At 34.5% G+C, this 848192-nt stretch overlaps 6 protein-coding genes, 1 long non-coding RNA gene, 2 other non-coding genes and 3 pseudogenes across 16 annotated transcripts in view; 6 read left to right on the forward strand and 6 right to left on the reverse strand.

The window, feature by feature from the left end:
- The window catches only part of MAP2K6 (mitogen-activated protein kinase kinase 6), a 160399-nt gene extending 60605 nt beyond the window's left edge, over positions 1 to 99794 (reverse strand). The window contains exons 1-8 of the mRNA XM_074224695.1: positions 99514 to 99794; positions 14320 to 14386; positions 7731 to 7779; positions 6352 to 6465; positions 4714 to 4833; positions 3131 to 3247; positions 2001 to 2052; positions 258 to 385 (exon numbers count right to left, since the gene is read on the reverse strand). Of these exons, the coding sequence (XP_074080796.1) occupies positions 258 to 385; positions 2001 to 2052; positions 3131 to 3247; positions 4714 to 4833; positions 6352 to 6465; positions 7731 to 7779; positions 14320 to 14386; positions 99514 to 99529 (663 nt within the window). The 5' untranslated portion in view covers positions 99530 to 99794. The remainder of the gene's footprint in view (positions 1 to 257; positions 386 to 2000; positions 2053 to 3130; positions 3248 to 4713; positions 4834 to 6351; positions 6466 to 7730; positions 7780 to 14319; positions 14387 to 99513) is intronic.
- Positions 99795 to 134084: 34290 nt separating this feature from the next.
- LOC141512087 (katanin p60 ATPase-containing subunit A1-like) lies at positions 134085 to 184766 on the reverse strand (annotated as a pseudogene).
- Positions 184767 to 188812: 4046 nt separating this feature from the next.
- LOC141512088 (ATP synthase peripheral stalk subunit b, mitochondrial pseudogene) lies at positions 188813 to 239864 on the reverse strand (annotated as a pseudogene).
- Positions 239865 to 253183: 13319 nt separating this feature from the next.
- On the forward strand, positions 253184 to 390802 carry ABCA5 (ATP binding cassette subfamily A member 5). Of its 3 annotated transcripts, none has more exons than XM_074224697.1 (39): positions 253184 to 253363; positions 278773 to 278892; positions 291263 to 291467; positions 294442 to 294603; positions 297684 to 297772; positions 309664 to 309893; positions 312834 to 312975; positions 314185 to 314373; positions 320973 to 321120; positions 321546 to 321714; positions 324176 to 324234; positions 324574 to 324684; positions 327040 to 327215; positions 327978 to 328097; positions 334289 to 334427; positions 335052 to 335142; positions 335290 to 335429; positions 340967 to 341086; positions 342108 to 342309; positions 342951 to 343120; positions 346847 to 346974; positions 347592 to 347729; positions 355325 to 355438; positions 361126 to 361296; positions 363062 to 363175; positions 363418 to 363555; positions 364179 to 364253; positions 365105 to 365196; positions 365302 to 365428; positions 373478 to 373595; positions 373677 to 373768; positions 377905 to 378083; positions 378388 to 378463; positions 378613 to 378707; positions 379863 to 379982; positions 380325 to 380474; positions 383675 to 383754; positions 384295 to 384350; positions 385916 to 390801. In XM_074224697.1, the coding sequence occupies exons 2-39, from the start codon at positions 278791 to 278793 to the stop codon at positions 386021 to 386023; spliced, it is 4935 nt and encodes a 1644-aa protein (XP_074080798.1). In that variant the 5' UTR covers positions 253184 to 253363; positions 278773 to 278790; the 3' UTR covers positions 386024 to 390801. The 3 variants fall into 3 exon arrangements, with proteins under 3 accessions (XP_074080798.1, XP_074080799.1, XP_074080800.1); XM_074224698.1 differs by lacking the exon at positions 253184 to 253363 and adding an exon at positions 253623 to 253696; XM_074224699.1 differs by lacking the exons at positions 253184 to 253363; positions 278773 to 278892 and having other exon boundaries at positions 291388 to 291472; positions 385916 to 390802.
- On the reverse strand, positions 384773 to 515187 carry LOC141514160 (uncharacterized). Its single transcript, XR_012475961.1, has 4 exons — positions 515124 to 515187; positions 500038 to 500209; positions 495983 to 496068; positions 384773 to 385001 (listed from the first exon to the last, which is right to left on the reverse strand). It is a non-coding gene; the product is annotated as an uncharacterized LOC141514160 (long non-coding RNA).
- Positions 426245 to 426380, reverse strand: LOC141515820 (U4 spliceosomal RNA). The gene has a single exon (XR_012476557.1). It is a non-coding gene; the product is annotated as a U4 spliceosomal RNA (small nuclear RNA).
- Positions 438222 to 581805, forward strand: LOC141514159 (ATP-binding cassette sub-family A member 10-like). The gene is made up of 39 exons (XM_074224700.1): positions 438222 to 438692; positions 440335 to 440436; positions 442927 to 443131; positions 459301 to 459465; positions 460096 to 460199; positions 461837 to 462063; positions 464776 to 464914; positions 467085 to 467270; positions 471656 to 471803; positions 487518 to 487683; positions 490731 to 490789; positions 493935 to 494045; positions 494560 to 494735; positions 494924 to 495043; positions 495381 to 495519; positions 496013 to 496103; positions 503694 to 503833; positions 505429 to 505545; positions 508967 to 509153; positions 526874 to 527040; positions 528909 to 529042; positions 533851 to 533988; positions 537300 to 537407; positions 539437 to 539613; positions 540905 to 541018; positions 546599 to 546718; positions 551175 to 551261; positions 551799 to 551890; positions 556396 to 556516; positions 562008 to 562125; positions 563006 to 563097; positions 571317 to 571495; positions 571941 to 572016; positions 572094 to 572188; positions 573069 to 573188; positions 573350 to 573490; positions 575985 to 576064; positions 578540 to 578595; positions 578732 to 581805. Exons 2-39 carry the CDS (start codon positions 440341 to 440343, stop codon positions 578828 to 578830), a joined length of 4890 nt encoding a protein of 1629 aa, XP_074080801.1. The 5' UTR covers positions 438222 to 438692; positions 440335 to 440340; the 3' UTR covers positions 578831 to 581805.
- LOC141510866 (protein SPATA31F1-like) lies at positions 509714 to 515402 on the forward strand (annotated as a pseudogene).
- Positions 581806 to 600133: 18328 nt separating the features above from the next.
- Positions 600134 to 706566, forward strand: LOC141514161 (ABC-type organic anion transporter ABCA8-like). 3 transcript variants are annotated; one of them, XM_074224701.1, is made up of 39 exons: positions 600138 to 600365; positions 602011 to 602113; positions 603130 to 603334; positions 604360 to 604524; positions 607435 to 607538; positions 607741 to 607967; positions 610129 to 610270; positions 610500 to 610685; positions 611793 to 611940; positions 618159 to 618306; positions 619836 to 619894; positions 622822 to 622932; positions 626715 to 626890; positions 627080 to 627199; positions 627429 to 627567; positions 628422 to 628512; positions 636540 to 636679; positions 638536 to 638655; positions 640433 to 640634; positions 645369 to 645535; positions 646308 to 646441; positions 647963 to 648100; positions 653269 to 653376; positions 653730 to 653912; positions 654099 to 654212; positions 663829 to 663942; positions 667320 to 667397; positions 667938 to 668032; positions 669330 to 669450; positions 673756 to 673873; positions 674799 to 674890; positions 683197 to 683375; positions 684509 to 684584; positions 684662 to 684756; positions 685284 to 685403; positions 685685 to 685825; positions 688279 to 688358; positions 690925 to 690980; positions 691086 to 706566. In XM_074224701.1, exons 2-39 carry the CDS (start codon positions 602018 to 602020, stop codon positions 691182 to 691184), a joined length of 4887 nt encoding a protein of 1628 aa, XP_074080802.1. In that variant the 5' UTR covers positions 600138 to 600365; positions 602011 to 602017; the 3' UTR covers positions 691185 to 706566. The 3 variants fall into 3 exon arrangements, with proteins under 3 accessions (XP_074080803.1, XP_074080802.1, XP_074080804.1); XM_074224703.1 differs by lacking the exon at positions 600138 to 600365 and adding an exon at positions 602388 to 602613 and having other exon boundaries at positions 602025 to 602113; XM_074224702.1 differs by lacking the exon at positions 638536 to 638655 and having other exon boundaries at positions 600134 to 600365.
- Positions 706567 to 715763: 9197 nt separating this feature from the next.
- CCDC134 (coiled-coil domain containing 134) lies at positions 715764 to 716505 on the reverse strand. The gene has a single exon (XM_074220622.1). It carries the CDS (start codon positions 716477 to 716479, stop codon positions 715901 to 715903), a length of 579 nt encoding a protein of 192 aa, XP_074076723.1. The 5' UTR covers positions 716480 to 716505; the 3' UTR covers positions 715764 to 715900.
- A 1899-nt stretch (positions 716506 to 718404) lies between these two features.
- LOC141514162 (ATP-binding cassette sub-family A member 10-like) lies at positions 718405 to 841341 on the forward strand. 4 transcript variants are annotated; one of them, XM_074224705.1, is made up of 39 exons: positions 718406 to 718698; positions 730857 to 730958; positions 732390 to 732594; positions 735502 to 735648; positions 738317 to 738420; positions 739456 to 739682; positions 748147 to 748285; positions 748522 to 748707; positions 749182 to 749329; positions 760693 to 760858; positions 765008 to 765066; positions 776138 to 776248; positions 780926 to 781101; positions 781627 to 781746; positions 782023 to 782161; positions 782894 to 782984; positions 787492 to 787631; positions 788631 to 788750; positions 792253 to 792457; positions 795371 to 795537; positions 801575 to 801708; positions 803291 to 803428; positions 805167 to 805274; positions 807259 to 807432; positions 807926 to 808039; positions 812283 to 812402; positions 813752 to 813820; positions 822778 to 822869; positions 825289 to 825409; positions 825946 to 826063; positions 826764 to 826855; positions 829748 to 829917; positions 831140 to 831215; positions 831293 to 831387; positions 831949 to 832068; positions 832437 to 832577; positions 834562 to 834641; positions 835045 to 835100; positions 839962 to 841341. In XM_074224705.1, the coding sequence occupies exons 2-39, from the start codon at positions 730863 to 730865 to the stop codon at positions 840058 to 840060; spliced, it is 4863 nt and encodes a 1620-aa protein (XP_074080806.1). In that variant the 5' UTR covers positions 718406 to 718698; positions 730857 to 730862; the 3' UTR covers positions 840061 to 841341. The 4 variants fall into 4 exon arrangements, with proteins under 4 accessions (XP_074080808.1, XP_074080806.1, XP_074080807.1 ...); XM_074224706.1 differs by having other exon boundaries at positions 718407 to 718698; positions 792256 to 792457; XM_074224707.1 differs by lacking the exon at positions 735502 to 735648 and having other exon boundaries at positions 718405 to 718698.
- On the forward strand, positions 792776 to 792883 carry LOC141515720 (U6 spliceosomal RNA). The gene has a single exon (XR_012476472.1). It is a non-coding gene; the product is annotated as a U6 spliceosomal RNA (small nuclear RNA).
- Positions 841342 to 848192: the final 6851 nt, after the last annotated feature.

An 848192-nucleotide genomic window follows, 5' to 3' on the forward strand; every position in this document is an offset into this window, starting at 1 on the left:
AGCGACTAGTCTTAAAAAAGCAAAAATTGTAGATAAATAAAAATATTATAAAATAAAATAAATGAATAAAATAAAAGTAAATAAATAAATAAAAGTCACAGAAGAATATACTAGTCAGTGAATCACTGAGCCTCAGGAAGCAGCAGTAAGGGTGACAAAAGTCAATTCTTCCTCAATGATGAAATCATTTCCCACTTTTTAGAAGAATTTTGTAGCCTGTCTTCTTTAAGACTCCATTTTCCAACTATGAGACTTACAGCCATATAGGGTTTGCATCCTGCATCCATAGTTTTGGCCACAGAATCCACAAGGTAACCACTAATACCAAAATCACACATCTTCACTTGGCCCAGTGTATTGATCAACACATTAGATGGCTTGACATCTGAAAGAAAAAATATACCATGTGCCACCCCTGCTAGTCCTAGTTTATATCAATTACAATAGTAACAAAAAAAAATAACATGTACAAAAAGTTTGCTCTATTCCTATCCTCACATTCTTATCCCTAGTGAGTTCACTGACCCCAAATGGTATAGCACTGCTTCCTTCTTTGAAATATTATACACTTTACTGACCTGTACCTTAACTGAATTCCTTTGTGCAATTTTGCATTTTATCTCCTATCTTCCTATCCCTGATAAGATAATAAGCAAAATGGAGTCTTTATTGTCTTTAGAGTCTTTATAATAAGTATTTAATAGACACTTGCAGAATTTACAAATTCACTATAAGTAGAGATATAAGGGATCATTTAGTGTGAGACCTCCAGTTTCACAGAAGAAGAAATTAGGACCTAGAGAAACAAGAAAGTTATCTAAAGTCACACATATCTCTGGGGCCCAACTTGAAAGAATCTAAATGAGTAAATACTTAAAATACTTATATAGGATTAGAATTATCAGAATTTTGTAGGTTGCTAGTGAAAATATTAAATATCTATCAAAATACTTGAAAATTATGAATAAAAAATGAAAGAGTTAGTCACATGCTAACAAATATATCAGTCTCAGATTTTTCCCCATTTTATGATCAGTGATCTTCATATTGGAAGAGATTCAGAGTTCATATTCTACATATGAAGAAATTGCACTCCAGTATGTGTGAATTGCCCAGGTTCTTTGATTCTATGATCAGTGCTCTTTCCATTATACCATTTCCTGACCTTTCTTGGAATTCACATTTGGACAAAAAGAGACCATAATTTAATATTTTAACAATTAAAATTTGCTCCAATCAAGCTATTGCTCTATCTTATTCAGTCTATCCTCTGTATCTTGACTTGTACTTCCTGCCTGCTGTTTTAATTGCTTCTCTCTGTCTTTCCATATTGATTTTCTTGAAGATTCTCTTTAAAATTCATCTCTTTCAAAAGGCCTTTCCTGATTCATACCATCTTAGTCAATCCTTTTCTCTAATTTTTATAGCACTTCTATTTTATGTAACTCAATTTAAAATTCTAGTTGTTTCTTGGATTTTTGCCTCAGATCCCTAAATAGTGTAGAAATTTCTTGAATATAAAAACTATTTTTGCAATTAACATGCAGAGCACCTAATCTAGTGTTCTTACCAGATGAGTTTAATTCACCCATACTTACTGAATGAAGAAACCAGGATTCCCCAGACTTTATGCTACTCCCAAAGTCAGGTTCTAACTCTTTACTCTTGGAAGAATTACATGTACACTGATGAATTTCTACCCTGTCTTTAAAGACTTCCAAAGAAGAAATTCCCACCACATGATGGAATTATTGCTCTTCATTCTCTGCATCAGTTTATTCCTAACCTAAATCCTTCCTACTGAAGTTTAGGTTCATCCCTTATTGATCTATTTTTGCCCAAGACAAAGAACAGTTGTTTTATATATAGGCTGCTCACCAATCCCAAAGGGAAACTCCTCCATTCTTTCATCTTGCTTAATCCTCCCTCAGCATGGACAACTCATGTGGACTGGCTAATAATCTAGCACAGGGTGTACAGCAAAAAGGACACACACTTACCTCGATGAATGACAGAAAGTTTACTGTGTAAATGTTCTAGGGCTTTCACAATCTGTAAAGGAGGAAACAACAGAAATTCATTACACAATTATTGGAAAGAAATGGCATCTGAAAGAATTTAGAACCTGCCTATATATTCCTTCTTCCTGACATGAGATTCCTAGGAGGAGTTGCCCAAGTGGAGAATAACACTCCAGGCATAGTAGAATTGCAGTATAGGTAAGGTTACATGTGATCCAAAACCTTTAGAAGTTCAAATCCAATATAAATAAAACTGTAAAGGAATCTCACTCATCAACTTTTTCTCTCTCATCAGTTCTCCATAATCTTAGCACCTTCCCTCTGATATTATCTCCAAATTATTTTATATGTATATTGTTTATTGATTATTTGCATGTGGTCTCCCCCATTAAAATGTAATTCCTTTGAAAGCAGGAAATATTTATGTCTTTCTTTATATCTCCAGCACTAAGCACAATGCCTGGAAAATGGTAGGCATTTAATAATTGTTTCTTGGCTTTTCATGATTCGATAGAATTTCCTGATTCTCCCATTGTTGCTAAGCACCCCACCTGATTACTTGGTATATATTTTGTTTATATTCTCTATTTATTAATTGATGTACATGTTGTTCCCCTCTTCTCCACTCTTTACCAATAGAATGAGAGTTTCTTGAAGGCAGAGATTCTTTTGTACTTATCTTGTTATCCTCAGGGGCTAGACCAGTACCCTAGAAGTCACTGAAATATCTGTTCAACTGAATTAAACATACTTCTACATTTCTCCTCTTTCTGTTGTTTAGATTTTACTCTACAGAACTTTGATCTTCTTTCCAGTTCTGCTGTTATTCTCCTTACTCGTCTCTTTTAAACCCTCTATGCCTCTATTGCCAGAGAAATGGAGGACAGGTTAAAAGGGGAAAAGAAAGTCAATGTTACAATACCAAATATGTGGTCTTGCCAAATAAATATACTTCTAAGGGTACTTTATTATGAGCAAGACAACAAAAACAGTGGTATAATTATATTTTCTGCACCATCTTCACTCAAAAGAGAAAAAAGAGCCAAAACTGAGCTACGTTTTCACTCCTTCCTTTCAGTGGGCTTCCAATACATAAACATTCTACTCACAGAAACTGCAATTTTCCCTAAGATGTCCTCTGGGATTGTTAGGCCCTTATCAATGACTTGTTTGTAGAACTTGTCTAGCGAGGTATCCATGAGTTCCATACAGATCCATACATCACCCTGAAAGAGAGGGAGAGAGGGAGAGAGGGAGAGAGAGAGAGAGAGAGAGAGAGAGAGAGAGAGAGAGAGAGAGAGAAAGAGAATCAGAAATAACTCACATTTTCACATCTATCCAGGGATGAGCGGTATACATGTTTTTACCTGATCCTTCCAGTTGATGGTGCTCTCTACCTCCTTTAATATTCTTAAAACATTTCGTTCCTATTGAATAAAATGCTGAGTCCTCCCTATGTTAGGAAAATATTTATTGAAGAACAAGGATATATCTGTCTGTCTGTCTATCTATCTATCTATCTATCTATCTATCTATCTCTAATTCCTAGCAGAGTGTTATTTAATTCATGCTTGTTGAACTAAGTTCATTACATTCAATTTTAAGTTCCACTTCTTGGCATATTAGAGACTTGGAACAAAGTAAGATTATCCCTAAGACCTAAACCAACATGAAGCAAAGTTAGAAGCCACCGAATTTATAGATCACCTTCAGTGTAATGTAGACTAGATCTTAATTATTTAAAGTGAAATGTAAGAGCTCATCCACCTGAATCAGTTGCCTAAACCTTCAAATAGACTTTTTATTGATTATATTTTGGTTTTATATAGCTTAGATTTTCCCCTATAGCTTCCCCAGGTGTAAGTGTTCCTCAACCACCTAAACGTTGAAATTCATTTTCTATATATAGTCTTTCAAAGAATTATTCCTTATAACTATTTTTTATATTTTAAAGGGAAAAAATTAATAAAACTGACCAATACAGTATTTCAAAACCATGCATTCCTTCTCTAGCCCCAATCACTGCAAATGAGTGGAGTAGTATCTTTTCATATAACTTCTTTTGATTCAAGCTTATTTTCTGTCATTTTACAACATTCAGTTTCAATTTAAACTTTTCATTCTAATGTCATTTTTGGAGTTCAAATCTGAGATATTCCCTCCAGAGCTGGCCTCTGCATCTGAGGATCAGAAGTGCCCTCTCAATCAAAATAACTGACATAAAGAATGAAATTATATACTATAACCCAAATGACATTAATATCTTTCAGGGGGGGGGAAGTGGTAGAAAAGAAAAAAAAAGGAAAATTAAGCCTCTAAATTTCAAACAGAATACTCATGTAGTCAGTAAAATGATCACAGCACAAGGAAATCTTAAGTTTCATTTGGGCAATCTGGTTAAATCATACTCCACAGATCAGCAATATAGCTGGAAAGGGTCGGCCAAACCAAAAAGGAGAAAAAGGGTCTATCATAAGTGAAAAGGGTAAGCTAACTTTTGGGCTTGGCTACATAATGATCACACAATCCTTTAAATCACTCAAAATATATTTTTACTAAAGAGAATGATAAGGCTGTGAATGTTTTATACATACATACATATATACATACATATACACAAATTTCTGACAAATTAGCTATCTGCCCCCCATAAACCCCATTCTTTGAAAACTCCCAACAGAGAACTACCTACCTCCCGGAAGAGTGCACCATAAAAAGTGACTGTGAAAGGGCAATCCACTGTCCTCATGGAGATATCCAGGTCCATCAGTAGCCTCTTCTGTTCCTGGCTATTCACAGTTGCTCTGATTCGCTAAATGAAAATGGGTGGGGAAAATTCAAGGTTATTTTTCCTGAAGATTGGGGATGGAACTTGAATTTTCCCATTCTAAAATAAGTCAACTTCTAGATGGGCCTTCAAAAAAACAAGGCAATGCAAAGAGTTTCTCACTCCAAGTGAATGATAACATAGTGAGATATGCCATGTCATTCATTTGCTACAATAGAAAAACTAGCTGATGACATTTTTTGAGGAATTAGTAATTACTATTTTCATCTAAAATGAAATTCATCTAAAGATGAAATTCATCTCAAGATGAAAAGTCTTCCAAAAACTGGAAAAACTTTTGAGTTGTACCTCAAACACCTTAAGAATTTCTTAATGGTTTATTGCTTTGTAAAGTCAATTACAAGGAGAAAATTAGACAAATCAAATTAAGGTTCGAGGAAGCCAACAGGTCATATTTTTCTTTTTAATTTATCCCTTAAAAAGAAAACCCCTAAATATGCAATGAGTATGGTAGAGGATTTCTGCCAGTGCTCAAGTTTTTATAGACATCAAAAACTATTGATTTCCTGAGAGCTAAGGACAAAACACAGACTATTCACCTTTCATAGAGTACAGGTAAGAAAACAAATGTATACTAGGAGTCAAAAGTGAAGTAAGGAATCATATGGTCTAACAACAGTTAAGAAATGACAGCAAACAGAATCAGCATCCAAGTTTTTCAGAGAACCTTAAAAGAACATCTAGTTTGTAGCAAAAGGTAAATTAATGCAATATCACTAAAACCTCATATTCTCTTGAATATTTAGTCAAAACTATATCACACTGAAGTCCTTGCTATGACAGAGCCCTCAGTCATTTTTCACAACTTGAGTAAAGTTAAATATACTGTTTGACTATAGAAACTTTTTTGGCATCTCTGAGTTATGTATTAGATGCTCTGTTCCCAAATTTTCTTGATTTCTTGTCAATAAATTTATCAGTTTTTAAAACTATATTAAAAAACAAAAGTTTGATAGCTATTAGCATAAAATTTCCATAAATTACACTCTCCTTCCTCCACATCATGTCTTTTCTTCTTCTTAGAATTAAATTTTATTATAATAATAATAATTATTATACAATTAAGGTTTATAAAGCGCTTTATACACATTTCAAATGAAGGTTTTTTATAAATGAAAATTTGATTCCCATAACAATTGTGAGGTAAATGCCATTATTATTCTCATTTTACAGATGAGGAAGTTGAATTTTAGATGTGTGATATAGTTCAGCCAAGGTCATTGAGCTTCATGAGTCTAGTGCTCTATCCACTGCATTATACTAACTACCTCATTAGAGTTACTGCTGCTACATGACTGTTGTTTGCTTTTTAAAGTCAATAATTGATGAAGTCCATTATTTTCCAATCCTCCTAAGCAGTCAAAAATTCTTTGCTTTAAACACTCTCAAAGCAGGATTATTCCTCTAAAATGGATGGCTCTTAAGTTAAATGGAAAATAAACATACATACACACATAAAACATCTAGAAAATATCACTCTACCTTCACTGCCATGATTTGCCCACTAGGCATATGCCGCATTTTCTCTACCACTCCATATGCACCTCGTCCCAGTTCTGCGATAGGCTCCAGGTCATCAGCCTTCACTTCAAAATTCTAGAGAGAAAAAATTCATTTATAATGAATAGACTGGGGAAAGAACATTCCCCTCTGCCCAATTTCTACAAGCACTGAAGAAAAGACTTCCAGGCAGAAAGTTTTCTAGGATGGTAGAACAAGGACTGAGAGAGTCTCAAGCAAGAAATTCCCAGTTAAGATTGTACTAAAAGACCTTTTGGGGCCTGTCATAGTACCCACCATACTTTAGGAAAGACTTCAAGTGATTTAATTTTACTTAATTCCAGAGAGAGGAAGGAAAGAAGGAGAATGGGAGAATTCAGTCACATGTCTTGACTAATCTTAAAATTTATCACATATTGCCAACTAAAGTTTGTTTTCATACCTCAAGCTACTCCTGATCAAGGAAATTTGCTTTTTTTTTTCCCCTTCAGACACAGAACTATAGTTTTCTAACAGGACTGCAATTGCTGCAATTGCTATGTTCTGCCCCACCATGCATGGTATAAACATTTCTACAGACACTACTTCTGTCCCCACACAAGCCTCAAAGGAGCCACAACCTCTAGTGTCTTAATTTTGGTTGTTCAGTTTTTTTCAGTTGTATCCAACTCCTCATGAATCCATCTGGAGTTTTCTTGGCAAACATACTACAATGGTTTGCCATTTCCTTCTCCAGCTCATTTCACAGATAAAGAAACTGAGGCAAACACGATTAAGTGACTTACTCAGGGTCACAAAGTTAGTAAATGTCTGAGGTCAGATTTCAACTCTTCCATCCAGGCCTGGAACCCTATCAACTGTGCCACCTAGCTGCCACTCCAATGTCTTACAGTTTTAAATTAAAAATAATTCCAGTCAGACAGCCCTATTGGCTATTCTCCATACTCCAAAAGTCTCCCACTTCTATACTTTTATGTAAGGGATACCCCACATCTGAAATGTACTCACTTCCCACCTCTGTCTTGTAGACCCTAGCTCTCTTCAAAATATGTTCAGGTACCACCTTCCATACGAGGACTCTTCATCCCTTCTCCCACGCTTCCACTTTATTAGCACTTTTTTCCTTATTTTATATAGACTTTGAACTAACTTGTATAGATATTGTATCCCCCAATAGAAGGTAATTTTCTCAAGGGGTATGTATTGTTTTGTTACCATCTATATTCTTAGAACTTAGCATAGTGTCTTGTATGTAGTTGGTGCCTAATAAATGTTTGTGGAATTGAAATTCTCAGTGGAAAAGTATACATGTGGAAAAGCCTAACTCCAAGTATTGCCTGGACTTTATCATTTTCTCTCACCTTATCTCCAATTGAGATACAAGCCTTGGAATCTAAATCCCGAGGAGGTCTATTAAAAAAAAGAACATAAAATGTTAAAAGTATTTACAATATACATCATTCCCCAAAAATGGAGAAATATGATATTATTAACACAAAAGAGGACAAACAGAATAGTAAGAATTTCAAGTCCATGTCATAAGAGGAAAGTTGAAGGATGTGGGGATGTTTAGCCTGAAGAAGAAAAGATTCAGGAGACATGTGATATTTATTTTCAAATATTGAAAGGTACCCTTGTTCAAAAGAAAACAGATTTATTCTGACCCTAGAGAGAAAAACCAAAAATGATAGATGAAAATGGCAGAGGCATATATAAGCTTAATGTAAAGAAAAAGATTCCTAAGAATTACAGCTATGCAAAAAGTAGATTGGGCTACCTCCAGAAATAGCAAATAATTAGAAATCTTCAAGAAAAGGTTGATAAGCCACTAATGTTGTATTGGGCAAATTCTTTTTTCGTGTATTAGTTGGAGTACAGAGCCACTAAAGTCATCCTTTCCAATTCTGAAATTCTTTGATTATTTAAAATAATGGCTTCCAGATTCTTCATACATTTGTCTTCATATTCTCTAAAGAATAGGATGTATGCTTGCCATGGTTAATAACTGAAACTGAAATATAGTTTCTAATTCTCTTACCAAATACATCAATATGCTTAATCATTTAACTTTTCCTCCCTTTATAAATGGTTATAAAAAAATTGGACCAAGAAATTTGGGTTTCATTTAGTTTAAGTCTCACATGTTAAAGACGAGGAAACTAAGGCCCAAGAGTTTAAGTTGCTTTCTTAAGATCATACAAATAGAATATGGCAAAAGTTGGATTAGAATGATAGTTTCCTGGTTTCCAGACTGGTGTTTTTTTTTAGTGGTGCAACTGGCTGCCTCAAGTGAAATCAAAAGGCATTTAGTTTTATAAGATTGGAAATGGAGACCATCTGGTCCAACTCCATCAATTTACAGATAAGAAAAATGACCCTTAGAAATGTTAAGAGACTTGACATGGTTACACAGGCAGTTAGCAGCACAATCAGAATTTGAACCCAAGTCTTCTGAGTCCAATTTCAGGATTCTATTTATTAAGTACCTATCATGCAACAAGTTCCCCTAGGCTGAAAACTCATTGCTAGTTTCTGGATTTTTCACCACTGAAGGAAAATATGAACCACCCACAACCCCCATCCCCCTGTTTCAAGCCCCCTTTCCACTAATTAAAAACTTTTCTTAGCCCTAAGGTGTTTAGTACTGTACCATATACCTCATAGGAGACCTTGCATCTATTTATAAAAAGTAAGTATAAGAGAAGAGGTATAATATCATAGTACAGTGGATAAAGAGCATATCTTTGGAGTCAGAAAAATCTGTAATCAAGCTGCCTCTGATTCATATACACACTGGTCACATTTTATGTGTCCATAAGGAAGCTATTCTCTGTGTCTCAAATAACTTAATAATTCTCTAAGTTACAAACTATTTGCAAGTCTGCATCAATGGGAAGATTTTCCCCACCAGATTTAAACAAAATATACGTAATTATATCATTATGCATGTATTCTAACATAATAGAATACTAGCCTCAAAGCCAGAAGACCCAAAATCACGTACCTCCTCTGAAATATGCTGGTTGTGTGAACCTGGACAACATCACTTCACCCCTCAGCACCCTAGGCAACATTCTGGGACTATAAGTTGTGAGACATGGTGTCAAACTATATTGATAGAGTGAATTTCCTCCTTTATGGTTTCCCTATATCAATAAAATCAAAGATCCAGGTCCTATGCCCATAAAGAAAACAATGCTAATAAAAAAGACATTGTTGATAGAAGAAAAAACAATGTAGAAGAGGTAACAACAAGCAAGACAATGATATAACCTAAACCAGAATGATAAGCCTCCAGATTGGAATGGACTCTAGAAGTATATTTTTCTTGTCCTTCTGAAAGGGAATTCTAAATCAAAAGTTGATATGCTCACATGCACGCACAATCTGAGGTTCCTTCCAAGACAGAGAGACTATATACATTCTCAGAGAGTACTCTGCAATATCCCACTCAAAGATGACAGATTTTCCTAACCCCATTCTGATTAGTTCCTATTCCTAAAGACTATTTTTAAAGGGAAAAATGGAAGGTTTTTAAAACTTTATTAAATATTATTAAAAAATAGGGATCTGAAAATAGAAGGAAGTAAAAACTGAATGATAGAATGACTATCTTTCTTTTAACCTCAAAAACCAAGAGTAAGATATCTATTTATAAAGAAATGAAACTAATCTTCCCTACCCCATAATAACCTTAAATATGTGTTTGTGCTTGCCCTGCACACATGCATAGGTTTGTAATAGAATTAGCAAAGACATTTACATATAATTTGAAATTTAGGGAAATTTTTTTTAGAAGATTTTCCTGTGCAGCTTACATTTCTAAAACTCAATAGTCTATTCTTCAGCTTGAAAGTTTATTTTGCCATTCACATTAACTATAATGATATTTAAGAAAAAAGATATTCTTGAATCATATAATTGACAAAAAAGAATTATAATGATTTTCCCTTTCTAAAAGTTCAAATTATTTTCAAATAGCAGCAACATGGTCCTGGGAAAATAGTGCATTTACTGGGAAATAAAGAACTGTATGATCTTGGTTAGTTGCTTGGTTTCTCTAGCCTTCAATTTCATGCAAAAAATAAGGTTAAACTAGAATATCTTTTAACCTTTCATACAGCTTCAAAATCCAATGTGTCTATATGACTACATTAACATCATAAAACCTTTATCTCTGATATTTTATAAAATAGAGAAATTGGGGCACAAAGAAATTGTAGTTTTATAGCTATTTGTGTCTTTTAGTCTAGTCTTAGAGTTGGGGAGACATGGGTACACATCCTACATCTGACATATACTGATATGTAGATAAAACAAGTAACATCTCATTGATTCAAATAAGTTCATAAGACTACAAATTAAAGATAAATTATTGGTTTGCATTGATGAAGAGAGTTGTAACATTAGGAACTCAGGCCCAAAGTCTGCTTTCTTCTCTCCCTCAAAAAATCTCCATCTACTACATTGAAAGTTTAAGGCTTTGGCCTATTTTATTCATCTCTCCATCTCCCTCAATACCTAATAGAGTGCCATTTTATAAAGTTAAATGTTTAATAAATACTTGTTGAACTTATATAAGGAAACTTCTGTAAAGTTACACTATTAGGAACAGAAAATTTGGTTAACTGACTCCTAACTTAAATCTCTGTACTTTTTTTTTAGGTTTTTGTAAGGCAAATGGGGTTAAATGGATTGCCCAAGGTCACACAGCTAGGTAATTATTAAGTGTCTGAGACCAGATTTGAGCCCAAGTACTCCTGACTCCAGGGCCGGTGCTTTATCCACTGCGCCACCTAGCCATACCTACTCTCTGTACTTCTAATGATATTAATAAGCTTATTTTTTTTCATCTCTTTGTAGCCATAAAGCAAACCAAAAGCAGGAAATGAAAGCCCCCAAAAGAAACAAAACAAAATGCAACAGTGCCTTCCTGAGAATTTATCATAATGGTGTACCCTGGATATTTTGATACTATAAGAAATGGGGAAGGATGTTCTTTATCTTCTGTTCAAAACATGGATCTTCTTGGGGTAAGGTTATATCTAACAAAGATACAAATCTCTTCTTTCATAAATCAGCCTCCTGCCTCCTCTAGCTTCACATCCCACATCTTACTAAGAGTCTTCCTCAGTTCCTCTTTAAAGTCTTTCCTCTAAGAATATCTCTAAGTTATCCTGTAGGGGGCGGCTAGGTGGCACTGTAGATAGAGAACTGGCCCTGGATTCAGGAGTAACTGAGTTCAAATCCGACCTCAGACACTTAATAATTACCTAGCTGTGTGGCCTTGGGTAAGCCACTTAACCCCATTTGCCTTGCCAAAAAAAACCTTAACAAAAATTTATCCTGTATATATTTCTTTTTTACATGGCTATTTACATGTTAAATTTCCCATTAAATTATGAAAGCCTTAAGAAGAGGTAATATATTTGCCTTTGTTTCCCCTAGCATTTAGCACAATCTTTGATAAACATAGTAGGCACTTTATATATGCTTGTTGATTTGACTCAAATTGTCCTCAAAAGATAAAAGATAAATTGCCTCCAGTGGATAAAACTTAAAATTCGGAAGAGTCCTCTATTCTCTTTCCCAGGTCATTCTCTCATATGATACTTATCTGTGTACATGTAGTATCTTTCTCACTCTATTCCCAACAGAATGAAAGTTTCTTGAAGCAGGAACATTTGAACTTTGTATTTCCTAAGTCCCTACCACAATATCTTGAACATAGTTAAGTAATTAATAAATTCCTGCTTATTGAATTAAACATTTTCATTCTTATGGGCAAAAATCAGTTCCTTATTCTAAGACACAGAAATCAGAACACCTAGAGTTTCCTTAGTCACTAATCAATTTCTTTCTCCTTTTGTCAAAGTTTTCCTATCTATCATTGAAAAGAATGCTACATTTACACCATATTAGGGGATGATTTGGAAATCCAAGTCAGCAAAAACTGATTGACATGGGACGGCTAGGTGGTACAGTGGATAGACCACTGGCCCTGGAGTCAGGAGTTCAAAATCCAGCCTCAGACACTTAATTATCTAGCTGTGTGGCCTTGGGCAAGCCACTTAACCTCAATGCCTTGCAAAAAAACCTAAAAACAAAAAGACAAAAAAAAAAAAAACAAAACCTGATTGACATTCAAGACTCTAAGGTATATTACAAATACAGAGTAAGCAGAGAACAAAATTAAGAGGGATAGGAGCAAGTGCCTGTTTATTTGTTTCTGTGTGTGACTTCAAAACATCAATTAGAAAAGCCCTATGAGAATAAACCTGCTATCTTGGAAAACTGGCCAGAATACACATGGTGGAATGAGAGGGAAAATAAAAGTTCAAAATGGTAGAGGATTAGAATAAGGATCTTAAGGATCTCAATTTAAACTTCAAGAACTTTAAAACCAAATAAAATGATTGATAAAAAAAAACTGCAATGAATCTCCCTACCATCCCTAAACTCCAAAAGGGGGGGGGGGGGGGACTTCTAGACTTGCCAGAAACCCTGGTGCTCTTCAAGTTCAACCCTATCATTTTTATAGTTACATTAAAATTTTAACATTAATTATCAATACAAACCACAAAACTTGCTCAGTTATTACTGACCTTTAAAGTAATTGATTTCAATAATAAATTCCTTCAATGCTATATAAATCACTCTTAACTACCCATCAAAATTGTTTGTCCATTCTCATTTGCTTTTCCTCATGTTTACAGATAATGTGCTAGACATTCTTCCAGCTTTTTCACCTTAAATTCTTGCATAAATGTCTTTCTAGATATCTGTGTATTCTTCATTTTTTCAGTCTTAATTGCATTATAGCATTTTACTGCGTTATTATAACACAATTTATTTAAACATTCCCCTAATGTTGTACATTTAAGCAACTCTATTATTTTATTGGTGAGTAAATTGTGACCCAAAGACCACCCAGCTAATCAGTAACAAAGCCAGGTCTAAAGCCCAGACCCACTAACTTCCAATCAAATGTTCTTTACCTTATTACAGACTGAATTCTACCTAGATGTACTGGTATTCTAGGACACGTAGAGAGGGGACTATAAAGGGATGTCCATGACTGGAGATATAAAGGAAAGATGAATAACCTCTTATTGACTTAAAAGTTCACAATAACCTTCTCCACCCTGGGGGGGGGGGGGGGGGGTACGACAATATAATTCCAAGAAGGCATACAGAAAACTAGGAGTACAGATATGATGGAGAAAAGCCCCTACCATACCTGCTGGTTACATCTAATGACATTCAATCAGGGTTCAGAACTTTAACCAGCGAACTCTATAACTTTTATTATGCTTTTAGGTTTGCATTTTTATCCTCACCACAATCCTGGGAAATAGGTACTATTATCATGCAAATTTATTGTTGAAAAAACTAAGGCAGGCTTTGATTAAGTAAGTGAATTTCTAAGGATCCAACCACTACAAAGCATCTGAGATTGGATATGAACTCAGGTCTTCCTGACTCCAGGTCCAGCTACATCACCTAACTGCCTCTAGGAAATTACTCCTCCAGTGCCTCATCATGGTATCAAGGTAAACTGAGGCAATAACAAGCTCTGAGAGAACCCAGTGGCATGGTGATTCACTCTAAAGTCTGTTATCCAACGACCAGTCTAATCAAGTTTAGACAGAGTCATCACCAGTTTGGACCACCTCCCCACCCAATAACGAATATTTTGGTCACAGAAGCCCTTGAACACTATATACTCACATTATCTCTCAATCTACATTGGCAAAGAAAGTGTCACCACTAATTGAATCACGTGGATTTGAAATAATAAAGTACCCAACCAATCTCCCAACAACTTTTTGAGAACAGATCTTCTAAGGGCAGCCCTTCCTATGTCAACAGGTAACTCCAAAATGCATGAATTCTCCAATGGTCTCTAAGAGTTTTTGGCAAGTAAGCAACAAGATTTTGAAAACATACGCTGAACTGGTCTGAGATTGTTCAAATGCTTCTTTTGGAATCTTCAGCCCAGGGTTCCTCTTCTTGCCTAGGAAGAAGAAACCAGAAAAAAAAAATTAAGACAAGAAAATAAGAATCATGGGGGGCAAAAGTAAGTAAAGGGAATATAGGATAGCATTTATATGAAAATTGCTTTGGCCTTGCTAACTCCATGGGTTATTAGCAGCTTCACCACCTTTCATCTATTCCACCTATTGAATTTCTCATCTTTCAAAGCCCAAACCAATTATCACCTCCTCCAGAAACCTTCCCTGATACTCCCTCTCCTCTAACCCACAGCTGATGAACACTCTTTCTTTCCCACTTCATCTGATGTGAGACACAGCTCATTATGTTCTTTTGTATTTTAATTAATATATTTCCTATTCCTCTCCATCACCAAACCACTGAAATTCCCTATGAGTGTAGGCTTAAGACCTCCCCCATACACAGTATTGCATATACAGTAGGCTCTTACTAAATGTTAGTCTAATTCAATTATTAACTTTGTCCTCCTTTTTCAGCTGCTACAGGTGGGTAGAACAGAAAAGTTAAAAATAAAAAACAAAACCAAAAAACCCTGGATTTGTGGTGTTTTATAGAACATTGGATTCTGTGTCAGAAAAAAAAGTAGGCTCAAATCCTAGCTCTCCTCCTTTCTATCTAAGTGACTTTGTGCATTTTACCTTACTTATCTATGCCTCAGTTCCATTCTTTACAAAATTAATAGGTTGCACTAGACAGCTAGAGGTACCTCTATGATCCTTTACGTTTCTGGGGAAATCTGAATGTGTCCTTGGGTAATCAATACAAATCATAATAATAACTGAAAATTAAATAGATTTTTTAAACTGGCAAAACATTTAATAAACATTGTTTCTTGTCATCACCATGACAATTCTGTGAGATAGCTACTTTAGGTATTGTTATCCCCATTAAAGAGGAAGAAACTGAGGTTCCAAGAGACTACATAATTTACAGAGCATCATAGAAGTAAGGACAACTAGATGGCAAAGTAATTAGAATGCCCGGCCTGGAATCAGGAAGACCTGAGTTCAAATGTGGCCTCAGATAACTATCAGCTATATGACTCTGAACAAGCCATTTTACCCTGTTTGTCTCGGTTTCCTCATCTGTAAAAATTAGTTGGAGAAGAAAATGGCAAATCACTCCAGCATCTTTACCAAGAAAACCCAAAATAGGGTCCTAGGGAGCCAGACACAACTGAACAACAAAATACAGCTAATAAGAATCAGAGAATCTGTGAACCTAGTGGGTCTTTCTGACTCCAAATCCAGCACTCTATTAAGTATAAAAAGCTCTTTATCACCTCCTTTGTCTATAAAATGAGGAGTTTAGATTAAATGGTCTCTCTCCTTACTTCTAACTCAAAATTCTCTCCCATACATCTTTCTGGATCTGAGTCATACACCACATTTGCATTACCTTTTGCTTGTTTTTCCTTATACCTAAATGAGTCACTTGACTTCTACCTTCTGAGTGACAAGTAGCATAGAAAGCTGACATTTTTCAGGTCATAGACAGTGGCTAAAGAAGAAGAAAACAACATCTGTTGCTATTCTCAACCTCATACAACAGAAGAGCAAACCCATTGGAAAGTGTGATGTCAAGTAAAGATGGCAGAGTTAAGGAAAGAAATACAGTGAGCTTCTTTCTACAAATTACTCCTAACAAATCTAGAAAATGCACCAGATTAAATCCTGATGGAGAAACAAAAACAGTTTTAGTCCAACCCATGTCAGAATAGGGAGACAGACAAGGAGGTAAGTGAACACTGGAGGCAAAGTTGAACCAGCAACACACTGCAACAGAGCATCCCAGCACTCATGGGGAGACTGTAGCACTCCAGGGCAAGAGAAAGTTTCAGGTCTGTGTGACACATCCCAGACCACCCCAGGGCTCTGTGAGGGGTACAGGTTGAATTAACAGCTTTATAGACCACTATCCAGTTTTCAATTGCAGATCAAGGACAGAGTTAGAAGAGAAGAGTGTCATTCCCAATTAGGAAGTCCCTGGGCAATGTATAGGGAAAGAAGCAAGTTCAGAAGCCAGCAGAATAGCAGCAATGGTGTGACTCAAGAGGAATAAATAGAATGAAAAGTACAGACAGAAGGAGAGCCTATAATTCTGTATCTTTTACAGAGTCCAGTGACAATCTACTCTTTTTTTTTTAATTTTTTAAAATTTTATTTATCTAAGCAATGGGGTTAAGTGACTTGCCCAAGGTCACACATCTAGGCAATTATTAAGTGTCTGAGGCTGGATTTGAACTCGGGTTCTCCTGACTCCAGGACTGGTGCTCTATCCACTGCACTGCCTAGCTGCCCCCCTGGCAATCTACTCTTACACATACTCAAATTGATCAAGAATTTGCAGATAGGCAAAACAGGAAGGCAAAAATCAGACTTTGCCCTAGATCGGCCATTTTGGGATCACTGAAAATTTGCAGATATTCAATCTGTCCCTGAGATCCTGCACAACACTGAATTCTTCCAAGAAAGTAGGACCACTCTAAACTTTCCTTCAGAAGTACTAGAGAGGAAGAATACACAGCAACACACACACACACACACACACACACACACACACACACACAAACGCAAACACAAAGAGTTGAGTACAAAAATACATTTTTCTCAACAGTAAAATAGAAAAGAAATAAAGGAAATAAGAGTTTTGTTGATATTCAATCATTTTTCAGTCATGTCTAACTCTTCATGACTTCATTGAGGTTTTCTTTGCAAAGACACTTGAGAGTCTTTTTATTTGCCATTTCTTTCTCCTTCCCCTTTTATAAATGAGGAAATTAAGGCAAAAAGAATCAAACAACTTGCCCAGAATCACATACCTAGTGTCTGAGGCCAGATTTGAACTCAGAAAAATGAGTCTTTCTGACTCAAAGCCCTCTATCCACTGTGCCACTTCACTGCCCAAAAGGAAGAATTAGTCCTAAGCAAAACAAACTCTAAAGATATACAAAAATATTTATACCTCTTTTTGAATTTATAAAGTATGTGAATTTGAGGAGTTACCTATAAATTGGAGAAGGATAAACAACTGAGAGTATATAAATATTATGGAATACTACTGTCCTAAACCATAATTAGCATAATTACCAGCCAAGATTCTAGAGAACTAATGATGAAACATGACCACATCAACTGATAGAGGCAAAAAACTCAGAATGAAAAATAATTTTTTTTAGACTATGATCAATGTGGACATTTCTCTTGATGAACTATTACATGTGTGTAATAAATATCCCAACTAATCTATTCTATGTATGACCTTGGACATAACTTAAGCTCTCAGGATCTAAGTTTCCTTATCTGTAAAATTGGGCTAGAAAAATTCTGAGATCCCTTCCGATTCAAAATCTACAATCTTATGATCTCTGTAATTTCTCAAATTAAATCAGCCTTCCTTGACCACTAGTCCCCTATACGTGTTGACTTCCCTTATAAGCACATTGAGGACTGGTAGTCTAGCAAATATCAAGTCTTTAAAAATTCTTCTTCTTTTATTCATTCATTAAAAAAAAGAAAAAATGTTGTCTATTTAAAAGACTCAAAGGTGACTCTTGGAAATTTACATATTATTTTGATGCCTTTTGTTTTAACAATGAATTCATTTCTGAGGAGAACACATACAAACCTATAATTGAATCCTCCCTTATTTTAAAAAAAGACAAAGAAAATAAAATAGTTACTACATCTAACAATCAACATGAGATTCTGCCCTTGTAGTCTCCCTCTGGGGAATATAATGTTTCATTGGCTATTCTATGGAATTATTGTTGGTTTTCCATTACTCAGAGTCTGGCTGCCTATTAATGATCTCTTCATTTACATTGCTATAGTCATTGTTCTTTTAATTCTGCTTATTTATTTAAAACTTACCATGTTTTTTCCCAGTCCCATTAGACATTTTTATATCTCAGTTATATTTTCGTTCATACACCAAAATTTCTTCAGCCGTTCTACAACTGATGGGCACTCCCTTTTTTCCCTAGCTCTTTGCTAACACAAAGAGTGCCGCTATGCATATTATGTATAAATGGGATTTGGCAGGGGAGAGGTATTTCATATCCTATTTAAGAAGAGATCATTTGCTCTGGTGAGGGGGTCTACAGAAGAAATACTTCTGAAGTCCATTCCCTTTCACCAGTTTAATTTATGAGCTATCTAAACTCCTGACTAAAAAGAAAAAAACCCACTTACTAGGCAAACATGTTGATGAAGTCTATATTACAGAACAAACAAAATTAGTCCACTTACTACATAAATAAATGAAAATTGAACACAAGACAGCATTCACCAAAGGGCAATCATTTGTCCAACAGGCCAAAAAAGTATGCACAAACCACAAATGGATTAGTTAAATGATGAGTGATAGATCTCAGATTCCCTATTCTCTATTTCACTTCCCAACTATGTCACATGTCTCTCCCTTTGCCTATTTCACCTTCCTTCCTGTCAGTCTAAAAACATTTATTAGGATCCTATTGTATACTACAAATTGTGCCAAGCAATAGAGATAAAAAGATAAAAGACAGCTTCTGCTCTCAAAGAGCTCAATAGTGTAATAGAGAAAATGACATTCAAACAACCAAGGCCAAACAAGTTCTAGAAATAAGAAAATGGTCACAATTAATCTACAGAGAAAAGAGAAACTGTTGTATGGCATAATAGATGGAGTGCTTGTCTGTGAGCCAGGAAGATCTAAATTCAAATCTTACCTATGATATAATAACTATGTAATCTCTATGACCTCAAGTTTCTTATCTATCAAGTGAAGATATACCTGCACTGCAAATTTTTTAAGTGTTAAATGAATGTCTCTATTAAAACACCTTGAAATTTTATAGTTAAGATTTTATAACATCTCAATTCTGGCAACCAACACATACTTACTTAGTCCTTTTTAAAAAGAAAAAAAAAGAAGAAAGAAACATGCATAGAAAATCATCACAGCACAAATAAGCAACATATTTAATAATTAAATTATTAATAACTTAATAACTATTTAATTGCAGCAGAGCATCCCAGAATCCAGAGAGATGATGCTCCCTAGGGCAATAGAAGATCTCAGACCTATGTGAGGCATTCCCAGACCCATCAGGTACATCTTAAGAAACCTGAATTAGCAACAGCTCTAATGGGATTTGATAGCTACAAAAGAACTAAGGAAAGGGAATCCAACAAAAGTCATTCTCTTTTTCACTCCCAATCTCACACTATGCCTCAGCAGGTGGTACTGAACAATCAATTAACAAGCATATATCTTTTCTTTATTATGCTCTAGATCCTGTGCTAGGTGCTGGGCATACAAATTCAAAGTCCCTACCCTCAACCAGTATCCTGTCTAGCCACAGGCAACAACATGTAGGTATATGGGCAGATACAAAATGAACACAGGATAATTTAGGGGAGTAACACTAGCCAAAAAAGCATCAGGAAAAAGCTACAGTTAACACAAGTTCTGGGACAACACCCACAATTAGAGTGTGTGTTATGGATGATGATACAGCACCAAAGATTGAACAGGAATAGTCTTTTGAGCAAGAACACAAAAGCAAGCAAGAACAATGTCAAAACCCAGTAAAAAAAGACTATCTAGGAAGAGAAAGGTAGCAACATGTCACAGACTTCATAGAAATAGAGACATACAGACAGTTTTGAGGGAAAATCCATCAGATTTGACATCTGGTAAATTTGGAGATCAACAATGTTGGTTGATTGGAAGTAAGGTTGCAAAGGTTTGAAAAGTGAGTAAGAAAGGAAGTGGAGGCATTAGGAAAAGACAGTATTTTGTGCTGTTGTTCTTGTCCTTGTTTTAAGTTTGGCTGTGAATGTGAGAAAAAATATAGAATAATAGCTTGAGGAGGTGGTAGGGTCAAGTGATAATTTTCCAAGATGAGAGAGAGTTAGAATTATTTGAAGATAACAGAGAGTGTTAGCAGATAAAGACTGAAGATTTTAGAAAAACAGGGGATCAATTTATTAGAACAGATCCTACCTATTCAGCTTAGGGCACATTTTCCAACTCTTGCTAAGAAGTGTACAAACATGGACATTCCTATGTAAAGTTAAATGCTTGCTACAAACTAATCTTTCAGAAATCTTCTCCCACCCTCTCCCATCCTCCCTGTGTTTTTGAACTTAACTGTTTTCCTCCTTACTTTCCATAGCTGAAAGAAATACTTCTTATAAGGAAGAAAAACAATAAGCTGTCCACTTTCTAGCTAAGTTGATTTCAAAGCAATCTGTTCACTCCAGGAACAGTGCCAACAAATGATTCCTAGCATTTAGTGTTGGATTTAAAGACACACATGCATTTGCATGTACACACACACACACACACATAAAAAACACACCCCAGAAGAAAATAATATCTAGCAGATACCAAGTGACAAAAATATATCATTCCCTATGTTCTTTCTCTAGCTATTTCAATGCCATAGAAAAAGCAGAATGTGAAAAATTCAGGAAGTAAGCATCTATTGCATGTCCTCTCTATTCAACTATGTTGTATCATGAACCATTCTGCTTTTGAAGACAATGGCAAGCTTCTTTAAAAGGATGAATTCTGGATTTTTCAGTAAGTCTTAACCATAATTTCTATTAAAAACTACATAATGGGGCAGCTAGGTGGTGTAGTGGATAAAGCACCGGCCCTGGAGTCAGGAGTACCTGGGTTCAAATCCGGTCTCAGACACTTAATAATTACTTAGCTGTGTGGCCTTGGGCAAGCCGCTTAACCCTGTTTGTCTTGCAAAAAAAAAAAACCAAAAAAACTACATAATGTGACTATTTGTTAGATTTCTCCTCAGAGCCATAAATACAGTGGTATGTAAGTTACTTTAAGATATGAAATAATTTTTATCCTTTTATTTTGATATACATGTCATGGTCATGCATGTGAACTTCTATTAATTTTAGAGCAACTCAGACCATCTGACCTTTACCAGATGAAACCAGAATTCCTACCTTTTAGTTAATTCACTGTTGGTTCAGTCTCAAAATGATGTCATACACATGTGATATGGGTGTTAAATCTGTAGTTTTTAAAGGACGAATTTCACTTAAGGCAGAAAATATTCCAAAGCAGTAATTCCTTTTTTTTTTTTAGGTTTTCTGCAAGGCTAAGGGGGTTAAGCGGCTTGCCCAAGGCCACACAGCTAGGTAATTATTAAGTGTCTGAGGTCGGATTTGAACCCAGGTACTCCTGACTCCAGGGTGGGTGCTCTATCCACTGCGCCACCTAGCCGGCCCAAAACCTGTAATTCTTAAAGAGTGTGCTTCAAGAACAATTGAAAGACAACAGTGATTATTGATGTGTGGAAGTCAAACATTTCAAGGATCATTCAAGCTCTTGACAGAATTAGCTCCACCAAAGCACAAAGTAAGATCAAAATTGGAAAATAACAAGAACTTACACAGTATTGTCAGTTTCCCTGAAATCAACAAGCACTCATATGAGAGGAAAAAATTGCTAGGTTTGACATTAGTGAACATATTCTCTGTACTGATAGTTAATATATCCTCTTTCGAGTCATAGCCTAAGGACCAGAGAAGACAAGAAATCAGAAGCTATGAGAAGTGGTCACTAATAGATCAGTAATGAAATTCAAATTGCCAAAGGAAAGCCTATCAAATTCTCTTTTTACTTTCTATACTCTAGGAAAGACACTAAGAATCTAGAACATAAACTTGAGAACTCTTCCAAAAATCTCATACTTTCCTTGGAATATTCCACAGGGCAGAAAACCAAGATTTTAATCAAAAAAAGATGACTATATAGATAAGTATACAAAACTGGTATCATACAAGGCTTTCTTGTTCATGTACTTCAAAGATACTCATGTATTTCTTAGGTGCTCATACAAATTATGAAAGCTGATAAGTAGTTCACAGTTAAAATTGTCTATGACTTCTAAAGTTTGCAAACTCTTAAAATATAATAATGCTTCCACAATCTAAAATTTCTGGAAGCTTTTATTATAGATTATGAGTCTTCAACTTCTAAGGATATGTGCAAACTCCAAGGCATAAGATATGAATTAACATTTTCCTTCAACCTCCAGTTTTGCCAAAACTTTTGTCATCTCTTCATATAAAATAAAGATTGTGATGAATACAGTATAGATTGAGCCAAATGAATCATCCAAGTTTTGGAATGATAGTTTCTTCCCTAGCTTTAAAATACCACAAAACAAGTAATTATTAACAAAACGACAGAATATTCCTTGAGTTTTAGAAGAAAAGCACAAGCTGAACATAGCCTAAATCTGTATATTTAGATCATGGCTTCTTCTACCTTTTGTGTATCAACAGACCCTGTTGGCAGTCAGGTGAAAACTATGACTTCTAATGAGAATACTTTTCCTAAAATAACTGAAAGTGCTATGATTCTATTAGAGGTTAATGAAAATAAAAATATTTTTCCCACCCAAGTTCATGTATCCCCTAAAATCTCTATATGAATCCTTTTGAAGTCCGTGGATCCCAGATTAAGAATCTCTGATTTAAATAATAATGATGATGATGAACCCCAAAGGTTATATGTAAATCCCTTTTGCTCTCTATTGTGTTTATTTTCTTTCACCAAAATTATTTATTGAGAACTATTTATTGAGAAGCATCATGAGATAGTTTGTAAGCCTTGGATTCCATTTCTGTTTCTGATACCAACTACCCTAAATAATTCTAATACCCACTCTGACCCGGGGCAAAGCAGTAAAACTCACAATGCCCCTAAATAATTACTAAAAAAGATATTCATATTGGTAGCTTCCCCACAGCAATGACATCCTGGATTTAAAAGGGGGGGGGGGGGAGAATTACTGGATCTGAGCCATCTCCCTCTGCCAAACAAGCCAGTGTCATCTCTACAACTAGAGAATTAACTAGAGAATAGTAGCTCCCTTTTAGTGGATCACCAAAGTTTCTCAATAAAAAATCTCTAAAAGTACCTTATGCAGCAAATAATTGCAAAATAACATGAAAAGTATATTAAATTATCTTCAGGATTCATAACATATGGTCAGTTGTTGAAAAGAATCTGAAGAATAATAACACACATTAAAAAAAAAACTAAGTACTCACCTAGAGCCATGAGAGGTTAAGTAACCTGTCATTTGAACTGTAAATACCAGAGATACTTAAACTCAAATTTTCTTGGTTTTAAGGCCATTACAACCCAGTGTAGAAAAATAAAAAACACTCATTAAATGTCTATTTCATGCCACTGTTTTAGATACTGGGGATACAAAGACTAACAAAGCTGTCCCTGTCTTCATGGAGCTTATGTTATGTTGAAATACAGCCTTCTGAAAGGTAGTTTCTAATAAAGGTTTCCAAAAAAAGGCACTTGATTTGTTTAGCTAATCTAGAAGCTGAAATTGAATTTCCTATGTAAACCTGATTCATTTACTTTCTGCACACTAATCTCTACAACAAGACTCTTATTGCGACTAAGAAAAGCTCCACTGGATTTTTTTCCAAGTTACTAAAACAGATGGTGAAATTAGGGATGTAGTATACTCCATTTTATAGATGAGGAAACTGAGATTTGCAGAAGTTGAATGATTTACCTAAGTTTCATTATAAATATAAATCCATCACAAAAAACTCTAGAGAAGTGTTTTAAATTCTGGTTTTACTGGGATGTTGCATGGAATGTTACTGGAAATAAATTTAGACATTTTATGACATAGATATTTTTGTTGTAGAATTTTTTAAAATTGGATTCAATATATACTGGGAATTTCAGCATTAGGAACACTCACTGGAACATCAAGCTTCCTTCTGGGGATTTAATGCCCAAATTATTATTATTTATTTTACTAAAGCAAGAATTTATCTGCAAGTACAGTCTGAAATTCACCCTGTGTCAAATCAAGTTGAAAATAGAAATATAGACATTCTTCATTTTTTCCAAGATTTCAACATCCCTTGAAGAGTTTTTCTCAAGGTTTAGTAACAGCATGCTTCTAAAGTAGCTAATGAAGTAGATAGGACTAGGGACTGGTCATTGTTAAAAAGATCTTTCTAGGGATAATCTAACTATGCAATGAAAGCTTGCAATCTATTTTTCCAATTTATAGTATGTCAGAGTTTTATGGGGCACTGAAACATTTAGTAATTTGCCCAGGGTCACGTAGTCAGTATTTGTAAGAGTCAGCAGGTAGGTCTTCCTATCTAAATACTACACCATGTAGTCTCTAAAAAAAGAAATAGATATTACCAGAATTTCACACATTCAGAAATTGAGGTACAGAGAATACAAATGACTTGACCTAGGTTATACATCAAACTAATGGTATACCAAGAATGGAAGGGGAAAACATTCCTATTTCCTTTTCCTTTTTGTATCTTCATATTGATCAAAAAAGAAACATGTAGAGGATTTAGAGAATGAGATCTAATCTGAGATCTACTTAATAAATATGAGACCTTAATATCTCTTCCCTTCTCAAAATCTCACTTTCACAGAATCACAGAATATGAGTGAGAAGGTACAATAGAGGCTAACCATACATATGGTTTGATCTCCATGTCTACTACTGCTACCTGTGTTAACCTGCTTAAGAAGCAACATCTCTACTGCTGATCTTTCTCATCTGTAAATATGAGGAGAATGCATTGATAAGATCAGTGCTAGCTGATATTCCTCAGTATCCCTTTTACAGTCTTCCCACCAAGATGTGATCCATCTCAGCAGAAAGATCTCCAGTGAGGGAAATGGGCTTTACTAAGACTCAACCCCTTCCTCATTTCATTCCACTTTGAGGTAGTTGGCAATTATTAGGAAGATTTTCTTTATGTTGAGTCTACCTGCCTCTCAGTAAATTCTAGCCAATAAACTACTAATAATAATTTTGTCTACTAGGGAAAGTAGAATAAATTATTCCTTTTTCAGCATGAAAGTCCTCCAACACATGAAGACTACTATTTTCCTGCCCCACAAAGCAACTATGTAGCACAGTGGATGGATCTGAGCCAAGTGTAATTTTTTAATCCTGTCTACCTCTCTGTAACCCATTTGGGGTTTTCTTGGCAAAGATAATGGAGTGGTTTAACATTTCCTTCTCCAGCTCTTTTTACATATGAGGAAACTGAGGGAAACAGGGTTAAGTGACTTGCCCAGGGTCATACAGCTACTAAGTATCTGAGGCCAGATTTGAACTCACGAAGATTTGAACCCTGAATTTAGGTCTTTCCTATTCTTAAAACTTGAATTCAAATAGAGTCTTAGACACTAAATAGTTATGTTACTCTGGGCAAGTCACTTAACCACTGTCTGCCTCAGTTTCCTCAACTATAAAATGGGAATAATAATAATAACACCCAACTCCCTAGGTTGTTTTAAGGATCTATTTTTAAAGCACTTCACATGTTTGGCATATAGTAATCACTTAATAAATGCATCTTCCTTCCTTGTTTCTCCCCATTTCAAGTTTTTTCCAAGGTAAAAATTACCAATTGCTTTAACTAGTCTTCATGTGGCATAATCTTGAAGTCTGTTGTCATCACAGTCAAGTCCATTTGAAAATTTTCTAATTTTCTTTTGTCCTTAATATGTCACCTGGAGCAAAATAGGGTTTTAATTCTGCACAATATGTCTCTCTTAATATAGTTGCAATATTGCACTATTCATAGAATCACAGACAGACATAAAGGACCTTAGACTCTAGTCCAACACCCTCATTTTGGAAGAGAAAAGTGAGATCTAAAATCTCACAAGCAGTGTAAGAACCGTAATTTGAACTCAAGTCCTCTGAGTCTAGCACTTATCACCTCATATTGAGTTTACATTCCATTAGAGCTCCTCTGATATTTTTCAGGTAAATTACTATCTAGTCACAAAGTCTCTACTTCATATTTGTAAAAGTGACCTTTTGAACCTAAGAAGAATTTCTGAACCTAATTTGCATTAACTTCATTCATTTTTAACCTGATTTTGTCCTATTGAGATCTTTTTAGAACATGGCATTATCATATAAAATTTTAGCTTAGTGATGCAGTAGCTAGAGTCAGGAAGACTTAAGTTCAAATCCAGCTTCAGACACCAACAAGTATTGTTATGACTTTCTAGTAAATTGAATTTAAATGAGTGTAGGCTGCACAAAGTTACCTGAGCCATTTGGGTCCAGTGATAAGATATAGATCAGAACAACTGGAGATGGCCCTAAATCCAGAGAGAAACTTTGGTCTTTTTAGGCTAAGGTCTTTCCCAGGTCTCAGTTTAACTGAAACAACACCATTTGTGATTAATTCTAAGTAAGAAGTGTGGTCAAATCATTTAACACTCTTTACCTCAGTTTCTTCATCTGTAAAGTGAGCTGGAGAAGGAAATGGCAAAATCAGCCAGTATCTTTGTCAAGAAAACCCTGAATGAGGTCCACGAAGAAGTGGATATGACTAAAAATGATTGAACAACAATACCACCACTACCAACTTTGTGTCATTTGAAAATCTGTTAAGTATACCATTCATATTTTTGATTCTTGAACATCACAAAGTCAAAGATAGATTCTTGGGGCACTCCACCTCATTTTTCAAGTTGACATTGAGCTGTTAATGCCTCCTCTTTGGATCTATTCATTCAAGTATTTTCAAACAGGTAAGATGGTGCTATGGAAAGAGCAAAAATCTAGAAGGAAAGGGCATGGGTTTGATCTCCATGTCTACTACTGCTACCTGTGTGAACCTGCTTAAGCAACAACATCTCTACTGCTAATCTTTCTCATCTTTAAATATAAGGAGATTGGATTGATGAGCTCAGTTCTAGCGATATTCCTCAGGCTTTCTGTAAGGAAAGAATAAAAGGATACTGTTCAGAGAGTCAGAAGATGTGAGTTCCTATTCTCACCCTGTACATCTTATAGCTGATGATGCTAAATCAGTGACTTACATAATAGAGGTGTTGGGGCTAAGCAATCACTCAGACCACCTCTTGTCACACGTATACTCTGACTTCTTGCTAAAAGTGGATAAAGTATACTTTCTTCCCCTCTCCCACCAATTTTTTAAAAAAATGATAAACATCAATGACATGAACATTTCCACACATAAAGAAGATTAGAGAAATTGTGAACACTTTTAGGTATAGAATGTTTCTTTTTTAAAAAAATATATATTTGAAATAACTCTAGTCCCAAAACTTTTCAGCTTTCCTGTGCCTCTTATCTGAACTTCTTTTTGCTCCCTTCTGTGAATTTTTAAAGGTTTAATTGATAACTTTTTTTTTATTTTTTATCACTATCACATTCCCTAAATGACCCCTACAATTTTCTTCCCCAACAAAAGAAGCCTTCAAAGTGACACTTTCCAGCTCCTGTTCATCTTCAGCATAATCTATATGCTAATACCACAACATTCCAGTCTCCCACACATCCTTCCCACACATACACTTCTACTTTCCTTCAAACAGGCAATTAAGGAGTTCTGTTTCCTAGGAAGAGCAGGAATGAAAGCTACAATAAATGAAGAGATTTGTCCAGACAAAGCTTTCAGTAGTTTGTCTAGAGAGTAAAGTAAAAAAATCTGTAACATTCAAAGTCCTCCAAAACTTGTCCCCCAGAATTCTTGTCCTATTTTATGCCAGTCTCCTAAACAAATCAGCCAAACTGAATTACTTTCTATTCTTCAGACATACTCTGTATTTTACCTCCTCTATTCCTTTGTTTATCTCATTCATTCTACCTGGAATATTGTTGCCCATGATCTCTGCCTAACAAAATCCCACATGTTTGGTAAGGATTATTTTAAAAGCCACACAGCCAATATGTAACCTTCTCTGTAACTTCTTTTAATATGATTTCCTCATTCCCAAGACACCCTGCACACACTTCTTATCTAGAATTAATCACAAATGGGTGTTGTTTTAGATAAACTGAGACCTGGGAAAGACCTTAGCATAAAAAGACAAAAGTCTCTCACTGGATTTAGGGCCATCTCCAGTTGTCCTGATCTATATCTTATCACTGGACCCAAAAGGCTCAGGTAACTTTGCACAGCCTACACTCCCTTAAATACAATTTACTAGAAAGTCATAACAATAATGCCTTCCCCATAACAAAGGTCCTCTGAGAATGAAGGACAAACAACAATGTCTTCTTTTAAAAATCAAAAAGGAAAAGGGCCTAGTGCTCTATTCTGGGTTATCAAAAAAAAATAAAGTATTCCTTGAAAAAAAAATAGAGGAAGCAGTTCAGAAGGAAAACAATAAAGAAAAAAGAATCTAAAGTGGCATATAAAAACATTCAAACTCAACCAATGTAAAGATTAACAGAAGGCCTTCTGTGGGGAGTGCGGGGGGGGGGGGGGGAGCAAGAATGGGGGAAAATTTGTAAAACTCAAAATAAATAAAATCTTTCTTAAAAAAACATCCAAACTGATTTCAAGAGATTAGAAGATGGGGGGGAGACAACAAAGAAATATGAACTTGATAATAATTCAATTAAATAGATAGAAAAAGAGTAGCTGTTAATGGTTCAATATCATCTTAGCCAAAAATATTCATGGGAATGACCCAGGGTTTTGTACTTGACCCTGGACTGCATGATATTTTGTTTTAACATTTGATAAAACTGGAAGAAATGGGTGAATGATAGAGTTAGTATCCAAAGAGATACAGACAGAGCACTGGGTTGAATATAACAGAATGAAATTAAATAGTTATCCTGGGTTTCAAAAATCAATTTCAGAAGTAGAGAATGAGGCCAACAATTGTTTGAAAAAGATCAGGGGGTTTCAGTGGACTTTAATTTTAATCTAAATCAGAAATGTTATCCAAAAAGGCTGTAATCTTTAGTTACATTAGGAGGGGCACAGATAGCTCCCAGAAATGAAGGGGTAAAAAAAGTTACTCTCTAATCTACCCAGCTTATTTGGAGTATTATATTCAGTTCTGGGCCCAACAATTTAGGAAAAACATTGATAAACCAGAGAGTATTTAAAGGATGGTAAGCAGGATAATGATGGACCTTGAGTCCATGTTTATAAGTCAACTGGCTGAAAGAACTGGAGATGTTTAGGCTGAAAAAGAGAAGAGTCAACAGAAACAATATTTGTCCTCAAATACTGTCATGTGGAAAGTGGATTAGATGTATTTGGTTTGGCCCAAGAAAACAGAACCAGGAGCAATGGGTGGAAGTGGTCATTAAAAAAAAATAGACTTAATGTTAGGAAAAACATCCTAACAATTAGAATTGGTCAAAATTGGTAAAGGCTGCTTGGAAAGTAGTGTAGACCTTCAAGCAGAGGTCAAACTATTGCTGAGTCTATTATAGCCAGACTTCCTTTTCGGGTATGGGTTGAATGAGATGCTAACTGAGATTCCAACTTCTGTGACATGATGCAAAGAAAGGATGCTATTCTGTAGCCTGTCGTTATCTGACCATATACTGTGTTCACCAGTGAGCATATTTCAAAAATATGCTGAATTTCAAATTCAAATTTCAAAAAAGCTGAAGTCCCTCTATAAGTTGTCCTAAAATGATAATGGCACTGGAAATGATGGCCATACATGGATCAATTGAAGGAATTAGCAATGTTTAACTCTGAAAGGAATCAACTTCGTAATAAGATGAAGACTATCTTATAGAAGAGATAGATTTGATTCATTTGACTTGACCCCAGAAAGGAGAACTATCACTTAACTTTTCGGAGACTTAGTTTTCTCACCTGCAAAATGTGCACATTGGCAGAGTGGATTAAGGGATCTAAATTCTGTTTTAACTAAAATATTCTATCCTATTTCCCCTATCCAAACTACTGTTTATATTGTATGCTCAATTACCTCATGTTCAAGAGATTTTGTGGGTCTGTTTCCTAGAATTATAGCTTATAGTTTCCAATCAGTGTAATAACATTTACTGTAGTCAAAGTCAATCAGATGACACAATTAGTTCAACATAAATTCATTTTCTAAAATGCAACAGTAAATATTTCTCACATAATCCTATCACAAATAAATCATCAATGAAAATAGTAATTCTTAATGTCACAGATTTAGAGCCAAAAAAGATCTTACAAACCATCAGGACTACCAACCTCAATTTATAAAGGAAGAAACAACTTATGACTTGTCCATTGTCACACTGCTAGAAAGAGTCCTAAATAACATCTGAACCCTAGTCTTTCTGATTTCATGTGTAGCTCTATTCTACCTAGAGGAAGGCAATTTTCACCTCTGATGCTGCCAGGTGCTTTTGATACCTTATCATAATGTCCTCATGGAGCAAAGTATATCTGTTGGGAGATCCTTCCTACCAGTCTCCCTAGACATGCTCTTGAACTAGATAAGTAGCTCTAGAACTGACTAAGCTCTCTATAATCTCTGACTTTGGGCTTGGCAGCAATTCTGGTCCAAGGTACTTCTTAACTCTTTCATAAAATACAAGAACTTTTATTTTAGTGCCAATGCATCAAATTGCAAGTATTAATCAAATACTTACCCTATATCAAGCACTACACTAACCTTGAAAATTCAAAAACAACGGGACATAGAAACAAGATTGTTTGCTTAGGGAAGGCATTACAAAGGTGGGGGGGGAGGAAAAACTCAGTCCATTCCTCTAATTATACTACCTCCAAAAGATAAAGGTTTTTATAAGACTGAACAAACATTTCCTATTCACTTTGAAGGACTTACCCTAGCAGCTCACACAGTCCAGAGCTCCTAGTTAGCCAGGGCTTGCTTTGGGCTTTCTTTAGTCTTGCATTATAGAATGATGTAGGTGATGCCCATCCTCCTCTGAGAAGTTTTCATCCCTCCGGCTGGTCCAAAGATCAAATGTAAGAATTCTCAGCCCATAATCTGACAAAATTCACTTCTTAGGATCATTAGTTCCTGACATGGAGGCAGAAGAAATATTCCAGGAACTCAAGTTCACCTAGACAATCATGTATTCTCTATTGCTATGTGCTTACAGGAAGGAGAGAGAAATTATTTTATCCCTTTCCTGGGAATTCAAAGGAGAAAATATATGCAACAAGAGAAGGACCCAAAAGAGAAAGAGGATTGAAAAGCGAAACCTCACTCTTATAGACTAGTAAGGAGGTGGTTTCTTAATAAGATTCGATCTCCCTAAAACTCAGTAGTCATATATATATATATATATATATATATATATATATATATATATATATATATATATATATATATATAAATATATAGTACAAATCCCAAATCACAGGGACTCAACAGGGAACCAATCAAGAGTTTCTGTCTCATTCTAGCAAGGTGCATTATACATTGACAAAAAAAAATAGAGAGCATGTCTAGTTCCTGGAAAGGCATACCTCTAATAATCCTGCTATCCCACACTTTAGTCACCTAACACTCTGCTGCAAAGTATTTCTTATATATTTAACAAAGAAAGACTTAGTACAAAGCAAATACTGTTCTATATTTCATGGGGGAGGGGGCTGAAAACAATGTGTACCTATGGATCCTAATGCAGCAAAAAAAAATCAATGAATCCAGATATTTCTAAGGCTCCTCATATTGTACTTTATTGTCTTGATATCTTTTGATCTGCTTCCTGTATCAACCTACCAACAAGTATTTATCAGGATAAATAAAGTATTTAAAGCCCTTTTCAAATCTCAAAAAGCTATATAAAAGAGAGGTGCTATTTTTAGATTGCTGGTAGGACTAGGGGAGATTATTGGCTTGATGAGCTAATGATTCTAGTAGCCTTTTAGTACTAAAATCATCTAGGGGTTACTAAGGGCTAAAGAAATCAGACCATTTACATAATCTGATTTTAAAATCTTTGTTTCAGAATATATCCAAGTGACTCATTCCTCTATTTCTGTTTTGGGAAATGAGCCGTATTCAGAAAGTCTGCTACAAAGTATGCCAGCATTCAAAAAAAAAGTAGAATAAAAAACCATTTGAAGAAAAGAAACAGTAGAAGAAAAAGGCAAAGGAGAAACCTATAATATATGATCATATAGGACCTGAATAAGAACCTAAGAAAATTTTCACCTAAAAAAGACTGAAGCAAAGAAATTATCTTGTGTAAAGAATTACTTATATAAATTCAACTATGTAAACACATGTAAATTAAATTACACTTGCCTCCCTTTTTTTTGGCTAAGGATAATCCTCCCCCCCCCAAATCTAGAACTCCTGATTATTTATTGTCGTGATTTAAACATAAGACCTCTGTGCTCATTATGACTATTAGATTTCTCATGCATCAAGAGAATCATAAATGATCTTCTAAAGAACTAGCACTACTAGACAGGATGGCTTTTTTTTGATTTAACTGTGAACACATCTATTTGCATATAATTGTTAAGTAGACAATTTTGAACATGATATGCTGTCTCTCCACTGCCACACTGTGGCATGGAGGTGACCCTGGATTCTCAGATGCTATGCCAGTGAAGTACAGCTCTGGCAGATTATACAATGTTGAAAAGGCTTCCAGAATGGGCCTTGGCAAGAAAATCTGTTTTCCAAAGACCAAACAAGGGAACGATAGAAGGGCACATTGCTAGTAGTATAGCCACCTGGTGATGACTTTTTTTGGCCATGGCAACTCATGTAGCAAAGATAAAATTTAAATGATCCTGAGTCTTGTGCTGATCCCTTCTGTTTTTTTTCAGTGACCACGAGGAGAAAACAAAAAATGAAACAAACGATAGTAAGACTCACACCATTTTCAGATCATCCACGTTCAATTTGACAATTTTTACTGTGAATGTGAGACCCTTATCCAATGACAGTCAACTACATCAATCTTGCCCAGGGACTCCAAGAAACACTATTTCAAGGGACATTTGGTCATCATATATTGCAAAATAATAAGTATTTGCAAAAAAGACTACCATGAAAATGATGTCAGTATTATGCACCAATATTGACTTTATAAAATAGTACAAAAATTCTGTAAAGAACTTGATATGACCCTCCAGACTGAATCAGCAAACATTCTCATACTTGGTAACTTCTGTACATAGGAGAAGAAATATAAAGGTTAAGGAGAAATGTATAAGAAAATATGGTTGAGAAAAATGAATGAGAAAGATCATAGATTTGTAGATTACATAGATGTCTCTAAAATTATGATCACTGTCTTCAAGAAAGCGGACACAATATGAATAGCACCAAGAAACATGAAAAAAGATCAAAATAGATTATATTTAATAAACAGGCAAATTCTTGTTAATGACATGGAAATTATCTCAGGTGATCTGTATACAATCAAATCATCACAGTTAAGATCAAAAATTAGTTCTGTTTTGTTTTTTAAGTTCAAATAATAAGCAAAATCTATGACATAAAACAAATACAAAATAATCCTACATTGTTTTTAAAAGTAAATGAGAAACAATAGTAATATATTGGTGCTAAGAATTCTTTTACTAGAAGCTTAACCAGTGAAAATTAATTTCTACAACAAGGAGACAAAAGAAGCCCAGGAAGCACCACAGTCAAACAAATAATTTGCAAAGTAGGAAAATGGCTACCAAAGGCAAATGCTGGCTAGGACAAAAATGTGCTTTTAAAAAAACCTGTATTTCTGATCAGTTTGATGTTCTTAATGCATCAAAGATCTAGTATCAAAACTAGTTTTAGATCCCTTTGTTTACATAATGAAAGATCATAGAGAAGGCAAAAACAAAGCAATATGCATTAAGAATTTACAAAGTGGACATTTCCTCACAGTACAGGACCTGTTATTGAAGTCTGCTAAGTCAGCAAGTAGAACAGGTAGAAGGGAAATATGAAGGTTGGTTAGTCCAGGTCCTCCACAAAGTGGAAGACTCAAGAGAAACTCACCAATGAGAGAATTATGAGCAGAATTATTTCATAAAGTCAAGGAAAAACTATTTTTAAAAAGCATGGCAAGAAAACCAGCTTAGGAAAGTCATACCAAGTATGACCAAGGGATTTTCAAGGATGTAAATGGAAGAACTTATAAATAAAAGAAAAATGAAAAAGTTTGCCAATATCATGATGATAAACCCTTTTCTCTGTAAAGGACAATAGAACCACTACTTTTAATTCTTATATTGAAATCTTGGTGTGCATATATAAGAAGGAATGGAAAAAACATAACGGTAAACAAAGTTGGGGAGAGTGATAGAACTAAGTGTGTATGTATAAAGAGCATGGTAGGTATGAACCAGCTAAAACACATTAGTCAAATCAATTTGTATTTATTAAGTTCTATGTGCCAGACACTATGCTAAAGGTTGATAATATAAATACAAGAAGGAAAAGAAGAGAATCCCTACCCTCATAAAAAACTTATGTTCTTATGGGGGGAGGTTTCAGTCACAAGATGGAAAGGCTGGTGGTGTAGGAGGGAGAGGAAGTGGGAAGGAATGAATCCAACATGGAAGCATTACAGAGAATTTGTAGATTCAAATCAATACAACCTAAAGAAGAATGAAGATATGACTAGCCTAGGTGTCCTCCTAAAAGTGGAAGTTTGGGATGGAACCAGCCCATCAGAGGGAAAGAAGCCTCCATGCAAGCATGGAGGATGCTTCCAATGTCTTAATAGGAGAGCAGGAGTAAAAGGAGTAAAAGATACCATATGATGAAGGCAAAATGGACTAGTCAAGTCAGTGGTAAGGAGAGACAAAGCTGATAGGGAATCAACTTTTAAATAGTACCTACTTTATGCCAGGCCCTATAGCACTTTATAGATATTATCTCATTTGATCCTCACAATTACCCTGAGAAGTAAATACATTATCCCCATTTTTACAGTTGAGAAACTAAGACCAACAGAGGTTAATTGATTTGCCCAGGGTCACACAACTAATAAATGACTGAACTTAGATTTGAACTCAGGTTTTCCAGTCTCTGGGTCCACTACTCTTAGTGGATGATAACCTTAGTGGATGACCAAAGTACCCTTACAATTTCCAGAGAAAGCCAAGAAGGCTGGCAGCATGTTCAGGGTACCTCTCTTGGCAAAGCTATGAGAGGACATGAATAAGAGGTTGGGCATACATGAATAAGTTTCAATGAAATCACATTTCCTTTTGAAGATGTTAGTTTTCTAACTAAATACTAGGACATTTACTTATCTTCTGAATGAAGGGATTAATTAACAATAACAGTTGCTTATACATATATAATGTTTTAAGCCTTTTCCTCAAAATGGCTTTTTGAGATGAGTAACACTAGTCTTACCATCCCTACTTTACAGATAAGAAATATAACACTAAGAGTTTGGGGGCTTAGCATGCTGACACAGCTAGTCAGTCACATGGATTGAAATAAGCATCTGGACTGAAATCTAGGTCTCCAGATTCCAAGGGAAGGAATGCTGCTCACTGAAATAAGTCAAGGCATAGTGACATAACCACAAAATGGCATCTCCAAAACATAAAGAGGGCCTAAGAGTTGACTGGAACTAATTCTGGTTCTCAAACCAGAAAAGATTGACTGCTCTAGGAGGAGGTCAAAGGGTCATGCAGTGATTGGATGGTGAAGAAGAAGGAAAGCTAATTTCTTTTTTAAGTCTGAAGGTAAAAGGAAGTTTGGGGGAGTAGCAAGGCAGACAAACTTTTTTTTCTTGCATAAGGAGAATATATTTACAGACAGAGGGAAAGGAGAGAAGAAAAGAGAGAGATAGAATATGCAAGAAAAAATCAAAATCCTCCACAGAGATAAAGAAGAAAGACTTCATGGATGGTAAATGGAGGATTTAACACTTCTACCTCTGGAGTGGAGAAGGAGGAAAAGATGAGTGGAAATTGAGAGCTTTTTAAGGTTTGGTTTTATTTTGGGGGGAGTTAAGCAGGGGAACATTCATCATTTTAGGAATAAAAATCATTCCTAAGTGATGATGTAGAGGAAACAGAGAAGTATACAAGTGGGGGGAGGGGAAGAAGCACTTTAAAAAATTAAAAAGATTAGGAGTGTTACCTATAATGAACATGAAAGAGAATATGATTATTACCTATGGTATAATAATTCAACTAATAGAACTCCAGTGGATTCAGCCTATAGGGTATGGACTCAGTCATACTAAAGCATATTCTTCCATAAGGGCTTTACTGTAGTGTTCTTTATACCAGGTATATTTTCAAATCTAAATTTCAATAACTGTACTTAGTCACAATAGTAATAATTGTAATAAAATATAATACTTAAATGTTTGCAAAGAACTATATGAATATTTCTTGTCCATCTTTTTGCCCATCCTCCAGTTCAGAATTTGCTAGAGGGAGGCCACTCAACATGCTAGGGGTCTTCTCTTGACATTATAAGGATGAGTGGAAAATTTTGGCTGTTCATAAGCTGTTATAATAATTAGATTATTTTAAGCCTATAGGCAATATAATGAACTTTCAGGTCCACATTGTTCCCTATTCTACTCCTTTAGAAAATTGATATTAAAGCCTAGAAAGACTTTGCATGAACTGATGCTGGGTGAAGTGAACAGAACCAGAAGAACATTGTACACTCTAACAGCAACTTTGGGTGATGATCAATCATGAGGAACTTGTTAATTTCAGCAGTACAATAGTCAAAGACAATTCTAAAAGATCTGTGATGGAAAATGCAATCCATATCCAGAGAAGGAACTATGAGTTTAAATGCAGACCAAAACTGACTATCGTCAATTTATAAAAGTTGTTTTATGCATTATGTTTTTCTCCCTCTGCTTTTTGTTTTGATTTGTTTCTTCTTTCACAACATGATTAATATGGATTTATATTTAGCATGTTATACATGTATAACCAATAATAGATTGTTTTCTGTTAGGGAGAGGGGAAAAGAGAGGAAGGGAAAAAAATGTGAAACTCAAAACCTTGCAAAAAATGATTGTTGAAAATAAAGGCTGCATGTACTTGGAAAAATAAATAAAATAATTTTTTAAAAAGTTTGTGTTAGGGGCAGCTAGGTAACACAGTGAATAGAGCACTGGCCCTGGAGTCAGGAGGTCCTGAGTTCAAATCCGGTCTCAGACACATAATAATTACCTAGCTATGTGACCTTGGGCAAGTCACTTAACCCCACTGACTTACAAAAACTAAAAAAAAAAAGTCAATGTTGGGGCAATTTGATGGCACAGTGAAAAGAGCACTAGCCCTGGATTCAGGGAAGCTGAGTTTAAATCTTACCTCAGACACTTAAGAATTACCTAGATGTATGGTCTTAGACATGTCACTTAACCCCACTGCCTTGACAAAAAAAAAAGTTGATATTAAGTGAAAAGTTGAGTAGGAGCACAATTCTTCAGTCCCTCCAGTTAAGAAAATTCATAGGGGCGGCTAGGTGGCGTAGTGGATAAAGCACCGGCCTTGGAGTCAGGAGTACCTGGGTTCAAATTCGATCTCAGACAATAGTTACCTAGCTGTGTGGCCTTGGGCAAGCCACTTAACTCCATTTGCCTTGCAAAAAAAAAAAAATTCCTAGAGGCTTACCTCTTCACTTTAATGCAAATGTATATGAATCTAGCTAATTCTAATGGTGAAGAATCTGAGTAAAGAGGGTTTGTATTAGAATTTAGAACTTCTGTCTGTCCATGTAGATGTAGCTATAATTGGTGGCTTAAGCCCAAGTCTTCCTCTCTAAAAATATCTATAAATCCTTCTCTATAAATAAAGCCTACTTTTTCTTTCTCCTTTTTCTGCTGTCCTTGTGCCATCAATCTATCCTGCTCATCTTATGAAGTTGCTTCCTACTCCTCCACTGAGACCTTGCTCACCTCTTAATTAAATGATTGAATCAACTGAATTTTCAATAATTACTAAGGTAAAGGTATGTGGGACACACTTCTTAAGATAATTGTGACTAACCACTGACCACACCTTCCCCAACCTGAAGGAAGAATCCCAGAATCCTTGTTCCAGTAGGACCCCCAGGTCCATCCCCTTCTACTCCCAGTGAAGGTAAGCAGGATCACTCCAGATCCCAGACTACATGGAGGAGCAATCAGACAAGATGAAGTAACTTCAGGTCTAATCATCTGCCCTGACACTTTTTTCCGAAAGTTTTCTAGGCCTTACAATCCATCTGGCTTCTATTTCTTCCAGACACTGCCATCTGATCTATCAATACATCATCTTAAAGATCCCTTGGCTTTGCCATCTGTGCAGCATTCTTAGGACTTCTTATTCTTACCATTTACCTTGAATGTAAATTCGTATGTGTATTCTCCCTTCCAATTAGAAAATGAGCTCTCTTGAAATGGACAGTGCTTAGAACATAGAACTTAGAACATAATAAAGACTTACTAAATATTTTTAGTCTTTAATTTACTCATTCCTTCTAGAGTACTTCAAAATAAAATTTAAAAGGACATTCATGAGACTATGGGATACCCTTCCCTTCCATCGTTGTTCAACTGCATCATTTCTAGTCATGATACCTACCCTTCATCCCTACTACCTCCCATTAAATATCCTAGAATTCAGGTGTAAATTATAAAAAAGCATAGGAGTCAAACAACTCCTCACAGTTCAAATGTCACCAACAAATCAGTCAACTATTGCATGTGGCTATTCCATATGGTCCAAAGTTACTACTCTACAACAATTTTCAAAGGTTTAACTAGGGAGGCAGGTCAAAGCTGAGGAAAAGTAGTATCCCATACCAAAATGACCACCAGAAATGATGCTTTTCCTGCTTCTCCTTCTCAGCAGTCTCTCACACATTCCAGTTACCAAGCTGGTGAATTCTGGGACACAATCTGCTTTTTATTTTCAAGTCTGGGGTCTCTATAGCAACTGTAGGCACCAAGGTGACCAGGAAGGAGAAGGGTTACAATATGCATTTAGACTCTATCAATAGTGACTGATAAGATTCCAGTCTTTTCCAGCCCAGCCCTCTTCCCCACACCCTAGATACACAAACATCTCCATATTCAAAAAGAGATGTGAGTATAGGTGTAGGGGAGAGGGGAGGTGATGCTAACATGGGTCCCCACTAATTTTTGTCTCAAACTCTATTTCTAATTTATATTTTCTGCAGTTGGGCATGCAATACCCTACAGGTGATATGCGTAAATGCTTTAAATAAGAATGACCATCCAAAAACGAGCATACTAATTTAGGATTTCTGTCCCTTTTTCCTTTCTTCTCCCTCCTCCCCATCACCACCAAAAGATAATCAAAAATTCCTTCCCTCTAGCTCTAGACTAAGTCCTGTTTCTCATCTCTCCCCAGTCAGGCAATTAAAAAATCAACAAGGAAGCAGGAGTCAAGGAAGAAAAGATAGGATGGTGGTAATAACACTATGCTTCCCCTTCCCCTCTCCATTACTCTGCAGGGCTATAGTCCCAATACATCCATGCCCACATCAAACTTCCCCTAAATCTAATTATTTCCAACCCACCCCCAAATATAAATTTATTCCTAAGACTTTATGGATATTCTGAAAGAGTATGCAGATAAAAACTTACTTCTGTATCCAAAACTATCCCTTATATGTGCCTCTGTCTTTATAAAGGCTTTTTAAAAAATGGAGTGGATTGGCTATGTAGGAAGGATCTATTTATTATCCTTTCCAATTTCTTCTAGTAGAAAACATATAAGCAAACAAATTTATTTATTGTCAAAGGAGCTGTATGCTTGATTCACAGGAAGAGGGGGTTGTTTCTATTGCCTGGTGATTAGAGACTAGAAATCCGGGTCAGGAGCAACCAGTTAGTCATAGAAAAGGATGTGGTAGCAAAGCTCTATTCTGAGGCTGGGAGACTGAGTGTTTTGGTCCAAGGATCAATATTTAGAAAATACAATTTTTTTAAACAAATGACCCTGAAAGAGTATGGCATTTAAAAATTATACTATATAGGAAGTGTAGTGTTTGTGGTCTCATTCAAGAAAATCTGAGTTAAAATCCTACCCCAGATGCTGTCTGTGTGGTCCTGGGCAAGTCACTTAATTTCCCATTCCCTAGAGACTTCAAAGGAAAATTTAAAAGGGTATTCAAGAAACTATGGAAGATTCTGTCCACCCATGATTCTTCAGCCTACTTCAAATCCTAATCATGGTCCCTGCCCTTTTCTTCTACCACCCCCAAGTCAGAGGATATCCAGATCCCAGGAGTCTATTAAAAATAATTAATAAGGTTAGCTTAATTTAATTTTATTCTATTCTGCTTCTTCCATCAGAACTGCATTATGGGGAAGACAATATTGGCATCCTGTGATGGAGCTTTCAGTTTATAAACATTATGCTGGATGTTAGACCCCATTGTACACAGGTATAATAGATAAGTTCAGAGGTGAAAGAAACCTTAAAGAATCATTTCCAATTCCCTCTTTTACAGTTGAAGCCCATAGAAGATGAAATGACTTTCCCCAGGTTCACACAGTTAGTACCTGCCTGAACTCATTTTTTAATTTATTTCTTCCTGCATATAAGCTCAGAGTTCAAACAAAGGCTAAGAAATAATTTTTTTAAAGGACTGAAAAAAAGAACTATATGAAAGAATCTATTCCCTATTTTGCCACTAACTCACTGACCTTGGAATAAGACGTCATTAGTTTCATTCTCTTTATTGATAAACTAATAAACAGGGACGGGATGAAGCCCAAAGTCTCTTTCAGCTCTAACATACGACTTATTTATTCAAAACAGTACTTCAGGTTTATTATGGGTTAAGTTTTTGTGGGCTGGTATTTAATGTCCATGCATAACTGTGAAAATGTGTTTGGCATTTCAAACAACCAAATGGATTTTGAAAACTTGTTTGTAATGTGGAGGTTGCCTGTACCAATATACAAACCATTAAATATAATTATTTTTCTATGGATACCAGAGGGAAAATAGGGAGGCATAGGAAGCACTCAGAAATTTATTTTCTCCCTTTTAAACCAAATTGCCTATATACTACATACTGTATTATAGAATAATGAATAGAGTAATAGATTTGGATTCACAAGACCCAGGTTCAAATCTTACATCTTTGTACTTACACTGGACAATTCTCCTTTGATCTCTCAATTTTCCCATCTGTAAAGTGAGAATAATAATAATAAGCACCTAACCCACAGAGGAAGTGTAAGGATCCAATAAAGCATCTTAATTATACAGTATTCAGTTTGTGTGGGAGAGATATATTTCTTTTCATTAGAATTATTATAGTCATTGTATATCCTTTCCTTGAATTTTGCTTACTTATTTTTTCAATGGTTTGTATAAGTCAGTATGCTTCTTTATAATCTGTAATAATTTCTCACAGTATAATAATATTGAATTGCAAAAGAAGTCATATAAAATCCACTATTATTATCATTATTACCCCTTGTAGAATGTAAATTGCTTGAGAACAGAAACTATTTTTTGCTTTACCTATATATTTCTACTGCCTAACACAATGTTTGTGCAATAATGGTATTTAATGAATCTTTGCTGGATTAGAATTCCAGATTTGATTTAAACTTTCATTGACTGCACTTTTCTTTTCAAATTGACTCACTGTAAATTTATTCCTTATAGTGATGTGCTGAAGTCATTTTGAATCTGCTCCAGGGGAATCAATTGTTAAACTTTCAGTGTTGAGTATTTGCAAGTGGAAATCAGAAAATGCTATAAATCAGGGCTTGATTTATTGTTTTATTGATTACTTCCAAGGTAAAGGAGGAAATGTTAATAATGCAAATTAAACTTTAAAGTATATCCTGCAGGCATTTTTTTTTTCAGAAATCTGGTTGTTAAACATTTACCAGCACGGTCTGGTTCCACGTAGCTTGTAAATAAAACTGACAGGTTTTATATTTTTAAAAAAGCCAGAACGATGGGAGTTTAATGGTCAAACAGACAATTAAGAAAGCGATACACTAAAAGACGTGTAGAAGTGAAATTGATATATAATTAGCTATTAATCTCCTAATTTGTGATTAGCTATTAGGCTTCTCTGCCTGACAGAATAAACTGGCCAGTATTCCTATCCTGTAGACACAGTTTGATAAGGATGGCAATCCTTTCTCTTTGCATATCAATACGGAATGTAAAATAGAGAAATCAGAAAGTGTCCTTTGTTCGTAAGGGTCAATCAAAGCACCTTCCATTACAATTTCCTTATGAAGACTCTATTAATAGCTCTAAAAGGAGCTGTAGTCCTGAAATAAAAATCTTCAAACACTCTTTCTCCAGTATAGAACAGATCCTGCTAGTGGCCATAAATTAAGGCAGAAAAAGAAAAAGAGAATTGGCCTATTCAATTAGTCTTGGGGCTGATTTCTCCAACCCTTATGCCAACAGTGACAATTTAAAAAGAATACAGTCTTCTGTGAAAGGAGTAAGAATGCATGTCTGAAGGAAGAAGGGAGAGATGGGGGAAGGAGACTAAATGGGGGCTGGGGGGGGAGGGGGGAAGAGTACCTTCTATCTCATTTTTTCTTGGTCTGCCTGAAATCCACATTACTGACTATGGCTCTCAATGCATCAAAAGAGTCTGGAAACCATATCATATGAAGAAGAATTGAAGAAATGTGGAATCTTTAGCCCAAATAAAAGACTTCAAATATTTAAAGGAGTGGTATATGGGAAGAAAAGAATTTCTGTATATTTTTTGAGGGCAGAGTAAGGGATTACATTTGCAGAAAGACTAATTCAATATAAGGAGTTCAATTTTAACTAGATAAGATTTTCTAGCAATGAAAGGAATTTTTAATGCCAGTGCCTTCCCTCTGAGACTGTTTCAAGTGCATTCTGTATCTTGTTTGTGTATAATTGTTTGGCTATTGCCCCCCAGTTAGACTACGAACTCCTTGATGCCAGGGGGCATCTTTGTCATTCTTTGTACATAGTGTCTGGTACATTTGTTGTTCTTCAGACAGTTGTTCTTCACTAACCCTATTTAGGGTTTTCTTGGCAAAGGTACTAGATATGGTTTGCTGTTTCCTTCTTCAATCCATTTTACAACTGAGAAAGTGGTGGAAAACAGGGTGAAGTGATTTGCCCAGGATCACACAGCTAATAAGTAATTGAAGCCAGATTTAAACCAACGAAGATGAGTCTTCCTGACTCCAGGACTGGCACCTGCTGATTCACTGGTAGTCACATAATAGACTTTTAATATTCTTGTTGATTGGTTTTCCAACTCAAAGCTTGCACAAAAAGGAAAAAATCTTTGGTGAGTTGCAGGCCATAGGGACTCAGTGGGAAAATAATGGTCATCAGCTCCTACAAGGATGAAATGACTAAATTCTGTTGTCAGTTGTTTGGTATTTTGTATGTGATAATATATAATCATTTGTAAGATAATGAATGGCTGAAGACACAAGATAAAATTAAATTTCACTTCCATTATAGCACCTTCCCCTTCTTACCTGTTGTTTTAAAGGTTTAATTCCACCTACTTGATTAAAAAATGAATTCTGGACATATATATTATATATATATATACAGAATGCTATTATTATGTTAACTTTTTCAACCACTATCACATCCTATTGCCTCATATACAATCCAAAAAAAGTAACAAAGTTTGTTGATCATGCCCCAACATCTAACCATTAATCTTCTTATACAGTCAGCCATATTTTCACCTGTTTCAAAGTTCCTTAAAATATATAAAGGTCTCCAGCCTTTCATAGAACAAACAGTACTTATAGAGAATCTACTCTATTCTGTACTCTTCTGGGCAATAAAAGTAGACTAAGGAATGGTTGTCCTCCAAAAGTTTAGAGAAACTAGAGTAAACTAGGAATGACAATGGAGCAAAATTACAGAACTTCACAAAGTAGTATGTAATTAAGGCTTAAATTGTTTGTTACAGATATTTAAGTGTTGCAGGAGTTCAGAGGAGATAGAGACCAGGAAAATCTTGAGCAGCCAAGAAGTCTCTCTGGAAGAGCTGAGATAAGAAAAAAATTTTCAAAATAAAGATAAGGTATCCCCAAAGTCTTAAAACTATTTTAAACAAATAAAACTTCACTAAGACTTTTTAGACAATCTGTATATTAGAAGTCTAATATCCAAAATCTATAAGAAATAGATATGCCAGGGGCGGCTAAGTGGCGTAGTGGATAAAGCACCGGCCTTGGAGTCAGGAGTACCTGGGTTCAAATCCGATCTCAGACACTTAATAATTACCTAGCTGTGTGGCCTTGGGCAAGCCACTTAACTCCATCTGCCTTGCAAAAAACCTAAAAAAAAAAAAAGAAAGAAAAGAAAAAGATATGCCTAAAAGGTTAATACAAATTTCCCCATGAAACCAAGATTAAAGATTATGAACAGATAATTTTTAAAGAAAAAAATACAAACCATTAATAACCACACAAAATACTCAAATTTCCTAATAAGGGAAATACAAATCAAAATTATCTTAATAAGTGATATAGGAAAATTTGAGATTGAAATCTTGCCTTTGATACTAAGCAGTTCTATGACCAGAGAGTAATTATTTAATCTCTCTCTGAGGATCAGTTGTATTATCTGCACAATTGTTATATATTTCAATTGAGATAATACATTTAAAGCTTTTAGCAAACTTTAAAGCAATATGCAAATGTCATGTATTATTATTATTATTAAGATACCATCACACACAAAAAATAATGAAGTTTACATCAGAGTTTTGAGGGAAAGGGCTTTTTGGTGACATTACTATTCTATAAAACAGAGGATTGGAATATATATTATCATATTTTAAATTTATGTAACAAAGATATTATCATATCCTACATTTATATAACAAAGAGCTTTCATTTTTCTTGTTGTTTGGCCATTTCAATCATATTTACTTCTTTGTGACCACATCTGGGGTTTTCTTGGCAAAGATACTGGAGTGGTTTGCCATTTCCTTCTCCAGCTCATTTTATAGATGAGGAAATTGAAGCAAATAGGGTCACACAGTTAATAAGTGTCTGAGAACAGATTTGGATTCAGGTCTTCTGATTCTAGACCCAGTGAGCTATCCCTTGTACCACTCAGCTTTGACATAAATTATCTTATTTAATTGTTACAATGACCCTGTGAAGGGTAGACAGATCTCCAGGATACCTTCCATCTCTGTAAAGTACCATGAATAATTCCTTTCTCTATGTCAGAAGTATTAGGAGATAAAATCACATTGTCATGTTGAGGTTAATTTTTGAAGCTTCCTGAATTTTGTTGAGAATCCTTGAATAGAACACTATCTTAAGAGACTACTCAAAAATGTTTACTCCAAATTGTATTTTAACATTCTGTGAATTATCTTCAAGATTCCTATAAATGTTACCATGAAACATCCTGAGGTAGAGACATTTCCTAGAACATAGGAGGAAGTGGAGGGCTATGTCAGTTTATACATCTCTTTATCTCTAACCTAAAAATGGTCTGATATTAGATTAACATTAAATTATATTAAAAATTGCCTAAAATGCAGAATATCATATCAAGACTTTTTTCTTTAATAATCAAGTTATAGAAATATGTATATGAAAGTGATACACACAAAATAAGCAAAACAAGGAAAATAATATAGATAATGACCATAAAAATGTAAGAAAAGGAAAAACTATCATCAAAGTCAAATTTGAATGAAATGAAATTATAATAATTATGAAATTATAATAATCAAGACTGGAATGAACCTAACTGAAGAAGAGTTAAGATAATGCACCACTATCCCTTTCTTTGTGGAAGTGGAGAACTTTGGGTTTGGAACACTGAAATACTGTCAGATTTGTTTGATACGTTCATTAGTTTTGCTAACTTTTCTTCTTTTTCAAATATTTTTATAGTATATAGTCTCTAGAGGAGGGGAAGAGAAAGGGATATATTGACAATAGAAGCAATGTAAGAATAAAAGATCAAAATTTTTTTTAAAAAAGTTCATCTCAATTTGTCTCTAAAAAATCAAATGCCATGATCTAGAGCGAGGGTAGGAACATCTGTCTCTACCTTGGCACTGCCAAGGCAACTGCAGGTGGTTCTCTAAATTCAATAAATCTAAGAGCTTTATGGAGGTGAATTAATTAAATGTTTTACCAAATACAGCAGGTTCATTTATAAATTGATGATTTTGTAAGACCAACAAATAATATTATAAATATCCACATGGCCCTTGGCAGAAAAAAGTTTCCCTACCCCTCATCTAGAGAAATTCTAGAGTATGGCTTTAGTTGTAGGCGTAGAAAGGTGAAAAATTCAAGTGACATTTTTAAAAATAAGATTTAATATTTAATTGGATATTGAGGAACAAAGGAGAGACATTAGTCTGGTTGACCAGGAAAATGAATTCTGTCAATTATGAAAGAAATGCATGGGAATTTTAGAAAGAGGAACTAGTTGTGGTAGAAAAAGACAGGAAGAAAGAGGAAAATGAGTTAATTTGGGTCAAATTGATAATTAAGTATGAAATTTCTCAAAGTTGAGACTCAGATTTGGAAATCATTAGCATTAGCAATAGAGTTTATAGGTTAGCAAATGAGACATAAGGAATTATATTCAACAGGTAGGAAGAGGATCTGGTCAGGATAACCCCATGGAACTCAAGAAAGTAGAGAATCAATAAAGAAGAAAGAAAATGGGGCAGCTAGGTGGCGTAGTGGATAAAGCACCAGCCCTGAAGTCAGGAGTACCTGAGTTCAAATCTGACCTCAGACACTTAATAATTACCTAGCTGTGTGGCCTTGGGCAAGCCACTTAACCCCATTGCCTTGAAAAAAGAAACCTAAAAAAAAAAAGAAAGAAAACAAGCATTTATGTGCAAGTCTTTGTACTATGTTCTTTACAAATACTATTTCATTTTATTTTCACAACAAACCAGGAGGTAGATGTTAGTTACTATTGTTCCCATTTTACCATTGAGAAAACTGTGACAAACAATGGGTGAGTGACTTGTTCCATGTAACACAACTAGTAAGTATATGAGGCCAGATGAACAGATGGTCAACAGAATCAAATGGAATAAAAAAAGACAGAGATTGAAAATTAGAAAGAAAAGGGTCTTTAAATTTGGTGATCAGATCGCATATAATCTTTGAGAGATCTGTTTTAATTGAGTGGTTAGGTTGGAAGTAACATTACCATTGGTACTCTAAACATGAAAAACTTGGCCAAAGATGAATTGGCATCCTATTCAAAGAAATGAGTCATAAAATCTGATATTTTTCACTATAAACAAAACCAAAAGATGCAAGAGAGTTGTAGTTAAATATAAAGATATCTCAAAAGTTTGCTCTGGAGAAACAGAAAAGTTGGTTTGATGGTATAGCCAAAGGAAATTAGGTTGAGGAAAAATACTGATATGTGGAAAAATTTCCAGGGGAGGAAAACTAAGATAGCTAGGGCCATCCAGTTCATGATATATAGGAATAGGCTGAAGAGACTGGGAATATTTAATGTGGAAGAGTCATATTTGCACAGTATATAAGTGGTTTTTTAAATACTTTATTTGAAAGGCTGTCTTGTGGAAAAGTGATTAAATTATTCTGCTTGCCCTCAGCCCAACTAGAAGCAAAGGATAGAAGTTGCAAAAAGGGACAAATTTAAACTTGACTTCCTAACAATTAAAGCTATCCAAAAGAAAAATGGATCGCCTCAGGGGTATTGGTTCTTATTCTAGGCCAGGGCTAAACCAGGACAGTACAATGAATGATCCAAGTTCCAGGATTAAAAAAAATGACAAGAAGGTAATCATGAACCTTAAAATGCAATAAAAACCACTTTACTAATTAAGAGATTAAAAGAATAAACTTCAAAGTTTAAAGAAAAAAAGGTTCAGTCTGCCCTCAAAGAGACCAAATCAAAAACTCTACTCCTGCAAGGTGAAGGAGTTCAGGTATTCTCAGACACTAATTCTCATTTGATTGGGGTTTTTTTTGAGTCTGCAAAGCAGTTCTTGTATCCCTTAAAGGAGCATCCAAGAAGAAGCCACTGGAGAACTGCTTTCAGACCTACTGGAGTCAGGAGAAGGAAAAATAAGGGGACAGGAAGAAAGGAAAAGGAGGAGGAATGAGGCCCTGGGACCTGAATTGGTGAGATACAATAATCTAACAGTGCCTCCCTAGCTATAACATTACCATCTACACAAAACCAGCAGAGCTCCTAACACAAGGTTCTTCTCTCTAAGAAGAGGTCATCAAGCAATGACAACCTGTCAAGTAGGTTGTAAAGGGTATTCCTGATGAGGGAACTGAAACCCAGAGAGAAAAGTAGAACTGTCCAAGGTCACACAAATAGTGAAATGGCAGAGAAAAGATCTACTCAGGTCTTCTCTTCCAAATTAAGTGTTCTTTCCACTTTTCAATACTGACTCAAAAGAATAGAATAGTAGTAGTAATAATAATAACTAGCATTTATAGAGAGCACTTTAAATGTGACAAAATGCTGTGATCAGTACACTGATCAGAGGCACTTATACTGAATCATTTGAGCCTCCTAACAACCCTATGAGGAAGATGCTATTATTAGTCCCATTTTATATAAGATAAAATTGAAACTGGGAGAGGTCAAGTGACTGGCATCACCTATCAGAATCAGAAGGAAGGAAGGAAGGAAGGAAGGAAGGAAGGAAGGAAGGAAGTTGTCAAGTATCTACTATATGTAAGATACTGTGTTAAAACACTTTACAAAGACCTTCTCATTTGAAAGGAGAGAAAAGAACCAAAGTGGCATAATTTCAAACAGATCTTAAATGAAACATAGAACATAAAGTATTTGTTGATTTAATTCATTTGATTCCACTTTATTAAAAGCAGAACCTAGTGTTAGGAGCTCTGCTGGGCCTGGAATTAGGAAGACTTGAATTCAATTCCTGTCTCATATGCTAGCTGTGTGACCCTAGGCAAGTCATTTAACCTCTATTTGCCTCAGTTTCCTCATCTTTAAAATGAGATAACAATTATATAAAATGTCTATTTTTATTATCATAATTAAAGGCCAAAAGTTTGAGATATTAATTTTCTTGTTTTGTATGTGTAAGGAGTGTTGATCAGGGGTTCCTTATCAGTGTGATGAATTTCCCAATCAGTTTGATGGTATAACCCGAGGATTACTGCTTTGTTACACTCCTATCTAATGAAACGGTTTTCAAATGCCCCAAGTTTTAATAATTTTGCCCTCCAAACTACAGTTAAAGCACATGTGAATAACTGGAATAATGGCCCCCGTTAAAGAGACAAAAACCTAACCACAGTGGGCTGAGAGGTGGGAATTACACCTATTTCCGAAATGATTGACCACCTAGAATTAAGAACAGACTCTTATTAGAGGAAAAAGCACACTCTGGGTATCTAAAAACTGGCAGAAGGACCAAACTAGCTTCTTTTTCAGACTTCCTTTTTGCCTTCTCTTATTCAGAAGACAAATCAGGCACGCAGAAAAACAGATCAAGTCCTGGGGGGGGGGGGGGGGGGGGGGGGGGGGGGAGAGGTGCCCCAAAGAATTGTTTCCTCCAGGAATTGTAAATAACTGCCTTGGGGGACAGACATTGGAAAGTTGTATTCATGCTAGTTGTATTCATGTTAGCAAGTAGCCAGAGAGAAGAGATCCTGAAAAAGGAACTTTCCCAACCGAAGAGGTGGCAGCAACCAAAATATTTATAGATTTCCTCTAGAAGTATATGCACTCTGGGCAAATTCCTATAAAGAAGAACGTGGATTCCAGGCAGTATGTTTCTAGAAAAGCAGAAAGAGGGGACTTCTAGAGAATATCCACCTTGGATTTACTCCAAGTTAAATAATTTACAAATTTAGAGATAGAATCTTCTGGGGAAAAAAAGAAACATCTAACATGGTATGTATGTTGTTTGGGGAAGGAAGGGGATTATTATCACTCTCACAAAGTTTCTGCAAAGTGTACAACCTAAAACACAAGGCTTGTTATTCAGACAATGTAGGTTTTATGAGAAGGGGAATACTGGTTCAGCAATCCATGGGGACCCCAAAATATAGGACAAGAAAAAGTCAGGAGGGAGGGTACAGAACCCAGTGGGAGGGTTAGAAATCAACAAGATTATCAAAGAGGTGTGTCAATGGAAACTCCTAAGTCATTTCGTGGGGTAGGGGGCTAATGGGCTATTTGGGTACTCTAACAATCAATCAACAAATATTTTTATGCACCCAGGATGTGCCAAACAATGCGTTAAGCACTGTGTTACTTATTTTGTATTTGTTACCCTAAGTGCCTATACAGGGAGCTAGGACACATTATCTATATTTGGAGAAACCCAGAGAAGAGGCAATCATAAGCCACATTTAGAAACTTTCCTGGTGTGATCAGCAAACCAAAGAGGAAAAAAACCCTCTATTGGCCAACAGCCTCTTAGAATCGAAGTCCATAAGATCTCAGGACCCTTGGTACTAGGGGCAAGAGAATCTGAACATAGAGAATTATATCTGTTTATCTGATAATTCACTTTTCCTGAAGTTTCTTAAGTTATAATATTTCAAATGGTTCCCTATTGTTATTGACTCCATTCTACACTCCATTGCCTCCATTTATACCATATATAGTTACCAATTTGGTCATCTTTTCATGTTTACAATACTCTCTAATTGTGTCCTTACAAATCTAAAATCTTTAGTATGAAACATGGAATTCCACATGATATTTGGGAAAGAATGCGAACATAGATTTTTTTCCATAGGAGAAATCAGTAGAGAATCTGGTGCTCAAATAAAGACAACAAAGCTTGGCACTCAGTTACAATGAAGAGCAATTGTCAAATAATGTGATTGAAAAAATACTAATTTGACAAATATATGAAAATAATCTATTAAAAAATCAAATTAAACCAGAAAGTATCTCTCTGGGCTAAAAGACATTTCCTGGGGAATCCACTTATACTCTCACAGAATGCTTACAATCAAGATAGGGTCATATGAGATTTTTCTATAGATGTCAATTTGTTTTTCTTTCAATTTTAAAGTCATTTCTATATAATTGGAGAACTTTAGATGGCAATTGTTGTGAAAGTGGGTAAGAGAGGGTCATGAGATAGTATTTGTGAGATTCTTAACATGCACAGACAACAAATTAAGGTTTACCCATCAAACAAATTGTTGATTTGCTTTAGAGACTTGCCTTCAAGTGACTTGCCCAGGGTCACACAGCTAGTACTGTCAGAGAAGATAAGATCTGTCTAACTCTCTGAATTCCTATGTCATGCTGCTGTTCAAAATATTACAGAGTACTTATATCATCAAACATTCCTGCATTTCAAATTCAAGATACTCAATCTAACGGACTTCTTTAAAATATAAAAGGAAAGGAGAGGTCATTACTGATATATTTTGTGTTTATACTATAATAATTTCATCCACATACATACCATCACCAGATTAAACCTTTCCTTGGGACTAAGAAAAATAAGTAAACAAAGACATATAGTAACATAGCCCATGTCTGACTGCATACAATATTCTCTTATCATAGACCCTTGCAGTTTTTCCATATAGGGTTTGTGTTTCATTGACTTCTCTGGAATCTTCTCTGGTTTTTCCACTCAAAGTTCAGCATCCTTATCAAGATCTTTTAATTTGCCCTATCTAGTCATAATATATCAGTCTCTTCATTCTGCTTACTTAGTTCTACATTAATTCCACGTTCTCCAAAAAATCCACATTTCCCTTTAATTCCTCAAATTCATCATCTCTTACTGCAAAAGCACATCTATTAAATGTCTATTTAAGTTATTATGAACATGTCATTTTATATGACCTATTGTTATACATACATATAGATCACATACATATACACTCATATTGCAATGTAACTGTTTTTAGTCATTTGTTTTATTTCTAGTTCTCTGCTACCACCGAATGCTGTTATGAATATTTTGATATATGCTAGATTTTTGATTTTGTCCTTGTCTTCATTGGGTTATACAGAAGTAGTTGCTAATTCAAAGGGTATGAGCAATTTAATGGCTGTTCTTGCATAATTACAGATTGAAATCCAGAAGTTGGACTACTTCATGACTCAACAAATAATCCATCAGTGTGTCTTCTTCTCATGGTTCCTACAACATTTACAATTCCCATTCTTTGTCATTTGACAATATTCACAACATTAAGTCTATTAATTTGTAATTATCTTACTAGTAATGATTAGGAGCATGCTTTCATATGGCCATATATAGTTTGAAATTCTTTTGAAAAATGTTTGCTCATATTCTTTGATCACTTTCCCATTAGGTAATAGAGTTTATCACAAAAGTTTTGATGCAATTTTTTTATGGAGCTTAAAACTACAAAAATTTTAAGCTACTATCTTTAAACTACACAAAAACTTCAGGAATACCCTGCACATCATCTTACTGTTACATATTTATGTTATTTCCCCATATATTTTGGCTATCCAATTTACTGAAATAACTAGATAATTCAGTAGATAACAGTGCTGGAACTGAAGATAGGCAGACCTGAGTTCAAATCCAGACCCAGACCCTTCTAGTTGTGTAATTCTGGGCAAGTCACTTAACCTCTGTCTCCCTCCCAGAGTTATTGGCGATGATCAAATAAGACATTCATAAAGTACTCTGCAAACTTTAAAGTGCTATGAAAGTGCTAGCTATTTTAATTACTGATATTTGATGTAAATTTTTTCTTCTATATTTTCTTATTCTGTCTTAATTTTTAGAGGCTTATTAAAATTATATTGAATAAAAATTTTCTATTTTTCCTTTTATGATTCTTTTCTGCAAATTCTACACTTAGAGGGGCTGCCTGAAGCACTGAGAGGTTAAATCCCACCATCAATGTCTACACCTGAATCTTGGTCTTCCTGATTTTACAGCCATATCTAACCATTGGCAACTAGATTGTCTAGCACATGGAAGGTGCTTAATGAATTTAGCTCAATTTATTGAATTGAACTAAATGAAGCATCTACTCAGTGCAAGGCAAAGTAGTAGGTATGTAGACAATGCAAAGATAAATAAGACATGGGTACTGCCTTCAGAGAAGTTTTAATCTAATAGAGATAAAACATACACATGTAACTGATATAAACTATAAGTGAAAGAGAGCAATACAAAGTATTTTGAGGGCAAAAATTAACAAATTTATCAGAAATATAAAGGAAAAAATGACAGAAGAGAGATAAAAGCAGAAAAAATAAAAATGGAGAAGACATTATGAATAGCCAAAAGAATGGAAGCAAGCAGAGAAGAGGGTGAGCTGTGAAGAAACACCCCCCCCCAAAAAAAAGGATCTAGGCTGCAGCATGGGAGCAAATAGTGCTACATACTTTAGTAACCCATTGGAATTCATCTATTTACAGTATAATACAATTCACATTTATAATGATGACCTTCAGCCATTTATAAAAGGTTAAATCATACTAAATCCATTGTTTGAGATGGCATGGAACTCTGGATATACTTTAGAGGGATTTCTACCAAAAGGGTAGCTATTAAGTCTTTCACTTCAAGAGTTCAACTTCTATTTTCCAAAAGTTTGATTTTTGTAGAATAGTTACAAGTCTGAATAACCACGACAGTACAAGATCTAACAATCAAAAGATCTGATTCTAATTATACTTCTTCCACTTCTTAAACATAGAATAAAAAAGTAATCTCATCTCTAGGCCTCAGTTGATCTATAAAATGAAAGATCTAGACTAAATATACTCCAAGTTACCTTCTAGTTATGACTGGAATGTGATGACAGTGATTCTATGAAAAAAAAGATTTTTGGAATGCAAACTATATAGGAATGAAAACTAAAAATATATATTCCTTTCTTGACCTAATTTGACATGATAATACACAGCAGTGGTGTTTGCAGTTGCTGCTACTTCTCTTTTCACTCCAAGTACAAGACACTATGTTCTTTTTCCCCCCTCACTCCTGATCTAACCCACCATTTTCAAGTTAAAATTGCATAAACTGAACCCCAATTTAGCAAGTCAATCTTTCTCTTGATTCTTTCCACTAGCAAATGACTTTTCCCTAGGCACTCGCTCTCTCTCTCTCGCTCTCTCTCTCTCTCTCTCTCTCCCTCTGCCTGAATACATTCTTCTAAGTAACTACAGCTTTTAAATTAAGACCTTCCTGTTCCCAGTAAATAGGACAAAGATTAAGCCATAAAGACCTTATGTAATAGAAGTCTTCCCATGTTTGTCTGAATTCTTTATTTTTGAAATGCCTTGTGAAATAAAACCTCATTAAAGTCATAAACATTTTTTCCTACCATTGCCTAATGTTTGACTACATAATTTATTTCTTGTTTTTTGTAGCTATCAATATTTTTAAACATGTAGGTCCTTTTTTTTCTGGTAGTGTCCTATATACCCTATATCCAAAAGTGGATTTGTAAATTTCAATAACCCTACTTAAAAATAACAAATTGCTTTCCAGAACATAACACTTCTCTTAAGGAAAGGGTTGACAAAATGCAAGGTATAAAACTTAAAAAGAAAAAAATTCTACAGAATTAACTGAATCAAAAAACTTTAATTAAACTATGAATAGGTATGTTTGAGTTTTTGTTATTTTGTTGGGGTTTTTTTTTAAAGAAAAGGAATCAGCACTTTTTTTAAAAATTAGAGGGGAAAATGCACCAATCAAGAAATTGTGGTTAAAGCTGTTTTGGCTTAGGTTGTTGTGAGGAAAGGGGCAGTTTAAAAACAAAATATAAAATTTCATATTTATCTATATTGAATTCTGTCATATTAGATGTGGTCCAGTGTTCTAACCTGTCAAAACTCTCCTGTAATATGTTAGTATATATATATAACACAACATGTCTATATAATGTTATTCTCATTAGAATGTAAGCTCAGGGACACCTAGGTGGCACAGTGGCTAGAGCACCAGCCCTGGAGTCAGGAGTACCTGAGTTCAAATTTGACCTCAGACACTTAATACTTAATAATTACCTAGCTGTGTGATCTTAGGCACATCACTTAACCCCATTGCCCTGCAAAAACTAAAAAAAAAAAAAAAAAAAAAGAATGTAAACTCAGTGAGGTCAGAGACTGTCTCACTTTTGTCTTTGACTGTCAGAGCTCAGCATAGTGCCTAACATGCCATAGCTGCTTAATAATTGCAGGTTGATTAATTACCAGTTTTCAATTTCTTGAGATTGAAAAGTTGATTGTAAAAGAAAGGAGAAAGATTGGGAAATACTCAGAAATGAAGTGTATGGCATGATCATCCCAAATTTTGTCTCTGGTAGTTCTTTCAATGTGGGTATATCTTTAGACCTTCTGATTCTGGCCCCTGGAGTTTTGTTTTGTATTTTTTTGCTTACCCACTCAGCAACTTCTTTTTTCCAACTACCTAAGTATATAAATGGCCAATCAGAATTCAAATTTATATTTCTAAACACACTTTTATATCAAATAATCATTTAATCTATAGAGAAATGAAGGCTATAATGAAATACACAGTATTGAATAGAAAATGAGAAAATCACTTATAATCTTGCAAATATTTTTCACCAACCTAACAGTTAAATATTAAACAAAGTAAAAAACAAGCCCTTGCATAACTCATTCTTAGCTTTCACACATTAGCCTCTATGCTGAACTGGAAGGTTGGAATATATCATTAATTCAATTGGATAGGAAAGTAGCCAAACTTCATAGCTGCAACTGTAGTAAGAGTTCTTAAATAGAGTAAAATGAAGCAAATGAAGGTACAAAAAGGTTAAATGGCAACTAAATCAGTAGTGCAGCTGAGTTTAGAATCCAGGTAATTTGATTCTTAATCCAGAAATTCAATCTGTTAGCCCTTAAGATAGTATTATGCTTCCTGTGACTCACTCAGAAAACATGTTAACTGACACAAGACCTTATTTTCTTACACTGTACTGGAACTGCTAAAATGAATGTAGAATTGCTTGTTATTCACTGATAAACTGTCAGTAACTGATCAGAGATGGGGACAAACTATTAGATTATAAAAAGCAATATTCTTATGCAAAGTGGCAAATCCTTCTTCCTTGGGTTAATCATCAGAACTGATTTGAACAAAGTAAGCTAATGTAAGAGTTGAAGAAACAGAAACATCTGGTGAGACATATTGCACGGTCAAAATACCTTGCTAGCAAAATAAAAAAAAAAAAACTAATTTTAATCTGATCCAAAGCTCCTATGATTTAGACTCAAGGGAAAGATAAAAGGAAAGAAGGCTTATATATTTTTAAATATATCTAAATAAAATAGCCTAAGAAGTCTGGATCATTTCAATATGAAACTGATGGAGAAAATTTTATAAAATTTGGTAATCTATACTTATCTGTCACCACTTTTTCATTCTCCTTCGCTGGATCCATATTACATTTCCTAATCATGAATATTTCTCAAGATTCTATCATGGTCTCTGTCTCCGCTTGTCTCTGTCTCTGTGTCTCTGTGTTTCTCTGTCTATCTCTCTGTCTTTGTCTCTTGTCTCTCTATCTCTGTCTCTGTCTCTCCCTGTCTCCCTGTCTCCTCTCTCTCTCTCTCTCTCTCTCTCTCTCTCCCCCCCCCCGTGTGTTTCTGTATGTGTGTGTGTGTGTGTGTGTGTGTGTGTGTGTGTGTGTGTGTGTGTGTGTGTGGTGTGTGTCTGGCTCTGGTTCTGGCTCTGGTTCTGGCTCTGGCTTTGGCTCTGATTCTGTCTCTCTCTCTCTCTCTCTGTCTCTGTTTCTCTGTCTCTGTCACTGTCTCTCTCTACCTCTCCCACCCCACAATGCCATCCCCAACTTCCATAGATTTAATGATTATTCCTTTACAAAAGATTCCAGATTTAATGTTCAGGTCCAGTCTCTTTCAGAATCTTTAATTCCATATCACTTACATACTAGACATATCAAATTAGATATCCAGTAAATATCTCAAACTCAACATATCTAAAACAACTCATTAGCTATTTTCCCTGAACTTACTCCACTAACAAAGTTCCATTGTCTCAGAAGTGGCATTATACTTCCAATATCCCAAGTTTAACTTACACTTTATCCTCAACTTCCTACTTTAATAAACCCCACATTTCTAATCAATGACCAAATCTTATCATTTTTACCCCCCACAGCTCCCTTATTTATGTATTTCTTCATCTGTTCCTTATCTGATTGCTGAATCCTGTTTTTGTCCTTCCATATTCCAAAAGCAAACTTGTCTTTTTGCCCCCACTCATATTTTAGTTTTAAGAATAAAACCTCCCCCCAAATTTCATGTCCATTTTCACAAAATCAGGTATTTGGAACAATGGAAATTAGGAACATTATAGACCCTTAATGTATACTGAGTGCAAGCCCCACAAATAGCAGATGAGAATACTGGTGGTGAAAGCCATAGTACTTTTAGTTTAGGAAATTTCAAAAGAACTATAATGCGAACAGAAATGAGTTGAGAAAGTAAACTAAGAAATCTGAAATTGACCATTAGAATCTGGCATTTTTATCAGGTAGTACTGTATAGTTGACAGAGTACTGGTGTGAGAATATAAAGTTCATCCAAGCATGGCAGAATGAGAGCTGGAGGATCTGAAAGTGAAGGACATAGCTCCAATAACTGCTCTGCCACTGTGAAATCTTGGGTAAATTATGTTCCTCTCTGGGTCGCAGCTTCCTCATTTGTTAAAATGAGAAAGTCTGATTTAAAATTCCTTCTAGTTTGACTGTTATGATGTCTCCATCCCTCTATCTCTATCACATAGTAGCCAGCAAGTTTACTCAACTACTCAACAACTTCAGTTTCCTATGTAAAAATAGAAATTATAATACTTTCACTACCAATCTCAGAGTTATTATGAGGGTCAAATGAGGAATTATGTGAAGAAGACACTTTATAACCATAAAGAACTATATAAATGTAAGTTGTAAGCATCCTTTTCTAAAATCATCATTAATAAGGTAGGGCTTTTCCTGAGCACCCAATATTTTCTCTCTATGTAAAATCTCCTGAGCTATAGTACACTGTTTTCCTTCTCTAAAGATATTCTCAGACCCTATCAGTTTCAATCTACTAGTGCGGAACATAAAGGAACTATCATCCCTTTGAAGTCTCAGGAACATCATGCTCTCTCAAATGAAAATAGTACCAATTTGGAGAAATTAATCAGGAGAACAAAAAAGACAACTCCCCAAACTTAAGCTGCCATGATCATCAAGTCAATTAAATTATTTTTAAAGTCATTTAATTAATTTATATCTATTTTTGTTCTAAACAACCATCACCAAATAAAATAATTATTTCTATATACATGTTAGAATAGAAAAGAGGATATATGAAACTATGAATCTCTATTATATACAGCTTGCTTTTCTTTTTAAATATAACAAATTCAACATGTAAATTTCAAGGCTGTTCTCATTGTCTCAGATTACTTATGTTCGTTTCTTTGTCTCTTTTCTGTATATTAAAAAAATAAAGTTACAATGACCTTTTTTTTTCCCTATAATACCCTAGCTCCCCCTCCCTCTCCTCTGGAAGGCAAGAAGAGAAGGAAGGAAGAAAGGAAAAAAAAGAAAAGGAAGAAAAGAAAAAGAAGAAAAGAGGGAAGGAAGAAGAAGAATCCTAACAAATATGCATTTACTTATTGTCAAACAATTCAAAAATTTCCACATTAGCTTTGTCTGAAAATTTGTCTTAATTCTGCATCTTGTGTATTTTACATTACCTCTCTTTCAGGAGATGGGTAACATATAACATATTTCAGCATCAGTCCTCTGAAATGATGATTGATAATTACATTGATCAGGGTTCTTAAGTTTTTCAAAACTGTTGGCCTTTATAATGTGATTGTTGGCAATGTTCTATTTTATTTTGCTCACTTTGCACTGCATCAATTCCTAAGTCTTCCTAGGTTTCTAAAACCATTCCTATTGCCATACTCCTTTACATTTATATATCAAAACATGTTCAGCTATTTCTAATTAATTGGCACCCTTCCCTTCCAGTTCTTTGCTATAACAAAAAAAGCTTAAATTATTGAAGTCTTTTTTTTTTTTATGGAAGAAAGACAGTCCTATATGAGGAGGGAAAACTATAACCCAGGCCCACCTTTAGTAAAAAATAAATTAAACTACATTCCATATTGTAAACTATTGAATAGAGAGATATGTGAAACTTGGAAAAATGCCAGACTCTGAATCCAACGACTACATAAGAGTAAAGAAAATGTACTGTGTCAGCACCAATTAGTCTAGCAGTGATTCTATTTTCACTCAGTGGATAGTCAAAGAGTGAATGGCTTGTTAAAGAAAAGGCAAGTTAACCCTTTTATCCTTCTTGCATTCCTCTGTCCAGATCAGTATGTATTAGCTTATCTGGATACTCTTTCAATATATACAATGACAAAATAAACTTGGAGAATCCCACTGTGGAAAACTTCCCCCAGCAAGACAAAAGAAAATCATCAGGAATTTAGCAGTTAATTTAGGGAGTTAACCTATGACATATAGAGACTAAGTAGCTTGCTCAAAATCACAGAGGTCAGCTCCTAAATGTCAGAGGTGGCAATAATAATAATAATAATTATATAATTATAATTATTATTATTATTATTATTATTATATAGTGCTTATTGTGTACCAGGAACCAGTGCTTTACAAATATTATCTCATTTGATCCTTATAACATCTCTGGAAGATAGATGATTTTATTCTCCCTATTTTACAATTGAGGAAACTGAGGCAGGCAAAAGTTAAGTATCTTGCTCAGGGTCCCCTAACTAATATGCGCCTGAAGCTGGATTTGAACTCAAATCTTCCTGACTCCAAACTTAACACCCTAGCAATTATGCCACCTCTGTGGCAGGCAGAGATAGAAATATATAATTCTAATATACAATATACACCATAGAAGGAATTATCTAGTAGTAGTGTAGAAAACATGCAATTCTGTTTTCTCACTGCCTACTCCCCACTCCAAATAGGTGTCTCCATCTTTTTCTATCTGAAAGTCAAGGGATATGTTCTTAGCATTATAGAAATTATATAAAAGTTCCTAATTTATGGTGAAGAATTAACTTTGCCTGGTTTGATTCAGCATCAAGAAACAGTCTATTAAGAAGAGAAAGAAAGAAAACCAAAAAACAAGATCTGGATTATAATTCTAATTCTGCCATTTATTGCATGTCCATCTTTGCAAGTCATTTTCCCTCCCCTAGGCTTCAGAGTCCTCAGTTGTAAAGGGAAAAATTAGACTAGATTGTATCTAGTGTCAGCCTGAAAATTCTTAGTCTAAGTTCCTTTCTTCTTGTCATATAACGTCCCAGTGATGCTTCATCTGGTTGACCCCATATTGCTAAGGTTCTTTTTAGACTATCAATGCTATACAGTCAATCTATGTCCAAAGCAGTTGTGAGATAGCAGATATGAGAGGGCAGAAATATCAAACACATGGCCAGTCAGCTACATATAACCTATAGCACTTCCAGTGCAGCCTGAACTAGATTAAAATGTAAAGGGCGGGGGGGGGGGGGGGGGGGGGGTGGTGGCTAGCTGATGTAGTGGATAAAGCACTGGCCGTGGAGTCAGAAGTACCTGGGTTCAAATCCAGTCTCAGACACTTAATAATTACCTAGCTGTGTGGCCTTGGGCAAGCCACTTAACCCCGTTTTCCTAACAAAAATAAAAAAAACCTAAAAAAATGTAATTGGGAATTATTTAACAAAAAATAGAATAATATATGTAGATAATATTATTATGTGGTTTTCTAGTCAATATGCAACCCAGAGGGATCCTCTATTTATGGTTTAGTGGTCTCTATTTCTATTTAAGTTTGACACTACTGATAGAGTTCATTTATTTCAATAAACTCTATAAATATGAGTTATTAGGCATAATGGATGGGATACCGGTTTGAAATCAGGAAGACTAAGGTTCAAATCCCACCCTTACCAGTTTTTGGCCATGAAATCAATATACCTCTCTGAGATAAATTTCCTCCTCTTAAAAAATGGGAATAACAATATGTATTATAACTATCTCACAAAGGTGCAATGAAATTCAAATATGATCATCTAAGTAAAGTTCTATACAAACATTAAAATCCTGTACAACTTTTTATTTCCAAGAAATTATCCTTTTCCCCTAAACAATGTATCCTATGTTTTCATGTATCCCAGTTCAAGAGCACCTTTAGGTGAGTTTAACCTCTAGATGGCGCTTGTGCTTTCTATCAAGAAAGAATAACAAAAAACAGTGCTAATCAATAGTCTTAACGTGTCTCCCAATAGCAAAAAAATGTGAGAAAACAGTTGGTAAAAGTTCTTTAATACTGTTCACATCATAACTTTAAATCAAAGTCTTACTTTTTAAAACATATCTATAATATATGGACTACTCCCAAAATCTTATAAAATCAAAATTGTGCTCAATTATGAGTCTAAATGACTCATACTTCCAAAAGCATTTTGTAGTAACTATTTAATGTTCTTGCAGAATAAAGCAATGTTTCCTCAGCAATTTCTCCCCCCCAAGTTATAAGAAAGTTTCTATGATCAATCTACTGCATTTACAATTGTTCCTTCCTAACTCCTACCTTAAAGTTAAGTCTCTAGAACTAGAGACTTAACTAATTCAATAACTATTAAATCCTAAGCCTTCAAATTAATCTTTGACCAAGAGAAAAATCAACAGTCTTTCTCACCTTGTCCTTTACCAATTGCCCCTCTTAACTAGATTATATCTCCATTGCCTACTAACAGTAATGCCTAATAAATAGAAAGCACTTTATACTTGTTTGGTGATTGACTAATTGAATCAAATCAGCTGATAACATGGATAATTTATTGTTAATCCTATTTTCTGACTTTACTTGTCCTAATTGGATAGCTTTGAGTTATGTCCTCTCTATATAGACAAGTCAAGGCTTCTTTCATAACACTAGAAATTATTTCTCTCCTACTTCTGTGCAAGATCTCCTTGCACATCAGTGGGATCATATTACTTTAGGCTGACATACACCTTATTAGAGAGTATCTGATTCAATTCCCTTATTTTACAATTGATGAAGCAGAATCTCAAAATAGGTCATTTGTCTTACCTAGTATTATCCAGGTAGTCATAAAAATAACTGACATTTTATGACAATTACAGCTAGCATTTAAATAGTACTTTACAAGTACTCTCAGTTGATTTGCACAACAAACCTTTGCGGTAGGTACTATTTTTATTCCCATTTTACAGATGAGGTAACTGAAGATGAGTGGAATTAAGAGACTTGCCCAAGATTTATATGTCTAAGTCTGGATCAGAATTCAGAGGTTAAATAACTTGGTCAGAAACTTTCTGACTCCAAGTCCAATTCTTTATCTACTAGACCACCTGACTGCATATTTTTTTTCAAAGACATCCTAAAATTACCAGGATAAAGGATCACCTAGTCTGAATAATTTAGGAAGTGCACAAAAGCATACATTTCTCAGAAACTTCAAGTTACTTTCCTGTTTATGTTTTGAAAGGCTTCTACCCAAATTTTCATGCCCATCCAAGTTCAGGATTTTTTTTTTCTTCTGAGAGAGGGAAAAGAGTGTATCACACACTGCTGCCTTTCCAGTAGAACAAAGTAAGGTAGCTAAAATAGAGGACAACATGGGAAAACTCTGCATAGAAGCCTGTGAAGCTGTAAAGTTAGAACAGATGTGGGTCAGAGTGACTAGAATTTGCAACAGATCTCAGGAGAAGGTAGACCAAGAAACACAAATGCTATGATGAATCTATGTGAGAAAAAAACATGATTTCCAAACTTTAAATCATTATATAAATGCCATCATCATATGAAACTCAACTCTAACATTTTTGAGAAAATCTCTAAGTTCCAAAACTTTCTCTTTTTGCCACACCTCCTTCCTCAAAGAAATCATCTTTTTATTGCTAACATAATTTTCTTTCTTTTTAAATTTTTCTTTCTTTTTTTTTTCCAATTACATACAATGGTAGTTTTCTTCAATTCATCCTTTTGCAAGAAAGAGAAATAGGGTGAAAAAGAGTCTAAGCTACACCAAACATGTAACTTTCTACTTGAAAGCTTTATGTTGAACTAATCACTATTTTTCAATAGATTACATGGCCATTGAGAGTGAATTGTTAAATCCTATGGTGTGATGGGGATGAGGGGAGAGGGCAATAGTGATTGAGAAGTTCTTCTTTACTCATTTTTCAGTTATGTCTGACTCTTCATGACCCCTTTTAGGATTTTATTGGCCAAGATGCTGTCACATGTTTTGTCATTACCTTCTCCAACTAATTTTACAAATAAGGAAACTGAGGCAAATGACTTGCCCAGGGTCACATAGTAAAATATGGAGGCTGGATTTAAATCCAAATCTTCCAGATCCAGTGCTCCAACCACTGTACCACTTTAGGCTGACATACACCTTGATTAAGGTATGCCCATGATTAAGAAGGAAAGAATTCAAGCCATGGAATGGGGGCTCAAAGAACAGGGATATGAGGGATTCTATATTTTTGGTAATTTGGGAGCACATTTCAGATCCTATCTCTAAACATCTATTGAATGTAAGTCTAGCTCAGCCACTTACAGGTTCAAGAGAGAAACTAGGAATATGCTATTTACTAATAATCTGAAAACCATTTACTGGCCAAGTAAAATACTATTATTATGTGCTCCCTATTCCCCATCCCCCACCCACTCCAACCAAATCACCACCACCACCACCCAAAGCTGGTAAATTCTCTAATCACGTGACAGCGCACTGTTCTCTGTAACAGAAGTCAAGGGAACTAACCAGGTGTAGGTGGAGATAGCTTTGGCAACACTACTATAGGGTATCTGTAACACCTCCCACACCAGCTGTCACACTTGCAAAGCCCTTTACAGTATATATCTCATTTAAGCCTGTGAAATAGGAACTACAGGATTTTGGCTTGCTCTTTCTTGCAGAAGTCCAGACTTCATATTTTATCATATTTCCTGTGTGGAAACTCCCTCTAGCAATGCCAATCAGCTTTTATTGCTAACATAAGTTTTTCTTTTTTGAAATTTTATTTATTTTTTCCAATTAAATGCAAAGGTAGTTTTCTGCATTCATCCTTTTGAAAGTTTTTGAGTTCCCATTTCTCCAACTCCCCTCACTCCCCCATCTTTACATCAGTGAACAATCTTAAATAAGTTGTACATGTACAGTCGTGTTCAATGCTAACATAGTTTTAAAGAATATCCTTGACTTACTGAGTGGGTGAGTGATTTGACCATAGCTGGGATATTTCAGAGTCAAGACTTGAACCCAGCTCTTCATGTTTCTAAAGTCAGTACTTTATTCTCTTTGCCATGTCTTATTCTAAAAATATTATTAACCACAATTTATAAATGAGGAAACTGAGGTTCAGTAACTCACCCAGAAGCATATAACTAGCTGTCTAATATCAGAAGCAGGATTCAAATCCAGATCTTTTTGACTCCAAGGTCAGCACCTTACCCATTATACTATCCTGCCTTAAGAGCCTAAACATCAGTTCCCCCCACCTCTAAAACTGACAGGCAAATAGGTGAGATAAATAACTCAATGAATTTCTATAAATAATACTTTTTATAAAAACCATAAGACACAAAAAATAAGAAGAAACAATGGTTTAGAGGCTAGAGTATTGGATTTGGAGTTAGGAAGACCTATATTTGAATTCTCCTCTTATATTTAGTAGTTGTGTACCCATGGCAAGTCACTTAGCCTCCCTGTAAGACTAAAAATTGTTGGTGGGAAACAGGTGTATATATCTATATCTATATATATCTATCTATCTATCTATATATATATATATATATATATATATATATCATGTAACAGGTACATATCATGAAGAGTATTGATGCATGCCCCATATATTTGTCTTTCTTTTAACCCCAATCTTAATCTGGTTCCCTCCAGCCAAGCAATCTTTTTTGTCTTTTTCCTATCCTATCCCTCTTAAGCTTACATACTTCCTGATTCTGGATCTTCTACATGGCTTTATCTAACATATCCATTGATAGTATAACAATACCATGTTCCTAGTCCATTTACTCAGTTCTGACTAATGGCTTTTCCTGACCTTATAGATTATCGTGCTATAGCTTCCCTAAACTTAGTCACCTGACTTTCACTGAGAGCTGCCTATACTCGGGCAGGACAAAGTGAAATGATGAGGTTAGGTTCAAGTCAATAAACATTTACTAAATGTATATATTGGGCATAGGACAGTGCTGCAGGTTCAGGTACACCATTGGATGCAGAATCTCTTCAAAGGGAGTGCCTATTGTACCTTCCATCCACTCCTTCACATTCCATGAGATTATGGTTTATGTGGACAACCACCCCCCCAATATCTATCTTGCCCTATAAAAGTTTCTTTATATCTGCTAATTACCATTCAAGCATTCTATCATAAATTATAGATTTAGAATTTATAGGAACCTCAGAAGTCACCTAGTTTAGAAGCTCCAAACATGCTACTCAACCACTTTCAAAACTAGTTTAAAATTAACAACATATATAAAAATACAATAGAATATAGAAAATGTTATTATGCAGTTTTCTGAGTCATTATGTTGCCTGAAGAGATTCTCATGTAGTTTCATGTACAGTACAGTTTTTATTTGACAGCACTTACTTAGTCCAAATATCTCATTTTCCAGATGAAAAAAAAGAAGTCCAGAGATATCAAATGACTTGCTCTGCAAGTAGCAGAGTTAAGATTTATCACCATGTCTTCTGACATCAAATTCTTCAGAACTTTTTCCACTTCATCACACATCAAAGAGCTATCCATTGTTTAATCCCTGACTCCTACCATAAGACTAGTCTATCTCTTTTTCTGATCTTATATTTCAATTCCCCCACACACACTTTTAATCCTGGGAATGCAAAGACAAAAAGTGACATGGTCCTAGCCCCTCAAGAAGCCTACAGTCTATTAAAATAATTAATGTAAGCTAACAATTCTTTCCTACTAGCATCACCCACTACCATCTTACACAACACTCTTTGATATTTCCTATTATCTTTTCTTCCCCCATCCACTTGGCTGAAATGAATTTGTACATAAAATTTTGTTCTAAATATGTACAAATCTCATTTAAAAATTATATACAGGGGGCGGCTAGGTGGCATAATGGATAAAGCACCAGCCCTGGAGTCAGGAGTACCTGGGTTCAAATCCAGTCTCAGACAATAATTACCTAGCTGTGTTGCCTTGGGCAAGCCACTTAACCCCATTTGCCTTGCAAAAACCTAAAAAAACAAAAAAAATTATATACAGAACTTCAAGCAAAAATTGTAAAGTAAAAGATTCCAGAGGTAAATTCATTTCCCCCATAAAACATTCCAGGAATAATGAAGAAGAGCTCTAGAGGACACAAAAATTAAGTATTTTTAAAAAATCAAAATAGCACTCTTCATTCAGCACTGTACCTAAAGCCAGCTCAATTTATAATTGGACCCTCCCTACCATAGGTGACCTAGTTAGGGAAAAGGCCTGAAACCAAATAGCCAATGGCTATTTGGATATTCATAACATCATTTGTAGATTATAAATGGTCAAACATTTAATTAATTCACCCCTAAAAAGCTGCTAGATTCATTGAATTTTGAATCCCACCTGTGGTTGCCTTGGCAGTGCCAGACCAAAACAGAGTAGGTTCCCACCCCTGTACTAGCTGAGACCAGAGTGAGAGAACTAAGGCTGAAAGAATCAGGAAATAGACCTTTCAGGTCAAGGGGTCTAGATTGGGGCTTTCTGACAGGAGACAAGGTTTAGAAAAACTGAAGAAGGGGATTTACAAATGATCTAATGGGAGAGTAGTGTAAGACCTGGGGAGGAGGGAGGACAAGGAAGGGTCTACTAGGAGGCAGGCATGAAAAGAGAGTAAACTGCCCGTAACCTGCACACCAGGAGGACAGACCAGGGTCTTGCATGGCTAAGGAGCCTTGCCTTTGGGAAGTAGTCCTATTATGGAGAAAACAAGAAAAGAGGGAGTCTTAAACAGACCTTGCAGGATTTATTATGAGAGAGTCCTAGGACCTTTACAACCCTGAGTACTTGCAACTGAGGGACAGGCCTTAAGCCCCCTTGACCCCTTCGACATCCCCCCTCCCAACTAAGTACTCTGATTCTGTGAAACTGGCCTCCTTACTGGTTCCTCAAACAATTCATGCCACCTACCAACTTGAGGCAGTTTTCACACCCGGAATTCCCTTCCTTTCCATCTCCACCTCTTAGCTTACCTGGTTTTCTTCAAGTCTCAACTAAATTTCACCTTCTATAAGAAATGTTCCCAATCCTCCTTAATTCTACTGACTTCCCTCTCCTGATTATTTCAAACTCATCCTGTACTTGAACAGTTTGTATACAATTGTTTGCATGTTGTCTCCCCAAATAACAATATTTGAAAAGCACTTGACACAGTGTCTGACAAAGAGTAGGAGTTGAACAAATGCCTATTTCCTTCCTTCTTTATTAGACTGTGAGCTCTTTCAGAGCAGGACTGTCTTTTGCCTTTTGTCCCATCCCAGTACTTAGTGTTAATTGATTGACTGCCAGGAAAATAAGAGAATAAACACTATAGGTAAGGGAGCCTGGTCCTTGCTCCTACCATTGGGTAGGGGTGGGGACAGAGGATAGAGAATTAAGCAACAGGGATGTGGATAAAAGAAATAGACCTAAAGGAGGGGAGACTCATGACTAGCCCTTCAAGGAGTTAAATCTGAAGCTATATGTTTAAAATTAAGGTCCCATCTCCCTATGCAGGCTTCTCTGAGAACCACCTTAATGGTCTCAGGACCAAAGAAGATGATGCCAGTAAGTGGGTCTAAGGTGGTTCCAGGAACCCAGAAGGACAAGGTTATAGCTACTATATATAAATTTATTATTATTTTTCTCCTGCCTTTCTCAAGGAGTTCAGCACCTGGCTCATTCATTCACTTCCTTAGTTCCTCAGATTCTGCCCTTAAACTTGAAGATTTCATTATTCACCCTAATGTTTCCTCTCACTTCCAAGTGACCAGTTTTTCAGTGTCCTTAAATCCTATGGCCCATTTCTTTACTCCACCTTACAAAGGAATGATTATACACTGGATCTCACCATTACTCCCAAGTTGTCTATTGGACATTTCCAACTAGATGTCCTAGAAATATCCCAAAATTAACCTTCCAAAACTGAAATCATTCACTTTCCTCCAAAATCCCACCCTCTTCCAAACTTTCCTATTTCTATCAAAGACATTTAGTCACATGGGTTAAGAACCTCAGAAATATCTTTGACATTTTACTTTCCTCCTCCCCTACAATCAGTTGCCTCTATCTGACCACAACTTATTATTCCATCTCTCTCCCTGGACCTCATCCCATCCTATACCTATTCTTCACCTTCCCTGAGATTTTTACAATCCCTCCACTCCTCAATACTTTCTCAGGCTATTAGTAACTGCTCTGACTTCCCTTTCTCTCCTCTATGATCTTGACCTTATAGATGGTCATTTCAGATCTACACTATCAAATGCTCTCCTTTTTGTAGTTTATGTCATTCTAAACTTCATCCTTGGATTACTCCCATCATATACTTCCTCCATTCCTATTCACTGGTTGTTGACAGAACTCACAGAAGTTGTAAAAATGTGCTGAAATGGATAGTTATAAATTCATATCATACAACTTCAACTGGGTCTTCACTTTAACAAAAAAGTCCTTTGATTCTATCCTCTTTGATGCCCTGTCTCACTGAGCATAGAAACTATCCCATATTTTCTCTTCCCCCTTATATATCCCTCATATGTCATCCTACAACCTCAATTTCAAACAAGGACTTTGTCTCATATTTTGCTTAGAAAACTGAGGTTAATGAATATAAACTCTCTCTCTTCTCTTATTGTCCTATATGTCAAAACCCCTTGACATCATTCCTAAGACTCTCATTTCTCCTAGTCCCTGGAATTGAAGTGGCTTTCTTCCATGCCTTTTTACCTTTATGATTAGCCTGTATCCTTCTTCTTTGCCAGCATAATCTCACCCTCAATCACCCTTATACCCCGTATCTATTTATACTGGTTTGTTTGGTTGTTTGTTTTTTTAACTTCTGTCTTCAAATATTCACAAACCCCCTTATTCTTTCAAAACAAAATTTGATTCACTAGATTCTACAATATCCTCAAACTATCATACCTTGATGGTGTACTAAAAATGTTTAATAATCAGCTTAGAGAAGGGAAGCAATTGTATGCCTGACATTTTAAAGTTTAATCTGTATTATTAACATTTCATCCATCACTTTCCTAAATCTAGATAATCGACAAAACAATAAACCAATCCCTAATTTGTAGGATTTTCTAGTTTCTGCATTGTAAATGATTACACTGAAAATTTAATAATAATCTCCTATAAATCAATTTCAGCTAGCTCCAGCACACTACTGAAGATCTCTCATCTCTTTCTCAGCTATTCTCCTGGGAAAAAGAAGCTGTCCACACTACCTACATTTCCATTCCTCTCACTCATTCCTATACCCTTTGCAATCTGGCTTCCAACTTCATCATTCAACTAAAACTATTCTCAACAAAGTTATGAATGACTTCTTAATTGCCAGATCGATCTGATTGCCACATTTGATAGTGCTGACTAACCTACTCTTCTAGATACTTTTTCCTTTCTGGATGTTCATCCTGATACTCTTCAATTTCTTCACCTACCTTTCTGACCATTTCTTGGTTTTCTTTCCTGGATCCCCATATATATCACACACCCTAACTTTTTGTGTATCCCAGCATTCTGCCCTAGGTACTCCTTTCTTTCTTCATCAGCTTCTATAGGTTATCATCCTAAAGCAGATGATTCACACTCTATTTATCCATCTCTAATCTTTCCCCTGAATTTCAGCCTGAATTTCAGCCCTGAGTCACAATTGCCTTTTAGACAATTCCAACTAGATGTCCTAGAAACATCTCTAAATTAACTTGTCCAAAATTGAATTCTTTCACTTTCCTCCAAAATCCTACCCTTCTTGAAACTTTCTATTTTCTATCAAAGACACTAATAGTCTTCTAGTCTCCTGGGTTTAGAGCCTCAGCATTATCTTTGATTCATTATTCTCCTTCACTCCATATGAACAATCAGCTGCCAAATTCTTGCTATTTTTACCTCCATGACATTTCTCAAGTCTAACTCTCTTCTCTCTATTTGCACAGCTACTACCCTCATCACTTCTTACCTGATTATTACAACAGTCTCTTGGTCACCCTTCTTCAAGTTTCTCACATTTCACTATATCTTCCACATAGCCAAAGGAATTTTCCTTAAATATAAGTTTGTTTATGTTGCTCCCCTGTTCAATAAACTCCAGTGGTTTTCTTCTGCCTCTAGGACAAAATATAAACTTTTCTACTTATATTTTAAAGATCTATACAACCTGGTCTCACAGCCTCATTTGACATTCTTCCCCTTTCCCTTCTGTTATCCAACCACACTGGTCCCTTTGTTTCTCACACAAAACACTACATCATCTCCAGCCTTTGAGTCTTGTACTAGTTCTTTCCCAAGTCTAAAGTGCACTCCCTCCCCATCTCAAAAGAATCCCTCTCTTCTTTTCAGTATTTAGTTCAAGGATCACCTTCTATAGGAAATCTTTCGGGATTCTTCCAACTGCTAGGGCCCTCTCTCCCACACTTGCCAATAATTAACTGATTTTAATTTATTTATTCTATACATACTTTTCCCATGTATTTATTGTCTTCCCTATAGAATATAATCTTCTTGAGTATAAGGATTATGCCATTCTTTGTACTTGTATGTCAAGTGCCATATGCCTGATATATACAAGGAACTTAATAAAATTAAACGAGCAAAAGTGGGGAGATGGGACATTCCATGCACAAATTAAAATGTGAGCAATGAGAAAATAGAGTATGTTCAGAAAAGCAAGAGTAATTCAATTTGCATCCCTGAAAGGAGTCAAGTGAAGTTTTTGAGGGCCTTGAATATTAGTCAAAGGAGTTTCATTTTTACTTAGTAGACAAATAGTATTCAGAAAAAGGGAGAAATGGAGAAAATATGGTGAATGTTAAAAGCACATGGGTGATTTTAGAATAAGAGGATCATGGTCATAAAATAAAAATGACAAAATTTTTATAGTCAAATGACAAAATAAGCAAACAGAAATTTGTTTATATATAACCATCCACTTCTAACAAAAATACAAGTCTTTCCCTTTTGCCTTTCCTACCAAAAAAAAGTCCCCATAGTCAATGTCCTAGACAAAAATAGGTGAAAAGTATTTGATTAGGATTATATGTCTGCCAACCAGGTCTGATTTTTGGTTTAGTTAAACAGAGATGCAAGACAGCAAAGCACTAATGCTCTTTTCAATCTGGCTTCAGGGGAGTCATTTCATCTGACAGAAACGCCTGAAGTCTACTAGGAAAAAAAAGAGATCAGAAGATCAGGTACAGGAAGTAGCTGATGGACATAGAAGAAGCACCTCTGTGTTTCAGCAATGGTAAATGAGTAAGGCACAACACTGCATTCCAAACTCATGTTTTATAAATTGTCTTTTTAAGCCTGAGAAAAATAATAGATAATTAATTATTTCATTTATTATGTGTCCTTATTTATTAAATAATATACCTCTGAAAACTGGGATGACACAGAAAGTCTAAACCACTCTCCTGATGATAGCTAAAACTGTATGCTTAAAAAAATAATTTTGATATGTAATTACTAATGATTCTTAATAATGTTAAGGGAATTAATGGAAAATTTTATATATAATATGTATATTTTTTTAAGTAAAGTGTTATAAGCAATATCATTAAGGAAAAGTATGGCCTGGGAAAGAAATCATGATACAGTAATGGATATATATATATATATTTTTTTAAATATGATGCTATAAGGAATATCATTAAGGAAATGTATGACCTGGGAAAGGAGCCATGGCATAATTTGGGTAATTACATTTTTTAGAAAAATAATAAAATGTTATACGGAATATCATTAAGGAAATGTAAGACCTTGGAAAGGAATCATGGCATAGAAATGGGTCATTACATTTTTAAAATAAATAAAGTGTTATAAGGTATATCATTAAGGAAATGAATGATTTGAAAATGAATCATGGCATAAGGTCAATATGGTATGATATAAAGCACAATGACTTCAGAGACAGAAGACCTGGGTTCAAATTCCAGCTCCTCACTCACTACCGGTGTAAATTTGGACAACTCCCCTCACTACTACAGACCTGAGTAAGGAAATACAATGAAGGGATTTTAATAGATGATGATTCAGGTCCCTCCTCAGCTCTCTGGATATAAACTTAATGAATACAACCCTAAGTACTCCAAGAAAACACACAAATGTAAAAATATCTAGAAGGAATATTTTAATGCAATGAAGGTTTCCTTAAGTGGAAGACAAAAATTGCACAAAACAAGGTTTGGAGAGTTTGAATCTACACTGACACAGAGGTAAAAGACCAAGAGCCTGTGATTATCCATTTTATGAAGTTTCACCTCTAGGATATAAAAAAAGTGAATCTGAGTCTTTGTTGTTAAGCTTTCATTTTTCCTCTTTTGCTTATATTAAACTGTTTAGAAAAAGGAACATTTCTTAGGCAAAAAGTCATCTTTCAGACAACTAAATGTTTAAAAATTTAACTCTAGGAATGCTTTGGAAATATTTTCTCTTAATTTAGCCAGTCATTGGATATTGTTTTGACAATGCACTCCCATAATTACTGTGCTTCTGTAAACCTCATTGATATAATGCATTTGTTAAATATTAACCTTTATATTTCTAGGAATTTCTAAATTTCAAAACATGTCTGAGAGTGAGGACTAGCATTTGTACTATATTTATTAACCTATTTTGATCATTAAATGTGTTTCAGTGAGAAAAAAAGGAAGTCTTGGAAAACAAAGACTTTCTGGAATAATCTTTTTTGTAAACCTGAAACCCTAATTTATAAGGACTATCCTGCCATTACCTTTTTGCCACAACAATAAAATACTTTTAATTAAGAATCCTCACTTCTGTGAGCCATACTGCATCAGGAAAAAAATCTAAGCTAAACCCCCTACTCTAGTATTCTTGAAAGTATGCATGTATTTCTTTGGAGTTTCTTAATAAATTTTATGCTAGCAATCCAATTTGAGAAATTTTGCAGAATTGGTATAAAGAAGAGGTGTTACACTCATTGTCCATATGCCATAAGTGGTCTGCAAAACTCCCAGAGTGTGACCAGAGCCAGATGTAAATGTAACTAAGAAATGTTTAACAAAACAAGTAAAAATGCAATAGAAATAATGTTAACTTATGGTTTTCTAAGTCAATGCAGCCTGCAGGAATTAGATTCTATTTGAATTTGTCACCAATGTCATAAAGATGTTATCAAGGAAATTTATGACTAGAATAAAAAATGGGATAGTCACATAAAAAAGTAAGAGAGAGAACCAATGGACAGTCCATGTATCCTTGGGATATGATGAGAATTCAAGGAATGTCCACAGTACATTGTTTGATCTCATGAAAGGATATAAATGAGAATCTCACAGGATAGGCAGGCATGGAATGCTTTATTGGAGGGACCAATGACACTGATGAGATTAGATATCCAATGGAGTATTTAGAGAAAGATATATAAAGGTTAGTCATAATGATATCAAGATTTCTGAATTATCTCAGAAATACATTCCCTGGAATTATAAGCATTACAAAATAAAGCTTTTCCCTACTTAGTCTTCCATTTTAATTGGGAGTTTTTACTTTTGAGATTTATAATCCTTTTTATTCTGCTCTTCTTCTAAAGTCATCTCATTTTTTTTAAAACTAGTAGATGGAGAATAAGGGAGAAGAGAGAATAGTGACTGATTGTTCACTTTTCCAAAGGAAGAAAGGATTAAATTGTGCCATGGATGTATATTATTTAAATATATATATATATATATCATATATATAGAGATATAGATATATATATATGATGGTGTTAGATTACTAGATAAGAAAAATGCTAAAGGATCACTTATTTACATTACTGAGAGTAATCCTAGCAGAAGCCATCTTAATGACCATCCTCCTTAATAGAGGAAGACTATTAAAATGTCTTTACACACTGTCCATTCCAAGGGGAAAAAGTAGGGAATGGTTTCAATAACAATTTAAGATTTCAAAATAGTTATATTCTGAAGCTGTAATTAGCTGTTTTAACCTTGATGTAAACAATACAAAATGAAACTTATGCAAGCTGTACCAAATGTCCTTCAAATCAACAATGAAAGACAAATTCAAAAGACTCCCTAGGACACGAGGAGGCCTCTGATGGGGAAACCAGAAGAGAAGTAGTTCACCTGAGGCAGCAAAATATTTTATATAATTTTTCTTCCTAACTAGGTATTAAACTCAATTTTTTTCTAGTTGCTGGATTACTAAATTTTATCACTCCAAAGCAAAAGAAAGCTTTGGTTATTCCATCCAAGTTATTGCTCTGATCATAGTTGTACAAAAGTAATGTTTTCATAGTGGATAAAGAGCCATATTCTAGGTCAGGACAACCTAAGTTCAAGTCCTACTCTGGGCACAAATTGCCTTGTGACCCTGGGACTCAAGATGTAATACTTGGGGGCAGCTAGGTGGCACAGTGGATAGAGCACCAGCCCTGGAGTCAGGAGTACCTGAGTTCAAATCCAGCCTCAGACACTTAATAATTACCTAGCTGTGTGGCCTTGGGCAAGCCACTTAACCCCACTTACCTTGCAATAACCTAAGGAAAAAAAGATTTAATACTTGAGCTAATTTTTGAAGGGACTGAGAGTTTGAAGAGCGCTAAGTGATGGAGGTAAGAATGAAGTGTCTTCCGGGCATAGGAAACAGCTTATGCAAAAGTTGAAAGATGTGAAATGGAATTTCATGTTTGAAAACCAGTCACTTTGTCTGGAATAGAAGTTTGTGAAAAAGAAGTTTTCCCTTCATTTTTTTCAATCATGCCCAACTTTTTTGTGACCCCATTTGGGGTTTTCTTGGCAGAAATACTGGAGTAGCCTGCCACTTCCTTATCCTGCTTATTTTATAGATGAGAAAACTGAGACAAACAGAGTTAAGTATCTAGCCCAAAATCACACAGCTAGTGTGTGTGTGTGTGATGCCATATTTGAATTCAGGAAGATGAGTTTTCCTGAGCTAAGACCTGGCCTTCTATTCACTGCACCACCTAGATATTCTGAAAAGGCAGTAGTGCCATATAATAAAGCTTGAAAGGTAACTTGGAGTCAGCCAGATAGTGAAGAGTTATAAATGCTAAACAGAGAATTGCATATTTTTATGTAGAAGAACAAAATGTGAAAGATATGGAAAATATTTTAGGAATTAAGATTAACATGAACAGAGGCACAGGAGCAGGAAAGTATAGTCCATGTTTAAAATTTGGTAAATAGTCCAATTTATCTATCTCACTGGGCAAGTATCCAAAGGGAAAACAGAGAAAAAAGTAACTAAGGCTTAAATTGTAGAAAGCCTTGAATGATTAAATTTCCTTTTAAAAAAGAGTTCAGACCTTATTATTGTATATTCTATTGTTACATAATAAACCTATACATATAGATATCAGTAGGTTTGAGCATATAGGTTTTCTACAGTGGAAGCTATAGCAAAGAAGAAAAAGTAAGGGCAGGAACCTTTCAATTATTATATCAATGTCATCTAGTATCATTAACAAGCTAAGACTTGGGGGGGGGGGGTGGAAAGGAATCATATCCTTTATTCATTGAGCATTTATTAAATGCCTACTATACACAGAGTAACCCTAGATGCTAAAGAGGAAAAGTTAACACTTCTCAAGGGATTTAATCTAGCTCTGCTTGTGGCTCTTTAAACCTTTCATTTCTCCAAACTATTTTTAAATCTATTTATATTATCTGCATCCACCATATCTTAGGACAATGAGAGTCCTCCTATATTTTAATCTTTTTTGAACCATAATTGGAATATTGTTTTCGGTCTTCAGAACCAAAATTTAAGGATGACACTGACAGTTTGAAATACATTTAGATGATGGGCTACTTGAAACTTAATGCCACATCAATTGAAGGAACCTGGAATGTTTAGACAGCAGAAGAGAAAAATTAGTAGTATTCTAGGGTTGTTATAAGGAAGAAAGATTATACTTGTGTCATTTGATCCCAGAAGACAGCAGTGAAAGTTAGAGAAGTAGATTTCAACTTAATATAAGAAAAAAAAAGTTTTTCTTAACACCCAGAGCTGTTCAAATATGAACTGGGCAGCTTAGACATTAAGGAGTTTCACTATTATTTTTACTTATCTGTTCATGAGATGTAGAAAGGATTTCTATTTGAATGTGAATTGAACTAGATGACCTTGGAGATCCCGTCTAACTCCTCTTTTAAGATAATATAAACATATGCTTTAACCAACAGTTCCCTTATTCAAACATAGAAATTCCCTTCCACCAAAAAAAGGTCTATTCTCCATCTACTCCCTCTATTCCAGCTAATGACCCAACCAGGTATTTACAAACAGATTGCCCAGAACTGCGTCTCATCAGGACAAAAGGAATAAGGAGAACCATGTAGCATCCCCCCTACCTCAGAATAAAAATCTTTTGATTCAAATGAATTTACCATTATGAAGTACCTATGTAAAGACAACTGTGCTAGATACCAGGGAGGATTTGGTGAAGGGGAGGAGGAAAGGGAAGAAAGAGAGGTCCCTGTGAACAAGTAATTAGACATGGTTCCAGATTTCATGAATACAATTCTACAATTCTTTCTACATCTGAGGTATCTATTCTTTGGCCTACTTTGTCCCAACTTCAATTCTTATGGATCTTTCTTGACTCTTAGGGAGGTTCTCTGAAAATCTTAAAGTACTATATAAAAGTGCAATGGTGTTAGTATACTTGTCAGAACTCTTAGTAACCCATTACCCACCCTAAACTTGTTAATTATTCCTTCTTCAACAACTGTTGGTTTAACTGGATCTAAGACATCATTGACCTGACCCTCAAATTTTATGTTTGCCCCTGGAGACATCCATCCTTTCCATTGCCTCTATCCCACTAATCCCCATGACCCAGCATGACACATATCAGCAAAAATTATTGGAGTGATGCCATTCAGTGCCAGTAATTTGGTACATATAATTGCTTCAGTCTGGTTTAGTATACTCTGAGTTTTGATGGCTATTTGATCTAGTTCCTCCATCTTATCTATTTAAAGACATATATGTGAAATGGGAATCTCCTTAATATCTTTCTCTGAAGGCAAAAGACAGAGAAGAAAGTTAGAAGAAATTCCTTTCTGCCAATAAAAAGATAAATGTTTCAAGTAAACTAAAATATTAATAGGGGAAGAGAAGATGCATTTATATGGTACCTACTATGTATACAGGTACTGTACTGAGTATTTTTTACAAATATTAGTTCAACTTTACAAATTAAGTACTATTAATATCCCCATTTTAAAGTTGAGAAAACCAAAGGAAACAAAGCTTAAGTGACTTGTCCATGGTCAAAGAGCTAGTAGATATCTGAGGTCATATTTAAACTCATATCTTCATGACACCAAGTTCAATATTCTATCCATTGCACCACTACTGCTGTTGCTCCTATTAGCACCACCAACAATACTAACAGTATATAGTGTTTAAAGTTTGCAAAACATTTTACATATATTATATCTTTTGAGCCTCATAGCAACACTGAGAGGAAATTGCTATTATATATATATATATATATATATATATATATATATATATATATATATATATATTTCAAATATATTTCAAAGATGAAGCATTGGGCTGAAAGGTTAAATGATTTACCCAGGATCACATAGCTAAGAAAATGTCTGTTAAAGAATTTTAACACTGAGCTTCTTGATTCCAAGTTCATCATTCTACCTAGCTGCCTTGTGAGAAACAAATATATCAAAAACAGAGCTAGAAATGACAGGGATAGAGACAATACACACACACACACACACACACACACACACACATATGTATACATCTCAACACCTTGTAAGGAAACAATAAAAATTTCCCCAGTAAAAAGATGCTACTTTGTCAACCATTTCCCTGATCCCTAAACCAGGAACCTACTCTATAGACAAGAAGTAGAAATCCAATTATACCCACAAAAGTTAGCCTACTAGTAACTGCATCAAAGACATTCATTCTGCGAGGTTAAGGCTGGGGATGGAGGAATTGGAGGAGGGAAGAAATTAACAGCATGCATTTGATATCTAATAACTCACATATATAGTCCTTAGAGTTTACAAAGCACTTTCCTTACAACAATCCAGTGAGGTAAGTAATGCAAGGATTTTTGCCCTCTCAATTAGATGAGAAAATTTAGACTCACCAAAGTAAAGTGAACTGAAATGGTCATACAATTAGTAAGTGGCAAAATCAAGTCCCAAACCCAGATCCCCCCAACTCTAATACAGACAATGGACAATGAATGAATTGGGGCCAGGATTAAATAGGAGATGTAAAATAGACTGGATTGCTTTCAGGAAATTGCAAAACTCCTTTAATGACCCCCAAATTTCTTCCAGAAACAATATCTCATCTTTTAAGTACCAATACTCTTACCAGTATTATATGTTTGCAATAGATAGAACAAAACAGTTTCCAAAGGACTGAAAATGAATACTATATAGAAAGGCATATTGTAGTTTGAGAACAAGCTACAACATATAATCAATGAAAAAAGAACTGAAGTGTCATCAGGGATTGTATGAGATAATAAGAAGACAGGTTGGCCATATGGTAGAACAAGGGCTTACTAATAAATAGTTCAAGTGCCATGCTGATAACCTGATGATTTTAAGAGAAAGTGAAGGCAAAAATAAGGTAAATGACACTTCCTTCAACCACAGCAGATAGTCTTAGGCTCCTTTTTGCCAGGTGCACGTATCATGAGAAGAAAAAATGGAAATATTAATGGAAGAAAAGGTGGAATGGAAAATATACATTTTATATGATTATCCTAAAAGTCATAGGCAAGTCATATTTCCACTGATAACTTTCTCTGTTTGTTGTACTTAACATGGGGATTACAAAGTATTATAAAACCTGAATGTTATAATACTTTATGAATTTTACAAAGTAGTTGAGGAGATAAAACAAAAAACATTATCACAGTTGAGAAAAATATGGCACTATAAGAAGTTGAGCAGTAAACATCAAAGCAAGGAGATTTTAAAAATATTCTCAGGTAAGTACAAGAAGGTTCCCTGTCACTATGACTCATGTATGACCAGTTTCTTATGAGCAGTTTTATATCTATTGTTAGTTGTAACCTGAAACTGACCCTGCCCAAATCTTACTGAAATATGTCAACAACTCTCAAAGTATTAATTTTCTTTTAAAATGTAGACTCAGAATTCACAACATACTGGAGTGAAAAGAAATACAAAGAATCAGATGATATGATTACTGGTCCTGGATTTGCCACTATTTGTTGTATAACTTTGAATTTATCATTTCTCTCCTCTGGTCCTTGGTTCCCTTATTTCCAGTATTTCCTCATTTCTTATTTTCAGTAAGAACTCAGACTAGGTAATCTCTAAGGTACCTTTCCAAATAAATTAAAACATTTATTGAACAACTATTATGTATAGTATGCAGGACTAAAGCCCTGGAGAAAGAAAGGAAAAAAATAAGTTTTTTCTCTCAAAGAACCTACATTCTTTAGGGAAAATATATGTATACAAGTAAATAAACACAAAGGATAAACAAAATAATAATAAACAAAATAAATAAGGGGAGAAGTCCTAATAACTGAGTATAGGAATTGTGTGCCACATTTGAGCTGTGTTTTTTAAATGAAATTAGTAATTCTTCTTGACTGCCAAATGATGCAGAATCAGATATGAAGTCAGGAAGAAATCTTCCTAAGTTCATATCTGGCCTCAGACGCTCACAACTGTGTGATCCTGGACAAGTCACTAAACCCTGGTTGTTACAGCTGTAAAAATGAGCTGGAGAAAGAAATGGAAAACCACCCATATATCTCTGCCAAGAAAACACCAATGAGATCACAAAGAATTGCTAAAACAACTGAAAAACAATAGCAAGTAATTCTATTAAGGTAAAAATAAAGCTGGAAAACTTTCCATGTTGGAAGACATAAAGGACCAGTTGTGAAAAAGTCCAAAAGGAAGAAGAACATCATGTATGGGAAAAAGCTAGTTGGTCACTTTCATTGAAACAGTGGGTATATAAAGGGGAGTCATAAAATAACATTGAAAAGGTTCATTGGAATCATGAAGCAAAGGATGTCAAGTTTATATTTTATCCTAGAAGAAATAGGACACCAAAGAAGATTTGCTTCTTAAATCCTGTCCTGTCCAGACTCTCTGGACTTCTCCACTATCCCACCCTCTGAATCCTCTCAATTCTCTCACAATAAAAAGTCTTTTTTTTTTCTGTAGCCTTCTTAACTTGGAAGACCCTAAAGTCCCTTCTGAATGATGAATTCTTAACAGCCTCCATTTCAGAAAAAACCAAAGCTAGCCACACTTTTCACTCCTTTCCTGGCTCCACTCATGACTCTTCAGATTTTTCTGTCTTGTCCCCAGTGGAAGCCTTTTCTTCCCTAACCCCACAGATTTTTCGGATCTCTCTTATGTATTGTCTTCCTCATTAGAATGTAAGTACCTTGCAGAACCAGAATTTTATAGATGGCAACTAAATTATTCTCAGCAATACAGTAATCCAAGACAATTCCAAAGGACTCATGATGAAAAATAGTATCCACTTCCTGAGAAAGGAGTCTGAATGTAAATAGGAGCAAGGTATTTTTTTCATGTTCTGTATTTTTTGTGTTTTTCCCCCTTTGAGTCTGTGTGTGTCTTCTTTTACAACATGACTAATATGGTAATATGTTTTTGCATGATTGAACATGCATAACCTGTGTCAAATTACTTACCATCTCTGGGAGAAGGGTGATGAGGGAGGGAAAGAGAAAATTTGGAACTCAAAATTTGTTTAATGAGTGCTTAAAATTGTCTTTAAGTGAATTGAGGAAAAATAAAATTTTTTAAAAGAATGTAACCTCCTTGAGGGTAAGTACTGTCTTTCTTTTTAGGTATATTTGTTTTCACAGTGCTTAATATAGTACCTGTACTGTTCTATACACATAGTAAGCACTTAATAAAGATTTTAGCTATTTATCTATCAATCAACTTTTTTTTAGGGGCTTTTTTTTGCAAGGCAAACGGGGTTAAGTGGCTTGCCCAAGGTCACACAGCTAGGTAATTATTAAGTGTCTGAAACTGGATTCGAACCCAGGTACTCCTGACTCCAGGGCCAGTGCTTTATCCACTACGCCACCTAGCCACCCCTATCAATCAACTTTTATCAGGGATCCGACAAAGGTTGGTGTTTTAGGAATATTAACCTGGCAGCTTTGTAATATATGAATGATAAAAATAGCTAACATTTATAAATCACTTTAGCATTCAGCATGATTGATATCTATGTACAAGTAAAATCTCATTTTATCTTTACAATCCTGGAAGGGAAGTGCTATATAAACACAATTCCCATTTTATAGATGAGAATTAGAACCAAGAGGTTAATCGTCACACAGTTGGTAAGAATCTGAACTCTAGACTTTCTGAAAAGTCCAGCAACAACACCGCCTCACTGAATTAGCAATGGAAGTGAGTGGAACAAAGATACTAATTATGAGGTTAATGCAGATGATTCAGCTGAGAAATGATGAAGGTTTGACTATAGAGTTTATGTAAATGGGAGGAAAGGAGGGATGGATAAGAAAGGTATTATGGAGGAAGGATTGAAAAGGCTTGTCTGTTGATCAAAATAGAACAGAGGGATATAGAAAAGTCAAGGAAGACTCCAAAGTTGTGAATTTGGAAGATTGGAAAAATAAAAATACTGATAAAAACTTAGAAACATTGGGGGAAGGACAAGGTTAGGGGGGAATATAAATTCTAGTTCTGAACATAATAATGACTTTGAGAAGCAACATACAGGACAAGCAATTGGTGACATCTAGCTTTCAGTTCATAAAAATGAAGAACTGAGTTCAGGAGAGGACATTTAGACATCTATAATACTCTGGATTTTAAATGATAATTTGCTTTACAACTATAGATATGTACACTGCATGGGCATCACTTACAAAAGTCTGTTAAAAAGAAGAATATAAAAAGGGGGATAGTGGATAGGGCAACCAGCCCTGGAGTCAGGAGCACCTAAGTTCAAATCTGGTCTTAGATAAGTATTAACTATGTGCTCCAAGTAAATCACTTAACCCCACCCTCCACACACACACACACACACACACACACACACACACACACACACACACACACACACGGCTCAAAAATAAATAAATAAAGCAAACAACAAACTTATTTTGACCAGAGACAACAATAAGTTAGAAGCCTAAAACAGGGTTAGTGACCCTGCCTAGACTTCACTATGAAAGCAGTCTGTTTTAGTTTCATACAAATGATATTTATATGTAGATAGATTAAAAATTAAGACAAAAATAAGGGAATATCTGGTTTCTAAACTATATACTGTCAGATAGGAATTTATTGCTGAAGCAATAATATAATTTATTGAAAATTGCTTAGATACTGGCATCCTATCATTTTCCAATTGATAGATAAATAAATAAATCATTTTTAAGTGCGAACTATATGAAAGCACAGTACAGAATTATGCTAAGCACTGTAAATATAAATATACATAAAAAGAATAACAGTCCTTGACCTCTGAAATCCATAATATTTTGAACATAAATTGGCAAATCACTTAATCATCTTTGGAAAATTTTAAATGTACCTTGCAGATAATTCAAATTGTAATACTGCTTTTTTTTTAAGTTCTGTAACACTTTCAGTCCATCTCCTGAGAACTGAAGTTAGGAAGAACTAATACCTTAAATTCTTGTCCTTACCTTGTTTATAAAGTTAATTACCATGATATCAAATGACTTTAGTTTTACAAAAGAGATCAACTCTAACTAGAAGTAACCCCTTTCTGATTTCTAATACATAGGGTTGTTATAAAACATAATAGCTCAGATTACATGTTAAATGTTGAACTGAGTCTAGCACTATATAATTCGGAATTTGCACACATTAAGAAATGAAATTGACAGAATTAAATTTTTAAAAACCTTATTCTGCATTAGGATAGGCTCCTTTCTATCATTATACTGTAGTTTTCCAATTTATGCACTCCACTTGGCTCTCACGATTGTTCTGCATACTACTCCACTAAGCACCGATGAGCTAATATTTTTGGAAGGGAAGAAGGAAGGGGAGGAGGAGGGGGGTAGTGGTAGAGGAAAGCAAGTACATTTTAATAAGGGCAAACTTTATTGTATCTTTCCAGGTGAACATGGGGCTTTTCCCTGTAGATTGTTAGTGTTGATAACAATACTAAAACTCTCCTGGGTAATTTAGATGAAACACTTTTCCTGTAGCTGGGTCTTCCTGTATTATGCAAGAATTCCAACACTTTCTGGGTATCCTTCCTATTAAGTTGAATTTTAGATTTCCTCAAAGGAGTTCTATATCTCTAACTTTTAGGGAAATGTCCCTACTGTCTTAAATTGCTAATTTGTTTAAGTTGAAGGCAATATTACTATTGTGAAACAATGACATTGCTTAAGATAGCCTCTCCTCTTAGAATCCTATTATGCAAATGGTATAACAGGGAAATAATTAACCAAAGCTCCATGTCTTGTCCCCATCTTTCTAATTCCCATGAAGGCCTTTTCCATTTTCATTTGCTATGCAAAGTGGTCTGCAAATTTGGAATTGTTATTATACAGGAAAACCCATAATGGTCTTTGAATGGGACATGCTGCTGCAAGACTCTTAAATGTTATTAAGTTCAATGTCTACCTTTTGCCTTCCCCTCCCATCTACCCTATCCTCCAACTTTTGGCTATGAACAGTATACTGGTAGAGAAATCATTTTAATAGCCATTTGAGAACAAACACTGTAGCCAGTCTCACAGTAAAATACAGGCCAAGATTCTCCTTGGCCGGAATGTTCTTCCACTTCCTCCCACCACAGCATTTTTTTTTTAACAGAGACCATAAGTTCATTCCTAATATATATATTTCAAAAAACAGCACCTAAAATTCTGAAAAGGCATTTTTGGAGCTGGACACTGATTTAAAAGGCATCGGCAATAAGAAGTAAATGTTTCCTTTAACCTCCTTGTCAAATAAGCTGTTCTAGTGTGCGAAGAATTTCAGTTTTCTAGTGAGGTGAGCTTTTAGTTAGGTAACTAAAGAGTGACTGAGAAGAAAATTCTTGGTTTTCAATGAATAGTTCTGGAGTTCAAGTCAAATGCCAACTTTTCCATAAAATCTTCTCTGCTCTCCCAAATGTGTAGTGATCACAACTTCTTTTCAGTGTCCATATATTTTGTTTATTCCTCTTTCTCAAGGTCCTTGATGATAGAAAGTAAGATGGCAAAGACTCAGAATTTCTTTTCTAACATAGTGTCTTGCATATAGTTGGCATTTTCTAAATGATTATTTCTTTGAAGTGTAGTTATGTGCATCTGGATCCCTAACAGATAGCAAATTCTTTGGGGGCAAAGATTTTGTCAAATTTATGTGTAATAATAGCTCAAGTGGCTGTGTCATAATGTCTTACATATCTTAAACTTGAGAATCAGCATAGCTTTGTGGATAGAGAACTGACCAGAAAACTTGGGTTTAAGCCCTGCCTCTGATACATATTGGATATTTACTTCACCTTTCAATATTTTGGGCAACTCCTTAAAATTGCAACTAGCAGAGAAGACACTAACCTGCCTTGGTGGTGAATTTTTTCATCTGAGAGACACTCAGATAGGTAGATAGGTAGAATCAAAAGCTAAATGAAATTATTTTTGCCCTTAAAGAATTTATAATCTTGGTAGCCATCACAATAGGTTCATAAATAGATAAAAATATCTTGAGAAGAAACACTAGCTTCTGAGTAGTTAGGAAAGGCTTCATTTGGAAAATCTTTCTTAAGCTAAAGAATTAAGAAAAACTAGGATTCAAAAGAGGTGAAGGTGAATAAAAGTGAATTCCAGGCATTAAAGTCAATCAGGTACAGAGATTGGAGATAGGATACTCTGAGAAGAACAATCAAAAGGTCAATTTGATTAAACAACACAGGGTAGGAAGGGCAGCTAAAGTAATATAAAATGAAGCTAGGAAAAATAGGTTGAGCCAGGTAATGAAGGATTTTAAAATATTGAAGATTTTGTCATTTTGATAACAGGGAGTCAATAGAATTTACTGAGTAAGATACCCACTTTACAAAAAGGCCTCTGTCAGCTTTATGGAGGACTGATTGAAGTAAAGAGAGCCTTAAGGCAAGAAGACCAATTGGGAGGCTATTTCAATAGTCCAAACAAGAAATTATGATGGCCTAAACTAATGTTATCTTCTATGAGTGGAAAGAAGGCAACAGATGAAAGAAAAAGAAATGACAAAATTGTTCAGTGAGAGAGAGTGAAAAAGGAAAGGGATATACCAAAATCATGAAGTTGGATATCTGAAAATATAGCAGTCCCCCTTGAGAAATTGGACATTTGTAAGAAGTAGGTTTGAGGAAATTAAGGGAGACAGAATGAATTTTATTTATGGCATTTTGAGTTTGGAATATCTGAAATATCCATTTTAAAATAGGAGACCACTGAGAGAGAGAAAAAGAGAGATATCATAGAGATGAGAAATCACTGTCAGTTGCTGAAGTCTCAGTGCTTTGGGGAAAATTTGGAATTAGAAAGTTGGGGAGAATATGCAAGATAATACAGCAAAGAAAACTGAGGGAGTTCAGCCTGATAATAAGAAGATCAAGAGACATTCTCTTTATGGAACTACAATGAATAATCAAGGAAACTATCAATGCATTACTCACTCAGGTCTGATTGCTCTGGTTTTCCCCTTAAAAATGAGAAGTGGACTTAAATACTTCTCATTAAAATGGTGATATAAAAGATTATAGAAAAGTCAAGTTTTCTGACATGCAATAAATATTAACAAATACCTGAAAAGGGCCCCAGGAAAAACAAAGACAAAGAAATCTGAAAGGAAGCAGAAATCAACTCCTCCATCAGGTCAAGAACTGCACAAAAATTTGTCTAGAACAAAGGCAAAATAGGATTGGGATTCTCATCAGAGAAGTGAATTTGAGTACAGGTAAATCCAGAAGCTACAAAGTATGGAAGAAAAGCTCTATCAGGGAAACCAATGGAAATTACTGTAACTTAAGTTTATTGATGAGAGCCCTCATTGTCTTACTGGGTGCGGACCTTCTTATCACCTTCGTTGGTTTCTGATCCACTTCTTAACAAGACTGGCAAGTCATTGCCAGTCCCAAAAATCGGGTACCTGAGGCCAGATCTTAGTCTTAGCTTTACAGTTGAGGTCAAAACTAGTTCCCACAGGGTTTTACCATGGATATAGACAGGACCTTACTGTGTACTTCTCAGAACACTGGGAGTCACAAAAGGGGACGAGGGTGAACCAATGGCAAGGCACAAGGTCAGAGAGAACTGGGAAAAAGGATTGTAAACAACAGAGGCCCACTTGGGCTTCTCAGGGCCATAGGACATAAATTGAAACAACTTCCAATTAAAGGTTTTTAAAAGAGAAGAAGAAAGAGAATAACCAAAGCTAGAACCCACAGGAAACTGAATCAGAAACAGGGACTAAGGTAGATTTTAGGGCGCAATACCACTGAGATCATCAACAGCAGTGGTGATTAAACTATGTAGCAAACTGGACCAAATAAAGCCTACCCAGATCATCAAAGATGAACAGAAGGCACTGGCTTGAACACAAAATTATACAGCAAAAACTGAGGTTGAAAATATGAACAAACAGAAGAAAACATTAAACATGAATTAAGAGATACGCAAGACTGAAACTAAAAAAGAAACTAGTAGCCTCCTTAATAACTACAAAGAAAGTCTTAAATGGGAATAAGGTCCAAAACTGGACCATGAGAAATAAAAGAATGATGAAAAGAAGAAAATCGGAGTATTTTCAAAAAATGAATAATTAATGTGAGAGTTTTAGGAGGAAAAATTGAAAGGAAAACAAATGGGATTTATAAGATAGAAGATTTTCCCTAATAAAAAACTCCCTGAAAAAAATGGAAAATATTCTATTAGATAACAAGGAATATTAGAACAAAAGTCAAAAACTGAAAAAAAAGAAACTACAATGAAAATCAACTACTGAAAACAAGTCAAGAAAAGAATTACTGGATTCTCTGAAAACCATTAAAAAAACAAAAACCTGGTCACAATTTTTCAGAAAAATCAAAAAGATTTCTCAAGAAAATAAAGTGAAAATAAGAGGAAGCTATTAATAAGGTCTTAAAAGAGACCTCAAACTAGAAATACCCTGAAATATCTTGAGAAAAATCTAACTCTTCCAAATTAAGGAAAAGAAAAACATCAAATCAAAAATACTATAAGTAGCCAGAAAGAAATCGTACAAGTACCAAGGAACAATAAAGAATCACCTAAAACTTGGCAGCAATTACTACAAAGAGATAGTTTCTTAGAATAAAAAATTCCAAATGACAAATAATAATGATTTATAATCAAGAGATTGTGAAGCAACTGGATAGCACACTGGTTAGCCTAGAGGCAGGAGGATACTAGCTGTGTGACCATGCTGTTACTTACTCTTCTGTGCCTCTGTTTCTTCTTCTGTAAAATGGGAATAATAATACTATCAGATTTGTTGTAGGGATCAAATATGATAATATTTGTAAAACATTTAGCACAGGGCCTGGAACATATTAAGTGCTTTATGTTATTATTGTGAATAACAGTAATATTATTATTACCTGAGAAGAAAGTAGATTGAAAAAAAATTATTATCATCTTCCAGGTAGGAAAATTGACCTTTGATGAAATAGGAGATATTTAAGCATTCATGATGAAAAGCTGAACAGAAATTTTGAAACATAAACATAAATACAGAAGTCAAGGAAAACATAGAAAGATACATTTGTAACAATGCAAAAGTCCTATTATCAGAAGAACAGTCATGTCCTTCCAAAATCCTAAGGGTTTCAAGATACCTAAATGGAATTTAAATAAGATAAGCAAAGATCTAGATGTAGTTTTATTCTGTTTTGCTGGTATTTAAGAAAGAAGTGAAAAGGGAGAGGGAAAAGAATACACTAGAGAAGAAATAAAGAAAAAGAAAGAACAATTGGCCATTTTATATAAATAAGATTATACAAACAAGCAAGAAGAATGATGTAGGCAGTCAGGCAGCCCACTTTACTCACTATTATCTGAATCATAAAAATGGAGGATCAAACTTACATATACTAATTTTGGTAAAGACTGTGTTTTGACTTTTTAATTCTATGATAATCTACTTGAGAAACTGTGGGAAAAGGCAGTTTTAAGTATTACCTTGTTACCTTGAGAGAAACTGAAGAGGACACAGGAATAGAAAGGAGATGAGATCTTTTCTGAAGACATTATTTTCTGTTTTATTTTATGAAGAGTATTTTGGAAAAGAGCTTTTATTTATTATCTTGAGAGGCACTGATTGTACTAATACTAAGATTCCAAACAAGCAAAGAGGAATCAACTGCTGATATTTTAAGGGTTTGAGACTACTTTAGTAGTGACAGAGGTCATAGCCAAAATACTGTTAAATTACTTTTTGAAAAATCAAAACATTCTTTATTTGAGGTTCTACTTAAACTATGGAAAGAGACTACAAAAGAACAACAAAAGAGAAGTTATTTGTTATTGCTGGAACTATACATGGTAGCCTAAAGTTTTATGTGTTCTTTTAAGGTTTAGCTTGAAACAACACAAAGAGTTTTGGGACACCCTGAAGATTATTGGTATGTGTGTCTGTGTGTGTGTGTGTGTGTGTGTGTGTGTGTGTGTGTGTGTGTGTGCATATATGTGCTTATTGCTTCCATTTTTTAATAAATTATATCCATTTTGATAGTTATTTAAATGTAGATAAATACAAGTAAATACAATGGAAAAAATAAAGAGGACCCAGAAACCACCCTTCCAACAGGATTACCTCTAATCATGAAAGTAGTTATAGGGCAAGGAAAAGAGAAAAGAGGGAGAGAGAAAGGGGGTGGAGAGGGGAGAGAGACAGAGAGAAAGATACCTAGTTAGAGGGACTTAATAATATGTTGGGCCATCTAGAAGATATATTTGGGTACCTTTAACATTTACAGTGATTCACAGATAAGATAATCTTGTATATTTGTTCTTGGATAACGTATGTTACAGGAATCCAGTGAATATACATATATATATATATATATATATATATATATATATATATATATATATATGTATATATACATATAAAGAATAAATATTAAAAGAATGCAGAATGCAATCAGTCTTCCAATGAGTCTCTTTTATGTCAAACCATTTATTTAACTTTTGTTTGTCTGAATACTTAAATATTATTATCTAGTGCATTAATCCTATCATTAAAAATGAGTTATTTACACCTCTGGAAATTGTACCTCTGGAATAATAGTGCCTAGCAATGAATATAAAGTCATACATAGGATTCCTAGTCAAACAAATGTCATATGATTGAAGAGAAAAAGAAATTTTGAGCATTTCTGCAAGATGCTATTTGGATTGGGGAAGATAGAAAATACTCAATAAACAATACAAGAACAAAGAATGTTTATATAGTATATATTATCTGAAAACATAGACCCTTCTAAAATTTCTGGGAATAAAAGAATTTTGTTAAGCATTTAGAATTCACTTACCAGATCTCTCACAGATGATAAGATGATAGTGCATAGGATGAAATTTCTGATAATAATTGCATATGGTTAAATCTCTATACTCACAGTGTTTTCTCCAAAATCAAAATGGAGTGAAGAACAGTTTCTTGAAGGTGCCTGAGGTTCTTTTCTTAGCCTTCCCCAAAGTGGTAAGAGGTCAGGACAGCATTGACACCAACCTCCTAGGTCACCTGCCCCAGATATAAGTTCTTGTTTACTGCTCTTTGAGGAAAAAGGAAGACAATTTTCTTTTTTTTCCATTTTTTCCACCCTGGAGAAGGTCTTCCTTGGCAAGAATGAGAAAGTTTAGTAAAGACATCCAAGGAGTGATAAAAGAGTGCTCGATTATATCATAATCAATGAAAGATACTGGATTTCTACAAACTGTCAGGGTTGATTGGGAAGAAGAAGCCATTATAGGAAACATTATAGGATATTGCTCCCACTTCAGAGATGTTGCATCACCTTGATATATAATATTATGCTTAGTAATCAAAAGTTTAAGATTTTGCTCAGGAAAGAATCATGTCCCTCTTTGGAAGAAACAGATTATTTGCATCAGAAACATGATCAAAGCACTGCAGCATTAATAGGTAACCAAAGTGGGGGGAAAAAAGGTTTTAAAGGTAGAGTTTGGTGAATTATAGAGTCTGAAGACTACAAAAACCATGCATTCACATAGCAAGGATTCATGCAGAGATTAGCAAGGAAATTTGGTGGTGGTAGAACACTATAGCAAGGGTATACCAGTCTGTTCGCTATTCAACAGAAAAGAAAAAGGCACCTCACATTTCTAACTTGGGTAATCAGAGATTGACAGAGAAAGATATAATAAAAATCTGAGGAAGCAGATGCTTCAGATTGGAGTCAGTATGCAGGGTGCATGGTATCCTTAAGAACTAAAGGCATACCACACTTTTATTAATAATGAATAAAGGCTGCCAAATTTTGATCAGTTGCCAGAAATAATAAATGAATCTGAGTGCTATACCTAAGTTTCAACATATCATTTAACTTGGAAAAACTCAACTCAGCCTACTTCTAGGACAGATTCCCATGGGTGAACCGCAGGAGCCAAGTAAGAGATAACCTCTGGTTTCTCAGAATTGTGGAAAAGAACCTATAGAAAACCTGATGAGACTAGCAGATATAACCATTTCACTTGGACTATGTATAGGTCAAAGGACCAGCAAACATGACCCTCTGGTGAAAAATCACCAACAACATAGTTCAAGAGAAATGACAGGAGTATTTTTTTTACATCTAGATGGACAGAACTAACATGAGGACTGTTGTAAGAGGTTGAATTCCTAAGAACAAGCTTCTCAAAATGTAGAGGAGAACAGGGATTGGGAACATCCTAGATCCCTAAATTAATCTTTAAAAAGAACTACATTAAAGCACAATTTAATACAGTAACCCTACTGTCAAAATATAATCATAAAAGCAATACTGTATTCTGTTATAAATGTAGAGTAGATGATCATAAATGTTTCAAGTGCACTCAAGAGAAAGGTCAGAAAACCCTGATGACCAAGGAGCCATGTTGAGAAATACTTAATGTGAGTAATAGTACTAAATTCATGTTTGTTTTCAAGAATTAGGGACAAATTTTGAGAAACTGAGAATATTTTGGGGGGGGGGGGTCTGATGATCAGCTAGAAATGCTTAAAGATAAAATATCCCCACTGGAAAGTGATTTAAAACCAAAGTCTACCTTTAAAAGAAATGTAACAGGGGCAGCTAGGTGGCACAGTGGATAGAGCACTGGCCCTGGAGTCAGGAGTTCAAATCCAACCTCAGACACTTAATCATTACCTAGGTGTGTGGCCTTCGGCAAGCTACTTAACCCCATTGCCTTGCAAAAACCTAAAATAAAAAATTTTTTTAAAAATAAAAGAAATGTAACAAGCAATCTGCTTGACACAAAAGAACTATTAAAAGGAACTCAGAAAGAAACTGTTACATTTAAGAAGCAACTCAAGAATGTTGAAGAACAGCTTGCTTCCAAGAATTGCTAAGAAATGTTTTGCTAGTAGTAAAGTAGACATTATATCCAGAAACTGCTCAGAAGACGAACTTCACTTCAGTAAAGAGAAAAAATTAAAATCATAAACGATCTTTTCTGTTTTACCTAACATTCCAGAATCCATTTACTAATTAAAAACTAGAACCCCAGAGTCATGGTAGAAACATAAGAGGTCATTTAAGTGCCATAGGTGATAAAGCACTGGGCCTTGAGTCAAGAAGACTCTGCTTCCTAAGTTCAAATGTGGCCTCAATTACATACTAGAGTATGTGACCCCTGGGCAAGTCATATAGTCCTCTTTGCCTCAGTTTCCTCATCTGTAAAAATGAATTAGAAAAGGAATTAGTAAACCACTCTAGTGTCTTTGCCAAGAAAATCCCAAGAGGGGTCACAAAGAGTTGAAACAATTAAACAACAAACAGAAGCATCAGAACTGTGAATCCAGTGACCAGGAAAATCAGAGGTAAATACTTCTATGGGCAGACAGTTCACTGATAGAACAGACACAAAGAGTGTTCTATTTACTACTACTACTACTATTACTACTACTACTACTACTACTACTACTACTACTACTACTACTACTATTACTACTACTACTACTACTACTATACTTTATTCTGTTTTTCACTCTACCATTCATTGTCACTATTGAATTATTTGGTTTTTGTTGAAAAAAATTATATGAGATATATACATGTATGTGTACATACACACATATATATACTAGTACTATATACGTATATAATTTAATGGTGATACATACCTAAATTGCCAAATCCACCATGTGCCATGTTGATAAATATATATATATATATATATATATATATATATATATAATACACATATTTGGTTTATTTATATGCTAGATGATTCTATTGGCTATTAACTTGTACTGAGTGTCTTAAATTGACTAACTATGTAAATTATTTTAAATATTAATGCCTTTATACTGCTTTTGCATAAAGAAAGTGCATACTATTTACTAAAGGATATATATAATCAGTACATCTTTACATAAATACCTGAAAAAAAACTAATCAAAAGAAATAGATAGGGGGCAGCTAGGAGACGCAGTAGATAGAGTGCTGGCCCTGGAGTCAGGAGTACCTGAGTTCAAATTCGATCGCAGACACTTAATACATGCCTAGCTGTGTGACCTTGGGCAAGTCACTTAACCCCATTGCCCTAAATAAAAAAATAAAAAGAAATAAAATAAAAAAAGAAATAGAAAAACTAAAATAGTTTGGGACTGCAATGTGCACCTTTCAAACATGGATAAATTCAACAAAAAGATAAATGAGAAAGAAGTAAATATTTGAACAAAACATTAGAAAAGTCAAATAAAATCTCTGATGATCAATTAGCAGGAGAAAAGAATAAATGTGCATTCTCAGTTATACATAACAAATTTAAAGAAATTGACCACATACTTATAAAAAAATTCATTAAAAAGAAATCAAAAAGTAGAAAAATCAAACCTATCTTTATTGACCATCATGCAATGAAAAGTATAAACAATAAATGACCTTTGAGTAAGGATTCAAACTTAATCAAATTAAATCATTTAATCCTTTGAAAAATCAGAGAAATAGATAATTTGATCAAAGAAAATGATAATAACATTATACACAAATTATTGGGATGTACAAGAAATTTTATACCTCTAAATGCATTTATCAACAAAAGTAAAAACAGAATCCATGAACAAGGCATGTAACTTTTTAATAAGGAAAGAAGTAATTAGAAAAGCAACAAATTATAAAAACCTCAACTAGAGACAAAACAGAAATTCTTAATGAAATTGAAAATAAAAACTAATTAAATGATTAAAAAATTGAGGGCTGAATTTTTATCAAATCTAATGAAATGGATAACTATTAACTAATCAAGCCATAAATTTTAAAGAGACAAACCAAATCTTAGTGGATATAGCAGAAACTTTTAAAAACTATTTTGTCCAGTGACATGCAGAAAAAAATATGAAACTTAGATGAAAACAAATGAATATTTGCAAAAATATAAATTACTCAGATCAGAAAAACAAATGGGGAATTCTAACCAACTCATTAAAAAAAGAAATACAGAATTTAAATAACTCAGTTTCAGAAAAAGAAAATGAAATTCCAAAGGGAAATAACCCAGCACCAGATGGATTTACAAATCAATTCTATAGTACACAAATATAAATTATTTTCAAAGATAGAGAAAGATAGAATCCAAACTGCTATCAGAAAAATAAATGGTCTGGTTACTTAAACAAGGGTAGATGAGTCAGGAAAAAACTATAGAGCCATATCTCTAATAACTATCTATGCAAAAGTATTGAATAAAAAATCTGCATTGTCTACAGCATATATTAAAAAGACTATAAATGATGACCAGATTGGATTCCTGCTAAGAATTCAAACTTGGTTCAATATAAGAATTATAAACATAAGATGATATTCAAAACAAAAACAATAAAAACTACATGAACAAAAGATGCAGAAAATTATTTTTTGATACAATCCATGTTTTGTGTGGAATTAAGAGAAAACAAGGAAAACTGGACCTTTCCTTAATGTGGCAATTTCAAACTAAACCAAAAATAATCACTATCTATAATTGAGAAACACTAAAGAGCTTTCAGGTAAGATCAACGGAAAAGCAAGATTGTCTATTGTATTGATTGTCTATTATTAGTATAATTCTAGAATTGTAAGCCACAGAAAAGAAATTAAGGGAACAACCACAAGTAAAGAGGAAACAAAGTTATCACATTTCAAAAGAAATAATCATTTCAGTAAAGTGACAATACAGAAAATAAGTCCATACAATGATCACCTTAATAATAAAAACTAATAAAATAATAATAGCAGTTATATAGTGTTTTTAAGTTTACAAAGAGAGTTACAAAGCATTATTTTATTCTCCCAAAAATCTTGGGAAATGGATTATTATTTCTACTTTTACATATGAAGAACCTGAGACTGAAAGAGTTGTTAAATGACCTGAGTTGCACAAATATTAAGGGTCTAAGGCTAGATTGGAACTTTGTCTTCTCGCCTCTATTTGTACCTACTGCCAAAAAACTTGTAAGGAAAGAATGAAAAAGAAATCTCATTCAAAATCACTATATATATAAAATCTTCCTGACTCTAAATCTAGTGCTCTATCCACTGCACCACCTACCTGTCCCCAACAGCTAGGTGAGGCAGTGGTTAAAGCACTGGCCTTGAAAGCAAGAGGACTTGAGTTTAAATCCGACCTCAGATGCCTGACACTTATTAGCTGTGTGACCCTGGGCAAGTCATTTAACCCTGATTGCCTCACATCCTGAACAGTCTCTAGTCATCCTGATTCATATCTGGCCACTGGACCAAGATGACTCTGGAGAAAAAAGTGAGGAGGTGACTTAGCAAAGCCCCCCTCGCTCAAATCCATTTCATGTGCTTCTCATGACATAACCTCCTTGATGTCAAGTTCTTCAAAAATGAAGGACAAACATTATATATAAAACATCTGAGACTCTTATCACATTGAGAAATGAAAAGGAACTTGGAGGTTATCAAATCCAATCTCTACATTTTACAGATCAGAAAACTGGATCTAGGAGGAATAAAGTGACAATCACACCATTAACAAATATGAGATGGAATTTGATTCTAGGTCCTCCTGACTCAATGTCCAGTGACATGTTTAATAATATGAATACAACTACAAATACATTTTATAGAAATAAAAGAAAGTAAATAATTGGAGAAGAATTAGCTGTTCATGATCAAGATATGCCAAAACAATAAAACTCGCAAGACTGCCTAAGATAATTTATCAATGATATGCCATCCCACAGTACCAAAAGAATACTTTGTAGAACAATGCAAAACTATAATAAAATCCATCTGGAGGTACAAAAGATCAAGTTCCTCAACAGAAATAAAGGAAAAAAATTAAAAAGAAAAAGAGTCTAGTTATACCAAATTTCAAATTAGACATATCAGTAATCATCAAGGCTATCTGGAACAGGCTAAAAAATAGAAAGTTTGATCAACTGAACAAATCAAAAATAAAATGCACAAGCATTTTAGCTTGTATCCCAGTACACAGTAAGCCCAAGGACACAAACTGAGGTAGGGACTTATTATTTGGGAAAACTGGAAAACAGTGTGGGAGAAATTAAGTATAGATGAATGTCTTATCCCATTTAATATAAAAAGCTCCAGATACTCATATGATTTTTTTAAATATCTAGGCTATGTTATAAACAAATTAGCAAAAAAGAAATTTTTCACAATTATCTATAGAGAAAAATTATCCAAAGAAGTGAGAGGAAATGGATAATTGTGATTCCATAAAATTGAAAATTTCTAACCAAAACACTATTCATGTAATTAGAATTAGAATCCATGAACTAGGGGAAAATCTTTGCAGCAAATTTCTCTGATAATTATTCAATATCCAGAAAATTGTAAATAGATATGAATATATAAGAACAAACCATTCCCCCAAATAAATAAATGGTCAAAGTATGTAAATAGGCAATTCTCAATGAAAGAAACAAGATATCAACAAGAAAACTTTTTTAAATGCTCAAAATCATTAATAATAAAAGAAGTGCAAATTAAAATGACTCTAAAATTCCAATTCCCCACCGTCAAATTGGCAAAGGTGGCAGGCACACTATTATAAGGCTGGTAGAGGTTTGAAATGGTCCACCCATTCTCTAAAGTAGAGATTGTTAACCCTTTTTTGTGCCATATGCCCCTTTGGCAGTCTGATGAGACTTAACACTACTGTAATTTGTTGTCTACATTCATCTTGAAAGAAATACTATGTTTTAGCTTAATTTGAGTTTAGTAAAAGTAAAGATAAAATTTTTCCTACATCCAAACTCATGGAATCTCTGAAATCTATTCTTTCAGGGGTCTGGAGACCCCAGGTAAAGCAATTAGAACTTACAGCTCCAAAGTCACTAAACAATACGTGCTCTTTGAACCAGCAACATCTTTACCACACATTTACTCCAAAGAAATGAAATAGATGGAAGACCCATATGTCCAAAACTATTTATAGAAACACTTTTTTGTTGTAGTAAAACACTGTAAACAAAGTGAATGTCAATCATCTGGGAAACAGTTGAACAAATTTGGTAAATATAATATAACTGTAACATAGGAAATGGTAACACTCTCAGATTCAGAGAAACCTTAGAAGATTTTATGAACTGATGCAGTGAAATGAGTTTAAGTAAAGATAATTTATACAACACTTACATCATTATAAAGGAAAAAAAAACTTTGGAAGAATGGTAATTCATACAATGACCAATCACAACTTCAATATTGATGATGAGGCTCACCCTCACTTCTTGGCAGAGAAGTGATGTAGTATCAATACAGAATGAGACATGTATTTTCAGACATGATCATTACATCAAAAAATGATTCTGCTTCACTACTTTTATTAAAATGAAGGACATCAATAAAGCATTTAAAGAATGTTCCAAAGAAACCTGAAGGAATTTGAAAAAGAACACAGACAAGCAGAGTAATTAAGATAATTTTTTAAATTTTAAAAATTTTAAATTTTAAAAATTAAAAAATAAGCTATATATATAATGATTTGACTTCCAATTTCATGCAGAATTGTTACTTTCTGATTTTCTCTGTATATGAAATGTTCACATTTATTGATAATTTTCTAGTTCATAATTAAACTTTTTTTAAAATAAAAAAAAACCGATCTTAGAGGTCATTTGATCCAAAATACCCTTTTTCATCATGATGAGATGGGATGAGTATTTTAGATTTGAAGTCAGATGACACTGGCTCAAATTTCACTCCAATAAACCTACATCCCTCACAGAATCAGAAACTCACTACCTAAATCACAAGGCAACCTATTCCATTTTCAGATAGCTCAAATACCTAAGAAATATCCTATTGGTTTGAGTAAAATCTGACTCCCTATGATTTTTTTACTCCCTGGTCTTTAGTCACAGGATCTTACATTTAGAGATAGAAAAGGTCTCATTTAATCCACCTTTCTCTTTTTAATAATGAAAAAAGTGAGACTGAGAGGTTAACTAATTTACCTGCTCACACAGATGGCAGAAATGGAATTCAAACTTGGGTCCTCTGACTTCAAATTCACTGTTCGTTCCATTGTAGCCACTGAAAATAAATCTAACCTTGTAAATAAAGTTCTAAAAGAACACTTTTTCAGTTTTTCTTTTCATTCCTAGTCCTTATCAAGAGTCTTCAAGTATTCATATCTTTAGATGCTTAAGTTAAGACTATAATTGTTCTGTTACAACTTTTTATACATATGACATATCAAGCATATGGAGAGAGACGATTAGATCCTTGATTTTTGTCTGTAATGGTCAAAGAATACTTATTCCATACCCATAAGTCACTAACAGTATGGGTTTCAGGATGCCTAACTTATCGCTCCTTATTCCTTACCTTGTCATAATGCATGTGCTCTCTGTGTGGTTCAGTAATATTTACTTTGAAAAAAAGACTAAAAATCCCGAGGGCAACTTATAAGTACCTCCTTGATCTTCTGATGCTGTGCCAGATATTTTGTTCTAATACCCCCCAGATGCCATTTAAAGGCTGAAAAATACAAGTGCAACAGCTGTATGAAATAAAAAACCTGAAGTATTAAATGCACAAACCCTGAACTTCTGCATCTAATAACATATCTAAAGGCTAAATATGTGTATTCCATTTTCATGTGCTTAAAAGATCTCATTTTGATTATTAATGAAACAGTATAGCTCCCCATTCTTGCAACATCGTACAGCTTTCCTCCCTTCTACTTTCTACTCTGAGGATGAAAAGTAACCTCCCAGACTTCTCAAGCTTTATCTCTTCAGTGTCCTGAAGACTCTTACTCAACCAAAAAGTTGCATGGTAAAGTGCAAAATCTTAAAAGACAAGGATTTCTTGCATGCGTTTAGTAACCTGATGTTATTCAAAACCTACCTTTAAAAATCAAAAGTTGCCTAACATTCAGCAGGAAATCAATGGAATATTAGCTAAGGACTAAACCAGAAAAATTATTTTCCATGGAAACATAGGTATATACTCAATTCCTAGCAATTTAACTCCTCATTTAAGAAAGACTCTTTAAAAGTTTACAATCCTCTGTACTTGAATCGATTCACAAAGTGAATGCATTCTAAAGAATTTTCTAAAGAGAGAAAGCACTGCATATTTAGACACTTCCAACCTGCTTTATCTGTCCTGACTATGCAAAAGGCAAAAAGAGCTCAGTAATCCTAGCAGAAGAATGCAAATAACATCAACGCACAGCTGAACTGCAAGCCCTGCCTTACAGGAACTCTCTGTGTCTGCAAAAAAAAAAAAGACACATACTAAACAGGAAATACAACTGAGCTTCGGAAAGCCTCAAACTTTAAAATGCAATTGCCTGGCAAAATATGCATCCATGCATTTGCAAATGCATGCACGACTTTTTGCATTTTTTGCAAGCAATGCAAATAGGCTCTTACCTTTTTGGTTAGACATTTTCCCCTTTCCTTTGATGGGGGAGGGGAGCACAAAAGACTTTGCCTTCCCTCTCTTCAGTAGCTAGTTTTGCAATAAAGATTCAAGCTGCAGACGCGCAGTCTTCATGCAAGTGAAGTTTTTCTTGATCGATGCAGCAGATGATCTTTCAGGAAATCAAAGTGGAATTGCACACCTTGCAAAACAGATTGGAAAGTGATTTTTTCCAATTGCAATGGTAGGGAAGGCTGTGCTGCAGCTACATGATGGGCCAGGGCTGGCAGCTAAAAGCTCCAAACTTGGAACTGAGTGTCTTAGTGCGCAGACGTCCTTCCTGCAAAGAACACAGGGGCAGCTGGGTAATGTAGTTCCCAGGAGAAGTCAATGGAGCGCGCTTTTAAGGAACCTGGTGTCTCGAGTCTCCTAGTTCTTTGTCATAAAAACCTCACGCAGGCAATCAAGCCAATCTTTTGCAGACGGACAGAGTGAGCCATGACTTAAAGAACACAAAAGTCTCAACAACGACCCCCGAAGGGCAAGGAGGAGACGGTGACACTTGGCTCTTTGTAGAAAGTCACTTTGGGTATTCAGGTGCCAGCAGGAGCCATGGAGCAAGCACCTGATAGGCAATTACTCATTTTTTTTTCTCTTTTAACGTCCGTTCTTTATTTTTCAGACAGAATAATTGTTTTGTGACAGAGGAAGAACGAAATTAAAATTAATGTGAACTAGAAGAGAGGTGTGTGTCACCAAGCCATTTCATACAAAGTCCATCTCTCTCTCCAGGTAGCTATTATCAAGGAACTGGAGTCTGCACAATTTGGGGTCATCGTAGGAACTTTACAGCCAGAGAGGCAGAAAGTTAGTAAACTATACATCAAAACCATATATCAAAATTTAACTGTTTCCACCAAACAGCAGGCCTTATGGTAGAAATGGAACTGGATTCAAATGGGAGATTAGTTGGGGTCAGTAGAAAGAATTTTGGACCATAAGTTGGAGGATATGGATTTGAAACCCATATTCACTTCTTAAATAGGATTTTACATTTTGGGCAAGTCATTTGACCTCAGTTTCTTAATACGTAAAAATCATGTAATTGAACTAATATTAACTTGTGGGTCCTTAACCTTTTTGTTGTCATGGGCCTTGAAAGCTATGGATATTTTCTGTGAATAATTCTGTTACTACATTCATAATTGAAAGAAATGCTAAATTTCAATTAAAAGTTAGTAGAAATAAATATTTTCCCTCCATTCAAGGTCATGGATCCTCTGAAATCTATTTATGAGATCTATGGGATCTCAAGTTAGGGACTCCGCTAGATTTCTGACACCCCTATGGCTTTATAATTAGTTCTCAGACACTTGCTAGGGTGGACAACTCACTTAACTTCATTCAACCTCAGTTTCCTTATCTACCAAAATATTCTTTCCCATGGAAACATAGGTATATACTCAATTCCTAGCAATTAAACTCCTTATGAATTTCATTTAAGAAAGACTCTTTAGGGGCGGCTAGGTAGTACAGTGGATAGAGCACCAGCCCTAAAGTCAGGAGTACCTGAGTTCAAATCTGGCCTCAAACACTTAATAATTACCTAGCTGTGTGGCCTTGGGCAAGTCACTTAACTCCATTACCTTGCAAAAAAAAACTAAAAAAAGACTCTTTAAAAGTTTACAATTCTCTGTACTTCAGCCGATTCACAAAGTCAATGCATTTTAAAGAATGCTTTAATATCCCTGATGTGTTCATAAATGTAGTTCCTCAAGCACAAAGTTGTTTTGTGTGAGGTAAAAAGATGAAAATGCATGAGAGATGTTGTGTGAAAGTGATATTACAGAGTAATATCTTTTAAAGTTAAAAGATATTAACTTTCCCCTTTTGCCCTCAAATTTACTTGGAGGTCACCCCTAAAACGTCTACCAGTGCCTTAGGGATGGCATTCATGTGATCCAAGGTCCTTGAAGATTCTTTCAGGAGAGTAGCAGCTTTAAAACTTGATGTAGCGGATAGATCATTGGATTTTGTTTAACAGATACTTCTGACTATTGTAACTTTGCACTGTTTACATAACTTCCCTTAGCCTCAGTTTTCTCATCCATAAAATGGGCATGATAAAGCACTCACCTCACAAGATGGTAGTGAATATCAAATGAGATAAAAGCTTTGAAAGCCTTAGAGTGCCATATTGTTAGCTACTATTAGCAGGTCCACCCCCAAAGGCACAACTAACTAAATTCAGAGAGATTCATCACCAGATTGTTGGTAGGGTAATGAATTCTTCAGCCATAGCAACCCTTTGAGACTTTCTGCTAATTAGAAAAGGAATTCTGTATAGTGGAGAGAATTCCCACGCATATGAAATTGTAGGTCATTGAATTATTCAAGTAATAAATATTGGTGGTTGCTCATTTCTTTACTCATAATATGTCTCAGCCAAACCAAAACACTAACTGAAGGGAAACTCAATCTTTAAAATCTATAGTTTAAAATCTTTAGTTTAATCTATAGTTTAAAATCTATAGTTCTGACACTTTTAAATGATATAGTGTAAGGTAAATTAGATACATATATTGTGGGCTGGATGGGAAGCATTTAACTAACATTCTACTCTTCTACCAACTCCTACCCTCTTGTGGGCACTATTCTTCTTTCTTCTCAGGACTCTAATTTCAACCCTAAACAGGGAAGTGAATAGGTTTCCTTGGACTTAAGAGTGGGGGAATAAATAACAGAAAGGAAAAGTTAGTTGCCTGAGGCCACTGTTGCTGAGGAATTGACTAAGAAATCACCCTTACCATGGTTCTTAACACTGCTAACTTATTTGTGTCCAGGGGGAATCTGGGATGGCCTGGATTCATATATCTTGTTTCCTTGCTTTGAGGAGAGTAATATCTATTAATAAATACCTTTTTGGTTCATTTAGTTCAGATATAGGTGCAATTTTGCAAATTAGTCATCCCAAAGATTAAGAGTTTCCTTCTCATTCTGTGAGGTCACCCTTAACCTCCTTCTCAACTGCCTTTGTGTAAAAGAATTTTACGCATACTAATAAATGCACTGAGTTAACCTCTAATTTATTTACTATCAGTTTTCAGAGAATGAATAAACAGTAATGTAAAAATGAATATAACCTAGAATGCAAATCTCTTTGCTTAAAACTCTCTTCATTGATGAAGAATAATTATTTGATGCTTGATGTGTGAGTGGACAGCAGTGAAACCCTTAGGAAAGGAGAGATCTTAGTTCTTCTGGTTTTCAGTTTCAATAGATGAGACTTGAGTTTCCAATTTCTCTTCAGGAAGATGTCTCTGGAAGCAGAATACCTTCAAGGATTAGAAGGAAGACAAAATTAGTCTTTGCAGTAATAGCTTTGGGAAGTCTAGTCTCTCACCTATGACTTTGCTTCTTCTGGTTTTTGTCCTTTGTTCTCCAAGAAGACCATGACATCAGGGAGTCAATGATAAGCACATGAATTGGATTTGAGGGAGGGAGGACTGTGCTAAGTCATCAGCCTCACTTTCTCTTCCAGAAGCTATCTGTATCCAGTGAACAGATACGAATCAGGATGAATGGAGATGGCCCTGGATGCAGGGCAATCAGGTTAAGTGACTTGCCCAAGATCACATAGCTAGTAAGTGTCAGTTGTCCGAGGCCAAATTCAAACTCCCATCTTCCAGTATTCTATCCACTGCAACCATCTAGCTGCCCTCTCGCCTATGGCAATGGCAGTGGCTCTGCTCAGTACCAGAAGCTCATTCCATTCTTTTTCTTTCTTTTTTAAAACATTATTATTTAAAGTTTTAAGTTCCAAATTCTGTCTCTCTGTCCCCACCCCCCCTCAGATGACAAACAATCAGATATAGGTTTATGTACAATTATGTAAAACATTTCCAAGTTAGTCATTTTGTTCAAGAGGACAGATAAACTATTCCGTGCTCTCTTAATTTGCTTTTGTTATCACCCTTTATGTCTAAATCATGTACCCATTTCAAAGGAAAAAAATGAAAAAGTGAAAAATAGCATGCTTCAGTCTATATATAATCAATATCAGTTCTTTCTCTGGAGGTGAATAATATGCTTCATCATTAAGCCTTTGGGATTGACTTGAATCATTGTATTGCTGAGAATAGTTAAGTCATTCACAATCACACACAATTATTGCTATTACTGTGAAAAAATGTATCTGGGTTCTATACATTTCACTATGCATCAGTTCATGTAAGTCTTTCCAAGTTTTTCTGATATTCGGCTTGTCATTTCTGACAGCATAAAAATATTCTAATACAATCAAATGCCACAGTTTGTTTTGCCATTCCCCAAATGATGGGAATCCCTTTGAATTCTAATTCTTAGTCACTACAAAAAGAGCTTCTATAAATAGTTTTGTACAAATAGATCCTTTTCGCTTTTTGTCTTTGAAATGTCTCAGAAAGATCCTCAATATCACCAGGAAGGATAAGATACCAACACTGAGATCTTTTCCCAAGCTAAACTAACCAAGCATTCAAACATTACTAGAGAGTGCAACTATGATGGGCTGGCCACATCATTCAAATGCCATACATACACTTGCCAAAAAGACCATTTTACAGAGAACTCACACAGGGCAAGCATTCATGGGGGACCATAAGTGATCCAAGGACAGCCTGAGTTTCAAGAACTTTGGAATTGATTGTGCAGCATGAGAGATATTGACACAGCATGGCATGCCCTTCCCTTCTCTGAGAGGGTGCTATGCAGAGTTGAAGCAGCTCAAAGGAAAACATGAGAGTACCTATCCCAGGTGTTCACATGGACTATTTGTTTCTGATCTGTGGTGAAGCATTCTGATCTCATATTGCTCTGAGCAGCCACAATTGAACACACTTTAACTTGTTTCTAACACAGTGATGTCATTTTGATTGTCAATAATAAAGGACAAGAACCAGATGTCTTTGGAATATAGACCTAGCAGTGGTATATGTACAGCTTTATAACTTTTTGGGGGCATAGTTCCAAATTGCTCTCCAAAATGGTTGGATCAGTTCACAACTCTACCAATAATGCATTAGTATCCCAGTTTTCCCACATCCCCTCCACAGTTCAATATTTTTCTTTTATATCATATTAGCCATTCTAATAGATGTGAGGTGATACATCAGAGTTGTTTTAATTTGTTTTTCTCTGATCAATAGTGATTTAGGGCATTTTTATATGATTGTAGATAGCTTTAATTTCTTTATCTGAAAACTACCTGTTTATATCTTTTGACTACTTGTCAGTTGGGGAATGACTTGTATTTTTTTTATAAACTTGACTCAATTTTCTATATCAGAACTGTCCAAAACGCGGCCCACAGGCTGCATTTAGTCCACAGTGCAATTTTATGTGGCTCCCCATGGGTTTACTAAATGTTTTAATAAATGAAACTGAGCTGCTGCAGAGTTATTGCTAAAATGGTAAATCAAAACATATTGTGTATTGTTTCAATAAAAAGGTTGGACAGCCCTGCTCTATGTGTTTGAGTAATGAGACCTTTTATCAGAGATACTTGTTGCCAAAAAAGTTATTCCCCAGTTTGCTGCTTTCCTTACCATTTTAATTGCATTGATTTTATTTGTGCAAAAAAAATTTAATTTTATATAATCAAAGTAATCTATTTTATAGTTTGTGATGCTCTTTATAATTTCTTTGATCATAAATTCTTCCTTTATTCATAAATCTGATAGATAAATTATTCTATGCTCTCTTAATATGCTTATGATATCACCCTTTATATCTAAATTATATACCCATTTCAATCTTATCTTGGTTTTGGTTTATAGCTAGTTTCTGTCATATAGTTTTCTAGTTTTCTTAGCAATTTTTGTCAAATTATGAATTTTTATTCCAAAGGTTTGAATCTTTAGGTTTATCATATGCTGGATTACTATGATCCTTTACTATAATGTAATTAGTACCAATCCAGTTCTACTGATCTGCCAATCTATTTCTTAGTCATTACCAGATTCTTTTGTGAATTATTGCTTTATAATACAATTTGAGATCTGGTGTGGCTGGACTACCTTCTTTTGCATTTTTTTTCATTGATTCCCTTGATATCCTTAAGCTTTTTGTTCTTCTGTATTGTCTTTTCAAATTCTATGAAATAATTTTTGAAAGTTTGATTGATACAGCACTGAATAAAAAGAGTAATCTAGTTGATTTGCTGATTTTTAATTACATTAGCACAGCCTACCTATGATCAATTAATGCTTTTCTAATTACTTATATCTAACTTTGAGTGGAAAGTATTTTATAGTTCTGTTCATATAGTTCCTGGATTTGTCTTAGATAAATTCCCAAGTATTTTGTATTATCTTACTATTTTAGTTGCTTTTTCTCTTTCTACCTCTTGCTGCTGAACTTTGCTGGTAATATATAGAAATATTGATGATTTATGTGAGTTTATTTTATATCCATCAACTTTACTAGAATTGTTCATAATTTCAAGTTTTTTAATTGATTCTCTATGATTTTCTAAGTATAATATTGTATCATCTGCAAAGAGTGATATTTTTGTTTCTTCTTTGCCTAGTCTAATTACTTTAATTTCTTTTTCTTCTCTTATTGCTTATCTAACATTCTAATGCAGTATTAAATAATAGAGGTGATAATGGGCATCCTTACTTCACCTCTAAAAGGTTTCTAGCTTGTCCCCATTATAAATAATGCTTGCTGTTGGTTTTCAATAAACATTACTTATTTTAATGTAAGCTCCACTTATTCCTATGTTCTCTAGTGTTAATAGAAATGGGTGCTGTCTATTGTCAAAGGCTTTTTCTGCATCTGTTGAGATAATCATATTATTTTTTGGTATTGTTTTTGATATAATCTAATTTATTATGCTGATTCTTTTCCTAATAATGAACCAGTCCTGTAATCCTGGTTTAAAATCCACCTGATCATAGTGTATTATCTTCACGATAAATTATTGTAATCTCTTTACTAATATTGTCATTTAATTTTTTTACATCAATATTCATTGGAGAAATTGTTCTATAATTTCTTTTCTCTATTTTGTTATCCAAACCTTCCTGGTTTGTATATCAGCACCATATTTGTGTCACAAAAGGAATTTAGTAAGACTCCTTTGCCTATTTTTCCAAACAGTCTATATAATAATGGGATTATTTATTCTTTAAATGCTTATAGAATTCACTTGTAAATCTATTTGGTCCTGGGGATTTTTTCCTAGGAAGTTCATTGATTATTTATTCAATATCTTTTTCTAAAATTGACTAAGTATTTTTTTCTTCTGTTAATCTAATTTATATTTTTGTAGATATTCATCCATTTTATTTAGATTGTCAAATTTGTTTGCATTTAATTGGGCAAAATAGTTGCTAATAATTGTCTTAATTTAGTCAAATCATCATTAAACTTAATTTTTGTTACTAGTAATTGGTTTCCTTCTTTCCTTTTTTTAAATCAAATTAACCAATGATTATCTATTTTATTGGTAGTTTCATAAAACTACTTTCTAGTTTTATTTATTTAATGGTTTTCTCATTTTCAATTTTTATTAATTTCTCCTTTGATTTTCAGGATTTCCAATTTGGTGGATTGGGGATTTTAAGTTCGTTCTTTTTCTAGTTTTTGTTTTTTTAGATGTATGGCCAATGCATTGATCTGCTTTTTCATTAAGCTATTGATGTAAGCAATTATATATATAAATTTTCCTCTACCTTTGCTTTTATCCCATAAATTTTGGTATGTTGTCTCATTGTCATTTTCTTTAATGAAATTGTCAATTATTTCTATAATTTGTTCTTTGACCCATTTGATTTTTGGGGGGATTAGATTATTTAATTTTCAATTAATTTTTAATCTCTTTTTATTGTCCATCATTAAATGTAATCTTTATTCCATTATGATCTGAAAAGGATGCTTCTTACTATTTTGGCTTTTTTGCTACTGTCTGCATATGTCTGAATACGTGGTCAAATTTTGTGTAGGTGCTATATATTGTTTTTTCAAAATTTTATTTTCAGGGGTAGCTAGGTGGTACAGTGGATAAAGCACTGGCCCTGGAGTCAGGAGTACCTGGGTTCAAATCTAGTCTCAGACACTTAATAATTACCTAGCTGTGTGGCCTTGGGCAAGCCACCTAACTCCATTGCCTTACAAAAAATTATTTTTATATATATATATATATATATATATATATATATATATATATATATATACATATTTCCAAGTTACAAAATTTCCTTCCATCCTCCTTTCCCACCCCAAACCCCTCCCCTCAGCAGGGAACAGTCAGGTTAGCATTTTATATACATATTTTGTTAAACATGTTTACAAATTAGTAATTTTTGCCATGAGGAATTAGGATTAAGGGAAAGAGATACATAAGAGATAATTTTTATAAAGTGTTCATCAGATTCAGAAGGGTTGGGTTTTTTTATGTGTTTTGTTTTTCTTCCTCTGGTTGGGGATAATATAATTTATGACCAGTCAAATACATCTAGGTTGTTCACCTCATAATGTTGTTGATGTGTACATTGTTCTCTTGGTTCTAGGTGTCAAGTATTGTTAAGGAAAAAAGTATATTTCTTTCTATTTCTGTTCAGTTTTCTCCAGATGTCTAGCATATCTAAATATCCAGAATTTTATTCACTGCCTTAACTTCTTTCTTGGTTTGTTTGTTTTTTTTAGAGTTGAGGTCCCCCACTAGTATGATTTTACTATCTATTTCTTTCTGTAATACATTTAATTTCTACTTCAAAATTTAGATGCTGTACCATTTGGTTTATCTATGTTTAGTATTAATATGTCTTCAATGTCTTTGTTACCTTTCAACAAAATATGGTTTCCTTTTTTTATCTTTTCAATTAGATCTATTTTTGCTTTTGCTTTGTCTGAAATCATGATTGCTACCCTGTTTTTTTGTTTTTTGCTTCAACTGCTCTAGCCTTTTACCTTTATGCTGTGTGTCTCTCTCTGTTTCAAATGTGTTTCTTGTAAGCAATATATTTTTGGATTCTGTTTAATCCATTTTGCTTTCTGCTTCCTTTTTATGAGTGAGTTTATCCCATTTAAATTTATAATTAGGATAACTGTGCATTTATACTTCTGGTCAATGCCTTCTCCAATATGCTCTCCTTTTTATGAGTCCCCTTCCCTTTATTTTTTATTTTTATTTTCTTTTAAGGTAAAATAGATTTCTATGTCCAACTGAGTATCTATGGTTATTTCCTCATTGAACCAGTTTTGATTACAGTAAGGATTAAGCTCTGTCCACCACCCCTTCCCTTATTTACCCATCATTATAATAGCTCTTTCATGCCTCTTTTATGTGGAATAATTTACTCCATTCAATCTCTCCCTCTTTCTTCCTTTAAAATTTTCTTTCTCAACCCCTTTTTGGGGGTAATATCCCATCAAAGTTACCTTATATCCATAGATTTCATCTATATATACTCCTTCTAGTTCTCTTATAGTAATAAAGTTGCTAACAGTTACAAATATTATCTTGCCATATAGAAATGTAAACAGTTTAACCATATTGAATTTCTAGTGTTTTTCTTTTTTTTTAATTTTATCTATTTAAGGCAATGGGGTTAAGTGACTTGCTCAAGGTAACATAGCTAGGCAATTATTAAGTGTCTGAAGCCGTATTTGAACTCAGGTCCTCTGACTACAGTGCCTATGCTCTATCCACTATGCCACCTAGCTGCCCTCTGATGTTTTTCTTGTTTCTTTTTTATTGTTATTTATGTTTCTCTTGAGTCTTGTTATTTGGAGGTCAAATTTTTTTCTTCTTATTCAACTTGGTCTTTTAATTACAATTGTTTTAACTCTTCCATTTCATTAAATATCCATTTTCCCCCTGAAAGATTATATTCAATTTTGCTGCAGAGTAGTTGATTTGGGGTTGTAATCCTAACTCCTTTACCTTTTATATAATCATATTCCAAGGCCTGTTTCTTTAATGTGAAAGCTGCCAAATCCTGTGTAATCCTGACTGATGCTCCATGATATTTGAACGGTTTCTTTTCAACTGCTCGAAATATTTTTTTCCTTGATCTGTGAGCTCTGGAATTATGCTGTGATGTCCCTGGGAACTTTCATTTTAGGATCTCTTTCAGGCAATGGTGGGTGAATTCTTTCCATTTCTATTTTGCCCTCTGGTTCTACTATATCTGGGCAGTTTTCTTTGATTATTTCCTGAAAGATGCTGTCCAGACTTTTTTTATTTCATGATTTTTGAGTAAGTTAATAATTCTTATATAATCTTTCCTGGAAAGTTTTCTAGGTAAGTTGTTTTGCCAATGAGAAATTTCATTTTTTTCTATTTTTTTTTACTTTTTTGATTTGCTTTATTATAGCTTGATGATTATATCATTAGTTTTCACATGTTCAATTCTAATTTTTAAGAATTATTTCCTTCAAGGAACTTTTGTTCCTCCTTTTCTATTTGATCAATTTTGTTTTTTTGTGGAATTATTTTCCTCAGTAAATTCTTGTATAACTTTTCCCATGCTATTGACTCTTTTTTTATGAGTCTCATATTATTCTCATTTCTTTTCCCAATTTTTCTTCTACTTCTCTAACTTGTTTTTTTTTAATCCTTTTTAATTTCTTCCAGGAATTCTTTTTAGGTCTAAAACCAAATTAATTGTTCTCTGAGGTTAGCATGTAGTCATTTTGACATTATTGTCCTCTTCTAAGTAATGCCTTGCTCCTTCCTATTACCATAGTAACTTTCTTTTTTTTTATATCCACAAATGTTTAATTGCTGAATCAAGTTTTGGAGGTGACCATGGATGCACTGATGGCACTCTCCATACAATTGAATCCTCCAAGTACATTAAGTTTTAAATATGGCTACAGATGTAGTGTTAATGGTACATCCCTAAACTGGACTCTCCAAGTGAATATACCACTGCTATTCACATACTAAGAACATGTCTGTAATCTTTCAATTCAACAGGTCTTCAAAACAGGTACTTAGCAAGTCAGGAGATACTATCTCCAACTGAACTCCTGCAGTGATGGGATGACCTTTACTCAGTCCTTAGACAATACACTGAAATGCCTTTCAACAAGTTAAAGGCAGTATTTTATGAAATCATTGTAATTAAGTTATTTATGCACAAAGTTAGGGAACTTAAGATGGATTCAATAGGACTGGCCTTTGTACAGGCTGGGGCATAACTCCCCCCCCCCACAGAACAATTCCCCCACCCCCAAAAACCTCTTGTAACAGGTAAAAGTCATATGAAATTATTAAGTAGGCTTTCCCCATAGTTTGGTGAAAGAAGCCAGATTTAATTGAAACTTTAAAAAAAAAGTTGTGTAAATCTTTTAAAATAAACATTCAAGTGTGACAGCTTGGTTGTGACTGGACTTATGACCAAAACAGAAAGAAGGGATCATTTCTTATCTAAACCCAAGCCTACCTAGTCTACATAATTTCTCTATTAGAACAGCCATTCATGATCGAAATGCTCAGGTCGATGAAACCAATTTAAATAGGGTCGTTATGGTACATATACAAAAAGGAAAGAAGTCTCATTGGCTGCTTTTTAAAATAAATAAGGCGGCGGACAAGCATTCCTTGTTGGTGGCCTTCTTCAGGTAGGCTATCAAGTCAGCCCTCTCCCCCTTCTTGATGTCTGCGAAGATCATCTTCATCCTGGGGATGTACTTTTTGGGGTTCTCCAGGTACTCCATCAAGGTGTCCTCTCCCCCAGGTGATCCCTTTGTTCTTGTTGGCATCAGTGTACGAGAAGCCTGCGGCCTGCCCCGTCTTGCAACCGAAAAGCCCATGCAGGTTGGGGCCAGTCTTGTGCTTGCCACCCTTCTCCACCGTGTGGCACTGGGCGCACTTCTGCAGGAAGAACTTGCCTTTCTCCACGTCTCCCATGGCGGCCCAGTCCCCGGCTTGGTCTGCTGCGCAGGTGCTGCCTCTCCATAGTAACTTTCTATAGACTATATAAATTTTATTTGTTTGTTGCTTTTTGTTTTTATTTGTTTGCTTATTTGTTTGTTGTTCATTTTTTTCTGCCTTTTTTGGTGGTGACTTGATGTTTTTATGTTAAAGTTGGCTTCTCATCTGTAACTATTCCAAACTTATTGTGCTGGAGTTATGAGTTTTACTGTTGGCTTTCAATGGACTTCAGGGCTTAGCTGCTTGTTTTCTCTGAAGTGTAGACTCTCCTTCTGACTTGTACTTGGGTGGGAAGTAGGGAGGAAACCTTCCTCTTGGCTTCTCCTGGGCGCAAGGTTTAGCTGTTGACCTGCTTCAGGGGTACAGCCCTGCTGCTGGATTGCTATGTTAACAGAGTCTAGTGGATGGCCCTTGAAGAATAATTTTCTTGCTGATCTGCCCCTTGGGTGGGACTCTGCTGATGGATTGCTATGGAAACAAACTCTCTCTCTCTCTCTCTGTTGGTAGGCCCAAAGGGTAGGGTCTCTATGTTGTCAAACCCCATCCTAGGGCTTTACATACTGGTCATCAATGGGGGATCTAGGCCTTGCCGGTAGCTTGTGCTGGGAGTGTGGTCTCTGGGGTGGGGGTCTTGTTATGCCACAGAGGCTGCTGACTTGCATAGGGAGCTGTTGGCTTGCAGGAGGATGAATGTCCCCAGGTATGAGCCCTGTTGCAGAACCCCTGCTGTCAGACTGGCTGCTGCTGCTCTTGGATCTTACTCCCCTCCTACCCCAGAGAGAGATAGACCTTTCCTACTGGACTGGCAAGCTGTGTCCTTGCTCCTAAACTAATTCTGGGGTAGTTTAGAAGGGAATTGGGGGGGGGGGGGGTTCAAACTCCTCCATCTTGGCACGGGAAGTCCTTTATCCTTTTTCTTAGTCATACCAATGACACTGTCTCAGCCTTTAGTCATTGCCACGGCAGAAACCACTTAAACAGAGAGACGGTGGGTGGTTTGGCAGCAGTCCCTACCTGCTTACATTGTTGCCACTATGATCTCTCTTATTCATTCTGTAGCAGAAGACCCTCAAGTCCTCAACCATTGTGCACATTGCTTCTTACCACACCTGCTCCATACCTCTAGGATGGATAGAGGAAGAGAATTTTTTGACTCCCATAGCCTCATGGCTCCCAAGGATTCACATAGAAAGCACTTATGTCAATCAGGCAACACTGTTTCCTAAGGCTGTCCTACATAAAAGTGAAGTCAATAAACATTTATTGAACACATACTTTTTACTGAAGAGAAGGGAAAAGGAGATATACAAAGACCACAAGCTCTGTGGTCTCAAGGGAACTTATAGTCCCTCTGACAAAATGATGTCACATAAAGTAATAATAGGAAAGTGGCAAATTAAATAATGAGTTAAATAAATCTAGACTAATGTTGGGAATTTCTCTTTATAAACAGTAATTCATAACTTAAAAGAGTAGTCATATTACATCTTTTGCCCATGGTCACACAGTTAGTATATCAGAGGCAGTATTTGAACTTAAGGTCATTCAAGACCAACCTCCTATTCACTATACCAATCTACCTTGCAAGAATAAATAATGGGATGTTCAGATCATGAAACGAACTTAATAGTAGGTTAGTCAATTTTTTCCAAACAATTTAAACAATTCAACTCTTTTTCCTACTTCACCCCCCCCAAAAAAAAAGAATCATATACTGTATATGAGCTGGTTTCAGTTAAATTTATTTATTTTTTTTTTAAGTTTTTGCAAGGCAGTGGGGTTAAGTGGCTTGCCCAAGGCCACACAGCTAGGTAATTATTAAGTGTCCGAGGTCAGATTTGAACTCAGGCACTCTTGACTCCAGGGCTGGTGCTCTATCCACTACACCCTTCAGTTAAATTTATAATATAAAGGATATCAAATCCCCACATGGTAAAAATCATTATTAATTTATGCCAAAGAACTTGAAGACTGAAAGTGCTTACTCAGTGAATGTTCAAACTAGACTTTGCTCTATTCCTAGACGAGAACAGTTAATTTAGAGGTTACACAGGGCCGTTTTTTTTTTTAGAAGTGGTCATTCTTGGTTTCTTTACCTGCTCTTTCTCTTACTTAAGCTTAATGACTGAATGGGCATTGCCTCATTCAAACTGTGACCTTGGAAAGATTTATAATTAAAATACCAAGGTCGGTGGTGGCTAGGTGAGGCAGTGAACAGAGCACCAGCCCTGGAGTCAGGAGTACCTGAGTTCAAATCCGACCTGGGACACTTAATAATTACCTAGCTGTGTGGCCTTGGGCAAGCCACTTAATTCCACTGCCTTGTAAAAACAAAAAACCTAATAAAATAATAAAATAAAATAAAATGCCAAGGTCTCTGACTACATCCAGGACCATCTCCAGTCATCCTAATCCATTTCTGGCCTCTGAATTTAGAGGGTCCCAGAGATGAAAGTGAAACTGGTGACTTGTCACAGCATGCCCTCATTTAAATCACTTGCTTGTCATGACATCACACCCCACTTTCCCCCCATCTCCCCCATCCCCCCCCCATTTTATAGTCTTCAAGAACACCGGACAAGCAATAATATTGACATAATCCTACCTTTCCCAAATATCATCAGAAGTAGCAGATGCTACTGCCTAGTTAAATGAATCATGAGAAGAGAAGGAATGTGACACCCTGAAAACATGCTGACTTGATTCAAAAAAAGGGCCCAGGCAGGTTGAGTATATATCTCACAATTTAAGGAATCTAAGATAGCCATGCCATTCAGCCTGAGGGCCATATTTATTAGCAAAAAGGGAAGAGGTAAAAAGTGAGTGACAGAGATTAAAAAGTGACTGAAGCACTAAAGATATCAAGAAAAAAGACCTCTATAAAAGCCAATGCAAAGTAGAAAATTTAACAGAGAGGCTCTTAAAACCAGAAAGAAAAATTAGTAAAACATTGAAGAGAATACAAAGTTCTCTTAACAAATAGAATACAAGGGGAATTAACCAATGTCTGATGAAAACAAGAATCTGCATCCTATCCAGAGAGTAAAGAATAAGAAGAAACTCCAGAATGGTTCAAAATAGAAATGAAACCCACAAAAGAAGAAATTAATAATGAATACAGATCAGAAATTGAACTTCGAATGAACCATTTGAAAAATTTTACTGGATTTCCAAAAATAATGACAGAAAAGTCACTCTAAAGAAATGAAAGAGATTAAGAGATTTAGAATTCAATAATATTAAGATGGAAGTAACTTTAGCAGAAGAGTAACAAACAGAAATATTAAAAAGAAAATTAAATACCTTTATAGACTATAATGCAATAAAAATAGTAATTCAAATAGAGCTTTAAATGGAGGGTTTATAAATGACATTTTAAATAATGATTGGATAATGGGGTGGATAGGTGGCATAGTGAATAAAGCACTGGCCTTGGAGTCAGGAGTACTTGGGTTCAAATCCAGCCTCAGACACTTAATAATTACCTAGCTGTGTGGCCTTGGGCAAGCCACTTAATCCCATTTGCCTTGCAAAAACCTAAAAATAAATAAATAAATAAACAAATAAACAAACAAACAAACAAATAAATAATGATTGGATGAAAGAATAATTAAAACCAAGAATAACTATCTGGAATACATTCTCCCAAAAATACAAGTACAAATAAAAGTGTGGACACATATTCAGAACACAATAGTAATAAAATACACATGTAGAAAATGCTAGAACAATTAAACATTAGGAAAAAATTACTATTAAACCTAAAAGGTTAGACCTAGAAGTAACTTAATTAAAGTGATAAAATATAAAATATAATATAAAAAATAAAATAAAGTTATAAAATGGGCACATACTAGTACATATATGGATTCAGCTACTCTTTCCACAGTTATTCACATGATTTTAGAAATTCTAGCAATAAGGCAAGAGAAAGAAATTAAAAGAATAAAAGAAGGGAAGATTATTTACTAAGAAAACCTGAGAATTTTCAAAGAAACTAATTGAGTCACTTAATAGTTTTAGTACAGTAGCAAGATGCAAAATAAGCAGAAAAAAAAGCCCAGTGTTTCCATATAGCAGTAGCAAAATCTAACATTAGATAATAGGAAGGGGAAGTCCTGTTCAAGATAAATATAAAATGCATAAAATCTTTGGGAATCAAGGAACCAAAATACTTTTGTCCAATTAAAGAAATAAAGTATGACTTAAATAGAGGAATATCTTATTTCATGGTCCATGACACTGTAAAGAAAATGACAATGCTATCTGAACTGATTTAGAGTTAGTATTATACCAATCACACTATCAGATCTTTTTATCTTAACTTTCTCCCTGTCTACTGGCTACTTCCTATTGTCTACAAGCTTGTCAGAATCCCTCCCATCAAAAAACCCTCACTTGTTCCATTCATCTCCATTAATTATTGTTCCATATCTCCCCTACTTCTTGTGATTTAAGAAAACTGTCTATAATAAGTGTTTGTACTTCCATTCCTCTTTCTCCTTTCATAAATCTCCAAATTCAGTCCCATCATGCAATCAAAAATGGTTTATCCAGGTCTAATCTCTTTATTGATCTCTGCTCCTACATATCTAATTACCTATATGTCTCAAATTGAATATCCCACTATTCCCATCCTACCCCCATCTTATTGCCAACCTCATGCACAACTTGAGAGAGGGGAAAACATTTCAAAGGTTCTTGGTTGTTCTTTACTGTACTCTCTGGTTGAGTGGGAGAAACACAGAGGAAAAGGCATGCTTTTCAGTGAGAGGTTGTGAAAAAAAGATTTGAATGCCTGAAAGCTTATTGAACAAATACTGTATTTCCCCCATCATAAGACACACCCTTTTTCAAAAAGTTTGTGGTCTAAAAACTGGAAGCACCTTATACAGTGCTTGCATATTTTTTTTACTTGCATTTCCCGCTTTTTCGCATTTGCTTTTGTGTTCAATGTATATCTTTTTACTTACATTTCCTTCTTTTTCCATGCTTGTTGTCTTTGCACTCATTGTTTCACATTTGTTACTGGTATATTAGGTTATGCTTTGCTCCATTCTTCCAGGAAATAGTTCAGAAAAGGTTTTCCTACAGTGCTGAATTCAAGATAAAAGAGATCCAGTTTGCAAAAGTGAATGGAAATCGTGCTGCTTAATGTAAGTTTGGTCCTCCTCCAACTAAGAAAACAATCCAAGACTAGTTTGGAGAAGAAGAAATCCTACTGAAAATGCCTCTGAAGAAGAAGACCACGAGAGGCAAGTCAGCAAAATGTCCTGATTTAGAGAAGGAATTGAAGATATAGTTTGAAGAGCAAAGGGCAATTGGGATTCCTGTGTCCACAAAGATAGTTCAGCATGAGACAAAAATTGCTGATGAAAAAGAAGTTACTGATTTTAAAGGAGGACGCAATTGGTGCTTCAGGTTCATGAAACAGAATGAATTAAGCATGTGTCCAAGCACCAGACTTGCCCAGGGAAGGCTTGTGGTCAACCACAGACCAGAGCACAGGCAGGAGAGTGGTCAGATACTCTCTTAAGACAGTGATTAGTCATAAAACACAGATGAGGACGAACTAATGGATCAGAGCTTTGACAGTGATGAGGAGTTGTATGAATTGTATGATGAATAAAACTTGAGCTTAATAACTTTATGTAAAACTTTTTTTTTAAATTTCCAGCCCCAAAATTAAGGTGCATCTTATACATGAGAGAGTCTTACGCATAGGGAAATATAGTAAGCATCCTCCTGTGTTCTGGCTGAGTCTGCCTCTATTGCTCAGAGAGCAAACTTCTGTGAACTTTATTATGATTTTAAAAAATGCTGAGAGCTGGATGGACAAAGGAAATTCATGTTGAGTGAAGAATTGGAAGAGTTTATGTGCATTGCCCAGCACACCAAACTGAAGAGTTTTGTTGGGAGCTCTGCTATGTAGTAATGATGATGTACATCTTTCATAATCAAAGATAACCTTGATATCAGTTAGATATGTTTTTTATAGTGAGAGGAATGTTGTGCAAAGATATCCTTCTCATTTGTCTATACCAGAACCATTTCACCTCAGGGTCTGATAGGAAATAGAACTATTGGTGATGTTCTGGCTGCTCCAGGAGTCTCTTGGCCTTCAAATTGGTTTTTGTTTCTTTCAAATTGCAAGGCAACTCAGTAGTTCAGCAAGTTGAGCAAAGTACCAGTATGTCGCTAAGATGGCAACTCACAGCATACTAGGCACTGAGACACAGAGATGTTACAGTGAAGCAGTATCCTCTATTCTTTACATAGAGAAGATCTCTGGTTTAAGGGAAGTGTTTGTCCCTTAAAAAATATAACATCTTCCTTAGCACTCTGTTAGGGGTGACTTTGGTGATGATAATGATGATGATGATGATGATGATGATGATGGTATCAGTGAGATGATGCCATGACAAGTAAATGAATTGGACTTGAGTGAAGGGGTGCTGTGCTAAGTCACTAGCCTCCATTTGGGTAAAATGGTCAGATGCAGGCAATCAGGGTTAGGTGACTTGCCCAAGTTCACACAACTAATAAGAGTCCAGTGTCTGAGGGAAGATTTGAACTCAGGTCCTCCTGATTCCAGGGATGGTGCTCTATCCACTACATCACTTAGTTGCCCATTTGGAATAGTTGAAAAGAGAATCTCAGTTTTTATAAGTTCAAGAGCAAAAGTAAAATTTTGCTCCAAAGGAGAATGGCACATGCCAGACAGAAGAGCAACTAGCAGAAAAGTGGTTTTGTGTGCTCTAAATTCACTGAAATGAGTGAAGGATAGTAAGGCCTATAGTCTACAGATGTGTTTGCCTTATATACATGTTCCTCCCAGCTAAGTTTCTATAAGCATTTGCTCATTTTTCCCCCCACTGGCACTATATTCACTGGTGGGAGATTTATGATTCAGATATGTAGGTAGACTTAAATGTTTTTATTATTCTTTCATTTCCTTTATATTAACTATATTATAATTTTTTGCTCCAGTTTTATTACTAATTCAATATTTTATGTTTAAGCATTAATAATGTCATATTATTAATAGTATCATAAAATTAATAAGTGACTAATTCCATACAAATAAAAGCATACTGGTAGGAGCTCAAGGGCTATAGAAACAAGTAGAAGTAGATTCATTCATCTCCCTCAAAAAATAGAGGATAGAATTGTGTATATATTCATTTCATAGTGATGTCTTTCTGGAAAACCCAGAGTATGAGAGCAGGTTGTAATGAGAAAGTGTTGTTCATTAGAACAAATCCCGAAATCTGAAAAAATGTTATAAAGAAATTTTATTTGATAGAGAAGATTGAGGCTAGCACAGAGATGTGGCTCCCTCTCTTTTCAGATTCTGGAAAATTTATATTATATAGGAATTTGACAAAAATTTCCCACACAGGAATCCCACCTACTCCACAATACACATTTAAGCGATTTTGCCAAGGAGGCAGTCTGAAAGCAAGGGAAATTGAGATAGATATGAGTAATTGTAAATATTCAATCAGATTTGAATGAGGTCAAAAGACTAGGGAACCCAAAACAGAAGTTTGCTGTGCACCCTTTCGGAGTTCTTGGTTATGGTAGCACAGAACAAGAATGTTTTAGGTGGATCTGGGACCCAAGGGAAATCAGAATTCAAAAATGTCTCTCTGACATTACTAGAGAGAGTTAATATGGTCAGACAACATTCTGGGGGTGAGAAATCTTTAATTACATAAGATTAGACTTAAACAGTATGATGATTTTTTTCCCCAAAACTATATAGTAATTTATTTTCCCCACAAAAGCTAATCCAGAAAGCAAGAATAAGATAGCCACACTTCAAGCAAGTTACAGCTACAAAGTAAAGTAAGAAGAACCAGGAAAACAACTTACACAATGACTACCACAATGTAAATAGAAAAAAACAAAACAAAACAAAGGAAAGGGAATATTGTGAAATTTTAATGACCAAGCTTGATCTCAAAGAATAGATATGAGAATGCACCTCCTTCCCTTTGCGAGGTATGAATTATGAGTCTGCAATTCTGAATACAATGCCAGACTTGGTTGACTTGGTTCTTAGGTTGCTTAGTTTTCCTGAACTATTTTTATTCTCAAAAACATTTTTTCTTATAAGAAACGGTTCTTTTAGAAGGGAAAGAGAAGAGATATATTGGAGGTATGTAAAAAAAGCTGTCAATATAAATTTGAAAGTAAATTACATAGAAAGCAAAATGTGTATGTTTAAAGAAAGAAGAGACCTCAATGTCTGGTAAAATAAAAGCAGAATTTCAGCTGAATTTTGATAAATGAGTAGGAGTCAGATACAGAGGAGAAGAATGATATTTCTAGATTAAAGAAATTTTTGAATAAAAGTTCAGAGACTAGACATTGTCTTTTATGATGTGGTTACATTTTACTATGGTGTTACAATGAGAATGATCTCATACAAAGTTGCAACCAGAAAATGGAGTGCCTTGAATGCTAACAAAAATTTTGCATAGTAAACTAACCTGATCAAAACTGTCTCCCCAAAAATTAATCTCTCAAGTGTGTGCAGGGCAGAATAAAGTAAGAAAAAACTGAGAGGCAAAGAAGTTAATTAAGATATTTCTGGATTCATTTGCAAGCAAAAAGGACTTGGATGTGGGTTTGTTGGCATTCTAATGACCAGGGTGAGACTGATAGAAGGACCTTTGCAAGAAAGAACCAGATGACTTTGGTCATCATTGATCAGTAGTACTTGTACAAGAGATTTGGAAGGTTTATTAAGAATTCAAAAAGGGTGTGATATCATAGAGACATGACCTAGTATTTTTTGTTACTAAATGTTGACTCTCTGATGACATAATAATGTTGGTGAATCATGGGACTTCCATTATCTCACATTAAACTAACATCCCTCCCAATGATGCAATTAAATTAATCAGCTTTGATTAAATTATAATAAAAATAGTTGACATTTATATAGTACTTTAAGGCTCACAAAGAGACTCATACAAATTTTGCTCTCTGTGTAATTTACTTTCAAATTTACATTGACAGCTTTTTTTTAACATGCCTCAAATATATCTCTTCCCTTTTGTAAGCCTTACATACCTCCAATATATCTCTTATCTCATTTAATCTTCACAACAGTTTTGTGAAGAAAGTATCATTATTTTTATCTTACATATAAGGAAACAGTCTGAAAAAGATTAAACAATTTATTGAGTTACACAAATACTAGAAGCATCTATTATTGATGGAGAAATTCCCTTCACCTAGGTAGATGACAGTTTTAGGTTTTAGTTGCTATATCCTAAGGAGTTATCACAGGTCCATAGAGATTAAAATATTAATCTGGGCTAAGCAAGTAAATGTCAGAGGTAAGTTTTGAACTCAGTTCCCTTTGACTCCAAATCCAACATTCTAGCAATTGTTCCATACTGTCTTTAACTTAGAATATAATTTTTAAATTAAATTTACAATTAAAGAATTAATTAAGGGAATCCTCTTGGGAATTATCAAGGATAGATGAGAGAAATTTGTGTCTGCCCACATTGAGAATTTTATGAAATTGGGATTCACCAATCCTCCCTCCATCAAAATTGCATTTCACCCAGCTTTCTCTTTTTCTACTTTATTTTCAGTTGACTACTTCTCTCTATATATATACTATCTCATTGTCCTTACTTCCTTTCTACAATGCATGTAACCATTAGTCAATTTTTTTCAAGTAGAACATAGACTTGTTTAATTCAATTAAGGCTTGAACTAGATTTTAGGACTTGTTCTCTATCATATTTTTTAACCACAAAGTATTAATGCTGAGTCATCATTTTGATACCCCCTGGACAGGAGTGTTTTTTCAGGAGTCACATAGCAATATTAAAATACTATTGTATTCTATGGTCCAAGCTCTGCATTTTATTGATTAAGTTAAACCTATCCTCCCAGCCCCAGCTCCCTTCCCCCCAACAACAATTTTTACACATATACACACACATACACACACACACGCACATATGCACACATATGTATATATACCTGGCTTGATATTCCCTCACTCAAAATGTACTTTGGGAAAATATTTACATATATCAAGGTTTCCATTTTTGTGAATTAAAAGTGTCTTCCTCTATCAGAGTTCTTAACATTTTTGTGCCATGAGCCCTATCGGCAGTAAAGCCTCTGGAACTTTTCTCAGAATGTTTTCAAATATATAAAATAAAATTTCTAGTATTACAACAGAAATCAATTATATTGAAATATACTTTGAAAAAGGCTAAGTGGGGGCAGCTAGGCGGCATAATGGATAAAGCACCAGCCTTGGAGTCAGGAGTACCTGGGTTCAAATCCAGTCTCAGACACTTAATAATTACCTAGCTGTGTGGCCTTGGGCAAGCCACTTAACCCCATTTGCCTTGCAAAAACCTAAAAAAAAAAAAAAAAGCAAAGTGGCATAGAGGATAGGGCTGAACCTGGATTCAGGAAGACTCATTTTCCTGTTTTCTGGCCTATCTCTGTGTTTCTGGGGAAGTTATTTAACCCATTTGGCCTCAGCTTTTTCATCTGTAAAATGAACCAAAGAAGGAAATGGTAAACCATTTCAGTATCTTTGCCAAGTAAACTTCAAATTGTCTCACAAAGAGTCGAACACAATTGAAGCTACTCAACAATAACAAAATTCTTGAGAAAATTTTTTTTTAAAGATGAAAAGTTCCTACCATGGAAACATGTAAAGACTGACAAATTACCTTCTGTGGGGGGTGGGGGAGGGAAGTAAGATTAGGGGAAAAATTGTAAAACTCAAAATAAATAAAATCTTTAATAAAAACCTTTATGAATACAGATTTTCAAGAAAACAGAACCAGTAGAGTAACATAGAAATGTAGACGACCATATGAAAACAATAAAAGCAAAATCTATGGTCAAACAATGAATAGTATTGACTTTAAATTATTAATATAAAAAGTAAAGATGAATATAGTCAGTTTTAATCATTTTCTTTGATGATTTTAATTTACCTTTTTTTAAAAATAGGAATTGCCATGATAGTTATTTGTTAAATTTTTGATAGGCTAAATGAAATTGATTATAAAAGTTGGGGAGTTAAATTGTAAGTTAAAGTGTCATTTATGTGAATAAAATTACTCTCTAATATGGGAATAAATGTGAAAGGAGCATATTCCCCTTCATCCAACAAAGTTTGAAGATTTCCCTTGCTAGAGCTTTTTATGAAAACTGAACCATACTCATTGCTCCATAAGGAAGAACTAGTTTTGTTCATGTTGCCTATATAAAACAAAAAAAAAATTATGACAGTGGGAAAATATCTGTTCATTTGAAACTGAACAAAGAGTTTGAGAAACTGATAATAAAGAAAGCACTAATATAAGCATTAAAAAAAAATGAAAAGTGTACAGACCAAAGGCAAAGAACTCCTTCTTAGAACTTAAAAAAGTTCTTACTGTAATAATAGATATCTAAGAAAGACTGCATTCCATTCCATACAAAATACAAAAACAAAAGGACTTGTACAGTTCATAAGCAATCAATACAATTTCTTTCCTCTTCTTTTTTTTCAGTATCCTATAGTCTTCCCTGTCTCATATCATTGCTCTATAATTTTGATATCTCTAAGAAGAAAAAGTAACTTGGTGTTATTAACAAAGAAGCACCTTTCTTCATATGTCACTGAATACCACAGAGTATAACTCTGTAGCCTGAATTCCCTTGGGAAGGGGATATACAAGCACCCCAGAATTCTGGGGAGTTCCCATTCACCTCAGAGTTACATAAAGGCTTTGAGTCTTATAATATATCCCCAAGGACTTGGACTTCCCAATAAGGAAATAAAACTTGGTAATCCCCTTCCCATTGGACCCACCCAATCTGACTGACTGACTCACAGTAATAATTAAGTGTGAAATCCCTATCTCCTGTTCCCCAGACATGTAGCTTTTAGACCCATCCTACTTCTCTAGTTTCAGGGGCCAATTGCTAAATCCCCTTACACTTTCTAAGAAGCTAAGGGAATTTCTCTTCTAGAAAATAGATCAGATTATAGAATTTCAACTTTCCTAGAGAGGAAAGCTCTAAAACAGACACTACCTAGGAAATCCCCCTTGTCACCAAAGGGTCCAATTCTGGAATTAGATGCTGCCCATGATTTCTCAAAAACTCCTCTCTAGAAAACTGAGAATTTTCAAAGTTTTCCTCTACTAATTTTTTTCTAAAAAATGTTTTTATTCTGAATTTAATAAATTCACAGAAATAGCTTTCCATATATAAAATGGAACAGAAAAAGAGGATGATATGTGAAAATCCAAATGTCTATTAAGTATGGCTCACTTTAAAATATATATATATATATATAATATATACATATATAAATTAAATTCAACATGTTTATTTCAGAGCAATCTTGCTTGTCTGTATTCCCTCCTGAATAAATGTGCTCAAATCTGATCTCAGTCATTTATTGTCTGCGTGACACAGTTGTGTGTACCAAGCAAGTCACTTACCCTCTAACTTTAAAATTTTTTTAACCTTAAAAATTTAATTTGATTTTGTTGTGTAAACTTTTCCCCCTGGAATTTGTTTATAATGTGACTTTTTATATCCTGATCCATTTGAAGTTTATTGTGGCATATAGTGTAAGATCTTCATCTATATCTAATTTCTACCAGTCTTCTTTCCAGTTTTTCCAGCAGTATTTGTCAAATAATGAATCCTTATCTGAATAGTTATGCTCTTTGGGTTTATGGAACACTGTATTTCCTATTTTGTTTCTAACTTCTGTATATTATCTATAATATAATGTATGCATATAAGTATATGTGTATATACATATAAATATGTAATCTATGAAACTCTCAAATTGCTGTAGAAAGTTAGAACTTAGTAACTTACATTAAGCAGAATATGTGTTTGCCCTCTTTGTGGTTACCATGTGCTTAAGAGCATGTGGAGCTTTGTCATTATGTCTCTAAGCCTGGATATGAGTATTCTAGATACTTCAATACTATCATGGCTGCTGCTATAGCTCTTGGTCAAAGAGACTACCATTTCTGATGCACTTGACAACATTGTTCCTCTCTCCACAGCTGCTATATGGCTGGAAGCATATGGCTCTCATGTGGTTTGAATCAAAACTTGTAGACAAGGTGAAATGGGCAAAAAAGAAAAAAGAAAAGGAAAAATGGACTTAAGTCCTCTATAAAGTTAAGTTCATATAGGGTTAAATAAGCAGGTAACCTCTTTCACATAGGTGTATGCCTGTCCCGTAGAAGTATGAGTCAGTCAGTTCATCTTGAGGGGAAAACTTTAGTTTCTTAAAGCCTTAGAGACAGCCTCCAAGATAGACATCCTCCAAGATTGTGTCACCACTTTCCAAAGGAAAATTCAACCACCATCATAAACTAAAGTTCATCTCCCTATGAGCTCACTAAGTTTATCAGGGAACTCCCTTAATATACTATGATAAATCTGCTACTTATAAAAAAATGAAAGTCCTCAACTTATTAAAGACTTATGTATCAAATGTAAATGTATGCATATAGAGAGAAAGCAACCATGATATTGCTGTTAAGAATAAAGACCATTACCTCATCCAATAGCTTTTCTTGCTAAATGAAGCTCTCAGGATAATTCATATGTACCAAGAAGGAGATGATGGAGGTTAGAAAGGAACTGAAGATAAACTTTTACATCCAAGTCACCTGAGACAAAAATGATAGCAATATATCAGAAAACAGATTTAAAACTTGAAGGATTCTGCTGTTGTTGTTTTAGTATGTTTTTATGGTTCGGTCCTAGGTGGATTTAAAATTACCAGAAGACATTGAGACTATATGTCTGAGACTTGTTGCCATAAGAAGGAGGCCACATAAAGCATCATCAATTTCTTGGAATATCAGAAGTTGGCAGAAGATAACAGTCCCCGAAGAGAAGTCTTGTTTTAGCACCACTCATAGCTATGTCTGGTTTGTAGTAGACATTTAACAAAGTTAACATTTTTGGGTTATAATTCAGGACAGCAATCCAGAACTCAAGGATATCACCAGACTAGCCAATGATAACAGCAGCTATGGGCATATCAGGAGACCAGCAAATAGTAATATCAGAAGCAGAGATTTGTTTCAAAGGGACCACTACTCTAGTCTTGTGAGTTGTCCTGACTTCATATATTCTTAGAACACAGTGTTCCCTATGCTTGTGTCATTTCTGTGTATATCCCCTGGTCACATGTATTCCATCTCCCATCAGTGTTGTTTTCATCAGTGGGAAAGCATAGAACTATTCATATGGGGTTAATTTTACTCATTTATTTTGCTGTGGTGTTTAGCTAAATATATTTTATTTTGAACTAATATGTCTTCTGGTTAGCCTGGTAAAAGGAATGTCAGCAGGAGCTTATGTCCTATGATTTTGTGTGGAATGACCCAAAATGGGCCTTTTACTTGGGGTAGTTTTCAGGAGGACAAATAAAGATATAAATGGAAGGCTTGTTACACCACATCTGTTATTTCATCATTTAAATACGTTTTGCCATACAAATAATAATATGAAAAGTGGTCTGTGTTCCAGTTGAAAAACTGGAAAATCGGGGCAGCTAAGGTGGCACAGTAGATAAAGCACTGGCCCTGGAGTCAGGAGTACCTGGGTTCAAATCCAGTCTCAGACACTTAATAATTACCTAGCTTTGTGGCCTTGGGCCAAGCCACTTAACCCCATTTGCCTTGCAAAAAAAAAAAAAAAACTGGAAAATGCATCATGTATAAATAAATGCAAATCTCCATCCTTAGAGTGACCATGACATCATATTTGACTTCTCACTCTCCCCATATATTGTCAGTTACTAAATTTTATCATTTCTACCCTTACAAGATCTCTCATATATAACTTCTCTCAAATCACATGACTACCATATTAATTTTGTGAGTTTTCTGCTTTCTTTATTTGTACAAGCAGAAAGTCTTTTTTTTCCTTCAGCATGCAAGGATTGAAAGGGCTCCCCCCCCCCTTCCCTGTACTCAGAGAATATTAGTTCCATAGTCTTGCTCTTTTCACCTTTCCTAAGTCAAAATCAGTGAGAAGGAAGTCTCCCTCTATCATAGGGCAGCAGTGGGAGCAGCAGCAGCAGCAGGAGCAGCAGCAATGATGTCAGAAAGCAGAGGCTGGAGAATTTTTTAATAAAAATGGCTCATATGATAGCAGACTTAGAGCTGAAAGTGAATTTAGAGGTCATAAAATCTAAAGTTGGGATGATGATCCAATAATTTATCAAAGTTGTCTAAAAAATTATCGTAAAGTCTTATTAAAATATAGTCATTTATAGAGTTTATGACAAACATCTTTGAGTGTTTGTTTGGCTTAAAGCATAACAAGGTTGTTATTATTTAATTTAGCATCCAGAGTCCCCTACAATCTATCCTGAAACTGCCTTTCAAGCTTTATCTCCCACTCTTTTCCTACATGAATAAATAATATGCTCCAGCCAAACTATTCTTCTCATACATTGTCTCATTTTACCTCTGAGATAAGTACTTGTGTGATAAGTTACTTAACTAAGACTCAGTTTCCTTCTCTATAAAATGAATGACTGGACAACATGATCTGTAAAATCCATTCCAGCTCTGAATCTTTGATTCTATGTTTCTTATATAAAACATACATTCAAGTTCCCTTCACCATGTCTTTGCACATGTCATTTCCTACTCCTGAATGCCTTTCTCCCTAACAACTCTTTCTATGTAAGTAAAGGGGAGGAGAGATATATGATGATAGCTTAATGGTATGGTAGAATCAAGTTAATATATTTTTATATAGACTTATACATACTTATAGATAGTGGGGGGAAACAGCAATAGATAAGGAGACCCTAATTAGGTCAGTCAAGGAGAAATGGGAGTCAAGGAGAAAGGTAGAGACAGAAAGAATGCGATCAAAGGTACAAGCTCATGTTACTTAACACAGTTCACTGATATTGTCTGATGGTGAAAATGTGCAGCAATTATTGAAATGAGAATTATTACTCCCCCTATTACATAGAAACAAATTAAGACCAGAAAAAGCTAGAATTATTTTCACCACACCTCAAAAATGACTTTTTGATTTTGTCCTGTACTCAAACATATCCTAAATTAGATATTTTTTAGCTAGTGGTCTAGATGAATGTTTATTTCAAATTAAGAACTACTTGGTGGCTTTTTGTTCTTTTGTATAAGTAACTACATTTGGTATACTGAGGGAACAATAGATTCAGGTTCTGAGTTAAAATAGAAAGGCTCGAAGAGACCCCTTGTCTTCTCTTTGTTCTGAGTCATGTCTTTCCTCCTCTTCTTCACTCTACTTCAATCTCCATCCATCCACCACCATTACTCGATCAAAACTGCTTTATCCAAGTTCACCAATGACTTTTTGATTACTATAAATAATGACTCTTTTCTTTCTGTGTAATAAAGGAAGCAATAACATCCACTTCCACACCTTTTTGACCAGTGTTCTTTTTTCCCTTGCTAGATATTCTTTCTTCCCTTGGTTTCTAAATCACTCTCTCCTCCTCTCTGATTGAGTCTGTCTCCTTCACTGATTTCTTCATCTTTCCCTTTAGACTGTTCAAGTCACTTTTATTTTCTAGTATTTTTAGTATATACACTAGACCAAAGAGCAAAATCTATTTTTAAAGGCACATAATCCTATTATTAGACCTAAGCAAGCACAGGGCTCTTTCCATATTGCCCTTTGCTTTTTTCTATATTCTGTTTTGTGCATATTTCATTCCCATGGCATTAGCTATCACTTCTTTGCAAAAACTCCTAGATTTATAGTTCCAAGACCAATATCTCCCTTGAATTTCAACTCTATAGTTTCACTCCTTATACTCAATGTGTCTAAAACATTCTACCATCCTTGAAATAAACTCTCCATAAATTTGTGGTAGGCACTTTCTCTCCCATCAAGGCCTATTTCAGATGCCTCATTTTCCATGATGTCTGTTTCTGGTCTCCCAACTTGTAGGCACAATTTCTCCAATCATATATATATATATGTGTATATATATATATACACATATATATATATGTATATATATGCATATATATATAATTAAATTTAATCTCTCAAATTCATTTAATTGTTTGCTGACTTAGACAATAGTCATTTCTACATTATAGCATCATAGACTTTAGCTCTAAAGAGACTTTGAAGAATATGTAATTCATCCCCCTCACTTTACAAATGAGGAAACTGAGGCCAAAGAGATTGAGGTTAAGTGATAGACAAAACTGAACAATGTGAGTAGGACCTGAGCCCAAGTCTTTTGATTCCAAACCCCATCTTTCTACTACATCATGCTACACATGATTCTCCAAATAATGTATTTATTTTCTCTGCCAAGGATAATGACCTTTTGAGTGGAAAAATATCTAATATCTAATTAAAAACATTTCTAATAAGAAATATTGACAAAACAAAATATTAATGAAAATATCTAATAAGAAATAGATATCCAAGTTGATCAAAGAGTACCTACCTTGCCACTCATAAGTTCAAATCACCAGATGCAGAATTACATCAATTAATCAATTGATTAATGAGCATTTATTAAGCATTTATTATATACTAGGTATGAAAATGAAAATAAACTGACCTTGAGGAGTTTATAATCCAGCAGGAGATAAAATATATATATTAGTACATATAAATCTTATATAAGATATTTGTGTGAAGGAGGCATAAGAAGCTGAAAGGAATCAAGAAAGGCTTCATGTAAAGGCTTCATGATTCTGGTAATCAGTTTATAACTGAGCCCCCAAAGTCATGAAAACTGTGTATATCCTTTGATCCAGCAATGAATCTACTAGGAAGGCAACTTGATGGTCAGGAGGATCTGAGTTCAAATATGGCTTCAGACACTTGATGCTTACTAGCTATATAACTTTGGGCAAGTCACTTAATTCTAATTGCCTCATATCCAGGGTCACATTCTGTCGTCCTGATTCATATCTGATCATTGGACTCATATGGCTTCAGAGGCAAAACTGAGGCTGATGACTTAGCACTGCACTCCCTCTCTCTCTCTTGCATCACCTCCCTAAAGTCATGGTCTTCTTTGAGAATGAAGGACAAATATCATCCTCAAGAATCCAAAGAAAGACGAAAATACTTATGTAGTTCTTTTTTTGTAGAAGTACTAGAAACTGAGGAAGTCTCCATAAATTTAGAGAATGAATAAGCAAACGATGATATTTAAATAAGTAGTAGAATATTACTGAACTATAAAATATGGTAGGGGCAGCTAGGTGGTGTAATGCATGGAGTTGGACTTGGAGTCAAGAAGACTCATCTTCCTGAGTTCAAATTGGGCCTCAAACACTTACGAGCTGTGTGATCCTGTTCAAGTCACTTAACCCTGTTTACTACAGTATCTCATCTATAAAATGAGCTGGAGAATGAAATGATAAATTACTCTAGTATCTTTGCCAAGAAAACTACAGATGGAATCATGAAGAGTCATTCATGACTGAAACAGCTGAATCACAACAACCAAAGTATGCTATGTGAATATGATGGAATATTCTTATACTGATGAAAAAGATGAATTTAGAGAAACTTGAAAGATTGTGTTCTGATGGAAAGTGAACAAAACTACAAGAACAATTTATAGAATAATGACACTATAAAAGCAAATGACTTTGAACTTTAGAACTTAACCGTTCTAATCAACCAGTGACCAATCCTTATTCTGAAGAACCAAAAATGAAATATTTACTCTGTTCTTGACAGAGAAGTAATGGCTTCAAAATGCAATATGAGGCTCTTTTTTTTTTGACAGAGCCAACGTGGAAATTTACTTTGACTGTGTATATTTATTAAAAGCATCTTGCAATCTTTCTTTTTTTTTCCACTAGGAATATGGAAAATATAACGGAGGTAGAAGGGACTGAAAATAGATTTTTGCTAAATGAAAAAAAATTTTAATAAAAATTTAACTTGAGATGAGTCTTGAAAGAAACTAGAGGTACAAAAATGTAGAGTTGAGAAAGAATTGCATTCCAGTCATAGGAACCAGACAGTACAAAAGCAGTTGGAAAGTGTAATTCAATATATGAGAAATAATAAAGCCTGAGACAATGAATTGCCTTGTGTTTTATCTAAGGACAGATTGGTTAGACAATGATGTGCATGAAATGGGGTAATGTATATAGAACTGGAGACATAAACTGAGGCCAGGTTGTTAAAGGATTTACATGGTAAAGGAGTTTGCTTTTTATGGTAAATATAATTAATAGGGAGCCACTGGAGATTTTTGAGAAGGGCAATAACATGATTTATTTTAAAGGAAAATCTGTGGAGGATAGATTGTAGTAAGAAGATTTTAGAGTTGAGGATACCAATAAAAGGATTATTGCATTAGTCCAGGTGAGAAATGATGAGGGCCTAAACAAGGCTGATTGATGTGTGAATCAATTCCCAGGGTTTTGAATTGACTGATGACTGAGCCACTGCAAATGATATTTAAAGATCATGAAGAATAGGAAAGATAACAAAAAAACTGGAGAAAGACAAATACCATACAATTTTCCAAAATGTGAAAAGAATGGAATTTGCAAACTATGTTAATGAGTTTGACTTCCTTTCCAGGCAAATTTTTAGAACATATTAAAGGGATGGTAACTGAACATTTAGAAAAGAAACCTTTCTATATATGACTAGCAAGATGCAGCAGAGTTAGAAAGAGAAATCCCATTCAAAGTAACTTCAGAAAATATAAAATACCTGGGAGTCTACCTGCCAAGGCAGACTCAGAAACTTTTTGAAAACAATTACAAAACACTTCTCACACAAATAAAATCAGATTTAAATAAGTAGGCAAATATCAATTTCTCATGGATAGCCCAAACTAATATAATAAAAACGACAATTCTACCAAAATTAAACAATTTGTTTAATGCCCTACCAAGCAAAATTCCAAGAAATTACTTTAATGAGGTGGAAAAAATTGTAAGTAAATTCATATGGAGAAATAAAAAGTTGAGAATCTCCAGGGATATAATGAAAAAAAAGTGCAAAAGAAGGTGGTTTAGCCCTACCAGATCTAAAATTATATAATAAAACATCAGTCATCAAAACTGTCTGGTATTGGCTAAGAAATAGAGTGGTAGATCAGTGGAATAGACTAGGTGGAATAGCAGGAAATGATTATAGTAATCTGTTATTTGATAAGCCCAAAGAGTCTACCTATTGGGATAAAAATTCTCTCTTCGATAAAAAGTATTGGGAAAATTGGAAGTTAGTATGGCAGAAACTTGGATTAGACCAACACCTCACACCCTTTACCAAGATAAGATCAAAATGAATACAGGATTTAGACATAAAAAAAACAACAGTATAAGCAAACTGGGAGATCAAGGAATAGTTTACCTGTCAGATCTATGGAGAGGGAAGCTATTTATGACCAAGGAAGAGATGAGAACATCATTAAAAATAAACTAAACCATTTTGATTACATTAAATTAAAAAACTTTTGCACAGACAAAACCACTGTAACCAAGATCAACAGAAATGTAGCAAATTGGGAAAAAATTTTTACAACTAGTATTTCTGACAAAGGACTCATTTCTAAAATATACAGAGAACTGAATCAAATTTTTTAAAAAACAAGTCATTCCCAATTGACAAATGATCAAAGGATATGCAAAGGTGATTTACAGATGAGGAAATCAAAGCAATCCATAGTCATATGAAAAATTGTTCTAAATCACTACTTATTAGAGAAATGCAAATTAAAGCATGTGTGAGGTACCATCTCATACCTCTCAGACTGGTCAATATGACCAGAAAGTACAATGATCAATGTTGAAAGGGATGTGGGAAATCTGGGACATTAATACATTGTTGGTGGGGCTATGAACTCATCCAACCTTTCTGGAGAGAAATTTGGAATTAAGCCCAAAGGGCAACAAAATGTGTATATACTTTGATCCAGCAATACCACTACTGGCTCTATACCCTGAAGAGATTATGAAAAAGGGTAAAAATATCACTTGTACAAAAATATTCATAACAACCCTGTTTGTGGTGGCAAAGAATTGGAAATTAAATAAATGTCCTTCAATTGGGGAGTAGCTTAACAAAATGTGGTATATGTATGTGATGGAACACTATTGTTCTATTAGAAACCAGGATGGGAATTCAGGGAAGCCTAGAAGGATTTGCATGAATTGATGCTGAGTGAGATGAGCAGAACCAGAAGAACACTGAACACCCTAACAGCAACATGGGGATGATGGTCAACCTTAATGAACTTGCTCATTCCATCAATGCAACAATCAGGCACAATTTTGGGGTATCTGTGATGGAGAATATCATCTGCATACAGAGAAGGAATTGTGGACTTTGAACAAACACCAAAGACCATTATTTTTCATTTAAAACAGCTTATTATGTAATTTTGCTATCTCTTATACTTTATGTTTCTTCCTTAAGGATATGATTTCTCTCTCATCACATTCAACTTAGATCAATATATACCATGGAAACAATGTAAAGACTCACAGACTGCCTTCTGGGGGTGGGGGAGGTGTGGGGAGGGAAGCAAGATTGGGGAAAACTTGTAAAATTCAAAATAAATAAAATCTTTCTTAAAAAAAAAAGAAAAGAAACCAATAATTACAGAGAACTACAATTACTTTATCAAGAACAGGTCATGCCAGGGGTGGCTAGGTGGCTTAGTGGATACAGCATGGGCCCTGAAGTCAGCTGTACCTGAGTTCAGATTTAACCTCAGACACTAAATAATTACCTAGCTGTGTGGCCTTGGGCAAAACACTCAACCCCATTTGCCTTGCAAAAACCTAAATAAATAAATAAATAAATAAATAAATAATCAGGTAAACCAGATTGACCCCATTTCCTTTTTTTGCTACAGTTATTAGATTGGTTTAAAGGGATTACTGAAGAAATAGTATATTTAGGTACAGAAAAGCATTTGCAAAAGTCTCTCATGCTATTATTGTGAAGTTGAGCTAGATTATATTGTTGTTAGATAATTCTGGAAAAGGTTAAATGGCAGGGCCAACAAATAATCTTTGTTGTTGTTTCAGTCATTTTTCAATCATGTCCAATTCTTCACAAGCCTAAATGGGCATTTCTTGGTAAGGGTACTAGAATGGCTTGCCATTTCCTTCTCCAATTCATTTTACATATGAGGAACTGAAGCAGACAAATTTAAATAATTTGCCTAGGATCATATAGCTACTAAATGTCTGAGGCCAGATTTGAATTTAGGAAGAGAAGTGTTCCTGACTCCAGGTTGGACCTTCTATTCACTTCACTCCCTAGCTGCCCAGTCATTAATGAGCTCATGTCAACTTGGAAGCAACTCTCTAGTAGAACACTCCAGGACTCTGTGATTGACCTCATTCTTTTTAACAGAAGGAGGGAGGATAGAATTTTCCTATATTATAATATATATAGATTATCGTGTTCAATTTGACCACTTTTTTCACCTTAAAAAATGTTATTCAGAATCATGAATTCCCTTTATAACTGTCACTATGAATTTTTTTAAATGTATAGTATTCAGTGCAATGAAATTCTATCTTTCAATACTATTGAAACAACATAAGGCAACATGATTCTTTCAAAAAGAATTTAATATGATTCAAATTCAAATATTCATTTTTCATATCTTTCAATGATAACAGCAGATTTGGCATAAGAAAACTTTTTTGAAAGTCATTCCAAAGTCCTCAATAATTATGGACATTTCATTTCCAGAAAGATTTCCAATTTCTTCAAGTGTCAAACTTGTAATATGCCTCCTCATGGCCATTAGGGATGGATCTCTACATGCATTAGTAATATCTGCTATACTTTCAGCATCAATATAATCAGTCAGTTCCAGCTCATATAGACTTATCCACAAAAACTCTTCTTTACCCTTTGCTGATAGTAATGGAATGTAAACTTTTTTCTAGTTGTTGTCTTAAAGCTTCATCAGTATCCCAATGAAAATTAGCAGCTATGAGAACCATATCCATTTTGACAGTCATCATTTTCTGAAGTTCTTCCAACAGCTTGTGCTTTTACCCTCGGAAGTTCCTCTGTGACTTCAAATAGAATCTAACTCATCAGTAAATATTGTTGAAGAATAAAATTGAAGCATTACAAACAGGAGGTGAGTAAGCTTCTCATACTCTCCTCTATACTTAGTGGTTATGTAGCTACTGCTTTAAGCCAGGAGAGTCTTTCCAGTACCAGGTAGACCTACTATCAATACTCCTTTCCCTAGTCTCCTAATTCCCTTAAAAATTCTGGTATCCTCATAGATAAAAACTACTGCTTCTTTGAGCAAATTTTTGTCTTCTGCTAAGTTAGCTATGTCATCCTATCAAATATTTGGATTCTGAGAAATTATATGCCTTTCCAAAGCTTCTACTAAATATTGAATCCTGTTCCATCAAATTTGTCTCTGGTTCAGTGATTGCAGTTGGTGATTTGTTCTTTTCTTTTCTTCCTTTATTCTGTTGTTCTTTCTTTTCTCAACAACACACTACTTTTCCTTTGTTATTATTAGGATTTTGTGAAGATAGACAATGAGAACTTTGACTGCTGCCCTTATATGGAGTCTTAAGAAACTGATGTTTTCTGGGTCTTCATGAGGGTTTTCATTCAACAGGTACTGGTAAAAACCAAATTTGTCCCTCTGAGAAGTGCTACCTAATTTGAAGCATTTTAGTGTTTGCCTTATATCCATGTTTGGCTTCCATATTTATCTCTTGACAAATCTGTTGGCATTTTTGCTGGATGTATGTGTCTTTGAGTATAGATATTTGTGCACAGATAAAGTTCTCCCTGATAATAGACCACCATAGAGACATAGTTTCCCAGGAAAGCAAATTCATGAGCCAGTTTTACAACATCACTAATCACAAGAAGACTCATACTCAAATGCAAGCTGTGTTTGCCATGACATCGGGGAGTTCAGGAGAGGAAATTGCCCACTGCAATTGGTGGATTAGGAGGTTGGGGGACAATATTTGGGTACTTTTAAGGATGAGAATTGAGAAACTGGAGCACATTCAAAGGAGAGAACTCATATCACTGAGAGAGGGGTATGACAGCTGCCTTCCAATATTTGAAGGGCCTCCATATGAAAATAGTATAATGGGTACACATAACAGATGATATAGGTAGTAAGTGCCAGGGTACATGTGGTGATGATGTCAGAGCTATATGTACTTATATCTGATTCATTCCCCCTGTTTTCTGCTATTTATAGAGAATGGCCAGCTGCCATGTGATTAATTAATTAATTGACCAGCTGAGGGGTGTAATTTGGCCAACAGATGGTGCACCAATTACCTACCAAGTCTCTGGAGCTTGTGAATGTCTGCAGTCTGCCCCCAGGTTCCATGTAATCTGAAAGATATTCCAAATTATCCAAATTAGATCATCTTTCTAATCTCTGTTCTTTGAGTTTCTATCCCTTGGTTGGATTCATGCCTCCTTAGTCTTGATTCCCCATTCATAGGATCTGACAGTTTGCTTGGCGATTTATGTAGATATAGAAAATTAAAGCAAGCTACAAAAAATTTTTGAGCAGCAAATTGCATTATTCACTCTAATAAGTTTGGTTCCTTATCCCTTTATTTCCTCTTACTTGAAAGAGAAAGTTAGAGAATCAAAGTTTTAGAAAGTAAATGAGCTCAACAAGTGCTCTGAGGAATCTGGGGGAAAAACACTCCAGAGCATTGGCACATCTCCAGTTGGTTTTATCACAGCTAGAGTTCTCAACAGCTGCCCCTCCCACTCAGTGTGGTCTTGTACCAAAGGGTCTGATCCCATCTGTTGATCTCCAGGCCACCATTACAAATCTCAGTATCATCCCAAGGCTTACTCTGCTCCACCCAGCTCAAACTGAAACTACAGGACTGCCTTTTAATGTGCCAGCTCCTAGTCTTACAAAAAACTCTTTACTCCTTGCTGCCTTGAAAGACCCACCTGAAGTTCTGGTCAAGGTACCTAGGGAACTCTTGTTGCTGTTTGGAAGGAATGAAATAGAATAGCTGCAAGTATGCCCCCCCACACACAAAAGCCCTCAAAACATCTGAGAAAATAGGGGGGAAAGTCATCTTTTTTGACCTCATATTATTTTTAACCTGGGTGGGGAGGAAAGAAGGTAAGGATAAATTCTGCTATAGAAGAATAAAACTTTATCCCAGAGGGTATAAGAATTGGGTAGATTTTTTGTAGAAATAGATTTGAATTTAAGATCATGGATAACACTAATCAATATTCAAAAGATCATTGATCATGAGCATGCTCTTCCCTATACCTTAAAACTCCTTGAAGTCACCCCCCCCATTCTTTCCTACTTTACTATATTTACACTCCAAAGTAGCCCTTTTTACTAAGGCCATATCCCTTGCTTGTTCTCTTAATTCCATCTCCTCCCATATACTTCAGCCCCTACAATAATCCTCTCTAATCTGCAATCTCTTCCTATCTTGGCTGCCTGTAGTCATATCTCAGTTTCCCTCTTCTTTCTTACCTTCCTCTTTAGATTCTATCATCCTTTGAAACTGTTGTCCTAGAACTTTCCTTCCTTTAACAGACAAACTTCAGGGAAAGCTGTCCACATTCTTTGCCTTTACTCTTCTCTTACATTTCAGCTCTTTGAGATCTGACTTCTTATCTCATCACCCAACTGAATTTGTTGACTCAAAAGTTATCCCTGATCTCCCATTTGTCTTTTTCTCAGTTCTCATCCTTCTTGCCATCACTGCAATATTTGACACTATAAGCCACATCTCCTGGACACTCTTTCCTTTTTTGTATTTTTGTTATACTGTGTTCTCTCATGTTTCTTCCAACTTTTGTAAAAATTCCTTATTAAATTCATTTGCCTGCTCATCATCCACATCACTCTTCCTAATACAGTGTCCTTCAAGAATCTGCCTTTGGCCCTGGAGTCAGGAATACCTGGGTTCAAATCTGGTCTCAGACACTTAATTACCTAGCTGTGTGGCCTTGGGCAAGCCACTTAACCCCGTTTGCCTTGCAAAAATCTAAAAAAAAGAAAAAAAGACTGTCTTTAGATCTCTTTCTCCATATGCTTATCATTTCTATATAGATGACTCCCAGATTTATATTTCCATTCTTGTTCTTTTTCCTGAACTACAGTCATTTATCTCCAACAACCTATTGGCCATTCTACCAATGACTAATTTATGTCCCCTCCCCCACCAAGACCAACCCAATTTCCCTATTTCTGCTTATGGCACAATCAGCCTTTCAGTCTCCCAGATTCACAACCTCAGTGTTATCCTTTATTCCTCATTATTCCTCAACCCACCTATCCAATCAGTTGCCAAATATCATTTCTATGTTCTCAATATATATCCATCTCTTTCTCCCTATTCACATGGCTACCAGCACCCTAATTCAGTGTAATTTCTTGCCTTGTCTATTACAATAGCCTTTTAATTTGTTCCCTACCTCATCTCTTCTCTCTCTAATCTTTCACAAAACTACCAGTGATTTTCCCAAAGTTCAGATCTGACCATTTTGCTTTCCTATTCAGTAAAGGTTCAAAGATAGATACTCCTATGTTTGGCTTTTAAATTTCTTCATTTTTCTGTCTCCAACTTACCTTTTTAGCATTATTTATTATACATTACTCTCCTTCTTGCATTCCATAGTCATTCCAAATCAATCTTACTGTTCTTCAAACATGCTCCTCAGTCTACAATCTGTGAACCTGGGCTTCTATACTTGGAATCTGCTTCTTCTTTGAATCCCTAATTCCCTTCAAGATTCAGTTCAAGTATCACTAGCTACCTGGAGCCCCAGTTACTAGTACTAATTCCTCCAATTACTTTACATTATTCTGTAAATATTTTGTATATATTAATATTTTATACATATTCCACAAACACATCTTGGTAGAAAAGCATTGGAAGGGGCGGCTAGGTGGCACAGTGGATAAAACACCGGCCCTGGAGTTAGGAGTACGTGGGCTCAAATCCAGTCTCAAACACTTAATAATTACCTAGCTGTGTGGCCTTGGGCAAGCCACTTAACCCCATTTGCCTTGCAAAAAAAAAAAAAAGCTTTGGAACAGGGATTACTCCATTCCTATCTTTGCTTGTCCATATTCCTGGCATGTAGTAGACACTTAATAAATGTTTATTAAATAATTTATTGATTGATCATAGCCAAACAAGAGATGTCCAAAATTGGAATGGATTGCCTTAGAAGATAGCATATTTCCCTTCATTATAGGTCTGAAAGCAGACTGAATGATTATTTATCAGGTATGATAAAGATGGAATCATTTTTAAGATATAGATTAGGTGATCTCTGAGGTTCTTTTTAACCCTGAAATTCTGTTATTCATAAATTGTTTGGTATTATGCTAGGGTTTTTGTTCATTTTTGTATTCCCAGTCATTAACATTATGTCTCATACATTTTAAGCATTTTATAAATGTTCATAGAATTTTAATTGTCTAGAACAAAAATGAGAATTTAACAAATACTCTGACACTTAAGAGAGGTGGAAAGATTGTTATAACACAAAATGTTATACCCTTCAGGCCTCCTTGATCTGTTTACTTTGATTTTAATAGCTAGTCTTGTGCTTCATTCAGACATACTTGAATAATTCAGGCTAGTTTGACCCCATGAACTTTAAATACTAGAACAAATGCTGGAAAATGTTTTGAGTCAGTAAATTATACAAGCCTCCGTTCAAACCTAAAATCCATAGAAAGTCAAGAAACTATTATCTAAGTCATAAACTTATGAAAGTCACTCACTATATATTCAATATAATGAATACACATGTTCAAGTAATAAGATGATTAGATTTAGAAAAATATCCCAAGGAAATTGTCAGAATAGTTTATAGCTGACAGTAGAAGATAAATGCTTCTCTTATTAATATTATACTCCTTTATACCTCTTTTGGGAGAGAATAATTAAGTTATTTTTACTTTATTTGTGGGACAAACTTCTCAAAAGATTAGGGTTCAAGTCCTGATTCTGCTTCTTAACAGTAATTATGACCTTGAATGAGTCATTTAGTTTCTTTGAGTCTCAGTGTTCTCATCTATAAAGTGTAAATAAAAGTGACTGCTTCATCTATCTATCAGTAGCTGTGATAATCAACATATGTGGAAGGACTTTGAAAGCTATAAAATTCAATACAAAGTAAGATATACTTTAGTGTTTTTTCTATTTACTCATTTAGCTTTTTCTGATCTGACTCAGCCAGAAATGATCCCTCCTTCTTGGGAACTCATAGTATTTTGTTACCCTTTTTAATGTACTTTTGTACTCCAGTTTCTATAATGTTTATTATTGTGGTAACATTCCCTCTAGGTTACACTCCCCAACCCAGTAAAATTACATTTTGGATCCCCAGAGGGTCATTTGCTGCCCAGTTTTCTAAGAGTAATCCTGTCTACATACCTACCACTGTTGTTCATGAGTTTCCAGTGGTGTGCTTCCTATTAAATAATCAGTCAGGAGACTCAGCTCTAAGCAAAGTCATTTACTCAGAATTCATAGTAAGAATAATTAAGTATAAAACATTCCTCTATAAACTTGGTGTAAAATTTCCCACAATATTCATGGAAAGTGGGGGGAGAGGTGTAAGATTAGAGTATATAACTCACAGCTTCAGATTTTGACATCCTTCCTCTAGTCATAGAATTCTCACGCTGAGTTATCAAAATCTGCTTCTCTCCCCAGACTAACTATTGATTGCCAGGCATCATACTCCTTGAAGCCATTTCTCCCTTAGATAATTATCTGTATTTGTGTCTGTCTGGAGCATGTATGTGGATATACTACTGAATACAGTCTCTTTTCCTGATCTAGTAGCTTGCCTGCAAAGCTACATGGCTAATTGGGGGGGGGGGGGGGGGAAGAGAAGGAAGGAGGATGCAGAACAGTGGGAACGGAAAGGAAGAGAAATTCCCTCCTCTATCCCAAAGGGGGTTACTTTAACAACTAGCTCCCAGGGGCGGCTAGGTGGCATAGTGGATAAAGCACCGGCCTTGGAGTCAGGAGTACCTGGGTTCAAATCCGGTCTCAGACACTTAGTAATTACCTAGCTGTGTGGCCTTGGGCAAGTCACTTAACCCCATTTGCCTTGCAAAAACCTAAAAAAAAAAACCAACTAGCTCCCAGCTTGCAAATCTAGCTCCCAAACTTGAAATGTTGAATAGCTTGTCTCCCTCTCTGAAGCTAGATAGTGAGATAGATGGAGGAGAAGGAGAGGGAAGAAAACAGAAACCTCCTTATCCATTCTAGCTGCAATTTTTAACTTTATAACTGCTCTGAGTTTAATATTCTCAAGATTTATTTATTTAGCTCTTTCAGAAATGTATTGGGATTTTTTTCCCCTCAACCTACTGCATTTATCCCTTCTTGTCTCACTAAGAGAGCCTTTCTGATCAAGTTAGTGTTTGCCATACAGAGTTGGAAAATGCCTAGTTCTCTTTTACCATGTTATTTCCCAGAATAACATTATCTTCAACCCTTCTATCTTCAGTCTACTATGAGACTCCATTTGGGAAATGCCCTGGGCTAAGGAAACTTTCCACTAAAATGTTGGACCTGATCCTGTCTATAATCTTCTCTATGCATAATATTTCCCTTGTATTTTTGTAATTAATAAATAAAATAAAATTCTATGCAATTCATGTCAGGTCATCTAGTAAATTCTCCATAGAAGAGTCCAATATTTTAGGACTCTTCTTCTTGACATTACTGTGGTACCTAAGCAAAACACAAGATAGCCAGCGATTATATCTTAATTTAGTAACTTCCTTTTCTAGTCACATACTTATTGGATCATGCCTTTTATATTATTTCCTTACAATTTACTTCTAGCAGGGATATGGCACAGTTGGTATGCTGAACTGGAGTACTCATCCCCCAGTCTTTCAATATTCCTACCCCAGGGAGTGTGATTTTTCTCTTCAGCTTTTTTACCTCATAAATCTTTTTCCTCTCAAGCCAAACCCAGAAAAATTTCCTTATTTCTTAAGAAAGGTATCAAACCCCAAAGATGGAAAAAAATATCACAGCCTTGGAGAGCTAGAGTCCAGGAAGGCCTAAAGGGATTGAGGTGAGGCAGGGAGGAGGTACAGCAATGCTGCTTCCAACCTGAAATGCCTTATGCATAGCCTAGGTCAGGAAGATTGCTCTTGATAATTTCTAGGTCACTCCCTGGCTCCTATTTAATCTTATCTCCTGTGTAACTTTAGAATGGGAAAGGCTCAAAATCATGCCCTAAGAGTCATAGTGTACCTGATCAGGGCCTTCATTTCCAGAATCCTGTTACTTGCATTGTTGATGTTTTAAATTGTGGGACCATAGGAAAGGGTGTGTCCCTTTAAGATTTCAGCAAAGTTGCAGGTTAAAAGGCAAAGACATCCAGATGTAAATCTGAGTTGTTTTCACCTGTAGTTGAAGTATTTCACACCTTAAAGAGAATCTGAGGTTTGAAATAGCTCTTTATCTGTAAAAGACCAACTAAGAAAATGATCTTACACCCACCCACCCCCAAGTATAGACTTCTGTGTCTTCTCCCCAGCCATAAATCTGCATACCAGAGAGAAATTTGGTTGAAATCTAATACATAGTCATCTCTAGTTTTGGAACAGTTCCTCATGAGAGAGCATAATTCTGAACTAAGAAGAATAGTTGAAAAGGAGAGGCTATATTTCTTCCTCATCCTGCCTGTGAAGTGGCAAATCTCAGAGCTGAGGCTTTTAAAGAACAATCAATTAATAAATATTTATTCCAAGAAGTTATAGCTTACACAGTTGCCACACCCTGATAAAACCAACTAAGAGACCAAACAAGGGTAATAGACAGGCCTCAAAATCTTAGGTAAGTTAGGGGGACATCTATCCCAAGTATGTGAAGAATTCTCAATTAAAAGGAGCTGAGGAAAACAATTTGTTCCAAAGGTCAACCCATGAAAGTAGTGAGAGTAAGGGCTACATAGTTCTTAGAGTTCTATCAGACATCATAGATGCCAAAGTAATCCACTATTATCACAGGCCATTGGCAGTAATCTTGATTTTTTTCTTGACAGTAGACTTCAATGATTCTAGAAGAGAGTGTGAAGCTGACAACTTCGTGAAACAATGCCTCACTTAAATCCAATTCACTGGAAAGTCAAGATATCACCTTAGAATAGATAGGAAATAAATATCAGAAGAATTAAGGGAGGTTAGAAAAGGCTTCTAGTAGAAGGTAGTATTTGAATAGAAACCTGGGAGATCTATAGTCAGAACAGAGGAGAGAGAGTGTTCTTAAATTCTTAAATGGGGTCAGAGAGCTCTGTCATCCTACTCTCATTTATTTTTAATCTTTTCCATTCTCATTCCCTACTGCTTACAAATATGTCCATGTCTCCTCTATTCTAAAAAAACCCTCTCTTGACCCTTCCATCTCTCTATCATCCTATATCTCTTCTGCTTATCTGTAAACTAAATTCCTTGAAAATAGCAACTACAATCATGAATGATATGATTTTAAAGAAGCATGAAAAGACTTACATGAACTGATGCTGAACAAAGTGAGCAGAAGCAAGAGAACATTGTACACATTAATAACAACATTATGAGAAGATCAGCAATGATGGATGCCTCCTCTCAGTTGTTTAGAGATCAAGGACATCCCTGTGAGAGACCTGTGATCAATGCCACCCACATCCCAAGACAAAAAACTGGAGTCTGAATACAGAACAAAGCACTCTATGCTCATTTTAAAAAAAGACTTCTTTATAGTTTTCCCTTCTTTCTCGTGTTTTCTTTCCCTTTAGTTCTAATCCTCCTTTTTACAATATGACTGATATGTAAATATGTTAAACACATTGTACATGCACAACTTTTACTACCATAGGAGGTTGGAGAGAGGGGAAGGTGGTAGAAAAATTTGGAACTCATAAATTTGCAAATGTATGAATGGTGAAAAGCTACTATTGCATGTAATTGGAAAAAATAAAATAAAATTTCAAATTTGAAAAAATGACATCTACAAAAGTTGCTTCCACATTTTCTTCTTTTATTTCCTTTACAATCTGATTTCACATTTTATCATTCTACTGAAACTGCTCTGTCCAACTACTAAGGATCTCTTTCCTACTTGTCAAATATAATGACCTTTTCCCAAAGTTCATTTTCCTTTATCTCTCTGGGACCTTTAACCTATTGATCACTCTCTCCTTTTTGATACCTCTTCTCTAAGTTTTCAGGACATTACTCTCTCCTGGTTCTCCTACTATATATCTAGACCCTCCTCTATTTCCTTTGTTTGATCATCCTCCAAATCAATGCCCTCTAACTGTAGATGTCCCACAGGATTCTGTCTGGGACCCTTTTCTCTTTTCCCTCTCCTTAGTACCCAGAATTTATTATCTCTACTGATGATTCTCAAATCTATATTTTCTTCTTCAATTTTTTTTCTGCTGACCTTCAGTTTGACATCTTCAATTTTCTTTCAGAAAGCTCGAATTAAATGTTCAGTAGACATCTCAAATTCAGTTTGTCCAAAGCAGAACTCATTATCTTTCCCCCTAAAATCCCCCCCACTCCTACCTTCCCTGTTTCTGTAAAGGGCAACACACCCAAGGATTCATCCTGGATTCCTCATTGTCTCTCACCACCAACAACAATACCACACCATCTCACCCTATATTCAAGTTTTTGCCAAGGCCAGATGATTTCACCTTTGTAATGTTTATTGAATACACCCCTTTTTCTCCTTTGACACGGCTACCACTCAGGTACAACCCTTATCACCTGATATCTTATTTATTACAGAACAATATAAATACTGGATTATTATTAGAACAATACAAGTGAGTCTGCTTCAAGTGTCTCCCCACTCCAACTCCTTCCTCTATTCAGGCACTAAAGTGATTTTCTTAAATCCTATCATGTCCTATATTGTCACACACACCTATTCAATAAACTCTAGTGGTTTCTTATTACCTCCAGGATCAAATACAAGATGCTCTGTTTAGCTTTCAAAATCCTTCAAAACCCAGTCCCCTCCTACCTTTCTAGTCTTCTTATCCCTTATTCCTTGATAGTTACTTTTTCATCTGCCCTTCTGGCTATTCCATAAACCAAACACTCCATCTCTGGGCATTCTCTTTCTCCCATACCTGTAACACATTCCCTCCTACTTTCTGACTACTTTTTTAAGCCCCACCTAAAACTCTACCTTTTCTAGGGAGCCTTTCCCAATCCTTCTTAATTCTTGTATCTTCCCTCTGTTAATTATTTACTATTTATCCTGTAGATTGCTTGCTTTGTACATATTTGTTAGCATATTATCTTTCCCATTAGATTATTAGTTTCTTGAGGTTAGGGAATGTCTTTTGCCTCTTTTTGTATCACCAGCACATAGTATGGAGCCTGGTTCATAGTAATGTTTAATAAAAGTTTATTGATTGATCTGAGTGATAGAAACTAAAGTTATCCATCCAAGAGTGAGTCTAAGGGGTCCAGTAGATGAACCTTTCTAAAGGAGGTACTATGCCCAATGAAAAGAGAGCTAAATTCTGGATGCTTGGATGAGTTTTTATGTTATTATGATCTTCTCATAATGTTATTATTAATGTATACAATGTTCTCCTGCTTCTGCTCACTTTATTCAGCATCAGTTCATGTAAGTCTTTTCATGCTTCTTTAAAATCAGATCACTCATGATTGTAGTTGCTATTTTCAAGGAATTTAGTTTACAAATAAGCAGAAGAGATATAGGATGATAGAGAGATGGAAAGGTCAAGAGAGGGTTATTTTTAGAACAAAGGAGACATGGACATATTTGTAAGCAGAAGGTCAACCTTAAAGTCAAGAAAAATTAGGTTCAAGTCCTATCACTGATTCCTACTAACTTTTTGCCTTGATCTGAGCACTTAACTTTTCACTGCCCCAGATAACAACAGTAGGGTGAGGATAGTTAACTGATCTATATAAATAGAGGAAGTTCTCATGCTGAGAAAATTCAAGGGCAGTTCCATAATGGTGGCAGGAGAACAGCCTTTCTTAGGAGCTCTCTCCAAAATATTTCAAAAACCTTGAAATTATGACTCTAAATTTTCAAGAGACAGAACCCACAGAAAGATCCACTGAGGTAATTCTCCAGCCCAAGGTAAGCTGGAAAACAGTGGGAAGACTGTTTCATGGGGTTGGAGGGGCAGCAGGGTTCTAGAGCCAAGGAACTTCAGCCTTCTGGGAACAGGTGCCTGGGTTCCTGGGAGCACTGACTCCTGGCAGCAGAAGCAGTTTCCTAACCTGCTACCCCAGGGAGCATCAAGCACAATTTGGAAGACCAGCAGGGAGACCTCTGCCAGAGCAAGCACAAAGCCCAGGCTAGCATGGCCCTCCTCAGCACCGCCACAGCCTTCAGCACAGCCCTGATCCCAGGAAATGGAAGCAGGCCTGTGGAGCCACCCAGCAGGGAGCAGCCTGGCAGCTGACCCTGAGCGTTTAGCCCACTGAAGTAGGAGGGAGTGGAGGGAGACTATCAAGGTCTCTCCTCTGTCCCTGGGATAGGACTCTGGGGCTGTGACCATATTCAGACCCTGGTCACAGTCTGGGACCCCTAGAGAGCAAGGACCTCCTCACAGCCCTGGGGCAAAGGGGTATGCTTGTGGTCATCCACAGACCAAAACACAAAAAAGGAGAGGAGTCATAGCCTCCCATAAGACCTTGAAGGAACTGAAATCCTTGCAGGGGTGTCCCAATAATACCCAGAAGTTCAGGAAGCACTCCAAAACCAGGGCACAGGTTAGGGAAATGAATAAACAGAAATAAAAAAGGAACCTGACCATAGACAATTACTTTGGTCCCATAGAGGACCAAAACACATACTCTGAAGATGAAAAAGTCCAAAATTCTGCATCTGAAGATTCCAAGAAATATAGAAGTTGGGCTCAGGCTATGATAGAACTCAAAAAAGATTTTGAAAATCAACTAAGGGAGGCAGAGAAAAAATTGGGAAAAGAAATAAGAGAGTTGCAGGAAAAACATGAAAACAAAGTCAGCAGCTTAGTCAAGGTGCTCCAAAAAAATGCTGAAGAAAAGAACATATTAAAACCAGTTTAGGTCAAATGGATAAAACAATTCAAAAATTTAATGAGAAGAAGAATGCTTTAAAAAGCAGAATTGGACAGATGGAAAAGGAGATAAGAAAGATCTCTGAGGAAAACAAATCCTTCAAATTGAACTTCCCATTTCACTGAAAGTCCATCTTTTCCTTTGGAAAAGGATATATAGTTTTGCTGGGAGCTAAAAGAAGCTGATGACTTTGAAAGAAATCAAGATACAATAATTCAACACCAAAAGCTTCAACACTAAAAAACCAGAAGAAAATGTGAAATATCTCATTGAAAAAACAACTGATATGGAAAACAAATCCAGGAGAGATAATTTAAAAATTATTGAGCTACTTGAAGGTCATGATCAGAAAAAGAGTCTTGACCTCATTTTTAAAGAATTTCTACAGGAAAATTGCCCTGATATTCTAGAAGCAGAGGGCAAAATAGAAATTAAGAGAATCCACTGATCTCCTACTGAAAGAGATCCAAAAAGAAAACAACCCCCAGGAATATTATAGCCAAGTTCCAGAACTACCAAGTCAATGAGAAAATATTACAAGCAGCCAGAAGGAAACAATTCAAATATCAGTGGAGCTATAGTCAGGATCACACAGGACTTAGCAGCATCCACATTAAGGGCTTGTAGGGATTGGCATATAATATTCTGGAAGACAAAAGAGCTTGGAATGCAACAAAGAATCAACTACCCAGCAAAACTGTACATCCCTTACCCAGGGAAAAGATGGACTTTCAGTGAAATGGGAATTTCAAATCTTCCTGCCAAAATAGAGCTGAACAGAAAGTTTTATCTTCAAGTACAGGACTAAGGTGAAGCATAGAGAGGGTGGATGAGAAGGGTAAATTATGAAGGACTTAATGATGATGAACTACATATGTTCCTTCATGGAAAGATGATACTGATAATACTCATGTGAACCTTGTCATTTATTAGAGCAGTTAGAAGGAGCTTTTTTAATAGGTGAGGCACAGGAGAGAGCTGAATTTGAAGGTATAATATATTGTAAAAATGGAGTCAATGGGTGAACGTGAAATGTACTGGGAGTAAGAGAAAGGAGAGGGAGAATAGGCTAAAATATTTCATGCAAAAGAATGAATAAATAGCTTTTTCAATGGTATGGAAAGGGGGGAGGTGAGGGGGAATGAGAGCTTTCATTCTCATTGGAAATGGCTCAGAGAGGAAACAGCATACACACTCAATAGGGTATAGACATCTAGAAGAAAAAGAAGAAAATGGGGACGGGGGAGGGGAGGGGGGATGTGGGTGATAGAGGAGAGGGTAGATCATAGGAGAGGATAGTCATATATAACACATTTTCCTTTTTACTTTTTGCAAGGTGGTGGGTCCCTGTCCAGGACCTCGGGGCCCAGTGGTTGCTGGGTCTCTAGGGTGGAATGTAGGCTTGAGGCCCTCTTGGCCTTAGGGTCAGTGCTCTATCTGCTGAGCCACCCAGCTTCCCCACAGCACATTTTCGAAGAGGGACAGAGTGAAATGAGTAGTGGGGAGGAATAGATGGAGGCAATTACAATCAGCAATAGCAACCGCAGAAATATATAGAAGTAACTTCTATGATGGACTTATGATAAAGAATGTGATCCACCTGAGACAGAGCTGATAGTATCAGAACCCATACTGAAGCACATTTTTTTTCTCTTTTTTCACTTTATTTCTCATGAGGTTTTATATTTTTGTGGGGGGGGGGGTATTATGGTATTATTCTTACAGCAAGAATATTTTAGTAATGTGCAAATAAATTAAAGGAAAAATTTTAAAAAAAAAGAAAAATCACAGGTCATCCTAGACCAATATTAACACTTTATAAAAAAGGGAGTTAAGAGCTAAGAAACATCATCATGGGAAAACTTGAATGATTTGATTCAGAGTAGAATCTAATTCAGTAGAAGAACTAATATAAAAATATAAATTTGATTTAAAAATTTTAATAACACTAGAAATCCTTTCTTTCTATTGAGAGGTGGGATACAGTGTAGGAGTAAGATGCAAGTGTCTGTTCAATTCTGGTTAAGTCTTTTTGTTCTGTGTGTGTGTGTGTGTGTGTGTGTGTCTGTATGGAGAGAGAGATTTCATGTGAATGTTGGGTTTAAAGGAAAATTACTATATAGTAAAATATTCAGATAATAGTATAAGTGAGACACCCTAGGGCCTGGAGTTCTGAGGGCACTCACTCTTTATATTGAGGTATCAGAGAAGAACCCTGAGATTCAGATTTCTGAACCTCAAAGATCCAGGAAGGCCCAACACCAAGTAACCTAGGTGACCCAGAATGAACCCAAATAGGGCTATACATCTCAGTCAAAATCACAGCATGGGGAAGAACTGATACTAGCACAAAGTCCCAGTTCAATAAAACTCAGAGAAGAGTAAATCAAAGGAAACATCAACATGTGTCAAAAATTCTTATAGCTCTAAAGGTCTTTTCTCCACAAAAGGAGCAAGTAACTTCATAAGAGACTCAAATGAATATGTTATAATTGGATAATAAAATGAAAAAATATATATGTTTTCCACAAGGAAATGAATCTCTAGAAGAAATGAAAAAAAAGATTAAAAATGAAATAAAACTCTTGAGGAAAAGAATTGGAAGGAGAATAAATACCTTAGAAGAAAAGTGGTAAACATTTCTCAAGATATGGGCTCCCTGACAACTAGAATAGATCAAACAGAAATCAATGACTCCAGGAGACAAAAAGATTTATGAGAACCAAATCAAAAGCCTGAAAAACTGGAAGAAAATGTAAGTTCCATTATCAAAAATAATTGAGTTGGCAAAGGAATCAAGGAGAAATAATATGTGATCATTAGACTAACTAGGCACCATGATTTTTTTAAAAGTCTGGACACTACATTTCAAGAAATTATAAATGAAAATTGACCAGATCAATTGATAAGCTAAGATGTCAGAGTAGCAGAAAGAAGTATAACTGAACTTTACTACATAAATCCTTCATAAAGCTCTATAAAACATAATAGACTGAGTCCTGATTATGAAATTTTGGGAAAAGAAATCACAGAGAAGTTCAATATAGGGAGATATAAAAGAAGTTTTCAGTGACTGAAGATTGGATTCCTCAGGATTCAGTTTTCCTGGTTTAATGGTTTTCTGAGCTTTCTGCCTCTTTAGAGTAATGGTGGTTAAATTATGCACAAACCTGATTGTAGTTCATTACTTGATTTCTTTCTTTCTGGCTGCTTGCAGCATTTTTTTCTTTGACCTGGAAAGTCTGGATTTAACTATAATCTTCAAGGGAATTTTCATTTTGAAATATCTTTTAAGAGGTGATTCTTTATATTTCTTCCTACCTTGTGGTTATAAAAGATTTTTAAGCAATCTTCTTTTAAAATTCTTTGAAATATGATGTAAAAATAAAGATAAAACATGCTACTCATCTTGTGATAGAGAGGTGAGGCACTTTAAGTAAAAAAGACATGACTTTTCCAACATGGTCAATGGGAAATTTATTTTGCTGAATTACTCAGCTATGATTTGAAGGTTTATTTTCCAGGATTTTAAAAATTATTATTTTTCTCAATCATGTAATATATAAAGGAATAATGAAAGAGATAAATTAATATTTTTTAAAACAAAAGTAAAAAACTAACAGAACTTGTTAGAAGTGGAGAATTAAGCTACTACATACATTGGAGAATTAAAAAGTTGAGATTAAAATTCTAGAGAAGTAGTTCTGAGTAGTTCTGAGAAGTAGTTATGTTCTCTCCTAAGGGAAATGATAAAGAAGTTTTTGAAGACTGGAAAGTTTAAAAAACATTTAGTTGGAGTAATGTCTTTATTGACATAAGGGCAAAATAGCTTATTAAAAGGAAGAAAAAGGAACTATAGTTTATCATAGTGAAATAAAAACAATAATAACTAACAATCAGTTTTACTATAATGATTTGAAAATGTGAATTCTAACCCTCATGATAGAATAGGGAAGATCTGAAATAACTGAATTTCACATTTGCTTCTGCATGATTTCTTTGGGTGATAGACTATAAAAAGAACTCTGAAAACTGTACCATTTTACAATAACTCATAAGTATGCAATCCACTTTCACAAGTAAACTTCAGGTCTTTGTCATGGTGAAGTGCCATACTTATCGTTTATCATCTGGTGCTGTAGGACTTCTGGACAGATGAGACTTGGTTCACACTCCCCATCCTCTCCCCCTCCTCCTTTGGTTTTTGTTCTTAACTCAGATTTACAGCCTGCTGAATTTCTTCATTCAACCTGGTACACAGGTAGAACAGCAGCAGGAAGCAACAGACTGGTCTATTGTTTGTTGTGGTATTTATGTATTTCTTAGCCATTTTACATGTATAAAACTCTTCTACTGATTCTATCAGTTTCTCTTTTTTCATGTGTCACTGATGAAGATTTTAGCCATTTTATCCATTTTCTTCATAAATCCTGGAGTTTTTATGACACATTTTGTATAGTCTTTTTGGGACTAATTGATGAGAAGAAGAGAGATAGAGGAGGGGGGACATAGATAAGGATAGATATGGATATAGATAGATGGATATAACTTACAAGTTTACAAAGAACTTTATGTATGTTATCCCATATTTTCCCATAAGAATATTATGAAGTAGGTACTATTAGTATACCCATTTTGCAGATGTGGAGGAAACTGATGCTGGGAGTAATTGAGGGAGTTGCCAAGGGTCTCCCCACTACTATGTTTTTGAGGCAGGATTTTAACTTGGATCTCCCTAGTCCAAGTCCAACACTCTATATGCTCACTATTGCAATCTACTTATTCCCAAAGATCAGATTATTGTATATTTCTCAAAAAGAAATTGAGACTATCTAAAGGAAACAGTTCTACAAGGCAGCAGTTAGTGAATGGGTTTGAAATGAGCACAATGGAATTAAGTACTGGAGTAAATTGCTAGGTTTTTTTGGCTTATGATAGAGTAAATGGAAAAACTGAATAACAGAAAGAATAGTAGTCACTGGTAATAAATAGGGACAGTTATCTTGTTTTTCTGAATTGCTTCTTACTTTGAAGCCATTTTTGTCCTCTCAGGCAAATGAATGAAATAGAAATTTACTTTCCTAAAATATTTCCATGAATCTTAATGTGAAATGAATATGAGGAATTCAGAGAAACATTGAAAGATTCATATGAACCACTGTAAAGAAAGCTGAGCCAAAAGCATATTATATACAGTAATTATAGAAATTAATTTTTTTAGAAACAATGAAAAAAATAGATAAACTCAGATTAAGTGTAGTAACCAAACCTGGTCCTAGAAAACAAAGATAATGAAATACACCTCTCTCCTCTCAATGGAAAGTAGGAGGCTGAGGATATGAAATGTTGCCTATGTGGTCATTTTTCAATATTGGTTAGTTCTTTGGTGATTGTACCATATTGTGAAATATAAGTACATAGAAATCAAAAGATTTTATGGAATGTCTTACTACATAAGGACAAAGAGAACTTCTCTTTGGTAAAAAGGTAGTGAACAAACACTGTGAATTATTACATATGCTGTCAATCATTTGATACATCATTGCTGTATCAGCTTATTTTGCTTGACTCTCCTAATAATTTTTAAAATAGGAGGTTCAGCAGTAATGATGGCTATTGAGGTATAATAATGATGCTTTTAAAAAAGTTAAAAATAATTCTATAATTTTATTTTCTATTTATTTTAAAATAACTGGATAATAACAATAACATAAAGCACATTCAACATTTTAAAATATTTTCCTTGTAACAACCCTGGTAGGGTTTTGTGCTAAAAAGGTAGTACAAACTTTGCTTTTCACATTTTACTGTTTAGGAAACTGAAGTTTTGAGAGATTAATTGACTTGTCTACTGACTTCCAGCATAGAATCTGAAGAAGAATTTGAATCCAGATTGCTTACTATCACATTATTCTACTCAGTTAAAAAGAGTTAAATAACAAACTACAATAAACATACATCTGTCATTATTTGTAATTAAGAAATAATTTTGGGGCAGCTAGGTGGCGCAGTGGATAGAGCACTGGCCCTGGAGTCAGGAGTACCTTAGTTCAAAATTGACCTCAGACAATAATTACCTAGTTGTGTGGCCTTGGGCAAGCCCCTTAACAACATTTGCCTTGTAAAAACTTAAAAAAAAAAAAAAAAGAAAAGAAAAAGAAAAAAATAATTTCTACAAATAAGATACTGTAACAGCTTGTTAATTATTCCCTTTAAATCCTCCCTTCTTGATATTTTCTATTCATTCTGAACAAATTCGTATGTATGTATATATATATATATATATATATATATATATATATATATATATATCTTTTCATGCATACTGCTATTGCTCTGATCTTGCTTCATGTATTTCCAAATTTCTTTTAACATCATTTTAATGACCTTTTAGCATAATCCATTGTAATGACTAAATTACAATGCTAAACACTTAGGCTTCTAGTCCTTTGGAAAAAGGAGGAGGAAGAGAATAAGAAGGAAGAAAAGAAAAGAGGAGGAGAAGAGGATTATCTGTGGAACTTGGAGTCAGAACTAGGATGCATTTTTTGCTAGGTGACACAGTGGATAGAGCACTGGCCTTGGAGTTTGGAGTACCTCAGTTCAAATCCGGCCTCAGACACTTAATAATTACCTAGCTGTGTGGCCTTGGGCAAGCCGCTTAACCCCATTGCCTTGCAAAAAAAAAAAAAAAAAATGCTAGTCAAGGGGGCAGTTAGGTGGCACAGAGGATAGAGCATCAGCCCTGGAATCAGGAGGACCTGAGTTCAAATTCGATCTCATACACTTAATAATTACCTAGCTATGTGACCTTGGGCAAGTCACTTAACCCCATTGCCTTGCAAAAAAATACTAGTCAATCAGAGCCTCTATCCTGCAGTGAAACCCTTTTGGACTGTATTAGAGAAGGAAGGCAAACTTCTGAGTGCCTCTGAGTCAGATGTATTTGAGGTTGAAGTTGCTGGGAGTAATGCTCTGTAGAAATTGCACTGTCTATACTTATTGTCTTCAGGAACAAAAGTGGTAGAGAGGAAAATGTCCCTTAGATGCTAAAGGAAACTATTTTTGTGCTGGCTGTATTTTTAAATGAAATAGCAGTTAAGTGGTTCAGAGCATAGAGCTTTGGAGTCAGGAGGACAGGAGTTCAAATTAGACCTCAGACATTTGACTCTTACTAGCTGTGTGACCTTAGGCAAGTCACTTAATCCTTATTACCCCACATCCAGGGCCATCTCCAGTTGTCCTGATTCATATCTAACCACTGGACCCAGATGGCTCTGGAGGAGAAAGTGAGGCTGGTGACTTAGTACAGTACCCCCTCATTCAAATCCAATTTACATGCTTTTCATGACATCACCTCCCTTATATTATGATCTTTGAAAATGAAGGACAAACATTATCCCTTTGGACAAGCTAATAATGTTAACTGGTGCAATGGAATTGAGGTGCCAATCACTGGCAACTGCCAGTGGAGAAAATGGAGAAAATACAATAGGTGTGTTCCCACAGAAAACATCATATAGTCCTCATGCATTAAAATGTACCCCTAGAACCTTGGAAGCAGCATGTAGTTAGTTTATCTGGAAGACTGAGTCCAGAATGAGATTATTGGGTCAAAGGATATGAATGTGTTACTTTGTACCTTTTGATGTGACTTTCCAAATTGCCTTTTTTAGATTTTTGTTTGTTGCTCAGTTGTTCAGTCATGTCTTTCTTGGTAAAGATACTAGACTGACTTGTCATTTTTTTTCTCCACATTTTACAGAAGAGGAACTGAGGTAAATGGAAGTTAAGTGACTTGCCCAGGGGCATACAGCTAGAGAGTATCCAAGGCCAAATTTGAATTCAGCTCTTTCTGACTCCAGGTCTAATGTTCTATCCACTGTAGCACATTTTAAATGCATTTATTTTGTTTTAGTCTTCATTTTCTTTTGTAACCATTAGCAATAATTGTTCCATTTTCACAAATCTTAAAATAACTAAAATGTCATTTCTTCAAACATTATTCTTTCCACAGACCCTGGAAAGTAACCCACAATATTAGTAAAACTATTAAAATAGCTCTGAGATTTAGCAATATGGCATTTTCATTAAATATACATGGTTTAGAAATATTTGTTATACAGAAACATGGGGATGATGATCAACCTTGATGGACTTGCTCATTCTATCAGTGCAACAATCAGGCACAACTTTGGGCTCTCTGCAATGGAGAATGCCATCTGTATCCAGAAAAAGAATTGTGGAGTTTGAACAAAGACCAAAGACTATTACTTTCAATTTATTAAAAAAAAAAAACCATTATATTATTATGTAATTTTGCTATCTCTTATATTTTATGTTTCTTCCTTAAGGATATGATTTCTCTCTCATCACATTCAACTTAGATCAATGTATAGCATGGAAACAATGTAAAGACTAACAGATTGCCTTCTGTGGGGGGTGGGGGGAGGTAAACAAGAATAAGGGAAAAATTGTAAAACTCAAAATTAAAAAAATCTTTCAAAAAAAAGAAATTGGGGTGGCTAGGTGGCGCAGTGGATAGAGCACTGGCCCTGGAATCAGGAGTACCTGAGTTTAAATCTGACCTCAGACACTTAATAATTACCGAGCTGTGTGGCCTTGGGCAAGCCACTTAACCCCATTTGCCTTGCAAAAGACCTAAAAAAAAATGCTTGTTATAGGTGAAGTAATTTAGTCTACTTTTAAAAAGACGAAAGGTTCACTTCATTTCCTTTGCAATTATTTATAAACCCATATCTTTTGGATCCTTCTGAGATATCATCTTCCAGACTCTCTACTTCTTTAGAGTAGCTTCTAAAAAGAGTGTGTTCCTGACTAAGGCTCCCTAGTCTTTGAAATCTTTCTTTCTATTTCTTATATTTTTTTTCCTTTGACTTGGAAGTTCTGGATTTTGGCTATAAGGTTCCAAAAAGTTTTCATTTGACTATTTCTTTTGGGAGGTGACCAATTCTATTTCTACTTTGGTTTCAGGTCTGAGTAGACTTTTTAAAATGAGTCTTGAAATAATATTTTTGACTTCCAGCCAAGATAGTGGAGAGAAGACAGGCACTGAGCTAAAGTCTCCTGATCTTCCCTCATATATAATATAAAACAAACATCTTAACAGAAATACATTAAGAGGTACAAAGGACTTATTGCAATAAAGTGAAAGAAGGGAAGAGGTAAGAACCACCTGAATCTTACTCTCATCAGATTTACCTTAAAGTTAAGCTACATAGGCCAAGATGGCAACAAGAATAGAATGTGTCTTAGGCGCTCTCTCATAAAACTTATAAGCTAAGTACTCTAACTAAATTTTCGAGAGACAGAACCCACAGAGGGACCCAATGAGGCAGTTCTCCTACTCAAAGTAACCTAGAAAATAGCAGAAAGTCTCTGCTCCCCAGGGCAGGAGGGGCGGCCGGCCAGAGGGGTGGCCCCCCAGAGAGAAAGAACTTCAGCCTCCCGGAGGCAGCCCCAGGCCACTGGGAGCCCAGGCTCACAGCAGAGGGGGAGTCTCCTGAGCTACACCCCGGGGAGCACCAAGCACAAATTGGGGGAACAGCAGAGGGGGGGGCCCTCTGCCAGAGCAAGTACATGAAGCCCAGTGCTCAGGGCACACAGCGAGGGCCAGCACAGCCAGGAAATGGAAGCAGGCGGAACCAGTAAGCAGGAGCCCCCAGGGTATGAACCATTGAATCTAGGGAGGGGAGTGAAGAGAGAGAGACTGCTGAGCTCTGTCCTCTGCCCCTGGAACAGGACTCTGGAGCTCTGACCACAATCAGATCCTGATCATAGTCTAGGCCCCCCCATAGAACAGCAGGCCCCCCCCAACTCAGCCCCATGGCAGAGGGGAGTGCATATGGTCATTCACAGACCAGGAGGGAGGACAGAGCCTCACACATTGAGATCCTTGTGAGAGTGTCCCCAAAGCTCAGGAAGCACCCCCAAAACAGGCTAAGGCTGGGAAAATGAGCAAGCAGAGAAACAAGAGGAAGACCATTGAGAAATATTTTGCATATGAGCCCAAGAAGGATCAAAACACTCAGTGTGAAGATGAGGAAGCACAAGCTTCTGCATCTAAAGACTCCAAGAAAAACAGACATTAGGCTCAGGTTATGACAGAGCTCAAAAAAGACTTTTGAAAATCAAATAAGGGAGTGAGAAGAAAAACTGGGAAAAGAAATGAGAGAGATGCAGGAAAAACATGAAAATGAAGTCAGCAGCCTAGTCAAGGAAATCCAAAAAAATGCTGAAGAAAATAGCTTGCTAAAAACCAGCTTAGGTCAAATGGATAAAACAATTCAAAAAGTTATTGAGGAGAAGAATGCTTTAAAAAGCAAAATTGACCAGATGGAAAAAGAGATAAGAAAACTCTCTGAGGAAAACAAATCCTTCAGACAAAGAATAGAACTCAGGGAGATTGATGAATTTATGAGAAACCAGGACTCAATACTTCAAAACCAAAAAATGAAAAATTAGAAGAAAATGTGTAACATCTCATTGAAAAAACAACTGATATGGAAAACAGACTTAGGAAAGATAATTTAAAAATTATTGGAATAACTGAAAGTCATGATCAGGAAAAGAGCCTTGACATCATTTTCAAAGAATTATTACAGGACAATTGACCTGATATTCTAGAAGCAGAAGGGCAAAATAGAAATGGAGAGAATCCACTGATCCCCCCTGAGAAAGAGATCCCAAAAAACCAACCCCTAGGAATATTATAGCCAAGTTCCAGAACTCCCAAGTCAAAGAGAAAATATTACAAGCAGCCAGAAGGACACAGTTCAAATATCATGGAGCTGCAGTCAGGATCACACAGGACTTAGCAACAACTACATTGGAAGCTTGTAGGGCTTGGAATATAATATACTGGAAGGCAAAAGAGCTTAGAATGCAGCCAAGAATCAACTACCCAGTAAGGATGAATGTCCTCTTCCAGGGAAAAAGATGGACTTTCAATGAACCAGGGGAATTTCAAATGTTCCTTTTGGAATGGCCAGAGCTGAACAGAAGGTTTGATCTTCAGATACAGGACTCAGGTGAAGCATGGAGATTGGAGGAGAGGGGGAAAATATGAGGGACTTGATGATGAACTGCATGTATTCCTGCATAGAAAAATGACACTGATAATACTCATATGTACCTTCTCAGTTAATAGAGCAGGTAGAGGAAGCTTTTATAGTTGAAGCACAGGAGAAAGCTTAACTTGAAGATAAAATATGGTGTAATAATGGAGTCAATAGAAAAAAGGGGAATGTAATGGGAGAAAGAAAAAGGAGAGGGGGAATAGGCCAAGATATTTCTTATGATAAGATTTTTCTTTATTACAATGAGCTATTACAATGATATGGAAGGGGGGAAGGCAAGGGGGAATGAGGGAATCTTCTCTCTCATCAAAGGTGGTTAGGAGAGGAAACAGCATTTATACTCAATGGGGTGTAGGCATCTGGAGTAAGAAGGGGGGGATGGGGGAAGGGGGTTATGTGAGTGATGGAGGAGAGGAAGGACCATGGGGGGGGGGGAGTGGTCAGATATAACACATTTTCTTTTTTACTTCTTGCAAGGGGCTGGGATTGGAAGGCCTAGCTGGGACCATAGGGCCAGGTGGATGCTGGGCCTAAGGGGTATTATGGGGGCTTGGGCCCTCTTGGCCCCAGAGCCAGGGATCTGTCTGCTGTACCACTCAGCTACCCTACAGCAGAGTCAGAGTGAAAGGAGAAAGAAAATATAGTACATGGTAGTGGAGATATACGAAAGATGGGAGTTGTGATCAGCAATGGCAAGGTGGAAAAATATGGAAGTAACTTTTGTGATGGACTTATCATAAAGAATGTGATCCACCCGTGACAGAGTTGTTGGTGTTGGAACAAAGACTCAAGCACATTTTATTATTATTATTATTATTATTATTATTATTATTATGGGGGGGTGCAGGGCAAATGGGGCTGGGTGGCCTGCCTGGGGCCACATAGCAGGGTGTGGACCCAGTTGCTCCTGGCTCAAGGGCCAATGCTCTGTCCTCCACCCAGCCATCCCTACTATTATTGCTATTTTATTTCATTTGGGGTCTTTTTTTTTCTTCTTATTTTGGTTTTTGCAGGGCAGTGGGGTTTGGGTGGCTTGCATGTCACACAGCTGGGTGATTGTTGGGTGTACGGGGCCAGATGTGGGCTCAGGTTCTCATGGCTCCAGGGCTGGTGCTCCATCCATTATGCCACCTGACCATACCTACAATTCTTACTATTTTTTTTTAATATTAATTTTTTTCTCTCCCCTTTATCGCTCAAGCGAGTCTATATTTATTGGGGGGGGGAGAGGGTATTTCATTTACTCTTAAACAAGAATATTTTATTAATGTATAAAAAACATTATTTGTACAAAATGAGAATAAATATTAAATTAAAAAAAGTTGCTAAGAACTGCTGATGAAAAGCAAGTGACTGATTTCAAAGGAGGACACAATTGATACTTCAGGTTCATGAAAGGGAATGGACTAAGCATGTGTCCACACACCGGGAGTGCTTGTGGTCAACCACAGACCAGAACACAGGCAGGATAGCGGTCAGAGCCTCTCCTAAACACAAATAAGGACAAACTAATGGATGGGAATTTTGACAGTGATGAGGAATTGTATGAGTTTTATGTTAAATAAAACTTGAGTTCAAAAAAAAGTTAATATATATATTCAGTTAAGATAAGAAACTTATCTTACCTTTCAAGTATTAGAAGGGGGGGGACGGGGAGGGGGAGGAAAAGGGGAACCAACAGAAGGAAGGGAAGGAAGAAGGGAAAAAGGGAAAGGGGGAAAAAGGGAAGGGGAGTTAGATATAGGAAGGCAAACACACTGAATGTGGTAGTAGTCAGAAACAAAATACTGGGGAATATGGATAAAGGAAAAAAGGGAGAAAATATGAACAGAGGGAAGATAACAAGAAAGGCAATAAAGAGTTAGTAATTGTAACTTTGAATGTGAATGGAATGAACTCTCCCTTAAAACATAAGGGAATAGGAAAGTGGATTAAAAACTAGAATCCTACAATATGCTGCTTACAAGAAACTCATTTGAAGTATATATATATTTTGCTCCAGCTTGAAGTGAAAAAAGCAGGGGTAGCAGTCCTTATCTCAGACAAAGCATCTCCAGAAATAGATAGCATTAAAAGAAAAAAGGAAGGAAACTATATCCTCCTAAAAGGTACCATAGACAATAAAGTGATTTCAATAGTAAATAGGTATGCACCCAATGGTATAGCATCCAAATTCTTAGAGGTGAAGAAGTTACAGAAAGACATGGACAGCAAAATTCTACTAGTGAGAGACCTCAACCTCCTGCTCTCTCAGATTTAGATAAATCTAGCCATAAAATAAACAAGAAGGAAGTCAAGGAGGTAAGTAGATTGTTAGAAAAACATGATAGACCTATGGAGGAAATTGAATGGGGATAGAAGGGAATATACTTTCTTTTCTGCATTACATGGCACTTATATAAAAATTGACAACGTACTAGGGCATAAAAACCTAATAATCAATTGCAGAAAGGCAGAAATAATGAATACATCTTTCTCAGATCACAATACAATAAAAATCACATGCAATATTGGGCCAGGGAAATATAGGCCCAAAAGTAATTGGAAACTAAATAACTTCCTTTTAAAGGATGAGTGGATTAAACAACAAATTATAGAAAGAATTATTTCCTCCTAGATAATGACAATAATTAAACAACATACCAAACCTATGGGATACACTCAAGGAGGCTGTCAGGGGATATATTATATCTTTAAATGTTTACATGAATAAATTAGAGAAAGAGGAAATTAATGAACCAAACATGCAACTAAAAAAATTAGGGAAAGAAGCAATTAACCCCCCCCAATTAAATACCAAATTAGAAATTCTGAAAATTAAAGGATGAATTAATAAAAGCAAAAGCAAAAAAAAAAAACTATGGAATTAATAAATTAAACCAAGAGTTGGTTTTATGAAAAACCCAATAAAATTGATAAACCTATGATCAATTTGATTTAAAAAAGAAAGAAGAAACCCAAATTGCTAGTATCATAAATGAAAAAAGGGAACTTATCACCAATGAGGAGGAAATTAAAGAAATAATTCGGGATTATTTTGCCCAATTCTATGCCAATAAATCAGATAATCTACGTGAAATGGATGAATGTTTACAAAAATATAAATTGCCCAGATTAAATGAAGAGGAAATTAAATACTTGAATAACCCTATCTCAGAAAAAGAAATTCAACAAGCCATTATTGAACTCCCTAAGAAAAAATCTCCAGGACCAGATGGATTCACAAGTGAATTTTATCAAACATTTAAGCAACAAGTGGTTTGAATTCTATATAAACACTTTGGAAAAATAGGTGAAGACATTATGCTGCCTAACTCTTTCTATGACACCTATATGGTGCTGATACCTCAACCAGGAAGAGTTAAAACAGAGAAAGAAAATTATAGACCTATCTCTCTGATGAATATAGATGCAAAACTCTTTAATAAAAATCTTAGCAAAACAACTATAACAAGTTATCACTACAATAATACATTATGACCAAGTAGGACTTATCCCAAGAATGGTTCAATATTAGGAAAACTGTCAGTATAATTAATTATGTCAATAACAAACCTATCAGAAATCATATGATTATATCAATAGATGCTGAAAAAGCTTTTGACAAAATACAGCACCCATTCCTACTAAAAACACTAGAGAGCATAGGAATAAATGGACTGTTCCTTAGAATAGTAAATACTATCTATCTGAAACTATCAACAAGCATTATATGCAATAAAGATATTTTAGAGGCATTCCCAATAAGATTAGGAGTGAAACAAGGATGCCCATTATCACCACTACTATTCAATATTGTATTAAAAATGTTAGCTTCAGCAATAAGAGAAGAAAAAAGAAATTGAAGGAATTAGAATTGGAACTCTGCAGTTGACATGATGATATACCTAAAGAGTCCCAAAAAAATCATCTAAAAACTACTAGAAACAATATTAGCAACTTTAGCAAAGCTGCAGAATATAAAATAAACCCCAATAAATCCTCAACATTTCTACCTATGACTAGCAAGATGCAGCAGAAAGTGCTAGAAAGAGAAATCCCATTCAAAGTGACTTCAGACAATTTAAAATACCTGGTAGCCTACCTGCCAAGGCAGACTCAGAAACTTTTTGAGAACAGTTACAAAACACTTCTCACACAAATAAAATCAGATTTAATTAACTGGGGAAATATTAACTGTTCATGGAAAGGCCGAGTTAATATAATAAAAATGACAATTATATCCAAAATAAACCAATCAAAATTCTAAGAAATTACCTTAATGAGTTAGAAAAAAATTGTAAGTAAATTAATATGGAGAAATAAAAAGTCGGGAATCTACAGGGATTTAATGAAAAAAGTGCAAAAGAAGGTTGGCTTGACCCTACAAGATGAAAAATTTTATTATAAAGCATCAGTCATCAAAACTGTCTGGTATTGGCTAAGAAATAGAGTGGTGGATCAGTGGAATAGACAACTAGTTGCAATAGCTGGAATTGATTATTGTAATCTGCTGTTTGATAAACCCAAAGAGTCCAGCTATTGGGATAAAAACTCTCTCTTTGATAAAATGTTTTGGGAAAATTGAAGTTAGTATGGCAGAAACTTGGATTAGATCAACGTCTCATACCCTATACCAAGATAAGATCAAAATGGATACAGGATTCAGACATAAAAAACAACCTTATAAGCAAACTAGAAGATCAGGGAGTAGTTTACCTGTCAGATCTATGGAAATGGAAGCAATTTATGACCAAGGAAGAGATGAGAATATCATTAAAAATAAACTAGACAATTTTGATTACATTAAAGTAAAAAACTTTTGCACAGACAAAATCACTTTAACAAAGATCAAAAGAAATGCAATAAATTGGGAAACAATTTTTACAACTAGTATTTCTGACAAATGACTCATTTCGAAAATATACAGAGAAGTGAAACAAATTTTTAAAAAGACAAGCCATTCCCCAATTGACAAATGGTCAAAGGCTATGCAGAGGCAATTTACAGATGAGGAAATCAATGCAATCCACAGTCATATGAAAAATTGCTCAAAATCATTGCTTATTAGAGAAATGCAAATTAAAACATCTCTGAGGTACCACCTCATACCTCTCAGACTGGCCAATATGACCAGAAGGTACAATGATCAATGTTGGAAGGGATGTAGGAAATCTGGGACCCTAATACATTGTTGGTGGAGCTGTGAACTCATCCAACCTTTCTGGAGAGCAATTTGGAATTATGCCCAAAGGGAAATAAAAATGTGTATACCCTTTGATCCAGCAATACTACTACTGGGTCTATACCCTGAAGAGATCATGAAAAGGGGTAAAAAGATCACTTGTACAAAAAAAATTCATAGCAGCCCTGTTTGTGGTGGCAAAGAATTGGAAATTAAGTGAATGTCCTTCTACTGGGAAATGGCTTAACAAACTGTGATATATATATATATATATACATATATATATATATATATGTATATATATATATATATATAGAATGATCAGAACTAAGGTCCACATTGGTGAAATGACTTGGCTAACATCACACAAGTAAAAAGTCACACATGAAAAACTCAAGATTTGAACTAAAATTCTTTAATTCTAAATCCAATATTCTTTCCCCTGTTTCAGATTCCTTCTGAAATACTGGTTCTACATTTGTTGTTCAATGTTTTCAGTTATGTCTGACTTTTCATAATCCCATTTGGGGTTTTCTTGGAAATGACAGTAAAGTGGTTTGCCATTTTTTTTTCTCCAGCTCATTTTACAGACGAAAATACTGAAGCAAACAGGATTGATTGACTTGTCCAGGGTCATATAGCTAGTATCTGAGACCAGATTTGAACTCAGGAAGTTGAATCTTCCTATTTCAGAGGCAGCACTTTATCCACTGTGCCACCCACCTGGTTCTACACAGCCAGTTTAGAGGGTAGAAAGCTTGAAAGCCTCTTAAGATGTAATGTTCACATTCCTGTAGAATTCAGTAAACATTTGTTTATTACTCCATTTTTGTTTTTGTCTATACCTGTGATTTTATCAGCCACCAATGCTATTTATGCAAATTCCACAACTGTCAGGTAAAATCATTCTACATATAGTTGCTTTCACTCTACTGAACATTTGGACCATATTCAAACAGTTCTGCATGTGTTCTTCTCATCATTTATACAAAATTATGTAATAGGGTTAAACATATTCATATTGTACGGTGTACTAGCTATAAGAAAAGAATCATCTTAGTTGTCATCTAATACAACCCTCTCATTTTAACACAGGGTAAATTGAAACCCAAATTTCAATTGTGCACACAGATATTAAGTAGAAGAGCCAATTCAAAATGAGGTCTTCTAAATTCAAATCCAATTCTCTTTCTACTGTTCTTTGGGCAGTAATAATAAGCAATTTAGCATATAATAAAGAATCAGGATGGTCTGTAATTACCACTTATACTCCCTTAAGAGTTTTGTTTTTTAATAGAAAGACTTCAGTATTCCCTAGGGATCCTACTTAAAAATTAAAAAATGAAAAACAGAAAAAACTTGTTCCCTTTGCTTCAATTTCTCAAAGACAATAGTTCTTAGCATCACAGATTTGGATTTAAAAGGAATCTTAGTAGGCATCCTATCCATCCCCTTCATTTTACAGAGGTAGAAGCTGAAGCTCAGAGATTTAATGGTTTGCCTAAAGTCACAGAGGTAGTAAATGGGAGAGTTGGGATTTGAACCTACCTGTAAATCCAAATTCAGTATTCTTTCTACTGCCCCACATGAAAGTTATGCTGCAATCCCCTTCCAATGCAAAATTAAATCCTTTAATCATTTAGATCGAAGTATAAAATCACCTTATTCCCTTCTCTCAAAGCTTAGTGCTTTGTTTTAATTACAGAGGACGATAGAGAATTGGACTTCCTGTATCATGGTCTCCCAAACTAAATCTCTCCTGTTACATTGTAAATTTCTCGGGGTTGTGAGCCATGAATTTCATTCATCTTTAGGTTCCCGAAGTAATTAGAAATGCCAAAAGATTTAGCTAGAATGTACTAAATGCCTTAGGTAAATTATTATTTATTTTTTGTCTAGACCTGTGACTTCATTGTCAACAAGTCAATAGGTATTTATTAACCATTAATATATAGAGAGTCAGGAATGGATTCTGGAGAGGAAGAACTGATTGAGCATGACTATCCTATGCATTTTATCAAAATGGAAATTCTGGGAGGAATTTAAAAATAAGGAGATGGATGCTTTGGCTGAGGGATCTTCCAAGGTGAAAAGTTTAATGGGACATGGCAACAAAGTTGTTGTTTGTTCTTCATTCTAAAGAGGACCATGGCATTAGGAAGTGATGCTATAATTTGCAAATTAATTAGATTGAAGTGAGGGAGGGCTGTGCAAAGTCATCAGCCTCACCTTCTCCTCTGGAATCCAGTCTCCAGATCTGGATTACTACTAATGAAGATAGCCCCCTGTGGAGAAGTACGGAATCAGGAATGAAGCCAGAAGAGAAATGCAGATAGTATGGCTGATCTATACCTGAATAGTAAAAGAATGGTAAAAAAGGAATGCCTGTTCTGGAAACTTCCTCCAACAAAGCAGCTCAGCATTTTTTCTGAAAGTTTTAGAGATTTGCCTAAGACATGGACAGGTGAGTGATTTATATAAAGTCCCAGAACTAGTATATGTCAGAGGCAAAAATTGAACCCAGGTCTTTCTAACCGCCTATTCCTCAAATCTAATTACTTAGTGATGTTGCCTGTCAAAGACATTTTAAAAATATGAATTTTATTGTTATTTTACATTGCTTTATTAGCTAGTGATTAGAATATATTCAACTCATATACTATCTTTAATAAAGATTCAATAGTTGTTATATAGGAAAAATATGAGAATTAAAAAGTGAGAATAAGAAATGGGAACTAAAACAGAAAGGTTGTAAGAGAAAGATACTTTCAGATCAGGTATTATGGGACTTCATTCATTACCTCACAGATGTAGAGAGATAAAATGAATATAATAGAGAACTGGCAGAAAATCCCTTTAGTTTTTCCACTCATTTTTATTTTGGGTTCCCCCGACTTCTCCTTGGAAAATAGGTATAGACAGGGCTTTGGAGGACTCAACTATTAATCTCTTTCTTCCTGAGGTCTACTTCTGCTGTGAACAGGAAGGACTTTGCTTCTAAAATTATTTTGAGACAGTATTTGATGCAGGGGAAAGATGAAGAGAATTGTGAATGTAGAAATTGGATGGAGATGTAAATTGACTACCACCTACTCTTGAGATGTAAATTAACTAGAAGTAGAGAATTATGATTGTAACAGAAACAATTTTTAATCTGCTCAAATTGGGTGGATTCATCCTTTATTTATATAATTTATATCCTGATATCTTTAGGCTTTACCCTCTACCTAATTCCTGGCCCAGTAAAAGAAAGGGAGTTTACCTTTTGCCCTCTGGATGAGAGGCAAGACAAAAACCTCAGTATTCTGACCATGGCCCAGCCAGCACTGCTTGACTGTTCTCTCTCATCTCTCTTTCCCTATCCCTTCCTATGTCTTGTAACCTTTTAAAATAAATTTTTGTTTTATATCTACCCTTGCTTTCCTGAGTCTGAATAATGATTCTTCATAGGCAGAACCAAACTCAAGTAACCAGCAGCTACAGTATTTAGTCATGGCAGCTGTGATGTAGAGGAAAAAGTGCTAAATGGGGAGTCAAAGGAATCTTTAGGCTAGTCATTTAAACTCCCTGGGTCTCAGTTTCCTTATGTATGTTACATCCTTTTTAATTTTAAGCTTTGGTAGCAACAGAATGGTCCCTAAAATCCATTTAGCTCCCTTCTCTTCAGCTTTAGGGCATTTGTTTTAGATGAAAAGTTATGAGTTCAGTAACAATCACTTCAATTCCTCATTTAGGAAAAATTCCTAACACCTAAGGAGGAGTTGGGCTCTTTGTTTCACCTTTCATTTATATCTATCTCTAGTATCTTGACTTCTTTATGGTTGAGGCAAAATAGAGTTTACCAAAAACCTTGGATAATGAGAAAAATTATTATTAAATAGCTAATTGTCAATGCTGGGAAGACTTGGAATTTTTTTTCCTTTCTGAAACTTCATTAGGCCAAATCTGCATCTGAAGGACATTGCTGATAATGAGATTGAATTAACTTTCTCTTCACTCTGGTTCAGACCCCACCCAAGTGGTATAGTCCATTGTGTTGTTTGATTCTTTGATTAGAACTGCCCTAGGCTGAGGTGGTTGGAAGTAAATGTCCTGAACAAAGTCAAACCAGCTCTCATTAAAATAGTCCCACCCCCCTCATTATAATACTTATTCTCTCTCTACTTGTTGTTAATCAGAGTCCATTGTCACTGTCTATAACACCCATTTTTCCAAGGCCCAATGTTTTTGAGTGGGTTCCAGCAGGGATCTTTTGCCTTTGGGTATATCAATTACCCATTTTAGTAATTATTGCTGGCATTGATAAAATGATTAATAACAGCTTATTTCTCTCAAACTTTCTAAATGTCACAGTAATGAAACATAAGACTATAATATCATGTTTGTAGAGAGACACAAATTATTAGGAGGAAAAACTAGGGAAAGAGTTGACCATTTCTTTGGGACTTTCTTGAGTTTGAATCTTTTTGAGTTAATGACCTTAGAGTTAATGACCCTAATTAGTGTCTCCATTCTCTGATATAATTTAGTTCTCCCTTTGCTCCATTTTTACTGTAATCTCCTGCATCAAAATATTAAGAATCACTTTTCCTTTCTATTCTGAAATAGGTTTTCCCTTTTAATAGGGGTCAGGTGCAATAGTAAACACTATTGCTTCTGTTAGAATGTTATCATCCATATGGAAGATGCTATGGACCTGTTTCTAGAAGACTAGAAGATTAGAGAATCTGTGAACATTCTTCATTGATTTGCCTCATTCTTGTGAGCAACCTTTTTTCACTGGGAAGGACTGAAGGCTGCCTTCTCTCTCTCTCCATTATGCTAGCTGATATGACCCCCTCCCCCCAAAAATGGGCCTGGATCTACAGCCTGTTTGTTCTTTATTGATCTACATGCAGGGAATTCTCAAATCTGGCCTGATAACACTAGCCTTAAGGATCTAGGAGTCTGAATCCGGGCTAGATATTATAACCAACCTAGCCATGCGAGAACTCCAGGCCACTATAATCTACACTGCTAGTTTTGGATTTGAACTTGTGGTAACTGAGGGCATGTAGGAATTTAACAGAACTGTGAGCTTAACCACCCCCCCCCAACCAGGGAAGTATAGAACAAATTATAGCACTGAAATAAGAAAGGAAATATTTGTGTATTTCTTCTTGCTAAATCAGTGAAATGAATATTACTTTGCAAAAACCATCTGATAATAACATGCCCACTATAATTATAGAAATTTCAAAAATGGGAGAGGTTGTTGATTTGAGGGAGAGTGGCCAATCAATGAGGATTTAAACTGATGACAGAAAAGAAATACTGCCCAATCCTCTTGAGATCCTAAAGAACCTTGCATGTGAGGAAAGGGAGGAACAGTGTAAAATATAACAATCCTGACCCTGAGAAGGAAGGCCAGAGTCAAATCATGCTACATTTTGAGTCTGACCCCTCCTCTCACACAATAATCTTACTTCATTCAAGGAATTGTTCATACTCAATTCTGATTCTTTGTTTCAATTAAAAAGTGTTACTATCTAGTCAAAGTACCAGAGCCAAATAGGGAGACTTCATTCCCATCCTTCCACATTCTTAAACTCTTCCTGCTCCTGCCCCAACCTCCAACTTTAATATTTGCTGAAATCTACTGCAGTTTGTTGGCAAAGATCAAATCTTAGATAGGTCTACATAGGGACTTAATGAAGTTTTATATTACCTGATTTGAAGAAAAGATGTCATAATCTAATTGAATAATTAATAATCTTCCATTCTAAGATATAAACTCCTTTTGCTTAAAAATAAAATTTCTGTCCCCATGCTAACTTCAAATTAGAGATAACTTTCTCTGCATTCTCTCTTTATAACATGGAATCAGCTAAAGTCTTAAGAGATAACCTCCTTTTCAAGGTAGCCAGTTCAAATTTTGCCACGGACAATTACATTCACATGATAATAATTTAGTAAACTATGCGAAGTAGTCAGATTAAGTTGTTAACAAATTAAGCACAGTTTAAAAACTATACATATAACACTAATACAAAACAAATTTACAAAGAACAAAAATTCCATTTTCTCATCTCTAAGTGAAAGTGTCATTCTAGATACATTCTTATTTTTTCTATTCTAAATTATATTCATATAACTACAATTTTCCTCAAAATACAATTCTCTCTAAATTTCTAGCTTATAAAATTTAAATACTTGAATGCTATGCGATAGAGACAAAGTAATCTCTAAGTACTACAAGACCACAATAATTTCTTTTAAAGAACAGACTATGACATGCTCTCAAAGCTATCATTTTTTCCTTTCTATAACAATGTAACTTCACTTTTATTCAATGGTATCTAATTCCCACTCTTTTGCCTTCATGTCTTTGTAATCATAAAATCTTCTGGCTCAAATGGATCCTAGCACACTAATTTATTTGAGTATTTATTACTATACTACCTCTAGAGGTGATGTGGCATGATGACTAAAATGATTGTCTATGAACCAGGAAAAGCTAAATATCACTTCTACCTCTAACACCCTCCAGCTCTCTAATGATAAGCAAGCTGCTAAACCTTTCTAATCCTCAGTTTTCTCACCCATACAATGAGTGTGATGATACCTATAGTATTAATTTCACAAGATTGTCATGGGAACCAACTGTGATTCTACATGTAAGCTGCTTTGTGAACTATAAAGTGTCATACAAATGTCAGTTATTATTGCCATTTTTTATTAAGTGAGGGTTCCTTTCAGGGTAGATTAAACAATATTAGCTGTAATAAAGTATAATAAGAATGAGGTTCCATGTGTTGAAACCTCTGGTTAAGCGACTTGAACAGTCACACAGCTAATAAATTTCTAACTCATTCAAACTCATTTTTCTGCCTCTAAATCCAGGAGTCTATCCATGCCACCTAAGAGTCATAGAGGCATAATGTCTTTTTGAAACATATATCTAGGGAATAGAAGTGAAACTCCCAATGTTTATCAAAATAGATGCTAACTACCCACTTATAATGGTTTACGTGAGGCATAGAGGCACTCTCAGAAGGAACCTAAAAAAGTGATCTTGTGGAAAAAACTGAAGACCATAGGGGCACAAGTTCTCAGTTGCCCTTTGAAAGCAAGGGTTACAGAATAGAAAAGCTAGTTTGAGAAGTGATGAACTGACTAAGAAGGTGGTGTTTGAGAATAGGATTTAGAGTTCTGAACTGTGATTAAAATATAGGCATGACAGATTCCTGGCCAATGTTGGAGAAAAAAAGTTTGAAAACTGGGGATAAGAATACCAATAACTTATTTGCAGCCCAAATCAGTGGTTCCAATTTTTTTTTCTCCAATAACAGGAAAATAGAACAAGGAAGTCTTCACGTAACCAGGAATCAATACAAAGTCCTCATTTTTATAATGATTAAACAATTCTCTAGTAAGAGAATCACTGAACAAACATGATTAATGTGGGCGTATGTTTAAAAAAAGAATGACGGAAAAGATAATAAAAAAAAGACCTGAGAATTTCAGCATTATCAGACTAGTTTAAAGAAGTTTTAAGAATGCCATACCTATAAAACTAAGAACTCCATTTAGAAAAATGTATTATAAATAAGTGAAAAATGCTTTAATCAATTAAAAGATAGTTTGTCACCTCATAAAAGGTCATTTTTTGGAAACTGTCTGGTACAGAAAATTATCTCTAAAGATAAACTTCCTCCTTAGGAATTGGAGTAGAGTTTGAAATGTCTAATGATTTTAAGCTTAATTTCCAAGTTAATAGAATAATTGTAGAATTAGAAACATAATTGGAACCACAATTCAACCTTAAAATTGAACAGTTTAAAACAGATTTAAATTATGCTTTGATAATTGTGCTCAATAATTATTCATGTCATTGTTGATCTGTGTTATAGATAGTATTTATTGAGTGCAACCAGGATAGGATGTCAAAATTAAGGAATAAATGATAGAAGACAATTGAAAGATGTTTCTTGATTATTTCTGCACTGATCATCTTTAAAATCCTCCTACCAGGACCTTGGAATCTACTGAGAAGATTACTGAGTCTTCTATCTCTGATAGAAGAACTTTTAAATTATCTTGCCAGAGATCAGTCCTCCATGCCACTTCCATAATATCTCTTCACCTTCTGTCATATGCCAGCCTCCCCTTAAGTTACCAGCATCATTCTATGTGTTGCCATTCCTCATTAGAATGTAAGTTCTTTGAGAACTGAGACTCTCTTTTAGTTTGTATTTTTAACTACAATCCTTAATACAGTTTCTGGTACAGACTAAGCAAATAACAAATGCTTTGTCTGTCTTTCATCTATCTATCTATCTATCTATCTATCTATCTATCTATCTATCTACCTATCTATCTATCTATTGTATTAATATCATTAGATTGATTACAATACTCTTATGTGTTAGTTCATAAAATTGTTTTATATTAGTACCATGCTTATAAGATTCTTTTAATTTTGGATGTCCTGTTAATATTTTGGAATTAAACTTAGGTTGATTGTTTTCCATTTTTGTTTTTTTGCAAGGCAATGGGGTTAAGTGATTTGCCCAAGGTCACACAGCTAGGTAATTATTAAGTGTTTGAGGCCGGATTTGAACTTAGCTCCTCCTGACTCCAAGGCCAGTGCTCTGTCCACTGCACCACCTAGCTGCCTCCTGGAATTAAGCTTAGAAGGTGATTTATATGATACATTAGAAAGTTGGGAGCTTCTTTGAGTTGAAGGCTAAGATTAATTTCAGAATAGAGTCACCACAAAGACTTTTTTTGGGAGTCAGTGTTCTTCCTCGAGTTAATAATTGTCTTAAATATTTAAATTTATTTATTTTATATGAGAGTTTTTGGAACAAACTGCAGAAATAAAAAAAAAGGATTCTACCAAATTCCCTCTATGACACAGATATATGGTTTTGGTATTTAAATCTTGATGTGTTAAAACAAAACAGGAAAACAATAGACTTAATCTCTATTGAACACTGATCTGAAAAATTTTAATTAAAATTTCTGCTAAGAGGGTAAAAAAAACACAAAAATTATGCTGGATTTATTCCAGAAGTACAGAATTGGCTTACCATATTAAGTTATAATTAGCCATTAATAATAAAATTATCAAAAAATCATGTAATTATGTCAACAAATGCAGAAAAGACTTTTTGTTAAAAAAAATCCATTTCAGTAAAAAAAAAATTCTAGGAAAATGTACAAATGAATGTCATTTCTTTAATATTTAAAAAAAGGGCTTTACTATATATATGAGATAAAATAAAATTCTTTCCAATAAACTAGAATAAAGCATAAATATCTATTATCACCTCTTCCATTTAACATTCTACTACAAATACTGGCAATAATAGTAATAATAATAATAATACAAGAAAGATAAATTGAGAATTTACCACTAGGTAAAGAATAAGCAAAATTATGTTTTTAAGTTGTACTTTAAAAAATGTGTATTTAAAGAACCCCAACCATCAAAATTCCACATTGGGCCCTAAGATCAAGGATAAGACATATTGACAGAAGCTGCATTGGATCTAGTAGCCAAGTATGGTCACTGGGTTATCATATAGGTATCAACTACTTTGAACCCTCAACCTTAATTATAGAGTCTCCCATAAATTTTACAGTCTTCCTTCCATTAGTTCTGTCCTCTTAGTAAATCAGTAGCTCTGTGACATTGGGATAAAGGAGTAATATTTTGCTTTAATTTTAAGAAATTGACTGTTGGGGCAGCTAGGTGGTGCAGTGGATAGAGTACCATGTTGCCTTGTAGTCAGGAGGATCTGAGTTCAAATTTGACCTCAGACCATTAATAATTACTTAACTGTGTGACCTTGGGCAAGTCACTTAACCCCATTGCCTTGCCAAAAAAACTGATTGTCAAATTTGATTTTGAATCTCATTTTCAGTTACCTCCTTATTGGCTTTAGGTTCAAGTTGAGAGATCTACCCTATTTTTTGAGGAATCTCCTCTAAGAACAATAAATCTAGGGAAAAGAAGAATGGCCTCCTGAACTATTAAGTGACTTTTTATCAGCCAGGTACTCTTTTGGTCCTTAAGAAAGAATCTCTCTGGCTCTCATGGCCCAACATAGAACCCCAGTCCAAGTCCCACTTGGTCATTGTTTGGGCCTGGATTGTTCAGAATGATTGTAAATAGCAATTGCTTCTGTTTTTACTTAGAAACCCTGAGGTTCTTTCCATACCAAACTGATTTTTTTTTTGACTACGTAAAAGAAGTCATTCTTTCCCTCATTTTGTACCTGCTCTGAATGGGTGCTGTTTCAATCAAACTGAGTCTTTGTTAAAAACTTTAGCTTAAAAAAAACAAGGTCTCCCACTGCATCCAGGACCATGTCTAGTTGTCCTGATGTATATCTGGTCACTGAAGCTAGATGGCTCCAGAGGAGAAAGTGAGCCTGGTGACTTTGCACAGTCTTCCCTCACTTAAATCCAATTCACTTACATGTGATGGCATCTCCTCCTTTATGTCATGGTCCTCTTCCAGAACTAAGGACTAACACAACAGAATATTAATTAAAAATTATTTCAAACAATTTGCTTGAGCAAATCATTTGCATTTTTATGTCATACCAAAAAAACCTAATAGGAAAAGTCAGAAAGTGAAATTCCATTGAAAATACCTATAGAATATATAAATAGTTGGGACTCTACTTAACAGGTTATGAATAAGAATGAAGAATACAACTATAAAACCCGTGTTTAAAGAAATAAAGATAGAATTAAAAAATTAGAAAAATATTAATTGCTCATGGGTAGAAAGATTCTATAAAACAAAAATGATAATATTACCTAAATTAATTTACTTATTCAATGCTTTTCCAACTAAACTACCAAGGATTAATTTACAAAACTAAAAACTAAGAAGAAATATGGAGGCAAAAAATATCAGAGTTCTCAAGGGAAATAATGAAAAGAAGTGGGAATAAAGGGCATTTAGTAGTACAAAGCTGTATTACTAAATAGTAATTCTCAAAACAATTTGTTACTTCTTAAAAAAATTAAGGAGATTTACCAGTGGATCAGATTAGGTACAACATAAATAGAAACCTATGTAACTAAGATCCTAGGATTTAATAAATAAAAGCATCCTAATTATTAGGATAAAGACTCACTATTTGACAAAAACTGCTGGGAAACTTGATCAGGAGAAATTATTAGAAACAGGAGAAATAATTATTTAATAATAATACTTTAAAGACAAGAATTCTGAATGCTATATGAATCATGATTGCTATAATTACCATTCATGATTCCAGAGAACCAATGATGAAATATATTAACTATCTCCTCACAAAGAGGTAATAGATTTATGGTATAGAATAAGATATATGTAAATATGTATATAGATACATATATAATTTTTCTAATGAGGATATTTTGATTGATTATGGATATTTGTTACAAGAATATTTTTTTCTTTTTTTTCAGGCAATTAGGTAGCACAGTGGTAGGGCATGGTCCTGGAGTCAGGAGGACCTGAGTTCAAATCTAGACTCAGACTTAATATTTACTTAGCTGTGTGACCTTGGGTGAGTCACTTAACCCCATTGCCTTGCCAAAAAAAAAAGAAAATTTTTTTTCCTCTCATAGGATAGAGGATAGGATGAAAAGAAAATAGATTTATATAAAATAAAATTTAACAAAGGAGGGAGGGGCTAAAGATGTAGAATATTGCATATACTTTTAGATGAGATCACTATATATAAAATAATTGTTTAATTATTTTTCTTTATTAGAATTAGAATTAGAACCTCTCATGTGGGAGGGAAACTTTATCTGTAATTGCAAGGTAAAAAAGGTATACCATTAAAACTTTAAAAAATAAAAAATACAATATTGAAAAGTTATAAATCCTATTAAAGATCATAGATTGAACACAACAAAAGCTAAAAAGAGTTAGAAATAGTTGACAAAAAATCAAAATATGAAATAAGTCATCTGTACCATTTTAAAATGATGTATTTGATGATTTTTGCCTAAAAATCTTAAAGAAATTGCTGTTACCTAATTTCTATATTTAAGTTACTTTTATCTCTAAGATTGTTAACTTTTATCAATTGATATCTTATAATAGGTCTTGGACTAGCCCCTGACATTTGCTCTTAAACCTGATAGTTTAAACAAGCTGGGAATATCTTCTGACATCTGATTATGGAATTATTCCTTTAGGTTCTCTGGTTGGAAATAAGGAACTCCCAATGCATCTTCCAGGTCTATAGCTCTGTTAAGGGAATCCAAGTTCTGATAAGGGGTCCTAGGAAGAATTCATATAATAGTAAATCATTACATCCTATTGAGTGGGAGATCAAGTCCCAGAGAGAGAGAGAGAGAGAGGTTAATCTATTATATGTATTCCTAGAATGTAACAGGTATAGAATAGGAAATTTGTGGCTTTTTGGCCTTTGAAATCATCCAGTTGCAGTAAGCACATAATTAGAGATGAGAATACAATTGTGATATATGATAAGATTTGTTGGGTTGAATAAAATAGGAAGTACACTGTCCAAATGTGTTACAACTATATTAGATTCAAAATAAACTATAGGAATAAGACTATCTACTGTCCAACTGACTGCAAAAAAAAAATACTACCTTCCATTTACCTGTACATTAGACCACTTTGATGCTAAGTTTATGACAACTTCATTTATTTTCAGTTTTCTGGCATTGTACTACAGTGATTTATATTTGAATACTGGATTTTCTGTACTCTACCTAATATAACCTGCCATATTTTCAAGGCAATGCCTTGAAAAAAGGGTTGAACCCTTTTATGTTACTTGGCATTTGGGCTAAGAAAATCACATTGATTCCATTTCAATTTGTAGTTGATTTTATTCTGGACTTTGATTAACTGCGTAAATCTCTTTCTTTTGCTGACTTCAGAAGTTTAGCCTTCCTCTCTAAGCCAAGCTGTGTCATAAATCACCTTAATTAAAAGAAATATATTACTTCTATAGATCTTAGCCCATGCACAATTAAGGGAATTCTGAAAAGAATTCTGACTAACAAGACTTGCATACTCATGTACAATTAAGGGAGATCTGCTATCTCCTTAACAAGACTTGAAAGATCCAGTTGGGTGCCAGGAAGTTTATTATCTCTGTTTCATTAACAAGCCATAGAGGATACAAAGGGACTCTATAAATCAATTCCTTAACATCAAGGAGGGTTTGTTGCCAGTTTCATATTCCCAGTTTCCAGCAAATCAGGTTGACCTCCACATTTATGATGTTACCAATCATATTATTTTCTTTAGGCTTTGTAACCAATCATAAATCCTCTTCTATCTACAAAATTCTACCTATGAAGTCTTGTCCTTTGTTGTGTATTTCCCAGAAAAATATATAAAAAGGCTAGCTCATCTCAACTAATGGTCTTATCTTTTCTGAAGAAGCTAAGAGCTTAATTATTATTAATTCTCAATTTGCTAATAAATTGATTGTGCTTGGAGATTTGTGCCTCATTATACCTTAATTTTGATCACAAAAGTTGGCAAGCCAGTCAGGACTTGAGGGAGGCAGCCTGGTCCCAAGGTAATCTTTTAGGGCAACTCTCACCTCCCAAACAGTTGGTAAATTTCTTACTGGGGGACTTCTTCACAAAGGATTGTGGTGGAGACTCAACTTTCCATTTGATCTCAATTTTTCTGAACAAAATAAGGAACCCTGTCAGGGAAGAGTTTCAACTTTGTTTATTTGTCTTGATATGTAAGTGTTTAGTGTTTTTATGTGGAAATAATTAGGCAAGAAACCCAGAAAATTCCTTAAGGGGCTTAAACCTTTAGAGATTTTTTCTTTCTTTCAAAAGGGATTCTCAAAAGCTAGGAATAATTCAGTTGTGGAACCTTGCACCATTGGATCTTAATGGAGTAAATTTCAAGAAAGAATACAGGAGACTTCTGGGGAGGAGCCAAGATGGCTTGTGAAGCTAACATGCTCCAGGAACTTTTCCCTATCAAGCACAAATGAAGCCTCTACTCTGACACTCAAACTACAGATCCCACCAAGAAAAAAGAGAAGATTCAAGGAAGTTTTCAACAGTGGACATCATGAAGGATCTTCAGTGAAGGTCTGTCTCTTTGGGGGAAAAGGGAAAGTAAAGCCCAAAAGGTGGGAGAGTGGGAAAGCTAGTGGGAAGCTTTTAGCGACAATGCAATCCAGATCTCAACAGCTTCACAGCAGCAGAGGTCCTGGCACCTAGATAGCAAGCCAGCAGGGAGAGCCCCAATCTCAAACAAAGTCTGAACCCTGGAAACACAGGGGCAAAAGACAAGACTAGGTTGGGAACAAACCACTGCTAAGTCTGAATCTGGACATAAAGGAGAAAACAAACCTCTGCAAAGGCAAGGCCTGGACTGCATAGGTAACATCTGGCCATCATCAAGCCAGGTATCACACCCCAGCCCCAGAAAAAAAAAAAAAGCTTTGGTCTATTCTCCCTATACCTCATGAACAGAGCTAAAACAACAAAGATGAGCAAAAAAGCTAAAAGATTGCTCACTATAGAAAACTACTTTACAGACAAAGATGATAACAATGCCATGTCTGAAGAAGAAATCAGTGAAAAAATCACTCACAGGGGAAGTCTCAAAGCAGTCTATGAATCAGAGTCAAATACAAAAACTCATTGAAAAGTTTAAAAAAGAATTTAAAAACCAAAGAAGAGAGGAAGAAGAAAAATAGAAAAAAAGAAATGAGAGTCATGCGGGAAAATGATGAAAAATTGACAAGAATATTCTTCACCTTTAAAAAGGAGACACAAAAGACACAAAAAATAAAACCCTAAAAATTAGAATTAAATAAATAGAAACCAATGAATTTATGAGACTACAAGATTCCATCACACAAAATAAAAAGGCTGAAAAATTGAAGAAAACAAAATACATTTTAGGGAAAATAAATGACCTGAAAAATAGAGACCCAAATCTACAAATCATCAGACTACCTGAAGGCCTTGATCAAAAAAAGAACCTGGAAAACATCATGCAGAAAAATTGTTAGGGGAAACTGTCCAAATCTCCTGGAAAAAGAAAACAATATAACCATTAAAAGAATACACAGAACCCCTCCTGAAAGAGACAACAGGATAAAAACTCCAGGGGCTATTATAGTAAAATTCCAGAACTCTCAAATAAAGGAGAGAATACTGCAAGCAGCAAAAAAGAAAACAATTCAAATACAAAGGAAACACAATCAGACTCACATAGAACCTATCAACCTCAACACTGAAGGACCAGAAGACCTAGAATATTATATATTGGTGGGCAAAGTTCAGCATATACTGTCAAGTAAAAAAGTGGATATTCAATGAAATAGAGGACTTCCAGAATTTCCTGCCACAAAGACCAAATCTGAACAGTGAATTCAATTGCCAAATACACAACTCAAGAGTTGCATAAAAAGGTAAATGAAAAGGGTAAGGAAAAATAAAACAAAACAAATGTTTTGTATACTTCAAAATGTATACAACCTAAGAGGGAAGATATAAGACTTCTAATTCTTGAGAACTTTACTTCCCTTAGGATAATTAAAGGGTCCAATATAATTGAAGAGATTAGACTTAAAGGATATGAATATAATTGGGTCTCAACTCCCCATTGAAGAGGTCCAAGATGACATCACTATGTTTAAGACAAAAAACCCTGATGAAAAGCAGGGGTGTTAATTCTAAACTTGAATGTTTCATTATTCCTTGACCCACTTTAATTCTGCTGAGCTGACAAAACTTAGTACTGTGTCCAATGAGAGCATCATAAACTGGGTAGTCCTGAGTCAGTGTCTCCCATAACTTTCAATCATTTGTAAAGTTCTCAAGTGAGATCTTCAGAGCCTCCCTGCATGAAGAGCCCTTTAAGATTTTTGTAGTTAATTAAATCAGGGTTTGATTTAATCTTTGGATCATTTAACAAGGGTGGGGAGGGGAGGGTATAAATTATGAGTGAAAATAGGCCTGGGGGAGGGCTACAAATGGTTCAAGAAATGATTTGGCTTTGATGACATTTTGACTCATGAGGAAGAGTGTGTGTCCTTGGAGGGTACTTGAAAAGGGGGAAAAGGTAAAAAATGATAATAATTATAATTTGATGTAATTTGATACAATGCTGATTATCAAGCAATCAACCAATCAACCTGTGATGATACTTTGATAACAATATGAGCTTATCAAGCAATCAAATATTGAAACTGTGATTGATGATATCTTATTAATAATACTTGAGCTACAAATAACACCAGGTAAAGAGGCACAAAGATTTATAATTACAGAGGGAAAGGAGGGAGAGTATGAACACTGAGTAAATTATATTCAATAGATTTGGCCAAGAGAGGAAAGAAGATACATTCCCACTTGGGTTTAAAAGTCTATCCTATTCTTCAGGGAAGGGGGGGAGGGGACAGGGAAAGGGAAAGGGAAGGGAAGAAGGGACTAATAGAAAGGAAGGCAAAGGTATAAGTGAAAATAAATTCAAAGTTAAATTTTAAAAGAAAGGGAGTAAATTTTGGTGAAGAGGAATAAGAGGAAAGTAAAAAATATAAATAGAGAAAGCACAGGGGGAAATACAGAATTAGTAATCTTAACTATAAATGTGAATAGGATGAACTGTCCCATAAAAAAGAAGCAGATAGCAGAATAGATTAAAAACCAGACTCTGACAAAATATTGTTTACAAGAAACACATTTGATGCAAAGAGATCTACACACAAGGTAAAGGTAAAAGGATGGAGTAAAATATATTATGTCTCAGCTAAAGTAAAAATAATGAGGGGTAGTGATCCTGATCTCAGATAAAGTAAAAGCAAAAATCAATCTCATTAAAAGGGATAAGGAAACGCCATTTTCTGAAAAGGCACCATTGGCAATGAAGCTATATCATTACTAAACATCTTTGCACCTAATGGAATAGCATCCAAATTCCTAGAGGAAAGGTTGAGTGAATTACAAGGAGACATAGACAGCAAAACTTTAATAATGGGGGGACCTCAACCTCCCTCTCTCAGAACTAGATAAATCTAACCACAAAATAAAGAAGAAGGAAGTTAATAAGGTGAATGAAATCTCAGAAAACTTAGATATGACAGACCTCTGGAGAAAATTTAATGGACATAGAAAAGAATATCACTTTTTCTCAGCAGTACATGACACTTATACCAAAATTGACCATGTACTAGGGCACAAAAACCTTATAGTCAAATGCAGAATGGTAGAAATAATAAATGCACACTTCTCAGACCATGATGCAATAAAAATTACATGTAACAAAGGGACAAAAAGCTAATTAATTGGAAACTAAATAACTTAATCTTAAATAATGGGTGGATCAAAAAGCAAATAATAGAATTAATCAATAATTACATCCAAGGAAAAAGATACTAATGAGACATACCAAAATTTATGGGATGCAGCCAAGGCAGTTTTGAGGGGAAACTCTATATCTTGAAATGCCTATTTAAATAAAATAGAGAAAGAGGAGATCAATGAATTGGGTATGCAATTAAAAAAAAAATTAAAAAAGAATAAATTTCCCCAATGAAATGCCAAATTAGAAATTCTGAAAATCAAAGGAGAGATTAATAAAATTGAAAGCGAGAAAATCATTGATCTCATAAATAAAACTGAGTTGGTTAATAAAATAGACAAACCTTTGATTAATCTGATTAAAAAAAAAGAAAGAAGATATCTAAATTATCAATATCAAAAACCAATACCAAGAACTAACAACCAATGAGGAGGAAATTAAAAAGATAATTCAGAGCTACATTTCTGAAGTGTATGCTAATAAATTTGATGAAATAGATGACTATTGACAAAATGGATGAATGAAATGAATAAATATTTACAAAAATACAAACTACTCAGATTAACAGAAGAGGAAATAAAATGCTTGAATAAACCCATTTCAGAAAAAGAAATTAAAGAAACCATCAATAAACTCCCTAGGAAAATGTCTCCAGATCCAGATGGATTTACAATTGAATTCTAACAAACATTTAAAGAACAATAATTCCTATTTTGCATAAACTGTTTTTAAAAATAGGAGAAGAGGGGTGGCTAGGTGACACAGTGGATAGAGCACCAGCCTTGGAGTCAGGAGTACCTGAATTCAAATCTGACCTCAGACACTTAATAATTACCTAGCTGTGTGGCCTTGGGCAAGCCACTTAACCCCACTGACTTGAAAAATCTAAAAAAAAAAATAGGAGAAGAAGGAGTTTGGCCAAATTCCTTTTATGACACCAACATGGTACTGATACCTAAACCAGGAAGAACCAAAACAGACAAAGAAAATTATAGACCAATATTTCTAATGAATAATTGATGCAAAAATCTTAAATAAAATTTTAGCAATGAGACTACAGCATGGTCTGACTACCTGACCTTGGTCAGGTAGGATTTATACCAGGTAGGCAGGGATGGTTCAATATTAGAAAAACATTCAACATAATTGAACATATCAATAGCAAAACTAATGAAAATCATTTGATTATCTCAATAGGTGTTGAAAAAGCCTTTGATAAAATATAACATCCTATTAGAAACACTAGAAAGTTTAGGAATAAATGGAGTTTTCCTTACAATAATAAATATTATCTATCTAAAACCATCAACAAATATTATATGTAGTGGGAATAAACAGAGCATTTCCAATAAAATTGAGGTGAAAAAAGTATGCCTATTATCACCATTACTCTTCAATTTTGTATTAGAAATGCTAACTTTAGCAATAAGAGAGGAAAAGGAAATTGAAGGGATCCAGAATTGGCAATGAGGAAGCAAAGCTTTCACTCTTTGCAGATTATAAGATGGTATATTTAGAGAACCTGAGAAAATTATCTAAAATACTCCTTGAAACAATTATCAAATTCAGCAAAGTGGCACATAAATCATCATTTCTTTTTATGAACAACAAAGCCAAAGAGCAAGAGATAGAAAGAGAAATTCCATTTAAAGTAACTATAGACAACATTAAGTACTTGGGAATTACACCTCCCAAGACAAACCCAGAAACTCTGTGAACACAATTGTAAAGCATTTCTCACCCAAAAGAAGTCTGATCTAAATAACTGGAAAAATGTCAATTGCTCATGGTTAGGTTGAACAAATATAATGAAAATGACAATTCTGCCTAAATTAAATTACTTATTCAATACCATACCAATCAAATTACCAAATAGTTATACTGAGCTAGAAAAAAATAGTAACAAAATTCATCTGGAGCAACAGAAGATCAAAAATAGCAAGGGGAAATCAATGAAAAAAAATTGTAAAGGAAGAAGGACTAGCCCTACCCGATCTAAAACTATATATAAAGCAGCAGTCATCAAAACTGCCCTGTACTGGTTAAGAAATAGAATAATGAATTAGTGGATTAAGATATGTTTAGAAGAAACCACAGTAAATGACTATAGCAATCTAATGTTTGGCATACTCAAAGACATCAGCTTCTGGGATAAGAACTCACAATTTCACAACAATTGTTAGGAAAACTGGAAAATAATATAGCAAAAACTAGGCATAGAGCCACATCTCACACCCTATGCCAAAATAAGGTCAAAATGGATACAGGATTTAGACATAAAGGGTGACTCTATAGATAAATTAATCAAAGAATACTCATTAGACAAGGGGGAAAGGGGGACAAATTTATGAACAGACAAGAATTAGAGTACATTATAAAGTACAAAATGAATGATTTTGAATATACTAAATTTAAAAGTTTTTACACTAATAAAATCAATGCTGCCAAAATTAGAAGAAAAGCAGAAAACAGGGAAACAATCTTCATAGCTAGGAGTTCTGATAGAGGTCTCATTTCTAAAAGATATAGAGAATTGCATCAGATTTACAGGGTTACAAATCACTCCCCAATTGATAACAGTCAAAGGATATGAATAGGCAGTTTTCAAATGAAGAAATTAAAGCTATATATAATCATATGGAAAAATGCTCCAAATCAATATTGATTAGAGAAATGCAAATTAAAACAACTATGAGGCATCACCTGACACCTATCAGATTGATTAGGATGAGAAAAAGAGAAAATGGTCAATGTTGTAGAGGTTGTGGGAGAATTGGGACATTGATGTATTGCTGGTGGAGTTGTGAATAGATCCAAACTTTCTGGAAAGCAATATGGAACTGTGCCCAAAGAGCAATAAAAATGTTCATTCTTTTGACCCAGCAATTCCAATGCTAGGCCTATATCCAGAAGAAATCATAAAAAATGGGGAAAGTCCCCCATGTTCCAAAATATTCTTTGCAGCTCTTTTTGTGGTGGCAAAGAATTGGAAATTGAGGCAATGCCCACCAATTGGGGAATGACTAAACAAGTTATGGTACATGAATACTATGGAATATTATTGTTCTATAAGAAACCATAAATAATCAGACTCTAGAGAAACATGGAATGACTTACATGATCTGATGCTGATCAAAGGGAGCAGAACCAAGAGATCAATGTGCACGTTAACAACAATATTGTGAGATGATCAGCCTTGATGAAAGTAGCTCCTCTCAGTATTTCACAGAACTAGGACAACCATATTAGACCAGCTATGTTATCCCCATCCAGAGGAAGAAAAACAAAACAAAACAAAAATATCTTCAGAATCTGATGAACACTTTATAAAAATTATCTCTGATGAATCTCTTTCCCTTAATCCTAATTCCTCATGCCAAAAACGACTAATCTATAAACATGCTTATCAAAAATATACATGTACAATGTTAACCTGATTGGGGAAGGGTTGGGAAAGGAGGATGGAGGGAAATTATGTAACTTAAAAATATGCATATGCATATGGATAAATGTTGAAAAAACTTTCATAACATATATCTGGAAAAATAAAATATGAATAACAAAGAAGAAACAGTACAGGAGGAGAAAGAAACTCCTAAACATTTTTATGAAAGATTTTACAGAAGTACTGAGCGGCATGAGGATTAGATGCTTAACCCACAAGATGCACACATCATTAGGATATACTTTGTTAACCAATTACTACTAGAAATGTGAAAACCTTTCCATAAAAGATGCCTAGAATGGCATGAAATATCTTTAGGCTGACTTAAGAGTATTTCCTTATATGTTTATGAAGAAAAAGATAAGGAAAAAAGAGAAACCTAAAATAAAGGAACAAACTTTTGTTGATCTTGTATAGGTTGACTTGGAGGTTCCTATACCAGTTGTTTCAGAGACTGGTCAGAATGTCTCAAATCACGTAAGTGTTTTTACTGAAGAAAGAAGGATGATATTATCAAAGACTGTAAAAAGAAACAATAGGTCCTCAGAAATAGAAGGAAATATAACCATAGAGTTTTCCAGGGTACCTGTGTTGCATGAAAGTGTACGAATGGGATAGGGAGTTTGAATTCCAGAAACAACTCTTATTTTTCCTGAACTTGATGTCCTGCCCCACCCCACCCCCAGTTATCATGGTCCATTCCTCTCTCCAAAATGGCAAACCCTATATCACCCTAAAATTTGGTGACTCATTCTATAGTTGCTTGTTAGGTACCAGACTCTAATTCGATTCTAATGAATAAACATTGTTCTAACTGTACCTCTACTGGGTTTTTAAATGTTGAGGTCTCAGGATAATCTCAGAAATTCCTAGATTAGCTCATCACAAAATATCTTTTAGCCCCCATGTGTAGAACTGTCTTTACTCCTTATTGCCTACATCTCCTGTAAATCTATTGGAGCAAGATCTCTAAAACAAACTTAGTGCCACTATTACCTGTTCTTCTGGTGGAACTCTGTCTTTGCAGATACCCAAAAGCTCCAACTTATCCTCCAATTTTATTGAGAATGACCCAGAGATAGTTGGGGATTTATTTAGTAACCCATCTGATATTTCAGACTTCCTATGGTCCTCCTCATCTTCAGATGTGGGATTCCTCAAATCTATCATCCCTATTATCATCAAAGTTAGGGGAGGTCCTCAATCATCTATTTCTCAGTAACCTTTACCCAGGAAAGCTATTGAGGGCATTTCACCCATCATTGATTCTATCAAGGTATTATATTGTGCCTTACAAATTGCCTTGTAGTTAACTAATCCTTCCTGTTAAGAAGCCCAAACCAGGTCCAGATGGCAAGCCTGTTTATCATGTTGTGCAAGATTTGCACACTATTAATACTTATGTTATCCCTAAGCAACCAGTGATGCCCAAACCTGTTACTATAATTTCCTCAATTCCTTGTTAGGCTACTTATTTTATGGTGATAGAACTTTGCTCAACATTATTTTTACAATTCCCATTTATCCAGATGCCCAGGTTTGCCTGTACCTAGAAAAACACACAATGGAGGTGAACTCATCTGCCTCAAGGATAGATGGAAAGTCTCACTTTATTTTCTTAAATTTTACAAATTTGTCACCTTTAAGGGCTCCTTTCTTATCCAATATTTGGTGATTTTCTGCTAGCATCCCCTAAGGAATAAATGTGTCAATAGTATAGTAATCATCTCCTGCTATGTTTCATCAGAAGGGTCACAAAGACTCTAAAATGAAAGTATAATGGTACCTTCTACAAGTAGAATATCTGAGATTTATTTTGGCTACTGAGATTCATTCTATGTCCTCTAAACACATTCAGGTCATCCAGCAACTCACTGTACCCAACATCAAGTAGTATTTGCATGCCATCCTTAGAGCCTCTTAGAGTACACAGTGGTACTGCATCAAGTTCCATTTATTCACTGATATAACTAAATCCCTTTTCTTCTTCACTAAAACTCTGTTCCAGAATCAGAACTCTCAGATCTCAAAAAATCCCTGTTATCATAACCTACACTGGGACTCCAGACAATGGTAAGTCTTTCTACCTTTTTTTTGTAATTAAACAAAATAAGGTGGCTTCTGGTGTACTTATAAAACTTTTGGGACCTGCTCCATGCTCAGTAACTTATTATTCTACTCAAATTGAATCTATGGCAGCTGGGGAACCACCCTGCCTTTGGGCTGTGACTTCCACAAGCCAGAGACTAAAAAACTTGATGATCTTCTGTCATCCCTTTGCAAAATCCTGACTATATTTTGTATGCTGATAGGTGTTCTTTTATGAAGGATGGTGCTCACTACCCTGGTGTCACCATTGTTTCTGACTATAATATGGTATGAATGATTTTATTAGCCTCTAATCTCAAGGTCCAGACTGCCAAACTTGTCAGATACCTTGGTATGTCAGTTAGTCAAAGGAAAGAGCATCACTGTCTATATAGACTTACATATTACTGCCTTTGGTGTCTGCCATGCTATTGGAGTGCTCTGGTCACAGAAAGGTTTTTTGACATCTGCCAAGGCCATTGCTAATGAGAAGTTCATCAAAGTTCTCTTATCTGCTCTGTAATATCCCTCTGCCCTGGCCTTTGTCCATCATTGTCCTGCCCATACTGGTGGAATTGACTCTGTGTCAAGAGGGAACAACTGTGCTAATGCAGTTGCCAAACTTGCGTCCCTAGAAGACCCTGCACATGTTTTTAATTTCTCTCTTTTTTTTTGTGATGCTAAAGTCTCTCTTTCCTATGATGATTCTAAAACTGAAAAATAGAAGCTAGGTTTAAGACACAAGTTCCTGGAGTCTAGGTGACTGGGGAGAGCACTTTTCCCCTGGAGTATCACCAGGTATGTATCTATTAAGGAGGGAATCACTTTGGCACTCAAGGAATTGTGGATTCAGTTAGGAGAATTTGGTTTGTCTCAAGTATCATTTCCATAGTTGCCTGCCTATGTACCTTTTCCCTTATTTTCCAGGTATATAACTTGCATGTCTTTCATGCTACCCCCCATGTTGAACACCTTTTGAACATTTTCAGATAGATTTTGATCTTTATGCCTAAGACTGGCTACTATAAAGTCTACCTTGTTATTATTGTTGACCAAATAATCCACTGAGTAGAGGCCTTTCCTGGCAATAGGGCCCCAGTCACTTTTGTTGCATTTTAAGTACACTTCTATCCAAACAAAACCTTTTTCCAAGTGTACATATCCTTTCTAGAAGGAGATACTGTTGTTGCTTCCTATGTGTAGGAGTTACAAAACAGATTAAAGGGAATTTCATGGTTTGGAGTTATAGTACACAATGAGACTCAAAAAGCTTGGGAGCACTTTCCAGGTTTTTACTAACTTCCCCAACAACATTCAAGATCCAGGAAAAATAGTTTTGGATACATGGCTCCCACATAAAACCGGCTCTCACAACTCCCCCCCCCCCCATATTTTGTCATAATGTTTCCATTTCATTTACTTTCTTTCTTCTGCTTGTTTCTTTTTCCTTACCAGTCCATCCCCTGAAGAGGAGTGGGAAAAGATTATTAGTAACCTCCATGGAGAGGTAAGTCAAGCTTTGCACCACCTCAGAACAATTGGACCTCATAGATATTGGGTTGTCATCACATCCACTAAAGTACCCTAATTCATGGGAGATCTTTTATATTTTTTTTTTAGGTTTTTGCAAGGCAAATGGGGTTAAGTGAGATCTTTTCTATTATAAAAAATGAAATTCTCCCACAACCCAGAGTTTATCGAATATAGATTTTAACTGGGGCTTTTAAACCTTTTTCTTTAATCACTTGCATTCTTAATGCCCCTAATAGTTAAGTGACGAACTTTTCAGAAACTAAGGTTATTATATTCAGTGACTCCTGGATAGCCAAATCACTTTTAAATTTAATGAGTCTCTTGATACTATCAAAGCTAGGAACAAGTCATCTAGAATTGTTCTTCTAGAATGGCTAGGTGGTGCAGTGGATAGAGTGCAGGCCCTGGAGTCAGGAATACCTGAGTTCAAATCCGGCCTCAGACACTTAATAATTACCTAGCTGTGTAGCCTTGGGCAAGTCATTTAACCCCATTACCTTGCAAAAACCTAAAAAAAAATAGAATTGTTCTTCTAACAAGTATTTATAGTATCCCCTCCCCAACATAGTAGAGGGGATCAGTTTATTTGTGCCAAAGCCTATCTCTTTCATAGTATTAATAGGAATGAACCCTAATTTGTTTCCTTGACCAATTTTATGTACAATTGCTCTTGATGGGTTTAGAATGAGTGGTGGAGTTAAAGTTTCTCCTTCTGAAGTCTCATGGGATCTGATGATGCCAGACCAGTTTTTCATTTGCAATGATAGGCTACTCATCTCTTCCCCCAAATTGGTATGGTAACTATGGAATTGCCTATTGGTCCCCTTCATCCTCTCAACCTTTAACCATCCTGTTGAGCCAGTCAGAGGAAAACTCTTTTTAGAAATTTGGGAGAAATTTGGCACAAACACCAAAAAAAAGAAGATACTATCATCCACTATGGATAAAGTTGCAACTGAGAACTCTGTAAAAATAAACAATGATAGAATCAAGTTTTATGGTCTCCCCAATATGTCTGGATCTCTATATTAGAACAAATAACTAGGAATCTTTTTCTTGAAATAGAAAAATTAGCTCAAGCCACAAGCGCATTCATCAACTCCTTAGAAATTGATATATATTCTTTGACCCAAATGGCCTTACAAAATCACATGGTCTTAGATTTCCTTACTATCTATACCATGAACAATAAGTCCTACTGTTTTATCAACAAATAAAATAAAATTGTAACCAACCTTCAAAAAATTCAATAAATTATAGTCAAAACATAACTATCTTTTTCAGGTGACTCATGGTAGAACATTTCTTGGTTTACTTGACTGCAGGGAAATGGCCTGATAGCCACCCTTGCTAAATGAGTCCTTTTTTGTTGTTGTTCTTGTTGTTTCTTTTTTGTTTTTTTTAGTTTTTGCAAGGCAATGGGGTTAAGTGGCTTGCCCAAGGCCACACAGCTAGGTAATTATTAAGTGTCTGAGCCCAGATTGCTTTATCCACTGCGCCACCTAGCCACCCCCAATTAGCATTTCTTTTTTTTTCCAGAGAAAGATTTTTTTTTATTGAGGGTCACAAAGTATACAGCTTCTACACTGCTAGTAAAAACTGGGGGGTTTTTTGCTTCTTAATTATGAATTATGAAATATATAGTTTCACAGAATTGGCTGTGATTGGACTTGTGCCTTCTTTGCTAGCAACTTCAGATCTGTGATGCACTTGGCAATTGTTTCCTTTTCCTGCTGAGCAGAAATGCTCTTCAACACATGATTCTCCACCCATGAAATCATATGTTCTTGTTCCTTGCGTCGCATCATGTTCTGCTTTGCAATTTGATAGTCCAGACTTCTAGTGTTATGGCAATGTTATTCCTTTGGACATCAAAAAGGTAGTGGCGTTTGGCAACCAAGGCTTGGTGTTGCTTTTCCATGTCAATTGCATCTTGTATATTTTTCATGGAATTCTGCTTTGGCCCTTCTGCCTTAGCCAACTGGTCCTCTCTGAGTTTATCAGCAAAAGCTGCTACTGAGGGACCATATTTTTTAACTATATAAATGAGGAGCCCCAATGTTGACACGGCAGCAAATGTGTCAGCAGTAATAACATAGATTTCTTTGGAGAGGAAATACAGGATAAGTCCTGTGCCCAATACATAAGGACCTGTAACTCCAGTTTTAGGATACATAAACTCAAAGAATTCCTCAGGAATCAACCCATGACGAACTTTCCCTCCATGCTCAGGAAGAGGAGGCAAAGGAGCCAGACGGGGCCAAACTGTGTGAAAAATTCTGGTTGCTTGGAGCACCCCCAGCGGGGCCTCGTTCTTGAGCGCCGGAGCCGCGGCGCCGGCAGGGCGCAGGGCCAGGCGGGACAGTATGTCGCACGAGGGTCGGCTCTGCAGCCTCCGCGTCCCTGTCACCCCGGTGGGGAGACGTCCTCAGCGGCTGCACTAAGTTCAATTAGCATTTCTTAAAGAGAATTTACCAGCCCCATCTTTCTGATGTTCAGCCAATTGTATTGTACATCACATCTATGATGCTACCAATCAAATTGTTTAATTAGATTTTGTAACCAATCATAAATCCTTTTCTGTCTATGAAGTCTCACCTATGAACTCTTGTTCTTTGTTCTGTGTTTCCCAGAAAAACTATAAAAAGACTAGCTTGCCTCACCTAGTGGTCTTAGCCCTTTTGAGGAAGCTAAAATCTTATTGGTAAATCCTCACTTTACAATTAAATCAATTGTGCTTGAATATTTATACCTCATTTTACCTTGATTTCAACCACAATAGCACTTAATAAATGCTTGTTCCCCACATCTTTTTCCCTCATATCATTGTTTTGTTGCATTTGTTGTACTTAAAATCCCCATAACTTCATATTTATAATGTAGCAGTTAGAGTAGTGTTTTTCATTTAGTGGTTTGCAAACCCCTTGAGGATTTAGATGAAAAGTTTGAGGGATTGTGCTAAAATTCTTTAATGGTGTCTTTAGCAAAAATAATTTCCTAATTATGTCATAAATATATTTTCCTCTACGAGGGTGAGCTGTGAATAGAGCATTGACCTTAGAGTTTGAATACAGCTTTAAGACAATAGATACTTAACTAGCTTTGTGACCTTGAACAAGTCACTAAACCCTGATTGCCTTGCATTCCAGAGCCATATCTAATCATTCTTATTCATATCTGGCCATATGACCCAGATGACTCCAGAGGAGAAAGTGAGACTGGTGACTTATCACAGCCCCCCCTTCACTCAAATCTAATTAATGTGCTTGTCATGATATCACCTCCTTGCTGTCATGATCTTTTTCAAGAACAAAGGATAAACATCATAATGCATGTTTAAAAATTTATAGATTTGTTTCTGCAATGATTTGAAACCTGCAAAATAATGTGTACAATATAGTTCTGGTCTTCAATCAGTGATTACATTAAACTTTGACTACTTCTGACTAAGCGTTACATGGTCCTACAGTTTCTTGACTTGGCATATATTGCTTCCAAACTACAAGGGTTCAATATTCAAGTGCAAATCAATTCTCAGAAGATAGACAACTAATTTCTGTTCTATATACTATACCAGAGTAGTCCCCTCATTCTCTCCATGGCCTTGTAATCATATCTCATCAGTTGTATGATCGAGTGATCAAGATGATATTTTCAGTGTGCCATAACAGACATTTTGCAGAAAGAAACTTTATCTTTTAACTCCCAGGAAAGACACTTAAAATGTAAGATTTCACATAGAATTATAAGGAAAGGTTGGAGTAGGGGGAAAATGCTTCAGTCAAACTAAAAAAAAAAAGAAAGAAGAAGCAGTGGTAGGAATCATGATATCAGATGAAGTCACATTAACTACAGACATGATAAAAAAGAAATAAACAAAAAATTATATTATACTTAAAAGTACCATAGATGAAAAAATAATATCAATATTTAATACACATATACAAAATAGCATAGTACCAAAAAACTTCATGAGTTAATCAAATTGGAGGAAGAAATATAAAACAAGTTATATTACTAGGGAACCTCAGTGTACTTCTTTCAGTCCTACATAAAGATAAATAAAAGAAGTAAGATATAAAAGAACTGAACAAAATTTGAGAAAAATTAAAGATGATATAACTCCATTAATTACTAAGTAGTAATAGAAAAGAATTTATATGTAATTCAGTTAAACATGAAAATTTTGCAAAAATTGTCCATGTAATGGAGCATAAATACCTTGAAAAAACAGAAAAGGAAATGCATTAAATATATAATTTACTAGTCACGATGAAATAAAATTGCATTCAATAAAAAATTCTTGAAGAAAGAACTAAAATTGGAAGTAAAATTACATAATTTTCAAAAACTGGGGACTCAAAGAACAAAGAATAGAAACAATGGAAAATTTCACTAAAGAAAATGTCAATAATGAGACAATAAAATGTAAGGGATACAATTAAAGCAATTCTAGGGGGAAATATATATCTCTAAATGTTTTCATTGATAAAAGATAAAAAAGGGTAAATCAATGAATTGGGTTTGCAATTAAAAGTCTTGAACAGATTATTGGTGGGGCAGAGCCAAGATGGCAATTCTCCAGCCCAAGGTAACCTGGAAATAGTGGGAAGCTGTATTCCACTAGATTGGAGAAGCAGCATCTTGCAGGCTGGAAGGGGCTTAAGCTTCCTAGGAATAGCTCCAGGGTGCCTAGGAGCACTGGCTCCCAGCAGCAGAAGTATTTGCCTGATCTGCAGCCCAGGGAGCACCAAGCACAACTTGGAAGATCAGCAGGGAGTCCTCTGCCACAGCAAGTGAGAAGCCCAGGCCCTCAGCAAAGCCGCAGCACTCTACACAGCCCAGGTCCTCAGCGTGGCCTCAGTGCAGCCCAGATCCCAGGATACTGAAACAGGCCTATGGAGTCATCCAGCAGGAGACTCCAGGCAGTTGTGCCCTGAGTGCTCAGCCCAAGAAAGTAAGGGAGTGGAGGGAGTCTTCCAAAGTCGGTCCTTTGTCCCTGGAACAGGACTCTGGGGCTGTGACCACATTCAGACCGTGGTTGCAGCTAGGCCCCCCATAGAGCAGGGACCCTCCCCCTCACAGCCTCTGTAGCAGAGGGGTGAGCTTGAGGTCATTCACAGACCAGGAGAGCAGTCAGAGCCTCACACACTGAGTTCCTTGTTGGAAGGGGGTGTCCCAATAAAACTCAAAAGCTCAGGAAACACCCCAAAACCAGGCACAGGCTGGGGAAATGAGTAAACAGAAAGCAAAAGGAACCTGACCATAGACAATTACTTTGGTCCCATGGAGGATCAAAATACTCAATCTGAAGATGAAAAAGTCCAAGCTTCTGCCTCTAAAGACTCCCAAGAAATATAGAAGTTGAGCTTAGGCTATGACAAAGCTCAAAAAAGTTTTTGAAAATCAAGTAAGGGAGATAGAAGAAAATTGGGAAAAGAAATGAGAGAGATGCAGGAAAAGAAGATGAAAATGAACTCAGCAGCTTAGTCAAGGAGATCTAAAAAAAATGCTAAAGAAAATAACATGTTAAAAACCAGCTTAGGTCAAATGGATAAAGCAGTTCAAAAAAGTTATTGAAGAGAAGAATGCTTTAAAAAGCAGAATCGGCCAGATGGAAAAGGAGATAAAGCTCTCTGAGGAAAACAAATCCTTCAGATATAGAATGGAGCTAAAGGAAACTGTTGCCTTTGTAAGAAATCAAGACACAATACTTCAACACCAAAAGAAAGAAAAATTAGAAGAAAATGTGAAATATCTCACTGAAAAAACAACTGATCTGGAAAACAGATCCAGGAAAGATAATTTAAAAATTATTGGGATACCTGAAAGTCATGATGAGGAAAAGAGCCTTGACCTCATCTTTAAAGAATTTCTACAGGAAAATTGCCCTGATATCCTAGAAGTAGAGGGCAAAATAGAAACTGAGAAAATCCACTGATCTCCCCGGGAAAGAGATCCAAAAAAAACAACCCCCAGGAATATTTTAGCCAAGTTCTAGAACTCCTAAGTTAAAGAGAAAATATTACAAGCAGCCAGAAGGACACAATTCAAATATCATGGAGCTGCAGTCAGGATCAAACAGGACTCAGCAACAACTACATTAAGGGCTCATAGGGCTTAGAATATAATATTTCAGAAGGCAAAAGAGCTTGGAATGCAACTGAGAACCAACTATCCAGCAAAACTGAACATCCTCTACCAGGGGAAATGGGCTTTCAATGAAACAGGGGAATTTCAAATATTCCTGTTGAAACTACCAGAGCTGAACAGAAAGTTTGACCTTCAAGTATAGGACTCAGGTGAAGCATAGAGAGTGGATGAGAATGGTAAATTATGAGAGACTTAATGATATGAACTGCATGTATTCTTGCATGGAAAGATGATACTGATCATACTTATGAGAACCTTCTCATTTAATAGAGTAGGTAGAAGGAGCTTTTATAGATGAGGTACAGGAAAGAGCTGAATTTGAAGATATAATATATGGTAAAAATGGAATCAATGGGTGAAAGTGAAATGTACTGGGAGTAAGAGAAAGGAGAGGTGGAATAGGCTAAGATATTTCATATAAAAGATATTTCATGTAGCTTTTGCAACAGTATAAAAGAAGGGAAGGCAAAGGGGGAATGAGGGAGCCTTTGTTCTCTTTGGAAATGACTCAGAGAGGAAAAAGCATAAACACTCAATTAGTTATAGACACCCAGAAGAAAAAGGAGAGAAGTGGGACAGGGGGAGGGATGGGGAGATGTGGGTGATAGAGGAGATGGTAGATCTAAGAGAGGATAATCAAATATAACACATTTTCTTTTTTTTTTTTTTTTTACTTTTTGCAAGGTGCTGGGATTGGGTGGTCTGTCCAGGACCACGGGGTTGGGTGGTTGCTGGTTCTCTGGGGTGGGATATGGGCTTAGGGCCTCTTGACCCCAGGGCCTGTGCTCTGTCCGCTGTACTACTTGGCTGCCCCACAGCACATTTTTGAAAAGGGACAGAATGAAAGGAGAGAGAAAATATAATAGATGGAAGTTGGGAGGAATGAATGGAGGGAATTACAATCAGCAGCAGCAACTGTGGAAAAATATTGAAGTAACTACTGTGATGGACTCATAAGAAAGTGATCCACCCAACACAGAGCTGATGGTATCAGAACACAGACTGAAACACATTTTTTTCCTCTTTCTTTTGCTTTATTTCTCATGAGGTTTTATATTTTTGTGTGTGTGGGGGTATTATGTTTATTCTTAAACAAGAATATTTTAGTAATATGCAAATAAATTAAAGAAAAATAAAAAATATGGAGGAAAAAAGTCTTGAACAATAAAAGCTCAAAAATCACAATTAAAAGATAAAATAGAAATTCAGAAAATTAAAGAAGAGTTTAAGAAAATCAAAACTGGGGGCGACCAGGTGGTGCAGTGGATAAAGCACTGGCCTTAGAGTCAGGAGCACCTGGGTTCAAACCCGGTCTCAGACACTTAGTAATTACCTAGCTGTGTGGCCTTAGGCAAGCCACTTAACCCCATTTGCCTTGCAAAAACCTAAAAAAAAAAACCCAAAAAAACCAAGAAAATCAAAACTAAATAAAATGATTAGTAAATCTAGGTATTGGTTTGAAAAAACTAATAATAAAAGATAAACTGCAAGCTAATTGAACGTTTTTAAAGCTAGAGGAAAGTTAAACAACAAAAATGAAAAAATTAACAATTGAATAAGAAATAAAGGAAATTTATTAGAAAGTATTTTGACCAAATACATGCTAACAAACTGATAACATAGAGGAAATGAATACTCACAGACATTAAAAATCTCCATTTAACAGAATAAGAAATAAACTACTTAAAAGAAAAAGAAATTGGACAAATCAACAAGGAATTTGCAAGGACAAAATTCCTGGATCATATTTATATACAAATGAAATCAAATATTCAAAAGCAATTAATTCCATTACATAAACTTTTGAACATAATAGGAAAATTATAGACCAATTATAGACCACTATAGACCAATAACTCTAATAAACATGAATCCAGAAGTTTTTGTTGAAATACCAGAAAGATATTAGAAACATTATACACTACTTATAAAGGTAATTCAGGTGGGCTAAACATAAAGAAGGATACCTAGGTGATACAGTGGATAGAGTGCCAGGCCTGGAGTCAGGAAGACCTGAGTTCAAATTCATTCTCAACCACTTATTAGTCATGGAACCCTTGGTAAGTCATTTAACCCTGTTTGCCTCAATTTTTATATCTGTAAAATAACTTAGAGCAGGAAATGGCAAACTATCCCAGTATCTTTGCCAAGGAAACCCCAATTGAGGTCACATGACTGCTATAACTGAAATAATTAAACAACAAACATAAGAAAAACTATAAATATAATAAATTATGTTAACAATATAAATAAAACAAAACATGAAAATCATATGAATAATTACTATGGTTAAATAATGTCTTCCTAAAGTCAAGAGTAACCATTGTCTGTAATGAAAAAAAGTTTAGAGGCTCTCTTAATATCAAAGTTAAAGCAAGCATATCTTTTATTACTACTTCAGTTTCACATTAGCCAATTGCTAGCTAGCTATAGCAATATCACAGTAAAGAGAAATCAAGAAATAAACATAGGTCAAGAAGAAAGACAATGATTGTTTTTCATGTTTGATATGATGATTTATATAGAAAAGTCTTAAATTAACCAAATTAATTGGAACAGTTGATAATTTCAGAAAATTTCTAAAATGTAAAATAATTCCACATAGATTATCAGCAATCTCACATATAAGCAACAAAAAAATTAATGAGAAAACTGGAAAAACATTTTCAAAAAGAAAGTACAGAGCAAGAACTCAAACTATATACTAAGTATATGTCTTAGACATAAAAGTCAATAGCATAAGCAATTCAGAAGTACAAGAATGAAAATGGGAAGGATTCATGATTAAACAAACAATAGAGAGAATTTTAGAAGATAAAATCGACAGTTTTGATTACATAAAATTGCAATGTTTTTACATGACCAAATCTAATGCAGTTAAAATTAGAAGCAATAGAAAATTATTTGCAGCTTTTTTTCAATAAAGGTCTCATATCCAAGTATTTATCAAACATATAAAACAGTTAAAGGATATGAACAGACAAGTTTCATAGGAAATAAATCAACAAGAATATGAAGAAATGTTCTAAATCACTTGAAAATCAAAGCAAATCTAAGATTCACTCTCATATCCCTCAGATTGTCAAAAAATGACAAAAGAGGAATGTGACAAATGTTGGAGAGAATCAATTGGTCAAGTCATTCTGGAAAGTAATTTGTAACAATGATTAAAAAAATTACTAACTTTGACAAAATTATGCTAGTGCTATAGCCCAAAGAGATCAAAGAAAGGTAAGAATCTATATGTGTGTATATATATATATACATATATACATATACATATATACATATACATATATATGTATATATAAAATACACATACTTATACATATATACACATGCATATAAATAATGTGTCAATTTTTTAAAGAAAATTAAACAAAAAATGAAAGGACTCATCCACCCCAAGCTATGAGCCTAGCCATTTGTAATCAAATATTTTCATAGTCTTTCATTACTATCTGAAAGCATTTAAATTTCTGCTCTTTCTGCAGTATATATGTTGAATTCCCTCCTCACCTGAAGATTCTTTTGAAGAAGTGATTTTATTTTATCAAATATTCAATTATTTTCATTGTTTGCTAGATATATAATTTTTGCTCTTTGGAATATCATTACAAGTTTTCCTTTGATTCATTGAAATCAGATTGTAATACTGAGCTATTCTGATTGTTTTTCCTTGGAATGTGAAAGTTTTTTAAAAGTTTCAAAGTTTTGGGGTGGCTAGGTGGCGCAGTGGATAAAGCACCAGCCCTGGAGTCAGGAGGATCTGAGTTCAAATCCAGTCTCAGACACTTAATAATTACCTAGCTGTGTGGCCTTGGGCAAGCCACTTAACCCCATTTGCCTTACAAAAACCTAAAAAAAAAGTTTCAGAGTTTCCTTGCTGTTTTTATATTGTTATGAAATTTGAATACCATAGATTTTTTTTAAGTGAGCTAAACTTGGGGTTCCCTTCTGTTGTTTTTCCATGGTATTCAGTTTTCTTTTATTTGTGATTTTTTTAAATTTGGAAAGCCTTCAATCTTTAGATCATCTCTTCACATCATATCAGGTTCTGTAGCCTTCTCTTGTGTTCTTTCAGTCTAGGGTATTTTGTTTTGTTCCATTATTCTCCTTTTTGTTTTTATATCTTGAAACTGGCAGATCTGCCCTGATAATATTGATTGTAATTGTTTCACGTCCAAGAAAATACTAAGATATGGAAGAAAGAGGGGCAGTCTATAACATCATGGAAATAATTAGATTTTACTGGGGAAAGCTTATTCACAAGGCCAGTTTGTTTTAGTCAATTTCAGGACAGTAAAGATCTTCACACCATTTTTAACCCAGGCCAGATATATAAAAAGGTAACAAAGATAGTAGAGAAGACCAGGTATGGCCCAGAATCACATGCAAATTTTCTCATGGAATAGAACTGGTTTTTGCTATTTACATTAACCATGCTACTCAAGATCATATTCCACATTCTTTCTGTAACCATGCATTGCACCAATCATAACCTGCTCATACATTCTTTTCAATAGTACCTTCTACAATTTTCCCTCAGTGTTTCTTGAGGAGCTTCATTAATATGGAGGAATAAGAGGAATTCAACAGTGGATTACACTGGAGGCACAATTCAATATAATCACAAGTAGGAAAACAAACTAACAACATGAAAATTAGCACAATTATTACAATCTTCTTCCACTCTACCCCAAATGAGGTTAAGAAAGAGTCTATAGCATGTGGTGATTAGTAGGAGAAAGGGATTTCTGAACTTAACCAATTATAGAATAGCTGAATTTCTGAACTAAGTTCAGAGATAAAGAAACATGAAGGACAATTTTACAACACACTGGGGATGATACAAAATAGAATCAATTACAAAATGGCATAAGAATCATTTGATTTTTTTTTCAGTTTCCCCATTTTTGTTAATGTGTGGGTTGTCACAATTTTCCCTGAATGGTCAATGCAAGAAAAACAAAGCTAATTAATCATGGCATAAGCTATAAGCTGTAAGAATAGCTAAAACCATGAACAAAATTTAGAAGAGAAATTCACATGATACAAAGATGATTGAGAGAAGTCAGTATATAAAATGAGTGAAACAAAATCCGAAGTAATACAATATTGCAAATCTTTTTGTATTTTAGCAACACACTCCCAGCATCCATATATATATATAATCAACACATTTTATCTTGATGTCTGGTCTCTAGAAATATCTTCTCTTGAACACTGTGAAAGAGATCTCATTCTCAGGGCAGCTCTGAAGTGATCTTTACAATGAATTTGTTTTTCTGGTTCCAAGTTTCTTACAAGAATCTTTAGATGTTCTTGCTAAAACCACTTTACAAAACAGATTTCAATAAAACTTTATGTAGCCTCTCAGATTTTAATTCTCCAATAACTAGTTCATATGGAGAAAACTTGCTCAAATCTTGTGGTTCAATCTTATTAACAGTAGAGCTATAAGAACATTATATTAGGGACCTAAAGTCCATTTGAAACTTTAGAGAATTTGTTTTTACATATCCTATTAGAATCATTTACATTTGACACATGATCAGCTGATCTTGTCAAAATTTTCCACTACTATTAATTTCAGTTCACTTAGGAGCAGCAGGTGTTATTGAGTATCTAATCTTATATATGAAAACATAGTTAACAACATTCTTTACAGGAAGATGCTTTTTACTCCTAGGTTCAGTGATTAAACAAATGAATTTCATTTAAAAGATGCTAACTTTACTCCAATTTTAACAAAAAGATCCAGGATAGGATATGTAAATACACCAAGTAATTAATTTCCAATCACATACAGAAAACAGAGTATATGAAATGCATTATTTCTAGAAAAAAACATATTCAGTTGTTAGCCACATTCAAATGGAATAGATATTGCACAAATATTACTCTCCAATAAAATAACTGATTACAATGAACTTCTGTTCCTTAAAAGAAACAGAAGACATTTCTGAGTTTAACTTCACAAATTAATTGGTTCCTATTTTTGTTCCATGGTGGGGGGGGGGGTTGGTCCAATTATTCCCATAGATAGAATTCTGATAGAATGAATCATTGTAGGGACTTTATCTTATTCATGACTGTACAACTATTAGTAGGCAAATGACAAACCCAAACACTAATTTACTTAGTTGTTTGGGATATGGAATGACTGTGCATTCAGTTTAGAAACAGTAAGGTCTTACACAATTACATTGTGCTTATATTTTCTATTGATCACCTGCTCTGGTTATAGAAATTTGCTATAAAAGGAAAAAGTAGAGATGTGAGCACCAAAACTGATCCTCCAGGACTAAGCCTAAGAAAACAGAATGACTCAATATACGTATGCCAGGATAAAATACCCTTTGCTCTCTTTGATTTCAGATAGGAGTCACATCACAGGTCCATCTTGCAAAGTTCTGCCTCACAGATAGACTCAAAATTGTTAGGCAGGAAATGTTTCTGTTAAAAAGGAAGTAAATGCAATAGTAAAACTGAGTCAAGGGAATTCTATCTTTAGTCATGCCAAGGTCATCTACTTGCTGTTTTCTCAGATTACAAACATCCCTACCATTAACAGTTTAGGATCATACTCCCTCTGAGCTACTTGACAATTCTCTGAAACATTGAGTTCAGACTGAATTCAAAATTTAAAATAATTCCAGATTACAGTCCCATGAGGTATTTTTTTCCCTCTCACATATTTAGGGCTGGATACAATTATCATTCATTGTGTTGCAACCAAGCATAAAAGTTTACCAGGATATACATATATCTATGTATATATATATATATATATACATAGATATATGTATATATATACACACACACACACAAAAGATTTTACTTAACATTCTTCATTTGTTTGATTTTACTTAACATCCTTCATTTGCTTTTCTTTTCTTCTAGATTTTAAATTAACCTGGGATAAAACAAATCAATCATTAGACATCACTTTTATATTATTAACAAACTTGTAAATTCTCAGTAACTAAATTTATTTTCTAGAAATTTCACAATCCTAACAAGCTCTTTCCCAGGGATGATAAATATGACCTTGCCTAAACAGAATGGCATCAAGCAGGTCCTTGTAAGTTTACAGAGGTTTTACAAGATCTTTTCTTGTACCTTTTTCCACACAGTAATTATCGATTTTTCTTTTTCCTCCCATAATTTTTTCAGTTCCTTCCAAATCTCTTGATTTAGTGATAGACTTAACTAGCAAGGTTTTTTAAAAGTTGGGATTCCTCAGAAGGTCTCAGGGGCTTGCTCCTCCTGCTCCCTCAAATAAGCTTTTCTTTTTTTGTAGGGAGTAAATAAGACAATTTTAAAAATTCAAATTGAATAAAATCTATAACAAAAATGATTAGGAATCTCATAAAATTTACAGTTAAATTTCAATACATATACTAATTTAAAAATTATTTTTAAATGGATCAGTACTGAACCAGTTAATAAGATTCCCTAAGTATCTGACCAAATGTTCCAACCAAGCACAATTACTTTTTGATTATTTCTTGATGCATACAAATCTTTTTTCTTCTCTCTCTCTCTCTCTCTCTCTCTCTCTCTCTCTCTCTGTGTGTGTGTGTGTGTGTGTGTGTGTGTGTGAACTAGGAATGAATTTGTAATAGACAAGCAGTCTCTAAGTACCAGTTATATTTTTTTTCTTTGAAATTTCAATGACACCAACTACCTCATCTCTTTATAATCAGTGCAAGAACCTTCATCTTTTAACTGTAAAACAATAAATCTCATTCTAAGGGTGGGATATGGTTTTAGTTAGAAGGTAAGCCCAAAACTTGCAAGAATATTTCAGCATTTATGGAAATATTAAATCACAATTCAGGGATTCATAGTAAAGAATATATATTTTAGTTCTGAACTTGAATTCTCATTGGTTTATAATGTAAAAATAATCGAAACAGAAAAGATGCATTTATTTCTTGTCTTTCTTTCCCCCTACAATTCTCAAATCTGGCCATAATTCAGGAAAGTAAAGAGAGAGAAAGAATTTTTTTGAAAGCTTATCAGGGTAATTCACATTCTTTTTTCCAGGAAAAGGTTAATTAACAAGACACAGATTTGCCAGCCTTCTAAGCTCCATGCATACCATTGTAAGCACAGATTGTAGACAATCAAGTACAAGTACAGAAAAACACATAAATAGACCAGTAGCTGTGAGACAATGACCCATTATCTCCTTACTAGTGAGGTTTTTGTTATCAGACTTTTGAATATTCACTCTTCCAGTCTGATAATAAAGAAGATTCAAAACCATGTTGCTATTTTCAATTTTGTTCTTACTAGACATCTCCAGAGACAATGCTATCACTCTCACACACAATTAAATATACATAGCCCAAGGAATTATTATCCTTCAAAAATTTACTTGTCTTGTTTCCTCACACAGTCTGATCTGACATTTCCTTCATCAATCTTACCCAAATAATTTTCACTTTATTCAGTTTTTCTTTCTTTTTTCCTTGACTGCCCTCTGACTGTCAGAAAAGGAGGGAGAGAGGGAGAGAGAGACTCTCAATTTTCTTTTCTTCTATCTTACCCCAAAATATTCCTAGTCATCTTCTGTTTTACCTCAAGGTTATTCTATTCTTTGTCCTGACAATAAGAGCAATTACCATTTCAAAGTCTCTCTTATCAGCACTGAAAGTCTTGTTTTGCTTACACTTTGTCTTTTTTTAAGCAATCCAGACAACCTGGTGTGCTGCAAGTCTGTGAAGCTCATTGGCAATTTCCAAGCATTCCATACTCACAGCAAGAACCCAGAGAAGTGGGTGACCAAATAGGTTTACCCTCACAGAGGCTTCTCTCTCCAAGTCCAATATCCTGCCAGCTATACCAATTATCAAGTGACTGCACTGATTATGGCAATTGTAGGGTGACAGACTATCCTCAGGGTCAGTCCCACCTCAAGGAGAATACTGAGATACCAAAGAAAGTGGGGTAGTCTATGCTAGCATGGAAGTAAATAGATTTTATGGGGGAAGGTTCTGCATCTAAATACTCCCAAGGAATATAGAAATTGGACTCAGGCTATGACAGAGCTCAAAAGAGATTTTGAAAATCAAGTAAGAGAGGTAGAGGAAAAATTGGGAAGAGAAATAAGAGAGATGCAGGAAAAACATGAAAACCAAGTCAGCAGCTTAGTCAAAGAGAATTTTTTTAAAATGCTAAAGAAAACAACATGTTAAAAATCAGTTTAGGTCAAATGGATAAAGCAATTCAAAAACTTATTGAGGAGAATGCCTTAAAAAGTCGAATGACCAGATGAAAAGGGAGACAAGAAAATTCTCTGAGAAAAACAAATCCTTCAGATGTAGAATGGAGTTAAAAGAAGCCAATGACTTTGCAAGGAATTAAGACACAATAATTCAATACCAAATGAATGAAAAACTAGAAGAAAATGTGAAATATCTCATTGAAAAAACAACTGGGGGGGCGGAGCCAATATGAGGACAAGAGAGGATCATCTCTTAGGTACTCTCTCTTAAAACTTATAAGCTAAGGACTCTAACTACATTTTTGAGAGACAAAATCCACAGAGGAACCCAGTGAGGCAGTTCTCCAACCCAAGGTAACCTGGAAAAGAGCAGAAAGGCTCCCTCCGCTCCACAGGGTTAGAGGGATGGCCACCAGAGTGAAGGAACTTCAGCCTCCCAGAGGCAGCCCCAGGGCACTGGGAGTTGTGGTTCACAGCAGAGGGCAGTTTCCTGACCTATACCCCAGGGAGCACTGGGCACAACTTGGGGGATCAGTGGGGAGACCTCTTCCAGAGCAAGCAGTGAAGCCCAGCCCTCAGGGCACACAGCAAGCAGCTTGGCTACAGCAGCCCAGATCCAGGAACTGGAAGCAAAAGCTGGTAATCAGAAGCCCCCAGGGCATGAGTGCTGAGCCTAGGGAGGGGAGTGGGAGAGACTGCCAAACTCTGTCCTCTATCCCTGGAAAAGGACTCTGGGGTTCTGACCAGATCTGATCCTGGTCTAAGCCCCCCTTAGAACAGCAGCCTCCCCCACCTCAGCACCATAGCAGGAGAGGTACGCTTATGGTCATTCACAGACCAGGAGGGAAGACAGAGCCTCACACACAGAGATCCTTGTGGGGGGTATGTCCCAGTAATACTCAAAAGCTCAGGAAACACCTCAAAATGTTGAGAGCCAGGGTCTCTAAGTTTTTTGACACAGTCATGACAAGAAGACTCAAGGTGGCCACACGCCTGATGGAACAACATTTCCTTCTTCAATATATATAGGAATTCCATGTATACCCATATTTATAGGTCTATTATTGATTGCAAAACTTACTCATCCTAATAGTGGGATGACTATAAAGGAAGGATTTCAGAGAAATTCCTTGAATAAAACAGATTTTGAACTCTGTCCAAATTTAACAGGACTGCCTCTCCCTGAGACATACAAAAGGCTTCAGCATTATGAAATTTTTGGAAGACACAGCACTGGGAGTTCCAGGGAGATGTCAGAATATATATAGGGAAACCAGATACAAGATGGGTCAGATAGAATTCCAGGGAAATTAACAGTTTTGCCCCCCCCTTATCATACACAGGAATATATAATAAAGGTGGTGAGAGAATAGTTAGTATAGATGACCAATATGTGAACTCTAACATCCTTAGTTTATTGGGAAAGAATAAAAAGTCATAGAAACCGTGGCATCTACCAACAAGGGCTGAAAGGAAAATTGGTTATTGAAGGAGTCGATGGACGGGTGGACAAACATAACTGCCCTCACTATAGGTTGTCAAAGGAGCATATCGAAAAGCATTACATATGTGGCACAAAAACATAAAAACATTCCATTAAACAAATTATATCAAAGATTATTATCAGGAAAGTTCTGCTTAATTAACAACTTTATGATGGGGCAACAAACTAGGCAACAGACAGGTTGAGGTCATCATGGTCTGAGCAGGGACAAGAAAATTAACTACATAATTGATGATCAAACTTGTAACCACTACATGATCAAACTTGTAACCATATGAACTATATGATTGATAATGAAAATTGCAAACTTTTGTAACCAAGGAAATAATTTTGTCCTGCTTGCTTGATGCATACATGATCCTGAGACTATAAAAATAAATCCAAGCAGCTGACAGTCAGTCAATCTGCTCCTGCCTTTAACCCCTGTGTTAACTCAACTCATTTCACTGACTCTATCCCTCCTGTCAGGTTCCAAGGACCCCGCAGAGGCTGGACCCCTGCACCAAAACCAGGCACAGGCTGGAGAAATGAATAAGCAGAGAAAAAAGAATACCATTGAGAAGTACTTTGCCTGTGATCCCAAGAAGGATCAAAACACTCAATCTGAAGATGAGGAAGTACAAGCTCCTGCATCTAAAGACTCCAAGAAAAACAGAAATTGGGCTAAGGCTATGACAGAGCTCACAAAAGACTTTGAAAATCAAGTGAGGGAGATTGAAGAAAAATTGGGAAAAGAAATGAGAGAGATGCAGGAAAAACATGAAAATGAAGTCAACAGCTTAGTCAAGGAGATCCAAAAAAATGCTGAAGAAAATAACATGTTAAAAATTAGCATAGGTCAAATGGATAAAACAGTTCAAAAGGAGGAGAAGAATGCTTTAAAAAGCAGAATTGGCCAGATGGAAAAGGAGATAAGAAAGCTCTCTGAGGAAAACAAATCCTTCAGACAAAGAATGGAACTGAGGGAGGTTGCTGATTTTACGAGAAATCAGGACATAATACTTCAAAACCAAAAGAATGAAAAATTAGAAGAAAATGTGAAACATCTCATTGAAAAAATAACTGATATGGAAAACAGATTTAGTAAAGATAACTTAAAAATTATTGGAATACCTGAAAGTCATGATCAGGAAAAGAGCCTTGACATCATTTTAGAAGAATTACTACAGAAAATTGCCCTGATATCCTAGAAGCAGAGGGCAAAATAGAAATGGAGAGAATCCACCAATCTCCCCGAGAAAGAGATCCAAAAAAAAAAAAAACAACCCCCCCCCAGGAATATTATAGCCAAGTTCCAGAAGTCCAAAGTCAAAGAGAAAATATTACAAGCAGCCAGAAGGACACAATTCAAATTTTGTGGAGCTGCAGTCAGGATCACTCAGGATTTAGCAGCAATTACATTTAAAGCTCGTAGTCTTGGAACATAATATGGTGCGTAATGGTGCAGAGAGGAAACTTCATACATACTCAATAGGATTTAGAAATATAGAAGAAAAAGGAGAGAAAGGGGATGGAGGAGGGAGAGGGGGGATGTAGGTGATAGAGGAGAGGACAGATCATGGGAGAGGATAGTCAAATATAACACATTTTCTTTTTTTACTTTTTGAAGGTGGTGGGATTGGGTGGCCTATCCAGGAAAAGGGCTGGGTGGTTGCTGAGTTTCTGGGGTGGGACGTAGGTTTGGTGCTCTGTCCACTGCACCAAGTGGCTGCCCCATAGAACATTTTTGAAGAGGGACAGAGTGAAAGGAGAGAGAAAATAAAATGGTAGTGGGGCGGAAAGGATGGAAGGAATTACAATCAGCAAAAGCAACTGTGGAAAAATATGGAAGTAACTTCTCCAATGCACTTATGATAAAGAATGTGATCCACCCGAGACAGAGTTGATGGTATCAGAACACAAATTGAAGTACATTTTTTTCTCTTTCTTTCACTATTTCTCATGAGGATTTTTATTTTTATGGGGGAAGAGAGGACTATGTTTATTCTTACAACAAGAATATTTTAGTAATGTGTAAATAAATTTTAAAAAGTGGTTGGAGAAGGATCTTTTAGGATATTTATGAGAGTGATTCTAGAATTTTATAATTTATAATTCAGTTTCTTCTCAACCTTCCTCTGAATCTGCTTCTGTGTAGTATATAGTATCCTTTGTTGTATCATTGTAAAATTAAAGCTGCATTTCTGATATTCCCTTTCTTCACATTCAAAGCTCTTACATGCCACATACCTCCATGGCTAGCCACTTTCCTTCTTTTTGAATACTAGAGTTGTTTGCATGATTCATGTGCCTCAGATTACAATGAGTTACTTCTAAAATTTAAGGGCCTAAAACTGACCTGTCAGTGAAGATTGCAAATATACTTTTGACTAGTCAAGGATGGGGAAACTAAGGGAAGTCATGGTCAGTGGTGGGTTCTAGTGGGTTTGTTCTTCTTGTTCTTTTCCTTTAATAATTACCTCATTAAATCTGGGTCACTAAGATATTGTTGGTAGAGCTGTGAACTCATTCAACCTTTGTGGAGAACAATTTGGAATTATGCCCAAAGGGCAACAAAAATGTGCATACACTTTGATCCAGCTATACCACTACTGGGTCCATACCCTGAAGAGATCATGAAAAAGGGTAAAAACATCACTTGTACAAAAATATTCATAGCAGCTCTGTTTGTGGTGGCAAAGAAATGGAAATCGAGGGGATGTCCATTAATTAGGGAATGGCTTAATACACTGTGGGATATGTATGTGATGGGACACTATTATTCTATTAGAACCCAGAAGGGTTGGGAATTCAGAGAAGCCTGGAAGGATTTGCATGAACTAATGCTGAGTGAGATGAGCAGAACCAGAACATTGTACACTCTAACAGCAACATGGGGATGATGATCATCCTTAAAGGACTTGTTCATTCCATCAGTGCAACAATCAGGCACAATTTTGGGATATCTGTGATGGAGAATATCATCTGTATCCAGAGAAAGAATTGTGGAGTTTGAATAAAAGCCAAAGATCATTACCTTTAATTAAAAAAAAAAACCTTCTCTTATTATATAATTTTGGTATCTCTTATACTTTATTTTTCTTCCTTAAGGATATGATTTTTCTCTATCAACACATTCAACTTAGATCAGTGTATACCATGAAAACAATGTAAAGACTAACATGTAATCTAAAACTAACTAAAGCCTTCTGTGGGGGTGGGGGTAGGGAAACAAGATTAGGGGGGAAATTATAAAATTCAAAATAAATAAATAAATAACTTTTTAAAAAAAGAGTTAATTGATGGTTTCTTCAGTTTCTTTTTCTAAAATAGAGTTGTTTAAGTATTTTATTTCTGTTTTCATTTTTTTTTTTTTTAGAATTTTGCAAGGCAAATGGGGTTAAGTGGCTTGCCCAAGGCCACACAGCTAGGTAATTATTAAGTGTCTGTGGCTGGATTTGAAATCAGGTATTCCTGACTCCAGGGCCGGTGCTCTATCCACTACGCCATCTAGCCATCCCATTTCTTCTTCTGTTAATCTGAACAGAAGAAATATTTTTGTGAATGTTCACTCAGATTTCAGGTGTATTGGCATACAGTTTGTCAGAATAACTCTGAATTGTCTCTTTGAGTTCCTCCTCAGAGGTGATTCATTGAACCTTTTCATTTTTGATACTGTTAGTAGGTTGTTTTCTTTCTTTTTTGATTGGATTAGACAAGGGTTTATCAATTTTTTTTAATAAAACCAACTCAGTTTAAAAAAATTAATTACCTCATTAATGCAACTAGGATAAGAAGAGAAGCAATTGATTGGGGAATTGGTGGGAGGACCATTGCCTCAAATATCAAGTATCTATGATTATCCATAAAAATAGGATAACAAGGAAAGTGACTGACTGAGGGGAAACTGTCATAGTAACTATTTCTGATAATGGTTGCACATCCAAAATATATAGATTACTTACCCAAATAGATGACGAAAAAAGCCATTCCTCAATAGACAGGTGGTCAAAGGCAATGGAAAAAAAATCACTCTCAAATGCAAAATTGCAAGTTAATAATAACCATATGAAAGATTGCTCAGAAATTTCAACCAATAAGAGAAATATAAATGCAAACAATGCTAAGATTTTACCACATGCCAAGCAAATTGACAAAGATGATGAGAAATAAGAAGTTAGTGTTTGAGAGATTTTGGGGGAAAAAAAGTCAACTAAAACACAATGACTGGTACTGTGAATTTGTCTAACCATTCTAGAAAGCAATTTTAATTATACCAAGAAAGAAGAAAGGTCCCACAAACACCAAAATATATATAGTAAGCTTTTTTTTGGTAGTGGCTAGGAAAAAGTAAAGTAGATCAATTGATAAATGAATAAACAAATAGGATATGCATATAATGGGATATTGCTGTACTAGAGGAAATGTGGAAATATGAAGAATTCAGAGAAGAATATGAAAACTCACATAAAGTGAATTAAACAGAATCAGGAAAATAATATACATGTAAAACCACTTCTGGAATTATCTCCTAACTTTCACTTCCATTTGAGGGTCTCCAAAGAATAGCTGTTACTTCAGGTTCTAGATATACTTCAATGAGTAGATATTCATATTGTAGCTTGAGAGTCTTCACTGATCGACTTCCTATTATCAATGAACCAATAGACATAATTAGCTTTTAGCAAAAGCATTTACTAAGATTGTATAATCGGAACAATTGGTACAAAAGCCTGGACTTTTCCCACAAATATACACATGAGAAGAATGTGCTCAAATAAATGTTTTTGGTCCTGGCTGCATGTATCATCTTCTACTGGTCCAGTGACAATGTTCAACTAGAGGATGTTGGAGTAGATCTAATTCCAACACTCTCTTAGTACAAGTTTAATTTAGGGATGAAATAAAATACCCATAAGTCATAGAATAGTTAACTAAAGAAAATTTATTTTGCCCTTTCAAGTCAAGGATAAACAATAAGGATAAAATGACACAGTTGTTATGGATGTGGCATGTCTCCATATGGAAATAGGTATCATCAGCAGTGATAAAATGATTTTTGTGACTCATGTGGTCATCAGACATCCATCAAGCTGGAGGAATCCTGAGTCCACAGGATGGAACTTCTTTATGCCCTTAGATGACTAGGAAAGCAGTCAAGGGAGGCAAGGTCCAAGAGTTCCCAGGACAACTTTATCCCCTTTTAGGGAAAACTATCCTTGGGAAATGAAGAACCCTAGAGAGAGAAAGGAAAAATTTCCTTCCCCTCTCTTGCTGCAGTCTAGTAAAGATTTAAAAAAATGCTTGAAAAAATTCTCCTGAGTCTGACTCTTCAGTTCCAAAACTGGCCAACTGCTGAAAATGATTAAGTTATTTAAAGTCCCTAAAGGAATGGTTAACTTTTTTGTTTAGCCAATAGCTGGCCCCTTCTTGACCAAATTAAAAAAGTTTCACACCTCATAAAGGAATTGCACAGCATAAATGCATATTATTAGCATTAAACCCTCATCATGTGTGATTACATTATTATGGAGTTGTAGGAAAAACTTTAACATCTGCTTTACATTTTGTGATTACATTCTAGACCTTCTATGATTACATTACTGTGATGGGGAAGAAAATTCTCTTCCTTATGTAATACTGGACCTTTTACAAAGGAATATTTACTTCAAAAGATGAAAAAATATACAAATGAACTCCCTCAACATGTGGGAGGCATAATTCTCCCCACACCACCTCCCATCTCAGGCTCTGGGGAGGGGAAAGGGAAAGGAATTAGGTTCATAGTTTAGCTCAGTTTCCTGTAGAACACAGTCCTAGTATCAAGTCCAAAACTTGCCTTGGACTCCCCAGCACCCCAGTTTCTCAAGATTCCTATACCCAGCTGGCATACTATTCCATCCCACCTGCAAATCTTGCCTCCAAAGTCTTTATGGCTCCAAGGCTCTATAGGTTAAACTCCTGGTCCATGAGGATAATCCTTACATCTGAAATTGAGAAGATCAAAGTATAACAGAAAAAAAAGCAAAATAAAAGAGGGAGAATAGCAGAAAGACACCCCCTGTTTCAGTTCATGGTGTCCCCACTGAACATAGTAAAGAGCATAGCAGAAAGTTGGTGGAAAAGAGCCTGTGTCCTCAGTTTTAAAGATACAGGCAGCTAATCAAAGGATACCCACATAGTAAGGAACACAGAAGACTCTATTTTAGACAAATTATGCAAGTACAAAGGCCCCTCAAGGTTGGCTCCAGGTTACATTTACATTTGAAAAAATTCTACTGAAAAAATGTAATGGAAAGAACAAGAAGAACAGCAACAAAGTAACTGAAAGCTATGAAATTATAATAATCAAGTTTGACCCCAAAGAAGAGTTATGGGGATGGATTCCCTCCCTTCTTTGCAGAGAAGGGGAATGATGATATTTTATGAATGGTTTTTTGGGAGGGTGTGAGGAAAAGCTATATTGGTAAGTAACAATTATAATAAAAACATTTAAAAAATAATTGCCCTGTGACAATTCTTTAACTTTTACCCTTCTTTTTATTACTGAGCTTAAACTTTTGTCTTTGGAAGCTCCTGCGTTAACTTGGGTAAAGAACAAAGAAAACAGATGTCCCTTCATTTCCTCTCATTCTGTCATCTTTCTAGCATTCATCTCTTTTCTTAAAATTTTGCTTTTATACTGGTCATTTTCATGACTGAGAGCAGTTAAGTGATCCAGAAGATAGAACACTAGACCCTGAGTCAGGAAGACGTGATTTCAAAACCAATTCAGACACTATTAGCTATATGACACTGGGCAAATCTAAACCTTTGTTTGCCTCAGTTTCTCATTTCTAAGTGGAGATAATAATAATAATAATAATAATAATAATAATAATAATAATAATAATAGTAATAGTAATAATAATAATAATAATAATACCTACCTTCCAGCATTGCAAGAGAATCAAATGTGATAATAATTATAAATTGCTAAATATAGTGTAAGTCCCATGTACAAAGAATAGGGACTATATAAATAGTAACTATTATTATTATTACTACTATTATTTTCACTGCAACAATGATAATAAACACAAGAAAAACAAGCTTACAAAGAAACTGAATCTAACAGTTTATGCAGCATTCTTCCCCTTTTGCCCCCAACTTTTTAACCATAAGTCTTACTTTTAAACAGAGGTTAATTAAAGTTAGAATTAGGGTTAGGATACCTATTCCATGTTTTTATCACTATTACTATATTCTCTGTGTATATTTTTCTGCTTACTTAAGTTTTACTTCACATCAGTTCATACAAGTCTGCTCATGTTTCTCTGAATTATTCATATTCATTATTCCTTGTGACATAATTTCCCATTACATTAATATGGCACAGTTTGGTGAACAATTCTCTAATTGCTGGTCTTTATTTCCAGTCTTTTCACTACCACATTATGGTATATTCATACAAATGAATATAGATAGATAGATAGATGTGTGAGTATATGTGTGAACAAATGTACAATATATAAATATATATACATATACAAACATACCTATATAAGTATCTATGATATACACACATATACTTATATATAGTACTTTTCTTTCTGTCTTTGACCTCATTGGGTATAAACTAAGCCATGGGGTCACTGAATCAAAAGGTAAGAACAATTTATAATCTTTTAAAGTATTTCAATTTTCTTTTTCTCCAAATAGTTGACTAATGTACATCTTCATCAATGCACTCACTAATATATCAATGATGGAGCTGTGAATTTTATTTTCTGAATAGTTTGTATTCCAGAATAGAATGAGCCTTTATATACACACTCAAATGAATTATTTTATTGCCAACAATAAATCATAACTCATAAAATGGATTTTCTTCAAAAAAGTGACATAATTTTTTATAAGATAAATTTACTGTTACAGTTCCGTTTAGTTACATGCACTATTTTCCCAACTTTTACCTGTCCCAGCATACAATATATGCTAAGATGGAATGAATGAATGTATAACTTCTTAAGGTCTTATTCTGTGTCAGTCACAGGGGATAAAAAATAATAACATTAGACAGTCCCTTGTAATTTTTAATTGAAGGAGACAAGATATATATAGGAGAGTTTAGATGCAGAATGATAGTAAAGGCTTGAAAATCCAAAGAGTGCATCATTGTGCCCTAGGGTCTGGAGGACATAGCAGTAGAACAGATGGTAAGGTCTAGAATACCATAGGATTCAGTGGCAAAGCAGATGATAAATTTAAACTATTTTGGCTGTTGACATTTTCAAATCATTTTTCACATTTAAACCCTTCAGGGACAGAAACTTGATTGAACTCATTAAGGTCTTAGTGCCAGTGGGCTTTCTTAATATGCCTGGATTTCAGGAGAATTACTTCACCTCTGTGCAAAACTAATAATCTGGAATAGGAAACAGGGCATGTATATTTCACCTGTACAAATCATGAATACAGACAAAGGATAAAAGAATTAATCACCCTTAGAGGATTGTGTTTTCAAAAGTCATTAAATACTAAAGGAACCTGGTCTAAAAATTTCCTTTTGCCAGAAAATTTTTGTTCATATGGCTTTTATTTAGAATAGTGATGCTAGTTTTACAACAATTTTGTAGTAGCTAAGTTTATTTCATATGCCAGAAATAGAAAAAAATATGTACTTTATGAGTTGAGGAATTAGAATGGTAATCTGAGTCGTGATATATGGATAGGATGCAGAAAAATTCCATCTCCATATAAAGAAATTTACTGCTTAAGAAACTTAAGCTTTAATTTGTTTTCTGAATTATATATTAAAAAAAGAAAAGCAACTTCTGCCCATTTTAAATGGAATAACCAACTTGATTTAGCTATTTAGAAATATAGATATAGCAGTTTGAGTCCTTTTGATTATCTATATACTATGAATTAAATGGAAGTAGTTAAGTGCCAAGAAATTGAAATCTAGTCTCAGACACTTCTGGACAAGACACTTAACCCCCTTTGCTTCAGTTTCTTCATCTGGAAAATGAGCTGGAGAAGAAAATGACAAACCCATTCCAGTATCTTTGCCAAGAAAACTACTTGGACTCGTAAAGAGTCAGGCATTGATTGAAATGAATGAATGATAATAAATTAGAATGTTTGAAACAAATATGCATTTATTTTGCTTTGTCAGAGAATTAGCTAGAAATTCAGCTGTTCACTATTCTACTCCAGTTGGACACAAAAAAAAAAATATGTGCTTCTAGCTTTAAAAATTATCTTAAAAGTCAATATTAAGAACATTTTAGAACTTAGTTGAAGTAATTCTTATTCTGTCTCTAATAATAGATGAATCTGTTTTTAATTGACAATTGTTTTTAAGCTGAGTGTAGCAGTTAATCCAATCATTAACTAATCATTTGCTACCCAGTTTTATTCCATTCCAAGGCTCATGTTTTGCACAGCCCTTGAACTAGGAGAGGTTTTTCCATTTCAAATGATTGAAAAAGTCAAAGGAAGAATAATATTTTATATATTTTTATATTATATAATTATAAAATATATTATATATTATATTATATATTTTATATATTTTAATATTTTATAACATTAAAATTATACAAAATTCAGGTTTTTAGAATCTGTTAAAAAAAAGTGTTAATAGAATGCAGACAATCCCTTCCATTCACATATTGTTCAGGGCCTCTTTCTATAACTAGCTGAGTGGTTGTGACAGAGACTAATAGGTAGAATTCTCATTGCTTTGCACCTTGAGGTGCTACATATCATAGTGACACAGTTATTACTTACAAGCATCTTCAGGGCCAAGCATACCAAGCTGTTTTAATATTTTATTTTTCTTTCTAGTGTATACTCATCATGTCACAACAAGAAGTGAAAAGTAGACTTTGAATGTAGTGTTTTAAGGCACAGTGCAGTGTAGATTATTTTATTGCCAAATTGGTTAGCAAAACAGTGTGTTCATTATGCAGTGACACTGCTATACTAAGAGAATACTATATACATCAACATTACCTGACTAAGCACTATCATAATAGTCCCAATTCAGAGAAAAGCAGTGGTAAGAAAAATTTAAAAATTTAAAATGGAAAATTCCATCACAGCAAAATTTCTTGACAAAAGTAAAAAATTAAAATGAGGCTACAGTGAAAATATTTTTGAGTAGTTCCTTGTGTAACAAGGAAAGAAAGACATTTACTGATGGTGAGTCAATTAAATCATATTTAATTGCAACAGTAGATATTTCCAGAAAGAATCATATGCTTATGAATTGATATCAATATTTGATAGCCCTTATCTGTGTGAAACTTTTTCAAATATGACACTAGTATAATCTCATCATAAATTCACATTGAAAGATGTTATTTTTCAATCAGTTTTGATAATAGGTAACATTCACTTTGAAGACCAATTAAGTGAAACATTCTCCCCCCCAGAAGAATTCCATTCTTCCTATTAGTTGTCCTATATTACAAAAATTTGTACTTCAATTATTATCAACAATTTTTAAATTTATCAATAAAAAATGTGTGGCAATTTGTGTGAAAATTTCTTTTGTTGTATAAGTCCCATTATAATATCCTCAATTTTGTCTTTTGAACCACAAAACTTAAAATATTTATCATCTGATCTTATAAAACTTCTGTCCTGGTCTCAAAGCAAGTATTGTTATGAATATTTTGGGTATACAGTAACTTCCACCCCCCAGGTTCTACTTTTATATAAGGAACTAGGACAATATTTAAATACCAATTCACAGAAATATAATTATTCTTTATGAAACTGTTGTTGATCACAATAAAGCTGTATGCAATAATTTATTTTTCTTCCCTCCTAAGAACACAAAGAATATAAACATGAAATGAGTTTTTATTCATGTACATCTAACTTCTAATGGTTTGTTATTCTACTAGTGTATATGGTAGAAGATAAAGGATCACGGAGTAGGAGAACCAAATATTTCCAGTTTTCCCCATCTGATATCTTTCTTTCTCTTTCTCTTTAGTCAATGAAAGACCTGAAGTCATTGGCTTCAGCAATTCTAACCATCACCTTTCCTACTTACAAGTGGGACTCTGAAAGAAGTAAGTAAGCATTAAGGTGTCCATTTTTTTGCCAAGTACTGAGCTCAACATTTTGCAAATATTCTCATTTGACTCTAGCAACAATCCTGTTGAGGAAACTGAGGCAACCAGAGGTTAAGTGACTTTCTAAGGATCACACAGCTAGCAAATGTCTTAGGTCATATTTGAATTCAGATATTCTAGACTCCAGCCCTAGCATGCTTCACTTTGGCATCACCTAGCTGTTCATTTATAACTTAGTTTCTTCTGCATTTGAGAAGTTATAAAATATGCATCAACAAAATATCTTTTCAGTCTAGTTCTGGATCCTCTTGCTACATATTTTCCAATAATTTATGATGGGACAATTATTTATACAATGATACATAGTTACACACAAACCATTATAGTCAATACTATAATTATAATATTTGATAATTTTTTGGAGGAAACTGGTTTCTTTAAACTGTAGGTGAACATAGACTGATTAAAAACAGACTCTCCTATTATAAGAATCAGAATAAAAGGGTAGGGGGAAGAGGCAGAAGATAGACTGTGGAATTCACTGGATTCTGTTTCCATAGCCCCAACAGAACATCAATCACTCTTGTCTGGCTTATAGTCAGTCAGATCACAGTCTCAGTATCAAAGTCTAAGCTTGTGCTCCCATCACTGCTGAAGTAGTTTGAGTTTAGAGGCTGTCACATATTGGGTGGGCAGCTCTCACCATCTCTGTTTCACCTACCCTCCTTCTTATTCATTATAGTGTCACTGAAACTCCCCACTTGGTATTGCCAGAAATTCTTACAACCTCCCCAAAGCACGCTAGCTTATTTCTCTTCTTGGAAAGTTTCAGCTCTCTTCCACAGAATTGGGGTTGGGGGTCCGGGGAGGGGTAGGATACACTACTTCAAGATATAAGTACCGAGACTAAAGGTTGCATAGACAGATACTGGGAAATTTATATCTACCAGTGGATACCAATTTCCAATGTCCTGAGAGATGTAAGTATAGGTATTATTATTGATTATATATGTATAGAAATATGTGTGTATATACATAGCTTCCAATATATAAACGAAATTAAGACACAGAACTATAGCTTTTGGCTTTGCCAAAAGTGATATGATTTTCAGTCAAATGTCTGCCTACATTAGATATTATTGTGTCCTGATCTAAAAGTAGCAAGCCAACCTGGCTCTGAATCCATAGTAGAGATTGCAGTAAAGAACAAAGGAGTTGGGATGTGATATCTCTTAGTTAAGGTCCTTGTTCTTAGAAGACAGCAAACTATAAAAGAACTCCCTTCTTTTAGAAAGCATTAAGTATGAATCTGATTTTCTGAAGCTGTACCTAATGCTCAGGATATCACCAGACTTATTCTTGTAATGTTCTTTCTCCATAGTCCCACTTCTCCCTGTAACTATGTGGTGTAGGGAGTAGGAGGGAGAAGCCAAGCTGGGCTGTTGGAGAATGCAATGGAGAGTGAGAGAGGAAGGAATGTGACAGACACAGCTGTGGCAGAGGAATTCCATGCTCAGAACTGGAGAAATGCCAAGTGAAATGGCAAAGCTGATCCTAGCTAGAGCCAAGTCCATCTACTCTGCCTTGAGATGGGTGAGATGCAATGACAAGAGGTTTGAGGGACTCCTGCCAGGAATGGGAATCATCAACATTAAAAACTTCTGAGTTTTTTTCCCTAGTGCATATCCCAGTACCTGGGAAACAGTGAACATGCTTATTCTGCCCAGATTTCTGATCCCTGTCTTATTGCCACAAGTTCCAGGTCCTGAAATCCTTTATAGTTCTTGAGTATGTCCTCTGATCAGCTCTTTAGTTTTGTGAATTCAAATTCTGCTTCATTGAGAAGGAAGGGTTGCCAAAGTTTCCTTTGGAATTTCTATAAAGTGAAATTTGTAAGACTATGAGATCTAGGGATTTTTTTTTTAAGAAATATCAAGGGGGCAGCTAGGTGGTGCAGTGGATAGAGCACCAGCCCTGGATTCAGGAGGACCTGAAGACACTTAATAATTACCTAGCTGTGTGACCTTGGGTAAGCCACTTAACCCCATTGCCTTGCAAAAAATAAAAATATAAATAAATACATATCAAAAGATCAGAGACAAATATGGTCCTAGACACATGAAAAAAGTATAATACTGTTGGACATTCTCTGTGAGCAGAGCTTGTCTTCTAGTTACAAAATAATTTGCGCCATCTGCTGGAGAAGAGATGTATTAGCAATCATAAGAGGACCTAAAATGCCTCTGGGAATTTGAGGACAGTTACTTAGGTTGAGGAAGAAACCAAGATCCTCCCCTCATATTAGGGTGCTACACAGAGCAAATCATGGTACACTATAAGAAAAGCTACAGGTTTCTGGAGAACAGTAGCACATTAGACAAGTTGCTTGATTATGGATTCAAATACAAGTTTATTATAGGTCCTTTACAGTATAATTTTTTCTATTTGTAAAGTATGTGTTCTCTCTCTCTCTCTCCCATCTCTGTATATATGATACATGTATATTCACATGTATGCATATAAACATATATGTACACACAAACCTATACATGTACTTATATGTGTATATTCCCTCTCAAAAATTCTCTAAATTTATATTTATATGTCTATAAAAATTTATGTTTATATATACATATAAGCATTCACATGGGTTGTCTAAATTTCTCTATACTTACATATGTGCATATATATATATATATATAATATATATGTGTACATGTCATTAATTTCTCTGTGTTCCAAAGGCATTTGAATTATACTGGTCATAATTAAATCCAGAAGAGCTATTTTCCTTGCTTTTTCTTTTACCGTCTAAGAGAGGAACAGCAAGACAAGTTAAAATTTGCCAAATGTGCTACTTTTAGTATGATTAGATTTCCAGTAGGTTTTGAATAGCTAAACTCCAACAGTTATTTATACTATTTCTTGACTTAAAAAGTTCTGTATAAGGAAAGTATCATCCTCCTAGCTAAGCTCTTTATAATATACTTATTCAATAATAATTTACATTTATCCAGATTTTCTCCCTTTAAGACTCTCCAGGGGTCTGTGGGAAGATAGTTTAATGCACTGTTGTAAGAGTTACGAATAAGTCTAAGCATTTTGAAAAATAATTTGAGAATATTAAAAAGAAAGTAAGCTATGTCTATTCTTTAAGCCAGTGGTAACACTGCTAATCACATACCACCAATAGGCCAAAGACTGAAGGGGAAAGGTGCCATCCATAACAAAAATTTTTGTAAACAGACTTTTTTGTGACAGAAAAGAAAAACTGGAAGCAAAGAGCATTCCAGTAAATTGAGGAATGGATGAACAAATTGTGGTATATGAATGTAAAGGAGTACTGTTGTTCCTTAAGAAAGAGGAGTATAAAGGATTCAATGCAACTTACCAAGACAAAGGCAAAACAAAGTAAGTAAGCAGACCAAGAGAGCAATATACACAATGTTTGCAATAATATAAAGGAAAAACTGATTAATTGATCAGTTGAAAGACTGATCAATATATTGCGAAGTTCAGAGGACTAATGGTGAAATATATCCATCTAAAAAGAGAATTGGTCAACCTCAGGTATGGAATGAATTATATGATGTTAGGCAATAAATTCTTTGGTTTGTTTTGTAAAATTCATGCCTTTGTTAATGTAACTCACCTTTTGGAGCATAATCCAAAAGTAGGACTCAGGAGTGATACTCCTGTATCAAGGTAGGCCCTTGAACTCTAGTAGGGATTAATTTTTTTGATGTCCTGCACACATTTAGTAATCTGGGTGAGTCTCTGAATAATGTTTCTTTTAATGTTCTTTAATGTTTAATTCTCTTTAGTGTACTTCTTTTAATGTAATATATTTTTTTAATTACACACAAATTAAATTCATTCTTTTGCAAGCTTTTGAGTTCCACATTTTTCTATCACTCTCCCTTTTCTTCCTTCTTCCTATGGCAGTGAGTAATCTTACATAGTTTGTATATGTACAATTATGTTTAACATAGTTCCATATTAGTTATGTTGTGAAAGAGGAAATAGACCTAAGGGGGAAAAAAACATGAGAAAGAACAAAACAAAAGGTTTTAAAAAGTGAAAGTAGTGTGTTTGCTCTGCATTTAGATTCTATAGTTTTTTCTCTGAATGTGGAAGGTGTTTTCCATAACAGATCTCTCAAGATTGTCCTTGATTTGATCATCACACAATGCTGTTTACGTGTACATTGTACTTCTGGTTCTGCTCACTTCACTCTGCATCAGTTCACGGCAGGTCTTTCCAGGCTTTTCTGAAGTTTACCCTCTCATAATTTCTTACAGAACACTAGCACTACATCATATTCATATATCATAATTTGTTCCAATGGATGGACATACCCTCATTTTTCAATTCTTTGCCACTACAAAAAGAACTGCTGTAACTGTTCTATGGCTTATTTTGTTTCTTAAACTAGAGAAAATGACAGAGTTATTGAAGAATAGAAATGCTAAGCTGTATATTTATGACCTGTAAAAGGGAAAATTATATTAGTTAATATTAGAAGATGAAAATTTTGATTGTCAGAAGTTGATCTCTGGACTTGTAGTAAATTTATAACAATGAGACAGAGTAGATCAAGCTATATTGACAAGTCTAGCATATGAATTCAATAAATCATTCAGTTTTTAATTAAACATCTACTATGTACTAGAAACTATGCTAATTCTAGGATATAAAAAAAAGGCAAAAAGACAATTCCTGCTCTGGAAGAACTCACAGTTTAATGAGGAATTCAATAGACAGACAACTATGAGCAAACAAGCTACATACACAGGGGAAAACTCAAATGGAAGGCAGTAAGATTAAACAAGATTGAGAAAAGACTTCTTATAGAAGGTAGAACTTTAGGAAAGCTAAGGGATGCAGGTGATGAGAATAGCCAGTGGAAAAAACTTAGAACTGGAGTGTGGTGCTAGAGGAAGAGTAGGTTAAGTCAGGGTCCTGGATTGCAGAGTACTTGGAGGATAGTAAAGTGTAAAAAGCTTGGAAGATTGGAAAGGCTGGAAGGGGCCAAATTATGAAGGATTTTAAAAGTTAAAGAGAGGATTTTTATATTTGATCCTGAGCATTATAGCCGCACGATTTTATTGAATAGCTGATGACATGGTAGTCGGATTTGTGCTGCTGGTTGTTCAGTTGTTTCAGTCATATCTGACTCTTCATGACCCCTTTTGGGTTTTTTCTTGGCAGTTACTGGAGTAATTCGCCATTTCCTGTTCCAGTTCATTTTTACAGATGAGGAAACTGAGACAAATAAGTTTTGTGACTTACCCGGGGTCACACAGCTAATCAGGATATAAAGACCAGATTTGATCTTAGGCAGATGAGTCTTCTCTACTCCAGGGCACTCTTTCTTCTGTGCCAGCTCCTAGATCTGTGCTTAAGGAAAATCAATTTGACCATAGAGTGGAGGCCAAACCAGAGCAGGAAGAGGATTTAAACAGGCAGATCATTCAGGAAGCTACTGAACTCATCCAAGCATGAGGCGATTATATACCATCTTCTCCTGCCTCATGAGGGTAATTTGTTCTGAGGAAAAAAACAAAAATCAAATTCTCATAATTCAAAAACATAATTACCACTCATTTCAATGGAGGAAAATGTTATGTATCCATAGGCTCCCAACTTAACCTATTTATGCTACAGTAACACAAAATCCCATCAAATAGGCACAATTACCGGTATAGAAACAGAGGCTTCATAATTCAGCACTCATCTCTACCTGTTCATTCAGAATGAATTCTTTTGCCTTGATCTATCCATGCTCATATTCTTTCTTTTTCTTCTCTCAGTTGGATTCTCCTAATTGGATGCCTCTTCCCTGCCCCCCCCCCCCCCCCCACCAAGAGGATCTCTTGGAGGCAGGTTTGGAGTCCCAAATCCCAAACCCCAAGATGCTCTAGTGCATTTCATGTGGTTAATAATAATATCATTCATGCTTGTGATACCTTAAAATTTGCAAATACTTTATAAATATCATTTAATCCTTACAACAACCTAGGGAGGTGGGTACTATTACTAGGTCTATTTTATAGATGAAGAAGAGAAGGCAAAGGTTAAATGACTTCTTTAGGGGTTCACACTACCAGAAAGTATCTGAGGCTCTATTTGAACTCAGGTCTCCAGGTTCAGTGTTCTGTCTACTTTTCAGGGAGATAACTCCCTACGTGGGTTCTGATAGAGATACAAAAGTAAATGCCTCTTGACTCATGAAGGCAAGCATACAAAGGCACAGGGGAGGGAAGTCACTCAGCATTGTATCCTAATGAGTACTACTCATCTCTACTCTCTCCTAGGTGGCCAACCTGAGCCCATGAACTTCCCCCATTTTTTTTAGTTTGTTTATTTTTGGCAAGGCAATGGGGGTTAAGTGGATTGCCCAAGGCCACACAGCTAGGTAATTACTAAGTGTCTGAGGTCAAATTTGAACTCAAGTACTCCTGACTGCACCACCTAGCTGCCCCTACTTCTCCCATTTTTAACCCCATTCCTCTAAGATACTCATCATATCAGACAGCAAAGAAGAGACTGATAGTACAATAATGTTAAAGAATTTTTATAGAATTATATATAAATGATTGATATATAAATTGAAATATATTACATTATATATACATATATACATATATGTATATATATATATATTCTTATATTCTATAAGAAATCATGAAAGGTCAGACTCTAGAGAAGCATGGAATGAATTACAGGAATTGATGCTGAGCAAAGGGAACAGAACCAAGAGAATAATGTACACATTAACAACAACATTGTGAGTTGATCAATCTTAAGAGATGCAACTCCTCTCAATAGTTCAGAGAGTTAGGACAACCCTAGGAGACCAGCTATAGACAATGTCATCCCCATCCTGAGGAAGAAAAACAAAACAAAAAACTACAGAATTTGAATGAACACTATATTCCCTTTTTAAAAATCCTGTTATGTATTTCTTTTCTATCTCATGATTTTCTTTCTTTTTCCTTAATCCATATTCCTTATACCAAAAATAACAAGTCTATAAACATGTTAAACACATATGTGTATGTACAGTATTCACCTGACTGCTACTGAGGGGAGGGGGATGGGAAGGAGGTGGGAAGGAAATTATGTAATTTTAAAATATGCATTTGCATGTGAATGAATGTTGAAAAACTTTAATTGCATGAAACTGGAAAAATAAAATCAATTTTAAAAAAGAAGAGACAAGAAAAAAAGGAGAGACAAAGATAGAAATTCAGAATCTTTGTAAATGTGAAGAGATGCCTGATAACATAGAGCTGGTGTATTTAAATACAGCTTTCTAAAGTTGAATTCTGGAAACCCAAAAGGAGATAATTTGGGGTGTGACTGTATCTCTAGTCAAACAGTCATTTTTTTTTTTGCAAGGTTTTGAGCTTTATATTTTTCTCCCTCCCCTGCTTCACTTCCCCCTGCCCTGACAGAAAGAAATATGATAAAGGCTCTACAGTTATAACCATACTAAACAATAGATCCATAATGATCATGTTTTGAGAGAAGAATCAAAATCAAATGAAAGAAAGAAAACATTAAAGGGGAGAAAATGACATAATACAACTTTTAAAAATTAAAGATAATAAGCTTTGGTCTTCACTTAAATTCCATAGCTACTTCTCTGGCTATGGAAGGTATTTTGCATTATAGGTCTTTTAAAATTGTCTTCGATTATTGTCTGCTGAAATGAACAAGTCTATCATAGTTGATCATTAACCCATGTTGTTGTTAGTATGTATAATGTTCCTCTGGTTCTATTCATATCACTTCGCATCAATTCATGCAAATCTTTCCAGGCTTTTTTGAAATCCCATCCCTTGCAAACAGAACAATGTTCCATAGCATACATATACCATAATTTGTTTAACCTTTCCCCAATTAATGAATATCCCCTCGATTTTCCATTCTTTTCCACTACAAAAAGAGCTACTATGAACATTTTTGTACATATGGGATTTTTGCCATTTTTCATGATCTCTTCAGGATATTGTCCCAATAGTGGTATTTCTGGATCAAAGGGTATGCACAATTTTTTTGAGTTTGAGGCATAATTCCAAATTGCTCTCCAGAAAGGTTGGATAAGTTCACAACTCCACCCACAATGCTTTAGCGTTACAGCTTTCCCACATCCCCTCCAACATTGATCATTTTACTTTCTAGACATATTGTGAGGTGGTAACTCAGAGATGTTGAAATTTGATTTCTCTAGTAAAAATGATTTAGAGCAATTTTCATATGACTATAGATAACTTTGATTTCTTTTTCTGAGAATTTCCTTTCCATATCCTTTGACATTTATTAGTTGGGGAATGACTTTTTTTTTTTATAAATTTGACTCAGTTCTCTATACATTTGAGAAATGAGTCCTTTGTCAGAAACATGTTGTAAATATTGTTACCCAACTTATTATCCTTTTATTCTTGGTTGCAGTGGCTTTTTAAATTTAATATAATCAAAATCGAACCAGTTTGTTTTTTATAATAGTCACTATCTCTTCTTTGGTCATAAACTGCTCCCCTTTCTACAGCTCTGAGAGGTAAACTATTCCTTGTTCTCCTAATTTGCTAATAATATTACCTTTTATATCTCAATCCTGTACCCATTCCTCTAATCTGGCTTGAGAATTAGTAAAGACAGAAAAGGAAAAGTGAGCAAAGCCACTTTAATTTTCTTATCATGGTACAATAACTGATCAGGACATTGAAAAGGGAATCAAGTTCCCAGCAAAGAGAGAGCCCTGTAAGCTGATTATTGAGAAAGTCCTATCTCAGGTAGGAATGAGTCCAGAAGTGGTGACGTGAAGTTGACAGAAAAGAATGCCTGCCTAGTTCTTTAGCACCACCTGCTGTCTACATTTTGAAATTAATTGAGTCAGGTCAGTCACAGTGGGATATTGGAAAATGATCACAATGTGAAAAATAATAAAGTTAAAAAAAAACTCCAGCCATGATTCATAGCTATCTTTCCCTACCTCTGAACTTTTTTCATTATAACTATACTAAAATCTAGGAGACATATAACTGCACTTTTGTATTCATAGTTACTTCCTTTATATAACGATAATCTTATCCCCTTTTATTATTTATTATTATTGTTATTTTATAACAATAATCTTATCACCCTTTTATTTATTATTTTATTTATCTGTTCCCTTTGTAAATGTCCTTAGATTGCCATATCCATTAATGAATCATAGTCTATTGAATCCCAATGATAGTAATGACATTTTATTTACTTGTGTTTGAAATTTAAAGTGAATTTGATTTGTTACTGTCCTGTCCTGTTATACCATAATCTGAGATAAAAAGGATTGTTAGGAGTTCTCAACCATCTTCCTTGTTAATTTCACATAAGAATTATTGTGAAAGATCGTCAATAATTGCCTCTTTTCATGAAATAATTTGTCCTTTTTTTCTGTTTTCAAAGCCGTGTGTGTGTGTGTGTGTGTGTGTGTGTATGTGTTTCAAAATTCAATTTAAAGCACTGATCTGAGAATCAGACCTGAGAATCTTGCCAAATAAATTCTTTCAATCATTATGAAGTAGAGGGACTCTATTCTTTGACAGGAACCTGCCAGATATCTTAGGCCTTAATCAGGAAAATGAAACACAACTCTTTGGTCTTAAGTCAAGCCCCACTGGGTCATTGTTTGGACCCTGATGACTCAGAGTGAAAGTAAATAACATATTTTTCTGCTTTGGCCAGAAACCCTGAGGGTCTTCTCCTCCCAAATTGACTTTTTTTCCCTTCTGACTAGGTAAAAGAAGCCATTCTTTGCCTCATTTCTTCTTAGCATTAATCACTGAATGGGCATTGCCTCAGTCAAATGAAACCTGGGAAAGACACAGCTTTAAAAAGCTAAGCTCTAGGGGTGGCTAGGTGGTGTAGTGGATAAAGCACCGGCTCTGGAGTCTGGAGTACCTGGGTTCAAATCCAGTCTCAGACACTTAATAATTATCTAGCTGTGTGGCCTTGGGCAAGCCACTTAACCCCATTTGCCTTGCAAAAAACCTAAAAAAAAAAAAAAGCTAAGCTCTCCAATTCTAGTTATTCTGATCTCTATCTTGCTATTGAACCCAGGTAGTTCCAGAGGAGAAAGAGAGGCTGGTGACTGCACAGTCTCCCCCAAATCCAATTCACTTTCTAGTCATGGCATCATCATGGTCCTCTATGAGAACAAAGGACAAGCAATAATTACTATTTTCTTCCCCTTCATAATTCACATGTGTTAAATGGAAGAAGATAAGAATATAATATTTGTGTTTTTAAGATTTGCAATTTCCTATACAGAATTTCAAAGCCTTTGGAGAACATTTGGCATTCAGTGTCCTTCATAACCTATCACCCCTCCCCTTCTGTTCTTCTTTTAACACTACATGCTCTTCACTGGCTTCCTTGCTTTTCCAAGAACAGGATGCTCCATTTCTTGGCTCTCAGCATTTTCTCTGGCTGTCTGCCAACTCTGAAATGCTCTCCCTCTCTATTTCTGCCTCCTGGCTTCTCTGACTTCCTTCAAGTCTCAACTAAAATGCCACCTTATAGGAAGACTTTCTCAATGAAGAACAAATAACAACAACAATTTAGTACCTTTCCTTTGTTATTTCCTATTTATCCTTTATATTGCTTGTTTGTACATAATTGTTTGCTTGTTGTCTCTTCCTTAGATTGTGGGTTCCTTGAGAGTAGGGACTACCTTTTGTTTTTAAATTTTTTTATTTTCTAATTTTTTTTTTTTGCTATCCCCAATGCTTCTCCCAGTACTTATAACATAGTAGGTACTTAATAATACTTATTGACCAACTGATTGCTAAATTCTCCTATCACATCCTGTATACCTATTCTGTCACTTTAGGTCTCCGTATTACCACTCCTTCCTCCATAGAATCAAACCAGGAGCATTAAATAAATGAGGTTTAGGAAAGCCCAGGAAAACTAATAATGAAGGGATAATGCTTTCTGGGGAGCTTACCTGCAATAGAATGACTGGATGCTTGCAGAGTTAATCAGTAAATAAACTAAATACTAACAGGTGGCAGAAGCAATACTAAATACTTCAATAACTCTGGATCAGACATAAATTTCTACTGAGTTTTTGGAAAATTTTCCTGTTTGATAATCTTTCTTATATACTTACTGAAGTAAAAGGTAGCTAAGAAACATCAGATTTCATGGGACTAACCTTAAGCAAAATTTTGAGATGAGTGAAATTTATTTTTTATCATGCTTTTGTTTTAACTTACTTTCCCTTCTTTTTAGTTCATCTTCTAAACTCCATCTACCAGGAAACCCACTGTAGGATCCCACCCAGGTTTAAATGCTCTTTAGCAGGGCTTCATACACTAAATCTTTCCCTTCCCTATGAGAATTTTTTGTTGTTTTTGCAAGGCAATAGGGTTAAGTGACTTTATCCAAGGTCACACAGCTAGGTAATTATTAAGTATCTGAGGTCAAATTTGAATTCAGGTCAGGGCTGGTGCTCTATCCCCTGGGCCATTTAGCTTCCCCTCACCCTTAGAATTTACATATTTTATTCCCAATTACTTACTAATATGATTAGTGAATCTGCTATGGTGATAATCAATGCCAATCCATTATTCTTCTTGAGTAACAACATATTTGCATTTTGGTGTGACAAATTTGTTGTAGTCTAGATGTATAATAGGTAGGTATTCCAGGTGGCAAAAGGTATTGTATTGGGTGGCCAGGTAGCACAATGGATAGAGCACTGGCCCTGGAGTTAGGAGTACCTGAGTCCAAATCTGGCCTTAGACACTTAATAATCATCTAACTGTGTGATCCTTGGGCAAGTCACTTAACCCCATTGCCTTGCAAAAACAAAAACAAAAAAAATTGAGTCTAGGGGCAAGTCATATACCATCTGCTTCTTTATATGGTGAAATAAGGGAAGGCAAAAGAAACATAGAGAGATGTTGATCCCCTAACCTCTATACTTCATTTTTTTGAGGGTCTTCAGCACTGAGGGTCTGGAAGACCATTTCAAGTAGGTTCTCTGCTCCTTTTTCTAATTAGGTTATTCCAAAACAGTGATCCTCCTGCTGATCCTGATTGCCTGCCACATATTAGAGCTTTGGGCCTGGAAGCTGCTGCCACCAGCAATCTGAGTTTAAATCTCCACTGTCAGTACTGGTCATAGAAAAAGGGGCATTTCAGCTACTGTCTACATAGACATACAGCCCTCTCTCCCCCTCAGTCCTGTCTGATGATAAATATCTGATTTTGCCTTGCAGCAACAGTTCTCTTTATCTTGTCTCCCCTACCTCAACCATGAACCAGAAGGGCAAAAAATAAAAAAAGAGGAAGATTGCTTCAAGGAGACCGGGAAGCCCCATGCATAACATATAAAAATGACACCTCTTTTTTCTTTTGGGAGGGTTTCTTATTTATTTCCCCTTGAGATACTCTCTATAAGTCCTCCTAGGAGATACTGAGTGAGAAAATAAAAACTAGTCAAAAACCAGAAGACCCACTGCCTTTCTTTCCTCCTTAGTCCCTGAAGCAGTTAGATGACAGTCCAAAGCAGATATAAGGATCTTCTATGGCTACTCTGGCTTAAATACTGTCTACATTGGAAATACCCTAATTACAAGAGTGAACTCTATTAGTAAAAATTCTAGCTACTCCTATAGATCACACAAACCACAGGTTTACCATTTAGAAAATATTTGTAGTGATAGGGAGATAGAACACAGAAGAAGCTATGATGTACAGAAGGTAGTCTTAGCATTATCCTCAAATTAACAAGAATTGAAAGTGATAGAATTAGCCCAGTGGTGTATGTTGTTGTTATTCAGTCATTTTAGTCCAATCAGCTTCTCATGATCCCATTTGGGATTTGGCAGTGTTTGCCATATCCTTCTCAGGCTCATTATAGAAGTGAGGAAATTGAGGAAAACAGAGTTAAGTGGCACAACTACTAAGAGTCTGAGGTCAGATTTGAACTCAAGTTTATCTGACATCAGGCTTGATGATCTGTCACCTAGCTGCTCTTGGTAGGCTGGAAGCAGCTCTAACTGACTTTTGAAAGTAGACTGATTATTTTCAGAGCGAGCATTTACACCTCAGAAATGGACAATAGTTATTTATATAAATTTAATACTAATTATTCTAAATACTAAAATTATGCTAAAATGCCAATAATTTCAGATTAAACTTTAAAGTATGTCTATACATTTTTCCCAGGTAGCAGCACAACCTTTTATTGCTCTATAAACATTGCATCAGCTCAGCAGAAGTACAGTAGGAATCTTTTAAGAAATGAAGTCATCCACTGTTACACTATTGGTGGAGCTGTAAACTCATCCAACCTTTCTAGAGAGAAATTTGGAACTACACCCAAAGGGCAACAAAAATGAGCATACCCTCTGACCCAGCAGTACCAGTACTGGGTCTATACTCTGAAGAGATGATGAAAAAGGGTAAAAACATCACTTGCACAAAAATATTCATAGCAGCCCTGTTTGTGGTGGCAAAGAATTGGAAATCAAGTAAATGTCCTTCAATTGGGGAATGGCTTAGCAAACTGTGGTATATGTACATCATGGAACACTATTGTTCTATTAGAAACCAGGAGGGACGGGAATTCAGGGAAGCTTGGAGAGATTTTCACAAACTGATGCTGAGTGAGATGAGCAGAACCAGAAATATACTGTACACCCTAACAGCAAAATGGGGGAGATGATCAACCTTGATGGACTTGCTTGTTCCATCAGTGTAACAATCAGGGACAATTTGGGGCTGTCTGCAATGGAGAATACCATCTATATCCAGATAAAGAGCCATGGAGTTTGAACAAAATTCAAGGACTATTCCCTTTAATTTAGAAAAAAAACAAGATATCTTATTGTCTGATCTTGTTATCTCTTATACTTTTTGTTTCTTCCTTAAGGATATGATTTCTCTCTCATCACACTCAATTTGGATCAATGTACAACATGGAAAAAAGTAAAGACTGACAGATTACTTTCCGTGGGGGGATGGGGAGGGAAGTAAGATTGAGAGGGGAAAAATTGTAAAACTCAAATAAAATCTTTAATAAAAAAAAGAAATGAAGTCATCATTAGATTAGAGGCTAATAGTAATAATGATAACAACAACAAATAGCAAGGCTGTAAAGTTTGCAAAGCGCTTTCTAACTGTTAGCTCATTTTAAGCTCACAACACTCCTGAATTAGTCTCAAATGGCATGGTACAAACTTCAGGGAGAGTGAGACAAATTAGTAGAGAACATCTTTATATGATGTCAAAACCAGACACTCTTTTTCCAGTATTCTCATTCCATGTTGTACCAGGTTTTTCCTTTTTTGATCCTAATCACCTATAATTACAGATTTGTCACTCAACCCCTGCCTCTGGTCTGTAGGTGTATATTATATTCTTCTAGCTATAACTGATAATTGCCCCTTTTATTTTTGGCTTCTCATTCACTTCTTGAGATGCTCCAGTAAAGGTCATATGTCCTAGTTAGGTCTTCCTCTCTTCTGCTTAGGGTCAGAAATTCAATGATTGATAAAAATAAATCAGATCCTTGTGATACTCCACAGAAACTTTCTGTGATATTGACATTTAACTCTTAACAACTTTCTTGGAGTTTGTTAAACAATACCAAAACTATCTGTATTATTTACCAATTAAGAATAGCATGAGACTCCATCAAATACTTTGATAAAAACTACATAAACTACATCCACATTTTCTTTATCTACTAAATTGATTCAGTAATCTGGGCAGGGGGAAGAATGGGATCTGTATGACTTGTTGAAGCCGTGAAGAGATCCTTTAAACTCACCACTTCCTCTTATAGAATTTCAGTAAACATCTCTTTAATAATCCATTCTTTGACTTTCCCCAGAAATTCAAATCAGGTTCAGAGGCACATAGCGTACAAAGTCTGTTCTCGTCTTTTTTTTATTTATTAGGATATTTGTCCTGCGCCTTTGGTACCTCTACAATTTTCCATCATTTTTTAAATATTACTGATAGTGGTACAACTTCTTGCCTGCCTGTTGTTTGAGTTTGAGAGCATGTAGCTCATTTCAGCCAGGTAACTTGAATTCATCAAACAAACTTGGTATTATATTACGATCTCCTCACTCATCTTGGGTATCAACTACCCATTAGCTATTTTTGTTCTGTACTTTTGAGTACAAAGGTCATTTTCCTTGGCAGAGAAAACAAGTTAAGTAAGAAATGAACAGTTGGGTCTTCTCTTTGTTGTCAGTAATCATTTGCTTCATCTTCAAAGAAATCCCTTATTTACTCCTGTTTTATTTTGGAAGAAGGAAGGAAGGAAGGAGGGAGGGAGGGAGGGAAAGAAAGAGGGAAGAAGGAGGGAAGGAGGGAAGAAGGGAGGGAAGAGGAAAGGGAGAGAGGAAGAACATTTTTGTTTTTGTCCTTATTCCTCCTTGACAACTACAGCTCATTCCCAAGTGTGAACTTACACCTTGGAGATTGGCATAAATCTTGGCTTGATTTATTTGTAATGAGACCTTTGGGGCATGCCTTAGAGGCACTCTGCTTTTCTCCATCATCTTCCATGTGAGTAGGAATAGTCTTCTTTGATTGGTCACATCTTTACAGACTAAAATCTCTCTTTTCTTGTATACTCTTCCTACTATAAAGATCACATGCAGTTCACCCTTGCAGAGACCATGAACTCAACTGACAGGAGAAATACACACACACACACACACACACATCCTTCTTTTTCCTCAGCTCAGAGAAATGTGCCAAAGTGTTTGTTTCTGTGTCTGTGACTTTCAGTGAGGCAGGAATAGATAACTCTAGAGTCTCTCCCCACCCTTCTCCAAGGGATATTTTGATTCCTGCCAGGACAGGTAGGAGGTGTGGTTAGAAGCTTCCATTCTACTCTCCTCAGAGAGTACCAGACTAGAATTATATCTATGTGCTCTCATAAATTATTAATCTAGGGGAAATAATTTTTAGGTTCCTAGTTGTTAACCCTTAATGGGAAAGAAGGCTTTCCCCAGTTATATGTCCCATGTTTAACTTCTTCCCACAAATGCCAGTTCCACAAATAGCAAAACTATCTTTTTATCCAAACAGATAGCAAACAGAAACTAGAAAAATTATACTAATGAGAATATATAGGATGAAGAGGAGAATAAAAGGAAAGGTAGATTAAGGGAGGCAATAATCAAAAGCAAAACAGAGGAGGTGGGGACAGGGTGAAAAAGAGAAGAACCATGAATGTGCATGGGATGAATTCGTCCCAAATTGCAACATTATAGCAGAATGGATTAGAAACCAGAATGCAATATGTTTATAAGAGACACTCTCAGTGGCAGCTAAGTGGTGCAATGGACAAAACACCAACCCTGTAGTCAGGAGGACCAGAGTTCAAATTTGACCTCAGGTACTTAATGCTTACTGTGTGTGACCTTGGGCTAGTCACTTAACCCCATTGCCTTACAAAAACAAACAGAGAGAGAGAGAGAGAGAGAGAGAGAGAGAGAGAGAGAGAGAGAGAGAGAGAGAGACTCTTGAAACAAAAAAGACACTCATAAAGTTAATAATGAAGTGGGGGAGGGACTAGAGCAGAATCTATTATGCTTCAACTGAAGTAAAAAAAGGTAAGGATTGCAATTATGATTTCATTCAAAGTAAAATTAAAAATAGATCTAATTAAACACATAATCTTTTAGTTAGGGAAGCTACATTTTAAAAAGCTAAAAGATATTATAAACAATTAATTAATATCAATACTGGGCATATATGTATCAAATGGTGTAGCTTCCAAATTATTAAAGGAAAAATTAAATCAGTTATGGGAAGTAATAGTAAAACTATACTAGTTGGGAACCTTTAGTTTACCTTTCTTGGACTTGAATAAATCTAGTCACATAATAAATAAGAAAGAAGTTAGAAAGGAATAGAATTTTAGAAAAGTTAGATTTGATAGACCTCTGGAGAATATTAAATGGGAATAGAAAGTAGAATGTCTGTTTCTCAGCTGTTCATGACTTCTTCACAGAAAACTGGCCATGTATTAGGCCACAAACAAATGCAAAAAAAAAAAAAAAACAACAGGAGATATTAAATACAACCCTTTTGTGCCCTAATACAATAAAATATTTAATAAATTTTGAAACATTAAAAATTAATTGGGAAAGTAAGTAATTTAATACAAAGGAATGGATGGTCAAAGAATAAATCATAGAAACAGTCAACAATTACTTTAAAGATAATGACAATAATGTGGCAGCATACCAAAGTTTGTGGGATATAGCCAAAGAACTACTTAGGGAAATCTTACATCTCTCTAACATATTTACATCCATAAAGGAGAAAAAGAGCAGATCAGTGAACTGAAGATGCATCTTTAAAAAAGAAAACTAGAAAAAGAACAAATTAGAAATGTCCAATTAAAAGTTAAAATAGAAATCCTGAAAATCAAAGGGCAGATGAATATAACTGAAAGTATTTATGTATATATATATATACATATATATGTGCATATAATTATATAAAAATGATGAACTAAATAAAACTAGAAGTAAATTTTATATGGAAAAAACAATAAAACAGATAAACCCTTAGTTATTTTTATTTTTAAAAAGAAAGAAAACAAAATTACCAGTATCAAAAATTAAAAGGATAAGTTTTCAACTAATGATGAAATTAATTATTAATAACTATTTTGCCCAACTATGTGCCAATAAAACTGATCCTCTAAATGAACTGGATGAATATTGCCTTGATATATAGAAGAGAATATAAAATTCTTTAAATAATTCTATCTTAGAGAAACAAATTATAAATGAACTCCCTAAGAAAAAAATTCCAGGGCCAGATGGATTGCAAGTGAATTCTACTGAGCATTTAAAGAAGAATTAGTTCCAATACTCTATAAACTGTTTTATAAAAAAAAAGACAAAAAAAGGAGCTCTACTAAAGTCTTCAAAACATAAATGTGGTTTTGATACCTAACCCAGGGAAAATAAAAACAGAAAAAGAAAATTATAGACCAATTTCCTTAATGAATATTGATGAAAAAAAGGTTAGATAAAATACTTGCAAGAGGATTATAGAAATATATTACAAAGATCCTAAATAGTGATTAATGTAAGAAATGCAGGGCTGATCCAATATTAGAAAAACAATAAGCACAATTTACCATAATAGCACAAAACCAACAAAAACATGATTATATCAATAGATGCAGAAAAAATTTTTGAGAAAATGCAATACCCATTCTATTAAAAAAAAACTAGAAAATATAGGAATCAATGGAGCTTTCTTAGATTATTATCTATCTAAAAACTCAGAACAAGCATTACTTATAATGGAGATAAAGTAAAAGATTTTCTTTTTAAAAATTTTTTATTTATTTAAGGCAATGGGATTAAGTGACTTGCCCAAGGTCATATAGCTAGGCAATTATTAAGTATCTGAGGTCAAATTTGAACTCAGATCCTCCTGACTCCAGGGCCAGTGCTCTATCCACTTCATCATCTAGCTTCCCCTAGAAGCTTTTCTAATAAGATGAGGATGGGGTGGCTAGGTGGCGGAGTGGATAAAGCACTGGCCCTGGAGTCAGGAGTACCTGGATTCAAATCTGGTCTCAGACATTTAATAATTACCTAGCTGTGTGGCCTTGGGCAAGCCACTTAACCCCGTTTGCCTTGCAAAAACCTAATAATAATAATAATAATAATAATAATAATAATAACAATAATAATAATAATAATAATAAGATGGGGATAGGAAGGGGAAACCAATATAAATTATCACATTATTATTCAGTATAGTATTAAAAATGCTAGATATAACAATAAGACAAGAAAAGAAATTGAAGGAACAAGCATAGACCATGAGGAAATAAAATAAAATCCTAGAAAATCAACTAAAAACTTATTGAAACAATTAACAACTTTAGCAAAATTGCAAAATATAAAACAAATATGCATAAATCATCAGCATTTCTATATATTTCCAGCAAAATTCAGTAAATAGAGATAGAAAGAAATATTTCAGACAATACTGAGAGTTTACCTGCCTAGACATACAGAAACATATGAACCCAATTATATAGACTTTTCACACAACTAAAGACATATCTAAATAAATGAAGAAATATTAATTGCTCCTGGGTAGATCAAGTCAATATAATAGAAATTACAAAACTAAATTAATTTATATATTCAGTGCTATATCAATCAAACTAATAAAGAATTACTTTTCATTGTTAGAAAAAGTAATTGCAAATTTTATCTGGAGGAATAAAAGGTAAAGACTATCAAAGGAATCAATGAAAAAAAAATGTAAAGGAGGGAGCCTAGCAGTACTAGATTTCAAACTGCTACAAAGTGGTAATTATCAAAGCAATTTGGTCCTGAATAATAAAATGTAGTAGTTGATTAATAGAATAGATCAGGTATATAATAAACCAAAGTAAATGAATACAATAGCCTTGTGCTTGATAAACCCAAGATTCTAACTATTGGGGTAAAAATTCACCATTTGACAAAACCTGTTGGAAAAACTGAAAAGTAGTCTGGCAGAAACTAGGTATAGAACAACATTTCATATCATATACCAAAATAAAAAAGGGTACAAAATTCAGATATAAAGGGTGATTGCATAAACAGGTTAGGGGAGCTAGATGACTAGGATCTCTCTTCAGAGTCTCACCTTTCACCAACTTGGCTTATGCATGTGAGCTGTAGGTTGCATATTATCTTTATATAGTCTTAAGAAAGTGATGGAAAAATTGTTAAAATTGCAAATTAAGCTTAAATGTCTATTATGCACACATTTTTTCCTTTCCTGGAGAGTTGATTGTTAAATGTTTATCGGTATGTTGTTACTGGTAATCTTCTGAAATCTACTTTCACAAAATCTAGGGCACATATCAGAATGCATTCATTTTTCCTTTCATCTTTCACAAATTCTAGGAGGAGTGTGCAAAGTTCACCCAAGTGTTCCTATAAGCTCTGTCCTAGCAACCAGTTTATTCCTGTTAATAAAAATATGATCCAAAACAAAACTTCCTTTTATTGGTTTTTCCAGTCTCTTGAAGGATGAATTTGCCACTAAGACAAGTCAAAAAGTTATTACTTACCTTGATTTTGGCAAAGGAAGATCTGGTAGATATCTTGACAACTAAAGGTCCAAATTCAATGGCTTTATTCCTTCTTGACTTCTCTGTAGCATTTGACATTTCTTCTCTTTGATTTTCTTTTTCTCTAGGCTTTCATGACATCCCTCTCTTCTGGTTCTTTTCTTACCTATCTGATCAATTCTTCTCAGTTATTTGTGTTGAATCTTCATGGAGGTCATGTCCATAATTTTTGGATGTCCCACAAAATCTTTGGGGTTTTTTTTTTACTTGTTTCCCTTGGGATTTTTTTGGTTTTTGCAAGGCAATGGGATTAAGTGACTTGCCCAAGGTCACATAGCTAGGTAATTATCATGTGTCTGAGGTCATATTTGAACTCAGGTCCTCCTGACTCCAAGGCTGGTGCTCTAGTCACTGCACCACCTAGCTGCCCCAAGACTTTGTTTTAAGACCTCTTCTCTTTTCCTTTTGTATTATTTCATTTATGATCTCATTAACTTCCATGGATGCAATTATCATCCTTAGGATGATGATTCTCAAATCTACTTATTCATCCTTAATCTCTTTGCTGACTTTCAGTCTCACATTTGTAACTATCCTACATATTGAACTGGTTGTTCAGGAAATATCTTAAATTCAACATGCCTAAAGAAAAAATCATTATATTTTCTCACAAAGCTTGTCCCTTTTCAAATTTTCCTATTACTGATGAAGATATCATCACCCTCCAGTATAGATGTCACTCTTCTTATTACTCTCCCCCTTCTTCCCAGCCTGTCATCATCACTAATCTGTTGCAATCACAATCACTATCACCAATCTGTTGCTAAGACCTTTTGCCTTTGTAACACCTTCTATATTCATCCCTTTTCTCTTCTGACATAGCTACTACCCTTCTGGCAAGCTTTCATCACACTGGCACAAGTGTCTCCCACCTTAATCCCACTTCAACTCAACTGTCAAAATAATTTCCCTAAAATTCAGGCCTGTCCATGTCATGCACAAATAAACACACAAATGCACACGCCACACACACTCCTCTCATGCCATCCCTTGATCTCCTCAATAAACACACAAACGCACATGCCACACACACTCTTCTCATGCCATCCCTTGATCTCCTCAATAAACTTCAGTGGTTTCCTGTTAGCTTCAGGTTCAAATATAATATGCTCTCTTGGCATTTTAAGTTTTTTTTTTATAACTTGCTTCTCTTCATCCTACTCTTACCTTTCCAGGATTCTTACAATTCATATTCCTTTCTTACACATACTATTCAATATAATGACTTCACTCTCTTTGATTTTCTTCAAACAATACAGTCCAGGCATTTTCCCTGGATGTCTCCTATTCATAGAATACTCTCCCTACTCATCTCTTCCTTTTCCTGTCTTCCTTCAAATACAGCTAAAATCTTAACTCCAGGAAGTCTTTCCTGATCTCCCTTAATTCTAGTGCCTTCTTTCTGCTCAATATTTTTCATTTCTCCTGCAAATGTTTGCTTGTATATAGCTTTTTCATATTTTTCCTTCATTAGATTATGTATTCCTTGAGACTGGGACTGTCTTTTATTATTTACTATTTATTATCCCTATTTACTATTTTCTAGGGATATTTGCTATCCCTAGCACTTATGTCAAGCATCCTCGCCCATAGCGAGTGCTTAATAAATATTTATTGACTCACTTGACTGACCCATCACTACTATATCATGCCTTTGAGTTAGGTTGGGATCTATTGGTCGAATTTTTATCTGTTTAATCTTCCTTATCCAGGTGATCTATGCTAAACTCCTATGACAAATATCACTTTAGTTTTAAAACTAAACACTTTCTGTTGAACATTCTTCACAATGCTTACCCTTTCTGGTTTCTAGAGTCTCTCACTTGAATTTATGTACTAAACATAAAATACTCCCTATTTACCTCTTTTTTTCCCCTTTTGAATTAAGTATATCCATCCAGATTTATCAGTGCCATCATTCTCAACATCATAGCTTAAACTTCTATTGAGCTTTGAGGTTTGCAAAGTGATTTCCAAACATTTTCTCATTGTATCCTCCCAACAATCCTGGAACTAGTGCTATGGTAATCCCCATTTTACAAATGAGGATATTGAGGCAAAGACTTAAATGATTTGGTTATGCAGTTAATAATCATCAAGGGCCAGATCTGAACTCAATTTTTCCTAACTCCATGTTCAGTATTCTAAAATCCCTTCATGAGGAGGCAGCTAGGTGGTGCAGTGGATAGAGTACTTACCCTGGACTCAAAAGGACCTGAATTCAAATGTGACCTCAGATACTTAATAATTGCCTAATTGTGTGATATTGGACAAGTCACTTAAACCCATTGCCTAAAATCTGTTCATGAATAGGTCAAATTTGCCTCCTTCCATTATAATCTTTAGTTTCCTTTGATTGTTTCCCAAACTTTGGATATTTGAAAACAATGATTTTATTGCTGACTCTTTTCTTATATTTCTCTCTTGTGAACTTCAAGTCATCTTAAGTGATATTTTAGTCAATCAATAAACTTTTATTAAAGGGTCAGGCATAGGGATACAAAAAGAGGCAAAACACAGAGAGTTTTAGCTAATCTCTATGGCAGGATTTTTAATGTTTATTTTTTATTTTTTGGTCATGAACCCCTTTAGCAGTCTAGTGAAAACTTCAGATTCCCTTCTCAAAATATTGTTTTATATACATAAAATACATAGAATTGCAAAAAAACAAATATGATTGAAATACAGATATACAAAATATTTTTAAAGAATTCATAAACTTCAAGTAAAACACCTTTGCCTAGTGAATCTAATTTTAAGAGTATACATAGAAAATTTTTTCCCTTATCTGTACTTTTTGACCCAAAGTTCCTCAACCTGATTGAGGGATATTACTAATCATTAGACTGTGAGCTGCTTGAGTGCAGGGATTGTCTTTTACGTCTTTTTTTAGCCCCCCAGAGTTTAGCATGGTTCTTGATGCATGGTAGATGCTTACTAAATATTGATGCTTGCTTCTGTGATTCTATTATTCTTTAAGGGAGAAACAGGTTCCTTTTAATAATAGCATCCATTTAAGAAATAATTATAACTCTTTTTAAGCTATAATTATATATATGGTTGCTCATTTCTCTTTTTTATTCTGTAAAAGACTTCTATTTTCTAACACCCTAGAAATTTCAAGTGACTGCTTCTTGACCTTAAATTCCTTCCCTTCCTGTTTCCCCTAACTATTTGAAACCTTAATTCTACTTCATTGGAATGTGGAGTGTGGAGAAGTAGAATTCTTCAAGTCCTTTCACCTTGTATTTCAGGAGGAAGATGAGTCAGAACACAAATAAGTCACTTGATTGTGGCAGAAATGTAAGTATTGCACACTTACTGCAAACCATTGAACAATTTCTCCTCTTCTCCATACAGGATGAGGTTGCAACTTTGTTTAAAAAAAAAAAACTATTTGTGGGAGTTTTCTATACCTCAACCCTTAGTATTACTTAATTCAACATTTTACATTTAATTATCTTCTTTTAATAACTAACAAACACTGAATTGCCTTTCTTTAGTCCTAATTATTCCATAGCCACATAGCCATCTCTGTTTCTGACTTGCATTGTACTATTTCACAAATTTGCCCCATTCACCAAGGCACTCAATTTGCTTTATCCTTTAATGTTTTCACTTACTGTTTCTTACTTACCTCACCATGTCTTCCCAACTACAATGAGTTTTGCTTATAAAGAGATATATGCATTCCTAAAAATCACAATTCTTTGCAAAATCAAGAAAGAAAAACCACATGATTTATGGAGTAAATGGGATTAGGGCCACAATATTCAAAAACTGCCTCAATGACACATAAAAAAATAGGAACCTAATAAAAATGATAGCATAATTTTATATGTATGAAGTGATTAAGTAACATATAAATAGTATAAGTTTTATAGAAGAACTGACTATGTCTTCTTTATCTTCCTGAATCTCCCTCTTTCAGTCTTACTCCCTTATCATCCTTGATCTTCTTTGATCATCATTAATGCTTTTACATCTTCCTTAATTGTCTTTGAACCTATTCCTCTTAAGAAAAGGAACTAAAACTTGCAGGTGATTTAGAAGATAGACTAGTTTCTATTTGTACAAGTCCTTTTTTTTCCCAGGCTTTTTCCTAGTAAAAATTTCATATATATACATATACATACATACATATGTGTGTGTATTGATTTTTGTAAGGCAATGAGATTAAGTGACTTGCCCAAGGTCACCCAGCTAGGTAATTATTAATGTCTGAGAACAGATTTGAGCTCTTGACTACAGGGTCAGTGCTCTATCCTATATATATTTTTAAATCCACCTCTTTCTCCACCCACCTGATACCTAGCCTTGGGTGAGAAGATGTACCAGAACTTTCTCTGACCATTGAAACCTTCCACTCCTGACCATTGAAACCTTCCACTCCTTGCTTCTCATGTCTTCTGAGGGAAGGGGCTGGAGATTTAACTTCCATCTGTGCCAGCATAAGGCCACTTCCACCTTCTGGTGCCAGACTGATTTCTTCCCTCTTCCCCCACATTGTGGTAGTCTCCATTTGGAAGATGAACCACCTTCCCTTTGACTGCAGATCTTCAATCTTCTGCTGTTGCCTGTCTTGTGAAAAAAGAAGAGAACAGTTGGTAGAGAGACCTAACTTTCTTCTCCTGCTGCACCATCTTCTGCTTAATCCTCAGTCTTCAGAGGGAAGCAAAGTAGTGACTCCTGCCTATCTCAAGCAACCTCTATAAAGTGGAATAGCACCTTCTGTTCTATAATGAATATTCTCACTCCTGGTAATATTTTTACACATCCTGGATTTTGAATCCCTATTGGTCATCATCCAAAGTCCATTCCCTACCTCCTGATTCTTTATTCCCATCCCTCTCAAAGCTCCTATCCTAAAGTCCCAACCAAACCCTATCCTTCCACTGCATCATGTCCCCTGGAATGCCTGTTCTATAGGCAACAAATTTTCATTTTTTTCTAAATCTTTTCCTCTCCTATTCCTTCTGTATGCAACCAATCACTGAAATCTACCTCCACATGAGAAAATAGACTCCCTGACTACTACTTCATTATGGGAAAATGCATATCACTAAAAACTTTTATTAATAAAAAAGAGAAAGAATAAAACTATGATGGTAGGTGGAAAAAAAGCATGACATCTTTCAGACTAAGCCCACTACAAATTTATGTTACACAACCTCAACTGGATCCCCAGTGCTAGCAATCCTTTTCTCCCACTCTCCATAGTAGCTTTTCTAAATCTTTTCATGTTTCTTCATGCCTTCTTTGGTTCCCCACTCCCCATCCTTTCAATTGATAATCTTGCCTCATATTTCACAGGGGGAAAAAAGACCATTCATTTCAAGCTCCCTCTTTATCTTTTATCACTTATCTGTTTTCTGTCACTATTTCTTCCTTCACCCTATCTCACATGAAAAGGTGACCTTACTCTTTACCAAAGCCTACCCCTCCACTTGCCCAAGTGATCCTATTCCATCACATCTGCTCCAACAGATTGCCCCCTCTGTCAGACCCAATCTATCAGACCTGTAATCTCTTTGTCTACTGACCTTTTCTCTACTTCCTACAAACATGCCCATGTGTTTTTTATCTTCAAGAAACACTCACTTGATTTTTCTATCCCTATTATCATTCTATATCTCTTCTGCCCTTTGTGATAAAACACTTTGAAAAGGTCATCTAAAATAGGTACCTCCACTTTTTCTCCTCTCACCCACTTCTTAATCCAATCTGATTTCTGAACTCATTCCATCAAAAAAAAGTCTGTCAGAACTTTCCAATTATTTTGTAATTGCCAAATCCATCTATTCAGTCATCAAATGATTTTACTAAAACCTAGGTCTGACCCTGACACTCCTCTACTAATTAAACTTCCAGTAGCTGCCTATCATTTCCAGGAACAATTATAAAATCATTTGACTAATTCTCTGACTTCCTTTAAATTTAAATAAAATCCCATCTTCTAAACTTTCCTCAACTCTCTTAATTATGATGCTTTCTCTCCGTTGATTATTTTCTATTTTCCTACATTTAGTTTGTTTGTACATATTATTTTACATATCTCTATTAGATTGTGAGCTCCTTTGAAAGAAAGTATTATTTTTGCCTGTTTATGGTATTCATAACACTTAGCGTGGTGCCTGGCATATATTAATTATTTAATAAATGTTTATCGATTGACTGAAATATATTGTTTTTAGGCTTATTTTTAAACTTGCATCACCAAATCATAGTTTTATATTTTCTCTTTTTTTATTAATAAAAATTTTTAGTGATATACATTTTCCCATAAAGATTGTTTTGACCAGATGCCTGAAGTTTTGGTATATTGTCTAATTGTCAATTTTTTGATGAAATTTTCTTTTGTTTCTATAATTTGTTCTTTGTAACACAAATTCTTTTTTTCATCTATATTAAGGACCCTTAAATATAATTTTTAATGGTGTAATGTTCCATAAAGGATGTGGTTAATATTTATACTTTTTTATGATATCTATTGTCCTAAAGAGAAATGAGAGATTCTAAACTATAGATAAAACAGATCCTAAACAAAAGGATCCATAAAGGCAAGATAGTGACTTAGAATGCATCATATTGATATTATCTACATTTTATTGTCTTCGTTTTGTTAATTATTTATCAATTACATTTTAATCTGGTTTGCAACTCCAGTGTTTGATACTTTTGTCCTAAGTCACTGTTTTTGTTCAGGTACCACGCACAGCTAAAAACATATGTATTATGCTACTTTTTATTTATTCCCATTCAGTAATCATCAGAGATCTCTCATATTGTTTTTCTAAAATTCTATCTAGTTCCTTAACGTTTTTTCTTGTTTATTATTTTGTAAAATTTTTCTAATTCTGAATGAAGTTCATTGAGGTTCCCACCTGTTCTATTTTCATTGTCTATTTCTCCCATTAATGATGAACTTTTCCTTTAAATATTTAGATACTATTTTATTTAGTACACAGATACAAAATGAGGCAACTAGATAGGCAAAGAGAATAATGTTGTTCTTGAAATAAGGAAGACCTGAGTTCAAATCTTGCCTCAGACACTACTTTATGATCCTGGATAAGTCAATCAGTCAATAAACTTTTATTGAGTGCCTACTATGTTACAGAACTATGTTAAATGCCAAGGAATACAAAGAAAGGTATAGTCTCCGTTTACAAGGAGATGATCCTTCTCAGCCTCTTTAACCATAAAATGGGGATAATAATATCACCTATTTCACGAAGTTATTGTGAGGATCATATAATTTGATATATGTATATTGTTTTATAAACAAAGTGCCAAAGTGCCATATAAATGCTAACTACTATTGTTACTCATTGTTAATGATGCCTTTAAGCATAATGTAGATTCTGTGTGTTTTTAATAATATCTTTTGTCTTTATATCATCTATATTCCCCCCTCTATGCCTTCCCCTTCCTCTCCCATAAAACCCCATATTGTAAAGATTTTTTTAAAAGAAAAAGCAGAAAAAATAAATTAGCTAAATTGAGCAATAAACTCAGAATATCAACAAAATTCAACAGTGCACACACACACACACACACACACACACACACACACACACACACAATACAAATATATAACGTTCTATGGCCATGCATTACTCTGCCTCTGCAAAGGAATGGGGTAGTGAGTGAGGGAGAGAGATATTTTCTCATACCATTTCTTTATATCTTAGATTGTTCTTTGTAATTTTGTAAAATTCACTTTTGATTATTTTTTGGTTGCAATCATTGACCATGTTGTTTGCTTGAGTCTGCTTACTTCATATTGTTTATATCTTTCCATGTTTCATCAATATCCTAATTTCTTACAGCACAGTAACATAATTTGTTTAACTATTCTCCAATAATTCAACATCTGTTTTGTTTCCAGTTCTTTGCAACTACAGAAATTGATGCTATAAAAATTTTGGTGTCTATTGAGACCTATCTTTTCTTAGTGACCTCCTTGGTATCGGTACTTAGCAGTGGAATCTTTGAATGAAAGCATATAAACATTTTAGATCCTTTATTCAAATTAATCCAAATTGCTTTCCAAAATCGTTACACCAATTCATAGCTGACCACTAGTGTATTACCTTGCTTCTTTCTATGATCTCCAATATTGACTATTCAAATCTTTCCTCAAATAAGGGAATTTGCAAAGCATAAAATAAAATCTCAAGGTTATTATGATGTTCATTTCTCTTATTATTAGTGCTTTGGAGCTTTCTTCCCATATAGTTGCTAATAGTTTGCAATTCTTTTGAGGAGTGTTTATATCATTCTGCCACTTATTTATTGGAGAATGAATGTCTTTATCTCTTTTTATCAGACATGTTTTGTTTGAAGTTGTAACTGCTATACCATCTTTTCTGAGTTTACCTTGAAGTATAATAGATTCTGTTTGGACCCCTTATTTTAACTTATTATGAATCTTTATGTTTCAAGTGCTTTTCCTATAAACAACACATTGTTGGATTCTTCTTTCTAATCCATTTTGCTCCTCCGTTTTATAGGTGAGTTCATCCCATTCAATAGTTAAGATTGCTACTTGTATGTTTCTTACTATCTTAGTCTCTTATACAAAGGGTTCTTAACTTAGAGTCCACAGATCCACAATGAGTTTACACACACACACACACACACACACACGTATAGATTTCAGTGGTTCATGAATTTGGATGTAGAAAAAGAATACATTTATTTTCATTAATATTTAACTGAAATTTATCATTTTCTTGAATTATTTGAGAAAATTCTGAGAATGGGTGCATAGGCTTCATTGGACTTATCAGAAAGGTCTATGACATAAAAAAGTTTGAGGACTCTTGTCTTATATGTCCTCCTGTCCCATAAGGATTCTTTGATTGAATGACATTGGCTACCTCATTGTTACTTTCACAAAGAGACTGACTGGGCATTTCAAGAGATTGTCCCCCATGCCTATATTGCTCTCCTTCCTAATTTCAGCCTTCTAGTTTCCTTCAAGTGCCAATTTAAATTTCATCGTCTATAGAAAGTCTCTTATATAACTTGTTTGTACAAAGTTGTTTGCATGGAGTTCCCCCCCATTAGTTTGAATGTTTCTCAAGGACAGGGACTATTTTGCTTTTCTTTGTCTCTCAAGTATAATATAGTACCTGGATCATCTTCATGCATTTGCTCAGTAAAAGAAGGTGGTGAATGATAGAGTTTATTCAATGCTAATAACTTTTTTTTACTTTTGCTTCAATCTTTCTCTCCACAACCTTCCTTTACTTTTAATTCCTCTTATATCCTTCAATTTACAAAGTTGGAGTTTCTTTTGCTTATGAATAGCCCTCATTTTACCCTTTTAAAGATTGTTTTTCTCTTGTTCCCATTTATTTCCTTATTGAATTTAATGATTTTTCTACACCAAATTTTGTGTGCATGTGTGTGTTTGAGCATTGAACTCTCTTTCAGTCAGTTCAGATGAAAGTGAGGTTCATGTGGTTTTTATTTTCCTCAATTCTTTCTACATGTCTTTGTAGTCTTGCTCACCCTAATTAAATGACATAATAAATTCCACTTCTTTTCTTTCTTAGTATGATCTTTCTTCTCTCTCTCTCTCTCTCTCTCTCTCTCTCTCTCTCTCTTTCTCTCTCTCTCCTTCACTTAAGACCATAAAAACAGAATTACTCAACCTTGCCTTCCTCCCCCAATTTATCTTTTTTTTTGCTCAAGGTCACACAGGAAAGTAAGTATTAAGTGTTTGAGGTTGAATTTGAACTCAGGTCCTCCTGACTCCAGGGCCAGTGCTCTATCCTTCTCTGCTACCTAATTAGCCCCCCCCCCCATTTATCTTTTTTATATTTCTCTGTGATCTTTGAAGGCATTTTAGTTCCTGGGGTTATTTGTTTCTTCTCTTCCTGTTAGAAAATAAAGAATTCGGGCAGCTAGGTGGTGTAGTGGATAGAGCACCAGCTGTGGAGTCAGGAGTACCTGGGTTCAAATCCGGCCTCAGACACTTAATAATTACCTAGCTGTGTGGCCTTGAGCAAGCCACTTAACCCTGTTTGCCTTGCAAAAACCTAAAAAAAAAAAAAAAGAAAATAAAGAATTCCTCATGGCGCATTCCTTTCCAATTGTTCCAATTGCTCTAATATGGTTATCTTTCTAGGTTTCTCTTGAAAGATAATCTTTCAAATAATCTTTCAAAGATTCATTCAGCTCTGATCTTTTCATCAGAAGTGCTTGGAAGTCTTCTATTTCATTAAAGATCCATTTTATTTCAGAAGGATTATACTCAGTTTTGCTAAATAAATTATTTTTAAATCTTTATCTTGTGCCTTCTGTTTTTTAGGGTGGTTTCCACCACCTATATGATCCTAATTGTGTTTCCCAGGTCTCTGAATTCTTTCTTCCTGCCTTCTTGAAGTACTTTTTCTTTTTCCTTCAACTTGGAAATTTTAGATGTTGACTATGATATTTCTGGGAGTTTCCATTTTAGAGTTGTTTTTTTTTCAGGAAATACCTGGTGGATTTTTTCTACTTTTACTTTGCACCTCTCATTCTTAAAGATTTGGGTAGTTTTCATTTATGATTTCTTGAAAGATAACATCTAGACTTTTTTTTTACCATGGTTTTTCAAATTGTCTGAAAATTCTTAGATGATTTCTTTTTGATCTGTTTTCTTGGGTCAGTTGAGGTCAAGACCTGGATCTAAACTTGGCTCACACATTTACTAGCTGTATCACCCTAGGAAGTCACTCAACCTCCGTTTAACTCATTTCCCTTAATGCCTATCAATTGGGGAATGACTGAACAAGTTATGGTAGAATGTAATGAAATATTATTGTTTTGTAAAAAATAATGAGCAGGCAGAGTTCTGAAAAAGCTAGAAAGACTAGCATGAACTGATGCTGAATGGAGTAGAATCAGGAGAACACTGTACTTTCACTGCAACATTTTGTGATGATCACCTATGAGAGATTTATCTCTTCTCAGAAATACAGTGTTCAAAGACAATTCTAAAAGATCTAAGTTGAAAATTCCATCTGCATCCAGAGAAACAACTATGGAATCTGAATCCAGATCGAAGCAAACTATTTTCACTTTTAAAAATTTATTATCTGTTTTTCCCTTCTCCTGGTTTTTCCCTTTTGTTCTGATTCTTTTTTTACAATGTGACTAAAATGGAAATGTGTGTAACATGATAGTATATGTATAACCTATATCAGATTACTTGCTGTCCTATACTGGGGGAAGATGGGGAAAAAAACTCATAAAATGAATGTTAAAAAATAAATAAATTTATTTTGATTCATTTTCCTCAATTGTAAAATGAGCATAATAGCATCTCCCTGTTAGGATGATTGTGAGGATCAAATAAAATAATTGTAAAGAGCCCAGCATAGTACCTAGTACATGGGGAGCAGTTTATGAATGCTTATTCCCTTCCCCCTTCTCTTCTAGCTCAATTTCTATTTTTTCAGTCTTTTGATGTCATTATATTTCTTATTATCTTATATATTTGCTCTGTTATAATTTTCAGAAAGTTCATTCCTTGAGTCCTTTTAATATTTTATCCTAGAGATTTAATTTCATTTATAATATCCTTCCTTTAAATCTCTAGTTTTATCTCTTCCTAGAATTCTAATAGATGCTGTTGACAAGTCAGACTTTTATATTACTCTCTAGTGGATCTCTTATTGTCTTCCTCTAGGCTTGTGCCCTTAGACATCCCTGGATCCATTTTCTTACTTGGGATATTTTACCAGAGCCTAGCTCTGACCACTAATTTAGACTTTATTGGGATAAAAACCCCTATTTGGTCCCAATTTATATTATTTGAGTTTCTATCATTGCACCCCCTTCCATTGTTGCCTGCTGAGTACAAAGTGCTTGTAATTCTCCTTTTCAAGTACTTGTCTTCAAATCTATCTGTACCTTAAACTCCCAAGGTACTTAACAACCCTGGTGCTTCCAATTTTCCAATCTTACCCTGGCACCCCTTTCCCTTCCCTCACCCATACCTACCCACTACCCTTTCACTATTTTGTTTCAGTTTTTCTTTTGTATATTAGTGAAAATTGCACTATTCTGTTCCTTTTTATTCAACTTTCTTGGTTGAAACCAGGATGCTTTGTTTTGTTTTGTTTTTAAACAGATCTTTTACAAAAGCAACTTTCCAGTCATGGATATGCAAAAGAGTTTGCCAAAATGAGTAAAAAAAAAAAAAAAATCTTCCCAGATGTTTTCCCTAAATCCCTTACAAAGAGACCAGCTTTGTTCCTTTTGGAATCTGGATTTATAAGGTCTCTCACCTTCAGTAAGGTACTTCTTTGCCCCAGGTCAAGTTCTTTTAAACAAAGAATCTAAACACTCTTAGTTAGGAAATTAGTGTCCTCAGGCTCAAATTTGTCTCCCCCCCCTTCTTTCTATTATGCAAGAGGCTTAATAGATAGGGCACCATCCCTGGAGTTGGAAGACCTTGAATTCAAATCTAGCCTCAGACACTGTGTGATCCTGGACAAGTCACTTAATCCTCTTTTCTCAGTTTCCCCATCTGTAAAAATGAGTTGAAGAAGGAAATGGAAAATTTCCTCACTATTTTTTTTTCAAGTAAACCCCAAAAGTGGTTATGAAATCCCTCCTCTCTCATTTTATAAATGAGGCATTACTGTTCAATGACATTATGTCCAAAAAGGTACAAATAGTAGGTGGTAGAGCCAGGGTTTCAGACTCCAAATTTAGCACAATTTTCATTGTACCACACGGCCTCTTATGAGGCAACCTTCCAAATGTATATGAAGTTGGTCCTAACTGTCTTTCATATTGTCAGGATTGAGTTGATTTGACTAGTGATGATTCTAGATTTTGCTGGTCGTTCTGAGGCATTTTTTTAAAAAGATTTTTGCAAGGCAAACAGGGTTAAGTGACTTGCCCAAGGCCACACAGCTAGGTGATTATTAAGTGTCTGAGGCTGGATTTGAACCCAGGTACTCCTGAATCCAGGGCCGGTGCTTTATCCACTACACCACCTAGCCGCCCCTTCTGAGGCAATTTTAATAAGACCAAATTAGAGTATTTAAAGCAGAAACTGATGAATAAGGAAACAACTTCTTGAGTGAGACAGCTATAATAAATGCCACTGAGAGCAGAGGTCTGAAATAGGATCAATGAAAGAAAGCATTAAATAATTTAAAAACCTTCTCCTTTACAACCCCAAACTACCCAGCAACCTCAACTATACCCACCTTTACCAAAAGACTCCACCAGCTCCCCAACTTTTATGTTCCCCTACAAAGTGCAAGCTGAAATTCTGAAATTCACCTGGGAGCAAAACTTGAATAATGGTTTGATTAGAACCTATGGTTTTCAAGTCCTGGCCGTGTGGAGCACTCCAGGCTATTGCCAAGGAGTTAGGCTTTGCTGAGCAGTTTCAACCCATCCTATATTCATATAGATTCCAGTATCTGGATCTATATCAATTCATGGTTGTCTAGATCTGGAAAGGGGAGACTAAGAATCAATTGTGTGCAATGCTAATAGACTATTATAGCCCATACCACAGAATCATTCCCTTTTTTTTGGCTAGATCAGTGCCTTTCATTCCTTGGTTCTGGTCTCTGAGGTCCCTAGCTACTTACTAGAGTGTGGTTTGCTCCATAACTTACAAGCCACTGTTTCATTTAACCTAGGATGGACCCTTCCTTATGTCTTTTATCCCAGACACCCCTCCCACATCTGAAAGTGTCCTCATTCCCCCACCTAATTACATCTTCCATTGATCTACCTGAGAAAGAAGGAAACGCAGCTGATGTAAACACACTCAATCCTGCACCTGTCTACCTAAGGTGAAAAATGAGGATGAGACTTTAGAATATGACTGTCTAATCGGAATAGATTTTGACTGGTACACTGATGGATCCTGCCTCAGGAATGAGGACTGAGAGTTGGTTGCTGATTATAGCATCACTACTACCTCCGGAGTGGTTGAAACTTCATCATTAACTGATGCCAATTTGGCACAATAAGCTGAACAGTAGTCAAAATATGTGAATTAAGAAAAGGAGAAAGGATTGATATCTATACTGATATAAGGGATACATTTGGGGTGGCACATGACTTTGAGATGTGATGGAAAAATTGAGACCCTGTCCCACTCCCCCTGCTTCTTCAAGATAGCCCATTAAAGATCAGAAACAGGTTTCCTGGTCTATTAGACTAATTACTGCTTCCCAAGGCCATAGCAGTAATTAAAAAATTCCAGGGCACAGTCAAGAAAACAGCTTTCAAGCCTGTGGAAATCACTTCACTGACCAAGCAGCTAAAATGACGGCATTACCATCCCAGTTCCTGAGGGAACAGCTTGCAGAGTACAAGTCCCTAAGGAACTTTCACTTTGCTCCCTAAGTACAGGTTTATTACCATATTCATTTCTTGCTGAAGGTCTGCCTAAAATTCTTAGCCTAACAAAAGAAGGAAACTCTTAGCCTACAAAGAAGGAAAAACACCAAAAGGAGGGATGTAAACATGAAAAGAGTAAGTGGACTTTGGATTGGCCTAAATGGACTTAAAGTACTTCAATGAAATTATCCCTCCCCATGATAGAATGCCTTTATTCATTCAGCCACTGGGGACCTGACAAGCTAGTAGAACTTGCTTGGAAAATATTGATGGGGGAGTTTCCACAGGGCTTTTGTTCTTGCCTATGAGATGTGCCTCCCATACTCCAAGCACAATTCATTCAGGCTGATGAAGCCAGCTTGTGAACAGTTTCCTTTCCCAGAAGCTGCCTTAGAAATCTAGCAGGTCAACTTCATTCAATTACCGACCCCTGCCCTTGGTTACAAATATGCTTTAGTTATGGTCTATATGTTTTTCTGGTGGGTGGAAATGCTCTCCTGCCACAGTTTCTGGGGGGAGTAAAAATTATCCTGGGAAAAAAATCATTCCATTATGGGGGAATCCTAAAGAAATACACAGTGACTGAGGTTCCTACTTCTCAGAAACTTCATAAGTTAAGCACCTTTTGTCCTGGTCAATTACTCAGCTGCTCCTTTTTTTCCTATCACCCCCATTCATCGGGAATGGTTGAAAGAGTTAATGGAATACTTAAAATCTCCTTTACTAAATTCTTTGAGGAGCTAAATAACCCTTGACCTAAAGACCTTCCTTTCACTCTGCTTGGCTTTAGAGCTAGATTATTTGGTTCTCATAAACTCAATACTCATGAGTTGGTAACAGGATGCTCAATGCCTCTGTACCTGTGGGTAGAAAGCATAACAGTCAAAGGCTCCATCCTATATAACTGTTTTGGTTTGGCTCAGAAAATATCAGAAACTTAGTAGTTTGCCTCACTGTCCCATTCTTTAAAAATCCAAGGAGACTCATCCCCTGAGGCAACCAAAAGTCATCTTCATGGAAATAGCAGTTTTTTTCCTTAAATGCCTGAAGATAATCAAGATTTATGTTGTGGTTAATGAAATTTTGCTATTTAAGGTAAAAATTCCTGCAATTGTAATTTGTTTCAGTTTTGATTCCTGGGATGGTTGCCTGAATTTAACAATAATAGAAAATTGTGAATGTCTAGGGTGGATGTCCCTGTGCTGGCCCAGGTAGGATCCTCCTTACTCTATCTCCTCATTGTGCTATTTCCTTTCTGGCAAAGGAGAATTCCCCACCTGGTTAACTCTGAGTCTTGCTTTTACCACTCTACAATTACATAATTGACTGTCAGATAGTACTCATGCTTGGAATTAAACAGAACCAAGGGAGTTCCCCCCCACACTTTTATATGATAACTTTGTCCCTCTTTTTCCTTTTATACCAAGTTTTTATAATCAAGAAGTTTTGTAAATTCAACTCTAAATCTATTATTACCTCTATTGATACATAAAATCAAAATCTTGTGACTCTTCCTCATTGACCATCAAGGATTGTTCTTTTTGGCCAAAAGGAAGGAATGTGAAAGGAAATTATGATTTTCACATAGACCAACATGATTTTTGTGATGAATATATGCAGTAATTTAGTTTTTAGAGATCTATTTTCCCAGCAGACTCTGGCTTGGGAGTTAGAGATTTACAATGCAGCTTGAAATGATTCATATTGTTGACAATAGCTACATTCTTATGCTGAACTTATACTGTATGTTAAGTGAAATGAATTGAAAATAGTAGATCCTGTACCTGTTGCTGTAAGCAAAGTAACTATGACCCCCCCAAGACTAATTAACTGTTCCCAAAGAATTTGAGGACACCCGTATTATCCTGCATTCATGAGCTTGCATGAGAAACTGCTCAAACCTAAGAAATGCTTATGTTGTGATTCACTTTCCCCTTCCCTTTCCACTTGTGATTTGTGCATGTAATATCTGCCTTTGTTTAGTAAGGTTGAGTTCATATCAAGAGAATTTCCAAATTGCAAATTGTGTTCTTTACTCTGAAACTAATTAAACTGTTTCTGGTCTGTACTGTTTCACTAGTCTCAGGTTCAGTAAAATTCTAACAAGACTCAAAGGGGAGGGAGAGTAGCTAGGTAGTGTAGTGGATAGAGCACTTGCTCTGGAGTGAGGAGGACCTGAGTTCAAATCTGTTCACAGATGCAACTGTATGTAAAAGTATGATATTTTTTTCTTTTTTTTGGTTTTTGCAAGGCAATGGGGTTAAGTGGCTTGTCGAAGACCACACAGCTAGGAAATTAAGTGTTTGAGGCAGGATTTGACCTCAGGTCCTCCTGACTCCAAGGCTGCTGCTCTATCCAGCTGCCCCAAGATTATGATACTTTTGAGCCCAGTTGCTAAAAGTAAGGTCAAAACCATGCCACCTTTCAGGAAGAACTCCTTTATGTTAAAGTATTGTCACAAAACAATTAAGGCAACAAAGAGAGTTTTTAAAATAATTGGCACAGAAGCAGGTTCTCAGAACACACACACACACACACACACACACACATACACACACAGAGAGAGGGAGAGAGAGAGAGAGAAAGAGAGAGAGAACTTTGAAAACTTACAAAGTATTACATTTTTAGGTGCAGTGGATAGAGTGCCCTGGAGTCAGGAGTGCCTGCCTTACTTAATAATGACCTAGCTGTGTGGCCTTGGGCAAGCCACTTAACCCCACTGCCTTGCAAAATCCTAATCTTAATAATAAATAATAATAATAATAGTATAATACAAAGTTATTTTTAGATATTAAGAAAACCACTTTAGGCATCAAATAACAACTCAGTTTTTAAATCAGTGGTTCAGTGGCAGGAAGAAGCAGTGAGAGGGTGAGGGAGGAAAAAATGAAAAAAAAAAGGGGCAGAGATGACAGGAATAAGTTGGCTCAGGTTTAGTCCTCAGTCAGTGAGCATTTATTGAGCCCTCCATCACCCAGTAATGTTATGGGTCCTCTATGAAAATCGAACAACTATGTGCCAAAATACTGGCAGATGCGAGGTTGGGGGGGGGGGTGAGGTGAAGGGTGTGAGGAAGGGGATGAGGATGATGAAAAAGATGACTCGCCCAGTATACGCTTTATAGAGAAAGGGACATGAGGGGGCTAAGCCGGCCATCAGTCAGCAGCGAACCTCAGGCGGCGCGGCTCCCGGGGAGAAAACTGGGAGGTATTTAATGGGTGGAGGGCGGGCGGGGAGATGCAAGGTCAGGAGCGCCCGGATTGCGGGTGCAGCTGCCTGCCGCAGCCCCATTCCGCCCGCGGGCCTCCGGGCGGGGCGGGGCTCGCGCTCCCTGGCTCCGCCCCTCCCTCCCGCCTTCTGGCCCCGCCCGGTCTTCGGGGGCCGGCGGAGCAGGTGGGCTGCCTCCGCCGCAGCAGTTGCTGTGGCCGCCGCCGCCGCCGCCGCCGCGCTTGGCCTTCCCGGTTTTTTTCCCTCCACCTCAGGAAAAAAAGAGGGCGGGGGAAGAGGTCTTCTGTCGCACTTCCTCCGCAGTCGGGCGGGGAGCGACGCCCCTCGAGGGCCTGAAGCGAGAAGGCGGGGACGGGACCCGGGGCTGGAGCCGGGGAAGGCCCACCTGCGGACCCAGGCAGCCGGGTAGGGCCGAGGCCGAGGGCGGGGCGGGAGCCGCGTGGGGGTTGGGATGCGGGGGTGGAAGAGCATCCCGGGGAGGAGGAGGAGGAGGGTCGGGCGCGGAGGCTCCGTGTCATCTTGTTGATTTGTTTTTGCTTCGCGCTCCTCGGGCGGGCGGAACCCGGGTTGTTGATCTGTGAGCCGCTGCCTGGGGAGGGAGGCCGGGAGGGAGAGCGGCGGCGGCGGGGAGTCTCCTTGGAGTCGTGGCCCTGGAGGACGTGGAGGAGAGCGCAGGCTCCCGGCGCCGCTGCGGGGCCCCGCTTGTGGCTTCTGGCCGCAGACCTTCGCTAGGGGTCGGTGAGTTGGGTCCAGGCGTCTTCCAGCCCCGACTTGGTGATTCGGGGGCCCGAGTCGTCGCTGGCCCCGGAATACAAACTAGTCAACACTATACCTTTTGGAATTTTGACAAAAAAAAAAAACCACTGGAGTGGTTTGTCGTTTTATAGATGAGCGACTTGTCTGACAGCAGCCCCCCACCGCGCTCCAAAGCCACATCTTCCTTTTCCACCACCTCCGAGGTGCCAGTGCTCAGCGCAGTGCCTCAAACGTACCCTAAATCAAAAAATGCTTCTCGCCTTTCCTTTGTCATTCTGTCTCTTTTATTTGACGCCTTTAAAACCGTAATAGAAGAAACTTTGTCTTTGGAGGCTTCATCTTTATTTTTAAGCAGTAGTTCTAAAAGTGTGGCTACTTTTTTTTTTTGATAGGATGCCCTGGAATTGACAACATAGAATAGTAGTAGTATTTGTTTGAAGAGTTTCCATTTAAAAATGGAATTTTGTTTCGGTATTTATTTCTGTAATCTATAAGAGGTTCGTGCACTTTTTTCAGACTGCCAAAAAGATCCAGGACAAAAAAAAGATTAAGAACCCCTGACCTGTAATGAAAGGAAGGCGACAGAAGGGACTATATATATCACTTTGTTTTGTACATATCTTCATCCTCCAGTCCTCATTAGAGGGAACAAAAACTCTGAAAAATCACCTGTCACATTGATCATTTTTGAAACAGGCAATATTAAATGATGGAATTACTTGGTGAGGTGCTTTTGAAAAGATGTTTGGGCTGTTACAAGATTTGAAAATATATAAATAGAATGGAAATATTTTATTGTAGGGGGGGGAGTGAGTCCCAAAAACACAAAGTAAAACCAGACAAACTGTAAATTTTGGAGTATTATTTATAATGGTAGCTGAAGAAAATAGTTTCTTTTTGGATACTTTCATCTTTATTTATTTATTTATTAATTTTTTTGCAAGGCAATAGGGTTAAGTGACTTGCCCAGGGCCACACAGCTAGGTTATTATTAAGTGTCTGAGGCAGGATTTGAACTCAGGTCCTCCTGACTCCAGGGCTGGTGCTCTAAGCACTGTGCCACCCAGCCGCCCCTTCATCTTGATTTTTAAGCAATATTTCTACAAGTATGTATAGGATATATTAGAGTGACAACATAGAATAGCATTATTTGTTGATTTTCCATAATCAAGATAGAAAACTTACAGAGAAATTGGTGGGATTGTTACTGAGGAACTATGGGAAACTTGCTTTTGTTACTTAGTTATAATTTAAGCAAAAACTGAATTAAAAACTTGTGACCTATAAACAAGTAAATTATTTCAATTCCATTGCATCTGTGTTTATATGTATAACATTCAAAGCATTGTATAATAATGCCTCATTCTTCAATAGCTTTCCAAATTGTTTCCCTATAGGGTTATTTTAAGTAGCAAATGGTCCTACTTCCTAAAATGGATTAAATAATAAAAAAATGATTTTTTTGGTGCCCTTTTTTTGGAATTAAATCTGTTTATTTTTCCTAAGGAAAAAAGAATTACAAGTGCTAAGAAAGAATAGGAAACTTTAGTTTATATGTTTCTATTTATCTATTTAAATCATAGCATCCTTGACTGAATTGATGCTCTTAGCCTTTATAGGTGAGACTGTAGATTTGCATGTTTTTCTGGAAAGGATATAACTGTATGTAAGGAAGGAGAGCATCTTGGACACTGTTACCTGAGTTGTTTCTTATCCTGAAATCTGATTAGTAAACATTACATATTTTTGAAGTGTACTTGATGTTGATTGTGATTGACTTTTATATGAGTTTTAAGAAATCAAAGGCTATATAATTGAACACCATTTGTTGATAATAGTTGACTTTTTTCCATTTGTAAATGACTATATACCCCATTATTTCCTTTGAGCCCCATAAAAGTCATGTGAGGTTGGTATTACAGATATTTTTGAAGAAATTGTAGCTCAGAGGTTTAAATCACTTGCCTAGATGTTATAGTCGAGATTCAAAGCCAAGAGATCTTGTTGACTTCTTGACCAGTAGAGTTTCTTTGTGATCCATAGGTCATTTTAAAATTCTTTCTTTGATGAATTCAAATGTTAACATTTCAATTAATCAACAAACTCTTAATAATTGATTAAAGCCAGTTATTAGGCTAGGCATTGGTTTGATATGAAAGTAAAAATGAAAGTCTTTGCTCTCCAGAACTTACATTTTATTTTCATAGTGCCTTGTACTAGAATGCTTTTTACATTGCAGGCACATTCATTTTTAAAAATTAAATTTTAAAAACTATACTTGATTTTTTTTTTAATGCAGGGAGTTCCTGGTGAGAAATTTTCTTCTACCATTTAAGATTAGCTACCTTTCTGCAGACTATAGCTTTAAAAGTTGTCTGTGCCATTGAGAAGTAAAGAGTCTAGGATTGTTTGACTTGGATGATTCAGAGGCAGCATTTGAATTCAGGTTTTCCTCCTTGAGTCTATTTCGAAGTTGCTTATCCTCTGTTAGACTATTGTTTGGATGAAAGTGGTTTCCAATTTCTAAGACCCTGAAATACCTACCTTAAGCATCTTTGCATTGTTATGTCATTGATTCCTCTGATGTACATTATAACTCCTAGATCAATGACTTGTGGTTTCTTTCATGAATTACTTTAGTGACATATATATGATCACTTACTAATTTTCTGATATTGAGCTTCTCCCAAATTAAGTGAGGCTAATCCCTAGTTGATAGAGTCAATCACTAGGTTCTCTAAGCCTTTCTGGTTTTGTAAAGACAGATCACATTTCTATAGTCATTAAGTGTTTATAAAACATTTCCTTAACATTAGTCCTAAGAGGTAGGTAATGTCAATTATGCTTTTTTTTTTATAGGAGAGGTAATGAGACTTGTCTCAGGTTACCCAGCTAGTAAGTGTTATTCTAGACTTGAACTAGGTCTTCTGAATGTAAGACCAGTTTGTTTTCTAGTAGAACATACTGATCTATACTTGTACTGGCTTGTATTCTGCCAGCATCATCTCTAAGATCCTACATTGGTTACCATACCACTCTGAGACTCTGGAAAGTGACTTTAGAGGAATAAAATCTTGAAAATATTAGTAAAAACTTGGAGAAATTCAATTTTCTTTGTTTTTTTTTGTATCTTCAGTTATTTCACAGGATCAATTTATGTGGAAGGAGGAAAAATTTTAACCTGTTTGATTTTTGTTTGTTTTTTCTTTTAGGTTTTTGCAAGGCAAATGGGGTTAAGTGGCTTGCCCAAGGCCACACAGCTAGGTAATTATTAAGTGCCTGAGACTGGATTTGAACCCAGGAACTCCTGACTCCAAGGCCGGTGCTTTATCCACTAGGCCACCTAGCTGCCCCTACCTGTTTGATTTTTGAAGTGAAGGGCTAATAAAATCAGAAATAGAACATGGGAGTACAAGAGAAGAAAATTGTCTTAATTTCTTGTAATAGGCAGAGTTTGTTAGTAGAAAGTTTTAAAAGATCAAGTATTGTTAAGATATGAAACAATCAATTAAGAAACCTTTAATAAATTCTTGCTTTGTGCCAGGATTAGGAATACAAAACCAAAAACAAACAAGAAACTGTCCTGGCTTTCAGGGAGCTACCTTTTTATTTTATCTTATTTTTGAGATAACAGGTATGTAAATATATACATAATGTATAACATAAATGCAATGTAAATTTTTTAAGGAAAGATCATTAGGCTGGCTTCCTGTGGAAAGTGGTACCTAAATATTTTTTTTTCCTGTTTTTTTGCAAGGCAATGGGGCTTAGTGACTTGCCCAGGGTCACACAGCTAAGCATTAGGTGTCTGAGATTAGATTTGAACTCAGGTCCTCCTGACTCCAGGACTGGTGCTTTATCCACTGCACCATCTAACTTCCTTCCTAAGTAGTTTTGAAAGAAAAAGAGATTCTGGGAATCAGGTGAGAGTGATAAAGCACATTCCAGGTTTGGGGGACATCTAGTATGGTAGTAGGAAGTTGAGAGTCTTGTGTGATGAATAACAAAAAAGTCTATTTGGCTGAACCATAAAGTGGGTAAAAAGAGTTTTGAATAATAAGCCTGGAAGGGTAGATGGAAGTCAGTGAAGGACCTTAAATGCCAAAAAAAGGAGTTTATATTTGGTCCTTGAGCTAATAGAGGGCTGTTGGAGTTTATTAAGCAGAGGAATAATTGGCTATCTTTTTTTAAATTAAAGATTTTTATTTATTTTGAGTTTAACAAATTTTCCCTCAATCTTACTCCCCCCCCCCAAAGCAATTTGTCAGTCTTTACATTGTTTCCATGTTGTACGTTGATCCAAATTGAGTGTGAATGCATTGGCTATCTAATGAACACATCTGAGATCTTTTGTGGGGGATACATATTTGGAACGATAGTAGTACTTTCAGCAGAAATAAACTAGCGCATAAGAAAGATTTTGAGGGGAAAAACAATGAATTCAGTTTCGGACTTTTTAAAATTTATATACCTCTGAGACATTTAGTTTGAAATATACAATAGACAACTGAAGTTATCTAACTGGAGCTCAGAAGATTACCTAGAGCTGAACATAAAGATTTGAGAGTTGTCTGCATTAAGATACTAATTAAATCCATGGGAACTGCTATGGTTACTGAATAAGAGATCATAAGAATGTAGAAAGATGGGGTGGCTAGGTGGTGCAGTGGATAAAGCAGAGTACCTGGGTTCAAATCCGGTCTCAGACACTTAATAATTACCTAGCTGTGTGGCCTTGGGCAAGCCACTTAACCCCGTTTGCCTCGCAAAAAAAAAAAACCCTAAAAAAAAAAGAATGTAGAAAGAGTAGAAGACAGGCTAGGACAGAGCCTTGGGAAATATCTATAGTTAGGTGGTGTGTTATGGATAATGAACCAGCAAAAAGATACTGAAAAGGAGTTGCCAGACATGTAGGAGGAGAACCAGGGAAGAGCAGTGTCTCAAAAAAACACCAGTTTTTTTTTCCCCTGGTATTTCCCATGTTAGAAGTTTTATTTATGATAAATAACATATATTTTCAGTAATCACCTAACGAAGTTGCCAAATCTTGTTATTTTCTACCCCCCTCAGTATCTCTTGAATCCATCCCTTTCTCTCTACTTAGTTGTCTACTATCTCTCCAGTATGGGCACTCATCATCTCTCCTGGCCTATTGATACCTAAATTGTTATCCTTGCTGGAAGTTTCTCCTTATGCACCACACAGCTGCTAAAATGACTTTCCAAAAGTGTAGAAAAAGCACTGATCCTTTTATTATCCTACTGAGTAAAAACTCTAGTGTTTTCCTATTGCCATCAGTATCCATAATAACATTTTCTCCACCTGGTTTTAAAAAAAAATTATTATGAGTTTGAAAAGCATCAACAAACTTGAACACTTCCAGATGTAATGAATAGAAAAAGCACATGGTATATGAAATACAAATCTCTAGTACATATAGAAAATTCAGCACATTGATTCCAAAACTCCTCTGTCTGTCTGTCTGTCACTCTCTGAACTCATTTTGTTCTTTTCTGGATATTCTAAAAATGTTTCATTAACACTCTTTTTCTTTCTTTTGACATACCTCTCTTTATTTATTTATGTTTATTTAGGTTTTATTTATGTTTATATTTATTTAGGTTTTTGCAAGGCAAACGGGGTTAAGTGGCTTGCCCAAGGCCACACAGCTAGGCAATTATTAAGTGTCTGAGATCGGATTTGAACCCAGGTACTCCTGACTCCACAGCCAGTGCTTTGTCCACTACGCCACCTAGCGGTCCCCTATAACTGTCTCTTCTTTGAGAAAAAAGGCCTTCCTTATAATAAATAATTAATATCAAACAAAAGAAAGTCACAGATTATTCATGCTTGATAGTGTTTGTCTCATTCTAGACCACTAGTGTGTTATTTTCTGACTAGTATGTTTCATTACCGACCTTCCTAAAGTTCCAATCTTTTTACACTGTGTTTAAAGTATTGCTACCCCACATACTTTTTGAGCAAGTGACATATGTCATGTTGTTTCCCAAATGTGATGCTCCTCTGCTTGACTGAGAATTTCCACTGGATATTCTCCATTCTGGAACTCTCTCACTGTCTCTACCTCCTGAGGTCCTGGCTTACTTCAACTCTCAGCTCAAGACCTATCTTCTGCATGAAGCCTTTCCTCATCCTCCCTAATTTTAGCCTTTGTTTTGTGATTATTTCCAAACTACCCTATCTATTTTTTTGTTTGGTTGTTGTCTCCAACTTTAGACTGAGCTCCTTGAGAGCAGTCTGTTTTTTACCTTTCTTTGTACCTCCGTTGCTTATAGAAAAATAGTTTGAAACATAGTAGAAATTTCATGTTTCTTGACTCATTGATGAGATAGTTCCTTATTCTTTCTTTATAATTTTGTGGTCATTGTGTAAATTGTTTTCCTACTTGTTTTATTCTGCTTCTGTTCATATAATTCTTACCAGAATCCATCTTTTGTGATTTCTTACTGCACAATACATTTACATTCCATAATTTGTTTTCTGATTCCCCAGCTGATGAGCAGTTCTTTAATTCTTGGTTCTTTGTTACAACAAAGAGTGTTTCCATACAAATTATTGTACACAAGTCCTTTTGCTGTTTCTTTAAACTTTTTGCAGGTCCAGCCTAATATGGCTAGCTTTCCAGAATGGCTCAACCAATTTATAGTTATGCCAAACAGTGCATTAGTGTGTCTTTCCCCCCATAACACCAATGATGGTTATTTTCCTTTTTTGTCATGTTTGCCAAATTGATGAATGTGAAGTGGAACTTTAGAATTGTTCTAATTTATATTTATTTTTAGTGAATGGAGAATTTTTTCATATGGTTGCTGATGATTTTGTTTTGTTTTGGAACAGAGTAAACACTTAATAAATGAAGAAATACTTGTAGATTTGAGAACTAACTTCCTGCTCATTCCTTTGAATGTTTACTTATTATGTAATAATTCTCATAATTATATATTTGAATGTTTCCTGTATTTCTTAGATTTTAGACCTTTATCTGAAAATGGTTTTGCAAAGATTTTCTCCAATTATTTCCCTTCTAACTATATTGGTTTTTGTTTAACTGAGAGATTTCTTCCCCATTTAGTTATAAAATGTAATTTCTTATTTGCACTCCTAATTTGTTTATGATATTGTTGAGGTAAAAAAAAACTAGACAGAAAGCAAATAGTTAAATTTTGTGCTTTTCTAGAGTAAACTGTTAAATCTTGGTCCTTATACTGTACTGACCTTGTGAAAAGGAGATTGTGGAAAAAATTAAGTTACCCTCATGGGAAAAGCTTTCTACCATACCTGAGAAACTGCCTCCCTCTCCCAATCCTTGAATTGATAACAGCCATCTGTGTACCTTGTATTCTGCCAACTAGGACCTGCAAAGAGGATCCTACAAGGACAGGGAAGCAGAGCCTGAAGCTCAGTATGAAAACAAACTTAGCTTTTTGTTACCCAAAATGAACTTTTGTTACCCCTGAACACGTGACATGATCCTTTACTCTTTGCTTTACCCTTAACACCTTTCCCAGCATGTAGGCTATCCCTTCTACCTCCTTGTGAGTCCTAGCTTTCCTGCCCCCCCCCTCAATAATCTTGCACCTGTATAATAAAACTTATCCATTTCTTATCATTCTGAGTCATGAGTCTTTGTGAAATTCCTTTACTACACTACTTGAAACTTAACTCACCACCTGAGCCCCAAATTGCATCAATATGATTTTTATAACTTAACAGTATCTCCTTTGAAGTGTTAGTCTTCACTGTTTTCCAATTTTGTCAGAAGTTTTTGAGAAATAGTGAGTTTTTACTCTAGTAATTTTTATACTTCTATTTATTGAACATTATGTTACGATTATCATTTGTTTATGGATCTCATATCCCAATATGATGGGAATGAGGTATGTAATTTCAGAGTTGTTTTAATTTACATTCTTTTTATTAGTATTTTGGATTATATTTATATGGTAGTTGATAACATGAATTATTTTTCTTTGAGAACTTCATGTTAAAAGCCCTTAACTATTTATTTGGGAATGACTCTTGTTATAAATTTAAATTGTTTCCCTACATATATCTTAGATTTCACACCTTTATTAGAGAAAAATTATTGAAAATGTTTTTCTTGGTTGTTCTTTTCTTTCTTAACACTACACACCCAAGAAGATGATAAAAGGGAAGACTGATACGTTATTAACAGAATCTTATAATTAAACATCTGCTTCTGTTCCTCTGCTCCTCTCTGTCACTCAAGTCCTGTCACTGGTTTCCCCCCCCCCCCCCCCAATCCTTTTATAGGATCTGCCTTTCAGTGTTGAAATTTATTAATTTGTGATTATTTCCTCCCAAGAATTATAATTCCTTCTTCTTATCCCTGTTTGTTTACTTGTTGAGGTAGATGTATTTTTATACCATTTGGGTGTGTGTGGGTGGGGGGTAGCAGTGAATTTTCAGTCCTTTATCTCTGGGTCTGGTGAGTTTATTTGATACCTTCTTCCCTAACTCCTTTCCACCTCTTCTTTCTCTTTTCTACTCTAGGTTATTTCTTTTACTCTTTTCTTTCTCTTCTTAAAATCACAAGAACTAATTCATCCCGACTGCATTACTTGTTTTAGTTGACTCTTTCAGTGCCTTTTGAACACATTGTGGTTTTGAACATACTGTGGACACCTGTTTGTTTTTTCCTATTAGAATATTAACATTTCACCATCATATAACTTCTGCAAATTACTGGAATAAATTTAAATTTCTAAATTTCTCTTGAGTTTTTAATAGGAATACTGGTTGTTATATTTCTACTCTTCTTGTATAAAATGACTGATACGGAAATGTTTTACGTGCTTGTACATGTATAACCCATATTTGATTGTTTACCATCTCTGGGATGGGACCGGGGAAGGGGGGAGTAGAATTTAGAACTCAAAATTTTTTTTAAAAAGTTTAAAAATGTTTCAACATGTAATTGGGGAAAAATGAAATATATTTTAAGAAGAAAAAAAATTGAAAAGATTTCTCTGGAGTTTTGTGTTTATATTTCTACTCAGATTTGATCCTTTCCTTATCAGTGCTTGAAAGACTTCTTTGAAAGACCCATTTCCCCCTAGTAGCATTATATTCAGTTCTGCAGGGTAAGTTATTCTTGTTGGTTGGCCTACATTTTCACCTTTTGGAATATTGTATTCCAAGGTCTACTCACATTTATAATGGAAGCTGCCAGATCTTTGTGATCCTGACTGTGGTTCTTTATTTGAATTCCTACTTTCTGGCTTCTTAAGGTATTTCCTTCAACTTGGAAACTTAAAATTTTGACTCTTAACTTTTAGGAGTTTTCATGAATTCTTGCCATTTTCATCTTGTCCTATGGTTCTAATATTAATAGATCTTGTCAGTTTTCATTTATGTTTTTTTTTTTTTTTTTGGCAAGGCAATGGGGTTAAGTGGCTTGCCCAAGGCCACACAGCTAGGTAATTATTAAGTGTCTGAGGCTGGATTTGAATTCAGGTACTCCTGACTCCAGGACCAGTGCTCTATACACTGCGCCACCTAGCTGCCCCTTCATTTATGATTTTTAAAAAATATATTGAGACTTTTCTTGTGTGATCCTGATTTTCAGGGCATATGATGTTTAGGTTTTCCTCCTCTTTTCCAAGTCAGTTGTTGACAGCAGATACTTTTCATTTTCTGCTGTGTTTTTTTTCAATCTTTTAATTGATATATTTTTTGTTTTCTCATGGAGTCATTAATTTCTGTTTTGTTATTGTTTAGTTGTGTCCCACTCTTTCTGACTGTATTTGATACTGGAATCATTTTCCATTTCCTTCTGCAGTTCATTTTACAGAGGAGGAAACTGAAGCAAATGGGGTGAAGTGACTTGTCCAGGGTCACCCAGCTAATAAGTGTCTGAGGTTAGATTTGAATTCAGGAAAATGAGTCTTCCTGATTTCAGGCACAGTATCTATCTTTTGCACCTTAGCTGCCCCTAATTTCTGGGTGGTTTATCCTTACTTTCAGAGAGTGTGTTGCTTTGTACGGTTTACTGTTGTCTTTTTCTAAGTTATTTATTGACCTAATTCTTTTCCAGAGTTAATTTTTCTCTCTTATTTTCTTCTAGGTATTCAGGTACCCTTTGTAGAAAATCTTTCCTCCTGTTACCCCTCTACTTATAATTTTGTTGGAATTAATCTTTTCCTTCTAGGTTGGATTTATTTATTTTTGTTTTTCTAGATATATGACCTTTTTTTTTTTACAGTATCTTTTTTCTCTTACCTCTAGATTTTATTTCTCAGCAGAGTCTCTGTGCCAGGGCTAGGCTCTGACCTGTAATGCATTTTGAGGTGCGGTGATTGACCTTGCTTGTTCTAAGACTGGGTAGGAACCAGGGGATAGCTATTCTGAGATTGTTGGTAGGTTTGAGGCTTTCTTGAATCTTTGAGCTTCAGAGCATTAGTGGTGTCCTTGAAACCATGAACATACTAGAATGCTTCAGTCTTTTTTGCCTAGACTGACACCGGCTTTTTGGGAGGTTTCTTTTATTATTCCCATGAACCTCTGGTTCTCCAGTTGGATAGGCATCTTAGCCAGATGGTCTAGAGTGCCCACTTAATTACTGACTTTGCTCATCACTTGTCATCACTGGAAATTTCCTGGGTATGAAGTGGAATTCACAATTCTTTTGATTTTGATTTTTCTTCTTAGAGTTTTGGAACAATTCCTTTGTTAATAAGAGCTGTTTGCTTAAATCTTTTGGCTACGTCTGTTAGATAATGATGTATTAAAAGTACATGTTTCCCTTGAGATTCTAGATTTTCCATTCTTCCAAATCAATTTTTAGTAATTTGTTTAATTTTTTGTCCATGAAATAGATGTTGGATTAGATGACCTTTGAAATCCCTTCTAGCTCTGGATTTGTCATCATTTATTATAATGTTCAGTATGTAACTTCATTTAATATCAGTTTGAAAAATAATAATTTTGAAACTTTTCCCTAATCTTAGTCTTCATTATTCTACTTTTTCTTATATTTCACCTTTCATTAAACTGTTCTTTGTCTTCGTCAAGACTTTCATTGTATTTATCCCTCAGAAATTTCTCAGGTGATTCTCCTTCTCTGCTTTAATTTTCTTAACCCCAATCCAATAGTTAGCTAATTTTCATTCTCTACCATTCTCTCTTCTTGAATCCTATGTTTCCTTGTCCTGTCACAGCTTCTGTCTTGCTAAACCTCAGTGCATGATTACTGTCACCTCATAATTACAAATCCTTTGAATATAGCTGGAGGAAAGTTTTATTATGATGTTGGCTTTTGTACTTTACAGATTCATGTTATTCAAGGTCAGCTTGGCTCTCTCACTGCAGCAAGGCATTTTTATTTCTCTTGATCCTTAAAGAAGTTATTATCTTTTGTAGTAGGAGCAATATTCTAACACCTCCCTTTACTTTGGTGTAGCTTAAGAGCTATTGAGACTTTTCTTGAATCTTAGTTGGTTGAGAGAAAGGAACTTCTTTTACCTGAATACAAAGCAACCAGAATAGGAATACAACCAGAAGTTGCTGGAGGGACTTTCAAAAGGTTGGTAAATTGTGATGGGAACTTTGTTTAGCTGAATCTACTCAAGGGTTTCTCAAGCTGAATCTACTCAAGGGTTTCTCAATGTATTGATCTCCTTTTTCTCTGATAATTGTTGAATAAATGGACTTAATCTTGGTTGCTTGTTAATTGTTGAATGTCTTATGAATGTATCATTTGTTCCAGTATTAAACATGCTGAACCCAAAGAACGAGAAGACCAGAATTTGATAAGTTTGGAGATCTTTATTTCCTGGGGACTGCCTGGGGATAAAGAGTACCCAAATCAGACAGTATCTGAGTGTTCAAGGGTTAGGTTTTTTATAGTGTTTTTTCTGGGGGGGGGGGGCGGGGGGGGGGGATACTGAGAGCCAGCAGGATACAGAAGCAAAGACAGCAGTTAGATATATTGTCATGTCATAAACATATGTAAACATAGGCATGTAATGTTTCAACATATTTTCTGAGATGGAAGGAGTCAAGTATTCACGGGCTTCCCACGGGTTTGAAGGAGTGGAATTTACTATCTTATGGTTCCAGCTGCATCTGGGGAAGGCGGAGGAAGTCCTGGAATTTAACAGATACAGAAAAATAATTAGACTAACAAGGGTGCTTTGTAAATCTTTACACAATTTTATGGTATATCTGTGACCCCCAGGGTCAAGAGCTTGGGTCCTATCAGACTATTTTCAGACCCAAAGGTGCCTATCCAAATTTATGTTTCTCAGGGCCCAGAAGGATGTCAGAGACCCCTTTCTATACAAGAATTTCACAAACATTGATGTTGTACTTCAACATAAAATAACAAGTAAAATAACAAGGGAATAGACTGAATCGGACCCAGTCCAGCCCAGAACATCTTTCCTCCTTAAGTTCTTCACTCCATCTTCTCTCCCCCATCCTCTCTTTCAACTGAGACACTTGCTTCTTCATTACCTATTCTAATTCCTTTTTTCTCTAATTGCTAAAGCTAACATTTCTAGTACAATATTGAATAATAATGGTGATTGTAGGCATCTTTTCACTTCTCTTCTAATGGGGAAAGTTTCTAGTTTATCTCCATTGTAGATAATACTTGCTGATATAGATGCTTGTCATTTTAAAGGAAATTTCATTTATTCCTATGTTCTCTAATGTTTTTTAGTAGGAATGGGTGCTGTATCTTGTCAAAAGCTTTTTCAGCATTTATTGAAGTAATCATATGGTTTTTGCTATTGATATGGTCAATTATGCCGATAGTTTTCCTAATATTGTACCAGTCCTGTATTCCTGGTATGTATTTCACCTGTTTATAGTGTATTATCCCAAATGATTCAAGTGTAGCTCCAGTGCTGGCATCTCCTGTTCTACAGATTGCATCCTTAGATCCCCTTATCAGCTTTTTTCCAGTAGGATCTCAGAGGTGACAGTTGGTTTGTAGTTTTATTTCTGCTCTGGCAAGGTGTGTCAGTGTGGCAAGACATTCCATTTGTTTTTCTGTTTTTAAATTATAATTGTATTAACATATAAATTACATCTTAAGCATGAGATAAAATAATATAACACATAAGGATATCTATAACTTATAGAAGAATTACCATAATATTGTGTTGGGTGGACTTTTTCACGCAAATTTTCTGAAAATGCATTGTCTTTCATGACATTGTAACTCATAATTCTTTTTCAACTGACTTAGGTTACTCTCTCACTTTCTGTTCCTTCCCATTTTCTCCACCCCCTTTTGAGCAAAAAAGAAAAACATTTTTAAGACTTTCCAGAAAAATAAAAAGTTCTTAATACAATACATGCATAATCCTGTAAAATAGATTCCTACCTTGGCCAAATCCATATATTTCTTTTGTTTCATTTTAATTACCTCTTTGTGAGGAGTGCCTTTCATTTTGATCTGCTGGTATATCATTTCATTAATGAAAATTCTAAAATCTTTCCTCTGATAAAGTTCAGCCCATTTACTTGAGAATCAATTAAAAGATTTTATCAATTTCTAAGGAAACAGTATTTTTCTAACATATTATGGCATAGTATTATTCCATTATATGCAGTTATCTTAGTTATTTAATCATTTGCCAATAACAGATTATATATCCTTTGTTGTTGTCTAGTCTATACAATTCTTTGAGACCCTGCTTAGATTTTCTTGGAAAAGATACTGAAGTGATTTTCCATTTCCTTCTCCAGTTAATTTTACAGTGGAGGAAACTGAAGCAAATATGGTTGTGACTTTCTCTAGGTCACATATCTGGGTCTGGTATTCTATCCACTATACCACTTAGCTGCCCAATGCCCCTCTGGTTACCAAATTTTGGTTATCATGGAAAGTGCTGCTCTCTAGTGTATGGACTTAGTATTGGTATAGTTAGATCAGTAACTTTTGAACATAGTTCCAAAATGCTTTTCAGAATCACTAGTCTAATTAGAATTCTACCAGCAATGGAGGTATACTTGTTTTCTTGCAGCCCCACTGACAGTTGAGATTTTTCTCTTATCATCTTTGCCAGTCTGTTGGAATTTCAAAATTGCTTTAATTTTCATTTTTTTCTAAGTTTTAGTGATTTAGAGCATCTTTTTTTTTTAAATTTGAGCACTGATGCTTGTATTGTTTCCTTTGAAAACTGCCTCTTCATATCCATTGGCCATTTATTTCTTAATGTTATAAATCTGAATTAGTTCCATATTAACATTGTGAGTTGATCAGCCTTGATGGATGCAGCTTTTCTCAGCAGTTCAGAGAGCTAGGACAACCCTATTAGACTGGCTATGGACAATACTATCCCCATTCAGAGGAAGAAAAGCAAAACAAAAAAAATCTGATGAATACTAAATTCACTTTAAAAAAAATTTCTCTTATGTATTTCTTTCTCTTTAAGAGATCAGAGATCTTGCTGCAAAAATCTTTGCTGCAGATTTTTTTCCCTTTTCCCCCCCTTAGTTAACAGTTTCTTTTCTAGTTTTTCCTGTTAGGTTTTTTTTGTATAAAAAACTTATTTTGTAATATTATCTGTTCCTTTTATCTTGTTATCCTCTCTATTGTTTGTTTTGTTGACAACTTTTTTTTCCCATCAATGGAACTTAAAAGTGATTTTTTTCTTGTTTCTCACATTTATTATTTATGGTGTAGCCTTTTAGATCTAAGTCATATATCTATTTATTTGGAACTTATTGTGGTGTATGATGTGACACTTTAGAGTAGAAATCTGATCTCCACCATACTGTGCCCATTTTTTCCTAGCAGCTTCTGTCAAATAGTGAATCCATTCCACTCATGACCTCTTTTTTTTTGTTAAACAGCTATCAGATCATTTTAATGATGACTGCTTTTTTTATAGTTTGTTCTTCCACATGAATTTTGTTATTATTTCTTCTAATTCTATAAAATGTTCTTTTGGGAGTTTTATATAGCATTGAATGTCAATTAAATTAGGTAGTATTATAATTTCTAAAATATTGACCTAACTGCCCATGAGCAATTACTGTTTCATTAGATCTGTTTTTATTTCTGCAAAGATTATTTTGATTCACATTATTCTTAGGTGAATCTTGGCATATATGTTCCCCAATACTAATTATTTTGAATGGATTTTCTCTTTCTAGATTTTATTTTATTTTAATTAAAAAAATTTTTTTTGCAAGACAAACAGGGTTAAGTGACTTGCCCAGGGCCACACAGCTAGGTAATTATTAAGTGTCTGAGACCGGATTTGAACCCAGGTACTCCTGACTCCAGGGCTGGTGCTTTCTCTACTATGCCACCTAGCTGCCCCTTCTAGATTTTATTATTAGGTTTTGTTGACAAAGTACAGGAATGCTGCTGTTTTATATAGATTTATTTTATTATATACTCTAGCTTTTCTGAAATTATTTTTTTCTATTCATTTTTTAGGGTTCCATAAATACACTATTTTATTATCTGTAGAAAACAGTGATTTTGTTTGATGCTTTTTTGCTCAATTTCTTTTGCTTATCTCATTGTTTTAGCTATTTTTAGGGTTATTTTAATCATTTAGTAGTGATGATAGGCATCCTTGTTTTACTCCTGATCCTACTACCAAAGTCTTTTCTCCTTTATATATATATATATCTATATCTATATCTATATCTATATCTATATCTATATATCTATATATCTATATATATATAATGTTTGTTTTTGGAATTAGTCATTATTTATTCTATTAAGTAAAGATTAATTTATTCTTTTTTTGTTTTTTAAGGCAATGGGGTTAAGTGACTCTCCCAAGGTCACACAACTAGGCAATTATTAAGTATTTAAAGCCAGATTTGAACTTGGATATTCCTGACTCCAGGACCAGTGCTCTATACACTGTGCCACCCAGCTGCCCCTCATTAATTTGTTCTTATGATTTCTAAAATTTTTTGGGGGGGGAGGGGTTTGTAAGGCAATGAGGTTAAGTGACCTGCCCAAGTGACATGGATTTGAATTCAGAGTCCTTCTGACTCTAGGACTGGTGCTCCATCTACTGCACACACTTAGCTGTCCTGTTTCTAAAGTTTTTAATAGAAATTGAGTGTTGGATTTTGTCAAGGTTGTTCAAAGTCTACTTGATGCTGGGAGTTATGAGAATATGATGCAAGGAATTATAGATATAAGAGATGTGATTAGAAACAAATTTTGTGGAAGGAAAAATATCATCTGGGCCTGTCTGGGGAACTGTTGTTCAAAGGGACTCCATTGTTCAACATCAATTGTTCAGGATGGGAGCATCCTTGGCTTGTTTCTACCTAACCTTGGCCATTGATGGGTCAAGTTTACACTGGTGGTTACAGGAAATGACATGTTGGACTTAGAGGTCACGCATCTTGGGACAGGAAAGACCATTATGTAACCTGCCTATGGAAGAATACCTAAGCCAGGTGCTAGACTACTCCCCAAGTGCCACCCTTGTCCAACCCTCTACGGAAGTGCATTTAAATCCTCCAGAAGAGAAGTGCCACCCTTTTCTCTCTTCTTCAGCCTGCCTTTGCTTTGCATCTCTCTCTCTCTCTCAGGCCACTTGCTCCCAGCCTACTCCCAGCCTTCTCCCAGCTGGAGAACCATGGACCTCTATGCCATGTGGCCAGACTAAGCCAGCCCTTAGGGCTATCTGCTCCTTTGCTCTAGCTCTCACTCCAACCTCACCTAACCTTTCCTTAAAGTTCTTACTGCTTCTCCAGTAGGAGAAAAGGTTTTAATCTGCACACTTTGTAGACCTGTATAATAAATCCTGAGTAGTTTTTAAATTCCAGGACACTATGTGAATTTTTTCATTATTCAAAAAAACTCAATCTTAAATATGGTGACAACAAATTCGGAAAACATACAGTACATGTTTTTAAAATTATTTGTGTTTTTAATAAAATTTCTTATGTTTATAGCCTTCCTTATGTTTAATCAATACTATATTCCATGAAAAAAACCCAATCTGATCATAGCATATAATCTTTTTAAAAATTTTATTGTAGCCTACTTGCTTCTCTTATATTTGTCATTTTTGTGTCAGTGTTCATTTAGGGATTTTGACTTTTAGTTTTCTTTTTCTGCATGCTTTCTTGCTGGTTCAGGTCTCAAGGCCAAATTCATATTATAGAAAGTTACTTTCTTTTCTTATTGCAACAATTACATTCCTTTTTTTTTTTTTGCAAGGCAATGGGGTTAAGTGATTTGCCTAGGGTCAAAACAGCTAGGTAATTAAGTGTCTGAGACTGAATTTGAACTCAGGTCCAGTCCAGGGCCAGTGTTCTATCCACTGCACCACCTAGCTGCCCTTTATTATTGCAACAAGATGACATAGAACATCAGTCAATTGCTCTTTGAATGTTTAATGGGATTCATTTGTAAATCTGTTCCATATTGGAGAGTTTTTTCCTTTTGAGTTCATTTATAGATTTTGGGAATTTTTTCTGATATTGGGTTGTTTAATTATTATGTTTGTTCATTTGTTAATGTAGCATTTTTTATTTTTATATTAATTGTATTTTCATCTAATTTCTTTTAAGTTTTTCAGTTTTCTTTTTTCAAGATGAAATTGGGCAAAATAGTTTCTGTTAATTTCATTTATTTCCTCTTAAATTATGTTCTTTTTTGGCATTTGCTTTTCCTATTTTTTTTAAATTCACATTAACTGTTTTTTAAAAAAACAAACTCCTAACTTATTTATCAATTCAATTTTTTTGTTTTGAATTCTTTTATGCTGTTTTATTAATGTATGTTTATAGGAATTTTTCCCCCTTGAAGACTACTTTAGCTGCATTCAAGAAATTTTGCTATATTGTTTCATTATTATAATTTTCTTTTGCATAGTTAATGTTTGTTTTTTTCTTTGATCCTCATTATTTAGGGTTTCATTCTTAAGTCATTATAGGGGTCTGTATTTTGTGGTCTTGTTGTTGACCCTGAGACCAATTACTATTTTTATTTGTGATGGTCTGTGGAGGATGTATCAGCTATTTCTTGTATTTTATATTTGTTTGGAATATTTCTAGGTTTTAGTATCTGGTCAATTTAAATAGACATTCCATATGGTGTTGACAAATATGTGTAGTCTTTAGCTGTTCCTTTTAGAAGATGCCTTTAGTCTTTTAACTCTAGTTTCTCCCACAATTTCTCGGCTCCATATATTCCGATTTATCTTTACTGGAACTGTTCAAAACCGAGAGAGTTATTTTGAAGTCTAATTTTGAAGTGTCATGATTATGTTACATTGTTTTTCTTTGTATAACTTGGAGAATGTTTATTTCATGAATTTAGAAGCTAAAGCATTTGCAGCATATTTGTTTATTAATGATATTTGTTGTATATAGTTCCATTCAACATAATGCACTGTTTATCCTTTTTTGATTTGTGAATGCTTAATTTTGCTTGTCAGCATGATTGTTACTCCTTGATATATAGCAAATATTTTTCTGTACTTACTTTTTTTTTGCTTTTTTTTTGTTTTTATTTTTGTAGGACAATGGGGTTAAGTTACTTGCCCAAGGTCATACAGCTAGTGAGTGTCAGGTGTCTGAGGCAGAATTTGAACTCAGGTCTTCCCTTTTCCAAGGCTGGTACTCTATTATACACTATGCTACCCAGCTGCCCTTTTTTCCAATACCTTGAATTTTATTTGTAGCTTTTATTTATAGCTTTGTTTTTAAAATGTATTTCCTATAAGCAACAGAATCTAGTTTTTGTTTTTCTATTCCAGTCTGTAACTTTTTTGTTTTATTAGATTGTTTATAGTCATTTAAAGTTATGAGAATTAGGTGTAGATTTTCCTCTATCTCCTTCTAACATTTTTTTTTCAAGTTATGGGTGGTTTGTTTTTTCCCAGCTTCTATAAACAACAATACTATGTTCTTTCAATTAATTTACCTTAGTCTTTTCTAAGATTATTTTATTCATACTGGCTTTCCTCCCTTCACCTTGATCTCCCTTTTCCTCTTGTTTACCTGTTTTTCTTTGAGGTTTTGCTTATTAGTTCCTTTTTGTTTTCTGCTATTTTTGGTTATTTTATCTTTTTTTTTATTTTAGGTTTTTGCAAGGCAAATGGGGTTAAGTGGCTTGCCCAAGGTCACACAGCTAGGCAATTATTAAGTGTCTGAGGTCAAATTTGAACTCAGGTACTTCTGACTCCAGGGTCAGTGCTCTATCCACTGCGCCACCTAGCTGCCCCTTTTTATTTGGTTATTTAATTTTTTATAATTATATGATTCTTCTCCTTCTTCCCCCTTTTCTTTAGTCCCCTTTAGTTAGAAATTTATTAAAAATTTAGTTTTTTAAATTCAAGTTTTTGCTTCATTCCTCAAAATCTTTATTCTCCATCCTGTTGGTCTACAACTTTATTCTTTGATTCACATTCCCTTTATTTTTCTAGTGTCTCTTTATTCTCTGTATTCTTCATGCTAACCTAATTTCCAAAATATTCTATCCTCTCCCTTCTGGGCAGTTTTTTCCACTAACTTGTAGAGCTTGCCCTGGGATTCTGCTTTTATATTGTACCTCCCTCTTAGAACAATGCCAATAATTACTGATGTCAGAGAGGACAATGTCCTATGGTAGTGTTGGGGCCCTCCCCTACTTCCCTGATGATGCAGTTAACTGTTGATCTATACCCTTTCCCAGTTCCCTTTTTCATGCCCATCCCCTGTTTGTCAAACTCTCCCTGGTCTGTTGCTGCTCTTTTAGGTGCCATTTGCTCTCATGAGGTCCAACTCCTCCAGATCTTTTCAAGCACCAAATGCCACAGATCACATCCCAAAATCCCCATCACTCTTAGGGGATTCCTCAGTAAACCCTGAGACAAAGCAGAGACAAAGCAGACAAAACAAGGAGTCCCCTCCCCACCTTGAGTTCTTCCCACTTTTTCACATGCTCTTCTGTAGGTTTTCTTACTGGGACCACAGAGGTCACCTTCCTCTCATGACTAGCACTTTAGACATTATGCATTCTTCTTTTTTCCTCCTGTTTCTCTCACCCCCTTCCTTTCATGTATCCTCCTATGTTGTAATGTAGACACACATAAAAAAGTATTGATTTACCTAGGTAGGATGTTGCCAGCTTGTTTCTAAGTATCCTAAGTCAACTTTTTTACTCTTTCAACCTGATTTCTGCCTTTACTGTTGTCTCCTTGTATACATTTAAAGTGAAGTCTCAGATTGGTCTCTGTTCTGTTACTATTCTGCATTTCTGTTGTTTGGGGTTTTTGAGAAGCAAACTGTTTCTTCGTTCTGTTTTCTTTCTAAGAGTATAACAAATAATTATTATTGAATGCCCATCCTTTCCCATTTATGGTTAAGCTTAGATTTGCTGGGCAGGTTGTCCTGGTGTGTGTCCTGAGTTCTTTTGCTTTTTTAAATTCATTCCATTTAGAAGTAGTATAGGCTAAGATATGTCATATAAAAAAGGCAAGAAAAAATTTTTGCAATGGAGTGGAAGAAGGGGAAGGGGAGGGGGATGATTGACCCTTTACTCTCATTAGAAGTGGCTCAGAGAGGGAATAGCATACACAGTCTATGGGGTATGGAAATCTGTCTCACCTTAGAGGTAAATAGGAGAGGAAAGGGATGGGAGAAAGGGGATGGGGGAGGGGAGGGAAGGCTGTAGGTAATAGAAGAAAAGGAAGATCAAGTAATAGAAGAGAGGGAAGATCATGTGAGAGGATAGTCAGATATAACACACTTTTGAGGAGAGACAGGGTGAAAGGAAAGAGAGAATGGAATAAATGGGAGTGGGGAGGAATAGAATGGATGGAAGTATAGCTATCAATAGCAACTGGGGAAAAATATTGAAGCAATTTCTCTGATGAAGTTATGATAAAGAACCATTCCCAAAACAGTTGATGGTGTCTGAATACAGATTAAAGTACATTTTTGTTTTTCTTCTCACTTAAAAAAATATTCATTTCATTCTATTCTACATTTTCTTATTGGTCAGAATAGTCTAGTGTTATTTGCATTTCTTTTCCTTTGTATTTGAAGATCTTTCTTTTCATCATTGCAGTATTTGTTTTTGAATTGAACTGTTAAATTTAACCACTATGCATCTTATAATTTGCAGCATTGGGTTTTTTTTTTCCTGAAGGTGATCGTTTCAATTGGTATTTTAATTTCTACATTCAGAATTCTGGGCAATTATTTTCTATTATTTTCTGTATTATGATGTTAAGGTACTTTATCCTGTTGTGCTCTTCTAGGAAACCTATGATCCTTAGGTTGTTTCTAAGCAATCCTGTCTTTAAGATCAGTATGTTTTGATTGTTTGGCAATCATATTTAAAGTTATTTTTTTGCCTATCTTCTAGATCGTTTTTTACTTCTGTATATTAACATTACAAATCTATTGTTCTCTCTTGTTTCTTTGCTTTACTTGCTGTCATAGATTTATTTTTTCTTCCCATTATTTTTGCTGTTCAGATCATAAATTCTATTCTTATAATTCTCATTTTTATTTTGAACCACCTAGAAATAGTGTGTTGTGGTGGTTCAGTGTTCTCATATTGCACAGTGTTGGATCATTTTCCTTTGTTTTGCAGTATTTATTGATAGATGCCTGAATTTGTTTACTAGATCTGGAGGTCATATTTCCTTTAGTGGTATATGTTTTTCCCTATTGTCCTGTCTGCTTATGTTCAAGATATTTGAGTTTTCTTCTTATATCTTTGGTTATTTAAGTCCTCCCATTTTCCTTTTTTGCACTTTCCCCTCCTGTATACTTTCCCGCTGATGGTGGTTACCTTTGGGGAGTAATTCAAATTATCCTTCCACATTGGGCAATTTATTGTTGAACCATAAACCCAGATGATTTTTTGATAGAGAGAACTGACCCTAATTGAATGCTCAATTCTTTCAGTGTTAGTGAAGTGCTGTCTATATCCCTTTCTACCATTTGCTTCTTGCCTGTCCCTTCTCCCCATAACCCCCTCCCCCCAGTGTCTTTTCTTGTCCTTTCTGTTCCTTAGCTCCCTCAATAGGCATTGACATTTCAGAACTTTGCAACACTTAAGCTATAGGGGTTTCTGCTATGGTGCTGCTGGCTGTTGTTGCCCTTAGCAGGACTCTGCTCTTGAAGGGATGCTGCCTTGCTGATTTATGGCTAGTTTTTGTGATCCAAAATTATGCAGTCTGGAGCCAGGATTTTGTGCTGAAAGAAAGAGGAGGGACTAGAGTTTGGAATTGGTTTTGTTCTAAATCTGTTTGTTGGTTGCTGCCTATAGCCTGAGGTTGGGGAGGGGTATGTTCATATTATTATTATTTTTTTTTTGCCAGACAATGGGGTTTAAGTGGCTTTCCCAAGGCCACACAGCTAGGTAATGATTAAGTGTCTGAGATCGGATTTGAACTCAGGTACTCGATTCCAGGGCCTGTGCTCTATCCACTGTGCCACTTAGCTGCCCCCGTTCATGTTATTTTTTAAAACTCCTTTGTATTTTTGGAGGCAAAGGAACTTGCTTTATCTTTGGTGTATGGTTTCTGTTTTGGAGAGGTTTGATAGGTCATGAGGATCAGGAAAAATGTAATAATCACATTTCTGCTCACGTGATCTGGAAGTCTTCTATAGTTTCTTTTTGTTCTATGATCTCTGAGGTTTCCATAGAATTCTTTCTTTTTCTATTGCTTCCTTTTCCTTCAAATTACATATGTGTGTGTGTGTGTATATGTGTATACACACACACACATATATGTATTTGTTTTATTGTTGTTTTTGTGAGGCAATGGTTAAGTGACTTGCCTAGGGACATACAACTATTAAGTGTCAAGTGTGGGAGGCTGAATTTGAAGTCAGGGTGCCCTGACCCCAGGACTGATGCTCCATTCACTGTGCCACCTAGCTTCTCCCAATCTATTTTCTTACTCTGTTCTGATTTTTTTCTTTCAGTTCCTACTCATTCTTCTTTCATCCTTTTTTCCTCTTTTTTCTTTCCCCCTTCCCTTCTTATTTTCTTTTTTTCTGTTCCTTCTCTTTATTCTCTTCTCTTGTTCAGATGTTTTGTTTCCTGGGCTTCTATTGATCTTTTTTTTCCATTTAGCTTTTTTTCTCCTTTTATTTTCATTCTATCCACTCTTCTCTCACTTTACTGTTAAGTATACATTCTGAGCTAGGCTTCAAGGATGAATAACCTTGGAGCAGGAATGGTACTCATCCAAGTTGACTTTCCTAGGCCTCTTTCCATCAGGAACTAATTACTCCTCTCTAGTTTGTGATTTTAATTGCTGCTGCCCATGTCTTGTCAGAATCAATGTCTGTTATTTTCTTGTGAGTTTAAAGGGATGGGTGGGAACAGTTACTATAACCGTAGGGACCAAGACTGGATCTCACAGCAAAATTCTGTTCTTTGCTTGTTCTTGTTTTTTTGTAAGCATGAGGAATATGGGGCAGAGTGAGAGGGCTCTCTAAGTAATTAAATTCTGTAATTTATAGGTATTTTTTTAACCTTGCTTACAGTTTATATTTTTATCTTGAAAAATCAAAGGCAATTGTCCTACATCTGACAAACATTTCCTTTCTTTTAGGATATAAGAAATTTTCTGTCTTCATCTGTTCTGGCTTCTTGGTGGTCTTGTTACTTTCATTGATACATTTTAAAGGAAAAAGTAAAATTAGTATTTTTTTTTTAAAGATGTGAAAAAAATGATAAAACACTGTGCTCAGCACAGTGCCTGGATGAGAGTAGGTGCATAATAATATTGATTGACTGATGGAATTCATGTTTTATATGAAAATTCATTCATAAAAGACTTCATAGCATAGATTTAGAATGGGGGGGGGACTTTGAAGTTCATCTGGTCAATCTCTCATTTTAAATATGAAGAAAATGAATTCCAGAGTGCTAAAGAGAGTTGTTTAAGGTAGTTAATCAACACGATTTAAAATTATTCTTTTTTTGTTTTTGTTTTTGCAAAGCAATGGGGTTAAGTAACTTGCCCAAAGTTCTGCAGTTAGGTAATTATTAAGTGTCTGAAATCACATTTGAACTTGGGTCCTCCTGACTCTAAGACTGGTGCTCTATCTACTGTACCCATCTAGCTGCCCCCAAATTATTCTAGTAGTAAATCAGAAAGCAGAAGCTATGTTATACTTTTAAATGGAAATAGTTATGTGTCAACTTATTCATTCATTCAGTATATATTTAATGAGTACCCTATTGGGTATAAGGTGCTATTCTAAGAGTATTAATTTGGCTAAGTTTTATTCCTATGACATATTGAACAGTTTGTGCCTAGCTGAGACCTTCTGTAGATATCTGCTGTCTATAATTTTTTGACTTAATGATTTAATGCCAGTCTTTGAGAAATACAAATTAAAAAAAAATCCAATTTAATTATTTATTTTAGCATTCTTTTCTTTTTAAATTTTGAGTTACAGATTTTCTTTGTCTCCCCTCTCCTGCCCCAGTTAAACATGTGAAATCACACAAAAGATTTTTCCAATTAGCCATATTTCAAAAAAATAAAGAAAGCAAAGTGAGAAAAAAATCATTTCAATTTGCATTTTGAGTTCATTAGTTTTCTCTCTGGAGGTGGGAAGTGTTTTTTCATCATGGATCAATACCAGGATCCAAGACAACTTCAAAGGATTCACAGTCATGTACTACAACTTGTTTGACCATTCCTCAATTGATGGATACCTCCTTAATTTCTTTTCTTTGCTATCAGTTTTTTTTAGATTTTTGCAAGGCAATGGGGTTAAGTGGCTTGCCCAAAGGCCACACAGCTAGGTAATTTAAATGTCTGAGGCTCTTTGCTATCATTAAAAAGAGTTGCTTATAAGTTTTTTTTTATACAAAAAGGTTCTTTTCCTTTCTCTTTGATCTCTTAATATTGTTCCATATTTTTCTCCAGAATGGTTGGATCAGTTTACTATTCCACCAACAGTTTATTAGTATACTTATTTTTCCCTCATCCATTCTAGCATTTGTCATTTCTAGAGTTGTTTTAATTTGTATTTCTTTAATAGTGATTATATGTAATATAAAATTTATAGGTATTTATATAATTTTTATATGTATTTTTTATCCTTAGGTTGCTGATCCAGGCAACATGGCTACGGCGATTAGAGAAGTGGGAGTGTGGAGACAAACTCGAACTCTTTTACTCAAGAATTATCTAATTAAATGCAGGACTAAAAAAAGTAGTGTTCAGGTAAGCTGAAGGATACTATAGCCAATTATACTTCTTATTTGAGTTTTCTTTGGTTTCAGTTAGGAATTCACCAGTCAGTTGAGGGAGGAGAGGCACCTGCAGAGTGAGAGTACTCCTGAGTCTGATAACACATCCTAATGGGAAAAACAGAATGACAACAGTAGGATTAAGATTTCAGAATAAATGGAAGGCAATCTGAGAGGGGAAGGTGTTGGGGGTATTAACTGGGAGAGGCCTTCTGAAGGAAGTGTGATTTGAGTTGAATTTTGAAGGAAGTCAAGGAAACCAAGAACTAGAAATGAAGTATTAGAGTATTCCAGACATGAAACAGTCATTGCAAAGGCTCAGAGATCAGAGGTGGAATGGCCTTTTTGATGAACTTCGAATATTGTCTGTATTGCCTGAAAGTAGAGCATGTGGAAGAGAGTTAAGGGTGAGAAGATTAGAGAGATAAGAATTAATTCTAACTAGCTCCTCCACACATGCTAAATTGATGTTCCTGAAATATATCTAATCATAACACTTCCATTGAGAAACCAGTGTTTTCGTATTTCCTCTAAGAGAAAACATTGAATTCTTAGCTTGTCATTTAATTGTATAACCTAACATAGTATGATTTCCACCTTCCTCTTTAATCTTATTTCACATCCTTTTGGACAGGTAGGTACAATAGGTAGAGTACTGACCCTTGAAGAGGACCTGATTTCAAATATGACCCTCAGACACTTACTAATTGTGTGACCTTGGGCAAGTCACTTAATCCCATTTGCCTATCTCCTGTTGTCCTGATTCATATCTGGACACTGGATCCAGATGACTCTGGAGGAGAAAGTGAGGCTGGTGACTATGCACAGCACCCCCTCATCCTAATCCAATTCAAGTGCCATCACCTCCCTGATGTCATGATCTTCTTTGAAAAAAAAGGGGGCAAACATTATTATTTCAAATCCCTTTACTCTCCATTCTGAGCACACTGATCTATTAGCTATTATTCCAAGGTATTTCCTTGCTTTTGCACAGGAGATCTTCTATTTCTCTGGTGTACTTCCTTTTCACCTCTGTCCCTAGTTTCCCTCAGAGAATGACTGTAGTGCTATGTATGGCTGAAGGCCCATTTATTAGTGCTCTTTTCCTTTTGAATTTCTATAGTTTATATTTATTTATCTGTATTCATATTGTATCCCCTAATAGAATGTGAGCTCCTTCAGGGCAATAAATAAATACTTATTGAATTGACTTTAAATCACTGCTGTTTCCTTTTCTTAATGGTCATAAACCATTCTAATAGTACATTTCAAAATTTTGCTAGAAATGGATTGTTAGTTGCAAAATAGTTTGCATATTCAATTTTCTTCAGGTTAAAAAAATAATAAAATTTGCTTATTAGTAGTCTTTGTATAACCCTCATTCCTTCTCTTTTATCTTTAAAAAGTCAGTACCAGTGGCTCAGCAATCACATCCACCATTCTTTTTGTATCTTGGAGAAGGTTAATATCTACTTGATATGATTAAGAATATTTTCTCCTCTTAGGTTTCAATTTTCTCTTGGCCATTTTTGTTCTGTCCTTTAAATAATCCTTAAAATATAAAGTGAATATGGTAAAGTATGATTGTTTTTATCCCTTTTTTCAACAGATAAGATCCAAGCAATGATATAATTAATTTACTAATATCTTTAATAATTAAAAACATTAAAAATATTTTTTAAGTTAAAGATTTTAGAAAAGAATGAGTATCTACAGAATGAAAATTGTTTTCATTTTAATTCTTACTTATAAATCTGTAGTGAAAATTTTGGGGGATGCAAGATGGTTAGTACTCAGGAATCTGAGTTGGAGTTGGATATTAATAAGAAGTCAATTAAGAGTGAAGCAGGTAGCCATTTATTCTAGCTGTCTGGGGTAGGTATCAAAATGAATGTCATTTACAATGTACCTGGTATATGAATTTCCTTTTATACTTAATTCCTTTTATACTTAATTAATACTTTTATACTTTATTCTTAAGCTAATTATTATTCAAAGTAACTTTTGAATACAAAGAAATGTGACTTTGTAAAACATGGTTGTTACAGGCTTATTGGAGGAAAATATGTATTATTAGATTATAAAAATCCACTAAGAAAATATTTAGAGAATGATTCTAAGCAAAATGAAGGTTTTAATTGCTTTTCTTGAGAAAAGGACAGACTCAAAATCTCATATCAAGTGGTGAGAGTTTGAACTGTGCCTAAAGGACAGTCAAATGAGATTATATGACCTAGCGCAGTCTCCCCCCCCACCCCCAGTTCCATCTCCTTCAACTCATTGACTGAGTTTTTCATGGTTGCATTCTAGTCATGAAATTCTATCCCAGCAACAAAGAAAAGAATGAAAGGTTTCCGTAAAATAGTACCTCACCATTCAGATGGTGAGAATAGCAAAAAAAGGATTTCAGTGCCTTTCATATTTATAACTATAAATGAAGTAATGTCTAAGTCTGGTAAAAATTGTCTTATAAAGCAGGTGGCTCAGGAGCTTCTCTTTTGCAATGCAAGGTTTTTCTAGGAATAGTCCAATAATAATAGTTTGTTTTTTTAATATTTCTTAACCCTGAGAGGACTTTACTAGGAATATTAACCCTGTGAGGGTTTTACTGGAAATATTCCACTCAATCCCTCCCCTTATTTCAACACACACACACACACACACACACACACACACACACACACACACGTTTCTTGCAATTGAAGTCCTCTCACACTATCCTTGATACCCTGTCAAGTTCTATTCTCTCTTCGTGTCTACTTGGGACCCATCTTCTTGGAACCCCTTGACCAAACAACCCCCCCACACACACACACATAGATGTGATGGAGGAAGATGAACTCTTCTGGTGTCCCTCTTTCCCCTGGAGACATTCAGTAGCTTTCTGTATCTGTGGAGGAGTCTGTTACAATCTCCAATTCAGATGATTTGTTGAGATCTTCTCTTCTGGTAAAGGAACTTCTTAACACAGCATCTTATCAGACTCATGTTTTCATTATTAGACAATAAAATTCTAGAGCTATTACAGTTCACATTTTGACTTATTGTCACATTGATATACATAATTCATGTTAACAAAAATAAAACTTCCATAATTGTTCACTTCAAAAGTGAACATGCTGAAAATTGTCAGATAAACTTGAGCTTATAACTTACACATTAGATGACTCTTTTAGTATAAAGTTTGTTCAGCAAGTGACAAAGCATGCTTAATTAAAATAAATTTTCTTTCTTCCCAAAATATTTCTAACTATACTATAGGTGATTCTTCTCCTGATATACTTAACTGATTTACATTCCCTTCCTAAAGTAGAACTTGAAACTGTACTGCATAGAAGTGTAACTTGAGATTATATAAACTTTTATTCTTCTTACCTAAATATCTCTTCTAACATAAAATCAAGGGATCTTAATTCTTCTCAGCACATTTAGCTAACAGCAGAGGTTAAAACCACACGCTAACCTATCTAGCTATTAAACTCCAATTGACCTAAAATTTCTATATCAGATTTGCTTATACAGATTTACTATAAAGATCTTGGCCATCAAAGGAAAATTCCTTTATATATATGATTTTAAGTGTCAGTTTCCAGGCAGAGATCATGTGTGTAGTCAAATGCCTTAATCCAAATTTTAGATTTATCCAGTGATACATTATTCAAATGTCACATTTGGGGAAATCAAGTCAGAAGGGTCCAGCCTCAGGCTACACTGAAAAGTCACCCCTTCAACTTTTTATTTCAGTATACCTGTCACCTGTGAAGTCTCCAAACCTCCATTGAGCTACCAGGCTTCAAAAGAACATTGAAACAGCAGTATTTCCTCTGCTTATCATACTTGATATCAGATACAAAACAAAGCCAATTGAAAGTCCCATGATCTAAAATAGTAATTTCATTTAATTAGACCTCCAAGTGAATCCACTTCACAAGGACTAAATGCCAATTATAATCTGGATGGGGAAGGGTCACAATCAATTAATACACACACACACACACACACACACACACACACACACACACATCTATTCATCTATTCATCTATTCTGAATGTTCCTCTGGGTCCCTGTTTTCTAACCTTAATCAAAAAGCAGTCAAGTTCCCCCAGCATCTGGAGTATTCTTTGACAATCCAACCAGAAGGTCTGTCCTCCTGGTGGCACTAACTAATAATCTGCAGATCCACATCACTTGTCTAAAATCAGATCTAAATCATCCTATGTCTAAAATCATAAAGATGCTTTATTAGAAGCCTCCTGGCTAGACCCTTCCTTTTAGCCTGCTGTATTACACAATAAATAAATACCTCCTTTGGCTAGGAGTTTATTTCCAGAATTCTCACATAACAGCTAGAGATTGTCACAGAAAAACCAAATTATTATCATTATTATCTTTCCCCATGTTACTCAGGTGCTTTTTACTTCAAAGCAAACAACCACAAATTTAATTATATATTTCATATATATATATATATATGTATATTTACAATATAACCAAAATAATTCCAATTTGTATATGTATATATATATTTGGCAAAATCTTATGCAAACAATTCTCTATAATAGATATGTTTAATTATTAGTCATATTTGAAATACAATTCATTACTTTTAGAATTCTTTCAATCCATTAGAACATCTTAAGTGATTCTAAATTTTTCAACATGTATTATTAATTACAAATATAGCAAAACAGTACTAAGAGTAAGTACTTTTACAAAGCAATCTCTCCATTATTGCATTTATCCTGGACCTATACATCTAGAATAAGGTCCAACACATTATCTAAAAATTTCAGGAAACCCAGAGGATCATGAATTTTGATAATTTCCCCCATTATTCCTACAAAGCAATCAATTATTAATCCCAGGCTTTGACGTTATTACTGTAAAATAGTTTATATAAACTAGATCACATGACTGATTAAATCTTTTGAACAATCTTGCTCATCAATAAGTCATCTAGGGATTACAAAGTCTTTCAATTTCCTAATCATTTTTCAAAGCCCCTCACACTTACTCAAATTAGTGAAAAGGGTATCTTGCAGTTAAGATATACTTCCTAATCTCTTATACACTATCCTTCTGAGTCTGCATTTAATGTTGGGGGAAAAAAATAACTGCAATTTTATTTCTTTAAAATTGAACACTTAATTCTTATCATACCTAAAACAAGAAGTTTCCATGCTGACATCTCATTCTCTTAAAGCAAAAGAAAACAAGTTCTCTTAACATTAACCCTATAATTAAGTATCTTTATACACAAATCTCTTTTGTATCTGTTTAATGAGGTTATCTCTTATTCCAAATACACTCCTATTTGTAAAAAAAGATAATAAGATTCTCCACACATTTAATCTTATACATATGATAATTTCAAAAACTCAATGTAAACTTTTTACCTTTGCCAGTGTTACAAGATATATATATATATTTTCTTCTTCTTAAATAATAGATATTAGGTAAACTACTTTGTTACTACATATAAATATTCCCTTTCATAAACATGGGGTGGAAAAACAAAGCCTTAAACTGATGGTAAGGTATTCTCTAGTTTTCTCATAAGAAATCTGTGTTTGTGATAGATTAAACCTCCATTCATTGTTTGTTATTACAACACAATTTCACAAAAAAAGTTGAGTTTGAATCTATTCTTATACAAAGTTTACAAATTATACATGACATATTTCAATTTTATCTATATTCCCTTTACTCTCTAGGATCCTGGAGTACAAAAAAAATTCTTAAGAACAGATATTTCTAAAATTCCCTTTTTATGATTACAAAATTTCTTTATGCTTCTCTTAAATTCCAAAAATAATATTCAAAATAACCTTAAATTATTTTCTTTTCAAAAACCTGAAAAGTTTTCAAATTCTTCTTATCTTTATCAGTGCAATTCTAACTTTTCAGTGCCCTAGCTTATAAGAGCTCTTTATCTTCACTGACATAACATTTTATGTTCTGGGAATTGGAGATTCCCCAGAATTTGAGATTTCAAGGTAGTATGTACTAATTCTTTACCTTTATTGTTTTATCATTCCTTGCTCACCCTAGAGTTTTCCAAATACATGAAGAACTTATCTTGAATTTGTGTAAATATTACCCCCCCCCCTTTATTAGCAATTTTAAAGATTGATTAAGAGCACATAACTTACAAATCTGTACTGACAATGTTTTGGCAGACTCCCAGCCTCCACCAGGGTTATTTTGTCCCTATCTATTAAGCATACCCATTAATAATTCTTCCTCCCATGACTCTGGAGGAGCCATATAACATCAGAATCACAATTGTACATTAGAGAATTACCCACTTTGAAATAACAATAGCATAAAAAAATTAGCATTTACTTAGCAACTGCTTTCATTAGCAAAGCTTTTCATATTATGGGGCTTATTACTATGCAATCAAATCATTGCCAGATAATGCAAAAGTACAGTCTAATTCAATTCTCAAATTTCCCAAACCTCATTTAAACACATATCTCCATTTGAATTTATAGTTTTCTATACCTTTTTAAATCTTACATTGATTTTTAAATCACTTCTCAAAGCTCCCCAAATCCTAAAATCAATCCTTTTACTTACACAATTTCAAACATGCTCATACCTTCTTATAGTGTTTTTTTTTTGCAAGGCAATTGGGGTTAAGTGGCTTGTCCAAGGCCACACAGCTAAGCAATTATTAAGTGTCTGTGGGTGGTACAATGGTTAGAGCACCAGCCCTGGAGTCAGGAGTACCTGAGTTCAAATCTGGTCTCAGACACTTTTTTTTTTTTTTGCAAGGCAATGGGTTTAAGCGGTTTGCCCAAGGCCACACAGCTAGGTAATTATATTAATCATATGAGGGTGGATTTGAACTCAGGTACTCCTGACTCCAGGGCTGGTGCTCTATCCATTGTGCCACCTAGCCACTCCCTGGTATAATTTTTTTTTTTTAGGGTTTTTTTTTTTGTAAGGCAAATGGGGTTAAGTGGCTTGCCCAAGTCCATACAGCTAGGTAATTATTAAGTGTCTGAGACGGGATTTGAACCCAGGTACTCCTGACTCCAGGGCCGGTGCTTTATCCACTACGCCACCTAGCTGCACCCCCCCACCCCGTATAATTTTTAAGAAGGCAAATAGCCTCTTAAAAAAAAAATCCCACAGCCTAATTAGAATATCCCTTGCTCCCCCCCCCCCCATAGAATAAACATCATAATTTCTCCCATAAGGGGATAGTCATAAATCTTTTCTGGGGGGGGGGCTCTTCTGTTCTTAAATCCTCAGTTGTACCATATTTTCTGTTAATAGCTAACATTACTAGAATCTATATTAATAATTTCCTGAAGCTTAATGTTACCATCAAGGAAAATTGGATTCATTCTGTTACAAGATCAACTTTTTCTGGCATTTCTTTATATTCAAATTATATACTTTAGAATGGACTTTCTTATTTTCCTGGAATCTTCCATCCTTAAAATTTTCTCAATATAAAATAGCCTTTCTTTTTGTTTCCTTTTAGGTCTGAATAAATTCCCTTTTTAACACTTGTTTTACTGAGTCTTCATGAAACAGTTCCCCTCTCAGTTAATCCTTTTTCTTTATAAAATCCTTTTTTTGGTTGAAAGATAACAAACCAAAAAGCCAGGCAAGTGCTGTGGAGAAAAGAAGCCGGGGGAGGGGGAGGGGAAGAGAAAAAGTCAATGACATTTTATCATTTTCTGCATTTTCCCCCTTACGTTGGTATTTCTTCTCGATTAATAAGTTTAGAACTTAGATTTTCAGCTGGCACTTCCAGCTTCCCACTTACTCGAATTTAACACTTCCCATCTCTACACACTCAAGATGGTCTCCTCTGGATCCCCTAAGGACTTGAACCTTGTAGAGGCTTTCTCCTGATTGTCTGAACTCCACTCCTTATGGGAGCTCCTCTGCCTCTTTAGGTAGAGGCCCCTCTGCCTTTCAGACTTAATCTGATTAGGCAAAGTGGATAGGTGAGTCACCCAGGAGCTCATTGGTCTTACCTAGGTCAGTTTTACAGGCTTGAACTGCCTAAACTTTCACAGGATTCATAGGTCTTGCCTGACTGGGCTTGTGTACACAAATTTACCGGACCCCAATGGCCTTTCAAATCTTCTGTGTTAGGGCCCTTCTTCCTTGTTGTAGTACTGCTTCCAGAGATTTTTGGACTTTCAATTTTGCCCAAACTGAGTCTCTCTTTGTATTTTTCCCTTGTTCCTCAAGGAATCTGCCTGGGCACTAAATCACTGCTGCTGAAATTATTGGCATTCTGCTTGTATTTGTGTCCAGGAGAGTCTTAAGGAGGGGATTGTTTCCTGGCCAATGCACCTAACTGTGTGGGATAAAAATCCACTTAGAAAATCTTTGGGAGCAGCTAGGTGGTGCAGTGGATAGAGTACCAGCTCTGGAGGACCTGAGTTCAAATTTGTCCTTGGACATTTAATAATTAACCAGCTGTATGACCTTGGCAAGTCACTTAACTCCATTGCCTTGCAAAACTTAAAAAAAAACACTTCAGACTGATTCTGAGTAAAATGAAAGTTTTAATTGCTTTTCTTGAGAAAAGGACAGACACACAATCTCACATCAAGTGGTGAGAGTTTGAGCTGCCCCTAAAGGACAATCAAGTGAGATTATGTGACCTAACATAATCCCCCCATTTCCTATTCTCCTCTTTTTTTGGCTGAGTTTTTCAGTATTACATTCTATTCATGAAAATCTACCCCCCAGCAACAAAGAAAAGAATGAAAAGTTTCCATAAAATTATGCAAGGTCTTTCTAGGAATAGTCCAATAATAATAGTTTGTTTTCTTAATATTTTTAAACCTTGAGAGGACTTCACTAGGAATATTAACCCAGTGAGAGTTTTCCTAGGAATATTCCACTCATTAGTAATAGGAGGTAGATAAGGAAATTATTGTCTGAGTGTAGCAAGTTTCACTAAATTAAAGAAATCTTCCCATTGAGTCATATAGGGACTCCTTCTTTAGTAGCTAAGTCTTTTTATACTGAAAAGAAGTGAAAAGGAGATGCTGAAGGACAGATACTAGATGCTGCAGCTAGTTGCTGCAGCTAGTCTTATAATTTGCAAGAAATCATTTACAGTGAAGTACCTGATACAGAGCAAGGTGGAGTCAGAATACTTTGAAGTAGGGTTGTTCCTGAGGAGGGGTGGGTTTATGTGTTACACAAACATGTTGGGGACATTCATAAGGGATATTTAAGATGGGGGGGGGCAAGGAGGCTTGCTGAAAGCTATCAACTTCAGGAAACTTGCTGAAGGCAATCTCTGGGATTAATCTGGGGAAGATAATTTAGTCCACTTTTCTCTAGTTCATAGTAATAGCATTATAATCCTTTTTCCTTTTTTACTTTTAATAGTTCCCCCATAGCTTCAAGCTTCAAAATCTGCTTGTGTCTGTAGGTCTAGTTGGTACTAGTGCCAATTATTTTTTTCCATTTCAGTCAACAATCTTTGTGATCATGGCAACTGTACTACTACCCAAAAGCAACATTATCTTTCTTCACTGAAAGGATAGTGAAATGACTTGCTAATTTTTAAATAATTGATAATAATTAGTCAATTTAATGTTATATTGTCTTCTTTAAATTCCTTACCTTTTGACCTTTTGCCAATCATGCCTCTGGATTATTCCCACCATTTACTCATGTGAGGTGGAATAATGCTGGTAAAATTGGCAACCATGATGAGTAGGTCCCATATAAATTTGTTATCTAATGTTAATGGGATCTTCATTGCACAAGGAAATGCTTATTCCTTTCTATTTGGTTCTCTATTGTGCTTCCCAGTGTCCTTTTCAAGGCTTCTCTTTTGTTCTCTCCAAAATTAGGAGGAATGTGTGATAAGTAATAGGAGTAGTGGTAGTTGTCCTTCATAATCAAAGAGGACCATGACATTATTTATATAATGGCATGTCTTATACATTATGTTTATTATATAGTGAGGGGAATATTGTGCAAAGGCATTCTTCTCACTGCCTTTTCCAGACCTATCTCAACCCATGGCCTGGCACCAGGACTTCTGGGTACTCTGGATGCTGTGAGAGTTCTTTGGCCTTTTGAATATTTTTCCTGCCATATCAATGAAATATCATAAAGCTCCAGCAATGCTGGTCTGTGACAACAGAGTATATCCAGTTCTGACTCTTAATGGTCTAATCATTACCATGGCCTTTTCCTCTCAGGTCTGCATCCATACTCCCCCCAGAAACCAAAGACTGGTTTTCAGAAACTTACCAGCTGGTCATGGGAATAATGCCACCAGACTGGTAGTCAGCATTATTTATAGTCAGAACTACAGTGGTATCTGATGATCTTCAAACCTCCCAACTTTGCATTGTTGATGAATGAAAATATTCTTGGCAAATGCTTTCACTCTTGTCAGTACAAGAATTTCATCTCCAGAGACACAAATATGAATGTCCCTGACTGTCCTTAATCATGGCTCCAATTCCAAAACTCAACAAAATAGAACCAAGTCCTAGTCCTTTGTTCCTAGCTGGAGTATCCAGGTGACTCAGTCTTGCTTTGGACTCTCTTAATTTTTTCAGTGTAAACACTTTGAGCCCTGAGGGATTAAAATTGCTGTAGTTAAAAAGGTTCTCAGTTGGATTTTGGGATTGAGTTGGCAGTTTGCCTCCAGGTGAGCCACCGCCTGTCCCAGCCCCTGCCTCTCAGTGTCCTCTTGATGTTATTAAATTCTGTTGTGAGAAATTTATATTTTATCCTGGAGTCAACAGAGCCACCCTAAGAGGTTTTGAGCAGGGGAGAGCCTTGGACAGACCTGTATTTCATGACTATTATTTTGGTAGTTGTTGGAAGGAAAGATTAAAGAGAGTAGACACCAGATATGGGGAAATCAAGTAGGATTACAACAGGCTAGTAAGAGGGGACAAATATTTGAACCTGGGGGATGAATGTGGAAACAAGGAGAAGACATATGCAAGAGAGGGGCAGAAGGTCTGTGTGGTAGGATGGATGCAGGCCTTTATTCACCCAGAGACCTGGACTCTTACCTCATTTTTGAAGAGCCGCTTCAGTGGGACCAAGTAAGCTCTATAAAATATGCCTAATTCACTTCCATGGGTTGTTGTAAATACCAAATGAACCAATACTGTAAAGTGTTTTGAAAACCTTAAAAGACTTTAAAAATATCACTTACTATTTTTATTGCCATGTCTAATGGCATTTTCTCAATTTTCATCCTTCTAGTCCTTTCTGTAGTATTTGATACTCTTGGCCAACCTTTTTCCCCGTATACTCTTGACTTTCTGGATTTTCATGACAACACACTCTCTTCCTTTTTTTAATTTGCCTACTATTCATTTTCCTCTACTGAATCATCAAACTCCCCCTGATTGTGTGTGTGTGTGTGTGTGTGTGTATATATATATATATATATATTCCTCTCCTTTAGGACTCTTCGCTTTCTATAATTTTTATTTTATTTTCGACCTGTCCAGTTCCATTGAGTAGAATGATTTCTGTACATAATCCTTTTTTTAAAAGGTTTTTGCAGAGTAAAGGGGGGGGGGGGTTAAGTGGCTTGCCCAAGGCCACACAGCTAGGTAATTATTGTTAAGTGTCTGAGGCCAGATTTGAACTCAGGTACTCCTGACTTCAGGGCCAGTGCTCTATCCACTGCGCCACCTAGCCGCCCCCATAACCCTTTATAATATGTTTCCAGAACTTGGCTTGCTTGACAAAGTGCCTATAGGACATTTCAAACTGGTTGTCCTGTGGATATTAAAGACTTAGCAGGCTTCTTTGAACCCTGTCCCTAGACTTTGCCTTACATTTGTTATGAATGTGTTCTTATAACCATATCTAATATCATCTCCAGTAGAATGTAAACTCTTTAAGACAAAGGTTGATTTGATTTTTTTTCTTTGTATCTTCAGTGCCAAATACAATGCTGGCCAGATACACAAGGGTTGTTTAATAACTGCTTGTTGACTTATTGATTATGATGTACTCTAATATTGTAACTTATATATATAAATAATATACACAGTATCACATTTATAAAGGTATGCCCATGGTTAGTTTGAACTTAAAATTTCTTCTTAGTTATGTTTATTACTAGTTCATTAAATTTATTTAGATGGAGTAATGATTATAGGATGCATTGACAGTTCATATATCACCTTCATTTATAAGTTTTGGATTTTAAAACATTTTTGTGATACTGAAGGCAAAGGAAAGTCCACATAATATATTTAGAATGATTCTTTGGATAACTAACTCAAAAATTTCTAATATTAGAGTGTTCATTTTTCTTTACCTTTCATTGAAATTTAATCACATTGTTTCTTTTTAATTGCAGGAAATTATTTTTCCACTATTTTTTTTATTTTGGTTAATATTAATAAGCATGATGCATCCAAATAAGAAGTATGCAGAAGTACCTGATACAGAACTTGACCCCTTGGATAAATCTATTCTATCTGACTTCATTATTGCATATGCTCCAGCAACTAATGTTACAAGAAGCATCATGGATATAGTGTCTTCTCATTATCATCCTGATGGTATTGTGAGCCTGTCTATGTATTTTTCCAGTTTCATGTAGTTGTTTCTTAGATTATTTATATGCCAATTGTCTTGAGTAAACTTAATTCTTTATGTGCTAGATATTTTTCTTTAATAATAATGTGACTTTATAATAATTATGGCAATTGTTTTATTGACTCTTACTGGGTATTTCAACAAAACTGACATTTTAGTTGACTAACATATTAACAATACTGGGAATATTTATATTTTAAAATTTATAATTTAAATTAAAATTTAAAATTTAAAATATTTACTTTAATTAGTATTTTCTATGATTATATTTGCTTTGATATCACAAAATAACCACATTTCATAAAATAGCTATATTTAATAGTTTAAATTTTGATTCTGTTATATATATTAAATATATTATATTAGTATAACAAGTGATAAAAATATTTCCAATATTAGTAATTAGTCACTGTCAATGCATGGGTCAAATAGCACAAAATGTTAGTTGTAGCTGTAGTTCAGTACATAAAGCAACCTTACTTTCAGTTTTAGATCAGAGAAATGATAAGCATTTGAGTTTTGGAGAACCTGAAATGTCAGATGTTTGGGTCTTTGGTTATTGCTCAATTTTGGCTAGAGACTGACTTGTTATTTTTTTTTGAATGATGGATATGGAAGAACAGTGTGGACCATATCATAGTTTGTGATTGCTGAACTTAATTTTTATTCAGGAAGTTATCAACGACAACTGAAATGACAAATTGGAAAGAAAGAATAAGGGGAGCAGGCATCACTTGAACTTTACCTTCATCTAAACTGGTCAGAAGAAAAAAACAGACATTTTAATATAGGAATATATTTAAACTCATCCAGAACATAGAAAGAAACAGGAATAGAGAAAAGGCAGTGAGGTATGAAAGGGAGAGTATATTCATGGAAGAATTAGTCATAAGCAAAACAAATTCTAAGTGGTGATGAGTGCTATAGACAATTAATTCAATTCACTACTTAACACATATACACCAAGTGTCATTGATTTTAAATACTTAAATGATAAACTAAAAGAATACTAAAGACATAGTAGATAAATTGAGAGAAACTATAGTAACAAGGTACCTCAGTGTACCCTTTGCAGTTCTAGATAAATCTAACAAAAAAAATAAAAAAAGTTAAAAATCTGAATAGAATTTTTTAAAAAGTTAGATATAATTTTGTTCTGGCTCTTATTGAATGAGACTAGAAAGGAATATATTTATGTACAATTTATGTATATATTTAGCTGTGCAAGATACAGTTAAAATTGATCATGCTTTAGGATATAAAAACCTTACAAATGCAGAAAAGTAGAAATATTAAAATTAAAGAACTGCTGAAAAAAGTGTTAAGAATAAACTTAGAACTTCAATAATTTCTTCTCAGAGAATTGGGAGATCAAAGAATAAATGATAGAAACAATGGATAATTTTATTAAAGATAATGACAACAATGAGACATTTTTGAATTTTTGAGGTGCAATGAAAGCCTTCCTTAGGGGGAAAATGAACATTTTTAAATACCTTTGAGAGACAGAGAAACAGATTACAACAGCAACAATAGCAAAAAAGACTAGAAAGTTGGCAAGTTTAAATAAACACTAAAAAGAAATGAAGAATACCTTGGAAGATAGAAACAAAATTGAAAGTTTTAAAAAACCCAAACATTACATTAATACATAAAAGTAGAAGCTGGGGGATTTTCTGGAGGGGGGGACCACCATTAATTTTATTAGAAGAAGATAATTTTTTTTCTGAACCTAGTAGTAAATATTTTTCTAAAACAACTAAATGATGAAAGAACGCTTACTAAGTTTTGAATACTAGCCTGGAAGGGACAGAACTCATGAGACGTTCAAAAAATGAGAAAAGGTCAGGTTTTAACAGTGCAAAAGAGGAATGGACTTGGAGTCACATTACCTGGACTTCAGTCCTTTTGTCGTTACTTGGAGCAAATCATAATCTCCTCTCTGGACTTCATTTACCTCATTTGTAAAATGGGAGTCTTGGACTAAATGATCTCTTAGGTCTCTTTCAGTTATGAATCTCTGATTATGAAACAACTGAAAAAATTCCAAAACAATGAAGTTCCAAGATTGCTTCTATAAATATAAGATGAAGAATGATAATTATATTTGTATCTTTAATATATAGTTTTCACAAACCAGCATCAAAGAAGAATATGTATGCATGAAAATGAATCATTTATACCTTTGAGAATTTTCCTTACTATTTTCAGCATTATTTAGACCTTTTTTGAAGTTGTAACTTAGAGAAATGTGAATGATTTATAGAAAATTCAGAAAAGGAGATTGAATGTTTGAAAATAGGTCTGTGAAGTAGATCTTAAATGTTGGAATTGGAAAAGAAAAGTTGAATGAAAAGAAGAAAAAGTTTCTCCAATTGCAGATAAAGAAATATTGGATTTAAATGGCAACATTAAGAATTTCAGTTACAAAGAATTTCCCTGCAGATGTTAAGATTTAATCAAGTATACTGAAGGATCTTAACTAAATGGCAACTGTATAGGAGCTTCATTTTTCAAGGAATAGACCTGTTTTGAGATGACTGAAATTTATGGCCTTTCATTCTTGAAATTCCATCATTGTCTGTAGTCTTTTCTTGTTTAATTAAGAAACAATATCATTTCAATTATAAATAACCCTCTTCTACCTTTTTGTTAGGAATTAAAAAACCCTGGCCCTGAAAGAGAAATTAGATTTATCATTGGAAATGTTTATTATTAGACATTTTTGTACTTTGGAAGAATATGATTTTAGAAATCTCAAAATTTATCAAAATATTGTATTGTTCATAGTATTCTATTTATATTTTCAGCAGTTACTTAATAAATTCCAAAGAACACTGAAAAAAGTTTTATAAATGTTTCTTAAAATGTATAAACATTTTGTGTTTCCCTCAGACATTCTAATTTATGAATAATAGCTATTTATAATATTTTTAGTCATAATTACTGAGAAATATGCAAACGAGAGAGAATTGCAAGAATCCAGTCTTTCTAAGCTGAACAATTTTGTGGGTGTGGTTTTCAAAGATTCCATGTCCTATGAACTGCGCTTTTTTCCTGATTTGATCCCAGTATCTTCTATTTATATGAATTCTAGAGGTAAGCATTCCCAGCTAAGTTTTTGAGAGTTGTATTAAGCAATTTTGTTATACTTTTGATCCATGTTTGAAATTAATAAGCCATATTATATGTTATATATTAATACTTATTAAAATTAAAGGATATTATGGTGTGAAGACATTTGTCCCTTCCTGGTTTTCTTTGCCAGTTAAAAATCCCATCTCTGGGGCAGCTAGGTGGCACAACGGATAGAGCACAAGCCCTGGAGTCAGGAGGACCTGAGTTCAAATGTGACTTCTCATACTAAAAAAAAAAAAATACCTAGCGTTGTGACTTTGGGCAAGTCACTAACCTCATTGCCTTGCAAAAACTAAAAAAAAGAAAAAAAATTCCCAGCTCTACTGTCTCTGCTTTGGATCTCAGGTTTCCTTATCTGCAAAATGAGGGTGTTGTTCTGGATGACCTCTAAGGTCCATTGTATCCCTACATATATTATCTCGTGATATATTGCACTAGTCAATTATATTTTCTCAGAGAAACATTGTCAAAAGCAGAGATTTAAGTTTAGTTCCATAAACTGTTAAGCACCTGTTGGGAGCCAGGGTCTCAAAGCTGCTTGACACAGTCACGGCAAGAAGACTCAAGGCAGCCACACTGCCTGATGGAACATTTCCTTCTTCAATATATATAGGGATTTCATGTATACCACTACTTGTAGGACTAATATTGATTGCAAAACTTACCCATCCTAATAGTGGAATGACTATAAAAGGAGGGATTCCAGGAAAATTTCTTGAACAAAACAGATTGTAAACTCTGTCCAAATTTAACAGGATTGCCTTTCCCCGAGGCATACAAAAGGTTCCAACATTATGAAATCTTTGGAAAATACAACACTGGGAATTCCAAGGAGACGTCAGAATATATACAGGGAAAACAGATACAAGATAGGTTAGGTAGAATTCCCAGGAAATCAACAGTTTTGCCCCCCCTTACCATACACAGGAATATATGATAAAGATGGTGAAAGAATAGTCAGTATAGGTGACTGATATGTGAACTTTAACAGCCTTAGTTTATTGGGAAAGAATAAAAAGTTATAGAAACTGTGGTGTCTATCATCAAGGGCTGAAAGGAAAATGGTTATTGAAGAAGTTAATGGATGGGTGGACAAACATAACTGCCCTCACCGTAGGTTGTCAAGGGAGCATGTTGAAAAACATTATATACACAGAAATATAAAAAAATTCCATTAAATGAATTGCTTAATTAATAACTTTAAATAAATTGCTTAATTAATAACTTTACAATACAGTGACAGACTAGGTGACAGACAGGTTGAGGTCATCACGGTCTGAGCAGGGATAAGAAATTAACCATATGATTGATAATAAAACTTGTAGCCACATGATAATGAAACTTGTAACCACATGATTGATAATGAAAATTATAAACTTTTATAACCAAGGAAATGATTTTGGCTTGCTTGTTTAATGCTTATATAATCCTGAGACTATAAAAATAAATCTGAGCAGCTGACAGTCAGCCTGCTTCTGCCTTCAAACCCTTGCATTGACTCAATTCCTTTTTGCGGACTCTATCCCTCCTGTCAGGTTCCAGAGACCCTGCGAAGGCTGGACCCCCGCAAGTGCCTATTCTGTGCAAGGCACTGTTCTAGACACTTCAAGGAACTTATTTGAGGATGGAGTACTTGAGGACTGTAACAAACATATGTAAATCAAATATAATTTGAGGAAGTAGCACTAAGCACTAGCTAGGGATAAAGTAGAAGCTTTGTATGGGAGGAAATATGACAGAATATAAACACACAAACCAAGTAGATATATGCATTCTGTAATAACCTTGTCCTGTTTTGACAATTCAGTATTATAACAATTCATTGCTTTCTCAGATTTTCACCTCTCAAATTAATACAAGTACATTTGTAATACTAATCTTATAGTATTACAGCTAAAATTATTAAAGAATTCTTTATTCAACAAAGCACCTTATTTTCTTATTTTGAATAAGAAACAAATAGTTTAGTTGTATATCTATGGAAAGGTAGCTAAATTAATATATTACAGTCACTTATAGTATCATAATGTTCATAGCATTGTGCTAGGCTACTAAATGAGATATAAAACTTAAATAAGTTTTGACCCTGGCCCTCAAGAAGTTTATTACTTAGTAACTTAGTATCAGCATCATGAAACATTTTGGTAACTAATACATAGTCTACTCTTATTCAAGTGTTTGTGTGTGTGTGTGTGTGTATGTGTGTGTGTTTGTGTTTGTATTGGGTCTGTTCTTTTGTTTGTAGGGGCTTAGAAGCTGTTAAGTGATTATGGCAAGTTTAATTGACTAAAATGCATTGTTTTGCATAATTCTTTATTACAAGTTTTATTTATATTTCTACTAATTGATATGACTTGTAATTTTTTAAATTAGTAAGGGTTAAATGACTTGCCCAAGGTCACATGGGCAATTATTAAGTGTCTGAGGCCGGATTTGAACTCAGGTCCTCCCAACTCCAGGTAGGTGTTCTATCCACTGTGCCACCTAGCTGCCCCTTTTAATATGACTTTTAATGTCCTATTGCATGTAAATAATTACCATGACAAAAAAAATGATCAGAATGCTTATTGTTTTCTTCAACTAATAGAAGTTGGTTAAATGGTTTCAGTTATCATAGTTGTATGTAAGTGGACTGTACTGTATTACCAAACATGAATTGTCTTCAAGAGCTGAAATAAGTTAGTAGTGCCAAGAAATTAGAGAAGGTAAGCTAGGCCTACAGGAAGAGTCAAGGGATATTAGGTGGATAACCTGAAGGAGTCTTGCACTCAATCTCAGAGATATTGGAAAATCTAAAAATAAAATTTTCTAGTATGTTAATTTGCTATACCCTTTATCAAGAATTTATGAGAAACAGAGAACAGAATACCACTTGATAAATTGAATTGGGATTTCTGCTAGTAGCATGATGATGCTACTAGTAGCACCTGATGATCAGGATATGCTATTAACATATGTATCATTCTTATTTATGTTTTCTTTAGAGAGGAGTGCTTGTATCACTTTGCAAAATTATGTCTTGCCTTTTGTTCCCTTTATAGCTGGTTGTTCAAAGTCATGTGAGGCTGCTCTATACTGGCACTCAGGATTCATAGCTTTACAAACCTCCATTGATGCTGCAATTATACAGGTAAATATGAAAAAGGAGTCCTAGAAAAGAATGTTTTATGAATTGTCTTATTCTTTGCAATGCAACTAATTTGACTTATAAAAAAATCATTTAAAATTTTTATCATATAGTAAGTTACTGTGTTAGATTTAGAAAAGCGTAGGAAGTAAAAATTAAGTTTTATTCTATAATACCTCTAAAGGTCTAAAATATGAAGACCTAGTTTTAACTCAGTTTCTATAGTTATGTGATCTAACAATACATTTTTTTGTTACAATTAGTATTTTCCATAGATATTTATTAAAGATTCATATTTGCTGATTATTTTCCTTAAATAATTTTTCTTAGTATAAATAATTAATTCAACTGTTTAGATAAAGTAGTATATGGCAATTATGCCAAGAATCCCTCCCTGTATGCATGTACGTGTGTATTTATATACAAATACATATAAGATACTGGAATGCTAAGCATTGAGAAAACTGTAATCCGGAGATCTATGGGATTAGACTGAGTTGATTCATGTTGTGTTAAATAACAGTGTTTTACCTTTGCTCCATATCCCTACTTAATTTTTTCATTTACTTTATTCATTTTTTTCTTACCTTCATTTCAGTATTCTTGTATGGTAAATTTAATCATGATACAAATGAACTTTATTTGGGGATAGTCAGCCTAACTACTTCCCTTATATTAAGACTTTAAACTTGATATAAGATTCTGATGATAGTATTTCAGTTGTATTTTACTTGAATCAGTAGTATCATTAATATAATCAAGTTTAAATGTATATGTATATGTTAAGTATGGAAAGATTTTATTTAAAAGAATTTTATATGGAAACAAAAATTTAAAAATCTTTTTGTAATTTGTAATTTGAATTTCTTAGATTCAGTTCAACAGAAGTCTTAAAGAAACTAGGCATAGATTGTTGAGGAATGTTAAATGATAAGACCAGCATCTCACATCATATACCATGATAAACTTCATGGGGAACATAATTTTGACATTAAGGATGATATCAGTAATTTTGAGGAGTAAATCTATGACTAGGAAAAAAGTTATGACCAAAGAGTAATAAAAAGGATCATAGAATATAACATGGATAATTTTGATTTCATAAACTTAAAAAGTTTTTTTCTCAAATCAAATACAGTAAAAATTAGTCAGGAAGCAGATAAAGCTCATTTCTAAGCTATTAATTAATTCTAAGAATTAATTCAAATTTATGGGAATAAGAGTCATTCCCTGATGTTCAAATGAAAAATGGCAACTTTCAGACAAAATCTCAACTTTCAACAACCAAATGAAAAAATGTTCCTTTACAAATAATTAAAGAAATATAGATTAAAATAACTTACGATTTTACCTCCCAGGGGGCAGCTAGGTGGTGCAGTGGATAGAGCATTGGCCCTGGAGTCAGGAGTACCTGAGTTCAAATTCGGCCTTAGACAATTAATAATTACCTAGCTGTATGGTCTTGGGCAAGCCACTTAACCCCATTGCCTTGCAAAAAAAAAATTACCTCCCAACCACAACATTGTCACGGTGTATAAGAAATGAAAATTGCAAGTATTAGAGAGTTAGTGGGAAAACAGGCACATTAATATGCTTTTGTTGGAACCATCAATTAGTCCAATATTTCTGGAAAGTAATTTGAAACTCTTCCTCCATTGCTGCTAAACTTTGCATACCCTTTGACTCAATGATACTGCTAGTAAGTCTAGAACCCAGAGACATAAAAGAAAGCAGAAAAGGACATGTAATGGTCAAAAACATTTTTTGGCTGTTGCAAAAAAACAGAAACTTAAAAGGTACCTATCAGTTTAGGAATAGATGAATAAATTAAAACTTATGAATATAAAGGAAGGCTATAGTGCTCTAAGGAAAAAAATAAGAAATGGTTTCAGAGAAAGCTGAGGAGGCTTGTATCAACTGACATAGACAAAAAATGTTGGAAGACTTAAGAATTCTAATGAATGCAGTGAACAAAAATTATTCCTGAGGAATGATAATGAAGCTTGCAACTTACCTCCTGATTGAAAGTGATGAACTGGAAGGCGGGGCCAAGATGGCGGAGAGAAGGCAGGCACAGTTCTAAAGTCTCCTGATCTCTTCCCCATCTATCACATGAAACAAACTTCTTAAAAGAAATCTGAACCAGGAAACCCAGAAAGAAAAGCCAGGAGAGGAAAATCTACCTCAGGATTCGTCTCCCGCAGCAGCCTTGGCTGAGTACCGGCAGGTGAGTCTGAGCTTCCAGGGAAGATCAGCCAGACCAACAGCTGAATCGGAACCGGGAGTCTGAAGGCCTGAGAGCCGGACCTGCTGGATCAGCGGTGGGGCTGGACGAAGGGGAAGCAGAGGTGCTGGTGTTGGTGCTGTCCCCCTGGAGCTTGGGGAAGGGGCTGCAGGGAGAGGTCTGGTGCAGGAGAGCTGCGGACACCATCCCTGGGCTCCTCAGGTCTGAGAAACTCTGAGCCCACGCCTCCATTGCACTGAGGCCTCTTCTCAAACAAATGCAAATTATTTCTGCCTCAGGCCCAGATGTGTGAGAAAAAGAACCAGCCCAGCTGAAGAATCACCTCAGGTCAGGGTAAAGCCCACCATTGATTGAAGGCAAAAGAATTCAATAGCTCCAATTCCCTCCCTCAAGCAAAGGGAGAAGGCCTTGCAACCAAGGTCACAGACACCCCAGAGAGGGCAACCACCTCCTCCTACTGGCCAGCCAGAGAAACTGCACTCAGTAAAGCCTTTAGAGATCCCAAACCCAGGTGAACCAGCCCCACCCAACTCAAGGTCTTAGCATAATGAAGAAGGGTCAGCGGAAAGGTGGATCCATAGAAAAATTCCTGGAAGGGAAAGACTCCAACCCAGAGAGACCTGGAACCTCTGAGGAGAATACAATCTGGTCTCCAGCACAGAAAGACTTCCTTGAAGAAATAAGGAAGGAGTTTAAAAATCAACTGGAAAATTTGGGGGAGACAATTAATACCTTGCAAAATGAGAATAATTCTCTCAGATCGTCAAATGAGCAAATGCAAAAAGAAATTAATTTTCTCAAAACCTCAATTGGTCAAATGGAAAGCTCTTTTCAAAAGTAGAATCGACCAATTGGAAAAGGTTAATGAAGAAAACTCCTCCCCCGCCAAAATAATGGAGTCTACAGAAACTAATGACTCCACGAGACAGCAAGAGTCAGTTAAACAAAATCAAAAAATAGAAAAAATAGAAGCAAATGTGAAATACCTCATCAGTAAAACCACTGACCTCGAGAATAGATCGAGGAGGGGGAACCTGAAAATTATAAGACTTACTGAAAACATTGAAGAGGAAAAAAAGCCTGGACTTAATATTACAGGATATAGTGATGGAAAACTTCCCTGACATCATGGAATCGCAGGGCAAAGTAGTTATTGAAAGAGTACATTGATCCCCACCAGAAAAAGATCCTAAAAGGAAAACACCAAGGAATGTTGTGGCCAAACTCCAGAACTATCAGATAAAAGAGAAAATCCTGCAAGCAGCCAGAAAGAAACAATTTAAATATCAAGGAGCCACAGTAAGGATCATGCAGGACCTGGCTGCACTAACTTTAAGGGATCGAAGGGCCTGGAATGAGATATTTCGAAGAGTACGGGAGCTGGGAATGCAGCCAAGAATCTACTTTCCTGCAAAGCTGAGCCTTCTCTTTCAGGGAAAAAGATGGGCATTTAACGAAATGGAAGAATTCCAAAAATTTCTGATGAAAAGACCAGAGCTAAAGAAAATTTGGATATCAAACAGGAGGTTGAAGAGACACATGAAAAGGTAAAAAAAAAGGGGGGGGGCAGTAAAAGGAAAAAAATGTAATCCAGCAAGTTGAAACTGGCTATATCCCAGCATGGGGTGGGGGGGGGGGGGTAGAGACTCTCATAAATCCTGAGAATCCTGAGAAATGTAACTCTAACAGAGAGAATATACCTAGCCAGAAATGCTGGACATCCATGACCTATCCAGGAGACTGATATCTAATGGGACGTAACTGGCTTTAACTCCACCGGGCAGAAAGACTCTAATAACTCTCAGGAATTTGGACTCTATTCAACAGAATATACTGAACTAGAAGGGTCAGACACTCAGAATTTTCTATGACTTAGATAGAATGATCTAAAAAAAAATACACTACTTCCCTAAAAAGGGGGACAGGAAAGAGACAGGAGGAGGGAGGGGATTGAATGGGACAAATCTCATTACACTAAGAGGTACAAAAAACCTATGGTAATAGAGGGGAAGAAGGGAGTAGAGGAGAAACACCTGAATCTTCTTCTCATCAGACTTGGCTTAAGTCAACCTACACATACTCAGTTACCTTATAAAACATCTAACCTTTCAAGAAGTAAAAGGGGAAAAGGGGAGGGGGGACAGAGAAAGGGAAGGGGAGTGGAGGAAATAAGGGGAAATAACAAAAGGAAGGGAAGGGAACAGGGAAAGAGGAAAGAAAGGGGAGGGAGTGATATAGGAGGGCAAACACACTGAAGGGGGTGTTATTCAAAAACAAAATACTGGGGAATATGGATAAAAGGGGGGTAAAGGGGGGAAAAATACAAACAGAGGGAAGATAGCACAGAGGGCAATAAAGAATTAGTAATCATAACCTTAAATGTGAATGGGATGAACTCTCCCTTAAAACGTAAGCAAATAGAGTGGATTAAAAACCAGAATCCTACACTATGCTGCTTACAAGAAACTCATTTGAAGCAGAGAGATACATATAGAGTAAAGGTAAAAGGTTGGAGCAAAGTATATTTTGCTTCAGCTGAAGTAAAAAAAGCAGGGGTAGCAATCCTTATCTCAGACAAAGCAGCAGCAAAAATAGATAGCGTTAAAAGAGATAAGGAAGGAAACTTTATCCTCCTAAAAGGTACTATAGACAATAAAGTCATTTCAATATTGAATATATATGCACCCAGTGGGACAGCACCCAAATTCTTAGAGGAGAAGCTGAAAGAATTACAGGAAGACATAGACAGCAAAACTCCACTAGTAGGAGACCTCAACCTCCCGCTATCAGATCTAGATAAATCATAAAACAAACAAGAAAGAAATTAGGGAGGTAAATAGATTGTTAGAAAAATTAGATATGGTAGACTTATGGAGGAAACTGAATGGGGATAGGAAGGAATATACCTTTTTCTCTGCAGTACATGGAACTTATACAAAAATTGACCATGTACTAGGACATAAAAACCTAATGATCAACTGCAGAAAGGCAGAAATAATGAATACATCTTTCTCAGATCACAATGCAATAAAAGTCATATGCAATACTGGGCCAAGGAGATATAGACCCAGAGCAAATTGGAAACTGAATAACCTCATCTTAAAAAATGAGTGGACCACAAAACAAATTATAGAAAGAATTAATCATTTTATCCTAGATAATGATAATAATGAAACAATATACCAAAACCTATGGGATTCATTCAAAGCAATTCTCAGGAGATATAGTATAGCTATAAATGCCTATATGAATAAATTGGAGAAAGAGGAAATCAATGAACTAAACATGCAACTAAAAAAATTAGAGAAAGAACAAATCAAAGATCCCCAAATATCAAATTAGAAATTTTAAAAATCAAAGGAGAAATTAATAAAATTGAAAGCAAAATAACTATTGAATTAATAAATAAAACCAAAAGTTGGTATTATGAAAAAACCAATAAAATTGATAAACCTCTGGTCAATTTGATTAAAAAAAAGAAAGAAGAAACCAAATTGCTAGTATTATAAATGAAAAAGGTGAACTCACCACCAATGAGGAGGAAATTAAAGTAATAATTCGAAATTATTTTGCCCAACTTTATGCCAATAAATTTGATAATCTAAGTGAAATGGATGAATATTTACAAAAATATAAGTTGCCCAGGTTAAATGAAGAAGAGATTAAATACTTGAACAATCCTATCTCAGAAAAAGAAATTCAACAAGCCATTAGTGAACTCCCTAAAAAAAAATCTCCAGGGCCTGATGGATTCACAAGTGAATTCTACCAAACATTTAAGGAACAATTGGTTCCACTTCTATATAAACTCTTTGGAAAAATAGGGAAAGATGGAACTCTGCCTAACTTTTTCTATGAAACCAATATGGTACTGCTACCTAAACTAGGAAGAGTTAAAACAGAGAAAGAAAATTATAGACCTATTTCCCTCATGAATATAGATGCAAAAATCCTAAATAAAATCTTAGCAAAACGATTACAACAAGTCATCACTAGGATAATACATTATGATCAAGTAGGATTTATTCCAGGAATGCAGGGTTGGTTCAATATTAGGAAAACTGTTAGTATATTCAATTATATCAATAACAAACCTATCAGAAACCATATGATCATATCAATAGATGCTGAAAAAGCTTTTGACAAAATACAGCATCCATTCCTATTAAAAACACTAGAGAGTGTAGGAATAAATGGACTGTTCCTTAAAATAATGAGCAGTATCTATCTGAAACCATCAACAAGCATTATACTCAATGGGGAGAGGCTAGAGGCATTCCCAATAAGATCAGGGGTTAAACAAGGGTGCCCATTATCACCACTACTATTCAATATTGTATTAGAAATGTTAGCATGAGCAATTAGAGAAGAAAAAGAAATTAAAGGAATTAGAATTGGGAAGGAAGAGACAAAACTCTCACTATTCGCAGATGACATGATGGTCTACCTAGAGAATCCCAAGAAATAATCTAAAAAGCTACTGGAAACAATTAGCAATTTTAGCAAAGTTGCAGGTTATAAAATAAACCCCCATAAATCCTCAACTTTCCTATATATGACTAGCAAGAAACAGCAGGAAGAGCTAGAAAGAGAAATTCCATTCAAAGTAACCTCAGACAGTGTAAAATACTTGGGAGTCTATTTGCCAAGACAGACTCAGAATCTTTTTGAAAACAATTATAAAACACTTCTCACACAAATTAAGTCAGATTTAAATAACTGGACAAATATCAACTGCTCATGGATAGGTAGAGCTAATATAATAAAAATGACAATTCTACCAAAACTAAACTATCTGTTTAGTGCCCTACCAATCAAAATTCCAAAAAATTACTTTAATGAGCTAGAAAAAATTGTAAGTAAATTCATATGGAAAAATAAAAAGTCAAGAATTGCCAGGAGCTTAATGAAAAAAATGCAAATGAAGGTGGCTTAGCACTACCAGATCTAAAATTAGATTATAAAGCATCAGTCATCAAAACTGTTTGGTATTGGCTAAGAAATAGAGTGGTGGACCAGTGGAATAGACTAGGTGTAAAAGCAGGAGAGGATTATAGTAATCTGCTGTTTGATAAACCCAAAGAGTCTGGCCATTGGGATAAAAACTCCCTCTTTGACAACAACTGCTGGGATAATTGGAAGTTACTATGGAAGAAACTTAGATTAGACCAACACCTCACACCCTTTACCAAGATAAGATCCAAATGGTTACGGGACTTAGACATAAAAAACAATACTATAAGCAAATTAGAAGATCAAGGACCAATCTACCTGTCAGATCTATGGAAAGGGGAACAGTTTATGACTAAGGAAGAGTTGGAGAACATCACTAAAAACCAATTAGATGATTTCGATTACATTAAATTAAAAAGTTTTTGCACAGATAAAACCAATGTAATCAAAATCAAAAGAAAAGTAGTAAATTGGGAAACAATCTTTACAACTAATGATTCTGACAAAGGACTCATTTCTAAAATATATAGAGAACTGAATCATATTTTTAAAACAAAAAGCCATTCCCCAATTGACAAATGGTCAAAGGATATGCAAAGGCAATTTACAGATGAGGAGATCAAAGCAATCCATAGCCATATGAAAAAATGCTCTAAATCATTAATTATTAGAGAAATGCAAATTAAAGCTTTGTTGAGGTACCACCTCACACCTCTCAGATTGGCCAGTATGACCAGGAAGGATAATGATCATTGTTGGAAGGGATGTGGGAAATCTGGGACACTGTTACACTGTTGGTGGAGCTGTGAACTCATCCAACCCTTCTGGAGAGCTATTTGGAACTATGCCCAAAGGGCAACAAAAATGTGCATACCCTTTGACCCAGCAATACCACTACTGGGTCTATACCCTGAAGAGATGAGGAAAAAGGGTAAAAACATTACTTGTACAAAAATATTTATAGCAGCCCTGTTTGTGGTGGCAAAGAATTGGAAATCCAGTAAATGTCCCTCAATTGGGGAATGGTTTAGCAAACTGTGGTATATGTATGTCATGGAATACTATTGTTCTATTAGAAATCAGGAGGGACGGGATTTCAGGGAAACCTGGAGGGATTTGCATGAACTGATGCTGAGTGAGATGAGCAGAACCAGAAAAACACTGTACACCCTAACAGCAACATGGGAGTGATGTTCAACCTTGAAGGACTTGCTCATTCCATCAGTGCAACAATTGGGAACAATTTTTGGCTGTCTGCAAAGGAGAGTACCATCTGTATCCAGATAAGGAGCTGAGGAGTTTGAACAAAGTACAAGGACTATTCCCTTTAATTTGGAAAAAAAAACCCAGATGTCTTATGGTTTGATCTGGTTACCTCTGAGAATTCTGTTCTCTTTAAGGATATGATTTCTCTCTCATGGCACCCAATTTGGATCAAGGTACAACATGGAAACAAAGTAAAGACTGACGGAGTGCTATCTGTGGGGTGGGGGTGGGGGGAGGGAAGCAAGATTGGGGGAAAATTGTAAAACTCAAATAATTTCTTTAATAAACATTCTATTGCTTTTAAGAAAAAAGAAAGTGATGAACTTAGGCTATAGAATGAGCTGTTTATATTTTTGGGCATAGTCAAAGAATGAATTAGTTTTGCTTGACTACTCATTTTCTACAAGGGTTTTATACTTCTGTTTTTATGAGAGAGAAAATAGATTTTGTCAATTAAAAAAAATTCTTAATCAGTTCAACAAACTTTTTTTGTCTTTATTTTTTATTTATTTACACATTACTAAAATAGTCTTGTAAGAGTAAACATAATCCACCCTCCCCCCCACAAAAATATAAAACCTCGTGAGAAATAAAGTGAAAGAAAGAGAAAAAAAGTGCTGGTTCTGCTATCATCAGCTCTGTTTTTGGGGTGAATCACAATCTTTATCATAAGTTCATCAGAGAAGTTACTTCCATATTTTCCCACAGTTGCTATTGTTGATTGTAATTCCCTCCATCCATTCCTCCCCTACCATTTATTATATTTTCTTTTTCTTTTTTTCACTTTGTTTTTTATTTTTATTAAAGATATTATTTGAGTTTTACAATTTTCCCCCAATCTTGCTTCCCTCCCCCACCCCCACCCCACAGATAGCACTCTGTCAGTCTTTACTTTGTTTCCATGTTTTACCTTGATCCAATTTGGGTGTGATGAGAGAGAAATCATATCTTTAAAGAGAACAGAATTCTCAGAGGTAACAAGATCAGACAATAAGATATCTGGTGTTTTTTCCAAATTAAAGGGAATAGTCCTTGTACTTTGTTCAAACTCCACAGCTCCTTATATGGCTACAGATGGTACTCTCCTTTGCAGACAGCCCAAAATTGTTCCCAATTGTTGCACTGATGGAATGAGCAAGTCCTTCAAGGTTGAACATCACTCCCGTGTTGCTGTTAGGGTGTACAGTGTTTTTCTGGTTCTGCTCATCTCACTCAGCATCAGTTCATGCAAATCCCTCCAGGTTTCCCTGAAATCCCATCCCTTCTGGTTTCTAATAGAACAGTAGTGTTCCATGACATACATATACCACAGTTTGCTAAGCCATTCTCCAATTGAAGGACATTTACTGGATTTCCAATTCTTTGCCACCACAAACAGGGCTGCTATAAATATTTTTGTACAAGTAATGTTTTTACCCTTTTTCCTCATCTCTTCAGGGTATAGACAGGGTCAAAGGGTATGCACATTTTTGTTGCCCTTTGGGCATAGTTCCAAATAGCTCTCCAGAAGGGTTGGATGAGTTCACAGCTCCACCAACAGTGTAACAGTGTCCCAGATTTCCCACATCCCTTCCAACAATGATCATTATCCTTCCTGGTCATACTGGTCAGAGGTGTGAGGTGGTACCTCAGAGAAGCTTTAATTTGCATTTCTCTAATAATTAATGATTTAGAGCATTTTTTCATATGGCTATGGATTACTTTGATCTCCTCATCTATAAATTGCCTTTGCATATCCTTTGACCATTTGTCAATTGGGGAATGGCTTTTTGTTTTAAAAATATGACTCAGTTCTCTATATATTTTAGAAATGAGTCCTTTGTCAGAATCATTAGTTGTAAAGATTGTTTCCCAATTTACTACTTTTCTTTTGATCTTGATTACATTGGTTTTATCTGTGCAAAAGCTTTTTAATTTAATGTAATCGAAATCATCTAATTGGTTTTTAGTGATGTTCTCCAACTCTTCCCTAGTCATAAACTGTTCCCCTTTCCATAGATCTGACAGGTAGACTAGTCCTTGGTCTTCTAATTTGCTTATAGTATTGTTTTTTATGTCTAAGTCCCGTAACCATTTGGATCTTATCTTGGTAAAGGGTGTGAGGTGTTGGTCTAATCTAAGTTTCTTCCATAGTAACTTCCAATTATCCCAGCAGTTGTTGTCAAAGAGGGAGTTTTTATCCCAATGGCCAGACTCTTTGGGTTTATCAAACAGCAGATTACTATAATCCTCTCCTGCTTTTACACCTAGTCTATTCCACTGGTCCACCACTCTATTTCTTAGCCAATACCAAACAGTTTTGATGACTGATGCTTTATAATCTAATTTTAGATCTGGTAGTGCTAAGCCACCTTTGCATTTTTTTTTCATTAAGCTCCTGGCAATTCTTGACTTTTTATTTCTCCACATGAATTTACTTACAATTTTTTCTAGCTCATTAAAGTAATTTTTTGGAATTTTGATTGGTAGGGCACTAAACAGATAGTTTAGTTTTGGTAGAATTGTCATTTTTATTATATTAGCTCTCCCTATCCATGAGCAGTTGGTATTTGCCCAGTTATTTAAATCTGATTTAATTTGTGTTAGAAGTGTTTTGTAATTGTTTTCAAAAAGTTTCTGAGTCTGTCTTGGCAAATAGACTCCCAACTGTTTTATACTGTCTCAGGTTACTTTGAATGGGATTTCTCTTTCTAGCTCTTCCTGCTGTTTCTTGCTAGACATATATAGAAAAGTTGAGGATTTATGAGGGTTTATTTTATAACCTGCAACTTGCTAAAATTGCTAATTGTTTCCAGTAGTTTTTTAGATTATTTCTTGGGATTCTCTAGGTAGACCATCATGTCATCTGCGAATAGTGAGAGTTTTGTCTCTTCCTTCCCAATTCTAATTCCTTCAATTTGTTTTTCTTCCCTAATTGCTGATGCTAACATTTCTAATACAATATTGAATAGTAGAGATAATAGGCACCCTTGTTTGACCCCTGATCTTATTGGAAATGCCTCTAGCCTCTCCCCATTGAGTATAATGCTTGTTGATGGTTTCAGATAGATACTGCTCATTATTTTAAGGAACAGTCCATTTATTCCTACACTCTCTAGTGTTTTTAATAGGAATGGGTGCTGTATTTTGTCAAAAGCTTTTTCAGCATCTATTGATATGATCATATGATTTCTGATAGGTTTGCTGTTGATATAATTGAGTATACTAAATCTAATTTTATATTTCAGAGTAAGGTATGATTATGGTAGATTTTTCCATTTGGTGAATAGTGACATCAGTGTTTTTCATTTTACTCAATTAAGTAGTGTGGTCTGTTGGAGATTATTACAGTTCTTAATTGACCAGTTATTTTCTAGTTATTCTCTATTTTTCCTAGGGATTACTATTGGAAATCAAATTTATTAAAATGAAATTTTATTTTCTTTTATAGTGGAAGACCAATTATTCAGCCTGGGAAGAGTTGGAGTCCACTAAAGCAGTTGTTATGGGAGAGACTGCAGTTATAGACATAGATAACTTTCCTCGAGGAGTAATTCTAATTTACCTAGTTATAGCTTTTTCACCTTTTGGATACTTTTTGGCAATTCATATTGTGGCAGAAAAAGAAAAAAAGCTGAAAGAATTTTTAAAGATAGTGGGGCTACATGATACTGCTTTTTGGTATGTTGTTGAAAGTTTTTCATCCTTTACTGTAATTAATAATATCAATAAATTTTTGCTAATTTTAAATTTTCTAATTTGTTTAATTTCCCTTTTATGCATTTGTTTCTTCTGTAGTAGAGATTTCCCTAATAATAAGATTATTATGAAGACATTATTCGGATTAGATTCAGATTTATTAATGTTGCATTAGGAAAAAATATTTTTCTATTTATTTTTCTGGCAAGGTGACACGTAGTTGAAGATGAATTTGTTAATCTCCAATTTTGTTTGATGTAGATGATATATTGAGAAAGAAAGAGTTGGTTATAGATAATAGGAATGAGAAAAATGGATCATAGCAGCACATGCTGTAATTAAAATAAATTTTAAATTTTAATATGGAAAATTTCCTCATCTCTTATGAGAATATGAGCATATTATATTAGCATTGGAAAGGACCTAATAAGGTCCTTTGAATGGTGCCCTTGATTAAACAACTAGAAGTTTAAGGAGTGGGATTTGAACCCAGATGTTCAAGACTCCCAGGTTCAGTTCTCTACCAACATGGAGAATAATACAACCCTGTCTGCTTATCAATGCATTATGTAGAGATACAGAATAAAGGTAGCTGAGCCAACTTGATATCTTCTTGTAATGGCCCTGCAGTGATTTCATATGGCTTAGCATTTCTGCTGGGTGATTTGTTCCATTGATTTCCTCTGGGCGCATGCACGTGCACATACACACTGACATTTTCTACATTATTCTTAATGGAGTTGCTGAAAGGATACAGATAAGTACCCAAGATGATTAAAATATAAACAAAGATGACATTCTTTTTGACTTAGGTATTCAGTATATTCCCTGTACCCTGATGTTTTTATTTGATGCTTGATATTTCTAAATACAATTCAAAGACTTATTTATTCTATCAATATAGTTTTGGTATTAGTATTTACTCAGTTTGCCATCACAGAAATTTATAACAGTCACCAATTTTATATAATTATTTTAGTTGATAATATAAAGTTCATTTTCATTGTGTACTTTCCAAGCTATTTAAGAGTTTTAGATCTCAAATCTAATCTTGGAAATCTTTGAGTATATACAATATGGACTTTTCTTCTGAGATAGTCTGAGTAAAATTGGGAGATTAAAATTTAGCAAATGTAAATATTACAAGGGAGCACATAAAGAATTTTTATTCTTTTTTTTTTAGATTTGTATTTTTGCAAGGCAATGGGGTTAAGTGGCTTGGCCAAGGCCACACAGCTAGGTAATTTTTTTTTTTTAGATTTTTCAAGGCAATGGGGTTAAGTGGCTTGCCCAAGGCTACATGGCTAGGTAATTATTAAGTGTCTGAGATCGGATTTGAACCCAGGTACTCCTGACTCCAAGGCTGGTGCTCTGTCCACTGCGCCACCTAGCCGCCCCCAGCTAGGTAATTATTAAGTGTCTGAGACTGCATTTGAACCCAAGTACTCGTGACTCCAGGACTGGTGCTTTATCCACTGTGCCACCTAGCCACCCCAAGAATTTATATTCTTAACAGATCCATAGTTGCAAATTCAATTAAGTGAGGCTTCTATTTAATCGTTGTAGGTAAGCATCTTTACAGTGATTAAAGGACAAATATTTAATTTAAAGGAACATTTATATATATATATATATATATATATATATATATATATATAAAATTTGTGTAATTTGAACATGATAATTTCAAATTACAATAAATAATGTTGGATCTGATTTTTATACTATATGATACGCTTTTTACATGGAAGAAAAAGTTTAAATAAGCAAATTGTCACTAAATCACACTTAATAAACCTATGCTGTTACACAGAACTAATTTTATTCTGTTTTATAAAAAAGGAGTACCTGACATAAATGCTTGTATGCTCTCTTTTATTTTATTCATTGTCTTTTGGGAATTTTTTAAAAAAAGTTTTTAGGTCCACTGGAGTTTTGAAAATTATCTTATCATTTTTGTTTGTTGCCTCTTGGTTTCAAAGACTTTTTGTAACATTGCATAGGTTCAGGCAAGTTACTTAATCTTGCCACCTTTTTTCCTTCATCCAAAAAAAGTATTAGTATTAGAATAGGTAATCTGTAAGCAATCTAGTCTGAGTTAACCTCCAAAAATTCTCAGTCCTGTCGCCAGAGTATCTTTTAGTAAATTGACAGAGTAGAAATTAAAAAAACCCAAAGCAATTAAACTAAATAATTCAGCTCTTCCCCTGGACTGTGGATTTTATAAAACTCAGGTAAATAAATAAAATGAATTTGGCAAAACATACAATAGACATTACATTACCTTTCAAGTGTTTTGATGATAGAGGGTTTCTCTGCAGTCTTTAAGCTCACCACTTTGACTTTTAGGACATTTCATGGAGAAAAGTGTCACACTAACTTTATTTTTTTGTATTTTATTGCAATTCAGTTGTAGTTCCTTTATGACTCTTTAGAATACCCCTTTTTTTACATACCATGAGTTGCTGTCACTTTAGAAAATAAAATTGGCTTAACAGTGCTTTAAGATTTGTAAAGTTAATAGTTATATTTAACTCAGAAAGAAATTAATTTTATCTTCATATTTAACAAAATTTTAAATTTTAATATCATCACTATAAATTTTAATGCATTCGTGTTGGATTTTGCTGGTAGCTGAGTAAATTGTTTAAATGTCTCTTGAAAATAAAGAAGTTAAGGGGCAGCTAGGTGGCAGAGTGGATAAAGCACTGACCCTGGAGTCAGGAGTACCTGGGTTCAAATCTGGTCTCAGACACTTAATAATTACCTAGCTGTGTGGCCTTGGGCAAACCACTTAACCCCATTTGCCTTGCAAAAAAATAAATAAATAAATAAAGAAGTTAAAACAGTTTGGTATTCTAGATTCTTTGGATTCCAGGCCTATGTGTTGTGGATCTAAATGTATTTGTACTTTCTTTTTAGGCTTTCTTGGGTTCTATTGTATACAAGTTTGATTTTTATTATGTCCCTTCTAATGGCAGTCATTGCAACAGCTTCGTCATTATTTCCTCAGAGTAGCTGTCTTGTGATATTTCTTCTTTTTTTCCTGTATGGATTATCTTCAGTAAGTATTTAACTTCAGAACTATGTTCCACTAATATTTGAGAATTATTAGGATTTTTACTTTTTTTTTGTTTCCTTTGCCTTTAGTTAGGATATTATCAAGTGATCTTTAAAAAAGTTAGCTGTATGTACCATTATTGTGGATTTATAACTTTGGAAAAGATAGTGTATTAACTTTGTTATAAAATTGAATTATTTTTCATTAGGATTTTATTTTTAATATCTTTCTATAATCATACTTTTGATAATTTGATGGATCTGTGATTTTATTGATGATTTTCTTCCAGATAGCAGATCTTAACACTTCTCACCTAGGTATCTCCTGTCCCCATCCTCTACACGTGATCCATTCAATGTGCTTGGGCTCTTCCTCTAGACTTGACAATGTATGGAGCACACAGGCCATATATTAATTGTCCTTCAGATCTTTTTGTGTGAATATCCTATCCACTTTTGTGGTTAGACATTTCTTTGATGGTAGCTACTACATATTTTATGATCTGTTATAGCCTAATCATATGCATTATGTGCTGCTTCTTTGCCTTTTAGGTGATACATTATATGTAAATACATGCAACTCAGTTAACAAGAGAAGCATGTAGATTAGTTGAAGGAGCTAGTTTGGAGTTAGTTTGGACTATTTTCAAGTCCTGCCTCTGACATATACAAGCTATATTATATTTAGCAAGTCATCTATCCTCTAATTGTCCTTCTGCATTGATGAAGGAAGTTTTGATATTGTGTTCCCTACATTAATGAAATAACACTTCCAAATTCTGTCTACTTGTCTCACTTACCTAAATAGATATTTTTATTTCCATTGAATACTGACTTGAACATATTCCTGATATATTAGTCTCTGAATCTTTGGATCACTATTTTCTGAAACCAAATAATATATATACTGTAGCTTGAAAACAATTCTTTTGTGTTTGTCAAAATTCCTTGCAAGGTAAATACTTAGTCATTACAGATCCCCTGATCATATACATCCATGTGAATAAAATGCGAATATACTTGCAGATATCTTTTATATCTAATATTTTAACATTTTGACACATTTTGGCATTTTGAGACTGTTTCTCAGTATTTGTATGCATAATGGTGTATGAAAATTAAATTTCTTACACAAGAGCCAAATATTGATTTTTATTTTATATGATAATTTTATAATTAAAATTAATTTGTTAACTTTAATTTTTTTTTTTAGGTTTTCTTTGCCTTAATGCTTACACCTCTTTTTAAAAAATCAAAGCATGTGGGAATAGTTGAATTTTTAGCTACAGTAGCTTTTGGATTTGTGGGCCTTCTGATTGTACTGCTGGAGGATTTCCCTAAGTCTTTAGTATGGCTCTTAAGCCCCTTCTGTCAATGTACATTTTTAATTGGTATTGCACAGGTGAGTAAAATGTAACTATACTTTCATTGAATCCTCTTCTCTTGTATCTCAAGTGAAGGTTTATATGACATTGAAAAAGTTTAGTTATGTGGCAAATGCTAAATTTTGAATATGAAAAAAGTAATGATATGAAGTAGTAAAGATACATTTTATTTATAACTTAATTTATGTTTTATAGTTTTCCACAACATACTTAAATCCTTATTTGAATGATTGAATAAAGCATTTAAGAGTTTACTATGTGCATGACACTGGTGCTAAGCATTGGAAATATAAATAAAAAAGCCCTTTTATTCTTTCTACATAATATAATCATTACTGAAGAAATATCAATAACACTTCTCCATATCTGTCAGGAATGCTATTTAATTTTGCAGAGTACAGCACAATCATTGTTTTTACTAGCGACTTTTAAGATTTTCTTGAAGATATTATAATTAAAACTTTAGTGTCAAGAATACTGGTTTTGGGGGTTTTTGGGGTTTTTTAGGTTTGTTTTTTTTTACAAGGCAAATGGGGTTAAGTTGGCTTGCCCAAGGCCACACAGCTAGGTAATTTATTAAGTATCTGAGACCGGATTTGAACCCAGGTACTCCTGACTCCAGGGCGGGTGCTTTATCCACTGCACCATCTAGCCGCCCCTAAGAATACTGTTTTTTAAAAATATATCATAGTGTATTAAATTTGTTTTTCTTTTTATACAAAGAAATGTTAAGATTAAGAGTTGTGATGGTTGTTCTTCTCTAGTAGATTGCCTCCATCATCTCACTTTAATCATTAATATTTACCTATCTAATGACTTTCCTTTTCCTCTCAGAAATGCCAAAATTTACCCTGACTTTTTAGTTTTTTTGCAAGGCAGTGGGGTTAAGTGGCTTGCCCAAGGCCACACAGCTAGGTAATTATTAAGTGTCTGAGTCTGGATTTGAACTCAGGTCCTCCTGACTCCAGGGCCTGGTGCTCTATCCACTGCACCACCTAGCTTTCCCTACCCTAACTTTTAAAATCAAATCCAGAGGTGGCCCCTTCAGCTGTTACACTCTCTGTCTCTTCTTTTCTCAGCTTCTCTTTGAAAAACTTATCTGCACTCATTTCCTCTACTTTCCTCCTCTAGTTTTCTTTGAAACATTCTACAAATTAAATTATAAAAGTTCTTATAAAAATGGTCACAAAATAATAAATCACTTCATATTTAAATTTTATTTGTATTTTCTCATTTAACTCGTAACATTCCTTTTAATTTGACAGACTCTTATAAAATATGAGTAGGCAGTGTTAGAAAATTGGGAAAGATTATCTCTACTTTACGATGAGAAAACTGAGACTATTAGAGTCTGAATGATTTGTCTAAAGTAAAACAGCTCTAGCGTGCTCTCTGGGATTATGACCTACATTTTCTGATTTCTAACTTTTGTGATTGTCATCCAGTATACTATATGAAGTGTAAAATATGGCACAAAAATACAACTCTTTTATAATTCGGTTTATTTAAAATTAAAATTAATATGCTAGCATTAATGAACCCTAAATAGTTTTTTAAATAGTTTTGCTTTCCTTAGCATTTAGAAAGCTCTTAGTTGATGGGATGGAGTGATGGTATGTATAACTCTTGTCATATAAGTTATCCAGGTTGTAGGGTTTTTTCCCCTTAATATAATTTCAGTGTCTCATGTAGAAATGAATTCAGATTTTTTAATTGATCATTCTTTCTAAAAATAATTTCTTCAACATTCAAATGTTTAAGGGTACTTATTTCTAAGTATAGGAATTAATTGTATTACTTTTCTTATACTAACCCAAATGACCTTCTGATAACTCTACATTAACCTATTCCATTCTTCACTCAGTCAAAGGCTACTTTGAAGGGAATTAAAAATTCATGAGTTTATCTGCATCATATAAATGTATCAGATTGAGATGTCCCATAAGACCCCATGAATAAGCAGAGTATCATGATTTTTTTTTCTGCAAAAAGTTGAAGAAATGAAATTCCTTATTATTATAATCTTACGGCATATTTGAACTTTTCCCCTCCATTTTGTGAGGGGGGAAACATCTAAAAGATGTTTAAAACAAAAGATGTTAAAACAATGTAAAAATAGATTTATTGGCATATTTAATTGCCCCCACACCTATAAATAGAAAAGTTTAGTATCCTTTGCTTTTATAATTGAAGGAATGTTTATAATCTCTCAATAAACATTTATTAGGTGCCTACTATGTTCTTGACACCTCTGTCTTCACAGTGCACACAATTTAATGGGGGAATCAAAATACAAATAACTGAACAAAAGATAAAACATAACATTAAAAAAGGAAATTATCAAGAGAAGGGAGACTTTAGAATTAAAAGGAATTAGAAAAAGCTACCTGGGGCAGCTAGGTGGTGCAATGGATAGAGTACTGGCCCTGGAGTCAGGAGGACCTGAGTTCAAATCTAGTCTCAGACACTTAATTGCCTACTGTGTGACCTTGGGCAAGTCATTTAGCCCCATTGCCTTAAATAAAATTTAAAAAATAGAAAATGCTTGGAGATAATCCATATTTTTTTAGGAATAAGGAGGAGACCAGTGTCAGTGGATCTCAAAAAAAAGGATAGTATAAACTTTATGAACCTTGGAAGGGTAGGGTACTGAGTGAGGAACTTTGCTTGCAGCAGATTTTAAATTTGACTCTGGAGGTGATAGGGAGTTGCTGGAGTTTATTGAATTGGGGAGAGGGTAGTAACATGAATGGACTATGCTTTATGAAAATCATTTTTGCAGCTTAATGGAGAATGTTTTAGACTTAGGAAAGCTGTGTGGCAGGCAGACTAGCAGAAGATTGCAATAGTTTAGACTTGAAGAGATAAGGGCCTGAACCTTGGTGGTGGCTCTCTCAGAGGAGAGAAGGAGATGTATCTAAGTGATACTCAAAGGTAAAACTGACAAGCCTTCTCAGTTATTTAAATATGGCAAATGAGAGATAGTGAGAAGATGAGGATGACACCTATATTATGAGCTTGGGATACTGGTAGGAAAAGGTAAGTCTGGAAAAGTTTGGAGGCAAAGATGATTCCATTTTAGACATGTTGAGTTTAAGATCTCTACAAGACATTTAGTTTTAGATATCTAATAGATATCTAAAGATGTAAGACTGGAGATCAGCAGAGAGTTTAAAACTGGATTAATAGATTTGAGAATCATTAACATAGAATTAATTGAATCCAGGCAGCTAATAAGATTATCATGTCAAATAGTATAGAGGGAGAAGAGAAGAGGACCCACAACAGAACTCTGTTGTGGGATGCTCATCATTAGTTGGTGTGATCTGAATGAATAGTGTTACAAAATTCTAGAGAGAAGTTAGTGTCAAGGAGAAGAAATGATTGAGAGTATAAAAGGTTGTAGTGAGGTCAAAAGAGATTGAGGATTGAGAAAAAGTTATTGTATTTGGTAACTTTGCAAAGAGAAACTTTGATTCAATGATAAGGCCAGAAATCAGAATGAAAAGAATTAAGAAGAGGATAAGAAGTGAAGGCAGCTATTGTAGATGGCCTTTTCAAGAGATTATTGGATATAGAATAGGTCCTGTTAAGCAGGAGACAGGATGAAAGAGGGGATAAATGGATCAAGTGAGACTTTTTTGATGATAAGGAGATGTGGACCTATTGATAGGCAGAAGATAGAATCCACTTACCAGGGAAGATAAGTGAAGCAGTGGTGAAGACAAAGTGGACAGTCTGCTGATAGAGACAGAATAGAGTGGAATTGTTCATGTAGTTTGACTTTGGTAATGAGAAGGTCTACTTGAAGTGAAAGAAGAGATGATGATAGAAACCAACTAGGCAATGTGAGATAAGGTGAGGAGTTGAAAAGGAAGATATTGGCATATGCCTCTTTTTTTCCCCCTCAGCAAAATATGAGACAAGACTCTCATTTGAGAAGCTAGGTAGGTGAAGGGGGAGTTCAGGGAGGTTTGAGGAGGAATGAAAAGCCACTGTGGAATAATGAGTTGATTGACGTTGCTCAGCTGGTGTTTGACTCTATATGACACCATGGAATTTATCCATGGGGTTTTCTTGGCAAAAATATTGGAATAGGGACAGTTAGGGGGTGCAGTGGATGGACCATCAGCCCTAGAGTCAGGAGGATCTGAGTTCAAATTTGGCCTCAGACACTTAATAATTACTTAGCTATGTGACTTTGGGCAAGTCATTTAACTCCATTGCCTTGCAAAAAGCAAAAAAAAGGTACTATAGTAGTTCACCATTTCTTTCTCCAGTGAGTTCTCCTTTCACAGATGGGGAACTGAGGCAATAAGGGGTTAAGAGATTTAACCAGTGCAACACTGGGCTTAGAGTCAGGAAGACTTATCTTCATGAGTTTAAATCTAGCCTCCTACACTATTAGCTGTGTTGTGACTCTAGATAAAGATTCACATTTGTGTGGGTTCCTCATCTGTAAGATGAACTAGAGTAGAAAATAGCCGATCACTTTTAATCTTTGTCAAGAAAACCCCAAAATGGGATTGTGAAGAGTTAGATGTGATTGAACTACTGAATAAGATTTGCCCAGGGTCACACAGCTAGTAAGTGTGTGAGCTACATTTGAACTTAGATCTTCCAGACCCTGTGTTCTATCCACTGCACCAACTAGCTGCCCCATGTTGAGCTAGGGAAGTATACAAGAATTAGCCATAACAGTGAGGGCCCAGGTAGTGCACCTAATTAGTATGTTTTTGTGATTTTTCTCCAGCTTTATTCATCAAAATTGTAGAAATGAAGGCAGAGGATGCTGGGAATGATCCAGGGTTAAGGTTTGACCAGGCAGAATTGGTGATATGAAAAGAGGGCAGAGAACTCAAGAGAAGAGGCAGTGTAAAGGTCAACTGGTTCACCAAGGAGTGGGAAAAAGCAAAGACTGTGGCACTGTAAAGGTCTCAGTGTAGGTGAAGAACTTGGTTTGGCATTGGAAGACAAAGGGAGAGGTGGAAAAAATAGTGATGATAAGGGAATTTCAAAGTTCATGAACATGGAGATAGTTCATTAAGAGTAATGGCAGATTAAAGTTATCCTTTTTAATGTGTGACTGAGGAATGGTGGAGTAAGCTTGATCATATATCAGTTCAGTAAAAAATTGTGTATGAGAGGGTGAAGGAAGACTAGCACCTCTAGTGTGAGGACTTCTTGAGCTCTTTCAGGGCTGCTCATCTTCCATTTGTGGCCACCTGTCACCTAACTCTTACCTGTAACTCTTCAGCTGTAGCATGTACAGTGGTCACACATCTCAGCAGATGGATTAAACCAGGGTGAGGGTCGTTGATGGACCTCACCACCATCAATGACTTAGGCAGATGTGTACTGCAAACTTGTTCATACTTTACCTGAATAGCCAGGAAAGTAACTAAAGCAGACTCTGTGCCAGGATTTAGAATTTGGTCAAGGATCAGCACCTAAGTCATCCAGTGCATCCTGGGCTGTTGTTACTAGACTCAGATGACTTGAGAGGAGAGAGTGAAGTTGACAAACTTTTATACAACTCTGCCTTACTTCAAGCCAGTTCACTTCAGGTCAGGATGCCAGTCATGATGTAAATGGGCTCTGAAAATAAAGGACAACAGCAGTTTAAGTACTTAAGTTTAAATTAAGAACATGACAAGTTACTAAATTGGCTGAGTTATGTCTTCCCCAGGCTTGAACCCGTCTTGCTATTGCTTCCTAAAGTTGATGAGTCAGTAGGTCAGGACACTGAATGGTGAGGTACAGTTATTAAGTACATTAGAAGTAGATTAGTAAGTAAATGTTCATTAAGTATCTATTGTATGCAGGCAATGTGCTAAGTGCTAGAAATGTAAATTGAAGAACTTTTCTTATTTCTGTTAGGTAGAATTAAAGATGACCTTTGAATTCAGATATTTTATGATTCTTGCTATTCAGCTTGTTTTAATGTCCCTCTGATTGTGTACCTATCTTGGAAGAATTTCATTTAACTCTATGTACATGTAATGGAGATCAGCTAAACTGTGATTTTGACAAGGGATATTATACCTCTGATAATGTTATTCATTTAGTCTGAGCATAAAAATGTTAGCAAAAAATAACAGTTAGCAAGTACTCATTCACTTAATTCTGTTCTAGACCCAAGTGATGAAAATGGTAGAATGGAAAAATCATTGACTGAGTTCAGAGGACCTGGGTTCAAATTTTGACTCTGCCAGTTATTACCTGTGCTATGTTGGACAAGTCACTTAATCTCTCTAGGTTTTCTCACATGCAAAAATGAAGGCCTTCTGTCTCTAGATCTGTGATCTTTTGTATCCACTTGATTTTCTGTCTGATATTAGCCATAACTTGCATTCTGTTAAGAGGATTTTCTTATTTTCAGGTTCATAATAAATATTGTGATAGTTGCAATCCATTTTTGTAGGATGATGATAGGTTCTCTTATCATTATTATTTTCTTTGTAAATTCATTGTTACATTTGACTTCCAACTTTGGTCATGAAAAATAATCTTTGTAAGTTGAATTTAACAGTGATGACTAATATTTATTTTGTAATCTGCTGCCATAAGTTTATTTTAATCAAATAATCTTAAAATTCAATTTAATTTTTTTCAGGTCATGTATCTGGAAGATTTAGATGAAGGTGCTTTATTTTCCAATTTGATCAAAGGTCCATATCCTCTTATCATTGCCATTATAATGCTGACACTCAATAGTGTATTTTACATCCTCTTAGCTGTTTATCTTGATCAAGTTATTCCAGGTATGCAAGTTATACAAAATAAGGTCATCTTTAGAATATATATATATATATTTGTATGTATACATATAAAATATATATGAATGTATTTGTATTTTTAAACGCTTTTTTTTAGAAAAGAGTCCCCTTAGCCCCTTTTTAGAATAGTATTAGAATAGTCATTCTAATAATTTCATTTAAGTTTTTAAATATATTAATTGTTTCAAATAATGTCAAAATTAGATTGAAGTTAGATTAAAAAGAAGAAGAAGAAAGAATCTTGGAATTCCACTGAAGAAATACCTTATCTTTGCTTTGAATTTTAGGATTCCTTTTATGATTTTAGGTTCTAAGTTGTCTTGTGTTTCACATAGTTGCAATTATCTGTGATTCAGCTACTAACAGTAATTGTAATTTGTTTTAAAAAAATTAGGTATTTTTCTTTACAGGTGAATTTGGATTACGAAGACCATCTTTATATTTTATCAAGCCCTCATATTGGTCAAAGAACAAAAGAAATTATAAAGAGCTCTCTGAGGGCAATGTTAATGGAAATCCTGGTTTTAGTGAGATTATTGAACCCGTTTCTTCAGAATTCATAGGAAAAGAAGCTATCAGGTATGAGTGATTAGTATTCATTTATAATTTGGACAGAAATCAGAAGTGCTTAAAGAGAGAATAAGTTGATATTGGTGAGGAAAATTAGTAAAGTCAAACTACATATTTTAAAATTTTATTTATTTAATTTGAATTATACAATTTTCTCTCTAATTTCACTTCCCTCCCCCCACAGAAGGCAGTCTGTTAGTCTTTACATTGGTATACATTGATCTAAGTTAAATGTGATGATTTATCATATCCTTAAGGAAAAAAATAAAGTATAAGAGATAGGAAAATTACATAATAAGATAACTTTTTTAAAAATTGAAGGTGATAGTCTTTGGTTGACAAAGTACATATTTTACAAATTGCTTTAGGCATAGATAAGAAAAGGATCAAAGATGGGATAAAATTATTGCTCTGGATGGATAAGATAATATTAACTGACACAGAGAAGGCAGAACTGATTCAGTCTTGTTTTTTACTTGTTTTCTCTGACAGTGATTCATTCTGGGGTGGTAAAGGACAATACAAAACTAGCTAATACGAAACTGAAGTCTTAAGATGAATGAAGAGTTAGGTAGCCCTGAGCTACCCTTGATGAGTTGAAATTACTAAACCTAGTTTTTCCACTGAACTTAAATTTCACATCACCAGCTTTCTATTAGATACTTTAAACTGGATATCTCTGAAACATTTTAGATAATTCCTGTCCAAAATAGAACACATTATTTTTTCCTCAATTGTACCCTCTTCCCAAACTTCCCTTTTTCTGTTGAAGGCACATTACCATTATTTCAAATTTTCAAGTTCAAAGATTTAGGCTTATTCTTATCTTTTTGTTCTTCCTCACCTCATTTATTCCAGCTGTTACTCTTTCATATCTAGCCTCTTCTCTTTATTCACACAGCTACTACTGTCAGTCAGACCCTTATTATATCTTGTCTAACCTATTGCATTGGTTTCCTAATTGATCTTCCTTCCCTAGATTTTTTTCTATTCAAATTATGATGGACTTTAAAAATAATAACCAAAAAGCCTTATCTTTTACTGTAGACACAATAGGAGCATGCTGGAATTGGAATAAGGAAATTTATATAGTTAAATCTTCCTTTTGGCAACTGTTTGGAGGAGGAATCTGACTCCAGCCTGTCTTTCCAGTCTCAGGCTTCACCTTTCAGGTGAAGGCATTTTTCAGTGGTACAGTTGTAGTGATCATCTCTATTTATCTTACATGACACTCCATCTCTTGTCTTCCTTTCTTTGTACTGACCATTTCACATTCTTGTAATGTTTACCATCCATGACTTCGTAAAAGTTAAGTAATGCCAGACTAATCCGTTTCCCCCCACAAATTACATCAATGAAATGCTATAGAGTTTATCTAGATTTTTAGCAAAACATTTAATAGTCTTGCATTCTGTGATGCAAGATGGAATTATGATAGTTTAGGTATGTGGATATGAAAGCAGTAGAATAGCTGGAATTCAGATAAACTTAGTTTGATACCATAATATTCCATATCTTTCATTTCCTATAGAGAAGCAGGTTGGATGGAGTTGTTACTTTCTCAACTTTCTCTAGAGCCAAGCTTCATCATTATAGTCATGCATTATTGAATTTTTCTTATCTGTATTGTTATAGTCTTTATGAATATTGTTTCCTTATTTTTCCTTCCCAGTTCTCTGCCTCACTTCATCTAAGTCTTCCTAAGCTCCTAGATTCTCCAGTCTTCATTTCCTATGGCACAGTTATAGTGTATTATATTCAAGTAATACGGTTTACTTAGCTAATCCTTATTCATTTCAATGATTTATTTAAAAAACAATCATCAGCAGTTTTTTAGCAATGACATTTCCATTCTTTCAATAATTCATGTGGGTCTGAAGTCTTAAATTAATTGAATGCAGTTAAGTTTTCTGTTGCCCTTCTCTGAGCCTCAGGTTATTGAAATTAAGCACATTAAACTAAATTTTTCCCAACAAACTAAGCATACAGTGTGCAGGGTCTGGACCTATATACTCTTGTCTTTTGGTCACTGTTGCATAATTTTTACAATCATAAAATTTTTCAGCAAGTTGGAAAAACTTTTAAGAGGAAGAAAATATGATTAAGATGGTCTAATTCTAATCCTACAGAGTTTTATAAACTGTAATTAGTAGTTTAATTAAATATTAAGTCATTCAGTTTTTCTTGAGGGCTGAAACTGAAGCAAAATGACTAATGGCTGTTTTTTTTCCTCTTAAATAATGATATACTGTTGATGAGAAGTATGCTTAGAGTTTCAGGGAGAAGATCTTCAGGTCTTAAGAATGTAAGGGAATGAAATGTCTTCTCTATAGATTTTAAAAAGAATTCAATTTTTGGTCATTTATTAAATTAATTTATTATAATAGTCATCAATGTTTGATGCATAATGGTAGTATATTATTATGTTTTCTTAATCTCTTTTCTCTTTTCACTAAAATATATCTTCCAGAATCAGTGGTATTCAGAAAACATTCAGAAAGAAAAGTGAAACAGTGGAGGCACTAAGAAGTATGTAATTTTTCTAGTATAATTTATATTAAATTTAAAAACAATTAGTAAAAAAATGTACACAGGTATTGTGAATGTTTTTAAAATAAACTTTCATTGTATTTTGAAGTATAGCAAGTAAAGCTGTGATTTCTTTTTACTCTTCAGTTCTCATTGTAGTTCTCACCCATTTAGAATAGTCTTTTATTTTGTAGTAGATTATGGTGACAGATTTAAAATTTATTTTTTACTTTGCCATAGTAACTAAAAGTTGCTCTATTGATGTAAACGCATTAATCACTGTTAATCTTTTTCATCTGTACTGTCATCATGTTCATAGTTTTTTCTTTCTTTAATTAGATTTGTCTTTTGACATATATGAGGGTCAGATTACAGCATTACTTGGCCATAGTGGAACAGGAAAAAGCACATTAATGAACATTCTTTGTGGACTCTGCCCACCTTCAGATGGTAAGAGTTTATATCTTCTGTCTCTTGAGCAATTTAAGGTATTTTCTCACTTGATGTTCTGATAATCTGTAAAGGTATCATAGTTTAGACCAATATTCTTCAAATGTTTTTCATAGTATCCTGCTATCATTAGTTTTTCTTTGTGAGGAAAGAAGCATAGATTTTTCTTAAAGAAAGATTTTATTTATTTTGAATTTTACAATTTTTCCCCCCCATTCTTGCTTCCATCCCCCCACCCCCCACAGAAGTCATTCTGTTAGTCTTTACATTGTTTCCATGGTATACATTGATCTCAGCTGAATGTGATGAGAGAGAAATCATATTCTTAAGGAAAATAAATAAAGTTTAAGAGATAGAAAAATTACATAAGATAACAGGATTTTCCCCTAAATTAAAGGAAATAGTCTTTGGTCTTTGTTCAAACTCCACAATTCTTTCTCTGGATACAGATGGTGTTCTCCATTGCAGATAGATAGTCCAAAATTGTCCTTGGTTGTTGCACTGATGGAATGAGCAAGTTCATCAAAGTTGATCATCACCCCCATGTTGCTGTTAGGGTGTACAGTGTTTTTCTAGTTCTGCTCATCTTGCTCAGCATCAGTTCAAAGCACTGATATTTTTAATGCACATGCTGAGTGTGTGTTAAAATTGATTTTGTTTTGGTCTTTCTAAATTCCTCCCTGTCCCCCACTCCATCTTATGTTTCTAATCATTATAATAACTTTAAGTAGCTAGTATAAAGTAGCAATAGCTGGAAGTAAGATTTCAAATGGGAACCTAGAAGTCATATACAAACTATTCCAACGATCAGAGGAAGTTAATTTCCAAATTATATCATTTCATAAACTGGTAATATATGCTGTATCCAGGGAAACCATCTAGGTTTTGCTGTCAGAAATTTTTGGTCCTATTATATGCAAATCTCAGATGTATTCCAGTAGACCTGACAACACTATATGGTGCTGATAATTTTGAGTTGATGTAAATATGTTCACATTAAAAGCTTTGCTACCATTAGTAAGATAATTTGGTATGTTGATGAACTAAAGCCCAAGATGGAAAAAGAAGCGTGATTAGTCTATTCCACTTAAAAAATCTATAAAAATGAGACCTTAAATTTACTCCCCTCCAAACACTCATCCATCTCCATCTGGGTCCATACTTCTGAGTGCTCTTAATTCTAATCCCTGTTCATGTGAGTGCCTGTTCATCTGTGCCTCTCCCCTTTCTCACATTGCCTGCCTTACTTTACCATCCTTTCCCTATCCTCATATTATTTGTAATTTTCTTCTTGTCTCCACTTTCTATGCCATGTGCCCTCATACTGTATGTCTTATTAAAGTGTAATTACTACCTCATTTCCTATTGCCATTGTGAAATTTCTTGGTACATATCAAAAGAACTGGGCATGCCTGTTCTATTTCAAAATTTTATAAAGTTAAGAATCAATTTAGAGTAGTTTGAATAGTGCTAATCAGAACACTTGAAAATGAAAACTAAAGAATTCCTTAAACCTTATAAAATATTTATATCATACTGATTAAATTTTGTTTCTGTTATATGCTATCAGTCATTATAAATGATTTATATATTTTTAATTCAGAATTTTTCAAGATTTGTCATCAATTTTAGACCAAGATTAAATGAAACCCACAGAAAATTGCATGTTTAAATAAATATTTATAAGCCCTTAAAGTGTATGATGCTAGTAGAGAAGAGCTAAGGCTTCACATTTGAAGATATTCTTTTGATCTTTCTCTAGAAGAAGGAAAAGACATTGCCTATAAAACAAGAATTCTAAATTTGCCTTGGGTTAAGGAATAGCTGAAAGATTATGTGGTTGGTCTTAGGAGGTAGGATATTGAATTCAGAATCAGGAGGGTTTGGGTTCAAACCCACCACTGATATTTACTAGCTTTGGAGCCATGTATAAAATGGAAATGATGTCTTCAGTCTTTGTCTCTCTGACATTATTTTGAAGCTCAAATGAAATGATTTACACAGAATGCTTTGTAAACCTTCATGTGCTTTATAAATGTCAGTTATATAAAACAATGCCATATTTTACTTTGAAAAGTAAAGTACTCATATTTTATTATCTGATAGTTTTATTTATAAAAAATTGCTTTTTTATTTTTTATTTTCAATTGTTTTATTCTTACCCCTTGGTTTAAAGTATTCAATATCAAAATGAAAGTAAACACATCAATATTTTCTGATAGAAATTTAAATAGTAGCATTTTAAAAATAGATTTGTGTCATTAATTATATTATAGTTCTAATAATAGCATAGTTTATCACATATCAAGAGTTAAGGTTTTATATTTGAAATAATTTTTATGATTATTCTTTTAGGGCTTGCTTCTATTTATGGACGTAGAGTTTCAGAAATTGATGAAATATTTGAAGCAAGAAAAATGATTGGAATTTGTCCACAATTAGATATAAACTTTGATGTACTAACAGTGGAAGAGAATTTGTCAATTTTGGCTTCTATCAAAGGGATTCCAGCCAACAGTGTAATACAAGAGGTATGTTGCTCAAATAGAAAATAGTGATAAAAACCCTGAAGGCAAATCTGTCTCATGCAATCAAAAAACTATGTTAGTTTTAAAAATCAATTTAAAAAACAGTGTAGAACATGTAATGAATCTTGGAAAATTTTTATTCTTACCATGGTCAAAAAGTGGAAGATATTCCAGCAGAGTTCTGGGCAGTGTTAACTGAATGGGTTTTTTTTTTTTTATATACATATACATACCTGTCAAAAATAATCTTACCTTAAAACCAAGCATTTGAAATGCAATATTTGTGATTAAGTAAATTATTTTCACTGCCATGTATATGCTTTATATATATGTTTTGGAAAAATGAAATTATTTTATCTTCATTAATAGTCTATCCCTCTTATCGGCCACCCTTTCTCCACTGAAAATCAAAAGTAACAAAAGAAAAAAAACTTTCACCATAAGCATACATAGTCCAGCAAAATTGATTCTAATGTTGACCTTACTCCAAAATGTATGTCTCCTCTGCATCTTAAGTTTACCTCACTGACAGGAGGTTTCATCTTTAGATTTCTGGACAAGTGGTCAAGTGGTTTATCATTTAATTGTTATTTTTCTCTTAATATTTATTGTCATTGTATAAATTATTCTTAAGAGTTTTGTTCATTTTTTTTCTGCACACTTTCATAGTGGTGTTCCCTGTTTCCTCTAAAACTTTTAATCATCATTTAAATAGCATGATAATATATCATTTGTTTTATTAATTTCACCCTTTTTCTTATGAAGGTGCAGAAAGTTTTGCTAGATTTAGATATGCAAGCCATCAAAGATAACCAAGCAAAAAAATTAAGTGGAGGCCAGAAGCGAAAGTTATCACTGGGAATTGCTGTTCTTGGAGATCCCAAGGTAAATATTGTAAACTCTTAAAGTATCTAAAATGTACCCATCGAACAGCTACTATATTCTGCAAATTGGAATTTAGAAAAGTGATATAGAGACACTTGAGATACTAATACCCAGCCTGTTGAGAAAGTCAACCAGTTTTACGAAATTACTTGCTATTTGATTACTGGAGATTGTTAATCCCCTGAGAAATGACTTGTATCAAGATATTTATAATATATAACCAAAATTATTGAACCTTAAGCAGAAAATCTTAGCATTAAGTGGTTCACATTAGTTCTGAATCTTTTTTACCCAAAACCTAGAGTTTTGATTACTCACTATGGTATCTACTATACCTTTTAGCTGAATACAATTAGAAATAATTTTTTTCTTGCTCTTAACCATAATTTTTTTCTGTCTTATTTGTACTTGTAAACTAAAACTAATCAATATTCACTTATCACTAAATCTGAAGAAGTGCAACTGAAGAGGTGAAGAAGCTTAATTTGAATTATGCTAAGTGTAAATTTTCATAGTGATTTCTTAGAAATGATTTTTATATGTTTCCTCTACTTTGTCATCAAAACCATGCCCACATTAATGAGATCACAGATCTGTGAAAGCATTGAAGTACCTTTTCTGTCTTATACTATGCATCACTTCCCTCCTATTTGTTCTTTCAGTACCATAGTAACTAGATGCTTGCTGGTCCTTAAATGAGGCACTTCCTCTCCCAACTCTGAGCATTTTCACTGGCTGTCTCCATTTCTGAAAGGCTCTCTCTCTCCTCATGTCCTGCCTTCCTTCAAATTCTAGTTTGACTCTCACAGTGTACAAGAAAATTTTTCTGATCTCTCTGATTCTAGTGCTCCTTCTCATGATTATTTCCAGTTATCTTGTACATAGCTTCTTTGTACACAGTTATTTGCTTTTTCATTGGACTGTGAACCTGTCAAGAGTGGGGGGTTGTCTTTTGCCTTTCTTTGTGTCCCTAGCACTTAACACATTGCTTCACATATATTAGTCATTTAATAAATATATACTGACTGACTGCTTTTCCATATCAAAGGAAAAAAACACTTTACTGGTTTTATTCTGCAGATAGATTTTCTTCCATTCACCACACTGAAAAAAATTACATATCAGTCAATAAATAAGCATTTATTAAGTGCGTATCAGGCACTGTGCTAAGTGTTGGTGGAGACAAAAGGAGGCAAAGGATAGTTCCTGCTCTCAAGAAGGTTACCATCTCCTGAGGGAGACATATTTGCCATGCAAGCAATATTCAAGATTAATAGAAAATAATTAGAAGTGGTAAAGCACAGGAATTAAGGAAGAGGCATTAGGGAAGCCTTCTTGTAGAAAGTGGGATTATAGTTGGGACTTGAAGCAATATATGAGTCATAAAATATTTGTTGAAGCTTTCTCTTTTTATTTCTTGGAGTATATGACAGTAAGGAGAGAGCATGGAAACTTGTTGGAGCTGTCATCTCCATGGGGGACCATGTTGATTTGACTAATAAAGACTAGATGTTTCAATCACATCCTCACCTAAGTTTGGAGACTCATTCACTCTTTGGAAATTTCTGTTCCTAAGCCTTCATATGTTTTGCTAGTAAGCTGAGACTTGAGGTAGAGTTGTCTTGGCTTGACTGGTGAGTGTGGGATCCCTAGCTCTTAGCCTACTTAGGGAATTAAATTTGGATGCTGCTTCCTAAAATGGTGATCCACTGCCAGAGAGTATACAACTGCTCTTCTTGAATCATTGTAGTAATGGTGCAGTAATTTCATGCCACTGAATGTATTGGATTTCAAAATTTGAATCTGTTGCTACCTGTGGAAATATTATTGTCTAGATTCACCAAAGCAAATGAGAAAAATAAGATCTTAGTCAGCCAGAGCCAATGAGTACCCAAGAGCAATGCTCTCACTTCCTGGATTCTGATGAGCAGAACCTTCAGACTCTACATTTTTATTTTTAGGACCTAGAATAGAAATAGGGTCTTAATGCATAAGGCTAAATGAGGAGCCAAGCATATATTTCACATGCAGGATTGCCTTCATGGATTCCTCAGATTCTGTTTGAACTTTCTTGGGTACCACAGCAGTGATAGGGGCAAGGCTTTCTAACTACAGATAGGAACTCCCCATCCTCTAGTCTGCTTCACTTCTCCAATCTCATGACTATCTCATAGCTTTCTCAGTAGAAATCTGAACCTCTGAATCAAGAGACCAAAAGGATGAGTTACTGGCTGGGGCCTCTCACTTCCTCCCTACTGCTATTGGGAAATATCTCATCACTTGTCTCACACATCAACTTTGCTAGCTTTCCCTGCACGGTTCCTGAAAGCTGGGAGCTGAATATGATCTCCCTATATACCTCCTTTCCCGACAGCCTCTTCCAGCACTCACAGAGCTAATCCATCTGTCTGAGTAAGAGCCTGCTGTGGTTACCATAGAGGAGAACTCAACTCTGGCAACAGGAAGCCAGGCAATGTCCTGCCAATGTTCATACCACCTTCTTCTTTCTCTAATTTCCCCAACCTCAGCCATCCATGTCTTAACCTGATGACTACTCCAAATGTTATAGGTATGGCTCTGAAACCAGAGATCTCTTAGTCAGGTTCAGTGTTGGGACAAAATTAGATATTCATGAATTCATTGAAATGAATCATTTGAATTAACAAAGAAGGAAGTTTACTTTGCTTCAACACAGCCAAGATATGCAAAAGGATATAGAGGTATTTAACTTCTCTGGACATGGCCCCTCCTTGTCTCAAATGGAAATGTGTCTGGTTAGTTATCAAGGACATAGTGACTCCCATTTTCTCAGGTACCCACCAAATCTGAAAGCCTACATAACTTGGGCTTTTTAATTATCCTTTGCTAGGAAGTAGTATCAGAGAAGCTGGGACCAATCAGGACTCCCAAAGAGAGCTAGGACTGGAATAAATTTTGTGAGGGTTTTATGTGGGGAGAAAGTTGTGTCAGAGTAAGGGGAGCTGCATCTGAAAACTGCTGTCCTAACAAAGAAGCAAAGCAAATGCCATTGAATATAAATTCATTTAGACTCTTGAGGATTATCAGCCTTATGAGATTCAGTGTCCTTTCTTCCCTTAAGTTTCAGAAAAAGCAAATTCTTTCAAGAACTATTGACTGCTGGGAACCTCAGCACTTTCTTGATCAATAGCTAATAAATTCTTACCACTGTCCTCTTAATTACTGTGATTGATATCTGTAGGTGCCTACCCCATTTACCATCTCCTAATTCCTTTAATTCCAAATGCACAATTTCCTTGCCCTGCTAACAGTCTAACTCCTCTATTCATCATCTACCTTAACCTTATGTCTCTAGAGTGTATACTCCTCTGGCTGAGATTCTCTGCTACTGTATTTCTCAGAACCCCCCAATTATGTTAAAATATACTTCATTTTAGACTTATTCCTCATATTCCTTCTGTCTCCTTGTATTTATGGAAATAAAAGTCTAGGGTCTCCCTTAGATCCCTAGATGATAATGGATCTCAGACTGTCCATGTGGGAGGAGCCAGGCATCCTATACTTTTTACTTCATTCTGTCCATCATTCAGCAGTCTCTTCTCTTTGGAAGTTCATAACATCTATTTATAGTAACCTGTCCAAATCTGTCTAGCAGGTATCTAATGGATTTTTTTTTTATGTGGGGAAATACATATATACATAAACACAAAGAAAGAGTCTAAGACTAAAGATTTAGGGGTAGGAACATAGCATTATCTTCATTTTGGGAATATCAATTTGGAACATATATAGAGAATAAATTGGAAAAAAGCAGACTGGAGACAGAACCTATTTAGAATACTTTAATTGTAACCCAGGCTAGATGTAATTAAACCTGAAGTAAAGGTAGAGGCTATATAAATAGATAGAAGGAGGGAGATACTTGTGAGAGATATTGTAAAGACAAAATAAAAAAGATGGGACAACTTATTAGACAGAGATAATGATGAAAGAGAAGGAAAATGCAAGAATGATTCAAAGCTGGCAAATTGGGGTAAATGGAGGGATGAATGGAGCTACCTTCAACAGAAATGGAGGAGTTTGGAAGTGAGATGAATTTGGAGGAAAATAGGAGTTCTCTTTTAAACTTGTTTAGTATTTGAGATATTTTGGAATATTTATATATAAATATCAATTAATAAGAACTTACCAATTCCCTGATATGTGCCAGATCCAGTGTTAAGTCCTAGATTACAAATATAAAGAATAAAATAATGTAAGGAATTCCTAGAGAATGAATTTATATTCAAATGGGATAGACAAAAACATGTAAAAATGTATACAACATTAAATAAAATAAATGCCAAGTTAAATATAGGATAGTTTGGAGAGTACTATTAAAGAATCAGGAAAAATATCAAGTAGAAGATAGTACTTGAACTGCTTTTAAAGGAAGGAAGAAAAATTTAAGGAGAAAGTATCCTAGACACATGGTATGACTATACAAAAATATGAAAACTGGAGTTAAGAGTGTTATAAGTTTGAAACAGAAAGTCTTTTTTTACTGAATGGCAGAGTATCAGAAGGGACATAATTGAAAGTGAAGTTGGAAATAGTTTGGGGCCAGGTTTGTGAAGAGCTTTAAATGTTAAACTGGAGTTAAAATTTGGTCCTGGAGACAACTGGAAACTTCTGGTGTAGACTGAGTAGAGAAAGCACATGTTTAAGGAAAATTATATTGGTAACAGGTATGTAGCTAGATGGGATGATGAGAGACCTGTCATTAGAAGACTGTTATAATAGTTGAGAGGTAATGATGGCCTGGACTAAGGTGTTAGCCATATGAGGGGAAAGAAGAGGTTGGATCTGAGAGATGTGGAGGTAGAAATGACAAGATTTAAAAAGTAATTGGATGTGTGGGATGTGAGAGAGTTGAGGAGTCAATGATAAGAATAGGATCCTGGGAACCTTCAACAGAAGCAGTGAAGTTTGGGAAAGGGGAAATTTGGGAAGAAATGATAATGAGCTCACTTTGGTATGTATTGAATTTGGAATGCAGTGATTATACTCAAGAGAAATTAAAGTCTTGATACTTGAACCAGAAATTAAACCTTTGCGGGGGGGGGGGGGGGGTTATAACTGATGAATTCACTGGAGAAAAAGTATATTGAGAAAAGAATAGAAAGTCCAGAGCAGAGGCTTGGGAAGTACCCACGCTTAGTGTATGGGAGGAATATGATTATCTATCAGTGGAAACAGAGAAGGAATTGGCACATGAGGAGGAGATTTGAGAGATCTCTTGTTGTTCTGAGAAGCTGTACATGCCAGAAGGTATTTTCAGAAATGATATCCTATATTTCACCTATAACTTGTCCGTTTCTGTATATCAGAACTTTGAAATTCCTCTCTTGATGATAGGTTCACATCCTTCTGTTTCTCCTCCTAGACCAGACCATTATATCCTTTCTAGATTTACTTCACAGTATTCCACTGCACACGATTTACTATTCCACGATTTACTTGATGTCCCACCTCCTATACTGGGCAAACTGTCCCCTGTATCTAAAATGTGTTTCCTTCATACCTGTCCTTTACATTCCTCAAATCACAGTTTAGGTGTCATTTTCTGAATGGTATATTTAGTTACTAGTGTCTGATATTTTTACATGCAATATCCCCAGAATATAAGTTCCTTGAGTATAGGGACTCTTTGTTTTCATGTCCCCATTGTTTAGCACAGGGCCTTTTACATATAATAAAGACTTAATAAATGTGTTTTGAATTGCAGATAGACTTGGATAGGCAACTTTTGCCTTTGGATACTGTAGTAAACACAGTTTGATCAGATTTTTGTGTTATGTTCTCCTTTTCCTCTTATCTCTTTATTTCCACTTGTTTTTACACATTTTATTGCCAAATAGGAGTGCAGAATTTAGTTTCTAGAATATAAATTTTAGAATTAATTTTAATTTAATACTAAAATTTTTTTAAACTAAAGATATAACCATCCCAAATGGTTGTCTCCACTTAAATTGGAGACATTTATGATCAATCTACTATTGTATGTTTAGCAATTTAAAATTTCAGGCAGAAAAATTTAATAAACTAGAAAATCTACTTCTGGTTTTAAATTTTATTTTATACAAGGAAACATTTGAATATATTCAGAAATTTGGACATTGCTCTCTCTATATGTTGTCCTTTGAATTTTTTTATATTTTATTTTAATACAGGTATTACTACTAGATGAACCAACTGCTGGAATGGATCCTTGTTCACGTCATATTGTTTGGAATCTCTTGAAGTACAGAAAAGCCAATCGAGTGATAGTTCTTAGTACTCATTTTATGGATGAAGCTGACATTCTTGCTGGTGAGATTTATTTATGTTAAAGAAAAAGAAGTAGATTGTAGGTTCTAAGGAAACAAGTAGCAAATATTGCATTTTGTGGGATTGCAAAGGTTTAACAACTAATAATATTGCTTAAGAGCATTTACTCTAGACCTAAGTTCTTAACCTGATGTATATGGACCAAGAGATCTATGAACAGATTTGAAAGGGTTCCAGGCATTTGGATGGTAAAAATTGCATTTTTATTTTCACTAGACTAATTGAAATTTAACATTTACTAGAGACAACAAAATATTCTGAGAAGGGGTCTACAAACTTCAACAGATTGCTAAAGGTGTCTATGACAAAAAAAAAAGGTGAAAGACTTTTGTTCTGCACAAGCAAGTAATTTTTCTGCATACAGATTTAATAACACAAATAATTTATAAATAAATAGCAACAAATAAATAGCAGGTGAAAATTGAAATTCTGTTATCTCTGTCAACTAATTTATATCTGGGAAATCATTAGTCTCTTCATTGTTCTCTTTATTAAAGTCTTATAATTAAAAGGGAGTCTAAATATGTAATTAGGAAAATAAAATAAAAAGTACTGAAATATAGTTATTGTCAAAGTGGGATTTTTAAATTGTTAATTTCTTTACAGATAGGAAAGCTGTGATATCACAAGGAATGCTGAAATGTGTTGGTTCTTCTTTGTTTCTCAAAAGCAAATGGGGAATTGGCTACCGACTGAGGTATTATTTTAAACATTTGCTTCCCTTGTTGGCATTTTGGATGCAGCTGAATTTTTTATGTGAATTTAAATCAATCGTGGTTTAAAATTAACTTTTTCTAGTTTACTGTGTAATAAACATCATTATCTTTTCTGTATTTTTCTTTAGCATGTACATAGATAAGCATTGCATCTCAGAATCTCTTTCATCACTGGTTAAACAGCATATACCTGGAGCTAACTTATTGCAACAGAATGATCAGCAACTTGTCTATAGTTTGCCCTTTAAAGACATGGACAAATTTTCAGGTATTTACCTATTTTTATGATTTCTTGACTATTAGCCCCATTTGTGATATTAAGTTGAGATTCAGGACTAACCCAGAAAAGTTTTCTCCCTAATTACCTTCCTCCATAATTTTTAGTAGTTGTGATAAGTAATATCTATACCTTTTTTCTTTCATTTTTCTATAATTGAGGAGAAGGCTGCTTTCTTCCACAACACTTTTTTGTTGTTGTTGTTGTTTTGCAAGGCAAACGGGGTTAAGTAGCTTGCCCAAGGCCACACAGCTAGGTAATTATTAAGTGTCTGAGACCGAATTTGAACCCAGGTACTCCTGACTCCAGGGCCGGTGCTTTATCCACTACACCACCTAGCCGCCCCCTTCCATAACACTTTTGACAGAAACAAGCAGCAGAATATACTTTTTAAGTTTTCTTACTGGTCTGAATTCTAGAATCCTGTTTCTTCATCTTTTATTCCATACCCTGAACTTGAGACCTAGTCTATGGAATAAGTTTTCAGGCTTCATTCCTTTAGAGAACATTTAGTGAGAGAATTTAATATTTTTAAAATAATTAAAATATCTGGTAAATAATATCAACATGTTATAAGATCAGAGTGGGGTCTATCACCTCACTGAGGCTCAAAGTTTTGCAGATGAAAGGGATGGCATAATTTTTAATTCATGCTGTGGCAGAAGACTGTCTAGGAATAGGTATGTTCTCTCTGAAGAAAAGAAATCTTAATTCACTTTATTTGGGGAGAGGGGTTGGAGAGGTATGTTTCATTTTCTAAAAACATTTTATTTATATGTTATTTTTATATTACTTTAATTTCCAAATAATATCTGTCTTTTCAGTGAGTCTTACTGACTTTAATAAGGAATTTGTAAATGATAAGAAAAATATTTGAAGGGAAGAGTGTGTTCTGAGTTTGATTGTAGTCCTACTCAAGTGTAAAGGTAAAGAAGAGGATAGTGAAATCTCTCTTTATTATAGTTAATCCATTTGCATAATTTTAATGAAAATAAACATTATATTTTACTTTTTTTTTGAGATTCCACGTGCTGGAGATGCTTCTAGTACAGCAATAGATTCCATAATGTTTTCTGAGTGCCAGAGTAACAGAGAGACAAATCATCATTAGTTTGTAATCTTTAGGTAATGAATTCTTCACCCCATAACATAGAGCATGAAATAAAATAAAAAAATGGCATTCATTCCCTTGAAGCTGTTTTCATGCTCTAGTCTATAGTGATGGTGGTAGTGTAGAAGAAAAGGAATCAAAAGGAACTGCAATTTTTAGGCCATCTATACATGTTAACTTAATAGTAGATACTTTAAATGTTCAATCTTCCATTGACCAGTGAAGGGTTGTAATATTTCAAAAATGGAATCAGAACAGTATAGATAACTTTTACAAAAATATGTAATTAAAATGCTGTAATTAAATAGAAAGGTGGTTTATAGAATCTCCTTAGAGATGTAAAAACACAAATTGACTATTTCATCACTTACCTAAAGGCAGTAAGAAATATAATTTCATGAGATAAGCTGGCTATCTTATATTGAAGTGCTTATGATAAACTATAAGCAAAGAATATCACCATAAAGACAATAGAAACTTATGTCTCATCATCTAATATAGAAAATGTTCATTCATATTTAGCATTTGCCAAATCTCTTATAGATGTATCTATAATAGATAATCAGTGGACTTCTGAGTAGACTGTAAAGTCATGATTTCTTCTATATCCTCAAACCTGAACCATATTTTCCAATTAACATTTTTCTATCCTACCCTATGCCCTACTTTCCCATCAAAGTCACCAAGTGTCAAAATTTGCACACGTGTCAAAATTCATTACAACCTGGACCTACAATATTAAAGCTAATCCTTATGAATGTGTATCTTCTGACAGTTCATTTGTAAAGTCCTACAAAGGAATTTGGTAGATTACAAGTTAGATAGCTTTGTAAAACAAAGAGAAAAGGACTAGAATTAGAAGTCAAGTCAAGTCACATTATCCTAAGAATTTATAGAAGAAAATAGCAAGAGAATACCACATTGTTGGAAAATTTAACAAGTTTATTAGTCATCAGTAATAATTCAATGCCCAAATTATTATACAAAGAAATTTAAATGCCACATAAGACAAAAATCAAGGGATTGATTCATCAAACTAAGTACAAAAGAAATTAGATACTATAGTTTCATTACCTTGAAAGCATTATTGTCTTATATTTAAGGAGGAGAAGATGCCAAAGGAATGGGAGAACAATCATAGACTGCTCTTATTTATGTGAAGGAAGTTGTTGATGTTTATGTAGATAGTTTTCCTCTATAATGATACACCTGTATCTTTCCATGAAGGAGGAAAAAAAACTGATAGATGAGACCACAATGTTCCTTCCAGGGGCAGCTATCCCATGGTCTGGGATAGCTACTCAGTGAAGTCTCAGTAACAGGTGTGGTGTTCTGAGGTAGGCTGATAACCTTAAGCCTCTTTCATGCACGTACAAAGATAGGGGTGCTTGCCTGGATCCCTTCACCCCCAACCTCCCAGTGCTTGTCTGGGCACCTTTATTCTCTTGGATTGATCTAAAGTTTAAAATGTAAAGATCTCTTATTTGGTATTTTATAAATTTATCAAAATTGACTTATACCTCCAGTTTCTTCAGATTATTCTCATTTCATGCTAACTTTTTATGATTAAAAGAAAATATACTGCTCTCATAGAGAAGAATACATTTATTGAAAGAAATCAGAATTTTTAAAATGCAGTAATAAAACTCATGGAAGACTTATTGTTCTGGTAAAGAACTGAAAAACTCCTACTTCTGTGTCTTGTATTGGTTATTCCTGACAAATACAAATGACCTTTTGAAAAATGAGAAGTATCTGCCCTGGTTCAATATGCAGACCATCAACAGACTCACTACCTTAGTGTTCTTCCAGCAGTAACCACCCTGAAATCTCTCATTGGTACCTTCTGTGCAACCTCTAACTTTTTCTCTGACTGGGCTCCAGCTGGTCGTGCTGGTGTCTTTTCTTGTGATGACCAAGCCATTTGACCTTGAAGGCCTATGAGGGAGAAGTTCTTTTTTTTTAATTTATTTTTTATTTTTTATTCTCATTTTGTACAAATGTTTTTCTTTACATTAATAAAATATACTTGTTTACAAGTAAACAAAATACCCCTCCCCCCATGAATATAGATAGACTTGCTTGGGCAAAAAAGTAAAGGGGGGAGAAAAAAATTAAAATTAAAAAAATAATAGTAATAATTGTAGGTATTGCCAGGTGGCGCAATGGACGAAGCACCAGCCCTGGAGCCACCAGCACCCAAGTCCATATCCAGCCTCGTAAACCCAATAATCATCCAGCCATGTGACATGCAAGCCACCCGATCCCCACTGCCCTGCAAAAACCAAAAAGAAGGGAAAAAAAAGACCCAAAATAAAATAAAATAGTAATAATAGTAGGGGTGGCTGGGTGGCAGACAGAGCACTGGCCCTTGAGCCAGGAGCACCTGGGTCCGAATCCGGCCCCAGACACCCAATGATCACCCTGCTATGTGGCCCCAAGCAGGCCACCCAGCCCCACTTGCCCTGCACCCTCCCCCAAATAATAATAACAAAAAATGTGTTTCAGTCTTTGTTCCAACACCATCAACTCTGTCATGAGTGGATCACATTCTTTATGATAAGTCTATCACAAAAGTTCCTTCCATATTTTTCCAACATTGCCATTGCTGATCGCAACTCCCTCCTTTCTTATTTCTCCACTACCATGTACTATATTTTCTCTCTCCTTTCACTCTGACTCTGCTGTAGGGTTGCTGAGTGGCACAGCAGACAGATCCCTGGTCCTGGGGCCAAGAAGCCCTGAGCCCCCATACCACCCCTTAGGCCCAGAATGCACCTGGCCCTATGGTCCTGGGCAGGCCATCCAATCCCAGCCCCTTGCAAGAAGTAAAAAAAGAAAATGTGTTATATCTGACCACTGTCCCCCCATGGTCCATCCTCTCCTCCTTTATTCACATCCCCACCCCTTCCCCCTGCTCCCCCACTCCTTACTCCAGTTGTCTATACCCCATTGAGTATATTTGCTGTTTCCTCTCCTAGCCATCTCTGATGAGAGCAAAGCTTCCCTCATTCCCCCTTGCCTCCCCCCTTCCATATTATTGCAATAGCTCATTGTAATAAAACAAATCTTATTATGTGAAATATTTTGGACTATTCCCCCTCTCCTTTTTCTTTCTCCCAATCCATGTCCCTTTTTTTTCTTATTGACTCCATTTTTACACCATATTTTATCTTCGAATTCAGCTTTCTCCTGTGCTTCAACTATAAAAGCTCCCTCTACCTGCTCTGTTATCTGAGATGGTTCATATAAATATTATCAGTATCATTTTTCTATCCATGCAGTTCATCCTCATTAAGTCCCTCATATTTCCCCCCTCTCCTCCAATCTCCATGCTTCACCTGAGTCCTGTATCTGAAGATCAAACCTTCTGTTCAGCTCTGGCCATTCCAAAAGGAACCTTTGAAATTCCCCTGGTTCACTGAAAGTCCATCTTTTTCCCTGGAAGAGGACATTCAGCCTTGCTGGGTAGTTAATTCTTGGCTGCATTCTAAGCTCTTTTGCCTTCCGGTATATTGTATTCCATGCCCTATGAGCTTCCAATGTAGCTGCTGCTAAGTCCTGTGTGATCCTGACTGCAGCTCCACGATATTTGAACTGTGTCCTTCTGGCTGCTTGTAATATTTTCTCTTTGACTTGGGAGTTCTGGAACTTGGCTATAATATTCCTGGAGGTTGGTTTTTTGGGATCTCTTTCTCGGGGGGATCGGAGAGAGAAGTTCTTAATCAATAAAAGATCAGTCCCTGTCCAGCCTATTGAAAGCTCACTGTCCATGTAGACTCACTGTATATGTCTATCCTGGTATCCTAATGAGCAAATATACTCTATTCCTTTGGTTCAGAATGCCCTGCTTAGCATTACAAATAACAGCCTTTTGTTTGTTCTCTTTACATTATGAGTTCTAGGCATTTTACTCCTGTGTTCCCTGTTTTTGCTATTCCTTTCTGGGTTGACCAGATGAGAAAATGCAGGGAAATGTTAAAAAAAGACCAACCTGGTTACATAGGTGAAAAATCTCTAAACATTATATTACTTAATGTTTTCAAGTGTATATCTTTCAGGACTGGGCTCTAATGGTTCAGTTCTTCTTCCCTCCTTGCCATTTGTAGAAATAATTTGTCCTGCATATTTATTTTGCTTTCATAGGAAAGCATTTGATTATGTGCTGCTTTATAAACAAAATTTGGTTTTAGAAAGGATCTTAGAAATCATTTAATACAATTCTCTTGTTTAAGAGATGAGTAAATAGGAATTCAGAAAGGTTAAATGTACCCAAGGGTCATACATGTTGTTCTAGAAGATCCTGGAGCAGTTTTCAGATTTTCTCTTTATATACTGTTGAGCCTGAGAGACATTTGTAGAGAATAGGAGATAATTATGCTTAAGTAACAGGATTTTTTTAAATTTCTACTTTTAGGCTTGTTTTCTGATCTAGAGACCCATTCAAATTTGGGGGTTATTTCTTATGGAGTTTCCATGACAACTTTGGAAGATGTATTCCTTAAGCTGGAAGTTGAAGCAGAAATTGATCAAGCTGGTAAAAAGCCTTACCTTCTCTGACAACTCAGAACCAGAAATTCAATTCAGTTTAACAAACATTAAGCACCTACTATGTGCAAGATATTGTGCTAAGCACTGGGGATAGAAAGACAAAAATGAAACAATTCCTGTCCTCAGAGAGCTTGCATTCTGCTGGGGGTGGGGAATACAACATGTGCACAGATAAGTAAATGTAAAGTAATTGTGGGAGGGCTAACAATTGGGGCATCAGGAAAGGCTTCAGTTAGGAAATGACAGGTAAGCTGTATTTTGAAACAAAGTGAGGGATTCTGAGAAGTGGAGGTGAGGAGTTAGTCCTGCATGAATATCATTTATTAAAATATGGCTTTGCCATTTTATATTTTGATAGGTATATGATAGTAGATGATATAGGATATGTTTGCATGATCCATCTCCCTATGCCTATTACTTCTTTAGGAAGACTAAACTTAGTGCATCTTCTATTTATACTCAACATATTTGCAACTAGAAAGTCTTGAAAAGACCTAATTTTATTTAGGGTATTAAATGATAGATTTATTTCCTAGGACTATTCAGTCTCAATCTACCCTAGGACTATTCAGTCTCAATCTATGTGTTTATTTGGCAGGAATGTATAGATTGGTTCTTTATTTGAGAGATAAAAAGGTTGCTAGTTTGCTCATATCTTAAAATTTTTAGTTGCATTTTACAATAAAAAAGGTATTGTGTTAGTCTTTGGTTTTAAAATATCTCTACTTTGTTGTTCAGTTTAATAATAGATGGTTAAAAGATATTTAATAATTTCACTTTTTAACTAAAGCACTTATGTAATCATTTTATATATATATATATATATATATAAATAAAACTTTGAGGTGTCATTAACATTCTTGGATTCGGGACTGCTGAAAATAAAAAGATACCAGAAATAATTTTTTTTTTTTGGTGCACATTAAATACAGGAAACTTCACTTTGGAGAGGATACCACTCAGCATTAATAAATTTTTATTTATTTGTTTTTCTGTTGGGTATATAGATTATAGTATATTTAGCCAACAACAATCAGAGGAAGAAACAGATTCAAAATCTTTTGATGAAATGGAGCAAAGTCTGCTCATACTCTCTGAAACCAAAACATCCACAGTGAGCACTATGGCCCTTTGGAAACAGCAAGTGTGTACGATAACAAAGCTTCATTTTCTTACTCTGAAACGTGAAAGTAAATCATTGAGATCTGTGTAAGTATAATCATTCCTTCTGCCTGAATTTAGTTTTCTCTTTTAAAAGAGATATGCACTGAGTTTATCTTCACTTTTTTAAAATGGTAAATGGGGGCGGCTAGGTGGTGTAGTGGATGAAGCAGCGGCCTTGGAGTCAGGAGTACCTGGGTTCAAATCCGGCTTCAGACACTTAATAATTACCTAGCTGTGTGGCCTTGGGCAAGCCACTTAACCCCATTTGCCTTGCAAAAAATAAAATAAAAATGGTAAATGATTCATTTAATTTTGATAGCCTAAAATTGATGCTGGTACATATTACTAGAGATGAACAAAATACTACTATACTTACAGTTACTTCAGTAACTGTAAATCATTTCATCTGTAAAATGAAGGGATCATACTTCAAGGTACCTTCAATTCAAAATTTTGTGCCTCAAGTATTGTTTTCATCATCATAATTTACATTTGTATAGCTCTCTCACCTCTTTCAAAATGTTTACACACTTTTTATTTTATTTGATCTTCACAATAGTTTTTGTGTTAAATAAAGAAGTTAACATTATCCCTATTTGATAGAAAAGTAACGGCCCAGCTAGTAGCATAGGAAAAAAATGCCATACTTGGAAGTCTTAAATTAACAAGTCTTTTTTTTTTTAAAGGTTGCTCCTGCTTTTAATTTTTGTTGCTGTTCAAGTTTTCATGTTTTTGGTTCATCATTATTTTAAGAATACTGTTGCTCCCATCAAACTTACTCCAGACTTATATTTTTTGAAACCTGGAGAGAAAGCTCACAAATACAAAACAGGTCTTCTTCTTCAGAACTCAACTGGTAAGATTTGAGATTCAGATAGATTATTGAAATATTCTGAGGTGAAAGTTTGAAATAAACAAATATAAATAATTTAAGATGAAGTTAAATAATCTTGTTATTAATGAAGAATGATATAAATATAAGTATGACAGTTTATCTCATGTAAACATTATTAAAATTATTTAATAATTCCAGTATATTTTCTATCATTATAATAAATTTGCCTTCATATACAGTAATGCTTGAATTATCTAATTTTTTTATAAAGCCCCAATTTTTTAAGTAATTGATATTTTGGCACAAAATCTTTAAAATTAACTCTTTATGGAAGTTTTCATGCTATGTATTAGGTGTTTTCTTTTTTAAAACAATATATGAGGAATGCAGTTTAATGTTCTCTTAATGACTCAGGACCAATATTAATACTTCTGAATATTGTCTCGGGTTGTATTACACATATTGGACTATGTATTCTTGCTTTCTCTTGTAACATAATTGGTGTACTTCTTTGCCACACTGTTAAGACTGTTAAGTTTATTTTAAAATAATTTATTTTTGTCTTCTCCATTGTCAGAAGCCTTTGCTGACTGGTTGGCTCTATTGCTAATTTTAATGTTTCTCATGCTTTTGACTTATGGTACTCTCCTTTTTTCCCTATGTTTTGTTATTCTCCAAAACTCCACTCATTTCCTCTGTTGTTTATTTAATTTTTAAAAAAAAAAACCTTGAATTACTAGACAGGTGAAAGACTAACTAGAAAAATAATATCATTTCTAGTTTTTTTCAGAATTTTTTTTATCAATGGAGAAGATTTATTAAATTGTTTGTTTCATTTTTTGGACCTTGACATGCCTCCCATCAAATAATGAAGATACTTCTACTTTTAAGGAACAAAGTATTTCCATTTTGTTTGGTCTTTGAGTTTTCTGATGTTTAATTATTCTCAGCTATTCTGGTTGCTGCTCAGTGCATAGAGAGATATTTTGTGTAACTGTTAGATAAGTATACTTTTATCTGCTTATCTATTTGTTTATTAATTTTCTTATTTAAATTTTTGATTCAGGACCATTATAGTTTTGGTGCTTTCAGAAAATTAAGGTATTACTATTCTTTATTTAAAAAATTATGAAAATACTGTAAAAGTCTGATTTCTTAACATTGTGCTTCCTCTCTCCCACTCCATGCCTGAGGAATGCACCTCTCAATCATGTGCACAACCTTCCTAAAGCAAAACTGATAACAGTAAACTTTTTTATTCATGTTATTAAAGAGAAGCATTTTCTTTTTTGAAAAGATCTTGTCTGCTCTTCCTAAAATAGAATGTAGCAAAATTTCATTTATGGTTATACAGTCCAAAATTGAGCAGTTAGATCAAATGGTATACACACAATTTTGATAGCTAAATTAATATGCCACAGATAACAGAAAGTAGGTGTTGTGGTTTATTATAATATTAAGAATTCTTCACTTCTCAGTTTGTGTTTTTCGTTCCCTAATAAAGACATGATTGATTAATGGCAAAAAGAAAGCTAATTTGAAAGATCTTGCATTGTCAGGAGACATGTATGCAAATAAACCCTTTTTTTTTAAAAAAAAGGATAATTTTGGGCAATAGATAGTACTCAGACAATCATGATAAGCCTTATGTCATTAGTAGTTTGAGCTTGACATCAACCTTGAATGGAGATAGAGATTTGAAGAGATAGAGGTGTGAAGAGCATCTGCAAAGAAACAGGAGAGGTAATGTTATCAGAAATAGCAGTCCGATTTTGTAAGCTCCCAGAATGTGTGAGAGATAGTAATGGAGGCTACATCTAGAAAGACTGGTTGGAATTGTGAAGTGTTAGTGGAATTGTTAAATTGTAAAGAGTTTTAACTGTTAGAGAGGAGCCAGAATTTTATTCTAAAGGTAGTAGTAAATTTCTCAAACAAAGGAGTGACATATATCAAAAGAGAATTTAAAAAAGATATTATTTATTAAGGCTTTATTGTGATGTTAAATGGTACAGTTTTTCTCTTTCTGTCTTTGATAGCTAGCACATGGCATAGTTAATATTATAATTTTCAAACATTTTTCTGGGGTTTCTAGGTAGCACAGTGGATAGAGCACCAGCCCTGGAGTCAGGAGTACCTGAGTTCAAATCTGGTCTCTGACACTTAATAATTACCTAGCCGTGTGGTCTTGGGCAAGCCACTTAACCCCATTTGCCTTGTAAAAACAAAACAAAAGCTAAAAAATATTTTCTGTACTAGAAAGAACTCTAAAATTTTTCAAACTGCAAGCCTACTTGCTTTCTGTCACACTTTTCACCATTGTCATTTGAGAGCTTGAGCATTGACCATAACCTTTTAACTCTGCTACTTGGAGAACATGTTTATATTTAGATCATCTGTGATTATAACTACAAATATCAAAAATGTTTCTTTCTTGATAGGAATTTTAATTTTAAGAAAACTTTGATTTTTGTGAGTAAATTATTATGCTTCTGGTGCTAATTTAACTTGCCTAATACAGCTCAGAAGATATTTATGTGCTATTTATTATGTTTACTGTTTTCAGGACACAAAAATGAAAATGATACAGTCATTTCTGCTTTGGAGCTAACAATTATAGTTATAATTAAAACTAAGAACAAAAGAGAGGTTCTAAATTATAAGAGGAACTCTAGCTAATTATAACAGACTTCGCAGAAGTGTAGCCTTGAAGGAAGAAAATATTTTAGCTGATAGACATGGGGATGGGGAGGGAAATAATTTAGTCATCAAGATAACCTAACTAAAAGTATTAAAGCAGAGACAAGGCAAGATTGAAGGATGGTAAGTGGTTCATTTTGTGTGGAATATAGAATGTTTGAAATAAAGCTAGAAAGTTAGGTTTGAGTCAGACTGTACAGGGTTAGAATGTCATTCTAAAACACTATTTGCTCCATTCAGTAAGTGAAGGGAAGCCAATAAAGTCAATAGAAGTTTTTTGAGAAAGGAAATGGTAGTATGAAGTATATTTAGGTAGATTCTTTTAGCAACAATATAAAGTATGAATTGGAGTGAAGAGAGAGAGAACAGAGAGAGAATAGTTCAGGTTAAGAAAATATGAACTCATTTTGTTGTTAATCTGAGTAGTAGACTCTGATTTTGGGGATATTATCCTTTCTGGGCTTCAGTTTTCTCATCAGTGCAATGGGGGAAGGAAGGTTGTACTAGATGACTTCTAAGATCCCTTGTAGCTCTAAATTTATAATCCAGTGGTCCTAAGATCAACAGACTTGCTAAATTATTGATAGCCTTAGATTGAATTATGATTTAGAGAATGAGGGAAGAGATAAGAAGTGTGACAACAAGGTGTAAAGAACCTGGGTGATAGGGAATATTATTGAAAGAAATGGAAAAGATAAGAATAGGGATAAGTTTTTATGATAAAGGTGATGAGTTAAGTTTTGAACATGAAAAAGGTGATGGATGACTTAATTGAGTTGATAATTAAACAGCCAGGTGGAGATGATCAATACATATTTGGAATTTATAGAATGCAGTACAGTGGGAATTGGAGGGGTGAGCATATTAAATTTAAAAGTCTTCTGTACAGATATAATTGAAACCATAGGGGAGTGTACAGAGTCATGAAAAGGCAAAATTCTTGAAATTTTTAGTTAAAAAAAGAACAAAAATAACTTGTCAGATGGTGTAATTATTTTCTCATCTGAAGTAACTTATTGCATTGGTATTTTTTTAATTCTTTTATGCCAGACACTGATATTGATGACCTCCTTAATTTCTTCACGAGTCAGAACATCCTGGTGAATTTGTTAAATGTCAGTGACTATGTATCTGCTGCTCCTCACAGTGCAGCTTTAAATGTAATGCATTCAGGAAAGGTAAGAGAAATATATGTAGATAATGTAGTATATATACATACATCTATATGTACCTTTATATGTATTTTGTTGCTAAATCTTAGCTTATCTAATGTATATTTCCACGGAATGATAAAAGACCAGAATTATGTAGCAACTAGTCACCAGCCAATTGGATGTGGTCATTAAAAAAGAATTTTAGTTTTGAAAATATAGAAATATTAAGCTGAGTATATTTCTTCTTAATGTGGGCTAGATACAGTAATTGCATGTACTTAATAGATATGTATTTTTTAGAAAAGCCTTCAAATTCATTGCTTGAGATTCTCTCTTCAGTGTTGCACTATTTTTAGTATCAGTCAGGAAATTATAAATACTAAGGCCAGGAGCTATCAATCTATCTTAAGAAATAATTGGAGAATCAAAAGAAAGATGTGTAAAATATAATAATAGTTACAAAGCAGCATATTAGTAGCCATAAAATATAAAATCAAATACATTGTAGTAGTTTTTCTCTTTTGTTGTAAGACTACATGTTTATAGCTTTTTAATAGTAACATGATTTATTCTCTAATATCAATAACAGTAAAATACAAAATCAGTGACACTCTACTAATTATTTTTATCCTTTGTTGTAGGATTATATGTTTGTAACTGTTTTCAATAGTACTATGATTTATTCTCTACCAGTACTGATGAATGTTATTAGCAATTCTATTCTTTATCATTTAAATATGACAGAAAATATCCAGATTTGGAGCACACCATTCTTTCAAGTAAGTTGACTGCAGATTCTAAGCAAATAAGTAACATTAGAAATCACAGAATGAATGTTAAAACAGGGGGGTCAAAAGATGCTTAATATCAGAGTCAGTGCTTGAAAGTTCTAATTTGCAGCTTCAAGTGAATTTTCAATATTCTATCTTCATTTTTCAATAAATATCTTTCAACTTGGGTATGTAGTGATGTCCTACTCTGATGGCTTTGTATATAACTTCTGGTCTTAGAAATAATTTTCAAGATAAATTGATTTTTATAATCAACACAATAGTCTGACTCTTATGTAGGGTGTCCCCCCCCTTTTTTTTTGTTCTGAACCTGTGATTTCATCAATATGGGAAATTCTTAAGTGTGGAAACTTACTCCACTAATATCTATCAACAAATGGTCAGTAAGTCTTAAAATATTGCCTGGGGCACTGAACATTTAAGTTTCTTGTACTTATTTTCTCAGTGAAGTCACCAGAACTAACTCAAAAATCTTTGGAAAAGGGATGGCTGGGTGGTGCAGTGGATAGAGCACCAGCCCTGGAGTCAGGAGTACCTGAGTTCAAATCCAGCCTCAGACACTTAATAATTGCCTAGCTGTGTGGCCTTGGGCAAGCCACTTAACCCCATTGTCTTGCAAAAAAACCTAAAAAAAATCTTTGGAAAAGAGATTCCACAAAATAATTTTAATATTCCATTCTGATATTTCTCAATGCAGGGGTTCTGATTATCTGAATAATCATTTTCCCAATCCTCACAATTAAAAGATTGTGTTTTTGTTTACCTTTTTTTTTTATTTCATGTATGGAATTTCTGGTGGGGAAAAAAAATATCTACTACCCTTGCAGATCTGTAACTGTTAAAAATCTTAGAGATTTTCCTGGAACACTGAGTTAAATGATTTGCCCAGGGTCAAACAACTAGTAGGTATCAGCCTAGACTCGAACCTAGATTTTTGACTCTGTGGCCATCTTTTCCTGTTATGTTATGTTGCCTCTCTACAAAGCTTCAGAAAGAAAAACAAATTAAAAAAGAAAGTAATTAAAGGGGTGTGTGTGTGTGTGTGTGTGTGTGTGTGTGTGTGTACATATATATATACACACACACATATATATATATATATATATATATATATATATATATATACATACACACACACACACACACACACATATATATATATATATCTTCCTTCAATTACACTGGCATCAGTTCCTAGACTTCATGTTAATGCCTTTGCTGTTCCTTTTCTGTTGGTCCGTCTCTTCCTTCTTTGTCAGTTTCTACTCCAAAAAAGAATTATTTGATTATCAAAGGATTCAGGATAACCCTTGGGAAAACTGAAGAAACTCTCAAATATTTTTGCTACCATGACTTTATTTTTAAATTAATTTTTAATTAATAATAATTTACAAAAATTTGCTTTCCCTTCTCTCCTCCAAAATAAGGGGGGTAACAAATAAACAGTTAAACAAAACAAATTCCTGCAATAGCCATACCCCCAAATATATATATATATATATATATATTATTCTTCATCTTGAGTTCATCACCTCTTTTTAGGAGATGAGTAGCATGCTTCTTCATTGATCTGATTGTAATAGTAGATTATCAGTTGATCAGATTTTTTAAAGTCTTTTAGAGCTGTTTGTCTTAAAATATTTTTGTTATATATCATTGTTTTCATGACGGCTCACTTCTTGAGGATTTTCTAGGTAAATCATTGTGCCAACTACAAAGATTGATAGCTTTGTTTCCTTGTTGCCTATTTTTATTTTTTTGGTTTCTTTTTTTTTAATTATTGCTATAGCTAGTCTTTCTAATCCAATGTTATATAATAATGATGATACTAGACATCCTTGCTTCACCCTTAATCTTATTGGGAAGGCTTCTAGTTTATCCAGATTACAGATAATGTTTGCTTTTGGTTATAGATAGATACTATTTGTCATTTTAGATAGGTTCCATTGATTTCTATGCTTTCTCCTGTTTTTAGAAGGAATCAGAGGTAATCTCCTTCCTGTAATTTCATTTAAAAGTTTTGCATTGGTATCATAATGGAAATTGGGCTATAGTTTTCTTTCTCTTGTGTTGCGTCAAAACCATATTTTGTCATAAAAGGAATTTTGTAGGACTTCTTCTTTACTTATGTTTTCAAATAGTTTTTATAGTATTGGAATTAATTGTTCCTTAAATGTTTGGTAAAATTCACTTGTGAATCCATCTGATCCTAGTAATTTATTTTAAAGAATTCATTTATAGTTTATTCAATTTATTTTTGTACAATAGGGTCATTTAAGTTATCTTATTTACTCTTTCAATCTGAGCAATTTATATTTTTGTAAATATTCATCCATTTCGCTTAGATTATCAGTACATTTCTTGATAAGAACTAATTGCTTTAAGGGCAGCTAGATGCTTTAATTTATCTTCATTGGTGCTAAATTAATGCTCTTCATTTTTTATATTCTTTTTTAAAATCAAAATAGCTGATATATTTTATTAATTTTCCCCCCTTTAAACTAATTACTACTTTTATTAGTTCAATGGGCTTTTTTCTTTCAATTTTATTAATCTACTTTGATTTTCAGATTTTCCATTTTGGTGTTAATTGGGAATTCAGAATTTTTCTTTCTTAGCTTTGAATGATTTTTTTATTTTTTAGTTGTGTGATCAATTTATTGACCTGTTTTTTTCTCCTTTATTGATTTTGTGATTAAAGATAGATATTTTTCCCCTAAGTACTGCTTTGATTGCATTCCACAAATTTTGGTATGTTGTTTCATTATTGTCATTTTCTTTAATAAAATTGTTCTTTCTATTATTTGTTTTTTAACCCACTCATTTTTAATCTGTGCTTCCATAACCCTTTATTGAATATAATTTTATTTCATTATGGTCTGACATGTATGTATTTAATATTTCTGCATTTGTTTGAAGTTTTTATTCCTTATACATGGTCAATTTTTGTAAAGGTACCATGTACAGTTGAAGAAAAGGTATATTCCTTTCTATTTAATTGCATTTTCTACAAAGGTCTATCATATTTAACTTTTCTAAAATTCTGTTCAACTCCTTAACTTCTTTCTTATTATGTTTAGTTATATCTAACTAAAAGCAGGAAATTGAGAACTGCTACCAATATAGTTTTATTCCTCTTATAACTCATTTAATTTTTCCTTTAAGAATTTGCATTCTAGGGCAGAGCCAAGATGGCAACAAGAAAGGATCCAGTCTTAAGCGCTCTCTCATAAAACTCATAAGCTAAGGACTCTAACTAAACTTTCGAGACAGAACCCACAGAGGGACCCAATAAGGCAGTTCTCCTACTCAAGGTAACCTGGAAAAGAGCAGAAAGGCCTTGCTCCTGGGGTCAGAGGGGCAGCCTGCCAGAGGGGTGGCCCGCCAGAGCGAAAGAACTTCAGCCTCCCAGAGGCAGCCCCAGGGCGCTGGGAGCCACAGCTTACAGCAGTGGCAGAGTCTCTTGAGCTACACCCTGGTGAGCAACAGGCACAAAGTAGGGGAACAGCGGGGGGACCTCTGCCAGAGCGAGCACATGGAGCCCAGCCCTCAGGGCACACAGCAAGCAACATGGCCAGCACAGCCAAGATCCAGGAACAGAAGCAGGCAGAGCAGGAACCCCCAGGGCATGAGCCCATTGGACCTAGGGAGGGGGAGTAAAGAGAGAGAGAGACTGCTGAGCTCTGCCCCTGGAACAGGAGTCTGGAGCTCTGACCACAATCTGATCTTGATCATAGTCTAGGCCCCTCCATAGAACAGCAGGGGCCCCCTCTACCTCAGCCCTGTGGCAGAGGGGGGCACATATGGTCATTCACAGATCAGGTGGGAGGACAGAGCCTCACATACTGAGACCCTTGTGGGAGTGTTCCAAAAGCTCAGGAAGCACCCCCAAAACAAGCTAAGGCTGGGAAAATGAGCAAGCAGAGAAAAAAGAGGAACACCATTGAGAAATATTTTGCAAATGAGCCCAAGAAGGATCAAAATACTCAGTCTGAAGATGAAGAAGCACAAGCTCCTGCATCTAAAGACTCCAAGAAAAACAGAAATTGGGATCAGGCTATGACAGAGCTCAAAAAAGACTTTGAAAATCAAATGGGGGAGTTAGAAGAAAAACTGGGAAAAGAAATGAGAGAGATGTGGGGGAAATACATGAAAATGAAGTCAGCAGCCTAGTCAAGGAAATCCAAAAACAAGCCGAAGAAAATAGCATGCTAAAAACCAGCTTAGGTCAAATGGATAAAGCAGTTCAATGGAGGAGGAGAAGAATGCTTTAAAAAGCAAAATTGGCCAGATGGAAAAAGAGATAAGAAAACTCTCTGAGGAGAACAAATCCTTCAGACAAAGAATGGAATTCAGGGAGATTGATGAATTTACCAGAAATCAGGAATCAATACTTCAAAACCAAAAAAATGAAAAATTAGAAGAAAATGTGAAATATCTCATTGAAAAAAACAACTGATATGGAAAACAGACTTAGGAAAGATAATTTAAAAATTATTGGAATACCTGAAAGTCATGATCAGGAAAAGAGCCTTAACATCATTTTCAGAGAATTACTATAGGAAAATTGCCCTGATATTCTAGAAACAGAGGGAAAATAGAAATGGAGAGAATCCAACGATCCCCTTGAGAAAGAGATCCCAAAAAACCAACCCCTAGGAATATTATAGCCAAGTTCCAGAACTCCCAAGTCAAAGAGAAAATATTACAAGCAGCTAGAAGGACAGAGTTCAAATATTGTGGAGCTGCAGTCAGGATCACACAGGACTTAGCAGCAACTACATTGGAAGCTCGTAGGGCTTGGAATATAATATATTGGAAGGCAAAAGAGCTTAGAATGCAGCCAAGAATCAACTACCCAGCAAGGCTGAATGTCCTCTTGCAGGGAAAAAGATGGACTTTCAGTGAACCAGGGGAATTTCAAATGTTCCTTTTGGAATGGCCAGAGCTGAACAAAAGGTTTGATCTTCAGATACAGGATTCAGGTGAAGCACAGAGATTGGAGGAGAAGGGTAAAATATGAGGGACTTAATGATGATGAACTGCATGTATTCCTGTATAGAAAAATGGCACTGATAATACTCATATGTATCTTCTCAGTTAATAGAGCAGGTAGAGGGAGCTTTTATAGTTGAAGCACAGGAGAAAGCTGAATTCAAAGATAAAACATGGTGTAAAAATGGAGTCAGTAGAAAAAAGGGAGATGTAATGGGACAAAGAAAAAGGAGAGGGGGAATAGGCCAAGAGATTTCATATAATAAGATTTTTCTTTATTACAATGAGGTATTGCAATGATATGGAAGGGGGGAAGGCAAGGGGAATGAGGGAATCTTTGCTCTCATCAGAGGTAGTTAGTAGAGGAAACAGCATATATACTCAATGGGGTATAGACATCTGGAGTAAGAAGGAGAGGGGGGGACGGGGGAAGGGTGGGGATGTGAATGAAGGAGGAGAATGGACCATGGGGGGAGAGTGGTCAGATACAACACATTTTCTTTTTTTTTTACTTCTTTCAAGGGGCTGGGATTGAATGACCTGTCCGGGACCATAGGGCTAGGTGGATGCTGGGCCTAAGGGGTGGTATGGTGGCTCAGGGCCTCTTGGTCCCAGAGCCAGGGATTTGTCTGCTGCACCACTGAGCTACCCTACAGCAGAGTCAGAGTGAAAGGAGAGAGAAAATATAGTACATGGTAGTGGAGAAATATGAAAGGAGGGAGTTGGGATCAGCAGTGTCAATGGTGGAAAAATATGGAAGTAACTTTTGCGATGGACTTATCATAAAGAATGTGATCCACCTGCAACAGAGTTGTTGGTGTTGGAGCAAAGACTCAAGCACATTTTTTATTATTATTATTTTGGGGGGGAGTGCAGGGCAAATGGGCCTGGGTGGCCTGCCTGGGGCTTCATAGCAGGGTGACCATTGGTTGTCTGAGGCCAGATTTGGACCCAGGTGCTCCTGGCTCAAGGGCCAATGCTTTTTCTGCCACCCAGCCACCCCTACTATTATTGCTATTTTATTCTATGTCTTTTTTTTCTTGGTTTTTGCAGGGCAGTGGGGTTCGGGTGGCTTGCATGTCACACGGCTGGGTGATTGTTGGATGTACAGGGCTGGATGTGGGCTCAGGTGCTCGTGGCTCCAGGGCTGGTGCTCCATCCATTGCACCACCTGGCCATACGTACAATTATTACTATTATTTTTTTATTTTAATTTTTTTCTCTCCCTTTTACTTTATTGCTCAAGCAAGTCTATATTTATGGGTGGGAGAATATTTTTATTAATGTAAAAAACATTTATACAAAATGAGAATAAATATTAAATAAAAAAGATTGAAAAAGAATTTGCATTCTAAATCATTTGGTGCACATACGTTAAATATTGATGTCACTTCATTGTCTATGGTGCCTTTTAGCAAGATGTAGCTTCCCTGCTTATGTCTTTTAATGAAGTGTTGTTTTTTGAGACATTATTGTTCCCCTTGCCCTTTTTTTAACTTCAACTGAGGCATTCTGCCCCAACGTTTTGTTTTAACTCTATATTTCTAGTGTGTTTCTTGTTTGATCTTGTTTGATTCTGGTTCCTAATCCATTCTATTGCCTGCTTCCATTTTATGGATCAGTTCTTGCCATTCATAGGTATAATAACTAACTGTGGGTTTCCCTCCATCTGATTTTTCTGTTTATTTTTCTTTTTATTCTGTCCCGCTTCTGAAGGTTGTTCCGAACATACTACATTCCTTTATTGACCTCTCTTACCTCTCCCTTCATTTCTCTTATTCCCTTCCCATCTTATTTCCCCTTTGGATAAGACAGATTTTCAAATTTCCAGAAAAGCTGGAAAGATTTACAGAAAGAACTAATGATGAGTGAAGTTGAAAAGAACCAAGAAAATATGATATATGTTAACAAGCAACATTGTATGATGATCAATTATGGTAGACATATTACCTCTCACCAGCTCAGTGAGCAAAGACATTTATAAAAGTCTTGTGATAGAAAAAAAAAACATTTGCATCCCGCTATATTCTCTTTTTAAAATTGGTTTTATATGTTTTTCTTTCTCATCGTTTTTTCCTCTTATGTTCGGATTCTTCTTTCACAACATGACTAATATAGAAATATGTTAAACATGATTGTACATATATAACCTATATTAGATTACTCTCTGACATAGGAAGGGTGAAGGGAAGGGAGGGAGATACATGGATTCTGTACCAGCCTCTACTTCTATCTCACAGATCTCTTCTTGATACCTTGTATATTAACTTGGTGTGGAAGAATGTCTCACCCAGGACATATGTTGCCTGTACTGCTCTAGAATTAATTTTGAGGCATTATTTTAAGATTGTTTGGAAGAGAGTTTTGGGAGAGCTCACCTGTTGGGCCTTATTTATTCAACCATTTTGGCTTCACCCCTTAGATCAAAGCTTTTTTTTTTCCCCCCAGGATTCAGCCTCCTAATTTTCTTTCCACCAGGTCCTATTTTAATCTATATTTTATGTGTTTCCTTAGAGCTTTTAATACTTAAAAAAATTTAATGGTATGGTATCAAATTACTTTGTATTCTACCCCTTTTTTTCTTTTAGGATATTACTGACATAGTTTTTAGAATTGAACTATATTTTCAAGCGGCTTTGCTTGGAATCATTGTAACTGCAATGCCACCCTACTTTGCCATGGAAAATGCAGAAAATCATAAGGTAATGTAAATACTTTTTAAAAAATGAATTTATATTCATAGTTTGCATACAACATAAAAAGGTGAATTTCTAAAAGTAAATTTGGAAACAACTTTTGCATTTTAAAATTTCTTTGACCAAAAATTTTAAACCATTATTTTCTTTTACTATTTAAGTCTTTAGTATATTTTAAATTAATCTTTTATACCTAGCTTTTCAAGAACATTTGTGTTTCATTAGTCAAGATAAAATATTTTTTTTTCTTTGGAAATTTTAAATTTGTTAACTAGATTTGTCACATTATTTGTGTTATAGAGAGTTGTCTGGGACACTGGGAAGTTAAGTGATTTTTATCTCTGGCCTTAGGTATGAGTTCATCATGTCCAAAACTGAACAGCACCATCATTAAAAAATTCTCACTGACCCTATTGTTTTCAAGCTGTCATCCTATACCTCCTTTCCTTTTCACAACCAAACTCCTAGAAATAACTGTCTTGATTTGTTGCCTTCCTCCATTTTTTCCTTTCACTCATTTCTCAACCTCTTGAAATGTGGCTTCTGACTTCATCAGTCAAGTAAGACTCTTATCTCTAGAGTTCCTACTGATTTGTTAATTGTAAGTCCTATGATGTTTTCTTTTCTTTTCTTTCCTTTTCTCTTTTTGATTTTTTACAAGGCAGTGGGCTAAATGACTTGCCCACAGTCACACAGTTTAGTAAGTACTGAGTGTCTAAGGCTAGATTTGAACTCAGGTCCTCCTGACAGGACTGGTGCTCTATGCACTGCATCACATAGCTGCCCCCACTTATGACCTTTTCTTAATCTTTACTTTTCTAGACTTGAAATCTTGACCAAAACCCAGATGAAAAATTAGATTCAAAGATAGTATATATTGTAATACTTATAGTTTTTCTGCACTTTCAGATTATTATTTTTTGCTTATTTTTCACCAGTTTGGGCCTGAATTACCCCATATTTATCTTAGTTTCACTCTCTTCCAACTTTTGTTCTGATTGATATAAACAGAACTATTACAGTGACTCTTGTAATTGTTCACTCTTCTTTTTCTTAGCCTCAGCGACTATATTCTACCATTTGAATGCTATTGCTCACCCTTTCCTACATACACTTTTAAAAATTTTCCTGAAGTTGCTCTCTGTGATTCATCTCCTATTTGTATGATTACTACTCCTCAGCATCCTTTAATGGGTCATTATTTATATCTAGCCCCACAACTGAAGGTAATCCTTACTGTGACTCCTTGGTATCTAAATTGTTTCTTTCTGGCTGCTTGTAAGATTTTCTCTTTTATGTGATAGTTCTGGAATTTGTTCACCATATTCCTTGGTATTTTCATTTTGGGATCCCTTTCCAGAGGGGATTGGTGTGTTCTTTCAATAACTCTTTTGCCCTCTGGTTCCATGATATCAGGGCAGTTTTCCATTACTAAATCCCGAAATAGTAAGTTCAAACTTTTTTTCTCTTCAGTGTTTTCAGGAAGGCCTATAATTCTCAGGTTGTCTGTCCCTTCTTGATGTATTCTTGAAGTCAGTGGTTTTGCTGATGAGGTATTTTATATTCTATTTTTTTCAATTTTTTGGTTTTGTTTAACAGATTCTTGTTGTCTCATGAAGTCATTAGTTTCCACAGATTCCATTATTATTATTATTATTATTATTATTATTATTATTATTATAATTATTGTTCATTTATTTATTTTAGGCAATGGTAATGACTTGCCAAGACTACATAGCTAGGCAATTATTAAATATCTGAGGCCAGATTTGAACTCAGGTCCTCCTGACTCCAGAGCTGGTGCTCTATCCACTGCACCACTTAGCTGCCACTCCATTCTTTTTTTTTTAGAGAATAATTTTCTGTTCAGTTCTATTTTTGAAGGAGCTTTTCATTTGCCCAATTGAGGATTTGAGAGAATTATTTTCTTTTTGTATTTGTCCAATTGTATTTTCCAAGGATTTGTTTTCTTGTTGTGATTTGTTTTCTTGTTGCGAGATGTCAATTTTGTCTTGCAAATTGTTAATTTTCTCTTGAGTTTCTTTTTTTTTTAGTTTTATTTTTGTAAGGCAAATGGGGTTAAAGTGGTTTGCCCAAGGCCACACAGCTAGGTAATTATTAAGTGTCTGAGACCGGATTTGAACCCAGGTACTCCTGACTCCAGGGCTGGTGCTTTATCCACTATGCCACCTACCCTCCCCCTCTCTTGAGTTTCTTTTCCCAATTTTTCCAATTTATTTTTAAACTCCTTCCTATCAGGGAGGAAGTCTTTCTGGACTGGAGACCAATTCATATTCTCTTCACAAGTTCTAGATCTCTCTGGGTTAGCATCTGTGACTTCAAAGTATTTTTCAGTGGGCCCTCTTTCTGCTGGCCTTTCTTCATTTTCCTAAGATCTCGTGTTGGTAGAGGGGTTGGCTCACTGGGTTTAGTAAGTCCAGGTAGGTTGGGCATTAGGGGATGGTTGCTTTCTTTTTATTTTTTTAATTTATTTTTATTAAAGATATTATTTGAGTTTTACAGTTTTCTTCCAATCTTGCTTCCCTCCCCCCACACCCCCACAGAAAGCACTCTGTCAGTCTTTACTTTGTTTCCATGTTGTACCTTGATCCAAATTGGGTGTGATGAGAGAGAAATCATATCCTTACAGAGAAGAGAAGTCTAAGAGGTAACAAGATCAGACAATAAGATATCTGTTTTTTTTTTTCTAAATTAAAGGGAATACTCCTTGCACTTTGTTCAAACTCCACAGCTCCTTATCTGGATACAGATGGTACTCTCCTTTGCAGACAGCCCAAAATTGTTCCCAACTGTTGCACTGATGGAATGAGCAAGTCCTTCAAGATTGAACATCACTCCCATATTGCTGTTAGGGTGTACAGTGTTTTTCTGCTTCTGTTCAACTTACTCAGCATCTCACTCACTCCTGGTTTCTAATAGAACAGTAGTGTTCCATGACATACATATACTAGTTTGCTAAGCCATTCTCCAATTGAAGGACATTTACTGGATTTCCAATTCTTTGCCACCACAAAAAGGGCTGCTATAAATATTTTTGTACAAGTAATATTTTTACCCTTTTTCCTCATCTCTTCAGGGTATAGACAGGGTCAAAGGGTATGCACATTTTTGTTGCCCTTTGGGCATAGTTCCAAATAGCTCTCCAGAAGGGTTGGATGAGTTCACAGCTCCACCAACAGTGTAATAGTGTTCCAGATTTCCCACATCTCTTCCAACAATGATCATTATCCTTCCTGGTCATACTGGCCAATCTGAGAGGTGTGAGGTGGTACCTCAGAGAAACTTTAATTTGCATTTCTCTAATAATTAATGATTTAGAGCATTTTTTCATATGGATATGGATTACTTTGATCTCCTCATCTGTAAATTGCTTTTGCATATCCTTTGACCATTTTTCAATTGGGGAATGGCTTTTTGTTTTAAAAATATGACTCAGTTCTCTGTATATTTTAGAAATGAATCCTTTGTCAGAATCATTAGTTGTAAAGATTGTTTCCCAATTTACTACATTTCTTTTGATCTTCGTTACATTGGTTTTATCTGTGCAAAAGCTTTTTAATTTAATGTAATCAAAATCATCTAATTGGTTTTTGGTGATGTTCTCCAACTCTTCCCTAGTCATAAACTGTTCCCCTTTCCATAGATCTGACAGGTAGACTAGTCCTTGGTCTTCTAATTTGCTTATAGTATTATTTTTTATGTATATGTCCTGTAACCATTTGGATTTTATCTTGGTAAAGGTGTGAGGTGTTGGTCTAATCTAAGTTTCTTCCATACTAACTTCCAATTATCCCAGCAATTTTTATCAAAGAGGGAGTTTTTATCCCAATGGCTGGACTCTTTGGGTTTATCAAACAGCAGATTACTATAATCATCTCTTGCTTTTACATCTAGTCTATTCCACTGGTCCACCACTCTATTTCTTAGCCAATACCAAACAGTTTTGATGACTGATGCTTTATAATATAATTTTTGTACTCCAGTCTTCCTCCTCATGATTGTCTAGCTGATTTTCCAAATGGAGAATTCTAACCTAATCTCTAATTCTTTCTTAATAAATTCCAATGACTTTCTCTTATTTCTAGGATCAAATATAAAGATTTTCCATTAGTATTTAAGACTCTTTACACCTTTTCAGTTTTCCCCACCCTTCACAATATTCACCTTATCTGTGCCTTTGACAACTCCAACTTCTTTCAGGACTCTGCTCAAAATGACATCTTCTGCAGTGCTTTCCAGTCTCCTTAGTTCACTTCAGTTTTCCCTTCTAAGAGTACTTTTATTCTACTCAGTATCTATCATGTATGTACCTATTTACTTTCATGGATCTTCTCAATTAGTAGAGAAGCTCCTTTGTGTTTTTGCCTTTATACTATAAGAGCTTCAGACAGTGCCTGTACATAGTAGGTGCTTAATAAATATTGTTATCAGTTGATCTTTTTTGACTCTCCCAACTTAGATACAAAGTAATATGAAATTTGACATAAAGGTTCATTCCATTCATAAACTGTATAATTTGAATTAAGTAATTGCTAAAACCCGAGATCTTAACGTCTCAATGAAGTTTTTGTTAATTAAATGTTTAGGGAAAGGAGGTGAGTTGAGATACTCTTGACATCAGTTACAGCATGGGGAGGGTAGCTGACTCTATTCAGGACTTTTTCTTGGGTTAAAAACATTACAAAGTCATATCTGTTCTATTTTTGTTTTTTCAGTTTTCTTTTCTTCCTTTCCTTTGTTTTAGTGGCAGTCTTGGTAATAGTAATCAAGCTGGTGTTAGACTTTGGGTTAAAGACTTGTTTAGCATAGTATGGGAGATTAGAGATAGGGACCTTCCTCCCTCTCCTACTCCAAAAGCAATTCTAAATATCCCCCATCCCTCTTAAATCTTTTCAGGAATAACTACAATAAATTAAATTCTTAATGAAAATGAACACAGATAATCAGTCAGTCAGTAAACATTTAAGTACCTACTCTGTGCCAATGTTCTTCATATCTTTTTATACATTTATTGAATATATGTATTTTGTAATTTGTCATTTTACATGAAGTAATGAAAGGTTATATTAGTCATTTATGAATTGGAAAGTTGTTTGTTTTTCTTTATTGAACTTTCCTCTTTACCTTTTTTTCAAAATATGCTGGTTTCTCACTGGTTCAAGGTTTATTTTCTCTCAAAATTTTCCTGGCACATAAATGTCATATATTTAATTGTTTTAATGGTTAAAAGCATGAAATTTCAGTTAGAGAAAACTGAGATCTTATTTTGCTCTCACAAACAATTCTCTGTGTAGTTTGTCCTCAAATCACCTATAATTTGCTATTTTTGATTTCATTTTGGTCTAGCATACTGTAATTTTAATAGTCCTTGTGTTCTTGAATACAGTGAAATTCTTAAAGATGAGAAATATTAAGTCAAGTTGTTTGCTTAATGTAAATTATGTGCTATTTGTTTCTGGTGTTAAGAATTTTCTTTAGTTTGAATATGAGGAGGTGGAGTTGGAGAGGTAGATAGACAGTATTTTTGTATTTTTTAATGTCATGTTTAGCTGTTTCAATTCACCATTTTTATGTGTGTATATGTAGATGTGTGTTTATACATATATATATTTATATATATAAAACCTAATTATATTAAAGAATATTTTTTTTATTTTCTCCTGTTTTTATAGATCAAATCTTATACCCAGCTGAAGATCTCAGGACTTTTTCCATCTGCCTATTGGACTGGACAAGCTATTATCGACTTTCCCTTGTTTTTTGCTGTTCTTGTTTTGATGCTAGGAAGCTTATTTGCATTTCACTATGGAGTTTATTTTTATGCTCTGAAGTTTCTTTCTGTGGTAAGTTAATGATTTTATATTTCTGTTTGTAATGTATAATTTGAAACAGTATATTATATTGAAAGTTCTGCAACTTTTTTGGTGTATGCATATTCACTATCATAGAACATTTAATTGTTTATCTTCTCTATTTCTTCTTCTCTTATCCAACCTCCACTAGAAAAATGAATTTAACCAAGGTGGTCTGCAGACAGCAGGTCCTCCATCAATGCCTGAACAGTATAACTTGACAAATACTACTAAAATTGTGTTCCTTTGAAAACACAAGACCACTAGTAGGTGGAGTTTAGTGGAGGATTTACAAATTATTCTCTTTTAATAACCATATTATCCTAGCCATTATCTGTTAGCATGTTTAGTCTCTGTGGTTTTGACATTTTGAGTAGTTGAAATCATCATCATTGTAAATTTCTTGAGAGCAAGGAAAAGATAGGTAGGTCTGTGTAGTTCTCCTTACATAACGCCTAATATACTGTTCCATACAATTAAATAATAATATATATGCTTTTTAATGTATTTTATAATTCTTCAAAATGATTTTCAATAACAGAGTCACCCTTTCATGTAGTAATTACCTGACACTTTATGATTGTATGGGTGAGTGGTTCCCTGTACCCCTTCTTCTACTTTTTTCAAAGTCTGTCATTTCATTGTAATGAACATGAAATGAAGGTTGAAGGATTAAAGGCAAACTTTAACTTTTTTGATATTTTGCCCTAGGCTAGATTTTAGAGGGGGCAGGGGACAAGTAATTTACTTCAAACTCCTAGGCAAATAAAATTCCAGGTTTTTGTTAATAAAGATAAATTTGACATCAATAATTAATTTACTCTTAAGCAAATAGTATTATATTATGGAGGAGGAATTGAAAGTAGTATTAAATTCAAGCAACTTATTTAGTATTTCAGATTTGTTGGAAATCTTTTCTTTTTGAGCTTATCAATGACTATTTTGTTTCTTACTCCCTTTGTATTTCACATCTGTGAATCTGGAGTAGTTGAAAGCACATTTTATTTTGGTTACAAATCATGACTCAACTACTTACCATGCAGGCCTCAGTTTCCTGAATTGTAAAAAATGTCAAGTTGAACTACATGACCTCTTAACTATCTTCTAGTTCTAGATCCTATAATTCTAACCTGGAGCAGATGAGATCACTTATTTCTCAATTATATAAATTAATAAAAATACATTGCTCAGGAGGATAATGAAAAATGCATTTACCTATCTCTGTAGAGTATACTTTTGTATTTCATTTGATAGTTTGTTTTAGGAAATCATAATTTTCCAAAACAGTAATGAAATTGCACAGCAGAGACCAATCCTAAGTCCCTGATCTCCATGATGAAAATCTCAGACAACTGCAAAGCACTAACCTAGCAGAAGCATAAAATTATTGGTTTAGATTTACCCCTGTGGTGGAAGTGGTTGTCTTTTAGTTTAGGAGTCCTATCGAGAAGCTATAGACTTCATAGGATAGAGGAAAAGTAGACTAATGATAGTGATTAGAGAATGAAATTGATAACTTAATACTGTCTTAAAAACTCAAAACCTAGTTGTGTAATAGATAAGGAGAAAGGTGACAATTCCATCTTAAAGAATTGGTATTATTCTTATTTCTTGGGAATTCAAGCCTCACAGTTAAAGAGTAGATTTTTTTTTTCTCTCCTAAAATATGCCTGTGGTATTCTCTATTGCACATACATTTTTTTCTGGCTATTTATTTTTTTTAACATGAAGTATGCCCTTCTCTTTTTTCCTGCAGGTTTTTTGCCTTATTGGTTATGTACCATCTGTTATTCTTTTTACCTATGTTGCATCTTTCACCTTCAGAAAAGTTTTAAATACTAAAGAGTTTTGGTCATTTATCTACTCAGTGGTAAGTTGTATTTTACTTTGCCTTACAAAATCTGTTAATTCTCAGTTTTCTCATGTTTCTTCTCCTAAAAGTAATTTAAAGTTTTCAAATCTTCAAAAAAAAGTAAAATATGTGCTGTGGTGATAGTCACTTTTTGAGTCATTTGTTACACCTGTTTATTAGTAGTTCTATTAAGAATGAGAAGAGAATATAGTTGTTGAAATATCTAAGGAAATTTCTATTTATTTTCTCAATTATTTTAGACGGCCTTGGTTTCCATTGCAGTCACTGAAATAACTTTCTTTATGAGATATCACACAGTGACAGCTGTCCTTCATTATACCCTCTGCATAATCAATCCAATATACCCACTTTTAGGGTGCCTAATCAGTTTTATAAAGGTAAGTTTATTATTTATCTGTGTGTGTGTGTTTGTGTGTGTATATATATATGTGTGTGTGTGTGTGTGTGTGTGTAAATATTATAAGAAGAAAGAAGGAAGGAACATCACTTTAAATATTTTTTAAAATATAAAGTTAGGACTAAATGTTAGAATATTCAGAATTGAATGGTAGGAAATAAAACATAAGACTTTTAGGAAAGAGGGAAATTTATTAGTCCTTTTAAAGAAAAAGTACCTAAAAAGATTGGGTCATGCTTAGAAAAAATAATAATAATAATAATGGGTTTTATGTTAGGAGGATCAGTGATATATTAATCACTTAGTAGTTCTTTCTCTAATTAGTATGTACCTTCCTTGTCTTTAATTGACAGAAATGTTTTGGGAAGCGTTACAGGGATTTAGATCATCTCAGGAAGACAACTTTGTGGAAATACAGCAGGAAAACACGTGTGTGTGTGTGTGTGTGTGTGTGTGTGTGTGTGTGTGTGTGTGTAATTGAAACCATAAGAGCTAGTTGGTGCTAGAACAGGAATGTTTATTATTTGAAAGAAGTGTCTTTAATTTTAATCATAATTTTTTCTCTTGTGAAGCCCATTTTTGATGATTTAATTTTTTTGTTAGATATCTTGGAAAAATATACAAAAAAATGAAAACAGTTATAATCCATGGGACAGGCTTTTAATAGCTGTTTTATCGGTAAGATACATTTAATTCTTAATAGTTATATGTTATTTTGGGCCCACTTTTGACTTATAGCCATGTGTTTTAAAGTATTATTTGATTCCTTCACTCCCAAATAAATTAGTGTCTATGAAAGATGACAGTTTGATAGTTGAACTACTTGGAAGTATCTGGTTATCAAAACGAAGTCAAACTTGGATGTGATGCTTTGATTTCCTACATAAATTTCATTGACCAAAGCATTTTTGCTAAATTTCTCGTTTCAAAAAAAAAAAATCTGAGGATGCAAATTACTCCTGAGAAAGGTGATTTTGGGTCTTGATAATGTTTGTTTATTCTCCATGTAATGACATTAATGCCTTTTGATCACAACCTCTGATTTTTTATAGGCTAAGAGAAAACTCACCTTTACTTTCAATTCATTATATTGAATTATTTCTATGTCTAATTATCACACACACATTTCTTTCTTTCTTTCTTTCTTTTTTTTCTCTCTTTCTTTCTTTCTTTCTTTATGTTTTTGCAAGACAGCGGGGTCAAGTGACTTACCTAAGATCACACAGCTAGGTAATTATTAAGTGTCTGAGGTCACATTTGAACTCAGATCCTTCTCATTGCAGGCAGATGTACCACCTAGCTGTCCCCATGTTGTAAATTATTTAGTTCCTTTTTAATTAATATTACTTCTATTTTTAATCATGCAAGAATTCAAAAATGTTGTGTGAATAGTTCTTTGACTTGAGAAGGAACTAGACTTATTTGCATTTTATTTCATATTACATGGTATATGTAATGCTTAGTATATGCAGTAGTACATGGAGATGATTAAAATGTTTAAATTCTTAGAATTTGTTTATTTGTTTTAGCCTTATTTGCAGTGTGTGTTGTGGATTTTCCTATTACAATATTTTGAGAAGAAATATGGAGGCAGATCAATAAGAAAAGATCCATTCTTCAGGTCAGTAAAAGTTTAAAGAATAAACTAATTATTAGATTGAAATTTTTGGTACTAACTTGGGAAAGTCCTAATATATTAATTTCTGGTTCCTTTATATACATGTAGAACCTTTTCAAGTAAACTCAAAAATAGAAAGTTTCTGGAAGTACAAGACAATGAAAATGAAGATGATGATGTTAAAGGTGAAAGACTAAAAGTTAAAGAAATGATGACTTGCCAGTGTTGTGAAGAGGTAACCTTGTCTTTTTAAGTTTTACTGGTTGGAGGAATGCTACCAGGATATTAGTACTAATCCCTGTTGGGTTTGCTGTGAGAATAATAATTAACAAACACACTTATTTAGTGCCAAGGACTGTGTATACACACACACACACACACACACACACACACACACACACACCCCAAAATATAAAACCTTTCCTATCTTCACAGACCTAAGGACATTCTACTGGTTGTACTGGGAATGGAGGAGATTTAGGGAGATAAATAATATTTACATTAAAAAAAAAGCACTCATTATCCAAGCTGTTGTTTGTCTTTTGTTCTGCATCAGGGAGGTAATGCCATGACATACAAGTGACTTAGATTTAAATGAAGGAGAGCTTTGCAAAGTCACCAGGCTCACTTTCTCCTTTGGAGCATTCAGAGTCCAGTGGTCAGATAAGGATCAGCTTGAATGGAGATGCCTCTAGACTCAATGGAAGACTTGACCTTTTTAAACTAAGGTCGTTAGCTAGTCTCTATTTGACTGAGGCAACTCCCATACAGTGATCATAGCAGGTAAAAAAGAATAGCAGTCAAGAATGGCTTCTTTTGCAGAGGGGAAAAAAAAAAATCAATCTGGGAAGGAAAACCCTCAGGTTTCTAGCCAAAGAAGAAACAATTGCTATCTACATTCACTGTGAGCCAATTAGGGCCTGAACTATTGCTATGTGGGGTTGCCTGGGGACCAAAAATGTTTTAATTATCTAAGCATTTATAGATTGGACAGTATGGTCAACATACTTAGCAGTGTGTTGCATAAGAAAGACACCTAAAATTCAGGTTCTACTTCCTTTACTTCCTTTTATACTTTTGTGATTCAGGCAAGTAACAAATTTCAGATCTTCAATTTCCTTATCTATAAAATATCCATTTATTTTTTATGTATACTGCTTACTCCAAAGGGTTATTAGGAAATTATTTTGTAAACTTCAAAAATGCTAGAAATATGAAGTATTATAATTATAATGATAAAAACAGCTTTATGATTGACAAACTTTTCAGATAAATAATAGCTTAATAAAATTTTTAAGGATTGATCATCCTGGAAATACAAGGCCAACAAACTCTATTTTTAGAAACAGATCACTAAACCATATATAGGAATCCTTAAGCTATTCCTACTAATTAAAAAAAATTAGTATTATCTATGTTTTACTTTGTTTTTATTTTGTCAGATATTTCCCAGTTCCATTTGGGCGATATTTGGGAGAATTGTGACTCTTTAGAACATGTTCTGATAGCCCCGATTTTTGGTACATAAAATATTTTGAAGAAAATATAAGTATTCTACAATTTACTTTATGTGGCACCCGTGGATATTTGCAATTCAGTGAATTGCAAAGTGTTTCAGTTTAGCATAGGTCTTATTATGTAGACTTATAATTTATAATCATCTTGTTTTAACTAAGTTTATCCTTATAAAGTACACAAATGGCTTTTTAAAAATTCCTACAAAGAAACCTTAGGTTGAAGATAAGTGCATATAAACAACAGGAAAATGGCAGAATTGGCACTTCTTTTTCATCTAGTGGGAATCTCTTATCAGAATGCAAATCAATACTTTTTCTGTAGTTTATATTCTTAGAGAATGACTTAGAGCACTAAAAAGTTAGCAATTTGCCAGTGTTATACAGTCAATATGTGTCTGAAGTCTGCCTGCCTCCCATGCCAAATTCTTTTTTCCACTGTTTTTTGAGATTATCATGGTTTCCATATTATCATTAGATAATAAAGAAAACGTTTAAAAAACTTTTTTCCTCTGAAAATTATGTCATCCATTAAAACTCTAATATATGTATTGTTAGAAATTTAAATATAATTTCCTCTGAAATTTTATATAATGCAATATTTTCTGATTTGACAGAAAGTGTAAAAATGTTTCAGGACCTATACTCAACAGTGTTTGTAAGATGAAATTTGTTAGTTAAATATCAACAAAAAACTTTGCTTGTTTGATGGAAGTGGTAAATGAAATGAGTATCATGACTTAGTAAGTGATGGCAATGATGCATTTCTTTCACTTGAAAAGAAGATTGGCTTAACAATCAGAGTTCCTCATGTTACATACCACCTCTTATACTTGTTACTTTGGGCAGGTCCTAAGTGATTTTAGGCAAAGCCATTTAAACTCTTTGGTCCTAAGTTTCCTCCTATGTAAAATTAGAAAATTGGACTACGTGGTTTTCTCCTCAAAATCTGTGATCCTTTGTAATAGACATTTTGGTGGACATATCTGAAATGTTAAAAAGCAAGAGTTTTAAAGTGAAAAAAGCAATATACTTTAAGATATTTTTAATGCTTTAATATATTTTATATAATTTTATAGATAGCAAAATTTTTGTCATTTATGAAATCAACTGTCATTTATGAATTCATCTTTTAGTTTTATTAAAATTTACATTTTTATTGAGCTTATAATATTTTGGTGTGTTTTATAGAGTATTTTGGTTTATTTTAATATTAGTGTAATACTGTATTAGTATAAAAGCATATGTTTATAAAAGCTAATAATAATAATAGCTAGCAATTTTATAGCACATGAAGATTTGCAAATCATTTGACAAACATTAATTTATTTTATCTTTATAACAGCCCTAGGGAAGTTGGTGTTATTATTCTCCCCATTTTATAAATGAGGAAATTGAGGCAAACACTCATCTAATAGATCCACTTTGAGCCAGAATAAGAACAAGAGATAGTCAGGAAATGCCAGTGAGATCAAGATCTGTTTTGTTCTAAGGGCTTATCAAGATGTCTCCACTCTTGGTTCTTTATTTGAGAGATAACAAGACTGCTTGTTTCTTCTTAGATATATCTCTCTGACTCAGCCACCAGTAACACCAAACTCTGAATGTGATAAATCGACCCTTTAAGTAGAGAATCACTAACTGCACACTCACAAGACAGGCCTGCTTCAAACTTTTGTCAATTTTTCTCTGTGCTTCACCCTATCTGTAAAATAAGTTGAAGACATGAACACTTTGATTAAAAGCTAGTACTCATCCTAAAAGTTTGGTCTTATACTTTACTAGTGATTGGCAATGATTTCCTCTTGTGCCCTAATCCCCTAATTTTCAAGTTACTCAACAATGTGTATTGTCAACTACTATAGGCCAATTTTAAGAAATAATTTCATCCTTCAGACTAAGTTACTTTTTGTAGATCCTGAAACAGAAGTAGTACTAAAATTTGAATAGGAAAAAGTTGAAAATACAAACTCCAAAAATTTTAACTAATAAAACACAACAAAGACATTGTTGATGCCTCATGAAATGGGTGTCCTTAAGACTAGAATTTTGAAAGGTCCTTTTTGAGTTTGGCAATATTAATCCAAATAGAATAATATGAAATCAACAATTTTAAAAGCTGACATTTATTTTAGCCATTAATGCATTCTCCATCATCATCATCTTCCTCATCATCACAAGGCTAACATTTATATTGTACTTTAAGATTTACAAAGCATTTCACACATAATCTTTGACAGAAAGTGTAAAAATGTTTTAGAGCCTATATTCAACAGAGTGTGTGTATATATAGATATATCTTTATCAAAATATCAAAATAGCTATATCTATCTATTATTATACATATAATATATAGATAGATGTTTTATATATATTATATATATATATATATATATATATGTAAGTTGTTGCCATGGTTAGAAAACAAACTAGGAGAAAAAGTGAAAGTATTAACAAATATTCCTAAGCACAGGCATACCACCACTATAGTAGCTACTAAGAGAACTTTTGAAGACCAATAGAAAGGAGTTGGGAAACTGCATCAATATCCAGATGTTGTGCAAAGTAGAAAGCTTGAACTCCATAACACCCTGCCACCAATGGGGCAGGTAAGCCAACCTACCTGAAGCAGCCATGCATCCTGAATGAGAGATGGGAGTTGGTGTGTACCAAGGGGGTAAAACATCACTGTTACTTGACAGCTATCTTCCCTTGGACCACTTTGGAGACGGCCCCCAAGAACTAGAATTCTGGGAATTTTCATCCTCTCTGACCACTAGTCCCCATAACCATCATCAAAAAGAATCAGCACCAAGCACTGACCAATTATCAGATTAGTAATTAGAAGATAAGACCAAAACACCCAGGGATAGCAGTACCCCCAACACACTTTTCCTTCCTCAATCAACCCTTCCCCAATTTGGTTACCAGTGAGCAAGCTTGTAAATATATGTGTGTGTGTGTGTGTGTGTTTATTTATTTTTTGCAAGGCAAATGGGGTTAAGTGGCTTGCCCAAGGCCACACAGCTAGGTAATTATTAAGTGTCTGAGATCGGATTTGAACCCAGGTACTCCTGACTCCAGGGCCGGTGCTTTATCCACTGCGCCACCTAGCTGCCCCTACCCTTGTAAATATTCAGCCTTTTGACTATATCCATGCTATTTCAGTTCCTTCCTCTCAGTGGCTACTGAAGACTTAGAAAACAAAGTTGTTAGTCTCAAGCCTTTGTCACTATCAGATTGTACAGTTATAAGAAGCAAATGAGAGTTTTATCAGTGAAAATTATTTGAGATAAGATGCCTTGCCAGCACCCTAATGACCACCAAGCCTTTTCACCTGACTTGCTAATGAAATTTTTCATACATATGACTCCTTCCTTTGTAGAGTGGGAATTCCTTGAGTACAGGGTTTTTATGTCTCAAATTATTAATACAATGCTTTTGCACCTTGTAAGCATTTAATAAATGCCTTTTCTCTGATTCATTCAATAGATTTTTTTGTTTGTTTGTTTTTGCAAGGCAATGGGGTTAAGTGATTTGCCCAAGATCACAGCTAGGTAATTATTAATTGCCTGAAGTCAGATTTGAACTCAGGTACTCCTGACTCCAGGGCTGGTGCACTGTGCCACCTCGCTGCCCCTCAGTTCACTAGATTATTAATAGAATTAGCATAGATGCTGGAAAATAAAATTTTGTCAGAAATTCTTCATTCCTTTAATTGGTATTTGATATAAATATTTTATTTGTTTTCTCACCTACATACAATGGTAGTTTTTAACCAATTACTTTTTTGGCAAGGTTTTGAGTTTTACAATTTTTCTCTCTCCTTCTTTTCCCTCTCTTCTCCCCTCCCAAAAGCAATCTGATATAGGCTTTATGTTTTAATTGGTATTTGAAAGCAAAAGTCAAATTAAAAAAACTTAAGTTAATACAAAGACACAAATAGCAACAAAGAACAAAAACAATTCAAATCCTACTAAAAATTTGAATGTAGAGATTTGAGAAGCAAGAAAATAAAAAGGAGTATTCTTGAAAAGGTAGAGTATGGAAAATTTATGATTATTCTTGTAATAAGAACTTTTCAGAAATTCAAATAAGGTCAAATGAAAAAAACAGAGCACTTGCGTACCATTACATGATGAATGGCATAGTGGTGACTAAGGAGGTGATTGAAGCTCTAGGGTTTTCTCCAAAACAGAAGAGCTTGCAGGGATAAATAAGATAGTTAATTATTAACCCAAACATGTCAAAGTGGCACATGAATTACAGCAAAGTACTTGGTTAGTTTCTTTTTGGGCACAATCTTGACCTCCCTTTCTTAGCAGAAGGCATCACATATCTGCTACCAAAAGATGAGAAAACCAATGACTTTCCCAAATATATTCATCTGCTTACAGACTTTATACAAAAGCATTCACAGCTTATATTACTAAAATCAATATTAATAAGATATTTATTTAGACTGGTGAAAAAAGGATGTGTCAACATAGCCCAGGCTTTTAAAGAACAACTTTATTAGTATAGATTTTGAAATTAGAGAACAGGCTGGTTCAAAGTACCATCAAGTTTCTTGATTATTCCAAAACATGTACTCATTTCATACTTGTGACTACTTCATGTAGTACTGCTGTATAAAACAGACCCAAGTATATATAGTAAGCACACTGAAGTATCTATCCATGGGCTAAAGTGTTTCTCTCTCTCTCTCTCTGAAGTTGAGTAGTATGTGATTTTATATTAACTTAAATGCTTTAAAATGTATATTTTAATATATATAAAACATTTTCATAAAATATATACATGTGATTTTGAACTTATGTAGTTTGATTTTTAAATATATATATATATATATTTATATATATATATATATATATGTATATTAAACATTGTTAGTACCAACATTGTCCTGTTTGTCTCCATCCCCTTATAAACTTGTTCTGTTCTTTTCTATATATGGACTTTTTTAATGTTTCATTGATGTTAATTTCCTTTTAACTCTTACCCCCCCCCCCCAAAGTTCTCCTTTGTAATAAATAAGGAGAATCCTGTAAAACAAACTTAACATATTTGTCATATCTGAAACTGTGTCTCCATTCTTCCCCTTTAAGGTCCATCATCTCTCAGTCAAGAGGTGGGAAGCACCATCAGCCCCCTGGAGTCATGATTGCTTACCACATTGATCCCTAGTTACTGTTTTCATTGTGTAAATTTTAATCTACTTTACTTGGCATCAGATCTTGCAGAAAGTGTTGTTAAGACTATCATAAGACTAATCGTATATAAAACATGACATTTTTCAGTTTAACAGAACCCATCTGGGTGACCAGGGAGATGGAAAAATCTACCCACCACGGCCTCCTTTTCTTCTTGCTATTTTCTTCCCCTTATCCTCCTCCTCCTTACTGTCAAGGACTGTCTGGAATCCTTCATGACTTTTTGAATGCTCAACTTAGAGGATTAGGAATCACCAACTTTTTTCTGTGTTGACAGAAGGAGGAGCACCAGACCTTATCACCTGCCTCCAAGTTCCTCCAGGCCTTGCAATTTTGTCCCACCTTTGTGCCCAAGCAGTCTCTGGGCATAATTATGCCTGGTATTGCCATCTGCTCCATTACTGTTCTTTTATTTTTATTTATTTTTTTGGAGAAAGTGGGAAAGTTTTTTTTTTTAGGTTTTTGCAAGGCAAATGGGGTTAAGTAGCTTGCCCAAGGCCACACAACTAGGTAATTATTAGTGTCTGAGACTGGATTTGAACTTGGGTACTCCTGACTCCAGGGCCAATGCTTTATCCACTGCGCCACCTAGCCGCCCCAGCATTACTGTTCTTTTAGGACTTGCCCACTCTACAGCTGAACTTTTTAATGACATATCTCCACCAATTAGGTTATGATCTCCTTGAGAAAGAAGACTCTCTACCTTTTTCTATTTCCCCTTCCCCCAGTGCTTAGCATAGAGCTTGGCACATTAAAGCTTGTTGTTTAATAAATGCTTTTCCATATTATAATATTCATTATGTTTAAATCTAGTAGATTCTATCCTAAGTATGATTTCCAAATTAAAGAGGAACTCTAGTGACTTACAGTTACCTCTGGGATTAAATATAAATTGTTTAGTTCTTAAAGCCCTTCACAGCCTTTTTCCTCCCTGTTTTTCTAACCTCAAACATTATTCCCCTCTGTTACTCTGTAGTATAGCCAAGCAAATTTTCCATCTCTTATTAATAAACAATACTCCATCTTCCAACTCCATCTCAATGCCTTTGCACTAGTTTTTCTCCATGCCTAGAATCAAGCCTTATTGATCTTTTCTTCCTTCAAGAGATAGCTTTGGTATCACCTTCTACAGGAAACTTTTCCTGGGCTTCTGAAACTTCTTTCAAACAACTTTCTATTTTATTACTCTATTTATTCTCTTTAATTATGCTTTTCTTGTTTTTTCTATTAGAAGGCAGACTCTTTGAATAGACATTATTTTTACTCTTTATAATGAGATTTTATTTTTTTCTGGGTAAACATTTTGTGCTGCTATTTTATATGCTGCTTTTTGTCACAGTTCAATTCTGGCTATATGCTCTAGCTTATTTATAATCATAGGATATCTCTTCAGATCTATTTTAATGACAGATCAAATGTCTATTTGACTTCCTTAGAGATTGGGGCTTTCTATGATTTTATTTAAAATGAAAGAATGCACATGAGGTTTATTCAATTAGTGACATGTTTTGTGGTACATAGCTAATTCTTAACCCATTCTTTTTTTTCTTTTACTAGAAACCAGCTATTTTGGTTATCAATTTGCATAAAGAATATGATGAGAAGAAAGATTTTCTTCTCATAAGAAAAAGAAAAAAAGTAGCAACTAAACATGTCTCTCTCTGTGTGAAGAAAGGTTAGTATTAAATTATGTCTCCTAAAATGGCTTCCAATTTTTACTTAATTTCATATATGAATAATTTTTTTTTATTTTTAGGAGAGATATTAGGATTGTTGGGACCAAATGGTGCAGGGAAAAGCACACTTATTAATATGCTGGTTGGTGATATTGAACCAACTTCGGGTCAGGTATAGTATACATTTCTAATTATAGAATAAATATGAATTAATTTTTTTACTGAAGTAATTTTTATACTGACAGGTTAATATTTAGACTTTTCATTAATTTCAAATCTCATTCCAGTTTTCTTTTAAAAATCATTGTGAAAATTGATAATTTGTCTATAAGATTTAGTGAAAGTTGTCATAATATACAAATGCTTGGGATATAGATTTTGTTTTTTTACCACTGACAAACTATATAACTTTGAAAAAATCAGTCACTTAGTAATGAGGAGGGGTCCTAATTGAGTTTTGGCTTTAAAAATAATAATTAGATTAAATATGTCAGCCTTCAGAGTTGTCCTAATAAGGGACAAATGTTAACCTTCAGAGTTTGAAAAAGCAAAACAGAATTAGGTTAATATGTATATTAACATTCTCTAAGTTCTGATTACATAGACATGTGGATGTGGGGGCATGGGTCTGACTAGAGAACCAAACCCTGAAGGATACAGCTTCAAAAGGATTTATTTATACTAATTCATTATCAGAAGGCAGGATCTGCAAAAATTGCTGGCTAGGCCATCAGAGTAGCCTTCAATTTAAGGATGAGGATTGGATATCAAACACATGCAGGGAGGCATTTTAAGGGTCCCAGTATCCTCCCAAACCAGGATCTTTGTGTCTTATTTGAAGAGATCTCCAAATGTGAATCTCCCCTTCAAGAGCACCTAATGTCCTTTAAATAATGGAATTAGTTAATAAAGTTTAACAGTAGAAACATTAAAAACCATACAAAAGCAGTATAAGCAAATAGATTTTTTTCTGAAGAGGAAGGAGGAGGAAAGAAAAAAGGGAAGAAGAAAAAGAAGATATTGCTGCTGCTAGTGATTTTTTTTATATTGATATTGTTTTGTTATTTATGATGTCTTTACAATCTAATTTCCCGGTTTCTTTTAACCTTATTTATTTTTGCTGTTTATTTTGAGATTGTAGTTGCTATTTCTGTGCTTCTGAATTCACCTGAGACATAAAAGTTGCTTCTCCAACTGCTTTTTGTTAACTCTATTAATCTTGCTCATTATTCATTTATTCATCTTCCTATTTTATATTTTTTCCCATTCACATGTATAGTTAAGTGTATTTTTGCAGTTTTTTTCTTCATCATATTGAAAGTTTTTCTTGTTTTTCCACCTAGCTCTTATTACAAAGAAAAAAAGGGGGGGGGAATGAAATGAAAATACCACTAGTCATTCCTATTAAAAGTGATCTAATACTATTGTTCACCCCTTTTTTTTTTCCAACAATCCAGATTCAGTTTCCTGGGTTTTGATTTTTTTTCTCTTTCCTTTTAATCCTACCTTTATCATCAGACCTTTGTATGTTGAAGTTTGTTTTGCTTGTGACTGTTTCCTTCCAAACACTGTTTCTTAAGTCTCCTTTTCTCTTTTCTTGTTCTCACTTATTCACTGCTTCTTTTGATGTATCTCCTGACCAAATTCTATGTGTACATTCACCTTTCCTTTGCCTAATTCAGATAACGAAGTTTTTGAGATTGCCTATCATTACTTCTGTCTATTTATATATATATTCTTTTTCTGTTTCTTACAATTACGTTTCAAAAATTCTGCCCTACTCTGGTTTTCTCAATAGGAATGCATGAAAAATAATCTATTCCATTAAAGGTTCTTTTTTTAAAAAAAAACTACACGATTATACTTTGTTTAGTAGAATTATTTGCCTTTTGTGGGTTAGGTATATCATATTCTGGACTTTCCTTTATTTTATAATCAACGTTGCATATGTTGTATGTAATCCTGGCAGTGGTTGATACGGTTTTTTTTATTGGTTGCATACAATATTTTTTTCTTTATCCTGTTAGCTTTGAATTTTGACTGTAGCATTTGAGAGTGAGTTAAAGTTGAGATTTAAGGTGCTGACTGGTGGGCTTTTTCTGTTTCTCCTACCTTTTGGTAAGTTTTCTTTTATGACTTCTTGAAAAATAATAATCTTGATTTCTTATTTTGTCATGACTTTCATGGAGTTTAATGAATCAAACTATTTCTCATTTATTCTATTCTTTGTTATGTTTTTTTACTTATACCTTTAAAATTAATGCACTAATAAGCAATTTTCATTTTAATTTTGCTAAAATATTTCATATTATATCATTGAATTGTATTGTTTGCTCTATTTTATCTTTCAGTGTCCACTATTTAAGTAACATTTGCTACCTTATATTGTTTTTATTTGGTTTTTATTTATTTATTTTGTTTTTTGTTTTTGCAAGACAGTGGAGTTAAGTGATTTGCCCAAGATCACACAGCTAGGTTAATTAAGTGTCTGAGGATGGATTTGAACTCAGGTCCTCCTGACTCCAGGGTTGGTGCTCTATCCGCTGTGCCACCTAACTGCCCCCCTTGTTTATTTTTTAAAAGAATTTGATAGTTACCAACAAATATTAACATCCATATATGAAGGAAAGGAAAATAAAAGAATTGCATAGGAACTCCAAATCTACTCTATATTTTTCTGTTTGTTTTAAATATACATGTTTTAATATAATAACAATCAGTAGTGCTCTTCACGTCTCAGCCCTCTGAATTTTCTTTTACTCTCTTATGTGTGTTTCTACATGTCTACTACCTAATGATTAAATATGAGTGCACCATGGAAGACTTGTGAACTATAATTTGAGTATAAATATCCACAGAGTTGCTTAGGCCTGGGCTAGTAGTTACCAATGGGATTTCTATACTTTTGAGTGTCTGGTTGGGGAGGTAGGCCCGTGCCCCCAGTGAAATACTGCATTCATTTGTACATGATGTTTACTATTATAGAATGAAGGGCAGTGTCTGTTTTATTTTGTCATTCTTTCCTTAGCAACTAATAGCACAGGGCCTAGTACATAACAGAAACTTAATAAATCTTAATTTGATTTTATTGGTTGTGATTTAGAAGAAGAGGAGGGCATTGAAGATGAATGGTGTTAAGGCAAGAGATACTTTCAGTTGAAATCAAATTTCCATGAGCCAGAAGTTTTAATTCAATAAATTAAATCAGTTGAAGAAATTTATTCAATGACTAAAATGTGCAAAGATCCCCATGTAAGAGACCAAAAATAAAAAAAAAAAAGTAACAGGAAGAAATTTAGGATGAAGAGGGAGGTTTTGTATTGTTTTGGTTTTTGAGCAATGGAAAGAGAGTTACAAAGAGGAAGATTGAAATGGAAGCATAAGGGAAAGATAGAGGTAACTTTGGGGTGTATCCAAATAGAACTTAAACATGTAATTATATAAGAATATAGAGGGGTGGCTAGGTAGCACAGAGGGGCGACTAGGTGGTACAGAGGGGTGGCTAGGGGGTGCATAGGGGCAGCTGAGTGGTGCAGTGGATAGAGCACCGGCCTTGGAGTCAGGAGGACCTGAGTTCAAATTCAACCTCAGACACTTATGTAGCCATGTGGCCTTGGGCAAGCCACTTAACCCCATTGCCTTGAAAAAGCGTAAAAAAAAAAATATGTGAAAAGTTGGCAGGTAAAGGACAGTAAAAGCATTTTTTGCCTAGTCAGAAGATTCTTTTAAATCACAGAAGTTAATAAAACTGGAGGTAGAAATTTACTGACAGTGAAGTCAGTCTTCTGTACCAGTAGTAGATCACTTTTAGAATAAATTGGCTGTTAGTACAGTGGTGTGAAGTTACCTCCGCTTATGGTATCTCCCTTGTTTAGCCTTCCAAATCATTGTAGTGATGGGGACAGCAGGGTCATGTTATAGAAGCAACCTTCATTGGTTGAACCCCCTAAATAGGTTGCAGTAGGGGAAAGATGAGGTAGGTTTATGGAGATTGAGAAATGTCTTAGATAAAAAAAGAAACTTTTGCTGATGAGGTGATTGCTCATCTTTGATTTAGAAATTATCATTTATATTAGTCTTTAGCCAAAAGTAATATAATTCTCATTAATTCTCAACCCAGATGACGATAAGGCATTCAATCAAACAATAAATTTAAATGAAATTAAAATGAATAAAATAAAAACATTAAAAATTAAAAAAATAATTTTATAAATTAAATTAATAACAATGCAATACATTTAACTTTATAAATTAAATTAATAACACAATGCATCAATATTTAGTAAAAGCTAATTTATATTTAAATAGGTACTTCTAGGAGATTATTCCCCAGAACTGACTACTAAAGATGATGATTCCATTAAGTATATAGGATATTGTCCTCAAACAAATCCACTCTGGCCAGAAATTACATTGCAAGAACACTTTGAAATATATGGGGCTGTGAAAGGAATGAATAGAAGTGATGTGAAAGAAGTCATAAAAAGGTAACAATTTTCTTTGTAATCTATATATTCACTTACTGTATACTTGTATAACTGAGTAATTTATTTGTGAAGATGATTAACAAAATGTTAATAGCTTTAAAAAAAGACACCCTATATTTTTGCTTGTTTCTTTACATTTTAAAGATTATTATTATTTTAATTATGAAACCATATTCTTAGCAAAATGAGAAGTTGAGATGATTCTGTTTAATGATCACCAATTAATTTCCTTCCTAAAATGACTACCATTTATATTACCTATTAGTTTTTATATGAATACTAATTTTTTGTTGCCCATTTTCAGAATCACAAGTGCACTTGATTTAAAAGAACATCTCCAGAAAACTACAAAGAAATTGCCTGCTGGAATAAAACGAAAGGTATTCCTATTTGAAAATGAGTGTGTGTGTGTGTGTGTGTGTGTGTGTGTGTGTGTGTGTGTGTACACACATATATATTGCTTGCATAGTATTTTGTGTTATTGTAGTGGAATTTCATACTTAAGTTATATTTATTTCTTTGTTTCTAGTTGTGTTTTGCACTAAGCATGCTTGGAACTCCTCAGATTACTTTGTTAGATGAACCATCCACTGGTATGGATCCTAAAGCTAAGCAACATATGTGGTGAGTATACTACAAGAGAAGCAAAGAGTGTTAAATTTTCTCATATTCTGACTAAAACAGAGATGTCAAATTACTTGATTAATAAACTTGTATTCATACCTTTGAATTATAGTTAGGCATCAATTGGAAAGAGTGGTGAGGAAATAGGACACCTGGACGGTATTTCCTAAGGGTAGTCATTTCATGTCCTTGAACCTTAATTTCTACATCTGTAAAATAAAGATGTTAGAGTAGTTTGACTTTTAAGGTTCTTCCCAACTCTGATATGCTCTGATGGCATAAGGAAAAAGATGTGGAAACCCTAATTTTAGTTTATTAAACTGAAAAATTCTATTAATTTTAATGTTTGTTTTGCCATTTTTCTTAAAATATGAGCTTATTTTTATATATAAAATATATGTATGTATAATTAGAAAAGAGCATTCTGTACTTTAATTTCTAAAGATTTATCATTTTTATAATGCATATTTATTTGTTTACATTACATGTGTATATAATAGTATATTTCAATTTGTATAAAAGTAGTCTTTTGGAATTTTAAGTAGTTAATTCTCTTGTTCTCTGTTCTTTTATACATAGTATATTAGATAATTTCACATTTCTTTTATATGAATAATAGTAACTAGTATTTTTATAGCACTTTAAGGTTTTCAAAGTACTTTACAAATATTTCATTTTACCTTTACAACAATTCCAAGAGGAAATGCTATTATTAACTTCATTTTACAGATAAAGAATCTAAGACAGGCAAAAGTTAAGTGACTTGCACACAGGTACTAAGTATCTAATGCTGGATTTGAACTCAAGTCTTCTTGTCTCTAGGTCTGGTGCTCTTTCAATATGCTATCTATTAACTACTTAACTTAGTTTTAATATTTATAATTTAAAAATTATTGCTATAAAATTATCATCTTAACCTAGATAATATTAAAAAATGAACACTTTACTCCTTTTTTAAAAAGTTTGGAATAAAAGTGGAAAATAAAAAAAACAGTTAAAATTGCATGGAATGAAATCATAACTATAATATTTGACAAATTGTTACAAGTCAAATATATAACTAAGACTTAAAAAGTTTATTGCAAAAGACTTATTGTATGTATGGTAAGGCATAGAAATATAAAATTACAAAAACTCCTTTTGGATTTCTTATAGGCGAGCAATTCGAGCTGCATTTAAAAACAAAAGGCGAGCTGCCATCTTGACCACACATTATATGGAAGAAGCAGAAGCAGTCTGTGATCGAGTAGCTATTTTGGTATCTGGACAGTTAAGGTAGAAGTGTGTAGTCAGCGTAATATCTCATATATATCATGATTTCAAAAACATGTAATAAATATACTGTTGATCTATGTTGCTTTTTTGTCCTTTAATTTTGGAGACAGTTTTTACTCAACTTGAGGTTGTAATTTAGGTCCAAATAATAGCTCATATAGAATTGATTTATATATACAGTAAATGTGGCATAAAGTTTTGGTCATAATTAAAAAAAGTGGTTTTTTAAAAAAAGTGTTTTAAAATAGTTTGGGGTTTAAATATGACATTTTCTATTAAAACATCATTTTGTATTTATATGACTTAGGTTTCTTTCTTTTTTTTTCCCCATTATTACTGCAGATGCATTGGCACTGTACAACACCTAAAGAGTAAATTTGGCAGAGGCTACTTTTTGGAAATTAAATTAAAGGACTGGATGGAAAATCTAGAAGTAGAACAGCTTCAAAGACAAATTCACTATATTTTTCCAAATGCAATTCGTCAGGAAAGGTAAACACTTAAATAATATCTCTTAATAATATAATTATAGACAATCTGTTCCCATAGAGAAATTTAAGACTTTTCATTTATTGAAGAAAATATATATACCTAATTAAAATATTAGAAATAACAGTATAATCTAATAGTATGACCTTAATTTTGATTCTGTTGTTGACTTGATAATGTATAAGTTCAAGAAAAATGACTTTTTTTCAATCATAACATAAAAAAGTGAAAATGTTGTGGTTCAGAATGTTTTTCTAGTCAAGACAGATTCTTCCCCTGAAACCTCATTGTGGTATGAACTATGAGTTTTTAAAGATTTTGCCATTGGTATATAGGCTCGAATTCATTGTAGTTTTGTTTTCTGAGAATCAGGTCCAGCCATTTGGAAGAACTAAAATCACATCAATATTGATAATCTCTTGAAAAATTAATTAGAAAATAAAAATGTATCTTCTGGGGCAGCTAAGGTGGCACAGTGAGTAGAGCACCGGCCCTGGAGTCAGGAGTACCTGAGTTCAGATCCGGCCTCAGACACATAATAATTACCTAGCTTTGTGGCCTTGGGCAAGTCACTTAACCCCATTGCCTTGCAAAAACTAAAAAAAAAGGCATATGGCAGTCAAAGGCAATGTTATGGAAGAGAAAACTTCAAGGATGACAATAAATTGATGTAAATTAAGTCAAATTTGGCAGTGTTTCTTTGTCTATCTTTTTTTTCCTGGAAGAGTAACCATCCCAGAAGTACTAGATCAAGAAGTAGAAATGGCAAAATATAAAGATAAAGAAATGGTTGACTGAATCAATGAAACACACAAGAAGAAAATTTTTGCTGGATGTTTAAGCTAATATTGAGCTCACTGGGAGATTAATTAATTTAATATACATCTGAAGGATGAGAATGTACCTCCAAAAAAGAAAAAAATAATGGAAAGGTAATCCAGAGAATACTACTGAACCATGTGCCTACTTTCTCATCTTTTTAAGGTTGACTTTAAAGGATCACTTAAGAATGATCTAAATTTGTGTCAAGGATATCCTTAATTACAGAATGAGAAGATATAGGCAAGCTTTCCAAATGATTTTCTACCTGAGTACAATTTTACAGTCACATAATTTACCAAGGAGTAAAAAAAACACAAAATTCTACTATTGTTTTTAATCACAAAAAAGCTTTTGACTCATTTGAATCTCTATCTTCCTTCAAGACTTAGTCACCTCTTCTACCTGAAACCTTCCTTTCCTGATCTAAATCTGCATTCCAGTAAGGCTTCTCCTCCCCAAAGCTTTTGTTTTTGGTTATTTTTATGTGTTCTCTTTATTGTTACTCTTTTTATTTATCATAGTTTCCCCCGTTCCTGGAAGTAAGAATTGTTTCATTCTTTGTGCATGGCATATGTTAAGTCTTAATAAAAGCTTGGTTGATTTATTGAGTATAACCTGAAAGTTTTAGAAGCCTTCTTCCAACAAGAAATCTTTCATGTATATGTTAAGATCTTACAAGAGTTTTTAAAATTAAATTTCTTTTCCTGTGAATAAAACTCTCACCTTCCTCCATGGGGTTTGGAGGGTGAGGGGACAAAGGGGGAGAAAATCTGTTATTTTCTAACAAAAATGCAAAATCAACTAAAGTAAATTTCCTTATTGACTATGGCACCCTTCGTCCATTATTTATCAGGTGGTGACTGGCATATTTTATCCTGCTTTATCTGAAATTGTGATTGGTCATTGTGTTGATCTGAGTTCTTAAGTTTTTTAATGTTTTTATTATATAAATTGTTCTCTTTTTTCGACTTTAATCTGCATCAGTTCATACAAGTTTCTCTGAAAGAATTCATGATTTCTTACAGCATATTAGTATTACATTCATATACAATGATCTGTTCAGTCTTTCCCTAATTGATGGGATTTTCCCTTCAGTTTTCAGTTCTTTGCCATCACAAAAAAAAGCCTTATCTATATTTTTGTACATGGATCTTTTCTTTTATCTCTTTAATGCATATATATATATATATATATATACATATATACATATATATATGTGTATATATATATAAATATATATATATGTATATATATATACATATATATATATATTAATAGTACCTTTGAGTCAAACGGTATGCAGTTTGGTTAACTTTTCAGTAATACTTCCAAATTGCTGGAGATCATATATTATTTGACAAATATATAACAATGGATATAACTCTTCTTTGACAGGATTAACATTAAGCAAAGCACAAAACAAGGAGATAGTGTTTGCTAAAGAAGTTAGAGGATGTCATGTAGAGTGTCTTGCACAAGGTACAAGTTTAAGAGGAATTCCTTATAAGATACATTGAATTGATTGGATCAAACCCCAGAATCTCATTAAAATTTGTTATTTTCTAATCAGCCTAGTAGTCTATATGAGAAAAACTAAATGCAGTAAAATATCTATTATCCAGGTTATGGCATAGAGTTAATTCAGTGAGTTACTATATCAGCACATACATTTTTGGGGTAGTCATTACAAATGAACCATGAGTTAGATCCAGAATTTGAATAAGTATACTGGAAGAAGGTAGATAGAATTTGGAAAATTGCATATTGCTTTTAAGGAGCACTGTTCCCCAGTGCAACGATTCATCCTTTCAGTATAAATATTTTCTTGTTCATGCTGTATAATTGCAAATCTGGAATATCATAGTCTCTAGGGAAAATTGAAAGTAATTAAAAGAGCACTTATGAATTACATGGGAGATAAGGTTAAGTATATTTTCAGTGATAGTATTAAGAAATGATATTAGAGATACCATTGAGGAAATGTAAGATCCAAAAAAGGAGATGGGTAAGTTAATATACTATGGGCAACAGTCAGTAGATGCTTACTCCCTGTGGTATCCTTGAAATATAAAAAGACCTAGAGGACAGTCTCCAGTATATTGAGGAGGTTATCATATTTCATAGGAGAATGCCTATTAAGGGTTTTGATATATGCTGATAAAATGAATACCTATTTCAAAGAGACTTCAAAAATTATTGGATGGTATTGAAAATAAATGTTAAATTTTATACTTATAAATACTAAAATTATGGTTTTTAATCATATAATGTTGATTTTTACCTTCAGAATATAGGAATGAATAATTATTTTTATTAGTTGATAGAATGTAAAGATTATCACTTGGTGCCTTTTATAATTTATGATTCATTATATTTTTCAGTTTTTCTTCTATTTTGGCTTATAAAATTCCTAAAGAAGATGTTAAATCTCTTGCACAGTCTTTTTCTAAGCTAGAAGAAGGTATGAAATACTTCTAAAGCACCTACTAAATAGTCCCCAATTTTATGAATGTGACATATTCCTCAAGATCATTTGTAATTCTCTTGCTTGAAACTCAGAATTCAAAATGCTACCACTAATAGAGTCATGTGTAAGTTTTTTTGCACTGTGCTAACACTTAGTAATCCTGTACCTCACTGAAGATACAGCTAACTTTTCTTCCTGTACCTACTGGTGTGCTGGATTAGTTCAGCCATTAGTCTTTTTACTTTTCTGCTCTTAATCACAGAAAGAATTGATAGAAGGAATCTTGAGTTTAACATAGTTTGTTGTGCCTATTAACAATGGCATTGGACCAGACAGCTATCACTTGTCTCAGCCACAGTAGAAAGCATGCTGTGATTTATCTTAATATATTTATTAATTTAAAATGCATAAAATTTGTATTAGTGGATTCTGATTGACTTAATTTTCAAAAAAAATTAATTAGTACTATTAAACATGTACCTCTTTTATTTGAAAATATTGATGAGTAAAACATTTTTTTATTAATTTTAATAGCTAAACATACTTTTAGTATTGAGGAATACAACTTTTCTCAAGCAACACTGGAACAGGTATGATAAACTCAAATAATTTTGTATTGTAAAGCAAATGATGATTGTACAAATCTGTCTCTTAAAGGATAAATTTCTATTTGTGGTACCACAGATAGGAAGTAGGGGGGCATCTGAGCCATAAAATAGCCTATGGATGGCAGATCAAAGCAAAATGGAATTTCTGGACCTATGTTCCTAAGACTAGCCTGTTCCACTACTCTTGCATGCCTCATACTTTTTGAAGAGGGAAATTGTGGTTGAAATTAAGGTAAATTGAGGCACAAACTTCCAAAGACATTCAACTTATTGGTAAGCCTAGTATGGTATCAATGAAAGGACCTCTCAATGCCTCAGTCCTTTGAAAGATCATAAGGTAGTGGTTACTAACCATTACTTAGTTTTGGAAAGTATATAAGAGAACAAAGAACAGGATGCACAAAACAGTATGATTGATTTCAAAGTCTGAAATATCATGGATGATGGAAAATAATATGATTGAATAGAAGTCAGAAATGAAAGTCAGAAACAACCTCTCCTTTTATTTTGTTGTTTTGGAAAACTCATTGGTGATATCCATCTTCATAGTCAGTTAGAATCATAATAATTTCAGTCCAGACTTTCATGAAGGACAGCCAATATTGCAGAGATAACAGACTTTCTGGCACCCACCTGCATTAAAAGACATGTTAGAGAGAAAACAGATTTACCTTAATTGCATATGGTCAGTAAGATATGTAGAGACTATATATTTCTTTGAATTAAGCTTATTTATGGGACAGTTTAGCTCGGAGGAAACTGAACTTCTGAATTTAACTCAGAGACAAACATGATTTTACAATCAATTGTAATTTTACAACACATTGGAGGTGATAGAAAATGGATCTAATTACAAAATGAAAATGGAATCAGTTTGATTTTCTTAAGGGAAAAGGAATCACCCCAAGTATGATATATTTATGGTAAAGCATAGCAACTTCAGGACTTTGTTATTCCTGAGTGGTTTTCCCTACATTTTTTTTTGGTTTCCTTATATGATATATAATATCCCTGGCAAAATCTTGTATATTGTGCCATGCAACAAGCTGCTGGAGATAATAGGTGAGGAAAAGGGTTTGAGAATGATGATTATGTTACAGAGACACAGATTCCTATGAAACTATTTTCAGAACACTTGTATCAGAGGTTCTAGATCTCTGGTTAGTATTGGTTGTGGGATTCTTCACATTTTTATGACTAATTTCAATATTGTATTTACATCAAAATTGTATAAAAATATGAAAATTTCTTACTAGCAGTTGATTCAGAGATCATGTGTGGCTATTCCCTAGCCTATTTACTAATTTTATCTCTTTAATTTTAGTACCTTAGTAATAGATGATGCCATATGAATATGCTAATTGGGCTCAATAAAATAACTTGATAAAGTTATGGGACAAAATTTTCATTTCTCTTAACATACAGAGCCTGCATATTGGTAATGTCAAGAAATATATTTTGATACTTAGAACCAATTTTAGTAATTTAAGAGATTTCTTCTGTCTTCTTTAACATTTACATATATTGGATTTTTCTTCTCCCATTAGGTTTTTGTAGAACTCACTAAAGAACAGGAAGAAGAAGATAATAGTTGTGGAACTTTAAACAGCACTCTTTGGTGGGAAAGAACCCAGGAAGACAGAGTTGTATTTTGAACTCTTACCTTTTAATCCTCTAAGAGGATTTTTTCCCCTTCCACTTCACATTATTTTTATATTGTTTGAAGACCAATCTTTGTAACTTGTCCTGTGAACCTTGAAAAACATTTGGGTCATAGGAAATGGTCATGTCACTACATTTCCAGACTTCTTTAATTGAAATACTGTTTTACTATATTTTGATTTTTCTTTTGTGAAGTTAATTGTATTTTAGTATTACTATTTAAAGGTCGTTTATTTCTGATCTGTATTTTGAGAGAAGTATTTACTTTTGTCATTTTCCTCGGCTTTTACAAACAGTGTTTCTCTATTTACATTTTCATTAATAGTGAAAAATATTAGTTTTGACAGTTCTTTTACACTGAACATTTTTTGGGGGGACAAATTCATCTACAGCTCGATGGAAAAATAAGCTTATTATTTTGCAGGCCAACTAGATAAATTTAAGTAGCTATTCAAACTGGCACATACGAAAGACTAAAAGAATATACAGATTTTATTTCTCTTAAGTTTTTAGAATTAAGTCCTCACAAAAAGCAGCAAATTGCAGATCTCAAAGAAGCAGCAGTAGAAAAGATATCTGAAATAGGTCATAATCAAAAAATTCTCCTCTAGATGGTAACCAGAATGAATGATTTTGGTTCAGGTTTTGTTACATATTTTAGCTAAAAATAATATTAATTGTATTTTAGAGTTAATTTAAATTTTACATGTGGGGTAATAGCATTTCTAGGTCATTATTAATTATATTTATTAATGATTTGACTGATACACTGTTTTTCTGTTGCATAAATGTCTGGAATGGAGATAGCCTACAAAGCTGGGATAATTCAATTTTTCCTTATTAGATAGAATATTTTCTTCCTGGAAAGAGAAAGATTTGGCTTATTAATATATGTTAGTATTTTGACTTCAGACAATCCTTATTTGAGTTTTAGGAATTTAACCATCATTGGTTGATTTTATTTTAGAGATGAACCAAGAATGGAAGTTACTGTCTATGTCAGGGAACACACTAGATTTTTGTTGTTTTCCAGAACTAGATACAAGATTAATTTAAGCTATAATTTATGATTATAATTTCATATAATAAATTCTCAGACACAAGTTATATAAGACATAAGATCAATATGATCTTCCCATTAGCTGCTTAAGCCTCATTAATTTAAGCTAGACACTGCCTAGATCCACTAATGATTGTAGAAAGTACTGATAGGCAATACATGGTACTGATGCACAATCTATATGGTCCACAATATAAGAAGAGCAGGTGCCCAAAAATAACACATTGAAAAAGATACATTTGAGTGATTATTTACATAATAAAGTTATTCACTTTAAAATGATTTATTTCAAGGCTTCTTTAAATAGCAAGTTTACTAAAGCATTTTCACTTGTTAGAGTTAAGAAAGTGAGATTCACATCAAACTTTTAAAGATTTTTGCTATTGTGTAATATTAATTACATCCATACCATTAGACAAAAATATGAAAATGACTAATAGTGTCCCTTCTTTACTTCCAATATCAAATCACCTTCTTAGCTGATATAGTTAGGTGAAAGGTAACCTCAATGATCTTACTATTTATTTTGATTATTTCTATCATACTAGCTAACTCCAATTCCTAATTAATTTAAAAAAATTACTTGGAGATTTTACTTTTCTTCTGTAAAGAACCACAGCCTTGAATTTTTGTTGTTCCCCAGATACATTTCTTTAAACATTGCTAAAGTTATTTATCATTGTAGCAGAAATTTATCAAGATAATATGGAATATAATTTTATTTTGTTTATTTGAGGCTCTGTCTCTTGCCTTTTTCTTTTTACCAATTTTGACTTAGGCATTGACTTAGGCATTTCTATACTGGTACCATGAACTTCAGTAATAAAATTACCAATTGAAAGGCAGGCTTAAAAGGAAATGACTTGCTTTTCTAGATAAATTCATAAATAAATATTTTATGTTTGAAACAAATCATTGTTGAAGATCACTAATATCACTAAATAACTAAAAATCATTGTAATAAGGCTGATTTTCTTTTTTAATAGCAAAAAGAGATCTTACTTGAGGGTATAATTTCTTTTAGCTATTTGAACACCAAATAAAAAGTAAGCAGCAATTAGCAAGTTATATCTGCAGTTGGAAAAAATATTAAGCATAGAGAAGTTGAATCCCTGAGAAAATGCATTCATATTGAGAGAATTTAATATAAATTTTTTGGTAAAACATGCATTGTGTAAGAGATTGCATGAATTTTTTCATATCAAATAATTTTAATTTGTTAAATGTACATAGAAGTAATCAATTTTTTTGAAATGTGAAGTTTAGATTCTTTTCATTAGGCAAATTTACATTATTAGCATGATAATTTCATTGCTTTTCAGTTCTTCATCATATGTCCTTATGTACAAATTTTGGGGTTTGTGAACATTGGTGTTTATCCCTGGAGCATCTATTCCCACCCCCCCCCCCTCTGAATAGATTGTCAGAGATAAAGACTGGTTCTTTACTTCCTTACTAACATATCTTTATTATTCTTATCCAAATTAAATAAATGACTAATACAATCTTTAGAAAAAAAGAAAGGATTAATTTTAATATATTTGTAATGCATATTCATGTGTATGAAATAATACTACAAGGCACAATCCAGAAATATTTATACATGATAGAACAAATTTAAATATTACAAGATTTGTTTGTCCTATTGATAAAGGTTGCTTTAAAAAATAAGGACATCCACCTCATTCAGGATATTCCTTTTTTTTAAAGCACAGGTTAAGGTGATTCCTTTTGGTAAAAATTGTATACTGAGAAATGAGGAGCAATAAGAAATATTTATAATGACAAAAATTATCTAATTCAATTCATAGGAACAAGTTCATCATTAGACTTGTCTCAAAAGAAAAGTTCTCAGGCCTTCATATTGACATTTTGCCTTTAAATCTGGCATCCTTCCCTAAATTCTTGTTTTTAATAAGTTCAAAGTAAAAATTTGAGTAATGTAGAAAAATTTTTACTTGTGTTTACTGTTGACTTCATTCATATTTGTACTAAACATGTTCCAGACACATTTTAAAAAAAAATCTTATTTCTTGAGAGCCTTGAGATAAGTGGTAGCTATATATCAATCATATAGCCATTGATTTTGAAAAAAGGAAAATAGTTAGGCTTTTTATGGTTTTACTATTAATATCATTCTGCGACCTGACCATTTTTTCCTTTTCTTGACCTAAATTAGTAAACTTGCCCTTCAAAGTGAAGGCCTTTATTTTTATATGGACATATTTTATTTTTACTTTATAATTATGAATCTCTTACTTTAACAGGAGAAAAAGAATTCACTTATTGAAAAGTCATGAATGTGAATTAATGATTGTAAATATTCATCTTTATATTTTTTGGTCTGAGTATAAATGTAGCCTTTAGTTTTAGATGGCTGTTATGGTTTACTTTTTAATTTTTTTCAGCCTAATATGTAGAAATATTTGACTTTGAGATGTGTTGTTAGTTGTCAGTTCAAGCGTGTGAGCACCCCTTTAAAAATGGAAAATGTGGCACAAAATATGTTTTTAAAATGCAATTTATTTTTCCCTATTAACTTTTTAATAATACAGGAATTTGTCTTCATTTAAAAAGTCTGGGGAAGAAACTGTTTTGAGAACTTGGGCTACAGTTTTGTTATCTACACTGCAAATTGTTCTATTGTCTTAAATTTTCATATAAATATATAATTTTTTTTGTAGTTTTCAGTGATTATTTTGGGGGGTTTAGATATGTCATATTCTAAAATTGGTCTTATATAAGGCAAACCTAATTTTTCAGTACTACATCATTGCCTAGAATACTACAAATATGTTTGTTGCTGCAGTCTGGTAAAGTTTTTAATGGAAATTTTGTTACCCTTTAATAAAAGGTAATGAGACAATGAATATTTCATTTGATCACATTGAATTTGAGAAAGGTATTTAACATACCAAACTAAGTGCTTTGAAAATATGACTTCAGTTGTTAACCTATTAAAGAATGAATATTATAATTTATCTGTGTCTGTTGCCTAAACTCAAAACCTTTATCCTATTCCCAAGGCTCTCTTATGGAGCAACTGGTTGGAACTGTCAGTTTCAATCTTTGTCTGCATCTGATATATTTTGAGGGCACAAGTGTGTGTATGTGTGTGTGTGTGTGTGTGTGTGTGTGCGCGCGCTTGAACCATGACAGATTTAGAGGGATCTGTTAATTTTGTTGCTTAATTTAAAGGCCAGCATATCCCCCTTTGTGCATAAAGACCTATTTTCACTAACTCTAGTATTAACCCAAAGTTCCATATTCAACTTAATGTAAAAATATGCTTTCTGGGATGATAAATTCAAAAAGACATGTCATCAGACATGATGAACAATAGATGTCTGTTTTTAGGAAATATTTGTAAACATATCAATAAAATACAAGACAGTTTAAATTGAGAACACTAGTTGTTCATACAACCTTGAACTAGAGGAGCCAAAAAAACCCTTTCATTTACTTGATAATTTTAAACCCATCTCCATTGTAGTATATATCTTTTTTGCATTAATTTTTTTTTTTGGCAAGGCAATGGTAATTACACAGCTAGGTAATTATTAAGTGTCTGAGGTCAGATTCGAACTTAGGTACTACTGACTCCAGGGCTGGTGCTTTACCCACTGCGCCACCTAGCCACTTTGGAAATATTTCTTTTGAGTATTATGTTGGGTGATTTTTTTAATTCTTACTGTAAACAGTGATGAATAAAGTTTAACTTGTTTTCTGGCATTAATTCTTTTTTAATGTTTAGAGGGAATTACATTCATTTTATTTTTAAAAAAATATTTTATTGATGGCTTTCATATTTTACCATCATTTCCCAGTAATTCCTACCCTAATTAATTTTTCATAACAGAGAAAGGTAGGTTTACAAAATAAATATTCAGCATTCAGTATTAATAACTATCTGTAAAGAGAGGAAATATGCTTCATCATTCCTCTGGAGACAAGATTGGTATTTCATTTTCCCAAAATTAGTTCATCTAAAATTAATGAATCTGATTAAGTTTTTACATCTTAAAATACTGATGCTTAAGTTCTCCTTTGTTAGAATTCAAGAATGGTTCTTTATTTTATTTTACGTTTTAGGTTTTTGCAAGGCAAATGGAGTTAAGTAACTTGCCCAAGGCCACAAAGCTAGGTAATTATTAAATGTTTGAGGCTGAATTTGAACTCGGGTACTCCTGACTCCAGGGCCAGTGCTCTATCCACTGCGCCACCTAGCTGCCCCAAGAATGGTTCTTTAAGGAAGGATTCTTTCTACATTTTTCTCTACTTTACTAGTAGCAAAAAACAAAAAAAGCATACAGATATGACCCAAATTGTATTTTAAATGCCTCTGTGTGTTTTGTTTTCATTTGTGATGAGAATGTCAAAATAGATCTAGATTCAATTCCAGCATTGAAATAAAAGCAGAACAATAAAGAAGCTGCTTTATAGAGAACCTCCAGATCTCTGGAGAGGTAGTTAACACCTTGGTAAAATTAACTATATCATATTCCCAAAGGTATTAAATGTCCCTTCCCCTCCCTCCCCCCCCTTGTCTAGTTACTAGTATGCTAATGCACATATATATTACATGAATACATATAATATATCTATTATGTATATCTGTTCATATATTTATATACATACATTTATTATACATAATTGTGTTGCCTACTTAACCCCTGACGTCCATATCAAAAACAAGCTCCTTGAGGATTAAGACTGTTGTTGAGGTGAATAAAATATTCCATAGGTCATTGGAATATACAACACTTTACCCTTTATAATGACCAAACAGACAACCATGAATAGAAATAGCAGGTTCTGTACCCAGCATCTTTTATAGAAGAAGAAGTAAAATTATATGAGAACTTGATGGTATCTTATAAATCAGATAAATGACTAGTTGAGAGTGTTAGAAAGTACTGGACTTGTTAGCATCAAGCAACATCGTAGAAAGTTAAATCGACTTCTTTTTACTGGTTACCAGTGTGTGTGAGTCTTTTAAGAGTCACAGCTGTTGGTAGAATGAAACAGAAAATTAGATTGTTGTTCAGTCTATTCAACTCTTCATTTGGGTTTTCTTGGCAGAGATACTGAAGTGGCTTGCCATTTGCTTCTCCAACTCATTTTACAGATGAGGAAATCAGGACAAGCAGAATTATGTGATTTGTTCAGAATCACACAGCTATTAAGTGTCTGAGGCCAGGTTTTAATTCAAGAAGATGTCTCCATGACTTCAGGTCACCAGTACTCATATTTTTCACAATATTGATCCACAGTGTCAGTGTTTTACAGACCACAAATGAGTAGTTCACAAAATAATTTAGTCAAACTCCATTAATACAAGTTAGGAGCAGTAATGGTTACATCAAATTACCCCTAAGACGTCCAAGAAAATAGCTGTAATAACAATGGAATTCCACTTAGCAGGCAATTATGTAAGAGCATTTTTTAGCACTATCAAAAAACAAAAATTAATGTTCACATGTTGTAAAACAGCATAGATTCGACTTTATGGCAATTATACAAGATTTAAAAACAGAAAATGCAAAGGAATCCACAAAATTAAGAAGATAGAATTCAAGATCCAAAAAATCTGTGAAAGGAAAGAAATGACAAGTATACTTGGAAAAGGAAATTGTTGATGTTGAAAGAAAAAAATGAGGAAAGAAGAAAATTCACTATCCAAAGATCTCAAAAATGAGTCAATGTTGAGCTAAATTAAAACATTAAGAAGCAAAATGTATATTGGAATATTATCTCAAACTCATCAAAGTTAAAGGAAAATACTTAATGTAATTCACACATGTAACCAACAGATGTTACCATGGAACTAAATTGGATAGGATAGTGATAGTATGAGGAGACAAGGAAGAGAATATAAAAGATGTTAAAAATAAAATAACCACAACTTAGCTGCTGACTGTATATTTTGGGGAGAAAGTGAGTTGAGGATTTTAGCCTCAAAGAAATACTGGATATGAATCATCACTGAGACATCCAGAAGCAAAGTTTCCTTTTGATTACTGCCTTTATCATATTCTGTTATTTGAATGTTTGACTGGACAAGTCATTTTAAAATTTTCAGTGTTGGGGCCTCTTTTCTGACTTTTATTCGTCTTTAACTTCCTGTTGAATATCTTGAATTGAATGTTCTGTAGGCATCTATATAATTTCTCTAAAACTGAACTCTATCCTCCCTATACCTTCCCCTTTTCTTAGCTTCTTTATTACTGTAGAGGTCTTTACTGTCTTCTCAGTCACCTAGGCACCCAACTTAGATGTCCTCTCAGTCTTACTCCAAAATATCTAGGTCTTGTTGACTCTATCTTAGCAACAACTCTAATATATACCTACTTTTGTATCTCCTGACACTGCCCCCTCTCTGGTGCAGGACCTCATCACCTCACAACTAGACTTTAACAATAACCTGCTCTATGGTTTCCTGCCTCAAGTCTCTTCCCACTGCAGTCTGTTTTGCCAGCTGTCAAAATTGATCACAGCGTGGTCTATCCATATCACATCCTCATTCAAATTCTAGTGGCTTTGTTATCTCTAGGATCAGTTATAAAGTTCCCTATTTGGTTTGTAAAACCCTTGAAGACCTGACCCCCTCCCATGGTTCCAGTCTTTATACTTCCCTTCTGCTCTCTACCTGTTTCCTCCACATACTGATACTGTGACACCAACCTACTTGGTGTTATTGTCCAAGATACTTAATCTCCTGACTACATTTTTAATAGTGATGCACTATGCCTGGAATTCTCTCTCTCTCCTCATCTCTTCCCCTGGTTGCCCTGGCTCTCTAGGTTCCAGCTAAGAATTTCACCTTATTTAATAAGCCTTTCCCAATCTCCTTTCATTCTGTTGCACTTTTAGGACCATCTCCAACTTAGCCTGTAACTACATTGTGTGCACATGGTTGCGGGTCTATTGTTTCCCAGTCAAGACTGAGCTCCTCAAGCACAGAAACTATTTCCCTCCCTGTCTTTGTATTTTTATCCCTGGTACCAGGTAGATGTGTAGTTAAAGTTTGTTGACTTGAATTTTCTTTAGATGACTTTCTAAGAAATTTTGTTCTGTCAGCAAACATTTTTTAAACCTCTCTTATGTGTCAGGCACTCTATTAATCACAGAGGATACAAAAGAAAGTAAAGAAATTTAACGTCCTCAGAGCTCACAATCTAATGATAGAAATGACATATTAATAACTATGGACAGAAAAACTATATAGCATACACTGGAAATAGAGGGAAGTGCTGAAATTTAATAGGATTGGGAAAGGCTTCCTGGAGAAGGTTGGATATTTTATGGGACTTGAGGAAGACAGGGCAGTCAGGAGGGGAAATTGAGGATGGCGAACATTCCATCTTTGGGGAGCAGCCAGTGAAAATACTCAGATGTTGGAGATTGAGTATTTTTTGCCAGAAGCAACGAGGCCAGGGGCAGAACCAAGATGGCAGGGCAGGAATTCCCAGAAGTTTTACCGCCCCCCCCCCCCCCCGCAAAAGTACAAATGCTATAAAATTATGACTAGCCAAATTCTAGAGGGACAGAACTCACAAAAAGACTTAAGTGAAACAATTTTCCAGACCAAGACAACTTGGTAGATCCATAGGAAAGGTCTGTTCCACTGGGATGGGTTGAAAACAGTCTCAGCACAGTCTGGGCCACAGCCACCAGAGTAAACCAGCTCTAGCCTTCCAGGAACAGTCCATGGGGCTCTTGGTCCCTGGGAGCTCCTGGGTCTATGGCAGTGGGTATAGTTTCCAGACCTGGCTCAGGCTTTTCCAGGGATGGCATGGAGTATCAGTGGGAGAACTCTGCAGCAGCAGAGTGAGCAAGGAGCCCAGGTCAGCACAGGTCTCAGTGCAGCTCCACCTCAAAAACCTGTGAAGCCACCCAGCAGCTGCTTCCAGAGTCCTCAGCCCACAGAAAACAAGGGGATGGGGGTGGGGAAGAGACTGCAGAGGTCTCTCTTCTTGGGGCAGGACTCTGCTGCTTTGCCCATACTCAGATCCAGGGCCCAGTCTGGGTTCCCATACTACCATAGAGGAGCAGGGAATCTCCTCACAGCTCCAGAGCAGAACTTGTGATCATCCACAGACCAGAGCACAGGCCAGGAGAGCAGTCAGAGCCTCTCATAACTTCCAAAAGCTTTGGAAGTATGTTAAAATTAGGTCATAGTCTGAGAAATGAGCAAACAACAGAAATAAAAATATGATCATAGAAAATTACTTTGGAGGATCAAAATATATGTTAAGGAGGTGACAAAGTAAAAGCTTCTGTATACAAAGTCTCCAAGAAAAGAGGGATTAGTTTCAGATTATGAAAAAGCTCAAAAAAGACTTTGAAAAGCAAGTAAGAAAGAGCAATGAGAGCAATGCTGGAAAATCACGAAAACCAAGTCAGCAGCTTGGTGAAGGAGATACAAAAAACCCCAAGGAAAATAACATTTTAAGACCAATTTAGATCAAATGGAAAAAAAGCAGTCCAAAAGGTCAATGAGGAGAATGCCTTAAAAAGCAGAATTGACCAGATGGAAAAGGAGATTCAAAAAACTCCGAAGAAAACTCCTTTAAATGTAGAATGGAGCTAAGAGAAGCTGAGGAATCAAGGAACAATAAAACAAAATCAAAAGAATGAAAAACTAGAAGAAATGTGAAATATCTCACTGGAAGAGCAACTGACCTGAAAAATAGATCCAGAAGAGATCATTTTAAAATTACTGGGTCATGACTTGGGAAAGAATCTAGACTTCTTTTTTCAAGAAATAATCCAGCATAATTGCCCTGAGATCCAAGAAGCAGAGTGTAAAATAGAAATTGAGGGAATCTACCAATAACCTCCTGAAAGAGATACCCCCCCCCAAAAAAAACCTCCCTGGAATATTATAGCCAAATCCCAGAACTCCCAAGTTAAAGAGAAAATACCATAAGCAGTCAGAACAATTCAGTTACCATGGCACCATAGTTTGGATTTGGCAGTGTCTGTCCCTCTAGAATTTGGCTCATCATTTGGTGGCTAGGTAGCACAGTGGATAGAGCACCAGCCCTGGAGTCAGGAATACCTGAGTTCAAATCTGGCCTCAGACACTTAATAATTACCTAGCTGTGTGGCCTTGGGCAAGCCACTTAACCCCATTGTCTTGCAAAAACTAAAAAAAAAAAAAAATAGAAACAGCAAAAACAGCAAAGACATCGGTGTCATTGAATCACAGACTTTTATGATAGGAATTCATATAGATATTAATAACTTGAATGTCATTTTTAGAAAATGCCTTTTCTTATCTTTTGACCACATATTAATTGGAGAATGGCTCATAAATCTGATAGGTACTTTACATATCTTTTTATTTCTTTTTTATTTAATGTTTATTCTCATTTTGTACAAATAATGTTTTTATACATTAATAAAATATTCTTGTTTAAGAGTAAATGAAATACCCCCCATAAATATAGACTTGCTTGAGCAATAAAGGGGAGAGAAAAAAAATTAAAATTAAAAAAAATAATAATTGTAGGTATGGCCAGGTGGTGCAATGGACGGAGCACCAGCCCTGGAGCCATGAGCACCCAAGCCCACATCCAGCCCTGTACACCCAGAAATCACCCAGTCGTGTGACATGCAAGCCACCGGAACCCCACTGCCCTGCAAAAACCAAAAAAAAAAGGAAAAAAAAAGACCCAAAATAAAATAAAATACTAATAATAGTAGGGGTGGCTGGGTGGTGGACAGAGCATTGGGCCTTGAGCCAGGAGCACCCGGGTCCAAATCTGGCCTCAGATACCCAATGATCACCCTGCTATGCAGCCCCAGGCAGGCCACCCAGCCCCATTTGCCCTGCACCCCCCCCCAAATAATAATAATAAAAAATGTGCTTGAGTCTTTGTTCCAACACCAACAACTCTGTCGCGGGTGGATCACATTCTTTATGATAAATCCATGGCAAAAGTTACTTCCATATTTTTCCACCATTGCCATTGCTGATTGCAACTCCTTTCGTATTTCTCCACTGCCATGTACTATATTTTCTCTCTCCTTTCACTCTGACTCTGCTGTAGGGTAGCTGAGTGGCATAGCAGACAGATCCCCAGCTCTGGGGCCAAGAGGCCCCGAGCCCTCATACCACCCCTTAGGCCCAACATCCACCTGGCCCTATGTTCCTGGAAAGGCCTTCCAATCCCAGCCCCTTGCAAGAAGTAAAAAAAGAAAATGTGTTATATCTGATCACGTTGGTACTTTACATATCTTGAAAATGAAACCCTTGTAAAATTTTATGTAGAAGTTTTTTCCTTACCTATTTTCCTACTACCTTGATTTTTTTTTGGTCAGAGATTAACAAACACCAAATAAAAGGATCACTTCCATATATCCAGCAGAATAGAAAAAGGAATGTAAATGAAAATATAAATATCACATATTGTTTGCTCATCTCTTTAGTTCTTTAACAAATATAACAACTTTCAAAAATATTCTGCTTGTCTGTGATCTTTTCTATTCTGATTTCCTCTATATATTTTAAAGAAATTTATTTTCTCTCCTTTTGATAAATCTATCTTCATTCTCTTCCCTTCCAAGTTTTTGGGAGAAAAAAACCCACAAAACTTTGTAACAAATATTCAGTCAAACAAATCAAATTCCCTCATTGTATCTATCTGACAAAGGTCCATCACCTTTCAACTAGTTGGTGAATACCTTGTTTCATCATTGGTCCTCTAGAATCATGATATGTCATTGCATTAATCAGAATTCCTAAGTATTTCCAAGGTTTTTCTTTATAGTATTATTGTTCTAATTTGCTTTCTAGATCACTACAGTTTCTAAGAAAGGAGAGAAGTAAGCAATATCAGATACAGTAGACAGGTTAAGAGATGAAGACTGAGAAAAGACCCTCAGATTTGGTAATGATGTGGTTTGCAACTTTACAGAGAGGAGTTTCAATTAAGTGATGGGGTAGAAAGCCAGTTTGCTAAGGACTAAAATGGATGAGTAAGGGGAGAGGAATTAGAGGTAAGGAATGTAGACAATTTATTCTACAAAAAAAAAGAGATATGAGAGATGAGTTTGGTAGGGTCTAATGAAGGAAATGCTTTAAGGTGAAGGGATACTTGAACATTTTTGATGGCAGAAGGGAAGAAAGAAGAATTTAAAAATATAAATTGCCCAGATTTACAGAAGAAAAAATTAAATACTTGAATAACCCCATTTCAGAAAAAAAAAATTGAACAAATCATCAATGAACTCCTTAAAAAAAATCTCCAGGGTCAAATGATCTGACAAGTGAATTCTGCCAAACACTGGAAGAACAATTAATTCCAATTTTATTTAAACTATTTAAAAAATAGGTGAACAAGTTCTGCCAAATTTCTTGAACATCAGGAACAGTCAAAACAGAAAAAAGAAAATTATAGACCAATTTCCCTAATGAATGTGGATGAAAAAAATTTTAAATAAAATATTAGCAAAGTGATTTCAGCAAGTTATTGCTAGGGTAATACACTGTAATCAAGTAGGATTTCTCCCAGGAAAGCAGGGTTGATTCAATATTAGGAAAACTATCAGCATAATTGACTACCAAAATCAAACCTAACAGAAATCATAAGATTGTTTCAATACATACTGAAAAAACTTGTAACAAAGTATAGCACCCATTCCTATCAACATTAGAGAACATAAGAATAAATGGAGTGTTTCTTAAAATGATAAGCAGTATCTATCTTAAGCCATAAACAAGCATCTTATGTAATGGGGATAAGTTAGAAGCATTCCCAATAAGATCACCACTATTATTCAAAATTGTATTAGAAATGTTAACTTAAGCAATAAGAGAAGAAAAAGAAATTGAAGGAATTAGAATAGGTATTGAAGAAACATTCTTTTTTGCAGATGATATCATGGCATACTTACAGAATCTTAGAAAATCATCTAAAAACCTACTTGAAACATTTAGCAACATTATCAAACTTGAAGGTTATAAAATAAACCCACATAAATCAAAAGCATTTCTATATATTACCAACAAGACACAGTCACAAAAGATCAGTTCCACTTAAAGTAACTGTAGACAACATAAAATGTTTGAAAGTCTACCAGCCTAGGCAAGCTCAGAAACTATATGAAAACAACTATAAAACACTTCACACTAATAGAATCAGATCTAAAATGACAATTCTAAATTAAATTGCTTATTCAGTGCCATAATAATCAGACTGGTAAAAAATTACTTTATTTCACTAGAATAAAAAATAATAGCTAAACTCATATGAAGAAAAATTCAAGATCAAGGAAATTAATGAAAAAAATGTGCAAAGCAAGGTGATCCAATCATACCAGTTCTAAAATTATGCTATAAAGCATCAGTCATCAAAATTGTTTGATACTGTCTAAAAGATAGAGTGGTGGGTTAGATGCAAATGAAAGAATAATCAATGATATAGTAATCTGCTGTTTGATAAATCCATCTGCAAGAACTCATTCTGATAAAACGTGCTGAGAAAACTGAAAGCTAGTATGGTAGAATTTATGTATAGACCACCAACTCACATAAGGTGGAAATGGGTACAACATGTAGACATAAAAGATGATAGCATAAGCCAATTAGGGGAACAAGGAATAATTCGTCAGATCTATGGAAAGAAGAACAATTTATGATCAAAGAAGAGATAGAGAACATTATAAAGTGCAAAACTGATAATTTGGATTACTTTAAGTTGAATAGTTTTTTGCACAAATAAAACCAATACAACCAAGATTAAGAGTATGAAGGGAATCAATTTTTACAACTAGTGTTTCTGTTAAAGAACTCATTTCTGAAATATATGGAGAACTTAGTAAAAATTTTAAGAATGCAAATCATTACCTAATTGATAAATAGTCAAAGGATATGAAAAAGCAATTCTCAGATGAAGAAATTAAAGCTATCTATAGTCATAAAAATGTTCTGAATCATCATTGGCTAGATAAATGCAAATTAAAATAACCCTGAGATAACCACCTTATACTAATCAGATTGGCCAATATCACTCAAAAAAGAAAATGATTAATGATGGAGGGGTTGTGGGAAAACTGGGACACTAATCCATTGTCGCTGGAGTTGTGAACTAATCCAATTTTTCTGGAGAGCAATTTGAAATTATGCACAAAAAGGCAACAAAACTGAGCATACACTGATTTAGCAATACCACTACTGGGTCTGTATCCTAAAGAGATCATAAAAAAGGATAAAAAGCCCTAGATATACAAAAATATTTATGGGAATTCTTTTCATAGTGCCAAAGAATTGGAAATTAAAGGGAGGTCCATCAATTGGGGAATGGCTGAACAAATTATGATATATAAATACGAAGTTCTATTCTATAAGAAATCATGAAGGACTTCAAAACAGGCTAGAAACACTTGCATGAACTAATGCTGAGTGAAGTGAACAAAACCAGAAGAAATTGTATACACTAATAGCAACATTGTGTGATGATCAACTATGATGGACTTGCTCATTTCAGCAGCACAATAATTAAAGATATGGGTGGCTAGGTGGCACAGTGGATAAAGCACCGGCCCTGGAGTCAGGAGTACCTGGGTTCAAATCCGATCTCAAACACTTAATAATTACCTAGCTGTGTGGCCTTGGGCAAGCCACTTACCCCCATTTGCCTTGCAAAAAAACCCCTAAAAATAATCAAAGATAATTCTAAAAGATATGTGATGGAAAATATCATCCATATCCTGAGAAAAACCATGGAGTTTAAATGCAGATCAAAATTTTCTTCAGTTTTTAAAAGTTTTCTTATGTATTATGTTATTTTCCCTCTAATGCTTCTTTTTCTCCTTTCAATTTGATTCTTCTTTCACAACATGATTAGTATGGATATATATTGGATTTTCTTTTGGCAAGGCAATGGGGTTAAGTGACTTGCCCAAGGTCACACAGCTAGATAATTATTGTCTGAGGTCACATTTGAACTCAGGTCTTCCTGCCTCCAGGACTGGTGCTCTATCCATTGAGCCACCTAGTTGCTCCCAATTTGGATATATGTTCGATGTAGTTATTCACTATGTTAGATTGTTTTCTTCAGGAGGAGGGAAAAAATGTGAAACTCAAAATATATTTTTAAGGAGATTTATTTATTTTGAATTTTACAATTTTTCCCCCTAATCTTGCTTCCCTCCCCCATCCCCACAGAAGGCAGTCTGTTAGTCTTTACAATGTGAAACTCAAAACCTCAAAAAATGATTGCTGAAAACTATTTTTGCATGAGGTTGTAAAATAAAATATTTTTAAAAATTGAAAAAATGAGAGAGATAACATATTATTATGTTTGGATAATTTTAATTTCCTATTACTCCAATGTCATGTCTTTGTCCTAAGACTGTAGACTCTTTCCCAAACAATTTTATCTCTTAGAATTGTTGATGAAGAAACAGCAATTTTTTTGAAGGCCAACCTAATCACACCTTTGATCTCATTTTTTCCCCATACACTCCAGCAGATTGCTTTCATAAACATTCCTTCTTCTCAGTCTCTCTGTCTCTCTCTTATTCCCTTCTTGTGGCTTATAAATAAGTACAGTTATACCCTAGCTATTTTATTTTGAACTTAACACCAAAAGAATGGGTATTTCTATACATATGCATATATATATGTATATATTATATACACATATATTAGAACAGAAAACGAAGGCATTACCTTAAACAACAAATCTCATACAATTTGCTTCTCTTCAAAAATATATAACAAATTCAACATGCCACTTTCATCCAACTCAGCTTACTCTTTAGACTTCCATCTCTTGGAAAGCAACCTTGTCCACTTTAAGATAACTGCTTTGAAGCCTGTTTTCTTGATTATGAGTTCTTAACTGAGATCATGATTTCATGAGAAAACTCTACCCATGTTCCCTTGACTCCCAACCCAGTTTATTTCTTGTACTGCTCCACCTCCTCCACAGTAACTCTGTTTCCAACAAACCTTCCCCTTTCTGTTTAGTCTTACATTATACATTGTCTTCTGCTATTAGACAGCTAGATGGTTCTGTGGATAGAGCAGTGGATAGAGCAGGAATCAGAAAGATTTGAGCATATAATCCTGCTTCAGACACTAGCTATATGATCCTGAGGAAGTCATTTAATCTTCATTAGCCTCAATTTCTTAAGCTGTAAAAGCAAAAGAGTGGAGATAAAAATAATAGTACCTATCTCTCAGGGCTTCTGTGAGAATCAAATAAGAAGAGCTGAAAATCATTTTTAAAAAACTCTTAAATGCTAATCGTTAGAGTAGGAAAATGATATTTTCTTGTATCTCTAGCACTTAGTATAGTAGTAATTACTTAAATATTTTATGTCTATCTATAGCTCTTTTTCTCTCTCTTCCTTTAATTCTTTCTGTTCTTTTTGTTCCTTATACAATTTTTTGAATGTTACATATTTTTTTTTCAGTTACATGCAAAGATAGTTTCTAACATTCATCCTTTTGGAATGAGGTTTTTCTGCCTCATTTCTTTCCTTACCCTACCCTCCCCATGATAGCAAGTAATCTGTATTTATGTACAGTTATGTTAATGTTTTCCCATATTAGTCATGTTTAAAAGAAAAATCAGAATTAAAGAGGAATAAATCATGAGAAAAAAGAAAAAAACATAAAATAAGTTTTAAAAAGTGAAAATAGTATGCATTGGTCTGTAATCAGACTCCATAGTTTTCCCTCTGGGTGTGGATGGCAATTTCCATTGTCCTTGATCAATGAACTGCTGAGAGGAACTAAGTTCATCATAGCTGGTGATTACACAAATTGTCCTCTGCAATTTTTAAAAGCATCAAAGGTCCTTATTATTAGCTCAATAATATTTTTTTTAGGTTTTGCAAGGCAAATGGGGTTAAGTGGCTTGCCCAAGGCCACACAGCTAGGTAATTATTAAATATCTGGGACTGGATTTGAACCAGCTCAATAATATTTTCTCCCTCTTTGCTAAATCTTCCATTCCCCATTTTAAAAATAATAAAATTGAAGTTTGTAACAAATTTGTGTAGTCAAGAGACTCATTGTCTTTCACTTAAATTTGTTCAATAGTTTCCTAATTTGCCTCCTTACTTCACTTGTCCCAGCTCCAATCTATCCTACACACAGCTGCCAAAATGCTGTTTTAAAAAATTTTTGCATGGCATTGGGGGTTAAGTGGCTTGTCCAAGGTCACACAGTTAAGTAAATATTGAATGACTGTCAGGTCCTCCTGACTCCAGAATCAGTGCTCTGTCCACTGCACCACCCAGTTACCCACAAAAATAGCATTTTTAAAGGTTAGATCTGACCATGTCATTTCCTTAAATCAACAAATTCCAGTGCCTCCCTATTGACTCTAGTATAAAATACAAATTTTTTGTGTTTGATGTTAAAAGCCTTTGGCAATCTGATTACTTTCTGAGGATTACCATACATACATACATATATATATATATATATATATATATTCATATTCCATCATTCACTCTGTGTCCTAATAAGTCTTCCATCATTACTTGCATATACAGCAACATTCCTTATTTCTATGATTTTACTTGTGTCCATAATGAACTTCCTTTCTCTCATCTGCATCTTAGAATCCCTAACTCTCTTCAAAGGTCAGTTCAAACACTGTGTGCTGTCCTCCCCCCCCCCCCCAGTTGCATTTGACTTTACTTCAAGTGTTACAAATATTTGAGTATATATTTTTGTATACACGTTGTAAACATGCTGTTTTCCTTGATAGAATTTGTTTCCTGGAGGCAAGGACTCTTTCACATTTATCTTTATCCTCTCTCATCTACCCTAATGTGATATGTAGTAAAGATATTTATTGCTGACATTGTCAAGACTTATAAAATCACAATATTACAGTTGGAAGAGATTTCAGTGGCCATCTCATATTTGAAAAACCCAAAGAGGCAGCCTTTTGCTTGAAGATATCCAGAACTTTGTAGGTTACCATTTCCACAGTTTCACTTTTGGAAAACTCTAAACCTATATAAAGAAGAAAGGTGGTGCCATCCTGGAGTATTCCTTATTTATCTTCCTGAGTTCAAATCTGACCTCAGATACTTAACTATGTGACCATAGGCAAATCACTTAAGCCTGATTTCCTCAGTTTCCCCATCTGAAAATGAATTGGAGAAGGAAATGGCAAAACTCTCTAACATCTTTGCCAAGAAAACTCCAAATCTGGGACATGACTAATCAACTAAACAACAAATATTAATAAATATTTTTTTTATTTGAAGCTAAAACTTTTCTTGTAGAAAAGACAGGATTTAATAAACTATGATCTCAATGTAAACTGACAGTAGAAACCAAAAGCAATGAAACTACCTGGCCAAGAAAAGGGAGATTACATTTCCACAGTTTTGTCTGTTTAAGTCATATCTGGAGTACTATGTTCAATCCTTGGTAAGATCTTTAGGGAAGGATATTCACATATTATAGGATAATTGTAATGTGATTGAACTGGGGTTATGTTCACAATCCATTAAAAAAGTTATTTTTTTGAATTATAGATATTTATTTTGAGTTTTATGACTTTCCTCCTAATCTTACTTCCCCCCCCCCCCCGAAGGCAATTTGTCAGTCTTACATTGTTTCCATGGTATTCATTGATCCAAATTGAATGTGATGAGAGAGAAATCATATCCTTAAGGAAGACACATAAAGTATAAGAGGTAGCAAGATCAGACAATAAGATATCAGTTTTCTTTTCTAAATTAAAGGTAATAATCCTTGATCTTTGTTCAAACTCCACAGTTATTTCCTCTGGATACAGATGGTATTATTACAGAGAGCCCCAAATTGTTCCTGATTGTTGCACTTGTGGAATGAATGAGTCCATCAAGGTTGATCATCACTCCAATGTTGCTGTTAGAGTGTACAATGTTTTTCTGGTTTTGCTCATCTCATTCAGCATCAGTTCATGCAAATACCTCCAGGCTATCCTGAATTCCTATCCCTCCTGGTTTCTAATAGAACAATAGTGTTCCATAACATACATATACCACAGTTTGTTAATTCCCCATTCACCAATTGAAGGACTTTTACTTGATTTCCAATTCTTTGCCACCACAAACAGGGCTGCTATGAATATTTTTGTACAAGTGATGTTTTCACCCTTTCTCATCATCTCTTCAGGGTTTTTTTCCCCCAGTAATGGTATTGCTGGATCAAAGGGTATGCACATTTTTTGTGCCTTTTGGGTATAGTTCCAAATTGCTCTGCAGAAAGTTTGGATGAGTTCACAGCTCCACCAACAATGTATTAGTGTCCCAGATTTCCCACATCCCTTCCAACAATGATCATTATCCTTTCTGGTCATATTGGCCAGTCTGAGAGGTGTGAGGTGGTACCTCAGATGTGTTTTAATTTGCGTTTCTATAATAAGTAATGATTTAGAGCATATTTTGGGTTTTTTCTTTTTTTTTGTTTTATTTTGTTTTGGTTTTTTAGAATTTTGCAAGGCAAATGGGGTTAAGTGGGTTGCCCAAGGCCACACAACTAGATAATTATTAAGTGTCTGAGGCTGGATTTGAATTCAGTTACTCCTGACTCCAGGGCTGGTGCTTTATCCACTGCACCACCTAGCCACCCCAAGAGCAATTTTTCATATGACTATGAATTGCTTTGATCTCTTCATCTGTAAATTGCCTTTGCATATCCTTTGACCATTTGTCAATTGAGGAATGCCTTCTTTTTAATTTGACTCGGTTCTCTGTATATTTTAGAAATGACTCCTTTGTCAGAATCATTAGTTATAAAGATTGTTTCCCAGTTTACTATATTTCTTTTGATCTTGGTTACAGTGGTTTTGTCTGAGCAAAAGCTTTTTAATTTACTGTAATCAAAATCATCTAGTTTGTTTTAGTGATGTTCTCCATATCTTCCTTAGTCATAAACTGCTTCCCTTTCCATAAATCTGACAGGTAAACTACTCCTTGATCTAGTTTACTTATAATATTGTTTTTTATGTCTAAATCCTGTATCCATTTCAATCTTTTCTTGGTATAGGGTGTGAGGTGTTGGTTTAATCTAAGTTTCTTCCATACTAACTCTAATATTCCCCAACAGTTTTTATTGAAGAGAGAGTAAAATGTTCTATTCTTAACCTATGGCTTTGGACTGTAATGCTGAGTTCACCATGCATTGAATTCCATCTTGAATACTTCTCAATAATTTTTCTATGGCTTATGGCCCATGCAGGATTTCCTCTGGGAATTTCAGAATTTGAATTTGGCTCCTGTTTAATTTCCCCATCAAGAGTGAAAAGTGTTTTCAACTCCAATGCAAACAGCAAAACTAACAAGGCATTAATTATAAAAGTTTTATTTAATCCAAAAGAATATTTTAAAAAATCACACCTCCATCAGTTTCTTTTTTTTATCAACCCAATTAGGGACATCCAATAATCTATATGACTCACAGGACTAATGAAAGGATACTTTCAGGTTGTTCCTTCAAACTTTGTCTCCTTTTTTTCTCTTAGGGGACCACATGGGCATAGAAGCCTCTCAGTATCAGGAATGATGCCCTCATTTTTCCTCTCTACTTCTAGTGAATGGGTCTATATCTCTTGCTTTGTTCTCTCAGCTCTTCTCTCTATTTTCCAAATGTTTCTGCCTCTTGTCAATATTGTTTATCTAGAAAATGTGTGCACTTCATTTCGGTGGTATTAATTCAATGATTTTCACAGAAATCGCAACTTCTTTGCTTTCAAACTCATTTCAAAGGACAGAACAATGGGACAAAGGCCCAGGACCCAGAGAGAGTTCACACCTTTCTAGGAACTTGTTTAAAACAGGGCATTTCACACTTAGTTCAGGAAACAGTAGAGGGTTTAAAGTAGTCCAAGCACTATACCCATTCACATTTAACAATCAAACTGATTCTGAGCCTCAGTGCAAAGTGCTAGATTGGTTAGAAGTTGCATCTGCCTAGTAAAGTGGGTTACCCAAAAGTGGAACATACCACTTTTGGAGGAAATAATTATTGTAACTATAATTTATACAATGCTTTAAGGTTTTGTAGTATCTCATTCAAGCTTTATAACAACCATGTGAAATAGTAACTACAGTTAAAATCTTTTATAGATTAGGAATATCAGGAAGTTAAATTATTTGCCTTTGGTCACATAGGATCATCACCCAGATTTTCCTGGTTCTAATTTCAGTGCTCTATCCACTGCATCATGCTGCCTTTCCACAGGTTTTCTAAATTCTAAATTCTGAGTGTCTTTATTACTGTAAGTATTACAGTGGACAAAACTAGACCACTCATGAAGGATGTTGTGGAAAGGACTCAGGTATTCCTGACCCCAGGGTGGGTGCTCTATCCACTGTGCCACCTAGCTGCACCTTAGATGTACCTTTTTAAAAATTTTGTTGCCATAGTACAATTTTTTGACCTTGAAAAGTTGTCACTGAGTTTCCTTTTCCTTGAAAGACTTCGTGTTTTCATTCATAATAGGGGTAGCTCTTTTCCCAAGTAATTGATAGAATTAGTTTCCTTGTGGTTTTAAAGACACACTTTGGGAAACTTTGTGGCAAGATACTTTTGAGAGAATCAAAGAGGGATATCTTACAATGTTTCTCTTAGGCAGGCAAGGGACTGGTATAGTTAACCCAGCTTAATATAAAACAAGGCTGAGAAACTGAAGTGTTTGGCTAGTGTAAGGAATTAGTCAGCACTGAGAATAAACTAAAAATTACTTATTTCCATGTTTGTGCTTTTGACTCTGACTCTGCCTTTTCCACAGTTTTCATAAGCATGATTTGTAGCTTGGCAGCTTTCGCTGTTGTATCCAATTTAGCATTATACTGGATTCACAGTCAAAAGCAAACCTCAGATGTTGAGAATTTGATCACAGCTGTCTAAGTAATAACACATCCAGGCTGCGGTTAGCAAAATATTCACAAAATCTTTTTACACTGATATATTTTCATCATTTCCCATTGAGAGTAAAATTTTAATGGAAAAAGATACTTAAAAGGAAATATAAAATAAACACTGTAAATTAGACTCCATATAGATACAGATCTTACAATATTGTCTTCCTCTTTTTTCCTCGTCGAAAATACACTGATATTGTCAATAGATGTGTTTAAAATATATTTGCTTGTATATTTAGGAAATGAGAGGGTCTAACCCCTTTAAAAAGCATCAGGGAAAGGGGAAAAATTTCAGAGAATTCTATTTTTCATCCAGGAGGGGCTCTGCAAAAGGTAATTGTAATGTATTTTAGAAGAACAAAGAAGGTGCACTTAGATCTTTGTGGAGGATCTATTGGAATTCCTGAAGATGTTTAAGCTGGAAGCCTCACTGAAAAAGAACTTCAGTTGATTTTAGTAATTATTAGAAGCCATAAGATTGAGAAAGGATGGCTCAGTAATTAGCATCTACTATTTTTTTAGTTAAAAGCACATTTATTGCTATTATGCTCTTGATCTTCATCTAGTCTGCATGGTTGGGTGGGGGATATCTGACTAGAGGACCAGACCCCTGTGGATTGCATCTATCCTTGACTTAAATACCACTAACCATCAGAAGACATGATCTGAAATGTCACCTCTGACTCATTCAACCAAACAAGGGTATAGCTTCCAACACAGGATGGAGAGGAGGCAAGGTATCATCTACTTCTGAGGATAAACTTCCACCTGGCTTCCTTCCCTACCCCCCCCCATTATATAAATATTTTGTTTTCCAATTACATACAATAGTATGTGTCATTTTTGCAAGGTTTTGAATTTTACAATTCTTTTCTCCCTTTCTCCCTTCCCTACCCCCTCTCCTCCCAACAGAAGGCAATCTGCTATAGTCTTTACATTTGCATCCACGATATGCATAGATCAAACCTGAATGTGTTATAGGAGAAGAAACATCCAAAAGGAAGAAAGAAAACATTAGAGATAGCAAAATTAGGTAATACATAAAACAACTTTAAAAATTGAAGATGATAAATTTTATTCTTTGTTTAAATTCCAGTTTTTTCTCTGGATAAAGATCATATTTTCCTTCACAGATCTCTTAAAATTGTCCCTAATTATTGCAATGATGAGGTGAGCCTTTGATTATCACCCCATGTTGTTAGTGTATACAGTGTTCTGGTTCTGCTCATCTCACTTAAGCATCAATCCATGCAAATCTTTACAGGCTTTTCTGAAATCCTGTCCCTCATGATTTCTTATAGACTAGCTTCCTTCTTGATAAAAATTAGCAACTGAGCACATTAGTTAACAAGAGATGTCACAATTAATGTAATAATACTAATAACAACTTTTATTTAAATAACTCTTTATAATAAACAAATGGATTCACAATAATCCTCTGTGATAAGAATGACATATATTATTGTTCTCATTTTTGCACATGAAGAAATTGATGCTGGAAGAATATTAGTGACTTTTCTAAGTTATATCATAGTAAGTGATTATTTTTACCTCAGTCTGTCAATTCTTATCTATTGCTCTTTTCCTTGAACCAAGCTGGCTCCTCATTTACAAACAATTATTAGAAATTCCCCATTAAGAATATGCTGCTAATACGAAGAAGTCTATTTTGTTTTAACCTTGGTTATAAGAAGTTTGTTAAATAAAATTTAAGCTTTTCTGGATTATTTTATGATGTATTTCTGTATAGAAAGTGCAGGTAAGCAGATCATTCATGGAATTACTGTTATTAACATTTCCCAAGTTTGGAAGGTGAAATACTAGACCAGAGCAGGGCAGCTGATCCAGGAAAATTTCAGTCATGGACTCTAATAGGAAGTCTGTACAGGGAAGTGTTGTGTCAGTGCAGGAGGTTCAACATCCATGGGATCATAGTAATAGACATTCAGATGAAAAAATATTGTTAGGGGGTTGTGTGGCTAGACCAGAGAAAGAGGTCCAAACAAGTAGATGTGATGCATCAAGGTATGTATTGTGGAGGAAAAAAAGGATTATGTTTTAGTAGGTGTATAGATCACAGTGCTTTGTAATGTAGGATTTGGCCCCTAGAAGAAATATAGTCAGCCAATCAAGACTGATGGATCTGGCAGCAACTACCAGGGAACCAGCTGTTGGGTCTGTATTTTGGAGGTTAAGTTTCCTTAAGTCTCTGGAAAAAAATCACACAAAAAAGAAGAATATGGGACAGGATAACATAAGGAAAACTTCAACACAGAAGAAATAATAAGAGAAGGACCCAGAACTAGGACTAGAGGGCAGGGTCCTAATGAACTGTTGCTAGAATCTGATGCAAGGTTAGATCAGGACAAGCAAAAAGGCTTAAAACCATGTTGAGTTGGTGAGGTAGTGGGAATGTCCTTATCACAAGGGTATATGATGGAAAGTGATTAATATACAACCAGAGTAGCAGTTGCATGAGAAAGGGGTGGGACCTATTTGAATACTTTAGTCTTGACCATTTTTCTTAGGGTGCCAGGATGATACTATGCCAGAACTGGAAGCATAATCAAAAATGATGATAGCAAGGGGTGGCTAGGTGGCTCAGAGGATAGAGCACTGGCCTGGAGTCAGGAGGACCTGAGTTCAAATGTGACCTTAGATGCTTAATAATTACCTAGCTATGTGGCCTTGGGCAAGCCACTTAACCCCATTGCCTTGCAAAAAGCTAAAAAAACCCCATGACAACAGAAACAGATATGAAATGCAGGACAGAGCTAGGCTAATGCTCCTGAATGGGCAATCAGGAATAGAACCAAAATCAAATTCTGAAGAGTCTCATGGGAGGGGCAGAAATGTGAAAGATTCATTTCAGGAACTATGCTAGGCATAAGAGTTTACAAAGAAGAGAAGTACCCAGACCCTTCAATTCAAAGAATTTATTCATTTATTCTTTTTGGAGGCAATTGAGGTTAAATGACACCCAAGGTCACAAAATCTGAGGGTAGATTTGAACTTAGGTCCTCCTGACTCCAAGGCCAGTGACACCTAGCTGCTCTCACACTATTATCTTAAAGAAAGTGGCTCCTTGGAAATCAGTAACCAGATATGTGGGTTCTGATTTCTCCTTCTCTAGAGCCTGTGTTGACTCCAGAGGTCAGAGATGCTAAGTTTTCAGGTGGGGCCTAAGTGAATTACCAGCTAGCTCCTTAGCACAAACCTACCACCTTTACACTAAATCAGTCATGCACTATCACAGAAGTACTCAATTTTAAGGCATGAATATTAATTACTTTAGGTAAGAAAATAAAGCAAGATGCCAAATGGCTAAAGCTGACAGTAAGAGGGATATTTGGAAGATGAATAAGGATTTAAAGCTACCCCTATTACACAAGAAAAAGCAAACACAAAATAAGTAATCTAGTTCTTAGGAGAGTTTGGTGATAGTGACTTACTCTGCACTAGAGAATATATTTTAGATGACAGATGAAACTACTTTCTCGATGCAACACTATGACAATATAAAATCAAGAGTCTTCATAGAATGACATTAAGAAATTCTGTGCAAGACAAAACCACTGTTAACAGGATCAAAAGAAATGTAGTAAATTGGGAAACAATCTTTACAACTAATGTTTCTGACAAAGGACTTATTTCTAAAATATACAGAGAACTGAGTCATATTTTTTAAAAAAGCCATTCCCCAGTTGACAAATGGTCAAAGGATATGCAAAGGCAATTTACAGATGAGGAGATCAAAGCAATCCATAGTCATGTGAAAAAGTGCTCTAAATCATTATTTATTAGAAAAAATGTAAATTAAAGCTTCTCTGAGGTACCACCTCATACCTCTCAGACTGGCCAATATGACCAGAAAGGAAAATGATCATTGTTGGAAGGGTTGTGGGAAACCTGGGATACTATTACATTGTTGGTGGAGCTGTGAACTCATCCAACCTTTCTAGAGAGAAATTTGGAACTACACCCAAAGGGCAACAAAAATGTGAATACCCTTTGATCCAGCAATACCACTACTGGGTCTATACCCTGAAGAGATGATGAGAAAGGGTAAAAACATCACTTGTATGAAAATATTCATAGCAGCCCTGTTTGTGGTGGCAAAGAATTGGAAAGTAAATGTCCTTCAATTGGGGAATGGCTTAGCAAACTGTGGTATATGTATGTCATGGAACAGGAGGGATGGGAATTCAGGGAAGCCTGGAGGGATTTGTGTGAACTGATGCTGAGTTGAGATGAGCAGAACCAAAAAAACAATCAACCCTGATGGACTCACTCATTCCATCAGTGCAACAATCAGGGACAATATGGGGTTCTTTGCAATGGAGAATACCATCTGTATCCAGAGAAAGAACTGTAGAGTTTGAACAAAGACCAAGGACTATTACCTTAAATTTAGAAAAAAAAACTGATAGAAAAAAACTGATATTTTATTGTCTGATCTTGCTATCTCTTATACTTTATGTTTCTTCCTTAAGGATATGATTTCTCTCTTATCACCCTCAATTTGGATCAATGTATACCATGGAAACAATATAAAGACTGACAAATTGCCTTCTGTGGGGGGTGGGGGTGGGGGGAGGGAAGTAAGATTAGGGGAAAAATGTAAAACTCAAAATAAACAAAATCTTAAATTTAAAAAAAAAAGAATTTCTTTGCACACCAAGATACACCAAGCCAATACTTGAAAACTACTGCTAATGTGTATCAGCATATTCTTCTAGAAATCATAGGCTGTAAAGTTAGAAATTATTTGGTACAATTCCTACTTTTTTTTAAACTAAGAAACTGAGTCTCAGAAGACTTAAATGTCTTGCCTAAGTTAACATAGAACTAAATAATAATGTTAGTATTTGAACTGATGTTCTCTGATTCTAAAGCCTTGGTAATTTCCACTGAACTATGCAGCCATCAACAGAATTTAGAGGAGAAGGGAAGTAAAATGAATAAATGGGTGAAATTAGTTCATTTCACAATATGAGAAGAATAGTGGCAGAAGGCCTAAAATACTTATAAAACATGAAAATAGTTCTAGATAGTAATTGTTGATTTAAAAAACTATATATTTGACAATCTGAGCAAGAAACAAATATGAAAGTTGATTATTTCCTATTCCTGAGTGTTTGTTGAAATTCTGCTCTTGGTAGCACCCATTTTTCCCTAAAAGGAAGAGAATCTTCCTTCTGTTTTTAAAAACAAAACAAACTAATTCCTACACTCTGAAGGATTATCCCCAAATAGCTCCAAGTCCTGCAATATTTTATTTCTTCGTTATATCTTCATTGTACTCCTACTGTTCCACTGGGATTCTTTTTGAGGAGAAACATGGATAATGTTTCCATTCATTTGTTTATTCAAGCAGAATAACAGATGCTCTCAAATTGAAGAAATAGTTTAAAGACCCTAACAGGAAATTATAGAATCTGTGGGAGAAATTAGAACAATGTGTTTATTGTTTAGATTTTCTTACATATATATATATGTTCCATGTTATTTCTATGCTGTGTGTGGGGGACATTTAACAGTTGATTTTTTATGGCTTTTGGGAATTAAAAAAAATGCTCCTTCTCAAAACTATTGTTTTGCTTCCCCTCCACCCCGGGAGTTTTCAGATATTCATCTTTTAGAACAATAGTTAATAATTGTAATATATCTGTTTTTAGATTGTCATTTCCTTTTTTTCCTTTTTTTACTTCATGAGTATCAGTCTTGTTTTATGTTCTTGAGAGTGTAGTATCTATCCATTCTTTTTCTTGTAGCATTCTTTCCTTCTATCCTTTTTCTTCTTTTTTTCCCTTTTTTTTGCAAGGGTTAAGTAACTTGCCCAAAGTCATACAACAAGGTAATTATTACATGTCTGAGGCCGGATTTTTAACTCAGGTCCTCCCAACTCCAGGGCCAGTGCTCTATCCACTGTGCCACCTAACTGCCCCCCTTTCTCTTCTTTTCCAGGTATTAGGTATCATCACTATTTGTCCTATACCCTATCCACTGACACAGTTTTTCTTCTATTGTGACCATTAGGTCTGGAAGATTTCAATGCCCTCCTTTGAGAAATTAGGATCACATGTAGAGAAAAGCTTATTGTATTCCAGCTTTCCCAGAAACTCCATGTGGAGACAACCATTGTAGATTTTTTATTTCCTTGTGGAAGATTCTTTTATCCCAGTTGGTTTTGTATTGATATACTTCAACTGTTTTTCTGATTTTCCTATGGCCATGCTAGATGAGTTCAAAGCTCCAGTTCTCTTAAGGAGTTCAAGTGAGGAAAAGACTAAGTCACTGTCATAAGTGGACAGAATAAAAACTACAGTAGAGTCAAGTCAGCACTTGAACACATAGACCAATCAAGGTCAATTGCATAGCTGATCTAGGTGTGGTTAGTGGAAGTAGTGCTTCCTATAACCCTTTGTTACTACTTTTTTTAATTTTAGAAAGGTCTTATTTATTTTGAATTTTACAATTTTTCACCCATACTCCCTTCCCTCCCCCCACCCCCCACAGCAGGCAGTTTGCTAGTCCTTACATCATTCCCATAGTATGTATTGATCTAAGCTGAATGTAATGAGAGAGAAATCATATCCTTAAGGAAGAAACATAGTAAGACAACTTATTTTTTTAAATCAAAGGTAATAGTCCAGGGGTTTTTGTTCAAACTCCACAATTCCTTCTCAGGATACAAATGGCAGTCTCTGTCACAGATAACCCCAAATTGTGCCTGATTGTTGCCCTGTTGGTATAAGCAAGTCCATTAAGGTTGATAATCACTACCATGTTGCTGTTAGGGTATACAGTATTCTTCTGGTTCTACTCATCTCACTCAGCATCAGTTCATGCAAATCCTTCCAGGTTTCCCTGAATTCCCATCCCTCCTGGGTTCTAATAGAACAATAGTGTTCCATCACATACATATACCACAGTTTGTTAAGCCATTCCCCAATTGATGGACATTCCCTCAGTTTCCATTTTTTTGCCATCACAAACAAAAAAGCTATGAATATTTTTGTACAGGTGATGCCCTTTTTCATCATCTCTTCAGGGTATAGACCCAGTAGTGGTATTGTTGGATCAAAGGGTATGAACAATTTTATTGCCCTTTGAGCATAATTCCAAATTGCTCTCCAGAAAGGTTGGATGAGTTCACAGCTCCACCAACAATGTATTAGTGTCACAGATTTCCCACATCCCTTCCAACACTGATCATTGTCCTTTCTGGTTATATTGGCCAGTCTGAGAGGTGTGAGGTGGTAACCCCGGGATGTTTTTATTTGCTTTTCTCTAATAATTAGTTATTTACAGCAATTTTTCATATGATTATGGATTACTTTGATTTCCTCATCTATAAATTGTCTTTGCATATCCTTTGACCATTTGTCTATTGGGGAATGGCTTGTCTTTTTTTTAAATTTGACTCAGTTCTCTGTATATTTTGGAGATGAGTCCTTTATCAGAAATACTAGTTGTAAAAATTATTTCCCAGCACAGCCAAGATGGCAGAGAGAAGACAGGCATGGTTCTAAGGTCTCCTCATCTTTCCCCATCTATGATATGGAACAAACCTCTTAACAGAAAGAAATGCCAGGAGAAAGAACATCTACCTGAGGATTTGTTTCCCTGGTCCTGGGTGAGTCCTGGTCCTGGGAGAAGGCAGATCAGCAGATGATCAACCTGATTAGCAGCGGGTTACAGCCCAGGAGAGCCAGACCTGCTTTATTAGCATGTTTTGGTGTTGGTACTTACTGTCTGGAACTTGCCAGCAGGAGAGCTGCAAACACCATCCCTGGGCTCCTTTGGTCTGAGGAATTCCAAGTCCATGCCTCCATTGTGACTGAGAAAGACTTTAATAACTCTCAAGAATTGTAACTCTATTAAATAGAATGTACTTAGCTAGAAGGGATGGATACTCAAAATTTTCTATGACTCAGATAGAATGATTTAAAAACACTACTTCCTTAAAAAGGGGGACAGGAAGGAGATGGGAGGAGGGAGGGGATTGAATGGGGTAAATATCATTACACTAAGAGGTATAAAAGACCTATGGTAATAGAGGGAAAGAAGGGAGGAGAAGAGAAACACCTGAATCTTCCTCTCATCAGACTTGGCTTAAAGTTAACTTACACACATACTCAGTTAACTTAAAAAAAAATCTAACCTTTCAAGTATTAAAAATGGAAAAGGGGAGGGGGTATGGAGAAAGGGAGGGGGAGGAAAAAAGGGGAACTAACAGAAGGAAGGGAAAAGGGAAAGAGGGAAAGGGGAAAGAAAGGTGAGGGGGTGGATATAGGAGGGCAAATACACTGAAGGGGGTGGTATTCAGAAACAAAATACTGGGGAATACAATAAAGGGGGAACAGGAAAAATACAAGCAGAGGGAAGATAGCATGGAGGGCAATAAAGAGTTAGCAATTATAATTCTGAATGTGAATGGGATGAACTCTCCCTTAAAACATAAGCGAATAGCAGAGTAGATTAAAAACCAGAATTCTATAATATGCTGCTTACAAGAAACTCATTTGAAGCAGAGAGATACATATAGAGTAAAGGTAAAAGGTTGGAGCAAAATATATTTTGCTTCAGCTGAAGTGAAAAAAGCAGGGTTAGCAAACCTTATCTCAGATAAAGCAGCTGCAAAAATAGATAGCATTAAAAGAGATAAGGAAGGAAATTATATCCTCCTAAAAGGTAGCATAGATAATAAAGTGATTTCAGTACTGAATATATATGCACCCAATGGGATAGCATCCAAACTCTTAGAGGACAAGCTGAAAGAACTACAGGAAGACATAGACAGCAAAACTCCTGGAGAGATTTGCATGAGCTGATGCTGAGAGAGATGAACAGAACCAGAAAAACATCATACTACCTGTTTAGTACCCTACCAATAAAAATTCCAAAAAATTAATGAGTTAGAAAAAGTTGTAAGTAAATTCATATGGAGAGGGGCGGCTAGGTGGCACAGTGGATAAAGCACCAGCCCTGGAGTCAGGAGTACCTGGGTTCAAATCCGGTCTCAGACACTTAATAATTACCTAGCTGTGTGGCCTTGGGCAAGCCACTTAACCCCATTTGCCTTGCAAAAACCTAAAAAAAAATTCATATGGAGAAACAAAAAGTCAAGAATTTTCAGGAATTTAATGAAAAAAAGTACAAAAGAAGGGGGCTTAGCCCTACCTGATCTAAAATTATGTTTTAAAGCATCAGTCATCAAAACTGTCTGGTATTGGCTAAGAAATAGAGTGGTGGACCAGTGGAATAGACTAGGTGCAGTAGCAGGACACAATTATAGTAATCTGCTGTTTGATAACCCCAAAGAGTTCAGCTACTGGGATAAAAACTCTTTCTTTCAATAAAAAACTGCTGGGAAAATTGGAAGTTAGTATGGAAGAAACTTGGATTTGACCAACACCTCATACCCTATGCCAAGATAAGGTCTGAATGGATACAGGATTTAGACATAAAAAACAATATTATAAGCAAATTAGAAGATCAAGAGCTAGTTTACCTGTCAGATCTATGGAAAGGGGAGCAGTTTATGACTAAGGAAGAGATGGAGAACATCAGTTAAAAACAAACTAGATGATTTCGATTACATTAAATCAAAAAACTTTTGCACAGACAAAACCACTGTAACCAAGATCAAAAGAAACAATCTTTACAACTAATGTTTCTGATGAAGGACTCATTTCTAAAATATACAGAGAACTGAGTTATATATTTTTTTTTAAAAAAAGCCATTCCCCAATTGATGGTCAAAGGATATGCAAAGACAATTTACAGATGAGGAGATCAAAGCAATCCATAGTCATATGAAAAAGTGCAAGAGAAATGCAAATTAAAGCTTCTCTGAGGTACCACCTCACACCTCTCAGACTGGCCAATATGACCAGAAAGGATAATGATCATTGTTGGAAGGGTTGTGGGAAATCTGGGACACTATTACATTGTTGATGGAGCTGTGAACTCATCCAAACTTTCTGGAGAGAAATTTGGAACTACACCCAAAGGGCAACAAAAATGTGCATACCCTTTGATCCAGCAATACCACTACTTGGTCTCATACCCTGAAGAGATGATGAAAAAGGGTAAAAACATCACTTGTACAAAAATATTCATAGCAGCCCTGTTTGTGGTAGCAAAAAAATTGAAAATTAAGTAAATGTCCTAGTATATCATGGAACACTATTGTTCTATTAGACACCAGGAGGAATGGGAATTCAGGGAAGCCTGGAGGGATTTGCATGAACTGATGCTGAGTGAGATGAGCAGAACCAGGAAAACCACTCAACCTTGTTGGACTCACTCATTCCATCAGTACAACAATCAGGGACAATTTGGGGCTCTCTGCAATGGAGAATACCATCTGTATCCAGAGAAAGAACTGTGGAGTTTGAACAAAGACCAAGGACTATAACCTTAAATTTAGGGAAAAAAATCTTATTGTCTGATCTTGCTATCTCTTATACTTTATGTTTCTTCCTTAAGGATATATTTTCTTTCTCATCACATTCAATTTGGATCAATGTATACCATGGAAACAATGGAAAGACTGACAAATTGTCTTCTGGGGGGGGGGGAGTAAGATTAGGGGAAAATTGTAAAACGCAAAATAAATAAAATCTTTAATAAAAAAATTGTTTCCCAATTTACTACATTCCTTTTGATCTTGATTACGGTGGTCTTGTCTGTGCAAAAGTTTTTTAATTTAATGTATTCAAAATTATCTAACTTGTTTTTAATGATGTTCTCCATCTCTTCCTTGGTCATAAACTGCTTTCCTTTCCATAGATCTGAACAGATAAACTACTCCTTGATCTTCTTGTTTGCTTATAATATTGTATTTTATGTCTAGATACTGTATCCATTTTGAACTTATCTTGGTATGGGGTGTCAGGTGTTGGTCTAATCCAAGTTTCTTTCATACTAACTTCCAATTTTTCCAACAGTTTTTATTGAAGAGTTTTTATACCAATAGCTGGACTGTTTTTCAAGCAGCAGATTACTATAATCATTTCCTGCTACTGCACCTAGTCTATTCCACTGATCCACTACTCTATTTCCTAGCAATACTAGACAATTTTGATGACTTGATGCTTTATAATATAATTTTAGATCTGATAGGGCTAAGTCATCTTGTTATTTCTTTTGTAATGTGGGTTATTATTAGCATGCACAGACTTTCTCTTTCTATATCTAGATGGCCATATGTGTGACTCAGAATTTAGTTATTTTGTAAATGAATTCTTTAACTGCTTCCAAACTTATAGTAATTCAGATTTGCTGGTTAATGTTTAATTACTAACTCCATTTCCTATCCCAAAGTTAGATTTCACTTGCTTTTATGTTTGATCTGCATTATTAACATTTTCTCCATCACTTTAAGTGATGGCGAAAATCAGCAAAAAATAAATCAACTTGATTTGTAGAGTTACTGAGGTATAAATGCTCATTATTAGAATTTTATAATTGACTCTTGAAAGCCATAAACTGACTCCAACATACTACTATTGAGACCTGAAAAGATTTGTTTTTTTCATATGATGTGGCAAACTGTATTTCCCCCCTGCCTTGACTTAGTAGCAAAGGGGTGAGGTGCAGTATCAATTAAAAGAAGATATAACTTTTATTTCATTCTCATGCTTCATCTCTCCTATGTAGAAAACAGTGCGCTCTGATTCCAGACTCTAATGAAGGAACTGGAGGGATGGGATATGTACTCCTTCCTCCAATCCTTTCCCTGCTCTCAGATGGAACATGCATTTAATTACTTGAGCTTCTTCCTTGATTCCTGACTGCCTTTTCCATTTTATGATTTCTATTCCTCAAAAAAATAACTAAAGATCAAAGTCAACAAACTAAATGTATTCCATCTTGGAGGCAATCTTGAGAATTTAAGAGATGGAGATATTGTAAGTTGCTTGTAGAGGAAACCCATTTAAGGGGGGAGAAGAGAATTTATTTTTCCTCCTTTTCCTTCTCTCTTCTGTTGTCCATAAAGCATTGAAAGAGACCTAGTCAACTAGCAGGAGATATTACATTTAACAAAAAGAAACACACTTCTAACACACAGTTACAGAGAGTCAGTCACCAGAGTGAGGAAGCAACTCAAGAAGAATAACTTCTGTCAGCAGAGAAGAGAGTTGGACTATGGAGAGAAGCTGATCCTTAGTTTCCAGTTTGTCAAACTCTCAGCAGAGATTTTATATATAAGGGAAATTGTGTGAGGACTGAATTAAAAGAGTAAGGATTTCTAGGCCCTGCATTACCAATAGCTATGAGTTATCTTTGCCCTAACTTACATGCAATATCTCCCTGCCATTGTACTCTGTTTGAACCTTTTATTGTTTTGGGACATTTTGGGAGCATACACTCCAGATTTTTAGAAAAATGTTTTATAGTATACCACTATGCTTCTGCTAAGGACTAATTTTACCCAGTGGCTAATTGGTAATATGAAGCATATGAATTGGGAGGGGGACAGTTCACAAACTTTGGCTTGTAGGAGGTTAACGCCACAGGGTATACCCTTGAGTAGAGCCTCTCTCTCTGGGCATCCAATTTATGCGTGCAAGTTGAGAGAACATGCCAGATGGGATGATACTTTTTAGAAGACTTTATCTTGTGTATAGATATTCCTTTTCTTCTTGCTGTAATTTGTTTTACATCCCTAAATTTATTTGGGAAGATTAATTAAGAGCCTACAATATGTCTAGTACTGTACCTAAGTAATGTAAATATAAATCTCATTTGATCCTTATAACAAAGGTAGACAGAAGTCAGGTAACTTACCTTGTCAGATTTAAACTCGGGTCTTCCTGACTCCAAGACTAACTCTCTATAAACTGAACTACTTAATTGCCTAAAGTCAAATAAGAGTTGGAGTTTTAATGAAAAGCAACTACCTACACTTTTACCTTATTGGAAGTTGTCATATCTACTTAAATAAACAAACAAACAAACAAACAAACAAATAAATTCTGTATCTTGGAGGATCATCACATTAGGACTTCACCTCCTTAAGAGAATCAGGAATTCAGGAGAAAACATAGAACCTAACTCAAAATACGTATATGGATCATGGGATGGGGGAGGAATGAACATGTCATAGTAGGGAACAAACAAAACAACTACTTAAAATGACAAGTTACACTAATTTGGTCCAGGTATTTTAATAATAAATGTTAAATTTTGAAAATAGAATATGCTTCTTGGAGATAAGAAACTACAGCTCAAAAGGATTGTGATTAGCCATAAGGCACATGATTAATAAATAAAAATAAACCTAGACCTTTTGGGTTAAAGTCAAATTTTCTAATATTCTAGTGATATGACTTGGTTTATTTGATTTTTGGCTACTGTCTTTTTTTTCAGAATCATATTTCCAACACTCTGAATGTTTAATTAATATTTAACAATAGCATGCTCTATGTTTGAATTTCTTTTTACTTATAACTATTCTTTCTAGATATTCCTGTTATCCCTCTACCAGAAGGTGCTATTTTGTACTGTTCTTCTATTAATGATTCAAGTATTAAACATCATAATTACACTGTGATTTTTTCTTCATGTGAGTATTCCCTCTATTGATGAAGATCTCAACCTCTTTACACTTTAATAGAGGATCTTCAAGTTTACTTGTGATTCAAAACTCCATCATCATTTTGTCTATCTATAAATAATTCTCTGGGCAGTTAGGTGGTGCAGTAGGTAACACGTTCACCTTAGAGTCAGGAGGAGAGAAGTTTGAATCTGACCTCAGATACTTAACACTATCTAGCCATGTGACCCTGGGCAAGTCACTAAACCCTCACATCCATGGCCAACTCAAGTCATTCTGATTCATATCTGGCCACTGGATCCAGATGACTCGGGAGGAGAAAGTAAGGCTGATGACTTAACACAGGACCCCCTCACTCAAAGCAATTCATGTACATCACCACCCTGATATCATGGTCTTCTTTGAGAATGAAGGACAAACATTATTATTAAATAATTCTCTATAAAATTATCTGACCTGTGATGACAGACAAACATCTATAACTGGGCCTATAAACAGTCTTTCTAGCTCAATTGGATCTGAGAGAGCCCATGTGCTAGATCCTTTAAAATTATAGAATCCAATCCTCGAAAATTGCAGAAGGGATCTCAACAGTCATCTAGTCCAATCCATATGCAAAAGGAATCATCACTGCTACATAATGAGTGCTATCCAGGCTCTGTTTTAAGACCTCTAAGGAGAGAGAACTTCCTATTGCTAAGGTCCCTTCTAGTTCTAGAGCTGTGATCCTGGTGTCCTATGATGTCTTGAGGCAAGTGAGTCAGGACAGCTCTAATAGTTAGGAAGTTTTTCTTGACATCCATCAAGCCTATATTTGCTTCTTTTTAATTTAAAACATCATATCTGATCTAGCTTCTCTGTCCAAATTAACATTTTTTTTCACATATCCCCCATCTACCCTCCCCCTGCCAATGGCAGCTCTTCAAATATTTAAAGACAACTATCATGTAACTCCTGAATCTTCTTTTCTAAAGGCTAAATATCCCTTATCTCTTCAATCTATCCTCAAATAAAATTGATTCAAGGATCTTTACCATCCTGATAACTCTCTTCTGGACATCTTCAATTTATTAATGTCCTCCTTGAACTGTGATGTCCAGAACTGAATGTGATATTCCAGAAGAGATCTGACTAGCACAGATTTTAGTCAAACTATCTCTTCCTTATTCCTGAAGCTATGTTTCTCTTAATTCAGTCCAAGACTGCATTAGTTGTTTATCTGTTTATTTCATTTCATTTATTTATTTTTTAATGGTTGCATTACAATTCTGACTCATACTAAACAAATGTATCTTTTTTTTCTCCAGACATACTGCTGCCTAATCACATATATCTCTATAGTCCTCTAGGATATAATGAGAACAACTAAGAAGACTATGTTTGGTAGAGGACATCTTAATTAGCCCAATGAAAATTTAGGAGTAAGACCAATTTTTTTTCTCAATTTATTGAATCTAAGGTTATAATAAAGATTATCACCTTAACCTCTTCACCTCCATCATTCTTTAGTGCCTTCTTGAGGTCTAAGCTCCAAGCCAATTTTCATGGCCAAAGGGCTTAGAAAGGTATGAAAATGTTGTGCTTACATTGCTTCTCAGAGTTAGAAGAGCTCAGAAGGAGATATATAATCCATTGTAGGCCTGGGTGATGAAAAGGGAGACATGGCCAAAAGGATAGAAGTGAAAGAAATTTATCTACTCAGATACAATAAAGTTTAATGATCTTTTTCTGAAGGTTACTATAAAGTCTTGTCATGAGCAACCCTTTCGTGTGTCCAGATTTATTGTGTGTTGATTAGGATGACAAAATCATAAAATTAGAATTATAATGGATACTAGAGGTCTTCTGGTTCAATCCCCTCATATTGAGGAGAGTTGTGAAACTGAGGTTCAAGTAGTTTAAGTGACTTGGTTAAGATCAAAAGGTATTAAATGGAGAGATGTAGATCTTTGAAACCAGCTCTTGTAACTCTACTTTTAGTAGTCTGCATCATACTGCCTCCCCTAAAAGATGTTGACCTGGGACAAACTACTACAAAATAGCAGTAATACCATCCTGAGGAAGAAAAAAGATTGGTAGTAGCAATTAACAACTTCAGCAGATGGTGACAATGTAAGGTAAAAAGGAGAAAATGATAACTACAGGTGGAATGGACCTGAAATAAAACAAAATTGGTTGCTAACCCAGTGAGAGCTATTCCAGATATAATGCAATCCCTCTGACCAATAGAACTTACATATCTGGGAAGGGCTTCCTTTTTCTCACAAGTGAGGAAGCTTACTATTATTTTCTAATTTATTTCTTTACAATTGATTTTTGGTTCTTGCTGGGCCTATAGGCACAAAATATGAGCAGACTTGTATTTTTATGATTATGATTATCTGAAACTTCCCACACTTAATCTCTTGTTTACAAGGGATTTCAGAATCAGGAGTAACCTGTTACAATTTATTTCTTGATTAACTTTTGTTTCCTTCCTTTTGCCTCTTTTTCTTCCAGTTTTCTACTATAGAAATGTAGTTTATTGATTATGTGAAAATCAGTTTGATCAAGATTCCCTCCTGGAAATAAAATGTATGGAGTGTCATTAAGCAGTGTCCCCTTTAAAGAGACTTTTAAAGACTTTAGTCAGAAGGAAGCACTCTAGTCATGGTAACTGTACAAGTTCCAGTGCTTGCCCATGTTAATTAAGTATTTCTCTGTGGAAGCCTGGTTATTACTTGTTGTCCACAAATCCACTGATCATAGAGCTAAGAATTGGTTCAACCACTCTTGATAAAATTTTGGAGTTATACTAAGAAAGTAACTAAAATTATCTTTACATCCAGAGAGTTCAATTCTACTGAGATATTATCTGAGAATGTCAATGAAAGTGACACATACATGTAGAGGACAAATGATAAAGGACAACTTAAAATGTGCATATTAGGAGTGCCTTCTTTTTATAGAGTCCTTATGAAGTTTATCTTAGTGTAGTCTCTGATAGACCCTGAAGGTCAGTGACTTTCTAGATTAATATTTGATACTACTTTTCTCTTCCACAAGGGTTCATCTTCTATGAAGCTTCATGTTATTCTTGCTCCATGTCCTTGGGTTTTTCCTTTCCCAATGGAGCTGTCTTCACTGCCTTCAGCAACTATAATACTGGTGGATGTCACAATAGGCTTTGTTCAAACCTGCTACTGATGTAGCAGTTGTCACCTCCCCAAACTCCTAGAGTTTACAATCTGTATAATTCCATTTCAGAATACTTATTTGCTCATCATACAAAGAGACAGAGGTGATAATGTGTCCACAGTCACCATACCTGAGTGGAAAGAAGCCACTCTCCAAACCCAATTCTCAGTGAGGCAACTCAGAGCAACCCTCCTATTTCCAAAATAAGAGACAAAGAATAAGACATTTATGGATGGGCCACCTCTTTTGGATGAATTTTAATTCAGCAACCCCTGAGAAATGAGCTCCACCAGTTGTTGTTGTTGTTGTTGTTGTTGAATCATTTCAATCAAGTCTGTCTCTTCAAGACCACATTTGGATTTTACTTGGCAAAGATACTACACTGATTTTCTATTTCCTTCTCCAGCTCATTTTACAAAGAAGGAAATTGAGGCCAAAAGGGTAAATGTTTTGCCCAGCATCACTCAGCTAGTGTCTGAGGCCAGATCTAAACTCAGGAAGATGAGATTTTCTGACTCTAGGCTGAACACCTTTTGTTGTCATCCATTACAATAATGATTATGATAATAATAATAGCTAATATTTCTAGTGTTATGTGCTAGGCACTATGCTAAGCACTTTATAATTATTCATTTGATCCTCACAATAACCCTGGCAAGTAGGTATTACTTTCATCCCCTTCTTATAGATGGGTAAACTGTGGCAAATAAAGACAAAAGTCTCAATTCCCCCTTAAAATGTTGTTAACTTTTAATCTTTATTTAGTCTCTTCCATCTGTTCAAACGTATTTATCTTTTTGTTTTCTCTTGATTGGTATTTGCATTTCAAGGTTCTTAGCATTCATTAGAAAGACTTCAAATTCCTCTTACTAAAGTCTCATTTTCCTCCTGAAGAATTATAGCCTCAAGCCTTGCAAAATAAGATACTTGAGAATTTTTTTTTAGGTTTTTGCAAGGCAAATGGGGTTAAGTGGCTTGCCCAAGACCACACAGCTAGGTAATTATTAAGTGTGAGACCGGATTTGAACCCAGGTACTCCTGACTCCAAGGCCGGTGCTTTATCCACTATGCCACCTAGCCGCCCCGCAAAATATGATATAAGTCTTTGTTTTGCTTTTAGGAATATTGTGCCAAGTGCAGTCAATCTCTAAAGTCAACACCCTCTGGTAGTTCACGTTTGAAATTTAATTCTAATGAAAGATTTAAAAAGGGTATATTTCAGGTCAGAAAATAATTTTTACAATAGACTTAAGGGAACAAAAACAATGAATAGAACAAAGAAAAGGGGGATTTTTTAGAAAAAGAGCATTAAAAACAAATATGTATTTAAAATCAATTGATGTAATCACAAATGAAGTCACATATGAGGCTTTTTTCTTTCAAGTAATCTTAATTTATATGTTTATTTTGCCACCAGCAACAAAATGGAGTGATTACCATTAATCACTTTCAAAAAGGCCTAGAAATCAGATAATAATGTGAAGGAAACAATTTTTTATATAAGAATAACAGTCTCGGTAGAAATTGTCAAAAATTGCCAATGCAAATTATATTTCAGTTCATCTTGGCAGGGTATTGGGAAAAGTTTTCAATTAGCAATAATTGCACCTCAGATAAACTTCATTGGCTATAATAAAAGCTATATGATGAAGTTTTAATGTACTTTAGGAAGATTGATTTGACAGCTGAGGAAGGCTGTCCTGGAGTGGCGAGAGATGTTAAAGAGAAAGCAGCTATCAGGTTATTGAAATAATCCAGTTGTGAGGTGATGAGATACTACATTAAGGTGATAGCAGTATCAGAGGAGAGAAGGGAGCATGTCCAATAGATATTTTGAAGGTAGAAATGACAAAACTTGGCAATAGATTGGAAATGAGCATGCAAGAGAATGAGTTTGAAAATGATACCTATGTCATGAACTCAAGTGACTGGAGTAAAAGGGATGTTTGGAAAGGGTGAGGGTCTGGAGGGAAAAATAATGAGTTCTGATTAGGACACATGTTGAAAACATTAGAAAGCACGGAATAAGTGGATTTTTCCTCATTGTGGATCATAACTATGTACAATGAAGACTAAAATTAGAGGCTTTTACAGTAAGATAAGAAATAGAGCAAGCATGCTCCATTATCACTAGAACCATTTAACATAGTGTTAGAAATTCTAACTATTTCAGTAAGATGGGGGAAAAATTAAGTAAATAAGCATAGGCTGAGAGGAAAGAAAATTATTGAGTGTTTTTGCAGATGATATAATGTATTCTTCAAAAACTAACAAAAAAATTATTGAAACAATAAATTCAGCAAAGTTGCAAGTTGTGAAATAAATTCACATAAAAATCATTATTCCTGTAAACAACCAACAAAAACAATTGGAAGAAGTAAAAAATAAAAATTCCATTCAAAATAACTATCAAAATATCTTTTTTTTCCTAGCCATATATAGGAAATGTATGAATCCAACCATAAAGTACTTCTTGTGCAAATAAGAGCAAACAAAATTAACTGTTCTTGAGTAGGTCAATCCAGAATAATACAATTATATTATTCTAATATCAATCTTATTGCCAATAAATTATTTATAGTGCTAAAAATAATGATATATAGTTCATATGGAAAAACAAAAGGTAAAGAATCTCACGGGTAATAATGTAAGAAAATTGAGAAAGTAATCTTTTACTACCACATCTTAGATTGTACTATAAAGCAGAAATAAAATTTTAAATTTTAAATTAACTTTTAATATTCATTTAAAAAATTTTGAGATCCACATTCTTTTTCTCTTTCCAACCCTCCCCTCCTCATTGAGAAGTCAAACAATATGATATTAATTATGCACCTGAAATCATGCAAAGCATGTTTCCATATTATCCATATTGCAAAAAATACATGTAAACAAAGAAAGAAAAGAGTATGTTCTAATCTGCACTCAGAGTTCATTGGGTCTTTCCTCTAGAGGTTGATGACATTTTTATAGGAAAGTCTTTAAGTTATCATTAAGTATATGAAAATGTTCTAAATAAATTATAATTGGAGAAATTACATTAAAAAGAACTCTCAAATTTCATGCCACAACAATTGGATTGTTAAAGATGACAAAAGAAGAAAATGACAAATGTTGGAAAGGTTACAGGAAAATAGTTATGTTATTGACAGAGCTGTTAATAGGTCTACCCAGTCTGGATAGCATATCAACTCAGTTCTACAAGCATGTATTAAGCACTTATTGCATGTCAAAACCTGTATTTAGCACTAGAAATACAAATACAAGCAGAAAGAAAAACAACTCCTGTCCTCAGGGAGATTATATTCTAATGAGAGAAGACAACACTTAAAAGGGGATGGTGAGGGAGGACAGGAGAACACCCATCCAGGGATATTTCAAGAATCAGGAGTGTAGCCTGGAGAGAAATGAAATATGCTAACTTGGGCAGTCTTCTTAAAAACAAAAGTTCTAAGAAGAAGCAGTCAATCAGTGGATGAGGCTATATCCTCCTTCAAGTGGACATTCTGGAAGAAAGCAGCCCATCAGAGGAAAAGGATGCAGAAATAAAGAGTACTTCCTATATAAGAAGTTCAAAGGCAGTTAAACTTACAGGGTGAAGAGATTTCTGTGGCAGGGTGGAGGGCATTTGGATAATTAGCAATGCATTCTAGGGAGAAATGAAGATAGATATTTGGACTCTGCTCTTGAAGTTACTAAGCTATAGATATAGATATTCTTTGACCCAACTATATCACTATTAAGCCTATGCCTCAAAGAGATAAAAGAAGAAAAAATATTTATAGTAATTTTTTTTCATTGTAATCCAAAATCATAAACTAAGCTCATCTTTGGGGAATGGCTTAAACAAATTATGGTTTATTAATGGGGGGATATTATTATGTCAGAAGAAACAATGAGGTAGACAGTTTTGTTTGTTTTTAATTTAAGGCAATGGGGTTAAAGTGACTTGCCCAAGGTCACAGAGCTAGGCAATTATTAAGTATCTGAGGCCTGATTTAAACTCAGGTCCTCCAGACTCCAGGGCCAGTGCTCTATCCACTAAACCACTTAGCTGCTGTGAGATGGACAGTTTTAAAGGAAGCTGGAAGGAACTCTTTGAACTGATACAGAATAAAAGATGCAGCACTAAGAGAACAATTTGCACAATGACAAAAATATTATAAAGGAAAAAAGTCTTTAAAATGTCTTAGAACTCTGATAAATGCAATAGTGAATCACAGGTCTGGAGGATGGAAGATGAAAAATGTCATTCACCTCCTGCCAGAGAAGTAATGAATTTAAAATGCAAAATGAAATGGATATTTGCCATGTGTGAATCTTCTGCTGAATTATACATATTTATTATGACTTTTCTTTTTCTTAATGTTCAATTGGAAGAGGCAGTAGGAGGAGATGATTATAAATACTTCTAAAATAAATTTTAAAAATGAACCTCATTAGACCATAAAGGAATTTCCAGGACTGCTAATTGGTTATTTTATATTTTATCTCAGCTTTGCAAAGACAAAATACTTTTGGTATACTTTAACTTGTAAAATGGTCAGGTTAAGGTCAACACTCTTGTGAGTGACCATCTTCTTTAAGAGAGAGTTAATGCTGATCAACAGAAGCCAAGATGACAGAGTAAGCAGTAAATCACTGTAACTCTGCCATATTCACCTTCAAATAGCCATAAATAATACCCCCAAACAAAAGATGGAACAGAACCAGAAAAAGACAGGGTGAAATAATCTTTTAGGCTAAGAAACCTGGAAGATCAGCAGGAAAGGTCTGTCTCACTTAGGGAAGAGGGGAATGCAATGTAGGACAGGAAGTACCCCAGTAAGCCAACAGCAAGCCCTCATCAGCAAACTAGTGGGAGATCCTGGGCCCCAATGTGGTGGAGTAGACAAACCCCAGCACCAGAACTTGCCATGTGCCTTATCATATCCAATGGATCTGAGAAACACCAGGTGCTTCAATGTAGCCCCAAGGAAAAGCAGAAACACCCTCTTGACCTTAGCACATGCTAGCCACCATTAGGATGCTGGTTCAGCACAGATAGCTGCCAGATCCCTAGAGCCTTCAGTAGTGCCAGTATCCCTCACCCTACCTCCTCAGCACAGAACCAGACATGAGGATCCCTGTGGGCCTCAGGGCCACATCAGTGCAGTATCACATAAATAGACAGGGCCTACAGCTACTAGCACAAGAAGTCTGAGAAAGTGCCCCCCTCTACCCCAGGAGCAGAGATCAAATTTAAAAGAAATGAAAAAGACCTAAAAAAGATAAGCAAAAAACAGCAAAAAATAATCTGACCATAGAAAGTTATAATGATGACAGAAAAGATCAAACACAAATTCAGAAGAGAACAACAATGTCAAAACACCTATGGGCAAAACCTCAAAGAAAAATGGGAAATGATCTCAAACCCAGAAAGAACACATAGAAGAATTCAGAAAGGAGCTTAAAAAATCATATAGGCACTAAAAAATCATATAGGAGAGGTAGAAGAAAAATTGGGAAAAGAAATGATAATGCTGAAAGAGAATTATGGAAAAAGTCAACAGCTTGGAAAAAGAAAACAACTGTTTTAAAAAGTAGAATTGGCCAAATGGAAAAGAAAGTACAAAAGCTAACTGGTGAAAATAGAACCTTAAAAATTAGAATTGGACAAGTGGAAGCTAATTACTTTGAGACATCAAGAATCAAACAAATTCAAAAGAATGAAAAAGTATAAAAATATATAAAATATCTCATGGGAAAAACAACAGACCTGAAAAATAGATCCAGGAGATAACCCAGAATGATTGGCTTACCTGAAAGCCATAATCAAAAGGACGATGTGGGCAACATATTTCAAGAAATTATCAAGGACTATTCTTGTATGCTGGCACCAGAGGACAAATTGGCATTGAAAGAACCCTCTGATCACCTCGGGAAAGAGATCCCAAAATAAAAACTTCAAGGAACATTATAGCCAAATTATTGAACAAACAGGTCAAGGAAAAAATCCTATAAGTGACCAGAAAGATACAATCCATATATCAGGGAGCCACAACCAGGATTACTTAGCAGCTGCAACATTAAAGCATCAGAGGACAAGGAATATGATATTCTAGAAGTCAAAGGAGCTTGGACTACAAAAAAGGATCATCTACCCAGTGAAATTAAGCATAATATTCCCAGGGAAAAATGATCACTCAGTTAAATAGAAGGATTTCAAGCTTTCATAAGGAGAAGACCAGAACTGAACAAGAAATTTGATCACCAATATTAAAACCCAAGTGTAAAGACATAAGGGATTCAATGGAACCGAACTATTTGCAAAATTGTACCACTAATAATATAATTAGAAAGAGGGAAAGGGTGAAAGGATAAACAGGACAAAGAGGAGGAGAGATAGAACAGAAAAAAATACACATAATTATTAATATAAATAGGATAAAATCTCCCATTAGCAGAGGAGTTCAAAAAATCAAAATTTTATAATATTATATTTACAAGAAACACATTTGAAGGCAAGAAATGCACATACTTAGTAAAGGCAAGAAGTTATTTAGCTGAATTTAAAGAAAAACCAGGTGTAACAATCTTGATCTCAAGGCAAAAGCAAAATAGACCTAGGTAAAAGAGAGAAGAAAGAAAACTACATTTTGTTAAAAAAAAGGTATAATGGGGCACTAGGTGGCACAGTGGATAGAGCACCAGCCCTGGAGTCAGGAATACCTGAGTTCAAATCCAGACTTAGACACTTAATAATTACCTGTGTGGTCTTGGGCAAGTCACTTAACCCCATTTGCCTTGCAAAATCCTAAAAAAAAAAGGTATAATAGACAAAGAAGTAATATCAGTCCTAAATATAGGTGCCCCAAGTGGTGTAGCATCCAGATTGTCTTTTTTTTAAAAAAGATTTTACTTAATTTGAGTTTTATAATATTTCCCCTAATCTTGCTTCCTTTCCCCCACCCCCTACAGAAGGCAATTTGCCAGTCTTTACCTTGTTTCCATGGTATACACTGATCCAAATTGAGTGTGATGAGAGAGAAATCATATCCTTAACGATGACAAATAAAGTATAAGCGATAGCAAGATCAGACAATAAGATACAATTTTTCCCCCCCTAAATTTAAGGTTATAGTCCTTGGTCTTTGTTCAAACTTCACAGTTGTTTCTCTGGATGCAGATGGCATTCTCCATCATAGATAGTCCCAAATTGTCCCTGATTGTTGCACTGATGGAATGAGTAAGTCCATCAAGCTTGATTATCACCCCCATGTGGCTATTAGGGTTTATAATGTTTTTCTGGTTCTGCTCATCTCTCTCAGCATCAGCCCATGCAAATCTCTCCAGGAGTTTTGCTGTCTATATCTTCCTGTAGTTCTTTCAGTTTCTCCTCTAAGAATCTGGATACTATCCCATTGGGTGCATATTTATTCAATATTGAAATCACTTTGTTGTCTATGATACTTTTCTTTTTTTTTAAGGTTTTTTTTTTCAAGGCAAATGGGGTTAAGTGGCTTGCCCAAGGCCACACAGGTAGGTAATTATTAAGTGTCTGAGACCGGATTTGAACCCAAGTACTCCTGACTCCAGGGCTGGTGCTTTATCCACTGCTCCACCTAGCTGCCCCATTTCTTTATCTTTTCTAACAGTATCTGTTTTTGCAGCTGCTTTGTCTGAGATAAGGATTGCTACCCCTGCTTTTTTTCATTTCAGCTGAAGCAAAATATATTTTGCTCCAGTCTTTTACCTTTACTCTATATGTATCTCTCTATTTAAAATGAGTTTCTTGCAAGCAGCATATTGTAGGATTCTTGTTTTTAATCCACTCTGTTATTCACTTATGTTTTAAGCGAGAGTTCATCCCATTCACATTCAAAATTACAATTACTAACTCTTTATTGCCCTCCATGCTGTCTTCCCTCTGACTGTATTATCCATGTTCCCCAGTATTTTGTTTCTCAATATGGCCACCTTCAGTGTGTTTGCCTTTCTATATCCACCCCTCACCTTTCTTTCCCCTTTCTCTTTTCCCCTTTTTCCTTCCCTTCCTTCTGCTACTTCCCCTTTTCTCCCTCTCCCTGTCTCGATCCTCCTTCCCCTTTTCCCCTTTTAATACTTGAAAGATAAAATGTTTCTTAAGTTAACTGAGTATGTGTGTAAATTAACTTTAAGTCAAGTCTGATGAGAGGAAGATTCTGGTGGTTCTCATCTCTTCCCTTCTTCCCCTCTGTTACCATAGTTCTTTTGTACCTCTTTATGTAATGAGATTTATCCTATTCAATCCTTTTCATCCTTCCATCTCCTTCCTGTCCCCCTTTTTTTAAGGAGGTAGTGTTTTTAAATCATTCTATCTGAGTCACAGAAAGTCATGAGCCATCACTTCTGGCTAAGTATATTTTCTCTAATAGAGTTACAATTCTTGAGAGTTGTTAGAGTCTTTCTCCCAAATAGGGATATAGCCAGTTTCTTCCCATTGGATAGCAGTTTCATGGATAAGTCATGAGTGTCCGTCACTTCTGGCTAAGTATATTCTCTCTGATAGAGTTACAATTCTCAAGAGTTATAGGAATCTTTTCCCCATACTGGGACATAGCCAGTTTTATCTTATTGGATAGCAGTTTTTTTCTCTTTACCCCCCTTTTTTTTAAGGTTTTTTTTTTTGCAAGGCAAATAGGGTTAAGTGGCTTGCCCAGAGCCACACAGCTAGGTAATTACTAGGTGTCTGAGGCCAGATTTGAACCCAGGTACTCCTGGCTCCAGGACTGGTGCTCTATCCACTGTGCCACCTAGCTGCCCCAACCCCCCCTTTTTTTAACCTTTTCATATGTCTCTTGAACCTCCTGTTTGATGTCCAAATTTTCTATCTGGAAGTCTACCATTTTGTTAAATGACCATCTTTTCTCCTGTAACAGAGGGCTCAATTTTGCCAGATAATGGATTCTTGGCTGCATTCCAAGTTCCCTTACTCTTCGGAATATCTCATTCTAGGCCCTTCAATCCCTTAATGTTGATGTAGCCAGGTCCTGAGTAATCCTTACTGTGTATCCTTGGTATTTAAATTTTTTCTTTCTGGCTGCTTGCAGGATTTTCTCTTTTATCTGATAATTCTGGAATTTGACCATAACATTCCTTGGTATTTTCATTTTAGGATCTCTTTCCAGAGGGGATCGATGTATTCTTTCAATAACTATTTTGCCCTCTGGTTCCAAGATATCAAGGCAATTTTCTATCACTAAATCCTGTAATAGTAAGTTCAGGCTTTTTCCTTTCTTCAGTGTTTTCAGGAAGGCCTATAATTCTCAGGTTGTCCCTTCTTGATCTGTTCTCGAGGTCAGTGGTTTTCCTGATGAGGTATTTTACACTTTCTTCTATTTTTTCTATTTTTTGGTTTTGTTTACCAGACTCTCACTGTCTCATGAAGTCATTAGTTTTCACAGACTCCATTCTTTTTTTTTTTACAGAAGAATTTTCTTCATTTGCCTTTTGCAAATTCTCTTCCAATTGGTCAATTCTATTTTTGTAAGAGTTTTCCAGTTGACCAGTTGAGGTTTTGAGAGAATTGTTTTCTTGTTGCACAGTGTTAATTCTCTCTCCCAATTTTTCCAGTTGGTTTTTAAACTCCTTCCTTATTTCTTCAAGAAAGTCTTTCTGTGCTGGAGAGCAGGTCATATTCTCCTCAAAGGTTCTAGTCTCTCTGAGTTAGTATCTTTCCGTCCAAGAATTTTTTTATGGACCCTCCTTTGAGCTGGCCTTTCTTCATTATCCTAAGACCTTGTGGTGGAGAGGGGATGGTTCACAGAGGTTTGGAGGTGGAAACTCCAGAGGCTTTGCTCACTGAGTGTAATATCTACAGCTGACCAGTAGGGAATGCTGTTTGCTTGCTCTGGAGTGTCTGTGACCTTGATTGAGGTCCTTTCCCTTGGTTTGGAGGGAGTGATTGAAACTGTTGGATACTTTTATCTTTGCTCCATGGTGGGTTATACCCTGGGGTGAGGCAATCACTATCCCTATTCACAGCTGAGGTGGTTCTGCTGCTTGGTCTTAGCCTGGGATGGAAGGTGGGCTGTAATTGTGTTTGTTCTGGGAAGAGGCTTGAGGACTCTGAGTTCCTCCTGACCAGAGGAGAACAGGGATGATGTATACAGTTCTCTTACACCAGAACTCTCCCTCTAGCCCTGCTTGCAAGCTCCAGACACTCAGTGCCACAACCAATGCCTCTGCTCCCTAGTTGGCCTGAGCACCCATGGCCAACCAGGCTCTAGCCCCGCTGCTGATCAAATCAGTCTGTTTCTCAGGCCTTCAAACTCCTGGGCTCCAGCCCTGCTGCTAATCAGGCTAATCTGAGGCTGATCCAGGCTCCAGAGTCTCACCTGATCCTGTGCTCCTGGCAAAGTCTGCCCCCCTGCATGCAGACTCACCACGACTCCTGAAGTTGATGTTCTTCTCCTGTTTTTTTTTCCGGGGTTTTGTAGATCAGATTTCTGCTACGAGGTTTGTCTCATATTGTTTATGAGGGAAGATCAGGAAATTTTAGCACTGTGCCTGTCTTCTCTCCTCCATCTTGGCCAGAACCATCCAGATTCTTAAAGAGAACATTAAGTGAATTACAAGTTTATGATCAAATAAGAGTTAGAGAGCATTATGTTTTTCTTTCTTTCTTTTTTTTAGGGATTTTGCAAAGCACTGTGGGTTAAATGGCTTGCCCAAGGCCACACAGTTAGGTAATTATTAAGTGTTTGAGTCTGGAATTGAACTCAGCTACTCCTGACTCCAGGGCCAGTGCTCTATCCACTGCGCTGCCTAGCTGCCCCTAGAGAGTATCACAAAATGTAAAATAGATATTTTTCTTATATTAAATTAAGAAGCTTTTGCCCAAAGAAAAGCAATGCAACCAAGATTAGAAGGAAAGTAGAAAACTGAGAAACAATCTTTATAGTGTGACTCTGATAAAAGTCTCATTTCTCTAATTTATAGAGAACTGAATCAAATTTATAAGAATACAAACCATTCTCCAGTTGATAAATTGTCAAAAAATATGAACAGGTAATTTTCAGATGGATGAAATCAAAGCTATCTATAGGCATATGAAAAAGTACTCTAAATTACTTTTGATGAGAACAATGCAAATTAAAATAACTCTGAGATGCAAGTTCACACTTAACAGTTTGGCTAATATGACAAAAAAAAAGGAAGAGATCAATGTTGGAGAGGTTATGGGGAAAGCAGTACACTAATGCATTTTTAGTGTACCTATGACTCATCCAACTATTCTGAAAAGCATTTGGAACTATATCCAAAGGGCAATAAAACTATGCATTCCCTTTAATCCAGCAGTGCCACTGTTGGGTCTGCATCCCAAACAGATAATAAAAAAAAGGAAAAGAACCTACATATGCAAAAATATTTATGGTGAACCTTTTTGTGATGGCAAAATATTGGAAACTGAAGGGATGCACATCAACTGGGGAGTGGCTAAACATACTGTGGTATGTGAATATGTTGGAAGACTACTGTGCAATAAGAAATGATGAATAGGCAGGTTTCAGAAAAACTTGGAAAGACCTGCACGAATTGATGTAAAATGAAATGAACAGAACCAGGAAAACATTGTACACAGTAATAACAACAATATGTAATGATCAACTATAATGACTCAGCTCTTCTCACCACCACAATGATCTAAGATAAGTATAAAGGAAAATGCTATTGACATTCAGATAAAAAAACTTATGGACTCTGAATGCAAATCTAAAAACATTTTTCCACTTTATTCTTTTTTGTTTTTTTTCTTTTGATTTGTTTCTTCTTTCACAACTGTGACAAATATTGATATAAGTTTTTATAGGATAGTACACATATAACCTATATCAAATTGCCCACCATTTTAGGAAGAGGGGAGGGGAAGAGGGAGGGAGGAAAATTTGAAACTCAAAATCTTATAAAAATGAATGCTAAAATTGTCGATGTATAATTGGGAAAAATACTAAACACACACACACACGTGCTTATTTTAGTTTTCAACAATTTTTTGGTCAGACTTTGGGTTCCACATTTCTTCTTTATCCCCACTCCTTCCCACCTCCCTAGACAGAGAATAATCTAATATAGATTATACATGTATATTTATGTTAAATATATTTCCATATTAATCATTTTGTGAAAGAACTAGAAAAAAAGGAGAAAAACCACTACAGACAGAAACAAAAAATATAAAACAAATTTTAAAAATTAAAAATAGTATGCTTTGGTCTGCATTCAGACTCCATAGTTCCTTCTCTGGATGATGATGGCTTTTTCCATCCTTTAGACATATCTTTGATTATTGTACTTCCGGGAAGAGCAAATTTATCATAGTTGATCATCATACAATGTTGCTACTAATGTATACAATGTTCTTATGGTTCTGATCACTTCACTCATCATCAGTTAATGCAAGTTTTCCCAGGCAAAAAAAAATTACTATTTTATTTATTTATTTTGGCAAGGCAATGGCCTTAAGTAATTCACTAAAGATCACATAGCTAAGTAGGTATTAAATGTCTAATGCTGAATTTGAACTCAGGTCCTCCTGACTTCAGGGCTGATGCTTTATCTACTGTACCACCTAGCTGCCTCACCAAAATACTATTTTAGAAAGAGTGTTTGAGCAATTGTTGGGAACACATCCTTTAGTCAGATCTATCCTGACCCTCTCAGACTCACCATGGCTCTATGTATGTCTTGATTCTCATTGACTTAAGGTCAGGAATGAATAAATAAGAGATGTAGTTCAAACTGGAGAAAACAGACTTGCCTAGCCTAGGCATATAATTTAGTTACTACATATACATATCTGTCTATAGAATAAAGGAGGGAAAGTTACCTCTTTCCCTCTGCCCACTTCTTGCACTACTCTGGATGTCACTTAAAACAGTATTGACATAATTCATAGCCAAAAAGAAAGAGAGATGCTGAAGGTGTGGGGATTCCCTTCTATAAATCCATGGACTCATCAGGTATTCAGCTCTGTAGCCAATACATGGACTCTATCATCTCAAAGTAAAGTTGTTTAGCCTTGAGCTATATAATGGTTAGAAGTAGTCATCAAAGTTTCTAAGTGGTCAACTGAAATGAAAACCTGCACATATTCCACAGGAGAGCCCCCTGAAGCTAACTGAACTTCATAATATTTGCATCTTGATATTCTTTTATTACATTTAGTTCAAACATTAATGTCTCAGTGGTAAATATTTCTTTTTAACTGTGCAGCAAGGATGAAAAGGGTTAATTCACAATTCTGAGTCTGGTTTAGGCAATTATCCAAAAGCCAGCTGAAGACTGAATGTAATTATGGGGCAATCATTTAAGGTCTGGAATTTTCTGTTCATTTACTCTACCTTTCAAAGAAATAAATGGGGACTGGGTTTTGTTATTTTTATTAGCATCGTTTGCCTGAGGTGCAACTGAATCTTAAATTAAACTTCTTCATGCAAATTTTCGTCTTCTCTTATTGGAAGTATGCTATTTCTTTCTCACTAGTCTTTTCCCTTTTTTTCAGTCTGCACTCTTTGATTTGGCTACTTGCCTTTAAAAATATGCTGAAGTCTCTGTGTTTTTAAATTTTAAATTTTGTGACTTTTCCCTTGAGCCTGGAAGAAGAGAACCTAATGAACAAAAATGGGATTTCTCTTTACAAGAATGCTCTACTTAGCCAAACATCTGTAACTGCTATCTCCCTGCAGAGGAAGTGACTAGGAGAGAAAGAAATGGAAAACAGCAGAAAAGTCATCATGTGAACAGTATATTTTGGCAGCTTGACTGAATTGAGACCATAACCTTCTTCTGAAAGAAGTCTAAGGAGGAGCTCTTCAAAAGAGTCAAACTTTTAAAGTATTATGTAGAGGAGACTGTGAAGGAGTTTGGATTGTTCTTGTGGATATAAAGGATATAAAGCTATTTTTTTTCTAGAATTCTTGCTCCAAATTTCCTGCAAGTAAGTTAAACTCTATTTTCTTATTTATTTGCATAATGATAATATTTTGAATAAAAATGACATAAAGCTGATGTAAGTAAATATTTATACAAACCTTTGCCTGGAAGCTCTATAAAACAGTCATTTATGCAAAAATTATTAAGTATCTCATTATGTGGTATTACATGAAGGAGTTTGGACTTTTTTGTGGATATAAAAAGACTAAAGGATTACTATTTTTCTACAATTCTTGCAAATGAGTGATTCTAGAATTTCCTGCAAGTAAGTTAAACTCTACTTTCTTATTTTATTTGATTAATGATAACATTTTGAATAAAAGTTACATGAAGATGATTTAAGGAAATATCTACACAAATATTTGGCTGGAAGCCATAAAATCAGTCATTTATCCAAGAATTATTATCTCTCATTATTTGTTTATTTCATGAATTAAATATGTAGAAAAATGACTTAATTTTAAAGTGATTAAATTTTATTATAGATTATGACCTTAAGATTTTGGCTATTAAAATGAAATTTGCTTATGAATTTATTAAAGCAATTAAAATGAATTCTCTTACAGTTCTGACTAATTTTTAAAATTTATTTTTAAGATTTTAGAAAAGGCAGCAATATTTGGAAACAGTCAGACAGACTGCTTTTTCTTTCATCATTGTGATCATCATTTTACTGACTTTGAAAATAGATTACTGAGATTTGTAAAGATTTTTTTCCGTTCAACAAATTGGCAATATTTTTTGTTTTCTCTATTTCAGTCTAAAAAAGACTAGAATTTAATTCTATATTTCTTATTTTTAGCTACTAGGCATCCAGTCTGAGAGGGAAGTAGATACTTTTTTGCTATTATTATTGAAGTTATATAGTTATTATCTCTAGCAGACATGACTTCCTCAGAGGTTTCTTTAGGTAATATGATATGGAGGGTTTTATGATTTCTGCTCTGGAATGTTCATCAGAATGCAAAGAGCAAAGAATTACCAAGTAGAAGTAGGTCTGTTAAGATGGAAAACTACCATTATTTTGCTAACCTGTTTCATGATTATTGTGTTTATTTAAATATATTTTTGCCTATTGCTTGTATGCAATTGAGAGGAGATCATTTGCTCTCCCAGCTCCCCAAGGTATAATCAATTAATAATTCATTATTGTAATAATTTGCTAAATGGTCACCTTAACTCTAAAAGTTAGTACTTCACCCAGAATGAAAACTTACTCCCGGAGGAAATACTGAATGACCAGAAACAACATTGAAATGCTGTTTCATTCCTGCAAGATTATTTTCTTTTCCTTAATCAGTGAAAACTTGAATTATCTTGCATATTTCAGTTTTGTTTTGAATTTGGTAAAAGTGAGAAAGCAGGCAATGAAAAAAATAACTGCAGTGTCACTGGGTGAAAGAATTTTGACTAATTTTTTAGCCCAGGCAAAATAGCCCACAGTAAAAAGTCTCTCGAGGGAGAATGCTATTAATGCTATCTAGGAATCATTTAGAAAAGTCTCTCCTCCCTTTCTTGAGGTTGTGAAAGATGGCCTACAAAAGATAGATAACAAATGTTAGCATTATTATTATTTTTGCATAATGTTTTCCCCAAGGCCACATTCTATTACATTTACTTTCTCTTTTCCTTCTCTTAATAAATAGGCAGAAATGAGTGAAAGACAGATAAGTGTGTGTCAGCAAACTCGGGCCCTGCTTCATATAAACTTTCTTAAAAAATGGAGGATGAAAAGAGAAAGCTTATTGGTATGGTTCAAAATCTGTTTCTACTCAGCTATAAAATATAAAAATATGTTCCTTTCAAATTGCATGTATTCTTTTTCCTTTATGCTTTCCATGAATTTTGTTTCTAATGAACAGACTGGCTTGTTTAATTTTAGCTGTGCTGTAATTCTAAATGTTCTAGAACAAGACTGTATTTATAATTGAAACTACCACTAATTAAAGAAGTCTAAACTCTGAAAAATAAGGCATTTAAATTATTAATCTACCAAGCAACAGAATTTCATTAGAACTTCAGGTTCTACAATCAAGTTGGGTAAAGAAATTTATCAAGTGGATTATGCAACAAAAAATGAAAAGGACACATATTATTTATTTGCAGAAATTGAGAAAGTAATATTAAAAATAGCTTTTCTAACGTAAGACACTAAGATCCTTGGCACACTATTGAAAGTTTAGTTGAAGGTTCTGTTTAATTGTATCAAAGATCTCTGTTGTTTCTTGTAGAAACAAAGAGCTTTAAGAAGGAAAAATGCAGTAGTAAATTTACCGATGGAATATCTTTGAAAGACGACAGTATTGTTCCATACTCTCAGTCTCAGTAAGACCTCAGTGTAGTTATTGCTACTATCTCCATAGTCAGTACAAAAATTTCAAAGAAAGTAAAGAACCAATGAAAATTAATGTAAGATAAAGAAAAAAAGGAGGGCAAATGATTGCCATACTTTCATTTTGTTATCTTTCTTATTTTATTATATTAAATAATATCAATCTTTCATTATTTTGTACTATATTTGTATTCATATATTTTGCCTTAGAATATGAACTGCATGAGAGCAAAAAGGATGTTTCTTTTGCAGTTAGCTTTTGTTTACAAGTACCTCATCCAAAATTAATCATATTAGTGAACCAAAAGGATTGGTGGATCCCAACCTGTTGGTGGAGGGTGACTGAATTGTAGGTAGGGACTAGTATAGAGTCCAAGAATCTAGATGTAGCATAGTCATTTTGATCTTTTTGTTTTGTTTCAAAGTAATATGCTTCATGACTCAGTATAGCAAATAAGTAAATATATCTTTTGTATACTGAATAAATTATGGGAGCATAGATTTATAGCTGAAAGAAACCTTAGAGGACTTTGAGCAAAGACTGATTTCTTTGAGCAAACTGGAGCTCAAAGATATTTAATGACTTGCCTAGTATCACACAGTTAGTAAGTATTTGAAGCAAGATTCAAACTCAAGTTTTCCTGGCATGGAGTTCATTGCTCAATCCACTTTACCATATTGCCATGATATCATACATGCAATTTTGACTATTCAAAAAATGAATATAGGTGTTATTTTCATTAATATATTACACATCTGTCTAAAAGTTGTTAGAGCAGCCTGCCACGGCAGTATCCTGGCACCTCTTAAGGGTGAGTCCTTTCAAATCCATATCACCAAGAACCACTGGTGGTTTGAAAATGCTCCCCTTCCTTGTAGTCTGCTCTTTTATGCATTTATGATTTCTTTTTAGCAACAGCTAAACTTTGAATTCTTATATCAGTCTTGTAGTCTAATACATCTTTCCTACTTACAGTCCAACTGCTTTAGTCATCAAATCAGATATTGATGACCAAACACTTTTTCTTGTTTCTAGAATAAAGAAAACTCTCTTAACCTGTTTTTGTCATCTTTAAATAATGTACACATGGAGTTTAGCATTTCAACTGGACAAATGGATTTTATAGTAGATAATGCATATTTAAATTCAAATAATGGTTAAGAGACAAGTTAGTGAATGCTATTTATTGGAACGCTATTTTTGCTCTGATGTAGAAGAGGTCCTTAGGGCCCTGGCTCAGGTATTCCCATTGTGCTGAAGTATAGGCTCAGTTCAAATATTCTGATAGACTATCATTACATCTCTCAGCATGCTCCCTACTTCCATCCTCAGTTTCTGAAACTTTCTTCCTGTTTTCTCAATACTCTCATGTCTCCTTTTTCTACCTTCTTTTCAAAGGAAGAATGAGTCTGAGAGACAAGGTCAGTTTCTTTCCCAAGTCTCTTTGTTCCAAAGCTTAGCTACAAAAATGTTCTTGAAAGCTAACGTGAGTTAGCTTTTCTCCATCATTTTTTCTTAATCAATGAATACTAGGCCCATAGTACAATAAATAAAAGGCAATGTAATATGATGGAAATGAATGTTGATATTAAGTCCTATCTCTGTAACTTACTTCCTTTTTGAGCTTAGAAATTTATTTAACTATCCAGGTCTCAATTTCTTCAATTTTAAAACAAAGAAGTTGGATTAGACTGCCTCTGAGGTACACATCAGTTCTAAATATGAGACTACTGCTGGGTGGTAGGAGGGAGGTGGAGTTGTATATGTATAGATAAATGTTGAAAAGGAGCACTCATTCGAGAAAAAGGTTGGGATCCACTAAAAAAGATATTTGATTATAAATGTACTATTTTTTATTGACCACAATCAATTTTTTTAAAAAATGTTTTCCTTTGTGCTTTATAGGAATGGCTCATCTCATTACTTCTATTATTGTATTTGTTCCTCTTTTCAAAATATAATCAAGTAAATCACTTTTCTGAACTGTCTCCCATGCCCTTGGGTCGAGTAGATAAGTTTAATGACTCTGACTTAGTTGTTGCTTACACACCGATCTCCAATACAACCCAGAAGATCATGGATAAAATGGCAGCTGCGCCCTTCATGAAAGGTGTGTTGTCTACCAGTCTGAGGGTAATATCTAATGTCATTGTTCAATTTTTGCAATTCAATTCAACAAATACAAATTTAGTAAATACCAGCTGTAAGGTACTGTGCTAAGAATTAGGGATACAAAAAATTGGCATTGCTTATCTTCAAAAACTTACAAATATTACTGGGAATATGGCTACAATATGTATAAAATGAAAACAAGATGATTTCAAGTTGAAATGAGCATTGACAACTAAGAACTTTCAAGAAAGGGCTTTACACAGAGTTTGGGTGTCTGAACTCAGCCTTGAAGAAAAATAAGAAGTCAGAGAAGTAAAGATGAAGGAGTGAATTCTAAACTTGGGAAGATATTGATCCTTACAACTGTTAATGGGTGAATGAACTACACTAGAAAACAACAGGTGTAAAGGGGATTAATATTATATAAATCTGGAAAGGTAAGTTGCAGTCAGATTGTAAAGAAGTTTAAATGCCAGACTGAGGAATTTATATTTTATTTTTAAGCTGATGAGGAGACACTGAAGGTTTTTGACAAAGGAGAATGACATGATCAGGTCTATGTTTCAAGAAGATGATGTTGGTAGCCATGTAGAGGTTAGGGAATCAGCAAACAGAAACCAAAGTTGATATATGTTTTATAACAATAAGTAAGAGATGGTGAGGGCCAAAATCTCAATGGTGACTACTGATTGGAAAAGAGAAATATATTAACAATGTTGTGGAATTGGCAACTGACTGGAAGTCAGGAGGCCATGATGAAAGAAATTAAAGTGTCAAAAATGACTATCAGGCAATGAATTAAACTTACTAAGAAGGTGTTGATGCATTCAACAGAAATTTGAGAATTAGAAGGAAGGCAAAGGCTAGTAGAGAAAACAATGAATTCTAATTCAGACCTATTCAATTTGTTGTGCTAACATACACCTAGTAAGAAATGTTTAGCAGGCAACTGGAGATGTGAGATAGAGAGAGAGAGAGAGAGAGAGAGAGAGAGAAAGAGAGAGTCTTAAAAAACAAAAACAAAGCAAAATATAAATCTGAGGTGGTTAGTGAGTCTCATGGGCATCTCCATCAGCTTCTTCAAACATTGTTCTTCCTGCCTTCAGAATTTTATTTCTGTCCTTTACAGGCTGACTTTTTTTCCTTTCACATTTAAGTTAATGGGATGTTATATATCATTTCTCTGTATCTTTGAAATTTTTTCTCCCTATATCTAGAGTGCAAATAAAATTATGCCAGGTTTTCTACTTTTTCTCAATCACAAATTCCAAGGTGCCTATAATTTCCTTTCCACCATTTGCAATCAGATTATGCTTGCTGGTGAGATTCACTCCCAGAATAGAACTTCCCCTCATTAATTATTTCACCTTCAATGAAATTTGATTCTTTAAGGTAAATATAAATCAATTAATTAATCAATAAGTATTTATTTCACACTCACTATGTGCCAAGCATTGTTTTAAGTACAGAGAATACAAAAAAAATGTGTTTTTAAAAAGTACCACCCTTAGCTTTCTTTGTGGAAGAGACAATATGAAGATACCTGACTTCACATAATATATAGGGTAGATGGAAGGTAAACTTAAGAGGAAGATTATCATCTGGAAGGATGGAAAAATGATTCCTAATGAAGATAGCAACCAAGCTTAAAGGATGCTATAAGAAGCAAGAAGGATGTTAAGAGGGAGAGATAGAAAGCAGAGCAATCCACGTGTGGAGAAAAGCCAGAACAATCACAGGGACATAGGAGATGGCAGGGATGCTGCTATATTGGTATACAGCAAGTAAACAATATGAAAGGATTATATTGTGAATGATGATAAAAATGCAAATGAGGTCAAAAGGAAGGAAGGGTCCTTGGAGTAAAGAGCTCTAACTGCTAAATATTTGATCCTGTAGCTAATAGAAGGCCACCAGAATTTTTTGAGCAGGGGAGAATGTGGTCAGATCCATACTTTAGGAAGATCATTTTTTCAGCTATGTGGAGGATGGATTGGAGCTGGGAGAGATTTGAGGCAGGGAAATCAATTGGAAGACATAACAGTAGATACAGTGAGAGGTAATGAAGGCCTGAAACAGAATGATAATTGTATTAGTAGAATGAAGGAGGCATATACAAAGGATTTTCTGAAGGTAAAAATGACAAGACTTGGCAACAGATATATGGGAGTGATGAGCCAAGGAAAACAACAAAGTTGAAAACCTGGGTATCCCAGAGAATGACATCAATAGTAATAAAGTTGGAAAGAGGGTTTATGTGAAAAATAAGGAGTTATCTAGGACATGTTGAGTTTGGAGAAAGCAATTTCAGTTGTATGATTAGATCAAAAGCTATAATGTATAGAGTTTGGAAGACAGTGAGGAGAGAGGAAGTGGAGACAGCAAGAATATCAGCAATCTGAAGTGAAGTCACTGAATATATTAGATGCTCTGCTTTTGGCAGAGAGGATGACTGTTCAGATGTTTGGATGATTGAAGTTCCCCATTGCTACTAACAACATATCCCCCCTGCCAGTTTTCTGATCTGTTTCCCAAACTTCCCATCTATTGCTTCTTCTCTTTAGGTGGTATGTGATATCCTCCAATGACAATATTGCTTCTATTTTTTGCCTCTGTTTATCTTTGTTCAAATGTTCTCCACCATATTTCCCCATCTTTGTTTCCTAGAATTCCTTACATGAATGCACATTCTTAATATACAGTACTATTCTCATCCTTTTAACTTTTGTCTTTGAATAAGATACAATCCTCCAGGTCATATTTTTGTCATAAGTACCATATTATCAAATTTTTTGCAATTGATATTTTATTTTTTCCATTACATGTTATGAAAGTTTTTCAGCATTAATCTACATGCAAATGTATATTTTTAAGTTACATAATTTCCTTCTACCCTCCCTTCCCAGACCTCTCCCCTCAACAGTGAACACTCTTATGAACATTGTACATATACATTTGTGTTTAACATGTTGATACATTTGTCGTTTTTGGAATGAGGAATTAGACTTAAGGGAAAAGAAAGAAAACCATGAGATAGGAAAGAAAAACATAAGAGAAAAAATTTTAAAAGTGGATGCAATGGGGGCAGCTAGATGGTGCAGTGGATAGAGCACCAGCCCTGGAGTCAGAAGTATTTAAGTTCAAATCCTCAGACACTTAATAATTGTGGCCTTGGGCAAGCCACTTAACCCCCTTTGCCTTGCAAAAAAAAATCTAAAAAAAAGTGAATGCAGTGTTCATTCAGATTCTGTTTTTATTGGTTTTGTTTTGTTTTTCTTCCTTGGGATGTGAATAGCATTGTCCATAACAGATCTCCCAGTAATGTTCTAGCTCTCTGAACTACTGAGCAAGCTGCATCCATCAATGTTGTTGTTAATGTGTACAATGTTCTCTTGGTTCTGCTCCCTTTGCTCAAGCACAAGTTCCTGTAATCCATACTTCTCTAGAGTCTTACTATTCATGGTTTCTTATAGAACAATAATATTCCATAACATTCATATACCCAACTTGTTCAACCATTCCCCCATTGATAAGCATCCCCTGAATTTCCAATTCTTTGCCACTTCAAAAGGAGTTGCTTTGAATATTTTAGTATGTGTGGGACTTTTCCTGTGTTTTTTTTTTTTTATGATTTCTTCTGGATATAGACCTAGAATTGGAATTGCTGGGTCAAAGGATATGATCAGTTTTATTCTTTTTGTGGCATAGTTTCCTATTGTTCTCCAGAATGGTTGGATCAATTCACAACTCTACCAGCAAGGCAATAACATCCCAGTCCTCCCACAACCTCTCCAACATTGATCCCTTTTTGTCATCTTAGCTAATCTGATAGATGTGAAGTGTACCTCATAATTGTTTTAATTTACATTTCTCTAATCAGTAATGGTTTGGAGTATTTTTTATATGCTTATATACAATTATAATTTCTTCATTTGAAAACTGCATATTCATATCCTCTGACCATTTTCAATTGGGGAATGACTTGTAACCTTATAAATTTGATGAAATTATCTATATATTTTAGAAATGAAACCTCCTATCAGAAACCCTAATTATGAAAATTGTTTCCCAACTCTCTGTTTTCCTTTACATCTTGGCATCATTGGTTATATTAGTATAAAACTTTTTTAATTTAATGTAGTCTAATTCATATATTTTGCATTTTATAATATATTCTATTTCTTGTTTGGTCATAAATTTCTGTCCTTTCCATAGATCTAACAGATAGAGTATTTCTTGATATGAAGTGATAAATTCAACAGAGTAACAAGATGCAAAATAAACCCACAAAAATCATTGGTATTTTTATATAGGAACAACAAAGCCCAGAGCAAGAGATAGAGAAATTCTATTTAAAGTAACTGTAGACAATATTAAATACTTGGGAACTTACCTCCCAAGACAAACCCAGAAACTATATGAGCACAATTATAAAGCACTAAATAATTGGAAATTTCTCTCCAGAAAATTGCTCAAGGCTAGGTTGGACTAATAGAATAAAAATGATAATTCTACCCAAATTTAATTATTTATTCAGTGCCATACTAATTTTGGCAGAACTCTTTCTCCTATTTTTTATTTTGTTTTATTAAAGATTTTATTTATTTTGAGTTTTACAATTTTCCCCTCAATCTTAGTTCCTGCCCCCCCAGAAAGTAATTTGTCACTCTTTACTTTGTTTCCATGTTGTACATTGATCCAAATTGAGTGTGATGAGAGAGAAATCATATCCTTAAGGAAGAAACAAAAAGTATAAGAGATAATAAGATCAGCAATAAAATATCTGTTTTTTTTCCTAAATTAAAGGGAATAGTCCTCAAACTTTGTTCAAACTCCACAGTGCTTTATCTGAATACAGATGGTATTCTCTATTGCAGACAGCCCCAAATTGTCCCTGATTGTTGCACTGATGGAGTGAGCAAGTCCATCAATGTTTATCATCACCACCATGTTGTTGTTAGAGTGTACAGTGTTTTTTGGTTCTGCTCATCTCTCTCAGCATCAGTTCATGCAAATCCCTCCAGGCTTCCCTGAATTCCCATCCCTCCTGGTTTCTAATAGAACAATAGTGTTCCATGACATACATATACCACAGTTTGCTAAGCCATTCCCCAACTGAAGGACATTTACTTGATTTCCAGTTCTTTGCCACCACAAACAGGGCTACTATGAATATTTTTGTACAAGTGATGCTTTTACCCTTTTACATCATCTCTTTGGGGTATAGACCCAGTAGTGGTATTGTTGGATCAAAGGGTATGCACATTTTTGTTGCCCTTTGGGTGAGTTCCAAATTTCTTTCCAGAAAAATTCAATGAGTTCACAGCTCCACCAACAGTGCAGTAGTGTCCCAGATTTCCCACAACCCTTCCAACAATGATCATTATACTTTCTGGTCATATTGGCCAGTCTGAGAGGTGTGAGTTGGTACCTCAAAGAAGCTTTAATTTGCATTTTTCTAATAATTAATGATTTAGAGCAATTTTTCATATTACTATGGATTGCTTTGATCTCCTCATCTGTAAATTGCCTGTGCATATCCTTTGACCATTTGTCAACTGGGGAATGGCTTTCTAAAAAAAATATGACTCAGTTCTTTGTATATTTTAGAAATGAGTCCTTTGTCAGAATCATTAGTTGTAAAGGTTGTTTCCCAGTTTACTACATTTTTTTTATCTTGGTTACAGTGATCTTATCTGTGCAAAAGCTTTTTAATTTAAAATTTAAAATTTAATTTAGTCTGTTTTTGGTGATGTTCTCTATTTCTTCCTTACTCATAAACTGCTCCCTTTCCATAGATTTTACAGGTAAACTAGTCCTTGATTTTCCAATTTGCTTATAGCTTTATGTTTAAATCCTGTATCCATTCAGATCATATCTTGGTAAAGGGTGTGAGGTGCTGGTCTAATCTAAATTTCTTTCATACTAACTTCCAGTTTTCCCAGCAGCTTTTATCAAAGTGAGAGTTTTTATCCCAATAGCTGGACTCTATGGATTTATCAAACAGCAGATTACTATAATCATTTCCTGCTATTGCACCTAGTCTGTTCCACTGGTCCATCACTCTATTTCTTAGCCAATACCAGACAGTTTTGATGACTGATGCTTATAATATAATTTTAGATCAGGTAGGGCTAAGTTCCCCTTCTTTTGCACTTTTTTCATTAATCCCTGGAAATTCTTGACTTTTTATTTCTCCATATGATTTTACTTACAACTTTTTCTAACTCATTAAAGTAATTTTTTGGGATTTTTATTGGTAGGGCACTAAACAGGTAGTTTAGCTTTGGTAGAATTGTCATTTTTATTATATTAGCTCTACCTATCCAGGAGCAGTTGATATTTACCCAGTTATTTAAATCTGATTTAATTTGTGTGAGAAGTGTTCTATAATTGTTTTCAAAAAGTTTCTGAGTCTGCCTTGGCAAATAGACTCCCAGGTATTTTATAATGTCTGAGGTTATTTTGAATGGGATTTCTCTTTCTAGCTCTTCCTGCTGTATCTTGCTAGACATATATAGAAAAGATGAGGACTTATGAGGGTTTATTTTATATCCTACAACTTTGCTAAAATTGCTAATTGTTTCCAGTAGATTTTTGGATGATTTCTTGGGATTCTCTAGGTAGACCATCATGTCATACGCAAAGAGTGAGAATTTTGTCTCTTCCTTCCCAATTCTAATTCCTTCAATTTCTTTTTCTTCTCTATTTGCTGAAGCTAACATTTCTAATATGATTTTGAATAGTAGTGATGATAATGGGCATCCTTGTTTTACCCCTGATCTTATTGGGAATGCCTCTAGACTCTCCCCTTGAATATAATGCTTGGTAGTTTTGTTTTTTGTTTTTTTAGATTTTTGAAGGCAATGGGGTTAAGTGGCTTGCCCAAGGCCACATGGCTAGGTAATCATTAAATGTCTGAGGTTAGATTTGAACCCAGGTACTCCTGACTCCAAAGCCAGTGCTCTATACACTGTGCCACCTAGCCGCCCCTGAATATAATGCTTGTTGATGGTTTCAGATAGATACTACTAATTATTCTAAGGAAGAGCCCATTTATTCCTACACTCTCTAGTGTTTTTAGCAGGAATGGGTGCTGTATTTTGTCAAAAGCTTTTTCAGTATCTATTGATATGATCATATAATTTGTGATAGTATACAGTTTTCTTAATATTGAACCAACTCTGCATTCCTGGGATAAATCCTACTTGATCATAATGTATTATCCCAATAATAACTTGTTGTAATCATTTTGCTAAGATTTTATTTAGATTTTTGCATCTATATCCACCAGGGAGATAGGTCTATAATTTTTTTCTCTGTTTTAACTCTTCTTGGTTTAGGTATCAGCACCGTATTGGTTTCATAGAAAGAGTTAGGCAGAGTTCTGTCTTCACCTATTTTTCCAAAGAGTTTATATAGAATTGGAAGCAATTATTCCTTAAATGTTTGGTAGAATTCACTTGTGAATCCATCAGGCCCTGGAGATTTTTTCTTAGGGAGTTCAATGATGGCTTGTTGAATTTCTTTTTCTGAGATAGGGTTGTTTAGGTATTTAATCTCCTCTTCATTTAATCTGGGCAACCTACATTTTTGTACATATTCATCCATTTCACTTAGATTGTCAAATTTATTGGCACAGAGTTGGGCAAAATAATTTCAAATTATTACTTTAATTTTCTCCTCATTGGTGGTGAGTTCACCCTTTTCATTTATGATACTAGCAATTTGGTTTTCTTCTTTCTTTTTTGTAACCAAATTGACCAGAGGATTACCAATTTTATTGTTTTTATCGTAAAACTTTTGTTTTATTTATTAATTCATTAGTTTTTTTGCTTTCAATTGTATTAATTTCTCCTTTAATTTTTAGAATTTCTAATTTGGTATTTAATTGGGGATTTTCAATTTGTTCTTTCTCTAATTTTTTTAGTTGCATATTTAATTAATTCTTTTCCTCTTTCTCTAATTTATTCATGTAAGCATTTAAAGATATAATATATCCCCTGACAGCTGCTTTGAGTGAATCCCATAGGTTTTGGTATGTTGCTTCATTATTGTCATTATCTAGGATAAAATGATTAATTCTTCCTATAATTTGTTTTTTGGTCCACTCATCCTTTAAAATGAGGTTATTCACTTTCCAATTGGTTCTGGGTCTATATCTCCTTGGCCCAGTATTGCATATGACTTTTATTTCATTGTGATCTCAGAAAGATGTATTCACCATTTCTGCCTTTCTGTAGTTGATCATTAGGTTTTTATGTCCTAGTACATGGTCAGTTTTTGTATAAGTTCCATGTACTGCAGAGAAAAAGGTATATTCCTTTCTATCCCCCTTCATTTTCCTCCATAAGTCTACCATATCTATTTTTTTTAACAATCTATTTACCTTCTTAACTTCTTTCCTGTTTATTTTATGATTCGATTTATCTAGCTCTTAGAGCAGGAGTTTGAGGTTGCTGTCCATGTCTTCCTGTAGTTATTTTAGCTTCTCTAAGAATTTGGATGCTATCCCATTGGGTACATATATATTCAGTATTGAAATCACTTTATTGTCTATGCTACCTTTTAGGAGGATAAAGTTTCCTTTCTTATCTCTTTTAACACTATCTATTTTTGAAGCTGCTTTGTCTGAGATAAGAATTGCTACCCCCTGCTTTTTTCACTTCAGCTGAAGCAAAATATATTTTGCTCCAACTTTTTACCTTTACTGTATATGTATCTCTCTGCTTCAAATGCAAGCAGCATATTGTAGGATTCTGTTTTTTAATCCACTCTGCTATCATTTATGTTTTAAGGGAGAGTTCATCCCATTCACATTCAAAGTTATGATTACTAATTCTTTTTTGCCCTCCATGCTATCTTCCCTCTGTTTGTATTTTCCCCTTCCCCCCCTTTATCCATATTCCCCAGGCTTTTGTTTCTGAATACCACCCCACTTCAGTATATTTGCCCTTCTATATCCCCCCTCCCCTTTCTTTCCCCCTTTCTCTTTTTCCCTTTTCCCTTCCCTTCCTTTTTGTAGTTCCCCTTGTTTCCCTCCCCCTCCCTTTCTCTGTCTCCCCCTCCCCTTTTCCCCTTTTAATACTTGAAAGGTCAGATGTTTTTTAAGTTAACTGAGTTGACTTTAAGCTAAGTCTGATAAGAAGATTCAGGTGTTTCTCATCTCCTCCTTTCTTCCCCTCTATTTCCATAGGTATTTTGTACCTCTTAGTGTAATGATATTTACCAAATTCAATCCCCTGCCTCCTCCTGTCTCCTTCCTGTTCCCCCTTTTAAGGAGGTAATGTTTTTAAAATCATTCTATCTGAGTCATTGAAAATTCTGTGTATCCATCACTTCTAGCTAAGTACATTCTATCTAATAGAGTTAAAATTCTTGAGAGTTATTAGTTTTTCTCCCAAGTGGGGTTATAGCCCATTTCATCCCATTGGATAACAGTATCATGGATAGGTCATGAATGTCCGTCACTTCTGGCTAGGTATATTCTCTCTGTTAGAGTTACAATTCTGAAGAGTTATGAGAATCTTTTTCCCCATGCTGGGGGAAACTTATTGGACAGCAGTTTTATTTTCTTTACTCCTCCCTTTTTTTAACTTTTTCATGTGTCACTTGAACCTCCTGTTTGATGTTCAAATTTTGTATTTAGTTCTGGTCTTTTAATCAGGAATTTTTAGAATTCTTCCATTTTGTTAAATGTCCACTGCGCCACCTAGCTGTCCTGAGTATGATAGATTTTTTAAACCTAAGTTTGAATATATCTTATTCCCTCACTGGGCCAAATCTATATAATAGAATTTATACAGTGTTCACACCCTTCCTTCTTTCCCTCTAAAATTATAAATCTTTGTGCTTCTTCACCTGGTGTTATTTATCACTCAGGTACTATTAATAAGGTATCATCAATCACAGCTTAATCAATTACTTGAGAAACTCAAAGTGTTGTCAAAGTACCATCACAGATTGATTTATTGACTATTTGATAAGCAGCATTGCCTCAAAGTCACTAAGTACATTCAGCTTTTCTGTCTCATTAGAAGTACACTTTTCAAGAGTCTTGAATTATATCAAATTATAATCATTTTTTCCTTGCCCCCTTTTCAAGTACCCTCCAATCCTCATGAGTCAAAATTTCATCCAAAGTCTAATCATTTCATGAACTATTTGTATCCCTTCCCCAAGTCTATTTTCTCTCACACTTTACCCTCCCCCTCCCAACCCGGGGTACTTACCCCCTTGTTAAATAAGGATTAACTCAACCCTGATTTAATTGACTTTAAGAATCTTAAAGGGCTCTAAGTACTGGGAGTCTCTGAAGGTTTCACTTCACAACTTTACAAATGATTGTAAGTTATGGGAGACACTGACTCAAGATCACCCAGTTTATGATGCCCTCATCAGAGAAAGTGCTAAGCTTTGTCAGCACAGTAGACAGTAGGTTCAAAGGATTCTGAGGCACTTAAGTTTAGAGTTAACACCCCTGTTTTTCATCTGGGCTTTTAGCCTCAAGCATAGTGATATCAGCTTGAAAGTCTTCAATGGAGAAATAAGACTCAACTAAGTCCATTTTTTTTTCAATTATTTTCAATGCTTTAATTATCCTAAGAGAAATAAAATTCTCAAGAGTTAGAAGTGTTATATATTCCCTTTTAGAGTTGTATGCAATTCAATGGTCTTGACTAACATTTGTTTTGTTTTGTTTTTTCCTTCCCCTTTTCCTTTACCTTTTTATGAATCTCTTGAGTTGTGTATTTGGCAATTGAATTCTCAGTTCAGTTCTGGTCTTTGTGTAAGGAAATTTTGGAAGTCCTCTATTTCATTGACCATTCCTCTTTTCATTCACCATTCCCCTAACAGTTTATGCTGAATTTTGCAGGATAGTAAATTCTTGGTTGTAATCCCAAATCCTTTGCCTTCCAACATAGGGTATTCCAGGTTCTCCGGTCCTTCAATGTTAAGGCTGATCAATTGATCAAATGATTAATCATCATTGGCTATCCCCCATGCTTGCAGTGTTTTGTCCTTTGAGAGTTCTGAAATTTGACTATATCAGCCCTTGGAGTTTTTATCTTGGGGTCTCTTTCTGGAGGGGTTCTCTGTATTCTTTAAGTGGTTATAGTGTCCTCCTGTTCTAGAAGATTAGGACAGTTTTCCCTAATAATTTCCTGCAGGATGTTTTCCGGATTCTTTTTTGATCTAAGCTTTCTGGTAATATGATGATTCCTATATTATCTCTCCTGGATCTATTTTCTAGGTTGTACATTCTTTCCTAAAAGGTACATTATGTTTTCTTTAATCTTTTTCAACCTTTTTCTTCTGTTTGATACAATCTTGTAGTCTCATAGATTCATGGGTTTCTATTTGTTCAATTCTAATTTTTAAAATTTTATTTTCTTCAATTACCTTCTTTGTTTCCTGCATGACTCCCATTTCTTTTTTCCATTTTTCTTTTTCCTCTCTTTTTTGGTTTTTAAATTCTTTTTAAGCCTTCTATGAGCTTTTGGATTTGAATTACAATTCATAGACTATTTTGAGACTTCCCCTGTGAGTGATTTTTCACCAATCTTTTTCTTCTGACATGGCATTGTTATCATCTTTATCTGCAAAGTAGTTTTTTATAGTGAGCACTCTTAACATTTTTGCTCATCTTTGTTGTTTTAGCTCTGCTCCTGGGGTAGAGGAAGTATAGATCCAAGCTTTTTTTTTTTTTTTTTTTTTGGCTGGGGCTAGGGTCTGTTCCCTAGCTTGTTGTTGGTCAGAATGTTACCTATGCAGTCCAGGCCTTGCCTTTTGCAGAGGTTTAATTCCTCCTTTTGTCCACATTCTGACTCAGCAGTAGTTTGTTCCCAACCCAGTCCTGTCTTTTGCCCTGGTGTTCCAGGGTTCAGACTTTGTTTAGGATTGGGATCCTTCTTGCTGGCTTGCCACCTAGTTGCTGGAACCTCTTGTTAAGCTATTGGGATCTGGACTGCACTGTGACTAAAAGCTTTCCACTAGCTTCCCCACTCTCCTGCCTTCAGGACTTTACATTCCCTTTCCCCGCAAAGAGACAGACCTTCACTGAAGATCCTCCATGATGTCTACTGTTGAAAACTTCTCTAGATCTTCTCTTTTTCTTGGTAGAATCTGTAGTTTGAATGTCAGTTCAGAGGCTTCATTTATCTTTGGTAGGGGAAAGCCCTGGGAGCATGTTAGTTTCATGCCACCATCTTGGCTCTCTCTATAGGTCCTCTTGATCCTATCATCTTCGGATTCTCCAACAAACTAGCCTCTCTATTCTCTCTACTTTCTCCTTTTATCTTTAATTTCATAATATTTACTAGTTCCCTATGTGCTGCCTACAAATATATCCATGTCTTCCTCAATCCTAAAAAAAACAAAAAACTTTAATCTTTCCATTCTTGCTGCCTATTATTCTATGTATTTCTTTTCTCCATCATTGATAAATTCCTTGAGAGAGCATTTAGTGCCTTCACTTCCTCTTCATTTAATCTCTTCCAAATTTCCTGCAATCTGACCTCTGATTTCATCATTCATGTAAACTTGACCTCTCAAAAGTTACCTGTGACTTCTTAGATGTCAGATGACATAACTTTTCCTCAGTTCTCATTCTTCTTTATCTCTCTGCAGCAACTGATATTAATGACTTTCTTCCCTTGGATTTTCTCTCTCCCTCTAGGTTTTATCTCAAAATTCCTTATGCTTGTTGCTGCACCTTCTGTCTCCATGATTTTTCAGTGGATATCCCCCATGCTTATAAAGCTTTGCCCCTTCACCTTTAACTCTTGGTTTCCCTAGGTACCTTAAAGACTCAAATGAAGTCCTATTTTCTTTAAAAGAATTTTTGAATTTCTCTCTCCTACACCCAGCATATCTTAGATTATTTTCCATCTACTTTGTATACACACATATACATAAATATATTTATCTCAATTGTATGTAATTATTTGCATGTTTTCTCTCCCATTTTTACCTATCCTTTTTTTCTATCTTCTGCACTTAACACAATATGGGTACTTGGAAAGAGCTTAGTAAATATATATTGAACAATTGATTAATGTTTTCCATATGGTTCTCCCATACTGAGCCCTGGTCTTGGCCTCCAACTTTTCCCCTATACTGTTTTCTCTGACCTCTTTTTGAGTCCCCTTTTATCAGTGATCTTCTACATCCTCAGTCTTTTTTGTTGATGATTTGCCAATACCCAAATGATAATTCTCAGCAAAATCTTGTTATGATGAATCACTTAAGAGAAAAGTTTTGGCAACTTCTTCTTGAAAAAGCTATCCTGAATGAACATATGACCTATGGAGGCCCTCTACAATTTGCAGGATTTCACAATCTTGCTCCTTTGTTCTTGCCACCCAGCTTTTCCGTGAATGGATTCTGATTGATGGCAGACCAATTTTTTAACTATTATCCATTTAGTTTTGATGATTGGTTTTGGAGTCTATGTCTATGCTTTGTTTCTTGTGGTCTAGACACTCATTTTGTTCTAATGTCTGTAGTTTATTCTCACTGTTGTTAATAAAGACTGGCATGTTCTTCTAATCTTGGGTTCCTATAATTGCATCTCTCTAGGATCCTTGCCTTGGTTTCAATTTCATGCTTGCTCATCTCCAGGAAATAGATCTCTGCCTGCCTTTCTCAATAATATGCCTGTCTCTAACATATTAACACTTACGAAAGCACAAAACCCATTCATTCTGCTTAACTGGTTTTAATGCCCCAGGCTCCAAATCTAATGTGTTCCATTAATCTTTCATTGTGATCAGTTCAATTCAACAAATGTTTGTGAAATGCCCATCATGTATAATGGGCACTATGCCAAGGGATAGAAATACAAAGACATAACAATTTGTTCCCTGAAATTATTTTCTCTTGCGGGGATATAATATGTATATAAGTCCTTGTCAAATGCTTACTATGAGCCAGGTATTGTGGTAAGTATAGGGAATACAAAGAAAAGCAAAAACACCTTCTCTGATCATGAAATCTCACTTCTAATGAAAAAGAAGCCATAAGCCATAGGATATGTAATATAAATGGGAGGTAATGTCAGAGGGTTGGAGGAAAATGAGGAAAAGAGGTGTGAGAAAGGCCTCCTATAGATAGATAGATGTTGAGATTTGTGCTAAGTCTTGAAGTAGTTGTTTGAAGGAGGAACATTTCACATATGTGGGACAGCCATGGAAAAAGGAGTGAAGTCAGGAGATGGATTGTAATTCAAGGCACAGTGTTGCTGGATTGAAGAGTTTGAGTATGTGGGGGGCGGGGAAGAGGGGAAATAGAAGGAGTAAAGTATAATAAGCCCAGAAGGTGGGAGGGGACTAGGTTGTGAAGGTCTTTAAAAGATCAATAGAAAATTTTATATTTGATCCTGGAGGTAATAGGGAACTATTGGAATTTATTGAAGAGGGGGTTGATATGGTTAGATCTGTATATTAGAAATATACCAAAAAATGAAAATTACAGAGAAAGAGAGCACTAATACATGGAAGGGGGTGGTGTATATAATCAGGAGACTTTATAGAGAGGATAATATCTAATCACCCTTGTTAGTTGAAGCAATTGATGCAAATGACTTGCCCAGAGTCCTAGAGCTAGACAGTGTCTGAGGCTAGGTTTGAATTCATGTCCTCCTTACTCCAGGGCTGGGGTCCCTCTCCACTGCTTCATGTGTATCTAGCTGCTTCATGGCAAATACTTTGCTCAAATGATCTAAGATGGAGAGTTGCAGTGGCAGAAAAACCAAAGCTTTGAATTCCTGAGAGAGAAATGCAGTGGAATGAAATATTTGGAAAGTTATGTGGCAACCAGAATTTAGAGGGCTTTAAATACTAGGATAAAGAGTTTATATTTTATCCTGTGGTACTAGGAAGTCGCTACAAGTTTTTGGGGAGAGATTCCTTGTAGAACCTACATTTAGGAAACACAATTTTGATAGTTGTGTGGAATATGAATTAGAGGGGAGAGTTAAGTTCAAAATTTCTGACGCTTAAATTCAGCCTGTATTTTTGGAATTTGCTTTAAAAAAATGTTGGTCAGGGTAGCTAGGTGGCACAGTGGAGAGAGCATTGGCCCTGGAGTCAGGAGGACCCAAGTTCAAATCCAGCCTCAGACACTTAATAATTGCCTAGCTGTGTGACTTTGGGTAAGTTACTGAACCCCATTGCCTTGCAAAAACAACAATAAAAAAAGTTGGTCAATCCCAGCTTGAGTCTTGATCTTTGGATCCAATTTAATTACATGGACTTTGTAATAATAGTCTCTTGTCCTTGAGGCTTATATAACAATGATGAGGATGATGGCAAAATAGGTTTAGGCAGGAGAGCCTAAAATATTTTCAAAGTGCTTTGCAAATATTGTTTTGTCCTCAAAATAATCCAGGAAAGTTATTACTATTATTGTCATCTTCATTTTGTTTAATGAGAAAATTGAGGCACCTAGAGGTTTATTGACATATTCAGGCTCACACAGCTAGTAAGTATCTAAGGCTGGATTGAAACTTAAATCTTCCAGACTCCCCATTCAGTGTTCTATCCAATGTATCACTTAGAGGTCAAATGCTTATATGACACATACCCTTTTTTGATTCTCAGCAACCACAACAAATAATCCCTTTTCCTTTCCAGAACTGTAATAATTTTCATCAACCTTATGAGGTTACTGGCTGAATTCCAAATTCCAGCTGAATAAGTCATTGTATATGTCTCAGTCCTGATTGTGGTATTGAAAATTATTATATTAGGTTAAAAGATTCTTAGAAAACAGAGCAATTTAGAGGTGTTAGTACTGCTACTGTTCAAATTTGATTTTTTTTTGCACTATGATAATTGCTGAGAAATGTATGAAGGTACCTGAAAAATACAAAATTGTTTTGATTTGTTACTATTATTTAAAATGTGTCATACTCTCAATTATTTAGTGCAAAGATGTATTAGATCGGCATATCTATGTGACAAATGTTGGTTCAAAAGTTTGAACAATTGAATATTAAATATCAATTTCCTATGTACTCTTAGAAATTTAGAATATGAACCTTATATTCAGGGCTTGGTTTTAGTTGGTTTGTTTTAAGAAAGCATTATACTTAAAATGATTAGTTCTAACATTCTACCATTTAACAATAATCTAACATGGATAATTTTTCTTAAAAAATGTCAGGAAGAAAAATCATTGGAATGCCAAATCAAGAGGAAATGGATGCAATGATTCCAAAAAATTATTCCGAATTGGTGGGAGTCATCTTCACAAATAATTTCTCCTATGAGTTGAAGTTTAATTGGGGATATAGGACACCTATTATGAAGGAACATTTAGACCACTCAGGTGACTTTCTCATTAGAAAATAATATTGATCTTTTATATGTGATGTGACATTATCTTATGAATTATAGATAAGCATATATGATTAAAAACTATAGTATTAACATGAAAGTATAATATTAATTTAATTCTTAATTCAAATATGATGCTTCTTGTCTAAAGCAAAATATTTCTAACTTCATATATTGTTTTTTAAAAACTATAATTTTTATTACATTTTCTTTTTATTAGCAACTTAACAGATACCAACAAAATAGTACAATATATTGTACAATATATTGAAACTGTGAATACTTTTGTATATTTTTAAGATCTATATTTAATAATGAAACATCTGCTTTTCTGTCTCATTCTGAACATATTTCTATTTCTTTTTTTGCTGTTCTTTTTTGAATCATTACCACTATCTCTGCCCATCATCTCTGCCAAACCATATAACTCGCATACCCTTCTTCACATAAGCAATGTGTCTAATCCATAAAATGAGTCTCTATACTATTTCTACCTTGTCTTTGAAAATATTTTTCTCTCTGTATTTTTTGAGACAATTATTGGATATGTGTCTTTTTGAAAAAAGTAAAAGGATTTCACTCCCTGTAGTGATTAGTTGTGCTTTTCTTCTTCCTCTTAAAGCTCACTGTTTTGAGATGTTTGGAGAAATCACATGTTCCCTTACAAGCTACTGGGAAAGAGGTTTTGTTGCTTTTCAAGCTGCCATCAATGCTGCCATAATAGAAGTAAGTGCATAATTAAAAGCAACTAGTGATTAATAGAAATTAATAATATCAGAGGTGCTGATGTTTTGGTACAATAACAGTAATAGCTAGGTAGTTATATGACACCTACTTTGTGTCAGTCATAATGCTAAGCATTTTACAATTCTAATATTAATAACCCTCTTGGGTTAGGTGATATTTTTATTTCCCCCTGCCTTTTATTTTTGCAAGGCAGTGGTGACTTGCCCTAGAGAATTAAGTGAATGAGGTCAAATTTGAACTCATGTCCTCTTGATTCTAGGTCCAGTGCTCTATCTTCTGTGCCACTTAGTTGCCCCCTTATCCCCCTTTTTTACAAGAAAGGCAAGTGACTTGCTTAAGGTCACTCAGCTAGAATGTGATGGATGTGACATTTAACTAGTCTTCTAGACTCCAGGTCCTATGATCTATGCATTATGGCGCCACCTTGCTGCCTGACTATAAAGTAGAAGGGCATACTAATTATTGAATCAGCAGAACTGGTTTAGGATCAAAGGATCATAGATTTTGAACTGGAAAAAATATATTCTGCTTCTTTCATTCTTTTTAAAAATTTTATTTATTTATGGTAATGGGGTTAAGTGATTTGCCCAAGGTCATACAGCTAGGCAATTATTAAGTCTCTGAGGCCAGATTCATCTCTTTTATTTTACAGATGAGGAAACTAAGGCCATGAGAGATTAAATTAATTGCTGAAAGAAGCTAGTAAATATTTAACAACTAAATCTTAAAGGAAAAAAAGTTACTTTGATACCTTTAAGTTCATTCTTGATTATTGATATTTTTCTCTATCACTTTCCTAAGTCTAAAAAATCAACCACAGCATCAACTTGAACCCTGAATGGTTCTGAGATGTAAATGTTCACATTGAAAATATAACAATCAATTCAGGTTGGAGCCAGCTTTAACTCATTCTCGAGCTGAGATCACATAGGTAGTAAGTGGTTGAGGTGGGATTTGACCCAGGGTTCTTTGACTTGATAGGCCATTGAGCTTTTCATTGTACCATGGTGTCTCTCATTTCACTTAGGCCACTTACTGCCTATGTGACCTTTGGAAGGTCCCTTAAAACCTCTGAGCCTCAGTTCCTAATCAGTGACTAGAAGGAACTGGAGTGATTGATTTCCTCTAAGGTCTCAATCAGATTTAAAAAATAGTATTTTATTTTTCCAATTATATAAAAAAACAATTTTTTAAAAAAGATTTTGCAAGGCAAATGGGGTTAAGTGGCTTGCCCAAGGCCACATAGCTAGGTAATTGTTAAGTGTCTGAGGTCAGATTTGAACTCAGGTACTCCTGACTCCAGGGCTGGTGCTTTATCCACTGTGCCACCTAGATGCCCCTAGAAAGACAATTTTTAACCTTCATTTTTACAAGTTTTCAAATTTCAAATTTTTCTTCCTCCCTCCCTCCCTTCCCATCTTCCTAAAGTAGTCAGAAATATGATCAAACATTCAACCAAATCTTTACCTACAATCCTATGATATGCATAAATGACCTGATATTTAAGAAATATAATATGTATGTAACTATTGAAGATAGAATTAAAAGGTTATGCAATTTCTTGCTATCTGCTACTGTTCAATATAATGATTTTTTGAATTTAAATTCTAATTTAGATTGCTACAAATCATTCAGTGATGGATATGCTCATGGCGGTATCTGGTATAAATATGAAGACATTACCTTTTATTGCCCAAGGAGGATTTCTAAATGAGATCTTTATTTTCTTCTGTATAATTTCTTTTTCACCATTGATATATTTTGCATCATTCAATATTACAAGAGACAGGAAAAACATTAAAGAATGGATGACAATGATGGGTCTTCAAAGTTCAGCATTCTGGTAAATTAATCACTTTATATATGAGTGGCACAAATGATTAAAGTATAAAAACCTGGTCATTTCCAAAACTAGAGTTCTTTGCTAACTGGGACACCTTGCTAAGCCCTAGGCAGGCAAAGAAAAGGAAAAGATGGTCTCTGCTCTCAAGGAGCTCAGAATCTAGTGGGAAAGTCAATCTGAAAACAACTAAATACAAGCATATATATATATATATATATATGTATATATATATACATATATATATATATATATATATATATATGCAGTAGAAATTGGAAATCACCCACAGAGGGAGGGCATTATAATTAAGGGAGGGGGTTTGAAAAAGGTTTCCTGTAGAAAGTAGGATTTTATGGGAATATAACATATTGTTATAGATTATATTAAATTTTTTTGTTATTGTTGTAATAGAATATCATTAATTTCATCTTATTCTATTTGGTAATTCTTCATATGTTCCTATCTTTGGATTAGGTGGCTCTCACAGTTGTTTTCTGTGTTAGAATCAAGAAATGATAATAGAATTTTTCTCTGTTTTTTCGAGGTTAAAAAAGAATGCAAAGTTTATATCATAGTTTCTGAAAATATGGGGAAGTCAAGTCCATATTAAAGGGACAGACTAGGAAACTGAATGCTTTCATCAACTTAAGCCCTTGGAGGCTAAGGCAGCCAGATTTCTCTTTCAGTTGTCCCTACTCCAGAACCTTGCCACCACCAGTCATCCTAATCTATGCCTTGCCAGTGGACTCTGATGATTCTGAAGATGAGGGTGAGGCTGATGCCTCACAGCTCTGCTTTCCTGGCTCTAAGTAAATTGCTCTATGTGTTACCTTCTGGCTACTTCTAGTCTTACCCCTTCAGACTTAGAGAGATTAAATGACTTTGCCGGGTATCACACAGGCAATAAAGGATTTGAATTCAGATCCAACTCCAAAATTAGTGTTCTTTATGTTGTTATCTCTAAAAAAGATAATAGCAGAGCATTAAATATCACAATATTGAAACAGTTTTAATAGACAACATTTTTGGATCAGGTTAAGCATATAAGTTAACTCCTATACATACTGGTTCCAATTTCCACATTTCCTCTCTTAGAAGTTTTTCTGTCTCCCTAGGGTTTCCTCCAGGAAGATTTAGAACCTATGAGTTTTTCTATTTATTTCCAGGAAAAAAAATTAGCTCTCTAGAGAGAGGTTGTATTGATCTATGTCTGTGGGAAAGAGTCAGGAGCACAATCTGGCTTGTTCAGATCACAACGAGAATGATTCCCTGATGATGTCTGACTCTAGGCTCTTCTAGTTCAAAGCATGCTCAGAGCTCTATGTAAGATTTTTCTTCTCATGAGGGAAGATTATTTCCATAGAAAAAAGTCAATCCATGACAGATATTATTGGTGTATAGGGAATTTCCAGTTCAAAGAGAAACTACCTCCAGCATGACAGGTCATCATCTTTTCTGAACTCTATATATTCTTTTTTTTTTTTTTGGTTTTTGCAAGGCAAATGGGGTTAAGTGGCTTGCCCAAGGCCACACAGCTAGGTAATTATTAAGTGTCTAAGACCGGATTTGAACCCAGTTACTGCTGACTCCAAGGCCGGTGCTTTATCCAGTACGCCACCTAGCTGCCCTACTCTATATATTCTTAGAGCTGCCTAGGGTTAAGTGACTTCCTCAGGATCACAGAGCCAGTATACCTCAGAGGGGCCCTGCACCCATGTCTTTCTGATTCTGTATCAAGTTTTCTATTCACTTCTATTCTCAGATCTTCTTGTATTCAGAAGTGGTGACTAATTTTTCAAGAAAACTGATAGGTAACATAAAGGAGGAAAATTTTCTCAGGATCCTGGCATCCTCTTCCTTTATCTGTTAATCTTTTTGTACAAATATGGGAAGAAAAGGAGACCCTGAAGAACATGAGGTGCCACATCTGGTTTTACAATTTATGAATGGTCATATGTAGCAAAATGGTGAAGAGAGAACAAAATGCAGTCACTATATAATCTTCTAGAAATTAATTTTCAACAACTATAAAATGAAGGAATTGGATCAGGCCAGAGTTTCTTAATCTGTTTTTTTTTTTGCATGGATACATTTTCTAATATGGCAAATTCTATTTCTCATACTTCTTTTAAAGCAGAAAATTAAAATGTAGATTTATGAAAGAAACCATATATGTTGGAATGGAGTTATCAAAATTTTTTTAAAATTAAGAATACAGGTTAAAAATTTCTGGATTACATGATTTCTGATGTTTTTTCCATTCAAAAGTGATGATCTTAATACTTCTGTTCAGGTCTAAGATCTATGATTTCGTGAAAAACAAAATTTAAAAAAATTATGCACAGATGGAAAATAAGACCTTTTAGCATAGGTTAGAAAAAAAAATGGATTGTTGAGTTCTTTGTCTCATATTAACAGCAGGCAAATAGTTTTCACAAGAAGAGAGGAGATGTCTATATCCTCAGAGGAATTAGTAAAACAAGCTTAGGTCAAAAGGGTAAAGATTCTGGCTAGCTATAGGAAAAAAATGTTTCTACTAGTAAGGGAGATTATGAAACTATTTCTGGCAATTTTCAAGAGGAAAATTATTTATCTGTCCTTAATAACTAGGTAGAGTTATTTGATGGAAAGTAGGAATATGTGGTTAATATCTATTATTCTATGTTTCACTGGCATATAGAATTTTGGAATAATGGCATGTTTTTGCCTTAGGCTTTCCTGGGGTTTGCTATATGCCGGCTACATCTTTATTATGACCATATTTATGGCACTTGTGACATCTACTCATCTTGTCGTCATGACTGGCTACTTTGTGTTATTCATCCTTTTTTTCCTATATGGTTTGTCTATGGTAAGTTGTTGAATTACATATTTCTTTCCCTCCTTCAGAGTCAATTATTTGAGTGAATGTTAGCATCCACATAGACTGAAGGAACTCAAGTTCCTTCTTTTTTTTTTTAACTGGACATAATTGTTACAAGAATAATGATGAATCAACTTGAGATATGAGCTGCTTCAATTCTCTGTTCACTAGTTTTTCCACATTCTTTTAGAAATATAGTAATCAAAAAAAGCACAAAATATATTTCGAAGCATATGACAAAGGAATATTATTTTAGATTACTTAAAGCATTTCATTAATGTATTGCATTATATTAACTTGGCTTATAAGAAATCATGTTGACTTTTTTCCATATTGTAATTCTAATAATGACACATATACTTGTAGTTAAAAAATGATTACTATTTCTGATTAAAAAGACTCAATAAACTATTGCTTAGTGGATAGACTGCTTGACACAATCAGAAGAACTTCAAGGGAGAAAGATTCCATAGTTATAAAAACCTGTTTTTGCTTGTCCTTTATTTTATTTATTTATTTATTTTTTGCAAGGCAATGGGGTTAAGTGTGGCTTGCCCAAGGCCACACAGCTAGGTAATTATTAAGTGATTGAGGCCGCATTTGAACTCAGGTACTCCTGACTCCAGGGCCAGTGCTCTATCCACTGCGCCACCTAGCTGCCCCTGTCCTTTATTTTTGAAGAGGACCATAACATCCAGGAGGTGATGCCATGACATGCAAGTGAATTGGATTCAAGTGCATCCTGGAGGGCTTTGCAAAGTCACCAGTCTCACTTTTCCTTCCAGAACCATCTGGGTCCAGTGTTAAGATATAGATTAGGATGACTGTAGATGGTCTTGGATGCAGTTGGAGACCACGGCCTTTTTAAGATTTTTCCCATGTCTCAATTTGTCTGAGCAAAACCCATTCAGTAATTAAACCTAGGCAAAAATGGCCTCTTTAACGTAGTTTAAAAAAATCAGTCCAAGGGGGAAGACCCTCAGGGTTTCTGGTCGAAACAGAAGAAATTACTATTTACATTAATTCTGAACCAATCTGGTCCTAAACAATGACCAAGTGGGACTTGGCCTAGGATCTGTTGTTGATCAATTTCTGAGAGCCAGAATGATTTGGGTTTAAGTCATTGTCCTTAAAAAAGAAATCTAGCCAGTAAATTCCAAGATATCTTATGAGATTTCAGCAATCAAAATTTACAACCCTTTGAGAACACCAACAGATAAAAGTATGATTCTCTATATTTGTAGCAATAGAGAGAGGCCTCCACATGTAGGGAAAGAACCAAAGAGTAGTGAGGCCTACCTGCTTCAGGTTGTTATTGTCTGGCTCCAAGGGAAGCAGAATAGATGTCACTAATCTCTTCTCCCTATTCTTCTCCAAGAGACTTTAATTTTGGGGAATTTGGGGTCACAACTCTATTCTTAGAATGTGAAGGTGCTGGACTAGGATTATATCTTCTCCTACCTTAAATATTACTATTTGGAGTATGATCAGGTTCCATCTAACCTCTTTTTGATTTGTCATTTGGGGGAATGACTACAAGTTCTATATCGAAGGATTGACTTCTTTCCCAAATACTAACTCTACAATAAATGTACATCATGAATAGTAAAGAAACACATAGCAAAACAGGAATCAGGGAAGGTATATTTAGGAGAAAATGCACCAGGCCACATATAATGAAGGAACTTTCCCACTGAGAAGATAACTCTGCTTAACCCAGAGAGAAGGTGATGAATCTCACCCAGGGGGATATTCCCTAAAGTCTTAGAGTGGTAAGCTGGATATATGAACATGATGGAGACTGCTTGTTCCTCTTCCCAGAGATGTCTTCTTATGTCTTCCCAAAGTATTTTTCATCAGCAACCTGAAATGATCTAGGCCATTTCAATCTCATCCCCTGTCCCTAAACTGGAAGCCAGAAACGCCTGAAGCAACTGGACTTGAAGTTTGAAGATTCCCAAAAGGGGACTAGCACTGAAGAGCTCCAAAGGGGAACTTCCCAAGACTGGAGCTCTCTTGCCAACCCTTTTCTATTCCTTACTCAGGGCTTTGTGACAAGTACTACATGTTAATTTTGTAATACAAAGATCCTTAGTACATTATATTACTCCATTGCTATCCGAAGACCAAATTTGCAAATAAGGCTATTCTCTTTCAGATTGCTTTTGCTTTCCTTCTATGTGTGTTGATAAAGAAGCCTCTGCTAACTGGACTAATCGCCTTCCTCCTTACTGTGTTTTGGGGATGTTTGGGATTTACTACATTATACAAGCAACTCCCTGCCTCTTTGGAATGGATTTTATGTCTTCTCAGCCCTTTTGCCTTTAGTGCTGGAATGGTGCGGGTAAGTCTATATGAATTGAGAGATGTCTTCATGCTAAAGGTTTCAATACCTGACAATTTCCATGCTCGGCCTTCTAAACAATAATATTTTCCAGCCAATGCTATTCTGACTTTGCTCAAATAATGAGATTATATAATACTAAGCAGGTTGTAGTCTATACCAGTAGTTCTCAGACTTTTTTTGCAATAGTGAACTTTGCTATAAAAATGGAATAATTAAATTGGCAACATTAAAGGGAGTCAATACATTTGTACATGGGCAGTTTCCCTTTATTAAAATAAGTAGTTTTTTTGAGTTCTTTAGAAGTTCAAGGTCTGTTGTTTTGAAGTTAGTACATATATGTAATAAGCAAGGTTTTTTTTTTGTGTGTGTGATATTATACTTGCCATAAATTTTGTATTAAACCAAATTATTTAAAACTTCCTTTTTTCTGAGATAATATAGTATCTAAAATTTTATGACAAAACTCATAGCCCCTGGCTACAATGTGTCTTGTATGCACATACTCGATTAAAAGAAAAGTTTCACAGCTGAGGCAACTGAGGCAGGCAGAGGTGAAATGAATTGCCCAGGTTCAGGTTTATACTCCTTTTCTTGACTCCCATACACTCTGTCACTAGTTGCCTAAATTATTACATATTATATTATATTATATTATTGCCTATATTAGTCTGTTAATGCAAGCTGGAGGATACTTTTAGTAATAAATGCAATTAGTGATGGGATTAAAATAAATTAAAATCCAATGCTCTGCCCTTATGATCAATTTAAGTATACAAAAAATATGCCAAAAGCTAGTTTAATATTTCATGCATTTAATACTCAAATAAGCACAATAAAAGAGGTTCACAAAACTAGATTATGTTCTGTTACTTACAGTAAGCAAACATATCCTCACTGAGCAAAAACAGCCACGTGACCAGCAGCCAATGTTGAAACATATATAGAACCAAAGCTCATTCTACCTATTCTAACTTTTTTTTATTTCTATTTCCTTAACTTACCAAAATGGGCAATATGATAATCCTTGAAATCTATATTCCTATTGATTCATTGTGTCCCAGTTTCCTATTGATTGCACCATTCAGGGAACACCAGCACTCTCATATTAACTTGGGGAAATTTTAGGTGTAACACAAAGAGGGAAACAAATGATAGATTGTCCTCCCCTGGTTGTTTGGAACTTATTCTCTTTACAGTATTTGTTTGTTTACTGAAGTAATAAAAATGAAGGAGTTAAAATATAATGTTTCATCAAGGGTATAATGAATTTTAAGAAATGAATAAATAAATATTACAAGCATAGTAGGGTCAATTTTTTTTAACTTGAGGATGGAATGAACATTACAACAGGCACTTAGAAAACAGTTGTTGAGCAGATGAAGAATAAAAAAGAATAAGGAATGTAAATTTATGATTTTCACAAATTAGAGAGAACCCTGATTAAAAGTGGCAATTTAACAACCAGTTCCTGAACTCAACATAAAATTAAGTATCAGTTCACCAGTGTAAACTGGCTGGATCTCACCACTGAATTCAACCAGTCTTGTTTTCTTGTCCTCTGCTAGTCTAACAGGTAGGCAATCTCTTAATCTATCAATATTTAACCAATTGAGAGAGATGTGGTATGTTGTTTGACCACCAGATGCTCCAGATCTGTGTGAGCAGATCTCACATTTCCAGTCTTTTGATCAGTGAAGGACTAAAGTATACTAAGTCAAATGTAAATCAATGGATTTGGTTTATAACTTACCCTCAAACAGCACACACCTAAACACCACACCCACCCACAAGCACACACACACACACACACACACACACACACACACACACACACACACGAAAATAAGAGAGAGAAAAAAAAAGAAAACTCTTCCTAGGGCCTTGAAGTTTTATCCCTGCTTCCCTCAGTTATAGGATTTGATAGATTTCTATCAATGGCTGTTATTTTTTTCTTATACAATCAAGTATCAAAAGGAACATAAAAAGACAAAGCTTCAAATAGTAGGAGGTAATACTGTTGCAGCCTTGGGTTAATTTTTCTGTTTCCTCTCCAACAAACCCCCACCCACCCACCCACACATATACACATTTCTCCCAGCTGGTCTGGGAATATTGGAAAGGAAATGGATTGAAAAGATTAAAAAAAAAAAGCAAAAGCCCAGCAGGAGTTTACTCAGCACTGCTCTGAAACATCAGGGGGAGAAAGAAACTCTGGCCTGGAGCTTTCCTAGTTGTCATCATAACAGCAATGCTATTGAAAGTGCCCCAGGTAGCTCTCAGTTTGCTCTTCCCAGCACAGTGCATCTGTTCCAGATGTTGTCTATTTCTGTGTCCTCAGATCCTTGATTCCTCTGCTTCCTCCAGTTCATGACAAGTCCATGACTAGCCTTACAAAGTGATTTTATTTCCATTCTTACTCTGCTCTCTTCTGCTTGCACTCCCAGGGATAATGCACCCCTGTCTTGCTTTTTGCCACATGGTAGGAAAAACAAGAGTCTGGTTGCAAGCTTCCCTTAAAAAAATTTAAAAGCCCACGAAAACTCTGTGTGAGTCTCTCCAAGAGCAAAGAATATAAAAACCTGAGAATGCTTAAAAGTATATGCCCAACACACATTTCTTAGCTTAATTATGTCTCCTTGATCCCTTTACCAAAACCTTTCTGGGAGGTTTTAGAAAGCATGGCTATATTTTGAATTCCTAAGGGATGATGTCCTGCCATTTGTGTGAGGTTATCACAATGAGAACAAAGGCAAAGAAAAAAGAAAAGCAAAGCCACCAGTAAGGATAGTTAAAGGGTCCCTCATTATGAAAGTTACCAGAACCAGTCCATAAAATTAGCTAAAAAATAGATTATTGTTAAAACTGGGAGGGGATTAGGAGCAGAACTGTTAAAATAGCATACTGTTTCCCTTAGTTTCCAGGTGGGATCTTGGATAAAAACCTCCTTTCCAAACTTTCTTCAGAAAAGAGTAGATTGGGTAGTGGGTTTCTTTGGGAATGTTTCTAATGATTATTTGTTCCAATTAAATGTGTTTTTTTTTAACCCCTACATTCAATTCCCATGAGTTCCAGGGTCAGTCTTTAGGCTCCTTCCCTCTTTGCCCTATTTCCTCTGAGTCTAGTGTTGACCTTTTAGGGCAGTTATAACCTATATTAACTGCTACCCATAGGAACTTTACCCCCTTTGGAAAAATTTCACTCTTGCTATTTTTCTTTAGCAGGCATACCTCAGAGGGAGGATTTGGGGGTTTGGGGGGCAATGCTCAGAAAGTAAGAGATTTGCCTCCCTCCTTTTTATTTAGAGTAAGTCAGAATGAGTCAATTAAGATGAGCATAGAAAGGCTGTGATCTCTTTCCCAGATATTTCATATCTTCTCTGTTTCCCCACTCCCAACATACCTATCTCTCAAATGTTCATATTTCTACTGAAGGTACAACCTTCTTCCTAGTCACTCAAACCACACTGGTGTCATCACTATAGTCACCACCAAGCTTTGGTGCTATTTTTGATCTTCACACACATAATCAGTTGTTAAATCTTGATATTTTTATGTCCACAACATCTCCAAAGTCCAACTTCTTCACTCTGCTCATTTACACACCATTCTAATTCAGGATCTCTTCACCTGCCACTTGGATTATTACATTAGTTTCCAAATTGGTCTCTTTGCTTCAAGTCTGTCTCTCCTTTAAACCACTCTCCCTCAGAACTGCTAAAGTGATTTTCCTTAAAGGTCAAATTTGATCATATCACCTCTATACTCAGTGAAATTCAATAACTCTCTATTGATCTTGGGATCATATATTATATTATTATCTTATTCTTTTAAAATATCTATTTTATGTATGTATTAAATATTTATGATCCAATAAAGTATATATATATGATTTATTAGAAAAAGTAAATATATAAATATTGCATGTACACACTCTGAACTTTTATTTTTGACTGATGGTGTGTGTGAACAAAAAAGTTTGGGTTACCCAGTTTCACAATGGAATGGGGACTAAAACCACAATCACTTAGAAATATTCCATGATGATGGGGGCAATAGTATGATGGAAAATGAATTACACTAATGTTTTAAACTAAAACCCAAACTGCATAGTTAAAATTAAACTTGATAAATGCCCAAGATAGATGGTACTTACATTTGCAATAATCACTAGAAAAGTCAATAATAGACTATTAGTTAAATTATTTCAGAAGTTTTTATTTTCTCCTGTGTATTTGAAATGCTGACTGTGAATTAGGGTTACTAACAATGAAAAGTTCATTTGAAGTGATCAGTGAAATTGATTGTAAAACCAAACTCTAATTCCTACTAGAATTTTGATAATCTGTTCTGCTCTTTAAATTTTGTTGTTTGTTTTGCTTTCAGATTATCCTTCTGGATTATGATTTAAGAGGTGTTTCATTTCCTGATCCTTCAGGAGATTCATATCTAATCCTAGGAATATTTTTCATATTGTTTTTTGATATTCTTTTCTATTTGGCACTGACATTGTATTTTGAGAAAATCTTGCCTAGTAAGTATGAAGCAATTTAATTGAAATTAATTTCAAAACTTTCTTTCAAAATATTTTCTGAAAATTTGATGTTCATTGCAGTGGGATGTTAATATCATAGATAGGATGATTTCTTGATTTAGAAGTTTCTCAGCCTGCCTTTGCAGGTAGACTCCCAGGTATTTTATATTGTGTGAAGTCACTTTGAATAGGATTTCTCTTTCTAGCTCTTCCTGCTGTATCTTGCTAGTCATATATAGAAAAGTTAGGATTTATGACTTTATTTTATGTCCTGTGACTTTGCTAAAGTTGCTAATTATTTCTAGTAGTTTTTTTAGATGATTTTTTGGGGATCCTCAAGGTATATCATCATGTCATCCATAAAGAGTGAGAATTTTGTCTCTTCCTTCCAAATTCTAATTCCTTCAATTTTTTTTCTTCTCTTGTTGCTGAAGCTAACATTTCTAATACAATATCAAATAGTAGTGGTGATAATGGGCATCCTTGTTTCACATCTCATCTTATTGGAAATGACTCTAGCCTATCCCCAACAAGCATATGAGGCTTGTTGATGGTTTCAGATAGATACTTCTTATTATTCTAAGGAACAATCCATTTATTCTTGCACTCTATAGTGTTTTTAGCAGGAATGGGTGCTGTATTTTGTCAAAAGCTTTTCAGCATCTATTGATATAATCATATGATTTCTGATAGCAACAGTTTTTCCTAATATTGAACCAACCCTCTGGGATAAATCCTACTTGGTAATAATGTATTATCCTAGTGATAGCTTGTAATCATTTTGCTAAGACTTTAAGATTTTTGCATTTATATTCATCAGGGAGATAGGTCTTCCTTTGTTTTAACTCTTCCTGGTTTAGGTATCAGCACCATATTGGTGTCATAGCAACAGTTAGGCAGAATTCCATCTTCACCTATTTTTCCAAAGACTTTATATAGAATTGTAACCAATTGTTCCTTAAATGTTTGATAGAATTCACTTGTGAATCCATCTGGCCCTGGAGATTTTTTCTTAAGGAGTTCAATAATGGCTTGTTGAATTTCTTTTTCTGAGATAGAGTTGTTTAGGTATTTAATCTCCTCTTCATTTAACCTGGACAACTTATATTTTTGTAAACATTCATCCATTTCACTTAGATTATCTAATTTATTGGCATAGAGTTGGGCAAAATAATTCCTGAATTATTACTTTAATATCCTCCTCATTGGTGGTGAGTTCATCTTTTTCATTTATGATACAAGCAATTTGGTTTTCTTCTTTCTTTTTTTGATTTAAAATTGGCCAGAGGTTTGTCAATATTATTGGATTTTTTGTAACACCAACTCTTGGTTTTATTTATTAGTTTAATAGTTTTTTGTTTTTGATTTTATCAATTTCTCCTTTAATTTTTAGAATTTCTAATTTGGAATTTAATTGAGAATTTTGAATTTGCTCTTTCTCTAATTTTTTAGTTGCATATTTAGTTCATTGATTTCCTCTTTCTCTAATTTATTCATGTAAGCATTTAAAGATATAATATATCCCCTGACAGCCACCTTGAATGAATCCCATATCTTTTGGTATGTTGTTTCATTATTGTCATTATCTAGGATGAAATTATTAATTCTTTCTACAATTTTCTATTTGATCCTCATTCTTTAAAATGAAATTATTCAGTTTCCAGTTAGTTTTGGGTCCCTGGCCCAATATTGCATATGATTTTTATTGCATTATGATCTGATGTATTCATTGAGATGAGATGTATTCAATGAGATGTATTCATTATTTCTGCCTTTCTGCAATTTATTATTAGGTTTTTATGCCCTAGTACATGGTCAATTTTTGTGTAAGTGCCATGTATTGCAGAAAAAAAAGTACATTCTTTTCCATCCCCATTCAATTTCCTCCATAAGTTTATCGTATCTAGGTTTTCTAACAATTTATTTACCTCCTTAACTTCCTTCTTGCTTATTTAATTTTTTTTATCATTTATTTATCTAAATCTGAGAGCAGGAAGTTGAGGTCTCCCACTAGTAGAGTTTTGCTTTCTGTAGATCTTTCAACTTCGCCTCTAAGAATTTGAATACTCTGGGCAGCTAGGTGGCGCAATAGATAAAGCACCAGCCCTGGAGTCAGGAGTACCTCTGTTCAAATCCGGCCTCAGACACTTAATAATTACCTAGCTGTGTGGCCTTGGGCAAGCCATTTAACCTCATTGCCTTGCAAAAAAAAAAAAAAGGAAGAATTTGAATACTATAGCATTGGGTACATATATATTTAATATTGAAATTACTTTATTTTATATCGTATCTTTTAGAAAGATATAGTTTCCTTTCTTATCTCTTTTAACACTATTTTGCAGTTGCTTTGTCTGAGAAAAGGATTGCTACACCTGCTTTTTTCACTTCAGTTGAAGCAAAATATATTTTTCTCCAACCTTTTACATTTGCGCTATATGTATCTCTCTGTTTCAAATGGTTTCTTGTAAGCAGCATGTTGCAAAATTATGGTTTTTAATCTACTCTGCTATTTGCTTACATTTTAAGGGAAAGTTCATCCCATTCACAAAGTTATAATAACTGACTCTTTATTGCCCTCCATTCTGTCTTCCCTATGTATTCCCCCCTTTTTTCATTTTATCCATATTCCCCAGTATTTTGTTTCTTAATACTGCCACCTTCTGTGTGTTTGCCCACCTATATTAAACCCCCTCCCCTTTCTTTCCCCTTTCCCTTTTTTCCCCTTCTTCCTTCACTTCCTTCTGTTAATTCCCCTTTTACTCTCCCTCCCTGTCCCCCTCCCCTTTTCCACTTTTAATACTTGAAAGGTAAGATAACTTTCTTAACTTAACTTAACTGAGTGTGTGTAAGTTAACTTTAAGCCAAGTTGATGAGAGGAATATTCAGGTAGTTCTCCCCTCCTCCCTTCTTCTGCCCCCCCCCCCCATTGCAATAGGTCTTTTTTACCTCTTAATGTAATGAGATTTACCCCATTCAATCTCCTCCACCCTCCTGTCTCCTTGTTGTCCCCTTTTTTAAGGAGGTATTGTTTTTAAACCATTCTGAGTCACAGAAAATCGATAAGTATCCGTCACTTCTGGCTAAGTATATTCTCTCTAATAGAGTTACAATTCTCAAGATTTATGAAGATCTTTTTCCCAAATGGGGATATAGCCAGTTTCATCTTACTGGGTAGCAATTTTTTTTTCATTACCCCCTCCTTTTTTTTTTTAAACTTTTCATGTGTCTCTTGAGCCTCCTGTTTAAGGTCCAAATTTTCTATTTAGCTCTGGTATTTTCATCAGGAAATGTTGGAAGTCTCCTATTTTGTTAAATGTCCACTTTTTTCCCCCTGGAAGAGAAGGCTCAACTTTTCTGGATAGTGGATTCTTGGCTTCATTCCAAGCTCCCTTGTTCTTCACAATATCTCATTCCATCCCCTTTGATCCCTTAATGTTGATGCAGCCAGATCCTCTGTAATTCTTACTGTGGCTCCTTAGTATTTAAATTGTTTCTTTTCTGGCTGCTTACAGGATTTTTCTCTTTTATCTGATAATTCTGGAATTTGGCCACAACATTCCTTGGTGTTTTCATTTTAGGATCTCTTTCTGGAGAGGATCAATGTATTCTTTCTCTCTTTTCTTTTGCAAGGCAAATGGGGTTAAGTGGCTTGCCCAAGACTACACAGCTAGGTAATTATTAAGTGTCTGAAGCCATATTTGAACTGAGGTACTCCTGACTCTAGGGCTGGTGCTCTATCCACTGCACCACCTAGCTGTCCCTCAATGTATTCTTTCAATAGCTATTTTGCCCTCTTGTTCCATGATATCAGGATAGTTTTCCATCGCTAAAACCTGTAATATTAAGTCCAGGCTTTTTTCTCTTCAATGTTTTCAGGAAGACCTATAATTCTCAGGTTGCCCCTTCTTGATCTATTCTTGAGGTCAGTGGTTTTGCCAATGAAGTATTTTACATTTTCTTCTATTTTTTTCAATCTTTTTGTTTTGTTTAACAGAATCTTGTTGTCTCATGAAATCATTAGTTTCCACAGATTCCATTCTTTTTTTTTTAGAGAAGAATTTTCTTCATTTACCCTTTGCAACTCCTTTTCCAATTGGTCAATTCTATTTTTGAAGGAGTTTTCCATTTGCACAAGTTTAGTTTTGAGAGAATTATTTTCTTTTTTGCATTTGCCCAATTGAGGATCTGAGAAAATTATTCTCATTTTGTATTTCTCCAATTCTATTTTCCAAGGGTTTGTTTTCTTGTTGCAAGATGTTAATTTTTCTCTTGTCATGTATTAATTTTCTCTTGAGTTTCTTTTCCCAATTTTTCCAATTGATTTTTAAACTCCTTCCTGATTTCTTCAAAGAAGTCTTTCTGGGTTGGAGACCAATTCATATTCTCCTCAGAAATGCTAGATCCTTTTGTGTTTCAATCTGATTCTTCTAAGTATTTCTCCATGACTTTCCCCTTTCACTGACCTTTCTTCATTTTCCTAGGATCTTATGTTGGGGGAAGGGGCTGCCTCTCAGATGTTTGCTTTTGAAAACCCTAGAGGCTTTGTTCACTTGACTTAATAGCTCCAAGATGGCTGGAGGTGCCAGTTGCTTTTTCTGGAGTGTTTAAAGCCCTCTCCCTAATCCTGGAGAAAGTGAGGAGGGGCAGCAGGGTCTGAGTTGACTTTGAACAATGGGCTGGGCCCTGGGGGTGGTAGTTAATCTCTCTTTCAGCTGAGTGAACTCTGTTGCTCACCTGAGCCTGACAGGGTCGGGGTGTGGGGGGGTGTTGGTTATGGAACATTCTGGGAAGAGGGTTTGGCTAAAAGTATGGAGCTCAGGTCCTGGGTCCAGCTGGTCTATTTCCAGGCATACTGTGCAACTCTCTGTGCTGGAACTCATCTTCCCATTGACTGAGACTCCCCAGACCTCCTCTCCCCCAGCCAAAAATTCTGCGGCTTTAGTTGGTCCTTGAACCCTCCATTCACCAAAGCCTCTTTGGCTAAGGTGTCCTCTGTTTTTCACCCCACTGCTGTCCCTGCACCTGTCCTTTCCTCTCTGTTCCTGGTTCACCCCCCAGTCCCCTGAGACAGACCTTGTTGGTAGGTATTCTTTTCCTAGCTTCTTTTTCTGGGTTTTGGTGCTTGAATTTCTGTTAAGAGGTTTATTTTGGGTTATTTTTTGAGGGGAAACCAAGAGTACTTAGCACTGTGCCAGTCTTCTCTCCACCATTGTGGCCTGCATCTTTCTTTAAAAAATTTTTAAGAGACAAGTGGGATTAAGTGACTTGCCCAGGTCATATGACTGACTATAAGGTATCTGAGACTGGATTTGAGCTCAGATGTTCCTGACTCTAGACCTAGCACTTTATCCCCTGATATACCTACCTGTCCCCATGTATCTTTCTAAAGTTTAATTTTTCTAAAATTTTCTTCAAACCTACTTACTTCATGCTTTCTTACAATTCAATACACCTAAAAATTAGTAAATAGCGAGCTAAATACCACTACAAAAGGCAAAATGCATTTTATAAATGTTTTTTTAAAAGCTCCAATCTTAATTTCCATTCCACCATTTTTTCAGAATTTCTACCCTGTGCATCTTCATAAATAGCCCCTGCAGTGCCTTCTTTTTAGAAATATATCTTTAGAAGTCTTTTAACCAGGGGCAGTTAGTTGCACAGTGGATAAAGCACCAGCCCTGGAGTCAGGAGGACCTGGGTTCAAATGTGACCTCAGACACTTAATAGTTGCCTAGCTATCACTTAACCCCATTGCCCTAAATAAATAAATTTTTAAAAAAAGAAGTCTTTCAACCTTGGAATTTTTTTGTATTGATAGACTACTTTAAAGGATTAAACCTTCATTTTATAGATCAGGACACTGAAGCTCAGGGAGATCAAATGACTGACAAAGGTAGTAAATACATAAAAATATAGAAATAAAATAGAAAATCAGCATTTTCTACATTGAAAAATGGATCATATTATGCAGAATACCTAGCATATTATATATATACATATATATATGTATATATATATTTATTTATTTTTAACCAAGTAACTAAAAAAAACAACTTAACAACTTAATCATGGAATTTTTTTTTACATTAGAGAGTATATGGGATTCATTTATAGTTGTCTAATAAAATAAATGCCTCTATAAACAAGTCTCCTGGAGGTGATGTGCTTTCATAGTGAAATTAGCCATATTTTAAAGCAAAGAAACATTCTCCTAAATCAATAAAAGAGAGGGTTTTCTGAAATTTAGTCATATAGTTTAACTTTTTGTTTATTAAAAAATGAATTATGCCAAAGTAGTTAAGTGGTACCATGGCTAGAGTACTAAATCTGGAGTTGAGAAGAATTTATTTCAAACCTAGTCCTATAGTTGTGTGACCCTGTTCAAGTCATTTAACCTCTATTTCTCTTAGTTTTCTCATCTGTAAAATGAAGACAATTATATCTACCCCCTCAAATTCCTGTGAAGGAAAAATAAGATAATATTTGTAAAGTGCTTTGTAAACAAATTCTAGTTATTATTGCTATTATTATTATTATTACTGGAATCTTCCATTTAGATTCTCTGCTTGTTTCTTAGACCCAACATGTCTAAATCTCAAGCCTTTTTTTTAACTTTAAAAATTCCTCCTCTCAATGTTTTTTCTGTTCACGGTACCACCATTCATCTAGTTGTCTGTGATGAAGATCTTAGAGTCACTTTTGATTCTTCCTGCTCCTTCACTTCCCAAATATAAATACTTGATAACATCTGTGAGTCATAATTCAGTTAATATCTCTCTCCTAGTTTTCTCTTTTCCACTTCTGTTGCAAATTCAGCTCCTCATAATTCATCACCTGAACTACTGCAATATCTTCTAAATAATTTTCCATTCTCTCATCTTTCCACTCCCCAGTGCTTGCTTCCCATTGATGATTATTTGTGTAATTTGCTAATTACAAAGCTCTGATTATTTGGGCCACTATTGTTTCATTCAAAAGCTTTTAATAGTTTTCCATTGTTTATCATTTTCTTTTTCTAACATTCAAGATCCTTTACAATCTACTATTAGCCTACATTTCCCCATCATTTTCTAGATTTTAGAGTACAGTAGAGCAGGGGGAGAGAACCAGGAATAAAAGGCAAGGCTTCCTTTCCCTGAGCTCCACTGTAGATCTGGACAAGACTTCTTCCACCAATGTAGACTGACTTGCCTCATTGAGAGGCTAAATAACTTGTCTGTTATAACTTTATATCTAGTGTCAAAGAAGTTCTTGGACTTCTAAGCCTTACCTTTTTTCCGTCATTCCACACTGGTTATAACACATTTATTATTTCACACATTTATTATCATCAATAATAATAATGATGATGATGATGATAATGCATTGCCATGGCTAAAATGTTTCTCTACTTAGTTTGAATTGGCTTTAGAAAATAAACATTCTATATTAACATGACTATACTAACAAAATGTTCAGAATAGTTGAACATATTAGAATTTATATTTGACTGTCATGTCTTTTGTGAACACATCACAGATCAACTGAAGTATCAAATAATTCATCAATCAATTAATCAATAATCATTCGTTAAGTGGCCCTATATAGCAGGCATTGTCTGGGTAAAAGGGAGAACAAAATAGTTCCTGCCCTCAAAGAACTTAAAATCTGTTAAGGGATTCAATTTATGCATATAAACATAAGTACAATTATCCTTTCCACTTTGTGGGAGGGGTGCTTTGCTGCCACAATTTGGAAAATTTAAGTAAAATTTCTTTGTCCTCCCTTTGTTCCAGAGAAGTCGTCTAATTTTTTTTCTCTTATTTTATGGGGTATTTATGATACCTTAACATAATATTTGGGGTATTTGGTCATAGACTTCTTGTCAACTTCTGACTTTCTAATGTTGTTTGTGGCTCCACAACCCCCCCCCCCCCCAATTCCCATCTAATTTCTTATGCTGACCAATGATAATGAAATCACAATGAAAGTCATGTTGTGGAAAAGAAAACTATACAAGACATATAGATATTGAGTCCAAGGTCACTTTTGAGGGGAAGGTATTATCAATAGTTAGACCACCTCCACACTAGTTCTGGCTCTGCCAGAAAAGTTGCTTTACCTTTTGGAGCCATAGTTTTCTAATCTGTAAATCAAAGGGATTGGTTCAAATCTCTCCAAGTTCTACAATATTCTACTAATAGATCAAAAAATTTTCAAGGTTAAATGTACTTCTAGGGGGCAGCTAGGTGGCATAGTGGATAGAGCACAGGTCTCGGAGTCAGAATGATCTGAGTTCAAATCCGGTCTCAGACACATAATAATTACCTAGCTATGTGACCTTGGGCAAGTCACTTAACCCCACTGTCTTGCAAAAAAAAGTTATAAAGAAAATTGTACTTCTAAAAATAAGAGCTGTAGAAGTTATGTAAGAGAAGTAAATCTGGGGCACCTAGGTGGCATAGTGGATAGAGCACTGGCCCTGGAGTCAGGAGGACCTGAGTTCAAATGTCACCTCAGACAACTTAATTACCTAGCTGTGTGGCCTTGGGCAAGCCACTTAACCCCTTTTGCCTTGCAAAAAAAACTAAAGATAAGTAAATTTACACAGCATTTTCATACATATTATCACATTGATCCTAACAACAAGGCAGGTAGAGCAAAAATTTTTACATCATTGAATAAGTAATGAAACTGCGGCTTAGATCCTTTAAACAACCTGATTCAGGTAATAATGAAATCAAGACTTTGCAATACAATTTTTCCTCATTCAAGTATACTGTTGCATACAATTCTTTGTGACCCCATTTAGGATTTTCCTGGGAAAGGTACTGTAGTTGTATGACATTTTTACTCCAGTTCTTTGTAGAGATGAAGCACTGAGGGAAATAAGGTTAAATGATTTGCCCAGGGTCACACAGCTGGGAAGTACCTGAAGCTAGTAGATTTGAAATTATGAAGATGAATCTTGCTGATTATTGTAATGTCAGCTCTATCCACTCAAGTCTACTGTTCTATTCTCTATATGCCTCTAACTTTGTAGGTACATGGTTTGATCAAAATTATTCCCTTTTCTTTATTTACCACTGAAGCCCGAAACTAATAAAAATCTAGAATAATTTTGCATTTATTATATATGCTTAGCTCTCCATCCTTCATAAACAAATGTATCAGAGCTATCTTCTAAAGTTGGTCCATAGGAATAGCAATTTAATAACAGTTTACTCCAATAACCAAATACTCTGGCATATATGAAATTAGTTCAATCTTGGGGAGTTGACCTTAAAACAGGGGTTCTTCGCCTGAATTTTACAAACTTATTTTTTAAAAAAATTTGATAACTATTTTAATTATAAATTAATTTCTTTTGTCATTCTATGTATTTTGTTTTATTTATTTCAAAACTTTATTCTGGGAAGGGAGTCATAGGCTTCATCAAACTGCCAAAGGAGTCCATGACACACAGAAAAGGTGAAGAAGCCATTGTCTAAAAGATTAGTATGTCTCTATGACTTATTATGTTTCCTACTCAGTCTTCACTTTGGGAAATCTCCAGATATGGCTTGTGTTTAGCCTTTCTGTAGTGTAGACTATAAGATTGACTTTATTACATCTACCTCACAAAAAATGTAGAGATTTATGGGATTCATGGAGTAAATACATATAAAAAGCAAATGATTCTCAATAGCTATAAACACTCAACTCAGTCTTCTATTATATTCCAAACTAAGCACAACTTATGGTTAAAGCTCCCTACAGAAGGCACATAAGTATGAGATTGCTAATTGGGAAACACACTGATATTTTGATGAATTCCTCTCTCTTCCAAGATCCAAAATTATTTCCCCAAGTCAAAATTCCATCCTGTCATTTAGAATTTTATAATCAGTTCTGTCCTTGGTTTGACCTTCCTGTAAAAGAGATCTCTATTTGAAAGGAAAATACTCTATTATATTTCTGTACAGGTAATTTCTTTTTCATTTGAACTGCACTATCTGAATAATTCACCTTTGCTCCCCAATATAATGTCTTTAGTGTCTTATTGTCCCTTCTGCTGCAGAGGGCTCATTAGAGATCCTCTTAAACTACTCAGAAAATTTCCCTTATCTGGATAAATAAACTTTCAAATGTCAAGACTGGTACTGCTTAAGAAAGTTCCCTTTCAGGGGGTAATTAGGTGGCTTGGCTTAGTGGATGGAGCCTGGCCCTGGAGTCAGGAGGACTTGAGTTCAAATTCAGCCTCAAATGTTTGATAATTACCTTTCTGTTTGATCTTGGGCAAGTGACTTAACCCCATTGCCTTGCAAAAAAACAAAAAATAAAAATAATAAAATAAGTATCCAAAAAAAAAAGAAAGTTCCCTTTCCTAGTTAGAAAACTGGATTCTAGAATTGTGTTCATGAAATTCTCATCCTCTAATTAAAAGAAGGGGTTTAGGAATGAAATTTCCCTTTAATTTCTCTCTAGGGTCACATGGGTATTAATATATATGTATTCTTCTAGGAAATTCAACCCCTTCTACAACTGCACTCATTTCTTAGGTTGCAAGAATTCATTCTTTTTTGTTTGTTTGTTTGTTTTTCTATCCACATTGCTCTATTCACTGATCCACCTAGCCACCCCCAAGAATTCATTTTTAAGTCTTTGGTTTCTACTTGAAATAACAGTGGGAATGATAGGAAGGAGGAAGAAGAAAAGCAAAAACATGTCCAGGAACTCTCCTCTTAGGTTCAGATAAGCAAAAGAAACTTCTATGTGATTCTATCTCAAGCTGTTCATTAATCCTGGTGGTGATGTTGAGAATGGGATGAGGCCTTTCCCCTTTATCTGAAGCACTCTATTAGAAAAGAGTAGAAAGGGAAAGCAATTTAAGAATCCTTGGTGAATATTAATAGATTAAGCCAAAGTAAAAGGCTGTCAGGCAACTCTAGTTTTGTCTTCTTAACAAAGTGCCAGAAGCACATCCCATCTAAGCCTGGAGAGATGTTAATCAAATGTTACAAAAGATCATTGCCCTCTAAACTGATTAAGCTGAATTCATCAAAGAAATTCCCTTGATTAACTCACTATACTTCAGTGGATCAATCGCCTCAGTGATATGTTTATTCTTTCCATTGATTGAAGGCAATAAGCATTACACTTTCTCATCCTTTAAGATTTTTGCCCTCAGATCCTTACATTAAGGGACTTTGAAATTTGTTAGAAGCTGCCTTCTCTAGAGCCTAAAAATATCCATCAACAGAACGGGGCATCCTATTGGCAGGGCCCATATGTAAACAGGAACATTGGTGACAGAAATTTCTTGAGGAATTTCAACCTTATTTTCTGACAAGTTCCAGATCCCTCAGATATTCCCTTTTTTCCTGTTTCCTTTATTTTCTTTGGTCAAATCCTTTTCATTTTCAGCCTCAGTTTCCTCAGTAAAGAAATCATATTAAGTTATCTTTGAAACTGCATTTAAAGCATTATCTTATTATGTAATTTTGCTATCTCTTATACTGCTTAAGAATATGATTTCTCTCTCATCACATTCAATTCAGCTCAATGTTTACCATGGAAACAGTGTAAAGACTAACAGATTGTCTTCTGTGGGTGGGGGGTGAGGGGAAGGAAGTGAGATTGGGGAAATATTGTAAAATTCAAAATAAATAAATTTTAAAATTGCATTTAGCTTTAAAAATTCTGATTTTATGATTCTCTTCCTTTCAAAAGGAATTCTTATCACCCATCGATCATGCTTATATTTTCAATATTAATTTTAAAGGCAAAAAATTCTCTCAAGCTTAACACTTTGAACCTTTTGTTTTTTACATCTTCTCTATGTTTTCTGGCTTATTTTAAATATATATATATTTTATAATTACCCCCCTTTTTTTCTTTTCTTCTTGTAAATGTGATCTAAATTCAACTTTTACAACTTTCTTAAGAGTGAAAATCTTAAGTGGAAGAAATTCTTAATGCTTAAAATATGCTCTTCTTGGATCACTTCAATTCGACTTTGATAAGCATATTAAGGAAATATGCATTGCTACTTATCAGCATACCCATCATATTTAATATTTATCTGATTTCCTCTTCCTTCTTCCCCTCTGTTTGGGAATTAATTTGTTCAAGGACACTTAAAACCAGTTGTTTCAGTTATATCTGATTCGTGATCCCATTTGGGATGTTATTGGCAATACTGGAGTAATTTTGCCATTTCTTTTTCTGGTTCATTTTATTTTTATTTTTTTATTTTTTTATTTAATGTTTTTTTATTCTCATTTTGTACAAATTTTTTTTTACATTAATAAAATATACTTGTTTACAAGTAAACAAAATACCCCTCCCCCCATGAATATAGATAGACTTGTTTGGGCAAAAAAGTAAAGGGGAGAGAAAAAAATTAAAATTAAAAAAAATTATAGTAATAATTGTAGGTATGGCCAGGTGGCACAAAGAATGAAGCACCAGCCCTGGAGCCACAAGCACCCAAGTCCATATCCAGCCTCGTAAACCCAATAATCCCCCAGCCATGTGACATGCAAGACACTCGATCCCCACTGCCCTGCAAAAACCAAAAAGAAGAAAGAAAAAAAACGACCCAAAATAAAATAAAACAGTAATAATAGTAGTGGTGGCTGGGTGGCAGACAGAGCATTGGCCCTTGAGCCAGGAGCACCTGGGTCTGAATCCAGCCTCAGACACCCAAAGATCATTCTGCTATGTGGCTCCAGGCAGGCCACCCAGCCCCACTTGCCCTGCACCCTCCCCCAAATAATAATAAGAAAAAATGTGCTTCAGTCTTTGTTCCAACACCATCAACTCTGTCGTGAGTGGATCACATTCTTTATGATAAGTCCATCACAAAAATTACTTCCATATTTTTCCAACATTGCCATTGCTGATAGCAACTCCCTCCTTTCTTATTTCTCCACTACCATGTACTATATTTTTCTCTCTCCTTTCACTCTGACTCTGTTGTAGGGTAGCTGAGTGGTGCAGCAGACAGATCCCTGGTCCTGGGGCCAAGAAGCCCTGAGTCCCCATACCACCCCTTAGGCCCAGAATCCACCTGGCCCTATGGTCCTGGGCAGGCCATCCAATCCCAGCCCCTTGCAAGAAGTAAAAAAAGAAAATGTGTTATATCTGACCACTGTCCCCCCATGGTCCATCCTCTCCTCCCTTATTCACATCCCCACCCCTTCCCCCTGCTCCTCCCCTCCTTCTTACTCCAGTTGTCTATACCCCATTGAGTATATTTGCTGTTTCCTCTCCTAGCCATCTCTGATGAGAGCAAAGGTTCCCTCATTCCCCCTTGCCTCCCCACTTCCATATCATTGCAATAGCTCATTGTAATAAAAAAAAATCTCATTATGTGAAATAGCTTGGACTATTCCCCCTCTCCTTTTTCTTTCTCCCATTCCATTTCCCTTTTTTTCCTATTGACTCCATTTTTACACCATATTTTATCTTCGAATTCAGCTTTCTCCTGTGCTTCAACTATCAAAGCTTCCTCTACCTGCTCTATTAACTGAGATGGTTCATATGAATATTATCAGTATCATTTTTCTATAATGCAGTTCATCCTCATTAAGTCCCTCATATTTCCCCCCTCTCCTCCAATCTCCATGCTTCACCTGAGTCCTGTATCTGAAGATCAAACCTTCTGTTCAGCTCTGGCCATTCCAAAAGGAACCTTTGAAATTCCCCTGGTTCATTGAAAGTCCATCTTTTTCCCTGGAAGAGGACATTCAGCCTTGCTGGGTAATTCATTCTTGGCTGCATTCTAAGCTCTTTTGCCTTCTGGTATATTGTATTCCAAGCCCTAGGAGCTTCCAATGTAGCTGCTGCTAAGTCCTGTGTGATCCTGACTGCAGCTCCACGATATTTGAACTGTGTCCTTCTGGCTGCTTGTAATATTTTCTCTTTGACTTGGGAGTTCCGGAACTTGGCTATAATATTCCTAGGGGTTGGTTTTTTGGGATCTCTTTCGTAGGGGGAGGATTGGTGGATTCTCTCCATTTCTATTTTGCCCTCTGCTTCTAGAATATCAGGGCAATTTTCCTGTAGTAATTCTTTGAAAATGATGTCAAGGCTCCTTTCCTGATCATGACTTTCAGGTATTCCAATAATTTTCAAATTATCTTTCCTAAGTCTGTTTTCCATATCAGTTGTTTTTTCAATGAGATATTTCACATTTTCTTCTAATTTTTAATTTTTTTGTTTTGAAGTATTGATTCCTGATTTCTGGTAAATTCATCAATCTCCCTGAATTCTATTCTTTGTCTGAAGGATTTATTCTCCTCAGAGAGTTTTCTTATCTCTTTTTCCATCTGGCCAATTTTGCTTTTTAAAGCATTCTTCTCCTCAATAACTTTTCGAACTGTTTTATCCATTTGACCTAAGCTGGTTTTTAGCATGCTATTATCTTCAGCATTTTTTTGGATTTCCTTGACTAAGCTGCTGACTTCATTTTCATGTTTTTCCTGCATCTCTCTCCTTTCTTTTCCCAGTTTTCCTTCTAACTCCCTCATTTGATTTTCAAAGTCTTTTTTGAGCTCTATCATAGCCTGAGCCCAATTTCTGTTTTTCTTGGAGTCTTTAGATGCAGGAGTTTGTGCTTCCTCATCTTCAGACTGAGTATTTTGATCATTCTTGGGCTCATTTGCAAAATATTCCTCAATGGTCTTCCTCTTATTTCTTTGCTTGTTCATTTTCCCAGCCTAAGCCTGTTTTTTGGGGGTGCTTCCTGAGCTTTTGGGACACTCCCACAAGGGTCTCAGTGTTGAGGCTCTGTCCTCCTTCCTGGTCTGTGAATGACCATAAGCACCCCCTCTGCCACGGGGCCGAGGTGGGGGGGCCCTGTTGTTCTATGGGGGGGCCTAGACTGGGATCAGGATCTGAATGTGGTCACAGCCCCAGAGTCCTGTTCCAGAGGCAGAGGACTGAACTCTGCAGTCTCTCTTCACTCCCCTCCCTCAGCTCAATGGGCTCATGCCCTGGGGGGCTCCTGCTTACCTGCTCTGCCTGTTTCTGTTTCCTGGATTTGGGCTGCCAAAGACCAAGCTGCTGGCTCTGTGCCCTGAGGGCTGGGCTCCATGTGCTTGCTCTGGCAGAGGTCCCCCGCTGTTCCCCCACTTTGTGCCGGTGCTCCCCGGGGTGCAGCTCAGGAGACTCCCCCGCTGCTGTGAGCCTTGGCTCCCAGCGCCCTGGGGCTGTCTCCAGGAGACTGAAGTTCTTTGGCTCTGGTGGGCCACCCTTCTGGCGGGCCACCCCTCTGACCCAGGGAGCAGAGCCTTTCTGCTCTTTTCCAGGTTTCCTTGAGTAGGAGAACTGCCTTACTGGGTCCCTTTGTGGGTTCTGTCTCTCGAAAGTTTAGTTAGAGTCCTTAGTTTATGAGTTTTTATCAGAGAGCTCCTAAGACTCAATCCCTTCATGTTGCCATCTTGGCTCCGCCCCCCCTGGAATCCAGGTTCATTTTATAGATGAGAAAACTGAGAGAAACAAGGTTAAGTGACTTGTCCAGGATCACATAGCTAGTAGCTGTCTGAGATCAGGTTTGAACTCAGGTACTCTTGACTCCAGATCCAGCTAGAGATCCACAGTACCACCAGTTATCCTAAGGGATATATGGAAAAGAATAGTAAAAAAATTATGTTATGAGATGTGAGAGATCAAAATATGCTACCTTAGGACAGATTGTTTTAATTATTGTGATCTGACACAGCCAATATTTGATTCTGTCCCTATTAGATGGATATGGACGTCGACGATCTCCCTTGTTTTTCCTTAAGTCTTTATTTTGGTTCCAAACCCAAAAGCCTGTTCATGAGGTTCTGGAGAATGAAACCATCCCTGAGTATTACTCTGACTCTTTTGAACCAATATCATCAGAATTTCATGGAAAAGAAGCCATCAGGTAACCAATTTTTCAAACATACAAATTAATACCCCAGGCTAACAAGCTAACCAGTGCATTACAGCCACTTCAAAGTGAAATCTTGAAGTATCCATGCTATATTTTTCCTCTGAATTGCTTTCCTGACAGCATACTTGGTCCTTTCCCACCCCCATTTCAAAGAAAAATTATATAAAATGTTTGTTTTTCAACTTTTAAATTTATTACATCTGTATAATAATTCCAAGCACAACTTATATTGTCCATTTTCTTTCTATTCAATTTTTCTTTTACTTTGGTTCTCCTTTTCTTTTGCTCCCACTTCTTTCCTACTCAATCTTCTATTTTTTTTCTAAAGTTACTTTTTTCTCTTTTCTCTTCTCTAAGTATTTCTTTTTTTCTTTTTTGAGATGGGAGTGTAAAAGAAATAAAGGTGAAGAACATATTGCAGTCATATCTATATCAGTTGAGTCCCCAGAAATTGTTTCTGGTAACAGTTTCTTTGGGTATTTTTATAAATGATCTACAAAACTTCTTGAAATAATTAACAAATTCAGCAAAGTAGCAGGATATAAAATTAACCCACATAAATCATCAGCATTTCTATATATGAACAACAAAGCTCAAGAACAAGAGATAGAAAGAGAAATTCCATTTAAAATAACTAAAGATAATATTAAATATTTGGGAATCTGCCTCCCAAGACAAACCCATAAACTATATGAACACAATTATAAAGCACTTCTCACCCAAATAAAGTCAGATCTAAATAATTGGGAAAATATCAATTGCTCATGGTTAGGTTGAGCTAATATAATAAAAATGACAATTCTAACCAGATTAAATTACTTATTCAGTGCCATGCCAATCAAACTGCCAAACAATTACTTTACTGAGCTAGAAAAAATAGTAACAAAATTCGCCTGGTGCAACAAAAGGTCAAGAATAGCAAGGGAACTGGTGACGATTTCCTAATCTCATTTGAAAAAAAAGTACAAGAAGGTGCCTAGCTCTACCACATCTAAAGTTATACCATAAGTGGCAGTCATCAAAAGTACCTGGTACTGGTTACAAAATAGAGTAATGGATCAGTGGATTAGGATAGGTTCAAAAGAAACTATAGCAATCTACTACTATTTGAGAAACCCAAAGACAGCTTCTGGGATAAGAACTATTTGACAAAAATTGTTGGCAAAGTTGGAAAATAGTATGGTAAAAGCTAGGCATAGACCCACATCTCATACCCTGTACCAAAATAAGGTCAAAATGGCTACAGGACTTGGACATAAAGGGTGACCCCATAGATAAATTAATAGACCAAGAAATATTCTATCAGATCTATGGAAAGGGGATAAATTTATGACCAAATAAGAATTAGAGTATTATAAACTGCAAAATGATTTTGACTGTATTAAATTAAAAAGGTTTTTCACTAATAAAAATCAATGAATGCAGTCAAAACTAGAAGGAAAGCAGAAAGCCAGGAAACAATCTTCACAACTAGAAGTTCTGATAAAGGTCTCATTTCTAAAATATATAGAGAATTGCATCAAATATATAAGGTTACAAGTCATTCCCCAAGTGATAAATGGTCAAAGGATATGAACAGAGTGTTTTCAAATGAAGGAATTAAAGCTATACATAATCATATGAAAAAAATACTCCAAATAATTATTGATTAGAGAAATGCAATTTAAAACCACAATGAGGTATCACCTCACACCTGTCAGATTGGCTAAGACGAGAAAAAGGGGAAATGATCAATGCTGGTGAGGTTGTGGGAGGATTGGGATATTGATGCATTGCTGATGGGGTTGTGATAATCTACCCCATGATAAAAACAAGTGAAATCCAAAGGGGAAGCATTCTTTGAATGAATCCAGATGGTTTTATCTTCATTTATAACTAGTGCAGATTTCTAGATGGACAAGAATGAACCTTCACCTCCAAAAGAATTAGTCAAGGACCTTTGAGGTGAAGAGAATTTCATCTTTGGATAAGACCATTCTTTCATGATTATGCTGAAGTTACCTAGAAAAAGCTTAGGAGAACCAGTGAATATTTGCATCTAAGAAATCAGCAAATGTTACAAATCAGGGATCAATTTATTGTTTATTTAGACTTGAGAAAGTAATGGAGAAAATGTTAATGATAAAGATTAAAAAATTTAATTAAATAATTATAATTTAATATTTTCCCCAAATTATATTTAAGCAATTTTGACATTTTTTTTAAAAAAAAATTTGAGTTCAAATTCTCTTTCCTTTTTTTACCCTCTCATTGACAAAATAGCTAATTTGATGTTATACATGTGCAAGCATGCAAAACATATCTCCATGCTAGCCATACTGTGAAAAAAAAAACACAAAACCCAAGAAAAATAAAGCAAAAAAAAAGTATACCTCAAACTGTATTCAGATTATATCAGTTCTTTGTCTCAAGATAGATAGAATTTTTCATCATAAGTCCTTCAGAATTGTTTTGGATCATTGTATTCCTAAGAATATCTGTCATTCCTTGTCGATTATTGAACAATTCTTCTGTTAATATATACAATGTTTTCCTGGTTCTGCTCATTTCATTCAATATTAGTTCATGTAAGTTTTCTGAGAGCATTAATTTCTTTCTTCTTTCTTTCTTTCTTTCTTTCTTTCTTTCTTTCTTTCTCTTTCTTTTTCTTCTTTCTTGTTTTGTTTTTGCAAGACAATGGTGTTAAGTGACTTGTCTAAGATCACATAGCTAGGTAATTGTTAAGTGTTTGAGGTCAGGTTACTTTTCAGCCATTCCCCAATTAATGGATATCCCATCAGTTTTCAATTCTTTATTACAGATTAAAATTAAAATTGTATCATGTGTATATTTTATTGAATTTTTCTTTGGGGAGGGGAAGTGCCACTAATTTTGGAATTTGGAAACCTTATTGCAGAATCCTCAAAATACATTTTAGTAGTACAACTTTTGTTTATTACACCTATGTCTTCGTTACCTCTGAATCACATTATTCTTTATTCAAGTTTTTAATTAGTATATTCTATGTAATTCTGAAACATGGCTCACTTTTCTTTCAGAATTAGAAACATTCAAAAAGAATATAAAGGGAAACCTGAAAAAATAGAAGCTTTGAAAGGTAAAGAGCAAAATTACATTTTATATATATATATATATATATATTATATATAGTGCTATATTAAAAGTTGATCCCTTAATGTGGATTAAATTTTTCTCTTGGTGATAGTGCAGCACCCCCCAAATTATTACACATTCCAACTTATTATATAGATTTTTATCTTCTTAATGAAGTATAACAACTTGTTATTTTCAGAAAAAGAACATTTTTATGCTTATCTCTGAAACATGAGACTTAAGTAGGATATGAAATTCTAAACCTTTTTAGATTTCCAGGGACTTCACAGAACCATAGAATTATTCTATAATCTTAAAGCTGTCCTTTCACCCAATTGTCTTCTTTTTTCTTTTGAATTGTGGGATAGTTTGTCTAAAGTACTTTTATTCACTTACTAACTTATTACTGACAACTAGATGGCATAGCTTATAGTCTAATTAATCTAGAGTTTATAATCAATTAATCTTGGAGTTAGGAATGCCTGAACAACTCCTTTGGGGTTTATATCTTCTGGCAAGAGCATAGCTTTTATGCATACTGCCTCAGACACTTATTAGCTTTGTGAGCATGGATTAGGTAAATAACCTCTGTCTGATTCAATTTCTCCATCTATAAAATAGGGATAATAATATCATCTACCTCTTAGAGTTGTTGTGAGGATCAAATGAAATAATATATGTACATTGTAAGCCTTATATTGCTATATAAATGCTTATCACCATTATTATGTAAAATGCATATTTATATATTTAATTAATAGATACAATTTATATATAATATAGATATGATATATAAAATTTATTATAACAACTAATTTGTATAGAGTACTTCATAAATACATATGTATCATTATATACCAATCATTATACTAAGAGATTTATAAGTGTTATCTATTTGATTCTTACAGTAATCCTGCAAAATAGGTACTATTATTATAATCATTTTATGGATGAGGAAATTGAAGCAAAAAGAGGCAAAGAGACTTGTTCAGGGTCACACAGCTAATAAATGACTGAAATTAGATTTGAACTCAGGGCTTTCTAACTCCAGGTCTGTTGGTATATCTACTATACTATACCACATGCCAATGAGAAGAAAACAAAAGTAAAATTCCCTTTCATTTCAATTCAGCAAATATTGATGGAATCACCTCTACATTCAGGACATTTAAGCTAGAGGTACAAAAAACAAAAACAACATTGTTTTGCCCCTAAGGGCTTATACACAAAATAAAGAGACAGGAATTAGTTTGGTTATCAGAGAATGAACTTAACAACTGGTGGGGTGGGTGCTTATATCACATTTATCACATCGATTTTTGGTCAACTTTGAAGAAAGTTTGGGATTCCAAAAGGCAGAGCTGAAAGACTGGGCATTCCCATTATTTTGAAAGCTTGTACACTGGTATGTAGGCAGGAGATGGAAGGTGGTTTGTTGGAAATTAAAATTGGGTTAACAACTGAAATGTATTGTGCAAAAGGGACATCAATAATAAAGATAGCTTGGAGATCAATAGTGAAAGGCTTTAAACTTCCAACTAAAAGAGTTTGTATTTTATCTTAAAGGTAACAGATTTCAATTCAATAAACATTTACTAAACAAACATTTACTGGCAAGTACTAAATATCAGTACTTGCCAATTACTGAACTAAAAATAAGATATTAAAAAAAGGCAGAATTCATTCTCTGCCTTCAAGGAGATTAATCTAATGGGGGGAGAAAACATACAGACCAATATATACAAAGCAAGCTAGATACAAGATAAATAGTAAATAAATAGCAGGGAGAGGCACTGGAATTAAGAGGATTAGGGAAAGGGAAGAGAGATTTTAGCTGGGACTCAAAGGAAACCAGGGAGGTCAGTAAATTGGAATGGAAGAATGAGAGCATGCTAGGTTTCATGAACACTAGAGAGAATGCCTGGACCCAAGAGATGAAGTGTTGTTTTTGAAACAGTCAGGAGATCAGCATGATTGGATCGAAAAGCAGGTGTTGGGGAGTAAGGCGTAAGCTTCTTGAACATGGAGATGACATGATGAGAGACCGCTGTATAAATTGGAATGGGGCATGGAAAAGTGGCAACTGATTGAATGTGGATTAAAAGGTTGGTGTGGGGAATAGAAAAGAAATGAGGATAACAATGATATAAGTTGAAAATTTAAAATGAAAATATCTGGAATCTTTCAAGTGTAACTTGCCCAAATAAATGTATATTGTTACAATAGATTTGGGATGGACCAAGAGGGCTAGTAACTACCTACAACAGACTCAAATGGACATTGGGAGCAGTGTTATGGGAACCTGCCTGCCAAAGATAGGACTAAGGATCTTTTTCTTATCTAGATTCTACTTTTTTTTCCTTTTCAACAAAGCCCTGAGGAATATCACTTAAAAGTTTTATTTATCTTATGTTAAGGGCATACCAAAAAGGGACTATAAAAATATTCAGTGTACAATGTAGATGAAGTTTGGGGCTATTGAAGCTTAAATATTTTGGCTCATTAAGTAATGAGAAGACAGGATTCATTGGAAAAGACCCTGACAGTGGGAAAGAATGAAGGCATGTAAAGGAGATGACAGAAGATGAAGTGGATAGAGGGTGTCACAAAAACAATGAATATGAACTTGGAGAGACTTTTAGAGATAGTTGAGAACAGAAAAGCTTGAAATGCTATGACTCATGGGATCACAGAGAATTGAAGATGACTGAATGATTACTAAATTGATTTCTTCTTCACAGAAGATATACTAAAAGCATAAAAGACTACAAAGTATAACATTGACAAAGAATTACTATTTAATAAAAGTTTTTATTATATACTCACAACTAAAATAGAAGGCAAATATTTAATGATAAGGAAACTGAAGCAGATAGAGTTATAATGGTTTTCCCAGGGTCACATAGCTAGTAAAGTCCATGCATACTAACTTTGTTCTATTGTTAAAATAAAAACAAAATAAAACAAAAAGAGGATATCAGAAATATAGAGTCAGTATGGGTTGCTATATTCCAAATTCCTTTATCTCCTTTTTTCTTCCACATTTCCCTCTCCCTACCTTAGCTAATGCCTAGTGACCTGGAAGCCACAGAATTCTATGTCTAGTTCTAACATCTCATAAATGGTAGATTTTTCTCTTTTAACTTCAGGTTTACTATTGGATATCTATGAAGGCCAGATCACTGCAATACTTGGTCACAGTGGAGCTGGGAAATCAACTCTGTTAAATATTCTTAGTGGATTATCTGTTCCAACGGAAGGTGAGAGAAATATTTCCAAAATGCAGAATGATAGATAAATCAATAGATCATGCAGGAATTAATGATAGCATTCTCTCAAAGTAGATGCTTGCCAGAATGTATTTTAGAAATTTCTCTATTGCACTTTTATGCACTGAATTATGCAAGCTTCAATTGGGGGAAAATGTGTTTCTTATTTTAAAATTCCTTGACAATAATTATCTTCAGTCAGCAGGTATTATTTTTGATGAAAATAAACATTTGCATAAATATGGTTTTGCATCAATGTGGTAATTATAATTATTTGTAAAATATTTCACCTTTTAAAAATCTGTTATTTAATATGCTTTGAAAATTGATTCATCATTTTCAATTGATTACAGGCTAAACACAAAGTAAAACAAAGTATGTTGTCATCCAGCTATTAACTTGTTTTTAACTTCTCATTTTAGGTTCAGTTACAATTTGTAATAGACTAAACTTTATCCAATACATTGTCATCTAGATATTAACATACTTTAACTTATGTTTTTAGGTTCAGCTACCATCTATAATAAAAAACTCTCTGAAATGAATGATTTGGAAAAAATTAGGAAGATCATTGGTGTTTGTCCACAATGTAATGTTCAACTTGACTTTCTTACTGCAAGAGAAAATCTCAGACTATTTGCTAAAATAAAAGGGATTCATCCACAGAAAGTGGAGCAAGAGGTAATTGAGGATAAGAAAACTGGTTAGATTGATTATTATTCTTGTTCTATAATTTAAAAGCTATTAAATGTACAAAATTTAGAAAATGAAGTCCTAGAAAAGTTCCTTTATATGCACTAGGTAGCAAATAAAAAGTTGTTTATCTAAAGCATTGTGAATTTTTAAATTTAATTTCCTCTCTTGGGTAGGTACAGCAAATTTTAACACAACTGGAAATGAAAAACATTCAAGATACCCTTGCAATAAATTTAAGTGGTGGACAAAAAAGAAAGTTATCTTTTGGAATTGCCATTTTAGGAGATCCTCAGGTGAGTGCTATCAACCTTTCAAAAACCTGAGAATGATGTATTTGAAACTATTAGTAATAATTAATGTTTTTAATGGTTAGAAAAGATTAAAAAGGGAATAATTGCAAAACTGGGTTATAGTTTTTAATTTCCTAGCATCTCCTTTCTCCCCACCAGAAAATGTCTGAGGACTTATATGAAGCTTAAAAATATACATTTTAAGAATTGTTTTCTGAAAGAACTTACTCATGCAAAGAAAAGCACAATGACTTTTACAGTACTATTGACATTTAACTCATATGTCACTCATTTTAAATGTTTACATGAAGATCATTTTATATGTGTTCTTCTTTTACAGGTCTTGCTATTGGATGAGCCAACTGCAGGATTGGATCCCTTTTCAAGGCATCAAATATGGAACCTTCTAAAAGAAAGGAAATCAGACCGTGTGATCCTCTTCAGTACCCAATTCATGGATGAAGCAGATATCCTTGCTGGCAAGTCTTGGTTTCCTTTCACTATTATAGACAGGATTTAGATCAAAGAGTGATACATCTATACTGGTACTCAAAGTGAAATGGAACAAGAGAATCTTGCTTCCAAACCATTTATGTACTTTCACTTATCACAGTATTTTTACTAATAGTGAAATTTGGCTCTCATTGGTGAAGAAATCTGACTCCCACTTCCAAAGTTGGAGAGAAATCATATTGAGAAATTCATATAACACTATGGCATATTCATTTGAGAAATGAAGTCATTTCACAAGCCTCCGAAGAAAAAGAGCATAGCTAGATTGAATTTTTTTTTTCTCAAAAATTGTAGGGTGACTCAAATGGTTGGAAGGACATGCCCAAATTTAGAATGTTTCATCTTAACTGAGTTCCAGGTTATACTCATTATTTTAAACTTTAAATTTTACTTCTAGGCTAACTCATAGAGTGAAAAAAACACACTAACCTAAATTTCATTTGCTTCTTTTTTGTTCAGATAGGAAAGTGTTTATATCCAAAGGGAGGCTGAAGTGTGCAGGTTCTTCATTGTTTCTGAAGAGGAAATGGGGAATTGGATATCACTTAAGGTACAATGTTTATGGAGGTGTGGAATCTGATGTAATTACACACACACACACACACACACACACACACACACACACACACACACACATATATATGGCAGGTATTTTATTTTATTTTGCTTTTTTAATATAATTTTAAAAATAATTAAATAAATAAAAAATGAGAAAAGAAAAAACAAAACCATTGCCATGAACAAAGCAGACCATAGGAGAAGATTCAATATAAAACAATAAATTTCCATTTCAATAAAAATCAATATAATAAATTCTACATATTATTTTAAAAGATGCACAGCTTTTCTTTGCTTCCTTGTTAGTTTTGTTTTGTTCTTGCTGTGTACTTCTTACTTTTCCCCCCCTTCCCTCACCCTAAAGAAAGTTACAATTAAGTATGGATATATGTATGTGTGTGTGTGTGTTTACAAAGACATATACTTAGTTATTTACAGATATAAACTTATATGTATATATATACACACTCATATACATGTCTTCTGCTTATTTCCACCTGCTATCTGTTTCTCTGAGGGTGAATAGCATCTTCTTTCATAGGTTCAAGCCTTTACATGTTTTTCTAAGTCAACCAACCATTTCCTACACCACAACAATATTTCAACCACACCCTGAGAGATTGTCTATGAAAGTTTTCCCCCCAATTTTCTGTGTTCCTTTTATTCATGGCACATAGGTCTCATTTATATAAGAACATTTGAATTTAAAATAATTAAAATTATCCTTTTTATTCTTTAACAATGCTCTCCTATTTAATATAGTTTGTCTAGTACTGCTGAATCTACTCCCTTTACATAATTTTTCTGATTTCTTTGAAGTTCTTGACCTTTCGCTCTTCCAAATGAAATTTGTTTATTATTTTTTCTCAGTAAATTTCTTTTAATTGGAATAACATTGAACAAATAGATTAGTTAAATAAAATTATCATTTTAAAAACCATATTGGCTTTACCTAATGATGAACAATAAATATTGCTTCAATTATTTAAGTCTGCGTTTATTTGCATAAAAATATTTTATGCTTATGTTCATATAGTTTCTGTGTCTGTTTTGGTTGGTATGTACTCAGGTATTTTATACTCTCTAGACATTTTATTTATCTATCTACCTATTTATTTATTTATTTGTTCATCCATTTGTTTATTTATTCGTTCATTCATCTATCTATCTATCTATCTATCTATCTATCTATCTATCTATCTATTTATTTATTGCAAGGCAATGGGGTTAAGTGGCTTGCCCAAGGCCACACAGCTAGGTAATTATTAAGTGTCTGAGGCCTGATTTGAACTCAGGTACTCCTGACTCCAGGACCAGTGCTCTATCCACTGTATCACCTAGCCACCCCTCTCTCTAGGTATTTAAATGATCTAAAGCTACATTGAATAATATTTCAGGCAGTGTAGTTTTTCTGTTTTTCACTTTTGATTAATCCATTTTAACTTTAACTTTGTCTAAAATCATTGCTATCCTACTTTTTTTACTTAATTTATTTCTGCCATTTATTTTATCTTTTTTGTGTATTTCTCATTTTTATGTTTCCTGAAAGTAAAATATTGTTGAATTCAAATTTTTAAACAGTCATTTATATTTTATTATTAGCTTTCTTACCTATTTACCTTATCTCCCCTCACTCCTCTGTTTTACTTCCATCCACCACCTTGCCCTTCTATTCCTTAATCTACCCAATCCTTCTAAAAGTCTCTCCCTTTTCCTTTCCCCATGCCCTTATTTCTTTCTGAATTTAGAAGATTTATACCCTCTCCCTCTCTCTGGATCTATCTTTTTTATTTATTTATTTTTTAGGTTTTCGCAAGGCAAATGGGGTTAAGTGGCTTGCCCAAGGCCACACAACTAGGTAATTATTAAGTGTCTGAGACCGGATTTGAACCCAGGTACTCCTGTCTCCAAGGCTGGTGCTTTATCCACTGTGCCACCTAGCCGCCCCTTGCATCTATCTTGATCTATTGTTTGACCTGTCTTTTTATCTATCTATCCATCTATCTATCTATCTATCTATCTATCTATCTATCTATCTATCTATCTCTGTCTAGTTATTCTTTAACCCATTCCCAGTGAGAGTAATGTTCTAGCATGACCCACCTTTCTCTCATTAGCTTATTCTGGGTCAATTTTTCCTTTTATGCCTAATTTGTATGAGATAATTTCTCCACTTTATATCTTCCTACATAGTTTTATTTTTTTAGAATCACTTCATCATATTCAGCTCATCTGAAGCATTTCTTTCAAATGACTGAAATATAAATGATAATCATAAAAGAACTGTCAAAAGTAAACAATTTGACCTTATTGATTCCCTTATATTTGATCTTTAATATTTGCCTTATATTTCTCCTGGATGTTATATGTCAAATTTTCCCTTAAATTTTGGGATTTTTGTCACAAAACCCCAAAAGTCTTTCAGTTTGTTAAATGTCCTTTTCCATTCAGCATTGTGCATAATTTTGCTGGGTAAGTTGCTATTGGTTGTAACCCCAGCTCTTTTATTTTTTTAAGAATATAATATTCTAAGACCTACAGTCCTTCAGCATAGTAGTTACTAAGTCTTATGTGATCTTTGTTGTAGCTCCATATTATTTAAATTGTTTTCTTTTTATTTGATTATATTGTTACTTCTAACATTTTCTCCTTAACCTGCAAGTTTGAAATGGGACTATAATATTCCTGTAAATTTTCTTTCTGGACTCTCTTTCAAGTTGTGATCAATAGATTTTTTCTATTCCTGCTTTGCTTTCTTGCTTTTGAACTTCAGATCAATTTTCCTGGATAATTTCTTGTAAAATTTTATCAATTTTTTAAATCATATTTTTCAGAGTTTGAATTTGTTTTTCTGATGAGCTGTTTCACTTTTTCTTATATTTTTTAAGTCTTATGATTTTGTTTTATGATTTCTTGGTATCTTAGAATGTCATTAGTTTCCCCTTGCTGATACTAATTTTCAAGGAATTATTTTCTTTCTAATGTTTTTGATTCCCTATTTCAAATTGATTTCTTATATATTTTTTTAAATTTTAAGTTTTTTTTTAATTTAAGGCAATGGGATTAAGTGAACTGCCCAAGGTCACACAGCTAGGCAATTATTAAATCTCTGAGCCTGTATTTGAACTCAGGTCCTCCTGATTCTAGGGCTAGTGTTCTATCCACTGTGCCACTCTTATAATGTTTTTAAAAATTTTCTTGACTTGTTCTTAATTATTTATTTTCTAATTTTTTCCCCCCTTAATCTCTCTTGATTTTTTAAAAGTCTAAAGTTTTTTAAAAGTTCTTCCAAGGGGGCAGCTAAATGGCACAGTGAAAAGAGCACTGGCCTTGGAGTTCAAATCTGCCTTCAGGCACTTAATAATCACATAGCTGTGTGATCTTGGGCAAATCACTTAACCTCAATTGCCTTGCAAAAACTAAAAAAAGAGTTCTACTAAGAACTCTTTTTGGGCTTATGAACATTTGAAATTTTTCATTGGAAAAGGAGTAACTTTTTAAACTTCATTATCATACTCTGAATATGTACCCAGATCTTGTTTATCCACATAGTACCTGTCTATTGTTGGGTTCTCTTTTGCTTAATGATTTTTATTTATTTATTTTTTGTTTCATTTTGTTTTTAGCAGCTATTAGTGTAATCAAGTTGTTTTTCAGGGGTATGGTGAATGATGCTCCAATCATCAAGTTCTTCATACTGTAATTTTCCAGAATGTCCTTCTCAGGGCCCAACCATGGGCTCTCCTCTCTATTCCTATATATGGATAGGTCCCCTAGTCATGCTCTCCCACAAATGATTTTGCATCCTGCAGTCTGTTCGGTGGTTGCAAACTACAACAGTTTTCTTTGCCCAGATATTGAAACCAGAAACTGTTCTGTAAATGCTCACAGCCAATAAGATCCTGGTCCCTCATTACTGCACTTACCAAATGTGTGGTAACTTCTTCTCCTTCCCTTACCGCTCTTCCTCAGACATAGCCCAGGATGTCTGGTCCATGCAGCTGGGCTTGGCATCCCTCAATAGTGGAAGGTTCTTCAATCTTCTCCTTTTCAACTGTCAGACTCTCTCAACCACCACCACACCTCTCCATACACCATCTGCCAAAGGAATATTTCTAAGGCTGAAACTGCTTCTCAGACCAGAATCTCCCAGGGCTTATTTTCTCAGTTGGTTCTACAAAATTGGTTTTGATTGTGTTTGCTCTTCACTCTAGCTGAACCTCTGCCTTAGGAGGTTAGGTCTTTCCTGGGGTCATCTCCAATTTTCTTAAGAGGACAAACTCCTTTACCCTGTGTTTATTTCTGCTACTCTGAGGTGATGTTCTATTTGTTCGTTTTTTAAGGAAATTTGGAGAGCTCAAAGTTTTCTAATCTATTTAGCCATCTTGCCAGAATCCTCTCCCTATTTGATGGAATAAAAAAAAAACCCAACCATTATACAAACTAGAACTGAGAACTCTTGTTGAACCATGAAATACATAGTTTTCTTTAAAAAAGTATTTTTATTGATGCTTTCAATTCTTTTAATCAACTAAATTTTCCCTCTCTATTCTACCTCTCCCTAGAAGAAAGCCATCCCCTATGACAATTTTTAAAAAAGAGAGAATGGAAAGGGGGAAAAAGACAATATATTACTAAAAAAAACCCAACATTATATTAAACATTTCATATCCTTAGCCCTGTCCACATTCATAAAGGAATTAGGGAGATGTCTTTGAATATTTCTTCTTTGGAGCCAAATTTATTATTTGTAATTTGGCAACTTCATTTTCAAGTTATTTTTATTTAGAGAGCATTTTGTTATTGAATCTATACTAGTGCCAAATGTATTTTTAGTCTTTTCACTCTCAGAATTTTATATATATATATATATATATATATATATATATATATATTTAGTTAATTTTGAAGGAATTTTTCTATTTTTGACTCAAATTTTGTAGTTATAGAGAATAAAAAATAAAGAAATGATGATAGTGTCATGTTTATTTTGTAGCTGGACTTTATTGAAGGTATTTCCTCCATGATTCTCTAAGATTTTTAATTAAATATCATGCTATAAGCAATTTGATTAAGTTATCTGCTCTTTCTCTATCTCTATGCCCATAATTTCTTTCTCTTGTCTTATTATTACTACCAGCATTTCTAGTAGCATATACTACTACTACTATATAAAAGAATAACTGAGTTAATGGCAGCCTTGATTTATTCTCATATTTATTTGAAAAAAAATTGGTGAATGCTTATTCATATGATGCTTACTTTGGGTTAAAGATGGCTATATTTTATGATATTAAAAAGATATTAATATGTCTATACTGTACAGAATTTCAGAAATTAAGGGCATTTTATATGTTCATTGAGATGATCATGTAGTTGGAGTATTTTTGGTTTGAACAATTACATAGATTGTTTTCCTAAAGTTGAAATACTCTTATCTACTACTAGTACAAATGCTCTTTGGTTATAATGGATAATTTCTTGAAGAAATTACTGAATATCTAGGAGTATCTAAAAATTTGAGTTGAATAATGAATGACATATGTTCTCTTTTCTTTATTCTTCTCTGATTGACAAATTAGAATTATACTAATATATACTAAAAGAAATCTGGTAGAGCATTATTGGAATTTGACAATAATTTTAATATTATTAATATTAATCATTCTTTAAAAAATTAATGGAATTTTATACATGCATCACAATATGAATTTTTTCTCTTTCATGGTTCTTTATTAGCTAGTTTATGTTCATCTTTTTTTATTTAAGATCTTTTTTAATGTTCTCTTATGATACTTTATTATGTTTTTAAAGGTAATTGTTTTATATTTTCAGGTTTTTTGGTATATAATTCTGCATATTAAGTTCTGATAGTTATTTTCATTTCTTTTGGTTTACTTTATATATATCTTGCCCACTTATCACTTCTTCTTATTGTGCTTCACATTTTTAAAAAAATCAATTCATCAGGGAGATAATAATAGAAGAATTTACCTATATCCATATGTGCTAAATTGTGAAGTCTAATTTCTTCTTCATGCTTATTTTCTTTCCCATGTGCCATTAACTTCTTTAGGTGCATGCTCTCCTACCCTTCTGGTTACTGATGTCCCTAAGAATTTTGATTTCCCTTTTTTTCAGTGTGGTATTGTTTTTGGATGTACAACCTTCTAAGAAGTTATCTCCCTGTGTAACAGCTCCCTGTAGATTAAACTTCTTATAACATTTGTTTATCCCATTACTGAATATCTCTATTTTCATGGAAATGCTCATCATTAGAATCTTTTTTTCCCCTTTTTGTTTCAATGTCTTTTTTTTGTCACTCCACCCCTTCTCCTCCAGCCCTTAATCTTGCTAAGAGATTTTTGGAAATTATTTTCTTAATATAGTTTAGCCATGGACTTCATTAGGATGATTCAGATATTCTCTTTCATCCTCTTCCCTCTCTTTTCCTTTTTTATACACCCTTCTCCTTTGTAATTTAATGCCACCAAAACATTGATTCGTAGTCTATGATAGCTTAGTCCATGGCATTTCAGGCCTGCTCCTATACTGTTCTTTTTTTTTTCTTTAAATTCTGCTTTCATATTTATCCACTTGAAAACTTTTATAAAGAAATAGCTGAGGGGTGGCTAGGTGGTGCAATGGGTAGAGCACCTGCCCTGGAGTCAGGAGTACCTGACTTTAAATCTGACCTCAGACACATGATAATTACCTAGCTGTGTGGCCTTGGGCAAGCTACTTAACCCCCTTGCCTTGCAAAAAACTAAAAAAAAATAGCTGAATATTCCCTTTAATTTCTCTTAAAACACACAGGAATCTTTAATTTTCCTGTTTTTTTTTCCTTTTAATGATTCCTAGAAAGGGGGTAATGTATTTTATTTCTTGTAATTTTCTTGGTAGTTATATGTTTGTGTGAATGTGTGTGTTTGTTATATAGGTTTGCAAGTAGAATTATATGATCATTATTTGTGTCCCCCCCCACCAAGAATGCTTCAACTGCTTCTCTTTTAACAAATTACCCATTTTTTTTCACAATATGCCATTTGGGTCTGTACCTTGAGCTTCCTTGCATTTTATAATACTGCATTTACTTCCTTTTATAGTTTCCAGTGGGTGTAGAATTGTATTGTGATAATCAAATTCCCCCTTTCTTTATATTCAGATTTTTTTTTAAATTTTGTAGATCAGTTTCAGAATTTGTTGTTCATTGTTGGAATGATTAAATTTAACCATTTTATGCTTTAGAGTTTGGAGTATATATAGATATGTTTAAACATATGCATATATAGATATGTTTAAACATATCTATATATGCATATATATATATATACATATTTCTTGCATTTCTGGTTTTTGACTTGAACTGGTTTCTGAGAGGTCTATGATTCATAAGTCATTTCTATAAATGCTGTCTTCTAGATTAATAGTTTTTATTTGTAAAGAAATCATGTGTACTTTTTAACATGATTGCTTTTTGCTTCTCTTTTCTTTTGTGCTCAATAAATGCCTCTTAAAAGATGTAACACTGAAGAAAACTTCCAATGATAACAGTATTTGATACTTTTTTCCCCAACATCAGTTTGCATAGGAATGAGATATGTGATCCAGAAAGAATAACATCACTTGTGAAACACCACATCCCTGATGCCAAATTAGCAGCAGAGAGTGATGAGAAACTTGTGTACACATTACCTTTGGAAAGGACAAATAAATTTCCGGGTAATTTACTATATGAATATAAGACAATGAAAACCAGAAAATAATGTTAACATTAATCTAATAATTGCTAATATTTTATTAACTTGGGTTTACAAAGCACATAACCTTACTTATTAGAATTACTAAGCCTGAAATTCAGGCAATATGACAATAGATGAGAAGAGGTTGATGAAGTTCTCATACATATAGCTATATAAATATGTGACGGATCACAAATATGTGAAGAAGTAATTTTGGCAGTGTGGAGAGCTCTTGATGAAAAGACTCCCTCTATCTTCACAGATCACAACTCATCTATTATTATATAGCTTATAGATCATATGTTGGTAGATAAATCTTTATGAATTGTTGAAGATCAATGAAATTTAAGTGGTTTGCCTAGAATCACATAGCTAGTATGTGACAGAAGCAGAATTAGGACTCAAATCTAACACTATATGCATGATGCCATGCTGAAGGGCATTGATAGACTTGAGAAAAACATATTAGCATACTTTCACACTTGATTGTGCTTTTATTTTGAGAATAGAACTTTTTATTAAAAGACTAAAGCACAAATATTAGTTCATCAATTAGCAAAATTTCAAATATGGTAGAAAATTTAGAACAAAATTTAAACTTTATTGACACAATGTAACTATATTCTAAATTTATAGTTATTTTGTTATTAATGTAAATATCAGTAAAGTCAACTTTAATCTGAATCTTAATCATTTTCCTTATAAAGAAGGTCATTTAACACTTCCTTTCACCTATAACTTACTATTCAATCATTAATTAATTTCTCATTAATTAAAAATTAATGTTGCCCTTTAGGGTTTTTTAATACCATTACCCTCCTTAGAGGGTTGTGCCTAGAAAATTTTCCATGGCAATTCTATGAAAGACTTTAGGTTATTTTCTCTAAATTTCTGTTCAGGGAGGCAGAAAGAAAAACATTGTATACTTTGCATGCTTTCTTTCTGACTAATCTTATTATACTTGAGATGTTTCTCCACCTGATGACTCATATTTATTTTTCTCTTTTGATGTGAAAAATTCAAGTTGCTTCTAATTTGTCATCAGTTAGTATTAAATCAAAATTAAATACCTTTGTTCTTCGGAAAATTTTTTTCTTACTTAAGAACAGTCTAATAGAATTCTGGATTTTTATTGAGACCTAATTTTTAAAATTAATTTTTGTACTTTGTTTTTTAAATAACAGATACTTCCTAGCAGAGTCTCCAACAATTGTCCCTCTCTTTTAACATGAATTCCTTCCTGAAAACAATTAAGGAAAAGTTCTAAATTCATTTAAATGGAATCTAAAAAGAATTTCAAACAAGAAACAATTTCTTCAAGTGGAAGAATAAACATTTAGTATCTGAACATAGATTGACTATAATATAGATAATATGAACAATAAAACTACTTCATGTGAAAAGTGTGCATTGGATGAATTCTTTTGCATGTTCAAATTATTGCAAAAGTTATTTCAAATCTTCTGTGATATATATTTTTAACAAGAGTAGTATTATTATCAGACAATAATTGATTTTTATTATTTTTTAATTAATTGGAATTCTTAAGCCCTTTAACTAATTGTAATTCTTTAGTCCTTTACAGTGATCTGGAAAACTATTCTAACCAAGGGATTGTGAACTATGGTGTTTCTGTGACAACTCTGAATGAAGTATTCCTGCAACTTGAAGGGAAAACAACTGATGAATCAGGTAAAGCAAAAAAGAATTTCAATATCCTCCAAAATATCAGTAAAGAAGATATGTATGATTTACTACACATAAATTTCTTGGCAGAATTCTGCCTAGAGAACATACTTTTTCAGAAATATTGTTGAGCGTGTTGAGAATTAAATCTAAGCAAAATTTGCTATTTTATCTCCCCTTTGAAGGACTTGCTTCTATTTTGAATATCTTCCTTTCTCTTTCACACACCTCCTTAACTCTCAGTCCCCCCTTCTATTCCATAGCTGTCATGTTATAAAAAATCTGGTATCAATAATATACATTTCAATATTAAGGAAGTCAAGGACATTTGAATTTTATTGTGGGGTATAAGGTAGCAACTTAGGAGAAGAAATCATTAATTGTACTTTAAGCATCAGTGACAGAGAGCAATGAGGACATATCTGGGGACAGAGAAATCATTTTGGTATACTTTTAAAAATTGTATACTAGCAAAACAATTAAAAACAAACAACATTTATCACACTTAAATTTGCAAATTCCTCTCTTTACATAATCTCATTTTGTGTTCACAATGGGAATTAGGTACTATTATTCTACTTGTTTAACAAATGAGAAAGCTGAATCAGATAGAGGTTAAGTGATTTGTTCCTGTTCTCATTGTTATTAAATGTCTGAGGCAGGATTTGAATTTTGTCTTTATGGCAATAGATGGAATCCTCTATCCAGCATGCCACCATCTCCAGTAGCACAATTATGTCTTGGTCTAACTCTAATCATGATGTTTTTTAAATCAGTCAATCAATCAATCAATAAACATTTGTTATTTAGTAACTGTACCAGCTTCTTTGTTAGGTGTTGAGTTACAAAATACAAACATTAAATATATTCTGCCTGTGAAGATAATACATTATACTGTGGGATAAAACATATTAACAAATGATTAAGTATAAAATGCATACAACTATTACTAAGACTGCCTGCCCTTCTAAGGGGACTCAGGCATGTAGTTTGATTTGAATAATGTCCTAAGCTCCCTATTTTCACTCTCCTTATCTCATTAAATCTTCCATCCTGGCATCCTCTGCCCAGCTTTACTTATGGTAAGTAAACCAGATTATGGACCTAGGTCACAGGCAATGGAAGGAGAAATTCAGTGTGCAATATATGAGACAGGTAACTTATTATTACACACAAAGGTTTTAGAAAGTGCTTAGAAACATACTTTTGATAAACAAAATATGACCCAGTGACCTATAAATAGGATTAAAATTGGCTAGGCGGTGATTCTTTTTTTAAAAATTTAATTAATTAACTTATTTTGAATTTTACAATTTTTCCCTTAATCTCGCTTCTCTCCCCCACACCCTCACAGAAGGCAGTCTGTTAGTCTTTACATTGCTTCCATGGTATACATTGATCTATTGAATGTGATGAGAGAGAGAAATCATATCCTTAAGGAAAAAAATAAAGTATAAGAGATAGAAAAATTGCATAATAAGTTAACTTTTTTTTTGCAAGGCAATGGGGTTAAGTGGCTTGCCCAAGGTCACACAGCTAGGTGATTATTAAGTGTCTGAGGCCAGATTTGAACTCAGGTACTCCTGACTCCAGGGCCAGTGCTCTATCCACTGCAGCACCTAGCCACCCCCATAACTTTTTTTTTAAATTAAAGGTAATAGTCTTTTTTTGGTCTTTGTTTAGACTTCACAATTCTTTCTCTGGATACAGAGAGTATTCTCCATTGCAGATACTCCAAAATTGTGCCTTATTGTTGCACTGATGGAATGAGCAAGTCCATTAAGATTGATCATCACCCCCATGTTGCTGTTAGGATATACAGTGTTCTTCTGGTTCTACTCATCTGGCTCAACATCAATTCATGCAAAACCTTCCAGGCTTCCCTGAATTCCCATCCCTAGGAGGGTGATTCTTAAGCCATATCAGAACATAATGCTGGTAGGACTGCTAATTAGGGATCTTACATTTGACACTGTCCAAACAATTGACCAATTCTTATCTTCTGTAAAAATGGTCAAACTTCTATCAGTCTTCTTGGGGGATGTTCTCTTAGATTCAGAAGATATCCCTTACTGTCAGTGACTTCAGCTTGGATGTTATAATCAAGAACTTTCTAACTAGCAAAGTGAATTGAAAACCTGGATGTACCCATATTAAGGCGGCTGCTCAGGCACCCACTCAGGAAAGGAAACACAAAACAGTTAAGTGTAGCTGAAGTTTGAGGTACAAGCTAACTCAATGGATTCTCAATGACTTAGTTGTTTGTTCTTGCTATGACTATTCATCCTGGGATGGAAAAAAGGCTAGTCCTTCCCCACTTATCCCCAAAAGTCCTGAAATTATTTGATGCTACCTAGAATCACAGACAAAGAGGATAAGATTGAAGTTTTTTTCTGACACCATATCCCATCCCTTAAATTGCCACAGAGGATGAGGAAGATCAAGGGATAACTCAAGTATGCTATCAAGAAACATCTCTAAGTATTTCTAAATCCTCTAAGTCCTCTAAATACTTCATGGTAGAAGTAGATATTGTTCTACAGAACTATATAGTTCTACAGAACCATGAAAGGCTATTCTGGAATTGGTCTTCATTACATGCTAAGTATATACAAAACTATTCAGAGGTCATTAACAACTGAAAGAATCAGGAAACACTTTTGAAGGGAGTTCATTATTTTAAGTCAAAATAAGGTCAAAAGTAGGTATTGAGGAAAGCTTTTGAATATACAAAAAAGTTTTTTAAACTTAAGGTAATCAAAATTATCCAGTGTTTGTTTCCTTTCTGACCTCCAAAGTCACTGGCAAGGTAGAGACCCTTATGAAGAGGGGATTTACAATTCCACTACCACCAGTACCTACTGCAACTGACAGAAAATCTTAAGATCTCTTCTGACCTTGACAATTGAATCTTGTTTTCAGCCTGCTTCCTGTAGTAAACATCCAGAGAAACAATTGTTGAGCATATTTAACCTATCAACTACTTCTAAAGGTACCACAGCTTCTATCTGTTTAGTAGTCACAATATATTTGGAATTAAAAAAAAATCTTTAGCACTATTTATTTCTTTTCTTTTTTTAATGATTATGAATACTCTAAATAGTATAAGTATTTTTAAAGAGATACCTGTAATATACTTAAAATAGGGATAGGACTAGAATTTTGATTTCTTCAAATTCTTGATTGAAAAAGTTCCCTACACCAATATAGATCAGCACCTTCTCTGCAATTTATATAGTCCTAGAGGATTGCCTAGAGCACCAAGAAACTAAATTATCATACAGTATGGGTCAAAAGCAGTATGGATCTTCTAATTGAGTCCGACTCTCTTATCAACTATACCATATTGCTTCTCCTTTACTTAAAATCAAAGTAACTCTTTATCATTGACTTATTTTGTAATGTGGCTTTCTTGATGTGTCCATAGATGGCATTTGGGGACAGGAGCAAACAGAATTGACAAGAGATGCTGGATGTTTTGCTGAATTGGAACAGGCCTTGTCTTCAGTTCCAGAAATGATCAGTGGGATGGCTTTGTGGAGGAAGCAGGTCTGTGCAATAGCAAGGATTCGCCTCTTAAAGTTAAAGCATGAGAAAAAAGCTTTCCTGTGCTTGTGAGTATTAAAGAACTTCATATTTGTTTGGCAGATACATTTAAAACAGATTCAAGCCTAAAAGGAAGAAAAACCTTCACACAGAAATTTCTAACTATCTATTTCTATCTTTCAATCCCTTTCAATCCTTTTGAAAAAAAAGAACATTTTTATATAGGCAACAGAATACTAAAGTGGAGTTTATATATATGAATCTCCATTTCATATTGATTTAATTAAAAATGGAAATAATACATTCAACCTATTATTTTCATAACAGTCCTACTTGCTTGCCTGTACTTCCTTCTGTTCTCTTCTGTGCATTTAAAAAAAATTACAGTGGTCCTCTTTTTTGTCATTAATATTCATAATCTCCCTTCACCCAACACTTATTCCCAAATTTAAAACCTAAAGGGGGAAAAAAAGCTTGAAACAACAAAGCACAGTGAAGCAAAATAAATCCACTCAATGGCTATTTCCAAAAATGATTCTCTTTACACTTTTTGTTCACCATCTCTCTTTGTCATAGGTCTACTGAAATCATGGTTATTAGATCAGTTAACTGATCTGTACTCAGCTATATGTACCAGGTTCTGTACTAAATTCTGGGGATTCTAAGAAGAGCAAAAGCAAAACAAAACAGAGCAAAACCCAGTCACTGTTTTCAAGGAACTCACAGTCTAATGGTTGTTGCATTGATCAGAATTCTAGTGTCTTTCAAAGCTGTTTTTCTTTACTATGTTACTCTCCATTTTATAAATCATTCTTATGGTTCTGCTCACTTTGTTCTGTCAGTGTATTCTTTTAAATCATCTCTTTCATTTTTATACTATAATAATATTCCAATACATTCATATATCAAAATATGTTCACATACCCTAATTGCTTAAGAGACAATTTAAGAGATCTCTAGATACCAGTTTTTTCTTTTGTTGTTTTCTAGTCTTTTTTTCTTTTCCTTTTTTTCCTCTTTCCCCCACTTCCTTTTTCTCTTTTCTTCTTTACCCTTTTGATTCTGAATTCAGGATCAGAAAATTAATTTTCCTTGTGACTATATTACTAATTCCCTCCCTTATATTATTCTCTTAACTTCCTCTCCCTTACCTTATTTTATTTTCTTATAGAGTTTCATGTACTCTCACACTATGTGTAACTCTTTTGTTTCAGATAAGAGAGATAACTTCTAAAAATGAAAAGCAAAATTTATTGCCTTTGTTGAATCTCTATGGTTCAAATAGTAGAATTCATCATATTATTTGCAAAAAGTAATAATTTTGTTTCCTCTTTACCTATGCTTCTTCCTTCAATTTATTTGAAAAAAAATCTTATCAATATAGCAAGTATTTCAAGAATTGAATCAAATTACGGTGGTGATAATTGATATTCTTGCTTTATGACTAGGTTTATTGAAAAGAATTATAGCATTTCTTCATTCTATGTAATGTTGGCAATTTGCTTCAGATAGATATTATTTTCTATTAAAAGGAAAGTTTCATTTGTTATCATTTGGGGGAGGGGCTTGCAAGGCAATGGGGTTAAGTGACTTACACAGCTAGGTAATTATTGAGTTTCTGAGGCCAGATTTGAACTCAGGTACTCCTGACTCCAGGGCCAGTGCTCTAATCACTCTGTCACCTAGCTGCCTCCATTTGTTATATTTTTAATATTTTTTTGAGTATTGAATTTTTGTCAAGTACCTTTGACTTTTGTTATTTCTAGTTTATTATAGTATGTCATATTTATCATTTTCAAAATATTGAACCAACCATGCATTCCTTATTTGAATCTGACTTGATCATAGTGATCTTTTTGATATAGTGTTGCAGAATCTATTATTTTTTTTTTTTTGCATGAGTATTCATTAGGAATATTTGTCTACTTTCTTTTTCTGTTTTTTTCTCTTTCCCTGGTTTGGTATCAAGACTGTATCTGTGCCCCTCTCTGCCACCATAAGAGAGGTGTGCCATTTTGTTAAGATATCTTTATATAAACCATTTTAACCACTCTGGACTAAGTATTCTCCAGACATTTATAACAATTTAGGGGCTCGGCTTGAGATATTAATGTAAATATCTTTTCCTGGTATTTTCCAGGAAGAATACAAGAAAATAATGTGCACAAATGGCATGATTTCAGGTACACTTTCTTGGTGTTCTTTGCTGGGAATATATCTCCAGAGATTCTTGGGCCCAGGTTTGTAGCTGAGAGTGATTAAAATGTCTGGGAGCACTACCATGATAAAGGGGTGATTTCCAGGGGGACATTGGTGGCCAGAACCACCTGGACTGGCTGAGAAGTCCTACAGGTGGTAGATCTGTATCAAAGGAGGGACCAGAGGATAATAGGGTGACCTGAAGGAGGGGGATTTGGGTTCCCTCTCCAGGAATTTCCATGTAGCTATTAGCTGGAAGCCAAGGAAGCTGGAAGGAAGGAAGCTGATTGGATCCAGTGCTATAAGACAAGATCTCAACAAGTTGCCAGAGCTGGAGAGGATTTTTTGGAACTGATTCAGGAGATGCAGAAGGACACTGGATGTCTCCAGGGGAGAAGAGAAGAGATAAGGGGAAACACTGGACCAGTTCATCTCCACCATCTCTCACCTAAGTATACATTGTTTAGTCAGGGAATCTGTATCTGTAATTTCCCCTTGATTCTTCTTGTGGAGTTTCTGCTGAAGGTTTAGGAAAATAGCTAATCAGAACTATTGCCAGCTTCAAAGAAAAGCCAAAAGGCATCTCAAAGACTCAGAACAAAGAAGAGTCAAACTGGGGTTGGAAATAGCTGTGCAAGGACCCCGCCTGTTCCACCTGTAATTTGTGGCCTTGGAAGCCAAGTACCTGTTATCCGTGAGAAAGACTTGCATTCCTCACTCCCCCCCCCCCCCCACCCCAACACATACGCACTGTTGGAACTTTCTTGCTTAGAAAGGATGACTATGTCTATTTTGTCTTTTGACCATAGTTTGGATCTAAGCTTGTCTGGGGAATCCCTACTGTCTCTGCTCCCGGTCCAAACTCCTTTAACTGAGATGGGCTCCCAATCTCACCCTTGATCTCTGGACTGAGGGACTACTGGACTGGGAGAAGAAGCTTGATATAACCAATCCCTTGATTATCCACTCCAAGGCTTCTACTTCCAGACCAGAGAAACCCAAGAACCCAGCAACAAAGCAGGATGCCTTTGATGACAGGGACCTGTTTATCAAGTTGAGTAACCAGACCAAGGATCTTAAATCAAAAGACATGTTGCTGAATACTGAGTTCTTTCAGTTGACCAGACACCCTTCAACTAAGAAATCCCTCACAGTTTTGCTGAGCACCCTTTCCTTCCTTAGCCCTGAAGTCCAGAAGATTCTAGAGATGTACATTGAAAAGAGAGAGTACATTTCCAGAGATGGGGCCTCCCCAAGAGAGTAGAAGTCACTCAAACAACTCAGACCACAACCCATTATACATTACTATACTGTGAAGCAAATAAGTTCTTTCATCCCAGAGGAGGTCTCTAAAAGATCTACATCAGAGATGAAGACTACAGCCCCCCATAACTTGGCACCATGGGAGGCAGACCAGCCTGGGCAGTCCTTCTTGTGCTCTGAATTGCTCCCTGTTGAGCTGGGAAAAACAGAGTTGAAGAGAACTTCTGAAGAGCCCCTAAATCCCATAAACATGTATCTGCCTCCTTTGATCCCAGTTCTGTACAATTTCTGTTCCCTGAATGGGGGGAAAAGTGGAGTTAAGACCAGATGTCTACAAGAGAAGTACAGCTAATTTTTCTGGGGTCTTCCCTCTCTGCACAGTGAATCTCTGGTAGCCTACTTTAAGAGGCATGATTGCATTTCCTCACCCACCACCACCACCAAACTTTCCTCTGTGGATAATACTCTCTTCTTCAATGAATTATACTGCCTTCTCCAGTTGCCACATTCTACCACATCTTTTTCATCTACTTCAATTGGAAACTTCATCAAAGCACCCAAAGAGACTCAAATTAGTCCCATTTCTCCCTGTAGATGAATATGAAACTTTGCAGTGGAATCTACTACTACAAAGACAATCCCAAGGTGTAACCAAGGTGCACAAGAGACTTCACCAGAATGAAAATCCCCAACTCAAAAGGGCTCAAGCATCAACTCCCAAGATGACTTATGCGTGCATCATGAAGCCTTAAACCTATGCCAAAGCCAAGGAGATTGCAAAAATGCACATAGAGGAAAATATCTACAAACAAGGAATATTTCTTGATCTCACATATGGTTCATGGGACATTAAGAAACAATTGTCAACTGGAGATCTTACTCCCCAGAGAACTTTGGAAGCTGCTCTTTCCAATATGAAGCCAGAAGGCCTGGCTTTCGGTTATTAATGCAACAGTATGCATGGAACTGAGCATGGACCAACAGACATTAACACCACTGGGTAAAACCATTTAACAGTCAGATCAGACTGTGACCCTCCCACAGACCATGATTGAGAAATGATCTTGAGACATAAGTACTTGGCCTTCTTATCAGGATTACCTGCTCTTTATTATGAGGTTCTCTATAGGGAAATGTCCCTTCTAGCTATTTCCCAAATTGATATGCTTGACAAGGGGAAAGGGGTCATAAAAGAACTAATTGGCCCCAAGAGCTGCAGGATTTGGGCTGAAGAACAATTAATTCTTCCCAAAGCAGAGGTTAATGATTCCCACGTGAATTCTGGGGACACTAAAATTGAATTATGAGTTTCCCAACAGATAAAAGTCTCAAAGGCAGAACCAGAAAGAGAAGGTGATAAAGAAAGTTCAGAGAGAATAAATGAGCAAAGAGAGTTTGACTACACACAGTGTCCCTATTCACCAAGCAAGTCTGTCATCTTGACCAGGATGGATTCCCACCTAAGAAAGATGTTAGAAATAAATAACAAGCTTCCCAAGAAAGTTTTAGTTTCTAGGGAACTCTCTGAAGCTCTGGAATCTCCTTTACCTAAGACTTACTTATGACATATTCTTACAGTTGTGAGTACAGAAAATCCCAAAGAAATACAGAAAACTCTCAGCAGGCCTGGGAAACAAGAGTTCCCAGAAATGAGCTCATCATCAGCTGCTCTAGATGCCAAAGTTTTAATTTGGATATGTTTTAAGGAATAGGTCTCCAATGAACTGGAACTCAGTTTGGTAAGAATATCAGAAAATCATTTTCAAAGCTGCCCCACAGCCATTCCCCTGACACCCTCCTAGATCCCAGACCTTCCACACCCCCAAAGAAAGTCCATTGGGGACATGGCTGATGCCCAAGAGCTCTTAGTTCACATGAAGGCAGAACACAGCAGCCCAGACTAAGGGGAGTACTGGAATATAGAGCCTCAGAGTCCCTGGGATTGCCAGACCAAGGCCATTGGCTCAATCCCACACAAAGTAGAAGGCTCCAAAGGAGAAAATCAGGGTGTGTGTGGGGGGGATGCAGGGTGGAGGACCCCTTCTCTTAAAAAGAGCCATGCCCTTAAGCCCAGAAGACCAACAAAGTCTCCTATGAGCAGGACCCACAGAATCCCACATACAGGGAACTGGGACCATTATCAGACTGGTCCCCTCCCGAAGCTTTCCCCATCTTTTCCCAAAGCTGAGGATTCAGGGGCAATTTCTGGAGTGCCAGGGAGGAAAAAGACTGAGAGGGATGACTATGAAGGAAGCCAAAGAAAGTTGAAGGACTCATTTCCTTCATCAAGGGACCCTAAACTCTCTCAATCCAGGGGCCCTAAAAATCCCACCACAGTGACCCAAAGAACAACAACTGTGCAGGTCTCAGACAGAATAATTTATTCTTCCCAGAGTAAACTCCCTTCAGAAAACAGCTTTAGGGAAAAAGATAAAATACTTCCTTCACTGGCTTAGCCTCCAGGAAAAAAAATAAGCAGAACTCATCTCACGTTTTTCCTGCCCTTCAGCTAAAGCTCCCACAAACAAGAAACACAGAAAGCCAAGAAAACATGGAATTCAAGGAGCACTACTAACCCTTCACAAGTAAGAATCTTCTGCCTAGCACTGAGAGCCCTCTGAGGAGTCAGGTTCACCATACTGGTTGCCGCAAGAATCATCAACACTTCTGGAACTTGGAATTGTAAAAGTGTTCCATTGCTATTCAGATATGTCCATTCTGTAGGAAAACGATCCTGGTTCCCTCTTGCTTTCTGAGGAAAACTTTGGCTTTCTCAGAAAAAAGGTCCAGTTGCTAGTTCATTCTCATAAATGCATAGCTTCTGATAAGGAAAATATTCATTTCCATTAAAGAGCTACCACGGGGGGGGGGGGGGGGGGGGGGGCGAGCCAAGATGGTGACATGAAGGGATCCAGTCTTAGGAGCTCTCTGATAAAAACTCATAAGCTAAGGACTCTAACTAAACTTTCGAGAGACAGAACCCACAAAGGGACCCAGTGAGGCAGTTCTACTCAAGGTAACCTGGAAAAGAGCAGAAAGACTCTGCTCCCTGGGGCCGGAGGGGTGCCCGCCAGATGGGTGGCCCGCTAGAGCCAAAGAACTTTAGCCTCCCTGAGGCAGCCCCAGGGTGATGGGAGCCTGAGCTCACAGCAGTGGGGGAGTCTCCTGAGCTGCACCCCGGGGAGCACCGGCACAAAGTGGGAGAACAGTGGGGGACCTCTGCCAGAGCAAGCACATGGAGTCCAGCCCTCAGGGCACACAGCCAACAGCCTGGTCTTTCAGCAGCCTAGACCAGGTGGAGCTGTAAGCAGGAGCCCCCAGGGCATGAGCCCATTGAGCTGAGGGAGGGGAGTGAAGAGAGACTGCAGAGCTCTGTCCTCTGCCCCTGGAACAGGACTCTGGGGCTCTGACCAAATTCAGATCCTGATCCCAGTCTAGGTCCCCCTATAGAACAGCAGGCCCCCCCCCCCCACCTCAGCCCTGTGGCAGAGGGGGTTGCTTATGGTCATTCACAGACCAGGAGGGAGGACAGAACCTCACACACTGAGACCCTTGTGGGAGTGTCCCAAAAGCCCAGGAAGCACCCCCCAAAAACAGGCTTAGGTTGGGAAAATGAACAAACAAAGAAACAAGAGGAAGACCATTGAGAAATATTTTGCAAATGAGCCCAAGAAGGATCAAAATACTCAGTCTGAAGATGAGGAAGCACAAGCTCCTGCATCTAAAGACTCCAAGAAAAACAGAAATTGGGCTCAGGCTATGATAGAGCTCAAAAAAGACTTTGAAGATCAAATGAGGGAGTTAGAAGAAAAACTGGGAAAAGAAAGGAGAGAGATGCAGGAAAAACATGAAAATGAAGTCAGCAGCTTAGTCAAGGAAATCCAAAAAAATGCTGAAGAAACTAGCATGCTAAACAACAGCTTAGGTCAAATGGATAAAACAGTTCAAAAAGTTATTGAGGAGAAGAATGCTTTAAAAAGCAAAATTGGCCAGATGGAAAAAGAGATAAGAAAACTCTCTGAGGAGAATAAATCCTTCAGACAAAGAATAGAATTCAGGGAGATTGATGAATTTACCAGAAATCAGGAATCCATACTTCAAAACCAAAATGAAAAATTAGAAGAAAATGTGAAATATCTCATTGAAAAAACAACTGATATGGAAAACAGACTTAGGAAAGATAATTTGAAAATTATTGGAATACCTGAAAGTCATGATCAGGAAAAGAGCCTTAACATCATTTTCAGAGAATTACTATAGGAAAATTGCCCTGATATTCTAGAAACAGAGGGAAAATAGAAATGGAGAGAATCCAACGATCCCCTTGAGAAAGAGATCCCAAAAAACCAACCCCTAGGAATATTATAGCCAAGTTCCAGAACTCCCAAGTCAAAGAGAAAATATTACAAGCAGCTAGAAGGACAGAGTTCAAATATTGTGGAGCTGCAGTCAGGATCACACAGGACTTAGCAGCAACTACATTGGAAGCTCATAGGGCTTGGAATATAATATATTGGAAGGCAAAAGAGCTTAGAATGCAGCCAAGAATCAACTACCCAGCAAGGCTGAATGTCCTCTTGCAGGGAAAAAGATGGACTTTCAGTGAACCAGGGGAATTTCAAAGGTTCCTTTTGGAATGGCCAGAGCTGAACAGAAGGTTTGATCTTCAGATACAGGACTCAGGTGAAGCATGGAGATTGGAGGAGAGGGGGGAAATATGAGGGACTTAATGAGGATGAACTGCATTATAGAAAAATGATACTGATAATATTCATATGAACCATCTCAGTTAATAGAGCAGGTAGAGGAAGCTTTGATAGTTGAAGCACAGGAGAAAGCTGAATTCGAAGATAAAATATGGTGTAAAAATGGAGTCAATAGGAAAAAAAGGGAAATGGAATGGGAGAAAGAAAAAGGAGAGGGGGAATAGTCCAAGCTATTTCACATAATGAGATTTTTTTTTATTACAATGAGCTGTTGCAATGATATGGAAGTGGGGAGGCAAGGGGGAATGAGGGAACCTTTGCTCTCATCAGAGATGGCTAGGAGAGGAAACAGCAAATATACTCAATAGGATGGACCATGTGGGGACAGTGGTCAGATATAACACATTTTCTTTTTGTACTTCTTGCAAGGGGCTGGGATTGGATGGCCTGCCCAGGACCATAGGGCCAGGTGGATTCTGGGCCTAAGGGGTGGTATGGGGACTCAGGGCTTCTTGGCCCCAGGACCAGGGATCTGTCTGCTGTGCCACTCAGCAACCCTACAGCAGAGTCAGAGTGAAAGGAGAGAGAAAATATAGTACATGGTAGTGGAGAAATAAGAAAGGAGGGAGTTGCGATCAGCAATGGCAACGTTGGAAAAATATGGAAGGAACTTTTGTGATGGACTTATCATAAAGAATGTGATCCACTCACAACAGAGTTGATAGTGTTGGAACAAAGACTGAAACACATTTTTTGTTATTATTATTTGGGGGAGGGTGCAGGGCAAATGGGGCTGGGTAGCCTGCCTGGGGCCACATAGCAGGGTGATCATTGGGTGTCTGGGGCCGGATTTGGACCCAGGTGCTCCTTGCTCAAGGGCCATTGCTCTGTCTGCCACCCAGCCACCCCTACTATTATTACTATTTTATTTTATTTTGGGTCTTTTTTTTTCTTTCTTCTTTTTGGTTTTTGCAGAGCAGTGGGGGATCAGGTGGCTTGCCTGTCACAGGGATGGGTGATTATTGGGTTTACAAGGCTGGATGTGGACTCGGGTGCTTGTGGCTCCAGGGCTGGTGCTTTGTCCGTTGCACCACCTGGCCATACCTACAATTATTACTATTATTTTTTTAATTTTAATTTTTTTTCTCCCCCTTTACTTTTTTGCCCAAGCAAATCTATCTATATTCATGGGGGAGGGGTATTTTGTTTACTTGTAAACAAGTATATTTTATTAATGTAAAGAAAAACATTTGTACAAAATGAGAATAAAAAATAAATTAAAAAATAAAAAAGAGCTACCTCCTTCCTTCCCAAATACATTCTATTCATCTAAAAAAAGACTCTATTTGTATTAAAGATGGAATTTGATTGGATTTCTTCCTTTCCTACTTTTAAAAACAGCTTATTTTGCTTAGGACTGCATCTTGTTCTTTTTTTTTGTCTTTTTAAAAAAATATTTATTTAGGGCAATGGGGTTAAGTGACTTGCCCAAGGCCACACAGCTAGGTAATTGTTAAGTGAGGCTGGATTTGAACTCAGGTACTCCTATCCATTGCTCTATCCATTGCACCACCTAGCTGCCCCCTGCACCACTTAGCTGCCCCCTGCATCTTGTTCTTTTATTATTTTCCAGTGCACCCAGCAAAATATTTTATACATAATAGGCACTTAAGAAATGTTAATGAATGAAAAATGAATCCTAGAATCTCAATACCTATCCAATCCCTTTTCTTTAGTACCTGGAAGCAAATTTACCTATTAGCTTGGGTATCTCAATGTTTCAGAGTAGATGTTATTATTTCATTTGTGTGTCTGACTCTTCCTGACCCAATAGGGATTTTCTTGACAAAAATAATGAAGTTGTCATTTCCTTCTCTAGGTGATCACTTTTTGTCAGAAGTGAATAGTTTCCACCAAAAAACATAGGACTGCTCTGTTACTTTTCTTTACCAAAGTTGACTCTGTACAGATTCTCTCCCTTTACATTTTACCCATTACAGAGTTATCAAATTTCTTTCTTTTGTCATAAGCTTTAGTGTTTTTTGTTTTGAATTATAAAGATTTTATTTATTTGAGTTTTACATTTTTTTCCCATAATCTTACTTCCCTTCCTCCACTCCCCCCACAGAAAGCAATTTGCCAGTCTTTACATGGTTTCCATGCTATACTTTGATCCAAATTGAATGTGATGAGAGAGAAATCATATCCTTGAGGAAGAAACATAAAGTATAAGAGATAGCAAGATCAGACAATAAGAAATCAGATTTTTTTCTAAATAAAAGGTAAAAGTCTTTGATCTTTGTTCAAACTCCACAGTTCTTTCTGTGGATACAGAAGGTATTCTCTATTGCAGATAGGTCCAAATTATCCCTGATTGTTGCACTGATGGAATAAGCGAGTCCATCAAGGTTGATCATCACCCCCATGTTGCTGTTAGGGTGTACACAATATTTTTCTGGTTTTGCTCATTTCACTCAGCATCAGTTTATATAAATCCCTCCAGGCTTCCCTGAATTCCTGTCCCTCCTGGTTTCTAATAGAACAATAGTGTTCCATGACATACATATACCACAGTTTGCCAAGCCATTCCCCAATTGAAGGACATTTATTTGATTTCCAATTCTTTTGCAACCACAAACAGGGCTGCTATAAATATTTTTGTACAAGTGATATGTTTACCCTTTTTCATCATCTCTTCAGGGTATAGACCCAGTAGTGGTATTGCTGGATCAAAGGGTATATACATTTTTGTTGCCCTTTGGGTGTAGTTCCAAATTCCTTTACAGAAAGGTTGGATGAGTTCACAGCTCCACCAGCAATGTATTAGTGTCCCAGATTTCCCACAACCCTTCCAACAATGATCATTGTCCTTTCTGGTCATATTGGCCAGTCTGAGGTGTGAGGTGATACGTTGGGGAAGCTTTAATTTGCATTTCTCTAATAAGTAATGATTTAGGGCAATTTTTCATATTACTATGGATTGCTTTGATCTCCTCATCTGTAAATTGTCATTGCATATCCTTTGACCATTTGTCAATTGGGGAATGGATTTTTTAAAAAAAAAACTTGACTCAGAGGGTGACTAGGTGGTGCAGTGGATAGAGCACCAACCCTGGAGTCAGGAGTGTCTGAATTCAAATCTGGCCTCAGACATTTAATAATTACCATAATTGATAATAATTGGGTAAGCCACTTAACCCCATTGCCTTGCAAAAAAAAAACCTGAAAAAAATCTGACTCTGTTCTCCATATATTTTAGAAATGAGTCCTTTGTCAGAAACATTAGTTGTAAAGTTGACTACATTTCTTTTGATCTTTGTTACAGTGGTTTTGTTTGTGCAAAAACTTTTTAATTTAATGCAATCAAAATCATCTAGTTTGTTTTTAGTGATATTTATTTAGTGATATGTTTTTAGTGATATTCTCCATCTCTTCCTTAGTCATAAACTGCTTCCCTTTCCATAGATCCTTGATCTAGTTTGTTTATAATATTGCTTTTTATGTCTAATTCCTGTATCCATTTTGTTCTTATCTTGGTATAGGGTGTGGGGCGTTGGTCTACTCTAAGTTTCTTCCATACTAACTTCCAATTTTCCCAGAAGTTTTTATCAAAGAGAGAATTTTTATCCCAATAGCTGGACTCTTTGGGTTTATCAAACAGCAGATCACTATAATCATTTTCTGCTATTGCATCTAGTCTATTCCACTGGTCCACCACTCTATTTCTTAGCCAATACCAGACAGTTTTAAGGACTGATGCTTTATAATATAATTTTAGATCAGGTAGGGCTAAGCCACCATCTTTTGCACTTTTTTCATTAAATCCCTGAAAATTCTTGACTTTTTATTTCTCCATATGAATTTAGTTGCATTTTTTTAGTAAGATTTTGGAATTTTGATTGGTAGGGCACTAAACAGGTAGTTCAGTTTTGTTAAAATTGTCATTTTTATTATATTAGCTCAACCTATCCATGAGCAGTTGAGGTTTGTCCAGTTATTTAAATCTGATTTAATTTGTGTGAGAAGTGTTTTTGTAATTGTTTTCAAAAAGTTTCTGAGTCTGCCTTGGCAAATAGACTCCCAGGTATTTTATATTGACTAAGGTTACTTTGAATGGGATTTCTCTTTCTAGCTCTTCCATATATTGAGGATTTATGGAAGTTTATTTTATATCCTGCAACTTTGCTGAAATTTCTAATTGTTTCCAGTAGTTTTTTGGATGATTTCTTGGGATTATCTAGGTATACCATCATGTCATCTGCAAAGAGTGAGAGTTTTATCTCTTCCTTCCCAATTCTAATTCCTTCAATTTCTTTTTCTTCTCTTATTGCTGAAGCTAACATTTCTAATACAATATGGAATAGTAGTGGTGATAATGGGCATCCTTATTTCACCTCTGATCTTACTGGGAATGCCTCCAGCCTCTCCCCAATGAAGATAATGCTTATTGATGGTTTTAGATAGATACTGCTTATTATTCTAAGGAACAGTTCATTTATTCCTACACTCTAGTGTTTTTAGTAGGAATGGGTGCTATATTTTGTCAAAAGCTTTTTTCAGCATCTACTGATATAATCATATAATTTCTGATAGGTTTGTTGTTGATATAATTAATTATACTAACAGTTTTCCTAAGATTGAATCAACCCTGAATTTCTGGAATAAATTCTACTTGGTTGGAATGTATTAACCCAGTGATAACTTGTAATTGTTTTACTAAGATTTTATTTAAGATTTTTGTATCTATATTCATCAGGGAGATAAGCCTATAATTTTCGTTCTCTGTTTTAACTCTTGCTGGTTCAGGTATCAGCACCATATTGGTGCCATGGAAAGAGTTAGGCAGAGTTCCATCTTCACCTATTTTTCGAAAGAGTTTATATAGAAGTGGAACCAATTGTTCCTTAAATGTTTGGTAGAATTCACTTGTGAATCCATCAGACCCTGGAGATTTTTTCTTAGGGAGTTCAATGATACCTTGTTGAATTTCTTTTTTTCTGAGATAGGGTTGTTTAGGTATTTAATCTCCTCTTCATTTAACCTGGGCAACTTATATTTTTGTAAATATTTGTCCACTTCACTTAGATTGTCAAATTTAATGGCATAGAGATGGGCAAAATGATTTCAAATCATGCCTTTAATTTTCTCCTCATTGGTGGTAAGTTCACCTTTTTCATTTATGATACTAACAATTTGGTTTTCTTCTTTTTTTTTAATCAAACTGACCAGAGGTTTATCAATTTTATTGTTTTTTTCATAAAACCAACTCTTGGTTTTATTTATTAGTTCAATAATTTTCTTGCTCTTGATTTTATTAATTTCTCCTTCAATTTTTAGAATTTCTAATTTGGTATTTAATTGGGGTTTTTTAATTTGTCCTTTCTCCAATTTTTTAGTTGCATATTTAGTTCATTGATTTCCTCTTTCACTAATTTATTCATGTAAACATTTATAGATATAATATATCCCCTGACAGCCACCTTGAGTGAATCCCATAGGTTTTGGTATGTTGTTTCATGATTGTCATTATCTAGGATGAAATAATTAATTCTTTCTATAATTTGTTGTTTGATCCACTCATTCCTAAAATGAGGCTTTTCAGTTTCCAGTTAGTTTTGGGTCTATATGTCCCTGGCTCAATATTACATATGATTTTTATTGCATTATGATCTGAGAAAGATGTATTCACTATTTTTGCCTTTCTGCAATTTATTATTAGGTTTTTATGCCCTAGTACATGGTCAGTTTTTGTGTAAGTGCCATGTACTAAAGGAAAAAAAAGGTATATTCCTTTCTATCTCCATTCAATTTCCTCCATAAGTCTATCATATCTAGGTTTTTTAACAATCTATTTACCTAGTTAACTTCTTTCTTGTTTATTTTATAATTCCATTTGTCTAAATCTGAGAGCAGGAGGTTGAGGTCTCCCATTAGTAGAGTTTTGCTGTCTATGTCTTCCTGTAGTTCTTTCAGCTTCTCCTTTAAGAATTTGGATGCTATTCCATTGGGTGTATACATATTCAGTACTGAAATCACTTTATTGTCTATGTTGTCTTTAGGAGGATATAGTTTCCTTCTTTATCTCTTTTAATGATATCTATTTTTGCAGTTACTTTGAGATAAGGATTGCTACCCCTGATTTTTTCACTTCAGCTGAAGCAAAATATATTTTGCTCCAACCTTTTACCTTTACTCTATATGGATCTCTTTGCTTCAAATGAGTTTCTTGTAAGCAGCATATTGTAGGATTCTGGTTTTTAATCCAATCTGCTATTTGCTTACATTTTAAGGGAGGGTTCATCCCATTCAGATTCAAAGTTTTAATCACTAACTCTATATTGCCCTCCCTCTGTTTGTATTTTCCCCCCATTTTTCTCTTTGTCCATATTCCCCAGTATTTTGTTTCTGAATACTGCCTCCTTTAGTGTGTTTGCCCTCCTATATCCACCCCTCCCCTTTCTTTCCCCTTCCCCTTTTTTAATTCCACTTTTACTCCCCCTCCCTGTGTCCATCCCCTTTCCTCTTTTCCGCTTTTAATACTTGAAAGATAAGATTTTTTTAAGTTGACTGAGTGTGTGTACAAGTTAACTTTAAGCAAGTCTGATGAGGGGAAGATTCAGGTGTTTCTCATCTTCTTTTCCTCCTTTACCATAGGTCTTTTGTACCTTAGTTTAATGATATTTATCCCATTCAATCCCCCTCCCTCCTCCCATCTCCTTCCTGTCCCTCCTTTTAAGGAGCAAGTATTTTTAAATCATTCTATCTGAGTCATAGAAAATCCTGAATATCCATCACTTCTGGTTAAGTATATTCTCTCTAATAGAGTTACAGTTCTTGAGAATTAATAGTCTTTTTTCCAAGTAGGGATATAGCCAGTTTCATCCCATTGGGTAGCAGTCTCATGGATAAGTCATAAGTGTCCATCATTTCTGGCTAAGTATATTCTCTCTGATAGAGCTACAATTCTTAAGAGTTATGAGACTCTTTTCCCCATGCTGAGATATAGCCAGTTTCATGTTATTGGATAGCAGGTTTTTTTTCTTCCTCCCCCTTTTTTAACATTTTATTGTGTCTCTTGAATTTTCTGTTTGATGTCCAAGTTTTCTATTTAGTTCAGTTTTTTCATCAGGAATTGTAAGTCTTCCATTTCATTAAATGTCCATCTTTTCCCCTGAAAGAGAAGTCTCAGTTTTGCCAGATAGTGGATTCTTGGCTGCATTTCAAAGCTCCCTTGCTCTTTAGAATATCTCATTCCTGGCCCTTGGATCCCTTAATGTTGATACAGCCAGGTCCTGAATAATCCTTATTGTGCTCCTAGGTATTTAAATTGTTACTTTCTGGCTGCTTCCAGGATTTTCTCTTTTATCTGATAGTTCTGGAATTTGGCCACAACATTCCTTGGTGTTTTAATTTTAGGATCTCTTTTCAGAGGGGAATCAATGTATTCTTTCAATGACTATTTTACCCACTAGTCGCATGATATCAGGGCAATTTTCCATCACTAAATCCTGTAATATTAAGTCTAGGCTTTTTTTCTTTTCAATGTTTTCAAGAAGAACTAAAATTCTCAGATTGTGCCATCTCAAACTATTCTTGAAGTCAGTGGTTTTGCTGATTAGGTATTTTACATTTTCTTCTGTTTTTTTCTATTTTTTTTTTGGTTTTGTTTAACAGGCTCTTGCTGTCTCATGAAGTCGTTAGTTTCCACAGACATTTTTTTTAAGAGAAGAATTTTCTTCATTTACCTTTTGCAACTCCTTTTCTAATTGGTCAGTTTTATTTTTGAAAGAGTTTTCCATTTGACCAATTGAGATTTTGAGAAAATTATTTTCTTTTTGCATTTGTGCAGTTGTTCCAATGATTTGTTTTCTTGTTGCAAGGTATTAGTCTTCTCTTGGGTTTCTTTCCCCAGATTTTCCAATTGATTTTTAAACTCGTTCATTACTTCTTCAAAGAGGTCTTTCTATGCTGGAGGCCAGATCATGTTCTCCCCAGAGATTCTAGGTCTCTCTGACTTAGGGTCTTTTCCCTTCCAAGAATTTTTCTATGGACCCTCTTTCTCCCTGGCCTTTCTTCATTTTACTAAGACCTTGAGTTGGGGAGGGGCTGGTTCACAAATTTGGTGTTGGGATCCCTAGAGACTTTACTCACTGAGTGTAATATCTCCATCTGGCCAGGAGGGGGTGCTAGAGGTTTTGGTCACAGTGTAATATGAACTTTAGTCTTGAGTGACTGTCTTGTCCCCTTTTTAGTAGCCCCATTACTAGCACCACTTTTCCATTTAATTAATTAACAACATTAATTTTAGCAAAGGAATCTACTTAAAAATATAACAAAAAAAAGTACAAACTTTTACTGACAGGGACATAATCACAGAGTATAACCAATTTGGATAATCAGGTTCATAGTTTCATTAATTTCCAATATAATATTAATCCCACTGGATTTAATGGCAAAGCTAAGTATTCACTAGTTAACTCTAACATCTGGCCTGACTCTCTTCCCTGTATCCAGAATGGAAAAGAATTAGTGAAAAGTCTAAAAGCCTGGTCTGTTTCCTTGGGATCACAGGAACTAAAAAGAAGGTAATTCTCAATCCCCATCCACCCCCAAGATTCACACTTGATGTGAATGAAGGCCTTCACCCTCTGATAGGAATGCTACCAAAAACTACTTGACTTTCTAAATCACCTCTTTTTACCATTTTGGCTATACTAAGAATGGGAAAAGGCTGCTCTTAACCTTGTGGAAGGGCAATGATGTTGAATGTCTACAAATATTTCAGGCCTCCCAACTTTTGGAACCAGGTCCCCTCATCCATGTAGATGATACCATCTTTGGTAGTCTAAGCATGTGCCAGATCTTCATTATATGTGTACTACTAGATTATGAATTCAAATATCTTTAGAGGCTCTTTAGTATAGGTTTTGTTTTTGTTTTGTTTTCATTGTCAGTTCTGATTCTAATATATTGTTTTCCTTTGGAATTCACTCTGATATAGCTCCATATTTCCATTTTACAAAGAAACTGCTCTGCCATACAGGGTGGGAATCTGAAATGACATTGGAACAAGTCAAGGTTATAAAGTAATTGAATTTGTCCTTTGTGTTTTTTTACCCTCCTTTTATGTATGCAATGAACTGACTTATCATTTTAGACAGCACAGTAATCACTATGGAATAGGGATAGGGACAGGATCTGTGATTTCACTGGTAATAGGAACTCTCTGGTGGGGAAACTCTCTCTATTAATTAAGATTGACTTCTGTATCATATAATTAGAAAGTTGCCTAAATGAGGCAATGAGAAGGTAAATGACTTGTTCACTATCACATAGGCAATATGTTTTGGAGCAAATGAGGGTAAATGACTTATTCACTATCACAGTATGTGTCAGAAGTTGAACTTGAATACAACTTGGTCTGGCTTTAGAATCAGTTCATTATTTACTATACAATATTTCCTCTTTGAATGATTATAATTATTATTAAGTGTGTTGGATGATCTCATACTGTTGTCAATTTTTTAATGTCAGCATGTCTGTTAATTTTAACATAGCTTGTTTGCCTTTTTATTATTGGGGCATATTGTTGTATGTAACATTACTTTTCTTCTATTTAGGTTATTGGTGTTTGGAATTGGTTATTTTCCTTTCATTATGGAAAACATACTATATAGAATATTTCGTCAAACCAGTTCTTGGGGAATTTCCCCTAATATGTATTTCCTTGCTCCTGGACAACATCCGCATACTCCACTCACTAGCCTATTGGTTGTCAATAACACAGGTAAGAAAATTATATATACATATATATTATTAACATCTATCCTTCCATTTAATTTACTTTGAGAAATAATAACTGTGAGAAAATAAAAATATTCAGCCTCATTCAACATGCATAAAATATCACTGATAAGATGAAGGAAAAATTGCCTATTTAACTTTTGTCCTAGGGTAGGGAAGGGGAGGTTAAAACACAATGGATCTGGGTTATAATTAATTATATTTTCATATTTCACTTGGTTCAAATTCCTACTCAGAAATGCAAGAAATTCTCTTGTCCAAACAGACCCAAAGGCAATCATGTTGGTCATAATATATCAGAATAAGGGTTTATTAGGAAAATTGTATTTTTTATTTTATGTAAATGAATGGTTGCATACCTAAATTTTACAGGGTTTCCCCAAAGTCTCTTGTAAGAACAATGTCTTCTCATGCTTATCACCTCTGTTAGACTATTCACTGCATCTGCCTCATAATATACATGCTTATTTCGACTATAATCATTGCTTTCTAGATTTGCTCTCTTTTGCTGCTCTAAATCTGTCTCCTCCTTTCCTTGGAATAATCTCTCCTGTCCATTACTAGGACCCACCACTCTCTTTGGTATCTGGTGCAAATAAGAGGAGTCAATGATTTTTTTTCTCCCAGTATGATAGGGGGTTATAGTTCTCTCTATTATAACTTTCTCCACAGATTTCAAAGCAAAAAGGTGCTGATCAAAATTATCTTTTTTTTCATGAATTATCTCAGCTACATATACAGAGACACATTAATTGAAATTCCTTTCAGTCCCTGCATACACTACAGGATTTATTTAGAAGCAAGCTATTTGGGTTCTCCTTCATAAAGTTACTTCTCCATTTCTCCTTGTATCTTATTACTTCCTTTTCCACATGCAATTATTGAAAATCTCAGATGTGAACCCAGGGTCATAAAATTGGCTTTAAAAACTTTTGATAACTGTATTTCAATAAAATTGACTTCCTTTGTAATCCTAGATGATTTCTTTATGCATTTAAAAACATAATTCTGAAAAAAAGACCATATAGGTTTCACCAAACTGCTGAAGTAGTCCATGACTCCAAATAAGATCAATAACTTTTGCTCTAAAGTGACCTACATTCCATCCTAATATGTCTTCTAATCCTTGCGATTAGAGATGGATATCCAACCCCAAAAGGACAATGTCTTATCATTCTTGTTAAGCATTAGGCATAATAAGACACAATGTTCTCTAACTCATTTTCTCATCTCAGTGGGTAGGTTTATTCTAATCTCATTAAGAAAGGTTGTCTCTAGGCAACCAAGGAAAATGTACATGCCTTTGGCATAATTCTCCCAAATTGGTTGTGGTTTGGGGTAATGGTAAATTTAGAGAGAAAATAGCAGCCTTCAAGGAAAGTGTGGGTGGTAGGAAGACAAGTTCAACTGAACTAGTTATATAAAATGCTTACTATTATATGGGGGAAGTGATAGTAGAAGCAAGTAGAATTGAAGTTTTCGCTAAGATTTTCAGAGAGTGAAAAATAAATAATGATTAAAAGTACAAATTGAACTTGCATATGATCAATTAATAGGGCAGAAAGATATTTAAAAGCAAGTTAGATAAGGGCTATTCATTTATAGCAATAGAACATTGCTGGGTCACAATTTCCCCTCTATATCCATTATTGACACTTCATTAATTACTGGTCTCTGAAAAAATAACATTAATTATGGGAATAAACCTTTTTTTTTGTATAAGGATTACAATGTTCACAAGTAAGCCATTCTACATTCTAGGGAATTTGATTAAATCCTCTCAAATTATAATGTGTTAATATAGATATATTCTTCATTTAATTTTGTCTTCTATTATTTCCTATATATTAGGTTCAAACCTTGAAGATTTTGTACATTCATTGAAACGTCAGAATATTGTTTTGGAAGTTGTTAACTTTAGAAATAAAAATGGTATAGAAGATCCATCATATAATGGAGCCATCATAATATCTGGCAAACAAAAGGTATGTTCTCTATTCTTGTGTGTCTGTGTGTGTGTGTGTGTGTGTGTGTGTGTGTGTGTGTGTGTGTGTGTATTTAACTCAAGAATTTAAACCATCCTCCAATTCATAAAAATTGTAACATGGCTGAAATTAATTTAATTTTTTTGTTTTATTAACTTAGAAAAAAACAACTTTGTCCATTTTTAAAGATAATACCATATTCTGAAAATTAAAAAAAAACAACTTGAGACACTCTTGTCCATAATGACAGCAACCATAATAATAACCACCACCATTACCAAATCTAAAAATCCAGCCCATCATCATTTCCCCAAAGGGGGAAAAGGGCAAGCTAAAGTGATACATAAAGTGCATGTTCTGGTATTGTTATGGTAACTGTGAAGCCTGACAGAAATCTTGAATTACTAGCAAATGTGGCTATGCAGATACCATTTGTTAGTTTAGCACCTCAATCAGGGTGATGTAATTACTCCTGGGAGTTAAAGAAATAGATCTATTAGTCTAGAATTACAAGTTGACTTTACATAAAACTTGTTTGATTATCAAATTGACATGAAGGATAACTGTCAGGTTCTTTATGATCTGATGTTACAGGAAGGATCAAAAATCAGAAAATTCCATGTCTTACATGCTGGAACCACTTTAATACAGATGGTGCTCACAAAAAAGTGAACAAACTCTGAGCTTGAAATAAATTGTAGACATGACTGTTTCCATTATATGTCATTATCTTATGATAGCAAAATTAGAAACAGATATTATAGACAAAGTTTCAGGTTTTTTTGTTTGTTGATGTACGCTTAGCTCCAAGTCATACAAGGTATTACTAACAATAACACTAGGTAATATTTTTATCAGAGAACTTGTAGACCTAAAGTAAGGAAGACTTCAAGTTAAGGAAGATTTCAAGTAATAAGGAAGAGTTCAAATCTGACCTGAGGCACCATCTAATTGATCCTGGACAAGTCATTTATTCCTGTTTGCCTCAGTTTTCTCATCTATAAAATGAGCTGGAGAAGGAAATGGCAAACCACTCTAGTATTTTTGTCAAGGAATCCCCAAAATGAGTTATAAAGAATGAGGTTTGACTAAAATGTTTGAACAACAACAATTTAAAAGCTACTACAAATTGAAGGGGAAAAACTGGGTTATTTAAAACACTTTACTTAACACAAGAAGTTATATATCAAATAATGAAATGTATGACAAAATTGATACTGATATCTCAGATGATGATGTTGACAAGGAGATGAACATACTTTGCTGGAGTCTAAAAATTCCTTTTTTTGAGTCTGATAATATTAATTTTAATTTAGCAGTAGACTTTACTGGTATGTATATAGATATACCAGAACAGAATAATTTATTTAAAGCTATTATTTATTATAGCCATTATACATTTTCCCATAATATTTGAAATAAAGTGTAAAAATCTGAACCTAGGCACAGTAGAATTTATGGTGGAACTATCAAATAATACTATTTCAGAATGAGGATTAAATACCATCATGAGTAGATGTGATTTGAAAAATCTAATTAAAGGTCTGTGACCAAAAAATTTTATGAGTGTTGAGAGCAAATTATTCATTTATTCAGTAATTATTAAGTAAATTACCTCAGTGTGCTAATATTTATACTGTTTCTTAATTGTTGCAAAATTTTTAGACTGAATTCTTCACTTTTTAATATACTGAAGATACATAACTATAAGTATATAAAATAAGTAGAGTAAAAATGCTTGATGAGTTGATTCCTACAAGTAAAACTCTTTCCTATTTAAAACATGAACCCAATGCAATAATATTAAAATTGTTACAAAATATGGTATTTTTCAGGGAGAAAATTTAAGTCCATCATAGTTTTGCTTCACCTTAACTACTATTATAGTTACTAAATAGACCAAGTATGATTTCTAAGTTAAAGGAGTGTAACCAAAGCATCTTATTATTCATTGCTTAATGTTCACTGATGCCTTCAAATTATAGGGTTCAACTGCAAAAACAAATCAAACAGCTATTTTATTTTTTAGAATCTTTTCCCAGTAAGTGTATAAAATTCTTAATGTATGCTAAGGAAAGGTAGAGACAGATAGAACCTCTTAGAACAGGATAACATGTCTCTGAACAATATGAAACCTGACAACAAATGCAAGCATTGAATTTGTTAAATGTAAATCTTGATGAGTGTGTGGGACATCTAGGTTCCAAAGATAGAATCAAAAAGCCTTCCTTGAGTGAAATTCACATGAGCCTGGCCAATGATATGACAAAGAAAAGCTGTACACTTGATGGTCTTATTTGTTTATGGAAATGAAGGACTTATATTGGAAAAAACAGAGAAAGGTTATCCTTTAAGGAGCTTGGACCTGGGGATAAATGGCAGTCATACAAGTAATTGATAGAAATTATGTTTCAGACTTACCCTCTAAGACCTAACTTGAAGACTAGAACCCTACATCACAAACTATTTTTCATTGACTAATAGATGACAAATTTCCATATTGCCATTATAGATCTCAAAATATAGAACTAAAAACAATAAATTTTATAGCAAAAGGAAGATCATCACAGATATAGTTATTACCTACAGTTGACCAGATGTAATATTAATACATAAAAGTTAGTTAAATCATTTTAAATAAATGCTGCCAATATCAAATATTCCTAATCTCCAGGTTCTTAGAAATGAAATGTTCAAATTAGAGGGACTTACCAGGAAAAAATAAAAATCATGTGATATTAAGATAAAATGCATATTATCTCCAATATCCTAACTGTTAAATTAAAGAAGTTTTTAGTGAACTTATAGAAGATGAGTTTATATTCTAGGACTTTTGTTCAACTTCAGTCTTTTTTTTAGCTTGGGCAATAGTTCACAGAGCACTAAATATAATATAATCAAGGCAGTCTAAGGATTTGTTCCAGGGATATTTCTATGTTTACTCTACCATCAAAAAGATAATTGTTTTTCAATAATAAAAATTATAATGATAACAATACCTCACACTTGCATAGCATTTTAAAACACTTTCTGCACAACAGTTCCATGAAATGGGTTGTGTATTTATCATATTTCTGGAGAAAACCTTTTTAATGTGTTTGAATAATAAGTAAGTTGGATTTTAACTTTATTTCCCAAACTCAAAATATTATAAAATGTTTTAATTTGTTAAGACATATTGATTAGTAAGATATTAATTTTACCTACTAAAATATCTACTTTGAAGTGTATGAAAATAAATCCTCTATGTAATCTATATAATCACATAAGAATAAAATGTATTTCTTTATTGAATTGTAAAAATACTAATTGTTTCAACTTCTGTGTGCTTTAAGCAATGACAAGAATGTAAAGAGGTATTTAGAAAATAAATTTTGTCATAGCTAAGTCTAAAATTGTTTTTGTTAACATTATTTAACTTCTCAATGTCAACCAAAATAAGTGTCTAGGAAAACAAATAAATTAATTTGTGGGGAATATTCACATTTATTAAAATAATTTTGCCCAAAGTTAAATTTCTCAGTTTTTGTTCATTCTAGATATTATCCCCCAGAGCTCCAGATAAATATTTAGAAAATGGCAAGTCTAATTATAGCTATGCCACTAAGAAACATAAGAAATTGGTTTTTTTGCTCTTAGAGCTTTTATTCTATTCAGACAATGAGGTGTAATTATTGATCAATTTCAGGTTAGAGATGCTGATCTCTATTTTGTAATGGAAAGTCAGCTGTCTGAAACCATAGGCAAAAGCAATTTATATATACATCATATTAACATATATACGTCATAACAATCAAGGTCATTGTATTTAGAACATACCTTTTAATTTCTTCCACTGATATCTGATTTTTACTCTGAAAGAAAAGAGAAAGGAAACTGCAATAATTTCTTCCCCGTTTCATATTTCAGTTTGATCTGAAGGAAATTCAGAAAAGCAACAATTCTGTACTGAATTTAGTACAATGGCAGAAAATTATATTTAAAAAATATTTAGCTTATATATTAATAGAGGAGTGCAACCACAATAACTGAAAAAAAAATTCAGTCCATCATGGATCTTGTCTTTTATTATTCCTGAGGGATTTTTTTTAACGTTAAAGAAAAATTGATCATCTCCCCAGATAAAAACAAGGATAAAATTATCAGAATCTTTCTATAAAATATTGTTTTAATTTTAAATTAGAAAGTAATTTTTTTCATATTTAATAAACTGGAATTAGATGAATCTAACCACCTCTTAAAAATGGGATTTAATTGGGTAATATCTCCTTTGTGAATTTCAAATCTACTTTAATGGCAAAATATTGCCATCTATTGAACTTTTAGGATATTGCTACTAAGGACCATTTAAGGCAGTGTGTCCTTAATTTTATTGCATGGGATGCTAATCATTTGAATAGAAATTTTGTGAGAAAACTTTAAGATAATATATTCTTTCTAAAATATTAAATTTAAAGTTAGTTATATATAAAAATGTCATGAACAATTATTTTCATTAAGAAAATAGTTTACATTTCTTCTGTTTTCCATATATATATATATTTTTTTCTTGTTTCTTTTTATTCTAGAGATTTTATATTGTGTGACATTCCTCCACAATAGTGATTATTTAAGATTTCCATCCTTATATTTTCAGCTCAAAGTGTTCCTTGACTCAATCAGTTTGGGAAGTAGTAATTCAAAATCTGTTGGTTTTCTATATATTCTGTGTATTCATTAACTTCATTCAGAATTTGGCAATTTATAATGTTTCCATATATCATACACCAAAAACTTTGCTTTATGAGCTTATATTTATTGTTCTTAAGCATTACAGATTTTCAGTTGCATGCAATACCAAGAGGCTGAACTGTTTTCCTGTTCTCATGGGTATTATTAGTAATGGGCTACTAGGAATCTTTAACCCATCAGAATATATTCAAACAAAGAGGAGCACATTTTTTCATGTAAGTATAGTAATGCTTCATTTATTCATCACTGTCAGTAAATATAATGTTTTAGTGACCTATCTAGATCAATGGAATCTTTAATTTATCATGAAGTTTTCCCCACCACCGTAGTAACAACTTTTAGAGGAAATCTTTCCAAAATCTATAACCTACTTCCCCACTTTATTAAAAAAAGAGTATACAAAATCTAATTTAAATTTTTCACAGTACTTGGTTAATCATAAATCATAGGTTCAAATTCAGAATATAAGAAAACTTTAGAATAATCTAATTCAAACTTCTTCAGAAGTCTTCAGAAGTGTTTCTTGTTCTTGTTAGTCACTTAAACTTGATTTGCCTCAGCTTCCCCCCTTTGTAAAATGGGCATAATATTGGCACACAACCTACAGAGCACAGTGCTTGACACATAAGTGCTTATTATAATTATTATCATTATTCCCTATATATTGAATATTAGAGTATGTTAGAGAAATTTGCTACAAAGATGTCCCTACCAGTATTATTTTCTTAGTTTCCCTCATACTTATTAAGAAGAAGAAGGTGTTGAAAGAGAAAGAACACAATTAGCATCAGTGATTTTTCTAAGAGAAATAATCTCTTCCAATGCCTTTCTAGGGAAGACATTTAACCTCTTTGATGTCCAGTTTCTTCATCTGTAAAATGGAGAAAATAACAGCTTCTACCCGAGAGGGTTCTTCTGAGGATCAAATGAGATAACATATATAAATATTTCACAAATTTTAAAGTATCTTATAAATGTTAGTCATTATTAGTTTTAATTTTGATTTCTAGTTAGTCTAATGATTTCTAAATTGTGATTAAACTACTTTCCAGGTAAGTTGTTTTTATACAATTTTGCATGTAGTAAGTGCTTTATAAATGCTTGTTGACTGACTGATAGCAAATAGCTTATTTTAAATTCTATTTTTTTCAAATCTTTTGATTCCTCATGCTCAATATTTACTATTTTTGGAGTTATTGATTTATCTTTGATCTTTTCTGAAATTTAATCTTAGATAAATTTGATCACTTTTTATTCTAGGATGCTTATTCTCCTTTTAATTCTTTCCTCTATAGATATAATTTTTTCTTGCTTTATTCCAGGTAATTATGTATACTTTATGGAGAATTTATTTTTTATTTGTGTGTCTCTTTGCAGATGTTATGGAATTATATTCTTTTTCTAGGTTGGATTTTTGAATATCTCTAGTTCTATAATATTTTAATAGTGGTTCAAATCTTCTTCTTTTGACCAAGGAGGTCAACAGCAATAAGAAAATTCCAGTATATGCCAAAATATTAATTCTAACCATCAAATTTCATAAGCGAGGAAACTGACAAGGAAAATTTGGCAGTTGTCCCAGATGGTGCTATGGTCCTGTGCTCTTGAAGGTGTTGGAACCTGTAATGCTTGTCAGCAACTATTCTATATGTGATGTCTTGGTCACTTGCTTTTGTGTTGAATCTGTGATCTTCTGTTGGAAAGATTACTTCTTGTGATTACTTTCTAGATTTCTAGTCATTAACTTAATCTGAGATTATTGTTGTAGTTAAGCTAGACTCCACTACTTCTTACTACTCTAGCATCTTGAGTAAACTCCTACAATTTTTATCTTTAAAATTCATGTATGTATCTGAACTCTAACATTCTCTTTATATTTTAGTACCTTGAATGAAGCCAGAACTAGCATGAGGTTAGGACTATGATTATGATAGTAGTAATTGAATGGAAAATGTGTATCCAAGTGATTTTTTCAAAAGAGAAAATTTTAGGCTGGGTAGAATAAAAAGGACTAAAAAGGAAGGGCCAAAGATGACTTAAGATTTCTTGCCTGAAATCAATTAGTCAACAAGCATTGATTAAGTGCTTTCTATGTCCCTGGCATTGTGCTTAGTTTTGATTTATAAAGACAAAAGTGAAATAGTCCAATTCCCTCAAGGAACTCACTTTCAAAAGGGACGATGATTTACAAATATATATATATATATATATATATATTTATATATTTACACATATATGTATATGCATATACACACACATATATATATATATATAATATGGAGAGCAGATGAAAAGCACACACACACACATATATATGTATATATATACATATATATGTATATGAAATATGGAGAACAGATGAAAAGTTGTGGAAGGTATTCTGCAACTAGGAGGACTGGGAGAAATCTTTTGCAGAGGGTGGAATTTCAACTAAGACTTAAAGGAAACCTAGGAAAAGGTCAGGTGAAAGAGCATTCTAGACATGGAGGACAACCTTGTATTGGTTCAGAGCAGTAGTCATATGAATAGGAGAATACAACTGGGAGATGAATATGTGAATTTCTCCAATTTGTGGATTCTGACATCATCTTTAGGTCAAAAGTTAGGATCACCTCTCCCTCTTTAATTTTCTTAGAGTGCTTTATCTGAATCTTTCCTTTGCCCTTATTACAGGCTACCTTATAGCACACGTATTTGTTATAGGCTCCCTCATTACAAAGCACATTCCTTAAAGGCAAAAATTATAGTGTCTTTGATTTTTGTATCTTCAGCACCTGGAGCCAATCAATACATGCATGGGAGCACAACCATGGTAATTTGGGTTTCTCAAATTTATTCCTTTTGTCTTTCTGATTTGTTAAAGCTCTGTGGAAGAAAGATTGAGGCAAATATCATGCATGTGTTCTCTGAGTAGATATGGGCATCTACAATCTAATTCTTAGGTTACTCCAGAGTCTAGACATGCCATTTATGAGAAAGGGGATTTGAGAGAGAATAAGCTTTGTTGGAAATCCAGCCTAAGAGTTGTATAACTGATTCTTCAGGTAGAATTTCTAGTTCCCATTGGTTATAGAGGTGACACCTTCTCAAGTGAAAATATTTTTACCCATCTTCAAGTCTCCCTATCTTCAAATCTTAGCTCAAATCCTTCTACATGAAGCCTTTTCCAATTCTCCTTCTACTAAAGCCCTTTCTCTCTCTTGACTATCTCCCTCTCACCCCATCTTGTTTGCTCCTTACTTTTGTATTGTCTCTCTAATTTAGACCACAAATTCCTTGAATGCAGGGACTTTTATAAAAAAAAGATTCTCTAATATTTTAACACAATTCCTGGGACATATTAAGCACTCACTCAGTGCTTATTGACTTGATCTTCCCCAAATATAATAGACTTTTTAATAGTGAATAAGCTGTTCAACTTTGAGTATTTTTATTCTTTTGAATAAAACTTTAATCATTAATTATGACTTTTCTGATTTACTGCTCAAAGTTAATAATCTTAAAGTATTTACTCTTCATTTTTCAGGATGACATATCTATAGGAGTTGGTTTTATGGAGGCATCCTTTTTCTGCATGTTTATTGCAACCAGCATTTCTCCTTATATTGCAATGGGAAGCATAAGTGACTATAAAGTAAGCACAAGTAACTAAAATTTGAACTTTATTTTTTTTTTGTAATTATAGTTGAAATATTTTGTATGCATTGAGTTCTCCTTATGCAATCTATGAAAGCTCACTTATGGAAATTTGATCCAGCTTGAGTCACATTGTTTGAAATGGTGAGATAAAGGGTTTGTCAGTTATTAGGTTATTGATGTAGAAAATTCTCTCCATTTAAAAGCTGCAATAAAATATACCTTCTTCAAGGAGTCAGTCTACATAACTCCATATATTTGTTCATGAAATTTCTTGAACTGTCAGATAGTCATTTTCTATCCTACAGAAGTTCAAAAATGACTGTCCTATTCACTATCATATTTAAGAAAGAATAAGTGACTTGTCCAAGGACACAGAGATAATTACTAATAGAGCTAGATCTAGTGCCCAAGTCATATGATTCATACAAGGCTTTCCCCTCCACTGTATCATGTAGCTCATTGTTGAAGGAATGTCTCAACCAATTTTAGGCTTAGACAAGCCTAGACTCTCCTTATGCTTCCACCAATCTGAGTGATGTAAAAAGAAGCAACATTACAAAGTCAAAGCTTGTGGCATGTCACATGGTAACAACTATGAAATCTTCAATTGCTGTGGCATGTTAGTGGTTTGGAAGGGTAAAGATTTCACAACAAATTTCCAGGGGGGACCTAGCTTGAGTATGAGAAGTCGATGATGCTCTTTCTGTAGGTGTGGAAGAGAGATTTTTAGAGACCAGCTAGAAAGAATGACCACAATGGGGTCATAGTGGTCTAGATTAAGAAAAGAAAGGGCCACTCGTGGAGAAGAAATCATGCTGAGAAATGCTAGGACCTGAGTTCAAAGAATTCTTGTAGACCTGCCCAAAGATCCTGACATTCATTTAGGAAATAAATCAAAGAGGAGCTTCAATGTCCCAACAGGAACCAAGAGATTTACAGCTAGCAAAAGAGCAAAGTAAAGGAGTATGGAGAATAGATGAGATAATATTTTTTCCCACTATGCCTTTCACATCTCTTCATTTTTGGACTCATATTTATGGGAAGAGTATTAGTTTTATATTAATTCTGAAATCCTATCACTTTTCACCTAGACTTTGGAAGTAATCTCATAATGATCTTTCTTGCCTCCTCTGTCACTTTTCTTCAATACATCCTTCATATAGAAGCTGTTTTCCTTCCCTAATATTTAAGCTTGACCATGTCATATACCATGTCTCACCTCCTACTCAAAAATCTTTAATAATTTCTGGAAGATTAATCTACAAACTATTCAGCCTAGAATTTAAGATTCTCAGGGTGGCTAGGTGGCGCAGTGGCTAGAGCACTGGCCTTGGAGTCAGGAGTACCTAAGTTCAAATCGGCCTCAGACACTTAATAATTACCTAGCTGTGTGGCGTTGGGCAAGCCACTTAACCCCCCCACTGCCTTGCAAAAAAAAAAGAATTTAAGATTCTGAAAACTGATTTTGCAATCCACTTTACTAATCTTTGTTCATTTTGCCTCTTGGACTATATCTGATACTTTATTTGTCCTGGGTTTTCTGTGATTTGATAAGAAGTCTTCTCTTATGCCTAGTATATACTTATCACTAATCTCCAACTATTGAAATCCTCTTTTCTTTCTTCAAGGTCATCTACTCCATGAAATAGTCTAACTGCTTACTACCTTCCTTTCTCTACCACCACCAGTCCTGGCTAAAGGTGAACTTTTCACTCCTCAACACTACATTTACTTAAAACTAGTATTTCCCCTCCTTTTTTTCTTGCCCCTGACTTTTGTATCTACCATGTATCATGCTTATTTATATACATATCTATACTATACTTGCCTCCTCAAGTTTATAAATTCTTTGAAAGGAGGGGATATGCTGTTTTAAATTAGTTATACAGGTTGGGCATATAATATGTCAAAGATGTATGCAGTATTAGTTTAGAAATGAATATTTTCATGTAACTGGCATTGTTAACATTTCTCTAAGTTTCAGTTTTCAAAACCACTTTGTATCTCTTCCATTTCTCCATCAGATAAAAGCTCAGGCCCAGTTATGGATTTCAGGGCTCCACCCATCAGCATACTGGTGTGGGCAGGCACTGGTGGATATTCCTTTATATTGCTTGATTCTCTTTTTAATGTATGTCATTAACTACCTTATAAATAATACAGATGAAGCCTGGCCAACAACTATAATCTTATTTGCTCAGGTAAGTCAAAAATTTTATAGAACAAAGAAATATTCATTAGAAAGTCTGCAATTTAAGACCTGTATGTGCAATCAAACAAATGTTCAGTAATGCTTTATTTATATTGGAAAGCATTGAAACATGCCTGTATTATACAATTATTTTTTAAAAGTCAGTCAAATTTTTTTTATCAAGTGTCTATTATATGTTAGGAATCATGCTTCTGTTATAAATATAAAGATTAAATAGTTTCTTCTTTCAAACAGCTTACATTCTAATACAGGAGACAGTTTGTAGATATAGATAGAAGCATGGATAAGGGGACTTAAGAGTAGAGTTAGAGTAGTTTGAGTTGGTTAACTAAAGGATAGAGAGTAGGAAGGGAAGAAAGTATAATTAGGAGTTATGGCCTAGTGAAATACTGAGAGATGGGGATCATGGAAGCACATGTGTAGATGGTAAAATCAAGAGGATTACTATTTTTACATGTAAATGAGTTGGAATAACAAAGTAAATCATTTGGAGGAGACTAAATTGATGAAACGGGAGATTATGGTATTTGGAGAAACCTCAGCTAGCATACTGAAATAGTAATATATAAGCAAAGGTTGGAATGGAAAAGACTACAAATCATGCATTGGATTTAGAAAGGAGAAAGAATGATTTGACAACCAGTAAATAATGGCCGCCATGATCTGTACTGAGTGACAAATTTGTCATTAAAGGATGAAAAATAACTAAGTGATATTGGCAGAAGTGAAATCAGTAATTGGCAGTGGAGAGCAAGGAGAATTTTAATATACTTCCTAACTTTCAGTTAATCATATCAGAACCAGGTAGAAGAGAAGATGCAGCTTTTCCTGGATAACCCTGAACTATTGACCACCCATTCACAAAAAGATCTCTGGGACTGCTGAAAGATAGCAGGGATTTACAAAGTCTAAAATGAAAAGAAGCTTGTTAATAAAACTGAATTTTCACATGGCATAATGGAAGGGACAGATAGATGTGTACTGGAGCATTGGAAATGTTGGGTCGAGATGAATGGGGATCAGAGAATGCAAAATAGGGTTTGGGTATTTGAGTTTTGAGTTTTACTCTTAGTTAATATGTGATTTAGTATCACAGTGACTGGGATAGTAAAATGGGGAGGGAGTTTGCTGACCAAAGAAGTAAATATCTGAGAAATGGTCTCTGTTATCTCATGCTTTCTTGCAGAACTCCTAAGAACTCCTAGTTCATAGAATTTGACATATGTTCCTGAATAACATTTACCTCTCTGGTACTTAATATAATTTTCTGTTTATTTTAGATTCTGTGCACTATTGGTTATGCAGCATCTGTTGTTGTCTTCACATATGTGATATCATTCATTTTTCGTAAGAGGAGAAAAAATAGTGGCCTTTGGTTTTTCTGTTTCTTTATTGTAAGTACAGAACACACTATATATTCATTTCATTTTTTACCTATAAAACAAAATACTGTATTTTACCTTTGCAATGAATTATAAAATGAATATTATTTGATAAATATATGTATTACAATTGGATCATTTTATGGCCTTTGAATTTTATTTACATTACCTATTTTTTCTTGGTTTCTATTTGTGTCTATCAGTCTTCTGCTTTAATGAAAAGAATAGAGAATTAGACAGACCTTCACAAATTATCTAATTCAGCCACTTTTTATTTTAAAGACAAAAACCTAAGAAACAAAGACATTAAGTTTGTTTAAAGTCATGAGGTTGGCTGGTGACAGGAAGGTTTAGCACTTCAAGGTCTTTAGAAGTTCAACAAAGTATATCATACTTTTGCTTAGGTCTAAGTGTATAAATCATTTTGATTCAAAGGTTTTGCAATTTTCTTTATAATTGACTTTCCAAAGGAGCTTAGGACAATTTGCATATTTCTGTATAAGGATAAAGGTGAAACTTAATTGGAGAAGGGAATGTTGAGTGCAATATAACACTAAGTACTTATGTAAAGGTGGGGATGGTGCCAAAAATTTGGGAAGAAAGAAATGTATTTTTAAAACTCTTCAGAAGAGACCAATAGAGAGAGAAAGAAAGACTTTAGAAGCTGAAGATGTGTAGAGGAAGCAAGCTCCTTACCACTGATTTCCAATGTGTTTCCCTATTAACTTTGGACACTTTTTTGCTTGAACTGAGATCTCATCTGTTCTCAAAGAGTTTGTGTATTTTTCATGCATTTCAAGTATATATATTCTAATCTGATTTCAATTTTTGTGTATTTAGATAATTGAGTTGACTTTTCACCATTTGTGATTTTTTTCTGTAACTACAATTTGATGAGAAAAAGGAAAACAAGGAGATATAAGCTAAGGAGTAATGATCATGGAAATATACTTTTCCTGTGGATGGGATTTTTACCTGTAAACTCTGTATTAGTATAAAACTCCATGAATCCTCATTCCAACTCATACTCACTCTATTAAGTCAGATTCAGAAAGTAAACTACTTCTCTGATTTTCCTCCTAAGAATTGCACTCTGGAAAAGAAGGAATTATAGCTATACTACCAGAGTATTTTTTTTTCTGGTCTCCTTGCAATATCTGGAGAAAGTGAAGAAGTCTTCCAGCAATTGGGTAGAACTCCCTATGGCAAAATTATGGGAGGGTGTGAGCAGGTTCGTGTAGGATGGGTAGGCAATAGTTTAAGTTGGAATCTGCCACATTAAAGTCAATGTCCAATTGTATTTAAGAATTTTTCTTTGTAAGTTAATGCAAAGGATTTCTACTTTTTTCCCTAAAAGATAAATCTAGACATAAGAAAATCAAAATGGTTGAAAATCTACTAAACAAATGGTCTTGCAGAATTCCTCTTCAGTGGTATATGATTAATGTATCAGATTTTAATTTCTACTCCCCTCCCTCTTCTTCATCTCCATCCCCGAGAGATCTTTATGATCTTTCTACTTACATATTTAAAGCATTAGCACTGTATCACTTATCCTTCTCTCCACCTTCTTCCACCACCTCTAGTACTACTCATTTAGCTCAAGGGTACCCCAAGGGAAATACCATTTTCTCTTTGTATACATAGTAAATTTAATCAATAATCATTCAACAAGTCTTTCCTAAGTGACTACTATGTTCTAGACCCTGTTCTAGGCTCATGGAATACAAATTTAAAGAATAAAATAATCTTTACTCTCAAATTGTATGAAGGAGGTGAGAAAATCCTTAAGCTACATGGATTGAAGTGATTTAGGTGAAATTAATCTCTTCTATGAGATAAAAGGTAAACTAATTGGTATCACCTCAGCATTAGATCAGAAACTCCCCATATTTAACTCTAATGCTGTTTAATGATTTTTCAAAGAATGAGCATTTATTAAATAGCTATTGTGCAAAACTCTGATAATAGCAAAAATGAATGAAAAGGTTCCTTTATTTTTAGGATGGGGTGATGACTTTTATCTACTTCAATTTTTTTTTTTTTAGGTTTTTGCAAGGCAGTAGGGTTAAGTGGCTTGCCCAAGGCCACACAGCTAAGTAATTATTAAGTATCTGAGGCCAGATTTGACCTCAGGTACTCCTGACTCTAGGGCCAGTGCTCTATCCACTATGCCACCTAGCTTCCCCTACTTTAATATTTTCTAACCGGGAAGTTTTTAGCTATTATTCCATTACTCCAAATTTGTTATCATTGGACAAAAGAGAAAAATAAAGGCAAGAATAACCAATTCTTTTAGTTATCATATCATTTTTTGTTTTGTTTTTGGTAACTAGAACGCTATATGTGTTTTCCTACTTTGTGTTGCTTTTATAGAGGAGAAGGAAAAGAAACTATTTCTTGGCAGGAAGGGAAAAAAGCAAATTTAATGAATTGGATGGCATTGGATCTAGGCCTTGAAAATGAATCAAATTTTTTTGGGTACAAACTTTCAGGGAGGATAGAGTGAATCTCCTGGCATACTAGATTCTGTGAGCAAATTTATAAAGGTGGAAAAGAGTGGGGGGGAAGTTTGAATAATAGGGAATAGTTAACTTTGAAGACATTATTGGACATGGCAAGTGAAGATACTTTAAAGAAAAGTTGAAAATATAGATTTGAGCCAGATTATGGAAGATGTTGAAAGTTAGGCTAAGGGGGTTAAGGTTTATTCTGTAGCAGGATGCTTTGAACTTTTTTAAGAGCAGAATGATGTCTTTGGAGATAAGCTTTCAGAGTAATGTACTAGTTGGTTGGTTCTTGTCCTTCCTTATAGAACAAGATCAAAATGACATCATTATGTTTGGGGCAAATTACAGTGAGAAATGTGGCTGATCACAGAAATATGAGCTTGGAATGCTATAACATAGGCTGGGCACAAATAGTCCTTATGAACACCTGGGGTGGGCACTCTAAACTTACAAATGTCATGTTTCCTTTGGGCTGCTTGGGTGCCAATGTCTTCAGTGCTGTACAATCAGTTCTAAAGTTTTTCAATGAGACCTTCAGGGTGTCCTAGTATCACTTTTTTTGACCCCCTTGTGAATACTTGCCCTCTGTAAGATCTCCATAAAAGTTATTTTTGGGGTAAGCGTACATCTGGCATTCTAAAGCCATGTTCAGTCCATCATAGCTGGGCTATGTAGTCATGCTGGAAAGCTGGGCAGTTTAGCTCAAGAAATGACCTCAGTGTCTGGTATCTTCTCCTACCGGATGATCTTCAGAATCTTCCTAAGACAATTTAAATGGAAGCAATTCAGTTTTCTGACATGGTGCTGGTAGATTTCCAGGTTTCACAGGCATATAGCAATGAGGTCAGCACAACAGCTATGTTAACCTTCAGTTTAATAGTCAGTCTAATACTGCTTCACTCCCATACTTTTTTTCGGAGTCTCCCAAATACTGAACTAGCTCTGGCAATGCTTGTGTAAACCTCATTGTCAATGAGTACCCCCCCCTGAAAAGGACACTGCCAAGGTAAGTGAACATGTTCACAGTAATCAAGACTGCTCCAATGGTTGTAATCAATGGTGCTGGCTGATGGAGCACCTGTGATTTCTTGGTGTTAATTATCAGACCAAAATTAGCACAAGCAGCAGAGAATCAATCCATACTTTGTTATATCTCAGCTTCAGAGGCTGCACTGAGTACACAATCATCTGCAAACAGAAGATCATACACCAACACTTCCTCCACTCTGATCTTGGCTTGAAGCCTTTTGAAGTTGAAGAATTTGCCAGGGGATGGGAGAAAGGGGAAGGTGGAGGTGGGGGGTGTAGGTGATAGAGGAGAGGATAGATTGTGGGAAAGGACAGTTAGATAAAACACACTTTTTTTGCAAGGTGCTGGGGTTGGGTAACCTACACAGAACAATATGGCTGGGTGGTTGTGGGTGTCTGGGTTGGGATGTGGGCACAGGGCATCCTGGCCCCCAGGGCCAGTGCTCTGTCTGCTGAGCCACTCAAGATGCCCCACTGCACACTTTTGAGGAGGAACAGAGTGAAAGGGGAGAGAAAAGAAATGGGAGTGGGGAGGAATGGTTGGAGGGAATTACAATCAGCAATAACAACTGTGGGAAAAAATATGGAAGTAACTTTTCTGATGGACTTGTGATAAAGAATGGGATCTACTCCAGAGCTGATGATATCTGAATACAGACTGAAGCACGTTTTTTCTTTCTCTTTATTTCTTGTGAAGGTTTTTTTTATTTTTGGGGGGGGAGGGGGGATTATGTTTACTCTTACAAGACTATTTTTGTAATGTTTAAATAAATAAAAATATAATTAAAAAGAAAATAAAGTTAAAAAAAGAAAGTGATGGAGAAAATGTTAAAAAGGCAAAGTGAGGCAGGCATACATTTATTTTTGGAATTTGGTTGTTAAATATAAACTATTATGTTTTCATTTCTCTTGACAACACTCTAAAGCTTGGTGCTGTAGGAAAAAAAATCAAACTGTATTGGTAGAGGTAGTTTTTTTTTCACTTGGGAGTTCCCTCTACTAAGGAAATCTCAGGTCCAGTCCCTATTCTTTTCTTATTGCATAACCCAAATCCTTCCTGTTCTGAAGGCTATATTGTAGAGTTAGATGTCTCAATCATGTCAGGTCAATGAATTAGAAATATTGAATTAAGGTAAAATGCTGTGATAATCTCTATAGACTGCTGCAGAATGTGGCAGTTCTCTAAGGAGAACCTTTTGTATAGAACCCATATTGCAGTTTAGCAATTTTTCAATGAATCAATATTTATTAAGTACCTATTGTGTGCAGATGAATAAATTTAATCCCACAAAAGTTGTTTTATAGTAATGTCTTTAATAAATTAAAGTCAAACATCCATCTTAATGATAGATTATAATATAGTCATGGTTTAACCCTTTCAGTTCTTGTCCTACTTGAGTCTACCCTAAACTACTTTACTATTCCCTTCTCTCATGTTCTCTAGGCATAGGACCACCACAGTTGCCTTGCTTTATAAATACCTCCCACACTTCTCGAATCATTCTTAGGAAAAACTTGAAAGGTGATGTAACCCCCAAAGTCAAAGCATAGTGTAGCAGCTCTGCTCAGCCTCAAGTTGCTGCGTCTCTGTGACTCATTTCCATACCTAGGACTTCCCCCATTATTCTACCCTATGTAGACATCCTAGTTCTTGCCTCTGTCCAGCTCAGCCCTGAACTCTCCCTTGAAATTTTCCCGGATTTAAAGCCACCCTACTTCTCTTTGTTTTTTTCAGTGCCTCCTTGAGCCAGAGCTCCCAGAACTTTTGTTCTACTTCATTGAAACTTTTTTTTGGCCTTCTCAAGACTATTCCAAGCTGTTGTACCAGAAGCTTGAAAATGTCCCCTCCTCTTTTCAAAGTATATCCTTCCCATTTATAATATTCTACTAGTAATAACTTTTATCTATAGTCATGTAATTAATAGAATTATAATTGTTTTAGTTATGTATTCATGGAACCAATTCATGACACTAGAAAGTATATGTCCATTTGTACTCTATAAATAATTGAAAATAGTATGTGACCTCTAACCTATTTTCAATTTTCTTTCAGATCTCTATGTTCTTATTTGGCATCCTATTTTTAAATAACTTTGATTTACTTATCATGCTTCCTTGCATGATTTTAGTGCCTTTGTACACACTGGTTGGCTGTCTAATACTTTTTTATGAGGTAAGTGATGCTATTACATGTACTAGGATTCTGAAATATAAAGCCATTTAATAAAGCTTTGTTCTGCTTGAGGAAATATGCATTTTATAAAATTTTATAATTCCATAAAATATCATTTAATTTTATCAACTTTGAGATTTACTATAAATAAGGGAAGGAGTTAGAAAACAAACATTCATTAAATTCTTGGTATCTAATACCTACTTTAAAAATATTATCTCATTTGAACAGCCCTAGGAGGTAGGTGCTATTATTATTCCTATTGTATAAGACAAACAGAGATCAAGTGACTACTCCTATTGTATAAGACAAACAGAGGTCAAGTGACTTACTTAGGGTCACTTATCTAGTAAGTATGTGAGACCTGATTTTCCTGACTCCAGGTCCAAATCTTTATTCACTACATTACCCTATACAGAAAAGACATGAAGTTTGAAGCTTCCTAACTTAATTAATTGCCTTTCTTTGCTTATATAGGAGAGGTTAAGCTCATTTACACCTGGAAAAACTCCAGTGATATATGCAGATCAATGGAGTATCTATTTCTGTCATTAGGAGGGTAGAATATAACTAAATGGTCTCTTCACTAACCTTTTTGAGTGGCCACATACATTTCATGGAGGATGAGCTTTACCAAAAGGGAATATGACTGTCCCCTATTTTGTTGTGCTTTCAGGGATATTAAGAAGTTGGCATTACCTTCTCCTTATTTCTGACATACCACTCTACCACTAAACATACACACCATTTTACTGATGACTAAAATTCTACTTTTAGAATACATTTATAGCTTTGATATATTATGCATTTTCTCTTGAAGATGTGATATATCAAGTAAGGTTCATTAGTCATAGAATCACACAATTTTCATTTGAAGTAGAATTTATTACTCAGAATCCAATAAGTTCAACCCATACCTGAACAAGTCTTCCATCTGCAATGTACCAACATAAAGTCACCCAGCTTAGCTGAGACTTTCAGGGTATTCAGGAGGAACATCTTAATTTTCAGGGCTGTTCACACACCTTAGGTGTCGACCTTATTCACCTGACTCTTGCCTGTGGCTCCAAGAAACTGTAGCATATGCTACAATGGCCATAAAAGTGACTTAATCAAGCTCTGTGGAGTTGCTTAGAGTTTGGTGAAACATCGAAAAACACCATGGTCATCCAGTGTGTCTGAGGCCATTACCAGCTATCTTGACTTTTGTCCAGTCACTGGACTTTGATGACGCAGGATAATGTTTGTCTTTCATTCTCAAAGAGAATCATGACATCAGGGAAGGTGATGTCATATCAAACATATGAATTGGATTTGAGTGAGGGGATATTGCGCTAAGTCACCAGCCTTACTTTCTCCTCCATCTGGGTCTAGTGATCAGATATGGATCAAGATGATTGGAGATGACGCTGAGTGCATGGCAGTCAGGGTTAAGTGACATGCCCAAGGTCACACAGCTAGCTAGTGTCAAGTGTCTGAGGTCTGATTTGAACTTGGGTCTTTCTGACTCCAAGGCCAGTGCTCTATCCACTGTACCACCAGACATCACCATCATATCATTGGTCCTCTTTGAAAGTGAAGGATAAAACAAAAACTATGAGCAAGTTATTGTTCTAGGTACTAGGAATTCAAAGGCAAAATGAAAAATAGTCCCTGCCCTCAAGGAGCTTACATTTTAATGGCAGATATAATATGTAAACAAATATACATTAATTTCAGAAGAAAATAATCACTAACAAAAGGAATTAGATATAACTTCAGAAGAAATTTAGGAATTCTAAGAGGTAGGGGATAAGGAGGGAGTATATTTTAGATGTAGGAGGGAGGGGCAAAGAAACTAGGCAATAGATGATGGAATGCTGACATCAAGAAACATTCAATTAAATTTGACTAAATTGTAGAATATATGAAGGGGACAAGTCATTTAATTCTGTTTGCCACAGTTTCCTCAAGTATAAAATAAGCATAATAAGATCACCCACCTTTCAGGGTTCTCATGAAGATCAAATGAGGTAATCATAATAAGGATTATGAAGTATATTTCCTGGCAGATAGTAAGTACTTCATAACTGTTAGATACTGGAATAATAATATTCCAATATTGAGGAGTTTACAGTTTGACTTAGATGATATGGATACATTGAATATTTTGAGTGAGAGACTCACATGTTTAGCATGATGAAGTAGGAAGACTTGAAACCAGGAGACCAGGATTTGAATCCTATCTCTGCTACTTAACTACCTTTATGTCCTTGGGCAAGTCGATTAACTTTGCTGAAAGTGAATACATTGGATTAGCTACTGTCTCAGGTTTCGTCTAGCTAAAGATCAATAATTCTATGAGAAAAGCTACAAGGTTATTTCATAGTTTAGAAAGTTATTATTAGAATAGAGAGTTACTTTAGCTGATCAATTAAGAGACTTTTTTATGTTTTTTTTGCTTTTTGTAAGGCAATGGGATTACATGACTTGCCCAAGGACACACATCTAGCTAATTATTAAGTGTCTGAGGATAAATTTGAACTTAGGTCCTCCTGACTCCAGGGCCAGTGCTTTATCCACTGTGCCACCTAGCTGCACCCCCCCCCCCCAATTAAGAGACTTTTGTGGAAGTTCAAGTAAAAGATTCTGAGGGCTTAAAATGTGACCATGAGAAAAAAGAGAAGATGAATAAGAATTTGTGGACAAGAAATAATTATTGATTAGTACTGAAGGGAAAAGGAAAGTTAAGACTTGAGGATGATTAGAGTTTCAAGCCATGATGATCAGAATGATGATGCTACCCTCAACAGAAACAGAGGAATTTGGGGGAGGAGTAGGTTTGAGTTTTGGGGGGGTGAGGGAGGGAAACAGATAAGATAATGAACCTTTTCTCAGAATGTCTCAAGTTTGAGCTGTCAACAAGACATCCAGTATATTCAACAAATAGCTGATCATTTGGACAATAATGATAATAATCAGAAGATAGATGATGACTAGGTATATGAATTGATGTGAAAAAATAACTTGCTAGAGATCATTACTGAACCCATGAGAATTGGTGTAGTCACCAAGAGACTGTTAGAAAATAAAGAGAACAGAACATAGAACAAAGCCTTGGAGAAGACCCATGGTGAGACTACATAGCATGAATGATTATCCATTAAAGGGAACTGGGAGAAAGGAATCATTCATGTAGGAATCATACATCTGAGAATAGATGACAGTCTGTAATTGAATTGGTTGACTTCAGGGTCAAGATTGCAGATCTAATATGAGATTAGAGCCCAATAGTGATGGACCAGGAGAGCAGTAAGAATGATTTGAATTAATAGAAAGGATAAAAGATAGGTTTAGGAGGAATCAAGCAAAGGGAGAGGTGGAAAGGCAAGAGGTTATTGTCCAATGAAGACATTTCAGAGTTGTAGATCCTAGAATAGGAATTTTAATGGGTTCAAAGGTGTGGTCATCACTATGCATGTGACTGAGATTGAGTGGAGACACATATTGTTGGAATTAAGAAATTTGGTGAACTGAGATGGCGGATTGCTTGTGAATATCAACATGTATGTTGAAATTCCAACTATATGGCCTTGACTTGAAGTAGATAGGAACACTGTCAACCTGATAATTACTTGAGAAAAAAAATGGAAAATGAAAGTGGTTCATAGATAAGTATCACTACCATCTTCTTAGGGTGATATAGTTGATCTCCAAAGAGAAAACTTGTTTACTAATGGAAGGAGGGAAAAGTTTATGAAGTGATACAAAGGAGCAATTTGTATGGCTATTCTTCCTTCTGAGCTGACATATCTAAGATGGAGAAGAGCGAACGTAAATACAATGAAGTGTTGGTGCAAGAAGTCAATTTTTATTGAGTGCTAGATAGAATTATGTAGGAAAAGGTTTAATATGAAGGGAAACTTGATAATGACAAGATGGGAATTCTCTACTATTCAATGGAAGTGGGAATTAATTCATTAAATTATTTTTTACAATGATAATTCAAAAGGCAAATAAGGCACTAATAATTTAAATAGGAGGTGACATTATAAAGGTAGAAAAGGGCATACAAAAGGGAGAGTAGGAGTACCAGCTATTCCACACTTCTGATCAGAGCTAGTCTTACTTTCTTCATTATTTCAAAAGTAGTTGTATAATATCTGATTCAGTGGAAAGAAAGGAAGGAATGAAGGAAGAAGGAAAGAAAGGGAAAGAGGGAGAAAAAAGAGGGAGAAATAGAGGAGGGACAGAGGGAGAGACTGAAAGTAACAATCAAACAGCATAATTGAGACACAAAGTAATATATTATAGAGAATATTCTTGCCTCCACTTTTGAAGAATGACATTTTCCTGGAGCACAGAGGATATTGAAGAAGAATAAGGGAAGGAATGTTTGTTGCATGAATTTCTTGTTAATTTAACTAAAATCAAACAACAAATGAACTTCAATTTGGCCTTTGTTTTCCTTTGACAGCTCTCATATAACTATTCAAAAAATCCTGAACACCATGAAAATGAAATGAATGGAATCAGTCAAAGCAGCCTCTTAGTACTGTTAATAGTAAGAAGAACTTTCTTTTGGGATTTGTATTTATGGAAGAAGGGGAATAATATTTATGAAAAAAATTGATTTTATTTGAACTGTGTAAAATTTGTAAGCTCTTTGTAAATGTTTTAAAATCTATGTGCAAATATTGTTGGTCCTAAATTTGGCAATATTTTTGTTATAGATATGTGCATCATAAAAGACAAAGAATTACTAGCATTCCCCAGATTATTTGGCATTATTAAATTCTATTGTAATATCCCATTTTGTCATGGAGATTACCTTAACTCTGGGATGCTATGCCAAGTGAAGCAGCAGTTCTTGGAAAGACTTTAAGTATAGGGTTGATATTGTATAAGTTTTTATTTAGCTAAATTTGGAGGGACTGTTTTCTAGGTAATGCATTTCTCTAAGAACATGTAAAATGATTTGCTTTCTACATTGTTTGAGGGAATACTCACACTTACTTCATTCCTCAAAGATCTGTGATTTTGTAAATATTTTTGTTTTTTTGCTATATTGTCACTAATGGTTATTCTTCTTTCCTGGTAGCCTTATCTTCACTTTGTCATTCTCCTTTTTGTTCTACGGTTTCTGGAAATGAAATATGGCAAGAAAACAATGAGAAAAGACCCTATCTTCAGGTAGACACAAACATCTAAATTAATTTAAATATTAAATATTTGACCATCACATTAAGCACAACTAATTCAATTTAAAATATTTATTGGAAGCCTATTAGGAGAAGCTAGGTGGCATAATGGTTAGAGTGCTGAACCTGGAGTTAGGAAGATACATTTATGTGAATTCAAATCCAACCTCGAGGGGGTGGCTAGGTGGCTAGGTGGCGCAGTGGATAAAGCACCAGCCCTGGAGTCAGGAGTACCTGGGTTCAAATCTGGTCTCAGACACTTAATAATTACCTAGCTGTGTGGCCTTGGGCAAGCCACTTAACCCCGTTTGCCTTGCAAAAACCTAAAAACAAAACAAAAAAACCCAAATCCAACCTCGAATATATATTAGCTGGGTCACCCCAGGCAAATCCCATAACCCCTTTTGCCTCAGTGTCCTCATCTGTAAAATGAACTGAAGAAGAAAATAGCAAACCATTACAATATTTTTCACAAAAAACTTCTAATGAGGTCACAAAGAGGACAAAATTAAAACAGTATAATAATAACATTATGAACAATCCTTGTGCTAGGTAGTATGGTGGATACAAAATAAATTTAAGGAATGGGTTTTGCCCTTGAGCAACTTAAATCTAATGGAGTGAGAAAAATTCACTGATAAAAACACAATAATTAAACCGTGGAGTATGTGGTGCTATAATTGGTAAATGTTCAAATCAGGGAAATCCAAAAAAAATATTTATAGAAGTGGTAGAATTTGACTCAAGACACTGAGCAGGAAGAGAAAAAGACTGCAAAAGCATGAAGGTGAATATTGATGTAACAAAGATTATAGGAAAGTTGAGCTAACTAGTCTTTCTTTTCTTTTTACAAAGAAAAAAATTAAATTGAGAAATATTTCTAAGAAAAGATATACATACGTGTGGCTATTCCAAAACTCTTAGGGAAGTTTTAAGCTTTACATAAAAATGATACACACACACACACACACACGGAAATCTCACGAAATGACTTCTCTCTGTAGAATAAATAAATAATGCCAAATTATTTATAATATATTTAAAATGTAGATTCTGTAGGCTATTAAATTATAAGCTTATGTAAAAGTGATACTGAATTTATCAAAGTTTTTGTCACCATACATTTTCTGAGAGGCTACATAGTGTGGTGAATAGGTCAAGCTAGGAGTCTAGAAAATTAGGGATAAAATCTTGATTCTAACACATATCAATTGTAGATGACCCAGGTTAAATTGAATAAAATTAAGTCTCAGTCTCTTAGTACTCCCATGCAATTTTCTAGGATTATAAATCATAGATGCATTACCAATGTTTACCAGTAGAGGGAATTTCAGCACTGTTTTTACCATATTGTTAAAACTGTGTCTGGACATTTAGCTGCCCTACCTCCCAATCTCAGCCCTCACCAGTAAAGCATTTCCTTAATTATTGCATACAGAAAGCACAACTTCTACCATGTCAAAATATGTGACAATTTCCTTTATCAAACATGAAGAACCACTGGTGTTGAGCAGCAAATTATGCCAGTAATAAAACATATAAAATAGAAAAGTCAAAAGTGAGTGAACTATAATTTTTCATTTAAAAATTAATGATATAAAAATTTTTATTCTTCAAAGTAACATGATTGAATAAATCATCATTTTTAAGTCAATGGGGTTAAGTGATTTACCCAAGGTCACACAATTAGGTAATTATTAAATGTCTGAGGTCACATCTGAACTCAGGTCCTCCTGATTCCAGGACTGTTGCTCTTTCCACTGTGCCACTCAGCTGCCCCAACCATCAGTTTTTAAAAAAATCCTTTTTTTTTTTGTTCTAAGAGTATATGGAAGATATAAATAATCACACTAAGCAATTTTCAGTTAAGTTGATCTGCAGCTAGCCAAGCAGGTGAATTTCTTTTTTTAAAGATAACTTAAATTGAAATATGCACATTATAATATTAAAAAAGGTCATAGTAAACAATATTTCTCTGAGTATAGATATCCACCATTCAAAATTTAAAAACAGTATGTTGTCTCAGATTTCAACTCATTAAATAATTTGCTGTATAAAACAGTTCTTTATTCTTTATCTAGTAGTACTTGTTTTCCTTATCATGTCTAGATTTATTATTATTATTATTATTATTACTGAAGAGATTCAGGAGGTCTGTTTAGCTGCATAGTAGATTACAGCAAAGGGAATAGTGTATATTAAGAATCGTAAGGTTAGCTTAGGAACATTTAACAAGAAACTTTAAATCCAAAGAGGATTTTGTATTTGATTCTCTAGGAAAGAGAGAATTACTGTATTTTATTGGTATATATTGGACTGGCAGTAGAGATGGACAGACCCAATCTTTAAGAAAATTACTTTAGCAAGTGTATGGAAGCTGCATTAGAATGGGACAAGAGAGGGTTCTTTATGCTAAGCGATCTATTAGAAGGTAATTTCAATAACTTTAAGTGAGAGGTAATGAAGACCCAAGCCAGCTATGTGGCACACCAGGGTTACAGCTAAGAAGACTCATTTTTCTGAGTTCAAATCTGGCTTCAGACATCTATTCTTTATACCTGGGTAAGCCTGATCATCTTAACTGCTCATCTGTAAAATGAGTAGAGAAGAAGACGACAAGCTGCTCCAGTATTTTGCCAGGAAAGCCACAAATGGGGATCATAAAGAGTTGGACATGACTGAAATGACTGAACAACAACAAAATGAAAGCTCTATGGGGGCTAAAAGTAAAGAGGCTGATTGCCTCACCCAAAAGAAAAATAGAAAAATTCAGAAGAAGGGTGGGTTTGGAGGAAAGATAATGAATAAGATCTGCAATTCCTTCTGATCCACGAAAGAAAGAAAGAAAGAAAGAAAGAGAGAGAGAGAGAAAGAAAGAAAGAAAGAAAGAAAGAAATGATTCTTACAGACTGAATATGTCCCTAGCAGAGAGAGCTTGCATCCTGCAGAGTGTCTGTTACAGTCACATCATGAAGTCTGGGGAGCAAGAGATGGATATGCTAGGGAGAAGGTGGATTTTCCCAATGGTACCTAAGCAGTTGTTTCCATGAGTACCTGGGTCAGGATTAGGTTATAATTGATGTCAGGGACTAAAGAGGGAAAGGTTAGAAGGTTGTGCAATGGCAAAAAGGGTAGCGTAGGGTAGTGCTAGATTGTATTAGCTGAAATGTTAGATTGTTGTTATTGGTGTGATGCAGACTAATCCCATGATTTGTTGCTTAGGGAAGAGTGAAGTACCACCATCTTTCCATATCGCAATTGTTTGATCATACATCTTCTAAGGTCATATAGGCCTCAAAAAGGAAAGTTAAAGATTACTGAAGATATTTTAGAAAACTAGGAGAATATAGTAGTACCACCATCAGAAATGGGTTATGTGGGAAGAGAAGTTGTTTTGGTGAAGGACCATTAGGGAGTGATAAGAAGTTTTTTCCATCTTTTTTTCTGTTCAATCAAAAGAATACTTTATTGGGACTTCAGTTTTTTTGACATTAGCTTTTCACCTGAAAAATCCATCCTCCAGACAGCTGACAAGTTGTTTTGTTGTTGTTCATTCATGTCCAATTCTTCATGATTCCATGTACCATAACAGGCCAGGCCATTCTATCCTCCACTATCTCTTGAAGTCTCTCCAAGTTCATGTTTGTTATTTCCATGGTACTATCTATTCATTTCATCCTCTCTGTCCCCTTTTCCTTTCATCTTTAATCTTTCCCATTAGGGTATTTTATTGTCTTCTCATTACGTGGTCCAATATTTTAGCTTCAATTTCAATATTTGACCTTCCAGTGAATAGCATGAATTAATTTCCTTAAGTTTTGTTGAATTTGATCTCCCTGTTGGCAAAGTAGATTTTTCTAAAGCAGAGAATCTCTCTCCTACTAGAAAAAGTAGGATCTATACATATTCCTTATATGTTCTAGGATCAAATATATATTCCTTTTTTGTCTTTTGATGTCCTTTACAACCTTGCTTGTTGCCTTATTGACTTGTTCATCTTATTATATACTACATAGCACATTCATATCATTTATGGTCTGGCCAAATGATAATTACATGACACTTTATCTTATACCTCTATGAATTTCCATGAGTTGTTTCTAAAATTTGAAATATTCTCCCTCTTCCTCTCAGTTTCTTAATATTCTTAGTTTCCTCTAGGTTGCCTTCTATATGAAGCTTTTCCTGATCTCCTCCTTCAGCTTCTAGTGCTTTTACTCCCCAAAAGTGACCTATTACTTAATAAGATGTTCATTGTTGTTCAGTCATTTTCATTATTTCCAACTCTTAGACAGATTAATACTATATACTTTTATGTGCAAATACTTTTTCCTCCTACAGAATATAAGCTACTTGAGGGGAGGGCCTGATATTTTTTGTCTTTGTATGACCACTACCTACTTTAGTGCTTGGCTCATTATAAATTCTAAATAAATGTTTTGGGTATTTTGGGGGGGGGAATTGGTTAATTGATGATCTTTATGTTATTCTTTGTAGAATTTCTCCAAGATGTAGTGAATCTTTTCCAAACCAAGAAGAATTAGAAGGTGAAGATGAAGATGTTCAAGCAGAAAGAGTAAGAACTGCAAGTGCATTGACTGCTTTCAACCATGATGAGGTAAAATCAAATGAGTAGATATTCCTTAAATTATTTTTTTTTCTTTTATACATTAATTCATTCATTTTGCCTAGATTTTTCTTTTGGGAAATCTTGTTGATTTTCATGAACTTTATTTCCAAATAGATTCCCATCTCTCCCCATATCATTTTTGATTCTTTTATGGAACCAACTCAGTCAACTTTGGTTGTAAAACTTACGTAGCATTCAATTTCAAATTCTTCTTTTCCCTTTCCATTTCCAATTCTGTGGTCACCAATATTCCTGGGTCACCTTCATAATTGACTAAGTTAAATTCTTGTTATCTCTGCCAGTTTTATAGATCTAAGGTGAAATCTCAGAGATCTTTTCAGTTTTTTTCATTATTAGTGATTTAAAAATGTTTTTATATGACTGTTAGTAGCTTATAATTCTTTGTTGTTGTTGTTTTTGCAAGGCAGTGGGGTTAAGTGACTTGACCAAACTCACACAGCTAGGTAATTATTAAATATCTGAGATGGGGATTTGAACTCAGGTCTTCCTGGCTCCAGGGATGGTACTCTACAATACCACCTAGCTACCCTAATACCTTATATTTCTTTTGAAAATTGTTTATAATTTTTGATTACTTATCTTCTAGGAGATTACTTTTGTCTTACAAATTTGAGTTAGATTCCTATATATCTTGGAAACTGACCCTTCTAAATATATTTCATAAAAAAAAAATTTCCCCCCAATCAATAGCTTCCCTTCTGATGTTAGCTGCATTGATTTTGCTTATCCAAAAATTTTAATTTCATTTATTGAAATTACTATTTTTACTCTTAATGAGTTATTCTATCCTTTCTCTAATGGATTCTTTCTCTAGTCATTGACATTGGCATCAAAATTTTCTAATTTTTATGTGGTGACTTTTGCTATTTCTGTTGCATTCTGAATTTATTGTGGTATATGGTATGTGATATAGTTCTAAACCTAAATTCTGCCAAATAGCTTTCTAGTTTCCTCAGTAGTTCATATCAAATTAGGAATCCATCCCCAAGTGATCATATTGCTGCTCTTATATAATACTTGGTTATCAAATTAGATTGTTTTGGATTCATTTTAACCAATTCCAAATAATTTTGATGATTATTGATTATAAATGCAATATGAAGTGCCAAAATACTATTTTCCTTTCATTTTTTAAATTCATCTTTTCCCTTGAGAACGTAGCTTCTTTGTTCCTTTGAATGGATTTTGTTTCCATTTTTGTAGGTCTAAAAAATACCCCTTAATAGTTTGATTAAAATGCAATATATCTTTAAGTGAATTTAAGTAGTGTCACTTTTATTATCCTGGCATTCTCTAGCCATGTTGTATAAACACCTCTTCAGTTATTTAAGTCATTCTTTATTTCTTTAAAGTGTTTTAAATTGTATCTATATATTTACTATGCCTCAACTGGTTGACTTCCAGATGTTTTATATATTCTGTAGTTATTTAGAATATTTCCTTTTAAATTATTTTCTCCTGAATTTTTAAAATTGCTACATAATAATGTTATTTGTTTAAGGGGGAAATACTTCATTGAAGCTATTCATTATGTCAATTGTCTTCTTTCCTGATTTGCTGTTTTCTAAGTAAATCATCATATTGTTAGTAAAAACAGATAATTTTATCCTCTTTGCCTGTGTTTATGTCTTTAATTTCTTTTATTTGGCTAACTGCTTTCATTAGCATTTCTTGCATTATATCAAATAGGGGAGAAAGAAGGTATCCATTTTTATGTTTCTCCTACATTTATTCTGCAGGCTCCTAGTATGTTCCCATTATAAATGAAACTAGCTTTTGTTTTTAAATAAATGCTTTTTATCATATTAAAATATGACCTGCTTGTGCTTTTTCTTTAGATAGTATTTAGTTTAAATGAAGGAAAATATTGATATGATCATGTAGTTTAGACTGTTTTGTTTTTCATATAATTAGTTATGCTCATTGGTTTTCTTAATTTTGATTCATTCTACATTCCTGGTAAAAATTCAATTTTATTATGGTGAAAATTTTCCTTTTGGGGGGGCATAGTGTTGAAATCTTTTACCTAGGATTTTCTTGAAAATTTTGAATTGATACTTATTCTTTATCTTTGTCTAAGCATTGGGACTATATCCTGTAAATGGAGTTTGATGTAGAATGTGTCTTTTTTAATTTTTGAGAATTGGCTTAACATAGGTATTAATTACTTTGTAAATATTTAATAGAATCCATCTGATCAGAATTTCCCTGAATCTACTTTGTAATTTTTTAATGGCTAATTTTATTTCACTTTCTAAGATTAGTTTGTTTAAAATTTATTTTACATTCCTCTGAAACATTTAGATGGTTCGCTGAGCATGTTTTTAAATAAAGTTAATCTGCTGACTTTAATTTAAAAGTATACTGAACTTTCTCATTCTTATACATATGAAAGGAACTCTGCTTGATTTTGAGTAGGTATTCATAACCACTGAAATTAAGGGAATAAAGGACAAATAATTTTTTTTCTTTTTGAGGAAAAATCTGGCAAATACAGTTTTACTTGCAAAATCCAAATAAGACCCTGTGAACTGAAAAATTTGAAAACCATTTGTTGTAAGGAATAATGAGGAGTCAGATCTGTGGTTTAATCTTCTCTTAGTCAAACTTAAATGAAGGATTCTTTTAAACTGGACATTATGGTTGTTCAAAGATGGGCAGCTTCACATAAACATGTACTACTATTCCAATGAATCTTCATAAGAAAGAAAAGATACTCAATGATCAATAAATACATTTAAATAAAAATAGGAATTGCCTTTTCAGACATGAACATTATGTTTTGTTTTGTTTTGTTTTTTTTGCTATGCTTATTCACATAGTAGTTTAAAGTGGCTGTACATCTCCACAAGAATCCTAGGTATGGTTAGTCACCCCTCTATCAACTACTGGCCTATTTTCCTTATTCACTTTTACTCATGAAGGATTATGCTCAGTTTCTGGGTAAATTGATCTTGGTTGTAATCCTAGCTCCCTTACCTCTGAAAATATTATCTTCACAGCCCTCTGCTCCTTTAACAAGTAAGCCACTAAATCTTATGATTCTAATATTGGCTCCACAATATTTAGATTATTTCTGACTGCTTACAGTATTTCCCATTTGACTTTGGAGTTCTGGAATTTGTCTATAATATTTCTAGGAGTTTTCAATTTGGGATTTTTTTCAGGAGTTTATTGGTATATTCTTTCAATTTCTATTTTACCCTATGGATCTAAAATATCAACAATTTTCCTTTCTTGAACTATCATGTTTAGGTTCTTTTTTTTAAAATCATAGCTTCCAGATTTAATAGCAATTTTTGAACTTCTTTCCTCAATCTATTTTTCATGTTACTTGTTTTTCTGGTGATATATTCCATATTTTCTTCTATTCTTGTCATTTTTAAAAATATTTTATGTTTCTTGATATCTCATGCAGTCATTAGCGTTTACCAATTATAATTTTGCCCAGTTCTATTTATCTCTTTTTCCTTCTGACCTACTATGCTTTTTTTAGATTTTTCAAGGCAATGGGGTTAAGTGGCTTGCCCAAGGCCACACAGCTAGGTAATTATTAAGTGTCTGAGGTTGGATTTGAACCCAGATACTCCTGATTCTAAGGCCGTTGCTCTATCCACTGTGCCACCTAGCTGCCCCCCATTATGCTTTTTAAGGAGTTTTTTCTCCTGTAGTGGATTTTTGGGGGTATTTTACCTTTAGACCAATTCTGTTTAGTGTTTTTTAATAAGTTTAGTAGTTTCTTTAGATTTTTTTATAGCTCTTTTTCCAACTACTAATTATCTTTTCCTAATTTTCTTTCATCAATCCACTTTTCCCCCATATTTTCCTCTACCACACTCGTCTTTTTCTTTAACTCTTCTAGGAGCTCCTGTTGAACTTGTGTCCACTGAGCATCTTTCTTTAAAGTTTGTAGCTGTTTTCATATTATTTTCTGAGTTTGTGTGCTGCCACCACTGTAGCTCTTTATGATCAATTCTTTGTTTAGCTTGCTCATTTTCCAGTCTGTTCTTGACTTTAAACTTTTATATTAGTGTTCTTATCACCTCAGAGTGGGGAGGTACTATCCAAAGTTTCAGGCTTTTTCATGCTTTTGTTTTCAGAACTAGTTGGCTACAAGTTTTCTGTGCTCTCAAGAGTGAAGTGTGATTACTGATCTTCAGGTGAGGTGAGCACTCTGGTTTCTACCCAGGAAAGGTCTCTGTTTACCTGAAGCTGCAAGCACCAACACTTTTCTTGTCCCTGGAACTGTGTCCAGATCCCTAATTCTCATGAAATTTTCTCCTAGTGTTTCTTCTCCTTGTGACCAATCACAAACACTCCTTTCTGCCTTGGAACTGCAACCTAGAACTGCAGATGGGCAACAGCATTGTCAATCATTGCCAGCTGTAAACAGCACCATCAACTGATTCTCTGGAATCTCTTTCCAACCAGTTGTCTGATCTCCTTACCTTTGCTGGGCTACAATCTTCTAAAGCTGCTGCTATAGAAAGTTATTCATTCTCTCTCTCCCCTCATCCCTATCCTGGTCCCCCTCCCCTTCCCACTCTCCCTTTCCTTTCCTTTCCCCCTCCCTTCCCACCTCCTCCTCCTTCCCCCGCTTTATCTGCCTCTCTCCTTTTCCCTCTCCCCCCTCCCCCTCTCCCCCTCTCCCCCCTCTCCCCCTCTCCCCCTCTCCCCCTCTCCTCCCTCTCCCTCTCTCCCATTCTCCCATCTCCCATTCTCCCATCTCCCTCTCTCCCATGTCTCTCTCTCCCATTCTCCCATCTCCCTCTCTCCCATCTCTCTCTCTCTCTCTCTCTCTCTCTCTCTCTCTCTCTCTCTCTCTCTCTCTCTCTCTCTCTCTCTCTCTCTCTCCCTTCCCTCTCTGTGTAAGCTCCAGGACAGACCTTTTCCCTGATGTCCCAGATCTCTCCTGTAGACCTTCTAAGTCATCTTAGAGTGGAAAAATATCTAACTTTAACTTTTATAAGTTTGTCATTTCAAAATTTGATTTGATATGTTATTTTAGAGTTGCTTGGAGGGGATTGTTGAGAAGGTTCAACAATGTTATTGTCTATGTTCTGCCATCTTGGCATAATATTTTTAAAATATACAGAAGAAAGCAAAGTTCATAATGGAATACCAATAGGATAATTCTTCTACTACCAGGTTAAAATATGATACAGATCATATGTAGTAAAAGTCTATCATTTCATATGCAATTTTTTGTTTTTATTTATATGTTGCTTATATTTGTCTATGATTGTAGTTAATGATAACAAACAAAACAATCAAAAACTTATTCTCTAAACATGCTCTAGGACTTTGTAACTTAATTACTTTTTTTTTTACAATTTAATTGCATGTTTCCTCAATGAAAAATATGATTTGTTCCATAGTTTGGAATAAAAAGGGGCCTATTCAGGAGAATGCAAGTACCCTTCTGAAATTTAATGAGGAACTGAACTATCTTTTTCAGAAACCTGTTATTATTGCTAGCTGTCTGCGAAAGGAATATGAAGTCAAGAAGAAAATCTGCTTTTCAAAGAGTAAGAAGAAACTGGCCACAAGGAATATCTCTTTCTGTGTGAAAAAAGGTCAGAAATACTGGTACCTTTTACAATATACTTCTGATATTTGAGGTTTAGAATGTCTGAGGAGAAAAATAGTGAAGGTTGTAGTAAAAGTGTGTATTGGAGGGCAGAGTACAGAAGTTTGTTAGTTAACATTTAAACATTAAAAGGGTTCACATGGAGAAGATAGTTTGATCTATTCTGATAAGTCCCTGGGGGGAATAAAAATGAATCATGTGTAGAAATTAAAGGGAGTTATATTTCATTTTAATATAAAGAACTTCCTAAGAATTAGATTAGGATAATAGCTGAGACTCTCATTTCCTTGGCCTAGAGAACTCCCAGGTGATGAAATTTTTTCTACCTGTGCATATCAGTACCTTCTCAACTGAGAATTTTTAATAGTGTTTTCCAGGGTCTTATAGATAACATAAGGGAAACTAGATGATGCCATGACTAGAGTCCTGGACCCAGAGTCAGGAAAACCTGAGTTTAAATTTGGACTTAGACACTTATCAGTTATGTGACATTTAACAAGTTTTTTAAAAAACTTCTCTCTGCCTCAGTTTTCTTAATGTAAAATGAGGAGCATAAAGAAACTAACTTTATAAGGTTGTTTTAAGGATCAAATGAGGCAGTAATTGTAAAGTACTTAGCACATTGCCTATTGAAGAAAATACACTATTCCCTGGTTAGGAAGTCATCATATCTATGTAGAAATCATTCTACTTATTTGAATAATGTAGAATTCAAAATAACATATTGGATTTTTATGAACTTGAGTTCTATTCACAAAGAAACTAACAGAGTAATGATTTCATGATGGATTTTTAAATTTTGAAAAGATATTTAGTTAGTGGATATTCAAATTATGAAGACTGACAGTCAGCCCAATTTCTTTCAGGTGAGATCCTGGGACTACTAGGGCACAACGGAGCTGGCAAAAGTACATCTATTAGGATGATAACTGGAGAGACAAGACCAACTGCAGGAGAGGTAAGTGAAATGAAAGGAATATACTTTGATGAATCAAGACCCAAGAGAAAATTTTAAATAATGATGATTATTTTTTATAAAAATAGGTTCTTTTGCTATTTTTTCAGCATGCTCTGGATAGTAAGTGGTTGAATGAGTTCCATTCACAGATGATTTCCATGATACCTGCTTTAATAAAGGATACATTTCACATTTCCTTTACTAGGTAGAAAAGTTGTTAAGCCAATTATCAGGACTCTCATTTTGAAGACATATTCTATTTGTATTTATGTACAATTAGAATTTCCCTTTCAATGAATATTGCTTCACTGTTTCATATGATGAATCTTAGCGGAATTACTTATTGAGCAATTGAAAGCATTGTATAAAGTCATGATAAGAACTTTGGATAGTGCTTTTTGGATTTATAAGAGAGTTCATGTACACTATTACTTTTGATACAACCCCATGAGTTAAATGGGTTTTGGCACTGTTACTGTGCATTTTTGTGTGTAGGGAAGGAGAGGGAAGGGACTATATCACTTGACTTGGTCACTTGGCTAGCAAATGATGGGTCTAGATTCCACCTTCAGTGCTCCTTTTGCTCTATCTTACTACCCACCAATAAAAAAGAATAAATAAGTTCTTCCAGAACTTCTATTAAATATAGAAGACAGCACATAATCAACTGAAATATTCTTGAATATTGTCAAGGAGAGCATAATTTGGGTATTGTTCTGGTAGTTAGAGATCACTGCTGCTAGAACAGAGAAGTTCCTTGAAATTCATTTTGTGAGTCTAGAAATATCTGCTTCTGTTCACAAGGGAGGATCTAACAAAAGCTTCAAAGGTAGAAAAACAATGCTGGTCTAAGCAAGATTGAACAGTAGAGGAAGTGTTTAGTTTGGTTTCATTTTATTTTTTCCCCTTCTCTTTGGGAAACTAAATCATAAACCACATGGAAGTAAAAAAGTAAATTTGTTCATTTTTACTTTTTTCTTCTTTAGGAAATAGTTTTGTTGCTTATTTTATTTATTTTTATTGATAAATTTTGTTTTGAGAGTTGAGGGAATTTGAAATACTTTTTGCTCCTCATTTCTATGTCCCAGCTCTACCTTTAATACCATCACTTGAAGTTCTCTTCCTCTGAGACTCATTCAAATCATATATGCCACCAATAAATCAGTTACTGTTACCTAAAGACCTCCAGAGAGAGAAAGAGATAGGTTCTTTGGCATTTTCTTGGCAAAGATAACAAACTGATTTGATTTTCCTTCTGTAGATAATTTTACAGATGAGGAAAAAGAACAGTTAAGTGACTTGCCCAGCTAATAAGTGTCTCAGGTCTTCCTGACTCCAGACTTGGCTCTGTAACCATTGTGTTCCCTAGCCACTATATACAGATAGATGATAGATAGATATTCCCTCATTCAGCCAAACCTCCCAATTTCTCACCTTACTGTACTTCTTTGCCTCATTCAGTCACACAAAGAGATGACCTACTTTTGATCTTTCCATAATCCCAAAAGTATTGCTTCTAAATTCACAAATTCTTAAAATCTTTTATTGATCATTATTTGTTGTTTGATTTGTTATTTGTTCTGCATCTCTCTCTGTCTTGTGATCCCAAATCATGTTCCTTGTCCTCACCACAACCTCCAATTTCTTTGACCTTCAATTAGTTCCCAGGCCATATCCCAATTAGTTACACTCTCCTTCTTCCCCCATCTTGACCCTTTGGCAAACTATTTCAACTTTATGTTGCTTTCTCAAGTTCCTTGCTCTCTTATCACTGAATCTTTCTCTTCAAAGTCTCAAACTTGGATGACCCATACTCTTTTATGCCTTAGCTCCTACTCATATGCTACTGAATGGAACTAGAGAAATCTCAAAACTTGGCTGACTGGATTCTCTATAAATTTATGCTATCTAATCTCAACTAAGCCCTCACTACAGTGAGCCAATCCTTCTACACCTTCCAAATTTATTCATTGTTGAACTCTACAGCATCTTTTGCAAACCTTTCCCCCTTCCCAAGCCTCCCATGGTTGCCTTGCTTCTCATCCTCTCATTCCTCCTATTTCACTGACAAAAATGAAGATGCTTTTTTTAAAACTGTATGCTTCATCCCTTTTCCACATGAAGATGTGATCCTTTTATTTGCTGAGACTAACTCTTTTACATTCACAAGGGATCATATTTATTCAGTAGATTTTCTCTTCTATCATTCCCTACTCTTTCATTAATCTGTAATCTGACTCCTAGAAGCTTCTAACCATCTTGAAAAATGCCCATTCTATCCCATGCTCAAAACAATCTTCATTTGATCCCTTGATTTTTCTTACCAGCTTTCATTGTTTATCTCTCTTCTTTTCTGGCTAAACTTTTTTTTTTTTGAAAAATATTGTCTCTAATCAGTGCCTTTACTTCCTCTCCTCTAACAGTTAACTGGATTTTGGTTTCCCAAGTCACCATTCACCTGAAACTGCTGTCTCCAAAAATTTCAATTAATTCAATCACCAAATCTAATGCTCCTTTTGTTTTTTGATAACCATTTTATTGATCTCTCCACAGCCTTTGACACTGATGATCACTTTCTTCAACAAGGTGTTCTTCTCTCCTTAGGCTTTTATGGCATGACTCTCTACTCATTCCTTCCTTAACTTGCTAATTACTCTTCATCCCACTAACCATGAGTATTTTCTTCTCTTTTCTCTTTCCATGAATTAAAAAAAAAACCCTGAAAGACAGTTCCTGGGTAACCAATGATCAATTTTAATTAGGCTAGCTAATAATCAATTAAGTGGTGGTTATTGGTTTGTCTCAGTAACCAAAGACATCTAATGGAAACACTGAAATACCTTATATATTTCTTTTGAAAAAGGAATGCTCATGATAGGAGAAATCAACCCTCATTAGTTGACATTTAAATAAGGAGATGAGCTATAAGTCTTCAGCTCCTCCAGCAGAGATAAACTAATCATGAGATTCAGTCTCTTCCAAGCATTCTAAACAGAGAAATCTATCACCATCCATACCTCTCTGGTTAATTTTCTCCTTCTTGGGCTGGGTCATCCCAAATTCCAGTGGAGAGAAAGGGCATGGCCTTTATTCCCCGAGGACAAGAATTCACATAGATAAGATTCTGTTTGTTCTTGAAACAAAAGTAAAATCTTCTAGTTGGGTGGAATCCTGTCCAAGATAGAGGAACTTGTACCTTGATGATTAGGGCAATGTCATCTATCAGTCATAACCTTCAGGGTCTGGCTGATTAACCTATTGGAGATTGAATGAAGAAATAAAAAGAGTGGATCTTAATTAACAATGGGTTATTAATATAATAGAAAATAATCATTTTCTCACCCTCTATGCTACTTTACTTTGTGATATCATGCTCTCCCTTGGATTTAATAATTACTTCTATGCTAATGATTCCAAATCTACTTATCTAGCCCTAACCTTTTTCCTTACCTCTAGTCCTCCAACCACCTACTTCATATCTCAAACTGGATATCTTATTGCTGACTTATTTTTCTTCTCTTGAGAACTTCTTGATCATATTTTTTGATCATTTATAGCAAACAGCTGTTATTTTTGTAGATTTGCATATTTGAATATCAGATTTATCAAAGAAATTTACCTAAAAGAATTTACCACGGAATAGTTTCCTTTTAAATTTCAACATTTGTTTGTACAGAAATCTTTAAATGTTGTTATAAAATGTTTAATTTTGGAAATGTAATAATTTTCTGGATCTCTTGTTTGATTAAGTACTCTTCTCCTATCCATTGTTTTGAAAGGAATTCTCTTTCCTGTTCCTCTAATTATTTTGCAACATGATCTTTTATATCATGGTCATTTATCCATTTGGACTTATGTCAGTCAATTAAAATTTATTAAGAATTTACCTTCTACTACTAATTATGGGGACTATGCAAAATACTGAACATACAAAAAAAAAAGGCAAAAGAACATTCCTGCCTTCAAGGAGCTCATGATCTAATGGAGGAGACAATACGAAAATAATTATGTGCAAATAAGCTAAATACTGAATAAATTGGAAATAGCATAGGGAAGGCTCTAGAATTAAGAGGTTCTGGAAAATGTTTCCTGTAGAAGAAGAGATTTTTTTTTAAAATTTGAGACATGAATGAAACCAGGGAAACCAGGAAGCAGAGATGAGGAGGCAGAAAATTCACATGCATGAGGGATAGCCAGTAAATTACCTGGAATTGTGATATGGGTTGTATGAGAAATAACAAGGAGATCGAAGTCACTGGATTAAAGGGTATGTTGAGAATGGAGGTGAGAATGAGTAAGATGTAACAAGACTGTAAAAAAGCATATGGGGAGGTTGTGAAAGACATTGAACAACAAACCAAGGATATTATATTTGATCCTTGAAGTAGTAAGAAACCATTGGCATTGATTAGGGGAAGGTGGAGGCCACATATTTGGACCTGTGTTTTAAGAAAATCATTTTGACTGCTGAATTGAGGATGGCCTTGGCATCAAATTAAATTTGTGTGTGGGGAGAGGAGTTGAGAATGATACCTAGGTCATGAACCTGGGTGATTAGGTAGAGGAAGATGCCCTTAACTGTCTTTGACAGTAATAGGCAAGTTTGGAAGAGAAGAGGGTTTTGATTAAAAGACAATGAGTTTTGTTTTAGATATGTTGAGTAAATTATATTTTGAGGACATTCAGTTTGAGGTATATGAAAGAAAACTGGAAATATAAGATTGGAAATCAGCAGAGAGATTAGGGTATGATGGGTAGGTTTGAGAATCATTAGCATAGAGATGGCTCAGGACTTGTTCATGTAGTAAAAATATAGACCCAATTATAGTGAGTATTTGAGCACACAGAAAAATGTTTTTTTCCTTTAAAACATTATACCAAAATAATAATCTAAAAAATCATTGTATACAATGTAGCATTTTTCAGAGAGATGGCTTATATTCATTATTCTGTTGATCCTTTATACATCTGTCCTTTTATCCATGACTATCTCTTCTAAGTAGTACTAAGTATGGTCCCCAAGTTAAACAGGGAACCAAATCAAAATAGTCCATTTATTTCTATATATATTATTAAAATCAATCTAAATGTCACATTGATGACTTGCTCCAGATCATTTCTATTTTTAAAAATTATTCTTTTTGTTGCAAATTTAATATCCACAAACACAGATATTTCAATATATTAAGATGAAATTTGATTATATAAAAACTTGTGGGAAAATCCTCATCCTATATCTATTTGAATCTAGCAATCATTCAATTCAGCTCTCTCAATTCTCTCAATAAAGATGAGAATGGGATAACAAAAATACTTTATTTCATTTGATATAATAATTCAGAGAGGTAAGTACAGAAAATATCATTCTTATTTTTTCAGATGAAGAAATTATAGTCAGATAGAATAAGGTTACATAACTAACAAGTGTAGGAGATGAGATTTAAACTTATATTTCTTTAGACTCCAAATCTAATACTCATTTCTCTATACTTTAGTATCTCTCGAAACTGAAGGGACTCTCAGGAGAGAAAGATATGATACAGAGAAGCTATGCAGGGACACATTCATAAAGGATAAGAAAACCTGTTCTTAGATGCATATTTTCATGTTTATTAGTTCTGTTTTTTGATCTGGCAAATCAATCTCTAATCCTTATACTTACAGATATTTTTATTTCTTCAATATTAGTATCTGCTTTACTAAGCAGAGTACACCTCATCAACCATTTACCTAACTTAAGTTGTTATTGTGAAACCATTTCATCACTAGGTCACCAACCTTTTATTGATAAACCTCTCCAAATTTATCTAGGCTTGTCCTTGGACAGTAACATCAACAGCTATCTTCTCATAACCTTTTCAGCTTGGTTTGCATATACCACAGTGTGTACTGATAAACATTTTGAGAGCTTAGAAGTCATTTCCATGTCACAGTTAGACACTGCATTAAGAATATAACAATGAGAAAGGGTCTGCTTTTATCATTCTTCAATCAATCTACTAGTAAATATTATTAAAAACTACTGTATGTTACGTCTTGGAGATACAGGGACAAAAAAAATGAAATAATTCCTAAATACAATGAGCTTACATTCCAGTGGGGGAGATAAGTACATAGAAAATATGTTCAAATTATAGTATTAATAAATATAATATGTATAAAAAGAGTGTAGGAAAGGGCAGTATTGTTTGGGAGATTAGATTAAGAAAGACATCATATAGAAGATGGTGTCTGAGTTTTATCTTTTTGTGAGGAGGAGGTGGAGTATGTTAAGGTTATGATTTTTTACATAAGGTACAAGAAGTTACTCAAAGTCCTAGGGTTCAAATAAACAGTCCTTTCTCTCAAAGCAGGGTCCAATTCTCTCAGGGTAAAAGAACTCTCCAAAGAGAGATCAAAACAATTTGAGAAGAGAGAAGTTAGAAAATACTAGCAAAGAAGTTAAAAGCAATTGTTAAGGAAATTCCTTAGGTTTCAAGCTTTCTGCCAGTTTTAAAAGCCACTTATATATTCTTTTTGCCCAGAAGGCATACATTTAGGTACCACTTCAATCCATCTGAGGCCAAAATTATCTCTCAATGTTCACTATAGTACTAGTTGGTATTATGGGAATGTGGAGGATTAACTCACACCTTTCCATTTCCACTAGTATTCTGACCCACAAAGGGTGGCAGCACATTCATATTCCCTCATTTGCTACTTCCTAAGGAAATTTAATGGTATGAATATCATTCCAGATCGGGGGGATAGTTGTACTTGGTTAGATATTAGATGAGAATTGTTTTTAAATCCATGGGTCCCTCTTTAATCTCTGAGTTCACTTAGTTCATACAACTGCCTGTTCTGACCATTCCAAAACTAATTCTGGTTTAAATAGGATAGTCATGTTAATAGTAATGGTCAAAAATTATTGCAATGGCTGACCAAATTGTGGTATATGATTGTGATGGAATACTACTGTACTGTAACAGATGATGAGCTTAGAAAAACATAGACATATGAAATGATGAAAAGTAAAATGAGAACCATTGTATACAGTAAAATAGCAACATTCTTTTAAGAACAATTTTGAGCAAATATGTCATTTTGACTATTATAAATACCCAAGTTATAAATACAAAGAACACATGAAGAAAGATGCTATCTGCATCCTGAGAAAGACATGATAAATAGAGGTATTTATAGAATGATTTTACATCCTTTTGCCTAATGGTAGTCATCTCTAAGGTGAGGGGGGAAGGAAAAAATGAAAAAAAATGATAACTTTATTAGATATTTAAAAAAAGAATAGCAAGTTGTACATAATAGATTTTCAGTTTCATGTGCAATCATTTTTTAAAATTATACTATGTTATGAAAATTCTTATTTTGAATAAAATTAAATAAATTGAAAAAATAAATAAATTAAAACTAAAATAAGTAACCATTTTAAGAAAAATCACAAGATAGAAAATACAGAGTTTTTCTTCAGTAGTCATAATTCCCTTTTCTATAAATTGTACTAGTAGTCTAACTAAATTTTGGAAAGCTATAACTTGAATTTCAGATTAGAGATCAGATGATTATCTTATTTTTTTTTAAACCAGAGCAGATAATTAAATCATGTAAGGTATGGAGAGGCTATGCTTTGCTTATGTGGAGTAATTGTTCACAATGAGGAATTCATTGACCATTTTAAGTTCAGCAAGTGAGTTTAAGTGAGCATCAAGTTCTTCAAAGTTCCTTCAAAAAGTATAAATGAAAGTAGAAGAATAAGGAACTTAAAACAGATAGTTGAGGTGGGGACAGGGAAGAGTAAGTGAATAATACTGATAATAAGCTGATTAAGTAAGAGAAGAACCAAAATTCATCATGTTCCTAAAGAAAAGACTAGAGCACTGTTTGGTAAATAATATTGACCATTGAGAATACAGGAATGATGGTCCTGGTAATTGCAGTGCAAAACCTTTACCAAATATAGGCCAAGGCACTGATGAGATCTGACTCTGTGTATTACTAGAAAAGATACTGTAAAATGTGGAACATCTGTCCATTATATATAGATTCATTCCTTAATTTTTGGGTAGGCTTGATATGGCTACCCAAATACTGTATTTTTTTAAGAGCTAAATTACTGTGGGTGGGTTTTTTCCCCTCCCTTGGTTATAAAAGTCATGAGAAGAACATTATAAAATACAAACTGCTGCATGCTGGGGCTGAATATTGATTGTTTTGTATAGGTGGTACTGAAAGGGAATAGATCATCCATGGGTCAACGAGATGTTAACACAATCAAGTTCCTTGGGTACTGTCCTCAGGAAAACTCACTGTGGCAAAACCTTACAGTAAAAGATCATCTGGAGGCATATGCTGCAGTGAAAGGGATGAAGAAAGAAGATGCCACAATTATGATTTCACGGTACAGTTTGGAGGTTTCTCTGAAAGGGGAATAGGGAAAACAACAGCCATGGAGATTTTAAATATTGTTCTTAACTTCTCATAAGTCATCAGACATTGAAGTGAACAAGTAGTTTCTTTCCTGTGTCTCAGTTAAGAAACGTTTTAGACAACTTAGTAAGATAAGAATCTGGAATTAGAAACATTGATCAAAGGAAACTGGAAAGAAGTAATTAAAATCACCAATAACAAGCAAAGTATAAGTATGAAGTTTTTCCCCCTCCCATGGGGTTACCGGGAAGCATTTTTCCTGAGTCAAATGAGATACAGTATTGCATCTTGTATTTTGAGAATGGTCATGACCAGCTTTTCCATATTGTCATTGTTCTATATTATGAATATTTTCTCCTGGTATTCCTCATTGATCAGCATGTTTGGTGAAACAATTCTATATTTTCCTTCCTCAGATTAGCAAATGTTCTTACATTACAAGAGCACATGAAAGTTGCAATCAAGGAATTATCAACCGGCATAACTCGAAAGGTATGTACTGGATTTACCACTATTCTAAGTGCTCACATTATGAATATAGTACCAAATATTATTTGTCTTCATTTCAGTTGTGCTTTGCACTGAGTATCCTGGGTAATCCGGCTGTTGTTCTCCTGGATGAACCATCAACAGGAATGGACCCAGAAGGGCAACAGCAAATGTGGTAAGATGTAGAACCTTGTAACAAATATATGGTTTTCATGGAGTCTATGATAATTAGTCCTCAAAAGGACTATTTTTCTAATACAAGCTAAGTAGTCAGACCTAGAGAAATTAGCACTTAGCACAAAAGATTTCCCTTTAATTTCCTAATTTTTATTCAGAAAAAAATGCTTCATAAAAGTTCAACAAACTTTTCATAGATTTTGTTGAGTTCCTACATTATATTAATTTTTTTCATTAGTTACTAATTTAATACTCTTCTTTTTTTCTTCTAATGTGTCTCTTCCAGAAAGAATTCTATTCTTGTGCATTCTCTCAGTGTTTTTTTTTAAACCCAACTCCTTCACTATAAACATTTAAAGTCATCTAATGTGATATGGCTCCTTTCCTAACTCAATTACCATCCTCCAAAATCCTCCTTTTAATATAATCTTAATTCTTCACTTTTTCTGTTCAAATTTATTTTGACAAGTTCTCTCAAAATATTGCATATTTCTCATAGTTGCATTCTTTTTTAAATTACATTTTTAAAATATTTTATGTTGTGAACTTCTTCTTCTTTCCCTCCCCACTCTATACCTGAGAAGTCCACTATTTGATACAATTATATGTTTGTGTATATGTATATCTATGCTTATATATATATATATATATATACATATATATGTATATACATGTCTATATATCTATATGTAAAACCATACAAAGCATACTTGTATTCATCAGTTCTTTCTCTGGAGATGGACAACATGTTCTTTTGTTGTTAATTTGAGTATTTATAATACTCAAAATAACTTAGTTGTTCACAGTTATTCTTTGAAGACTATTGCTATTACTGTACACATTTGTCATCTTGGTTCACTTTCTTAACTCAATTTCAGGAAAGTTATTCGAGCAACATTCAAAAACAAGGAGAGTGGTGCTATCCTAACAACACATTATATGGCAGAGGCTGAGGCTGTGTGTGACCGTGTTGCTATCATGGTGTCAGGACAGTTAAAGTGAGTGAATATACTGGTAGAACAATAAATCCATATAACTAAAGATAGGACAGAATAAGGGAAAATTTCTTCAGGGGATAATTAATTACAAACCTATTTATAATGTAAACTACTGGATTTACCTTTCCCTTTCTGTTTTTCCTTCTCTCCTCATCCTTCAGATGCATTGGTTCTATCCAACATCTGAAAAGCAAATTTGGCAAAGATTACTTACTGGAAATAAAAGTGAAGGAACCTGAGCAAGTTGAGCCTCTCCATGCAGAGATTCTGAAACTTTTCCCACAGGCAGCTCGGCAGGAAAGGTAAGTATAATTTTTCCCCCCTTTGGTGGGAAATTGCTCATTTTTCTGTAGTCAATTATTTTTCCTTTGTGATAGGTTTCAATACAATTTAGATTCTGAAGAAGAGAACTAGGAAGCAAGAGGTTTGACTTTTCAAGCCTTGGGAAAACAAAAAAAAAATAAATTAATCCAGGATCTCCAAATCTCAAATTTGAAAGCTACTTTTTAAAAAATATATTATTCATTTTCAACATTAAATTTTTTTGAGTTCTTAATTGTTTATTTCCCTTTCTCTTTTATCTTTTCTTCCATCTACTGAAAAAACAAGCAATATATCAATTACATATGTGAGATAATGCAAAATATATTTACCTATTAACCATGTTACAAAAAAGCAGGAAAATAAAGTGAAAAATTATCTTCAATTTGCACTTAGAGTTTATCAGTTCTCTGTGGAGGTGGGTAGCATTTTTTCATCATGAGTCCTTTGGAATTATCTTAAATCATTTTATTGATCAGAGTAGCTAAGTCTTTCACAGTTGTTTATCCTTTACATCATTTCTGTGATTATATACAATGGTTTCCTGGTTTTTATCACATTCCACATGAATTCAAAAAGGTCTTCCCAGGTTTTCTTAAATCATCTCTCTTGTCATTTTTTATAGCACAGTAGTATTTCATTACAATCAGGTACCACAACATAGCCTATTTGAGGACATCCCCCTAATGTTCAATTCGTGCCTGTCTTAAAAGAGATGCTATAAACATTTTGTACATTTCCTCCTTACATTTCTCCTCCATGGTAAAAAACTCTTCCATGCATGATTCATTTATAGGATTCTCCATTCTTCTTCTTAAATCCCTTATGATTTCTCTTTTATTTTTGTCTTTTTTAGGCTTTTCTTGAGTTTTGTGTTTTAATGTGAAATTTTTCTATTCCCTTCTGTTTTTTTCATCTGGAAGGTTTAAAAGTCATCTATTTTCCTGAGTTTCTTTTTTTTTCCTCTGAAGAATTATAGTCATTTTTTGGTTTATTGTTTTTAATCTTAATGCCTTCATCTTTCAGAAGCTTGCACTAATTTAACACAACTGCTAACACTTATGTGATCTTGACTATGACTCCATGGTATGTGAATGTTTTCTTCTGGGCAGCTTATAATATATTATCCTTAAACTGGAAGGTCTAAAATTTGGCCATAACATTCCTGAGAATTTTTATTTTAGTCACTCTTTCAGGAGAATACTGTGCTTCACAGGCCTGAAGAGAAGGAAAAAAAACAGGAGAGGGAGAAGATAGGACAAAACAATGGGGAAAAGTATTGAAGACTCTATTGCTTGAAGTGTGGCAAGCTACCAACCTCAGCAGAGCAGAATAACGGTTGCCAGAACCATTATGGGTGCTAGTAAGATGGAGTAAAATCAATCAATGTTGGCAAGAGGTTTAGGGAGCAAGATACAAAAGGAGCATGAAGCACTGGAGAATTACTGGGGAATGAAGTCCAACCCCATAACCATGTCAGATACCATAGGAAAAAGCTCTGGTTACTCAATCCTATTTGCAATGTGGTTGGTGAAGAGATATAAAATGGGGAAAAGTTGGGAGGTAGGACTGAAGCACAAAGTCAACTACATTTTCATTTCAGTATAAAGTACAACATAGTAATGCAATAATAAATATGTTCTATTGGTAGATTTGTCAACGTATTGTCAAACTGCTAATGGAAAGAACTTTGTACTACAGATACATAAAATCAAAGTACAAATACAAGAGTTTTGTTCACTTTTTTAAAAAAAGAGCCTTGCTATGTGAATGATAAACTATGATAATTAAGATGTGAATTATAATAGCTTTCTTTATAAACCTGTGATTTAGAATGGCCGAACTACTTATTATTCCATGTCTAGTAGCTTTTCTACTTCATTATTCTGTTGCTTATCTTTGAAATAGTTCCTGAGTGCTTTCTGTAATTAAATGATATTTCTATTCCTTTTGTTCTAGGTCTTTGGAAAACACTTTTGATTGGAATCAGAGGAAAGGTTGTAGGGTAGGAATAAAAAAAAAGAGTGAAGTGACAAACTAAGTGACTGTAGGAGGAAGAGATGCTTAGGGTTTTATATCTGGGGGATTTGGGTACCCAAAATGCAGAGCTGAGAGATAATGAGCTCCTGATTGGACAAGGGAAAGGACAGAAAGTTAGAGATTAGATAGGGAGGTGAGGAAACCTGAATCTTTGAATATGTGAATTGTATCAGTTTCACACTTGTGAAAATTATTACCAAGGTGGGCAGCTAGGGTAGTGCAATGAATAGAGCATTGACCCAGGAGTCAGGAGGACCTGAGTTCAAATTCAGCCACAGACACTATTAATTATTAAATTGTACGTGCGACCTTGGACAAGTGGCTTAATCCCATTGCCTTGCAAAATAAATTTTTTTGAAAATTATTACCAACAGTGTTGTATTTTTTTCATGGCACTAAAATTAAGGAGCAAACCTTTTATCTTCTTCTTCCTAGGTATTCCTTATTGATGGTCTATAAATTGCCTGTGGAGGTTGTACATCCTTTATCTCAGGCTTTTTCTAAATTAGAGGCAGGTAAGTGTGATGATTTTAAAAAATGAGATTCTGTGGGCAGCTAGGTGGCACAGTGGATAGAGCACTAGCCCAGGAGTCAGGAGGGCATGGGTTGAAATCAGACCTCAGACACTTAATAACTGCTTAGTTGTATGACCTTGTCCAAGTCACTTAACCCATTACCTTAAGAAAATAAAAGTTTTTAAAAAAAGAAAAATGAGATTCTATGTAGCCAATAATGATAAAAGATAAATATAATGATGAACAGAGTGCCTTGTACATTGAAAGTGCTATTCATTGATGATGATAGTATTTATATAGCACTTTTATATTTATACAGCACACTTTTATAGGACAGCTAGGTGACACAGTGGATAGAGTACTGTTATTGGAGTCAGAAGGATGGGAGTTCAAATGCAGCCTTAGACACTTTAAGTGGGCAAGCCACTTAACTCTGATTGTTTCACATCCAGGACCATATCCAGTCATCCTGATTCATATCTGGATGGATCCAGATGTCTCTGGAGGAGAAAGTGAGGCTGGTGACTTAGCATAGCATCCCCCTCACTTAAATCCAATTCATGTGCTTGTCATGGCATCACCTCCCTGTTTTTATGGTCTTCTTCAAGAACAAAAGACAATCATCAACACAGAGCACTTTAATAATATAATGCCTTCCTCACAGCAATGTTGTGAGAATGGTAGTACTGTATTATTATAATCACCATTTTACTGATAAGGAAACTAAGGCCAATATTAGCAGAAAGCTAGAAGGTGTTGGGACATAAGCAAAATCAGAACATTGATGTGCAATAAAATATAAGCAACTCAGGCAATTAATAGAATGAAACATTTAAATTTAATTAATATAATTAAAATAATAAGCATCATAAATAATGGTATTATATGATAATATTAATAAAATTACTTAAATATTAATGTAAGCAAATATTATATTAGTATGGTAATGCTATTAATAGCATTCTATTAATTATTATATTGGTAATATAAACATTAATATATAATAAAACAAAAAAAGAGAGCCTATGTTCATATCCTTACTCAGTATCTACTATACTGGCATGACCAGATGCAAAGTACTTAAACTTTTGGGCCTCAGTTTTCTCATTTGTAATATTAAGGAGTAGGACTTTTGATAAAAGGTCCTGTATTTTAGTTTTTTCAATGCTAGTCCGTCAATAAGCATTTTATCAAATGCTTATGGTGTGTTGGCCACTGTACTAAGCAGTAAAAAACACACAAAAGTGTTTGAAAGAAAGACAATGGCATTTACTAGTTGTATGATTTTGGGCAGGACACAACTTTTTTTCACCTCTTGACATCTATTGATAATAAAACAAGATGACCTCTGAGATGATTTTCAGTTATAAATGTATGATTCAGTGACAGTAGGAGAGTGGTAGAATTTTAAGCCAGTTCAGTAGCATGCTTTGAGTTGACAGGGTATATGTATTGGCATGTAAATATAAGCTTAAGCAGAACTCACCACTGAGTTGTATATAGCCTCAAGAAAGAGCTTTAGGCATGAGTGGACAAGTCTTAACAATCAAAGAAATCTCAAATGAAAAAGAATAGAGCCAGGAAAGTAAGGAAGAGGAATAAAAAAATGGCATCACATCTTGGACTTTATATGAGGAAGAATCAGCAGCAGTATTATAACATAGTAAATCATGACTTGTTCAATTGTTTCCATCATGTTCAACTTTTGTGACCTCATTTTGGATTTTTCTGGTTTACCATTTCCTTCCTGTGTGTAATGTCCTTTAAAAATCTTAAATTGCAATATAAATGTTAATTACCAATGTATCTTCACTAATCGTAGCATTGCAAATCGGCTTAATATAAAATAAAATAGTGTATTCTTATGTCCTAAGGAAAGCAGAATTTTCTGACATTAAATATATCTTTCCATAAGTAATATTGGAAAGTTTTCTTATTGCATATCTATCCATATGCATCCCGACAGCTAATTTTGGCATCTATGTCTCTGGTTCTTGCTAGTAGTCTAGATAGGAGATGACACACAGATATATAAAAGAGCTAAACACAAAATGGGCAGTTAAGTGGCACAGTGACTAGAACATTGAGCCTGGAGAGAGAAATAATCATCTTTCTGAGTTCAAATCTGGCCTCAGACACTAATTGTATGACCCTGGGTATGTCATTTAATTCAGTTTGCCTCAGTTTCTTCATCTGTAAAATGAGCTAGAGGAGTAAATGGCAAACCACTACAGTATCTTTATCAAGAAAATCTCAAATGGGCTTAGGAAGAGTAAGACACAACTGAAAAATGACATTACAACTACATTGCAAAACATGAAATTATCTATTTAATTTAAACTTCAAATATAAACCAAACATCATACTTTCTTTAATCACATAATGACTAGGTGCATTGTGTACTGTGGTATGTATGCTTTTTTAAGTTCAGAGAGAAACATAAATTCCTAATATCTTTTTTTCCCTCTTGTGCAGCTAAATGTACCTTCAATCTAGAGGAATATAGTCTCTCTCAATCTACTTTGGAACAGGTGTGCACATTTTTTTTGTATTAATTTGATACATATCTTTAATATCTGCTTTTTTTTCTATTCACTTGAGGATAGAATAGTAAAATTTTTATTTCTTTTTTTTCTTGCTTTTCTCTTTTCCTTTTCCCTCTTTTAGGTATTCCTTGAGCTGTCAAAGGAGCAAGAGCTCAGAGATTTCGATGTGGAATTGGATACAACAGTAAAATGGAAACTGCTCCCTCAGGAAGACCCTTAAAGTCCCAGACTGACAATGTTTATTTTTAATTCCAAGGAACTAATTTTAGTCTGATGAATTTATATTATTAAGGTTCCATATCATTGTAGGAAAAAGTTAATCAAATATTTTAAAAAATATTTTATATTTTTTGCTTAGTAACTAATTAAATGTCATATTAACTTTTCTTGTTAGAGTAAGGAAAGGAAGACTTGCAAGAAATTACCATCACTGACAATGAAACTGGCTTAAGTCCAACGTGCAGGGATTTCTTATGTTTTTGCATATCTTCCTAATAAATTTTCTGCAAAATATGAATAAACTATAGATACTATGGGATTGTTTTAAGATACATAGCAGTGGTGGTAATGTTTCTAATAGTGTGTGCAGTAGATGATGAAAGATAAATGAGTAACTGGTTACTACCTCTTTCTGGTTCCCACTTTATGTGAATAGTGCCCCTTTTCCTTAATTAGTCTCTTTAAGCTAGATTTTTCCCAGAGTCAATGCCTTGGGCTCTGCCTCTGGAGTGGTTTATCTTTCAAACCTACAACAGGAAGGACAACAAAAATAGAATGTACTTGAGGCAACTACCTCAGAAAGCTAATCCAGTTTAACCCTTTTGCCCTCCACAACCAGAACTACCTTGAATTCATTGGTTCTAGATATTGATCTGGATTTATATATTCTTTCTACTTTGGGGAAATTATAAAACATATATAAATAAAATCTCTTTTGTTGCTTTAGGTCTCTGAATTTTTGTGCCAGGGAATACTTCTTCACATTCCTAAACTCTATCAATTTTTTTATCTTGTGTAGCTCACTGACCATTTGTCAGTTTTTTAATTGTATTTATTTGAAAGACACAAACTACACTTATTAACCCAATTGTCTTATAGGGTGGTTATAAATGTGTTAAGACCCTTTGGTGGAGTTCTTGAGGTCAAATTGTTTGCATAATAATACTAAAATGTTTTCATTTCTAATGAAGTAACTATTGATAGATATAACCCACATAAACAAAAGCTCTTTGGGATCCTCAGTAATTTTTAGGAATGTAAAGAGAAGATAAAAAGTTTGAGAACTACTTAGAGGAACCAGTTCCTTTTAGGGCATAACAAAAAGCAAGCAAATTCATAAAGTACAAATATTTGGAAATGGCTCATCTCCTTTAAGAGAACAGAACGATGGAAAAAAAAAAGAAATATTTTTCTCCAGTTACATATTCTCTGTTCATGTGTCCTCCCCCCTTTCCTGTATTTTTCTTATGCTGTGAACCTTATAACTCAGACTTAACCTCCATTAAATTAAATTTAAATCTCCAGGATCTGATGAATTCACAAATGAATTCTATCTAACATTCAGAAAAATTATTTCTGATTCTATATAAACTATTTGAAAAAATAAAGGAAAAAAAGAGTTCGGTCAAATTCCTTTTATGACACTGACATAGTACTGATCTAAGTCTGGAAGAGTCAAAACAGAGAAAGATAATTTAGACCAATTTCCATAATGAATATGGATGTAAAAATTTTAATTTAATATATAATTTAATATATAATTATATTATAAAGCATCCATCATCAAAATTGCTTGGTATTATCTAAGAAAAAGAGTGGTATATCAATGGAATAGAAAACAGTACATAACAGCAGTAAATGACTCAGGTAATTTGTTGTTTGATAAATTTAAAGATTCTAGCTTTTGGGATAAGAACTTACTCTTTGATAAAAACTGCAGGGAAAAGTGGAAGATAGTATGACAAATTAAGCATTTACTAGCATCTCACACTCTATACCAAGATAAGGTAGAAATGGATATAGAATTTAGCCATGAAAGTAATATCATAAGCCAGTTAGGAGAACAAGGGATAGTTTGTCTGTCAGATCTCTGGAAACAGGAGCAGTTACTGACCAAAGAAGAGATAGAGAATATTATGAAAGACAAAATGGATAATTTTGATTACATTAAATTGAAAAGTTTCTCTACAAATAAAAACAATGTAGTCAAGATCAAAAGGAATTCAGTAAGCTGGAAGACAAATTTTATAAGTGTTTCTGACAAAAGACTCATTTCTAAAATATGTAATTCAAAATATAAAATATGTCAAATTTGTAAGAATGCAAGTCATTCCCCAATTGATAAATGGTCAAGTAATATGAAAAGGCAATCCTCAGATGAAGAAATTAAAGCAATCACATCATGAAAAAAAATTTCTAAATCATTATTAATTAGAGAAACACAAATTAAAACAACTCTGAAGTACCTCTCAGATTGGTCAATATGACTAAAAGAAAAATAATAAGTGTTGGAAGGGATGTGGGAAAACTGGGACACTAAGGCATTGTTGGTGGAGTTGTGATCTGATCCAACCTTTTTGATGAGCGATTTGAAATTATGCTCAAAGGATAATAAAACATTTGATCCAGCAATACTACCATTAGGTCTGTATCCCAAAGAGATTATGAAAAAGAGTAAAAAAATATCCACTTGTACAAAAATATTTATAGTAGCTCTTTTCATATTAGCAAAGAATTGGAAATTGAAGGCATGCTCATCATTTGGGAAATGAACGAACAAATTGTAGTATATGAATGTAATAGCACAATTATTCTATAAGAAACTATGAGGGCTGGGACTGCAGAGTATCATGATGGAAAGACTTACATGAAAAGATGTTGAGTGATGTGAACGGAATCAGAAAAACATTGTACACAGCAACATGGAGTGATGATCAACTATAATGTACTTGTTCATTTCTGTAGTACACTAATCAAAGACAATATTAAAAGACATGTGTTGAAGAATACCATCCATACCCATAGTTTAAATGTAGACCAAAAATTATTATCTTCAATTTTTAAAAACAGTTGTCTTATGAATTATGTCACTTTATCTTCTATTTTTTCTTCCATTTGGATGTGATTCTTCTTTCACAATATGATTAATATGTATCTATATTTAGCACAGTTATATATATAGGGACTAATATTATATTGTTTTATGTCAGGGGGAGGAGGGAGGGAGGAAAAATGTAAAAAAAAATTATTGTTGAATACAACCATTACATGCAGTTGGAAAAATAAACAATTAAAAAAAAAACACAATGCAAGTTGCCAATTCAAATGACCAACACTTGTTCCTTGAAATGAAACAATAATATAAGTACTCAAAAGGTTTAAAAGGGCCTTCTGAATTTGGGACAGATGGTGGAGTAGGTCAAAAAATTTCAGACTTTCCAAATTTCCTCCACAATTTAGACAGAACATCACCTCAAAGTAAATGTGGAGCAGCAAAAATAACAAAATTCTGGGTAAAGAAGTTGTCCTCCAGTTGTCCTCCATATATATGGAGGACGTGTGTGTGTGTGTGTGTGTGTGTGTGTGTGTGTAAGGATGGAGGTTTGATTTGAGTGAAGTGCAAATCCTCCATGTCAACTCAACACAATCAAGAAACAATATGTTCTGGTGGTGTCAAGATATGTCATACATGGTTGTGCAGACCAGATATGATGCAGGACTGTTGCTGCAGGCAAAAAAGAATGAGCTCAGACCTGGTGAGTGTGATAGCAGAGGGGCCAGGCTTCCTCCTGAATGAACACTTGCAGGAGAGCACAGTCTCTGGTTTCAATTCCAGGCTGAAATTTGTAGCCGACAGAGAACAAGAACATTTGTAGAGTAATACAACTGGGGACCCTGACCATGACTGAAGGGTAGAGAGGAATGCCCAAGGTTGGATCCTTGAAGAGAGCTAAGAAAATAGCAGTAAGAAGAACATGAGACCTGGAGAATCATTACCTACCACTCAGTATTAAAATTTGATTACAATTATAGACTGCTAAAGTAAAATAAAACAAGTAAGCAAAGGAGAAAGAATTTATCCATAGATAGTTATTAGGGTTTAAAATTGTGGGGATTAAAAATAGCTACTGAGGGAGGGCACTGAGTCAATGACACTTCATTAAAGTGTTTCCCTTTAATAAAGTAGATTTCAAATCTTCCTCATAATTTGAGATACCTGTTTCTTCTGGGACCTTATTTTTAAAGTATTTAATACCCAAATATGCAAAATTAGCATGGTGAAATACAGAGCCTCCTTGGTTGACGGACTTTGCTATTAAGGACCAAAAATTGCATAGCAGCAGAGAGATCATAGATTGGATGAAGCATGGGCATCTCCATTGACTAAGTGGTCATAAAATAGTCATAAAATTCATAGCCTCCTTCTTAGATTAGGCGGGGAGGGGGAGGGCACAGACTATATATTCTGGCTAGGTGATCATAAGATGGTCACTTGCTTGGTCCAGAAGGTACAAAAATAAATGGGGAATTTTCATGTTAGTTGAGTTACATCTGCTGCATGGGTCTTGGTCACCAAGACAAGGGAAAACAAAGGTAGAGCTAGCACTAGCTAGCTTTCTATGATTGTACAAGTGATCTTACTATCTGTATTTCACAGCTTTGTGAACCAATATACAGAGCTCAGAATCATATCAGATAGATTGGTGTTATATTAGAATTTGAGTAGGAGCCATTGCTCATCAAATTAGCTTTCTTACTATTATGGGGACTGAGATCTGGGTTCATATTCAAAGAAAGATAGCGAAGCTAAAAAGCTCACTTTCTTTTCAATGAGAAACTTCAAATGATCAAATCCACAAAGAGTTTTTGGAATAAGTTAAAAAGGGCATAAAAATTAAATGTGAGAAAGATTGAGGAAAAATTAGTAGAAAAAATAAGAGCAAACTGAGAAAATCAAGAAAATTATGAAAAGAAAGTCAACTACCTGGAAAAAAGAGAATCAAAAACTTAAGAAAGAAAACAATTCTTGAAAACTAGAATTGGGCAAGGGGAAGCTAATGATATTATAAGACATCAAGAATTAATAGAACAAAATCAAAAGAACAAAGAAATGATGGAAATGCGAAACATCAAATCAGAAAAATAACTGATATGGAAAACAGATTGAGAAGAGACAATATAAAATGTTGGATTATTTAAAAGTTATGATTTTTAAAATCTTGATATAATATTACAAAAAATTATTAAGGAAAATTGACCTGAAGTTCTAGGACCAGGGGTGGGGAAACTCTGGACCTTGGGCCAAATTGATCTAGCATCACCAAGGCAATCACAGGTATTTCTAAAAATTTAATAAATCTAAATGCTTTTGGGGGGTGAATTAATTAAATGTATGATCAAATATAGCTTGTGAATGATGTTATAAATACCCAAATGGCCCTTGGCAGAATAAAAGTTTCCCCACCCCTGTTCTAGAACAAGAAGTTTAAGCAGACATAATAAAAAAAAATCTACCAATCACCACCTGAAAGAGAACCTAGGAGGAAAACTTGCAGGAATGTCATCAGATTATGAAGAAAATATTTCAAGAAACAAGAAGAAAAACAATTTAAATATAAAAGAGCTACAATCATTATTTCACAATACCTATCAACTTCTATATTGAAGGACCATGGATCTTGGAATGCTATATTTCATAGAGCAAAAGAGCTGGGCTTACAACCAATGGTAACTTATCCAACAAAGTTAAATGTAATCCTGAATGAAAATAATGGACTTTTAACAAATTGAAAGATTTTCAGCTATTAGTAACAAAAAGAGCATTAAATGGAAACATTTAACATTCAATATTAGGAGAAATATAAGGCAAACATTAAAGAAGGGCTCTGTGATGAGAGAAAGAGGATGGGGAAGAGAAGGGAGGTGTAGGTGATAGAAGAGAGGGAAGATCATGGGAGAGGGTAACCAGATATAACACACTATTTTTTTTTAGGATTTTTTTTTGCAAGGCAAATGGGGTTAAGTGGCTTGCCCAAGGCCACACAGCTAGGTAATTATTAAGTGTCTGAGGCCGGATTTGAACTCAGGTACTCCTGACTCCAGGGCCGGTGCTCTATCCATTGCAGCACCTAGCCGCCCCTATAACACACTTTTGAGAAGGGACAGGTAGAAGAGAGAGAGAGAGAGAGAGAGAGAGAGAGAGAGAGAGAGAGAGAGAGAGAGAGAGAGAGAGAATGAGAGAAGAATAAATGGGGGTGGGGGAATAGAATGGAGGGAGATACAGCTGGTAGTAGCAATTGTGAGAAAAATATTGAAGCAATTTCTCTGATGGACTTTTCCCAAGGAAAGAGCTGATGGTTTCTGTCCACAGACAAGCACACTTTTTTCTTTCACTTTATTTTTCTTAAGGTTTCTCTTTCTTCGTTGGAGCAGGGGTTTAAAAGTAAAAAAAAAAAATTGAGAATCACCAAAAAAAAAAAAAAAAGAAAAAAGAATAGCATAGTGTATGATGTACACTTTGACAGGTTCTGATGAATTAATCTAATCTAATGTTACTGATCTCTGTCTTCATTTGGGATGTTAGCTTCCAGTGACTTATAAGCTAGTTCCATTTAGCTAATTAATATCAACTAGAGGGGCACAGTGGATAGAGCACCCGCCCTGGAGTCAGGAGTACCTCAGTTCAAATCCGACCTCAGACACTTAATAATTACCCAGCTGTGTGGTCTTGGGCAAGCCACTTAACCCCATTACCTTGCAAAAAACCTAAAAAAAAAATCAACTAGCTTCGGCAAAGGGATGTCATAAGAACAAAAGAAGAAACATTTATTCCCCAAGTCCTTGTGTACACCTTCTCCCTTTACCAATTCAATTTCTGGGGAAAGTGGTTCAGACTCAAATCTTTTGCTAACATAGCATTCATTGTCTTAGGTTCAAATTATTTTTTTCACTACTTATTAACTGTGTTAATTTGGAAGTCAATTCATGTCTTGGAGTCAGTTCCTCAATCTAATAATTATAATGGCTTACATTTTTACCTCTAAGGCTAATCACAATTAGAGCCCTTGGTAAATCCTAAAGCACTATCAAAATTCCAACTATTAGTATTATAGGCAACTAGGTGGTGCAGTGAATAAAATATTCCCCTGGAGTCTAGAAAATCTAAGGTAAAATCCAGTCTCAGACACTTACTAGCTGTGCCCTGAGAGAACCACTTAATGACTGCTTCAGTGCACTTCCTTTAATGCAGAATAAAGATAATTATGGTACCTATTGTTGTGTGGATCCAATGAGATCACAGTCCTTGTGTATTTAGCACAGTGACAGACACATAGTAAAAGCTTAATAAATGATTATTTCCCTTCACTGTAATCTTTATAACACCTGTCTGAGTTGAAGTCAAACCTTTAGATGAGACTCATGAATTTTCTTTTCATTGTTACAGATTTAGTAATTGTTTTCTTTCTCTACTTATTCATCTTTCTTTTGCTTAAATCTGCTATTGTTTAACTTGGCTTATTGTTGTTTAAAAATGTGCAGTGGTAATAATTTTCTGTATTTTTTTAAACTTTTGAATTTGGCAACTTCCCCCTTATTCTGGGAAGTAAGGTGCCAAAGGAACAAATGTGGGGTTTATCTTTGCAAGATTATTCCTTAGAGAATGACATGCACAGTCAACCATGAATAATTATTCTTCACTGACCAAGGGAGACTGGAAGGGAAAAGAATCCAGAAGTAATTGCATGAATTAAATGATCTTGGCAGCCTGGGACCTTAATCCTTTTCAAAAATCAATCTTTGTAAGAATTGTTCAAAGGATGCAAACATTGAAAGCATGTTTTCTAAGACTAAGGAAATTCCAACTATTCTCTTGGATATTCAAAGACCAATGAATGGACTCATACTGTTTTTAGAGTTCATACTTCAGCTTTTTTTTGATATGATAACTTCCTTTTCTCCTGTTAGAGTAATTAAATTTCAACTCCTCTTTCTTTACCTCTTCTGTAGTGGAAACTTGAACAAATAACTGCTAAGCAAATGGAGGGAATTAAGTTTTGTCCACTAAATAAAGGAAAACTAAAAACAAATCATTCAGATGATTCTAAATATCAGGATATTTGATATTAAATTAACAAAAATATCTGCTTGAATAACTGAATCTTTGAATTTCCTAAAAGATTTGTAGACAGGGATGAAGATAAGAAATGAAATTAGGCAATAGAGACATTTAGAGAAATTCATTTAAGTCATATGAGCTGGTCTTTATAGACAAGATTTGAAAATACAACTTAGTTATTTTTAAATTATTAATACTACATTGTTATAATAAATAAATTTCTAGATATATCCTTATTAAATCTGCTGGTCAGTAAGATAGCACTTTCAACAAAAGTTTTTTTTTTTCAAAAAGAAGAAAAGGGCATATCTATAAAGAAACTAGTACATTGACTGTGGAGTGTGGAGTGTTTCTCACCTGTAATCTCTGATTTCTTCAATGAAGTAAGAGTGGAGCTTTTTCTTATCTTTTTTTTTTATAGCTAAACTTATTCATTAAAACTGAAGTGTTCTATTCACATTCATGTTCTTTCTGCATAGGTAATTGTAGACAATATATGCATTTTTTTCCCTCATTGTGCTTACTTCAGTTTTAATCATTTGATATGTCTTCTTATATTTCTCTGAATTCTTTTCCTATTTTGCTTCTTTCATCCTCTGGCACTCATTCAGACTTGTCTCCCATTTAATGACACTATATTTTTTCTAAAATGACTTGACTTTCATTCATTCCCCTAACTGAGAAAAATTTAATATTAATTGCTCCCTATTGCTCCTGCTTATTTTTTTCTTCTACATGTCATAGCAAACAATATCTCCTTTGAGGATTATTCTATCCAACTCAACAACCTATTCAAATAGTGGCTTTATTCTTTCTATTCATACATCCTTCTTTCTTCTACAATGTGTTCAGTCCCTGACCTTGAGCTTTACTCTTCATAATTTCTCTTCTTATCTAGAGGATATCACAATGACAGTTATGAGTTACTCAACTCTTTTAACCTCCAGTTTTTGCAAAGTACTAATTTCCCATTATTTTCTCCTTCATTAACTTCAGTACACATAGAAATTATCATAACCTTGATCTTGCTGTCATCAACAAGAGTTCAATTTCCAAGTTCATTAGCTCTAAAATGTAGTTTTTCTTTGAGCGTTTATGCTGTGATCTGCATCTTTGCTGAAGCTACTGTCTCAGTTACTCTCTGATTTCCTAGCGTTTTCCATGTAAACTATCATATCATCAATAGGGTACTAATTTTAACTCCTCTTTATCCATCGTTGTACCTTGAATATTTCTCTTTTCTCGAGTTGCTAATTTTACAATTTTTGGCATGAATTTAATAATGGTAACAGGGAACCTCTTTTCTTTGACTAATTGGAAAAGAAAAAAACTATTGCATGTGATGTTTTCTTTTGACTTCATATAGATAACTTTTATTATATATCTATATATCTCAGTATCTGAGGCCATATTTCAACTCAGATTCTCCTGACTCCAGGGCCAGTGCTCTAGGCATTGTGCCATCTAGCTTTCCCATGATATATCCCTCTATGCTTATAGGGATAAAGTTTTTTACCTAATTTGTGTAGTATTTTTACCAATCTAATTATTATACTATGTCAAAGGCTTTCCCAAACATCTCCCTTTTTCTGTTGAGATATTTATTTATTTTTTGATATCTTCATTAGTTATCAAATAGGAAGTTCTTTCCTGTTATTTTAGTTTGGAATTAATATATGCTGGGTTATTGAGATCAGTTGTCTCTGGTTTTCTCTTATCTAGTCTGTACCTTTGAAATGTTCTATTGTAGTTTAAGGTCTGGAAGTGCCTTTCATGTCCCCTTTTCTTAAATATTCTTTATGTTTTATTTTTTTAAATGATTGTTAACCATATTTTAAAGTCATTTTCTATCACTTTTTATGACTTGATTAGGTTGACATTAAAACTGTAAATTAATATTGTTATTTTTTATGTTGGAATGGACCAGGTATGAGCACTGAATAGTCTTATAGCTATTTAAATTATTTTTTCCTTTAAGGAATACTTTCTAATTGAATGTATGAAAGTATTTTTTGCTCTTTGGTAAAAATAATTCTGTATGCTTGTTTTGTTTTGAATTTTATAATTTTTAAAAAGATATTATTTTTTCTATTGCAGTCTCTTGGATTTTTTTAATATTCATATAGAAAAGTTCTTGATTGTTGTGGTTTTTTTGAAACCTACAATTTTGCTAAAGCTATTTTCTCAATTTGTATCTCTGCTGATTTCTTGGGGCATTCCAAATAAACTATCATATCATTAGCAAATAAAAAATTTAATATTCTCTTTGACTATCTTTTGGTTTAATTTCTTCCTGTCTTCTGCAGAGAGGTGAGTATGTGTGTTTATGTGTGTGTGTGTGTGTGTGTGTGTGTGTGTGTGTGTGTCTGTGTGTGTCTGTGTGTGCCTGTGTGTGTGTCTGTGTGTGTTTATATAGAAGGTGGTAGTGCACAAGTGAATAACATTGCATATATTGTCAGATTTTAAATCCTATTAATTGATTTTTTAGAATTTTTCCTCTTCTCTTTTTTCCTTTTAATTAAAAATTCTTTATTATAAGGGACAACATCCTGATAGCGATAATTTAAGAAATTTAATAAAAAGTGGAAAGTCAAGATATATAGTCTGGAAAAATGAGTAAATAAAAAAGAATCTGAGGATAAAAAATATCTATAGTGATAGGAAAGCTCAAGACACAATCTCAGAAAGACAATGACTTGAAACTTCTATAAGTAAAGCCTGAAAGAAAAATTCTGATTGGACACAAGCTCAACAAGAATTATTAGAAGAGCTAAAAAGAACATACAAAGAACAAAAATGAATTTTAAATACAAATAAGAATGATAGAGAAAGATTAGGAGAAAAATGAGAGTACTGCAAGAAAATTATGAGAGTTTAATAGCTAGGGAAAAGTGGTATAAAACATTACTGAAGAAAATAAACCCTCAAAAAATTAGAATTGGTCAAGTGGAAGCTATTGATTCTATGGAACATCAAGAAACAATAAAACAAAATATAAAGATTGAAAAAGCTAGAAGAAAATATAAACATCAGAAAACCAAGTGACATGGAAAATAGATGGAGAGACTGTTTAAAAATTTATTAGACTACCTGAGACCTTGATTTACAAAAAAGAACCTAGTTATCATCTTTCAAGAAATCAAATTTCAAGAAATAAGGACAACTTCTTCAATATTTTAGAATCTGGGATAAAACAGAAATGGAAAGAATCCATCAGTAATCTCCTAAAAGAGATCTCAAAATGAAATCTTTCAAGAGTATTATAGTCAAATTCCAGAGTTTGCATGTCAAGGAGAAAATATTGCAAGCAGCCAGAAAGAAACCATTTAAACATCATGGAGTCACAGTCAGGACTACACAAGATTTAGTAGTTATCATTTAAAAGAATGGAGGACTTGGAATATCATATTCTAGAAAAGAAAGAGCTGGGATATAAAACCTAAAATAACCTACCTACCACAATAATAGAATAAATAATAAGAATAATAAAAAATAAGAATAGAATAAATCTACAGTGTAAAAACTGATATTTAATGAGAGGACTTCCAAGCTTTCCTAATGAAAAGACTACAGTTGAATAGAAAATTTGCCACTGAAACAAGACTCAAGAGAAACTTTAAAAGTGAGATATGAAAGAGGAACTCAAAAAGATTCAACTATTTACATTCCTACGTGGGAAAATGATACATGTAACTTCTGAGAACTTTGTCATTATTAGGGAAATTACATAGAGGACATGTGTATTAGTCTATTATATTGTGATGATCTCAAAAATGGAAAGTTAAAAAAGAGAAATGCACCAAGAGAAGAGAGAAGGGAGAAAAAGAATGGGAAAAATTCTCTCACATAGAAGAGGTATGAAGAGTTTTTATAATGGAGGGAAATGGGGGAATGGGGAGCAAGCAATGCTTAAATCTTATTTTGAATTGATCCAAAAAGGAAACTATATCTCTCTATATCTTCTCTTTCTTTTTCTTTCTTTGATTCTTTCTTCCTATCAACTCTTTCTATGCATTATTTGTCTATCCTGCAATTAATTTGATTTTTATCTCTCCAAAGATTGAAAAAATGTTAAACTTTTGCAAAACAGATGGAGAGGACCTACTTTAGGGCACCAAAATCCAAGTCTGTGAGTGCATCTTCCTTTTTGACCATCATAAATGAAACTATGCCTTAATCAAGTGGAAATCATATTACTTCAAAAGAATCACTAGAATCCAGAACAAACTATAATAGCTAAAGTGGGTTCCAGATGGCAAAGGTTAAAGCATAATTCCTTTCTGTTAAGAAATGGTAAATTACAAAAGGTAAATGTGACATGAATTGTCAGTTGCTTTATTAAATGGGCTTATATAATTTTTATGGAAAGCTATTTGAGGCAGGAATTAGCTATTAAGAACATGATTGATACTTGAAAAAAAGTATATTAATACATTTTTAATCTAATAGGAGACCCTTTCCAGTGGTCTGAAGTTTTGGTCTGAAGTTCTTGAGTTTTAATTGTGAGTTTCCAGAAGTTCAATAGAGGAGGCATATTGAGCAATATGCTGAAATGCAGTCTTTAAGGACTGAAATTATTTACTCAGATTATTTTGGCTTTATTTTCACAAAAGTGGTCAACATTAGGAAAGGGATTTGTCTGAGTCATCACAGAATTAAAGGATTTCAGGGTTAGGTGAGGACTCAGCCATAAAAATAGTCAAATACCAATTCAAAAGGAATTGTTACACAAATGGATAAATGAAGACCTCTAATGAAGTTGGGATCCATCATCTCCTGAGGAAGCCCATTCTATGTATGCAAAGGTAGTTCTAATTGTTTGAGTTTGGTCAAATTGAATTGTCTCATTTTAGTCTAGATAATTTCACTAGATATAAATAGGTATCAAACAATCAAATGATCATAGGTTTTAGTCTAAGTATGAAAAGGCAAATTGGAAATTTCATATTAACAGGTCAAGGAAATTTGACCACACTCTAGAGCTCTCTACAAATTATCAAATTATTAGAAAATGGAAAATTTTAGAAATTGGAGCCCATATGGATTTCCAACAAACCTCTGAAGAGGAATTTCAGGGAAGGAGACTTGACTAGGTCACCTTCCCTTCTCTTACCATTTGATCCTTTGACTGGAGAGGGACCTTGTTAGTTTTAAAGAGTATAAAAATGCTAGAAAAGTCAAAATACTTTTTGTTAAAAAGAAATAAAAAGAATTATCAGAATCTACTGTGCACAGTTATATGCTAACAAAAATAGGAACAAATAGAAATGGAGGAATACCTTCAAAATATAAAATATCAGAACTGACCAAAGACCAAGTGGATCTCTAAAACATCCAGTCTTAGAAAATTAAGTTGAATTATCTGTAAAGAAAATGCAAAAATCCTTTGTATGAAAAACATAGACTAAAATCTATAATCTGCTCCTCTTCTGATTATTTTTATGTTGTAATTTTTAATGTTAAAATCACCTGCCTTTATCTAATTTAGTATAAAAAACTGTTAAGATGATGGTTTAAACTAATTTCTGCCAGACTGCTTTCAATTTTCCCAGAAATTCTCATTAAGTAAGAAGTTTTGATCTTTTTTATTAACTAATTTATTTTTGGAAGTTTAATACTGGGTTATTGATTCCCATTATTTCAATTTTTCCATTTCCTCCCTATCTCATTTTAAAATCAAAACATAAGTAAACCATTCCTGGTTGTTAGATAGTGGTGTCTTATTTAATTCCTTCTCTGATGTTGGGATCTCTCCCTATTGGAATGTAAATACTCACCATTGTTTCATCCCACAGTTGGTTGGCACAGTGAACAATGTGGAGCCTGAAATTGATGCAGAAAAAACTGGGAATTGGAGTGATGAGATCAGTTTAAGACAAATTTGTAAATCTTTTGTTTGAATTATAAGGGAATCTCCCTTCCTCTATCATCTAATTTAGGCCACACCTGAGGGCCTGACCTTCAACCTGATTTGGGTTGTATTCTCTTTTGGTGGGGTAGCCAGAGAGCACAGGTCCTGGAAGACCACCCAAAAGAGACCCCTCTCCAAGTGGCAAAATCTCCAATGAGGGACTTGAGTCATTGCCACATCACCACCCCCTCCCTATGGACTCTGGGAGAGAATCTGAGGAGATCTGAGGGGGAGACGGACCCTTTTGACCTTCCAGTCTCCTGCTGAACCCTGGTCAGCTGGCCTGGCCAATTCAATCAGCAATCTATGTGGTCTTCACTTAAGACTCTAACTTTTCTATCCCTTTCCTAATATGCTGTAACTTCCTTTAATAAATCTCTTATTTTCTTTCCAAAACCTACATTCCTGAGTCTGAGTCACAATTCTTATGGGGCAGAACCCAATGCAAGAAACAAATCAGTGGCAACAAAACCAGGAGACCTAGTTCATAATCTAGAAGTCAGGCATGGACTATCTATGTGATCCTACACAAGTCACAACAATTTCTCCCTTAGGATAATAGTACCTAATGCCCAAGGTTGTTGTGAGAATGAAATGAGTTAATATTTCAAGTTTCACTAGAAAACTTTGAAGCTCAACATAAATGCATTGTTATTATTACTATTAATTCTTAAATTCCTTATCATTGTTCTATCAAGCTTACCTTTTTATTTTTCTCTTTGCATATATTTCTTTTTCAGAGTTATTCATTAACCCTGGTCTTTTCATCAGGAGTACTTGGATATCTTCCATTTCATTAAAATCCATTTTCTTCCCTGCTAATTACCTCCACTTTTTTCAGGATAACTTATTCTTAACTGTAATTTATTTTGCCTTTTGGTTCTCTTCTCTATCTTGTGTGATCTTGAATTGTCCTCCTTAGTACTTGAAGTCTTTCTTTCTAGCTGTTTATAGTATTTATTCTTTGTCTGAAAGCTCTGATTTTGGGCTATATTGTTCTTTGATCCTTTATTTGGAATTTCTTTCTAGACATGATTAAAAGATTCTTCCTATTTTAATTTCCTGTTTGGATGTGAAGAAATCTGGACAATTATCTTTTGGAAAAATTATTTTTGAAATATAATGCACAAGCTCTTTTTTGTTAGGGTTTTCTAGTAGTCAAATAATTTTAAAATTCTCCCTCATTGATCTGCTTTTGAAGTCAGTAATTTTTTTATGTGAGATTTTTGTTAGTCACTTTTCAGTCATGATGTTGCTGTTGTTGTTCAACTCTCTGTGATCTCATTTGGAGTTTTCTTAGTGATATTCTAGTTTTTTCATATTTATGTAATTTGCTGTTGTGAGATAAAAAATTATTGTTTTTTAATTGCATTTCTCTTATTATTAGTGTTTTGAAACTAGTCTTTCTTTTTTTTAGCATTTTGTTTTCCAATTATATACAATAGTAATATGTGCCTATCATTTTTTGTAAGATTTTGAATTTTATAATTTTCCCCCTTCCTTCCCCCCCACAGAAGGCTGTCTGATGGTCTCTACATTGTTTCCATACCATACATTGAAGTAAATTGAATGTGTTATAAAAATAAACATAACCCCCCCCAAAGATGAGAAACCTCAAGAATAGAGACAGAGAGGAAAAAAATATACTTCAATCTCTGTTGAAATCTGAACACAGGCTCTGTCTTCGGGGTGAGTTGCTTTCTTTATCATAAGTCTACCAGAGGGGGCAGCTAGGTGGCATCTAGGTGGAGCAGTGGATAAAGCATTGGCCCTGGAGTCAGGGTTCAAATCCAGTCTCAGACACTTAATAATTACCTAGCTGTGTGGTCTTGGGCAAGCCACTTAACCCCATTGCATAGCAAAAAACCTAAAAAAAATAATAAGTCTACCAGAGAAGTGGCATCAATATTTTTCCCACAGTTGCTATTACTAGCTGTATCTCCACTCTATTCCTTCCCACTCTCATTTATTCTATTCTCTCTTTCCTTTCATCCTGTCCCTGTCCAAAAATGTGTTGAATCTGAGTACCCTCTTCCTCGATCTTCCCTCTCTTCTATCACCTATTCCCCCTTTCCCTCCCCCCATTCCCTCTCATCCCGTCCCTTTCTTCTTATTTTTGACTAGGGTAAGATAGATTTCCTCACCCTATTAATTGTGTATGTTATTTCCTCTCTGAGCCATTTCTGATGAGAATGAAGGCTCACTCATTCCCCCTTGCCTTTCCCCTTTCCACTCCATTGAAAAAGCTTTTTCTTGACTCATGTGAAATTCCTTAGCTCCTTCTTCATCTCCTTTTCCTTCCTCCCAGTACTTTCCTTTATCACCCATTAACTCCATCTTTTTACTATATTATACCATTATATTCCGCTACTTTCTATGTCCTGTCTATATATGCTCCTTCTAACAGCTCTTATAAATGAGAAAGTTCATATGAGTTATCAATATCTTCTTCTCATGCAGGAATACAAACAGTTCAATATCATTAAGCTCCTCATAGTTAAATTAAGTTCCTCCCTCTCTGGCTCACCGGAGTCCTGTACTTGGAGATCAAATTTTTTGTTCAGTTCTGGTTGTTTCAACAGGAAAGTTTGAAAGTCCCATGCTTTATTGAAAGTCCATCTTTTCCCCTGAAAGAGGATGTTCAGTTTTTCTGGGTAGTTGATTCTCGGTTGAAAACCAAGATCTTTTGCCTTCCAGAATACCGTATTACAATTCCTATGAGCCCTTTAATGTAGATGCTGCCAGATCCTGTGTAATCCTGACTATGGAGCCTCGGTAGTTGAATTGTTTCTGGCAGCTTTTAGAATTTCCTCTTTAATTTGGGAGTTTGGGGATTTGGCTATAATTCCTGAAAGTTTTTCTTTTGGAATCTCTTTCAGGAGGTGAATGGTGAATTCTCTCAATTTCTATTTTACCTTCTGCTTCTAGGAACTCAGGGAAATTTTTCTGTATTATTTCTTGAAAATTGAAGTGTAGGCTCTTCTCCTGATTGTGGCTTTCAGATAGCCCAATAATTTTTAAATTATTTGTGCTGGATCTGTTTTTGAGGTCAGTTGTTTTTCCAATGAGATATTTCACATTTTCTTCTAATTTTTGACTTTTTTGGGGAAGGTTTGATTTCTTTCTGATTTCTTGCAAAGTCATCAGCTTCCTTTAGTTCCATTCTGCATTTGAAGGAGTTATTTTCTTCAGAGAGCTTTTTTTATCTCCTTTTCCAGCTGACCAATTCTGCTTTTTTAAGGCATTATTCTCCTCATTTGCCTTTTGTTTTGCTTTTTCCATTAGGCCTAAACTGGTTTTTAACATATTATTTTCTTCAGTATTTTTTTGTATATCTTTCACCAAGCTTTTGATTTGGTTTTCATGATTTTTCTGCATCGCTCTCATTTCTTCTCCCAATTTTTCCTCCATATCCCTTAATTGCTTTTTCAAAGTCTTTTTTTGAGCTCATCCATAGTCTGAGCCCATTTTCTATTTCTCTTGGAGGTTTTGGATCTGGAAGCTTCGATTTTGTCATCATCTGAGTATGTGTTTTGTTCTTCCATGGGACTAAAGGAATTCTCTATGGTTAGATTCTTCTTTTTTTCTGTTGTTTGCTCATTTCCTCAGCCCAAGACAGCACTTCCAAGGCTTTGGGTGTTTTTTTGGGGACACCCCACTGGGACCTTTATTCCTCCAAGGTCTTATGCTCTCTTGCCTGTGCTTTGATATGTAGATGGCCCCCATACTTCCCTCTGCCCTGGGGCTATAAGGAGGATCCTGATATCTTAGTATAGAAGACCAAACTGCAACCTGGATCTGAGTATAAGCAAACAGCAGAGTCCTACTGGAGGGAGAGCAGAGAAATTTCTGCAGTCTTCCCTGATCCCCTTACCATCTCTGGGGGTGCAGGCTTTCTCTAGATTCTTTTTTCTAGAATCTTTCTGAAGACTCTTTCTCCAGATTCTTGCCGCAGATTCTGCAGCTTGTGCTCCTCACTCCACACTCATTCTGGTGTAGCAGAGTTCTCTCAGTGCCCCTTCAAGCTGTTGCCAGTGATCTCTGAGCTGGGCTGCACTGCCGCCGCAGCTTTTTTTCCAACCCCTGGTCCTGGTGAAACACACCTTTCCCCACAGAATTTCTAAAATGTATTACTCAGTCTTTTTGCGGGTTCTGTCCCTCTAAATTTTGTCTAGAGTCATCATTTGGGGGTATTTTTTTGGAGTTTTGGGGGGAAGGAGTTCCTGGGAAATGCTGCCATCATACTGCCATCTTGGCTCCTGGAACTATTCTTTCAAATGATTATTGACAGTTCAAAGTTGTTTTAAGAATTCCTTATTCAGGATGTAGCTAAGTGGCACAGTAGATAGAGCACCTGCTCTGGAGTCAGGAGGACCTGAGTTCAAATTTGGTCTCAGATACTTATTAATTATCTGTGTGTGACTCTGGGCAAGTCACTTAACCCCATTGCCTTGCAAAGAACAATAAAATTAAAATAAAAGTAAAAATCTGTTTATTATATCCTGTGACTCCTTATCAGTGGGGAATGACTTTTGATTTGAAAATTTTACTACAATTTCTTCCCATTTAATTGCTTGGAGTAATCCATGAATAAACTGCTCCTTTACCACTTCCCTATTCAATTTCACAGGCAGGTAGGTGGTATAGTAGATAGAGCACTGACCTTGGAGTCAGGAGGATGAGAGTTCAAATCTAGCCAGTAGTTTGCCATTCCCTTCTCCAATTCATTTTACAGATGAGAATACTGAGTCAGTGGTGGGCCTCCTGTGAGCAACTCCTTATGATTACAATAGATTAAGCTTTGAAGCAATAGACTCTTCATGATCCCATTTGAGATTTTCTTGGCAAAGATATTGGATTAGTTTGTAATTCTTTTCTCTAACTCAATTTACATATGAGGAAACTAAGGCAAACCAAGACTAAGTGATTTGATCAGGTTCCATAGTTAGTAAATATCTGAGGTCAGATTTGAACTCATGAAGATGAATTTTGGTTTTTTTTTTAATTTCCCAGAGTGGTACTTCATCTCCTACATTGCCTATATTTTATTTTTCATACACATTTATCAGTCTCCTTTGTTTTTATAGCACCAAAATTTCTCGAGTTCTCTTTGTTCAAGAGTCAAACAATAAATTGAGGGAAAATCAGTCAAACCAGACATTATATCAAAAAATGTCTGAAATACATGCCATATTCTATATCTGTGGTCTTGTAACTCTACAAAAAGCATATAGTAGGTATGTCTTCTAATATCTTTTTTTTGAGGCCGTACTTGTTCTTTGTAATTTTGTAATTTTATTTCATTCTTTTGTAGTTGCTCTTTCTATTTATATTGCTATAATCATTAATATACACTTTTTTCTTGACTTAGCTTATATTACTCTAAATCATTTCAGATAAGTCTTTACATGCTTCTCTATGATAGTAATGCTTTCATACTTCATTATATTCATGTAAGAAAATTTGTTTATTGATTGCATGTTGATGAGCATCTATTTTATTTTTAGTCCTTTGCTAGGAATATAAAGAGGCTTTTTTTCTTTTCAATGACTTCCTCAGCATATGTGACTAAAAAATGTATTGATTTCCAAGTGCTTTCACTTTGAAAACAACTCCATCAACATGTATAGTGAACTTCCCACATTCCCTCTAATATTCCTGGTTTTTTTCATATTTATGTAATTTGTTGGATGTGATGTTAAAAGCACTATTGTTTTTGAATTTCATTTCTCTTATTATTAGTGTTTTGGATTTATTCTTCCAAAGGAAGATTTACAGTTCAAAGTTGTTTTAAAAACTTCTTGTTCAGGATGTAGCTAAGTGGTGCAATGGATAGAACACCAGCCCTGGAGTCAGGAGGACCTGAGTTCTATTTGGCCTCATATACTTATTAATTATCTAGCTGTATGACCTTGGGTAAGTCATTCCTTGCAAAAAAATTTTTTTAAAATGCTTATTCATATTCTGTGATTCCTTATCAATTGGGGAATGACTTCTGATTTGAAAATTTTACTATAGTTTCTGCTCCTTTACCACTTTGCTATTCAACATCATAGTCAGCTAAATGGTTCAGTGGTTCAGTGGATAGAGCACTGGACCTTGGAGTCAGTAGGATGAGAGTTCAAATGTAGCCTCAGAGACTTGCCACTTACTGGCTTTGTGGCCCTGGGTAAGTTACTTCACCCTGATTGCCTCCATCCAGGGCCATCTCCACTCCTCCTGATTTGTATCTGGCCACTGAACCCAGATGACTCTGGAGGAGCAAATGAGACTGGTGTCTTTGCACAGCTCCCCCTTACTCAAATCCAATTCGTGTCCTTGTCATGGCATCACCTCCCTGATGTTGTAGTCTTCAAGAATGAAGATCAAACATCAAACATCAATCAATCATTTAATGGCACGCTATGGACTTGCTGCTACTGTGACTTCAGCTAGAATCCCCCTGGTTTCAGGCTAAATTTACTCGATGTTGAGTTATTTTTCCCCCAGTCATCATAATCCCGTTTAGAGCTTCCGTTCAGACTCTTCTGCAATTCTATATTTGATAGAGAAAGTAACTAGTATTTTTTCCTTTTCTTTAGTTTTCTTGATTTTCTCTGGTGCCCTTCTTTATTTTTTTGTTAAGATGTTGGCTTGGGGAAGACTAAGATCTTTCATGTTGTCATAACTGGAAATCTTATACATTTCATTTAAATTAAGTTGATGTTCTGGAAGCTACTTTTTCTGTTAAATTGAATAGCAGGGAGGTTAGAGGTTAATTCTCCCAGTTTATACAATGATAACACCCTGTGTGAAGTTTTTACATTTTCTCTTGTTTTACTTTAATGGAGAGAAATAGAGTAGCAAGTGGGATATAGGGTTGAATAGTAGAACAATAAAAAGAACTCTAGATTTTTCAGTTCAAAATTAGTTCAAATCTTGTGATTCATGGGTTGTATGAATTTGGGCAAGTCTCTTTTCTCACTTTGGATGTACCTCTCATTTGTAAGATAACTAATATTAGTTATTGTAAGTAACCCTGCTCACTCACAAGTTTACTGTTGCAATTCAAAGGAACAAATTAAGTAAATATGATTAGTTAAAATAGTTTGTGAATCCAGATACCCATTTAAAAAAATCCATTATTATTATGGTTTGCACTATTTGTTTCAAGTAAAGCTAATCCTCGAAAGAGCTTTCTGATGGCTTAATTTTTGTCTTGATTTATGAAATTATAAAAATCACAATTTTATCTTCCTTCCTCTCCAACTTGTTTCCACTTAAATTTGCTCTTATTTGAAATCTATTTACATTTTTTGTTGTTTAAAAAAGGTCACCACCTTCTAGTCCCAGCCACCACACACACACACACACACACACACACACACACTTGAACTTGGCTATTTCTCCCTTCTTCAGGAAGTAGAGAGCCAAAAGAACAAATGTGGGATTTGTCTTCCTTGTGGAATACTATGTACAGCCAACCATCTGTAAATGCTATCTCTCTACAGTGACAGGAGGAGAAAAAAATGGACCACAGTCCAAAAGTCATAGCCCAAATTACGTCATTTTGGCAGCCTGATTGAAATCAGATATTAGCCTCTTTCAAAAACCAATCAGAATAGACAGCATTCAAAACAGAAAACATGCAAATATTTTGTAAAGGAAAGGACTTTGAAATCTCTAAGATCTAAAGAGCTTGATGGATTAAAAACTATTTCAAGATTCTTTGCTCTGGCTTTCCGGATTGTAAGTTAATCTCTACTTCTCTTGTTTGTTTTACAGAATGAATATAGTATTTAGACTTTGGGGTAGTACTTACTACATTGAGTATCAACTAAGTGAATGAATGCTCTCAGCCTAAATTTATTCATTATAAACTCTCTGAATAAAAAATAGAAAAATTAATTGTATAAGTGGTTTGAGATTTTTAATACTGGACAAATATATCTGGATTTTTATTTAATATATAGCATATAGATAATATATAATATATATATATATGTAACTGGATTTTTTAGTTTCCATTTTATGATTTTAACATATTTATACAAAGAATTAGAATATGGAGATAAGATGAAATTCACTAATAAATAATCTTAGAGGAATATGTTCAAATACCTTACTTCAAGCTTTGAAATTACTTCTGGTTACTTTTCATTGTCTTTTTAAACTATTTTTAAAAAGAGGATTTATAAACATTTAGACAAATTGCTCATGAATTTAAAGAGACTTTGGGGGAGTTTGCTGGGGTCCATAGAGAAATTTTTTCCACATAGAAAATATAGGGAAATTGATTGATAAATAACAAACACTGGCAGACAGATGCATAGATAGGAAGATGATGATAGATAGACATGGATGACAGGTAAATAGAAAAATAAGAATTTTATTATAACTGTTTCTCATCATTATACAAAAATTTAAAGAATAAATCATTATTCCTTGAATAGGAAGAAGCTATTTAATCTAAAAGAGAATTTTTAAGATTTTTGGTATAGAGTTTTCATTTGTATAAGACATCATTATTTCTTCAACTAGTAATTAATTTCTTATTGCTAATGTGATTTAGGGGACTGTAGAGTTCAACTCAATAATCTTTACCAAAAGACAGGAGAAAAATATGAAAAGAAACATTAAAACAGAAACCATCTTCTGAAATATAGTGATCTGAATTTGGCATTAATGCAAATGTGTTCTTTAATATGTTCTCCTGAGCACATGTTTGGAATTTTGAAAATATACTTGTGGAGGATAATTAGCTTTTTTTGGAGTCACAAGGTCATTCACCAAAGCACTGAATTACAAAATATTTGACAAAACCTAGTGTATTTTGATCTTACTAAACATTCAGAAAAGTTTTGAGTAAATTCCACTTAAATTTCACAATTCTCTTTTCTTTAGTCAATAAGACATTTAGAATGTATAAGGGCTTCCTCTGAAAATGGTTTTTGCAAATTTAATATCTTACTATTTTGCAAAGAAGAAAGAAAGAGACAGGTAGAGAGAGAGAGAGAGAGAGAGAGAGAGAGAGAGAGAGAGAGAGAGAGAGGTCAGTAAATACTAATTCTTTGATAGTGAAGAAAAGGAATTTATTGCTGTTTTCATTTTCTGTGTTCCATCTCTAAATTTATATCACACAAAATATCCTATGGTAAAATGAACTTTTTAAAAGAAATGCCAAAAATTTATGCTTTCAAGGAACTGTTCAGGAAATCCTTCTCTAAAGAGAAGGTGCTGAAAGATGTCTTAGAAAAATTGTGAGTAAACAATTTCATTTTGGTATAAATATGACTCAGATTTTTCTTGTGCATGAGTTTTCTGCATCCTTGCTACCACTGAACTTATGACTCACTAAATTTTTTCCTTCTCTCTTTTTTTTTGTCACAAACAGGTCAAAAATGAGTAAAAGAGAGATAAGTATATGCCAGCAAACTCGAGCCCTCCTCTATAAAAATGTCCTTAAAAAATGGAGGATGAAAAAAGAAAGTTTATGGGTATGATTAAAAATCTGTCATCACATTTTGGATGAGAAACTATAGCTATGCCATTATTTACACTTGCTACAGAACAGGGTTCTACTCCTAATTTAAAAAGTCACAGAAAAGGCTACTAATTACTGAAAAATAAATTATCCATTTTAGAAAAGTAAGATAGAAGTTCTCTCCATATTGGCATGTTTGTGTATGTGTGTGTGTGTGTGTGTGTGTGTGTGTGTGTGTGTGTGTGTAAAACTGTGATTTTTCTCAGAAAATTTTTCTCACTTTTCAGCATGGAAATTCCTACACTTCTGCATATAAAATTCCTCTCTCCATAAACTTCCAGGGACAAATGAGATAGTTCCCTGGAAAGAGTGAGGATATATACTGAATATCAATTTATATATAGCTTCCAGAAATGAATCTGGTATTCGTCTGAACCCAGGTCTTCAAGGTTCTATCCTTCATCTTCTACCAACTTTCTAAAGAGATTTGTCCAGTGTCACACAGGTAGTAAGGTAATGGAATTGATATTTGAACCTTGATCCTCTGACTCCAAATCCAGATTTTTTCTGGTAATGTGACCTGACCTTTGTTACTGTTCTGTACTATGTCTGTGTCTGTCAATGGGTTTATCGTAAAATGTTAACCCCATGATGACAGGAATTCTTTCTTTTTTAAAAATTTCTTTTTTTTTTATTTTTGCAAGGTAATGGGGTTAAGTGACTTGCCCAAAGTCACACAGTTAAGTAATTATTACATGTTTGAGGCCAGATTTAACTCAGGTCTTCCTGATTCCAGGGCTGGTGCTCTATCTACTGTGTCACCTAGCTGCTCCTACTATTGTGCCATCTAGCTGCCCCCAATAGGAATTATTTCTAATTTTCAACTGATTTTTCTGCCTGAGAATACTTGACTTGGATGAGGGCAGAGAGGGAATAAAATAGGTGCTTCATAATCACTGTCCTCTTTGTAACTAAGTTTTAATTCAACAAACATCCTAATTGATTTCATTTATCTCTTTTGTTTTGTAGGAATGGCTCAACTCTTTTTGTTTAATACTTCATCTGTACCTACTTTCAATGATTTTTAATATTACACAGTTTCCCGAATTGCCTTCTGAGGACCTTGGACGCATAGATACATTTAATGATTCTCAATTTGCAGTTGCATATACTCCCATCTCCAAAACAACTCAACAGATAATAAATAAAATGGCATCAGCTTCTTTTATGAAAGGTATGTTTTCTATCAGTCTAGTGGGAATTTGAGTTATTACAAAAGACACAAATGTTTGATGTGGGATTCAATACAAAAAGTATTATTTATATAATATTCTAGGAGTTTTATTATATGAAAAATCAGCTTATATTTATGACCAACAACTTATCTTGCCACAATTCCCAACTAATTAAGAAAAGACTAATTTAGGGAGGTCAGTATTTCAAAAAATTTTCTCTTCCAATTCTCTAAACTTAGATTTTGCCAAACAAACACTAATACACCTATAGCTTCACATTTTTGAATTTGAGTTTGACATTCTTGTCATTCATGGGTATAAATATAACAAGAATACAACATTTACAATCCCTATCTCAGCATAAGAAGGTCTACTTTGAAAAGTAGAGTATGTTCTTTTTCTTAAGAAAAAAATTATGTCATAGGAAGAATCCAAATTATATTCCACATATTAATTTCCAAATGAGAGAGTACTTCAACAGGGGTTATATGCATTCTTATCTCACTCTCTGTGTTGAGCTAACAAAAATTCAAGAAAAAAAATGCAAAAATATGTCATAGTCATTGGTCAATCAGTCCATTTTCTTCTCTTTTGGGACCCTTAGATTTATGTATTGTGTGTTGTAGAAATGTTCTGAGAATACATAGTTTTTCTGGTTTTACAAAAACTTACTCCTACCTGACAAAACCTGGCACAATATTTGGGGATTAATGGATATTTATTGACTCAGTGACTAAAATTTAAAGGCATTTCAGATTTCAGATCCACCATATTCTATCTATTTGCATAAATTTATTATAGCTGTGTCAAATGCGCTGGAATGTTTATGTGCCTCAAACTGGTATGTAAGTCTGGCAGAATGAAATACACTATTTTTTTGGTAACTCATGATAATAAAAGACCTGCTTTTGCCTGCAAATTTGAACTACTCTTTCATTGAGAGAGACTGATAAAAAGTTAGATATTCAATGAAACGTCTAATAATCATCTGCAAAGTTTTTGCTTCCTTTCTTCTGTATGGCAGGAATAACAGTATATGGAATACCAGATCAAGAAACAATGAACCAATTTGTTAGACAAAATATGACTGAAATTGTGGGGATCATCTTTCATGATAATTTCTCATATGAATTGAAGTTTATTTGGGGCTACAGACTTCCATTTGTTGAGGAACACAAAGACCATGCAGGTAATTTTTCCATGCTTGGAAAAAAAGTAAGCCATAGGAGCTTCTAGATATATAGATATACAGAAGGAGAGAAAGGATAAAGGATAAAGATATAAGATAAAGAGGATCTAATATACATTCCATTTCTGTATACCGATGAGTTTTTATAAAAGAAAGAATAACTTCCTCTTACTGGATAACTGTCAACCAATAAGCTGTTAATCAAATGGTTTTTATCAGTGTGTGTGTTTGTAGTGTGTATTTTCCTCCTTCCAGCTTCAATATTTCCTCTTCATGTGGATAGACTATGAATGGGGACTAGGTATATAGTTTCTTTGAATAAAGAGTTCACTGTTAAGAAAATTCTAACAATGCAGGCTAACATCTCTTAGAAAGTTGTTGAGGGAAGTGAGAATTTAACTTTTGCAGAGTCACACAACCAAGTTGTATCCTAGCTAGGAAATGAATGCAGATGTTTTTGACAAACTTTCTCCACTATATTATGCTATCTCTCTGTCTCTCAAACACATAAACACATGTATATAAATAAATGGCCTAAAATCTAATTCACAGATTTGATTCCATTATCTACCCTCCAAGCTTACCTGTATACCTCCACTATCCCCTATAACCCCTTCTGAATTTCCATTTCCATTTAGAATGAGAGTATCCTTTTAGTAACTCAAGTTCACAATATTGGTTTCATGTAACTTTTTACTTTCTTATATGGCATGCAATCAATTAGCAAGCCTAGCTGATTCTGCCTCTAAAAGATTTCTTATGATCTTTTTTATTTCACATAGCTACCACCTCCATCCTTCAGGTTTCATCTTTTCTTGCTTGGGCTATTGCAATAGCTTTCTATTTGTTTTTCTTCTCTCAAGTCTCTCTATATATCCACTGTTCACAGTAGACCAATTGTTTTTCTAAAGCAAAGATATGATCATGACACTTACTCTATTGAGTGAGAATCCAAAAACCTTTTATATTGAATTTAAAATCAAATATCATTTTATTTTTTCCTCTTCTTTTAAGAATTCCATTTTGTATAACTTTTAGAATGTATTTAAATAGTAGTACCATAGAACAAGTATATAGTTTATAAATAAGCAAGTATGGATATTCTAAATGAACATTTATTTATGTAATTGTATGAACAAAAACATTGTAGACTATGGGTTTTGAAAATCACTAGTTTCTTCTTTTGAATTATGCCTACATTATTCTTGTTAAATGTAGCACAACTTTTTACTTAAGAGTGAGGGTTTTTCCTTCACTTCTGTCAATGGATTCTGAGTTTTGAGCTTGTTAAAGGAGCTGATTTCATGCTCTGTTATTTTTCCACTCTTTCAGATTCATAATCTCAGCATTGTCCTCAATTTCTTTTTACTCTCATCTTATATTTATTTCCTCAAAATAAATTTTTATCAAAACAGCTATGTAAATATAATCTTTTTAACTGTTGCACAACCTAGGAACTATATATCAAAGAATTTAGAGCCATACTTGGGAAATATGTACTATTTAACTATTAGCATAATCATTATTAGGGGCACCTAAGTGATACAGAGATAGGGTGGTTGGACTTAAGCCAAGGAAGACTTATCTTCTTAAGTTCAAATCTGGTTTCAAAAACCTACTAGCATGATCCTACACACATCACATAACCCTGTTTGCCTGTTTCCTTATCTGTAAATTGAGCTAAAGAATAATATAAACTACTTAATAATGTTGTCAAGAAAATCTCGAATGGAGTCATGAAGAGTAAGACTTGACTCAAATTGACTGAACAAAAAGAATGACCATTATCTATTGCTACAAAGTTTAATCTAATGTTATCATAAGGGTTGTTTATAGGAGGTCTATTGTCCCATAATTCTTGGGAACCAATCATTTGAAAAATGTTCTGCCTAAAGACTATGTATGCATGGACAAACCTTATGTTTCAGAGGAAGGAAGATTTGAAAAAAGGTTGAGGGCAAGATGGTATTGGGCCTATTGGGATGTTTAGACATTGCAGTTTCCCAGAAGTTATTGACAAAATAGCACTATGACCACCCAGGGAATTTCATGTTGCTCATCATTCTGTTCCTGCCTTGGGCTTGATGTGGTTGTACCCTGCCCTCCCTTGAACACCTTCGTAACTGCAGTTGTGGTAGAGTCCTGAAGACTCAGATTTCCTATATTGAGATCTGATCTGGAAGCATAGATCCTTGCATGACTATTTGAGGAGAAATGGGCTCCATTACATAAAGGGCATATTCTGTAAACCTCTACTCTCCTCAAGCTTCTCATAAAAATAATTCTCCACTTCTATCTGTTGAGGATCCTACCTCTTACTTTTTTGAGAAAATTAAGATCTTATAAGGCAAACTCCCTCTTCTTTCCTTTTCATTTTAAAATGATTTGACAACAGCCCTAACTTGCTCCTTCTTTCCTCTAATCTCTGAAAATAAAATGGTCCATCTCCTTGTCCATGCCAATCCCACTACAAGTATCTTCTACAATATATTCCAGTTACAGCTATCTCTTCCTCTCATTTTAAACTTCTCCCTGTGAGCTCCTTCCAAATCACCTTTGAACATTCAAGACTCAATCTTGCTCAAAAAACAGTCACTTGCCTCTATCATCTCAACAGACTATGCTCTGATTCTCTCCTCCTTTACTCAAACTCCTAGAAAAACCTTTCTACACATCTTGCCTCCATTTTCTCTCATCATTAATTCTTTGACTCTTTGAAGTCTGATTTCTGACTTCATGTTCAATTGAAATTGCTCTCCATAGTTGATTGAGGTAAGGTATAACCAAAGGCCAGATTGCAAGGGAAAAAAAAAAGAACATAACATAATAATCTTCACCCAATCTCATAAATCCAGTGCTAATGACTTCATCCTATCTGATGATAATTTGTGCTTTTCTTCCTGTTTAAAGCTCATTGCTATGAGTATTTTCAAGACTTCACATGTTTTCTTGAAAGATATTGGAAGCAAGGTTTTGTTGCATTTCAAGCCGCCATAAATTCTGCTATTATAGAAGTAAGTACATAATTCTAAGAATTGAGGCAAATTAATAATGTGAGGTACATTGTGATATTGACAAAGGATGATTCGTAATGCTTTAATAGTTTTGCATTCATGTGAATGTAGACGTTTTAAAAAATGGAAAACATTTAATCAAAACTTCCTGACTATTCCTACATTTGAGATGATGATGTTCTGTATTAATGTTATACTTTAGATCTCAACAAGTCATCCAGTGTTGGATAAAATGATGGCAATCACTGGAATAAATATGAAGACATTACCTTTCATTTCCAAAGGAGAAATTCTGAATGAGTTAATTATTTTCTTCTACATAATTTCATTCACCCCCATGATATACTTTGCATCAGTTAATATTGCAAGAGAGAGGAAAAAAGCCAAGGAATGGATGAAAATGATGGGTCTCCATGATTCAGCATTCTGGTAAATCAAGTAATTATTTTTGACTCATTATAGGAAACAAATAAATAAATGGAGATAAGCAGCTAGTTAGAGAACTTTAGTTAACCTAAGTTGAAAAAGTTATGAAACAAACCATAGGGCTTCCAATTGTCATGGAACTGACCAAAAAATCATATTTTTAAACTACCAAGCAAACTCTATTTGTACTATCATCTTCAGTTGTTATAGTGCTAGTTACTACAAGTTTTCAAAGAATAAGGCAAAAGTAAAAGATGTCCAAAGTATGGATAAAAATGATCAAAATTATGGAAAGCTGGGCTTGTGAATATAGGTTAAGGAATTGGAACTAGTTAGCTTAGCTAAGAAAGGATTAATAATTTTATTTACATAAATGTATATACATACATATATTTGTAACATAATGGCAAAGCAAAGTGATTGGTTTTTAACAAACCTGAAAAAAATATGAAATCAAAATCTTTTCTAATGAGATTCAACATTGTGGACTTTGTTCAAAGAATTTTTGAAGTTATTTTTGGGAACTGGCTTCAGAACTTGTTTTGTATATTTTTTTCAATATCTTCAATAAAGCCAGTTTTCTTAAAGGAAGATTTTGAGATTTTGAAACAGTTAAAAGTTTTCTTAAAACCAAATCTTAAGAATAAGATGAGAAATTTATTGCCAGTCAATAAACATTGATTAAGTGTCTAGTATGTGCCCTGAGCTAAGAAATGGAGATGTGATGATGATGATTGATGATGATGATGAGGATGATGATATTGTCCTTTGACCATGACATCAGAGAGATGATGCCCTAACAAGCACATGAATTGGATTTGAGTGAGGTTGTGCTTAAATCACCAGCCTCACTCTCTCCTCCAAAGCCATCTGAATTCAGTGACCAGATATGAATCAGAAAAACTGGAAATGGCCTTGGATGCAAGGCAATCAGGGTTAAGTGACTTGCCCAAGGTCACACAGTAAGTTTCAAGTGTCTGAGGCTGGATTCAAACTCCCATCCTCCTAACTGACTTTGGAGTCTCTGTCACCAAAATCTAAAGAAAGATAAAAGATAGCCCCTGCTCCCAAAAGCTCAAAGTCTAATAGGGGAGACAATACAAACAACTAGGTACAGGATAAAATTGAAAGAAATCAACAGAAAGAAAATATTGGAATTAAGGGGATTCAGGAAAGGTTCCCTTAAGGTGATGAGATTTCATCTGGGAATTAAAGAGAGCCAGGAAACCTATGAGAAAGAGTATTCCAGACCTGGGAGATGGACTAAGAAACACCTGTAATTGGGGGCTGGAATGCATTATTAAAGGAACAGTAGGGAGGCCAGTGCCACTGGATTACAGAGAACTATTCAGGAGGGACTAAGACTCAAGGAAGGGCTGAGTATGGTGAATATGAAATGTAAAAAGACTAGCAAGGCAGAGGAGGTCAGGTTATGAAGAGTTTTGAATGTCAGAAAGAGGATTTGATCCTCAAGGACAAGTTGATAGAAAGTTATCAGAGTTTATTGAATAAGGTGAGAATGGGACTTGATTCTATTTGCAATCAAATGGGAAATGTAATTATAAAGTTATGGCAGTGACTTTTTAAGATTTTTCAATAAATGAACTGTTTTGGGGCAGCTAGGTGGGGCAGTGGATAGAGCGCTGGCCCTGGCCCTGGAGTCAGGAGTACCTGAGTTCAAATTTGACCTCAGACACTTAATAATTACCTAGTTGTGTGGCCTTGGGCAAGCCACTTAACCCCATTGCCTTGCAAAAAAAAACCCTAAAGAAAATAAATGAATGAACTGTTTTAAATAACAAAAAGAATCACAGAACTGGGTTTATGATCTACCAAGGTGAGAAAGGATTTTGATGAGTAAAGCTTAAATAAGTTTTGTATCCAAATGGATATATAAATTGTGACTTGTTTTAACAATTCCACTTACATTACTTTACAAAATTACAAGTCACATATGAGTGTTTTATTGAGGATTCAGATATCTTTTAAAATATATCCACAAGCAACTGAATAAAAAGAATGGATTTTAGTTGTTCATAAGAAAATATTTTCTACTATTGAAGGTGAAATAAAGGTTTTACATGCAGTGAACTGATATTTGTTCCTGCCTCTTCTAAAGGTTCAAATGATATAAAATATTGAAATCATTCTCTTTTTTCCATAGGCTTTCCTGGGGTGTGCTGTATGCTGGATTCATCTTTATAATGGCAACTTGTTTGACCCTTACCATAACATGTTCCCAACTTGTAGTCATCACTGGCTACTTTGCGATATTTACTCTGTTCTTTCTCTATGGCCTCTCTTTGGTGAGTTGCTGATCTGAATGTTATTTCTCTGCTCAAACCTTAGAGATATAGAATAAAATATATGCCATAGCAGTCACTTCCATTCTATTCTATTTTCTGTATTCATTTGGAACATTGTCCATGGGGGTGAGAACTTGGTAAGTTTAGAAAACCAGTATTCTTATTTCATTGCAACTTTTAAGACTTCTCCAGGATCCAGTTACCAACAGGGGTTCTTCTCTTATTTCAGGTAGCTCTTGCTTTTTTGCTGAGTGTTTTGATAAAGAAACCTGTACTTACTGCCTCAGTTACGCTCCTTCTTATTGTTTTTTGGGGAAGTTTGGGATTTGCTTCATTGCACAGACATCTTCCAGCGTCTTTGGAATGGATTTTATGTCTCCTGAGTCCCTTTGCCTTTACTCATGGAATTATCCAGGTAAATCAGTATGGTAATATCATTCATTTTTTTTTAGATTTAAAATAGGAGTGATAAGACATTTTTCTCTTGAAGAATTTAATTCTAAATGATAATTCTTATTTTCAGAGCTCCAACTATTCAAATTTCCCCAATCCATGTTAGTCTACTGTTGTCATGATAGATTTTTTCTTCAGCTGAGATACCTTATAACTCAAAAGATCAGAAATTCTTTATAAATAATAGATTGTGTACCCGTGGCACAGTAGATAGAGTGCCAGTTTTGAAATAAGGAAGACTCATTTTCATAAATTCAAATTTGACCTCAGAAATGTACTTCCTGTATGATCCTGGGCAAGTCACTTAACCCTGTTTGCTTCAAGTCTCCTCATCTTTAAAATGAGCTGGAGAAGGAAATGGCAAACTCCTTTATTATATTTGGAAAGAAAATCCCAAATGGGTTCAAAAAGGGTCAGATGTGACTTAAATGATACAACAACAGCAAAAACATGATTATAGGTATGGTAAATCACAATTGATCACAGTTTTCTTAAAAGTATTTGATGATTCTTAAAATAATGACATAAGATTTCACTATTGCATTAAACCCTTCTTCAGTGATTCTATTTTCTCCATCATATTTCTTATGTGATACCAGTTTTTCTTACAGCAAATAGTAAGTCATCAATCTTAGTAATGATTACAAGATAATTGAATTAGAGTTTGAATCAATTTTAGAGGCCACCTAAATATAAGGATTCTATAAAGCTCTTTCCTGGGCTTTCATCTTTCCTATCCTTATACTCTGTCCTTAGGTGTTCCCATCTACTCTTATAAATTCAAATAAAACTCTCATGTTTGGAGTATACTTTGATCTCACCCTAACTTTTTAGATGCCTTTTTGGGCTTGAGTTCAAACTCCTTGTTTTATAGATGAGAAAAGTAAGAGGTTAACAAAGTCTCAAGTGACTGAGATAGGTTTGAACTCATCTTTCTGACTTGATGTCCTGTACTCTAAGTGCAAGTTACAATTTCTATCAAGAGTTATTCCTTTTTTTTACCCCCCCCCCCCAACATCCTCTTTACACACACCATTATTTCTTTTGCACGTATTTGTTGTATTTTCAGATCGTATGGTTGGATTATGACTTGAAAAGTATTACCTTTCATGACCCCACAGGGAGATCACATGTGTTTATTGCAACAATTTTTATGCTGGTTTTTGATACTATCATCTACTTGGGACTGACACTGTATTTCGACAAAACCTTACCAAGTAAGTAATAACACTAAAATTTCAAAAACATTCTTTTTATACATTTGTTAAGGAATATTTCTAACTTGGACAGAGAACAATGACAAATACCACCTGCCACAGGTTTAGCAATTTCTTTATTTTTACCTCTTAGAAATGAAGACAATTAGACTTGAATTCTTTTTTTTTTTTTTTTTTTTTTTTTTTTTTTTTTTTTTTTTTTAGTTTTTGCAAGGCAATGGAGTTAAGTGGCTTACTCAAGGCCACACAGCTAGGTTTATTAAGTGTCTGAGGTTGGATTTGAACTCAGGTCCTCCTGACTCCAGGGCTGGTGCTCTATCCACTATGCCACCTAGCCGCCCCTAAACTTGAACTCAATCAAAATTTCCCTCTTTATAGAGTCACCTTTTCCTTTTCACTTCCTACTGCTCTATAATTATGGAATGTTTACTTTTTATTTTTAAAGATTACTTAGAAACTGTTACTTAATCATACCAGTGAAGAGTTTTATTTGAACTAATGTGAGGATCCAAGTTTCTGAAATATTCTGATTTTATAGGTAACAATAACAATTGTTAAGTACTTCACAATCACTATCTACTTCAACTGACTCACTGCTGTGTGAAGTAGGGTGAGTAGGATAAGAATTTAACTGAATTTAAAACAAGTATTCTTAGCTTTTTTTAGTCACAGATCCCTTTGGCAGTCTGTTGAAACTAATAGATACCTTCTAGGAATAATGATTTTAAATCATCAAAGGAAGCATCGAAGGTCAAGGACTCTTACTTTAGAGCAAGAAGGAACATCATTTATTTGATCTTCTTATTGCTAGAAGTTTCATTATATTCTTCCTGTCACCTAAGTATACGAATTCCTTAAAACTCTAGCCTGACTTCATCTTTCCTATACCTATACTCTATCTCTTGGTGATCCCATCTGCTCTTGTAAAATCAAATAAAATTTCCATGACAGGTGTATACTTTATCCTCACCCCTATTTTTCCGATGACTTTTTCTCCCCTTTAAGGCTAACTTCAGGAGAAAATTATTATGAAACTCTATGAAGATGATGTGGAAATCTAACATTTCTATCTCTCCATATCTAACTACCCATTAGATACTTTCACTGAGATATCCCTAGTATCTCAAACTCAATTTATCCCAAATTAAAATCAAAATATTTCACCCTGAACCAACTCTTTCCCTACACATCTCTCATTCTGTTATTGGGAGACCATTCAATAGTCACCAATTCTGAAACATAATAGTCATCTTTGACCTTTTCCTCTTCCTTTTCCCTTGCTTCTCTCCTGCATTCCACTAGTTTCCAAGTTGATGATATACCAACATTTCTCACATCTATTCCCTTTTCCCCACTCATATTGTCACTACACCAGATCCTGCCTTCATCATTTTTAACCTTGGTTTTTATATTATCTTCCTAAATAATGCTTTTCCCTTTATCAACTATTCAGATTACTTCTGCCCTAAGACAATCCTTAATGGAGAACACACCACAAAGACTTTGAATCTTTATCTGCTCCAGTGCTCTGTGTTTTATTATTTAAATGAGAAAAATAGTTTTAAAAAGGACTGATCATGACAGGCTAACACTTATATAGGCTAGCATAAAGAGATGACTCCTCCCATGAGTTCATCCTCCCAAGAGCCTCAGGCAATCAGTCCCAATTATTGGGAACCAATTGGCAATTGTCATTATTCTTTAAGTAATGTTACAATGCTATATCTTTCCTTTAGAGTTTTAGGAGTAATCCAAAGGGATTGCAATAATTCTTTTACTGCTTTTAATCTGAGTTCCCTTTCTGGTGTAGTCTACTTCACATCATTTGATCATTTAGTATTTCCCTAATATCATTAAGCTGCATTATTTCTCCTTAATATTACTCCCCAGTGATTACTGACCCAATATTAATTTGGGAACATCTCCTCAATATCATCAATAAGTAGTTGATATCAATTTTCTTTTACAAAAGTATATTTACTGAGAAGGTATAGTAAGAACAGAATTATAAATATATCTCCCTGAACTTGGAGATTGAGCTCAAAATTCACATTTCATTCCAACAAATTTACTTATGAATGAGGCATATATGCTATTTGAAACACTCCTTTGCTTTCAGGAAATGATATCCAGGCCATTGAGTTGATTCAGTGTTGGACTGATTCACAAATATCATCCTTCAAAGGTTATGCTGGCTCATTGGGCTCAGGTGCTGGCAAGTTCTGTTTGGATTTTAGTTTCTGGACCTCATGCGGCTTTTCCAACTTTTCAGAATCCACATGGTCTTAGACTAACCAATAGATAAATATTCATTGACCTTAAAATAGCAAAGAATAGATGAGAAGAGGTACCATGTTCCATCATGAATCTGGACAGATACGGAGAATAGATTGTTGGTACTACACCTTCTTTTTATCCCCTAATTTCTCAGGCTTTGAACACAGTTCTAATTTTAATCATCAACAGAAGAGAAATAGAAAGGATTCCTACCAAGTAGCATTTTGAATGCACACACATGTTTTGGCTCAGTATTTGCTAAAGTAGAAGGTCTAGAATTTGAGCATACCTCAAAAAGCTGAGCTGTATCATCTGATTCATTTATTTAATCCACAAGGCAAAGAAAATATAGCTACTGGAATGGAAAAAAAGAAAGAAAAAGAAAAATATTATTACAAGAATAGCTAGGAGAAATTATAGTAAATTTCTTTTAAAAGTTTTAAATAATAAGAAATAGTCATATGATATGATTAACATGCCTGGTCCTTTGAGTGTTAAGAGATTTTTCTTCATCATGAAGTAAGTGAATAAGAAAAAGGTCCAGAAGGTGGGAGGGGATGATATGGGAGGTATTTTCTTGGCAAATATGGTGGAGTGGTTTGTCATTTTCTTCTCCCAGCATATAGACTCATAAAAGCATAATATATACTAATAATTATTTATATTTAAATAAATTTTATATTATTTATAATTAAAGTGCATTTGCACAAAAAAGAAATTTTAGAAATTATACTATAAAGAAAAATGATAATAAATTATAGTAAAATAATTTAATTTTTTTAATTTAAAAAAATATTGATATAATTGATATACCTGGTCCCTTTAAAGTTAAGAATCTTTTCTTTACCATGTAGTAAGTGGGCATTATAGTTTTAAATAGTAAGTTCTTAAATACTGTTTATCTGTTATTCCTCACTCTCAACTTCATGTCTAGATTTTGTTTCTGAATAGACATTTATTAGATGATAATGAATCACTTACATATATCAATGATGTGTTTTTATTCCATTCTCTTGTGCATTTCTTGAGATATATATAACATGTATTTACACATAAAAGTAGAAATTTCCTCATTATTCTTTGAATTCCCTCTAAAATTAATTCCTTTTGAATATCTACAATATTTCATAGTTCATAATCCTACAATGGAATTAGAAGATTATTCATTTCACAATTCTTGTTCAATTTTGTCAAATCTGTCATGAATGCTCAAAAATATATATACTATTTCAATAACTAAGTGGGTTGTTCATCCAACTACATGTCATTACTGAAAAAAACAGGCATTTTTTAATCCCATCTTTTCTGCATGTCAGTTGTTAGTCCAAACTCTTTTAACTAACTTTGAATCTCAGTAATGAGTTTTTGATAGTATTTTGAAGCTTAATGTAATCAGAAACATCTTCTGTCAATGTGTGAGCTCATCTTTTTCCTAGAGAAAAAGATAAAAAAAGTTGAATTATACTTCTTTACTCTCCAGATTTTCTGAGACAATGTGTTTCCTGAAAACATGGGAGATTACCTTTGGTATGGGAAAAGAGAAAAAGGCTATAAAGAATCAGAAGGAATTTCTGACCTGCTTTAAAAGTTTTGAAGGCTTAAGACTACTATATGGAAAGGGAAAAGAAGGACCATTGTATACTTACATATAAGGAATATATTTAAATCTCTTTGTGAAAGGGTAGAGGTGAATACCTTGAAAAGGAAAAAAAGCTGCTTTGTGTTTTATATATATATATATATATATATATATATATATATATATATATAATATTTATATAATATAAGTAATTATATTATGTATATTATAATAAATATATTTAAATCTCTTTGTGGAAAGAGTAGAGATGAATACCTTGAGAAGGAAAAAGCTGCTTTGTACTTTATATTATATAAATATATAAATTTATATATTATATATTATTTATAATTTATATATTTATATACACATTTATTTATATATATATATTTTTATATATGTACATATACTAAATACATGTGTATGCTAGCTAGGTGACACAGTAGGTAGAGTACTTGTCTTGGAGTCAGGAGGACAGGAGTTTGAATCCAGCCTTAGATACTTACTAGCTGTGTGATCTTAGGCAAGTCACTTAACCTTGATTTCTTCACATCCAGAACCATCTCCAGTTGTCCTGATTCATATCTGGTCCAATGACCCAGATTGTTCTGGAAGAGAAAGTGAGACTGTTGACAGCACAGCACCCCTCACTCAAATCCAATTCACTTACTTGTCACGGCATCATCTCCTTGATGTCATGGCCTGCTTTGTGGCCAAAGGACAAATATCACATTAAATAAATATGTATATGTTGTATGTGTATTTATATATACATATATAAGTATAAATACATATGTAACTACACACATTATATATGTACTAATAACTATTATGCAAAGAGAAGAAAAGTTAATTATTCCCTGAATAACAATAGGAAGGGTTTTTAAATAATAGGGAAGTCTGTTGTCTTCCTGGGACATGTCTCAAAAACATAAGAGAGCCTCCCAATACTTGTTAAAACAAAAAACTATTCTCATTTCTGGTGATTCATATGAGCATAAATGATATTGCCAGATAGAGCTTAGAAAGCCTTGCCAAAGAATAAGAACCCTCAGGTAAAGTACCTGAAGATCATATAGACTTCCAATGAATAGTAAAGAAGAGAAAAACCCAATTTGTGAAGTGAACAGAGTTAAGAAGATAATATTTCAGACACTTAATAATTACCTAGCTGTGTGGCCTTGGGCAAGCCACTTAACCCTGTTTGCCTTGCAAAAAAAAAAAAGAAACCTAAAAAAAAATAAGATAATATTTAAGAATGAGATTTGGATTTCTGGTCTAAAGCTTAAAACATAGTAAGACAGCTCCCTTGCTAGAGACAGAGTGAATAAAACAAAGACTGATAGGAATGTATTTGCAAATATGATGATGATGATGATCATCATCATCATCATAATTATATTTGTCCTTCAGGGAGGTGATGCCATGACAAACACCTGAATTGGATTTAAGTAAGAGGGATGCTATTCTAAGTCAACAGCCTCATTTTCTCCTCCAGAGTTATCTGGGTCCAGTGGCCAGACATTAATCAGGACAACTGGAGATGGCCCTGGATATGAGGCAATCAGGGTTAAGTCAGTTGTCTAAGGTGACACAGCTAGTGTGTCTGAGACTGGATTCGAATTCCTGGTCTCCTGACTCCAATGCCATTTCTCTACCCACTGTGTCACCATTAAAACAAAAGGAATGGGGAAGAAGAAATCTCACTAAATACATGTGTATAGGTAATACAGACATATATATGTATATGATACATATTATATATCATGTTACATTTGGAACTAATAACACATAACATGTATAATTAACACATAATGTATGATACAATATAGAAAACATGTCATAATATGCAATATATTGTGTAATGTAACATAATATAAAGCATTATGTATGTATGTATGTATTCACCAAGGCAGCTACAGAAAAGTTACAATTTACAGAGAATAGCTGTTAAGATGCAGAAGATCATGAGACAAAATCCAAGAAAAAGAACTAGTGATGAAATCCATGACTTCAAATATCTTTGCAAAAAATACTTAATGTTTAGGCAATTTTAAATTCACCCCAATGTGGAAAGGATCCTCAGTATCTTACCCCTGATTTCATGTCATATTGTATAAGTAACATGGCCTGACTATTTGTGTCAAGAGGTAAGTTAAAACTTCTGCTACTGAATTTAAGCAGTTGACAATCCACCTTGGTATCCCCCCACCCTGCAGTCATTCCTTTCTTTACTATAGTAGCTCCTTCCATATGTATCTACATTTATTCCCCTGTTCTTTGCAAGATTCACTTAGCAAGCTCTTTAATAACTTTTAGCTAAAGTGACATGACTCATTATATAATATTCTCATTAAATTAGATGAATATGGATACCGGCATTCTCCCCTGTTTTTTCTAAAGTCCCGACATCAGCAGCCCAAAGTCATAGAGAATGAGACCAGTCCTGAATATTACTCTGATTCTTTTGAACCAATTTCTCCAGAATTCCATGGGAAAGAAGTCATCAGGTAATGAAATATGTGAGTTAAAAGATTGGTGGAAATTTTTCTCAGTTTCACCAGGACCAGGCTTAACCAAAAATTAAATTATATTATTTGATCATAACATTTACCTTTCTATATTTGACTTTCCTGATGATTCCAAACTTCATGATGATCACCATTTTTTCCACTCCCTCCCCATTTCCTAGACCATCACCCTTGGGCTCATTATGCCCTCCTTTCTTCCCTACCTTGATCACATGATGAACCTGTTCAACTCAACACTATCCACTATATATCCTTGGCCCCTCATCCTATTGTCAATCATTCATATACAAGTCACAATCTTGGATTACTCCCAAAATATATCTCCTAATTCATGTATTTATGCATTGTTGAATGGATGTGGAGAAAATCATGACACCATACTGACCCAATTCACTACAAGTTAATGCAACATAGAGCATGGCAATCTTGACTTTCTATCCTACTCATACCAGTAGCTATTCCAAATCTTTTGGTTTGGAAATTTCACCCCTTCTCTAAATACCTAATGACACTCCCTCTTATCCTCAATTTAGCCTCTAAAGACATTGAGGACATTCACTGAGAGCTCCTTCTTCCCCCTCTCTTCTCACATTACTCAGACATTTTTCCTCACTCTGTCCTTCAATCCTGTCTCTGATGTTGAGGTTGTTCTTGTCTAAGGCAAAGCAAACTGCTACCCTTGATCTCATCCCCTCCCATCTTCTCCAATAGATTACCTTCATTTTTATTTTCTTTTATCTTCAATCTCTCCCTATCTAGTGACTTTTTCCTTGCTGCCAGTAAGTATACCTACATTTCCACTATTTTTAGAAAATCCTCCTTTGATTCATCCATTCCTGCGAGCAATATACCTGTATCTCTTCTCTCCTTAGTTAAACTCCTTGGGAAACCTGTCTACATCAGATTTTACTACTTGTTATCCTTTCAGTTTCAGACCCTCTACAATCTTTCTTTTAATCTCATAATTCAATTGAAACTGATATCTAATAAGTAACCAATGATCACTTAACCACCAATTATAATTTTCTCAGTCTACATCCTTTTTTTAATCTCTGTGATCTTTGAGATTATCATATTGATAATATCTCTCCTACTACATAATCTATCTTTCTAGGCTTTTGTGCAACTCTCTCTCGGTTCTTTTTCTGTTTGTCTGACTGTACTGTCTCAATCTCCTTTGCTGTATTTTCTTACTCATAAACTGTAATTGCCAACAGGGTCTGTCCTGGGCCCTTTTCTCTTCTATCTCTATACTATCTTGTTTGGTGATCTCATAAATTCCCATGGATTCAACTATCAGCAGATGGTTCCCAAATCTATATTGTCTAGTTTTAATTTCTCTCCTGAGCTTCAGTCTCACATCACCCATTACTACTACCTCTTGGACATCTTGAAATGGATGGGTTTTAGAAATTTCAATATCTATTTTCTGGGTTTCAGAGCTGACATTGCTACTCTAAAAATGTGAAATATGGTCACTGTATGTCTATTTTATTATTTTTTTCCAGAATCAGAAATATCAGAAGAGTATATAAAGGGAAAACTGAGAAAGTAGAAGCTTTGAAAGGTAAGGAGGAAAATGTCATTGTTTTAATGACTAACTGGAATGTTATTGTAGTGATGGCTATAAATCAGTCCTTTTACTTTTCCTTGATTGACTCTCTATCCTACCTCTGCAAACTTCCAAATCTTAGCTTCTTTCCTCAAAATACCTGAACCACATGTGTCCTCTGTCTTGCTATGGAAGATCTCATGTCATCTTTCATTGAGAAAAATATTGAAATCATTCCTCCCAATCTCTAGCTTCTGCACTTTAAATCTCTTCAACATCACCACTTAGGATGGTCTTAGAGAAAGAGGAAGTCCTTATCCTTTCCAAAATCAGCTCCTCTACTAGTTTCTTGATCCATGCTTTTTCATTTCCTCCAGCAATATGAACTTTTTTTTTAGGATTTTACAAGGCAAATGGGGTTAAGTGGCTTGCCCAAGGCCACACAGCTAGGTAATTATCAAGTGTCTGAGGTCAGATTTGAACTCAGGTACTCCTGACTCCAGGGCCAGTGCTCTATCCACTGCACCTCCTAGCTGCCCCCTATAACAGTCTTTTTAGATAGTCACAATCCCAACCTATAATTAATCAGTTACTATATAAACTATCCTCCACTCTTGGATTCCTAGTCTTTTGGTCTTTCTGACATCTTGTCTGCCACCATCCTCATCACCTGCCTTCTCGATTCCTACTCTGAATGGGACTGAAGGGCCTTGGAGGTAATCATACAACTACTCTATGCTCAGTCATGCTATCTAATTTCAATGAAATCTCATAACCTCATGGTATTTTTTAAAATTCTTGATTCTTTATCTTGTTCCAACAATAGAGATTCCAAACTTATTCCTTTCTCCTCAGTTCTTCAATGTTACCTTTACTCAATGGTATGCTAGAACTAACAGGTAAGCCTAAGAAGACCTGATTGTTAAATCTTTAGTTGTTAATTTTTATGCTTCAGAAATGGCCAAGTATTCTTTGATTGTCAATATTTAAGAAAATATGTAAAAAACATTATTAAGGCAGATAAAAAAGTGTATGATGTGGGAATACATATTTTTGGAGATCTGGTTGTTAAACATTTACTAGAACACCAGTGCCCCACCTTTTGCACTAGGGCAGATGACACCCTCAATATTAACTAAGAAAACTGAGGTCATCTTTTTTTTCCTGACTTCCAATTTTCTTACTTCCTCCCTACATTTCCACCCATTCTTTCCTACTTTGATTCAGTTTTTGAAGGAAAAGTAGTATTTTTTTCCCTTTGCAAAAGAATGTTCTATTGTGTCATATTTGTGCCATGAATTCCATTCCCTCCCATCTAGTCAAGGGTTTTGTGCATTTTATCAGTCATTTGCTATCATTTTAAATATCTCCCTATATTCTGATTAGTTCCCTTCTGAGACTGTTGATGTCCAATTTTTTTAAAGTTCCATTTACTGCCTTAATTTTTTGCTTTTTTCTTTTCCTTTTTTGTTAGACTTGTCTAGATATAAAAGAAGGCACATTAAAGTCCCCGAGTATCATAGTTTGATTTGTTTTGCTTTGATTTGGTTAAATTTTGATTATGTATTATTTTAGGTATTAAAAAAGGTTCTATGTTAATTATTGATATTATTCCAAAGCTTATGATACCTTTAAGCATAATATAATTTCTCCCTTTATCTCTTTTAATTATATCTGGTTTTATTTTTTCTTCTTTGAAATCCTAATTTTTATCCTTGTTTTTATGAGTTTATTTGAATCATAAAAATTCTACTCTATCCATTAATTTTAATTGTATATTTTTGTTTCAAGTGCGTTTCTTGCAGGCAATATATTTTAGATTCTGCTTTTTAATCTATTATGCTATCTTCTTCTATTGCTGGACAAATATATACCATTCATATTAATTATTATGATTATTGATTATACATTTTCCCATGTTATATTCTCTTCTACATTTTCCTTTCTTCTTTCTGGCTCCCACTTTTCTCTTTACAAAGAAGAAAGTGGTGAAAGAGCTAGAAAGTGATCTATAAAAGAAGTGATCTGATTTCATTCCACTGCCACTCCATTCTTTCCCTCCATAGATGCTAATAACTGGCTCTTCATTTCATTTATTTCCTTTCATCTTCTCCATCAGAAGTCAAACTTAGAGCCAGGATTCTTGACTCACTAAAAGGACAGATGAAATTCAGTTTTATGCTAATAGCAGCAATTCAAAGCATGTTCTAAATACCCTGAAGACTATTTATGGGCCAAAGATCTCTGATGCATCTCAACTGATGTTGATGCTTGTCCTTTATTTTTAAAGAAGACCATGACATCAGAGAGGTGATGTCATGATATGCATGTGAACTGGATTTCAGAGAGGGGCTTCTCTGCTAAGTCACCAGCCTCACTTTCTCCTCCAGAGCTATCTGGGTCCAGTGGTCAGATATAAATCTGGACAATTGAAAATGACCCTGGATGTGAGGCAGAGTTAAGTGACTTTCCCAAGGTCACACAGCTAGAAAGAATCAAGTGTCTGAGGTTGGATCCAAACTCTTGTCCTCCTGACTCCAAGATTAGTGTTCTATCCACTGTGTACATTGGAACGAAATAGGGCTAAATGCTTGCTCCTGTGCTTTTTAGTATGATGTCTTCAGCTAATCAAACAAAATGATTCAAGTGATAGTTTTTCCTCCTCCAGCAATTTCTCATTGATTAATCAGTGAGTATAAACATTTATTGCATCTCCTTGAAGCATGTTTCATACTTAGAAGAAATATTTGATGTTATTTAAGTTGCTTCCTCCTTTTACTCTCAGTGACTAAGAAAACACCACAAAATCATTGATTTTGGACACTGGAGTTGGGCACTAAATAAATTTATAATTCTTATTCTGAATTTTTTTCCAGGACATAATGATATACTTAGTGTTTGTATTTCAATCTAAAAATAAACCATTTTCATTTTATTGCTAGGTTTGCAATTGGATATCTATGAAGGCCAGATCACTGCAATACTTGGTCACAGTGGAGCAGGAAAATCAACATTGCTCAATATTCTTAGTGGTTTGATTGTTCCAACAGAAGGTGAGAGATAAATTTCTGCAGGGCAAAGTGTACAAAAAGGTTTTATGCATTCAAATTGTGTATATGAAGCGATTGTATGGCTTGGTAGAAAAAGCCCTTCACAGAGAATCTGAAACACAGAAAATTCCTTATCAGGAAAACTATGTTGGTTCTCTGTAGCTCAGCTGATGGTTAAGATGGAAGTGGACCAAGCTGGGTAGTGTGATGGCATCTCTCTCATCACATTCAACTTAGATCAATGCATACCATAGGAATGATGTAAAGACTAACAAACTTCCTTCTGTGGGGGGGGTGCAGGAAGGGAAGCAAGATTGGTGGAACAATTGTAAAACTCAAAATAAATAAAACTTTTCTAAAATTAGAAGAATGATATACAAATAAATCATAGAGGAGACCTTACATTTGTTGACAGTCACAAAAGGCTTCATAAAGAATTATTGTTTCCTATATCTTTTGATGATTTTCAGTAAAACAATTATAGTCCGAGGTTGTTTACTCTGGGCCAAATCCAAAAAATGAAGACCCTCGGGAAAATTCATTAGGCTACACATCCCATTCTTTTATTTATTTTCAAAATTTTATTTGTTTTTCCAACTACATACAAAGTAGTATTTACCAATCTTTTTTTTACAAGCTTTGGAGTTTTACATTTTTTTCCCTCCCTCCCTCCCTCCCTCCCTCCTTTCCCTCCCTCCTTCCCCCTGACAGAAAGCACTCTGATGTAGGTAATACGTTTATAACCTTGCTAAACAATAGATCCATATTGATCATGTTGTGAGAGAAGAATCGAATCCAAATAGAAGAAAGAAAACATTAGAGAGGGAAAAAATGACAATATATATGATAACTTTTTAAAAATTGACGATAATAAACTTTGATCTTTATTTAAACTCCTCTCAATATGGAAGGTATTTTTTTTTGTCTTTTATTATTGTTACTGTTGAAATGAACAAGTACATCATAGTTGATCATCATCCCATGTTGTTGTTGTTAGGGTATATAATGTTCTGTTACTGCTCATTTCACTCCACATCAATTCATGTAAGTCTTTTTTTCCTTTTCATATTTGTAAGGAAATAGAGTTAAGTGACATGCCCAGGGTCACTCATCTAGGTAATTATTAAATGTCTGAGGCCAGGTTTGAACTCAGGTACTCCAGACTCCAGGATCGGTGCTCTATCCACTGTGACAGCTAGGCTGCCCCAATTCATGCAAGTCTTTTCAGGCCTTCCTGAAATATTGTTTCTCATGATTTTTTACAGAATGATAGCATTCTATCACTCTCTCTCTCTCTCTCTCTCTCTCTCTCTCTCTCTCTCTCTCTATATATATATATATATATATATATTATATATATACACATATACATCTGTGTGTGTATATCACAATTTATTCAGTCAATCCTCTCAATTTCCAATTCTTTGCCATTACAAAAAAAAACCTGCTACTAATATTTGTATAATGTGAAAATTTTACCCTTTTTCATGAGCTCTTCTTATAGACCCAGTAATGGTAATGCTAGATCAAAGGGTATGCATGGTTTTATTGCCCTTTGGGAATAATTCCAAATTGCTCTCCAGAAAGGTTGGATCAGTTCACAACTACACCAACAATGCATTAGTGTCCCAGTTTTCCCACATCCCTTCGAACATTGATCATTTTCTTTTCTAGTTATATTGGTCAGTCTGAGAGGTGTGAGATGGTACCTGAGAGATGTTTTAATTTGCATTTCTCTAATAAATAATGATTTAGAGAAATTTTTCATATGACTAGAGAAAATTTTGATTTCTTTATCTGAGAATTGCCTTTTCGTATCCTTTGATCATTTACCAATTGGGAAATGACTTTTTTTTATAAATCTGACTTCTTTTAAATACATACATACATATATATATATATATATATATATATATATATATATATATACACATAAGAAATCTGTCCTTTCTGAGAAACACTACTTGTAAAAATTGTTTCCCAACTCATTACATTCCTTTTAATCTTGGTCTCAGTGGTTTTGCTTGTGGGGAAAAAAGCCTTTTTAATTTAACATAATCAAAATTATCCAGTTAATTTTTTTATAATATTCTCTATCTCTTCTTTGATCGTAAACTGCTCCCCTTTCTATAGATCTGGAAGGTAAACTATTCCTTGTTCTCCCAGTTGGTTTACAATATTACCTTTTATGTCTAAATCCTGTACCCATTTCAGCCTTATTTTGATAAAGAATGTGAGATGTTGCCCTCTGCATAATTTCTGCCATACTATCTTCCAGTTTTCCCAACAGTTTTTTCTTTAATCAAAGAGTGAGTTCTTATTCCAGAAACTAAAATCTTTGGGTCATCAAACAGTAGATTACTATAGTCATTTATTGCTGTTTCTTTTTCACCTCATCTATTCCACTGATCCTCCACTCTAGTTCTTAGCCAGAACCAAAGTTTTGATTACATGCTTTATAATATAATTTTAGATCTGGTATGGCTAGGCTGCCTTTCTTTGTAAATTTTTTCATTAATTTCATTAATTCATCACTTTTTGTAACAACATGCAATGGTAGCATCCGTCAATTAATTTTTTCATTAATTAGCTAATTTCATTAATTCATTTTTCATTAATTTCATTAATTCTTGACCTTTTTTGTTCCTCCATAAGAATTTAGTTGATATTTTTTTCTAGCTTCACTAAAGTAATTTTTTGGAAGTTTAAGAGGTAGGGTATTGAATAAGTAATTTAATTTAGGTAGAATTGTCATTTTATTATATTAGCATGGCTTACCCATGCGCAATTAAGATTTGCCAGTTATTTAAATTTGATGTTATTTGTGTGAAAAATGTCTCATAGTTGTTTTCATATAGTTTCTGAGTTTGCCTTGGCAGGTAGACTCCCAAGTATTTTATGTGTAGTTAGTTTAAATGGGATTTCTCTTTCTAACTCTTGTTGCTCTATTTTGTTAGTTATATATATATATATATATATATATATATATATATATATATATAAATGCTAAGGATATGCATTCTTATTTATTTGTGATTTTGTCAATAAATCACTACCTGTCTGTGACATTCAAGGTAGATCTTAGGAAGCTGCCTGAGGCACATGAAATTTAACTCTTTGGGTTAGTGCCCAAAGTCATCTGAACAGTAAGTGGTAAGGGGCAAGTTTTGAACTCAATTTATCCTTATCTGAAACTCAGAGCACTAAAGAATACACTGCACTATTTCTACTACCAGGTCATTCAAAGTTTTAACAAGAAGAATTTGGCCAGCCTTACATTTAAGATAAAGTTGACAAGAATATTTAGGTCAGAATAATTATATGAAAATAACTCCATGTTGGTGGCAGCAAGAACAAAAAATTAAAGACTCTGTTATGTGAGTTTACAAATTATTTAAAAGAAAGATCCTGGGAGAGAAAAAAAGAAAAAAAATCATCATTGCCAAAAAAGGGTGGCCAAGAAAATGTTATTAATCACATATTTGTGAGAATGTTCAGCTCATGCATCCAGGTTAAGAGAAACACAGAAGAGCTTTCCTGTACTATTTTTAAATAGTACCTCTCCTCTTCATAGCATAGATATAGTAAGAGATTTCTCCTTCTAAAGAACAAAAGCCAGACTAACAAAGTGTTTTTATGTTACCCAAAGAGACAAATATTTGTGAAAACCACAGCACCAATGCTTGGTGCAAACTTAATGTTATTTATAATCTCATTCCCTTCCCTCCCCTGCTTCTCTTACTTTTTTATCTCATTCTCTTATTTATTTAAACTTCGATTTGTAGGTTCAGTTACCATCTATAACAACAAACTCTCTGAGCAAGCTAATTTGGAAGAAATCAGAAAGATAATTGGTGTTTGTCCACAATTCAATGTACATTTTGATTTCCTCACTGTGAAAGAAAACCTCAGACTATTTGCTGAAATTAAAGGGATTCAGCCAAAGAAGGTGGAGAAAGAGGTGGGTGCTTGTTGAGATTGGTGTAATGGAGATCTATTTTCTATTCAAAAATCCATCTATAATTAAATTATTATTATTTTGGGCAAGCAAGTGCAAGAAAAATTTTTCTGTGTTTAATGAAGAATAAAAATAAAGCAGTTTTAGTTAGGAAATATCTAATTTTTAAATTTGATCTATTCTCTTGATTAGGTACAAAGAATTGTTTTGGAATTGGAAATGAAAAATATTCAAGATATAATTGCAGAAAACCTAAGTGGTGGACAAAAAAGGAAGCTGACCTTTGCGATTGCCATTTTAGGAGATCCTCAAGTAAGAAAAGTTGCAATGAGAAGTGATTCATAGAAGAACTTAATGTTATTGGTACAAGTTCATGCTCTTATTATTAAATATAGATAAGGTCAAAACTATATGAAAATGTAATGCAACATTTTTAAATTTAAAAACACAATCGAAAAACATCTTTTGTAATTTCCAAGACTTTCTGAAAGAATTTTATTTGAAATGGGAAGATCCTTTTTATGCTTTTCATCCTCTACAGGTTTTGTTGTTGGATGAACCAACTGCTGGACTAGATCCCTTTTCAAGACATCAAATATGGAACCTCCTAAAAGAACACAAATCAGAAAGAGGGATCCTCTTCAGTACACAGTTCATGGATGAGGCTGATATACTAGCTGGTGAGTTTTGGTTTCCTATTGTTCTCATAGTTAAGAATTTGTGAGAATATTTAATCTCAACTAAGTTTTTTTTTACACTGAGAACCAAAATGAAAGACATCAGAATAATCTGGGATTGGAAGGGTTAAGGAGAAATGCTTGGAGTTACATTTATTTGTATGCATTGTTGGTCTACTTTATGGTAGCACTGTTGCCACTGTAACAAGGCAAATAATTTATTATAAATATCCTCAACAGACTATACTAAATGCAGATGTCTTATTTTCTCCAGAGCTGTCAGACTTTGTCTCTGAGCTACAGAAAAACATAGGACACATTAATATATGTTCATTTGAAAAATTAAGATATTTGCTAAATACATGGTTTAAGGTCTTGTCTCTGACACAATTTTGATAAAACAACAATGGTGACAACAACAAAAGATTATAGAAAGCATAGAAACAATCGAGAAGTCATAACCAAATACTCTATCAATTTTAGTGAGCTCCTGCTTAGATCCTGAATTTTAAATCTTAATTTTACAGTAAATGTAGCTAGAATACATAGTTCATTATTTATTAGCATGCCAGTGAATTATCTCTCTCAATGTTACTTCTTTTTAAATTAATATTTTTGTTTATTTGCTTTTCTAAAAACATGCAATGGTAGTATTCACTAATAATTTCTTTGGCAAAGTTTTGAGTTTAAAATTTTTCTTCCTCCCTTCTTTTCTTTCCCCTCCTTAATGGAAAGTAATCTAACATAGGATTTACTTGTGCAATTATGCTAAACAGATCCATATTAATCTCAATGTTATTTTTTAAAGAAAATGGAAAGACCCTAATTTGCTTTCTCATTCACTTCTTTCTGCTCAGATAGAAAAGTATTTATGTCCAACGGGCAGTTGAGATGTGCAGGTTCTTCTCTGTTTCTGAAGAGGAAATGGGGTATTGGATATCACTTAAGGTATAGCATTTTGGAAAAATCTGTGGGAATACACACACACACACACACACACACACACACACACATATATATACTGGTCATACTGCTGTAACAAAATGGTATAAGAAACTGAATTCTAAAATGGTACAATCTTTGAGTACCTACTGTGTACAGAACACTTTTTTAGGTTTAGATAAGACATGTAACTAGATAAGATACATTGCTCATATGGATCATTGAGCCTAGTTGGAGTGGCTGTGAGGTGGGGTAATGCATATGTGCTAACAGAATGATGTGGAATGCACTAGAAGCAATTAGCCAATTAATAGAGAGATGTCAATGAATAAATACCAGATCTCCTCATCACATGAAGACAATGACAAATGTGTAAAAAATTACATATGTATGAATATATAAATATCTATATATAATATAAAAAAGTACAATGAAAACAAATCCTCATTGGAAAAATCCTTGCCCAAAAAAACCCTAAAAGAAAGTTAGAACAAAAATTAGATATTTGAAAGAAGAATTCAAGATTACAAACTTAAGCACTGACAAAATATAATGAAAAAGATCAATGAAATGATGAACTCTTTGAGGAACAAAATGATTCATACAGAAAACAATGTGGATATGGGAAAACAAACAAAGCAACCCAAAGTATGACAAACTGGTTAAAAAAAACCAAACCCTGCCCCACTCCTACTCTAAACTTTCCCATTGCTTCAAGTCAGTTTGGTAAGACAATTTATATATTATTACTCTCCAAGAAAAACAAAAGAATCTGAATATCACATTCTAGGAAATTATTATTTTTTTAGGTTTGTTATTGTTTTTATTTTACATTATTATAATAATATTGTTGTGAGAGTAAACACAAACCCCCTTCTCCCCCCCAAAAGATGAGAAACCTCAAGAATAGTGAGAGAGAAAAAAATGTACTTCAATCTATGTTCAGATTCCAATGGTTCTATCTCTGTTTTGTCTCTTTATGTTTGAAAAACCTTTATGTATTGAAAAACCTAGGACACATTGATATATGTTCATTTGAAAAATTGTCATTTGTTAAGTATATAGTTTAAGGTCTTGCCTTCTTTATCATGAGTCCACTAAAGAAGTTGGTTCAATATTTTTCCCATAGTCACTATTACTAGCTGTATTTCCGTCCACTCTATTCCTCCCCACTCACACTTATTTTATTCTCTCTCTCCTTTCACCCTGTCCCTATTCAAAAATCTGTTGTATTTGAGTACCCTCTCCTATGTTCTTTTCTGTCTTTTATCACCTACCCCCCTTTCCCCTTATCCCATCCCCTTTTTCTCATTTTTCTCCAGGGTAAGAGAATACCCTATTAAGTGTGTATATTATTTCCTCTCTCATCCATTTCTGATGAGAATGAAGGCTTACACATCCCCCCCCCCCCCCCCCGCCTTCCCCTGTTCCACTCCATTGTAAAAGCTTTCTCTTGACTTATGTGAATATCTTAGCCCCTTCTTCCTCTCCTTTCTCTTCCTCATAGCACTTTCCTTTATCATCCATTGACTCCATCTTTTTACTATATTATACCATTATATTCAGCTCCTTTTTTGTGCCTTGTCTATATATGCTCCTTCTAATAGCTCTTATAAATGAGAAGGTTCATATGAGTTATCAGTATCTTTTTTCCATGCAGGAATAAAAACAGTTCAACATCATTAAGTTCCTTATAGCTGGTCCTTATTGTTCACCCCCTCTATGGTTCACCTGAGTCCTGTACTTGGAGATCAAACTTTCTGTTCAATTCTGGTTGTTTCAATAGGAAAGTTTGAAAGTCCCCTGTTTCATTGAAAGTTCATCTTTTCCCCTGAAAGAGGATGTTCAGTTTTCCTGGGTAGTTGATTCTTGGTTGTAAACCAATATCTTTTTGTCTTCTAGAATATCATATTCCAAGCCCTATGAGCCCTTATAGATGCTGCCAGATCCTGTGAAATCCTGATATAGAGCTATGATCATTGAATCGTTTGTTTCTGGCAGCTTTTAGTATTTTCTTTTTGATCTAGGAGTTTTGGAATTTGGCTATAATATTCCTGTAAGTTTTTCTTTTGGGATCTCTTTAGGGAGGTGATTCCCTCAATTCCTATTTTACCCTCTGCTTCTAGGATCTCAGGGCAATTTTGCTGTATTATTTCTTGAAAAATGAAGTCTAGGCTCTTTTCCTGGTCATGACTTTCAGCAAGCCCAATAATTTTTAAATTATCTCTCTCCTTGATCTGTTTTTAAGGTCGGTTGTTTTCCCAAAGAGATATTTTACATTATTTTCTAATTTTTGTTTTTTTAGAATTATTTCATTTCTTCCTGATTTCTTGCAAAGTTTGTCCTTTTTTTTTTCTTTTTGGCAAGGCAAATGGGATTAAGTGGTTTGCCCAAGGCCACACAGCTAGGTCATTATTAAGTGCCTGAGGTAGGATTTGAACTCGGGTACTCCTGACACCAGGGCTGATGGTCTATCCACTGCACCACCTAGCTGCCCCGAAGGAGTTATTTTCTTCAGAGAACTTTTTTAATCTCCTTTTTCAGCTGTCCAATTCTGCCTTTTGGGGCATTCTTCTCATTTATCTTTTGTGTTGCTTTGTCCATTTGGATTAAACTGGTTTTTAATATATTATTTTCTTCAGTGTTTTTTTTTGTATTTCTTTCACAAAGTTGCTAACTTGGTTTTCACGACTAATCTTCATTGCTCTCATTTCTCCTCCCAATTTTTCTTCTACCTCCCTTAATTGCTTTTCAAAGCCTTTAAATTTTTTTTTTATTTATTTAGCTCAATGGGTTTAAGTGACTTGCCCAAGGTCACATAACTAGGCAATTAATAAGTGTCTGAGGTCAAATTTGAACCCAGATCCTCCTGACTCCAGAGCTGGTACTCTATCTACTGTGCCACCTAGCTGCCTCTCAAAGTCTTTTTTGAGTTCATCCATAGCCTGAGCCATTTTCTATTTCTCTTGGAGGTTTTGGGTACAGAAGCTTCGATTTTGTCATTTTCTGAATCTTCCATGGGATCAAAGTAATTTTCTATGGTCAGATTCTTCTTTTTCTTCTGTTTGCTCATTTCCTCAGCGTATGACTGATTTACTACACTTTCAAGGCTTTGGAGGGTTTTGGGGACAACCCACAGGGACCTTAATTCTTCCAAGCTCTTATAAGAAGCTTTGACTGCTCTATCGACTGTGCTCTGGTATGTGGATGAACACAGGCCCTCCCCTCTGCCCTCAAGCTGTGAGGAGGGTTCCTGCTCAGCTATGGTGGTATGAGGGCCCAAACTGCAAACTGGATTTGGGTGTGGGCAAACAGCTGCGTCCTACCCAGGGAGACTTCTGCCTTCTCCCTTGACCCCCTTATCATCTGTAGACTGTGTTCTGGAGGTTCAGGTTGGCTTCCTTGATTCCTGCTGCAGGTTCTTACCACAGGGCTACTCTGAGGCTGGTGCTTGCTCTGCACTCACTCTGGTGTGACAGAGTTCTCTCACCACCCCTCAAGCTGTGTCCAGTGATCCCTAGGCCAACAGGTCTGGAAACTACCCCCTCTGCAATGGACCCATCCCCAGGGATCCAGGCACTTAGTTGGCTGTGCTGTGCTGCTCCCAGCAACTGTTTCCAAATCCCAGTCCCGGTGAAACAGACCTTTCCCATGGAGTTGTCTTGGACTGGGAAATTGTATCACTCAGACTTTCTGTGGGTTCTGCCCCTCTAAATTTTAGGTAGTCATAATTTGACAGTTTTTGGAATTTTGGGAGGAATGGCCTTCTCAGAATTCCTGCCTTCAAACTGCCATCTTGGCTCCACCCCCCCCCGAAAATTATTTAAGAAATTTGCTTAAATATGTTGGAAACAAAGAACAAAGTTCTCAAAGATAGAATTCAGAGAACTCTAAGATTTACTCTAACTTAAATGGGACTAAGAAATGTGGTTGTCAATTTCATATTTTTGAAAGCATTCAAGGAAAAAATATTTCACATGAATGCCAAACATTTTAAATTAATTTAGACTATTCTGTGAGGTACAGAAATGAAAGAAGTTATAATGTATTTTTTTCAAAATAATGGCAATTTTTTCTATATTATTAGCTATCTTTCAAAAAAGTCACAAACTTTTGCTTTTTCACGATAAAATTTTTCAGAATTGTACAGAAAAATCTTACAGGAAAACACAAGAGAGTGAAATTTAAAGAATGCAATATGGAGTTGAACTGAATAAAGGAGAAAATGATATATATTTAGAATTAAGGGGAGACCCTACCTAAGACTTAGAAGGATCAGGAAAGGCTTCATGCAGTGAGTAAGACTTCAGCTATGATTGGAAGTCTGGGAAGACAGAAGCAAAGAAGGGAAAGGAGGCATGGAGGATAGCAAATGAAAATATTCAGTTAGGAGGCAAGAAGTCATGTGCAAGGAGCAGCAAAAAAGATCATTGGGGAGTAAGGTGTGAGAAGATTGGCAAGGTAGGAAGGAGACATTATTATAGACTTTAAAAGTCAAGACAGAAAATTCTTCACTTGACTTTGGAAGTGATAGGTAGCCATTGGAATTTATTGCATGAAGAAGGAATAAGAAGGGAAAGGGAAGCAATGACATACTCAGCCCACTGCTTTAGGAAGATCACTTTGACAGTGGGGTGGAGGATGGATTTGAGTGTGAAGAGACTTGAAGCAGTCAGACCAATCAGCAGTTTATTACAACCCTCTAATTACAAGGGCCTGCATCAAGGTTGTTTGCAACGTCAGAGGAGAGAAGGGAGTGTATGTATAAGCAATGTTGTGAAGATAGAAATGACTAGATGAAAATTATTGGATATGGGGGGGTGAGGAGTTGAAGGTGATTTCTAGCTTGTGAGACTGGGAGGATGGGAAATTCCCCATAAAAGGGGAATTAGGGAGAAGGGGGAGGTTGGGGAAAAGAATATTTCCCCATGTATAAGGCACACCTTAATTTGGGGACCTAAAATTTGAAAAAAAATATGTATTATATAAGGTTATTGAAATCAAGTTTTATTCGTCATGAAATTCAAGGATCTTCTGCTCATAGTTTTCAGGCATCTTTTGAGCAAGTCTAGTGTGTGTACACATGCTTAATCCATTGTTTCATGAAACTGAAACTCCAATTGTGTCCTTTGAAATCAGTAACTTCTTGTTCTCAACAATTCTTTCTGCCTCCTACTGAACCATCTTTGTGTACACAGGAATTTCAATGGTCCTTTGCTTTTCAATTCATCACTTCAATTCCTCTCTAACTCAGGCCATTTTCCTGACTTTCCTTTCATGGCCTTCTGCTGTGGCATTTTCAGTAGGGTTTTTTCCTTCCTGCAGCCAGTCTTGGGATTGTTTTCTCAGATGGAGGAGGACCCAATGGACATTCAGCAGCACATTTCCATTCAGTTTTACAAACTGAATCACTTTTCACTTGAATTCAGCTCTGTAGGAAAATCTTTTCTGGGCCATTTCTGGGCAAGATGTAACCTAATATACCAGTAACAAATTCAGAATAATGAGCACAAAGACAGTGTACAAAAAAGTAGGAAGTGCAAATTAAAAAATCTACAACCACTATATAAGACATACCCAGCTTTTAGATCCCAAATTTTTTGGAAAAGGGTGCATCTTATACATTGGAAAATATGGTATTTTAAGGAATCTTGTGTGTAAGATGTCTATGAAACATCCAGTTTGAGATCTCTAATAGGCAGTTGTAGATGATTGACTAGAGATCAGCAGGGAAACTGGGAGTCTGCAGATGAGAATCATCTGCATAGAGTTAATTATTGAAACAGTGGGAACTGATGAGATCACTCAGTAAAATAATATAGAGGTAGAAGAGAAGAGAACCTGGAAAGAGTTTTGCATGGCAAATGCATGGCATGGCATGCATTGGCATGGCATGCATTGGCATGGCAATGAAATGCATCCAAGGAGACAGATGGATGGTCAGAGAGTTCCAAGGAAAACCAGGAGAGAGAAAAGTGTCATGAAAAGCTAGAGACTGAAGAATATCAAAAATAGGGTACTTTATGTCAAGATGGATGAACATTGAGAAGTCAAATTGAGAAGAGGGATCACTTTCAATTGATGAAGTCAGAAGCCAAACCTCAAAGAGTTATAAAGAAAATGAAAAGAAAAGTTGAGGCACCTATTTTAGATAGTCCTCTCAAGGAGATTAGACACAAAATTGAGGAGAGAGATATATGGAGTAATGATAATTAGCAGAAATGGTTGGATAAAATGAAAAGTTCATTGATTTGGTTTGCTTTTTGAGTAGGAGACAAACATGTAAGTCTGTAAGCTCTCTTCTAGTCTGTAGGAAACAGTCCTCTTTGTATCTGATTCCATGGAGTCCCTTGTTGTATGATCTGTCTCGTACTCATTTGCAATGTTTTCTATTCAGGCTGGTAATTCTGGAACTTTATAACCATATTTTTTTGATTATACCTAGGATTCTTTTCTGGTAGTGATTGTGCATTACATCAATGTATATTTTGCCCTTTGACTTCAATATAATCAAGCAATTTTATTTTATATTTTCCTCAATAGACAATTCAGATTCCTTATTTCCTCATGCTCTCTTGGTAAATAGAAAAATTTTAGATTATCTTTTCATAATCTATTTTCTAGGTCAATCATTTTTTATGATAGCTATCCCCTATATTCTTCCAATTTTCTTCTTTTCATTTTGTTCTGATGCTTCTTTGAATGTTTGGATTCTATCTTCTCCATTTCTTTCTAACTCCCCCACCCATACACCACAAAGTATCTAATGCTTTCTAGATTTTTCAGCTTCTGTTCTATGCTATCTATTCTTGTTGTTTTTCTTTTTTGTTTTTTAGGTTTTTGCAAGGCAAATGGGGTTAAGTGGCTTGCCCAAGGCCACACAGCTAGGTAATTATGAAGTGTCTGAGACTGGATTTGAACCCAGGTACTCCTGACTCCAAGGCTGGTGCTTTATGCACTACGCCACCTAGCCGCCCCTATGCTATCTATTCTTTAGAGTTTCTTTTTTGTTCTAATTTTACTCCTTTTACCATTATCTAATTCTTTTATTCTGGAATTTTCTTATTCCATAATCCTCTTTTGGTCATATTTTGGATTTATTTATTACATTATGTACTTTTATTTTCTTGTATGTTTCTTCAGTCTCTCTCTGTACTTCTTTCCTCTCCTTTCCTGGGGACCTCCTTAATTCATTCAGAGAATTTCTTTCCTTTTTGGCACTTTTAGATGGATTTTTTTGTTAAGTTTCTTGGGTATATTTCCTCTCTAATTCTGGTGAGAGGTTCCTGGGCATGCATACTGCCTCTCAGCTCTCTTACTATAAGATTTCACAATTCCTCATTTATGTTGTTTTTCTTTTTTTCAGGAATTGTATCTTTGTGAAGACTTAAATGGGAATATGTTGGTAGTTGAATAATAAGATGAAGCAATTTTTTAAATCATAGCTGTATTATAAAAACCCAAAATAAGCTGTTATGTGAATGAAAATAGATTCTTCGCTCAAAATGAATGTAATGGTTTTGTGATAGTTTTGTGAAGGAAGTGCCATTTCAATTGGATTTTAAAAGATGCAAAATAATTCAAGTGGTATATAAGCAAGAGTAGCTCTGTGTTTTCCCAAAGTTATCAGGCAAAGTTCATGTTTTATAAAAGTTTAATGAATGCCTATGTAAGATGATAAAGTTAGTTGATCAAAGATTTAGCTCCAAAAGGATAATAATGCTGAATGGGAAGAGTCCTATAGGTATAATGAAGTTGGGGGTGGAAGTGCAGGTTGAACTGAATAATTTCTAAAACCCTTTCCAATGCTGGGATTCTGCCATATGGCTCTGATTTGTAGTTGAGAAATAGGTTATACACTTTTTTTTGTATCTTTCATAAAGCCTAGTAAAATTTTATATATGTATATATATATATATATATATATATATATATATATATATATATGGACATATATGGACATTAATTTTTTTTTCAAGGTTGTGGTCCACAATATAAACGTAAGATTTCTCTGTTTTTTTAAAAACCATCAGCTTGCACAAGAATGAAAACTGTGACTCAGAGAAAATAACAGCTCTTGTTAAACATCATATCCCTGATGCCAATTTAAGAGAAGAAAGTGAAGAAAAGCTTGTGTATACATTGCCCTTGGAAAGGACAGATAAATTTCCAGGTAACTTATTATGTAGAATGTCCTCTAGTGGTGTCATTGCCCTGCTTTTCCTGGGTTTGGTATTTAGTTATTTGGGACTGAATATTTTCTGCCCTCTGTTTTACTTCAACGATCTCTCACCACTTATCTGGTACTCAATTGGAGTCCTTTATTGAATTGGTACCACTTCCTTATAAGAGAAAGAATAGGCTCTTCTATCTTTAGTTTTACTTTATTAGACTAAAAAAGTTTCTTTTTCCTCCTCAAAAGCTTTTTTTTTCCATAAAGAAAGGGAACTTTCAATTCAAAGAGTCAGCTTCAAGGGGCAAACTCTTTTGGAATGTATCATCATCTAATTAAAGACTGCTGATATTTAGTCTGTCTTTCAAACTTCCTATATCTGAGACTGAATTATAGTACATTGTCAGAAAATTGCCTACTTTAGAATTGTAAATATAGAGAGATTTATGCTCCACTTCTGTTTTGATTCAGTTCTGGTCTTTTCATCAAGGTTTGAAAGGTCCTCTGTTTTCATTAAGTTTTCTTATTCTTTCTTTAGGTTTTACATTCACTTCTACCAGAAAAAAATTCAGTTTTGACCGATATTTAGATTAAGCCCTTACCTTTTGCTTTTGTAATATTGTATTTCCAATATATATTTGTATTTTACATATTATAAATGCATACAATATTGAATATTGTATTTCTTTTTGGTGAAGCAATGGGGTTAAGTGACTTGCCCAAGGTCACACAGCTAGGTAATTAGTAAAGTGTCAAATGAATTCAGGTCTTCCTGACTCCAGGGTCAGTGCTCTATCTACTGGACCACCTAGCTGCCCCAAATCTTGTATTTCTTTTCTTTATCATTGTGGTTGCCAAGGTTTATGTAATCAAGATTGTGATTCCTTGATATTTGAGCTCTTTCTTTTTGACATTTTGTATCATTTATTCCTTGAGCCTGGATGCTCTGGGTTTGGGCTATGACATTACTGAGAGCTTTCATTTTGGTATTTCTTTCAAGAGATGACTGCTAGATTCTTTCTAGTTTCACTTTGCTATCTGGTTTTAATAGATTTAAACAGGTTTCACTAATGATTTATTAAAATATGATATTCTAACTTTTTTGTTTTTAAGGACACTAATTTTAGATGGGGAAATGATTATTAGATTATTTCTTTGATCTTTTTTTCTGGTCAATCGTTTTATTTTTTCTTCTATTTTTCCATATTTGGGTTTTCCCCCCTTGCCAAATTCCTATCTTATGGAATCATTATTTTCTGTATGGCTTATTCTAATTGTCAAGTAGTTCAATTTATGTGTAAATTATTTTTTTGTTCACTATTTGTTCTAAGATATTAATTCTTGCCAATCTTCTTGGGTTGTCAATTCTTTAAACCTTCTTTTTTATCTTTAATTTCTTTCAGGTTCTCTTGTAGTTCTTGTGGCCAAAATATTCTTTTCTCTGAGTCTCCCCTTGAACATATTATGAAGTTCTTTTCTTCTGAGTTAATTCCTTGAGTTTACTTTGTTCCTTTGAATTTCTTCATTGTGTTTGACATCCTCCTCTTTAAACTTATTTCTGCATTGTGGTTTTGCATTTCATCAGATCTGCTTTGCACAGTTAGAGGAGTGTATTGTTTGAACTAAAGTAATGACCATATGAATGCAAAGAAGAGGTGAAATATTGAGAGGTGAGGTGTTGTAGAGATAGAAATAATAAAATCTGGTAACTGGTTAGATGTGTGGAGGGAAGGGAGAATAGGAAGTTGAGGATAATTCTGAGATTATTCTTTCTGTTTGTCTCTCTCTAGCAATATGTTTACTATCAATCTAAATAATTATTCTTATAATTTTGAATATAATGATGTGTTCTTTAGACCTTTACAGAGATATTGATTGTTGTAATGACCAAGGCATTGTGCATTATGGTGTTTCTATGACAACTCTGAATGAGGTGTTCCTAAAACTAGAAGGAAAGACAGCAAATGATGAAGCAGGTAAAAAAAATGCTGGAAATTAACAATGAAATTATTACTTGAAATGAATAAATCAATAATTATGTCATGACTGAAAATTGCCTCACAGCTTAAGGTTCTATGTTTATTCTGTGATCTTATTTTTTCCTTTGCATTCTGTTAAAAATAAAACTTTTATAGCTACTTATACTTTCAGACTCATCTAATTCTTACTAGCATGTTAATAGCTATACTATTTTTTTCAACAAATGTATTTTAATTTTAGTAGAATGTAAAGATCTGTCCAAAGGAATAACTTTCTAATAGTATAATTTCAGTATGTCCAGAGATAATTTTTGTCAGAGATACAATTCTTGAGTCCTTTTAAAATAGTATTTAGGACATTGTCTATATTGCTTTCTAATGCTGGCTTAGTTTAATTCAGCAAAAATTATTGGACTCTTTTTATGTGCCAAGATGTAGGCCTGGAAGTTAACTATAAATAAGACACAATTAATGAAAAAAAAGAGCAGACTCTTAATTAGTCTACTTAGCCCCTTACAACAACCCCATAGCATTCTTCCTCATTTCAAGGTCCTTCACTGATCCAACTTAAATGGACCCTTCAAACAAATATATTAAATTGCTTCTGTGTCTTTATTCTCTGTCTCTTTCCATAAAATCATCAAATTAGGTAAAATTCTCAGGAAGACTGGCTTTCTCCTCTCTCCTATAGCCCTGGTCAAATTGTCATTTGTACCATTACTATTCTCTGCCCCTTTAACTATCCTTTTGCCATTGCCATCTCCCAACCATGCCACTATCCCCTTGTACTTCTGGCTATGCCCCACTACAATGCATATTTGAAAGTTTTCTATAAGCAAAAGCATTTCTATTTATAGAACAAGAACAAAAATGAACAAAAAATCCAAACTAAAATTCTATGCTCTTTCACTAATAGGTATTTAGCCTTAGGCCAATAAATCTTATTTTGATTGTTTTTAATATTTTATTGACTTTAATTCATTATAATTGGTTTCCTTTATAATCTTACTTTTTATGAATTTAAAAATATCCCAAGAAATATTCTGTTGTTTTCACCTGATTGTCAAAGTAGCTAATGAAACAAAAAAGATTAGAATTCTTGTTTTAGGTAAATACATTTCTTTATGACTTGAAAGATTAAAAGCATTTCTCAAAAACAAACTCCCAAAGAGTTATCCCTTTTCTCCAGAAGTAATGTAATTTAATTTAATTTTATCTATTGTTTGGAGTTAATAACCACATACAGCTAATTAAAAACATTTAAAAAATCGCATTGTCTATGTACATGTCTTATTTTTTCTTCCTAAAAAATAAGTTCCAACAGAGCAGGGAATCTCTCTCTCTCTCTCTCTCTCTCTCTCTCTCTCTTAGTTCTCTCTATGTCTCACATTTTCTCTTAGGTTTGTTTTCTTAAGGTGTCAAATGTTTGGACTTTAAATCAGCTAACATTTAGGTAGCTATTAATTATTTAAGATATACAGAATACTTTGTATGTGTTCTCATTTTGTCCTTGGAGAGAGGTTAAATGTCATGGATTCTAAGAATCTGAGGTAGAATTTGAAATCAAGTATTTCTGACTTCTGACTCTCCATTCTTTCCACTATATTATCTAACTGCCTTATTGTCATAATAAATTTATTCTGTGGTTTATATCATGATGATAAATATTCTAGAACTTTTTCAGTATCCTTAAAGAAAAAAAAACTTGTAGACTTAGAATAGCATCTCTTAAGTAGTTTTTTTTTGTTTTGTCTCTTTTTCAATTTGCTCACAGATTTTGGCAATTGGGTACAGACTCAAACAGAAGTGACAAGAAACTTCGAAGGTTTTGTTCAACTTGACCAGACTGTCTCTTCATTTCATGGAAGGATAAAGGTGGCCCTCAGTCCCATGGCTCTGTGGAGACGACAAGTCTGGGCAATAGCAAGGCTTCGATTTTTAAAACTTAAACAGGATAAAAAAACTTTTCTGAACTTGTGAGTATAAAAATCTCTCTTTTTCCTTTTTAAATATACTGTCTACTATGTATATACTCTAATAAAAGAAGGGTGTTGGCAGGACATTTTCACTGCCACTTCTTAGGATTTAGTGGAGTAGGGTTCTGTTCAATAGATGAGCCACAGTTAGGGGAGGTTATGACTTTTATGTAAAATTAAGTGAATCACAAGGAAGGGCATACAGTCCCTCTTTAACTAACTAGAGTAGTAAGAAACAAAGCTAGAACTAAAACCCCCTATCAGTGTTCTTGCTACTTGTTCAATCTTGAGCAAGTCCAAGGGTTCTGGGGTTTGGTTCCCTCACTTCCAAAGGGAGTTAATTTCTAAACTTCGGTCTCAATCCTGTGGTACTATCTTACCTCAACATAACAAAATTAGAGGAAAATTGAAGAAACTTTTCTCTTGTTTGTTTATAGGCAAAACTCCTAATCAAACAAGAAGAGAAGTGATCATAAAAAGGAAAATATTCAATTTCTATTGTTACTTATTGTTGTCTGTCTTTTGTTCTCAAAGAGGATCAATGGCATCAGGAAGGTGATATCTTGACTTGCAAGTGAATTGGATTTAAGTAAGGCAGGGTTGTACAAAGTCATCAGCCATACTTTCTTTTCTAGTCATCTGGGTCCAATGGCAAGATACAGATTAGGACAACTGGAAATGGTCTTAAAAGTTTTTGCACAAACAGAATCAATATAGTTAGGATAAAGAGAAAAACTGTTTATTGAGAAAAAAAATTTGTATCATATCTCTTATAAAAATCTGATGTTCAAGATAGATAATTAATGAATATATAAGATAAAAAAATGCCCAGTACCACTGTAGAATTCTTAAATTTGATATATAGTATTTTTTGACCAAATCTTCCAGAGACAATATATTAATAATACTATTAATGTACATGCAATTTTTATTGGAGAAAGATTCAAACAGGAAATGTTTCCTCTTATTTGGAAATTTTCCCTGGCCCAAGTAATGTCTACTTATATTTTATATTAATTGTGAAACAAAGGAAAATATCTTTATAAAGAAAAAGAGGGAGAGTAGCACCAGAATCTAATATTTGGAGTGTCTAGATTCCACTTCTCTGCTCATACTCTTTTTTTCCCCAGATCACATCCATGGCTCTTATTCCTCATTTTCAAAAAAACAACAAAACAAAACTTACTTGTTTATTTAGTCTCGATCAAATTCTGATTCTAAGGAGTATAATTTTACTTAATATTTATTGAGTGTCTACTGAGCTCAGGAGAGTAATGAAATAAAAAATTATCAAGAAAATGACTGCAAGGAAGTTGATGATTGCATAGTACAATGATTAAGTTGTACATTAGGATGACATGTCTGCAAAACTTTGCTTAACTACTTGGGTAGGAACTGGATGGAGCTTTTACCTTCTCTAAATCACATTTTACAACTCAGTATACTTCAAAGGAGAATGCCATCCCTTGCCTGCAAGGTCCTTGCTCAGAAGGAAGCCCTTTTTTAATTTTTAGAAAGATTTTATTAATTTTGAGTTTTACAATTTTCTCCCATTGTTGCTTCCCTCCCCCACCCCACAGAAGGCATTCTGTTAGTCTTTACATTGTTTCCATGGTATACATTGATCTCATTTGAATGTGATGAGAGAGAAATCATATCCATAAGGAAGAAAAATAAAGTATAAGAGATCGCAAAATTACATAATAAGATAATGACTTTTTTCCCCTAAATTGAAGGTAATAGTCTTTGGTCTTTGTTCAAACTCCACAGTTCTTTCTCTGGATACAGATACTTCATTGCAGACAGCCCCAAATTATCCCTGGTTGTTGCACTGAAGGAATGAGCAAGTCCATTAATGTTGATCATCACCCCCATGTTGCTGTTAGGGTGTACAATGTTCTTCTGGTTCTGCATCAGTTCATGCAAAGCCTTCCAGGCTTCCCTGAATTCCCATCCCTCCTGGTTTCTAATAGAACAATAGTGTTCCATGACATACATATACCACAGTTCGTTAAGCCATTCCCCAATTGAAGGACATTTACTTAATTTCCAATTCTTTGCCACCACAAACAGGGCTGCTAAAAATATTTTTGTACAAGTGATGTTTTTACTCTTTTTCATTTTTAATCCCTTCTTTATGATTTCTTTCTAACTCGAAATTTGTGTTCATGATTCTTATCTCACTAACAATACCTTTCTCTTAGAACCCCCTTTCCCTGTTTCCTCCTATTTTTAGTTGATTTTAATGTAGTTTAACACCAAACACCTTAGTGGTATTTCTTTTTTTGTGTTTGTTTTATCACATTTTTTCTTCATCTGAAACTCATGTTTTGACTTTTGCTGAAGAGTTTCTGAGGGAAACAGAGAATGGTTAAAAGTTTTCAAATTAAATCACCATCTTAGGTAGAATTTTCTTTTCTTCTTCCCCTAACCCTTATTTTATGACCTAATAGTTTCTGTAAGACAAATATTCTTTCTTTTTTCTCAGAGCATGAAGTTCTGACTTCTTCAGGAAGAGTCTTAAATCTGTTTTGAACTCTTAAGTACAATATGGTTCTTTTCCTTCCCTCTTTCCTTTTTTCTGTAAAACTACTCTCTAACCTCCTAATAAGAGTCTTCTCCACTATAGAGCCTTAGATTCCTTTATTTTTTCCACTGAAAATTCTCTTCCATTTCCTTTAGAAATGCTTCACTATCCAAACCTATGGAGCGGTCTAGATTTGGATCACAAACTACTATCACAAGGCTAACACCACTTCAATTCTCTTTGCTATCCAAAGTTAATTTTTCAGGCTATTTTTATTTGTTGGTTTCAGGTACTTATGGGTATTCATACTTCTCCAAGCACTTGGTTAAAATGGCAAAAACCAATTTTTGTTGTTTAGTCATTTTATTTGTGTCCAACTCTTTATGACCCTATATGCAGTTTTCTTGGCAAAGATTCTAGAGTGGCTTGCCATTTTTTTCCCTAATTCATTTGATAGATAAAGAAACTTAGGGTTAAGTGACTTAACCTGGGTTCACACAGCTGGTAAGTATATGGAGTCAGATTTGAACTCACAAACAGTAGTCTTCCTAACCAATACTGATTCTATAGAGGAGGCACTGTACCACCTAGCTGCCAACAAGCATATCTCTCTTATATAATTTAAAAACTTAATAATTTGAAAACACCCTTTTCTGTCTTTTTCACCCACTTATCCCACCCACTAATGCACTCCAATAATTTGCTTAATTTTCTGTCCAAGTTGACTTTCTCTTTCTGTCTTGTCTACTTTTGCCAACCAATTTCTTTTCTTCTTGTTTTTCTCAAGTTCTCCTTGATTCTTCTTAAATATCTCTTACTCATTTTATATCCTCCATAGTATTCCTAGATCTATTTCTTTATTCAAACTTCTTTCAAAGAATCCTAAAGTTTTTGTGCATTAATCTGGATAAAAAGATTGTTCTCTTACAAATTTTCCTCCATCTTCCCTAAACTTTTTGCTCTGAAGTTTAATTTTTTTTTGCATTCTTCACTAGTCCAAGTTTCTTAAAATTACTCACACAATTTGTTCCTTTTTATTGGGCTCAAATTCTTTACTCTTCTCTCAATCCTTCCCATACAACTTTCTCCCACAGAAGCCAAATTCATAATGGAGTTAGATATTGGAGGGGGGATTTGTGATCTATTGTACTGGTATGATGTTTAACCAAAGCATGAGTTAAACCTGGGATGGGGAATATGTGGGATTGAGAGCTATGAGGCCTTACTTAAGAATAAAGTAGCTGCTTTTGTGGTGAAGGAGAAATAAAACAATCTCTGAAGTTCTGAAGTATTTTAGATATTATTATGAATTAATAATGTCCTCTGCCCTTAAAATAGGACTTGTTGACTTCTTACTCAGGCAAAGAAAGGTAAGGGAAGAGGCCATGAATGAGAAATACCAAGAGGAATAAGCCAATATGCATCTAATAAGAAGAAGAACAATTAGCATTTATAAAACATTTGATGCATATAGAATAACAAGTGGCCTGCTTAGGGTTTCACAGTAAATATCAAAATTCAACATTCAGGTCCTTCTGACACCAATCCCAAACCTCTATTCAATATCATAAAATGCTTCTCCCTACTTAGTTAATAAATCATATGACAGTTCATGAAACATAAAATTTCATCAGGAACTGGTAGAATTTGTTGGGGAGTATGAGGAGCAACAGGACTCTTAGAAGTTCAATTGGGCTTATTATGTATGAACTTGTAATTTTTCTTACATTTATATGTTTCAAATATGAGGACAAGAAAGGATTACAAATTTAGAGCTGAAGGGGACCTCAGAGATTATCTAGTCCAACTCTTACTTAAGACTTAAGTAAACATAGTCACAGTTAAATGATTTGCTTATGACTATAAAGTCAAAAAATAGTGGAATCAAGATATGAACCCAAGTTGTCTACTTCCATATCTAGTTGCTTTTCACAGTACTGTGTACTGTGGTGCCTCCTCTTTTTTTGTTCATGTTCAAATTATAATTTAGCCTTACAATTGTGAATGAGTATACCAAGGAAGTTATACTCCTCTCCCTCCCTAGATCATAGGAAAACTGGTAAATCAATTTGTCAAACATTTTATAATGCAATGGAGGGGAAAGCTGCCTCTATAAATTTATAGTAGAATTGATTTAGGACGCATTTCTTCTATAGAAAAGAAAAAAAACTGCCTATGTATCCCCATGTTACTTTGTTCCTTTATAGATTACTGGTTTTTGGAATGGGTTTCATACCTTACCTTTTAGAAGTGATACTGTATAAAGTAATTCATCAAGAGACTTCTTGGGGACTTTCACCTAAAGCATATTTTCTCTCTCCTGGACAAAATCCACAAAGTCCATTCACCAAGCTATTGATCATCAATAATACAGGTAAAGAAATTGGGTTAAAATTTGACTTTAATTGTATTTATTTTTTATTGTTAGGAGCAAAAATAAAGCATGTTCTAAGCATTCCCAGAAACTTAGAAGAGGTCTGAATATATACATACAAATCAATTCCTTCTATAGGATAAAATGTGTCCATATACACTAACTTAAAACCCTACACACACACACACACACACACACACACACACACAGTATTAGTTTTTCCTTTTTTGAGTGAATGAGTCCCACAAAAGAAGGAAGGCTAAGAAATCCAAGATAAATTAAATTATGTGAATTTATAATTAATAAAGGGTATTTGTTTAGGAAACATTCATTTTGACAAATAAATTAATCTTTGCAACTAATTGTAAGCAGAAAGTAGAGATAATTTTTAAAATAAAAAAATACTTGCTAAAGATTCATCTATGATTGAATTTCATCATTCAAAAACTAGATCATGAGAGGGTTTTCACATTCAATATCTTAATGTCCTAAATCAGAGGGCTCTGGATACATTTAGGTGAAAAAAAGAAGTCATGTTTCACTTTTACAATGTCTGTGATATTAATATACATTGAGTTATTTGCACAAGGAAATAGGGTCACAGATTGTTCAAATTAATTAGCCTGCTACTGTCAGTTGTCATTTCTTATTGCCAAAAATATAAAATATCTGATAAAATATAATTGAATATGAAGTGAGTAAAAAAGATAAAGTTTTCAAATTTTTATTTTGACCTTTTCATGATGATTTCTTTTTATTTAAAATTTATTAGTGTCAAACATTGAAGATTTCATAGATTCTTTGAAGTATCAGAACATAAATTTGGAAATAAAGGATTTTGGAATTAAAAATGGCACAGATGATCCATCATACAATGGAGCCATCATTGTGTCAGGTACAAAAAAGGTATGTCAGCCTCTACTTTGCTAGTTGTCAATGAGTTAGTGTTATCCAGAGAGAGATAAAGAATTTTTTTACAAGGGGCAAACATCATTTACAGCTCTTGGGGCAAACAGAACTCTCAGTTGAGAGGTGGGAAGAGGAAACAGAGATCCCAAACAAGCCACTGAAGAGGTAGCTTCAAATAACATCTTTGAGGAATTGAGCTTTTTGATCCAAATTATTCTTGATGACCAGGGGACAATGGTCAGATTTTTTTAAATCTTCTGCCCAGTTTGTTGCCATTATAATAAAATATTTAAAAGAAAGGAGAGATGAAAAACAAAATGACAAATTCAGCAAAATTAATCCAATGTATTAACCGATTCTAACACTATTTCCCTCTTCTTAAAAGAAAGCAGAGTTTAATTATCTTGTCTCTTCTCTGGGTATGTTAGTTTTTATTTGTTTGTTATTGCTGTTTACATTTACAATGTTATAATTGTATATGTTGTTTTCCTGATTCTGCTTTCTTAATTCTGCATCAGCTCATATAAGTTTTACCTCTTTATTTGAATTCTTCATATACATCTTTTCTTACAATATAGTGACATCCCATCATATTCATATTCTACATTAAAAATTAATGTTTGTCTTAGTTCTTTGCTATCACAAAAAGGCGCTGCTATTTACTGCTAATTTTGGTATACAAGGGAAATATTTTGTCTTTTACTTCCTATGAACATTTACCTACTAAATTTTTGGGTCAAAGTATATGAATGTTTTATTTATTTTTTAGCATAAGTCAAATATCATTATAAAAATATCTGAACCTATTCATAACTCCACAGAGATCCTGTCTTTTTATCACTCTTCTATCTAAATAATACTTTCCAACCCCATAGTTATTTTGATTTGCAGCACAGGGCTGCCCATATCATTTTAACCCCCACTACTTCTGAATTTTTTTAAAAAAGGCAAAACTCCAATATTTCTTCATTATCTCAAAGAACAACAAAAATCTTTTTAGCATGTAAAGCCCTTCATAAAATGGCCAATTTGGTGGCAGAGGATAATTTGAAATCAGGAAAACTTTTTGAATACAAATGTGTCTCAGACACTTACAAGCAGTGTAACCCTGGATAAGTTAACTTAACCCTGTTTGTCTCAGTTTTCTCATCTGTAAAATGAGCTGAGAAGAAAATATCAAATGGATACTAACTTCAATATACCCAACAAATGGTCATTCTAATTCCTAGCATACTTTTAACAATAGGCATTCTTTTTCCTTTTGACTTTTAAGAGATATTTTTCTGTTTATAACCACGTCAATAATCACTATCAGTTAAATAAATTATTGCAAACTGCTAATTTATTAACCCTATTTCAAATATTAACAATAGAATTCATTTAACATTCTGGACTTGATCTGAACTTAATTTTTCACTCAAGTAAAGAATGTAAAAAGGACCACCATTTTATTTCATAAGTAACTAACTGAACGCATTTCTTTCTTATGCTATTGATTTTTCATTTATTTTCTCTAAGGATTATGAGTTTTCAGTTGCATGTAACACCAAGAGGTTGAATTGCTTTCCTGTGCTTGTGGACATCATTAGTAATGGATTACTTAAAATGTTTAATTCCTCAAATCATATTCAAACTGAGAGAAGTATCTTTCCTCATGTAAGTATAACAGTAAGAACTTGTTTAACTACTATTGCTAAGAAATGAAGTAGAGAGACTTTTCCAGCTAACAGAAACTTAACCCTTTAAAAACCAAAACACTTTATACTTTAACATTTTTTTATTTTTAAATACTTTTCTTCTTTATTATTAGATGGATTATATTTGAATATAATTTAACATTTTAATAATGAATTAGTTTGCAATCTTGTAGCCTAAAAACTCAGAAATGAGGATTGTCCAGAAATACCAGATTACCCAAAAGTTATGTATAGTTAAGTGAGCTTTGGAATCTAGTTTCCAATTGCTTTTCACAGCAGCTGGATCATTGAACAGCTCCAATAACAATGAATTAACTTTGTTGCTACTCCTACAACATTGCTGTTTTCCTTTTGGTTATCTTTGCCAAACTGATGTGTGTGTGTGTGTGTGTGTGTGTGTGTGTGTAGAAACTAATGGTTGTTTAATTAGCATTTCTCTTATTTTTACTCAGTTTTTTGTGGGTTCTGCCACTCAAAAATTTGGTTAGAGTCATTATTTAAAGGTATTTGGAGTGTTTTGGGGGAGACTCATAGGAGTCCCTGCCTTTACTCTGCCATCGTGGCTCTGCCCCCATTTCTCTTATTTTTAGCAGTTGGGAGGGGAAGATGATTGTTGGTAGCTTTCTTTTTTACTAGAGTTCACTCTTCTTCTTGTTATTGAATCAATGTATATACATACATGCATATATTTACATATAAATACGTTATATCTTTGATATTAGGTTTTTATCAGAGGAATTTAATGAAAAGAATTATTCTTACGAATTGATTATTTTCTTCCTTTTATTTATACCTGTTTTGATTTTATTTGTGTAAAATTTTTAATATTACATAATCAAAATTATCCATTTTATCTTGTGTGATCATTTCAATTCTTTGATCAAAAATTACTTCTCCCTATTCAAAGTTGTGAAAGTTATGTTCTCTTTTTAAACTTGATATTACCTTTAATATCTGCTCATATATCAGTTTATTGTGATTTATGATATAATGTAAGTCTAACTCTAATTTCTGATAGTCAATTTTCCAGTTTTCCTAACAAACACTATGCTACTGTGCTTAATTGCTTCAGAATCATAAATCTAATCTGTTTCACTATCAACTTTTCTATTTTTTTAGCCAGCATCAAATAGTTGTGATGTTTATGTATCTTTTTCATTGCTCCCTTTGAGAGTCTTCTGCTGTAAAATGTCTATGACATCAGGGTAGTGTCCAGCCTAGAGCAAACACATCAGCGACAACAGTCATGGGCCTTGGAGGCAGCTGTGATTGGGTAATGGCAGCAGTATTTTCAGGAACTCTTATCCCAGAAATGGTTAAAGAGGTTAGAAAGAGATTCCAGGGGATCCTTTGCTGGTCAGACCCATAAACAGTTTTGGGTCGAAATTTCAGTACTGAGAGGAAGATACATGTTTGGTCACAAGACAGCAGTGGCCTTGGTTATAGTTCCAAGACAGAGAGGATCATTAGCATTTGAGTCCATAGGAGAGCAAAGAACCCAGTCACAGTTCCAGGGGAACAGTGACCATGCCTTTCCTCAGATCACATAACCTTGGAAGCATTGAAAACTTACAGATTCCCAGAAAACTCAGCTCAGAAAAGAGCAGCTCAAAAATGCTTGTACCTCTCCACTCCCAGTTAAGCATAGCTCAACTTTAATATCAAATTCAAAGTCAAGCAATAGACTAGAAAAAATGAACAAATAATAAAAAAAGAATTTGACTTTTAAAAACCTTCTGCAAAGACACGGAAGACTAAGACTTACACTCAGAAGACATAACTATGAAAATAGCTACAAATAAACTCAAAGAAAAAATGCTAATTGGACCTAAATACAATGAGAATTAAAGAAAGACATAAGAATAGTAGAGGAAAAACTGGAGAAAGAAATGAGAGTGATGTAAGAAAATTATTAAAAGGGAATCAACAGTTTGGGGCGGCTAGGTGGCATAGTGGATAAAGCACCAGCCTTGGAGTCAGGAGGACCTGGGTTCAAATCCGATCTCACACTTAATAATTACCTAGCTGTGTGGCCTTGGGCAAGCCACTTAACCCCATTTGCCTTGCAAAAACCCAAAAAAACAAAGGAATCAACAGCTTGGTAAAAAGAAGCAAAAAACTTTGAAGAAAATGCCATCTTAAAATACAGAATTGGCTAAATGGAAAAGGAGGTGCAAAAGCTCAGTGGAGAAAATTGTTCTTTAAAAATAAGAATTAGGCAAGTGGAGATTAATGACTCCATGAGAAACTGAGAAACAAAGTCAAAAGACTGAAAAAACAGATGATGTGAAATATCTCATTAGAAAAACAACTGACATGGAGAACAGGAAAAGGAGATATTAATTTAAGAGTTATAGGTTTATCTGAAAATTAGGATAAAAGAGCCTAGATATCATATTTCAAAAAGTTATAAAGAAAAACTGTCCTAATATCTTAGATCCATAGGGTAAAATAGAAGTTGAAAAAATTCACCAGTCACCTCCTGAAAAGTCCAAAATAAAACTCACAAGAATATTATAATCAAATTCAAGGGCTCCCAGATCAAGGAGAAAAGTTTACAAACATCTAGAAAGAAATAAGGCAAATATTGTGATTCCACAGTCAGGATTACACAATTTCTGGAAGGTTTCACATTAAAGGAGTGAAGAGCTTGGATTATGACTTCTTGATGGTAATCTTAGTATAACAAATCCAACAAAACTAAGTGGGGGGTGGTATTGATGAAATAGAGAACTTTTAAGCATTCCTAATGAAAACACTGGAGCCAATTAGAAAATGTGACATTCAAACACAAGACTCAAGAGAAACATAAAAAGGTAAACATGAAAGAGAAATCATTAGGGTTTCAATAAGGTTAAATAAGCACTTTTCTTTCCTATATAGGAAGATGATACAAGTAATTCCTAAGAATTTTAACATTTTTAGGGCAGTTAAAAGGAAGGCCTATAGAAGGACTGACTGTGAGTTGAATATGTTGGAATGATGCCCCCAAATTTGAAGGAGTAAGACAGGGGATGCCATAGGAGAAGGAGGAAGGAAGAATTACAATGGGAAAATTTTTCTCATATAAAAGAAGCATACATACTCCACCTCTATAATGGAGGAGAATATGGAAGAGTGGCAGGCAATAATTGAACCTCACTTTCATCAGAAGTGGCTAAAAGAAGAAGAAACATATCTATCCATCCATCCATCCATCCATCCATCCATCCATCCATCCATCCATCCATCCATCCATCCATCCATTCTATCTATCTATCCATCTATCTACATACACAGACTCAGTTGTGAATAGAAATCAATTTTTCTATATTAACCAAGGGAAATAGAAAGAATAGAAGGAGGGGGGTGGGGTGGCAGAGGCAGCCATAAAATGAAGTGCAAATTTTTAAGGGAGGCAGTGACCAGAAACAAAACCGATTTTTGATAAGGGACAGGATAAAAAGAAAAAGAGAAGGATTAAACAGAAGAAACTGAGGGAAGGAAATGCACAGCAGAATGGATTAGAAGCTAGAATCCAATACCTTGTTGTTTAAAGGATAATCACTTGACAGAAATATATACTCACAGAGTTAAAATAAAGGCCTAGAAAATAATCTGTTATGCTTCAGCTGAAATAAAGAAGATAGGGGTAGCAGTCATGATCTCAGACAAAGCAAATTCAAAAATAGTCCCAATTAAAAGAGATAATGAGGGTAGCCAGGTGATGCAGTGGACAGCTGGAATCAGAACAACTAGCCTCAAATACTTATTAGCTCTGTGATCCTGTGCAAGTCACTTAACCCTGTTTACCTTAGTTTTTTGTCTTCTATAAAATGAGCTGGAGAGAGAAATGACAAGTCACTATAGTATCTTTGCCAAGAAAATCCTAAATAGGGTCACAAGGAATCAGATGTGATGGAAACAATTGAACAATATCAACAGCAACAGTAACCTACATTTTGCTAAGTGGTACCATAGATAAAGAAGTAATATAAAATTTTAAATGACATATTTCTCTGACAAATACCTCATGTGTCAAATATGGAAGGAGCTGAATCACAATTTTAATCTATTAAGAAAAACTCCCCAGTTGGAAAATAGTTAAGGAATTTGAACAGGCAGTTTTCAGAAGAACTCAAAGCTATCTATAGTCATGTGAAAAAAACTCTAAATCACTAATGATTAAAGAAATGTGAATTAAAACAATTGAGGCATCACTTCATACTTTTCAGCAATGAAACATGCTGGAGGAAATATGGGAAAATAATTACATTAATGAACTGTTGGTAGAGTTATGTACTACTCCAACTATTTTGGAGAATAATATGGAACTATACCCAAAGAACTATGAAACTGAGCAAATCCTTTGCTCCAACAATAAATAACACTACCAGGTTTATACCCCAAATAGATCAAAGGAAAAGGATAAGGAACTAATTGTATAAAAATATTTATAACAACTCATGTGGTGGCAAACTATTAGAAACTGAGGGAATAACTCAACAATGATTGTGATGAAGTATTATTGGGCTATAAGAAATGAAAAGGGAGATGGTTTTGGAAAAACCTGGGAAGCTATAAGAAATGAATGAAGTGAGTGAAACCAGGGGAATATTGTATAGTGTAACTCCTGTGATTAATACAGTGATCTAAGACATATCTAAAGGACTCATGTTGAAGAAATCCCTTGGATAATGAGCTGATGAACTCTCAATTCAATTTAAAGTATAATTTTTCATTTTGTTTTTCTTACTTTTTCTTCTATGATATGTCTAAAATGGAAATATGCTTTACATTATTTCACATGTATCACTGATACAAAATTGCTTACCTTTTTAGCGGGTAGGGGAGGTACTGGAAAGAGAGAATTTGGAACTCATAATTTTACCAAAAAAAAGAATGCTAAAATAAATTTTAAGTGGAAACACAAAAAGTTTAATTCATTCCTCTGATCTATGAGGATTAAAGCTTCAAAATATTATTTTCTATTAAAGAAAATTGTGTTTAGTCAATTTGTCAGTACCCATTTACTAAGCTCCTCCTGCATGCTAGTTTTCATCTCTGGAACACTGACACCATCATTATCTGTCATACTCTGTTTTACATTTTATATTAAACAACTAACAGCATTCTTCATACTTCCAGGATCTTATGGATGTTTGGCTTAGTTATTTGAACAGCTATGTTTTCTGGCTATTGATTGCTACCAGCATTTCTCCTTACTTTGCAATGAGCAGTGTCTACGATTACAAAGTAAGAAAAAGTTCTTTAAATATCAACAATTTTATTCTGAGAGTATAGATTTTTTTTACTCACATCAGTTTTCTTTTTAAATAATATGTTTATATGTATAGTACCTAGTTCAATTTTCTTATGCATGTCCTGATGTGTAATTGTTTAAAACAAGATCCCAAGTTCTACTGATTAAATAGATGCCTAGTTACTCCCAGAGAAGTTTGGTGTTTGGTGAAGTGTGCTATTTCGGCCAGGTTCTTTCAACATTGTTAGAACATTAATATAAATACATTTTTTGTAACTGTACCTTAAAATATCTTATTCAACCTCAAAACCACTTTTCTACTTTTCTTCTTTTTTTTTTTAACTAGATAAAAGCTCAATCCCAGCTAAGGATTTCAGGCCTCTACCCTTCTGCATATTGGTGTGGGCAAGCTCTGGTGGATGTCCCCCTATACTGTTTGATTTTCTTTTTAATATTTATATTCCTATATATTTTAAACTTCCAAATGTTATCACGTGATTTTTATGACCCTGGAATCATATTTGCACTGGTAAGTATTAAAAAAACACAGAAAAAGATAATTATATCTACAATTGAAGCAAATAATAATATGAAAGTAATAAAACTATGAAATGTTCAGATATCAACTTTATTTTTTAAACCTTTTTTATCTAACATATTTTCCAAAATAAAATTTGTCTTATCCATGTTTAATATCAATTTCTACCAATTTCAGACCCTGATTGGCATTGGTCATGCATTATCTATTATTTTCCTCATGTATGTGATTTCATGCAGTCTTTGCAAGGGGAAAAAAAATAGCAGCCTTTGGTCTCTTTGCTTCTTTACTGTAAGTACACATAAATAATGCTTTCATTTTTAAGGACTTTATATAAATCTGTATAATCACTTTATCCTCAAAATGGCTTGCAGAATAAAATAATGTTACACTAGAACTGCACTGTATTGTTGTTATAGCATCACAAAGAAGCATAGAATGCTAGACTAGATTTAATTTGTATGATGACTTTCAGATGACTTTTCTACATAGACATTCAAATGACTTAAGATTATGAATTATGTATTGTAGGGTGGAGGATGGGTGGGAAGGATAGACATGGCTCAATGGTGGAATGGTTGGATTTGATCTGAGTGAGCTACTACTCCTTGGAAAATAGAAGGAAGATTGTGTCTGCAAAGCCAAAATAGTAACTGGTGAAAGGGATCAGACAAAGTCCAAGACTGGCAAAATAAGACAATCTCTCCTCTAGTAACCAAGGGAGATTGCAGGCTAGATTTGGTGGCTCAGTGGCTCAAACTATTGGGTATGTAGTTAAGAGGATCTGAGTTCAAGTGTAACTACAGACAATCTTTAGTTGTGACTTATTCTAGGACAAATCACTTAGCCTATTTGTCTGTTCCATCAACTATAAAACAGGTCTAATAACTGCATCTTCTTCACAGAGTTGTTGTGAAGATCAAATGAGATAATATTTATAAAATAGTGCTTAGCACAGACTGGTACCATATATAAATGCTTATTTCTTTCCCTCAAATAGCTTTGGTCTGCGATCAGAAGAAAAGTTGCTTACCTAATCTCTTTTGAGAAGGAAGGAAACCCAGGTCATATATTTATTCCCCACCAGATTGTATGGGGACATTCAGGGAGGACTTGAAGCTCTGGTATAGGAGTTTGCTGAACCTTTTCAGGACTGTTTAATCTATCTCTGGTGTCCACCTTTGGCCCAATTCTCACCTGTGGCTCCAAGAAGCTATAGCATGTTCAGTGGACCTTTCAGTAAACCATGCTGGCAAATGGATTAAACCAGAATGTAAATAACCAACTTTGTTGGTGACTTAGGGGGACATCTATGCCAAACATACAAAGACTTTTCCCAGCAGAATGAATGAATGAGAACAATTTGTTCCAATGGTCATGAAAGTGGAATGCTTAGAATGAGGTCAGACACTGAATACATCAAAGGCATCTAATTCATTCTGATTTTTGTCTTGCCACTGAACTTTGATGACTCTGGAAGAGAGAGAGAGAGGTTATCAATTTTGGGCAACTGCTTTGCTTAAATCCAATTCATGAGCAAGTCAAGGTATCAAGATATCACTCTGTCTCTTTGAAAAAGGACAAATAGCAACAATTTACACATTAAACATTACAATTAAAATTAAATTAAAAATAACAAATAGTGAAATAGTAAGTAAAAATTGGTAAAGTTCTACAGATAGGATACACAAAAGTAAATGAATCCTTCAGCTAAGGGTTGTATAAGATCACAGCCAAAATCAGGAAAGAGAGAATGAGCTCACATTGAAGAAGTCCTCTATCTCATAATTCTCTAGAATTTCAGGCCTTGAAGATCAAAGGACATTTATGGTTACAGTTCCTCAAATTATCTCTAAGGGTCATAACAAATGAGGCAACTTGGAGGGGGAGATCTAGTCTAAAAATGCTTTACAGAAACATTTCCAAATAACCAAAAAATTTGCCTTAACCACAAAGAAGTCTGAGGTTAATTAGAGAGACCTACCTTTAGAAATTGAAGCAAGAATCCAACCTCTGTCTAAAAGTTAAGAATTCCTAACTGGGGACTTGGAGAATTTTTTTTTTTAATTTAGAACTTTTTGCTAAACTTCCTAAAGCAACAGAAGAGATGACCACATGGATTGTGTGCATCCCCCCCACCACTTTTTAAAAAAAAAATAAACTGATTATTGTAGCCAGGTGTTACTTATACAGTATAAATGGAAGATAAAGTTAAAGGAAGGGACTATCAGGGGAAGAGGGATGATGAGGGAGGCCTCCTTCAGAAGCTGTATTTGAGTTTTAAAGAAAGCCAGGAAAGTTGAGAATCAGAAGTAAAGAAGGAAATAATTTTAGACATCAGAAATATCCATTGAATAGTCATTGAATTAGGTGATAAAGTGTCCTATGAGAGGAGCAGGAAGTAGAATAATATTGCTGGATTGTGCAAGGGAGTGAAGTGTAAAAAAGGTAAGGAAGTACATTGTAAAGGATTTTAAATTCCCAACAGATGATTTATATTCAATCCTGAAAGTCAGATGGAAATATTGGAGTTTATTAAGTAGGTAGGTAACTTGATCAGCAAGTTCACTTTGGTAGCTTAATGGAGGATGGGTGGAGGAATGGACAGAGATCTGATACAGGCAGACTAATTAGAAATAATTTAAATTGTTCAGGTGAAAAATGATGACAGCCTGTCGAAGGGTGTGGCTAGATGATTCTACAGATAGCCAAATAAATGACAAGTAAATGTAACATCAAGATTTGACATTATATAAGATATAGGATGAATACAAATGACAAATGACATCAATCATGATGGTAAGATTGAAAGCCTAGATGGTGGTGTCTTTAATAGTAACAATAATAATAAAGGAGAAAAAGGAGGGTATTCAGGGAAAGATAATTGGTTCTGTTTTGGACATATGGAGTTTCAGGCTATAGGGCATTCAATTTAAGAAGTCCAAAATTAAAATGAAGCTAGTGATATTGGGCTAGAACTCAGAAGACATCTTAAGGCTGCGTATATAGATCTAGGAACTGTCTACGAAGACATGATAATTAAATCTATGGGAATTAAATCTATGGGAATTGATAAAACCATCAAGCAAGATGGTATGGAGGAAGAAGAGAAGAAGGTCTGTATCAGAGACTTGACAGACACATATAGTTAGTTGAGCTCATCATTTCTTTCTTTTATTATATAAACATTTTGTTTTCCAATTTCAGACAATGGTAGTTTCTACCATCATTATTTACAAGGTTTTAAGTTTTATATTTTTTCTCTCTCCCTCCCTTCCCTCCCCTCTCCCCTCATCAGAAGGAAATCTAATATAGTCTTTGCATTTGCATCCATGATATGCATAGATCAAAACTGAATATGTTGTGAGAGAAGAAACATATTCCTAAAGAAGAAAGAAACCATTAGAATTAGCAAAATTACATAATATATAAGACAACTTAAAAAAAAAAGTAAGCTCTGGTCTCCACACTTCCTTCTATGGATACAGATAGTATTCTCCATCATGTATCCCTTAAAATTGTCCCTGATGACTGCACTAATGGAACAAGCAAGTCCATCAAGGTCGATTACCACCCCATATTGTTGTTAGGATGTATAATGTTCTTCTGGGTCTGCTCATCTCACTCAACATCAATTCATAAAATCTTTCCAGGGTTTTCTGAAATCCCATCCCTCATGATTTCTTATAGAACAACAGTGTTCCATTACCTTCATGTACCACAGTTTGTTCAGTCATTCCCCAAAGAATGGATATCCGCTCAATTACCAATTCTTTGCCCCTACAAACAGAGCTGCTGTGAATATTTTTTGTACATGTGGAGTTTTTACCATTTTTCATGATCTTTTCAAGATACAAATCTAGTAGTGGTATTGTTGAATAAAAGAATATGCCCTTTGGACATAATTTTTATTGCCCTTTGGACATAATTCCAAATTGCTCTCTAGAGAGATTGGATCAATTCACAACTCGACCAACAATGCATAAGTGTTCCAGATTTCCAACATCTACTCCAATATTGATAATATTCCTTTCTGGTTAAATTGGTCAATCTGAGAGGTATGAGGTGATACCTCAGAGATGCTTTAATTTGCATTTCTTCAATCAATGATGATTTAGAACAATTTTTCACATGACTATAGATAGCTTTGATTTCCTTGTCCACTGCCTTTGCAAATTCTTTGACCATTTGTTAATTGGGGAATGACTTTTTTTTAAATTAAATTTGACTCAATTCTCTAACCATTTTAGATATGAGTCCTTTTTTCAGAAACACTAGTTGGAAAAATTGTTTCCCAGTTTACTATATTCCTTTTGATCTTTGTTACAGTGGTTTTGTTTCTGCAAAAACCTTTTTAATTTATTGTAATAAAACTTTTCCAGTTTATTTTTTTTATAAAATTTTCTATCCCTTCTGTGGTCATAAAATGCTCCTCTTTCCATAGATCTGACAGATAAACTATTCCTTGTTCTACTAATTTGCTTGTAATATTGTCGTTTATGTCGAAATTTGGTACACATTTGGACCTTATCTTGTATAGGGTATGAGATGTTGGTCTAATCTTAGTTTCTGCCATACTATCTTCCAGTTTTCCCCAAAGTTTTTATTAAAGAGTGAGTTCTTATCCAAGAAGCTGGACTCTTTGGGTTTATCAAATAATATTTTACTATAATCATTTTCTGCTATCTCTTTTGCACCTAATCTATTCCACCAATCCACCACTCTATTTCTTAGCTAACACCAGACAGTTTGGATAACTATGCTTTACAAAATAATTTTAGATCTCCTTTTACTAGGCTGCTTTCTTTTGCATTTTTTTCATCAATTCCTTTGATATTCTTAACTTTTTGTTCCTCCATATGAATTTAGTTACTATTTTTTCTAGCTCACTAAAGTCATTTTTTTGGAAGTTTTTTTGGTATGGCACTAAATAAGTAGCAGAATTGTCATTTTTATTATATTAGCTCAGTCTATCATGAGCAGTTGATATTTGTCAGTTATTTAGATCTGATTTTATTTGTGTGAAAAGTGTTTTATAGTTGTTTTCTGAGTCTTCTTTTGTAGATAGACATCCAAGTATGTTATATTTTCTGGAGTTATTGTAAATGAAATTTCTCTTTCTATCTCTTGCTGTTGTATCTTGTTAGTAATATATAGAAATGCTGAGGATTTATATGGTTTTATTTTATATCCTGCAACTTTGCTAAAGTTGTTAATTGTTTCTAGTAGTTCTTTAGATGACTTTTTAGTGTTCTGTAGGTATACCATCATATCATCTGCAAAAGTGAATTTTGTTTCTTCATTCCCAGTTCTATTGCCTTCAAGTTCTTTTTCTTCTCTGAGCTCATCATTTCTTACAGCACAGTAGTATTGCATCAAGATCATATACCACAACTTGTTTAACCATTCCACATTTGATGGGCATCCTGACCATTTCTAGTTCTTTGCCGCAAAAAGAAAGTTAGTATAAATATTTTAGAAAATGAAGGTACTTCTCCTTTTTTCACTAATGATCTTTGGAAAGAGACCTAGTAGAAGTATTTCTAGATTATGGGTTTAATAATTCTTTTTGGTATAATTCCAAGTAGATCTCCAAAATGTTTGGATAAGGTCACAGTTTTCACCAACAGCAAATTAGTGTCCCAATTTTTCAACATCCTCTTCAATATTGTTGTGTTCCCTTTCAATTATTTTAGCCAATCTGATAGGTTCAAAATGATATCGCGATGTTGTTTTCATTTTCATTATTCTAATAAATAATGGTTTAGAGCATTTTTTCATATGACTACAAATTGTTTTAATTTCTACATTGGAAAACTTAATATCTTTTGATCATTTAAAAATTGGGAAATGACTCATATTCTTATAGATTTGTCAAAGTTCATCATATAGTTGAAATTTAAGACCTTTATCTGAAAAACTGTCTATAAATTCCTCAAATTTTCCCCTAATTTTCTGCTTTGCTTCTGATCTTTGGTACATTTGTTTTATTTGTGCAAAACCTTCTTAATTTAATGTAATGTAATGAAATTTCCCATTTTTTACTTCACATGTTCTCTATCTCTTATTTATTTATAAATTATTCACCTAACCATAAGTTTGATTGGTAATATTTCCATATTCTTCCTATTTCTTATAATCTCTTTCTTTATATCTAGATCATGTATCCATATCATGGCAAATGGTGGAAGATATTGATTTATGCTCAATTTCTGACAGATTGATTTCTAACTTTCCCAAGAATTTTAAATAAATTATGAATTCCTAACCCCAAAACATATATCTTTATGTTGGTCAAACACAAGGTTACTATTAGGGTTATTTCTTGCTGCAAATTGAATGTCTACTTTGTTCTGCTGCTCTGTATTTCTATTTCTCAGCAATTATCAGATAGTTTTCATAATTACTGTCTTATAATATGATTTAAGAACCAGTACTGCTAAACCTCCTCCATTTACATTGTTTTTATTGGGTATTTTAATGTTTTACAATTTGTTCTTACAAATGAATATATTATTATTTTTCTAACTCAAATGATTTTCAGTCATTTAATTGAGATGGCACTGAATATATCAATTAGTTTAAATAAATTGTTCTTTTTATTATATTAGCCCTACCAACTTATGGACAATTACATCTCTCTAATTATTTAAACCTAATTTTATTTGAAAAAAAAGTTGAGGTTTTTTTTTAAATAATTTCATTCTGGGTTTGTTTTGGCAAGTGTACTCTTGGATATTTTATATTGTCTGGAGTTATTTTAAAAATGGCTTATCTTTTATTATCTCTTCTTGCAAGCACCAAAGAAAAATGATGATTTATAGGAATGCTGATGATTTATGTGAATTTACTTTATATCCTTTTACTTTGTTAAAATTCTTATATTTCAACTAACTTTTTAGTTGAGTCTTTGGATTTTCCAAGTATCATATCATCTGCAAAAAGAGATAGTTTTATTACCTCATTTCCTATTCTATTCCTTCTCTTTCTCCCCTTTTTATTGCTATTGCTAGATTTTCCAATATAATAATGAATAATATTGGTAATGGTGGGCATCTTTGTTTCATACCTGATTTTACTGGTAAGGCCTCTAACTTGATGCTTGCTCATCATCATAGGTAAATTCTTTTTATCAATTTAATTTCACATTTATACCTATAATTTCACATATTTTTGATAGAAATTAGTTTATTTTATCAAAAGCTTTTTCTGCAAATATTTATATCATGCAATTTTATTATGTTTACTATTGATATAATCAATTATGTTAATAGTTTTCCATATGTTCAGCCATCCATGCATTTCTGGTATAAATTCTGTTTGATCATCATGCATAATCTTTATAATATGTTGTATATTTTAGCTAGTATTTTATTTAGGAATTTTTGCTTACATATTCATTAATCAAATTAGTCTATAATTTTCTTTCCCTGTTTTTATTCTTCCTGATTTAGATATCAGTATCATGTTTATTATATAAAAGAAGTTTGGTAGGACCCTATTTTTTCTTATTATTCCAAATAATTTAATTAATAAGGTAATTAGTTGGTTGTTAAATGTTTCAAAGAATTCACTTTTGTAAAACCATCTGTTCCTCACACTTTTTCTTGAGGAAGTTCATTTTTGGCCTGTTAAATTTCTTTTTACTAAAGCGAGTGTTTGTAGATAATCTATTTCCTCTCCCACATTCTAGACAGTTTGCATTTTTGTAAATATTCTTCCATTTCATATAAATGTTTAAATTTATTGTGATATAATTGGGGAAAATGGTTCCTTATAATTGCTTTAATTTAATTTTTGTTTGTATTATATTCACCTTTTTCATTTTTAATACTAGTGATTTGGTTTTCTCTTTATTTAAAAAATCATATTAATAAATGCTTTCTCTATTTTATTTTTTATAAAACAAACTTCTAATTTTATTTATTAATTCAATTGTTTTTTAAATTTAATTTTATTAATCTCATCTTTAATTTTTAGGATTGACTATTTTATGTTTAAATTGGGGATTTTAGTTTGTTCTTTTCTAATTTTTTAAGTTACATACCCAGTTTATTGATCGTTTCTTTCTCTATTTTGAGGCAAGCATTTACAGATATACAGTTTCCTTTGATTGATTATTATTTTTGCTGTATCTCACAGGGTTTGATATGTTGCCTCATTATTGCCCTTCTCTCTAATGAAATTATCGATTGTTTCTATGATTTGTTCTTTAATCCACTCATTTTTAAGATTAGGTTGCGTTATATTCTGTAAAGGATATTTTAATATTTCTACTGACTTTTAACCTATAAAAATTTTATGCCGTAATGTATGGTCAATCTTTGTAAAGGTACTGTGACTCACCAAGAATAAGGTGTATTCTTTTCTATTCCTATTCAGTTCTCTCCAGCTATCTCTCATACCTAACTTGTCTAAAATTTGGTTCCTTTCTTTGACTTTCTTCTTATTTATTTTTTTGTATGGATTTATCTAGTTCTGAGAGGGAAAGATTAAAATCCCCATTATTATGGTACTAATTTCTATTTACATCTGTAATACATTTAACTTTTCTTTTAAAAATTTTGATACTTTAGTATTTGGTGCATATAATTTTAGTATTGATATTGGTTCATTATCTACAATACCTATTATAAAAATGTAGTTAGCTTATTTGTCTCTTTTAATTGAAGCTATTTAGCTTTAAATTGGCCTGAGAACTTGGTTACTACCCTAACTTCTTTTTTTCCATCAGTTGAAGCATGGTAAATTCTTCTCCAATCTTCTATTTTAATTCTATGTATAGTTTACAGTTTAATATCTCTTGTAAACAGCAGACTAAAAGATTCTGATTTCTATTCAAAATTATAATTGCTATTTGTATATTTCCCTCCATCCTATCTTTCCTTATTATTATCCTATTCCTCCTCAGGTTTTAATTCAGAGCTTGAGTAGGTTTGTCCCAGGAATCAGGTCCTTTTTTACTGTTATTTTATTAATTCTCTCCAAGAGTCCAAACTTGACCTTCCTCCCTTGCGCTGTCAAGGGTCCCCAGCTATGCTGTTCCCAGAATGTGCTTGCTCCCTGTACCACTGGTACGTAATTGCTCCTACTTGTCTACAGTCACAGTCCAGGTTCAGGTCTTAACAGCACAACTAGGCCTGGCTTTTGGAGACAGTGGAGGGTCCTTTAATCTTCCCCATTTAGAAGTTTGTTAGATGAAAGTTCTTAAATGAAAGTTCTAGAAACCACAAAACACCTAGAGCTGTTTGTTGACTTAGTTGAGTCAGCCTGGAGATGTTTGCATTTCACTCAGATCAAATCTCAGTTGGTCCTCACCTAGGAGAACAATTGCTTTACTCCTTTACCTTTGAGTCAGATTTAAATTCAGGTAGAAGAGTCTTCCTGACTCCAATTCTGGCATTCTATACACTTGTGGAGTAACATAACAACCCCCTTAATGTCCTTAGATGTCATTTAACCTAAGTCTCCAGCTTTTCACATGTATAAATCTGGTAACACAACTTAAGTATTGCTCTGAGAAACAAATACAGTCATGCAAATAAAATATTTTATAAACCATAATTTTTATGAATGTGAATTGCTATTATTAATTTTATGAGAGGTAGCATAATAGTGGACTAGTTGCCAGACTTAAAAATCAACATATCTGAGTCTGAATTCTGACTTAGAATACTTAACAAGCCAGGTGAACATAGGCAAGTCATCTAGTCTCTCTGAGTGCCAGTTTGATAGAAGAACTTGCATTACCTAGCTTTCAATGCAATTTTGAGAAAAGAATTTTGTAAGCTACATTAATGTTATTAATATTTTTAAAACTTAAGAAGCTATTTTTATTAAGAAAATACAAAATTCTAAAATATTGAACTTGATCCTCATATCATAATTCCTTTTTTAATACTTTCAGGTTTCACTACTATTGTTGAGCATTTTTGAGACCCATGAAAATTCCCTTATGATTTTATTTATAACATTCATACCTTGTTTTACGCTGATTGGAGCTAGTGAACTTCTTATTGCGGTAAGCAACTCTAATGGCTTTTCCAATGTTCCAGACTAAGTGAGTTTTTGGGGAAAAAAAGTCTTTGTCACACAAAGGAAATCACCATATATATATATATATATATATATGCATATATATATATATATATTCCCAACATGTTCAATAGAATGCAAACAAAACATTTAAATTGTGGTCTTGATTAATTCTGGATTACTACATAAATCAATATTTCTTTGAGTCACTTATTCTCAAATTATCTTAATCTGAGTGTATCCTATTAGAATTTGTATACTTAAAAAATTTATTTCCCCACAACCATTTGAGAGTAGTAGATATTTCTGGTTTCTGGTTGGGTAAGCTTGTGCATATATGGTGAAATGATCAGTCATCACTAAGATATGATTCATAGTTTTATTCTGTCCTTCCAGATATAAAAACCAATATAGAGAAATTCCTAAGACTTGATATGAAGCACAAGTTTGGTAATGAATTCCTATTACACATTTGGCACAGGTATCTTAGTAACATTAGCAGTCAACTTTGGACAAAATATCTCTTCTTATCAGTTCTAGGGTTATTTCTTGACATACATGTTCAAAGGCATCATGTTAGTCTTTCCTATGCAACTTTGAGTAGCACCAGTTACTTCCTGGTTCAATGTGTAGATTTCCATGCATTTCTGGTATAAATTCTATTTGATCATCAAGCATTCACATGCAGCACTCAATCTCAAGGTTTCAACTTCGGCCATTAGGAAGATGCTTGGCATCATTACCTTGATTTTTATTTTTCTGTCTCTTCTCACCCATCTTTTCTTGCTGCCAGTTGGGTTCAGATAACCATGGCAAGGAAAACTGGTTGAATGAAACATATGTTCAGCAACTGTTTAGTGTAAGTTTCAAGAACTTTGCTGTTCTTCAACCTGATTATAATCCAGTTTATTGGATATCACAGATTCCTCTCATATCTTTTTCTCTTAAGCTATAGTTTTCTAGTTTTCTACAACATTTTACCAAAGCATCTACATCCACATAGCTCTATTTTTCTTTGTCACTCATTTTTGACACTTTGTCAAAAAAGTCTTGGCAAAGATATTTCCTTGACACTTCCTTTTCTAGCTCATGTTATAAAAGAAAAAAACTAAGGCAAACAGAGTTTGGCTAGGATCACACAACTAGGATTTGAATTCAGATCTTCCTGATTTCAGGTCTGGCACTCAATTCACTGTGCCGACTAAGTATCTGTCTTCTTTCAAGATTATTGGTAGTGGTTTCTATGCCTGCCTAACTGAGACATCAGAAGAAGGAAGGCTATTAACACAGTCCTGGTTGAATCTCTGATGTACAATTTATCCTCTATTCTCAAGTCCACCATACCTCTCTGTTTCTAACTCTGCAAGTATTGATCCACAATAAAAAAATTCCATAGGCTTTTCTCTTTTTTGTCACACAGTATTAATAATAAAATTACCATCAGCCAACATTTTTTCATATGTCTCAGTTAAATTTCCTACACATTCATATCAGATAACATCTCAATACTACTTACTAAGGTTGTGCCTCTTAGATTCTGTCATTTTTATCAATTTATCCTGGTTCAGCCTGCTCAGTGTCTCAGTGTCCCTATTCAGTCCAAGTATCCCTGTGGTGCTCTCCTGGGAGACATGACTCAAGTCTACAGAAAATACCAGTTTTGTATCTATGATATTTATCTACCATAGGAGATATGGCCTCAGGCTAACTCATAGATGAAGTTTTATTTCTGGATTTTTTAGAATATTCAACGGAACTGCCTCATTTGATTATGATAGTTTCTATCTCTTTAAAGCAATCCTTTCTCTTGTATGAAAGCTCCAAGAATCACTCTCTACTGTCAATTCCAAGGCATATCTCCATAGCCAAAATTCTGAGGTCTTTCAAGAAAGACCTCTGAATTTTATTACTTGACAACTTTAATAGCCTTAATTGACTGCTCTTCTGTCCTTTCACTTTTCTGTCCAATGTCCATAAAATGTCCTCATTTTTAAAGTCTTGGTCTACTTAGGAGTCTACTTGGTACATTTAATTCCCCCCCCCCCCATTTTAAAACAGTAACTCTCAATTGTGTAAATGCCAATCTTTTTTTTAGAGATTGTTTCACGTATGTCCACAATGATAATCCAAATACTCTATTAATGCAAATAATAACTTGCATTATTATATTATTATTATTATATCAGTAATCCTCTAATGTGCTAAAATAATGTAACATCATCATAATAATAGATATGAATTCAAATAATGAAAGGAATACCAATGAATTTATTATGTATTCACACTTAGAAATTAATCAAACATATGCCATTTTAACCTTTAAGAAAATAACATTAATAAATTAATTCACTTAATATTTTCATGCTAATATCAGGTAAAATCAAAACAATTTAGTTCTAAAAAGTCATTGTACCCTCACGAAAAAATTAAAATAAAATATAATAAACATATAAGAAATAATTTTAGAAAGAAAAAAATGCCATTATGCCTCTAAAGAAAAGTTGTACCTTATAAAGAAAAAGAGAAAAAAATGCAAGCAAAATGTATTTTTATAATAGATTCATTTCAGCAGCAGTAACCTACCACATAAATTTAAAGAGGATATATTTCTTCCATAACATATAGATATATGCAAATACATATATGTGTTTACACATATATTCAAACACATCTGTACATAGTTTAAGGTTCAAGATGATTTCTTCATTTGTTTCCCTTAAAAGGAAAGTCCCCTAACCTTACACCAGCAAGTTTAGTATTATCAAACGCTAACAACATTAAATATCATCATAGATAATGTATAATGAGTAAATCCATTCATTCAGGCATATAGCAAATAAAAATCAGAGAAATTAAGTGGATTAGAATGTTCCAGGAAAAAAATAACGTGTGGTTTAAATGAATTCTTTGACTGGAACAAAGATAGTTCGACTCAACCAGAAAGGGGGTTCCCTAATCTCCTTTAACAGGAAATTGCCCCAAATCTAGGCAAGCTTGAAACTGGGGATTTTTTGAGGTATCAGTTCCTTTACAATATGTTGCTTTTCAAAATCTCTTTTGTCTCTCTGTTTCTCTCTACAAATAGTCTTGAATCATGGATATCTTCTCTTGAGGCAGAAATGAATAATGCCTCTCCTCTTCAAAATTCTTATTCCAATTCCATCACATTTAAGCACCAGTAGGTAAAATGCCCCAAACTGGATTAGGCTGTAAATATGGGAACAAAATATGTAAGAGTTCTACCACATTCAGGTAATGGTTGTCCCCCAAAATGTAATTAGCAGGGAAATCAAATGCTTCCATTCTAATTTCTTTATTAATACATTGTTGAATTTTCACTTATGTATTATTTTCTTTTGGCAGTACTACTATTATAATATGAGAAGACCTGAAGATAAAAATGGTGAATTTAGTAAAAATATATTCTTCATAATTCTCATAGTAAGAACTTTTCCATTTTTCAGTGCATGAGGGGTGACAATATTTGTTATACATTGATTTTGGAATTATTATATTGTACCAGTGTTCATATATTATACCATTGATTTATATTTTCCATTCATTTTAATAATACTTAACTAATTTCTTAAAAAGAATGAATTTAGACACTCAGACTTTAAAGAGTTATGATAATTCAAATCTGGAATAATAATTGTGACTATCAAAATGACTCTGACTTAAGTCTAAAATTTTGAACTCTGGGAGAAATCTGTTATAAATATTTAATTTTCCTGTATCTTATTCTCATTGCTTATTTAAGTGTGAGAATATCTAAGGAAGGTCTTTAGAATGTGAATTCTATTTTCCAATTTATATTTGAGCACTTTGGTTGAAAAATTTATAAATTTCAACTTTATAAATTTTTTTTACATATTTACCTTGATACAAATTTAAAGAGTCTCCTTTTAATTCAAATATGGGCATGATTTTTACTATATTTTTAATAACTATAATTTTCTTTCTATTCCTTCTCTCGTCTAGCCTTATTTCCAATTTATTGTTTTTGTTTTTGTTCTACGGTTTTTGGAAAAAATGAAGCATGGAAAAAAATCAGTCAGAAAGGACCCTGTATTCAGGTTTGGAGGAAAAATAGAACTTGGTATTCAGTTTTAACATTAAAATTTTAAGCTATCATGTTAAACAGTTTTAAAAAGATGTGTTAATCAATAGTCCTTGGTCAAGCACCATACATTTTACTATTGTGGAAGAGGGTGGGTGAGGATGAAAAAAAATTAGTTATGATCTCTGTATTTAAGGCAACTACATTTTACTTGGGGGGGGGGAGGGAAGCTATCAACCATGTAATAATTAAGAATTAGCTAGTTGTTGAAATAGGATGGGACAAATCATGGTGTATAATCAGAAAAGACCTTGATTGAAATAAAGGAGCATTAAATGATGAGAAAGATTTCAGTAGAAAGAAAGGAGGAAAAAGCATTTCAAACTTCAGAAACAACAAAAGCCAAGGCACAGAGGTATAATCAGTGAAGTAAAAATTATGAAAATCAAAAGTGAGAAAAAAGACATTAAACACTCTTAGAATTGTTTTTTTGCAAGACAAATAGTATAGACAGATCAAGAATAATATGGATTAAGAAACTATATTAATAAAAAAGTACCATTCATATCATTTAATCACCAATAAATCTTTTGAAAAATATAGTAAAACATGATTTGAAATTTTATTTTACAAAACATAGGATTCTATAGTCAAAATTACTTATCTGTAACAAAGAACTAACATGAAACATCAGAAGTTTTTTCAGTAACATCAGAAGTAAAACAAAAGTTTCTCTTGTTTCCACTATTATTTACTAGAAATGTTAGCTAATATTCTAATACCAAAAAATCCTCCAACAAAACAATAAGCTTAGGAAAAGAGAAGTCAAAATTAAATCTTCATAGAAACAAAATGATACAAATAAAGGCAAGTTGTTAATTGTCAGTAGACCATTCCAATTTAACTAATTTCTTAGTGTTCCAATGAATAACAGTACTGACTAAAAAATTACCTATTTTATTTCTATAACACCCAAACTAGCATGGGATTATTTTATATAATGAAACAAAATTATAATGAAAATTCATCTGGAGGAATTAACAGTCAAGAATTTCAAAGAAAATATAGAAAAAATTCAAGAACAAAAGAAGTTCACTGTTTTCAGATATTAAACTATTTTTACAAGTAATAGCTATCAAGAGTTTGGTACTAGTTAAAATTTTTAAATGTCAATAAAACAAAATATAAAAACAATGCCTAGAAGAAAATCCAGTGTCCAATAATCCTCATAAACTACATGAATAACAAAACCACTGTTAAAAGGAAACTATCCTCATAACATGCATTTTTTATAACATTCCTTTGCTCTGCAGAATTTTTCCATCAAGTAAAGATGCAGTTCCCAACCCTGAAGAACCAGAGACTGAGGATGAGGACATTCAGGAAGAAAGACAAAGAACAGCAAATGCATTGACTGCTTCAAACCTTGATGAGGTAAAACAAACAAACAAACAAACAAAATTCACTGAAATACTTAGATGTTTAGTTGAAACAATTATCAAATAAGGGAAATAATTGAGTCTCTACAATTTAAAGGTTATTCAATTTCTATAATCTATAGTTATATGTGTGTGTGTGTGTGTGTGTGTGTGTGTGTGTGTGTGTGTGTGTAAGGTGGCATCAATAATAATATCTCATATCTGACACAGGTTGTTTCTCTTTGAGATCAATCAAATCTGCTTTCAAATTTGAAGATTTAGATTCCTGGAGATGACTGCTACCACCACATGGATACACTCACATTTTTACCAATTTTTAATAAAGACTTTTTCTAAACCTCTTTAAACCATTAAGTAGCATAACCAGAGGAAGTATCACCCTAAATCTTTTACAAAGTCATTAGATCTTTTAAATTTATGATCTTTTTTGTGCTTTTTTTCAACCAAAGTGCTCAAAGACCTTCTGAAAATTGTTTTTTAACATATTTTTTAACTTTAAAGTTATTTTCCTACAACTTTCAGTCACCAAACTGTTCACTTGTGAAATTGGTGATATCCTATAACTTTTACTGATCGACTCATTTATTTTTCATTCTACAAATGTATTTTATTACTTTCAATATCAACCTACTTTATGTGAAAGAAGAGAATTCTAAAAAACATGGTGCATGATGATGTTTGAGTCTCAGAAGATTAAATTGATCCTGTAATCATTTTTCTAGTAATCCTGTTTTCAATCAATATCTGAACTTAGTTCTGTCTCTGTGGTCTATAAAAGGTTTAGTTTAAAAATCCAGAACTACTGCTAGTCACTAATCTACTCCTGACTTAAGATATTTAACTGACCTTGGGGGATTCATGTGAACACAAGGGAGTTTGCTCTAGTACATCCAAGCTATGGAAAAGTCTGGGCACTTTCATCTTGCACCTGGACTTAAACAATGAGTGTTTTTTTTAGTCTCATGAGAGAAGGGAGGTGGTTTCTACCCTCCATTTCCAAACTTCAAACCAATCATGTTGGTTTCCTGTGCCTCAGTTCTATAATCCTTGATCACATCAGATTATCTACATGTTCTGTTCTTTGTTCTGTACTCCCCCAAAACTATAAAACAGTTTTTAGCGCAGGGTTTTGGGCATAAATGGAGGCAATCCATTGATCCATTTATTGATAGGCAGCATTCCTCTGTTAAGAACTGTTATCTTGCTAGAACTCCATCATTTTACCTCTTTGTTAAATTTTGAAAGGTGCAATGTTATTCAAGAACTCTAAAATAAAAGGAGTAGAATAAATATATTCACATGCATATGCATATATATCCATATTTCTTTTTGAGGAAAAAGAATTTTTTTTAGTTTTTGCAAGGCAATGGGGTTAAGTGGCTTGCCTAAGGCCACACAGCTAGGTAATTATTATTAAGTGTCTGAGGCCGGATTTTAACCCAGGTACTCCTGACTTCAGGGCTGGTGCTCTATTCACTGCGCCACCTAGCCGCCCCCGAAAAAGGATTTTCTTAAGCTTATGAATAATTGGACATCCTAAAAAGATCTCCTGGATCAATGAACTTGAAGAGAACAATTTTAAGGAATAGTGAATAAGTATTGAGTATATGACCTTTAAAAAAATTTATGTTATAAAGTATGTGCAGGAGGGTTTGAGTTGATTGCCTTGATAAATAGTGTACATGGGGTCAGGAGGACCATGTGATGCATTATACTAGTTTGCATCCATAAGAAACCTCTGAACTCCTATTGCCTTGTACTTGACTTGTAACCTTACTAATTCTCTCATCCCAGATTCTAAGGCATGTTTTGATATTTCCTTATCTTTAACAAAAATCACAACATATCTCATTAATTAATCAATTTGCTTTGGATTACACTCCATTTAATTAACATTACTTTTAAAATAAATAGAAACTACTTCTTTTTCATAATATATTACTTATCTTTCTCCATGTCAAAATCTTAATCACCTAGAATTAAATAGCCATCAAGGTTATTGGCTAACAATTTATTACAAATATAGAATTAAATAACCATTAACGTTATTGGCTAACAATTTTTTACAAATATAACAAACAATGAAACATGTAAAGAAACAATTATTAAAAATTTCAGTTATAAGGAAGATCACAACCAGAGTCACCTTTAACGATCTCTATGACAACTATCTTTTGAGTTCTCTAGACAAAAATTCTTCCATTCAACTCTTAGAATGGCAGTCAAAGTCTCTTAAGAACTCTTGTCATATTTCTTTGCATGATGAGAGTAAAATTTGGTTTTTCAGGTAAGAGGTTTTTCTTTCTTTTTTAAATTTTCTTTTTAATTTTTGGGATAAAACAAATATTTTCATATTACAGTACAATAAAAAAGATATTGTTCATGAAACTGCATATCTACTATGCACAATAACTATTTAGCATTATTATCATGAACATATCTTTTTTCTTCCTTTCCTACTTCCTTCCCCTAGAGATAGCTACCATTAGACAAAAATAGATAAATATATGTAAAATTATTCATTGCATACTTCTATTTATCAATTCTTTCTCTGAATGCAGCAGCATCTTTCTTCACATGTCCTTTATAGTTAAATTAAGTATTTATAATGTACAAAATAACTTATTTGCTTAAAATCATTCTTAAAACAATATTGCCATTACTGTATACAATATTCTCTTGCTTCTGCTCATTTCACTCTGTATTATTTCATGCAAGTCTTTCCATGTTTTTTAATCACTGAGGTTATCATTTCTATTAGGAAAGTAGTATTCCATCACTAACATATACCACAACTACTTCAACCATTTCCCATGGTTGGAATGGAAATTCCTGCAATTTTCAATAACTTGTGCTTAAAAATGAGCTGCTATAAATGTTTTAGAACATATAGTTTATTTTCCTTTTTCCCTAATTTTCTTTGGAAATGAACTGAGTAGTGTTACTTCTGTGTCAAAGGGTATAAGTAGCTTAAACTCTTTGAGTTATAATTACAGATTGCTTTCTAAAATGGTTGGATCATTTTACAATTCCACCAACAATGAATTAGTGTTCCAGTTTTTCCACATCTTATCCATCATTTGTCACTTACCCCTTCTACCATTTTAACCAATCTAATAGGAGTAAAATTATATCTCAGGGTCTTTTTTAAACATTAATTTCTCTAATCAAAAATAACTTAGAGCATTTTTATCTGACTATAAATTACTTTGATTTTGAGGGTTTTTTTCCCTTAGCTCTTTCCTTTCTGTACTTCACTTGGTCTCTAACTATAGTTAGATAATTTTCTGGGATCACAATTAAAATCTCAGACTTTTCTCAGAATCCTGAAAGATGACAGCAATATGTTAACACTTCGAGTCCACTGATTTTTAAAGATAGAGTCATAGTTTTTTGTAGCCTCTGGGCACATTGAAGCCTGAATTATGCATTATTGAGCCTGACCTTAATCATTAAGAGAAAATATTAACCCCCACTAAACTTATACTTTGATAGTGATAACATATATTTTGACAATTCAATGGAACAACCAACTATCCTAATATTACAGATGAGGAAATTGAGGCACAGAGCACAGGCACCTTATTCTGAGAGATATTGAGGAGCAGTGATGGAATTTGAACCCAGATTGTCTGACTCCCAACCCAGAATACCAATCTAGCTCTCATGGATCTGTGGTACTATACCAATAATGTAGAATTAAAATCTTGGATGCTGCCTAATCTGGTGCAATTCTAATCAATGCCTTATAATTTCTGTACAAAGGATTTATCCAATATATTAGAAGCCTCCCTTTGGTTTAATAAAATACAAACAAACTTGGTGTGTCTCTTGTCCCCCATTCTTACTACATGTTATTCACTTCTTTTCCTAGTCATGCATATCTTTAATAATACCTTTTTATATCACTTCTAAAATGTATGCCTAGTTAATCATCTTGTATCTTTCCATTGCCCTATGAGTCATCTGCTCTTACTATTCTTTGAAGGTTATGAAGCTCCATGATTCAAACCCACATATTATGAAAATATTGATGCTATAAATTTTTTTTTGCAGATCTCAGCATCTTGAGATTACACAAAGTGAATGCAATAATTCCAGTTGTCATTCATGCATGAAGACCATCTCCTTTCAGATATGAACACAGGGTGGGGCAGTGCTCTTAACTACATCATTTAGGGGCTGCCCCCCCAGTATAGCCTGCTTTGGTTCATAACATGGGAAAGAGAATGGGGTTGAGGCAGGGAAAATGCAGCACTCAACCAAGAACTATGGAGAAAATAAAAATTTTCTTTTTCAGAAACCTGCCATTATTGTTAGTTGTCTCCGCAAGGAATATGAAGGCAAGAGGAAAAGTTGCTTTGCAAAGAAAAAGAAGAAACTGGCTATAAGAAATATCTCTTTCTGCATTAAAAAAGGTTTGAAATAATATATCTTTTAGTAGAGCTCCCCTACCTTTTTTAGGCTTGGGATCTTTGAGGGTCCTGATAGGCAGTATTGGAAACCAATAATTACTATATATATGCCCAAGATGAGCAGGTGAAATGTGTCTGTACTATCAAAGTACAAACAATTCTGATCAAAGAACAGCTACTTCCTAAGATAGGAAAATAATTGATGATGATGTTTGTCCTTCATTCTCGAGGAAGACCATGTCATCAGGGAAGTGTTGCCATGACATGCAGGTGAACTGGATTTGAATGAGAGGGTGTTGTACTAGGTCTCCAGTCTCACTTTCTCTTCTGGAGCCATCTGAGTCTAGTGACCAGACATAAATCAGGAAGATTGGAGAGGACCCTTGATGTGAGGCAATCAAGATTAAGTGACTTGCCCAAGGTCACACAGCTAGTAAATGTCAAATAATTGAGGCCATATATGAACTCAGATCTTTCTGATTCCAGGGTGAGTTCTATATCCACTGTGCCACCTAGCTGCTCAATAAATCATTATGCCTGCATTAAAGTCAGAAATATCCTGTTGAGGTACATGATAACAAATTCCAAGCAGCAGAGATATTTTTGAATTGAAAACTGACTAAGGCTATGCTACTATCTAAGAATGAATAAATTGCTAAATTATTCTAGATTTCAATTGCAAGTTATAAAGCAGGGTCCCTGAAAGATTTCCCATATCCTCCTAATTTCTGGTCTGTAAGGAAAATAAGGAAAATGGAAGTAACCCCCCCCTTCTTGTTCCACTGTAATGACTTCTACAATCAAATATAATAAAAAATGCAAAAATTTCAAGAACATTTCTTATTCTCGTAGGTTCCAGGGACATTTGACTAGAATGTTGGTAAATTAATCTGAGTATAAACTTATTTTCAGTCACTATCCCTTTCAGGTGAGGTTCTGGGACTACTTGGACATAATGGAGCTGGCAAAAGTACAGCAATTAGGATGATAACTGGGGACATAATACCAACTGCAGGAAAGGTAGGAGAAATAGAGGGAAATTGTTTTGAAGGATGATGCTCAAAAGATAAATTTTATGATTGCTGATATTCATTTTTAGATTTTTGCATCTTGGTCTTTCTGCAGCCTTTGCTAGTTCCCTCTTCTTTTTGTATTTTTCTCATTAGGTTTTCATGACTCTACTCTTTCCTGGTTTTCCTCCTGTCTATCTGATGACTCTATCTTATTATCCTTTGCCGGATCTTCATTCAGTTCATGCACATTAACCCTGGGTATCCCAGAGGGCTCTCTTCTTTTTTTCTTACTATTTCACTTGATATTCTCATTAGCTCCCATGGTATCAGTTTTCATTTCTGTGCTAATGATTCTCAGATCTTCTTATATAATCTTAAGCTCTCTCCTGAATTCCAGATTCATATTTCCAACTAACTACTGGATATCTCAAACTAGATATCTCATAGACATCTCAACCTGCCCAGTTCATTAACTTTAAGGGTAGAGGCAGCATTTTTTCCCCAGATGGCACATAGTAGATCCTCAATACTTATTAGTTGACTAACTTAGTAGTTCAAAATATAGTAGAGTATAATAAACAAATAGATGACTTCCCAAACTAATACTATTATGAAATGAAAATCATACTCTAAACTTTTATTAAACAATAAAAAAAAGAACCTGGTTAATCTGGAAAAAATAGTTGTCCTTACCCCTTAAAGAATTGATGTGTCATATTCATCAGTTAATAAGAATAAAATAACAAATGAGAGGGGACAAAACATTTTTTTAGGTCCAGACTATCTAAATTGAGACATTTTGCAAAGGAAAAAACTTAGATTACTGAATCAAAGGCATGGAAGTTAAAGGTCACTTTAAGGGACACTCAGATTAGACTGGCTTCAACAGTTGAACACTATCTTCTTGGACATGAGATGGTGCATATTATGGTTATATAAGCAAGGTGGAGAAGTAAATTGGAATACATGTTTATCTAAATCCTCAAAAAAAGGATATTTTTTCAAATGGGGTTACTCAAGACAGGAACCTCTTTGGCAGTTTGCAAAAAGCTAATACTACTATGATTCCTCCTCTATAAGAAGGAGATGCTAAAGTAAATGCTAAATTGTGTTAAAGGCTACTGAAAACAAAATGTACTTTTTTAGTATTCAGATACACAGATATGCTGAAATTTTTCCATTTGCTCCTTAGGAGTATGAACATAAGGTTAAGAACTCCTGATCTATAGGAAAATCTGGAAAATAGCGTGACATAAATATTTAAAACTTCTCCCACATTATGCCAAGATAAGTTCAAAATAGTTACATGATGTAGACATGGATGATATCATTAACAAATTAGTAAAGGTTGGGAGAAACTATCTGTCAGGTCTATGGATAGGGGAAGAATTCATGACCCAACAAGAGACATAGAGATTCACAAGAGGTAAAATAATTTTGATTACAGAAAATTATAGAGGTCTGCAAAACAAAATCAATGCAGCTAAAATTAGAAGAAAAGCAGAAAACTTGGGTAAAGTCTAGTAAAGTCTTTATAGCAAGTTTTTTCTGATAAAGATTTCATTTCCAAAAACATATAGGGAACTGGGTCAAAGTTGCACCAAAATCAGTCATTCCTCAATTGATAAATGTCCACAGGATATAAAGAGGCGGTTTCCAGAGGAAGAAACCTGAGTTATCAATATTCATTTTAAAAAATGCTCTATATCCCAAATAATTATAAAAATGCAAATTAATACTTATCAGATTGACTAATTTGACAAATAAGAAAATGAAAAATGTTGTAGGAGATATGGGAAAATAGCTTTGTTGATAGAGCTATGAACTAATCCCGTCACTGTAAAAAAGTAATTTGGAACTATATTGCAAAAGGTATTAGGTTGTGCATTCCTTTTGACCCCATGGTATTTCTACTATATGCCAAAGAGATCAAAGAAAGAGGAAAAGAACTCAGATATACAAAAATATTTATAATTAGCTTTTGTTGTGACCAAAAAATAATGTAAACAGAGAGGTGAGCTTTGATTAGGGAATGGTTAAACAAAAGTTATGGTAGATAAAAACAATGGAATATTATTGTGCTGTAAAATATGTTGAAGATGGTTTCAGAAAAATCTGGGAAGATTTGTATGAATTGATGAAAAATGAATTGAGCAGAACCAGGAAAACAATTTATGTAGCATGTGAACTATTGTAAAAATAATCAACTTTAAAAGATTTAATAACTGACCTCATTTTTTGATATCAGTTTTTCTCATTAGACTCACTTTCACCAATTCATTGTCCCTGAAAAGCTTGGTTGCTTTAATTTAATTTTCACCTGTTGGTCAACTAATTTAAAAATTTATTGTTCTCTACTATTGATTCTTTTGTTCTCTGCAGAGGTTCACATATTATTAATACCCAACTCTGGATTACTCCCTTTCAGGGAAATAATAAGACCATGCTGAATGATTCCATTCCAAATTCCTCTCTCATCTCAGCACTAAAGGATAAAATTTTTATACATCTTTGATTTTATAGTATGATCCTCCCTTCTTAAATCCAATATTTTTCTTCACTCATGCCTTAAACTCTGACCTTACAGTAGAGATCTTGTCTCCTATTTGACCAGGAAGAGCAAGGTCAGTCATCATAAGATCACTGTTTTTTAGCACAGTTTACAACTTCTTCACATCCTCATTGATTCTCTCCTTTTTTCAATATTAGAGAATGGATAGCCCTTTTGTCAAAGCCAGCCTTTGCACTTGTGTCTTTTATATTATCTGCTCTTTTTTCTTTGGGGAGCATACACAATTACTTTTCTCAATTTCCCTTCTCCCTTTCATCTACTCTCTATTTGTCCTTTACATCATTAACTGTAAAAATATTCACATACTGACATCCACCCCCAAACAGTCCTTCTTATGTCTTTTCCTTTTCATTGCTAAACTTTTAAGAAGAATAGTTGATCCTTGGTAAAATCTACCCCTTACCATCCATTTGATGCTAACCCTCTCATAATTGAACTTTAAAATGAGTTCTTAACCTGAGATCTGTGTGCTTAAAACATACAGATGGGATATTACTATGTACAACTTTTATTACAGTAAAATTGGTTTCTTTTGTAATATTCCAATTTATTCTTTTAAAAACATCATCCTAAGAAGGAGGTCCTTTGGATTTCAATAGACTTTAAAAAGAATCTACAAGAAATAAATAATAAATTGGTTAAGAATTCTTTCTCTAGATCCATTCAATTGAAACTGCATTCTCAAATCTTAGAGTGGATTCTTATAATTTAACCTTATGACCTATTTTAAGTCCTTATCCTAGTTGGCTTTTCTGAAGAATTTAATGTCATTTTCTCCTCTTGACTTTCCATGAACCCTGGCTTCTTCTCTCTTAGCTTTTATGTCATTGATCTCTAATTAACTAGTCTGTAATCTGTCTGATTTTCTCTGCCTTATCAGTTTTCCTCAGTATTTCACCACTTCCAACTGATTACTCTGTGATCATCAGGACTGTTGTTTTTTTGTAACTGGATCTCTCCTTAGAAGTAATCCCTTTTCCTAACTTCCCCATTTATATGGCATCACTCTTATAGTTTCCCCGGTTCAAAATCTTGTAGTTATCTTCGACTCCTCTCCATTGTACCCCTTCCAACTGATCAGTCATCTAGTAAGTTTGATTTTATATTTGGAATGTTTTTTGAATCAATTCTCCATTTCAAATCCCAATGGCCAGTCTAGGTTTCTGGCTATTGCAATAGTTTACTGTTTGGTTTCCTTGCTTATCATTGCTTCCTCCTTTCTTTCTTTTTCTTTTTTTTATGTTTTTGCAAAGCAAATGGGGTTACGTGGTTTGCCCAAAGTCACACAGCTAGTTAATTATTAAGTGTCTGAGGCCACATTTGAACTCAGGTACTCCTGACTCCAAGGCCCATGCTCTATCCACTTCACCACCTAGCTGCCCCTCTTCCTCCTTTCAGTCCAACCTACATACTACTATCACATGCTCACCCTAAAAATACTGCTATGCCCATTCTACTTTCCATATGTAAAAATCATTGGTAGAATTCTGTCTCCTATAGAATGACATCTTTAGATGGTCTTAGTTTGGTATATAAGATGATCCTTTATTTGACCTTTATTTTTGCTATTGTTCAGTTTTTTGGTCATGTTTGACTCTTCATGACCCCATCTGGGACTTTCTTGGCAAAGATATTGGAATTCTTTGCCATTTTCTTTTCCAGGTCATTTTACAGATAAGGAAACAGAAAAACAAGGCTCCATGACTTGAGCAATCACATAGCTAGTAGATTTAAACCAGAAAGAGTTCCATCTGGACTCTAGGTCTAATATTCCATTCACTGAACCACCTAATTGACTTTTGTTGACTGTAAACTTAACCTTTCTTACAGTGATCCTATTTTTATTTCAATCAAATCAAATTTCCTTTGTCATATGTTTTGCGTAGTTGTTTGTGTTATTCTCTTTTTTAAAAATATTGTGTTTAGCATAGTTGTGTCATTCTCTTTGTAACAATATCTTGCTAATTCCTTTCTCCTTGAACATTCCTTTTTGCTTTAAAAGTCTAGAGATCTGGGAAAGGGAATAAGTCTTTATTAAGAGCTTACTATGTGTTAAGCACTTTTAAAATAGCTCATTTGATCTTCACAGCAAATCTGTGAAGAAATTAGTCTTATTATCCCCACTTTACCAGAGACAAATTGAGACAGACATTAAGTGACATCCAGTGTCACATAACTAGTACGTGCCTTAGGTAAGATTTGAGTTCAAGTATTCTTGACTCCAAATACAATACCCTATCAACATATAGGTTTAGTTGTATTAAGGGGGCTATTGTTTTAACATAATAAAATCCTTCTATAGTAATTATAAAGAAATTAGTTATAGAGGACTCAACTGGTGGGGAGGGCTCCAGAGAATGTGTGAGACTTGAGTGGAGTTTCAATAAAATTTAGAAAAATAGGAAGAAGCAAGAAGGAAGAAAATATGTTCAAAGTGAGAGCCTATATGGAAATAGAATATTAGATTAGACTGCTTGTGAGATAGTATTTGAGTAGGAAGTAGAAATAAGATATTGTAGAATTGACGAGGAGGGTCTTGAATGTCAGAATAAGACTCATAGATTTCATTTAGTAGAAGACAGAGACCACCCATGAGTTTGCCCATGAGGAGAAGAATGCAAAATTATGTTTCAGAAATATTATTATGCAATATATATATATTTGATTAGAAGGAAGAAGAGGTATTAGGGAAATCAACTGGTAAGCTATTGTGACAAAACTTAAGGGTGATGAGGTTCAGAACTGGCTAGTAGAAATAGAAAAAAAGGAATGGGCTCTATAGGAGTTACAAAAAAAATAATCAAAATAATCAATGACTGACCAAATATAGGGAGAGTTAGAAGGAGATGGTGAGGGAGGAAAAAATCAAGATTAACTTCAAGATCTTAATGTCTTACATCTGGATATATGGGGAAAATGATACTGATAGAAATGATAAAGTATTCAAAGGTAGCTGAGTAAAAAACTAATTAGTTTGATTTTATATAGCTCAAAAAATGAGGTGATAATTATATATATTCAATGGGAGTATCAGTTCAGACAATCAATTTATATTTCATCATAAATAGATATGTAGAGATAGAAGTGATAACTACAGCCATATGAGATCACCATGCAAATAAATTAAGCTCCCACTCAAGAAAATTTGCTGTTTGATCTATAAAGAAGAAAAAGTAAAAAAGTCCTTATCCTCACAAAGGAGGATATAACATGTTTAAAGACAAGAAAAATGTAAATTTGAACATGATGTGGCCCCAGGAGAAATACAGACAAATGTTACAGGAAAAAATGAGAAAGGAGATCTATGAGCTTGAGGAAACAGAATTGAAGGTGTTCATAAACCTGGCCTAAACCTGTAAGAAAGAGAATCATTTTGATAGGCAAAGATAAGAATATGTCCTTGATATTCTAAAACTTCTATATCACACACAAACACACACACACACACACAGACAAACATACACATAGACTTTCAGAGAAATGAGATGGGATGACTCTATATTCCAAATAAGTAGAGCTATAACTCAACTTGCCCCTTTGTTTATATAGTGTGCTGTTCTCTTTTACTTGAATTATTTTTTCTTTCAAATTGACCTACAGGAAATATAGTAAAAGGAAATGGTCAAAGTATTTCAAATTCCTCTCAATCCCAGTTGGCTGGTCACAGTCTCCCTAAGCAAAATTGAATATTTACTTGCCTAGAAAGATCTAGGTCTAAATTTCTCTGTCTTTTGGCAGAAGTTATAAAAATGAATGATTCTATTTATATATTTCAAGTACCTAGGCAGAGAAAATTCACTCCAGTAAAATAATTATGTTTATAATTCTGCCTCTTGGGTACTGCCTCAGGACCTCTTTCTGCTATGTTTGAGCAAGGATACACATGGATCAATATCACAGACCACATTTTTCATACTTAAAAGACAGGGGAAAGAGAAAGACAAACATGATCTTGTGAAGTGGATATTTGGGGAACAGGCATATTTTTCCCCTAGGGTTTGGGAAAAGGAAAAAAGGGAGAAGGAAAATTGCAGGAAAAACTGACAGTGTGAAAAACAGGGAGTTTCAGTGACACAGGTTCTGTCCTGTTGTATCCATTCCCTGTTTGATTTATCTTCATGACTCCATTTTTAAACTTTGGAGCTCATGGCTAGTCCTACCCATTCCATAGCTTCTCTTCAAAGTGCTATCATTACTTCTGGTTGTGGCAGCTACCCCTGAATGTGCCACTCTGATCTCTATGCATACACCTCACTACCATCTCAATTGTTCCTGAGCTGCTCCTCTCTTGTGATATCAATTGCCTCCACCATCCATTAGAAGTGGTTAGTTGATAAAAGTCCAGATCCTATTGGCTACAAGGTATATATGTATATGTGTATATATATATATATATATATATATGTATATATATACACATATATATATATGTGTGTAATCTGCATTTATTATTATTCAATAATTTTTCAGACATGACTGACTCTTTATGAACTTATTTGCCCAGGGTCATACAACCAATATGTGTTTGTGGTCAGACTTGAACTTAGTGAGATGAATCTTCCTGATTTGAAGACTGGTACTCTATTCACTACACCACTTAGCTACCCATATATTGCTACCAAAAATATCCTTATAGCCCATACTTAGATGATGTTGACAAGTATGTTTATATTCAGATCCACTCATTTGACACTTAACACATATTATCTTGTAGTGTTATCTTTTTGTTCTATCTCCCTAATTATATTGTGTGTACTTTAAGAACAGAGACACCGTTTTATGCCTTTTTATAAACCCAATTCCTATCCCAGTCAACTTCTACAACTGGTGGGCTCATTAACTGATGATGCAGCTGCTACTGAATTATAAAGGGGAGGAAAATCCTTTTCTTTATCTCCAACTTTTTGTTGGATATTACATACATTGTAATAATGGTCTGTGTTGTGGATGTATGCCCCCCCCCAACTTTCAGAAACAGACCTTAGTTGGCAGCTAGACAAGTCAGAGAGGAAAGTCAATCTGAAGGGAAAAGGTAGGGAAAATGGCTATGAATACCCTGAGGGAAGTTCGGTGTAGTGAATATCCAATATCAAGAATAACCATCTTTGCAGAGGCAGGACACACTGATGATTTTTGGGGGGTGGGTGGACCATATTAATAGTAAATGATAAGAAAGTCAGCTTCTCACTATTTGAAAACAAGGCAGAGAAAGGTGAGGTAAGTAGGGTCAGAGAAAACAAGATCTAGAACTAAGAACTTAGTCAATAAATAATAGAATTCTTCAAGAAGGCAGCTAGGCAGCAGATCAAATGAGATAATGTTTCTTTTGAAAAATGTACTTAGCATGGTGTCTGACAAAATAGATTCTATATAAATGTTTATTCCCTTCTCCTTCTCCTTCCCCTCCCTTCAGGCATGCCTAAAAGTGACTGAATAACAATAAATACATATAAATATATATATGTATATATATCCCAGCTCCCCAGAAGAGTTCCATTGACCTTGTGGCCATTATGATGAAATAGAGACACTATGAGAAGAGGCATTTTCCTGTAGATATTTTCTCTGCCTTTACTTACACTAACATTCATGCAATTATTCTCTCTAATTTTTATCATAGTTATATTGTTAGAGTTTTATTCTTATCTTTATTCAGATGTAGATTTTATGGATTATATTGCTGAAATGTGTATGTTTATATATTCTACATGTATGACCTGAAAATGGTCTCTATTATGTAGGTGGTAATGAAAAGTCGCAGTATTCCCATGAGTCAACAAGGAGATGACATGTTTAAATCTCTTGGCTACTGTGCTCAGGAAAACTCACTGTGGCAAAACATTACAGTAAAAGAGCACCTGGAAGTGTATGCTGCAGTGAAAGGGATGGATAAAGAAGAAGCCACAATTATAATTTCCCGGTATGAAACATAGAAAACTCATACTCATCCTTTCTAGGAGGGGTCAAAAAAGTATGGGTAGTCTTTTACATACAATAAGATAATTTGTAATGATATTTCCCCCAATCATGGATCATTAGTGCTGAAACTGGTTGGCATAGAACCAAAGGGGCAATGGAGTCAACTAAAAAGCTAATTTTTAATTTTCAGTGTATTTACACTTTTGACATCAAAAAATGTTGCAAATAAAGCCTTGGTTTATTGTTTTGTTGACTGTATAGATTTGAGAAAGTGATAGGGGAAAATGTTAACAATGCAGTTTATCAGGCAGTATATTATTCCACCCAGAGAGCCTCAATAATAATTACCAGCACAGCCCTGGATTGTATCTTCTTTCCTATGTCTCAATTCAGTGGTCATTTGCACAATACAACCAAATAAGAAATAAATTGGGTCATAAGAAAGCATATTGAAATTAAAAATTGAAAGCCAGAGAAGTAATGAATTTCAAAACCCAAAATCTATTCCAAAGGTCAACAAAGCAAGGATCAAATTCAGCTTGTCTGCCCATGAGTCAAGAATTTAATTTAAAAACAATTATTTAAAAACATAATATACAAAATACAAACATTTAAAAATGTAAAAAACATTTTTAACTGAAGGAACATACAAAAGCAGGCAAGTACTCCTGATTTGACCTGTATTGCAGGGGACACCGGAACTCTCTTATGCCCAAATAAGACTATTCTTTGATATTGAGAATTAGGATGTCCACAATAATCATGGTCAGCCATTCTACTTACAGTTATGCCTTCCAAATCATGACTTGCCCCATCGTGCTTCATGGGTAAACATAAGAAATTAAACAGGAGTTTTGGGGGGGTGTTTTGTGGAAGCCACAGATGGTACATGTGTGTAAAATATATGTATAATCAATATATCCTGCCTTTTATTAACATAATAATTGATACTTCTTCTCTTGTATGAAAGAAGTACCAAAAAATTTTATATGGATTTTCCAGATGGGGGATGGGGCAGGCTGCATGCCTAACTCCCAAGATTTGGGAAGGATAACTGTATTTTTTGTGAGCACTTTCTCCCAAAGTCCACTAAAGGCACAGAGCTTGATAATATATCAGTGTATTTTCTGTCAGATTAGCAGATGCTCTCAGACTTCAGGAATACATGCAATTTCCAGTCAAGCAATTGTCATCAGGTATTACCCGAAAGGTATGTATTGTGGTTGATGTTCTTCTAAGTATCACCAATGTAAGCCTAAATACAAATAGTGATTGTCTTCATTTCAGTTGTCTTTTGCACTGAGTATTCTGGGGAATCCTGACATGGTACTTCTGGATGAACCATCAACGGGAATGGACCCAGAAGGGCAGCAGCAAATATGGTGAGAAGAATTATAATAAGTCTTGGCCCTAACCACAAGAGATCCAGTTAGATTTTAATCTTCTAGTTTATGCTATTAAGATTAAGCCTTAAAAGTTCCATTGCATTATTGACTCCAAGTGATCAACTCTAGGAAAAAAATCAGTATTTAGCATCAATTTCGTACTAAATTTACATTTAAAGTTAAATAACCCATCTAAACTTCCAATAAATCCTCCAAGATTTTTTATATATATATCCATAAATTTATTCATTTGTTTGTTTATTCACTATTTATTTATTTGTTGTTTTCTCTTTTAATCCCAACTTCAGCTTGATCTCAGAATCCCTCTCTGATTTTTTTTCCTTCCTTCAATTTCTGAATCTGAGGAGCATAACTTTTTTGATTCTTTATTTCCATCTTCTTCTAAGGACTTATTTCCCCTTTTATCTATTCTGAATTCCCAGACAAATTCAGTTTTTTTCAAAACTTAAAGAAATATTAGTATGCTTTTGGTAATTACAAATATTTTCTTGCCTTCACTGTAGGAAGGCTATTCGTGCATCCTTTAAGAACAAGGAGAGTGGTGCTATCCTGACTACACATTATATGGCAGAGGCTGAGGCTGTGTGTGACAGAGTGGCTATCATGGTGTCAGGACAACTACGGTGAGTGAATGTCCCATTACAACTTTACAAGCAAAAAACAACACTGCAGGGAAAAAAAAAGTATTTCTTATGGAGGAGGTATCCTGCTACCCTACTCAATTTTATGAACTGTAGGATTGACTCGCCTGATTTAATAATGCAACTTTGTTTCCTTTCCCCTCATCCCCTTCCCCTAACCATTAAAGACCAAAGAACAATAGCAATTTATAGCAATAGTTTAATTAGTAGATATATTGTTTTTAATTCTCTCTTTCCTTTGTGTCATTTTTTGGGGGTCCTAGATGCATTGGCTCTATTCAACACCTGAAAAGCAAATTTGGCAAGAATTATTTACTAGAAATAAAAGTGAAGGATCCTGGGCAAATAAGGCCTCTACATGCTGAGATTCTGAAGCTTTTTCCAAGAGCAGCTCGTCAAGAAAGGTAAGGAACTTTTTCCTGTGGAGGCAAATTACTAGATCATTAGTTTTTCTTGCTTTACTATAATATTTTTTTACTTTACTAAAAATATTAATGCATTTTGATTCCTGAGGAAAAGATAAATTAGGACCTAGAATGTTTAATTCCTCTGGGAATAAAAAAAGAAATACATTGTTACTTCTAGAAAGTGATTGTAGTATTACTGAGGGCAAAAGTTACAGATAAGTCTTCCCTTTGAAAAGACTAGTTACTAAGCAAACCATACTACTAGTGACTTTTAGCAGTCAGAAAATGGAGGAATAGAATAGAAACTCTTTGAGGGCAATTTTATCTTTTTTATAGCTGTATTCTCACCTCTTAGAATAGTGCCTTTCCCAAATTCTCGTTTTTGGTTGATTGAAGGAAGGAATGTAGGTTATAAATTTTTTGAAGGCAGAGATGCCTTTTTCCTCTTTTTCATATCCTTAGCACTTAGCACAATGTCACGCATGAAGCAGGTACATAAATATTGATTGTGTTGAGGAAAAGTTGAGCTGGTCAAATAAAAATTTTTTAATAAGCTAGCAGGTAATTTTACTACCTGAACAATCTATTTAGAATTATTAACATAACAGCATAAGACTGAACATGAATTAAAAATAAACAAATATAGTCCATATGTGCTTTGGTGTCTTCAGCTTTTGTGTCTCACTTTCACTGATCAATCTGGTCCCAGAGCAAGACTTTATCTCTACCTCAAAGTTCAAGGGAATAATCTAAAGTGGTTTGGGATGTCTGGCTAATGTCATTGATTGAATCCCCCATTTTGCTGTGTACCTCCTTAATAGCAATTGCCAAGGTCTCAGTATCATTAGTAATATAATTCACTTTTACAAGGGAATATTTTATTATAAAGATATAACAAGAACAGAAGAACAGACATTTCCCTCTCACCTGGATGCATCTTTTCTTCTATTCCACCTCAGTCCCTGGGGAAAGTAGATTCACATTTACAAGATTTACTGCAACACCTTTACCCTCACCAAACTCACTTCCAAATGTGGCATAAATGAGCTATTCCTCTATAAGTTGTCTTTGATCAACTGCTAGGCCAGTTAGGGCACTCAGGACTTAGTTACTTCCCAGGCTTAACTACCCTAAACTCCTGGCATTGCTCCCATCACTTAGACCCCTTTCCAGTCTTTCAGAGTTCACAGGTCTCAAGTTTAGTCCATTCTATTTCTAGAACTCCTTCCCTAAAGGGAGGAAATAATAAACACACAAGAGCCAAAAAGAACAGCAGAATCATGTGCTCATTGTTTCCTGTAGACTTGGTTGGGTTCAATAGGGTCACTGGTGCTAAATAGCTCTCCCATCAGGAGGCTTAGACTTATCCTAGTTTTTTTTCATTCTTATGACACCAAGGGAGAGAGGGAAAGAGAGAGACAGATAGATAGACAGACGGACAGAAAGACAGAGCCAGTTGATGCCTTTTGAAACCATATCTAATTTTGACTCAGAAGCCATCAAAAATCCATTGTTTTTCAATGTAGTTTGTTGACTAGAAATAGTCATACCAGATCATGTTTCAAAATGATAAGCTGGGGGCAGCTAGGTGGCGCAGTGGATAGAGCACTAACCCTGCAGTCAGGAGGACAAGAGTTCAAATTTGACCCTCAGACACACTTAGCTGTGTGACCCTGAGGATACCACTTAACTCCATTGCCTTGAAAACCTCCCCACCCCTGCCCTCCCCCACCAAAAGTTGTGAGGTTTTATGAGGGGAGTGAACAGAAAAGGAGATTATAGGCAGGGAGAGAGTAGGGGATTAGTAATTTTGGAGCAAGGGAAAATTTCCCAGAGTACTTACTAGGAAGGAGATCTAGGTAGGGTATCCACCTTAGATGTTCAAAGAAGACCAGACAAGTGAAAACTCCAGGTTGGGAGGAAAGGTAAGGAAGATATCTTAGAAAGGAAAGAAGGAGAGACCCAATGCCTATGAAATTCTAAATGTGAAGTTAGTAGTTAGTATATAGTTAGCTTGTATTTAGAGTTAAGAGGTGAGAGACAGGGAGGGAAGTGATTAGTTAGTATATATAGATAACTAGGTGGCATAGTGGATAGTTGCCTTATTTTGAATCAGGAAGACTAAACTTGAGTTCTGATCTGACCTCAGACACTTACTAGCTATATGTGATTCTGAACAAGTCACTTTATCCACTTTAACTGTTGCCACAGTTTCTTCATTTGTAAAAAGAACTGGAGAAGGAGATGGCAAACCATTTCAGTATCTCTGCCAAGAAAATTCCAGTTGGGGTCATGAGGAATTGGTCAAAACTGAACAACAGCTAGCATATAAGGCCAAAGACCAATTTTTTTTTTATTCAAAGTGACATTTTATTTCCAGTCGTTTTGTTATTTGAAAGAAAATGATAATTTATCCCTTTAAAATCAACTTTTCTTTATCCCCATCTAAGGTATTCCTCTTTGATGGTTTATAAATTGCCTATGGAAGATGTTAAACCTCTATCTCAAGCCTTTTCCAAATTAGAAGCAGGTAAGATTTCAAAAGCAACTTTGAAAATGATATTGTACACAGCAAATGATGCCAAAATTGAAAAAAAAACTCAATAGTGTGCTATAATAGTAGTAATAATAGTAGTAGTAGTAGTAGTAGTAGTAGTAGTAGTAGTAGTAGTAGTAGTAGTAGTAATTACTCAAAATTCCTAAAGCATTTTAAGGTTTTTTTTCCCAAAAATGAATATAATTTTTATATATTTAAATTTTAATGTTGTAGTTCTGCACTAAATTTCACAAGCAGTCCATTGCAAATGCTCCTTTTTAAACTTTTCTACTTTCTTGTTTAGTTTTGTAATTTTTCAACACTCCTTCCTTCCTTCCTTCCTTCCTTCCTTCCTTCCTTCCTTCCTTCCTTCCTTCCTTCCTTCCTTTCCTTCCTTTTTCTTTCTTTCTTTCTTTCTTTCTTTCTTTCTTTCTTTCTTTCTTTCTTTCTTTCTTTCTTTCTTTCTTTCTTTCTCTTGTTAGTATTACTTCACTTCCCTCCCTCTCTCAATTCTAACCCCTAAAATAAAAATAGTTTATCTTCATACAAAATGAACCCACTTGCCATACTTAAAACGTCCTATTATATATTTGTAGTCTATCACCTCTGTGCCAAGAGAATCAATAGTTTTTTAGAGTTATGGCTTATCATTTTGTTAGTCATAAATCTTGTGTTTTCTTTTACAATGTTGTAGTCACTATATAAATTATTCTCTCACTTCTCCTTACTACACTTTATCAGCTCATCCAAATCCTCCTACTTTCTCAAAATCCCCCCTTCATAATTTTTCATAGTACAATGATACTCCATTATATTCATATAAAATAATTTGTAAATATGAAATTTTTACTCTTCCTTTGATTATTTTGTAGTAGTATTACTGGGTCAAAAAGTATATACCATTTAGAGACTTTTTGTATACAACTACAAATTGTTTTTCAAAATCAGATCTACTTCATAGATCTATGAACTAGGCATTGATATTATCTGTTTTTTATTTATTATAGATTCTCCAGCATTTGTCATTTCTCTTTTTTAAACTTTGCTGACAGGTGTAAAGCAGAACTGCAAAGTAGTTTTAATTTGGATTTATTTAATTATTATTTATTTGGAACACCATTTTCATTTAACTGCTTACCACTTGCCTTTTTTCTTTTAAAAACTATTCATATATTTCACATTAATATTTTTAAAAGTATTTTCTTCAAAAGTATCCTGTGAAGTAGATACATGCATTATTATCACCATTTTATTGTGGATGTAACTAAGATAGAGTGACTAAGTGATTTGTCCAAAATCATATAGACAATTAGAAAGGAAATAGTTAACTGGAAGAAAACATTTGCTACAAATCTCTCTGATCAATAATTGAAACCCAAAATATATAGGGAATTAAAATAAGTATGTAATGACCTACACCATTCTTTAATAGGTAAAATGGGATATGAAATTATTTTCCCAAACATTTTGTACATATTGTGGCCAAGATTCCTGTTTTCATTTGCACTCCAATTTTCCTGTTTTCCTTTGTGTGGGGGAAAAAGTTTGCTTTTCAAGGTCAAGTTACAAAAAATGAAGTCACATAGCAGAAAGTATCAGAACTAGAAATCAATGTTGTAGGAATTGTGAGAAAATAAAACAATAAACAACTGGAAAATTACAGCATAAAAGAAATATCTACTGTGGTAGTTGATTAATTTTAGGACATTGGAACAATTTTAGATTAGAATATAACCATGACTTGAGTTAACTCTGTGAATATACTTATAAGTTTAAGGTGAGCAATAATTCTCTGTAGAGTGGCATATTACCTAAAGACCTATGATCCTATACAAAGTTTTCATGTGCTCTAGATAAAACTTAAATATTTCATCTCTTATATGTTAACAGTGGCTTTGTTCCACTTCTTCCTCAACTTATCACATATAATAAATTACCTGCATTTCAGAGATCAGAATTTTCTGACAATAAATTCTATTTAAATTTATATTAGTTGATAATAAAATGATTTTTTCCATTCCTTCAGTGTTTTAAAGATCTTGTTCTTGACAGGGTGCAATACTGAGAAATAGTCAATTCTAAGATGTATGAATTTAAGTCAAATATAGCTTTAGTGGCATGGAAGTGGCCATTAGAATTGAGAAAACAGAAGAATGGCAAGATTGGTTTACCAAGAGTTTTACTGGATAGAGGTAGAATGAGTAAAAATATGATGATACTATTGCTTAAGGCTGGGATGACTAGGTCCTTAAAATAGGAAGTAAATTGTGTGTCTATTTCCTTGGCAGAATTTCTAATGAATTTGTCTAATTGGTCCTTAGTCTAAAATAATATTTAGAACCTTGGTGTCTAGTGCATTTGCTTTTTACATGGTGCTCTGGGATTTCACTTTCTAGGAAACTATGAGACATAAGGATTGCTAGCTAAATATCTGACTCCTGAAACTTTGGCTACCAGATGCTTGATTGATTTCTATTTGCCATTTATGTTACACTATGATTTCTCAATAATGAGTGTAATATATGTAATTTAGTCTAATATAAAATTTCTTCTTGTGTAGTCAAATGTTCCTTCAACCTAGAGGAATACAGCCTCTCTCAGTCCACTTTGGAACAGGTATGTTATGCTGCCAGGCAGCTTTAATTCTTTTCCCATTCAGCTTACCATTTCTTTTTTCTTACCCTTTTGTATATACCTTCTTTCCCTATTCTCCATTTTCAGGTCTTTCTAGAGTTGTCAAAGGATCAGGAGTTGGGAGATTTTGAAGAAGAACTGGATGCAACAGTAAAATGGAAACTCCTTCCACAGGAAGAACCTTAAAGACCAAACCTCCTAAGTTTCTTTTAAGTTTAGTAGAATCATTTGTAATCCTATTAATTTGCCTTCTTGATCCTATATTTTTAACATAGAAATAAGTTGAAACAAATCTTTTTTTGAGTATCTGATTTTACTCAGTAATTAATTACATTTAAATTGGTGAAGTAAGATGAAAGTTAACCAAATCTTTATGAAACATATATTTTTACACAGTAACTAATTATATTTAAATTAGAGAAAGAAGATGAGAGGACTTGGATAAAGGCACTGGTCCATAACTGGTTTCAGCTAGATATTCAGGGATTTCCTCTAATTTGCATTGTCATTTTTAAGTCTATTTTCTGCATTCTATGAAATCAATACACCATCAATTTCATAGATTTTGTTTTTAATAGATACATTTCTTGATGTCTGACATGCCGAAAAATTATTTTTAATGTAAATACAGCAGGTATTTCTTTTTATTAAAAATTAAGACAAGTATTAACTTAGAGATATATTTATTTTGGAAAGAGACAGTTGAATCTCCTATAGGCTTAAACCTGGACCTTAAATACAGGGGGAGATAGATTTTTATACATTAAAAGACAATCAGTTTAAATCAATTAATTAAAAGGAAGCAATACAACATTAGGAAATCCATTTCTATGTGATAGAAATATTACGGATTTTTCAAGTTGAGGAGGGGGAAAGAGAATGGGTGCAATTCTCTGAATTCAGAAAAGAAGGTATGTCAGTCCCCAAGTATCTGTAATCAATTAAATTAACATGAAAACATTAATTTATCAATATGGAGTCAATTTTCAGATAAGACATATGGACTGTTTGAGATCATGTTTGCATGAGTCTTTGGATCTGACTGGGTTTCTGATTAGCATTGCTTAACTCCTTAAAGTTCTCTAAACAGTAGGAAGTGGTAATCTAGTTTCTCAACAATGCAGGGTTAGGTTCAAACAATTCCAGTTCCCACAAATGAGTAAAGTTTTCTCATAAGACAGAATTTGGACTAGATCTAGAATTGAATAGAAACTAAACTAGCTCTAAAACTGAGTTACCAGATGGAGTCAGTATGATTCACTCAGTTCTCATAATTAACCATTTCTGACCTAATCCCTTCAATCTGCTCACTGCCACCTTGATACAAGCCCACACCATTTTAAACATAAACTATTGTAATAATATTGTAATGTAAAGGTTGATCGCCTTGTCTCATATATCTCTTTTACTCAAGTCCTGTCATGCATTCACATGCAAAATAATATTACTAATACCTATGTCCGACCATGTCACACACACATATTCAGAACACTCTGATGCCTCCTTATCACTTCTGGGATAAAATAGAAAACCTATTTTATATTCAAATACCTTTATAACATGTTCCCTTCCTACATTACTTATCTTCTTATCCCTTACTTATCTTCACTGTCTCTACCATCAAGTGATGCTGGTTTTCTTGTTCCTCAAATAAATCTTCCTTATTCTGACTCCATGCATTTATATTGACTGTCTTGAATGATGTTCCTCCTAATCTCTGCTTCTTGGCTTCCTTCTAGTCTCCATCGAATTCTTACTACAAGAAGCCTTTTCTTATTTGCCTTAATTCTATTGTCTTCTTTCTGTTGATTAACTCCAATTTATTCAGTATATATGTTTAATTATTTACATATTATCTCTCTTTTTAACTCTTTGAGAGCAGCAACTTATTTTTTGTTATTTTTTATACCTATAGTGCTTAGCACAATGCCCAGAATATAGTAGGTCCTTAATAAACACTGGTTGATTGATAAAAATAATAAAAACATATCCCCCAAAAACCTCAAGTTTGCACAGACTGTTCGGTAGATAACATTAGTTCTCTTCCAATGAGCAATGGAAAATGATACTCCATAACAGTTGTGGATACCTCTTGTTAGAGAATTTCAGAACCAAGTAAGATGCTATGGGACCCATTGTTATAAATGAATGAAAGAAAAACCTACTAGAGTGAGAGAAAATTGTAGACTTTTATTCACGAATCCTGCAAGATATGAGTACCTCACCTTGGTGTGAGGCAGGAGGTAGTATTTAAACATCAGGTAATTTATGGTCTTCAGAAACTATTTCCCCTCCCTCTTGGAATTTCATAGGCTCTCAGAGTTTGAGTTACAATCTAAGAGGTTCACCCATTCCATGATATGTCCCTAATATGATCCCCCCATCATAAGATGCATGATATGCTGATGAACCCCAACCGTCACAGGGGATGTGTGGGATAATATTCAATTACCTAATTGCACAAACTCAATTACATTAGGTCAAGATCTCTAGGTCACTCTTGACCAATTGAGAACTGGTCTTGAGTTTGCCATCTCTGGAATGGGATTAGGAAAATTCTCCCAGGTTTGTGATTGGCTGGACCATTACCCCTTTGTAATCGATTCCCTAAGGGCCCCCCTCCACATCCTGTGAAGACCCTACATTCCTCCGAACTCCTCCCTTTTCTTTTTAATAACAACTTGGTCTTCATATTTCACCAGCAGTGTCTTCCTCAAATTGATTCACAGTCCTCATCCTTGATAGGACTACTGACTTTTCCTATCAATATTTTTACTTCTTCATTATTAGAGCCATACACCCGAACTAATTAACTGATAGAATTTTGTACTATTTGAGTTATTAACTGGAATCATACATGGAAGACACACCCAGGTAATAGGATTATCCCACTTAGGGTCAATAGTAAGATACCCAACAACTGTTTCTACCATGAACCAGTAAACCAATTCATCCAAGAGATATTAAATGGGTTTATCCAGGTTTGGATTGGAACATGTGCCAATTTTCTGATATCCCTGGTTATCTCCTTTACCACCTTTATCTCCTTCATCTATCTTTAGACAACAATTTGATAAGTTCTGTGTAACACAGACTCCTCCTCCTTCAGCAACAGGTAGTCTAATACCAATCTGTGCTGAATAATTGCCTCTCTTGTTAGCATGACTTGGCCAGCCAGTAAGTCCAAGGCCTTAGCTGTGTTATTGGTAATTTTTCCACTAGAGCTTGGAGTCTTATTAGTCTATTCAGGATATCAAACTGGGGTTCCATAACACCAATTCTTATCCTGTCCCAGGCAGCAGGTTCTAAAATCTAGATAACAACTCCCTGACCAACTCGTTGGACAACTGAGTGTAAGCAGTAGCCCTACAAATCCAATGAGCCTCTAGTGATAGCTGGTCTCTCAGGAATATAGTTTCTAACATTTAGATAATACTGTTCCTCCTTACTTCCAAGGGGCCCTCTTATATAAACCACATAATCATCATGATAATAGGTACATTTCCAAAATTGCTGTACCTCCTTCCACTGGCAAGTTTTTATGCCAATGTCTTTAGAAAGGTCTTCCTGACTCCAAAATTGATCAAAATAGATTCCTGATTTTGTGCCATTGGACCAACCCCAAGAATAGTTAATATACCTAGAGATGTTCCTTAAATTATTTGTCTTGCAAATGGCCATTTCAGCACTTTCCTTGCAAGTCCATACTAATTTATAATGACAGTTTCCATTAACAAATGCCCTGGTTTGCATGTCTTTACAAGGGATCCAGGTACCATCATTAATGTCACATGAGTCTGAGGCCACCTATCTCTAAGTTGTACAGTCCAGAATATATGTACCCTGCTTCTGAACATGTCCAGATATTTACTACTCCCTAGGAAAATATCCTGCCAGACTGGTGTAAGCAATAATCATCCTGAACTGACTCAGTCATAGGTCGCTGGTGTTCTCTCCTCCAGATCAGAATACTGTGCCATAGTACACCTCTCTGACCAGGGACTGAGAATCTAGGCCAGACCTAGGGGTACTGTCACCCAAGACCAATTCTCAAACTTCTGTGAACTACTGAAAGTACAACAGTTAGCCACACCAAAAGACTGGGCATTGACTTTTGTCATGTAGATTCTCCTCCCACCTTTACTAATACCCCATTGTCTAAATCAGAGATAGGACTTTCCCTAGATAGGATATACAGACTCATGTGATATAATCATGCCACCCAATAATCTCCATCTTTCTTTCTCAATGGAGAACATTTTCATCCTGCCTCCTCTCCTCCTTTCCATAAGAAGAAGGGCATAAATAGTGGTGTCACAGTTACAGAGTCAAAGGGAAGTTACAGATAAACAATGAATACATAGGCGAGAGATGGTAGAGATGAACAGGTCCAGTGTCTTTCCTCTCTTCTCTTCTCTTCTCTTCTCCCCTGGAGGCATCCAATGTCCTTCTGCATCTTCTGAATCTGTTCCAAAAATTCCTCTCCAACCTTGGTGACTAGTTGAGACCTTGTCTTCTGATAAAGAAATTGCTTAACATCTTATTCAGATCAAAACCCATGCTTCCATCACAAAACAATGAGATTCTGGAACTTATTGCAATTTACATTTTGCCTTATTGCCATATTGACACACATACTTCACCTTTAACACAATAAACTTCCATTCTCTCAATGAGAATGATCACATTGACTCAAGCTTGTAACATGTACATTCAACAGTCATCTTTGTTCTAAGATTACCCAGCATTTGGTTTAAAATAAAACAGTGTTAACCTTTGCTCTCATTACAATAATGATTCAAACATACTTAACCAAATTGAATTTTTTTTTCAAAATATTCCCATATTTTCCTTTTCCTGGTGTACTTCTCTAACTCACATTCCTCTCCTTAAAATATAACTTGAAACTGTAATTATCCTAAGAATTTTCCTTTCTTCTCCTTACCTAAATATTCCCTCTAACACAAAAACTAAGGAAACTTAATTCCTTTCTTAACATGCAACTGATAGCAGGTGTCGGAGCCAAACACTTAACCCATCTCTGGCTATTAGATTCAATTCACCTAAAACTTCTTTTTCTGGTTGCTTAGTAACTAATTATAAAGATCCAGGACATTAAAGGAAAATTCCTTTATAGATATAAATATTGAATGTCAGTGTCCAGGCAGAGGTCATATGGGTAATTCAAATGTCTTAGGCCAGATTTATTCTTCCAGTTGAGACATTATCCAAATGTCATTTTGGGGAACTCAAGTCAAAAGGGTCTAACCTGGGGCCATACAGAGAAGCCGCCCCTGTAACCCGACATCTTTAGCCCACTGGTTTCCTTGGCTCTAAGAACATGACATTTACCCAGTAGCATTTCCTTTTGTTGACCATCCTGGTATCTGATATAAGAGAAAAGTGATTAAAAGTCCCGTGATCTAAAATAGTTGTTTTACCTGGTTAGAACTTCCAGTAAATACTATTCACTAAATTCCAGTTATAATCTTAACAGGATCTCAATTAATGAAACCATACCTAAAGTTCTGAGTATCTTTCATGGGTCTTTGCCTAAAACCAGGTATTCTATGACTGGCCCTACAGGCCTCATCTCCTCCTTCTTGCTAGAGATATCCCTTTGTCTGAAATCATATCTACTCCATCTCTTTATAAAGATAGCCTATCAGATTCCCCCTGTCCAGAGAAACCCCCTTCTAGCCTGTTGTATCTTACAACAAATAAATGCCTCCTTTGACCAAGAAATTGCACAGAAAAATCTCAAATTATCTTGTGTTCATATCTTTCTCATATTACATAGTGCTTTTACTTTGAAGCAAAACAGCCACAGCTTTGGAGTATATATACAAATCCAAAATATTACCAATTCACTTATATAACTAGAAACTTCTATACATAAACTTGTTTAGTTGTTAGCCATCCTCAACATACAAATGGTTATTTTTATTTTGGCAGGGCAATTGGGGTCAAGTGATTTGTCCAAGGTCTCACAGCTAGGCAATCACCAAGTGTCTGAGGCCGATCCAAACTCAGGTCTCCTGACTCCAGGGCCTGGTACTCTATCTTCTTCACCACCTAGCTGCCCCCTAACATATGAATTAGTTTTCAGACTTCTGTAAAACCATTAGAATATCATAGGTAGATTCAAATTTCCAACATGGGTTATTAATTTCAATATAACAGAACAGCAATAAGAGTAACATACAAATTACTAGATTGGACAAAGCAATCCTTCCATTATTATATTACTCATGAACCAACAGTTTTATCCTGGAAAGGGCCATACTTTTTGATATTTCCTTTATTGTCCTTCAAAGCAATCACATTAATCCTAGGCTTTAACAATATAGTTTTTAAAAACATATTCAAAATAGATGACTAAATATTGCAAATATAATCTCTTTGCAGTTACTAATAAATATATTTTATTCATCAATAAGTTACCTTACAGTATTAGTCAGAACCCCCATATCAGCTCTCTGAAGTTACCAAGAGAGAAGTCCACTTTCTTGACTTCTTTAAAATTAAGCATTCATTGTTAATATATTAATCATAAGATTCTTATTTAAACATCTCATTTCCCTTAGAATAAGAGCAAAATGAATATCTCATGATCTTTATACTTTTGTCTCTTTACCAAGATTCTCAGAATCCAGTCTCATACATATTATAAATTTAAAACCCCAATGCAATTACAACTAAACTTCCCAACAGTTTAGTTTGATAAAAATTTTAGAGTACCTTATACACAGAATCTAGCACTTACATTCCAAAAGCTTTATCCAAAATAAAAAAATGCAATTGTTAGCATTATTAAGCTTAACATTAAAATGAATTAGAGGTTTTTTTTTTTCCAAAAGAAATCAGTAAACATCCCTGACAACCTAGGTATTTCTTTTCATAGTAACACAATACCACTTTTCTTTGGGTTCAAAGTTGTTACAGCATACTGCAAAGTTTAAAATCCCAAACCACTTAACTCCTTGCAAAAGTTACAATAGTTTTAAAATAGCTTATAATCCCAAACTAATTTAACTGTCTAGGTTATTTAATTCCTCCCATTCCGTACAAATTTTGTCAGAATGTCACAGCACTAGTATCCTTCTTTTAAAACCCTCAGCATGCTTCCCAAAACTCCAGTTCAAAAACTTTAAAAACAATGAGAGTCATCACTTGGGCCATATGGCCAGCAGATATTCATTAATTGTGATTTCCTTTCAATAAAAGAGTCTCTTAACCCCTGGATCTTATATATATATTTTTTTTTTTCTTTCCCAATTACATATCCCACCTGTGGAGGAATCTCTTTCCCTTTAAGACTGAAGTACTGGAGCTCTCCTGTCTATCCCCCACCCCCTCCATCCACATGTGGGTGGGGCACTTAGGTAGACTCAGTCTAGGGTTCAAGTCTTAACAAGATGGTGGATGGGGATCAAGACCTCCACATGCCAACTCACCACCCCCTTCCCCCACCCCAGGGAGAAAGCATGGGATCTTTCTCAGACACTCATAAGGATAAAAAAATCTTCCCTCCTATAACTTCTCAATCATTCCCTTAAAGGTTCTTCTCTTAAACTCTTCTAAACTCTGCCCAAACCATAGCTTTTTCTCTTTAAGAATTCCTCTCCCCTTTTCTCTTTACCTCTACACACCAGAACAGCTGCCACTGACTCAGTGAGGGAGGGGCTGATTTCCACATGGGGGCACTTCACAACTATTTCCTTCTCCCACATTCTGAAACTCCTCTGCCCAGCTCCCAGTTATCCCTCTTTTAAAAGAAGCTGGGTCATCAGACCCAGAAATACTCAATACATTTACACAAGACAGGACAGAACACACACATTTCTCTAGAGTCCCCAACCTCCAGGTTTCCCAGGAGCTCTTGTTTGGGCTTGAGGAACAAGAGACCCTGAGTTTCCTAGTCAAATGTCAGGAGGGGCATGATCTGTGCCTCCTCTCCTCCTCTTTTAAAATGTCCTGCTCTACCTCATTTAAAACATTCATTCTGTCCACTTCATTTCCCTTTCTTTCCCTTTGGCTTTTCTCCTTTCTCTGAATGTACCCTTTCTTCTTGGGCTCTACTGTTAGCCTCCTCCTCTCCAGGAGCAGTTGGAGAACTTGGAGTAGACTGAGAATCAGGAGGTGGGGGTAGGGCAGAGGCAATAGTGCCAGAGGAACCCACCTATGTTTCTTATCTCTTTCTAACTTATTTAGAAATGATTTCGTATATACAGTTATCCAGCATGCTGCAAATTCTACCTCCTCTTTGTTTAAAGGTACCTTGTTACTTTTTTTCTGAACTCCCAGCTAGCTAATTTCCTACCCAAAGAACCTCTCTTTGGGTGATAGGGAGGGGTCTCTTCTCCCCACCTCCCCCTGCCCCGCACCTTTTTTTGTCCCATTGGCCTCCCATCTAGGATCTTCCCTCTCTGGAATTATATAGAATGAGGTCTTCTCACCCTTGAAAGGTAAAAAACTGAAGTTCCCCTCCCTTTCTGGGTCATTTCCACAATTTTCTGTCACTCTCCCTGTCAATCCAGGGGTGTTTCAGGTCCATTCAAAGATCCACCCAAGAGAACCTTGGAAAAGAAACAGGGATCTGGCTTGAAATCAAACTATGAGTGCTCCTTCCTCAAGTGGGTTCTGTGGATCTCTGACCCAAGCTTCCAAATTGATATAAATGAATGAAAGAAAAACCTGCTAGAGTGAGAGAAAATTGTAGATTTTTATTCACAAATCCTGCAGGATATGGGTACCTCACCTGGTGTGAGGCAGGAGGTAGTATTTGAACATCAGGTAATTTATGGTCTTCAGAAACTATTTCCCTACCCTTTTGCATTATCATAGGCTCTCAGAGTTTGAATTACAATCTAAGAGGTCCACCCATTCCATGACATGTTCCTAATATGAGCCCCCCATCATAGGATGCACAATATGCTGATGAACCTCAATCGTCACAGGGGGTGTGTGGGATAATATTCAATTACCTAATTGCACAAACTCAGTTGCATTAGGTCAAGATCTCTAGGTCACTCTTGACCAGTTGAGAACTGGTCTTGGGTTTACCATCTCTGGAATAGGATTAGGAAAATTTTCCCAGTTTTGTGATTGGCTGGACCATTCCCCCTTATTAACGGATTCCCTAAAGACCCTCCTCCACATCCTGTGAATACCAACACCCTACATTCCTCACACCCATCATCATCATTGTCCTTCCATATGAAATTAATATATCTGGACAGCCTTGGAAAGTATACCCAATTCCATAAGCAACACAAGGTGGTTCGGTGTGGGCTGGTGGGAGATCTCTGTTTTCTTGGTATTCATTGTCATGACAAAGTTAGCAATTCAACCTCAAATATTGCATTGAGTACATAATCATCAGGGAAAAAAAAGAAATCACACTTTACCTCCTTTTCTGTGTTGGTCTTTGCTTGCAACTTTTTCAAGTTAGATAATTTATCATTAGTATAAAAGCTTATCTTAATGCCATTTTCATCCTTGTTGAAGGCATCTGATAATTTCAGAAATCATCATGCTGAAGAGCATGGGAGAAAGTATACAACCCTGCTTTGTTCCATAGGTGACTGAGAAAACATGAGAGCACTGTAGATGCTCATGATGATGAAAATGATGCATGTTTTGCCATAGTTAGTTCATCATTTGGGAGTCTCTGAGAGAAAGAAATGTGGGGAAAAAGAGGTATCTGCTGCATATCAAATTAAAAGTCTACAGAACCTTAGTGCTGAATACATTGATGTATGTCTATGAAACCTATCAGCACCATGCCAGAAAAATTGAACTACTTCTACTTGAATATTCTCAATAAGATCCGAAGATGATCTGGCTAGATAAATAACAGACCCTGAGGCTGTCTCTAGAACTGAATTGCCAAGCATTTAAACTCTATTGCAGAGAACACGGTTCTGATGGACTGGTCACATAGTTTGAATATCAAATGTGTACTTAGTCAAAAGACAAGTTTTTTTAGTTGTTTGTTTGTTTGTTTTTTTGCAAGGCAACAGGGTTAAGTGGCCTGCCCAAGGCCACACAGCTAGGTAATTATTAAGTGTCTGAGGTCAAATTTGAACTCAGGTACTCCTGACTCCAGGGCCAGTGCTCTATCCACTGCGCCACCTAGCTGCCCCTCAAAAGGCAATTTTACAGAGATCCCTCACAAAATAAGCACTCACAGGGTGGTCAGAAGAACTATATAAGGATACTCTTCAGGTATCTCTACAGAACAATATTATTAACTGTGAGATGTGTGAAATGCTGGCATAGCATGGCATGTCTGCATCAAGGATGGCCCTGTACTCCATGAGCAGAATAGAATTATGGAAGAACAAAGGAAATATAAACTGCACAAATCCAGTCACTTTCACTCTAATCTGTGTTTATGCCTTCTCAAACTCATATTGGTCTGATCCACCATAGCTGAACACACTCTGTACCCTGATTCCAATATTTTGATGTCATTGCTCTTCTTTGAAAATTAAGAAAGAACAATATTTTTGGCTAAAAGAATGCAATTCATCACCAAATATGTGCAAAACTGGACAAAGTATCACCAGGAAATAACAAGAAATGGACTGACAATTCTCATTCAAATGGTTATTAACCTAAACTCTCATCAGCTCTTCAAGGCTAATGGTATACTCACACAAATATTTTTGAACAGTAAAACTAAAAATGAAGAAGAATGGTCTTCTCAGGGATGTGTGTGTGTGTGTGTATGTGTGTGTGTGTGTGTACATTTTTCTTTTGAGTGACTTCCACTTTGAGAATAGTTAGACTGGACATAGTGGCCTTATGGGATAGAAGTTTTTTCCAAAAGCAATACAAAAATACTACTCTTTAAAATTGTATTCCCACTTATATGGATTGGATAAATCTGGGCCAAGTTAGAGTTAACTCATAAAGACAAATGATGGTTGCAATAGAAGGAATATTAGAACCAGATTAAGGAAAGTGAAACTATATGTTATATTGCTACTTCTCTGGAGTATGAGTCTGGTGGTGAAGATTGAAGAGTTTATCTATATAAGGGAGGGAACATACTACCCACTGATACTCTTGCTAAACTCCTGGGGGGAAAATCAAGGAATAGATAACATCAAAACTATAATTAGGAAAAACAAGTTATTGGGAAATATTTGCTTTATAGTTTGTTTCTATCCACATAAAGATTCCCCTGCTGAGAGGAAGAAAGTATTCAGGTAAGAGTGATATGGAGGTAAGAAGACATGGTGAATATGTGGCCAAAAGCCAAGAGATAAACTTCAGACAAGGAATATATTATTCCTTAGTTAAGTAACAGAGATAAACTTTGTTAGTTATCTTAATCCTCATTGTTATCATTCTCATGTCCCATGTTTGATCATAGCAGATGGCCTGGGTGTATACTTTCATCATTCATATTTGTGAACATATCCTCCCTATAAGAGAACATCTTCCTGAAAAGAGTATGAGCAACTACAGAAATGACCAGTAAACTAAAACACTGGACATATATAAAATACCTAGCCATAGAAAAGAACCTCAAAAACAGATTGAAAAGGATTTTCATCCATACTCAATACTGGGCAATGGTCAGGGGCTAAAAAAAGTTGGGGCCTGCCTGGATAGAAGAGAACTAGTCAATCAAAGAGAAGGAAACTGTCCCCTTGACTTGACTGGCCTAGGGGATTAAGACTCAAAAAACCTAACCATTAATTCAGCTTCATTGTAGCCTCAGAATATGTTGATAAGGTTTCCTGGTCACCCTGGGGCATAAAAAGGTCCACCCACATGGAATAAGGACCTTTTAAATTTTTTGGTCATACCAAGACTTCTCAAATAGTCATACTCTACTCTGCTGACTCATCTTGTTTCCAAAAGGAGATGAGGCTAACTGCAATTACAATAGCTAAGTGCTGTATCCTTGTTCAGTATCCTTTCTTGTTTTGGCTAAATAAACCTCTTATTAACCACTGAGTAACTTGTGAGTATCTCATTTCATTTCCATTATCAGATCTCAATGTCTTTGGAACTGGCCCAACTCACTTGACTTTACCAGAATCCAAATGACAAAGTTCTTATCCACTTATACAAAGTCTTTAATCACTAGGACATTGTATCAATGGCTTAACCATTAGTTTTAAGCACATTCTTCTGTACTACAAGAATACTCACAGGGAAATGTATTTTTAAAATTTTGTTACAAATAACAAGAGTTTTAGTTACTGTGATCATATTCAGGGCATTAGGGCAAGGATACAGTAGCTTTGGCTAGGCTCCTTTACATGGAATTCCAGGTGTTTACACAGAATCACTTTAAGAAACAGTAGACACTGAAGTAGATAGTAGAGGGAAGTCCAGAGCCATATAATACTAATACATAGCATGACAGAAATAGCTCTGTGTTCACTTTGATAATGTTTTAACAGTTAACTGGATTACTCCAAAGTGGAAACCTCTCAAAGTAGTTGAGAGGAAGAGAGTTGTGGCTTTTCTCATGTGACAAGAATTTTATTACCAAGTTGTCTCTTTCTCATTGTCAGTGGGTACATAAAGAGGCAATCGCAAGCTATATGGAGCTTAACTGCCAGCCTTATGTGTCCTTTAATGATTATGCACCTGAACATTTCTATAGTAGCAAAGAAAGAGGTACTTGTAAATCATTCCTGAGGGAATCATTGTTATCAAATTCAATAGCTAGGAAGGTCTCAAAAATATTTCAGGCATTTTCTAGTAGAAAGAAAAGGATGTTAAGGCTCTGTACTGAATATTAGAAAAATTATATGTGATAGACTATTGTAAATTATTAAATTATTGGATGGCAATTATAAGAAATATATCAATGTTTTTCAACATTGTACATCTTTACAAAAATTGACTACATGAGTTTTGTGCAGTGGCAGTTTTGGCCAATGAGGTTTCTCTAAAGCATGATTATTGCTCATTGGAAAAATGACTGCTTGCCAGAGAATAAAGAACTCATAAATCCATTAGTTTAAAACTATTTAATAAGTAATTGCATATGTAAGCCACTATGATAAGGATGGGAGCTTGATAAGATGAAAAAGTAAAGACTGTCCCTTTCATCAAAGAACTTCCATTCTAATAAGACAACATATCTATTAATAGTCATTATACAAGATATAATCAGAGTGGATAGAAAGTAAACTTAGACACAAAAACACTAGCAAATAAGGAAACATGGAAACCCCTACAGTTTTGAGGGAATCTAGAAATTCTAATAATTAGAGGAAGAGAAAATTCTAGGAATGGGGGAATAGTGAGGGCAAAGACACACATGACAGATTGAATACTATGAGAGGACAGATAGCAAGTAGACAAATATGGTTGGACTATTAAAAATGTGGAGGGTAATATTGTAATGAAGACTAATAATCATTATGAATGGCCTTGTGGCTCTCATAATTCTTCCCTACATACTGCAATAGTAATTGCCTCTGATAGGCAAAACATTTTCCTATGAAAAAAGAACCAGGGTTAGGTCCATCATTCCCACATGTAATGTTTACATACTATGCTTGGAAGGCAAGATGAACTATTAAAGTGACATCATAATCACACAACTGATTATCAGAATGTTGTTCTAATATATAATTCTTTTGTTATTCTTCTGATCAAAGGTGATCAAAATCTGTCTTAGAATTTAAATTCATCCTAAAACTGCTTTCAAGACACAATTTTTGTTAATTCTTAAATTTGTTCTGCTTACTCCCCTGGCCCCCTCCTTGGGGCAGTTAGGTATCACAGACCTACAGTTGGGAATAACAGAGCTAGAATAACAGATCTAGAAAAGACCTAAGTTTAAATCCAGCCCCAGATACTTAATACATGTGTGACTTGGGTAAGTCACTTAACCCTATCTGCTTCAGCTTCCTCATCTGTAAAAAAAGTAAACATTTATTTTGCCACGTAAACCCCAAATGGAGTCACAAAGAGTCACAGAGATGATTGAAAATGACTAAATAGCCATTATTCCCTCTACTCCTTTGCTACTGTCTCATACATGCCTAGAATATTCTCTCAGGCATCATCCTCTAAGCATTTGGAAAAACTTTCCATCCTTCCTAGTACCTGCTTAAATGCTATGGCATTCAACTCCCCAAGGTTATTGCTTCTATACAACCTTCTTTCCTCTTCTGACTCCCAGCTGGGTTTTCTATCCTTTCCTGGTAAATCTTTTTCAACATTGTGCTACCCTCCACTGCTTACTCTTCCCTGTAAATCATTGTGATATGCTCATTTTCCTTGGTAACCTAGTTCTTAGGACCCTACTTCAGTAATTCCTTACTGAATCTCTTTAACATGACTATAATTTACAGTTCATAAGAAAAGAAACTGTTGATAGTACATGCTCAGGGTAAACTAAGCATTGATGGATGGAGAGCTTTGTAATTTTCTTTTTTCTGTTTCTAGTGGCTAGGTGGCATAGTGGAAAGAGTGCCTTACCTGGAGTCAAGACAACTCATCTTTCTAAGAGGGGTACTTTCTAACTAAATGGATCATATCTGTACTCCTCAATGCAGTACTGAGTTTACACAAGTTATACACAGTTGGTATTTGTGTCTGAATTGTTTAACAGGTTCCCTTCTTCCCTTTTCATTTTCCCTCTCTTTCCCCTTGTTTGCTGATAAAATTTTACATTGAATTAAGTTCCATTGTTTTACATACTATTCTCAACTTCCTAACTCATTAAAACATTTTCTCTTTACATTTCTGACTGGTCCAAAAGTCTTCCTTTAAATATAAATTGAATACTTTCACAAGGATTTAACCTGTTGGTAGCTGTGTCTACATTGGGAAAATATAGCACTATGAGATCAATAGTACAAAGCAAAAATCAACAGGGGAACCCTATGTCCTCCCAGGAGGGACACTCGTGCCAGAATACTGTCACAAAACAATTTTTTATCCAGTGCCAGAGTGTATTAATGACTACTTCCAGTCAGCTGTTTTTATGTTGTCCTGGCAGTTATTATGCTGGCCCATGAGCAATGAATAATTCTGCAATTGTTTAGATCTGTCTTAATTTGTATAAGTGTGGCAATTGTGTTCATGTGGTTTCTGTATTTGCTTAAGTGGATAGATTCCCAAATATTTTTACTGGTCTCACTTATTTTAAATGGAATTTCTCTTTCTAGTTCTGCCTGTGAGTTGTGTTGGTTAAAAAAATAGAACTATTCATGATTCATATGGGCTTATTTCACATCCTGCAGACTTTTGTAAAACTGTTAATTTTTAATTTAAGTTAATTTTATAAGTTTCTCTAAGTATATTATATATACATATTTATATATGTGTATATTAACTGTAAAAGTGATAACTTTGTTCCCTCATTGTCTATTTTTATTCCTTCAATTTCTTTTTCATATCTTACTACTATAACTGGAATATTTTAGCATAATATTGAATTATAATGGTGACAATTGACAATCTTGCCTCATCCCTGATCTTAATGGAAAGACTTCTAATATTGCCCATTACATATAATAGTTGATCTTGATTTTAAGTAGGTAACTATTTTTAATTTTAATAAAAGTTCTATTTTTCATATTTTTCTAGGGTTTTTAGTAGAAATGAGTATTGTATTTTGTCAAATGATTTTCAGCATCTATGAATATAACGATACTTTTCTTTTTTTTTCTTATTGATACGATCAATTATAATTAAAGGTTTCCTAATATTCAACCAATCCAGCATTTCTAATATAAATTAAAGTAAATGATCTTTGAGAATATTGCTGTTATTTCCTTCTCTTTTATTTTTAGAATTTGCTTCATGATTTCCAGGGTATAACCAAGATGGCTATGTGGAATAGATATTTCCTGGAGCTTTTCCTAAAATGACTAAATAAAACCTCTACATAGACCCTAAAAACCACAGATATCCCCCCCCCCCAAAAAAAAGAGTAAAACAAATTCTCAATCCAGGAAACTGTGAGGGAACTTTAGTAAAGGTCTGCCTTACCTAGTAAAAGGGGAGTAAAGCCCAGTTTATGTAGGAGAACTGAAAAAACCAGCTGGCAGCTCTTAGCTACAGTTCAACCAAGACTCAACAAGCCAGTGTTGCAGCAGGCCAGCAGTGATTGTCCCAACCCCAGTTTAGAAGAAAAGTTCAAACCCTGAGAATGCTAGTACAGTAGATAGGACTGGGTGGAGCTGCCTGAGCACAAGAGCAAACTGCTGCATAGGCAATGACATAAGCAAGAGGAAAGTCAGGGTTACCTTAAAGGAGGGAACAAAGTACTGCCAAGGTGATGCCATAGGCAAGTGGAAAGCTAGAGTTATGATCCTGGTCCCAGCAGAAAAAGCTTGGGACTATGTTCCCTGTGTCCCAGGAGTAGAGCTTACTATCAAAATGAGCAAAAAATAAATAAACAATAAAAAAGGCACCAAGCATAGATAGCTACAATTCTGATAGAGATGATAAATATGCCCATCCCTGAAGAGGAAAGCAATGGCAAAATATCTACACGTAAAGCCTAAAAGGATTTTATGATAGCTCAAGAAGGGATTTTAAAAACCAAAGAAGAGAGAAAGAAGAAAAGAAATGAGAGTATGCAGGAGGATTATGAAAAATTGACTGAAGAAATCAATTCCTTTAAAAGTAAAATTGATCAAATGGTAAAGGAAAACTCCTTTAAAAGTAAAATCAAATAACTAGAAAAGGAAGGAAATTATCAAAAACTAAAATTAACAAACTGGAAAGAGAAAAAAAAGCAAGCTGAAGAAAGTAAAACCATAAAAATGGAATTCGACAAATGGAAACTAATGACTCATTGAGACACCAAGAATCCATCAAACAAAAGCAAAAGACTAAAAAAAATGAGAAAATGTAAAGTACCACTTAGAAACAATATTCAATCTGGAAAATAGATTGGGGACAGATAATTTATGAATTATTGGTCTATGCAAAAGCCTTGATCAAAAAAGAGATCCTAGAAAATCTCTTTCTGGAAATTATGATGGAAAATTGCTCCAAATACTAGAATGAGAAGGCAAAATAGTACTTGGAAAAAAAATCCATCAATCACTTCCAGAAAGAAATCTCAGAATAAATCTTCATGGAAATATTGTCGCATGTAAGGGACTGTTGTGTGTGGGAGTACTATAAACTTTCATCACCTGGTGTCCTCAAGCACAGATGACTATTTTACTGGTTGATTGTAGAGTGCCACAGGTGTGGGAGGGGACCAGGGACCGGGGAGGATATTTAAGCAATTTATTTGGTTTAATAAATAGAGATCTTGGAGATCTTTAGAGAACTAGGAGAACTTTATGGAGAACTCGTCATCTTTGTCTCCCACCTTTTCAGTGTTCATCTGGGTAAGGATAAGTCGTCCGGCAAGGAACATAACAAATGGTGCCCAAACAGACACGAAGGCAGAGCTATCTGGCTGGAGTCCAGGATAAGGATCAGCAGATACAAGCAAGAAAAATTCCAGGTGACATCCCAGAGCAGAAGACTTCAGAGAGGTAACAGGTTGATTGTTACCAGGGGGCTGATTTTAAGGAAGTTGGAACAAGGAGGTGTAAATAGAAAGTAAGAAGAAACAAATAAGGAGCCAGTAACAAATTGAGGAGCCAGTGAGAAGTGGATTCTCCTTGGCAACTCCGCAGGGGCTGGAGCTTCTTCCTCAGAAGCAGTTCATACCAGTGCCATGAACTGGATGTGGGGACCTGCTTGCTGTTCCTTTTGGCCACTGCAGCCTGTCTGGCTGTGCTAAGTGTGACTCAAACCTCTAAACCTACAACCAACTGCAGAGACTCCTCCTTGGTGATGCTGACCTTGACCCTGATGCCTACAATAAATTTCATTCTAGAAGCCACAATGAATTTCACTCTCTAGCCTACAATCAAGTACACCATGACTCTTGCTCTGGTACCAGAAAGCCATGAAATACACACTAACTGTACTTCCTGTGTTGAGAGTAAAAATGTCACACGCTATTGCACAGTTTGTAATGGTGCTGGCTACTGTTCAGAAAATACAACAACTCCTAATTGTACTGTTGTTAATAACTCAAGTAATTTCAAATGTTCTCTATCATTCTTTGTCACTCCTGCCTTCTGCAGAGGGAGGGGGGAGCGAGAAGAGAAATCTTCCTTTTTGGAACTTTGAAATTCAAACCTATGTCTCAAAAATCTTATTTTAGAAATCAAGGGACCCCCATGCCTTCTTCCTGGTCTGGGGAGGGGGAGTTGGACAATGCCTATGTCTTAGGCTATTGACTGGGAAACTTCATGGTCAATTAGTTAAGAAAAAAAGGGGAAGAAGACTTTTTTTTCTGAGAATGGGAAATTCAGATTTCATCTGCTAATGAATCCTGTGCTTATGGCTAATATTTTGGTGTGTTATGTGTGTATATGTGTATTTAATCATCAATAGGACATTTTCACACATGTCTACTGGCCTGGAGAGGTGGGAAAATGTTTCTATATTCTGAGATCTGGTACTGGCCAGGGTATCAATCTCAACTTGGTAAATGTGATATAAGAGAGTTGTTTTGGTGTTTGTGTTAGTGTCTAAACCCCTGTTTGTGTGTGTGTGTGTGTGTGTGTGTGTGTGGGTGCACGTGTGTGTGATTCAGATCTGAAATAGTTACAAGTACCTGTGTTAAATGTCACTCCTTTTAGTTTGGGTTTTGAATTTGATTGCTTTGAAAGGTTTTTTGTTGGCAAAAGAAAAAAGTTTGTCATCTTTGTCTCATCTATCATCACACGGTTAAGTAAGGGGAAATATCACAAATTATGACCCCCCTTCTGGGATAAATCTGTGGATTCATGCATTCATTATGTAATTGAATTAAGGAATTTTGCTTCAGAAAAAAAGGGGGACATGTAAGGGACTGTTGTGTGTGAAAGTACTGTAAACTTTTATCACCTGGTATCCTCGAGCACCTGAGCACTATTTTACTGGTTGAATGGACCCGTGGGAGTAGACCAGGGACTGGGGAGGATATTTAAGCACTTGTTTTTGGTTTAATAAATGGAGATCTTGGAGAGCTAGGAGAACTTTAAGGAGAACTTGTCATCCTTGTCTCCCTTGTCTCCTGCCCCTTCAACATTCCCCTGGGTAAGAATAAGCTAGTCAGCAAGAACCTAACACTTCCTGAGCAGCTAGTCTAACAGGAATATAACAGTCATCAAATCTCAGAATTCTTAGCTAAAGGAGAAAATACTGCAAGCAGCCAAAAAGAAGCAATTTAAATATCAAGAAACCATAGTAAGTATTATGCAGGACTTAGCAACTTCAATATAGGACTTGGAACATGCTATTTCAGAATTCAAAGGACCTTGGATTACAACCCAAAAATCAACTACCCTGTAAAATTCAGCATATTATTTTAGGGGAAAAGATAGAAGTTCAATAAAATAGAGGACTTTCAACTTACGTGATAGAAAGACCAGAACTGTCAGAAAATTTGATCTTCAAATATAATAGTTGAGATATGTAGAAAGGCAAACAGAAAAAGGAAAAATGTTAGTCAATAACATTAAATATATATATATATATATATATATATATATATATATATATATATATATATATCCCTATACCAGAAGACAGTATTGTAACTCTTGAGAATTGACTTCTCTCTGGATAGTTAAAAGAAGATTAGTTAGAAGATTTATATATAGATTGACTATGAAAATGATGATGCTTCAGATTATACTTTAGCTCATGAGGGTTGAATATAGCTGCAGGGAGGGAATTTAGAGGATGTGGGTATAAATGATCATGAAGTGATTTTGCTTTACAGATCTTAGTTCATAAGATTGTATTTCTACTGGGAAAGTTGGAGGGAATTACTTGGAAGATTTAGATATAAATGTATTTGAAGTGATTTTGCTCTATGTGATACTTTAGGTCATGATATAATTGTATTTCTATAGCAGGTACTTGGAAGGAAGGCATGTTATAAATTGGTTTTAATTTAATGATACTTAGGGCTCTTGAGAATTGTATTTCTAAAAGGACAGATGAGAGGAGTGCATTTGAAGAGTCTGTGCATATGAAATAACCATGAATAAATGATGCTTATAAATCAACCAACCAATCAATCAATAAATCAACCTTTTAGAATTGTACTTCTCTCTGGACAGATAAAATGAGACTATCTTGTCAGAGAGTATGGGTACAAGAAAAATTTAAGACAATTAAGACATGAAAAGAAGGATACTATTAGGAGAAAGTGAGGCATTAGAGGATAAATAATACATCATGAAGAGGCACAAAGAGAAAAAGAAGGGAGAGTGTGATCCCTGAGTAAATCTTAGTCTTATCAGATTGGCTCAAAGAAGGAATAGTATACATTCCCAAATGGCTTTAAAAGTTTATCCTATCCTACAGGGAAGTAGGGGGAAGAAGGGGAAATAAAAAGGAAGAAAGGACTAATATAAGGGAAGGCTAAAGAAAAACTTTAGTGTGGAGGCTAAGGAGATATGAAAAATAAAAGAATAAATTGGGAAATTGGGAAGGATGGCATGGAGTGAAATAGAAAGCAATCATAACTATAAATATAAATGAGATGAACTCTCCCATAAAAGGAAGTGGAAAAAATACTTAAATAACTCAATTTCAGAAAAAGAAATTGAAGAAACCATCAATAAAATCCCTAAGAAAAAATCTCCAGGACTAGGTCAATTTACATGTGAATTCTCTAAACCTTTAAGGAACAATTAATTCCAATGCTATATAAATTATTTAAAGATATAAATGAAGAAGTTCTGCCAGTTCCTTTTATGATGACAATATGGGATTGATACCTAATCCATGAAGAGCCAAAACAAAGAAAATTATAGACCAATTTCCCTAATGAATATTGATTGAATATTTTTAATAAAATTTTAGCAAAGAAATTATAACAAGTTTTCATTAGGATAATGCACTATCTTCAGGTAGGGTTTTATACCAGGAATGGTTCAATATTAGAAAAACAATCAACATATTTGGCCATATCAATAGCAAAATGAACAGAAATCATTTATCATCTCAATAGATGCTGAAAAAGCCTTTGACAACATAAAGCACCCATTTCTACTAAAAACATTAGATGAAATGAAGTGTTCTATAAAATGATAAGTACTATCTATCTAAAACCATCAGAAAGCATTATTTGTAATGAGGATAAAGAGATAATTTATGAATTGTTGATCTATCTGAAAGCCTTGATCAAAAAAGAAAGCCTGGAAAATCTCTTTCAGGAAATTATCAAATTATTTGGAAAACTGCCCTAATATCCTAGAATGAGAAGGAAAAATAGTTCTTGGAAAAAATCCATCAATCACTTTCAGAATAGATCTCAGAATAAATTTTCTTTCCACAAAGATCCAGGGTGAAATAAGAATGTTCACTATCACCACTGCTATTCAACATTGTATTAGAAATGTTAGCTTTAGCAATAAAATAAGAAAAATAAATTGAAGGAATTAGAATAGGCAGTGAGGAAATAAAACTTTCACTCAGTGTAGATAATATGATGGTATGCTTAGAGAACCCTAGAAAACCAACTAAAACACTACTTGAAACAATCAAGAACTTTACCAAAGTAACAGAATGTAAAATAAACCCACATAAATATCAGCATTTCCATATATAATCAATAAAAAGAGAAATTCCATAGATAACATAAAATACTTGGGAATCTACTTCCCAAGAAAAACCCAGGAATTATATAAACATAATTACAAAATAGTTTTGCACATAAATAAAGTCAGGTCTAAACAATTGGAAAAAAGTCAATTGCTCATGGTTAGGTGGAGTTAATATAATAAAAAGGACAATTCTACCCAAATTAAATTACTTATTCAGTGCCATATCAATCAAACTACCACAAAAGTATTTTACAAAGTTAAAAAACATAGTAACAAAATTCATCAGAAGTAACAAAAGTTCAGGAATATCAAGAGAATTAATGAAAAAATGCAAAGGAAAGTGGCCTAGCTTTATCAGATCTAAAGCTATATTATATAGTCATCAAAACTGTCTAGTACTGGCTAAGAAACAGAGAAGTGGATTAATGTGGTAGATACAAAAGAAGCAGCAGTAAGTCTTCTATTTGATATACCTAAGACACTAGTCTTTAAGACTCACTGTAAGAACTATTTGACAAAAACAACTGGGGAAATTTGAAAATAGCATGGCCAAAACTAGGTGTAGACTCTCATCTCATACTCTATACCAAAATCATGTCAAAATGGGTATAGAAAAAAGACATAAACTAAATAAGAGAACAAGAAATACTTTATCTATTCAATCTAGGGAGAGGGGAAAATTTATGACCAAACAAGACATAGATAACATTATAAATGGCAAAAAGGATGATTTTGACTATTAAATTGAAAAAAGTATTTGCAGAAACAAAACCATTGCAGTCAAAATAAGAAGGTATGTAGAAAGTTGGGGGACAATTTTCACAGCTAATGTTTCTGATAAAGGCCTCATTTCTACATATATATATATATATATATATATATATATACATATACATATATATATATAAAGGACTGAATCAAATACAAAAGATTATGTCATTCTCCAATTGATAAATGGTCAAAGAATATGAATAGGCAGTTATAAGATGAAGAAATTAAGTTATTTATAGTCATATGAAAATATGCTCCAAATCATTATTGATTAGAGAAATTAAAACAACTCTGAGTAACCACCTATCAGATTGACTAACATGACAGAAAAAAGGAAAATGATGATTATTGGAGATCATGTGGGAAAATTGGGAACACTAATGCACTGTTGGTGACTTTGAGTTGTGAACTGATCCAAATAATTGGGCAATGGAATTGGGGCTGTCCTTTGATCTAGTAATATCAGTAGTAGGTCTACATCCCCAAAAGATCATAATAAATGGGAAAGGATCCACATGTACAAAAATATTAAAAGCAGTTCTTTTTTGCAGTGGAAAAAGTTGGAAATTGAAGGATGCTCATCAATTGAGGAATGACTGAACAAGTCATAGTTTATGAATGTTATAAAGTCTTTTCTTCTTTAATTTTTTAAATTAATATTCTATTTGTTTTCCAATTATATACAATAGTAGTTTCTATCTATCATTTTTTGGTAAGGTTTTGAATTTTTACACTCCCCACCCTCCCATCTCTTTCCCCCACCCCTCCACAGAAGGCAATCTGATAATCTTTACATTGTTTCATTGCTATGCAGTGATCAAAATTGAATGTGTTGAGAGGAAAAAGACAAACAAACATATCCTTGAGGAAAAAATAAAATATTTTAGAAAGATTTTATTTATTTTGAGTTTTACAATTTCCGCCCATTCTTGCTTCCCTCCCCCCACCCCCAGTCTGTTAGTCTTTACATTGTTTCCATGCTTTACATTAAACTAAGTTGAATGTGATGTGAGAGAAAGAAAAATAAAGTAAAAGAAATAGCAAAATTACATGAGACATCCCCCACCCGAAATTGAAGGTAATAGCCTTTGATCTTTGATCAAACTTCACATTTCTTTCTCTGGATACAGATGGTATTCTCCATCACAGATACCCCAAAATTGTCCCTGATGAAATGAGCACATCCATCAAAGTTGCCCATCAAGGTGTACAGTGTTTTTCTGGTATAGAAATCTATACCATAGATGGGTATAGAAATCTATCTTATCCCAGAGGAAACTAGGAGAGGAAAGGAATGGAAGAAAGAGGAAGGGGGAGTGGGGGGGGTTGATAGAAGAGAGAGAAGTTTGTAAAAGAGAGTAGTCTGATATAACACACTTTTGAAGTGGAACAGGGTGAGAGAAGAGAGAGAGAATAGAATAAATGGGGGATGGAAAAGGATAGGATGGAGGGAAATACAGTTAGTAGTATCAACTGTGGGAAAAAATATGGGAGCAATTTTTTTGATGGACTTATGATAAAGAATGTTATATACAGGCAGAACAAAAGGGAATACTTGAATGTCCTCTATTTCATTAAAATTTTATTTTTTCTACTATTGGTTTATATTTCATTTTGCTGGGAAATTTATTCTTAGTTGTAATCCTAACACTTTTGCTAGACCTACCAAATGTCATATTCCAAGTCCTCCTTTCCTTTATGGTGGCAACTATTAAATCTTATGAGATCCTGACTGGTTCCCTAGTATTTAAATAATTTCTTTCTGGCAGTAATTTCTCTTTGTCTTGGAGGCTCTATAATTTGGCTACAATATTCCTGGGAGTTTTCATTTTGGGATCTCTTTTAGGAGATGACTGGTAGATTCTTTCAATTTCTTCTTTGACATCTGGTTCTATGATATATATGGGCAATTTTCCTTTATAATTTCTTGAAATATGATATCTGGAATCTTTTCTATCGTAGCTTCGATATAGTTTGATAATTCCTTTTTTTATCCAAAGAGTTTGCTTATTTTATTGTCTTTGCAAGAGGGGTGGGTGGCTCACATGGCAAGGCAGGGTTGTACCAGGGGGCCCAGCCGATGCCCCTGTCTTGGCCAGGGTATGCCAGGCTGAAGCTGGATCATTTCAGTTACAGAGGTCCCATCTGCTTCTTTGGGTGGCAGAGCCAAAGATTCTCCAAAGAGAAGGAGGCTTATTAAGGACCTGGGTTTGAAAGGGGCAGCATCGGGCCCTTCTAGAGGGGAGTGGGCCTCGCCTCAGGCCGAGGTGCTCTCTCTTCATTGTTTGGAACCCCTGGGCAGCACTGGGGGAAAGGCCAGGATGTCCTCCATCCCCCTGAGGTGAGAGGCAGTATCTAAATCCAATGGAGCCCCCTTCAAGCGCTGCCGCCCCCCTCTTCTGGAAGCCTCGCCCCACCTGCCAGGAAGCAAACCCAGGGCTATAACTTAGACTGGGTGCGAGAGATTCGGGGGCGCTTTCGGATCTCCTTTTGCTTCTCCTCCTTCCTCCAGCACCTCTACTCTTCTTTCAAGGCCTTCTGGAAGGGGTCAGAACCTGGGATGGGCTCAGACTGGTCTGCTGTAAAGGGGTTCCTATAATCTGGGGATCTCTCATCAATCCCCAGCTCCTGAGCCATCAGACCCAGAAGTTGTGAGTGGGTGCCCTGGTCAAAGACACCCGTTTGGTTGCAGAAGCTGATGCCCCAGAGGATGAGGTGGTTCCAGTTGGAATTTCGGTCAAAGTGGTGATGGATGATCTTGGGGAAGCGGAGCGTGACATCGCCAAAGAAGGCGGTGTTCTCCACCACATAAGAGAATGCGTCCTTCAGCTTCTCATCCTCTGGGCAAGGCCCATCTGGAAAGACATCAGCTGCCTGGAGCACGGCCCGAGAGTCCTCCAGCACCTTGAAGAGGCCCTTGGGCATGATGTCGATGATCTTGTACCACTGGTGGACGTCGTTCAGCTCAATGAGGTTCTTCAAGGCCTTCATCTGGTCCTTGCGTTTCACCTCAAAGAGCTTCTTGTAGATCTCCAAGCTCGGGTCCGGGTTCGGCCTCGCGGGGTCTGAAGCACCTGCGCAGGTCAGCATCAGCATCAAGCAGAAGGCCCAGACCTGGGGGAGGTCCACGGCGGAGGCCCGCCCCTCCGCTCCAGCTCCGAGCCCGCCGCCTCGCGCCTGCCTGGACATCACTCTAGTTTGATAATTCTTAAATTATCTCTCCACAATTTATTTTCTTGGTCAATTATTTTTACTCTCTTTAGAATTTTCTCTACCACTCTTGGTAAAAGCAGTTTTTAAAAAAATACTATTTTCTTCAATAATTTTTATACCTCTTTTACTAAGCTGCCAATTCTCTTTTCAAAATTTTCTTGCATTGCTCATTTCTTTTTAATTTTTCCTCTCCTAACTTTATTTGATTTTTAATATCTTATTTTGGTTCTTTCCCATCTCTTTCTTGAACTCTTCTTAGAATTTTTGTTGGTCTTGTGTTCAATCTGCAATAAATTTTGAAATTTTGCTTGCGGATATTCTCATTATCTTCTGAATTTTTGTCATTTTAGATTTATATGATTAGGGTTCTTTTTTTTTTGTTTTCTTTTTGCTCACTTTCCCAGTCTATTTCTTGACTTTGGACTTTATGTTAGAGTTGGACTCTATTCACCTCTGGGAATAGTTTATTTGGCCCGAGTCTTCAGATTTTTAATATCCTGTGCTTTAACAGTTAGATTTCAGGGCTTGTAAGCTTTAGTGCATTCAAATTGATGTTATTTGGGGATAGGTCTGACCCTAGCCCTTCTGCACTATGTTCTGATTCTTACCTAGGTAGGGCCCCTGCTTCCTTACAACCGGATGAGCTGCTCTCCACCCAGAATAGTGACCCAGAATTAGATAATCAGAAATTGAGTTGCCAAATAGTACCTGGGTCTTTACCCAGGTTAGGGCTAACTAAGAGATTCCCTATACACTTTCTGAATAGATTTTCTTCTCCCTCTAGTCCTTGGACACTGAATACTCCTGGTGGTGGTTGTGCTGCTTTTACCAATGTCCAGCCACTCCAAGACCCACAGCTGGTGTCAATTCTTCAATGCCACGCTCTCAGCCAAACCCCATGCCGTTTCTGTAAACAGCTCTTTATTTCTTTCTAAATTGACTTTTTGTTGGTTTTCACAGTTAGAGTTTGGTTTGATGCACTTTTTAAAGTTGCTTAAAGGAGTATGTTGAAAGAACAGAGCAAAAAGTTTGAGTTTTGGTCTATTGTCTAGTCTCAGCTCCTTCTGAAAATTATTAATTACCCTCAAGTCTAGTTTTTATTTTCCACAGATTTACAATAGGGAAGAAATATATTAATTCACAATTCCCTAACTCTTTGTTAAAGTAATTATCCTAAGAAAAGACTGAATGCAATTATGAGTCAAAGATTTACTTTTGAGTCCTAAAAAAGAAAAATCAGTGGGATCTAGTTGTTGTTTGAGCTGTTATTGTTGCTGTTGTTTAGTCATGGTGAAAGAAGCAACTATGGAATAGCAAAATGAGTCCTGGAGCCAGGAGTCATAAGATCTAGATTTGAGTCATGCCTCCCTTATTTACTGTTACTTTGGTCAAGTTTCAAAACTTTTATGAATCTATCTAAAAAATGAAATAATGATTTTTCCATATATTTCAGAATTATAAACATGATAATATCTTTAAAGCATAAGTACCATAAAGACAAGCTAGTAATATTATGATTTATTTCATTTGTCTGAAGTAAAACTAAAATTCCTCCCCATCATTTCCCATCAATCTTGACTTGGGGATTACTTATCATTTTAATTCTTCTTCCCCCTTCCTTTTTTTTTCCTTCTCCAATTTCAATATGTCCTTTGGGTTGTTTATATTTTTCCCATTTAAAGATTGCACTATAATCAACTCTATTGGTGGATCTTTTTCTTTTCTTTAAAAAATTTGAACTTGGCAACTTCTCCTTTATTCCAGGAATCAGAGTCAGAAAAGTAAAGTAGGATTTTTCTTCTTGAGATTGCTCCTTCCAGAATAACATGTGCAAGCAACCATCTGTCGCTACTTTTCCCCTGCACTGTGAAGAGGAAAAAGAAATGGAAAACAGCACACAGGCGTCATGTGACTCCCTTTGGCAGCTTGGTTAACTGACCTTAAACCTCTTCAAAATTGATCTGAATAGGAACTATTATAAACAGGCAAACATTGAAAACTTCTCATAAAATGAACCATGAAGCCATTTGAACTGTTCTTTTGGACATAGAGAATAATGAAATAATAATACTTCTAAATTCCTTGTTTCAGCTTTTCTGACTGTAAGTTAATCTTTTTTCTCCTATTTGTTTTATGTAATGCATAAACTTCTCTCGTGTAGTGAAAGTGCCACAAATGCTTGCAAAATGAAAAATGGCATTAACCTAGATCTGCTCAAGAAAATAAGGGTAAAAACTCATGTTACCAAATATCTGTTTGTATTATTTAGACAAATTATAATAAATTATATATAATTCTCCCACAATTGTAGAATTTGGGGATTTTTAATCATTTATTTGGAGACATAAATTTGGAGACTATTGAGCATACAATGGAATATGCTGTAGAATAGACTAGAAAAATGTATCTGAATTTTGTTAATTTTGTCTGGTTATTCTTAAGATTCAATTTCATTGCTAATGCATTTGTATAATTTATTTATTTACTTTTCCTATTTTTTTTCATGTACTGTCTGAATATTCTTCTGAATCTCAAGAGACTTTTTTTCTACCCAGAGAATGGAGATAAATATTTTTATTGTGCCCAGAACAGGATTATTCTTTTGATAAGAATTCACTTTGAAAGAGAAATAATAAGGTTTATTTTTTATTATATGTTTATTATTTCCAGGAGATAATATTTTCTCTTCAGGAGAGTTTAAGTTCCATAGTTTGTCTTTGAATTTAGAGGACTATGGGGATTTGCAGAGGAATTTCCGTCTGAAAACAAAAAGTCAAACAAAAAAAGTCAGCTATTGCAATCCCACTAGGGATCATAGAATCATAAATTAAGTGTTAAGGAGAATATCTACTCCAATTTTCTTATTTCATAGAAGAAAATAAGTAATGATTTAGAGCAATTTTCATATGACTATGGATTTCCTCATATGAAAATTGCTCTAAATCACTGCTTATTAGAGAAATGCAAATTAAAGCATCTCTGAGGTACCACCTCACACCTCTCAGACTGGCCAATATGACCAGAAAGGAAAATTATCAATGTTGGAAGGGATGTGGGAAATCTGGGACACTTATACATTGGTGGTGGAGCTGTGAACTCATCCAACCTTTCTGGAGAGCTGTTTAGAATTATGCCCAAAGAGCAACAAAAATGTGCATACCCTTTGATCCAGCAATACCACTACTAGGTATATACCCTGAAGGATGATGAAAATGGGTAAAAAAAATTACTTGTACAAATATATTCATAGCAGCCCTGTTTGTGGTGGCAAAGAATTGGAAATTAAGTAAATGTCCTTTGAATGCAGAATGGCTTAACAAACAGTGGTATATGTATGTCATAGAATACTATTGTTCTATTAGAAACCAGGAGGGATGGGCATTCAGGGAAGCCTGGAGGGATTTGCATGAACTGATGCTGAGTGAGATGAGCAGAACCAGAAAAACACTGTACACTCTAACAGCAACATGGGGGTGATTATCAACTTTGATGAACTTGCTCATTCCATCAGTGCAACAATCAGGGTCAACTTTTTGGGCTCTCTGAGATGGAGAATATCATCTGTATCCAGAGAAAGAATCATGGATTTTGAACAAAGACCAAGGACTATTACCTTTAACTTAGGAAAAAAAATCTGTTATCTTTTTATGTAATTTTGCTATCTCTTATACTTTATTTTTCTTCCTTAAGGGCATTATTTCTCTCTCATCACATTCAACTTAGATCAATGTATACCATGGAAATAATGTAAATACTAACAGACAGCCTTCTATGCAATGGGAGGAGGGAAAAAAGATTAGGGGAAAATTGTAAAACTCAAAATAAATAGAAATCTTTCTTGAATGACAAAAAAAAAAAAAAGAAAAGAAGGCCCAGTCAAAGGATTTGATTTGGCTAAGTTTCCATAAGTCACTGTGTAAGTACTAAAATTCATGTCCTCTGTCTCCAGATCTTACATTCTTCATATTAAACTACACTTATTTACACAATGCATATATGCATATGAAACCTCTCATAATGCAAACATTATGTTTTGTTCTCATTCTTTTACCTGATTCTCATAAACTCACCCCAAAGGAGGTGTGAAACCTTCTACATTCAGTAATTTTTAGCTAAATAAGTAAGAAAATTTTCAAACATTTCAAAATAAATTGAACATATTTATAATTACTTTATGAAAAATATCTTCTTCAAAATTGGGTAAACAAGGGGCAGCTTAGGTGGTGTAACGGATAGAGCACCAGCCCTGGAGTCAGGAGTACCTGAATTCAAATGTGACCTCAGACACTTATTAATTACCTAGCTGTGTGGCCTTGGGCAAGCCACTTAATCCCATTGCCTTGCAAAAAAATTGGGTAAACCAGAAATAGAATTCTTATAAGAAAGCAAATATGTATCTTTATGGTCTAATCTCTATGGAGGTCACAATGGCTTAGTGAATAGTGGAAAGAAATCCATACTGCCTCTAATACATGTTCATTGCATGATCATGGGCCAAATCAAACCTTCAATTTTAAGAGATTAATTTTGCTTGTATGCATAGGCAGAGAGGGTTTGCAATCCAGAATGTCTCTTTATGGATGAAATCACAAATCCAGAACTGTTTCATTTTGTTTTGTTTCTGCTGCTTTTGTTCTCTCTCTCTCTCTCTCTCTCTCTCTCTCTCTCTCTCTCTCTCTCTCTCTCTTTGGGTTTTGCAAGGCAATGGGGTTAAGTGGCTTGCCCAAGGCCACAAAACTAAGTAATTATTAAGTGTCTAAGTGTCTGAGAGTGGATTTGAACTCAAGTACTCCTGACTCCAGGGCTGGTGCTCTATCTACTGTGCCACCTAGCCACCCCCTGTTTTTTTCTCCTTTAAAAAAAGAAAAACACTTTCATTAGGTTATAAACTAATTGCAATTTTTTAAAGATTTCTTTTTTTAAAAAACAGTTGGTCCTTTCCTTCTTTTTTTATCTCCAAAATAATTTTCCAGTTGTTCCAAATTTATGTCAATTAGCAAACATTTCTTAAGTATAGACTATGTGTGGTACTCAGGAATTACAAAAAAGACAAAAAAAGCAGACCCTGCTCTCAGGGCAATCACTGTTTAAAATGGAGACACATATAAACAACTATATAAAATAAGCTAAATGTAAGATGAATTAAAGATTATAGAGGGAAGGCACTAGAACTATGGGATGTTAGGAAAGGTTTCCTATAGAATAAGGACTTCAAATAGAGGCATAAGGTAAAATGAGGATAGATAGGTGTTGGGAGTAGGAAAAGAATATGAAGGTCTTTGAATGACCAAGAGAGATTTTTAATAATTTGATCTTAAAATGAAAGGGAGCCACTTGAGTTCATTGAGTGGTAATGAGAAAGAATATAATGGTCAAATGATTTAGGAATATCAATTTGACACTTTGGAGGATAGACTGGAATTGAGAGATTTCTGCCAGGCAGACCAATAGGCAGGTTATTGCAACAGTTTAGGTTTGAGATGATGAAGACCTGTACCATGGGTGTGTGAGTTTCGGGGGAGGGGGCATATTAAAGATATGTTGTAAAGATAAAATGCACAGACCTTAGAAACAGAATATCCTCTGGTTATTAGGGTAAGAGAGAGTGAGGAGTTGAGCATGACACCTGTTTAAAGAGTCCTCCTGAATATCTGGGAGGTTAGGGATACACTTAACAATAATAGTAAAGTTAGAAAGAGGTGAGGGTTGTGGGGAGTAGAGATTGTATAATGATTTCTGTTTAAATTTAAATTTAAATTTAAAATGTCTACAGAACAGTCTGTTTGATATGTCCAATTGGTAGTTGGAGATGCAAGACTGAAAATCAGTATGGGGGTATGATTCATGATGTGGAAGGTAACCAACTCTGCTAAATAAGAGAACAAAATATTCTGCTCAAAAAAAAAAACAAACATTCCGTCAAAGTTTTGTTTCTGCCTACACAGTTGAAATGCCAAGTCTTCTTGTAGACTGTTCCATGAGACTGGAATAGCTGGATATTTAGGTAATAAGATTCAATTCATCTTAACTATATCCTCTTAAAATTTTAGTACCCTAAAAATTTAGAAGCATGGAATTTTTTGAGGTTGTTTCTGGGGAGGTTAGAGATAGAGGAAGGAAAAGGTAGGGGCATGACTTTAGTATCCATTCAAATATATTTCCCTCTGTGCATTCAGAGGGGACATTTGGCAGTATACCAGAGGAGCTCCTTAAGGGTACAGATTATTGTCTTTTTTTCCTGTCTCTAGGCAACTCACTTTGTACCTTCCACATAGTGTTTAAGAAAAGTTGTTGGGGAGAGCTAGGTAGCACAATGAAAAGAATACTGGAGTCTTGAAGTCAGGAGGAACCTGAGTTCAAATTCAACCTCATTCCCTTAATATTAACTAGCTACTTAACCAAATTGACAGCAAAAAAAAGTTGTTTTTGATTTGATGGATAATGAATTCTTTCCAAGCAAAATAAAATTTTTCACTTCATACATGGCATCATTGATTTACTGATAGGTAAGATAAGTCCTAAATGTTGGCATTCAACAACAGTACCAACTGACTTCCCAGGAGAATGCCTCTAGGTGTTCAGAGAAAAACTGACAGTAAATGTCATTTCTCTTACATCATTCTTTATTGTTAAGTCAGGTGATATATTAAAGACCTCAAAAAGCAATTTCATTAACCACTTTCTTGAAAGTAATAAAAGATAAGAATTTATTGTTAGAGCAAAGAATATGTATTGACACAGATCTCACAAAAGAGTGAAACAAGTTTTCAACTCAAGATAACCTGGAAGAACTTTGGTAAAGATGAGATTCATTTGGGTAAAGGGGGAAGTATAGCCCAGCAGAGGTGGGAGAGAGATGGAAAACCAGTGGAAACTCTTAGCCACAGAAAAGCTCAGGTCAAGGCTCAGCAAGCCAGTGTGGCAGCAAGCCATTGTAGCAGCAGGCCAGCAGTGAGTGTCCCAACCCAACTCAGAAGATGAAAAAAGAGCTTGGAAAATCTTTTTCAAGAAGTTATCATGTAAAACTGTTCAAATATCTTAGAAAAAGAAGACAAAACATCTGCTATCACCTCCAGAAAGAGACCCCAGAATAAAAACTTAAAGGAATATTTGACCAAATTTTAGAATGTCCTGTCAAAAAAGAAGGAATTTAAATACCAAGGAACCAGTCAGGATTACACAGGATTTATCAGCTTCAACATTAAAAGATTAGAAAGGCCCTTGGATTACAATCTAGAATCAACTATCCTAGAAAATTCAGCAAATTCTTTCAGGGGAAAAGATAGATTTTCAACAAAATAGAGGAATTTTAAACTTAACTGATTAAAAAAGACTCAAACTAAATAGAAACTTTGATCTTCAAATACAAGATCCAAGGGATGTGTAAAAAGATAAATGCAATAGGGAAAGCATTAATCAAGAGCATTAAACTGCATACATCCTTACATGAAAAGACAATACTTGAAATTCTTAAGACTTCTATTTCTCTTAGGATAGTTAAAAGCACACTTAGAAGGTATGGTTATAAATTGATTAACAGAGTGCTTTAATTGATACTTTAACTGATAAGAGTTGAATATAATTGCAGGAAGGGTACTTAGAGGATATGTACATAAATATATCTTGACATGATTTTGATTTACATGATATTTTGTTTTATTTTAATTGACATTTTAGTTTTCCAAATACATGTTATAAAAGTTCTTTCAACATTCATTCATATGCATTTATATATTTTTAAGTTACAAAATTTCCTTCCACCCTTCCATCCCACCCTCCTCAGAGGCAGTCAAGTTAACACTGTATATACATATTTTTGATAAACATGTTTACAAATTAGACATTTTCTGTATGAGGAATTAGGATTAAGGGAAAGAGATACATAAGATAATTTTTTAGAAAGTGTTCATCAGATTCTGACAGGTTGGACTTTTTTTGGTTTGGTTTGGTTTGGTTTGATTTTCCTTCCTCTGGATTGGAATAACATTGTTCATAGCCAATCTAATACAGTTGTCCTAGCTCTCTGAACTGCTGAGAAGACCTGCTTTCATCAAAGTTGATCATCCTACAATAATGTTGTTAATGTGTACATTGTTCTCTTGGTTCTGCTCCCTTCACTCAGTATCAGACCCTGTAACTCAGTCCATGCTTCTCTGGAATCCAACCATTTATAACTTCTTATAGAACAATAATATTCCACAGTATTCATGTACCATAACTTGTTTAGTCATTCCCCAATTGATGGACATCCCCTCAATTTCCAACTTTTGCCACTATAAAAAGAGCTTCTACAAATATTTTGGAACATGTGGAACTTTTCCTGTTTTTTAATGATTTCTTCTGGATTTAGGACTAACATTGGAATTGATCAGTCAAAGGGAATGAAAAATTTTATTGCTCTTTTGGGCATGGTTCCATATTGCTCTACAGAAAGGTTGGATCTATTCACAACTCCCCCAGCAATGCATCAATGTCCCAATCCTCCCACAACCTCTCAACATTGATCATTTTCCCTTTTTCTCATGTTAGCCAATCTGATAGGTGTGAGGTGATATCTCATATTCATTTTAATTTGCATTTCTCTATCAATAATTATTTGGAGCATTTTTCATATGATTATATATATACATATATGTATATATATATATATATATATAAAACAACTTTAATTTCTTCATTTGAAAACTGTCTGTTCATATCCTTTGACCATTTATCATTTGGGGAATGACTTGCAACATTACAAATTTGATGCAATTCTCTATATATTTTAGAAATGAGACCTTTATCAGAACTCTTAATTATGAAGATTATTTCCCAGCTTTCTGCTTTTCTTCTAATTTTGGCAGCATTGATTTTATTAGTGCAAAAATGTTTTAATTTCATAGTCAAAATCATTCATTTTACAGTTTTGATGTACTCTATTTCTTGTCTGGTCAGAAATTTATTCCCTTTCCCTTTCCATAAATCTGATAGATGGAGTATTTCTTGTTCTATCAATCTATCTACAATGTTGCCCTTTATGACTAAATCCATTTTGACCTTATTTTGGAATAGGGTGTGAGATGCTGGTCTATGCCTAGTGTTTGCCATACTATTTTCCAGTTGTTTTTACATGATACTTTATCTCTTGAGGGTTGTATTTCTATTGGGACAGTTGGAGGAAGTTGCTTAGAGGTTTTGGGTATAAATGGATCATGACGTGATTTTGCTGTACATGATACTAGCTCATAAGGATTTCTACTGGGACAGTAGGAGAGAATATGCTTAGGGAGTCTGGTTATAATATTTGAAGTGGTTTTGCTTTATATCATATTTTGCCTACAAATGGAAAATGTGTACTTAGAGGTGGTGGGTATGAATACATCATGAAATGATGTTGCTTTACTTGAAACTTTAGCTTATATATTTCTATAAAGGGTATTTGGAAAGAGGGTGTGTATAAATTGATTGTAATTTGATGAGGCTTATGGCTCTTGAGAATTGCAATTCTTATGGAATAGTTGAAAGGAGTTTACCTTAACAGAGACCATGGATATGAATAGAGTATGAAGGAGTGATGTTTATGAATAAATCAAGCAAGCAGGCAACCAACGCTTGAGAATCATGCTTTTCTTGTAAAAATACCAGATTTAAAATAATTAAGACATGAAAAGAAGAATTGCACTAAGAGAAGGAAAGACATTAGAGAATTAATGAAACCTCATGAAGATACACAAAGACCTATTATAGTAGAGAGAAAAAGGGGATAGTGTGAGTACTAAGTAAACTTTACTCTCAACAGATTTGATTCAAAAGGGAATAACATACATTCCCAACTGGGTTTAAAGATTTACCTACCCTACAGAAAGTAGGGAATGAAAGAGAAAAAAAAAGGTGAAGAAAAAAACTGATAAAAAAGGTGGGTTAAAGTAAAAGTAAAAGTTGAAGTTGAAAAGTAAAAGGGGAAAAAAAAGAAGGAAAGGGGAAAAGGGCTAATAGAAAGGACTGATGAGACAAAGCAATTAGAAAGAAACCATTGGTGTAAAGGGATAAGCAGAAAGGAAGAGAAAAGTTCAAGTAAAGGAAGATAGCATGGTGAGAAATGCAGAGTGAGCAATAGAATTACATTTGAAGCAGAAAGAGACATAGGACAAAGGTAAAAGGATAGAGCAAAATATTTTATGTTTCAACAGAAGTATAAAAAATCAGAGATGGTAATCCTGATCTCAGAGAAGCAAAAGCAAGATAGATCTCATTGAAAGGGATAAGGAAAGAAACTACATCTTCTTAAAAAGTACCATAGACAATGAAGAAATATCAATACTAAACATATATGCAGGGGACAGCTAGGTAAAGCAGTGAATAGAATACCGGATTGGAGTCAGCACCAAACCCTGGAGTTCAAATCTGACCTCAGGTACTTAATACTTACTTAGATGTGTGACCTTGGGCAAGTCACCTAATTCCATTGCTTTGTAAAAACAAAATAAAAAAATCATAGATGCAGCAAGTGTATAGCACCCACATTCTTAGAGGAAAAACTAAAAGAATTAAAAGAAAACAGACATCAAATACATAATAGTAGGGTGCCTTAACTTCTGTCTCTCAGAATTAAATAAATCTAACCACAAAAATAAACAAGAAGGAAATTAAAAAGATGAAGGAATTTTAGAAAACCTAGATATGATAGACTTATGGAGAAAATTTAATGGGGGGAAAAGGCAATAAACTTTTTTCTCTGCAATATGTAGTACCAACCTACACAAAAACTGACCATGTACTAGGGTATAAAAACCTCACAATCAAATGCAGAAAAGCAGAAATGTTGAATCCACCCTTTTCAGATCATGATGCATTAAAAATTACATGTAATAAAGAACCATGGAGAGATAAATGAAAAAAGCTTAATTGGAAACAAATAAACCTAATTTTAAAGAATGGATCAATCAATCAACAAATCTTGGAAATGATCAACAATGTTATCTAAGACAATGACAACATTATGAGACATCATACCAAAACTTGTGGGATGCAGTTAAATATTATATAATTAAATGCTTAAATTAATAATATAGAGAAACAGAAGATAAATGACTGGGCATGTTACTTTAAAAAGCTATAAAAAAGAACAAATTAAAAATCCTCAATTACATACCAAATTAGAAATTCTGAAAAATCAAAGGAGAAATTAATAAAATCAAAAGTAAGAAAATTATTGAACTAATAAATAAAACTAAGTGTTGGTTTTATGAGAAAACAATAAAATAGGTAAAATTTTGGTTAATATGATTTTCAAAAAGAAAGAAAAAATTCAAATTACCAATATCAAAAGTGAAAAATGTGAACTCACTGCCAATGAAGAAGAAAATAAAGTAATAATTCAAAGGTATTTTGTCCAACTGTATGCCAATAAATCTGACAGTGTAAGTGAAATAGATGAATATTTATAAAAATAAAGCTACCCAGATTAAAAGAAGAGAATTAAAATACCTTTAAAAAAGCTCATTTCAGGAAAAGAAATTAAAGAAACCATCAATAAACTCCCTAAGAAAATATCTCCAGGACCAGATGGATTTACAAGTGAATTCTATCAAACATTCAAGGAACAATTAATAATAAGCAAAATAAACTATTTAATAACAAAAAATAAGCTATTTTAAAAATCGATGAAGGTGTTCAACCAAATTTCTCTTTATGACACCAGTATGATGCTGATTCCTAAACCAGGAAGAATCAAAACAAAGAAAAGTATAGACCAATCTCCTTATTGAATATTGATGCAATATTGATGAATAAAATATTAGCAAAGAGATTACAATAAGTTATTACTAGGATAATACACCATGATTAGGTAGGATTTATACTAGGTAAGCAGGGATGGTTCAATAATATGGAAATCATTAACAAAATTGACCACATCCATAATAAAATTAACAGAAATCTTATGATTATCTCAATAGATGATAAGGCTTTGATAAAATATGGTATCTATTCTTATTTAAAATATTAAAGATAATTTGAATAAATGGAATTTTCTTTAAAATGATAAGTGGTATCTATATAGAATCATTAGCAATTATTATATGTATGGGGATAAAGTAGCAGCATTTCTAATAAGATCAGAGGTGAAACAAGGATGCCCGTTATTACTATTATTCAGTATTATATTAAAAATGTTAGCTTTAGTAAGAAGAGAGAAAAAAAGAAATTGAAGGAATCAGAATAGGCAATGAAGAATCAAAACTTTCACCTTGTGTAGATGACATCATTGTCTCCCTAGAGAACCCTAGAAAATCAACTTAAAAAATCAACCTAATAGAATCAATTAACAGCTCTAGCAAAATAGTGAGATATACAATAAACCCATATAAATCATTACCTTTTCTATAAATTATCAATAATGTCCAAAAGCAAGAGATAGAAAGAGATATTCCATTTAAAGTAATTGTAGAGCATCTAGGTGGCAAGTGGACAGAGCACTGGCCCTGGAGTAAGGAGGACCTGAGTTCAAATCCACTCTCAGACTCTTAAAAATTACCTAACTATGTGACCTTGGGCAAGTCACTTTAACCCCATTGCTTTGCAAAAATAAAAAAAAAATAAAATAAAATAACTGAAGATAATATAAATACTTGAGAATCTACCTTCCAAGAGATATTCAGAAACTATTTGAGCACAAATACAAAATACTGTTCAACCAAATAAAGCCAGATCTAAACAACTGGAAAATATATTCATAGCCAGTCCAATACAGTTGTCCTAGCTCTCTGAACTGCTGAGAGGAGCTGCTTCCATCAACGTTGATCATCCTACAATAATGCTGTTAATGTGTACATTGTTCTCTTGGTTCTGCTCCCTTCACTCAGTATAGATCCTGTAACTGACGTTGCTCATGGTTAGGCCAAACTAATATAATAAAAATGACAATTCTACCCAAATTATATTACTTATGTAGAGTCATACCATTCAAACTACCAAAAAACTATTTTACAGAGGTAGAAAAATGGTAATAAATTTCATGGAGCAGCAAAAGGTCAAGAATATGAAGGGAATTAATAAAAAGAAAATGCAAAGGAAAATGGCCTAACTGCACCAACCTAAAACTATACTATTAAGTGGCAGGAATCAAAAATGTCTGATGGGGGGAAGTGGCTAGGTGGTACAGTAGATAGAACACGGGCCCTGGACTCAGGAGTACCTGAGTTAAAATCCGATCTCAGACACTTAATTACCTAGCTGTGTGGCCTTGGGCAAGCCACTTAACCCCATTTGCCTTGCAAAAAAGAAAAACAAAAAAAAATGTCTTATGCTAGTTAAAAACTAGAGAAGTAGATCAGGGATTAGACTGGATACAAAAGAAATAGTAGTAAGTTACTATAGTAATCTACTCTTTGATAAACCCAAACTCACTAGTTTCTGGGTTAAAATCTCAGCATTTAAAAAAAAAACTTTTGGAAAAACTGGAAAATAGTATGACAAAACCTGGGCCTAAACCCACTTCTCACATTTGCAACATGGATGATTTCAACTATATTAAATTTTAAAAGCTTTGCACAAATAAAACCAATGTAGCCAAGATTAGAAGAAATATAGAAAGCTCAAAAATATTTTTCACAGCTAATGTTTCTGATAAAGGACTCTTTTCTAAAACATATAGAGAACTTAATCTAATTTTTAAGATTACAAGTCAATTTCTAATTGATAAATGGTCAAAGGATATGAACAGGAAATTTCCAGATGAAGAAATTAAAGCTATTTATAGATGCATGAATAAATTCTTCAAGTCATAATTGATTAGAGAAATGCAAATTAAAGTAACTCTGAGATACCACCTCACACCTATCAGACTGGGCAGGATGGCAAAAAGGGAAAATAATCAGTTTTGATTGAGACACTAATGCATTGTTGGTGGAGTTATGAACAGATCTAAACATTCTGAAGAGCAATTGGAACTATATACTTAAAGAGCATTTTGATCCCAATGAGATCATAAAAACTGGAATAAATTCCAAATGTTCAAAAACATTTATAACAACTCTTTTTGAATGACAAAGAATTGAAAATTGAGGTGAAGTCCATCAATTGGAAAATGGTTGAACAAATTATGGTATATGAATATTGTGGAGTACTATTGTTTTGTAAGAAACCATGAGCTGTCAAAGTGATGATAAAATATTTTATAAAATAGTCTCTGTCTCTGTCTTCCCCCCATATACACACATATATACACATACACACGCTGCAACGTTTATAATGTCTTTTCTCCTTTTGTAACAAATAGGTCAAAATGACTAAAAGAGAGATCAGTATTTGCCAACAAACTTGGGCCCTTCTGAATAAGAACATGATTAAAAAATGGAGGATGAAAAGAGAGAGCTTATCGGTATGGCTAAAAGTTTATATCACTTTTTTTTTCTTAACCATATATTTATTATAAGATTTGTTTCACTTTTTTTCAGTAGGATGAAAAAAGTAGAGTAAGAGGGAGAAAAATAAACATTTAATCATTGTAAAAATTAAATTTTGTTTTTTAAAGAAAAACAAAAGAAAAAACAATAAAGCTATATCTTCACATTTGATAAAAGAAGATGTGCATCCCAAACAGCATACATGCATTTCTTCATTCTGTATTTCTATTTATGTACTTGTTTTATATAGAAAAGTCAGATTAATTTAATTTTGGACTGTGTATCCTTGCAAATATTATAGAATTAGAAAAAAATTTCAAATTAAAGGTTCCATAGAAAAAGGAAAGAAGTCCCTGGAGAAATAAATCTTTCTTTTTCAAAAATGAAGTAGAAGTAATACCTCCTCAAACCATCAATTCACAAAATTACACAGAACCATTCTGCTTAGCTTAGGCTCAGATTTTCTGGGCCTACAACAAAAATAATAAGCAGCCCAGAACTTAATGTCTTAAAGACCTCTCCTACTACCCCTCATCAAGGTGCATTAAGATGATAACACTGGTTAGATTGGAAGGACTATGAAAGTGTTGGTTGACAGAAATGGAAAAGCTCATTTTGGAGGGTTTCTTTATCCCAATAAAATACTACATTGATCTTAAGATATGTGGCACTCTGTTGAATTTTCAAATACCAGGATCTTAACATCATCACAAAGCTATAAAGTACTGATTACTTCTTACATATTCTTAGATGTATGTTTTTCCAGGTCACAAGTACTGGAGTAGGGACAAAGTGGCAGTGAGTAAAGTAATGGGAACTGATCCCCAAAACTGATCCCGAAAACACAATAATACTTAATTCTTTCTGCTCAGAGAGTTCATCAAGCAATGCATATTATTTTAGCACAACCAAGGAAGACCTCTTCCCTCTCACTCTAACTTAAATTGGCTGAAATTATGGTTACTATCTCAGTCCTCAGGGAACACATATTTTAAAGGGGTCATAGGGAAGAATGTTGAAAATTGGAATTAAGTAGGAAAATTAATAGGTGGACAGGACCCCAAACACCTAAAAAAATACTGTTAATTTTGAATGTTAGAGGAGGATACTTCACAAATATTAAAATATTTTATTAATTGCTATTAATATTTTTAATCTTGCTTTTGATAGGCAAACAATATTGTGTTTTCCCAGCTCTTTTTTTGTTTGCTTTCTGTCTTATCTTGTAAATATATCTTAGAAATTAAGACTCAGTGGAACAAGAATTATTGTCTGTTTCTTAATTAATCATTGCAAGAAGCTAATCTTGGAAAAAGCACTTAGGGAAATTAAATAGAAAAAGTATTTGATGATGATAGCCTTATCAGTGACCACATTCTAATTTATTTTTCTCCTGTATTAAATAGGAATGGATTCTTTCATTGATCCTATGCCTACTGCTGTACCTATTTGGATTATTGACTTCAAAATTTGAGTTTCCTGGAGGGCCTCCAGAAGACCTAGGATACATAGATAAATTTAAAAAGTATAACTTTGTGATCATCTATATGCCAGTCACCAATATAACTCAGCAGATAGTAAACAAAATGGCTTCAGTTTCGTTTCTTAAAGGTGGGTTCTCTACCATCTACCAGCTAACCAGAATTAATATCTGATGCTACAATCCTTTTTTATAAAAATATTTAATCTGAGATTAAATGAATAGAATGAGCAAACTATTTACAGTTTGAAATATTATGATATACAAACTTAGATTAGACCAAGAGTTTTCTTGTGCCTGATTTCAGAATGTCTAAGTCAGCTTAGAGCTACCCTTTTTCTAAAACTAGATTAATGGCAGGACAGTTCATTAGATTTTACGTTTCAGAGTTTCAAAATATTTCATCATTCTTGACAAAAATCTGATTTAGTGCATACCTTTTAATAAATACTTTGTGGTTTAGTCTCTTATCTAGGAAAAAATCTAATTTAAAGAATGGACCTTATTGATGTCTTTCTGACATCAATAAATATAAGACTCCTTTCTTATAGGGGAAAGCCTTCTTTAAAAATTAAAATTAGAGTCCTTTGCTACTCACCTGAATGATTGAATAGATATCTGAAATTTAAAGAGAGATAGTGTTACATAGTAAATAGATGACTAGCTCTGAGGACAGGAAAACTTAAGTTCTTAAATTTCCCCAATTGTATCCTACAAGAGGGCAAGGAACGGATTCATTTTTTTTTAAATATGTGTATTGCCAGCACCTTGCACAGTGCTTAACATATAACAGGTACTTGATAAATTGATTGTTAACTGATTGATTAAGCTATATCATTGGAGAGATTTTCCAAACAGGGAAATTCCTATAGTCACCTCCACCTTCCAAAGCAAAAGAATGTCAAGCTAAATCACATCCTCTATCACACACTAAGAAAAGTTCTGGAGAAAACAGAAAATCTTTCCATAACAAGCCAGAAAGGTTAATTAGATCTTCCTTCCACTCCCACCACTCATTCTGTAGTCACAGCACCATCCTCTTTTGTTTTGGTCAGATAAATTTTTTCTATGGGGTTCAGGAAAAAATGCAGTTTCCACCTTATTTGTTATCATTGCCTTTCAAGATAAAGTTTCCCTATAAATATTCAGGGAAGATAAGCAGTGAATAATGCTTATATATCTTGTGTATTGTTTTATTCTAAAGTAAGCAACTCCCATTCGCCATCTCCCTTTGAATTTTCAATTCTAATCCTATTATTACCCCCAAATTTGCTATATGCTTAAGACCCTCTAAGAAGTGATTTTTCCTTCATTCTAATGCACTTTCCTCCATTTTATTCTAATATTTTAATAAGTTGGACAACATCAAATGTCATTGAATGATTTTTTTTTAAATTTCTTTGTATCTCCCTTCTCTAGTCTATCCTAGTCTCAGATAATCCTTCATCTCAGGACCCTGGACAAGGAAAGGGAATAAGGAGAGAGAACATAAAAGCTTAGGAAGAATACAGTGGGGGACTGAGTAACATCTCTTTGTACTATTTATTTTAATTTTTAAAAATTTGTTAATTAGGTACTGAGGTCCAGTTTTCCTACTTTACTAAAGGAATGTAAATGGCAGTAGCCTGAGGTTCCAGCTTTCCAATTATTCCTCATCCAATTAAAAACAAAACCAAATAGTACTTTACCCCACAGTGTTATGATAGGACAAGAATCTAGCATTTAGGATTAGTTTAAAAATGAAATGGATTAGGGTCAGCAGCTCTGAGTTTTGAAGGTACAAAGATCTTCCACAGAGAGCAAGTGGAGGAAAGATAAGCAAGTAATAGACATGGTTACCAGCTGAGTGATCTTGGACAAATCATTTAATCTTCTTGTACCTAGTTTCCTCCTCCATAAAATGATTGGTTTCCCTTCTCTAGTCTATCTAGTCACAGATCCTCATCTCAGGATTTTATATAGGGAATGGGAATAAGGAAAGAGGAAATATAAACTCAAGGAGAGTACAATGGGAGAGTGAGTAGGATCTCTAGTAGCTATTTATTATTTTTAATTATTTTAATTTGCTAATTAGGTTGTTAATTAATGCTTCTTTTCCAACTTTAAATCTATGAGCCTATGATCACTGTTTTTCTTCCCTTCCCAATTATGACTTAACAATTCTAAAAATGATGCTTTTGAATTAACTAGAAACTGCATTTTTGAAAAGGAAACTGGATGTTGCCACTGTCAATAAAAACAAATCAATAGAAGAAACTGGTGGTGCTTGTAATTGATATTTGGGGAGAATTATTTGCGATTATAAAAGTTCCTGCAATGATAAAAAGTCATTGACTTTTTGACACAAGTTGAATCTCTCCCATAGTGGGTTTCATTCCAAGTGATGAATGAAGCTGAATTTAATGTTAAAAATTGAAATGTACAAGTTGCTTCATCTCTGGAGCTAGGGGGGAAAGGAGGGAGGCATAAGTGAATAGGCAAGTATTACAAGAATGGGGATGTAAGAGCTAAGAAAAAATTTCCTCTCTTTAGATATTTGGATGTACACCAGTGGAGAAGTTATAAGAATATATCATTTTTACAACTATATATAGACTCACAACTATTTCAGATGAAAAGATATTCATTTTAACACTATTCCAAATTTATTATAATAATAAAATAAATCATTTAACTTTAGTCAAAACTGCTCTCACCTCATAAAGATGTCTAAGCTAAGTGGGGTTAAGGTGAAAGAGTGATTGGCTCCATTAGACCTCATCTTTATATTATTTCCTCTATGCTTTTAGAGATATACTTCAAATAGTCTCAAATGATATTTTAAGATCAAAGGTGGTTCAATTAAAGGGCATAGAGAGACAAAACACCTTACTAAAGTGTTAATATAATTTCTAGGTGATTAAAAATGCCACTTTGTCCATGCTGCTATTTCTGAATCTTCTTTACAGTTTAGTTAATTCTTATATTGAGGAACTTGAGTTAAATTACTTGGATACCAATTAATCATTTTAATAGCCATTTTTCCTTGTGCATGGCAGGAATAAATATTACTGGGATCACAGATGAAAAAGAAATGTATGAATATTATAAATCATTTGGCATCATTTTTCATGATATGTTTTCATATGAGTTGAAATCATGGGAAGACAGAATTCCACATGAAAAGGAAAATCATGAATATTCAGGTGACTTTCCCTTTGACTAATTATTCTGACCTTGTGACTATTTTTTCATAAATCAGGGAGAATTATGAGGGGATGAAGAATATGAAAGTGATGATATCAACAACATAAATGTACAATGTGCATCCCATTCTTAAACTCAAATAGAATGTATTTTTATGGAAATAAAGAATGTCTCACTATAAAAGTATAATTCTCAGTAAACAAGTTCCTATTAAATATATTTATTTTCCTTTCTAACTTTATTATATTCTCCTGATAGACCTATATAAATGATAAGATCTGAGAAAATCAGGTTAACCTTAGTAAGCATTTCCTTTGTCTTTCTATTTCTATGCTATTTTCATATTTTCATTGTCATAGTAATGAATTTTGATTGCATGATCTTGCATTTTCAACCTTTTTTTTCTTCTTTGTAATTTTGATCAAGTATTATTTGCCATAATTCTCTGAAATTGAATCTGTAACATATAACCCCTAGAAAGAAGCAAATTTCTCATTTTGGAATATCTACTAATTTTTCTTTTCCTTCCTTCCTTCCTTCCTTCCTTCCTTCCTTCCTTCCTTCCTTCCTTCCTTCCTTCCTTCCTTCCTTCCTTCCTTCCTTCCTACAAAATGATAGCATACTGGTACCTTGAGAAGTGTAAGATACCAAACTAGATTTCCCTCATAAAAAAGACTTAGTAATTGATAAGTCAAAACATTTATTTACCCAAAAAGCATACAATGATATTATTACCAAAAGAACATCTGTTTATAAAGATAGTAAATTCAACTTCTATAATTTATATAAAATATAATGAATATATGATATAATATAACATAAAATATCAAAATATGATATAATTAAATATGAAACAATATAGAAAATAATATAATATAATAAAATTATAAATAATATATTATAAATCGAAATAATAAAATATATAAATAAAAGACTCACATTTAGGTGGTATTTTAAATAGTCCTTTGAGAATCACGTGGTATTTTCTATCAGTATTGTTTCTTTTGCTACCTAACTTAATGCTACTAAAATTTGTATCTACTTGCATAGAGGATAACAGGAATACAAAAATGTAGAAAAGATTTTTATAGTAAAGACAGGTAGGAGCTCTAGTAGCTGGAGCCCTAGATCTGGAGTCAGGAAAACATGTGCAGACTAATTCCTAAGACATTTACTAGTTGTTGATCCTGGACAAGCCTTCTTCAACTATGAAATAGTGATAACTCCATCCACTTCCCAGGGTTGTTGTAAGATGAGATAATATTTATAAAGTTCTTTGCAAACTTACAAGTGCTATATAGACACTAGTGATTATTCTCATAATTGGTATGAATGAGAATAGTATAGAAATAGAGGGAAGTGAAGAGAAAGGAAGAGGATTATGAATAATATGAACTGGTACATGGTGAAGTGAGTAGTACAAGAGAATAATTTACAAAGGAAAATAACACTAAAGTAAAGCAATTTCAAAAGATCCAGATCAATAAATCATGTCTCCAGGAGGGCTTATGCAGAATAATTTCATCTGATTCATCAAAGAAGTGATGAACACAGGTGCAGAATGAGACATTCATTTTTGAATATGAACATGATTCATTTTACTTAATTTTACTTTCCTTTTTACAAGACACCCCCCCTTTTTTTCTTTTTCCTCAGTTTTTAGTTGAGGGAGAAATTTTAGGGAGGGGAGGACAAGGATAGCAATAATAATATTACCAAAAAAAGAAGAGGATCATTGAAACACTTTTAAAAATGTGCCAAAGAGAAGTGTGTTCATAAGGAAGGACAGATAAATTTTTTAAGTAATATGTGCAATTTATTATATACCTTTTTAAGAGAAGAAAACTATATAAAATGTATACACATAGTATCATATAGAATCCTTTTGTTGCATGTGTTCTACTGTGCATGTAAAAAATACTCTGTTTTTTAATTTTTAAATTCAGAACTAAAAAAAATTGATCAAGTTGGTCAAAGGAGAAAAAGTTGTTGGAAGGAACATATGGACAGGGAAGTTCTACCAAATTGATTTATTTTAAAATTTGAAAATTTTATCATATACATGCTTTATGATTTCCCACTTTCTTATAAAAATATCCTTACCCCCAACTTTTAATAATGAAACTTAGGCCTCTTTATCAAACAATGTAAATTCATTAAATGGTCTCAGTTACATGCATTTTCTAACTCTGTGTCCCAAAAGAATTCAGAATTCATTAAAACCCTGAAAAGAATCACACTATTTTGCTTTTGATCATATTAACATATTTTATCGCATAAAATACCTGAACATGATAAAATTGTTTTATACAATATAAGTTGAATCAGAGGCAGACAGTGGCATAATGGTGAGAGCACAGGGCCTAGTCAGCAAGACCTGAGTTCAAATCCACCCTGAGACCTTAAACTGTGTGACCCCAAGCAAATCACTTAATCTCTTTCTGCCTCAGTTTCTTCAACTATAAAATGAGAATAATGATAGCATTGCTTTTCATGGTTAATGATAAGAAAATATTATAAGAAAGCTTAGCGCAGTGCCTAGCATTATATAAATGCTCATTCCTTTCCTTTTGTCATATAGAAAAGGTTCTCCACAGTTTCAGTGTAAAATGCCTCTTTCTGATGTAATTCAATCTCATAATGATTTTTTTCTTCTTCTTTTTAAAGAACATTGTAGAGACAATTTTGAAGGGATCAGTTGTTCACTTGACACATATTGGAAAATGGGTTTTGTTGCTCTTCAAGCTGCCATTAATTCTGCTATAATAGAAGTACGTATCAAATTTTAAGAGTCCTAATGATTGATATAAATTACACTTTAATGATGCCACTTACTTTTTTCTTTGGCAAGGCAGTGGGGTTAAGTGACTTGCCTAAGGTCACATAGTTAAATAAGTATTAAGTTTCCAAGACTGGATTTAAAGTCAGGTTCTCCTGACTCCAGGGTCCATGCTATATCCACTGTGCCACCTAGCTGCCCCAACCATGTAATTTTTCTTACTCTCTAATTCCTATTGCTTCCAGGATGAAACCTCGATTTCTCATTCTAGCATAAAGACTTTTTTTTAGGTTTTTGCAAGGCAATGGGGTTAAGTGCCTTGCCCAAGGCCTCACAGCTAGGTAATTATTAAGTGTCTGAGGCCGGATTTGAACTCAGGTACTCCTGATTCCAGGGCCAGTGCTCTATCCACTGTGCCACCTAACCACCCCATAGCATAAAGACATTTTATAATTTTTCTCCAAGCCATGTATCATGTTTATTCATGTAAGCTGTGTTCCAGTGAAATTTGACTGCTAGCTGTTCCACAAATTTCTTATACAGTTTCTTGCTCCTGTGTTTGCACAGGTTTTTTTCCCACATCTGGAATACATTTGACAAAATGTATGTCCCCCCTTTCTGCCTTTCAAAATTCTTCTCTTCCCTCAAGGTTAAGCAATTCTATGAGATATTCCCCTGTTCCCATAAAAGTTTTCCCCCTATACTATTCCTAAATTGATCTGTCTCTCTATCTTCCCACCCTATCACCATCCCTGTCATAATCTATTCTTTCCCTGTCTCCCCAAAGAAAACAATTTAAAGGCAAACATCATGTTGGTTTTGTCTTTGTCTACCCAGTGGCCTATAATAAGAAGATACTAATCAGTGTCTGCTGAATATTTTTATTAGACAGTGTTAAGGATAGCCTATGCCCAAAATGCTTAATTATTAAAGAATATAACACTTGTAATTACTAAAGAAAAAAATGGACAATCTTCATATTTTTTTACCAGATTGATTTTTTTTGTGTGTTAATATGTAATTTTAGATCACAACAAACCATTCTGTGATGGAGCAGCTGATGTCAATCAATGCCATACAAATGAAAGTGCTTCCTTTCATTCCCCACCCTGAACTGCTTGGGAACCTCATCAATGCAATCTACTTAATTTCTTTCTCCCCAATGATATATTTTGCATGCCTCAATGTTACAAGAGAAAGAAAAAAAACTAAGAAATATATGACAATAATGGGCCTCTGGGATTCAGCTTTCTGGTAAGTTATATTTCTTGCTTTAAAATAATATGAATTAATGGAAGATTGGAGCTAACTAGCCATAGTTCTTGTTTTCTAGGATTATTATTTAAATTTCATTCATTTAACATATTGGTAACTTTTAAAAAATATATTCCTGCCATTTAATTAGTATCCATGCCTACCTATTTGCATAGGAAGTGGGGTCTTATGACATTTAATGAATTGATTTGTTTTTCTCCTAGAAGAGATGAAATATTTTTTACACATTCTGAGTAAGGCTCAGCAATATGGGAGAAAACAGAATAACAAGAATATCAGGACATAGTGATACAAGGGTCTAGCAGGAATCTGTACTATATATATTCTCTTACACATGAATGTAATATATGGTTATGGTCCACTACAATTTAAAAAATATTATGGGGAAAAGGTCATACAGATGAATGCAAGATGTGGTAGAAATCATCCATATGGAGAATACCATCTGTATCCATAGAAAGAATTGTGGAGTTTGAACAAAGACCAAAGACGATTACCTTTAATTTAAAAAAAAGGTTATCCTATGATTTTTTTGTATTTTTGCTATCTCATACTTTATTTTTTTCTTAAGGTTATGATTTCTCTCATCACATTCAATTTAGATCAATGTATACCATGGAAACAATGTAAAGACTAACAGACTGCATTCTGTGGTGGGGGGGAAGTTACATTAGGGGAAAAAATTGTAAAATTCAAAATAAATAAAGTCTTTCTTTGATAAACCAACAAACAAAAAAGGAAATCATTACCATGGCTAAGGGAAAAATGAAATTAGAAAAAGAAATGAGGAAAGATGGTGGAAAGAAGCTAGGCACTGTGCTAAGATCTCCTGGCTTTCCCTCAGAACTAATATGAATCAAGCTTCTTAACAGAATTTGGATCCACAACATGCAGAAAAAGAACCTAGAAGAACACCAACCAAGAAGGCCTGTCTCAGGGGAGTGTGCATGAACCAGGGGCAGAGAGCAGAGAGCAAACCTAGGTGGCATGGTGAGACTTGGGAACTAACCTGAGAACAGCCACAGAAGCTTTGACTGTGTAAGTGGCAGGCAGGAGAGCTCTAGCAAGGCTGTGGGGAAAGTCCCAGCACAGTGGACTTGAGAGTTCCAGAGTACAGCTGGACATCAATTCAGTCAGCTCAGCTGTCTGGAAGACCAAGGCCATAAGCCTTGTATTTTCAGTGGAATCTCCTGGTTTTCAGTTAAGTCCTCCCCCTCCATCCCTGTGGGAGAAAGTGACTCTTCCCAGAAAACAGTAACAACTCCTCCCCCACCCCCAGGATCAGGAGTGGGCAGCAGATCTCTCTCAGTACTGAGTTGATAATAAGGAGATTAACTATATAACCTGAGGGCACATTTTTCGAGGATAATCCAGACTCTACTGCTCCACCTACTTCCCATGGCCAAGGGAGTGAGCCACAAATCAAGGTCAGAGACACTCCAGAAAAAGTATCTAGCATCCCTTACTGGTTGACCCACTTGGAGTTAGTAAACCCACTGAACTAAGCCTCTAGGGATTTCAACTCCAAAAGTCTGCGAACTAGCCCCTCCGCAAACACAAGATGCTAAGAAAATGAAGAAAAGCCATTGGAAAGGGTGAGGTCCATCAAAAGCTACCTTGAATTCCAAGATCCTAACTCAGAGAGAGCTAGATCTGAGGAGAATATGAATTGATCTCTATCCCAGAAAGACTTCTTAGAAGAGATCCAGGAGTTTAAAAAAACAATTGGAAAAAGTGGGAAAAGAAATGTAAGAGAAAATTAACAACCTTTCCAAATCTTTGGAAAATATAATTGGGCAAATGGAAAACTCCTTCAAAAATAGAATTGACTAGATGGAAAAGGAGTTGCAAAAGGTAAATGAAGAAAATTCTTCTCTTAAAAAACGATTGGAATCTGTGGAAACCAATGACTTCATGAAACAGCAAGTATCTACTAAACAAAACCAAAAAAAATAAAAAAATATAAGAAAATCTAAAATATCTCATTTGCAAAATGACAGGCCTAGAGAATAGATCCAGGAGAGACAACTTAAGAATCATTGGGCTTCTTCAAAACCTTGAAGACAAAAAAAAAAAGTATGGATCAATATTTCAGGATTTAGTGAAGAAAAATTATCCTGATATCGTGGAACTAGGGGGCCAAATAGTAATTGAAAGAATACATTGATCCCTTCCTAAAAGGGATCCCAAAATGAAAACACCAAGAAATATTGTGACCAAATTCCAGAACTATCAGATAAAAGAAAAATACTGCAGGCAGTCAGAAAGAAACAATTTAGATACCAAGGAGCCACAGTAAAGATTACATAGGACCTGGCTGCATCAACATTAAGAGATCAAAGGGCCTGGAATGTGATATTACAAAGAGCAAAGAATGCAGCCAAGAATTCACTATCCAGCAAAACCGAGCCTTCTCTTCCAGGGGAAAAGAAGGACATTTAACAAAATAGCCTTCCAACTTTTCCTGATGAAAACACCAGAGCTAAATAGAAAATTTGTACTTTGTAACTCTATTAGAGAGATATACTTAACCAGAAGTAATGGACACTCATGAGTGTGACTTTGAGTCTGATAGAATGATTTAAAAGCAATATCTCCTTACAATGGGGGGACAGTAAAGAGAAGGGAGGATGGAGGAGATTGAATGGAGTAAATCACTTTACATAAAGAGGTATAAAGGATCTATTACAATAAAGGGGAAGAAGGGAGGAGGTTAGAACTGCCTGAATCTTACTCTCATCAGATTTGGCTCAGAGTTAATACACACTCACTCAGTTAAGAAACTTATTTTATCTTTCAAGTATTAAAAAGGGAAAGGGAGGGGGAGGGAGGAAAAGAGGAACTAACAGAAGGAAGGGAAGGAAGAAGAAGCAAAGGGAAAGGGGAAAGAAATGGAGGGGGATTAGATGTAAGGGGATAAACTCACTGAAAGAGGTGGTATATAGAAACAGAATACTGGGGGATATGGATAAAGTGAAAAAAAAAGGGGAAATATAAAGAGAAGGAAGATATCATTGAGGGCAATAAAGAGTTAATAATTATAACTCTGAATGTGAATGGGATGAATTCTCCCATATAAAGTAAGCAAATAGCAGAGTGATTTAAAAAAAAAGAATTCTACAATATGCTGCTTACAAGAAACTCATTTGAAGCAGATATATATATATATATACTGAGAGAGTAAGTAAACGTAAAAGGCTGAAGTGAAATATATTTGCTTCAGCTGAAGTGAAAAAAGCAGTTGTAGCAATCCTTATCTCAGACAAAGCAGCCACTAAAAGAGATCTCATTAAAAGATATATAAGGAAGGAAACTACATCCTCCTAAAAGGTACTATAGAAAATGAAGCAATTTCAATACTAAATATGTATGCTAAATACTAAATATGTATGGTAAAGCATCCAAATTCTTAGAAGAGAAGTTGAATGAGTTACAGGAAAACATAGACAGCAAAACTCTACTGGTGGGAGACCTCAACCTTCCACTCTCAGATTTAGTTAAATCTAACCATAAAATAAACAAGAAGGAAGTTAAGGAGGCAAATAGAATATTAGAAAATTTAGACATGATAGACTTTTGGAGAATGTTGAATGGGGATAGAAAGGAATATACTTTTTTTCTGCAATACATGCTACTTACACAAAAATTGACCATGTACTAGGGCATAAAAACCTCATAATCAATTACAAAAAGGCAGAAAAAGTGAATATATCCTTCTCAGATCATAATACAATAAAAATCACATGCAATAATGGGCTATGGAGAGTTAGACCTAAAACTAATTGGAAACTAAATAACTTCATTTTAAAGAATGAATGGATCAAACAACAAATTCTAGAAAGAATTGATTATTTCATCCTAGATAATGAAAGTAATGAGAGAACATACCAAAATGTATGGGATACAGCCAAGACAATTGTCAGAGGACATATTATATATCTTTAAATGCTTCCATGAATAACTTGGAAAAAGAGGAAATCAATGAACTAAACATGCAAGTAAAAATTAGAGAAAGAACAAAGTGAAACCCCGTCCAATTAAATACCAAATTAGAAATTCAAAAATTAAAGAAGAAATTAATAAAATTGAAAGAAAGAAAACTATTGAACTAATAAATAAAACCAAGAGTTGGTTATATGAAAAAAAAATAAAAACTGATAAACCTCTGGCTAATTTGATTAAAAAAAGAAAGAAGAAAACCAAATTGATAGAATCATAAAGGAAAAGTGGGAACTCACCACCAATTAGGAGGAAATAAAAGTAACAATTCAGAATTATTTTGCCCAAATATATGCCAATAAATTTTGAAAATTTAAGTAAAATAGATGAATATTTAAAAAAAATAAGTTGGTTAAATGAAGAGGAAATTAAATACCTAAATAGCCCTATCTCAGAAAAAGAAATTCAACAAGCCGTTACTGAACTCCCTAAAGAAAAAATCTCCAGGGCCAGATGGATTCACAAGTGAATTCTCACAAATATTAAAGGAGCAATTGGTTCCAATTCCATATAAATTCTTTGGAAAAATAGATAAAAATGAAACTCTGTCTAACTCTTTTAAGATGCTAATATGGTGCTGATATTTAAACCAGGAAGAGTCAAAACAGAGAAAGAAAAGTATAGACCTATCTCCCTAATGAATATGGATGTAAAAACCTAAAAAATTCTTAGCAAAGTGATTGCAACACATTATCACTAGGATAATACACTATCACCAAGCAGGATTTGTCCCAGGAATCCAGGGTTGGTTCAATATTAGGAAAACAGTTAGTATACTTAACTATATCAATAACAAACCTATCAAAAATCATAGGATAATTTCAATAAATGCTGAAAAAGCCATTGACAAAATTTAGCACCCATTCCTACTATAAACACTAGAAAATGTAAGAATAAATGGATTGTTCCTTAGATGATTAGCAGTATCTATCTGAAATCATCAACAAGCATTACATGTGATAGGGATAAGCTAGAGGCATTCCCAATAAGATCAGGGGTGAAACAAAGATGCCTGTTATCACCACTACTATTCAATATTGTGTTAGAAATTTTAGCTTCAGCAATAAGAGAAGATAGAGAAATTGAAGGAATTAGAATTGGGAAGGAAGAGACAAAGCTCTCACTCTTTGCAGATAACATGGTGAATGTTATGACAAGAGAATCCTAAAAATTCAAATAAAACTACTAGAAACAATTCGCAACTTTAGCAAAGTCACAGGACATAAAATAAACTCACATAAATCCTCAGTATTTATATATATTACTAGTGAGGTACATTTGGAAGAGCTAGAAAAAGAAATCATATTTAAAGTAACTTCAAACAATATAAAATACTTGGGAGTCTACCTGCTGAGACAGACTCAGAAACTCTATGACAACAACTATAAAACACTTCTCATATAAACAAAATCAGATTTATATAACTGGACAAATATCAACTGCTCATGGGTAGGCCGAGATAATATAATAGAAATGACAATTCTACGTAAATTAAACTATTTAGTACCTTACCAATCAAACTTCCAAAAAATTACTTTAATGAGCTAGAAAAATTGTAAGTAAATTCATATATAGAAACAAAAAGTCAAGAATATAAAGGATTTAATGAAAAAGGTGCAAATGAAGGTGGCTTAGCCTTACCAGACCTAAAATTATATTATAAAACATCATTCATCAAATCTATCTGGTGCTGACTAAGATGTAGAAAGAGACAGCAGGTAATGATTATAGTAATCTGTTGTTTGATAAACCCACAGAGTCCAGCTTCTGAGATAAGAACTTTCTCTTTGATAAAAACTGTTGGGAAAATTGGAAGTTAGTATGGCAGAAACTTGTATTAGACCAACATCTCACACGCTATACCAAGATAAGATCAAAATGGGTACAGGATTTAGACAAAAAAATTTATTAAGCAAACTAGGAGATCTATGGAAAGGGAAGCAGTTTATGACCAAGGAAAAGAGGAAGAACATCATTAAAAACAAACTATATAATTTTACAACTATATACATTCTGACAAAGGACTCATTTCTAAAATATACAGAGAACTGAGTCAAATTAAAAAAAAAGAAACCATTACCCAATAAATCAATTTTCAGATGAGGAAATCAAAGCAATCCATAGTCATATGAAAAATTGCTCTAAATCACTTATTAGAGAAATGCAAATTAAAGCATCTCTGAAGTACCACTTCATCTCAGACTGGCCAATATGACCAGAAAGGAAGGGATGTGAGAAATCTGGGATACTAATACATTGTTGGTGGAGCTGTGAACTCATTCAACCTTTCTGGAGAGCAATTTGGAATTATCCCCAAAGGGCAATAAAAATGAGCATATCCTTTGATCCAGCAATACTACTACTACTGGATCTATACCCTGAAGAGATCATGAAAAAGTGTAAAAAATATCACTTGTACAAAAATATTCATAACAGCCCTGCTTGTGGTGTCAAAGAATTAGAAATTGAGTGAATGCCCATCATTTGGGGAATGGCTAAACAAATTGTGGTGTGTGTACATTATGGAATTGTTCTATTAGAAATCAGGAGGGATGGAATTTCAGAGAAGCCTAGAAAGACTTGCAGGAATTGATGCTGAGTGAGATCAGCAGAACCAGAAGAACATTGCATGCCCTAACAGCAACCTGGGGGTAATGATCAAACTTAATGGACTTGCTCATTTCATCAATGCAATAATCAGGGACAATTTTAGGATATCTGTGACAGAAAATGCCATCTGTATCCAGAGAAAGAGCTATGGGATTTAAACAAAGACAAAAGACTACTACCTTTAATTTAAAAAAAAAAGTTGTATTATGCACTATATAATTTTGCTGTCTCTAATATTTTATTTTTTTCCTCAAGGATATGATTTTTCTTTCAACACATTCAATTATGATTAATGTATAACATGGAAACAATCTTGAAAACAATGTAAAGGTTATCAGACTGCCTTCTGTTAGGGGAGGTGAGGGGAGAATTATAAAATTCTAAACCTTACAAAAATGATAGGTAGAAACTACTATTGTATATAATTGGAAAACAAATAAAACATTTATTAAAGAAAAGAAAAAGAAATGGGTTAATAATAGAAGGAAATAAAACATAAACCTCCATGTAATACTAGAAGTCATGAAATATTAAAACACCTAGAGAGAGACCTTCAGGGTATTGGGTAAATCATGAATGGAAAATTTGTTGGAAGACTTTGAATGTATTAAATAGATACTATCAGGATCTAAGAATTCTGTTTACTCTCTTACTTTTCCTTGAATGTACACTTTATTCGACATATGTTAGTGGGAAATGACTTGGAGGCTAAGCTCACTTAAACAACCTACGAATAAATAATTCCCCTGTAGGAATATCTACTTTCTGGGGCGCTAGGTGGTGCAGTGAATAGAGCACCAGCCTTGGAGTCAGGAGTACCTGAGTTCAAATCTGACCTCAGACACTTAATAATTACTTAGCTGTGTGGCCTTGGGAAAGCCACTTAACCCCATTTGCCTTGCAAAAATAAAATAAAAAAGGAATATCTACATTCCCCATCCATGCTTGAAATAGCAATGAAGGTTCTTTATCTGATCTGTCTCAACTTATAATGAACTTGTAGACCAAAATACTCTTTAAAAATTCACTCAGAACCTATGTCAAATTCTTGTAAATATCCTTATGATGGAAATTCTTGGACTTTTGAAGGGAAGACAATTCTTTTCACCAATTTTTATGGTGAATGAACAAACTGCATAGTATTATTTGGGGTAAAGAAGGGGACTGATTTTCAAAGGCAAATTGTTAAAATGAGGAATTCCATAAATGTTTTGAGAAATGTCATCTCAAGAGTTATGTGCATAGCTTCCCTAGGTGATTATATGGAAGGATAAAACACATCTGTCACATGTTCATTTTATTCCATTAATTAAAAACATTTATAGCATTACTTTGTATGTGTGTACACACCTCACAAGTGAAGGATTTTATTGAGAGTGCTATAGGCATTTTGTTAAGGTTCATAGGTTCATTGAACTAGACAAAATGAGTTTATTTTATAATGGAAAAGATTTCTGTTGTACTCAGTAAGAGATGATATGAGCACTGACTATATAGTCAGAGTAACGATTAAAATTCTCATTCTGATACTTAATAATTTTGTAATCCTGAATAAATCACTTAATCTCCATGGGCCTCAGATTTTTCATTTGTAAAATGAGGAGGATTGGACTAGATAGTCTTTGAGGTTCCTTACATCTCTAAAGTAATAATCCTTATAATAAAGAGAGTTATCTCTCTTCAATAAGAAGATAATTACCATCTCTTTTTGGTAGTCACTTGTTGAAAGAATGGGTTTTAAGAAATCATTGCTGATCAGTTCCTAACAAATCTAAAGTAGGAAAAAAACTGTCTGACCATGTAATATTGAAGTCATACTGTATTTTTATCAAAGGCTTTCCTGGGGTTTACTGTATGCTGGCTACGTTTTTATTTTGGCAAATCTGCTGACTGTTATCGTAACATCTGAATTGGTAGTCATGACTGGTTACTTCGTGATATTCAGCCTGTTTCTCCTATATGGTCTCTCTTTGGTGAGTAGATAGAGTTTCTCTACCTACTTTAGTTTTAATCAATATCAAATATTGTCAAGTAAGGACTTTAGGACAGTCATTCCTTGTCTAGATTTTTCCTGCATTTGCCTAAGAAAAACTCTAAGAATAAGACCTTAGCAGATATGAGTTTTGTAATATAATGGTTCATCTTGCATGTTGTTTATTAAGGATTCTCAAAGATTCACTTTCATCTGAGGCTCTTCTTCTCTCTTCAGATAGCATTAGCTTTCCTGCTGAGTGTGTTGATTAAGGAACCACTACTTACTGGTCTGATCACATTCCTCCTTACTGCTTTTTGGGGAGGTTTGGGATTTCTTTTATTGTATCGACAATTTCCTACATCTTTGGAATGGATTTTAAATCTCCTGAGTCCCTTTGCCTTCTTTTTTGGAATGATCCAGGTATGCTGAAATATTTATTTCTAGTCTACTATTAGCTTTTCAATATTTTTTCCTGTGTGTAGAATTTAAGGGGTCGAAGATATATGATTTTATTAGTGTGGAATCTCTCTTCTTTTTATGCAGTTGACAAGTAACTTCATTGAAACATCTTGCCTGGGGCTCAACAAGCTTAAGTGATATTCTTAGGGTTACTTAATTCATATGTATAAGAGATAATGCTTAAAATTGCAATGAATCATAATGAAAAAATAGAATTTGATAAGTAAACTATAATTCTATTTTTCATTGGGTCTATTTTCTCCTTGATTGTGTTCATGTGACTCCTAGTCATGATGGTAATGACACTAATCCCAGTGATGCAAGCACTTAATGATAAACATTGAATGTGCAAACTAAAATTCCTACTGCCAAAAGAGTTTCTTTTTTTAAATACAATATTTTTTCCTAATTTGTTATTTTTTTTAAAAACTTCAGATTATAAGAATGGATTACAACGTGAGAAGTTTTGCTTTCCCTGACCCCTCTGGAGACTCACATCAATTATTAGGCATATTTTTCATGTTGATATTTGATATTATCCTCTATTTGACTCTTGCTCTGTATTTTGAAAAAATCTTACCACGTAAGTAACAGTTTTCTTTATTTTTTAAGTAATTTTATTTTTCTAATTAAATGCAGATAGTTTTCAACCTTCATCCACTTGAAAGTTTGAGTTCCACATTTTTCTACCACCCTCCCTTGCCTCTCCCCTCCCCATGGTGGCAAATAATCTGGTAAAAGTTGTACTTGTACAATCATATTTAATATATTTCCATATAAGTCATGTTGTAAAAGAGGATTTAGGACTAAGGGGGGTAAATCATGAGTAAAAAAGAAAAAACATAAAAGAAGTTGAACAAATGAATGTAGTATGCTATGCTCTGCATTCAGGCTTCATAGTTTTATCTCTAGATGTGGGTGGCATTTTCTATAACACAACTCTTAGGATTGTCCTTGATCACTGAACTACTGAGAGAAGCTACATCTAACTTAGTTGATCATCTTACAATGTCGTTGTTAATGTGTATAATATTTTCTTGGCTCTGCTCATTTCACTCAGCATCAGATCATGCAAGTCTTTCCAGGTTTCTCTGAAGTCCTGTCACTGATGGTTTCATATATAACAATTGTCCTCCATAATATCCATATACCATAACTGCTTTAGTCATCCCCCAATTGATGAGCATTCCCTCAATTTTGAATTTTTTTGCTGCTAAAAAAGAGCTGCTATGAATAGTTTTGGACATGTGGGACGTTATGATTTCATTAGGATATAGATATAGTAGTGATAATACATGGTCAAAGGAGATGTATGGTTTGATGAGCCTTTGGGCATAGTTCCAAATTGGTCTATTGAATGGTTCAATCAGTTCACAACTCCACCAATAGTGTATTAGTGTCCCAATTTTCCACATCCTCTCCAAAATTGATCATTTTCCATTTTTATCATCTTAGGCAGTCTGATTAAGTGTGAAGTGGTACCTCAAAATTGTTTTAATTTGCATTTTTCTAATAAATAATCACTTGAAGAATTTTTAGCTGACTAAATATATTTGTATATGGGGAGGGGGGGGGAGAGAGAGAGAGAGAGAGAGAGAGAGAGAGAGAGAGAGAGAGAGAGAGAGAGAGAGAGAGAGCTTTAATTGCTTCATCTGAAAATCTTTTCTAGCTCTGTAAAATAGGGTTTTGATGATTTGATTGGTATGACACTGAATAAGTAATTCAAATTAAATAGAATTGTCACTTGTATTATATTAACTCATCCTAAACATGAGCAACTGACAATTTTCCAGTTGCTTCAATCTCACTTTATTTGTGTGAATATTATTTTGTATTTATGTTCATATAGTTTCTGGGTTTGTCTTGGGAAGAAGAATTTCAAGTATTTTATATTGTCTACAGTTATTTTAAATGAATTTCTCTTTCTATGTCTTGCTCTTGGACTTTATTGGTCATATATATATGTATATATATATATATATATATATATATAAAGTTGATTATTTATGTGAGTTTATTGTATAATCAGTTACTTTGCTAAAGTTGTTCATTGTTTCAAGTAGTTTTAAAGTTGATTTTCTAGGGTTCTTTAAGATTACCATCATATCAGGGTGGCTAGGTGGTACAGTGGATAAAGCACCAGCCCTGGAGTCAGGAGTACCTGGGTTCAAATCTGGTCTCAGACATTTAATAATTACTTAGCTGTGTGGCCTTGAGCAAGCCACTTAACCCCATTTGCCTTGCGAAAACCTAAAAAAAATTACCATCATATCTTCAGCAGAGGAAAAATTTTCTTTCTTTCTTTGCTGCCTATTCTAATTCCTTCATTTTTTTCTTCTCTTATTGCTAAAGCTAACATTTCTAATACAATATTGAATAATAGTGGCAATAATGGACATCCTTCTTTCACCCCTAATCTTATTGGAAATGCTACTAGTTTATCCTTTATAAATATAATGCTTACTGATGGTTTGAGATAGACACTGTTTATCATTTTAAGGAAAATACCATTTATTCCTATGCTCCCTAGAGTTTTTAGTAAGAATGGAGTATTATTTTTTGTCAAAGGCATTTTCTCCATTTCTTCATATAATCATATGATTATTTCTGTTAATTTTGTTATTGATATGGTCTACTATACTGATTGTTTTCATAATATTGAACCATCCCTGCCTACCTGGTATAAATCCTACCTGATCATGATATATACTAGTGGACAAATTTTGTAATTCTTTACTGAAATTTTATTTAAAATTGTTGCATCAATATTCAATAGGGAGATTGGTCTAGAATTTTCTTTGTCTGTTTTGGCTCCATCTGGTTTAGGTGTCAGTACCATCTTGGTGTCATCAAAAGAATATGACAGAATTCCTTCTTCATCTATTTTTAAAATAGAATTAGAATTAATTATTATTTAAATGTTTGGTAGAATTCACATGTAAATCCATCTGATCCTGGAAATGTTTTCTTAGGGAGCTCATTAATGGTTTCTTCAATTCTTTTTTTGAAATGGCTTTAATTATTTTATTTCCTCTTCTTTCAATCTGAGCAGCTTATATTTTTGTAAAGATTCTTCCATTTCATTTATTGTCAAATTTGTTGGCATACATTGGGGAAAACAGCTCTGAATTATCATTTTAATTTCCCCCTCATTGGGGGTGAGCTCACCTTTTTCACTTTTCATACTATTAATTTGATCATTGTCTTTCTTTTTTAAAATCAGATTAACCAAAGGTTTATCTGTTTTATTATTTTTAATAAAATTATCCCTTAGTTTTATTTATTAGTTCAATAATTTTCTTACTCTCAATTTTATTGTTTTCTTTGATTTTCAAAATGTCTAATTTGTTATTTAATTGGAATCTTTACTTTGTTCTTTCCTTTAGCTTTTATAGTAGCCTGTCCAATTATCTCTCTTTTCTTTATATAATATTTATGTAAGTATTTAGAGATATAAAGTTTCCCCTAAAAACAGCTTTAGCTTCATTCCACAAGTTTTGGTATGTTGTCCCTTATTGTTATTTTCTTGGAAGAAATTGTTGATTATTTCCAAAATTTGTTGTTTGATCCACTAATTCTTCAAAATTTAGACTATTTAGTTTTTAATTAAGTTTTACTTTCTCTCTCCATGGCCTTTTATTACATATAATTTAATTTTTTTAAAATTTATTTCAGGCAGTGCAGTTAAGTGACTTGCCCAAGGTCACACAGCTAAGTAATTATTAATTGTCTGAGGCCGGATTTGACCTCAGGTACTCCTGACTCTAGAGACGGTGCTCTATTCACTGTGCAACCTAGCTGCCCCATACATGTAATTTTTAATGCATTAAGAACTAAAAAAGGATGCATTTAATATTTCTGCTTTTCTACATTTGAGTGCAAGGTTTTTATAAACTAAAACAAGGACATTTTTTATGAAGGTTGGTGCCATGTACTACAGAGAATAGGTATATTCCTTTCTATTTCACTAAATTTTCTCTGGAGGTCTAGTTTTTTCCTACAATTCCATTCACCTTCTTATCTTCATTCTTGTTTATTTTGTGGTTAGAATTGACTAATTCTGAGAGAGGGAGGTTGAAGTACCCCACTATTATAGTTTTGCTGTCTGTATCCCTGAACTTCTCCTCTAAGAATTTGGATGCTATACCACTTGCTACTTATGTTTAATATTGACATTACTTCATTGCCTACAGTACTTTTTAAGAAGATGTAGTTTCAGGGCAGCTAGGTGACACAGTGGATGGAGCACCATCCCTGAAGTCAAGAGGACCTGAGTTCAAATCTGGCCTCAGACACTTAATAATTACCTAGCTGTGTGGCCTTGGGCAAGCTACTTAACCCCATTGCCTTGCAAAAAAAAATCTTAAAAAAAGGATGTACTTTCCTTCCTTATCCCTTTTTAATGAGATCTATTTTTCTTTTGCTTTGTCTGAAATCAGGATTGCTATCCCTGATTTTTTTAACTTAAACTGAAGTATAATACATTTTATTCCTTTACCCTTTACCCTGTGTGTTTTTCCTCCCTTCAATTGTGTTTCTTGTAAACACTATATTCTGATTTTTTTAATCCACTCTGCTGTCTGCTTCTGTTTTATGGGAGAGTTTGTCTCATTCACATTTACAGTTATGATTACTAACTTTGTATTTCCTTCCATGCTATCTTCCCTCTTCATTTTTTCTTTTTCTTTCCTTTATCCTTCCTCACCAATGTTTTGCTTCTGAACTACCTCTTATTCAGCCCTTCTTTCTCTTTTTTTTATTTAGGTTTTTGCAAGGCAAATAGTGGTTTGCCCAAGGCCACACAGATAGCTAATTATTAAGTGTCTGAGGCCAGATTTGAACCCAGGTACTCCTGACTCCAGGGCTAGTGCTCTACCCACTGCGCCACCTAGCTGCCCTCAGCCCTTCTTTCAATCAACCCTTTCCCCTTTTCTTCCTTTTCTCTTTTTATTAACTTTTGCTTTAAATTTAGCTTCATATTTACTTTTAACCTCCCCTTTTTCAGTCCCTCTTTGCCCTTTATTTCCCTTTCCACACCTTACTTTCCTGAAGAGTAGAAGAAATTTTTAAACTCACTTGCAATTTATTCTCTTTGGACAAAATCTGTTGAAAGATTTACTCAGTGCTCACACCCTTCCATCTTTCCCTCTACTATAATAGGTCATTATGTTTCTTAATGTGGTATTATTGATGCTTTTAATGCCTCACCTTCTCTTAGTATAATCCTTCTTTTCATGTCTTAATTGCTTTAAACCTGTCTTGTATGCATAACCTCTGACAAGATATTATCCTTTCATCTGTCTGATAGAAGTTCAATTCTCAAGGGTTGTTTGCTTACTTGATTAATTGATTTATAGGCATCATCGCCTCATAATCTCTTTATATCCACAGCCTCAGTACAAGGACACTCCCTCAACTGTTCCATTAGAAATACAATTTTCAATAGCCATAAACATAATCAAATTATAATCAATTTATACCACACCCTCTTTCCAAATATCCTCTCTAAAAATACCTCATGTGCTAAAATATCATAATCACTTCCTGATCCATTTATATCAATCCCCTGAAGTACACTCCTTCCAACTGTAGGTAAAATATCAAGTAAATCAAATCACTTCATGATTATGTTAATCAGACACCCTTGAAGTAACTCACTACAAGTGTACCAATTAGAAATACAACCCTGATGAGCTAAAGAATGATGTAAAGGAAAAATCTCTTCAAGATTCATTTATATTCATATCCTCTAAGAATCCTCCCTTCTACTGTATTCAATCGTCATCAGTTAAAATATCAGTAAAAGCATCATTACTTTCCTGATCATTTATACTTAAACCTCTCTCTATGTATACTTTTTTTAACTATCTAAGAAATTCTAAAAAGTTATAAGTATATTTGCACAGAGAAAACCAAGATCAAAAGAAAGGTAGTAAATTGGGAAACAATTTTTACAACTAGTAGTTTTAACAAAGAAATTTCTAAGTATTTCTAAAATATGCACATGAGTCAAATTTATAAAAAAAAACCAAGCCATGGGGCGGCTAGGTGGCACAGTGGATAAAGCACCAGCCCTAGAGTTAGGAGTACTTGGGTTCAAATCCGGTCTCAGACACTTAATAATTACCTAGCTGTGTGGCCTTGGACAAGCCACTTAACCCTATTTCCCTTGCAAAAATCTAAAAAATAAAAACAAGCCATTCCCCAATTGACAAATGGTCAATGGATATGCAGATGCAATTTACAGATGAAGAAATCAAAGTGATCCATAATCATATGAAAAATTGCTCTAAATCATTACTGATTAGAGAAACGAAAATTAAAGCATCTCTGAGGTACCACTTCACACCTCTCAGAATGGCCAATGTGACCAGAAAGGACAATGATCAATATTGAAAGGGATATGGGAAATCTGGGACACTACTGCATTGTTGGTGGAACTGTGAACTCATCCAACCTTTCTGGAGAGCAATTTGGAATTACAATTTGGAAGGGCAATAAAAATGTGCATAGCCTTTGATCCAGCAATACCACTACTGGGTCTATACCCTGAAGAGGCACAAAAAAGGGTTAAAAACACACTAGTACAAAAATATTCATAGCAGCCCTCTTTATGGTGGCAAAGAATTGGAAACTAAGTGAATGTCCTTCACTTGTGGAATGGCTTAATAAACTGTGCTATATGAATGTGATGGAACACTATTGTTCTATTAGAAACCAGGAGGGATGGGAATTCAGGGAAGCCTGGAGGGATGTGCATGAACGGATGCTGAGTGAGATGAGCAGAACCAGAAGAACACTGTAAGCCCTAACAGCAACATGGGGGTGATGATCAAACTTAACAGATTTGCTCATTGTATCAGTGCAACATTCAGGCACAGTTTTGGGTATCTGCAATGAAGAATACTATCTGTATCCAAAAAACGAATTGTGGGGTTTGAACAAAGACCAAAGACTTTAATTAAAAAAAAAATTATGTAATTTTGCTATCTCGTATTTTTTCCCCTTAAGGTTATGATTTCTCTCATCACATTCAACTTATATCAATGTATACCATTGAAACAATGGACTAACAGATTGCCTTCTGTGGTGAGGTGGGGTGGGGGAAGGGCAACAAGATTAGGGGAAGAATTGTAAAGTTCAAAATAAATAAATAAATAAATAAAATCAAAGATGGGAGGGAGAGTTACAAGTACAGTCTTCCTGTGAAAGGATGCATATAATTTAATGTTCTTGACTAACATTTTTTCTTTCTATTTACCTTTTCACACATCTATTGAAGATTGAAATTTTTGTTTTGTTCAGGTCTTTTTTAATCAGATAAATTGGAAGCTCCTCTATTTTTGGATAATTCATTTTTTCCTCTGAAGGAATATGGTGAATTTTGTAGGACATGTGATTTTTGGTTGTAATCCAAGGTCCTTTGCTTTCTGGAATAACATATTCTGGGCTCTCTGATCCTTTGATGTTGAAGCTGATAAATCCTGTGTAATCCTAACTATGGTTACTTGATATTTAAATTTCTTCTTTTTTAACTTCTTGCAGTATTTTCTCCTTTATATGATAATTCTAAAATTTGGCTACAATATTCCTCAGAGTTTTTAATCTGGGATCTCTTTCTGGAGGTGATTGGTAGATTTTTTTCAGGCACTATTCTATCTTCTTGTTCTGGATTTCTAGGACAGTTTTCCATGATAATTTCCTGTAAGAAATTTTCCAGACTCCTGAGGCTTTTCAGAGAGACCTGTAATTCATAAATTATCCCTCCTGGATCCATTTTTTCTAGGTCAGTTATTTTCCCAAGAGATACTTTACATTTTTAAAAACTTTTTCAGTCTTTTGATTTTATTTGGTGGAATCTTTAGTGTCCTATAGATTCATTAGTCTCCATTTGTCCAGTTCTTCTTTTTAAGGTCTTATTTTCTTCAATTAGCTTTTTATTTTTCCTTTTCCAGTTGTTTAATTTTACTTTTTGATGTTACATTCTTTTTCAAGTTTGTCATTTTTATTTTAAAAGGAGTTGATTTCTCCAGTCAATTTTTCATAATTCTCCTAAGAGACATTTCTTCTTTCCCTTTTTCTTCTTCCTTTTTTCTTTGGTTTTTAAATTCTTTTTGGAGTTCTTCCAAAAGGTCTTTTTGAAATTCAGGTCAATTCATAAACTCCTTGAGGTTTCACATGTAGGAATTTTGTGACTGCTTTCTAAGTTTAGGGCTTTTTTTGTTTGTTTGTTTGTTGCTCATTTTGATAGTTGATCTCTGCTCCTGAGGCACTAGGAGTAGTCCCAAACTTTTTGTGCTGAAACCAGGATTTTGTCCCTGGCTTTCCATTTGCCAAGATGTTTCCAATGTAATGATTTGTTCCCTTTGTTAGTGTAGGCCAACCCAGTCCTGTCTGTTGCATCAATGTCCCCAGGGCTTGAATTACATCTTCTGAATTAGGGTTGGGACTTTCAGTGCTGGGACCTGAACTACTCTCTGGCTAAGAGTCTCCTACTGGCTTTCCATCTTTCCTGCCTACTCCCCTTTTACCCAGAAGAGACAATCCTTTACTGAATTTCCTCTGTAATACCTTGAGTTGCAAAAGTTTCATTTTTTTGTGGGATCTGTATCTTTATGTGTAGAGGTTTCAATTAAAGTTGTTTGGGAAAAAATTCTGGGAGTTTCCTAGCTTCATATTGCTATCTTGATTCTGCCTTGAAAGTGAATATTCTTTCATGTTTCTTAATGTCTTTCACCACTTTATTAAGGAAAGTTTTTTTTTTTCATTTTAATAGAGATCAAAAACAAATAGAATTGGTACCATAGGCAGGAAAATTTAATTTTCTATCTCATAATTTTCAAAGATCATCTAATTCATTAATTGGCTTAATGTCCAATGCATTTAATCTCTTAAGTCTATTTCTTTGTATGCAAAAATTTTTCCATCATTGTCACCTTCTATGAGACCTTGGGATGTTTGCTTTTCTAAGAGTAAGTTGGAAATATCATATAAGGACATTGGTACAATGATTATATTAAAATAGTGAAAGATCCATGTTTCCAAAATAGTTCTGTTTTGATACTAGGCCATAACAAGGAATTTTTCATCTAAGCACATGACAGGGTAGGACAGCAGTAGATTGTTGCTCAACTAGGGCTACAATTGAAATGAGAGAAACAGCAGTCTGATCCTTTTCCCTCTTGGGAGTTAGGTGGGAGATAGGTATTTAAAAGAGAGATGGAATGGCATTGGGACTATGGGTGTGGCTTGGAGCAGTTTGGGGGTCCATAGGTGGTGCCATAGTGCATAGAGCACTGGGCTTGAAGATAGGAAGGCTCATCTTCCTCTATTCAAATCTAGCTTCAGACACTTACTAGTTGTGTGACCCTGAGTAAGTCACTTAACTCTGCCTCAGTTTCCTCATCTGTAAAATGAACTGGAGAAGAACTGCAAACCACTACAAAATCTTTATTAAGAAAATCCCAAATGAGGTCATAAAAATTGGACACAACTGAACAACAAAAGGGCAGTTTTGCCACTGAGCTCACTTGGGTAGTAAGGGGATAATGATGAAGATGTGCAGTTCTTGAATTCAGTTCTCTGAAGCCAACTCTTATTTGTACCAAGTCAGCTTAGGTTTTGGCAGTAGTATTTGTTAAGTATTCTTTTATCTTAATTAATTTTATATATCACACTTAAATTCAAATTTCAACATTTCATTAAGACAATAAATATTATGTGCCAATCACTGGTCTAAGCACTGGAGATACAATAAAGAGGTAAAATATAGTTGCTGTCCTTGAGAAGTTTACTTTCTAATGAACTGGCATTATAATGGACAGGGCTGTGATTATATATGCAATCTAGTCTAATCTAATCTAATTAATATAATATAATTTTATATAATTTTATATAATTTTATATAATTTTATATTATATTATATTATATTATATTATATTATATTATATTATATTATATTATATTATATTATATTATATTATATTATATTATATTATATTATATTATATTATATTATATTATATTATATTATATTATATTATATTATATTATTATATATAATACCAGGACTGGTATTATAATGGACAGGTATAGGGAGTTTCGGTTAAACAGTTCCACAACTTAGAGACCTAGAAATTTGCCTGGACACTAAGAGCTAGGACAATGGTTGATGACACTCGCCTAGAAGTAATGCTTTTCCCGTGGTTCGTGGATATAGGTTGCAGGGCTCCAAGTGCATCCATCTCTCCTATCCTGAAAAAATTTCAGTATAACCTATAAGCTTCTTTAGCATCTGTCCTTTTCTCAGTCAACATCTTTGAAAGAGCTGTCAATAATGTTGATTTTGCTTTCTTTCCTCTCACTTTCATCTATGTATAAATCTTTATCAATAATCAACAAGTTGATATGTGGTTAAAGGAAATACAGCCCAACTAGCATCATCATTATGAATAAAAACTAGGTAAAAAAAAGAAATTTCAGCTAACTGGAAGTTTAGTTTGTAGGAATTTCACAGGAATGCAAATAAAAAAAGTTGATTGCAGTATAATACCTAAGAAAAGAAACAATTTCATGGGAATCATTCGTATTGACTTGCAGTGTTTATAGTAAGTAAATCCAAGCAAACCACTATGAAAATAATTACAGCTTATAATCAGAGGAAGAAATCTAGACATTTTAAAAATAACTTAACCAGAATTGATCATTGACTTTATATGAAAGAGGATAAGGAGGGAACATTTAAAATATAAATAAAAATATAATTGTGTAGTAGCAACATGATGCCAGAAGTCAAGGGAAGTATATAAATTTGAAAACATGAACAAGTATGTGAAAGAGGCATGGTGGCCAGGGAGAAAAATGGAACATGCTTTTAAACATTAGAAGGAAGTTCTCCCTTTATATAGAGTTAGAATCCTGGGGTCTTAGACTCACAGTGAGTTTACAGTGTTATGTAGAAGCTTGAACGAATGAAGTTTGAAGGGAAGTCCTCTACTTCTGAGCTTGGTGAAGATACATACCTATGTGTGCCTAAGATACTACATACTACTCCATTACTACAAGTTCTTTTTTGCTTTTTAAAGGCATCTATACCTGTTGTACTTTGCTAGAGTTCTTAAAACACTCTTTTTTGAAATTCTTCTGTCAAACCTATATAAAAGGCCAATATTTACCTCTCTAAAGTATCCTTTCTATAGCAACCACAACAATCTTCTTAAGTCAAAGGTCTGACCATTCCTTTCCCTTGTGTCTAAATAATTAAGAAAAATAATTTCAATTGTTCACTACTCAGCTAGGTGGCGCAGTGGATAAAGCACCGGCCCTGGAGTCAAGAGTACCTGGGTTCAAATTCGGTCTCAGACATTTAATAATTACCTAGCTGTGTGGCCCTGGGCAAGCCACTTAACCCCCTTTGCCTTGCAAAAAAAAAAAAAACAACCTAAAAAAAAAGAAAATATAAGGTCATCAGCCTGGCAATCAATATTCTCTATAATCTAGCTCCAATTCAGCTTTCTAATCTTTTTCTCATCCTGCTCCCCTTCCTGTACTCTCCATTTCTTCCTAATTGGATTATTAGCTATTCCTCAAGCACGACCCTTCATTTTCTTCCTATGTTCATTCAGAAAAAGGACTAGATTTTTTCCTCCTGAATTCTACCTCTCAGAATCTTTATCTTCCTACAAGGCTCAGTTCAATTCTCATCTCCTCCATGATGCTTTCCCAGATGCCTACATTTTCAAGTTACATCTAACTCCTCAATTTATCTTGTACCCTACTTATTCATGTTCACTGTATGTTCTGTATCTCACCCTGTAGCCTTTGACTCCCCCATATGTAAACCATTAATATAGGGGTTGTCTCATTTATTTTAGAATTCTGCTACAGAACAGGGATTTGACATTTTTTTGCTGAATTAAATATTTATTTGTTTCTTGTTTCATTAGGTGAATATGGACACCAATATTCTCCTTTCTTTTTCCTGAAGTCTTCATTTTGGAACCCTCAACCTAGGACTGGTCATCAGATACTGGAGAATGAGATGAAGTCTACATATTGCTCTCACTCTTTTGAACCAATTCCTCCAGAATTTCATGGAAAAGAAGCTATCAGGTAATTAATTACCTTTGTGTAAAAAAAAAGTGGCAGGCTAATTCAGGTGGTTTACTATGCAAATTAAGTAAAGTCTATAAAACTGTCTTTCCTTTTTTATACCAACCCTTGGACCTCATTCTTAATCTCTCCAAACACACACACACAACACACACACACACACACACACACACACACACACACACACACATACATTCACACACACATGCACACAAACATACATATACCCATCTTTTATTATTTTTAGTTTTTTTTAGTTTTATTTTTTTATTTAAGGCAAGGGGGTTAAGATTTGCCACAGCCAGGCAATTCTTGGGGCACAGTGGATAAAGCACTGGCCCTGGAGTCAGGAGGGGTACCTGGGTTCAAATCTGATCTCAGATACTTAATAATTACCTAGCTGTGTGGCCTTGGGCAAGCCACTTAACCCCATTTGCCTGGCAGAAACCTAAAAAAAAAAGATTTGCCACAGCCAGGCAATTCTTAAGTGTCTGAGGTCAGATTTGAATTCAGGTCCTCCTGACTCCAGGACCAGTGTTCTATCCATTGCACCACCTAGCTGCCCCTGCCCACCTGTTTTAAATGAATACTTCCATTAAGAATTTTCATGTATAGGAATATTTTCAATATTTGCCTTTACTTGAGGTGTGTGATGAATCTTTAAGAATTAATCTCCTCACACTTTTGTTCTGCCTCTTTTGCTAACTTTTTTTAACAAACTTGCCTCATACTCTTATCTCTCCTCTCTTTATCTTCTACAACTTTTCTCTTCTCTGATGGAGGTAACACAATCACTAAGAGAAATAAAGGGAAAAAGAGTGTAAACACTCCATCTTGAATATTTGGATCTTTATTCTGTACTTTTCACTGAAGCAGATATTTTTATACGTTTCATTTATTTGTGATTTACACATAATTCTATCTCTGCCTTAGGAGAAAGTTAATCCTTCATAGCCCAAATCACTCTGCTTAGAATCTGCTCACTCTCTCATACTCAGTACTAAAAATGAAACAACCTTATTAAATCAATAGAGGTCAGGGCCAAAATGGCAGAGTAGAGGCTGCAACCTAGTCAACATTCCCTTCCAAATAATTTTATGGGACTGTGCTAAATCAAATATAGGAATGACATAGAAAACAAAAAAAAAAAGCTATTTTTCAAGTCCAAGAGAATTTAGGAGATAAGCAAAAGAAGTCTATGATACTGGGGTGAGGGTCAACCTGGCTGGCAACAACACCACCACAGGGAATCTAGGAAACCATGCCAGTGGCAACAGCCATTTCAGGAACTCTCAATTCAGAGACTTTTCAGAGTAGAAACTGCAAGGTAGCAGGGCATCAGAAAAGCAGTGACCACACTACTACCAGAATATCACCACCTTGGGAGGGTCTTAATAAGGTTCAAATACTTACATTCCTATTTAGGAAGATGATAACATGACTCTTAAGAGTTGGGGAAAAGATGTGAATTGATTATATCAGGATAATCTATTAAAAAAGAAAGAAAGGTTGGGAGAGAGGAGAAGGGGAAAAGGAGAGGAAGAATGACAAAAATTATCTCATACAATGAAGAATTTTTACAAAGGGAAGGTGAAAATGAAAGTGTTAGCATACAATTTTTGAACCTCTCATTATAATTAGTTCAAAAAGAGAAATAAATGTATTTGACACAGGTATGAGTGGGATAGACTAACACTCAGTTGGGTAAAATATGTGGGGAAGGTGATGAGAAAAATGTGTGAGTGTGTGGGGAGGGGAGCAGGGAGAATGGGATAAAAGGAAGGGCAGATTAAAGGAGGCAGTGGTCAGAAGCATTTGCAGAAGAACAGCATAACATGAGGGAGTAGTTGATAAAGAAAATAAAACAGAAGAAAATACACAGTAATCATAACTGTGAATGAGAATGAGATAAAATAACAACAAAAATCAGAAGCAGGTAACAGAATGGATTAGAAATCATAATACAACAATATATTGTTTAGAAGAAAAACCTGAAATAGAAAGACATACATAGAATTAAAAGAAGGGGGATGGAACAGAATTTAATATGCTTCAACTGTGGTGAGAAAGGCAAGGGAAGATAACACAATCTCAGAAAAAGAAAAAGCTAAAATAGATCTAATTGAAAGAGATAAACAGGGAAATTATGTTTTGCTAAAAGGTACAATAGATAATAAAGCAATATAAATACTAAATATATATGCACCAAATTCTTCAGGGCACAAACAAATCAATGGAGCTAAAAATGCAAAGAACATGGAACTGGCGAATGAAGTTTTGGCCAGGGAATCTGCAGCAAGCTTTTCTAATAATGGTCTTATTTGGCAAATATACAGGGAATTGAGTCAATTTTATAAAAATAGAAGTCATTACCCAATTGATAAATGTTCAAAGTATATGACCAGGACGTTTTCAGAAATGAGAAATTCTGGAAGGGATGTAGAAAAATAGGGACATTCAGGCAATTTTAGTAGAGTTGTGTGATAATCTAACCATTCTTGAGAATAACTTGGAAAGGGTTATAAAATTGTGCATACACTTTGAACCAGTAATACCACTTTTAGGACTGTTCTCCAAAGAAATCATAGGAAAAAGGACCTATATATGCAAAAATATTAATAGCAACTCTTTTTTTGTATTGGCAAAGAACTGGGAGTTGAATGGATGCCCATCAATTGTGAAACAGTTGAATAAGTTGTGGAATATCATTATGTTGGAATACTATTGCACTATAAGAAATATGAACAAGATGCTTTCAAAAAACTTGGGAAGTTTTGCACCATGAAATTGGTGCAAAGAAAAGAACAGAAACAGGAGATCACTGTAATAGCAACATTGTGTAGATGATCAACTGATTTCTTATAATATTTACATATGAACCCAACTAAGCGCTTAAAACCTCAAGACCAAAACATTATATCATTATACTATTTTTTATTTCTCTCTTATAATTATATATTAGTACTATTACCCCACCTAGGTTGTAAAGGTCCTATGGGCAGGATTCATTTTTTACGCTTCTCTTGTATTCTCTACAATATTTAGAATGAGGTAAAAACCTAGCAAATACTCAATATGTGATTAATGGATAGTGAACTGAGTGCTATGTCTTCCTCAGCTACTAAATAGTAGGTAAATTTGAAAAGTTACTTTACCTTTCTAGGTCTCAGTACCCTTGTTTATAAATGAGGGATTTGTATTATAGGGTCTCTAAGGTTATTTGTAGCAGTAGCTCTAATTTTCCATATTCCTATGAACATACAAAAACAAAGGTAAGGATAAAAAAGAACAGGTCTTCAGACAAAAGGTAAATAACCCTAAAACTTTTTTGCCTCAATGGTGTCTTGCCTGATTCAATAGTTTTAAAATATTCTAGAATAGGTGTTATTGAGAGATATCTTCAAAATGCCATTAAATTCTCATTGCTAGTAATGTGAGAAGCAGGCACATAAAAATTGTAAGTTTTTATAGGGTTATATGAGCAATAGCATTTAACTTAAGGATAAAGAACAAAACTAAATTTATATGATCTATCAATCTGAAAAGAGTTAATTAGATATTTTTGTTGATATATATCTGAAGATAATGTTCTAAAACCATAAGGGTCTGAGAAACAAAGAGAAAGCATTAACCAGCCTGTTGCAGTTATATCTTACTTTAAGGGATGGAGACAGAGATAAATGAAAATAAGTATTTAGAAAGAGGTTAAAAATATGAAAGACAATGTGAAAAAACAAATCTGTATCTCAGACAAACCTAGATTCAAGTCTCACTTCTGATACCTATTCACTTTGTAACCAGGGGTAAGTCATTTTTTAGCACTGAGTCATCCTTTAAGAGTGTAAGTTATGGATGTGCATTACTAATGTGCATTAATATACGGCGCTTACTAATGGGCGTTAATATATGGCGCTTACATATCAGAAGTTCTGTATGCCAACGAAAATGCAAATTTAAAACCCACCTGTTCCAATCTCAGGAAAAGATAATTGTGATTTTTTTTCAGTTCAAAATCTTGCATCACCTATAATATCTCTGTCTAGGACCACTTTCAAACTATACTAAATTCAATACTTCTGAGTTGGCAGTTTACATTGGTTAAATAATCAGGAAAGGTTATTATCTCAAGACTGTTTAATTTCCTTTCAGAATCAGAAATCTAAAAAAGGAATATAAAGGGAAGTCCAAAAAAGTGGAAGCTTTGAAAGGTAAGATGAAAAAGTGGATTGTTGTCTCAACTTTTAAAATTTACTATTTATAATTACTTGGTAGTGATCTCTGACAGAGCTGACTATAAATAAAAAGGACTGTGCTTTCCAGGATGGAGCCTATCTTTGAAATGTAAGCGTAGTTATTTTATCCCAAATCTTCTCTTGACTCATCCTAGGGCAGTGTGTCTGTCCCATAGTTATTGCTTCCATTCTATCCGTCACCAGGAAGACATCAGACTCTTGGAAAATAGAGGAGGGAGCAATGAATTTGTCTGAGATGTCCAGTTCTTTCTCATCAAGAATCTTTATAGCAATTTGAATTTTCTTATTCACAACTCCTCCACAGTCAATAATAATTAACCTACATAACTCAGTTTAACCTTCCTGTATTTTTGAGAATGAGAATTATTAATAAAACTAAAATATACACAAACCTCTTCAATATAATTCAAGCCCCTATGGAGATTGTGGGTCTCTCCCCCTCTACCCCAGCTCAGTCCTCTAACAATCCAGACAGAACACATTTTCTCTGCCTTTTTCTCTCTGTAGACTAACACAAATACAAACACTTCCTCTCAAAACTCTGAGACTCAGTTAAGAGTATACATAAATCAAAATTCATTAGGGTTGGGGCAGCTAGGTGGCACAGTGGATAAAGCACCGGCCCTGGAGTCAGGAGTACCTGGGTTCAAATCTGGTCTCAGACACTTGACAATTACCTAGCTGTGTGGCCTTGGGCAAGCCACTTAACCCCATTTGCCTTGTTAAAACAACCCTAAAAAAATCATTAGGGTTGGTGAGAGATAATCTATAGAGTACCAGTTTTTAATTAACCACATAAAATCAGGAATTTTGAAAATCTTAAAGATGAAAAAACTTGAAGTGTTTCTACAATAAGTACTTAAGATGTAATAATATTCCTTTATATTCATGTAACACAGTTTATTTAGCCTTCACCAATCTATGGGCAGGGTAGCCATTAGGTGGCACAAGTCAAGAAGTTCATATTTGGTCCCAGACATTTGCTAGCTGGGAGAGTCTGGACAAGCCATTTAACCTTGTTTGCCTCAGTTTCTCATCTATAAAATGACCTGGAGAAGGAAACAGAAAACCACTCCAATATATTTTTCAGGAAAACTCCAAATGGTCACAAAGAGTTTGATGTGACTAAAAAAATGACTGAACTACAAATCAATAAGTACTTGATTTATTGCCAGTTCTTGGCTACCATGAGAAGTGCTATTAGGGTGCTATAATGGATAGGACACTACTTCAGGAAGTTAGGAAAGAACTCAATTTAAAACCTGCTTCAAATATATAACTAGTTAGCTCCTTGACCCCTGGTCAAGTCACTCAAATTGTGTCTCCTTCACTTTCTAATAATAATAATAATAATAATAATAATAATAATAATATCCCAGGTTTGTTCTGAGGATAAAACAAGGAAATATTTGAAAAGTATCTACAAAGTTTAAAACATTATATTATCTTACATGTTCTTACTTAACCTTACTTTTTTGCCATTGATCTCCTTAGGGTATGTGCAAAGTAATAGCATAATTCCAAATTGTTTTTCTTAAAATAATGGGATCAATTTTCAGTTCCTCTGTATTTTAAAATGTATCTTGTTCTGGTCCTCCCAACTTTCTAAGTCACTATTGCAAATTTATAAGTAGTCAGTGGAAATAGTAGAAATAGTAGAAATTGTAGTAGAAATACTAGAAAGTAATATTGTAACCTTGAAATTATATGCAAACCATTCCAAAGATCAAAGGAGCATAATTTTCAAATTGTTTCTCATATTAGACAAAAATCATATCCTGCTAATATATAAAAAATCAGGAGAAACCATTTAAGACTCTTCAGTGGGAATGTTTTGTACTATTATGCAAATTTCAAAAAATTTCAGAGGAGATGAATAGATTATTGAATGGTGCTGATCATTCTGAGATGATATAGACATACTAACTTTAAAGTTTTACCAATAACTTTGAGAATATTTGGATATATTAATGAACTAACCCCAGATGACACAGGTAAATTAATCTGTTCCTCAAAAACAAAACAAAACAAAACAAAACAAACTATAAAAATGAGACCTCAAACCTCTATTCCACAAGTACTCATCTATCTCCTAAAGGTCCATGTTGCTTGAGTGCTCTCAACTCCAATTGGAAGATGAGTGGGTGATTGCCTGTTTTCTCCCTCTCCCAATTTTCTTCACCATTGTTGCCTATCTTCCTTTACCACCCAACATCCTATCCCCATACCATCTGCCTCTGTACCTCTTTTTATTGCTTTTCTCTATACCTTACATATTTACCTCTATACCCTCTGTGCCTGATTAAAGTATAATTGCAACTTCACTCTCCATTGTCATATGAGTCTTTCACAGTGAGTGCTCAAACTGGGCATTAGGCAATTACGTGGTACAGTGAACAGAGCACTGAACTTGGATTCAGTAGTATGGGAGTTTGAATCCAGACTCAGACACTCAACTCTTTCTAGTTGTATGACCTTGGGCAAGTCACTTAACCCTGACAGTTTTGCATCCAGGGCAATCTCCAGTTAATCATGATCCATATCTGGCCACTGAATCCAGATGACTCTGGAGCAGAAAGTGAGGCTGGTGGCTTAACAAAGTACCCTCTCACTAAAATCCAATTCATGTGCTTCTCATGGCATCACCATAATGGTCTTCTTTGATAATGAAGGACAAACATTATCATCAAACTAGACATGCCTACTTTGCTTCATAATTTCTAAAATTGATTCTCAATTTACTAAAGCAGTATGTTAGTGTGCCTGACTTTCTACAGCCTTGTCAATCCCAATTTTCTCATTTTCCATTTCCTGGATATGAAAAGAAACCTTATTTGTTTTGATTTGTATTGTTCTCATTATTAGTCATTTGAAACAATTTTTTCACATGGTGGTTAATAGAACTGAGGAATGGTTAACAGGGCCAACACAAAGCAGAACAGAAGCCTCTATATATAATGTTTGTCAGTTTAACAATGGTGAGGGCTTGTGAAAGATCACAGTAAAATTTGGTTGCCTATAGAAATTCAACATTATAGTACACCAGTTTCATGAAGGCATCCTTGAATGGTTTCTGGATAATGCACAATACTCTTGAATTTTCCTGGTCATCAATGAAGTAAAGCAGGATTGAGTGTTTGCTCCCATGTTTTTTAGCATGATGTTTTCAGCGATATTGTCAGATACCTTCAATAAGGATGAAAGCAACACCAAGATCAACTACTGCAATGATGATAATAAATAATTTATCTTGAAAAAGTCTACAAGTTAAGGATAAAGTGGATGAAGAGTTGGGTTTTTCTTCACAGATGATTGTTCACTGGAAACACTCTCTGAGTCTGAGATGCAGAGTGTGAATCAATTCTCTTCCCCTTATGCTAATTTTGGCCTAACCATTAACACCAAGAAAAGAAAGGTTCTCTACCAGTCAGCACCACACCATCCACAAATGGAACCATTGGTTATAGTAAATGGAGAAATTTTGAATAATGTAAATAAGTTCTCATACCATGATAGTATGCTTTTCAGGGATGTACACATTGATAAATGAGTGTGAATCACACATTACTAGAGCTATTTCTGTTGTGAAAGAAAGTGAGAAGGTTATTAGGCTGCCTACCAAACTGAGAACCATAGCACTGACCATATTGCACTGAACATAACCATTTATGACTACGAAACCTGGAGAGTCAACCACTGCCATGCCAAAAAATGGAACTGCTTCCACTTGAATTGTCTTAGGAAGATTTCAAAGATCATCTAGAAAGATAAAGGTACCAGACACTGAGGTCCTTTCTGGAGCCAACCTGTCAAACATTCCATCTCTGCTGCAGAGAGCACAACTTTATTGTTCTGTATGCTGTTCAATTTGCAAACTTACATTTGCCTAAAGGGCTATTTTATGGAAAACTCACACAAGGCAAATGCTCACATGACAGTAAGAAGAAGAAGCAAAGGCAATATTAAGACTCTCTAAAGAACATTAAAAGTGATTTGTGAGGGACAGTTAGGTGGCGCAGTGGATAGAGCAGCAGCCCTGGAGTCAGGAGTACCTGAGTTCAAATCCAGCCTCAGATACTTAATAATTACCTAGCTGTATGGCCTTGGACAAGCCACGTAACCCCATTTGCCGTGCAAAAAAAAAAAAATCTTTAAAAAAAAAAAAGAAGTGATTTGTGGGACATGGGAGAAACTTGCATAGATCACCAATCATGGTGTGCCCATGTCAAAGAAAGACTGGGCAGAATTGTAATCTCTCAAAAGAAAAGTGAGATATGCAAATTTAGAGAAATCTCAATCCAAATATTCATATGAACTATTTGTACCTGATCTATGGTAGAGTTTTCTAAACTCATATGGGTCAAATCAATCTTGGACACACCATACCTTGACCCCAACAGTGTGATGTCATTTTAGTCCTCAAGAACAAAAGACAAGCAACAAGTTTTTATTCATTATTGTCCACTGTTTCTTCATTTCACATTATCCTCTCCTTTTTATGTATTATTCTGCTTCATTCTTAGAAATATAATACATGAAGGAAGAAATATTAGTGGAAAGAACTGTTATTTGGCTGTAATCACTTGTTGTAAGCAAGGGATCCCTGCTCTTACCATGAACAATTTCCATTCTTTTGCCTCCCTATTTTATTTTATTTTTAAAATTACAAACATTGGGGCGGCTAGGTGGCACAGTGGATAAAGCACCGGCCCTGGAATCAGGAGTACCTGGGTTCAAATCCAGTCTCAGACACTTAATAATTACCTAGATATGTGGCCTTGGGCAAGCCACTTAACCCCATTGCCTAGCAAAAACCTAAAAAAAAAATTACAAGCATGCCTTTTTCTTTCCCTTCTCCCCCGTCCTCTGTGGTAGGTAGAAACACTTATACCAAATGTGAATAATAAAGTAAAAAATGAATTTCCACATTAGTTATGTCCAAAAATCAATATCTCATCATGCATAGGATTATTCATCACCTTTCCATCATTCTCTCTAGTTTCTGCCAAATTGCTTTCAAGTTTTACCAACAGTTTTTCCTCAAACTATGAGCTCTTACTTAACTAGCTGGGATCTCTGGAGTTTATCAAAGACTAGGCTTAAAAAGACTTTTTTTCTGTTGCATATCTAATCTGTTCCACTGATTGACCTCTATTTTCAAAGCAATGTCAAATTATTTTGATGAATATTGCTTTATAATACTGTTTTAGAACTGATACCAGTAGGTTTTCTTCCCTTTCCCACCCTCTCTTTTTTCATTATTTCCCTTGAGACTCTTAGCATTTTGTACCTCTAGATGAAGTTGATTATTTTTTCTAGTTTTATAAAGTATTCCTTTGACAGTTTGACTGATGTAGCACTGAATGAGTCAGCATTATCATCCATCTTACAAATGAGCAATTCTAATTTCTCCAATTATCTAGGTCTGTTTTTATATAAAAATGTTTTATTGTTATATTCATATATATGTATTTGTAGCTATACTCCCAAGTTTTTTATACATTCTATAGCCACCCTATTTTTAAAATTTGTTTCTAACATTCAATTTTTAAAAAGGTCGAGTTCAAAATTCTCTCCTTCCCTCCAGTCTCTCCCTTTTAGAAGGAAAGAAATGAGATATCAAGGATATCTGTAAAGTAATACAAAACATATTTCTGTATTGGCAATGTTGCAAAAACAGCAAGAAAAGTATCATTATTTAGAGCATATTTTTATAGCTTTCATTTCTTCTTCTGAAAACTGCTTTATAGCTTTTGACTATTTATCAACTAGTCCATAGTTATTTTTTTAGAAAGATTTTATTTATTTTGAATTTAAAAATTTTACCCCAATCTTGCTTCCCTCCCCCCCACCCCCCCACGGAAAACAGTCTTCTAGTCCTTACATTGTTTCCATTGTATACATTGATCTAACTTGAATGTGATGAGAGAGAACTCATGTCCTTAAGAAAGAAAAATAAAGTATAAATGATAGCAAAATTACATAAAAAGATAACTTTTTTTTTCTGAGTTAAAGGCAAAATCTTTGGTCTTTGTTTAAATTCCACAATTCTTTCTCTGGATACAGATGGTATTCTCCATTGCAGATAGCCAAAATTTGTCCCTGATTCTTGCACTGATGGAATGATCAAGTCCATCAAGGTTGAACATCACCTCCATGTTGCTGTTAGGATGTACAGTGTTTCTGGTTTTGCTCATCTCATTCAGCATCAGTTCATGCAAATCTTTCCAGGCTACCCTGAATTCCCATCCCTCCTGGTTTCTAATAGAACAATAGTGTTCCATGACATACACATATCACAGTTTGTTAAACCATTCCCCAATTGAAGGGCATATATTTAATTTCCAATTCTTTGCCACCACAAACAGGGCTGCTATGAATATTTTTGTACAAGTGATGTTTTTACCCTTTTTCATAATCTCTTCAGGGTATAGACCTAGTAGTGGTACTGCTGGATCAAAGGGTGTGCAAAGTTTTGTGGCCCTTTGGGCGTAATTCCAAACTGCTCTCCAGAAAGGTTGAATGAGTTCACAGCTCCACCAACAATGTATTAGTGTCTCAGATTTCCCACATCCCTTCCAACATTGATCATTGTCCTTTCTGGTCAAATTGGCCAGTCTGAGAGGTGTGAGGTGATACCTCAGAGATGCTTCAATCTGCATTTCTCTAATAAGTAATTATTTAGAGCAATTTTTCATATGACTATGGATCACTTTGATTTCCTCATGTGGAATGGCATGTTTTTTTTGAAAATTTGACTCAGTTCTCTGCATATTTTAGAAATGAGTCCTTTGTCAGAAATACTAGTTGAAAAAATTGTTTCCCAAATTACTAAATTTCTTTTGATCTTGGTTACATTGGTTTTGTCTGTGAAAAAGCTTTTTAATTTAATGTAATCAAAATCATCTAGTTGATTTTTATTGATATTCTCCATCTCTTTCTTGGTCATAAACTGCTTCCCTTTACATAGATCTGACAGATAAACTAGTCCTTGATCTTCTAGTTAGTTTATAATATTGTCTTTTATGTCTAAATCCTGTATCCATTTTGAATTTATCTTAGTATAAGGTGTGAGGTGTTTCTTCCATACTAACTTCCAATTTTCCCAACAGTTTTTATTGAAGAGAGAGTTTTTATCTCAATAGCTGGACTCTTTGGGTTTATCAAACAGCAGATTACTATAATCATGTCCCGCTATTGTACCTAGTCTATTCCATTGATCCACTGCTCTATTTCTTAGCCAATACCAGACAGTTTTGATGACTGATGCTTTATAATATAATTTTAGATCTGGAAAGGCGAAGCCACCTTCTTTTGCACTTTTTTTCAATGAATCCCTGGAAATTCTTGATTTTTTATTTCTCTATACCATGAGTAGTTGATGTTTGCCCAGTTATTTAAATTTTATTTTATATGTGTGAGAAGTGTTTTGCAATTGTTTTCAACAAGATTTTGAGGGGTGGCTAGGTGTTGCTGTGCTTAGAACACCAGCCCTGGGATCAGGAGTACCTGGGTTCAAATCTGGCCTCAGACACTTAATAATTACCTAGCTGTGCGGCCTTCGGCAAGTCATTTAATGCCATTTGCCTTGCAAAAACCTAAAAAAATAAACAAAAAAAAGTTTTTGAGTCTGCCTTGGCAGATAGACTCCCACGTATTATATATTGTCTGAGGTTACTTTGAATGGGATTTCTCTTTCTGTTGCATCTTGCTAGTCATATATAGAAATGTTGAGGATTTATGAGGGTTTATTTTATATCCTGAGACCTTGATAAAGCTGCTAATTATTTCCAGTAGTTTTTTGGATGATCTCTTGGGATTCTCTAGGCATACCATCATGTCGTCAGCAAAGAGTGAGTTTTGTCTCTTCTTTCCCAATTCTAATTCCTTCAATTTCTTTTTCTTTCTTGTTGCTGAAGCTAGCATTTCTTTCTTTTTTTTTTAGAATATTTTTTGCAAGGCAACCAGGGTTAAGTGGCTTGCCCAAGGCCACACAGCTAGGTAATTATTAAGTGTCTGAGGCCAGATTTGAACCCAGGTACTCCTGACTCCACCGCTGGTGCTCTATCTACTGCACTACCTAGCCACCCCGAAGCTAGCATTTCTAATACAATATTGAATAGTAGTGGTGATATGGATATCCTTGTTTCACACCTGATCTTACTGGGAATGCCTCTAGTCTATCCCTGTTGAATATAATGCTTGTTGATGGTTTCAAATAGATTATTCGAAGGAATAATCCATTTATTCCTATCTCTCTAGTATTTTTAATAGGAATGGGTGCTGTATTTTGTCAAAAGCTTTTTCAGCATCTATTGATATGATCATATGATTTCTAATAGGTTTGTTATTCATATAATTAATTATACTAACAGTTTTCCTAAGATTGAACAAGCTCTGCATTCCTGGGATAAATCCTTCTTGGTCATAGTGTATTATCCTAGTGATAACTTGTAATCATTTTGCTAAGATTTTATTTAAGAATTTTTCATTTATATTCATCAGGGAGATATGTCTATAATTTTCTTTCTTCGTTTTGACTCTTCCTGGTTTAGGTATCAGCACCATATTGGTGTCATAGAAAGAGTTAGGCAGAGTTCTGTCTTCACCTATTTTTCCAAAGAGTTTATATAGAATTGGAACCAATTTTCCTTAAATGTTTGATAGAATTCACTTGTGACTCCATCTGGTCCTGGAGATTTTTTCTTAGGGAGTTCAATAATGGCTTGTTGATTTTTTTTTCTGAGATGGGGTTCTTAAGGTATTTAATTTCCTCTTCATTTAACCTGGGCAACTTATATTTTTGTAAATATTCATCCATTTCACTTAGATTGCCAAATTTATTGGAATAGAGTTGGGCAAAACAATTCTGAATTATTATTTTAATTTCTTCCTCATTGGTGGTGAATTCACCTTTTTCATTTATGATACTGGCAATTTGGTTTTCTTCTTTCTTTTTTTTAATCAAATTTGACCAGAGGTTTATCAATTTTATTGGTTTTTTCATAAAAAAACAAGTCTTGGTTTTATTAGTTCAATAGTTTTCTTGCTTTTGATTTTATTAATTTCTTTAATTTTTAGAATTTCTAATTTGGTATTTAATTGGGGACTTTTAATTTGCTCTTTATTTATTTAGTTGCATTTTTAGTTCATTGATTTCCTCTTTCTCTAATTTATTCATGTAAGCATTTAAAGTTATAATATATCCTCTGCTGCCTTGAGTGTATCCCATAGGTTTTGGTATGTTTTTCCATTATTGTCATTATCTAGGATGAAATAATTAATTTTTTTCTATAATTTGTTGTTTGATTCACTCATTCTTTAAAATGAGGTTATTTAGTTTCCTATTTGTTTTGGATCTATATTTCCCTGGCCCAATATTGCATATGATTTTTATTGCATTATGATCTGAGAAAGATATATTCACTATTTCTGCCTTTCTGAAATTGGTTATTAGTTTTTATGCCCTAGTACATGGTCAATTTTTGTGTAAGTGCCATGTACTACTGAAAAAAAGTATATATTCCTTTCTATTCCCATTTAATTTCCTCCATAAGTCTATCATATCCAAGTTTTCTAACAATCTATTCCATTGTTACTTTAAATGGAATTTCTCTGTCATTGAAGATTTTGTTGGTATTGAAGAAGATTATTTATATGGATTCATTTTACATCCTGCCACTTTGCTGATGTTATTACGCCAAACGATTTTTAATTGATGAACTGCTTCTCTAAATAAATCATCATATCTTTTATAAGAAGTAATAGTCTTATTATTTTGTCTTTTGTTTTTGTTCCTTTAATTTTTTCCATATCTTTCTATAAGAAACTGTAGTACTATATCAAATAAAAATGTTAATAATAGATATTTGTTTAATATTTGTTTAATACTTGATTTTAATCTAATATCTCTATTTATCCCTATCATATATAATCCTGGTCCAATGTTTTCATCTGTGTGTGTTTGCATGTGGTGTTGTGGTTGTGTGAGTGTGACTGTGAGATTTAAAGAGGAATGAGTAATACTTTGTCAAATGCTTTTTCTGCAACTCTTATATCATCATAGGATGTTTTTGTTTTCCTTATTATTATTATAGTCTATTATGGTTTTGATTGATTTTTGATTGATCTTGTTTTTCTAGGAGACATGTGATCCTTAAGATCTCCTAGAAGAACTTTCTATCTTCAAGGTCAATCAATTTGATTTTTATTTGGCCTGTAAAAATATTTATATGCCCCTTTCAAGTTATTTTCTCTTAGTACTTCTTTTCCTTCAATATCTTTGAGTTACAAATTTATCATTCCCTCTTTCAGAGAATCTTCCTTTTTTACAGACTTTTTCCATCATGAATCCTAATTTTTATAACCTGATATTTGTTTCCTTTAATACCTTATTGAGACCTCTGATTTCTGACCTAAATAAAAATAATTATAGCATTAAATTTATAAATTGATTTGAGGATAATTTACATCTTTTGATTATCCATAGAGCTGTTGTATAGTGGCTATCACTTCCATTAGTAAAACTTTAAATTCTCTTAAAAATATTTTATGTTTTTCTGTATATGTTTTTGATAGGTTAATATTTATATAAGTGAAATGTTTAGTCATAATTGCAAATTATATTTCTCCTTTTATCAATTTATCCTTTTTTAGAGTTTACTTTATCTTTTTTGCTTTGTCTTTTTATTTGTCATTTACTTTTAAAAAACTTTAACAGAAAGTTCTTTACTTTGATTTTTAAGCTTTTATTGAAAATTAAAATAATTAAAAGTGCCAATTTTTTACTTTATAAATTTTTTGCTTTAATTTTTTTGTTAGTCCTCTTGAATTTTCCAGACTTGGCAAGTCTTTAATCCCTGTTTATATCAATTTCCTTCTCTGGGAAAAAATAGGTGCAATAATAGCACCTGTCTCCCAGGAGCGATGGATTAAATGAGATAAAATGTATTAAATACCTGGGTCTAGAATAAACACTATATAAATGTTAGCTATTAAAAGAAAAGGATTTTTATTTCTATCTTAGGTATACAATTGGACATCTATGAAGGCCAGATCACAGCCATACTTGGCCATAGTGGAGCCGGGAAATCAACACTAATAAATATTCTTAGTGGTTTATCTGCCCCAACAGAAGGTGAGTGATAAATTTCTCAACCACAAACTAACTGATTAATAAACAGATCAAGAGACATGGAAATATTATCATTAATTTCCAATATGTAAGGAGGTAGTGTAATTGAGTAGAAAGATCCTTCTCATTCCATCTCTGGCATTATCTAGATATGTTTGTCAAGTAAACTTGGGCAAGACCCTGAATTGATCTGAGTCTATATTTTCTTATCTAAAAATGAGAGCATTAGGCTAAATGATCACCAAAGTACTTTGAAAATCTAATTGTTATTAAAGTACATTTAATTAAGTGTACTATTAAACTACATTTAATTGAAATTGACTACTAATGTGTTATAGAGACTGAATTAGGAAATATTCCCAGTCTGGTTAATTCATCTTGTTAGCAGAGAGCAGCAGATCAAAAAATTAGAGTCTGAAGGAAACTTTGATTTCCATAAACTGATTGTTGCAAATGATCTCTCTTTGAAAGTGAAGCTGAATCATAGATCAAGTTAAAAATTTTAAGAAGCAGGGGTAAGTGCATTTCACATAGAAGGAATCACCTGTGCAAAGTTATGCAGATGGGAATAAGAAAGACTAATTCAAAGAATAACAGCTGATAAAATTTGGCTGGAACTTCTTATGTGGGAATTATATGACATTAGTCAGAAAGATAAAATTTTGAAGGGATTTAACTTAATTTAGTTTAATTTAATTTGAATTTAATCATAAAGGTAAGAAGATTTTTATTCAAACATGATTTATTAAGATACTTTGATCCCTCTGCTAAAAAGAAATTAGGGAGTGTAGATATTACAAGAAAAGAGGAAAAAGTAGGGGAATCATAGGTTGCAATTGTCTAAGTGAAAGGTGAGGAAGACCTGAAGTTGGGTGCTTGCAGCATGAGTGGAAAGAAGACAACAATTGTCAGAGATGTGGAAGTTGGCAACTTGGTTTCCTATGGAGAGCATGGAAAGGATAACAGTCATAGAAAATCCTGTGGTTTTGAACCTGGGTAACTGAAAGTATGGTAGTAACCTTAACAGGTATATAGAAATTTGAAGGAGGTAAGACTTTGGGGAAAAAAAAACTTGACATGTTGGTTTTGTTACAACAATGGGGCATCTAGATGGAGAGGTGGCAGGAAGTTGGCAGGAGAGAGGTAAATATGAGAATATGAGACATCTATCTAAACATGAAAATTGAACTCAAGGGAGAAGATATAATAGCAAGTAAGCATAGAGAGAACAGAAAATGAGGGAGTTCCAGACATATTTTTAAAGAAGCAGAGAAGGAAATCAATAGAGATCAAATGAAAGGGCAAAAAAGAAAGGAGACAGAGAGACAGACACAGACAGAGAGAAAGACAGAGAAAAACAGAGACAGAGATGAAGAAAGGAAGGAGGAATAAAGAAAAAGAGAGAGACAGAGAGAGACAGAGAGAAAACAGAAAACTTGAAAGGAGAGGTTAAAACTTAAGCAAGATATTTAACCTCTCAAAAAGATCTCATCTCTTTGGGGGTGGGGTTGATGACATATCTTTTGTTATTAAATTTATTTTTATTTATACATTACTAAAATATTCTTGTTTAAGAGTAAACACAAAAATACAAAACCTCATGAGAAATAAAGTAAAAGAAAGAGAAGAAAATGTGTTTCAGTCTGTGTTCTGATACCTTCAGCTCTGTCTTGGATGGATCACATTCTTTATCATAAGTCCATCACAGAGTTACTTCCATATTTTTCCACAGTTACTGTTGCTGATTATAATTCCCTCAATCCATTCCTCCATACTACCATATATTATATTTTCTCTCTCCTTTCACTCTGTCCCTCTTCTTAAATGTGCTGTAGGGTAGCTGAGTGGCACAGTGGACAGAACACCAGTCCTGGGACCACGAGGCCCCCAAGCCCACATACCACCCCAGAGACCCAGAAACCACCCAGCCCCATGGTCCCAGACAGGCCACCCAATCCCAACACCTTGCAAAATGTATGTACTATGATCTACCCTCTCCTCTATCATTCACATCCCCCCCTTCCCCCTGACTCCTCTCCTTTTTACTCTAGATGTCTATACCCTGTTGAGTGTGTATACTGTTTCCTCTCTGAGGCATTTCTGATGAGAGTGTTAACTCATTCCCCCTTGCCTTCCCTCCTTCTCCTTCCATATTTCAAAAGCTCATTGCAATGTATTTATATATATCTTTTATATGAAATATCTTGGCCTATTGCACCTCTCCCTTCTCTTACTCCCAATACATTTCCCTTTTAGCCATTGACTCCATTTTTACAATATATTATATCTTCAAATTCAGCTTTTTCCTGTGCTTCATATATAAAATCTCCTTCTACCTACTCTATTAAATGAGAAAGTTCATATGAGTAATATCAGCATCATTTTTCTATGCAGGAATACATGCAGTTCAACATCATTAAGTCCCTCATAATTTACCCTTCTCCTCCACTCTCCATGCTTCACCTGAGTCCTGTACTTGAAGATCAAATTTTCTGTTCAGTTCTAGTTGTTTCAACAGGAACATTTGAAATTCCCCTGGTTCATTGAAAGTCCATCTTTCACCCTGGAAGAGGATGTTCAGTTTTGCTGGGTAGTTGATTCTCAGTTGTATTCCAAGCTCTTTTGCCTTCTGGGCCCTATGAGTCCTTAATGTAGTTGTTGCTAAGTCCTGTGTGATCCAGACTGCAGTTCCATGATATCTGAATTGTGTCCTTATGGCTGCTTTTAATATTTTCTTTTTGACTTGGGAGTTCTGGAACTTGGCTATAATATTCCTGGGGGTTGTTTGGATTTTTTTTGGATCTCTTTCTGGGGGAGAGCTGTGGATTCTTTCCATTTCTATTTTGCCCTCTGCTTTTAGGATATCAGGGCAATTTGCCTGTGAGAATTCTTTAAAAATGAGGTCAAGGGGCAGCTAGGTGGCTAAGTGGATAGAGCACCAGCCCTGGAGTCAGGAATACCTGAGTTCATATCAGGCTTCCGACACTTAATCATTACCTAATTGTGTGGCCTTGGGCAAGTCACTTAACCTCATTGCCTTGCAAAAACTTTTTTTAAAAAAAATAAAAAAACAATAAAAATAAAAATGAGGTCAAGGCTCTTTTCCTGATCATGACTTTCAGGTATCCCAATAATTTTTGAATTATCTTTCCTGAATCTGTTTTCCAGATCAGTTGTTTTTTCAATGAGATGTTTCACATTTTCTTCTAATTTTTCATTCTTTTGGTGTTGAAGTATTGTGTCCTGACTTCTTGTAAAGCTCTAGCTCCATTCTACATCTGAAAGATTTGTTTTCCTCAGAGAGCTTTCGTATCTCCTTTTCCATATGTCCAATTCTACTTTTTAAAGCATTCTTCTCCTCAATAACTTTTTGAACTCTTTTATCTATTTGACCTAAGCTGGTTTTTAATGTTATTTTCTTCAGCATTTTTTTGGATCTCCTTGACTAAGCTGTTGACTTCCTTTTTATGTTTTTTCCCATGTCTCACTCATTTCTTTTCCAATTTTTTCTTCTATCTCCCTCACTGGATTTTCAAAATCTTTTTTTTGAGCTCTGTCATAGCCTAAACCCAACTTCTATTTTTCTTGGGGTCTTTAGATGCAGAAGCTTGTACTTCCTCATCTTCAGATTGAGTATTTTGATTCTCCTTGGGATCATAGACAAAGTATTTGTCAATGGTCAGGTTCCTTGATTTTTTTCTGTTTACTCATTTCCCCAGCCTGTGCCTGATTTTGGGGTACTTCCTAAGCTTTTGAGTTTTATTGGGACACCCCCACAAGGACCTCAGTGTGTAAGGCTCTGCCTGCTCTTCTGGTCTGTGAATGACCACAAGTATACCCCTCTGCCACAGGGCAGTGGGGGGGGTCCCTTTTCTATGGGGGGCCTAGACTATGATCAGGATCTGAATATGGTCAGAGCCCCAGAGGCCTGTTCCAGGGACAGAGGACAGACCTTGGAAGTCTCCCTCCACTCCCTTACCTTCTGAGGACTGAGCACTCAGGGCACAGCTGCCTAGAGGCTCCTGCTTGCCAACTCCACTGGCCTGTTTCCATTTCTTGGGTCTGGGCTACTGCAGGCAGCTGAGTGCAGCGAAGGCCCTGGGGGCTTGGGCTTCGAGCTCACTCTTGCAGAGGTCTCCCTGCTGATCTTCCAAGTTGTGCTTGGTGCTCCCTGGGTGCAGGTCAGGAAACTGCTTCTGCTGCTGGGAGCCATGCTCCCAGGCACCCTAGGGCTGTTTCTGGGAGGCTGAAGTTCCTTCATTCTGGTGGAGCCACCCCTTTAACCTCATGGAACAGAGTTTTTCCACTATTTTACAGGTTACCTTGGGGTGGAGAATTGCCTCACTGGATCTAGTTAGAATCATAATTTTAAGATTTTTCGAAATATTTTGGAGAGAGCACCTAGGAGAGGCTCTTCTCCTGCAGCCATCTTGGCTCTGCCCCTCTGTATTAAGAGCTCATTTTTTAAATGAAGAAGTTGAACTAGATGATGCTTAAGGTAAAGTCTCTTCTAGTTCTGACATCTTATAATAAGAATAGTATGGATTTCCCAACCAACAAGTTTTATAATTCATTATCTATAATATGTATTTGTACAAAAAAAGATGTATTTTTTCCTTAACAAAACCTAGAATTTAGCACAATTCTCTAATATTTAAATTGCTTAAATGTCATTTGTAGGGTCTGCTAACATCTATAATAACAAGCTCTCTGAAATGACTGACTTAGAAGAAATCAAAAGGATCATTGGTGTTTGCCCACAATTTAATGTACATATTGATTTCCTTACTGTGAAAGAAAACCTCAGACTATATGCTAAAATCAAAGGGGTTCCATCAAAGATGGTGGAGCAGGAGGTAAGTAAATGTTTTAGAATAAAATAGTAAAGATTTAAATTATTCATCCATAGAAACCCATTTGTGTTCAATTATCTATAATTGAGGACAGCTTAGTGGTACAGTGATTAGAGCTCTGGCCTTGGAGTCAGGAGGATGGGAGTTCAATTCCAGTCTCAGACACTTGACACTTACCAGCTGTGTGACCTCGAGCAGGTCACTTTGCCCTGATTACCTCACATCCAGGACATCTCCAGTCATCCTGATTCATATCTGGCCACTGGACCCAGAGGAGAAAGTGAGGCTGGTGACTTAACATAGCACCCTCTCACTCAAATCCAATTCATGTACTTGTCAAGGTATCATCTCCCTGATGTTCTGCTCTTCTTCGAAAATTATATACTATTATTATTATTATCTATAATTTAGTAAATTGATAAACTTCAGACAATGCAAAACCTAAAATTGGTTTATTATAACATTTAAGAAAAAGTTTATTCTAAAGCATTTTCAGTTTTTTGAACTTTGCTCTTCTCACTTGGTTAGGTGCAAAGAGTTTGTCTGGAATTGGAAATGAAAAGTATTCAAGACACTTTTGCAGAACACCTAAGTGAAGGACAAAAAAGGAAGTTGACCTTTGGTATTGCTATTTTAGGTGATCCTCAGGTAAGTGGAATTGAATTATAGGGTTTCAGATTGAAGAAAATGAAATTGTTGATAAAATTCATGTAATCCTTTATGATTAGAAAAATGTATGAATGAGACTACTAGAAAATGCAATGCAATCTGTTTAGATGATTTTCTCAAACCCTATTGTGAGTATACACACACACGCACACACAGACACACACAGACACACAAACACACAGATTTTTATGCTGCTTTCCAAAATAGCCTCAAAATAAATTGAAAGGTCTTTCTATTTGCTTTCATCTTTTCCAGGTTTTGCTGTTGGATGAACCAACAGTTGGCATGGATCCTTTCTCAAGGCACAAAGTATGGCATCTCTTAAGGGAGGGCAAAAAGAACCATGTGATTCTCTTCAGTACCCAGTTCATGGATGAGGCTGATTTTCTTGCTGGTGATACTCAGTTTCTTCCCTTACTGTCATCAAGAATTTAGGAAATGGGGGCAACTAGGTGGAGAAGTGGGTAGAGCACTGACCCTGGAGTCAGGAGAACCTGAGTTCAAATCTGGACTCAGACACTTAATAATTACCTAGCTATGCGACCTTGGACAAGTCAGTTAATCCACTGCCTTAAATAAATAAATTTTTTAAGAAGAATTTAGGGAATCAGGGATCTTATATTAAGAAATATAGTGATAGAGGATATGAACATCTTGTTTCCATATTTTATATGTCTGCATTTCCAAAGGTATACTGGTGACTACATAAATGAATTGAATCTGAAATCTTGCTCCTTTATTGTAAATTTGCTTGGCAATCAACATCAGGAAAAAAATGTATTTTTTCCCTTTTAATAGAACAGTCAATTTGAAAACTCTAGATCATAATTTTACACATCTAATTGAAAAATTCAGCTTTTCCAAAGTATGTGGTTTGATACCTTGCCCTTTTCCCAAAAAATGGAGTCCTCCCAAAAAAGAATTCTGGATGACTAAATTTAGATATATTTGACTTTAAAATCTGCATTTTAACTCCAAGTGATACATTCAGTATAATGAGACCACAGAGCTCATCACTTATAGATAGATGATCTTATAAATTCCACCTTGTTCGTCCCCCAAAAAATGAACATTTGTAAATGAAGTAACTTCCTAACTATTTTATCATTGCTTTCTTTCTGCACAGATTGGAAAGTCTTTATATCCAATGGGAGACTGAAGTGTGCAGGCTCTTCTTTGTTTCTAAAGAGAAAATGGGGTATTGGCTACCACTTAAGGTATACAACTTAAGAAAGGATTTGTTGTATCAAAAATTCTGATGATTTAAGGAATTTGACTAATATAAAGGATATTCCTTGAAGTTTGAAGTATATAATTTTAAGAAAAATTTACATTTATATTACAGGTGTATTCCTTTATACAGCAGAAACCAACTATATGGAACTCTACAATAACTAAACCAAAATGTCTGAATTAGCCCAGAGGGGGCCTCAAGTTCTGTTTTCTACTCAAATCACCAATCTCAAGCTATAAAAGTGAAAATTGCAGTTTTACTAAAATCATCAAAAGATAAGAAGATCAGGGCGGCTAGGTTGCACAGTGGATAGAGCACTGGCCCTGGAGTCAGGAATACCTGGTTTCAAATCTGGACTCAGACACTTAATAATTACCTAGCTGTGTGGCCTTGGGAAAGCCACTTAACCCCATTGCCTTGCAAAAACCTAAAAAAAAAAAAAAGAGAGAGATAAGAAAATATTAGAAATTAAGAATCCCTGATGAGAAACTAGTCAATAGCAGTCATAGTTGAATATAATAGCAGCAAACATGCCTTCCCAATTATTTGTCTCTTTATCCCTGATAGATGCTTGTCCTGGGTCCCAATAGCCATAGTCTGTGAGAAATGGTAATGAGCTTGCCAGGTCAAAAGAGTAAAAAACTTTCCTTCAGGATTCCTCCTATCTCCCTTACCCTATAGAAAATGATGAGTCACTCTGTGGAGAACTTTTGAGGACAGTATTATGGAGAAACTCTGGTCTGCACAAAACATTTCTTTTCTGTTAGGGAGAGAATTTTTTTTAAATAAAACAAAATAAAAAGCAAAAATAATTTTTAAAAACTTAAAAAATGATAGGAGGTCATTGGCTTGATGCATGATAGTGTCATTTATAATCTTACATTCACATAATAAGTCTCTCTTTTTGATTAAGAAAAATAGATCTGAGTAGAGTATTTTTGTTAAATCAACAACTTTTCCATTATAGAATATTAATATCAGTCTGCCTATAGCTGGGGTAGCTAGGAGGCACATTGGATCCTGATCTTCAAGGCAGTAAAATTCATCTTCATGAGTTCAAATCCAGTCTTAGGCTGGCTGTGTGACCCTGAGCAAGTCACTTAACCTATTTGCCTCAGTTTCCTCATCTGTAAAATGAATTGGAGAAGGAAATGACAAATTACTCCAGTACCTTTCCCAAGGAAACAACAAATGAGGTACTGAAGAGCTTGATATGACTGAAAGATGATTAAACAATGTCAATAGTAGTAGCCTGTGAGAATGGTAAAATATTTGTCAGGTAAAAGGACAAAAAATATTTCCTTTAGAATTTCTCCTATCTCCCTCACCCTATAGAAAAATGGCATGTCAATACCTATTCAATCTCATCTGTTTGAGAACATGTTCAAATTCTTAATATGGAAATAAACTCTTCACCTCTGTGATTATAACCTTTTAAAACAACTTCATCACTGATACCTAATAAAATATGGCAATTTTTTGCATATTGGAATGTCTTTTCTGATATCATATCCCAAAATGTGTTCTTTAAGTTCATTTATCCCATAGGTCCTAGATGCAATTTGGGATTATTGTATTTCTTTTTGCATTATAACTTGTATTTCATTCTTTTTTTTAGGTTTTTGCAAGGCAAACGGGGTTAAGTGGCTTGCCCAAGGCCACACAGCTAGGTAATTATTTGAACCCAGGTACCCCTGACTCCAGGACCGGTGCTTTATCCACTACGCCACCTAGCTGCTCCTTATCCCATAGGTCCTACCCAGAGGTTCCCAAATTCTGCAAAGGTTTCTTGGGCTATAGTTGCTATAAATGGGATGAAATCTCAAGTTATTTAGTGTAGTTTTACAATACAAAAATAGTTTATTTGGGGTTTCTAGGACATTCAGACCAAAATTTCTATTTTCTTGCTGAAAGAACATTATTTCTCAACCTCCACCTTCCCATTCATCATACATCCTGGAAATACTCTGCAACTGCTAATGAAATAGTCTCATTTTCTATGAAAATTTGTTTAATATTTATATTCCATGTTTTTGTGTCATGATTTCTCTCCTATTTTTTCAAAAAATTATAAAAGATATTCCTTGCTGATATCAACTAATCAAGCTAACAATGAACAAAGAACAGGGACTACCCTTGCCTTAAAACCATTCTACCTACTTCATGTCACAAGCCAACATAGGGTCATAGCTCTAGAATGCAAGAAATTTCAGAGGTCCTAGTCTAAATCATCATTTTACTAATGAGGAACTTGAAGCCTAGAGAGGTTAAGTAAAGTTTTTTGCTGAATGTTAACAAGTGACAAAGCCAAGATTTGAACCCAAGTACTATAATTCCATGTCCGGTAATCTTTCTGCCAGATCATATTGCCTCTAAAACATACCCATGGGGAATCATCATTAAGTACTTATTAAATTTCATTATTTATGAAATTATTACATTTTGGGATGACCATCCTCAGAAACTAGTAAATCTACTAGTAGAGACTTAAGAGAGAGACATTGTTGCTCAGTCATTTAGTCATGTCCAATTCTTTGTTGAACATGAACCATATCACACCTGGCCCTTCTATCTTTTTGTGTCTCTCAAAGTCTATCCAAGTTCATGTTCCTGCTGTCCCTTTTTTTTCAATCTTTCCCAAAATCAGGGTCTTTACCAAATGATGCATGATAGTGTCATTTATATGAATCCCATCTTCTTGATGAAGCTTCAGCTTCAGTATTTGACCTTCCAGTGAATAGCATGAATTAATTCCTTTAAGTACTGACTGAAACTGATCCCCTTGCTGACCAAGGGACTCTCAAAAGTCAATTCTAAAGTGTTAATTCTGTGGTTCTCAGTTTTCCTTATAGTCCAAGGACATTTGTAATAGCTTAGAAAAATTCTCTTTTCCCCAAATCCCCAATCTGAACAAAACTTTTGTCTTTTGATTTTTTGAGTGAAGGGTTCTTTCCCTATAATAACTCTCATTTATGTATTGCTTTACCAAGCACATTATACATATTATTTCATTTGTTCTCCTAAACAACTCTGTGAAGTAGATATTATTTACCCCATTTTATTTTATTTTTATTTTTTAGGTTTTTGCAAGGCAAATGGGGTTAAGTGGCTTGCCCAAGGCCACATGGCTAGGTAATTATTAAGTGTTTGAGAACAGATTTGAACCCAGGTACTCCTGACTCCAGGGCCGGTGCTTTATCCACTGCGCCACCTAGCCGCCCCCTACCCCATTTTATAGATAAGGAAACTGAGGTTAAATAATTTGCCCAGGGTTCTATTATGAAAATTAACCTGCCATTTAAATGAAGAAGTCCCACCTCACCTTCTTATGAAGAAGTAGCATGTTCTTTAAAGAACTAATGGCTAACTGAACTATTTGCATAGAGGAAAAATAAAATAGGCGAACTATATGTGGGTACCTTAGAATCATTTCTCTTTGTCACTTTCTGAGAAGCCTATTGAATAAGGCAAAACCTCCTTCTCCCCTCCCCCACTTCTTCTTGAATTCAATTAAATTCAATTAATACTTTATTGGGTGTCTTCTTTACTCAACACTGTACTAGCCTGGAGGAATAAAGGCCATGGGGATTACCAATCATTATTCTCATGAAGTCATTGTCTAAATGGGATTTATGGCTCAAAGAAAGTAAAGAAAGGAGGAAGGGAGGGAGGAAGGAAGAACAAATTATTTTAAAATACCTTCTATGTGTGTCAATCACTATGCTAAGTATATTACCAATATTAGCTCATTTGATCCTTACAACAATCCTTGGAGATAGGTGTTATTGTTATCACCATTTTTACAGTTGAAGAAACTGAGGAACAAAAGATGTTAAGTGACTTATTCAGTTACACAGCTAATAAATCTCTGAGGCTGGAGTTTTAGTTAGATCTTATTGACTCCAGGCCCCAACTCTATCCACTGAGCCAACTCTAAACCTCTATACATTACAAAAATTGACAAAATCTGATTGAATGGACTTTAAAAGATGTGTAGGAATTCATTAGTAATTGGACTTACTAAGAGGAAATTCATAGTTATCCATAAACAATAGTATTATATATCCTGATTCTAAGGTCAAGTTGGAACAATGGATAAATAATTTTATCAGTAAAAAGGTACAGAGATGCAGAATGACAAAAGAAAAATAACCATAATAAGGTGATAGTGATTGGAAAAGAAAACCTGGAGATCCCTTCCAATATTATGATTCTACAATTATATAATAACTTATTAAATGACAGTTATATGATGAAGTCTATAAAATTTTATGTCAGTTCTTTTATAAAACTATGCTTGGTCTCCTCTCTCCCCCAAATGACACATTTCTCAAAACCTAGGATTTTGTTTTGTTTGCAGATTTTTGATCTTCTAAAAACCTTATAAAATACAATGAACACTAACAGCATTTTCCCCCTTAAGGTGATAGTGGTGGTGATAGAAACAAATACAAATCAGTTATACTCATTTTTTCTTTATCTTATTTCAGTTTATACAGAAATGAATCTTGTGACCCAGAGAGAATAACATTACTCATTAAACATCATATTCCTGATGCTAAATTAACTGCAGAAAGTGAAGAAAAACTGGTATACACATTGCCCTTGGAAAGGACAGCTTTCTTTCCAGGTAATATGAGTAATTAAAAATGAAATATAGAGATAATACTAATATGATCAAATACATTTTGGACCAATTCATATTAATAAGTATGGAACATTAGTATTTGAAAAGACTATTGAAATGACTAAAAGTATTTGACAGTTTTAAATATATCCTGAGAAAGGTAATCATGATAGGGGATTTAAAGCTGTTAATTATATAAGGATAAAGTGAAAAAAACTAAAGATTTTTACTTTGGAGAAAAGAACACTCAGAGGAGGTATATGATAACTATAATAAGCTCTACTATGTTAAAGAAGACTTGAACTTCTGAAAATTTCTAGAGGGAAGAAATTATTAATAATGAATAGAAGTTTCAGAAATACAGATTTTGACTTCATATGTGGAAAAACTTGCTAATTAATAGAGCAGTTCAAATGTAGGTTAGGAAGCCTTAAAAGGCAGTCAGTTCCTCATTAGAAGTAGATTCCAGGGTGGCTAGGTGGCACAGTAGATAGAGCACCGGCCCTGGAGTCAGGAGTACCTCAGTTCAAATCCAGCCTCAGACATTTAATAATTGCCTAGCTGTGTGGCCTTGGGCAAGCCACTTAACCCCATTGCCTTGCAAAAACTAAAAAAAAAAAGTAGACTTGAACTGGAGATTGTACTGTAAAATGAATTCTTGCTGATTTGAGGTATGTAATCTCTGATACCCTTTGCAAGCCTAAGATTCTTTGAAAGTTGCCTTATACCAGTGAGATAATATAGACCACTAGGAAAAAAAACATTAACTGTTGAGATGCAATATAAATATATTTAAAGGTTGTCTGTCGATTTCTTATAAAAGAATCTCTTATAAAATGCTTTCAAATAGTGTTTTATATACCATAAACATTATTTTAAGTCTACTGCATTATTTTGGATGGAGTTTTTTCTAGAAGAATATTCATCCAAAATGCCTATTATTTTTATTCTCAGACTCAGCAAAAGGTTTTCTGATTTTAACATGTTTTGGTCATTCTTTAGGCCTTTACAGTGATCTTGATAATTGTACTGACCAAGGCATTATAAATTATGGCATTTCCATGACAACTCTGACTGAGGTATTCTTGAAACTGGAAGGAAAATCAGCAACCGATGATGCAGGTAAAAAAAAGTTACATGCACTATAAATTAATAAGGGATGATTATAAAAATGTTTTCATATGTCCTAACTTTCAAGGGCTCTAACCTAACACCCATGAATCTACTTCATGCTTCACCTGGTCACCTTTCCCCTTGTCCAATAACATATTATCTAGTTAATTATAATATTACATAATATATTTATCTAATTCAAAGCAAGGCATTAATAGTTAACACTTCCTTATCATTATATAGTCATATCGCCTGTTCTCCAGCCATTCTTCTCCCACTGGAATCTGCACTCTAACCCTAACCCTAGAATTGACAAGTGAGCTTTGGTCTTAACTTGCCGAGAACCAGATCTCCAAATCACTTCCTGACTGTTTACAAGCATTGTCACCTACAATCCACTCATATTCCTAATCTCTCTCCAAAAAGTGAACTGTGCTCCGATAAGTGAACTTTCTTATTTTTTGCCTGGAACTAGGCTCCCACAGTGACTTCTTGAACATTTCCAAACTGTCACCCTGTATGCTCCCTCCTCATAACCTCCTGTTCATGCATTTCTTCACTCTTTAGTTTGTAAGCTTCTTGAGAGCAAGAACTATATTATTCTTGCACTTGCATCCCCAGTAGCTAGTATAATGACTGGCATATAATAAGTAGTCAATAAATGCTTAACAATACTTCATTCAATATCTGTTACTGTTTTTTACCCATTAGAGTACTTGTATTTTAATAACAGACAACATTATAATCCAAAAGAATGATTCTCCTATTGTCATTTCAGTTGTCATTGCCAGATTAGGTCAACAAGGCACCTACTTGGGGATGTATGTTTATGTGTGAATATACACACATATTTCTGGATGCTCATTCAATGTTAAATTATTCAGTTTATTATGCAAACATTTAACAAGCATTTAACAGTAATAACTTATGCTATGTGGTATGAAAAGACTTAGAAAAACATGGATGTATTTGTGTAAAATAATGAACAAAATTAACAGAACATTGTATATGGTAATATCAATATTGTTTTAAGACCAACTCTGAATGATGAAGTCATCTTGACTCATAATTAACAAATTAACTACAAATAACATATAAGGAAGAACTATCTGCATCCAAAGAACTAATAAATAGAAGTATGTATAGAATGGTTTATATATGTACATATACACACAGTCAAACATATTTAAGTCTGATGATAACCACTTCTAGGGTAAGGATGGATAGGGAAAATAAAGAATAATAGAAGAAAATAAGAATGAAGAAAAAATGATAACTTTATTATATACTTAAAAGGGGATATCATGTTGTATATAAGAGATTTGCAGTTTCAGGTACAATTATTTCCCCTATTATACTATTATGGAAATGCTTGTTTCATTTCTTAATGTCAGAATAAAATATTTTTTTAAAAAAAGACAAAGACAAAATAGTACTTACTCTAAAGGAATTTACATCCCATTACTAACAAATACAAAGATAAATAAATTCAAAATATATACAAAGCACATATAAAGTAACAATAAAAGCTATATATAGTATCTTAAGGTATTTATATATGTTATGTCAGTTAATTCTCACAAAACCCTATGAGATAGATACTATTATCATAACCATTTTACATTTGAGGAAATGAAGTTGCATATTTGTGTCTTTCCCAGGGACACATAGCTAGTAAATATCTAGAACAAGATTTAAATTCAAGTCTTTTTGACTCAAAGTCCAATAAGCTATCCACTGTGGCACCTAGATAAGTAGGGTCATATTGACTAGTACTATACTAACTGCATTAGTATTGTGCTAATTGTGGGACTCAAGAAAGAATGGATAAAGAATACAGATCAGGCACTAAAAATAGCCTGTAATAAAAGCATTGATGCAATAAATTATGGATGTGGAACTTACATGAAATGACTTAATGAGGGTCACTCATCTAATAAGTGTCTGATAGCAGTTTTGAATCAGAAAGATGAATCTTCTGATTCTAGACCCAGCCCTCTATCCATTGTGCCACCTAATTACCTCCTTCCTTTTTTCCTAAAAGCACTTAATTTGAGTATTTATTAAGGACTTAAATTATATGTAAATACCTTTTTTTGTACCAGACACTATACTAAACATGGGGATACAAATAAGAAAAAGGACTTTCTCTGCCCTAAATTAACTTACAGTCTAATGAAGGAAGTAAATATAGAAGTGAGCAGTGGGGAAGCAGGGAAAGGGGCAGGGTTACTTGGCACAGGGATATGATGCTCCGTGGAATCAAAACCAAGCAAGTGCTACAATAGAAAGTTAAAAATTACCTAGAAATTGGCTCAATGAATAGTGTTTGGGATTAAAATCTGGCCTCAAACACATAATTCTGTGCCCTGGGTAAATCACTTTACCCTATTTACCTCAGTTTTCTCATCTGAAAAATGAGCTAGAAAAGGAAATGACAAATTTCTCCAGGATCTTTACCAAGAAAACCCCAAAAGGGGTCATAAAGAGTTGGACATGACTGAAGGACATAAAAGAAAATTTTGACTGGAATTTAATACTCTAAATTCTAGTCCTCCAATCAGAAGGGAAAAGAGACTGAGAAAGTTGAAGAGGTGTTTAAAATAAAAACTAAGTCTATCAGTGTAATGAGAGATATCAGATTATCTTGGTCCAAGTAGAGCTGCTGAAAGAAAATTTCCAGCTGAGGGCAGTTGTCATGATGCCAGATGGGGTGGGACAATGGAACACTCAGTTATATGAAACTGTCTCTTACCCTATTCCTCGGCCACTTTCATAGGTGGGAAGAGCAAGCAAGTAGAGTTAACCACAAAAGTCAATTCCTTTTAGCATGTCAAAATATTTTCACTCATAACCAGCTAGCTAGAAGCAGACAGAGAAGATCTGAGTATGCTTTACATGAACAATATATACAGTACCTTCACTCAAGATGATGACATCCTACTAAGAATATTCAATATCTTCATTTGGGTTTTCTTGGAAAAGATATTATACCAGTTCTTCTTCTAACTTATTTTATAGATGAAAAAAACTGAAACAGATTTAAGTGACTTGCCCAGGTTCATACATCTACTGAGTGTCTGGGGCTGGATTTGAACTGGTCTTCCTGATTCCAGGATTAGTCTCTATCTACTGTATCATCCAATTGCCCTTGTAATTTTTAACTATATATAATTTGTGAAAACTAAAAAAAATCTTTTTAAAAGAACTCTAGCTTTTATGTACACTACCTTTTCTTACTAGAGTATTAACCCCTTGAAGACAGAAACTATATCTCTTTTTTTCTTCCTTCACTGCTTGTCTCCATATCTTGGAAATAGTAAGCATGATTATTAAATTTAATTAAAATAGGCATTGTCTTCATTGGTTTCTTTCGTGATGTGAGCTGATCCCATAAATAAAATATTTGAGGTTTCTTTTCATATAACCATAAAAAGGAAACTGTTCTGTTTTGAATCCTATTTTATTTATAAAGGATTTATTTTGTGTTGTTCTTTTCTCATTGTTTCAGCAGATTTTGACAATAGTGGGCAGGAGCAAACAGAAGTCACCAGACATTTTGAAAATTTTATTGAAACAGAGCAAAATTTTTCTTCTCTTCCTGGAGAGAAGACAGAGATAGTCAGTGGCATGGCTCTCTGGAGACAACAGATCTATGCAATTGGAAGGGTGCGCTTTTTAAAATTAAAGCATGATGGGAAAGCCATTATGTCACTGTGAGTATTAGAATTCTGATTTAAGAAATAAATACATAATTTTTTGGTCTCTAAAGTGTTTTCCTCTATTAAGTCCTACTCTGGCGCCTCATTATGGTGACCCTGGATTCTTGGAAATTTATACCATAATCCATGGCAGTTTTTACCACATTTAAAAAGTCTTCAAGTTTGATTCTGGCAACAGATTATCTCTGTTTTCTGAGGATCAGCTAGCTAAGACAGATTCTCCTCAGTAGTAGACCAAGGTGACCAATACTCTTGCCATGAAACAAAGAAAAATGTTTCAGTACTTTAGTGACAGTTGCAAACTGGTGGGAAGTGCTCACTTCAGCAGCACTAAAACTAAAATTGGTACAATATAGAGAAGATCAGCATGGTCCCTGCGCAAAGTGGTGGTAAAGGAGACAAGTTGGTGCCAAAAATCATAGTCTTTAGACCATTTAGAAATATGAACTTAACTGCTAGTACTAAATATGAAATCCTTATTCAGTGATCAACTAATAAACATAGCACTGGAAAAACTAAGTTGCATCAATCTTGATATCTATACTGAAAAAACAGAAGATAATTAAAGGAAAACTAGATCAGAGTTTCTCCTTTGTAAAGGGACTGATAAAGGAGCTAGAGGATTTGGTTTTATTCAATCTAATGGTAGCAGAAACAACATTCCATTTGATCATCTCATATTGTAGTACTAATTATAATCATTTGATCCTCCCAGGATGTGAGAGGTGACTATAGCATTTTATCAATAGTGATAGGTATAATAGATATAAACATGTATAACAGATACAATGAATTAAGTTTTACAAAGTACTTTATAAATATTATCTTATTTTACCCTCACAACAATCCTGTGAGGGAGGCATTATTATTATCCCCATTTTACCAAAGAGGAAACTGAGATACAGTAAAGGTAAGTGACTTGCCCAGGGTCGCACTTTTAGTAAAATTCTAAAGTTGGATTTGAACTCAGTTCTTCCTGGCACTTTATCTTCTCTATCACCTGTCTACTTTGTATAAAAGCTGAAAAATAGAAATATATTATTAAGAAAATATATGAGAAAAAAGATACACTAATCATGAGGTGAGGGATAACAGTTGGACAGTTAGAACTGTTGCCAATAATATGTGACCTCTCAGTGTTAGCTTGAGCCTCCAGAGGATTTGTAGAAAGACATGAACAAGAATCATACAAGATAGGAAAGCATGGGTGCATTCTAGTCTGATCTTCTGAAGGGAACATTATCAAAGTATCAATGAATCAAATATGAATCCAATAGACTGGGCATTCTCAAGTGTAGGAGCCCAAATGACTTCCTGAGGAAGAAAATAGTCTTACCTATAGAATTTCAATCTACTTGTAATTCTGAACTTTCCTTGGGCTGCTTGAAATTCTACTACACTGACTCAAAATATGACTTTCTAACTTGCAGTTTCAGGAAGAAAGGAACCTTAACTAAAAGTCTGTCTTCTGTTTATATTAACTTTACCTGACTCAAACCCGATAGAATACAAATGTGAGCTTCCCAAAATGATTTAGACATTTACCCAACTACTGTAGTTAATTGAAAGGAAAAAGTTCTCTAATCCTGATTTTTTTCTTAATTACCTTAGTAATATATAAATCTTTCAAATCAATCAGTCCACTGTGAACTCTCAAAAAAGCAGGGTACTTAGTAACTTGATTTAACTTGCTTATAGATTTGTCTCCTTAAGGAAGTAACATATTCATCTTTTATAGCACTGAAGGAAGCATGGGATTGTGATATTTGTGATACTCATGATTATAGTGCATTTGTTACCTTCTATAAGTTTAAGTCCCCTGAGATTTATTCAGACCGATTTTTCTCATGATGATATGTTGGTAAAAATCTGTCATCACGCTGATTGACTGACATCAGAGACCATCTCACAGGGAAGCTGGATGACTGCAGGAAATTTCTGAAGCTCTATATACGGTTCCCTCTTCAACTGAAGGAGGGTATCTTCTTCCCACTTTCCTCCTTTACCAACCTAATAAATTTCTTTCTACACTGGGATAGAGGGGACAACTACGTGGCACAGTGGATAGAGCACTGCCCTTGGAGCCAGGAGGACCTGAGTTCAAATCTGGTCTCACACACTTAATAATTACCAAGCTGTGTGACCTTGGGCAAGTCACTTAACCCCATTGCCTTAAATAAAATAAATTTTTAAAAAATTTAAACTGGAAGAGAAAAAGAGAACCTTTTTCAAGTGGTTAAGGGCCAGGGTAAAAGGAAATCAAGGGAGTGGAGAAAACAAAATTGGTATTTAATAAAAGCTTGCTTTATTGAAAAAAAAAATACAAAACTCCTGGAAACATTTGCTTATTAATTGTTCAGTAGCCTACTTCTTAAGAAACAATGTAATAACAGTAGTAGATGCAAAAAATTTCAAAGGGTTTTGGTTCTATAAAAAAATGCTCCTGAATATTTCCTTATATATGTCTCCTACTTCTAAGATTCTTTTACTGTCTAATTTCTCTGTAGCTATATGTTTACCATAGAATATCTTGAAATAAAAAATGTTTTTATTCATATATATATACATATATATATATATATATAAAATGATTTCATGTAGGCTTTTATACCCTGAATTAATTTGTTTCCTACTATTTGTAAATCACTTCAAATTTGTACAGATTTTTGTCATTACTATCATTATTTTCTTTGGATGACTTTAGTGTGTGTGTGTGTGTGTGTGTGTGTGTGTGTGTGTGTGTGTAGAAAGATTGATAAACACTTTGTCATGTATCTAATAACCCTTTGGAGAAAGATGTTGTAGTATGCAAGCATTAATTTGCCTTACTTTGTTTTTTTTTTCTTGTCAGAAACCCAATAGAGAAAAACCGAAATTATACTAACATGTGGTGTTTTTTCTTTCTAGATTTCTGTTATTGATGGTGACTGTTATACCTATTATTATTGAGCTTTTCATACGTCAAAAACTTGATCACCATATTACTTTGAGATTTTCTCCTGATATGTATTTTCTCTCTCCTGGACAGCAGCCACAAATTCCTCTCAGCAATCTATTAATTGTCAACAGCACAGGTGAAAAGAATTGCATTAACTTTTTTTGCATTAACATTTTAAAGTGGATCATTTCTAGTTTTAAAGATATCTTTTTCAAATCCCCATTATGCAGATATATTTTTCTAAACCAAAGGTGATTATACACTCTTTCAATAAAATAGATGCTCTTACACACAAAATAATATATATAAATATTTAGGGAGAGGACATGTGTTTTCATTGGTACCAGGAAGTCCTGATGACAAAATTTGCTATATTCATGAAAATATGCACCTTCTCTGTGACTTGTGACCTCAGAGCACCAAGAAGTTAAATAATTCTTCCAAGTTAATAAAGTCAGTATGCATCAGATGTGAGAACTGACACTAAATCTGTCTCTAAAGCCATCTCTCTATCCATTATACAATGGTATTTTTCCTATGGTTAGACTTTATTGAGAAGGCTTTTTATACTGTTAATATACAAAAAATTTTTAAATTCACATGATTTATTTAAACTTTCTTTCATTTTCCCCCTATTTTGTACTTTAGAAAGTACATAAAGAATTAATAGAAAAATATATGTGCATATTACATGTAAATTATGTACATGTGACTCTGGGCAAGTCACTTAACTTCGATTTGCCCCAGTTTCCTCATCTGTAAAATGGGAATAATAATATTATCTACATAACTGGGTGTTGTTAGGACCAAATGAAAGAATAATTATTAAGTGTCTGGTACATTGCAGGCTTTGCATAAAAGTTTGCTGTTATTGTTATTATAGTTATATACTCATATCCTGCTATACTGAGATGCCAATATAGTTGTATTAATTGGAAATTATTGATATAATTTTATTCTAACATATTGATGTATAGATATATATATATATACTGTTATTCAAATATTCAAAATATAAACTGAATAGGATGAAAATGTGAAATAAATAATATTATAATTTAAAATTTTTATAAGTGGTATTAAAGTCTTCAACAGCAGTTAATGAAATATTGAATATAATTTATTATTTTTGAAATCATAGTTTAACACTTTGTGATGTGATCAGTTAAAGGGCTAACTCCCAAGTTCAGTTTTCTTTACTTGTTTACCATCTATCCCTGAACTATTGCTGAAAACTCTTAGTCTCCTTGTCCTGTGTCTCCTATGTCCAATCTGTCCTCACCAGAGTTTCCAATATAATTTTCCAAAAAGCAAAGGTCTTATCTTGTCACTCTCTGCATACTTCTACTTAATAAATTCCAATGGCTCTCTGTAATAAAAAAAAATAGGATCAAATATAAACTCCCCCATTTAGCATGTAAAGCTTTTCACTTTTCACCTTTTCTTTGCAGTATTTTAACACTTTGCCTTCTTTATACTATTCCAAACATTCTGACTTACTTGTTCCTTACATAAGGTTAGCTGGGTGGTACAATAGATCAAACATCAACCCTGGAGTCAGGAGGACTTGAATTCAAATCTGGTTTAGACTTTTGATACTTTTAATACAGTGTAACCTTGAGTAGGTCACTTAATCCTTGTTGCCTCACAACCAGAAAGGTCTCTAGTCCTCCTGATTCATAAATAGTCATTAGACCCAGATAACTCTGGAGGAGAAAGTGCGGCTTATGATTTAGCACAGGCACCCCTTCATTCAAACACAATTCATGTGCATATCATGGCATCACCTCGCTGATGTCATGGTCTTCTTTGAGGAAAAAAGGACAAATACTACCATCATCCTTTATATGAAACTTCATTTCTTGATTCTGTACCTATTCACTGATTGAGTCCCAGGCCTAATGGTCTTTCTCCTGCCAACCCTCTTTTATAATTACTGGCTTCTTTTGAAATTCAGCTCAAGTGGTACTTTCTGCAAGAGGTCTTTATTTCTTCAATTATGTGTGTCCTATTATTTTAAGTTATCTTCTATTTGATCCATATTTATCTTATTTATACTTATATGTGTGTGCATGTGTATGTGTATATCTCTGTTAGAATATATGCTCCTTCAAATCAAGAAGTGTTTTTACTTTTTTCATTTTAAACCTATAGCTCAGTACAATTCAGGATACATGGTAAGCACTTGTTGATTGACTGATTGTCATAACTGAAAAAGACATCTTACAAAAAATACTTAAGTCCAGTGGCAGCTAGGTGGTGCAGTAGATAGAGCACCGGCCCTGGAGTCAGGAGTACCTGACTTCAAATGTGACCTCAGACACTTAATAATTATCTAGCTGTGTGGGCTTAGGCAAGCCACTTAACCCCATTGTCTTGCAAAAACTAAAAAAAAAAAAAATAGTTATGTCCAAATGGAAGATATGCATTGCTGGATTGAATTTAGTAAATTGTGATACTCATATTCCAATCTTTTTGTTGAAATTTTAAATAACAATGGTTTATCTTCCTTGAAGTCAAACATTTGTTCTTGCAAATTATTCAGAATAGCAGAAATAATGATAGTAATAGTAACAATAGCAGAAGAGGAAGAAGGAGGAGGAGAAAAATGAGGAGGAGGAGGAGAAGAATACTCACCATTTATATAGCACTTTTAGGCTTGCAAAACACTTTATATGTGTTCAGTCATTTGATCTCACAATAACAACCAATGAGATTAATGTTTATTATTAGCTTCATTTTACAGATAAGGAAACTAAAGCTCTTAGAGACTATATGATCTACCCTCTAAGTATGAGGCAGGATTTAAATTCAGATATTCCTGGTTCCAAGTATAGCATTCTATCCATTTTGCTTCCAAACTGTATATATATAATATATGTATATATTATACATAACTAATTACATATTAAAACATTAGTTACGTTGTATGTATTATAATAGTATAATAAATTTATATATTTATATAATATATGATATAATTATATATTATGTTTAAAATATACTATTAAATATATTTAACATAAATATATATTTAACAATAGGTTGAAAACCCACATAAGCTTTTCAAACAGAAGGCTTTTTAAAATTGGTCAGAAAATTTTTTTTCCAAATTTAAATGAACAGATATGAAAGTTTCTCTAGAAGACACAATTACTTGGGAATTATAAGCTTTGTTTTTAAATTTCTCACTAAATAATGTCATGTTGTCATTTGCTTTTATCTTAAGGTACAATGTCCACTGGGAAGGAAAGGTTGATCATTAATGATAGAGATGTCAATCCCTTTTTCAAATAATCTTCTTGATGATTTCAGGATTTTTGGTTGACTATATCATCATTGTTTTTATCTCATAATGGGATTGGCAAAGAACTCATACTGGGAGCTGGGAAATTCAAACATTCAATCTAGGATTTCCTCCATTACATTTCAGTTCTACCATTTTCTTTTTTGCTAATACTCCCACAATTAGTATTATCTTTAATCTATGGTTTCTTTGCAGGAACTTTTCTAAGTCTATTATTTACTTTGTTAGAATTAGTTTGTAAAACATTAGACAATTAAACTTATGAAGTCATTTAACTGGGCACACATAAACTTAAATATTTCATAATATGCATTACAAGTGAATAAATGGGAGCACCTCTGTTAACTTATTCATAAATATATATGTATGTATATATGCTATTTTCTCTTTTTAAAATTTTATTGACTTTTTTATATCACCTACATTTTCCATGTAGGCCTCACCCCTTCCCCATATTTATCTTTTATAATAAAGGGGGGGAAGAGAAAAAACTCATCATTAGCTAAAAATCAAAAAATTATTGACTGTATTTTATAACTGTAGTCTACTACTGAAAAGAAGTAATAAAACATATTTTATTTTATCTTCTTTGGCACCAAGTTTTGTCATAATATCACAACATTTGATTTTGCTTGTTGTGGTGGTTATTCTTTCCATTGAATTTGTGGTTTTGTAAGCATTATATATATATATATATATATATATATATATACATATATATATATACATATATATATACACACACACACACACACATATATATATATATATATATATATATATATATGGTATATATTGTTTTTCCTGGTTCTGTTTACTTCACTTTGAATTAATCCATCTGTCTTATAATTTTCTGTATCCATCATTTCTGTTTTTACTGATTATCTCCTATGCCTAGAATGCATTCCCTCATCATTTTCACCTCCTGACATCCCTGCTTCTTTCTGGTCACAACTAAAATCCCATCTTCTATATTTTTCCCATATCCCTTAATTCTAGTATCTTACCACTACTGATGATTTGCAATTTGTTATCTATATAGTTTGTTTTTACATAGTCATTCGCATATTGTATCTACCTTTAGACTGAGTACCTTGAAAGCAGGGACTGTCCTTTGCAATTTTTTTGTATTTGCAGTGCTTAATAAAAGTGTAAAGTGTAGGTGCTTGGCAAATATTTATTGACAGCACAGAAATATGCCAGGACATTCAGACACTCCAATTTAGTCATTTCCCTTTTGTTGAACATCCACATTGCTCCCAATCATAAAGTTTAATTTCTTTCTATTTTAGATTTTAAAAAACTAAAAAATATTTTTGATTTTTAAAAAAAGCTCAATATTTTTCCCCAAAGCCTTGTAGATTTAATTATACAGGGAAACTACTTTGACCACTGACTTAATCTACATGAATTTTCCCTCCCATAATAAAGTATATCACAAACAACACATGATTGTCCACCTTGTTTGATTCTCATCCCTGCCTTTCTTCATTTCCCTATGGTGGGCTCAACATTTTTTGGCTTTCCTTAAATTATCTTGTGACTACCAATGAATGGAAGCCCACCAGTGGTCCTTAGAAATAAAAAGTCCTAATCTCTGTCAGAAAGCTAAAAGACACTTTGTGGGAGGAGGGTATAAGGAATATGTCTATAGTCTGGGGTGATTTCTAAGAGAATATATCCTAAGAAGAGGATTACAGGAAGGGTTAAAGTTGAGTAAAGCTTCCACAGAAAAGAAGTTGCATTAAATTATCTCATATTATAAAAATAAAACTATATGTTGGAAAAAGATTTTTGACAGATGCTAAATTTTGAAACAAAATGTGGGATAAAGTAGACAAGTAGACAACTGAAAAGATTGTTTCACTGTTAGAGTGGGTCATATGAGGTTTTTTAATATGTAATTTTAAACCCATAAGTTATTTGGAGACAGAAAATTTCTTTAAAAAAATCATCAAGACAATTTCAAGATGTATGATGAAAAATTCTATTCACATCCAAGGAAAGAACTAATGGAGTCTGAATGAAGATCAAAGTGTACTATTTTCACCTTTTTGTGTTTATTTTTTCTCTCTTGTGATTTTTCTCATTTGTTCTGAGTCTTCTTTTACAGCATGAGCAATGTGGAAACAAGTTTAACATAACTATATCAGATTGTTTCTGTCTTTGAGATGGAGGAGCAGAAGTGGAGAAAGAGAAAAATTTGGTACTCAAAACATTATAAAAATGAATGCTGAAAACTACCTTTACATGTAATTGGAAAAAATGAAATACTATTAAGTGAAAAAAAAATCATAAAAAAGAAGCCTATGTTGATTTGATAATTTTTTCATCTCTCTAAAAGTTAAACAATTTTTTTTAAGATTCAAGAAACCTATCCCATGATATTTTAGTTGATTCTGTTGCAAACTTACACTGTCATTTTTGCTGATGATTGTGTTTGCTCTTCATTCTTGGAGAAGACCACAACATCAGGGAGGTAATGCCATGATGAGCACATGAATTGGATTTGAGTGAGGGGGATGCTGTGCTAAGTCACCAGCTTCACTTTCTCCTCTAGAGTCCAGTGATCAGATATAAATCAGTATGACAGAAGATGGCCCTGGATATGAGGCAGTCAGGGTTAAGTGACTTGGCCAAGGTCACACAGCTAATACGTGGCAAGTGTCTGAGGCTGGATTCAAACTCCTATCCTCTCCAAAGCCAGTGCTTTATCTACTGCTTCACCTAGCTGCCCTTACATATCATTTTTGCCATCATAAATAAAAACAGAACTTCATACTTCAATATGGGATGTCTAAAATTGAGTTTTTAAGAAAACAAATTTTAATGATTTCTTGGTTTCTTCTTCTTAACTATTTATTAGAATCAAACATTGATGATTTTATAAATTCTCTGAAGCAACAGAATATAGTTTTGGAAGTGGATGACTTTGAAAAAAGAAATGTAACATCTGACCTTTCCTACAATGGAGCCATAATAGTATCAGGCAAAAAGGAGGTAAGTTGATCTCTATTCCCAGATTTTTATCAAAAAGTTGTTTATATTCTGTCTAATAAGCTGGCTATTCTCATTATTTTACATATATCTGTTGTTAGAAAGTTCTATTAGCTTGTTTTAGAATCAAAAGTAATCTTCACAATCTTGACTAATGAAATATTTTTTCTAAATGAAACATTTTTTAATTTTTGGGGAGAAGCTATCCATTAACTTCATTGACTGAACTCCCAATAAAATAAAAGATTATGCTTTTATACCTTTGATATTTGTGTTATATATGAACATGAAAATCAATCAATAAACAGTTACTAATGAGACAGATAGTTGATGGAGGTAGAGTCAGGAATATTTGACTGAGTTCCAAACCTATCTCATACACTGACTAGCTATATGACCCTGGCAAATCATTTAATCACTGCCTGCCTCCATTAAAATAAGAAAAATAAAGCACCTACCTCCCAGGGTGGTTATGAAGGTAAAATAAGCCACTATTTGTAAAGTGCTTTGCAGATCTTTCCAGACTAATCTGTTGTTCAGTCATTTCAATAGTATCTCTTTGTGACCTCATTTTGGGGTTTTCTTGGCAGAGATACTGCAGTGGTTTGCTTTTTTCTTACTCCAGCTCATTTTACAGAGGAGAAAACTGAGGTAAACAGGGATAAGTGACTTTGCTCACTTCTGACCTAGAATATTCTATCAATTTTTGAAAAAAATTCTATACATATATATATATAATATATGTAAATTCAAAAGTAACCCTCAAGAGCCAAAAAGTTTTATATATATTGTGTTGTCATAGAAAGTCCATAATTATGGAACACTTCAAGTATTCATTCTAACAGGAAAAGTAAAATTATATGCATATATATATATATATATATATATATATTTGTTATCAAGAAAAATGACAATTTCAGTGTCACTAAAATTAATAAAATTCTATCACAATAGGAGATAAAATATAATCATTTTGTTATTTACCAAAAGAATGAAAACTATGTTTTATCTCCAACCTCATGAGCTTATTTCTTGATTGCTATTTTTAAGGTAAGGATAATTAAATTTCTGAACAATAAAATAACATATAATTATTCATAATAATTTATTACATAGTGACAAAAATCTGACTTTGAAAATTATTGATATGCTTTTTCAATTTTTACCAGAAAAAAATCACATCAATATTTTCTATCCTTGGAAAATAGAGATAAATGGTGGTATTATCTCATTCTGAAGCCTAATTTTGCTTTCTTTTGAATCTTAGTTATGGGAAATACTCTAGACTTGTTTATTGACTTCTGGATGTTAACAATAAAATCCATTTAAGTGACAAATATAGTCAGTCAAAACCAAAAAATGACTAAATGGCTATTAGTAATATTTACTGTTTATTCCAAAAATTCTGATTTCTTAATATACTAACTAGATAAAAATCAGAAAATGGGGCAAATGCTAAAATTAGACATTATCTTATAGTATTGATCATATTCTTAACAATTAAAGTAATTTTTTCATATTTTCAATTTGAATGATTATATTGATTCTCTGATGACTTTGAGCTTATACTTGTTTTGTTCTTAAGGATTATAGGTTTTCTCTTGTATGTAACACCAAGAGACTGAACTGCTTTCCTGTCCTCATGGATATTGTTAGCAATGGACTACTTGTACTGTTGAACTCCTCAAAGCAAATTCACACTAAGAAAAGTCTATTTTCTTCTGTAAGTGTGTCAATGTTCAATTATCATTCATTTTCAGAGAATAAATACTTCCTTAGTATTAGAATTAGAATATTTATTTCCCAGAAAACTGGAGCTTGTTATTTTCTATACCAAAATCATTTTTATTATTTTTTAATTAATAGAAAATTTTTGAGACCTATATTACTTTTCAACCTCATTACACTAAGAATACTGAGTATATTGTAAGAATACTTTTTTTAATGACTTAGACTTACAGAAGAATTTTAGCCCTAGAGAGAACATAGAGACCATCTGGTCTTGTCTCAATTCACAAGTAAGAAACAGACTCAATAACCAAGGACCCTAAGACTAGATGATCTATATGTAGAAAGAACTTCAGAGATCATCTAGTTTATTCTTCTCATTTTACATTAAAGGAACTGAAGCACAACAATCTTAAGTGAGTTGCTTAAAGTCACAAATAAAACAATGTCTCAGAATTTCTGAGGTAGAAGCAATCTCGATCATCTAATCCAACTATTACCCAAACAAGAACTTCCTCCAAGATATAACCAACAATTTACCTCACCTTTTGTTCTCCACTGGATCCAGAGTAGAAGGAACCTCAGAAGCTATCTAGTCTGATCTCATCACAAATTAGAAAAGTAAAACTCAAGGAAATTAAATGATTTGTCTAAGGTCACACAGATAGTAAACTTCAGAGATTATATTTGAACTTAGGTTTTTTGATTCCCAAGCTGATACTCTTTCCACTGACACTATGCCATTTATCTTCTCAAAGGAAAAAGGAGAACTTGAAGTCATGGGAATTATGTTCAAATCAGCTCTGGCCATTTGTTACTGTGCAACAGTAATTTGGGCAAATCACTTAATCTTGAGAAGCTTCAGTTTTCTTAAGTACAAAATGAGTGGATAGGAGTTTTTCAGCCATTTTCAGTTCTGTACAACTCTTCATGACCTCATTTATGGCTTTATTGGCAAAGATAGTGAATTGGTTTGCCATTTCCTTCTCTAGTTCATTTCACAGATGAGCAAGCTGAAACAAAAAGGGTTAAGTGACTTGGCCAGGATCACATAGCTTGTGGCTGAGGCAAGATTTGCATTAACAGCTAAGGTCTTGTCCAGCTCTAGATCTAACCTCCCTATATCATCCCTACACTGTAATGCTCCCAGCTAACCCAGAATATTTTGATAATCTAAGCATCACTTATTAAGCACTGATTTTGGAGTCAGGAAGATGCATCTTTGTTAAGTTCCAATTTGGTCTCAGACAAACTTTGTGTCCTTGTGCAAGTCACTTAATCCTATTCACCTCACTATCTTGTATGTAAAATGAGTTGGAGAAGGAAATGACAGTATCTTTGCCAGGAAAATTCCAAATGAGTTCATGAAGAGCCAGACACAATAGATACATGTAGTATATAGAAGCTACTCTCTCTACTAATCCAGATAACACCTTTGTAACTAGTAGCAAGTCTTCAAAAGGAACTATGCCTGAGAAGTTTATCACCTTTCTGGCAACCTGCTAGTAATCTCTCTGAAACTAGGCTCAAACAATATACCACCCATTTGCAAATACTTTCCAGTTTAGACCTATTAGAGTTTGTGCTCCATATGACTTTATGATTAAAGATTGCGTTAACATTTTTAGCTTGAGTGCTTCACTGACTGCAGAAAATTTGCATTATCAGTAGTCATAATTTTCTATTTTACTTTTTATATTGCTTTGACTGACATTTCCTCGTCTTTCTTTCAGAGTGCTGTGCACTTCTCAGTGATTCCTTCAAAATCAAAAATGTTCTTTATATTGGCAACAACCAGTATTTCTCCTTATTTTGCAATGAGCAGCATAATTGATTACAAAGTAAGAAAAAGTCATTGAAGTTATTTACATAATTGAAGGTGGACTGTATGTATGTATGCATATGTGTGTACTGATTTCATCCTTGAGCAATGTACTTGTTTCCATGAATATCATTAATTCGATTCCAAAGTATATTTTGCCCTAGTAGGTATTTAATATTGTTTGAAACAAGTGAGAGAGCTCATTGTGCATCATATTGTTTTGACATAGAAGAGAGATATGGAGTAATTAATCTTGATAGATATGTCTGGAGGAAGATGTCAGCCAGAGAGGTATCAAAATAATAAACATTATTAACATAGAAGTTCTAAGTGGACATGGGAAGGCAAAAAAAAGAAAAAATTTAATGGGATAAAGGAAAAAAATTTCCCATAAATACAATCCAAAAAAATTAAATATTCCTTCAAGCAAATGCAGTATTATTGACAGAATATATGAGAAACTGATAAAGATGAAGAGATGGTAATAAAAAAAATTGGCATGAATTGTTCAGCATAGTTGTCTAATGTTATTAATAAGATTCCAACACATATTCAATATAACAGTGGAGCAATCTCAGAAGATAAGAAATACACACATTATTATATTTGCACTTTAGACATTAGAAAATTGGAACCCCATTTGTTCCAGGACTTCTTTTAAATTCATTCTTTGTTACTTCCTGCCTTGCTTCAACATTTTTAAAAATTTTAGTTGGGCAATGGATTGACTATCAATTCATATCAATCTCTTAAAAAAAAACCTCAAGACTTTAAATAATAATAACTATTACTAATATGAATAACTTACACATCATACCAATTCTATTCTTAAAAGCTTTTAATTCCCCTTAAAGACAACTTTGCTTGCAAAATTTTAGGGCAAAAAATATACCCTCTCCTTTCTCTGAGCCCTTTGAAATATGCCCTTCTAAAATCTAAGATGTTCATCAGACCACTTTGACTTTTCCTTTATTTATAATTAATTCAAAGGAAAAGTGGTCAGTTTCCTCAAGATTTTCATGATTTTAATTTCAACAACTAATTGTTCCTTTTTGGAAATTGTTAGGGGCATAGTATTATAAATTTAGAACTGAAAGGGATTGGATAGGCAATTGAGTTCAATCCCCTCATTTTTTTTAGGCTTTTGCAAGGCAAACGGGGTTCAGTGGCTTGCCCAAGGCCACACAGCTAGGTCATTATTAAGTGTCTGAGACCGGATTTGAACCCGGGTACTCCTGACTCCAGGGCTGGTGCTTTATCCACTAGGCCACCTAGCTGCCCCTAATCCCCTCATTTTTAAAGGAAAGTGGAGCAAACAAGGTTAAGCAATGTGCTCAAGGTCACACATCTGATCTGATGATAAACCATCTGGTCTGGACTAGGTTTTGAACCTAAATCTTACTGATCTTGGGCAGCTAAGTGGTGCAGTGGATAGAATGCCAGGCTTAGAGTCAGGAAGATTTATCTTCTAGTGTTCAAATCCGGTCTCAGATACTTAATAACTGTGTAACTCTGGTCAAATCACTCAGACTTGTTTGTCTTATCTATAAAGAGCATTGGAAAAGGAAATAGGAAACCATTCCAGTATCTTTGCCAAGAAAACCCCAAAAGGGATAATGAAGAGTAAGATACAACTAAAACAAAAACAATATACTAATTCCAAATTGGTGCCCTATCTACTACAGCAGTTATTTTGCACTTTTCTCTGTGTCATTGCTAAAATATAATTCTTCTCTATCCCTTTTATTTCTTCTGTCCCTTTTGAATAGGGAAAATCCTTGCAAAGTAATATTCCAAATATGAGTTCCATTCCATTACATCCTAGTGATATTGTACCTGTCAGGACAGATTTACTTTCCTTATTTTAATTAAATAATTTGACTTATTAACTGCAAGATATGTTAAATGTATGTATTCTTAATTTTTTTGTCATTTAGTTTTAATAAAAAATCTTACATTTCAATGTCACTTTGTCCCTCTTGTACTTTTTTTTTTTAAATTAGATAAAAGCTCAAGCCCAGCTAAGAATTTCAGGCCTTTACCCTTCAGCGTACTGGTGTGGACAGGCACTGGTAGATGTTCCCTTGAACTTCCTGATTCTTCTTTTAATATGTGCAATTGCATACATTTTTCACATAATCCACTTCACCATGCATATTAGCAATATATTTTTGCAGGTAAGTTTTTTAAAAAAAAGGTCTTAAAAGAATTGTATCAGAGAGTGTGGAATTTTACCTCTAATTTAAAGAAAGTACCCAGATGTGTGGGGCATATCTTCATTCCTCTCCCGGCTCCAGTCTTGAATGTGGACTTTCCTCTGAAATATTCCACCAAGAACATTTCCTTCTACCATTCCCTCATTCCCTATTCTTGTTTTACAACTCCCTTTGTGTGTGTGTGTGTGTGTGTGTGTGTGTGTGTGTGTGTGTGTATGTCTTCTCCCATTAGAATATAAGCTCCTTAAGAGTAGAGACTGTCTCTTTTTTCTGTTTGTATCCTGTTTATAATATGCAACTAGGATATAGTATGTTTAATGAATGATTGTTGACTTTGCCAGATTTGGCAAGAAATAATCTTTTCATCTTAAGCATAATTGAATTTGTGAATACTGAAGATATGATGATTTCCTGGAAAGTATATAAATCCAATGGCAATTTCCCTTGCTTCCAGATCATCTGTATTATTGGTTATGCAGGCTCAACTGTATTCTTCACATATGTGATCTCATTCATTTTTAAGAAAAGGAAAAAAAATAGTGGCATCTGGTCTACTTGCTTCTTTATTGTAAGTATATTTGTATAGTGAATATTTATATTTTAAATGATGTAAAATTAAGAGTAAATATGTTTTATCTTTCTAAGAAACTTTTGATGGAATTAAAATTCCTGTAGAAAATGCTGTTTTACTGGTATATCATGCTTATAGTCTGCTTATTTCTATCTATATAAATTTTTTGTATCTATTCTTGGGTATTTCTTTTTGTGCCTTCAGTATATATGAAGAGATATGAATTATTTATATCTAATTGTGTTGAATAACTTCCTACTGCTGTATAATCTGCAATTTTGTCCTAATGATTTGAATTCCTGCAATTCTCAGAAGAGGTGGTATGGTAACTAGAGAGCTGGATCTAGAGTTAGGAAGAGTCCTCTTCCAGAACTCAAATATGATCTCAGGCACTTATTACCCATGTGACCCTGGACAACTCACTTAACCCTGTTTGCTTCAGTTTCTTCATGTCAAAAAGGAACTGTAGAAGGAAATGGCAAACCACTCCAGTATTTTTACCAAGAAGACCACAAATGGGGTTCCAAAGAATCAGATACAACTGAACAAGAATAACTATACTCAGCAGCCTCTGGAAAACATTGTAATTAACCTCACTTTAGTTCTACAATAAAGAATAAAAGGAGATCCAACATATCAAATCATTCCTATCTCTAGTTCCCCTAAATAGAAGATACCTTTATTTATAACTGTAGTGGGAATAGAACAGATGTGGGAAAGGGTGTTATTTTGCTAAGAGGAAGTGAATCAAATGATTACTAGTCCTTTGTCACTTGGGCAAGTTACTGAACCTCAATCTCTCTCAGATTTCTCATCCATAAAATGGAGATAATAATGGTGCCTACCTCCCAAGTTTGTCATAAGAATAAAATGATAAAATATTCATAAAGTGCTTTGAAAAGCTTAAAATACTATATGAATGTTATTATTAGCACTTATGACTTGGCCAAAAGTATCAACAATGCTTAATCTTAATTATTAAATATATTACATGATGTTTAATCTTATTAGATTTTCCACTCAAGTTAATCTATCAACTCTTTCCCTCCTGTCTAAAAATAGATGCCTAAATTTGTCGTTCCTTCAAAAAAACCTTTTTTTCAGGACAATAAAAAAGATGATTGAACATAAAACTACATATTGGCACAATTTGTTATTCCTTTCAAATATATAATAAAATTATCATGTAAATTTCTTCTTTTCCTTTTTACCCTTCATTATGCTCCCCTTACCCAAGAGATGACTACCATTAGACACAGATATATATGAATACATACATATATTATTTTATACATACTTCTATTTATCAGTTCTTTCTCTGGATGCAGATAGTATCTTCATAGTTTTTTTTTATTTTTAGTTTATGTATTTCTAATTGTCAAAAGGACTTATTTACTCAAAGTCATTCTTAAAATAATTTCTTTGTCTATGTACAATGTTCTCTTGTTTCTGCTCACTTTACTTTTCATAATTTCATGCAAGTTTTCCCAAGCCTTTTTAAGATCATTATAGCACAGTAGTATCCCATCACATAACTTGTTCAGTCATTGCCCAATTGCAGGGGAGAGACCAATTCTTGTTTTCTAGGAGTTAGCTTCTTCTTTAAGATTTTGGATCTCTTTTTTTAATTTTCATACTTTTCTTGGATTGCTTTTATTTTTTTTTCCTAATTTTTCCTTGATCTCTCTTATTTGACTTTTGAATTCCTTTTTAAGTTCTTTCAAGAATTCTTTTTAAGGGTGGCTAGGTGGTGCAGTGGATACAGCACCAACCCTGTAGTCAGGAGTATCTGAGTTCAAATCCAATCTCAGACACTTAAGACACCTAGCTGTATGACCTTGGGCAAGCCACTTAACCCAATTGCCTTACAAAAACCTTTAAAAAAAAGAATTCTTTTTAAGCTTCTGATCATTTTTTGTTACTCTTTGAGGTAGGACTGACTTTTTTTCACCTCACTATCTTCCTCTGAATATAAACCCAAATCTTCTTTTACAGCCAAGTAGCTCTCTATGGTCAGGGGTTTTTATCCCCCCTCCCTTACTCATTTTTATTTTGCTTTGTTTTATTTTTAGCAACTTATTAGTTTAATCATGTTTTAAATCCCAAATTTTGAGTAATGTTTTCCTAGGCCTCAGATTGTCCTTACTGTTGTTTTCTGCATTTTATACAGGGACTCAACCTCAAGGATTCCTTTCCTCTTCTAAGTCAACTAGCAGGACCCCTAGCCACATTGTCTTGAAAACATTCTTTCTTTCGCCCTGTGGGTTCCACAGTCACTTGGATATGGGTCACTTCTCATCCACAACCACAGTCCAGAATCACTTCCAGCATCAGCTAGCTTCTAGAGAGAGAGAGAAAGGGTGGGGGGGGGGGGGGGGAAGAGAAAGAGAGACAGACAGACAGACTCTGTGTGTGTGTGTGTGTGTGTGTGTGTGTGTGTGTGTGTGTGTGTGTGTGTGTGTGTGTGTTTTGGGGGGGGTCGTCCTTTAATCTTTCCTCATTCAATCGTCATCTATTCTTCATGAGGTGAAAGCTCCTGAGGCTGTTAGGTGAAAGTTTGTGAGGTGAAATTTCTTGAGGCCTAGTCTGCTTCTTGACAGATCTGCTCCAGGACCTGCTGTTTGTCAATTCAGTGGAATCTTCCCGAAAATATCTACACTTTTTTCAGGCCAGACCCAAGGCCCTGGAGATCCTGTCTTTTCTGAGGTCATTGGAAGTGATCTGAAGAGACTACTTCTTACCCTTTATTGTGTCTCTATAGTCTGTCTATGAAGGAAATCTGAAGAGCCTGAATATTTCTGACTTATAGTCCTATATAGATCTCTTTTTTTTTCTTTTCATACTATTCTTGGATTGCTCTTATCTTTTTCCTAATTTTTCCTTGATCTCTCTTATTTGACTTTGGATTCCTTTTTAAGTTCTTTCAAGAACTTTTTTGAATTTGCAATCATTTGATCCTACTCTTTGAGGTATCTTTCACTTTACATCAATTCATATATGTGTTATAAGAAAAATATCTCCTTTCTGAGTTCATATTGTAGGTACCCCAAAATAGAAATTATATAGGTTAAAAAAATCTGGGTATTTATAATTATTATTATTATTATTATTATTATTATTATTATTATTGCTCTTAAGCAGAGCTTCAGATCTCAGACAAAAAAACAAATCTAAATGAAGATCTGGACTCTAGCAAAAGCTCTTATGGATAAAAATTACATCAGAGTGAAAGAGAAATAATTATTTTACATGTTGGGATCGCATAACTTCCTTGGGTCATAAAAGTTTTTAAAAACAAAGACAGATTCATAATCCTATTCTACTTTAAATTTATAAAACTTGTACAGTTTAAACAGTCATAATCTCTCATATAAACAAGATTTATATAAATTAAGCAGGTTTTTATAGATGAATTGTCAGGTTACAGATTAAATTACATCTAGAGGGCTTACAATTAGGTGGATTGAGAGATGGGATTTACATGTCAGCCAGATACCCATGAACAGCAGCATCAAGGACATTCTTCCCTATACAATTAGCTAGGGAGTAAATCCCCCTTGACTTTTACTAAAGGAACCCTTTACATTGTTATTCTAAGAATCATGTTTTGATCAAATGAGATTAATATTAACAGAATATGTGCTTTTTAGTTAGCCACAAATTGTGGGAGTAATGGCCCAAAGCCCTGAATAATAAAATTAATAAAAATAATAAAAATTTCCATTCCTACAGCACAAAAATAGAATAGAATGATAAATTCTTCTAACAAAGTTGTTTAACCATTTAACAATCAAGATACATCTATTTTATTTCCAGTTCTTCCTTATTCAAAACAGTGCTGCTATGTTGATATGAGGCTGTGTGACTAAGAGCAAGTCACTTAAATTCCCAATACTATAGGAATATAGAGAAAATAAAGAAAAGGTAGAACCTACATAAAGATAAGAAGGCTTAATAATTATTGTTGAGTTTGGAATACAAAAAATAGGCCAGTTTGACTGTAAAATGGCATGTGAATAGATAGAGTGAAATAAATCTGGACAGGTGGGAGTTAGATGTTGGAAGGTATTAAATACCAAACAGAGGCAATACTCACTACAAAATGGTGTGTGAACCTAAAAGTGGAAATATATGAAGAAGAAAAGTATCAAATATTGAATACCTAAATATTGAATAGCCACTTAAAATATTGAAATCTACTTAATCTTTCTGTTCAAATCACTATGAAATTTTCCTACAGACTAGCTTGTTCATAGTTGCCTTTACTGAAGAAGCTATTTTTGGATTAACTTCCGTGCTTTGCTGCATGATATTCCTTCCCTTCTTCACCATGTTTGGATACACTATCCTGATTATGGAGGTAAGTACTGGATACATAGTATCACATTCATGTACCCAAATTTGTTTATCCATTTAACAATCGATATAATCTATTTTATTTCCAATTCTTTGCTACCAAAAAAAGTGCTGCTATTTTGATAGGTAGCTTAAGTACTAGATAGAGTTGTCCTAGGGTCAGGAATATTGGGATTCAAATCTTGCTGCTGACATGGGACTGTGTAGGACTATAATGCCTCAATGAAAAGTACTGAAAAATATACCCTCATATTGGTACTGCTTAAAATCTGCCTGGATTTTAAAATCAGGTGAACCTAGGAAGTCAATTGCATGACAATTGGAAAGAAATTAATGTTTTTTGACTGACTGACTAACTCAAAGAGTACATTTCTTTTACTCTCAAGAGATTAAGTTCATAAAACAATAGGAGAAAAGATTCCATTGCTTTTTATTTTCTAGCTGGGGCAAAGAATTATATTCCATTCTACATAGTAGGTACTTAGAATTGTACCAATAACAGACTCTCTAAAGTCTGTGTGTTTTACATCCATGTATATATATATGGATCTATATATGATTGTATGTGAATAATATCATTTTCTTTTATAATCCTATATATTTTATATTATATATTTTAAAATATTCTGAGGAGTCCATGGGTTTCCTCAGTTCACTAAAGGATCCATGACATGAAAAAAAGTGAAAAACCTTTAAGACTCCTAGCCCTCTAGGATCATGGATAGGGGATACAAGTTCCTGGGCAAAGTAAGTAGCCAATTGTCTGATATGATTTTGATGAAACCAGGAAATATTCCCTACCCAGAAATATATATATATATATATATCCCCCTCCTACTAGTTTATTTATAGCTGATAGTCTACAAAATAAAATAAATATTTTTATATCAAGAATGACTTTTCTTAAGATGAAAGTGTCTTTAGAAGAGGACTATCTAAATTAATCCTTAATTTATTCACCATTATTTATGAATTTATTTGACATTCACAATCTTAGTGAAAAGAAGATGGGTTCTTTCTTCTGCTTAGGTGTAGGTAGGAAGGAAAAGGATGAACCTTTGCCTGTTTGGAAAAGGAGAGTGGCACAAAGAAAGGAAAGGAGGACAGAAAAGGATATTTGAGAATGTTAACAACAAATCTTGCTTATCTTGCACTTTTGTAAATCTCTAACAGTTAAAACTGCAATGAAAAGCATACTGAGTATAGACTTGAAAGAGGAACAAAGTAGCTAATAGGCTTTTCTTTTTATGCTCAAGGAATATCCATAATCAAAGATTTTCATTACATTATAAAATTATAGATACAATTCACAGACAAACAAATTTAACCATGTTCTTTTTTTTTTTTTGGCAGTTCTACAGTTCATATGATATAGAGGATCTACTTCAAATCAATGAAAATATACACTTCCTGATTCTCATAGTAAGAAGACATTTCCATTAGGTTATGCATATATTAAGGGTGACATTTGCTTTGTTGTGCATTTGGCATAATTTTAACTAATATGATCTATAAGGTTTTGCAAAGGCATGATTTTAGACTTGCATGTGAATTTTTTGGGAATGTGAGTATTTGTATATATATCACTCTGATTAATCCATTTGTGAGTATTTAATATAATGAAATTATAATTATTTAAAAGAAAGTCTTCAGAAGTTTTTGATCTGCTAAGATGTTTGTCTTGCTCTTTGTTTTTGTTTTTTTTGTTTGCTTGCTTGTTTGTTTTTTAGAGTTTTCCTTTCTTTTTTTAAAATTTCTTTTTTTTATTTTGATCTATTTGTACATGTGTATTTCCAAATTACAAAATTTCCCTCCACCCTTCCTTTCCACCCCCCTCCCTTCAGTACAGAACAGTCAGGTTAGCATTTTACATACATATTTTGTTAAAAATATTTACAATTTAGTAATTTTAGGCATGAGGAATTAGGATTAAGGGAAAGAGATACATTAGAGATACTTTTCATAAAGTGTCCATCAGATTCGGTAGGGATGTTTTTTTCTGTGTATTTTTTTTTCCTCTGGTTGGGGATAATGTAGACCACTACCAGTTTGATACAGTTGTCCTAGCTCTCTGGACTATCTAGAGGAGCTGCTTCCATCAAGGTTGTTCATCTCATAATGCTGTTGATGTGTACATTGTTCTCTTGGTTCTACTCCATTCAGCATCAGATCCCATAAGTCATTCCATGCTTCTCTAGAGTCCAGCCATTTATGGTTTCTTATAGAACAATAATATTCCATATATTCATGTACCATAACTTGTTTAGCCATTCCCCAATTGATGGGCATCCCCTCAATTTGAAATTGTTTGCCACTACAAAAAAGATCTGCTATGAATATTTTTTAGGGCTTTTCCCATTTTTCACAATTTCTTCTAGTCCTAGAATTGGAGTTTCTGGGTCAAATGGTATGAACAGTTACATTGCTCTTTGGGCATAATTCCATATTGCTCTCCAGAAAGGTTGGATTATTCACAACTCCACCAACAATGCATCAATGTCCCAATTCTCCCACACATTCTCCAACATTGATCATCTTCTCTTTTTCTCATCTGGGATAATCCACTAGATGTAAGATGATATCTCATTGTTATTTTAATTTGCATTTCTCTAATCAATAGTGATTTGGAGCATTTTTTCATATGATTATATATATATATATATATATATATATATATATATATATATATATATATATCTTTAATTTCTTCATTTGAAAACTGTTCAAATCCTTTGACCATTTATCAATTGGGGAATGATTTGTAACCTTATAAATTTGATGTAATTCTCTATATATTTTAGAAATGAGACCTTTATCAGAAATCCTGTTTGTGAAGATTGTTTCCCAGCTTTCTGCTTTTCTTCTAATTTTGGCAGCATTGATTTTTATTAGTGCAAAAACTTTTTAATTTAATAATCAAAATCATTCATTTTGCAGTTTATAGTTTGCTCTAATTCTTGTTTGGTCATAAATTTATCCCTTTTCCATAGATCAGATGGTTGAGTATTTGTTGGTCTATTAATTTATCTATGGTATCACTCTTTATGTTTAAATCCTATACCTATTTTGACCTTATTTTTGATATAGGGTGTGAGATGTGGATCTATGCCTAGTTTTTGCCATACTATTTTCTAGTTTTCCCAACAATTTCTGTCAAATAGTGAGTTCTTATCCCAGAGGCTACTGTCTTTGGGTTTGTCAAATAGTAGATTTCTGTAGTCATTTAATGACTTTCTTGCAAACCGATCCTAATCCACTGGTCCATTACTCTATTTCTTAACCAGTGCCAGGCAGTTTTGATGAATGCTGCTTTATAGTATATTTTTAGATCTGGTAGAGAGAGGCCACCTTCCTTTACATTTTTTTTTCATCTGTTCCCTTGCTATTTTTGCCCTTTGGTTGCTCCAGATGAATTTTGTAACTGTTTCTTTTCTAACTCAGTAAAGTAGTTATTTGGTTGTTTCATTGGTATGGCACTGAATAAGTATTTGTCATTTTTATTATATTAGCTCAACCTAACCATGAGCCTTTGACATTTTTCCATTTATTTAGATCTGACTTTATTTGGCTGAAAACTGCTTTATAATTGTGTTCTTACAGTTTCTGGATTTGTCTTGGGAGGTAGATTCCCAAGTATTTAATGTTGCCTACAATTATTTTAAATGGAATTTCCTCTTTCTATCTCTTGTTCTTGGCCTTTGTTGTTCATATATAGAAATGCTGATGATTTATGTGATTTATTTTATATCCTGCTACTTTTCTGAATTTGTTAATTGTTTCAAGGAGTTTTCAAAGATGATTTTCTCAGGTTCTCTAGGTATACCATTATATCATCTGCAAAGAGTGAAAGTTTTGCTTCCTCATTGCCAATTCTGATTCCTTCAATTTCTGGACATCCTTGTTTCACCCCTGAATTTATTGGAAATGCTCTGAGCTTATTCCCATTAAATATAAAATTTGTTGATGGTTTTTGGATAGAGACTATTTACTATTTTAAGAAAAACTCCATTTATTCCTAAACTTTCTAGTTTTTTAATAGGATTGGATGTTGTATTTTATCAAAAGCTTTTTCAGTATCTGTTGAAATAATCATATGATTTCTTTTGGTTTTACTATTGATATGTTTAATTATATTGAGTGTGTTCCTAATGTTGAACCATCCCTACCTGCCTGGTATAAAACCAACCTGATCATAGTGTATTATCTTGGTAATAACTTCCTGTACTGAAATTGCTAAAATTTTATTTAAGATGTTTGCATCAGGGGTAGCTAGGTGGCACAATGGATAGAGCAATGGCCCTGGAGTCAGGAGTACCTGAGTTCAAATCTGGGCTCAGACACTTAATATTTACCTAGCTATGTGACCTTGGGCAAGCCACTTGACCCCATTTGCCTTGCAAAAACCTAAAAAAAAAAGATGTTTGTATCAATATTCATTAGGGAGATTGGTTTTTTCTTTGTCTGTTTTGGTTCTTCCTGGTTTATATATCAACACCATGTTGGTGTTATAAAAGGAGTTTAGCAGAACTGCTTCCTCTCCTTTATTTTAAATAGTTTATGTAGAATAGGAATTAATTGTTTCTTAAATGTTTGGTAGAATTCACTTGTAAATCCATCTGGACCTGAAGACATTTTCTTAAGGAGTTTATTGATGGTTTCTTCAATTTCTTTTTCCTGAGATAGGGTTATTTAAGTAATTTATTTACTATTCTGTTAACCTGGTCAGTTTGTATTTTTGTTAATATTCATCCATTTCACTCAAGTTGTCCAACTTATTGGCATCTAATTTGGCAAACTGAATTATCTCTTGAATTTCTTCCTCATTGGTTAGTTCACCTTTTCATTTTTGATATTGGTAATTTGGTTATCTTCCTTTTATAAAAATCCATTTAACCAAAGGGTTGTCTATTTTACTTTTTTTTTTCATAAAACCAACTCAGATTTATTTATGAGATCAATGGGTTTTTTTTAACTTCTTATTTTATTAATCTCTCCCTTGATTTTCAGAATTTCTAGTTTGGTATTTAATTGGAGATGTTTAATTAGTTCTTTATCTAGATTTTTTATTTGCCTACCCAATTTATTGATCTCCTTTTTCTCTATCTTATTCATATAGGCAGTTAGAGATATAAAATTTCCCCTCAAAACTGCCTCAGCTGCATCCTATAAATTTGGTATGATGTCTCATTATTATCATTTTCTTGGATGTAATTATTGATTATTTCTGTTATTTGCTGTTTGGCCCACCCATTATTTAAGATAGAGTTATTTAATTTCCAATTAGTTCTTGGTTTATCTTTCCCTGACCCTTTATTACATGTACATGTATTACATGTATTACATTTTATTGTATCATAATCTGAGAAGTATATATTTATTATTTCAACCTTTCTGCATTTGATTTTAAGGTTTTTGTGCCTGAATACATGGTCAATTCTAGTGAAGATACCATGTACAGATGAGAAAAAAGTATATTCTTTTCTATCCCCATTACATTTTCTCCAGAGGTCTATCAAATCTAAGTTTTCTAAGATTTCATTCACCTTCTTAACTTCCTTCTTGTTTATTTTGTTGTTAGATTTATCTAGTTCAGAGAGAGGGATTTTGAGGTCTCCCATTATTAAAGTTTTGCTCTCTATTTCTCCTTGTAATTCACTCAGTTTTTCCTCTAGGAATTTGGATGCTATACCACTAGGTAGATACATGTTTGGCAATGATATAGCTTCATTTCCAATGGTTACTTTTAAGATGTAGTTTCCTTCCTTATCCCTTTTAATGAGATTGATTTTTGCTTTTATTTTGTCTGAGATTAGGATCACTACCCCAGGTTTTTTTTTTTACTTCTTATGAGGCATAATATATTCAACCTTTACCCTGTGTGTATCTCTCTGCTTCAAATGTCTTTCTTGTAAACAACATATTATAGGATTCTGATTTTTAATCCATTCTGCTATCCACTTCTGTTTTATGGGACAGTTTGCCCCATTTACATTTACAGTTAAGATGACGGATTCTGTATTTCCCTCCATGCTATTTTCTTCCTCCATTTATATTTATCTCTTTCCTTTTCTCTTATTCCTCTTCACCAAAATTTTACTACCTTTCCTCTTTGACTTTTCTTTTATTTAAAATTTATTTATTTAGATTTTTTTTTTTTTGCAAGGCAAATGGGGTTAAGTGGCTTGCCCAAGGCCACACAGCTAGGTAATTATTAATTGTCTGAGACCAGATTTCAACCCAGGTACTCCTGACTCCAGGGCCAGTAGTCGCCACCTAGCCACCCCTGACTTTTCTTTTAGAAATTTAACTTTCAGTTTATTTTCACTTAATACTTTCCCTTCCCTTTTATCAGTCCCTTCTTGCCTTATCTTTCCTGTCCCTCCCTCCCCTGTAGATTAAGTTAGATTTTTAAACCCAAGTGGGAATGTATCTTATTCTCTCACAGGGGCCAAATCTATTGAATAGAATTTACTCAGTATTCTCGTTTCCCTTCTTTCCCTCTAAAATTATAATCTTTGTGCCTCTTCCCTTGGTGCTCTAATATTATTAATCAGGTATCATCAATCACAGTTGGATTATTTGATTGCTTGATAAGCTCCTATTGTTATCAAGATATCACAGATTGTTTACTTGATTGCTTGATAAGCAGCATTGTCTCAAATTGCATCAAATTATAATTATAATCATTTTTTACCTTACCCCCTTTTAAAGTATCTTTCAAGTACACACAAATCTCCTCACAAGCTAAAGTATCATCTAAAGGCATATCATTTCTTGAACCATTTGTGCCCCTCCCCCCAGGCCTATTTTCTTTCACACTTTACCCCCCTCCAGGGTACTTAACCCCTTGTTCAGCAATACTGATCCAATTACCTGGGCTCTGATCTAATTAACTGTAAGAAACGAAGATCTCTAAGTACTGGGAGGCTCTGGAGGTCTTACTGAGAACTTTTTCTTTATCTTCTTGGATTTTATCCTTTAGATTCATTCTCTTCAATTATATTCTACCCTCTAATTTTCCTTAGAGAAGTAAAGTTATAAAGAATTAAATTGTTACATCTTCCCTTTTAGGGACCAACATTTGTTTAAAACAATTTTGTTTCTTCAGTCCCCTTTTTCATTTACTTTTTTATTTTTGTAACTCTTCAGTTGTGTATTTGGTGATTGAATTCTCTGTTCAGTTCTGGTCTTTGTGTCAGAAAATTCTGGAAGTCCTATATTTCATTAAACATCCATCTTTTTTCCCTGAGAGTATATGCTGAATTTTGCAGGGTAGTTCATTCTGGGTTGTAATCCCAGATCCTTAGTACTCCAAAATATGTTAGGGGGTTTTTTTCAGTTCTTCCAATCCTTCAATGTTGAGTCTGATAGGTCCTGTGTTAGTCTGATTGTATTCTCTTTGTATTTGAATTGTTTTATTTTTGCTGCTTGCAATATTCTCTCTTTTATTTGAGGGTTGTGGAATTTGGTTATTATAGCCCTTCGAGTTTTTATGGGGGGTCTTTTTCTGTAGGGGTTCTGTGGATTCTTTCAATTGTTATATTGTTACCTTGTTCTAGTAGTTTTCCCTTATGATTTCCTGCATGATGTTTATGTCCATGTTCTGACTTTACAGAGGATTGTTCCATAACCAGTCCTGTCTTTTACCCTGGTGCTCTCAGGGTTCAGAGTTTCTTTAGGGTTGGGATCTTTCCTGCTGCCTTGCTATCTAACTTCCAGGGACTTCTGTTATTATTATTAACCTGGATTGCACTGTGCCTAAAAGCCTCCTGCAGACTTTCCCCACTCTCCCACCCCCTGAACTTTACTTCCCTTCCCACCCCCCCAAAGAAACAGACCTTCACTGAAAATCCTCCACAATGTCTACTGTTGAAAACCTCTTTGAATCTTCTCTTTTTCTTGGTGGGATCTTTAGTGTGGATGTCAGAGTAGAGGCTTCATTTATCTTTGATAGGGAAAGGCTCTGGGAGCAGGTTAGCTTAAGGACAACATCTTGGCTCCACCCCGGACTTCTCAGTCTCTTTTGGTGCTTGCTCTTTGGTGACATTAATCTGATATTATGACTATAAAACCTGGAGCAATATTTTGTAAAGTCTCCATAAGTCTAAATCTGTAAGAATTATACAACTCTGAATTGTGCAGATGTTGAGGAAAATGAAGTAATGATTATTAACTTTATCCTCTTGTTCTCACTACTCTTTTAAATAGAACATATGAGCTGAGTTTTGTATTTGCACACATTACTGTTGTGGATGAGATTTTGGTTCACCAAATGAAGACTGAGAGTGAAAATGAATGAATGAATCATGATGTACTTCCCTGGGATTTAAAATTGCTCAAGATTTATTATAGAAGGCTTACAAAGTATACAGATTAAATCATTTTCTCTCCTAGAAAAGTGGTAAGCACTTTGAGGGCAGGCTAGGTAAAGTTTGTGTGTGTGTGTGTATGAGAGAGAAAGAAAGAGAGAGAGAAAGAGAGACAGAGAGACAGAGAGAGACAGAGAGAGACAGAGAGAAACAGAGAAACAGAGACAAAGAGACAGAAGGGCAGACAGCCATGAGTTTTGACTTAACCAGGCCACATGGTTAGTACCACAGAGCCCCAATCTTTCTGGATGAGAGGTGGGAAGAAGCAAGAAAGCTTGAAGGGGCAGCATTTCCTGTTATATACCCCTTGGGACAGAGGGTTGGACAGAGGATGGTGCTCAGAGTGGTCCTACACCTTAGGCCAGGTAATCCCAATAGCAAACCATGTATTATTGATCCTTCCTATCTCAAGGTGTTTGATCTCCAATTTTAACACATCATTTCCTTCCTGCCAATGTCCAGACCAAAATTAAGTGGAAGGGAAAATAGGGACAAGTTATAATCAACAGTGTCCAAGAGAGACAGGAACTTCCACCCTTTTAACAGATTTTATTTCTGCTACATTCACAATTCTCTACATCATGCAGGGCCTAGGGTGGGAGCCCAAGGCTAAGAAAGACAAAGATATACAGCCATCCTTGCAAGGTGAAAGTAGGGTCAAGAAGAGACAGAAGGGGCAATGCTTCTTATCTCAAATGCACTTCTGTAGTGGGTTGGTCAAAAGGTGGTGCTTGGGGAATGGCCTAGCACCTGGCTCAGGTATTCGCCAGCAGGTAAGCTATGTATTGGTTCTTCCTGTCCCAAGGTGTGAAATTTAGAAGTTCGACATGTCGTCTCCATCACAACAGTATAAGCTTGACTTATTAATAGGCAAGGTCAGGTAGCTAGAAACCAGAAGTGGGAGAAGGGGGAAACTGGAGGAAAGGTGAACAAGCCAAGGCCACTCCCAACCTGGAATGGAGTCACTTTGAACAACAGAATTCCTCAGAAGGGTACAAATAATATTTTTTCTTCCACAAAATTTGTTTCCAATCATAACATCTTCCCTGAATCATTACTACCCAAATTTATTAGAAGACTGTCTTCTTTCTCTCTCTTGGTAAGAGAACAGCAATAAATATGTTAAGGTAAATATGGACATATTAGATTAGCCCAGATGAGAAAAAGGGAAGATGACCAGTGTTGGAGAGGTTGTGGGAGGATTGGGACATTGATGCATTGCTGGTGGAGTTGTGAATGGATCCAAACCTTTCTGGAGAGCAATATAGAACTACGCCCAAATAGCAATAGAACTGTTCATACCCTTTGACACAGCAATTCCAATTCTGGGACTATATCCAAAAGAAATTGTAAAAAAGTACTACATGTTCCAAAGTATTCAAAGCAGCTCTTTTTGTAGTGGCAAATAATTGCAAATTGAGGGGATGCCTATCAATTGGGGAATGGCTAAACAAGTTATGGTACATGAATACTATGGAATATTATTGTTCTATAAGAAACCATAAATGGTTGGACTCTAGAGAAGCATGGAATGACTTATGGGATCTGATGAGTCAAGAGAACAATGTACACATCAGCAACATCATGAGATGAACAGCTCCTCTTGATAGTCCAGAGAGCTAGGATAACTATCAAACTGGTTATGGACTATATCATCCCCAACCAGAGAAAGAAAAAAAAAACAAAACAAAACACACAGAAAAAAACACCTTTATCTAATCTGATGAACACTTTATAAAAAGTATCTCATGTACCTTTTCCCCTTAATCCTAATTCCTCATGCCAAAATTTTCTAAATTGTAAATTTTTTTAACAAAATATATATGTAAAATGCTAACCTGACTGTTCTCCATGGAGGGGAAGGGGGTGGGAAGGAAGGGTGGAGGGAAATTTTGTAACTTGGAAATAAGCATGTACAAATGGATGAAAATTAAAAAAAATTTTTTAAAAGTAAACATGGAAATAATTTCTACACTAGTGTTACTGAGTTTGTCTTTCTTTTTCCCTTAGCCTTACCTTCATTGCATCATTTTCTTTTTTGTTCTACGATGCCTGGAAATGAAATATGGAAAACAAACCATGAGAAAGGATCCTGTATTCAGGTTAGCAAGGGGAAAAATAGAATTCACTATTTAATTTATAAATTCAATTGAATAGATTTGAATATAATGAAAAACACTTTTTAAATTTACCAAACATTTTCCTAAACCCTGGGAATAAAATTACAAAATAAAAACAGTCCCTGCTTTCAAGAAGCTTACATTCTAATTAAAGAATACAATACATACAGGTGAACTCATCTACAACTCTGTTGCACCTTGAAGTGCAATGGAAGATTAGATAGGAAGTCCAGGAATTCTTATAAAACAATGATAGGTTAGCTGGCAATGCTCACAGTGGATAGCAGCAAGGCAGATTGTACTGTCTACTGGTACACCATTTTACCAGAACTGTAGTTGATGATTCCCTATTAAGTTTTTAAGGAAACAGCTAAATAGCACAGTAACTAGAGAACTGAACCTAGATTCAGAAAGATGTGTTCAAATTTAACTTAGATACTCAGTTGCTATGTGACCCTGAGAAAATCACTTAATTCCGTTTGCCTCAGTTCCTCAATTGCCAAAGGAACTAGAGAAGTAAATGGCAAACCTCTCTAGTAACTTTGCCATGAAAATCCCAGATGGGGTCACAAAGAGCCAGACACAATAATAACAATAATCATAAATTAACTGTGAGGTTTTTCTTGAGAAAATATTCAAGAAATAATACTTGGTAATAAAATGATAAAAAAATTATAAAATAGTATCCCTGCTCTCAAGGAAACTGCATTGTGGTTAAAAACAAAAACAAATCCCACACATCTGAAGGCATTAGAAAGCATTTAAATGCTCCCCCTGATAACATTACCTTCTTTTTCATCCACATTTAAAACCTTGGCATTATCATTAACTTTCCCCTCTCTTTCACACACATATCTAATCAATTGCCAAATCTTATTAATTCTACAACCACATTTTATTTATAACTCTCCCATTTGCTTTACTCATACAATGTCCTATCCTAATTCAGATTCTAGCTATTCTTGAATGATCTTCCTACTTCCAGTTATTCAATTCTGCAATTCATCCTCCATTAAAGCTGCCAAACAGATATTTGTAAAAACATAATTCTGTATGACTCCTCTATTCAAAAATGTCTAATCACTTCTTATTTTCTCTAAATTGGCATTTGAACCTTCCACAGTCTGGCTCCAACATGTCTTTTTCTTCTTATTTCAACTTTCTTTCCTGCAGTCTCCATTCTAGTCAAAACAGCTAATTCTTTATTTCTTGCTCAAGACATCCCATTTATGGCCTCTGGGCTTTTAAAAATGGAGACCCTTAAATCTAGAATGCATTCCCTCCTCACCACTACTTAGTTTCTTTTAAAACACTTAGTTAATGAGAATTTAGTAAGGATCTACTAATTTAGAGAATTTAATAAACACAGTATTTGGGCACTGTGCCAAGTAAGCACTGCATACAGAAAGGAAAATGAAAGGCAGCATCTCTTCTCAGTGAGCTCAATCTACTTTGTGTTCATATATTAACTTGTGTCCATGAAGGAATAAAGATCCCTTCAGGAAAAGATAATTTCTTTGAAGGGAACAACCATTCCATTTCTGTCTTTTTGTACCTAGACGAAAATCTTTAGACTAAAGCCTAGAAGGCTTTTAGTAAATGCTTGTTGAATTGAATGGCTGAGGTAAGGATTTGAACTATACAATGAAAAAGGATTCAATTTATAGAAAAAAGTCAGTTCACAGAAGGACACAACACACTAGCTAAGGCAAAGAGATGAAAATGAGAAAGAATCTGTAGAGAATAGTAACAAAAACATTCTTATTAGAATGAGCTTAGATTCAGAGAATTCAGCCCAGCCCAATTATCAATCCTTTTATGAATAACACAAATAAGTTTAGTTTAAATATAATTGTAGTAGATCCTAAAATGTGATTCTTATATCTTAAGTTAAATTTTGGTAAGAGTAGAATAACAGTAGTTTGTAGGATGATAGAATGGAATGGGGAATATATGAAAGGATGCAAAGGAGGCTATTGCATGAATGTGCATGAGGTCATAATGGCAGTGAAAATGAAATAATAGAAAAATTTGAAAGGCATTTGAGAAAAATAAATGATAACATTTGATAATAGATAGAATCTAAGGTATAAGAAAGGGAATAGTCAGAGCTAACTTTAAAGTGAAGAAATGCAGTAAGGAAAAGGGAACATGCATTTATTAAATACTGATTATATTTTATTAAGCCCTTTACAAATCTAATTATATCCTCATACAACCTAGGAAGGTAAATATTATTTATATCCTCATTTCACAGATGAAGAAACTAAAACAGACAGAAAGAAAGATAGACAGTTCAAGCTCTTTGGACACAAAAATAAAAATTAGTTGAGAATGCCAATTTTTGGCATCAACTATAGTTGGAAATCATTATTTATGGGGTTTTCTTTGTATTTTGTAGAATTTTTCCAACAAATAGCGATGGTGGTACCAATCCTGAAGAACCAGACAATGAAGATGGAGATGTTCAGGCAGAAAGAACTAGAACTGCAAGGGCACTGACTGCTTCTGACCTGGATGAGGTGAAACTTTATGTGTAGATGCAAACTGAAACACTTAGATGATTGAATCAATTCTCAAGTAAACAATCTTTAATTAATACTTAAACAGTGCAGCTATAGAAGAAGAATATTTTTTTTTAAATTTAAGGAAAATTTGTGCTTAAAGCATATGAATAATTTTAAAAATCCAAAAAGTCTTGTTGAGTCAAAGGCCTTGGATAAGCTATTTTATAAGGAATGTTTAACAAGTTAGGTCTGAGCCCTTGGCCTCTTCTTAAAGTTAACTGTGATAAGACCTCTTTTTATCTAATTCATTCTGTGTAAAGAAAAGCAGACTCATGGGAAACATTCTTTAATATCATTTTACATTCATGCACAGAAAAATGAATTTTCCATCTATAAACATAAGTTGATACAGTATCCTCAATTATGTCAGTTAAGCATTGCCCTCAATGTGACTTAATTTGTTCAATGACTTGTGGGTAGAGAGCCAAGAGAGAATATAGCAGCCAGCTAAAGCCATATGAGGAAAGTCAAATTTCTAGCTTCTTTTTCAGAAACCTGTTATTATTGCCAGCTGTCTTCGAAAAGAATATGAAGGCAAGAAGAAAAGTTGTTTTTCAAAGAGAAAGAAGAAACTGGCTACAAGAAATATCTCTTTCTGCGTTAAAAAAGGTTTTAATTCACAAAGATTTTACTTTAGATCTCTCCTCTGTTCAATGGGTTCACCTGTTATTGTCCGAGATCTCATGCATAATTCATTTTTTGGAAGGAGGACTTAGAGAATTAAAGAGATCTAGAGAAAAATAGTAATATGCTATACTGTTGGTGACTCACTAACTTTGACACAAATAGATAAATTTTCTATAGAGATACCTAATATACGATTCCAAATAGCATGGAAATTCTTTTGACACAGATTCCTTATGGAAGGAGAACTGACTAGGCTTGTGCTACTTTTTCAAAAAGATCTTGGACAAATTTCTGTTAAATGAGTTGGAATTTCATTTATCAGCAATAGAAGCAGGATTTCCATCTAAGTTTCTAGAACTAGATTGTAATAACCTAAGAGAAATATATTATCATGCTTAATCTGGGACCATGGCAAAACCATCTTGCCAGTCCTCTACTTTGTGGGTTCAGTAGTCAAAGATTTTCTGAGTTAAAATCCCCATAGCTTGCTTAAAACTCTAATTAATATGGACACTCCTCATACTCAGTAAAATGCCTGCTTCTGGCCTTTTATCAAACACCAACCCACAAAAAATTCTTGGAATTTTATTCACAAGAATAAAGGCGAAACACTCAAATAAGAATAAAGTGTACAGGAAGATAGAAGTACCTTCTCTGATTGTCATTCACTTTTTCCTTCTAGGTGAGATCCTGGGACTTCTAGGACACAATGGAGCTGGCAAAAGTACATGTATTAGGATGATAACTGGATACACAAGACCAACAGCAGGAAAGGTAAATGATAAAGAAGTGAAATATTTTGACTGAAGGCACCAGAAATAGATGTAGTTCAAAGTTCAGTTTTCAATAAGTGATTGTGACACGTTCACAAACTTTTTACTGGAGGAAGAGAAAGATGAGTATGTATCTCCATTAGAAGCTATGAAGATAGAGTCAATGTAAGAATTGCCTGAGGTAATATCATGAAATTTTTTAAGTGCCTACTGTGTTTAAAACACTGTCTTAGGGACTGATGATAGAAAATGTCTAAGATAATGATAAGAAAATGTATAAAATAGTTGCAGGAAAAGGGAAGTATAATACCTTTAGGGCAGGTAAGTAGCTATCCACTGATAGAACTCTGGTCCTAGAATCAGAAAGAACTGAGTTTAACTTCAGCCTCAGGCACTTACTACCTGTTTGACCCTGGACAAATCACTTAACCCTGTTTGCCTCAGTTTCTTCTTCTATAAAATGAGTTGGAGAAGGAAGTGGCAAACTATTCCAGGATCTTTGCCAAGAAAACCCTAAATGAGGTCAAGGAGAGTCATACATGACTGAAAAGCAATAACGTTTGGGAAATAATTAGTGCTATATCAAAGTGGTATACTATTACTAATATTACCTAAAAATAGCATAATGCACTGGAAAGAATAATGGATTTGGATTTGGTGAACTTGAATCCTAAGTCTCAGATATGTAACCTAGGTAAGTCATAACCTTTCTGGAAGTTAAACTAGATGAATGAATGAATGAATGAATATATGGATGAATGAAAGAAACATTAATTAAGCTCTTGCTCTATGCAAGAGACTAAGCTCAGTATCATAAAGATAAAAGTGAGTCTTTACCTTTTAAATAAACTTATATTGTCAATACATAGAGGAGAATGATTGCCTTTTGACTAAGTGAAATCTAATTGTCAGAACCAAGGCTCAGTGGAATTAGTTCATACTAGAACAGTCTGTATGAGCAAAAAGGATATGAGTTCTTTTATCATTAGCTAAGGTCTAACTAGAATCTGAGCTTCAAGATATCAATTCAGGTAGAGATAAGTGAGACTTGGGGCCCTGGCGTAAAATAGTCAGGAAATCCAAAAGTAGTCATGAAGAGCAAGTCAAAGACATGAAGTTTCAGCCTAGGAGCAACAATTCAAACAATGAAATATAATGGGTTGTGTCAGAAAAACCAAATACTAGGATATTTGAGACAGAAGGATAAAAGTACATTCACTCGGAGTGAAGGACAGTGAAGGACAGTAGAAAGAGTATAAGAGAGATGTTGTGTTGCCAGAGGTATTTCTCTGTATATTTATTTTTGACCTTTGTTCATAGCAATCCTCATAATTTTTTTTTCTGTCATCCTCTCTCCTCTCCAAGATATACTATTTTACATTTTCTTTTGATTCAAGTTTTAATTAAAAACACATTGCTGAGATTTATGGGGATAGCTAGGTAGTACAAAAGTTAGAGGGTAATGCCTAGAGTCAGGAAGTTTCATCTTCCTGAGGTCAAATCTGAACTCAGATACTTAATAGCTGTGTGACCCGAGACAAGCTGAAAATTCAATTCTTTCCAGTATCTTTGCCCAGAAAACCCTAAATGAGGTCATGAAGAATCAGACACACCTAAACTAATTGAATAACCAGTTGAAATAACCAATTGAATTTAAACAAATAAGAATTTATCATTCATTTATTGTATTATGTACAAGCTGCAAAGATAAAACTACATATACACTGATAAATAAATGTAAGATATATTTCACATATTCCTGCATTTATGTATATATCTAAGTATGTAGATAAACGTATATATGTGTATGTACATAAATATATATGTAAATGCAAAGTCATAGAGGAGGAGGAATATTTTTATACATATATATATAGACAAAGTCATAGGAGAAGAGGAATATTAAGAGAAAAACATTAACAACTAGAAGAATAAGAAGTGAAGATCTCATGTAGGAAGTAACACAAGCTAAGTTTTGGAAGGTTCTAGGGCTTCCAAAAGGTAGTTGCATGCAGGGAACACCTAACAAGTCTCCCTGATGGGAAATTAGGGTGCTAAGGGGGAACAATGTGAAATCAGCATGAAAAGAGTCAGAACAAGAATGTAAAGGACTTTAAATTCCAAAAAGAAGAGGTTGTATTTTTAACTCAGAGAAAATGGGAAACTGCTAAAGTTTCTTGATCATGAGAATGACATGGTCATATTCTTGCTTCAGGAATATCAAATTAAAAGCTTGAGAAGGTTGAACTGGAAAGGAAGGAGAAAGAGAGTAGTTGGAAAGCTATGGCAATAGACTCCAAAATGAAATATTTTGGTATATGATATTGAAAGACAGAAAGGTTGTCTAGACATGAAGACTCAAGGCATTTATCTTATCAACAATCACTTGGAGACTGGGCCATAAAGCTCAGGTGAAAGAATTCGAGACAAGTCTGAGGATCTCTCATCTTGACTTGGGGGAACACTGAGAGAGAAATTCTCTATAAATTTATTCTCTATCTACAAGAACCAATATTTGTATTCATTGTTATTCTTTATAGCTAAGTTATTTCAGATTTACCTTTTGCTGTTAGCATAATTGTTTATTTTTAATACATTATAAAATACTTCAGCACTTCAAAAATCTGTGATTTCTCTGGGATAGGTATTCTCTCCATTAATACTAATCTCAAGGTCACTATAACATAATAGACCATGTGAGAGAATAAATATGGCAGAATTCTCAACCATCTGTGGCTGAACTAGTGGTGAGTACTTCCAAACTTTCTGAGAATGATTCTTGGAGAGCATATGAACTAGCATATGAACTGTCTCCAAGCCAATAATGGCATATTGTTGAAATAGATGTACTTTAAAACTGCATGTTGAATTTGAAAGTGGATATTTTGTGTAGGTGATTCTGAAAGGAACAACGAGTCAACAAAGAGATAAAATGATTAATACCGTTGGGTACTGTGCTCAGGAGAATTCATTATGGCAAAACCTTACAGTAAAAGAGCATTTGGAGGTCTATGCTGCAGTGAAAGGACTGAAGAAAGAAAATGCCATGGTCGCTATTTCACGGTATAGTAAAAAGAGAAATTGCAATGATTTTCTAAATGAGGAGAGAGAAGAGTTGTAACAAGGGTAAGGCAAGAGATGGATTTGTGTATGCACAACATAAAATGTATCTATCTTTTCTAAAATGAAAATTACTAATAAATACAGGAAGGTGTGATTTTATATCCCTACCATAAGTTCACTTCAGTGGATGTTGCTTTGAGACACATAAATATTATGTTTCCAAGTTCTACTAGATTATAAGTAATTGATCTGAGATTGATCCTGTTTCATTGTGTCTCAGTTCAATTTATCATTATTACAAAACCTAAAAGGGAATAAACTTTGAAATCAATCAATTAAAGAAAACTGAAATAAGTACTTGTAATGTTAACAAGAAAAAAATTACAATAGCAATAAAACCTCTCTCTTGTTCTTTAAATAAGTCACTTCATGATAATCAGAGTTGAGACTTTCCTGAATGATAATAACTAGCTCTTCTACACTGCATTTACTCTCTTTTCCAGGTACATTCTTCCAAAGTTCACCATTGGTCAAAGAGCCCAATTCAAAGAATCTTTTTCCATTTAAAATTTAATTTTCAATAATGAAAAAGAAAATTAAACCTTTTTACAAACATGCATAATAAACTCCCACATTGGCTATGTGCAATAATGTCCATTACCTCTGCATCAGAAGTGGTTAGTATGCTTCATCATCAGTCATTGAACTGACCAAAGTTCCCAATTCCTAAAGTGGTTTGCCTTTACAATGATATTATTGTATATATTTTTTCTCATGATTCTCTTCAATAAGTCTTCTCAGGTTTCTCTAAATCCATCCTTTTCATAATTTATTATATTATTTCTTATAATATTTCACTACATTATGTAATGAATTTCTTCAGTCATTCCCCGAGTTATGGGCATCCTCTCATTTTGAGCATTGTACATATGAGTACTTTCCTTAATAAATCTCTTTGAGGTATAAATCTAAAAGTGATATTGCTGAACCAAAAGCAAATGCATACTTTATTTACCTGTTAAGTATAATTCAAAATTCCTGTCCAAGGATGATTGGACCATTCACAACTCCACCAACCATGATTAGTGGTCTATTTTCCTCCAATGCCTTCCAGATTCATAATTTTCATTTATTTTTCATTTTGGCTAATCTGATGAGTATGAAGCAGAACTTCAGAGTTGCTTTACTTGTAATTTCTCCAACCAATTCTCTTTTAAATCAGATTAATGGATGTTCTCAAACTTCAGGAATACATGAAAGTTCCAGTCCAGGAACTGTCAACAGGCATAATTCGAAAGGTTTGTAATATGCTTGTCATTCTTCTGAGCATTTCCATGGTAAGGATAGTCACTAATTGTGTTTCTCTGCATTTTAGTTATGCTTTGCTCTGAGTATCCTGGAAAATCCATCTGTCATACTTCTGGATGAACCATCAACTGGAATGGATCCAGAAGGGCAGCAACAAATATGGTGAGAAGAATTATAAGAAAACTCAATGCCAAACAAAGCCTGTTTAGATTTTAACCTTCTGGTTGATCCTATGAAAATCAAGCTGTTTCCAAATTCATTCTATAGAATGCTCTATAGAAATGTATTTAGCACTGAACATGTCTCTGATATTTACCTAGATGTCATTCAAAAATTAAGAGCTCAGTAAATAATATATGCAAGTTTCCAATAAATTTCCAAGGATTTTGTTGTGGTTTTTTCCTGTCTTCCATCTTACAAGTTTGTTTTAATTTTTTTTATTAATACAGCATTTCTCTTTTTTTTAATACCTCAACTTTTGCCTTCTTCTCAGAGAAACTACTTTCATTCACTATTTTTTTTTGTTCAACACAATTCCTTCAATTCATGCATCGACTGCTTGCTACCCTACCACTTATCCTCTTCAGGAACATTCTCCCCTTTAAATATCTGAATTGTCTTGACAAATATCTTATCTATGACCATTCCAATTTCTTTTGTCAAGTTTTATGCAAATATTAGTGTGCTTTTCCTAATTGCATGCATTTTTTTATGTCCATACAGGCAGTCTATTAGAGCAATATTTAAGAAGAAAGAGAATAGTGCTATTCTGACTACACATTATATGGCAGAAGCTGAAGCTGTGTGTGACCGAGTGGCCATCATTGTATCAGGACAACTACGGTGGGTGAATGTTCCATTATTATTTTATAAGCAAAAATATAGCAAAATAAGAAATTCTTTTGCCACTCTACTCATCTCAAGATGAGTAGATCTATTGCTCCTGGTATAAAAAGACCTTTTTCATGCTGTTCAAAAAATAAAGGATAATAGCAATAGATTAAAAAATATTAATTTTCTAGCCTCTCTCTCTCTCTCTCTCTCTCTCTCTCTCTCTCTCTCTCTCTCTCTCTCTCTCTCTGTCCCTCTCTGTATCTGTGACTCTGACTGTGTCTCTGTCTCTGTCTCGTCTCTCTCCATCACACACACACACACACACACACACACACACACACACACACATTCATTTTCTTCCATTTCCCTTACTCCAGATGTATTGGTTCCATCCAACAGCTGAAAAGCAAGTTTGGCAAAGATTATTTGCTGGAAATAAGGGTGAAGGAACCTGGACAAGTGAGACATCTCCATGAAGAGATTCTGAAGCTTTTTCCAACAGCATCAAGGCAAGAAAGGTAAAGGAAGTTTTTAGGGGTTTTTTCCCGTGATAGCAAAAGTAAGTTTAACTTCTCATCAGTTTTTCTTGCTTTATGATGTGTCAAAGTACAAAAAATTAATACTTTATGCTATACTTTTGACATAAAGATGTCAGAATTTTAAAATTAATTTAATATTATTTTTAATTCAAGCATTTCCAACTTAAAGAGAGAAGAGTCCAAAGTGGCATAGTCCAATTGTTTCTCTACCTCAAGAAAATTTGATGTAACATAGAAATCTTGAATAAGCTCAGAAAATGATAATATGAAACATCTGAAGTCTAAGTCATTATTCCCCACTCCTTGGGACTAGAACCCAACCCTACATGAAATCAAAAGCTAAGAAATGCATCACTAGAAAATATGGAAGGAAAAGAGGAAAAAATCTAATCATAGATGGTGATAGAGAAGATTTGATTCAATTTCAGAAGACAGTAAAATCAAAACAGCCACTTCTACTTCAAAGAAGCATGTAAAATGTTCACAAGCCCCAAAAAATTTTCCATGGGAAAACTTTAAAGATGCTTTAAAAATCAAATGCTAAAGAAAAATGGAGGGGAGGGAGAAATAAGAGTATAGCATGAAAATCAAGAAAATTATAAAAAGAAAATCAAACACTTAGATAAAGATTCACAGGACAGCTAAGTGGCACAGTGTATAGAACACCAGTCCTAGAGTCAGGAGGACCTCAGTTCAAAGCCAGCCTCAGACCCTTAATATTTACCTAGCTGTGTGACCTTGGGCAAGTCATTTAATCTCATTGCCTTGCAAAAAAGAAAAAGAGATCCAAAAATTTACAGAAAAAACCCTAAAAAATTAGAATTGGAGAAGGGAGAAAAAGTTTTTGACAAAATGCAACACTCATTCTGATTAAAACACTTGAAAGCATAGGTATAAATGAATTTTTCCTTATAATGATAAGAATCTACCTAAAACATCAGTAAGCTTTATTTGTAATATGGATTAGCTAGAAGCCTTCTCAATTAGATAAGAATAAAAAAGGATACCCATTTTGTATTAAAAATGCTAATAATAATACTAATAAAAGAAGAAAAAAGAAACTGAAGGAATCAGAATGAACAATGAGGTAATAAAAATGATTTTATTTTGCAAGTAATATGATATAGATCCTAGATATTTAACTAAAAAGTTAGTTGAAGCAATTAATAATTTTAGAAAAGTATCCAAATATAAAATAAACCCACATAAATCATCAGCATTTCTATATATCACCAATAAAACTTTGCAAGAAGAGATAGTAAGAAATACCCCAATTAGAATAAATTATGTGTAGTAAAAAATACCAGGAAGATACTTGCCAAGAAAAAGCCAGGAACTACATGAATTATAGAACACTTTTATGCAAATAAAATCAGATTTATGTAATTGAAGAAATGCTAATTGTTCATGAGTTAGCAGCCAATATAATAAAAATGGCAATTCTACCTAATCTATTTATGTAATATCAACCCAATTAAATTAGCAAAAATTATTTTTTGAGCTAGAAAAGTTATAACAAAATTCATTTGGAAGAATAAAAGGTCAAGAATATCTATATAAAAGGTCATTAAAATATAAAGAAAGGAGATTTAGCAGGATCAGATTTTATGTTGTAAGGTGGTAATTATTAAAAAATTATCAAAATTACCAAAAACATAATTATCTCTACTGGATAATAAACAGAAAGGTGGATTAGTAAAACAGAATAGACATATAATACTCAATAGTAAATGATTACTATTGTGTATTGTATATCTTGTGTTTGACAAATTAAAGATTTAAGCTTGTGGAATAAGAATTCACTGCTCAGTAAAAATTATTGGAAAAACTGGAAACTGGTAAAACATGCCATTTATGAAGTTATGGTCAGAATGAATATCTGACTTGTATACAAAGAATTCAAAAATATACAAGATATAGAGGACTGCAATGTAAAATAGCATTTTTCTCTTTCTCCTATCAGGTATTCCTCCTTGATGGTCTATAAAGTGCCTGTTCAAGATGTATATCCTCTTTCTCAGGCTTTTTCTAAATTAGAGGCAGGTAAGAGTGATCAACTCATGTTGAAAGTGAGTTTCTACATAGCAATGGCAAATCCCAAACAGAATCAGTGTAATAAACATTTGAGAAAACTAAAGCCATTCATTGCATGACTTTAAGGAAGCAAAACTCAAATTTGAGTTAAACAATTTCTCAAAGACTTTTTAGTTAAGTGTCCTACAACTAAGACAACTATTTAAATAGTATATTAAAATATAAAATTAGCTATTTTTAATATCAAAAGTCAGATTGGACCACTTTATTATATTTTTATTCTACTATAGAGTGACTTTTGCTTTATCCTTTGTATTCAAGGCATATTGTAGTTATTTACATTATACTCTAACTTAGGAAAAACCTAGATGGAAAATATGTGAACTGCTAACATAAATTCATTCTTATTCAGTTAAGCATACCTTCAACCTGCAGGATTACAGTCTCTCTCAGTCAACTTTGGAACAGGTGAGTTCTTTTCTTTCTTTTTTTTTTTGATAATTTGGTTTATTTATTTTATATTATTATAATAATCTTGTTGTGAAAGTAAACATAGACCCCCCCCCCAAAAAAAGATAGAGAAACCTCAATAATAGTAAGAGAAAAAAAGTGTTCTTCAGTTTGTGTTCAGATTCCAATGCTTCTGTCTCTGGGATGAGTTGCCTTCTTTATCATAAGTCCACCAGAGAAATTGCTTTAATATCTTTTCCTACAGTCACTATTACTAGCTGTATTAACTTCCACTCTATTCCTCCCCGCTCTCACCTATTCCATTCTCTCTCTCTCTTCTTTCACCATGTCCCTGCTCAGAAGTGTGCTGTACTGAGTACCCTCTCCCATGGTCTTCCCTCTCCTCTATCACCTACTCCATCCTTCCCTCCCCCCATTTCCCATTATCCCATCCCTTTCTTCTCATTTTTCTCTAGGGTAACATAGATTTCTATACTCTATTAAGTGTGTATGTTATTTCCTCTCTGAGTCATTTCTGATGAGAATGAAGGCTCACTCATTCCCCCCTGCCTTCCCCCCATTCCACTCCATGGCAAAAAGTTTTTCTTGAATCTTTTATGTGAAATATCTTAGCTGCTTCTTCCTCTCCTTTCCTTTCCTCCCAGTACTTTCCTTTATCACCCACTGACTCCATCTTTATACCATATTATATCATTATATTCAATTCCCTCCTGTGCCTTGTCTATATATGCTCCTTCTACTTCCTCTTATAAATAAGAAAATTCATATGAGTTATCAATATCTTCTTCCTTTGCAAGAATACAAACAGTTCAATGACATTATGTTCCTCATAGTTAGTCCTTCTCCTTCACCCCCTCTATGTTTCACCTGAGTCCTGCACTTGGAAATCAAACTTTCTGCTCAGCTCTGGTTGTTTTAATAGGAAAGTTTGATGTTCAGTTTTGCTGGGTAGTTAATTCTCAGTGGTAAACAAGCTCTTTTGCCTTCCAAAATTCATATTCCAAGCCCCATGAGCCCTTAATGTAGTTGTTGCCAAATCCTGTGTAATCCTGATTATAGAGCCACAGTAGTTGAATTGTTTGTTTCTGACAGCTTTAAGTATTTTCTCTTTGACTTGGGAGTTTTAGAATTTGGGTATAATATTCCTAGGAGTTTTCCTTTTGAGATCTCTTTCAGGAGGTGATCAGAGGATTCCTTCAATTTCTATTTTAGCCTCTGCTTCTAGGATCTCAGGACAATTTAGCTGTATTATTTCTTGAAAAATGAAGTCTAGGCTCTTTTCCTGTTTGCGACTTTCAGGTAGCCTAATAATTTTTAAATTATCTCTTCTGGATCTGTTTTCAAGGTTAGGTGTCTTTCCAATGAGATAGTTCACGTTTTCTTCCAATTTTTGCTTATTTTGGTATTGTTTTATTTCTTCCTGATTTCTCATAAAGTCATCGGCTTCCTTTAGTTCCATTCTGCATTTGAAGGAGTTATTTTCTTCAGAGAACTTTTTTTTTTAATCTTCATTTTCCAGCTGGCCAATTCTGCTTTTTTAAGGCATTCTTCTCCTAATTTTCCTTTTGTGTTGCTTTTTACATTTGGCCTAAACTAGTTTTTTAACATATTCTTTTCTTCAGTATTTTTTTTTTGTATTTCTTTCACCAAGCTACTGACTTGGTTTTCATGATTTATCTGCCTGACTCTCCTCTCTCCTCCCAATTTTTCCTCTACCTCCTTTAATTTCTTTTCAAAAGTCTTTTTTGAACTCTTCTATTACCTGAGCCCATTTTCTATTTCTCTTAGAGGCTTTGGATACAGAAGTTTGAACTTTGACATCTAATGAGTGTGTATTTTGATCCTACATGAACCAAAGTAATTTTCTATGGTCAGATTCTTCTTTTTCTGTTGTTTCTCATTTCCTCAGTCTATGACTGATTTACCACACTTCCAAGACTTTGGGGGGTTTGGGGGACACCCCACAGGGTCCTTAATTCCTCTGAGATCTTATGAGAAGCTCTAACTTCTCTCTTGCCTGTGCTCTGGTGTGGAGATGACTACAGGCACTCCCCTCTGCCCTAGAGCTGTGAGGAGGGTCCTTGCTCAGCTATGGTAGCATAGGGGCCCAAACTGCAATCTGGATCTAAGTGCAGGCATACAACAGAGGCCTTCCCCAGAGAAAGCAGAGAAATCTCTGCAGTCTTCCCCCACCCCCCTTGTCAACTGTAGGCTGGAAGCTCTGGAAGTGCTCAGTGGTTTCTTGGATTCCCACTGCAGATTTTCACTGCAAGGTTGCTCTGAGGTGGGCACCTCACTCTGTATTCATTCTGGTGCTGCAGAGTACTTTCACCATTCCTTCAAACTGTCCTCAGTGATCCCTGGGCCAAGAGGTCTGGAAACCACCCACTTACCCCCAGGGACCCAGGCACCCCATAGGCTGTTCCCAGAAGGGTGAAGCTGGTTTATCCTGTCCCTGCTGCACTGAAGCTGCACTGTGGCTCTTTCCAGCCCCCAGTCCCAATGAAACAGACTTTTCCTATGGAACTTCTAAGTTGTCTCAGACTGGTAAATTGTATCACTCATTCTTTCTGTAGGTTCTGCCCCCTCTAAATTTTGACTAGAGTCATAATTTGATGGCTTTTGGAGTTTTTTAGGAAATGAGTTTCCAGGAATTCCTGCCTTCATGCCACCATCTTGGCTCTGCCAGTCCAGGTTATTTTCATAAAGCCTTTTTATTTGTCATGCCACTTATTGTTGTTCTTTCATTTCAGTGTAGTGAACTCTTTGTATTTCCATCTGGCATTTTCTTTGCAAAGATACTAGAATGGTTTTCCATTTCCTTCTTCAGTTCATTTTATAGATGAGGAAACTGAAGCAAGCAGGGTTAAGTGACTTGTTCATGCAGCTACTTAAGAGTTTAACTCCAGAACTGCCATTCTATCCAATATATGACCTAGCTGTGTGACTAATTTAGTGCAGACTTGGTGTGTGCTGGATGGGTGTCCTAGCTGGCACTTTATATACTTCAGGGAAGTATGGTCAAGAGAGATAGAGGAGAGGCAGTCAGTATACACAGTGTGCTTATATAACCTCTATTAGGCTTACACAGTATAAATCTTCACTCTGATACTCTACCTTCTTCCCCAGTCATGAATCCCACCACATGCCATTGATATACTATATTAGCAGTATGGTGCACATAGGGCTCCTTCTACTTATCCTAAGATTACAGAAAAGGATGCTTTCACTCTATTAATTAACCAGGAAAGTTGAACTTCCCCTCTATAATTATACAAAAGATTCTCTTTAATGTAGCTATCTTAGCTGCCTGCCTCACTAGCTACACCTCTTCAGATATTTGCACAAGAAGAAAACCCTTGATGATCTAAGTTGAAATTACATTGGCATAATATGAAATGTAACTCTGAATGATTGAAGTTTCTCATAAAACTTACTGGTCCTGCCTCCATCATATTCTGCAAAGTTCCCGAGTTCAACCTGATGTCTGTAGATTTCTTTTCTTCTTTCTCTGCTCTTCTTTCTTTCTTTCTTTCTTTTTTTCTTTCTTTCTTTCTTTCTTTCTTTCTTTCTTTCTTTCTTTCTTTCTTTCTTTCTTTCTTTCTTTCTCTTTCTTTCTTTCTGTCTTCCTTCTTTCCTTCCTTTCTTCATTCATATTTTTTTCATTTATCCATCCATCCATTCATTTATGCATGAATCCATTAATTAATCTGTTTATGTAACATAGAAAATCCATATGTCTATAATCATGATTTTTTTTGAACAATGTAGAGTAAAACTCCAAGAAATCATTAAATGTGTCTGATCAATTGTCTCTAAGTCTTCTTGAGATAACCCTCTCATTTCTTTGGGTTATTTGATCCTTAATGTCTTAGAAGAAATAGAAAAATAGATGTGAGGAGGCCCTTGATGATCAATGACTATAAACATATAAAGGCCATGAAGGGAAGGGGTAGCTCAGCTCTTGATCAATAATTTTTAAATTACTATTTTTGTCCAGTCTAAGGAGGAATAATAACGACAATACTGATACTCCTAAAGCATCTTATAGTTTAGAGTTTTTCCTTATTAATAGTTATTAGCATCCTTATTATATCTCAAGGTTTTTTATCTGTTATTTAATTTGAGTAAGAATCCAAGAGGTAGAATACAATTGTCCCTTCAACATCATTGGGTTAAGGGCATGGTGCCTCTCTGGAAAATTCATCTAAAACTTTTTGACCCTCCTTTCATACTAGAGAAGAAGTCTGAATTATTATGACATTAAAAGATGAAATATGTTGATATTATCTAATACTATATATATATATACATACATATATATACATATATATATACATATATGTGTGTGTGTGTGTGTGTATTATGTGTTTCTGAGTTTCTAAACTTTTTTGTGTGTTATTTACTGGACTTTATGGCTTTCACAAAACTACCAAAAAATTCCCATTTAATTTCTTATCCTAACTTCCTGAGATATACCAAAACCAGGGTGGGAAAAGTCATGATGTGAAAGGGATAACTGTGCTGCAAATATTATTATCCCAAATTTTATAGACAAGAAAACTGAGGTTCAGAAAGATTTAGCGATTTGCCCTTAATCACCTAATTAGTGTCAGAGGAAGAATTTGAACCCAGGTCTTCCTGATTAGAAATCCTACATCAGACAAAGAAGCTTCTCAAAATAAATTTAAATAAATGGCAGGGTAAAGATTCGTTAAATAGTTTCTAAACCTTTAAGAACTATATAAATGCTAGCTATAATAATAATAATAATAATGATAGTTGTTATTTTATGCTCTCAGGAATTAAATTGCTATTTCATTCTTCTCTTTCTGTTTTTCCCCCCCTCCCCTTTAAGGTCTTCCTTGAGTTGTCAAAGGAGCAGGAGAAGGGAGATTTTGAAGAGGAATTGGATACAACTATGCAATGGAAACTTCTCCCACAGGAAGAACCTTAAATGCCTAGCCCTCTTAAAATTTATGTCTAAGATCTCATGACCCTTTATTTTAATAGATTTATATTTTTATCATTTATCAACTCATAAATTTTTAATCAAACTTTTAAAACCTATTTTATATTTATGCAGAAATTGGTTAAATTTATAATAATGCTTTGATAGAATAGGGGAAGGAAATATACCTTCAGACAAAGTATCTATGCTATACAGAGGTGATAATAGCATGGAAATTGGAGTGTACTGATTTCCTACATATATTTGCATACAATTTTAGGAATACTTTCTATGTTATATTATAGCTTTTATCAGCAAAGATCTTTCTCAACTGGAAAAAGGTACTGAAAGATAGGAAAGATGAAAACTAGGGCAACTTTTCAGTCCCTTTGAATAATGGTGTAGGGGAGGGAGCAGGATATGTCAATGAGTGCCAGCAAACAGGGAATTGCAATGGCAAGGTGCTGCTATGTGGGACCAAATGTAATCATGATTATTTGGGCCACCAGATCACTGACCTGCTTTAAAAAAGTGCCTGGACAGAATTTATTGCCTTTTGGGGATTAAATGAAGGTATAACCCCTTCATTTTTCTCTTTTTCCTCTCCCTCCCTCCTCAAAGCTGCCTGTAAAGTGACATTGTTTGATCTTAAATTTTATTTTCTGCTTATATTTTTATAATGGCTTTTGTCTCTAGATAAATATTAACTGATTTTTATTGCATTCTGATGGCTTCTTATAAATAGACCATGTTATGGGGAAGGGCAAAAGAGAATTTCTAGACAAATAATTCTAGGGTTAACCAACTCTGGGCTTCTCTCTCTCTCTCTCTCCTCAATAAAATATAGATCTATTTGATATTTTTTAAAAAACATTTAATTATGGACTTGATGTAAGAAACAAGTACCTTACCAAGAACTCAGAACCATCATAAATGGACTAAAGTGAATCCTTTTATTTAAAACATGTTCAAGGATGGGTGTCCATAATAGAAATGGGCACATATGATACATGAAATCTGGGCCTTTTTATCTCTTGTCTAGAAACTCAAGTCCCTCTGTTGTTTATTTTTAAAGATTTAGAGATTGAATTTCAGAAGATGTAAGGCCATTGAAAAGGCAAAGGAATTCACAGCTCTCTGGGATGTTAAAACTGCTCAGGATTTTATTATGTCAAAATATTGTTACAAAGAAAAGCAGTAAGCACCCTGAGGACAGGCCAGAAATAATCTGAGAGAGAGAGAGAGAGAGAGAGAGAGAGAGAGAGAGAGAGAGAGCCTGAGAAAACCCCATCCTTCTGGATGGTAGCCTAGAAGAAGCAAGGGAGCTTGAAGGGATGGAATTTCCTATTAAATACCCTCCTATGGTAGGTTGGACAGAGGGTGGCATTTGTGGAGTGGTCTTACACCTTGGGCCAGGTATTTTCCAATGACAAGCCTCTTATTGGTTCTTCCTGTCCAAAGGTGCTCAACTACCAAGTTCAACATGTCATTTCCTGTCACACCAAGCATCAAGGCCAAGGTTAAATGAAAGGGAGAATGGGAACAAGATACAAACAATAGGGAGTCAGTTTACATTTCAAGAGAAGGGAACCCCCACCCATTTAACAAGATTTAACAGCTCTTAAGGTTACAATTTTTGTTTCTGCTACTTTCATAATTCTCTATATCATTTCCCTACAACATTCCCCCCCCCCAGAATTATTCGGGATCTAGATTCTTTTGGGTCTTTTAGAGTCTATTTGGAGATGAATGCATTGCAGTGAGAACTTCATTGAGACAGGGTCCAAGGAATGATTGGCTGGAACAGCTGACTGGCTGGCCTTGGGTATGTATAGCTGATAATCTAGAGAAAGGAAATTCAGGAAAAATTGATCAAGCAAAAACCAGAGAGAGATATTTTAATAGAGAAAGCTATTTAACAGACATCTAATAATTAGGGGGGGAAATAGAAGGTCTATAAAAAAGAAAAAGGTCTATAAAGGTCTATAAAAAAGAAAAAATATATACTTTATGATCCTAAGCCAATATCAAAATACCTTTTATAAGAACATGGGTTCCAATATAATACAGATTGATTAATGGATGCCACATTAAATTGTAACCAAAAGCTCAAGAGTAGTTTAAATAAATTTACTGAATAAACATTTTTAAACTGCTCATGTGCAAAAAGTAATTTACAACAAAATTTTCTGTTTTAATTTTGACCATGTTTAGAAAGAACAAAAATTCTAGTTGAAGAATGGCTCTCTCCTTTAAATCAGTTTAAAAAATAGACCAAAAGGCATTATCCTGATATAAGCAACCATACTGCTATTTCTTTTCCCTTTAAGGAACTTGTTGTAATAAAAAAAAATCACATCCTATATAGTTGTTTCATAAATATTTTGCAAAGGTACAACACAAAGCTTATAACTTGAACACTTTCAAATGTAAAAGACGGAATTCGGTTAACAATCAGGAATCATTTCAGATATGAATCACACACACACACACACACACACACACACAGGAGATTTTTAGACACATAGACACAAAACACAGAGACAATTCTTTTTGTAAAAATGTTTCAAATGTACTAAAGTGAGATATTTTGGACACCCTAGTCAGCACCGAAATCTCAAAATAAGGAACATTTTCCCATCACTCCAGGCCAGTGGTGAGGTGTGAAAACATCAAATTGATATTTAAATACACATATACACACATAGATTTTATTCTTAATTTTTGAATCATACCAATTAAGACCAGTCAAAAAATAATTTTTGAATCAATTAGAATTTTTTGAGGAACCTCATATATACATCAAGATTTTAAAATAACCAATTAATTCCTTTCTATAGCTGAATGCATTCTTAATTTACTTTACAAAATTCAAGTCCAGTTACTCTATTATAAAGATATTAGTTATTAGCAAGAGCTTAATTAAAAAAATGAAATCTGAATTTCCTAGTCCCAGAAAAAAAATTTCTTCCTTTTTTTAAATCCCTTTTTTTTTCTCTTAACTAATTGGCCATGAAGCTTGTCAATCAATCTGACAGATTCCTCTTCCCCCCCTTCTAGCTCTGTGTCAGAGCTAATGCCTTTAGGGGATGGGGCTTGGAATTTGTAACCACAAGTAAGTCTAAAGAAAAAAAAAGTGGGGCGGCTAGGTGGTGAAGTTCAAATCCGATCGCACACACTTAATAATTACCTAGCTGTGTGGCCATGGGCAAGCCACTTAACCCCATTTGCCTTGCAGAAACCTAAAAAAAAAAGTTTAAAAAAAAAGCCTTTCATCCAGCTCCCCCTTCTCTCCAAGACTGGAAGAAGGCAGGGGGATACCCTATTTCCCTATTTTAAACAAGGACTAAAACAAGTTTGAGGGGGTGGGGAAATCTTACCCTCCTGCAGTGAAACTTGCATTACAGCTGGAATATAGGTTTGAGCTTCTAGGTTCCAAAAAGAAAGAATTTTTTGTTCTCCTTCCCCTCCCCTTGCAGGGGGTGGGGGCTGCAGAGAATGAGAGAGAGTATTTCAAAGAGAGATAAAGAGAGAGCCCAAAGATAAGAATTTTGCCCTTCAAGAGTGAGAGAGACTACAAACCAAGCCAACCAGATCTAAAAAGGCCTACCTAGCTTACTGCACAAGTTTACTAGCCTCCCAAGGTGGGGCAAGGACACTGATAGAAATTTTAGCCAGGTAAAGCCTCCAAATCCGAGTGCCTCCCCTGCCATCCCAGGAGCAAAAGGAGAGCAAATTAAGTAAGGTTTTGGCTAAATTTAGTCTGGTCTGATCAGGGGAAAAATAGCATAGTTCAGTTTTCCTCACCTCATAGCTGTCCAAGCAGATCCAGAGAGATTGGTTTGGAGTTTCCAGTGAAGAATCACTGACCTGACCCAGGAACTCAGGTGTTTTGCTAATGCCAACATAGCTAGCGTTTGTCAAGTCTAATTCCTTCCAATGAGATAGCATACAAGCTGGGGGGGGGGGGGGGGAGGTCTTTGGTACTGAATAAGTTTTCCCCATGTTTTAAGTCTAAGGATTACTTCCTAGAATACTACATAAGCAAATTACACACTAATTGGGCATATGTCCTCCATGCACATATGCCCTCTCAAATATACAAGACAAAACCATACTACAGTGGGCTCAAAATATCATTTACACAACAACTCCCTGACTGGAATGCTTACCCTTGAGCCAATGTGTACCTCACATCTGGATGAACACCTGTTGGCCCCCAAAACACAAACAACTCAACCTTTTCCCACATTAACCCCAGGGTCAAGAGAAGGGACAAATAGGGAGGATGGCTAGAAAGGTCCAATTTAATTTTCCTATTTTTTTAGAAATCTTGAATCTGGGAAAACATGTTTCTCAATTCTCCAAGCTTGAACAGATTCCAGGGTCAAGGCAGAAGTGTATACTGGCAGGCTCATCATAAATGTTGCTGATTTTTAAAGATTTAGAGATTGAAGACAGAAGATTTAAGGCCACTGAAAAAGCAAAGGAATTTGCAGCTCTCTGAAATGTTAAAACTGCTCAGGATTTTATTATGGCAAAATAATAACATTGCAAAGTAAACAGGCCAAAATTAGTAAGAAAAGCAAGTACTTGAGGACAGGCCAGGTAAAATCTGAGTAAGGGAGAGAGAGAGAGAAGTAGGCAGCCCTGAGACTTGGCTTAACCAGGCCATATGGTAAGAGGCTCATAGTGCTCCATGTAGGTTAAGGAAGAGCCTGAGAAAGTCCCATCCTTCTGGATGGGAGCCCAGAAGAAGCAAGAGAGCTTGAAAGGGTGGCACTTCCTATTAAATACCCTTCTAAGATAGGTTGGACAGAGGATGGCGCTTGGGGAGTGGTCTTACACCTTGGGCCAGGTATTTTCCAAAGGCAAGCCTCTTACTGGTCCTTCCTGTCCCAAGGTGCTCAACCCCTAAGTTCAACATGTCATTTCCTGTCACACCAGCACCTAGGCCAAGGTTAAGTGAAAGGTAAAATGGGGACAAATTACAAACAATAGGGGGTCAGTTTATATCTCAAGAGTGGGGAACCTCTACCCATTTAACAAGATATAACAGTATTTAAGATCAGATTTTGTTTCGGCTACATTCATAATTCTCCACACCATTTCCCTGCATCACCTCCCTTGTTCCCAAGTGACTAGGTACTATCCAAAGTACCCAATTCTCTTCCCACATGGGTTCAAATTCCTTATTAAACCTCCCCTTCCCCACAATCTGGTAGTCAGGCTTTGAAAGGGATAACACAGATGTGTGAATCTGACTACTGGTACCACTTACTTCACTAATTCCCCATACCTACTAATTCTTTGGTCCCTAGTCTTCTGGGACCAGTCCATCCCCTTCCTCTCTATATACAGAGAGAGATTCCCCTTATTCTCAGGAAGATGTAAATTAGCTTGATTTACATCTCTAAGCCAACATTCCTCAAAGTCTATCACTATAGCTTCTTTCCTTATCTTCCCTAGTTGTTTCTCTGTAAGATATAAACTACTTTCTTCAGTTTCCCATAACTAATGTAGAAATGAAATCTAATCACTTATCACACTTGACAACTAGGATTCTTTTTGAATTGATATTTTATTTATTTTTCCAATTACATGTTATGAAAGTTGTTCAACATTTATCCACATGAATATTTATGTTACATAATCTCCTTCCACCCTTCCTTCCTAACATCCTCCCCTCAGCAGCAAACAATCTGGTGAACATTGTATAGGTACATTTGCCGTTGGCATAGTTACATATTAGTGTTTTCCTATATGAGGAATTAAGACTAAGGAAAAAGAAAGAAAACCCATGGAATACGAAGGAAAAACAAAAGAGAAATTTTTAAAAGTGAACATAGTGTTCATTCAGAGTCTATAGGGGTTTTTTATTTGATTGATTTGTTTGTTTTGTTTTTTTCATCTGGATGTGGATAGTATTATTTATAAACAGTCTCCCAGGGTTGTCCTAACTCTCTAAACTGCTGAGAGGAGCTGCATCCATCAAAGTTGATCAACATATAATGTTGACATTAATGTGTACAATGTTCTCTTGGTTCTGCTCCCTTCACTTAGCATCAGTTCCTGTCATTCTTTTCAAGCTTTTCTAGAGTTCAATCATGCATGGTTTCTTATAGAATAATATTGCTTCATACCTTTAAGCTGGGTATGTATCTCTACTGCAAATGTGTTTCTTGTAAATAATATATAGTAGGATTATGGTTTTTAATCCATTCTGCTATCTGCTTCCATTTAATGAGAGAGTTCATCCTTTTCACATTTACAGTTCAAATTAGTAAATCTTTATTTCCCTCCATACTATCTTTCCCCATTTGTACTTTTCTCTTTCCTTTCCTCTTATCCTCCTCATCAATGTTTTGCTCCATTTTCTCTTCAACTTTTCTTTTAAATTTTAACTTCAAATTTATTTTCACTTATACCTTGGTCTTCCCTTTTATCAGTCCCTTCTTCCCTTTTCTTTCCCTTCCCTCCCCCTATTTCCCTGTAGAGTAGAATCAATTTTTAAACTAAATTGGGAATGTATGATTATTCTCACTCTGAGCCAAATCTATTGTGTAGGCTTTACTTAGTGTCCAACCTTCACCTCTTTTCCTCTACTATAATAGATCTTTCTGACTTTTCATTTGGTGTTATTCACTAATGCCTAACCTTCTTCTGGTATAATCCTTTTTTATGTCTTTATTGCTTTAATCCTTGTCTTGTACTTACATCCCCTTTATCAAAATATACTCCTTTTACCTGATCTGGTAGAAGTACTATAATTCTAGGTACTATCAATCAAAGTAAGATCAAAGGTTGAGTGATTGATTAATTGATAAGCAGCATTGTTTCATAGTCATTAGCCACCCTCCTCTCTTCTGTTTCATTAAAAATATACTTTTCAAGAGTCATGATTGACTCAAATATACTTATTATAATTATATCTCACTTTATATATATCAAATTATAATCACTTTATACTTTACCCCCTTTTCAAATCTTTCCTGGCTACACAATCCTCACGAGCCAGAGCATCATTCAAAGCCAAATCATTTCATAAACCATTTGTTTCCTCCCCAAGCATACTTCTTCCAATTGTTACAAATCTTCAAGCAAAGTATATCCCTTCATGATGTTTTCATGTTCAATCCCTCTAAATATACTCTTTCTGTGTCTCTATAGTACTCCAACCATAGCCTTACATCCCTCCACAATCAAAGTATTGGGCACATGCTCTCCCACTGTCCCTTTAGCACCCCAACCATGGTACTAAAACTCTCCTTAACTAAAGTATCAATTAAGAAAAGATTACTTCCTAATCTCTTTATGTCCAACTCATTTTAAGTACACTCCCACCTTCTGCCCCTATTGTACTTTAAACTCTAACTACCTAGTAGAGTGAAATCACTTCTGATTTAATTATGTATAGAGTCTCTGAAGGTCTCTCTTAAGAACTTTAGTATTGGATTGTAAAGCACTGGAGACACTGGCACAGAACCACCCATCATAGGATACCCTTTTCAGAGAATGTGCTAGACTCTATGAGCAGGGCAGAATTAAAGTAGCTCAAAGGAAACATGAGATATATGTTTAGAGTAAACATTCTAGGGCTTCACCTGAACTTGATTTGTGCCCAACACAAATAGAGAATTCTGAACTCATATTGGTCTGATCAGCCACAGTCAGACACACTGTAATTTGTCTCAAACATAGTGATGTCACTTTGGTCTTCTTTGATAACAAAAGAAAGAACTAACTAGACCAATATCCTCTAAGTACAATCTCTTTAACTATTTTCTTTTTTTTTTTTTTAGGTTTTTGTAAGCTAATGGGGTTAAGTGGCTTGCCCAAGGACACACAGTTAGGTAATTATTAAGTGTCTAAGGCCGGATTTAAACTCAGGTACTACTGACTCCAGGGCCAGTGCTCTATCCACTGAGCAACCTAGCCACCCCTCTTTAACTATTTTCAACCCTTTAACTATCCTAAGAGAAATATAATTCTCAAGAGTTATACGTGTTACCTTCTCTTTCAAGTTTGTATACAATTTAATGTTCTTGACTAACATTTGTTTTTTCCCCCCTTTCCATTTATCTTTCTATGCATCTCTTGAGTCTTGTATTCAAAGATCGATTCTCTGCTCAGTTATA

This window comes from Macrotis lagotis, chromosome 2 (assembly GCF_037893015.1).
Source record: "Macrotis lagotis isolate mMagLag1 chromosome 2, bilby.v1.9.chrom.fasta, whole genome shotgun sequence".
Taxonomy (NCBI): domain Eukaryota; kingdom Metazoa; phylum Chordata; class Mammalia; order Peramelemorphia; family Peramelidae; genus Macrotis; species Macrotis lagotis.

Excerpts from the sequence above, each read along its gene's own strand:
- ABCA5 (XM_074224697.1), top strand. The coding sequence starts at position 278,791 with ATGGCTACGGCGATTAGAGAAGTGGGAGTGTGGAGACAAACTCGAACT. Across the intron at positions 327,216-327,977 it reads CCAACAGTGTAATACAAGAG|GTGCAGAAAGTTTTGCTAGA; the intron begins GTATGTTGCTCA and ends TTTCTTATGAAG. Across the intron at positions 364,254-365,104 it reads TTTTAATAGCTGTTTTATCG|CCTTATTTGCAGTGTGTGTT; the intron begins GTAAGATACATT and ends TATTTGTTTTAG.
- LOC141514159 (XM_074224700.1), top strand. The coding sequence starts at position 440,341 with ATGAGTGAAAGACAGATAAGTGTGTGTCAGCAAACTCGGGCCCTGCTT. Across the intron at positions 467,271-471,655 it reads TTAGTGCTGGAATGGTGCGG|ATTATCCTTCTGGATTATGA; the intron begins GTAAGTCTATAT and ends TTTTGCTTTCAG. Across the intron at positions 576,065-578,539 it reads TTTTTCTAAATTAGAGGCAG|CTAAATGTACCTTCAATCTA; the intron begins GTAAGTGTGATG and ends CCTCTTGTGCAG.
- LOC141514161 (XM_074224701.1), top strand. The coding sequence starts at position 602,018 with ATGAGTAAAAGAGAGATAAGTATATGCCAGCAAACTCGAGCCCTCCTC. Across the intron at positions 602,114-603,129 it reads TGAAAAAAGAAAGTTTATGG|GAATGGCTCAACTCTTTTTG; the intron begins GTATGATTAAAA and ends TTTGTTTTGTAG. Across the intron at positions 646,442-647,962 it reads TTGTGTCAGGTACAAAAAAG|GATTATGAGTTTTCAGTTGC; the intron begins GTATGTCAGCCT and ends ATTTTCTCTAAG.
- CCDC134 (XM_074220622.1), bottom strand. The coding sequence starts at position 716,479 with ATGCTGATGCTGACCTGCGCAGGTGCTTCAGACCCCGCGAGGCCGAAC.
- LOC141514162 (XM_074224705.1), top strand. The coding sequence starts at position 730,863 with ATGACTAAAAGAGAGATCAGTATTTGCCAACAAACTTGGGCCCTTCTG. Across the intron at positions 735,649-738,316 it reads GGAAAATCATGAATATTCAG|AACATTGTAGAGACAATTTT; the intron begins GTGACTTTCCCT and ends TTCTTTTTAAAG. Across the intron at positions 834,642-835,044 it reads TTTTTCTAAATTAGAGGCAG|TTAAGCATACCTTCAACCTG; the intron begins GTAAGAGTGATC and ends ATTCTTATTCAG.